The following is an 894,600-nucleotide window of genomic DNA, read 5'->3' on the forward strand; positions in this document are numbered from 1 at the left end:
TTTCTGATTTAACAAGCTAAATTTTTGCTCTCACTCTGAGGCTTCATGCAGCTCCACAGTTCACCACAATGATTTAGAAAGACTTTTCACAGCTTGACCAATTGCACAATCCCCATCAGTCCTTGATAGTCGCTATGCTAATGGTTGTTACTTACATTTTTAAATAAATATAGACTATTTTTGTGTGTAAATTGTATGGTTTACCAGAACAGCTTGTTTCTGGCAATAAAGTGCAGCTATAGCAGAGAATGTCTTGCTGTCTGTGTGTGCTGGTTGCTAATATTTTTTATTGCTTATGATGGTATAAAATGGTAATACCATGATACTTTGAAATACACCATGGCACTGAATGATTCATATACCATTTCACAGTACTCCAAGGTACTTCAAAGGTGCTTGTGCAAAAATCATAGTAATACCATAGCACTTCTTGGCACCTTCTTGTTAGTTAACCACAACCATTTTATGAATACTGTATGATTATTTGATCACAAAGCTACAAAGATAGTCATCAAATTCCAATCTCCTATGTGACAACTAAGTGGAGACAATAGTTTGAACAAAAGAGAAGCTCTAATCAAACTATCTGGTTTTAAAAGGCAAGCTGTCACTGCAGAGAGAGTATAAAATAGTTTATAATAATGCTTGTTTGCAAGCACAGCTCTTTTAAATATCCTTAGGGGGTAAAATACTGATTGTCTTAATAAAGAAAAATCTGGAAAAGCAGTTTATTATTGTAATTATATACCAATTTATGTCTAGAATTTGATTACTTTTTGTTCATGGTAACATATTACTTTAACTAACTTGTGTAATCAAGTCTTGATTTCTTGTTACTCATTCTAGCACCTTCAACTGTTCAAAAAGTGAGACTTCAGGGAATCAGTTAAACTGATACCCAGAAATGGTTCTATAAATGATGCCTGAGACACACTGGAGACCAAGGAGGTCTAATATACCTGGAGAGAGCTATCCGTTGGATCTCCTGTTAATCTCAATGGCACTTGTTTTATTGGTGCATAAAGTATATGTGTATTGCAATCTTTACTTCACTTCACTCTGTTCCAGAAACATTTCTTTTTTAGCTAATCACCTGAGGTGTAGGCTAAATGCCAAGTGACTGATCACACAGAGAAAACCTATTTCACGCTGACTCAAAAATTAGTCACTGGTGAAATATACAGGCTATAATAATATTATGATATTCTAATTATTATTTACAATTCATATGTTGCATATATAAATTATTATTGTACAGTATATAGTCAAAAAAATAAAAATAAATAGTGCTCCGTGGGCCTCCAAAAATTCGTCACCTTCAGAATTTTCAATGGGTTTTATTCTCAGGTATTTTTGATTTATGAGTACTTTTGAAGGTATGTGGTTAACATTACTTTAAGAGTGAACTTTCATGTTTTGTTATACAACATAAATAACACACCAACAAATGTGAATTTTGAACAGTTCTTTTTTTTATTTTTTATTTTTTTTATTTTTTTTACATTTAAAGGTATATATTGGTTTCAATACAAGTTAAGCTTAGTCAACAGCATTTGTGGCATAATTTATTTTGACTAATCCATCCTTTTCTTTAAACTTTAAATGCATACCTCGGGTCTTTAGAGACATGGGACCTCATTCCAACTTCCTGTACCACATCCATTTTTTATTTTTATAATGTTTTAAGTAACAAAAGTGTAAACGGTCATTAGAAACCTAAGGTATGTAAAAGTGTCAATTTTTTTCCCGCACCTCCATAAATTATATTTTTTATGACATATCTATTTAAATTTACTATCACAGGATATCTAGAGGGTGAGTAAATTAGAGAATTTACATTTTTAAGTAAGTCAAGCCAAAGACAATGTTACGGTTTATTTACATTTTGTATTGCACTTTCATTTCAAGACATGCCATTGTAACTTAAAAGAAATCTGACATAACATAAAAATAAACAATCTCATATTACACATTTTAAAAGGTGTCCTGTATTGGAGCTGTAACCACTGGGTTTTGGAGCAGGTGAGTCAAGTGCTCAAAGTTGATTTGCAGTACACAAACATCTGAAAAATTACTCATTGGTAATAACTAATGAGTCAATTATCACTGTCAGAACATGATGCTGTATTTTAGAAAGGAGCCCCTTTAATAGTACCTCCTAAAACATTCTCACAAAAGTGCTCAAATGCAAAATTCTAATAAATATTACCTTACAACTGCTTTTATTAAATACATTAACATAATGTGAAACCAAATTATTGACATAGCAGATCTTGTACACTGTGTAATATTGGGTATTAATTTAAGGTTTGTACTCCTAAGATCATCTAATATGATTCATGTTTTATAAAGAAACTATCTGTATTGGGGCCTGGGTAGCTCAGTGAGCTGACTACCACCCCTGGAGTCGCAAGTTCGAATCCAGGGTGTGCTGAGTGACTCCAGCCAGGTCTCCTAAGCAACCAGATTGGCCCGGTTGCTAGGGAGGGTATAGTCACATGGGGTAACCTCTTTGTGGTCGCGATTAACTGGTTCTCGCTCTCAATGGAGCGTGTGGAAAGTTGTGCGTGGATCGCGAAGAATATCATGAGCCTCCACATGCTGTGAGTCTCCACGGTGTCATACACAGCAAGCCACGTGATAAGATGCATGGATTGACTATCTCAGAAGCGGAGGCAACTGAGATTTGTCCTCTGCCACCTGGATTGAGGTGAGTAATTGCACCACCATGAGGACCTAGTAAGTAATTTTTTTCATCAGTCTATAAGATTTACTCTAGAATAGAGTAAATCTCTATTCTAGAGTACCACACTTAAGGCGGTTCTTAGGGGCCGGATCATACAGTATGCCGCATTCACCAAAAAATCCAAAGCACAAGAACTCGTGGAATTGGAAGGAAATATTAAAAGAGCCAAGGCAGAGCTGAAACACCGAATGTCATCTAATGGCCTCAGAGATGACCTGATTGAAATACAGATATAATACTATTTTGTCGCAGAAGGTGGAGTTTTGGCTATTCAGGGCAAGACAGTCATACTTTGAGTCAGGGGACAAAGCAGGGAAGCTTCTGGCTAGATATATAAAACAGAGAGTCTTTTTCTGCCATTCCCTCAGTGAAATCTGCTGGTGGTGATATATTTACCTCGGCCACATTAATAATGCTTTTAAAGAATTCTATCTTGATCTTTATAGTTCCACGTCATCGTCTGCTGAAGAAGATATTAGAAACTTTGTGGAACCATTAGAACTTCCTAAACTGTCGGCTGACCAAAAACATTCTGTTGATTCTGAGATAACCTTGGAGGAGCTTGGCGAGGTAATTAAGGCCTTGCCTACAGGCAAGGCTCCAGGGCCAGATGGCTTTGCCACTGAATTTTTTAGATCTTGTGCTACAGAACTGGCTCCACATTTGCTAGAAGTTTATATGAAATCATTAAAGAATGGAAAGCATCCGCCAACCATGACACAAGCCCGGATCAGTCTGATTCTTAAAAAGGACAAAGATCCAAGTGAATGTAAGAGTTACCATCCAATTTCCCTGATCCAGCTAGACGTTAAAATATTGTCAAAAATTTTGGCTAACCGATTGAGTAAAGTAATGACATCTCTTATACATATAGATCAGGTGGGGTTTATTTGGGGCCATAACTCTTCTGATAACATTAGGCATTTCATTAATGTCATGTGGGCAGTGGCAAACGATCAGACTCCGGTCGCTGCTATCTCGCTTGACACCACAAAAGCATTTGATATGGTAGAATGGGATTATCTTTTTAAGATTTTGGAAATGTACGGGTTCAGGAATACTTTTATTGGGTGGATTAAGTTACTTTATAGACACCCGGTAGCGGCGGTTCAAACGAATGGATTAATTTCAGATTATTTTACTCTGGATACAGAGGGCACACGGCTTGCCCTCTTACATTTACATTTACATTTATTCATTTGGCAGACGCTTTTATCCAAAGCGACTTACAAGAGAGGAAAACATAAGCGAATCATCTTAGGAGACAGTGGTATGAAAAGTGCTGTATTACAAAGTATCACTAGCATCATAATAGTTCAAAACAGAATAAAGTACAACAGAAATTTTATTTATTTATTTATTTTTTTAATGACTGGTTAAGTGCTCATGGAAAAGATGTGTTTTTAGTCGTTTTTTGAAGACAGAGAGTGAGTCAGCTTCACGGATGGAGTTGGGAAGGTCGTTCCACCAATGTGGTATGATGAAGCTGAAAGTCCGGGAAAGTGTTTTGGTGCCTCTTTGTGTTGGTACAACAAGGCGATGTTCCTTAGCCGACCGCAGACTTCTAGTGGGCGCATAGCTCTGCATAAATGAATTTTGGTATGCTGGAGCAGACCCAGTAACTGTTCTGTATGCCAGCATCAGAGCCTTGAATTTGATACATGCATCAACCGGTAGCCAGTGGAGAGAGACAAGGAGTGGTGTAACATGTGCTCTCTTTGGTTCATTAAAGACCAGACATGCTGCTGCATTCTGGATCATTTGGAGGGGTCTAGTTGCACATGCAGGGAGGCCTGCAATGAGAGCGTTACAGTAGTCCAGTCTAGTTATGACAAGTGACTGGACAAGCAGTTGTGTGGCATGTTCAGAGAGGAAGGGTCTTATCTTCCTGATATTGTAGAGTGTAAATCTACATGATCTTGCGGTCTTTGAGATGTGGTCTGTGAAATTTAGTCTGTTGTCGATGGTTACCCCTAGATTTCTGACCGATTTGGAAGGCGTTACTGTAGTTGCACCTAGCTGCGCGGTGATGTTGTGTTCAACATCAGGGTTGGCTGGAAAGACAAGGAGTTCAGTCTTGGCTGGGTTGAGTTGCAGGTGGTGCTCCTTCATCCAGGCCGAGATGTCTGCCAGGCAGGCAGAAATTCGAGCAGTCACTGTGGTGTCGTTGGGCTGGAAAGACAAGTAGAGTTGCGTGTCATCAGCGTAACAGTGGTAAGAGAAACCATGTACCTGAATGATGGGTCCCAGTGATGTTGTGTATATAGAGAAGAGAAGCGGCCCAAGCACTGATCCCTGAGGTACCCCAGTAAGTAGCTGATGTGGCTTGGATACCTCACCTCTCCAGGCTACCTTGAAGGACCTACCTGAGAGATAGGAATTAAACCAGTCAAGCACAGTTCCTGTGATGCCCAGCGAGGAGAGGGTAGAGAGTAAGATCTGATGGTTGACCGTGTCAAAGGCTGCAGAAAGGTCCAGCAGAATCAGGACTGATGATCTTGATTCAGCTTTCGCCCATCTCAGCGACTCGGTGACAGACAGCAGGGCAGTCTCGGTGGAGTGTCCACTTTTAAAGCCTGACTGATTGTCATCCAGCAGCTTGTTCTGTGAGAGATAGGCAGAGATTTGATTGAAAACTGCCCTTTCAAGTGTTTTTGCCATGAATGGGATGAGAGAGACTGGTCTGTAGTGTTCTATTTGTGTGGGATTAAGTGCGGGTTTCTTCAGCAGCGGGGTTACTCGAGCCTGCTTTAATGTAGTGGGAAAAGTGCCTGTAAGTAGAGATGTGTTAATTATGTGTGTAAGTGCAGGTAGGATGGATGGAGAAATGGCCTGGAGAAGGTGAGAAGGAATGGGGTCAAGGGAACAGGTGGTGGGGTGGTTGGAGAGGAGGAGTTTAGAGACCTCAGTGTCAGTCAGAGGAGAGAACATGGAGACAGAAGAGTTGCATACAGAAGACAGGTGTTTGACAAGGTGTGGTGCTGAGAATGTATTGCTGATGGCTGTAACCTTATTAGTAAAAAATGTGGCGAAGACATCTGCTGTCAGTGATGTGTCAGGCGGTTGAGGGGGAGGGCAGAGAAGTGTGTTGAATGTTCTAAACAAGCTGCGAGTGCCTGTGGTGCTGTTGATCTTGTTCTGGTAATAGGAGGTTTTTGCAGATTTAACATTATCTGAAAAAGTTGCAAGCAGGGACTGATATTTACCTAGATCTGCTGGATCTTTAGATTTCCGCCATCTCCTCTCAGCTGCCCTGAGGTCAGTCCAATGTTCACGAAGGACATCAGACAGCCAGGGGCTGGGTGGTGTAGCACGTGCTGGCCTAGAGGAGATAGGACAGATGTTGTCTAGACAGGTTGTTAAAGTAGAGCTTAGTGTGTCTGTGGCAGTGTTTACATTAAGCATGGTAAATACATTTTGTGTAGGAAGAGATGTAGAGACAGCAGTGGAAAGGCGAGTGGGTGAGAGGGAACGGAGGTTACGGCGAAAGGAAACCAATGGTGGAGTCTGTTTTAATGTAGATGGGAGTGTCATGTTGAATTGAACAAAGTAGTGATCAGAGACATGTAAAGGAGTAACAAGAATATTTGAGTTGGTACAGTTACGTGTAAAGATGAGGTCCAGCTGGTTGCCCGATCTGTGAGTTGCTGTGGTGTGTAGTTTTTCCAAGTCAAATGAGGCCAGGAGAGTATTCAATTCAGAGGCCTGGGGCTTGTCTTGGTGTATGTTGAAATCACCAAGAACCACAAGTGGCCTACCATCCTCCGGCAAGGAGGACAGCAGGACATCCAACTCCTCAAGAAAGTTTGTCAGCTGACCTGGAGGGCGATAGATGACAACAACATGTATTTTTGTGGGTTGCATTGTAGTAATAGCATGGAATTCAAAACTAGTATTGTTACATAGTGAAGAGTGTGTTGAAAAAGTCCAGTTGTTATGAATGAGCAAACCTGTTCCCCCGCCCCTACCGGTGTGTCGAGGGGTGTGAGAGAAGGAGAAGTTGTTGGAGAGAGCAGCAGGTGTTGCTGTATCCTCTGGACATATCCATGTTTCTGTCAGTGCCAGGATGCTGAGGGTGGACTGCGTGGCAAAGGCTAGAATGAAGTCAGCTTTGTTCACAGCTGACTGGCAGTTCCAAAGTCCCGCTGAGAAAGAGAACGGAGCAGGTGCTGAAGTGCAAAGTGGCTGTAGGTTGTGTGGGTTGCTTTTGGTCTTGCATCGATAATGTGTAAACGGTCTGTAACAGATAACAGGGATGTGCTTGAAGGCATATGTTATTCATGAAGTAGACATGTTAGTATATAGAAGGAAAATAATAAGAGATACAATAACAAGATACTTAAGTGCTATGGTGAGTGGCGCCTTGTCGGTGTCCTTGCTTGGTGGACTCACACAGGTAGACTCACTGGTCTTTACACAAGTAGGTCTGCACACGAGGAGGGCTTTACACGAGGGCTACCATTTCCGCTGCCGCTTCCGCGTCAGCATTCAAGTCAAATATATACGTGATGATAATGAGCCGTTCAATGAAAAAGGCAGGACACGCCTTAATGCTACTTAGCACAACAAAGCTAGTCACGTGGTCAACAGAAACTAAGGGTCGCGCGAGCTGACAAGTGCGACTTCCGTGCACCGCAAATAAATTATGCTGCACTTTAGCAATAAATAATACCCTAAAACAAGTGGAGCACTGTTTATAAACACTAAAAACCATGATAGTTTTACACACACACTGGCCAATCAATGCTAAATCTAGCAGTGAATAACCTGGGACAAGTCAAAAACAATATAGCACACACACACACACACACACACCAACCTTCGTATAAGCGACGCGAGTTCAAGACAGTAAACAAACAGCACAAGTCTAGCAATGAATACCACTCTTCAACAAAGTAAAACAATGAAATAAACACACTTGTTTACACGCAACTGCAGACTCCTGTAGATAGATTGCTTATCCTCTTTCCCCATTTTTGTTCTGTCTTGCCCTGGAACCATTAGCAGCTGTGATAAGAAAGGAGGATGATTTTCCAGGGGTGGTGGTGGGAGGTGTGGTGCATAAGCTTTTGCTTTATGCAGATGATAGTTTATTATTCGTCTCCGACCCTACTAGATCTATGCCTTGCCTCCACAGAATTATTAATACCTTTTCTAAATTCTCAGAATACAGGGTTAATTGATCTAAATCCAAAGCGTTGGCTCTGACAGCGTACTGCCCGGTAACGGCTTTTTAGCCAGGCGCCTTCCAGTGACCCAAACAGGGCATTAAGTATTTGGGTATTTTGTTCCCAGCAAATTTTTTTTTTGAGTTAATTTTGACCCTTTAATAAAAAGGTTTTCGAGCGATGTGGGCAGGTGGGCTTCATTACATTTATCTATGACACTGAAAGTTAATGTTATTAAAATGAACTGTATTCCAAAATTCAACTACCTGCTACAATCTCTCCCTATAGATGTCCCCCTCTCTTATTTCAAGCAATTTGATAGCATAGTGAAGTCCTTCATTTGGAATGGTAAACGTCCCAGATTACACTTCAGTAAGTTACATAGGCCGATTGACAAAGGTGGGCTAGGCCTACCCAAGATTTTGTTTTATTATTATACATTCAGTCTCAGACATTTGGCTAATTGGTTGCTTCCACCTGAGAGAGCCCCTTCCTGGTTTTGTATTGAACAGGAAGTTCTTGCCCCTGTCTCGCCTTTGCAAAGCCTTTCTATCAAACTAACCAGAGAAGTTAAGTTACACCCTGTTATCTCGCATTTGCATGCAGTGTGGATGAAAGTGTCCAGAATGTTTAATTCAGACATTTATTTAAATGTTGCTTCAAGCATATGGCTGAACCCAAAATTATGTATTGATAAGTCCCCTTTCTGCCGGACGGAGTGGATTGTGAGGGAGATTAATACGCTCGGTGACCTATATGAGAGTGGAGTATTGAGATCCTTTGAAAACATGGTTCAACATTTTGGGATTCCCAGGTCTCAATTCTTTAGATATTTACAACTGCGCCATCAGCTCTGTACTATTTTTGGGAGTAGCATACACCCCCCTAAAGAAGCAGACACTCTGGGAGTGGTGATTACTGCCTTTGGAAAAGGTCATGAGGCATCAGTGTATTACTCCCTGCTAATTCAGAGTCTGGGGGATGGGGCTTCAACTTCTTTCAAGAGATTATGGAAGATTTAATCTTGGTATTGGAGGAGGGAGTGTGGGCTAGGATTCTAAAAACTGTCAAGTCTACATCTAGAGATGCAAGGGTGTGCCTTATGCAATTTAAGATTTTACATAGATTCTATTGGACCCCCTCTAGATTGTATAGGCTTGGTCTTAAAGACACACCCACCTGCTGGTGATGCCAATCAGAAGATGGGGACACAACCCATGTTTTTTGGTGGTGTGTTAAGATCCAAGAATTTTGGTTGAGGGTTCAGAGATTTATATGTGACGTATTGGGCACTCAAATTTCATTTTGCCCCAGACTCTGTATTTTAGGCGATGGGGCGGTCATTAATATAGGGGATAAATACATAAGAAATTGGGTTCTAGCCAGTGTTATGATTGCCAGACAGATTATCCTTAGGGGATGGAGGTCGGCTGGAGCGCCCTCATTTCGGGAGTGGTGCATGGAGATGGGCAGTGTGGCAGCATTTGAAGAAATGTCAGATAGAAGGCTAGGAAACCTGGGGGTATTTAATAAGAAGCGGGGCAATTATTTGAACTTTTTGGAAGGCTCTTGGGGAGGGGCAGTGTAGAGGGATTTAAAGTTTTAAATTCGTGATTGTTATTTTAAAAATGTATGTGTATATATATATATATATATATATATATATATATATATATATATATATATATATATATATATATACAGTCATGGGAAAAAGAAAGTACACCCTCCTTGAATTCTACGGTTTTATGTATCAGGACATAATAAAAATCATCTGGTCCTTAGCAGGTCTTAAAATTAGGTATATACAACCTCAAATGAACAACAACACATGACATATTACACCGTGTCATGATTTATTTAACAAAAATAAAGCCAAAATGGAGAATTCATGTGTGAAAAACTAAGTACACACTTACTGCTTCCATAGGAATTAAGAGGCTAAGTAGTAGCCAGGTGCTGCTTATCAAATGCCTTTGATTAATTGATCATCAGCAAGTGTGACCACCTCTATAAAAGCTGAAGTTTTAGCAGTTTGCTGGTCTGGAGCATTCAGGTGTGTGTTAACACAATGCCAAGGAGGAAAGACATCAGCAATGATCTTAGAGAAGCAATTGTTGCTGCCCATCAATCTGGGAAGGGTTATAAGGCCATTTCCAAACTATTTAAAGTCCATCATTCTACAGTGAGAAAGATTATTCACAAGTGGAAAACATTCAAGACAGTTGCCAATCTTCCCAGGAGTGGACATCCCAGCAAATTCACCCCAAGATCAGACCGTGCAATGCTCAGAGAAACTGCAAAAAACCCAAGAGTTACATCTCAGACTCTACAGGCCTCAGTTACCATGTTAAATGTTAAAGTTCATGACAGTACAAAAAAAGAAAAAGAAAAAGACTGAACAAGTGTGGTTTGTTTGGAAGGGTTGCCAGGAGAAAGCCTCTTCTCTCTAAAAAGAACATGACAGCATGGCTTAGGTTTGCAAAGTTGCATCTGAACAAACCACAAGACTTCTTGAACAATGTCCTTTGGACAGACGAAACCACAGTGGAGATGTTTGGCCATAATGCACAGCGCCACGTTTGGCGAGAACCAAACACAGAATATCAGCACAAACACCTCATACCAACTGTCAAGCACTGTGATGGAGAGGTGATGATTTGGGCTTGTTTTGTAGCGACAGGACCTGGGCACTTTGCAGTCATTGAGTCGACCATGAACTCCTCTGTATACCAAAGTATTCTAGAGTCAAATGTGAGGCCATCTGTCCAGCAGCTAAAGCTTGGCCAAAATTGGGTCATGCAACAGGACAATGATCCCAAGCACACCAGCAAATCTACAACAGAATGGCTGAAAAAGAAAAGAATCAAGGTGCAAGGTTGCAATGGCCCAGTCAAAGTCAAGACCTCAACCTGACTGAAATGCTGTGGTGGGACCTTAAGAGAGCTGTGCATAAACAAATGCCCGCAAACCTCAATGAACTGAAGCAACGTTGTAAAGAAGAGTTGGCCAAAATTCCTCCACAATAATGTGAGAGACTGATAAAGTCATATAGAAAATGATTACTTGAAATTATTGCTGTTAAAGGTCATTCTACAAGCTATTGAATCATAAGGTGTACTTAGTTTTTAACACATGGCTTTTCCATTTTGGCTTTATTTTTGTTAAATAAATCATGACACGGTGTAATATGTCATGTGTTGTTGTTCATCTGAGGTTGTATTTACCTAATTTTAAGACCTGCTAAGGACCAGATGATTTTTATTATGTCCTGATACGTAAAACCATAGAATTCAAGGAGGGTGTACTTTCTTTTTCCCATGACTGTATGTATATATATATATATATATATATATATATATATATATATATATATATATATATATGAAAGCTCAAGGTTCGTGGGCAATGGAGGAGTCAGGAGACAGCGATACACCCCTGCCCAATCAGGCACGGTCTGTGGAGCATCAGGGATCCGGACCAGTGTCCCCATCTCCATCACCGGACAACCACACTGACTATGTCCAGCTTCCCCACAGCTCCAGCAGACCGGCCCAGGCCTTCCTTCCGCACTCATGGGGGCAGTCTCGCCAACCTGGGAGGGATAGCGGAGGGAGACAGGGGGAGTAGGAGGGACAGGCAAGGGGAGGGGTCCCCTGGAGTGGGTATAGGGTTTGGGTGGGGCTCCTCCCCACTTCCGGGATGCTGGAACTGGGCGGGACTGGGAGGGATGGGGTGGGTGGGAGTGGGAAGGAACATGTGACACAGGGGTTGGAGAGAGAACAGATAGAGAAGAGGGAAAAGAAAAAAACTGGATCGCTGCTTCCTGGAAACGCAGCCATGTAGTCCTCTGCCAGCTGGACGGCCTCCTCCAGCGACACTGGGCGGTGGTACTGGACCCACTCGGACATACCTTGCTGAAGCTGGGTGACGAACTGCTCCAGTACCACCAGGTCGACTACATCCATGACACCGTGGGTTCCCTCCGCCAGCAACCATTTCCAGCAGGCATCCCGGAGCTTCTGGGCAAAAGCAAATGGGCGGCTGTGCTTCCCAAAACTCAAAGACCGGAAGATCCGACAGCTTTGTTTGGGGCTACGACCAACCCGTTACTGGATGGCCTTCTTCAGATGTTGATAATTGAGGAGGCTGGTGGCGGGAAGTTGTTGTGCCGCCAGCTGCACCTCCCCGGAGAGTAAGGGCCATAGACGTGCCGCCCACTGGTTGTGAGGCCACTTCCAGACCTCCGCCGTCTTCTCAAAGAGGTCCAGGAAGGCCTCCGGGTTGTCATCCGGCCCCATCTTCATTAGGGCCATGGGTGGGGTGGGTTCCGGGGAGGTTGCAGTGCCAGCCCCCTCTCTGGCGATCAGGCCCGGAGCACCTGCTGGTCCTCTGCTTGTGCCTGGAGCAGGACTTGGAAACGCTGTTCCTGCTCCAGGTGTGCGTCCATGAGGTCTTAGTGTTGAGTCTGCTGGATGCTGGCGAGGGTTTTGAAGACTTCACCCAGCGGTGAGGACTCCATAATGGCGTACTCCTCCAAACCCGGGATTTCTGCACCATTGTGAAAGCTCTAGGTTCGTGGGCAATGGAGGAGTCAGGAGACGGTGAACAGTTCAGGTCAGTGTCGTTATTTTTTAGTCTTAATGACACAGCTTATAGCCAACTCAAAACAAAGGGAAAATTGGGTAGCCGCTTCTTGCTCATCCCTGGTGCTCTCTCCCTCCGCTCTGACACCCTGGCATGCCTTTTCAGGTCTCCCTTCACCATCACTATAATCAGAGATAGGTGTTAGAGTAATCATAACCCAGGTGACGATCCTTAGCGCTCTCCCTCTCCCACAGACCGACACATGACCACACCCCCCCCCATGCCACAATATATACAGTTGTGCTCAAAAGTTTGCATACCCTTGGAGAATTGGTAATATATGTACCATTTTTAAACATGAGTGAGCAGGCAAAACACATTTCTTTTATTATTATACTGTAGGTTATAACAGAATGGCACAATCATAAAACAAAACATGGCAACAAAGAAAAAAATGAAATGACCCCTGTTCAAAAGTCTTCATACCCTTTGTTCTTAATACTGTGTATTGCCCCCTTTAGCATCATTGACATCATGCAGTCTTTTGTAATAGTTGTCTATGAGGCCCCAAATTCTTGCAGGTGGTATTGCTGCCCATTCGTCTTGAAAAAATGCCTCCAGGTCATGTAAAGTCTTTGGTCGTCTTGCATGAACTGCATATTTGAGATCTCCCCAGGGTGGCTTGATGATATTAAGGTCAGGAGACTGTGATGGCCACTCCAGAACCTTCAACTTTTTCTGCTATAACCACTGGAGGGTCAACTTGGCCTTGTGCTTAAGGTCACTGTCATGCTGGAAAGTCCAAGAGCGTCCCATGTGCAGCTTTCGTGCAGAAGAATGCAAATTGTCTGCCAGTATTTTCTGATAACATGCTGCATTCATCTTGCCATCAATTTTCACAAGATTCCCCATGCCTTTAGAGCTCACACACCCACAAAACATCAGTGAGCCACCACCATGCTTCACAGTGGGGATGGTATTCTTTTCACTATAGGCCTTGTTGACCCCTCTCCAAACACAGCGCTTATGGTTGTGGCCATAAAGCTCTATTTTGGTCTCGTCACTCCAAATTACAGTGTACCAGAAGCTGTGAGGCTTTTTTGTGGCATTGGCACAGTAAAGGCTTCTTTCTGGCAACTCGACCATGCAGCCCATTTTTGTTCAAGTATCGTCGTATTGTGCTCCTTGAAACAACCACACCATCTTTTTCCAGAGCAGCCTGTATTTCTCCTGAGGTTACTTGTGGGTTTTTCTTTGTATCTCGAACAATTCTTCTGGCAGTTGTGGCTGAAATATTTCCTGGTCTACCTGACCTTGGCTTGGTATCAAGAGATCCATGAATTTTCCATTTCTTAATAAGAGATTGAACAGTACTGACCGGCATTTTCAAGGCTTTGGATATCTTTTTATATCCTTTTCCATCTTTATAAAGTTCCATTACCTTGTTATGCAGGTCTTTTGACAGTTCTTTTCTGCTCCCCATGGCTCAGTATCTAGCCTGCTCAGTGCATCCACGTGAGAGCTAACAAACTCATTGACTATTTATACACAGACACTAATTGCAATTTTAAAAGCCACTGGTGTGGGAAATTAAACTTTAATTGCCATTTAAAACTGTGTGTGTCACCTTGTGTGTCTGTAACAAGGCCAAACATTCAAGGGTATGTAAACTTTTGATCAGGGCCATTTGGGTTATTTCTGTTATCATTATGATTTAAAAAGGAGCCAAACAACTATGTGATGATAAATGGCTTCATATGATCACTATCCTTAAATAAAATACTTTTTGCATGATCAGTCATATTTTCAAAATCAATGTCAAAATTTCACATTTTCTGCCATGGTATGCAAACTTTTGAGCACAACAAAAGTTTATCACAATTCCAGTGGGTCAGAAGTTTACATACACTAAGTTAACTGTGCCTTTAAGCAGCTAGGAAAATTCCAGAAAATGATGTCAAGACTTTAGACAATTAGACAATTAGCTTCTGATAGGAGATGTACTGAATTGTAGGTGTACCTGTGGATGTATTTTAAGGCCTACATTCAAACTCAGTGCCTCTTTGCTTGACATCATGTGAAAATCAAAAGAAATCAGCCAAGACCTCAGAAAAAAATTGTGGACCTCCACAAGTCTGGTTCATCCTTGGGAGCAATTTCCAAACACCTTAAGGTACCATGTTCATCTGTACAAACAAAAGTACACATGTATAAACACCATGGGACCATGCAGCCATCATACAGATCAGGAAGGAGACGCATTCTGTCTCCTAGAGATGAACGTAGTTTGGTGCGAAAAGTGCAAATCAATCCCAGAACAACAGCAAATGACCTTCTGAAGATGCTGGAGGAAACAGGTCAACAAGTATCTATATCCACAGTATAACGAATCCTATATCGACATAACCTGAAAGGCTGTTCAGCAAGGAAGCCAGACTACAAAACCGCCATAAAAAAGCCAGACTACAGTTTGCAAGTGCACATGGGGACAAAGATCTTACTTTTTAGTAATATCCTCTGGTCTAATGAAACAAAAATCTAACTATTTGGCCATGATGACCATCGTTATGTTTGGAGGAAAAAGGGTGAGGCTTGCAAGCCGAAGAACACCATCCCAAATGTGAAGCATGGGGGTGGCAGCATCATGTTGTGGAGGTGCTTTGCTGCAGGAGGGACTGGTGCACTTCACAAAATAGATGGCATCATGAGGAAGGAAACTTATGTGGATATATTGAAGCAACATCTCAAGACATCAGCCAGGAAGTTAAAGCTCAATCGCAAATGGGTCTTCCAAATGAACAATGACCCCAAGCATACCTCCAAAGTTGTGGCAAAATGGCTTAAGGACAAAAAAGTCAAGGTCATTGGAGTGGCCATCACAAAGCCCTGACCTCAATCCAATAGAAAATTTGTGGGCAGAGCTGAAAAAGTGTGTGCGAGCAAGGAGGCCTACAAACCTGACTTAGTTACATCAGTTCTGTCTGGAGGAATGGGCCAAAATTCCAGCAACTTATTGTGAGAAGCTTGTAGAAGGCTACCCAAAACGTCTGACCCAAGTTAAACAAGTTAAAGGCAACACTACCAAATACTAACAAAGTGTATGTAAACTTCTTACCCACTGGGAATGTGATGAAAGAAATAAAAGCTGAAATAAATCATTATCTCTACTATTATTCTGACATTTCACATTCTTAAAATAAAGTAGTAATCCTAACTGACCTAAGACAGACAATGTTTTCTACGATTAAATGTCAGGACTTATGAAAAACTGAGTTTAAATGTATTTGGCTAAGGTGTATGTAAACTTCTGACTTCAACTGTATATATATATATATATATATATATATATATATATATATATATATATATATATATATATATATATTTAACTTATGCAATTAAACTTTGTGAAAATACTGCATGTCATTGCGCTTTTCACAACACATCGTTTCAAAGCAGCTTTACAGAAAATCATGCATTAAATGAAAATGAAAACTGTAATATCTATAAAGTCTTAGAGTTATCATTGTTTAGTTTGATTAAATATGACTGTAAATTGTGTATAAAAATAAATAATTAAATAATTAAATCATAATTGTATTTAGAACCCCAGTGAGCAAGCCGAAGGCGACTGTGGCAAGGAACACAAAACTCCATAAGATGTTGGTTAATGGAGAAAAATAACCTTGGGAGAAACCTGCGCACTCATCTGGCTAACCAGCATGAATATAATGCCAATATTAGTTATTTATTTGCAGTGCAGTTCATGGTTTAAAATTAGTAAACTAAGTGTTAAGGGCCAGTGTTTATACAAATATTTTGTATGAACTGTAAGATTAATGACTAATGTCTTTGAAGTTCAACCTGGATTAACTGCAGAAGTTTACATTGATTCATTGTCCTTTGTTAGTTGGCCGATGAAGGCTTTTGTTGGCAAATAATTGAAAGTGTATGTATTCCATTTTAAGAGTGTAGTCCATAATTAGACCAAGGTATTGCAGGCTGAGATCAATGAGGTGCATCGCAGTTAAATCAGCAGGTCATTTCGGTGAGGTCTATCCTAAGTCCAAGGGTCAGGCAGTGGCATATGAAGTATCCCATGTCTTAAGGTTGGAGCTGGCATCAGTTCATCCCCTGAAGTCCATCATAATAGCCTGAAGTGATGTCTGGCTGGCACTGGCTGTGTTTAGTCGTCATCACTCAGAGACACATAGCAGTGGAGTCCGACATCAAGCAGTAACGGAGGTTGATCTGGCTGACTCTGGTGACCTTGGGATATGAATCCCGAGGCTGAGACAGGAAAACAAATAGAATAATATTAGCGTAGATGCCATAACATTTTATGCAGATTTATGGAGCATGATAAATGTTTCTGGTTCCGGCAGACCTAACTAAAGTATTTAATTGTGAGTTAATGGATAAACAAGGTGTATGACTGGCTTTTGTCTTTGTCTAGACTTAAACTGAGTGAGTGTGTCTGCGCCCCGAACAGTGTTAGGGAGACTATTCCATAGTTTTGGAGCCAAATAGGAAAATGATCTACCTCCTTTTGTGGATTTTGATATTCTAGGAACTATTAACAGGCCAGAATTTTGTGATCGTAATGAATGTGATGAAATATAGCGTGGTAGAAGGTCACTTAAGTACTGCGGAGCTAGACCATTCAAAGCTTTGTACGTAGTTAACAAAATTTTAAAATGAATATGAAATTTAACAGGTAGCCAATGTAATGATGATAAAATGGGACTTATATAATCATATTTCTTGGATCTAGTCAGCACTCTATCTGCTGCATTTTGAACATATTTAAGTTTATTTATTGAACTTGCAGGACATCCTCCCAGTAATGCATTACAATAATCTAGTCTTGAGGTCATGAACGCATGAATTCGTTATTCGGCATCAGCAACAGAGAGCATGTGTCGTAACTTAGCAATATTTCTGAGGTGGAAGAATGCTGTTCTGCAAACATTGGAAGTTTGATTTTCAAAGGACAGATTGGTATCAAATATAACACAAATTTCTTCGCTGTAGAAGGCGATGTAACAGTACATCCATCGAGAGTCAAATAATATTTGAATGGCTTATTTATAGAGGTTTTTGGTCCAATAATTAGTACCTCTGTTTTGTCGGAATTGAGTAGAAGGAAATTTCTTTTATTTCATTGATACACTCTGCTAATTTGGAGAATTGTGAAATTTCATTGGGTTTTGAAGAAATATAAAGTTGGGTATTGTCGGCAAAACAGTGGAAACTTATTCCACGATTCCTGATAATATCTCCCAGGGGAAGCATATATAAGGAGAAAAGCAGAGACCCTAAAACTGATCCCTGTGGCACTCCATACTTAACTTTTGTTTGATTTGACAATTCCTTGTTTACACAGACAAAGTGGTAGTGGTCTGCTAAATAGGACCTAAACCATGCTAATGGAAGTCCACAAATGCCAACATAATTCTCAAGCCTATTCAAAAGAATGTTGTGATCTATGGCGTCGAAGGCGGCACTAAGATCTAAAAGCACTAGAAGAGAAATGCAGCCGCGATCAGATGATAAGAGAAAGTCATTTGTAACTCTGATAAGTGCAGTCTCTGTACTGTGATGGGGCCTAAATCCTGACTGAAATTGTTCATATATAGTATTTATCTGTAGAAATTAACATAGTTCAGAGGCCACTACCTTTTCTAATATTTTCAACATAAATGGGAGATTTGAAATCGGTCTATAATAAGCCAATTTTCCAGGAACAAGCTGTGGCTTCTTAATAAGAGGTTTGATAACTAGCATTTTAAAGTTTCTTGGGACATGTCCTAAGGATAGCAATAATATAAAGAAGAGGTTCAGAGATTACAGGGAATATCTCTTTTTTTTAGAGCTTATTTGATATTGGATCTAACATACATGTTGTGGCTTTTGATGTTTCGATACATTTCTGTTAGCTCTTCGTGACCTATAACAGTGAAGGATTGAAGTTGCTCGTGAGGAAAATTATGAGATACTGTTTTCTGTGGTACTGTGACAGACGGTATAATTCCACATTTATTTCTGATTATTTCAATTTTGTCAGTAAGATAAATTACTATTGTGCTGCGACGGAATATCTGGTTCAGTCGAGGCTTTATTCCTAACCAATTTAGCCACAGTACTGAATAAACACCTAGGACTGTTGTGTTTATTTTTCATGAGTTTGCTCAAATATGCTGACCTGGCAGCTTTTAGTGCCTGTCTGTACCTACAGACACTATCCTTCCAGACACCTCAAAATACCTCTAATTTTGTATTCTTCCACTTGCGCTCCAATTTCCAAGCTGCTCTCTTGAGAGCATGAGTGTGATCATTGTACCATGGTGCGGGGCTTTTTTCTTAAAAAAATTTAATCAAAGGGGGGTGACACTATCAAGAGTGCTTATATATTTTCTGTTATTACATCAAGTTCTTTTAGACTTTTTGGCTTACTGAGTATATAAAATAAATCTTGAAGATTATTAGTGAAGCTACCTTTAGTGGTCAAAAGAATAGTTCTACCTGAACGATAGTGTGGTGTAGATTGAATAACATTAGCTGATCGCAACATACAAGAGACGAGGTAATGATCTGAGAAGTCATCGGTCTGTGGCAGAATTTCTATAGTACCAATATCATCTCCATATGACAGAATTAAATTTAGCATATGATTATGGCGATGAGTTGGTCCTGTCACATTTTGTCTGATTCCAAGAGAGATTAGAATATCGATAGATGCTAATCTCAATGTGTCATTTTCATTATCTGTGTGAATGTTAAAGTCCCCAACAATTAAAGCTCTATCAACAGTAACTACTAGATCTGATAGAAAATTTTTAAATTGACCAAGGAAATCAGAATACTACCCGGGTGATCTATATACTGTAACAAGCACAAAAGATAGAGATTTTTTAATTGTTTAATTGTTGTTATTTATGTGACGTCTCAAGGCAGCTAGCAGATGTTCAGATTAGCCAAATTGTCTGCTTCCTGACCTGGGCCCCAGTTAGTCATATACTATAAATATTAAGACTATGAGCCAAATTATTAGAGAGGAGAGCAGCACCTTCCCTGGAGGGATGGAGTCCGTCTCTCTTTAGCAGGTCATGCAAACCCCAAAAACTCTTTGAATTGTCTATAAATCCTATTCTCCGGACACCACTCAGACATCCAGCCATTTAGTGACACTAATCTACTAGAAACCTTATTTTTATAGTCCCGTATTTATATAAAATGTTCTTTTTTTTTGCCTTTTACTGCTGTCTGTGGTACCTTTTTCTCGTGATATAATATTTTAAATGTATATTTCTTAGTATGAAAACAATTTCACATACTCATACTCATTATACACAGAAAAGCACATTATAGTACACAAATAAAAAAAAAACATTAATCATTACGTAGGTGGCAGTGAACAAGGAGAGAGATAAGTTAGTGAACCAAAATGAAATATTTAATGAAGATGATTATACAAATAGAAATGGCACAAGGCTTGATAAACAAATGAAATACTTAGCTTAGTGCTACAATGGACGAGACCAGACAATGAGTGAGGAATATATATGCACAGGCATGGGAATTAACAACACAAGGAAAAGCTGTGAACACTGATGGAAAACTAATGATGATGGTGCTTTCTGGGAATTGTAGTGTGGGGAACAACTACAACATGAAGGTCCATGAAAGGGTTAAAGTAAAAGTCAGTGAACATGAAGGAAAGGTCAGATGAAGACATGGGACAGAACCCCCCCCCCTTTAAAGGGTGACTTCTGGCACCCAATGATGGATGGAAAGGAGGGCAGGGCCAGGCAGACCAGGGAGGAGCCTGCGGATGATCAGGAGGCCAGGGAGGAGCCTCCAGGAATGGAGTGGGGTCTGGATGTTTGGGAGGCAGCTCCAGGCAGAGAGAGGGGTCCGGCGGTTTGGGAGGTGGCTCCAGGAGGGCAAATGGCGGAGGATCAGGACACCAGGATGGAACTGGCTGGGGGTCAGGGGGCATGGCCACAGGAGGAGGAGCTGGAGATGGAGTGTGAGGGGCCGCAGGAGGAGCAGGGATTTGAGTTCCAGGAGGAGGAATCGGAGGTGGAGCAGGCAGAACCGCTGGAGGATCAGGGATTTGAGATTCAGGAGGTTGAGCGGGCGGAGCCGCAGGAGGAGCAGATATTTGCGTTTTGGGAGGAGGAGCCAGAGGCAGAGCCACTGGAGGGGGAGCGGGTGGAGCCGCTGGAAAAGGAGTCAGAGAAGACTCAGACGGCGGTGACAGGGGAACGACCTCCTTGGTCATGAGCACAGGCAGTGACAGGGGAGTAGGAGCCCTTCTTCTCTTCCTCTTCCGGACAGCCGTGAGTAGCTGTGGGAGGCTCGGCAGGCGGAGCCGTGGGAGGCTTGGCAGGCAGAGCCATGGGAGATTGATGAAGGAAGGCAGAGCCATAGGAGGCTCTGTGAAGGAGATCTCCAGAACCACCTAGGCTGGGGAGAAAGTGGCCTCCACTCGGAGGGAGCTCGGAGACCACTGGAACCATAGTAGCTCCCCCCCGAAAATTCCTCTGGCTGGAGCTGGCGTGAAAGCTGGCTCTGGGACGGACGAGGCTTGCAACGCTGGCTCTGGGACGGATGAGGCAGGCGTGGGCATTGGCTCATTGACCATGGCAGGCTTGGAGGAAGGAGCCGTGGCAGGCTTGGAGGTAGAAGCCGTAGCAGGCTTGGAGGAAGGAGCCGTGGATGCCGGTATGCTACATGGTTTATAAGCTGTGATGGCAGGCTCGGAAGATGAATAGTGTGGGGCCACCGGAGCGGGAAGCGGAGGGGCCTTCATCGAGAGGTAATGGCTCGCCAGTGTTGCTGGCACATACTCCTGAAATTAGAGGTTCCCCATCTCTGGAAGAACTGTACTCTGGTGGTAGTTAAGTCCCATACCATAGATGGATTTGAGGTAGGTGTCAATTATTGCAGTTGTCACAGCGAAACTCTACTGAATATTGAAGAAGATGATTATACAAATAGAACTGGCACAAGGCTTGTTAAACAAATGAACTACTTAGCTTAGTGCTACAATGGAAACACAAGGGAATATATATACAGGCATGGGAATTAACAACACGAGGAACATGAAGGGGTTAAACTAAAAGTCAGTGAACATGAAGGAAAGATGAGATGAAGAGATGTGACAGTAGGCTATATATGGTAGCACTAGTTAATGTGTTAATGTGAACATTACTACAAATACATCCATATGTGTGTGTGTGTGTGTGTGTGTGTGTGTATGTGTATATATTACATTTAGGTTGCCTTTTTTCAGCTCTGGTTGTTGATTCATGTGACAAATAATAAAGACAGCTACAGGAACCATTATCTCTGAGGTTTTAATGTACATATTTACGTTAAACAAATGGTGCATGTTTTTGGCAATGGTCGGGTGAAACATATGGGCAGTCTCCTCAGGAGATTGGTACAACAGGCCACACGGCCAGAGTTCATCCATTCTCATCTCTCCATTTCACACAAGCCACAGCACCCAGCCGAACCCAATCAGTGTGTTCCTCCATCATACAGTACTACCTCCACCTCTCTGCTGTTTCTCAGCGCTCCATCACTACCATAAACATCATAGTTAACAAAATAATATCACCAGGGTAAAAATCACAGGTGTATTAACTCAAGCAAATATTTACACATTTACAATCCTATTTTTTAAATATTGAATTTTATTGAATTAGATAAGAAAATATCAAACAAAGTAGCACCTGCAAATAAATGAGGCTCAACCTAATCTTAGAACTGACTTCACTTTTTAGAGCCACTTTTGCAATGAATTTTAACCAACTGGTGCCAAAGTGATTTTTAGATATATGAAGTAAGTTCCCCTTAAGTTCACACAGGTGTCCTAACCACAAGTGTAGTTCATCACTATAACAATGGACATGTTCAACTAAAGTTTGGCAACCAGAAAGTGTCCAAATACTTTTTATCTTAATTTTGAGCATGTATCTATATATAGCTTCAAAGGTCTGCTTGTGCTGTCTGAAAAATGTCTTAAATGTCCAAATAATTTTTTATCTTACTGTAAACCACGATGTAAGGGGGTTTAGTGGAAAGGAGGAGGCGAGAACCGGCTTGACAACTTAAATAACAATTTATTAACCAAAAAACAACCAAAACACACAACTAAAAACACACAGTACAGCTGCCTGCAATTCTCTCTCTCTCGAACTGTCATCCACAGCCGCCTTTATCCCTCGCGCGCCCCATCAGGCTGATTGGGTACCGGGTGTGTCTCATTCCAGCCCGGCCCCGCCCTCCTCGGCTCTACACTCCTCCCGGCGTTGCCTCAGGCCGGGGAGCCCCCGGCATGACGTACATCCCCCCCACCCTTCCTCTCCGGGGGGGGGGGCGTGCCTTATGCCCCGACTGCCGGCGGGTCCTCCCCGCCTTCCTTGACCTGGGAGGAGACAGGAGGGGAAAAAACAACAACACAAAATGGCGAGGGAAAGGCCAACACGGAGCGACAGAGAGAGAGAGAGAGAGAGAGAGAAAAAGAAACTCACCGGTTCTCTGATGTGCCATCGCGTGGTCCTCGATCACTACTCCACCCTCTCAGGCGGACTGCAGCCGCTCCTCCCCGGGTGGACCGGAGTCAGACCTCCGACCCCCAGCGGACAGAACGCCCCTCCGCGTTCCCGGCGTCCTGTGGGGACTCTCCTCCGCCCCTGGCTGCGGCCCTACCACTCCAGGCGGTCGGGGAGTCGTTTCCCTCCTCCCCCCCGTGGACGGCGGTCTTCTCTCGACCCCTCCGCGTTCCCGGGGGACGGCAGGGCACTCCTCCGCCCCCGGCAGCGGCTCCCTCGCTCCAGGCGGTCGGGGAGTCCCGTCCCCACTCGCCTCGCGGACGGCAGCCGTTCCCCGCGTCCGGGTGGTCGGGCTACTCCGTCCCCCGTCAGACGGCAGCGGCGCTCCCCTGGGTGGACGGCAGTGTCGAGGACCCTGCGACGGGAATCCCTCCTCCTTCCCGGGTTTCGGCACCAGTGTAAGAGGGTTTAGTGGAAAGGAGGAGGCGAGAACCGGCTTGACAACTTAAATAACAATTTATTAACCAAAAAACACAACCAAAACACACAACTAAAAACACACAGTACAGCTGCCTGCAATTCTCTCTCTCTCGAACTGTCGTCCCCGGCCGCCTTTATCCCTCGAGCGCCCCATCAGGCTGATTGGGGACCGGGTGTGTCTAATTCCAGCCCGGCCCCGCCCTCCTCGGCTCTACACACGATTATGGGGTTTTCATGACCCTGAGATGAACATATTGATTTATATTCATTGAGTAAAAGCAATTGGGCTGATTCTCCTCTCCAACTTGTGTCCAAATTAATTTCAGAATTTTTAGCTGTGACAATCTAGCATGACCAAATCTAAATCACTGCAGCTATACAGGCAAAACAGGATCAAAATAACACAGCACTGCTATTTTCAAGGACTTTAAAATGGCAGATACAGAGATTTTCGGTCCATGAAGGAAGAACAAAGATTTTAATGTCAGAGTCTTTTTATTTCAGCAAGAATCATTCTTTCTTTTTAATCTTTGACTTAATTGATGCTTGTGCGTGGAGTGTCACAGTGTGACCTTTACAGATTACAGATCAGAGACAGGTTAAAATTTTGATCCTTCAGAGGATGGTTCTGCATGATTAAAAAGTGATGAAAAGGGAAAAGGGAAAGAAAGAAAATAAAAATGGTCAATCTTATCTTTGGTTATGGATCTGGATCTAGACATCTAATCCCCATGGGTTTATAAAGAATTAGATTTGTGACTTCCATAATCTCCTGTATAGTGACAGTGATTTCTCCATCTTCTAAATGTGCTGCAGTACAAATACTGTAATTCACTTCATACCCTGCAGTTAGGGAAAAACTTTAGCCTACTTAAATAGTGGGATAAATGAGGATCTCTTCACAATTGAAAATAAACTAAAGTTAGTTCAGAAGCAAAATTCAGAAGCAAGGAATAGTTCACCCAAAAATGACTTTCTGCAGTGGAATACAAAAGTAGTTATTGCTTTATTGAGAATGTAAACAGGGAAGTGTGGGTGTGGCTGGAGTTCAGGAAGGTGTGTGAACAGTGGACAGCACAATCCTCTGCTCCAGGGAAGAGAGCGTGAAGGAACAATAGTGTCCTTTGAAACAGCCATGACTCATGCTTGAAGGACTATCTTTCAGAAGAGAAAGTTCAAAGTCCCATTAGTAAAGGACACCTGACACAACGCACTGAATTCACCTTGCAAGGTAAATAGAAAATGATTACAGTCAGCTTAAATGATCATTAAACAAGGAAAAAATAAAATAACTGATGATCTGCATAATGTGTAACTACGCTTTGCCACTGGGCCTGCTTTTGTAAATATCTAGAGCAGTGCAGTCTAAATCTAAATGTGAATTAGTGTTTAAGTGTTTCTGCTTGTGTTGATACTTTCTGTTAGGATTAGATTATGATCATTTACAAAGATTAATAAATGCTGTAAAAGTATTGTTCAAAGTTAGTTCATGTTAACTTTTGCGTTAACTAATGATAACAAATACAACCTTACTGTACCAAAACATCAAAATGCCTGTAAGAACCACCACTTTCTTTGCTAATGTAAACATAACTGATGTGGGGTAAAAAGGTACACTTTAAAGCATACCTTAAAAAGTTCGCCTTTTATTGTGATTTTGTCTAAAGTGTTTTTTGTGTTACTTCTACCCTTTCATTTTAGTAACAACAAAGCTCACAGTCCTATAGAAAACACTTGCAAAAACAATAAATATAAAGCATTTACTTAAAAATACAGGTGATAGGTACCTTTTATGTATTTGTATGATTAATTTGAGCCCAGTGTGCTTTGGCTGCAAATCATTTTTAAAATCTATTTGAGACTAACTTATTCTGTCTTCCTCTTTCTCTCTGTCTTGTACCACTAAAATGTCAATTTATGTCATACTGATTCCCTGAATGGGAGTTAGCCATTTCTTTGTTTATTATTAGACATATTGCTTAACGTTTTTTCTATCTGCTGCCCTTTACTTCTAGGCTAACAGTGTTTTCTTCTCACCAATGCAGCTCAGAATGCAGCCTCTGAGCATGTGGCTTTTTATTTTGTCTTACTGAGCAGAATTTGAAATTAGCTGTAAATAAGGTCAGATCAACCATTGTGTCCTTGCTTACTGAACAATAGTATTGTGGTGCTATTCTATACTATGAATTTTCAGTAAACCCTCCAAACTGTGTCTGCAGCACATGCAAAACCCCCATATTCATGTAAAATTGCCACATTAATAGAGGCCACATCCAATTTACTGTGAACACACTGGTAAAAGGTAGAATAAATCCTCAGAAAAGAGTGCTGATTGGTGCTGGCTGCATTATGTCTGTAGTCTCTGCCATAAACTGTTGGTCCACTTCTATTTTTTTTTTTTTTTTTGGATGGATGGATGGATGGGAAAAAAATATTTTATTGAATAAAAGAATACAAACAGGGGAAAACAAACTCACAGGGGATAAAAATTGATAAAACTGAAAAGCAAAAAACAATAACAAACCCGTAAGGAACAATAAACTGAAGACAAGATTACAAACCGGACTGGGAGACAGAACAAACGAACACCAAATGAACAAAAAAATGATCTGACAAACACAAGAGGAAAAGGAGCACAATATATACAGGTAGGGCACATGAGGAACAGGTGAAGACAATTAACATAACAAGGACTAAATGAGTGAAAGTGATGAGGGTAATGAGGAGGCAGGGTCAGGGAAGTATGGCAGACAAACACATAGCCATGTGCTAACATACGAGACTAAAACACACATGAGTTCACATGGTGAATAAGGACCAAACACAGCCATGTGCACTCACAACACACAAGACTGAAAGAAGAGCGCATGGCAAGAGGACCAAACCCGAAGCCAGGGAGGGAGGGTGGGTGGGGGAAGCCAGGAGGATGGCTTAGTCAGGGGTGGGGTTGGGAGGCCGGGTATGTGGAAAGGACCAGGCCAAGGGGTAGATGACATACCAGGGGACCAGGGTGACAAAGAAGGCCAGGGTGGAACCGGAGGAAAACCCGGAAGCCTGAATGGGCTGGAGAAGAGCCTGGAGCCCAAGGCAAGGTCTGAGCAGCAGGGTTCAGTGCTGGACAGTCCTTGACCATTGGGCAGATGGGGTCATTGGTGGCTTCTGGGCAGAGGTCAGTGGTGGCACAGGACAGATCATACCAGGTCAGGACCCTGAAGGGCTGGACAGACTGGGCAAGGGCCCCAGAGGGCTGGACAGACCGTTTGTTGGCAGCCACAGGAAGTTCAATTGACTGGACATTGTCAACCACTGGACAGAGGTCTGATTGGATGTGAGAAGCTGCTGGACAGGGATCAGACTGGGCAGCAGCTGAAGCAGGCTTGGACCCCTCCTGTAACTCCTCATGGAACGCGGCAGAAGACCCTAATGTGGAGAGCCCTCTCCTCTTTCTCCATCTCCTGCTCTTGTGGGTAGAAAGATCAGCAGGCTCCTCCGCCTCCTGGTTGTCTGCAGTGGAACGAGCAAGCTGGTTTTTGGTGGCCGTAGGAGGCTGGGCAGACTGGATGGTGATAGCTGGTGAATGGAAAGGATCGATGGTCAAAAGGGACTGGACAGGCACGTCGACAGCCATGGGGAACTGGACAGACCCAGTGACTTCAGGGAACTGGACATGCTCGTCAACAGCCTCAGGGAACAGGACAGGCTTGATAATGGCCTCAGGGAACTTGACAGCCGCCATGGTCAGGAGCACTGGCAGTGACTGGGGAACAGCCTCCATGGCCGTGAGTGCTGGCAGCGACTAGGGAACAGCCTCCACGGCCGTGAGTGCTGGCAGCGACTGGGGATCGGGCACTTACTCGGCTTCCTTCTCCTCCGGAAGGTTGGAAACACTACAGTAGGAACGGTCACCACCTCCTAACGGTCGACTGTGGGAATGGCCACTGCCTCCAGGCAGTCAGCTGCGGCGTCCACTGCCGGTGAGGGAGTATCGTTGACCTTGGGCTGGGATGAAGGAAGGAAGTCTTCTGAGGCACAGGCTGAGATAAACTCCTCCCATTTCAAGGCCCTTCACCCATCTCTGGGACACAGGATCTGATGGGCTCACTCAGACCAGCCCTAAGCAATTGCATAAGGCTGGCCTGATTGTGCCCCAGACCAGAGGACAGCAGCAAAAACTCCAACGCATACCTCCTCACGACTTCTCCTCCTGCTGGAGTCTGAGGAGCTGGATTGGCTCTGCATTGTGTGGTAAGTGGTGAAAAAAAAGGAACTGATTCCTGCTGGTCGAATCGTTATGTCACGGAACGAGTCAGGAATGAGGAAAAGAATAAAGACTTTATTACTTTATTACATAAAAGACTTTATTATGTAAAAGAATACAAACAGGGGAAAACAAACTCTCACAGGGGAGACAATCAGATAAGCAAAAAACAATAACAAACTCTTGAAGAACAACAAACTGAAAGACAAGATTACAAACTGGACTGGGAGACAGCGCAAACAAACACCAACTTAACAACATTAGAAACAAAACAATTTGACAAACACAAGAGGAAAAGGAGCACAATATATACAGGTGGTGAACAGGTGAAGACAATTAACATAACAAGGACTAAAGAGTGAGAGTGATGAGGGTAACGAGGAGGTGGGGTCAGGGAAGCACATGGCAGACAAACACAAAGCCATGTGCTAACACACGAGACTAAAACAGACACAAGTGCACTTGGTTATGAAGGACCAAACACAGCCATGTGCACTCACACAATACACAAGACTGACAGAAGAGCGCATGGCAAGGAGACCAAACCTGAGGCCTTGCACTCACAAAAGACGAGACATGGAGCATGAGTGTGTGGATCTCGACCCAGAACAGAAACTGAACTATGCTGAGTCAGGATCCAGACACCACACTCCGAACATGAAAACACAAACAGAACATGAGTGTCAGGATCCTGTCACCACTAAAAACATGACTGACAGAGAGACAGGATCCTGACAATGGATGGATGGATGGATGGATGGATGATTAAAAAAGACAGAAAGAGTGATGGGTGGATGGACGGACGGACGGACGGACGGACGGACAGATAGATAGATAGATAGATAGATAGATAGAGTGGGATAGATGGATTACTGTTTGGCCAACTTTTTATACCACTAATGGGGCTTTTCCACTGCACGGTAAAGCTCAACTCGACTCGACTCGACTCTGCTCACTTTTTGGGGGTTTTCCATTGTGGATAGTACCTGGTACCTGATACTTTTTTTAGTACCACCTCTGTCGAGGTTTCCAGCGAGCCAAGCCGATACTAAATGTGATGTCAAAACCCTGCAGATCACTGATTGGTCAGAGAGAATCGTCACTACCAGCATCACTGGAATTGCGACACTTGACATCAACCCGCTAGTTTTAAAGTTAGCAACAGCGATAGCAGTATCATTTGTTCACGCGACTTTCGAATTGAAAAAGAAATGGCTGTGCGCAAAACCACGCCGTGGTCAATAAACGAGGTGCAGACATTCCTCTCGTTAGCGGCTACCACTGGACCTACCAACAGTGTAAGGAAACATTTTAAAAACTTAAAAGTGACTACAGAACCATCAAGGACCACAACAGCCGGAGTGGTTCAAACAGAAGAAAGTGGAAGTGGTTCGATCAAATGGACGCTATCTATGGCAATAGACCGGTGAGCAATGGGAAGGAGAGTGCCCTAGACTCTGCGTTGTTGGAGTCCACGATGGAGGATGGTACTTTTTGTTACGTTAACTCCATATTCTGCTTGAAAGCTTCACTTTATTTAGTTGACCAGCTACTGGAAAGCTTGCTTCTAAAACAACCAGGCAAAATCACCATGCAACAACTGCTTTATGCAGCACAATGTGCTAGTAACTAACAGCTAGCGGTCGTGTTATTGTTTATAGTCAGTAATGTTTGTGTCGCGTTTAAGATGGCGTCACAGCAGTAGAGGCGGCGCAACTATGAAGATCAGCCTATAATCCCACCCACGTTGAGGCGGCATTAAACTGCAGTGGAAGAGCAAGCTCAGAAAAGTAAAGCGAGCAGAGTTGAGTCGAGTCGAACCGTAATGTGCAGTGGAAAAGTGCCATAATACAGATTAGAGAGCACAATAAACTTTAATTGTCAACAGTATCACTTATCTACATTGCTGCACAAAAGAGATGCTTCACTGGGGAGTAATACTATTTTATTAAGGGATTTTGTATAAAACTAGAATAACCCCTCAAGGGTATGCCCTATAAAAGTATGCCCTACAAAGGTCTAAATACTTCAAAGGGGTTACTACATTATATTTCCCCTGTTAACTAGAACACAAAGAAATCAAATTATTAGTGATTGAATGGATGTCTGCTTTCAGCTGTTTTAGTCCACAAATGTGTCTCAGGTTTCCCAATGTTCATTATTCAGGCTTTACTTTGGTGATCTCATTTTAGTGTATGTACATTCAGAGAGATACATAATATCACAGTATTACAAAAAAAAAAAAAAAAAAGAAGAAAAAAAAAAGATTCATCTCAGCCTGATTGAGAAATCTTGTTTCCATAGCAACAAGGGGAGAATGATGGTTAGCCGGAGAGACCTAGGTAGGAAGTGGCACTTATTTGTAAAGAGAGGGGTGAAAGAGAGAAATAAATTCCATACTTTGTGTTTTGTGTACATAAGAGAAAGTCAAAGACATCTGAAGAATAAAGGGAGGGAGAGGCAAGTCAAAGGGGAGTGATGATCATTTGAGAGAATATATAATTTTGCTATACAGCCATTGATTTCATTACCATTGATAGCTATTGACCTTTACATTCATTCACATGTTTTCCTTCTATTTCATTCAGATGGATAAAGTGGCAACAACGCTTGTGGCTTAACCATCACTGCATCTCCTCATCACCAAATTCTCCTCCTTCCCTCAGTATTCAATCTCCTTCAGCCCTTCTCTCCAGCCCTCCACCACATCATACAAATAGTCTTTCCCCACAACATCCACCCACAAAACACAAACACAGCCACACACATTCCATCTTCATTTCTCTCCTTCAGTCTCTCTCTTACACACATACACGCCCTCCTGCCAGGGGATTTGAAGATATGACTGATGCTGGTTTATAATCAGATGAAAGAGGAGTATAATCCTGAAGCTCCCACCATCATTTGCTCACTGCTAGAATGGGGATGTTGAAGGAGAGGACAAGGGCCATGGGTGACGCGTGATGGAGTGATTGTGAAAAGAAAAGACTGCTTACTGATTTTCCCTTTTTAAGAAACTGGCACTGACGCTGCACTTTTTGTAGTCTGGGATGACCGTACAGACCATTAGAGAGATAGTGATCAGGTAGAGACGAGGAAGAGAAAACAGAGAAGACAAAGATCAAAGGGGATACTGAGCTGCATCTGTGACTGGGACATAAGGTAAGCATTTATTTTGCTTTTGACAACACTGTCTGGCACCATTTTTCCCAGTTGTGAATGCAGATGCACAGGGTGGAGATATCGCCTTGCCAGGTATTGTTTTGGATTTAATGGCAGAAAGAAAAATGTGTACAGGCCTTGAATGAATAATTATTGGGAGACAGTGCCTGGTCTATTTCATAAAGTAGTACATTCTTTTAATGGATGATATAAAACTTTAATTTAAGACAACTGTGTCTTGATGTCTATTAGAATTTACAGGGACACTGTGCATTTTATAGTGTTGTTTCTAATGTCTAATACAAGACATTGGACATTTTCTTCTCTGTTAGTAAGAGGTTTCATATTGATAAAACTGAAGCTAAATAAGGCACAGTGAAGAAAATCAGGTTATTAATTACATCCTCCCCTTTAGTCAGCCACAGTCTTTTTATGGTTGTTGGCTCTTCTTAATATCTATATTGTTATCTCCCAGAACAACAACACCACCATACAAATTGTAATGTATCCACAAAGGGACTGTAGTGTGAGAGAGATTTCACAGAGGAATCCAGACCCTTGTAGGTGGAAGCTGTTGCATATTCTATCTTTAATGCACAGAAATGGTTCCTATAATTCCCAGGCTAAAACACAATGGTTCAAAGAATGCTCTTACATTACACTAGACATTATACAAAAATAAAATTACTAGTCTGGTACCAAATGGAACTGTAAAAATAATGATTGGTTTCAAATCGTATTTGCCCTTCCCTGTGCTGGTGCTCACCTTCAACAGGTAGTTCTCCTCACATGTCAGACCACTCAAGCAAACAATGTTTTGATAATCACTGACTTTTGTAAGCTAGCCATAAGTTGACTTACAAAGAGCACCACAGAAATTTAACATTGAAAAAATGACACACTTTACGTTTAAATAAAATACAAATTCATCATTATATCCTGTTGTCCATTCTATGCATATTGACAGTTCAACAGTTCTGAAGACCTACATTATATTAGGGTTGCCACCTGTCCCTTAATTACAGGATCATCCCATATTTAAAGATGAAATGATGCATCCTGTATCAAATCAATTGGGGATTATTTAAGTTGGTCTGATGGCGTCACGGTGAAATCGTTCAAGACCGTTGCTTAAACTGTCAACAACTCTAGAGAGAGTGTCCTGTATTTTAGAACTTCAAAAGTGGAAACCCTACAATAGACCTTTTTCTGCTTATAATAGGTTAAAATGAACAAGTGTGCCTATTTTTTCCAAAAGCAAGTAGATGATTCCAAACATCTATCATAGTTAGCACAGTCTGATCCAGCCTTAATCTACTTCAAAGCTACAAATTAAAAAGCAACCTTGTCTAAATACTTCTGAAACAGAGCAGCAGGCTGAGTAAAGTGACAAAATCAATTCAGCCCATGTTTTATTTGTTGATAACATTCAAGGCCTTTTACATTAAAGACACTTTGTCTATCTTCACATTCAGCAGATATCCAATGGCGGAAACCAGGCACCCTGTGTCGGAACTGTTCCCACCTGGGGGCACAATCCCGTCAGAACCTGTTGTCACAGCTGAATGCATTCTCTCTCTCTCGAAGAGTTCAACAGAGTTCAAGGTCTTCCTCCATCCTGAAGAAGTACTAAAGAGCTCAACTGAAGCATCATGCTCAGCAGAAGACCTTAAAGATAGTAGCCAGACCGCTGCACAAGCCTGCAATACCATCTCTGACTATGTGACTGGCCAACAAGATACAAGTCGCCACTGTATATCTGAGACCCACGTGTGTGATGGAGGGAGTTCACAGCCAAGAGACATAACAAGCCATCAAAATAAACAGGCATGTAGAGCATCACTGACAGTGCAAAGAGAACATGTCTTATCCCCTCACAAGGACCTGAAAGAAAACAGGCTGTTATCAATACAGAGAAGCCACTCTGACAGCTTGCAGATTTTCAAAGAAGGTACTGCTCATCCTCTCTGCTGTGAAACTAGTGCATTGTTTTGCCAAGGAAAAGACCATGAAGCTTGTGCACAGTCATTCCCTTCTTTAGTATGTAAACAGGCCATGCCGCTTCAGCAAAGCAATACGGTTACCACGTCCGCCAGAGCAGGAAGTAGTGGATCAGGCAGCCCCACTCAGCCAGCAAAACAAGGCTACATTCAGATCTGCCCATCTTATCAGACACCAGTGCCCAATGAGGTCATTCCAGAGTCCACCTTCCCTAAATGTGAAGTGGCTTTTTGCTGTAACTCACATTTCCACCATGGGGCTGTAGAGGACACATTTGCTGCATACTGCCACCCCCAGCCCATTCCTGCCCCGGCTCAGCTGCTGCCACACTTAGTAGGGATGGAAGAGACCTACAGGGGCCAGGTGGTGGCAGGCAACTTGCTGACTCTCCCTCGGCTCATCTCCTCTATCAGTGAGACAGGACTGGATGCTAAGGGACTGCTCCGCTGTTGCAGTCTAGACTGTTCTTGGCCTGGTCCTTTGCATTCAACTGGGAATCAGATGGATGGAAAGACCACAAGGGAAGCAGGAACCATGACCTTACAAAGAGAACTGAAGGATATAGGGGTGCAAGTGGGTCAGAACTCTGAGGAACCTCCACAGCACATGTTCCCAGTGGTGTGCCTGGTTATGGAGAAGACAAATGTGAGTGCTAAAACGGTGTCAAAAAATCACAAGTCCCCAGTAAGGGAGGTAAAATGGGATGCAGAGGGCATGACTTGGGAGGTGTATGGAGCCTCGGTTGACCCTGAGGAACTTGGAATTGCAATTCAGCGACATCTGGAGTTGCAGATTAAAGAGACTATGGGAATAGCGGCAAAGCTCTCACGCCAGAACACAACAACATCTCAGCAGAGCTCAGGATCAAAGCATAGGAGAAAAAAGGGGTTATTGGAATTGCTTCGTCATCCAGGTTGCTGTTCTCGGACCACCAGTGCAGTAGACTAAAGGGCCTTCCCTACATGGCTGAGACCTCAAACAGCATTGATAATACACTTGGATGGAGCTTCAAAAGCCAAGTGAAGAACAGATTAATTCTGAACTTGGTCAAATTACAATAAAAAACAGTCTGGGTTTAGACAGGCAAGTAAAAAGGTCCTCCGTATTTGTCCTTGAATAACAGAACTGTGTAATAGGTATTTGGAACAATCATGTACCCATGTCTTCCTTTGATTTCTAAAACCTCACTTTATAGTTATAGTAGTTTGCTCAGTTAAGGGCTTTTGATAACATTGAATAATTAAGATGAGACTGTGGGTGATTTAATAACAGATAACTGCTATCCATGGAGTGTTTTTCATCACCCAACAATAATGATTCTGAAGTTCTTGTCTTACATCAATCTATGTGGGATTGTGTCTATTCAACCAAAACTTTTTATTTTTTATTTAATTTTCTGGAAGCACTGTGATAGATATTAGAGAATACATTAAAGCAATAGTTCACCCAAAAATGAAAAATCTCTCGTCATTTACTCACCCTCATGCTACCCCAGATGTGTATGACTTCCTTTCTTCTACTGAACACAAATGAAGATTTTTAGAAAAATATCTCAGCTCTGTAGGTCCATACAATACAATACAATTCTCACCCACACTTATCATATCGCTTCTGAAGATCATCACTGGAGTCATCTGGATTACTTTTATGGTTCCTTTATGTGCTTTTTGGACCGTCAAAGTTCTGGCCACCATTAACTTGCATTGTATGGACCTACAGAGCTGAGATATTCTTCTAAAAATCTAAAAGTTAGTCACACGTCTGGAATTGCATGAGGGTGAGTAAATGATGAAAGCATTTTCATTTTTGGTTGAACTATCCCTTTAACGGTGGCGCTACCTGCTGGTCAAAGCATTGCAGTAACAAAGAAGTTAATGGTATCATAATTTGTGTACATGACAATGTTTTTGAATGGTCATATCCAATTTACGATTAAATATTAGGATAGCAGATGCAGCAGAAGAGCTAATTATTTAAAAATAATGACAAACAATATGGAAATATGATATAAAATGTAATATTAAAAATATTAATTTTACATACAACTACTTTTACATTTAATGAAGAAATTAGCATTAGATTAACTACAGCACAACATAACAAGGATGTTGACATATTATTTTCAAGGTGATCGATTGTTTGCCATGCATTGTAAAATCCTTTTGCTTCTGGAAAATAACAAAGAGGTATTATAAAGTGTTCTGATTAACCAGTGTTAACTCTTGGTAGAACGCCGTATAAAATAATGTATATACATTATTTGTCAAAGAAAATTAATGTGCCACTAGCTGCCTTGTTTTTGTCTATGTAACAATAAAAGCAATATGCCATTTAAAAAGTGACACGAACACTCAGTATATGTAATCCCAAGCATATTAAATGTTTTTGTGACTAAATTATATATAATACCACTATGCATGCAAACTTACTACATATTGTTTTATATTAACTATAACTTGACTTTGCTTGTAGCTTGGGGTATTGTCTAATACTGCTACTTGAAGATTAAAATGTTTGTGTACAATCTTACATTTATAAAACAAGAATTACTGTCTCATCACTTATTCTAGTATGTTTGTGCTCTCCTCATGTTTATGAACATCAATACAGTTTTGGTCTGGTGCTGAACCAGATTTGTCATTAGTGTTATGGTATAAATGATATGATCACGTTATTTGGGCTATGTGTTTGTATTTTATTTTGGCATGTATTAGGCCAAATTAATATTAGATTAATGGGATCAATAGAAATACACTCATGCAGACATACAATGCATCCAGAAAGTATTCACAGTGCTTCACTCTTTCCACATTTTGTTATGTTACAGCCTTACTCCAAAATGGATTAAATCCATTATTTTCCTCAAAATTCTACAAACAATACCCCATAATGACAACGTGAAAATTTGTTTGAAATCTTTGCAGATTTAAAAAAAAAAAAAAAAAATCACATGTACATAAGTATTCACAGTCTTTGCTCAATACTTTGTTGAAGCACCTTTGGCACCAATTACAGCCTCAAGTCTTTTTGAGTATGATGCTACAAGCTTGGCACACCTATTTTTGAGCAGTTTCTCCCTTTCTTCTTTGCAGGACCTCTCAAGCTCCATCAGGTTGGATGGGGAGCGTCGGTGCACAGCCATTTTCAGATCTCTCCAGAGATGTTCAATCGGGTTCAAGTCTGGGCTCTGGCTGGGCCACTCAAGGACATTCACGGAGTTGTCCCGGAGCCACTCCTTTGTTATCTTGGCTGTGTGCTTAGGGTCGTTGTCCTGTTGGAAGATGAACCGTCGCCCCAGTCTGAGGTCCAGAGCGCTCTGGAGCAGGTTTTCATCAAGGATGTCTCTGTACATTGCTGCATTCATCTTTCCCTCGATCCTGACTAGTCTCCCAGTTCCTGCTGCTGAAAAACATCCCCACAGCATGATGCTGCCACCACCATGCTTCACTGTAGGGATGGTATTGGCCAGGTGATGATAGGTGCCTGGTTTCCTCCAGACATGACGCTTGCCATTCAGGCCATAGAGTTAAATCTTTGGTTAAATCTCTCATGGTCTGAGAGTCCTTCAGGTGCCTTTTGGCAAACTCCAGGCGGGCTGTCATGTGCCTTTTACTGAGGAGTGGCTTCCGTCTGGCCACTCTACCATACAGACCTGATTGGTGGAGTGCTGCAGAGATGGTTGTTCTTCTGGAAGGTTCTCCACTCTCCACAGAGAAATGCTGGAGCTCTGTCAGAGTGACCATCGGGTTCTTGGTCACCTCCCTGACTGAGGCCGTTCTCCCCCGATCGCTCAGTTTGGCCAGACGGCCAGCTCTAGGAAGAGTCCTGGTGGTTCCAAACTTCTTCCATTTACGGATGATGGAGGCCACTGTGCTCATTGGGACCTTCAATGCTGCAGAAATTTTTCCTTACCCTTCCCCAGATCTGTGCCTCGATACAATCCTGTCTCGGAGGTCTACAGACAATTCCTTGGACTTCATGGCTTGGTTTGTGCTCTGACATGCACTGTTAACTGTGGGACCTTATATAGACAGGTGTGTGCCTTTCCAAATCATGTTCAGTCAACTGAATTTACCACAGGTGGACTCCAATCAAGTTGTAGAAACATCTCAAGGATGATCAGTGGAAACAGGATGCACCTGAGCTCAATTTTGAGTGTCATGGCAAAGGCTGTGAATACTTATGTACATGTGATTTTTTTCGTTTTTTATTTTTAATAAATTTGCAAAGATTTCAAACAAACTTCTTTCATGTTGTCATTATGGGGTATTGTTTGTAGAATTTTGAGGAAAATAATGAATTTAGTCCATTTTGGAATAAGGCTGTAACATAACAAAATGTGGAAAAAGTGAAGCGTTGTGAATACTTTCCGGATGCACTGTAGTTTGCAAATAAATAAGTGTTACGTTTTCTAGGGAAGATGGAAAATGGATTTGACTCTAGCATATCAAAACTTAATAGGTTAATAAAATTAACAATTCATTAGCCTACCAGGTAAAACTGCTCAACTAAACACTTAATGGCATAGCTATATAACCATTAATGAGTGAACATTCAAATTATTGTCACAGTTCATAATATTGACAATATATTCATAATATATAATCCATAATCATTCTAAATGTCTAAATTATTAGACTGTCAATTTTAAGACCATAGCTACACAACATCAATCAAATCATATAATTGTGCGTTCAAATGCAAAAATGCACAAAAATTGTAGCTCCTCCAAACATTGCACATAGCCTTCTTTTCCGACAGGAGTCCAGACCTCATTACTATACCTACCATGCTTTTAATTCATCTCCAGCACTATGCGCATTGGTGCCTTACATAACGGATGCGTTTTATTTGATCTCACACATGATAGTGAGATATTGTGAGATATTCTGTGGATACGGGCATAAACGGAGGTAAGTACCCTTTATAAGGCTAAAGATAAAAAGGATTTAAATGACTTGACATGCATGACGGGTTGCAGCAGAGGTGTAGAATCTGAGCCCACTCACCCATTGTACAATAATAGCCTATTATAGACCGTCGCGACATTCCACTGAAACGCTTTGCATCAGTCGACGCGCGTTCGGTTATTGTCATATTTTTACACGGTGTCTATTTTGATACGGATATGGCAAATGTAAACGTGGTATATATAATTAGTCTAAAAGTATGTGTTCTAAAAAACAATATTAATTATTGATATCGTTACCATTTAAATGTGTGACCATGCAAACGATGTGTGCAAATAGCATTTTCTCATCGTAAATTGCAGGCTATTAATCGTCTTCTACATTACAATACTAGGATTATTAAAGGTTAGGGTAATCTTCTGACCTCTCAAGCAGGTAGCCTGTAGTGAATAGTAATTGTCTGTATTGACCTAGTTGGAGCAAAGCCAGTCAAATTTCTAAGCATTATTTAATGTTCCATAAAAACAGGCTAAAGAACGTATATGTGACATTTTTACCGCTTCATATACAAACAAAAGTTAATATCATGATTATAAGTTCAGTATTAAAAGTGACAGTTATAGGCTATTTATTAAAGCAATATTGCAGGTTCAATACAAGTTAAGCTCAATCGACAGCATTTGTGGCATAATGTTGATTACCACAAAAAACAATTTAGACTCGTCCCACCTTTTCTTAAAAAAAAAAATTAAAAAAAAGCAAAAATCGAGGTCACAGTGTGGCGCTTACAATGGAAGTGAATGGGGCCAATTTTTAGCGGGTTTGGAGGCAGAAATGCAGAGCTTATCATTTTACAAAACCACTTACATTAATTCGTCTGTTAAAACTTGTGTAGTATTTGAGCTGTAAAGTTCAAACAGATGTTTTTCGGTCGTTTTAAGATTTACACCATTACGTCATCATGGCAACGAAGTTGTAAAATTGGAAATAACTTTACACAGAAAAGTTTAATATGAACACACATTCTGTCTTGTGGCTTTACTTTTAAACGATGAGTATTTTAAATTTTTTACAGATTGGCCCCATTCACTTCCATTGTAAGTGTCTTACTGTAGCCTAACCCAGATTATTATTATTATTATTATTTTTAAGGAGGGATTTAAGGGAAGTCTAAATAAAATTTTGAGGTAATCAATGTTATGCCACAAATGCTGTCGATTTAGTTTCACTTGTATTGAACCCAGAATACTCCTTTAAAAAATGTGATATTTAACTGTTGAAAGATGTAATATTCCTTTAAAGAATTAGATTTTAACTGTTGAAATTCTCCATCATTGTGAATGCCTTCTGCATCTTTGATACAGAAGACATTCCCTATAATCACCAATCAGACTAAGTGAACCTAAACAGGTAAAAAAAATAGAGCCTTGCTAATTAGTTAGAAAATAGGATTGATAAACTGTAGCTTGCTTTATACAGCACCCAGAAGTATTTGGACTCTTAAAGGGATAGCTCACCCAAAAATGAAAACTCTGTAATTATTTATATAGTGGCTGTATTCCACTACAATTACAATTTAAATCATTGGTAATTAGAATACAGTTACATTCAAAAAGTATTTTGATTACTGAAGAGATTACTTTGCATTTTATTGTCATTTGTTTCATTAAATATTTAGTCTTTTCAGATGGAAAATATTTATACATATAAATGATGCGATCCAAAGTGCATTTGAACAGCGGTGAAACACTTTCTTATGATGTGTTACATTCATACGAGCAGACAGAGAAGTAAGTCTGAAGTAAGTTTGGAGCAGTAGAAATAGAAATAAACCTTGTGTAAATTGTCAGCTTTACGCTAAGCTAAAATGCTATTTCTAGCCATTTTACATGCACATGTTACCAGGGATCATATTTTATTTTTCAAGAAAATTCATGTTAGATCATAATTTCTTTTTTTTCTAGTAAGACCTTTGATATTAGGGCAAAAATCATATTCTTGATAATAATTTTTTTATTGTTTTCCTGTAAACAAGATTAATTTGATTTATGTTGTTTTAGAAACAACACTGCATAAGATATTTAGGTTTTTCAGAGAATGTATTTTTAACGTGTATTTTGTCTTGATTTTATAGTCAAAACAAGTGAAAAAAATCTACCAGTGCTGAAGAAGTAATCCAAAGTATTTAGAATACGTTACTGACCTTGAGTAATCTAACGAAATACCTTACAAATTACATTTTTGCATGTATTCTGTAATCTGTAGTGGAATACATTTAAAAAGTAACCCTCCCAACCCTGTATTGGGAGGGTTACTTTTTAAATGTATTCCACTGTGTGGAATATATATATATATAAAAGTTTGGAATAATGTTTGCTCTTATGGAAAGAAATTGGTACTTTTATTCACCAAAGTAGCATTCAGCTGATCACAAAATATAATCAGGACATTACTGATGTAAAAAAACAACACCATCACTATTTGAAAATTAATTTTTGATCAAATATAGACAGGCCCCATTTCCAGCCGCCATCACTCCAATACCTTGTCCTTGAGTAATCATGCTAAATTGCTAATTTGGTACTACAAAATCACTTACCATTATATCAAACACAGCTGAAAGCTACTTGGTTCGTTAAATGAAGCTTAACATTGTCTTTGTGTTTGTTTTTGAGTTGCCACAGTGTGCAATAGACTGGCATGTCTTAAGATAAATATTAGGTCAAAATGGCAACAAAAAAAAAAATAAAATAAAAAAAAAAATAAAAAAAATATAAAAGAAAGAAAGAAAGAAAGAAAGAAAGAAACAGCTTTCTCTAGAAACTCGTCAATCATTGTTTTGAAGAATGAAATTACCAAAAAACTGAAGATTTCATACAAAGGTGTACACAACAGTCTTCAAAGACAAAGGACAACTGACTCTAACAAGGACAGAAAGAGATGTGGAAGGCCAGATGCACAACTAAACAAGAGGATAAGAACATCAGAGTCTCTAGTTTGAGAAATAGACGCCTTACACGTCCTCAGCTGACAGCTTCATTGAATTCTACCCGCTCAACACCAGTTTCATGTACAACAGTAAAGAGAAGACTCAGGGGTGCAGGCCTTATGGGAAGAATTACAAAGAAAAAGCCACTTTTAAAACAGAAAAACATAAAGAAAAGTTTAGAGTGGGCAAAGAAACACAGACATTGGACAACAGATAATTGGAAAAGAGTGTTGTGGATCTTAAACCCATTTATCTTTTGTGGGTTCAACTATACTGTAAGGTGCGTGAGAAGTGCCTGATAAGACAGCCACATCTATGGCAAGTGCTACAGGAAGTGTGGGGTGAAATGTCACCTGAGTATCTGGACAAACTGACAGCTAGAATGCCAAGGATCTGCAAAGCTGTCATTGCTGCACATGGAGGATTTTTTGATGAGAACTCTTTGAAGTAGTTTAAGAAGTTCTGAAATTTTTTTTCAAATTGTAATAGTAATTTTTCACGTTATTAATGTCCTGACTATACATTGTGATCAGCTGAATGCCACTTTGGTGAATAAAAGTACCAATTTCTTTCCATAAGAGCAAAATCTGTACATTATCACAAACTTTTGGCTGCCAGTATATATATCTTCCACAATTAGGAATTAGCTTACTTAAAAACAACTGGTCCCAAGGACACTTTTGGTGGATGATTGAAGTCAGTTCCCCTCAAGTTCACACATGCATGTGCACTACAAGAGTAACCATAGATGTAGTTCATCACATTAACTATGGAAAGTCCCACTAATTTTGACAACCAAAAAGTATCCTACACTATTTGACAAAGGCTACTTAAATGTTTTGTTTTGTAATGCAGTGACATTCATACATTTTTACCTATGGCTTAAGTATCCAAATACTTGAAATAGAGGCTAATAGGTATAGAGAAGTTGAGTAAGATAAAAATGAAAAAAGGCATAAATGGAGAAGTTAAAAGCTGCAGTTTAATTAATGTTTTAAGAGCAAGTTAGTGAGACTATCTATCTATCTTTCTGTCTGCCTCTGTCCGATGTGTAGGCCTACCATTTGCCGATGCATTCTAAACTTCGAGACAGACCACTTCAGCGTTCTTTCACATAGTCTATTAGTTTTTCAACACCTATAACAGTACATTCACATGTGTTTAATGGACACTTTCCCGATGAGGGCTATGATGAACAAAATAATTTAGACTTAATATAAAGGACATCTGTGGGATAAAACACCATGCTTTTCATTCATTGTCAGGTTGTTCCAGAATGAACAGGTCTGTAGCCACCTGCTGGATTTTTCTCCTGCTTTCAGCATACCTGTGCGACCAGGTGATATCCAAAGGTGGCAGAGGAGGTGCCAGAGGGTCAGCGCGGGGCAGCGCCCGGGGTGGCCGGTCATCCCGCACCCGAGGCTCCCCTGCTGTACGGGTGGCAGCGGCGGCAGCGGCTGGTGCTGCAGTGGCGCTAGGAGCTGGAGGATGGTACGCATCAGCCCAGCGTCGACCGGACGACAGCTTAGAACATGGTGATGATTACTATAGCAACAGAACAGACTGGGAGCTTTACCTCGCCAGGACATCAAGCGCAACAGTGCACGATTCCATTACCATTACTAAACTTTGCGCTCTGCTCCTGCCAATAAACCTTATGATGTACTTTGCCCCTTGAGGCAGTTTAAGACTTGACACAGCTTAATAAGCTATTTAATGTATGTTACTGTGCAACAAGTTAGTCACACCAATGTTTAATAATGTGTACTTTGTTGCACAACAAAGAGGATAAAAAGATAAAAGAACGTTTCAAAATCACTGTATATTTAGTTAGCAAATAAGCATTTTAGTAATAAGAACTGAAAGGTTTGAGTGCATAGTTTGCTTCAAGTGGAGCATTAGTAACGATACAAATTTTCCTACTAAAATTATGCTGGCTACATCATGCACTGTATGGCAGAAATACTGTGTTAATGTTGTGCTGCTGTGGAGAAACACCACTGTCCTTGAGTGTCTGAGATTTAAATAATTATGAACCTTTTTATATGAACCTTTGCCTGTTTACCAATGTCTGTGCTCACATTTAACTGTAATAAGTTTGTGTAGATTGAAAAAGTATGCTGTGACACATTTAAAAAACTTTGAACTTTTTATCTGTAACTGTACTTCCGTTGCTGTGAGTGTAAAAAACGTCCATGTTTTTAAATTTGAATTTTTGTCATGCTTTGAAATATTTATCTATTTGAAGCATTTTGTATTTCTAGTAGACACTTTTGATAATCCACACAACAATGTTAATGCAGTATCTATTACAGGATTTAAAAAATATATATATATAAAATATATTTGCCAATCATTAGATATCCTATAAACAAAATATTATTTTAGAAATAAAACCAATTGTGTGCCAAATATTTCATTAAATGGATGCATTAGTCTGCAAAAGTATATTATCAGCTGACAGTAGGAAATCAAATAGTTAAAAGTACTGTAGTTTTGTGTTTCTATCTGCTTGTTTGGTTGTAATCCATGTTTTTTTTATATAAACATACACATACAAGACAACAATGCTTTTACAATGACACCAGGCTATATGAAACCGAATAATTTATTGTAGCTTCAATTTCAGTAAGGAAAAAATACAGTTTACCTTTTCTGATAACGGTACACAATAAAAACAAAGAAATGTACAAAATCTTTGGTGCACCCTCTTTTAATTAAAACAATAAAAGTAATACATGCGTTTTCTTTGTGCTCAGTGTCCAGCCTTGAAAATACATACAGTGTGGTCAACAGTCCAAACAGTTACAATGGCAAAAAACATCCATGTTTTATAAGTCTAGCATCACTTTTCCAAGTTCTCCTTTACGGAATGCTCTGATGAAATCATAGGCTGCCGCAGTGTAGTCTGGTACTTGGACAGTAATGTTACCTAAAGATTGAATGTGTTTAAATACATCAGAGGAGTTATGTTTCATGAACAAGTATATGCTTTAAATTAGGGAGTTACATAATGATAAAACATGCCATAATATGGCTTAAAATTAGAAGTTTTAAAAGTAAACTATCATCAGTGGAAACCATAGAGGTTGATTAATTGTGTGAATTCACTACAATTAACTTGAATGACTTGACTGAATTAACTCACCAATGCCAGTGATTGCTTTCACACGCTTGGTCTTGCCCAGCTTCATGGCTATACACTTCAGCACATGCTGAATATCATCACAAGGCTCTTCAAGATCATACTTCTCGACATAACTAAAGAGGCAATTGTCACAAGCATTAGTGATGATTTGCTGTTTAAGGGTGTGTTCACACTTGGCAGGTTTGGTTAGATTACAACGAACTCTGGTGTGATTGCTCTGTTAGTGCGGTTCATTTGAACAAGTGTGAACGCTACCATCCGAACCTTTGTGCGCATGAAACAAGCGGACCGAGACCCCCTGAATAGTGGGTCTTGGTCTGCTTCCAAACGAACTCTGGTGCGGTTCGACTGATATATGAACGCAGCATGGACCAAAGACATCTAAACGGACCAATAACAGGAAGTAATTTGCCTTTAATGCTGACCTTAAACATACCTGGTTCTTCTCATCATAGGAGCTATGTTGCCCATTACAGTTCGGTACAGGCATCAGAACCGCCGTCAGCCGTCCTTGCAGCATATCTTTGTTTGTGTGTGCAACTGAGGAATTCCCGGCGCTGTTTTGACTCCTTTACACATTTTATTAGCTCTTTGTTTGTTCTCAGCTGGTAAAAATACTACCATATATACATAAATCCAACGAGCGCATTTCGCCCAGCAGCCAGCATGGTTTTGGATGTTCGGCAAGTTCCGTCGCAAAATATACGTCATAAAATTTCTCCAATCAGGTTGTGACCTTATCCTTATGCCTTTTGTTTTGTATCTTTAGGTTCGGTGTTAAAAATGCCAGTGTGAACGCTAAGTGAACCAGGACTAAGTGTATCATTTTCATTTTTGGTCCAGACCAAGAGAACCGAACTACAAGCGTGAACACACCCTAAAAAGCCCACAAGTAATTATTGTTTACTGATTATAAAACAGTCATTTTTTAATATAAGAGTTGCAAATCTGTTGGAAAAGGACTCAAAATTCACAGAGAAGTATCACTGCTGTAAATACCTAAATCTTTCCAGTCTGTTCAGTGAAAACAGCAGATAATCTGCCATGATATCCTCACCAACTAAATGGTCCAGAATGGTACCTGTTTCAAAAGGAGACACCTTCATAATCTTACAATGACAATATGACAGCAATAAAGTTACTATACACTAAGAAATGCATTGTTTGTTCTGGAACTGTGTAGACTTACCACATAAAGCAAGTTTCATTCCTGTCTCTATGTTCTCTATTCTAGGTGGCAGAACTCCTGGGGTGTCCAGTAAATGAATTATGGGTCGCTCACAGACCTAGTACAGCACAGGTTTCATTTAATACTAGAGGAGCACACATCAATCCAATTGAACCCACTACTTAAATCATAATTAATACAGCAAACCTGAATTCTGGTCAAGACAGCTTTTGTAATTCCTGGTTCACCTCCAACTTTGGAAGCTTTGCCTGAAAGCAATACATATATCCAATGTTTGCAGTTTATTTGTTAGGATTCATTTATTTGATTTTTTAACAGCAAACTCACATGTATACTCCAAAAAAAAGACATTAAATAAATACCTTTTTTCAAAAACGTTCTTCTTACAGCATTAATCAGTGATGACTTCCCCACATTTGGCACTCCAATCACCATCAGGCAATAACTTCTGTCCTAAACACAGATGAAAAAGAAAGTCTTATAACTTTATAGAAAATGTAAGCTGCCAAATAAATACTTGTAATAACTTTCCAAACTCACCTCTTCTCTGTGAAAACGTGACCCTCTTTCTATCAACTCTGTCACGAGAGGAACAATCTGGAAAGATCACACAGAACAAGGGTTTGTTTAAAACTATAAAAAGTAAAATTATGCTTTTATTAGAAACATCTGATGTGATGTCTGTCACTGCTCACCTTTTTAACATTCTCATCTCTTTGTCTTAAACAGTCTGTTAACAAAACATTCTTCACACTTTCCCTCTCAAGTCGTTTTAGAATACTCTGGTGGAATAATAATAATAATAAAAAATAAAAAAAACAAACAAACAAAAAAACAGTCTGTTATAATCTGTTTGATTTGCGTATCATTTCAGTATTTTCAATAACAAAATTCATAAGATTATGAGACCTCTTTATTGGACGTGTCTGCCAGATCCATCTTGTTCAGAACAAGTAAATGTGGCCGGACATCAAGGCTCTCTTGAAATAAAGGATTTCTTCCAGAAAATGGTATGTTGGCCCATTAAAGAAGTTTTCAGAGAAAGAAGTGGGGTTCAACAATTCAAAAGGTACATTCTCTGCAATACAAAGGATATTCTTGCATCATGGATCTCAATAATGCAGTCAACCTTCCGTAAACTTGCTCTCATCTGCTTGAGTCCTAGAGAAAGTCACACTGGTGAGCATTTCTATGTAGGATAAGATGGAACAACATGACATATTCACAGAATATGTAAATATAAATTGTACTAAATATTGCTGAATAAATTCTGCAGCATCATGACATCATATATTAAAATATACTTCTTGCCCCCTGCCTCTTTGAACGGTAAGAAACATTAAAGTTCCCATACTACAGCCCTAAAAACTGTAAATCGATCTTGATTTACTAATTTTATCACGTGACACGCACCTTTAGCCATATGTCCGGGGAACCAATGTGCCACCTCTCGCTCACCAAAGTCAAACACTGTCCTAAACTTGGCAGCGCTGAGTAACGAATGATAAATCCGCATCGTAGCCGCTCGGAATGTTTTGGCTCTAGACTGTATTTGCAAGGTTAAGACCGTTGGTTGCCAAGAAAAATTCAAAATGTAAGATTGGAAACACTGTTGAACACATCACATTTCTACTGATGCCATTCTATTTCTTCTGCGACATCATTGTTGCAGAAGGAACGGTAAACATCGCTCCCTACTGGATTGGTAGAAGAATTACAGGACGCTCTAAAAAGCTAACAGGAAACTGCAGAGTCCTCACGCCGAGTTCACACGTCCTCTGTGAGCGAGGCGTTTTCGTTTCGGTGCCAATAGTCTCATTTGAGATGCCAAACGCCTCGCCTTGAAAGTAGACGAGAGCAGACTGGTGCAGTCAGGGGAGGAGTGAAATAAGTGCTGTCAAATCGGACAGTTCTCACTTCTCATACTGGATCAGCCGTCACGAGACCAGAATCACAAGAATCAGAATCAGCTTTATTGCCAAGTATGCTTACACATACAAGGAATTTGTCTTGGTGACAGGAGCTTCCAGTGCACAACAATACAAAACAGCAACAAGACATACATAATAATTAAAATGCAAATTTTTTTTTTTTTTTTTTTTTTTGGCCAAACAATTAATCAAAGGCAGATATGTTCATGTGCTTTGTTGTTAAAGTGGATCCAAATTAAATTCTGTTGCTTTTAAATTAAACTAAATTTGATGAGCAAGACACTCAATGTACCTGTTATTTAATTCCCCCTATAAGATGTGTTTTTACCTCCATTTTTAGTTTAATAATGTCACGTATTTGAGATATTTCAGAAATACGATACCAGTATCCCATTCAGAGTTCGCAGTCAGATTGTTGAGAAAATTCACATATTTATACACATACAAATCAGATATTAGAGATAAATATCAAACATTTTAGAAAAGCGAGGCGTGAGCGGCGCATTTTTGTTTCGGTGCCCATATTAACAGATGACACCGTTTACACTGCAAGCGTGAGTCGTGAGGTGACGCATCCCAGACTTTCTCTCGGAAGAGACGCGGCCAATGTGAACATCCAACGCAACCGCCCTGCTCACGGAGAATGTGTGAACCCGGCATCACTGCAGACTATAGTCCACTACGTAGTTGATATCCCTGATGTTCTGGATGTTTTTAATGTGCACGCGCACAGCTACATATTAGATTCTCTTTACAATATTATATTATCTAGTGTTGTCAATATGGCATAGCCTATTCACAATTTTGTTTGAAGGTTTATATTAGTGGCTAACTAAAATTTAGTAGTTTAACTACTGACGGTAGACATCTGTGTCTGTATAAGCTTTAATGTTTAAAATCAACCATATAACAAATGTTATTTTCCGTCTGGTAACTTCAATGTTTGGTGCTTATTTGAAATACTGGATACATGCATTGTTTTGTATTTTATCTTCACAAAACTGCTCTACTTGTGCCGTAATGTAATCGACCATTGCAGGACACATAAAGATAGGCAAACTGTTTTCTTATTATTATTCTTGTTGGCCCAAGTTATGCATTGTCCATCACATATTTTAGTATAATATGTCTTATACTCTGTCTCGTATATCACAGAGAGACAGAGAAATATATAGTATTTGATTCATACATTAATGATTATTACACACCGATGACTGATTATACACATCTATGAAACATCATCACTATTTATTTACACATAACGCCACATACTGTACACACTGAATAAAATGTTTGCATTAAAAAACATCCAGTATATCACGGCTCCAAACATTTTAAATCCATTAAAACATTAGTTTAATCCACTACATACTGTAATGGATGTCCGTGACGTGGTAGATGAAATCCATTACGTCATTGCGCTACAGTTTGCAGCGAGGACCTCTTGGGGAGTCTTGTCCCCTTATGAGCGTTGAGTGGTTTTTGCGCCTCTGATAAGATATATATTATGTTGAGCCTACTTGTTGTGTATAAATGTTGTGTTATAGCAAGTCTTGTAGTAAATGCAACTCTAGTTTAAAGGAATATACCGGGTTCAATACAAGTTAAGTTCAATCGACAGCTTTTTTGGCATAATTTTGATTACCACCAAAATTAATTTCAACTTGTCCCTCCTTTTCTTAAAAAAAAACAAAAAATCTTGGTTCCCTTTCATAGGAACTCAAGCTGCATAATCGCATTGGGACACGCCCTGAGTGTCACGTGGTCTGAAGCCCTTGTACAATCATGGCAATTTATTGGCTGGTGACGCTTAAGCGACGCCCTTAGGGAGCTATGTCACAGGCTCCATAAAAGCGCTAGCTTTGGCGCCATTGAGTTACCATGTGCGTCTTGAGACGTCAACATTAAAAAACGCTGTATGAGAGAATTCGTCATTGGAAGGTAAGGAACATATTGGCCCCTCTGTCCCTATTGTCTTTATCTGTGTCATTCTGTGAGAATACACATAAATAAGACAATGGAGGAGCGGCCTCGGACTTTCTCTCTCTCCCCTCCCAGTTCGAAGCAAACTGTGCATGGCGGAGGGGATCATGCATGGGCCGGTTAGCCTGGCCGCAGATCTAGGGGGCTGGAATAAGAGAATATTCTCCAATGGAGTGATGGCAAACCAACATGCATAGTGCTTTATTGGTGCCATTATTCTTTCGGGATTCTATCAGGAGATGCGAGGTATTTTAACTCGTTTCTTTTATCTTTCACCCGTTCGTGGACCACGCAGGCATTCTGGTGTGACAAAAGACGTGCACTGCTATCTCTGCTCGATTTTTTGGTGGCGGCATGGATGTCTCTCTTTTCAGTCAGCTGTTGAATCTACACACAGTGGTTTTGCTGTCCAACCAAGCACATCGTTTTAAGGAATGACTTTGAGCTAATATCGGCTCCGTTTGGAATTTCCCTCGTGTTTTCCCAACGCAGCTTGCACTGGTGAATGAGTTGGTCAAGGTGATGCTTTTGTTCGCGAGGATGTTTCACGCTATCCGGGTACTACACGTTGTTCCTCCATTATATGCTGTGATCTGTTTAGTGTCTAACCCGTTTTTCAGTACACCAATTTAGCATCAGTTTCCCCCGTAATTTACGCTGGCGAAAGAGCATTGAATATTTTCAGCATGTCCAAGGGTCTCGGGGCACGCGTAATATAATTCAATGTACGATGTCAATAGGTCTACACACGAGACTACGGGCTTGCTGCACAGGAAAAATGGCAGAGTAGTTTTTCCAGAGTTAATTTTTTTCCCCTCAAAAATAGTTGTTTTTGCTCTATTTTGAGTGTACAGAGTAAAATGTGTCAGTAGAGTGGGAGCGAAATTAAAGAGTAACTGTGACTCCTCCCCAAAATTATCCTCCCAAAGTTTAGTTTATCCGCCATTACTGTTCGTCACGGCCATCGCGATCGCTGCCGTTTGTGGGTTTAGAAGAGAAGGTGCGCTTCTACTGGATGTTAAAGTAAGTAAAGTTTCAAAGTCTTATTCATTTTCATAATATTCGCCTCTGTTTTGAGATCAGTTTGCCACGTTTTTTGAATATTATAGAGATAGCTTTCTCATGTTAACTTGATGCGAAGTTTAACGTGAACGTTAGTGCTCGACACAATGCTAGCTAATGAGGAAAAATCACTAATCACTTGTTAGATGCTGTGGTGCACCAAAACTTTACTAAAACCTACTTTAGCTAATTTAATGTTAGCTTCACTGTGGAGGCAAACACATAGCCTAACCTTAATTTAAGCTGGCCTCAAGAACTAAGTTAAGCAAAGTTATATTGAAAGCAAAAAGCTAACATATAGATTACATGAACATTAATTGACAACAGTGAAACTAGCTAGCTGCCTATCAAATGTTTGTCCACTAAACTATTGTGACCAGCGGCTCGAGTTGTGCACCACATGTACTTGACTCTGTAAAGAGTTAAGTTAACGTTAGCCTTAATTGGATTGCTGGAGGCAATTTTTATGTGGGTGAGCATTGAGCACCATGCCTTAACAGAACTATTAGACAGTTATTACAAATTAAAAACACATTAGTGAACAAAGATAATTCATGTTGTGTAGTGCACTAATGCCTGTTCGGTAACACTTTAGAATACTGTTCCGTCATTAATGAATAATGGGAAACACAGGAACAAATAACCCACTAGTAATGACTCAAGTATTACCAAATCCTTCAGAAGGAATTACTAATTATTTTGATCAGTATTCTAAAGTGAAAAGCATGATAACTCCCTAATATTGACTGAAGTCACTGTAAACTTTTGAGTCTTTTGTAAGGTTTTGGATAGTAATGACTCAAGTGTTACCCTACTACATCCTTCAGAAGGAACTACTTATTATTTGGATCAGTATTATAAAGTGAAAAGCATGATAACCCCCTAGTAATGACTGAAGTTTTTGAGATTTTAGTAAGATTTTGAATAGTAATTCTTTCAGATGGATTTGGTAATACTTGAGTCATTACTAGTGGGTTACCATTACCTTATATTATACATTATTCACATTAATTATGAACTTGTATACAGTAGTTCTTAGTAGTCCTCTGGGAGGTATGAAAAAATAGTTATTGAGTAGCTAATAGTGAACTACCTCATTCAACTGAACGCTATTTCTTACTAATTCGTTAATCAGAATTTCTTGTTAGTTAATAGTAGTTACTAGAATGTTAATAGTGCATTACTCATTTGTTCCTGTGTAGTTATTCATTAATGACCGAACAGTATTCTAAAGGGTTACCGAATGTTCTTTTTTTCATCTGATTGTGAGTGTTATTGCCTTTTGTTTAACTTTGTCTTTTTGGTTCCTTCAGGATGCAAACCAACAATGTTGTCAGAGTGAAGTTCAAAGATAGCAAGAAATATATTTTTTCTCCAACACCTTTTACATTTCAGATGTTTTTGGAATGTGGTGAGAAATAACAAACTTTAACATTGTTAAAATCTTTAATAATTTTCCCTCTGAAAAAATAGTTTTTAATAGTAATAAAATAAGTGTATGATTGTATCTTATGGGGTATAAAAATAACTGTTTGTGTTTTTTGGCATTGCTGTCCTTTGTCAATTTGCCAATGGTTTGTCTTCCTTCAGTTGCCAAGAAATTTGATCTTCCTACAATGGATGTTAAAGTCTTTGATGATTCGATGACAGAAGTTGATGAGGAAGCATTTGAATATCTGCTGACACGACCAGACCTTGGTGTCCTAGAAATTTTCATCCCAGGCACAGCAAGTTTTGATGGTAAGTTGTTTGACATGCTTATTAAGTTTTGTGTTTATTCTCAGCAATATTCACCAATTCACTGATTTGCACAGGCTAATATGTCTATTGGACTAATTCTTAATAGCTGTGTAGCATGCTATCAAAGTAGTATGAACAGATAATCAGACCATTGATATGGTTTATATTGAAGATTCTTTAAGCTCAAGCTCATTAGGAGATGCTGGGGGCACATCAGAGTCTGATGACACAGCAATGTTGATTAGAAGTCCTCCTGAAAAAAATAGAGCTGAGGAACGTCGTCTTGCCCAAGTAAGGATCACCAGTCTTGCCTCTGAATTACATCTATATAGAATTACTTAAATAGTAAAGATATTTGGAACTATATACACTTGTCAGTTGTTAATTTCTCATCTCTGCTCAATATTACATCATTTCCCTCTCCAGATGGTCGAAGATATCCTAAAGAGCAGCCCTGGAGGCGAGAAGGTCATAAATGAATACGCTCGCACTAAAAGTCTGTCAGATGGCAGAAGACGTGACATGGTGAAAATCTTGGTAGCACATTTGACAAATGAACATGGGTAGGTTGTTCATACAGTAATTTGTAAATTGATGTTTATGATGTTATGGGTTGTAATTGGTTTATGTTTTTGTGTGTAGAACAAGCCCTTCCCGACGTTTGAAGGAAGAATATGCGAAGGGAATCATCTCCCTATTCCCATACTTGGCTGACCCCAAGAGCAAACTTGGTTATGTAAGTAGCTTTTGCCTCTCAATCTTTTTGATTTACAGGAGGAGGATATACTCTGTATATTTCAGAGTAAAGATTATCTACATTATAATTGATACGGCATTTATTTCCTTAGTCATGTAATGTATAACAACTAGGTCTGTGTATTGTTCTGGTCATAGGAGCATTATTACAATGCAGAAGATGGAAGTGGATATTTGGCATGGAGAATTAAAACGCTGCAGAAAGAAGGATCAGAGGGACGGATGAAACGCCCACGGCAACCACAGACAAGTGCAATATTTGATGTTTAGTCAGTGCTTTTATTAGCTTGGCTGCAAGGCTTGAATAACTTTTTTTTTTTTTTCAAATGAACATACAACTTGATTATTTTACTCATCTTAACATTTGTGACTTGTCTTTGAAGTATTCTTTTGTTCCAAATTGGTCTGTCATTAAGTCATATTGTGAATGAGGTCAAGAGTTACATAGTATATAAGCGCTGTTCTTTTTAAATGCAAACATGCTTTGCATAATCATCAGCGTTGGGCAAATTTAAATGTCACTCTAGGATATATGCATGTTTTCCATGTTATTTCCTGTCATGTATCAAGTGTTGGTATGTTGTGCTTTGGAAAGAAAAGGGACTACAAATGTGGTTTTCATATTGTCTTAAACACTTTCAGGTGGGCCAACTGCTGACAGGGATCCCTACAAAGAAGACAGCTGGTTGAATGATGAACGTCAGTGTCAGGAAGCAACTGCCCTGATGAAGCATACAGGTGATGAGGCAGTGGTAAAGGAAAAGATGAGGTTAACACTGGCCTATCGCCAGAAGATGCTGCACGACCCTAAAGAGGCACCTGATATTCTATCCATTTTCCCGCGATTCATGGATATACCAGGCTTGGTATGTGAGACTTCAATTGTTTAAACAATCAAACAAATATGAAATCAAGTGCTATTGTTGTTCTGCAGTAACACAGACTCGTTAGGTAAACAAAGTGAGTTCCTACTGTGGTACCTACTTTAATTATCTTTGTTATTTTGTACAGATTGATCAAGATTTTGGACTTCTATTTGGTGATGCGACCTCTGCAAAGTTGTTGGAGAAGTGGTCTACCAACATAAAACCACAGGTTATTGCACAGAGCCGTGGCCTCACACAGACTAGTGAGCTCCAAGACCTCATCCAAAATGCTGAAGCCACTGAAGTTGAAGAAGGTAACTATTGTGCTATACCCTAAATTGTTTTAGAGGAAGTTATGCATTCATGAAAAGCATAGCTTTATTCAGATATATAGAGTTTCAATTTTGGTCACAACTTTACCCATTAGACATACATGATTCATATGCAAGTTATGCAACACAGACTTGCAATGGGTAAACTGTTAGAATGATAATTACCTGTTTCTCTAACATTTCTACCCTGATCTTTTCTCAAAGGCCTAGTACAGGAGTTGCAGATTTACAGTTTGAAATTGTTTTCATTTGGGACGCATGGTTGACATGTTGTAGATAAAGTTTAACTGTATGACCGCATTTCAGTATCTGTAGAGGTTTCACCTTAATTCATCCACACATCTGTTGTCATCAAGACTTGGCCATGAATGTGCTGTTAATACTGAATCTGTGTGCAGTATAAACTAAGGTACTGGAGTGGTTAATGTATTTATACCAGCACATCATCCAAGTTGAAGTTAAGTCAAGTTAAAATGAGTAGGAGGGTATGTTCAACCCCTTCTACCTAAAAACCAAACCTAAAAGCCTATTTTTTTTATTATTTTTTTGTTTATTTTGTTTTCCGTGTCTCCAGGTTGGGACAGCGATATGTCTTCCATTCTGATGCTGGTTCACCTTTTGCCACCCTCAAGTCAAGGCCGCAAAAGACCGGGAAAAATCTCAGCTAGACAAGCATGTGATTGTCTTGTGAAATTCATCAAGGTGAAGCTACTGATGAAGCTGATCAAATGACACTAGTTCATAATGTCGTGTTACTATGTGACCTTGAACATGCTTACTTCTCATACAGGTTCTTAAAAATCACCTGCCCTTTAAATTATTGTTCTTGTGCTATTCTTTTCTACTTAACACATACTTAGTAACAATCTGTTGGAAGTATGTAATAGAGAAACTTTGGTGGAAGACATCACTGTATCTTTATTCATGCTGTATATTGACTTTATCTGTTAAGTCACATTGGCACTAATGTGTATTCATTCTTTTACAGACCGGAACCAGTATCCAAGGGCACTTGGATAGCATTGGAGAGAGTCTCCAGCCATATCTACTTGTTGTTGGGCCGAAGAGAAGTAGGGTCCAGTCTTGTTTTATTGTAATTGACCAACATGCTCTACCCTGTAAGGCCTCTAATTCACTGGCCTGTGTTGATGAGCTTTTCAAAGCTCACTTTGTCTTTGGCACCTCATACTGTCAGGAATTGACCAATGTGTATAGCTTTCTGCAAACCACTGTCTATGACATAGATGTTGAAACCACCAAGGTGAATCCCAGAGTGGCTGAGTTGAGAGCTAGAATGCTCCAGTGAGCAGATGAATTGTTTCATTTGTAAAAGGGGGCATGCTAGTGCCAATGCCCTTATAAGGCACTTTAAGTTAGTTCATGGCCTTTGTCCAGGAAAAAGTCTGAAGTTAAAATGTGCTCAAAGAGGTTGTTCACATGTTTACCATAGTTTTTCTGGATTACGAAAGCATCTCAGCAAGTGTTGTGCAATTGACAGTTCACGCACCGATTATGGTGAAAGCTCATCCACCACCAACTCCATTTCATTAGGGGATGTAGGTGTTTTACCAAACCAAAATTCACCTTGTGAGTCTGTACTCTTAAAAACAAATATAGTAAACAGTTGTGCAACAGTGGTAGCTGAACTTAAAGTTGCTGGTGTCGCAGAGACAACTATTAACTATGTTGTTAGTGCTCTAGAAGAAGTGATTGGAGACATTCATAGTCAAACTCAAGAATCTGTGAAAAATCTTTAGAGGAGCCCATAAAGAGTGCTGTTGAGTCTCAAATTGATCAGTGTTTTGAAAAAATGCAAAATCCTTTTGTGGCATTAAACACTGAGAGCAAGAGAATGCAGTACTTTTCAGAGAAATGGGGAAAAAATATATCCTGTTGAATATGTTCTCGGAACAAGATTTGCTACACGGCGTAACAGAACAACTGGAACTTATGCCCAAACCATTGTTAAGGATAAATTTGTATATATACCAATTCTTGAGACATTACAGTCCATTTATAAGCACCCTAACATTAAAGATATGATGACGAGAGATTCACAACAAAGACCAAATTGTCTTTATGACATACACGATGGAGAATTCTTTAAGAATCATGCGCTCTTCTCAAAACAAAGACATGCAGTTCAGATCCAGCTTTTTTTTGATGAATTTGAATGCTCAAACCCCCTTGGATCAAAACGAGGAATACTTAAGTTAGGAGCTATCTATTTTACCCGTAGAAATATTTCCCCTAAATACAACTCGAGTTTACTAAATATCCATTTAGTTGCTTTATTTCATGCACAAGATATCAAAACTTATGGGTTTGATAAAATACTAGGGCCGCTTGTCCAGGATATCTCAACACTGGAAACCAATGGAATTCAGATTCCTTTATTTGATCATACAGTTTATGGAACCATTGTCCAAGTTACTGGTGACAACCTTGGTGTTCATTCTTTATTTGGTTTTGTGGAATCGTTTAGTGCTAGGTACTGTTGCCGCTTTTGCCTACTAGAGAAAGAAGACTTTCAGACAGAGTTCAGTGAAGATAGTCCAAAGATGTCAGTGCGAACTAAAGAACTTCATGCTGAACACTGTCAGAATATGCAGAGCAATCCCAGTCTACCTTATGTAATGGGAGTAAAAAAGTCTTGCCTTTTAAATTCTTTGCAATATTTCCACACCACTGCAAATTTTTTGGTTGATATCATGCATGATATATTAGAGGGGGTTGCACAATATGAGATGAAATTACTTATTCAGCACCTGATTGACAATTACACCACATCAGCAGAAGTACACAGACGAATTCAGAGTTTTAATTATGGCTTCATGGAACAAAACAACAAACCTCCTGGTGTAGCATTAAGAGAGGGTTCCAATGACCTGGGCATAAATGCCACTCAGAGCTGGTGTTTACTGCGTCATCTACCCATTATGTTTGGAGATCTTGTGCGTCCTAATGATCAGCACTGGTATTTGTTCATTTTATTGCTTCAAATAGTCAATATAGTGTTTTCTTCAGTTATATCCACTGGTATCACCATTTATTTGAAACACCTGATTGCAGAGCACCACAGTTTGTTTAAGCATTTGTTTCCTGATAAGAACTTGTTGCCAAAGCATCATTTTATGGTGCATTACCCCAGTTGTATGCAGAAAATTGGACCACTGCTACATTGTTGGTGCATGCGTTACGAAGCGAAGCATAACTTTTTAAAAAGCAGTTGAAAAGCTTTAAAAACATAACGAAAACATTAGCAAAGAAACACCAGTGCCAAATGGCTTACATTTGGCAAACATTTGATCCAAATGACATGAAATTAGGTCCTGGGAAAATGGCCCCCTTGAATGAAATGGAAGTTGGTGCTGAGATGGCTGAGAAACTTAATGTACCTATGTGGACTAAGGTCCTAAATGTGAAATGGGTCAAGCGCTGTGGAAATACTTATCGGTTAGGGTTAGCGGTTTGTGTTCAAGTTCAGAATGACATGCCTGTATTTCATGTAATCCAGAATATTGTTATCAAAGATGAGCAGGTCCTTTTGATAACAACTGCACTGAAAACGTATTGTTTAGCTGAACATATCCATGCTTACAAAGTTGCACATACCACAGAAGCACCTTCTGTTTTGGAGATTACGGATATTTTGCACCACAAGTTGTTTGACATTCTGATGTCTTATGGTTGTGATTCTGATTTGTATATTGTACCATATTGTTTCATGTAATTCTTCTTCGTCTTCTCCCTTACATTATCACTATCACAAATTTTTTTTTTTTTTTTTGTATTATTGTTTTCATTATTTATTTTTTTATGATCACAAGTGAATTAAGTGTAAGTGTAATATTGTTTAAACAGGTACTTGAAAAATAAAATTGTGAGACATGAGTATACAGTTTGTTGTTGATTTTATTTTCAGACTGAAAAGCAAGTTTTTCATTTATATTTTAGGGCTTTTTGAGGGTAAAACATGAATGTTGTAATTCAGAAGAATAACTCTGGATAGAGTTATTCTTTGTAGTTCACTCATAATTGATGATAAACAACTCTGGAGGGGAAGTAAATTGTGGCAGAGTAAATTTGAAGATCCTCTGAACAGAGTTAAAAAGTAGCAGAGTAAATTTCTTTTAGCTCTGAACTGAGTAAAATTGTACGAGAGTTGATTAAAAAAAACACTAAATAGAGTCAAATATCACAGGAAAGAGTCAAATATTATCACTAAATTGAGCATAATTAACTCTGGAAAAACAGCTCTATCAAAAGAGAAACTTTTACTCTTTTCAGAGAGGGACCAAATGTTATCTGGCATAGAGTAAAATTTTCTTCAATTTGAGTAAATTTTACTCTGACAAATTTACTGTGTGTTTAATGAGTCCCCATTCAGTGAATGAAATTGGACCGTATAAACGTATCCGTTTCTCTCCTGTTTTGCCCTTCGGTCAGTATCGGAATGTGTTTACTGTTGTATGCGCCTCAGTTGTCCGACAACCAGAATAGGGTTCAGTTTTCCACGCAGCTTGCAGGAGAACGAACATTTTTTTTTTAAAACGCTTCCCGAATTCAACCTCTTTCTTTTTCTCCAGTCTCCAGATATGCATAACAGAATTTGATGTTCATCAAACACAAGTGTATGCAAATCACAGTGAACATAAGCACCACACGTTGTCCCCCCATAAAGAATGCTGGGGCTGTTGTGGCGAGCCTTCTTGCTCTCAATTCCCCTCCATGTTTGCACATTCTTCCCTGTTCTATGGTAGGGAAGATGGTTTATCTGGTGTCCAACTGCTGTAAATACATTCAGAGTGACCATTTTTTATAATTGCCTGATCGAAATTAGCCTCTGTCTCCATGACCAAAGGGTTTGAGACATGCATAACAGAATTCGATGTTCATCAGGCACAAATGTACACAAAAACACACAGTGAACATAAGCACCACACGTTGTCCTCCCATAAAAGAATGCTGGGGCCGTTGTGGTGAACCAGTTTTCTCAAATAAACATTCCCCAATGTTCATACACTTTCCCCCATTCAAATACCAGGGAAAAGGTTTATTCTGTCAGCGCCCCTGCTGTAGATACATTTATCTACATTTATGCCTAAATACAATAAAGGCAAAAACATTATCAAATTCCCTTCAACCAGACACAGTATTGGAGGAGTGAAGGCTTCCCTCCGCTGTGCCGCTGGTTCGAGGGCAGTCACCAAAAGTAAGCCAAGAGCACCATCTAGTGGTTACAGGTAGCGCTGCAGGCAAGAGCCATGCATTAATCCCTCTGTCTGCCCATCTGTCGGCTTGGCAGCAGCAGTAGGGCAATTAGAACTTAGTACTTCAAACGATAAAGATACATGGTTATGTAATTCAATTCAGGTGGGCTCCACCAGTGTTCAATGGGGTTGTTCTGACAGACGTTTCTTTTCAGGAAGCCCCATTTTTGATTCGGGAAATTCACTCTTTCTTAGAAAAAGGGGCAATAGAAGAGAATCCCCCTTCTCAGAGAGAATGCGGTTTTTATAGCAGTTACTTTCTGGTCCTGAAAAAGACACCAGCTTGCGTCCCATTCTGGATTCTGAGACGTTTTAATTTCACTCTAATGAAATGTAAATTCAGATGCTGATGCAGAAACAAATAATGTCACAAGTGCAGCCAGGGAACTGGTTTGTGACAATAGATTTGAAGGACATTTATTTCCATATTCAGATTGCGCTGAAGCACAGGCGCTTCCTCAGATTCGCTTTCGGGGCAAGCGTATCAATTTTGCATCCTTCCATTCGACTTGCACTGGCACCACACACTTTCACAAAATGCGTGGATGCAGCTTTGACTCCCTTGAGGCTTCAAGGCATCCGTGTTTTGAATTATCTCCATGATTGGTTGGTTGCTGTTTGCCCACTCTGAGACTTTGGCTGCCCAACATCGAGATGTCATTCTCAGCCATTTGATCTAGGGCTGTGTGTAACCTAGACAAGTGTGTCCTGTTGCCAGAGCAACAGACTCTGTTTCTAGGGGTGGAGCTGGATTCGCGAGCCATGTAGGCGCATCTGTCATTTTGCCGGTGTCTAGCAATGTTTAAAGTGCGACGCATTCTCCCTGCGAGAACATTTCACAAGCTTTTGGGGCTCATGATCATGGCTTCTGCTGTCATTCCCCCGGGCATGTTGCATGCAAGACCTTTTCAGTGCTGAATGAACTCCACAAAAGGACTTCAACCACTGATGCATGCATTCTGTCTCTTCAAAGTGACGTGTGGGTGCTACTGAACTCTGTTACCATGGAAATGGACCCGCCTTTTGATGTTGGGGTTCCGTTGGGACAGTGTCGCTGCAAAGTTATAACGACAGACGCCTCCTCCGCGGGTTTGAATTTGGAGGCGGATCTCCTGTTCAGACAGGGTCCTCTGGAGAGTGGACATTACATCCTCAGATTATGGAACAAATCTGGAGAAGGAAGTGGACCTGTTTGCTACGAGCGAGACGTCACACTGTCCCCTCTGGTTTTCCCTCTCGCCCCCAGCACAGCTGGGCATCAATCAGTGTTGCCGACAATGCGTCTTTATGCATTCCCATCGATCAGTCTGCTATACGCAGTTCTGCAGTGAGTTCGGGAGGATCGGGTTCGGCTTCTGTTAGTGGCATTCACTTCCATTGTAAGTGCCTCACTGTAACCTCAATTTCTGCTTTTTTGTTATGAAAAAGAGGGACGAATGGAAATAATTTTTTTGTTGTAATCAACTTTATGCCACAAATGCTGTCTATCGACCTTAACTTATATTGAACCAGGAATATTCCTTTTATTTTTTTATTATGCTCACATACAAATATACAATTTGCAGAACACACACACACAAAAACATCTTTCGACGCCAAGGGGATTAAACACAGATGACAAAATGAGTGATAAAGGGACAAAAATAATAAGTGAAAAGATAGGGGGAGTAAATACTATTAACTGAAGAAAAATAAATCATTACAAGCCTACAGAGCCAAATGCATGGGGTCATGGGGTCATATAACATCGAAAGTTTATAGTTATATAAAGATGCCGAGATTCAAGCACACATTCCAATTTTATAAAAAATTAGAGGTGCAAAGAGTTTTTTTTTTCTCCCCTTTTTCTCCCCAATTTGGAATGCCCCAATTCCCAATGCGCTCTAGGTCCTTGTGGTGGCGTAGTGACTCGCCTCAATCCGGGTGGTGGAGGACGAATCTCAGTTGCCTCCGCGTCTGAGATGTCAATCAGTGCATTTTATCACGTGGCTTGTTGAGTCTTCACGCTATTCTGCGGCATCCACGCACAACTCACCACACACCCCCACCGAGAGGGAGAACCACATTATAGCGACCACAAGGAGGTTACCCCATATGACTCTATCCTCCCTAGCAACCGGGCCAATTTGGTTGCTTAGGAGACCTGGCTGGAGTCACTCAGCACACCCTGGATTTGAACTCACGACTCCAGGGGTGGTAGTCAGCGTCAATACTCGCTGAGCTACAAAGGCCCTCGGTGCAAAAAGTTTTACTGTAAATTCCAACATCTCTTCTGGAATATTCCTTTCAAACAGCCTTTGGCTAATGCTGCATTCCATTCAACACAGAAAGTCGGATTTTCCAACTTCCTACTGGGAAAAGTGCAATGGAATGCCACTTGAAGTCGTAATTCCAACTTGGAAAGTCGTGCGGAAATTTTAATTTCAGGTGCGGTGCGTGACGTCACACAATCATGTCGGCACCCAGGAAGATATACAAAATAAGTTCATTCACTTGTATTAAATAATATCGATAAATGAGTCAAAGTTCCTACATTACATGATATTAAAGCATATTTAACAAACGTTAGCAGAGTAGTAGGTGTTCAAAACATGGTAAATTATCCACCTTATTCCTGGGGGTCTTAATGGGGAAACGGGTGTGGGATGAACTTCTGCCGGAGGTCATTCTGTAGCATTAGCTTATGTAGACAGCGGTCAATTGGACCACGTTTTCAGCTGGTATTAGGATGTTATTCGGATGATCCGATGACAAGTGATCAGCACTATATACAAGTGTAAATGGTGTGCAAAACCTTTTGTGATCGAATCACAAAAAACAAATACGTAGGTAGTCAAAAACGCATTTGAAACACTGTAAATCATTCAGGATGCAGTGAAGCTCCACTCCTTATCTGTCAATCAACCTCTGCGCTAAATCAAGAGTTTAAATTGTTCATGACTCTGGTGACACATGGCTTTAAAAGGAAATCACTGTCTGATCGGAAAAATAGATTACATATACATGTACGAGATCTTTATTGATCTTCTTCAGTGTCTTCGTGTGCACTTACAGTAGATGAAATCTGAGCTGTACCTGGTGCACCATACATGGTTTATTAATTTATGATGTAGTTATGATATATGCCATCGTGAAACCCTACCCTCAAAAACCGATTACAAGTGCTCACAAGAGATGCATTTGTGCTACCAACAGCGATGGGTCTCGCCTGACAACATGTGATCGGATCACCCGAGATACATCTTAATACTGTGATGATGTGCATTAATTACAATACCTGTTGTTTTTCAAGAATCCAGTACATGGCACTGCGGTACAGCAAATGTTACAGATGGTTTGCGAAACAGATGAACAAGACCAACATGTGCGATCAGTCAATAAACAGAGACATGAATTATGAGAAGTATGAATGAATGATCAACACCCATTAATGAACGTACAATGCAACTACAACTGTGTTTACTTAGCGGAATTACCGCCCACATTTCGCGCGAACAATCAAGGGGTGTAGGAATAAGGTGGATACTCTCTTTTGATAATAGTACACCTGTAGCACAAATACTAGCGTTGCAGATTTTTTATGACTTGGGTTGCTAGGAGACATCTCTATAGGGAGCGTTGCAGTTTTGTTTCCTTAAAGGTCATCTTCCGAGCATCTGGCAATGGAATGCATATATGGTTTGAGATCGGAGATATCAAGTAGGAATCTCCCACATCCGACTTGAATGGAACGCAGCAGAAGAGCCAGGCGTCACCCAGCCCATCATAAACTCCACCCTGTATTTAAACGAGACAGGTGTGTGCACAGGTATGTGTTTGAGGCTGTCTAGTTAACTGAGGGCTCTCCTGCTGTTGGGAAAGAAACCAGAGTCGACAGAACTAGTTTACCAAATTGTCTTCAAAGGTAAACCGAAAATAAGGTGTTCACACCACTCAAAATGAAAGGAACTGAATTTCATCTTCCCCTGACCGAGTATGACTTCGAGCGGCACTTTGATGAGAGGGTTGCCATTGAATGGATGCAAGACAACTGGTAAGAAAAATTGTTGTTTGCTCTTTCACTTCAATACGTCATTTGGCGTTTCTTCAACTAAGGGGACTTTTAGTGGACTTTCAAAAGTAAACTCGATCTAGTTTATTTAATTGGTCTACTAACAGTGCTCATGGATAATTAAGTCGTTGTTTTTTTTAAACCCCTGAATGTCATGAAAATCCATTTCTTGTCTCATTTCATCTCAAGCATGATCTTTACTGACACCATTTGTCAACTTGGCTGGGTGGGGGGATTGCTTGGTGTAGAGGAAATGACTTGATTTGAATTCACAACTGTGTTTGGAGGTACACACAATCCAGTAACTAATTACATTTTTCTAATGCCACTTTGTCTTTTTATAGGAAAAAGTCATTTTTATTTGGTGGTGTGTATGTAGTGCTTGTGTTTGGGGGGCAGCACTTTATGAAGGAGAGACCAAGACTTAATCTACGGAGACTTTTGGTGCTGTGGTCTCTCAGTTTAGCCATCTTTAGGTGAGTAAAATCCCTTTAGCTTTCTTAGTGTATAGGGGAGATTTTTTTTTTCAGACATTGTAGTACATATAATACAATTATTATATTGTTAATAATAGATAATACATAACTTGGTAAATATATGCTTTTCTAGTTATTGATTTGCTCTCAAACTCGTCTTTTTTTTAAATGGCTGGAGACTGTAGGTCTTCATTTCAGTCACACTTTCTTGTAGTTTCACATTGAGTATTGCATTCCATGTCAACCAGTTTTTACTCTAGAAAAACAATATCTGTTGTTAATGTTAAAATGCTGTTTGAAACATGATCATTCACGAGAATGCATGCCAGTGACATGTTTGCAGAGGGAGTTGAATTTCCTTGTACAGCATATTTGAAACTATAGTCAGCTCTTTTTTATTTTATTTTTTATAAATCATCAGCCGCTATTGTTTTAGCTTGGGTTTTGTTTCACTTGGGGGAGGTGTCTTATCTCAAAGGACAGAAATGACATTAGCTGGCACTACAAAGTAACTGTCATTAATCGTCCTTCAATAAACATGGTTGCTGTCATAATGCTTGTGAAAAGAACAAAGAAATATTGTAATTGGAGGGTTGACCTCTGGTTACATGCTCTTTAGATCTCCCAGAGCAACTAGACCATGATCACTTAAGTTAGTGTTAGTATTGATGTTAGTTTAACAGAAATTGAGGCCAGGCCTGCTAGCTACCATCTCAGTGTTTCTGTATGACATACCCAAATCAAAACAAGCTCTCTCTTTCCAGAGTTCACTAGAGGGCTGATTTGTTTATCATGGATACCAGGATTTACTGACAGTCACGATGGATACAGTGGAGTTACTGTGATACGTTTGTGACAGGAGGATTGTAATTATGCATATTCATTCTTGTTTTCTTTCAGTATCGTTGGAGCTGTGAGAACCGGGTGCTACATGTTACACGTTCTCAGCACCAGTGGTTTTAAACAGTCTGTTTGCGATCAGAGCTTCTACAATGGACCAGTTAGCAAGTTCTGGGCTTGTGCCTTTGTGCTGAGCAAAGCCCCAGAGTTAGGTGAGCCCTGAATTGGAATGAGCTGTCTTGTTACTTATTCTTAAATTTAATAGTTCATCCAAAAAGGTGAAAATGTTTTCATCCTAACGTCATCCCAAACCTGTATGACTTCCTTTTTTACGTGGAACTCAAAAGACGATGTTTTAATGTATATCACAGCTGGTCTTTTCAATGCAATACAGCAGATAGCGACTCAAAGGTTAAAATAAGGACCCAAAAGTATCACATAAGAAGTCCATGCGGCTCATGCGTTATATCAAGAAAATCTTGACACTGCCCGAGTCCACTGCCTTTGTATTGAAAAAGACGCGCTATGATATTCATTAAAACATCTTTTTGTGCTTTTTCTGCATGATAAAGTCTTGCAGGTTTGGAACAACATAAGGACAAGTAAATAACAGCATTTTCCTTTTTTGGGTGAACTATTACTTTAATTGCATTTAATTTAGCAAACTTTAACACTTTTTGGTAACCCTTTACAATAAGGTTCCATTTGTTAACATGAACTAACAATGAACAATTATTTTGCAGCATTTATTAATCTTAATGTTAATTTCAACATACATTAACATTAGTTTATGCTCTATGAACAATTGTATTTTTATAATATAACACTTTAACAAAGATGAATAAATTCTGTAAACATATTCACTGATCAGCCACAACATTAAAACCACCTGCCTAATATTGTGTAGGTCCCCCTCGTGCCGCCAAAACAGTGCCAACCCACATCTCAGAATAGCATTCTGAGATTATATTCTGTTCACCACAATTGTACAGAGCAGTTATCTGGTTTACCGTAGACTTTGCCAGTTCGAGCCAGTCTGGCCATTCTCTGTTGACCTCTCTCATCAACTAGGCATTTCCGTCCACAGAACTGCTGCTCACTGGATGTTATTTGTTTTTGGCACCATTCGGAGTAAATTCTAAAGACTGATGTGCGTGAAAATCCCAGGAGATCAGCAGTTACAGAAATACTCAAACCAGCCCATCTGGCACCAACAATCATGCTACGGTCCAAATCACGGAGATCACATTTTTTCCCCATTCTGATGGTTGTGATATTAACTGAAGCTCATGACCCGTATCTGCATGATTTTATGCACTGCACTGCTACCACAAGATTGGCAGATTAGATAATCACATGGATGATTGTTGGTGCCAGATGGGCTGGTTTGAGTATTTCTGTAACTGCTGATCTCCTGGGATTTTCATGCACAACAGTCTCTAGAATTTACGTGGAATGGTGAGGGGGGAAAAAAAAAACAGTGAGGGGCAGTTCTGCGGATGGAAACGCCTTGTAGATGAGAGAGGTCAACAGAGAATGGCCAGACTGGTTTGAACTGACAAAGTCTACAGTAACTCAGATAACTGCTCTGTACAATTGTGGTGAGAAGAATAGCATCTCAGAATGTTATTCTAAGATGCAGGTTGGCGTGAGGGGGACCTACACAATATTAGGCAGGTGGTTTTAATGTTGTGGCTGTTTGGTGTATATTGTTCATTCATGATACCCAATGCATTAATGTTAACGAATGGAACCTTATTGTAACGTGTTACCACTTTATTTTTTGGTATTATTTTGTAATGTATACTAGAAAATGTCCCTCAACGCCATTCTTTGAATTGTAACAGTATTTTTACTCATCTCTTTACCTTGTCAGGGGACACCATATTCATTGTCCTGCGCAAACAGCGGCTAATCTTCCTGCACTGGTATCATCACATCACTGTGCTGGTGTACTCCTGGTATTCCTACAAAGACCAAGTCGCTGGTGGCGGCTGGTTCATGACCATGAATTACACTGTGCACGCACTCATGTACAGCTACTACGCTGCTCGAGCCGCAGGACTCCGTGTGCCGAAACCCTGTGCCATCATTATCACTTCCTCCCAGATAGCCCAGATGGCCATGGGGCTGGCAGTAAGTGCGCTGGTGTACCGGTGGATGCAGGATGGGGATTGCCCTTCTTATGTCGATAACATAGTGTGGGCTTCACTGATGTATCTTAGCTATCTGCTGCTCTTCTCTTCTTTCTTTTATCAGTCTTACGTGAAGGGTTCAAAGCCCACGGGCATCAAAACTGACTGAGATACAGACTGGAGGATTATAATATTATGTGTTATTTACCTTTGTCAGTGTTTTACATAATTGCTCTTAGAGTCTGGCTATATTATGGTGTTTCAGGACGTTTTTTAGTCTTCTTGTATTTGTTGAAATTGTCAAATGCAACCATTCATTTTGTGGTTCTGAAAAGGAAAATGATTTGACAAACTTTGGAGGGCTATTTTAATCCTTCACTCAGTCTAACAGGCCAAGATGTCTAATCTTCATAAGTCCATGTTTATTTACTCTTATAGCAGACTGATGACATACCCTGAACTCCTCTCAGATATATGGTGTATTTTGTAGTGTGCCAAGATCCCTGTAATGTTTGTTTGTCTGTGTACTTGTACACCTTTCATTGGGCCACACCACGTAGAACCAAAATCAAAGTCATCCATTCAGTAGATGTACTTCTGTTCATGCGGGGCATGTAGGTGTAGTGCTTGTGTTCTAAATGCGTTTCAACCTCATGATGTCGCAGAAACTTGAATTATCTGTGCTGACTGGTTGGACTTGTTCCTATAAATTGGTGGACAGTGTCTAAGCTGGAATTTTCTAGATGTTCCAGAATGATGACGCCCTTTTCCCCCCTCATTCTGTGCATACTTCTGTCACTGCAGCTTTAAGTTGCAGTAATTCCTGTTTGTGGTTTGATTGAATCTGGCTTTCACTTGCCCTGGAGTAACACATGGGCAGAGTTGGTATGAAATTGTTCCTATAGTTCTGAGATTTACTGGTTTTGCGACTACTGATATGGTGACATCAGAATTTATGCTTGACAGGGAAGTTATCCTTTAGCCATCCATATATTGTTGGTTGTTTCTTGGAGTCATTAGTAAAATGTACAGCTGTATCTATTTACCTTATCACATTTGGTTAAGGAGGTGTTTCGTTTTATTATTATTTTTTTTAACCAAAAATGTTAAGGTTTACTAGTTAAGATTCCCACTTAAATGGATATATTTCTAAATATTGTATTCTGTAATAGTAGACTGATTTATAAGAATGATCAGACAGTATCTGAAATGTTGCTGCTACAACTTCTCATCTCCCATGTCTGTAGAATCACCATTTATTTCAAGTCTGAGTTTTTGTCTGTTTTTGTTTCAAGGACATTTTGACCATTTAAAGATATTTTATGTCTCATTTAATATGGCAGCCATAGAACAATTTTTTTTTTTTTTTACATTGTGTTAGAAACAGCCAAATTGAATGTGTGCCACTAGTCTTCACCACCAACCTTGGACTTTATGGCTTCTATTTATCTTTTTAAAGGAGGCCAAATGTGTAAAATTTTATCTTTTCCTAGCTGATCCTGTGTGCAGGTTATTAGCTAATATAAAGGGCTGTGAAGTGTATCCCATGATTAATCATGATTTTATTTGTTTTATTTGTAATTTATTTATTATTGTAAAAATAAAGTTTTTTTTTTTTTCCCTATGTGGAGCAAGTTGTGTTGAACTTTTTATTGACAAAGTATCAGCTGAAGGGTGTGGTCACTAGGGAGTACTAGGGTGGTTCTAACTTCTAAAGTCATCTGATTGGCTTGCAATGAAACTAAAAAATTTTTTAAAAATCACTGTAAAAGGGGGACGTTTCCCTATTTTGTTTAAAATGTTTTACTTTTTTATTTGGATCTCACGCGTATACATGAAAATATACGGCAGCTTTGTAGCAAGTTGTGTTGAGCTTTTTATTGACTGAATTGAGCTGACACATTTTATACACCACACACTCCATTTGTGACCAACAGGAATCTATTTTCCAGCTCTGACAAGTGTAGATCGTGGTTGATGTAATTTATACTCTGGGTTGTTTGATGGGTTACAATTGGACATAGGAAAAGAAAACATATGGGCATGGGCTAAGATTTTAGTCAACAGTTTAATGATATTAAATTGTAGCCAGATCTTGGCTCACCTCTGTACCTCCAAGGGATTTTTGCCATTTTAATTCTGGGTGAGTCACTTCCCAGTTACAATATACCCGCTGTTGTTGGATATGGCTTTGGAAGGATATGGAGGAATTTCTTTATCACATCCTTTAGTCTCAGAGTTTTAGATATTTTAAAATGTATATGTGGCCTACACTGTTGGTGTGAATTCATTTAGTAAATCGCTTTGGATAAAAAGCTTTTGGATAAATTAATTCTTATACATGTACATTTAAGGAATAGGGTGATATTTTTTTGTATATGGGATCCTCATATTTTTGGGTCTTGGGCATTAAAAAGTTTGCAAACCTGTGATCTTGGTGACACTTTCAGAAGTGCCCCTGCTGCAACCTGGGGTTATGTGACTTATGTGGCCGTATCATCTGTGATACAGTGGAAGTAAATTCAGTAGCTGGTTCATTTCTGCTTGAAATTGAAACTTTTGTAGTAGTTCAGGTCTTTAGCCATGTCTCTACCACCACCCCAGTCCCCAGAAGTGAACCAACAAACATTCTGCTCTCTAAACAATGCTGAGGGCGGTGCTGTATGCAGTTCCATCCCCCATCATATTTACATGGACAGCAGTATTTATTCATAGCATTTCATGTGTTTGTGCTCATTCATCCTTAAGTTTACACTCTTTGTCAAATATGCCGATGAAATATGAGCCACTTACACAATTTCAGCCAATGAGGAGAGAGATACTTCAAACTAGGCTAAATATTCGCTACAGCTATTTTTTTTTAATTTATTTTTTTTATCAGAAGTAAACTTTAATTATGGAGAGACTCAACGGCCTCCTTTCATAGCTAAACAGAAGCATTCTTTAGCTATTTAGCTCCTCTTAGAGAGTAAAATGAGGAACTGAGCCATCAAATCATCTGCTATAATGTTGAATACCTACTTGCAATAGAATCTGCTACATGTACGGACATGCATCACCATATTTGTTTGAATGTGTGCTTTGTTCAATATTGAATATTCAGCTGAAGTCAGAAGTTTACATACACCTTAGCCACATACATTTAAACTCAGTTTTTTTCCACAATTCCGGACATTTAATTGTAGAAAACATTCCCTGTCTTAGGTCAGTTAGGATCACTACTTTATTTTAAGAATGTGAAATGTCAGAATAATAGTAGAGAGAATAATTTATTTCAGCTTTTATTTCTTTCATCACATTCTCAGTGGGTCAGAAGCTTAAATACAATTTGTTAGTATTTGATAGCATTGCCTTTAAATTGTTTAACTTGGGTCAAACTTTTTGGGTAGCCTTCCACAAGCTTCTCACAATAAGTTGCTGGAATTTTGGCCCATTCCTCTAGACAGAACTGGTGTAACTGAGTCAGGTTTGTAGGACTCCTTGCTCACACACGCTTTTTCAGTTCTGCCCACACATTTTCAATTGGACTGAGGTCAGGGCTTTGTGATGGCTACTCCAATACCTTGACTTTTTTGTCCTTAAGCAATTTTTCCACAACTTTGGAGGTGTGCTTGGGGTCATTGTCCATTTGGAAGACCCATTTGTGACCGAGCTTTAACTTCATGGCTGATGTCTTGAGATTTTGCTTATATATTTTCACATAATTTTCCTTCCTCATGATACCATCTATTTTGTGAAGTGCACCAGTCCTTCCTGCAGCAAAGCACCCCCACAACATGATGCTGCCAACCCCATGCTTGGGATGGTGTTCTTCAGCTTGCAAGCCTCACCCTTTTTCATCCAAACATAACGATGGTCATTATGGCCAAAAAGTTCAATTTTTGTTTCATTAGACCAGAGGAAATTTCTCCAATAAGTAAGATCTTTGTCCCCATGTGCACTTGCAAACTGTAGTCTGGCCTTTTTATGGCAGTTTTGGAGCATTGGCTTCTTCCTTGCTGAACAGCCTTTCAGGTTATGTTGATATAGGATTAGCTATACTGTGGATATAGATACTTGTCGACCTGTTTCCTCCACCATCTTCACAAGGTCATTTGCTGTTGTTCTGGGATTTATTTGCACTTTTTGCACCAAACTACGTTCATCTCTAGGAGACAGAATGCGTCTCCTTCCTGAGTGGTATGATGGCTGTGTGGTCCCATGGTGTTTATACTTGCGTACCAATGTTTGTACAGATGAATATGGTACCTTTAAGGTGTTTGGAAATTGCTCCCAAGGATGAACCAGACTTGTGGAGGTCCACAATATTTTTCTGAGGTCTTGGCTGATTTCTTTTGATTTTCCCATGATGTCAAGCAAAGAGGCACAGAGTTTGAAGGTAGGCCTTAAAATACATCCACAGGTACACCTCCAGTTCAGTACACCTCCTATCAGAAGCTAATTGTCTAAAGGCTTGACATAATTTTCAGGAATTTTCCAAGATGCTTAAAGGCACAGTTAACTTAGTGTATGTAAACTTCTGACCCACTGGAATTGTGATATAGTCAATTAAAAGTGAAACAATCTGTCTGTAAACAACAGTGTCATGCACAATGTAGATGTCCTAAACAACTTGCCAAAACTATAGTTTGCTAATATGAAATCTGTGTATTTGTTAAATGAGTTTTAATGACTTCAACCTAAGTGTATGTAAACTTTGACTCCAACTGTACAATTTAAACATTCATAGTATAGGGTTAAAAAGGATGTGAACCTCTGGGCTTCTGATTTCTAAAATAGTTAATTGCAGGCAGGTGTTCCAGTCAGTGTGCTGAGATTGTAGGTGTGGATTTTAGAGGTGTCCTGCTGTATAAAAACAGTACAGTCTGGGTACTGAAAGAGTCAGAACTTCTCTAGAGGACTGTGAATCATGCCCTGATCAAAACAAATGTCATAGGACCTTAGAAGAAGAATTGTAGATATACGTGAAGCTGGAAAAGGCTACAAAAAATGTCTTCAGACCAATCCACAGTACAGCAAAGTTAGGAGTGAGCATCCTGCATAGTTCATCCCAAGAGCACAATGTGTGATGCTGAAGGATGTGAAAAAGAACCCAAAGGTAACAACAAAAGTTCTGCATAAATATCTTGAACTTGCGAATGTCTCTGTTCATGTGTCAACTATAAAATCACTGAACAAGAATGGTGTTCATGGGAGGACACCACAGAGGAAACCACTGCTATCTAAACAAATTTTTTGTGCTGTCTCAAGTTTGCGAAAGACCAACTTGATGCTCCACAAAGCTTCTGGAACAATGTTCAGTGAACAGATTGACATTTTTTTTCTTTTTGGCAGAAACAAATAACACTATATTTGGAGCAAAAAGGCACCGCACATCAACACCAAAACCTTATCCCGACTGTGAAGCATAGTGGAGGAAGCATCATGGTTTGGGACTGCTTTGCTACATCAGGGCCTGGATATCGAGGTAGTGGTCCTAGTTGGGTGATTCAACAAGACAATGACCAAAAACACACAAGCAAATCAACAACAGAATGGCTAAAGAGGAATACAAATGTGTGTTTTGGAATGGCCAAGTCAGAGTCCAGACTTTAACTCAATTGAGATTGTTGTGGCATGACCTGAAGAGGGCTGATTATCAGCTACAGGAAACATCAGGAGGTTCTACCAGTTATTAAATACAAGGGTTCACATACTTTTTCCAGCATTGACTGTGAATAATTAAACGATATGTTCAATAAAAACATGAAAACGACAATTATTTGTCAATACTTTAAGCAGATTGTGTTTGTCTATTATTAGGACTTAGGTGAAGATCAGACCACATTTAATGAATAATTAATGCAGAAATGCAGGTAATTCCAAAGGATTTGCATACTTTTTCTTGCCACGGTACAGTATATATTTAAAAGTTCTGTTGCAATGTAATTGTACACAAAACAACTATATGAAAACTGTCAAATTTGCACGTTTATCTTAAATCAACGTAAGAGCTTGATGGGATTTAAAGTACAGCAGAATGTAGTATCAGCTAAGAGGGGTGTGTTTGATTAAGGGGGGTGGATGTAATGCTTTACTTTGTTAGAGATTTTCTGATAAAGGATGAAAACAATCTTCTAGATGAAATACAGACTTACCAAACAAGTACAAACAACTTTGTCTGGTTTTCATGGAAGTTTCACTGAAAAATAATTTGAAGTCACCTTTATCAAAATCTCTAAAGAACACTGACTTAACCTGTAAAATATACTGCCTAATTGCTGATTGCTAACCAGATGTTATAATTTACTTTAGCTTGTTTGAATAGATATGTTTATATTGATAGGGTATTTATCAATCCATTCAGCGTTTACTTGAGCTGGTCATCCACCCCATGTTTTATTGGTTTAAAAATTCCCTCTGTGACTGTTAGGTTCAGTTTACTTTAGTCTGGGTTAATTCACCAGCTCATCTGCATTGACAAGCTTGGTAGGCACCTTGACTATGAAATGACTGTGCTATCCCCCTCTGGATGCTCTGGAGTAGAGAGAGGGAGTGACAATACTTACACATGTAAACGGTCCTATTAATCATTCCACAGTTCGCTCTCCTTGTTATACTTTGCTTCCAACATGGTTAATGTTCCATTTGAAAAGTGTTCAGATGACACAAAGTAATATATTTCCATGGACCTTTGCTTAAACCCATGTTAAGCATGCTGCTAATATCTTTGTTAGTTAATATTTTCTTGAGTCCATAGTTTTATTGATTACAATGCTTGAATGGAGAGAAATTAGAGGAAAACACACTATTAGCATGCCAGTAAGTACAAAGTGTTTGATTAATATGCCAAAACAAGCCTTCTGCATTTACATACAACCTGTGTTAAAGTTTAGCCATTGAAAAATATGCACAAATTGATATTTCAGTCTCAAATTATTTTAAAAACAATAATCTGTGATTAACTATTACATGTTTAATACAAGTTAAGCTCAATCAACAGCATTTGTGGCATACTGCTGATTACTACAAAAAAATAATTTCCACTTGTCCATCATCTTTAAAAAAGCAAAAATTTAGCTTACAGTGATGCACTTACAATGGAAGTGAATGCGGCCAACTTTTGGAGGGTTTAAAGGCAGAAATGTGAAGCCTATAATTTTATAAAAGCACTTATGTATTATTTAAGCTGTAAAGTTGTTTAAATCATTGTTTTAATAGTCATTTTTGGGTTTTATGGTTTGTTGACATTGTCATCATGGCAATAAAGTTGTAAAATTGGCTTTAACTTTACACAGAAAAGGTTAGTAAGCGATTTTATCACACTAAAATCATGTTAGCACGCCTATTGTTTATGTCTTGTGGCTTTTTAAATATTGAGTATTTTAATGTTTACGGTTTGGCCCCATTCTCTTCCATTGTGCCTCACTGTAAGCTTGATTTATTTTTTAAAGAAAAGGGGGGATGAGTCAATTTATTTTTTGCTATAGTCAACACTATTCAACAAATGCTGTTGATTGAGCTTAACTTGTATTGAACCCGGAATATTACTTTAAGGTAGTATTTTTCAACAACCAAAAGAGAAGTTTCAGAACGGTCAGATTGAGAGTATTATAACTGCACAGCTGCAAACATCCATAATTCTTTTTCCTGGTGATAAAACACAGTGAACAATTCTTCCATTACTCAATAAACATCAGAGTAGAAATAATTCATTGATTACACAAAATCTTGTAAATATCTGCTATATGCAGAATACAGCAAACAATATCTGACTAATGTATAAAACCTTAAGATCTTATAAAAGTCACTGATGTCTTGCCTTTACTAAACCTTCACTTTTGTTTTTTTGTTGTTGCAGTTTTTGTAAACAATTTTAACATATAGCTTTTAATGTTAGTCCTCTTTAAAGAGGCAATATTTATATTAAGTAATGTGTAAATCTACAGATAAAAGCTGTAAATGAACACTGTATAGAGAATAATTATTCCCTCACCCTGGTCTTCAAAGAGTGCCTTGTATTTCATTCCTATTTTGTACATAATAAGCACTTCAATTGGAGGAGGTGGGAGGGTTAAAGGAGGGTCATGGGATAGGTACTAGAGGGCACAGGTATAAAAACACTGCAATAGGGGTCAGAAATCAAATCCCTAAGGAGTCTCAGACAAGAAAGACCTTCACTCTCAGCCTTGCGAATCCTGTAACCTCTGTCTCTGGGATTCAACATGTGGAAAGACAACAGTATTGGTAAGCAGAACACCGAATGGGGGTTTCACATTTAAGCTTTACACATTTAAAAGGAAATCCTTCATATAGGAAGAAAGTCTTTTATATCTTAAAAAGAAAATAATCTTGAAAAGATTGGTGCTGTTACTTTACTGTTTATTGAATTTCTGCTGCATACATTATTGTACAGAAATATCTGATCCATAAATGTTTGTATAAGTATTCTATGATGCATTGATGTTTTTAGGGTTTATATATTCTGTCTTTGCAGTTTAGTTTGAACTAATTGAAAAATGGTAGTCTTGACAAGTGATAACTCCATATTTGGCTTGACACTGATTTTGATTTTATTCTTTAGATGTATCTGCAAAGATATCTGGTAGTGGTGCTGTATCAAGGAGTGCAAGTCGCAGGAAAAGGACAAGTTTCTCAAAGGAACACGTAGAGCTCCTGCGTGCCACCTTTGAAACAGACCCTTACCCAGGAATCAGCCTCAGAGAGAGTCTCTCCCAAACTACAGGACTGCCCGAGTCTCGCATACAGGTGGGTGATGATGACCTATTATGGCATGTTATTGAAGTTGTGCACTCATACACTGCATGTACTAGCCATGTTGAAAAGACCAGCATATGTTTTGGATGCTGGTCCTCAGTGTGGGACATCTTAAATAGTTTCACCAGCAAGACTTTCTTGGAACCAGAACTAGCCTCACCAGAAAGTTCATGTTGGTCATCCAGCTTCACCAGCTTAATTTTGTTGGTGAACAGCAAGCATGGCAATGCTGGTCCACTTGCTAGACCAGCACCAAACCAGCAGTAACTAGCAAAAAACAGCCTGGACCACCATGGAAATTCATACTGCTGGTCTTTTCAGCAGGGAAATGAAGTAAATAATTCATTAGGAAAAAACCCTCTTTCTCTCGCTTTGTCTTTCTTAAGCATGTACAAAATCCCACATACACACAAAAGCAGGTCATGTGTTATGCTAATAAGGCCTTATGTAAAAATTGTGTGTTTGCTGTTGTTGATACCAGTTTCAATATCTCTTTTTATCACTTCAACACTGAGATGATGCAAGCGTCTCTCTGTGATTATCTTCTGTTTAGTTCAGAAGACTGTACGGCCTGTAAACAAATGACATACCAAGCATAGATAACCATTCTGACTATATTCCACAATAACGGATGCCATGTAACAATGATTAACCTGAAACATTTCATAGGGAAGCTTATCTTTGTGCACTGGATGGTTGGCTCTAATCTCTTAACTGTATTCTTACAAAGCTGACCCCACTTTGTCTTGATGTCTCTGCACACAATAGGTATGGTTCCAGAATAGGAGGGCTCGCACACTGAAATGCAAGGGTGGTAAGAAATCACTGTGGCAGTCCGATGCCGCTTTGCCAACATACAGTGCCAGGCAGAATTCACCGGTACAGCTACACACTACTGGCAGGGAGGGTAATGAGTCTGGTACGGTCAGTGTGCCCTCATGCACTCCACCACCTGCATACCCCAATCATATTAAAGAGGAGATGGAGAGGGATGGAATTTATGGGTGTGACACTCCATCTTCCATGTCAGTTGGCGATGACTCAGGCTATTGCACGCCTTCATATGGATATTATCAGGGCAGACCCATGAATACACATGGCAGTCCTTCTCTTCTAAGCCCAGAGCATCAGATACCCCCTAACTGGGCTGCAAGGAATGGCAGGAGGTCACCTATGAGCTCCATGTGGACGCCCCTTCATTTCGATGCCTATGGCTGCTATAAGACCTCCAGTCAGGGCTTTTACTACTCTCCATCTGAGAAACATCACATGTCCAACAGCCTCCAGCCACTGACCCCTGTTACCCCAGACTCGGGCTGCTGTGAGGGTGGTTTGGAGGGTACTCCCCCAGCCTCCAGCTCCTTTTGTTTGGAAAACCCAGAAACGCCAGGGATAGAAAGTCGAGAGGAAAGGGGCATTCACCATGGCCCTTTGCCTGAACTGCCAACCTTGTCACTGCAGGAGATCCTGGGAGAGTTGCAAGGAGACTGGTGGCAAGGAGAAGGACTAAACTGCCACTCATCTGAGGATAATCGTGTGTATTGTTGAGCTAAATTTGGCCGTGTACATTATATTTTAAACTATTTATTAAATGTATTTATTGACTTGCCTAAATAATGTATTGTTTGGCTTATCTTAAAATGAGATTTCAAATGTTTTCTGACTGATCAAAAGGGCTTCAAGTGGTTCAGTTTTTTTATTTTCAGTTTTGCTATTTATTCAATGGTGTATAAAAAAAATGAATCATGCAGCTTTGTGTATATTATTTACAAACATCTTTATTGACTTCATTTAATTGCTGCACTTGCATTTTAATAAATATGTTTTTCTCATTTTCTCTCATGTCAGATCTATACAATTGTTCTGCATACATTTATTCTATTTTTATTTTAATGAATAGATAACCTGAAATCCACAAAACCATCAAACAGCTTTCTGGCTTATTGCACAACACTGCATTTTTGTGACATGAATCAGAAAGTATGTTAAAGTTTGCCAAGAAGCAGCAAAAACAAACAAACAAACAAACAACAAAAAAAGAACACTTTTGTTACCATGTACAACTTTGCTACAAAACTTTTGCATAAAAAAAAATAAATATATTATTTCAAAAATTGTGTGCACAGACAGATTATCCGATCTCTAATCATAGTCACAACAGTCATTTATGTTTTTGTGCTCCTTCATCCTCAAATTTACTCTTGGTCAAAGATTTACCTTTTGCTAAATCTAAAAGTACGAACAACAGCAGCCCTTATAGTGGATGAACAAGGAACTTATTTTTGTATTATTTTTTTGTTTGAACTGTAAGATTGTACATAGAGTACATTATACAACGCTGGTTCGTTGGAAATGACAAAGCGATGATGTGTGATGAACCCAAGTGCAGTTTAATTTTCAAACGTGAAATCCAATAACATGAACAAATACAAAAACATGGAACTGACTATAACTTGACATGACATGAACCATCCAACAAAGTTACACTTACAATGTTACATTAACAATACCTGACAATGGCAAACATGAGGCTTAAATACATGGACAAGGGAGAAACATGACAATGATAAGCAATGACCAGACAGAACTGATAACAAGGTAACAAGACAATAAACCAATGAAAACAAGACACATGAACATGGAGGGAAACATGAAATCACATGACCAAGGAAACAGGAACAAACATGGCATGGAAACAGGAAATAACATGACATGAAACCACATGACCTAAACATGAACAAAAACACATCTAGACGTGACAATATCACAGTAAAAAAACAACATAACCTTAATCATGCCAAATCTCTGAGCATCTACCGACTGTACCAATTGTAGAACAGCTTGAATGCAAATTTTACATCAGAGCAGAGAAAAAAAAAAAAAAATATCATGCAAATATGGGCATGAGTCATCCAAAATGAGAATATGCTGGGGAAAATTATACTAAAGGAAATTCTTAGTGGAAAGTTGGATACATGGATTTTGTTGCAAATACATTTAAAAGTGCTGTTACCAGGCAATTGTATACAAAACAAAGCAAATTTATGAAAAGTAAATTTTTGAATCATTTTATCATAAATTGACAGAAAGACTTGATTTAATTTAAACAACAGCCATTAAATAGTCATTATCAGCTATGAAATTGGGTTTGTTTGATTAATGGGGGTGTAATGGGCCTGTCATTAATGAAAAATCTCAGGCTTTTTGTGGTCAAACTACTTTTCTGTTATGAAACAGAAAGTGTATTTGGGGCTTACAAAAAACAACACAAAAAAGTTTCTCAACTTTAATGTCATGATGACCTGGTTTTAGTTTTGAGGCAATACAACTTTGTTACATCACTGGCCAAAAACCTTTATTAAAATAGTCACTCTGACTGTCTTTCATAGAAAACAGTTAACAAAAAATCTTTATTTATACACTACTATTACTATGCATACAATGTTTAAATATTGTTTCATTTTTATGAATGTGACCATAATAATTTGTATGCCTCAAAGAAGAGTTTGTTTTTAAATACATGAATCAAATGTTACTCAGTATCACCAGAACAAAAAGAACAAAACACAAAAGATCAAATAGCTAATTATATTGCATGAATCATGTAAGTGGCTGTAAAAGAAAGTTACTAAGAATAGTGGTACATAATAAACTATAGGCCTATATTAATCTCTTGTCAAAACTGAGTTTTGGTGCAATCTACTTGCACCAGCTTCTTCTGCATTGTGAATCGTTTACTTTAATTTTCAGTTTTTGAGGATAAAGTATCTTTTGCTTACTTGTAGAAACTTTGATGTAGCAGGAGGGAGAAATAAGTTATTTGCAGTTATTTTTTTTAATTTTTTTTAATTTTGTGCATGCAGCGCTTTGATTAACCAACAGGGGCAATTTTATTTAAAGAAGGGTGGAACCATAACTAATGGGTTTTGACAATGTGGTATAAAGGTTTGCAAGATAAAAAAATAAAAAAATAAAAAATATTATGTTAATATACAAACTCTGGAATTATATATAACAACAGCAGCCACAGGGACCCACTAAAGGTATTAAAAGGGCATAAGGTTCATTCTGATATCTGTTACACAACTAGATTGTAGGAGTACAAGAGCAAAAGTTTTTGATATGCTTTTATGGTTCCCTGGTGGTAAGTGAAATATGTCTCCACACTCCATCTTGTACTGTATGCCTGCCAACAACATGTCTCTCCCCCATAGGTCTCTGGCTGTTCCCAAAACCTGAAAAATGTTCAGGCAGAAGGCATCAAGGCACAAATCTGAACACTATGTAGCCTATGCTTCGCCGCCTAATCCTGGTGTGCAGTTTGAAACAATAAAAATGACATCTGATGGTCATTTTGTGTTCTGGGGTTTCATTTTTATTTTATTTTTTTTAAATACTTTGTGTCACAATGCTGTTTCCTATAGCAGGATGTGTGATTTTGAGGATGACTGGCTTTGTCTGAACATTTTAATTCAAACAACATGCATTCAAAACAAACAACAAAGAGGGAGTGGTCCTTTTGGTTTTTCTCTTCCTCTTGGATGAGACTACAAGGGATGTGACTCATGCTGTTTCCAAGTACAAACTGTTATTTTAGGTAAGATCTGTGTGTTATCTGGAAAGAGATAAAGAGTTGTAATGTGAGTGAAGAGAGAGAGAGAGAGAGAGAGAGAGAGAGAGACAGAGAGAGAGAGAGAGAGAGAGAGAGAGAGATGTAGCTAACCATGAGACAAGATGTACATCCAAATGTATGCCGCAGCAGCTGGTGTTGCCCTCACTAACAAACAGAATTAGCCTGAACCTTCACATAATCAATTTAGATTTTGGATTGACATGTTATGAAAAAAAAAAATGTCTTGAATATTTACTGTTTACTTTCTTTTTTTATTTACCATTAAAGAACATTTATTTTGACATGAAAAAAAAAACGAAAAAAAAAATGTATAGATATATATCAATATATCCAATCAGTTCGTCATCTTTTCATCTTCATCTAGTGGCTTCAGTACCCACTAATTGTATATAATGATGAAATAACATGAACGCAGAACAGTTCTATTTTCAAGTGCACTTCCCAAAAGCAGATTTCATGTGTTGTGCAGTGAGTATTAATTTCTCGCATATGACGAATGCAGGGGAGAACCGGGTGTGTCTTTCTCACTAACACACAAATTTCTGCATTCATGTGTGTGTGGGTTGGGCGGTAGAGTGGAGTTTTCTCATACTAGCCTATAACTACCAGACGGAGGCATTGTGTGACATAAACAAAGAGGTGAGCATTTTTCAAGTTCCCATAGTATTATTACTCAATAATTTATATTTTCTTAACATGGAGCAAAACGTACTGTTGCCAGAATCGTCAAAGCAACGCCCTTGTTTGTGTTTTCTAATTTTTACATTTAAAATACATCAAAACAAACGCGAGTGTTCGAACGTCGCGTTCCTCACACGGAGATTCAACGCGCACTCCTCACTGCACGAAAATAACTCAAACAGCGGGTTTATGTTCAGCTAGTTCAGTGTAGAGTGGAGTATAAATATAAATGTAAATAAAAGGATTTGTTGTAGGTCTAAGAAGTTGAGAGTATGTTTAACCAAGTCGTAAAGCGATAGATAATTTGTTGGCTAGCTAGTTATATTGACGTATCTAGCTGCTAGCTTTGCTGTTGCATTTACCTCATAGAAATCATGTATCATATATTCTAATTCGCAGAGATTCACTGTATCGTCACTACACCTGTGGCTGTAGATTCATTGTTATTTTAGCAGCTGCTTTTAAGAATGCTAAGCACTAGCCACGAAGCTAACTAGTAAGAAGAAGAAGTGGGGTGAAAGAGAGAGAGAGCTCGTGAGCCATCTTGTCTGTTTGTGTAATCTCTGTTACACAGAATGAGCACTGACTACTTGCTGTAAACTCCCCAAGTTGCAGCTGCATGTGTGAATGGGTGAATTTTTGCACTTGTTTAACTGAACTGAAACATCCTCACTGGTTATTCAATGATCTGTTCGCAGATGATGCAGAATGGAAATAATTATGATTACATAACATTTTAACCCGATATGTTTAAACAGTTTAGCTGTGGTTTTTGTTTATGCAGATTTTGGAAAATTATGATACTTGAATGCTTCTATTATTGGCAGTTGATTGAGAAGTATTTTGCAACGAAACGCCAGTGCTTTTAGATGTTGATTTAATCAGATCAGCATTATTATTTTGTTTATTATTTAAAATGGAAAAAATATGACAAAGATCTCTCCAGGTGTTTTGTTTTTAGTTATGAGCTAAACCTTTTCTTTTCCCCCTAATGGCACAGAAGAAGATGCACTATTACAGATATGAAAATGCAGAAGTCAGCTGTTGCTACAAATACCTCATGTTCAGCTACAACATTATCTTTTGGGTAAGTTGAAGTTTTGCTCTTGGGTGTAAACGCATGCACAAATGCTCGAAAATGGGCCTCTTCTGTCAATCATGTTTAAATGAACACCCATCCAGTTTTGAAGTTAGATAACATCCTCTGGCCAACCATAGTCTTCCACCACTGTGTTCCACTGCTGTCTTTTTTATCATTTTTATTCAGATAACATCATCTGCAGGCCAGGCCTACATTATTCCACTGTTTCACACTCAAATATGACTCTGTTTTCATTACTGGGTGTTTCATAGTTGAACAGTGAGTTAACACCCACAGATAAACCTTTATCAAGACAAAAAGTCAGCCCGCTAATGATGTCAGGTTTCCGGATTTACGTCAAGTGGAAAAATGCCACTATTTGTGTAGTATGGCTTATATCGGCATAGCGTTGGGTTTTCTCAGTGGGGAAGCATGGGAGGAGTTTGAGGGTTCCGAGATAACTGCTCTTAACCCCTGTTTTCCTGTTTTCAATATTTTAACATGGTTTCAGGGAAATGGATGTTGCTATTGCTACATAGTCTGCAGTTCTAAATATTTCATGTCATGTTTTAGATATGAATTGTGTGGCTAACTGTTCCGTTTCTTGAATATGGCTTAAAGGTGCTGTGAGCAAATTCTTTTTTAATATCACACATAAATTGCCCCTGCTGAAATAGGTGTCCTGACAAATCACACTTGTCTCTGTGACAGCACTAGCCGTGCTCTCACTACACGACTGTTAGACTGCTTTAATCGATGTACTGATCACATTACACAATGTTTTTTGTCATCTGTTGCATCCCCGGCTAACAGCAAAAAATACAAAGTTCTCACAAAAATCAAGAGAGTGATCACGAGAATTCCCCAGAAATATATGTGGTCATGATCAAAATCATTCTTACCATAATGGTAAATTTGACATTATGACACATTACAGTATGATATGTTGTTGACCATTATTATTATTATTATAAACTTTCCTTAAGAAACTCAAGATCTTCCCAAAGCAATGTGACAAAGAAAATGCATAAGTTAAAATAATCCCCACAAAAATAAACACTTCTTGCAAAAATATCCTAAATTATGTAAACACTTCTTGCAGAAAATAAATATTAAATAAATGTAAACAATGCAAAAAAAAAAAAAAAGAAAAGAAAAAAAAGACTGAATTAATGAGGAGCACATCATTTGGCTTTCAAAATATTATTTTGCATGCTTCATTTGAGGAGGTAAAAAAATGTATTGTATTATGGTGATTTGCGGCATGCGACACAGTTTGCAGATTACATATTTCTGCTCTGTGTTGGCTTTTGTGAACCTACACCACTGATGTTGCACCTGTTTTAATAACAAGTGGATAACATAAGAAAGAACATCTGTGGAGATGTTTTTCCTGGGTAAAAAATTAATTTGCGTGAGTGATCCCGCTCTGCGCTTTCCTGTAAATATCGGGAAGCCTGCATGCACATGAAACTCAGAAACGTGTGTCAGATGGGAAGCATATTAAGTGCTTATGAAGTGCTGAACGTGAGATGAATGTAACTGAAAATGCTTGGGTGGCCACCGATTATTATTATTTTTTTTTATGCCATAAAAGCCTTGTCCATGTTTCTTAAATTCTCTCAGGTTGCTTCCCAGTCGGAAGGCTGCAGCCTCATTAGGCAGGATATCTCGGCTGCCACGTCATCAAGCACCGTCAAAGGCCGTCTCAATTGTGAGGACACTTGGAATGCTGCCTCGTTTCGCAGCCTTCATTTGCCATATTTTAGAGGATGCGTCGGATGTGTCCTTCATGGCATTCAATCACCCACAATCCTTTGCACATGTCCCAAATTATTTAAAGGGGTCATGAAATGCTCTTTTTTTTTTTTTTTTTTTTTTAAATATAAAATATATAGTTTTATTACCTTCCCTGAGGTCCACTGATAATGTTAGTAAAGTTTGTTTGCATTAAAACAGTCATTATTTAATAATATGTGATCCTTTTGCACCCTGTCTCTGGCCCTCTCTCTGAAACGCTCGGTTTTGGCATAAGTGCCTCCTTAAAACTTAACGTAAACGCCCACTGTTCTGCTTGGCTAACATCGTGCAGCTCCTTGAATAGAGACATTTTTGAAATTCAATAGGAAGAAACTGAATAAGCACCAAAACATAATAAAACTAAATGTCAGGTTTTACACATAATGCACATCCAACACATTGCATCTGAATATATTAAACTGTTCATCTCGAGCACAACAGTTAACCCTCACACCCTGTCTACACTATGTGAGAGTCGTGCAAAAGCAATAGAACCCATTATATCAATGATGCTGTCCACCATGGAAGCATCAGTTGCGTCGCATCGTGCCGACAGTAAACAGATGTCCCGTTTCATTTTGCGTTGCATGCGCTGGCTCTACTACTGCCAACAACACAAATAAATGGTTTAGAAAGTTTGTGTTGACTTGCCCAGTGTAGACAGCCTCAAGCCGTTGCATCGTGTCAACGGACATGCCAGGTGTAAACTGTGTGTCAGCACGTCAGTCATGATCACATATGAAATATTCATAAAGCTGTTTATTCAAGTTTTTTGCGATTGTGTCCAAGTGATTTTAACTGCACCCATCAATAACACTTCCTTTGCAAAGCTTGAATTGTACCAACAACTAAAAATTGTGCAGATTGGCTAAAGAAAGCATCCATGACCTGTCTGTGCTCAAAACAGTAGGGCAGCAGCTGAATGACAGAGAGCTTCTCCTCTTCAGAGTTGTAACTTGACACCGCATCTTTTAAAAGCAGCCTGAGAAATGTATCAAGTGGTCAAAGACGTCTGTCTGTTCATGTAGAAAAACATTTAAATCCAGACAGGCACATGAAGGTGTCCTTTGTAAGTCCACTTAGGATGAATCTCCCATGACAGGCCCAATCTCTCTCTTCTTCTCCTGTGTGACTGACTGAGAACTAGTGGGTGGGGCCGAGGGTGCAGTGATGGAAAAATAGGCGTTGCATATGCAGATGTATTTGGTTCTTGTGACGTCACAAGTTCCACAAATTCCAAACGAGCCGTTTTTGCAGCTTGGTTTAAATCTTTTTTCTATTAAGGAGGAAGTTTGAGTTCCGAAACTTACAGTATGTTTTTATAGTACAATGACCTCTTGTATGTCAAAAGATCAAGGAAAATTTGATTCCTCATGTCACGACCCCTTTAAAAAAAAAAAAAAGGGCAGAAAACGAGTCGCGTGACCGCAGAGGTGGAAACCTTTGACACAGCTTACTTTTTTTCTCTCTCCAAGTTTTTCTTCACATGTGCAGCAATGACAATATATAGAAAAATAAAAAATGCAAGTAGTTTAGACAAAACAATAAATTAGAAGATACAAAGCACAAAAAAAAAAAAAAAAAAAAGAAATATAATTAATAAAAGGGCAATTACATGAGTCTGTGGTTGTGTTTTTTCATATTTGAAAGGGTTTAAATATAAATTCATTTTTTGAGTGACTCTAGCTTTGTGACAAACATTATGCTAAAATAATTAAGGGATTAAGGATATATTTCTCGTTTTCTGAAGTATCTGGGTTTTCTAAACAAAGTAAAATATCACATGGTTCTAGGCGTATGGTTTGCCATGCACACTCACTAGACCGTCTCATTTTAGCACTGAATGCTGAGGAGGAGTCTAGCCTACAGCCTCCGAAGGACTGGTCTAGGAAGGACACAGCCTTACTAGGCTGCAGCCTTTCATTTGAGAAGGACCCTCAGTCTCACGTGAAGCCCTGCCCACAGATAGATAACCCCATGCTGCGCACATGAATAATTACATATTGTGATATACACGATATAGCAAAATCTCTATCGATTGACACTTTATATTGTTGCCACGATATATATAGTCATATCACCCAGCCCTACTGTGTACTAATTTTGTCTGAAAAACAAAAGAGAGGAAAAAGAAAATATGACAGAAATATTGATTGGGAAGATAAATAAAACGGCACAATGTCAGGTATAGTGCTCCGACCATTAATTTATTTGTTAAATTCTTTCTTAATTTTTTATAACAATAAAACACAATTATGTTCGAATTGAGGCTTTCCATACCTGTACAAAGATGCATGATAAGATGTGATTGGCTGGAGCAGTTCGTCATTGTTGCTGCATTGCTTACACTACAAGATTATGTGGAAATAATATCAAACATGCTTGAAAATATTATGGCGTCTGTGACAGCTCAAGACTGGCTCAGATCACATTGCTGAACTGCATCGCCAACCTTAGCGAACACCGATTTGGCTGCGATCTGGGGGTTTTGTCGCAGACCTCGAAAATCTGTCTATGACAGCAACATCTGATGAAAAATTGTTTAGTAAGGGCACGACTTTACTGGTAAAAAGAGTCAGGGTCATGCGCTTTTTTAGCCAATAAGAAATGCTTTTTGTCTGTTAATCATTTTTCACATTATTGTTTGATGATATATCTTTGGAGGAAAGTGTTTTGTCGAAAGGGCATGTGGTTGAAGGGATGGGCGTGGTCTAATTCACTGTCTGGTTGAAGTTATCAGAACGGCTGAAATCACTTCTAGCACCTTTACGAATTAATATCTCCAATATTTTTTGTTGATAAACTAAAAGCTTGTAATTATTTGTGTCTGTGTTATAAGTAGAATTGCTGTTGTCTAGTTGCTTGGTGTCCTAGACTGTAGTCACATCTTAGTACTATATAGTCATGTCCTGTTATAACCACACACTCAATAGTTAAAGGTCTTTGTGTCTAAACTTGAATATTCTGATTCAGCATAACATAACATGTCTCGTAAACCTTTTGTACACCTCAGCTTGCCGGAACAGCATTCATTGCAGTTGGCTTCTGGGCCTGGAGTGAAAAGGTGAGTAGAAATCTGTGAAAAGGCATTTACTAAAACACCAGGGACAGTGCATTTTACCTTGCAAATGTTCCTTTAATCATCTCTCAAGTCTACATTTTCTACTAAGTTGTTGTTAGTGGGCACTACCAACATATTTGGCGGCCTGTCTAAAAACCTAGTGAGTGTAAAGGTGTTTGAGTGGATTTGAAAACAACAACCATTGTAAATGGGTGCTACGAATTTTCCACAGGGTGTACTGTCAGATCTGACACAAGTAACACGTCTACATGGTTTTGACCCTGTTTGGGGCGTGCTTGTGGTGGGCACAGTCACATTTGTTTTGGGCTTCGCAGGGTGTGTTGGAGCCCTCAGGGAAAACATCTGCCTCCTTAAGTTTGTAAGTACCCATTATTTCATTGTGATACTGAGGGGCCATTATATTGTTCTCTTTTACACTAAGTTATATAACAAAATACCAGTATTCCACATTGTAGCAGCAAATGAAAGTGTATTCAGATTAGGTTGCTGAACAATGATAACATGCATTTTGTCCAAGTTTATGGAAATAGGTCCTTAGAACAAGAGTTCTAAGTTCCACATGAGGTAAAAAATCATTTGGACTTCATATAACAAAATATTTTAAGAGAGAGAGAGAAAAAAAGTAAGAGACAATATACAAGAAATATGAGTCTGTGAATATTTTGAGGATTTCATGATTCTGAAGTTTCACTAAAACATATCACACTCTGCATGTTAGGGTGAGAACAACATCAGCATTTATTACACCAAGTGGATATGGCATAGTCTGAACAACACATGACTGACTCGCCAAATGGTGGTCAGTGTTTTTAAAGATTTAATAAACCTATATCCAGGTATGGTATTCTAGAATGGAAATGAAAGGGAAAAGCTACAGTACATTACACAAATATGTATTCTCAGAACTTAAACAAATTTGTAGCAGATTTTTAATTACTATAATGTCACTTAAACAGACTCTGATCTAGGACAAGCTTCATACATTCAAGTCCCAGCCTTCTCCACAATGAAAAACAGATTGTAAAATGAGTCCCCAGATCTACTTAAAAATGAACAATTTGTTAACACCAGAAAATGCTGTTCTTTTATCTGCCTCTTTGCTTCATGACCTTGTCTTGCAGTTCTCTGGAGTCATTGGGTTTATCTTCTTCCTGGAGCTGACGGCTGCGGTGCTGGTATTTGTGTTCCAGGGGCAAGTTAGGGGATGGATCAATGATTTCTTCTTGGCCAATGTAAAGGCTTACAGGGAAGACATTGACCTACAGAACTTGATTGACTCCATTCAGAGACTAGTAAGTTAGAGAGAGTTTTTAAGCATATACTAGGGATGCACCGATATTAAAAAATTTGTCCGAACCCTATTTTTAACAAAACCCTATTAGCCGATACCGATTTTTGTTTTGTTTTTGCCACTTAACTTATTTTGTCACCAGATCACTGTTTTGCTCAGAAATTATGTTTTAAAAATTTACAGAGGTACAAAAGCTATAAATTGTTCTAAAAATAAAACATTTCCATTGAACATGGATTAGATCTGTTGAACATGTGACAGGACAACATTTTAAAGAGAGCCACAATAAAAGAGAAATAGAAGATAAAAAGATAAAAATATTGAAAAATAACTAAATATCAAAGCATAGTGACTATTTTGAAAAAATATTGTTTTGTACTTCAAAAATGTTTTGCACTTCTTTTTGCAGTTCAAAACAACAGAACACTCAATTTACATGTTTGTACTGTATATAATAGAACATCACAAATTCATATTATGCATATGTTGGACATAATGTGGTATCTATTTTGGTGTGGTATCTACTAGAGGGTGCCGCTTGCTTACACAATGCTGACTGAAGTGCTGACTGAATCTCTGACTGCAGTCTATTTTTAAGCTTTCAAGGTTTAGTAATTGCATCACATTATTTCTGTATTGTGCATTTGAATTCGAGTTTTTACAAAGTGTGATTTTCATGTAGGTGTTTTCATGCTTAAAAAGATTTGCCAGTGGTTTTAATTTGGTCGTTAATTGGCTGATAAATATCGGCGGCTGATACATCGGTGCATCCCTAGCCTATACAAATATCACTCAATCATTAAAATGTGTTATAGTTTATGCTCAGGCCACATGCCAACTACCACATGTATATATACAATTTTGACAAAATTCCTTTTTTCAGCAACCAAATTGACATTATTGTTTTCTTTTTTCTTTTTGAGTTAACCTCTGTTTACTGAGTTATTTGTTCCCCAGACACTGAGACCTAGAGCTTCTTAAGGAAAGGCTACATTTGTGCAGGGTTTGAATAACAAGTGCCTAACATAAGTGTTGTTTTGTTTGCAGAATCATTGCTGTGGAGCTAAAGACCCCAACGACTGGGATCTGAATGTGTATTTTAACTGCTCAATGAGTAATCCCAGCAGAGAGAAATGTGGAGTGCCTTTTTCCTGCTGCCTCGGTGACCCTGCTGTAGGTTCCCCTCTTTTCCACAAATTACTGTTATACAACTTACATTTTAATATTTGATAATATCCAAATTGTGTGAAATATTTCATGTGATTTAAATTTCATGTACATATGGCCTTTCTTCACAGGATACAGTGGTGAACACACAGTGTGGATATGATGTTAGATCATCTGGCAAATTGGTGAGTGCACATTGCACCGTTCTATTTACACTTTGGCAGACAGACATTATGTTCTTTGCCATTATTGACAAAAGTTATACTTCAGTACACTAACAGATGAAATGTGAAAAATGTGGAGTGAGTTCCTCCTTCAGAAAGTGGGGTAAATTAAAACATTTGTCAGTTTCCACATATTATTGGAAAGTTTGGAAAAAATGTTGCTGAAGTTGAAGCCACGTTTTCAAGTTCATGAGGGTCAGTCTCGCTAGTCTTCCAGCAGCAGTGAAAGTGGCAAAGTGACATTAATAATCATTGTGTTGTTCTGATGACAGCTACAATCTGTCAGTTTGGAAATTCATTTTCACGAATGGAGTATGTGTATAGTTATTGTTCTTCTACTTGCTATCATTTTCTTTTTGCACTATTGGCAGTAGGGCAATTACAATTTGGAGAACAGAGTATGCATGCTGAATAAACTTATTTATTATGTGACTTACTGCTGTGTAGTTCACTTCAGTACAATTGCTGTATTCATTGTATAAATACTCTATTTTACTCTTATTTAGTGCTTACTTCTTATTTAATGAATAAACAAACTGTTATTATTTTGGATTTACAGTCCCAGTGGAGCAGCACCATTTATGTCAAAGGATGCATCACAGCTTTAGAGGACTGGCTTCCACGGAATCTCTACATTGTGGCAGGAGTCTTCATAGTCATATCACTTCTACAGGTATTGGAAGTGCTTGGGCTGTAAAAAATATATTTTACCACTAGATGTCATCCTCAACACTCTTATTTCCAGCAACCACAATTCTCAAAATGGTAACACAAATAGAAAGATTGCAAATTCTATATTATGATATAATGATCAGAATTAATACTAAGTTGCAGGTCCTAGAAAGAAAACATTGAACGTCAACAAATGTCCTGATGACAGTACTCTAATGCATGCCTTGAGTTTGTTTTTAAAACTCTGGTTTTAAAATGAATCTGAAGCTAATGTTGTGTCTTGTCACTCTGCTATTAGATGGTGGGAATCTTCTTGGCAAGGACGTTGATTGGAGACATTGAAAAGGTCAAATTTAATTATTACTGAGCTCATCTATCTGTGGAAGCAACTAGAGAACAGTATACGGAAAAAGATGCAGACCTTCTATTATGAGTCTGCCTCCTTTTTCTTCTGCATCTACTTTGTGCTGGCCAAGCACATGTGTGGAGAAGGGGACTCCATTCACTGAACCACCTCTTTATCAATTTTTTAAGACCATTTATTAAATACTTAACTGCCTAGTTATTTTGGATACCATCACAGGTGTGCCTTCTCTCTTCACCAAGTGTTTCTTGGATAGTTTACCTCCAGTTTAGGATAGTTTACTCTTTAAAAAAAAAAAAAAAAAAAAAAAAATATATATATATATATATATATATATATATATATATATATATATATATATATATAATATATTTTTTATATATATAAAACACACACACACAGTTGAAGGTTACACTTAGGTTGAAGTCATTAAAACTCTTTTTTTTTTTTTTTTTTAACCACTCCACAGATTTAATATTAGCAAACCATAGTTTTGGCAAGTCGTTGAGGACATCTACTTTGTGCATGACACAAGTAATTTTTCCAACAATTGTTTACAGACAGATTGTTCACTTTTAATTGACTATATCACAATTCCAGTGGGTCAGAAGTTTACATACACTAACTGTGCCTTTAAGCAGCTTGGAAAATTCCAGAAAATGATGTCAAGCCTTTAGACAATTAGCCAATTAGCTTCTGATAAGAGGTGTACTGAATTGGAGGTGTAACTGTGGATGTATTTTAAGGCCTACCTTCAAACTCAGTGCCTCTTTGCTTGACATCATGGGAAAATCAAAAGAAATCAGCTAAGACCTCAGAAAAAACATTGTGGACCTCCACAAGTCTGGTTCATCCTTGGGAGCAATTTCCAAACTCCTGAAGGTACCACATTCATCTGTACAAACAATAGTACGCAAGTATAAATGCCATGGGACCACGCAGCCATCATACCACTCAGGAAGGAGATGCATTCTGTCTCCTTGAGATGAACGTAGTTTGGTGCGAAAAGTGCAAATCAATCCCAGAACAACAGCAAAGGACCTTGTGAAGATGCTGGAGGAAACGGGTAGACATGTATCTATATCCACAGTAAAATAAGTCCTATATCGACATAACCTGAAAGGCTGCTCAGCAAGGAAGAAGCCACTGCTCCAAAACTGCCATAAAAAAGCCAGACTACAGTTTGCATGTGCACATGGGGACAAAGATCTTACTTATTGGAGAAATGTCCTCTGGTCTAACGGAACTCAGTAGCTCCCCTGAATGTGAAGCATGCAAAAAGTAAGCCAGAGCCTTGGCTTAATGGTGCCACACAAGCTCTTAGACAGATCTGCAGGAGAGCTGAGCGCAAATGGAGGAAGTATAAGCTCCAAGTTTCTTATGATATTCTAAGGGATTCCTTGCGTAATTGTCAGAAGACTGTTAAAGAAATGAAGATGGTTGTTTTAAGATATTATTGAGAAAAACTGTCATAGACCATCAATTTTGTTATTAATCCTTCTAATGTGGTCTGCCCTGATGTATCGGCAGCTACATGTGAAAATTTTCTCAAATTTTTTTGTTACAAAGGTTGCTAATATTAGATCTCAAATTCTACCTGTTGCTTATGACCCATCTACCCCTTTTGTATGCCCTGCTATGTTTGGTCACTTTGAACCTGTCTCTTTTTCCAGTCTGGCAAAAACTGTAATCAGTTAAAGCTAACTGATTTTACGCATTACATTTTACCATCAAGATTGCTCAAACAGGTCTTTGATACAGTTGGGCCTGCTATTGTGTATTTAATCGATAGTTGCCTTGCAACAGGGTCTGTACCAGCCTTTCTTAAACATGCTGTAGTGCAGCCCCTTATTAAATACACAAATCTGTATCCTACAGTTTACTTTAATTATAGACCTGTTTCTAAATTGCCATTTCTCACAAAAATGTTGGAGAAAGTTGTTCTCCAATTCTATTTTGGAAGCATTTCAGTCTGGGTTCAGAGCACATCATAGCACAGAATCTGCAATTTTAAAGGTTCTTAATGATGTTTTGTTAACTGTAGACTTGGGTCAGTTTTTAACAAACATGGAATATCTTTTCATTGTTATGCAGATGTTATTCAAATTTATCTGCCAATGAAAAATAAATTCATTAGAACCTCTTTTAGCTCGCTTAAAGGATTTAAAGTCATGACTGTCTTTGAATTTATTTACACATAAATGATTGTAAAACAGAGATTGTTGTGTTTGGGGCCCCTGATGTTCTGATGATTTCAATCTAGGTCCTCTAGCTACATATTGTAAACCGATGGTGAAGAACTTAGGGGTACTTTTTGATAGTTCGCTTAAATCTGACAAACAAACTTTATTTGACAACAGAATTAATCTTTTTTTTTTTTTTTTTCCACTTAAGAACACTGCTAAGGTTAAGTCTTTTATTTTGTTTCATGATTTTGAGAAGGTGATGCATGCATTTGTTTTCACCATGCCTGGACTAACTCACTGTACGTTGGTGTTAGTTAGTCCTCCTTGTCACGACTGCAAATTGTCCAGAATGCTGCTGCTAGACTCTTGACTGGTACTTGCAAACGAGATCATATTACCGCAATATTGGCCTCTCTGCACTGGATGCCGGTCCGTTACAGGATAGATTTTAAGATTTTATTGTTTGTTTTTAAATCCTTAAATGGTCTTGCACCTTCTAATATTTCAGACCTTTTGCACTTGCACACGCCATCTAGATCCCTCAGGTCTTCAGATCAGAAAATCTTGACTGTTCCAAGGTCCAGACTTAAGCTGAGGGGTGACCACGCCTTTGCAGTGGTGGCCCTGAAGCTCTGGAATAGTTTGCTTCTGCACATTAGAACAGCTCCTACACTGGTATCTTTAAATCTCTGTTAAAAACCCATCTTTTCTCCTGGGCTTTAGCTAAACCATGATTGGAAATATGTTGGTACCCATGTGTATCATGTTGATTTTAGTAGTGTTTATATTTGTTGTTATGTACTTGCTTTAATAATGTACAGCACATTTGTTAACTACCTGTTGTTTTGAATTGTGCTTTATAAATAAGTTGCCTTGCATTTGCTGCAGGAGGGACTGGTGCACTTCACAAAATAGATGGCATCATGAGGAAGGAAAATTATGTGGATATATTGAAGCAACATCTCAAGACATCAGCCAAGAAGTTAAAGTTCGGTTGCAAATGGATCTTCCAAATGGACAGTGACCCCAGCATACCCCCAAAGTTGTGGTAAAATGGCTTAAGGACAACAGAGTCAAGGTACTGGAGTGGCCATCACAAAGCCCTGACCTCAATCTGATTGAAAATTTGTGGGCAGAACTGAAAAAGTGTGTGCGAGCAAGGAGGCCTACAAACCTGACTCGGTTACATCAGTTCTGTCTGGAGGAATGGGCCAAAATTCCAGCAACTTATTGTGAGAAGCTTGTGGAAAGCTACCCAAAACATTTGACCCAAGTTAAACAATTTAAAGGCAATGCTGCCAAACACTAATTAAGTGTATGTAAACTTCTGACCCACTGGGAATGTGATGAAAGAAATAAAAGCTGAAATAAATAATTCTCTCTATTATTATTCTGACATTTCATATTCTTAAAATAAAGCAGTGATCCTAACTGACCTAAGACAGGGAATTTTTTTCTATAATTAAATGTCAGGAATTTTGAAAAACTGAGTTTAAATGTATTTTGCTAAGGTGTATGTAAACTTCTGACTTCAACTGTATTTTATCTTTTTATTGGACCACCTCTGACCAAGCCGTTGTATATTTTGGGACCACTAATAACCAATCAAACTGGAAACATGATGGGATCTTACATAACAGACCATAACCTTTAATGTAACCTGAGATGTAATTATTATCATGACCAAAAGCGGCTTGGTCAACCAAACTTTAATTACTGAAACATTTGTATGATCCTCTTGCACACTTTCCAAAACATTGTGTCAAGGCTTTTCTGTTGATAACTGAATTATGAATTAGTACAAAAGCACAGTTTGTTCAAAGAAGGTGGGGTGACATACTTTAGGCTTCGAAGTAAGTTTCTACAGTAATTTTTCATCGGATAAAATAAGGCATGAATCATCTCCATTTATAGAAATTTGTCTAACTGTGGACAGATGAATATCTGTCTCTTCGAGATAACTTTGTAACTCCTTCCAGCTTTATACAAAGCAATAATTCTTGATCGTAGGTCTTCTGAAATCTCTTTTTTTTTTTTTTTTTTTTTTGGCGAGGTATGGTCCACATCAGCAGAAATGTTTGTGCTTTTTATAAGTCAAAGTAGCTCTAACCCACACCTCCAATCTCATTTCATTTATTGGATGCCAGGTTTGTCAACTCCTGACTGCAATTAGCTTTTGTTTAGCTTAGGGCAGTGGTTCCCAACCCTGTTGCTGGAGGCCCCCCAACACTACACATTTTGGATATCTCCCTAATCAGACACACCTGATTCAACTCATCAGCTCATTAGTGGAGACTCCAAGACCTTAATTGGGAGATATACAAAATGTGCAGTTTTGGGGGGCCTCCAGGAACAGATTTGGGAACCATTGGCCTATAGGGTTCACATACTTTTTTCAATCTACACTGTGAATGTTTGAATGATGTATTCAATATGTACAAGAACAAAACAATAATCTGTGTGTTATTAGTTAAAAAAGATAACTAATGTAGTCACCATATGTTGTTTTCTAGAGTACAGATGTCATTGCCTTGATATGCCAACTCTTACCTCATTGTTTCTACTTTTGCCTGGTGAAAATGCACAAATGCAGGTTGTGCCTTTTCTCTGGCATTTCAGATTTCAGAAATGTATATTGTTCTATGCATTACCTGAAATATTGTAACTATTAGATTATTGTTCTATTAGAATGCTAGTTCTTTTTATTATGAAATTGCCTCAAATCAATGAATGTCAATAATTCCATATCAGGTAATACTTTCTGTATCAAATTGTAAACCCAACTGCCATTAGAACAAATTCCTATTTACAACACATAACATAAAAGATGAAGTGTGTAATTTCTACGACACTAGTGTCGCCAAACTGATTTTTAAATTTTGCCCCAAACTCACACCATTGAGCCAATGTTGCTGTGTCGAGCTGGATGGGATGCTCAAACAAACAGGAAAGCTTTAATAATGACACGAATCCACAGTCTTAAACTTTTAGGTGAAATCAACCTACAATTGGCTTACCTATAACTGACACTGCATATTGTGCTGGGAAAAAAATGCAACATAAAAAATTTACATCAGATTTAACATAATCTTCACCCTTGGATTAGACAAAACACGATATGGATTCTGATAAAAATATGAAAGCCTGCCTGTGTTTACCTCTCCTCTCTATAGCCCAAAGACTCCTACTGTGCAGACTTCTGGCTTTCTTTTAACAGTTCTGTTGTTGTATACTTGTGTAATATGACCTCTAAAAGAAAATGATGAAAAAAAAAAAAGTTAATCTTCTCAATGCAGATTGCACTATTTTGTCAATATTTTTGGAGTGTCTGTGCACCTGTGTAGTGTTAAAGGAATATATTTCACCCTTCAAACCCAAATTACTTCATGTCTTCTGTTAAATACAAAAGATGTTTGGAAGAATGTTCAATCTTAGTCGCCATTCACCTGTCACATCTGGGTGAATAAATGATGACAGAATTTTCATTTTTGGGTGAACTATCCTTTTAAATCTTTATAGAGTATTTAATAAAACGCAGTACAGTTTCCCTTAATCTTGCTGCAAGAACCTCTTTATTCATGAAGGGACATTCTGTGTGTGTGTTGGAGATGTAATTTTTTGTTGAATGTGTTATATCTTTGTAAATATTATTTTAATTTTCATATTCAATAAAAAATAAGTTTGACCTTAGTTATCACCATCATTGATGTCTTTTAAAGGAAATATGCTGTTTTGTGAGGTCCATACCAGTTTTGTTTATATGTATTAATTAGTATGCTGCAAATTTTTGTGGTCAGACATTTGTTTTCAAATCAAGATTACACATAAAACACATATTAACATTTAAATATGCTTAGTTATGTAAAACTTGTTTCCAAACAACTTTTATGAATGCGACTGGTATGCAAACAATGTTATTTTGCATTAGAGATAGTCTATTGGGAGTCTATTTATTCACCATGTATTTTAGCAGAGATTAGACTGTTATGTCCATTTTGTTTTTGATACGTTGCAAATAATAATAAAAAATATACTGTTCCTCGTAATTTTGCACAGCACATTATACAGAGAAATTGGTGTTTTTTGCCTTCTGCTAGAAAAATGGACCATACATCTATGGTCTTTGAGGAAAATTAAATTATCATATTATATAAGCAATGTGATCATACAAAGCAATTCATAACAATGATCAAGTATCAGTTTGTGGGAGTTGGAGAAGTATGGGAGAATGAGTGGAGCAATTATAAGTCTGAATATCTTGGTAGGAACAACTCCCAAGGGCTCTATTAGAAAATTCCCTGTTGCATTAATCCTGGTTTGACTTTGGCAGGAGAGTAAAACAACCTGAACAATATAATATAAAAAATAGGCTTTTAAAATGTAACCTTTCCTGTGTTTATGATTTCTGAGCTCAACACTTGCAGAAAAGAAAGGGCCACTTTTTAAAGGCCATTGAATTGTAAAAATTGTAAAATTTTCCTTATCCACAACAACTACTGAAACATCTCTCATCATTTAATAGAGACATTTTTCCATTCTAAGTGACTTGCAGTTTACTAATTACAAGCACAGTTCCATCCATCCATCTTCTGTAGCCACTTGTCCTATGCTGGGTCAGGGGTAGTGCTGGAGCCTATCTTGGGCCAAAGGCAGGGAAACACACTGGACAGGTGGCCATCACAGGGCAACACACACAGACACATACACACTCACACTTATAGGCAATTAATGGTCTCCAAATAACCTCTTTTTGGACTGTGGGGGGAAACGGAGCACCCGGAGGAAACCCAGGAGAACATGCAAACTCCACACAGAAAGGCCCAGTTCAAATCAAATCAAATCACTTTATTGTCACACAGCCATATACACAAGTGCAATGGTGTGTGAAATTCTTGGGTGCAGTTCCGATCAACATAGCAGTCGTGACAGTGATGAGACATATACCAATTTACAATAACATCAAATTAACACAACGCTATTTAAACATCTGTCATACATAATTAAACTTGACTTAAAACATCAAATTAACACAACACAATTTAAACATCTGTTATACATAAGTACACAACTTAAAACATCAAATTAACACAACACAATTTAAACATCTGTTATACACAATTACACTCAACAATATACAATAATAACATACATTGCACAGTATACAATATGCTGTTTTTGTTTTTTTTGTTTTTTTTTGTTTTTTACTATATAGATACTATATAGATACACATTATTCAATAAAAATTAAAATATATATGAAAAAAAGTATATATATAGAATGTACAGTATTGTACTGTATTGACATTCAGGCTGTCGGTTGATAGTCAGTTGTTAAGAGAGACATAATATAATGACAGTAATATAATTTATGACAGTCCGGTGTGAAATAAAAGAGTAATAAAGTGCAGGGCTGATGTATTTTGATCGTGGGAGATCAAGAGTTCAGAAGTCTGATTGCTTGGGGGAAGAAGCTATCATGGAGTCGGCTGGTGCGGGTCCTGATGCTGCGATACCGCCTACCTGATGGTAGCAGTGAGAACAGCCCATGGCTCGGGTGGCTGGAGTCTCTGATGATCCTCCGAGCTTTTTTCACACACCGCCTTGTATATATTTCCTGGAGGGAGGGAAGCTCACCTCCGATGATGTGTTTGGCAGTTCGCACCACCCTTTGCAGTGCTTTGCGGTTGTGGGCAGTGCTATTGCCGTACCAGGCGGAGATACAGCCAGTCAGGATGCTCTCCACAGTGCAGGTGTAGAACCGTGTGAGGATGTGGCGGTTCATTCCAAACTTCCTCAGCCGTCTCAGGAAGAAAAGGCGCTGATGAGCCTTCTTCACAACGACTTCAGTGTGGACGGACCATGTGAGTTCCTCAGTGATGTGGACACCCAGGAACTTGAAGCTGCTGACTCTCTCCACTGGTGCTCCATTGATGGTGATTGGACTGTGTTCTCTGTCTTTTCTCCTGAAGTCCACCACAAGCTCCTTTGTCTTACTGACGTTGAGGGAGAGGTTGTGCTCCTGACACCAGTGTGTCAGAGTGTGCACCTCCTCTCTGTAGGCTGTTTCATCATTGTCAGTGATCAGACCTACCACCGTCGTGTCATCAGCAAACTTAATGATGGCATTGGAGTTATGTGTTGCCACACAGTCATGTGTGTACAGGGAATACAGTAGTGGGCTGAGAACACAGCCCTGCGGGGCTCCAGTGTTGAGGGTCAGTGATGAGGAGATGTTGCTGCCTATTCTAACCACCTGGCGTCTGCTTGATAGGAAGTCCAGGATCCAGCTGCACAGCGAGCTGTTTAAGCCCAGAGCCCGGAGTTTCTCATCTAGCTTGGAGGGCACTATGGTGTTGAATGCTGAGCTGTAGTCTACAAACAGCATTCTCACATAAGTGTTCTTTTTTTCCAGGTGGGAGAGAGCAGTGTGTATTGTAGATGCAATGGCATCATCAGTGGAGCGGTTGTTACGGTAAGCAAACTGCAGCGGGTCAAGATTGAGTGGTAATACAGAGCAGATGTAATCTCTGATTAGTCTCTCAAAACATTTGCTGATGATGGGGGTCAGAGCAACAGGACGCCAGTCATTTAAACAAGTTATTTTCGATTGTTTTGGAACAGGCACAATGGTGGATGTTTTAAAGCATGTGGGGACTACAGACAGAGAGAGGGAAAGGTTGAAAATGTCCGTAAAAACACCAGCCAGCTGGTTCGCGCACGCTCTGATGACGCGGCCCGGAATGCCGTCTGGACCCGCGGCTTTGCGGATATTCACCCGTCGGAAGGATCGGGTTACATCCGCTACAGAGACGGAGAGTGAACTGACCTCTGTAGCTTCGGCCGTGAGAGCTCTCTCCGCGAGGGCGGTGTTATTTCCCTCGAAACGAGCATAAAAAGTATTTAGCTCATCCGGTAGAGAGGCAGCGGTGTTCATGGCGGAGTTTTTATTCCCTTTAAAGTCCGTGATGATGTTAATTCCCTGCCACATGCTTCTAGAGTTGGTGGTGTTAAACTGTCCTTCAGTCTTACTCCTGTACTGGCGTTTTGCTGTTTTGATAGTTTTTCGGAGGGCATAACTGGCTTGTTTATGCTCCTCCGCGTTCCCGGAATTAAAAGCGGAGGTCCGCACATTAAGTGCTGCGCGAACATCGCTGTTGATCCACGGCTTCTGATTCGGATAGATTCGCACAGTTCTGGTCGGAATCACTTCCTCTACACACGTTCTGATGAAGCACATTACGCTATCAGCGTAAAGCTCGATGTCGTCATCAGAGGCGGACCGGAACATCTCCCAGTCCGTGCGATCAAAACAGTCTTGTAGCGTAGAGTCTGATTGGTCCGACCAGCACTGGATCGTTCTGAGGGTGGGTGCTTCCTGTTTCAGTTTCTGCCTGTAAGCGGGCAGAAGCAGAATGGAAGAGTGGTCCGATTTGCCAAATGGTGGGCGGGGGAGGGATTTGTAGCCATCCCGGAATGGAGAGTAGCAATGGTCCAAAACCCGGTCCCCTCGTGTGTTGAAACTAATGTGCTGGTGATATTTTGGTGCGACTGATTTTAAACTGGCTTTATTAAAGTCCCCGGTCACAATGAACGCGGCCTCAGGGTGCGCGGTTTCCTGCTCACTTATAATCCCATACAGTTCCTTGAGTGCCCGGTCTGTGTCGGCTTGTGGGGGGATGTACACAGCAGTGATAATGACCGCTGTGAATTCCCTCGGTAGCCAGAATGGTCGACACAGAAGCATAAGAAATTCCAGATCAGGAGAACAGAAAGACTTGATAGAATGTACGTTCCTCTGATCACACCAGGATTTGTTGATCATAAAACATACACCACCTCCTCTAGTTTTACCTGAGAGGTCTTTCGCTCTGTCCGCTCGGAGCATGGAGAACCCCGCGGGTTCAATGGCTGAGTCTGGAATCTCCGCAGACATCCAAGTTTCCGTAAGGCAGATAACGCAGCAGTCCCTCGTCTCTCGTTGGAAAGAGATCCGCGCTTTCAGCTCGCAGAGCTTGTTATCCAGAGACTGAACATTTGCCAGTAGAATAGTGGGTAGCGGGGGTGTCGATTTGCGCGGCGTCTTACTCTGATGAGAACGCCGGCTCTGTTTCCCCTTTTCCTCCTGCGTTTCCGCGGCCGTGCTGCCCAGACAAAGGGCTCCGCTTGCGTGTTTGTAAACAGCGGGTCGGCATTGAGGAATGTGAAGTCCGGTTTACGGTGTGAGATCGCTGAGCCAATGTCCAAAAGTGTTTGTCTGTCGTAGACAATAAGGCAGACAACATCCAAGACAAAAAACATAAGAATTGTAAACAAAACAAACAAACCATTGCTAAGTTGTGTCGGAGCTCGCAACGCAGCAGCCATACTCGGCGCCATCTTGAGTCCACATCCCATCTTGAGTCCACAATAGTGCTGGACCAGTTGAGCTGGGCCTTGGGACTTGAACCCAGGACCTTCTTGTGAGGTGACAGTGCTACCTACTGAGCCACCCTCACAAGCACAGTTATCCTGGAGAAATGCGGGTGTCTGGTTTAGTGGTGATAAAACAGGATTTTACTGTCACCCCATTAGATTGAACCCCTTTGATCACCAGTCCTGATAGCAAAGGCTCATTATGGCCTTCTCTGGCAGGGTAGATAGAGTAGAAACAGTGTGGGGTAATAGTGTAGGGTAATTAAAAAAGAGCATTGTCCCTCTGTAGGGTGATGTGCACATATTTTGTTGGGTCAAAATATCTGATTTTGTTCAGTGGATGAAACAGAAATGCTGTTTCCCTCATGGAAAAAGCCCTCAATTAACAAAGGAAAGACAGAGGAAGCAATGTTTTCCTGTTGTTGTTTAATCAGAACATCCCTAGTCATAGTGAGGTGCTTTGGATACATTGTCTTTGTTCCAGTGGTCACACTGATTGTTATTTACCAAACTATGTGCAACAACTGAACAATACTACAATTTGCAAATCCTTTTCTCAGGAACAGAAAATAATCATTTGCTTTCAGCTGGTGTTTATGTTTGCATTACATTAGTGTATTTTGACTTCCATGCACCAAAACAGAACATAATAACACTATCGCGTCCACAATAGTGGCTAGAACAGCACTACACCACTCATCTATGGAAACCACACATTATTATTTTCCTTTACATCAGAAAGGTTTATGTCCACTTTTTCATTTTCAAAAACAATAAAGCAAAGTAAATCCAATCTGGCCTCATGTTGAACTTGCAATAACTTACACAAGTTAACCAGATGGCAAAATCATAAGAAATCATACAAGTTGGCTCATACTAATAACGTACAACTTTAAATCCCCTGTTGAGAAAAATCAACCAACCAACAAACAATATTAACATTTGTGGTCATGCTCTAAAAAAGAGAAAAAGAAGTACCATTAAAGTAATCCATACAATTCACCATACACTATTCCAAGTTCTCTGAAGCCATACTATAGCTTTGAAATCTGGTGTATTCAAATCTGCCGCTCTTGTGATAAAAGCAATACTGTGATAATTCGGTTGCATACATCGAAAGCCCCGTACATTAGAGGAGAATAAATTTATCTCAGACATAACTGGTTCTCGTATGTAGGACCAACATGGTAAATTTTAATGTGCAAGATTTGAAAGCTATCATATGACTTCAGTGAGGAATTGAAACATAAGGCACTACTTGCATGGACTGCTTTTCTTCTATTTTACTGGTACTTTTTATTCTCATTCACTTATGGAAAAATAATAGCTAAATAATTTTTGTGTTCCGGACTAAAGAGAAACATACAGGCTTGGAAAGACATGAGGGAACTGTGTTACCAACAGGTTATTGACACACATCTGTAAGTTTTATTGCATAACTAAGTATTGAATGACTAACCAAACTTATTGACATTTCCTTTTTAAAATAAGTCTTGGATAGGATGCTACATTAAATTTGATGCCTGTATTGTATTGATTGGAAATTCTGTTTGTTGATTGGTTTGTCTCAGTGGGAATAAAGTCATAGCCTCGTAAGATTCATACTTATTTTTCTTATTTATTTATTTTTACGATTATTATGAGTTTGTCTTGAGACTACGTTGATAAATCAGAGGCAGGACATTAGAACAAGACGTCTTGTTTATTTTTCACTATGCTGTTTGAAATGCAGTGAGCCACAGTTGCCAACTTCCTCCTACATTAGCTGCCCTGCAGAGGTTAGCCTTTGAAGTTTTTAGTAGCATGTGAGAAGTTATGGGAAATTTCCTCCAAAGTCTTCCGAGGGACCAGTCCCTGTGCAGGCTTCCAGCAGCAGTTCTTTTCCTGTAGTTGTGTTGACTTCCTCCAATGAATTGACAGTTGTTAGCATTATGCAGTGTACTATCACACCTACACTCTTCTAACAACAATACAAGATTTCAAGGCTGTTGAACTCACAGAAAAATGACAGAAACTCACAGTGAAAAAAAGAAATAAATAAAACAAACCTGAGAATCATCCTCGTGCTAAAAGAAACAGTTCTAAAATTAGCATGCTATGTGTCAAATCTGTTTTACATATTCAAACCTGTCAGATCTGGCTTGGAATAGTGAGACCAACCCTGGTAGAAGCTCTACTGTGTCTGAAGATAAATCCGAGCTGCCTTCTATTTCTTCAGAGATTGTCACTGTATTCCTTCTGCATGCTAAAGCCGTTGTAATTTTCATATATGTAGACAGGTTCTCTACTGCATTTAAATTTTTTTTTTTTTTTTTTTTTTTTTTTTACCATATTGCAAAGGCGTGAAGTGGGAATGCTTGTTGACAGTTGTACAACGTCGCCTGCATTTGCATTTACCTAATGTCAGAGATATCACAGTTTGTGACTTCACTGACAGCTTTCCAGACATTGAAATCTGTATCCATGGTTACACAGGGTAAGCTGCAAGGATCTGAGACTTATAGAGATGGCAAAGCAAGCATGCAGTTATTGAAGGTTGTCTTAGTGCAGATTAAATGACAGTTTTTGACAAAGGAATCAATTTGACTCTTAATCCATTTTTTTTTATTTTATATATTTTGATGTTCTAACACATTTAGAGATTTGCGAGATGTTAAGATTGACCAAACTTTAATCCTACACATTCTGGCATGTGTTTGGGCATTTGGGCCTCTTTTCAGTGCTAACATTCTAAAGAATGGTAAAAATGAGCGCAATGTTTTAGATTCTGTGCCAAGCTAAAATTACCTTTAAATATTAAAAACGTATTGTGCTCCATAATTCGAGTCATCAGCTTATCCATTTTAAAACCATTCATAGAACTTCTGCTACGCCATACAAAAGATAAAGAATGGGTTTAATAACCAATCCTAAACTTCTGAGACCTGAGCGTGACTGCTGTGTACATTTTCCATTTCCCTTTTTGATTTGTAACTAGTTGCACCTAATAAACAAGCAAAAAAAAAAAAAAAAAAAAGGAAAAAGAAAAGTTTTTCATTTTTAAGAGCAAACAGTTTTTCTAAAAAGTGATGGCAACATATGTGGACAGCAGGCCTATGTTGTGAAATTTTAATACCAAGCTATAGAATGTCAGATTTATTTTTATTTTTGTTTATCAAATTGTTTATTATGTTTCCAGGAGTGTTGGTTATTCTCATGTTTTTTAGATGTTACAGACATTACATCAGAAATTAGCATTATTCATTCTGAGTCAAAGTAATGGCCAGCATCATCTAATCACTGCCAGCCATGTTAAAAGAGAATTATACATTATAAATTCTGAATCTATGTACTGATTACCATTGTCCCATGTCTGCCAAACATGTTGAGTGGTCCAAATCATCTGCTGCCTGAAACTGAACTTTTAGTTGGATTTTTGGAGTGAATGCACTTATCTGCATAAAGAGCTATAGGATGCTCCCTTGCTCCCTATTTAGTGAATGACTTAACCTCCAGTGTGCTGTCTGTCTGCACTGAACAGTTCTCAGAACAGCTCGAAATGCACCCTATTTTCATTATAACTCCATATAAAGCCTCTGAAAGCACATTTTTTCAGCTTTTGGATGAACCAATTGATTCTCAATGTGATAATGCACAGTAAATATAGGATTTCTATGGCAAAAATGCGCTAAAGTACACATTAGTGTACATTGTAGGGTTGCACGGTAGACCGGTGCTACCATAGTATCGTGATACTAAAGCTTCAAAATACAGGCGGTGCCCAGAGGTGGATAGAGTAGCCAAAAACTACTCATTAAGTACAATTACTTAAAATAATAATTACTCAAGTAGAAGTAAAAGTACTAACATAAATAATTACTTGAGTAAGAGTAAGAAAGTATCCAATTAACAGTGTAGTCAAGTAGTGAGTAACTCGTTACTTTCCCAAATTACATAATGGACATTAACTCCCCTATATTCCATTACATAATACACATTTAACATGTATTACAGAATTATTATTTTTATCATTATTATTATTATTAGTGGAAATTCTGTCATCATTCACCATCATGTTGTTCCAAACCTGTATGACTTTCTTTCTTCCATAAGTAGATATTAAACAGAATGTTTTCCTGAGTCACTATTTACTTTTAGTGAATGTGTTTTTTTTTCTCTCCATATTTTGAAAGTGAATGGTGACTGAGACTGTCAGTCCCTAACATTCTGTCTAACATCTTTTGTGTTCCACAGAATACAGAAGGTCACACAGGTTTGGAACAACATGAGGGTAGGGAAATTATGTCAGAATATTAAATTATGGCTGAGCTATTACTTTAAAGGGATAGTTCACCCAAAAATGATAATTCTTTCATCATTTACTCACCCTCATGCCATCCCAGATGTGTATGACTTCCTTTCTTCTGCAGAACACAAATTATGTATATAATTTATAGAATATTTCACCTCTGTAGGTCAGTACAATGCAAGTGAATGGGTGCCAAAATGTTGATGCACCAAAAAGCACATAAAGGCAGCATAAAAGTAATCCATAAGTCTCCAGTAGTTAAATCAATATCTTCAGAAGTGATATGATAGGTGTGGGTGAGAAACAGATTAATATTTGTCATTTTTTGCTAGACATTCTTCTCCCTGCCCAACAGGGGTCGATATGCAGAATGTGAATCACCAAAAACACAAGAAGAATGTGAAAGTGATCTGTTTCTCATCCACACCTATCAAATCGCTTCTGAAGATATTGATTGAACTACTGGAGTCTTATGGATTACTTTTATGCTGCCCTTATGTGCTTTTTGGAGCATCAACATTTTGGCACCCATTCACTTGCATTGTATGGACCTACAGAGCTGAGAAATTCTTCTAAAAATCTTAATTTGTATTCAGCAGATGAAAGAAAGTCATACACATCTGGCATGAGGGTGAGTAAATAATGAGACAATTTTCATTTTTGGGTGAACTATCCCTTTAAGCGCTCTTGTCAGATTTGGATGAATTTGTCAGTAAGAAGAGAGGTTTGGAAACCTTTCTAGTAATTATTATGGTGAAAACGTGAGCGTGAGCGGGCGAGAGAGAGACGCCAGTTTACTGCTTCCTTCACTCCTGCAATGTTTTATTTCATGCTGAATGTATTAAATTACTTTTTGACAAATCATTACTTGATTCAAATAACATAACATATAGAGAGGCAAAACATACAGATACATTTTATAATGTACTCTTTATTTATATTTATACAGAATTTTACCATTAAGATGAAGAATTCTTTATTTACTAAATAATAAATAGTTTTTGCCAGCCCCAGAGCTCCGACACTCGGTGTATATGTCAGCGTCCGAATTCATGACTCATTTCGTTAACTCAATGCTGAGATATACTGCACTCACTGCCATTCACTATATAGGAAATAGTGAATGAGTGAATGATTTCGGACACAGCCACTCTCATCGCCATGCGATCGCCTCGTGCCCGCGTGCTACGCGCCCCTCGCTGTGCACGCGCAGAAATGCTGTCTGTTCTCGCTACAGTTGTCAATCACGCGATCGGCAGAGCAAAAGACATTTACACTTAACTTGGATGTTTACATGGATTTATACAGTTATAGAGTTAAAAGAAGCTGCGATAGTTTCCAGTATCCCCGCGAGGGCGCGGGGTAAATGCGTAAAAACTGCTCAAGACATGCGGGACATGGGACAAATAGCTACACTGAGCTACCATATTTACAGAATCATCCTGAAAACGACCATCACCATGTCACAGAAAAGCCAGCATTATCATTAGAGCCACAACTTTCCTCAGTGTGCTGCCTTAAATTGGAGCTTCAGTTTTAATCTTGAAATATCTTGAAATAGTCTGGGTGTTAAATCAATGCATTGCATGACGAAACTATTCTTTTTTTACTGTGCAGAGTGAAGAAAGTGTTTCACTTTTTTTGAAGAGCTTGATGCTGCAGCAGTGATGGACTCCACTTGAGTGACAGTCTGTGACAATGCTTGCAGCTAAACTTCTGCTGTTGTAAAAGTCCCATTCAGTAATCTCTAAATAAATTACGCATTAATTAAAATTAAACCCAGTAATGTAAGGACAGGAACGCCACCCATTGTAACGAAGTACAAGTAATTTTTTTTCATTAGAAATTTACTTGAGTGAAAGTAAAAGTACCCACTTTTAAACCTACTCTAAAGGTACATTTTTTTCTCCAAAAGGTTACTCAAGTAAATGTAACGGAGTAAATGTAGCGCATTACTACCCACCTCTGGCGGTGCCACAGTATTTTTTAAACAGTAGTACCATCAGTACAGTAGTACTGTAAGTTATGTTGTATGTGCGGTAGTAAATATTATTTTCGCTAAAACCTTCATTTAAATCAGACCTATGTCTGCAATAACATTAAAAATATAGTCTTTTCGAGTGGCGTCCCCTTCACACAGTGCCCTTTAAGAGCACAAAAGGCTGTTTAAAATTTGCGCCTTACATGGTATTGTTTATTTTTCAATGAGTGTTCCCATGCTTCAAACACACACGTCTGAATCCCATAGTGTTAATTTGGTGGTCTTGTCTCCTAATAGATAATATGGATTTAAGTAAAACTTTGGAGAATGAGATGCTTTTTACACAACACAATTCAAGTAGCGAGATTTGGAATTATTTTGGATTTTGCCTGATGAGACCGGGAAAACCCATCTGTCGTGAATGTCTACAGAGATTTCAAGACAAATGGGGAAACACCAGCAACCTTATTAAACACCTTCAGACACATCCCACTGCCTCTGCAGAATACACATGGGTTAGTGCCACTTCATTTAACCGAAATGCTTTATCTTAACATTTACAGATTTACAGTTTCTCTGAAAAATTGAAGGTTACACTCGTTTAATTTTTTTTCCAGTTACAAATGCTTGGTGGTGGTAACTTCGCTAAATTTGCACTTATGATTAGATCACGTCCCTGAGCCGTGCGATCAAACCGGTTTGTGTGTAATCTGTATTCACATTGCTGTTTACCATGAGACCGGGGCTGAAATGGTTCTAATAATGAAACAGCTTCTCAAAACAGTCTTTTCAACATTACAATATTGTAACAGTTCGGGAAAGGAGGATGCGGGAACTGAATCCACATTCAACGAGACATTAATTAGAACACAGCATCAAACTGAAAACACAGCAACATAAAATGGGGCGGCATGCGTGTGTTGGCTCTTCCCTAATCTTCCTCCCTCTGATTAGGCAACTCAGCGCCGGGCGTGCATTCTCACGGCCCGGCCACGCCCTCCTCCTCGTCACAAATATCTTTATTTGTTATGTTACCAAAATTCAAATAATCACAGAAATAATGGAATAAAGTTTAAAGACGTTGCCGTTTGAACTGGCTGTTTTGATGCTGCAAAGATTTATTATTATTATTTTTTTTACATCAAACTAAGAAGGTATTGGGTAACAAGTTAGTCCATTTGAGCCTTCTCCCTGTTCATCCATCAGTTATTTTCACCGCTTCCGGAGCAACAAGTGGAATTTCTAAGAACCCCCTTTGCTATGACAAACTGCGTTAAGAACTAACACACTATCGTGTGGTATCGTGATACTTTAGCTGGTATAGTATCATAAGATATGATTATGGTACTGTATCGTGACAGCCCTAGTACATTGTGTTTAGCAGCATGTCTTTTCATGATAAATCGCTCAAAAATCAGATGAAATGAAATACTCGAAACTTTCAATGTAAAAACTTAATTAGGTTTCTTACCAGATGTAGTTTTGTTGGCGTTTCTCCCAAAGAAAAACTCTGCTGTGATCGGCACCATGTTCTTTGGTCACGTGTCGCAAGTTTAACCCTTTACAGCCCAGAGTCTTCTGTACTGAGATTAGTCGTTTTAAATTAATTTAAATTATGTGTTGCGTATAGCAAAATACAACGACCACGCATGTGTACGTGGAGTCACACAAGGCTAATTGTATTATGTGTCAAAAGGTTACGGTTGGCATTGTGTATCATATGTTTTGGGATTGTTCACATATATTTAATCTTTGGACTCAAGTTTGCAGTACTTTGAAAGAATTGACTGGAATTAATATTACTCCAGACCCTTGCTTGTGTCTATTGAATGATGACTCTTCCCTGAATCTGGGATCTAGGACAAAATAATTATTTTCTCTTGCTTCAATGCAGCAAAGAAGACATTATTCGAACTTTGGCTGGGGACTAAGGAAAATGCACTAAGACTTTAGTTAATGAATATGCAGTATGTAGATTTAGAATGGTCTACAGCCAGATTTAATAAAGCCAGTGCCAGAACAGTGCAGGCCTGGTTAGGGGTCTCAGATGCTATCCGTGACTACCTTACTGAACGAGAAGACATGATTTCTTAAATTGTAAAGGTTTCTTCACACTTACTCTCTATTATATAGGTAAATGCTACTGTATATGTGTTGATGAATACATATAGCATTTATAAGGTGTGCTGACAGTCTCAGTTTTTTTGTTCATTTGTTGTCTGTTGTGTCTTTTTTTATGAAATGTACATTTATTTTAAAGTGAGGGCATATTTATGTAGCTTTTTTTTTTTTTTTTTTTGCGCAAAGACGCATGGAATATATGAGTGGCCCTTAAAGCTACATGGACAGAAATATAGTTAATAATTATAGAAATAATTATAAGAAATAATAATGCATAGAAAGTAATTGTTAATTTCTCATTGTTAATGAATTAATGTTTTTCATGTATATATTTCCATAAAATACTTTAATACAATATTTTAAATAGTACTTCTTTAGGTTAGTGTGGAGACATTGTAATACAAATCTTTTGCTATCTTGGAGGCAAAAACTTCAATTTAAGCAGGAGTCACACACCAGCTTTCTCAAGTTATTCTACTCTCTTACCTTGTGGAAGGCAATGAGATCAGCAAGGGTGGCATGATGGTTTTGGTCCACACACAGAAAGCTGTAATAGTCCCCAGAGGCATCGATAAGAAATGCCTGAAACAACTGGCTGTGTGATCGGACAGTGTGTAACCCCATATCCTTTAGTTTACCCGCACAAAAAAAAAGCCCTCAGTAGCATTCATAAGTAGTCTCTCTGAGTCCTCTCGAGAGATGATGCCTTCAGGGTAAAATCATGGATAGACATATCAGTAAACAGTCAGTGGAGAACTACGCTTGAAGAGTTTCCATTTATAACACTAAAAAAAAAAAGAAAAAAAAAACAAACTCTACACTAATTCAAACTCACAAAAAAAACAAAAACAAAAAAAAAAAACAATTTACTTACCCTCATGTTGTTTCAAAACTATATGACTTGGCACACAAAAAGAGATGTTAGGCATAACATGTCACAATTTGCTTTCATAAAAAATGTTTTCCCATACAATGAAAGTGAATGGTGACTACGACTGTCATTCTGTGCAACATGTTCTTTTGTTTTCCACAGAAGAAAGTCATACAGGTTTTGAACAACATGAGGGTGAGTAAATAATGACAGAATTATCATTTTGGGTGAACTATCCCTTTAACTGAGTCATCTCAAAGAGTCTGCCCTGTTTATTGTCTTTTAAAGAATAGTTTTGTAGATATTTCAGCATTGCTTCTATTGTGATCTTGTTATCTCTGTGATAGAGACTACAGGTGCCAGGTAGAAAGTGGTATAGTATGTTTTTTTTTCCCCCCATGTATCTGTACTAGCAGTGTTAGTGTAAATCTACACCTTGGCTTGTGCATGTGTGTAAGGAAGGGTATGAACGAGTGTGTGTTGGTCCCGTTATCTAGATGCCTCTATTCAGAATCTAACAGTCCAATGTGATTCTCACGTTCCATTGGAATTTCAGACACTCACAAGCCTATTAATCTGCCCTCTTGTCATTTAACCAGGAGTCACATACTGTAACCCATTCTAACAGGACAAAGCTGCAGGACTCATGCCAGTAATTAGCCTAGTAAAGCCTTTGAATTATTGAGGACTCCCCTAAATTTCTCTCTCCTGTCTGTCCCTGTGTAAAAGTAGACACACACACCACTGCTCTCCTGTTTCTGGTTTCAAAAAAGGGACACACATTCCAAACTCCATTTCTTCTCTCCATGTGAATCTGTGTGACAGGGTGTACAAGAGGTTAACCTCCTAAGACCCGAGCATGACTGCTGTGTGCATTTTCCATTTCCCTTTTTGATTTTCTAGAGCAAATATTTTTCCTAAAAATGTATGTCCACATATGTGAACAGCTGGGCTAAGTTGTGAAATTTTAAATAATACCAAGCTATAGAAAGTCAGATTTTTCTCATCGAATTGTTGATTATGTTTCCAGGAGTGTTGGTTATTCATGTTTTTGAGACATTACAGACATTACATCTGATTTTCTGTAACATAAATAAATAATTCTAATTCAAAGTAATGGCCAGCATCATCCAATCACTGTCAACCATGTTAAAATAAAATGTAGCATTAAAAATTCTGAATCTATGTACTGATTACCATTGTCCTATTTCTGCCAAACATTTTGAGTTGTCCAAACATCATTTGCAGACTGAAACGGAACTTTTAGTCGGATTTTAGAAGTGAATGCACTTAGCTGCATTAAAAGCTAAAGAATGACCCCTTGCTTCCTATTTAGTGAATGACATAACCTCCAGTGTGCTGTCTGTCTGCACTTGTCTCAGAACAGTTCGAAATGCACCTTATTTTCATTCTAACTCCATATAAAGCCTCTGATTCTCAATGTGAAAATGTGAATATACAGTAGAAATGCATTTACTAATGTTAATGAATAGAACCATACAGTGATAAAAATTATATTCAAATGAAATGATCCATAGATGTGTTAATTTTGAAAGTTATAACTAACATGTTTTTTTTTTTTAAATCTTGAGGGAATAATGTCTCAATATCCATGTTTGTGTACATCATGTTTATCAGCGCACTGATGCGTTTGATATGCCTATTTTTTAAATAGGCATATCAAACGAAACTAGAGATGCTACTCTTTACATGCAAACAGGTTTCAATAAAAAAACTTAAAGGAGTGTCTTACCAGAGGAACTTATGTTGACTCTGCACCCATAGAACCGCTTGATGGAAATCAACATTATGTTGTCATGTCACATGACTCGGTGCGGCAGAAGTTTAACCCTTAAATGAGAGTCTAGAGTGTTGTGAACAGAATTTATTCAGTTTAATTACATTTAAATTATGCGTTGCATATAGCGGAGCCAAAATACTATGTCCATGCATGTGGACGTGGGTTCGCACGAGGTTAAAGCTTAAAAAAGTAGCCAAACAACTTAGCCAAACTGAATATGTGAGCTACTGTGAACGAACATTTCTAATAGTGCTCATTAACATACAGTGGAGATTTTAGCTGAAAAATGACTTCAATTTCGAGTCGTTTCTAACCAAAACCTATCATATGGGTTTGGAACACTTAGAATATGATGCACAAACCACATTGACTACATTTATGATACTTTGGGGTCCTTTTAAATCTTTAACATAAGGCACTACCCACTGCCATTGTGCTGAAAAGACAGGCTGTGATATTAATGCCATTTGCATAAGAAAGTCATATGGATTTAAAACAACATGAGGGTGAGTAAATTATTACATTAATTTATAGGTGAACTATTCCTTGACCGAGTTAAAAAGCTTGCTGGTTAAGCTAGTTAAGAAGCCATGTATGGGGACATCAGCAAACCATCATTCCATGCTGGAGGACAGCATCCAAAATACAACATAATTTGGTGACCAGCATTTTTTCCCCTTTTTAATAGGGTACTGAAAAGTAGTATAGTCAGTGTTCAAGGTCATGTACTGTTAGTTCTGTAAAGAATGGTTACCTATCCATTAGTGGTTGTGTTGCTGTTGTACTATGTCTGCAGCTTGGTCTGCACCAGTGAGTTCCATACTGCATGACACACTTACGATAAAATGTGGAACATGCAAACCATAGGCACTCTTCAAATTGATCTGAAAGATCCACATTCCCATAAAAACACCCACAGAAAACAAATGAAGATTCCTCTTCATTCACCTCTTTTATTGCCATATATACACTGGCAGCCAAAAGTTTTGAATAATGTACAGATTTTGCTGTTTCAGAAGGAAATTGGTACTTTAATTCACCAAAGTGGCATTTAACTGATCACAAAGTATAGTCAGGACATTACTGATGTAAAAAAACAGCACCATCACTATTTGAAAAAAGTCATTTTTGATCAAATCTAGACAGGCCCCATTTCCAGCAGCCATCACTCCAACACCTTATCCTTGAGTAATCATGCTAGATTGCTAATTTGGTACTAGAAAATCACTTACCATTATATCAAACACTGCTGAAAGCTATTTGGTTCGTTAAATGAAGCTTAACATTGTCTTTGTATTTGTTTTTGAGTTGCCACAGTATGCAATAGACTGGCATATTTAAAAAATTGCAAAAAGGAAACAGCTTTCTCTAGAAACTCATCAGTCAATCATTGTTTTGAAGAATGAAGGCTATAAAATGCTTGAAATTGCCAAAAAAAAAAAAAAAAAAAATTTTTTTTAAAAAAATAAAAAAAAATGAAGATTTCATAAAAGGTGTACACTACAGTCTTCAAAGACAAAGGACAACTGGCTCTAACAAGGACAGAAAGAGATGTGGAAGGCCAGATGTACAACTAAACAAGAGGATAAGTACATCAGAGTCTCTAGTTTGAGAAATAGACACCTCACATGTCCTCAGCTGACAGCTTCATTGAATTCTACCCACTCAACACCAGTTTCATGTGCAACAGTAAAGAGAAGACTCAGGAGTGCAGGCCTTATGGGAAGAATTGCAAAGAAAAAGCCACTTTTAAAACAGAAAAACAAAAAGAAAAGGTTAGAGTGGGCAAAGAAACACAGACATTGGACAACAGATAATTGGAAAAGAGTGTTATGGATCTTAACCCCATTAAGCTTTTGTGGTATCAGCTAGACTATAAGGTGCATGAGAAGTGCCCGACAAGACACATCTATGGCAAGTGCTACAGGAAGTGTTGGGTGAAATGTCACCTGAGTATCTGGACAAACTGACAGCGAGAATGCCAAGGATCTGCAAAGCTCTCATTGCTGCATGTGGAGGATTTTTTGATGAGAACTCTTTGAAGTAGTTTAAGAAGTTCTGAACATTTTTTATCAAATTGTAATGGTAATCTTTCACGTTATTAATGTCCTGACTATACATTGTGTTGGGCCTCATGTATTCAGATAGAAGGCAAAGGCAGGCCTAACAGTCATAAAAACATTCCTCAAGCCCCCTCCTTCTAAGTCGTAAATTTTACTAATAAAAATCGCGCCAAAATCAAACAAAGGGAGTCCAAAACAGACTACAGATCCATGAAGCCCTGCCCTCTAAAGGATCGAGCTCTCAACTCCTATTGGATGAGGCACACAACAGAACGTCCCTCAAACATGACATCATCAGGACTTCAAATAATTCTGAAATGCTTCCAAAGTTGCTTCCAGCGACTTTGTTCACCGAATACGGACGTAGCTTTTTGCTGCTCTCCGGTGCAACCTTGTGGCTTAAGGAAGTAATGTCCAACTTGAAACTGTAGCCATACAATCTCCATCTCGCTGGACGAGTTGAGATTACTCTGTGTTCAACCGAACACTCTAACGGATCCGAAGGAGACCGCCGAGCAATTCGCATCTTCATCCGTTGGCCTACAGAAGTGAAGAGATTAAAGATTTCTCTTGATCTTCAATCAAGTCGACATTTCTGAGTTCTCCGCCAGTCCGCCGAGAATCAACAGCCGTACCGCCCGCTGACGGCGCGAGGAAACGGCCCCCGTCATCACCCGAGCCTCAAGGAACCGGGTCAGAGTTAAAGGACGGAGGAAAACACATTCTACCTGTGTCCTCATGCGATTCAAGTAAGAGGTTTACGTCTGGGCAGAGATAGAATATTATAGTGTGTTATTCTTGTGTTTCAAGGTTTTTGCTTGTACAGTTTACGGACCGCCATGTCCGCTAATTATTAATACTCAGGGTATTAATTATCACGAATTTGTTTTGCTGTATTGTGGTCCAACCAAATTGGACTGTTGTGCATTTTCGCCATCGCGGGTGAGACAGCAACTGAGTTCATCCATTAAAGAGTCAAATAACGCGGGACTTTTACGAGCCCCGCTCGTAAAACCGCGTCTCTGAGTGATGAACACGGCTGCTTTATCTCCAGCTATCGCGAAATCAGCTTTCGGGCTGTCACTTAATCATCTCTCTCTCTCTCTCTCTCTCTCTCTCTCTCTCACTAACCACACTAACCACACTGACACACACACACACTGTCACACACACACCTTATGTGTTATAGGATTATTTTATTTCCATATCTAATCGTGTCACTGTTTAGTTTGTAGTTGTAAGTCGGAAGTTTATTGACTGCATTGTATTAATTATTAATTGATATTACTGCATAAATAAACTTTGTTTATATTACAAAGAGAAGTGTTTTGGTTTGTTTTGCATACGCCTGTGTCATGCTGACGGGATGTCAGTGCTCGGATTCAAACCTTCATTCATTGTTTTTTTTCCCGAAAATCGATATTCTTCGGATGTCGATTTTCCTAAGAAAACAATCTAATATTGAGACTGTTTTAATATTCGGTTATTAGTCCCTGATTCCAGGGTGGTGCCCCGTCAATGTTAATCCTTATTAATATTCTATTGATTTTTGATAATTGATAATTATCTTTGATTGAATTTGAATGATCAATAAGCTAGTGTTATTTTTAATGTTTCATCGATGTTAACAATTAACGATTATCTTTGATAAGTGTTGATTTTAAAGGATTAAAAAAGCTAACATTGATTCTCATCAATGTTCTATTGATTTTAATAATTAATAATTATCTTTGATAATTATTAATTATTGCTAATAACCAAACTTGCTCCTAAACGTAGCACACTACATTTACTGGAGTCCCATATGAGGTTTTAATGAGTTAGATCCAATTAATTAATTTAAATATTGATTAATAACTACAGAAATAATTATTAATTATCAGAAATAATTATTATTAATTATTATTAATAATTATTAATTATTTCTGATAGTAACACTGATCTAAACAACCAGTAAAGCCCTACAATTGTAATCAGCAGAATGCCACTTTGGTTAATAAAAGTACCAATTTCTTTACATAAGAGCAAATCTGTACATTATTCCAAGATTTTGGCAGCCAGTGTATATATATATGTGAGTGTGTGTGTGTGTGTATGTAGCAGTGTACCATGAGAAATGTCTTGATAAAATAATCAAAAGGCATTGCAGAGGTGAATTTTATGTGTGTGCATTTCATTCTATGAGCAAACAAATGCAAACAAACACTAAGGAGCTGAAATCAACTTAACCATCTTTATTCAACACTCCTTTTCCAAGTTTTACCATCCACCTAAAACAATAAAAATGTTGTGCAAGCATCGCATCAGGTTTTCTGGATGACTCTTCCCCTAGAAACAATTATTCAATATTTAAGTCTTCACTGTTCTCTGTCTTTTCTTAAACAATATAGTAAGTTTTTTGTTGTTTTTTGAACCAACAACAAGCCTTGTATAAATGTGTGTAGTTTGCTAACCACATAGCTATATCTAGAAAATAGAACAAAGAATGCCAAAGATAAGCAAAGCAGCCTATTTAAAATGTAAAATTTTCATATAAGTGGAGGCACATTACTGGGTCTCCACTCTCTGCTGTCACATCTCTAGCTCTCTCACCCAAATGAGGGAGCATTACCGCGGCATGTAACGTTTATGTCAGAGCTGACATTAACATCTCAGTTACTGTCGTAACCTCCATTCCCTGATGGAGGGAACGAGACGTTGTGTTGATGTAATGACATTAGGGGTCGCCCTTGGGAGCCCCAAACACGTCAGGTCTTTGAGAAAAGGCCAATGAGAATTGGCGAGTGGAATTTGCATGCGCTCCCCCGGACATATGGGTATAAAAGGAGCTGGCTCGCAACCACTCATTCAGGTTTTGTGCTGAGGAGCCGAGACAGGGTCCCGGCCATTTCAGCGGGTAGTACAGCATTGTGGCAAGGGGGACACAACGTCTCGTTCCCTCCATCAGGGAACGGAGGTTACGACAGTAACCGAGACGTTCCCCTTCTGTCACTCACTCGACATTGTGTCGATGTAGTGACACTAGGGGTCCCCATACGAAACGCCACAACTAGCTATACCGTGTTACGTGGACTGCCGGTGCAGGTGCAAGAAAGCTGCTGCGTGCGTAGTAGCAGGTGCACTGGTTTGCACGTAGCCTCCCCCAACGCCCCAAAAAATGTTGTATAGTTCCCCACATCCCTGAGGGGGGGGGAGAAACGTATTTAGATGGGAGCAGGCCGCGCCAGTTTCTCTCTCTGTTTTCTCTCCACAGAATATTCAGTTATTTGGCTGGGGCCATTTTAACACTCAATATATGCGCCAGGGAAGGTGTTCTTTTCCTATCCTATTCTTTCAAGGGGAAAAGACCCTGCGGAGACCACATCCTGCCCGGAGGGGAGGTAACATGTGGCAAGCACATCATGTGGCTCAGAGCCACACATGAAAGAGACGCGGTGGTAGGTCCTGCCTGAAAGGGGAGGAGCTCTACAAACACGGCAACCGGGACAGAGAGGGCTCTGTCGAAGGGAGACGCAGGTCTGCCGACAGGGAGAATTTTACTGCGGAAAATACATCACAGGGGGTTACCGGAGTAACCGGCACCTGTGGAGCACCTACCTCAGTAAGGGCATATTAGCACACGTACTGGTTCCGGCTGTGAATTCCTCCGCTGAATTCGTGAGCCACAGGGCTAGGGAGGAAGGACATCCAGGGTTCACGGGTTCGTGAACTCGCATGGGAAAAGAAGCGCACATCTTCACTTCTTTGCAGGGGAAAGGCGTTATACACAAGCGATACACCCGGCCAGCTGTCCGTATTCCCGAACTTACCTGTTCGTACCTGACAGAACACGGGACGAAACCGGCTCAACCCGGAGATTGTAAAATCTTGCAAAGGTATTGGGTGTCGCCCAGCCCGCTGCCCTGTAGATGTCTGCTAGAGAGGTGCCATGGCCAGTGCCCACGAGGATGCCAGACTCCTTGTGGAGTGTGCTCGTATTCCTGAAGGGGCGGGCACGGCCTGGGCCTGGTATGCCATAGAGATGGCATCCACAATCCAGTGGGCAAGCCTCTGTTTGGAGACAGCGTTCCCTTTCCGCTGTCCACCAAAGCAGACAAAGAGCTGCTCAGAGCGTCTAAAGCTCTGCATGCGATCCAAGTAGATGCGCAAAGTTCGCAACGGACACAGCAACGACAGGGCTGGGTCTGCCTCCTCCTGGGGCAGCGCTTGCAGGTTCACCGCCTGATCCCTGAAGGGGGTTGTGGGAACCTTGGGCACATAGCCTGGCCGGGGTCTCAGGATGATGTGAGAGTCACCCGGACCGAACTCCAGGCAGGTATCGCTGAAAGAGAACGCTTGCAGGTTCCCGACCCTCTTGATGGAGGTGAGCGCAATCAGGAGAGCCTCTTCAAGGAGAGGGCTTTCAACTCGACTGACTCTAGCGGCTCAAAAGGGGGCTCCGCGAAGGCCCAGGAGGACCATGGAGAGATCCCATGAGGGGAACAGGTGTGGACTAGGAGGATTCAGCCTCCGGGCACCTCTCAGGAACCTGATGATCAGGTCGTGCTTCCCTAAGGACTTACCATCCACTGTATTGTGGTGTGCCACTATGGCAGCCACATACACCTTCAAGATGGAGGGGGACAGCCGTTCCTCCAGCCTCTCCTGCAGGAAGGAAAGCACTGACCCGACTGTGCATCTCTGAGGGTCTTCAGCTCGGGAAGAACACCAATTCGCGAACCGACGCCACTTCAGGGTATAAAGCTGCCTCATGGAGGGAGCTCTGGCCTGAGTGATCGTGTCTACCACTGCTGGTGGTAGGCCACTTAGGTCTTCCGCGTCCCGTCCAAGGGCCAGACGTGGAGGTTCCAGAGGTCTGGGCGCGGATGCCAGATGGTGCCCCATCCGTGAGAAAGAAGGTCCTTCCTCAGGGGGATTCGCCAGGGAGGGGCTGTCGTGAGGAGCGTGAGGTCTGAGAACCAAGTCTGGGTGGGCCAATACGGGGCCACAAGGGTGACCTGCTCCTCGTCCTCCCTGGCCTTGCACAGGGTCTGTGCAAGTAGGCTCACTGAGGGGAACACATACTTGCACAGCCCCTGGGGCCAGCTGTGTGCCAGCGTGTCTGGGCTGAGGGGTGCCCCCTTCGGAGAATACCAGAGCGGGCAGTGGGAGGTTTCTCGGGAGGCAAATAGGTATATTTGTGCTTTGCCGAACTGACTCCAAATCAGCTGGACCACCTGGGGGTGGAGTCCCCACTCTCCCCTGAGCGTTACCTGCCACAACAGCACGTCTGCCGTGGTGTTGAGGTTGCCCGGGATGTGAGTGTCCCGCAGCGACCTCAGTCACCGCTGATTCCATAGGAGGAGACAGCGGGCAAGTTGCGACATGCGACATGAGCGTAAGCTGCCTTGGCAATTTATATATGCTACTGTCGCTGTGTTATCTGTCCGGACCAACACATGCTTGCCTTGGATCAATGGCAAAAGCCTCCTCAGGGCAAGCAATACTGCCAGCAACTCGAGGCAGTTAATGTGCCAACACAGTCGCGGTCCTGTACAGGAGTCAGCGGCTGCGTGCCCGTTGCACACGGTGCCCCAGCCTCGCTTGGAGGCATCTGTCGTAATGATGATGCACCTGGACACTTGTTGTAGGGGAACTCCTGCCCATAGAAATGCAAGGTCTGTCCAAGGGCTGAACAAGTGGTGGCAGATTGGCGTGATGGCCACGCGATGTGTGCTGCGGTGCCATGCCCATCTCGGGACACGAGTCTGAAACCAGTGCTAAAGCGGTCTCATATGCATCAACCCTAGTGGCGTGACCGGTGCCGAGGATGCCATATGCCCCAGGAGCCTCTGAAAGTGTTTCAATGGAACTGCTGTTCCCTGCTTGAACGACTTCAGGCAGTTCACACCGACCGCACACGCTCGCTCGTGAGGCGTAATATCATCGAGACTGAGTCTAACTCCATGCCGAGAAAAGAGATGCTCTGAACCGGGGAGAGCTTGTTCTTTTCCCAGTTGACCCGAAGCCCTAGCCGGCTGAGGTGCCTGAGCACGAGGTCCCTGTGTGCACACAGCAACTCTCGAGAGTGAGCTAGAATCAGCCAGTCGTCGAGTTAGTTGAGCTGCCTCTGCGACTTTCGTGAAGATGTGTGGGGACAGGGACAGGCCGAAGGGGAGGACCTTGTACTGATACGCCCGGCCGTCGAAAGCAAACCATAGGAAGGGTCTGAGTCAAGGCAGAACCGAGACGTGAAAGTATGCATCCTTCAGGTCTACCGCCACAAACCAATCTTGATGCTGGACACACGCCAAAATGTGCTTTGGCGTCAGCAACTTGAACGGGAGTCTGTGCAAGGCCCGGTTCAGAACTCGCAGGTCCAAGATTGGCCGCAACCCACCACCTTTCTTCGGTACGATGAAGTAAGGGCTGTAAAACCCTTTCTTCATCTCGGCTGGAGGGACAGGCTCTATCGCACACTTGCGCAGAAGGGTCGTGATCTCCGCACGCAAGGTGGCGGCATTCTCGCCCCTCACCGAACTGAATTGCGTAGCCGAGTCGGATGGTCTTGGCCAACCACCGCGACGGGTTGGAAAGCACTAGCCACGTGTCAAGCTCTGGGCGAGAGGCACTAAGGGAACGATCGCGTTTAACATACCTGTGGGTGGGGCCTCGCGGTGGGAGGGAGCAGGGGTCTTGTCACTATATGCCCTGTCCCCTCAATCTCTCACAAAGTTAACTGAATTAGCTACATCCCTCAATATACTGTGCGTTAACTAAATTAGGTAGCTTGCACACCTAGCTAGGTGGCAAATAGCTGGCAAGCAACTGAAACTAGCACTCTAAAAAACAGTACATACATAGGTAGCTAATATGTATAGCTAATACTCGCTAAATCTCTTTGGGTGAGGGGTGAAGATGAGTTTAGTTACAGATGCTGTGTTCCATTCAAATTGGATGTGGGATATTCCACTTGATATCTCCGATCTCAAACCATAAATGCATTCTTTTGCCAGATGCTCGGAAGATGACGTTTAAGGAAACAAAACTGCAAAGCTCCCGTTAGCTTAGCAGGTGTTTGAATGTCACTAGAGATGTCTCCTGGCAACACAATTCATAAACAATCTGAGACGCTAGCATTTGTGCTACAGGTGTACGATTATCGAAATAGAGTATCATTTACAATGTTTTGAATACCTCCTACTCTGCAAACGTTTGTTAAACAAGCTTTAATATCATGTAATGTAGGACTTTTGACAAATTGATCGATATTATTTAATAAAAGTGAATGTTTATCACTTATTTTGTACATCTTCCTGGGTGCCGATAAAATGCCGCACCTGCATCTCGGTGAAATCAGAGTTTAAAATTTACGCATGACTTTCCAAGTTGTAATTACGACTTCAAGTGGCAATCCATTGCACTTTTCCCAGTAGGAAGTTTTAAAATCTGACTTTCCGAGTTGAATGGAATGCAGCAAGAGGCAGATTGCTAACATTAGCTAGCTAGCTTTGCCAGCATCACTTACACTTAGCTTATTTTTCTTTATGCTTCCTTTCTAAGTGTTGATAAAAGTGTGATGTGGTCCCAGCCGTCTCGGTAAGCATTGCATTGCAGAATTTACATACTGCTGTGTCTTTTCTTTTGGAAACTTTTTTGCAGATGAACTCTTTGTGGTTTAGGTCAGTGTTTCCCCAACCTTTTTTCTGCCACGGCACACTTTTTACGATAAAAAAATAATGGCACACCACTATCCCACATAACCATTGTCTATAGTTTTCCTTTTCAAGAATTTGTCCATGTTTTCTGTCTGTCTTAGTAGCGTGAACTCATAAATGTTTGAAATTTGGCTATGCAAATAATGCAAGTAACATAGGTATGCTGTATAATGAAGTCACAGGTACCAAGAGTTCTAATTGGATCATGAAAAACCAACAAATTTGTGTCTTTTCTAATTTGTAGATTTGTTCTTACAAATTAATTCTTGCAACGGCACGGCAAATACATTTTTTATTTTTTATTTATTTATTTATTTACTGTATTTTCCGGAAATAAAGTCACACCTGACTATAAGTCGCACCGGGTCAAAATTGCGTTGTTGATAGAGAGAAAAAAAACACATAAGTTGCACTGACAGAGGTTGGATGCTGCAGACACTAGGACATGAGAGCAGCTGCCTGGCCTCCTTTCACCAGTTCAGATGTCAAACATGCTTCGTGAAGATTACAGTACCTCAGAATCTACACACTGTATCACGGTGTTTTTGGACTTGTTTAAAACAGGAGAATTTACTTTTAGTAATCGTATGTAACAGTTTCTCATATTATTTTTTGGTTCTGTAACTCTATGCTGTGTACAAATAAACAGCTTTTAGTCTTTGAGTAAAACAATACACCTGTTGTATTCTATTCATTCATTCAGTTCACTGACTGAATGTTTTTACTACAAGTGTGATGATGAAGCATCATTTTGTGGGCATGTGAGGAGTTGTGTTTGACAGCGGACTAGAGTTTGTTAGAACAATAATGTTATGATGGACAAAATATTTAAACTGGTTGCATAAAATACTTTGTAATGGAAAATATATTGAATTGGCAACTTTAAAACTCTTCTACCGGCTCTATATATGCCTTCACTAAAATACTGGAAAAAAAGGGATTTATTTATTTGGAGGAATTTGATAATTTTCCATGGCACACCTGACAATCTTTCACGGCACAATAGTGGGCACAGTGGTTGAGAAACACTGGTTTAGGTAGCCAAATTGTATTACAGAATATTTGTCTGACATCTCTTAGACAGCCACAGTTTCTTTCCCGTCTCCCGCATTCACTTTCTTGGAGTGCGTGTGAAGGGTGGTGGGGAGGGGTGACAGCCGTTAACAGTAACAAAAATTTCAAATTAGAAATGAGTCAAGTTATTGCTTGCATTTGAAGCAGGAAGTTTGACATCCAGTCACAGTAATGATGTTAACAAATAAATCAGACAATGCACAGGCAATTTAGTGATATCCCTGCAGTTGTAGTCTTGACTGGTCTTGAAATAAAATCCAGAGTCCTCTTTGTCTGAGACCGAGACAAGACTGAGTAAAAACGCAGTCGATTCTAAGACGAGACCGAGACCTTTAAAAAGTTGTCTTGAGACTACTTGTTAGTTTGTACAGTAACTAACTCTGTACATAATTTTAAGTTTTAAGATTTATCTGGTAGGTTGTAAGCTCTTGGTAAAGTAATGTGTAGTCGCATAATATGACGTTTACCTATACTGATCAAGGAAGCAACCTTTAAATTTGTAAACAATGTTTTATCTTGTTACAAGACAAACATAGGCCTACATCCTTTGCGGGTGGCATGGTGGTTCAGTGGGTAGCACTGTCGCCTCACAAAAAAAAAAAAAAAAAAAAAGGTCCACGTTTTGAGACCTGGCTCACACACGGCCTTTCTTTGTGAAGTTTGCATGTTCGTGTGGGTTTCCTCCAGGGTCTCCAGTTTCCCCCACAGTTCAAAAACATGCAGGTCAAGTGAATTTGAAACTCTAAATTGCCTGTAGGTGAGAGTGAGAATGTGTATGTTTTTGTGTGTTTGCCCTGTGATGGACTGGCCTCCTGTCCAGGGTGTTTCCCTGCCTTCACCCAAGACAGCTGGGATAGGCTCTAGCACTACCCGTGACCCTACATAGGACAAGCGGCTATAGAAGATGGATGGATGGATACATCTTTTGCCTCACATAAGTGTCAACTATAATAAATTATATTTCCATAGAAATACATAAATTATCATGGAATACAGTAGTATCTTTAAATATATTAATATTCAGGAAATGTATCTAAAATTAATCAGGGGCAATAAATACTGTAAATACAATATAAATAATATTATACAAAAACTGGAAGAATTGACAATCATATATTTCAGTATATTTTTTTTATGTGTTGAAATTTGGTAATGGCAAGGTGACTCACACAGGAAAGTTCACCGTTTGGAAGTTCACCAAAATTATTTTTGTGCTGAAGAGCCGCTAAGAAGTCAGTTTTTCAAATAATGTTCTGTCTTATAAATGTCAACATAATCGTATATGTCAGGGGCGCCTGCAGGATTTAATCTGAGGGTATGCACAGAAATCTGCCTAATAAATCTTATATCTGGGGGGTCCGGGGGCATGCTCCCCCAGGAGATTTTTTTTTTATGTGCAAAAAACAACACCAAAGCATTCAATTCTGGTGACTTTGAGATAAGCATTTGTTTTATTTTCTTGAGGATGAGTAGCATTCATGTAACTATTGGCTAAAGCATTTCTTCCAGTAACCATTCAGACAGACGCGTTTTCGCATTAAAAAAGCAAAGCGCACCACAACGAATAGAGCAGAACGCAGGTGTCTTGAGATGCGTTTTTATCAGTTGAAGTTCTTTTTAACTTGACACAGCATCTAAAAATGCAGCACTCCTGTGAGAGATGCTAAAAACACAGGTAAACGTGACGCAGTTTTCAAAAGACATCTTATCTAGCGAATGTTTTTATGGAAAACTATTGAAAAACAGCACGAGCAGATGCAAAAACACGTTTAGTTTGAACAGCCCCTTGTTCACATGACACAGCACTAGCTGAAGTTTCTCAAAGTTACCTCTCAAAAAGACAGACTTTTGTTTCAGTTTATTGTAGATAAATTTACACTGTATCCAGCACTGTTTATACTCTGTATTCGTAAATATCCAGAAACTGTTTTACTGTGTGAGAAACTTTTCCAAATGATTCAGTGAGAGAGCGGACCGAATGAAATGGAGTTAATTAACAGAGGTTTGGGAGGAGCATGTTAATTTTAATCTGACAAATCACAGCCCACGAGCAGGAGTATATAAGCCGCTGCTTACCTGCTTCCTGTGACAACTCTCCTGACATGAGAGTCTTTCCGGCATTCGGACCCGCCCATTTCCCATGAAGACCCAGGCAGACGGATCATCGGATGCAACTTCCCTGCAAAGCATTCAGCTCCACCAGAACAGCTCTTCCATCCAAACAGTCACGTTATTCAACAGAAGCTGCCACAGCAGCTCTTTGTTTTTTAGCAGTATTGACGGCTACCATGTTAAGTGTATATATTTATATATATATATTTTTTTTACCCTGTCTGTCTTTCTATGCTCCATTCGACGAAGCAGTTTATAGCGCGAAGTTGCTGCCGCAAACTGGCTGCTCCTGCACTGTAAAAATGTGAAACAGCTCTCTACGACTGCTCATATGTTCTCTTATCTAAACTTTCCATCCGGAAAGCAGTGCCAGCTGCCTCCATGAATGGGCCCCGTTCCGGCTTCATGTCATTAGAATTCAATTTTATTTGAAAGCGAAAGGAACAAAGATTAACTATTCAATCCAACCTCCATTTCAACCCCCAGCATTTTTAAACAGGTTCTGCCACACAGGTGATGCCTGTCAGCCTCATTACCTCGCCACAGCTTGTTTAGAGGGCGTGCTCTATTCAGTGATTGTTCCTCATCTTCTAACATGAATATCACGATTGTTTCTCCCTCCAAAGTGCCCTTCGGATTTATTTCATTCCGAACACAGGGGCATCATGCAACACAGAACTCCCTTCAATCGACCGATAATCTAATGACAAATTCTTTTCAAACCAACACAAACATTTAAACGCAAGCTCGCTGCCGAGTAGCACTCGCTCTGACCATTCCACAGCACACTGCAGTTATACACGGCCTCTGTCCGAACAGACATGAGCCGAATTCGGCTCCGCAAGAGGTGGATCATGCGCCGCGTTCCAACTCATTCATAATCATTCTGCAATGTGTCTCGCTTCCTCTCAGCATTATTGACATATATTGACGTATATTGTACAGCAGGGGGCAGTCATACTCCTAAGGAGCGAATGACCACAAGTGTATCCTTCAGTAATGATTGCAAGTCCATTTCTCCTGCATATCTGCATGCATTACAGAGCCAAAACTCTTATTTCTCAGATCATTTTATGCTGTTTTTTCACATTGTTTATTAAGATGTACTGTATTTCCCAACACATATCTCCTGCATTTCTGTATGCAGTGCAGAGCTGCAACTCAATGCATTCCTAGATAATTCACACCTATTGCTAGATAATTTCCTATGCAAGAAGTATATTGTACTACAGGTGACAATTATACTCCTAAAGAGTGAATGGCCTAAAGTGAATCCTTCAATGATGATTGCAAGTCCATGCATATCTGTATGCAGTACAGAGCCAAAGCTCTTATTTCTCAGATCATTTTATGCAATTTTTTCACATTGTTTATGAAGATGTACTGTATTCCCTAGCACATTTTTTCTAAAGTTTCACCAAATATGATTATTTTGTCTTTTCGATGCAGGCTCTCCCATTCGAATCACAGGGTGGGCTCTCCCATTCTAATGCAGTGTGAGATTTCATGTCATTCATTCAATTGGCTCTCCCGTCCGAAACTCAGTATGAGCTCTCCTGTTCGAGTGCAGTGGTGGTGCAGTAATCTTAAGAGCCTTTTAGCTTTTCCCGTTAACCGTGGCATTGGCATTTCCTTTGCTTATGGTCGAAATGAGCCCGACACACAATAAGGTGTGCCTAAATGTGATAAACTACATGTGCCCTATTTGATACTGCAGCCACAGTGCCCCACCAGATAATGTGCTGCAGTGCCCGCCCACGCCTGATACTGCCGCAGCATTGCCCGCATACTCTCAATTATGCCACAGCATCACCCCTTTCGCATTTTTATACTGCCGCAGCAGTGCCCTGCCATGACAAACGTAATAAAGTTGTATTCTTAACTAACCTTTCGCTTCCCTCAAAGCTGCATATATATGTAATTGACACATTTTCCATAACTAACCTTCTGCTTCCCTTACAGACGTATATAAAGGTACATATTCCTAACTAATATTTGCTCCCCCTACAGCTAAGTACAAACTAACCTTTGCTTCCCTTACAGGTGTTGATGATTCTAATGAAGTCTTTTGTGCCCTACTTAATACTGCAGCAACAGTGTCCCGCAATGACAAAAGTAATAAATTTGTATTCTTAACTAACCTTTTGCTTCCCTCAAAGCAGTATATGACCATAATTGACACGTTTTCCATAACTAAACTTTTGCTTCCCTTACAGACGTATATAAAGGTAATAAATGTACGTATTCCTAACTAACCATTTGCTTCCATTACAAGTGTTAATAAATCTAATGAAGTCTTTTGTGCCCTACTCGACACCACAGCAACAGTGCCCCACCCATACCAATTCTGTGTACACAGTTGTTAATATTTTCTCCAAAGGTGCTTTCAATGTCTAAGTTCCATACTTTCATACAAGTGCATCTACAGCAATGGAAACACAGCGGAGCTCCTTCACTATGCCCCCAAATACTCAATCCACTGCAGCAGCAGTGCTTTAAACTCCGCTCACGCAGAAGGCCCACTTTACTCTACTGCCGCAGCAGCTTTTTTACCATGCTTCCGCTGAAGCCTTTTTGTCTTCGCTTCTCAGCAGCTGCAGCTAGCATTACAGGAGATAGTGGTCACCACCTCCTCTTCTCAAAGCACCATATTTCCCTATCTATTTATAGTCTATTGAGTGAGGCTACCCCTGCAAACAAGCCCCGTTCCTCTTGTTCTCATTTTCCCCGTTCAATTGTTTGCTGGGCTTACCCATTCGAATGCCGTGAGCGCTCTCTCTCTATGGAGCAGTCTCCCGTTCGAATCGCAGTGTGAGCCCTCCCTTTCGAACAAAACGCGAGCCAACTAGTGCTCACTTTCCCTGTTCGACTGCTTGCTGGGCTTACCCGTTTGAATACCATGAACGCTCTCTCTCTATGGAGCAGTCTCCCTTTCGAATCGCAGTGTGAGCCCTCCCTTACGAACACAATGCGAGCCAACTAGTGCTCACTTTCCCTGTTCGACTGCTTGCTGGGCTTACCCGTTTGAATGCCGTGAGCGCTCTCTCTCTATGGAGCAGTCTCCCTTTCGAATCGCAGTGTGAGCCCTCTCTTTCGAACACAAAGTGAGCCAACTCTCATTCTCATTCTTCCCGTTTGACTGCTTGCTGGGCTTACCCGTTAGAATGCAGTGAGCGCTCTCTCTCTATAGAGCAGTCTCCCTTTCGGATTGCAGTGTGAGCCCTCCCTTTCGAACGTAGCACAAATCAACTCTCGTTATCATTTTCCCCATTCGATTGCTTGCTGGGCTTACCCGTTCGAATGCTGTGAGCCCTCTCTCTCTCTATGGAGCAGTCTCCCATTCGAATCGCAGTGTGAGCCCTCCCTTTCGAACGCAGCACGACCAACTAGTGCTCACTCTCCCTGTTCGACTGCTTGCTGGGCTTACCCGTTCGAATGTCGCGAGCGCTCTCTCTCTGTAGAGCAGTCTCCCATTCGAATCGCAGTGTGAGCCCTCCCTTTCGAACACAGTGCGAGCCAACTCTCATTCTCACCTTCCCCATTTGACTGCTTACTGGGCTTACCTGTTCAAATGCCGTGAGCTAAACCTCTCTCTCTTAGAACAGTCTCCCGTTTGAATCTCAGTGTGAGCCCTCCATTTTGAACGCAGCATGAGCCAACTCTCATTTTCACCCTCCCTGTTCGCATACCGTGAGCCCACCCATTTCAACGACGAGTGGTGGTCTCTTGTTCGAATCGCAGCTTGGCCTTCTCGACCAGCAATCGTACAAGAACGCACCTTCAAACAAATACTTAAAGCACTCCCTCTGTAAAAATGTTTTGGGGGAAAACAATTCAGAAGCATCTGCCAAGCCAATTTACCAAATAGAATTGTTGCTGGCTTGCTGTCCTAAATACTTCCTGCCATAGTTTTTGGGGGTAATCAGGACTCGAGTCGAGTCTTGAGCTCCGAGCCCTCCAGTATACAGACAGCAAGCCAAATATGTTTACTGCTTCAACACAAGATTACATTAACATACGAACTACTGAAATGGAGTAAATTAACAGAGGTTCAGGAGGAGCATGTTAATTTTAATTGAACAAATCACAGCCCACGAGCAGGAGTATATAAGCCGCTGCCTACCTGCTTCCTGTGACAACTCTCCTGACATCCCACCTCCACCCCATCTCCACCTATTCTCTAAATTCATTATCTAAATAAGTAAAGTCCGGGGGGGAGGGTATTCAGGACTCGAGTCGAGTCTCAAGCTCCGAGCCCTCCAGTATACAGACAGCAAGCCAAATACGTTTACTGCTTCAACACAAGATTACATTAACATACAAACTACTGAAATGGAGTAAATTAACAGAGGTTTGGGAGGAGCATGTTAATTTTAATCTGACTGTTGGGCCTCATGTATTCAGATAGAAGACAAAGGCAGGCCTAACACAGTCGTAAAACCTGACTGAGGCCCACACACAAAGTCATAAATCTTAATGATAAAACCGTGCCAAAATCAAACAAAGGGAGTCCAAAACAAACTACAAATCCCATGAAGCCTTGCTCACTAAAGGATCGAACTCTCAACTACTATTGGATGAGGCACACAACAGAATGCCCCTCTGAGATTCATCTGAGCATCGCTTCCAGCAACTTTGCTCGCCGTGTGCAGACGTAGCTCATCGCTGCTCTCAGGTGTAGCCTCGTGGTACAAGGAAGTAACATCCGACTTGAAACTGTGGTCATACAATCTCCATCTTGCTGGACGAGTTGAGATTACTCTGTTTTCTACCGAACACTCTAACGGATCCGAAGGAGACCGCTGAGCAATCCGCATCTTCATCCGTTTGCCTGCAGAAAAAGTTTTCTCTTCTCTCTTCAATCAAGTCGACATCGCTGATTTCTCCGCCAGCCCACCGAGAATCAGCAGCCGTTCCGGCCACCGACAGAGCGAGGAAACGGCCTCTCGTCATCACCTGAGCCTCGAGGAACCGAGTCGGAGTTAAACGATGGAAGAACACACATTCTACCTGCATCCTCATGCGATTCAAGTAAGAGGTTTATGTCTGGGCAGAGATAGAATATTATAGTGTGTTATTCTTGTGGATCAAGGTTATTGCTTGTACAGTTTACGGACTGCCGAGTCCACTCATTGCTGCTAATAATACTCAAGGTATTACTGTAATGTTCTGTTATCACGAATGAGATCTGCTGTGTTGTAGTCCAACCACATTGGACTGTTGTGTATTTCCACCATCACGGGTGAGACCGGCACACTGCGTTTATCCATTAAAGAACCAAAGAGTGCGGGATGGTTTACGAGCCGTTCACCGCGTCTCTGAGTGATAAACTAACAGCTGCTTTCTCTCCCACGATCGCGAAACCTGCATTGGTGCCGCCACTTTATTCTCTCTCTCTCTCTCTCGTACTAACCACACACACACACACACACACACACACACACACACACACACACACACACACACACACACGCGCGCGCGACCCCTCACAAACATTCTCGCACACACTTTTGGCTAGTAGATAAATTCGAGACATGCGGTAAACGGGCAGACGCCATTAACCGGCTTCTCTCCGCCCACATTCGCGGCCATATTCTCTCGCGTGACGTACTCTCCACGAGAGTCACGTCCGCCATTTTGTGCGCATCACTCCTTACACACACACACACCCTTTCACACTCACACACATACACCTACCTTCCTCCCATGTGTTATAGACATATTTTGGTTACCAAATCTAATCATGTCACTGTTTAGTTTGTAGATGTAAGTCGGAAGTTTATTGACTGCATTGTATTGATTATTAATTGATATTACTGCATAAATAAACTTTGTTATATTTCAAAGAGAAGTGTTTTGATTTGTTTTGCATACACCTGTGTCAAATGCTGGCAGGGGATGTCAGTGCTCGGATTCAAGCCTTCATTGTTTCCTTTTGAATGTCGATTTACTTAAGAGAACAGTCTAATATTGGGACTGTTATACTGTCTGGTTATTAGTCCCTGATTCCAGGGTGGTGCTCCGGTGATATTAATCCTTATTAATATTCTATTGATTTTGATAATTGATAGTAATCTTTGATGATTGTTGAATTTGAAGGATTAAAAGAACTAACATTGATTCAAACCAATGTTCCATTGATTTTAATAATTGATGATTATCTTTGATAATTATTAATTATTGCTAATAACCAAACCCGCTCCTGAACGTAGCGCACTACATTTACTGGTGCCCCGTATGAGGCTTTAATGAGTTAGATTGTATTATTTAATTTAAATATTAATTAATAACTAAAGAAATAATTATTAATTATTTCTGATAGTAACACTGATCTAAACAACCAGAAGAACCTACATGACAAATCACAGCCCACGAGCAGGAGTATATAAGCCGCTTTTCTAGTTCTTTTAAAGAGCCAACAGAAATACGGGACAAATTTCATGATTGATGAAATATTCTGAGAGTTCTTAGGTCAGTCAGAGCGCTCATGGTATGCACAGTGCGTACGGCCGTACAACTGCAAGCGCCCCTGATGTATGTTTACAGGATTGAAGATTGAAGAAAATATGGGCTCACTTATGTAATTCAGTCAGTCTGTCATTTTGTTCCAGCCATTACTGGTGGTCGAAGTCTTCCGTAAATATTAGTTCATACATAGAGTTAAGTCTCTACTAAGTTTAACAGTGCAACACACAAATGTTTAGTAATATTTAAGTTGTAAATTATAGCCCACATGTGCCAAAACAGGGCTAAGTTGTAACTTACAACTTAGTGGCTAGTGACCCTGGTTCCAGGAGTCAAAATGTAACTTTGTATTTGTTTAAAAACTATTAACATGGAATAAAATGGGCTTCAATCATGTCACCATTTCATGTTGTTTACCTTTGCATAACAGGCTGAAGATCAGAGAAAAGGTGAAGAGATTCAAATTTTGCAAATGCTAAGAAAAGAGATAAGGAATGAATGAAAGGAAGGATTTGACAGAAGAAAATGTAGATATAATGTTTTAACTGTAGAGAAGCACTCACATTGTTCCTCCCATTCTTTGTCACGTTGTTCGCTTTTTTCTGTTCCTGCTCAATGGACATATACAGCTCTCTTGCTCTTTGTTCCTCTGCACATGGTATCTCCTCTGTCTCTCCTCTTCCTCTTGTTTCTGAGCGAGAGTAACACAGAAAGAGAGAGAGAGAGAGAGAGAGAGAGAGAGAGAGAGAGCGAAAGAGCTGATAAACAACCACATGCATGCCTCAGTCCTTACCTAACCTCAGTATGTTCTAACTCTTGCAGCACTAATGAATTAGCACCAGTGGCTCATTAGTTGTGTTGATATGGAAATAATTTGGTTGAATAATTACTCCTTAAGGACACAAACATGTGGCAGCATGGTTGTTTGAAATACTTAAGCAGTGTAATTATTGGCATAGGTAATTACCAATGAGGTTTTATCTGAAAACAGACTAGACCACTACAGAATGCAGCTGTGGTCAAACAACATGAGCACAGTTGTAGTCATGACAGTTAAATGGATAGTTTACATAAAATGTTTAATGATGCCATCATTTACTCACTCTCATGTTGTTCCAAACCCAGATGACTTCCTCATGTTATTCCAAACCCAGGTGACCCAAGTAACATTCTGCATAACATCTCCTGTTGTGTTCCACAGAAGAAAGAAAGTCATATGGGGTTGGAACGACATCAGGGTGAGTAAATTATAAACTATCCCTTTAAGATTATTGTTGAACATTTACTTGGTTGCTACATATCAAAGCACTGACAATGGCTCATCTTGTAACTGTAGCAAACCTAGCCATTGGCAAAGGCTAGACCATGCTTGATCACATATGACAGAATTACTTTTTACTATTCACCATACCCAGGGCCTCTACATTCTTTTCTAGGATTTCCTGAATATTTTGAGATAAAACATTTCAAAGTTTAATGACTCAGCACTTTCCAGTAAGAAGGATGATCTGTGGGCTGTGATAAATTTGCTCTTTAATATTTGACAAGTTTCTTTTGAAGGTCTCATTACCAGGCCTCAAATCATCTCTGACCATCAAGGCCTCTTTTGGAATCTGCAGTGTGAATACTGAAAAATGGTCCCACCGCCACCCTTGAACACCCCAACTCCTCCCACGTTCTGCTGTTTTTCTGTATTTCTCTCTTTGAAAAGATAATACCACAAGTGCAGCTTCTGAATAACTAATTTTGCAGCATGGGAGGTACCGTTAGGATCTAAACCCCCCTTTAGATTAATTAACGTCTCTCCTTTCACTTTTGCATCCAAACAAATTCCCATTCTTACTAATTCGCCATATCGAATTACCATGAATCTAGATTTTACCCTGTGTTTCAAACCACAGCACGATTTCTACTTTTCACTTCATTGGAGGCCAAAAAAAGGTACCAGCTGTTTGTAATACACCTTCCAATTTCACTTAGCCTCAAACCGGGAAGCATATACAATAAACATAACAAACACAAGAACACACATACACTATTTTGGAGAACTAGGAACCCAAAGCCCTCTGCTCCACTCTTTGCTATTGAGGTAAAATATTGCCGTCCTGTTAGTTTCAGATTGAGTATTGATCGCCTGGTTGTTTTCCTCATTGTTCTCTGTCTTTCAAAGAGAGCTACAGAGAACAGAGGTACAGAGCGCCTTCAAATACAGAAGCCTTCCACACACTAACCTACATAATTTATGTTGGTGAAAAACAACATCCAGCAAATGGATGTTAGACCCTAAAGGTGGACATCAATGCAGGTCTCTCAAAAGCAATTGACCACTCTGATTGTTTTGTGACACACATTGCTAGGTTGGTCCCCTTTATTCTCTAGCAGATGGTTTGGATCCTTTTGAAACACTGGCAACAATTCTTGTCTTGCCAAAAATGACAAGATGCCAATTAGTGCATTTTCATTTTGCAGCTCTGTTAGAAGTTTGAGGGGTTTGTTGATCAGTCAGTTTCTCACGTATGCATTCCTCTTCCTGTTTGGCTGCCTTCCTGTCCTCAGCTTCTTCCTTCCACTTTCCTGTGACTAAGCGTGCTTTTTCCTTTTTGATGGCATCTCTGAAATTTTGCTTGATCTTTTTTTCTATTTACGCCTTAGAAAGACCCCCAAAAATAAGAAGGTGGAAAATATTTTCCAGAAACTGGGATTAAAAGTTCAATACCTGATTTAGCATTTTCTTGCCAGGAGTGTTCAAGTGTATTTGGAAGAGTGAAATGAAATTTCTGAATGAATAATATAAATCTTTAGCCTCCATGTGGCACCCCAAACCACAATGCTACATTTCCAAATCTCTACAGCAAGAGATAACACATTTTATGTCTTTTTTTTTTTTTTTTAATTAAATAATATTCTAATCGAGTCAAAAGATTTAGAAATCACCATTCAATTGCTGTACAGTTCACAATACTCACCACAGCTCTTGGGCTTCTAGGTGAGCCTGTCGCATGGCTCTATCCTCCATCAGCTCCTTGATAACACTGTGTAACAAATTTATTATTATTATTTTTTTGTTCCTGGATAGTAAGTGTTATTTCCTAATTGCTTATGCCTCAAAAGTATAGAAAATGGCTATTATTCCCACAAACTTTGCTTTTGTGGCCAGGACAGTGATATTTTGTGACAGAAGAGACACAAATTCACCCGTTTTCTCATTGAAAATAGGTACATTTCAAAATATCACTGTCCTGTTCACAAAAGCAAAGTTTGTGGGGAATAAACAGCCATTTTCTATACTTTTGAGGCATAAGCAATTAGGAATAACAATTACTACCCAGGAACATAAATTGTGTTACATAGTGTAATCAGCTCATACTGTCGGTCTCCAGGGGCCTCTTCCATCACCCAGACCCACACTTCACCATCAATGCCCTTCAGCCACTGTACATTCTTCCTGTTTTCTAGAGACAGTGATAAAGGCAGGGGTTTTTCTTGAAGATGTGAAAACCAGCCTACACATCTTCAACTGCAGTGTATTTCAACAGTAACTATCAAAGGAATTTAGACCATCTAAATGTTTTTTACACTGTATTTACATATTATGTAGTAAAAACACTCTCTTAGAACTTTATTAAGGACACTATGGTCATAATAAAGTGCCTGACATGATCTTCTGCTGTTGTAGCCCATCCACCTCAAGGTTCGATCTGTTGTGCATTCTGAGATACTATTCTGCTCACTACAATTGTACAGAGGGGTTATCTGATTTACCATAGCCTTTCTGTCAGCTCGAACCAGTCTGGCCTTTCTCCGTTGACCTCTCTCATCAAGAAGATGTTTCCGTCTATAGAACTGCAGCTCACTGGAAGTTTTTTGTTTTTGCACCATTCTGAGTAAACTCTAGAGACTGTTGTGCATGAAAATCCCAGGTGATCAGCAGTTACAGAATTACTCAAACCAGCCCGTCTGGCACCAACAATCATGCCAAGGTTGAAATCACTGAGATCACATTTTTTCTATTCTGATGGTTGATGTGAACATTAAGGGAAGCTCATGACCCGTATCTGCATGATTTTATGCATTGCACTGCTGCCACACGATTGGCTGATTAGATAACGATTGGCTGATTAGATAATCGCATGAATAAGTATGTGTACAGGTGTTCCTAATAAAGTACTCAGTGAGTGTATTATGAACACAACTCCCTTTAGCCATGACTATATCTAGGCTACAATTTAGCATAGCCTCTCATATCTTGTGCTTAAATAAAGCATACCAAGCATGTGTCTTATTATACAATACAACAGTTTGACCATTTATCTCTGAGAAAATAAGTACTAAAATACAACAAAAAATTTTTTTGTAGGCCTGGAAGGAAAAGTTGGTGTGCCAGACCCACCATCTTTCTCCTTGGTCAGGGGGCTCATTTCCCAGCCTCCCTCTTGGCGCTCACACTCTATCCAGCGTCACACCTGCTCTTGACGTATTTTGTAGAAGAGAATTTATTTCTGCTCCTCATTCAGTTCAGCCAAAAGCTCTGGATCTCCAAACATATCTTTTAAGATCTGCTGCATCATTCTGAACTGCCAGAATCTCCTCACCAGGAGCAGGCTGGTAGAACTGCCAGATATATTTGGAGAAGAATGGTTTGGGGTCAAGCAAGATGACCATGAGTTGACTAATATTTCAACATGCTTGAAATGAACAGCCAATAACATCTGGCACTTTCAAGCATGAGTTGTTCTTTAACAACTAGTTTATAATGAGTTCATGTTAACACTTTACAATAAGGTTCTATTTGTTAACAGTAGTAAATGCATTATGTATCATTAACTAACAATGGAAAGTGATTTATTTTTAAAAGCATTTATTAATCATGGTTTATGTTAATTTATAAATGTAATATTTTTCCTTGTAAGTTAATGTTAGTTCATAATGCATTAACTTTAAATATGTATCATTGTATGTTGAAATTAACCAAGATTAAACTATGCATTTTTATGATTATGCATAATTTTATTTGTGATTTTAGATTTGTATCTTTTATGTTCTTATTGTAAACTTGATTATGTATGTAGTGTCATTGAGAGTCTTGAAAGGTGCTTATAAATAAAATGTATTATTATTATTATTACAATAAGGTTCCATTTGTTAACATTAGTTAACAACATTAACATGAACTAACAATGAACAATACCTATTAAGAATTTATTCATCTTAGTTAATTTTCAAAATATACTAATACATTTTTTAAATATTTTTATTTATTTTAAAACGTTGTACTAGTTAACATTAGTTAAAACACTATGAACTAACATTAACAATGAACAATTTTATTTTTATTAACTAACATTAACAAAGTTTAATTATAATAATAAAAAAAATCTAAATCAAATCACTTTATTGTCACTCAACCATATACACAAGTGCAACAGTGGGTGAAAGTCTTGGGTGCAGTTCCGAGCAACATAGCAGTAATGACAGTGATGAGACATATACCAGTTTACAATAAACATCAGATTTACACAGTGCAATTTACATACCTAATATACACATAATTACACACAACACAATATACAAATAATAATATACAATGTACAGTATACAATACACAATATAGAATACACAGTATACAATAAAAATAGAATATATAAAATATACAGTATGTTGTATTGTGCTGTACTGACATTCAGGCTGTCGGTATAGTCAGTTGCCAGTGTGTTGTTAAGAGAGAATATAAATAATAAATGCTGTAACAAATATATTGTTAATTGTTTATTCATGATAACTAATGCATTTACTAATGTTAACAAAAGGAACATTATTGTTAAGTATTTCCAGTTATTCATTGTTAGTTTGTGTTAAGTAATGAAGGTTTACGAATGCAACCTTAATGTAAAGTGTTACTGAGTTGTAACACTTGTTCTTTACAAAGCTTTTACAATGCTTTTAACAAGTGTATAAAAAAATAAATTAAAAAAATAATAAAAAATAAAATAAAAAATAATCAATAAATAGCATTCTTTAGCACTGTGTTGTCTGTGTTCCTACAGTAAGTCATTCTTATTGTACATTATTAATCTTACTGACCTGCTCAGGCTGATTTAGGTTCCTCTGTGTCTTGCCAGAATGGAGGTTCTTGCTGTGCCATTGAAGAGTAGAACACAGCCAGGTGATTTCCAGTGAAGACAGTTGCCCAGTCTGTTCTATCATATCCATAGTTCCATTTATGATGTGACTGGACTCTGTTATAGTGTGTGCACTGAAGGTTGGAAGTGTCCAATAGATGAGTGGACACAGGCTCTTGTCAACTTATAATGCAACTGGATCTCTCGCCATCTCTTTCTTTTGCTCTCTCTGTCTCTCTCTCTCTCTCTCTCTCTCTCTCTCTGTCTCTCTCACACACACACACACACACACACAAAATTGTTTTTATATCATTATGGGGACCCTCCATAGACTTCCATGCATTTTATGGATTTTATACAGATCTAACGATAATTTCTATCCCCTAACCCTAAACCTAAACCTAACCCTCACAGAAACCTTTTTGCATTTTTAAATGTAAAAAAAAACAAAAACAAAAAAACATTGTTTAGTATGTTTACTTAGCCATTTCCCTCATGGAGACCACTGGCTGGGCCCCACAAGGTAGGTGATCTCAGGTTTTACACAATGTAGTATAAACATGCACACACACACACACACACAGGTGCTGGTAGATACTGGTAGTGTAATTAGAAACCTCTGTGTTACCCTATCTATGGTTCATCTGGGACCATTGCTCTATTCATAATGTCTGCCCTCTTGTGATACATTGATATTGCCTTTGTAAGAGAGTTTTTGAATTAAGCTACTTAAGCAAAATAAATGTTGGTGTTCTTTTCAATACTGAGATGATGTGCTTGCCCTGAAGAAATTATATTAGTTAATATCTGTATTTTGATCAATCCTTTCATTTTCTGTCTTGGTAAAATAATTTTGATCATTTCCCCCCTAAAACACAGATTGTGAGAAAACACAGCAAATCCCTGTGGCTGAACTTTTGTGTCAGTAAGTCTTGAAGTGACTCTGAGAGTGTGCTGGTGTACTCCATTTGAATAGTGTCTTAGTATTCAGTTTACACACCATCAAACATAATGTTCTCAGCTGGGCACCTCAAACAACCACAGGGTCTCTCTCTCTCTCTCTCTCTCTCTCTCTCTCTCTCTCTCTCTCTTATTCAGATAATAATATAAACATAATCTAATATTTATAAAAAAAACACCCTAACATAAAAATGTTTTTGAAAGATGTACTGTTGCAGAATACTGCAAACTATATTCTCCAAAGCATTGTGAAAGCTGATCATCACAGATGATCTATAATATGCCAATGTGAGTGTAATGTTTAATCCAACAAAACAAAAATGATAATAATGAATGACACTGACAGTATAAAAACAAGCACGGTTTAACTGATCATTAGTTAATACATTCAAACAGTCAGAAAGTTAGATAGTCGTGAAACTTTGATTCATATTTTCATACACAGTGACACCACTTGTTTATTTTTCATTTTCTGTTCTAATGCATGTTTTAAAAACTTAAAAACAATATAGATACTGTCTGGCAGGCAAGCTATAAAATTCTGACACACAATATAGTTTTTCTCTTCATTTTTCATAAAAAGTAAACTTATCTCCAAGCAAACTTAAGCCCTAGGCGTCAAGACAGATTGTTTTACCTCTTTGCTCAGCTGTAATGACACATGAGATATGAAATTGAGTGTGTGTGTGTGAGAAAGAGTAAGTGGGTTACACCATCTGTAGGCTTTATGTGTATGTGAGTGTGTGTGTGTGTGTGTGTGTATTACCAGATGAGAGTCTACCGATCAAGTGTTTCTTGACTTGAGGGCCATCAGCACCAGAAGTTCTCAATACAAAGAACTTCAAGTAAGACCCCTTGGTCTCAGGGATTTACATGCACTGAGCACTTTATTAGGAACACTATGGTCCTAATAAAGTGCCTGAAGTGGTCTTATGCTGTTGTAGCCCATCTGCCTCAAGGTTAGATGAGTTGTGCATTCTGAGATGCTATTCTGCTCAATTGTACAGATGGGTTATCTGAGTTAACGTAGCCTTTCTGTCAGCTCGAGTCTGGGCTGAGTTTCACAAAAAGCATCGTAAGCCTTGATTGTAGAAACCATTGGTGCCAACGGCCTCTATGATCAAAATAAGCTTACGATGCTTTTGGGAAACAGGGCTGGTCATTCTCCACTGACCTCTCTCATCAAACAAGCATTACCGTCCGCATAATTGCCGCTCACTGGATGTTGTTTTGTTTTTGGCAACATTGAGTAAACTAGAGACTGTTGTGCATGAAAATCCCAGGAGATCAGCAGTTATAGAAATACTCAAACCAGCCCGTCTGGCACCAACAATCACGCCACGGTCAAAATCACTGAGATCATTGATGTGAACATTAACATTAACCTCTGCCACATGATTGGCTAATTAGATAATCTCATGAATAAGTAGGTGTACAGGTGTTCCAAATAAAGTGCTTAGTGAGTGTATGTTTAAACCTTATTTTTCCTTCAGAGGTTTTTGAAACCTCACAGTATTAGCTTGTTTGATCTAATGGGTAAGAATATGCAATGGTTACTTTTTAAAATTTCTGTAGTAGGTGTGACCTAATGTAGTCAGGTTGATTCAGTGATATTAAATAATATTTTTGAACTGGATCAAACCAGTTAAAAGGATAGATCACCAAAAAATGAAAATTATGTCATTATTTACTCACCCTCATATTCATCCAAACTCGTGTGACATTCTTTAGTTAGTATATCACAAAAGGAGATGTTAGGCAGAATGTTAGTCTCAGTTTCCATGCGCTTAAATTACATCTTTATTCCATACAATAAAAGTGAATGGTGACATTCTGACTAATATCCCCTTTTATGTTTCACATAAGGTCATAAAAAATTGGAACAACACAAGAGTGAGTAAATAATGACAGAATTTTCATGTTTGTGTAAACTATTCCTTTAATTTAGATGTTATGAAGCACATTTTTAGGGTACTTAACAAAACATTTTTTAGTGTATGCAATATGTGTATGAGCAATTAGTAATTTAATATTCAATAAAATATGCTATTTTCCATAATTCCTCTTGGACCTTAACACTATTTTCTTTTAGGCTCTATTTTCTTTGTTCCTTCAAAGAATGCAGGTACTGCCCACACACTGCAGACATGTTTGGTATAACAGACAGGGGGCAGTGTTGAGCTAATGTTGAGCAAGCCATTAGAGATGAGTTGGTGTTTCAAAACAGCACTAATCAAGAACAAGGCTTCAGAGCCAAGGCTGTTACAGCCTGCTTGGCACTGCTCTTCCTGTCGGTCACAGTCAGCTGTCAGGCTTTCACTAATGGTGTCTGTCAGTCTCTTATTCACACTGGCTGTCTTGCTCATTTTGTTTCTCAGTCCCCAATGTCTCCAAGGCTCTATTATTTCTCCTCTATGTTGCTTTATTCCTCCCAGTGACTTGTCACCTCCTTACCTCCCAACCTCCACACTATAATACACCTCTATAATACACTGTCTTCCTTCCACATTTTCAATTTTTATTTCTTTCTAGTACTATGATGTATCTAACCAATGGAAATAAAATTCCTGATTTTTTATTTTATTTTTATTATTATTATTTTTGTATTAATTTTAATTATTATTATTATTTTATATATATATATATATATATATATATATATATATATATATATATATATATATATAAAGAACTGTTCAGTGGCTTTCCACAGCTGGAACATGGCTGCAGAATATATGCAGAAATCCATCTCAAATGTATTCAGTGGGGTTCAGGTCTGGGCTTAATTGTGCAGGTCAGTCAAGTTCTTTCACATCAGACTCAGTAAATAATTTCTTTATGGACCTCGCTTTGTGCACAAGGTCATTGTCATGCTGGAACCAAAAAGGGCCCTCCCCAAACTGCTGCCACAAAGTTGGAAAAACACAATTCCCTTGAATATTGTTTTATGTCGGCACATTAAGATTTGTCCTCACTGGAATAAAGGGGCCAAGCCAAATCAAAGTGTTTATCCTGCCTCAGACAGCCTCATAGACACAATTTCTAGCATGTTTACAGACCCATATGCACAGCCCACCTGCAATGTCCATGTTGTCTTGGGCTATGCACAGCAGCACATAAACTAACACAACAAAAAGAGCCTTCAACAGATAATGACTGCATCTGTTGCACACTGGGCAGAGAGATGAAGGCTGTGTGGACCAGAGACAACTAGAAGAGGGAATTAAAGGAGTGGATAAAATACCCAGTGAGAGAATGTTGTAGAAGACAGCAATCAATCTGACTGTTTGAGTCGCTGATAACTCTTTACTGGTCCAGATAGATTTGTCAGGGCTCTGACAGATGTCCCTGTTGTGTGATCTCTTTCTCTCATTTTCTCTCTCTCTTCTTTCTTGTTCTCCGGCATTATAGCTATATTATAGAAGCTTAAGTGGCTGTGTGGAGACATGCGGACTGACATTGCCTTTAGTGCACACACAGAGATGCACCATAAAATTTGATGCATTTGTGTGGCATATGCGTGTATATACAAACACACATTTCTGTGGTGTTCATAAATACAGCCTTAAACTCTCAAGACAAACAGCAAGGATGCCTGTAATTTGAGTCAAAGTAAATTACCCCACAAAAATACTTCCTCCTGCTGATAGTGTGGTGAAAAATTTAACCCACATTACTGGATGTTGTTTCTCTGCAATCATGACAATTTACGTTTTTGAATTGTGTGCACCAGAAAGTGTTTGTTTTGTCATATAAGTGCCTCTCTACACCTTGAAGATCAACTGACTATATAAGCTGCTTTGAAAAATTAGGTGGAATGTGCAGAGATAAAACATTTTCCACTGTTCAAGATTTGTGTGGGTGTTTACACACAGCATGCACACCTCTGATTGCAAGACTCAGCAAAGCTCAAAATGTACAGCAACAGTACAGCTTATTATAGAATTCATAAACTTAAGTAAGATAACACAATGGAGCCAGCAATAGTTCATTTTTTTATTAACATTAAGAGCAGATCGTATAGCATTAATGAATGTGCAGCTGCCTCTATCACATGCCATTGTATTGAAAAGACAGGTCTGCATGTTTATGAAAAAATATTCTTTTGTGTTCTGTATAAGAAAGAAATACGGGTTTGGAATGACATGAGGGTGAGTAAATTATGATAGAATTTTCATTTTTGAGTGAACTATTCCTTTAATGTTAATGATTCTGAGAAAGAATGGTAAAGGAAAACTGAACCTTGGAAAATGTTCATAGATGTGCGAAATCTGGACAGAAGATAGCGGAAGAAGATTAGGGCTTTTAAAACCTGTAGCATAAGATCTAAACTCACATTGTCTCTCCGACAACAGACAATTGCTTTCCTGTAACCCTTACATTCCCTCTTCGAAGGCAATGCAGTACACTCCAGAGATGTGACGTTTCTATAATGTTGCGACAGGACTTGTGTTCATTTAAAAAAATAAAAAAACTTTTTAAGTATCACCAGAGCTGCGCACTCTGCCCCCACCCCCAATGAAACCGAAGATGTGCCCCAGTTCTGCACATACAATGCTCTGGATGCCTTAATATCAGCTTCTAGAAACCTTGAGACAGCATGTAACAAGCAAAGCCTATTGTCTTCTCTCTTGTCATTTGGCTCAATTAACAAAATAGACACCAGGGAGAGGACAGAGTCTACAGTTCACTCTCTATTCTCTCTATTTCAAAAGCAGAAAGATGAACAACATTAATATATAATAGTGCTATTATTATGCATCTGGGGCACAGAGTTAGTGTGCTAAGAGCCACAAGCACACAAATAGTTATCACAGTTCCAGTATTCATGGGTATAATTAGTGTGTAGGATGCTGTGGTTGACAGCTCTTATCTTGACGATCAGTTGTCAGCTCACAAATGTCTGTCTCTCATTAAAGCTAGTGGCCGAAAATCTCTCTCTCAAGAGTTACTTATCCTGTATTTGAATTAAAGACCACTGCTCAAACATTCCATTTGTTCTCTGTTTCCATGTAGTTATGCAGTTCCAAATGATCATTGCTTGATACTTGTAGCTAAACTAAAATGCAAGTGGGTGGAGGGTTACATAGCAGCATATACAGTAATGCAGAAAATCTTTTATGATTGTGGCTCTCTCATTGTTGCCAGGGGAAAAGTAGAAGGTACATAAAACGATGTTCCAGATGTTATATATCACTTTAAATAATCACATTAGGATTTTGAGACTTTTCATGAGTGTATGAATGCCTCAGGTTATTAGCATAACCCTTCCATGCCATTGACCAAATAACTACCACAAACTAGCAAATTATTTTTTACTAGGGCTGTCGATTTAATGCGTTAATTTAGTGATAAATTATATAAAAAATTATGTGTAAAAAATGCAATTAATCATGCCCACTGACACGTACGTAAATTCCGTAATAAGAGTACACAGTTTCCTACCATATGATCAATTCAAGCTTGAAGTACACCTGTTTTTACAAACCACCTCAATAGGTGGCAGTGCGCCTCAACTAACCTCACAATCAGCACAGCCACAGAATGAGAACTGCTCACTGATAAAGCACAACAGAATACAGGAAACTTTTCAAAGTTTCCACTACTTTTAACTTGACAAAGCGCCCTAAACATTTGCCATTTATGACACTGAATACCAGTCAGATGCTCCTAACACGTCTGTCTGAGACATGTACATGTACATTGAGCGACAATTAAAAATGAAAAACTCAGTGCAAAACAGATTGCTGTCAGCTGTAGACTTGTTCAGTTAAATTAGAATAAAACAAACAATATATTAAGTTCTTAAGCCACTTTTTGTATTGTCTAATCAATGCTTTATTCATCTGCCACAATAATGCAATTTATTTCAAACTGAATTTAAATCCGTATTAAAATATTAAAATTATTATCCACTATTTATGAATATGAATTATCTTTATTTGGGGGCCTTTCACAGCAAATAAGGATGTATGCAATTACTTACTATTTATTGTGATTAATTTGATTAATTAATTGGCATGCCATGTGATTATTTTGATAATTTTGTTTTTAAACGATGACAGCCCTACTTTTTACAGTTCATATTTTTACAAAGTAGCTTTCTAAAAAAATAGAAAGCCAAAAGCCACAGTGGCAAGGAGGTATTTAATAGATAAGGAAGAAATATTCTTCTCGGGCTAAGACCAAAGATTGTGTCATCTGGAAGTTTGTTTGTCATTTACTGAATTTTAAGAGCATTGATTGACGATCCAAACTTAATTTATAAGTATTTATATTTACATATAAATAATTTGATATTTAATATAGGCTGGAAGAGAGATGCGATTGAGGATACATAAAAGATGTCTAACCAAGATTAAGAAGTGCCGTAAAAGTGTTGTTCATGTTAACTAATTAAGTGAACTAAAGCTAACATATACAACCTTGTAAAGTGTTTAAGTGTATATGTAATTGATTGATGCACTTTTGTAAATCCCAAGACTCAGTGTTTTGATGCAGTGGGTGAATAAGTAAGCAGCCAGGATAGATCCTTGGGGTGTTACTGACCACCGTTCCTGACACACATTCTTGGAACCGCATGAATGGCTGCCTGCCACTAAGGTCATCTATGATCCAGGAGACTTGTGAGGCATGCACTTGCATCAACCTGAGCTTACTCCCAAGTTGAAGAGGCGGAATGATATTAAAGAATGATGAAATTTCAAGAAACAGGATACTGACAGTGGCGTCAGCCTTTGCCAGGTGCAAGTAGGTCCTGTGAAGCATACAGATCAGGGTGTTCCTGACATCTATGCAAAGGCCCCAAAAAGTATTTGGACTAATAAACCACACTTGCAATGTAATGTTTAGCAAATATCTTTGCAATGTGAGTGCCATTTCATTACATAACAAAATATCAAACTAAGTGCCATCTACAAGCAAATGTGGCAAGACCTTTTCTCCAAAGTAATATCACTTTTCTGAAATGAATTATTTTTAACCAACTGGTGCCAATGCCATTTTTAGTGGATGTTTGAAGTCAGTTCCCCTAAGCTCACACAGGTGTCCTAGCAGAGTAACCACAGACGTAGATAATCACATGAATTTAGCTCATGTTTCACTAATGTTCGACATCCAGAAAGTCCCCAAAATTTTACAAAAGTATGTACTCTATATTATAATTTAAAAGCTAACAAGCTTTTTGTAAAATATATGGCTTGAAATGTGTTCTTGAATTACTTTTCGGCTCCACCTAGTTCAGTCCATTTATTAAAGTTCTAAGAGAATTTTCTTCACATGTCCCTACTCTGACAGGCAATTGACCATAATCCTAAGGGAGCTTCTTCACTATTAGACAGAATTTTTTTTAAGTGTGTCTAAAATTGACAGAACTGTGATCCTAAGTCTGACCTATCTAAAACCCAGAGAGGCACTCCTTCGTCCTTTTTAATAAGCTGTTATATAGCACTGATTCTTTTAGCAGAATAATGATTTAATATGATGCATTCCTTGCTCACTCTTTGACTGATGTGTACTGGAAGTGTTATCTTCTAAATGGGAGAAGCCAGCAGAGGGAATTGAGGACAGGTCTGCATGATTGCTGTTTTAATGGGGTCACCCTCAGGGCTTTTCAAATGCACTCACTGATCAACCTTATTCAGCCTGACTGCAACAGGCACCTTAATATTCAAATCATAATGGTGCTCATTTATACTGAATCTCATCGGCATGTACATTTTCACTTTGTCATTAATCAGTGTTCACAGCTACAATTATAATAAGCATAAACAGAGTGTAAACTCTATTCTAAGCCCACAAATACAAAAACTTAAAAAAGTAGCAAATTACTTCTCTTCACATTAGCTCTTGTATATTGGATATGATTTTATTTTGGATAATAATATATAAATGAAACAAGATATCACAGCAGCTGAATGATTATGCAATGCAGAAACATCAATTTTATTAAATCATGTAGGATTTATGGATGACTATTGAAATCCTACACAGGATTCATCATCTTTGTGAAAGAGGTATAATAGTTCTGGACAGAGACTGAACTAACTAATTCCAGTTCAGACATGGATATGTGTGGTCTTTGGACAAATGTGTTGCATTAGCTTTGTGATTCATGTTTCAGTATGTGAGACTGCATTAAAATAAATACCCATAATTGCTGCATATAATTTAATGATTAATTACAAATTTCACATTGCCTGTAAATAATAGATTTTGTGTATCCAAAACACTTTTTTTGTTGGTTTTTTTTTATTTTTAGAAAGGGCTTACTCTGGCTTTAGTAATCCTTGACCAAACTGGAATCCCTGGTAGCATGCTTCAAACAGCCATGTCCAACCCTCTGTAGCTTTATACCACCATCCAGAGTCTTGGATACAAAATCTTGAAATATTATGGCCTGAGGCTTAATGGATTGGCAGTAATTTATGTACAGCATTTTTCCATTTAAGCTCATAATAATAAAGTAATATTGTTTTTTACTAGTTCTAATTCTTTCCAGCAATTTTATCTCCATTTTCTTAATGCAAATATGGAAATCCTTTAATGCTGCTCTACGTTTTTTTGGGGGTTGAAATCCTTTATTGAGCGAGAACATGAAAAATATGTGTTCAAAACCCTGTCCTTGCTTTACCCCGAATCACTATGGTAAGCCTACAATAATGATTTATATTTTAAGCAGACAGGTCAGATTTGGCATGAAAAAGCAGGCTTATGTCATTCATCCTTGTTTGTTTATGTCATGTCCACAGGCACAGAAAAGAAGGGCTGGGCAATATGTCGCGTGTGTGTGATGGCTGGGGAAGCTACGGTAGGGGCGGAGCTAGGGGGTGGTCAGGGACCATTGGCCACCCCACATGCAAATGTTGTTTTGGTCATTTTTGTCCTGGGCACAATTTTTTGGTCTTTCTATACCATACTCATCTCAAGTTGTTTATAATACACATTTCTTAGCATAGTAATGTTCATACTGTATTAATTTGTTTAGCATGTAACCAATTCTCTTATAACTTTACTTCCAAAGAAATGATTAAAGGAGTATTACGGGTTCAATACAAGTTAAGCTCAATCGACAGCATTTGTAGCATAATATTGATGACCTCAAAAATTTATTTTGACCCGTCCCTCCTTAATAATAAAAATTTGGGTTACAGTGAGGCACTTACAATGGAAGTGAATGGGTGCCAATTTTTGAACGTTTAAATACACAGTTTCAAAAGTTTAGCCACAAGACATAAACAATATGCATGTTAACATGATTTTAATGTGATAAAATCAGTTACTGACCTTTTCTGTGTAAAGTTATAGCCAATTTTACAACTTCGTTGCCATGACAATGTGATGTCAACAAACCCTAAAATGTATGTAAAAATCACAATTTAAACAACTTTACAGCTCAAATAATACATGTGTTTTAACAGAATAATAAATGCAAGTGCTTTTATAAAATGTTAAGCTTCACATTTCTGTGTTTAAAGCCTCCAAATATTGGCCCCATTCACTTTCGTTGTAAGTGCCTCACTGTAAACTCGATTTTTGCTTTTTGTTTTTTTTTTTTGAAGGATGGATGAGTCGAAATAAATTGTGGTAATCAACATTATGCCACAAGTGCTCGACTGAGATTAACTTGCATTGAACCCTGGGATATTCCTTTAAGGAAAGTGAACTCATATCAGCCGTATCACGAGTTTCACCTCTTAAAATTAGGATATGTGTAGTACAATACAAACATTAATATGAAATGGATCAGAGCATGTGAGCGAAGCAGTGTGACACTCCGCTCAATGCGTGTGCGCTCCGCTCAGCCACTCACGGCCTAAGCGGATGCTCCGCTCAAGTACCGCTCAGGCTCACCAGTAAAAAAAAAAGCATTCGCTCAAATCCCGCTCTGACATTACATTTCTCTGTAGTATACTTGCGTAAAGTTAGTGTCTAGGAGTGGAAGGGGAAGAGAGGAGACGCAGGAGTAGAATCTTTATATCCTTTAATTATAAATGCTGGAATGGAACAAATGATAGAGCTAATTTCACAAAATAACAAAACAAGGAAACACTTTATCAATATAGCAATTCACTTCAATAACTCAATAATGCTTCAATAATGCAACGCAACGCTTCAATAACGCAACGCAATGCTTCAATAACGCAACGCAACGCAACGCTTCAATAATGCAACGCAACGCTTCAATAACTGACCAATGATGAACAAAACTAGAGGGTATATATACACAGTGAAACTAATGAGGGAATGGAAGGCAGGTGCGGATGATGATGAACAGATAGAAGTGATTAGGGCAGTGAACTATGGGAGATGTAGTCCGGTGGAAGACTTCAACATAAGAGTCCTTGAAGACATGAGGGAGACAGACTGTGACAACTTGGTTCCAAACAGGTACACAGGGGATTGCTACAGTGGCCCAATCAACTGCCCCTTTGCTCACATGGGCTGAGGTGCCCCTCTGGGTGAAATATAGACTATAGGGCAACATTTATTAAATTATCAAATGATTAGTAACGTAAACATCTGAATTTATGTGATTGTATTGTTGTGCTTTAGCATATAAAATCTCGCTGTTTATTTTGGACTGGTTTACAACTGCTGTTAGAAAATCGGGTCTACCAGACCTTCCTTATAATTTGTAATCAGTCAAATATTTTTCTGTTAGCACATATGCCATTAAACATCTTCAAATAATGCCTTAAAAAAAAAATCTAGTTCTAAATTACCTTTATTTACTTTAAACAAGTCATCAAACATGCCTCTACAAGTGATAAAATATATGTGTATTGGCACGGAAACTCGCATACACGCAAATTTGTGCTTTTCAGTTTAAACTGGACCTCAGTGACACAACCGACCAGAAAAGGTCCTTTATGGCAATAATGAACACATGGACTGATACCAGAAAAAATATTGTAGGTAAAAGTGAAATTCATAATTGTTTTTCAGTTGTCTACACGGAATGATTATACTGTAGATTTGATACATTAATAGGTTTCTGATTTAATGCTATCAGACTTTGGGTCTGTAAATTAAAATGAACAATTTCTCATCCTAATTTTGTGTTCAGTTTTAAAGGGTTTATTAAGTTATCCAGAAGACAGCAGTGAATGTTTTTCTCTTTTTCAATGTTGTTGCTTTATTAATATTCCCTACAATTTTATATGTAAGAATCATTCGCAATCTAAAGGACTGTGGTTATTTCTATAATAAATATTATATTAGTAGATAGCATGTGCCCCCTTTGTTTTTCCTTGATATTTTTAAAGCATTATAAATTGAATCTGGACTTTATATGCATCAAACGATCATGTCTTGTGCATTTGTACAGCAGGGTTTAACCATGGATTTAACAAATAAAACATATTTGTCCTGCATAAAGTGAGATTTTGTCCAATATATATATATTATATGAAATCATGTTTAATGATCCTAAAACAAATAAAAAATATTTAATTCACAAATTACACAGCCTTGTTTAAGATTTTCTTTCTAATGTACAATAATTTATAGCTTTTTTCCCTGCGCAAGAATGCAGCAAGCGATGTCTAAGATGTTATCTGCAAACACTAACCTAGAGTCGTTATTATTTTATTATTTATTATTTTTTCTTATTGTTAAGGTGTGGATTTGGCTTTGGGAAACTGACCAGCAGTTATGTGCCACTTTATCCCGAAGCAGAAATCGAAATCAACAGGCGGTCGATTAAGTGAGATAATTCCGCTATTAAATTTTCTATGGTAGAGCGGAAATCTTTACCAATCAAATGCTCAATTGTACAATGGAGGCATGAAAGAAGAATGCTCCGCCTGCAAATTAGGACACACTGATCTGCAAGATCATACATGTTTATTGGTTTTGATGCAGGGATTTTTTGTGTGTGTTCGCTGGGATTCAAGGAAAAATGCTTTGCCAATATACAGTATTATTAAGCTTACATATTCAATTGAGAGTGCTCAAACTTTCATAACCCTTCAGAAATGGGCCTGCATTATAGGCATCTGCACTAACATGATGGCAAAATAACAAGATACCTTACTTATCTATTAATTTATTATCGAATAGTAGTGTAGCCTACTAGCTCACCTTTTGCTGCACTACCATCGTGTAGCACATTCTCGTGCTCTCTGGCAATGTTACACGTACAATTCCAGAAGGAATATTTGCTAATTCTCACTGTCTCTCCACACTCCCTTTCGATTTCCTTGTTCTTAACTTTGATTTATACTTGCATTTATTTAGGTTATAAGGTTTGCAACTTCACTAAAACAATGTTAGAGCTCCATAACCTCAGGTCTATTGCTTATTTAGCAGATTCCCAAACCAGCATATCACGAAGTGCATTCTGGGTTGAGCGAGCGGCACTGAGCGGCCTCTCGCTCCACTCCGCTCACATGCTCTGAAATGGATAGAAAACTTTAAGAATAGTCATATTAAAATATGTAAATAAGAATATTGTTTATCTTGCTCAAAGCAAGTAGGCCTAATATCTTGGTTATAAATGTGTAGTTGAATAACATAATATCAAACTGGAAATAGCACATCATGATGACTCTGCAGGTGAATATCTCTGAGTGATCACAGGCAAAGTCAAACATGAGATTCATCTGCTCAGAAGAACAGTGCCGAAACACAACTGATGTAAAATGTTCCTCTACCAGTTTCTTGCAAATTTAGGTTTCAAACACAGATGTCAAAAGACAGCCCAAAGTTCTGTAGTGCAGCTTTAAACTTGTTTTACTGGAAAGCCATAGGATGGTCATAGGACTTCAGTGTCTGCTTGCTGACTTTGGACACTGATGACACTTTTTCAAGCTAACATATTTTTCATAAACAACCCTGTTTATTTAACCATTAATTCGTTTTTCCTGGCCTGTTAGTTCCTTGCTTCTGCCAGACACTATCCATAGGTATTTCTTCACCTCAAAGTCCAGATGACAAGATTGGTGAACAGTTATCTGCTACTTCCATACTGATACCTCTAGTCTGCTATCTTGTTTAAAAAGCTCTGCACTTCCTATAATCCTCTTAACAATATCCTTATCTCAGCATCTGTTACAATTTGGATGTAAATATATTTTAAGAATTTTAAGGAAAGTCAACTTATTGATTCCGAATTCACTGTGAGATCAGTTAGCTTCATAAGGTGCTTTTTGAGGTAATCAATGCACTTAGACTTTGTACAAGCTCACTCTGATTTCATGAACATGGCAGGCTGCCATTGGGTGGACTACTTTCTGGTCAGATGTCTGGTGTATAATTCAGCCAATAGCTAAAACAGTAAAAGAGAGAACAGGAATATTAATGTACATGGCTGGCCCTTTGAAGGCTGACTAACAGATGGTAGAACTGATTATTGGAAGATGGTAATGCAGGGGTATATTTATTATGACAGCTCTTTCTATGGCTTTCAAGAATTCTATTAGTGGTTGTCTTTATTTCTGTGAAGCAAATGATGAAATATTAAATTAAGTATGGAGGTACTCAGTGAGACTAACAGTTGTAGTTGTAACAAAGTCCTGATGCTCCCTGTGGACATCTGGTGGTGTTCGTTAATGTGTTAATTATGCATCAAATAATTTTAGCTTAAGCGTTAGTGTATACAATTATTTTATGCGGTTTATTGTTTTAATTACTTTGTAGTTACGCTATATTAGTTGGGGGGGGGGGGGGGTGTTGGTTTCTGCCTCTTGTCATCCCAAGGGAAACACCAAACATGACACAAGACCAACAGAACAAGCACAAACACAGAACAGAACAGACAGAAAACAGGGAAAGGAGGGCAGGGAACCAGGACGGAGCCGGCAGGACAGACCAGGAAGGAGCCAGTAGGGCAAACCAGGGCAGAGCTGGCAAGACAAACCATTGTGGAGCCGGCAGAACCAACCAGGGTGGAGCCGGCAGGACAGACCGGGTCGGAGCTGGCAGGACAGACCAGGGTGGAGCCGGTGGAACCAACCAAGGATGGGAGGGAGGGGGAAAACAAGACAGGGGATCCATACCAAGGCCAGAGTCAGGTGGCCAAGGTGGAAGTTCTAAGGCCTGGTCTGGACAAAGCACCCAGGGAAGATTCTTCAGGAGTGGGTCAGGGTCAGGTGGCAAAGGGAGAAGTCTCTGAAGAGGGTCTGAGTCCGGCGGCCAGGGATGAGGCCTTAACAGGGATGAGAGGACAGACACACTGAGCAGGGCAGGCAGGGTAATAACCGTTGGGAAGATTTCAGGAGCAGCCAAAGGGAACTGGACGGGCGTGTCAGCGACAGCGGGGAACAGAACAGACTCGTCGACAGCCTCAGGGAACTGGACAGGCTCGTCAACGGTCACAGGGGACTGGACAGGCTCGTTGATGTTCACAGGGCGAGCAGAATTGCCAATAACTCGAGGCAGCTGATGTGCCAATGCAGTCGCGGGCCCATCCAGAGGCCAGCAACAGTGCCCCAGCCCATTTTGGAGGCATCTGTCATGACCACGACGTGCCTGGAGACCAGTTCTAGAGGAACACCTGCTTGTAGATAGGAAAGGTCAGTCCAAGGGCTGAAAAGATGGTGACAGACCGACGTAATGGCCACGCGGTGTGTCCCGTAGCACCATGCCCACCTCGGGACTCGTGTCTGGAGCCAGTGCTGAAGCGGCCTCATATGCATCAACCCGAGCGGGGTGGCCACTGCCGAGGACGCCATATGCCCCAGGAGCCTCTGAAAAAGTTTCAGTGGAACCGCTGTTCCCTGTTTGAATGTGCCTGGCGAACTGAATCGCGTAGCTGAGTCGGACGGTCCGGATCAGCCACCGCGATGGATTGGAAAGTGCGAGCCACGCGTCCAAATTCTGCGTGAGGGGGACCAAGGGGACAACGTCGTTGGACGTACCGGCAGGTGGGGCCTCGTGGCAGGGCGGAGTGCGAGGTGACACAGCATGCCGAGTCTAGGGACATCGAAGCACTTACCTGGCTCCTTGTGGCCACCCCCGGAACAGCCTATGACAGGGGAGGAAGAGGCCTGTCCTTGTAACCTGTGGAGGCTGCCACATCGGGGCGGCTGTGTGCCACAGCTGGGCACTCAGGGGTGAAAAGGGCACCGCTGGAGCACCAATCCTGCAAGAAAAAGCCCATGGACGGTAGTCGTGGTGACGACCGCACGCACCGGGTATGTGACCCAGGGAGGAAGGAAGCCGCTCTTTTGCTGAACTGTTGGGTACCGCAGCCACTTGGACGTGTGGCGAAATCAAACAAAAAGGCAACAAAAGATTTTCCACCCTGCCCTCCACCATGGGGATGGAGTGGTCTTCCTACCAGCTCCACGTGAGTGGGTTCCCTCGTCCCTGGGTTGCCCGTCTCAGGGGTGCTTCGAGGACCTCCGTGGGTTCTTCGGCGCCGGCTGTGAGACGGGTGGCGTCGGCTTCCTGCGGTGGGCTCCACACCAGGGCCGGGCCGAAGGGGCGGGCTGTGGCGGAGCCGGTGCAGTCACCGCAGGGGGACGCCCTTGGCGACAAGCAGACGGGGTGCGGGATCTTGAGCCACGCCGGGGCAGGATGTGCCGGATTGCCTCCGTCTGCTGCTTCACCATCGAGAACTGCTGAGCAAAGTCCTCAATGGTGTCGCCGAATAGGCCCGCCTGGGAAATGGGGGCAGCAAGGAACCGTGTCTTGTCGGCCTCTCCCATCTCGACCAGGTTGAGCCAAAGGTGGCGCTCCATCGTCTGCCCAAGAGACCGCGCCATGACCTTCGTCGCCCGGAGGGTGAGGTCGGTCGCCAAGCGCAGTTCCTGCATCAAATCTGGGGTGGAACTACCCTCGTGCAGTTCTTTCAGCACCTTGGCTTGGTGGACCTGCAGGAGAGCCATGGCGTGCAGGGCAGAGGCGGCTTGTCCAGAAGCACTGTAGGCTTTAGCTGTCAGGGACGACGTGAGCCTACAGGGCTTGGACGGGAGCTTAGGGCGTCCAATCCAGGTGGCGGCGCTCTGCGTGCATAGGTGCACCGCGAGCGCCTTATCCACCGGAGGAATCGCCGTTTAGCCCTTGGCCGCCCCGCCATCGAGGGTAGTGAGAGCGGGGGAACTGCAGAGTCGGGGCCGGGCAGTGAAAGGTGCCTCCCACAACTTCGTCAGCTCCTCATGCACTTCCGGGAAGAATGGCACTGGAGCGGGGTGCGGCTGCTTTGAGCGGCGCTGCGAGCCCAGAAACCAATCATCAAGCCGCGAGGGTTCAGGGGAGAGCAGAGGGTTCCACTCTAACCCAATGCTCGCGGCCGCCCGGGAAAGCATGTCCGTCATTTCAGCATCGGCCTGTGACTGGCCGATCGTTCCATAAGGGGGAAGCCCAGCTGAGGCTTCTGCGTCCGACTGGAAAAGCCTGCTCTCCGATGCTGTGCTCGAGAGCTCATCATCTTCGCGAGCTCCGAACAAGAAGCCAGACTCGCCGTGAGACGAGCCGGCGAACTGATCCGGAAGCCCGATTGGGGCATTTTCTTATGAAAGCAAGCCGCGACCGCAACGTTGCCAGGGTCATGTTCTCGCAGTGAGAACATGAACCATTCACAAACGCTGCTTCCGTGTGGGTCGCACCCAGACACGAAAGACAGTGATCATGACCATCCGAAGTTGAGAGATAACGACCGCAACCTGAAATAACACACAATCGGAAAGGCATCTTTGAAAAGACGCGTCTTTAAAAAACTCTTTTAGAGGGGAAAAATGCTCTTTCAGAAAATATACTTTCTAGTTTTTCTGCTGAAGTGCCCAGGGGCGTTCTTTGCAGTGCACCAGTGCAGAGGAGGGAGAAGCCTCTGAAATGCGCCGTCAGATCCAGCAGAGGTGAATGAACAGTGATATTCAGCTCAATGAGCATGACCGTTCGGCTCCGAAGAGAAAATCTGAATGAGTGGTTGCATACCAGCTCCTTTTATACCCGTATGTCCGGGGAAGTGGCATGTAAATACCACTCGCCAATTTTCATTGGCCTTTTATCAAAGACCGAGGTGTCTCGGGCTCCCAAGAGTGACCCCTAGTGTCACTACATCGACACAACGTCGAGTGAGTGACAGATAGGGAACTGACTTTTATTTATGCTATTGTTGTTTTTGTTGACACTGTTGTGCCACATCCAGCTGACTGTACATTATCCCTTACATATTTTCACTTAATGTTTGTTGATTGTCACCATTATCAGTGTTTGAACATTGAGGTCCATGTGCTTCTATACAAATCTATTATATTTGCTGGGCAAGATTAACATTTCTTCAAAGACAAAGATTGCAGAGTTAATTTTATATTCACAGTCATATAAAACTATGCGTGTAAAAATGAAATGATGACAAATAATTGTTGCTTATTGATAATTTGTTGAGCAAGAAATCTTAGTTGTCCTGACAAGAATTTATTGGCTGAAATGAAACATATGACATGTAGTTAACAATCAAATTCAGATTGCTGGCTAAATAAATAAGTATCATTGGAGACAGTTATTGTGCATCATGTTGCCTTGACTTTTTTATCAGTCCTACTTTACAGTGTATGCTCTGTGTGGTATTCTTTCTTTCCACTGCTTCCCTTTTGCAGCTACTCTTTTCCGTACATTTTAGAATGGAGACAAGCACTTTTTCAAAGCTGACTCTTGTCATTATGTGCATTGACATCTTTACTGAGCTAAGATTTACCACAAAGAGTAACTGCTGTTCCTGCTTTATAAACAGAGACAAGAACTAGAGGGGTTGATGACATTTGGCAATACAATATTTACATCATTATGGGCATTTGTATGTTCACAGCTAAACAGAGAGAGATAACAGCAAGGGTATCAGCCCTGACAAGAGCCTCCCATGGTCACAGTGCCACAGATAGAGCAGGCAGATTCACACAGGCAGATACATCCCGAGGGTAATTGCAGTTTTCCGGTGACTAAACGGATCTTGACTACAATTACAATTTAAATTGCTAATGCTTCTCCAAGGCATATTTTTGAATTTGATGCAAAAAATGGAACCTCAATCATGGACTCCATAATGGGCTTGACATATGACTTTCTGGCTGAGAACCAAAGGCGTGTGTTGTAATTGTGGCCCAGGGTAAGAGAGCTTCATAGAACTACTGTAAGTGGTACAATTGTCAGGACAATGATGAAGGGAGAATTAATGCTAGAGTGAAAGGTAAAAAAAAAAATTAAAAAAAAAATGGATGGATGGATGGAACACAGTTCGGCATTTGTGCACAAAGCTCATCCAAACCTAGCTTTTTTTTCCTCTCTCTCAAACCACAGGGTTTAGGAATAAATATTACTATTAAATCTGGTATGATTTATAACTCCTGCAAAAAGTTTTATATTTTTGGTACTATTTAAAAATCTCAGGTATGTATTTGTGGAATTTTTGTTCCAGACAATCAGATTAAATCTAATTTTGTTTCAAATATTTGAAGGAGTATTTTGTACTCACCCTCATCTCCCGGAATCTACACCCCTGATTATATTATCTAATATTATATTCTGCTGAAGTCACAAAACTGGACACCAAATTTGTTGCTCAGGTTCCTTCAGTATACATTAACGCAAAATGTTTTAACACACTGTACACCCAATCTCAGTTTATTTTCTTTGTTAAATGTTAGAGAACTAACTGGTAATCCCCATCAACACATATTTAGGCCTCATTAACTAAACAATACAGAGGAAAGAGGATTTAATTCACATATACTGCAGAAATAACAAGACACATCCTTAATCCTGTGCTCACACATTTACAAATTGGACCTCACATAAGACATGCATGCACTCCTCTTCAAGGAGATGCAGTAGAAGAGCCTGTGGCTCATGTAAATGGTAAATAAATGCTTCATTTCACAAAGTTGAATCCCAGGCATCACTTACAGCGCTATGGCAGATTGCTGAACGCTGCACTTTGTTATGACTGTAATAACTGGTTAACATTTCTGCTTTGAAATTAACAGACTTAGATATTCGTGCCTGTGAGGACATCAGAATCAGCTGTGTGTTTGATTCTTTTTATAGGTTTACATAAATGGGTGCCTGTTTGTTTGGGCAGACCATGTCAGAATACTGAATGGACATTTTGTGGCTGTTGGGCAAAATTACTCATGTAATTAGCAGCTGTAACTGATGATGGGAAGAGAATTTGATTAGCCCGATCCTACCTACAGAATAAAATTAGTGCAGTTCATGGTGTTTGTCACCAGAGGCCACTGTTTCATTGTTTTGGCAGATGTGGTGAATACACACTAAGCTAAAGTTGACAGCTAATGCTAATTCTAATTCTATGATTTTCTTGACATGGCTAATACTTTGTTTTGAAAGTGATCTCTTTGTGTCATTTATGAAAAATCTAGCTTTTTAAATGCCCATACAACATTGATGCATATTACTGAGCTTACTGTATTGATAGGAGAGTGTGTTTCTATGTATGTTTTGTAACGAGTATACTGGGGTGTTTGGAAGAATTCCTCAACCTTTTTCTCTCTCACTAACACTTTCTTTTCACTCACTCAATTCTGGATTAAGTGGCAGTGGCAATGAATTTTCTGAGATGGCCCTTCGGGTGGAGTCCTTGTACATGACAGGGAAGGAGAGTTCTTTTAAATGGAGCTCCAACAGAGCACTACCATCTATTTTTCTCCCTACATGAAAACAAAACCATTAGTTAAACACAGAAAAGACTTGTGGGAACATCATAATTCTCAAAAAAGACCACTGAATTTTCTAACACAAGCAGTCATTTTTAAATCCGTTGATAGCAACATAAGAAATGCAATGATATAATACAAATTTCCAAGAAAAGTTTGGTAGTTGAGACAAAGATGTGTGCCAGGGGCGATTCTAGGATTTCAGTCTTAGGGGGGCTCAGCCCCAATGTCACTATAAAAATGTGCACATTTAATGTATTTCACTCTGTTTCATTGATGTTGTTTTGTATTTTAAACTGTGTTTACTACATTAAAGCTAGCCAGCTAATATTCATTCAGAATATTGCCATTTTCTATGATTAACATTTATGAAGTAAACCGTTTGAAGAATATAGACATACCACATATTTTTGTAACAATCTTATTATTGGCAACATGTTTCATTTGTCCTAATCATTTCTTTTTTGTTCTCTATTTATTAACCAAAATTATAGAACATGAGTCAATCATTTCGCAACTTTCGTAACCTCCGTTACCTGATGGAGGGAACAAGACATTGTATCGATGTATTGACACTAGGGGTCACTCTTGGGAGCCCCAAACACCTGTGCTTTTTTTAAAAAAGGCCAATGAGAATTGGCGAGTGGAATTTGCATGCCACTCCCCCGGACATAGGGGTATAAAAGGAGCTGGTATGCAACCACTCATTCAGGTTTTGTGCTGAGGAGCCGAGACCCGGTCCCGGCCATTTCAGCGGGTAGTTCAGCGTTGTGGCAAGAGGGACACAATGTCTCGTTCCCTCCATCAGGGAACGGAGGTTACGAAAGTAACCAGGATGTTCCCTATCTGTCACTCACTCGACGTTGTGTCGATGTAGTGACACTAGGGGTCCCTATAAAAAATGCCATAACTAGCTGAACTGTGTTGTGTGAACTGGCGGTGTGTGACGGGCAGACTGCTGTGTGCCTCGTAGCCAGCGCACCAAGCTGTCACGTAACCTCCCCCAACGCTCGAGCGTCAAACTGTCCATCAGGAACAAGTCGACTGCCCAACAATAGGGACAGGCTAGCCCAGCCGAGGCCTCTTTTCCCTCTCTTTTCTCCCCAAAAAGAGTGGAATTTGTTAACTGACTGGGAGCCATAAGTGTCTGCATCGAGAGGTGTCCCTCCCAAGGGGAAGACACAGCGGAGACCACACCCTGCCCAAAAGGGGGGGGGGATTGGGGTATTTTGAGTGGAATACGTCGCATGGTCTTACCGAGTCTTGTCAGAATAATGTCATGTGGAGAGGTCCCATGATAGGTCCTACCCAAAGAGGGTGGAGTTTCTACAAAGCATGGTGACCGGGGGCAGAGGGGCCTCTGCCCAAGGAAGACGCAGTTTGCCATCAGGGAAACAATTTTGCGGAGAATATCACATGGGGCTGCCATCGGGGAATCAGCACATGTGGAGCACCTACCTCAGTACAGGGGCTCATTAGCACATGTACTGGGCCGGTCAGCGAGTTTCTCCGCAAACTCAGCTGCCAGAGGGCTAAGGAGGAAAGTCATCCAGGGATCACAGTCTGTGAACACAACTGGGAGTCAAGAGCGCACATCTTCCCTCAAGGGAGGGGAAAGGCGCTATGTGTAAGTGGTTCACCTGGCCAGTTGTCCCGGAACTTACCTGCTTGTGCCTGTCAATACACGGGACGAGACCGGCTCAACCCAGAGATTGTAGAACCTCACAAAGGTGTTGGGTGTTGCCCAGCCAGCTGTTCTGCAGATGTCTGCCAAAGAGGCGCCACTGGCCAGGGCCCAGGATGTCGCCACACTCCTGGTGTAGTGGGCTCGTAACCCCACAGGGTGTGGCACGTCCTGAGCCTGATATGCCATTGTGATGGCGTCGATGACCCAGTGGGCGATCCTCTGTTTGGAGACAGCGCTTCCTTTCCGCTGTCCACCAAAGCAAACAAAGAGTTGCTCAGAGCTTCTAAGGCTCTGCGTGCGATCCAAATAGATGCGTAAAGCTCACACCAGACACAGCAACACCAAGGCTGGGTCTGCCTCCTCCTGGGGCAGCGCTTGCAGGTTCACCACCTGATCCCTAAAAGGAGTCGTGGGAACCTTGGGCACATAGCCCAGTCGGGGTCTTAGCCACTTAGGTCTTCCGTGTCCCGTCCAGGGGCCAGACGTGGAGATTCCAGAGGTCTGGTTGCGGGTGCCAGATGGTGCCCCGTCCCTGAGAAGAGGGTTGCCACAAGGAGCGTGAGATCCGACTGAATCGACTTCAAATCAGCTGGACCACCTGAGGGAGGAGTCTCCACTCTCCCCTGAGGGTAACCTGACATGACAGTGTGTCCGCTGCAGTGTTGTGGTCACCTGGGATGTGAGTGGCTCGTAGCGACTTGAGGCGCTGCTGACTCCAGAGGAGGAGATGGCGGGCGAGTTGTGACATGCTATGGGAGCGTAGACCACCTTGGCAGTTATTGTATGCTACCGATGCTGTGTTGTCCATCCGGACCAACACGTGCTTGCCCTGGATCAATGGCTGAAACCTCCGCAGGGCGAGCAGTACTGCCAACAACTCTAGGCAGTTGATGTGCCAACGCAGCCACGGGACAGTCCAGGAGCCGGCAGCTGTGTGCCCATTGCATACGGTGCCCCAGCCCATCTTGGAGGAATCTGTTGTAACCATGACACACCTGGAGATCTGCTCTAGGGGAACCCCTGCCTGTAGAAATGCAAGGTCGGTCCACGGGCTGAAGAGGCGGCAACAGATCGGCTTGAATGCCACGCAACTGTGGCGCCATGCCCATCTCGAGACTCGAGTCTGAAGCCAGTGCTGAAGCGGTCTCATATGCATCAACCCGAGCGGTGTGGCCACTGCTGAGGATGCCATATGTTGGAGGAACAGGCTCAGAAGGGTAGCGATCTCCGCACGCAAGGTAGCGGCATTCTTGCCCTTCACCGAGGTGAAGCGGACACCGCTGAACCTGGGCGGGCGCCTGGCGAACTGAATCACGTAGCCGAGTCGGACGGTCCAGGTCAGCCACTGCGATGGGTTGGAAAGCACGAGCCACACGTCCAAACTCCGGGCAAGGGGGACCAAGGGAATGATCACGTCGGACATACCGGTGGGTGGGAACTCGCGGTGGGGCGGAGCTTGAGGTACCACGTTGAGGGGATTCGAGCCCCGTGGCCGTGCTGAGTCCAGGGACATCGAAGCACTTACCTGGCTCCTGCCGCCCACCATAAGATTGGCCGAGGAGGGGGGAGGAGGAGTCTCATCCCTGTAGTCCACCGGACCCAATCCCGTGTGGGCGTGTTTGTGCCACAGCTGGGAGCACAGGGGCGGGGGGACTGCCGCTGGGGCGCCATACCTGCAAAGATGGGACGGTGGACGTTGGTCATGACAACGGCCGTGCACACCGAACATGTGACCCAGGGAACAAGAAAACCTCTCTTTTGTTGAATTTTTGGGTACCGCAGCCTCTCTCCCACGATCTTGTCAGCTCCTCACGCACTTCCGGGAAGAAAGGAATGGGGGTGGGGTGTGGCCGTGGGCAGCGGAGAGATATCGACCGCAACCAGGAATAACACACAGATGGAAAGTCATCTTTAAAAAGACATTCCGTGTGTGCCGCGGAAGAAAATATACTTTTTTTTTAGAATATACTCTTTTAGTTGTTTCTGCCGAAGTGCCCAGGGGCGTTCTCTGCAAACCACAGATGCAGAGGGGGAGAAGCCACTGAAATGTGCCGTAAAATCCAGCAGAGAGAGGTGAATGAACTTGTCGGATGAATTCAGCTCAATGAATAGAACCGCTCGGCTCCGAAGAGAAAATCTGAATGAGTGGTTGCATATCAGCTCCTTTTATACCCGTATGTCTGGGGGAGTGGCATGCAAATTCCACTCGCCAATTCTCATTGGCCTTTTTTCAAAAAAGCAGAGGTGTTTGGGGCTCCCAAGAGTGACCCCTAGTGTCACTACATTGACACAATGTCGAGTGCGTGACAGATAGGGAACAAACATTATAATTACTACAATAATTCACATTTATTTAAAGAAGGGAATTATCTCCATATGATGTTTCTCTGTCTGTCTGGGGTCACTGTCCTTTTCTGCATATCGCTGCCCCCTTCGGCATATCGCAGCAGTGTTTTGTGGCCCGTTCTGCATAACGTGGTGGCCAATTTCAGCTTATCGTGGCCCATTCGGACCCGCTTTGTGGCCGGCCCTTTGGGAAAAGTCCCGGTTCTCCCGATGGCCAGTCCGCCCCAGGACTTGAGTCTTTTGAATTCACTCACACAAAAGATTTGTTCAGATTCTTTCACTGATTCGTTCAGTGAAGATTTTTTAAATCACACATTAACCACTAAGTGGCAACAAATGAACATCTTTTATGTGTTTTCAATGGAGTCATTAAAACATTGATAAGAACCAAGAGCCGTTCAAGACCGAAACAAGTCTTATTATACTTTACTGAAATTTGCATGTTTACAAATCTAGTAAGAGAATTCAGCAATGTTTCAGCACCATAAGCATTACAACAAAGCATATCTGTCTATTTGGAGTGGTGGTGTAGTGGGCTAAAGCACAGAACTGGTAAGCAGAAGGTTGCTGCCATCACCAGGCTGTTCTGGGGGACTGTCCCTGTAATAAGTGCATAAGTTGCTTTGAACCATCTGCCCAATGCATAAATGTAAATTGTTAACTGTTATACATGACTATACAAAAAGAAAACAGTATTAGCCTACAAATAATTTTAAGATATTCAATTACTTCCTGAAATCATTGAAATGTCATTAATCACTTTTATTTGTAATTCATCCAGCCCATTTCTCTCCTAGTTAAACTAGATTACTGAACTAAATCAACAACATCCTCCACTCATTCAGTCGGTCAACAGATCCTGGTCCTCATTCGTTCATGAATGAGCTGGCTGATTCTTTCCGTTCAGACTCAAATGACCGACTGGTTCAGTGAAGGGTGTATTTGTGTAGTGGATCAGACCAATGATATGCTCCTTCACAGCCAGCACTCGAATGCTATTGGCTCATGCTATAATCAGTCTTTACAGTCATGAAAAGCCACCAAAGCAGTTACAGATTTAAAGCCAATCTAAATAAGGTCTAGCATCACCTATATTGTGTGTATCCCTTATTTGTTCATTTGGGTTATTGTGACTTTTTAAAAATTTGATAATGTACAATTTGTCGACAAACTGAAATGATTGGGTTTTGCCACAACACTGAACTTGGTCACTGTTCTCACAATCACATACAAATAAAATGTTAGTTGTAGTTTATATGTCAGTGGCGTGGGTTTTGGGCAGGACTACCTGTTTGTTCGACCAATGACAGACGGGGGAGTGTAAGGAAAACATTTTTGAAAACTATCATTATTTTTAAATTCCATTTGGGGATGCTAGTGCTGCTTACACACTTCACCTTTTAACTGCCTTTTTTAATGTCTGAGAGACCATGACATGTGGCAACTGAAATGGTCATTCAACCTTTGCACACAATTCTACAATAATATGAGAATAGTAATTTGAACACCAGGATGGCCTGAGGGCATTTGGCTCCAGTTCACTGTGTTTTCCCTACAACAGTAATTTTCCAGCTTTGCCAGAGCAATGGCTGAACATGTACTAAAGAAAGAAGCATGACTATATATATATAAAGGTATGTTTTACAGGCTCACAGAGTGTCACAGAGTTCAAGAATAATGAAACCAATGGCACTTATTTTTCATCATTCTCTCATGATATACAGTGACCCCAAAAACATATTTGGATATGTAGATCACATATAAAAATGTCTGAGTGTTATTGCATTAGATACAAAATATCAAAACAAGAGGCATCTGCAAGCTAATAACACTTTTCTCAGAACTAACTTTTCTCACATTTCGGAGCCATTTTTGCAATGACTTTTAACCAGCTGGTTCGAACAGGTGTTCTAGCGGAGTACCCAGAGGTACAGCTCATCAAATTAGTAATGGACATGTTCCACAAGTTTGACAACCAGAGAGTGTACAAAAATATATATATATATATATATATATATATATATATATATATATATATATATATACACTATATTGCCAAAAGTATTCGCTCATCTGCCTTTAGACGCATATGAACTTAAGTGATATAGTGTATACACACATATATATATATATATATATATATATATATATATATATATATATATATATATATAAAATTTGTTTTTTTACTTTAATTAAATGTCTCAATTCCCTCTATAAGTTATTTTTGTGAGGAACAAGTGTTGATTGTGTCTCCGTTGTAGATAAATGATAAGTTAGAGGGAGAATAGCATGAAGTCTGGATGTATCGTGGACATGAGCCAGATTAAAATTTGGTTAAACCCAACATAAGCGCCAGAATGCAACATGACAAAGCACATGCATACCCACTTGTAATTCCAGTTAAATTTTGGAGTTGTGGCCAGTTGTATTGTAAGAGACATTGTGACAAATAGCCTTTTTAAGTGACATATTATCTGTAACAAACACATGATTAATTTCTCTTTATAAAGAGATGTGTATTATAACTTGTGTTGGGTTTAAAATCTTTGTTCACTCCGAAGGATCTCTATTGCAGTCGAAATTTACAAGCTGATAATCACTAATTATTTTAATATAATAAGAGATTGTTGCAAGCAAGGTTGTTTTACTAATATTTCCCTATTAATATTATTATTGGCGATATTTTTCAATTATAGATTATTAGCCTATGTAAAATAAATGTGATCTTTCATTGTCATTGTAAATGTATCTTTTATAAGGTATTTGAAAATAATTATTTGTGCACCCTTGACAGCGGCCTCATTAAAGCAAAGAATAATCCTAGAATTGGTAAAGTAGATTTTGAAAGTCACCTTCTTAGAGTATATCTCTATCTTTCATATGAAGTAACAGAGGAAAATTCATCTTAATTATGTAGGATTAAATGTTTATGTTAACAGCACACACATGTCTGTGATTAAGAATCTCTGCTAGTTATCGACTGATTGCATATTTTGTGCTCTTCAACTTGCACAAGACACTTTTCTCATGCTTAGCTGGACCTATTGAAGAGAATAAAGGGGTAGAATCAGGGGCGGACTGGCCATCGGGAGAACTTGGACTTTTCCCGAAGGGCTGGCCACAAAACGGGGCAGAATGTGCCGTGATAAGCTGAAATGTGCCACCATGCAGAATGGGCCACAAAACGGTGCCGCGATATGCCGAAGGGGTCAGCGATATGCAGAAAAGGTCAGCGAATGTTTGATATGATACACTGTACAAATATTTAAGAGTATGCTATGAATAAGAATTTTTATTTATCTGTGCATTGATTTGAACTGTTACTATGCACTTTGTAACGTGTTGTAATTAAACAATCATAAAACCCATTATGTTTGCACATATACATTCTAAAGTTTCAAAGTCAGAGATGGATCTTTTAGATAAGTAACCTTTTTGAAAATGAACAAAATAAGATTTCTAGGTGCATTTCAAATAAATAACATCAGTAATACATTACAAGTATTTCGCTAATGTAGTACAAGGGTGAAATTTAGCTTACAAGCAAATGGAAATGCCATGTATCTGAAAAAAGGGAAAAACTGAGTGATGTATTGGAATTTTTAGCAGTTGTCAGTCATGGGGTTGTGAGGTCAATATATTCTGGATCATATTCATTTAGCATATACTCTTCTGTTATCTAGCAAATAATTAAATTAATATGGACATATAGCTAATCCTTAAATGGAGAAATACCATACATAGAGTGTGATAAGTGTGTTTAGTCTTTTTTTTAAAAGAACTGATGAGAAAATGAAATTACATGGCTGCACTTGTTATTCACAGATTTTTTTCACCTTGTGTTTATGAACTACATTTTGTCAATATATGACAAAATTACATAGCATGATGATGAGAAATGAATATAGCAGTAAGCAGTGATTAGTGGAATCCAGCCAAGCACCCTTAGTCTGCCGCTCTCTATCAGAATAATCACGTAATGTATGAGAGTCCTAAATGCAAGTCAATATGAAGAAAGCCAAATCCCAGGGAACCAGGGTTACAGTCGTAACCAGAACATTCCCTTTCAAGTTGGTCATGCATGGTTAGAAAATATAACAATGACACTAGCCATAATTGGTAGTGCAACACTGTAAAGAAATTCCCATCTACACTGCATTAGGGAAATGAATTCAGAATGGCCATAGACCAACAAAGTAAAGTAATGCTACTAGCCAACAGGGTAGTAGAACATTAAAACATTGCTCTTCACTCTGAGAATAATCAAGGAATGGCATGGATGTAAAGAACACAATGTTTCTGTAAACACTGAGAAATCAACTCTCCTTTGCAGCAAAGTTCTGGAAAGACAGAGACAAAACATTCAAGTTATAAAACTTGGCAACGGTGTTTAAGGGAAGCCCAGTCTGCAGCCAGGAAAATGTCCTACAAGGGCATACCCTTCGCCCAAGCCCAGCAGGAGGCTATGCTCCTTATAGAGTGGGCCTTAACACCCATGGGGCACTGCAAGTGAGCACAATAGAGTCGACAGCCCAGTGAGAAAGTCTTTGCTTGGAGACGGCCAAACCATTTGAATGGCCTCCAAAGCAGACACAGAGTTGATCCATCGTCCTGAATTGACTTACAAGGTCAGTGTACATTTGTAGCACCCTCACAGGGTAGAGCATGCGGAATCTCTGGTCCTTGTAAGGAATTTAGCTAAAAAAAAAGGTAATTAATATTTGATTTAGGGAATAATAATAGAATTAATGTTTATGTCTGATCAACCTACAACCAGCGATGAGTTGATGTGAACGTATTTATCAATTCTTAGTGATATTACTCACGTGGCCACCAAAATAATATCACAAATATAGCCCACGGCCACACCCCACCCCCGTTCCTTTCTTCCCGGAAGTGCGTGAAGAGCTGACAAGATCGTGGGAGGCACCTTTTACTGCCCGGTCCTGGTCTTTCAGCTCCCCCGCTCATGAGCACAACATCACAGGACGCTTCAATTTGAATACAGCAATGAGGCTTTATTACTGTTCTATTACATAAAAACTAATCTAACACACACAGACACACATCAAAACAAGTTAGTACACACAAAGTGATGAGCTTTAAAACAGAGGGAATAAATATATGAACATTCCTCAGGCCATGCATTGAGAACTACCAATTTGACACACATTAATTTGAAATAGGGTTACTCAAATTACAAAATAGTGCACCAGCTTTTAGCAAAAGATTGGAGGTATTTGTGTTACCTTGGATCATTGTTAAAGAAAGTTCATAGGGCGCGTCTGTACCCTGGAAGTCTGTTCGAAGACTGAGTCGATCTCGAGAAAAGTACATCGAAGATGGAGGGTGATGAAATGAGCCGGGTGGAGCCTCAGGTTGGGCAACTCCAGCAAAACCATCAGCATCAAAACCGTGTCCTCCCAAATTTCACACAACACTTGGTATAGCAAACGAATGGGAGGGAACACATACTTGCATTTTGCTGGCCATTTGTGAGCTAGACTGTCCAAGCCCAGTGGAGCCTGAGTCGACAGAGGCGACAGTGCATTGACTCAAGGCTCTCCCTGGCTTGAAGCTTGTCAAGCATCAGAGAATTGACTGAGTGTGTTCATCAGTCAGATGTGGCAACATGGTCACTGAGTTAAGTTTCATTCCCAAAAATAAAACTTGCCAACTTGGTACCAACACACTCTACACCCAACTGACTTTGAGACCCAAATGTTCAAAATACGGGGACCAGGCATCAGGAAATGTAAAACATGGATGCCGCTCAGCCTTAGTGGAGCAAACGCCGCATCAACACATTTCGTAAATGGGCAAGGAGCTAAGGACAAGCCGAAGTGCAGGGCCTTGAACTGGTATGCAGTTCCCTTGAATGCAAATCTCAAGAATGGCCTGTGACGAGGGGTTATTTGCACATGAAAGTATGCATCCCACACTGGAATTGTGTCTATCACGTCTTTGGCAAGGAGACTTGGCACCTCTGAGCCCAAGACCGGCTTGCTCCACACCGTCACAGTGGAGGACAGAATGTTCTTTTACTCTCTCAGGTCCTTTGTGGTGGAATGAGCTTCCAACCTCCATGCGATCTGTTGATACAATCTCAGCATTCAAGAAAGAGCTGAAAACACATCTCTTTCTTCTGAGCTAGCATCTTTACTACTCCAGCCACTGTAAGAACTTGGCAGTGCAATACTGAAGATATGTTTTACTTTTGTATGACAAATTGCTTGTTTTGCTCCTCATTTGTAAGTTGCTTTGGATAAAAGCCTCTGCTAAATGACTAAATGTAAATGTAATGTAATGTCTTTGAAGCGAGGTCGCCACCTTGCCAACTGAAGCACCAAGCCATGTTCAACCGTGAACAGTACCCAACTGGAGATGTCAGGAAGACCATGAGGTCAAAACGTTGCCCATCAATGGGAAGCAGTCGTGCAGTTTAACTGGGTTCACATGGGGAACTGAAAATTAGCAAATTTTTGTGCATATGCTACGTTATGACAAAACATTTGGCACGGAGCCAAAATCAGCACATATCCTGGCAATCGGCGGCAGGGAGAGTGAAGAAAACTCTTCAGGGACACGGAGGAGTGGTCTGGGGCCTTCTTTGGAGCCAGAGCGAATGGTTCTAGGAGCTCTCTTCCCTGCTGCCTGGTATTTGAACCATTAGGAATGCCTGCCTTGCTCAGAAGGAGGTTTTCATCCGCGACGAGGGTCGGAGAATACAATTGTACGCTTAGGCTATGGACGCTGAGGCCTAACTGTTGGCTCAGTCTCCATTTTCTTGGGAGCTGTAGTAGCGGGGGAACTGAGCTTTGCAGGGCGCTGCCCAGAGGAAGAGCGCGAGCAAGTCAGTTCACCACCTCGCTTCAGAAAGATGTGCTTGTATGCTTGCTTCTTAGCTGCATGGAACTGCTTCGTGAACGCACTTATGGCGTCACCGAAGAGGCCCTGCTGCAACACCGGGGGCATCGAGCAGCACTTTGTCCTTATTGCGTATCTCTGGCATATTGAACCAGAAATGATGCTCTACGGACACCAGGCTACCTATAGACCTGCCGATGGCTTGGGCAGGGATCTTAGTAGCCAGGAGAGCCAGATCAGCTTTTTGAATCAAGGATTAAAAGGTTCAAGGAGTGAAAACCAACACAGAATACGAACTAACAATGTTCCTTTCAATATTTCCAGAGTGAAAACTTTATTTTTAAATGCTGTTAACCAGTTATTAACCGGTTAATTTCATTCAGATTATTTTCTTCATGAAACCAAAGACATAGGCTATACAGTACATGCATGAGTAATCCAGATGCAAGGAAAAATATTGAGGTAAAAAGTACATTTCTCAATTGTTTCTCAGTCTTCACTGAATTATTGTTTGGTATAATGCAAATTTACATTACATTATACTCAATACAAATTTGATGCTGCCAGGTTATGACCAACAAATACCAACAAACACATTGGCTGTATGAGACTAGGCCTCAAGTAACTGAATTCAAAGGGAACCTACATTTAACATTAAAGTCTATGAAGTTGGATTAACGGTCGTATATTTTAATATCTAGATCCACGAACACTCAATAAAACTATTTCAATTTTTCAGAAAAAAAAAGGTTTTAGCTAAAATTACAAATACTGAGAAATATTCATGACAGAAATAATGGATCCTTGATCCCTGTTAAGAGAGGGATTTCATTTGAAATGTTAAGTCTCTGTCTCTAATGTAATTTTAAATGTTGCATATTTTACCGATTGCTAGGCAACTATGAATTGCAACCATCCCAAAATTACACATATGCAATTATCCATAGACCCTTCATGCATGTAAACTTTGAGTTCCCTATCTGTCACTCACTCGACGTTGTGTCGATGTAGTGACACTAGGGGTCACTCTTGGGAGCCCGAGACACCTCTGGTCTTTGATAAAAGGCCAATGAAAATTGGCGAGTGGTATTTATATCTGTTCACCTCCCAAAAATCCTCCCACTACCCGCTCTGGTACGCCCTCACCGAAGCTCCCCTCGGCATAGACGTGCTGGCACACAGCTGGCCCCCTGGCCTATGCAAATATACGTTTCCCCCAGTGAGCCTACTTGCACAGACCCTGTGCAAGGTCAGGGAGGACGAGGAGCAGGTTGTCCTGGTAGCACCCTACTGGCCCACCCAGACATGGTTCTCGGACCTCACGCTCCTCGCGACAGCCCCCCCGGCGAATTCCCCTGAGGAAGGACCAAGCAGAGGATCGCCCACTGGCTCATTGATGCCATAACTATGGCATATCATGCCCAGGACATGCTGCCCCCGGTAGGGCTACGAGCCCATTCTACCAGGGGTGTAGCAGCTTCCTGAGCCCTGGCCAGGGGTGCCTCTCTAAGAGACATTTGCAGAGCAGCAGGCTGGGCAACACCCAACACCTTTGCATGGTTCTACAACCTCCGGGTGGAACCGGTTTCATCCCAGGTAGTGGCACGCAATACAAGCGGATAAGCCCGGGATAGCCGGCTGGGTGTATCACTTGCACATAGCGCCTTCCACCTCCTTTTGAGCTGAAGACATGCGCCATTAATTCCCAGTAGTGTTCACAAGCCTTGTTCCCTGGTTGACTTCCTCCGAGCCCTGTGGCAGTCGAGTTTTCGGAGAGACTCGCTGCCGGCCCAGAACACGTGCTAACTAAGAGTCCTGTTCTGGGGTAGGTGCTCCGCATGTGGCGGTTCCCTGTAAGGCTAACCCCATGCGATATATATCTTCCGCTAATTCATTTCCCTGTTGGCAAACTGCGTCTTCCTTGGGCAGAGCCCCTCTGCCCCAGTCTCCATGTTTGAAGTAACTCCTCCCCTGTTGGGTAAGATCTACCTTGAAGACTCTCCACATGGTTGGAAAGACCATGTGATGTATTTTTCCACTTAAATATCCCCCCCTCTCTTTGGGCGAGGTGTGGTCTCCGCGGTGTCTTCCCCTTGGGAGGGACACCCCCCGACTAGACCTGGTGGTCCAGTCGGATAATCCCCCTTCTTTTTTACGGAGTGGAAAAAATAGAAGGGGAAAAGAGGCCACGACTGGGTTAAGCCTGTCTCTATCTCTTGGGTAGTCGACTTGTCCCCAAAGGGCCGTTCGACACTCATAACTATGTTGGGCGAGGTTACGTGTCGACCTGGTGTGCTGGCTATGAGGCACACAGTGGTCCGCCCACCACACACTGCCAGTTCACGTAACACAGTTCAGCCAATTGTTGCATTTTGTATAGAGACCTCTAGTGTCACTTCATCGACACAACGTCGAGTGAGTGACAGATAGGGAACGTCATGGTTACTTGTGTAACCTCCGTTCCCTGATGGAGGGAACGAGACGTTGTGTCCCTCCTGCCACAATGCTGAACTACCCGCTGAAATGGCCGGACCTTATATCGGCTCCTCAGCATAAAACCTGAATGAGTGGTTGCATACCAGCTCCTTTTATACCCGTATGTCCGGGGTAGAGGCATGCAAATACCACTCGCCAATTTTCATTGCCCTTTTATCAAAGACCAGAGGTGTTTCGGGCTCCCAAGAGTGACCCCTAGTGTCACTACATCGACACAATGTCTCGTTCCCTCCATCAGGGAACAGAGGTTACACAAGTAACCATGACGTTTTCACCTCAGGAATAAAAAGTGTTAGCTATTCAAATTGAGAAGAATAATAATAACAACAGGTCAGAGGAAAAGCAAAAGGAATCCAGCTTACGCAAGATAATGTATACATTTCTCAACTATAAGATCCTTGTCCATGTGGTTATTTCCACTTTTCCTGAAAAAGCACGTCACACCTTTTAAACTATTGCAACCTCTATAATGTTACAGCAGTTGTACATCACCACTCCAAGACTCCATGTTGAGAAAAATCCGTAAATGTGATTGAGACAAAAAACCCCATAATAAAAGGGTGGGACAGTGGTAGAAAGGATGTTTTTTTTTGTGAACAGAAGATGTCCTTGAGTCACATAAATGAATACATGTATGAATGCTTTCAGCAGAAAAGACCTACGCCTCAACTTGAGGTTTACAAATGTACTGTTTTTTTATTCAGTCCCTAGTGCACAATTAGATATGTAATGTATTAAATAATATATTGTTTGAGAGGTGTGTCTGTCAGAATATATGCATGCTAGAATACCTATTTGACTAATAGCTTTCACCGTGTTAGTTAGCTCACCTTAAGTAAATTCAAGCAATTTGTTTTAAGATTCATATGATGTTTGCCATGTTAGTTTGGGTTCATAAAATAAAGACTTTTAGAATATTAATACTGGCAATTAAACGTATTAAGTAGAAAATGAACTCTTTGTGTTGTTTAGACCTTTTAGTATTATGTTTTGTTTTATGTTAGGTTCAGTGTAAATATGTATTGAAAGCAAAACAATCCTGATATCCATTTGAGCTATGTGGAGGCCTTTGGCAGTGAAAGTAATCTTGTATTAAAAAGCATAAATCAAGAGTAGCTTCAGTTTAGACTAGTTGAGTTTGTCAAGCTTGCAATCAGCTGATGCTCAGCTGATCATGACATCTACTAAGACAATTCAAACACTTATCAGAGTGGTCCTATTTATGTCCTCCATTTATTTATTGTCTTAGTTGCCTTTCCATTGCATGTATGAAAGCTACACTTTACAACCTCCTCCATCCCTAGCTCCAAGTCTTGCATGGCAGCTTTGTCTTTAGTTTTCTCTACATCTGAGTTGTTCTGTGCTCTTAGACTACATTTGATTGCCAGTTTTGGAATTCCTATCTTCAATGTGTTGTTGCACTGTCAGAAATGTTAAAATTGTACAATGTTGTAATAATTCTGTTGGATCTATTCTGTCAACCCTGTTTTTTTTTATTTGCTACACTCCCTGCTCTGTCCATGCACGGCTGCATGGATGGTCAGGGAGTTTGTCCAGAATGGAACCATATCGCCAACACCAACAGATAACTTCAATTGTCGATAAGTGAATAAAATAATTTATTCAAGTATTCAAGTCAAGTATTCATTTGACGGAAGTGTTCTTGACTGAACATTGTTTATCCCAATATTTGATTCTAATATTTGACTGATATCAACTAACAAGTATACTCAATTTTATTATTTTGTTTACATTTAGTTTATAAGCATAGCCAACTAAAGTGATTCAAATTGTAGGTATGTTATAACACTTATTACCAAAAGCAAAATTTCACTCTGGCTGAAAGTTGAACTCTTTCTCTTTCTTAGTTCATGTTATGTTCAATTTAATCAGCCTTTTAAAAATCAGTCTTTCTATAACATGCTTGGGTTACAGAATATCTAAAGTCTCTTTGATCTTCATATTATCAGTGCATACAGTATGTGGATTCGTCATGGGGTCTGCACCCTCTCTTTGATGGTAAAAACTTTTTTTTAACAAGGTTCATTTAACAGTTTGTTTCATGTTTCAGGTGTTTCACCTTAGCCTGACTCTACCTGATGAAAGTGAGTGACTGATCTGGGCTTAGTTTTTCATTAGGATTTATCTTATACTGTACCTACTGAAAGAAGCTCATAGAAGATGAACCAAATGTAACTGGGAAAAAAAAAAGACATATGATTATCATAAGAATAAAGGATTAGGGAATTTAGAAATGTGGACATTTGTCCCAAGTCCAGAAGCAGGTAGGATGGCAAGTTTCAGTCGTTATTCATAAAAACATCTTCCCCTCCTCTCGCGCACAACATTTGTTTAAAAAACAGGCAAGAGCCAATGGAGATTGGTGCAATGTTTGGAATGGTACAATATTTGAATTGAACACAAGTGTGAATAAGATTTGTAAGCGATCAGTGAATAACAGCTGAAATTTTGGTCTCCTCCACATCCGTTTTGAAGCATGATGAGCCTGAGATCACTGAATGCTTTCATTGTATCACTATCTAATGAGCCTTCAGGTGTCTTTCCATGGACTTACACCACAACCCAGAGTATTGACTCACTCCATCAATAATTGCTGCGAACCTTTGGGATTAAAGTGCCCCAATGAAAAGAGAAGCCCGCATGGATCTAACCCCTCTTCATTTTAATCAGTCATTACCCAGCTAATGGTGCAGGGAATTGGAATTCAACATCAGCTCTCAGTCTATTATGTCCTTAACATTTCTGCTGTTTGGTGTACTATTCCCATCTTCCTTTAGAACAAATGAAAGGAAAACTTGAGTTGGTGAATCTTCTTTCCATTTGAAAAGGAACACACACACACACACACACACACACACACGTTGGTGCAGCTCTCCATAGAAATAATGATTTTTATACTGTATGAACTATAGAGTCTATCCCCTAACCCTACCCCTAAACCTAACCCTCACAAAAAACGTTCTGCATTTTTACATTTTCAAAAAAATATAGTTTAGTATGGTTATACTGGTTATACACTAGAAATGTCCTCATAAACCACATTTATAGCATAATACCCTTGTAATTACCAGTTTATAACCTAAAACAAATTCCTCGTAAACCACCCAAACACACACAAATGAAAACGATAAGCAAATAATAAGCCTGATCTCATGAAAATGACATGACTGGGGCAACATTTTCGCAAAATGATATTACGTGGCTCCGAACACGTCTTGTGGTATTTCTAAGGTGAAATGTTCACTGAGTAGCACTCAGGATGAGGTTTTTAATGTTTTTGCTTTATCGAGTAACACATTTTAAATCAACAAAATCTGCCTCCCTACCCTAAACCTTAAAACTAAACGTAACTGAAAGTGTCAATAAAAGCAAATGTTACATGAAAAATGCAATGGCTGAAGCAACCACACCATTTTGTGGTGCTTTTATTACTTTTTCGCCTCACTTGTTGACTCACTTGCCTTTCAGGACTTGTACCCCAGTACTTTACATCACAGGTGCATTGCTCTATCAGCTGATCTACTGTGCAGTTTTATCCCACTTCAACAAGCTATAAATGCTGTTGGTTGTGGAATACTATGCCATAATTTTATAATGCTGTCTTTATCACTTATACCATTGTGGCCAAATATATTGGCACCCATGAGCAAAGAAGGCTGTGAAAAATATGTCTTTATTGTTTATCCTTTTGATCTTTTATTAAAAATATTGACTAAAATCTATCATGTAATGGATATCAAACAATTGCAAACACAACACAAGTTTTATCAAAAAACAAATCTTTTTGTCAAATATATGTGTGACAATTATTGGCACCCTTTTATTCAATACTTTGTGCAACCTCCCTTTGCCAAGATAACAGCTCTTCTTCTAACAGAGTCTTCTTCTATAATGCCTAATGAGGTTAGAGAACACATGGCAAGGGATCTGAGACAATTTCTCCATACAGTATCTCTCCAGATCCTTCAAATTCCAAGGTCCATGCTGGTGGTCTCTCCTCTTCAGTTCACCCCACAGGTTTTCTATGGGGTTCAGGTCAGGGGACTGGGATGGCCATAGCAGACCCTTGATTATGTGGACAGTGAACCATTTTTTGTGTTTTAATGCGTGTTTTGGATCATTGTCCTGCTGGAAGATCCAACCAGGGCCCATTTTAAGCTTTCTGGCAGAGGCAAAGAAAAAAGATCCACCACCATAACCACGGGCATGGGGTACTTTTCCATATGGCTACCTCTCTGTGTGCGCCAAACCCATCTTAGCTATATTTTTGTTTCATCTGATCATAGAACCCGGACCCATTTGAAGTTCCAGTAGTGTCTGGCAAACTGAGTTTGAGTTTGTTGTTGGATGAGAGCAGAGGCTTTTTTTCTGGAAACCCTCCCAAACAACTTGTTGTGATGTAGGTGACATCTGATTGTAGTTTTGGAGACTTTCTGACTCCAAGACCCAACTAATTTCTGCAATTCTCCAGCTGTGAGCCTTTGAAAATTTTTGGCCACTTGAACCATCCTCCTCACCATGTGTGGAGACATAGACACACATCCTCTTCCAGGCCGATTCTTAACATCTCCAGTTGATTGGAACTTCTTAATTATTGCCCTAATGGTGGAAATGGCATTTTCTTTGATATTAACATTTTATTGATTCAAAAAACATGTCCCTCCTCCTGAACATCCCCCTCCCCCTACAAACATCCAGTGGTCCAACACAAAAAGAAAGTATACCCACATATAAATACAATTACAACCCCCCCAAAAACAAAAACAAAAAAACCAAACAAACAAACAAACAAGAAGAAACACTTAAGAATAGATACAAAAATAAAATCAAACATTTAAAACTACAAATCTCCCTCCACTGCCCCTCCACGAGAACCCTCCAAAAAGGCCCCATTTTCTATTAAACAAATCCATGCTACCTAGCCTTCTATACGATATGCCCTCAAATGCTGCCACCCTGCCCATCTCTGTGTGCCACTCTTGAAACGAGGGCACTCCAGCCGACTTCCATCCCCTAAGAATGATTTGTCTGCCAATCATATCACTGGCTAGGACCTAACTTTTTATGCATTTATCCCCTATATTAATGACCGCCCCATCGCCTAAAATACAGAGTCTGGGGAAAAATGAAATTTGAGTGCCCAGTACGTCACACATAAAACTCTGATCCCTCAACCAAAATTCTTGGATCTTAACACAACACAAAAAAACATGGGTTGTGTCCCCATCTTCTGATTGGCATTGCCAGCAGGTGGGCGTGTCTTTAAGACCAAGCCTATACAATCTAGAGGGGGTCCAATAGAATCGATGTAAAATCTTAAATTGCATAAGGTGCACCCTTGCATCTCTAGATGTAGACTTGACGTTTTTTAGAATCTTAGCCCACACTCCCTCCTCCAATACCAAGATTAAATCTTCCATAATCTCTTGAAAGAAGTTGAAGCCCCATCCCCCAGACTCTGAATTAGTAGGGAGTAATACACTGATGCCTCATGACCTTTTCCAAAGGCAGTAATCACCACTACCGGAGTGTCTGCTGCTTTAGGGGGGTGTATGCTACTCCCAAAAATAGTACAGAGCTGATGGTGCAGTTGTAAATATCTAAAGAATTGAGACCTGGGAATCCCAAAATGTTGAACCATATTTTCAAAGGATCTCAACACTCCACTCCACTGCATATAAGTCACAGAGCATATTAATCTCCCTCACAATCCACTCTGTCCAGCAGAAAGGGGACTTATTAATACATAACTTTGGGCTCAGCCATATGCTCGAAGCAACATTTAAATAAAGGTCTGAATTAAACATTCTGGACACTTTTGTCCATACCGCATGCAAATGCGAGATAATGAGGCGTAATTTAACTTCTCCTGTTAATTTGATAGAAAGGCTTTGCAATGGCAAGATAGGGGCAATAACTTCCTGTTCAATACAAAACCAGGGAGGGGCTCTCTCAGGTGGAAGCAACAAATGAGCCAAATGTCTGAGACCGAATGCATAATAATAAAGCAAAATCTTGGGTAGGCCTAGCCCACCTTTGTCAGTTGGCCTATGTAACTTACTGAAGTATAATCTGCGACGTTTACCATTCCGAATGAAGGACTTCGCTATGCTATCAAATTACTTGAAATAAGAGAGGGGGACATCTATAGCGAGAGATTGTAACAGGTAGCTGAATTTTGGAATACAATTCATTTTATTTAAATTAACCTGTAATGAAGCCCACCTGCCCACATCGCTCAAAAAACGTTTTATTAAAGGGTCAAAATTAACTCTAACTAAATCACACAAATTTGCTGGAAATAAAATACCCAAATACTTAATGCCCTGTTTGGGCCACTGGAAGTTGCCAGGCTGAAAAGCCATTACCGGGCAGTATGCTATCAGAGCCAAAGCTTCAGATTTAGACCAATTAACTCTGTATCCTGAGAACTTAGAAAAGGAATTAATAATTTTTTGGAGGCAAGGCATAGATCTAGTAGGGTCAGAGACGAATAATAAAATATCATCGCGTAAAGCAAAAGCTTATGCGCTACATCTCCTGCCATCACCCCTGGAAAATCATCCTCCTTTCTTATCATGGCTGCTAATGGTTCCAGGGCAAAACAGAACAATAATGGGGAAAGAGGGCAACCCTGCCGGGTGCCCCTATCCAGAGAAAAATTATCTGAAATTAATCCATTTGTTTGTACCGCAGCTACAGGGTGTCTATAAAGTAACTTAATCCATCCAATAAACATATTCCCGAACCCGTACATTCCCAAAATCTTAAAAAGATAATCCCATTCTACCATATCAAATGCCTTTTCGGTGTCAAGTGAGATGTCAGTGACCGGAGTCTGATCATTCGCCACTGACCACATGATATTGATGAAATGCCTAATGTTAACAGAAGAGCCACGGCCCTGAATAAACCCCACCTGATCTTAATATATATAAGAGATGTCATAACTTTACTTAACTGGTTAACCAAAATTTTTGACAATATTTTAACATCTAGCTGGATCAGAGAAATTGGACGTAACTCTTACACTCGCTTGGATCTTTGTCCTTTTTAAGAATCAGATTGATCTGGGCTTGTATCATGGTTGGTGGAAGCTTTCCATTCTTTAATGATTCCATATAAACTTCTAGCAAATGTGGAGCCAGTTCTATAGCATAAGATCTAAAAAATTCAGCGCAAAGCATTCTGGCCCCGGAGCCTTGCCTGTAGGCAAAGCCTTAATTACCTCACCAAGCTCCTCCAAGGTGATCTCAGAATCAAGAGATTTTTTTTGCTCAGCCGACAGTTTAGGAATTCTAATGGTTCCAAAAAGTTTCTAATATCCTCTTCAGTAGACGAAGATGTGGAACTATAAAGCTCAAGATAGAATTCTTTAAAAGCATTATTAATATCAGTGGCCAAGGTAAATATTTCACCACTAGTATATTTCACTGAGGGAATGGCAGAAAAAGACTCTCTCTGTTTTATATATCTAGCCAGAAGCTTCCCTGCTTTGTCCCCCGACTCAAAGTATGACTGTCTTGCCCTGAATAGCCAAAACACCACCTTCTGCGACAAAATAGTATTATATCTGTATTTCAGTCGGGTCAATTAAGGCCATTAGATGACATTCAGCGCTTCAGCTCTGCCTCGGCACTTTTAATATTCCCTTCCAATTCCACAAGTTCTTGTGCTTTTTATTTTTTTGGTGAAAGCGGCATACTGTATAGTCTAGCCCCTAAGAACAACCTTAAGTGCCTCTCAAGCCGTGCCCACAGAGGATACTGAGGACCAGTTGGTCTGCATATAGACATTGATTTCAGACTTTAGCATTTGTTGGAATTCAGGATTTTGCAAGAGGGATACATTAAAGTGACAACTATATGATTTCCTTTTCTTCATATGTGGCAACACCTCTAAACACACCAGGGCATGATCTGAAACTAAAATGCTTCTAATTGAGCAATCAATGACCCACGGGCGGGCCAGCGCATGTTAAGTACTAAACTATGCGATGTACACAACTGCTGTGTGTACGATTCAAGATACAATCACAACAGCAGGTACAATAAGTGTCTTTGCCAGACCACCAACATATAAACAATAACCAAATTGAGGCAACTCACCTATGAAGACTCATAGTAGTCCACTGATCCATAACATCCCGACAAAAACGTTCTTGTTACATTGGCAAAGGTCCAAATGATCCAATCAAGTAAAATATTTAGTCCAAAACACATTATTACATCCATAAATACCCACGGACTCTTGTTGCATCATTTCAAATTATCCAGTAGATGTGCCTAATCTTTCACGTATTCTCCATCATAACTTCAGTTCACATGTAAACATTTCTGATATCTTGGTATCAAAATGGCTGCTGCACTCTGACCTTTCGATTGACACCACATTTGACCCAATAGGAGCTTCCATGTCCTGTCCATAGCCTTCAATAGCTAATGAGAGTCTGCATCACAAGAAAGTGCCTGCCCCTTAACCTTGGTGTAAAGATTGAGCCAATTGCAACTGATTGTGTGGATGACTGGCACATCGTATAGCCAATGAAATTCTGAAAACAATGATATGCAGCTTTTGTAGGAAGTTTCAAAGCTACAACTAAGAAGTCCATGCGTAAAGCTGGATAACCATTGTCAAGTGTTTTGTGCGTCCGTGCACAAAAGGTGAAAAGTGTAGTTTTATGACTGTTGACGCTTCTGGAAGGTGAATTATGGCGAAACGGACAAGGAAAACAAACTATTCTCTCCAAGATGTGCTGGAAGAATGTACTTCTGGGGATGAAGTTTCAGAAGTAAACAGTGACGAATCATATACTGACTCCGAGGCAGATGCAATGTTTCTGGAGGTAGGAGACATTACTCTCGACAAGTATTTTATTATATTATATAACATATATTACTGTATATTCCGCATAAATAAGCTTTAGTTTGCAAAACACTAAAAAAACACATTTTGTAGATTACCTTTTGTCGTGTGTTTCCCCAGTGAGTCTGTTGAACTGTTTGCGGGAGGTGTTTGTATTTGTTTGTGCGTGTGTGAAGTTTTATTATTATATTGTTTGTTTCAGATTAATATAGCTCTATTGGCATGGTATAATGATTTTTTACACTGCCAAGGCATACAGTATTTACAGTAAATATACATACATGCATATATATTTACACACATGAAAAGAAAAACTATATATATAAATTTAATATAAGAAAATAAGTTGTGTTTGTGTGTGTGTGTGTGTGTGTGTGTGTGTGTCTTGAGGTGTTACTGCTGACCTGTGGGGGAGGTATGTGTGACTCTTTGTTTCATTGTGTGAACTGCTGAGATGTGAGGTGCAGATCAGCCCTGGGCATTGAAGGACATCCCAGTTCCACCAGCGGTAAAGGAGTATAACCAGTATGTACTATATATTCAACCATGTTTTATGCTCTTTGAAATGTAATAATATATGTGGTTGATATATTTATGTTTTGGTATATTTTTCTCAATGTTGTTTTCTTTCTGTCCATCCAGGTGCATGGGTGGAGTGGACCATTCTGACGCCCTGATAGGGTACTATAAAGTCATCCACAAGACCAGAAGTGGTACAAGACGTTCTTTTATCATTTCATGGACATGGCAATTGTGAACGCCTTCCTCCTCCACAAAGACATTGCAAAAGGTAAAGGAGAGGTACCTATGCACAAGAAGGCATTCAGAGAGACCTGCTGAGGAGCTGGCAGAGTTGGGGTCTCACTCCACAGCCAGACCCGTATCTCCTGCTCAACGCAGAGCACATCACAGGTCAGTGCATATCAGTGGACTCAGCACCGCTGGTCGACTGAAGTGCAGGCAGTGCCATGCAAAGACACCCAGTGAAGTGCTCCTTCTGTGATGTGCCTTTGTGCTTTGTCCCCAAACGTGACTGCTACAATGACTGGCATGTTGCCAAAAACCTATAAAAGATATAATTGTATGTAAATATGTTGTGTAAAAAAGTATGTAAATAGTTTGGTGTGTATTTCTTATATAAACTGCTTTTCCACCAAAGCACTTGTTTTGACTCTTTTATATGCACAAAGTTTAGTTTCAAGAAGGGAACAAAGCACTCTAATGTGTTTATGCTTCAGTTACTCTGTATCAGCAATACTAATAGTGGATCTGGATATGGGATATGATAGTTCTAAGTGTCACCTTTCATTAGAACCCAAAATTATGACTGTACGTTAAAGCGTTCCAAAGTAGTAGCCTTTTTATCCTAGGTATGTGGCCATGGTTACCAAGGGTCCTTTGGAGTATCCAAAAGGCACTTTTGGAAAACGCTTGGACATACCCTTAGAAAAACATGTGTAAAATATTCATTTTCTGTAGTATTGTTATAAAATTTGAACTTGGACTAGGTAAGGCTTCATGCTGTGGTCCCATTGTGTTATCCAGCTAATAGCTCCCAGTTATAGTCATCTGCAGGCATCTGTATGCAAAAAAAAAAAAAAAAAAACTTCTATTTATTTCTTGTTGAAATAGTTTCAGTAGTTTCAGTTCAAACCTCTATTACTTAAAACCAGTAGCACTTACAGTGATTCTGACTGCTGGGGACAAAACTTCAGAGTGTCACCTTTAGGGTGACCATACGGCCTCTTTTTCCCGGACATTAAAAAAGCGTCCGGCCGGGATTTCTAAATTTGTGAAAATGTCCGGGATTCGGCTTTAGTTGCATTATGATGTGCATCTGGTCTAATACTTCATTGTGTGTGCACTCATATTTGCATTGCTTTAACCCCTCTTTGTAAGTACCACCTTCTCGCACACCAATTGGTCGATTATAAGAAGTTTGCAGCAACTATTGGCCAAATTCCTGCCTGTCAATCTCTCTGTGAACGCACGAAGCGCTGTTGTGTTCGACATCAAACAGTTGCTTGACAATAGCAGCAAATGACAGCTGAGTGGAAACAATGCCTTAACGAAAATGCAAATTTACAGAAGATTTGCAAAAAAAATTCCCATGTTTTCGTCCAGGTCAAGATCCATGGGAAGCAGAATGTATGACATGTAAAGCTGGCACTTATGTGTCAGTTGCTAATAAAGGTGCAAGTGATTTAGAAGCACACATTAGCTCTGCGAAGCATAAAGGGTCAGCAAAAGGTGAAAGTTCAACAGGTAAATTAATGGTGACTACTTTTTGCGACCAGGTAAAATTGTTATCACATTGCTTAATTTTCCATGGCCATTCAAAATAATAGTAATAGTAAATGAAGGTACACTCATGGCATCAAATATTTTATTTTAGTACATGGACATTCAAAAGAATGTTGGAAATTTGTATTTATTTTTATATATTTATGTTATGCTAATAGAGTGTATTTTTCACTGTATTAAAGTTTGCATTCATAGTAACACTGTTTTGGACCCTATTATTCCAACCAAAATAAGATTTTGTCCCTGAATTTCAGCTAAAACAATAATGACTCTTCCCAATTTATCTTAACTCTGTTTGAGACATTTGAATTGTAGATGTTTCTTATCAGTGTAATGACTCCCCTGCTCTTACTTGAGCCGGCACTATAAAAAAAAATGCCCACCCCATATCTTTCCAAATTTTTCAGCTTCCTGCGGAGAAAGGTTTTATTGAAGAAAACCTATATCGTATTTCTTACGCTTAAGAAGAGAAATAACCTTCCTTCTTTATATGGGGTGCCCCAACCCATTCACATTCCATATGGAGAGAGACAATCCATTCATATTAACATTTGACATTTTGAAATAAAAGAAAAAAATAGATCATGTGTCAAAGACAAGATTATAAAGACCACATTCCAACATTAGTGCAACAATCAAACCCCGAACATCCCCTAGAACAAAAAATAAAAAATAAAAAATAAAACAGAAAATAGAAAAACGTGAGCATTAACCCATCACACGACAGTGCGCGTCCATCCCTTAAAAACTCAAACAGTCCATGCACGCCTATGAGAGCCTCCACGACAACCTTGCCGTCGGATTGCTCAAGTCCGATGTTTCTATACACATTTTGTGAGACAGAATTATACAGTACAGCAAAAGATCTATAAAACAAACTCCAGCCAATAGGCAGAATACAAATGTCAAACGAATATTCAGTGTGCCGGTCCCCTCAGCTGCAACATGAGTACAAGCAAATTACTTACTTACTCCAATGACTTTGCAAGAAATAATCCACAAAATAAACTCCAGCATATAGGCGGCACCAGCACAAAAAAAACTTGCAGGTTCCTCAAACTGTCAAGTGGAAGTTCAGTGAGCCGGTCCACTCGGCTGCAACATGAGTGCAAGCAAATTACTTACTCCAATGACTTTGCCAGAAATACTCCACAAAATAAACTCCAGCCGATAGGAGGAATAAGCACAAAGAGCGTGTAGATTCATCCACAAAACCGTCCTGAAGATGTGTTGCTCTACAAAATAAACTCCAGCCGCTAGGCGGAACCAGCACAAAAAGAACACGCAGAATCTTCAAACAGTCAAGCGAATGTTCAGTGAGCCGGTCCATTCGGCTGTAGTGTGAGTACCACAAGATGACTTACTCACTCCATTGACTTTATGAAGGACATTGCTTGTTGTGGGCATGTGAATGTTTTACGGCCATCCTTAGCATCTATTCTCACAATACACAATACAGGAGCACAATACTTGTTGACCCCTCTCCAAACATAGCGCTTATGGTTGTGACCATAAAGCTCTTTTTTGGTCTCGTCACTCCAAATTACAGAGTGCCAGAAGCTGTGAGGCATGTCAAGGTGTTGTCGGGCATATTGTAACCGGGCTGTTTTGTGGCATTGGCTTCTTTTTGGCAACTTGACCATGCAGCCCATTTTTGTTCAAGTATCGTCGTATTGTGCTCCTTGAAACAACCACACCATCTTTTTCCAGAGCAGCCTGTATTTCTCCAGAGGTTACCTGTGGGTTTATCTTTGTATACCGAACAATTCTTCTGGCAGTTGTGGCTGAAATATTTCTTGGTCTACCTGACCTTGGCTTGGTATCAAGAGATCCCCGAATTTTCCACTTCTGAATAAGTGATTGAACAGTACTGACTGGCATTTTCAAGGCTTTGGATATATTTTTATATCCTTTTGCATCTTTATAAAGTCCCATTACCTCCCTACACAGGTCTTTTGACAGTTCTTTTCTGCTCCCCATGGCTCAGTATCTAGCCTGCTCAGTGCATCCACGTGAGAGCTAACAAACTCACTGACTATTTATACACAGACACTAATTGCAATTTAAAAAGCCACAGGTGTCTGAAATTAACCTTTAATTGCCATTTAAACCTGTGTGTGTCACCTTGTGTGTCTGTAACAAGGCCAAACATTCAAGGGTATGTAAACTTTTGATCAGGGCCATTTGGGTGATTTCTGTTACCATTATGATTTAAAAAGGAGCCAAACAACTATGTGATAATAAATGGCTTCATATGATCACTATCCTTAAATAAAAGACAGTTTTTTTGCATGATCAGTCATATTTTCAAAATCAATGCCAAAATTTCACAATTTCTGCCAGGGTATGCAAACTTTTGAGCACAACTGATATATATATATATATATATATATATATATATATATATATATATATATATATATATATATATGTGTATATATATATATATATATATATATATATATATATATATATATATATATATATATATATATATATATAGGGATGTGCCCGAAGCCGAATACCTTATTCAGAAAGGCACAAATAATGACTTCAAAATGAATAACAAAATAATAGAAATTAAAACATAGAAAAAAATATTTGTTTGACTGATTATCCAAGAAGCACAAGGATAAAGCAACATTTTAAATAAACATATCCAAAATTACAACTAATTTATGAATCTGTGCTGCCAATATTTCTAAAATGTAAACCTTATGAATGAAAATGCACGGTGTGATTTCAGATCAGATTGGCACGGTCTCGACTCCGTTTGCGGTCTTCATTAATTGTACGCGTCTGGAGCTTATCAGGTGTATCATTAAGATATGACATCATATACACGTTCCACTTCTTGAAATGAATATGTAAATGTATCACACAATTTACACGTAATGATTACCATGTAGCCAGTTAAACTCCTGACCTGAAGAGATGATTTCACGTCGGAGCTCATCTATCCATCTTTTAAAGTGAACCACATTTATATCCACATCAGTGAAGGTAATTTTTTGGTTAAGACTTTATTCTGAAAAAATTTAAAATGCTCCATAAAGGTTTAAATGCTACATAGAGTATTCATCTATTCAGAATATATCTGCTCATGTTTTCCTGCTTTTTTCTTCTTCTTTAAGCTGTGCTAAATTTGAGAATGTTAAGTATTCTTGATCTCTGGAAAGGCACTATATAAATGTAACATTATAATATTATTATTATTATTATTATTGTTATTATTTAACTAAATAATGGTGTCCTATCGTAAAAATTCCTGATAGACTTACAGGACTTTCACCTGTTTGTTGGCTATATGAATTTATTTGAATTGCTTTTAATGTTTGAATTTGTATTTTATATTCACTGCAAAATGTGTGCTTGATATTTCACATTTTGCCTGACACCTTCTGCCTCCAGAGTAATATTGTACATTATCTGTTGTAATACTGTTTCAGCAGATATTAATATCAGAAATACCAGGAGAAACCACAGTTAACATATTCCACAGTTAATGTAGCCTACAAATTCAGCTTCATCTGGTAAGTAAAAAATTATAAAATAATAATTTAACTAAACAATATTTGTAGCCTACAATAATAATAATAATAATAATAATAATAATAATTATTATTAGTATTATAATTATTTTTATTATTAGGCTGTTATTATGAAAAGGCATTTACAAGGCATGTTTATAAATGTAAGATTAACATTTAAATATGGGCGTTTCATTTAGTTTTGACACATTTCCGGTTTAAGCCCCACCCACACCCAGTTCTATCCAAATACAGAGACAGATACAGATAATTTTGTCTTACGAACAGATACAGATACAGATAATGGCTTCACTGCACACCCCTAATATATATATATACAGTGTATATACACTACCGGTCAAACGTTTTGAAACACGACTGAAATGTTTCTCATGACCTTAAAAATCTTTTGATCTGAAGGCGTATTCTTAAATGTTTGAAATTAGTTTTGTAGACCAAAATATAATTGTGCCACCATATTAATTTATTTCATTATAAAACTAAAATTTTATAAAAAAAATAAAAATAAAAATAAACATTTTAAAAATTGATGACATGGACTTGGAAGAAAAGCAGCCAATAAGTGTCCAACATAGATGGGAACTCCTTCAATACTGTTTAAAAAGCATCCCAGGGTGATACCTCAAGAAGTTGGTTGAGAGAATGTCAAGAGTACATGTCTGTAAATTCTAGGCAAAGGGTGACTACTTTGAAGATGCTAAAATATAACACAGTTTTGATATATGTGGGATTTTGTTTAGTCACAACACAATTCCTATTGTTCCATTTATGTTATTCCATAGTTTTGATGACTTTAATATTATTCTAAAATGTGAAAAAAAAAAAAAGAAAAAAAAAAAAATTATAATAAAAAATAAGTGTTTCAAAACTTTTGACCGGTAGTGTATGTATATATATATATATATATATATATATATATATATATATATATATATAAACATGAGAAGCACAAAACCATGAAACGTGGTCTGACCAACTTTACAAATAAGGACAAGACCTGACAAAGAATTAATGAAACACAAAACACACATGAACAAAAAACCCATCAAACAACCTTAAACTTAAACATAATTAAACTGAATCAAGATAGAACAGATGAAAAACTGAGGTAAAAACATCAGTATTTAACAAAAATTTCCGTTAAAAAAATAAGCCCTAAATGTTACACATGCGGGGCACTCTTGAACTTTGCTACAGTGAAACTGATGTACCAATGTTTCATATGAAAGGGGACATTTTAGAAGAGTGTGTTTGATTAGTGTCTCAGTTTGCTTGGCAATAAAGCAGCAGTTGCAGTACAATGTGGAAAAAACCCCAGGGATACAGTGTTTTATCACACTACACCGCTACTCATTGGAAAAAGTATGTTGTAACTGGAAAAGCTACGCTGTTTTGAAAACAGCTTAGCTACTGGCTTGCTATGAGAAATGTAGTTAAGTTACTAACGTCTCTGCTTTTACAGTAGTAAGTTTCTCCCCAGCACTGACTGAGATGTATGCACATACAGTAAGTACTGTAGATGTTTGAGTGTGAATAGTCAACAGTAAGTGTGGTCTGTGATGGTCTTTGATAGACTGTAGTTCTGGTTTATATAGGAGCTTCTGGTGCAACTAGCTGTTTATAGAGAAACTGGCTGACAGGTGAATTGATAGACACTAACATTCATCTGCATTAAGGGCACTTATTAAAAGGTAGCGATTTGTCTTCTCTTTTAGCTCGGGGCAGAAAGGGAAGAAAAATGTACTTTGGAAAAGAATTGATTTCGTTGAATAAATGGAGCTAATGTGCTGTAATATTTATCTCCTCTTGATTGACGAGCCAGTTGGTAGTGGTGCGTAAACTTAATTGAATGCTACCCCACACCTTTGCTCACTTGTTTTTCTCTCCTCTTGACTTTCCCAAACCCTCTTTATCTTCACAACACTGAGTCTCTCTCTTCCTCTCTGTCTGTAGATGAGAGATGATGGTCCTTACACTGGGGCAGTATTACTTTCACTGGCATTATGTTGAGCTGATGTGTTCTACCACTTGCATGAAAAGTGTCTGTAATGAACTAATCTGCCAAAATTTAATCGGATCACTCTCTCTCTGGTTTACACTGTGTATTGAGCCTCTCAATTTCATGCAGTATTGAACAATTGCGGTCCATTTGAATTCATTTCTATTCAAATCAGGCTGCCTTCATTGTGTTTCATGATCAACAGCTTTTCTGATGTCTTGAGTATGCAACATATTACAGAAAGAAGAGAGTTGTATACTACACTGAATATTAAGGCTCTACAGAACATGGGTCAAACTTAATATCCTATATGCCACAGTTATCCAAACCTTTTTTATGACTAAGGCTTAAAGGAATAGTTCACACAAAAATGATAATTCTCTCTTATAATTTACTCACCTTTATTCTGTCTCAAACTCATATTACTTTCTTTCTTCTGAGGAACACAAACAAAGTTAATTTGATGTAGATATCAGGGCCCGTATTCACAAAGATTTTTATCTTACCACTTGGAGTTCTCCAAGGAGTTCCTATCTAGGAGGTTTCGCTTAAAACTTATTCACAAAACTGCTAAGAGCAAGTTTTAGTAAGGAAATCTTAGATAAGAGTAAGGGGGAGTTGACCTCGTTGCTATGGATGACATCACGTTTTATTAGCGTGCTCTTTTAAATCGCCCTCAGTGATTGGTAGACAGGGAACCACTTTTTGTCAGGTAAGACAGACAACTATATATATATATATATACACATACTGTACATACAGTATTTAGATAGACAGATAGATGGATAGATAGATAGATATTTTTTTTCAGTTGATGAACATTTCTTCATCCTGTGTTGATGTAATGAAATGAGCGAGCATCAAAACACCGGGTAGCACCACGATTGCTGTGATTGCCCCCTTTTTTCTCTGCAGTGAGCACTCATCCACAGGAAAAAATATGCTATGAATTGTCAGAGAAGTCATATAGTTTGATAGATGATTCTGGTGACGGATGACAGAAATTTCCAATTCATCCACGCTACACAGTTTTATTTTGATGTGGCCAGGGAGCGCAAAGTTTTTAAAACCTTTATCTCCAGTGTAATTTAGTTGTTTCAGTTTTTTGGGAGAGGTAACTGCATCTCTAACGAAGTTTACAATAATAAAAACACCCTCGTGATTCAGGCAATACCTTTTTTGAAGGTCGATGTCAACATAATAATATTTATAATATTGTAATATTTTTTTTCTCCCCAATTTGGAATGCCCAATTCCCAATGCGCTCTAAGTCCTCGTGGTGGTGTTGTGACCACAGAGGACCTCAATTTAACATCTCATCTGAAGGATGGTGCCGTTTTACAGTATATGGTCCCCATCACTATACTGGGGCATTAGGACCCACAAAGACCACAGGGTGAGCATCCCTTTCTGGCCTCCCTAATACCTCTTCCAACAGCAACCTTAGTTCCCTATCTGTCACTCACTCGACGTTGTGTCGATGTAGTGACAATAGGGGTCACTCTTGGGAGCCCTAAACACCTCTGATCTCTGAAAAAAGGCCAATGGGAATTGGCGAGTGGAATTTGCATGCCACTCCCCCGGACATACGGGTATAAAAGGAGTTGGTATGCAACCACTCATTCAGATTTTCTCTTTGGAGCCGAGCGGTTCTATTCATTGAAGCTGAATTCATCCGTGAGTTCATTCACCTCATCTGCTGGATTTTATGGCGCATTTCAGCAGCTTCTCCCCCTCTGCACCCTTGGAGTGCAGAGAACGCCCCTGGGCGCTTCAGCAGAATAACAAAAAGAGTATATTCTAAAAAGAGTATATTTTCATTCTAAAAGAGCGGCACACACGGAACGTCTTTTTAAAGATGCCTTTCCGTTTGTGTGTTATTCCTGGTTGCGGTCGTTATCTCTATGCTTCTGACGGCCACGATCGCTGTCTTACGTGTCTGGGTGCTGCCCACGCGGAGACATCGTTCGTGGATGGGTCTTGTCCTCATTGCGAGAACATGACCATGGCAACGTTCGTAAGAAAGCAAGCCACCCCAGCGGCTCCCCGCCTTGGTCCTTCTACCTATGGGTATGAAGCCGTGCCGGTTAGCACTGGAGGTGATTTGGGGAACTCAATGAGAGCACCTCCACTGGGTAAACCCCCACAGACCTCCAATTCCCCAGCACGCTCGCTTGCCCCAGACGGGCTCTCAGATGAGACCGCTGGCTCATCTCATGGCGAGTTCGACCTCTTATTCGGAGCCCGGGAAGACGATGAGCTATCGAGCGCAGCATCGGAGAGTGGGCTCGTCCACCCTGATGCGGACACCTCGGCTGGGCTCCCACCTTCGGGTGTGGTCGCCCAGTCTCAGGCCGACACGGAGATGACGGACATGCTTTTCCGGGCAGCTGCGAGCGTCGGGCTAGAGTGGAACCCTCCACTCTCCCCTGAACCCTCGCGGCTCAATGATTGGTTCCTCACGGCCGCGCTGCGCCCCGGTCCCTTTCTTCCCGGGAGTGCATGAGGAGCTGACAAGATCGTGGGGGACACCTTTTACTGCCCGATCCCAATCTTTCAGCTCCCCCGCTCTCACTACCCTCGATGGTGGGGCGGCCAAGGGGTATTTGGTGATCCCCAGGTGGATAAGGCTCTCGCGGTGCACTTGTGCTCGCAGTCCAGGGCCTGTAGGTTTACATCATCCCTGACGGCTAAAGCCTACGGTGCCGCTGGACAAGCCGCCTCTGCCCTGCATGCCATGGCTCTCCTGCAAGTTTACCAAGCCAAGTGCTAAAAGAGCTGCATGAGGGTAGTTCTGACCCGGGATTGATGCAGGAACTGCGCTCGGCGACCGACCTCGCTCTCCGGGCGACGAAGGTCATGGCGCGGTCTCTCGGGCAGGCGATGTCCACCCTGGTGGTCCAGGTGCACCACCTTTGGCTCAACCTGGTCGAGATGAGAGATGCCGACAAGGCACGGTTCCTTGACGCCCCCATCTCCCAGGTTGGCCTATTCGGCGACACCGTCGAGGACTTTGCCCAGCAGTTATCGGCGGTGAAACAGCAGACAGAGGCCATTCAACACATCCTGCCCCGGCGTGGCTCAAGACCCCGCACCTCATCTGCTCATCACCAAGGGCGACCTCCTGCCCACCCATCTGCTCCTGGGTTTTACAGCCCTTACTTCATCGTACCAAAGAAAGGCGGTGGGTTGCGGCCAATCTTGGACCTGCGAGTTCTGAACCGGGCCTTGCACAGACTCCCGTTAAAATGCATTTTAGCAAGAGTCTGACATCAAGATTGGTTAGTGGCGGTAGACCTGAAGGACGCGTACTTCCACGTCTCGGTTTTACCTTGACACAGACCCTTCCTGCGGTTTGCTTTCATGGGCCGGGCATACCAGCACAAGGTCCTCCCCTTTGGCCTGTCCTTGTCCCCTCGTGTCTTCACAAAGGTCGCAGAGGCAGCCCTTGCCCCGCTAAGGGAAGTGGGCATCCGCATTCTCAACTACCTTGATGACTGGCTGATCCTAGCTCACTCTCGAGAGTTACTGTGCACACACAGGGACCTGGTGCTCAGGCACATAAGCCGTCTAGGGCTTTGGGTCAACTGGGAAAAAAGCAAGCCATACCCAGTTCAGAGCATCTCTTTTCTCGGCTTGAAATTCGATGACGGCACGCCTCACGAAACGAGCAAGCACAGTCGGTGCTGAACTGTCTGAAGGCATTCAGACAGAAGACAGTGGTTCCACTGAAACTTTTTTAGAGGCTCCTGGGGCATATGGCATCCTTTGTGGTTGTCACACTCCTCAGGTCGATGCAGATGAGACCACTTCAGCACTGGCTTCAGACTCAAGTCCCGAGATGGGCATGGCACCGCGGGACACATCGCGTGGTCATCACGCCGATCTGTCACTGCCTCTTCAGCACTTGGAACGACCTAACATTTCTACGGGCAGGGGTTCCCCTAGAGCAGGTCTCCATGCGTGTCGTGGTTATGACAGATGCCTCCAGGACAGGCCGGCTCCTAGACTATCCCGCGGCTGCGTTGGCACATCAACTGCCTTGAGTTGTTGGCAGTACTGCTCACCCTGCGGAGGTTCTGGCCGTTGATCCAGGGCAAGCATGGTAGCGTACATCAACCATCAAGGCGGTCTATGCTCCCGTTGCATATAACAACTCGCCCGCCGTCTCCTCCTCTGGAGTTAGCGGCGCCTCAAGTCACTACAAGCCACTCACATCCCGGGCAACCTCAACACCGCAGCGGATGCGCTGTCACGACAGGTTACACTCAGGGGAGAGTGGAGACTCCACCCCCAGGTGGTCCAGCTGATTTGGAGTCGATTCAGTCGAGCACAGGTAGACCTGTTTGCTTCCCGGGAATCCTCCCACTGTCTACTTTGGTACGCCCTGACCGAGGCACCCCTCGGTATAGACATGCTGGCACACAGCTGGCCCCCTGGACTACGCAAACAAAATTTCCCCCAGTGACTGTGCAAGGTCAGGGAGGACGAGGAGCAGGTCATCCTAGTAGCACCCTACTGGCCCACCCAGACATGGTTCTCGGACCTCACGCTCCTCGCGACAGCCCCCCCTGGCGAATTCCCCTGAGGAAGGACCTTCTTTCTCAGGGACAGGGCACCATCTGGCACCCGCGACCAGACCTCTGGAATCTCCATGTCTGGCCCTTGGATGGGACATGGAAGACCTAAGTGGCCTACCACCCGTGGTGGTAGACATGATCACTCAGGCTAGGGCTCCCTCTAAGAGGCGCCTATATGCTTTGAAGTGGCATCTGTTCGCTAAGTGTTGTCCTTCTCGACGCGAAGACCCCCAGAGATTGGTACTTTCCTTCCTGCAGGAGAGGCTGGAGGGGCAGCTGTCCCCCTCCACCTTGAAGGTGTATGTAGCCGCTATAGCGGCACACCACGACACAGTGGACGGTAAGTCCTTAAGGAAGCACGACCTGATCATCTAGTTCCTGAGAGGCGCTAGGAGGTTGAATCCCTCCAGACCGCATCTCATCCCCTCATGGGACCTCTCTGTAGTCCTTCGGGGTCTGCGGGGAGCCCCCTTCGAGCCCCTGGAGTCAGCTGAGCTTAAGGCACTCTCTTTGAAGACTGCACTCCTGACTGCGCTCACTTCCATCAAGAGGGTAGGGGACCTGCAGGCGTTCTCTGTCAGCGAAATGTGCCTGGAGTTCGGTCTGGGCTACTCTCATGTGATCCTGAGACCCCGACCGGGCTATGTGCCCAAGGTTCCCATGACCCTGTTTAGGGATCAGGTGGTGAACCTGCAAGCACTGCCCCAGGAGGAGGCAGACCCAGTTTTGGCATTGCTGTGTCCGGTGCGTGCTGTACGCATCTATTTGGATCGCACGCAGGGCTTTAGAAGCTCCGAGCAGCTCTTTGTTTGCTCTGGTGGACAGCGGAAAGGAAGTGCTGAGGATCGCCCACTGGGTCATTGACGCCATCGTGATGGCATATCATGGTCAGGATGTGCCGCCCTCCCGTGGCGCTACGAGCCCACTCAACTAGGAGTGTAGCGGCCTCCTGGGCCATGACCAGTGGCACCTCTTTGGCAGACATCTGCAGAGCAGTAAGCTGGGTGACACCCAACACCTTTGCGAGGTTCTATAATCTCTGGGTTGAGACGGTTTCGTCCTGTGTGTTGTCAGGTCTGAACAGGTAAGTTCTGGGAGAGCTGGCTGGGTGTACCACTTGCATATAGCACCTTTCCCCTCCCATGAGGTGAAGACGTGTGCCTTTGACTCCCATTCGTGTTCACAATTTGTGATCCCTGGATGATTTTCCTCCTTAGCCCTGTGGCAGACAAGTTTGCGGAGAAACTCGCTGCTGGCCCAGTACATGTGCTAAGCCCAGTACTGGGGTATGTGCTCCACATGCGCTGGTTCCCTATAGGTGACCCCATGTGATATATCTTCCGCTAAATCGTTTCCCTGTCAGTAAACTGGATCTTCCTTGGGCAGAGGCTCCTCTGCCCCAGTCACCATGCTTGTAGAAACACCTCCCCCCTCGGGTAGGACCTACCAGGCGACTTCTCCACATGACATACATCCGACACTTGGGAGTGACACCTCTCTGACGCAGACATTTATGGCCCCCAGTCAGTTAACAAATTCCACTCTTTTTGGGGAGAAAAAAGAGGAAAAGAGGCAACGGCTGGGCTAGCCTGTCCCTGTTTGTTGGGCAGTCGACTTGTTCCCGAAGGACCGTTCGACACTCATAAGAGCGTTGGGGGAGGTTGTGTGACAGCCTGGTGCGCTGGCTACGAAGCACACAGAGGTCTGCCCGTCTCGCACCACTAGTCCACGTAACACAGTTCAGTAGTCGTGGTGTTTTGTATAGGGACCCATAGTGTCACTACATCGACACAACGTCGAGTGAGTGACAGATAGGGAATGTCCTGGTTACTTTCGTAACCTCCGTTCCCTGATGGAGGGAACGAGATGTTGTGTCCCTCTTGCCACAATGCTGAACTACCTGCTGAAATGGCCGGGACCTTGTCTCGGCTCCTCAGCACAAAACCTGAATGAGTGGTTGCATACCAGCTCCTTTTATACCCGTATGTCCGGGGGAGTGGCATGCATATTCCACTCGCCAATTCCCATTGGCCTTTTCTCAAAGATCAGAGGTGTTTAGGGCTCCCAAGAGTGACCCCTAGTGTCACTACATCGACACAACATCTCACTCCCTCCATCAGGGAATGGAAGTTACGATAGTAACCAGGACGTTTTCCCCAGGAGGTTTCCCATCCAGGTACTGACCAGGCTCAACCCTGCTAAGCTTTAGTGGGCAAACAGTCTTGAGCTAAAGGGTGAAATGGATGCTTAGGAGGACTTTTAAGCTGTCGTGGGTTGAGGAGCTACTGTATGTAGATGAAAATTTGACGAGTCCTAAAATTAGGAGTGACACGCCCCTAATTTTTAAGAGTTGCTCCTAAATTTCCACTTTAGGAGCTACTTTTAGCCTTAAGATTTTTGGTGAATACGGGCTCAGATGTTTTTGTCTGTACAATGCAAGTCAATGGGGTCCAACCCTTTCAAGCTCCAAAAAGGACATAAAGACAGCATAAAGGTAATCCATGCAACTTTCACTTTTTGCCTAGCATCTCCTGAGAATGAGTAAATGATGATAGAAATTTCATTTTTGCGTGAACTATTTTAAGTACCTTCTTGGGTACGCATACCCCTGGTTGGGAATAACTATTATATGGGAAACACAACAGGATCACCCTGTTCACCCTGATATGACTCTGTGACTCTTTGTCATATATAATGTTGCCCTTAAAGTCTTTCTTTGTCATCATTATGTTGGCACTGGTGACATTCATGATTTCTGGCTCTGTGTTTATATCTTCAAAGCTAATATAAGAATTGTTTAACATGTAAAAAATGTGTTGATCCTTCTTTTTGTCATTTCAAACGATTTCCAATTATTTTGGCTCTCCAACAGCCTGGAGATAAAATGGATGCCACGTTGTGCTTATCAAACAGGACATCTTTATTTACCTTGTTTCTGTGTGGAAACATATGCACCTCTTGGAGAGTCGGTTGTTATGTGAACATTAGCAGAGGACAGCAGCAGGGTGTCCGAGTTATACCTCCCTCCCCACTTTCATAATTAGAGGCAGAAAATGAGACAGTGGGGGAGCTGGAAGGGCAGGGACCACCTACTTGTCATCGCAGGCCCAGTGGCTCAGCCATATCACATAAAAGTTCGGTTTAAGAGAACTTATAATTAGTCAGCCCTGGAACCGTGGAGGAAGATCACAAATGGTGGTAGCAGTTCTGTGTAACAAAAGTATGTGGTGTTGCATGGTAATGAGTATTGAATTACCAAGTGCAGAAACACAAACCAAAACAAGCCAACCAGACATTTAAACCGTGGAACAAACAGTTCATTAAAGACCAGTGATGCTACATAGTTAATACCTGGATTATAGAAACGTAATGAAAAATATCAACCATTGCTCTTTAAAGATAACTACACACATACAATTTAAGTATTAAAGGGAAACATTCGACCTCCTGTTACTGATTGTCCTGCGTGATCAGTCAGTAAATGGATATACAAATACTTACACTTCACAGTATAAAATTGTGTATATTCCACTCTATTCCACTACTGTAATGAAATCCATGTGTAGCTGTGTAAGTTGTAAGGCTATACTCTATAACCTTTGAATATGTACAGTGGGGTTCAACAGTGATTTTCCATTTTTCCATTTTTTTCCATTACAAATGATGTTAGCAGCATAACAATTTGAGTGAAAAGTTTAATTTGAAAATTAACATGGTTTTGAGAATTTTTTAGTATTTTGTTTTTCCACTTTTTGTTTTAAAGAGATTGTTCACCAAAAATTAAAATGCTCTCATAATTTACTCACCCTCCTGCCATCCCAGATATGACTTTCTTTCTTCTGCTAAACACAAAAGAAGATTTTTAGAAGAATATTTCAGTTCTGTAGGTCCATACAATGCAAGTGAATGGTGGTCAGACCTTTTGAAGCTCCAAAAATCACATAAAGGCGACATAAAAGTAATCCATAAGACTCTAGTGGTTAAATCTGTCTTCAGAAGCAACATAGATTCAGATTCAGAAGATAATTTTATTTTTTGGGTAAACTATCATATTTAATAACAGCATGCACTTGATCTGTCATGGATTACAAATTTGTGCAAAACCTGATGATACATGTTATCCAGCATGATTTGAGAATGTTCCAAAGAATATCTTGTGGGGTTTAATAGAAGTAAGGAAATTTGGCTTTTTGTACAAAGGTGTTAACATAGCCAGTGAGACAAATATGCTTATTAGTGACATAAAAATAGGGCAGAATCTTGTCTATCAGAATCTATGCCATATTGATTCTCAAAATCCTACAACTTTCTGTTTATTTTTAGGTTTAAATTTGATTTTGAATCCTGGATTTTCAATGTTGAGTTTTGAACCACTGTACTGTTTTTGAATAGTGATACTGACACTGAATACTGTGCATGATGCAAATATCTCTCAGTAAGCCTTCTCTCAGGTTTAGGTATAAATAATGCATTCAGTGGCTACAAGAGGCTGAATAACTACTCTAGTTGTGACATAAATTAGAAGAGAACATGTTTCACAATTCAGCAAGTCAGAGCCAGTCCATCATTTTAAGTAAATTTCACATGCAGCCGCTCCACTACACTTGGCACTTCTCAAATGGCACTTTGTTTGAGATTACTCTAAATTATGGTAAATTAACCTTTGATCAGTGTATTTTGTTTTGTAATTGCATTCCAGGAAGGACTTGTTTTAATCAGCAGTATGAGAAATTAATAAATCTTGAATATAAAAGGCAAAAACTGGAATGAGCCTTTGCCTAAAAGCTTTGATGTTGCCTCCTCTTTGTCTCGATAAGCTCAGTCTATTCCTTTCAGTCAATGTGCATTATGTGTCTCTTTGCTGTTTTCCGATGACTGATTCAGTGATTCAGGAGAGGGAGAATGGGAAAGGCACTTAGGGGTTTAGATGAGATTTACTGTCAGGACATCGGTCAATCGAAGGCTCCACTCTGATGTGAGAGTAAGAATGGCCTTCCTCTGAGCAGTTTTAAGCAAGAGATGCAATGAAAAGTTTTATAGAGCATCAAAGTGACTGTGACATATTCAAACATACACTTACAGGTTTGTTGTTGGTGTTCACACTGCTTTGATATAAAAACAAAATAAAATAAATAGCTTGTTAATGAGAGAACTAATAAGGGAATTTGATACTTTTAGTGTGTGCCTGTCTTCTTGATCATCAAAAGTGATGCAGGCCTGTGTTAAGTGTAAGAGGGTCTGGCCATTCTTGATTGACAGAATATCTTGCCACATCTGTCAATGGTGTGTAAATTGGTGAAAGCAAACAAAAATATTTCTTACCAGCCATTAAAACTATATTTTGCATGATTTTAATTTTAATGTAATTTTAATTAAAACATTTTGCTTGACAATGGAGTTACAGTATTTACCTTTTTTTTTTTTTTTTTTTTGCATATTACTGACAAAGAGTGTAGGTCATTGTGTCACTCAGAGCATCATATATGAGATGAGCTAGTCGCCGTCTCTATGAGAAACTGTAACTTTTCAAAAAACATTATTTTGGTGGCTTAATATGAGGAATATTCAATATGTGTGCCACATGGAGTTCTGAATAATAATAAATAAAACTTCATGCATCCTAGAAATTTCCAATTGTGATTAATAGTGGTAAACATTGTTAGAAGATGTGTGGGTCGCGACAAATGATTTTTTCTTTCTGTTTGTTTGTCTTTGATTTTAATTGCTCATATGAGTGAGGTTTTAACTATTATTCTTAGAATTTCATTTAAATCGTGTAAATGTTGCAGTTCCTAATAAAGTTCCAGAACGATGTGCTAACTGCAGTATATGTATTTGATGCTTGGTGAGTGTTAATTTCTTACAGGTTCTTATAGATTTATAATCCATTTTGAGCAAACATATTCTTTGGATTTATTAAAGAGGTGTCGAAACTGCTTATTAGAATTATTTCTATAGCTTTTGTTAAATGTCTTAGATTTTATTAACTTTCAAAATTGTCATCATATTAAGTATAACAGAAACTCTTACAGAGTGCTCAGACATTCACTCAGAAGAGATTAATTCTTTATCTTGTCTGAATACAACTTTAAGGGAGTTTGATGAACATGTCTGGTTTTTATAGCCCTCAAGGTTCAATTCATGAATCCTTTAATTTCCTCAAGGTGAGATGTTACCCACAGGATGTGGATCTCATGGTCGAAAATGGTACAGCCAAATGATGTAGAGAGACAAAGACTCTTACAGGTGTGAATCAAGAAGTGTCATTCTGTGATGATAATGAAAAACTTTAGTTCATACTACATTCTCATAGTTCAGTGTGTTCTCTAAAACATCAAGGCAAATCCATGTCCTTCTTTTTTTTCTCTCTTTCTCAAATAGCTAGTGTAGTTGTTTAAACTCAAAACCATTCCACTCAACATTTTACTGTGGCTTTGAACTGAGTTCTGTTTCCTCTGGCAACAATGAGGCAACATGACTGGATGTTGCAGCAATGGCTGGAATGGAGATATTTTCAAGTGTGCTTATCTCATCTATTTCAAATCCATTTTAGAACTGATGAAAAAGTCACAGAAAACAGACTCTTAGAGACCTCTGGAGATAATTTTAGCTTACCTTTATGTTAAATGAAAAGAGAAAAAATACCTGGTTCCCTATCTGTCACTCACTCAACATCGTGTCGATGTAGTGACACTAGGGGTCACTCTTGGGAGCCCGAGACACCTCTGGTCTTTGATAAAAGGCCAATGAAAATTACCCCCGGACATACGGGTATAAAAGGAGCTGGTATGCAATCACTCATTCAGATTTTCTCTTTGGAGCCGAATGGTCATGCTCATTGAGCTGAATTTCAATTGTTCATTCACCTCTGCTGGATCTGAAGGCGCATTTCAGCGGCTTCTCCCTCCTCTGCACTGGTGCACTGCAGAGAACGCCCCTGGGCGCTTCGGCAGAAAAAGAGTATATTTTCTGAAAGAGTTTAATTCTCTAAAAGAGTATATTTCTCTAAAAGAGCGGCACACACGGAACGTCTTTTTAAAGATGCGTCTTTTTAAAGATGCCTTTCCGATTGTGTGTTATTCCTGGTTGCGGTCGTTATCTCTGGCTATCGCTGTCTTTCGTGTCTGGGCGCGACCCACACGGAGGCAACATTCGTGGATGGTTCATGTTCTCACTGCGAGAACATGACCATAGCAACGTTGCGGTCGCGGCTTGCTTTCATAAGAAAGCAAGCCACCCCAGCGGCTCCCCGCCTCGGCCCTTCTAGATACGGGTATGAGACCAGCGCGGCTAGCACTGGGGGCGATTTGGGGACCCCAATGGGATCATCTCTGCCGGGTATCCCCCCGCGGACCTCCCATTCCCCAGCACGCTCGTCTGCCCCGGTCGGGCTTCTGGATGAGTCCGCCGGCTCGTCTCACGGCGAGTCTGGCATCTTGTTCGGAGCCCGCGAAGATGATGAGCTCTCGAGCGCAGCATCGGAGAGTGGGCTTGTCCAGTCAGAAAAAGAAGCCTCAGCTGGGCTCCCTCCCTTGGGGACAATTGCCCAGTCACAGGCTGATGCAGAAATGACGGACATGCTTTCCTGGGCGGCCACGAGCGTCGGGCTAGAGTGGAACCCTCCGCTCTCCCCTGAACCCTCGCGGCTCGATGATTGGTTCCTGGGCTCACGGCGCCGCTCAAAGCAGCCATGCCCCACTCCAGTGCCTTTCTTCCCGGAAGTGCACGAGGAGCTGACAAAATCTTGGTGGGCACCTTTTATTGCCTGGTCCCAATTCCTCAGTTCCCCCGCCCTCACTACCCTCGATGGTGGGGTGGCCAGTGGCTATACGGCGATTCCCCCAGTGGATAAGGTGCTCGCGGTGCACCTATGCCTGCAGAGCGCCGCCACCTGGCGCGGACGCCCAAAGCTCCCGTCCAAGCCCTGTAGGCTAAAGCCTACAGCGCTGCTGGACAAGCCGACTCTGCCCTGAACGTCATGGCTCTCCTGCAGGTCCACCAAGCCAAGGTGCTGAAAGAACTGCACAAGGGTAGTTCCTCCCCAGATCTGAAGTAGGAACAGCGCTTGGCGACCAACCTCGCTCTCCGAGCGACGAAGGTCATGACGTGGTCTCTCGGGCGGACGATGTCCACATTAGTGGTCCAGGAGCGCCACCTTTGGCTCAACCTGGTCGAGATGGGTGAGGCCAACAAGACACGGTTCCTTGCTGCCCCCATTTCCCAGGCTGGCCTATTCGGCGACACCGTCGAGGACTTTGCCCAGCAGTTCTCGGCGGTGAAGCAGCAGACGGAGGCTATCCGGCATATCCTGCCCTGGCGAGGCTCAAGATCCCGCACCCCGTCTGCTCGTCACCAAGGGCATCCCCCTGCGGTGACAGCACCGGCTACGCCGCGGCCCGTCCCTTCGGCCCGGCCCCGGCGTGGAGCCCACCGCAGGAAGCAGACGCCACCCGTCTCACAGTCAGACGCTAAGAACCCACGGAGGTCATCAAAGCGCCCCTGAGACGGGCGACTCAGGGTTGAAGAAACCCACTCACCTGGAGCTGGTAAGAAGACCACTCCATCCTCCCTCAGGGGAGAGTGGAGACTCCACCTTCAGGTGGTCCAGCTGATTTGGAGTCGATTCAGACAGGCATGGGTGGACCTGTGCCGAGTGTTTGTGCTATCTGTGGGTGTGTGCACGCAAACTGTGGGTGTGTTGTATGTTAATGAAGTGGCACAAAATGCAATTAGCAATTTTTCTGAGAAATAGGTCATTGCGCTAAGATGCTTGAGAATCACGTCTAATCTCACCACAAAGTCTAAACTCAGTTCCTGAATTTGCAGTTTGGGGATTCCACCAGCAGATGATATCAAAAAGTATTCGATCACTTTTAATACTAGCCATGATTTGTGTGTCAGTAAATCAATATGATTAATAATAACAATAATAATAATGTGGAGGAGGAGGACTTGCATAGTCATGGCCCGGCCCCGAATCGGGCTAATCAGCCGAGGAGAGTGATTAAAGCTGTTGGCTGCAGCAGTTCGAGAGCGAGAGAGAGCCACATGCAGCTGCCATGTGTGTTTATGTTTGTGTCTTTTTAAGTTTTCATTAAACATTATTTTTGATGGTTCATCCGGTTCCCGCCTCCTTGCCCATTTGAACCCTGTTACTTTGGTCCCAAAACCTGGGATGGAGGAGGGATGCGCTGTCGTGGAGTCCTCGCCACTGCCGACCGCCCCAAGGAGCAGCTGCAGGACTGCTTTTATCCCTCTCCTCGGCTGATTAGCCCGATTGGTGGCCGGGCATGCGTAGTCATGGCCCGGCCCCGCCCTCCTCTTCATCACAAATAATAATAATAATAATAATAATAATACAAATATTTTGTATTTTTATGCTTATAGCGCTTTTCCAAAGTTCAAGGATGCTGTACAAAAATTAAACCTAAAACATAGAAACATATAACAAATAAACTGTAACTACAGTTTGTACAGGCTTTTATTGTACCTTCAAAGTGTTGTGAGATTTGAAGGTGCCTAAATGTTCTCTCATATCTTTCAGCTTCAGAGAAAATGTATTTTCTTCTCTTTGTTGAGACATAGTTGAAAGCACAATTTCTGGGAATTCTGTTGCTCCCTTATCTCTGTATCGTAGGTATCACCAGCACTTTTTTTTTTTTTTGGTCTCTGATATGTGAAAAAAAAAAAGTTTCCAAACTATGATAAGAGCTTGTTTCTCACAGAACAGGTGACACCAGTTGAGCCGTTGTTTGATGAGGCTGAGCTAATGGAATCCTATGATTTATAATAAGACAAATTACTTTGCCTCTCACTGACTTATCTCTGCTAATAATAGATAGGCCAATATTAGCTTTAGTTTTAATGTTCTCGTTCCACTGGAGTTGCTCCCCATTAATTAACAACCACTTTGGATGGATATAGTATGTGTGCTATGCTGTGAGTCCACAAAATGAGTTTTTGAGTGTTGCAAACAAGAGTTTGTTGTGGGTGGACGATTTTTGAAAGAGCAGTTTTCACTTGTACTGATTTGCCAGGCCTCAGTAAACAAGTGGCATAGGTTTGGTTTGAACATCAGCTTATATTATTTAGAGTGTATTTTTTTTTTTTTCATTACATTGATTTTGAGATCATATCATGCTTCTCAGTTACTGTTTAAAAACTGTGGGACAAATTCACTAAACAGTTTTGCCACTTTTGCATGTGGTATTGCAAAAACCTGCGTTATATTCATTAACCATCTGCAGTCCATTTTATCTAGGTGCTATCTGCACTCGTATAGCTCTGCACCATGTGTATTTGTGTATTTACATTAAGTTTTTCTCATTCTTCTCAATATATATTAGGCTTATAATATATATTGGGCTTGCAATATGGCAACAGAGTAATTCATGAAATAACTGGGCAAATATCCAGATGTGTGGTGCAGTCGTGTGTACTTTCGTCCTTTTAAAGAGTCGATTCAAGTGCCTGGATCGCAGTTGTGGAGTGCAGTCAGATGAGGAATTGTGGTGTGCAAATTACATTCAACACTATTTTTTTGGCCATGTTTGGGGTGTTACCTAATTTGCATAAACCCATTTGTGAATTGCATTGCTAAACAACACAGTGTGTGCAAGTAAAAAATGCTATCAGCGGGTGTAAATTCTTGCGAGCTTCGACATGACTTATGTCATGGCCATTTTGGCCTTCACATGACAAGCATTACAGGCAGAGTCACAGAATTGCGAATTACTAGTTTGCCAGGCAAGAAACAGGAGGTATGCACAGTAAACATTAAAACATGTATTTGAAGAAGAGAAAAATGTCCTGGCAATTGCTTTGATGCATTAATTACAAAAAGTAATAAGAGATCTTGTTTACATTAGGGCCTTTGGATGTTCTTGGTGAATTTATTTAAGTTCAGACTGCGGTCTGAATTTGGTGAATTTAATTTTGTTTTAGAGACTGCGTTCTCTAAACAGTAAGGTACATTTTTATGAAAAAGAAATGATGAGAAATGGAATCAAGCTGAAATTGTTTAAAGTCAGGTGCAATTCTGACGATGACGCTTTACTCCATAGACTTCAGAGTATTCTGCAATGCTGACAGGAGTCATGTGGAATTCCCTTTTGTAAATTGCCCCCTGAATCTGATTTACCACCTTTATTGCTCCTAACCTTGGTCTTCTAAATAAAAAGTCTATGTATAATGTGTGTCTAAAATATAGTGATCACCCAATATGATTTTTTAAAAGGAAAATATCTAGAGTATATACAGTATATGATATCACACATAGTAAATGACATGTACATAAAATTGTTAAAAACATATATTTGTGTTTTAGATAGTGTAGATGGAAGCCTCTCCTGGTTTCTGTTTAGTCATCCCAGATACATGAAGAAATTGTTAAAACATAAAAGGAAGAAGGAAATAACAAGTGCACAAATTAATTCAGTCACCACAGACGGTGTGTGCGCATTAGCAATCGCGTTTTCTCATAAAAAGACCTAATACAATTCTAATAATAGCTAATAATAATTATAAAAATGTTTTAAACAATGTGGCATTGCTATGCAGTCCGATTAAACCCTCAAGACTTTTTCTGAAAACTAAAGGAAATATTTTGGAGTTTCTATGACCCCGTTTCCACCTGGTCTTAAGATGCATTTCGGGTGATCAGATCACAGGTGGTCAGCCCTAAATACAGGTCTAAACGGGATCTAAAACGTTTTGTGATTGGATCACAGAAAACACATACGAATGTGGTCAAAAACGCATGTGGCCATATCGCATTTGAGGTGTAATCCGTCCTGTATGCGTTATGGCAGTAGTGAAGTACCATCCCTCGTCTGTCAATCAACCGCTGCGCTAAAACAAGAGTTTAAACTTTGCAGGTTACAAGCGGCTTTAAAAGGAAATAATCGTCTGTTCAGAAAATTAAAAAAAATCAGATACATACACAATCACGAGAGCTCCACGGATCTTCTTCAGTGTGTCTGATATCAACACAGAACACTTGAAGCTCTTTAATACTGGCAATCCACTAAAATAATGGATAATTTTGCTTGTTTGTGCTTTGATTAAATTTCAACCGTATCTGGGAGAAACTTTGTTGTGCTTTAATATCATGCAGACTGACATAGTGATTGATATATGCTGTCAAGAAACAGAGACCTTCCCCTCCAAATCTGAACACAAGTGGTCACAGGAGACGCATTTAAAAGACTAGGTGTAAACATCCATGTGTCTCACCTGACCACATGTGATTGGATCACCCGAAACACATCTGAATACCAGGTGGAAGTGGGGCCTGTTTGTAGCTGAATTGACCATGCCCATTAATGCAGTCAAATGTGCAGGTAACATTTCATATCAGGTGTCTTTAACCATGTATAGATCAAAACACATACAATACAATGTACTTATTGTGTTCTGTTGTTGTACTAGATGCTGTTCTGCAAAATTCTCACAAGATTCACATTTGCAGCTACTTAGGTTGAGGTATGGGTAGGTTTAGAGTTAAGGTTAGGGTTTGGGGTATGGATTGGGGTAGAGTTTGGATTAGGATTTGGGGTTAAGTTTAACAGTGTAACTATAGATGTACTTAAATGAAGGTACTTTAAATGTACTGTACAATGCAACAACACATATGTACATAATAAGTATATTGTATGAAATGCTTAAATACATAGTAGTGAAAGACACCTAATATAAGGTGGGTCCAATGTGCAATTAGTAAATCTAGAGTGCTGTATTTATAACACGCTCAGTGCATGTTGGTGCATGCACACTGAACTCGACCACGGTTCTAAACTTTAAGCACGAGAAGGAATTTTTGTGTTTTTAAGCACAGAACAGCTTTTAAATCATGAGCCTCATGTTTGCTCAGAGTATGTGTAATACACAACAGAGAAAAGATCTGCCCACATACATTAAGCGCAGCGAGCAGCATATAGCAGGATATTTATTAATAAAATCGCAGCTCTTGCACTTTATAAATCTTTGAAAGATATTCAGTCTCCATATTTGTTCAAAGTTCACAGTTCAGAGTTAAAGGAAACTGCTAAGGAGACAAAGGGAGATTAAAAGTGCAAGCATTTAACATCATGAGCTTGTGTGCGTCTCTTGAACCGGCAGTACAGTTTATGTCCAGTCTTTTATTGCTGCAACACCATGGCATGTAACATCAAAACAAACTGTGATTGTTCATTTACATGCCTCAGACAGCAACTTTACATGCAAATGAGTGATTCTTTTGTCACGGCATGCTAATCTTTCAGCCAAATGACAAAGTTTGTTGGCCTATGCAGATAATTAAAAAAAAATGATATATTGGCTGCGATATATTGGTCAACAACTAATAAAATACATGACTGCTTGATAGTCATTGGGTTTGTAGCTAGATTAGAAAGGATGTACAATGTGGGTCATATGGCAGCAGCTTACCATCTCAGTTCAAACAGGTAAGATAACTTGACTATAATCAGATCGCCTGCTCACCAGTGTATGAAACGTCCTGGTTACTTGCGTAACCTCCGTTCCCTGATGGAGGGAATGAGACGTTGTGTCGATGTAGTGACACTAGGGGTCACTCTTGGGAGCCCGAGACACCTCTGGTCTTTGATAAAAGGCCAATGAAAATTGGCGAGTGGTATTTGTATGCCACTCCCCCCGACATACGGGTATAAAAGGAGCTGGTATTCAACCACTCATTCAGGTTTTATGCTGAGGAGCCGAGACAAGGTCCGGCCATTTCAGCGGGTAGTTCAGCGTTGTGGCAGGAGGGACACAACATCTCGTTCCCTCCATCAGGGAATGGAGGTTACGCAAGAAAACAGGACGTTCCCTATCTGTCACTCACTCGATGTTGTGTCGATGTAGTGACACTAGGGGTCCCTATACGAAACGCCACAACTGGCTGAACTGTGTTACGTGAACTGGCGGTGTGTGACGGGTAGACCACTGTGTGCCTCGTAGCCAGCACACCAGGTCGACACGTAACCTCCCCCAACATATTTATGAGTGTCGAACGGTCCTTTGGGGACAAGTCGACTACCCAAGAGATAGAGACAGGCTAACCTAGTCGTGGCCTCTTTTCCCCTTCTTTTTTTCCACTCCCTAAAAAAGAAGGGGGATTATCCGACTGGGCCGCCAGGTCTAGTCGGGGGTATCCCTCCCAAGGGGAGGACACCACGGACACCACACCTCGCCCAAAGAGAGGGGGGGACATTTAAGTGGGCAAATATGTCACATGGTCTTGACGAGCATGTGGAGAGTCTTCAAGGTAGAGCCTACCCAACGGGGGAGGAGTTACTACAAACATGGAGACTAGGGCAGAGGGGCTCTGCCCAAGGAAGATGCAGTTTGCCAACAGGGAAACGAATTAGAGGAAGATATACATCGCATGGTGTTTGCCTTACAGGGAACCGCCACATGCAGAGCACCTACCCCAGAACAGGGCTCTTAGTTAGCATGTGTACTGCAAGTCTCTCTGAAAACTCGACTGCCACAGGGCTCGGAGGAAGTCAACCAGGGAAAAGAGTTTGTGAACACTACTGGGAATTAATGGCGCACGTCTTCAGCTCAAAAGAGGTGGAAGGCGCTATGTGCAAGCGATACACCCGGCCGGCTATCCCGGGCTTATCCGCTTTTATTGCGTGCCACTACCTGGGACGAAACCGGTTCCACCCGGAGGTTGTAGAACCTTGCAAAGGTGTTGAGTGTTGCCCAGCCTGCTGCTCTGCAAATATCTGTTAGAGAGACACCTCTGGCCAGGGCCCAGGAGGCCGCTACACCCCTGGTAGAATGGGCTCGTAGCCCTACCGGGGGTAGCATGTCCTGGGCGTGATATGCCATAGCTATGGCGTCAATGAGCCAGTGGGCGATCCTCTGCTTGGAGACAGTGCTTCCTTTCCGCTGTGCACCAAAGCAGACAAAGAGCAGCTCAGAGATTCTAAAGCTCTGTGTGCGATCCAAATAGATGCGTAAAGCGCGCACCGGACACAGCAACGATAGGGCTGGGTCTGACTCCTCCTGAGGCAGCGCTCGCAGGCTCACCACCTGATCCATAAAAGGGGTCGTGGGAACCTTGGGCACATAGCCCGGTCGGGATCTCAGGATCACATGAGAGTAGCCCGGACCGAACTCCAGGCACGTTTCGCTGACAGAGTACGCTTGTAGGTCTCCTACCCTCTTGATGGAAGTGAGCGCAGTCAGTAGGGCAGTCTTCAAGGAGAGTGCCTTAAGCTCAGCTGACTGCAAAGGCTCAAAGGGGGCTCTCTGTAGACCCTGAAGAACTACAGAGAGGTCCCATGAGGGAACGAGGTGCGGTCTGGAGGGATTCAGCCTCCTGGCACCTCTCAGGAACCTGATGATCAGGTTGCGCTTCCCTAAGGACTTACCGTCGACTGTGTTGTGGTGTGCTGCTACGGCAATGTACACCTTCAAGGTAAAAAGGGGACAGCCTCCCTTCCAACCTCTCCTGCAGGAAGGAAAGCACTGATCCGACTGCACATCTCTGGGGGTCTTCCCGTCGGGAAGAACATTACTTAGCAAACAGACGCCACTTAAAGGCATACAGGCGCCTCATAGAGGGGGCCCTAGCCTGAGTGATTGTGTCTACCACCGTGGGTGGTAGACCGATTAGGTCTTCCGCGTCCCGTCCAGGGGCCAGACATGGAGATTCCAGAGGTCTGGTCATGGGTGCCAGATGGTGCCCCGTCCCTGAGAAAGAAGATCCTTCCTCAGGGGAACTCGTGGGGGGGGGGGGGAACTGTCACGAGGAGCGTGAGGTCCGAGAACCACATCTGGGTGGGCCAGTAGGGTGCTACCAGGATGACCTGCTCTTCGTCCTCCCTGACCTTGCACAGGGTCTATGCAAGTAGGCTCACTGGGGGAAACGCATATTTGCGCAGGCCAGGAGCGGGCAGTGGGAGGACTCTTGGGAGGCAAACAGGTGCACCTGTGCCTGTCTGAATCGACTCCAAATCAGCTGGACCACCTGAGGGTGGAGTCTCCACTCTCCCCTGAGGGTAACCTGCTGTGACAGCGTGTCTGCTATAGTGTTGAGGTTGCCCGGGATGTGACTGGCTCACAGCAACTTGAAGTGCTGCTTACTCCAGAGGAGGAGACGGTGGGCGAGTTGTGACATACAACAAGAGCGCAGACTGCCTTGGCAGTTGACATATGCTACCATTGCAGTGTTGTCTGTCCGAACTAACACATGCTTGCCCTGGATCAACGGCCGAAACCTCCGCAGGGTAAGCAGAATTGCCAACAACTCGAGGCAGTTGATGTGCCAATGCAGTCGCGGGCCCGTCCACAGGCCGGCGGCTGCGTGCCCGTTGCAAACAGCACCCGAGCCCATTTTGGAGGCGTCTGACGTGACCACGATGCACCTGGAGACCAGTTCTAGGGGAACACATGCCCATAGAAATGAGAGGTCGGTCCAAGGGCTGAAAAGACAGTGACAGACCGGTGTGATGACCACGCAATGTGTCCCATGTCGCCATGCCCATCTCAGGACTCGAGTCTGAAGCCAGTGCTGAAGCGGTCACATATGCATCAACCCGAGTGGGGTGGCTGCCGCTGAGGATGCAATATGCCCCAGGAGCCTCTGAAAAAGTTTCAGTGGAACCGCTGTTTTCTGTTTGAATGCCTTCAAACAGGCCAGCACCGACTGGGCATGCTCGTTCGTGAGGCACTCTGTCAAAGAGACTGAGTCCAAATCCAAACCGAGGAAAGAGATGCTCTGAACCGGGAGGAGCTTCCTCTTTTCCCAGTTAACCCGAAGCCCTAGTCTGCTGAAGTGTGAGATCATCAAGTCGCTGTGTGCACACAACATGTCCCAAGAGTAAGCTAGGATTAGCCAGTCATCGAGATAGTTAAGAATGCGAATGCCCACTTCCATTAACGGGGCAAGGGCTGCCTCTGCGACCTTCATGAAGATGCGAGGAGACAGGGACAGGCCGAAAGGGAGGACCTTGTACTGATACGCCTGACCCTCGAATGCAAACCGCAGGAAGGGTCTGTGTCGAGGAAGGATCGAGACGTGCACGTCCTTCAGGTCTACCGCCGCGAAGCAATCTCGATGCCGGATGCTCGCCAAAATGCGTTTTTGCATCAGCATCTTGAACGGGAGTCTGTGTAAGGCCCAGTTCAGTACTCGCAGGTCCAAGATTGGCCGAAACCCACCGCCTTTTTTTCGGTACAATAAAGTAGGGGCTGTAAAACCCCTTCTTCATCTCGGCCGGAGGGACAGGTTCTATCGCGCACTTCCGTAGGAGGGTAGCAATCTCAGCACGCAAGGTAGCAGCGTTTTCGTCCTTCACCAAGGTGAAGTGGATACTTCTGAACATGGGCGGGCGCCTAGCGAACTGAATCGTGTAGCCGAGTCGGACTGTCCGGATCAGCCATTGCGATGGATTGGAAAGCGCAAGCCACGCATCCAAGTTCCACGCAAGAGGGACCAAGGGGGACCAAGGGGCAACGTCATCGGACATACCGGCAGGTGGGGCCTCGCGGCGGGGCGGAGCTCGAGGTGCCACACCATGTCGTGGCCGTACTGAGTCTAGGGACATCGAAGCACTTACCTGTCTCCTTGTGACCACCCCCGGAACAGCCTGGGACGGGGGAGGAAGAGGCCTGTCCTCATAACCCGTGGAGACTGCCACATCAGGGGTGGCTGTGTGCCACAATCCTGCAAGGAAAAACACATGGACGGTAGTTGTGATCACAACCGTGCACACTGGGTACGTGACCCAGGGAAGAAGGAAACCACTCTTTTGCTGAAATGTTGGGTACCACAGCCACTTGGGCATGTGGCGAAATCAAACAACAAGGCAACAAAAGATTCTCCACCCGGCCCTCCACCGGGGGATGGAGTGGTCTTCTTACCAGCTCCAGGTGAGTGGGTTTCTTCGTACCTGTGTCGCCCGTCTCAGGGGCGCTTTGATGACCTTCATGGGTTCTTAGCGGCCGACTGTGAGACGGGTGGTGTCTGCTTCCTGTGGTGGGCTCCACGCCGGGGCCGGGCCGAAGGGGGGATTCAAGGGGGATGCCCTTGGCGATGAGCAGACGGGGTGCGGGATCTTGAGCCGCGCCGGGGCAGGATATGCCGGATAGCCTCCGTCTGCTGCTTCACTGCCGAGAACTGCTGGGCAAAGTCCTCGACGGTGTTGCCGAATAGGCCAGCCTGGGAAAGGGGGCAGCAAGGAACTGTGTCTTGTTGGCCTCACCCATCTTGACCAGGTTGAGCCGAAGGTGGCACTCCTGGATCACTAATGTGGACATCGTCCACCCGAGAGACCTCGCCGTGACCTTCGTCGCTCGGAGAGCGGGGTCGATCGCCGAGCGCAGTTCCTGCATGAAATCTAGGGCGGAACTACCCTCATGCAGTTCTTTGAACGCCTTGGCTTGGTGGACCTGCAGGAGAGCCATGGTGTGCAGGGCAGAGGTGGCTTGTCCAGCAGTGCTGTAGGCTTTAGCGGTCAGGGTCGACGTGAACCTACAGGGCTTGGACGGGAGCTTAGGGCATCCACGCCAGGTGGCGGTGCTCTGCGGGCATAGGTGCACCGCGAGCTCCTTATCCACCGGGGGAATCACCGTATAGCCCCTGGCCGCCCCGCCATCGAGGGTAGTGAGGGTGGGGGAACTGAGGAATCGGGGCCGGGCAGTAAAAGGTGCCCCCCACGATTTCGTCAGCTCCTCGTGCACTTCCGGGAAGAAAGGCACTGTAACGGGGCGTGGCTGCTTTGAGCGGCGCCGCAAGCCCAGGAACCAATCATCGAGCCACGAGGGTTCAGGGGAGAGTGGAGAGTTCCAGTCTAACCCAACGCTCACGGCCGCCCGGGAAAGCATGTCTGTCATTTCTGCATCAGCCTGTGACTGGGCAATTGTCCCCGAGGGGGGGAGCCCAGCTGAGGCTTCTACGTCCGACTGGACAAGCCTGCTCTCCGATGCTGCGATTGAGAGCTCATCATCTTTGCACACTCCGAATAAGAGGCCAGACTCGCCGTGAGACGAGCCGGCGGACTCATCCGGAAGCCCGACTGGGGCAGACGAGAGTGCTGGGGAATGGGAGGTCCACGGGGGGATACCCGGCGGAGGCGATCCTATTGGGGTCCCCAAATCGCCCCCAGTGCTAGCCGCGCTGGCCTCAAACCCGTAGCTAGAAGGACCGAGGTGGGGAGCCGCTGGGGTCATGCCCAGATACTAAAGACAGCGATTATGACCATCCGAAGTTGAGAGATAACGACCGCAACCAGGGATAACACACAATCGGAAAGGCATCTTTAAAAAGATGCGTCTTTAAAAAGACATTCCATGTGTGCTGCTCTTTTAGAGAAATATACTCTTTTAGAGAAATAAACTCTTTCAGAAAATATACTCTCTTTTTTCTGCCGAAGTGCCCAGGCCGTTCTCTGCAGTGCACCAGTGCAGAGGAGGGAGAAGCCGCTGAAATGAGCCGTCAGATCCAGCAGAGGTGAATGAACAGTAGAAATTCAGCTCAATGAGCATGACCGTTCGGCTCCGAAGAGAAAATCTGAATGAGTAGTTGCATACCAGCTCCTTTTATACCCGTATGTCCGGGGGAGTGGCATGCAAATACCACTCGCCAATTTTCATTGGCCTTTTTATCAAAGACCAGAGGTGTTTCGGGCTCCCAAGAGTGACCCCTAGTGTCACTACATCGACACAACATTGAGTGAGTGACAGATAGGGAACTACTTGCCTAGAATGCCTAAAATTGAGATCCAAGATCATTCAGATTAAGATTCTTGTTTTAATGATTTAAAAACACATCTTGTCTCATCTTTTTGAAGACTGATTTGTCTTGGAACTTTTAATGTTTGTGCAGATGTTACTATAATTCTGGAATTTGTTTTGTTCAGATTCTCATGTTAAATACCAGTTCCAATCAATAACTCAGACACACTGAACATGGTTTTGTTTTTTCTATATGAAAAGACATACTAAAAGGTTGAGTATTGTTGTAAAATCTGATTCCAAAAGCCTAAGTTTTTCATTTATTAGATTTTTTGGTACCTAAGCAGTCTATGGCTACTTGGTATTTATTTATTTATTTATTTTACATAAAATAGTGTGTTTCTTATATATTCCTTGTTATTACTGCTTCAAGGCAGACCTTATGAAGAAGAAATAATTGAAGCATGAAATTAGCTCATGCCATCTATAAGAAAAAATCAATATAGACTACAAAAATTAAACTTGAGGATTAGTCTGGGTTGGCTGAACAAGTGCAAGAAGCAAAATACCCAGATTCCGTTAAGAACAATTTAAAGAACCATTTCTTGAGGAGTTAGAGATTGCACGCTTGCTTTCTTATCTCCTGAGTCAAGCCAGTTGTTCGTTCACAGAAAGCAGGGGAAATTGTGACGCTAAGAGTATCTAATTTTGCAATGTTAACTCTTGCAAAGTTTACTAAAATCTGTAAAATTCACCTAGTCTCATCACAATCAATAACATTATGAATTAACATAACAATCAAATATCTTAAAATACGTATATATATCAATTAACGTCATACAAAGTCCAATAAACATAAAACAAGCTAAATCAATATTTGGTGTGACCACCTTTGCCTTCAAAACAGCACCAATTCTCCTAGGTACACCTGGTCCTGGATACAATTTTTCTTGGTTGTTGGCAGATAGGATGTTCCAAGCTTCTTGGAGAAGTTGCAAAGTTCTTCTATCTATTTCGGCTGTCTCAATTGCTTCTGTATCTTCTTGTAATCCCAGACTGACTCATTATTCAATGGGGACCATGCCATCTTTTGCAAAGCTCCCTGTTCTTCTATTCTATTCTATTCTATTTGCAAAAGAAATGTTTGGGAGTCTAAAATGTATATTTCCTATTGACACACTAAAGCTGTAAATATAAATAACCATCTTAAGACAAATGTTTTTGTGAAGCATTTTATGTGCCTAAGACTTTTGCACAGTACTGTATATATATATATATATATATATATGTATATATTCTGTCTCTTCTGCGCTAACTTCTATACTAGATATTCTGAGAACTTGGCAGTACGATACTGCAGATATTGTTGACTTTTGTATGACAAATTGCTTGCTATGTTCCTCATTTGTAATTCGCTTTAGATAAAAGCATCTGCTAAATTACTAAATGTTAATGTAAATCATTATAACATGTTGCATTATAATTTTCATTGTGGGGATATGTTTTATATTTTATATTTTTCCTCTAACAACACTTTACTACATTACTACAGTCTGGGTTATAAAATTAAAATAAAATATTATAAATACAGAAAATATTATAAATACAGCAACTACTCCAATTATGCTGATTATTGCTTATGTGAGTCGTTGTTGTAACTGTAACTGTGTCTTTGATACTGTCCTTGATTTTAAAACTTATTGGTTGATTATTAAGCACATATATTTGTATATTCATCTTCATATAAGACTGAAATGAGGATGCAGTGAATGTGTGGTAAGGGTTTAAAGGTGTTAACACATTCATAAAAATCAATTGATTAATTAAGCAGTCAGAACAAATTAAGAGAGCTTTGGGATGTACTGTATGTGAAAAAGCATTTATTATATAAATCTGTCAATGTATGGTGTTAGCAAATTGGCAAAGTTACCAATAGCGCTCTGCAACATTGCATGTATGACTCAGCCAGAAATAGTATATTGCAATTACTTCTCATTGATTTTGTACTTAATTTATATTCAAATGACTTAAGAGAGTTCTATAATTGCTTCCCCTCAAATGTTTTGATCAATTTTAATTTTGCACTTCTCAGATGTATATTGAAAAATAAGCAAAGCAAGTCAAGAGCATTTGCCACTTCTGGCAGCTAACAAAGTCCTTCTTAAGAAACTGTAAAATAATGTACACAGATACATTTTTTACTCACTAAGCAAAACTTTACAGTGCTCCCATTTCGATCAATGTCAAGCCTCATCCTACAGCTAAAGAATCTAATAACTTTACTTTAATAACTTAGAGACTAAAACATGTAAGATTTTGGTTTCTGAGTAACAAAACATTGATTTTCTGAAAGCAGCTCTATTTAACAAGGTCAGTATGGAGATCCTACTTAAACCATTGAAAAATTAATCAGGGTGATTAATCATGATGTAAATTGTAATGCATAAAAAGTACTCAATATTTAATTTGAGTCTCTCAGACTAAAATTAAATTAAAGTATCTACTTCATCTTATCTGATTTGTTGTTCTTAAAGGAATAGCTCACCCCAAATGGAAAATTCTGTCATTATTTACTCATCTTAATGTTTGAAACATGTATTACTTTCTTTCTGTTGTGGAACACCAAATGATCTTGCGGCACAATGATTGATCTTTACAACAGGAATACTGATCTTAATCAAAATATGCTGGAAAAATATATCCTAGGCATATATGTATGTGGTACTTGACCTGAAAAGTTTGAGGGCTCCTTGTTTCCATTCAGGGCAGATAAAAGCTAGCAAACTGCAGCTATTTTGGTGAAGAGTTTGTGTCAGGAATTGTGGCAGGAATAAAAGCTTAAAGCCCATTCAGTGAGAATGAATCCAATCTCAGACCCCGAGAGTGTCCATATCTCTATAACTCAGTCTACGTCTCTGTCACATGCTCTCTTGCCTCTCTCTCTCACTCTCACACACTGTCCTGTCTGTCTGTATTTCTAAGTAGCTCAAAGGGAGTATGCTGAAGTGTGTGCTGCCATATCTTTCCCCTATCATTCAGCCCTAAGCTATAGACTATTTTATCTGAAAGATAATCTTCTTTAACTGAAGATGCAAGCCCTCAATGGGCAGATGCAATATTACAATGAGTTGGTTCGACTGTACAATAATACAGACTTTCAAAGATAAATTTTACAATATTTGTAAAAATTTATATTTTTTACATATTATTCATTGAAGGTGAACTATGTAATATCTGTAACACTAATTGCAATCTAGACTGGACAAAACACCATTGGCTCCTCCAATAGAATAGTTGACACCACAATAATAGACCAGAGTGGAAAAAACGTATTCAAATGTGTTGGTCTTGGGCTGTACAGAAAACACAGACAAAATTAGTTTTAGAATTTCTTTGTAATCAGAACTTCTGTTCGTCCAAAGGTAATAATCACAGATCATTTCACAGATATTATACAATTCTGCTAATGGATATCATGCTACTAAGTGCCTCAATAATGATTTCTGTTTATATTTCAAAGATGTAATAACACTAACCTTGAAAACTTTGTCAAATCCAGTTATTATTTCTACCTCAAATATGCTCCTTGTATCAGCCTGGTACTTTGTAAACTTGACTCCATTTCCATGCGGACGGTGCAACCCTGTGATTCCCAAAGGTCGTGTGCCATGCCATCCCATGGTCGTGCTGTCTGAAGCTTTGACTAGACTTTGGAAAAAAATAGTAACACATGATTAATGTGTTTCCATTTGTGTGTGTGCATGAAAATATAGTAGAGGAAAGGAATACAGGTAACAGTCAAAATGCTAAAGATGTCTTTGTTATTTATAAAGGTAGATCTCCAGATGTTGCAAGGGAGGAATAGATAAGACTAGATGAGGATAAGGAATAGATAATTATTCTACTTTGCTGAGAGCATTATTTGTTTTTTCCTTTTGAGAGTATGAATGTAGTGGCAATTAGACATTGGTTGGTTTATATATTGGTAGGTTACACTACACGACTTTTAAAATCTGAACAAATTTTAAAACGCTAAGCATCACACACTTACCGACAAACCATCCCGAATGTATAAAAAAAACTCCCAAATAGTGTATATGAAATTCAAACACATTCCAACCAGAATACCAAAGCATAGCCGTTACAACCTTAACAACACAATTAAGCTACGAAATGATAAAGTTTCCAAAAACCATACATTACCCCCCCCCCCCCCCTTTTTTTTTTTTCTTTTTCCTTTTTCAGCCAAAAAGACAAACACGCACTGAAAAAAATTAATAAAATATGCTGCCCTTGCATATCAAGAAGCCAAACAATGTATGTCGTTGTGCTACGATTGAAGTTGTGTTTGGGACATGTCCCCCTCAATGTCTATGGTGGTTACGGCCCTGCTGAAATCTTGAAATAGCCTGCAGTGGTCTCATCAGCACCATTAAACTTCAAAAAGGCATCAATTCTTAGGTGCAATTTCTCCATTAGTTTGCAAGAGCATCAAGTGAGCACGTAAAAAACTCCATAGATAAGTCCTGGCATTAAACATCTTAAAATTTGAATTTTTCACCACTTTGTTGTTGTTATGATTGCAGATTCAGATTGCGTGCTTGTTCAGAACGTGCTAATGGGTGTGGCATCACGTAGCTCCTCTGAATAGGATTGCACACATTTTCTGTCAATCAATATTTTGGCTGTTTGATTGAATAATTGTGTGTGGAGTCATTTCCTTTATTTTAGTTGCATGATCAATGGAATTTATTGATTTTATTATTTTTAAAACCTGCCCAAATCAGCCCAGATTTTATCAACCCGCCAAAGCACATTTTCCCCTGATCTATTCATCGCTCAATCAGGCAACACTGCATGGAAACACATGCCCTCCTGTATTTGGAGACACCTGACCGATATAAACCAACGTAGATATGGGAACGGCTGCTGTTGTAGCTGCTCCTTTGTGTTCCGTGTCGTGAAAGAAGATATGGCCAGCATTGCCTCTAGAGATGGCAATGTGAGTTGAGGTGAGTGAGTGTCATTAAAAGTTAAACTCCACTTGAGTGCTTGTTGGCTATCTCTCTTTCTTGAACTTCGTGGCCCGTGAGTCGATTTCCACTTGCTGCTCACCGTATAACTTTAGATTTATGCCGTGGAGCATCATACACTATGACATTTCCTATGTAGTCGTGGATTGTCAGCTCATATATATCAAAAAATGTTTGATATCCTCAGACTAGATGGAATCATAGTTGGAGGGTACAAAATCGGAGTCGGTAACAATCATATAACATAATTTTGTCAACTCTGACTGGAGCAGACAATTATGAACTTGCACTGACTAACAAGGACTCAGCCCAACTGAAAATCTGGCCTAAAATCTATGTTAAAGTCATGTAGTGTAATCCAGCTTTTAGTCTTGGTTGATTTCAATAAGGACCTTTTAAGAAATAACTGTAAATTGCAATAGAACCAGCATTGCTTAACAGATGTCAACCCCCATGTAAATGTTGGTACTAACTTGATTTTAGGTTTTGAGGTTGGGTTTTGTAAGAATAATGTGTATGATGGCAAATTTTAATTGTTTGTGAGACATTTTTGAGTGTGAGAGTAGTGTAATATTAGTATGGCTGTATATATTTGTGTAGGGCCTTGGCCCACTCAAAATGGCAGCTGAGACTGCATGCTCCTTTGTTCTATGATCAAAGGGGAGACACTGAACTCAGTTTCCCAGGATCCTTCACAATTTCACAATTGGATGGTAGTCCCGCCCATGGACCCAGTCTCAAACGCCATTGGTCGAAAGTGGCCTACGACTGATGATGTCATCTTGTCAATAAAACCAGCAGACAGATGTAGTTCACTCTCTCTGTGCTAAGCTCCGGCTGGCTGTTAAGGGACATCTGTATCGTGCACATACTGAAGGAGTTTTCCCTTCTTTTTGGACTAAGAACAAAGAGACCACATTTTTCCTAACCTCACCATTTGGCCATGGTAAAGATTAAATTAGCTTTGTTCAAGTCTTCTAGTATACTTATAATAATCGGTTCAGTTTCACTGCAAGACAACAGTGAATTTATTTTGAAAAACGGAAAGGCAACCAGCTTCCCTTCTCCCTCTTTTTCTGTCAATGTTGACTACCTCCTGCATTCTTCTCCACCGCTGGATCCGAGGAATAAAGCAGAGATGCATCTTTTCACTGACGAGTGTAAGACAAGGGACCATCCAGACCGTTTCTCCTGACCGCTCAACGCCACAGGAATTCTAACGGACAACCCTACTGAAATCACACAGGATTTCCCAAGTAAGACTTGATATCTGGGAAGATTTAGTTTAGAAACTGTGATTTTCTTGCGCAACTAAATCTTATGTTTAATTCTAAATGCTGATATTTTGAGTATATTTTGTATGTTGAACTCTGCTTGCTGTTTGCTGTTTTGAGTTGGGTGAAGTTTGTTTTGTTGAGTGATCTGAACTAGTAATTCAGTCCCGCTGTTACGAGCAGTTACCCTCAATTAGATTGCATGCACCTTTTTGCTCTCTCCCTCTCTCTCTCCCTCTCCCTCATTCTCTCTCTCTCTCACTGATATTCACTGAGTGAGCGGCACCGCGGTTTATGTCCGACTCAGGCTAGTGTACCAAATTCTCCCGCCTGTTTCGTCAGTTCCTTTGTGTGTCCGCTCATTTCCATCCTCACGTAGTATCAACTCCACTGCTCTGGAACTGATCCAGACATCTTTCCTTTTCCCCTTTCCTTCCACCCTCAAATGACCTAGTCCTCCGTTTTGGACCTAGTCCTCCGTTTTGGACCTAGTCCTCCATGTTGGACCTAATTCTCCATGTTGGACCTAATCCTCCATGTTGGATCTAGTCCTCCATTTTGGATCTAGTCCTCCATTTTGGATCTAGTCATCCATTTTGGTTCCTTTGTTACCGCATCTAGACACCATAGATATTGAGGGGGACATGTCCCACCCACACTCTAGCATATAGCTCCAATATTAGTTTAGGATTTCCTTGTTATGTTTTGGTTATATTCAGATAGTATTGGCTGTGTTTATTACTGCTTGATTATAATACATCTTGTTATATTATAATAATGTTTGAATATTGTGTTGAAGCCAGCCTCTGCCACATCACGAACTCCCATGTTACCTCAGCATACTGTTATTTTATTGGTGTTAGAAACTAACTGTAATTAGATTACTATTAGATTTGTATGGCAATAATTTAACTAGTTCCTCCCCTTTTGATGATTTTGATTAATAATTAAAATACTCAACCTTCAGGGTAGATTTTTTTATGAGACTCCAGTAATAATTTTCTCTTGTCAAAGAGTGGTGCCCCGAGGATAGAATTTAATGATTTAAATTCTATTATTTAATTTAAATATTAATTAATAATGAATAAATATTAATTATTAATGATTTCTGATAGTAAAACTGATCTAAACAACCAGTAGCACCTACATAATAACTGGTGCCCCGTGTGAGGTGTGATAATTGTTGGCTTCCTCCAATATTCTTGCAAATAACTCCTAAATATTTTAGAGAAGCCAAAGGTTTCCCCTCTTGACTTCCTTTTCCTCAGGAAGTTCAAACTGCTAAGGCATAAGGCCAGTTGTGGTTGTGAATTATTGCAAGTGTTGTGTTAGTGGTTGCTAGTTTGGTACTAATTCATTACTGAGCTCCCGAAGTTTGCAGACGACACCACTGTCATCAGCCTCATCCAAGATGACGATGAGTCTGCATACAGAAGAGAGGTTGAACAGCTGACTGTCTGGTGCAGTCAAAACAACCTTGAGCTGAACACACTCAAAATGGTGGAGATGATTGTGGACTACCCCAACACTGACCCCCCTCACCATTCTAAACAGCACTGTGGCAGCAGTGGAGTCATTCAGGTTCCTGGGCACTACCATCTCACAGGACCTGAAGTGGGAGACACACATTGACTCCACTGTGAAAAAGGCCCAGCAGAGGTTGTACTTCCTTCGCCAGCTGAGGAAGTTCAACCTGCCACGGGCACGACAGTTCTACTCAGCAGTCATTGAGTCTGTCCTCTGCACTTCAATAACTGTCTGGTTTGGTTCAGCTACAAAATCAGACATCAGAAGACTACAAAGGAGAGTTCGGACTGCTGAGAGGATTATTAGTTGCCCCCTGCCCCCCCTTCAAGAACTATACACTTCCAGAGTGAGGAAAAAGGCTGGAAAAATCACTCTGGACCCCACTCACCCTGCCCATTACCTTTTTGAACTGTTGCCTTCTGGCCGACACTTCAGAGCTCTGAGCACCAGAACCATCAGGCACAGGAACAGATTTTTCCCTCAGGCTATCCATCTCATGAACAGTTAAAACTGCCCCATTGAGCAATAACTATGTGCAATACAAAGTTTAGTCTTTTTTATATTTATCCAACACATCCAACCTCTTCTGCCATTTCATTCCTCTGGAAAAAAAAACAAAAAACAAAACATTTGCACTGTACATAACAGATTTGTATTTGCACTGTACATAACAGATAACAGATTTGTATTAGATTGCACTACGTATGTGTATGTGTGTATGTATGTATGTATGTATGTGTGTGTGTGTGTGTGTGTGTGTGTGTGTGTGTGTATGTACGTATGTGTATAATTATTTTTATTTTTTATTATTATCTATGTCTTGCTGCTGTTTTTGTATTGTTTTCTGATTACTTCTTCTATTTGTTTGTGCATGAGAGATTCAGTCGCTAGATACTAACAAAGTAGTCTGACGTACTGATATTCATACTGTGATTGTTAACACCTAATTAGCAGCTCAAGGAACAGTTAACAATACAAAGCAGTTGCTCATGAGTGACAGGTAAGTGGTCCCCCCTGTGCATTCTTTTCTTGGGATAATGACTGGTGCGTCAGTGTTTCCCACAGAGCAACGGGTGTCGTCAGTTGCCACCCTCAAAACTCAGCTAAAGTTTCAGAATTGTTAACTCGTAAAGAGTTCCTATAGGGGTCCACTGGACATCACCCTCTCATCTGTCTAACCAGGGAGATATGAGTTGCCAGTCCCCATCAGCGTCCGGAGCTGAAGCTCCCAGTTCAGGTGAGGAAACCTCACTGTCCAACTGGGTCGCTGACCTCCTCCTTGTCTCTAGAGAAGAAAGGGAGGCGCTTAACAGATACAAACAATCTCAGTGTAATGCTGAAATGGCTGCCGTGGTGGATAATGCACACAATCCTCAAGGGAAAGTAACCACTATCCAGGAAGTAGTTGGTAGGCTGTTTCTACTCTACCACCACAAGGCCCAGTTGCAGATAGCAATACTCAAGGATGAAAATGCCTCAAACCTAGAGTAAGCAGTGAAGCGACAGCCCCAAAGCGCTTGCCAATCACCCACAGGGGGGTTGGAGAAACCAAGGGAATGACCACAAAGGTCCCTCCCAGGGTCAGAAAAAACCCCAAGAACAGAATCCCTTTCCAAAAAAAAAAGGAATGTCGATTTGAGAAAAACCCCAGACATTGGAATGGAAACAAAGGGAATCGTTCGGAGCCTCCCGGAAAGAGTGATCTGAAGCTGGAGCTCAGCCTCATCCAGAAATGCCTAGCAGATGTGACAAAGCACATCGATGCTTCTTGCCGTCCCCCCAAAGGGCCAGATGATGGCCACAAGGGACCCGATGGTGACAATCTGTCAGCATGACTAGGCCATACACTTCCCCCCTCAACCGCCAGAGTCTACTTTGTAGGCTGGGGAAGAACACAGGGGAGACCCAAACGCTTCCAGTAGCAGTCATGCCCAATACCCATGCTCCGCTCCTTCAATTCTTGGGAGACCTTGTCCACAAGGGTAATGCCAGACGCATATACACCTCAGTGTTGGTAGGGGGTTTATAGACATCCATGCATTACTGGACACTGGGTCTGAAATCAACCTTATGTGCAAGGAGACTTTCACAGAAGTCGCCAAGAAGTCGCTTGATAAACCACTGCAGACAGAGCCCTGTGATGTGAGCCTTGTCAGCTACACACAAAACAGGGCTCCCATCACAAAACGCACTTGGCTTAATATCACCTTCCAGGACATGACCCTCAACCATCCCCTCTACATCTGTGCTTTCGACACAGAACAACTTCTTATCGGCCAGGACCTGCTGGACAGATTGGCCCCGCTGATCAACTGCCTTTGCGGGCACATGTGGGCCCAGGTCGCAACCCCGAATCCAGTCCGTCTAGCCCACAGCCGTCACGTTTCAGATGACCGAATCACTTATATCCAAGAGTCAGGAGAGCCCACTTGTGACACTGTTCTTGAGTCAGCACATTGTCATCACCCAGACACCCAGACTAATCTTGGCTCTGAGCCTCTTGAGTCATCTGTGACTCCAATGACACCGCAGCTTAGCGGACCCATGAGCATCCACGAATCATTCCTTTGCTCACTACAAAACTCAAACCCAGCTTAGCCCCGCATAGCTAGAGGCATGCATGCTAACAGTATCTTGGTACCTGATGTGCTTGTCGCACTCTGGTTTGAAAAGTCCGCCGTTAGTCAAGCTTTGTATGACAAGCTATGTCAGAACAGCTCGCGGATATCCTTGTGAGGTTAGGTGCTCTGCTGGACACTGTCAACCAGGTCCTATGGCCTCAGGCAAGCATTGAAATCCATCCTGTGGGAATTGATCCAGAACACATGTTGTCTGATCAGACCATCCCTCAGGCGTGACAGGCAGCGAGCGAGTTTGACCTGACTATCCCAGCTAGAACTGCAGGTGCCCCTGTCCGCCTCATGATCCTCAAGGGACTAAATGACAGGCATTCTTCCAACCCTTGCCATACTTCTGGGAACTCAGCCTGACCATCTGTGGCACACCTCTGCTTGAGCTCAACAACCGCTCAGCTTACTTGCTTGTCCAGAACCTAACGAACATACCAATTGTTGTGACGGCACTTCGACCATTAGGGCTGCTGATCGACAGCTCGTTTTATGACTTCAAGCTGACAGTGCCGTAATTGGAGAGCCACCTCCATCCTTGACGAGGGGGGAGAACCTTGAACCCCTCCTTCTCACCTTCCCGACCAAAATGATCACTGTTACTTGTCATGAGGCGCTACACAATGAAGCAATCTGCAGTGCTGCCTTGGGCACGGAAACAGACATGGTTGTGTACGCCCTTGCTGCTCATTCTGGCAACATGATTTCAACTGGAGACAAAGCCGGTTCCCCACCAGAGGAACCTTATCTGGGATTCGAGGATGAAATAGTACAACAACTCACTAAGGCAGACGTCTTAACGACAGAAGGTCAAAGACAAGAACTGTGGAAGTTGTTTCACGACTTCCAACAGATCTTCTCAAGGGATTCCAATGACTGTAGAATCACCAAACTCCATACAGTTCGTATCCCCACTGACCCAAATGCACCACCCACATTTGTACGCCAGTACAGAATTCCTTTAGCTGCCTACGAGTTAATCCAAGGAATACACATCATTCGGGAGTGTAACTCCACATACAACTCACCATTATGGCCGGTGTTGAAGCCAAATGTTAAGTGGCGCTTGATGATTGACTATCGACAAATGAACAAACAGGTCCCTCTTTCATGATGGCCCATGATGCAGCTGGATCAGGAGCTTGCGAAGTGAAAAGAGCCTGTTTCTTTTCGACCGTTGCTGTGTCCATTGGGTTTTGGACAATGAAAGTCGACCCAGTGGATCAGTACAAGCTGGCTTTCTCTTTTGGCAATCGACAGTTCACATGGAACTGATGGCCATTCGGATATTCAAACTCAGCCGAGTTTAATATTTCTTACACAATGCCATGAGTGATGTTGTTGCCCGCTGCAACCTGATCTATGTGGATGACATCCTCATGCAAATTCAGACATTTGAAGCACACCTGACCGAAATACGATACATGCTCAGCCAGCTTTCCAGCGCAGAAGCCAAGCTGGCCCTCACCAAGGGACAGTGGTGCTGCACTAAGGTTGAGTATGTGGTCTTATTGGTGGGTGCCAATGGCATTGAACCCCAAGCAGGGAGAGTTCAAGCAATCCAAAACATCAAAGCCCCAACCGACGTGTCGGGACTCAGGAGCTTCTTGGGCATCTGCAACTACTCCAGACAGTTCATCGAGGATTATACGGAGATAGCCAGGCCCCTTACCGTGCTCCTCCGGAAAGGTCTTTGAATGGGGAGACCCTCAAGAGCAGGCTTTCAGAGGACTGAAAGCAAAACTCTGTTCAGCCTCTTGCCTTGCCTACCCAGACAAGGATAAGGAGTTTCCCACTGCCTCAGCGCTGCCCTGGCACAGAGGCATGACAAAGAGAACCGAGTCTTTGCCTACACAAATCGACCTCTGAGCAGTGTAGAGCTGAAGTTCTCTGACTGTGAGAGAGCCCTCCTAGCCACAGTCTGGGCTGTGGAACACTTCCGCAGCTACATCGGGGGTCAGAAATTAATCATTGAAACGTGCCACCAGCCTGTCTCTTTCCTCAATATCCAGCGGCTAAGAGAAGGACGAGTGTCCAACAGTCGTATCGCGTTGTTGATAATGGCGCTGCAAGGCTACATTATAGAATTCAGGTACGCTCAGAACCACAAGATGGCTTTGGGTCAGGGCCTGGCTGAGTGCCAACATTGTGACTGTGAAGGACAGACAGGTTCCACGCCCCTCCTCATTACCACTCCGTCTCTCCCCTCCAATCATCATTACTATGATGAAACTGTCTGTCAAGACCTTCCGAATGTTTATGTGGATGGCTGCTCTTTTCACCATGAGAGCCAGACCCGAGCTGGAGTGGGCATAGTCTGGGTCAATTATGTCGTTGATGCGCCAGACAGTTACCAACTTGGTGCAAAGACTAGCCAGTACACGGAGACTAGCCAGTCCTTCCCGGCCACTGAATCGAGCTCCACTGCAGGTCAAGAGAATCACGTTTCTGTGGTCCAATCTGCAGATGGACTGGATCGGACCAGTACCCAAATTGGCTCGAGGTAACAAGTACCTCCTCACTGTCACCTGTGCTTTCACAAAGTGGGTGGAGTGTTTACCAGCACCCAATGACACGGCTGAAACCACAGCCCTCATGCTGATGAACCATGTGTTCAGCCATTGGGGGCTACCTCTCTCAATCGACTCGGACAGAGGCACTCATTTCACGGTGGCTGTGATTAAACAACGTGGGAAATGTTGGGTGTGGAAGCCAAATTCCACATTGCATACCACCCCCAGTCATCACCCTTTGAAATGATGACAGGGAGAGAAATTACTCTCCCACTGCATCTGCTGTACCATCCGGAAGTCGTCAGTGTTGTAACCACATATACTGCACATCAGTATGTGACCGAGGACAAAAGATAGGAAAACGTCTGACCGTGAATATAAAGTAGGTGATAAAGTCCTCTACTTCAAGTTTGCTAAACCAGTAGGAATCTCCAAAAAATTCCTACCAAACTGGTCAGGCCTCTTTGAGATCATAGGGAAGCTCTCCCTGGTAGCTTACCGAATCTGGATCTCAAAGCCAAACCAAACACCAACATACAAATGGGTCCATTCAAATCAGAACAAACCCTTTCAACAGTCTCCACTCCAAAGGGGGGTGGACCCACAACAATAGTGTCCCCTGTAGTTAGGTGTAGCATGCTTTACTCACAACATTAGCATGCACTAACACTTAAGACTACTCCCGCAAACACAAGGTAAAGAAACTCCTGTTACAACAAGAACAATTACAGGGTCTGGGTAAAACCCTGCAGTGTACCATACTCACTGTAAACATGCATTCTGCAATTCTGAATAACACTTTGCATGCTCTAAATGCCTTGTTGTGAGATCAGACATAACATATGTGCGAATGATTAGAGATCTAATGCATGACCTTGTGAGGGAAATTAGCACTTCAGTTAACAGCCTGAGTGGTGAAAAGATCCCATCCTACCTAGTTCCCCTAAACATGGTTGAACAAATCCTTAGATCTGCCACTACCACCATTGTGCAAACTTCTCAGATACATCTGTCATACAGCCTTGGCAGTGCAATCCACATCCATGTAAATCCTTAGAACCTAGAGATAGGATTTATCCTTAACTTACCCATTATAGAGAGACAGAACATATACAGACTAAAATCCATATTGAACATTGGGTTTTGGAGGAATGGTATACATGTACATATCAAAACACCACCTGTGCGGTCTGAGGGCTGACACCTCAGAGCAAAAATGGCAGGCTAGTATGTCTGTTAAAGATGAAGGAACAAAATCTAGGGTAGAAAGAGCTGGTAGTCGATGGCTTGTCAGTACCCCTGCCACCGAGATCCTAATGTCATACGACCGTCATGACACAAACACTAAATTAACAATCCCAAACCAAACGGTGTTCATGAATGTCCCACAAGGGGCCACTGTACATATAGCCGACATTGTCCTCCACCATCTCAGTCCAGAGAGACACGACACAGAGATTGAGATGATGGATGCACTCAAATTGGCCCATTCAAAATGGCAGCTGAGACCGCATGCTTCTTTGTTCCATGATCAAAGGGCTGGTGTACCAAATTCTCCTGCCTGTTTCGACAGTTTCTTTGTGTGTCCGCTCATTTCCACCCTCACGTGGTATCAACTCCACTGCTCTGGAACTGATCCAGTCATCTTTCCTTTTCCCCTTTCCTTCCACCCTCAAATGACCTAATCCTCCATTTTGGATCTAGTCCTCCATTTTGGATCTAGTCATCCATTTTGGTTCCTTTGTTACCGCGTCTAGACACACACACACACACACACACACACACACACACACACACACACACACACACACACACACACATCCACACTCTAGCATATAGCTCCACTATTAGTTTAGGATTTCCTTGTAATGTTTTGGTTATATTCAGATAGTATTGGCTGTGTTCATTACTACTTGATTATAATACATCTTGTTATATTATAATAAGAAGTACTCCTGGTTGTTTTGTTTGAATATTGTGTTGAAGCCAGCCTCTGCCACGTCAAGAACTCCCTTGTTACCTCAACGTACTGTTATTTTATTGGTGTTAGAAACTAACTGTAATTAGATTACTATTAGATTTGTATGGCAATAATTTAACTAGTTCCTCCCCTTTTGATGATTTTGATTAATAATTAAAATACTCAACCTTCAGGGTAGATTTTTTTATGAGACTCGATCAGTAACTTGCTATCATTTTCTGTTGTCAAAGAGTGGTGCCTGAGGATAGAATTTAATGAGTTAAATTCTATTATTGAATTTCAATATTAATTAATAATTAATAAATATTCATTATTAATTATTTCTGATAGTAAAACTGATCTAAACAACCAGTAGCACCTACATTTGTATTCAGTTCTACTAAACTACTGTACACACTGCATATTTAGTAAGACTAAACTACCATTTGCACAAACTTTAACACACGTGCAAGATTTCAATGTTAGACTCCCATCTTATCTTTATTTTATTTCTCTCTTTCTTCACTGTCTTTACTAAAATATTATACAAGGCCCTGCCACAATACTATTATTTCAGTAATTAGATTGAGAAAGGCACTCAAAATAGGATATACGTAGGTGTATACAGGCTTGGGGAGTAATGAAATACATGTTACGGGTATACGTATTTAAAATACAAAATATAAGTAACTGTATTCCACTACAGTTACAATTTAAATCATTGGTATTTAGAATACAGTTACATTCAAAAAGTACTTTCATTACTGAAGAGATTACTTTGCATTTAATATTTAGTCCTTTCAGATGGAAAAATGTATACATATTGTAACGTAAGGAAGGAAGTCATGAGAGCTGGATCTAGGTGCAGCGAAACAGTATTTAATAAAATAAACAAAGTCTAGATTAACAGGGTAAACTCAGGAACAAAAGAAACAACCACAATGGGGAAAAACACAGAAACGAGCAAAACATCTATGAAGGGAACTGGTCAATAAACAGGAGGTCAAAACACATAACAACTGACAAGGGCTGAACAAAAATCAGGGCATTATATACACAAAGACTAATAAGTTAATGAAACACAGGTGATGACAATCAAGGACAGCTGGCAGCGATGAGGGCAGGGAATTATGGGAAGTGTAGTCCGGGAGGAACAGATAACAGGGGAGAAACACAAGGCAAACAACAGTGAATCATGACACATATAAATGATGCGATCCAAAATGCATTTGAACAGCAGTGAAACACTTTCTTATGATGTGTTACATTCATACGAGCAGACAGAGAAGTTTGAAGTTAGTTTGGAGCAGAAGAAATAGAAATAAAACTTGTTTAAATTGTCAGTTTTACGCTAAGCTAAAATACTATTTCTAGTAATTTTACATGCACGTTACCAGGCACGATCATATTTTTTTATCAAGAAAATTCACGTTGGATCATAATTTCTTTTGTTCTAGTAAGACCTTTGATATTAGGGCAAAAATCTTATTCTTGATAATAATTTTTGTATTGTTTTCCTGTAAAAATATCTAAAAATCTTTAAAACAAGATCAATTTGATTTATCTTGTTTTAGAAACAACACTGCATAAGATATTTAGGTTTTTCAGAGAATGTGTTTTTAACATGTGTATTTTGTCATACTGTACTGGCAGAGTTTTTATAGTCAAAACAAGTGAAAACATCTACCAGTGCTGAAGAAGTAATCCAAAGTATTTAGAATACGTTACTGACCTTGAGTAATCTAACGGAATACATTACAAATATCATTTTACAGCATGTATTCTGTAATCTGTAGTGGAATACATTTCAAAAGTAACCCTCCCAACCTGGGAGTGTAATAGGAGTGCTTGTCTTTTAAAAAGGGACAGAGGTGTAAAATCTTATTGTATATTATTTAGCTGACCTTTCCACTGTTTAAATTCCTCTTCAAGTCATAATAAATGAACTCATAGTTTCCAAGATCTATTGTGTCTTGGGTCTCAGCAGATCCTGACCTCTTCCATTCAATCTCCTTAGCCTTACTACTTATGCATTTAAAGGGCACAGGCCCATTGTGTAAGGGGGTGCTTCATTAAAACTGAGGTGTGAATTCACAGAATTTCAGCGAAAAACAAGTCTTATTCACTAACTACCAGCAATCCAGTTTAAGTGGGATGAGTGTTATAACTGACCTAATATCCGGGCACACATTGATTCAGTTGCCTGGATCGCAGTGTATGCAAAATTGCGGTAATTTGCTGCATCATCTTTAACCTAGTGTTCAGAACCAGCCTGCAAGATGGGGAATTGCACCATGCAAATTGCATTTAGCATACCAAACTACAAATTATCTGCATAATTCCTTTAGTGAATTGAGTGCTTAAATAACATAGACAGCATGTGCAAATAAATGACACTGTCAGCAGACACAATTAATTCTGAGAGAGTTCCCTCATGAGCCTCTCAGTATAAAATGACAATATGATTTCTTAGGTTCAGAATGTGCAATAAATGTGAGAAAGCTCTTCTGCAAGAGGCATGGGCAGCCATCTGAGAGGGAGGAATGAGGAAAAATGAAGACAATTCATATGTGACTTTACAGCGGTTATGAAAATCCACTGGAAAAGTAGAATTTATTCAGTTGGTTCCCATGTGTTTCCTATCAACACCCCCTGTTTTTGGATTCACATAATGCTTAATACTTTATGCAAAGTTTTATCCATTGACATTTGTGCATCAAGATCAAATGAACATTTCTTTCATTATGATAAAAGCCCACAAAGTATGCTCTCCATACATCATTATTCTGTTTATATTCGTTATGCAAATACCTGCGCATCAAATTTGACAAAAATAGTGCTCCTTCATGGTACTAATCTTTAACTGTGTGTTGTGAACAATGTCGACTTGAGAATGAGTTATCAGCTCTGCTAAATTTTGTTGAGGTGGTTTAATGCTCTTATGGATTAATGCTCTTATGCATGTAATTTAATTCAAAAGAAAAACATAATCCTGTGGTTTATTTTTCATTCCATTCCATTAGTTTTTGTAAACTTTTAATGTACTTTACCAAAGATTACCCCAGTAAAAGCTATTGAATAGTGCATTTCTATTGCTAAGCACAGTGCAACACCCTTTCTACTAGTGCAACATGTCGCCTATAAGCTTACATGCAGGTAGTGATCCAGCATCATGCTGCAGTCCTATCAAGGTGGAAATGGCATGCAAATGGGGTCCTCCCATGGCTATAGTCTCATTAATCTAAAGCAAGTTACAATGCCTGGGGACCAATGACTGAGCCATACGGCCATTTTATCAGTGTCTAGGCATTTAAATACTGCAACATTCATAAAGCTCCTGACAGCCCGGCTTGTTTAAAGAAAGAAATAAAATCTCTATATTGATTGCACTCCTCTCACGAGTAGCTTATTCTCGAAAATACATGATTGAATAAATAATGGGAAAGAGAATGTGGGGAGCGTGTGATACAGTGGGTTAAGATAACAGTGAAGGGCCCTACGTGGGGCTCATCTATACACTTTAAATTCAGGATTGTGATAATAGATAAGGAGTTTAACCCATTTATCACATCAGTATAAACAAATTGTGGAACAAATATCAATACAAATGTGATACAAATAAAGTGATTAACAGCATCCCTAAATAAATAAATGCAAATATTTTATAGTGTGAGTGTGGAAAGATTGAACTGGACACTGGCTCATAATTCACAGAACTCAGCTGGGCATTGATCAATTTACATCTGTCTGTGGGGTTTAGATCAGCAAGATGCCCAGAATGGAAAAAAAAAAAAAAAAAGTATGATTTGTTTTATTAGAACAGTACACAGAACACATGTATCATTTACTAATTTCATCAGACTTTTGTTTACAGGTGTCTAATGAATAACACAGAAAAAACAGGCCATGACAATTGTATCTATAGTCACATGGAAAACATAATGGAACTAATGGGAACTTCAAGCTTGTAGACTATTATATATTTTTTTGCCGAAAACAACTACTTGTATATCTGGATTATGCTTCAAGAATAAAATATTAAAAAGTTAACAAAATGCAAAATATTTTTTTTTTTCTCTGCAATTATGTTACTATGCTTGCACCCACATATTTATTGGACTTCTGCATTTACTAAATCCATGTACTGTAGCTAATTACTGACTTAACGAGACTCAAGCATTGTAAAATTTAGCATCCTCATTAACAATTTTTCCTCAGGACAGGACATTTTTCAGCTCATCAGTCTCTTATCATGGTGATAATGTGAATATTGTGAATGTATTATAGTAATATTGTACATACAAAATTACCTCTTAATGGAGTGTCTCTTACGAGCAGACAGAGAAGTACGTTTGAAGTAAGTTTGGAGCAGAAGAAATAGAAATGTCAGCTTTACGCTAAGCTAAAATGCTATTTCTAGTCATTTTACATGCACATGTTACCAGGCACGATCATATTTTTTTATCAAGAAAATTCTCTGTGTACTCTGTACTTATCACATGTTAAAACTGTTTGATTATGTGGGTTTTACAATGAGTGACCACTGATGGATCTAAAAGGAACACATTTCTCCCCGTAGAGAACTATTGATTTATTTTCTAACTTCTCTGTGCTTCAATATTGATTCAGTGGCTTAGCTTGAGGGCATTTCAATAGCATTTTATTGCACCACCTTTGTCAAAAGGGTGTTTTATTTAGACAGAATTTCATACAGTGTCATCAAATGCCACTTGGAAACTTCACTGGCCCTCAAAATGTACCTCAGAGATAAAACTTTGGAAAGATTTGGTTTCTTTCTAAAACAAAAACTAGATTAAATTGGGTGTCAGGACTAATCTCTATTGCCTTTTTATCATGAGAATTAAAAATTTGATTAAGAAAATTACACTTCATAACATTTTATTGATATAAATGCTAATTTATGCTTGTTGACTTACTCTAGACAGAGGACTTTTAAAGCGTTAAATCAAGTAGAAATTAATGATTAATTGAAGTAACAATTGCAGGTTTTAATACAGATTTCTGCTCCACTGTCTTTCTGCATCTCTCTCTTGCCATCTCTCTCTCTCTCTCTCTCTCGCTCTCTCTCTCTTCCCATCTCTCTCTCTCTCTCGCTCTCTCTCTCTCTCTCTCTCATTTACCCTAAGAACTTGACTGCATAACAAAAAGAGATTTATGGCAAGCCTCACCAGCACCTCAAGCTTCACTGCCTTGTCCACCTGTCCAGTCCGTCTGCCGAGAAAATACTCCTAAGAAAACATTTAATACCGAACTGCATACAAATAGTGAAAAAAAAAAAAAAAAAAAAAATGGAAAATAACATATTTAGCATACATTTCCGAAACGTCAATAATGGTTACAGTAACAGTCATTTGTTCTCATACTCACTGATACTCTGTCACTCAAGCATGAGATGATTAGACTTTAAAGTTAGAATGCGATTTGGCTTAAATCTAAATTTAAACTGGAATTCAAATGCTAATCTAAGTGATGCCATTTTTTTTACAGGGCTGTCATGAAAGTCTGTGGCAGTCTGTCCTTCTATAGTAGCCTTAGTGTGGATATGGTTGTGTACGTGTATACATTATACATTTTATTTTTTCAAAATTGATGTTCTACATTTTGACCTAATCAACCGCTAATGGGTTGATAGATAGGTCTCTTTACTTATAAATTGCATTAAATCTTGACTCCATATTATGATATTGCAGTGCTGCTTAGGAGGGTGAGTGCTGCACACTTTATAATTTTATGAACTGCCTCGTAAAGGCAAGAGATCTGATTTTATGAAAAATGAAACTGTTTGATGAAAATGGTATTGAAGGGGCAGCTCAGCTCAACTATGTAATTTATTGTGGTTGTATTTTAGGGCATGGCTAAAATTTAAGCATATGACAATTGAATTAAGGGTGCAACTGAAGCCTACCAAGAGGACATTTTATTGCTCAGAGGATGCTTTTTCATCACTCAGAAGACATAATGGAATTTTAGTTTGCTTTCATTGGTATATCGACACAATTGTCGATAAATTAATGTTGATAGCATAGCTCAGATAATTACATCTTTGAATTTGATGAGAAATATTGTATTAATATTTATAGGTTTATATTAAAGTCTCTGATGTTTGATTGCAGACTTTGGTGTCTGGACAAGTCTGAGAACATTTTGAGACATTCTTAAGATTTGGAAAAATAAACAAATATGAAAAGTAGGAGACTTAAACAAATGTTCCTGTTTGTTCTCGATTTTGTCTAATTGCTGTCTAGGAGAAACAACTGAGATATACTCTTAAATTTGTTCTTTGGATACTTTTTCAGAGGATAAGTGATGACTAAGAACACAGACTGACTGATTGAAAGCTAGTATGTGACTGACTGATTGATTTCCACAACATGAAAACAATGATTGTGCATTCACAATAGTTTCACAATAGACATTTGGAGAGAATGAAGGGAGAAGGAACAGAAATGCCATACTGACCCATTTTCCTGTTGTTGTTGTTGTTTGTTGTTGTTGTTGTTAGTCAATTCCAAAAAGGACTGACCCATGTTCTGACAGAGTCTTTTTGGGCTACGGCCACAGAGTGACAAGGAAATGATGGGCATCGAGAAAGATTTGTATTTGCTCTTATTCTCAGTTCCATAGAGGCAGAAAAAATGCTATCGGTACATTGGAGTTGAAGGAATAGCTAGACAAAGATTTAACCAATTACATGACATGTGGCACTGTGGCTTTGTCACCTAGTGTCAATCATGACATTGGTTACGAAAGTACAGTTGGCTTTTTGACTGGCTTAAAAAGCAAATCAAACAAACAGAAAGACCTTTCAAACAGATGCGTGAAAAGAATGCTGACTAAATCTAAAAGCAAAGACTGATATTGCACTGTACAATAATTGAAATTCCTCATCAAATAAATAAGTAAATAAATAAACAAAGGAGTAAACTGACAGATAGTCTATTACATATTTAATTTATATATAATATACATATATATATATATATATATATATATATATATATATATATATATATATATATATATATATATAAACTATAGTTCATATATTTGGGCATATACAATAAAAAATACATTATAGTGAAAAATGATAAATGTGTTTTACATATATTGTAATATAAGTGGATGCTGTAATATCAGATTTATGTATGAGTTAAACCTAAAAACTACATTTACTGGAACTGACTGGACTAAAAAAAAAAAAAAAAAAAATTGAACCTGAGATGGCACTCTGCCTCCTCAATTTAAAAGTACCCCACAAGCCACTGCATTCTTGTCAGGGGAATTTTTGTTTCAAAACAATTTGTAGTTCTTACCTTCTAGAAAGCCTGGTTCAGATGCCAATTTTGATGCCAGTACCACGCCGTGCTGGCAAATGAAATATTCTTTTGAAACCCAGTTGTAACCACTACACAGTGTGGTGTATTCAGAATAATAATATAGGTATCTAAATTAATTCAGATGGGCACAGTGATATATACACCACACTACCTTCTAGGTTCAAAGGAGGATTTTAGACAGCAAACCACACATGTTTGAGATAGAAAAGTGTAACTTTGTATTACGATTTTTTTTTCAAGTATCTGCAGAATGGAAAGATACAAAACATATAATCAGGCCTGTATATGGAAAAGAAAAAACAAAACAACCCCACCAAAAGAGATATTTTTCTAGAAAAAAAGGAAAAATGTCTCAGTCCTTTACATTCCAGTGAGGGAAAATGACTGTACTACCCAGGTCGTTTTAAATCTTGTGATCACTGAAATGATTCAAAGTGTTCTGAGTGTTTGAATCTCTTGGATCTCTTATCTGCTCTCAAAGCACTCCTTGTAATCTGGATGAAAAGCTCCACTCCACTAGGTGGTGTATTGTGATGTCACATGAATCTTGCTGGCTTGCCTTATCCAGAATCAACGTTCATCCAATAGAATCACACACAAAAAAATAAAATAAAAAAATGCTTAAATGCAGAGTACTCATTATCACTCAATACACTCAATTATCAGTTTAGATTAAATATAACAAATATGGGGTTTCAGATCTGTTCCGATTAGTATTTGTGGCTGCTCATTCAACTCTCCATCAAAATGTAGGAGCTAACACACATTTAACAACTCAAAATAGGGGCCTGGGTAGCTCAGCGAGTAAAGACGCTGACTACCACTCCTGGAGTCGCAAGTTCAAATCCAGGGTGTGCCGAGTGATTCCAGCCAGGTCTAGATTGGCCCGGTTGTTAGGGAGGGTATAGTCACATGGGGTAACCTCCTCGTGGTCGCTATAATGTGGTTCTCGCTCTCAGTGGGGTGCATGGATGCCGTGGAGAATAGCGTGAAGCCTCCACACACGCTATGTCTCTGCGGTAATGCGCTCAACAAGCCATGTGATAAAATGCTCAGATTGACAGTCTCTGAGATTTGTCCTCCACCACCTGGATTGAGGCAAGTCACTATGCCACCATGAGGACTTAGAGTGCATTGGGAATTGGGCATTCCATAAAGGGGAGAAAAAAATTATAAAATAAACAAAACTACTCAAAATATATCTCATCTTCAAAATATAACTACATACACATTGCCTATATATGATTTAAACAGTCATTGCAGTGCTTAAATGACCATCAATGCATTTTATGAACAGATTATATCTTTTCCTATTACAATTAATAATGCTTTGTTGTAATGATCAACACAGTATCAACTGACCATGTCTCTTTTGCATGTTAATTAGCAGAAAACTCTATCACTTCAATGTTGATTTTAACTTAACTCTTGATTGTTTTTTTGTAACAAAATTACTCTTATATCTGTCTTACAGTGTACATAGTTCAATAGTTTTTACATCAATCCATATTTATATATCTTATTTTTAGTAACAAATCATTAATTAGGCATACAACATGCTTTAATGATGAACTCAGCAGGAAACAAACTCAGCGGAGTTGTCTGAACAAAATAACCAAAGAAATGGTTTATTTTCTCACAACTCTTCTGACCATAAACACTCTTTTAACACTTTTCAGTTACTGTACACTTAAATGGTTTCACTTTGAGTCAATTACCAATTTTGGTAAGTCCAAAGGCAATATCAATTGGAAGGCTTGGTTGTCTGCTGAACATGAATTGGTATGGCGAAAACTCTGTGGTATAATTTTTAGTACAGTTATAGATGTGCACTAAGGGTTGGACGATTTCTCTCCATTTGACCTTGTGCTCCCCAGAGAGTGTTCCAAGCATTTCCAAGAGAGTCCTGTTAAACCTCTCCACAATATTGCTCCATGGATGTTAAGCAAGTGACAGAGATCTTTTATGACAGAGGACTCAAAGTCACAGCCCTGATCACTGTGAAGTCTTTCAGGGAAACCATAAGGCACAAAGTAGTTGTTCCATAGGGCTTTGGAAACAATTTTTGCCTTGTGGTCAACAGTGGGGACAGCGACAGCATATTTAGCGAAGTGATCGGTAATTACAAGTATGTTCTTGATTCCCTTTTCATCTGGCTCTAAAGACAGGTAATCATACAGACTTACTCAAGTGGACAGCTTGTCTTTATGTTACAAGGGGGAAACTCTTTTCAGCTCAGGTTTTGCATCTTATACACCTTTCACACTTTCTATACAAGACAAGGACAAACTGATCTGCAATCCTCAACATTAACTGGACTTCTCTGTCCTCATGTGGTCTGGCTCTATACGAGAGACACTTTTGTGACTTGACAGTGTCAATTACTCTGCTGATGACAGGATCATTTTGTTGTTCATGAGTCCAATCCTTCTGGGACATATGTGGAAGTGCGCTAGAACCAGGAAATGGGACGGAATCATGAAAATCAGGTGGTATGGCTCCTTCACTCATTGTGAAAATTCAACAGTGATAGGTTCACTGTGATCCATCTATACTGTCTGGACTGTCATTCATCTGATGTCTCAGACATACAGCCTTTACAGCTTCCTTAGGAACACAGGCTCAGATACATCCCTCATAAAACGAGCAATAAACTGTTGGACTCGATTTTCCTCATTCTTGGAACTATGATCTTGCTGATCTGGGGCATGTGGCCATCTGGATAGGCCATCAGCATCTTGATTCATTTTACCAGCTCTCTATTGCATGTTGAAATCAAAACTTGAGAGAGCGGCTAGCCACCAGTGTCCTGCTGCATCAAGCTTAGCTGAGATCAGAACATATGTTTATGGATTATTGTCAGTCATGACAACAAATTTGGCACTATAAAGAAATTCAAAGAACTTATCTGTCACTGCCCAATTCAGAGCAAGAAATTCGAGCTTGTGGACAGGATAGCACTTTTCACAGTTGGACAGCCCATGACTTGTGTTAGCAATGACACAAAGTTGACCATCCTGCTCTTGATATATAATGCAGCACCAAGTCCATGTAAACTGGCATCATTATGTAATATACAGGGCTGCTTTGGGTTTGCAAACCCTAAAACAGGTGCGGTTGTCAGCTTTTCTATTAAGGTTTTGAAAGCATTTTCACATTCAGTGGTCCACTTCTCTTTAAAAGGCTGCTTCCAGTCAACCGAGGGATGTGAAGATTTTTTTAAACTGGTTGCCCTTTTGGGTGGAAGGAAGCTGGCAGTGAGACTGTTGAGAGGTTTTGCAATTTTTGAGTAATCTTTCACAAACCTTCTGTAGTATCATGTATATCTTAAAAATGTTTTTTGGTCTGGGCCAGGAGGTAAGTATCTTTTCAGGGTCAGTTTTGACTCCTTTTTTCCTGACACAACATGCCATAGGTACTTGACAGAAGTTTGAAAAAAATTACATTTTTCTGGTGACAGTTTAAGTCCGAACTCCTTGAGTCTGTTAAGCATACATATGAGACTGTCCTCATGTTCTTCAAGGGTACTGGAGAACACAATATGGTCGTTGAGGAATACTAAGACTTCTTTCAAATTCATACCACCAACACACTTCTCCATTACATGTTGAAATGTGTTAGGCGCATTTGTGACCCCTTGTGGCATACGATTGAACTCTCAAAATCCCATGGGGGTCATGAAGGAAGTCTTGTGTTTGTTCTCCTCCTCAACCTCGACTTGATAATAACTGGACTTTAGATCCATTACTGAAAAACACTTGGACCTGTTCAAGGATGCAAATGTTTCCTCAATGTTCAGTAGGGCATAATCGTCTTTAATAGTCTGGCTGTTTAATATCCTGTAATCAACGCATAATCTTATAGCACCACTCTTCTTTTTCACTACCAAAATGGATGAAGCAAAAGGGCTCTCAGACTCATGGATTATGTTGGCATCAAGCAGCTTTTTGAGATGGACTCTTACTGCTTTGTAGTCTGATGGATGTATGGGTCTCATCCTCTGTTTAAATGGAGTAGGATCAGAAAGACGTATGCAGTGTTTTACTTCAGTGGTGTGGCCATAGTCAAGATCACCAACAGCAAAGACATCAGGAATTGAGTTTAACGTCTCTGTTATCCTCTTTCTCCATTCTCCTGATAATGGGGAGTCACCAAAGTCAAAAGTAATGGGACTTTTGGTGAACTCACTGCATTGCACTGCACAAATGCTGGAAAATCCTGACTGGAAGTGGATGGAAGCATAGAGAGAGAGATAAGGGAACTGAAAGCTCAGCGATGTTTTTCCTAGCTGGAATTGTAATGTCATGATTAGTGCAATTCTTCACAAGGATGGGTACTTTAAAGGAGGTTTCAGCTGGGCTGGTCAAGAGATAACTACAAAAGAGCAACCCACCAGGTAAGTTTGAGTGATCTGGGGGCTTAATGAGGAGGGGTACTCCAGAAAGTGAGGGAATGTTTCTGGCGAAGCCATTTAACACCATCTTCTGGCCAGCAGGAACAGTATGGCCAGTTTTACCCTGGAGCATCACATTTGCAACTCTCCCATTTCTCAACTCTATTTTGTGTCTGCTACTCAACTTTTTTACAAGTGCTGCATACACATGACTCTCTGGATTTACCATTAGGACCACTGACACAAGTTATGTAGAGAACACCTAAGGTGTTGGTACCAATCAAGGCAGGAACTTCACTGTTGGTTTTACAGCCTGGAACAACTAAAGCTAACATGTGGATCTCTGCAGTTCTTCCAGCAATTTCCTCTGGGAACTTGATATTGAGTTTGAGATAGCCCAGGTAAGGTACCGCTTGACCTCCAGCACCTTCAATTTCAAGTATATCATTAAGGGGTAATATTGGCTGTGACTGCATGTGAGTACTATAGAAGGACTCAGACACAGTAGTCACCTGAGAACTGGAATCAAGGAGACAATTACAGAAGGAACTTCTGAAAAGGACTGGATCTGTGTATGAGTTTCACATTTGGCTTTGCAGGGTTTCAGGTTTAAATTGGGACTGGAATCAGTCTCTCGAGCCTCAATATGTCAATGTTTTGTCAATGTTTAGATGACCTTAAAGCTTATATATAAATGGACTAAAAGCACTGAAACTTTAATTTCTAATTTGTTATATTTAAAGGTAGTGCAAAATGCAAATTCAGTCATTATTTTACTCATCCTTGTGTTGTTCTAAAGTTTAATTATTCCAGAAGCTTCAGGTGCTGCCAGTTTATACAATTTAATGTACACTGTACTGCTGCTTGCATGAACTGCTGCTACAGAGTGTAGCTGTCCAGTGATGACATTGATAAATTATCAAAATTTAGGACTAGTTTAATTACACTGTACATACTGTGAATTCAAGTATATACAGCGCTTTAGTATATTAACCTGATCAATGCCCATTACAATGTTAACACGGTTCTAGCATACTCAGTGATACATCACTGACCTTCAACACATTTCCTCTCTTTAGCTAGATCTGGTAAGACTGCTTTTAAAGAGCCACAGACAATCAGAATAATGCTGACATCAACTCCAAACTGTCAAAAAAGCTTTTTAGTAAGGCATAGACCTGCGTTGCTATAGTAACCTGTGTGGTCTTCATTTGGAAGACCCGTGCTGGAAAAATACTAGGCATAACTCCGTCCCTGCTGAAAAAGCAAACAAACAAACAAACAAACAAACAAACAGATAAAACCAGCCTAAGCTGGTAAGCTGGTCGACCAGATTTCTGGAGCCAGGCTTTTGCACATTTTTTAGCTGGTCGTGCTGGGAAAGCAGCATGACCAGCATGAGTTGAATTTGAAATACACTTTGTTGATGCATGTAGCATAATAATGCAGGTATTAAGTTAAAATTAAGTAATAGTTTGTTTGTTATTAAATTAAGGATCCTAACGAAAATTAACCATGGTTTTATTATAGGTATATTGCAGTAGCCATGACTGAAGCAACCATGACTGCTGTAACCATGATTTTATTGGTAGAAACCATGGTTTTAATTATATTAACCATGGTTTCACTACAGTAAAACTTGTAGTATCCACATAGTTTCCATGGTTTTACTATAGTAATATTGTAGTTACCATGATTGTATGAACCATGGTTAATTTTGTGGCTACTGTGGTTTTACTAAAAATACCATGGTGAAACTATGGTTACTGTAATGAAACTGTGTTGATCTTTCATAAAGGCAAACATGTTGAAGTGTGTGTTACCAAATTTAGTATTCTTACTCTGGATTTGGCAGTAGTACTTTTTTTTTTCTGAACATAGCTAGTACTGAACCATAACAAAACCGTGAACCTAAAACTGTGATATAATCTGATTGTGAGAAATTTGAACTGCTACACCCCTAGTTCACATAAACAGCACAATTAAACTCTGCTCTGTAGTCCACATTTTTTTTTAAATAATGCTGAAACTGAATTCAAAATTGACTCTATGGTTAATAATTTATTTATGTATTTTTTATACATGATCAGTGTTGTTTTTAATGTTTGATTCTCTTCCTAAAAATTTTTTGTGAAAGTTTTTCACTCCTGTGTCATTCAAACAGACGCATTGCTTTTCTGACACAATAGGCATAATGCACATTTCCCGCTCTGTCACTTTCCCCAGAATTTCTGGAATACTTTCAATGTGTTTTTCAGATTTGCATTAATTTAGTGACAGTTTTCTCAGGGATTTGAAAATCCAGAAAAAAAATAAAAAGAAATGAAAAATGTGAAGCAGTGGGTAAAATCATATCACAAAAGGCTATTACAGAGGGAGAAGGGCTATGACAGTTAGAATGTGTGAATTTTGATTACATTGTTGACTGAGGAACAGCACAGTGAATTCTCTATGGAGTGTTGTGTAGGGTCTGTAAAAATGAATTGGATACTTGCAGCAGTGATGATTTACAAGTATTTCTGTAAAAAGATGAATGTATTTTTTTATTGTTAAAATTGCTTTTTTTTTTTTTTTTTTTTTTTATAAAGTTTTTGTTTGATTGCCACTCAACTGTTGCAAAGGCATACTGAGCCAGACAAATGTTTGCATGCATAAATATTTACATTAATGAATTGTGAAAATTCATGGATTCTAATTTGTAATTTTGGATTTACATAATATTTAATTAGTATTTGGTGAAATATATAATGATTTAGTATACTTGTAGTATTTGTTAATATTTTTTGATGACAAAATACTTTATTTCTGAGCTGCTATGTCTACACTCTCAAAAGAGCTCAAAAAAGCTTTCACATTTTTTTAGTTCTCAGATTTCAACAAACAGTAACACTTAGGAACATGTACATTCACTGAACACTTTATTAGGAACACCTGTACATCTAATTATTCATGTGATAATCTCATCAGCCAATCATGTGGCAGCAGTGCAATACATAAAATCATGCAAATACAGGCCAGGAGCTTCAGTTAATGTTCACATCAACCATCAGAATGGGTAGAAAATGTGATCACTGTGATTTTGACCGTGGCATGATTGTTGGTGCCAGACGGGCTGATTTGAGTATTTCTGTAACTGCTGATTTCCTGGTATTTTCACGCACAACAGTCTCTAGAGTTTACTGATTAAAAAAAAAAAAAAAAACAAAAAAACATCCAGTGAGTGGTAGTTCTGTGGACAGAAATGGCTTGTTGATGAGAGAGGCAAACAGAGAATGGCCAGACTGGTTCGAGCTGACAGAAAGGCTACAGTAACTCAGATAACCACTCTGTACAATTGTAGTAAGCAAAATAGCATCTCAGAATGCACAACATGTTGAACCTTGAGGTGGATGGGCTACAACAGCAGAAAACCACGTCGGGCACTTTATTAGAACCATAGTGTTCCTATAGAGGTCGGTGAGTGTATATTGTATACAATCCCACTTAACTTTGTATTGTGGCCTAGAAAAAGCATGTGATTAAGACCTTGTGAGAGGAGAACCCCCCCCCCCTCAAAAAAAAAAACAATAGTCATTAGATTTTCACATTTACAGTATTTCAAGAAATGAGCAGATTGACCTACAGATTTCAACCAATATGATATACACTGCCTGGCCAAAAAAAAGTTGCATACTCTAATATTTCGTTGGACCGCCTTTAGCTATGCTTATGGCGCACATTCGTCATGGCATTGTTTTGACAATCTTATGCAACATCACAACGTATATTTCCATCCAAGGTTGCATTAATTTTTGGCCGAGATATTGTATTAATGATGGGAGAGTCGAACCACTCTGTAAAGTCTTCTCCAGCACATCCCAAAGACTTTCAATGGGGTAAAGGTCAGGACTCTGTGGTGGCCAATTCATGTGTGAAAATGATTCCTCATGCTCCCTGAACCACTCTTTCACAATTTGAGCCCGATGAATCTTGGCATTGTTGTCCTGGAATACGCCTGTGCTCGTACTTTCACTATTAAACATAGTTATGAGTTCTACTGTTGATTTTTTATGATGTGACTTCACCAAGAATTTTAGTCTCATCAAGCATCTCCGTTCACGATCATTCAAGATTTTTTTCTGACCACATTTCTTTCCAGGTTTTAATAATGTGTTGGACAGTTCTTAATCCAATTCCAGTGAGTTCAGCAATCTCCTTAGTTGTTTTCTTTTCTTGATGCAGGCCAATAATTTGACCCTTCTGAAACACAGTAACATCTTTTCCACGACCATGGGATACGTTTTCTGACATGGTTGTTTAAGAAATGAGAAGCTACACACTGCATCAGTTAGGGTTAAAATAATTGTTGCCAGCTGAAACATATTAATCACTGCAATAATGATCCAATCATAGGCTCTTAAGTATCTGCTTATTTAAATCCAAACGGCAACTTTTTTTTTTTTGGCCTGGCAGTGTAGTTAACAGTGCTGGAAAGAGACAGCACTAATTTCAAGCATCCAAGAAATGCAGTCCTTGTGTGGACCTCTAAACAGCCATTTATTTTCCTCTGTAAGTTCCACTTTTGCACAATGTTGGCTTAATTCACATGGTTGCCAATGGAAAACAACTATGGTTAGCTGACTAGAGACTAGGTACAGCATTACCCACAGATGTCCCCACACCTATGTGGTGACCTGGGTTCAGATCAGAGCCCATGGTCTGTCACACCTCATTATGTCAACAACATACCACTCCATATGGTTTAACAGTGTTTCTCTGTATATCTCATCCTTCAGCTCCAACACAAACAGAGGAGAGGGCAAAAAACAGTAAGGGGGTCTTGGTCCACTATGAGGGACTGAACACAGGGACATTCCAGTAAAGGACATCTAAAAAGATTGAATTGAAAACGTTTTTTGCAAGGTGCATGCATTTGTAAATTATCATATTTACAAATGCACAGATTTTCCCTCTATTTCTGGATTTATTTTCAAAGTTTTGAGGGTACATGTTTTCAATATTTAGGGTTGCTCGGAAGTTAAGCATGACTATGACTATTGCTCTTACTTATGGTTGGGATTTGTTTTCTTAGAGATGGCCAGGCAGTGTAGTTAACAGTACTGAAATTAGACTGCACTAATTTCAAACATCCAGGCAATACTGTTTTTCTCGAGTCTGTAGCACTTGAATGATACCTCAAATTGTGAGGCTTTTTGAGGGGAGGTCTGCTATTACTTTTCCAAGTGACTTACAGGGTCCCAGTCCATGCATCGGGATCAGAATATCATAAAGACTTGAGATGGGCTCTTTTGACATGGCCACTAAGCAGCCACCTAGCAACCACTGACACCTAGCAATCTTCTGGCAAACTCTCAAAATACCTTAGCATCATGACAAGTTTTGCATGGGTCAGCACCACTCACAAATGTAAAAATATAGTTTATTATGCTATTTGAACAACCACAGGAATGGAATACTTGACTAGTTATTTCTTATGACTTTCAAAAAATGGTCTTCATGTAAGAATTACATCACCCACACAGTTACTGAAGTCACTACTCAAAACAATCCCTTCTAAATGTGTTCTTATTTTGATAGTAACTGACTCAACTCTCTTTGAAAGCTTCCAGAAATTACATAGGGTCCCTAAAGCAACAAGATAAAAAAAAAAAAAAAAAAACTGCTGTGCCTGAGGCAGCTAAGGTGCTGTTTAAGACTGGGGAAATAGGTGGTTCTGGCATTCTTCCACTTTAACATAAACTCTGCAGTGGTATGCTTTGGTGAAAGCATGCCTGGACTTTAGTATGTCGACTATGCTTAATCTTAAAATATGGAAATCTTAGAACCCCCTTAGATTGTGACTACTTCAGGAAGCCTAATAATATGTGAATGCTGGCCTTCATGATTTCTCCCTCTCTGTTTCCCTGTGGTGAGGAGGATCTCAGCTCAAGCCTCTCCTATGTTTCAGCTGTACTTATCAATATTGATGTAATTTAGCTGCAGTGTATAAATAATATCACACACATGTGTTCATTTCAGTAGGTGTTGCTCCTGTCATAATCTACAGATCTAGAGTGAATGCCAACCCTTTATATATGTAAGACAGATCAGGGGCAATCATAAAACACTACATTTCTTCTATCACAAACAAGCTATGACAATTATTCAGGATGCTCAATAGAGGTCTCTCTCTGCCTGAGAAAACGTCATGGTTACTGGTGTAACCTCCGTTCCCTGAGGGAGGGAACGAGACGTTGGTGTCAATGTAGTGAAACTAGGGGTCACTCTTGGGAGCCCGAGGCACCTCTGGTCTTTGATAAAAGGCCAATGAAAATTGGCGAGTGGTATTTGCATGCCACTCCCATGGGCATACAGGTATAAAAGGAGCTGGTATGCAACCACTCTTTCAGGTTTTACGCTGAGTAGCCGATATAAGGTCCGGCTATTTCAGCGGGTAGTTCAGCGTTGTGGCAGGAGGGACCAACATCTCGTTCCCTCCATCAGGGAACGGAGGTTACACCAGTAACCATGACGTTCCCTATCTGTCACTCACTCGACGTCGGTGTCGATGTAGTACACTAGGGGTCCATATACAAAACGCCACAAGGCTGAACTGTGTTATGTGAACTGGCGGTGTGTGGTGGGCAGACTTGCTGTGTGCCTCATAGCCAGCACACCAGGTTGACATGTAACCTCCCCCGACACAGTTATGAGTGTCGAACAGCCCTTTTTGGGGACAAGTCGACTACCCAAAGATAGAGACAGGCTTAACCCAGTCGTGGCCTCTTTTCCCCTTCTCTTTTTCCACTCCCTAAAAAAGAAGGGGGATTATCTGACTGGGCTGCCAGGTCTAGTCGGGAGGTGTCCCTCCCAAGGGGAAGACACCGTGGAGACCACACCTCGCCCAAAGAGAGGGGTGGGGGGGATATTTAAGTGGAAAAATACGTCACATGATCTTTCCAACCATGTGGAGAGTCTTCAAGGTAGATCCTGCCCAATGGGGGAGGAGTTGCTACAAACATGGAGACTGGGGCAGAGGGGCTCTGCCCAAGCAAGACGCAGTTTGCCAGCAGGGAAACGAACTAGCGGAGGATATAGATCGCATGGGGTTTAGACTTACAGGGAACCACCACATGCGGAGCACCTACCCCAGAACAGGGCTCTTAGTTAGCACGTGTACTGGGCCAGCAGTGAGTCTCTCCGAAAACTCAACTGCCACAGGGCTCGGAGGAAGTCAACCAAGGAACAAATTTTGTGAACACTACTGGGAATTAATGGCACACATCTTCAGCTCAAAAGGAGGTGGAAGGCGCTATGTGCAAGCGATACACCCAGCCGGCTATCCCGGGTTTATCCGCTTGTATTGCTTGCCACTACCTGGGACGAAACCAGTTCCACCCGGAGGTTGTAGAACCTTGCAAAGGTGTTGGGTGTTGCCCAGCCCGCTGCTCTGCAAATGTCTGTTAGAGAGACACCTCTGGCCAGGTCCCAAGAAGCCACTACACCACGGGTAGAATGGGCTTGTAGCCCTACTGGGGGCGGCATGTTTTGGGCAAGATATGCCATAGTTATGGTGTCAATGAGCCAGTGGGCGATCCTCTGCTTGGAGACAGCGCTTCCTTTCCGCTGTGCACCAAAGCAGACAAAGAGCTGCTCAGAGATTCTAAAGCTCTGCGTGCAATCCAAATAGATGCGTAAAGTGCGCACCGGACACAGCGACGACAGGGCTGGGTCTGCCTCTTCCTGGGGCAGCGCTTGCAGGTTCACCACCTAGTCCCTAAAGGGGTGGTGGGAACCTTGGGCACATAGCCCGGTCAGGGTCTCAGGATCACGTGAGTGTAACCTGGACCAAACTCCAGGCACATTTCGCTGACAGAGAACGCTTGCAGGTCACCTACCCTCTTGATGGAAGTGAGCGCAGTCAGGAGGGCAGTCTTCAAGGAGAGTGCCTTAAGCTTGGCTGACTGCAAAGGCTCAAAGAGGACTCTCTGTAGACCCTGAAGAACTACAGAGGTCCGATGAGGGAACGAGGCGCGGCCTGGAGGGATTCAGCCTCCTGGCACCTCTTAGGAACCTGATGATCAGGTCGTGCTTCCCTAAGGACTTACCGTTGACTGCGTCGTGGTGTGCTGCTATGGCAGCAACGTACACCTTCAAGGTGGAAGGGGACAGCCTCCCTTCCAACTTCTCTTGCAGGAAGGAAAGCACTGATCCGACTGCGCAACTCTGGGGGTCTTCTCGACGGGAAGAACACCACTTAGCGAACAGACGCCACTTAAAAAGGCATACAGGCGCCTCGTAGAGGGAGCCCTAGCCTGAGTGATCGTGTCTACCATCACAGGTGGGAGACAGCTTAGGTCTTCCATGTCCCATCCAGGGGCCAGAGATACCAGAGGTCTGGGCACGGGTGCCAGATGGTGCCCCTTCCCTGAGAAAGAAGGTCCTTCATCAGGGGAATTTGCCAGGGGGGAGCTGTTGTGAGGAGCGTGAGATCCGAGCACCATGGCTGGGTGGGCCAGTAGGGTGCTACCAGGACGACCTGCTCCTCATCCTCCCTGACCTTGCACAGGGTCTGTGCAAGCAGACTCAATGGGGGAACGCATATTTGCGAATGCCACGGGGCCAGCTGTGTGCCAGCACGTCTATGCTGAGGGGGGCCTTGGTCAGGGCGTACCAGAGCGGGCAGTGGGGAGGATTCTTGGGAGGGGAACAGGTGCACCTGTGCCAGTCAAATCGACTCCAAACCAGCTGGACCACCTGAAGGTGGAGTCTCCACTCTCCCCTGAGGGTAACCTGTTGTGACAGCTGCATCCACTGTAGTGTTGAGGTTGCCTGAGATGTGAGTGGCTTGCAGCAACTTTGAAGTGCTGCTGACTCCATAGGAGGAGACTGCGGGCGAGTTGTGACATACAACGAGAGCACAAACCACCTTAGCAGTTGACATATGCTACCGTTGTCGTGTTGTCTGTCTGAACTAACACATGCTTACCCTGGATCAACGGCCGAAACCTCCGCAGGGCGAGCAGAATTGCTAACAACTCGAGGCAGTTGATGTGCCAATGCAGTCGCGGACCTGTCCAGAGGCCGGCGGCTGCGTGCCCATTGCAAACAGTGCCCCAGTCCGTTTTGTAGGCATCTGTCATGACCACAACGCACCTGGGGACCAGTTCTAGAGGAACACCTGCCCGTAGGAACGAGAGGACGGTCAAGGGCTGAAAAGACAGTGACAGACCAACGAAATGGCCAAGCGGTGTGTCCCATGGCGCCATGCCAGTCTCGGGACTCGAGTCTGGAGCCAGTGCTGAAGCGGCCTCATATGCATCAACCCGAGCGGGGTGGCCACCGCCGAGGATGCCATATGCCCCAGGAGCCTCTGAAAAACTTTCAGTGGAACCGCTGTTCCCTGTTTGAATGCCTTCAAACAGGCAAGCACCGACTGGGCACGCTCATTCATAAGACGCGCCGTCAAGGAGACCGAGTCCAACTCCAAACCGAGAAAAGAGATGCTCTGAACCGGGAGGAGCTTCCTCTTTTCCCTGTTTACCTGAAGCCCTAGTCAGCTGAGGTGTGAGAGCACCAGGTCCCTGTGTATGCACAACACGTCTCGAGAGCGAGCTAGGATTAGCCAGTCGTCGAGATAGTTGAGAACGCGAATGCCCACCTCCCTTAACGGGGCAAGGGCAGCCTCTGCGACCTTCGTAAAGACGTGAGGGGACAGGGTCAGGCCGAAAGGGAGGACTTTGTACTGATACGCCTGACCCTCGAACGCGAACCATAGGAAGGGTCTGTGTCGAGGAAGGATCGAGGCGTGGAAGTACGCATCCTTCAGGTCTATCGCCGCGAACCAATCTTGATGCCGGACGCTCGCCAAAATGCATTTTTGCGTCAGCATCTTGAACGGGAGTCTGTATAAAGCCTAGTTCAGAACTCACAGGTCCAAGATTGGCCTCAACCCACCGCCTTTTTCAGTACAATGAAGTAGGGGCTGAAAAACCCCTTCTTCATCTCGGCTGGAGGGACAGGTTCTATCATGCCCTTCCGTAGGAGGGTAGCAATCTCCGCGCAAGGTAGCAGCTTTTTTGTCTTTCACCAAGGTGAAGTGGACACCGCTGAACCTGGGCGGATGCCTGGCAAAGTGAATCGCGCAGCCGAGTCGGACGGTCCGGACCAGCCCTCGTGACGGATTGGAAAGCGCAAGCCATGCGTCCAAGTTCCGCGCAAGGGGGACCAAAGGGACAACGTCATCGGACGTACCGGCAGGTGGGGCCTCGCGGCGGGGCGGAGCTCGAGGTGTCACACCACGTCATGGCCGTGCTGAGTCTAAGGACATCGAAGCACTTACCTGGCTCCTTGTGACCACCCCTGGAACAGCCTGGGACGGGGAGGAAGAGGCCTGTCCTCATGACCCGTGGAGACTGTCACATCGGGGGCGGATTTGTGCCACAGCTGGGCGCTCAGGGGCGGGAGACCGCCGCTGGACCGCAAAACCTGCCAAATAGAGTGGTGGACGGTGGTCGTGATGACGGCCGTACACACCGGATACGTGACCCAGGGAACAAGGAAACTGCTCTTGCTGAGCTCTTGAGTACTGCAGCCACTTGGGCATGTAGCGCAATTAAATGCAAAAGGTAACAAAAAGACGGAGATCTGCTTACCAGCTCCAGAGCAGCGGGTTTTGTTGTCCCTGGGTCGCCCGTCTCAAGGGCGCTTTGAAGCCTTTCACGGGTTCTGGGCGGCCACGAGATGGGTGGCGTCTGCTTCCTGTGGTGGGCTCCACGCTGGTGCCGGGCCGAAGGGGCGGGCTGCGGTGGAGCCGGTGCAGTCACCGCAGGGGGACGCCCTTGGTGATGAGTAGACAGGGTGCGGGATCTTGAGCCACGCCGGGGCAGGATATGCCGGCTAGCATCCATCTACTGCTCTACCATCGAAAACTGCTGGGCAAAGTCCTCGACGGTGTCGCCGAATAGGCCCGCCTGGGAAATGGGGACAGCAAGGAATCATATCTTGTCGGCCTCACCCATCTCGACCAGGTTGAGCCAAAGGTGGCGCACCTGGACCACTAGTGTGGCCATCGTCCGCCCGAGAGAACGCACCGTGACCTCCGTCACTCGGAGAGCGAGGTCGGTCGCTGAGCGCAGTTCCTGCATCAATCCCGGGGTGGAACTACCCTCGTGCAGTTCCTTTAGCGCCTTGGCGGACTTGCAGGAGAGCCATGGCGTGCAGAGCGGAGGCGGCTTGTCCAGCGGCACCGTAGGCCTTGGCTGTCAGAGACGACATAAACCTACAGGCCTTGGATGGGAGCTTTGGGCACCTGCGCCAGGTGGCGGCGCTCTGCGGGCATAGGTGCACCGCGAGTGCCTTTATCCACCGGGGGATTGCCGAATAGCCCTTTACCACCATCGAGGGTAGTGAGGGCGGGGAAGCTGAAAAGATCGGGACCGGGCAGTAAAAAGTGCCTCCCGCGACCTTGTCAGCTCTTCATGCACTTCCGGGAAGAAAGGAACGGGGGCGGGGCATGGCTTTTAGCGGCACCGCGAGCCCAGGAACCAATCACCAAGCCACGAGGGTTCAGGGAACAGCAGTGAAATCCACTCTAACCGACGCTCGCGGCTGCCCGGGAAAGCATGTCATCATCTCCGCATCAGCCTGTGTCTGGGCAATCGACCCCGAAGGGAGGAGCCCAGCTGAGGCTTCCGACTGGATGAGCCCGCTCTCCGATGCTGCGCTCAAGAGCTCATCACTTTCACGGGCTCCGAATAAGAGGTTGAACTCGCCATGAGACGAGCCGGCGGACTCACCCAGAAGCCCGATCGGGGTAGACGAGCATGCTGGGGAATGGGAGGTCCGCAGGGGGATACCCGGTGGAGGCAGTCCCATTGGGGTCCCCAAATCGCCCCCAGTACTAGCCGCGCTGGCCTCATACCCGTGGGTAAAAGGACCGAGGTGAGAGCCTCTGGGGTGGCTCGCTTTCTTACGAAGGCGAGCCGTGACCGCAATGTTGCCATGGACATATTCTCGCAATGTGAACATGACCATCCACGAATGCTGTCTCTGCGTGAGCAGTGCCCAGACACTAAAGACAGTGATCATGACCGTTAGAAGGTGAGAGATAACGAGCACAACCAGGAAGAACACACAATCAGAAAAGCATCTTTAAAAAGATGCGTCTTTAAAAAGACGTTCTGTGTGTGCGCTCTTTTAGAGAAATATATACTCTTTTAGAGGGGAAAAATGCTCTTTCAGAAATTATACTCTCTAGTTTTTCTGCCGAAGTGCCCAGGGGCATTCTCTGCAGTGCACTAGTGCAGAGGGGGGAGAAGCCGCTGAAATGCGCCGTCAGATCCAGCAGAGGTGAATGAACAGTAGTATTCAGCTCAATGAGCTTGACCGTTCGGCTCTGAAGAGAAAATCTGAATGAGTGGTTGCATACCAGCTCCTTTTATACCCGTATGCCCGGGGGAGTGGCATGTAAATACCACTCGCCAATTTTCATTGGCCTTTTATCAAAGACCAGAGGTGTCTCTGGCTCCCAAGAGTGACCCCTAGTGTCACTACATCCATACCAACGTCGAGTGAGTGACAGATAGGGAAAGAAGAGTTATCTTGCCACTTTGTGAAATAAATAATAAAAAAATAATAATGATTTTGAGACATTTAATTGATTTTTGGATGTCTAGTATTTTTGTTGTGCTGTCTTAAGTTATGACATCTTTAAATTTACATTTCTATCTATTGTATCTTGTAGGGAAATTTTGGTAGTACAGATGTACATGGCATGGATTAAAGAGCCTGTGAGGAAATTGTATAATGGAATTAACCATGTTCGACCATTATAAGAAGGATAAATGACAAATGATCAGATTAGGAATCTGAGTAAAATTCTCCACCATTAAAAATGTAATACAACAGGCTTATTGTATCTGCTCACAATTTATATGTAAGGAATTAGCTTAATAAGGGAACTTTGATTAATTCACTTATTGAAAGAATGAAGGTGTAAATCGACCATGCTGAGTTGATATGACACATCTGTTAACTCTTTAGTCATACTATTCTCATGGCTTAAAAATCAAGTGACGAGATTATTTGTCAAAATATACCACAAATCAAATTGTCTTTGAATACAAACAAGACTTTATTTCTAATCTAAAATGAACAAACTAACTAACATACATAGACAAACATGAAACAGATTGGTGAATGGAAATTATCTTCAACAGAGAACATTGAACTCTATAGACCATACCATGGACCATCAGCACTTAATATAGTATGCTGTGATTTGAGATCGAGCTTACTCAAATTAAAATTAAAGAGAAAGAGACACCAGTACTTTCAGTGAAAGTTGGAGATTGGCTGGGTCAGTAGAAAGTTCTGGTTGTTTTCAGTCGATGTTTTGGACCTCTGTTAAGATCATGGATGTCAGCTAGTTCTTTGTCTGTTGTGTTGATGGATGGGTGATGGAATGACCAGGTGGGGCTTTGAAGTGAGGCCATCCTCAAGGAAGACTCGCGTCTCCCGTCACGTGTGTGAGTCGTAGAGCAGAGAGGGAGAAGTGCTTCCTCGGAACTTTGTGTTCCAAGCTTTCCTGGTCTCTACATTGTGTGAAACCTGCCAGTGAAGGGCTAAGAGCCAAGAGGGCAGAGGCGGAAGAGACAAAGAAGAGCAGAAGAGAGCTGAAGAAGAGAGAGTGTTCGTTCTAAGTGGGTAGGCTTTGTACTGTTGAGGTTGGCCGCACCCCAAAGGTGTATTGAGCCAATCAGAATTGTCTTTTCAGATACCATGTGATCATCTCCCTGTCCCTCCTTCTAAAGATGATTAATGAGTCTTTGTCTGTGAAGATTCCCATTTCCCGCTAAAAATAGGGCAATGTTTAATCATGACCTTTTATATCTTGGATACACCTGAATATATAAAAAATGAATTAACATAAACATTCCTGAAATGCTGAAAGAATCTCAATGATAATAAACATTATGTGCTTTATCATGAATGGTATACATGAATAAGACAAAATTAAAGATTATAATCATCAATTTGTCAGTTATAAGTGATTATAAATCACTATACATATTTTAAAGGTTACATCAGGCTACAATTATTTGTGTAAGATAAAATTTTACTATTAAAAATAGACTGTGCATTGTGCAGTGTAGAAAAATAAAATTAAGTCTTCTGATAGTCTGATAGCTCATAATACATGTATGCATTGTTAAAACCCAAGAAAAGTTAGTTTGCGAATGTGTCAAAGTTCCTGGATTAAGATGAGATGTCCTGCTAAAAAGAGTTCAAAGGGATCCTTCCAAAGACAGTAAGACAGTTTTCAAGCTCTCTTGTCTTGTACAGGATTTTAGCATGTGACACAGGATATGTCTCATGGTGGTCATTCAGTATATAATTTTAAAAGTGTTACTGAATGAATAAAACAAAGGAGCTTCATTTGGATTTCTGGCATGGGGGTTTCTTCAGAAGTGTAGTCTTTAAGTCATGTGATGACCATTAAGTGTGGGGGTATTTCTGATTTACCACACGTACGAGGAGAGATCTCGGTGCATCCACAGAACTCTCTTTGTTCTTGAGACTGTTGACACTCAGCAGAGCAGCTTTTAATGGACTCTTTTCAGGCCTCTGGCTCATTTGTTTGGCATTAGCAGAGCCTTTAATTTATGATGTTCAGGAATACGGTGTTGATCTGGATTCAAGTAAATTTGCATAGCAACTGTTCGTTCTTCTGACCGTAATATACTACAATCTCTAGGTTGTAGGTTAAAAGGTAACATGAAAAACAGATGCTAAACATAAAATATTTTTCTGTGCAGTCAAAAGCAATTGTAACACCATACGTATGAATTAAATATTGAATTAATTGTAAATTATTTCAATAAAATAAATTGAAAGACTGCATCTTTAAAAGTAGTAAAATTATTTAATTGAAATATCTGTTTGAAGACTGATATACATATTTGATAAAAAAAAAAAAAACAAAGAAAGAAAAGAAAAAAAGAAAAATTGACCCATTTCAAATAATTATAATTTAGTTTTAGCTTACTGGTTAAATCTTTGCTAAACATGCATAGCTGGCAACTTAAAGGTGCACTCAGTAATTTTATCCTCATTAAAAAAGTTTAACTCCTAAAGACATGAATTGTAATTTTGCAATATATGTAGGAAATCATGACCACTCACGTTAAAATTAAGACTCGAGTCATATCAGTAGCCCTATAAAAGCTGTTTTATTCTACATGGAGAGGGTCCGCACATGGGGGCTGCCATGTTAGAATCACATGACCAGCCAAATACTACTTGCTTCTTAGTAGCCATCATGTTATTTGACACTTTTATGCATTGATTAAAGTAATCATGGCTGACTGTGTGTTATGGATCCACCTGACCTTCCCACCACAAACACTCTACCTTCCTGCTCTGTGTCAATCAGCTCCTCTATATAAAACCCCACTCTCCCTTCATTCTTCATCTGGTATCAATGCAGTATACAGACTCACTTACCTTCTACTTACCTGACTCTTCAGAACGCCATTCCAGTGTACTTCCTCGTCGATTCCTCTCCAGTGCTACTCCAAAGTTTACTCCAAGTCTCCTCTCCAGCGTCTCCTTCCCTTAGTGTGTTTCTCCATCCCAAGTAATACTTCAACCTGCAAATTCAATAACCATCATCAAGTAACTGTTGTTTGTTCCTGAAACGATCTGCTCATTCATCACTCACCTGATAATTCCTGTCAGTGTTTGTGTTTGCTCCAATAAATACCTGCCTTTGGGTTCACCACCATCTTCAAGTCTGGGTTACTGTAACACTGTGAATACTAAATTTCTACAATGGCATCTGAAACGGAAAACTTGATTTTATATGATGCTGCATGCAAGCCGCTAGGTGTCAGTGTAAGTCCAAGATGACACAAAGACAAAAGTTACTGAGCACACCTTTAAAGAATTAGTACCCTATACAACTGAAAGCTGTTCAGTAATATTAACAAGTATTAAATCAATGATATTATCATTTTGAGGTGTGCTCTTATTTGTGATTCAGTGGGTTAATATTATTGTTTCAAGTGTTACAATTGCCTGAATGTAATAAAGGCAATTGTGATTCTCTGAATTCATGTAGGCCTACTAAATTAAACATTATCATAGTCTTTTTCAATGTTAATATATTAATGGTACTATTACTTTATACATATTTCCTATAGCAAAACATTTCAGGTCTATTTCTTGTAGACTGTAAGTTCTGAATGGTGTGACCAGACTTTTTTGACTGGGGTGGCCCATGTGGGGCACAGACTCATTCAAGGGTGGCATGAAGCATAACTCAACATCCCTGATATTATTATTAATAATAATAATGTACATTTTCAGAATTTGTAAATAGTCAAATGTTACTTACCTTAATAATTGATAAACTGTTATTAAATGTTAATACTGCAAAACACTGTAGACTCCAAATAACATTTATTTTTTACATTTAGTATTTTTCAGTATATATTGTATGTATGTAGTGTCTCTTTAAACTGCATATATGTTATGGACACTGTTAATATGAACATGGTAGTTTCTTTGCAATTTTGTGAAGTTTTGAAGTTGAAGAGATGATGCTACTGTGGCATGACATACTACAATAATCAAGTAGGCTATTGTTTTATTTTGAGACAATAAAGAAGAAAGATATTGAAGATATTTCTTAATCTTATTATAGGCCTACACATAAAGAATGTGCATGGATTTCAGTTTTGTGTAGGCTACTCAATTTAGCCATATATTTGGACTGCCATAGGTAATTTGATTATTTAATTAAACTGTGCTTTAAAAACAAATGAATTTGATATTACATTTTTTAAATCTTTTCTTAAGAGACACTATGAAATAAGACTGAATGCACTGCATTGCATTATAAAAATATATATATATATATATATATATAGACTATATCAAGACTCAACTTTCTGCTAATTAAAAAACTGATAGGTGTATTAATTTAATTGTAACTCTGACAAATGATTATGGTAAAGAACCCTGTAGAGCCGAGGAGGGCGGGGCCGGGCTGGAATGAGACACACCCGGTCCCCAATCAGCCTAATGGGGCACGCGAGGGATAAAGGCGGCCGGGGACAACAGTTCGAGAGAGAGAGAATTGCAGGCAGCTGTACTGTGTGTTTTTGGTTGTGTGTTTTGTTTAAATTGTTTATTAAATTATTATTTAAGTTGTCAAGCTGGTTCTCGCCTCCTCCTTTCCACTAAACTCCCTTACAAACCTGCAAAAGTTTTACAAGGTTCTTGGTAATGTGGCATTGTATCTTTTAAAGATTTTTAAAAACATTGTTTGAGGCAGATGGTTTTAAGTAAACTAGATATCCCCACATGTTTAAAAAAAAATACTTATGATGCACACATTGATGTTATACACACCCCAAAACATAACGTGGGAAAGTAGTCAGACATTTTATATCTGAATGAATGAATGGTTCTTGGCCAGAATAAAATGGTGAAATATGCAGAAGTTTACAGCATTACAGTTTTGGTCTAGTTGGGATAGAAGAGAGTACTGGCTTCTTTATTTCAAGCACTAGTGACGGGACACGTTGAGGTGCATTCCCACAGGTTTCTTGCAGTGCAGTATTACATTTCCGAGTTGAAGGCAGGAGGACATGAAATGTGGACGGGAGCAGGCCTTCAGAAATATCCTGAAAAATCAGATATGGATATCTTTTTTATTTTATTAATTAGTGAATGCAAGAAGAAAACAATATATATATATATATATATATATATATATATATAGTTTTACAAGGTAAAATAAATGTGCACACAGCACGTGTATCAAATTAATATTTAGAGCAGGCAGTTAGTCAACCGGGCTTTAGAATAATGGCAGAGCAAAAGCGTGGGCTCACTGTGTCATCAAAAGAAATGTAACTCGGACAAGAAAATGGTCAATTTAGTGTAAAGAAACCATCCTCAGGCAAGTCAGATGGGCATTATGTCACTTGTCTTTTGATAATTGCAATAACAGAAAAATAAAATGTTTTTACATGTGTCCACTTGTTGTCTATTTGTATGGCTTTCCCCAGAGTCCACTCAAATAACTTATAATTTCCTGACAATGCTTTCCGCTCCGATTTAAACCAACGAGGTGTAGCAGCCCTGTTGAATAAAACAAATTTGCTCTCTTTCACTGATGTTTGTGATTGTCTTCCTTTTATTCCTTTCACATATTTTGACTCCACAACACACCATAAGAGCTAAAACAAGCAAACAAAACTATATGGGAATTTGCAGTGGAAAATTGATTTAAACAAACCAATAAGACAATACAATTGGCTATTTTACAATAAAATCACACATTTAACCCAGCATCTAAGCATAAACAACATAAAACTGACCATTAACCAAAGAAACTGACATGAAGACAAAGATATACAAAATATAAACACATCAAATAAACATTACTGACCTTGTGCCCTTATCATGGGCAAATTTCCACTTTAAAACTCCTTTAACTACACTGTGGCTCATTAACTGCTATGTATGGATCATGGGTCAGGGCCACCCCATGCCCCCCATCTGGGCACGCCCCTGAGGAAAATGTAATTTTTTTTTTTTTTTTACAATTGACATGTTTTAATGTTACAAATACCAGGTCTGGTGATGAACAGTCTGTGAAAATCAATACCAAAGACATTTCTGATAGATAGAACTCTTGTGTTGCCAGTACAAATACAACCAATTCTCATTGAAACACAAAACACACATACAGTTCCACACCACCAACACTGTCTCTGTGCAATCTGCCAAAGGCAACCCAGAGGATTTATAGGTAATGACTAGGTTGTGGTGGGTGGGTCTTACTTGTTCTGCCACTATGGTGACAACTCACATCACACAGTATGAGAAGGAAAGGTTGTAGTGTGCTCCATGGGAAATGGGGTGAGGAGGATGTTTTTAAATAAATGAAATCTCTCAGGACATAAAGGTCTGTTCATTTCAGCTACCATATGAAACGATGACAGAAGTGAATGTTCACTATTTCATTACACAATTTATGCACAAATGTATGTAAGATACATCGTCTAGATGCGCTGGGATGCATCATCAGTGATGTGACCTGGGGTCCTTGGGTGTTTCGGGTCTTTCAACATCAGACATCCTCTCCTAGGCACCCCAGCCAGGGTTGATCAGGCCCCAACCTGCGTCCCAGCATCAACCGCCCACGGATCAGCTCTATTGATCCAAAGCCACCTGGTGGCTTTCTCTGCAGCTTTGCTCACGGATTTAATGCCTAATCTCTTTGCTGTCCCAGTGATGCCCAACAAGTTCAGGACTTTGCAGAGTGAGCATCCAGCAAAGCCCCTACAGCCCACCTCAATGGGCTCACAGTGTGTCTTCCAGTCACTGTCCCGGAACTTCTACACCAGTTCCTGGTACTTTGTGCCAGTGTTGTAGTACTCGAGATTGGTCTTGGTCTCGAGACCGGTCTCAAGACCATTTTCTGAAGGTCTCGGTCTCAGACAAAGAGGACTCTGGATTTTATTTCAAGACCAGTCAAGACCACAACTGCGAAGATATCACTAAATTGCCTGTGCATTGTCTGATTTATTTGTTAACATCATTACTGTGATTGGATGTAAAACTTCCTGCTTCAAATGCAAGCAATAACTTGACTCTGACATTTTTGTTACTGTTAACAGCTGTCACCCCTCCCTGCCCCCTTCACACACACTCCAAGAAAGTGAATGCGGGAGACAGGAGAAGAAACGTCCTGGTTACTTTTGTAACCTCAGTTCCCTGATGGAGGGAACGAGACGTTGTGTCGATGTAGTGACACTAAAGGTCAGTCTTGGGGACCCCAAACACCTCTGCTTTTTTGAAAAAAGGGCGAGTGGAATTTGCATGCCACTCCCCCAGACATACAGGTATAAAAGGAGCTGGTATGCAACCACTCATTCAGGTTTTGTGCTGAGGAGCCGAGACCAGGTCCTGGCCATTTCAGCAGGTAGTTCAGCGTTGTGGCAAGAGAGACACAATGTCTCATTCCCTCCATCAGGGAACAGAGGTTACGAAAGTAACCAGGACATTCCCTATCTGTCACTCACTCAACGTTGTATCGATGTAGTCACACTAGGGTCCCTATACAAAATGCCACAACTATCTGAACTGTGTTACATGAACTGGCGGTGTGTGACGGGCAGACCGCTGTGTGCCTCGTAGCCAGCACACCAGGCTGTCATGTAAGCTCCCCCAATGCTCTTATGAATGTCAAAAAGTCCATCAGGAACAAGTCAACTGCCCGACTATAGGGACAGGCTAGCCCAGCCGAGTCCACTTTCCCTCTCTTTTCTCCCCAAAAATAGTGGAATTTGTTAACTGACTGGGAGCCATAAGTGTCTGCGTCGGGGAGTGTCCCTCCCAAGGGGAAGACACCGCGGAGACCACACCCCGCCCAAAAAGGGCGGGGGGGGGGGGTATTTTAAGTGGAATACGTCACATGGTCTTACCGAGTCTTGTCAGAAGTATGTCATGTGGAGAGGTCCCATGGTAGGTCCTACCTGAAGGGGGAGGATTTTCTACAGAGCATGGCGACCAGGGGCAGAGGGGCCTCTGCCCAAGGAAGATGCAGTTTGCTGACAGGGAAACAATTTTGCGGAAGACATCACATGGGGTTGCCTTCGGGGAACCAGCACATGTGGAGCACCTACCTCAGTACAGGGGCTCATTAGTGCATGTACTGGGCCGGTTTTCTCCGCAAACTCAACTGCCAGAGGGCTAAGGAGGAAAGTCATCCAGGGATCACAGTCTGTGACATGGGACTGGGAGTCAAGAGCGCATGTCTTCACCTCAAGGGAGGGGAAAGATGCTATGCGCAAGTGGTACACCCAGCCAGTTTCCCGGAACTTACCTGCTCGTGCCTGCCAATACATGGGACGACACCGGCTCAACCCGGAGATTGTAGAACCTCGCAAAGGTGTTGGGTGTTGCCCAGCCTGCTGCTCTGCAGATGTCTGCCAAAGAGGCACCACTGGCCAGGGCCCAGGAGGCCACCACACTCCTGGTAGAGTGGGCTCGTAACCCAGCAGGGGGTGGCACGTCCTGAGCCTGATATGCCATCGCTATGGCGTCAATGACCCAGTGGGCAATCCTCTGTTTGGAGACAGCGCTTCCTTTCCGCTGTCCACCAAAGCAGACAAAGAGCTGCTCGGAGCTTCTAAGGCTCTGCGTGCGATCCAAATAGATGCGTAAAGCTTGCATCGGACACAGCAACGCCAAGGCTGGGTCTGCCTCCTCCTGGGGCAGTGCTTGCAGGTTCACCACCTGATCACTAAAAGGAGTCGTGGGAACCTTGAGCACATAGCCCAGTCGGGGTCTCAGGATCACGTGAGAGTAACCCGGACCGAATTCCAGGCACGATTCACTGACAGAGAACACCTGCAGTTCCCCTACCCTTTTGATGGAAGTGAGCGCAGTCAGGAGGGCAGTCTTCAAAGAGAGTGCCTTAAGCTCTGCTGAGTCCAAAGGCTCAAAGGGAGCTCCCTGTAGACCCCAAAGGAATGCAGAGAAGTCCAACGAGGGGAAAAGGCATGGTCTGGAGGGCTTCAACCTCCTGGCGCCTCTCAGGAACCTGATGATCAAGTCGTGCTTCCCCAAGTACTTACCATCTACTGCATCGTGATGAGCCGAAATAATGGCTACATACACCTTCAGGGTGGAGGGGGACAGCCGCCCCTCCAGCCTCTCATGCAGGAAGAAAAGCACTGATCTGACTGCGCATCTCTGGGGGTCTTCGTGTCGGGAAGAACACCACTTAGCGAACAGATGCCACTTCAAGGCATACAGGCGCCTCGTAGAGGGAGCCCTGGCCTAAGTGACCGTGTCTACCACCGCGGGCTGGTAGGCCAATTAGGTCTTCCATGTCCCGTCCAGGGGCCAGACGTGGAGATTCCAGAGGTCTGGTTGTGGGTGCCAGATGGTGCCCTGTCCCTGAGAAAGAAGGTCCTTCCTCAGGGGAATTCACCGGGGGGCTGTCGCGAGGAGCGTGAGATCTGAGAACCACATCTGGGTGGGCCAGTAGGGTGCTACTAGGATGATCTGCTCCTCGTCCTCCCTGACCTTGCACAGGGTCTGTGCAAGTAGGCTCACTGGGGGAAATGCGTATTTGCATAGTCCAGGGGGCCAGCTGTGTGCCAGCACATCTATACCGAGGGGTGCCTCGGTCAGGGTGTCCCAAATGGGCAGTGGGAGGATTCCCGGGAAGCAAACAGGTCTACTTGTACTCGACCGAATCGACTCCAAATCAGCTGGACCACCTGAGGGTGAAGACTCCAATCTCCCCTGAGGGTAACCTGATGTGACAGCATGTCTGCTGCGGTGTTGAGGTCACCTGGGATGTGAGTGGCTTGTAGCGACTTGAGGCGCTGCTGACTCCAGAGGAGGAGACAGCGGGCGAGTTGTGACATGCAATGGGAGCATAGACTGCCTTGACGTATGATGTCTGCTACCATCGCTATGTTGTCTGTCCGGACCAACACATGCTTGCCCTGGATCAATGGCCGAAACCTCCGCAGGGTGAGCAGTACTGCCAACAACTCTAGGCAGTTGATGTGCCAACGCAGCTGCGGGCCAGTCCAGGAGCCGGCGGCTGTGTGCCCATTGCAAAAGTCGGAAAAGTCATCAACGGTGTCGCTGCATAGGCCAACCTGGGAGATGGGGGCATCAAGGAACCGTGCCTTGTCAACCTCTTGCATCACAACCAAGTTGAGCCAAAGGTGGTGCTCCTGGACCATCAGGGTGGACAATGCCTGCCCGAGAGACCGTGCCGTGACCTTTGTCACCGAGAGAGCGAGGTCGGTCGCCGAGCGCAGTTCCTGCATCAATCCCGGGTCAGAACTACCCTCGTTCAGTTCTTTTAGTGCCTTGGCTTGGTGTATGAGTGGTGGTGGCATAGTGGACTAAAGCACTGAACAGGTACGCAGAAGGTTGTTGGTTCAATCCCCACAGCCACCACCATTGTGTCCTTGAGCAAGGCACTTAACTCCAGGTTGTTCCAGGGGGATTGTCCCTGTAATAAGGGCACTGTAAGTCCCTTTGGATAAAAGCATCTGCCAAATGCATAAATGTAAATGTGTACTTGCAGGAGACCCATGGCATGCATGGCAGAGGCGGCTTGTCCAGCGGCACCGTAGGCCTTAGCCGTCAGGGATGACATAAACCTACAGGCCCTGGATGGGTGCTTCGGGTGCCAGCACCAGGTGACGGCACTCTGTGGACACAAGTGCACCGCTAGCACCTTATCCACCTGAGGGAATCACCGAATACCCCCTGGCCGCTCCACCATCAAGGGTAGCGAGAGCGGGGGAGCTGAAAGACCGGGACCGGGCTGTAAAAGGTGCCTCCCATGATCTTGTCAGCTCCTCATGCACTTCCAGGAAGAAAGGAACGGGGGCCCAGGAACCAATTGTGTAGCCGCGAGGGTTCAGGGGAGAGTGGAGGGTTCCACACTAGAAAGCATGTCCATCATTTCCGCCTGGGACTGGGCGACCATTCCTGAAGGAGGAAGCCCAGTCAAAGGCTCTGCGTCCGACTGGACAAGACTGCTCTCCGATGCTGTGCTCGATAACTTGTCTTCTTCCCGGGCTCCGAACAAGAGGTCGAACTCGCCCTGAGATCTCGTCCGAGCACCCGACCGGGCAAGCGAGCGTGCTGGGGAATGGGAGGTCCGTGGGGGGATACCCGGCGGAGGTGGTCCCTTTGAGGTCCCCAAATCGCCCCCAGTGCTAACCGGCATGGCCTCATACCCGTAGGTAGAAGGACCGAGGCAGGGAGCCGCTGGGGTGGCTTGCTTTCTAACGAATGCAAGTCGCGACCGCAACGTTACCATGGTCATGTTCTCGCAATGAGGACAAGACCCATCCACATATGATGTCTCCGCATGGGCAGCACCCAGACACGTAAGACAGCGATCGTGGCCGTCAGAAGCGGAGAGATAACGACCGCAACCAGGAATAACACACAAACAGAAAGGCATCTTTAAAAAGACGTTCCGAGTGTGCTGCTATTTTAGAAAGAAAATATACTCTTTTAGAATATACTCTTTTAGTTGTTCTGCCGAAGCACCCAGGGGCGTTCTCTGCACTCCACGGGTGCAGAGGGGGAGAAGCCGCTGAAATGCACCGTAGAATCCAGCAGATGAGGTGAATGAACTTCGCGGATGAATTCAGCTTCAATGAATAGAACCGCTCGGCTCTGAATAGAAAATCTGAATGAGTGGTTGCATACCAGCTCCTTTTATACCCGTATGTCCGGGGGAGTGGCATGCAAATTCCACTCGCCAATTCTCATTGGCCTTTTTTCAAAAAAGCAGAGGTGTTTGGGGCTCCCAAGAGTGACCCCTAGTGTCACTACATCGAAACAACTTCAAGTGAGTGACAGATAGGGAACTGTTGCTGTCTGAGAGATGTCAGCCAAATCTTCTGTAATACAATTTGGCTACCTAAACCAGTGTTTCCCAACCACTGTGCCCACTAGTGTGCCGTGAAAGATTGTCAGGTGTGCCATGGAAAATTATCAAATTCCTTCAAATAAATAAATACCGTTTTTTATATACCATGCGACTTATAGTCAGGTGCAACTTTTTTTCCGGAAAATACAGTAAATAACAAAATAAATAAAAAAGAAAAAAATTATTTGCTGTGCCGTTGCAAGAATTAATTTGCAAGAACAAATCTACAAATTGGAAAAGACACAAATTTGTTGGGTTTTTATTATCCAATTTGCACTTTTGGCATCTGTGACTTCATTATACTGTGTACCTATGTTAATTGCGCTTTTTGCATAGCTGAATTTCAAACATTATGAGTTCACGCTGCTAAGACATACAGAAAACATGGTCAAGTTCTTGAAAAGGAAAACTATCGATGATGGTTATGTGGGATAGTGGTGTGCCATGGGATTTTTTAATCGTAAAAAGTGTGCCATAGCAGAAACATTTTTGGGAAACACCGACCTAAACCACAAAAAGTTCATCTGCAAAAAAGCATCTAAAAGAAAACACACAGCATTATGTAAATTCTGCAATGCAATGCTTACCGAGATGGCTGGGACCACGTCAAACTTTTATCAACAATTAGAAAGGAAGCATAAAGAAAGATAAGCTAAGTGTAAGTGATGCTAGCAAAGCTAGCTAGCTAGCGTTAGCAATCTGCCTCTTGTGGCATTCCATTCAACTCAGAAAGTCAGATTTTCTAACTTCCTACTGGGAAAAGTGCAATGGAATGCCACTTGAAGTCGTAATTACAACTTGGAAAGTCGTGCGGAAATTTTAAAATAAGATTTCGCCGAGATGCAATTGCGTGACGTCACACAATCTTGTCAGCACCCAGAAAGATGTATAAAATAAGTAATAAACATTCACTTTTATTAAATAATATCGATAAATTAGTAAAAGTTCCTACATTACATGATATTAAAGCTTGTTTAACAAATGTTAGCAGAGTAGCAGGTATTCAAAACATGGTAAATGATACTGTCTTTTGATAATCGTACACCTGTAGCACAAATGCTAGCGTTTCAGATTGTTTATGAATTGTGTTGCTAGGAGACATCTCTGGTGACAGTCAAACACCTGCTAAGCTAGCGGGAGTGTTGCAGTTTTGTTTCCTTAAATGTAATCTTCCAAGTATCTGGCAATGGAATGCATTTATGGTTTGAGATTGGAGATATCAAGTAGAATATCCCACATCTGATTTGAATGGAACGCAGCATCTGTAACTAAACTCATCTTCACTCCTCACCCAAAGAGATTTAGCGAGTATTAGCTATACATATTAGCTACCAATGTATGTACTGTTTTTTAGAGTGCTAGTTTCAGTTGCTTGCCAGCTAATTTGCCACCTAGCTAGGTGCGCAAGCTACCTAATTTAGTTAACATTTATTGAGGGATGTAGCTAATTCAGTTAACTTTGTGAGAGATTGAGGGGACAGGGCATGTAGTGACAAATTGTTGTTCGTTTTTGCTTGTGATAAACAATGCTTTGCTTATGTTTGGCATTCTTTGTTCTATTTTCTAGATTTAGCTATGTGGTTAGCAAATTGCACACATTCATACAAGGCTTGTTGGTTCAAAAACAACAAAAAACTTACTATATTGTTTGAGAAAAGACAGAGAAAAGTGAAGACTTAAGTGTTGAATAATTGCTTGATATACAGTATTCTGTACTTAATGATGGTTTCTATGGGAAGAGTCATCCAGAAAACATGATGCGATGCTTGAACAAAATTTGTTATTGTTTTAGGTGGATGGTAAAACTTGGAAAAGGAGTGCTGAATAAAGATGGTTAAGTTGATTTCAGCTCCTTATTGTTTGTTTTTATTAGTTTGCTCATAGAAAACAAAGGAAAATGTACACACATACTATTCACCTCTTTATCAAGACATTTCTCATGGTACACTGATACACACACACACACACACACACACACACACACACACATATGGCAATAAAAGAGGTGAATTGTTTTCTGTGGGTGTTTTTATGGGAATGTCGATTTTTCAGATCAATTTGAGGAGTGCCTATGATTTGCATGTTCCACATTTTATCGTAAGTGTGTCATGCAGTGTGGGACTCGCACTGGTCTGATCTTGGTCTTGACTCGGTCTCGCCCTGCCTTGGTCTTGGTCTCGACTTGGTCTCAACCCATCAAAGTCTTGATCTTGTCTTGGTCTTCATACACTCTGGTCTTGGTCTTCACTTGGTCTCAGTTTAGATAGTCTTGACTACAACACTGCTTTGCGTGTTTCCACTCATTTGCTTCTTCAATGTGCTCATCCTAGGGCACTGTGAGTTCCAGCATGTTCAGTTGTTTTGTGGCCTCAGAGGTGATGATTATGTCTGGCCAGAGTGATGTTGTTGTGATGTGCGGAGGGAACTTCTATTGTTTGCCCAGGTCGACATTCAGCAGTCAGTCAAAGGCCGTGTAGAGGAGGCCCAACCTTGTTTTTAATCGTGGACGGGGTTTCTCGCCAGCTTTCACAAAGTGGATGTACTTTTTGGGGGCATGGTGGTGCTTGCTGGTGCTAATGGCAGAGGCTATGCTCTCGGCAACTACCTTGAGCATCTGGTCATGGCACCAACGATACTTGCCTTCCCCCAGGGCTTTTGGGCAGCTGCTGAAGAGATGTTCCAATGATCCTCTCCCTGAGCACAGAGGATAGGAGGGTGTCTCACTCTTGCCCCAGATGTTAAGGTTTGCCGGGCTTGGCAGTGTGTCATACACAGCTTGGACAAGAAACCTGACATGATAAAAGTCTGCCTGCATGATGGTCGACCAGGTAACCCTGTGCTGTGGTATGCCCTCCCACCTCGTCCATGCACCCTGCTGCTTGAGACCCACCATTCTACTAACTCATTCCGCCTCCACACCTGCTCAAATTTCCTGCTGGATTAAATTATGTCTGCCTTTGCCCTGAACCTTGCCAACCTGGGCCATTGGGAAATATCCCAAGCCTGCTCTGCCGGTTGCCACGTTGCCCACCAGTGCCTTTTGCCTTAGTTGAGACACTGCTACTAACACTGCATTCTCCATTTTCTTCCTGTTCTCACTTCAATACTGGCTGCTGACTATGAACAATTTTGTTTTTTCAAGTTTTTTTCAAAAGTTAATGTACATTTTAAAGAGAAGTGTCAGTGAAGAGCAGGAAATATTAGACATGCAATGAGTAAAGTAAAATCAATGTAAATATCTTTTTTTATTATTACTATGCATCATTTCCAATCAAGCTGTAATTTTGTCAAATAATACAAAAAGTGTAAAAACGTATATATATATATATATATATATATATATATATATATATATATATATATATATATATATATATATTTAAAACTGATTTATTAAAGGAATAGTTCACCCAAAAAATGTAAATCATTTACTCACCCTCATGCCATTCCATGACTTTCTTTCTTTTGCTGAACACAAACAAAGGATTTTTAGAAGAATTTCTTAGCTCTGTAGGTCAATAGAAGGGGTACCAATACATTAAAGCACCAAAATCACATAAAGGCAGCATAAAAGTATTTCATAAGATTTCAGTGGTTAAATCCATGTCTTCTGAATGTAGGGCTTTACTGGTTGTTTAGATCAGTGTTACTATCAGAAATAATTAATAATTATTTATTTAGTTATTAATTCATATTTAAATTAATTAATTTAATCTAACTCATTAAAACCTCATATGGGGCTCCAGTAAATGTAGTGTGCTATGTTTAGGAGCAAGTTTGGTTATTAGCAATAATTAATCATTATCAAAGATAATGATTAATTATTAAAATCAATAGAACATTGATGAGAATCATTGTTAGCTTTTTTAATCCTTTAAATCAACAATTATCAAAGATAATCGTTAATTGTTAACGTCGATGAAACATTAATTAAAATTAACACTAGCTTATTGATTATTCAAATTCAACAATCATCAAAGATAATTATCAATTATTAAAAATCAATAGAATATTAATAAGGATTAACATTGACGGGGCACCACCCTGGAATCAGGGACTAATAACCAGATAGTAAAACAGTCTCAATATTAGATTGTTTTCTTAGGAAAATCGACATCAGAAGAATATCGATTTTCGGGAAAAAAACAATGAATGAAGGTTTGAATCCGAGCACTGACATCCCGTCAGCATGACACAGGCGTATGCAAAACAAACCAAAACACTTCTCTTTGTAATATAAACAAAGTTTATTTATGCAGTAATATCAATTAATTATTAATACAATGCAGTCAATAAACTTACAACTACAAACTAAACAGTGATATGATTAGATATGGAAACTAAAATAATCCTATAACACATAAGGTGTGTGTGTGACAGTGTGTGTGTAAGGAGGGATGCGCACAAAATGGCGGACGTGACTCTCGTGGAGAGTATGTCACGCTAGACTTCCGGCCAGGGAATATGACCGTGAATGGGGCGGAGAGAAACCAGTCAATGGCGTCTACCAGTTACCGCGTGTATCCAATTGTACGATAGCTTAGGGACAAAGCTGGGCTTTAGCATTAAGCTATCTAGGAGCCAAAAATGTGTGCCAGAATGTTTGTGAGGGGTTGCGTGCATGTGTGTGTGTGTGGTTAGTACGAGAGAGAGAGAAGGGATGGCCCTAAAGCCGATTTTGCGATCGTGGGAGAGAAAGTAGCTGTTTGTTCAACGCTCAGAGACGCGGTGGACGGCTCGTAAACAGTCCCGTGTTCTTTGACTCTTTAATGGATGAACTCAGTTTACCTGTCTCACCCTCGATGGAGAAATTGCACAACAGTCCAATTTGGTTGGACCACAATACAGCAAAACAAATTCGTGATAATTATTAGTATTAATAGTATTAATAATGAGCGGACATGGCGGTCCATAAACTGTACAAGCAAAAACCTTGAAACACAAGAATAACACACTATAATATTCTATCTCTGCCCAGACGTAAACCTCTTACTTGAATCGCATGAGTTCACAGGTAAAACGTGTTTTCCTCCGTCCTTTATCTCTGACCCGGTTCCTTGAGGCTCGGGTGATGACGGGAGGCTGTTTCCTCGCTCTGTTGACGGGCGGTACGGCTGTTGATTCTCAGCGGGCTGGCGGAGAACTCAGAAATGTCGACTTGATTGAAGATGGAAGAGAAATCTTTAATCTTTTCACTTCTGTAGGCAAACGGATGAAGATGCAGATCGCTCGTCGGTCTCCTTTGGATCCGTTAAAGTGTTTGCTTGAACACAGAGTAATCTCAACTTGTCCAGCGAGATGGAGATTGTATGGCCACAGTTTCAAGTCGGACGTTACTTGTGCCACGAGGTTGCACCTGAGAGCAGCGATGAGCTGCGTCTATACCCAGTGAACAAAGTTGCTGGAAGCAAATCCCGGAAACATTTCAGAGGTATTTCATCTCCTGATGATGTCATGTTTGAGGGACGTTCTTTTGTGTGCCTCATCCAATAGGAGTTGAGAGTTCGATCCTTTAGTGAGCAAGGCTTCATGGGATTTGTAGTCTGTTTTGGACTCCCTTTGTTTGATTTTGGCGCGATTTTTATCAGTATAATTTACAACTTGGAATGTGGGGGCTTGAGTTAGGTTTTTACGACTGTGTTAGGCCTGCCTTTGTCTTCTATCTGAATACATGAGGCCCAATATGAAGAAATATGATAGGTGTGGGTGAGAAACAGATCAATATTTAAAGGAATATTTTACAAAATGAAAATTTTCTCATTATTCACTTACCCTGATGCCATCCCAGATGTGTATGACTGTGGTTCTTCAGCAGAACACAAATGAAGATTTTTAGAAGAAGATAGAGCTCTGTTTATTCCTTATAATGGAAGTACACAGGTGCTAGCACTTTAACGGTCCAAAAGTCACATTTAATGACTCCAGTCGATCAATGAATGTCTTCTGAAGAGGAACTGGCAGGTTTATGTAAGAAACAAGTTGATAATTGAAACGTATTTAACTTTAAATCGTCACTTTCATCCAGGGCTCTGATGCTGTTTGAAATGGCTGAACACTCGCGCGACGTGCATTCTTCTGTTGTAAATAAGCGCTGCTTCCGAATTCTCACATGAACTTGTCGACATGCTTACGTCACGCTTCGCATCAGCTGCTGGCAGGAAGCACTTTTTAAAAGTTAATAACTTAATATTAATAAAAAGTTAATATTTTAATTATCGATTTATTTTTTACACATATGTATCGTTTTGCTTCAGAAGACATTCATTGGTCGACTGGAGTTGTGTGGATTACTTTTTTGCTGCCTAAATGTGATTTTTGGACCATCAAAGTGTTGGCACCCATGTACTTCAATTATAAGGACCTGACAGAGTTCTGTCTTCTTCTAAAAATCTTCATTTGTGTTCTGTTGAAGAAAGACAGTCATGCTGCATTTATGTCCTTTTTAAAACTTCAAAATGTCACTTGCATTGTGAGGACCTACAGAGCTGAGATATTCTTCTAAAAATCTTCGTTTGTGTTCAGCAGAAGAAAGTCATACACATCTGGAATGGCATGAAGGTGAGTCAGTGATTAATGTTTTTGTGAACTATCCCTTTAAGAATGCATAATGCCTTAGCAAAAACAATAAAAATAATAATAAATAAATAAATAATAATAATAATCTGCCAGTTTATTCAAAAAATGATTACAATGTAATTTCCACCACAGAATGCTTTTAAACATAATACTTAATTTGAGTAGTGTACACTGTAGTGGAAATGTTCATGACTTTTAGAAAAAGTGACACAAATGACAGAATTATTCTGTGACACATGTATGTCCACTGTTGGACATTAATAATAGACAAATTAAATAAACTTGCCAGAGTGTGAAATACTCATCTAGCACCTGTAGCATATAATTGAAAAAGTCTGCAGCATATTAAAAATTCCAGCATTCTCTGGTGTCATATAAATATTCCAGTCACTGAAGTGCAGCACCAGTTTGTTTTCAGTGATATTGTACCTTCACCACCAAGCTCCAGTGCTCATATTTTGACCACACTGTGAAAATAATCACCACAATAATGGTTCAGAGACGGTTAGAAAATTACCATAATTTGTCAGTATCAACAGTTGTAATCGATCTGAAAGCTGAAAGGGAGTCACACATGATGAGACTAGCTTATATGTTTTAAATCCTCTATTGTACAGATGAGTTATTAATTTTCTCCATATCCCACTGTCCCACAAATAATGAACTTTTGAGTCTTTAGAGTCTACAAATGCTTTTGATATTGAACTCTCTCTATTACAATAAACAAGATTCAAGTAGCACTGTCCATGTTCCTGAACTCATTTTAACGCAATGGAAGAAATAAGAAGCTGATGTTGTACTACATTACATGATGTTGTCCTCTTCAACGTTGTACTTTTAGCTAAGACATCCCTTTTGCCTGGGTTATACCTTCCTTTTCTGGTGATTTCAACAATAGTATATTTCACATCTTATCTTTCATATTTATCCCTTTCATACTGTCAAACATCTGGATCAAGTCTCAGGCACATAATAAACAACCTTCCCCAAGCACAAGCCATGATAAACAATGAAGAATAAATCATTACCATGATTCTGATTCCATACAATTAAACAACGTTTGCCTCATTATTTTGTGCTAAACAAGCAGACAGCAATGTAAGGCTGAGTTAGGCATCTGTACAAAGATAAACAATCACCTTTTTAATTGTCAAATTATTCATTCTAAATGTTCTTGATCAGCAGGTAATGAGACCTGGTGTTTGAATATTTGAATACAGCACATAACTTTTGAATGATAATAGTTCAACAGAATAGATCATCATAAAACATGCAATACTAACTGTAGGTATGCTCTACAAATAAACCTAATAAACCTAACCATAAGTTTGTAATAATAATAATAATAATAATAATAATAATAAAACTTGGGCTTCCACAACAAGAACATTCTTCTGGATTTACAAGTACGCCTGTCACACCATTCTTGTGCTCAGCCCCCCCCCCCCCCCCATTTTGTTTGTATGTCGTGCTTTGATAGAGCAGCATACTGCTGTTATGTTTGTGTTATGTTCTTTTTCATACGATTCCTTCATAGTTATATTTTCTTCTGTTTGTTTATGATTAAAAGTTCTGCGTTTGGATCCTCACTCTCTCACCTCTTCCCTACACAGCCCAGATAAGGACAGCATCTCACCCTAAAAAGCCATTACATATAAGCTTGGTGGAAGGAAGCAACCATTTTGCCAATATGTCGTGAAATGAAGTACAATTTGTTGTCATCTGGAGTTGGGAATTCACCAAAGTCATGCATCGGAGCTTCTAGGAACGAGAGAGATTATGTGGTTTGAGTGTGGCATGTGGAAATGTTGGACATCTCAGACCATTGCTGTCATCTATTTCTGACTGCATTTTTGTTGTTGCCTTGTTTGTGGATATAAGCAACAACTGTGTTTATCTATGCCCTGTTATTGCTTATTTTTTGTGCTTAAAATCAGTAAACAAACCTGTAAAAATAAAAAGAACAAGAAAATGTGGGAATGGTAATGTGGGATCCAAACACTGGCCATGTGTTTAGGGTGATCCCTAAACAAGCAAGTAGTGCCTCCAAAAGGTGAGAACATGGTAGGTTTCAGTCAATCAACAGTCAATCATTATATGCATTGATTGAATCAATAAGCATTGATTGTTATATATAAGCACTGTAAAAAAACAAAAAAACACACACAATCAACAAGACAGCTTACATTCTGTAGCCAATTTTGATAAGATAAACCTCCTTATCTGCTTAAATGGGTCTGATGCAAGAGATTTGTATGACTTTTTCAACTGGGCTCCACCCAATTGAACTGATTCATTTATAAAAATTAGGCTGGGAGGAGCCTGCACCAGAGAGTACCCTTGTTGAATTATGGTGTAGTAGAGGGAGAGCACTGGTCCAAAGGATATGAGGTAAAGTTCAGCTTTCTTTTCATTGCAATTAACTCTTGCTTTTTATTCAAATTTAGTGGAGTAGAACCTTTGTGATAGTCTTTATTTAGCAGAGATCTGTTGACAGCAGAGCTGCATAAGTGTGTTAAAGGAATATTCCGGGTTCAATACAAATTAAGCTCAATCAACAGCATTTGTGGTATAATACTGATTACCACAAACATTAATTTTATCTTGTCCCTCCTTTGCTTTGGACTACATCTATGATAGTTTTAAGGTGCTTTTTGATCTTTTTGGAGCTTGTCAGTGTTAAATCTTTTGTTGCGTTGGACAATGGCACCCCAACCTAAATGCAGGTTACAGGTACTGCAATACTTTGGAAACATATATATATATATACATCTCTGATACTTAAGGCCCTATTTTAAGATTACTAAGCGCAGCGCTATGATATACGTCATGCATGTAAATTAAAAAAAAAAAAAAACAGCTACAACAGTGATTGTCATAGACAATCTGATGTTCCACTATATATTCAGGGTTTGGACATTAACTTTATTGCCACCTGTTAATGGAATCTCCAAACTGCAAATGCAGGTACTGATTTTAGACTTTGTGCTGACAATAGAGGTGCCTCTGAAATGTCTTGGCGCAATGACCTATTTCTCAGGAAAATAGCAAATTGTGCATTGCGCTACACCATTTACATACAATACATCCAAAGATTGCACGCATACACAGATAGCGGAAACACTCCCACCCACGCCCACTTGCGCTTAGCCAAAAATTTCTTAATCATCAAAGTCTTCCTTCATTGTGAGTAAATATATTCTTTCTGTGGTTTCTGAATGTAGGCTAGTAACACAATGTGGCATGGGCGGGGGGGGGGGGCATGGTCATGTGTCGGTCTGCAGGAGAGAGAAAGCGGTAAGGCTTGTCACCTGGCCCGCAATTATCTCTAACACCTGTCTCTCATTATAGTGATGGCGGAGGGAGACCTAAAGAACACGCCAGAGCATCAGAGAGAGGAGAGAGTGGCTAGAAAGCACGACACCCCCAAACCAGAGAGAGAGAGTGTGTGCATACATCAAAAGACCATTGTCTTGCTATATTTAGTTATTTCTGAGTTATTGACGGTTACCATCGATTGTGTTAAAAAAAGGCCAAAATGAAAGGACTGACCTTGAACCTGCTTCGTTGTCTCCTGACTCCTCCATTGCCCACAAACCAAGATCCTTCCACACACAAGTTCCCTATCTGTCACTCACTCAACATTGTGTCTATGTAGTGACACTAGGGGTCGAACTTGGGAGCCTCTGATATTTGAGAAAAGGCCAATGAGAATTGGCGAGTGGAATTTGCATGCCACTCCCCTGGACATACAGGTATAAAAGGAGATGGCTTGCAACCAGATTTGTTCTTCGGAGCCGAGCAGTGTAGAGAAATCCACAAGTGTTCCATTCACCTCTGAAAGTGAAAGTGTAAAAATGGCTGTTGGATATACGGCGCATTACAGCGGGTTCTCCCTTTCTCACACAGATAAGTGCAGAGAACACCCCTGGGTGCTTCAGCAGCCACACTTGAGAGAAATAAAAGAGTATATTTTCTCTAAAAAAGTAAGCACTGACGGAGAGCGTCTTTTTAAAGATGGCTTTCTGTCTACGTGCAGTTCCTGCTTGCGGTCGGTGTCTTTCATCCTCTGACGGCCACAATCGCTGTCTCAAGTGTATCGGCCATAGTTACGTTGAGACCGCATTCGTGGGTGGCTCATGTTCTCACTGCGAGAATGTGACCATGGCAACATTGTGATCGCGGCTTTCTTTCTTTCATAGAGAGAAAGCCACTCCAGTTGCTCCCCGTCCTGGTCCTTCTGCTTACACGCACAAGCCCGTGGCAGTTAGCACTGGGGATGCTCCCATTCCCCAGCACGCTCGTTTCCACCAGTTGAGTTCATGGATGAGTCAGACGGCTCGCCTTAGAGTGGGCTTAATGTCTCATTCGGGGCTCATGATGAGGATGAGGTATCTACAGGTTCTACAGACCCTACTCCATTGTACCGAAGAAAGGCGGTGGGTTGCGGCCAATCTTAGACCTGCGAGCTTTGAAACGGGACCTGCACAAGCTTCCTTTCTAAATGCTGATGCAGAAGCACATTCTGTTATGCATCCGGCATCAAGATTGGTTCACGGCAGTAGACCTGAAGGACATGTACTTTCATGTCTTGATTCTGCCTCGGGAGTCAGGCATACCAGTACAAGGTCCTCCCCTTCGGTCTATCCCTGTCACCTCATGTCGTTTCGAAAGTCACAGAGGTAGCCCTTGCCCCGCTAAGGGAAGTGGGCGTCCGCATCCTCAATTATCTTGATGATTGGCTGATTCTAGCTTACTCTCGAGATTTATGGTGAGCTCACAGGGATCTGGTGCTCAGACACCTCAGCTGTTTGGGGCTTCGGGTAAACTGGGAAAAGAGCAAGCTCACCCGGTGCAGAGCATCTCTTTTCCCGGGATGGAGTTGGACTCAGTCACTATGACAGCGTGCATCACGAGCGAGCGCACTCAGTTGGTGCTGAGTTGCCTGAAGTCATTCAGGGGAAGAACAGCGGTCCCACTGAAACAATTTCAGAGGCTCCTGGGGCACATGACATCCTAAGCGGTGGTTACACTGCTCGGGTTGATGCATATGAGACCGTTTCAGCACTGGCTTCAGATTCGAGCCCCGAGATGGGCATGGCACAGCGTGTGCATCGCGTGGCTATCATGGCGATCTGTCACCACACGTTCAGCCCTTGGATGGACCTTGCACTTCTACAGGCAGGGGTTCCCCTAGAACAAGCGTCCAGGTGTGTTGTTGTCACAACAGACACATCCAAGTTGGGCTGGGGCGCTGTTTGCAATGGGCACGCAGCTTCGGGCTCCTGAACAGGACCTCGACTGCGTTGGCATATCAATTGCCTTGAGTTGCTGGCAGTATTGCTGGCTCTGCGGAGGTTTCGGCCGTTGATCCAGGACAAGCACGTGTTAGTCCGGATGGACAACAGGGCGACGGTAGCATATACAAATCGCCATGGCGGTTTATGCTCACATCGCATGTCGCAACTCGCCCGCCATCTCCTCCTTGGGAGTCAGCAGCGACTGAAGTCATTGCGGGCCACTTATATCCAAGGCGAACCCAATCGCGTAACGGACATGCTGTCATGACAGGTGATGCTCAGAGGAGAGTGGAGACCACCCCAGGTGGTTCAGCTGATTTGGAGTCGATTTGTGAAGCGCAGGTAGACCTGTTTGCTTCCAGGAATCCTCACACTGCCCGCTATGGTACTCCCTGGCCGAGACTCTGCTCGGCACGGACGCGTTGGCACACAGCTGGCCCTGGGGCCTGTGCAAATATGCATTTCCCCCACTGAACCTGCTTGCACAGACTCTGTGCAAAGTCAGGGAGGACGAAGAACAAGTCGTGTTGGTGGCACCGTACTGACCCACCCAGATTTGGTTCTCGGAACTCATGCTCCTCGCGACAGCCCCTCCCTGGCAAATTTCCCTGAGGAAGGACCTCCTTTCTAAATGGGCTACCACCAGCAGTGGTAGACACTATCACTCAGGCCAGAGCTTCCTTGATGAGGCAGCTGTATGCTTTGAAGTGGCGTCTGTTCGTGAATTGGTGTTCTCTCTGAGGTGAAGACCCACAGAGGTGCGCAGTCAGGTCGGTGCTTTCCTTCCTGCAGGAGAGGTTGGAGGGGCGGCTGTCCCCCTCCACCTTGAAAGGTGGTATGAACAGGTATGTAGATGGTAAGTCCTTGGGGAAGCACAACTTGGTCATCAGGTTCCTTAGAGGTGCCAGGAGGTTGACTCCTCCTAGGCCATGCCTTATGCCCTCATGGGACCTCTCTTTTGTCTTGCTGGGCCTACAGAGAGCCCTGTTTGAGCCCCTGGAGTCAGTCGAGCTAGAGGCCATCTCATTGAAGTCGGCCTCTTGACTACACTCGGTTCCATCAAGAGGGTTGGGGAACTGCAGGCATTCTCTGTTAGCGATACATGCCTAGAGTTCGGTCTGGCATACTCTCACGTGATCCTGAGACCCCGGCCGGGCTATGTACCCAAAGTTCCCACTACCCCTTTTAAGGATCAAGTGGTGAACTTGTGTAAGGCTGGCACCAGAATGTCTACAACCAAAAGGCACCATTTCTGGTAAAAGACAAAGAACTCTGCGAGAATCAATGTCATAGAACTCTCTCACAAAAGCTGAAATCTACACCTGAATATCACCACGTGTGATAAAGTGCAAATCGCCTTTTGCTGAAATCTACACCTGAATATCACCACAGTGTGATAAATTGCAAATTACCTTGCTGCCCCCCCTTCTCTCTCCCCCTTCTCCCCTTCAACAGCTCTGGACCAACACAAAGACATAAGCTTTATATGCAAAAAATATAACAAATACCATGAAAACAAAGAATGCAACTGTGTGTGTTTGATATCATTTAAGAGGTCTTTGTGCGACTGGTATAGTGGTCTCTTTCCCATGTTGATAAAACTAATGGTAACAAAGTTATAAGGTCTTTGCCAAATACTGCATAATTCTGGAGGTGACTCCCCCTCCTTGACCTACAATTGAAATTGTCTCCTGTATGTTAACAAGGTTAAACCCCAGGAAGTCAAGAACCCATTCACCCCCAAATCCTCATTGTTCAAAGGATAATACCATTTGGTACACAATGTTTATTCTGTCTGGATATTTAAGGAAAGTTGGCATGAAGCTCTGGGAATCTGTATGCAGATCTCCCATGCTGTACCGCTGCATGTAGTTTTGTCAGGTATGTTTCTTTGACTTGTCTTTTATTTTTAGTAATGCTTGTTTAATCTGATCATGTGAAATTGGCTTTGATTTGAATTTCTGCAACAATGTTTTATATCCTACCTGACAAATAAATTGTTATTATTTGATTTATTCTGAATTCCTCTGAAATCATTACTGGAGCTTTAATATAGGAGGAAGCCATTTAAAGACTCTCAGTTTGAATTTAAACCACTCAGGACAACCAGGTAGGACAACCACCTAGGACAACCAGGTAGGATTTGAATTTCAATAGACCAGGGTAGACCATACTGGAGCTTTAATATAAGATAAACCACTCAGGACAACCGGGTAGGAGAAAGCCATTTAAAGACTCGGTCACTGCTCACCGCCCGTCTTAGCAAGTTGTATGTACGTGACTAAGCGGCAATATCGTCTGGTTATGAGAAAAGCCAAACCAGACGATATTAGTTAACCCTACAACCGCTGACTAAGAACAGAACTGGCTATCCATTTTCAGGAGGTTTACATAATTTAATAACGGCCGGCGTAAGTCTCCAAAGATCAAAAGGACAATGAATAGAAGAGGATTTAGAGTAATCAATAACCTAAAAATGTTAAATTAAAAGAATGATCAGAAATTAATTAGAGCTTAAATATAAATTAGAGGTCAACTTAAAATTGGAGTCAGATTAATATAAAATTGGAGTCAGATAAAATGAATAACGGAATTAAATGTGTGAATTAACAATAATTGATTTACTTCAGCGCTCAGAAAAGACAGAACAACGCAGAGACCTTCAAGGGCAATTTATTGAAGTTCCGCTCCGGAATGGATAGAAAATTATCCATATATCCTCTTTTTTACACTTGCAAGTGCTGCCCCGGGAAGAGGCAGACCCAGCCTTGTCGTTGTTGTGTCCAGTACGCACCTTGCATATTTACTTTGTAAGTAAAATGGTTAGCAGGTACGAACAGGTAAGTATGCGGACAACTGGCTGGGTGTACCACTTGCACACAGCGCCTTTCCCCTCCCTGAGGGGATAACGTATGCTTTTTTGTCCACGTGAGTTCCCGGGAACGGTGATCCCTGGATGTCTTTCTTCCCCCAGCACCCTGTGGCAGGTGAATTCGGCAGAGGAATTCGATGCCAGGCCCAATACTCATGAAGTATGCCCTGTCAGGTCAGCCTTTGTACTTGGGATAGGTGCTCCATATGTGGTGGTTCCCTGTCGGTAATCCCATATGAGGTATTTTCCACGGTACGGTTTCCCTGATGGTAAACCCGTGTCTTCCCTTGGGCAGAGTTCTGCTCTGCCACCAGTCACTGCATTGTAGAGCTCCTCCCTTCCAGGTAGGACCTACCTCAGGAACTCCATTCCCTATGTGGTACTTCCCGATTGGTAAGTCCATGTGATGTATTCTCCACATGTTAACCTCCCCTTTGGACAGGATGTGGTCTCCGTGGTGTCTTTTCTCAGTGGGGGAAAAGAACACCTTCCCTGGCACGAATGAATCTTGGTCCCAGCTAAGTGAATTATTTTTATTTTTTTTAAAGAGAGATAAGGTCAAAACAGCTGGTACGGCCTATTCCCATTGTAAGTACGTCTTTTTCCCCTCCCTTGGGTATGAGGGACTATGCGACTTTTGTGGGGCATTGGGAAGGTTACGATGGGGCCATGTGAACTTGTTATTAGGCACGCGACAGCCTGCCTGCACCTGCACTGCCGATCCACGTAACACAGTTCAGCTGGTTGTGCTGTTTTGTTTAGGGTCCCCTAGTGTCACTACATCGACACAACGTCGAGTGAGTGACAGACAGGGAATGTCTTGGTTACTGTTGTAACCTCCGTACCCTGATGGAGGGAATGAGACGTTGTGTCCCTCCTGCCACAACACTGAACTACCAGATGAAATGGCCGGGACAAACCTGAATGAGTGGTTGCAAGTCGTCTCCTTTTATACCCGTATGTCCGGGGTAGTGGCATGCAAATTCCACTCGCCAATTCTCACTGGCCTTTTCTCAAATATCAGATGTGTTTGGGGCTCCCAAGTTCGACCCCTAGTGTCACTACATTGACACAATGTCTCGTTCCCTCCATCAGGGAATGGAGGTTACAGCAGTAACCAAGACGTTTCTGTGGTTTGATGTGGGAGGCAGCTCTAATCTGCTTTAGTTCTGTTTGCTGCCTCAAATTTGCCATTGTCAAGATAATCAGAATGCAGGGCCTGATCTACGGGGGTGCTGAGGTGGGCTTTGCTCCCCCCAAATTATCTCTATGCCCTCCCAAGTGCGAGTGAAGCAAACGGTCAAATTTTATCATGGTAACCCTAACCCTATCATAGTGTGCTTGAGTGGATGATATGCAACGACATATCCACTCAACTACCTGCCCCTCAATTGTATGTCATTTCCCCCCTAAAGTACCTGTCAGAATGTGTCTTCAATCAACATTTGAGGGTATGAGACATTGTGTCGTGGGATAGTAATTTTTGTGTATATACTGTACATTTTTGTGCCTCTGTGTAGCATTAAAATGTGTATAGACGTCTGTGTATCATGGTGCCAATGGCAAAATAAAAAAAAAAAATTGTAAATACATTAAAGGTGCTGAAAGGGATAACCATTTTGCAAACTTCTGCTATACTTAGCCACAGAATTAGACCAAAATACAGAATTTATACCCTCTCCAAAATTCTTCCCTGTCAGCAAACCCAATGTCTCATGTTGCATTCTAAGCACACTCAGAAATGCAACTTACATGCAAAAACAAGTGCCATGGGGGATCTTTCTCCAATAGGGCAGAAAAAAAAAAAATCCACTAAAGTTGTCTTTCTGATGAACTGTCTATTAACACATGCAAAGAAACCCATGCACACACAAACTCGGACACAATTAATGAAAATTGTACACCAATTATTCTGCTTTAGTGGATTTATGACTATTGAACCATAATCATATTTAATATGGCAGTGTAACAGGGGTTAAAATGGACAAGGAGGAGGCAGGAACTGGACGAAGCATCAAAGTAATATTTTAATGAAAACTTAAACAGCACAAACACACACACACACACACACACACACACACACACACACACGGCAGCTGCGTGTGGCTCTCTCTCTCACAAACTACCGCATCCGGCTCGGCCTTATCCCTCTCCTCGGCTGATTAGCCTGATTGGGGGCCGGCCGTGCGCACTCATGGCACAGCCCCACCCTCCTCCTCGTCACAGGCAGTTTATGAACAAGAGGCTCATTTGCATCACAGACACTGATGTTATTCATTTATGAGAATGCAAACTTGATTTACTGTATGCCTTTGGACCACCCACGGGCACTGAGGCATCAGACTGGCAATGGAAGTGAAAGAAGAAGAGTTGTGAACTGATTGAAGAATGGTTGTGCTTTAGTTGAACTACATGTTAATTCTGAAATTTGTAAATGGATTTCTCCATGCACTTAATGAATTAAAGTATACACTACCAGAAACACACATGCTCATTTATTCTTCACTATTACAATTTGACACATTTTAGTGGTTAGTAGTAAATGAGTTATATGAGTTATAGTGAAGTCATAAAAATAAAAAAAAACAGTGGCTCCCACTTGACATTGTTCCTCCCCACAGAGAACTCGGTACGCTGTGACCAGTCCCGCCTGTGGTAGTGCGCCTTGGTGTCCCTGCTGTCCCAAAGGCAAAGATAGCAGGGAAACTAAAACCGCCTTGGAGACCCATCAGGAATGCCATCATTCTGAAGTGTCCTATGACCTCCCAGCCGTACTCATCATACTTCAAGGTGTCCAGCAAGGTCTTGATGCTGTTGTAATCCTCTTTGAGGTGCACCGAGTGAGCCAGGGGAAGAGACGGGTACTTGTTACCATTATGGACCAGCACGGCTTTGAATATTACTTTAGTATAAATACATGTTAATTTGGATTCATATGTTGTTTTTTTTCTGACTTTATGTGAACAAAAAGACAAATTCGCCCGTTTTCTCATTGGAAATAGGTACATTTCAAAATATCACTGTCCTGGCCACAAAAGCAAAGTTTGTGGGGAATAATAGCCATTTTCTATACTTTTGAGGCATAGGCAATTAGGAAATAACACTTACTACCCAGAAAAAAAAATAATAAAAAAAATAATTGCTACACAGTGTTATGGATGGGATCCAAGAAGGTGTGTGTCCTGACCATGGTGCTAGTCCCACACAGAGGTCAGTATCCAGCAGATGTAGATGAGAACCTATTGACAGTGTATTCATTATATGGCATTATTTGGTTATTAGGTTGAAGAGTATGATGATCACACACTGTGTCTGAGAGAGCTGCAGAGGATATAGAGGCTGCATTCATCATAGAAGACTTGTAAATGTGAAGACACAAGTGATTGCCTCCTTCACTGCTGTATCTGTAAAAAAAAAAAAAAAAAAGCAGTAATGCATCAGTAAATGCACAAACATTACAGCTCAGTCCTGTTGTTATTGTCTTATTTTGCTAAATAATTTTTTATATTTTACAATATAATATTCCGTATGCATATGCATTTATCTTTGTTGAATTGCAATTAGAAGATATTTGAATGTCTGTTTGATTTTGAGTTTTTAGAGACTCAGCAAAAGCTGACCTACTTTGATTTTGTTTAGTTTATCTGAAATAACAATGCATTAATAATGTGCAAGTTCAGAGGATTGCAGTTTGGTGCCTTCACTGATTCATCCATTTAGTCTGTTAGAAAAAAAGAGCATGTTGTAGGTCAAGCTACTAATTCATAAAAAATAATAATAATAATAAAAAAGAGTCTAAAACCAGTGTGACATCATGATGACCTCAACTTTGCTATGCAGTAACAAGTTAATATTTTCGTCTTGAGGCAAAATTATATCAGATCTTGCAAAACTTAAAATGTTTCAATGTTTCAATTACAGACACTGCCAGGGTAATTTATGCATTTGGCTGTGATGAACAACAGTAGTATTACACACTACTGCATGCACAAAAGCCATATCAATCTTAATTTTTTCCAATAATATTGTCAATATGTAGTGATAAACATAGTTAAGAGAGAGTAGAACCCTTATTTATCATGGTTACCACTCTGATGAGAAAAAGGACACAAACCAGGAGCCATAAGGCCAGTCCATTATTAATTTAATTGAGGACTCACAATGAAGACATTTCATGCATGCTCAATGAATTGTGCCTAAATCCTTTTTTTTTTTATATTGTACCAAATGATTTGTCTGCAGTAATAATTAGATTACATATACATTAATAATTACAGTAATTAACTAATGAAGCTACTCTAGACATAGCATTTACTTATTTGAAGGGAAGTTTGCTTAATATTATCATTCTGTGGGTTATTGCCACTAGTCATGCTTTAAGTTGATGGATATTGGCTACGTTTTAACATGTTGACAATCTTTGCAGTTTATTAAGCAGCAGACAGTCAGAACAATTAATATAGGGTTATTCAAAGTCAGTCTTGGTTTATACTGCATGTTAGGAAGAAATAAAATAGGCCAACAGTGTCTCATGGAACCATGGCACAGAACATATAACTGGGCTTGGTTGCAAGAAACCCCTTAAAGGAATGTTCTGGGTTCAGTAAAGTTAAGCTCAACCGAAACCATTTGTGGCATAATGTTGATTACCACAAAAATTAATTTCGACTTGTTCCTCCTTTTCTTAAAAAAAAAAAAAAAAAGCAAAAATCAAGGTTTCAGTGAGGCACTTACAGTGTAAGTGAATGGGGCCAATTTTTAACATTAAAATACTCACTTTTTCAAAGGTATAACCACAAAACTTTATGGATATGTGTGTAAATATCATTTCAGTGTACAACTTACAAACATTTTCTGTGTAAAGTTATAGCCACTTTTACAACTTCGTTACTATGATGATGTAATGTCAACAAACCCCAAAACCCTAAAACACTACAGCTCAAATAATACACAAGTTAAAACAGAAGAATTAATGCAAGTGCTTTTATAAAATTATAAGCTTCACATTTTTGTGTTTAAACCCTCCAAAAATTAGCTACGTTCACTTTAATCATCCCCATTCACTTCCATTGTAAGTGCCTCATTGTAACTTCGATTTTTGCTTTTTTAAATTTTTTTTTAAAGAAAAGGAGGAACAAGACGAAATTAATTTTTGTGGTTATCAACAATATGCCACAAATGCTGTCAGTTTAGCTTAACTTGTATTGAACCCGGAACATTCCTTTAAGTTAACAAAACCCTTAGTTATAATTGTAAGTTTATTGTGACTAAGGGTTTCTTACTGGCAGTTGGCCTTTAAAGTAACTTTACAGTAACCCACCCCTAATTAACATGCAAACAAGCCTCATATTGATAAATAATAGCTGATAACTCAGGTAACTAGGAAACTATATGTTCATAGCAGTTATCAATTGTGCTAAACTAACCAAGCTACAGATCCTTGATTTCTTTTGCAACTGACTTCAAACACTCAACAAGTAATAACTTCTAACAACCAACAAGCCGAAATGCAAAATTATTCTTGAGAATTAGATTCCCCCCCCCCCCCCCCCCCCCCAAAAAAAAACTTTGCTGGAGCTAAACATGTCTTCTTTTTATTTGTGTAAATGCTGAATTTTGAACTCCCAGTGAGAGCAGTTTGGATCAAAAACAAACTGCTGCAGTTTTGTGTCTTCACAGTGGGACACTATAAATATTTGAAAGTCATTATGTGTATGTGTGTGTTTTCAGTACTGTTAAAGTGCTAAATGTTATCAACACCTTGGAGTTGGAGCTCATTTATAAACATATTACATTTTGCAATGTACAATATCTCCTAGTTTATTTACAATAATATAAACATCTTTTTAAACTGATGTTTTCTAATTCTGTAAAACACCATACAGCATTAATAACAGCAAGCTTACAACACGTTGCTTTATTTTGTTGCTTTATGACTTTACGACTGTTGCTTTGTCACTGGAAACTGCTGCCAGTTTAAAAATGCAACCTCGCTGGAGGTCGCCAAATTGGTTGCTAGTGTTTAGGAATATGCAAAACGTCATGGTTACTTGTGTAACCTCCGTTCCCTGATGGAGGGAACGAGATGTTGTGTCGATATAGTGACACTAGGGGTCACTCTTGGGAGCCCGAGACACCTCTGGTCTTTGATAAAAGGCCAATGAAAATTGGTGAGTGGTATTTGCATGCCACTCCCCCGGACATACGGGTATAAAAGGAGCTGGTATGCAACCACTCATTCAGGTTTTATGCTGAGGAGCCGATATAAGGTCCGGCCATTTCAGCGGGTAATTCAGCATTGTGGCAGGAGGGACACAACACCTCGTTCCCTCCATCAGGGAACGGAGGTTACACAAGTAACCATGATGTTGCCTATCTATCACCCACCCGACATTGTGTCGATGTAGTGACACTAGGGGTCCCTATACGAAACGCCACAACTGGCTGAACTGTATTATGTGAACTGGCAGTGAGTGGTGGGCAGACTACTGTGTGCCTCATAGCCAGCACACCAGGTCAACACATAACCTCCCCCAACATAGTTATGAGTGTCGAATGGCCCTTTGGGGACAAGTCGACTACCCCAAAGATAGAGACAGGCTGACCCAGTCGTGGCCTCTTTTCCCCTTCTCTTTTTCCACTCCGTAAAAAAGAAGGGGGATTATCCGACTGGGCTGCCAGATCTAGTTGGGTGGGTGTCCCTCCCAAGGGGAAGACACCGCGGAGACCACACCTCGCCCAAAGAGAGGGGGGGATATTTAAGAGGAAGAATATGTTACATGGTCTTTCCAACCATGTGGAGAGTCTTCAAGGTAGATCCTACCCAACGGGGGAGGAGTTACTACAAACATGGAGAGTGGGGCAGAGAGGTTCTGCCCAAGGAAGACGCAGTTTGCCAACAGGGAAACGAATTAGTGGAAGATATATATCGCATGGGGTTAGCCTTACAGGGAACCGCCACATGCGGAGCACCTACCCCAGAACAGGACTCTTAGTTAGCACATGTACTGGGCTGGCAGCGAGTCTCTCCGAAAACTCGACTGCCACAGGGCTCAGAGGAAGTCAACCAGGGAACATAGTTTGTGAACACTACCGGGAATTAATGGCGCACGTCTTCAGCTCAAAAGGAGGTGGACGGCACTATGTGCAAGCAATACACCTGGCCGGCTATCCCGGGCTTATCCGCTTGTATTGCGTGCCACTACCTGGGACGAAACCAGTTCCACCCGGAGGTTGTAGAACCTTGCAAAGGTGTTGGGTGTTGCCCAGCCTGCTGCTCTGCAAATATCTGTTAGAGAGGCACCCCTGGCCAGGGCCCAGGAGGCCGCTACACCCCTGATAGAATGGGCTCGTAGCCTTACCGGGGGCGGCATGTCCTGGGCGAGATATGCCATAGCTATGGCGTCAATGAGCCAGTGGGCGATCCTCTGCTTGGAGACAGCACTTCCTTTCCTCTGTACACCAAAGCAGACAAAGAGCTGCTCAGAGATTCTAAAGCTCATCATTATCCAAATAGATGCGTAAAGCGTGCACCGGACACAGCAACGATAGGGCTGGGTCTGCCTCCTCCTGGGGCAGCGCTCGCAGATTCACCACCTGGTCCCTAAAAGGGGTCGTGGGAACCTTGGGCACATAGCCCGGTCGGGGTCTCAGGATCACATGAGAGTAGCCCGGACCGAACTCCAGGCACATTTCGCTGACAGAGGACGATTGCAGGTCTCCTACCCTCTTGATGGAAGTGAGTGCAGTCAGGAGGGCAGTCTTCAAGGAGAGTGCCTTAAGCTCAGCTGACTGCAAAGGCTCAAAGGGGGCTCTCTGTAGACCCTGAAGAACTACAGAGAGGTCCCATGAGGGAACGAGGTGTGGTCTGAAGGGATTCAGCCTCCTGGCACCTCTAAGGAACCTGATGATCAGGTCGTGCTTCCCTAAGGACTTACCGTCGACTGCATTGTGGTGAGCTGCTATGGCGGCAACGTACACCTTCAAGGTGGAAGGGGACAGCCACCCTTCCAACCTCTCCTGCAGGAAGGAAAGCACTGATCCGACTGCACATCTCTGGGGGTCTTCCCGTCGGGAAGAACACCACTTAGCGAACAGATGCCACTTAAAGGCATACAGGCACCTCGTAGAGGGGGCCCTAGCCTGAGTGATCGTGTCTACCACCGTGGGTGGTAGACCACTTAGGTCTTCCGCATCCCATCCAGGGGCCAGACATGGAGATTCCAGAGGTCTGGTCACGGGTGCCAGATGGTGCCCCTTCCTTCCTCAGGGGAATTCACCAGGGGGGGCTGTCGCGAGGAGCGTGAGGTCCGAGAACCACATCTGGGTGGGCCAGTAGGGTGCTACCAGGACGACCTGCTCCTCATCCTCCCTGACCTTGCACAGGGTCTGTGCAAGTAGGCTCACTGGGGGAAACGCATATTTGCGCATGCCAGGGGGCCAGCTGTGTGCCAGCGTGTTTATGCCAAGGGGGGCCTTGGTCTGGGTGTACCAAAGCAGGCAGTGGGAGGATTCTTGGGATGCGAACAGGTGCACCTGTGCCTGTCTGAATCAGCTCCAAATCAGCTGGATCACCTGTGGGTGGAGACCTTACTCTCCCCAGAGGGTAACCTGTCGTGACAGCGCGTCCACTGTAGTGTTGAGGTTGCCCGGGATGTGAGTGGCCTGCAGCGAGTTGAAGTGCTGCTGACTCCAGAGGAGGAGATGGCGGGCTAGTTGCGACATACAACGAGAGCGCAGACTGCCTTGGTGGTTGACATATGCTACCATTGCCGTGTTGTCTGTCCGAACTAACATGTGCTTGCCCTGGATTAATGGCCGAAACCTCCGCAGGGCGAGCAGAATTGCCAATAACTCGAGGCAGTTGATGTGCCAATGCAGTCACGGGCTCGTCCACCAGCCAGCAGCTGCGTGCCTGTTGCAGTCAGCACCCCAGCCCATTTTGGATGTGTCTGTCGTGACCACGACACACCTGTAGACCAGTTCTAGGGGAACACCTGCCCGTAGAAACGAGCGGTCGGTCCAAGGGCTGAAAAGACAGTGACAGACCGGCGTGGTGACCACGCGATGTGTCCCGCGGCGCCATGCCCATCTCTGGACTCGAGTCTGAAGCCAGTGCTGAAGCGGTCTCATATGCATCAACCCGAGCGGGGTGGCCACCGCTGAGGATGCCATATGCCACAGGAGCCTCTGAAAGTTTCAGTGGAACCGCTGTTTTCTGTTTGAACGCCTTCAAATAGGCCAACACTGACTGGACACGCTCGTTCGTGAGGCGCGCTAAGAGACAGAGTCCAACTCCAAACCAAGAAAAGAGATGCTCTGAACCGGGAAGAGCTTGCTCTTTTCCCAGATGACCCGAAGCCCTAGTCGACTGAGGTGTGAGAGCACCAAGTCCATGTGTGTGCACAACATGACCCGAGAGTGAGCTAAGATTAGCCAGTCGTCGAGACAGTTGAGAATACGAATGTCCACCTCCCTTAATGGGGCAAGGTCTGCCTCTGCAACCTTTGTGAAGACGCGAGGAGATAAGGACAGGCCGAAAGGGAGGACCTTGTACTGATACGCCTGACCCTCGAATGCAAACCTCAGAAAGGGTCTGTGTCGAGAAAGGATCGAGACGTGGGAGTACGCGTCCTTCAGGTCTACCGCTGCGAACCAATCTTGTTGCCGGACACTCGCCAGAATGCATTTTTGCATCAGCATCTTGAACAAGAGTCTGTGTAAAGCCCGGTTCAGTACTCGACGGTCCAAGATTGGCCGCAACCCACCGCCTTTTTTTGGTACGATGAAGTAGGGGCTGAAAAACCCCTTCTTCATCTCGGCCGGAGGGACAGGTTCTATCGCGCCCTTCCGTAGGAGGGTAGTGATCTCCGCGCGCAAGGTAGCAGCGTTTTCGTCTTTCACCAAGGTGAAGTGGATACCACTGAACCTGTGCGGATGCCTGGCGAACTGAATCGCGTAGCCGAGTTGGACGGTCCGGACCAGCCATCGCGACGGATTGGAAAGCGCAAGAAACGCGTCCAAGTTCCGCGCAAGGGGGACCAATGGGACAACTTCGTCAGACGTACCGGCAGGTGGGGCCTCGCGGCAGGGCAGAGCTCGAGGTGCCACACCATGTTGTGGCTGTGCTGAGTCTAGGGACATCGAAGCACTTATCTGGCTTCTTGTGACCACCCCGGAACAGCCTGGGATGGGGGAGGAAGAGGCCTGTCCTTGTGACCCGTGGAGACTGTCACATCGGGGGCGGATTTGTGCCACAGCTGGGCGCTCAGGGACGGAAGACCGTTGCTGGAGCGCAAAACCTACCAAATAGAGTGGTGAACGGTGGTCGAGATGATGGCCGTGCACATCGGATACGTGACCCAGGGGACAAGGAAACCGCCCTTGCTTAACTCTTGGGTACTGCAGCCACTTGGGCATGCAGCGCAATCAAATGCAAAAGGTAACAAAAAGATTCTCCTCCCGGCCTTCAACCGGGGGATGGAGAGGTCTGCTTACCAGTTCCAGAGCAGTGGGTTTCGTCATCCCTGGGTCTCCCATCTCAAGGGCGCTTTGAAGCCTTTCACGGGTTCTTGACGGCCGCGAGACTGGTGGCGTCTGCTTCCTGCCGTGGGCTCCACGCCGGGGCTGGGCCGAAGGGGCGTGCTGCGGCGGAGCTGGTGCAGTCACCGCAGGGGGACGCCCTTGGCAATGAGCAGACGGGGTACGGGATCTTGAGCTGCACCGGGGCAGGATATACCGGATAGCCTCTGTCTACTGCTCCACCGTCGAGAACTGCTGGGCAAAGTCCTTTACAGTGTTGCCGAATAGGCCAGCCTGGGAGATGGGGGCAGCAAGGAACCATGTCCTGTCGGCCTCACCCATCTCGACCAGGTTGAGCCAAAGGTGGCGCTCCTGGACCACTAATGTGGACATCATCCGCCCGAGAGACCGCGCCATGAGCGCCGTCGCTTGGAGAGTGAGGTCGGTCGCCGAGCGCAGTTCCTGCATCAATCCCGGGGCGGAACTACCCTCGTGCAGTTTCTTTAGCGCCTTTGCAGACTTGCAGGAGAGCCATGGCGTGCAGGGAAGAGGCGGCTTGTCCAGCGGCACCGTAGGCCTTGGCCGTCAGAGATGACGTAAACCTACAGGCCTTGGACGGGGGCTTCGGGCACCCTCGCCAGATGGCGGCTCTCTGCGGGCATAGGTGCAGCACCGGGGGATTGCCGAATAGCCCTTGGCTGCCCCACCATCGAGGGTAGTGAGGGCAGGGAAGCTGAAAAGATCGGGACCAGGCAGTAAAAAAGTGCCTCCCATGACCTTGTCAGCTCTTCATGCTGGGGGTGGGGCATGGCTTTGAGCGGCGCCCGAGTCCAGGAACCAATCATCGAGGCGTGAGGGTTCAGGGAAGAGTGAAGGGTTCCATTCTAGCTGACGCTCGCGGCTGCCCGGGAAAGCATGTCATCATCTCCGCATCAGCCTGTGACTGGGCAATCGTCCCCAAAGGGCGGCTGAGGCTTCTGCATCCGAGTGGACGAGCCCGCTCTCCGATGCTGCGCTCAAGAGCTCATCACTTTTGCGGGTTCCAAATAAGAGGTCAAACTCGACATGAGAGGAGCCGGCGGACTCATCCGGAAGGCCGATCGGTGTAGACGTGCGTGTTGGGGAATGGGAGGTCCGTGGGGGGATACCCGGCGGAGGCGGTCCCATTGGGGTTCCCAAATTGCCCCCAGTGCTAGCCGCGCTGGCCTCATACCCGTGGGTAAATGGACCGAGGCGGGGAGCCTCTGGGGTGGCTTGCATTCTTATGAAGGCGAGCCGCGACCGCATCGTTGCCATGGACATGTCCTTGCAATGAGTACATGACCATCCACGAACGCTGTCTCCGCGTGAGCAGTGCCCAGACACGAAAGACAGTGATCGTCACCGTCAGATGGCGAGAGATAACGAGCGCAACCAGGAATAACACACAATCAGAAAGGCATCTTTAAAAAAACGTATCTTTAAGAAGACGTTCCGTGTGTGCCACTCTTTTAGAGAAATATACTCTTTTAGAGAAATATACTCTTTTATTTCTGCCGAAGCGCCCAGGGGCATTCTCTGCAGTGCACCAGTGCAGAGGAGGGAGAAGCCGCTGAAATGTGCCGTCAGATCCAGCAGAGGTGAATGAACAGTTGTGGGAATTCAGCTCAATGAGCATGACTGTTCGGCTCCGAAGAGAAAATCTGAATGAGTGGTTGCATACCAGGTCCTTTTATACCCGTATGTCCAGGGGAGTGGCATGCAAATACCACTCACCAATTTCCATTGGCCTTCTATCAAAGACCAGAGATGTCTCGGGCTCCCAAGAGTGACCCCTAGTGTCACTACATCGACACAACATCGAGTGAGTGACAGATAGGGAACTACCAATTTTCATAATCCACCCAGAATGACGTGTTTCAATGTAACCAGAGCACTTAAAGTGCAAGGGTGATCCTTTAGGCACATATAAATAATTTTGCAAAATATAAGTAACGTGATTCTATGAGACAGGTTGGTAAGAATAGACATATCTATTTCACTGCATCCATCTAGTTCACTGTATCAGTCTAGTTCATGGCATCAATCAGTTTGTTGAACCATTTTTCTACTGCAAGTATTTATTAAAACAATGCCAAAAATGATTATCTATCATGATTTAGACTGTATAGCTAAAGTAAACAAAGAAAATTATTGAATTATTTGCTTAATCATTAATAAGGCTCTTTAATCTTTTCTTATAACATAACCTAACAGCTACCATACAATACTGCCATACAGTACATCCAGTTTAAACACTTTTATTAATCTATCCTTTACTGTGTTCATTAATTTTCATATGAATAGTTGTTTTTTTTTTTTCTTTGTTTTTGTTGATATTCAGATGGTAAACTTGCTCCAATTTCTATAATTAATTATAATTAATTCAACAATCCTCTTGGATCATTGTCATTCTTCTGGGGTGAAAATTCTTGGCTGGGGACCCGAGGTAAAGATGGAGAGGCTCATCTCTGTCACATACACCTAAAGTGATGTTTGACCAAAATACACATCAGAAAGAGTACATTTTAGGAATACAAATCCACCTGGAGTGAGCCTGTGTTCCCACAACTCTGGTAAGTCAGAGGAGACTTACTGACATCTGGAGAATGTAAGAGTTGGGAGGGTGAAGTGACAATTGTTTAGAGACAAGCCTCCAATATGAACATCAAATCACACCTCTCCTGTGAACACAAATGGACAAAAACTAACATTTCATACATTTTACAGTGAAAAAACTGCATTATCTTAATGCACGGGTCAAATGTATGCTGTTGACTATATTTAAACAGATGTATATTATATTTAGGTTTGAGCATTCTTTTTTTTGTTTTAATTAAATTATTTTATTGCCAGTAGGGACAGTAAACACCATGTTCTCTGTGTTTGACACTTAATTATTATTAAATATTGACCTTTTTAATATTACTTTAGAGTCTATAAGTTCTTATGAGTAGTTAGTTACTCATTCCTACAACCAAATACATAATTTTCTTTCACTGTGGGAAGTGCATTCTGCTATTAACCAGCAGGGGGCGAGTGAAGAGTTTTTTGCAATTCTATCTCACTCGCTCTACCTTTTTTCTCTCTGGGTTGACCTCATGCATAATATGCTGAGATAGCTGGATAGAGGGTTGTTTGGGGTTTTGGATTGAGAGAGAGAGAGAGAGAGAGAGAGAGAGAGAGAGAGAGAGAGAGAAGAGATAGCTAGCTACGTTGTAAGGGGTGGTTGGTATCAGTGGAGGTAATGTGCTGTAATTTCTGATTCACAGCCAGGTAACATGTTAAGGGGATGGAGGAGAGAGAGAGATATAATCAAAAAGAATAGCCACAAATAGAAACAGGTATACATGAAGAAAACAAAAAAGAACTACAAAGACTAAAAAACTTTAAGTACAGGGGCAGGGCCAGAAGGGTGGCATGGGGTGGCAGCTACCACCCTAAAACTGAGACTGCCACCCCAACTCGGACCCTGCTCATGTCCTGGAGATGGTGTGCAAAGGCTTAAAGGAATAGTTCACAAAAAATTTAAATTTGCTGATAATTTACTCACCCTCAGGCCATCCAAGATGTGTCTTCATCAAAACAGAATTTAAGATTTTTAGGATTTCATTTCAGGCCTCCTCCTTTAAACAATGCATGTACAAAATAATTCACACGACTCCAGTCGACTAATAAAGTTCTTCTGAACCCAAACGATTGATTCTTTTTAGAAACAAAACAATACTTATATACTTTCCTGCCTCCTCCTCCACGTGGCGACCTTACCAATGAGCTTACGTCATCCCTCTCATAACCGCACGTCACAGAGGTGTACAGAAGCGAACATTTGTAGTTAAAAAGTATATAAGTATTGTTTTGTTTCTAAAAATAATCAATTGTTTCAGTTCAGAAGAACTTTATTCGTCGACTGGAGTCGTGTGGATTATTTTGATGCACCATAAATATACATTCACTTGCATTTTCTAAAGTTTGAGGCCTGAAATGAAATCCTAAAAATCTTAAATTCTGTTTTGATGAAGAAAGAAACTCAGATACATCTTGGATGGCCTGAGGGTGAGTAAATTATCAGCAAATTTTCATTTTTGGGTGAATTATTCCTTTAACCCATCTGTGTCGCGCATGGTCCATAACAACATTCCGCCCGTGTCTGGCAGGACATAGCGTTCCGTCTCAGTAGACAAACTGCCACCCCGGTCAGACGGAATCCTCCACAAGACAACACCGAAGGATTGCAAGCATGATAACACACACAAATATAAATAAAATACAAATGTTCGAGCTGATTCAAATCTACTGAGGACTGTCTTTCAGATGCTTAAAATAGCATGTCTTGTCAGCTTTTGCATGTTTCCCTAAATTAATCTGTAATTTAAGGCATGCTGTCCTGAATGTGGAAAAAAAGGGCAATGTCTATACAAAATATATTACATAGAACAGCAACTTGTTTTATCATGCCTGAAAGTCATTTCAGAAATGGTAACTGCATGTGCAAATGAATACCACTGTAAAGCAGGTATTAATCCACTGTCACTGTGACAACAGAGACTTTGAGAATGGAGAATTGTAATATTTGTGTCTGTAGATTACCTCTACATTTTTAATTAAATAATATGAAGTTTTGGATACACAGTTTAATAATAATTTAATCCTTTAAAAAAGCACTCATTCTAGCATTATTCACACTGAAGATTCATCTTTATTGTGAAAAAACATAATAATAAATGAATTAAATGAAAAACAAACTATTTTATTTGAGGGGGCAATAATGCAATTTCTCACAAGAATGAACAGAAATTTAATTTCTCAATTTTGAAATTGCATATTAAAGTACATGTCAAAGGGCTGTTATACAGAACTGTGAAATTTTACTTGCACTTTGTGTTTTTTGCACAGTTTCAGAGTGTGCATACTGTCAAGGCAGGTCTTGCAAAGATGTCCCTTCAGTGTATTGTCTTCAGTAATTGTTTCATCAAGTTGTCACAAATGCTGTACCTTACAGTCTGTAATAAGTCAGCATGACAGCATAAAGTGCCATAAATTGTAATTACTGTGCAAAAATATATTTCCAACATACTTAAGCACCAGTGTCCAAATATGGTCCAGCTCAAATGAAACATTTTCCCTACATCATTTCAATTTAAAATGAACATATTCAGCTGTAACAGATAAAGAACAGTTTATTTGCTGCTTCCTGGATATGAATGAGTCTGCTATTTTATAGATCAGTTAGTAATGTGGCTTCATCTTTTTTGCATATGTAAAGTTTTAAACACTTAATAATGGATTTTTTAAAGTTCTTTTTTTGCGTGACAAAGGGATAGTTCACCCAAAAATGAAAATGCTCTCATCATTTACTCATCCTCATGCCATCACAGGTGTGCATGACTTTCTTTCTTCATCAGAACACATTTGAAGAAAAATAGAAAAATATCTTAGCTCAGTAGGTCCTCAAAATGCAAATGGATGGTGATAAGACCTTTGAAGGTCCAAAACGAACAGACAGTCAGCATAAACGTCATCCATATGACTCCACTGGTTTAGTAATGTCTTCTAAAGCAAAACAATCTCTTTTGCTATGAAAAAAGATCATATTTAAGTACTTTTAACTATAAATCATTACTTCCGGTCAGCAGCCGAATGCACATTCATGAGAGGGCGGAGTTGACGTATTCAAGTTGGCATGTTATGGATGCAATCTCACATTTTTCTCTGTTGAGACATCAAGTATAAGTACACAAATGCCTCATTGTGAGTAAACAAACAGATACAGATACAGGTCTAAACCAAAACCAACAGAGCATCTGTACAGCATTCCTCCTACTCAGTTGTACACAGCGCTGCTCTTCCGGGTGTGCCACACATGCGTCTGTTCTCGTGTGAACATGCCAACGTGATTACGTCACATGCACGTACTGCTGCTGACCGGAAGCGATGATTTATAGTTAAAAAGTACTTAATTATTTATCTTTTTGCAGCAAAAGTAATCGTTTCACTTTAGAAGACATTAATTTAACCAATGGAGTCATATGGATGATGTTTATGCTGACTGTCTGTTCTTTTTGGAGCTTCAAAGGTTGGATCACCATCCACTTGCATTTTAAGGACCTACTGAGCTAAGATATTTTTCTATTTTTCTTCAAATATGTTTTGATGAAGAAAGTCAGTCATAAACACCTGGGATGGCATAAGGGTGAGTAAATGATGAGAACATTTTCCTTTTTGGGTGAACTAACTCTTTAACTAACACTTACACAATTTGATAATCAATAATAATAATAATAATAAAAAAAATGACCTCCAGAGAGAAAATGCCAACTAATTGTTTTAACATGGCATTTTCCATGGTAAAAGTTGAATGATAATGAAAAGATAATTGATTTGAAATGAGAAAAGATATGGAGATTGATGCAGAAATCGGTCACATAAAATGAGTTGAGGTGAATGTAAGACTCTGAATCAACTTTGCAAAGTTTACTGTTTTGAACAGTAAACAGTTTTAAGGTTTTGAACTCAATTAAATGAAATTCAAGTGTTCAAGTAAGGACGAAAATATAAAGGACACCCCAACCACTTTTATTTTAATACATGCAGTGCATAGATACACCATGACTAACCCAAACCTTTTGAATCATTAATATAGTATTATAATCCACCTTTAAGATCCAAATCTATCCAGATTTCCCAGATCTCCATTTTCAGTATCATGTCACTTCTGATGCATCACAGCATCATTTCACATGATGGTGGTGGTGTTTTATAATATAGCTTTACAGACATGCTGTCCACGTAGCTATTCACTGATGGGGGCATTGCCTCTGCCATGGAAAGGTCTTATAAGATCATGCGAGACTCTTATCTGTCTACCCTTATAGCCCCTTTTTGCCACAGACTAACCTTTTCTTTGCTTCCTTAACAGGAGATGTTTTGTTTTATCTTGGCCTTGGGTTGGCAGGGTGGACACAGATTCTCTGGTGATAGATAAATTCAAGATGCATTGAAGACAAAGAAGGATATAAAACAGAGCCACATCTGGCACTCTTAAAAAATGTTTAAAGAGAAACAGCACATTAAAACAAAAATACAGAAATTCAGAAAGAAGCATGAACAGACACTCAACAGCATATAATGCAGCTATTTAGACTGATCTATAAACTTAGCAGACCATTTATTTGTTTTAAGTTGTTACACCAGGATTTAGGCTGAAATAAGCAGGCTTGTCACTTATAATGCCTTTTACTCCATGTAAATCATTCAGGGCATGTGACTTTTGAATACAATTGTGACATTTATCAAATACTGTTACCAAACCCAATAACTGTCCGTCTTCATGGCTTAACTCTGCAAAACAATACCATCAACATGCACAATTGTGTGAATTGTGGGTCAGAAAAAAAAAAAAAAAAAAGAAAAAAAAAAAGAAACAAAGAAACAGCTTCACCAACGATTCATTATTAATTTTTCTTTCTAACCACATTTGGTAGAAAAATCACAGAAATAGTATGTCCCAATACAAAAGGTAGCATACAGACTCATTGTGACCACTGCTATCACCCGCCTTTTCCTTCTTCATAAAGCAGCAGTTCATTCCATTAGAAAAAAACAAAAAACACAGAAGCTCCTCATGTTGGTTTTGCCTACCCACTCTTATCCTGTGCAGGAATCATCTCTCTCCATTCAGAGAGGCGATGCCACATTTGTGCATCTCAGGTGGTGTGCAGTACAATGTGCTCTGTTCACTTAGGTTATCTTTGCTTTTATCTGAACCAAAATTAATTGAGGAGGAGTGAGCACACTGAGGCACAGAAAACAATGCAGATTGCTCCACAAACTGACAGACACACCAATTTCTTCCAATCAATGACTTGGAGGCAGTGCTTAACTATCAGTTACCTCATGACTGTACATGATTATCATTTAGATGTTTTGTCTGATTGTAATCCATGTTCCGTTTGCACTGTTCTCAAGGCAGATGAAGCCATATTCCTTGGCAGGGCAGAGGACAGTGACTGGGTGGGTGATAGTAAACTTAGATGCTGCAGGTGCAAAACACAAGATTGTGTGTTGGACAAGCTCAGCTTGGATGGAAATATGGAGTGGAACAAGTGAAAAAAACAATTCCTTTTTTATATATATTTTTAACCACCAAGCATTTAGTCTTTTTAAGATGGGGAGGAGCTCATACATTTAAAAAAGTTTCTCATTCCCATATTCCACTTTTTTACTTGGTCACCAATTTGACTTCATATATTTATATCCATTTATATATATTTATGTAAATTTTATACAATTAAAAACACCATGGAGATGACAGACTATTTGGTTTCTTTTTCTAAGTAGAAGTTTCTCCTTAAATAAATGCATATAAATAAATTATCTTTTCACATGTTTGAGAATGTCACCCTCCCATACTTCTACTCACAGCAAGTCCTCAAAAATTGCATGGTTCAGTAGTATCCCAGGTTGGCAGAGCACTCTGAAGTCTGATGTTTGTGGTTAGTCTGGTTGACCCATCTCAAACCCTCTCATTGGCCAGTCTTTGTGGCATATTTGTATGTGTCTCTTGGGCTCACTAATTGAGTCTCTGTGGGGCCAAAAGAGGCCACTAACCCTTGCTCACCCCCATTTGCTAAAAGGATGCACACAGTCTCTTTGGCCCCCTGAGGAATGGAGCCACCGATGTCCTCTTGTTTCCTCTGGGCATGTGCTAGGGCTCTGAGCTGTTGAACCTTGTCTAGTAAAGAGGCCACTTCTGCTCGTCTACCAGACACTCGATTTGACACTGTTGCGTTAGACTGTTGAATGACAGCAGAACCATCCACTGTGCTTTCCAGGGAAGCTGAACTGTGGCTGCTTCCATTAGTAGAGGCTGTTTGCATACAGGAGACCTCGTCCTGGTAGGAGTGGACAGAGGGGATGATGGGGATAGAGCAGGGTCGGTAGGGAGCAGGAGAACATTGGCTAGGGGGGCCTGACCTGAGGCTCCTAGCAGACCTGCAGTCTAACTGACCGCTACATGATTTAGAGGATTGTGAAGCTTGCATATTGTAAAAGGAGTCCTGATGTAGGTCATTAACTGGGCCCAAGATGTTCCTGCAAAAAAAGAGAAAAAGGGTGAAAAACAGAATGAAATATAGAAAGAACAAGTAAAAGAAGGAAAGTGAGAGAAAAAGAGAAAGAGGGTGTCAATATATGTTAATATTAGTCAGCATAAAATCTAAATTGACCCCTTTTATTTTCTTAATGCACGTTACTGGTCTTATTGTGAAAAAGTCATCCATGCATGTTTTTCTTTGTTTGTTTATATATATACACACACACACACACACACACACACACACACACACACACACACACACACACACACAAGCGGCCAAAAGTTTGGAATAATGTACAGATTTAGCTATTTCGGAAGGAAATTGGTACTTTAATTCACCAAAGTGGCATTCAGCTGATCACAAAGTATAGTCAGGACATTACCGATGTAAAAAACAGCACCATCACTATTTGAAAAAAGTCATTTTTGACCAAATCTAGACAGGCCCCATTTCCAACAGCCATCACTCCAACACCTTGTCCTTGAGTAATCATGCTAAATTGCTAATTTGGCACTAGAAAATCACATGCCATTATATCAAACACAGTTGAAAGCTATTTGGTTCATTAAATGAAGCTTAACATTGTCTTTGTATTTGTATTTGTTTTTGAGTTGCCACAATATGCAATAGACTGGCATGTCTTAAGATCAATATTAGGTCAAAAATGGCAAAAAGAAACAGCTTTCTCTAGAAACTCATCAGTCAATCATTGTTGCTTGAAATTACCAAAAAAAAAAAAACTGAAGATTTCATATAAAGGTGTACACTACAGTCTTCAAAGACAAAGGACAACTGGCTCTAACAAGGACAGAAAGAGATGTGGAAGACCCAGATACAACTAGAGACTCTAGTTTGAGAAATAGATGCCTCCATGTCCTCAGCTGACAGCTTCATTGAACTCTACCTGCTCAACACCAGTTTCATGTACAACAGTAAAGAGAAGACCCAGGGGTGCAGGCCTTATGGGAAGAATTGCAAAGAAAAAGCCACTTTTGAAAAAAAAAAAAAAAAAAAAAAAAAGGTTAGAGTGGGCAAAGAAACACAGACATTGGACAACAGATAATTGGAAAAGAGTGTTATGGATCTTAACCCCATTGAGTTTTGTGGGATCAGCTAGACTGTAATGTGTGTGAGAAGTGCCCGACAACACTATGCCACATCTATGGCAAGTGCTACAGGAAGCATGGGGTGAAATGTCACCTGAGTATCTGGACAAACTGACAGCTAGAATGCCAAGGATCTGCAAAGCTGTCATTGCTGCACGTGGAGGATTTTTTGATGAGAACTCTTTGAAGTAGTTTAAGAAGTTCTGAACATTTCTTTCAAGTTGTAATAGTAATTTTTCACATTATTAATGTCCTGACTATACATTGTGATCAGTTGAATGCCACTTTGGTGAATAAAAGTACCAATTCCTTTCCACAAGAGCAAAATCTGTACATTATTCCAAACGTTTGGCCGCCAGTGTGTGTGTGTGTGTGTATATATGTATATATATATATATACACACACACACTACCATTCAAAAGTTTGGGGTCACTTGCCTGAAATGTTTCTCATGATCTTAAAAATCTTTTGATCTGAAGGAGTATGCTTAAATGTTTTAAATTAGTTTTATAGACAAAAATATAATTGTGCCAACATATTAATTTATTTCATTATAAAACTAAAATGTAATAAAAAAAAAAAAATGTTTTTGAAATGGATGTCTTGGACCAAATAATTAAGAAAAGCAGCCAATAAGTGCCCAACATAGATGGGAACACCTTCAATACTGTTTAAAATCATCCCAGGGTGATACCTCAAGAAATTGGTTGAGAAAATGCCAAGAGTACATTTCTGCAAAATCTAGGCAAAGTGTGGCCACTTTGAAGATGCTAAAATATAACATAGTTTTGATTTATTTTTAGTCAACATAATTCCCATATTTCCATTTAGATTATTCCACAGTTGTGATGACTTTACTATTTTTCTAAAATGTGAAAAAAATAAAGAACGAGTAAGTGACCCTAAACTTTTGAGCGGGAGCGTATATATATACAGGTGCATCTCAATAAATTAGAATGTCGTGGAAAAGTTCATTTATTTCAGTAATTCAACTCAAATTGTGAAACTCGTGTATTAAATAAATTCAATGCACACAGACTGAAGTATTTTAAGTCTTTGGTTCTTTTAATTGTGATGATTTTGGCTCACATTTAACAAAAACCCACCAATTCACTATCTCAACAAATTAGAATACATCATAAGACCAATAAAAAAAACATTTTTAGTGAATTGTTGGCCTTCTGGAAAGTATGTTCATTTACTGTATATGTACTCAATACTTGGTAGGGGCTCCTTTTGCTTTAATTACTGCCTCAATTCGGCGTGGCATGGAGGTGATCAGTTTGTGGCACTGCTGAGGTGGTATGGAAGCCCAGGTTTCTTTGACAGTGGCCTTCAGCTCATCTGCATTTTTTGGTCTCTTGTTTCTCATTTTCCTCTTGACAATACCCCATAGATTCTCTATGGGGTTCAGGTCTGGTGAGTTTGCTGGCCAGTCAAGCACACCAACACCATGGTCATTTAACCAACTTTTGGTGCTTTTGGCAGTGTGGGCAGGTGCCAAATCCTGCTGGAAAATGAAATCAGCATCTTTAAAAAGCTGGTCAGCAGAAGGAAGCATGAAGTGCTCCAAAATGTCTTGGTAAACGGGTGCAGTGACTTCGGTTTTCAAAAAACACAATGGACCAACACCAGCAGATGACATTGCACCCCAAATCATCACAGACTGTGGAAACTTAACACTGGACTTCAAGCAACTTGGGCTATGAGCTTCTCCACCCTTCCTCCAGACTCCAGGACCTTGGTTTCTAAATGAAATACAAAACTTGCTCTCATCTGAAAAGAGGACTTTGGACCACTGGGCAACAGTCCAGTTCTTCTTCTCCTTAGCCCAGGTAAGACACCTCTGACGTTGTCTGTGGTTTAGGAGTGGCTTAACAAGAGGAATATGACAACTGTAGCCAAATTCCTTGACACGTCTGTGTGTGGTGGCTCTTGATGCCTTGACCCCAGCCTCAGTCCATTCCTTGTGAAGTTCACCCAAATTCTTGAACTGATTTTGCTTGACAATCCTCATAAGGTTCTCTCGGTTGGTTGTGCATCTTTTTCTTCCACACTTTTTCCTTCCACTCAACTTTCTGTTAACATGCTTGGATACAGCACTCTGTGAACAGCCAGCTTCTTTGGCAATGAATGTTTGTGGCTTACCCTCCTTGTTAAGGGTGTCAATGATTGTCTTCTGGACAACTGTCAGATCAGCAGTCTTCCCCATGATTGTGTAGCCTAGTGAACCAAACTGAGAGACCATTTTGAAGGCTCAGGAAACCTTTGCAGGTGTTTTGAGTTGATTAGCTGATTGGCATGTCACCATATTCTAATTTGTTGAGATAGTGAATTGGTGGGTTTTTGTTAAATGTGAGCCAAAATCATCACAATTAAAAGAACCAAAGACTTAAACTACTTCAGTCTGTGTGCATTGAATTTATTTAATACACGAGTTTCACAATTTGAGTTGAATTACTGAAATAAATGAACTTTTCCATGACATTCTAATTTACTGAGATGCACCTGTATATATATATATATATATATATATATATATATATATATATATATATATATATTCTTGTAATCTTTAAAGGGATAGTTTACCCAAAAATGAAAATTCTCTCATCATTTACTCACCCTCATGGCATCCCAGATGTGTATGATTTTCCTTCTTCTGCTGAACACAAATGAAGATATTTAGAAGAATATTTCAGCTCTGTTGTTCCTTTCAGTGCAAGTGAATGTAGGCCAGAAATGTGAAGGTCCAAAAAGCACACAAAAGCAGCATAAAAGTAATACATAAGACTCCAGTGGTTAAATCCATATCTTCAAAAGCGATGTACTGTGTCACATCTGAAAGTCACATGTGGCTCCTGTTTAGTTTCACTTTCACATCTGAAAGTGAAAGTAAATGTGGAGATTTATATTAAAAAAGGACTTAAATCTTGATATGTTTCTCACCCAAATGTAACCACTGGAGCAGGGGTCGGCAACCTATGGCACACGTGCCAGAATTGGCATGCCAGCAACGGTGAGAGAGGAGTAGACTATTTTATTTAACATCTACATTTTATTAACATCTACATCTTGATGTAATCCTCATGATCACGCAGCGTGTTTTCATGAGCTGAATGGGAGGCTAAACAAAAAGTTGTGATGAGACTGCAGTATACCCAACAGACTCGTGCAGCGCGTGTGAGCCATTCGTGCATCATGAGCTGGCAGCGCTTCACTTTCAGTTAATCGCGTGAGAAAATGCGCCCGCTTTGCTCCGGTCAGGCTACGTGGATGACAATCTACATGCCGTGTTTCATTTGTTTCTTTTTGCTTTCAGAACAACACATGATGTAATAAGGAAAAAAACACTATTAATAAGATTTCGCATACAGGTACATGCTCCTTAAACAAAGGTCACACTCAAAACTACATTAAACCATTAAAAGAGAAAACATAAACCCACATCGTGGGCTTAAAACATCTTGAGTCTATTCAAAATATAAATTAAACCTGGAAATAAAGTTTTAGGATTTTGCAGGTGCGATTCACCGAAAAAGGCTAAATAGTTGATCGGCTGGTGATGCGCGAATGGCTTGCATGCTCAGTGCGAGTCTCGTCACACTTTAATAGTGTTTAGTTTATCATGAAGGATTACATCAAGATGTAGATTGGAATGCAGGTCAGGTGTGAAAAACGTCATATAAATAAAATAGACTGCTCCTCTATCGCTGTTGCTTGCGTCCTAGTGATTACCCCTCTGTGTGATTTTGAAAAATGTATGACAAATAATCAAATTTGTGACTAACTGTGTTAACTCATTTTGTACAAATGGACAGGTTTTCTTTCATTAAAGCACTTTCACAAGATGCTCTGTGTAAATTCACATGCAAGATTTTTCACATGCAGGTTTTCAACAAATTTTTCACTCAAACTGTTATGCTAATAACATAATTTGTAATGAAAAATAAATGATTAAAATAGAAAAATACTAAATAGAAACATTTTCATAAGTGGACTCAAACTTTGGAAAATGTTGGCACAGCCGTTGACCAGGAAAATAAAAAATGGCACTCCATATCAAAAAGGTTTCCGACCCCTGCACTGGAGCCTTATGAATTACTTTTATGCTGCTTTTATCTGCTTTTTGGACCTTTGGATTTTTGGCCACCATTTCCTTGCAATGTAAGGTCCAACAGAGCTAAGATGTTCTTCTAAAAATCTTTATGTTCTTCAGAAGAATGAAAGTCATACACATCTGGGATGGCATTAAGGTGTGTAAATGATGGGTGAACTATCCCTTTAATCAAAATGACTTGTTCTTCTGCTGACATGACTGACTCTTCTATGATGACATATATTAGACTGTTCAGCAGCTAAGCTAATAGTAAAAAGTTTTCAGTAACCCTGCCCCTTCAACAGCCTGTCATGTACACAAACCTGTCTTCGAAGCAGCAAGCACAGAAATAATGACGAGGTGTATTTTCAGCGGTTTACCTCCCAAAACCCTGTTTCATTCCACAAACTACTTTGTTTATGAGCCTGCTAGCTTGAATTTTTACATTTCAAGGAAGGAGGAATAACTGCAAATTTGTGGTTGTGTACGAGGCATTTCATGCCTAAATGTTTCCAAAGGTGATCACGGATGCGGAGAAAGTGGCTGGAGTTTCTTCATATTTTTAAAACACTTTTCTGAGGTATCTTGAGATGTACAGCACAAGTAAGTGTTCTTTATTCTTTATATTTAATGTATTGAAGAGTCCCCCAGCCACTGGGGGTTGCGTTAGGAAGGGCATCCGGCGTAAAACCTGTGTGGATCACGGATGGTCCACTGTGGCAACCCCTAACGAGAGCAGCCAAAAGAAGAAGATATTTAGTGTATTGTGGTTCAAATGTTCATATTATGATCTTTTATTAGCTTGTTTCACATTCATCTGCATTGGACTTGCACAACGTCTCCAGCCTTGTCGTAAGTAAAGATCGCAATATGCTGTTTGCATTAGTGGGCTCGTTATTTAGTAACGTGGTCAGTTAGATCATCATTTGGTTCTCAAGTCAGTGAAAAAGCGGGCCGATATTAAGATCAGTTCTCAGTTTCCCCAGTAACCAGCTCTGGCATAAGCAGCAGGGTGGAAAGGGGAATGTATGTGTGTGGCTTTGCCAGACTGTGATGTAAACTAAAGCCTATTGGTTATTTAAAAAAAATAAGATGAGATGAGCTCATAAGATGAGCTGTTCAACATGTCCCGCCCCCACTTCCTGTTTCACTGCGCTCGTTGAGGTACTTCACTGCGACTTTAACATGAATATGACTGGCCATTTTACATCTGGCCATAATATGTCTAAAATGCAACTTGATATTAACATCTCGTAATATAACTTTTGAATTTAAGCAATATAACTAGAGCTGTCAGAATTAATGTGTTAATGCATACGATTAATTTGAAAAGTTTAACACGTTAATTTTGCTTAAATCGTGATTAACACACTTTAATGATGCATAAACCATCATAAACACTTGTTGGTAACCTTTATAATGTGTCTGCCTGGAGTCATTACACTGACGCACACTTCACAACACACATACATACATACACACACACACACACACACACACACACACACACACACACACACACACACACACACACACACACACACACACACACACACACACACACCATAAAATTATGGAGAAAGGACCTCATAATGCTATTTGATGTACAAAACAAGCCCAGAAGTGAAATCAAGTATTTTTCAGCCTAAATAATGCACATTTGAATTACAACAGAAGCATGTCAAGTCTACCGGCAGATTAATATTTTGGAGGATGAGAGTTTAAGAGATTTAATGCCCATTGCAATGAAAATGCAACCTATGGGGAGACTAGTTCTTTTAATTACTCAAACTACCACTTAGACTTTGGGAAACATTTAATGATACTTGAATTAGTGCTATTTCAGTGCATTTCTATCTTTAGACTGTTGAAGACTTTGTTAATAAAGTACAATGTTGTTACATATTGTTTTGTTTTCTTTACTAAGATGGAAATAAATGCATTTTGACTTTCAAAATCTGCAATTCATCACAATTAACAAAAAAAAATTATGCGATTATTTGCAATTACAAATTTAAATCGACTGACAGCACTAAATATAACAATTGCAATCGTGCTGCTGTACATGTACAGTCTTTTTAAATGGCAAGTCTACTAAGTATGGCCAGAATGAAACAATTACAACACATTTCTCAGATTATTAGCAATTAACTTGTTTGTCTGGAACCAAGACAGATTCTAGGACTCATAATCATTTTGTTCAGCTGGGTTTTAGATGGTTTCCTGATTCAGAATTTGCTTCCCCCCGTGGCAGTCATTCTTAAGTGAATCTATTGACAATTTGCATGCAAAATACTTTTAAAAGCGATGAAAGCAGAAGTTCCATCCAACCAGATCTTTGGTAAAGTAATCTCTCAATTTAGGAGAAATCGGTATTGTTTCCCTGACTCATTATCTTTGTGTAATAATTCATAATCCCTGACAAAGAATGGCTTTTCTCACAGCAACAGTATTTAACCAAGCACTGCTATTTCTGATAATGACCGAGGCAGAGTTAAGCCTCGATCAAGGGGAGCGATATTGTCTGATTCCATTTTCTATACAAAAGATATGACAAAAATCCAGAGCATTTCAGCAGGCCACGGATCATCCATTCTGCAGAGTATACACTGTGACTGAAATGTCAAGACATAAAAGCAACAGTTAAGGATGCATGGATTTAGCTTCACATCATCTAAAGCTTTACTGAACTTCATTGATGAAGGACATTTGCTTCAATTTAAATAGTTAAAAAGCATGCTGTAATGTCTTCTCATAAGCTGAGTGATTACAACATTGGAATCCAAGTGGTGACTCAAAACAGTACCCAATTTTTTAATGCTACAAAAGTAACAAAAATATTACCATAAAATACATTTTTTACCATAAACTGCATGGGCCCAACAATAAAACTGACAATTCTGTAAATGCATAAACAACAGCAGAAGTGTGTTGGGCTACTGTGTTTAATTGAAAACATGGCTTTTGATATCAAAAACAAAAGATATGGAAGCGTTTTCTCCTTCCTTTTAAAAGTTGATAAGCCAAACCAAATTGGTAGCCAAACTATGCATGATTATGTGTTTTTTTTTAGGTAATAATATTTGTATTATTTGCATTTAACATTGTTTTTCCCTGTTGTCCACAACCCAATCAGAATTGACCTGTGACACAACCCACCAGTTGAGAAACACTGGTTTATGAGGTAACATCTGAAGGATGTTTCTGTAATGCTGTTGTTCTCATTATGTAACAATTTCATATACCTCCAAATTATTTGGCTGAAAGGAAAACAGCTAGAAGGGCATCAGGGTTGTGGAATATTTTTTAAGGGCTTGTTTAGAGAGCTTCTTTATAATGAACAGCCCGGACTCTTTTATACCCTCTTACTAAGAAAACTTAATGAGCAAAAACTTGCTGGAAGAGAGGAAGAGAGCTGATGAGGTCAGGGTTTAGAAAATGACTTTGTCAAGGTAACTGGTAACTGTGAAAGTAGCCTTGTGTCAATAAGCAGGAGGGAGGGAGGCAGCAATCAAAGAAGTATTTTTTGGTTCAATTGCTTGGTCCGAACCTGTTTTTGATTCCATTCCTCTCTCCCTGCCTCTGTATCACTGTATTATATGGGAACTAAACCAGTTTCCCTGTGTGAAGTATTTGTTCCTTTGGATTTACCACAAAAACTTTACATGCACAGAACAGCACTTGCATTTGTGTGCTACCGATGTATTGATAGAGATGCAAAGAATGCAAGCTGCTCTCAAAAGTAAAATTATTTGGAGACAGGCAGTTACATGTATGAGAAATGCTTTATGCTATAACAATTTCGACAAAGATGCAAAGATGCAAATTATATGCCAACGTCATTAATAGTGGTTCACTTCCTCAAGTTACACCAAACTGCTTCCATAATAATTGCAAACCGTACCCCAGAACACCTTTACAAGTGAACATGAGGTGTAGTCCACAGGTGCACACTTGAGTTTGGAAAAGGGGGGGCCTGTGTATCTCAGCGAGCTATGATGCTGACTACCACCCCTGGAGTCACGAGTTTGAATCCAGGGCATGCTGAGTGACTCCAGCCAGGCCTCCTAAGCAATCAAATTGTCCCAGTTGCTAGGGAGGGTAGAGTCACATGGGTTACCCTCCTCGTGGTCACGATATAGTGATTCTCGCTCTCGATGGGGCACGTGGTAAGTTGTGCATGGAGATTGCGGGGAATAGTGCTGAGTCTTCGCGGTAACGCGCCCAACAAGCCACGTGATAAAATGCTCGGGCTAACTGTCTCAGAAGCGGAGGCAACTGAGATTTGTCCTCCATCACCCGGATTGAGGTGAGCAACTGTGCCACCACGAGGACCTAGTGAGCACTGGGAATTGCAAATGCCAACTTGGGGAGAAAAGGGGATAAAAAAAGAGTTTGAAAAACCGAACGCAAATGAACCGAACTCTGTCAATTTGACTCAGGTCTGCACCAAATGCTCAAGTGTGGAAGTGCTCTAAAAGTCCTCCAAAATGTGTTGAACATAACAGTTTGACTTCAAGATACACCATTATGAACAAGCAATTATAATTTATGCCTACATACTACTTAAACTCAGAGGAGTCTGACAGGTACCTTTATCTAAAAATATGTGAACAATAACACAGTGCCAAATCTGTTCCCTGCGTGAGCCATTTTAGTGAGAAAACAGTAAGCTTTCTGGGATGAAAGGAATGAGACGACCAAGATTTTTTTTTTTTTTCTGCTATCATATGCAAAACAGTTCTATCTCTGTTTCTCTCCCTCCCTATCTTTTTTTCTGTCACTCCTCTCCTGTCTTGCTCCCACTCTCTCCTTCTCATTATCCCACTCCTCCCTTATCCCAGCCTGTCTCTATGGTAACCAACCTCTCTGGCAGAGGAATATTCTTATGCAGGCTGAAAGGCTGGAAATAGGTCAGTACTGAGATCCTGTTGGGCTCTAGTAGTGTTTTTAAGGCAAGGTGGGGTCTTTCTGCACTACAAAGCCTTCCTGTATAGCAAACGAGCATTAACTAGGCCAAGAAAAGCCTGCAATCCATGTGGGTTGATGATTTGCCCCATTCTGGAGAACTCATAGAGGACTGCCCATTCCATTGATATATCACTTGCTGTTTAATTGGCTATGACAGTGTGGTTTTTATTAGCTGTGCAGCTCCTGGAGAAGACAGCGCTCCCCAGTGCCCTCCTGTCTCAGTGAGTCATGCCTGCATGCAGAACTTCAATAACAGAGCTCAGACTAGCCCGCTTGTTGCTCCCAGAGTCAACACAGAGACAAAGGCATACACACACACACTCCACATAAAACTAGGGAGCAATTATAAAACAGGCTTTATGACACGAACACAAAGCCATTAAAGATACATTCTGGGTAACTCTATTTTACCACAGATTACAGATAATCAAAGCAACACTTGTTGCTATTTTCCTCATAAACTGCACTGCATCTAAAGAGGAAAAAATACAAACAAATAAATATTTATATATTCAAGCTGGAGAGAATGGTGCTTTGTGAAATTTTCTTTGACTTGAAAACAAAGCCAAGACACAGACAAAGAGAGAGATTGAAAGACAGATAAAAAAAATGAAAGTAAGAGGAAGAACATTCTCTGCTTTGGGGGTTGTGTGGCAGAAGCTGTTGTTTAAAGACTACAGATTGGCCCATAAATCAGAGGATAGAAGCAACTGAAAGAGGGGTTCTGATTGAGGCTGACAGTAGCTTTGTTCCAAAACCTAGTGAGCTGACTTGCTGCCAACTGCCTAGTGTACATAGGCAGCTGCCTTCTAACCATCCTAACTATCATGGAACCTCATAAGTGGCCTAGTTGGAATGTACTACATAGGCTGCAACTCCACATGACACACAAATAGTGCTCTGCATGGGACACTGGACTCACAATTGATTTCAAGAGTTCGACATGTTGACACATTAAAATATATTATTTATAATATAAAATGCATTCCTAATTACATTGAACTATTGTTATAGATACCTTCCAATATTTAACAAAGGTTTATTTATAATCTACATAATACATTTCTCTCGTCTCATCCGCCATGTTTTAATATGTATAAACTACTTACAGATATTAAAACATGTATCAAACATATTAAAGATTAATATGATTAATATGTAAAATTAAACAACATGACAAAACTGTCCTGAAAACATGAGATAAGATATAATGAATATAGTGAAGTATTAGCTACTTTTTAGAAGTTACACTGTTTTGAATTCCTGCAGTATGTGTTGAATACTGCAGTATGTGTAGTGCATTTTTAAGGAAATGGCATATTCAAAATGCAGGTTACACATTCTAGCACGTAACTTAGTGTAAGTTTACCTGTTCATTCGCTTCATTGTCTGTGCAGATCTAGGTTGTAATATTAGGTTTGTAGATATAGTGATTAATCTCACGTGTATAGGATAATTAAATGAGGTAGTTAACCAAACAGCATCCCAAGTGTTCAGCTCTTGCAGCTCATGCAGCTCACGCAGCTCGGGGTGGGGTATTCCCAACATACTGTGACTGGATAATTTGAATAAATTCTTTCCAGATTTTTCTTTCTTTCTATAAATAAATCAAAAGTGTTTTGTTAATATCTTGCAGTCTTATTTTTTCTCATCATATTTTCATCAACATTAATTAAAACATTTGCTGATCATCATTATGCATCTTTTTCATCTTGTCTTAATTATCATTGACAAATTAAAAAAAAAAAACTTTTATTTTTAAATGAGATTAACACTGCAGCATTGGCATCGGGAATGCAAATATGGTGCCTTTTAATGCTGCCTCCATAAGTTTTGGAACAGAGCATCATCTACCAGAACTCAAATGGACACTATTCTTCTTTGAAAAATAGCTCTCTGCATGTCATTTTCATTGCATTCCCTACACTCAGAGAATCAGTGACTATAGTTGAATCCATTAGAGCAAAACTACAGTATGCACAGGCATTACATAATTAGCATTTAGCTCATTAAGCCTGCAGCAAAAGTAATGTTTTAATCTAACCTTCTCACTGACTCCCTCTCTGAGCTGTCTACTTCCTGCAAGTGCTGGTAGGCGGGACCAGAATCTCGTGATCCTCCAATGGCATTGAGACGTCCTCTGGTTATGGGTGGAGTTTTGCGGGAGGCAGACCGAAGAGCAGGACGACAACTTTGATCTGGACTGTGAGAGAGAGAACTGCTCCTGAAAAAAAATAATTAAAATAAAAATAATAATAAAAAAAAAATAAAAAGAGAAAAATAAAAAAATAAATAAATAAAAGTATTGTGCTTGCTATTATTTAGGGCTTCAGACTGTAGTGTTTTATTTAAGAAAAAGGTATGAGAGCTGTGCTATATTGTAAATATTGTAACAACTTAAACGCATTGTTAGAAACGACATACAGCAGAGTAACCGTAAACCCTTTAGCTGAGACTATTTACAATATAGCATGGCCTTGTGTGCCTCATTGCTTTTATAAAATGGTTACTACATACAAAACATTAAGGATATACATTTTCGGTAAAACATTTTCGGTTTATTTTACAAAGCAAATTCATTAAGTGCTATAATTTTGCCAAAAGATATCATCCCTGACATAATAGAATGTTGCTAAGCAATCGACATACAAAACATTTATGGGTGGGTTAATAGTAATTTTGCAATGGCTTCAAGAGTGGCTTCTCAGGCTCATTATTTCTGCTGGGGCACAAACAATCACTTAACCCAACATGGCATAATGCCACGCACAAACATCCCTAATAATTTCATCTCAGCACATAACACCACTAAAATGTGCACATCCATGACAGAAAGTTCAAGTGACCATGAAGGCAAACCAGATATAGGCAAATCAAAGACTGTGCATATTATCTCACTAACTCACACAAACAGCATTACAAAATGAAAGACTCAATATCTGCAGTTATTGTAATCTGATACAAACCAATGCATCAACAACACCTCAAAGCAATGGCATACACTTCCGAAGACATGTCAGCTTGACATACATATGATCAAAGCTTCTGATTGGCTAAGGGGCAAAGGCAAATGTGCCCCTCAGGCTATCATTGAGTGCTTGTTGCACATGCGCATTATGTTCTCCAGATCTCCCTTGATTAACACTGAGGACGACGGGCTAGCCCCATGCATAGCAAATGAGAAAGATTAAATGGCTTTAATGCAACATACCTTAATAATTATAGAATTTCTCAAAATAATATCTACTGTTGTCTTGTATAATGGACATAAAAAATACCTATATAATACCTTTGTCACTTTACAATACTTTTAGTCTAGAGATAACAATCTAACCTTATTATGAAAATGTAAAACAAATATTGATCTTTTAAAGACTGTTCTATTGATGACTGTTTGTGAGGAAATATCTTCAATATGAATAGAATCAGAATCAGCTTTATTGCCAAGTTTGCTTACACATACAAGGAATTTGTCTTGGTGACAGGAGCTTCCAGTGTACAACAATACAAAAACAATACAAAAACAGCAGCAAGACATAGATAATAATAAAATATAAAAAATAAAAACTATTTATACACATACGTACAGACACACACATACATACATACCCACATACACATGGGTAGTGCAAATATACACATGGGTAGTGCACATGCACATGGGTAGCACACATGAATCTCAATACTATTTCTCTGTTTTTTTTTGTTTGTTTTTTTTTTTTTGCATTTTCATGGCATAAAATATTTTACAATCTCATGTTCTCTCTCTCTCTCTCTGTCTCCATCTGGTGTACTGAATGTTTTACAAAGGATATGTGCCCATAAAGCTTGCTGAGAATGAACAACACCCAGGAATACAGGCCTTGGTCTAAACATTTGTAGTCTATCAAATAATACAATTTACTAGATATCACTGATTCTTGAGATAAGGGACAAAACATATCTTACATATAAAAGTAATCTTTATTTTAAAAATCAAGAAATTCATAACAATAAAAATACTGGAAAAGTTAAATCTTAAGGAAATGTGTATACTCAGGGCATTTTTTACTTATATTTTAAAATAATTTCATTAGAATTTTTTAAAATGCATGCTCTATACTTGGAAGCACATGTAACTTAACCTGTCCTCAGCAAGAGATCACAATGTTAAACTGCTAAACAAAGTGTTTAAAAATGCAACAAATTCATAAATATAAATATCAAATGAAAGGTAGGGATCTGTAAGATATCAAACAATACATTAAGAAAACTTAAATGATATTTTCCATAAAAATCTGCCTATCAAAGTTGTGTCCTCACTTTGCATCAAGTCAGATTTTTAAAAAAATCCTGAATAAATCAGAAAATGTCCTGGCCAGCTTTAACTCTGAGTACCCCTTTCCCACTTCCTGCTCATGGTGGATGCAACAGAAAAACACGGGGTCTGGTACGTTTGATATTTTTCATATTTTAAACAAACAATGTATAAGTCTCTACGGTCACAGCTTCAACTTGTCAACTCCGTCATTCTCATTATTATAATTTCTGTTAAAATTGTGGGATCAATTTTGGCATTTTAGTTTAGTTTATAGAGGCATCTTCAACTGAGGGGGAAAAAAATGGCTTCAGTGTACAACACATTGTTAAGATGGAAAAATATTACATTTTGTCAACAAGAATTTTTAGAATAGTATGAAAACAGAAAAAAAACAGAAAATATTGAATGTATTTTATCACTTAACTCCTTTACTGAACAATATTATTAGATAATTAAAGACTTTACACTTGTTGGATGTATTGTTGGATGTATCAAATTAAAATAGCATGCTTTTTGGTGTATCTGATGGGGTTGACACAAATGACAGTAAGATGCAAGTTATGAAGTGAATAAATGTCAATTTTCAGAAAAAAAAAAAAAAAGCATTTTTTATAAAAACCTGTTCCCCTACATCGTTCATTAGCTGAGACCTTTGTCTACAAATACATCCATTTCAAATGAATTTAGTATTAAAAAATAAAAACTCAGATTTTAACATGTTTTGTCCCTTATCTCAAGAATTAGTGATATATTTCCTCTATCATCAAAAAATGGAGCACATTGCCGATGAGTCACCTTGTTCCCAATTAGATATTTATGTGATACCGCTAGGCAAACTACAGGGAGATGCTGTATATGCATTTGCACTGAATGGGGCCACATTAACATAGAGATTAATTGACCTATCAGACTGCTGGCAGTACAGAGCACATTTTTGCCTATTTGGTAAAAATAGCCTAAAGAGGAATTTGGCTCAATATTAGATGAGTCTCCAACAAAGCGATAATTCACTGCATATTTAAAATCCTTCCTTATGCTGAGACAAGTGCAATCAGTTAGATTGTGATGATCTTTTGAACACATGAGCAATAGAGGGAGGGCAGAGGCTGTTTGCAAACAAATTATAGAAGAAAAAAAATAGATTGCATGAGTGTACTGAGCCACAAACAAAAACAGAGTGATTTTGTGCTTAACGTTTAGATAGAAGAAAGTATGATGATTAAACAAGGCTGAAAGGATTTGTGTCTGGGCCATCAAAAACACCCAACCCCTTGCCAAAGCCCAATGATATGCACAAGCTTACTCACTCTCTCCCTCTTCAGGTTTTCCTGAGGTTCCCTGTCTGCCACTCACTCAACGCTGTGTTGATGTAGTGACACTAAGGGTTCACTACTGAGAGCCCCAATCACATTTGCTTTATTCAGAAAAGGCCAATGAAAATTGCTGAGTGGAATTTGCATGCCACTCTCCGCCCCGGACATATGGGTATAAAAGGAGATGGCGTGCACCACTCATTCAGACTTGTTCTTTGGAGCCGAGCGCATGTGTGTGTGTGTGTGTGTGTGTGTGTGTGTGTGTGTGTTCGTCCCGTCACCTTATTCCTTGCTGCTGGAATTTATGGCACATATCAGTGGTCGCCCTCACACGGTCGAGTGCTGTGCTTCCCCTGGGTGCTTTGGCGGCTGAGTCCACAGGTGTTAAGATAGTATATTCCAAAAGAGTATATTTTCTCTAAAAGAGCTTGCACAAATGATTGATGTCTTTTTAAAGATGTCCTTTCACCTTTGTGCTACTGGGTGCGACCATTATCTCTCCCCACCAGACAGCCATGAGATCTGTCTCGAGTGCCTGGGTTGCCAGCACACCGAGGCAGCTTTTGTGGAGGGGTCAGGTTCTCACTGCGAGAACATACCCATGAGAACGTTGCGGTCATGGCTCTCTTCCTTCTTTGTGAAGCAGAGAGCCACCACGGCTGCTTCCCGACCCGGACCGTCCTGCGTTGAAACTCAGGCGGCTGCGTCGGCGAGCGCCGCGGGCGATCTGGATGTGGATATGGGAGCGTTTCCGCCGGCTAAATCCCCGTGGACCTCCCAGCCCCCAGCACGCTCGTTCTGCCCAGTAGAGTTCATGAGCGAGGTAGGCGGTCCGCCTCAGGGTGGATTTAATATCTCATTCGGGGCTCACGACAAGGATGAGTTATCGGTTGCAGGATCGGAGGGTGGGCTTCTGCTTTCAGAAGTGGACGAATCTTCTGAGCTCCCGCTCTCGGGTGGTAGAGCTCAGGATGAGGCGGACACTGAGTTGGCAGCCGTGCTTGCCTGGGCGGCTGTGAACATTAGGCTGGAGTGGAACCCTCCGCCCTGCCCTAAGCATTTGTGGCTAGATGATTGGATTTTGGGCTCGGAGCGTGACTCACGGCCACGCCCCGCCCCAGAGCCCTTCTTCCCGGAAGTGCACGAGGAGCTCGTGAAGTCGTGGAAGGCATCTTTCTCTGCCTGTACATGCTTCGCTGGCTCATCCACCCTAACTACCCTCGATGGTGGAGTGGCTAAATGATATGTCAAATTTCTCCAGGTAGATCACGCCGTTGCGGTGTATTTATGTCTGCAGGGTGCAGCCACCTGGAGGAACCGACCAAGGCTCCCTTCCAAGGTGTGTAAGTTTTCTTCGTCACTTGTGGCGAAGGCTTACAACGCTGTGGGTCAGGCCGCTTCCACCCTGCATGCCATGGCCATCCTGCAGGTCCACCTGGCCAAGGCGCTCGCTCAAAGATCTACACGAGGGTAGGACCGACCCAGGGCTTATGCTGGAATTGCGTACCGTGACCGACTTCGCTCTACGGGTGACGAAAGTCATGGTGCCCGCCCCTGGGCCAGACGATGTCCACCTTGGTGGTCCAAGAGCGGCACCTGTGGCTCAACCTTGCAGAGATGTGTGATGTCGAGAAAGTCCTCTTTCTCGATGCGCCCATCTCCCAAGGGGGGCTCTTTGGTGACACTGTCGAGGATTTCGCCCATCAGTTTTCGACGGTGAAGAAGCAGACGGAGGCCATCAAACACATCCTGCCACGGCGCAGTCTGTACGACATCAGGATTGGTTCGTGGCCATCGACCTGAAGGACGCGTACTTTCACGTTTCGCTCCTTCCTCAACACAGACCCTTTCTTCAGTTTGCCTTTGAGCATACCAGTACAAGGTCCTCCCTTTCAGTCTGTCCCTGTCTCCTCGGGTCTGAGACCAAAGTCGCAGAGGCTGCCCTGGCCCCTCTGAGGGAGAAGAACATTCGTATTCTCAATTATCTCCACGACTGGCTGATCCTAGCTCACTCGCGAGATCTATTGTGTGCGCACAGGGACCTTGTGCCTTGGCACCTCGACCGACTGGGGCTTAAGGTCAACTGGGAAAAGAGCAAGCTCTCCCCGGCATAGAGCATCTCTTTTCACGGTATGGAGTTGGACTCGGTCACCCTGATGGCACGCCTTATGAACGGGCGTGCACATTCGGTGCTGGCCTGCCTGAAAACCTTCATGCAGAAGGTAGCGGTTCTGGTGAAACAAACAGACTCGAGTCCCGAGGTGGGCATGGCGCCAAGGCACCCAGCGCGTGACTATCACGCCTCGGTGCCATCAAACTTTCAGTCCTTGGTCAGACCTGGCATTTCTATGGGCAGGGGTTCCCTTAGAGCAGATCTCGAGGCACGTCGTGGTCACAACAGATGCCTCGAATTGGGGCTGGGGCACTGTGTGCAATGGGCAGGCAATAGCACATCAACTGCCTAGAGTTGCTGGCAGAATTGCTGGCCCTGCGGAGGCTTTGGCCATTGATTCAGGGCAAGCATGTGTTGATCTGGATGGACAACACAGCGACTGTGGCGTACATAAACTGCCAGGGCGGGGTACACTCACATCGCAACTCGCCCACCGCCTCCTCCTTTGGAGTCAGCAGACGTTGAAGTCTCTGCGAGCCACTCACCTCCAGGGCGTCCTCAACCGGACGTGCTCTCACGGCAGGTAACGCTCCGTGCAGAGTGGAGACTCCACCCCCGTGTAGTCCAGCTGATTTGGGAGAGATTCGGAGAGGTGCAGGTGGACCTGTTCGCCTACCGAGAGTCCTCTCACTGCCCCCTTTGGTATTCCCTGTCCGAGGCTCCCCTTGGCATGGATACTTTGGCACACAGCTGGCCTCGGTGGCTGCACAAGTATGCGTTTCCCCCAGTGAGCCTCATTGCACAGATGTTGTGCAAAGTCAGGGAGGATGGGCAACAAGTCCTGATGGTTGCACCATACTGGCCCAACCGGACTTGGTTTTCAGACCTGATGCTCCTGGCAGTAGCCCCTCCCTGGCGCATTCCCCTGAGGCAGGACCTTCTCACTCAGGGGCAGGGCACACTCCGGCACCTGCGGCCAGACCTCTGGAATCTCCACGTCTGGCTCCTGGATGGGACGCGAAGGACCTAGCAGGCCTTCTGCCAGCGGTGGTAGACACGATCACTCAGGTCAGAGCCCCATCCATGAGGCGGCTGTATGCTCTGAAGTGGCGTCACTTCGTGAATTGGTGTTCTTCCCACGGGGAAGATCCTCGGAGATGCGCAGTCGGGTCTGTGTTGTCCTTTCTACAAGAGGGACTGGAGATATGGCTGTCTCCCTCTACCCTGAAGATGTACGTGGCTGCTATTGCAGTATATCACAATACACTGGATGGGAGACCCTCTCAACAGCACGACCTGATCACCAGGTTCCTCAAAGGCACGAGGAGATTGAATCCCCCTAGACCGTGCCTGATTCCCTCTTGGGATCTCTCTGTGGTCCTACCTGCCTTACAGAGAGCCCCCTTTGTGCCCCTGGAGCAGGCTGAGCTCAGGACTTTGTCCCTGAAGACAGCCCTCCTGGTGGCGCTCACTTCTATCAAGAGGGTGGGGGACCTGCAGGCACTCTCTGTCACCAGCGAATGCCTGGAGTTTTGGGCCAGCACACTCTCACGTGATCTTGAGACCCCGGCCCGGTTATGTGCCCAAAGTTCCCACCACTCCCTTCCGGGATCAGGTGGTGAACCTGCAAGTGCTCCCTTCAGAGGAGGAAGACCCAGCCTTGTCATTGCTGTGTCCAGTTCGCACCCTGTGCATCTATCTGGACTGCAAGAAGAGCTTTAGACGCTCTGAGAAGCTCTTTGTCTGCTTTGGAGGGCAGCAGAAGGGGAAAGCTGTCTCCAAACAGAGGATGTCCCATTGGATTGTGGATGTGGATTGTGGTTGGGTACTTCCCTCTCCTGGAGAGGGAAGAGCACTTCCCCAGCACTATTCTAGCAGGTGCTCAGCGGGAAATTACTTAAAACAAAAATCAGGAAAGGCAACTGCCTGTAGCTTCCTCGGGTAATTGCCTCCTCCCACCCTTATTGGGACCCGGGAGACGCCTTACATAACTCGCTGGAAGGTCACGACGTGGTTCAGCCTGCCCATGATCAAATCGAAAATTAAAATTTTTTTAACTTTAAATCGTTACTTCCGGCCAGTGCTGGAATGCTGTTTGAAATGACTTACTCTCACATGACGTTCGTTCCTTTGTTGTAATCAAAGCGTGTGCTTCTGACTTCTCGCATGAATGTGCCATCACGCTTACATCATGCGACTGCCAGCAGGAAGCATTTTTAAAAGTTAATAAAGTTTTAATTATCGATTTATTTGTTACAGACACCTATTGATTTGCTTCAGAAGACATTAATTGATCGACTGGAGTAGTGTGGATTACTTTTAAACTGCCTAAACATGCCTTTTGAACCGTCAAACAGCTGGTACCCATTTACTTGCATATGAACATACAGAGCTGAAATGTGGTTATAAAACTCTTCACTTTGGTTCTGCTGAAGAAGGAAAGACACACATCTGGGATGGCTTAAAGGTGAGTCAATCATGAGAGAATTTTCGGGTGAACTATTCCTTTAATGTATTTATTACCTATTATAATTATTATACATTTATACTATTCAGTAAATGTACAATAATCAGTGGGTGCACAGGAATGAATGTCATTAAATTTTTTATCTTCAATGCTTTTAGACAGATTTCTAAGAGGCATGAGGTCCTCATGGTGCATCATTACAATAATGATTGTAAATATTGCTTGTTATTCCGTTAAATCAACCATGAAAAATGATTACATATATGTAAGGTCCATTTAGTGTTTTACAATGAAATTGAGAATTGCTTAGATGTGATTCCAACATTCTGTAATCTCTCCTCTGTTGTGGATGTGAACTTGAATATAAATTATTCTTACAAGTAAAATGATCATACCTGGGATGTTTGCCCTGTGGATGAGAAGAGGCAGCAGTGTTCTGAGTGAAACTGGACTCTCGGACAGTGCCTCCATATGGTGGGGAGGACTTTGTGGGTTTATAATACTGTGAACACAACAAACACACAAAACAATTGAGACAGATGTTAAACATTGCATGAGCAATCTTCTGTGGGCAATGTTATTAGCTGTCACCCCAGTAAGCAATATCAAACAAGTAAGAGTACTATTGTAATAAATATCCACAAGACTCTGATGCTGCCATAGCTGCAGGTAATCATAGCCACCTACATTTCCAGTAAATGCTTTTAAAAAAGCAGGTCACCGAGCAACCTACAGACTGGCAGCCTGTTTGAAGTGCTACAAACACAAGCAACATAGTGATACAAAAAGTGAAGCATATCAGTGCTTTTACTAAATGTCAGCTCTCTTGGAATGCCTCTTGTACAATTAGATTAGAGAACAGTAACTAATTGTTTCTTAAGTAATAATTTAATGCATCCAGTTTGCCAAAAGAGCTCATCCAGGATTCTGCTCTACTTCTTCCCCTGACTTTTGGCCTTGACAAAGAGCCTGTGGCTGAGTTCCACTGATGTTCAGATAATCCAACAGGCCTCTTTGGAACCTGCAGACAAATCCAATTTAAATTTCACACCTTGAAAGTCTTCCTCATAAAAGCCCATTTCTGCTTCAGGCAGAATGCAGTGAATGATCTAAATGTCAGAGAGATACTCAATCTCCTCCATTATCCCACCTTCACTCCACAGTGTCAAGTGGAACAGAAAAGAGAGGAGTTTACAGGAGGAGAACTGATGGCTGATGGGAGATCAGAGAAGGGCACTAGCGTCACTCTAATTGGGTAATATAGCACTTTCGGGCTATTTAAATCCAATGTCCCAACAGCTTCTTCTATGGAACTTGTTTGAGAGAACTTGTGCAGTGCAAAAAGGTTGTATTTATGTAGCCTAAGAGACCATATTTTTGTACTTGTCCTTTTTTCCTCATGGTTGCTAAAAAACAAAACAAAACATTAAAACATGTGAAAGGATATACAGCATAGTGTATGCAAAGGTTCCCTGAAACAGATTTCATTCATGACAAATCCCTTTTCATGTTTTAATCACATATTTTATTTATTTTTTTCTGTTTGGCAAATTATGACTGGGTGCAACTTTAAATTATGCACTGAATGCACCATAACATCCCAGCCCACAGGACTTTTTTCATATGTGATATGGCAGTAGGTTGGAGGAAGAGTCATGTGCTTATGAAATATTGACAGTACCACCACAAAGAAATGACATATACAATAAGCTTGACATTTTTTTTCAAACCTCGGTTGAAAATAACATGAAGATACATATGTGAAATACAACCCACTCACAACACCAGTGGCAAAACTACCATTTTGTATCTAACATGGTCAAAGTCAGAAAGATTTCACATGTTTGGCCATGCTGATCATAATGGCAGTTAATGTGCTATTAAAAATATCAGGTTAGTGGGAAGGAGAGATGGAACCAGAGAGTGATTAGAAATCAAACTGCTGGAGGAAGTGGTGGTAAGACATTATGACTAATAACAGATTTATCTAAATTCAGAAAGCATCCCAAATAATCAGAAAAGAAAACATCATGATACATGACTCACTGGACTTGTTTGCAAAAATTTTCATATTTTGTCTTTGTAATGTATGATTCATAAAATGAACAACTTGTTTTTACCCAGGTTAGAATATTTAGAAACCCAAACCCATTCTGGCATTAGAATTTAGCCTACAAAACGTCTTAAAAAAGCATTTCTTAGAACAGGTTTAAAAAGATAGCAGTCTGACTGATTCAAATCGAGAAATGGTAATTTCTGAATTTAAGGTCAACACTTTCTTCTGTAAAATGTGTCACACAGGTAACTGGCAACAGAAATGGATGGAATTACTAAAGCAGTCAATTTATTTTTCCTTAGAGATGCACTATGACCACACTCAAAAAAGCCTTAGGGCTATCAAAAATATTTTGAAAGAACATCTTTATCTCTGAAGATGCATTTTCTTTTTCAAAGCACAGCCACCTACATTTCCAGCAAATGCTTTTAAACAAGCAGGTCTCAATACGTGACTAAAGCTATTGTATTAATCAGGCAAAATGTGCTAGTCCTTAGTGAAATAAAGTCTTAAAAAGTACATGCATTCTGTTCATTTTACTTTATGTAAATGTTTTTTTGGATTCAGCATGCATATACATAGTAAACAGGCAAATATCAAATAAAATAAGGTTTGAGAAAAAGACTATAGATTTGTTAATAAAAAACAAATAAAATTCACTGAAATTCTTATTTTTAAAATCAGATTCACACTTTTGCCAGTACTGAGCAAGTAATAAGCCAGATCTATTTTTTTAATTATATTATTTTATAAAACATATTGATGTTTTTGTGTTAGTGTCTAGGAGTGGAAGATGAGACGCAGGAGTGGAATCTTTAAATCCTTTAACTATAATCGTTGGAGTAGAACAAACGCTGGAGTGGAAACAAACTATTAAACGTAACACTTCAGGGACTAAACAAAACTAGAGGCTATTTATACACAGAAAACACATTGAGGGAATGGAAGGCAGGTGAGGATGAAGATGAACAGATGGAAGTGATTAGGGCAGTGAATTCTGGGAAATGTAGTGCAGGAGAAAACTTCAAAATAAGAGTCCTTGTAGAACATGATGGAGACAGACTGTGACACTGACACGTCTACAGTATGTACACGTGTGCAAACACAGGCTTTTGATGGACCTGCTTTGAACATTGGTTGCATAAGGCTTAATACATGCAGTCTTGGATACTAGTTTCTCAGAAGGACTGTTAGACTGCAAAGAGGGGGATGTTAGTGTAATGGATATTTTAATTTAACTGCAAGATAGTGCTGGGCTTCTAATATGCCAGACCACCACCTAGACTCAGAGATTTATGATTTGCATGATGTGTCCCAAGGTAGATGGCAATTTTTTTAAATGCCAGTAAGGAGTTTCTGGGCTAAATGTATTTTAGTTGACATAAAATAGGGTTCGGGAGAGTTTGAATTGTAATTCCTTGCTGACCCTCAGATATACAGTAGCTGCATATCAGTGGTTTTGAATTGAATTTCTTACACATAGAAATAAATACCTTTGGGATATATGCAGGGGTAATGCAAGAGAGAAATAATTCACATTTACATGTACATGGCACGGACAAGACTAAAATATTGTCCTATATAAGACAAGCTGTTTATTACTTGCGTGTTGTTACAAGTCTGTTTATAGGCCGTGTGCTGAACCTTAAGTAAATATTGCTCGGGAATAAATGAGTTGCATTCAGTATATATAGGGAATCTTGATAGGGACCCCCAAAGGTTAGGACTGACTTTAAAATGTGATGGAATAATATCTCAGATCAATAACCTTATAGATGACAAGAGCTCACAGATCTCACAGCGGAGTCTCTATATAGTTTTCCATCTAAGAAAAATTTTTTTTAAATAATGTGTTTACCTTAAAAATAAAAAAAAAAAAAATATATATATATATATATATATATATATATATATATATATATATATATATATATATATATATGTACAGTATATGTCCTCTTAATACAGCTTAACACAATGTATTCCCACAATGTTAAATCTGATACATTACCTGCATCACTGAAGGAAGTCAGCAAAAATGAGCATCAAGAAAAGGTGTCAAATTAAATCACCCACTATAAGGTTTTACTTAGTAAAGGACAAAGGAAGTCCGAGAGGAAACTATTATTATGTCTCATTGAAGTTAGAAAAGATTTCATAGATATTGATATAAGGGGTAATCTATATTCATTGTACACTGTAATTCTTATTATTTGAAAAGAAACAAGTTGGAAAAACATGTTTGTTTCATATGCTTGACACTCCTTGTCACTGGACTTTTTTGTATTGCATTGGCTGGCATTTACATGTCTACTGACAGTGTGTGATTGCTGTAGCAATTAAGCATCTCACTGTGTTTGAGTGACATTCAAATTGCCATCGTGTTTGCCATGCAAATAGCCTGTATCGGCTTATCTGTGATGGATCTGCCGGCCAGAGTGTTCAAGAATGTGATGAATATTAACAAAATTTTGCAATGGGATGCAGGGAATGTAATACATTATATGCAATGTCGAGGAAACTGGACTGGCTCACAGGCTCTGAGCTGAGAATGATCCAGTAATCACAAACCCTCAATGATGGATTAGCATGATTTTATTATCAGTGTGGCTGTCCTCAGAGAGTTACACATCCTAAACAGCTTTGACAAAGACACTGCTGAAGTGAGCTGAGAGCTGTAAAGTGTCAGCTGCTCTTGGTCCTGATCACTGATGAGCAGAGAAAGAGATTTGTCACAGAGGTGCTTACTTTCTGTAGCTGCATGGCCTTGCTGTAGCCTGAGGCTGGGTTTGGGGGCCAGGCTGGAAGAGTTGAGGTTGTAGTTTTTCTGGCTGCGGCTCTCTTTCAAGTGGGCCTGGAGCTTTTCTCTCCGCCTCCTGTAGGGGGCAACATAATGTGATTAGAATATGAAAAGGCTGCTTAAACCGCTTAAAACGGTGTTTTAAAGATATTTATTTACATAAACAGGCACAAGCTGATTTTTACGTGCAGAGGCAATTTTTTTTTTCTTCATGTTTAAATTTAAAAAAATAAATAAAAATAAAACAGTATTAGCTTCATTTCTGAATCAATTTTCCAAAATAAGATGTCCAAAATTGTCACCAAAGAACAATTTTGTCCCCAAATTATGGCTGAGTACATCCATAACCTGTAAAAACATGTTCTGACTGTCAAGACAGCCCATAGTTATTTTACTGGGTAATAAAATAATTACTAGTGCACTTAAATGCCACTACATCATTGTTTGATATCCCTACTGTCAGGTAGCTCACACATTGTATCATGTGTTTAATTAAAATAGCTGGGCCATTCTGCCTCAGCCACTCTAACAGATACGCTTGACCCAACTCAAGGGTGTAATGTGGCTATATTGTCAATAGCCAGACAGGTCAGACTGGAACTTTGCTGGATCTGATCCATGCTGATATTACTGCTCACTTCGTATTGCAATCAAACACACCCAACTTTCAGAGCATCAAATGGACACAGGTGGCATGAATCAGACTACGTGTTTTTTTACAAACACATACAGTGGGGTTCAGAAGTCTGAGTGCACATTAAAAATCTTTCAAAATCTAAGTTTAACCTAGAAATGAAAGGAATGTTTTTTTATTTTAAAAAAAAAAAGAAAAAAAAGAGAGAAACTTTACAATGTAAAATGATTTTTTTTTTTTTTTTTTTTTTTTGGACACTAATCAAATAATATATTTTATATGTTAACGGTCAGATTTTCTTGCTTCCATTGAAGCACACAAGATGCTCGATAGAACATTCTCAAATCATGCTGGGATAACACGGATCATCAGGTTTTGCACAAACGTTTGCCATGCCAGTCCATGCTGACATTAAAGGGATGGTTCACACCAAAATAAAAGTTCTCTCATCATGTACACACCCTCATGCTATCCCAGATGTGTATGACTTTCTTTCTTCTGCTAAACACAAACAAAGATTTTTAGAATAATACTGCAGCTCTGTAGGTCCATACAATGCAAGTTAATGGTGTCCAGAACTTTAAAATGTCCAAAAAGCAACATTAAATATTGATACATTTCTCACCCACACATATCATACTGCTTCTGATGACATGGAGTCGTATGGATAACTTTTATGCTGTCTTTATATACTTTTTAGACCTTCAAAGTTCTGGCCACCATTTACTTGCATTGTAAGGATCTACAGAGCTGAAATATTCTTCTAAAAATCTTTGTTTGTGTTCAGCAGGAGAAAGAAAGCCATACACATCTGGGATGGCATGAGGGTGAGTATATGATGAGAGAATTTTCATTTTGAGTGAACTATCCCTTTAAGGCGAAATGGGGGACATTCCAAATACAAAGAATTTCATGTTCATTTTTCAGTTGTACTTCTCACTCAAATTGTAATGCTGATAATATAGTTTGTAATGTCAAATTTGAAAAATGTACAATAGGAGCATTTTCACGAGTGGATGCAGACTTTTGAACCTTACTTTATTTATTTATTTATTTTTCCCCAAATGCAGTTTTAATGTACACTGAAAAAAGTGACAATGGGCAGATAACTGGATGCTCCATAAAGTTGAAATTCCCCCGACTCTTGTGCCAAATGATTGTGAATATAAGTGTCTCAATTAAATACTTAGAAACAAGTCAGCCAAAAAGTGTTTTAATTCATTCCTCCTGGAAAGGTGGCAAGTAGAGCTTTTGTAAGCCAGTAAGGTAAAGCTTTAGAATACTGTTTCATACTTAATAGGTAACTATGCAGGAATTGATGCAGGACAAATGAGTAGTACTACATTAACACTTCAGTCACTACTATTAACTAATATAGAAACACAATTAACTAATCAGTAAGTAATACTGATCTGATGACTGTGGTATTTCAGTGTTAGCTAATCAATATTTATTTATTTATTTATTTTTGCCTCATTGAGAACTATTAACTAACTATGGGTAAATTAAAAGAACTACCAGTTGATTACTCATCACAACATTAACTCCTCAAAATCCAGTGTCTAAAATGTGAACAATTATATGACAACTTTTATTGTCAGCATGAAATTGCATCATCAGAGATGCATATGCATCATGTGCTCTTTAACCGGAAATCAGTTACGAACTTAACACCACTCTAACTCAACCAGTCTCCAGTGCCTGGTACAGTATCATGACTAGTTGGCTTACCTTAAATAAAGGGATGTTGTACTGTATGTGTCCAACAAGAATACGTTTTGAAAATGTGTGAATGTTTATGTAATTGCTTTGTATGTACATTATGTATCTGTTTACATTAATTGTTTAGTTTTATTTATTTATCAAGCACAATTTAACACAACAACAGTCATCCAATGTGCTGTACAAAGATGAAAAAGCAATTAGTAAAACAAATATACAAATATAAAATTTAAAATACACATACAACCTGCCTCATCTCTCATGATTAAAAATCCAGAGATAACAAATGTGTTTTTAACCAAGTTTTAAAAACAGATAAATTTGGAGCTGCTCTAACATGCAGGGGTAAACTGTTCTAAAGCTTAGGTGCAACTACCATAAAGGCATGGTCACCCATATGCTTTAATCTCGACCTTGGAACAGTTGTAGCTGATCAGAGGACCTAAGAGGCCTAGTGGATGTGTGTCGTTTTTAAGGTACGGCAGTGCTAACCCATTTAAGGATTGAAAAGCAAACATTAAAAGCTTAAACTCTATTCTAAAACGCACTGGCAACCAATCGAGTGAAGATAAAATAGGGGTAATGTGCTCCCGCTTATGTGTACCTGTCAACAGCCTAGAAGCCGTGTTTTAGACCACCTGTAAATGAGACAATGCTGTCTGGCTAACTCCTATATATAATGAATTACAATAGTCAAGCCGTGATAAGATACAAGCATGAATAACTTTCTCAAGGTCCTTTAAAGATAGAAAAGGATTAACTTTGTCCAGGAGTCTTAAATGCAAAAAGCTGGATTTGACAACTGCATTTATTTGCTTATCGAATTAAAAATCTTTGTCAAATAATACACACAGGTTCTTCACAACCGCTTTACTATAAGGAGCCAGGGCGCAAAGGTTAAAATTAAATGAAGCGAGATTATTAGTTGGCTCGAATGTAATGATCTCAGTCTTATTTTCATTGAGCTTTAAAAAATGTAAAGACATCCAGCTTTTTATGTCATTTAGACAAGCTAAAAGAGGAGTTATCCTCTTATTGTTCTGTTGCAGTGGCAGATAGATTTGTGTGTCATCTGCATAACAATGAAAAGAAACACCATGTTTCTTAAAAATAGATCCTATGGGGAGCATTTACAGGGAAAACAAAAGCGGAGCAAGAATGGACCCTTGAGGGACCCCACAGGTAAGAGGAGCTGAGGTTGATGAAAATTCACCAAGATTAACTGCAAAGCTTCTATGTGACAAATAAAACTTAAACCACTGAAGAGCCACTCCTTGAATTCCAACACAGTGCTCAAGACGGGAAACCAAGATACCGTGATCTACAGTATCGAAGGCTGCATGAAGATCTAACAATTCAAGGATTGCAGAGACCCCAGAATCAACAGTTAATAAAATATAATTAAAAACTTTTAATAGTGCTGATTCTGTGCTGTGTTGAGCTCTAAAACTAGATTGGAATATAATTCAGATACTGCATTTTTCTCCAAAAAAGTCTGTAATTGGATGAAAACAACTTTCTCCAAAACTTTTGAAAGAAAAGGCAATTTAGAAATCAGCATATAATTCGACAGAACTGTGGGATCCAAATTTGTTTTTTTGATAAGAGGCTGCACTATAGCATGTTTAAGATAAGTGCACAGAACCTGTGACTAGTCAGCTACTAATTATAGCGAGAACACTCGGACCAATGATATTAAAAACCTGTTTAAAAACACGAGTAGGAAGAATATTTTGGAAACAAGCTGTAGGATTCAAATGCTTAACGATCTCTGCCAGGGTTCTGATAGAAATAGGCTCAAACTGATTAAAGACAGCAGAGCATGTAGATGGGACTGAAGGATCAAGAGCAGTAAGTTGAATAGATGATCTATTAGCAGCAATCTTCTCAGTAAAATATTTAAGAAAGTTTTCACAAGCTGATAGGTATACATCAAGACAGCCAGAAGCAGGAGGATTGATAACAGAATTTAATGTACTAAATAAAACCCTAGGTCTGTGACAGTTTTTTTCAATAATATCAGAAAAATATTTGTTCTTTGCTCTTTTGACCATTTTCTGATATTTTGACAAAGAATCCCTCAAAATGTCACAAGAGACCTGAAGCTTGTCCTTCTTCCATTTGCACTCTGCTCTCCAACAAACCTGTCGAAGGGCATGAGTGGCATCATTTAACCATGGTTCTGATTTAAGTTTAGCACGCTTGACCTTCAATGGAGCAACAGAGTCTAGAATACTAGTACACGTAGAGTTAAAGTAAGTAGTTCCTCAGCACTCAAGTTAGGAGGTGGGCTTTCAAGACTAAGAAAATGAGAGACGTTATTATAAGCAATACAAAAATAATTAGTAGCTGCAGGATTCACCATACGAAAGCAGCAGGTAGAAACACATGGTTTAACAGACTGACAAGGGAGGGAAACCCCAAATGTAACAGACTTGTGATCAGAAAAACCTGTCTCACAAATTTCAATGTCACACACAGGAAAACCAAGATCCAATGTGTGTCCATGCTCACGTTTCGGACCTGTCACAGACTGAACAAGATTAAAAGAACCAATAAGATTTAAAAATTCTTTAGCCAAGGAATTAGAAGGACAACAAATGTGTATATTAAAATCACCAAGAATTAAAAGTCTGTCATACTTAGGCATAATTCCCCCTAAAAATTAGGTAAACTCTTGAATAAAATCCTTATTAAATTTGGGTGGTCGATAAACCACCACACACAGCACAGGATTTACCTGATCAATTTGAATTAACTGTAATTTAAAGCTGAAATAAACATCAGCGGTTAGACTCCGGCAATCAAAACTTAAACTAACGCAAGTCCTCCACTACGGCCCATAGTGTGAGGAGTGCTAAAAAAGTACAATCCGGTGGTACAAGTTCAGAGAAAGGACTTAAGTCTCCAACACTGAACCAAGTCTCAGTCACAAATAAAAAATCCAAACCTCGTGAAGTGAAGAAATCATTCAATATGAATGTCTTATTTACTAACGATCTTTAATTAACCAGAGCCATCTTGATCAAGATCGAATCACAAACCGACTGTGATGCACAACACAGCAGACGTAGGTTCTGTGAATCCACTCCACCTATGCGGAGATGAGGCAAATAGAATTGAGTGAGGTTAGACACGAACTCCAATAGGACAGGCCAAATCCTCCGGTGCAGTGGCTCCAGACAGCGGCATGAAATGTAGCGATCCTGATCCAGCTCATATCAGCGGACAAAAAGGTAAGGGTGAGACACAGCAAGGGATGCCAGGTATGACTTCCATCTAGTGGATACACCTCCTCGCTTTCCACGTCTTCGGCATTGTTTCCTCCCAGGAAGAATGCACGATAGCCAGCGCAGGCTTATCGGTATAGAAGACAAAAACGGAGGAAGACAAGTACTTGGTTCACTCAGGTCCTGCTTGATAATTTCTTCAACAGAATTATTAAAAAGTACTTGATGATCATAAACCAGGAGAGTTGAGGCATTTTGGATAATCAGAGATAAAAAAAAAATTATAACAAACACCCAGGTAAGTTGCAGATGGCTAGCCAAACACACCGGGCCATCTTTTTTGAATATCATACAGTAATTATACATAATATATACATTAATAAAATGTAGAACCAAATACTTGAGTATTCACTATTAACTGGCTAGTACGACCTCAGTTAATATTTATAGTTTATATTGTGTTTTAACTTTATAATACTGTTCAAGATAACCAGTAACTCATAAGGAAGGACACAATAAGATCTCATTCATTAGTAATGCAATATCATGATTTTCACTTTAGAATATTATTCCAAATCATTTGTAATTCCTTCATATGGATGTGGTAACACTTGACTCATTACTAAGGGTTAACCAAGATTTTCACTTTTCTATTCTAAGTCATTATTGAGAAAAGCTCATTATGTACTATGTAACATGCACAAGTTATTTATTAATGATTACAAAGGATACCCCAAATAATAGTTAATAGTTCACAGTGAGGCAAATAAAATTCAGTAAATATTGATTAGCTAACAGTGAACTACCACAGTCATCAGATCGCTATAACTTACTGATTAGTTAATTGTGTTTCTATATTAGTTAATAGTAGTGACTGTAACTGAAAGTGTTAATGTAGTACTACTCATTTGTCCTGCATTAATTCCTGCATAGTTACTATTAAGTATGAAACAGTATTCTAAAGCGTTACTGAAAAGAATTATGTCCCCTCCTCCAGTCATTGTGTTTTTGGGTTTCCATAGCAGTAGCTCTTTCCTCTAGCTTTATATAGTATGCCCCTTTTTTCAGATGATATGCCCAGGGGAAAAGCTCATGCTTTGAGGTCCACTTACTTGTTCCGACAGTAGAGAGCCATACAGAGGGTGCCTAGAAAGCTGATCCCCATGGCAATACATGTGATAGACATCACTTGTCTTGTGTGCACCTCCTTGCTCTCTGTTGGGATGAAAAAACAAAAAACAAAGTATGGATGGAAAAAAAAGTAAAAGACATGAGCAAATATTCTCTGTTATAAAAAAGCATGATCATAGCACATATTTAAAAATGTCTACAGAGGAACATTGGCAATGAATGCAGTGTACAGATAAATATTTGCTATTGAAACAGAGGAAACTAAGAATAAGAGAATAAAACATGGCTCGTTGCTCAAGTGCATGCTTAATTTTCCAAAATGCTAGTTTGCAATGTGAAACAATTACTGTGTAACTGCCAGGAAACACTGTTATCTCAACAACACAGTTGGAAATCAAGTCATGAAAGTGTTTCGCTGAAAAAAGTAAAGTAATAGATGCTTTTCTTGGCGATGGATAGCACAGGACAATTGATAAGCCTAAATGGACACTATTAAGAGTGAAATATAGCAGCTGTCAATTCTCACATGAAGGAGTAAATCACGCCTCCCTTCACAACTTTTAATAGGCAATCAATCAGATTATACTTAGACTTTACAAGAGGGTGCCACAAACTTCACATCGGAACGGGGATAATGAATGCGTGGCCTACATGATTTGAGTGTGACAAGAAATAAAAACCAACACACTAGCTTCACAAGGTCAGATTTAAAGGAATATTAACAACCTCCTACTTCAGAATAACATGGCAAAGTCATCATGGCCACCCAAAGCAATATAGATCCAACAGATTATCCATAGATTCAAATAGGACCACTAACTCACATAAATGATCAATGAATGAGAGTGCAAAACCTTGTGAAACTAATCACACGTCATCCGATTTTCTCTCTTGATTTCAATACTTATTCTTCATCATGCTTTTTATGTTTTACAAATTGACTTATTATCCAATTACATATGTGCCATTATATGTCCACCCTCACCATAATTAAGTGACTGAAAACCCTTAGACACAGAAAAAGAGAGAGAGAGGTGGGATGTATTAACTCATCCACTCTTTACATTCTGAGCCCAACACATTACCTCATTCTCTTTCAGGTATCATTTCACATATAATTTCTCTTCCAGGTATCATTTCTCAAAGAGGAGAGAGTGATGGGGAGGTTATAACAGATGGGTTATGTTAATTTCTCTGTTCTTTCATTCTGAGCCTGCTATTATTCCCCGAACTTTCAAAGATATAATCAATCCTCTCAAAATATCCGTCTCTCTGAGTCTGACATGCCAAAATGTATTTCCTCATAAAAGTGAATATTTTACTTTGTACAGTATAGATGGTGCACAGAACACACTAACAAATAATGGTTGCTTGGGCAACTGTTGTCCTTTGTTTGTGCCTGACAAGGATAATATGTTTAGAACACATTTTACATTGATTGCATTGTATGTTAGGCATGAGCGGAGTCTGAAATATCGATACTTTACATTTACATCCGATACTGGTGTTGTTGTTTTTTTTTGTACATGTTTTTAAATGAAAATGAATGCCTTTTATAAGCTTTGAGGTCGAAAAAGTGAACTGTGTCTCCGTCGTTTAGTAAAAAATTCCCACTATGGGATTGTGTCCAAGTATTGAATTTGGTCACGTCAGTGGTACTCTTGTAAAGGCTTCGGCAATACCTTAAAATATTTGTAAACATTTGTATGTCTCTAAAGTCGTACAAATATTAAATGATTAATACATTACATTTCAGAATATATTTAAATGCACATGAGTGTAGATATATTGTCACTATTGCCACTTAAAACACAGCTGGATTATTTGATGCTGTATTTGGATATCTATGCAATTCCATCACTTAGTTGTGAAAAGGGAATCGTTTTTCACATTCTTTAAATATGCAATTGTGGTAAATACGATCAATAAACTTAAGTCTCTAATTATGATAATTGCACCAATAATTTGGGAGCAACAGGTAATTTATCTCAATCATATGGTAACCAGTGCAGGACTATGTCAAATCCCTCTGTGAATAATCGTTAACTTTCCTCCCTTTGATTCAGGCAGCCACAGATGGAAAATGCAACTACAAGACTCCTACTAATGACATCCACTGCACTGCATGCTGATTAATATTTTAGCCTTCTTGGACTCAGATGAGCTCAGCACATCACTTGAGGTTAGACATATTTTCTGTTTCAGAATTCAAACAGCTGTGATAACATTTGAGGAAAATTAATTAAATTTTACAGCTGTGAGAGCAATACAAGAAACTTGTGAGAACATGTGAGAACAAGTGGCATTATACAAATAAATTAAGCTGCTCTATTATTCATTTATTATATATTATTACTATATATATTATGACAAAAGGTCTGTAGGTGTGATAAATGAGATAAAAAAAAATGAGGGGCAGCTTTGACTTTTGAAGGGTTCATGACATAAAGAATAAAATATTCCTTGATATTTTGACATATAAGATGTCAGTGTGCTATAAAAACATACTGTAATTTCAGAACTTCCTCCTCACTGCAAAAAGAGCATTTGTTTAAACAAGCTGCTAAAAAGACTCGTTCTCAACTTCCTCCACATTGTGATGTCACACTGTGGTATACATTTGCATCTGACTGCCTCCATGACAATACATGAATGCCTACTTTACCTTATCACTTTTGTAGCCCACCCAGTAGCAGTCAGCAGTGAGCTGGCAAGTAGAGAGAGCAGGTCAGTCAAGAGCAGAGAGCCAATCATAACAGTGGGCATTTACTCTCAAGTCTTAAAGAAGAAGCAGCACCAAAGCTGAGCGTTTTTGACAGAGGGTCAATATAAAAGTGGAAAATTATCTTGTTTTACAAATATCTGACTGTTGTTTGTGCAAAAAAACGTTACTAATTTTATGCTAAACTAATAATAGTGAAACTCAAGGAACATAATAAAATAATAAAAAAGGCATGTCATGATCCCTTAAAATTTCTTGTTGGGCACAAATCCATATTATTCTAGGACCTGTCACAAATGTCACACTAGATTTTTGGAAATTAATTTTCCTAATTTTGTAACTACAAAGACATACAGTGGTGTGAAAAAGTGTTTGCCCCTTCCTGATTTCTTATTTTTTTGCATGTTTGTCGCACTTAAATGTTTCAGATCATCAAACAAGTTTAAAATTAGTCAAAGATAACACAAGTAAACACAAAATGCAGTTTTTAAATGAAGGTTGTTATTATTAAGGGAAAACAAAATCCAAACCTACATGGCCCTGTATGAAAAAGTGATTGCTCCCTAAACCTAATAACTGGTTGGGCCACCCTTAGCAGCAACAACTGCAATCAAGCGTTAGCGATAACTTGCAATGAGTCTTTTACAGCGCTGTGGAGGAATTTTGGCCCATTCATCTTTGCAGAATTGTTGTAATTCAGCCACATTGGAGGGTTTTCGAGCATAAACTGCCTTTTTAAGGTCATGCCACAGCATCTCAATAGGATTCAGGTCAGGACTTTGACTAGGCCACTCCAAAGTCTTCATTTTGTTTTTCTTCAGCCATTCAGAGGTGGACTTGCTGGTGTGTTTTGGATCATTGTCCTGCTGCAGAACCCAAGTTCACTTCAGCTTGAGGTCACGAACAGATGGCCGGACATTCTCCTTCAGGATTTTTTGGTAGACAGCAGAATTCATGGTACCATTTATCACAGCAAGTCTTCCAGGTCCTGAAGCAGCAAAAAAGCCCCTGACCATCACACTACCACCACCATATTTTACTGTTGGTATGATGTTCTTTTTCTGAAATGCGGTGTTACTTTTACGCCAAATGTAATGGGACACACACCTTCCAAAAAGTTCAACTTTTGTCTCGTCAGTCCACAGAGTATTTTCCCAAAAGTCTTGGGGATCATCAAGATGTTTTCTGGCAAAAATGAGACGAGCCTTAATGTTCTTTTTGCTCAGCAGTGGTTTTCGTCTTGGAACTCTGCCATGCAGGCCATTTTTGCCCAGTCTCTTTCTTATGGTGGAGTCATGAACACTGACCTTAACTGAGGCAAGTGAGGCCTGCAGTTCTTTGGATGTTGTTGTGGGGTCTTTTGTGACCTCTTGGATGAGTCGTCGCTGCGCTCTTGGGGTAATTTTGGTCGGCCGGCCACTCCTGGGAAGGTTCACCACTGTTCCATGTTTTCGCCATTTGTGGATAATAGCTCTCACTGTGGTTCTCTGGAGTCCCAAAGCTTTAGAAATGGCTTTATAACCTTTTCCAGACTGATAGATCTCAATTACTTTCTTTCTCATTTGTTCCTGAATTTCTTTGGATCTCGGCAGGATGTCTAGCTTTTGAAGATCTTTTGGTCTACTTCACTTTGTCAGGCAGGTCCTATTTAAGTGATTTCTTGATTGAGAACAGGTGTGGCAGTAATCAGGCCTGGGTGTGGCTAGAGAAATTGAACTCAGGTGTGATAAACCACAGTTAAGTTATGTTTTAACAGGTGGGGCAAACACTTTTTCACACAGGGCCATGTAGGTTTGGATTTTGTTTTCCCTTAATAATAACAACCTTCATTTAAAACTGCATTTTGTGTTTACTTGTGTTATCTTTGACTAATATTTAAACTTGTTTGATGATCTGAAACATTTAAGTGTGAAAAACATGCAAAAAAATAAGAAATCAGGAAGGAGCAAACACTTTTTCACACCACTGTACATACTGTAGCTATCTTTTCTTAACCACTGAATGGGTTACCTATAAAAAAATTTAAAAAAAGACCAAGAATTCACCTAAAAAAATTGCCCGCCTATAGATCATACATCATACAATTGTACCAAAATGTGTGTGTGTGAGACAAAAAAATATCACATGTCACTGCTATACATTGTGGTTATTCATGAACTAATAAGTTCTGACTTTAGCAATCATTTTACTTTAGAAAGGTAAAATATCTACTAGAAATATAATTTAGTTTTTTTTTTATTTTTTATCATTACCTTATCCTTATTTAAATTTTTCAAAATTTTAAAAGAATACTTTCATTTGTTTCTTCTCCTATTTCTCTCATCCTCACATCCCCACTCTGTATGTGGTCTTCAAAGGCCTGCAGGAATATCTGTACCCTCTTTAATTGATGTAGTCCAATCTGCCTTTGCTGCTCAGAGGAAATGACACTTACTTCACAGGTATTATTCTGAGCTTTGAGTGTGCACATGGCAGCTATAAAAACAATTGCATACAAAACAAATGCAAAAGTGAAAGCTTAAACAAGCTTTCAAGCTGAGTCCCACAGCTGTGTGAGATAAAACAAGCTCTGAACATGTCTCAGCATTCACAATATTCTTCTTTTTCTAAAGGCAGGTAGAAAAACGTAATCCCTGTCTGCTTATGCACACTGATGGCTACGAAAATATGCTAGGGGGTCCATGGAAAAATTTTAAATTTAAAAGATTTATTTAAAAAAATATTGAAAATATTTAATTAGTTAAATATAAGTTTAACATTTAAAACACATGTCTTTACCTTGTCAATGACATGACTGTTGTTTATAATAATGCATATGTATGGATTGGTGATTCAAACAATGTAAATAGCCATGAGCCATGAGCGATAATCACTTTCGACTGGAATTCACCCAGTATTATGTGCATCTTATGTATGTTTTTTTACAAAAACTGGGTTCTCTTCTGGCATTGAACCATATAGTATGTATTTATATGAATCTATGGATTTGAGACCATAGTTAGAAATAGGCCATATAAAGCTGGTCTGGGGTCTTCTATCCATCATTTTCTCCTCTCAAAGAGCTCTGATTGTGGTCAAGGTAACTGAACCTCCTCCCTGGAGCCAGATCACTCTTCCTTGGTGGGGGCCAAACCAGAGAACCCCTATTATTTTCAAAGTACTTCTCCCTCAAAATGTACCAGCCAGATTCCTATCTCTGATGTAAAAGCTATCAAGTTCTACTATTGTCTTTAACCATGGATTAGAAAAAAAAATTATATCACTATATTCTTAAAAACAATGGTCTATAACAATATATATCACGATACACACATTTAATATAATGTAACAATTGAGTAGTGAAAGTTTACATTTTTCATGAATTTAAATGATATAATACCTGAAGTGCTGGGTTCAGGCCATAAGACAGTAAGATCTTAGGCTCTATTTTAGGACCGTTACGTCTTAAGCACAGTGCTATGCAATATGTCTTATGTGCAAAGTCAGTGGGCAAGGCCAATGAGGTTTGGTATTTTTGTGCAAGCATGTGTTAAGTCTAGGCTTAAGTGGGTTGGCGAAATGAAGACAGCCTATTCATAAGACGCTGGTAGTGAGTGTAAATGGGATGTATGCATAGGCATTGATTTATGTTATTGCAGCTGGTTGCCCTAAACAACTGAGAAGATCCAGGATCAGATACCTACTGACTAGTAAAGATAATACTGTACTTAATGTGGCAAAGTTTAAAGTTTTTATGACTGGTAACAGGAGGATTCAGATTGAAATAAAAAGATTACTTATATAAGATTAGTTTAAAATGAAGATTAAAAGCTCCCTGCAACTGCTGATTTCAGCAAACTTAAAGAAAGGAGAAAGTAAAGATGCAATAAATTATCAACAGCAACCGATCAAACACAAAGTATAGGCATATATTACTTTGACTATGAAGAAAAAAACTTTTGGCTGTACCGCTGAAATCAGAAACATATTAACTCTGTTAATTTCAGATAGACTGTACATCTAGGTTTACAACTATGTGACATGCTCTTTTTACTCCTGGAAAAGATGGTGCTCATTGGGATTAATTGGATGTAGGTTCTGTTAGTATGTGTATTTAATCATATGGCTCTACTGACACACAACATCATGACTAGTATTAACTATAATTGTCATTGACATACTTTTCAACTGTTATTCCAGAGACATGCACTTTAATAGCACCTGCAGGTGGAATCCCAAAATTGCAAATGCAAGGATTGAGTTTAGACTTTGCACTGAGGGTAGATGTGGTTCTTAGATGTCTAAAGCACAATTACTTATTTATCACAAAAATAGCAATTTAGACTTTGGCCACTTCATTTACATGGACCTGCCATATATTATTACAAATACACCCACTGTTTGAGTACATACGCCCACATATACAACAAACACTGCCACCAAAACCCAGTTGCACTTAGATTTAGCACTCTAATGAAAACTGGATAAGATGTAGCACAGCCATAGCGCATAGCGTGTGCACCTCACACAAGTATGAAAAAAGAGCCCCTTGTGTTAAACCAGCTTGTTAAGCTCAGCGAAACTTCTTGTGGATTTTGCTGCTTTTACCAGTTCAGTCATTAACTTAAATCAGTTACTAAGACCAACTTGTCTACAAGAGTGCTGACGGAGGTAAGTGTATCAATCTTGGAGAGTTTGATTGGACAAAGAGAAAAATCAGGAACCTTCTGGAGAGGCGTGCTGCAGGCCTCCACAATGGAAATTGGAAATCAACATGAAAAAAAAAAAAATCCATCTGGCTGTTAACCATACTTGCCAATCGATCAACAGCCCTAGGAATCTTCCAAGCTCTATAATCAAAATACTGATAGACGCTTGTCTCTCCAAGGCACAAGATGTCACATTAAAGTCAAATGAGGTGCTCTTTGCATGATGATGTGCTTAACAAAAAAAACAAACAAAAAAAAAAAAAAATCACAAACATATAAAGGATGACTAAACAAGTTATGACTAAACTAAAAATTTAAATTCTGTTGTCATTTACTCACCCTCATATCTTTCCAAACCCATATGACTTTATACATCCCATGGATCACATGAAGAGAGTGGAATATGCCCTGCTTTTTTTTTCTCCAAAGTGAATGGGACTGAGGCTCTCAGTCCTTAACATTGTGCCTAACATCTCTTTTTGTATTCCACAGAAGAAAGTCAGGTGAAAGTCAGGTTTGGAAAAATATAAATTTTTCTGAGGGGAACTATCCCAAGACTTTTGGGTTTATGTTCTAACCTGCTGCGACCGTAAAATCGACAGAACATTTTGCAGATTGATCTTATTGTGAATTCGGAAACAGTAGGTTAACTTTTCTTCAGCTAAACTTGGTCTGTGGTTACCGAAATTTTGAGAAGTGCCCCCAGTGGCCGAAGTGGGAAGTGTTAAGGTGAAATGCCCACAGAGGTGCGGCAAAAAAATATTGTAAAGCGAGTTGTTTTTAGCTGTAAAGGATGAAATACAGTGAAGAGGAATGCATATTATTGACTTTACCCCCAAACCCCAAACCTAACTGTCAGTGGAGAATTTTTTTTTACATATATATATTACAGGGAAAATGAAACCTCTGAATCACGGTCATCAGTCATTATGCAAACTTCCAAGTTTCAACATGGGATATGAACCCAGGTCTCCCACGCTGCTGATGCAAGTGCTTCCAGTCACGTCACAGGAGAAGGTAAAAAAATTTAAACTGATTAAAAAATGTCCGATGGGAGATGGTGCTTGCCAGGAACTCAGCCTGATGGGGCTGATGCCAGGGTACTGGAACATTCAGAAGCAACATGGCGACTTTCCATGTGATCATGTTGCATGGGTTGGAAGGGTTACTTTTAAAATGTATTCCACTACAGATTACAGAATACATGCTGTAAAATGTAATTTGTAATGCATTTGGTTAGATTATGCAAGGTCAGTAACATAATCTAAATATTTTGGATTACTTCTTCACTGGCAGATTTTTTCATTGTTTTGACTAAAAATTCTGCCAGTACAGTAAGACAAATTTACATGTTAAAAATACATTCTCTGAAAAAATCCTAAACATCTTATGCAGTGTTGCTTCTAAAACAAGATAAAGCAAATTGATCTTTTTTTAAGGATCTTTAGATATTTTTACAGAAAAACAATAAACAAAATTCTGATCAAGAAAAAGATTTTTGCCCTAATATCAAAGGTTTTAATAGAGAGAGAGAAGGAGAAAAAAAGATCTAAAATGGATTTTCTTGACAAAAATTATGACCGTGCCTGGTAACAGGTGCATGTAAAATAACTAGAAATAGCATTTTAGCCTAGCATAAAGCTAAACGTTCACATGGCAATTTACAAATAATTATACATGTCAAAAAAGTGTTTAACCGCTGTTCAAACGCTCTTTGGATCACATCATATATATGGGTTAATGTTTTCCAGCTGAATAGACTAAATATTAAATGGAACAAATGACAATAAAATGCAAAGTAATCTCTTCAGTAATCTTTTTTGAATGTAAGTGTATTCTGATTACCAACTATTTAAAATGTAACTGTAGTGAAATACAGTTACTAATTTAAAAAAGTAAAATACTTTTGTATTTTAAATACGTAATCCCGTTACATGTATTCTGTTTCTCCTCAACCCTGCATTTCATGGAGTGCTGTGTAGCCCTGCCCATTGAAAAATCTCATTGATTCAAAATCACACCACATAAGTGTACACTAAACATCAAATACCATCTGATAAGCTGTGATTGTGTCACATCATGCAGCAGTTTCATATTAAGTGTGAGCAGACAGACTGCTTGTCACAGGAAACTTGTTGCATCGTGCCTGGTTGGGATATGGTGTAATAAAGAATCTGAAACAATTTATTTAGATTGTGTGTACATCTTTGTTTAGATGTACATCTGCTATTTCTGTATTTTTTTTTAAACACTAAAATATGTATACATGCATGATCTCATAATTAATCTAGAGAACTTCTAGCTTACATATTTCTGATCAAACGCACAGTTTATTAGACACATATGTGTTATTTGCAGAGACACTGAGATGGTTATCTCTAAACTGTGCCAGCAATATGAATTCACCCTCACTGTCTCCTGCCAATGTCCTCTCAACATTCCATTGCCGTTTCTAAGGAGACCAAACAGCATAAGGATTCTGCAGTGCAATGCAGTAAAGTTATTGGAGGAGAGGGAAGAGTAGTTTGAGATTAAAGGAAAAGCAGTAGGAGGCACTGTGCTGACACCTCAGCTTTACAATTAAGATTTGCTCTCCATTAATAACACTGACCACACACTGTGTACAGGGTGCACATGCTGGTTATTTGATAATTCACATCAAAATAATTTTCTTTAATGACCCTGCAGCAATGTCAGAAATTAATATTTTTATTAATGGACAATATAATAGGTGGGCAACTGATTTTCAGGGGTAATGTTTACTATTTTTTCTATCATGTAACACACAGCATGTCATCCATTCAAGTCAAATACTTCAACTAAATCAATTAATTTAAAAGGTCACTATGGGGTATAAACCCATAACTAGATAAGCCTAGACTATAATACTGTGAACTATATCAAAAGTTAGATAACAAATATAAAAAGAACTGGGGAATGCACTACAAGGGCATTTCTTTGTCCCCACATTTTAAATACCTGAAGCATTTTAGTCACTTTTGGTGGCATTCTTACCATAAACCCTTCATTTCTGACCCTGCCCTGCAGCACATGCATTGCCAGATGTAAGTGAACTCCTGTCTATGCTGTTAAACTCTGGTAAATGTAGCATTACTTGTTCATATGGATTCTACTTCAGTCTAATCTGAATGAAGCAGCTTTATCACTCGAATATTAAATCTATACAAATATGAGCTCATTCAAGACTCTGGGGTTTATACATGGAAGCTATTTGTTGTAAGAAGTCAAGAAGAGAAAACAGCATTTTAGCCCACATACAATGCACAGTCAAAAGAGATTACAGAATGTTCACTTTTAAACACATACAATCAAACAAGAGGCATGGCTGCACAAAGCAGATACACAGCCGACTCGGCTCACATTCACTCTATAAGCATGATTCATCACTTTGCCAATAAGAAAAATCTTTCTTTTTCTTACCCATGAACTCAATGCCCAAGTGATCCACTGCTCCAGTGAAGATAGGCGAGGGCAGCATTGAAGGAGGAGTGGAGGGAAGGAAATGGAGAGAGAGAGAGAGAGAGAGAGAGAGAGAGAGAGAGTGTAATAAACACTCATGGTTTGCATTCTTTTCTCAAAGCAAATACATTTATAGTTACCATTTACATAGGAGCCCTGCACTAGGTCTAATGTGTGGTTAGAAAACCCATGCTTGGCTTCATTATGTGAAGCAGCTAGTGCTGTCAGTCGATTAAATCTCTTAAACTGTCATCCTCCACAATATTTATCAGCTGGCAGACTGTGGCTATCCACTTTGCTACAGTACTTTGCTAATCATGAAGCCGCCTTCATGATTTGCAACAGGCATCAACGCCATTGTCTAGCACAGCTTTAAACTCCACATGAAAAGCGCTGCAGAAGTCTTGTTCTGCTTTCAGCATGGGCACTGCCCACATAATGATACTTCATACGAATTGGCTTTTTAGTGATAGTTAAGACTTGAAGTGCTTCTGTAGTAATTAAATTGCACCCTACAGAGGTTGCAAAGTACTTGATTTATGTCCCATCTGGGTTTGTTTTGTACAACAAAAAGCATTAAGAAGTCCTTTCCCCATTCCTCAAGTATTTATATGGAATTACAGTGTGTGTTTGTGGCGTGTGTGTCAGTGTAATAATGTCCCCGGACACACCACAAAGATTCCGCCCTACTCCAACCAGTGTTTAGAACTCACACGTGTCAGGGTTCTGTGAATGGAAGAGATGAGAGAGTAAGGATCCAAATGCAGAACTTTAATTATAAACAAAAGAAGGGGATACAACGATGAAGGAATAATACAAAGAAGGTAACAAAACTCTACAGTGGTATGCTGTCAAATAATGCACTACATATATACAAGAACCGACACAGGAACAAAGAACAACAGGGTACATATACACATGGGCTAACAAGACAACAAAGAACACCTGGGATACAATTAGGGCAAAGGACAGGAAGACAGATATAACAGAGGAAGATACAAAACTTCAAACTAAGAGTCTCTTCAAAACAAGAGTCCTTGGGGAAAACGAACCGAAATGAGACAGAGACCCCCCCCCCCCCAAAAGGCCAACTCCTGAAGCCCCCCAAAAAAGAAAAATGACAATCGTTCAGGGCTCAGAAGTAAAGGAAATGGCTCAGTGGGTGGAGCCACAGGAGGCGAAGGCTCAGGAGGCTCAGGAGACAGAGGCTCAGGGAATGGAGTCACAGGGGGCAGAGCCGCATTGTTGTCAGGAAGAGAAGCGTGTGGAGCCGCAGGTGGAGGAGCGGGCAGGAGCAGGCAGAGCTGCAAGAGGAGGAGTGCGCAGAGCCACAGAAGGAGGAGCGGGCAGAGCTGCAGGAGGAGGAGTGTGCTGAGCCGCAGGGGGAGGTGCGGGTGGAGCTGCAGGAAACTCTGGAGGAGGAGCAGGAAGCAGAAGGGCCTACGTGGAGGGAAACACCGGAGCTAGGAACAGAGGGGCCTCGTCAAGGGGTCTCCGGAACTACTGGAGTAGAGAGCAGAGGGGCCTCCATCAAGGGGGTCTCTGGGATCACCAGAGTAGAGAGCAGAGGGGCCTCCGTTGAGGGGGACTCCGGGACCACCGAAGCTGAGAGCAGAAGGTCAGCCCTTATGATTTCAGTGATAAAATCCTGAAGAGACTGACGATTACAGTCCAAAGGAAACAGCTTCCTCACAGGGCCATTAAGTCCCATCCAAAACATGGTCCCGAGGGATCTCTCATGCCAGTGCAGTTGAACGGCCAGTTTCTAAAAAATGGAGCAGTACAGATCCATAATGTAGGTCGGTTCTTCTGTCAGGGTTTTGTGAAGGGAAGAGACAAGAGTGTAAAAAGACAAGGAACACCTGGGATACAATTAGAGCAATGGACAGGAAGATAGACATAACAAAGGAAGGTACAAAACTTCACACTAAGAGTCTCTTCAAAACCTCAAAATAAAAGTCCTTTGGGGAAAACATAAGAATGATGTGACAACACGGAACTGAATAAAATGTCAAAATCTAATGTTAAATTGGCCAATGCATTAATCGTGTTAAAGAAAAATTAATGTGTTAAACATTTTCAATTAATCGCATGCGTTAACATGTTAATTTTGAATAGGAGAAACAAAATAGTTGAAATGTAGAGTGAGTCTTTCCTTTTCATACAGCTACTACAGATTGCGGATAGAGAGATGTCACAGGTCTGCATTCGCAAATTCATGACATGCATGAAGCAAACCTTTGTTACACATCAGGATGTAGACATTAGCGGTTTTAACCACCACGCAAACCCCCGCCCCGGTAGGAAAGCTCCGCAAAAAAATGCTTGAGGGGTGACATGATATTCTGAGTACATGCGCAAATACGCTGTTGTTAGCGCTCTTAGAGTGGTTCACGTTAGAAGCCACCGGGGTCGGGACAGGTGAGATTTTTAAGTAGGGTTCAGGTTTGTAATTTATGAAAAACAAAATAAAATAATAAATAAATATATATATATATATAGGCCATCCAAACTTGTTTCGCGCACGTGCTCTCACTCACAGATATGCGCGAACGGGTGAGTTAGGGGCCATTCACACCGAACGTGTTTTTGCCTGCGTCTGCTCTGTTTTTCCATTGCTTTCCTGTGTAAACACGCTGGATGAACGTCCATACATGCTGCACCGCGTCTCGCTATTTCTTCAGTGTCTCACGGAGGACTGGCACATTTTTAGGCACTGTGTCAAGTTAATATGAGCTTCAGGTTTCAAAAATGCATGCTGAGACACCTGCGTTCTGTTTCATTCGTTGCACTGTGTCTAGATTGTTTTTTTTTTGTTTGTTTTTTTAGCGCAGGTGTCACAAAGATTTAATGTTCCAAACAAGTTCAGGTTGCAAAGAGGGGACTGTTACAATGTTTAACATTATTCCAGATATTCTTTGCAACAAGCAAAGTTTCAGCACTTGATAAACGGCAATGTTTTTTCCCTTCTGCTCTAGTGTGCTGAGGGGCTGCCGTGCCTTGTATGTTTATTGTTACAATACGAACGTTGCCTACGATGCTTACATAAAATACAGCCTCAGCATCAGAATATAAACTCCAGGTGAAAGTAAAGTAAATGAGACAGGAATATATTACTACTGTATACAACAAATCCTCAAAGTAATAATAATACTGTATCATATTATAATGACAATCTGGACAACAATAAATAATTGTTGGGTTATAATATTAATAAATAACAACTGAATTCCAATATGTTACTGGGTGTAGTAGGTTTTGCACACACACACACACATAAAAATTAAAAATTAAAATAAATATTTTGTAAAAATATATGTAGGTAAATATTATTATTATTTTTTTTTATCAATGTGTAGGGCTTTACTGGTTGTTTAGATCAGTGTTACTATCAGAAATAATTAATAATTATTTCTTTAGTTATTAATTAATATTTAAATTAATTAATTGAATCTAACTCATTAAAACCTAATATGGGGCTCCAGTAAATGTAGTGCGCTACGTTTAGGAGCGGGTTTGGTTATTAGCAATAATTAATAATTATCAAAGACAATTATTAATTATTAAAATCAATAGAACATTGATGAGAATCAATGTTAGCTTTTCCTAATCCTTTAAATCGACAATTATCAAAGATAATCGTTAATTGTTAACATCGATGAAACATTAATTAAAATTAACACTAGCTTATTGATCATTCAAATTCAACAATCAAAGATAATTATCAATAGATAATAATAAAAATCAATAGAATATTAATAAGAATTAACATTGACGGGGCACCACCCTGGAACCAGGGACTAATATCCAGATAGTATAACAGTCTCAATATTAGATTGTTTTCTTAGGAAAATCGACATCCGAAGAATATCGATTTTCGGGGAAAAAAACAATGAATGAAGATTTGAATCCGAGCACTGACATCCCTTCAGCATTACACAGGTGTATGCAAAACAAACCAAAACACTTCTCTTTGTAATATAACAAAGTTTATTTATGCAGTAATATCAATTAATAATTAATACAATGCAGTCAATAAACTATGATTAGATATGGAATTCAAAATAATCCTATAACACATGAGGGTGTGTGTGTGTGTGTGTGTGTGTGAGAGAGAGAGCAAGTGTGTGTGTGTGTGTGTGTGTGTAAGGAGGGACACGCACAAAATGGCGGACGTGATTCTCGTGGAGAGTATGTCACGTGAAACTTCCGGCCAGAGAATATGGCCACGAATGTGGGCGGAGAGAAACCAGTCAATGGCGTCTACCAGTTACCGCGTGTATCCGCTTGTACGATAGCTTAGGGACAAAGCTGAGCTTTATCACGAAGCTATCTACTAGCCAAAAATGTGTCCGAGAATGTTTGTGAGGGATCGCGTGCGCATGTGTGTGGTTAGTACGAGAGAGAGAGAGAATAAAGTGATGGCCCCAAAGCCAGATTCGCAATCATGGGAGAGGAAGCAGCTGTTAGTTTATCACTCAGAGACGTGGTGGACTGTAAACCGTCCCAGTCTTTGATTCTTTAATGGATAAATTCAGTTTGCCGGTCTCACCGATTGATGGCGGAAATGCACAACAGTCCAATGTGGTTGGACCACAATACAGCAAATAAAATTTGTGATAATTAATACCCTGAGTATTAATAATGAGCGGACATGGCGGTCCGTAAACTGTACAAGCAATAACCTTGGTACACAAGAATAACACACTATAATATTCTATCTCTGCCCAGACGTAAACCTCTTACTTGAATCGCATGAGGATGCAGAATGTGTGTTCATCCGTCCTTTAACTCAGACTCGGTTCCTCGAGGCTTGGGTGATGACGGGAGGCCATTTCCTCATTCTGTCGGCGGGCGGTACGGCTGCTGATTCTCGGCGGGCTGGCGGAGAAAACAGCAACGTTGACTTGATTGAAGAGGGAAGAGAACTCTTTTCTCTTCACTTCTGCAGGCAAACGGATGAAAATGCGGATTGCTCGGCGGTCTCCTTCGGTGGAACACAGAGTAATCTCAACTCGTCCAGCGTATGGCCACACGGCGAGCAAAGTTGCTGGAAGCAAATCCCAGAAGCATTTCAGGGATTTGTAGTCTGTTTTGGACTCCCTTTGTTTGATTTTGTTGCAATTTCTATCAGTATAATTTATGACCTGGTATGTGGGGGCCTGAGTTAGGTTTTACGACTGTGTTAGGCCTGCCTTTGTCTTCTATCTGAATACATGAGACCCAACAACTGTATTGTGGAAAAACTGGAAAACATGCATTAATTAAAAGATTTTTATTTCATTAAACATTTTGAATGTACTTGGCTACAATGGTTGATAGGATGAATTTAAAATTATGATTTAAAATAAATTCTATTTAATTTATTAAGCAAACATTTTCGAGATTGGTCGGATGCTTGGGGCCTCAGAAATCGTAAACCCGCCCCTGGATGTAAACCAGCAGTTACACTAACACTGCAATTCCAGGGCCTGATTTACAGAGTATTTAGACATAGTTGATGTACAGGGTATAGCCCAGTCTATTTGACCAGTTAATTCCCATTACTTTTTCATGACTTTTCTAGTCGTTTGTAAGTACACGATAACGATTATTGAAAATCATTTTGTAATTGACAAAAAAAAAACAAAAAAAAAAAACACAGCTATCTGATAACATGTAGAACATATGCATAACTAGAAAAAATATTCACTATAGAAATTTTCAATGGGTTTTCCACGGCCTTTTAAGATTATATTAATTTCCATGTCTTTTTCAGGGCTGGAAATCACAATTCTAAAAATTTCTGATATTTCCTGGTTTTCCCTGCCCTAGACAGTTGTGATAAGATCATTTATTTCATGATTTTATTGCCCCTGCCCTATGCTAAGAGATTTCAAATATTCTAATGTCTCCTGTAAATCAGGTCCGTGGAATATACATTTTCCTGAGAATTCCCAAGAGCTGAAAAAATGGAGGTTGTGCTCCTTAAGGTATGCTCTGTCACAGATTTAGGAGTGCATGGCATTTGATTTATTTTTGCTTCTCTTTAATGCAGTGGAGTAAACAGGATGAACTCTAAGGTAAAAGATTGTTTCTCTTGAGGATCTGTGAATGTGTTGACAGCAGTAGGATAAGAACCATGCTCTTACACAAAGACAAATATAGATACCATTTCAGCTTTCCTAGGTCAGGCTCAAAAATTTTATTTCATTTTTTATTTATGAGACCTTCTCTACTCCTTGGCATGCAATCAAATTGGGGTATTTTGACTATATGAGAGTTTGTAAAAGGCCATAGCAATTGCTCTGAGATGTTGCTCCGAGTGTGAAGTTTCAAAGCCTACCACCTAAAACATAATTCAGATGTCACAGTCTGACAGGAAAATTATGGCATAGTTAAATGTGGAAGAACTTGAATTGACCTGCTTCAGTGACATCACTTTTACCCACAGCCGCTTTATTCGTGACGATCTGCAGGAGAAAACAATGGCGGTGAATGGAAAAACGATATCAAGAAAAACCTCAAAAAATGCTTTTGATCCATGCCAAGTCCCAGGAAAGGTGTATTCAGGTCTGAGGTCTGCACAAATATCGCTAAATTTGACTTTCGCAGACATTGAAATATATTTTATTCACAACTCATCTCCGTACGGCGGCGAGTCTGATGTGTGACCGTCGATTGCATGCCTACCGTAACATCACCATGAACATCTCTCATTCAGAAGTTACACATGTCTTTGTGTTGTTTTCTGCTCTGATTTGGTCTAAATATTACAAAACGTATGAGATGATCCCTTCTGTATGAATGTAAGAGCTGCTTTTAACTCATGAAAAATACACAGCAACCAAGGCATATTATTGTATTAGAATAATAATTTTACATTGTAGTCTGGTAACTTTATGATCTTATGATGTGTTGTTTACTGACTTCAGTTGTGCTCAAAAGTTTGCATACCTTGGCAGAAATTGTGAAAATTTGGCACTGATTTTGAAAATATGACTGATCATGCAAAAAAACTGTCTTTTATTTAAGGATAGTGATCATATGAAGCCATTTATTATCACATAGTTGTTTGGCTCCTTTTTAAATCATAATGATAACAGAAATCACCCAAATGGCCCTGATCAAAAGTTTACATACCCTTGAATGTTTGGCCTTGTTACAGACACACAAGGTGACACACACAGGTTTAAATGGCAATTAAAGGTTAATTTCCCACACTTGTGGCTTTTTAAATTGCAATTAGTGTCTGTGTATAAATAGTCAATGAGTTTGTTAGCTCTCACATGGATGCACTGAGCAGGCTAGATACTGAGCCATGGGGAGCAGAAAAGAACTGTCAAAAGACCTGCGTAACAAGGTAATGGAACTTTATAAAGGTGGAAAAGGATATAAAAAGATATCTAAAGCCTTGAAAAAATCCAAAGCCAGTCAGTACTGTTCAATCACTTATTAAGAAGTGAAAAATTCAGGGATCTCTTGATACCAAGCAAGGTCAGGTAGACCAAGAAAGATTTCAGCCACAACTGCCAGAAGAATTGTTCGGGATACAAATAATAACCCACAGGTAACCTCAGGAGAAATACAGGCTGCTCTGGAAAAAGACAGTGTGGTTGTATCAAGGAGCACAATACGACGATACTTGAACAAAAATTAGCTGCATGGTTGAGTTGCCAGAAAGAAGCCAATGCCACAAAAAAGCCCAGTTACAATATGCCCGACAACACCTTGACACGCCTCACAGCTTCTGGTACACTGTCATCTGGAGTGACGAGACCAAAATAGAGTTTTATGGTCACAACCATAAGCGCTATGTTTGGAGAGGGGTCAACAAGGCCTATAGTGAAAAGAATACCATCCCCACTGTGAAGCATGGTGGTGGCTCACTGATGTTTTTGGGGTGTGTGAGCTCTAAAGGCATGGGTAATCTTGTGAAAATTCATGGCAAGATGAATGCAGCATGTTATCAGAAAATACTGGCAGACAATTTGCGTTCTTCTGCACGAAAGCTGTGCATGGGACGCTCTTAGACTTTCCAGCACGACAATGACCCTAAGCACAAGGCCAAGTTGACCCTCCAGTGGTTACAGCAGAAAAGGTGAAGGTTCTGGAGTGGCCATCACAGTCTCCTGACCTTAATATCATCGAGCCACTCTGGGGATATCTCAAACGTGCGGTTCATGCAAGACGACCAAAGACTTTGTATGACCTGGAGGCATTTTGCCAAGACGAATGGGCAGCTATACCACCTGCAAGAATTTGGGGCCTCATAGACAACTATTACAAAAGACTGCACGCTGTCATTGATGCTAAAGGGGGCAATACACAGTATTAAGAACTAAGGGTATGCAGACTTTTGAACAGGGGTCATTTCATTTTTCTTTGTTGCCATGATTTGTTTTATGATTGTGCCATTCTGTTATAACCTACAGTCGAATATGAATCCCATAAGAAATAAACGAAATGTGATTTGTCTGCTCACTCGTGTTTTCTTTAAAAATGGTACATATATTTCCAATTCTCCAAGGGTATGCAAACTTTTGAGCACAACTGTATACTATATATTCACATTATTGCATTTTTTTATTCATTACAACATATTACAATTATCAAAAACCTTGATGCAGTCTGGGTTTTATGAATAGCATCGTCCTATGTGCATTTCCAGATTAACTGTATCCGAATCAATGATGCTATAACTCGTGTACAGGTAACTGACATGTCTAAATACTTGAGCAAAGACTGTGCTCTCTCCCTTCATCGCTACTTTACTTGGCGAAATCAAAAGATAAAACTTTATTGAAAGAAAAATTACATTTTGGCTTAGGCAATTAAACAGCAGTTTCACCTTTTCAAGAATAATAAATTCTTGAAAAGAAACAAACTTCTTTCACATTGTCATTATGGGGTATTGTTTGTAGAATTTTGAGGAAAATAATGAATTTAATCCATTTTGCTGTAACATAACAAAATGTGGATAAAGTGAAGCGCTGTGAATACTTTCCGGATGCACTGTACATTGTGAGTGTACCTTTCTAAAAACATGCATAACTTAAATTGGTAACCTTGAGAGTCTTAGTTTGGGAATGCTAACAAACTTATTGAATTCCCTCTAGAATATCTTTAAAAACTGTCAGTACCCACACCGAATACATAAACATAACATGTAGGTGTGCAACTCTCTACAACATTGTGAATGATCCATGGTGAGATGCTCTCTCATCCGTAACAAATGTAGTGCTTTATTAGATCATTGGTTGTGTGCCAAGAAGTACGATCTATCAGGAAAAAGTTAGAAAGCAATGTGGCTATTGAGCATAAAGGTGACTGTGCTTTGATGTCATAGTGTGAGGAAGGACAGACTGTGAGGCAGGTGCAGACTGTGGGGTTTCAAGCCTATTTACTTCCCCTATTCACAAACACACACATAAGGAGCACAAAAAAGTCCTTCTCAAGTTGCTTGTTAAAAGCTATGAGCCTTTAGGGACATTTTCTCCTTCTAAAACCTTCCTCATAAACAACCAAGGACTCTAACACCCTAACTGTTCCTTCTGTTACTGGATATTCAGAATAAAATTACTGGAGTAAACGTACAGAATCAGGTTTTTATCGTAAATGGCTCATATATTATACTGTAGCTGATTTTGTGCAGCACTCAGATCTCACATGAGATCAGTTCTGTCTCTGAGACAGGAAGATGGACAAGGATACTGACGCTTCTCTTGTCGTCCTTGAGAAAAACACTCACATTAAATAGCTTTAATCACAGGTGCACAGGGGATGTGCCTCAAATTGTACTTATTGTCCCCTGAAGGCGATCTGTGATGATGGCTAGTGTTGAAATTGAGACAAAACATTAATCTATTAAATGAGACTATCTCGGGTATTTATCTGTCTTATCATGGAGAGGTTTACACAGTCTTTCTGGAACTTTGCAGTAACTCTTATTTGTCAATATCAGGAGAAGTGGGGTGATTTCTTCTAAATGTATACCCTATAGCCTTGTAATGCTATTGTTGATGCATTATACAGTACATTCTGGGGCTACGTGCAATGCAACAAGAATAGAGATTAATACTTCAGACTAATGATATGTCTAGCTCTGGATGGACAATTAATATGTAAAAAATAAATAAAAACAATTCTAAAAACATTTTGTTTGACAGGCAAGTTTGCGACCTAGTCATCAATTCAGTATAAAATCAATCTTCACAGGCATTCACCACAAGGTAGAAGCAATCAGAAATAAATAAGCCATGAGAGGCTATGCGTTACATGAGCATGTTTTAATTAGGTGTAGGTGTGCACTCTTTGGATCACTCTATGGATAATTTACACTTTTTTGGGAATAAAAGATTAACCGGATACTTACCTTAATCGGTGATGTGAATGAAAATATGGTCAACTTTAAGACATGGACAGATGAGCTCCACTATGAAATCATCACTTCAGGTCAGGAATTCAATATTGCACTCAGGTTGGTTTATGAATACATGGGAATCCTTACTTGTGAATCATGTGAAACATTAACATAGACATTTCAAAAAGTAAAAAAAATTTATATGATATAGTATCTGAGTTAATGTTACTCTTGACAAGCCCATATTTCTGAGACACGTACATAAAACTGAGACTGCAAATGGAGTCGAGTCCGCGGCCATCCGATTTGAAATCACGTGCACATTTTCATTCATAAGGTTAACACTTTAGTGATACTGGCTTCAGTTCACAGACATAAATTCATAAGTTCAGAATATCGTTGAAAATTTTGCTTCTTGGATAACCAGTCTAACGAATATTTTTTTTTTCTTCCATTATTCGGATGAATTCGCTGTTTGTTTTGAAGTCACTATTTGTGCCTTTCCGAATAAGGTATTTGGCTTCGGGCACATCACTATTGTCTTTGAAATGCATAATTTTATGAAAGCTCATACTTGTGCCTTCATGTACAAGGAACCATGATGGTGGTCTGAGAAGTTAAGCTTTGTTTGTTACACATATTTCTGATTGATAAGCCATTTCATTATAGCCAGTTCTATAGTTGCCATAGAACACTTTTTATTTTATTTTTTTGCCATAAACATCCTAAATCCGAAGACACGAACAACTCTTCAGTTGTCATCTCATATTTACAGTAAATACAAAAGCTTGTGAATGCACCATTCATTAGCCTGCAGGTAATTTATTTATTTATTTATTTATTTATTTTTTACAGTTGCCAAGCAATGAAGCAACTTGGTACTTTAAAATGAAATATGTGCAGTCACAGATGTGTGCTTATCAGTATTTTAGAATCACTCAACCAATCAAAATTTAGAGTTGGCACTATTCATTTTATAATTAGTATTTTATAACAACTGCATAGTTTCACAGTTCCAGTACCAAAATCTAGTCCTCCAATTCCAGATGGAGAGAACATGACATACAATATTTAAGTTTGCAAGAGCTGATAAGGGCCCAGGGGTTTGCTTAAAGGTTCACAAGATGCCAATCACAAGATGATTTTGCTTTATATCCAGGAGGACATCTTTAAAAACTTTAGCTTTGTAATGGAGAAGTAGACATCTATTCAAACCAGTCCTGGAGTTGGGGGTTGGGGCAGGGACTTGCCACTATCCTCCTCCTCACCATTCTCCTTCAATGATCTTGGACCACAGATAGACATGCCCTTGACTATGTCCTTCTAACCACCCCCCAGTCACACACACACACACATACACACATATTCACTGTGTCTAAATCACCTAATATAGGGAGGCATTTTTTTCCCCCTTTCATTTTTCTTTTCTTTTGTCAGTAGAAAGACACATCTACACTAACAACTCCCTGTCAGGAATAAAATGAATTTCCTTGTTGCCTGTGGATTAAATTTTGGATTAAATTAAAGTTTGTATGCTGCTACTTTTATTTCTTAATAGAGCAACTCAAATATGACTATGAATAAATTATTTGCATATATTCTTTGGTCTCCAACAGTGTCTCATTGTACTGATCCCCTTTTTAAAAAAAAGGTTCTTCAATCATCCTTTAGGCAGCACATTAGGTTCAGCAAAGAAGCCTTTTCGTATCAATATACTGTATTATTATATATATATGTGTATATATAGTTGAGTTAGCAATTTGGTTCTTTTAAGATTAAAAATGTCTTGATAAAATGAATAGTTCACCCAAAAATGAAAAAGCTGTCACCCTCATATTGTTTAAAATTAATTTCTCTATAATGCAATAACAATAGGTTTTGGTCAGAACTACATTTTCTCTTAAAAATGTCTAATATTACAGGTTGTTTCGCAACAAAACCTTAAAAAAGACTTAGAATATGATGCACAAATCACATGAACTTCTTTTATAATAATTTTGAATCCTTTGTTAATCTTTAAAGTGAGGCACTATCCACTGCCAATGTATTAAGAAGATGGCCCAAGATATTAAATTCAAAAAGTACAGAAAATTCACACACATCCATGTCCAAAACTAAAAGGATGCAGAATCCAAAAAACAACAATCCAAAATAGATTAAAGGAAACACACACCTGCATACCTCCCATGAACAGTATTTCAGTATAAGTAGTGATGTTTCGAGCATACCTCTCTTCCTCAGACTTATTAAATAGTATCTTAAATAGTATAGATCACATGATCAAACTACACCAATATAAAATGTGCTGTACAAATATACCATCAATAAAAACATAAAATGTTGCACATAAATATATACAGGTATATCAACTCTACCAAATCATACAAATATCATATAAATGGCGTGTGACACATCTTTCACAACGATGGTATTCATTAAACATCTTCTTTTGTGTTTTGCATAAGAAAGTCATACAGGTTTGTAACTACATGAGGGTGAGTAAATTATGACAGAATTTTCATTTCTCCCTATTTCTTTAATGAACCAGTAAATAGATGGTTGTCTGAAGAATTAGAGAATAAAAGGTTCTTTGTAAATTGGTCATCCTATGGCATCAAGCTTCAAAATCTTTTTTTTTTTTTTTTTTGGTTCTAATTGGAGTATTTATTTTTAAGAGTAAATTGCTCTGCCCATTCTAGGACATGAGTGGCCACATTTCATTAAGTGGTTACCTGAAAATTTAAAAAAGAGAAAATCTACAGTAATATATCACAGAAAAAAAAGAATAACTCCAGATACAGACTGTACCTGTGTTGGCTGATGTTGCTTTTATTATCTTCAGCGTCACCTGGTCAGCACAAATGCCTGCTAGCTCATTAAAAGTTTCTGCGTGTGTGCTCAAAAAAGGCATTAGTGTAACGTGCTGGGCACAAGGTAAATATTGGCCATGCATGGTCTGAGTATATCAAACAACCCTCTCACCTTGCAGGGGTCACTCTAGATAGAAAGAATCGCATCTTTCAGTCTGAGATAACATGTCCATCGTTGCTAATAACACATTCTTGAACAGATATCATCTCAAAATCTAGTGAGCTGCCTTCTACTGCATACATAGTCAGCTACCTCCTTAGGCAGCATACTAACTGATATAGAGCCTCATAAGTGACTGATTTGGAATACTTATTTTATATTAAACAAATTATAAGTATTATTATCAACATTTCTCTCACTTCGTCTCCATTTTGAATGGATTTTTTCCAACAGAGACGCTGTGAATAGAAAGACAACATATTTTTCTCCAATCTTTTCTAAAACTGTCTGTCAAATGAAGAGAGGAAACTTTAGAAGTGTTGACTAAGGGGTGTTGTGAGACATCTGTTAATGAATTGCACTGACAAGGTACTGTATACACACACTCTCTCTGGGTCTTACACATTTACAAAAAACCACACACTGTTAGTGTAAAAAGTTTTTGCAAAGAATTCTTGAAAAGAATTTGCAAAGAACAGAGAAACTAGAAGATAGGATGGGAAAAAAGTAAAATACAAAGTAAGAATGCAGAAAGGGGTGGAGGAGAGAGAATTTCACTGTGTTTCCTCTATAGATAGCGAGTTATTTTGGATATGTTCTATTTTTCTTGGCTGTCGTTCCCTGGTGATGTGTTGTAGAATGAAAGGTTTCATCAGCCAGATGGCAGCAAACTCCCTATGCTCCAACTAAAGACAACCAGTGAAAACAGCTAACCTGTTTTTTTTTTGTGCATGTGTGTGTGTGTGTGTGTGTGTGACAACAGCAATTGTTATTGCTTAGGTCACATTTTTATGCTTTCAAAAACTGAATTTGAAATGAATTTTTCTTGTGGATTTTCTTTAGAGATGAAAGAGGCAAAACACATTAGAATGTTTAAAAAATATGTGTTTAAAATTCTATAATATGTGTGGATGGAAGAATAGGTACTGTATGAATTCATTGATTATGGTAAATTATTAATCACTCATCATAAAGACGTGATGGTATGATTTGTGTTTTCTTCTGTGTTAGTTTATTTGCAGATGTACATTTTACCTTTAGGCACAAATCAAGGTAGCTATGTCTCCTGTACAGTCCCTTATGCTATTATTCACGGAGTCAAGATACTGAATATGTGAGTTTTAGGCAGCTTAGGCAGCTATCTGTCTGGGTTAACACCCAGTGCACCACAAGTCATAAATTATAGGTCCAAATCTATAACAGAAGATACATAATAACTGTATGCATACTAATGGAGAGATGCCCCCATTTCTTGAACATTAAGTTGGATTTACAAAGGGGTTGTGGCAGAAAGTAATCTTATCTTTGAGCAATATAACTCAATGAGGCTTACTGAGGTCCCACTGAGTGACTATTCACAGTTTGTTCAATGTTAATGCTTTATCCCAATGACAAAATAAAACAGAAACCCTGCATTTCAGTATGTCGACATTATATGCAGAATATAAGATCACTCTGACTTTATTGAAGTGTCAGGACAACAAAGGGTGAGTGAAGAAATGGGTTAGAAATAGATCAAGAGATATTATTCTAGAGCAGGTGTCAGTAACCTATGGCACACGTGCCAGCATTGGCACACAGAGGGGTGCTCACTGGCACGTCAGCAACGGCGAGAGAGAAGTAGACTCTTTTATTCATATGAAATTCTGCACCTGCATTCCAGTCTACATCTTGATGTAATCCTTCCTCATGATCACGCAGCATGTTTTCATGAGCTGAATGGGAAGCTAAACAAAAAGTAAAAATGTGACGAGACTGCAGTATACCCAACAGACTCGTGCAGCATGTGCAAGCCATTCACGCATCACGAGCCGGCAGCGCTTCACTTTCGGTTAATCGAGCGAGTAAACGCACCCGCTTTGCTTCGGTCAGGCTGCACGGATGACAGCCTACATCCTGTGTTTCATTTCTTTCTTTCTGCTTTCAAGACAACACGTCATGCAATAAGGAAAACACCACTATTAATCCTTGAGATTTCACATAGAGGTACAATGTCCTTAAACGATAGTCACTCTCAAAATTACATTAAACGATTAAAAGAGAAAACATATGAATCCAGTCAGGTTTCCTAAGCAACCAGTTGGCCTGGTTGCTAGGGTGGGTAGAGTCACGTTGTGTTAACCTCCTCGTGGTCACCATAATGTGGTTCTCGCTCTCGGTGGGGCGCGTGGTGAGTTGTGCGTGGATGCCGCAGAGAATAGTGTGAAGCCTCCACATGCGCTAGGTCTCCGCGGTAACGTGCTTAATAAGCCACATGATAAGATGTGCGGATTGACGGTTTCAGATGCGGAGGCAACAAAGGGGTTGTGGCAGAAAGTAATCTTATCTTTGAGCAATATAACTCAATGAGGCTTACTGAGGTCCCACTGAGTGACTATTCACAGTTTGTTCAATGTTAATGCTTTATCCCAATGACAAAATAAAACAGAAACCCTGCATTTCAGTATGTCGACATTATATGCAGAATATAAGATCACTCTGACTTTATTGAAGTGTCAGGACAACAAAGGGTGAGTGAAGAAATGGGTTAGAAATAGATCAAGAGATATTATTCTAGAGCAGGTGTCAGTAACCTATGGCACACGTGCCAGCATTGGCACACAGAGGGGTGCTCACTGGCACGTCAGCAACGGCGAGAGAGAAGTAGACTCTTTTATTCATATGAAATTCTGCACCTGCATTCCAGTCTACATCTTGATGTAATCCTTCCTCATGATCACGCAGCATGTTTTCATGAGCTGAATGGGAAGCTAAACAAAAAGTAAAAATGTGACGAGACTGCAGTATACCCAACAGACTCGTGCAGCATGTGCAAGCCATTCACGCATCACGAGCCGGCAGCGCTTCACTTTCGGTTAATCGAGCGAGTAAACGCACCCGCTTTGCTTCGGTCAGGCTGCACGGATGACAGCCTACATCCTGTGTTTCATTTCTTTCTTTCTGCTTTCAAGACAACACGTCATGCAATAAGGAAAACACCACTATTAATCCTTGAGATTTCACATAGAGGTACAATGTCCTTAAACGATAGTCACTCTCAAAATTACATTAAACGATTAAAAGAGAAAACATATGAATCCAGTCAGGTTTCCTAAGCAACCAGTTGGCCTGGTTGCTAGGGTGGGTAGAGTCACGTTGTGTTAACCTCCTCGTGGTCACCATAATGTGGTTCTCGCTCTCGGTGGGGCGCGTGGTGAGTTGTGCGTGGATGCCGCAGAGAATAGTGTGAAGCCTCCACATGCGCTAGGTCTCCGCGGTAACGTGCTTAATAAGCCACATGATAAGATGTGCGGATTGACGGTTTCAGATGCGGAGGCAACTGAGATTCCTCCTCTGCCACCCGGATTGAGGCGAATCACTACACCACCACGAGGACTTAGAGCGCACTGGGAACTGAGCATTCCAAATTGGGGAGGAAAGGGGAGAAAATCAAATAAAAAAAAATTAAAAAAACATAAACCCACATCGTGGTGTTCAATAATCTGAGTCTGTTCAAAATATAAATTAAACCTGGAAATAAAGTTTTAAGATTTTGCAGGTGTGATTCACCGAAAAGGGCTAAATAGTTGATCGGCTGGTGATGCACAAATGGCTTGCATGCTCAGTGTGAGTCTCGTCACACTTTAATAGTGTTTAGTCTCCCATTCAGCTGATGAAAACACACTCCGTGATCATGAGAAAGGATTACATCAAGATGTAGATTGGAATGCGAAAAACTTCATATAAATAAAATAGCCTGCTTCTCTCTCGCTGTTGCTTGTGTACTAGTAATTGCCCCTCTGTGTGATTTTGAAAAATGTTTGACATAATAAGAAATATTTAAGATTCCACACAACTTCGTGTTAAGTAATCAAATAAGCAAATTTTGACATTAACGGTGTTAACTCATTTTGTGCAAAGGACGTCAGGGTTTCTTTCATTAAAGCATTTTCACAAGATGCTCTGTGAAAATTCACATGCAAGATTTTTCACATGCGGTTTTTGCACAAAATTTTCACTCAAACTGTTATGCTGATAATATCATTTGTAATGAAAAATAAACGATTTAAATAGAAAAATGCAAAATAGAAACATTTTACTCTTGTCAAAAAGGTTGCCGACCCCTGGTCTAGAGAGAGAAACTTTACAAAAAAAGTAAATACATTTCTGCACCCCTGATCCCAAGAGAAGGATGTAAATGAACCAACAAGAGACCATAATCTCTCTACCCATACCAGCCCTAGGCTACAAACGACCAGCTGAACCCCATTTACATACGCCAACAACATCAGAATCAATGCTTGGATGAGTTTTGGATGCATGTGTGTGTGAGAGAGAGATCTTTCACATGTGAGTGGGTGGTTTTGAGATTGCCATAGCAATAGAATCGGTTTAGATTCACTATCTCAAGAAGGGAACAGCCCTGAACAGTCTCAGAGTGATTCAGTTATTTATCCCTGCATATTAAATGTTAATTTTTTTTTTTTTATAATTTTTATTTATTTATCACACATATATATATTATACATTTTGCACATATACAGTGAAATTCTTCTTTTTTTTCACATGCAGGGTCAGCCATGATACAGCACCCCTGGAGCAGAGAGGGTCAAGGGCCTTGCTCAAGGGCCCAACAGTGGGATCTTGGCAGTGCTGGGGCTTGAACCCCTGACCTTCTGACCAGTAACCCAGAGCCTTAACCACTGAGCTACCACTGCCCCTGTTTGTGCATATCCCAGCCAACCTGGGGTCAGAGCGCAGGGTCAGCCATGATACAGCGCCCCTGGAGCAGACAGGGTCAAGGGCCTTGCTCAAGGGCCCAACAGTGGCATCATGGCAGTGCCACTGTTGCTCAAGGGCCCAACATTGGCATCGTGGCAGTGTTGGGGCTTGAACCCCTGACCATCTTGTCAGTAACCCAGAACCAGTAACCAAGAGCCTTAACCGCCAAGCCACCACTGCCGATGTTCCTCACATCCAAACAATAATTAGTTGTAGATTTGGAGATACAATAAGAGCAGACAGGAAACAATGCATATATTAACATGAGAAGAAAATGTTATGAACTAAGTGATCATTTCTCAGTAAAAAATAATATTATACATTAAACAATGGAATTCTGCTATTACCAAACATCCAGCTTACTACTGCTAAATTTACACTAAGGATAAATGTGAACGGAATTGCAACAAGTCTCTATAGGTGTCTAAACCTGATTACTAATTTAACCCTAACCCCATTCTAACCCTACCATAACCCTAACCCTATTTTTTAACAGCTACTGGTACAGAGTCATTATTACTATATTATATGCCTAAAGGAGTAGTCCTCAAATTACCTTGAGCTTTAAGAGAGATACAGGATTACTCTGTCCATATGAAGCCACAAATGTTACAGATTACATGACAAATCTGGGGTTTCCCATGATGCTGTTTGCTGAACAACAAGCCAAGAAATTAAGAAAATCAATATGCTATGAAGACATTAAACTTGCTCTTCTCTCTCACATACTATAACGCAAAGACAAGCACACACACGGATCACCACCTGGTCTTTATCTGATCAATCCACCCTACCCTCTCCTTCCCTGCACAGTGGTGTATTAATGGAAAACATGATTGATATCTTCAAGGTGGTCTGCAGACTCCAGAAGTCCAGCTGGGCTCCCACCACAAAATATATAATTTTATGAGATTTGTCATTTTGGGGACGATCATAAACTATTATCACTGTCTCAAAAAAATAATATGTACAAAGTCACATATTTTCAACATTCTGTTTAACCATACCGATTCTGATGTAAATCTAATATCTAATAAATAATATATATTAATATTTAATATGTACTTTTGCTCATAATATTGTATCTCTTCTGCTTATACCTTAAAAAATAAAAAAATAAAAATAAAAAGCAGGTACTGCTGCACTGTAGGCCTTTCCAGCACACCATGCATGTCTATGCCTCAGATAAATACAGTATCGAGATCCTAAAATTATACATTACCAGTCAAAATGTTTGACACATATGGACTAAATTTGAACTAAATGTATTGTTCTTAAAACCTTTTGATATAAAGGCTTGTGCTTAAATTCTTGAAATTGCTTTTATTGTCAAATACAAATTGGACAAACTTTTTCTTTTCTTTTCTTTCTTTTCTTTTCTCTTTATTTATTTTATTTAATTTTTAATGGAAACTTTGCAAAACTTGAAGAAGCTAGTTTTTTCCCACTAAATAATTTCCATACTTCTATTTGCATTATTTAAAAGTTTTTATGACTTTACTAATAATCAGAAATTGTGAAAATATAGTTATAATGAAGAATGAGTAGATTTGTCCAGTCTTTTGTCTGTCATAGTGTAGATCTGAACCGCTGAGCATAAGCTGTACCTATGGCAACAGTACCGATTAAGTCTACTTAATACTGCCTCATCTAGTCTCTTTTATTGTATTATTTAACATCTTTGTAGGAAATTTGGTCCCATGTATGAGGCTTCTAGGACAGGTCAGAAAATCAGCTCTCATCACAAAAAAAAAAAAAAAAAAAAAAAAAAAAAAAAAAAAACATGGCCTCTCTCCATTCTCTGATTTAGTTATTTTCATTTGCCCTTATCTCTAATACACACAGTAATAAGAAGTGCAAAAATATCAGAAACATTCATGCTAACCTGGCTGAGTGGTCACAGCTGGACAGCGAGAGTGTTTTGCTTTCCCACTTTACAAATCGGAGATTACACTAAGCACCAGATAGACCACAGACAACGTTCACACATATCCCACCTGCTTCCACTGAGAATGCCACCACATCAGACCATGTGGCTTTAAAAGATAGAGAGAGAGGGAGAGAGAGAGCTATATGAGTGTGTGCCAAAAAATGGAGGTTTAAATCTGACAAAAAAGGGTTTCACACCACATGCAATCAAATTCACTTGAAATATTTTTTACCATAAAGATTATTGCATGCTGCATTACTGGTCAACTTCTGTGTCTAATTCCAAATTAATGCACTGAAGTAAAAAGCACCTGCAGCCCGAATTAAATTTTGAAGACTGTCTATATGATGATCTATAAACTGTATGGACAGTAGTTTCTATTAACTTTGAAGTTATAGACCTAATAATCACTATAACAGTGGCCAAGCCTGTTCTCTCTGTCTCATTTTTAAGGATACTGTAGACTAGAAGTTCACTAAAAAGATAAGCATTTTAACATGTACTCTAGCAATAGCCATCTTCCAGTCAACAGGGTGTGTTAATTCAAACAGCAGATATTTTTCCTGTCTCTTTTTTCACTTGTTTGCAGACAAAAGCATGCATGCACACATACAGCAATAGTTGTGGGTGACTCATCAGTTCACAGCCTAAGGCTAAAATCTGTCTCAAGGACCTTTCTCAACCATTTCAGACAGTTTCATGACATACCAGTAGATGACACAGACATAAAAAAAGCAATATCTAAATTGAACAGCTGAATGGCACGAGCATTGAAAGGCCACAGGTTCTCTACAGTCATACACTGTATAATGACAGTCATTTAGAAGAGAACAAGTGCAAAATGGTCTTGTCTCGCTGTAGCTCATAGGTCATATTCTACCAGATCTATACATGCATAAGTGAAAATGGTTTGTGGCTCGTGAACTTTAAATAGGATCATATGAACCCGTGGAGCTTTTGCACTGTACTAGTCTTGCACTGGACTCTGGACTCATACCCACATCATATAAATGTTTATTGCCTGATTTTGCACTCAAGAACCATATACTGTGCCAATCACTGCCTTATTTCCCCTATACTCCTCTGGAAACTGCTAAAGGGACACTTACACCAGGCACATTTCATACAAAATACTGTATTGTATCTGTATGTTACATATACTTTGCGTATTGAAAAGCATTCTGCATTCTGACACTCCAACAGAACTGTTCAAGTACTAGTGCATCTTACTTATTACTGTGTAATATGTGCAGTGTTTTATCATGTGTGTATATACTGTATATTGCACATAATATTTATCTTGTGTATTATGTGCATACTAAACATAGTTTATGTATTTTGTTCTGTACTTATCTTGCATATTGTCTTAGAATGTCACTACATAACTGCAATGTTGGTGGACCACACAGCCAAGATTTTGTCTCACTGTTACACTTGTGTATACACTGTCAGAAAAATATTTGCAAAAATGGAATCATTAGGCCTAAAACAGCTTATCACTAGGGCAGTACCCACAAAGGTACACCCACCATTCCTTCCTTACACATTAAGGTACTAATATATACCCTCTAGGGAGGGATAAAAAACACAAGCTACTAATATGTACCCTTTCAGGAGAGATAAGGCCGCACACTCTTAGGACCAAATGTCACTGGGGGGACTTTTTGCCTGCACTACTGAAATGTCACTCTCATGCCATATATTCAACTTATCACTCATTGGCTTTTGCATGTAATGTGACCGATTGCGTAAATCCAATGCTTGGATGTATTTTGACAGAGAGGGATATTCTCAGCGATTAAAATCTTCCTCACATGGTGCTATCATATGGTTTCAGAAGACTTTAAATGCAGCATTAGTCTTTTGGTAAGTTTTTGTGGCTTTACTTTTATCTGCTTTTTATGTCTTTTATATTGTTTGTTGGTTATATTATTATTATATTAGTGGTTAGGTTTAAGGATGAGGTAAGGTTAAGGGATCTAAAATATTAATATGGTTGAATAATGCAACTAAACTTATATTAAACATATGCAATAAATCCAAAGATTGCCAAGTCTGCGACGGAATCATCTGGACTGAGGTGAGAACGGCATTACAATGACATTTGGTGATGAAGGCAAAAAATTGCTACGGTGACATTTTGGTCATGAGACTGTGCTGGATCATGTGCGATACATTCCTATTGACATATAAAAGATACAATGAGTGTACCTTTGAGAGTATTGCCCCAGCAACAAGTTGTTGTACCCCTAACAATAACATTTTTGCAAAAAATTTTCCAGCCTGGTCTCATGATATTTACGTGAGCATTGCAACGTTTTTGCAAAATTGAAATTACGTGCTTCTTAACACATTTGGCTGAATTTTTCAAGTGAAATGTCCAGCAGGGGGCACCAAAACCAAGCGAAATTAGGTTGCAATCAGGTTTTTAAGGTGAATATTATATGGAGGTTTTAATAAAACATACCTCCCAAACCTAAAACTTTACCCTAAACTTAACCAATGGTGTCCGAAAAGAGAAATGAGACTTTAACAAAACAGACATCCTTACCCTTAACCAACACCTAACCTTAACCAATAGTGTTTTAAAATGCAGAAGTGAAATGAAATGCACATTTTCTGAAGCAACCACATCAATTTGTGTTGCTTTTATGTCTCTGTCGTGTCACATGTCAGCTTGAGTTCATGTCTGGTTTTGAACCATGGTCCTCTGTGTCCAATGTCCAATGCTCTATGAGGTACTCTACTGTGCAAGCTTATCATATTGGAATAAGTGCATATATGTAGGTGGGTCTGTAATACAAGCATTAAAATGTATATTTTTTCAAAAGATGTGTTACAGTAAAAGTCTCAATATCGTAACATAGCAGGGTCTGAGTAATAGAGAGAAAAATAAGTGTTTATACAGTCATAATCAGCCACTGAAGTCATGATTTAAGTGAAATTGACATCACGGCTTAACAACTCTATAAAACACACAGTTGTTGTAGCGCCTCTAGTGTTCATTTCACCTGGAAACTGCAGGGAATTGTACCTGAAGACACGTATAACAAGTTTAGCAAAAATATACACTGGCGGCCAAAAGTTTGGAATAATGTACAGATTTTGCTGTTTTGGAAGGAAATTGGTACTTTGATTCACCAAAGTGGCATTCAACTGATCTTTGAAGCTTAACACTGTCTTTGTGTTTGTTTTTGAGTTGCCACAGTATGCAATAGACTAGCATGTCTTAAGGTCAATATTAGGTCAAAAATGGCAAAAAAGAAACAGCTTTCTCTAGAAACTCATCAGTCAGTCATTGTTTTGAAGAATGAAGGCTATACAATGCTTGAAATTGCCAAAAGACTGAAGATTTCATACAAAGGTGTACACTACAGTCCTCAAAGAAAAAGGACAACTGGCTTTAACAAGGACAGAAAGAGATGTGGAAGGCCAGATGTACAACTAAACAAGAGGATAAGTACATCAGAGACTCTAGTTTGAGAAATAGACGCCTTACACGTCCTCAGCTGACAGCTTCATTGAATTCTACCCGCTCAACACCAGTTTCATGTACAACAGTAAAGAGAAGACTCAGGGGTGCAGGCCTTATGGGAAGAATTGCAAAGAAAAAGCCACTTTTGAAACAGAAAAAATAAAGAAAAGGTTAGAGTGGGCAAAGAAAAACAGACATTGGACAACAGAAAACTGGAAAAGAGTGTTATGGATCTTAACCCCATTGAGCTTTTGTGGGATCAGCTAGACTGTAAGGTGCGTGAGAGGTGCCCGACAAGACAGCCACATCTATGGCTAGTGCTACAGGAAGTGTGGGGTGAAATGTCACCTGAGTATCTGGACAAACTGACAGCTAGAATGCCAAGCTGTAATTGCTGCATGTGAAGGATTTTTTGATGAGAACTCTTTGAAGTAGTTTAAGAAGTTCTGAAATTTGTTTTCAAATTGTAATAGTAATTTTTCACGTTATTAATGTCCTGACTATACACTGTGATCAGTTGAATGCCACTTTGGTGAATAAAAATACCAATTTCTTTCCATATGAACAAAATCTGTACATTATTCCAAACTTTTAGCTGCCAGTGTATATAGCGTCAAGATTTGAGACCAGGTTGTTTTTTTCCAGTGGTGTATGGTGTAGTGTCAATAATGTGATTTGACTGGGAAAGAAAAAGGCCAGTTTGCTTGATTTCTTTTCATATCAAATCAATTCAAATAGTTTTATATCCACTACCTTATACACACGTGTATGTATACTATGTATATTACACGTATATACACTGGCCAAAAAAAAAAAAAAAAGTTGCATACTCTAATATTTAGCTGGACCGCCTTTAGCTTTGATTACTGAATGCATTCATCATGGCATTGTTTCGACAACCTTATGCAACATCACAACATTTATTTCCGTCCAAAGTTGCATTAATTTTTGGACGAGATCTTGTATTGATGACGAAACAGTCGAACCGCTCCATAAAGTCTTCTCCATTACATCCCAAAAACTTTCAATGGGGTTTAGGTCAGGATTCTGTGATAACCAATTCATGTGTGAAAATGATTCCTCATGCTCCCTGAACCACTCTTTCGCAATTTGAGCCCTATGAATCTTGGCATTGTTGCCCTGGAATATGCCCATGCTGTTAGGGAAGAAAAAAACACATTAATGGGATAACCTGGTCATTCAGTACATACAGGTTTTCAACAGTCTCAGCCTGCAGGGTAGGGGTATGCAGTGAAGCCATTTTCTGTAATTGTATCTGTATCTGTACATATGACAAAATTATGTGTATCTGTCTCTGTATTCGGAAAGAATGGGTGTGGGTGTGGCTTAAACCAGAAGTGGGTCAAAACTAAATGAAACACCAATTTTTAAGAGTTACTCTTACATTTATAGTTTCTATAAAAAAAATAAATAAAAAAAAATCCTTGTATATGCCTTTTAATAATAATAGCCTAATAATAATAATAATAATAATAATAATAATAATAATTATTATTATTATTATTAATATATATATATATATATATATATATATATATATATATATATATATATATATATATTATTATTATTATTATTATTATTTTTTCTTACCTACATTAACTGTGGAATATGTTGTGATTTCTCCTCGTATTTCTGATAATAATATCTGCATGAAACAGAATTTTCCTTTGTCTGTGCATGTATAACAACATTATTCTGGAGGCAGAAGGTGTCAAGCAAAATGTGAAATGTCAAGCACATGTTTTACAGTGAATAATAAATACAATTTCAAACATTAAAATACATTAAAATAAAATCAGGAATCTATCAGGAATTTGTATGATTGGACACAATTTTTTAGTTTAATAATAATATTATTAATAATAATAATAATAATAATAATAATAATAATAATAATAATAATGTTACATTTATATAATGCCTTACCAGATTTCAAGAACACTTTTCAAATTTAGCACAGTTTAAAGAAGAAGAAGAAAAAAGGCGGAGATTCAGTTTCATCATTTTACATAATGAGGAATAATCCTAATAGATAAATACTCTATGGAGCATTTAAACCTTTACGGAGCATTTTAACTTTTTTCGGAATAAAATCTTAACCAAAAGAATATCTTAATCGCTGATGTGGATATAAATGTGGTCAACTTTAAGAGACGGATAGACGAGCTCTGACGTTAAATCATTTCAGGTCAGGAATTTAACAATGCGCTCAGGTTTAGGCTATAGATAAATATGTGGGAATCATTACGTGTGAATCCTGTGATACATTATCATAGCCATTTCAAGAAGTGGAACGTGTATATGCTGTATCATAATTAATGTTACACTTGACAAGCTCAAGACGTCCAAAATTAACAGAGACTGCAAAAGCAGTCGAGACCACGCCCATCTGATCTGAAATCACACTCTGTGCATTTTCATTCATAAAGTTTACACTTTAGAAATATTGGCAGGACTGATTCATACATTTGTTGTGATTTTGGATATGTTTATTTAAAATGTCACTTTATCCTTGTGCTTTTTGTATAATCAGTTATACAAATATTTGTTATATTATTCGGATGAATCCGTTATTTGTTTTTATAAGTCATTATTCGTGCCTTTCCGAATAAGGTATTCGGCTTCGGGCCATCCGTACTCCAGAGGCTTGTAAAGTGGGCAGGTGGGTGCATGATGGGTGTATCGCTTCATGCACTTCCCTTCTTACCCTGACGTGCCTATCGCTTTGGAATAGGGAAAATCTGGACTCATCAGACCACATGACCTTTTTCTATTGCTCCACAGTCCAATCTTTATGCTCCCTACCAAATAGTTTTTTTTCCGATTAGCCTCACTAACAAGTGGCTTTCTTGTGGTCACACAGCTGTTTAGTCCCAATCCTGTAAGTACTCGTCGCATTGTGCATGTGGAAATGCTCTTGCTTTCACTATTAAACATAGCCGTGAGTTCTACTGATGTTTTATTTATGGTGTGATTTCACCAAGCATTTTAGCAATCTCTGATCACAATCATTCAAGATTTTTTTTCCGATCACATTTCTTCCGTGAAGCTGATGGTTCACCACTATCCTTCCAGGTTTTATAATGCGTTGGACAATTCTTAACCCAATTCCAGTGATTTCAGCAATCTCTGTAGTTCTTTTCTTTGCTTGATGGAGGCCCATAATTTGCCTCTTCTGAAACACGGTAACATCTTTTCCACGACCATGGGATATGTCTTCAGACATGGTTGTTTTAGAAATGAGAAGCTACACATTGCATCAGTTGGGGTTAAAATAATTGTTGCCAGCTGAAACATATTAACCACTGCAATAATGATCCAATCATAGGCTCTTAAGTATCTGCTAATTTAAATCCAAACGGCAACTTATTTTTTGGCCAGGCAGTGTATTTTTAAACATTGTACACACATGTATGGTCTACTCTATATACAATGCCATTAAGAGGGTATTTAGTTCTACACCATGATACCCTTTAAAGTACTGACCATAAGTTTGCCCTCTGAAAACCTATAGCTATATTGAACAAAGGCTATCTATGTTAGTTGTACTCCAGTGTGAGCAAACATCATTAGGAGCAAGTATGGTTTGCTCACACTCAATATAATCATTGCATGTCTATGAAAGAAGTGTTTCAGTGAGGGTATCAGATGCATTTTAGCATCTTGCAATGTGATAAAATGTGTCATTAAGATATCCATTTTCACCACTTCACAACCATTAGAGCCATACAAGCATCATCAGCTGAACCGCTGCCAGGACCTACAGTATATTCTTATTTTATGTTCAGTAGTACCATCAGTAAAAAAGAGACAGTTGCCATTACAGCTGCCATTACAAGAGATGGCAGAACTTGTCCAGTTCCCTATCTGTCATTCACTCGACGTTGTGTCGATTTATTGACACTAGTGGTCGCCCTTGGGAGCCCCAAACACCTCTGATCTTTGAGAAAAGGCCAATGGGAATTGGCGAGTGGAATTTGCATGCCACTCCCCCGGACATACGGGTATAAAAGGAGCTGGCTTGCAACCACTCATTCAGATTTTCTCTTCGGAGCCGAGCGGTTGTGTTCAGCGAGCTGAATTATTCTGCTGATCCATCTGCAGAATAATTACACCTCTATTATCCAGTGAAGCTGTTGGATTTACGGCGCATTACAGTGGTTTCTCCCCCTCTTGCACCGGTATTGTGCAGAGAACGCCCCTGGGTGCTTCAGCAGCTAAAAGAGTATATTCTTTTCTCACAAAGAGTATAATTTCCTACTAAAAGAGTGGCACTTACGAAGAGTCTTTTTCAAGATGCCTTTTCATTTGTGTATTATTCCTGGTTGCGGTCGCTATCTCTCAGATTCTGATGGCCATGATCGCTGTCTCACGTGTTTGGGTGCTTCCCACGTTGAGACATCTTTCGTGGATGGTTTGTGTCCTCACTGCGAGAACACGACCATGGTAACGTTGCAGTCATAGCTTTCTTTCGTCAGAGGGAAAGCCACCCCAGCGGCTCCCTGCCTCGGTCCTTCTACCTACGGGTATGAGGCAGAGACGGTTAGCACTGGGGGCGATTTGCGGACCTCAATGAGAGCTTCTCTGCCAGGAACCTCCACGGACCTCCCATTCCCCAGCACGCTCGTGTGCCCCGGTCGAGTTCTGGGATGAGACCGTGGGCTCGTCTCAGGGCGGGTTCGTGATCTCATTCAGAGCTCGCGAAGAGGATGAGTTGTCGATAGCAGCATCGGAGAGCGGGCTCGTCCAGTCCGACGTGGAGGACTCGGCTGGGCTCCCACCCACGGGTCGCAGGCTGATGTGGAGCTGGCGGCCATGCTCTCACTACCCTCAATAGTGGGGTGGCCAGGGGATACTCGGCGATTCCCCAGGTGGATCAGGCGGTTGCGGTGCACTTGTGCCCACAGAGCGCCGCCACCTGGCGGAGCCACACGAGGATCCTGTCCAGGGCCTGTAGGTTTACGTCATCAGTGGTGGCTAAGGCCTACGGTGCTGCCGGACAGGCCGCCTCCACCCTGCATGCCATGGCTCTCCTGCAAGTGCACCAAGCCAAGGCGACACCATAGAGGATTTCACCCAGCAATTCTCGGTGGTCAAAAAGCAGACGGAGGCCATACAACACATCCTGCCCTGGCGTGACTCAAGGTCCCGCACCCCATCTGCTCGTCACCAAGGGTGTCCCCCTGTGGCAGCAACACCAGCTCCACCACAGACCGCCCCAGTAGGACGGCCCTGGCCTAGAGCCACCCGCAGAAAGCAGACGCCACCCATCTCATGGCCGGCCGCCAAGAACCCAAGGAAGGCTTCAAAGCACCCCTGAGATGGGTGACCCAGGGAGCCAGGAACCCGCTGCGCAGGAGCTGGTAAGCAGACCACTCCATCCCCCAGTGGAGGGCCGGGTGGTAAATCCTTATTTACCTTTTCTGTTGATTTCGCGTACCCACATTTTCAACAAAAGAGCGGTTTCCTCACTTCCTGGGTCACACATTCAGTGTCCATGGCCGTCATTATCATGAACGCCGGGCATCTTTCATTTTTGGCAGGTACGACGCTGCGGAGGTGGGCCCTCCACCCCCGCACGCCCCGCTGTGGCACAATCACGCCCATGTCAGGATGGTCACGACAGCACATCCTTGGACTGTCCCGTGACTGCGTTGGCACATCAACTGCCTCGAGTTGCTGGCAGTATTGCTTGCCCTGTGGAGGCTTCGGCTTTTGATCCAGGGCAAGCATGTGTTGGTCTGGGCGGACAACACGGCAACGGTAGCATAAATCAACCACCAAGGTGGCGTGCGCTCTCATCAAATGTCGCAACTCGCCTGCTGTCTCCTCCTCTGGAGTCAGCAGCGGCTCAAGTTGTTGCGGGCATCTCACATCCCGGGCAACCGGACGCGCTGTTGCGGCAGGTCATGCTCAGAGGAGAGTGGAGACTCCACCCCCATGTGGTCCAACTGATTTGGAGTCGACTCGGTCAAGCGTAGGTAGACCTGTTCGCATCCCGGGAATCCTCCCACTGCCTGCTCTGGTATTCTCTGACCGAGGCTCCCCTCAGCATAGATGCGCTGGCACACAGCTGGTCCCTGTGGCTGCGAAAGTATGCGTTCCCCCAAGTAAGCCTACTTGCACAGACGTTGTGCAAGGTCAGGAAGGACAAGGAGCAGGTCGTCCTAGTAGCACCCTACTGGCCCACCCAGGCTTGGTTCTCGGACCTCACGCTCCTCACGACAGCCCCTCCCTGGCGAATTCCCCTGAGGAAGGACCTTCTTTCTCTGGGACGGGGCACCATCTGGCACCCACGACCAGACCTATGGAACCTCCATGTCTGGCCCTTGGACGGGACGCGGAAGACCTAAGTTGCCTACCACCTGCAGTGGTAGACACGATCACTCAGGCCAGGGCTCCCTCTATGAGACGCCTGTATACCTTGAAGTGGCGTCTGTTCGCTAAGTGGTGTTCTTCCCGACGCGAAGTCCCCCAGAGATGCACAGTCAGATTGGTGCTTTTCTTCCTGCAGGAGAGGCTGGAGGGGCAGCTGTCCCCCTCCACCTTAAAGGTGTATGTAGCTGCTATATCGGCACATAACGATGCAGTAGATGGTAAGTATTTGGGGAAGCACGACTTGATCATCAGGTTCCTGAGAGGTGCTAGGAGGTTGAATCCCCCAGATCACATCTCATCCCCTCGTGGGACCTCTCTGTGGTCCTTCGGGGCCTACGGTGAGCTCCATTCGAGCCCCAAGATGCAGTTGAGCTAAAGGCATTCTCTTTGAAGATTGCCCTCCTGACTGTGCTCACTTCCATCAAGAGAGTAGGGGACCTGCAGGCGTTCTCTGTCAGTGAAATGTGCCTGGAGTTTGGTCTGGGCTACTCTCACGTGATCCTGAGACCCTGACCGGGCTATGTGCCCAAGGTTCCCATGACCCCGTTTAGGGATCAGGTGGTGAACCAGCAAGTGCTACCCCAGGAGGGGGCAGACCCAGCCTTGGCGTTGCTGTGTCTGGTGCATGGTTTACGCATCTATTTGGATCGCACACAGAGCCTTAGAAGCTCCGAGCAGCTCATTGTCTGCTTTGGCGGACAGCAGAAAGGGAGCGCTGTCTCCAAACAGAGGATCGCCCACTGGGTCATTGATGCCATGGCTATGGCTTATCACGCCCAGGACATGCCGCCCCCCTTGGGGCTACGAGCACACTCTACTAGGAGTGTGGCGGCCTCCTGGGCCCTGACCAATGGCGCCTCTTTAGCAGACATCTGCAGAGCAGCGGGCTGGGCAACACCCAACACCTTTGCAAGGTTTTACAATCTCCAGGTTGAGCCGGTCTCATCCCGTGTGTTGTCAGGTACGAGCAGGTAAGTTCTGGGACAGCTGGCCGGGTGTACCGCTTGTGCATAGCGCCTTTCCCCTCCCTGAGGTGAAGACATGCGCTTTGACTCCCAGTCGTGTTCACAAGGTTGTGGACCGTGGATGAACTTCCTCCTTAGCCCTGTGGCAGGCGGGTTTTTGGAGAAACTTGCTGCCGGCCCAGTACGTGTGCTAACTAGGCCCTATGCTGGGGTAGGAGCACCACATATGCTGGTTGCCCGTAGGTAACCCCGTGTGATGTATCTTCCGCAAAATGGTTTCCTGTTGGTAAACCGCGTCTTCCTTGGGCAGAGGTCTCTCTGCCCCTGGTCACCATGTTTGTAGAGCTCCTCCCCCCTCGGGTTGGACCTACCACGGGACTTCTCCACATGAGATACTTCTGACAAAACTCGGTAAAACCATGTGACATATTTCCACTCAAATACACCCCCTCCAGGCGGAGTGTGGTCTCCGCGGTGTCCTCCCCTTTGGAGGGACACCCCCTGACACGGACCACTATATGGCCCCCAGCTGAACTATTTCGTACTTTTTGGGGAGAAAAAAGGAGAAGAGGCCACGGCTGGGTCAGCCGGTCCCTATTTTTGGGCAGTCGACCCATCTCCGAGGTGCAGGGGACTGTGTGACGCCTGTAAGAGCATTTGGGGAGGTTACGTGATGGCCGGGTGTGCTGGCCCATCTCGCACCGCCAGTCCACGTAACACTGTTCAGTTAGTCGTGCCGTTTTGTATAGGGACCCCTAGTGTCACTACATCGACACAACATCGAGTGAGTGACAGATAGGGAACGTCCCGGTTACTTTAGTAACCTCTGTTCCTTGATGGAGGGAATGAGATGTTGTGTCCCTCCTGCCACAGCACTGAACTACCCGCTGAAATGGCCAGGACCTTGTCTCGGCTCCTCAGCACAAAACCTGAATGAGTGGTTGCAAGCCAGCTCCTTTTATACCCGTATGTCCGGGGGAGTGGCATGCAAATTCCACTTGCCATTTCCCATTGGCCTTTTCTCAAAGATCAGAGGTGTTTGGGGCTCCCAAGGGCAACCCCTAGTGTCACTACATCGACACAACGTCTCGTTCCCTCCATCAGGGAACGGAGGTTATGAAAGTAACCAGAATGTTTTCCGAAGTGCAAATTATCACTCTTTTCTGTTAGTCGATGAATACGCCAAGACAGATGCTGGACAAACCAAGCAGGATAGAACCAATTACTGTTCTTTTACTCCCTTTGCTATTCATCTTACATAAGATTTACAAAATTCTTCTTATGAACTGCCAGACAAACTGTACCTGTCAGCACTAACTCAGCTCCCCATGGTTTTCCATTATAAGGATGATGTTGTGTTTCTCCCAGGGAATTGTGGATAATAAGTGCTCATGGTTTGCGAATAAAGGTGAGGAGAGTGCAGACAGTAGGATGCCTATGAGGCTGATTGACAGACTAAGGGACACTGGGGAGATTGAAAGGCTTATAAAGAATTATTAAAGGAGTGCCTCATAATGTTTAGACGCTAAGGAAGCCAGATGACTGAGAGCACCCAGCACTGTGAAATGAGAAGAGGAATTTTGCTATTGAAGAAGGCTGATTCAGGTTAAGACAGATATGTGTGTGAATCTAGAGAAAAAAAAAATATTGCTCTGAGGTTCCTCTTTTATAGCTCATATCATGAGACTTAGGAATAGTTCACCCAAAAATGGAAATTCTGTCATCATTTACTGTACTCATCCTCATGTTGCTGCAAATCTGTATGACTTTCTTTCTTCCGTGGAACACAAAAGGAGCTAGTTGGCAGATTGTTAGAGACTGACAACCTCTGCCACTATTCACTTTTATTGGATTGAAGAAAAAACGCAATGAAAGTGCATAGTGACAGAGACTATTCAGCCAAACATCTCCTTTTGTTTTCCATGGAAGAAAGAAAGTCAAACAGGTATGAAACAACATGAGGGTGAGAAAATTATGACATACATTTCATATTTGGGTGACCTATTCCTTTAATTGAGTTCTCAGTGATGTATCATCTTTGTCTCAGTTGTTTCTCCTAAAATCACTTAAGATAAATTTAAATAAACACAAATATAGTTATACAATTAATGTGTATAGCACAGATCCATTGGTGTTGAATTAATTTAATGAGAAACATTTCATATTGAAATCTCTGACTTTTAATTGCAAACTTCTCTCAATTCTGAGCACAGTTTGAGACATTGATGATATCCTGTCTCAAATTCTAGATTACATGTGAGGTAATAATAATAATTAATAGGGTCTTTTTCTCAGAAGTAAAATATGAGAAGTAAAAGACATAAGCAAATGTCTTAATTTGCTCTTCATTTAATCTTATTGGAGTATAGGAGAAGAAATTAAAATTGTCTTTCCTATGGGAATCTGTGAACAGATGAGATGAAATGAGAGTGTTAGTTACAAAATGAACTTGAAAGTTTCAAACTTTCTGGCATAGCGAGTGGGTGACATTTCCTCGTAATGGCATGGAAATTATATCGGCTTGATTTACATAATCTGTTGCAAAGAGGATCATGTATGAACATGATCCCACTATCTTTGATAACCAATCATTCTTGTGACTTGCCCTTTAAATGGAAAGTTACAAAAGGTCAATAACATTGTCATCTAGACAGAGAAGCCGAAATGATGAGAAGAAGATCTTGTAGCCCAAATCATTCAAATGTGAAGTGCCCAAAGGCTGTGAGAGCCCACTCTAATCAGCAAGTCTGACAATTACTTACCCCTCTCACCTGCTGCCTCTAGTAAAACCATCATCACAAAGAGACTGCTAATAAGCACTGATTCACTTTTGAGTAAACAGATATTCCGATCAGCAGGGAATTTTGGTGACTGGAATGAGGGAACTGCTCTTGTGAAGCTATGGAAATCAGGAGGTAGCTCTCAAAGTAACAATAACAAACAGATAACTCCACAAATAAACAGCAGGTCCCCACGGAGACACGCGCAATTGAGAGCTAATAGGTTGCTGTCAATCAAACAGAATAGAAATGTAAGGAGCACAAAGTGGCGGTGTGTATTAAACCCTGAGTGCATAAATCATGTTGTACATGATTGCTGCAAATCAAATGCATTGAGCACTCCTGACATTTGCCTGAATTGATTAAAGATTGATGCTAAATTGAGCTATCATATGAAAATATGTTTGTTTAAAGGAAAATTATGACTGTTTTCAGGCAGGCAGCTAATAGAAACTCTATACACAGGGCTGGAAATTAGTTTTGCAATACACATTTTATTTTCAGTCATGGTATGTAAAAGAGAAAAATAGCCCTCAATATTTACGTAATCCTACCTACATGACAGGTTGCCAAGGAGACAGCAGTGTAAGAGAACATGGTGACAATATGCACTACAAATCTGCCTATAATTCGCACATTCTTCATTATGAGGCAGGCTGACAAGAGCTATATGTCACTGTAAATGACCCATCCAACAGCATTACCTCAGACTTGAATAAATATTTTACAAGTGTGTACAAGCAGAATTGCACAGGGCCTTAGCAGATGAATTGCAGCAATCAGTATATATTTCCCTTTGCGCTTGTGTTACTCTTTTTCACGGTGTAAGGTAAATTGGCTCTAGTGAGTACAATCTATTAAGTCTGTTATCCCGACAATGCTGCATGTGCCTCTTTGCCCAGTTTGTATGATTATCAAAAGCAAAATCTGATCAAATCACACACCACAAATCCCGAAAACACATCATACAGTATAACAGATGAACAATGCCATAAAGCAACCTAGTCTCATAAAATGAACATCTCTATAACTAAAAATGTCTCTATAACTAAACCTATAACTGACTTTTACGTACAGCATTCCACATTTATTCACAGTTTCCTGGTTGAATGAACATTAGAGGCTCTACAACAACTGTGTGTTTTATTCACTTTCAAACAAATCACGACTACAACAGCTGATTATGACTTTATAAACACTTATTTTTTTGCTCTATTACTCACACACTGCTATGTTATGATATCGAAACACTTTTACTATAATGCATTATTTTAAAAAACAATACATTTTAAACAGGGGTGTAAAGTAAAATAATACTTAAGTATTATTTTTGGGGATTTGTACTTTATTCGAGTGCCATTTAAACTGAATACTTGTACTTTTACTCAATTACATTTCCAAAGAACAAATAGTAATTTTTACTCCATACAATTTTATTTAAACTTAAAAGTACTCACTAAATACAGATCATTTTCTTTCATCTTACTGGACTGAAGCTGCCTTTTCACTGCATCCAACAAACGACATATGACAGACCAGAGGTCAGTCATTTCAAATGCAGTGTCGCACGGTGGCTGAGTGGAGTTCCGACCATCTGCAGAGGCAGGATTTTGGATCAGATTTTAGCTTTGGATAAGCTGAAATATTTGTGCGACTAGAATGTATGTGACCGCCCGACTGAATCTGATGTATTCATTCAAAACTATGAGCACGAAGTGAGAAACACTGATGGTTTTTGTCCTAAACTTTGTTCTAAACACCTTTTTTAATCTTTCTCTATGTCTCAAGGGGCTTGGTGCTCTGACATCACAATTTGTGAGTGCCTTCTCTCATGTAATGAACACTGTGTGACTGTGGCAATGTTTTTGCAAAATAAAATTATGTGGTTCGTTACACGTCTCAGGGCAGTTCCGAAGGGAAATTAACAGAAGAGGTTTTAAGGTAAATGTTCTATCGAGATTTAAATCAACAAAACCTACCTCTCTACCCTAAACCTTAAACCTAACCGAAAGTGTCATAAAAAGTAATAATAATAAAACAAATAAAATAAATGATGTGAAAAACACAATTTCTGAAGCAACTACGTCATTTTTTTTGGTGTTTTATGACACTTCCGGTTTACATGTCAACTCACATGCTCTTCAGGACTCGTACTCCAGTCCTTTGTATTGCATATGCAACACTCTATCAGATGATCTACCATGCAATTTGAACAAACTCAAACAAGCTTGTAAATGTAGTTGGTTATGCACTGCAAATGTTAAAATGAGATATGCGCTATAGTAAAAGTGTTTATATGTCATAAGAAAGCATTGTGTGATGAACAGAGCGAAAAAGTAAGTGTTTATGAACTGATAGTCTTCTGTTTTCCTTGGGATTTGAGTGAAAGGTGATAAAAGTCACTGTTGTTTTAGCGCCTCTAGTGTTCATTCCACCAGGAAATTGCCATGTTACGTACAACAGGCCACATAAAAATCATTTTGCAAATTTTATTTTAAAATGATTCTTTGACCTGGTTGCAAATGTCACTGGGGGAGAAATATGACAGTCGTCAGAGTGAATAAAAAGGCAACTTAACAAACCAATACAATTTAACAACATCCTCTCTCACACAGTCTCCTCTCTTGATTTCATTCTAGCAAGGAAAAAAAGTTACTTTTAAATTTGTTAATACTTAAGCACAATTTATTGTGAATACTTTTTTAATTTCACTCAAGTATGTTTTTTGCTAGATAATTGGACTTTTAATTGAGTAAAATTTCACTCAGTATCCAAACTTTCACTTAAGTATAATTTCTGAGTACTTTTTACACCCCTGATTTTAAAGCTTGTATTACAGAATCACCCACGTTTACACACTTATTGCAACATGGTTGCTTCTGCAGTAGCTCACCTGATAGAGTGATGGACTTTGGACTTGGAAGTTCATGGCTTGAGCCCAGCCAAGCATACAAGCTCACACGTGAGACGAGAGTGTCATAGAAGCAACACACGATGACATGGTTGCTTCAAAAAATTTGCTTTTCATTTCACATTTTGTTTTTGGACACTATCGGTTAGGTTTAGGCATTGGTTAAGGGTAAGAATGTCTGTTTTGTTTACCTCTGACTTGGATTTAAAACAATGTTGGTTAGGTTAAGTTTAAAGTTTTAGGATAGGGAGGTACACTTAACCTCATGGTTACTGGTGTAACCTCCGTTCCCTGATGGAGGGAACGAGATGTTGGTGTCGATGTAGTGACACTAGGAGTCACCCTTGGGAGCCCGAGACACCTCTGGTCTTTGATAAAAGGCCAATGAAAATTGGTGAGTGGTATTTGCATGCCACTCCCCCGAACATACGGGTATAAAAGGAGCTGGTATGCAACCACTCATTCAGGTTTTACGCTGAGGAGCCGATATAAGGTCCGGCCATTTCAGCGGGTAGTTCAGCATTGTGGCAGGAGGGACCAACATCTTGTTCCCTCCATCAGGGAATGGAGGTTACACCAGTAACCATGACGTTCCCTATCTGTCACTCACTCAACGTTGGTGTCGATGTAGTGACACTAGGGGTACCTATACAAAACGCCACAAGGCTGAACTGTGTTACGTGAACTGGCGGTGTGTGGTGGGCAGACTTGCTGTGTGCCTCATAGCCAGCACACCAGGTCGACACGTAACCTCCCCCAACACAGTTATGAGTGTCGAACGGCCCTTTTTGGGGACAAGTCGACTACCCAGAGATAGAGACAGGCTTAACCCAGTCGTGGCCTCTTTCCCCTTCTCTTTTTCCACTCCCTAAAAAAGAAGGGGGATTATCCGACTGGGCCGCCAGGTCTAGTCGGGGGGTGTCCCTCCCAAAGGGAGGACACCGCGGAGACCACATCTCGCCCCAAGAGAGGGGGGGATATTTAAGTGGAAGAATACATCATATGGTCTTTCCAACCATGTGGAGAGCCTTCAAGGTAGATCCTGCCCAATGGGGGAGGAGTTACTACAACATGGAGACTGGGGCAGAGGGGCTCTGCCCAAGGAAGACGCAGTTTGCCAGCAGGGAAATGAATTAGCAGAAGATATAGATCGCATGGGGTTAGCCTTACAGGGAACCGCCACATGCGGAGCACCTACCCCAGAACCGGGCTCTTAGTTAGCGCGTGTACCAGGCCGGCAGCAAGTCTCTCCGAAAACTCGACTGCCACAGGGCTCGGAGGAAGTCAACCAGGGAACAAATTTTGTGAACACTACTGGGAATTAACAGCGCACGTCTTCAGCTCAAAAGGAGGTGGAAGGCGCTATGTGCAAGCGATACACCCGGCCGGCTATCCTGGGCTTATCTGCTTGTGTTGCGTGCCACTACCTGGGACGAAACCGGTTCCACCCAGAGGTTGTAGAACCTTGCAAAGGTGTTGGGTGTTGCCCAGCCCGCTGCTCTGCAAATGTCTGTTAGAGAGGCACCTCTGGCCAGGGCCCAAGAAACCGCTACACCACGGGTAGAATGGGCTCGTAGCCCTACCGGGGGAAGCATGTTTTGGGCGAGATATGCCATAGTTATGGCGTCAATGAGCCAGTGGGCGATCCTCTGCTTGGAGACAGTGCTTCCTTTCCGCTGTGCACCAAAGCAGACAAAGAGCTGCTCAGAGACTCTAAAGCTCTGTGTGCGATCCAAATAGATGCGTAAAGCGCGCACCGGACACAGCAACGATAGGGCTGGGTCTGACTCCTCCTGAGGCAGCGCTTGCAGGTTCACCACCTGGTCCCTAAAAGGAGTGGTGGGAACCTTGGGCACATAGCCTGGTCAATGCACGTTTCGCTGACAGAGAACGCTTGCAGGTCACCTACCCTCTTGATGGAAGTGAGCGCAGTCCGGAGGGCAGTCTTCAAGGAGAGTGCCTTAAGCTCAGCTGACTGCAAAGCTCAAAGGGGGCTCTCTGTAGACCCTGAAAAACTACAGAGGTGCGATGTGGGAACGAAGCGCGGCCTGGAGGGATTCAGCCTCCTAGCGCCTCTTAGGAACCTGATGATCATATCATGCTTCCCTAAGGACTTACCATCGACTGCGTCATGGTGTGCTGCTATGGCAGCAACATACACCTTCAAGGTGGAGGGGGACAGCCTCCCTTCCAACCTCTCTTGCAGGAAGGAAAGCACTGAACTGACTGCGCATCTCTGGGGGTCTTCCCGACGGGAAGAACACCACTTAGCGAACAGATGCCACTTAAAGGCATACAGGTGCCTCGTAGAGGCAGCCCTAGCCTGAGTGAACGTGTCTACCATCGCAGGTGGGAGACAGCTTAGGTCTTCCACGTCCCGTCCAGGGGGCAGACATGGAGATTCCAGAGGTCTGGGTGCGGGTGCCGGATGGTGCCCCGTCCCTGAGAAAGAAGGTCCTTCCTCAGGGGAATTTGCCCGGTGGGAGCTGTCGCGAGGAGCGTGAGGTCCGAGCACCACGTCTGGGCGGGCCAGTAGGGTGCTTACCAGGACGACCTTCTCCTCATCCTCCCTGACCTTGCACAGGGTCTGTGCAAGCAGGCTCACTAGGGGAAAACGCATATTTGCGAATGCCAGGGGACCAGCTGTGTGCCAGCGCGTCTATGCCGAGGAAGGCCTCGGTCAGGGCGTACCAGAGCGGGCAGTGGGGAGGGTTCTTGGGAGGCGAACAGGTGCACCTGTGCCTGTCGAATCGACTCCAAATCAGCTGGACCACCTGAAGCTGGAGTCTCCACTCTCGTTCGTAAGGTGTGCCGTCAAGGAGACTGAGTCCAACTCCAAACCGAGAAAAGAGATGCTCTGAACCGGGAGGAGCTTGCTCTTTTCCCAGTTGACCCGAAGCCCTAGTCGGCTGAGGTGTGAGAGCACCAGGTCCCTGTGTGCGCATAACACGTCTCGAGAGTGAGCTAAGATTAGCCAGTCGTTGAGATAGTTGAGAATGCGAATGCCCACCTCCCTTAACAGGACAGCCTCTGCGATCTTCGTAAAGATGCGAGGAGACAGGGACAGGCCAAAAGGGAGGACTTTGTACTGATACGCCTGACCCTCGATCGCGAACCGCAGGAAGGGTCTGTGTCGAAGAAGGATCGAGACGTGAAAGTACGCATCCTTCGGGTCTACCGCCGCGAACCAATCTTGATGCCGGACGCTCGCTAGAATGCGTCTTTGCGACCCCGAAGGGAGGAGCCTAGCTGAGGCTTCCGACTGGACGAGCCCGCTCTCCGATGCTGCGCTCGAGAGCTCATCACTTTCGCGGGCTCCGAATAAGAGGTCGAACTCGCCGTGAGACGAGCCGGCGGATTCACCCGGAAGCCCGATCGGGGCAGACGAGCGTGCTGGGGAATGGGAGGTCCGCGGGGGGATACCCGGCGGAGACGGTCCCATTGGGGTCCCCAAATCGCCCCCAGTACTAGCCGCACTGTCCTCAAACCCGTGGGTAAAAGGATAGAGGCGGGAGCCTCTGGGGTGGCTCGCTTTCTTACGAAGGCGAGCCGCGACCGCAACGTTGCCATGGACATATTCTCGCAATGAGAACATGACCATCCACGAACGCTGTCTCCGCGTGAGCAGTGCCCAGACACGAAAGACAGTGATCGTGACCGTTAGAAGGCGAGAGATAATGAGCACAACCAGGAATAACACACAATCGGAAAAGCATCTTTAAAAAGACGCGTCTTTAAAAAGACGTTCCGTGTGTGCGCTCTTTTAGAGAAATATATACTCTTTTAGAGGGGAAAAATGCTCTTTCAGAAAATATACTCTCTAGTTTTTCTGCCGAAGTGCCCAGGGGCATTCTCTGCAGTGCACCAGTGCAGAGGAGGGAGAAGCCGCTGAAATGCGCCGTCAGATCCAGCAGAGGTGAATGAACAGTAGTATTCAGCTCAGTGAGCATGACCGTTCGGCTCCGAAGAGAAAATCTGAATGAGTGGCTACATACCAGCTGCTTTTATACCCGTATGTTCGGGGGAGTGGCATGCAAATACCACTCGCCAATTTTCATTGGCATTTTATCAAAGACCAGAGGTGTCTCGGGCTCCCAAGAGTGACCCCTAGTGTCACTACATCGACACCAACGTCGAGTGAGTGACAGATAGGGAACTACCTACATCTATTATTCACCTTAAAAGCCTCTTCTGACTATGACACCATTTCACTCACTTTTGCCACCCTTCACTGGACATTTCACTGGGAAACTACAGTGAAACGTGTAATAAGGTATGCAATGTCGTTTAGCAAAAACATTGCCATGGTCACGTAATGAATTTTACGTGATGAAAAAAAATTGCAACCAGTGGACACTTTGTTATCTTATAAGGCCACGTGAGCTGAGGAGCCATCAGATTCAACACATTGAAAAATAAAAATGGTGGAAACCTGTGACCTAAGTGGATCTTTTCAAGTGTAAGTATTATACACTGGTGGCCAAAAGTTTGGAATTGGAACACGGCCGTGAGTCATGCCCAGGCAAGCACGGCTGCCATCTCAGCATCCACCTCATCCTGTGCTCTACCACCCATGGGCGGGAGCTCAGAAGATTTGTCCGCATCCGACAGCAGAAGCCCACCCTCCGATGCCGCGACCGAAGCTCATCCTCGTCACGAGCGACACATTAAACCCGCTCTGAGGCAGACTGCTTGCATCGCTTGACAGCTCGTCCGGACAGAATGAGTGTGCTGGGGGATGGGAGGTCCGCGGGGGCTGAGCCGGTGGAAACGCTCCCATGTCCACATCCAGATTTCCCGCGGTGCTTGCCGACCTGACCGGCTGAGCGTCAGCCCAGAACGGACCAGGTTGGGGAGCAGCCACGGTGGCTCCTTGCTTCATGGAAGTGAGCCGTGACCGCAACGTTCTCAGGGCCATGTTCTCACAATGAGAACATAACCCTTCCACGAAAGCCGCCTCGGCGTGCTGGTGCCCCAGACACTCGAGGCAGATTTCATGGGTATCCGGAGGGGAGAGATAAAGGCCACATCCAGTAGTGCAAATGCGGAAGGACATCTTTAAAAAGACGTCAAGCGTTTGCGCGAGCTCTTTTAGAAGGAAATATATTCTTTTTAATATACACTTTTAGCATCTGCAGACTCAGGCTGCCGAAGCGCCCAGGGGAAACACAGCACTCAACTGTGTGAGGGTGACCGCTGATATGCGCCTTAAGAATCCAGCAGCGTAGCAAAGGGTGAGAGGACGAAAACACATGCATTTGGCTCCAAAGAAAAAATCTGAATGAGTGATGCATGCCATCTCCTTTTATACCCGTATGTCCGGGGCAGAGAGTGGCATGCAAATTCCACTCACCAGTTTTCATTGGCCTTTTCTATTTTAAACAAAGGTGATTGGGGCTCTCAAGTTCGAACCCCTTGTGTCACTACATCGACACAACGTCGAGTGAGTGACAGACAGGGAAAAAGTGTTATGGATCTTAACCCCATTGAGCTTTTGTGGGATCAGCTAGACTGTTAGGTGTGTGAGAAGTGCCCGACAAGATAGCCACATCTATGGCAAGTGCTACAGGAAGCGTGGGGTGAAATGTCACCTGAGTATCTGTACAAACTGACAGCTAGAATGCCAAGGATCTGCAAAGCTGTCAGTGCTGCTCGTGGAGAATTTTTTGATGAGAACTCTTTGAAGTAGTTTAAGAAGTTCTTAATTTTCTTCTAATAATCACATTATTAATGTCCTGACTATACATTGTGATCAGTTGAATGCCACTATGGCAAATAAAAGTACCAATTTCTTTCCATAAGAGCAAAATCTGTACATTATTCCAAACTTTTGGCCGCCAGTGTAGGTACCAAGAAAGTGGATCCGCGTTGTTAAATTGTACTTGTTATACCACACCCAACAGTAAATTGTTGTCACGGTTGTCATTGGCACGTCATAAGTCAAAGAACATATGGGTCAGAGGACAATGCCAACATGGCAGATGTAATATTTCTCTGAATGTATTTATACTACACACCAGCACACTAAAGAGCATACTTCATCAACTTTCAATATGTTTTCAAGTGAATTCAGTATATACCTAAAGTAATGGAATTCGGATGCAGCACTCTAAGACTTTTTGTTACAATAAGTAAAATAAATGGGAAGACAGAGGTGAATCTTCATGCCACAAATGAAGTAAATGCACCTGACTTTTTATTAACTTTTTGTAACCCTCAGCATGTCTAAATAAAGTTGTCCAAAGTGCAAAAGTCTTGAAGGCAAGATAATGTGAAAGTTGTTTTCTTTTCTAAGCCACAGCAGTGGCATATATCTACACAGCTCTGAGCTAATACACAACATTTAATTTAATGTTAACTTTAACAACCATAGCTTGTTACTTACAAATGCATCTCTATCAGTGGGCTTCATTTATGCCCTTACCAGAATATGATCCGCTATTTTAATTTGTGGTATAATTGCACATACAGATATAAAGCTCGAAAATGGTGAAAAGATGAAAAACAGAATGTTGCTGTGTCTCATGTGCTAGTTCTTTATTAATGTTTTTTGTTTTTTTCTCTCTTTAAAAACACAATGGCAACCAATGGCTCTGGGAGCACACCCACATAAAGAAAAATCTCCCTGATGTTTTGAGAGAAAATCCCAGTTCCCTTTGCCCACTCCTATGTTGGTCTCGTCCTTCCATCAAAAGATCGAGGATCAAGAATGTCAGCGATAGGTATCTCAGTTTTGTTTAAACGATGGCAAGATTTATGTGTTCCAGAAAAGAGATTTTGATCTACCAGAGTCAAGCAATAGAACACAATGAAAAAATCATCTGCAGAGAGGTCACAGATAATCAGAGATTCCAGGGTTTCTTTCAAATAGGAAATCTGGTCCTGTCTTCAATCAGCTGAACAAACCTAATTTGAAGCTTTTATAATTCAGGCTTGGAGTGCAGCTGGTGTGTTTTGTGTGTGTGTGTGTGTGTGTGTGTGTGTGTGTGTGTGTTTTTTTTTTTTTTTTTTTGCTTTTCAAATGATAGAATCTGCCAGCTTGATCTTGGTGAAATTCAACTGATTGTATCAATTCAACATATACTTCTTGACCTTGGGTCAGGTGCTTTTTTGATGAATATGTATGACACTGGGAGACATAACAGGGTGATTGGTAGAGGATGAAATAATGCAGATGCATGAAGAGTGTATCTAACTTCAAATTATCATACCCCAATATATTTCCTAGCTCTACACGTGTACAGGCCAAGGGGTCAGAGTTTGGCTATGGTCCAGTTAGCTTTTGCTGCAACATTATGGGGCAAATTCACTAAACAGTTACACCACTTTTGTCTTATTCACTAACCACCCGCAATCTAGTTTAACCAGGTGCAATCAGCACTGAAATTGCGCTGCATCTATAGTTTAGAGCTTTCCGCACAAACACGCCTTCTTTCTATGTAAATTAGGCTCATTGTTTATTGCGCTTCATTCACAAAAATTGCCTGGCACAATTTAGATCATACTATTACCGTGATGTCTGTGTACATTTTCAACCGATCATATCAGCAGTAATTAATCAAATAATGATCAGATAATGGAGAAGAGTGTTATAACCTGGCATATATCCAGAGCTCAGTGTAGACAAGCGCTTTTTTGGCATGTTTATAAGATGATTCAGGTGTCTGGAACACAGTAATGCTGTACAGTCCCAGAAGGGTGTGTCAAATAACAGTGGTCTGCGGCATCCTCCACTATATAGTGCTCAGAATCGGCACGCAAGATCAGAATTACAGGTGCAAAATTGCATTCAGCAGGATTTTGTGGAAGCATTTGCACAGTTGCCTGATCTGTATAATTCCTTTAGTGAATTGGCCACAAAACAAGCGCAGGCAGTGTGTGCAAAATAAGTGGCACTTTTACCAGGCACAATTAATTCTTGGTAAATTCCCCCATTAGTGTGCAACAAGCATATTTCTCCATTGACGACCATTCAAATGTACCTGAATTGTATGATGTATAATTAAATAAAGAATTATACACTTTATTTCATGTTCCTGCTGAGCAACTGCCATTGAGATCAATGGGAATGCTAACAGATAACTTACTTCAGATATTATAGTCCCCTGAATATTCAGTTCCATCAGGATTTCTCGCTAGTATTATCTGTCGTTTAAAAAAAAAAAGAAATCATAATTATGTGAAGTATGTAATTTCACATATGTAAGGTTTTCTGCATTTCATATCTTTTACTGTGCAAATAAGGCAAAATGTATATAGAAAATTGTGTGTTTGTGTGAGAGAAATATAAACAGAGATAGTTGGAGGAACAGAAACACAGAGAGAAAGGAAAAGAGGTAGATAGATGTGTGATGAAAGCCATGTCCATCTAACTCAAGGACTCAGCGACCCTGGGTGTCTCTCTCTTCTGTGACTGTTGCTTTTAAGAGTGGTGTCACAGCAGAGACTTTGGCTCTGTGTGCCTGTCCTGTCAGTGAACTCATTACTGGCATCTGAAGCTATAAACACTGTAAGTCTGTCTGCTTTTGTTTCTGAAAAGCAAGAGAAACATCTGAGCAGGAGGGAGGCCTGTGAGATTACAGGAAATGATGGGGTGGAGATTTAAGTGGTGGAAACCATTTTTTAAACCCCCACAAACAGTAAGTCATTCTACCGTATGTGAATTGTATGTAGAGGGTCGCATGTATTAAATGATGTGTCATGTCTGGTTGCCAAACATAAAATATTTGCAGCGCTTTTATTCCAAAATAACCATTTGTCATGGCGCTAAATTCTCCTTCAACAGAGCTATTATTATCTGGATTGAGTGGTAAACTCATTATTCACAATTTGCAGTTGTGACACATCTGAAATTGGTTACTCTGCTGTGCTTAATTTTATTTTTCTTATGCCCAATAGGTGGCTCCTTGTCTCTGTGCCAAAAGAGATAAGAAGTGGCTAAGACTTAACAGACTGGTAATGCAAATCTGTGCCAAATTCCAACAGGGTGCCATTCAGAAGATTACAGTGCTGTTCATTAACCTTCAAGTGAAATCAGAGCAAAATGTTTATAAGGACACCACACACTAATGTATTATACCACACTATGCACACTATGAAAAGTGTGAAAGTGTGTTTATGTAGATTGTATAGTAATTTACTAATATTTTTGCAAATTAAAATATAATACGTATAGCTGCCAATCAAATTAATTACATTACATTTATATATCTAAGTAATAATCTGATATTATGGCTGAGAAATCCTCCAAATTAAGATAATTCAAGCACATATTTGTGGCACAGGAGTATAATATTGACGTAAAAATTTTGCACAGATCATTAGATAACCCATACGGAGCACAATGTGCACATAGCATCTTGCTATCTGGCTACAAACACGTTAGCTTTCCTGGATCAGATGACGTCATGGAACACTAAACCATTGATTGCTTTGTCATATCAACTCAAATTTTTACTCATTTACGGGTGACATGATTGGGAACAAAACAAAATCAGTTTTTCGGTGCCACCTTATTTACACCTTGAGGTATATGATGTCAAATCAGAAAAATAAGAAAAAAGTTTGGCTCAAGTTTTTATTTTTATTTTTTAATTTTCAGCAGTTTCTTAGGCTGAGAGTCTCAGAATTTATCATAATCTATATCATTAAACAACTTGAAAAGTTTTCTTTAAAATTATATATATATATATATATATATATATATATATATATATATATATATATATTGTTTTTTTTTTTATTTATTTTTTTTTAGTTATAAGCCTTTAATTTCGGGTATGCCACTGAAACCTTTAAATCTTTAAAAACACCTTCAGAGTTTAAAGGGTTAAAAGTAGCACCTTATGTTTTGTTTCATTCCGTTGTGCCCCATCAGCTGTTGTTGAGCATGTCCTGTGTATGATATTAGATGCAGAAGAATTGTAGCAATATGACTTGAATCTAGAAAAACCCAACCTTTTAATCCTGGAATTCCTCAACGTCAAAAATTAAAGGACTAGGCACCAATAAGCCTAGTGGAGGCCTGCCTTTGGACAATAAAATGGTCAAAGAAACTGAAACGGCATGATTTTAAGCAAAAAAGGTCATTGGTCAGAGAGGCCCCTCAGCATGACCTTCTGAACTTCCACACAGAGTTAAAACAAGCTTCCCTTGTGAGATCCTCCTGAATTACAATGAACAAATCATGCCAATTCCATGACTCTTTATTCTGGACGATAATTAGTCATGAGATCTTCCTGAGATCCTCATTATTCTGCAAACAGCAGCTAAAAAGGAAACCATGAACGTTATACTTCGCTGAGTTAACTCTCTAAAATGTACAGAATGCATTTAAACCTACAATGTACACAATACCTAGCCTTGCTAGATAATTCTGAAAATGAATCTATGACCTGTGATCACTGTTATAACTGACAAATTAATGATTAGAGCCTGATGTACCTTTTAAAATATGTGTAGTGATTTGTAATCACTTCTAACAAACAAATCAATAGGTATAATCATTAATCTTCTATTATGAGATACTTGTAGTATCTCATTCAAGGTTTAACCTGATAATATACCCTGACAGTCAGGTTTCTCATAATGTGTAATGTTTTATCCATGTTGTAAAACCAATGAATTAACCAGTATGATTTGTAATAAGGGATTTTCATGTTTTGTTAGTTACACGTGTAATATTCATGAAAGCATGTCACATTTAGTATGTAAATGCGTGCTTGTTTACGTAGAGAATGTTGATGACAACGGATGTCATGTCTCTTGCACTGTTTTCAAGATATCAAAGTTCATGAGTAAACATGCACTATTTTTGAGCGGGAGTTGAAAGGATCCTTCACACAAAGGATTGTAAATCAACTTTGAAAAGGACAGACCAGTCGACCATGTGACTCTGAAAAGTCACTTCTGATTGGCTCAGTACACCTTTGGAGTGTGGCCAATTTCAGTTCAAAAGTTTCCTACCGAGGTACAATGCCCTCTTCTCCTCTTCTTCTCTCTTAGAACTGCCTCTTGCAATGCTCTCTTGGAACCATCGTTTGGTCTCCTCTCTTCGGCTCTCTTGATCTTCCAGATCCTCCGTGCCATGTAGAGTCCAAGGAAAACTCGGGACTCGTCCCGAGGAAGCCTCTCACTCTCTGGTCTACGGTTCACACACCCAACGGGAGTCATGAGTCCTCCTTGCAGAAGGCCTCACTTCAAAACCCACCAGCATCATCCATCCAGACAATAACTATCCGCGATCATAACAGAGTCCAATACATAGACGGAACGAACTTTCAACAAAGAGCCAAAGAACCAAGCAACACAAGAAACGCAACGCAAGGAAACGCAACGACATGCAAGTACATCTCCAGACTTTTGCTTAAAGTGCTGGTGTATTAGTTAAATACTTTGGGTAATCTGATTGCAAATCGATTTAGACTCAAAGAAGGATAAATGGTTCTTAAGGCATTGTCAACAGACTCCATAAAGTTCATTTTCTCTGTATTGATCATTTACTTCACATTCTGTTACTACTCACCAACCTGTTTCATGTTGTATGTGTTAGATTAGTTGTATGTTTAGAATAGCAATAAAGTTTGTCTGTATTCAAAGATAATTTGACTGTGGTATATTTTGATAAATAATATTATCCCTGTTTTTAAAAGATTTCGCTTCAAAGCTATACCTAAATATTTGTAATATTATTTTCAATAAGCCATGAGAATAATATTACTCCAATAAGTGAATTAATCATAATTCCCTTATTAAAGCTAATTCCTTACAATAAAAATTGTGAGCGGATACAATGAGATGTTGTATTACAATTTTAATTGTGGAGAATTATATTCAGACAAATAATCTAGTTATTTGTAATTTATCTAATTTATAATGGTTGTCGAACATGACTAATTCCATTATAAATTACCTTACATAATAATGTAGAATAAGGACAGTTTAATTTAATTCCTAGCTCACACATACTGTTTCCCTACATATAATGGTGGGGGTACGCGGGCACTTTAACCCATCCCGTGTACATTTAAACTACCAAATTTCCTACACCTGTTTGAACGGCTCCTTACTCATTCTATGCTGCCTGCTCTTGATTGGTTGCCTGTAGCAGCTGGGACTGAGCTGACTGCTGAAAACATACTTTGATTTTTTTAAAATTTTTTTTTAATTAATTGTACAAAATAAACCTGTTAAATTGGCAGTACTAATAATATGAAATAAAATTTGGGAAAGATGAATCTAGTATAGATCTGTTTGTTATGAGAATGAGAAGGTCAACAAACAAAGCCTCTCATAATCATATACCATTTGTGACTTATCATGTGGTCTTACTTACTGCACACAACATGCTATCACAACCTGTGAACAAACAACAACAACGTGAATGTATGCATGCAACCACACACACCAAGTCAATGCCTGGTTAAAGAAAATGACATACATCATACATCATTGGTTAAAGAGTGTCGATATGCAGCCATTAGCTGAGTGGGTGGGAAAAAATAGAAATCTGTTCCTGTCAGGAAAATCTGAAAATGTTATGACACTTTGGTAATGACAAGGTTTCTATGACAACAGTGTCTGTAAGACAGAAAAATGCAAAGCCTTGTTTTTATTGGCAAATGACTGCATAAATGCATTATGGACCACTATGATTAAGCATTTATTTGTGATAGAGACTCAAAGTAATATAGCCATGCCTATCTATACACATCAGTGGCCCTGTAGACTCATTTCAAAACAATTTCAAAATTGTTGTACAAGACATTTACATGCGGTATTTCTTTTGAATCCAAAGATTTGGACATGCAAGTTTAGAAAAAGAATGTGTCTGTGTGTATCAAATTCACGGATTGACACTCACTTGGGTCAGACAGAATGGAGTCAGTCTTGGGCAGGAACTGGTCACAGCGAATACCCTGGAAGCCCTCTTTACACCTGATTTGAAAAAAAAAGAAAAAGAAAGATGCTTTTATTCGAAGCAACGTACAGTATATAGATGGGCTATGCAACATATTTTCTTTTCAAACTAATACCTAATACTAACGAACCCAATTTTGCCAATAGCAATACCTCTAATAAATGCCAATTTTTATTTATTTATTTATTTATTTATTTCTGTGAATAAAATGGGTAATCATTGCCATTTCACATTATTCACATTATTCACTTATCATTTTAAAAAAAGTTTAATAGGACTAAAATGCAAATGATCAGACTTTCATTTTTGTTTATTAACAGCAATTACAGGACATAATCAATATAATCATAATCAAATAAACTTATAATAAATGTTACACAAAACCCATAATGATAAATTTCACATTTAGCTTCATTATTTATTGTAAAAATAACTCCAGATGATGTTTCTCTGTCTCTGTCATTATCTGGTAAGTGAGCATTATTAAAGAGGGCTGTCTGCGACTGCTTGTGTCTTTCAGTATCTCTGTGTGCGTTATGATGGAAGTGGAAGGAATGTAGTTCCTATCCTTAACAAATATTTGCTAACACAATTCATTTTTTTTTTACCTTTGCTGCTTATGCTACACACTAATTTTCATGTTAAATAAAAAATAATATCACTAGTTAAAAAAAAACAAACAAAAAAAAAAAAACAGATAAAGCATAAGTATCAGAAGTATTGAAAGATAATTACACTCATCCCTAGTAAATGTTCCAGCTGACAATTTTTGGTTCAGAACGTTTTGGGAACATTAGTTTATGGTTATAAAAATAAACCTAAAAAGAACATTCCTAGAATGTTAGTAATTGGTTAAAAAAAAAAAAAAAAAATAAATCTTCTACCTGAGGATATGGGCACAGTGGTGATGGCTTTCTCAAAACAGCAAACAACAGCCTAAATAAGCCAGCACCAGATGCCAGCAGTATTGTCTTTGCATCTCATAGTAATGAATCTACAAAATGTGGATAAGCCAATCAAAGTGCAAAATGTTAAAGGACTTTGTTGTAATCAGATGGGAAATCCAAACTTGCCATATCATGCATCTGTTGCAGATGGCAGTAGACTGATTTTGAATACATTGGCACAGTATGTTTGTTGATTTTCTGCCTCAGCACTGGCCTGACTGTTTGAATAAGACCTCTCAGTCTTCACTAAATATGGAAATGAAATGCTTGTCTTTTTACATATGAAACATGTCCCTCTCAGCCCAGCTCTTTGCTCTCTCACTCTGTAACTGCCCATGCCTTTCTGCCTGTCTCACTCTTTCCCTCTCTCTCTCCATCCTGTCATCGCTTTATCCTCACTTCCCTCTAACTTCTTGACTTTCCAAAGACACTGGAAGCTAATACCGCTTTCAGCTGGTTGAGTCAGGAGAGCAATGTGACAAAGAGAAATGTCCCTGACTCTAAATGGCAGAGTACAAACAGAGCATATGCATATGCCATGCACATGAGCCTCAACAGATAATACTCTGTTGGATGTACCGACCATTTTATCCCTTTTACAGAGGCTAAGTACTGCACATTCCTTTTATGGATTGATCTCATCAGAAAAAAATAATACCCATTCTTAAGAACAACTCAGTACTGTTTCTATTTTAAATAGTATATTCCATGCATGAATAAAAATTAATTTGTCTGGCTTGGCAGCTTTCCCTGAATTATTAATAGTGACCATTTGATATTTCACTACATTTCACCAGCCTGGAGCTAGTGAAGTCAATTAAATGTTTTTTTTTTATTTTTTATTTTTTATTATTTTTTATTATTATTATTATTATTATTATTATTTTGCTTTTATAAAAGATTCAGAATCTATACATATGAAACATTATTACAAATAATATGTTGCTTTGTTCATGGAACAGTTTTTCCTTCTGGGTCAGAAGAAAGAATTTGTGGTGGAGCCTGGTACAGGTACAAATCATGTTTTTCACGGTGGAACATCTCAGAACAGAGAAAACTGATGAAACCGCATAATTTTGAATAAATTTGAATAATTTTAGACATTTCCCTTTCCAAGTCAAAAACCAAAAACCTAAGATTATGGTTCTAATGTTGGGCCTCATTCATGAAACAGGAGAAGTATGAATTCCGGTTTAAATTGTTCATAAAACCATTCTTATGTAAATTGTTGCATGTGACAATTTACGCAATAATTATTTCACAAACAGTTTACACATAAATATGCTCAGCTCGTGTTTTGTAAATGATGCCCATTGCTTATATAAATGTCAACACAAAGTATTGTTAGCACACTTGTTCAATCTTTAAATCTGATGTTAACAATTATAATCTCTCACTCTTTATTAATAGGAGACATGAATAGCATACTCAAACTAATTAAATGTACTGTGTCATATGTGTGGCTGTAAAAATGTAAAGACTATACACTAACTGCACACAAAGAGCTAGAGTACTGTTGGTCTGTAATCAAATGAGCGCCACAAATGGGCGACTGTGTGCTTTACACAGTACATAGGTCATGCATTAAAAAAAGTCTTATGACTGACTATGCTATGTTTGAGCAGTACAGCTTTTTATATCTAATGTACTTGTATCTTCTCTTTTCCCCATGGGGTCTTGTCATGTTACAGTATCCCCTGTGTAGAATCGTGCATTTCTCCTGCATAGTATATGCCTATCCACAATATTTTCAGCGAGTCCACTGTATTTCGCTAGGTGGGCAGAGTTTCCAGTTGGCTAGTGGAAGTGCGGTTGGTTGGCGTTTAGTGTGTAGCCGATCACTGCTGACTGCGGTTAGATTCTTGCTTTTTAAATGTTGTAAGATTTTTTTTATTTTTTATTTCTCGGACAATGAGTGCTTTTAATGGCTGTCCCAAAACGTTTTGGCTAAAACGTCAGTGTTATGATCAGAAACCAATCGCAAAATCACAGTGCTCCTGTCCTAGATGCTTTGCCTTCCATCAGCTGCCTTCATAAGAATTGGCTTTGGAACATCTGTTTAGAAAAGCCATGGAATAATTTGTTTGTGTGCTCTTTGACTGAAAAGAAGTCAAAAGTGGAGAAGTTCATTTGAAAGTTTTAGAGTATGTTCATTTCTATCCATCGCTGGCCTTTGCAAATGCTTCACATGTTTGAAGTGACATTATTACTCAGTATAAAAATGAATGGTGTTATTCCTGAACTCTGAGTAGTGACAATGTTTTCAACTGTGTAATGCTGTGATGCTCAATGTATGAATTATACACTGGAAGACCATAATTATTTATGTGACATGTACAGTAATTGTTTGAAATTTCAAATTAATTGCAATATGATTTCCATCTGCCCTGCAATTTTCCTTCCTGAAATCCACAATCCACTTTCTTTTGAGAGTCTTTGCAGTATTTCTATGTCTTTCCTTAACGGGAAAAAGGTGATTTGTAAAATAACGTGGACATTAATTTGGTATCAGTTAAATTTATTTGTATAGTGCTATTCATAATACTATTTTAAAGTTGCTTTGCAGAGAACACTGAACTTATTTGTACAATGTTTATAATGTATGTCCAAATAAATGTATTTATTTGTATTGCATGTGGGTTGTTTTGTATGGAACAGTTCACTGTGTGGCCACTAATGCATCATAATTTCTTACACAAGAACAATAAATTCAATCTATCAACGGGATAAATCATTCTGTCGACACTAAAACATTTCATTTAGGTTTAGGCTAGCATTATGATACTGAGCCTATGTAAATGAATGATTATAAAGCTAGATTGAGCCTACAACGCAGTCATCTCCCAAAAAACTATTGTATTTTATCCAAACAATAACAGCAGCATAACTGTTTCAGCCCTGCAAAACATGAGCATCCTGTTGTCTGGACCTCTCCTGTCTCTGCAGATAGAACAAACTCTTCAGGTTCTGACTAGACTCAATATCTGCTTTAAAATAAACTATATTATCTACAGTTCTCAAAACATGTCCAAATTTACAGCTGTGAAAGCAATGATAGGTTTTGGAGCATTTCAGGTTAGCCTACTCATACCTTTGATATACAAAGACTTAAAAAAGTAACTAAAATGGTTTTATGTGATATTTGGCCATCATCCTTCCACCCATTATCAATAACAGATGGGTGGGAAAGAACAATATCACCTCGCTGTAATTCTGTTTTCATTTGTTCTCAAGTTTCTTTAATTTTTAATGCTGAGTTAGTACATAACATAATAGTACGTTTTCATGTAACCAGAAGTTCTGCTCACATCGCCAGCAAATTGCATGGGACGCTTGTAGGAATATTGTGGATACATAATATATACACTATGATTTATGTGTCTTTCTGTCTCTTACCAAAACCCTTTCCCCCAACCCTTTAATTTTCCTTGGAAAATATTTATTATTCTTTGGGATCTGCAAATGGAAATGTTAATATTTCTCAAGGACCCAGAATGTACAGTGCTGAGTGTTGCCCGGCTTTTAATTAGCACCACAGTCATTAATTAGCAGGAACAAATGCGGGAGGGGGTGCTGGAAGGAAGTGTAGATCATTCTAACTCAGAAGAGGCAGCTTTACAGGCACAGATAAATATAAATTCCAAGCCTCCAGCTGTCAGTTTCTTACAGAATGTGAGAAGAACATGCTCATTAAGCTATGCACCGTTAATGATCAGAATGAAGCATGTTCACCACAACTAAAAAAACATGTGAACCCATTTATGAAGTTCAGAATGTCACATAAAACGTAACAGGAAAACATAACAGACATCCGTATAGAAACAACATGTTTAAATACCAATGAAAGTAACCTTATCATGAGAAGTTTATCATCAGTTTCTCATGAGAAGCTTTCACTTAAATGAATGAGCTCTGGATTATAATATGATGTTGCTCAGGCACATTTTGGATTCATTTTGGAATTCATCTATGTTATTCCTAATAAAGGCAAATCATAACCCCACTCAACATGGCCAGCAGTTCTTTTTGAACGTTTTAAGTTATTTGGTGAAAAAAAAAAAAAAAGACAATATGGACAGTTTCTATGAGCAACAGGACACATCCAAATGAAAAATTAATAAATACATAAAATATATATATATATATATATATATATATATATATATATATATATATATATATATATATATAATTTATATATTTTATAAAAATTTGGTACATGCCAAATAGGTACAGCTTTAAAAATTACCTTTTTATATATATTATCTTTTAGGAATGTCAATCGATTAACATTTTTAAACTAACTAATAACATGATGTGCCAATTAATTAATTGAATCGCAATTAATTACAATTTAGAATACATTAGACCATATTCATATATTGTGGCAGCAGACAAGCATTAAGACAATAAAAAAGGTGGCTTAAACGTCAAAATACTGTTTGTTTTCATATCATTGATGATATACCCTATTATTGGCCTTATATTGTCTGCACTATTTTATATTGTATGCGGTAGACAGACACTTTTGGAGCACCTCCATTTGGTTGTGTGGTTGCATCTCACTAGTTTTTAGATTCTCTAGTCATAAGTGCTGTGTTTTTAGGATGCTGTGTCAAGTTAAATGTAGTTTAAAAAAAAAAAAAAAGGGCACTGCATTCTGTTGTGGTCAAGAGTGCGTATTCTGTGGAAGGCTGTGCTGTCTGTTGCTCTGGTTGGTTTGATGAGGTGTGTTGCTTGTACAGCTGGAGTGCTGACTGTCCCCTACTGCCACAGATTTGCAAAAACATCAAGGTAGTACAAAAAGTGTGAATTGTTTACAAGATCCTTTATACAGAATTTACGTACAGGTCGGTTAATTTGTCTGAATTTTTCATACAATTAATCACACTAGATTAACTTGTTAAATCAACAGCCCTACTTTTAATTGAGGGATTTAATTGAACAGAACTTTTTTTTTTTTTTTTTTTTTTTTGGAGAGGGTGAATACAAAGGATAAAGAAAGGACACTTAATGAAATGAGACAGAAAGTGAGACAATATTAGTTAAAAATACTGTATGTAGTGGCTCATGTCCAAAAGTTTTAAAAGCGCTGGGAGGGCATTGATTCACATTGAAGATCTGACATTTGGAGAAAGCCAATTTCCTGCCCTCAAACAAAAGAGAAATTATGGATTTCATCCTGCAACCTTTGACCATTTTGTCCATGATCATACCTGTGGCCACATAGTCTTTCAGCATGCACACAGAAAGAGGCAGAACGAATCGATTTTGAGAGGTGTGAAAAGGTACTCAAAGGTTTAATAGAATCAAGCCATTCCCCGGACCCCAAAATTTCACTCAAGCATAAAGAAAAAGAAATGTTGCAGCAATTTGTTCTTTTCAAACTATCATTAGCACATATCCACATTGTATCATTCGATGAACTTGGCCATACACAACTAAAGTATCCATTATTATTGGTACTGAGGTAAGCATTCACCTTCTGAGATTTGCTGAACTGGATGAGGAGATCTGTGAGAGGGCACAGGTACTCTGAAGTGCTCTCAGAGAGCCATTTACTCTGTAGCTTAGCACCCCTGGTCAAGTTGGCAGTATGTTGGGAAATGCAAACAAGAGCACTTAAGAGAGTGACTATAAGAAGAGCTCAGGCTTCTTTGTCATTCACTGTGTTTACATGGACACCAGAAAGTGGCTTATTGAGAGAAAGTGAGTTATTGCAAGAAAGCAGCATTCCCATTAGCATGCACTGTATAAGCAATGTTCCCTATCTGTCACTCACTCAACATTGTGTCGATGTAGTGACACTAGGGGTCACTCTTGGGAGCCCCAAACACCTCTGCTTTTAAAAAAAAGACCAATGAGAATTGGCGAGTGGAATTTGCATGCCACTCCCCCGGACATACGAGTATAAAAGGAGCTGGTATGCAATTCAGATTTTCTCTTCGGAGCTGAGCGGTTCTATTCATTGAAGCTGAATTAATCCGTGAAGTTCATTCACCTCATCTGCTGGATTCTACGGCGCATTTCAGTGGCTTCTCCCCCTCTGCACCCGTGGAGTGCAGAGAACACCCCTGGGCGCTTCGGCAGAAACAACTAAAAGAGTATATCCTAAAAAAAAAAAAAAAAAAAAAAAAAAAAAAGAGTATATTTTCTTTCTAAAAGAGCGGCACACACAGAACGTCTTTTTAAAGATGCCTTTCCTTCTGTGTGTTATTCCTGGTTGCGGTCGATATCTCTCCGCTTCTGACAGCCACGATCGCTGTCTTTCGTGTCTGTGTGCTTCCCATATGGAGACATCATTCGTGGATGGGTCTTGCCCTCACTGCGAGAACATGACCATGGCAACGTTGCGGTCACGGCTTGCATTCGTAAGAAAGCAAGCCACCCCAGCAGCTCCTGCCTCGGTCCTTCTACTTACGGGTATGAGGCCGTGCCGGTTAGCACTGGGGGCGATTTGGGGACCTCAATGGAACCTCTTCCGCCGGGTATCCCCCCACGGACCTCCCATTCCCCAGCACGCTCGCTTGCTCCGGTCGGGAGCTCGGATGAGATCCCCAGCTCGTCTCAGGGTGAGTTCGACATCTCGTTCGGAGCCCGGGAAGAAGACGAGTTATCGAGCACATCATCGGAGAGCGGGCTCATCCAGTCGGATGCAGAGGCTTCGACTGGGCTTCCTCTTTCAGGAGTGGTCACCCAGTCCCAGGCTGCCGCGGAAATGACAGACATGCTTTCCCGGGTGGCCGTGAGCATCAGGCTAGAGTGGAACCATGCCCTGCCTCTGTTCCTTTCTTCCCGGAAGTGCATGAGGAGCTGACAAGATCGTGGGAGGCACTTTTTACTGCCCGGTCACAGTCTTTCAGCTCCCCTGCTCTCGCTACCCTCGATGGCGGAGTGGCCAGGGGGTATTCGGTGATCCCCCAGGTGGATAAGGCGCTTGCAGTGCACCTGTGTCCGCAGAGCGCCGCCAAATGGCATGGGCGCCCAAAAATCTCATCCAGGGCCTGTAGGTTTACGTCGTCCCTGATGGCTAAAGCCTACAGTGCCGCTGGACAAGCTGCCTCCACCCTGCATGCAATGGCTCTCCTTCAAGTACACCAAGCCAAGGCGCTAAAAGAACTGCACGAGGGTAGTTCTGACCCGGGATTGATGCAGGAACTGCGCTTGGTGACCGACCTTGCTCTCTGGGCGACGAAGGTCACAGCGCTGTCTCTCGGGCAGGTGATGTCCACCCTGATGGTCCAGGAGTGCCACCTTTGGCTCAACTTGGTTGAGATGCGTGAGGCTGACAAGGCATGGTTCTTTGATGCCCCCATCTCCCAGATTGGCCTATTTGGCGACACCGTCGAGGACTTTGCCCAGCAGTTCTCGGCGATGAAGCAGCAGACGGAGGCCATACAGCACATCCTGCCCCGGCGTGGCTCAAGACCCCGCACCCCGTCTGCTCATCACCAAGGGCGTCCTCCTGCAATTACAACACCGGCTCCGCCGCAGCCCGCCCCCGTGGCCCGGCCCTGGCATGGAGCCCAGTGCAGGAAGCATATGCCACACGTCTCACGGCCGGCTGAACCTGAGGAAGGCTTCGAAGTGCCCCTGAGATGGGTGACCCAGGGGCAAGGAGACCCGCTTCTCCGGAGCTGGTGTGTAGACCACTCCATCCCCCGGAGGAGGGCTGGGAGGAGAATCTTTTGTTTCGTTTTCATTTAATTTCGCCGCATGTCCAAGAGGTTGCGGTACCCAAAAATGAAACAAAAGAGCGGTTTTCTTGTTTCCTGGGTCACATGTTCGGTGTGCACGTCTGTCGTCAGTACCACCATCCACCGTCCCATCTTTGCAGGTATGGCACCCCAGCGGCAGTCCCCCCGCCCCTGTGCGCCCAGCTGTGGCACAAACACGCCCACACGGGATTGGGTCCAGTGGACTACGGGGACGAGACTCCTCCTCCCCCCTCCTTGGCCAATCTTATGGTGGGCGGCAGGAGCCAGGTAAGTGCTTCGATGTCCCTGGACTCAGCACGGCCACAGGGCTCGAATCCCCTCGACGTGGCACCTCGAGCTCTGCCCCGCCGTGAGGCTCCACCCGCCGGTATGTCCAACGTGATCATTCCCTTAGTCCCCCTCACCCGGAGTTTGGACGCATGGCTCGCACTTTCCAACCTGTTGCGGTGGCTGACCCATACCATCCGACTTGACTACGTGATCCAGTTCACCAGGCACCCGCGCAGGTTCAGCGGCAACCGCTTCACCTCGGTGAAGGGTAAGAATGCCGCTACCTTGCGTGCAGAGATCGCTACACTTCTGCGCAAGGGCACGATAGAGCCTGTCCCTCCAGCCAAAATGAAGAAAGGGTTCTAAAGCCCTTACTTCATCGTACCGAAGAGAGGCGGTGGGTTACGACCAATCCTGGACCTGCGAGTACTGAACTGGGCTTTGCACAGACTCCCGTTTAAGATGCTGAAGCAAAAACGCATTCTAGCAAGCGTCCGGCATCAAGATTGGTTCGCAGCGGTAGACCTGAAGGACGTGTACACGTCTCGGTCTTACCTCAACACAGACCCTTCCTGCGGTTTGCCTTTGAAGGCCAGGCATACCAGTACAAGGTCCTCCCCTTCGGCCTCTCCCTGTCCCCTCACATTTTCACGAAGGTTGCAGAGGCTGCCCTTGCCCCGCTAAGGGAAGTGGGTGTCTGCATCCTCAACTATCTTGATGACTGGCTAATCCTAGCTCACTCTCGAGAGTTGCTGTGCGCACACAGGGACCTCGTGCTCCGGCACCTCAGCCGACTGGGGCTTCGGGTCAACTGGGAAAAGAGCAAGCTCTCCCCGGTTCAGAGCATGTCTTTTCTCGGTCTGGAGTTGGACTCAGTCTCGATGACAGCACGCCTCACGAACGAGCGTGCACAGTCAGTGCTGAACTGTCTGAAGGCGTTTAGATGGAGAGCAGCGGTTCCACTGAATTTTTTACAGTGGCTCCTGGGGCATATGGCATTCTCAGCGGCGGCCACACCACTCGGTTGATGCATATGAGACTGCTTTAGCACTGGCTTCAGACTCGAGTCCCGAGATGGGCATGGCGTCACGGGACACATCGCGTGGCCATCATGCCGATCTGTCGCCACCTCTTCAGCCCTTGGACCGACCTTGCATTTCTACGGGCAGGGGTTCCCCTAGAGCAGGTCTCCAGGCACGTCGTGGTTACGACGGACGCTTCCAAGATGGGCTGAGGCACCATATGCAACGGGCACACAGCCGCCGGCTCTTGGACTGGCCCGCAATTACTTTGGCACATCAACTGCCTCGAGTTGTTGGCAGTACTGCTCGCCCTGCGGAGGCTCCAGCCATTGATCCAGGGCAAGCATGTGTTGGTCCGGATGGACAACACGGCGATGGTAGCGTACATCAACCACCAAGGTGGCCTACGCTCCCATTGCATGTAACAACTCGCCCGCCGTCTCCTCCTCTGGAGTCAGCAGTGCCTCAAGTCGCTGCAAGCCACTCACATCCGGGGCGACTTCAACACCACAGCAGACGTGCTGTCATGACAGGTTACACTTAGGGGAGTGAGGAGACTCCACCCCCAGGTGGTCCAGCTGATTTGGAGTTGATTCGGTCAAGTGCAGGTAGACCTGTTTGCTTCCCAGGAATCCTCCCACTGCCTGCTATGGTACGCCCTGACCGAGGCACCCCTCGGTATAGACGCAAATATGCGTTTCCCCAGTGAGCCTACTTACACAGACCCTGTGCAAGGTCAGGGAGGATGAGGAGCAGGTCGTCCTAGTAGCACCCTACTGGCCCACCCAGAAGTGGTTCTCAGACCTCACGCTCCTCGTGACAGCCCCCCCCCCCGGCAAATTCCCCTGAGGAAGGACCTTCTTTCTCAGGGACGGGGCACCATCTTGCACCCACGACCAGACCTCTGGAATCTCCATGTCTGGCCCTTGGACAGGACGCGGAAGACCTAAGTGGCCTACACGGTCACGCAGGCTAAGGCTCCCTCTACGAGGTGTCTGTATGCCTTGAAGTGGCATATGTTTGCTAATTGGTGTCCTTCCCGACAAAAAGACCCCAAGAGATGCGCAGTCAGATCGATGCATTCCTTCTTGCAGGAGAGGCTGGAGGGGCGGCTGTCCCCCTCCACCTTGAAGGTGTATGTAGCCGCTATTTCGGCACATCATGATGCAGTAGATGGTCATGAAGTATTTGGGGAAGCATGACTTGATCATCAGGTTCCTGAGAGGCACTAGGTGGTTGAATCCCACCAGACCGCACCTCATCCCCTCATGGGACCTCTCGGTGGTCCTTCGGGGTCTACAGGGAGCTCCCTTCAAGCCCCTGGAGTCAGTTGAACTAAAGGCACTCTCTTTGAAGACTGCCCTCCTGACTGCGCTTACTTCCATCAAGAGGGTAGGGGGCCTGCAGGCATTCTCTGTCAGCAAAACATGCCTGGATTTCGGTCCGGGCTACTCTCACGTGATCCTGAGACCCCGACCGTGCTATGTGCCCAAGGTTCCCATGACCCAATTTAGTGATCAGGTGGTGAAGCTGCAAGTGCTGCCCCAGGAGGAGGCAGACCCAGCCTTGGCATTGCTGTGTCCGGTGCGTGCTTTACGCATCTATTTGGATTGCATGCAGAGCTTTAGAAGCTCCGAGCAGTTCTTTGTCTGCTTTGGTGGTCAGCGGAAAGGGAGCACTGTCTCCAAGCAGAGGATCACCCACTGGGTCATTGATGCCATCATGATGGCATATCAGGCTCAGGACGTGCCGCCCCCCGTGGGGCTATGAGCCCACTCTACTAGGAGTGTGGCGGCCTCCTGGGCCCTGACCAGTGGTGCCTCTTTAACGACATCTGCAGAGCAGCGTGCTGGGCAACACCCAACACCTTTGCGAGGTTCTACAAACTCCGGGTTGAGCCGGTCTCGTCCCCTGTATTTTCAGGTACAGGCAGGTATGTTCCGGGACAGCTGGCCAGATGTACCGCTTGCGCATAGTGCCTTTCCCCTCCCCTGAGGTGAAGACGTGTGCTTTGACTCCCAGTCATGTTCACAAAGTTGTGATCCCTGGATGACTTTCCTCCTTAGCCCTGTGGCAGACGAGTGTGTGGAGAAACTCGCTGCCGGCCCAGTACATGTGCTAACTAAGCCCTGTACTGGGGTAGGTGCTCCACATGCACTGGTTCCCCATAGGTGACCCCATGTGATATATCTTTTGCTAAATCGTTTCCCTGTAGGTAAACTGCGTCTTCCTTGGGCAGAGGTTCCTCTGCCCCCGGTCATCATGTTTGTAGAGCTCCTCCCCCATTGGGTAGGACCTACCATGGGACTTCTCCACATGACATACTTCCAACAAGTCTCGGTAAGTCCATGTGATGTATTTCCTCTCAAATTGTCCCTCTTGCCACAACACTGAACTACCCGCTGAAATGGCCGGGACCTTGTCTCGGCTCCTCAGCACAAAACCTGAATGAGTGTTTGCGAGCCAGCTCCTTTTATACCCGTATGTCCAGCGGATTGACATGCAAATTCCACTCGCCAATTCCCATTGGCCTTTTTTCAAAATCAGAGGTGTTTGGGGCTCCCAAGGGCGACCCCTAGTGTCACTACATTGACACAACGTCTTGTTCCCTCCATCAGGGAACGGAGGTTACGAAAGTAACCAGGACGTTTTCTATGTGGTCAAGCAGGGCACCGAGCCGTGGGCTGTCAAGCGTCAAGCATTAAAAGAGAGGTCACTGGGGAGGGACCACCAGTGACCGCAGAAGATCTTGTGTCCCAATCTTCTTTAAGTGCATTCAGAGTTGAGACATCTGTAATCGAGAGCCCACCAAAAAGCACATGCAAAAGAGCACATGAATGAAGAGAAACGGGTTGCACAATTGATTGGCAGCCATTGCATGGTAACTTCAAGCTCAAATGCTCTTAGACAGTGGGGATCAGGTCAGCATTGTTTGAAGAATGTGGCTGAAACAAAACTTACCAAGTTTCCAAGAGTTGAAATTCAACCATTGGAATCCTTACTTGCAAATGGCCAGCTTAATATCATTGCCGCAAATGGGACAGTTATACCCTTTGATGGATGGGTTGAAATGCTATTAGAAATATCAAGTAGCAAACATGGAAGAATCGCCATCCAGGTACCTCTATTGGTGAGTCAAAAGTGCATGGACTGTCCCCTGCTGGGTTTCAATGTGACTGAGGAGATCATAAGAAGAGAATTGTGACTTTACAAATAACATCAGCTTAATTGATCTTCTTTCTGAGGCCTTGAAGTTGCAGAGGAACTCAGCTGAAACCTTGGTGTCCGCTGTGAATTCAAACTACCTCTTAGATTGTAATGCAGGCTGTCAAGTAAAGCCTGGAAAGGTAGGAGTCACCATCCACTGTGGTCAAGTCCTAGAGGTAAGATTTCGAGTAAAAGGATGATATGATGATGGAACTATGATGTTCGAACCAGCTCCAGAAAGTTGCATCCCAGAAGGTTTGGAGTTATTTCCTGCTGTTGTGAATGTGCCTCCTGGTGCCTCAAAGACAGTGAAAATTCCCTTTCAGAATTCCACAATTCACAGCATTTACTTACCTCAGAGACTGGTGTTGGGTAACATCGAACCAATCAGACAAACAAGACCAGTGTACATGCCATCTTGTAATCAGGATTCAGATAAGCAGGTCAGCAGTGCACTTTTGTGTTCATACCAGCTCACAGCAGATGATGATGATCGTAAAGTAGAAACCCATCTTGAGAGTTAGGCTGGAGATAAATGGCACCCACCTGTCGATCTGAGACACCTCAATAAACATGAGCAGGAAGTTGTGAGAAAAATGTTGTTTGAGGAGTCGGATGTGTTTGCTCGAGATGAGGGCGAAATTGGATGTATACCTGGTTTACAGTTAAAAATAAGTCTATCAGATAACACACCAGTTCAGAAGTGTTATAATGCCATTCCAAAACCCCTTTATAAGTAAGTCAAAGACCTTTTAGACAGGGGTTGGATCAAGAAGTCGTCATCTTCATACTCATCACCAGTGGTATGCTTACAGAAGAAAGACAACAGTTTGTGCTTGTGTGTTGATTTTCGAGACCTTAACTGCAAGACTATTCCTGATTGACATCCTCTACCCAGAATTCAAGATCTTCTGGATAGCCTGGGTGGAAATTCCTGGATTTCCATTTTAGATCAAGGCAGTGCTTACCACCAGAGATTTGTGAGTGAGGAATCTAGACAGGTTACTGCATTCAGCACTCCATGGGGGTTATACGAATGGGTGCGTATTCCTTTCGTGTTAACAAATGCCCCAGCTGCATTCCAGAGATGCATGGAACGAGTGCTGGAGAGTATTAGAGATGAGTGCTGTGCTCCATATTTGGACGATGTATTATGCTACTCCAAGACCTTTAGCGACCATGATGAACATCTCAGAAAAGTGTTCCATCAAAAGAGAGAACATGGAATCAAGCTCCGTCCAAAGAAATTCAAGTTTTTTTAAAAGACAAGTACAATACATTGGCCGTTTGGTGTCAGGAGAAGGAATTCGAATTGACCCAGCAGACTTGGAAGCTGTCAGGGCCCTGAAGAACAAGAAACCTCGCACAGTTGTAGAAGTGCGAACACTGCTTGGATTCTTTAGTTATTACAGGTCCTTTATCCAAGACTTTTCTAGACTGGCAAAGCCTCTCTTTGAGCTACTCCAAAGTCCATCTGAACCAAGTGAAGGTATACAAAAATCCCTGGTTCACAATAGGTGAGGTAGAGCAAGGAAACATGAAATGGGGCAGCTTCACTCCAGAACCCCAATTGTCTGGACTGCAGCACATCAGAGTGTAGTCTCCAAATTTGTGGACATGTTGACCAGCCCACCGATTCTAGCCTACCCAGATTTTGACCTGCCATTTGTATTGTACACTGATGCTTCAAATAATGGTCTGGGAGCAGTTCTTTACCAGCAGCAGGGCAATAAACTCTGTGTCATTGGCTATGGGTCCCGCACTTTAACTCCAGCAGAAAATAATTTCCATCTACATTCCGGTAGACTGGAATTCTTGGCACTCAAATGGGCCATTTGTGATAAATTTAGAGACTATCTCTACTATGCTCCAAAATTCACAGTTTATACAGATAACAACCCGCTGACCTATGTCCTCAGCACTGTAAGGTTGAATGCTGTGGGGCAGTGCTGGGTGAGTGAGTTAGCTGACTTTCACTTTCACATAATATACAGACCTGGAAAAACCCAATGCTGATGCAGATACACTGTCAAGGTACCCCCTGAAACTACAAGAGTCCATGGGAGAGCACAAAGAGACATTATCAGCAGAAACTGTCTGCCATTTGGCAGGGTAGTAAAGTGGTGTCGGACAGTGATGTACCTTGGGTACTGGCATTACAGCTCAGTACTCCAAGTGAAGAAGTCACCTCAATAGCAAGTTGTGTTTCCACCATCACACCTGAAAACATCAAAGCTGCTCAGCAAGATGATTCAGCAATAAGTGAAGTGAACAAGTTGAAAGAACAAGGCTGGACACCAAATGAGATATAGAAAAGTAACTTAAAAAGAGAAACAAGGAGACTTATTTTCGAATGGACTAAACTGGAGTTGGAGGATGGGATTTTGTACAGAAAAACAGGACAGAACAAACAGTTAGTTCTCCCCCAGAAGTTCAAAGTGATGGTACTTAAGAGGTTGCACAATGACATGGGGTATGTGGGAGTAGAGAAGATGCTTCATCTTGCTCGTGAACGCTTCTGTTGGCCCTCAATGAAGAAAGAGATTGAGGAGTATGTAACAACAAAGTGTGCCTGCATTAAACAAAAGCATCCACATATCCAACAATGAGCACCTATGGCTTCGATCACATCCAGTGCTCTATTTGAGCTTGTTAGTGTCAACTATCTACACCTTGAGCCAAGTAAGGGTGTTTACGAATACATCCTCATTCTGGTAGACCATTTTACCCATTTTGCAGAGGTATATCCACAAAGAATAAGTCCGGTAAGACAGCAGCAGAAAAGATCTGTCAAGAGGTCATTCCTCAATTTGGTTATCCTGAAAAACTCCACCACGACCAAGGTCAAAAGTTTGAGAACAACTTGTTTCAGAGACTACAAGAGCTCTCAGGAATAGCTCACTCCAGGACCACTCCCTATCAGCCCCAGTGCAACCCTGTTGAGAGGCTAAATCGGACAATTCTTCAGATGCTTAGAACCCTGGAGGAGGAGAATAAAAGTGAATGGAAAGACTACTTACCTCATATTGTGCATGCCTACAATTGCACAAGGCATGAATCCAAAGGTTACTCTCCGTTTTTCCTCTTGTATGGCAGATCACCTTGATTGCCTGTGGACTTGTTGTTCAACCTGAAAAACATGACAGAGAATACAAATCATCAATCTTTTGCACAAAAATGGGAAAACAGAATGAGACAAGCTTACCAGATTGCGACAGTAAACAGCCAAAGATCTTCAGCTAAGGGTAAGAAATACTATGACAGATCAGTGAGAGGTGCCATACTTCAACCAGGTGACAGAGTTTTGGTCAGAAACCTTTCAGAAAGAGGTGGCCCAGGAAAACTATTTGCATACTGGGAGAAGGATGTACATCGTGTCGTGGAACGCATCGGGGATGGTCCAGTGTATAATGTACAACCTGAGAATGGTAGCAAGACTTTGCGTGTGCTTCATAGTAACCTCCTGTTTGCTGTCAATGACTTACCTTTGTAAGGTCCAAATCCTGAAATGGAACAGAAAAAGAGTGTCAGACATAAGAGACAATCAACAAGACCGCCAGAGAATAAGTCACAGTCAGATACCTCAGATGAGGAGGAACATACTTACTGGTATAACCTGCGCAAGAACATCCCCTGTTACAAATTTGTGACATTTCAACAAAATAAAAGTGAACATGTACCTCAGACAACACAAAAGACCTCTAGCCTTTGTCCAACGGCCGCTGAATTCTATCCTGCTGAACAAAGTGATCCCAGGGAGAACCTGGATGAAGAATTGAATCAGGAGCATCTGAACACTCAAAGATCCATTCCACACTCAAGGTTTGAGTCTTCAGACAAAGATAATGAAAGAGTTGAGAATGTGGAAAGGGACAAACCAGAACAAGAGCCACGAGACGTGAGTGAAAGAGAAGTAGTCAGAAATGCAGAAAATTAAGTTGGCAGTGAAACCGAGTTGATGAGGGAAGGAAATGTAAGAAGAACTCAGAGAGTGGCAAGACCAAGGGAAGTCTTCATATACGATGCTCTGGGTAGGCCATCATATAGACCGTGGAGAGCAGAAGCAAAGGCACTGTGGTCTACACAGCAGTACATCCCACAAGTTAATGCTCCTTACTATCATTCCATAGCCAATCATCCTTGCTGTTATTGTTACCATTAAACAAATTGGAGTAACAATAGTATAGTGAAAAGATAACAGATGCCAGGAATCATCTAAAATAAAGTAGGGGAGAGTGTAATAGGTTGGAAATTATATCCGAAGACGAATAAAGTTCAGTTGTTTTATTAAAACATTCATGATGTATTATGAGAGATATGGGTTGAATTAAGAGGTTTGAGTTGAAATTATTTTTGCCTCCTGAAGAGAGCGCTTAGCACTGGAGTATAAGAGGTGCTGCATGATCTGGCCAGATTCAATTAAACGCTGCCAGAGCTTGCACCCACTTATCCTCTCATGGTATTTCTTTCTTGTTCTACAGTTCATTATCCAACTTTAAATTATCCACTCATGCCACCCTGGTCTGGGGTGGGTAACGTGTAGGTTTCCTTAAATTTCTATCGCAACCTGCAGCGGAATTGCACTGCAATAGTTGGGTTTCCCTTTTATGTAAAACTCCAGGATTCCCCCAGTGTACGAGTGTATATACGCGAACATGAGGGACAGTCGTTATTTTACATCGGGTGTATAAATGGTAGTTTATAGTGTGTGCTTTTCCCACTGTACTCCCAGAAATGTTGAATTCTTTCCACTGTGTTGACTTGTTGTTGGGCTCCATCCTATAACATTTGTTATCCGGTCTGTTCATGCACATGCGCACTCTTCAAATACCTGCTGCTTAAATGTTTATATGACCATATAATCCACATTCTCTGGGCAAACCCTGGGTGTGTTAAACTGCTTTCTCTTAATCCTTTAAATGGTGTAAAAAAAATCGGCATTCTCATTTACATGACATTTCAGAAAGCCGCTTTCTGTAAAAACCTTGGAATAAACTATTTTCTTAAGAGCATTTAAACGTGGTCACTGGCTTCTCTCTGTGTGGATGATTTAGATGAGAGGGAACTAAATAGGTCAGTTTTTTCATTACCAAATTCATCAAAAACACCTTCTGTCTAGACAGAGTTATAACAATTACTTTAAAGTATTCACAATTACACATTTTGCACAATGATCAAGACATTTGAAGCTTACATTTATACAGATATGGTAGAGCAGGAATGCAAGGATATGCATATAAATATCCTCTTTCCCTTTATACAAAGTTCAAGTTTGGTGAATTCTGAGTCTGACCTGCAAATTGATAGAGTGATAACAGTGGATTGACTAATAGAGAATCTAAGTGTCACAGATTGATCTCTTGGCAGAATAGTACAAAGAAATGCACTACAGAGCCGCATGGCTTGTGGTGTTGCGGAAAACTCCTTGAGGAAATAGCCATCTGTCTGCTTTCTTCCAATCTGTTCTGCAAATCTCTTTATGTTAAATTTAATAGCACACATTTCCTGTTGCAACTCTGCAAAAGAACATTTATCTATGCATCTGTCTATTTCATACCTAAGTGTGTGCTATCAGATTATTATTATTATAATATCCCCTGACATACCTGGCAATAATTTGCATTTATTAAGTAAAGTTCTTATTTTAATGCAATATTTCCTCTTCAATGTCAGTGTCAAATCATTCTCTGCAATATTCAGCCTTTTTCTTTTGACCACGTTAGTTTAGCAATAATGTTGTTTCTGAGCTGATTGAATAGCACTTATTATCACTGTCAAGAGAGGGTCTGATTTCACCTTGCTGTCTTTGACATTTGGAAATAACTTAGTTGCACACCCTGGAATATGTACTGCCTTCCGATGATGAAAGTTAGAGGATAATATTAAGAAAAGTAAAGTCATTCTGACATATCAAAAATTTATCTGGAATTGTTTATTCTTACCATGGTCTAAAATGTTCAATCTTGACATCATGACAACCTCTTTGACCACATATCAATGTGCATAAACTGTCATTGATAAGGACAAACTGGCTTAATATAATCTTTGAGCAAACCCACGCTATGCTAGTCTTTGATGTATTATTTACATGCTCCTTTGCTCGTGATCTGAACTTAATTGGATCAGAGGAAAAAGCCATAACATGAAAACACCATCTATTGGTCTTTGGGAATAGCAAGGAATGCTGTCTTGCCTCAACTTTATTGTGCTGAGTGTAATTTTGTATACATGAATGCATGTAGACTGTGAGACCTCTTACTCCTCTCTTTGCTGGCTGACCTCCCATTCTGCCCTTTCAAATCAGACTGAATATCTTAAATAATTTATACTCTGGTGTTAGCAAACCTGAAAATAAAAGATAGCTCAACTTGCATCATGCTGCTGTGTTCACCTTCGTCTGACCCTCCTCTTTTTGAAACTTGAGAGGAGATGGATGGAACACTAATTCACTCTTTGCTTCCTGAAGGAGGGTAAGAGCCTCTTCTACCAGCTTGACTCCAGCTGTTTGCACACTTGTGTTTATGTTGCCATCAACTTCAAGCCTGTGACAGGTGTTCTTTTAACTTTTAACATGCAATTTCATCAGTTGCCAACAGATGTGACAAGGGGCGAATAAAATGAGATGACTATTGCACAACATAAATCAAAGATGAACCAGTGGAATCCAACTGAGCTGAAAACACTCATCTAGCCTTTTTAGCAGCTTTACTCAAATCTACCCAGCTGCAGCAATGTACAATTTATTATAGCATAAACACAAATAGCTAAACAATTTGTGACACATTTCCTATTACTCTGACAGACATACTGTGTGGAGGAGACCAGCTCAAAAGTTATTTTCTAACATGCAACTGGTTTGTACCGCATTTAACCATACCATGCCATATAATACTTTGTCAGTACAGTTGTGAGAATGAGCAACATGATCACACTGGAAGTCTGAATGTTGCTTCGGAATTTTCCAGTACCCTGACATTGGTCCCATTATGGCAAGTTACTGACAAGCGACATATCCCTTCAGACATTTATGGTTCAAAAGTTGTTACCTTCTCCTGTGGTGCATTGCGTGGGAGACCCAGGTTCTCATCCCTTGTTGAAACAAGCAAGTAATCATGTTCGCATAATCAATGACAAGCACGATTCGGAAGTTCCATTTTCCCTCTAAGATTACATTTTTATTCCACTGACGGTTAGGTTTAGGGTCTGGGTTGGGCCCTTACATATTAAAAACTCTTCCCGCTACAGACACTGGGGGCATACTTAGAATTTCGGTAAGCTCATTCCAGGTTTAACTCATGAAAAGTCAACCTACTGTTTCCGAATTCACTGTGAGATCAGTCTGGCTAGAAAGAGAGACTATTTCATTTAATAAATTGATCAGCCTGAGTTTATCTTCCACATGTTTTCACTGAAGTATTCACTTATGGTATATGTGGAGTTTTAGAAAAAATGTCACATATGGTTAACATCACATGGGAAATCGACATGTTGCAACCGAATGTTCCTGCCAACAGAATTTCAGTAATCAGATTTCAATTGCAAAACATTTTGCCAAATTCCCAGTGAGATCAGTCTGATATTGCGTACAAAGTGTACATGATCTATTTGAGAGCTGTTGAAAACAGTTTCCAATAATACAGACACAGAGCTTGCCATCTCCTTTTTATATGAGCTCTGAACACATGCGAGGGCTCAGACTGCAGCAAGTGTGATGCGACTGTTGATATTCCCCTCAAAATGAAACGCCAATGAGAGCTTGTTATGCAAAGCATTACATTTCCCTGCTTATCACCCACCCTTCTCTAGAGCATTCAGATACCTTTATAAGCAGACTTCTTATCTCCCCATTTTAGTATTGCCATCCACTGATATTGTTTATCGGATTTAAGTTTAAGTAGTGCTTTGCAAAATCCCACTCCCATCACACATTTTGTCAAGTGGAGGTTATCAGTCTGGTTTTTGTTGACTCTAATCTCCAGTGATGCTCAAGGAACTAATGAAAGTAATCTTAGTTTGGAGTGTTGACCCAAGAGTAACCTTTACCCGTTTGATGGATTTAATTGGATTACATTTTGACTCAATCTGTCAATTCATAAGAAACAATGAGATCCACTTGTTAGATGAGTTTTATCAAATTATCCTAAAACATGCCTTAAAGATCACAGCACAGACCAAAATCAGTTAGCAAGCTATATTTATACAAGTAAAACTATTGTGCACATCATGAAGTCACTGAGTGATCACTGGATAAGTGTGAGACCTCCTCCTAGCCTCAGATGGCACACCTGCTTTTTCAGTCTGAAAAGCTTTAATCTGATTGGCTGACTCAACTTCAAAGCATTTTTGATCATAGGTATATTGGATTTTTGATCAGTCTGCCTGGAAAGTGTGTGTTTCTTGGCATATACTGTATAAGCTACAGCCTGGACCAGACATTTTTGCTGTTAGGTTAAAGGTCTGTAAACATAAGTTTACGTGAGACCAGATGCTTCAAGACCGACTCTTCTGGAGCACAACATGATCATGATCACTAGAATGGGTAATCACCTGCTTTAGGCTTACAACCCCCAAACACGCATTCACAGAGATCACCGTTTAAAAAACAACAACATCACAGTAATTCTATGCGAGTATGAATATATAAATAATATGTAAGTATAAATGTATTCTTTATAGTAAAAAATAAATAAATACTAATTGATTTACCATGCTCAGCATACTTTTAAATGTTGTGTGCAAATTATATGGTAATATACATTGGAGTTACAACATTTCCTCTCCTTTAACTTCTTTTCATTGAACTGTTATTATACATGCACACACAAATGCTGAACGAGAATAATTATGACTCAGTGTCTCATGTCAATAGCTGTTAAATGAAGCCTCAGCACATTCAGTCCAGCAGTGGGGGGAAATGAGTTTAAAATTACTTGTATGTAACTGAAAAGCTACATTGACAGGAACTATCAAAACCACAGGCCCTTGGACAGATGCCTGAATTAAAAATAAAAATAAAAAAAATCACTGGGGGAGAAAAAGGTTTAAAGAGTCTCATTCTTGGCTCCCAATTTCATTCTAGAAAGAGTGAGGAAGTTCATTAAGATGACAGGGCAAAGAGGAGAAGAGGAGTAAAAAATCAGAACATCAGAAGAAGACAATTACACAGCTGCTCTAGCCTGCCTCAGGACTGGCTCTGTGGTTTAATATTAATTACACACACTCAAACAGACATGTACATAGTACGCTCACACACTTCCAAACATCTAAGGCACCCTGCTAAAATAAGAACTGCAAATTCATCATCTTCAGAGTTTTAAACGAGAACAGCAAGAATGCGTGTTCTGGGACAAAGAGAGGAAAGCAGCCTGTTATGCGGGTTTTGTTTCTCAAAAATATCATACACACCTTGAGGGCACTTGTAAGAGGTATCAAGATACTTATCAAAACTATCAAGGCCATTCATCCTTGTGTTAAATTTAAAAACATTCTTTGCAAAGATATTTGTAGGATAAATGTCTATTTTCGTTTTAAGCAAATCAAAGTGTGACCTGTTCACTAAAGTAAACTGTAAGGGCAGATTGCTGTGAATTGTTATGGAAAGCTTTGCTTCATAATCCTTGGCATGAACACAGAAAATATTTGCAACCTCGCCAAATTCAATAAAGTCCAACTCAACAACATCAAGTTGTTTATTGTTACAACATGGTTACCTGCTTAAATCACAACAAGCATGCTTCTGATTTTGGGGTCCTGTGAGTTCCAAGGTTATTATAATTTGCATTTTCTTTTTGAAATACTATTTTCAAATTTACTTCACATATTTTGTTCAGCAATGGTTTTGATAGCTACAATTTAGTTAAAATGTTTTGGACATATATATATATATATATATATATATATATATATATATATATATATATATATATATATATGGTGCCAGAAACAAAAAAAACATCCAGAGAGCAGCAGTTCTCGGACAGAAATGCCTTGTTGATTAGGGAGGTATGTAATAGTATTTATATATACAGTGTAAATATACTGTATATTTTAGTTTCAATTTTAGTGACAATAGTTAAGGAATAAGTTGGGGACCAACAGAACATTCCCAGAGTTCAGATTTACATCTAAAGTATGCAAGACCTTCTAGGAAAGAGGCCATTTGTGTTGTTTCACATAAAATCAAAATAGCAGAAAACAATATATCAACTCAATCTGTCACTTGTATGTTATGCACACTGATAAAGACAAAGGTTTAAGGTGACTCTAATGTTTCATTTACACAGAAAGTGACATCAGAACTTTTAAATACCCAAATGCTAGCAGAAACTTGGACTAAACTAGCCTGTACAGTCATAGTAAACAGTATCTGGTCTAAAATGAACTAAATAATTGCACAAACGTTAGATGAAAATGTTATATTTATAACAGAATGAAGAGTGCTCTGCCATTTCCTACCAGCCATTGCTATTTTATTTGTGTCCATCTTTGTTATAAATGTAAGTATCCTTACTAGCATCAATCATGTAGCAATAATACTTTTTCATGTAATTTGCTTTAAATATTTTATGTCAGTCTACAAAAAATGTTCTTAAATCATCTTAGTTTTCATCTCACAGTAGTTTATAATAATGGTGAGTTCATGTAAACCCATCAACTATGGGGGTGCAGTAAACCAACATCACAGATAAAGGAGGATTGATAAAGAAATACGTGTGTGTGCGGGGGGGAGTGCATGTTAGGCAAAGGGAGAGAAGGCGGGGGATAAAATGCCTCAGTTCCCTGCATATTGCCTGGGTACTCGGTTGGCGGGTGCCAAGTGAGCCCAGGCTCCATCTGGCCATGTTAGTACAGGGCTCTGAGGGGAGAACTCCACTGATGAGTCCCTGTTCACTCCAACACTGACAGATGCCTATGGCTTACAGAGAAGACAGAGACGGATAGAGAGAGAGAGAGAGAGAGAGAGAGAGAGAGAGAGAGAGAGAGAGAGAGAGAAGATGAAGAAAAGAGTGTATTTCTCATTACCTAACTACTGCCAGGAACTTACACAATATCCCACGTGCCAGCTTGTGTATTGATGGGATGAAGATGTTGGCCTGTCTAAAAGTGAAAAAAAGAAAAAAAGAAGAAGCTTGGCCTAAAAGAGTCTCTTGGTGATGGGAAAATGCCTAGCTTTTAAACCTGATGGTGTATAATGGCATTCACCATTACAGGCATCTAACACAAATGCCCTTCTGAAACATAAAGTACATCTGACCATATGCACTCACACACACCCACTCACTCACACCGAAGCCCTGATTCAGCAGCATGGCAGCTGCCACATGTATCAGGAGAGTGCATTTTCTACAACCACGTTTAGGTGACATCATGAACAAACACGAGGATGTCATAGGCCCCTCTGTGTGTTGATCTCCTGGCAGAATACTCTCACCCTCTCCTGTGTCCTGACAACAATAAATTATCTATTAATCTTGAGGGACAGTACTTTTAAAAGTAACCTCTTAATAATATTTTGTTGTGTGCTCATAATGAAAACTGATTATGTCACTCTTCTAATCACTTGAAAAGAGTGATCTGATTACGTTACGTTACGCACGTTAAGTGCTTATAGGAAGCCTGATTGTTTATGTTATGATCTTTACCATCTCATTTTTTTTTTCAGTGTCAGGAATATTCATAGTCACACAGTAAAGGCCCCTTCACATGACTCGCTTCATTGTCCCCAGATGCACTGAACGGCATGTGTCATGAACTCAGGTTCTCAGCAGTCACACCAGCATCCAAACATGGCCACCCCGGACTCAAATTCCCATGCACCACCTCGATCCCAATCACCTGAGTTCTGATCAGCCTCACCTGCACATCATCACCACAGCTATCACTGCACCCTTTATAAGAGACTCTGTCACATTCAGTCATTGCGAAGTATATGCTCATTTCCCTTGTGTTTGACGTTACCAAGCATTCTATATTCTGCCTGATTCTCTGATATTATCCTTTGCCTGTTTATTGACTACAAGATTGTCTCAAGCCTGTTTACCTGTGTTCGTTGATCGCCTGACCTTCTGCCTGTACTCTCTATTGGATTTTGCCTGACGTCTGAATTGTATTGTTGCCTAATCTTCATTAAAACTGCACTACTGCACTTGCATCCTACTCTCCTGGTGATATTTTGTGACAGAATACTTTGCCGATTCTCATGGATGCAGCAGGCAACATGGAGTGGGAACAAGCTTTCACTCATCATGGACAGATAATGAAACAACAACAACAATACCTCACTGATCTCAATGCCAAGGTTGATCTCATCACACAAGCTATCTCTACATTACCTCTTCCCACACGGACCATCGCTATTAACCCACTGATGCTCATGCCCAACAAATTCTCAGGTGACGTTTCTCAGTGCAGAGGCTTTTTACTACAATGCTCCTTGTATTTCTCCAGTCAAGGAGGAATGTCTGAGCCTAACTAGATTGCATGTTTTATGAATCTACTTACTGGAAAAGCCTTATTGTGGGCATCTGCCATATGGGAAAAAGGAGTAGAATCTGTTTCCTCGTATCAGCACTTCACTGAACTATTTAAACGTGCGTTTGATCATTCACTTGATGGCAGAGAAATGGGAGAGAAACTCTTAGACCTCACTCAAGGTAATCGCAGTGTGTCTGATTATGTCTGGGAGTTCAGAACAATCGCCGCTGGAAGTGGTTTTAATGACACTGCGCTTAAGTCCATATTTCGTCAAGGTTTAAACCCAGAGATCTTAACCAAGCTGGCATGTAGAGATGAACCCATGGAACCCATGCAAATCAGACATGCAAGACTAAATGAAGCAGAAAGAGAAAGAAGACGCAGGGAACATTGTTGTTTTTACTTCGGTAAACCAGATCATCTCATTGATAAGTGTGCTTTTCGCGCTTCCTCTGGCAAAACCATGGACAGCATTCCCGATGCCCGCTTAAAGCCGGTGAGTCTTTTTCACATTACTGTCGACAGAATTTTTATGTTACCTGTGACTCTGCGATACTCCGAAGGGTATTCTGTGTTAACAGTGATGATCGACTCAGGAGCTGCAGACAACTTCATCGATCATGAGACTGTTCAGAAATTAAACTTATCTACGGAACCATTGTTACAACCCAGAAGTATTCAGGCCATTGATGGAGGACCTATTGGAGATGGCATCATAACTTTTCGCATTAAGCCCCTCATGTTTCAGGTCAGCGCTCTTCATTACGAACACATCTACTTATTAGTTACCACCTCTCTGAACCATCCTGTTATTCTGGGTTATCCTTGGTTGGAACTACATAATCTGCAGCTCTCCTGGTCAGATTGACAAATCACCCATTGGTCCTCATATTGTCATGTCCATTGCCTTCAACTACCCAAGTTCACTATTGGAACCACAACCATAGAAATTCCAGAGCCTCACACCATGTTTCAAATCCCCGCCGAATGTCAAGATCTGGTTGAAGTTTCAAGACTAAGGCCTCGGGTCTACCTCTGCATCGTTCCTATGACTGTGCCATAGAACTTCTTCCTGGAATGACTCCCCCTTGTGGTCAAGTTTGCCCTCTTGCAGTGTCTGAACAGAGAGCTATGGAAGAATATATATGAGAAGCCCTCCAACAGGGATATATTCGGCCATCCACATCTCCTGTTTCCGCTGGCTTCTTTTTTGTGGAGAAGAAGGGAGGGGGACTCAGACCATGTATCGACTACAGGGGGCTCAACCAATGCACAGTGAAATACCGCTATCCCCTGCCCCAGTACCTTCCGCATTAGAGGAATTGCATTCTGCCCAGTGGTTCACCCAGCTAGATCTCCGCAGTGCTTATAACCTGGTCCACATTCGACAAGGTGAAGAGTGGAAGACCGCTTTTAGCACCACCTCAGGTCACTATGAGTACTGCGTGATGCCCTATGGAATCACTAATGCCCCCTCTGTCTTCCAGTGTCTCATCAATGATGTACTAAGGGACATGCTGGGAAAATTTGTAATAGCCTACATCAATGACATTTTGATATATTCACCATCCCTTGAGTCTCATGTTCACCATGTCCACCAAATCCTTCAATGCCTCTTAAAGCACTAACTCTACATTGAAGGAGATAAATGTGAATTCCACAAACAAACTGTGTCCTTCTTGGGCTATGTCATTAGTCCCAATGGGATCTCCATGGATCCATTCAAGATCACGGCAGTAACCAAATGGCCTACTCCTCAAACAGTCAAAGGCCTCCAAAGATTCCTAGGCTTTGCTAAAATTTATCGACACTCCATTCGTGATTTTAGCTCTATCGTCAATCCCCTCACGTCTCTACTTCAAGGGAAATCTAAGCACCTAACTTGCAACCCTGCTGCTGATCAAGCTTTGAGCCTACTAAAAGCTGCATCCACCACCGCACCCATCCTCAAGCATCCTGACCCATCTAAACCCTTCATTGTAGAAGTTGATGCTTCTGAAACTGGAGTAGGTGCTGTGCTTTCTCAGCGATTCGGAGACAAACCCAAACTTCACCCAGTTGCTTTCTTCTCCAGGAAACTATCTTCAGCAGAACGGAACTATGACATAGGTAATCGAGAACTACTAGCTGTGAGACTAGCTCTAGAGGAGTGATGACATTGGCAAGAAGGAGCAGAGCATCCTTTCACTGTGTACACTGACCACAAGAACCTTGAATACCTTCGAACTAACAAGCATATGAACACACGCCAAGCTAGATAGTCTCTTTTCTTTGCACGGTTCCAGTTTACACTGTCCTAGTGCCCAGGTTCCAAGAATGGTAAGGCCAACGCCTTGTCTCGCATGCATGCCTCTGAACCCCAAGCCACATGTGAGGAATTTATCTTACCTCCTTCAATTGTAGTGGGCACCATCGATTGGGAATAGGATCAAGAAATATCCAGAGTACCCCATAATCAGATACCTACCTCATGTCCATCCAATAAGTCCTTTGTTCCACCCCAACTGAGGGTCAAGGTCATCACTTGGGCACATACCTCCATTGCCACTGGCCACCCAGGAGTGCAGTTAACTTACCATCTACTGCGAGGAAAGTATTGGTGGCCCAATATGGTAGCTGACATCCTTCGAGTGGTTTCTTCCTGCTCCACTTGTGCCCAAACCAAAGTGCCCAGAATCCTGCCTGTAGGTAAACGCCTACCATTGCCTGCACCTCAACATCCATGTGTTCCGCTACTTCAGAATACCTGAAGACATAGTCAGTGATTGAGGTCCACAGTCTTATGTCTGGATATCATCCTCAAGCTAATGGCCAGGTAGAACGTCTCAACCAACAGATTGGACAATTTCTCTGTTCCTTTTGTTCCACGAGTCCAGGAGATTGGGCAAAGTTCTTACCATTGACGGAGTATGCCCAAAATTCCCTTCGCCACTCAGCCACACAATTCACCCCTCTCCAATGCATCCTAGGATACCAACCACCCCTTCTGCCCTGGAACGATGACCCATCCGACTCTCTTGCAGTGGATAATTGGTTCTAACGCAGCGAACAAGTATGGGAGACCACACATCAATGCCTAGAACAAGTCACCCAAGCAAATAAATCTTTTACTGACCAGCACCGTAGCCAAACCCCCCAGTATCAGCCAGGAGACCGAGTGTATTTGGCCACCCGTGACCTCTGACAACCCCATGCCTGCAAGAAGCTCTGTCCCAGATACATCGGTCCATATAAAATCCTGAAGTAAATCAACGAAGTAACCTACAGACTCAACTTACCTCGACCTAGGAGAAACAGTGCTCCTGGAATGAGCCCTTTGGGGGGGGGGGCTCTGTCATGAACTCAGATTCCCAGCAGTCACAGCAGCATCCAAACATGGCCACCCCGGACTCAAATTCCCATGCACCACCTCGATCCCAATCACCTGAGTTCTGATCAGGTGACTGTACTTGCATCCTACTCTCCTGGTGATATTTCCTGACACCATGGAGCAAAGCTTCAGCTATTACTCCCTGCGCCACTTTGCTTGCAGGTCAAGCATTGTGATGCAGAACTTAAAGTTCAAACCATTTTAACTTTGCCTCATTTGCTGCTGACTATGTATGCCACAGTGTGAGTTTTTGACAGTTTGATTACCATCTGAAAAAAGTGGCTAACTGGTTTTAGGATTATTTGCAATTGTTATTATGCAACAGATCTGATGCAAAAAAAAAGTCATATCATATATCAAAGTGTTAGTGGATGCGTTCTTAGGGATATATAGATGCTAAGTGCAGCTCTACAATAGGAAAACTGATAAATACATAACAAATAAAATGGGAGGTATATACTAAGAGACGCTCCAATATAGGTTACAACACAGTCTATGCACATCCCAGGTGCAGAATGATGTGCTTCAGTGTAACCAGAGTGCTTGGAGTTGCTTCAAAAGTGCATAACTGTATGATTACTGTGGGTGCACAAGATGTAGTTCACGGCAACCAACAGTTTGTTTCTTCTGCAACAGTTTATTAAAGTCATCTGTCAGACACTCCACTACAAAGAATCGGCTCCATAAATACACTCTCCACAACATCTTACAATTAAACCTGTGGACTAGCATAATAACGGGAACATTGCTTACTGCAGGTGATTTAAAGTCTGATAATTTATAAAATTGAAATTAATTGTTGAATGCAGTAAATGTGTAAACAAGCAATACTATGAACAATAAGGATCTTATCAAAGTTTCCTATGCTGTTAGTAACTACACGCAAATGCACTGTGCAATGTAAGCATGCTTAAAAATGCATGCTTACACCGCTCATGCATGCTTACACCTCTCAGTTCATCCCTTTAAAAGCACAGACAAAAATATTAAACTCACTAGTTTGTTGTTGGATGACTAGTGGAACATCCTGTCCCATTTGTAGGATGTGTACCTTAAGACTTCTGTCTGCATGTTTTACATCTGTCGTCTTTGGGAACCCTTAGTCATTCAAATGCTCCCAAGAAGCTGATTTAAGTCGCATTTTTGGTGGATAGGAGTCTGGTAAATCGAATTCCTATGTTATATTTTGGGGTCTGTGTGAAGCCTAAGTTTCATGTGAATTGAAAGTTAATGTTCAGTTAGCAAAACCTGGCCAAGCACCAAGCAAACACCATCCGTAACCATAGTAACAGCTGCACTAACCACCCAACCACAAGCACAAGAGATTTTCACATTTAGGCTAACAAAATGCACTTTTTATTTGGTTTTCCTCAGTTCTTAAATTGATTTAAATTCACCAAGTACATCCTTAAACAGTAAAGGTTCGTAATCCAAGTTGTACAATTCTTTTTTTTTTTTTTTTTTTTTTGGTTATGTATCAAAGCAATCTTCAGGACTTTTTTCTGTTTTAAGCTCAAATACATGTTTTCTCCATTTACTGTGTACTCCTCTTGCTTTCTTGCTATGTAACAACCTTAAAGAAAAAAAAGCACCATTCTCTGACAGTAAATCCTTGCACCATTCTGCAAGGCCTTTCATGTGGAGGTCAAATCGTCCCATGGCATTTGTCTTGGAAAGTGCTTTGAAGCAATGATACGCAAGTCACATTAAAGTTCAGAACATTGCACAAATCACTGTGTTGAAGACAGGACCCCAATGGGATGCATCCAACTGTGTGGGGGTTGCTGTTTTGAATAGCTGGTGGCTTCATTCAAAATCTGCTCTGGTTCTCAAGTGGGTGGTCTTCTGTTTATAATGTACTCTGTTTGAGCATGCAGTAATCTTCCATTCTGCTGATTCCATGCTCATTATCACAGCTCTAAAACAGCCGGTGAACATCTGGTACTTGTAATGCAATCAAATACATACTGCCCCACACTTATATAAACCACAGCTCGTGCGCTGACATCTGGGAAGAGAACATGCACAATGGCTGATGAAAACAAGAGTTGCCTATGATTTTTTCCCTTATCTTTAATTTAACACTACTTAAGTACAGTGAGGACCATACTACAGTACACACTATCTACACACAAAGCAGCACATGAGATGCTATTTATTAACATATTGTATGTACTCTATAGTGCACATGTGTGGATAAGGAAGTTAACTGAAAGCAGTTCTGATAACTGGGACATGGAGTCTCTCAATGGAGCTCTGAGCACCCAGTCTGTTTACCTGCTCTGGATTTGGTATGATAAAAATAAAAAAACAGAGGGCATGTCATGAGGCGGAGAGAGGGGATTCTCTTTGTGTGTTCTAGCAGTCGCAAGTCTCTGTCCTTGCTCTGCAGCGGCCGCAGCAGTGTAGCAGATCTAGTCCGCCAAGACCAATATAGTATTATCAATATGTCATACCCACATTATTATGCTAAATCTTTCCAAGAGCTGTCATGACTGAACTACAGATAAAGTCGCATCGATTCATACATTAATGAAAGTTTTTCACCAAGAGACCACCACAAACAGCTGGAGCTTAAACACAGCTACTGGAACAACTGTTAGAAAAAAAGAAAATCATATCTTCATAGATCAAAGCCATTTGTGCATCATATATTGGTTGCCTCTAGTGATATAGGGAAATGTAACCCTTCACTAGTGCTTTTATTGTAACATGAGTGTAGTTGATTGTTTGATTACATTTGTAAAACCAGCGATCACTACAAATTCTCTAGTTATGTTTGTTTATTAGAAATCCTGACATGTTTGTTGGAAATGCTGTGTGTACTCTTTTAAAGCCTCTCTTAGATAAAGCATATACACAATATTTATACATTGCGCTCCAGGATGCCTACCATAGACTCTTTGTAAGAGTTTTCATGAAAGAGCCTTTGGCCACTTTTATTTACTGACATAATGGGCAAGAGCAGCACCATGTATTTGCAGGTGCTCCAGACCAATAATCCTGGACATAAAGGTTTATAAAATACAGATGCCAGTCAAGAAATAGACTGAAAAGTACATAAAATGAAGAAGTGCTTTTTTTTCCCCTTTACTTTTCTCCTGTTTTATTAGCCATCGGTTTCTTCCAGTTCAATTTCAAGGTGCTGTACTTGTTTATAGGTTCATATCTACAGACTTTTAAAAGCATTTGCAAATGTATTGCAGGTAATTTACACTGCATGTCTAGGACTTATTGCCAATAAATGTATTCCTTTTCAGTGGCCCAGGAATTATTACAGTAGTAAAGGTTATTTGGGAGAAGTGCCAGAAGGTAAAATTAGACCAGTTTTAAAATGGCTGTTTAAAATACTACGGCTGCCCAGTGCCACGGAAATAATTGAGCCTTATTCATGAAACATGTACAGAAAGAATTTATTTGTAAATCATACATAACACCATTCTTAGGTAAATAGTCCTATTAAATTAAATTAATGTCAAGTTACAAATTTCATTAATCTAGAGAAGGCTTGGATCTAAATCACATGCAATAGCAAGAAAAAATATCACTTGTGTTTATTTAGAGTCCCACAGACACCATATACCATCCCCTACTTTAGGGTATGGTGTCTGGTGCCTGTGGGACTCCAAATAAACACAATAAACACTGCAGTGATATTTTTTCTTGCTATTGCATGTGTATGCTTAGTGTAGGTCTAGCATTCTTAGAAAATTATTCTTCTCTAGATGAGAAGAATAATTTTAGTTAGCCCTAAACCTAGCCCTAACTTTCCCTTACAAAAATCACCATGATTTTACTACAGTAACAACAGTATCAACATAATATAATTTTGTAGTAAAATCATAGTCACCGCAAATTAAACAAGTTTACTATATTAACACCATATTACTGTAGTAACCCCATGGGTAATTTTACCCAGATCAAACCTTCTCTCAACTCCCAGACCTTTACCATGACCTACATATGAATTTTATTTATTTTTAAAAGTAGTATTAAATAAAAATATTAAGAGTGGAGACAAAAACAGGATGGGGAAAAGTGGAACAAAAAGGGGAATCAAACCCAGGTTGTCCACATGGAAAAAACACATCCACATTGTCTTAACACACTACACCATTACAGCAACACTTGAGGGAGGAGTTTGTCTTTAATTTCTACCTTGTCACTCCTTTTATATATATTTCATGACTCTTTTTCACTGAAATCTCCAGCAATAGCCAGGATATGGTCCATATGTTACTGTATAGTGGACTTTGTATTAATATATACCCAGAGAGTGCTGAACATGCATTGATTTACATCAGAATAAAAATACATCCTTGTCTAACAGAAGCTTCAGAAACTACACTGAGAACTTTAAGAGGCAGAGGGCAAAAATGAATGCTGAACCTTGAAACAAATAAACAAGGTTGAAAGAAAAGGAACCACATTTTATGGTAATGTGGCTGTTTAGTCAAAAACATCTTCTTTAAAAATAGACTAGGAGAGGAGACTGAGCAAATAAAAGACTGCTGACATATGTTTATTCTCCCTGACAGATTCTAAGACGAAACTGCCCATGGAAAGAATCCGCCCTGTCAATTCTACACATAAAGAAAGTACAATCCTTCTGTTGTGTTCTTACATCTGACATTCCTTTCTTCCAAGTCTGCTTGAAAAAATGTCCTTTATACTTATCTGCTGAGGTTCATTTGCTCATAGTTCAGCTAGGGTATCTCCTTGGCCTTCTTTTTTTCCCCTGAGGAGATTGTTCTTCACCAGTTCTTTAAAACAACCTTCTGCCTAATCAGAATCAGAATCAGAATCAGCTTTATTGCCAAGTATGCTCACACATACAAGGAATTTGTCTTGGTGACAGGAGTTTCCAGTGTACAACAATACAAAAACAATACAAAAATAGCAGCAAGACATAGATAATAATAAAAAATAAAAAATTGTTATACACATACGTACATACACACAGAGACACACACATACATACATACACACATACATATACATAGTGCAATCTAATACAAATCTGTTATCTGTTATGTACAGTGCAAATACAAATTTGTTATGTACAGTGCAAATGTTTTTTTTTTTTTTTTTTCTTCTTCAGAGGAATGAAGTGGCAGAAGAGGTTGGATGTGTTGGATAAATATAAAAAAAGACTAAACTGTGTATTGCACATAGTTATTGCTCAATGGGGCAGTTTAACTGTTCATGAGATGGATAGCCTGAGGGAAAAAAACTGTTCCTGTGCCTGATGGTTCTGGTGCTCAGAGCTCTGAAGCGTCGGCCAGAAGGCAACAGTTCAGTGGGGTGTTCCTCCTAAAGTCCACAATCATCTCCACTGTTTTGAGCGCGTTCAGCCCAAGGTTGTTTTGACTGCACCAGACAGCCAGCTGTTCAACCTCCCTTCTGTATGCAGACTCATCGTCATCTAGGATGAGGCCGATGACAGTGGTGTCATCTGCAAACTTCAGGAGCTTGACAGAGGGGTCCTTGGCGATGCAGTCATTGGTGTAGAGGGAGAAGAATAGTGGAGAGAGCACACATCCTTGGGGGGCACCAGTGCTGATTGTACAGGTGCTGGAAGTGAGTTTCCCCTGTCTCACAAGCTGCTGCCTGTCCGTCAGAAAGCTGGTAATCCACTGACAGATAGACATGGGGACAGAGAGTTGGTGTAATTTATTCTGGAGTATAGCTGGGATGATGGTGTTGAAAGCCGAACTGAAGTCCACAAAAAGGATCCTTGCATATGTCCCTGGCCTGCCAAATGTTGCAGGATATGATGCAATCCCATTTTGACTGCATCATCCACAGACCTGTTTGCTCGATAAGCAAATTGAAGGGGATCTAGAAAGGGTCCAGTGATGTTCTTCAGGTGGGCCAACACCAGTCTCTCAAATGATTTCATGACCACAGACGTCAGGGCGACAGGTCTGTAGTCATTAATCATGTGATTTTTGGTTTCTTTGGGACAGGAATAATGACTGAGCATTTGAAGCAGCATGGGACTTCACACTGCTCCAGTGATCTATTGAAGATCTGTGTGAAGATGGGGGCCAGCTGGTTAGCACAGGATCGAAGACACGCTGGTGAGACGCCATCTGGGCCTGAAGCTTTCCTCGTCTTTTGTTTCCGAAAGACGCGGCTCACATCATCTTCACAGATCTTAAGTGCAGGTTGAGTAGCAGGAGGGGGGAGGAGGGGGGTTGCAGGAGGTGTTGGTGTTTGTGTGAAGTGAAGGTCAGAGTGGGTGTGGGGTGTGAGATTGGGCCTTTCACATCTGCAGTAGAACACATTCAGGTCATTAGCCAGTTGTTGGTCCACCACAGGGTTGGGGGCAGGAGTCCTGTAATTTGTGAGTTGTTTCATGCCACTCCACACTGATGCAGGGTCGTTAGCTGAAAACTTGTTTTTCAGCTTATCAGAGTATCTTCTTTTAGCCACTCTGATTTCCTTGTTCAGTGTGTTCCTGGCCTGATTGTACAAGACTTTATCCTTACCCTTGTAAGCATCCTCTTTGGCCTGACGAAGCTGCCTGAGCTCTGCTGTAAACCACGGTTTGTCGTTGTTGAACTTTAAATAAGTCCTAGTAGGAATAAACATATCTTCACAGAAACTGATATATGATGTAACAGTATCTGTGAGCTCGTCCAGGTCTGTGGCTGCAGCCTCAAAAACACTCCAATCCGTGCAACTGAAGCAGGCTCATAGTTCCCGCTCTGCTTCATTGGTCCATCTCCTTACAGTCCTTACTACTGGCTTGGTTTTAATTTTTGCTTGTAGGTTGGAAGAAGATGAACCAGACATTGATCAGAGAGTCCCAAAGCTAGTCTAGGGACAGAGCAATATGCATCCTTTATTGTTGTGTAGCAATGATCCAGTATGTTCTTGTCTCTGGTGGGGCATGTAATGTGCTGTTTGTATTTGGGCAGTTCACGTGTGAGATTTGCTTTGTTAAAATCCCCAAGAATAATAAAACTGGGTCCAGGTATTGTTGTTCTGTGTCTGTGATTTGATCAGTCAGCTGTTGCAGCGCGGCATTCAAACACGCGTTTGGTGCGATATACACACTCACCAGAATAAACAAGGAAAACTCCCGCGGTGAGTAGAAAGGCTTACAGTTAATAAAGAGCACTTCCAAATTAGGACAGCACATCCTCTTTGACGTTGTTACATCTGTACACCAACTTTCATTGATGTAAAAGCATGTTCCACCACCTCTCGTTTTCCCCGTTAACTCCGCGATGCGATCCACTCTGAACAGCTGAAAGCCCTGCAGATGTAATGTGCTGTCTGGAATGGCTTCACTCAGGCAGGTTTCTGTGACGCACAAGGCAGCAGAGGTTGAAAAGTCCTTGTTTGTGGGGGTGAGGAGATGTAGTTCATCCGTTTCGTTAGAAAGAGAGTGGAGATTCGCAAGATGAATGCTCGGCAGCATTGTTCGAAAGCCCCATTGATGGAGTTTGACCAGCGCACCGGCTCGTCTTCCTCGCCTGCGTCTCCTGAACAACAAAGCCGCACCTCCAACTAAAATGTCTAGCAAAATATCTGAATATTAAAAAACTGGGAAAAGACTGTCTGGTATAAGCTGTCGAATGTTCAGCAGTTCATCTCTGGTAAAACTGACTGGAAAAAGATTACTAAACACAGGACAAACAAACAAAAACAACAAAACAATAGGAGCGCTCCACACCGAGGCGGCCATCCGGGGCGCCATCATGATGTATATTCAATGATCCAGCATGACCTTAGACAGGTTTAATTAAACAATTAATGGCCTGATTCCTTTCATTGGAGGTACAGAAGGAGTCTTTTCCCTGGAAGAAGCTCTGTAGAACTGTTTCCCCAAAGCATCTGTCCAACAGACAGTGACTAACACAACACCTATAAATGTCCATTATAAGCACAGCACTGTGGGCTCAGTATTGATGGGTGGTTGAACTAATGCATCTGCCCATTTTCTGCTGCCAATAATGGTGATTGCTGACTTAAAAGCACTATTTATTGGTATCCCTGTCAAATTGTTTTTCAAACTGAGGTGTAAAACTTTAACATAAAATACAATACAATGAAAGTGTAACCGTAGGTTCAAACGCTAGAGTAAAAGTTTTGACTAATGATATTGGCATAGCAAGCTGGCACTCTGTTTAATATTTAATGTGCATGTTTGTGTGTGTTTGTGTATCTGTCTGTTTGTCTGCAGTGTGCTGTGAATCTCAGACTGCCCATTTTGCAGCTGAAGTAGCAGAAAGAGATACGGTTTTCTCTAAGCAGCTCAGAGTCCTATTACTGCCCCATCGCCGGAATTTAGACCTTTTCAAATGTAATGGATGACTGGAGGCTTTGGACCCACATCCCTTTGCCACCAACACATTCTGAAAGGCCATAAAATCCTTACTGAATGTCAGGCCAAATATTTTGAGGCATAGTCTCAAGGATGTGAGACCCTCCAAGTGTTTTATAGTCTTCAGAAATCCAAAGATAATGGCAAAAATATGGAACATTCTAGTACATATCTGTGGATAATCAGACATTTATATCATTTTGGTCTGTAATCGAAGCTAAATTAAACCAGAATTCTCACCTTTTTTTTTTGCACACAAAACTTGCCGCCGCAATACAAGAGTGTTATGGGTGGTTGCCAGGGCATTGATAAGATGTTGTTAAGGTGTTCCTGGTGGTTGCTAGGCCATTGCTATGTTGTTGCTAGGGTGTTCTGGGTGGTTGCTTAGTCAAAAGAGCCCACTCCCAAGTCTCGATATTATCCTTGTCATGACTTGGGTCTTGTAATCTCTATGGGATTACTCTCCTCTTTTATCATCCACCAGGCAAAAATCATACATATGATTGCTTAAAAAAAAGTAATAGAACCTCTTCTCAACAATAGATATTGTCTTTCAATCAATTTCACTCTCATAAGCAGCAGACTTCAGAAGTAAACATAATCAATTCTTCTTGCACGGCTTTATTAGTGTGATGTACTCTATGGCAGCCTTTACAGGCCACTGGACTGACTACAGCTCTGCTTTTTTATGCTCCTGCCACTTGGTTACCAAGGAAACAACCTCTATACCATATGGTTGGTTTCCTATCGACAAATCCGCCTCAAATATAATGTGTCCACCATCTTGTTACTTTCCCCCTTTATCCGAAAAGCTACTACACTGTTAATGATGTCAGTGGTCACATAACTCAGAGGCCACAGATCACTACACATCCTATAATGTGCTTATTAGCTTCTGCTAGTATGTCACATCAGCATGTCTCTAGCTGTAATTGAGGATAATTTCCTTATTATATGCCTTAAATAGAATACATTCGACACACGTACAGATATCTATATCTTGACTAAAGAACATGCGTTTTTTAGTCTATGAAGTTAAAGCAGTTATGCTCAATTAGCCAGTGATTTAAAATAAGAGTCTAATGAAAAACAACAGGGTACAACTTAACTGTCAATATATTAACCCTTTAAGGCGGTCGCACACCAGACAAGAAGTGCCACGCAACGTTGCAGCTAGGACATGGCACATGTATCAAACACAGGGCACGTCGATGCGATTCAGGTTACAGATAGTACACACAAAAGTTACCAAGATTTTTCCCTTCTTCAACAATAAACAAAACTAGAGTAAATAATATATGTCCATTGATAATGATTTGGGTCGAATTGAATGGAAAAAATGCGAGTTGCGCTCCGTGGCTTTGGTGTGCATAAATTCATAGGAAACAATTGTTTCGAATTTTAGAACGCGTCATGTCATCTGCCAGATGCATCCAATGTGCAACCCCATTTTTTGTAATTTTTCTTCACTTTCTCGCTATTTTGAAAAGAATACAAACAAACAACACACAAGTCACATGTCATTTATGACATTTGATGTTCTGTTTTAAAAATACGTGTAGCAAAAAAAATGCAGCCTGATCTCATGAGAATGAAATGACTGTAGCAACATTTTTGCCAAATGAAATTACAAGGTTCATCACATTTAATGCGATTTAAATGTTCTCAAGTAAAGATATGTTTCCCGTACAACTACGTAACTCAGTGCTTAACCATAGTATGATCCTTGGAGTAATTAACTAGCTAGTGAAACGTAGTAGCTATGTCACACATCCATTGTTCGAACCATGTTGGTTCAACAATATAGAGCTGCCGTTAATAACATTATGCAGGGGTGGAGTAATAACTTCTGTGAATATTAAATCCTAATAGCTTATTTACACATACTCCAGAAAGCTGTTTAATGCGCGAAAGCTGCTGAAGACATCAACACTGCGTGCACTATGGAAATGAGACAAATGATAAATTTGCTGCAATAGTGGGGTTTCCTTTTACATCAGACTTCACAGTTCCCCGATGCACTTGAGCACATGCACACTCTTCAAAAACATATAAGAACTTTACCCTTAAAGGGCTGTTTTTGTGTCAATGTGATGTTTCAGAATGCCGCTTTCTGTAAAACCCCAGAATAAGCAGTTTTCTTAAGTGCATATAAACATGGTCAGTGTATTGATGGAATGAAAGATATATTTGAAAAAAAATATGTAGAAGCCTAAAGATGTAAGAAGCATACTAACAAGGAACTATACTTCTAATGACAGGTAGTATGGTAACTGTAGTATGGTTTCAGGAAACACCAAATTGTTGAACTATGTTGGTAACCATGGAACTTGCGACCATAGTTGTCTAACAATTCTTTTGGGAAACGCACCCCAGGTGATTTTTTTAAGATCAATACTCTATCGAGTTTAAATGGACAAAACCTACCTCCCTAACCTAAACCTAAACAATAGTGTCAAAAAAGCACGTGAGATACTAAAGCATTTATTAAATATATATATATATTATTTTTTTTATTATTATTATTTTTTTTTTAAATAAACAAAACAGCTGTCCCTACCCAGGGCTGGCCCAGGCTCTGTTGGCGCCCTATGCGAGATTTCAGATTGGCACCCCCAAAATGTGGAGATGTATCGTAATTACACCCTGGATTCGAATTTGCGACTCCAGGGGTGGCAGTCAGCGTCAAGCTTAGAATTCTTAGAATGCTGAATAATGAATGGGAACTGACATCCATGTTATTTTGTGCCACAGGTTCCGAGAAATATTTGCTTTGCAGCTTTAGAACACTGTACATATACAGGCGCATAGCATTAGTATCTATTTACATACAAATAGGAAGTGCAGGGATCTTCTCTGCTTATCTGTATTTGATGTAAAAGAGAACAGGGAAGCATGCTGTTCAGTAGACAGCTCATTCATGTGAGATGATGTTGGTAGAGAATCTCATGCTTGTGTTTTCTTCATCTCAGAGCAGGAAAGCACAAAAAAGCCTTGGTGCATTATCCTTTATACAAACTCTATCTAGATAGTTGCGAGTGTATAGAATGGTCTATTGCTTGGTTCACCTTGGCTAGAGGGTAAACAAACAAAAAAGGCTTCGGAAACGGAGGATGACAGGAAACTGTATCCATTTACAGGTTAAAGCCCCTCAACAGAATTATAATTTGTAGTTACACTTTGTTGCCATGGCAACACCCATGTAAATGTATAATAATCAGTCAAAGCAAGTATTATAGAGGATAGTTGTGAGTCCCCTGAGAGTAGACCTGCAGCCCTCCTGCTGATTGGTAGAGACAAGGGAAACATAGCAAGCTCTCTGGTCAAGCAAGCAGTTGAACATTGCGATTGAAATACTCCCGTGGCTACGACCTCTCTGGCCGTGGGATGGGTTTTATTTATATTCGTCTTTAGGGGTTTAGCATTTGGAGGATTTGTGATAGTGTGCAGAGAGGCAGCATTGTTGCAGTGGGGGCTGTTAATTACTAGGATTAATTGGTGTTTTGATTTACGTGTAAATAGTGGAAGCTGTCAGTACTTGACACCAAGGGAGAGATGGCATGAAAGTGGATTAGTGTTGTAGGAGCACGCAGGCTATCATTAAGCTTGAGAACTCTAATATAATGTAATGAGAAGGAGCTTATCCAGGCTAATGTTCAGGCTAAAATATTAGTTACTCTGTAGCATGCTAAAATCATTATCCACATTGCTGTTGCCATAGTTACAAGAAGACACGTAACTGTTGCTGTTATCAATGCAAGGTGTTGTAGAGAATACAATATGTTGTGTGTTACATATCAAGTGATCTTCCCAAGAAAAAAAAAAGAAAAAACATCAGAAACAAATTTATCTCATTTTGTTGAATAAAGGCTATTTATACATGGGCAGTGCCACTCATTCATGTAATGGCACCAGTATCTTTAAGATCCTTTTCATAAACATTGCTCAAAGACAGGCAGTTAAACTACAGTATAATGATCAAAGGCCAAGTGATAAAACATTCCTGTCCAGTCACTTTAACTATGCCATCAGCTGACTCAAACAGTCTTTTTGTTTTATTATTTACCTCCCAGGAAAGTTTTTTTTTTTTTTTCAGTTATTGATTTTATGAGCTCAAATTTGCCTTAAATTTAAGGACAGTTGAGAGAGACAGAAATGTGGAGGGAGAGAGAGGGGTTATGGGATCGGGTGGTGCATACCTGTCAGCACAGCAGCTCTTATGTTAAGCAATCATGTGCATCACTCAGCCAGGTTTCTGTGAAGCACAAGGCAGCAGAGGTTGAAAAGTCCTTGTTTGTGGGGATGAGGAGATGTAGTTCATTCGTTTCGTTAGAAAGAGAGTGGAGATTCGCAAGATGAATGCTCGGCAGCGTTGTTCAAAAGCCCCATCGATGGAGTTTGACACCCCCCCCCCCCCCGCCCCGGCACCTTCGTGTACTGCTTTGAGAGACTGTTATGTTGCATAAACAGAAAGAACATCTGCCTTTCACTGCCCTGTTAGCACTAGCTAAGAACAGCAGAACAAAGGGATTGTGCTGAGAAGGGAAGTAGGTCTGGAGACAATGAAGTGTAATGAAGGGCAAAATTGTATGATGACGCAATTCTTGCAGTTTTATCCCAAATAAAAAAGACTTCAATTCAACCATGAACAATTTTTTTTTTCTTTTTCTCAAACAGATTCACTTAAGTGATTTCATAATGAAATTAGACATTTAGCATTTTCCAAAATTTGACATGCTCAGTACAGGATTATGTCATAAGTGCAGCAAGATACATACAAAGCAACCTACTTTGTGCCTGAGAGGCTGATCAGACTAACAGGCTAAATAAGGCAAGGGTTAGGTTTATGGTTTGGGCCATATTATCCAGACTGGCACAAATCAGGGCACCTTTCTGCAATGGGCACTTTATACCTGGACTGAGCTCACAGCAAACTATATTTTATGAGGAGAAGAAAGTGTTTTAGAATTTTTTTTTTTTTTTTTTTTTTTGAACAGTACAATCGATAGGATTTGCCAGTAGACAGTAACATTTTAGCTTGCTTTTCCAAGACTGTGTTTCACGGATATAATAGCTGTGGTAAAAATATATTCACTAAACAAATAATACTGACTAATTAAAACTAAAGGATATCAGAAAAAAGAAAAAGGAGAGCAGCAGTGGGTGTCATTTTGTTGAAGAACACATGAATATTTAAACAGGACCACCAACTTTGCTGAGACTGGCCTTAATATATTTATTAGATTAGCTTAAACAGTGGCATTAACAACAACATTCTCATACTAATTCACATGCGTGTGTTTTTCTGTCTCTTTCTCTTGGAATTCATTACCACAATGCTTACCAGCAGCTCAAATTCACCATTCAACCTACACAAATAGACCCACAAAAAAACTATTTAAGCTATAGACCATAACAGAAAAAGGATTGAATCACCATGATGGAGCCCATTGATACTGAAAAGCTTTGTCGAATGTAGCAAAGAATGGGTCTGCCATATTATATTATTATATAACAGTGGCCCCCAAAAGTATTTGGACATTTGCATTACATTAAAAAATATAAAGACAAGCAGCATTTATTTAAAATATACAGTACAGTTCAAAAGTTTTAGTCACTTGTGAAAAATGTTGCATATTGAGGATGTCTTCAAAAATAATGACATAAATAGTTTTCATTTATCACTTAAAGTCATACAAAGTCCAGTAAACATAAAAAGCTAAATCAATATTCAGTGTGACCACCTTTACCTTTAAAACAGCACCAACTGACTTTTGCACAGTACTGTATTTACCACAAACCCAATTTTAAAGCCAAACATTTCACGAAAAGAACTTAGGCACTGTTAGATTTCAAGTTATAAAACAAAAGATATATTGTTAAAAAATATTATTCAGACAAAAAGTATTTGGACAATTTCTGGTTGCCAAATGTTAGTGGTATATACATATTATACATCATGATGGTGCTGCGGATGGCCGCCTCGGTGTGGAGCGCTTCTATTGTTTTGTTATTTTTTTTGTTTGTCCTGTGTTTAGTAATCTTTTTTCAGTCAGTTTTACCAGAGACAAAGTGCTGAACATTCGACAGCATACACCAGTCAATATTTTCCCGGATTTTGAATATTCGGACGTTTTGTTTGACATTCTAGTCGGAGGCGCAGCTGTGTTGTTTAAACGCACTATGAGACGCAGGCGATGGAGACGAGCAGGTGCGCTGGTCAGGCTCCGGCGGCGCGGCTTTCGAACAACACTGACGAGCATTCATCTAGCAAATCTCCGCTCTCTCCCTAACAAAACAGACGCACTACATCTCCTCACCCGCACAAACAAGGACTTTTCAAACTCTGCTGCCTTGTGCTTCACAGAAACCTGGCTGAGTGAATCCATTCCAGACAGCGCGTTATATCGGCCAGGCTTTCAGCTGTTCAGAGCGGATCGCATCGCGAAGTTAACGGGGAAAACGAGAGGTGGTGGAACATGCTTTTACATCAATGAAAGTTGGTGTACAGATGTAACAACGTTAAAGAGCATGTGCTGTCCTAATTTGGAAGCGCTCTTTATTAACTGTAAGCCTTTTTACTCGCCGCGGGAATTTTCCTCGTTTATTCTGGTGAGTATGTATATCACACCAAATGCGTGTTTGAATGCTGCGCTGCAACAGCTGGCTGATCAAATCACAGACATGGAACAACAATACCCGGACTCAGTTATTATTATTCTTGGGGATTTTAACAAAGCAAACCTCACACGTGAACTGCCCAAATACAAACAGCACATCACATGCCCAACCAGAGACAGAAATATATTGGATCACTGCTACTCAACAATAAAGGATGCATACCGCTCTGTTCCTAGAGCAGATTTGGGACTATCTGATCACTGTCTGGTTCATCTTCTTCCAACCTACAGACAGAAATTAAAATCTGCTAAACCTGTATTAAGGACTGTAAAGAGATGGACCAACGAAGCAGAGCTAAAACTACAAGCCTGCTTTGACTGCACTGATTGAAGTGTTTATGAGGCTGCAGACACCAATCTGGATGAGCTCACAGATACTGTTACATCATATATCAGTTTTTGTGAGGATATGTGCATTCCTACTAGGACTTATTTAACATTTAACAATGACAAGCCATGGTTTACAGCGGAACTCAGGCAGCTTCGTCAGGCCAAAGAGGATGCTTACAAAGTTGGGGATAAAGTATTGTACAATCAGGCCAGGAACACACTGAATAAGGGAATCAGAGTGGCTAAAAAAAAGATACTCTGAGAAGCTGAAAAACAAGTTTTCAGCTAACGACCCTGCATCAGTGTGGAGTGGCATGAAACAACTTACAAATTACAGGATTCCTGCCCCCAAACCTGTGGTGGACCAACAACTGGCTGATGACCTGAATGTGTTCTACTGCAGATATGAAAGGCCCAATCTCACACCCCACACCCACTCTGACCTTCACTTCACACAAACACCAACACCTCCTGCAACCCCCCTCCTCCCCCCTCCTGCTACTCAACCTGCACTTAAGATCTGTGAAGATGATGTGAGCCGCGTCTTTCGGAAAAAAAGGATAAGGAAAGCACAGGGCCAAGATGGCGTTTCACCTGCATGTCTTAGATCCTGTGCTAACCAGCTGGCCCCCATCTTCACACAGATCTTCAATAGATCACTGGAGCAGTGTGAAGTCCCATGCTCCTTCAAACGTTCCACTATTATCCCCATCCCAAAGAAACCAAAAATCACAGGACTAAATGACTACAGACCTGTCGCCCTGACGTCTGTGGTCATGAAATCATTTGAGAGACTGGTGTTGGCCCACCTGAAGAACATCACTGGACCCTTTCTAGATCCCCTTCAATTTGCTTATCGAGCAAACAGGTCTGTGGATGATGCAGTCAACATGGGATTGCATCATATCCTGCAGCAGCTTGTGAGACAGGGGAAACTCACTTCCAGTACCTGTACAATCAGCATTGGTGCCCCCCAGGGATGTGTGCTCTCCCCACTACTCTTCTCCCTCTACACCAATGACTGCATCACCAAGGACCCCTCTGTCAAGCTCCTGAAGTTTGCAGATGACACCACTGTCATCGGCCTCATCCGAGATAACGATGAGTCTGCATACAGAAGGGAGGTTGAACAGCTGGCTGTCTGGTGCAGTCAAAACAACCTTGGGCTGAGCACACTCAAAACGGTGGAGATGATTGTGGACTTTAGGAAGAACACCCCAACACTGACCCCTCTCACCATTCTAAACAGCACTGTGGCAGCAGTGAAGTTATTCAGGTTTCTGGGCACTACCATCTCGCAGGACCTGAAGTGGGAGACACACATTGACTCCACTGTGAAAAAGGCCCAGCAGAGGTTGTACTTCCTTCGCCAGTTGAGGAAATTCAACCTGCCACAGGAGCTGCTGATACAGTTCTACTCAGCAGTCATTGAGTCTGTCCTCTGCACTTCAATAACTGTCTGGTTTGTTTCAGCTACGAAATCAGATATCAGAAGACTACAAAGGACAGTTCGGACTGCTGAGAGGATTATTGGTTGCCCCCTGCCCCCCTTCAAGAACTATACACTTCCAGAGTGAGGAAAAAGGCTGGAAAAATCACTCTGGACCCCACTCACCCTGCCCACTACCTTTTTGAACTGTTGCCTTCTGGCCAACGCTTCAGAGCACTGAGCACCAGAACCGTCAGGCACAGGAACAGTTTTTTCCCTCAGGCTATCCATCTCATGAACAGTTAAATTGCCCCATTGAGCAATAACTATGTGCAATACACAGTTTAGACTTTCTTATATTTATCCAACACATCCAACCTCCTCTGCCATTTCATTCCTCTGAAAAAAAACAAAAAAACATTTGCACTGTACATAACAGATTTGTATTTACACTGTACATAACAGATTGTATTAGATTTGCACTACCCATGTGTATGTGTGTATGTATGTATATGTGTCTGTACGTATGTGTATAATTATTTTTTTATTTTTTATTATTATCTATGTCTTGCTGCTGTTTTTGTATTGTTTTTGTATGGTTGTACACTGGAAGCTCCTGTCACCAAGACAAATTCCTTGTATGTGTAAGCATATTTGGCAATAAAGCTCATTCTGATTCTGATTCTGATTAATTTGCACTGTAAAAAAAAAAAAAAATAAATAAAAAAGGTTCATCAAGAATGGCCCTTCCAAAGGCAATGACCAATGTAAAGACAGTGCACATTGTTACACACAAACACAAAACACCATCAGTGTAACACATGTGACACTAAAATAATGTATCAAACATTAACTAAACTACATAAACATAACATACACTCTTAGAAAAAAAGGTTCTTTGGGGTTCTGTATAGATGCCAAAAAGTTTCTATTTACAAGGATTTACAGAAAAAAAGAACCCTTTTTAAGACAATTGCTTAATGTACACTATCGGTCAAAACTTTTGAAACACTTGACTGAAATGTTTCTCATGATCTTTACAATCTTTTGATCTGAAGGCGTATGCTTAAATGTTTGAAATGAGTTTTGTAGACAAAAATATAATTGTGCCACCATATTAATTTATTTCATTATAAAACTAAAATGTAATAAAAAATAAACAAAAACATTTTTGAAATTGATGACTTAGACCAAATAATAAAGAAAAGCAGCCAATAATTGCCCAACATAGATGGGAATGATACCTCAAGAAGCTGGTTGAGAAAATGTCAAGAGCACATGTCTGCAAATTCTAGGCAAAGGGTGACTACTTTGAAGATGCTAAAATATAACACAATTTTGGATTTCGTTTAGTCACAACATAATTCCCATAGTTCCATTTATGTTATTCCATAGTTTTGATGATTTTACTATTATACTACTTTTTTTGGACTCAAGATGGCGCCGAGTATGGCTGCTGCGTTGCGAGCTCCGACACAACATAGCAATGGTTTGTTTGTTTTGTTTACAATTCTTATGTTTTTTGTCTTGGATGTTGTCTGCCTTATTGTCTACGACAGACAAACACTTTTGGACATTGGCTCAGCGATCTCACACCGTAAACCGGACTTCACATTCCTCAATGCCGACCCGCTGTTTACAAACACGCAAGCGGAGCCCTTTGTCTGGGCAGCACGGCCGCGGAAACGCAGGAGGAAAAGGGGAAACAGAGCCGGCGTTCTCATCAGAGTAAGACGCCGCGCAAATCGACCCCCGCTACCCACTATTCTACTGGCAAATGTTCAGTCTCTGGATAACAAGCTCTGCGAGCTGAAAGCGCGGATCTCTTTCCAACGAGAGACGAGGGACTGCTGCGTTATCTGCCTTACGGAAACTTGGATGTCTGCGGAGATTCCAGACTCAGCCATTGAACCCGCGGGGTTCTCCATGCTCCGAGCGGACAGAGCGAAAGACCTCTCAGGTAAAACTAGAGGAGGTGGTGTATGTTTTATGATCAACAAATCCTGGTGTGATCAGAGGAACGTACATTCCATCAAGTCTTTCTGTTCTCCTGATCTGGAATTTCTTATGCTTCTGTGTCGACCATTCTGGCTACCGAGGGAATTCACAGCGGTCATTATCACTGCTGTGTACATTCCCCCACAAGCCGACACAGACCGGGCACTCAAGGAACTGTATGGGAGTATAAGTGAGCAGGAAACCGCGCACCCTGAGGCCGCGTTCATTGTGACCGGGGACTTTAATAAAGCCAGTTTAAAATCAGTCGCACCAAAATATCACCAGCACATTAGTTTCAACACACGAGGGGACCGGGTTTTGGACCATTGCTACTCTCCGTTCCGGGATGGCTACAAATCCCTCCCCCGCCCACCATTTGGCAAATCGGACCACTCTTCCATTCTGCTTCTGCCCGCTTACAGGCAGAAACTGAAACAGGAAGCACCCACCCTCAGAACGATCCAGTGCTGGTCGGACCAATCAGACTCTACGCTACAAGACTGTTTTGATCGCACGGACTGGGAGATGTTCCGGTCCACCTCTGATGACGACATCGAGCTTTACGCTGATAGCGTAATGTGTTTCATCAGAACGTGTGTAGAGGACGTGATTCCGACCAGAACTGTGCGAATCTATCCGAATCAGAAGCCGTGGATCAACAGCGATGTTCGCGCGGCACTTAATGTGCGGACCTCCGGTTTTAATTCCGGGAACGCGGAGGAGCATAAACAAGCCAGTTATGCCCTCCGAAAAACTATCAAAACAGCAAAACGCCAGTACAGGAGTAAGATTGAAGGACAGTTTAACACCACCAACTCTAGAAGCATGTGGCAGGGAATTAACATCATCACAGACTTTAAAGGGAATAAAAACTCCGCCATGAACACCGCTGCCTCTCTACCGAATGAGCTAAATACTTTTTATGCTCGTTTCGAGGGAAATAACACCGCCCTCGCGGAGAGAGCTCTCACGGCCGAAGCTACAGAGGTTAGTTCACTCTCCGTCTCTGTAGCGGATGTAACCCGATCCTTCCGACGGGTGAATATCCGCAAAGCCGCGGGTCCAGACGGCATTCCGGGCCGCGTCATCAGAGCGTGCGCGAACCAGCTGGCTGGTGTTTTTACGGACATTTTCAACCTTTCCCTCTCTTTGTCTGTAGTCCCCACATGCTTTAAAACATCCACCATTGTGCCTGTTCCAAAACAATCGAAAATAACTTGTTTAAATGACTGGCGTCCTGTTGCTCTGACCCCCATCATCAGCAAATGTTTTGAGAGACTAATCAGAGATTACATCTGCTCTGTATTACCACTCAATCTTGACCCGCTGCAGTTTGCTTACCGCAACAACCGCTCCACTGATGATGCCATTGCATCTACAATACACACTGCTCTCTCCCACCTGGAAAAAAAGAACACTTATGTGAGAATGCTGTTTGTAGACTACAGCTCAGCATTCAACACCATAGTGCCCTCCAAACTAGATGAGAAACTCCGGGCTCTGGGCTTAAACAGCTCACTGTGCAGCTGGATCCTGGACTTCCTGTCAAGCAGACGCCAGGTGGTTAGAATAGGCAGCAACATCTCCTCATCACTGACCCTCAACACTGGAGCCCCACAGGGCTGTGTTCTCAGCCCACTACTGTATTCCCTGTACACACATGACTGTGTGGCAACACATAACTCCAATGCCATCATTAAGTTTGCTGATGACACGACGGTGGTAGGTCTGATCACTGACAATGATGAAACAGCCTACAGAGAGGAGGTGCACACTCTGACACACTGGTGTCAGGAGCACAACCTCTCCCTCAACGTCAGTAAGACAAAGGAGCTTGTGGTGGACTTCAGGAGAAAAGACAGAGAACACAGTCCAATCACCATCAATGGAGCACCAGTGGAGAGAGTCAGCAGCTTCAAGTTCCTGGGTGTCCACATCACTGAGGAACTCACATGGTCCGTCCACACTGAAGTCGTTGTGAAGAAGGCTCATCAGCGCCTTTTCTTCCTGAGACGGCTGAGGAAGTTTGGAATGAACCGCCACATCCTCACACGGTTCTACACCTGCACTGTGGAGAGCATCCTGACTGGCTGTATCTCCGCCTGGTACGGCAATAGCACTGCCCACAACCGCAAAGCACTGCAAAGGGTGGTGCGAACTGCCAAACACATCATCGGAGGTGAGCTTCCCTCCCTCCAGGAAATATATACAAGGCGGTGTGTGAAAAAAGCTCGGAGGATCATCAGAGACTCCAGCCACCCGAGCCATGGGCTGTTCTCACTGCTACCATCAGGTAGGCGGTATCGCAGCATCAGGACCCGCACCAGCCGACTCCATGATAGCTTCTTCCCCCAAGCAATCAGACTTCTGAACTCTTGATCTCCCACGATCAAAATACATCAGCCCTGCACTTTATTACTCTTTTATCTCACACCGGACTGTCATAAATTATATTACTGTCATTATATTATGTCTCTCTTAACAACTGACTATCAACCGACAGCCTGAATGTCAATACAGTACAATACTGTACATTCTATATATATACTTTTTTCATATATATTTTAATTTTTATTGAATAATGTGTATCTATATAGTATCTATATAGTAAAAAACAAAAAAAAAACAAAAACAGCATATTGTATACTGTACAGTGTATGTTATTATTTGTATATTGTTGAGTGTAATTGTGTATAACAGATGTTTAAATTGTGTTGTGTTAATTTGATGTTTTAAGTTGTGTAATTATGTATAACAGATGTTTAAATTGTGTTGTGTTAATTTGATGTTTTAAGTTGAGTGTAATTATGTATAACAGATGTTTAAATTGTGTTGTGTTAATTTGATGTTTTAAGTCGAGTTTAATTATGTATAACAGATGTTTAAATTGTGTTGTGTTAATTTGATGTTTTAAGTTGTGTAATTATGTATAACAGATGTTTAAATTGTGTTGTGTTAATTTGATGTTTTAAGTTGAGTGTAATTATGTATAACAGATGTTTAAATTGTGTTGTGTTAATTTGATGTTTTAAGTCGAGTTTAATTATGTATAACAGATGTTTAAATTGTGTTGTGTTAATTTGATGTTATTGTAAATTGGTATATGTCTCATCACTGTCACGACTGCTATGTTGATCGGAACTGCACCCAAGAATTTCACACACCATTGCACTTGTGTATATGGCTGTGTGACAATAAAGTGATTTGATTTGATTTGATTTGATATTATTCTAAAATGTGAAAAAAAAAGAAAGAAAGAAAAAAATAAATGTGTATGCATAATGTAGTGCATTGACGCATAATAAAACTAAGAGAAATTGCAGAATGACTTAAATAAAGAATCTACACTGGCATTCCTCTGAGCTATAAAGAAATTCGGACTGGTGCCAGCAAGAGCTTGTCTCATCTGGCAAATCTGAACTGCAGGGGAAGCACATGAAACTCCTCATTCATTGATGTTAATCAAATAAACCCTCAACTCATCACATGACCGATAAGTTGAGGGACTGTTCTATGACCACCATGGAAACCTCCATTGTTCTTCAATATAACCAACTCTCTACATTTAAAATGATTATAATAATCATGAGGCATGTTTCCGGCTCACCAGCTCACATGAAGCTTAATTCTTGAACATTTAGCATGGACTTTGGACTTGCTTATTTTATTACTATCAAAATACACAGCCATGTGTAGGATTATACTTAACAAATGCATCCTATACAGTTGAGAACCCCGACAATTAGGTCTCTCATAACGTGTAATGTATTATTCATGTTTTTAAACTAACAAAATATTAGGAAGTTTTATCATGCATTATAACTGAATTATAACTGTAATTTAATAAGAAAGTACAAGTGTTTAGTACGTAATTTATTGTCTTTAAAATTCCAGAGTGATGGTGTGAAGTACATTTGTGTTATTTGCAGTTATAGTTCTCTTATGGAATTCATGATTAAAATGTTCACTTATTGAGCAGGAAACTCACAAACTTTAGAACAACAGGTCGTAAATTAATTGTCTTGAAGGGAGGACAGAAATGGTCATGTGACCTAGCAAAAGACACTTTTGATTGGCTCAAGACACCTTTGGGGTGCGGACAACCTCAACTCAACAAAACCTCCTCGCCTAGGACGAACGCTCTCTGTTCTTCATTTTTCTTCTTACACACGTGAAGGGGAGTCCCGAGTCTCCCTTGTGGGAGCCCTCGCTTTCGGAGCTTGGCCTGGTCATTCCATCACCAATCCATCTACACAACAGACAAAGACTTTCTACGGACACAGCCAAGGAACCAATGCAACGCAACGCAACTTACGCAAGTACAAACCTCCAAATTTATTTATAAAACTCCAGCTGAAAGTGTTGGTGTTTTATAAATAATTTCGTACCCAACTGCAAATCGAGGCATACAAAATTAAGTAATTATGGTTCTCAAGGCATGGTCTGTAGCAGGGGGCAGACTGGCCATAGGGAGAACCGGGACTTTTTTCAGGACCAAGTGGCTGAAACCCCATAAGCTAACCAGTATGCAAATTCCCTACATATAATTGGTGATGAATGCTGGCAGTTGTAATATACCCTGTCACAAAGTCGCTAATTCCTAACATAAATTACATGATTGAAAGTTTTGCTGTCCTTTCTGCATATCGCTGCCCCCTTCCGCATATCATGGCGCCGTTTTGTGGCGCATTCTGCATAACGCGGCGGCCCATGCGGCTCCATTTCACGGCTGGCCCACCGGGTTCTCCCAATGGCCAGTCCACCACTGGTCTATTCTATAGTCTTTTCTTGACTCACAATTCATCAAAAGAAGCAAAACATTTTGTTTGTCATAAACAGCAAACAACTTAGCACTGTTTTTCCCCTCCTATCTTACGTGCAACTCGCGCGAGTGATCAAAATATGCGAGAATGCTATTTCACGGTCATGGAAAGTCGGTTGAGCTAAAAGCTTAAGGGTGACGTTACCCTGGTAAGTAAGATAAATAAATTAGTTTGTTGATTAATTTTATGTTTTTTTTTATTTTTTTTTATTTTTTTATTTTGACCTAACTCCTTGTCATTTATGACTTACACGTTTATTTCAGCAAGCACAAAGAATAAATGTCGACAAAACTGTTTCATTCAGGCCTGCTGTGATATTCTCCACCAGGAGGTTAGTAATTTCTTGAATCACTAAAATCTCTGTGTGGATTGATTAGTAATCCTGATACCAGGTTAAATTTTCTTTGCATCTAGAAAACATGGGACAAACGAAACAAGTTTCCAGGAGCACATCAAACCATTTAATTAAGCCTGCACTGATATAAAGAGATAAATCAATCTCTATTCAAGAGTGTGAATATGTCAAATATCCAAAGTCAAAGAGAGGAAGTGATGGAAATGTTTCAATATCTAAACTAGTATTTGGTGTTTGTAATTTTATTGTCATGTAGCCTTAAAAAAATATGATAATTCTGTATTTTTTTATTGAAGTTGCCATATTAACAATTACAATGGGTTTTAGAAAAGATCTTCACCTAACTCAGAGCACTTCTGAAGTTCTGACCATCAACATCATTAGAGCCATGACAAGTGAAAGTCAAAGAGGACATTTGATTTCAAAACAATGACATAAACAATGTCATAAAAGGTACATATTTTTCTACTATTTCTCATTATTTTGCATTGCATCAAGGTTTACATGACATGAAATAATGGTTAATTTCTGTTTGCAGTGGCTCTGGAGTGCAGCATTACTAGTTTAGCCATCTTCAAACTGATAAAACACAACACTCCTATTCATGTAAGTTTTAAGTTGTAATTTAGAGACACACCATTTTCTTTGTTTTAATTACTCTGCATACTGACAGCAGGTCTATTGAATGTTAAAAAACATCCATCCTCAACCTAATCTTTAATATAATGTCAAGACCCCTCAGTTTAGAGAGTGCAGAGAGTCAGCATCAAACCGATGTCATAGAGATGGCTGAAGTGAAGTTCCCTATCTGTTCACTCACTCGACGTTGTGTCGATGTAGTGACACTAGGGGTCACTCTTGGGAGCCCGAAACACCTCTGGTCTTTGATAAAAGGTCAATGAAAATTGGCGAGTGGTATTTGCATACCACTCCCCTGGACATACGGGTATAAAAGGAGCTGGTATGCAACCACTTATTCAGATTTTCTCTTCGGAGCTAAACGGTCGATGCTCACTGAACTGAATTCCCACGGCTGTTCATTCACCTCTGCTGGATCTGACGGCGCATTTCAGCGGCTTCTTCCCCCTCTGCACTGGTGCACTGCAGAGAACGCCCCTGGGCCCTTCGGCAGAAATAAAAGAGTATATTCTAAAAAAGAGTATATTTCTCTAAAAGATCGGCACACACGGAATGTCTTTTTAAAGACGTGTCTTTTTAAAGATACCTTTCTGTTTGTGTGTTATTCCTGGTTGTGGTCGTTATCTCTCACCTTCTGACAGTCACGATCGCTGTCTTTCATGTCACGGAGACAGCGTTCGTGGATGGGTCATGTACTCATTGCGAGAACATGTCCATGGCAATGATGCAGTCGTTCCGGTTCATAGCATCTCTTTTATCGGCTTGGAGTTCGCCTCACGAATGAGCGTGCACAGTCGGTGCTGACCTGTTTGAAGGCGTTCAGACAGAAGACAGCAGTTCCACTGAAACTGTTTCAGAGGCTCCTGGGGCATATGGCATCCTCAGCGGTGGCCACTCCGCTCGGTTTGATGCATATGAGACCGCTTCAGCAATGGCTCCAGACTTGAGTCCCGAGATAGGCATGGCACTGCGGGACACATCACGTGGCCATCATGCCAGTCTTTCACCACCTCTTCAGCCCTTGGACCGACCTCACATTTCTACAGGCAGGCATTCCCCTAGAGCAGGTCTCCAGGCGTGTCGTGGTTATGACAGATGCCTCCAAAATGGGCTGGGGCACTGTATGCAATGGGCACGCAGCTGCTGGCTCCTGGACGGGCCCGTGGCTACTTTGGCACATCAACTGCCTTGAGTTGCTGGCAATTCTGCTCGCCCTGCGGAGGTTTCGGTCGTTGATCCAGGGCAAGCATGTGTTAGTTCAGACAGACAACACGGCAACGGTAGCATATATCAACCGTCAAGGTGGTCTACGCTCCCGTTGTGTGTCACAACTCATCGACCGTCTCCTCCTCTGGAGTCAGCAGCACCTCAAGTCGCTGTGAGGCACTCACATCCCGGGCGACCTCAACACTGCAGCGGATGCACTGTCATGGCAGGTTACCCTCAGGGGAGAGTGGAGACTCCACCCTCAGGTGGTCCAGCTGATTTGGTGTCAATTCAGGCAGGCACAGGTAGACCTGTTCGCTTCCCAAGAATCCTCCCACTGCTCACTCTGGTACGCCCTGACCGAGGCACCTCTCGGTATAGACACGCTGGCACACAGCTGGTCCCCTGGACTTCACAAATATGCGTTTCCCCCAGTGGGTCTGTGCAAGGTCAGGGAGGACGAGGAGCAGGTCGTCCTGATAGCACCCTACTGGCCCACCCAGACATGGTTCTCGGACCTCATGCTCCTCACGACAGACCCCCCCCCCCCCCCCCGGCGAATTCCTCTGAGGAAGGACCTTCTTTCTCAGGGACGGGGCACCATCTGGCACCCGTGACCAGACCTCTGGAATCTCTATGTTTGGCCCCTGGACGGGACGTGGAAGACTTAAGCGGCCTACCACCCGTGGTGATAGACATTATCACTCAGGCTAGGGCCCCCTCTACGAGGCGCCTGTATGCCTTGAAGTGGCGTCTGTTCACTAAGTGGTGTTCTTCCTGACGCAAAGACCCCCAGAGATGTGCAGTCGGATCAGTGCTTTCCTTGCTGCAGGAGAGGTTGGAAGGGCAGCTGTCCCCCTCCACCTTGAAGGTGTATGTAGCCGCTATAGTGGCACACCACGACACAGTGGACGGTAAGTCCTTAGCGAAGCACAACCTGATCATCAGGATCCTGAGAGGCGCCAGGAGGTTGAATCCCTTCAGACCGTGCCTCTTTCCCTCATGGGACCTCTCTGTTGTTCTTCAGGGTCTACGGAGAGCCCCCTTTGAGCCCTGCAGTCAGCTGAGTTTAAGGCACTCTCTTTGAAGACTGCCCTCCTGACTGCGTTCACTTCCATCAAGAGGGTAGGAGACCTGCAAGCGTTCTCTGTCAGCGAAACATGCCTGGGGTTCAGTCCGGGCTACTCTCACATGATCCTGAGACCCCGACTGGGCTATGTGCCCAAGGTTCCCACGACCCCTTTTAGGGACCAGGTGGTGAACCTGCAAGCGTTGCCCCAGGAGGAGGCAGACCCAGCCCTGATGTTGCTGTGTCCGGTGCACGCTTTACGCATCGATTTGGATCACACGCCGTGCTTTAGAGTCTCTGAGCAGCTCTTTGTCTGCTTTGGTGGACAGTGGAAAGGAAGCGCTGTCTCCAAGCAGAGGATCGCCCACTGGCTCATTGACGCCATAACAATGGGATATCATGCCCAGGACGTGCCGCCCCCGGGAGGGCTATGAGCCCATTCTACCAGGAGTGTAGTGGCCTCCTGGGCCCTGACCAGTGGCGCCTCTCTAACAGACATTTGCAGAGCAGTGGGCTGGGCAACACCCAACACCTTTGCGAGGTTCTACAATCTCCGGGTGGAACCGGTTTCGTCCCGTGTAGTGGCAGGCACAAGCAGGTAAGTCCGGGACAGCTGGCCGGGTGTATCACTTGCGCATAGCGCCTTTCACCTCCCCTGAGCTGAAGACATGTGCTGTTGACTCCCAATAGTGTTCACAAACTGTGTTCCCTGGATGATTTCCTCCGAGCCCTGTGGCAGACGAGTTCATGGAGAAACTCGCTGCTGGCTCAGTACATGTGCTAACTAAGCCCTGTACTGGGGTAGGTGCTCCACGTATGTTGGTTCCCCATAGGTGACCCCATGTGATGTATATCTTCCGCTAATTCATTTCCCTGTTGGTAAACTACGTCTTCCTTGGGCAGAAGCTCCTCTGCCCCAGTCATCATGCTTGTAGAAACTCCTCCCCCGTAGGGTAGGACCTACCATGGGACTTCTCCACATGACATAATTCCGACAAAGCTCGGCAAGACCATGTGACGTATTTCCATTCAAAATCCACCCCCCCCCCTTCTCCCTCCACCCGACGTAGACCTGGTGGCCCCAGTCGGTTAATTCCTTTTTTTGGGGGGAGAGGGAAAAAAAGAGGATAAGAGGCCATGACTGGGCTAGCCTGTCTCTATCTTTTGGGCAGTTGACTTGTCCCCGAAGGGCCGTTCAACACTCATAACAGCATTGGGGGAGGTTACGTGTCGGCCTGGTGCGCTGGCTACAATGCACACAGTGGTCTGCCCGTCACACACTGCCAGTTCACGTAACACAGTTCAGCCAGCTGTGGCGTTTCATATAGGGACCCCTAGTGTCACTACATGGACACAACTTTGAGTGAGTGACAGATAGGTAATGTCCTGGTTACTTGCGTAACCTCCGTTCCCTGATGGAGGGAACGAGATTTTGTGTCCCTCCTGCCACAACGCTGAACTACTCGCTGAAATGGCCGGGACCTTGTCTCGGCTCCTCAGCACAAAACCTGAATGAGTGGTTGCAAACCAGCTCCTTTTATATCCATATGTCCGGGGAGTGGTATGCAAATACCACTCACCAGTTTTCATTGGCCTTATAGTGTCACTACATCAACGCAGCGTCTCGTTCCCTCCATCAGGGAATGGAGGTTACGCAAGTAACCAGGATGTTTTGTTTAATTTGTTGTCTCCAAAAGACCTTACTTAGATTGTCAGACCAGTGGCAACAAATTGATTCTGTATCTGCCCCAGTGCTAAAATTGTTTAACAGCTTTTCATAGGTCATTTGTTTTTATTTATTTGTACTTATTTTTTTTATTTTTTTTTACTTGTTTATTAATCTTACTTACGGTTATAATGTTAACTTATAGTTAATGTTAAATGATTTAATGTTTTTTTTATTTTTATATATATATAAATAATATTACTACTAATTAACTTTTAGCTTATTATTAAAATGCAGTGGATAAATGCTGTCAGTTCTCATAACTACTGAATTATGAAATGTGTTAATTATTGATTGTGTTGTTATAAATACAAACTATTAAAAATGTTTTACTTAATCATACTTAAATGTCTTTTATATGGTTATTTAACTTTCTTAGTGATATAATACATGAACTATTCAATTTGCATATCCATTAAATGTTCTTCTGGTTATAAAACAAAAAATACTTTTAAAAACTAAACAAAAACTAAATGTTATGGTTTTGCATTTTGGGAATCCCTATAAGGTTCTATATAGAAACTTTCCACCTGGCTAAAGAACCCTTTAGGAACATGTTAAGAAAATTTTAGGGGTTCCAAATATGAAGCGAGCGATAAATATAATGAAACGCCTTGTTTTTTACCAGTATTTTAACGTTAGTTAACCGTAACGGTACACGATTACATGTATTGTCTTGTTCAATCTATTATAACGTTTTACTGTATATGTTAAGGTGACTACCAGTTAAACAAAAAGTTTTTTTACTGTAGGATTTTTACACTTTGTTTTTTTTTTTTTTTACACTGACATTTTTTACGGTGATACACCTATGGTTGCTCTGCCTGTGTGAACTTGAGGTGAACTAACATTATACTCCTACTGAAAATCACCTTGAAACCAGTCGGTTATAAGTAATTACAAAAATAAGTGAAATCAGTTCTGAAAAAAGGTCTAGCATCAGTTGTTAACAGATGCAACTTTAATTTGATAATATTTATATGATGCAATGGTATTTACAAATTTTTTAGAGACCAATTATTTTTGGGGCCACTCTATATAGTAAATGTTATTAATTCTCATCATAAAGCAATATGTTCTGCAATTTCAAAAGAATGGCAATAAAAACAGTCTGTGCAGGTCTTGGCCAGGCTGAGAGCTGCTGACAACGACCAGCATTCTACTAGATTAATTTCCTTTTCCTGACGCTACTTCATCTCAAGATTTTAACTTCCAACAAACACCATCTCCAACAATGATAAAGTGGCAGGAGAGCTAAGAGAATCTTTGTGTTGGCTATAGCCCAAAAGAGAAGTAAGATATATCCTTAAAATCTGATACAGGGGAAGAGGCTCATATCAAGAAAACAATGTGATGCCCTGGCGTCAGCATATTTATCTGTGATTGGGTGAAGGGTAGAAGGGTGTGTGAGAGGGAGGAGGAAACAATACTGGGAATCTCAGGTTTATATCCTTAAGATCTTGAGATTGATGTTAATGGCTGCGAGTGGTGCAACTTTATAGCAGGCTGCACCAAGCAAACAACCCAGGGAGAAATAGGGGATAAAACTTTAGACATACAACAGAGAATTTATATTTCCATCTTGGAATGCCAGTAAAGGAGATGTGCCCATAAGGCAGAGTCACATCAGTGTCATATGTAGATTATCATAGGCCTTTGACAGACTTAATTTATTCTCTACCACCTCAACTCTTTATTCCTTCCTTTCTCTGTTTTGTCTGCATATAACCTCAGAGTATACTTCTGCCCTTGAAAGCAAATGAGCTGATATCTGTATCAGTGCTTTATTAGTGCTGTATTAGAGGTAAGGGGGACATTTTTTGCAGATATTTTGCATAAATACATAAATCTGCAACCAAACATCAACTGAATTTTATATATTCTCCTATGTGCAAGTTGTTATGTTGCTTGGTAACTGTAAAACGCCTACAGTTACAGCAGGCTAATGAGCTATATTACTTTGCTAAATAATTATGTGTTGCGATCATATTAATACATTTAATTATCTATGTAAAATTGGTGTGCTTGTTCATATTAGTGGTTTAAAAAAACAATATGCTACTCAAGACTGTATGTTGCAGTTATTTAACCATGGCTTTTGGTTCACTGGCCTATAACTGAAGGCCCATTTACAGTACACATAATGGATTTCTTCTTTGCTGCATGACTGTTTACAGATATGATTTCATGTCTTAAGGTGTTCTTTATACAGCCGAGTTAAGGCTGCTCTGTGCCTGCTCAAAATTCTAAGTAAAGACACAATGCTGCATAAAAGCCAGACTAAATTATGCCTGGTCCAACTCACCTCTACCCCTAGTATCAAAGGAAGTTCTGATGTTGCTTTTGTTCATCAGATCAGCCTTAATCTTTTTTGTTGTCATGATAAAGCCTATACTGTACTTCATAATTTTGTTTCATATTTAAATGTATAATTTAATATTTTCATTCACTTCATATTTCGATAATCATAATTTCATATTTGAAACATTAATCTCTCAAGATTATTTAAGCAATTGTAATTGCTGTGTAATGCATTTATGTCACCTCTGGGGGCATTAAACAGTCTGTGCAAATTCACCTAAATGCCACTTCAGATGCAGCTTCTGTGCCACCTTTGCAGTGTAAAGATGGTTTAGGTTGGCCATTCAACACATTCCCCCAAAATTGCAGAGAATGTTATTGTCCATGGTGGTCACTATTCATCAAATTAGAAACATAGCAGTGATGAAAGCAAGACGAGGAGATTATTAACCCTAAAAATGTGAATGCAGACAGGCCATAGTGAACATCACATGGTCTTTTGTTTGATAATTGATTTGCTAATCTTTAGTGATGACTCTGACAAGCCCAGAGTAGAAAAGTCAGCTCTATTTTCCTGAGAGAGATTGAGCTTATCCAGAGGTCAGTGCAATGTCAAGGTCAATGGTGACTTAATTTAAAAGGCTGAACGGCAGGAAACTCCAAACACACCAACACAGAAAAAACAACTGACAACATTGTGGGTAATAAAACATGAAAACTTGAACTGGCAAACTTGAAGCATACATGCAGTAGATTGAGGTAATTTGTTTTCTATTTCATTGTGTTTTTGTGTCGTTGAAGTGATCTTTTATTTTGCTTTGCAGAGGAAACAAATCATCAACATCTTGCATGCCTTTCATCTGAGACTCAAGAATCCATTGTTGTCTCAGAAGAAGTCCCCACTGACAGAGCTGCTTAAAGTCCACTTGATAAAGTCCTTAGATCGATAGTATAATAGCTCCAGAAAGCAGAACATAAAATATTTATTTTCTCTCCCTGGCAAGGCCATAGTTGTTTGGCATTTGACTGAAAAACCCAAAAAGTTTGTGACAGTGAAGCTTTGTTTTCTTTGTCTAAGGTTTTAATTGTAATGACAGGTAGAATGGTTTTCAAGTTTTTAAGGGAATTTCAAAGGACCGGTATGTAAAATGGATGTACTCAGCTACAGCCCAAAGGAAAGGCTTCCAAAGACCTATCAATACCTCAGAGACTACAAAAGTCCTGTTTTGTGATGTAATTAGATTAATAGATTAAGATATCAAAACCAAGGGGTAAAGACCCACTTAGCCTCTGATGGTAGATGTAGTAACTGCACCATCTGGTTCCAAAAACATCTTTCTCCAATAACGACCAGTCAAAAGTACCCAACCTGGTCTCTTCAAATTACTTTACCTACATTTTTGAAAAAATAGTTTTACTTGGATCATTGTATGCATCATGTCACTTTCCTGGTGAAATGGAAACAAGAGGCATTATACAAATTATGACTTTTATTCCTTTCACACAAAACGGAAGATTAGCAGTTAATTAAAACGTACAGTTCGTCCTGTTCCTCACAATGTAATCTAATGACATGAAAGCACTTTAACTATAGCACATGACTTGTAAGGTGATAAATGTTAACATTTGCCTAACATTACCAACTACATTTACAAGCTCGTTCGCAAGATAAAGTTGCACGGTAGCTCAACTGATAGATCATTGCACTTGCGATACAAAGGACTGAGGTACAAGTCCAGCAGAGTGTGCAAATTGACGTGGGCCAAAAGTATCAGAGAAGCACCACAACAAGATGTAGTTGCTACAGCAATTGCCTTTTTCATGTCATATTTGCTTTTTATGACACTATCGGTTAGGTTTTGGTTTAAGGTTTAAGGTAGGGAGGTACGTTTTGTTGATTTAAAACTCCACGAAGCATTAAACTTAAAAAAAGTTGGGAGAACTCCCTTTTAGCATCACACATAGCCCTTTTTCACCAACATGATTCTGGGGTGGGTTCCTGGGCCAGGGTTCCCAAAAGCTTGCTGGTCGCTACACAGGAACCGATTACGTTAGGGATGGAGGGTGTGATTATGTTTTTGTCACCAGGTAGTTTCCAATCAACAACAGCTACCGTCTGCAGCAAGGAGTACTTTTTCACTCTATAACAACAATAAAACCCAACAAAAATGTCAGACATCAAAAGCATTGAGGAAACAAGCGCTTTACTTGCGATATGGTCTTCTACGGAGATCCGAGATAAACTAGAGCAGTGCTTCCCAACATTTTTTGCCATAAGTACTGCTACAGCATTATCCATAAAGCTCAAGTACCCCCTCATTAACACAAAGCCAAAGATGTGTACCAAAGGCTAAATATCATTTAGCGTTATCCTTAAAGGGGTCATGACATAAAAAATCTAATTTTCCTTGATCTTTTGACATATAAGAGGTCATTACTATAAAAACATACTGTAAGTTTCAGAACTTGAAACATTCCCCTTATGAAAAAAAAAGAGCATTTGTTGAAACCAAGCTGCTAAAACAACTTGTTCTCTACTTTCTCCACATTGTGATGATACACTGTGGTAGACATTTGCATCTGACTGCCTCCACAAAACATATCAAAGCCTATTTTACCTTATAACTTGCTTAGCCCACCCAGTAGCGGGATGGCAAGTAGATAGTGCAGGTCAGTCAAGAGCAAAGAGCCAATTATAACAGTGGGCGTTTACTGTCAAGTCTTAAAGGAGAAGCTGCACCAAAACCGAGCATTTCTGACAGAGGGTCAGAATGAGGGTGAAAAATGATTATGTTTTACAAATATATCTATTTTTTTGTACAAAATTCCTTACTAAAATTATAAGTAAACCTCAAGGAACATATTAAAATTATACAATAGGCATGTCATGACCCCTTTAATATTGTAATATCCCTGATGTACAAAATACAAAAAGAGGAAGTTACCGGTTATAATGTTTATTCACCAACATCAACAAAAAACACAAAAACAGATCATATAAGCTGTGAAACTTGCAATTAGGACAGACTAAAGCCATCTTTACACTGCAAAAGTGGCACAGAAGCTGCATCTGAAATTGCATTTAGGTATTTATACAGACTACTTAAAGCTGCTCAGAGCCGGTATAAATGCATTTACACAGCAATTACAATTGCATAAATAATGTTATGAGATTATTGTTTTAAATATACAAATATTAATATAGAAATAGGAATCTAATACAAATATAAAGTTGTACTTTTAAATATGAAACTAAATTATGAAATATATGCTCTATCATGACAACAAAAAAGTTTAAGTGTACTCTGATGCTGCATTCACACCAGAGGCAATTTCTCAGGGCCAGCTAAGCCTTCTCTGCTGGCGTAACATGCCTAATAAATAAATATTTTTTCATCCTTTCATTCTCATTGACTTTTTTGCATATGTATTTTCAATCGCTTTCCACTCCTAAATAATCTACAAAAAAAAAAAAAAAAAAAATGTATTCAATCAGAATTTATTCCTCGATGCTTACAAGCAAAGTGTGACAACTGTTTCACAAATCGCATACCCAAAGCCATGCTCCTTAGCCGAAGCAGCGCGTGAGACTGAGCTCCACCCCATCAGGCCTTCAGAATTTCCACAGAATCCCTCAACAGTGCAAATGAATGGGCATCTAAAGTCAGATTGTCAGATTCATCAGCCAATCAGGTTGATTTATTTGTTCTTGTGAGTGTTGTCTTTAGGATATGTCCCAGTCCAGGCCTTCTAGCTGGCCTTGAGTGATGCAATCATGCTCTAAGTGATGTACGTAATTTGAAAGCGAAGAGCACATCTAGCTGACGAGTCGGTCGGTCACTGCTGTTATTGCCATTGAGAAAGAGATCCTTATGGATTTAAAAACCTGAGATGTTCCGCATGATCGTGCGATTGATTAATTAAACAGGAAAGGAGGACTGATTTTCACTTCAAGCAAATTGGTAAGTGCTTTTTGCATTGTTATAGCAACATCAGGAATTTTCTAAGTGTAAATTAGGCTGCTTGAGCATTCAGTGTCGGATAAAGTTTTGAAAAGTAACCGTGTACCCTGATGAAATAAAATGTATTGCAAGAAAAATTTAAATCGCAAATATTATTAGAGAGCTTTTTCTTGGTATTAGACCTCCTTAGTTCTGGCTTTCGTGTGTGGATGTGTTTTTAAAATGTCATTTGATATTATTAGTTGATTGCAACATAATGTATGATAGGCATACAATATTCATTGTGAAACTGTGTTTTCTTAATGGCATGAATTTGTGCCGGTTTGTGCCATTAAAAGAAACACTGTAACTATTTCCCTTCCTTACATATAGAAAGAAACTTTTCAGGAGCAGTGACGTCACTTTCCACCTCATGTGGTGCAAATCGCTCCAAACCAGTGCCATTCGTTTGTGCTCGATTTGTGCCGTTAAAAGAAACACTGTACCTATTTCCCTTCCTTAGATATAGCAAGAAACGTTTCGGGAACAGTGACGTCAGTCCAAATCGCTCCAAACCGGTGTCATTCGTTTGTGTTCAATTTTTGCCGTTAAAAGAAACATCAGTTTCCGTTACTGCAATATTGTGACTGGATTTTTGGGGAAAGTCAGCGTGATTTTCATAAGCTATAACAGCAAATGTGTTACTGCTTTCACAGCCTTGCTGACCTAAGACTTGCTGAGCCACAAGCCATCACCAACCACCTCCATAAAACTTCCCACAGCACAATAATGCAGTGCAGCTAAGAACTGCACTGCTGGACATAAGGCATAGTTTCTTCTTGTGGCCCTCTGAAGGTGTGGTTTCACAACCTGCAGCAATTCAAGGATCTTGGTCCTTGAAATCCAGAATTTTCTTATGATGTCGTCATCAGATAGAGATTCAAAGTGGGGAGAAATTTGTCCTTATGTAGGCATTTATATACACTACCTGATATCTGCGTCACCTTCTGTGCACAAGCTGTAGGATTCTTTGTTAAGCCGCCATTGTTGAGCATTTGATACACACATAGATAGTGTATTTATTAGGAGTCATTAATACACCTACTACTGATGCACCTGAGGAATGGATAGAAACACCTTGGTGGCTAATAATCTAAATTAACTAGCTAAATGTGAGTGTTTCAACAAAGATTTGTGACAGTAATAGGGCACATCTTAATTTGATTATCAAATTATTGTATTCATCTGTTAATGGGTTTTTGGTTTTAAAATAGGCTGCTTTCATGCTGTGGCTTGGGAAAAATGAGAAGTTAGGCCTCTCTTTACAATTGTCTGAGGATTTAAATAAAGGATGGGTTTTGTGTCATGTTTGTCTTATATTATCATGGCTATTATCTTGTGTATTGAGAAAATCTGTACATAGCCTGCTTTAGTTACTTGACTGTTGTAGTGTTCGTTATTTACAGCAGCGTCACAGGGAAATAACGTTGCTGTGGAGCTGTTTACTGACCGAACCGCTTGTATACTGTAGTAAAGAGTATGCCACTTACAAAGTGCATATAAACGTAAATGTCTATTTCGTGTCTTAAGCAGCAGTCTCACAATAAACGGCTTTCTGTCCATGTAAATGAGCTGTTATAAACTGATATCCATTCGATCTCTGCAGAAGTTATTACTCCACCCCCTGGGTAACGTCATTAACAACAGCTCTACATTGTTGAACCAATGTGGTTCGAACGATGGATGTGTGACATAGTTACTAGGGTTTCAGGAAACAGTTGTGATGCATCATACTATGGTGGTTAAGCAGTGAGATACGTCATTGTATGGGAAACACACCACTGATAGGGAATCACTGAACTACAGAGTATACACCGAGAAATGGCAAGAAATTATGCACGTCAGCTTCAATCGGACGACTGACCAGATCATAAACAAACGTGATCATGGTCCAGCAAAAACTAGAGTGAACATCAGCAGGGCATTTGATTCCTGGAGGGACCTTTGTTCGGTTTTGGGGATCAAAACCAACCCTAAATTGGCGTTCTTCTTATTGGACAGGTAAGCTTATATAACTGCAAAGCATCTGAAATATAGTGCCATAAGGATTGGTCTGTGTAATTTTAGCTAACCTGATCTTGCCTGCACAGTAACTGTCATAAACAATGTTAATCTGTAATTATTCAGCAAGGTAAACTACAATGACACATGAAATGAATGCTAGACAGTGTTCAAGATAATGCAAAAAAGACCCATTCATTAGTGTAAAATAACTTATGTTATACATAAAATATATACAATCTATTATTATAAACAATAGCGCATCGATATATCAAAATGACAGTTGTGATGGAATCACATCAATACTGAATTGTGTCAACATATTTATAATGTACAGTCTATTTTATAAACAGCTATTGTCATCATCCACCAAATTTAGCTAACCGCTGTTGATAAAGCTGGCTAGCTTGCTAACGCCGACATAGGCTATCATATAAATGGAGTCAATGTATCATGCAAAGAAAATCGATTACTTCAAACTACAGTCTCGCATAGTCAGACCTATATCCACACTTTGTTTTAGCCCTGTTCCAGCACTATAAAGTCAAATATAATATACAGTCTCAAAGTTTGTAGTAAAACAATCATAACTGTGTAATTTTAATTATGATACCTCATCTGTCAGCATTATGCCAGTGAATCATGTTGTCTCTTTGTACGTTACGTCATTGTTTTGGCCGATGCTCGCATCCCTATGGAGTGTGTGCATGAGCGCAAGCACGAGCAACAGGTAGCTGGCTGCAGTTCACTTAATGGCCACAGATGTCATTAATAACAAGGGTTCCTGAATCTTACAAACTGCACCTAGAAAGTCAGTCTCGCTTGAGATAAACACCGGAATGCCGGTGCTGATCTCACTAATTAATTATATTTTCCAAATTTGTTAGCTTTCCTAACACTCTCCTCATCTTATTTTGCGCATTGTTTTGTTCAGTAAGGGGATTACTCACTTAGGAAGATCACTGCTATACCTGTTATGTAAACCGGTGGGATTCATGTGTTTAAGGCGTAAACATAATTTTATATGCAGTGGCAAAAATCCAAATATAACCATCTCCTACACCAGTTTTAATAACAATTACACTGTTACAGTTTATAGTACTTAGTAATATAAGCCACTTTAAAAAGTTTATACATAATAATGTGATAATGTTACCTGCCATCTTGGGCAGGTAACATCATCTCTGGCAATCTTGTTGAGCAATGTAATAACATTGGATAGCATTCCTCTGTATGTTTATATATATATATATATATATATATATATATATATATATATATATATATATATATATATATATATATATATAGGAGTTAAAGCTGTAGGCTACACAAACACTGTGATGCGCCATGTTTGTTTATGTTTGAGGTAGTCATGTAAAACTACCATGTGAACCAGCTGAGCACAAGCTCGGCTTCAGGACCATCGCCAGTTTGGTGGAAAAGGGCTACCAGAGGACATTTCACTCTGGAACTGCTGCGATATGTGTAAGGAACCATGAATATCATATTGCAAAAATGTTGCCACAGTAATTTTCAAGAGATAAGGCTGAAAGTAGCCGTGTGTTCTAAAAAAAATATCTTTTTTGCAAGCATCACATTTTTACCAATTATTTTATAGTGGATGTGTTACCTGTGCTCAATTTTTATTTTGGATGGCTATTAAAAGCGTGAAATAAACGTATATTTGCCCCTGTCAGCTGCTTTTGATGTCACTGTTCTGAAAACACACACCAAAGTCAGCACACTGTTGCTTCCAAATCAATCAGACAAATGATGAGCAAGTAGCTCGAAACGTCAAGTTTTTGTTTTCGGTGAGCTTATTTAACTGATTTGGGAGCAACAATGTGCCGACTTTGGTGTGTGTGTGTGTGTTTAAAGATGCATTGTCTTGTCATGCACCTGCATCAAAACAGCAGTATAGACCTCTTTGGTCAAAACAGGATGAATTCCTCTCTCAGATGGATGCAATTCCAGCAATACCACTAGTCAACAACAGGAGGAGGTGTTGAGAAGCAGGTGAAAAAGAACAGAGCAGTACAAAAAAAAAAGAAAAAAAAAAAAGAAAAGGGGGACAAAGAAGAAACATGGAATAAATGAACAAATGTTGTCACAACTGAAGTCAAGGAGGTACTTGTGAATACAGAAGAGGTCTGATTAGGAGAGAGAAGACAAAGCTGGTTTGAGGATGGTCTAGAAAAATGTGCTTCCTTGGAATCGTTTCTGTTTGCCTCAATGAGGGGGAACAACAACGAAGAAGCAGTTGTGAAAGAGAAGAGGGAGTGTAACTGTAGATAAAGCGTTTCATGAAAGGTGGGGTGGGGGTGGGGATTAAATGGATATTAAATTAGCCTTGCATATCGATCGCATGGCTACAGCTGAAATGGCTATGCTGCATATAAGAGGGATTCAATTATAGTCACATAATCACCTCTAATTCCCTCTACACTCTAGGTAAGACAGACAAAGCAACAACCAGCATTTCCTCCACTCCTCTCTTCCTCTTTTTCATTTTCCGCCTAAGAATGTCTTGAAGAATTTCTTTTTTAATAAAGTGTTTTTCTATTCCCAAAAAGAATTAAATAAATAAACATGTCTAGATGCTCCGGAATAAATTCTACACGGTATTCTACAATGACCTGGATGACTGAGAGTCTTAATAGACACTTACAGCATAACCTCTCTTCATTTGATCGCAGCACCACTTTTGCATGTGGTATTTCAGCACACAAACCTGCATCTTATTCACTAATCACCAGCAATCCAGTTTAACTAGGTGGCCCTGGTATTGTCCTGCATTGTCATTCAAATACAATTATGGCTTAGTTTTTATAAATATAAATTAGACTTATTATAGATCCACGCTATTTGCCTGTCTGCGTTAATGGAATTTTGTTTAAATGAGATGTGTACATTTTCTCTTAATTTTCTCTTAATCATTGCCTCTTTAGTTGATCAAATCATCATCAAATGATAGAAAAGTGTGTTATAGCCTATTATAAATCTAGACATTTCGGCATTTTAAAGAGTTGATTCAGGTGACTGGATTGTATTGGTGCAGCAATGCTGTATGGTATTTAAATGTGCTCATCATGGTAGTCTGCTGTATCCTCCTCATAGGGCTGGTCGATATGGCTTCGAAAAATATATTTTAAAATTTTTCAGCCAATTGACAATATTCAGTATACAGTATATATTGATTATTATGTATTTGCTCTGAAATGGCTTGAAAGTGGTTTGTTTTTGCTTTCAGAGGAACCATCATTTCAACTTCAACCACTGAATGAGTAGATTCAAAATGTTTAATGCATAAAAGTAAAAAATAATGAAGGCATATTTTCCATATTTTTAACTAAATGAACACAAGGAAGAATGATATGTAAATACAGTATATACAGTATATATATATATATATATATATATATATATATATATATATATATATATATATATATATATATATACATATATATGTGTGTGTGTGTGTTTGGGAATATGCCTTGGTGGACTTGTTTTAGTCTTTACAACATCTGTGCTACATCTATGCATATCACCTCAACAGGCTGACATTTCAATAAAATGAAAAGCTCAGCTAAGATTACATAACTGAGGAAGGAATAGGCTGATTGTCACCTGCAGACTGTCTGCAGGTACAATGCTAGAGATAAAAAAAAGACAGAGAGAGAGAGAGGTATGATAAGAAAGAGAAGTTTGTCTAAATTTGTATTAGGTATGTCATGTATGGCTTTGAAGTTACTCCCTGTTGCCTTGACCTTAATCTTTCTTTGGTCAAGTGAAATATCATATAAATGGGCAACAGTTGCCAAATCTTTGTCATTGATTATTCACTTTGGTGGTTTGATATTGAATCTGAGGAGCAGAAACATGGGGTGCGTCTCAATCTGCTTTTTAGTTCAGTAGGCACTGATCAGGGAGTCAGACATTTCTAGGGCTGTCTTAGTCCCAAAATCGTTCCAGTGCACTGAAATGTACATTCCCTACAAATTCCCACAATGCACCATAAAAATGTGTCTAAAAGCTCAAGCTGGTAATCGCATCACTGGTAATTGAGTCATAAGTGTTCCAATGTTCAGTGGATGAACACCCTTGCCAGTGCCCGAATTTGTGTTCACAATGTAGTGATTCACAACATAGGGAACTAGGGAGCTGATTGAGATGCACCCATGATTTCAATGATCAAAAATGCAAAGGGAGATGGCAGAAGAGATGATGTCAACCTGATAGCACACATCATTTAAGACAACCATTCAGAATGTGCCCATAGACAGTCACAGAACCACAGATCAAAGCTAGAGACTTAAGAAAGATAAAACTCTGAGTATATTTGGCTTCTCTATAAAATAAAATAAAAGAAAATAAAATAAAATAAAAAAAAAATATCAAGCAATCTTTCTGAATGCCCTTTCCCATTTCCCCTTATAATTTATTCATTAGCCACATTTCTTTAAGCAGCAAACCCTTACCAGTCGATCAGTGGCTTATTTACTGAGACAGGGGACTCTTGGGGCCACAGTTTTATTTAGGACATTGTAAGTCAAAATTAACTAGGCTCTAAAATGAAACCAATAACCTAATGGATCAGGGATAAAGTAATTTGGTAGTCAGTGAGCACATGGAAGAAACGAGCTAGAGGTGAGAAGATAGCATTGGACAAACATTGGTTTGTTTGTCATGAGCAAATAAAATCAAACATATTTTGTCTCCTTTTTTCTCTTTGGGTCTAATGCTTTGATTTTACACGCTTCCCCTGCTTTTTTACAAGCAAGGTTTGTGATATCCAGTTCATGTTTTCACACCTTCACTCTCCATTTCCCCCCCACATTACTTGTCTTTTCTTTGAGTTGAATTGCAGGGTTCGTTTATGGCCACATAATCACTTTCAATTCCTAAGGCTTGATGCGTCCTCCAGTAGAGAGTGAAAAAAGTCTAAATACTCTCTAACCTTGACTTTCTCTCTCTATCTTTCAGGCTTTCAGGATACACATGCTCAAATGCACATACTCATGCACAAATACATATACAGTTAAACAACACAAGTCTTACTTAATGAATGTGTTAATTATATTTCTATATTTGACGCTGCACAACCTTGTTAACTACAAGTTAATTCTATAAATGAAGCCCTCTCTTTAGAAATGGAAGCATAAGTGGTAGTTCTCTCAGGGAGACTCGCGCGGTACACGTCATTGTTTCATTCATAATTTCCTTTAACCAATTACTGTTCACCTCTTGCTTTAAAGGTCTGCCAGCAGCCAACCACTCTGCTGCCTTCAGGTACCAATTCTTTCTACAACTTACTATGTCCGACGTTGAGTCAGCTTCGCTCCCTGCTTAGTCACAGCTAAATTTTAACGAGGCTTCTCTGTCAACCCCGATCTCTCCAGGCCACAGGTGAACCAGCACACATAACATCTTGGGAAGCCCGCCTTCCCTCCCCGACGATGTTGCCGCTCCATCTCAACATTCTGCCCTGCATCAAACCTACAGGGCATAAACAATCAGCAAATCCAGATCTTCATCCAGATCTCAGTCACGTAGGAGACCTCCCTCAGTCAAGCCACCACATCTACCGCAACCAGAATGCATGACTCGGTGCTGGAAGGCGCACACTCCTCGCCAAGTCTGTCAAAATCATCGCATCAAGGCAGCATCTGATCCCCATCAGAAATACGCTAAGTTCTCTATCATATTCATCAATTTGCATTTAGAGGATGGTTTAAGGGTGTTAGGCTTTCTGCTGCCAATGTTGTCTGTTCATTATAACCCTCATCTGCATCAGTATCAAATTCAAGAGGCAATATCGCATTTCAATAAAGCATTCAGCTCTTATAGTTCATGGTAGGCGATCATGCGTTTCACAGTGTGACGATTGCACCATGGCGGGTAACTGAGTTAAGGTTCACAATGCATGATTCATTCACCGTGTTGCATGCCTGAGTGTACCCCTATCAGGGAATCAGTATCTATTATTCATCATGTCGTGATGCACAAGTACATATCTTACGGGATATTATTACTCCATTTAGTTAAGATGATGCATTGTTTTGTTGGTCGCTCCTATCGCATATAAATCACAAAGTAATTCTTACTTCATACATCTACTTCGGCATTCTCCAAATAAGGAAGCACCACTTGTTGTTGTGCGCTTCTGACACCTAGCAGTAGGCTCCGCTCATTACATTTCCTTTTTTCAACATCTCATTTCATTACCAGCGCAATGCATTTTGCTGCCTTTTATGATCAAGTCAAACAGGGGTGTGATTCCTATTCCACAGTTATGTTTGTTTTATTACTCATTCAGGCATCATTACAGTGCAGAAATTTGTATTATATGGCTCTCCGTAAACCATTTATTCTCTTATCACTGTTCGGAACATATTTCAATCAATGGGGACTTTCTAAGCATTGGGGCTTTATCAATGTTCCAAATTTCAAAGCTCATTACAAGCATTTATGTTAGCATGATTGCTATCTACATTACATTTTTATTTTAAGTATCAATGCATTTCAGCCTTTTCTCCATTCACTTTTAATGTGCTTGAGGTTGGGGCAGTTACATTTAGTAGCAGGTAAGTAAGGTTTTGTTTACTCATTGGATAAACCTGTGCCGGATTAATTTTTTCACAGTGTTTGAAATTTTAAAAGCTCATTATTTCAATTCCGCAACAGTTAATTTTCCGTATCTGCTGGTAAGACATAAGCTTCCTCATAATGCTTTCTATGTTATTTCTACAACTATGATTGCCAAAATGCATTATTTTTTAAAGTTACAATGCATTTTGCTCTCCGCTCCTTTCACTGTAAATATATATGCATTAAGGGCAGCTTACATCTTGCAGCAGGTAAGTAAGGTTTGTTCACTCTTGATAAAAACGTGCCAGATTAGCGTTTCTTGCAAAGCAGATACCGAATATTCAGTCGACTGAAGCTTTACATGTCACGGACCATGCGTCGTGTTGCTGGTTTTACGAGCTTTATCAGGAGCTTTGACTTCAAACATCACATCTTTTGCTCCACATACTTTAACCCCATCCAAGGCTGGACATGGCTCCCTCCTCACCAAAGCAAACATCAAGACACTTCCAAAATGTATACCCACTCACCCCGCTGACTGGCCCATTCATGTGGCAAATGTATTCATTGTCCAGCTCACAACTGAGTGTAGAAGTAGTCCCCACATTTAATTCTCTGTTGGCAGGCTTATCTGGATCCTTCCTATATTTTAAGCTCCCATCCCAACACACCCGCTCCAACTCTCTGCTCCTCTATTCCTGTGCCACTCACAGCTCCACTCTGGATGTTTAAACCCTTTTGCCCCTGCTAGATTATGCTAAAGATTTGATAAGGCATGGTATTGCCCCCTCTACGATCAAAGCATATGATTCCGCTTGATTTAAATTTTCTTCATTTTTGCAACTCTCACAAGACCCCTTTTTTCCCAGTGTTAGTGTCAAGTGTCTGTGCTTTCATTGCTTTTTGTTTTAACATCTGGTTATTGAAACCTTCATCCATTAATAAAGTGGTGGTGGGCTTTCAGTTTCATGCTAGATGTCATTCACCCAAATTCCCTAGTCTTTTCTCCTTTTCATCCATCTGGCTAAATCTAACTGGTATCAGAAAAATCTCCCCTACCATTCCTGATAAACGGATTCCTATCACTTTAGACATTCTACACCTCCTTATTCCACTCTCAGAGCAGGTTGTTTTTCTAAATTCGATGACATTCTTTAGAAGCAGTTTTTCTTATGGCATTTTACGGCTTTTTGAGGTGTGGGGAATTCACGTCATATTCTCTAGTTTTCTTGGCTCTCAACATTTATCTTTTTCTGATATTTCATTTTCTCCATAAAATGATGTTTTTATTTCTTAAACATTCTAAAATAGATAGATTAGATCATGTCGCACCATTGCGATATCTAAAATTCCCAATAATTCCTTTGCCCACACACCTCGATGATAAGTTATGTTAAGTCACAGCCTCACGCTTCAGCTGCCTCCCCCTTATTTATTAATTCTTAGGGGGACCCCATGACTCACCACTGGTTTGCATCTCATCTTTCTGACACGCTTATATGTTGTGGTCTCTCCCCTCGATCATATTCCAGCCATGCCTTCAGGATAGGAGCCACTACAGCAGCTGCTTCACAAGGACTTCCTGAGTCTTCCATTAAGATGCTGGGATGATGGTCTTCTTCATTTTACAAGACATACATACATCCCAACCTGCATTCAATCAACCAAGCTCAGCTGATATTAAGCAACACATCAAAGGTACAGTTTTTACAACTCTGGTGGTGGTAGAATCACACACACACACGCGCACACACACACACAAAAACTATGCACTCCCTTCCTCATACTCCTCCAAGCATTGTTATCCTTTTCAAGTGTATTGCACAAACAACGCTCCCCTCCCTCATACTTCCCCAAGCATCGGTATCCTTGTCAAGGGTATTGCACAACAATGCTCCCTGTCCCCTAAATATGTTACAAGCTTTGGTTATTTTTAAGAATATTGCATGACCAAACACCATTCAGGGCTCAAAAGCATCGCAAGCATTGGTTACTCTTTTCAAGGGTATTGAACAATCAAATGCTCACCCAACTCAGGGCTTAAATACAGCATTGGTTACTCTTTTCAAGGGTATTACACAACCAGTTACCCCTCCTTTTCATGTGACATAAACATTGGTTACTCTTTTCAAGGGTATTGCACAACCAAATGTTCACCCAATTCAAGGCTCATATATATCATAAGCATTGGTTAATCTTGTCAAGGGTATTGCACAACCAAATGCTCACCCAAGTCAGGGCTCTAATGCATCAAACATCACACACACACACAGCATGGTATGGCATTTAATATATATATATATATATATATATATATATATATATACACACACTATATTGCCAAAAGTATTCGCTCATTTGCCTTTAGACGCATATGAACTTAAGTGACATCCCATTCTTAATCCATAGGGTTTAATATGACGTCGGCCCACCCTTTGCAGCTATAACAGCTTCAACTCTTCTGGGAAGGCTTTCCACAAGGTTTAGGAGTGTGTTTATGGGAATTTTTGACCATTCTTCCAGAAGCGCATTTGTGAGGTCAGACACTGATGTTGGACGAGAAGGCCTGGCTCACAGTCTTTGCTCTAATTCATCCCAAAGGTGCTCTATCGGGTTGATGTCAGGACTCTGTGCAGGCCAGTCAAGTTCTTCCACACCAGACTCGCTCATCCATGTCTTTATGGACCTTGCTTTGTGCACTGGTGCGCAGTCATGTTGGAACTGGAAGGGGCCATCTCCAAACTGTTCCCACAAAGTTGGGAGCATGGAATTGTCCAAAATCTCTTGGTATGCTGATGCATTCAGAGTTCCTTTCACTGAAACTAAGGGGCCAAGCCCAGCTCCTGAAAAACAACCCCACACCATAATCCCCCCTCCACCAAACTTCACAGTTGGCACAATGCAGTCAGACAAGTACCGTTCTCCTGGCAACCCCCAAACCCAGACTCATCCATCAGATTGCCAGATGGAGAAGCATGATTCGTCACTCCAGAGAACGCGTCTCCACTGCTCTAGAGTCCAGTGGCGGCGTGCTTTACACCACTGCATCCGACACTTTGCATTGCACTTGGTGATGTATGGCTTGGATGCAGCTGCTCGGCCATGGAAACCCATTCCATGAAGCTCTCAACGCACTGTTCTTGAGCTAATCTGAAGGCCACATGAACTTTGGAGGTCTGTAGCGATTGACTCTGCAGAAAGTTGGTGACCTCTGCGGACTATGTGCCTCAGCATCCGCTGACCCCGCTCTGTCATTTTACGTGGCCTACCACTTCGTGGCTGAGTTGCTACATTCCCAATCGCTTCCACTTTGTTATAATACCACTGACAGTTGACTGTGGAATATTTAGTAGCGAGGAAATTTCACGACTGGACTTGTTGCACAGGTGGCATCCTATCACAGTACCACGCTGGAATTCACTGAGCTCCTGAGAGCGGCCCATTCTTTCACAAATGTTTGCAGAAGCAGTCTGCATGCCTAGGTGCTTCATTTTATACACCTGTGGCCATGGAAGTGATTGGAACACCTGAATTCAATTATTTGGATGGGTGAGCGAATACCTTTGGCAATATAGTGTATATATGTATACAGTGCATCCAGAAAGTATTCACAGCGCTTCACTTTTTCCACATTTTGTTATGTTACAGCCTTATTCCAAAATGGATTAAATTCATTATTTTCCTCAAAATTCTACAAACAATACCCCATAATGACAACATGAAAGAAGTTTGTTTGAAATCTTTGCAAATTTATTAAAAGTAAAAAACGAAAAAAATCACATGTACATAAGTATTCACAGCCTTTGCCATGACACTCAAAACTGAGCTCAGGTGCATCCTGTTTCCACTGATCATCCTTGAGATGTTTCTACAACTTGATTGGAGTCCACCTGTTATAAATTCAGTTGATTGGACATGATTTGGAAAGGCACACACCTGTCTGTATAAGGTCCCACAGTTAACAGTGCATGTCAGAGCACAAACAAAGCCATGAAGTCCAAGGAATTGTCTGTAGACCTCCGAGACAGGATTGTATCGAGGCACAGATCTGGGGAAGGGTACGGAAAAATTTCAGCAGCATTGAAGGTCCCAATGGGCACAGTGGCCTCCATCATCCATAAATGGATGAAGTTTGGAACCACCAGGACTCTTCCTAGAGCTGGCCGCCTGGCCAAACTGAGCGATCGGGGGAGAAGGGCCTTTGTCAGGGAGGTGACCAAGAACCCGATGGTCACTCTTATAGAACTCCAGCACTTCTCTGTGGAGAGAGGAGAACCTTCCAGAAGAACAACCATCTCTGCAGCACTCCACCAATCAGGCCTGTATGGTAGAGTGGCCAGACGGAAGCCACTCCTCAGTAAAAGGCACATGACAGCCCGCCTGGAGGACTCTCAGACCATGAGAAACAAAATTCTCTGGTCTGATGAAACAAAGATTGAACTCTTTGGCCTGAATGGCAAGCGTCATGTCTGGAGGAAACCAGGCACCGCTCATCACCTGGCCAATACCATCCCTACAGTGAAGCATGGTGGTGGCAGCATCATGCTGTGGGGATGTTTTTCAGCGGTAGGAACTGGGAGACCAGTCAGGATCGAGGGAAAGATGAATGCAGCAATGTACAGAGACATCCTTGATGAAAACCTGCTCCAGAGCACACTGGACCTCAGACTGGGGCGAAGGTTCATCTTCCAACAGGACAACGACCCTAAGCACACAGCAAAGATAACAAAGGAGTGGCTACGGGACAACTCTGTGAATGTCCATGAGTGGCCCAGCCAGAGCCCAGACTTGAACCCGATTGAACATCTCTGGAGAGATCTGAAAATGGCTGTGCACCGACGCTCCCCATCCAACCTGATGGAGCTTGAGAGGTCCTGCAAAGAAGAATGGGAGTAAATGCCCAAAAATAGGTGTGCTAAGCTTGTAGCATCATACTCAAAAAGACTTGAGGCTGTAATTGGTGCCAAAGGTGCTTCAACAAAGCATTGAGCAAAGGCTGTGAATACTTATGTACATGTGATTTTTTTAGTTTTTTATTTTTAACAAATTTGCAAAGATTTCAAACAAACTTCTTTCACGTTGTCATTATGGGGTATTGTTTGTAGAATTTTTAGGAAAATAATGAATTTAATCCATTTTGGAATAAGGCTGTAACATAACAAAATGTGGAAAAAGTGAAGCGCTGTGAATACTTTCCGGATGCACAGTATATGTATGTGTTTCCAATTGTTCCGTTATCTTTTACAGATTGTTTCCTGCCAGCATGAAGACCCGGTTGGTATTCCTTATTTTTCTCTCTTTTGGGTGTCCTAGTATTAAAAGTTATTTTTGGGGTAGGCTCCTTACCCCTACCGTCTTCCCCAGCAGGATTTGACAGTTCACAAAAATTTTCACCGGACCGTCAAACGGAGACTTATGCCAAAAGACTTTATTATTTTATTGTTCATTAATAAATTGTCATTCCCTTTATGCTATGCTGTTCAGAGTCTTTCTGATAGAAATGGAAGCGTAAGCGGTAGTTCTGTCAGGGAGACTCACGCAGTACACGTCATCGTGTCATTCATAATTTCCTTTAAACAATTACGGTTCACCTCTCGCTTTAAAGGTCTGCCAGTAGCCAACCACTCTGCTGCCTTCAGGTGCCAATGTGGCAACCGCCTCCTCCCCACCACCAGCAAGTCTTCACCGGACCATCAGATGGAGGCTTACGCCAAAAGACTTTACTTTATTATTTTATTGTTCATCAAGAAATTGTCATTCCCTTTATGCTATGCTGTTTTTCTGATAGAAATTCACTGCATTCTAAACTGTATTTTATATTACTATTTATAATGTTTAAACCACAAGGGCATTACTTACAGAGTTCTAAAAAAAGGTCCCATCTGTCTCATTACTGGGCCTGTGATGTCCACTAAAGTTTAATTTAAAAAATAAAAGAAGAAATTATTTCTTCTTATACTCTATGGTCTTATTGGTACCAAAGCTATGACAGCAGTTGTCAGGCAACTGACTGGAGCTATTATACCTTCAACAGTGGTTTAGAGGGTCTCAGACTTCAAGTACTTTACTCAGAACATCTGGTTCAAAAGAAGTTAGTGGTAGAATACTCCTTGAAACAGAACACTTCTGAGTAGTACACTCAAGGCTAGTGGGCTATAGAACATGATGACGCTATAAACAACTGGCATACTTATTTACATCCATGAGCTCAGGAAGTGAAAAAAATAACAACAAAACCTTAGAGGCCTGAATCAAAGAGTCTGTAACTGCCTCTGTCCTGTTTCTGCTTTCTCTGCTAGAACTGGAGACATAAAAAAAAGTTTGATTCGCTCAAAGCCAAAATTAGGCTGATGATAATGTGGTTGGATTGGTACAATGCCATTTGCCACTTCAGAGCTTTATGAATTAATATAGTTATCCATTTGAGCAGTTCCATTACAGTTAGGGTTTGGAAAAGGAAAACAAGTTGTCTGTAACAGACAGGAAACAGCAGAGTTAATCGGAGGAGAAAAGAGAGTGACCATAAAATATCAAAGCCAGGGCTGAAACCTGTGATCACAGACAGACACAGCACATTTCCAGTTTCAGTTGCAGATAAAATAAGAATCTGGCAAAACTGCATCAAAGCAATCAAAAGGAGCACATCTTTTAGACAGAACAGGGAAACAATGACTTGCTGATGTGTCAGATTTAAACCTTGATTGTAACTAGCTCCACATATTGTTGCCATGACAGTAAATTAGTCAGCAAGAAGTTATTTCCAGCATAGTCCCAGGATATCAGAGTTCTGCAATAATTTAATCTTATGGGTGGGTTTTCCTGATGATTGTCTTGTAAAACATTTAGTTGTACAGGAATACTTAAAACATTTACCAAAAGTCATACAGTATGTTCATTGTTTCATTTCGTAATACATCATGTTTATTCATTTTGATATGACCAGAATATCACAATAAATCACAAGCACATGTTGTTCAACATGCTTGCTGTACAGACATTGCCACTGAACACATTTGAAATAAATTTGCTTTAGATAAAAAAAAAAATTCCTGAATCCATAAAAAAAAAAAAAAAATCAGTGGATGTGCCTAATAAAGCTGGTAGACAAATCATTGCCGCCCCCCCCCCCACACACACACTCAGATTTTTAGGGAGGGAGCATTGACGGGTCACACCAGTCTCCAGATCCAGCCTGTGCGTGCCTGGGAGGTGAAACAGGGTGAAAGAGAGGAGAAAGGGAAGTGGGTGGGGGGGGGCAGTAATAACAAAAGGGAGATAGAAAGCAGAGAGAGGAGAGAGAGATAGGCTTGCCGGCCCCGGACACGCCGTTGACTGGCCCTCAGCTCGCTGTTGTGCTTATGTCTGTGACTCCAGGTGATGGTACTGGACCCCTCAGCCGTCCCTTCTTGTTTGCCGGTTGATGCAGTGCTCCAGCTCCACCGGATGGAGCACTCCCTCGCGTTGCGATCCTCAGTCAGTGGTGAGGACTCCTTGATGGCACGTCCTTCCTCCTTCCTGGGTTTCGGGACCAGTGTAACACTTAAGAAGGTAAGGTGAGGAGGATTCTGGGACTGGCTTGACAAACACATAGACATTTAATGACACTTTTCAGTGTATAAAGAAACAAAAACACACACTGCTTTTCAGTCAGCTGCGTCAAATCATAAAGACAGTCAGACACGCAGACAAGCTTTGTACATCTCTCACCCGTCTGCCACTGTCTCTTCTCTTTAAATACTCCGGCCTCCCCTCGGCTGCACCCTGCTCTCTACAAAGCTCAACTTCGCCCTGCTCTCTACAAAGCTCAATGCTGTTTTCTGGCTGGGGCTAATATTGCTGCTACTGCACTGCTGTGAAACCATTTCTACAGATCTGTCTTCTTCATTACATTAATTCCAAACAGAATAATCTAGTGACACATAGGATAAGGCTCCCATAAGTCCCAAGAAAATATGACACAAACAATGGTGCATAAATTGGTATATAATTACATAGTGCTGCATGTACAATAATTAAATATCCTGAGAGGCGTTGAGCAAATTACATGAAACAACAAATTTTTTTTTAGAAGCCTGTGGTATAGTAATTATGCCTGCAGACATCTGTTGTGAAATGGCTTTTTATATTAAGCTATAAAGAATGTTATCAACCTCATGTATGTGACAATAAATACAGATACAGCATGGCGCAATGCCGGGTTCAAGAGGCCCATATGCAACAGACAGGAGGAGAGAGACTGAGAGAATAAGGGATGTCTCTATATGTGTATAATCCCAAACTCTGTAGTCACTGGTGTTTATAGGCACATGACTTAAGGGAAAGTATTATGTAATGTCCCTCAAAGACATTCAATCTAAACAGATTTATTATGCACATTCGGCCAAATCACTTCACATCACACTGCATTGATCTGCCCCTTTAACATCACCTTAAGCTGTACACTAATAGGGTGTAATTAAGTTACTTTGTCACCACAGTAAAACCTTCAGTCTCAGTTCCCCTTCTGTCACTCACTCGACGTTGTGTCGATGTAGTGACACTAGGGGTCGATCTTGAGAGCCCGAGACACCTTCAGATCTTTGAGAAAAGGCCAATGAGAATTGGCGAGTAGAATTTGCATGCCACTCCCCCCCACATACGGGTATAAAAGGGAGGATGGAATGCGGATTCATTCAGATTTTTTCTCCGGAGCCGAGCGGTTGTATTTCAGCGAGCTGAATACTACTACTGATCCATTCACCTCTTCAGAAGCATGTGTTGTTGGATATACAGCGCATTCCAGCGGCTTCTCTCCACTCTGCACTCCACTGCAGACTACGCCCCTGGGTGCTTCGACAACGCTTTAAAAGAGTTTATTTCCTCCAAAGAGTATATTTCCTCTATTAGAGCAGGCACAGTGACATTGAACGTCTTTTAAAGATGCGTCTTTTTAAAGATGCCCTTCCGTCTCTGTGCAGTTCCTGGATGCGGTCGTTACCTCTCCGCCTCTGACGGTCACGATCACTGCCTCACGTGCCTGGGCCAAAATCATGTTGAGGAAGCGTTCGTGGATGGTTCATGTTCTCATTGCGAGAACATGACCATGGCGATGTTGCAGTTGTGGCTTTCCTTCTTTCGAGGAGGCAGATCCAGCCTTATCGTTGCTGTGTCCGGTGCATGCTTTGTGCATCTAATTGGATCGCACGCAGAGCTTTAGACGCTCTGAGCTGCTTCGGCGAACAGCGGAAAGGGAACACTGTCTCCAAACAGAGGCTTGCCCACTGGATCGTGGATGCCATCGCTTTGGCCTACCAGACCCAGTCCGTGCCCGCCCCCTTGTGGGTTCGAGCACACTCCACAAGGAGTGTGGAATCCTTGTGGGCACTGGCCAATGGCACCTCTCTAGCAGACATATGTAGAGCAGCGGGCTGGGCAACACCCAATACCTTCGCGAGATTTTACAATCTCCGGGTTGAGCCAGTTTCGTCCCATGTTCTTTCAGGTATGAACAGGTAAGTTTCGTTACACAGGGCAGCTGGCCGGTTGTACCGCTTGTGTATAGTGCCTTTCCCCTTCACGAGGTGAAGCCGTGCGCTCTTCTCTCCCATGCGTGTTCATGACCTGTGAACCCTGGATGTACATCCTCCTAACCCTTTGGCTCACTAATGAATTTGTAATCGGACCCAGTACGTGTGCTAATGTGCCCTGTACTGGGGAAAGTGCTCCACAGGTCTCGGTTACCCCGGTAACCTCCTGTGATATATCTTCCGCGGTATGGTCTCCCTTTTTCGGTAGACCCTCGTCTCCTTTTGCAGAGCCCTCTCTGCCCCGGTCGCTGCATTTGTAGAGCTCCTCCCCTATGAAGGGCAGGACCTACCTCCGCACATCTTCCATGTGCAGCCTTAGGCCCACATGACGTATTCACCACTTTTTTACCATCCGCTTCAGGGCAGGGTGTGGCCTCCGCGGGGTCTTTTCCCCCTGAAAGAATAGGAACAGAAAAGAATGCATTCCCTGGCGCATTTTATGAGCATTTAAATCAAAAAATCTAATTTACTGTATAGAGAAAAACTTAGAGAGAAAAGGCCGCGGCTGGCACGGCCTGCTCCCATACTAGATCCTTATCCTTCCCCCGCTCTGGGTTGTTGGGAATTACATGACGTTTTAGGGCATCTGGGGAGGCTACGTGCAGTCTGAGTGCATCTGTTCCTTCGCTCTCAGTAGCTTGCCTACACCTGCATCAGCAGTTCACTTAACACAGTTCAGCCATTGTGGCATTTCGTATAGGGACCCCTAGTGTCACTACATTGACACAACGTCGAGTGAGTGACAGAAGGGGAATGTCTCGGTTACTGTCGTAACCTCCGTTCCCTGATGGAGGGAACGAGAAGTTGTGTCCCTCTTGCCACAAGCTGAACTACACCACTGTAATGGCCGAGACCTTGTCTCAGCTCCTCAGTGCAAAAACCTGAATGAATCTGCATTCCAGCCTCCCTTTTATACCCGTATTTCGGGGGGAGTGGCATGCAAATTCTACTCGTCAATTCTCATTGGCCTTTTCTCAAAAATCTGAAGGTGTCTCGGGCTCTCAAGATCGACCCCTAATGTCACTACATCGACACAACGTCTCGTTCCCTCCATCAGGGAATGAAGGTTACGATAGTAACCGAGACGTTTTCCAGTATCTCCAGTGCTATTACCTAATGATTACCTAATGGACAAAAATGAACCCCTCTTGACTTCTTTTTACAGCTTTCTAAGTGCAGTTTTAGACCAATGACGTACTCTGGAAATCTTTAAAACATAAAAAATGGTCTTATGGGTGCACTTCATTATATTTGTTCTACAAGCACGTTGGCTGTGAAATGTGTACATTATGTCCATGATTTAGGTTGCTTGTTTTTATCAGTATTGCCAGTGTTACTTTATTATACATAGTGATAATCACATGAACACCCAATTATGTAGTAGACCTCACACAAGTGAAAATGAAATGGTACTAATATGCTAAAGGAGACTACAAATTGATAAGAAAATAAAGTGCTTAGGATGGAAAGATGCAAGTGGTTGAGTTGGATGTCGCTATGGCAGATTATGTCTGTTATCTTATGGAAATATAAACTGCTTTTCTCTGTAAACTAATAAGGTGAAGACCTAATATTTAATTAAAGAAATAACTCAGACTATTTGTTAAACTTTTGATACACAAGTTATGCAATCTAAAAAAACCTAAAGCCAAGGTCTCTAGGAAGAAGTTTGGATAGCGATATTTACGTAATGCTTGATCAAGTGATGAGCTCGGTGAGTGCGTTTAAGTGGAAAAGGAGCTGGATTCCATTTCAACAGCCTGTTAAAAGCACTGAGGAATGCTGATCTCCTGGAGCACATAGAGTGTTCTTGCAATCTGAAACTTGCAGATGAAGCCCTGATGTCAGCCCAGAAGTTCCTTTAAAATCTGGAACACGCAGCTGAGTGAAAACTTGAAGATAAGGTTCACTTGTGAGAGCTTAAACTTTTTGCAGGTGTTTTTGTTATTGTCTCCTTCCTCTCTGGACCAGAGACCCAGAAATTTGGATAGTCTGTTAGTGTCTCTCTGGTAGGGAGACATAGAACTTTGTGTGCCATATTCTGTTAGTGTCTAGAGACTCAGAAACTGTAGTGTTACTGGTATTGCCTCCAAGAGCGGAGACCTAGAACAGGGTGTGTACATTGGAAGGGTACTTTTGTCCCTTTCTGATGGTGAGGATATTGCATTTTGGTGCCTTTCTGTTCAGAGTTTTGATTGGCTGTTGAAATTAGAGGTAATACACACAGTTTGACCCACCCTTCCTTCTCAGTGTGTAACTCATTTTCATATTCTAATGGTCACAGTTAGAACATTGTGTTTTACCTATGCATTGTTCAATTTCCAAACCATTTCCAAAATGTTCTTGGCAATATACTGAATGAACAGAGTTCAAATATGATAAGAAACAGTTAGAGCTATTAGCCATACATTCATTTATATGTTAGTAGGTCGACTTATGTGAATTAATTGTGCTAACCAAACAATTACAATTAACATAAACCATTTTGTGAATGAACAACAGTGGATGTTTTGCAGTTGGTGTCCATTTTAAGGATTTCAATCATATGTGTGGATAAATTTGTCTTTCTTTGTGGCCTCTCTGCTTCAGCCACTGGTGCCACATAAGCAGATATTTAACATGCTGCATGTGGATGTCCTAAGGTTTTTTTATGGCCAACTTAGCTTAAACCTTAGGATGGGAGTCAAGGACCCTGTTTCCACCTGGTATTAAGATGCATTTCAGGTGATCCGATCACATGTGGTCACAGTGCTAAACGGGGTCTAAAACTTTTTGTGATCGGACATACAACCAAATACAAATGTGGTCAAAAACACGTGACCACATTGCATTTGATGTGTAAACACTATCCATCCTGTATGAGTCTGGAACAGCAGTAAAGTCGCTAATGCTTATGGGTCATTGACAAATAAGCTTGTCTGAGGAGTTAAAAATAAGACATCTTTATTAAAAAATATAGTTTAAATCAAGTTTTAAATTAAGTCCAGTCTGGTCTTTTACATTTTTGAAAAAACCTTTACAGCATTTTCTACAAACAAAATAATAATAATAAAAAAATAAATAAATAAATAAAAATGACATGTGGTCTAACCATAGAGTAAAAGGTAATGTAATACTTTCCTTGCACCTTGAAAACATGAGAGGATAAACAACTTAATCATATCTTTTTTAAGTTTTGAAATAAATTTTCCTAGGTATATATATATATATATATATATATATATATATATATATATATATATATATATACACACACACTACTGGTCAAAAGTTTTGAAACACTTATTCTTTGTTATAATTTTTTTTTTTTCACATTTAATATAATAATAAAGTCATCAAAACTATGGAATAACATAAATGGAACTTTGGGAATTATGTTGTGACTAAACAAAATCCAAAATAAATCAAAACTGTGTTATATTTTAGCATCTTCAAAGTAGTCACCCTTTGCCTAGAATTTGCAGACATGTACTCTTGACATTTTCTCAACCAACTTCTTGAGGTATCACCCTGGGATGATTTTTAAACAGTATTGAATGAGTTCCCATCTACGTTAGGCACTTATTGGCTGCTTTTCTTTATTATTTGGTCCAAGTCATCAATTTCAAAAAAAAAAAAAAAAAGTTGTTTTATTTAATTTTAGTTTTATAATGAAATAAATGAATATGGTGGCACAATTATATTTTTGTCTACAAAACTAATTTCAAACATTTAAGCATAGGCCTTCAGATCAAAAGATTTTTAAGTTCATGAGAAACATTTCAGTCAAGTGTTTCAAAACTTTTGACTGGTAGTATATATATATATGATGAATTGTTTTAGTAAACAATATCACTACATTTTCTCAGGGTTACACCACATGACCAGAACAAAATGTGCCTTTTCATAAAAATAAAAAAAATAGTTATTTTAAAAACTTTACTCTGGCTTGATGGTCTCAATGTGTCCACTCTGTTTTATGGTTTTATGGTCAACATAAACAACAAATATATGTTGGTTACATCACATGACTTTGATTTTGTGGACAAAAGCGTTTTTAAAAATGAGTCATATTTTAAAACAACTGTTTCACTGCTTATTTATTTTTTTTATTTTTATTTTTTTAAAGAAATAACAATAAAAGATTATTCTGCAGTAGTCATGCTAACATTTATTATTTCAAGAATTTCAGCTTTTAATTAGCCTTTTTTCTGTTTCTGACACATCACATGACATATTTTCTTTAAGCCCCAGAAAAAAATATAAATATGACTTCGAAATAAAAAATTGAAAATATGCTCAAGAGGTGTATTCAAGTAAATGTTTAGTGTGCATTGCATTTTTTTGTATTTTTGGTTTAATAGATCTTGAAAAAATGAGCGTCAGGTCATTGACCCTTAAACAAGGCCATAATATACACTTGTTCCCTATCTGTCACTCACTCGACGTTGTGTCAATGTAGTGACACTAGGGGTCACTGTTGGGAGCCCCAAACACCTTTGCACCAATGGGAATTGGCGAGTTGAATTTGCATGCCACTCCCTCGGACATACGGGTATAAAAGGAGCTGGTATGCAACCACTCATTCAGAGTTTTCTCTTCGGAGACGAGCGATTCTATTCATTGAGCTGAATTCATCCGCCGAGTTCATTCACCTCATCTGCTGGATTTTACGGTGCATTTCAGCGGCTTCTCCCCCTCTGCACCCATGGAGTGCAGAGATCGCCCCTGGGCGCTTCGGCAGAACATTAAAGAGTATATTCTAAAAAAAGAGTATATTTTCATATTCTAAAAGAGCGGCGCACACGGAACGTCTTTTTAAAGATGTCTTTCTGTTTGTGTGTTGTTCCTGGTTGCGGTCATTATCTCTCTGCTTCTGACGGCCATGATCTCTGTCTTACGTGTCTGGGCACTGCCTACGCAGAGACTTCGTTTGTGGATGGGTTTTGTCCTCATTGCGAGAACATGACAATGGCAACGCTGCGGTCACGGCTTGCCTTTGTAAGAAAGCAAGCCACCCCAGCGGCTCCCCGCCTTGGTCCTTCTACCTACAGGTATGAGGCCACGTTGTTTAGCACTGGGGGCGATCTGGGGACTCCAATGGGACCACCTCTGCCGGGTAACCCCCAAAGGACCTCCCATTCTTCAGCATGCTCTCTTGCTCTGGTCGTGCTCTCGGATGAGACCGCCGGCTCGTCTCAGGCCGAGTTCGACCTCTTATTCGGGCCCCGGGAAGACAATGAGTTATCGAGTACAGCATTGGAGAGCAGGCTCGTCTACTCTGACGTGGAGGCTTCGGCTGGGCTTGGTCGCCCAGTCTCAGGCTGATGCGGAGATGACGGACATGCTTTCCCGGGCAGCCATGAGTGTTGGGCTAGACTGGAACCCTCCACTCTCCCCTGAACCCTCGTGGCTCGATGATTGGTTCCTGGGCCCAGAGCGCCACTCATGGCCGTGCCCCGCCCCAGTTCCTTTCTTCCCGGAAGTGCATGAGGAGCTGACAAGATTGTGGGGGGCACCTTTTACTACCCGGTCCCGATCTTTCAGCTCCCCCACTCTGACTACCCTCGATAGTGGGGCGGACAAGGGGTATTCGGTGATTCCTAGGTGGATAAGGCGCTCACGGTGCACTTGTGCCCGCAGAGCGCCACTACCTGGCGTGGGCACCCGAAGCTCCCATTCAGGGCCTGTAGGTTTACGTCGTCTCTGACGGCTAAGGTCTATGGTGCCGCTGGACAAGCCACCTCCGCCCTGCACACCATGGCGCTCCTTCAGGTACACCAAGCCATGGTGCTAAAAGAGCTGCACGAGGGTATTTCTGACCTGGGATTGATGCAGGAACTGCGCTTGGAGACCGACCTCACTCTTCGGGCAACAAAGGTCATGCCGCGGTCTCTCAGGCAGGCGATGTCCACCTTAGTGGTCCAGGAACGCCACCTTTGGCTCAACCTGATCGACATGAGAGAGGCTGACAAGGCACGGTTCCTTGACGCCCCATCTCCCAGGTTGGCCTGTTTGGCGACACCGTCGAGGACCTTGCCCAGCCATTCTTGGTGGTGAAGCAGCAGATGGAGGCCATTCAACACATCCTGCCCCAGCACGGCTCAAGACCCCACACCCCATCTGCTCATTGCCAAGGGCGTCCTCCTGCAGCAACAGCACTGGCTCCGCTGCAGCCCGCCCCCTTGGCCCGGCCCCGGCATGGAGCCCACCACAGGAAGCAGACGCAACCTATCTCACGGCCGGCCGCCAAGAACCCTAGGAAGGCTTCGAAGTGCCCCTGAGATGGGCGACACAGGGATGAGGAGACCCACTGCTACAGAGCTGGTAAACAGGCCACTCCATCCCCCGGTGGAGGGCTGGGAGGATAATCTTTTGTTTCATCTTTCGCCGAAGATGAAATGCCCAAGAGGCTGCGGTACCCAAAACTTCAACAAAAGAGTGGTTTCTTTGTTCTCTGGGTCACATGTCAGGTGCGGACCCCCCGCCCCTGCACATCCAGCTGTGGCACAAATTCCATGCCCACACCGGGTTGGTTCCGATGGAATGTGGGACGATGTTCCTCCTCCCCCCTCCTCGACCAATCTTATGGTGGGCGTCAGGAGCCAGGTAAGTGCTTCGATGTCTCTGGACTCAGCATGGCCACGGGGTTCGAGCCCCCTCTACGTGGCACCTCAGGCTCTGCCCCGCCGCGAGGCCCCACCCGCCGGTATGTCCGACGTGATTATCCACTTGGTCCCCCTCGCCCGGAGTTTGGAAGCGTGGCTCGCGCTTTCCAACCCGTTTTGATGGCTGACCCGGACCGTCCGACTCGGCTACACAATTCAGTTCGCCAGGTGCCCACCCAGGTTCAGCGGCGTCCGCTTCACCTTGGTGAAGGGCGAGAACGCCACTACCTTGCGTGCGGAGATCGCTACCCTTCTACGGAAGGGTGTGATAGAGCCTGTCCCTCCGGCCGAGATGAAGAAGGGGTTTTACAGCCCCTACTTTATCGTACCGAAGAAAGGCGGTGGGTTGCGGCCAATCTTGGACCTGTGAGTACTGAACCTGGCCTTGCAGACTCCCGTTCAAGATGCTGACGCAAAAATGCATTTTAGCGAGCATCCAGCATCAAGATTGGTTTGCGGCGGTAGACCTGAAGGACGTGTACTTCCATATCTCGGTCTTACCTCGACACAGACCCTTCCTGCGGTTTGCTTTCAAGGGCCGGGCGTACCAGTACAAGGTCCTCCCCTTCGGCCTGTCCTTGTCCCCTCGCGTCTTCACGAAGGTCACAGAGGCAGCCCTTGCCCTGCTAAGAGAAAAAAAGAGGAAAAGAGGCCACGGATGGGCTAGCCTGTCCCCATTTTTTGGGCAGTCGACTTGTTCCCGAAGGACCGTTCGACGCTCATAACGGTGTTGGGGGAGGTTACGTGACGGCCTGCTGCGCTGGTTACGAGGCACACAGCAGACTGACCATCTCACACTGCCAGTCCACGTAACACAGCTAGTTGTGGCATTTTGTATAGGGACACCTAGTGTCACTACATCGACACAATGTCGAATGAGTGACAGATAGGGAACATCCTGGTTACGTTCGGAATGTCCTGGTTACGTTCGTAACCTCCGTTCCCTGATGGAGGGAATAAGTCTCGTTCCCTCCATCAGGGAACGGAGGTTACGAAAGTAACCAGGATGTTACCCTCTGTTATTGTATTTTATGATTAATTTTGTGAATAAAATCCATGTTATGATCATGAAAGAAACAGACACACACGCATTTGTTTCTACTTCAATAACCGAACTATAAGGGAATTTTGGGCTGTTTATATGAAGGATGCTTAAACAGTTGTTCTTAAAAAAGTTGTTCTACACACAAAAGTGTTTTATTGACAATTGTTTGAATTAAAAACATGTTCATGTTTTAACTGTACATTTGTCATAGCAATATCTTACCTTCTGTTCTCTTCTTTTTAAAGAGAGATAAAAAGATTTCCTTTGACTGTTCTCTTTGCCATTTCTGCAAGTCCACGAAACTTTTGAAAACTTGAATTACCTTCAGTGGCGTAAGTTTCTTGTGAACACTGAGAAGGACAGGTCAACACATCGCTAAACTCCGACATACCTCTCTGTCTGTGTTTTCAGGTGGATAGAGAGCTCTATTATTCCATTTTACTGATGTATTTTTAATGGTATAAACCGATACTGTTGTGACTTGTGGCACATTTAAGATATTATTCTCTTTTTAGAGGAGAGTGGGTGAAAGCAAAATGGCAGTGGTGTAATTAGACACATTTGAATTCCTCACAGCAAAAGGAACACACATTTCTGCAATTTCATGTGTTGTTCTCATGGTGCCTTTCTCTGGTTTGTGTTATTTCTAGAGCTCACCTACTTCAGAGTGGCTGCAGCCTTATGAACCTTGTGAACAACCTAGGGAATGCACAGAGCAAAACAAAAACAGAAAAAGTGATGATCGTACAGTCAGGCTGGCTGAAGAGGCTACCTTATTTAATTGTCTTCAGGGTCACACTGTAGACAGTTGTAACAAGTTAGAAAATCTATTGCGATGGGCCCTGTGCATGTCATGAGAAAATAAAAGAAATGACTGATGCAGAAACCAGTCCGATGAAATGAGCCATATTTCAGTGTGAGTAGAGAAACTGTGTTTTTGTTTTTTAGCAGTGTCTGAAGGCTATTTTACCATCTCTGTGGTGTCTTCAAATCTCTGTTGATTTTTTTAATTCTATTATGTCAGTCTGCTTGGCCTGCAGGTTTGTGGAAACATAACTTGGCCTTCCATTGGAACAGGTGCAAGGTCACTTGTTTAAACTGCTATTGTTTTTTTTTTTTTGTTTTGTTTTTTTTACTTTTCAAAAAGATCTTCGAAACTGAGGCACATGTTTATCCTTCAGTGTTACTAGTCAAAATAATATAGTTTATTCCCAGAGAGGTCCCATAATTGTTATTTTGTTTCTTTAGAAATTGTTTGAAACAAAAATAATGTGTGTTGTTTGTGTGACCTCGAAAAGCATAGAAAAAAATTGGACCGTGAGATCTGTTCAAACATATGACAATAAATAGCAACACATTCTATAAAGCAAAGGCTGAGTTGTGATTTACATACAAGTATTTTTGTGTGTAAAGATGTATGTAAAGACTTACACAGTGCCCATTACCAGCCACAATACACAAAGTTTCCAGTGACAAGCAATTTGTCTGTCCACACTGAACATGAAACTGATGCCCAACATGACACAAAAACAGCCAAACGAAACATGTTTAAACATATTTAAAACAACTGTTATATGGAGCAGATAAATATAGAATAACTATAAATATAGACTAGTTAATTATTAGTCAAGCAGAGTATTTGAGTATTATATTGAAATGCTATATATAGTATAGTATATAATAGTATAGTATAGTATAGTATAGTGTGTGCTAGTGTCCAGCTTTAAAACTATAAAGGCAATCTAAGTCACCTTGGTCTGGATTATTTTACTTTGTCATTAGCTAATAAGATAAATGTATTTTTATGTGATTTGTTTACAGTCTTTTCATTGTCATAGCAACAGGTCAGTTGGATTTTAAAAGAAATAGCTTTAAATCATTGAGCATTACAGAAAACCGTGAGTTTGATGAATACACTTGGTGTTGTTACGAACAGAGCAGTTCTGTGAATCAGGCTCAAAAATACGGTTGATGTGCTGTCATGTTCATGAATAGAGTTGTGGTGTGGTTCAGTGATGGATGCCATGGCTAACGGCGTGACATGCTTGCCGTTACTCACAAGCAATGAATTCCTGTGTTTGAGTTGATACAGAAAAGATCCTGGACTACATCAAAAGCTCTTCAGTGTGAAATAAGGCAGATGCCTCTCTAAAACAAAGTGAAAAAGAATGACTCAATTGCACCCATGCCTCTATTTAAAATCTTCCATACTGGCTTGAGCCAGCTCCAATTTAGCTGCTGTTTGATCGTGGCTCTGATTGCGTTTGAGTTGAATTAGGTTTCGCACACAAACACTTTCAATTCCAATTTTCTGAGAAGCAAAAAGTGATTTCAATATAGAGCCAGCAGTAATGCAACCATATCACATATAGGAGGACTATACAGGACTATTGTGTTATACTCTCACTGATTTCAGCTTTGCCAGGTTAGCATGTTGGAAATATATGCAATTGCCATCAGATATTAAAGGGATAGTCCACCCAAAAATTCTCTCATCATTTACTCACCCTCATGCCAACCCAGATTTATATGACTTTCTTTCTTTTGCAGAACACAAAAAGAGATTTTTTGAAGAATATCTCAGCTCTTTAGGTCCTTTCAATGCAAGTGAATGGTGGCCAGAACTTTGAAGCTAAAAAATGCACATAAAGGCAGCATAAAACTGAGCCATATGACTGCAGTGGTTAAATATTCAGTATGTCTTTAGAAGTGATATGATAGGTGTGGTTGAGAAACAGATCAATATATAAGTCCTTTTTACTATAAATCTCCACTTTTCAAGGCTGAATACCAAGTGGAGATGTATAGTAAGACATTGTTTTAAAATTGATCTGCTTCTCATTCAAAGCGATTGCATCCATTCAGAAGACATACAGTACATTAAACCACTGGGGTCGTATGGATTACATTTATGCTGCCTTTATGTGCTTTTTGGAGCTTCAAATGTCTGGCTACCATTCACTTGCATTGAAAGGACCTACAGAGTTGAAATATTCTTCTAAAAATCTTTGAGTTTTGTAGAAGAAAGAAAGTCATACACATCTGAGATAGCATGAGGGTGAGCAGAGGCGCAAAAACCATATAGGCAAGGTATGTAATGCATAGAGATGCCATGTAAAGGGGGGCACCGGCGGCTCACTAAAGGGATACAATCAGCCTCCTTGACCCCTCCAACATCAAACCCCATCACCCCCCCCCCACCCCCCTCCCGACAAATGCACGAGGTGCAAAATTTTGTTTTGCATACCCGCTCGGAAATGGGTAGATGCGCCCCTGAGGGTGAGTAAATGATCTGCTAAGATAGTGCCGCAGATGGCCGGCTCAATGTGGATCTCTCCAGTTCTTTTGCTGTTTTTGTTTGTATGTCCTGTGTTTAGTAATTTATTTCCGATCAGTTTTACCAAAGACAAGCTGCTGAATATTCGGCAGCACACGCCAGACAATCTTTTACCGTTTTTTGATTATTCTGATGTTCTTTTGGACATTTTAGTCAGAGGAGCTGCAGTGCTGTAAAAGCGCACTACAAGACACCAGCATGGGAAGCGAGCCAGCACATTGGTCAAGCTCTGACTGTGCGGCTTTCGAACCGTGCTGTCAAGCATCCATCTAGCAAATCTCCGCTCTCTTTCTAAAAAAAACGGACAAATTACTTCTCCTCACCTGCAAAAATAAGGACTTTGCTAATTCTGCTGCATTGTGCTTCACATAAACCTGGCTGAGTGAAACCATTCCAGACAGTGCATTACATCTACTGGGCTTCCAGCTGTTCAGAGCGGATCGTACCGCAGAGTTAACGGGGAAAACGAGAGGCGGTGGAATGTGTTTTTACGTCAATGAATGTGTACAGATGTAAAAAAGCTGAAAAAGATGTCCTGTCTGTAAGCCTTTCTACTTGCCATGGGAGTTTTGCTCGTGTATTCTTGTGAGTGTCTATATTCCTCCACACGCATGCGTGAACGCATCGCTGCAACAGCTGGTTGATCACATCACAGACACAGAGCAATAACACTCGAACTCACTTATTATTATTCTTGGAGATTTTAACAAGGCAAATCTCACACGTGAACTGCCCAAATACAGACAGCACATTACATGCCCCACCAGAGACAGAAATACACTGCATCATTGCTACACAACAATAAAAGATGCATATCGCTCTGGCCCATGTGCAGCTTTAGGACTCTCTGATCACTGTCTGGTTCATCTTCTTCCGACCTACAGGCAGAAACTAAAATCAGCTAAACTTGTAGTAAAGACTGTAAAAAGATGGACCAATGAATCAGAGCTGGAGCTACAAGCCTGCTTTGACTGCACTGATTGGAGTGTTTTTGAAGCTGCAGCCACCGACCTGAATGAGCTCACAGATACTGTGACATCATATATCAGATTCTGTGAGGACATGTGCATTCCTACTAGGACTTATTTAACATACAACAACGACAAACCATGGTTTACAGCCAAACTTAGGCACCTTTGTCAGGCCAAAGAGGATGCTTACAGAAGTGGGGATTAAATATTGTACAATCAGGCCAAATACAGACTGACAAAGGACATTAGAGTGGATAAAATAAGCTAATCTGAAAATGTAAAAAACAACAAAAAAAAAAGGTTTTCAGCTAACGACCCTGCATCAGTGTGGAGAAGCCTAAAAGACTTTACCAACTACAAGACACCATCCCCCAACACAGCAGGGAATCAACAACTGGCTAACAACCTGAATGTGTTTTACTGTAGATTTGAAAAGCCCAGTCAAGCAAACCACACCCACTCTGACCTTCACAGCACACACATATTTACACCTCCTGCCACCACCCTCCTCTCCTCTCCTGCTACTCAACACGCACTTAAGATCTGTGAAGAGGATGTGTGCTGGGTCTCCTGGAAACAGAAGACAAGAAAAGCACATGGCCCAGATGGTGTTTCACCCACTTGTCTAAAATCCTGTGCTGACCAGCTAGCCCCCATCTTCACACAGATCTTCAACAGATCACTGGAGCAGTGTGAAATTCCCTGATTCTTCAAATGCACCACAATCATCCCTGTCCCAAAGAAACCCAGGAACAAATGACTTAATGACTACAGACCTGTTGCTCTGACATCTGTGGTCATGAAGTCATTTGTGTCATTTCAGTGACACCTGAAGGACATCCCTGGACCCTTTCTGGGTCCCCTTCAATTTGCTTACAGAGCAAACAGATCTGTGTATGATGCAGTCAATATGCGACTGCATTACATACTTCAACATCTAGACAAACCAGGGACTTTTGTAAGAATACTATTTGATGACTTCAGTTCGGCTTTTAACACCATCAGCCCCGCTCTCCTATGGACTAAATTAACCCAGCTCTCTGTTCCGACTCTGTCTGTCAGTGGATCACCAGCTTTCTGACAGACAGGCAGCAGCTAGTGAGAATGGGGAAATTCACTTCCAGCACATGTAAAAACAGCACTGGTGCCCCCATGTGCAGTATTCAATCCATCCATTCCTACTTATATCAATATTTCATTTATATTCTTTAACATATTCTACCTCATCTCAATACATTACATCAGCAGCACATAACTGTATATCTGTATATATATATATATATATATATATATATATATATATATATATATATATATATATTCTAACAAAATTATTGTAAACAAACTGGCATTTAAAGGGATAAAATCCTGAAAATGAATGAATATTTGGTAGCTCTGATCAGGACTGATGTTGTTGCTAATCATTTACATACCCCAGACTGTGATATTCCAACACAAAAACAAAAAAAGAATTTCCCCTTAGCATTTTGTATATGGAAAATAATTCATTTTTTGTGTTTTTTGTTTTTTTCTCATAAAAAAAAAAAAAAAAAAAAAAAACAGTGGCATTATGTTAACAAACTGACATTTAAAAGGTTAAAATCATGAACATTAATTAATATTTGGTTATGATCAGGACTGATGTTGGTTTAAAAAATGAACTCACTAAAAGTGGAAAATAATCTTAATATATAATATTTTTATGGCAATTTTTTGACACGGACATTTCTGTCCTCTAAGGACCTCTGAGTAACTTTTTTTTTATTGACGCACAAGGGTTAAATATCCAAAATAAACTTGTGTTAAATCATATTAACTCATCGGGCTTTTATACAAAGTGACGCAACTTTTATTTATTACATTTATCAATGGGACGCGGCACTACAGTCACTACAAAATCATACAATGTTATTAAAACTAATATATAATAGACCAACTCCCAGTCAGCATATGGCCAAGTGATGTGGCTTGCGATCTCTCATGCCTTTAGTGGCAACACCTCGCAATAACACCATGATGTGCCAAGCAGCAAGATTCTAATACATATGGCATGCATAGTTCACAGTTAGTGGTGGTTTGGGACATTATTTAATGAAAACTGAGACAAATTTGCAGAGCAATCCCAACTCTAACTCTAGCTGAAGGCAGTAGGCTACAGAAGACGGGGCGGGTTCACCAATCAAATAAAAGTGGCGTTTCAGTGCCACTCACATGTGCGTATCAAATATTCAAGCCGTAAATTAATTTTATTAAACAATGAAAGAAAATGGAAATTGAGCCTTTTCCCACAATCTCTTTATTCCTTTTTAAATAGAAAATGAAATAGTCAACAGAAAATGAGCTTGTGTCTGCTTATTCTATTCATAAGTGTTAAAACCAATAAAGAAGAAACCGCATTTTTCATTTTTCATTTTTCATTTTTGGGTTTAAAAAGTAAAAAAGAATGGACACAAAAGTACATGGACCATACCGTGGCTATTTTTCCAATTTCCTATTTTTAACTTGAGCATTAAATCGAAATTATGAAAAACGTCCTGGTTACTTTCATAACCTCCTTTCCCTGATGGAGGGAACGAGAGGTTGTGTCGATGTAGTGACACTAGGGGTCACCCTTGGGAGCCCCAAACACCTCTGATCTTTGAGAAAAGGCCAATTGGAATTGGTGAGTGGAATTTGCATGCCACATATAAAAGGAGCTGGCTCGCAACCACTCATTCAGGTTTTGTGCTGAGGAGCCTAGACAGGGTCCCGGCCATTTCAGCGGATAGTTCAGAGTTGTGGCAGGAGGGACACAACATCTTGTTCCCTCCATCAGGGAACGGAGGTTACGAAAGTAACTAGGAGGTTCCTTATCTGTCACTCACTTGACGTTGTGTCGATGTAGTGACACTAGGGGTCCCTATATGAAATGCCACAACTAGCTGAACTGTGTTACGTGGACTGGTGGTGCGAGATGGGCAAACCATTGCGTGTCTTGTAGCCATCACACCTGGCCGTCACTTAACCTCCCCCAATGCTCCTATGAGTGTCGTATGGTCTCCCGCACCTCAGGGATAAGTCGACTGCCCAAAATGGGGACAGGCCGCCCCAGCCGTGGCCTCTTCTCTTCTTTTTTTCTCCCCAAAAAAGAATGGAAATCGTTCAGCTGGGGGCCATAAGTGTCCGCGTCAGGGGGGTGTCCATTCCCAAGGGGAAGACACCGCGGAGACCACATAGTGCCCGAAGGGGAGGCAATTGTGTGGAAATATGTCACATGGTCTTACCGAGTCTTGTTGGCAGCGTTGCATGTGGAGAAGTCCCCATGGTAGGTCCTACCCAGAGGGGACGGAACTCTACAAACATGGTGACTGGTGGCAGAGGGGAAACTCTGCCCAAGGAAGACGAGGGTTTACCAACAGGGAAACCGTCATGCTGAAGATACATCACACAGGGTTACAAACAGACAACCAGGACACGTGGAGCACCTACCCCAGTACAGGGCCTAATAGCACACGTACTGGGCTGGCATCAAGTTTCTCCGCGAACTCACCTGCCACAGGGCTAAGGAGGAAGGTCATCCAGGGTCCAAGACCTCGTGAACACGGCTGGGGGGTAACAAGTGCACGTCTCTCCCTCCAGGAGGGGAAAAGCGCTATACGCAAGCAGTACACCCGGCACGGGATGAACCGGCTCAACCCGGAGATTGAGGAACCTCGCGAAGGTATTGGGTGTTGCCCAGCCTGCTGCTCTACCGATGTCTGCTAAAGAGGGGGGACAGCCACCCCACCAGCCTCTCCTGCAGGAAGGAAAGCACCAACCCAGCTGCGCATCTCTGGGGGTCTTCGAGTCGGGAAGAACACCACTTAGCAAACAGATGCCACTGCAAGGCATACAGGTGCCTCGTAGAGGGAGCCCTAGCCTGAGTGATCGTGTCTACTACCGCGGGTGGTAGACCACTTAGGTCTTCCGCATCTCGTCCAAGGGCCAGACATGAACATTCCAGAGGTCTGGTCATAGGTGCCAGATGGTGCCAGTTTGAGTGGGTCAGTAGGGTGCCACTAGGATGACCTGCCCCTCATCGTCCCTGACCTCGCACAGGGTCTTTTTTTTTTTTTTTTTTAAAGTGCAAGTAGGCTCACTGGGGGGAACGCATACTAGCGCGGCCCCCAGGGCCAGCTGTGTGCCAGAGTATCTGTGCCGAGGGAAGCCTCAGTTAGGGTGTACCAGAGCAGGCAGTGGGAGGATTCCCGGGAAGCGAACAGGCTTACCTGCGCTTGACCGAATCGACTCCAAAATTAGCTGGACCACCTGGGGGTGGAGTCTCCACTCTCCCCTGAGCGTGACCTGTCACGACAGTGTGTCTGCCGCGCTGTCGAGGTCGCGCAGGATGTGAGTGGCTCGCAACGACTTGAGTCGCTGCTGACTCCAGAGGAGGAGGTGGCGGGTGAGTTGCGACATGCGATGCGAGCGCAAGCCGCCTTGGCGGCCACTGTATGGTACCATCGCCGTGTTGTCCGTCCAGACCAACACATGGTTGCCCTGGATCAACGGCCGAAGCCTCCACTGGGCAAGCAACATTGCAAGCAACTCGAGGCAGTTGACATGCCAACGCAGTCGCGGCCCTGTCCCGGAGCCCGCGGCTGCGTGCCTGTTGCACAAGGCTCCCCAGCCACGCTCGGAGGCGTCTGTCGTAACCACGACATGCCTGGGGTACTTGCACTAAGGGGACTCCTGCCCACAGGAATGCAAGGCCCGTCCAAGGGCTGAACAGGTAGCGGCAGATCGGCTTGATGACCATGCGATGTGTGCCGCAGCGCCATGCCCACCTCGTGACTTGAGTCTGACGCCAGTGCTGTAGCGGTCTCATATGCATTGACCCGAGTGGCATGACCACCGTCGAGGTCGCTATATGCTCCAGGAACCTCTGAAAATGCTTCAGTGGGGCTGCCGTGCTCTGCCTGAACAACTTCAGGCAGTTCAGCACTGACTGCGTGTGCTCGCTCGTGAGGTGCGCCATCATAGAGACTGAGTCTAACTCCAACCTGAGAAAAGAGATGCTCTGTACTGGGGAGAGCTGCTCTTTCCTCAGTTTACCCGAAGCCCCATGGCCGGCATGACCTTCGGCGCCCGGAGGCAAGATCAGTCACCGTGCGCAGCTCCTGCATCAATCCTGGGTCAGAACTATCCTCGTGCAGTTCTCTTAGCACCTTGGCTTGGTGCACCTGAAGGAGAGCCATGGCGTGCAGGGTGGAGGTGGCCTGTCCAGCGGCACCGTAGGCCTTAGTCACCAGAGACGACGTAAATCTACAGGCGCTGGACAGGAGTCTTGGGCGGTTCTGCCAGGTGGTGGCGTTTTGTGAAAGGTGCCCTCCACGGCCTCGTGAGCTCCTCATGCACCTCCGGGAAGAAAGGGACCGGGGCCCAGTAATCAATCGTCAAGCCACGATGGTTCAGGGGGGAGTGGAGGGATGCCAGCTCCACGTCGGCCTGCGACTGGGCGAACGCACCAGAAAGTGGGAGCCCAGTCGAGTCCTCAGCGTCTGACTGGAACAGCCTGCTCTCCGATGCTGCAATTGAGAGCTCATCCACTTCACGAGCGCCGAATGAGATCGCGAACTCACCCTGAGAAGAGCCGGCGGTCTCATCCCAGAACTCGACTGGCGAAAATGAGCGTACTGGGGAATGGGAGGTCCGTGGGAAGTTACCCGATGGAACGGCTCCCATTGGGGTCCCCAAATCACCCCCAGTGCTAACCGATGCAGCCGCAAACCCATAGGTAGAAGGACCGAGGTGGGGAGCCACTGGGGTGGCTTTCCCTCTAACGAAGGAAAGCCGTGACCTCAACTGCCATAGTCATGTTCTCTCAGTGAGAACATGACCCGTCCACGAACGCTGTCTCCGCGTGGGCAGCACCCAAGCACATAAGACAGCGATCATGGCCATCGGAAGCGGAGAGGTAACGACCTCAACCAGGAAATGAACACAGACGGAAAGGCATCTTTAAAAAGATGATCTCTGTCAGTGCCACTCTTTTAGTAGGGAAAATATACTATTGCAGAATATTTACTCTTTTAGACTGTCGAAGCACCCAGGGGCATTCTCTGCACTCTACCGGTGCACGGGGGGGAGAAGCCGCTATAATGTGCCATAAATCCAACAGAGGTGAATGGAACAGCAGAGGATTCAGCTTGCTGAACACAACCGCTCGGCTGATCTGAATGAGTGGTTGCGAGCCAGCTCCTTTTATACCCGTATGTCCGGGGGAGTGGCATGCAAATTCCACTCGCCAATTCCCACTGGCTTTTTCTCAAAGATCAGAGGTGTTTGGGGCTCCCAAGGGCGACCCCTAGTGTCATTACATCGACACAACGTTGAGTGTTTGACAGATACAGATAGGGAACAAGTCATTATTTGTTTTTTAATATTGGTTTTGTAAACAAATAATGAAATAGTCTTTTTTTATTTTTTTATTCCTAAATTAATATGAAATGAATGAATGATACACGGATTCTGTCTGTACACTTGTACTCAACAAGCTTAATAATAGGCTCTGAGTAAAACAAGCAAATAAACTTGTATCTCTGATACAAGGCAAATGCAGATGTCTCGGCAACAGCTCACTAAATCGCTAAGAGATGTTGATATGACGAGAAAGGTTATTGAGGGGGGAGGCAAACACCTGCATGGGGAATTTTCAAAATGTATAAATTGTAAACATTTGAAGGTTGACAAGTTGAGGCAATACTAAAGCAAAATATATAGTATAAACACAGCATACTTAAAAATGAGTTGTGAAACTTGAAATGTCTCCAGGCTATTAAGAACAGCCATTGTTTGCAGAGAAAACAAAGTAAAAAAATAAACTATAGTTTTTTTTTTTTCTTTTTGTTTTTTTTTTTTCAGAATGCTGAGAGCTGAAAAGCTTTCACGTAAAGGAGTAAAAAGAAAGGCAGAATAACAAGTCAAATGTAAAATGTACACAAAAAATTTTGATGTTGGAGATGTGTTTCAGTGGTGTTGTAATGCTCCCACTGGGGCACCTGTTTAAGTTTTACTTAAGTTTTGTCCAATTACTTGTGGCCAGGGGCAGTTCTGGGGACAGCTGATATTCAGGGCTTAGCCCAGACCACTGTGAATACATATGGGGCCATCCTTTGATGAAATATATGAATATAATACACTTTATGACAGTAAATCTTTAACTATTGCTGGAACAAAAACTAAAAGGTTTCACAAACTTTTGCCTCAGTTAAGCACAAAGATCAGAAATTTGCATGCTTTTATCACTGTTACCTACTTTAAAATGTGATTTAAAAGAACACTATTTTTGTCCCGTTTGGCTTTCTGTAGTTCAACGCACATTTTAAAACATTAGGGGCTTTCCTGAAAACATTTGGGGCTGAAGCCACAGTAGCCCACCCCTAGTGCAGCTCATGCTTGCAGGTTTTCAAATATGATGATTTTATATGATTTCTATAATATATTATATAATATATTCTATAATAACTCATTCAAATACCCAGATTTGACATACAAACCGGATTCAGAACAATTGTGTGAATTTACTAATAACAATAATAATAAAAAAAGAATAATAATAAAAACAGATAAATAAATAATTAAATAAAAAAAAACATTATTTACATGTTTAATCATCGCACCACAGACTAATACTGAATTTTCAGTTTTTCCTCAATGACAGCAGCCATGGCGCTTAACACGAATCAGATTAATACTTAATTTAATTTGCACATGCATGCAAATGACTTTCAGGTTTGATAAATCATTTTGCGATGGTATTCAATGCATTTGCATTAACATAGTTCTTTATTTTACACTTTCATTGAGGCATGCCCCAAATTACATATTCATTACATATGTTCAGAAAAAATTCAAAAACCGACAAGAATCGCTATATTGTATGCATCTGAAAGATGCAATTCTTAGTAGTCTACATTAGCGATTCATTTAGAAAATGTTATGCTATCAATTTTGCACAGTTTTACATGCTAAACTTTTTGTAAATCAAGGCCTCAGTGAATACTGTTTGCTTCCTACACACACATTCTGAAGGGTACTGAAAGTGTACTTATTTGGCCTGCTCTTTGCAGCAAGAAAAAGGAACTACACTGTACAATTTGAATTGCACTAGTTGCAGGTATGTTAATTAGAATTTCCCTGCTATTTATCAAGCAAAGCAAGCTAAAACAATTGCACAGTTATCTTGTAAAACCATATTAATTAGACATAGCAATGGAGTCAACACAAATCAATTGAAACTTCAAGAGGTAAGGAAATTGCATTCTGACTGAACTCAAGCCTTGGGCGAGAGTGGGGCTAGATCAACTGACTGATCCTAATCATGACTTAATCATGGAGAATTATTCACTAAAATGGGCTTTGGAGAAAGAGCTGGTCACAATCAAAGCATCACGCCACAGTTCTTTGTGTCTCTCAGTTAAAGAGTTCAGTCAATACACTATTTGTATGTCATACAGCTGATGCTTTACACACACATACTAACACATTAAATTATTAAAGTGATTGATACAATTGAGCTAAGCCATCACTTTTTAATCTAGATAACTAAGAGATGTGGAGTCCATGAACTCCTCAAATTTGAGCCACATGCAATTTTGCATGCTATTATGTCATTGGGATGCAGTGTACAGTATGTGTGACAGAGGCCTTAGGGCATGCTTGGATTACTAGTATGCTTGTGAAATGAGTTGTTACGTTGGAAGTCAAAGTGTTCAAAGGCTGAGCACATAATGCTTTTCTCTTAATCTCTCTCCTTTTCTTCATTTCTGCTGTCATTTACTTTTGGATACACACACACATAAACAACAACAACTGTTTAATACCTTGACATAAAGTAGATTCCACTTCACATGAGACCAACGAAACTAAGATTTATTATGATAAGTTTTCGCTGTTAGCTGGCTATCCTTAAGGAAAATGTAGACCTCGAGAAGAAGGCTCTATAGCACAAGGCCATGCTCTTGCTGTTTGCATTGTTCCACTTGATTCTTTATCAGCACTAGATGCAATAGAGTGTGTGAAGGCAACGGATATACCTAAGCACACATCAACACGCTTCAACACAAAGAAAACAGAAAGACTTGATTGACTGACTGTTGGCGAAGCCAATGTATCTGCAGCAGAGAAAATGAAAAGAAAAGGATTGAAAAAGAATTTAATTTACGCTCCCACACATAAATCCTTATGCATTTCCTGTTGATATGGAAAAGTAATAATTTTTTGTTCTGTTTGGGGTTGAGCAAGGCTTCAGTATGACAGGCGACAAATGTTTGGAATGAGTTATAAACAGAATTTACATTCTAATTCAAGTGTGTGTGCATCCAGCCTTCTCTACGAGTGATTGAAATTACAAGTGCTTTCAATTTCCAATAATTCTATCCTAGTTAAGAAGATACTCCTCTGTCAGAGCTAAAAATAAGCACTCTAAAATAAGAAATGATCCTTTCCTATTCAGACAACCTCTTTTCTCATCACCCTCATTCCTTTCTCCCTTTGTTCCTTCACCTATCCATGCAAAACATGTCTTATTCACTATTTCGGACGCATTTCCAACCCTCCCGTCTCTCATCCTTTTCTTCTCCAGATCATTTGCATATGCTCATGTCTTCACCAGAGATCTCCAAATGTCTTTTCAATTTTTCCTTGATGTACGTTCTGTTCCAAAGATGAAGGTTGTTCCAAAAGGTAATTTGAGGCAAATTAATTATGCAGCCACATAAGATAGCTTTTTTGGCCAAATACTAAGGCAACATTGCATATATACTTAATGGAGAAGGCAAGCCCAGAATGTATTGCACCAATGAAATTGAGGACAAAGTGGGAGAATTTTTGTTTCAGTATATACTTACAGTATATTTATGTAATGCTGGTGTCTAGGAGTGGAAGAGGAAGAGAGGAGATGCATGAGTAGAATTTTTAAATCCTTTAATTATAAACGCTGGAGTGGAACAAACGATGGAGTGGAACAAACGCTAGCGCTAACATCACAAAATAGCAAACCAAGGAAACACTTCAATAACTCAACGTAACACTTCAAGGACTGACAAATGATGAAGAAAACTAGAGGATATTTATACACAAAAAAAACTAACGAGGGAATGGAAGGCAGGTGGGGATGATGATGAACAGATGGATGTGATTAGGGCAGTGAACTATGGGTGATGTATTCCAGTGGAAAACTTCAAAATAAGAGTCTTTGAAGAAAATGAGGGAGACAAACTGTGACATTACCCCCTCCTTTAAAGGACAACTCCTGGTGCCCAACGATGGATGGATAGGAGGGTAGGATGATGCAGAAGATGAAGGATCCAAGGAGGATGATCAGGAGGCCTAGGGGGCGGCTTCAGGGTTGGGAATGGATCCGGAGGCCTGGGGGGCGGCTTCAGGGCTGGGAATGGATCCGGGGGTCAGAAGGCGGAACCGCTGGAGGAGGAGACTCTGGGGATGCAGGCGGAGCTGTGGAAGATGTGGAAAAGTCTGAGGGCGGAGCCGAGGAAGGGTGTGAGGGCGGAGCCATGGAAGAGTCTGAAGGCAGACCCGAGGAAGGGTCTGAGGGCGGAGCCGAGGAAGGCCGAGCTGTGGAAGAGTCTAGGGGCAGAGCCGTGGAAGACTCTGGGGGCGGAGCCGTGGAAGGCAGAGCCAGGAAAGGCTCGAGGGGCGGAGACATGGAAGGCGGAGCCGTGGGAGGCTCAAGGGATAGAGCCATGGAATGCAGAGTTATGAGAGGATCGAGGGAAGAGTCCGTGGAAGGCTTGGGGCTGAGAGCCATGGAAACATGGACGGTTGAGGCCACAGGCACTGGCTCTGGGACGGTCGAGGCCACAGGCACTGGCTCTGGGACGGTCGAGGCCACAGGCACTGGCTCTGGGACGGTCGAGGCCACAGGCACTGGCTCTGGGACGGTCGAGGCCACAGGCACTGGCTCTGGGACGGTCGAGGCCACAGGCACTGGCTCTGGGACGGTCGAGGCCACAGGCACTGGCTCTAGCTCATTAACCGTGGCAGGCATGGGCACTGGCTCGTTAACCGTGGCAGGCATGGTCACTGGCTCGTTAACCGTGGCAGGCATGGTCACTGGCTCGTTAACCGTGGCAGGCATGGGCACAGGTTATGGCCCGGGGTTCCCACCATAATTCACAGCATATGGGGGAAATGCAACTTCCGTGGTCGCTACCACTGACTGCATCAGGGAATTGACCACCGGATCCTAGAGAAGATGAGCCACCCCCAAAAAAATTATTTAGGGGAATTGTATGGAGAGGAGTTACCTTGGAGATAGGGCTTGTGGAAGGCACGGAGACAGGGGCTGTGGAAGAAGTCATTTTCTGTATTAAATGTGATGAAAGTGAAGGGAAATGGATATTCAGGGTGGCTAGGATGTAATTTGCCAAGGGAAGATCTTCCGCCTCCGGAAGTGCTGTGGGTCTGTGGAAGTTTAATCCCATTCCACAAATGGGCTTGAGGTATATATCCAGTATTGATGTCGAAGCAGCGAGGAGAAGGAACTTGGTAGTGTATTCCAAGAGGGGAAGATCCTGTCTGAACAGCTCCAAGAATAACTCTGTTGGCTCCATGCTTAGTGATGTGCTCATCGAGGTGAGGCTTTTTTGGAGAGGAGGATTAGTGGGATTGCTGGAGTAGAGGAAGACGTTTGGAAGAGCAGGTAAGTATATCTGTATTCTTTGTTGGTCAGTCCTTCTGTAAAGTTGGTGTCTAGGAGTGGAAGAGGAAGAGAGGAGACGCAGGAGTAGAATCTTTAAATCCTTTAATCAAAAACGCTGGAGTGGAACAAACGATGGAGTGGAACAAACGCTAGCGCTAACATCACAAAATAGCAAACCAAGGAAACACTTCAATAACTCAACGCAACACTTCAAGGACTGACAAATGATGAAGAAAACTAGAGGGTATTTATCCAGAAAAAACTAATGAGGGAATGGAAGGCAGGTGGGGATGACGATGAACAGATGGAAGTGATTAGGGCAGTGAACTCTGGGTGATGTAGTCCAGTGGAAAACTTCAAAATAAGAGTACTTGAAGACAATGAAGGAGACAGACTGTGACAATTTATATATTACTGAGAAGTTGTTGTGCACTTTATTTCTGCTGCATCTTCCTTTGTGGCCTTCACCAAGTCTCAAATGTACCCTTTTCCATAGAAATAGGTTTGTGTACACAGCACAAAGACCCCGCTAATTGATAAAGAAACTCAATTTCATACTGTTGGTTTATTGATTTTCATTGATTTAATAGATAATTTGTTGTAGTTCTAGATCCACATTAGGAGAACACTGTTTGGCCACATATGCCAAACATCTTGCTTCTGTTCTAGTGATGGAAAATAGCACTGCCATAAAACTGTGCAAGAGACTAATTCATATTTATTTCAGCTTTCTTTCCAATTTCCAGCAGAAATCTCCAAGACAAATTTTCTCTTTTCCTCTCTATCCCTCTAATCTGACCTGCCAGAGCATCATATTGCATCTCAGGATAGCTTCTCATGGATGAGGTGTTCTGAAATAGAATGAAAGGAACCCCCTTCAATGCACACAGTTGTACGTTGGCACATATCACATCTTCACTATCTTATTCCATAACATGGCTGGATGAACATCACATGGAAACCCACTGTTGTGCTCCGTTCAGCATGGAAAGGTCATGTTGGGTCTGATAAGAGGAGGGCTCTTCTCTGCCTCAGCTTTTGGCACAGCAAACTTGGCTGATTCACAGTGGCAGGAACTTCAAAGGCAATATGTGTATCAAAGAGTGTAGAATATTTAGTGAAAGGAAGGAAAATCAGGCAAAGCATTGCAAAACATCTGCTGAGGTAACAGAACTATGAAGTTGACTTAACCCTCCTTTATAAATGGGCAGTTCAATGGCTAACTGCAATACACCTATAACTCTCAAGGCAGCAGTAGTTGTTGTAGTATTAGCAAAACAGAAGCCAGAGGGAAAGGTATAATATTTATAATGGTTGTAACAGAGGCATGCAAAGCAACTAGAATCTGTCCTTTGGGTCACTGTGCCTCAAGCACAGACTAACAGGATCCCCACTGCTTCCTAACAGTAAAACCAAAAACCATTATAGTTCAGTGCTTAGCGTTTTCATATATTAGATGGAGTGGTCCCGTCTGGCAAAATGGGCTACTTATTGGTGAACTGGACCAAGGGTTCAGACTAGAGAAAAGTCTTCTGTAATGTCTGTGGAGCGCCAGCTCTCACCATTCCGTATCAATGAATTACAAATTAGAAGAGAGAGAAACACAGAAATGGCTTTCATTTCTATGAATTTTCCTTTCATTGATTCCAGTCATTCTGTGGCAGGCATTTTGTTTCACAGTATCATGCACATACTCCATAATAGATACATCTCTCTCTCTCTCTCTCTCTCTCTCTCTCTCTCTCTCTCTCTCTCTCTCTCTCTCTCTGTGCACATGTGCGGGTGTTTGTCGTGTGAGCGGAGTGAGTGGTGTGGTGAGTGTGTGGTCTTTTGTGCTCACTGTGGCTTTAAAAGATTTTTTTTTCTCCTTTTTTTGTGTTTTTTTGTTGTTGGGTTAGTTTTATTTTGTTGTGAAATTTGCAGAGAAGTCTATTTATTAACTGAGCATCTAAACCAGTCTTCGTACTGGGAAGCATGGCGACTCAGAGAGCTAAGGTTCTAGATTCACTCACGCGGCACCACGGAGTGAAGGTGGTGGCTGCGAGGAGTGTGGAGGAGTGTAGTGTTGCGGTTGGTGATGTTGTGGGTCATGAGTGTGTGTTAGCGGCGTCCAGAATGAATAACATTCATTAACGTTGTGCTGTTCCTGAGTACAGTAGAGAAAGCGAATGAAGTGGTTGGAAAGGGAATAAACATACGTGGTTTATTTACCCAAGTACTACCTCTTTCTACCCCCGCTAAAAAAGTTACCATTTCAAATGCTCCCCCTTTCATTAAAGATGAGATGTTGACTAAAGAATTGTCACGCTTTGGCAAACTGATTGCTCCCATGAAAAAGATCACTATAGGGAGTAAATCGGAGTTGGTGAAACATGTTGTGTCGTTCAGGCAATTCACGTATATGATATTGAATGGAAACAGAACTGATCTTGACTTAAATCTTAAGTTCAAAGTGGATGATTTTGATTACACAGTTTTTGTTACTACAGACACAATGAAGTGTTTTGGTTGTGGAAAGTCTGGTCATTTGATACGCAAGTGCCCGGAAAACATCGCACATCTCAGTGAGCAGAATGATGATGTTAAAGATAACACTGCGCAAAATGAAGACGGAGAAGTCGCCAGCACTTCTAATGCGCTGAGTTCTAGTGCTCAAAAAAAAAAAAAAATGTTGTTTCTGATCTGACTAGACAAAGTGTCAAAAGTGATGAAATAAATGCCAAAAAATCTGAAATGATAACCTGTGAGATTGATGAAAGCAACAACACTGATTGTGGAGAGGCTCTGGTTAACACACAAACAAGTTTGATTCAGCTTTCTGATACTGAGTCAAACGTGGAGTGTGTAATTAAAAATGATATCATGTTAATGGACATGGATCAGGTTGTTTTTAAAACACCTCTAAAGAGGAAAAAAGTAACAAGAGCATGGTTTTGAAACAGACCAGAAAACATCAGCAAGAGAGTAAGGTGGACAATGAAAGCAGTGAGAGCGAATGCTCTGATTCCAATGTCTCAGTTTGCTCTCAATCCAGTTGGTCATGTCTTGACTATGGAGTGTAAGAGATAAGAAAGTTCTTGAAAGTGACCAAAAACATGAAAGGAGTGCAAATTGTTGAATATTTTCCAGATCTCAGAAGACTTCTGCAGAATATTAAGTGTTCAATGGGTGAAGGAAGATTTACAGATAAAGAAGTATATCGTTTAAAGAAAATCATTACAAAAATCCAACTCCAATTGAGTAATGATGATGAAATGGTTTAGTTTGTATGCCCTTATTGGTTGTTTTGCCCTATGTAGTCTGGTTTCCTTTTCATTTTCAATGATGAACGACATTCATTTGCATCTTTAAATGTGAATGGGGCTAGAGACTGCAGAAAGAGAGCACAGATACATGAAGTAATAAAACAGAATAAAATAGATGTCCTGTTTTTACAGGAGACACATATCAAATGAGCTATGTGATGTATGGAGAAAGTTTTATTCTAATGTTAAACAATATACATGGACACACGCTCGTGACAATTTGTTGTCAATGGCATGATTAGATAGATTTTATGTTTTCAAACATCATCTTAGTTTCTTCATAAATGGCTCAATAGTTCCAGTAGGTTTCTCTGACCATAGTTTGGTTGTGTGTAAAATGATTGTAAGTTCTGTTAAGTTAGATAGTCCGTATTGGCATTTCAATGTGACATTGCTGTCAGATTTACAGTTTAAAGATGTTTTTAAGTTTTATTGGAAGTCTTTTAGAGAACAAAAAGATCAATTTTCTTCTTTACAAGAATGGTGGGACATTGGGAAAGTAAATATTAGGCAATTATGTCAACAATATACTCTAAATGCCACAAAAAATTTAACTCAGTCTATAAAAAATTTAGAAAATGAAATTTTAGAAATTCAAGTTTTAATTCAAGAAACAGGAAATCAAGACCATTTAGATTCTATTTTTATGAAAAGATCAGCCTTGTCTGATTTATATAAAAGAAAGGCACAAGGGGCATTGGTCAGATCACGTTTCCAGAATGTGGAGTAGATGGATGTTCCATCAAAGTTTTTTTCGGATTAGAAAAAAAGAATGGTCAAAGACGGTATATACAGAATTTACGTTCTGAAACTGGGGTTCTCTTATCAGACCCAGTCGAACTGAGAAAAAGAGCAGTAACATTCTATAAAAATCTTTATAGTTGTGATCATAGGACAGATAAAGATGTTAATCACATCTTCTTTGAAGATCTGCCAAAGATTTCTGAAAGTGCCAATGCAAAACTTAGTAATTACTTTAAAAGGACTGTATGAAGCCCTCCAGAGTATGCAGAATGGGAAAGTTCCAGGGATAGATGGAATTCCCTTTGAATTCTATAAAGCATACTGGGCCATCATAGGAGAGAACTTGCATACAGTTCTTAGTGACAGTTTAGTTCATGGTTTTTTACCACTGAGTAGTCGGAGAGTAGTTCTTACTCTCCTCCCAAAGAAAGGAGATTTAAGCGATATTAAAAACTGGAGACCAGTGTCATTACTGTGCTCTGACTATAAAATTCTGTCCAAAGTATTGACGATTAGATTAGGGGAAGTTTTAGAGGACATAATTAATCTTGATCAATCCTGCTGTGTGCCTGGTCGATCTATATTTGATAAAAAAAAAAAGAAAATATTCGAGATTTGATTGATTTTTCAAAGATTTTTTGTGTAAATTTTGGCTTGATTTCCATTGACCAAGAGAAGGCATTTGACCGTGTAGCATGATTATTTATGGAAGACTCTAGATGCCTTTGGTTTTAATTCAGTTTTTTAAAGGCTATATTAAACTATTATATAATGATATTGAGAGTATGTTTAAAATTAATGGTGGCTTGTGTGCTCCTTTTAATGTTCAGCGTGGTGTAAGGCAAGGTTGTTCATTATCAGGCATGCTTTACACCTTGGCAATAGAACCACTTTTGCACAGATTAAGAAGGGTTGTAAAAGGCCTATCCTTGATGAACTGTGAAATGACTTGTGTTTTATCAGCTTATGCTGATGACATTATTGTTATTGTTAAAGAGCAAAATTATGTGAACATTTTAATGAAAAATGTTGAAGATTTTGAGATGATATCAGCTGCAAAGGTTAATTGGGTAAAAAGTGAAGCTGTTTTGTTGGGAGATTGGCAAACTGTGACCACCAAACTCCCAAATGGTCTGATGTGGAAAAAAGATGGTTTAAAGTATTTGGGAGTTTATTTGGTAGATGAGTCTTTTCAATTAAAAAATTGGGAAGAGATGGCTGAGAAATTAAAGGGCCATTTGGATAAATGGAAGTGGATCAAGCAAATATTGTCTTATAGAGGTCGAACCCTTATTATTAATAACCTTGTTGCTTCATCTCTTTGGCATCGGCTGACTTGTGTTGACCCGCCACCACTTTTTCTTGCTAAGATCCAATCAATGTTGATAGACTTTTACTGGGATAAAATGCACTGGGTGGTCCATAACATCTTGTACTTACCAAAAGAAGAAGATGGACAAGGACTTGCGCATTTGCAAAGATGGACGGCGACCTTTCGTGTACAGTTTACACAATGTTTCCTGACAAGGCCCAGAGTCTGTAAGTTAGAGACCAGTGGCAAGTGCTATTTTAAAAACCGTTGCAGGTCTAAGTCTGGACAAATCCTTATTTTTATTGGATCCAAAAACTTTAAATGTGGCGAATTTTCCAGTTTTTTATCGGAACATTTTTAAATTAAATTAAATTAAATTATGGAGTCTTTTTAAACTCCAAAGGAGACGACTCTTCTGGAAGAGCCTTTGGTTTATGGTGCAAGACTGGACATAACAAGTGCAACGTTTTCATTGACTGAAGCCTTTATAAATGCTAATGTGGTAACTCTTCGTCAACTTATATGTTTGGCAGGACCAGATCTTATTGAGGTGGATGCGGTGGCAATGCAATTGGGGGTTAGATCCACTCGTATGATTGAAAAATTACTACAAAAGATACAGACTCTTCTTACAGTAGAAGGGACCGATTTACTCAGGAAATATTGTGATGGAGAAATTACTCCCAATGATAAAGATCTTTTTCCCAAGTTGTTGATTTCACCTAATTTAGAGGAGCATGGTGGAATTTTTCTGGAATCAGAAAAATTAATGGACATGAACTTTGAAGAAGTGAATGGCAAAAATATGTATAAGTCATGTGTTAAATGTATTAATAAAAAAGCACTAAATGGAAGAATAGATACACTCTGGCGAACTGTTTTAGATTTGGATGAAGTTGTTAGTTGCCAAATTGGAGAATGTTTTACAAGCCACCATTAACTAAAAAAATTTGAGATTTGCAGTGGAGAATTTTACATTGTATTATTGCTGTAAATGCCTTTATATCTGTGATGAATCCTGATGTCAGCCAAGAATGTCCCTTTTGCTCTCAAAGGTTTTCATGTTTTTATGCATTGTTATAGACTTAAACCTTTATTTGAGGTTTTACAGAACTTGTTTAAATCCTTTGATGATGAATTTTCAATGCAAACTTTCATTTTTGGTGTTAAATATACAAGGAGACGACAGAGAGAGTCTCAGCTGTTAAATTTTATTTTGGGTAAAAGTAAATTGGTAATATACATGAGTAGGAAAGATAAAATTCAGTATTTTAATTTATTTTAAGTCAGTATTTTAATCTTGTGTCCATTTTTTGTGCCATGGTAAATTCAAGATTGTTGATTGATTTTAGTTTTTATAAAGCTACTTCATGTATTGCAATGTTTGAGGATGTTTGGTGCTATGGAGAGGTTTTGTGCTCTGTTGTAGACAACGAACTTCATTTTACTAAATGTATGTATTTTTTTTTATTTATTTTTTTATTTAATTAGGTGTTTATGTTTTTTTGTATATAAGTGGAAATAAATTGTAATAAATGTGTTTTAAAAATCAATCTCTCTCTCTCTCTCTCTCTCTCTCTCTCTCTCTCTCGCTCTCTCTCTGCTTATTAATAAGACAATATTTGTCTGCATATTTCAGCATTGTGTGCATTCATAATCCATCCCAAGACAAAACCCATCACAAATAATTTGTATATTTGTATCATAGCTTCAGGCTATGGCTGTAACCACAAAATTCACATCCAATTTAAAACCTCGAACACCACAGCCTTTTGACATTAATCTCATGGTCTTGCTTCCTCCCAATAGTCCACTCAGACCATAAACCCTCAGCATTGTATATGTGGCTGCTCATCAGTGGTACTGGCAGAGGACTTTCTTGAGGTTCAGCTCTTGTTTTGACCCCACGTGGTGGCAAACTAGGATTGGTGTAGTACCGTTGTGTTAGTGGAGGCTTACCATCTCAGTGCTAACAAGAGCCAAGCTTTTACACGCAAACCAGCACTGGAGCAGAAATTCAATGCCGACCTCCTGGATAGGATAAGTAACAGTGACTTAGTTAGGCTTTGAGTCACAAGGCAGTGTTGGGCTGGCTGAGTCACAGATTTTCTTTCATTTCTGTACAACTCCTATTGTTCTCTTATTAACATTCCATTTATTTGAATTATTTTTGTCCTGTCAGCTCTATTAACCCTAAACCTAACCCTATTAAAAAGACCATTTATTGAAACTAAGCAGCTTTTTTCATACTTCATACTGTCATACTTGTTTTATACTTCCACAATTTTTTGACAGATGAAAAAAAAAAAAGAAAAAAATGACCACCAATGTCACCAATGCCAATTTTGTGTTCAGAAACTTGGCCCGCCAATACGGAGGAAGTGGTTTAGATAATATTATTTCTAACACTAGGGAAACAAATGATAAATGTGGTTAAGGCTGTCAAAAATTTTGCTGTTTCTGGTTGTGTGCAGAACCTGTCGCTCGATCCTAAAAATGGAAAAGAGTGGATATTACATTTTTAGGCCGTAATATTTGTTTTAGGGCTGTTTAATTCTAAGGGTCAAAAAGAGGATGGAAAATTGTCATTCAAAAATAAAGTAAATTCTGAATGTTTTTGTCAAGAAAATAAAAAAAAAGCTAAGCCTTGATATTAACCATTTAAAAATGACCAATTTAAATTTGTAATGTTCAAATTAATGTAATTTTTATGATGTGTAATGAGTTTGTCATGTTTTTATGTAATTTTACATTTACATTATACTGTATGTCCAATCTAAGAGGTGCATCCAACTCCTTTTCAATCATAGTGACTGCAGTGAAATGCAGTCTAAAAATACAGTGTTGGTTGGGGTTATTCCTCTATGTGGCCCTGTGGGTAAGTAGTTATATATTCTGCTATATATCTTAGTTTGCACACTATGATTTGTTTGCATGCGGTATTAGTGTCCAACAATGCAAAATATGGAAAACATGTCAATCTATTGAGAGAGGGACTGATTTCTTGCATCCCAGATATGCTATAAATATGTTTACTCATTGCTTACGAGTACCCAGGTCTACTATAATCAACCCAAAGAGAAAGCTATGTTAACTTCACAGTCTTTCTCAGTGCCAAAAACAATTATGAACTAGGTCTGTACTTATCTTTGGGCTTTCAAACAAGAGTTACTCTGACAAGCTTGGCTGACGACATGCAACATTACAGGGGTTCCAAGCTTTGACATAAAGACATCTATGATCAATGAAAAATATACAATTGATCAAATAATTCAATATTGCTATATTTTAAAGTGTATTTAACAGTTTTTCTTTCTTTTTTCTCTTTTTTTTTTTTTTTTTTTTGGCTTACAGAGTTTATACTGTGAATTATAACATCTCCACACTTGTTTTCTCTGAATCTGAGCATAGTTGAGCCAAACCCATCTGTAACGAGGTTTTTAGTTTAAGAGACCAAACTAAATTTTGACAAAATGTATAACTGCATTTACCCTTTGCACAGCAGTATACATCCCACATATCTGGGCAGGTTGTCTTTTAATGTCTCAGACAGTTGAGTGATAGCATAGGCAAGAAAGCTTCTCAGGATTTCCGAGAGTTAGTAGAATGAGAAGAGAATGAATCATAAAGATACTATTTCCCCAGGAGGTGAAACGAAAACAATAGAAACACTTCAACAGTAGATAGAGTGGCATTCTGCTGTTGTTGCGAGGGACTCTAGGAAGAGCAAAGTGGATGATGTAATTTACAAGTGAAACAAAATCCGTAAAAAATATATCATGGTGAAATTGGATTGATTCTTCCTTTTGTTTACAAAAACTTTTCCTTACACCAGATTATTATTATTATTATTATTATTATTATTATTATTATTATTATCAATAATTGATAAGCATGTCCTCTAATAAACTAGAACAGGGGTGTCAAACTCAGTTCCTGGAGGGCCGCAGCCCTGCAGAGTTTAGTTCCAGCCCTGTTCCAAAATGCCTCCTTGTAATCTTCAAGCACTCCTGAAGACCTTGATTAGCTGCTTCAGGTGTGTTTAATTAGGGTTGGAGCTAAACTCTGCTGGACTTTGGCCCTCCAGGAACCGAGTTTGACACCCCTGCACTTGAGCATCTGGACTGGACCTGAGTTGGTTTGATGTCAGAATTTGTTTTATTTGGTTGGTGTAAAAGCGGTTTTCCAAACTCTGCTTGACAAAATCGTCTGGGGTTCGTGAACTCTGGTACGGTTTGCAATTAGAATAAGGCAGTTGGTTCTTACCCGTCCTAAATAAACCATTACTTGCTGACACATAAGTTGCATCTTTGCATGCTCCTGGTCGTACATATTATATTATAATGCATTACTCATAGCTGCTTGTTTTTGAATAAATTGCATTCTTCGCATTTCTTGCAAGATATTCCCGGCAGACAAACTTAAGTGCTGTTCTGTGCATGAAAATTTTTGGTAGAAACTCCAAAGGTAAAAACACTTCAATAACACAGTGATACTGGAGTCCTTAGTCCTTATCTAGCTAGTACTCTTGGTGGTACAGTACTCATATTCATGATGCAAACACCCCGTGATTTGGACCCAGAAAGAACAATGTGAACAGAGAATTTAAAGGAATAGTTCATCCAAAAATGAAAATTTGCTGATAATTTACTCACTCTCAGACTATCCAAGATGTATCCGAGTTTCTTTCTTCATCAAAACAGAATTTAAGATTTTTAGGATTTAATTTCAGGCCTCCTCCTTTAAACAATGCAGGTGAATGTACTCCATTTTTTGACGGTCCAAAATGCATATTTAGGGTGCATCAAAATAATCCACACGTCTCCAGTCAACAAATAAAGTTCTTCTGAACCCAAACGACTGATAATTTTTAGAAACAAAACAATACTTTTTTACTTTTTAACTACAAATGTTCGTTTCCGTACATCTCTGTGATGCGCGGTCATGAGAGGGATGATGTAAGCTCGTTGGTAAGGTCACGCATCATGTGGAGGAGGAGGCAGGTCATTGTTTACAAGAGAGGAGCGCTGTACAAAGGTTTAATTGTCTTTGCTGTAGATTTTTATTTGTATAAGTGTATTGTTCAAAATGGTCATTTGGTGTGTGTATCCTGGATGATTCAACCTTCAGAAACCCCAAAGAAAATGCACGCTGGGAAAAATATTAACTTTTCATCAATTGCCTATACATGATCATGAGCGAGTGAAGCTCTGGCTTATCGCGCTGAACCTGGATATCAGTACACCCCTACATTCTCTCAAATACTGGAAGGTGTGCAGTGAACATTTTACCCCTGAGGATTCAGACCATCGAAAGAAACAAAGGGTCGATATCTGAATCCATAGGCTGTGCCCGTGCTGTTTTTCCAGCGAACTCAGGTATGTGTGAAAACTTTGTCATTGTCACGCCTCCCTCGGCTCTGCAACTCCCGCAGCGCTCTGCTCCTCATCACCCTATTTCTAATTCACTGCACCTGCACTCAATTCACTCGCTCATCACTGCCTGTATAAATACGTTTGTGAAGCTTCTCTTTTGTGTGATATCACATGTACCATTGATCTCACTGTGTAAACACTGTAAATCCTGTGAATCTCAGTAAACGCTCTCACACTTGGTTTCACTAACTACAACTTGTGTGGCTTGAATTCCTGACAGTCATATAGCCTATATATTTCTGCTAAAGAAAAAGCACAAGTAGATAACGCAATGGCATTGCACCGAAATAAAGGATGGTTATTTACTGCAGAAATGTTTTTTTTTTTATTATTATTTGGAAATTATTTTTTATTTGATTTTATATTGTTTTGAAATTGTTTTGGACTGTTTTGGTTTGTGAATGGCGCTTGGTCTGTGGTCTGTGCAAGTTTCTCTTGTAAACAATGATGCGCTTCCTGCTTCCTCCTCCACGTGACGTGTGACCTTACCAACAAGCTTACGTCATCCCTCTCATGAGCGCGAATCACAGAGATGTACGGAAGCGAACATTTGTAGTTAAAAAGTATATTAGTATTGTTTTGTTTCTAAAAATAATCAATAAAAAAAAAATGGAGTACATTCACTTGCATTGGTTAAAGGAGGAGGCCTGAAATGAAATCCTAAAAATCTTAAATTCTGTTTTGATGAAGAAAGAAACTCGGATACATCTTGGATGGCCTGAGGGTGAGTAAATTATAAGCAAATTTTCATATTTGGGTGAACTATTCCTTTAACTATCTAGTCATGGCTGTTTCCCAAAACCGTAATAACGCTATGTCGCACATCCATCGTTCGAACCACATTGGTTCAACAATATAGAGCTGTTGGTAATGACATTAAGCAGGGGGTGGAGTAATTAACTTCTGAAAATATTAATTTATAAAAGCTTATTTACCCGTACACCAGATAGCCATTTAACACCAGAAAGCCATTTAATGCGAGAAAGCTGCTGAACTGTGTAGATACAAATGCTGCAATAGATGGGGTTCCTCTCTACAAAAGACTTTGGGGTTCCCCGACGCACTTGAGCACACACGCACATGACGCACTCTTCAAAAAGATATAAACCCGACTTAAATGTTAACATAAACACATAGATGCCGTTTGCTCTGACAGAAACCGTGTGTGATAGAGCGGTTTCTCTTAACAGCCTTTAATCTCTTAAACAGCTGCATTTGCATTTACGTGACGTTTCAGATCACCGCTTTCTGCAAAACCCATTATAAGCTGTTTTCATAAATGAATGTAAACGTGGTCAAAGTGTTGACAGAATGGAAGATATATATGGTATAAAAGATAAAGAAGCCTCAGCGAAGACAAATCTTGTCCACACAGCAAACTAACAAGGAACTATGCTTCTAACCACAGCTACAACGATACAACTTTGCAATGCGGTTTACAGATGTTCGTTGGAACTATGGTTTCAGAAAACATCAAATCATTGAACTATATTACCAACGATGGAACTTGTGACCATAGTTGCCTAATGATGCTTCTGGGAAGCACACCCCTGATATGTTAAGTACCTATAGTGCCTCGTAGTGATCAGCATCTACCGGTAGTCATCTTGTCCCTATTTTCACACAGTTGTTATTCTCTCTCTTCATCTGTATGCTAAACTCTGGCTAACCCTAATCACTTCTGTTTTTAGTGAGTTTTAATTAATAAATATATTATTTTTAATGTTTTAACAGGTGCATTAAAGACTCACACATGGTTGGAAAACACCATCTTTGAAAGGTACTCAGTTTGTTTTCTAAAACATGGACAACCTTCCAATATCAGTCAGTACGTTTACATGCACAAGTTAAATTTCTAAAACAATAACTCTTCTTTTTAAGATGACATGTAAATGCTTTAGTCTGACTGAAATCATACAGTTACAGAGTTTTACAAAGTTGGACTACAAGACCTAGATATTAGCATTAAAGCTCGGTTTCATCCAGCAATGTATACATGTCAATCGGACCACAATTGCCCTCGGCGTTATGTGCATACATGCTCCAAAAAACAGGTAATGCACAACGTGTATTTAATATTTACTAAACTGATGTCCTTCCTGAAAATTTCCGATTACGCACTGTGCCATGTATACTTGTGCCCTGTTCATGAAACCCGCTGTATTTCGATTATAACTGTGCATGTAAAAAGTACTGACTGAGTTTTACATCTTACACAAAGGTCAACTTACAGTGATAGCACTTCAGCAAATTAGTGAGTGCAAACAAGCTTAATGAAAAGGTATTAGTTGTACAGTTCAAGCACAATGTTTTGAACTGTTGAATGAGAACCAGTAAATCTAAAATGAAATATATAACATGTCAGTGTAGTATGCATAATAGGTTACAAAAAGTTGATTATTGTTGCAACATTGCATAAAATAAATAAATAAATAATTGAGTGAATGAATAAATAAATCATTGTCAGCCTGTGAAAAAAAATAAAAAAATAAAGCAGTGAGTGCAAACTGAGGGAGCTTCTTTAAAAAATCTAAGTATTAATTGGAACATTGATGAGATCTCATTTGAAACTCTGGAGGAGACATGTGTAAGATTACTGAGGTATTTTTATCAGGAGAAACAGCTAAGAAGCAGAAAACCTAAGCAAATGTTACAAAAGCTCTCAAATAATCTTGTTGTATAGGAAGAAAACAATTGAGCTGTTTTTTGTTTTTTTCCCCTGTGGGTCTAGAGGCTCAGGGCATACCAAATGCTGCACTAAACATCAACAAAGTCCATACTGCATGTCAAAATGACGGACAGTTTTTGGAATTAGCCATCAATGTTTCAAAAAATCTGTAAATGACAGAGAATTTTCAGTTATTGTAACCCCTGCCCATGGCACATTTCAGTGTTCACACATCACTTCTTGTATCAAATGTGTCAAGGCTATATGCTCAGTTCTGTGTAACCACAACATTATTCTTGTATTTGAACTCCTATATGTAATGGCAACAAAGGGATGGCATGGGATACAACATGCAGTATATGCTCAGCTTCATGAAAATGATTAGAAAGGAATACCTCCATTTGTAAGGTTCCATTTGTTAACATTAGTTAACAACATTAGCTAACATGAACTAACAATGAGCAATACTTTTATAGCATTCATTAATCTTTGTTATACCACGGGTCTGTTGAATGCTTGATTCTGATTGGTTGACGGACGTTCTAAGGTGTGCAATTGTTTTTCAAGTAAACGCATGGCTATGAAGTAGTTCCAGGTCTTGACCACAGAACTGTTCCATATCACTTCGCCAATTTATTTCAGTTATTTCAAAGAGCACTACAGGCTACCACAACAAAATGACCAATTAAAACAAAGACATTGGTTAAGTACATCAGATAAGAATGACAAACAATGTCTATAATATCCTAAATATATTTCAATTTCGATTGAAAAGCGTCCTTGGACTCCCTATCTCTCTCTCTCTCTCTCTCTCTCTCTCTCTTTCACTCTCGTCTCACCCACCCACTCACCCACACACACACACACACCATACATGCTACCACAGCAAAATAACCATATAAACTAAGACACTGGTTAAAGTAAATCGGTTAAGAACCTCAAACAATGTCTAGAATATCCTACATTTATTTAAATTTTGGTTGAAAAGTCTTTCCCTCGTCTCCCACGTACTTACACATGATCACACACATATGCACACGCATGTACACACACACACACACACACACACACATACACACACATTGAGACTTGTGTTGCGACCAACAAATATAGCCGCATCCCCCGCGACTTGATCAATACAACAGTTTCTTTTATTCAAAATAACTTTTAATATGTGAAGCTTTTTATGTTTCAATGTATTTCATCCTAATCAGCCACACATAGCTATAATGGAATGCACAGTGCTACCCCTCCCCCTCGCTTTCACTCGCACACACACACACAAACACACACACACACACACACACACTACCTTGTTACTCCAATGCCGAAAAGCAGCGTATCCTCCGTTGCTAGTTCTAAAGTGAAATTTTTGAACTAGCAACGAAGGCTAGAGCTGTATCAAAGCTAGATACACTTGATCAATACAGCAGTTTCTATATTATCTGAAATATCTGTGGGAAACACTCTCGCACTCCCCCTCCCCCTCCCCCTCTCACACACACACACACACACACTCACACACACGTGGACACACATACATTAAATGCATTACTATTTTCAACCATTGTCTGAACAAAGGACATTTTATAGAATAGCACATAACCTTCCTTCAGACCCCTCCTCACTCATGTTATAAATCAGGAAATCATAATATGACATGGCCATCTCCACCATCTGCAAGAGACTCTCCCAAGAAACTCTCAGGATTGCAATGGAAAACATAGAATCCTAGACTAAGGCTTCTTGGACCAGTTTGCTACCCTTAGAAAATGGACTAATAAGGGAGCACGAGATATTTACTGTGGAAGTATGACTGTCACATGCTAAGAAACTCTGTACAAGACAAGAGAGAGCTTGAAGGGGCCTAGGTAGCTCAGCAAGTATAGACCCTGACTACCACACCTGGAGTCGCAAGTTCGAATCCAGGGCGTGCTGAGTGACTCCAGTCAGGCTTCCTAAGCAACCAGTTGGCCCAGTTGCTAGGGTGGGTAGACTCACATTTGGTTAACCTCCTCATGGTCGCTATAATGTGATTCTCGCTCTCGGTGGGGCACGTGGTGAGTTGTGCATGGATGCCACGGAGAATAGCGTGGGCCTCCACACACACTACGTCTCCATGGTGACGCGCTCAACAAGCCACGTGATAAGATGTGCGGATTGATGGTCTCAGAAGCAGAGGCAACTGAGATTTGTCCTCCGCCACCCGGATTGAGGTGAGTCACTACGCCACCATGAGGATTTAGAGCGCATTGGGAATTGGGCATTCCAAATTGGGGAGAAAAAAAAGAGAGCTTGAAAACTGTCTTTGGAAGCATCCCCCTGGAAACTCTCTTTAGCTGGACCAAAACTAGTGTTTTTCTATCATCTCCAAAGGCATAAAACTAACTTTTCTTGGGTTTTTACAATACATATACAGGCATTATGAACTACAACGCTATCAAAAGACTCCATTGTATCATCATTCTACACTGCACAACGCACAGTCTATTTATGATATTAAAAATGTATTTTACACAAATGATTATAGCCTGATGTAACCTTTAAAATATGTGTAGTGACTTGTAACCACTTTTATAACTTAGAAATAGGTGACTATGAATTTTAATCTTGCATTATCCGTGTTGAAATAGTTAGTTAACTATTTTTCATATCATTTGTTTTATTTAAGATATAAAAGTCAGGATAAAATATGTTCACTTTTGCAAATCGAGGAATACTAAATGAAGTATCAATGGCATGGTCTATAGACTCCATAAATTCAATTTTCTCTGTTACAGATAATTTCCATTCACCTTCTGTTACAGTTCACTCTCCAACCTTGTTTTATGTTCGTCTATGTGTGTTAGTTAGTTTGATGTTGTAGATTAGAAATAAAGACTTGTTTGTGTTCAAAAAGGGTTTGACTGTGGTATATTTTGATAAAAAATGTAATCAATTAATTCTTAAAGGCCTACGCTCCATGCTCGAACAATATTTCAACATATGTGTGATATTATTTTCAATGGTTATGAAAATAGTATTAGTCTAAAGTGTTAACAAATGTGTTATATCAACTCAGCGTGGTCAAGTGATCAGACGTACACCTTAATTCCTTTCAATATTCCCCAAATTAATCATAATTCCGTTCTTGAGCTAAAATTCCTCACATATAAATTGTGAGCAGATAAACAAGCCTGTTGTATTACATATTTAATGATGGAAAATTTTTATTCAGATTTCAAATCTGATCATTTGTAATTTATCCGTCATATAATGGTGGTCGAACACTGCCAATATACCTAAACTAATTTACATATAAAATCCTACATATTATTGGTGGATAAATGCGGGCATGTTTAAATCTGGACATTACATTTAGTGTTCCATTATACTATTCTTACATATTATTGGCGATGAATGCTGGCAGTTGTAAATATACCCTGCCACAAAGTCACTAATTTCCTACACTCCCATCTGTAGAGATTCCATTTATTTCTTGAGTGAACAGCAATCCCACCCTTTCCCCCTAGCGCAGACACAGGAAGTGCTGTCATACCTGCAGTGTTTGTGTGGGCCGCTCAGGGTCTCGATGACAAAGCACTCCCCTTCATTCAGGCAGTAGGCCAGGTCTTTCTCCTGACATGGCTTGAAATGCTCAGATTTCAAAGGTGGTAGAGTTGGCAATGCTGAAGGACAAAAAAGGGAAAAGAGAAGTCAGCCAGATGAATAGAAAGGTTTGGTGAATAACGCAGAAAGCAGAATTTTTTTTTTTTTTTACTAAATGGCATAATAGAGGACAATGGCACATATTTGTTGCAATCGTTTTAAATAAATATCAAACAAAAATTTGTATATACATTTATGTTATCAAACACTTTCTTACTAAAGCCATAATACAATTTAAATGAATTAGATCAAGTTTGAATGTAAATGTTTACTGGAAGTTTTCAAATATCATAGCGCATATTTCTTTTGAAAATAAATAAATAAATAAAGCTTAAACCAGCCTAAGCTGTCTTAGCTAGATCCCCAGACTGGCCAGGCTGATCTCAACGTTGTGTCGATGTAGTGACACTAGGGGTCACCCTTGGGAGCCTGAAACACATCTGGTCTTTGATAAAAGGCCAATGAAAATTGGCGAGTGGTATTTGCATACCACTCCCCCGGACATACGGGTATAAAAATAGCTGGTGTGCAACCACTCATTCAGATTTTCTCTTCGGAGCCAAACGGTCGATGCTCACTGAGCTGAATTCCCACGGCTGTTCATTCACCTCTGCTGGATCTGACGGTGCATTTCAGCGGCTTCTCCCCCCTCTGCACTGGTACACTGCAGAGAACGCCCCTTGGTGGTTCGGCAGAAATAAAAGAGTATATTTCTCTAAAAGAGTATATATCTCTAAAAGAGCGGCACACACGGAACGTCTTTTTAAAGACGCGTCTTTTGAAAGATGCCTTTCCGTTTGTGTGTTATTTCTGGTTGCGGTCGTTATCTCTCACCTTCTGATGGCCGCGATCACTGTCTTTCGTGTCTTGGCGCTGCCCACATGGAGACAGCATTCGTGGATGGGTCATGTACTCATTGCGAGAACATGTCCACAGCAACGATGCGGTCGCGGCTTGCCTTCGTAAGAAAGCAAGCCATCCCAGAGGCTCCCCGCCTCGGTCCTTCTACCCACGGGTATGAGGCCAGCGCGGCTAGCACTGGGGGCAATTTGGGGACCCCGATGGGACCACCTCCGCCGGGTATCCCCCCACGGACCTCCCATTCCCCAGCACGCTCGTCTGGGCTTCCGGATGAGTCCACCGGCTCGTCTCATGGCGAGTTCGACCTCTTATTCGGAGCCCGTGAAGGTGATGAGCTCTTGAGCGCAGCATCGGAGAGCGGGCTCATCCATTCAGACGCGCAAGCCTCAGCTGGGCCCCTCCCTTCGGGTGCGGTCGCCCAGTCACAGGCTGACGTGGAGATGACGGACATGCTTTCTTGGACAGCCATGAACGTCAGGCTAGAGTGGAAGCCTCTGCTCTCCCCTGAACCCATGCGGCTTGATGATTGGTTCCTGGGCTCGTGGCTCACAGCCATGCCCCGCCCCAGTTCCTTTCTTCCCGGAAGTGCACGAGGAGCTGACAAGGTCGTGGGAGGCACCTTTTACTGCCCGGTCCCGATCTTTCAGCTCCCCCGTCCTCACTACCTACGATGGTGGGGCGGCCAAGGGCTATTCGGCAATCCCCCCAGTGGATAAGGCGCTTGCGGAGCACCTAGGCCCGCTGAGCGCTGCCACCTGGGGCGGGCACCCAAAGCTCCCGTCCAAGGCCTGTAGGTTTACGTTGTCCCTGACGGCCAAAGCCTACGGTGCCACAGAACAAGCCGCCTCCACCCTGCACACCATGGCTCTCCTGCAAGTCCACCAAGCCAAGGCGCTAAAGGAAATGCACAAGGGTAGTTCCATCCCGGGATTGATGCAGGAGCTTTGGCTCAACCTGGTCGAGATGGGAGAGGCCGACAAGGCACGGTTCCTTGCTGCCCCCACTTCCAAGGTTGGCCTGTTCTGTGACAATGTCGAGGACTTTGCCCAGCAGTTCTCAGTGGTGAAGCAGCAGATGGAGGCTATCTGGCACATCCTGCCCCGGCGCAGCTCAAGATCCTGCACCCCATCTGCTCGTCGCCAAGGGGGTCCCCCTGCGGTGACTGCACTGGCTCCACCGCAGCCCGCCCCTGCGGCCCGGCCCCGACGTGGATCCCACCGCAGGAAGCAGATGATACCCGTCTCACGTTCAGCCACCAAGAACCCGTGAAAGGCTTCGAAGTGCCCCTGAGACGGGCAACCCAGGGACGATGAAACCCGCTGCTCTGGAGCTGGTAAGCAGACAACTCCATCCCCCGGTGGAGGGCCAGGAGGAGAATCTTTTGTTACCTTTGCATTTAATTGCGTCGCATGCCCAAGTGGCTGCGGTACCCAAGAGTTCAGCAAGAGCGATTTCCTTGTTCCCTGGGTCACATACCCGGTGTGCACGGCCGTCATCACGACCACCATCCACCATTCCATTTTTGCAGGTTCGGTGCTCCAGCGGTGGTCTCCCCGCCCCTGCGCACCCAGCTATGGCACAAATCTGCCCCCGATGTGACAGTCTCCACGGGTCACGAGGACAGGCCTCTTCCTCCCCCGTCCAAGGCTTTTCCAGGGGTGGTCACAAGGAGCCAGAAAAGTTCTTTGATGTCCCTGAACTCAGCACGGCCATGACATGGCGTGGCACCTCAGGCACCATCAGTACAGCCGATGAGATTGTCCCCTTGGTCCCCCTCGCCCGGAGCTTGGATGTTTGGCTTGCGCTTTCCAATCCAGACCGTCCGACTCGGCTACGTGATTCAATTCGCCAAGCGTCCACCCAGGTTCAGCGGCGTCCACTTCACCTCGGTGAAGGGCGAAAATGCCGCTACCTTGCGTTCGGATATCATTACCCTCCTACGGAATGATGCGATAGAGCCTGTCCCTCCGGCCAAGATGAAGAGGGGGTTTCACAGCCCCTACTTCATTGTACCGAAGAAAGGCGGTGGGTTGCGGCCAATCTTGGACCGGTGAGTACTGAACCGGGCTTTACACAGACTCCCATTCAAGATGCTGACGCAAAAGCGCATTTTAGCAAGTGTCCAGCGTCAAGATTGGTTCGCGGCGGTAGACCTGAAGGACGCGTACTTCCACGTCTCGATTCTACCTCGACACAGACCCTTCCTGCGGTTTACATTTGAGGGTCGGGCGTATCAGTACAAGGTCCTCCCTTTCGGCCTGTCCTTGTCCCCTCGCGTCACTGTCATGGCAGGTTACCCTCAGGAGAGAGTGGAGACTCCACCCTCAGGTGGTCCAGCTGATTTGGAGTCGGTTCGGGCAGGCACAGGTAGACCTGCTTGCCTCCTAAGAATCCTCCCACTGCCCACTCTGGTACACCCTGACAGAGGCACCTCTCGGTATAGCTGGCCCCTTGGACTTCGCAAATATGCATTTCCCCAATGAGCCTACTTGCACAGACCCTGTGCAAGGTTCAGGGAGGACGAGGAGCAGGTCATCCTGGTAGCACCTTACTGGCCCACCCAGACATGGTTCTTGGACCTCACGCTCCTCATGACAGCCCCCCCCCGCCCCCAGTGAATTCCCCTGAGTAAGGACCTTCTTTCTCAGGGACGGGGCACCATCTGGCACCTGCGACCAGACCTCTGGAATCTCCATGTCTGGCCTCTGGACGGGACGTGGAAGACTTAAGTGGCCTACCACCCGCGGTGGTAGACACGATCACTCAGGCTAGGGCTCCCTCTATGAGGTGCCTGTATGCCTTTAAGTGGTGTCTGTTCGCTAAGTGGCATTCTTCCCGACGCGAAGACCCCCAGAGATGCGCAGTCAGACTCCTTCCTGCAGGAGAGGTTGGAAGGGCGGCTGTCCCCCTCCACCTTGAAGGTGTATGTAGCCACTATAGTAGCACACCACGACACAGTGGACGGTAAGTCCTTAGGGAAGCACAACCTGATCATCAGGTTCCTGAGAGGCGCCAGGAGGTTGAATCCCTTCAGACCGTGCCTCGTTCCCTCATGGGACCTCTCTGTAGTTCTTCAGGGTCTACGGAGAGCCCCCTTTGAGCCCTTGCAGTCAGCTGAGCTTAAGGCTCTCTCTTTGAAGACTGCCCTCCTAACTGCGCTCACTTCCATCAAGAGGGTAGGAGACCTGCAAGTGTTCTCTGTCAGCGAAACATGCCTGGAGTTCGGTCCGGGCTACTCTCATGTGATCCTGAGACCCCGACCGGGCTATGTGCCCAAGGTTCCCACGACCCCTTTTAGGGACCAGGTGGTGAACCTGCAAGCGCTGACCCAGGAGGAGGCAGACCCAGCCCTGATGTTGCTGTGTCCGGTGCGCACTTTACGCATCTATTTGGATCACACGCAGAGCTTTAGAGTCTCTGAGCAGCTCTTTGTCTGCTTTGGTGGACAGCGGAAAGGAAGCACTGTCTCCAAGCAGAGGATCGCCCACTGGCTCATTGACGCCATAACAATGGCATATCACACCCAGGACGTGCTGCCCCCAGCAAGGCTACGAGCCCATTCTACCAGGGGTGTAGCGGCCTCCTGGTTCTTGACCAGTGGCCCCTTTCTAACAGACATTTGCAGAGCAGCGGGCTGGGCAACACCCAACACCTTTGCAAGGTTTTACAATCTCTGGGTGGAACCGGTTTCATCCTGTGTAGTGGCACGCACAAGCAGGTAAGTCCGGGACAGCTGGCTGGGTGTATCACTTGTGCATAGCGCCTTTCACCTCCCCTGAGCTGAAGACGTACATGGTTGTCTCCTAGTAGTGCTCACAAACTGTGTTCCCTGGGTGATTTCCTCAGAGCCCTGTGGCAGACGAGTTCGTGGAGAAACTCGCTGCCGGCTCAGTACATGTGCTAACTAAGCCCTGTACTGGGGTAGGTGCTCTGCATGTGGTGGTTCCCCATAGGTAACCCCATGTGACGTATATCTTCCGCTAATTTGTTTCCCTGTTGGTAAACTGCGTCTTCCTTGGGCAGAGGAACTGCCCCAGTCAGTTCTGCCCAAGGAAATGGGTGACTGCCCCAGTCACCATGTATGTAGAAAATCCTCCTCTGTAGGGTAGGACCTACCATGGGACTTCTCCATATGACATACTTCCGACAAAGTTCAGCAAGACCATGTGACATATTTCCACTCAAAATACCTCCCCACTTTCTGGGTGGGGTGTGGTCTCCACGGTGTCTTCCCCTTGGGAGGGACACCCCCCCGACGTAGACCTGGTGGCCCCAGTCGGTTAATTCCTTTTTTTGGGGGGTGGGGGGGAGTATAAGAGGCCACGACTGGGCTAGCCTGTCTCTATCTGTTGGGCAGTTGACTTGTCCCCGAAGGGCCGTTCGACACTCATAACAGCGTTGGGGGAGGTTATGTGTCGGCCTGGTGCGCTGGTACAGTGGTCTGCCCATTACACACACCCCGTTTAACATAACACAGTTCAGCCAGTTGCGGCATTTCGTATAGGGACCCCTAGTGTCACTACATCGACACAACATCGAGTGAGTGACAGATAGGGAACGTCCTGGTTACTTGTGTAACCTCCGTTCCCTGATGGAGGGAACGAGACGTTGTGTCCCTCCTGCCACAATGCTGAACTACCCGCTGAAATAGCCGGGACCTTGTCTCAGCTCCTCAGCACAAAACCTGAATGAGTGGTTGCATACGAGCTCCTTTTATACCCGTATGTCTGGGGGAGTGGTATGCAAATACCACTCGCCAATTTTCATTGGCCTTTTATCAAAGACCAGAGGTGTTTCGGGCTCCCAAGAGTGACCCCTAGTGTCACTATATTCACACAACGTCTCGTTCCCTCCATCAGGGAACGGAGGTTACGCAAGTAACCAGGACGTTTTTTGGGCACTTTTCAGGCTGGGAGAACACTTAAACACTTTTTTTTTCACATTTAAAAATAAGCTTTTTAAAATTGCATTTCATCTGGAAAGAGTGGCACCAATACATATATCAATGGCGGTACAATTCTTTTGCAGTAGATATACATTAAATTCTTCATTGTGAGTAAAAAAAAAAAAAAAAAAAAAAAAAAAAGAAGATAACTAGAATACCTACATCTTGTATCTGTTTGAAGCAAGTACAGAATTATGTTTTCTATTCAATACAATTTTAATTTCATAATATAGACTTCCATTGAAAAGGTCCCCACACATATTTAGGGGACAGAATATCATAGAGACTTGAGGATTGTCTCTTTTGACTTTTTGCAACCATTAAGTAATTGCCTAGAAACCACCTAGCAACACCCTAGCAATGCCCTAGTAATCACCCAAAACACCCTGACATAAATATAAACAAAAATCATGAAAATGTACAGTAATTTATTTTTTTAAATTATTGATTCATTCATTGTTTTCAATGTTTTTAACTATGAAATGAGCTAAAAATGACTCAACATAACAGGATAATCCAGCTAAGACCAACAAACCATCTTAGGCTGGTATAGGAAATTTGTTTTTGTTTTTATCTTCTTCTAGCAGGGATTCTACCATCTTCTATTTGATTACACAATTTTATGAAGCACTGAGAAGTACATGGGGATCACAATGCTTTTTAGAATTATTTCATCACCATATTAAAATCAATACCTTTCAACATTTTCCTTTCCACTTCACTAACCATCTGAGACATCTCCTCAGATGGCCACCAAAAAACAAAAAAAACAATAAACACTTTGAAGCAACATCAAAGAGCACTGGATAACCACCAAGCAATCCAAGACACCTCATCCATACCTCTCTGGGATGAGCAACCAAATGTTTCCTCATTACTCTGTCCTGTACAGCTTGTTATAACTGACAGATAGGGGGCTGTTGTACAGTGTGCATGAAGCTTATACTACAGTATAAGCATGGTATTTGGTTTGCTCCTTATCAATTATAGAAGGATGATAGATGAGACAATGAAATCACTCTCTCTGGTTTCAGTGGATTAATACAGGAGGCAGTATACTACAGTATTTGGCAGAAAGACTTCTGTGATTAATAGTGTTGAGTTCACTTTGGTGGAGGCTTGCTTAAGCCAGTAAAATGTAACTGTGCTCTTGTTCTTGTTCTTGTCTTCACAATGTTTGCAAACTCACCTGCTGAATACAGTACATGTGAACAGAGCTATTAATCTGACCAGAGAGACATTGATTGATGTTAGAATTTTGAACAGAACAAACATAAAGCCCAGCACCAAGCACAGGGCCCAGATGGCATTTCACCTGCATGTCTTAGATCCCATGCTAACCAGCTGGCCCCCATCTTCACACAGATCTTCAATAGATCACTGGAGCAGTGTGAAGGCTGCTTCAAACATTCCACTATCATCCCCATCCCAAAGAAACCAAAAATCACAGGACTTAATGACTACAGACCTGTCACCCTGACGTCTGTGGTCATGAAATCATTTGAGAGACTGGTGTTGGCCCACCTGAAGAACATCACTGGACCCTTTCTAGATCCCCTTCAATTTGCTTATCGAGCAAACAGGTCTGTGGATGATGCAGTCAACATGGGATTGCATCATATCCTGCAACATCTGGACAGACCAGGGACATATGCAAGGATCCTTTTTGTGGACTCCAGTTCGGTTTTCAACAAAATCATCCCAGCTATTCTCCAGAATAAATTACACCAACTCTCTGTTCCCATGTCTATCTGTCAGTGGATTACCAGCTTTCTGACGGACAGGCAGCAGCTTGTGAGACAGGGAAACTCACTTCCAGCACCTGTACAATCAGCACTGGTGCCCCCCAGGGATGTGTGCTCTCCCCACTACTCTTCTCCCTCTTCACCAATGACTGCATCACCAAGGACCCCTCTGTCAAGCTCCTGAAGTTTGCAGATGACCCCACTGTCATCAGCCTCATCCGAGATGATGATAAGTCTGCATACAGATGGGAGGTTAAACAGCTGGCTGTCTGATGCAGTCAAAACAACCTTGAGCTGAACACGCTCAAAACGGTGGAGATGATTGCGAACTTTGGAAGGAACACCCCAACACTGACCCCCCTCACCATTCTAAACAACACTGTGGCAGCAGTGGAGTCATTCAGGTTCCTGGGCACTACCATCTCACAGGACCTGAAGTGGGAGACCCACATTGACTCCATTGTGAAAAAGGCCCAGCAGAGGTTGTACTTCCTTCGCCAGCTGAGGAAATTCAACCTCCCACAGGCGCTGCTGATACAGTTCTACTCAGCAGTCGTTGAGTCTGTCCTCTGCACTTCAATAACTGTCTGGTTTGGTTCAGCTACGAAATCAGATATCAGAAGACTACAAAGGACAGTTCGGACTGCTGAGAGGATTATTAGTTGCCCCCTGCCCCCTCTTCAAGAACTATACACTTCCAGAGTGAGGAAAAAGGCTGGAAAAAAAGCACTCTGGACCCCACTCACCCTGCCCACTACCTTTTTGAACTGTTGCCTTCTGGCCGATGCTTCAGAGCTCTGAGCACCAGAACCGTCAGGCACTGGAACAGTGTTTTCCCTCAGGCTATCCATCTCATGAACAGTTAAATTGCCCCATTGAGCAATAACTATGTGCAATACACAGTTTAGTCTTTCTAATATTTATCCAACACATCCAACCTCTTCTGCCATTTCATTCCTCTGAAAAAAAAAAAAAAAAAAAAAAAAAATATGCACTGTACATAACAGATTTGTATTTACACTGTACATAACAGATTGTATTAGATTTGCACCACCCATGTGTATGTGTTTATGTATGTATGTGTGTGTGTCTGTATGTATGTGTATAATTATTTTTTATTTTTTATTATTATCTATGTCTTGCTGCTGTTTTTGTATTATTTTTGTATGGTTGTACACTGGAAGCTCCTGTCACCAAGACAAATTCCTTGTGTGTAAGCATACTTGGCAATAAAGCTTATTCTGATTCTGATAAAGAACCTCCACATGGTTACCATGGACACAAACCATAAAGTGAGAGAAAGAAGACATGGTTAGGTGGAAGAATGTCACCTGATACAGAATGATGAACAAACATGTGATATGTCTAATTATTACACTAAATAATTTTCTATCTGGAACATTGCAAAACTTTTTGTTTAAATACTCTTGAACTTGGAGAGGCTATTAATTATGAGGTAATAAGCTAAAATATATGCTGGAATTCAAACGGGATTGCAACATTGAAGATGCTTCTTTAATTTATCATTAATTTGCCTAACTAATGTAAGACTTTGAGTTCATTGCATTCAAAGACAAGTTTGTCTCAAATGGTTTGAATGGTATTCTTTCATAATATCAGTAGGATAATCATTGTATAAAAAATAAATTACAGTTGTGTTAGTCAATTAGCAAACCACTGTATCAGAAAATTTCCAGTGTTATATTAAAATTGATTAATGCAGCGTTTGCTACATTTGCATGATTCTTTTGCAGTGACTAATAACATTGTCCACAGTGAAACTAATTTCAGATGTGGGTGATATCATATTTGCTCTCATTAATTTTACAATATCCACCAAGCCTTCTGGTGCTAATTTGGCATGTGTTCAGGCAACCAGGTGACAGTACGCCTCCAATGAGGATAGTAGGACCTTCATAAATAAAACTGTTTTTAATTTAAAAAAGTCATTTTCTAATAACCACGTTTGGGTTCATGGCCGGCCCTTTTGACAGATCACTGTCTAAATCATTGTAAAGCGATTGTGCTTTCTGTTTAAAAAAGGCTTGTGCAGTGAACAAGATCTTCATTAGTCATCCCTCAGTACACTGATGACATTGATAACAGCTTAGTAGCCATTCAGCTTTATTACTGAGCTCTTGGTATTCACAGAGTCTGGTTTCTTATAGGCTGTCAGTTTACTCTGTCAGGGTTGAGATAGGGCCAACTGTCTTCAGAGATTGGAGATCTGCTCAGACCCTGACACCCTCTCTATCTTAGTTTGTTTCTGTTGGCTGAGGCAGGTGTGGGGTGTTAAGGGATGGGATTCCCCAGGGCCAAGCACTGATGCCGTCTCTCAGATGTGACATTCCCCCAGAGTGCCTGGCGGCCTGACATACAGTGAAGGTCACAGAGAATCGATTAGCTCACAAACAGCAATACAGAGAGAGCTCAAAGGTGATAGAGAGAAGATAGGAAAAAGCTCTCAGAGTTAGCTGTTGATTTACGATGGTTTGAAAATTGCTTATTACAGAAAGTTTGTACATTTCATGAGGCATGATTAAATGCAATAATATTTGTATTGCATTTTTCTTTTTCTTTTAATTTATTGTGCTAAATTACCATGTTAAATTGACAGCCCTCATATTCTATAAAAGGATCGAGCATCCAGCATCAATACATTGTACTAAATTATCATGTTAACTTGACAGCCCTACTGATTAAAAAAGGATGTAACATCAATGAGTCTGTTACACAGTCCAATACTTTGTAAAGCTAAGCCAATGGATTTCCCCGTTCTGTCAACAAATACATCAAAAGCTTGTGACATTAGAGAAATATGTCAACAAAATAGCTGCTTATCTTTGAATACTCATATCTGGCGAAATGTCATATATCTGATGGAGCTACAGCAATCCAGTAGTGGAATTCATTGAAATGGATCTTCTAAAAAAAAAGATCACAGTTTACAACAAAGGCTTCAATAATTTGGTTGATCAGAAATGTGATGCAGTGAATAAGTCCAGTGGCCTTTCCCTCATCACAAAGCACTTGTTGTTCAGTAAACATGTCATAAATTTCTGACAATTTCAAAGCATTCCAAGTGATTTTATTTTTTTCTGTCTCCCTTGCTCTCTCAACTTTCTCTCTCCCTCCATTTCTCATCTGAATGAAGAGGTCAATGGCAATTTCCTATCACAGAAAGAAGGCCACATTTTATGCTGTAATTGTGCATTGCTTGTGGTACTATACTGTTGGCTGACAGGCTCTGGGATTTTTTCTCCTCTGGACAGTTCAGTAGTTCACAAGTTAATGTAATCCTGCAGTAAGGATAGCATAAACATATGTAGCTTGCTGTCCCTAGTGGAGGGCTCAAGGCTCGAGACTTGACCTGAGCTCAAATGCCCCCCGGACTGGATTAGTATTGATGAAATAGATAGGAGGAGATGGGGAGGTTGTGGGATGCCAGAAACTCTCAATGCTACGTAGAGGTAAGCAGCTGTTTATATATTCTTACTCTAACTGTGTGATTGGTCGGATTAAATGAACTTGCTTCTGCCAAACTTTGTTAATAATTCACCCTTTATTTACAATGGCCCCAAGTCCCCTTGAAGCACAATGGTTTAGTCTACAGCCCACACCACATGCAGCCCAGACCACTACCAGAAGGAAAAACCCAGGGAATAAGTGACAGGAATGATGGATGTGACTAGAGGAAGATGAATTCAGTAGAAAACAATACAGATAGCAATGGAAACTGGGAACACGATTCCTCATAGGAAACAAAAATCATCTTGATTTGATGAAATATCTGCAATGCAACTACTATTTCTCCTAGACAGCTTAAATTGATGAAATGGAGACTCCTTCTTTTCAGATATTGATCCAGTAAAAAAATTAAAATAAAAAATTACCTCAGTAATCTAGCATGTGTCTCATCTAGAATTTCATGAGAAATCTCAACAGTGTCCCAATCTGTCCTCAGATTTGCCAAGATACCACATCTGCAATCAAAATTCAGAGATCTTAAAATGAAATCAAATATTTCTCAACAAATATTTCTCAAATCAAATGATCTGCATAAATTGTATATTTTGTTTTATTGTGTCTATTTTCTCCAGAGGAATTTTTGGAGGAACATTGAGACAATATTGATAAATAAGGTCTCCAAAAGTTCTCCTGTACTTGTTAAGAGAAACCTTTGAGAAATAAAATGTTCAACCCACACAAGAAACAGGTATGCACTGCCATCTAAAACAATTCTCTCACTGCTGACAGAGATAACTGCATGTTCTGCCTTATCCTGTACATGCATGATAGCCACACCTAAAAGCCTGATATATACAATAGTACATAGTATGGTGCTAGACTGATGATACCCCTAACTCTAAGCTATACAATAAAGATAACAAATCTCTTCTCACCCACTCCTCACCCTTCTTATGCAATGTCATTTTTCGGCACAATAAAATCTGTTAAGCACCCAGCATCCTACCAGACATAAAGCCTGACCAAAGCCAGCATGGTAAATATGTATCTCTGTGTGTCTGTGTATGCGTGTGTAGGCCTGTGGTGAAGCACACTTCTCCCTTCTTTATTTTCCGATCAATGGCAGTCATGCAGTGGAGTAAAGGTGATCGATGGATGGCATGCAGGCAAAGCTGATACACAAAAAAGGTACAGAGCTTTGTATACAGAGCACAGTTAACTAACAAAGAGAGAGAGAGAGAGAGAGAGAGAGAGAGAGAGAGATGTTGTGCCAAAGTATACAGAGCCAAGCTCAAAGAAAAAAATAAATTGGTAATTTAAAAGATGGTGAACAAAATGAATGAAATGTTGATTAAAAAATATACTCATATTTCATAAACAAAACTAAAAATGTAGTTCAAAGTAAATAGAAATTTACTATTTTATTGAATATATTTAGTATTGAATGTAATATCAGTAGATTTATAATCAACATTTCTCCCACTTTGCTCACATCTAGGATTTAATTTAATTTTAATTTTAATTTTAATTTTTAATTTTATTTTAGGGCAATGCATCCATTCCAGAAAGGTGCCCTGCTTTGTGCTTGGCAGGCTAAAAATTAGCTTAGCAACATGCTAACATCAAACATTATTGGAATCAATTGTGAGTCTAATCTCCTGTTAGCGCTACTTGTATAGTGCACAGAGCTGCTACCTTCATAGAGCATTCCAAATTAGTCACTTATAAGGTTCTCTATTATGATGTTTCCCTGAGAAGGCAACTGTGTATGTAGGCAGTAGAAACTGAGACAGTTAGTTAGACCCAGAGTGTGTGTATACACTCTCTGGGTATATTAGAGTGGCTAAAAGAAGCTACTCTGAGAAGCTGAAAAACTAATTTTCATTTATTGACCCTGCATCAGTGTGGAGAGTCCTGAAAGACATTACTAACTACAAGACACCATCCCCCAACACTGTGGGGAATCAACAACTGGCTGATGACCTGAATATGTTTTACTGTAGATTTGAAAAGCACAGTCTCACACTCCACACCCGCTCTGACCTTCACTTCACATAAACACCAACACCTCCTGCAACCACCCTCATCCCCCCTCCTGCTACTCAACCTGCACTTAAGATCTGTGAAGAGGATGTGTGCCGAGTCTTCCGGAAACAAAAGACAATGAAAGGGCCCAGCTGGTGTTTCACCCACTTGTTTAAAAGCCTGTGCCAACCAGCTGGCCCCCATCTTCACACAGATCTTCAACACTTCACTGGAGCACTGTGAAGTTCCTAGCTGCTTCAAATGCTTTACCATCATTCCTGCCCCAAAGAAACCCAAGATAAAAGGACTTAATGACTACAGACCTATCGCTCTGACATCTGTGGTTATGAAGTCATTTGAAAGACTAGTGTTGGCCCACCTGAAGGACATCACTGGATCCTTTCTGGATCCCCTTCTATTTGCTTTTCGAGCAAACATTTCTGTGGATGGTGCAGTCAACATGGGACTGCATCATATCCTTCAACATCTGGACAGACCAGGGACATATGCAAGGATCCTTTTTGTGGACTTCATTTCGGCTTTCAACACCATCATCCCAGCTATTCTCCGGACTAAATTAACCCAACTCTCTGTTTCCACCTCTACCTGTCAGTGGATCACTAGCTTTCTGACAGACAGGCAGCAGCTAGTGAGAATGGGGAAATTTACTTACAGCACCTATACAATCAGCACTGGTGCCCTCCAGGGATGTGTACTCTCCTCACTACTCTTCTCCTGTACACAAATGACTGCACTGCCAAGGACCCCTCTGTCATGCTCCTGAAGTTTTCAGATGACACTACTACTAGCACTGTGGCAGCAGTGGAGTCATTCAGGTTCCTGGGCTCTACCATCTCACAGGACCTGAAGTGGGAGAGCCACATTGACACCACTGTAAAAAGGCCCTGCAGAGGTTGTACTTCCTTCACCAGTTGAGGAAGTTCAACCTGACATAGGCGCTGCTAATCCAGTACTACTCAGAAGCCATTGAGTCTGTTTTCTGCACTTCAATAACTGTCTGGACATCAGAAGACTACAAAGAACCTTTCAGACTGCTGAGCGGATTATTTGTTGCCCCCTGCCCTCCCTTCAAGAACTGTACACTTTCAGAGTGAGGAAAAGGGCTGGAAAAATCACTTTGGACCCCACTCACCCAGCCCAATTTTTGAACTGTTGCCTTCTGGCCGGTGCTACAGAGCACTGAGCACCAGAACCATCAGCCACAAGAACAGTTTTTTTTTTCCCTCAGCTATCCATCTCATGAACAGTTAAAACTGCCCCATTGAGCAATAATTATGTGCAATACACAGCTTAGTCTATTTATATTTATCTAACATATCCTACCTCTTCTGCCATTATATTCCCTTGCATCTGTATATTACAGATTTGTATTTGTACATACCTGTATGTATATATATATATATATATATATATATATATATATATATATATATATATATATATATATTGTATTTCTATATATACTTATATTTTCTATTTTTTATTCTATTTTTTATTATCTCTGTCTTGTTGTATTGTTTGTGCACTGGATGCTTCTGTCACCAAGACAAATTCCTTGTATGTGTAAGCATGCTTGGCAATAATGCTCATTCTGATTCTATACAATTATGTTATAATATCACTCAGTACCTAGAAATGGCATCTATCTCCTGCTCACACACACTCTCTCACTCACAATGGCTGCTGTGAGACGGGTGTGTTCTGTGCACTGCTGCATTGCAGATGTTAAGAACAGCAGTGGACAACTCTGCAGAGAAGACAGAAAGGACTTCTACACGCACTGATTAAACTGACTTACAAGGACACGCGGGCCGCCTGAAGAGTGAAAATAGAGATCTCTTACATATAACATAGAGAAGCTTGTTACTTTGGCTGACATGTCAATAGTTTCAGCCATCAGCTCTGCGTGGGCAGACAGGCTTATGTGTCCAGCTGCTACAGGACAAGAAAATTGATCTCTCAGTGCGTTATAAAAACACCCTTCTTTTCATTGTGCATCTCAAATGCAAGCTCTCTTTCTCACACACACACACACTCTTTAGAACTCAGATGTGTGAGCTGGCATTTGTCCAGTCTAAACATAACACTCTCTTAATACATTCTATCCTCTTTCTCTCTCTCTCTGTCCATTCATCCATCCATGCCATAGTCTCTTGGCCTTGGTCCAATTCTAACAGTGTGTTCTGCCTTGATTAGCATTTGTGGTAAATATCCACAGCTTTATTCACAGCTATGGTCCCACAGCTAAAGAGCATTGGCCTTTTTAACAAGCACACATGCCAGCTAGTTTATATAGCATCTATAGGTGCCAGGATGAAAAGATATTAAGACCCCAACCTTTTCTCTGTTCCCCCCTCTCTCTGTCCTACTTCCTGTGTTTCTGTCTATTTAATCAGCTGGCTTTGTTACACCTGGCTTGAAAAAAAAAAAAAGGTATACACTAGGGGTTGCAGACTGATCTCTTGGCAACATAATAGCAAATTCGGCAACAGCAGGTCAAAAGTTTTGCTGCTGAAATCTGAATCATTTCCCCTCAGCAACTGAAGCTAGAAGTGTTATTGAATGTGTAGGCATGCGTGTAAGTCCTAGTTTCCAAGTGAAATGTCCACAGAGTGGCATCAAATGCGAGTTGTACTTTTTAGTTGTAAATAATTTAATAGTCACCAAGAATGCTTATTTTATTAACTCTACCCCAAACCTCATACCAAAACCTAACCATCAGTTGAGTCAAAATTTAATTTTTGAATGAAATGCAATGTCTGAATAATTGTTTATGTATCATTGTAACCAACCTCCTCATTGTTTATGTAAATGCGATTATGTCCTGATTTCCATGGAACAGAACCCGTGTCTAAGAGGTTGTAGCGCTATATGGAAAGGTGACCACATTTGAAGTGATGCAGAAATGTCTGATGGTGCATGGCACTTGCCATTATTTCGATAGAATGGGGTAAATTTTAGGGTACATGAACTTTCAGAAGCAACAAGTTGTATTTCCCGCATGATCATGTTGGAAGTTGCACCGACTAGTCGATTCGTTTTGACACCTGTCGCTGGTTCTGTGTTGACTAGTTATGGATCCATGACTTAAGTTGTTCTATATTTCATGTATTTGTTCTATACATGGTAACAACAGGATGAAAATGATATGTGCCATTAGTTTTATATAATGGCTTGTAACAGCCAAATCTATCTGCAACAACACGAAAGTGAAAAAAGTGTGCATTCACAAAGCATATTATAAGAGCGAATCATGCAGCGGACATCAGAAATGGTACTTAAAGTGAGTGGGACATGACAGATTTTTGTACCATTTATGACAATAACGTTAATGGCAGCATGAATCTGGCAATGGAGATCTGCACAACGTTGCATGCTAAATGAACAGACTGAAAGTTGTTATTCACTCTCAAATCAAAACAAATAATTAATCAATTCCTCTATGCAGATCCTAAATAAAATATGGTGACATGTCAATAACAGCAAACCTGTGTCACAAGATGCACAAGAATGTTTGATGTTATTGACATGCTGCCATATTTGATTTTGGATCTGTGTACATAAGTTGATCAATGACTTGATTTGAGAACAACTTTAATTTCTTTCTGTTCATCATACAAAGTGATTGTATGCCTTCAGAAGACTTGCAATAATACACAAGTTGCATGAACTACTTATGACACTTTTGAGTGTTTTTTTTTTTAAGCTTTTAAGTAAGTTTCTATCAACTGCTATTGTATGTATATCAGCAATCGAACATATTGCTATTGAAAAAGAAAATCATGGGTTTGGAACAACAAAGGCGAAAAATGTGGACAGAATTTTAATTTTTGAAGTAACAACACTGCACTGGACATGCCAAAAGAGCTCTGATGCAGCAGGGGGTATGTTGAGTCATTTGCATATAGTAAACATTGATCTGCCGACTTGTCAACTATTTTTCTTGATGACTAGTTGACTAGTAAATATAGTTAGCTGTGCAAACCCTAGTATACACATTGGGTTTGCTCTATTTGCTGGGCTGACAAAACAATCCTGGACATAACAATTGTTTTAAAATCCAGGGAAACCCTGGCAGCTGGTATTGCAGGAGCAGGGCAGAATTTGGTCCTCAGGCCCTGTGACCTTATTTTAACCTACACCACATAGTTATTTTCCTCCCTGTCAGAGAACCACATCACCTTTCATTTCAAGAGTGATGTGAGTGGTGCTTGTGACTAATGCTGCAACTGTTTGTTGTGATAGATAGTTGTGAGTGAAGAGAAAAAATCTAAACTGTACCCTCCTAACAGAAAATCCCATCTCTGGGGTATGTTGTGTGCTTTCTAAATTTCATACAGTGTTCTCTATGCACACAGAGACAGGTGGCATTGAAAGTGACACGTTTTTGTGTTGGAAACGGGAAGCTTATAAAGGGGAAACATGCACTGCCAATTAAACTACAGAGTGTTGGATAAAGTGCATTTTGAGAACAATTAAATATGCTCTATTATCCAATAATGGAAATTTCAATTGTGGGTGATTCCTAACAGTGAATAAAGAGAAAACACTAAAATAGCCATGTGTATGTCAGGTGTGGTTTTACCCTCAATGAGATCATTTCCATTTATCACAGTCATTAAAATGTTGCATGTTAATTTGTTTGTGCCCCCTGGACAGCATTATGCCGAGGCCATTTTTAATACCTGTTGCAAATTAAAATTAGCATCACCTTCAGTACTGATGTTAAAGTCATTACTTTTCAAAAAATTATTGTTGCTTAACATACAGCATGATTCACTAACCACTTTTCTAACACAACTAACTGTGACACACACTATTTTTCAGTCATAGGTTTCAATGTATTTATTTATTTTTGGAGGGGACATACTACTTGTGTTGGGACTGTCAAATGATTATAGCCTTTCAATTTATATTAACAGCAAGCTTTAGGGTATACTGCATTTATTATGTGTTAATATTATTATTATTATTATTGTGACGTTTGGTTGTTTATGTTTGCATGTAGATGAGTGAAGTAGAAAGTGTGTTTTACCATAGCTAGAACATGTCAGTACTGGATTAATTGTCAGTACTGCTAATTGCATTGACTTTGATATTTGTAATGTGAGCATGTTGTTATACAGTATACTGAGTCTTTGTTAAAATAGAAAGCAGATGTCTATCCTGTAATATTCAGTCCAATGTCTATTTAGATTATGTGATACAATGCAGATGTGGTTATTAAATGTATATATATATATTAATTAATTTCAGAATCCTTGGACATGCAATTGGATTAACCTTTGAGTAATCATTGAAGTGCAATATCACCTGTATGACATCTTTATGAGTTGTCTAACTGGAACCCTGTAGCGGTCAATGCTAAACTATAAAACCAATCATTCCGACTCTATGTTCTGATGGGACGAGTTGAGTTTGAAGCCATTATAAAATGACTGTAAACCCACACTTGTGACCACACATTCTATATTAACACTTGACTCCCTTCCATACATTGAGGAGGGCACATCCCCCCACTGACCACTAATTTTTCTGATAAAATCATCCCAAACTGAGTCAGTGCACAAGACACACACTAAGATGCTGTTTTAGGATCAATATCTCAGTGTTTTTCCTCTTTTTTATTTTTAATTTATTTTTTTACACAGAATAGATTGATCCATTGTGTCTGTATCCTCTCTCTGGAGCTGTGTTCCTCTACAGCCAATATGACACACCACAACACTCTTTTATCAGTAAGAGTTTAATGCTAAACTATAAAACCAATCGTTCCGACTCTATGTTCTGATGGGACGAGTCGAGTTTGAAGCCATTATATAATGACCGTAAACCCACACTTGTGACCACACATTCTATATTAACACTTCACTCCCTTCCAAACATTGAGAAGGGCACATCCCCCCATTGACCACAAATTTTTCTGATAAAATCATCCCAAACTGGGTCAGTGCACAAGACACACACTAAGATGCTGTTTTAGGATCAATATCTCAGTGTTTTACCTCTTTTTTATTTTTTATTTATTTTTTTACACAGGATAGATTGATCCATTGTGTCTGTATCCTCTCTCTGGAGCTGTGTTCCTCTACAGCCAATATGACACACCATAACACACTTTTATAAGTCTTAATGACATTTGAGTGTCAGTACCTGAGCGAATGCAGAAATCTGGGCAATGATCTGCTAAAAATCCACTTATGTTGCGCCTGGAATATGGCTATGGAATGATGGCATGTGTGAATAGCACATCAATCAATCAATCTATCTATCTATCTATCTATCTATCTATCTATCTATCACACATTTTTCATCCATCCATAGCTCTCTATCTCTCTCCTCATAGCACAGAGCATATCATGACAATTTCTAGGTAGGGAGAAATGCTGTAGCATGTCATCATTCATTATAAACAAAAACCTTAAGGAATCTTCCTCACCTTCCCAAAAGCATCATCAAGCATGACAGAGTATTCTCTGTATCTCAGCACATGTCCTTCTAGAGGCTAAATAGTTTCTTTTTAACAGCTCTGTGGGCTGACTATACTGTCTACTCTGTATTCTACTGGAAAACTGTATAAATGTAAAGAATATGCTGTATGAGTGCATATAGAGTTCTTCCACTCCATGCATGGGAGGAAGGACTGCTGTGAATGTGTCCAACTGTGCATCACGTTAACAATACAAACATGCTTCGCCTGCCACACAGCTGACATGTGAAATGTATGTTTACATCAACCAGAGGCATATGATGAAATCATCCTAACAAATTTGAGTGAAATCTGAGTTACATTTCATCACCCCCACATTCCACTCTGAAATCCCTATCGGTGTGCTGGCTGTCTTCACATGTGTGCACTAGCGTGGATTTCTTAATTAAGCTCAAGAGGAGGCTACTACTTTTGGGACAAGTACAGCTCTTTACTTTTTGCTAATACCTTACTCTCTATGCATGTGTTAATAGGACGAGTTCAAGACGGTGAAAAAGTAAAAATAAATGTGTTTCCATCCACACTCTGTTTCATTTTTGTTGCAAACAGGTTCTGTGAGCACAAGGAGTGCTGTTCTTTTAGACTGTAATGTGGGACAAGCATTCTGGGGCTCTTTTGATTAAGAATGGGAAGTGGCACAAGGAAAGGTGCTTGCTGTGTTGTAAGTACAGACAGTGTGCTGGATAATGATTTGTGGTTGCAAACACAAGGACTGGGCAAAAAAACCTCAGTAAATGTGCTGCTGAAAGAAAATTATATTTCCCAATGTGTATACACCTCTCCAATAACAGTTCAGTTACACCCAGACAGTGTCAGTATGTGTGGATGTTTGCATATTTGAGGGAAACTAGAGTCCACTGAAGTGCATTCTGGGATGTGATCTCAGAGGAGCAGGAGAGAGAGAAGCTGATGAGCTGAAAGGATTCTGTTTTCTCAGAAAAGCAGCAATCCAATAACAGACCTGCAGAATATGGTCTCAACTCTGCATGTCATGGAATTGGAAATTATTTATCCAAAAACAAATGTTTTGTTCTCTCATTTAATTCCCTTGATTTGAATGTAGTATGCATATATGGCTTTCTGTTCCAGAGAAATATGGATTCACTTGAACTACAAAATCAAACCGAGTGCAAAGATATGAGGTTGATGGGTACAGATTAATAAATAAAAAAATTAATCAAACATTTCAAACATTTAGAAGGTGGTTATGTAAAAATATGTATGGGAAGCAATGTGAGTCAGATCTACAGTCAGGTCATGGTTAACTTGCAATACATCAAGAAGCGCTTGAAAATATAACACACACACACACACACACACACACACACACACACACAAAAACAAAAAAACCTGTAACAATAAATAGAATTTTAAGATATAGAGGAAAGGGTAGGTGGGGGTGGTACGGTCCTGGTCCTACAGGGGTGCTTGAGGGTGCTAACCCTCAAACAAAACTTAGAGCACCCTCAATTGCAGACCAGGGCAAACTACTGCCTGCAGGTGGATTTATCATGAACGTTTTTTATTAGATCTTTCATTTATCTGGCTTTTGGACCTATCACGCATCCACAAGCTTTTAATATGCTCAGGGTTGCCAGATAATATATGCAATACCCCTTGCCAAATTGGAAATATTTAGCCTTATGTCATACTTTATTTATGCAATCTGGCAACCATACGTGCGAGTGCACGCGCTTTCTCTCTGCAAAAAACAAACAAACAACAACTTAGCGCTCAATAGTGCACAGAGGGGACACGCGAGTAAAACCAAGTGAGAGAGGAATATATTTATTCTTTGTGTTATTTGTAAAATGGTGAAGTCCCTCACACCTGTATATGAATGTTACTATGACTAGATGAGGTGGCCCTGGCCTGTAGTATGGTACCTAGCATCCATTGCGATAACCCTATTTTGTCAGACAAGCCCCTTTCAGAGGCCAGACATGCAGTCTCCACAGAGACCCCGAGCTTGCTACAGCAAATCCGTCCTCAAAGGAATTTGGAGTTGGAGCTTCCAACAGCTATACCACCTCCATTGTAGCCATTTTGGTGCAATTAGTATCATTGTTTCCTTGTATTCCCGTTTCTTGCACAATATATTATGTATCAAGTGAATGGGGGGAAACACACATGTTTCGCTGGCCATCAAAGGCATGCAAGCCTAGTGGAGCTTGTGTCATAAAGTACCAGAAGATGACAATGCATGGTCTACAGGGAGGCAAACAGGTCAACCTTGGCTTCCTTGAATATCTCCAAAATCCTTTGAACAGATTGAGGGTGTAGTCCACATTCCCACACCCTGATTTGAGAGTAAATTTGCTCCGCTATTCAGGTGGCCCGGGGAGGTGCATCGCATGTATCGATAGGAGACATGACTCACTCCTAAGGAGAATTCGGCTCGTCAGGTTCAGCATTGTGCGTGACCGTACTCCTCCTTGGCGATTTATATACACCACAATGACAGTGCTGCTCAAACGAATCAAAATTAGTCCCCGACCGATATATCGGTCGGTCGATATTAGCGATATATCGAAAACTTTTTTCAGAACATATCATGCAGAAAACAATGCTTTAGAATTGGTGTCATTACGTACATCACTGTTTACAGAGCTGACTCTGAACTGACGGTGGCTCTGCAGACAAGGCGGAGTTCTCTTCTCAGTAAGCTGCTAACTAGTTTGTGAAATACATACTGGAAGGTTATTAAACAATGACCCCAGCATTTTCCCTTTTCAATATAACTAATATAATGTTAACCCTGTCCCTGACAACCATGTCACTCATGTCTGTTTGCTGTTAGCCAGCTATAGTTTGTCAGTGCAGTCAGTAATGTAGCAGATTGAAAGGTAAACATCAGAGCATGTTTCTGCAGCTCAGTAGACAACAGTGCGGTGGTGGTTTGTGTCTGTTGAATGTTGATTTCATGCTACGTTGTAACCTAGTTGGTGAGATGCAATGCTGGTTCATCTTTTACTCTCCATATAGCTAACTAGCTAAACACGTAGCTACTTTCATTGCTTGTCAGCTAAGTGGAAGCTAATGTGTAAACATGTATTCACCACACTGTTTTGTTCAGGATTCACAGTTTGGTACCCCCTTCAACTGAACAATTCCAGTCACTGCATTTATAAAATATAATATTTAAAAGTCTGGTTTTCCACCGTTGAAATTTTCCCCTGAACTTGTATAGCAGAATATGGTGTAACACCACTGCCGCGTTTATCTCTTGACTCAGCAGGTGTAAATGCTTCTTGTTTTACAACCTGCCAATAATTGACTGGCAGTATTAAAATAGTAAGCATTTGACTAAACAGTACTGATGTTTATTTAGCTATTTATTTTATTTGAATTTATTCTTTATTTTAATGGTCAGCAACTGACTGATACTAAACATACTGTACTGATGTTTATTTTAGCTATTTATTTTATTTGAATTTATTCTTTATTTTAATGGTCAGCAACTGACTGATACTAAACATACTGTACTGATGTTTATTTAACTACTTATTTTATTTGAAATTATTCTTTATTTTAATGGTCAGCAACTGACTGATACTGAACATACAGTACTGATGTTTTTTAAACTATTTATTTTATTTGAATTTATTCTTTATTTTCTCAGTGTTCATTTCTAATGTCAAATATTCTTTGATAAAAATATTTGTTTAAGAAAGCAGCCTTCTGAGTACCTTTGCATAGTCATATCGGTGCAAAATCGTTTTTCATTCCTAGGTCAAAAATTAACTATATCGGCCACCATATCAGTAATCTGTGAATTTCCCCCCTTTAAAATCGGTATCGGTCTTAAAAATCCCATATCGGACGGGCTCTAATCAAAATGTGAGACCCTTGCACCTCTGATCTAAAGGCTTTCAGAGCCTAGAAAAGCAGTTACAGGCAATGCATGAGCCACACAGTTTGCGCATCTGAATTTTTGTCATTAAAATTTTCTTCAAACTACTTCTGACAATCGGTGTTAAGTGGTAATTATTACCCTACATCATTCATTTATCTTAATAAGCTGTGTACCAGGGTGAGATTAGTTGACAAATTATGTCATACACATTAAACAAGAGCCAAACGCCTAAAGCAGCTGCCAAAACTCCTCATCCACTAAACCTGAAAAGCCATTTACAACTTCAAACAATCCCTGAGCTGCTTAATTTTTGATAATGCTAAGATAAAATATTTTTTTACTCAATTAGATTTTCTTTCTACTCTCATTTCTGCACAATAGATCTAGTAGAGGCTGACATCTCGCTTGCTTTCTAAGTTTCTCCCTCATGAGGACAAATTCTTGCATTAGGGAAACAGAATCTTCAGCCGACTCTTCATTAAACAGAATTATGAATCTATTAGGAAATGTGATAAAATAAAAAAAAAAAAAAAAACCTTAATAAAGACAGAAGATCTTGTGAAGTACTACTAATACCTAGCAGATTTTAATGGCATATAATGAATTATACCTATCCTTCTCAACAGCATCTGAAGCATACATCTAAAAAGAGTTTTAAAAGCAGTAAAAAGAGTGTTTGCATCTGTTTGCTTTATTTTCACTATATACTATACTAATCATGGCAAGGGCGCCTCTCTGTCAATGCGTCACTCTGCAAAAGACAGCAGTCACCCAAAAAAGAAAGGCGCACAGGATGCTGAGACCTGAAACAGGACATGGCTGGTGGGGAATTATGAACGACAGCTGTGTACCATCACGTCCTGCCAACATTCCTTCAAACAGATGCTCAGTGAGACTGAAGTTCTTCAGGAAACAGCCCATTCTTTCTGTTATGTTTTTGCTTTATTTCATGTGATTCAGAGGTGGATTTGACAAGGTCTCCCATCACTAAGTAATCATCTTGACTTGTCTCCCTTAAGGGTCTAGCGTACTAACTTTTCCAAAGCACCTTTTGAGTACCAGAATCTCATAAACACCAAGATTCACTGTAAAATTGCCACACCAGTCTTTCTTTGTCCAGTCTCATTCTTTACCAGTCAACCTTTAATACAGTGGGACTTACTGTGCATCAACATGATCACATAGGAAGTTGGCACGTTGCTACCAAATGTTCCAATAGCCTGACATCTGCCTCATTCAGTCGAGTTACTGACAAGTGGCAACTCCCATCAACATTTGCATCAGTTCAAGTTTGTTTACCTTCACCTATGGTGTTTCTCACAGCACATTGCTTCAGCAGCATGGGAGACCCGTATTCTCATCCCGCGTTGAAACCAGGAAGTAATTATGTTCTCATAATTGGGGTGTAATTGGTGTCATTACGTTATTTACAGCTCAAAACAACTTGCTTTACAACTCGATTTTGGCACTCCTCTATTAGCATTTCAACCAGAAACTGGAGCTCACTTTTTATTAGTTTTTTTACTTTGTGCCGCGTTGCCTCATGGGGGCCACATGACAAGCTAAATACTTAGCATATGCTCAACATATTTATTCAATGGCATTAGTAACTGAAAAATATTGCTTTTGTTCATGCATGTCGCTAGGTGTCAGTAAGTTCAAGACAACTGCCATATCAGTCAGCACAAACCTAAAAAATTAATTACTCTATAGGCACTTTTATGAGAGAAGTGAGTAATTTGTGCACCTCTAGCCAAATTAAATAAAAAAAATAAAAAAAATAGTTTTTCAAACTGGTCTTACGAACATTACTCCCATCTTCCATTGTTCTCCAAACAGATAGTCCCGTCCAAACTCACGTCATTGGTTGAGAAAAACAGAAAAGTGTTTGCACTTTTTGAAGGAATCAACCTATGAATGGCTTACTTATAGTTGTCTTTGCATATTACGGCTGTATTTTAACAATGAAAAAAATTGCACATATCTCTTAAATTTGTGAATCTCTCTCTGTATTTTCTGTGTCTTTCTTTCCCTATCTCTCTCATTACCCTTTTCCCCTCCATTCTGTGGGAGTGATGATGGGGAGGTTGCGTCAGCTCTTCTTTGCTGTTTTTCTTTATCGTGGTACTGGGCTCATTTAAGTGCAGAAGATACAGAGAGTTGTATTTCTAAAGCAAGCTCATTGGGAATTTTTGTGTGCCTGCCTGTCTTTGTACCAGCTGGTGGTTCAGGGCTCAGAGAACAAAACAGGGCTAAAGAAAGAGAAGCTGCGTTTAGAATCATAACGAGCAGTCAATAACCATTAGAATCTGATAACAGTCCTCATGTCCTCTGTGACAGATGTCTTTTTCGAATAGAGAGCCATAGGGAAACACGACAGGAGCATAGACTGCTGCAACAAAAATTGCGGGTCAGAGGAGAACAGGTACAAATGGTATTTTGTATGACTTGGCTGACTACAGGTCAACAAAAAAAAAAAAAAAAAAAAAAAAAGATTTAAAATATACTTTGACAAAAAGTTGTAGTAAATCTTAAGTAAATACATATCTGCAGAACATAATTTCATGGGGATTTCCAAGGGCTTTGTCATTGGTTTTGGGGAAGAAATGATTGCAGTTAAAGTTAATGGGGCAGCTGGTAGGGGTAAGGATGATAGAAAGGAGCCAGCACTGAATGAAGCATTGCAAATATCCAACTGCCTTAATCAAAATAGTGGGTAAAAAAACAACTCACGATGCAATATGTAAAGTATGACACTCTTAGTCTTAATATCACTTTCACTACTAGACATCATCTTCATTCATTAAAATTAATGTGTCATGAAACCCTCCACCCCACAGAGGTCCGTTCTCACCACTATTTCGACAAAAATAAGTGTAACGGTGGCCAGCCGATAGATAGCTGTGCAATATGTATAAACTGTAGCCTTTAGCCTCCTTGTTAGCACACCCGCCTCCCATGCCAGAGACGGTTCGAGTCCCGTATGGAGCGGGTAGAACAGGAGCATTACAACTGTGCCATGACCCGGATAGGAGTGAGGTTTAGGGGGGTGAGTGTAACAGGAGCCAGCTGATAGATAGCTGTACAATGTGTATAAACATTATTCTCCTGACTTCAAGAGGTGCACTAGCAACTGATGCTAGAGGCTGTAGCCTTTAGCCTCCTTGTTAGCGCACCTGCCTCCCATGCCAGAGATGCCAGTTTGAGTCCCGTATGGTGCAGGTAGAACAGGAGCATCACAATGGTGCCGTGACCCGGAGAGGAGTGAGGTTTAGCAGGGTGAGTATAATGGTGGCCAGCCGATAGATAGCTGTGCAATGTGTATAAACCTCACTCTCCTGACCTCAAGAGGTGCACTAGCGACTGATGCTAGAGGCTGTAGCCTTTAGCCTCCTTGTTAGCGCACCTGCCTCCCATGCCGGTGATGCAGGTTTGAGTCCCGTACGGAGCGGATAGAACAGGAGCATGACAGTGGTGCCGTGACCCGGATGGGAGTGAGGTTTGGGGGGGTGAGTGTAACGGGAGCCAGCTGATAGATAGCTGTGCAATTATTAGCGCACCCGCCTCCCATGCTGGAGACGCCAGTTCGAGTCCCGTATGGAGCGGGTAGAACAGGAGTGTCACATAAGCAAACTATCACTGCCTCTAACATAGTATTCTTAACCAATGGAAAATATGTCATTTAAGTGCTAAACCTGATATGTACTCTGCTTGGGCAAGCTGATGTTTTTCGTGAGGCAGTGAACACTATATTGTCATGCGCGTTGAGTTACTGTACACTTCTGCGGTTTATTAGCCTTTTCGGGATTCTTTGATTTTTAAATGGTTTCAAATTGAACTTGTCGAAATGTTGTAAGTAAGAATGCACATTGGAGCAAAAGGGAAGAAAAAAAACACTGGCTCACCATTTATCATGTGCTGAACCTTCACTGGTTGGAAAACATTCTGGAATCATGTGTAACAGTCACATGAAGTCCTCTTTGCAACCTGAACTTCTTCAGATCATTAAATCTTTGAGACACAAAAAAATAAGCTAAACACAGCACAATGGATGAAACAGAACGCAGGTGCTTTGAGATGCTTTTATAAAAATGTTAGTACATTTTAACTTGACACAGTGTCTAAAAAATGCAGCGGTCCTACGCGAGACGCTGAAAAAAAATAGATGTGCCACAGCTGTCAAAGATGTCTGTACAGCATGTGTTTACAAAGAAAAATAATTGAAAAAGGTGCAGACGCACACAAAAACACATGTGAACAGCCCTTGATTCGCTCTATGCTTGAAAAACTGACTCAAACCCAGCCCGAAACCTGACAGTTTGTCAGGTCGTGTCGGGCTCTGGTTGGGTTGCAGACCTCTATTACACCCTGTAGAATATAATGATTTTGGTATTCGAATAGAGGCATGTTGAACGGTTAACTGATTGTCGACTGTCCAAGCACATACTTTTTAACACTGTAAATGTTTCCTTAATTAGCATAATAGTTCACTCAATTAACACATGGAAAAAGAAAGAACAAAATGATGCAAGTAGCTTACGCAATGAAGTACACATGAATGGAGACAGAGTGAAACAGGATGGCAGAATAATGAGAGGGACAGAGAGAGAGAAAGAGACTGTAATTATACATATAATAACTTATGTTTTAAAACATTAAACTGCAAACACAAACCAGAGCCAGGAGAAAAAGAGGAAGTATAATGAGAGGTACTTTTAAAAAAAACACCCAGACATGCCTCAAAGGTGCACACAGCATACCCTTTAAATACCCTAGGGACTTAAGTTATTTATTTTCACAGTATTCCTATAATCTAATCTCTCTATGACCAAAGCCTGAGAAAAATTACCTCTAAATAATTCCAGTGGTATACTGCAGAAAGGTTAATGAAGCAATTAAAAGTCTCTTTGGAGAATTAAGAGGAAAGAGAAATCAAGAGTGATCAAACAGAAGTCAGCAGACTCCATTTCCTGTTGCCATATCAGGCCACAGGTACACACTTTTTACAACTGTGTAGGGATATGGAATGTTTGCTGTATGGTGAGTTCTGTGAGATCTGAGAAACTTCTCATATATAAATGTAGGTTTCACTCATATGTTTTCATTCAGTATTATAGTTACTATGTAAAAACAATGTAATAATATGGTAATACAATTTTTATGAAAATGTAATTTTACATATGAACCGCAACTTGAACTGTTCCATAGTAATGGTGCTGAATATGCTTCATGTTTCAAGCTATAAATGGGGAGAAATTAACTTCTTTAAAATCTTCTTTGCCTAAAAATTAGGAAGAAAAGTTTGGAGGTGATGTTTGGGAAACTACAGAGTTACATTTTCTCAGTTCTTAATAAGACCCAGTAGAGAATTGCAATCAATAAAGTATCATTGTGAGGGAAAATTAATTTAAAAAACAAGAATAATTGCATACTTCTTTTTAATTTTATGTTGTCTCATTCATTATACTACTTTGAAATGTATAATTTTATTATGGAACTCTATGTTTACTTGTGCTGTGAGTATAATTTACATGAGTCAGAGCAAAGTTAATAATAAATAAATAATTGACATTTTAAACATCATATGTACCAAATGTGGTAGTTGTATGTATATTATTTCTTTCTTTTTACGCAGCTCTGACGCAGACATCAACTTTCAGAGGGGCGCAGTGAATTTAAATGGCTCTAGTCATGCAAATGTTTGCACCACTCATGTAAATATGCTCCCATAAAATAATCACTGTAATGTTTTTTTTTTTTTTTTTGTATGCTCAAAGACAAACACATATGCATAAAGGTTTGACATATTTGAAGGCTGCAACAGTCGGTGACACCACACTGAGTGTTATAATTAATTCACCATGTGGGCAGCCAGGTCTCCATCCTCAGAGGAAGGAGATAGAGAACATCCTAAAGTATCATACCTATATACACACACATACACACACATACAACAAGCAGTGTTAATAACTACAAAGTTGTTGAACTGAATTTTAAAAATAACAGAAGGAAGGGAGATTAATCCCTTTGAATGGTCTGATGCATGCTGACTGATACGGTATTTGTGCAATGTGAGTGCATGCTATTTGTAGAGATGAGAGCTGAAAAAGCATGCTAATACATACACACAAACACAGATACCAACATCATCTCTCTGTCACATTTCCTGTAGGGCAGGCACACATATACACCTAAGCAACACATTGTGCAAAACAAGTCCCATTATATCTTGCATCGAGCAGATCTGATTTCTCCCCCTCCTCTCTCTCTCCCCACATTGTGTGACTTTGTACTTTAATTGGATTTACTTGTGGCCTTTTAATTATGAACAGCAAGTCTTAACTATTGTATCTGTGAGCAGTAAATAAGATAGTACTGTTGAGGAACACAGATGTACTGTAATAAAGCGTAGAATGGACTCTTGTGACAAATTGCGTTATGTGAGTTGAGTCAACAATATCTTTTTTATATATATTTCTGTCTGAAAGCACATCCCAAAGCCAACAGTAAATAACAAACCTTAATTAGACTTAACCTTACTTAAACGTACATTTAAACGTACAGTATAGAAATTCAAATAATGTAGAATGATTACATGTGATCTGTCAGTCAAATGGCAAAAATCTAAATGCATTACATTATTTTGTTAAACGTGCAGCATTTCTGCACTACTACAATAATAAAAAATAAAAAATAAATAAAAAAAATGGAAATACAAAAATAAGGATTTTCCCGAACATTCTCTCCATCTTCTTCATCTATCCCCAAACTCACAGCATTAGTTGAGCCAATGTTACTGACTGATCAGGAGGCTCAAACAAACAGCACAACAAACAAACAGAGCAATGTACTGCTTACAGCATTACTGAGCCCCAGTGTTTACACTTGGGAAAAACAACTTTATGTACAAATGCCTTATTGATAGTTTTGTCTGCATAATAAATTAACAATTCACCCCAAAATTATGTCTTTCATCATTTTTTTTTTTTTTTTTTTTTTCATACATCGATCACAAACTATTTTATTTTAATGGAGAAATTATGTGAATAAATCCATAAAATAAATGTCAATGGGGTCCAAACTTTCAAGCTCCAAAAAGGACATAAAGGCAACATAAAGGTAGTCAGTATGACTCCAGTGGTTTAATCCAAATCTTTTGAAGCAATACATTTGGTTTTTGGTGAGAAACAGACCAAAATGTAACTCTTTTTTCACTATAAATCTTGACATTGCAGTCTCCTAGGCGCGATCATGATTTGAAGCTTGGTTATACTTCCTTGTGCTTGATGCATGCACAGTGTGTATAGTGCTCTGCGCATGCATCAAGTGACCCCATTGACTTGCATTGAAGGGATATATTCACACCATATCTCCTTCAAAATATCTTCGTCTGTGCTCCGTGGAAGAAAGAAAGTCATATGAGTTTGAGACAGCATAAGGGTATGCACGCTCACACACACACACCCACACACACGCAACCCCCCCCCCCCCCCCCACCCCACACACACACACACACACACACACACACACACACACACACACATTGGTGCGGCTATCCTTATGAGGACTCTCCATAGACATAATGATTTTTATAGTGTACGAACTATAGATTCTATCCCCTAATACTACCCCTAAACCTAACCCTCGCAAAAAACGTTCTGCATTTTTACATTTTCAAAAAAAACATTGTTTAGTATGTTTTTTAAGCGATTTGAATTATGGGGACACTAGAAATGTCCTCATAAACCTCATTTATAGCATAATACCGTTGTAATTGTTTGTAACCTAACAGAAAGTCCTCGTAAACCACCCAAACCTGCCCACACCCACACCCACACACACACACACACACACACACACACACACACACACTTAAACTCAGATCTTTGACTTTTCAAACAGGTGCTCTGACATTCTTTAAAAAGGGTGACTTGATTGACCTTCTAAACAACCTTTACACACAACAAAACAAAATCCCATGCAAATATGGGCATTTATCCATATGGTTTTATGAAATTATTTCTTCATTACCATGCTGTGGTGCGATTTGTCAAGTACAGACCAAATACAGCATGCGACAGACTACTTAGATCCTCATAACACTACAACAAATGTACAGGTATCATACAACAAGTCTTGTCAAATATGTTTTTCCACAAAACTGCCTCTGTCCTTTTTAATTCTTTGCATTTCATAATATTTGAACTATCACTATGTTAAGAAATTTTGAGAAATTAAAAAAAAAGGGGGGGTAGTGGGTGGATCTATGCCCTCTGCAGACTTAACATAACCAGCCCAACATAACAACAGCGGCATTGGCATTAGTTTTGGCAGGGTTATATTTTTCTCTGACCAATGCCATGTAGGGGACTGTTTGGGAAAATTATATGAATAAGAGAACCACTATCACTACTCTAAATATTATCGCATTTTTGTCTATGGACAGAGAGCAAAAGAGTCATGGGCGCAACCTTGAAAACAGCTCACTCCCACCACTGTTGTCTTTAAGCACTCACTCTCTGTCCTCCCTTTACCTCACACTACCTCATCTGACTCCCTTATGACACATTCTTTTTTCAGTATGAAGAATGAAATGCACAGATGTCACACACTCACATCTATAACGGGACCACTGATTTTTCTCACATCATCTCTGCAATCACTAATTAATCCTTCAGCCTTGCCAGTCATTCCCTTTCTCTCTCTCTAGGTTCCCCAACAAGAGTGAAGGAGAGCTTGATACCAGGGATGACAGATTGAGGAGACCGATGAAAGGGAGGGGGAATCTGAGCAGCTGAGCAGTAGAGGGAGATCGGAGTTGATTGAGCTGGCCTGAAGGTTTTGAAAGGGCTTTTAGGCTGGTTTCACACTTGGTTTAATGCTTGGCCCAAACCAGAGTTTGATTCCACCACCCTTTCCCTGCAGGTCTCTTTTCACGTTGCATTATTTTGGTTCTGAACTGTGGTATGCTTGAGTTATTGTGAATACCACTGAGTACTGGTGGCAGCTGTTTACCACTGTAACTACGTAACAACTCAGGATGTGAGGGAGCCTGTTTTAATGTGTTATTAGAGTATTTGTCCATTTGGATTTGACATCAAATGTATACATGCAAAGAACAGCACTTTCATCTGTCTGCCGATTTCCACGGATTAATGGCAAGAGATCTGAAGAGTACAAGCTGGTTTCTGAAGGCAATGTATTCGGAAACAAGCAGCAACAAGAAATGAATCATATTATAATAATTACAAATGGGGGCATGCAAATATGCAAATGATACATAATCAATTGCGAGTTAGGACTGATTGCTTAAACTAATTGTGAAATGTACCAGAGTTCACATGTACCATTTTTAGAAAACTTAAGCGTGGTTTGCTGCTACACAACCAGTTTGAAAAACCACTTTCACATTAAACCAAACTCTGACATCAAACAGATATGGGTTGGCACCAAAGGTCTAGTGTAAATGCCTTCTATAAAACTGGTTGGCAGTTATTACTGACATTTTCTTGTGGCAACCTGTAATACGCACATTGTATAGTGCTGTAATCTTTGTCACCCTCCCTGCTCATGTTAATATCTGCACACACACACACACACACACACACACACACACACACACCTGAAATGATCCCTCCCTTTCTGTTTATTCCACTGGAGAAAATCAATAGCTATACTATTAACTAGGAGCCTTAGGGTTGAAAATCTGCTGTGCTTATGTGGATCTGACAGTAGCAGATTTGCCTTGATTCAATTTGCCAATCCCTCCTGTGCAGCCTGCGGAACAGAGAGGCTCATCTCTCACAGGAAGCATTCGTCCATAACCAATACTTAGAGTAAGAATGGAAAACATGCACCTAGCGTTCAAAGCCATTCACATGTCTGTCCAATATCAAGTCTGAAAACAGGTTTAGAGAGCCGTTTTAAGCCCTTTAAAGAGAGGAAGAGAGTGTGTGAAAACATTGTAGAGGGAAGGTCAAGAACCTGGTTTATCCTTGGACATATTCATTCTCCAGTCTGCTCAGGGTTAGATTTACAGTAGATGAATAATGAATATATTCATTCAGTCAAAGGTTTGGACACATCTACTCAATCTTTATTATCACTATTTTTATTTGATCTTTTTCAAATTTTAGAATAATAGTGATCAAATCTAAGAAATAACACAAATGTAAGTATAGAAATGATGTAGTAAAAAAAAAAAAAAAAAAAAAAAAAAAAAAAACTTTAAATATTGAAAATCTAAATTATTTAATATTTCAAAATTGCCACCCTTTGCTTAGATTATAGCTCTGCACACTTATGGAAGTCTGTCAGCCAACTTCATGAGGTTATTGAAATAATATTGGAGTTCCCATGTACACTGGGCACTTGTTGGCTGCTTTGCCTTTACAATCTGCTCCAAATTTGTTTTTAATTAAAATGTTAGTTTTGTTAAAAAATTCTTACATTGGCACAATTTATATCTGTTTACAAATCTAACTCAAAGCATTTAAGAAAAAGTGTTTAAGATATCTTAAGATAATGAGCATAACATAAATTTAGTCAAGTACGTCCAAACTTTTAAATGTTAGTGCGTATGGGATATAGGCCATGTAAACAGTGGCTAGCCTAATATAATAAACCATCTGCTTAATAGCTCTAGATAAGAGTGGGATTAATATCTGAGCCTGAACTCTTCCATTAGTCAATTTAAGTGACTGTGCATCCAGACTGACCTGCCTCACTGAGGTTGGAACACATTTTATAATTATGCAAGCTATATTCTTTCAAATTAAACAGTTAGGCAGGAGAACCTGGAGAGATCTGATGACACCGTGTAACAATTATTATTATTTATTTATTTATTTATTTATTTTTTATTTTTTTTCTGGGTAGTGTTATTTCCTAATTGCTTATGCCTCAAAAGTATAGAAAATGGCTATTATTCCCCACAAACTTTGCTTTTGTGACCAGGACAGTGATGTTTTGAAATTGACCTATTTTCCAGAACATTTCAGATAGATTTAGTGCTGAGAAATCTTGGAGTAACTTCTAGAACTTTCCAGTAATATAAATAGTAGTATAAATACAGTTTAGTTCCAGCTGCCTAAGTGGATACATATCTGCAGTTTTCTGAGATGGCATCAAGAGGCTACAAGCATCCGGCAGACGCATTTTGCTATGTCTGCGGCCAATTTATCAAGATATGAGCATTAAGACACCTGCATTCTGTTTCATTTGTTGCATTGTGTCTAGATTGTTTTTTAGTGCAGGTGTCACAAATATTTAACGTTCTGAACAAGTTCAGGTTGCAAAGAGGTGACTGTTACAATGTTTGACATTATTCCAGATTGTTCTGCAACAAGCAAACTTTCAGTGCTTGATAAACAGTAATGTTTTTTCCCTTGTGCTCTAGTGTGCTGAGGGGCTGCCGTGCCTTGTATGATTATTGTTACAGTTACGAATGTTGCCTACAATGCTTACATAAAATACACCCTCAACGTCAGAATATAAGTTCCAGGTGAAAGTAAATTAAATAAGACAGGAATATATTACTATTGTATACAACAAATTCTCAAAGTAATAATAATACTGTATCATATTATAATGACAAACTGGACAACAATAAATAATTGTTGGGTTATAATATTAATAAATAACAACTGAATTCCAATATGTTACTGGGTGAAGTAGTAAGTTTTGTAAAAATATATGTAGGTAAATATTGCTTTTTCATCACTGTATTGTGGAAAAACTGGAAAACATGCATTAATTATCTTTAACTAGATTTTCATTTCATTAAACATTTTGAATGTGCTTGGCAGTTTTGGGCAAGCTACTCACAAAATGTAGCAAGCTAAGCTACAAACTACTCAACAGAATAAATTGTTAAGCTAAGCTAAAAGCTACACTTCAGAGAAAATAGCAAGTTACACTACAATCTACATGCTAAAAGTAGCTTTCTACATTTAAGCTACTTCATATTTTTTTCAACCGCAGATGCACAGAGCATACCATCATAGACAAAGCACCTAAAGGATGTATTCACATGATGTTTATCAAAGCCATGGTACAGTATATTACAGTTTAGTGCAATACAGTATACAATTAGTATACAGTATGGTGCAATACGTACCGGTATGTGCACGTAAAAAAAACAAAAAACAAACAAACAAACAAACAAACAAACATGTAAATTCATATTTAGACATGCTACTTATACAAACCCAAGGTTTCAACATTTTAAGTCATTATTTTTACATTTTATTTTTAAGATTTATACTACTACCTCTACAAACCGTACCCATTTAAACAATTTTATTGGCACATTCCTGTATAAAAACTCTGCGCACATACAGTATACTATTCATCTATATATGCATCTATACAATACAGAAATACAGCAGCTAGACACAGAATTACAGGATATATCATCAGAGGCCAAATTTCTTGTGTGTGTGTGTGTGTGTGTGTGTGTGTGTGTGTGTGTGTGAGAGAGAGCACATCTGTGCAATAACAATGTGATTTCTGATGGTATCAGATGGCAATACCATGGTACTTTGATATATAATTACCATATTTATGCACCATTCTGTATTTGCATAGTGCTTCAAAGTACTGCAAAGAATACCATGTTACTACCATGATAAAATGATATATGATTACCATATTAATATACTATTGTATTTACATTGTGTTTAAGGTAATAAAAAAACAAAAATACCATGGTACTTTGCTTTATGATTACCATATTCATATAGCCTACCACTGTATTAATATTGTATACAGGGTATGGGTACATGTCCAAAAAACATGGTAATATCATGGTACTTTTTTATGTGTTTTTGTGTAGACTAATACATATTTTGATATTCTTTTGGTTGGAAAATGTATTTACCTGCAGAAGTCGTTTATAAGCTGCAAACATGTTGAACTTTATAAAGACCTTCTTCATCACTGGCAAACGATAGGACGCATTTGCAGGTTTTGTTTCCATTGATTGCAGATCCACTGCAACCAGCGTTATCTTTATTTTCCGTGTTATAAAATACTCTGTGAGCTTATTGGCAATCGAGAGCGCACACACATGATTCAGCAGCGTGCGCGCGAGCTTTCTGGGTCATTCAGATTGAATCGCGAACCGATTCAGACTGCTTTCCTATCATGTGTGACCAATCATTTTAAAGAACCAACTCAGATGAGTGATTCATTTGTGATCGGACATCTTTAGTTTTGATTAAAAACTGGCGATAGTAAACACCGGGTACAAGGCATGATGTAGCGATGTAGCTTTTCTCAATGCTACACTGCTACCTAGTCAAAAATATAGCTTTGCTACTGAAAAGCTACTTGATTTAAAAACTAGCGAAGCTACCACCTTGCTATTCAGAAATGTAGTTAAGCTAATAGCTTTACTATTTTTTAACCAAATTCTAAATGGGGGGCCCCGGGTTGGTCGATTGCTTGGGGCCTCAGAAATCAAAAACCCACCCCTGGGCACATGTACATACAAATCAAAACATCAATTAAACATTTTCTCACATCATGGGTGGTCTACCAATTTATCTGTTGCACATTTGAAAATAACATCTCACAAGCAAGAAGTGTGCATGTGTGATTGTGTGGCAGAAAGGGAAAGCATCTTCATGGAGATTGACAGCATAATTTTGCATCTGATCATATGCTATAATTAACAACCATAATGACTGTACAACAACACACCTCCCATGAAAACCATACTCCTGCTAAACAAATTCAAAATTGAAAAACTACAAAATACTGGCTGATGTTTCAGTGGGAGGAGGGAAAAGCAATCTAATATGTTTAAGCTCTTGGGTGAAAGTCCTCGGAACAGACTGTAAAGTCTAATGACTAATGACATTAGTCATTTTAAATAAACTGTTAATGAAGCAAAACTTGTCATAGTGTAATGATTATTTTGGCCAAAGAGTAAGAGACAATTTATTTACAATCAAATCAGCCAGCATTAGTTGTTCTGGAAGTTTTCTTCTTCTTCATTCTCCTCTTCATCTCTCACAAACCAGTGTGATCTCATTAGTTTTCGTTTATATTAATTAATAAAGTGTTGATTCTTGCACACATCAATTTGTTTATTTTTCTTTCTTTCTTTTAGGTAGACACCATTTGCAAAATTGATGTGTTTTATTTCAATTTAATACATGTTGAGCTTTGCAGAAATCTAAATGCATCCGTTACTTATGAATGCCTACAAAAACAAAATAGATCACGCTGCAAACACGACACACATACACTGCCTAATGATCTCTTATCATAGAAACCCAGAAACAAGACCATGGTGAGTATTTGGGAATCGATACTGAGAAAATATTTGCATTGTGGTTTTATTTACCTCTTTTCAGACTTATGAGGGGAGTAGAGTAATTCATGGCAGGCAAATATTTCTTATGATGTCTTCATGCATGCTAATAAATGTTAACATAGACAATATTTGTTGAGCTATTACATGACAAAAGGATTACATACATAAACGTGACATTCAGCATCACACTAAATTTAAGCAAAACTCCTCACAGAAGTGCAAAATATTGTACATTATTTAAAGACCCCATAAAATAGAAAAAAAAAAAAAAAAAAAAATAAAATTTAGTCAATGCTTTTTAACTGTAAAACACAAAGGTGCCAAAATTAACTCTTTCTCTTCATGGAAAATAGGCCAAAATTGATGGCTCATGCTGCACTAAACAGATTTCTGTCCATTCAAATGCTCTCTTCATTAAAATAAATAAATAAATAAATAAATAAATAAATCTGTTACATTTACTTTAAAATACCGGCAGCTGTGGTTGCCAGATATTTACATTAAAAAATACTGTTTCCATGTTTCAGGATTTAGGGGATTCAATTTTGATACCTGTATATTTTATGTTTCACTACCATTTATATTATTAAATTATATAAACTTGATATACTAACCTTTTTGAACTATAAAAGTCTGCTTTTCACTTTAAAATGTATTGTTAATCGCTGTACAACAAAAGGCCACATGATGACTTAAACTTTATAAAGAGTGGCCCATCCAGGAGCAAACACAAAACATTATCAGTGTAATACATGTGACACTTTAATAATGCAATTAACATTTACTACATAAAATATAACACAGAACACCCCAATGTACATAACTCATTTTAAAAATAAGAAGAAACATAACTATTCCCAATAAATGTGATGAAATGTGATGTGTCACACAGGGACTTCAGGGAACAATACTCCTGATTATTGTTTTGCACAGTAATTTTGAAAGTAGTATTATTGTAAAAGGTACATGTATTGTCTTGTTAAATATATTATCATTGTTTACTGTATGTGTTAACCTGTTAACCAATTATTTATTTATTTATTTTTAATGTAGCATTTTTTACATTCTTTTACTGTTAAAATTAAGGACATTTTTTACCGTTTAGAATGAGAATGTATAGAGCTATTTTTTTTTTTTTAATGGAGCATGATAGATCTAAAGTATTTTTGATGAAAGAAACAACAGCTTGAACTGGTTCACATCATATCAACAGGGTAGGAAAATTAGGTTAAGAAGGATTAACAAACCGCAAAAAGTGAACTGACCAAATTAGGAAGTGATAAAAGGCCTGCAGATGGAAGGTGAAAATAGGAGAGGGGAGAGCAGATGGTTACTGGCATAATCACAGTGTGATCTAAAAGAGTGAAACACGCACATCCACCAGGGCAAAACCACTGAATAGATCTACCTTCAGATACATACAAAGCCAGTGCTAGCAGGGGAGTCCCTGTTGCCATATAAACAGACCATTTTCAGAAACAGGATGTATAGAACACAGTAGCTCACCTTGAGATGAATTTCAGAGCAAACAAAAGTTACAGTTTTGTTCAGTGTTGTAGTCGAGACCAGCTCATCAGAATCCGAGTCAACACCGAGACCAGAGAGGGCCGAGTCTGAGTCAAGACCGATACCAGAAGAGGCTCAGTCTGAGACAAGAGTCATATTGACCTAATGCAATCTCAATAAATGTGTTAAATGTACAGTGTAAACAATTAAATGGACTCAGCTCATCATATATCAGATATACCTCTTATATTATATGTTTATGCTTATGTTGGTTTAAACAATCTTACCAGTCATGAATAAAAATGAAATAAATGCCACATCCTAAGTTAAGTGAACACAATTTTAATACAATTATGACATGTCAGTGTTAACAGTCTGTCAGTAAAAAAAAAACTTAAATTCAAAGTGAAAAGTTCCTTTGGTTTAGCATGGCAATATAAACTACCAGCTTCTGTGTTCTATTATAGAAAGGTTCGAGTCCGTGACAAAATCAAGACCATAAAAAATGGTTTGGAGACCAAGTCCAAGACCAAGTCTTGATATCGATTACTACAACACTGGTATTGATTATTAATATGATTGGGAAATAAGCAAAAAGAGCTGTTTGAAGGATAATTTGAATAAATAATGATTAAGTCAATAAACTACGAGAGAGTGTGTTTTATAGTGATTTACTACGGGTAAGAGGTGTTCTTAGAAAAAAAAACAACTCTTCTGCAAAGTAATACACTGTAGTTTATTAGTCTTTACAGATTGTTTACAGCAGTTATGGAATACAGAAACTTAGCACATTAATATAGCTTACAGGCATTTTAAAATGCCTTTAAACACAGCTCATCCAATCAGAAATCAGAGTCTGAACTATACCATTTTATAAAACTTCACCTTGTGATTAATCAACTAAATGAATGATTAATGTGAGTGTCAGAGTTGTATCAAAGTCGTGTTTGTTCAGACAGGATGAATCATAGCATCTCCACCTCTCTCCCACATACACTCTCACGCACAAATCCACATATGGCATTAACAGCAGTTGTTCAGTGTGTTGAAGCTTGTTTTTCCATAGGAACTATATATAGATCTGAGTCGTTGCAAACTGGATTTCCTATGTAGGCTTGCAAATGTTGGAGTTCTTTTGATTTGTCAAATTCTTAATTAATCTCAATGTCACACACAACATTGGACTGTAACGCATATATAATAATTAATAAAAATAATAATGAAGGAAAATTAGGGAGAGGTACATAAACATGAATAAAGTTACGACTATCAGAACTGCAAACTTCATTAAACAACATCATCAACTTTGATGATACAAAAAAATAAAATAAAATATATATATATATATATATATATATTTTGCATTTAGCATCTAATGTGTTAGTGTCCATAATGCATCTGGTGAGTCAGAGCTATTGTACACTGCAATATAGCAGATTTTTAGGATGTTTTGTAAAATTAATTTAGTCTAATTGCATTAATAGCACAGAGGTCAATCTCAAGAACACGTCACAGGTTTCCCTTAATGAATATGTTATCTGGGGCATGCCTCCATGCAAATACAAAAATACAAGGAGATGTTAAAGCAAATAGATTAAATTCCACACACAAAGTGCTTTATCAACCCTGAAAGTCATTTCAGAATAACTGATAACTGCTTGTGAAAATTAATACCAATGAAAAGCAGGCATTAATCTGATTCACGTGATGCAGTGAGCAACATGGCTAACATTACCACATGCAAAAGTTTCCTTTAAATATATGGCTCTGCCCAACCTATTTACATGCTATTTACAAGGCTATTTGTGCAATTATTCTTAGTAAATCACCCACAACATTCTCACACACCGGACATGCATTTTGTTAGATTGCAAATATGTACCCTTTACAGCAGGGGTCTTCAACCATTTTCAGGCCAAGGACCCCTTGGTGGGTAAAGAGATGTACCCGGGACCCCTGTTGCAGATTTTATGGTACAAAATTTAGTATTGCATTTTATGCCTTTGAAAATGTGTATAGTAAGCTACCATATTATTGTATGAACATAATTTATGATCTTTACATTGCAAAGCCATTAAAATAATCAATAAATGATGTACAGCAAGGGGTCCGACATGAAGTGACATTTTTAATTTCCCTGGTTAATCACTGAGCCACTGTGCCATAATTGCCACAAATAATTTTATTTTAACCCATTTTGCATCATTCCCTCACTGTCCCACAACTCATTTTACTCACCATACACACGCATGCTATGACTACATCTTTATGACAAACCACCAAAAGATTATAAAATATATGTGATTTAACTGACATGAATACTAAGTGCAGTGGCGATTTTAGGGGGTGGCCTGTGGTGGCCTGGGCCACCCATGAAATCTCATTGGCCACCCCGTGGCCACCCCAGAATTGATTGGTAGTTCATCATGTTCATCAACACAAGAACGAAGAACCAATAGAAACACCTGTCAATCAAACATGACATCTCAGGTCATTTGTTGATTTAGAGCCACACTGACCCAGGGTCAGTTTTATATTTCTGACCATTATAGTAGTGGTGGGACTGAAGCTGTGTGAGCTGATCTTTGATCAGTGGGGGGAGGGGCAGGCCGCAGGTGGCCAGACAGGTGCCGCAGGTCGCGGGCAGCAGGCGCCAGGTCTGGAGTATAATGGTCAGTCAGAAGCACGAAGCTGACACGAGCTAGCGTCTACCTCCAACTTCCAATGAGTTCATGACGTCGATTTGTGGTCAAAAAGAAAGCTGTTATTTGAGAGGTATGTTCATCTAATCTAACCTTTAATTTATCCTGAATTTCCATGTGAATGTGAAAACATTTTTTCATTGTTACAGTAGCTAGGTTAAAGAGTAAGCTAGACCCTACACCACATTCAGCATGTTATCTTTATATTGACATGAAATATGAAATGCCATGTTTTCTGATTTAATGACGGAGGTGTGTAAAGCGTTTTACAGATGTATATGTTCAATAGCTAAAGTTATATATATGGCTAACCTGTGTGTGAAATGGAAGGGTTTGTGCTGTGACTGTACTTTAAATCTTTACATGAGTTATTTATGAGCTCTTTATGTGTATTATTGGTCAGTCAGACCAATAAAATCTTCAAAGTTTTTATACCTTATTTGACATTTTAAATATGCAGAGGCAGGGCAAATTGCACTTAAATGCCGCAAATGATTTGACTAACTATTTTATTTGGTAATATTCAAAGTAATTGAAGCTATCAGAACATGTGGAAAATAAACCTGAGTAGACACTGTAAATAGAGTTTTGTTTTTTACTGTATTCAGAGCTCAATCTGCAATTTTGGGGTTTCCAGACAGACACCTATAAGCCCTCGTAGCCAATTTCACACACTGATTTGTACCCAGTTTAACAATATTTCTGCTGGACAGTGCAGTTATAGCTAATAAATGAATGAATAATTTATTGAATGATTGATTGAATTGTGCCTCAATCAGTTATCACCTGTACTTGTATCTTTTTATGATTATACACTATACCTGATGTTATACGCAGATTAATTCTCTACAATGAGAATAGCTCTTAAAAATGTGTAACTGACTTTTCCTAAACAATTACTGATTTAAAAATGGATGTTATGTTAAAATAACCAGAGATTCCCAGAAACTGTAATAGGTTGAAATAGAACAGGAATAGAAAACTGTCAAATGTCAAAACAACAGTCTGATATTGAATACAAACAATTCAGTGAATGCTAACATGAGTTTAAGAATTCATTTATTCTACATGTGTAGATGTTGAAGCAAAGCAATGCGATATTTACAAATTTTGATCATGTGCCATTCATAAAGGTTCTCCCGGTATCGCCACCCCACACTAGGTCTGTGCCCCATCTTGGCCACCCCAGTAAAAATGTCCTGGATACGCCACTGACTAATTGTAGTACTTGTGTAGTTAATAATGAGTCAGTAATGTCATGACATAATGCTGCATTAACAAATCATGAGTTCATGATAAGTATATGAGTAGTTAATAATGATGTGCCCCTTCAAGTAGTCATGACATGATGCTGCATTAACCAGTCATATGTTCATTATAAGTATATGAGTAGTTAATATTTAGTTAATAATGATGTGCCCCTCTAAGTAAAGTCATGACATTATGTTACATTAACAAATCATTTAATACACATGCATTAAGAAAGTGTTAAAAAACTATTAAAAACGGTTTAAAAATACAAAATTCAAAGGGGGGAAAACACCTTTAATGTGACAAAACAATACTGAAAGACAAGAGTTCATCTTTCATCAAGATGTGTTTTGAAGTTAAACTTTTTGTCATATCTTTCCAAACATGTATTCATAATTTCTTGCTTCTGTGGAACATAAAAGGAGAAATTTACTGAAGAATGTACTTGTCATTGTTTCCATGCAAGAATGGGGCCAGGAAGTGATGCAGTTAGACTCCAGATGTTTTTGGTGGAACTTTAATGATGAATGAATGACAGACACCAGGAACTGAGATCTGTTCGTTTATATTTCCCAGGAACAATTCTGTGAAGACATATTTAAGGCATTTTCGATGAATGACCCTATGTGCATCAGCCATGCTTTTCTATGATAAATAAAATAAAAATAAATTATACAGACAGAATATAGGTTAAAGAAAATTAAATATGCCTATACATATTTTCCCATCTCAAAAAAATAAATAAAATAAAAGTAGAATTTTCTTTTAAATCACCAATTTCTTATTAGTAAATTATAATGTTATATTAAACATAAAAAGGGCTAAATTAAATATTGTGTGTAAACTACTTCAAATCTCTTTTTAAAGAAATATGAAATGCAAGTAAACTATATTGAATTAAATCTAATATTGTGTGTAAACTACTTTAAATCAAATCTCTTTTTAAAGAAATATGAAATGCAAGTAAACTATATTGAATTAAATCTAATTTTAAACATATACAAACTCAAAGGAAACCTGAAACTTAGCTGTAAAGACATACAAGACACTTTTAGATGATTTATATTGTTTGATTCGTCTCTCCTCATCTCACTGGATGTCAATGCTAATAGGCTAATGTTAGTACGTAAAACGTTCAAATAACAAAATACATTTAAACATTTCACATATCATGATATGTGTGTCACTTTAGCCATTAATTCAGTCTAACAAAACAACCAATATTTTCATATTAAAAATGCCAGTATTACAGTATTATTTCGGTCAACGTATACTGATTTTGACAAAAGAAAAGTCGGTCTACTCTTTCCGATTTCACTGTGAGATCAGGCTGAACACCAGAGAGCGCCGCTTATAAGTGCCCCGCCAGAAACAAACTCTCCAAATACTGTAGTTCCAGGCAGAAAGTTAGCTAACTGCACTCGCTTTAGATGAAGTTCAACAAATTATGTGTTGATTTACATTCATAAATGTCCACATCATCATCATCAACAACAACAACATCATCATTTTAATTTTTTATGAAACTTACCAAGTAATCATTAAAAATAATGACACATAATAAAAACCAAATATTGATCCAGTAAAAAGGGCACTCTTTCCTATATGGTCTGGATGATGAGTGAACTAATTATTGGCAATGTTTTTCTATGTTTGATAAGGAAGGTCTATGTAAATAATTTATCAATAAAATTATAATTCTGTGTCATCTTATGATGTTTGTGGCGAAACTGCAGAAAGCAAAAGTTAGTAAATTTATGAAATATTAAATAATGCATGTTTAGCCTAATTCAAGGTTGAAATACTGCATATTCTTTCTGATAAAGCCTGTTTGATTTAACATGTAATGTAACAAACATTTGATGTAACACTTTGGGAGTTTACTATCAAATGTTAAGTAATGCATTTACTATCAAACATGTAGTAACATGTAATTAAGGTGGACGTTATTCATGCATGAATCCATATGACTCCAGTCTTAGTTAAAGATAGCTCTTCATTAATTCTTGATTAGTCCATGCCTTAACTTATCATTAATTCACGCTGAAGTAAGTATTAATTCAGGTATTAATTCATGATTTTTCATGTACCCTTATTGTAAAGTGTTACCAAAAAAAAGTAACTAATAATACAAGAAACTGTAGGCTGTCAGCTGCTCAACCGCACAGCGTGACCAACGCAAAGCAGACGCGTTTACTCACGCACTGCATGTGTGTCGTGCTTTGAGTGGCTCGTGATGAGCAGTGGTCACGTGAATGGTTTGTCTGCGCTGCATGCTTCTGTTGACTAGTGCAGTTACGTAACATTTTAATAATGTTTAGCGTTCCAATCAGTTTATAATTAAATACAACAGGATGCTCGAATATGAGTAAGAATTATTGAAAGAGGAACATTTGGCATGTCGATGGATTAAAATACATAGTACTCTCTCTCACTATCGCTGGCGTGTGAGTGAGTGATTCCTATGAGTGCCAATGGTGGATCAAACAATAATTTGCGGACCCCCTGTGGTATCATCACAGACCCCCTGGGGGTCGAGGACTCCCTGTTGAAGTCCAGTGCTTTACAGTATTTGGGATCTTAGTAAATGCAGGGCCTAATTATAGCTCTTTCCACCTCTTCCAGTAAACATCTGACACAAAACTTTCCATTCTAACAATATTTTAACTTAACTCTCCAGATTCAAACATCCAGTTATCTTTTCATGTAAAGTAGCCTACAGCACATAGATTTGCGTTCTAACAGGAGCAATTTAAAATGGTTGAATCTGTCTGCGCTTGCTTTCATTGATACTGATGCAAGGGGTCTGGGTAGTTATGCATCTTTATTACTTACAAAAAGGCAACAAATCCCCCAACAAATGTTCAATTTGGGAAATGCCACACACTTTAGATGGTACCCAGGGACTTTCCTGCAGACTAAGCTCTCAAACGCCTCTCTAACTCAGCAGGAGTTTTTCCTAACAATATGGCTGCTTATAACACAGTCTGTCTCAATAGGATTTAAACAATTGTTGTTGAGTTTTACAGCTCAGCTCAAAACAATCTAACTGTACCAATATATGATGTCAGCAGTACTTACACAAAGTCTTTTATCGTTGTTTCATAAGCAACAACTGAGCAAAGGTTTCAGGCTGCGAAAGCAGCAGAAGTCCAGTCATCATAAGAAAGACTATTACACTTGATGACATCACACCTTAATAAAGGAAAAGATGTCAGGTTTGAGACGAGTGCTGCTATAGCTCCTGTCTTCTGTGGAAAGCTTTGACCCATTTTCTTTAAATGTTTTCTCTCCACCTTGTCAGAACTGTCTTCTGGCACCTCTGAAGTAATATCAAAATACTCTACCTTAAAATACTTTTACAACATGTTATTCAACAGCTAGTTCGTTCCTCTAATCTGGTTGGACACGTGGTGCTCCAAGAATGCTAATATTTAGTATAAAAGTACTGGGATGCTATACTTGCCAGTGTTTGCGGTCGTTCTTGACAGGCTGTCAGTCTGTGTGTTGCTCTGCGAAAAGCAACAGTTATTTTTTATTTGGCCTCATTTGGAGCTATTTTCTTTAGCTGAGTAAAAACAGACAAAACTAAGTGGCCATATTGTGTCTAAAATGTAATTGACTTCTTTTTTTATAAAACCTTGGTATGTATAAGTGTGGCATATGAATGGATCACAGCTGTGCTAATATTCATACAACAGCACTCTTGCTTTTGTGATACTGCTTAAACATAACCCGAAGAACAGAAACAAAATATTGTTTATCTTGCCTTGTGTATCACACGTCACATTAGATACTAGCTTATTTAAACAATCTGACAAAGCCAGTGGTACAGTGTGTGCATACAAAAATGCTCTCAATTTGGCATATCTTCTGCAAGTGCACAGCTCTTAAGATGTATCTAAATAGATCTTGTGTATGCATTATAGATGGGCCGTGTCGTAAGACTTTAAGTTTAGAGCAATGTGATGTGGAATCAAAATGGCTGAGCTTTCCTTGAGAAATAGGCAGCAGTCATGAGGTCATGCATTATTGAGAAGCCATTGCCAAAGATTTGAGGGGGGCTGAAAGCTGGGATTCTCAAATGGCAACGTTCAAAAACACTCGTCAATCTTTTTAAAAAAAAATGTTTTTTTTTTTTTTTTTAAATCTCATATATTCAGCTCACTTCCTGAATGTAACTGCTGTTTACTATCATGTACTCTGCTGGGTCTGAGCGAACAGCCAAGGTACCCTAAGTAATTAAGTTATCTGCATACTAAAGCGGTTATATATGACTCATTCAATCATATACATGAAAGATTGGAGAAACGAGGATATAGCAGTTATATTCAAACAAACCAAATCAGAAATACTACCTGATTCTCCACAAGATATATGCCTGATCACAGGCTTTGTTGCTCCTTTATATTACTCATATGTATGGATCTAATCCTGTCTCATTTTGTCAGTTACCTGATAGGAGTTAATGTGCCTGGACTAAGAGTTATCATGTCCAATTTCATGTTAGACATTGAAGAAAATAGGATGGTAAACTATAGGGACTCTGTAAACAGAGAAAGCAGCTACCATCTAAAACCAACCTCTCCTTTTTCTTTCATGTTCATTTCAATGACTGCATTACATAACAATCACGATCAAATTGTGCAGTAGCTTAACAGATAGAGCGTTATATCTGCGACACAACGGACTGAGGTACGAGTCCTGGCGAGCATGCGGGTCGACACGTGTCATAGAAGGACCACACAAAGACATGGTTGCTTTAGCAATTGCGTTTCTCATCTCACATTTCCTTTTATGACATTATCAGTTAGGTTTAGGTTTAAGGTTTAGGGTAGGCAGTAAGGATTTGTTGATTTAAAACTCGATAGACCATAACCTTCAAAAACTCATTCGTTTGGGAGAACATTTAACTCCCTTTTAGCACTACACAGTGGATATTTCACCTTGGAACTGCGATGACACGTGTAATGAACCACGTAGTATCATTTTGCAAGAATTTGCCACAGTCAAGTAATTTCCATGACACCAGGCTTGTAATTTCAGCGCCACTAGTGACACAAACAGGAATTGCAAAAACAATGTTTTCAAACTGGTTTCTCAAACACTCCCCCCATCTGTCATTGGTTGAAAAAGCAGATAATCTCACTCTATTGGTTGAGCCTATTCTGCTATGTCTGGCCGGTCAGCACCACAGTGTTTTTGTACATTTTTCAGGGGAATCAACATATGAATGGGTTTCTTATAGATGTGCCTGCATATTAAGAAGGGATAGGAGAAAAAAATTATTATAACATAAATAAAAAAAACAATGACTTAATTCACCTTTAAATCAAATGTATGGCAGCATCCCTTCAGATTACACACATGGCCCACTCACACACGGACACACACACAGACCTTTAACACTTGTTCAGTACATTCCCACTGAGATCTTTAATGCATCACCTGACAGCTTCTCACTGCCCTGTGTTATAATCAGCAAAGAACCCCGCTCTATTACCGTTAGCTGATAGGCAGTCCAGGTAATTGGCTGAAAAAGAACCCATTCTGGCCTGCTGAAAAGAGAGAGAGTGAGTGAGAGAGGGCTGAAAATGGCTTAAGTGTGGCAGTTTTTCCAGAACAAAGCCATGCTGAGTGGCTCATTAAGTGCAAAGTCTGGCCTCTTCTGTGGGCCCCTTTAGATCTGTGTAGGAGAAGTGGGACAGGGGTTGGCAAATATTACAGCACCACAAGGACAATATGAAAGCTTTCCTCAATGGCTGAGTGTCATCTAAGGACTTGAGCACAGAATGTGGATCAATGCACTGTAGGGCAGAGGCCTGGCATTTAGACTCCTTCTATCCAGCAGTATTGTGTTAGTGAGTGGCATTTTTTCAAGAGCACGCGTATACCCTTTCATGTGCTATTACAGACGCACTCACGTAAAGATCAATAAAAGGGAGGGGGATTGTTTACCTGAAATCAGACTTCTCCAAGATGCTTTACAAAACATTCTTTCTTAATTCTACCAGAGTCATTTTGGTGTCCCCTTCATGTCATTGTGCACTTTTCTGTGATCTTCTTTTGAGTAATGAGAGTCAAAGCTTACTGGGTTTTTGTTTACGGCTTGTTTTCTATGCATTGAGTCTGTGGGATTATTTTAAGAAGCCCCTTTCCACAAATCCTCATGCTAAGCATCATCTAACAAATGCTTGAATTTAAATTCTTCATCCCGCTGTGAAGTCACTACAGCAGCTGTAGTTTAAGCCTCTAAACATGACTGTCAGCACTGTATCTGAAGAAGTCACAGAGGTACAAGCAAAATTAAACCCCTGACACTCAACGGCGTAAATACAATCAAAAGAAAGAGTCCGAGGTGCAGTTTGAGGCCAGATTAATGAAAAATCTATAGGGATATAGTGATATGTTGGGTCACTATATATGCTGCACAACTTGATGCGAACCAGAGTCGAACTCATGTGCCTGTATGAGAGCCACAGCTCAATGTTTTGGATAATATGTGCTAACCAACAGGCGGCATCTCTCGTTTTGTTAAAATGGCTTTGCAGGTAGGTATACCAGATATGTACTGTTCAATCTGACTCACTTATCACTATAGATTGAAAGAGCACAATTACGTACTGAGTGCCAGACTGTTAAAAGGGTTTAATGAACACCCAGCTTCATTTGATGATCATCACATTAACTTCTTTCTTCAGTAAAAAGACTTGATTTACACTCATTGACTAATTATTTTGTGTCAACGCTTAAACACTCTCTAAATTCTAGCTTTTCAGTCTTAGCTTGCATACAGCCGATCTAATTTGGATGCTGTCACTTAGAGAAAACGTTAATTACATGCTCTATTTCCATCATCAAGGCCTCTATCTTTATCAACAAAATATTATATATTTATATATATATATATATATATATATATATATATATATATATATATATATATATATATATATATATATATATATCATGCCTTTAGGGTGGGAACAGGAGGGGGGCCTAATTCCCTAATTTGGGATATAAGGGTTGTAACTGTCAGAGTAGCTGCATCAAAAGCCACTTTTCTGTTTCTCCTTTATTTTCTCATGACTATTTTATTACATAACAAAAAGAGAATAAAAGCAGGGGTGTGGTGCTGAAAAGCAGTCAAACAACAGTCGGCCTCATTAGAAGAGACAATATAACTTAATTAAACATCATCCAATGTGGCAAAATATTTCTAGCTGCATATTTAATGTCTAAAGTCTTTTTGGATCTTTGTCACAACATACTTCTTGAATACCTGGAGAAATACAGATCCATATAGATTTTTTGTATTGTTGAATTGTTGAGGACAAAAAAGCAAGTAGCCTGAAGGAGCATAGCAAGACAAGATAAGGTTGACGGGGGGGATGACTGATCATCAAACTGAGTCATCGGTCGGCATCAATTCTCTCGCAGCAAATGCATGTCTTTGGCCAGTTTCTATGCCTCTAGCAACACCAAACAGAATTGCAAAAATAACGATCATATAGTCCCACCCTAAACTCACACTTTTGGTTGAGCCAATATTGCTATGTCAATCTGTTCTGGATGCTCAAACAAACAAAGCAATTATTTAATAGCACTCCAGAGCAACAGTATTTAAATTTTTTCAGGGAATCAGTCCATGAATGGCTTACTTATAGTGATAGGAGAAAGTATTTTAACATCAAAAATGTACATACTTCACCTTTAAATGCTTATATGATATACTGTATAACCAGGAGTTAAATTGAAATTTTGGAGGTAGGGGAACCCTAAAATCGGTGCTGCTCTAGACTATGGTGCCGCTCTCGAATATGACATGACTACCAGAAGTATAATGCCTAATGCAATGAACTTCAAAGTGTTTCAAATGTTGTTGTTTTTGTTTTGTTTTTTTGTTTTTTTGTTTTTTTTTAGCAAATACAGTACATGCACTGCATAGAGATGGAATGTATGAAACTGATCAAACAAAAACTGGACCAGAGCATACTAGAAATGGAATGGATTTGCAAACAAGCTGTCATTTAGTTTTGAATCGATTGTGCCAAAATGCATTTCTGGAATGTTCTGGTCCAATTTATCCCCTGTATATAACATCTGCCTTATGTATACAGAAATTTAAGATGCTTGTAAAGCTACAGAAAAAAAAGAAATGTCACCCTTATTTGCTTTTTACTCTGGCCTTCCAGTTGCTGACACCATGAACTGCACAGCTGTCACTGAATAGTTTATACAGTTGCTTATGTACTGAATCAGGGGTAGCATATTTTTTATTGATATTGCAATACCACAGGAAATAATCACTGTAAATTTAGACTGCTGCTCAGGTATTTTTAGCCATGTTATAAGAAGCTGTCAGAACATCAGGAAGCAAGAACCCAACTGTGAAATATACAAAATCACCAAGTTCTCACTAATGCGCATTTAGATATGGACACTGAATAGTGTAAACATGGCACTGTGGCTGCCTAGCTATCATAGCCTAAAGGGAAAGCGTGAGCTCTTTATAACACCTGCAGAGAATCAGACATCCCAACATGCACAGCTTATCAGTTTCAATGACAGCCGATTCTCTGACAAACAAATGTGTCAAACAAATCCGTCCAATAAGTACACCAACTCAGATGAAACAGATTGAGCGAAACAATATGGAGACACGGTTCACCAGTTAGATGGCTTTTATGGCTGAGAAAAATCAACGCAGTTTAATCAGTTCAAATATCCAGAGTGTGTTTGTCATTATAACAGTACTGTCACATGGCATTGTGGCAGAAGCTAGTGTAATATTTGCAGGGTTGGGAAGGTTACATTTAAAAAGTATTCCGCTACAGATTACAGAATACATGCTGTAAAATGTAATTTGTAACGTATTCCATTAGATTATTCAAGGTCAGCAATGTAATCTAAATACTTTGGATTACTTCTTCAGTACTGGCAAATTTTTCACTTGTTTTGACTATAAACAAGTAAATAAAGTAAGAAAATTCACTTAAATTTATCTTGCTTTAAGGATTTTTTAAAAATATTTTTACAAAAAAACATTATTTAAATTCTCATTAAGAATAAGATTTTTGCAGTACATCTTTGCTCTAATATCAAAGGTCTTACTAGAGAAACATGCATTTTCGTCATAGATATATTGGTTGTAGCTTTCTATATGATGTTAAAGGCTACATTGGTAGCATTTCTTGTAAAAAAATACCCTAAACTTATAAAAAACATTGACAAGGTGTGTAATCATGTATTTATTGGATTTATGTTTCATTTGTCAAAGCATTTCTAACTGTTTTCTTGTTAAGCTGTAGAAACGTGATGTAACTCCTCTATTATGCTGCCAAGGGAAAATTCCTCAATGATGTCATATCCACCTTTTCACTCACAACAGTATGAAATTGTATGAATGTAACACATCTTAAGAAAGTGTTTCACTGCTGTTCGAAAGCTGCTCAGATTGCATCTTTTATATGGATAAATGTTTTCCATCTGAATAGTCTAAACATTAAATGAAACAAATGACAATAAAATGCAAAGTAATCTCTTCAGTAATCGAAATACTTTTTGAATGTAACTGTATTCTGATTACCAATGATTTAAACTGTAACTGTAGTGGAATACAGTTACTAATATTTTGTATTTTAAATACGTAATCCCGTTACATGTATTCCATTACTCCCCAACCCTGTAATCAGTGAACCAATCCTGAAGAAATAACTAGGTCTCATTCACACAGCCAATCAGGTGAGAAGCTATGGAATCTACTCTTCCATTTTGATTGAATTGCCGTTGTGTTTTCTGTCTTGCTGTTGTGTTTTCATCCAACATGCTGTTGTGTTTATGAGGAAAAAAAATTTATGTTACAAACTGGTAATTATAAGGGTATTATGCTATAAATGTATGTATAAAATTCAAATCGCTTAAAAAAAAACATACTAAACGATGCTTTTTTGAAAATTAAAAAATGCTGAAAGTTTTTTGTGAGGGTTAGGTTTAGGGGTAGGTTTGGGGTTAGGGGATAGAATCAATAGCTCGTACAGTTTAAAAATCATTATGTCTATTGTGTGTGTGTGTGTGTGTGTGTGTGTGTGTAGGCAGGTTTAAGTGGTTTACGAGGACTTATTTTTAGGTTACAAACTGGTAATTACAAGGGTATTATGCTATAAATGTGGTTTATGAGGACATTTCTAGTGTCCCTATAATTCAAATCGCTTAAAAAACATACTAAACAATGTTTGATTGAAAATGTAAAAAATTAGAAAGTTTTTTGTGAGGGTTAGGTTTAGGGTTTGGGAATAGAATCTATAGTTCGTACAGTATAAAAGTCATTATGTCTGTGGAGATTCCTCATAATGATAGCTGCACCAACATGTGTGTGTGTGTGTGTGTGTGTTTGTGTGTGTGTGTGGTGATGTTGGATGGAAGAATGGATGTTGGATGCAGTTCAGGGTAGGATAAAGTTCATCTAAAAGAAAGCATGTAATACCCAAAAGAGTTTGTGCGTGTACATGAGCATGTGCGTGTATGTGTGTGCATGTGTGGGTGTGTTAGTGCGCATGTGTGGGTGTATGTACATGTGCACAGGTCCGAGGCCTTTATGTTTGCAAGCACACAAGCACATATGTGAACATGAACATGATGAACATGCTCCTGAACACTCAAAGCACACTAGTGTGAAAAATAGTACAGCATGTTTTCATATTTTATTTAATATTGCCAAAATTATCCACAAATAATGATTTTTCACTCAAGGTGGTGCATAAGCTCAGGTCAATGAAGCCTATGATCAATAAGTTCTAAAAGAAATACAAAACCTGTGCTAATTCAAAGAAAACAAGTTGAATAAAAGATCTAATACAATATTTGGTGATAATATAGCATAACAAGAGATTTATAAGCAATTTTTAATAGGCCGGACATTTTTGACTGGGAACACCAAATTAGGTAAAAAATTTCAAACCAGTACAAGGGTTAAATGAAAGGGTCACTAGGCATGGCAAAGGCCAAAGAACCCATAATTAGCACCATCTGCTTGCTTTGAAGACTGTCAATAAAAATTATAATATTCATGAGATCTATATGCATGAGGAATCTTTTGCAGTAACAACACCCATATTCTGCTTAGTTAGCATGACCTGCTCCAACATGGCAGTCATTGAAATTACTTCTGCAGAGCAAACTAATAAAAAAACAAAAAAACATTGCTTGCATGTAGAGGGTGGTCATGGGATTATGGAGCAGATCCAAAGCAAAGCCAACAAAATAAGCCTGTGACATCCTGTCTACCTTTTGGTCATGGGATAAAAGTCATCCTATTATCAATTCCTGTTCATGTGAATAAAAGTCAACAAACGAACAGTATTTCCAAAGCAAATACTTTAGCCATAGAATATTATATTGTCTTGTGGTTTGTTTTGAGCAGAAATGTAATGTTTTATTGATGCACCTTGTATTTTAAATGTATGTGTAGTTAATAACAGTTAATGAAATGTTTAGCCTACGGTTCAGTGTACCACTGCGACAAATACTGAATCTAGAAAAACACTTATGTCATAATTTCCTCGCATGTAACTAAACACCACGTCACCAACAGCTGTTAAGACATGAGCTACCAGTAAATAATATATCATTAATAAATACCACATATTAAATAATAATTAAAGCAAAAAATAAAATTCTGTCAGAATTTTGGAACATGTTGCTCCAAACCCGAACGGACTTTCTTTCTTCTGTGGAACACAAAAGGAGATGTTAGGCAGAATATTAGGCCACATCCACACTAATCTGTTTTAATTTGAAAACTTGCTATGTTTATGCCTCTCATCCAAGCTGGAACACCATTTTCCTCCACCAAAAAACAGAGAATTTCAAAAAGGCGCTCTATAACCGCAAAATATTTTGGAGGCTGTAACTTCCTAACATTCGGCTTAACATATTCTTTTGTGTTTCACAGAAGACAAAAAGTAATACAGATTATGAGTGTGTATACCAGGATGGGCAAGGAGTCAACGTAAAGTTGAATGATATAAATGAACTTAAAACCAACATAAACAATCATGCAATGCGGCCACATGCATCTCTCTCTCTCTCGAACCGGCACCTCCGGCCGTCCCTTATCTCGCTCTCCCACTGATCAGCTGATTCAGCGCCGGCCTTGCTCCATCACGGCCCGGCCACGCCCTCCTCCTTGTCACACTCCTCCCCCGCCCGATTCAGGCCAGGGTGCCACCGGTCTGACTAACTCCCTTCCGGCTGTTCTGTCAGCCGGTGGCTCACCCCGCCTCCTATGAACCTGTGGGGAGAGACGAGGAGAGGCGTGGGCAGAGGGAAAGGCTGAGCAGAGACACACAGAGAGAGAGAGAGAGGAGATAGAGAGAAGAACTTGCTCGTCGGCCCGGACGCGCTATCGCCTGGCCCTCAACCGCTCCTCTGCCCTCTGGCAGACGCCAGCTCGTGCCTCCCCCGGCAGATGGCAGCGAGTCCTCCGGCCCCAGGCTGATGGAACCGCTCATCCCTTCTCGGCAGACGGCCGTGGTTCCTCTGGCTCTCGCCGGCCAGCAGCGACCCCTCCGTCCCATGGCAGACGGCCGCGGCTGCTCCCCTGACTCTGCGACAGCACATCCCTCCTCCCTCCCGGGTTTCAGCACCACTGTACCAGTATAAGGACGGGCAAGGAGGATGTGGGAACCGGCTGAAAAATCATGGTAAAGTTTAATGATATAAATTAATTTAAAACCAACATAAACAAACATGCAATGCGGCCGCCTGCGTCTCTCTCTCTCTCTCTCTCGAACCAGCGCCTCCGGCTGCCACTTATCTTGCTCTTATCTGATCAGCTGATTCAGCGTCAGCCGTGCTCCATCACGGCCCGGCCACGCCCTCCTCCTCGTCACAGTGTGTAAATAAACACAGAATTTCAGTTTTGGGTGAACTATCCCTTTAAGACAAAGACAAACTTAACCAGTTATAACAAACACAGATCTCCTTTACAAGATCGGCAAATCAGCTTTTATACTTGTTTTTCTGCCATACAAGAACATTAATTTTCCAAAATTGTGCAAATACATACTGTAGGTTTAAAGCATTCCACAACATAGACCTGAATTATCTGTTTGCTTGTTAGAAAAACTGCACACCTCCTTAAAATAACCATAGCCCAATTTTTTTTTGTTCAGCCATGTCTTCTTGTACTTTTGGGCCATGGGGATCTAACAAGCACAGATTCTGTCCAACAACACAATCTCAGTAAACATAGAACCGTTAGGAGGCAAAAGGGCAGCCAACATTCACTTTTAGTCTATGTGACTGACTAGGACGTCTACTCTGTCAGGTAGTTCATAATGACAGCTTTCAAAAGTACTCAAACAAAATAAACACATACACACTCAGCCCATGACTCCAGCAATATATAGAAAGGCTGTTCTGACAGGAAGTGACAGAGAACGAGAGGAAAATAGTGGGGAAGGGGGACGATGCATATGCTCTAAAAAACGTGTGTATATAAAGGTACATTCCTTTCTATACCTACAATTCTTTTTTTAGGTCATGTTTGAAGCTGTAAATACAGCATACCTGCATGCTGTTCACTCTGCAGGATGAAAACAGGAAACAGTGATGATCATAAGCAGTGATGAACTGAAAGAATACAGTGGAAAGACTATATTGTTTTGCATCTGTCATTTTTTGGCAGTGCCATTCTGGGCAACGATTTAATGCTGACTAAATGGCTGAGAGCTTTTTGTTGTAAAACCTGTTTCCAGTGCTTCCAGTGCTTTAACATTTATGTGCTGCTCTTTGAACCTAGAAATTCTGGAAATGTCATGTTGAAAAGCAAATCTCACTCTTAAAAATGCAAGAGTGTTGAATCAAATCAAAGAAAAATACCAAGAATGCAGTCTATTTCAGTGTCAAAAGTCTATTGTTGCTAATATATATATATATATATATATATATATATATATATATATATATATATATATCACAGATAGGATATGAACAATCAGAATTTTTAAATAATAATCTGAATATAATCTGAGCTGTTTGTCACCAGGCCTACATCGTTCTGTTATTTTATGTATACTTTCTTTGTTTCATAAAGAAAGAAAGAAAGAAAGAAAGAAAGAATGAAAGAAGAAAGAAAATAAAACATTTTAACTATTTTTATATACTTATAGAACATTAAAAAATTGAATAAACACAAAAGTGATAGTGCTTGCAGGAGCATTGTTAATATATAACATCTTTGTTTACATAAGTCCAGCACAGTGAGTGCACCTGACACCACAAAAGGCAGAGGAATAGAAACTGTGCACATTAGTTCTTCCATGTTCTGTCACCGTGGCAAATTTTTATGTCTTAAAGTGAACAAGATTTGAGACTTCCTTGCCCCCCCTAAAAATACCTCCACACTCTGGGAACCACTGCCCTACTGTATAAAAAGATGCAAAAAAATTTTAGTGTTATTATTATGGGTCCATAAATTTTAGTCTGTCCAAGCAGACAACTGACAAATCACAATCAAAATGTCTTCGTTTGGAAAGTGAAAACGAGTGTAAACAGTTACAAGAGAGTGGATCAAAGAGGAAATCAAATCTTTAAAGTTGCCCTCAAAGTTACTTTGCACAAGGAATGTGCTTGTCAGCTTGAGATGTGTGAGTCACTCAGACTACTCACTTTACTATGGACTGTGGATGAAAAGCCCATCAGTTGCAAGTGAGAGTGCAGTGGTTGGATATCAGCATGGGATATGTGCTAAATGTGATGACTATGGTGCTGAAGCAGATGGGGTAAATGGTCAGTTTGAATGAGCTTCAGGGGAGAGACGCATGTCAGAGCCTGTCACAGCAATGTAAGGAACATTTGATAAGTCACAAAGTATGTGTGTTCATGTGAGCGCATATGTGTGTGTGTGTGTGTCTTTCCCACCTTCACAGAGACAGCAAAATGAGCATGACCATGCTCTGACTGCCTGATTGCACCATGAAGCCAGCGTGTCAATCACTTCTGAAGCTTTCCAGGTCTTTGTGATAGAATCCTCACAGTACAACAATATGAGTTAAATTATTTGCAAGCCCTACTTTTGAAACCGTGACTGTTAACTTGTCGGTCAAATTTCAAATTTAGCTTTTGCCTTTGGCTCAGACTTTCTTCATTCTACATAAATTAAATTTCTAGTGCAAATACTCAATCATCAGTTAACTATGCCCAACAGGGTGTTATGCCTCATAAAATACACTTTCATCACAAAATAATAAAATACACTTTCTCTTAAACATCTACATATAGTTGAACCTAAAATCGTATAACAAAACACTTCTTGATACTACCTTTGAAAGACATTAGAACTTCCTTTTAAACACTGCAATGGTTCTGCCTGACACAGCCTCTTTCGTAGCTACATAAACATGTTCACATTTCCTAGCTGTGAAATGTCCTTATGGACTCATTCAACCCTATTGCATTACTTTGCACCTCTGACTCCTGTGAGTTGCTGGCTACTGATGTGATAGAGGGTTTCCTCGGTGATGGTGGCATCAGTGCTAATGAGTTACAGCAACTGAGCACTGGATTACAAGATCCAGTGCTCTGCTCCGCCAACTCATCAAAGATACAGATAGGGCATGGTAAATCACTGAAGGGTAAAATCATTCCTTAATATTATATTTAATGTCTTATGTTTGTCTGACTAAATGTATCTCTCTTCTCTCTTGCGAAGATGAATTTGTCAGATGAGTATGTTATATTAACATATTAGTTCAAGTTAGAACAGAAGAATCTTGATATACACTACAAAGGTTCGGACGCACTTGACATAATTTATGTTTCTTGTGATCTTAAGAACCTTTTGATAAAAAATATAATGCTTAAATACTTGAAATTAGTTTTATGGACAAATGTTTACATATAAATGTATTTATTTATTTCTGTATTTATTTATTTACTTTTGATGGATGGAAAGTTACCATTGTCATGTAATGGATGAGTTGGACCAAGATAGTGATGGAAAAGCAGCCAACAAATGCCCAGCATACATGGAAACTCTTTCCATAATGAGTCTGTTTTTTTGTCCAAAACAGTTCCCCGTATCCGGTGAACCCCGGACGCCTCTTTAATTCTTAAGCACTCTTCGGTGATGAACTCGACGGAGAAGTAATGGCACCAGGCCCAGTACTCGTGGTATGCCCCTTTTCAGGTGAGCCCATGTGCTCAGGCTCAATGCTTCATACTAGTGTCACTACATCAACACAACATCGAGTGAGTGACGGACAGGGAACGTCTTGGTTACTGATGTAACCTCTGTTCCCTGATGGAGGGAATGAGATGTTGTGTCGAGATGTTGTGTCCCTCCTGCTCATTCAGCACTGAACCGGCCGCTGACATGGCCAGGACTCTCTATCGGCTCCTCAGCATAAATCTGAATGAGTGGTGCACGGCATCTCCTTTTATACCCGCATGTCTGGGGCGGAGAGTGGCATGCAAATTCCACTCGCCAATTCTCATTGGCCTTTTCTATTTTAAGCAAAGGTGACTGGCTCTCCCAAGATCGAACCCCTAGTGTCACTACATCGACACAACGTCTCGTTCCCTCTGTCAGGGAACAGAGGTTACATCAGTAACCAATACGTTTTAACTTGTAAACTTTTTTTTAATTTTTTTTAATTTTTTTATTTTATAATGTGGATTATGTTCCTACCATTCTAAATTGTGGAACATAATGAACGAGTAGGTGGCACAAACATTTGTGCACGATAATGTACATTTCATCATAAGTATATTTTTTTTTCTTGAAATAATCATAAACTGTACTCATGTACCACCATGCTCCTCCTGATGCATATTGTAGAGTGTACACTTCTGTGCAGTGTTTATGCAGTCGTTTATGTGTTGCAAAGACATGGATAGTGTGAGAAAGAATTCCATCGTATCAGTTACACATGGTGAATAAAATAACCAAACTGTTGCCAGAGCTGAGATTGCTGATCTGTTGAAAAAATTAACAGTATGACTTCAGAGAAAATGAAAAATCACAATCTATAAATCACTCATTATGATGACAATAAGCACTGCAGGTGCAATGTATCAAACTGAATACTGGGGGAAGTGAAAGGAGCAAATAAAAAGTGGAAATACACAAATACATAAACTCATACAGTACACATTCTAGCACTTTAAAAGGATAAATCACTTAATGACTGTTTCAAAGAACTGTTTGACAGGAAGCTGTTCAAATTGATGGTGCTCAAATGAATGTTTGAGAGTCGCTATTAGTAAAAGTGTTATCTTCAGTTTACAAATTAATGATGCTTAAATCTTGGTATAGAGTTCAGAGTGATGTGCTCACCAATAACAGCATTAATCCACAGGCCAAGGAACAAATCAGTGTCAAGCAGCCCAAAACAAATAATAATGAGAGATTTCATGTGATTTTATGAGGGTTGTTCTGAATGCACTTATGCCCCATGTAATATCCTTGCATTACACAAGAGGAATGGAGAGAAAATTCAGAAAGCGGAGCGGTGAAAGTGATGAAAGGCAGCGTATAAGGTGAAATAAATAGAAACTTGTCTGCCAGGCTGGATTGGTCATTCTTTAATGAGTTAATTTACAGATCATAATTCATCAAAAGCTATGCCGTAAACAAGCACTTTGAAATCTTGAAACAAGAGGTCTCCTCATCTGTATCATTTATCTCTCAACTGGGGGATGGGAGGTGTACAAGGAACTCAGATCTAGTTAGTGTTTTACTATTCATTATGTATGCATTCAAGCACCCATGTAACACATATCCTATCTGTGATAACTTAAATGCAAAAAATCATAGCTGTAATTAGATAGGCAGCTCTTGCCTCATTAAATATACAAACTTAAACCCAGATATACAGTAGTGCCAACTTTATTAAAAATCTATGCAAACACATAATGTGCACTGACACGTTATGATTTTGGCTCAGTTTGTATTTGTGTTAGCTTTTACACACACACACACACACACAGAGAGAGAGAGAGAGAGAGAGAGAGAGAGAGAGAGAGAGAGAGAGAGAGAGAGAGAGAGAGAGAGAGAGAGAGAAGATTTACTGAGACAATTACTGGTTAATATGTCATGGGAACCATTCAGCTATATATTTTGCTACATGTCTACCTATGTGTCACTCTGTACATTGTGGTTGCTGTCTGATATTGTTAAGAGATGCCCACAAGTTCAACATTCACACTAAAGTGAACTTTAACTGCTATGCCAGTGCCATGTCTACAAGTGTAATACTACTAGACTACCACAAGAGGCCACAATCACAGGTTAATGGAGCACTCTACATATACTGTACAGTACGCTCATCATCATCAGCATCTGCTTCAACAGATCAATTCAAATATGTATTTCCTTGCAATATTTATTTGGTTCTTGAGAGCATTTCTGAGCGGTCATTGTTTTCTCCCTAGTTTTGACCTCTAGTTTGAACGCTGTTCACTGGATCTTGCCTCTGTGCACTGCAAATTAGAAATATGAAATTTAACACCTAAAGAGTTAAACTCAACACTTTCCAGTGTTTATAAGGAAACCACCAGAACAGCGTTAAATTAATACTTTCTAAAATGTTAACTTTTTGAACACTGCAACAGTGTTAAATGACAAACTCCTATGAGTGTAAAATTTTAACACCAGTGTGGAGTATAAGGACACTGAATTGGAGTTGAGCTTCTAATTTAACACCGAACCAGAGTTAAAGTAACACTGAATAGTTTGAATAGTAGTTTGTGCTCAATTTTAAATGTAAAATTTACACTCAAATAGTGTTGATTATACATTATAGTATGGTAGGTATTCCATATATTAGTTTAAATTTGCTCTCCACACCCATCCCCAATCCACAAACCACTCCATAATACAAAAACTGAAAGGAAAAAACACATTTATTGTTTCTTCTACATGCTGTAAAATGTTTACAGGGCACTCAAAACTGAATATGACTGCATGAGGTAACAAGTAACTGACTCATCCAAAGCAAATGTCAGGTACAAAATAGAAAAATTTCAGAGGGCTTATAGTATTGCAATGGAAAACGCAGAATTGAAAATTTGAGCTCTTGTTTTTCAACATAAAAAGCATGAAAGTGCTTTACAGATGTAGTCTCCATTTGTGAAACAAAGTTAATCTTGTTTCTCAGTAAACAGGTAAACAATCTTACCAAACACTGGCATCTCATCAACAAAACCAGTGCCAACAATGAAATTCAACAGTGCCTTGTCCATCACAACATAAAAACTGCTGATTATCTGCTTGCTGGTCCCTGAAGAAGGTATGGCTGCTGATGACCCTCATGATTCTCAAAGTGTTCCTCTAGACTCACATTATTATTTTATATAATTTTTAACTCAGTGTTATTTTTCATATTCAAAAAGTATTGTAATCACCCTGTGAAAAACAAAACTTCTTACTTTTTAAGTAGTAATGTGAGCATGATTCAACTCACTATACAATAAATGTAAATTTGGTCAATAACATTGTACCTGGACACTCATCCAAGGATTCAGCAATGTATTGGTTTCTGACAAACTTCAGCAAACGTTTAAGCACTCGTAAGAGAAGTCACCGCTTGTCTGAAGATTTTTTCGTTATTAGAAAGTCGGCCACTTTTTAAGCAGTTTTGCAGCTGTTTCTGGTGCAAAAAGGAGGCTTTTTGCCTCTTGAGTATCTGTAAATTCAGAAAAATAATAATAATAAAAAAAAAAATACATTTTACTGTAATTCACCATTAAGTGGATTCAAATTACAAACATTGCCATGAATATCTGGTCAATTATTTAATGAATGCTTATATCATTTACTCACCCTCATGCCATCCCAGATGTGTATGAATTTCTTTCTTCGACAGAACACAAACATTTTTAGAAGAATATTTCAACTCTGTAGGTCCATAAAATGCAAGTGAATGGTGACCAAAACTTGCACATAAAGGCAGAATAAAATTAATCCATACTACTCCAGTGGTTAAAGTCATATCTTCAGAAGCGACATGATAGGTGTGGGTAAGAAACAGATCAATATTAAAGTATTTTTTACTGTAAGAGTAATGTTTTTGCATAAGAGGAATGTTATTGAATATTTTTTCCTAATAAAAATTCCCCCAAATTATGCAAAAGCACATTTATTCCAAACTAATTGTTGTAGTGTAACCAACAGGAGACCACTGATGTGTGAACTGAATTTGATGGTACTGCACTGTATAAGAGTAAATTTATTGAATATTTTTCCCAATACAAATTCCCCAAAATTATGCAAAAGCACATTTTTCCAAACTAAGTGTTGTAGTATAACCAACAGAAGATTGTATAAGAGTGAAGTTACTGAATATTTTTTTCCCAATAAAAAAATCCCCCAAATTATGCAAAAACAAATTTTTCCAAACTAAGTGCTGTAGTATAACCAACAGGAGACCACTGATGTGTGAACTGAATTTGATGGTACTAAGAGTAAATTATTTTTTTTTTCTAATAAAAATTCCACAAAATTATTCAAAAGCACATTTTTCCAAACTAAGTGTTGTTGTATAACCAACAGGAGACCACTGATGTGTGAAGTGATTTTTGTGACACTATACTGCATAAGAGTAAAGTTATTAAATATATTTTTTCCCAATACAAATTCCCAAAACTTATGCAAAAACACATTTATTCCAAACTAATTGTTGTAGTATAACCAACAGGAGACTGCTGATGTGTGAACTGAATCTGATGGTACTACACTGTATAAGAGTAAATGTATTGATTTTTTTTTTTTTTTTTCCTAATAAAAATTTCCCAAAATTATGCAAAAGCACATTTTTCCAAACTAAGTGTTGTTGTATAACCAACAGGAGACCACTGATGTGTGAAGTGATTTTGGTGACACTACACTGCATAAGAGTAAAGTTATTGAATATTTTTCCCAATACAAATTCCCCAAGATTATGCAAAAGCAAATTTTTCCAAACTAAGTGTTGTAGTATAACCAACAGGAGACCACTGATATGTGAAGTTAATTTGATGGTACTACACTGTATAAGAGTAAAGTTATTGAATATTTTTCCAAATCAAAATTATGCAAAAGCCTTTTTTCCTAACTAAATGTTGTAGTATAACCAACAGGAGACCACTGATGTGTGAAGTTATTGAATATTTTTGTAGTATCGCTTTTCTGTGTTGCACTTTATAGACTGTCCCTGCGCACTTGTCACACAGCCGGCTGCACGTAGAGACCAATGTTATTGGTCCAGCTTGGAGGATGGCCTTTTTGATGAAAATTATACTCTTAAAGATTTTCCCGTCAAAAAACAGTAAAGAACTGGCAGCAGGGTTGCCAGCATGTTACTGTAAAATTAATGGTGTCTTACTGTTGCTGAAATTAACAGCTAGATACTGTTTTTACAGCTTCAGAATACAACTGTAATTTAGCAGCATATAGCTGTCGAATTACATACTATCTACTGTTGTTGAAATTAACAGCTATGTTCCCAGCATGCACTGTGGCATGAAGAAATTACATCGATTTTTTACTATTTACTGGTTTATTGTGACATTGTTGTTGTTGTAGTCTAAGTTACTTGGATTTTAATGTTCAGCTCTTATGTAAAAGTATGTTTGTTAATTGTCACCACTGTTGCGTTTTGTATGCTGAGAGTTGATACAGTATCTGTGTGTCTTGACAACAACTCGATTTATGCTGTAACTTCATCAAACTCAAGTTATGCTGTAAATTCATTAAAAACATCAAACACTCAATTTACTGATATCATTTTGCTGAAATAACCTTTATTGTTTTTGCTTTTATGTTTTTATGTGTAATGCATCACTATTGCCACATATAGTGCCATTTGTAAGGTAGGATCAGACAGTCAGTCTGACCTTAGGTTTTGTCTTCCAATTAGAACAGTGCAACAACTTGTCTTTTACTTAAACGTAAATTGACTGGCTGGAAGAACATAATATAATAATAAAGAAGGTCCAAGGTGCCAGCTCAAGAGATCACTAATCACCATAATGGTGATTTCAAACAAAACACAACTATTGATAACAAAACAACAACACTAATTAAACTAAGACTTCTATTAAGTCTGAATAAATATAAAACCTTTGTATGTGTTTTTTTTTTTTTTTTTTTTTTTTTTTTTTTTTTTACAATTTTTGTAGCTCCAATGCATTTGCCAAAGCATACATACTTATTCAAGCACAAAGGCTTATGGGTATTTCACCATTATAATGCACAATGCAGTGCTATACTGTTATTTTACAGTGTACAGATTTTTATTTTATTTTTTCATCAAAGTACACTGTTCAATCCTGACAAAATTGTACATTTAATATGTACATTGCTTCTAAGGTTGATTTTTTTATTTGACTTCTCATTAGACAGACAAGTGAAGGCTGATGTGAGATGATAAAGAACAGAGGTGCTGGTCAGTAACATCATGAACACTAACCATGTGCCACAAACTAAAACAAACATTTTTTTTGGTGTGTATAATTACTTTTATAAATTAAAATATACATTTAAAAATGTCACTATAACTTTCACCAAGATGATATCATGATTTTAAATGTTCATTTTCCCCTAATGCCTTGCACAGAACAGCTATTTACCGTAAAACTAGTCACTTCATAGTGAGCCTGCTCTTGATCTCCCAGAATGCAACATTTTTAACAGCAAACTACTGTATTTAAGAATCACTGCAGATTGCTGTAGGAATTTGGCCATAAATTTACAGCAATTTTTTATAGTGTAGGTTGCAGCTTGTTGTCTACCTTACTATGGTTGGAAAGAGGCGTCGCTTGTGTTTTAACAACATTTCGCTTATGAGTTATTGTTTTGGGAAGTTCAAATCTGTGAATATATTTCCAACTTTACCGAACTCACCATAAAAAACTACCTAATGAGAAAAATGGCAAAATAATATACCAACAGACGTTAAAGATCTCTTTAATACACACTATTTTATGACAAAAAGGAATGGTCAAGGACATCTTCAGATAGTTCAGGCCTTCTAGGTAGCCAAGGACAATTTCTACGAATAATCCGTTTAAATGTAAATGTGTTGCCGTATCTGAAATAATTAAACTAACATGCAGAAAATAACACATTTCGATATAAAATGCTTAAGAAATGCAAACTTTTAAGTCGCTCTACTCACCAATTGCTGCTCTCTGCGAAGCGAGGGAAAATGGTGTCTGGAAAGTTCCTCAGTCAGCATCACTGCCCAAATGCCCGTATGTTGAAAATAACACTGGCAGGTGTTATATATGTGTAACTCTGTGATTTTATATTCACAATACCAGCTTCTAACACCGAATAATTTTAATCTCACAAAATCTAACCCTAGAATCTCAACATTTTACTCTGAAATGCCTTAACACTGGAATTTTAACACTGGTGAAATTGCTGTGTGTGCTGACTTGGACTTGTTTGCCGTGTTAGAACATTGTCTGTTTTTTTATTTTATTTTTTATTTAGCTTTTTGTGTCTCGGTTTGGATTTGTAAAACTGGAACCCTTTAAATAAACTGCACATTTATACTAAACCCGACTTATTGCTTTAAAGCCGAAATTGTTACCCTCTTCCTATTCTCCTTTCTCCCTTTCTTTCTTTCAAAATATATGGGAAGATATTGCATGTTTAGAATGCAAATATACAAACCACATAAACATCCCTATGAAAATATATTGAGGACCTTCTTATTGATGGAATGAGAGTGGCAATGGTAAAGGTGGGAGTACAGAAATAATACGCAGAAGTAAGAGATGTGGAAGACAGAGAAAGTGAAAAATAAAGAAAGAGGAAAAAGTGGGTGTCAGATTTTCTTCTGAACAAGTGAAGATTAATTCTACCATGAGATACAGTGAGAATGGTAGTTGAAACGATTCAATCTATTTTGACTTGAAGACAGTTGCTACAAAGAGTCAGGCAGAATAGCTATGTGGAAGAACAAATAATGAAGGAGGCAGCCCTGTAAGCCCTCTCTCAGGTCCACTAATACAATCTCAAGTCCTCAAGCCCCCTGGCCTGCAGGTTTCCTGGGCTCCAGAGGCACTTGATGGCTTCTACCCATAACCTGCCACTTGTCTTATTTGGGATTTTTATTCCTCTTTACTATCATCTATTTTCATATTGCCTCCACAAAGTCCCGTATTTCACTTTAATAGCTTTTCAAAAATATGATTTGTCTCTTTCATCTTATGATTATTTTCTGCAATTCTTTTGTACATCTGCATCATATCATCTCCTCAAACTGCTCACACGTTCTGGCTTAATGAGATTTGGTTATTTTTCTCTCTGTAATTTTTTCTACAAATCTTTCTTTCTTGTTCTAAATAATCTTCCTGCTCCTCTGTTAAATATTCATGAGTATTAGTGTGTGGTCGCCTGGAAACAGACTCTCATTAATGTGTCAAGCGCATGCTAATGAGCTAGCTTAGCAGGACTACAGGGCCGAAGGGCAGAGGAGACAGAGAATATATCACGTTTCATGCGCCTGGTCTGTTCAAACCCAAGCGCGAACTGTGCACTGCAGCAGGAAATGATTTTTTTTTTCTTTTTTTTTTTTTTTAAAGTCTTCACTTAGGTGGAATTAAAAAAATAAAAAAAAATAATAAAAAAAAATCTTCTGTAATTCCATCATTTGGTTATAATTTGAGGTAGTAGTAGTAACTTCAAGCAGAACCATTTTTCTTATAGTTGTGTCACTAAAATCGGTGGGGAAATTTTGCGGCGTTTTGTGAAGAGAGTTATAGACAGTTTCAGGATATAACTGCAGTTCATCTCCAAATGCCTCCCTGTAGTCTTAAAGGTGCACTCAGTCATTTTTGTTTATGGTGTGCTGGCTGATATGGCAGTGTTTTTGGAATTGCCATGTTTAATGTATTCTGTGAGTGAAAGTGTCCAAAAACAGGGTGGTTACCAAGATAAAATGCATGTAATCAACATTATGCCACAAATGCTGTTGACTGAGCTTAACTTTTATTGAACCCGGAATATTCCTTTAAAGGTGCACTCAGGATTTTTTTTATTATAAAGTTATTTATAAATATTACTGCTAAACATATTATTATATTAAAAATAGGTTTAAAATCATGTACATTCAAATGAGATCAAGATTCAAGTCAAATCAATAGCCTAATAAAAGTTATTTATTCTTTTCTTTAAAAAAAGCAAAAATCTGAATAGGGCCAATCTGTAAATGTTAAAATACTCACTGTTTCAAAAGTATAGCCACAAGATGTAAACATTATGTGTGTTAACATGATTTTAGTGTGATAAAATCACTTACTAACCTTTCCTGTGTAAAGTTATATTTAATTTTACAACTTTGTTGCCATGACACTGTAAACCCCAAATCCCTAAAACGACCATAAAAATGTAAACAGTTTTACAGCTCAAATAATACACAAGTTTTAACAGAATAATTAATGTAAGTGCTATTGTAAAACTATAAGCTTTGCATTTCTTCCTTTAAACCCTCCAAATACTGCCCTCATTCACTTTTATTGTAAGTCCCTCACTGTAAGCTTGAGTTTCACTTTTTTTTTTTTTTTTTTTAAGAAAAGGAGGGACGAGTCGAAGTAATTTTTGTGGTAATCAATATTAGGCCACAAATGCTGTTGATTGAGCATAACTTGTATTGAACCCCAAATATTTCTTTAATATAATGAAAACAAAGACAAAAGACACTCTTGGTGATAATGAAAATTCAGCTTGCTGTGGTAAAGATCCATGATTTATTCCAGGGGATTTCAAACTTTTTGATATCAAAGACCCCCAAATATGATGATTCTCTTGCGAGGGACCCATTCCTAAAATATAAAGGCAGCTATATATTTTCATGTATGAAGGCAGATTCATGTCCTTGTTACGTCTCCCTTTAGATGTCTAGGGGTATTGGGAGCATGTAACATATAAGTAATAAGGTTAACTAAACTAAGACAATTAAATAAAAAGAAAACATGTTCAGTTACCGATAACTTGTGTGACGGAATGAATCAGGCAGAGACAGTCTGGAGTTGGACTCAGTCTTGATGACAGAGCGCCTCACGAACGAGCATGCACAGTCGGTGCTGAACTGTCGAAGGTGTTCAGGCAGAGAACAGCGGTTCCACTGAAACTTTTTCAGAGGCTCCTGGGGCATATGGCATCCTCAGCGGCGGCCACACCGCTCGGGTTGATGCATATGAGACCGCTTCAGATGGGCATAGTGCCACGGGACACATCACGTGGCCATCACGCCGATCTGTCGCCGCCTCTTCAGCCTGTGGACCGACCTTGCATTTCTACGGCCAGGGGTTCCCCTAGTGCAGGTCTCCAGGCTTGTCGTGGTTAAAACAGATGCCTCCAAGATGGGCTGGGGTGCTGTATGCAATGGGCACACAGCCGCCGGCTCCTGGACTGGCCCGTAGCTACGTTGGCACATCAACTGCCTAGAGTTGTTCGCAGTACTGCTTGCCCTGTGGAGGTTTCGGCCGTTGATCCAGGGCAAGCACGTGTTGGACATCACAGCATCGGTAGCGGATATCAATCGCCAAGGCAGCCTACGCTCCCATTGCATGTCACAATTCGCCCGCTGTCTCCTCCTCTGGAGTCAGCAGTGCCTCAAGTCGCTATGAGCCACTCACATCCCGGGCGACCTCAACACCGCAGCAGACGTGCTGTCACATCAGGTTACCCTCAGGGGAGAGTGAAGACTCCACCCTCAGGTGGTCCATCTGATTTGGAGTCAATTCGGTCGAGCACAGGTAGACCTGTTTGCTTCCCGGGAATCCTCCCATTGCCCGCTCTGGTACGCCCTGACCAAGGCACCCCTCGGTATAGATGCGCTGGCACACAGCTGGCCCCCTGGACTACGCAAATATGCACTTCCCCCAGTGAGCCTACTTGCACAGGCCCTGTGCAAGGTCAGGGAGGATGAGGAGCAGGTCATCCTAGTAGCACCCTACTGGCCCACCCAGACGTGGTTCTCAGATCTCACGCTCCTTGCGACAGCCCCCCCCCAGCGAATTCCCCTGAGGAAGGACCTTCTTTCACAGGGATGGTGCACCATCTGGCACCCGTGACCAGACCTCTGGAATCTCCACATCTGGCCCCTGGACGGGACATGGAAGACCTAAGTGGCCTACCACCCGCAGTGGTAGACACGATCACTCAGGCTAGGGCTCCCTCTATGAGGTGCCTGTATGCCTTGAAGTGGCGTCTGTTCGGTAAGTGGTGTTCTTCCCGACACAAAGACCACCAGAGATGCACAGTCGGATCAGTGATTTCCTTCCTGCAGGAGAGGCTGGAGGGGCGGCTGTCCCCCTCCACCTTGAAGGTGTATGTAGCCACTATTTCAGCACATCACGATGCAGTAGATGGTAAGTATTTGGGGAAGCACGACTTGATCATCAGGTTCCTGAGAGGTGCTAGGAGGTTGAATCCTTCTAGACCGCGCCTCGTCCCCCCGTGGGACCTCTCTGTAGTCCTTCAGGGTCTACGGGGAGCTCCCTTTGAGCCCTTGGATTCAGCTGAGCTTAAGGCACTCTCTTTGAAGACTGCCCTCCTGACTGCGTTCACTTCCATCAAGAGGGTAGGGGACCTGCAGGCGTTCTCTGTCAGTGAATCGAGCCTGGAGTTAGGTCCACGTTATTCTCACGTGATCCTGAGACCCCGACCGGGCTATGTGGCCAAGGTTCCCACGACCCCTTTTAGGGATCAGGTGGTGAACCTGCAAGCGCTGCCCCAGGAGGAGGCAGACCCAGCCTTGGCGTTGCTGTGTCCAGTGCGAGCTTTACGCATCTGATTGGATTGCACGCAGAGCTTTAGAAGCTCCGAGCAGCTCTTTGTTTGCTTTGGTGGACAGCGGAAAGGAAGCGCCGTCTCCAAACAGAGGATCGCCCACTGGGTCATTGACACCATCACGATGGCATATCAGGCTCAGGACGTGCCACCCCCTGCAGGGTTACGAGCCCACTCTACCAGGAGTGTGGCGGCCTCCTGGGCCCTGGCCACCTTTGCGAGGTTCTACAATCTCCGGGTTGAGCCGGTCTCGTCCCGAGTAGTGGCAGGCATGAGCAGGTATGTTCCGGCACAACTGGCCGGGTGTACGGCTTGCGCATAGTGCCTTTCCTCTCCCTTGAGGGGAAGACGTGCACTCTTGACTCCCAGTAGTGTTCACAGACTGTGATCCCTGGATGACTTTCCTCCTTAGCCCTGTGGCAGTTGAGTTTGCGGAGAAACTCGCTGCCGGCTCAGTAAGTGCGCTAATGAGGCCCTGTACTGAGGTAGGTGCTCTGCATGCGATGGTTCCTCGAAGGAAACCCCATGTGATATTTTCTGCAAAATAATTTCCCTGTTGGTAAACTGCATCTTCCTTGGGCAGGGGCCCCTCTGCCCCCGGTCGCCATGCTTTGTAGAAACTCCTCCCCCTTTGGGTAGGACCTACCATGGGACCTCTCCACATGACATACTTCCGACAAGACTCGGTAAGACCATGTGACATATTCCACTAAAAATACCCCCCCTCTTCTTTTTGGGTGGGGTGTGGTCTCCGCGATGTCTTCCCCTTGGGAGGGACACCCCCCGACACAGACACTTATGGCTCCCAGTCAGTTAATAAATTCCACTCTTTTTGGGAGAAAAGAGAGGGAAAAGAGACCTCGGCTGGGCTAGCCTGTCCCTATAGTTGGGCAGTCAACTTGTTCCTGAAGGATCGTTCGACGCTCATAAGAGCGTTGGGGAGGTTACGTGACAGCCTGGTGCGCTGGCTACGAGGCACACAGCAGTCTGCCCGTCACACACCACCAGTTCATGCAACACAGTTCAGCAGTTGTGGCGTTTTGTATAGGGACCCCTAGTGTCACTACATGGACACAACGTCGAGTGAGTGACAGATAGGGAACGTCCTGGTTACTTTCGTAATCTCCATTCCCTGATGGAGGGAACGAGACGTTGTGTCCCTCTTTCCACAATGCTGAACTACCCGCTGAAATGGCCGGGACCTGGTCTCGGCTCCTCAGCACAAAACTTGACTTAGTGGTTGCATACCAGCTCCTTTTATACCCGTATGTCCAGGGGAGTGGCATGCAAATTCCACTCGCCAATTCTCATTGGCCTTTTTTCAATAAAGCAGAGGTGTTTGGGGCTCCCAAGAGTGACCCCTAGTGTCACTACATCGACACAATGTCTCGTTCCCTCCATCAGGGAACAGAGCTTACAAAAGTAACCAGGACGTTAACTAATGATTTTTGATGTGATGAATAACCAATCACAAAACCTAAGAATCATAACAGTAAAGAATAAATAAAAAGAGGAAAGTAAACACAAGCGAAATATGCCACAGAATGTAACACCCACACCCTTAAAAACAAACATCTATACATAATATAGTGTTTGACAAAAGAACCAAATTATTGACAAAATAAATAACTCACCTCATCAAACCTGGGACAAAGCATCTGCAACTATATAATACGCCGCAGAACGTAACAGTCCTTATACAGTATTTGTGTGTGAGAAAAATACCAAGTGTGATATTTTAAAGACAAATATTACAAATACCTGTACTTGGCTTTTATACTGTCATTGTACTAAAGTCAAAATAAATAATTAAAATATTATTTGGATAATATGTATTTTGTTTAAAGTTGACAGTGTGTCTTTTAAGAGTAATGTTACATGTATAAGCCTATACCACAGGTCTATACCACATGGCTTGTTTATGTTAGCGTTCTACATATGTTTGCGACAAAACAGCTCACAATGTTGACGGCAACATCAATGTTCTTAAATATGATTATCAGGCTGTTATTGGCTATGAATAAACATAGGGGTTTACATTAATGAGTTATCAGCTTGTTAACCTTCACCGATCTCATTTAGATTTCTGGACTGGGTGTGCATGGCTCACTAATCCAGCATTGTTTTGGATTAATGAGGGGGTGACTGGTAATTCCCAAATGTAAACTAAGAGCAGGCTTCAAATTAATCATGCAATCCAGGAATTTGAAAACTCGCTGGTGATGAGAGAGAAAAAAAATGGTGATTTTAAATTTCATAAGTATGTGACATCTGCAGTTGAGGTAGTCTTTACTGCACATTAGAAACATATCCATCTTTGAAGAATGCAGTAAGAAAGGCCTGGCTTGGAAACACTTGAGTGGTCAGAATCTCCACCACACAGTTCATTTCCATCTTTATCTCCTTCATTTCATCACACTCTCCTTTGCCCCCTCTTTGCCACACTCTCTCTCTCGCTAGTCTCTCAATCTCACCCTGGTAAAAAGGGGCAAAGTTGCCATTTAAGACCAAATAGAGTCCATCAATATGTTGTCACAGAGGGGAGAGCCTTTGTGATAAGCCATTAGGTTGGGTTTCTACACCATTTCAGTCCATACTATCAGCTGTACCCCCTCTCTGGTGGTTTTCAAAGAGCAGCGTAGCACCTACAGCTCGATCACAGAGGTAGAGTATATCTCTGTCTTTCTTCAGTCACATTATTACACTGTTAATTTCAGTGTTGAGAATGCTACTTTGAAACCGTAGCTTCCCAAGCTTCTAGCTTCTCATAATTTAAAGAAGTTTGAAGAAGTTTTGGCTAACTCACTGGCTTACTAACTTGCTGTTTTTTTATTTTTTATATATATATATATATATATATATATATATATATATATATATATATATATATATATATATATATATATTGATTTTCTGTAAAGCTGCTTTGGAACAATATGTATTGTAAACAGCGACATACAAATAAACTGAATTTCATTACAGTCAACCTATCCTTTTGAGTAATTAGCTACACTAGAAGCTACTGAACTTATCCCAGTGGTGATTTCTCAGGGCCAGCAAAGCCTTCTCTGCTGGCCTAACATGCCAAATAAATAAATATTTTTCATCCTTTCAATCTCAATCACCTTTTTGCCTATGTATTTTAATCGCTTTCCACTCTTAATTAATCTACAAACAAATAGAGAAAAACGAAAAGTTTATCCAGTCAGAATTTATTCCTTGATGCTTACAAGCAAAGTGTGACAGCTGTTTCACAAATCGCATGCCCAAAGCTGAGCTCGTTAGCCAAAGCAGTGCGTGAGTTTGAGCTCCACCCCCTCAGGTCTTCAGAATTTCCACAGAATCCCTCAACAGTGCAAATGAATGAGCAGCTAAAGTCAGATTGTCAGATTCATCAGCCAATCAGATTGATTTATTTGTTCTAGGTGGGTGTGATCTTTAGGATATGTCCAAGTCGAGACCTTCTAGCAGGCCTTGAGTGATGCAGTCACACTTTAATGATGTATGTAATTCAAGAGCGAAAAGCGTAAGATCAAGCTGTCTGACGAGTCGGCTGTCATCACTGCTGGGATTGCCGTTGAGAAAGAAATCCTTATGGATTTAAAAACACGAGATGTTCTGCATGACCGTGTGAATGCTTAATTTATTAAACAGGAAAGAGGGCTGATTTTCAATTCAAGTAAATTGGTAAGTGCTTTTTGCATTGTTATAGCAACAGGAGTTTTCTAAGTGTAAATAAGGCTGCTTGAGAATTCAGTGTTGGATCAAGTTTTAAAAAGTAGTGCTGCATTCCATTCAACTCAGAAAGTAGGATTTTACAACTTCCTACAAGGAAAAGTGCAAAGGAATGCATCTTTAAGTCAGAATTACAACTTGTAGGCTCGTGCAGAATTTCTCCACTCCAATTTCGCCGAGATGCAGGGGCATGATGTCACACAAACATGTCGACACTCAGGGCATACAAAGTAAGTGATAAACATTCACTTTATTAAATAATATCGATAATTGAGTTTGTTTCCACATTACATGATATTAAAGCTTGTTTAATAAACACCTGCAGAAACAGGTGTATAAAACATGGTAAATTATAATCTCTTTTGATAATCGCACACCTGAAGCACAAATGCTAGTGCATTGTTTATCAGTTGGGTTGCTAGGAGACATCTCTAATGAGAGTCAAACCCCTGCTAAGCTAACGGGAGCGTTGCAGTTCCGAATATCAGACAATGGAATGCATTTATGGTCGGAGATATCAAGTAGGAATATCCCACATACAACTTGAATGGAACGCAGCATAACCGTGTACCCTGACGAAATGAAATTTATTGCAAGCAAACATTTAAATCGCAAATATTATTAGATAGATTTTTCCAGGTATTATAGACCTCCTTGGTAGATTCATATGAAAAATTATGATTTTTGAATGTCTGTTCGGGAGATGTTCATTTCACAAAACAGTCATGCTGCAGTTAAAATTAGGCTTGCTTGAGCATTAAGTGTCATTTCAAGTTCTGGCTTTCATGTGTGGACGTGTTTTTAAAATGTTGATTGGTATTACTAGTTAGCTGCGACATAATGTATGATGCCCAAAGGCATAGGGTGTCTTATTCATTGTGAAACTGTGTTTTCTTAATGGCATGGTGGGCGGGGTGGACCACCGGCTGACAGAATGGCCAGAAGGGCATCTCCCCTCCAGAGATGGGGAGGGGGGGGGGGGGGACCATATGGCGAAGATAGCGTGAGACCGTATGGCGAAGATAGTGTTACACGACCAGGGTTGGTGCCCAATGCAGGCTGCGTACTCTGCGTTTGGGGAGCGGTGGTACTGCTGTACAGAACTAATGATCTAAATTATTTCGGCACTGAAAACTGTAACTACACTGAACTAAGAAATAAAAGCTATGACATAGCGAAAGTAGGCATTAATAAAGCATGATCTTGTTTTGGTTTATATATCAGCATTATATATAATGTCCCTGTGTGGGACATTGTTCTCGTTTTCACCGTAATAGAAAGTGATCTGTTTCTCATCCACACCTATCACATCACTTCTGAAGATATTGATTTAACCACTGGAGTCTTATAGATTTCTTTTATGCTGACTTGTGTGATTTTTTTTAGCTTTAAAATGTTGGCATCCATTCACTTACATTGTATGGACCAAAAGAGCTGAGAAATGCTTCTAAAAATCTTCAGTTGAGTTCAGCAGATGAAAGAAAGTCATACACAACTGGCATGAGGGTAAGTAAATAATGAGAGAATTTTCATTTTTGGGTCAACTATTCCTTTTTGGGCTCTTGTCAGATCTGGATGAATTTGTCAATAAGAAGAGATGTTTGGAAACCTTTCTAGTAATTTGGTGTGTCACATTCTGCTCTGCATATCACCCCCTGCTGGGCAGGGAGAAGAATGTCTAGCAAAAAATGACAAATATTGATCTGTTTCTCACCCACTTCTGAAGATATGGATTTAACTACTGGAGACTTATGGACTACTTTTATGATTCCTTATGTGCTTTTTGGAGCATCGACAATTTGGTACCCATTCACTTGCATCGTATTGACCTACAGAGATAAAATATTCTTCTAAAAATCATAATTTGTGTTCTGCAGAAGAAAGGAAGTCATACACATCTGGGATGGCATGAGGGTGAGTAAATGATGAAAGAATGTTAATTTTTGGGTGAACTACCCCTTTAAATTGATAGCTCAGCCATAATTTAATATTCTGTCATCATTTCCCTACCCTCATGTGTTTCAAATCTGTGTGACCGTCTGTATTCTGTGGAACACAAAAGATGTTAGACAGAATGTTAGGGACTGACAGTCTCGGTCACCATTCACTTTCAAAATACGGAGAGAAAAAAAAAAACATAGGCTAACATTCTGTCTAAAATCTCATTATTGTGTTGCATGGAAGAAAGAAAGCCATATCGATTTAGAACAACATGATGATGAATGATGACAGAATTTCCACTAATAATAATAATATTTCTGTAATACATGTTAAATGTGTATTATGTAATGGAATATATGGGAGTTAACATCCATTATGTCATTTGTGAAAGTAACAAGTTACTCACTATTTGAGTACTCTTTTAATCGGATTCTTTATTACTCTTACTCAAGTCATTATTTACGTTAGTACTTTTACTTAAAGTAACTGTACTTTTACTTGAGTACAGTTTTTGGCTACTCTACCCACCTCTGGTTATTTCTAAAAACAAAGACTTTGTTTATCTCATTTGAAAGAGGTGACAAGGTGAGCCAATTTGAGTTTTGCAAGCAGAAAGGTCAGCCCAATACATCAGGGTGATGTCTGAAAATCGAGGTTTAGAAATATCAGACTCATCTCTCAAATGTTAAACATGGCAGTCTGCTGCTGTAAAACAAGGCTGCTATTGCACCAGTGGTATCAGTAGTACAGGCTCAATGTATTAGTCAGCCAAAGACAAAATGCATTAGTGATCACAGCACCAAGAAAAATATCCGAGCCATGTGCTACTCTGTAAACATCATGCATAATACTCTCATGAAAGATCTGCATGGTATAATATTATTTTTAAACATTAAGGGAAATGGCAACATTTTCACAGTGTCATATACCAATTCACATTTAGTACATTGTGTCTGAAAATAAGCCTGAGAACATGTATTATATTATTTGTATATGTAGTCTTAAAGTTTGAATGAAATAAATACAGATTGGTAATGACTTCAGCAGGACATAAAGAACTGTAAATAAAGAAAATTTTACTTAACTCAATCATTCAATGGATATGTTACCATTCAAGCTGCGAAATTAATATATGCAAAAACAAAACATAATATGGCGAAAACAATGTGCGACTAAAGCTGCGTTTCCATCCCATGTGTTCAAAAGAACAAAATCGTCACTTCTGGAGGAATTGTTGCCACTGTGACTCTTTTATTAATAAAAAACTGCTGGTTTAGAGAACGCAGACAAAACACTCGAGAAGAACTTGTCTTATGTCTGGGAGCGACAACACGTCAAACAGTTCTGGGAGCACTATGTGTGTGTGTTCCTCCTTCCTTATGTCTTTCGTGTGCAGATCTATAATATAGTTTTCAAAAGTGTGTATAAACCTGGTCTTCGGCACAGTTCAAGTTTGTATTCAGCTTATTCGCTCTGCAAACTGTTTGCAGGCTTTGGATTTTCAGGACACCGTTATTTTAGGATGACCAGAGCAATATTTCAGATGCAATGATTGATCCTCTGGTTAGTCCAGTTATGAATGAATTAATCAGTCACATTAATTTTTTGATGTGCCTCTTGTATTCCTAATAAATTCAATAGGAGTTTTTGTGGTAAATGTATTTCCACCATAGTTTATGCGCATTCTTATAGCATAAAAAATAAAAAAAAATAAAAAGCAAATTGTTTAGATTTATTCATATCTTGGTGTTTCCATCCAGCAGTGCGATATCCCAATATGCACATAAAAATACGTGGATGGAAACCCAGATAATTATTTTACAGTTTGACACTAATCTCTTGAATTTCTTATTTTTTTTTTTTTTTACATGAAACTCACATTGGAAGCTGCTAAATTGTTATTTGTGATACAAAAATGCCTTCAGCATGAATAATAAAACCTAACAGGTGATTTACTCAGAAAAATAAAAACAGATTTGCAGCTGATGACATTGGAGAGCCTAGCAATATTGATTTTCTGAGGTCAATTTACTATTTTTTTCTTTTCTCATTTGCAACTGACATCAGATCAGAGACCAATCAGAATTACAACAAATGCAAAAGCTGAACTACATGTACACTATAGACCCCTAAATTCAAGAAGGCAAATATTAAAGAGATAGTTCATCCCAAAATGTTAATTCTGTCATAATTTATTCACCCTCATGTCATTTCAAAGCTGTATGACTTTATTCCATAGGACACAAGAGTAGAAATTTTGAAGAATGTAATATATATTTATATATACTGTATATATAGAGAGTCAGGACCTCAGTTTAACATCTCAACCGAAAGACCGTGCCTTTTTACAGTATCTCTGTCACTATACTGGGGCTTTAGAAACCACACAGACTGCAGGGTAAGCACCCGCTTCTGGCCTCACTAACACTGCCTTGCAACCATCATTTTCCCCAGGAGGTCTCAAATCCAAGTACAAGCCAGTCTTATCCCTGCTTAGCTTTAGTGGTTAACCAAGCAAGATCTACAGGTTGATATGCAGCTGCTGGTTGAGTGCCAATTTTGAGCCAAACACCAATCGCCCAACATCAGTGTCTGACCTCACTGATGCTCTTGTGTCTGAATGGGAGCAAATCCCAGTAGCCATAATCCAACATGTAGTGGAAAGCCTTCTCGAAAGAGTGGAAGCAGTTAGGGAGGATCAACTCCTAATTAATTCCTATGGTTTTGAAATTAAATGCCCAAAAATAACATATGGGTGAAGTGTTCAGGTGTACACATACTTTTGTCCTTATAGTGTCTATGAACCGCACATCTTACACACATTTCCTGAACACATTTCGAATGGATAACCTCATGGGAGTTTGTGGTATCATGTGATGGCAAGGATTCAAGATATACTTCTGTGACGAGGAGGAGAGTGTGGCCGGTCCGTGAGGCTGCACAGCCGGTGCTGAATCAGCTGATCAGCGGGAGAGCGAGATAAAGGGTAGCCGGAGATGCCAGTTCGAGAGAGAGTAACAGTATAAGGACAGGCAAGGAGGAGGCGGGAACCGGCTGAACAGTCAACATAAAGGTTTAATGATATAAATGAACTTAAAATAACATAAAACATAAACAAACAGACACACATGCAGTGCGTGCGTCTTTTTCTCTCGAACTGGCGTCTCCATCTCCCCTTTATCTCGCTCTCCCACTGATTAGCTGATTCAGCGCCGGCCGTGCAGCCTCAAGGCCCGGCCACGCCCTCCTCCTCATCACAACTTCAAAGTGTCAGTCACATAAAGGCACATTCCCTGTCCATCCAGCAATGAGGAACTGGAAGTTATTGAGCTGTGTTCTGCTTCCAGACTTTCCAATGGCACCATGCTGGGCAGCTATCCAGGAACTGATCAATGACTAAGTATTGCCAGCCCGCTAGCTGCAGGAAAACACAAACTAATTGAGGACTTGGAGGGAAGCCAGGCAAAGAAATTTGCACAGTGATGAGATATCCTCTGCCATAATTCATAAAGTGCTATTGGCGTGGGGGGAAGAGAGATTGACTGGTTTTCAATTGTAAACACGGATGTATCGCAGTTTGATGTGGCTGCATGATTTGGAGATATTTCTCACCCATTTGCTTTTTTAGTCATTAATCAGCACAAATGTTCTGCTGATGGCCTCCCCATTATGTGCAATTTAATATTGTCATTTCTCTCTATTTCAATAGTAAATGCTATTCAAAGAGAGAAAGAGAGACAGAGATGAAGAATTCACTCATAATCTCCACTCTGCAAAATAAACAGTTCAAAATATAAACAGACGGTATTGCTGATGACAACAACAGGCAGATATATTTTCTTCCACAATATAGGGACAGGATGTCCTGGCACATGGGAGACTCACAACACCTCTGTCCATTCACTCAGATTTGAATTACAAGCACACCAGAAAAATCTGTTGGGATGGCAACAGGAAAAAATATTAACTAAAAGCATCAAATCCAAAAAACCTTGAGGGAAAACCTCAGAGTTTATAAAGAAGAGAAGATGGTTAGATAGAGACAGAGAGTGGAGGAGAGAGAAAGAGAGACAGAGAGAGACACAAGGAAATAAAGGATTGAAGACAGAGATAGCTGGGTGAATGGGAGAGAGAAGGAGATAGTGAGGGGAAAAAATAGTGATAGAGACATAGAGAGAGATAAGCAGCAGAGCGAGAGAGATAAGAAAAAAGGGAGGAGCAGGTTGATGTGATTTTCTCCACTGAACTGTGTTCTGTTTTTCATTCTCACTAATGTAATTGACCATAAATCATTAATATTATTGCAGTGCCATAGCCAGGAGCCACACATCCTTGAGAGTGTGAAGTTCTCCTGATCACTAGGTGATAGGCACACCTATTTTATTCTCGTTCTCTCTCGCACACACACACTCACACACATCTTAAAGACTGTCCTCAGGCTGTTCTACCATACTGAGAAAAAGGAACATTAACTTATCTAATTTAGCAGCCATGCCTATTATTCAGATAATCAAGGCCATTTCATTTTTCAATGAAAAGACAACAATAATTAGAGGTGAAATTACTAAACACTTGTGCCTCTTTTTCATTTAGTTTTTCAACACAAAAACCTGCATCATATTCACAAACTACCCACAATCCAATTTAACTAGCAGCTAAACACACTAATATAGTTTTGGCTGTACTTTTAAATAAGTGTCCTTTAAAGTTAGTCAGTATTTCATCATGACATTTTAATTAATTTGAGCAAGTTTTACTTTGACTAAAATGGCATGTAATTTTAGTCAATAAAAATGTAGACAAATATTTAAAGGTGCACTCAGTATTTTTTTCTTCATTTAAAAGTTTTACTTTTAAATCAATTAATTGTATTTTTTAAACATATATATCAAATCAAAAGCACTCACAATAGATGAAGACTCCAGTCACATTGTAACTCGCTGTTTTATTCTACATGAAGAGGTTATCCTCATGGGGGTTGCCATGTTAGAATCACATGACCAGCCAAATACTGCCCTGTTATTTATTACTTTCACTTATGGATTTGAATCACGACCGACTGTAAATAGCAAATTTCTACAATAGTGTCGATAACAGAAAACTATTGTGTTTGAATGATGCTGCATCCACACCCCTAGGTGACAGTGTAAGTCCATGATGGCATATTCAAAAAAATTACACATGTACCCTTCATAATGTCCAGTCTAACAAAAAAAGTGTCATACTGTAACAATCAAAACCTAAACATAAAATAATATATATATATTATTATTATTATTATTTTTTTTTTTTCAAACAAAAATGTATTAATTTAAACATGCATCTACTTACATAAGACCTTGTGAAAAACTGAAAAAAGTTCATGCGAAAAAAGTGTATCATATGTATAGTGAAGTTTTTGGGTTTAGGATTTTGAGCCGTTTTGGCAATGATTTATTCACAACATAAGCATTCTAACTAGCACATATATTAGTTTAAGTTCACCTGTGTGTTCTCTTCATTGTCTGTGCAGATGCTAGTTATAATATTACTAGTGCTGTCAGTCGATTAAATTTTTTTATCGCGAATAATCACACAATTTTTCTTAGTTAATCGCGATTAATCACAGATTTTGAAGTGCTGAAATTTGACTTTAAATATACATCTTTTCCTGACAAAATGCATTTATATTTTATTTATTTTTTAATGATAGAAAACAAAACAATATGCAACAATATCATTCTTTATTAACATTTTCCTAACAATTTTTCCACAGTATAAAGCTAGAAAGGCACTAAAATAGCACAGATTCAAGTAACATTAAATGTTTCCCAAAGTCTAAGTGGGAGTTTGACTAATTGAAAGAACTAGTCCCCACATAGGTGGCATATTTACTGCAATCGGTATTAAATTTCTTAAAATCTCATGCTACACAATATTAAAGAGCCAGCAGACTGTGGCTATTTGCTTTGTTGCAGCAATCGTGAAGTCTCATTCATGATTTGCATCAGGGCGTCAGCGCCAGCGTCAAGTGGCACTTTGAACACCACATGAAAAACACTTGCAGACAAAAACGTCTCATTCTGCCTTTTGGTGATATTTGGCGACGTGGCAAGACTTTGCATGTATCTGTGGTAATTAAAATATGACTTACTTAGGCTGAAAAATACTTAATTTCTGTAACAAGTTCCATCTAGGTTTGTTTTGTACAACAAACAGCGCTAAGAGCTCCACTGAATCACTGCTGTGTGTGTTTGTGGAGTGTGCGTCAGTGTAATGACTCCAGGCGGACACACCACAAAGGTTCCGCCCTTCCAACCAGTGCTGGTTTATGCTGTATAAATGGTAAAAAAGTTAAATGTGTTTAAGAAAAATTAACACATTACATTTTTTTATGAATTGCATGCGTTAACCTGTTAATTTTGACAGCTATCTATGTTGTAGATATAGCTGCTTAATCTCATACATAACCTATATAGGATGCTTTTGAGTAAGGTGATTAACCCGCTAATAAATAGAGGCTTTAGTTTACCAGTATTAGCTCTTTCTGCTCACGCAGATATAGCGGGAAAATCCCCAAAATACTATGACTAGATCCTTTGAATCAACAATATTCAACAAGATTTCTCTTTTTCTAAAAACATTGTTATTGTGTGTGTTAGCTAAAGAGTGTTGCACTGAAAAGCCCTTTAAGTTTGTTTATTAAAGCTGCACCTTGAGTTGAAGAATCCAGTTTCCTGTGTCCTCCTTTCCCTCCCTACGTCAAGTCTTTACACTGGTGCCGAAACCCTGGAGAATTGGAGGAATTACGGCGTCATGGAGTCCTTGCAGTTGGCGGAAGTTCTCAAGTCCTTCGCTATTCTGCATCACACCCACCATCAGGCCCTGCTTGAGCTCCACCAGGACCAAGATCGCCACTTCCATGAGGTGCTCAGAGCTCAAGCAGAGGACTGGAATGCGATCCGGAGCCTACTAAGCCAGGAGAGAGCCCCCGGCCGTGACGCCGGACACTGGATCCCTATCCAGTTGATGAAGTTGGAGGGGGCGGCCGACCATTTGCTTTCACTCAACGGCTCCGGGACGCCTGCTGGAAGTGGCTGCTGGTGGAGGACCACGACGCAGAGGGAGTTATCGACCAGGTGGTGCTGAAGCAGCTGATCCGTCGGCTACCGAAAGGAACGGTGGAGTGGGTCCAGTGCCACTGCCCGGCATCACTGGAGGACCATCTGTCGGCGTACCAGAGGGCGGAAGAGCCCTCCCACTCTCTCTCCCCTCCCCCTGTGTTTTCCTCGTTCTCTCCCCCACCTCCCCCACTCTGCTCTCTCACAACAGCCCATCCCAGTACCTCGGAGGCGTGGAATCCCACCGCCGAAGCCGGTTCCCCATTTGCGGGGGTTTGTTTCCCCCCCCAGGGACTTCATTGCAGGTGGATGTATCCACCGACACAGGTGTGGGCGTAACGCCTGGGCTAGCCTGATGGAGTTGCGGGAATCCGGGACACTTCTGGTATCAGTGCCCCGTGATGGAGCTGGGAACTGTAGTCCGGATCCCCGACACTCCACGGGCTGCCCCTGATCGAGACGGAGCATACAGAATACTGGTAAGTGTCAAGGGGAGTACACATCAAGCCTTGGTGGATACGGTCTGTAACCAGACCATCCACCAATGTTTGGTTCAACACAAGGCTTTGGGCACAAACAAAAGGGTGAGGGTGAAGTGTGTGCATGGGGATATTCACAACTACCCTGTAGTGACACTCGTTATTAAATTTCGGGGAAAAAAAACATAGAGTGGAGGCGGCAGTTAGTTCCCGCCTCACCCATCAACTAATTCTGGGAACTAATTGGCCAGAGTTTAAAAATGTATTAAAGGGAATATGTGTGGATGGGTCTTGCAAGAAAGCTGCTAGATGTGAAATTGTGAGATGCTTTGGCAGGGGAGGTGGATTCGGGGTTGTCTTCATTAGCTCTACGTCAGGATGACGTGAGGGAGGGGGAGGCTTCGGCCTCCCTCCCCGCCATTAGGGGGTTTCCTGAAAGTGATTTCCCTCTAGAGCAGTCGAGAGACGAAACACTTTGGCATGCCCTTGACCAAGTGAAAGTTATTGATGGACAGCGACTCCAACCAAACATCGCACTTTCATATCCCTATTTTGCTATAATAAAAGAGCGGTTGTATTGAGTGACGCAGGACACTCAAACGAAAGAGGATACAACCCAGCTGTTAATACCGCAGAGCTGGCAGGAAATGTTATTCCAGACGGCTCATTATAATCCGCTGGTGGGTCACTTAGGGTAGAGGAAAACACTGAACAGACTAATGGCCCATTTTTATTGGCCGGGCATTCGCGGGGATGTTCGCAGGTGGTGTGCCACTTTGAACACCACATGAAAAACACCTGCAGACAAAAACATCTCATTCTGCCTTTTAGTGATAGTTAAGACTTGGCGTGTTTCTGTGGTAATAAAAATGTGACTTACTTAGGCTGAAAAATACTTACTTTCTGTAACAAGTCCCATCTAGGTTTGTTTTGTACAACAAACAGCTCATTATAATCTGATGGCGGATTACTTGGGGCAGAGGAAAACACCGAACCGACTAATGGCCCGTTTTTATTGGCCGGGCATTGTAGGGGATGTTTGCAGGTGGTGTGTGGCATGCCGAGAATGTCAGCTGGTGAATCCGCCGGCTACACCAAGAGCGCTGTTGTGCCCCCTTCCACTAAACAAGGTCCCCTTCGAAAGAATTGGCATAGACCTGGCCATTAGAGCGATCAGCACGCGGACATCGCTTTGTCCTAGTTTTGGTGGACTATGCAACACGATATCCGGAAGCAGTGCCTCTGCGCAACATCTCAGCACGTAGTGTTGTGGACGCATTCTTCAAAATCATCTCCCGAGTGGGGATTCCGAAAGAAATCCTCACTGATCAAGGCACTAAATTTATGTCACGGACACTCCGCAAACTCTACGAATTATTGGGTATTAAATGTGGTTACCATATGCAAACAGATTGGTTGGTGGAGTGATTTAATAAAACCCTGAAAAATATGATTTGTAAGTTCGTACACAAGGATGCTAAAAATTGGGATAAATGGCTCAAACCCCTGTTGTCTGCAGTGCGAAAGGTCCCGCAAGCCTCCACAGGGATTTCCCCCATTCGAGCTGCTGTATGGGCGGAGCCCGCACGGCGTGCTCGACGTCATACGAGAAACTTGGGAGGAGGGAACTTCAAACAGTAAAAGCGAAATTCAGTACGTTCTTGATCTTAGAGCAAATCTCCACACCCTGGGAAAACTAACACAGGAGAATTTGCTCCAAGCTCAGGAACGTTCCCTCCCTATGTCAAGTCTTTACAGGCGTGTTTGCAGCGTTACCTTATTTGCATCATTTTTTTAGTGAATCAGGTGCTAAAACAATGCAGATGCAATTATATAATGCTACCAGTGAGCGCAAGTCATTCTTAGAAAATTCCCCCCTCATCCCATAGTATAGATCCAGTGAGGCTGCTTTCTTATCTTCTGTTTTTCTCTCTTCATCTCTCCAAAGAGCCGCTTCAACATAGCTTGGCGTGATTTCAGGGCAGTTTTCATAACAACATTTGATAAAGGGAACATGAAAACCAAATCTTTAGCAGGACCCCTGGGTTGCGGTTCCATGCAGAGTATGATGTCTTGGTGTGTGGCGAATTGGATACACTCTAACGCACATTTACAACTAATGAGACTTACTTAAAAGCTTGAAGCAGGTAAAAATGCCCCAATTGGCTCTGTGTAACTGATGTGAAATATAAGGATTGGTAATCGTCTGTTAAAAACAAATCCAGCTGGGATGATTTACTATAAGAAATTGTGTTTGCCCAGATGCATCAGTAGATTAGCGAGTTATTGCAGGGTCGAATGGTCATTGTTATACTGACTCTGACATCAGAACTATCCTCCACTATGTTTAATATGATTCATTTTATTTTTATCTTTTATTTTTTATTACTTCTATGTTCATTGGGGACCATATTATATTATATTATATTATATTATATTATACTATTTACATTGTTTTATTTTTTTATTTATTTTTTTATATTGTTTTTTCACCTTCTGAGAGCCATTCATTTTGTCCCCAAACTAGCTATGTGTACACATTCACAGCAAAATTAATTGTGTCCTGTTTTATCCATAACACCACTATACAATTCAACTGTAAGGTAACCATTTGCAGACAGAGCCATTGCTCTGGAACACAGATCTAATAATGTGTAAAATCTCAGAGATGTCATGTGTTGACTTCATGCAGCAAGAGAGAAAGAGAGAGCACTGTACTTCTCCTTTCATTATATATAGCACTGAAACAACATCCTTTCTCTATAAATCCAGGAATCTCACAGAAGCAGAGCAACATGAAAAGCACTCATCCAGATCAATATAAAGGTTCACAGAAGAAACACTGAGCCACTACTGCACACATATACTTGAAAACACACCTCCTTTATAAACCCCTCAAACATACACATACATCAAGGTTAGGGCCTATGTTCTCCCAGAGTTTATCCACCATAACTGTCCCCTCTCTCCTGCCACACACTCATATGCCATCCTTGTGTGAAGGTTCACATTTTCATTGTACATTCCTCTGCACATCCTCCTTTCCACTCCTGAGATACTGCTAAACCAACAAGAGTAATTGCTCTTTCCATTCGCTGCTGTGTAAAAAGCATATAGTAGGTATAGAGTGAACGTGTGTGTTTGTGTGTATGTAGATCTTCACACTCTGTGCCTCTGGACATAAATGTCATAAAGGGAGATAGCATAACACAGGGAGGTCTAAAATACCTGGAGAGAGCTATCTGTTAGCATGCACATGCAATACAATAGCAGCTGCTCAGCTGGTGCATGTCAGACCCGATGTACATGACCTGTAATAGTGAAGTGTCGTTTGTGAACAAATCAGTCTTTTTGATTAAATCTTTTAAGTTAACAAATCATTCTCGTTCACCTCCATACACTGACTCATATTTCTCATTCACAGATGTCTCTACCTTTCAAAGCCAATGAACTCTACTGCTTTTCATGCCTGTAAAGACTGATTACATCGTAAGCCAATAGCAGTAAAAGTGCAGACTGTGAGGCAGCATATCATTGGTTTCACCTGCTGAACGAATATGCCTCTTCACTAAACAAATCAATTTGGCCGTTTGAGTCTGAATGAGATGAGGCATCTTGTTCATGAACAAACTATTTCATGAACAAAATTAATGAATCAGTCATCTTGTTCTTGAGCGAACTGAATGTACTGGTAAATTATTTTGCGATCGAAATAAATGAATCAGTCATCTCATTCTTGAACAAACTGAATGTACTAGTAAACTATTTAACAAATGAAATGAACGAATCAGTCATCTCATTCTTGAACAAACTGAATGCACTGTTAAACTATTTCGCAAATGAAATGAATGAATCAGTCATCTCATTCTTGAACAAACTTAATGTACTGGTAAACTAATTCACAAATTAAATTAATGAATCAGTCATCTCGTTCTTGAACGAACTGAATGTACTGGTAAACAATTTTGCGAACGAAATTAATGACTCAGTCATCTCGTTCTTGAACAAACTGAACGAACTGGTTAACTATTTCACAAACGAAATAAATGAATCAGTCATCTTGTTCTTGAACAAACTGAATGCACTGGTAAACTATTTCGCAAACGAAATTAATGAATCAGTCATCTCATTCTTGAACAAACTGAATGTACTGTTAAACTATTTCACGAACAAAATTAATTAATCAGTCATCTCTTTCTTGAACAGTCTTAATGTACCGGTAAACTATTTCGCAAATGAAATGAATCAATCAGTCATCTCATTCTTGAACAAACTGAATGTACTGGTAAACTATTTCACAAATTAAATTAATGAATCAGTCATCTCGTTCTTGAACGAACTGAATGTACTGGTAAACAATTTTGCGAACGAAATTAATGACTCAGTCATCTCGTTCTTGAACAAACTGAACGAACTGGTTAACTATTTCACAAACGAAATAAATGAATCAGTCATCTTGTTCTTGAACAAACTGAATGCACTGGTAAACTATTTCGCAAACGAAATTAATGAATCAGTCATCTCATTCTTGAACAAACTGAATGTACTGTTAAACTATTTCACGAACAAAATTAATTAATCAGTCATCTCTTTCTTGAACAATCTTAATGTACCGGTAAACTATTTCGCAAATGAAATGAATCAATCAGTCATCTCGTTCTTGAATGAACTGAATGTACTGGTAAACAATTTTGCAAATGAAATGAATGACTCAGTCATCTCGTTCTTGAACTAATTTAATGTACTGGTAAACTATTTTGCGAATTGAATGAATCAGTCATCTCGTTCTTGAACAAACTGAACATACTGGTAAACTATATTACAAACTAAATAAATGAATCAGTCATCTTGTTCTTGAACTAATTTAATGTACTGGTAAACTATTTTGTGAATTGAATGAATCAGTCATCTCGTTCTTGAACAAACTGAACATACTGGTAAACTATATTACAAACTAAATAAATGAATCAGTCATCTTGTTCTTGAACAAACTGAATGTACTGATAAACTATTTCGCGAACAAAATGAATTAATCAGTCATCTCTTTTTTGAACAAACGTAAATGTACCGGTAAACTATTTAGCGAATGAAATGAATCAATCAGTCATCTCATTCTTGAATAAACTGAATGTACTGGTAAACTATTTCACAAATAAAATGAATGAATCAGTCATCTCATTCTTGAACGAACTTAATGTACTGGTAAACTATTTTTTGAACAAAATTAATGAATCCGTCATCACGTTCTTGAACGAACTGAACGTACTAGTAAACAATTTTGCGAACGAAATGAATGAAGCAGTCATCTTGTTCTTGAACAAATTGAATGTACTGGTAAACTATTTCGCGAACAAAATGAATGAATCAGTCATTCTGTTCTTGAACGGACTGAATGTACTGGTAAACTTGTTTTCGACAAAATGAATGACTCGGTCAACTCGTTCTTGAATGAGGATATACTGAACAACTGAACAAGAGGAGGCATGTCATTCATTCAGTTCTGCATGTAAGTCAATTGTGTTCAACAAGTAGAGAAAGGGTTGAAATGAACTAAAACAAGTTTGTAGGTATGCACAAAACATAATCCCTAATTTATGAATGTGTAAAAATGACTAAAGGGAATACAGTTAAAAGGACATGAATTAAAAATGGAAATGTTGCACTTTGGTGTACAGTGAAATATATTTAGGATTTTCTTGACCTTTTTCTATGTCTTTGTAAAAGTTGAAAAAGTTCCCAAAAGAACCCAAAATCATCATTAGCAACTATGGTTGCAAGTTCCATCGTTACCAACATAGTTCAATGATTTGGTGTTTCCCGAAACCGTAGTTCCAATGAACATCACAAACAGCATTGCAAAGTTGTGTGGTTAGAACTACAGCTCTTTACACATGGTTAGAAGCATAGTTCCTTGTTAGTTTGCTGTGTGGACATCATTTCACTTTGCTGAGGCTTCTATATCTTTATTCCATATATATCTTTAATTCTGTCAACACTTTAACCACGTTTACATGGATTTAAGAAAACGGCTTATTTAATGGGGTTTTTCAGTAAAGCACTGTTCTGAAACGTAACGTAAACAAAAATGCAGCTGTTTAAGGGATTAAAAGCTGTTAAGAGAAAGCCCTTTATCACACATGGTTTCTGTCAGAAAACACAGCTTTTATGTGTTTATGTTAGTGCATAAGTGGCATTTATTTGTTTTTAAAGAGTGCGCATGTGCTCAAATGCGTCGGGCAACCCCGAAGTTTGATGTAGAGGAACCCATCTATTGCAGCGTATGTATCTACACAGTGCATGCAGCTTTCCTGTCTTCAGCAGCTTTCTCACTTTAAACCGATTTCTGGTGTACGCAAAGTTATTACTCCACCTTGTGTAATGTCAATAACAACAACTCTATGTTGCTGAACCAAAGTGGTTGTCAAACAATGGATGTGCGACATAGTTACTACAGTTTGGGGAAACAGTCATGACTAGCTAGTTAATTTCTCCAACAATGCATCGTACTATGGTGGTTCAGCAGTGAGGTACGTCGTTGTAGGGGAAATGCACTCAGTTCCGGAGTCAGGTTCTTTTTTTTTTTTTTTGAGCCAATCAACTGAGCCATAAATTACTAAATATGACTTAATACTTTGCAGCCACAGGAAATGACATCCTGACAATGCTAAGTGTACACAGTCCCAAACTTCACTAGCTGTGACCCTGAACTGTGACATCAAAAGCAGCAGACAGGGAAAAAAGATAAGTCTATTTCATGCTTTTAAGAACCTACTGTATAATGCTAGAGCTAATTTTGAATGACTGTCAATCAAGAAAGATGCTGTTTGCCCTTGCAAACTCCAAACCATGACTACCCTTGTGTCACAAAATAAAAAGTATGGCTGTCAATAGGGCTGAGAAACAAAATTATTATGTTTCACTTAAAAATGACCAATATTCAAATTATATGTTAATTTTAAAGACATTATTTCAGTTAGGGGAATACAAGACATCGGTGATCACCAGATTTATAAATCAACGTTGTCTCCTACGTCCACAAGAGGATGCAACAAAAAAATATAACAGAGTGACTATTTTTACACAACACAGCTATTTGCAATTAAATAGTCTGGTTGAAACACAGTAATAGAAAACAAACTGCACCCTCTTTTGTTGTTGCAGTTGTGTGGGGTGTAAAGACAGTGTGGATGTGCTTTTATTGTGCGGACGACCCTAGTTCAAATCCGCATTTTGTCCCACTTCTTCCCATCCTGTTTCCTGTCTCCACTCTTAATATTTCCTTTAGTACTGCTTATAATGAAACATACAAATGAATATAAAGGTTGATTTACTTTCAACGATTTGGTCATGGTGAAGGTCGAGTTGAGAGAAAAGTTTGATCATGGAGGGGCCATGGTAAAATTAACCATGGTTTTACTGTAGTAATAATGTGGTAACCATGTTTTGTTTTGTTTTTTTCGTTTGTGAAATAGTTTACCAGTACATTCAGATTGTTCAAGAATGAGATGACTGATTCGTTTATTTAGTTTGCAAAATAGTTTGCCAGTACATTCAGTTGGTTCAAGAATGAGATGACTGATTCATTCATTTTGTTCGAGAAATAGTTTACCAGTACATTCAGGTCATTCAAGAACAAGATGACTGATTCACTCGTTTTTAGCTATGGTTTTACTACAGTAATATGGTGTTATTATTATTATTATTCTTATTTTTTTTTTTTTTTTTTTGTGGTTATAATTTTACCACAAAATATTATGGTGAGACTGTGGTAACTGTAGTAAAACCATGGTTATTTTTTTAAAGGGAATATTAGGGTTGGGTTTAGGGGTAGGTGTGGGGCATATGTGAAATTCAATAACATCCGCTGCAGTGATGCCATTTTACTGTATGTTAGTATTTAATTAATTGTGCAAATAGTATCTGCCATTATTTGCACCAGGGTGTAAATAGCATCTAACAATATCTGCACTTAGTGCAAAGAAGATGCTTTTTGTTGCTATTTTCACTTAGTGTAAATAGCTTTTTGCACTTATTGCAAATAGCCTCTGCCTAAATATAAACCAAACAGCACCGTGTGGTATTGTTTATTGCAAAGAACATGCCTGGCTGTTAACACAAGTGCATTCCATTTTAAACTAAACTATATACAAGATTAAGCCAGTTCCTTTTCTCAAATCTTAAGTACAAATTAAAAGAAGAAAATAAACACTTTGATAGACAGTTCTAGGTTAACTGTAACTGTACCGCAGCACCACAGTGTTATTAATTAATTACTCTTGTATGTATGGTAGTGATATTCCCAGACAGTAGTGGTATTAAGCAAACTAGAACAAGAATGGAACATTATGCGGGATGTTGAGACGCACTTTGCGAAATTGAACTTCTTTCCTGACACAGCGTTTTAAAACGCATTACTTATGCTCTCGCCCCTGCTGCCCCCCTTCTGCGCATGCCACTCCTACAGAGACCTCATCTCATAATGCTTCCATTTTACCACATTTCTCAAAAATGTATGAAATTCAGCAAGACATGGCATATGACAGCATCTCTCTTTCTCGATTCCACTTGCTCTTTCAATTTTTCCATTTCAGTTGCTTTATTGCCATGAAAAACAATTTGTTATAGTCAAAGCAGTTTGCTGGTTAGCCACAGATAGCATTTATAGAATGTTTAAAAGTATTATTTTAAAGAATAAAATAAAATTATATATAAAACTTTACCACTATCAGCACCAATCAGAATTGCAAAAGTAATGATTATTCTCAAAGTGGTTCCCGTTCTCAGGTTTGACTTTTTGAATCTTGTGAATTGAACCTCTATTTGCAATGCAATTTGCTACAGCGCTTTCATGTATGCAAAGTTAGGTCAGATTTCACCATAGGGATAAAAAGTTATAGCTCTTCAAAGTGAAGAATAATAAGGTCACAGGAAAAGCAATAGGAATTCAGCAGAGGTGGGTAGTAACATGCTACATTTACTCTGTTACATTTAATTGAGTAACATAAAAAAAAAAAAAACTTTTAGAGTAGGTTTAAAAGTGGGTACTTTTTACTCTCACGCAAGTAAATTTCTAAAGAAATGTTTGTACTTTTACTTCGTTACAATGGGCGGCGTTCCTGTCGTTACATGAGTTAATTAATGTGTAACTTATTGAGAGATTACTGAATGGGACTTTTACAACAGCGGAAGTTCACACAGCTGCACGCTGACACAGACTGTCACTCAAGCGGAGTCCATCACTGCTGCAGCATCAAGCTCTTCAAACTAAGTAAAACACTTTGTTCACTCTGCACAGTAAAAAAAGTATAGATTCATCATGCAATGCCTTCATTTAACACCAGGACAAGCAGATATTTCAAGATTCAAATTGCAGCTCCAACTTAAGGCAGCACGTTGAGGTAAGTTTGGCTCTAATGATAACGCTTGCTTTTCTGTGACATGGTGATGGTCATTCCCTATCTGTCATTCACTTGACATTGTGTCGATATAGTGACACTAGGGGTCACTCTTGGGAGCCCCAAACACCTCTGATCTTTGAGAAAAGGCCAATGGGAATTGGCGAGTGGAATTTGCATGCCACTCCCCCAGACATACGGGTATAAAAGGAGCTGGCTTGCAACCACTCATTCAGATTTTCTCTTCGGAGCCGAGCGGTTGTATTTCAGCGAGCTGAATTCCTCCGCCGATCCATTCACCTCTACAAAAGCTGTTGGATTTACGGTGCATTACAGCGGCTTCTCCCCCTCTTGCACCGTTGGTGTGCAGAGAATGCCCCTGGGTGCTTCAGCAGACTAAAAGAGTATATTCTTCCTCTGAAATAGTATATTTTCCTTCTAAAAGAGTGGCACTCATGGAGAGCGTCTTTTTGAAGATGTCTTTCCGTTTGTGTATAATTCCTGGTCATTACCTCTCCGCTTCCGATGGCCACGATCGCTGCCTCACGTGCTTGGGCACTGCACACGCGGAGGCGGCGTTCATGGACGGGTCATGTTCTCACTGCGAGAACATGACCATGGCAATGTTGCGGTCGCGGCTTTCCTTCCTTAGAGGGAAATCCACCCCAGTGGCTCCCCGCCATGGTCCTTCTGCCTACGGGTTTGAGGCCGAGTCGGTTAGCTCTGGGAGCGATTTGGGGATTACAATGGGAGCTGCTCTGATGGGTAACCCCCCACGGACCTCCCATTTCCCAGCACACTCATTTGTCCCAGTCGAGTTCTGCGATGGGATTGCCGGCTCGTCTCAGGACAAGATCGCGATCTCATTCGGGGCTCGCAAAGCTGATGAGCTCTCGATTGCAGCATCAGAGATCGGGGCTTCCACCTCGCAGGCCGATGCGGAGATGATGGTTATACTTGCCCGGGTGGCTGTGAACGTCAGGCTGGAGTGGACCCCTCTGCCCTGCCCTGAACCCTCGCGGCTTGATGATTGGTTCCCGGGCACAGAGTGCCGCTCACAGCCACGGACCCTTTCTTCCCGGAGGTGCATGAGGAGCTCACGAATTCGTGGCAGGCACCTTTTACTGCCTGGACCCGATCGCTCAGCTCCTCTGCTCTCACTACCATCGACGGTGGGGCTGCCAGGGTGTACTCAGTGTAGAGATTAAAGATTTCTCTTCCATATTCAATCAAGTCAACATTTCTGATTTCTCCGCCAGCCCACCGAGAATCAGCAGCCATGCCCACCGACAGAGTGAGGAAACGGCCTCCCATCATCACCCGAGCCTCGAGGAATCGAGTCTGAGTTAAAGGACGGATGAACACACATTCAGCATCCTCATGCGATTCAAGTAAGAGGTTTACATCTGGGCAGAGATAGAATATTATAGTGTGTTATTCTTGTGTTTCAAGGTTTTTGTTTGTACAGTTTACGGACCGCCATGTCCGCTCATTATTAATACTCAGGGTATTAATTACAGTGCATCTGGAAAGTATTCACAGCGCTTCACTTTTTCCACATTTTGTTATGTTACAGCCTTATTCCAAAATGGACTAAATTCATTATTTTCCTCAAAATTCTACAAACAATACCCCATAATGACAATGTGAAAGAAGTTTGTTTGAAATCTTTGCAAATTTATTACAAATAAAAAATGAAAAAAATCACATGTACATAAGTATTCACAGCCTTTGCCATGACACTCAAAATTGAGCTCAGGTGCATCCTGTTTCCACTGATCATCCTTGAGATGTTTCTACAACTTGATTGGAGTCCACCTGTGGTAAATTCAGTTGATTGGACATGATTTGGAAAGGCACACAACTGTCTATATAAGGTCCCACAGTTAACAGTGCATGTCAGAGCACAAACCAAGCCATGAAGTCCAAGGAATTGTCTCTAGACCTCCGAGACAGGATTGTACCGAGGCACAGATCTGGGGAAGAGTACAGAAAAATTTCTGCAGCATTGAAGGTCCCAATGAGCACAGTGGCCTCCATCATCCGTAAATGGAAGAAGTTTGGAACCACCAGGACTCTTCCTAGAGCTGGCCGCCCGGCCAAACTGAGAGATCGGGGGAGAAGGGCCTTAGTCAGGGAGGTGACCAAGAACCTGATGATCACTCTGACAGAGCTCCAGCATTTCTCTGTGGAGAGAGGAGAACCTTCCAGAAGAACAACCATCTCTGCAGCACTCCAACAATCAGGCCTGTATGGTAGAGTGGCCAGACGGAAGCCACTCCTCAGTAAAAGGCACATGATAGCCTGCCTGGAATTTGCCAAAAAGGCACCTGAAGGACTCTCAGACCATGAGAAACAAAGATTGAACTCTTTGGCCTGAATGGCAAGCGTCATGCCTGGAGGAAACCAGGCACCGCTCATCACCTGGCCAATACCATCCCTACAGTGAAGCATGGTGGTGGCAGCATCATGCTGTGGGGATGTTTTTCAGCAGCAGGAACTGGGAGACTAGTCAGGATCGAGGAAAAGATGAATGCAGCAATGTACAGAGACATCCTTGATGAAAAAATACTCCAGAACGCTCTGGACCTCAGACTGGGGTGAAGGTTCATCTTCCAACAGGATAATGACCCTAAGCACACAGCCAAGATAACAAAGGAGTGGCTATGGGACAACTCTGTGAATGTCCTTGAGTGGCCCAGCCAGAGCCCAGACTTGAACCCGACTGAACATCTCTGGAGATATCTGAAAATGGCTGTGCACCGACGCTCCCCATCCAACCTGATGGAGCTTGAGAGGTCCTGCGAAGAAGATGGGAGAAACTGCCCAAAAATAGGTGTGCCAAGCTTGTAGCATCATACTCAAAAAGACTTGAGGCTGTAATTGGTGCCAAAGGTGCTTCAACAAAGTACTGAGCAAAGGCTGTGAATACTTATGTACATGTGATTTTTTTCATTAAATTTGCAAAGAGTTCAAACAAACTTCTTTCAAGTTGCCATTATGGGGTATTGTTTGTAGAATTTTGAGGAAAATAATGAATTTAATCCATTTTGGAATAAGGCTGTAATATAACAAAATGTGGAAAAAGTGAAGCGCTGTGAATACTTTCTGGATGCACTGTATCACGAATTTGATTTGCTGTTTTGTGGTCCAACCACAGTGGGCTGTTGTGCATTTCCTCCATCGCGGGTGAGACCGGCAAATTGAGTTTATCCATTAAAGAATCAGAGAACGCGGGACTGTTTACGAGCCGTCCACCGCGCCTCTGAGTGATAAAGTAACAGCTGCTTTCTCTCCCACGATCGCGAAATCAGCTTTGGGGCCGTCACTTAATTGTCTCTCTCTCTCTCGTACTAACCACACACACACACATACACGCGACTCCTCACAAACATTCTGGCACACATTTTTGGCTCATAGATAGCATCGTGCTAAAGCTCAGCTTTGTCCCTAAGCTATCGTATAAGCAGATACACACGGTAACTGGTAGAAGCCATTGACTGGTTTCTCTCCGCTCACATTCCCTGGCCAGAAGTCTCGCATAACATACTCTCCACGAGAGTCACGTCCGCCATTTTGTGCGCGTCCCTCCTTACACACACACACACCCGCTCTCTCACACACACACACCCTCATGTGTTGTAGGATTATTTTGATTTCCATATCTAATCATATCACTGTTTAGTTTGTAGTTGTAAGTCGGAAGTTTATTGACTGCATTGTATTAATTATTAATTGATATTACTGCATAAATAAACTTTGTTATATTACAAAGAGAAGTGTTTTGGTTTGTATTGCATACACCTGTGTCATGCTGATGGGATGTCAGTGCTCGGATTCAAGCCTTCATTCATTGTTTTTTTCCCGAAAATCGATATCGATTTTCCTAAGAAAACAATCTAATATTGAGAATGTAATACTATCTGGTTATTTGTCCCTGATTCCAAGGTGGTGCCCCGTCAATGTTAATCCTTATTAATATTCTATTGATTTTTGATAATTGATAATTATCTTTGATGATTGTTGAATTTGAATGATCAATAAGCTAGTGTTAATTTTAATTAATGTTTCATCAATGTTAACAATTAACGATTATCTTTGATAATTGTTGATTGAAAGGATTAGAAAAAGCTAACATTGATTCTCATCAATGTTCTATTGATTTTAATAATTAATAATTGCTTTTATAATTATTAATTATTGCTAATAACCAAACCCGCTCCTAAACGTAGCGCACTACATTTATTGGAGCCCCATATGAGGTTTTAATGAGTTAGATTCAATTAATTAATTTAATTATTAATTAATAACTAAAGAAATAATTATTAATTATTTCTGATTGTAACACTGATCTAAACAACCAGTAAAGCCCTACATAATATTTGGTGCCCCGTGTGAGGCTTTAGTGAGTTAGATTCAATTAATTAATTTAATTATTAATTAATAACTGAAGAAATAATTATTCATTATTGACTTGTAGTATACTAGTTCATATGCTGGGATTCCATTCAAAATGTTTAGCATTTTTTAAACGCATTTCTAAAAAATCTACTTAAAAAATATTAATTGTTGCACGTTTCCATCCACTATGTAATACGCATTATCATGAGGGAGCCGCCTCATCATGATGGAGCAGCTGAATGACCTCTCTCTGCTTTGGGGACAGTTTTATTTGCAAGATTGGAGCAAGTATCTCATTTTATTAAATGCATCCAAGAGTCACCGCAGAATAAGTGTAATAGCTGATATAATGTGGGCTAAAATAGCTGCGATGCCCACACACCACCAGTCTCCGCATACCTTGGAGTGCCCGCTCTCAAAACTGTTCTGGCAGATTGTGAGGACCCACTTTATCGACAAGCTGTGGGTTAAACACTTCCGAATGACAAGCGCTATGTTCAAAGAATAGTGTGCCAAGGTCGGACCTTTCGGTGGGCTAGTCACATCAAACTATCGCACACTCATAACACATGCACAATGGTCAAAGCATGTCATCGTTTTGCGAATAAACCGTTTCCATCATCTTAATGCACATTTTAACTAATGCAAAACTCTACAAAATCCAACTTCTCCTAGCGCATTAAATTTTAAGCGAATTTTGAAAGTTTATTTGCATATCAAGCGTTTCCAATCAGGATTCCTTATGTGCAATTTCAAAATGTTCATAAAAATTGTTGGATGGAAACCCACCTAGTGATGGCTTCAAGTTATATATACAGGTGCATCTCAATAAATTAGAATGTCGTGGAAAAGTTCATTTATTTCAGTAATTCAACTCTAATTGTGAAACTCGTGTATTAAATAAATTCAATGCACACAGACTGAAGTAGTTTAAGTCTTTGCTTCTTTTAATTGTGATGATTTTGGCTCACATTTAACAAAAACCCACCAATTCACTATCTCAAAAAATTAGAATATGGTGACATACCAATCAGCTAATCAACTCAAAACACCTGCTAAGGTTTCCTGAGCCTTCAAAATGGTCTCTCAGTTTGGTTCACTAGGCTGCACAATCATGGGGAAGACTGCTGATCTGACAGTTGTCCAGAAGACAATCATTGACACCCTTCACAAGGAGGGTAAGCCACAAACATTCATTGCCAAAGAAGCTGGCTGTTCACAGAGTGCTGTATCCAAGCATGTAAACAGAAAGTTGAGTGGAAGAAAAAGATGCACAACCAACCGAGAGAACCGCAGCCTTATGAGGATTGTCAAGCAAAATCGATTCAAGAATTTGGGTGAACTTCACAAGGAATGGACTGAGGCTGGGGTCAAGGCATCAACCACACACAGACATGTCAAGGAATTTGGCTACAGTTGTCATATTCCTCTTGTTAAGCCACTCCTGAACCACAGACAACATCAGAGGCGTCTTACCTGGGCTAAGGAGAAGAAAAACTGGACTGTTGCCCAGTGGTCCAAAGTCCTCTTTTCAGATGAGAGCAAGTTTTGTATTTCATTTGGAAACCAAGGTCCTAGAGTCTGGAGGAAGGGTGGAAAAGCTCATAGCCCAAGTTGCTTGAAGTCCAGTGTTAAGTTTCCACAGTCTGTGATGATTTGAGGTGCAATGTCATCTGCTGGTGTTGGTCCATTGTGTTTTTTGAAAACCAAAGTCACTGCACCAATTTACCAAGAAATTTTGGAGCACTTCATGCTTCCTTCTGCTGACCAGCTTTTTAAAGATGCTGATTTCATTTTCCAGCAGGATTTGGCACCTGCCCACACTGCCAAAAGCATCAAAAGTTGGTTAAATGACCATGGTGTTGGTGTGCTTGACTGGCCGGCAAACTCACCAGACCTGAACCCCATAGAGAATCTATGGGGTATTGTCAAGAGGAAAATGAGAAACAAGAGACCAAAAAATGCAGATGAGCTGAAGGCCACTGTCAAAGAAACCTGGGCTTCCATACCACCTCAGCAGTGCCACAAACTGATCACCTCCATGCCATGCCGAATTGAGGCAGTAATTAAAGCAAAAGGAGCCCCTACCAAGTATTGGGTACATATACAGTAAATGAACATACTTTCCAGAAGGCCAATTCACTAAAAATGTTTTTTTGTTATTAGTCTTATGATGTATTCTAATTTTTTGAGATAGTGAATTGGTGGGTTTTTGTTAAATGTGAGCAAAATCATCACAATTAAAAGAACCAAAGACTTAAACTACTTCAGTCTGTGTGCACTGAATTTATTTAATACACGAGTTTCACAATTAGAGTTGAATTACTGAAATAAATGAACTTTTACACGACATTCTAATTTATTGAGATGCACCTGTACATGGACTACAACAATTTTGATTTCATAGGGTTTTGTGTGAACAAAACCTAGTGAAAGGCAGTTATGCAGGATGGGCAGGCTATTTTGTGTCTCTACTCACCAACTCAACCCCCATTTCTCCTCATACTACTGCCTATAGTCAACACCTGTCTTCTTACAGCTGTGTCCTTCCTGACTCCATGACCCCTCTTCTCGTCCCAGATTGCCTCACGTCCCTCAGGTGTCATCCAGTCCAATATCTCATCAGGCGGTAACAAAACCTCTGTGGAATGAAAGTGTCATCTCTCAGCTCGACCTCCTCTGACTTGCACTCGTAGCTACCCTGACACAATTGTCTCTGCAGCAGACGTTGGGACAAGGGCTTCACCAGGGAACCAGCAAGTTCAAAATCATAAATGTGTTGCCCTGTTTTATTCAACAATACCAGGGGATTTTGATCTGAAACAGTGGTTCTCAGCTGGTTTTGCATCAGGAGTTTTATTAAGTGGCGAAAATTGTTTCATACGGAAGTAAACAAATATATCCTTGAAATGAAAATTTGAAAATAATTCATATTACTATAGCATTAACTAAGAATAAATAATAATATATTATTAAATATAATACAAATTAATTATTCATATTAATTTTAGCAGCCAATAATTAAGCACACAAAACACATTGTGGCACAAACCATGTTATACCCATTTCAAGTGAACCAATATTTACCTTGCATAGTTTTGTTCATGGATTTTGAGGATGAATGTATGTCGCACAACATGTTCATGTTGGCATCTGCCTAATTTGGCTAGCTTTTACCAAGCAAATGATACATTTGTGCCAAAATACCGTAGAGTTTGATTGGATGCACAACCTTTGACATCATCAGCAAAAGATATGGGAAGAGGTTTCTCCTCTCTTTTAAATGTTTAAAATTGTCTTTTAAACAATATGATATGGTTAGCTGCATTTTATCATTTAGCATTATTTATTTTTTTCCCTGCTGTCTGCAACCCTATCAGCACTGACCTTCAACCCATTGTTGGATGGAGGCCTACTAATTGAGAACCACTAGACCATCTAGAATTAAAATTACTATGGGGGTATTTAGAGGTAGCAATTCTGTCATACTTTTCCTATTGTGTTGTCCTGAAAGTCTGTCTTAATAATGGAGTCATTGTGTCCTTTGCACACAACCACCCAGCTGAACTCCTACCATGTCCCCTCTGTCATTAATTCTTGTAATCTGCTCACCTTTACTGTTCTCAAATTTCCTGTAAGACTTGACCTCTTTTCCATCTCCCTCAGAGAGCAGACACTGGCATTTACCAGCTCCCAGCTTTTATGCTTGATAAACACCAACAAGAAATGAGATAAAGAAAGAGAGAGAGAGAGAGAGAGAGAGAGAGAGAGAATTGATTTTTTTTTAACTTTATTTCCTAAATCAACCAGATAAAAATATTCAGCAGCATTCAAAAATGTTATTCCAAAATAGGTGTGAATATTACAATTCCATAAAATATTGTGCAAATAGCCTCTATATAGCACCACTGATCTACAAAAATCTCAAGATTGTCCATTGCTTTAAAAAATATATAATCGACCAAAACTCTAGCTTTGACCAGATTATGAAATGAAATAACTTTCTGTCCTGCCCTACTTCCAATTTTATTCTTTCTACTAATAAATACTGCCAGCTTAGCTACACCCACAGTGCAATTTAAAAGTTGACTCTTCCTTCTAATGGAAATGGTATACTGTAGCTTGGTCCAAACATTAACTCTTAAAAAGAAAAACTCCCCCCTAAATTAGAAAATAAAATCTTAAAAATTCTAATGAACTCTAAAAGCCTTCTACAGATACATTGCATAAAACAGTGAAAGACTGTCTCTCTCTTTTCAAAAAAGGACACAAATTATGCACATTATGGTTAATAACGGAAACAAAAGCATTAACAGCAACTGCACCACGTAAAATTGTCCACTGAATATCACCTGCTCTAAGTCAGTGGTGGCTTGTATAAAACTCCATGTTGGATTACATAAATTCTTCCATTCAAATTTTTTTTTTTTGTTCAGCACCTTTACTGAACATTTATATATTTGTTTCTATTTTACCTTTTGTAAAGGTAAATCCTCTAACCCTTTAAAATTCAGCAAAGACCCAGCGAGTCTTGGAAATCAGTGATAGATACATACCAAAACAAACCCACATAATCTCAAAATAAATCATGCATCACAGACTCTTACTTAAATAGGCATGGGCACACATTCAACATGGCCTTAACATTGTTTATCAGTAAAACAGATTAGGATATATGCAAGTTTTAAATACTCAAGACATGTTTTCCACATATTACTGTATATCACATTAAAATTGGTTTATGCACCATTATATAAATAAATACATATTAGAGGTCGACCAGTATTGGATTTTGCTGATACGATAATGTGTTGAAAGAAAAAATAATTTCTATATTAAATGTTCTTAGTCTTTCCTTCCTGTGATGGGGAGGGACAGACAGAAGCTACAAGAGTCCAAATTTAATGAAATTCCAGATGCAGTGCAACCAAAATACCACAATAACCAGAAAAAAAAATAAAAAAAAGATTTGATTCATAGAGCGGAACTTTTAACTGAAATACACCGGGGACTCTTATTTTGAAAAGTATGTGCTTCACTGCTTCCAGCTGCTCATTCAAACAGATAAGGGGAACAAAATGTACACTCCTACAATAATATACAACATATAATAAGTAATATTATATATATATATATATATATATAAACAAAAAAAAAAAAAAAAAACATTAATATTAAAAGTAAACATAGTCATATATCATCAACACTATATCGTCATCATCAACAGTTGATCTTTAGTGATAGTTTGTCATAAATTTCCAATATGGCCTAATGACTGCGAACTGCTCTGCAACAGCTGGAAAAACTCACAAGCCCCCGCGTGTTTGGAGAAAATACAGTGCCACGTTTTCACTCTGAGGGATGCAGCGTATGCATTTATTTAATTAAATCGTATTCTTTTGAAGTTTGATAATCACATTAGGTCATATCACGATCCCTGTCTTTCCGCCCCCAAATTTTAGACATCTTTAAATAAAAATTAATACTTTTGTTATATCATTTAACATATGTAAGACTTTTTATGATCTTACATTTTGGAAAACTGAATTTAAGACATTTTAAGACTTTAAGGGGAACCATTTCCCATTTCCATGGGAACTGTCCTGGTTACTTTCGTAACCTCCATTCCCTGATGGACGGAACGAGACGTTGTGTTGATGTAGTGACACTAGGGGTCGCCCTTGGGAGCCCCAAACACCTCTGATCTTTGAGAAAAGGCCAATGGGAATTGGCAAGTGGATTTTGCATGCCACTCCCCCGGACATACGGGTATAAAAGGAGCTGGCTTGCAACCACTCACGTGGCCGTCACGTAACCTCCCCAACGCTCCTACAAGCGCTGAATGGTCCCCTGCAACTCGGGGACAAGTCAACTGCCCAAAAAAATGGGGACAGGCTAACCCAGCCGTGGCCTCTTCTCCTCTTTTTTCTCCCCAAAAAAGAGTGGAAATCGTTTACCGACTGAGGGCCATTAGTGTCCACTAGTTGGGGGGGTCACTCCCAAGGGGAAGATACCGCCAAGACCACACCCTGCCCGGTGGTGTTTGAGTGGAAATACGTCACATGGTCTTACCGAGTTTTGTCGGAAGTATGTCATGTGGAGAAGTCCCGTGGTAGGTCCTACCCAAGGGGGGAGGAGCTCTACAGACATGGTGACCAGGGGCAGAGGAACCTCTGCCCAAAGAAGACGCAGTTTACCAACAGGGAAACCATTTTGCAAAAGATACATCACCCGGGGTTACCTATGGGGAACCAGTGCATGTGGAGCACCTACAACAGTACAGAGCCTAGTTAGCACACGTACTGGGCCAGCAGCGAGTTTCTCTGCAAACCCGCCTGCCACAGGGTTAAGGAGGAAGGTCATCCAGGGTCCACAACTTTGTGAACACGACTGGGGGTCAAAGCGCACGTCTTCACCTCAGGGAGGGGAAAGGTGCTATGCGCAAGCGGTACACCCGGCCAGCTGTCCCGGAACTTACCTGCTCGTACCTGACAACACACGGGACAAGACCGGCTCAACCCGGAGATTGTGAAACCTCGCAAAGGTGTTGGGTGTTTCAAAGCCCACTGCTCTGCAGATGTCTGCTAAAGAGGTGCCATTGGTAGGGCCCAGGAGGCACACTCCTAGTAGAGTGGGCTCGTAGCCCCAAGGGGGTTGGCATGTCCTGGGTATGATATGCCGTCACGATGGCGTTAATGACCCAGTGGGTGATCCTCTGTTCGGAGACAGTGCTCCCTTTCCGCTGTCTGCCAAAGCAGACAAAGAGCTGCTCGGAGCTTTTAAAGCTCTGCGTGTGATCCAAATAGATGTGTAAAGCATGCATCGGACACAGCAACGCCAAGGCTGTTCTGCCTTCTCCTGGGGCAGCACTTGCAGGTTCACCACCTGATCCCTAAACAGGGTTGTGGGAACCTTGGGCACATAGCCTGGTTGGGGTCTCAGGATCATGTGAGAGTAGCCTGGACCGAACTCTAGGCACGTTTTGCTGATAAAGAACATCTGCAGGTCCCCTACCCTCTTGATGGAAGTGAGTGCAGTCAGGAGGGCAGTCTTCAAAGAGAGTGCTTTTAGCTCAACTGACTCCAAGGGCTCGAATGAAGCTCCCCGTAGGCCCTGAAGGACCACAGAGAGGGATTCAACCTCCTAGCACCTCTCAGGAACCTGATAATCAAGTCGTACTTCCCCAAATACTTACCGTCTACTGCATCGTGATGTGACGATATAGCAGCTACATACACCTTCAAGGTGGAGGGGGGTAGCGTGTCTGGGTACCTTGCATGTGGAGATCGCTACCCTCCTACGGAAGGGCGCGATAGAACCTGTCCCTCTGGCCGAGATGAAGAAGGGGTTTTACAGCCCCTACTTCATCGTACCGAAAAAAGGTGGTGGGTTGCGGCCAATCTTGGACCTATGAGTACTGAACCGGGCCTTACACAGACTCCCATTCAAGATGCTGACGCAAAAACGCATTCTGGCAAGTGTCCGGCATCAAGATTGGTTCGCGGCGGTAGACCTGAAGGACGCGAACTTCCACATCTCGATCCTTCCTCAACACAGACCCTTCCTGCGGTTTGCATTTGAGGGTCAGGCGTATCAGTACAAAGTCCTCCCTTTCGGCCTGTCCCTGTCTCCTCGTGTCTTCACGAAGGTCGCAGAGGCTGCCCTTGCCCTGTTAAGGGAGGTGGGCATTCACATTCTCAACTATCTCGATGACTGGCTAATCCTAGCTCACTCTCGGAACATGTTATGCGCACACAGGGACTTGGTGCTCTCACACCTCAGCTGACTAGGGCTTCGGGTCAACTGGGAAAAGAGCAAGCTCCTCCCGGTTCAGAGCATCTCTTTTCTTGGTTTGAAGCTGGACTCAGTCTCTTTGACAGCGCGCCTTAAGAACGAGCGTGCCCAGTCAGTGCTGGCCTGTTTGAAGGCGTTCAAACAGAAAACAGCGGTTCCACTGAAACTTTTTCAGAGGCTCCTGGGGCATATGGCATCCTCAGCGGTAGCCACCCCGCTCAGGTTGATGCATATGAGAACGCTTCAGCACTGGCTTCAGACTCGAGTCCCGAGATGGGCATGACACCACGGGACACATCGCATAGTCATCACACCGGTCTGTCACCGTCTTTTCAGCCCTTGGACCAACCTCTTGTTTCTACGGGCAGGTGTTCCCCTAGAACTGGTCTCCATGCGTGTCATGGTCATGACGGACGCCTCCAAAACGGGCTGGGGCGCTGTTTGCAATGGGCATGCAGCCGCCAGCCTGTGGACAGGCCCGCGACTGCATTGGCACATCAACTGCCTCGAGTTGTTGACAATTCTGCTTGCCCTGCGGAGGTTTCGGCCGTTGATCCAGGGCAAGCACATGTTAGTTTGGACAGAAAACACAGCAACGGTAGCATATGTCAACCACCAAGGCAGTCTGCACTCTCTTGTTGTATGTCACAACTCGCACGCCGTCTCCTCTTCTGGAGTAAGCAGCACTTCAAGTCGCTGTAAGCCACTCAAATCCCGGGCAACCTCAACACTACAGCGGATGAGTTGTCACGGCAGGTTACCCTCAGGGGAGAGTGGAGACTCCACCCTCAGGTGGTCCAGCTGATTTGGAGTCGATTCGGATGGGCACAGGTGGATCTGTTCAACTCCCAAGAATCCTCCCACTGCCTGCTCTGGTATGCCCTGTCTGAGGCCCCCCTCAACATAGACACGCTGGCACACAGCTGGCCCCCTGGCCTGCGCAAATATGCATTTCCCCCAGTGAGCCTACTTGCACAGACCCTGTGCAAGGTCAGGGAGGACGAGGAGCAGATCATCCTGGTAGCACCCTACTGGCCCACCCAGACATGGTTCTCTGACCTCACGCTCCTTGTGACAGCCCCCCCTGGCAAATTCCCCTGAGGAAGGACCTTCTTTCTCAGGGACGGAGCACCATCTGGCACCCGCGACTAGACCTCTGGAATCTCCATGTCTAGCCCCTGGACGGGATGTGGAACCTGCGGTGGTAGACACGATCACTCAGGCTAGGGCCCCCTCTATGAGCACCTGTATGCCTTTAAGTAGTGTCTATTCACTAAATGGTGTTCTTCCCGACAGGAAGACCCCCAGAGATGTGCAGTCGGATCAGTGCTTTCCTTCCTGCAGGAGAGGTTGGAAGGGAGGCTGTCCCCTTCCACCTTGAAGGTGTACGTTGCCGCCATAGCAGCACACCACGACGCAGTCGACGGTAAGTCCTTAGGGAAGCACGACCTGATCATCAGGTTCCTAAGAGGCACCAGGAGGCTGAATCCCTCCAGACCGTGCCTCATTCCCTTGTGGGACCTCTCTGTGGTTTTTCAGGGTCTACAGAGAGCCCCCTTTGAGCCTTTGCAGTCAGCCGAGCTTAAGGCACTCTTCTTGAAGACTGCCCTCCTGACTGCGCTCACTTCTATCAAGACGGTAGGTGACCTGCAAGAGTTCTCTGTCAGCGAAATGTGCCTGGAGTTTGGTCTGGGCTACTCTCACGTGATCCTGAGACCCTGACTGGGCTATGTGCCCAAGGTTCCCATGACCCCTTTTAGGGACCAGGTGGTGAACCTGCAAGCATTGCCCCAGGAGGAGGCAGATCCAGCCTTGTCGTTGCTGTGTCCGGTGTGCGCTTTACGCATCTATTTGGATCGCACGAAGAGCTTTAGGATCTCTGAGCAGCTCTTTGTCTGCTTTGGTGCACAGCAGAAAGGAAGCACTGTCTCCAAGCAGAGGATCGCCCACTGGCTCATTGATGCCATAACTATGGCATATTACGCCCAGGACATGCCGCCCCAGGTAGGACTATGAGCCCATTCTACCAGGGGTGTAGCGGCCTTCTGGGACCTGGCCTCTCTAACAGACATTTGCAGAGCAGGAGGCTGGGCAACACCTTTGCAAGGTTCTACAACCTCCGGGTGGAACTGGTTTCATCCCAGGTAGTGGCACACAATACAAGCGGATAAGCCCGGGATAGCCGGCCGGGTGTATCGCTTGCATGTAGCGCCTTCCACCTCCTCTTGAGCTGAAGACGTGTGCCATTAATTCCCAGTAGTGTTCACAAACTTTGTTCCCTGGTTGACTTCCTCCGAGCCCTGTGGCAGTCGAGTTTTCGGAGAAGCTCGCTGCTGGCCCAGTACACATGCTAACTAAGAGTCCTGTTCTGGGGTAGGTGCTCCGCATGTGGCGGTTCCCTGTAAGGCTAACCCCATGCGATATATATCTTCTGCTACTTCGTTTCCCTGTTGGCAAACTGCGTCTTCCTTGGGCAGACCCCCTCTGCCCCAGTCTCCATGTTTGTTGTAACTCCTCCCCAGTTAGGTAGGATCTACCTTGAAGACTCTCCACATGGTCGGAAAGACCATGTGACGTATTCTTCCACTTAAATACCCCCCCCCCTTTGGAAGAGGTGTGGTCTCCGCGGTGTCTTCCCCTTGGGAGGGACACCCCCCAACTAGACCTGGTGGCCCAGTCGGATAATCCCCCTTCTTTTTTAGGGAGTGGAAAAAGAGAAGGGGAAAAGAGGCCACGACTGTGTTAGCCTGTCTCTTTTTTTGGATAGTCGACTTGTCCCCAAAGGGCTGTTCGACACTCATAACTACGTTGGGGAGGTTACTTGTTGACCTGGTGTACTGGCTATGAGGCACTAAGTGGTCTGCCCACCACACACCGCCAGTTCACGTAACACAGTTCAGCCAATGGTGGCGTTTCGTACAGGGACCCCTAGTGTCACTACATCGACACAACGTCGAGTGAGTGACAGATAGGGAACGTCATGGTTACTTGTGTAACCTTCATTCCCTGATGGAGGGAACAAGACGTTGTGTCCCTCCTGCCACAACGCTGAACTACCCGCTGAAATGGCTGGACCTTGTCTTGGCTCCTCAGCATAAAACCTGAATGAGTGGTTGCATACCAGCTCCTTTTATACCCTTATGTCCAGGGGAGTGGCATGCAAATACCACTCGCCAATTTTCATTGGCCTTTTATCAAAGACCAGTGGTGTCTCGGGCTCCCAAGAGTGACCCCTAGTGTCACTACATCGACACAACGTCTCGTTCCCTCCATCAGGGAACGGAGGTTACACAAGTAACCATGACGTTTTCTGTTTAGGTCTATTCTAATATTTTGAAAACAACTTCTAATATATTGTATTTAATACTTGTATCCAGTTATTTAATGTCAAAAGTTTTATAGTGTATATTTGTTGCTGATTTGGCTCTATATTGCTTGTCATGGTTTGCAGTGAGATTTCTGTTCACAATTTAGGAATTGTATGGCTATTTGAGACAGACCCCTGGGGTGTCAGAGATAATTATGCAAATGAGAAATCCAAGGAACTGGGGGAATCAAGTAAGCGAGCGAATAAGTGAATGAGCTAGTAAACAACTGAATAGTAAAAGATAAAAAGAAAGTGAGATGTGGACAGGTGTTAGTCTCATGTTCTAAATTCTCCTCAGATCTACAGTGGAAAACTCAGGTAGATGGATGTGATGAGAACCATTACCTGCACTATTAATGGGGCATGAGATGTGCCCATGTCTTTGTTTTCTTTGTATGAAGATATTACTGTTGCCAAACACATCTCATCTGTAACGCATGGAAAAGCCTGTCAGTCTCCGCTGGTGTTTATGAACCTCTAAAGCTTTCACAGACTCCATTTCAACTTATGAGCAGCATCAGAACTCTGAGATTAATGATAGGATAAATTTGCTGGAGCAAAGCCATCATCACATACAGAACAAAAAAGCCGGCAAAAAATATGCTTGCAGGCAATGTTGTGTTTTATCAGCTTGTGCAGGCTGTTGGGGAAAAGCACTAGTTATTGCTAAGCCGAGGCCTATGGATGTGTGTATTTGCATGCGTGTAGTGCATATTTTCTCATTGCTGTCTGGGTAGCATTTCATGTGTCTACGTTCCACAAACCTGCAGTAAACAGGCAGTTACTTTTAGGGATGGGTCAGAATGATTAACTAGTCATCCAACAACCAACTAGTAAATTAGTGAGGTCAACTACAGTAATTTATTCTTATTTTTGTCTTATTATTAAGCAGTGGCACTTTCCTTAACATTCTAATAGTGTGCTGTTCTTAAGCTAGCCTTTTGCATGGTGAAATCTTCTTGGAGATGTTGCATCCTGAAATGTATCCTCTTTAAAGCATCACCTCTACAGTTTCAGACCGGACCAGATCTCTACATCTCTATACACGTCTTTGGCTGTTGCGTCAAGACTTGTGCTGTTTTTGAGTGTATCAAACCATGAACGTTGATTTTTAAAAAATGTATATATATATATATTTTTTTTTTTTTTTTTTAAGACAGCTTGTCAAGTTTAAAATAGCTGATCTTTTAAAAATGTCTTAATGGGTTAGTTCCCCCAAAAATGACATCCCAGATGTGTATGACTTTCTTCTGCTGAACACAAACAAAGATTTTTAGAAGAATATTTCAGCTCTGTAGGTACATACAATGCAAGTGAATGGTGACCAGAACTCCAAAAGCTCCAAAAAGGAAATAAAGCATAAACATAATCCATCAGACTCCAGTGATTTAATCAATGTCTTCTGAAGCGATCCAGTTATTTTGGGTGAGAACGGACCAAAATATAATTCCTTTTTCATAGTACATCTTGACAGCAGTGTCCTTGGCAATCAGGAATTCAAGCTCATTCACACTTCCTATAGCACCATCAAGTGCTCTGCACATGCGGCAAGCACTAGAAATTGTAATCGAGCTTTAAATCATGATCGTGCATAGAGACTGCAATGACTAGATATAAAACTAAAAAGGAGTTACATTTTGGTCTGTTCTCAACCAAAACAAACTGAATCATTTTAAAAGACAGTGATTAAACCACTGGAGTCTTATGGATTACTTTTATGCTGACTTTATCTCCTTTTGGAGATTTTGGAGTTCTGGTCACCATTCACTTGCATTGTATGGACCTACAGAGCTGAGGTTTTCTTCTAAAAATATTTGTTTGTGTTTAGCAGAAGAAAGAACGTCATTCACATCTGGGATGGCATGAGTGTGAGTAAATGATGAGATCATTTTAATTTTTGGGCGAACAATCCCTTTAATGATGAGATCATTTTAATTTTTGGGCGAACAATCCCTTTAAGACTCTTGCATTCTGTTCGTGCCTATTCATCTGCTCATCCATCCATACATCCATCTACCCATCTATGCATCCATTCTCCTTATTACGGGAACACCTCTCAATATTTTTTCCATTCATCATTCATATTCTTTTCTCTGACTCTTTCATCCACTTAACTTATGATTGTGTGTGTAAGACAGAGAGGGTTAGTTACAGCAGTTATCGGGACAGGTGTGAGGGATAAAAGAGCACTCTCAGCTCCATCCCTGAGACTATTCTAATTTTAGCTCACACTGCAATGCAGGTGACGCACCGTTTAACTACCATGCTGAAGTGCACACACACAAATGACAGCTCTCTGCTTAACACAGAAACAAGATAAATAGTTTTTAGGGATGGACCGATTCCATGTTTCACTGAAAGAGTATCAGTCAAGTTCAGAGCTTCTGCTACTTTAACTGACTTTGAGTTATTCTGTATATATTTTCTCTTTTTGACATCTATCATAGGTGGAGTTTGGAGGGTGCTAATTTAATGAATTAAACAAATAAAATTCATGATTTGTACAATTATTGTTGTGGGTAGAGTTGTTTAATTATGACTAAACTAATATTTGATTAGTGTCATAAAAAAAAAAATTAATAAAATAAATTTTTTCGCTTTTGCACTGACAGCTCAGTCTCGTGGCACCACAGTTCTTGCTTACACTTCCTGCGTCTTCACAATGCATTAGAGCTGCCTTAAACTTTCCCATTGTTTTGACAATCAATGCACAAACGTTGTTTCTGTCAGCTGTGCCACAACAAACTTTTAGGTGTGATACATTGTTTCCTGTGACTGTAAAGCCCTGCAAGTAAATTTTTATGCCGACTCTGTGCATTCAATACTCTGTAAATGCACCTTTTTGTGATATTTGCCATTTCTGTGACCCCTGTCACTTCTTTTCTCTTGTTACTTAAATTACATATTTGATTTTATTCTGATCAAAATTACTGTGCCACCTTTTATTTTGTTGACATGCATGTGTATGCTGAGCAAGCAAACAGCAGTTGAGGGGACACAGCAGAGGCAGAGACAAGCGATCAGATTGCATGCACTCGTCTGTCCTCAGTCCTTTACTCAATCTAAAGTAGTATTGGGCCTGTGAATTGTTTTTCTCAGTTGAAACATCCAAACAAACCAGTTCACTAATATTAATCAAACATCCAAGTGCAACTTGTGAGAGAGGACATTCTAGACACAGCACAGTAGAAGTTCTACTCATGCGAGAATATTGAATTTATGCTCAATATTCAAATAATACAATGAATTTGTCATAGACTAAAATATAGTATTGTACTGCTGCCAGTGTGCCAGTGTTTATGCAACAACTGTTGTACAGTATGTATGATGCATGACTTTTGCTGACATTCATCCTTTTCATGCTGACATTTCAAGGAAAGCACGAAAATACTTTTCCTCGCATTTTAGCGAGTAAAAGCATATGAGTTCAATTTTGGACCACTAATAGTCTCTAATAGTTTACGTGTGTCTTTGTGTTCTCAAACTCTCCATGCACCAACACAAATCACATGAAAAGATTCAAAATTGACAGTGCCCACATCCACATGTTTTTGTTGACAGTGTTGCTTAACAAGGCCTCTGTTGCATGTCGAACCATCATATGAATCATTGTATTCTCATCGCTCTGGCAGAACTAAAAACTGGAGACGGCAGCACAGTACCCATAAGAGGAGCAAAAATAATGTAATAAGCTGAAGTTCATTTTCCCTGTGTTATCTCATACTGTTTTTTATTAGAAATTGCTATTACTGGATCTTAAAAATAATAGGCAGTCCTTTTGATTACAGTGACAGAACATGTACAGTTTTTATGGTCATAAAGAGATTTGATTTTTGCCCTTTTCTTTATATATTCATGACCGTTCTCTGAGTTCCATTAGGAATTAATTATTTATTCTTGTGAGGCTGCAAGTTAAATTTGGCCCAATTATCTGATTTTCTTATTTGAAAACCCCTCTGGTTCAAAGGACACTGCACAAATTACTTCAAACAATCACCTTTTTTCTTTATTATTTACAAAAAAACTTTTATTATTATTATTATTATTATTTTTCTCTCTTTCTGAGAGGTGAGGTGAAGCATTCATTCTCCATCAGTGATGTCTAAGGAAGATGAGATGTCCCATCTACTCCCTTTGGAGGATCACATTGCAGGCAGAGGCAGAAGACTGATGCAGAATTCCACATTCCCTGCTAGCAGGGCTACTTTCCAGCCCTGTTTTTCTTAAGTCGCTGTGTTATTTTGGCACTTGGGAGGAGGACAACTCTCACTGACCCATGTCTATACAGTTACTGATGCTATAAATGCTATACCAAAATCTAAATACTGAATAAATACAAACTCATATTCTAGGGGACGACAAGGGTAGGTGTAAATGGAGAGATAAATAAGAACAGAAGCTTAAAAAAAGAAGGGAAAAAAAAGACAGTTAATCTGTTTAAAAATTTAAGGAATCATATGCACATCACTAATATGATGGCTGCCTTCAAAAAGTAGGAATCTTAACCACTTTGCATGTGAGATGTTACTATACTAACTAATCCCCCAGTGTGAGTTATTCAATGCAGACAGTATTTTTTTTAAATGTCACCTTACACTTCACAGTGCACATAATGAAGTAATTTTATATAATGCCATTTTAAGATGTGTATAATGATTGATTGTGATAGATAAAATGTGAAGAGGTTAATTATTCTACCTCCAAAGATAACTAGTTTTGACCAAATATTAGTTCAGCATCACATGAGAAAGCAACCCAATAAATCCTAGATGGCAGAGAAGTCGAGAAAAATTTTGATTAAATAAACATGTTTATCCAATACTGAAAAGTATAAATAAAAACTTGATTCTTTTACTAAATACTTGAGTGTGCTATATTTTTTTTACAATATGCTTATTAGAGTACTATACTGCCTTCACATGCTGTCAGAATTATCTACTTCCTACTTCTGAAGTCATAATTATGAGTGTGTCACTCAGTGTGTTATCAGTGAAAAAGGAAACATGGAAGATGGCAGGTTTATTCTTGCACATTTCTTAAGGAGCTCTTATTTTGAAACCGTACTATATGTTAGTCAGCTTGCTGAAGATAATGGAATTTTGGTCTAATACCTGCTATTTTCTCTGTGGAAAAAATTTACAATATGCATCAAATGGTTACTGCTATATGCAAATGTTTATAGCCAACACACCAAGTGAGAGAAAAAACACAATGACAAACAGGAAGAAGGTGTACTATATATGAAGGAACAGGTCAGTTTACGGTCAATAAAAATATTAAAGCACTTTGTTGAAACGTAATCCTGCCTTTGTGATTCAAAGTAAACAGACATCATCGGCCCCCTTAACACAGAGAGAAGGAGTTGGAGAGACAGGGAAATGAGTGACTCGATTCAAAGCAAGGACAGTGCTCTTCAAATGACCAGAACCTAGAAGTCACCATGACAAGGATCCTCAATATTTTGAATTATAAATGCTTGCCACTTCATATTACTCATCCACTGGTCTTAGTAACTACAGGGAGTCACACTGAATCATGCTGTGAAGAGAGAGGGGATAAATAGAATTTGTTGAATTTGTTTATTGTGTAGGCAGATGGCACTCTAATGCATGGATGGACCTATAGTCCTGGAGTTGTGAATCTTGAGCCTGGTGGTTTGTTTTACCAGTAGACCTGTGCACTAGAATTCAGCTTTCATTTAGCTCCAGTTCTGTATTCATCTGCAGCATAGCAGATGGAAAAATGCAAACCAAACATACAATTAGCTTAGCATACGAGCAGTGGAAGGATTGCAGTGAGTGCGTCAGAGTCATTGAATAACAGAGTGAGAGTAGTGGTGACATGTTTGAGTGTTTAGTCTGTAGACAGCTGTGGAGCAGAGGAGGTTCTCACTGGAGCTCTCATAGTGGTGCAAGAGATGCCATTTTGGCCCCTCTTCTAGATTCAATTAGTCTCTGCAAACTACTCTGAACAGAAAGTAATGGACCTTAGTCAGGATAGATGTCATATTTAATTTGACGCAAATGAAAATTAGGCTGTGTGGGATAGAAGTATAGTCCATTTAATGGGTTGTACTTTCTTAACGTCTTAGGACACATCTATCCCTGCTGACCATGTTAGATCAGCATGAATTTCCTTGTTGGTTGTAGCAAGAGTGCTCTGTCCCTTTAAGAGCACATGTTAACAACACCTGATGAGAGAATCAGTGGAGGCAAGATGACTAAACTAGTAGTGTATTAGAAAGTTTTTTAAGTGAGAGCAAGATGTTTCATGGGAAGAAGGAAAAGGGATCATGTTTTCTGTGGCCTACCTGGACTAAAAATGGATTACTCCCCTAAAAGTATTATTTGTTTGCTGACTGGTTTGCGAAGGACAGAAGTATCCCCAAAGCTTAACTTCCCTAAACCTGATGGTAAAACTACTTTGCAAGAACCCATTTACATCCACTCACAACACACTCCCTAAAGCTGAACTTCCCTAAACCTGATGGTAAAACTACTTTGCTAGAACCCACTTACATCCACTCACAACACACTCCCTATTTACCAATTTACCAAAACATACAAACTAAGTTTTTTCTTTGATTAGCTTTCTTCATCTCAGCTGTTTGTGCCAAGTATATTGAAATTGAAATGGGTATTTAAGCTTTGCCTGTTTCATTTCCTTGTCCTTTCTGAGAGAAAGAGGTGTTGAGAAAACTGCCTGCGATTCTATGTAGTGCTTCTTTTGTTGTCTTTTACATCATCTTTTGTTTTTTGCTGTAGTGGTTGACCTGCTTCATGGTTAAAATTTAAGTGACAGGACGCTTTATGCTATCTGTCTGGCGCCCAAACTAAATGTCTAAATGCTCGTCGCCGCTACATGGTCATGTCTGATTTGGGGCTGGTAGACCATCATAGACTGGCTGTTTACGAACAGAAGATAAGCTGGTGAAGCTGGTAGATCAGCATGGTCTTTTTGATGAAGCTGATTGGCAAAGGAAGTCTTGATGGTTAAGCTAGTTAAAAAGCCTGGTGTGTGTTGGGGGCACAAGCACACCAGAATTCAGTAGGTAAAAAGTTATGCTGCTGAAATCTATTGTTAGTAATTTGGTAGACTCTCATTCAAAACCCAACATATGATGGTAACTTTGTAAATTATAATTTCAAAGGATGAGCTTACACAAGTAAAGCACAATTTTCTTCTGAAGAAAAAAAAAAGATTGAGGATTGATGAATTTGTTTTATTCATATAAACTTTAATATTACACTACAATATTTATTAAACAACAGTAATGATACAATAACACTATCATATTTAATTGACGCAATATTTATTAACATAAATGACAGGTATTCTAAATATTATACTGCATAAATGCAATGAAATCTATGAAATCTCATTGATACTGTTTTCCAGTCTTGCTCACTAGGGTGTGCTTCAGCACCCTCTGCATCCCCCTTCCCATGCCTTTGATTGCAAGGAAAATATAACAAAGTATTCCTGTAATGGTACTCTTCTAACCATGCACAAGAAGCCCATAATTCAGTACTAATATACAATAATTAAATACAGGGAAGACCATGAGCCAGTGTTTTCTTTTATATTATTTTTAATATTATGCATAATATTTTATACTATACCTGTTATTCTTAATGTATATTATTCCACATTTATTTATATTTCTAAAAGTGTATTTATATCACTATACCTTGTGTTTTATTATCCATGCATTATTCCAGGCATTATAAAAAGAGAAGTTGGGTTCGGGAGTTCCTTTGGAATATACTCCTAGCAAAATACAGGGGTGAAATTGTTTTTCGTTTCATTCATTACGGTCTCAGTGTGAATTGACTTTTCGTCGGAAGTTCATCTCACAAATTTGGTACAGATTTGGTGTTAGGCTTTAAGTTCCATGCTTTTTGAATCAATCTTAATGTTCCTTTTCCTCTTGCAATGTCAAAGAGAACTCTTTTTTTTTTTTTTTTCTTGTTGTGGACATAGTCAGTGATCACAAAAACAAACCTTTTCACATTTTGACATTACACAACCAGTAATTATGAATCACAAATCATACTGCCTTTGCTCATTTTTAAAATTCAACAGAATATTTTTGTCATACACAGTTGGTTTTCATAGAAACATGCATGTTTTATTAAAGCACAGGATCACACAATCACTATGTTTCACCTTGAGCAAAATAGTCTTATTGCTCCCATCATTAGTGCCCTAAAATAAAAGGTGGAAGCTTCAAGGCACATGTTACATAAGGACAAGGATGAAGACTAATCAGCTTCTGTTATGGATGTCATTATAGCAATGCATTCTGTGATGACTCACTTTCTATCTGGCAGCTGTTGAGAATGTCTGGGCATGACATGGGTCAAATGATGTGATGCTTCTTATGAGGGATGATGGGATTAGCAAAACAGAATCTAAAATTGAAAGTCACTGGTTCTCAGAAAAAGGCCACTGAGATGATGTTTGCACTGCATAGTAAGAAGATTAGTGAGTGACATTATTTGTATATTGTGGCAAAACAGTCGTAGTTGAAATGGCAGGGGATTACTTACAGAGTGATTCTTCGGTTGGGGTTTTTCAAACAAACACATGCAAATATGAGAGATGCAATTACTTTTTCTCTGTCTTGCCCACTCTGCACACAGGTGTTTTTTTTATTTTATTTTTTAATCCCCTTTTCTCCCAATTTGGAATGCCCAATTCCCACTACTCAGTAGGTCCTCGTGGTGGCGCGGTTTCTCGCCTCAATCCGGGTGGCGGAGGACAAGTCTCAGTTGCCTCCGCTTCTGAGACCTTCAATCCACACATCTTATCACGTGGCACCACAGAGACTCGCAGCACGTGGAGGCTCATGATACTCTCCGCGATCCATGCACAACTTACCACACACCCCATTGAGGGCGAGAACCACTAATCACGACCACGAGGAGGTTACCCCATGTGACTCTACCCTCCCTAGCAACCGGGCCAATTTGGTTGCTTAAGAGACCTGGCTGGAGTCAGCACGCCTTGGATTCGAACTTGTGACTCCATGGGTGGTAGTCAGTGTCAATACTCGCTGAGCTACCCAGGCCCCTACTGCACACAATTTTAACAATGGTCAAGCACCCTACAAGCTGGGAGAGACCAAAACACTATTTTGATCCCCCTCCACGTCGTTCTGCCTTGCCATGTTTGTGTTTTTCCTTTCCCTTTGGGAGATGGACTTTATGGGAGCAAATATATTTTAAAGACTTAATTTTCAGGGAGGGCCTTTTATAAAACACAATACAATATGGCATTGTATTTATACATTCACCAACTTTGAGTGAGTTGACCCACAAACTCTACAGACAAAAACAGCATAGCTGGTCACCAATATGGGATTCTGGTTTTCTAACAGAGAGTAGGGTTGCAAAATTCCGGGAATTTTCAAAGGTGTAAATTTTCCATGGTAATTATTGGGAATATATGGGAATAAACTGGAAATTTGCAAAATTGCAAGTTAGCCTATGGCAGGGAACTTAAATGTAGTTGAAAAAAAAAAACAAAAAAAAAAACCAAACATCTTGCAGCATAATCTTGGTTAAAACGACCAGATTTAATGCAAATTTAGTTGAATTTCTACCCTGCGTATTCCTCAATCACATGCACACAGCAAACTACTTACTGCAGCCCACTTACTACAGCAGGACTATTGAAGCCACACTACTGCATTTGAGCCCAAGGACTACATCCAGTCAAGTAAGTTTTGATGATATTACTAGGGTAAATATATTTGATCTATGGTTTTAAAGTTTAACTAGCAAATACTAAATCAAAATGTGTTTATATAGTAGCTAGCTAGCCAGTAAATCAGATATGCTAAATGTAAGCTGCTAACACCATTTCATTGACAATTTAAGAGGCTAGCTATCATGGTGCTAGCTAGTTCAACTGTGATGCTGTTTCATGTGCTAGCCAGTTTTGTTATCATACAAGAATGCAGGTTATAGTTTGATTTAGTATGCTGATTGAGAAGTGTTCATCTATTCATCTAGCCTATTTCTATTAATTTGTCCAGCATCAATTGTAAAATATTTTTACCATTCCAGAATATTCCAGTTGTTTAAAAATTACTTTTAGTGTAGGTTTAAAAGTGGGTACTTTTTAATCTCAAGTAAATTTCTAATTATTTTTTTTTATTTTTTTTACTTTTACTTCATTACAGTGAGTGGTGTTCCTGTCGTTACATTACTGGGTTTAATTTTAGTTGATGTGTAATTTGAGAGATTATTGATTGGGACTTTTACGACAGTGGAAGTTCACACAGCTGCACGAGCTGTGACAGACTGACACTCAAACAGAGTCTATCAATGCTGCAGCATCAAGCTCTTAAAACAAAGTGAAACACATTCTTTGCTCCGCAAAGTGAAAAAATAATAGTTTCGTCATGCAATACCTTCATTTAACACCAAGACGAGCGGATATTTCAAGATTAAAATCTCAGCTTCAATTATGGCAGCACGTCAAGGTAAGTAGTGGCAATAATGCAAACGCAGGCTTTTCTGTGAAATATGATGGTAATTTTCAGATTGATTCGGTACCTGGGCTTTTATGACATCAGTTTTTAAGTGTACATTTTTAAATCAGTGCAGCAATATATCAGTGCCCTTTGTCCTGCATGTCATGAGCAGTATTTACTTATTTACCCCACGCCCTTGCACTGGCAACCATCGCAGCTACTTCGGGCTGATTAATTGTATAAATCCATGTAAACATCCAAGTTAAGTGTAAATGACTTTTGCTCTGCCGTTCGCATGAATGACAACTGGAGCTTGAACAGACAGCATTTCTGTGCGTGCACAGCGAGGGGCGCGCGAGAGATGTGCGGGCGCGAGGCGATCCTATGGCGAATAATATATATGTTAATATAAAGTGTAAACACATTTTATCTAATGTACATTATTGTATTCATTTGTTATACTTTAGTATCTTTACACTCAAATACAAACTGGGTAGCGTTTCTGGGCACACAGCGCCCTCATCCGACCTAATTATCATAACCTACATGTTATAACAGAATATTTAAATCATCCACAGAATTACAATTTCCACTGTGTGCAGTCTCCTGAGTTAAAATAATATCACCTCAGTGAATTATTTAGTAAATAAAGAATTCTTCAGCTTAATGGCAAAATTTGGTATAAATATAGAGAGCACATTTTAAAATGTGTCTGTTTTGCCTCTCTATATGTTGTTATTTTAATCAAGTATTGATTTGTCAAAAAGTAATTTAATACATTCAGCATGAAATAAAACATTGCAGGAGTGAAGGAAGCAGTAAACTTCCAGCTCGTACATCTTCCCCGTGGTAGATTATGTGCAATTAACTGCTGTCGAGTGTACATCAAATGTACACTTGAAATTAGAGTGCATTGTGGGTAAGAATGGGTGAACACAAGTAGGGAACGAGTGTCTCACTCAGAATTCAGACACTCCTACAAAATAGCGTACACCCGAAATAGTGCATTATATAGTGGATAGGGGGCAGCTTCAGACACAGAGAGTGTTCTCTGACCGGGGTTGGTACCCTACGCATTCTGCCTACTCTGTGTTTAGAGAGCGGCGGTATTGCTGTACAGAAATAATGATCTAAATTATTTCGACACTGAAAACTGTAACTACACTGAAATAAGAATCCATGCAGGACTTTAAAAGCTATGAAATAGCATATGTAGGCATTAATAAAACATGATCTTGCTTTGATTTATATTTCAGCATTATATATAATGTCCCTGTGGGACATTTTCAAGTTTTCACCATAATAATTACTAGAAATGTTTCCAAACCTTTTTTCTTATTGACAAATTCATCCAGATCTGACAAGAGCCCTTAAAGGGGTAGTTCACCCAAAAATGAAAATTCTCTCATCATTTACTCACCCTCATCCCAGATGTGTATGACTTTCTTTCATCTGCTGAACACAAATGAAGCATTTTCATCCATAAAATGCAAGTGAATGGGTGCCAACATTTTAAAGCTAAAAAAAAAAGCATAAAAGTAATCCATAAGACTCTAGTGGTTAAATCAATATCTTCAGAATCGATGTGATAGGTGTGGATGAGAAACAGATCATTTTCACATTCTTCTTCTTGTGTTTTTGGTGATTCACAAGAATGTCTAGCAAAAAATGACAAATATTGATCTGTTTCTCACCCACACCTATCATATCACTTCTGAAGATATGAATTTAACTACTGGAGTCTTATGGGTTATTTTATGCTGCCTTTATGTGCTTTTTGGAGCATCAAACTTTTGGCACCCATTCACTTGCAATGTACAGCATTCTACAGAGCTAAAATATTCTTCAAAAAACCTTAATTTCTGTTCTGCAGAAGAAAGGAAGTCATACATATCTGGGATGGCATGAGGGTGAGTAAATGATGAGAGAATTTTCATTTTGGGTGAACTATCCCATTTAAGTTATAGCTACTCCTCCATAATTTAATATTCTGATTTAATATGATGATTTAAAATCAAAACTGTTTTTAAAAAGATTCCAGAAAAGTCCCGTCTCTCGTCAGTTGTACAAACAGATTGCCTTGCCCCAGACACGCACCACACTGTATGTTGAGCCAGTGTTAATGTGTTGGGCTGGAAAGACCTCAAAGAGCCACAGTGTTACACTTTCAGGTGAAATCAACCTACAAATGAATTACTTATACAGTAGTTGACTCAGCATATTAAGATGGGATATGAGGAAGAATTTTACGATTTTTTAGAAAATGACAGACATTTAACCAGCAAGAAAAACTGGTCGATCAGCTTTTCTATGAATGTTTTGCTAGACTAGCATCAAACCAGCATAAAACATCCTGGACCAGCATTGGAATTCATGCTGGTCTAAGCTGGTTCTTTTCAGCAGGGAAGCCTGTGTACACTGCACACCATATTGAGAAGTTATGTTTGAACTCTACCAAGGCCAATATTCTCTAGTCTTCATACTAAGAGAGACAGCAAGGACCTCAGAGGGCTCTAAACGCAGCTTGAGTCCCTCCCTCAACGGCTGGTTGCTGGTATGCACTGTATGGCTGGGTGAGGAAAGGGGAGACCAGACCACCCCACAGGTGCTTCCCTCCTGCCCTCTAGCCAGCTGGGGCTCCAGGGAAAGGCATTGCCAGAGACAGGAAGGCTTTCATATGCAAATGAGGTGCAGCAGGAGACCTTTCTGTCTCCTTACACACATTTTTCCTTTCATTTTTTCCCCCATTTTCTTTCTCCCTTATTACACTACAAAGTACTCAGAGAGCACAGCTCATAAAGTCCCACGCAGGCAGCCACATGGGGTGCAAAAATTTACCGCATTACAGGAAAGCGCACAACAGTGTCACCATTCTGAATTCATTTGCTTCCTATTATTTGGTGAATCACATAAGTTTTAAATGTCTTTTATCTCACGCTTGTTCCAGCATGACTGTGTCATCCTGTGAGTTACTTCTGAGCTGTTTAATGTCGCATCTCTAAGCAAAGTATGTGAACGGTGTGAAGTGGAAGCAGAGCGAGGATCGGAGATGCATGATTTTTGCAAGAAGCGATCCAAGACAGAGCTGATACCACTCCACCATGACCATAATAAGTAAACGGGATAATGTTAGTGTTTAAAAAAAAGCATGACACTTTTCATCCAATATTGTTTCTTTATTTAATATACTATATGCCCTGACTGTGGAAAGAAAAATAAATAAATAAAAGGAACTTTACAATGGGTGACTGGTAAGTAAATTTAGCCTTGGAGTCAGCATGGAGCAGACTTTCTCTCACCTGTGAGAGTAAAACCCGTAGTGGAGCTGGAGCGGAGTGATTACAGTATGCTTTTATTGGGGAGTGCAAATTGCTATCATTCCAATACACTCACATACTCTATTTCTTAGCATCAAAGTAGCAGATATCTAACCTTTAACACAAAAATAGGTTGTATTCAACTATGTCTCTGAATCATAACTGTTCCTTTGTGAGTTTTACAGCAATAACAAGCAGATGAACCTTGAGGGATCAGCGATTCTATAAATTGCACGCATATTTCACTCAGTCTTATTACTTTCTCTCCTATTCCTTGATCACATACATGCTTGCAAACACACACGTAAGTGCAAATACACACCTGTGTGGCAGCCTCCAACATGACCATAAAAGGCAACAACTTCCAACACCCAAAATACACAGGCAGGGATACAAACTATCCCACTCATCAGCATGCCATCACAGCACTCTTGAGGGAACACGCTATTCTCAGAGCAATATTCTCTCTTTGCTGAGATGTCGAAACAGCTCTGCCACATTCAATCAGAGCTCTGATATAAGATGGAAAAGACACAGCTGTCAGTTTTTGTGCAGAGCTTAATGCATTTAGTGATGATCTATCGATTGTTGAATTTACACTTAGAGACCAACTTGTTTAAAGCAAATAATGTTTGTTTTTTTGTTTTGTTTTTCACTAAATATGGGTTAAAGCTGCATAGAACAGCATCTCATGCTCTGAAATGTATCATAGCAACAAGTTTGGCAGGAACATATTATAATTTGAATGTCCCAGCAGGTCAAAGTCACAAAACATGGTCACAAAACATGCCTACATGTCACTGCCTACTAACACCATTGCTGTTTTGCATTTTGCTGTTTTTGGAATGTTTTGGATTCAGTTTAGCAATCTTCTAAGTATTTGGTGTGTGTGTGTGTGTGTGTGTATATATATATATATATATATATATATGGTGAAATGCAATTATTTCCCTCTACCCTCAAGGCTGTTTGATGCCCCTTTGGCATTTACTTATTATTGAGCCTCATTTAGTGGGTGTATAAAAAAGGCATCACCAGGTCAGCTAGGTGGTGCGTCACTTGTTCAGCTGATCACTGTTTCCGGGATTCTGCTGCTCTGCGTCAGAGGTATGTGTTTGTTCTGCGTTTTTGTACTCTTGCTTATTATCGCTTGTATACCGTTATTTGTAAAAATTTCCAGGAAAGCTGGCGTCTGCTTGGGTGTGCTCACCGTGCCACATAGTGCGGCTGATTGTCGTTCATTGGAGTCAGATCGTTCCGCACTAAAAAACTAATTGCATATACCATGCTGTGTGTCGTTTGGTGACTGCTGCTCTGCTGCCTGGTAGGTGTATTTTCTGTTTATCATTAAGGGCGTGTTCAGTATGTTGCGCAGGTTTTAAGGTGCATGATCTGTGTATTAAATTCTCGTCTAGTGAACTTTGAAGTATCGGCTGCTGGATAGATAGTATGGTCTCTGCATGTTGGTATGTAAAACCCACTCATGTCTCTACAGCCACCTTTAAAGGTATGTGTATTCGTTTTTAACTTTTCTTTGCATTTTAGGTGAATAAATCATCCCATTAGCGCATCTCTTCCTGCTCTGTCGCTGCATGGCTTGAAGCTGCTGTTTTGTTTCTGTTCTGGTGTTGTGGTCGCTTAAATATTTTTGTATCCTTTTGCTGGCTTTCGAGCTTAATTGTTTGTGTTTCCATTTATTTTGTTTGCTATTGTTGCTGCTGATATCATTTTGTTTTATTTAGTTTGCTTGAGTGTTTAGGTGCTTTGCCTGCTATATTTTATTTGTTTTCTCCTTCAAGCCTGGGGGGTGGGGTCGGAGGGCTACTACTTGCACTCGGATAGACTGAGTTTCTGGTATCCCAGTGGATTAAACTCATTGCTGTGGTGCCACTAACTATTGGAGTTTGATATCCTCAGGTTTGAGTGTTTTTTTTTATATTCTAATTAGATTTTTCTGTAACAGGTGGCCGATTTATAAGACCCTGAGTTTATTTTCTAATTTGATTTCTCTTCTGTGATCATTGGTTTTCTTGAATTTGGTTTTGGTTTGAAATGTAATTCATTTGTTTTTTTATTTTTATTTTTTTTATTGATTTGTTCTTTGCTTTTCTAGGAGCTGGGGGCCCAGATTGGGCAGGCTAGTTATCCCCATGTGGTGGTGTTTCTCCTTTCACTGAGTGCTGTGTGCAGATCTTTGCAGTGAATCTCACAGGAGTGTGATTTGGTGCATGTGTGGGTATTTATTATTGCGGGCATTATTAAAGCCCTGTATCTGTGTGTGTATATATATTAGAGCTGTCAAAATTAACACGTTAACGCATGCAATTAATTTTTTAATTTTTCTTAATCGCAAATAACGTATTTACTGTTAAAAAGCATAAACCAGCAAAAACACTGGTGGAACAAGGGTGGAACCTTTGCGATGTGTCTACCTGGAGTCATTACACTGATGGACACACTACAACACACATACAACAGTGATGGGAAAGGACCTGTTAAAACAAGTCCAGATCAGACATGTGACAGAAAGCAAGTACCTTGCAAACTCTGTAAGGTGCAATTTAATTACCACAGAAACAAGTTTTAACTATCACGAAAACACAGAATGAGACGTTGTATAGCCACAGTATCTTGGGTGATTAATATTGTGGAGGATGAGAGTTTAGGAGATTTACTGCCCATTGCAATGAATATGTAACCTATGGGGGGAATAGTTATTTCAATTAGTCAAGCTCCCACTAAGACTTTGGGAAATGTTTAATGTTACTTGAATTGGTGCTATTTTAGTGCATTTTTATCTTTCAGTGAGCTGTAGGAATATTCCAGGATAATTAAACTTAGAGAGTGTCAGAGGAATTCTCTGAGATTAACAATTCCAGATTTAGCCTCCTAACTTGCTGGAAAGCCTTCAAGAAAGTCAAAGCATGTGTACTTATTATTTTTTATTATTGTAACAGTGGTGAAATTTGCAACTTTGAAAGCCCAGCGTAGAAACTTCTACCCTTTTCTAAAAATTCATCTCCAAACAAAATCTACAAACACAATGGTTTTTATAGCCAGTGCCTTCCTAAAAACATGTTTACAGAGGTGGGGGGGAAATACATTTCAATGCTTAGGTCTCCGATTGTTAAGGGGAAACTGCCATTTTCTTGCTGTATTGGTATGAAACAGCTCATACTGTGTGATGCGGGTGAAGTTGGTTTAATTTGCAAAGAAGCACTTCCTCTGTTTAAGCCACTGAGGTATTGCCATTCAATAAAACTCAAATGTACCCATGGCAGAAAGAGAAGTAAAAGACTAAATTCATCACAATTTAATTTTCATTACAGTGCTGATTTGTTTATATCCACCTGCTCTACGCAATCATCCCTCACGTCATAAAGCCCTCACTGATACTCCACCTGCACCCAGGTTTGGGGAGTAATGGAATACATGTAACGGAATTACATATTTAAAATACAAAATATAAGTAACTTTATTCCACTAGTTACAATTTAAATCATTGGTAATTAGAATACAGTTACATTCAAAAACGATTTTGATTACTGAAGAGATTACTTTGCATTTTATTGTCATTTGTTTCATTTAATATTTAGTTCTTTCAGATGGAATACATTTATACATATAAATGATGTGATCCAAAGTGCATTTGAACAGCGGTGAAACACTTTCTTATGATGTGTTACATTCATATGAGCAGACAGAGAAGTAAGTTTGGAGCAGAAGAAATAGAAATAAACCTTGTGTAAATTGTCAGCTTTACGCTAAGCTAAAATGCTATTTCTAGCCATTTTACGTGCGCGCTACCAGGCACGATCATATTTTATCAAGAAAATTCACATTGGATCATAATTTCTTTTTTTCTAGTAAGACCTTTGATATTAGGGCAAAAATCATATTCTTGATAATTTTTGTATTGTTTTCCTGTAAAAATATCTAAAAATCCTTAAAATTATCAATTTAATTCATCTTATTTTAGAAACAACACTGCATAAGATATTTAGGTTTTTCAGAGAATGTATTTTTAACGTGTATTTTGTCTTGCAGAGTTTTTATAGTTAAAACAAGTGAAAAAATTCTACCAGTGCTGAAGAAGTAATCCAAAGTATTTAGAATACGTTACTGACCTTGAGTAATCTAACGGAATACTTTACAAATTACATTTTACAGCATGTATTCTGTAATCTGTAGTGGAATACATTTTAAAAGTAACCCTCCCAACCCTGCCTGTGTAAAAAAGAGGATATGGATAATTTTCTGTCCGTTCCGGAGTGGAACTTCAATAAATTGCCCTTGAAGGTCTCTGCGTTGTTCTGTCTTTTCTGAGCACTGAAGTAAATCAATTATTGTTAATTCACACATTTAATTCCGTTATTCATTTTATCTGACTCCAATTTTATATTAATCTGACTCCAATTTTAAGTTGACCTCTAATTTATATTTAAGCTCTAATTAATTTCTGATCATTCTTTTAATTTAACATTTTTAGGTTATTGATTACTCTAAATCCTCTTCTATTCATTGTCCTTTTGATCTTTGGAGACTTACGCCGGCCGTTATTAAATTACGTAAACCTCCCGAAAATGGATAGCCAGTTCCGTTCTTAGTCAGCGGTTGTAGGGTTAACTAATATCGTCTGGTTTGGCTTTTCTCATAACCAGACGATATTGCCGCTTAGTCACGTACATACAACTTGCTAAGACGGGCGGTGAGCAGTGACAGAGTCTTTAAATGGCTTTCTCCTAACCGGTTGTCCTGAGTGGTTTCTCCTATATTAAAGCTCCAGTATGGTCTACCCTGGTCTATTGAAATTCAAATCCTACCCGGCTGTCCTAGGTGGTTGTCCTACCTGGTTGTCCTAGGTGGTTGTCCTACCTGGTTGTCCTGAGTGGTTTAAATTCAAACTGAGAGTCTTTAAATGGTTTCCTCCTATATTAAAGCTCCAGTAATGATTTCAGAGGAATTCAGAATAAATCAAATAATAACAATTTATTTGTCAGGTAGGATATAAAACATTGTTGCAGAAATTCAAATCAAAGCCAATTTCACATGATCAGAATAAACAAGCATTACTAAAAATAAAAGACAAGTCAAAGAAACATACCTGACAAAACTACATGCAGCGGTACAGCATGGGGGATCTACATACAGATTCCCAGAGCTTCATGCCAACTTTCCTTAAATATCTAGACAGAATAAACATTGTGTACCAAATGGTATTATCCTTTGAACAATGAGGATTTGGGGGTGAATGGGTTCTTGACTTCCTGGGGTTTAACCTTGTTAACATACAGGAGATAATTTCAACTGCAGGTCAAGGAGGGGGAGCCACCTCCAGAATTATGCAGTATTTGGCAAAGACCTTATAACTTTGTTACCATTAGTTTTATCAACATGGGAAAGAGACCACTATACCAGTCACACAGAGACCTCTTAAATGATATCAAACACATACAGTTGCATTCTTTGTTTTCATGGTATTTGTTATATTTTTACATATAAATCTTGTGTCTTTTGTGTTGGTCCAGAGCTGATGAAGGTGAGAAGGGGGCGATAGAAGGGGGGGCAGCGAGGTGATTTGCAATTTATCACACTGTGGTGATATTCAGGTGTAGATTTCAGCTTTTGTGAGAGAGTTCTATGACGTTGATTCTCGCAGAGTTCTTTGACTTTTACCGGAAATGGCGCCTTTTGGTTGTAGACATTCTGGTGCCAGCCTTACACCTGCACCCCACACCAGTGTCTGCTAATGAATGAACATGATCTTACTGCACAAAAAAAGAGTCGCAAATATAAGTTACACTAGCATGAAAGAGAGAGAGAGCAGCCAGGGACACTGATTTCATCAGTGATAATGTTACAAAGCCAACCAACAATCTAACAACAGCACATAATGTAACTACAATCCACCAGTAACTGCAAAGTCATCATGAAAACACTCACCATTCACTACATGAATGATTTAATAAATCTTGATGCAACTTGCTGTGTAACAAATAATTTTCCTGAAAACACAGCCTAGATCACAGCTGTAATTATTGACATAAAATGATTTGCTCAGAACAATGCATTTGATTGTGATTCAATACCTCAACTGATTATAAAGTTCACTGGAGGGTTAACTGCTGATTGTGTTTAGGGTAATAAGAGGTTGTGCCAGGTGCGGAAATTAAAAGCTTAAAGAGTGCATTACCGTGGGAAGGGCCTATGGGCACTCAGAAGTTAAGAGGCATCTCTGTCATGAGCCTTAAAGGAATAATTAATCCAAAAATGAAAATTATGTCATAATTTACTCACCCTCATGTCATTAAAAACTGTATGACTTTCTTATGCACAAAAGGATAAAATACTATTCAAATATTATTAAGATATTATTACAATGGCAGCTCATCGTAACTCTCTTAAAAAGCTTAAAAAAGGAACCAAAAGTGTCATAACAGTAGTCTATGTGGATTAAACATCTTGAGTCTTCTGAAGGCATATAATAAGTTATTCGGATGAATAAGTTATTTTACAGTGAAAATCGTGTTCATTAGTGCAGAAAAGCTCTTTTAGTTACGTGTGTTCACTTGAGAACTTGAATATGCAAGCCACTGTAAATAAGCTCCTTTCATACCTCACTAATTGTGCCACCCAATCTATGCTGGTTTGTTGATTTTTACACTGAAGAAAGGAGGATTTGGCAACCCAGTAAACCCAACTGTAATCCATAGAAATGGTGTGGTATAACTCCACATTACCCATATTACAGTAGTTGACTGTGGAGTTAGGATCTGGCAACCTTGTTACAAGGAATTGCTCCAGTTTGTCAGTGAGCTGGCTACTTACAGTTGAGGAGGTCATAACTGCAGGGTAGAGAAAGCATTCCCACCCATTTTTCGCAGGCTTCAAGGTTCAGCCAGCTCCTTCATGCAGGCAACCCACCTGCAAACCACTTTCACGCTCTGAAACCAGTGAGCCAGTCGAAAATGGGTTCTGTCATGACTGGCAATGGGGCGAATGGGAGGGTGGCAGTGTGGCACTAAGCTCCAACAGACCAGAAAACCACAACAGCTCAGAGACGTTTAGAAACGCTGCATTCAACCATAGAAGGAATCATAGAGGCATGCACATATCTGGACTCTATATACTCACTCCATGGCTTCCTTTAGGAAATTGACATTTCCTTCCCCTAGCCTGCAGGCTGATGTTGCTCATGGTATTGAGGAATAAACAACTTTTATAGCCCTTCAAGCTGCTTAATTCTCTGATATCAGTAACCTCTGATACGGGAGTGGGTGGATGGCCTTCATGACAGAACGTAATCAATAGGACGACAGGATTTTTCTCTCATCTGACACTCATATCCACTCTTCCCCTACCCTCTAAAAGAAGACTTCTATACAATTCTTGTTTGGCAAGTGGAGGTGAGTTTTCTGGAATGACTATGTAAACTGGCATACTACTGTGTTGTATACCTTCTCTCCATCTTTCCTCCCCCCAACAATCTGAAAGGTTACAGTCAAATGGGTGGGGGTCTTGAAAGCATGTCAATTTACAGTATCTTGCCAACACAGGCTTTTCTTTGCAAACGAGGAGAAGAGGAGAGAGTGGGAAGAGAAAATCCTCTATTTATACTACCATCATAGCACTCAGTCAATCTACTGTGGCGGTTCACCGGCAGTGCTCTCTTTCACTCTATTTCTAAAATTATTGTGTTTTAACACACCCAAAGCTAATCCCCCCCACCCCCCCATGCCCGCAAACAGTGAACATTCAGTGTAACAAGTTTGCAAGTGGGTTCCAGTCACGATGTGGTGCCTCATCAAACACCTCTTTCATCACATCTTATTTTACACTCTCGCTCTCCTTCAACAGATAACTTCATGCATAGACTCTCATCAGCACCAGTCAGTCACTGCACAAACTGCCTCCTTACCCTCCTTTTCACCTCTTACCCTAACATGGCAATCACCCTATACCATGACAAGTTAAGCTCTGATATCCCTGAGCAGCCATTTAGCCCTGCCACCAAGGAGAAAGATTACACTAGCCGCAGTTTCACATTAATAAGGCAGACAGAATGAGGAGTTTTGACCTAGTTGTGGATTAGAGCCTTTGTAATACACTTTCATCAAAGCACCTTTAAAACCTCTGCCCAACCCCTGCCCATGGTGATTACATCATCACACATACACCGGTTCCGCAGCATGAAAGGTGACCCCGTTGATCAGTTCACACTTAAAGACATTCTCATTTTCTCTGTCTTCATTCCAAGAGTCTGTATTTGTTTGTAACCCTGCATTAATTTCACCAATAGTCTACTGTGTGCTGATCTTAACATACTAAAGTTTGTCTGGTTAAATTGTTTTTATTCATTATATCTTTTCATATATATATATTTTTTTACATTATTACAACATCAATTGCTTTTTTTCTTGAAAAAATAAAATAAAAATAAAAATAGCTAAACTCAAGCATAGGGTTTTCAACCTCCCTCAGGTCAAGGACCCTTTGGTGGATATAGAGAGATGGAGCAGGGAACTCTGTTACAAAATTCTTGTCTTGCATTTTAAGATAACATACATAATCTTGTAGCATATGAATGCATTTACATATTGTTATGATGCTTACATTGCATATCCATGTACATAATCATAAATGATTTACATTAATGAATTATTTACTTGCATTTTACGTTTTAAATTTTACTAAATACATTTTGGGAGGCAACTTCTTAAAGTTGCACTCAGTAATGTTTTCCTCATTAAAAAAAGTTTAACTTCGAAAGACATGAATTGTAATTTTGCAATATATGTAGGAAATCATGACCATTAACATTCAAATGAAGATTCCAGTCATATCAGTAACCTTTATTCTACATGGAGAGGGTCCGCACATGGGGGCTGCCATGTGAGAATCACATGACCAGACAAATACTACTTGCTTAATCTCAGTAACCGTCCTGTTATTTGATGCTTTCACTCATTGATTAAAGTAACCATGGCTGACTGTGAATACTAAATTTCTATAATGAATCCGAAACGGAAAACTTGAATTAAAAGGAATAGTTCACCCAAAAATTTTAATTCTCTCATTATGTACTTACCCTGATGCAATCCCAGATGTTTATGACTTCCTTTCTTCAGCAGAAAATATTTGATGAAAAATAGAAAAATATCACAGCTCTGTAGATCCATACAATGCAAGTGAATGGGTGTCAACATTCTGAGTGTCCAAAAATCAGATAAAGTTAGGGTAATTAAATAATGAGATAATTTTCATTTTGGGAGGAACTGTTCTTTTAAATGATGCTGCATTCAAGCCACTAGGTGTCAGTGTAAGTCCAAGATGACACAAAGACAAAAAGTTAATGAGTGCACCTTTAACTTTAGCATGGGTTGAAGATAACTTATTTAAAAAATTAAAAAAAATATTGTATTTTTGTTTATGTGAAGTACTCCACAAACAGAAGGGGAGGAGGACACAGGGAAGCAGGTTTTTCCAGACTCAGGTAAGGCTTTTAATCGGCATTTTCAATGTTTTACAGCTTCACAAACTCAACAGTCTCAGAGGCACATAGGCACTCAAACTCATTAGCTTCACGAACGTAAACACATTAGCTTCACAAACATAAACACATCAGCTTCCACAAGTACTGTAGGCTACCTCATGCCAGACTCTCCCTGCCTCTCTGCTGGTGGCGTGGCCGTTTATACGCCGCTCTCCCCATGCTCACTGGAATTAGAGACCAGTGTTAGACATAATCTAGCTCAGGTGTAAGCCACAGTTTAATATTTTTATTTCTTCACAAAATTATTTTGAGATCAAACAATAATTAGCAGACTCCCCCCCCCATTAAAAGACGTTGTGTCAAGTTACAACTCTGAAAAGGAGAACTCTGTTTTATTCAGTTGCTCTGCCTCTTGCTGTTTTGAGCAAAATGTGTCCTGGACGCATTCTTGCACCCATCTGCATTATTTTTAATTGTTGGTGTATGTAAACATGCACTACATGTACGTCTTTAGCCATTTTAATGCGTTTCCAGCAATGTGCATGTATTTTTCACCATGGTTTGGACTATGTATGTGCATTTTTTTCCAGCTCATATCAGTGTGGATTGCTTGTGAAACATTGCTTGTGTCTTAATACGATTGAAGCTTTGCAGAGGAACTGCTATTGAAGAATGGGGCAATTAAAAACACTACTGGACCCAATCGCAAAACCGTAAGTAAACTGTTTAATTCGTGAATATTTCAAATGTCATAACTTTTTGACAGTTTATGGTGCTGCTGTACTTTAGTGAACTGTTAAAATACAGCCATGTGTTGGGTGTGCGTTATGTGTAAACCTTGAAATTGAGTTTTTTTCTTCAAATTGAGTTTCAAATATGGCTGTATTCGAGGGGCTGCATGATGTTAGCCAATCATAACAGTGGGTGTTTATGGTGAAGTCCAAAGAAGGCGCTTAGGCTAAAACCGAGCGTTTCAGACAGTGGGCCAGAGACAGGGTGGAAAATGCTAATCTATTATTAAATTATGACTGTTTTGGCACAAAAACTTTAACATTATCAGTGGACCTCAGGGAAGATAATACAATTATTAAAAAAAAAAAAAAAAAGTGTATGTCATGACCCCTTTAAAAACGACAAGTCGGTACGTTAGTCGGCTCCAGTCTGCAGATTTTGGGCCTGTCAGATTTTACAGAAAATTGCATAGTATATTATGGCAACAGACACTTATTTCTTACCTTAAGACAATGATTCTATCTAGTCAGAGGATATGGAACTTCTTTTAGAGCTGACTATCCACAACTACAGAGGAAATCTAGTAGTGTATGATGCTCCATGCATCAAATCTGAAGTCATATGGTGAGTAGCCAATGGAGATTGAGTGCGCTGAGCTACGAAGCTCAAGAGATGAAGATTTAAACAATCACTCAAAGTGGAGCTTAACTTTTGACGCCACTCACCTCCAACTTGCGTTGCCGTCTGTAGAGGGCATACTGGCCTCGTCTTCCCACCCAGAACAGCACTTAAATGCATTTGTCCTGTTTCTTTCTTGACATAGAACACAGAGAAGCAGCAGCAACAACAATGGGAGCATTTGTGTTCTGATCGACTTGACAGTCAGGTAGTGTGTGATCCTCAGTCGTTTGGTGTGTTTTTTTTTTTTGTTTTTTTTTTCTGTAGTCATTAACATAGTCAGTAAGTGCATGGTACCCAGTATTTTTAGAATCTGTTCAGATTTTTAAAGTTATATACTGTAATCCAGCCTTTACCTGTAGATTAATTATCAGTGTCATGCTGAATATACCACATTCTACTCAACTCAAACTCCTGAGGTTCTTCTTGACTTTGTATCATTCTGTTCTTTGTAAGGAGTCCCTTCTATGTAGGAACAGTGGTACTGAACCTGGGAGACCTCATGAGAGTAGACAACCCAAAGCATGCTTTATAGTACATCAAACAATCAAGCAACCCAGCATGTGATTTGTGTCTTGAATTACAACATATAGGAATATATCCTCGAATGTAACACTCTCTGGTGTGTAGAAAGTATATTTTGAGATAGTTGTACCCAAAGTCTTTGTTTTACAAAAACGGGTGGAAAAAAGTCACATCATTTCATTAGTTTGAACATCTGGTTCAAACTATGCCACATACATAACCACTTATCATATAAATCCACACACTTTTCATTTCAGAGTGGCTGAATGTAGATGAAGACAAGTTCACATGTGAGGAAAAGTAAATGCAGAGCAGACAATAATTCTAAAGCCTAGGCAAATTTTCTGCTCCCTCTCTCTGCTTCTGACACTCAAGTCAGAGAGAGAGAGAGAGAGAGAGAGAGAGAGAGAGAGAGAGAGAGAGAGAGAGAGAGAGAGAGAGAGAGAGATCTGGAGAAAGAATAAGAGATTAAAGTAACATCTTTTGAATAGCAGCTTTTGCTATACTTTTGTGTGTGTGTAGCTAGAAAATTGCATCAGAATTGACACTGTTACAAAACTTTTACACAAGCTACCCTTGTGTATGTGACATTACTAATCTGCAGTAATTCCTATGAAATCCGTGGAATATAACCCCAAAAACTCTGCCACTGTAGTTTGCTGCCACAGAGATAGAGGAGACAACTCCACTTTATCTCAGAGGAGAAAATGGACACCAACTTTAGACTTACTGCAAAGAACACGTTAAACCATCAGTTTCTGCTTTAACATTACTTTACAGATGCAACAGAAAATTGGATAAGATATAGAAGATATATGATGGTGATATATACCAATCAGCCACAACATTAAAACCACCTGCCTAATATTGTGTAGGTCCCCCTCGTGCCGCCAAAACAGCGCCAACCCGCATCTCAGAATAGCATTCAGAGATGCTATTCTTCTCACCACAAGTGTACAGAGTGGTTATCTGAGTTACTGTAGACTTTGTCAGTTCGAACCAGTCTGGCCATTCTCTGTTCTCATCAACAAGGTATTTCTGTCCACAGAACTGCCACTCACTGGATGTTTTTTGTTTTTGGCACCATTCTGAGAAAATTCTAGAGACTGTTGTGTGTGAAAATCCCAGGAGATCAGCAGTTATAGAAATACTTAAACCAGCCCATCTGGCACCAACAATCATGCATGCGATTATCTAGTCAGCCAATCGTGTGGCAGCAGTGCAGTGCATACAATCATGCAGATACGGGTCATGAGCTTCAGTTAATGTTCACATCAACCATCAGAATGGGGAAAAAATCTAATCTCATTTATTTGGACCGTGGCAGGATATTTGGTGCCAGATGGCTGGTTTGAGTATTTCTGTAACTGCTGATTTCCTGGGATTTTCACGCACAACAGTTTCTAGAATTTACTCAGAATGGTGCCAAAAACAAAAAACATCCAGTGAGCGGCAGTTTTGTGGATGAAAATTCCTAGTTGATGAGAGAAGTCAACAGAGAATGGCCAGACTGGTTCGAACTGACAAAGTCTACGGTAACTCAGATAACCAATCTGTACAATTGTGGTGAGAAGAATATCATCTCAGAATGCTATTCTAAAATGTGGGTTTGTGCTGTTTTAACGACACAAAGGGGACTTACACAATATTAGGCAGGTGGTTTTAATGTTGTGGCTGATCGGTATATCAATATAATTTCCCATTGGGTTTTTGGATGCTTTCAGAACGAAGCTGATTAATGTACAGAATTAAGAATCTGCAGCAGTCATGTTGACTTGATAATAACTATGTGTTTTCAATGGACACTGACAGAAAATTCAAGGATGGCTTAAAGATTCTCCCTTTCAAAAGCAAAACAGAGGTAAAATAATTAAAACAATATTTGTTTTTGAAGCAGCTCTCTGCTGTCTTACTCCCCACTACTAGTAAAATTATGAGAAACTGAAGCTCATTAAGGTTAGATCACAACACAAGTATAACATAGTATCATTAGTAACAGAGGGTAAATGTGTTGTTTATCATTATCCTTTCCTGTGTCTTTGGAATAACACTGCCTGGACACTTTTTGACATATATGACACATAAAAATGATACTTTGGAAATCACAAATTAATTATCTAGAATGTTAGGCGATATAGAGGAGAATAGGGACCTCATGTATAAAGACTTGCATAGGTTTTACACTGTAATGTGGCGTACGACTAAATTGGGAAAAGTACGTAAGTTTTAACTATACATTACCTCATCTATATATGATATGCGTATTGCCATCCAGACACTTGACACTACTGCGTTTAATGGAAAAGAGAAACCAGGGAAACAGAATATAATACCGACTGAAGCCTACAGTCAGGGTTGGGAAGGTTACTTTTGAAATGTATTCCACTACAGATTATAGAATACATGCTGTAAAATGTAATTTGTAAAGTATTCCATTAGATTACTCAAGGTCAGTAACATATTCTAAATACTTTGGATTACTTTTTCAGTAGTGGTAGATTTTTCACTTGTTTTGACTTTAAAAACTCTGCCAGTGCGGTAAGACAAAATGTTATTTTGACAAAATGTTTTAATGTTAAAAATACATTCTCTGAAAAACCTAAATATCTTATGCAGTGTTGTTTCTAAAACAAGTTAAATAAAATTGATTTGTTTTAAGGATTTTTAGATATTTTTATAGGAAAACAATACAAAAATTATTATTAAGAATACAATTTTTGCCCTAATATCAAAGGTCTTACTAGAAAAATAAATTACGATCCAACGTGAATTTTCTTGATAAGAAAATATGATTGTGCCTGGTAACGTGCATGTAAAATGGCTAGAAATAGCATTTTAGCTTAGCGTAAAGCTGACAATTTACACAAGGTTTATTTATATTTCTCGTGCTCCAAACTTACTTCAGACTTACTCCTCTGTCTGCTGTATGAATGTAACACATCATAAGAAAGTGTTTCACCGCTGTTCAAATGCACTTTGGATCACATCATTTATATGTATACATTTTTCCATATGAAAGGACAAAATATTAAATGAAACAAATGACAATAAAATGCAAAGTAATCTCTTCAGTAATCAAAATGTTTTTTGAATGTAACTGTATTCTAAATACCAATGATTTAATTGTAACTCTAGTGGAATGCAGTTACTTATATTTTTGTAATCAGGTTACATGTTTTTTGTTACTCCCCCACCCTGCCTACAGTACATTTTGCATGTGAACAGACGCTGCTGCTAAAAACTTGTTTGAGTATAAAAATATCTAAACATCCTTTAAACAAGATCAATTTACCTGAGAAACATAATTGTATATTAAGACTTATTAATAGAGAATATATCTTATTGTATCTAGAATATATCTTATATTATTTGAATGTCTTATTCTCACACCATTTTAAATATTTTTTTCAGTGTATTAAGCATAAACCTAACCTAAATTATGCTCATAAGCCAGTCATCATCATGGGCCAAAAAATCAGTGTGGTCCCAAAACACATGCTCCCTCCTGATCCATCCTTGCACTAAGTCTTCTAGAAGAACTTATGCTGCCATTGTCATTCAGAGCTGCATTCATCTGCATTTATTCATAACAACTCATTTATTTGTGTACACGTTGATTTCGCGGGCATATGTATAATGCATGTATCAATTATTCATGTTCAGTTTAACTACAAAAGTGCACACAACTGGCAAGTTATAACTGAGCTTCATTAGATTTCCACAATACGTCTTTATACAGAGGATGGCACATCTACTATAATGACAGACGTGGAAGATAACTCGTTCTTAGTTGCACTCTTTTGCCAGTGGCGTCGCTAACTGACCAAACTAAGCAAAACAGTATGCAAGGGGTAGAGCTTGCGTGGCAGTGTACGCATTTTCACGTCACAGTATTTTCAATTTTCTTTTGCATACACAACATTTATATATGATGCCCCAAGGCTGGACGGGGGAAACGTGTGTCACATCACATCATCATCACAACCACCAAAGCAAAATCTATGCCTCTCTTTAAATCACCTCTCTTAAACTGCTTTAAACAGACAATTAAAGTTTTTTCAGCATAATTTAAAAAGTAAATCAATTATGAAACACAAAATGATTCATTAGATAACAGAAATGAAAAAAAGTAACATAAAAATTATCAAAATATAATTTGTACATTTAAAACACATGACAACCTGTCCCAAGAAAAATGTGACAGCATGCTCCAACTGACTTTCATGAAAAATACTTTTGTCCTGAAAACACATTTAAATATTTCTGCCATCATAATGTAGTTGACAATTGCCTTAAGGTATGCCAGTGTGGTTTGATTATGATTGCTTGTTTACCCAAGAGCTATAACAAAAATATGATAGTGAACATTTACTTTGGAGAGTAGAATTCACAAAAAATATTCTCATTTAAGAGGGTTTTGAACTATGTGTTTAAAACCAACATAAAAAAAAAAAAAAAAAAAAAAAAAAACATTGCTAGAGAAAATACAAATTTGCGTAAATGAAATGTTGTCTTAAAACCTTATTGCTAGTGATATATAGCCTTTGTGACAACTAGCCCCAGTTTCCCCTATGTACAGTATAGTAAACATTTAGAACAGACATGTAAATGATGTATAAGATACATGAAGCACTATGCAAGGAATAATGTACAGTCAGTATATCATTATCACAAAATAAATTCCAACAGAGTGATCACAATCCCAACATGAAGGATCCCAGCACATACAATATCCTGCTTATTACAGGACTATTTACCAAATAAATAAATAAATGGACAAATAAATATCAAAATATTGATCTAAGTTCAAATTATGAGAGACAAAAGAGACCACAGATTTATACAAAAGACGTGAAACAAGCACATCTATGTAGGATATTGATTGCCTGGGACTATGGTCAATTATACAGCTTACTATCATCAGAATTATGTATTCTAGAGAGCCATGACATGTATGCATTTTCAAATATAACTCATATTGACTTTTACAGCTAGCACAACCTAAATATACAGTAGATGAAGTCTCTGTTACACTTTGGCCAAACTGTCAGTTACTTTAGAGAAAATGAGCACAAACATGACACCAAGACTGAATAATGAAGGACAATGAAAATGACAGGTACAAATTCACTCTTTATCTCCCTCCCCCTGTCTCTCTGCAGAGCTGCCATATAGCAGAGCCTCAGGCCAAAGTTAGTGGAGAGATACAGGGCAAAGAGGACCAAGCTGTCAGGGCCGAGCAGACAGGAGACAGTGTTTGCAAATAAACAGACAGAGCAGTAGTTGAGCCATTGTATTTGGGAGGCACGTGTGTGTGAAATTTGAATTTGAAATGCTTTCTCCATGCCACCCAAAATAGACTCTATTAAAACTGCCCTCAGTCACACTATCCGCAGCAACAACATTTCCAGTATTTTCATGCAATAGCACTGAAATCAGAAGGACCTCTGCTGCCATTTTGGCTTTGTTCACACTGCACATACCAGTAAATAGGATTTGTTTTTCATATTCAAACATTAGGACTGACAGTTTGCAAGTGATGAATTTTGATCTGTTTGTTTACACAATGTAGTAAATTTTTCAAACAGTGTAGACAATGACAGAGTTGCTGTCATTGTGGACAAACAGAAAACTTAAAATTGTGTCTCTGCTTATGTATCTTGACATCTCTATGCGTCACTTAGTGTATCAGAAAACATAAGCATCAAAGGCATTACTGTATTCACATTCACATACTTATGCATATATTAATTTGTTCATTTACCATTCATTAAATAGAAAACCCCACATTTGAGCATATATGAGGAAATACGCTTTGTGCATGACGTTACTGTCACGGCACAACCTGATTGACAAAAAGATTACATGAACTCTGAACTGACCGTTCAGGCTCTAAAGCATTTCTAAAAATCTCATTTGAATCGGTTTTCAAATTGCAAACGGATGTGGTTTTGATCAGGTTTGGACTGGATTTTATGTGTTTTTTGCTGTTTATACTACAAACAACTAAATTAATTTGAGCCTGATGCACCAAAAAATCTGAAAGCATGCCAACATCTTTTATGTTTTGCAATATCAAACACAAAAAGTACAGAAAGGGTAAAGCAAAGACTCAACATTTCAGCATATAACTTTGTGTTGACAGAAAATACTGTGCTTTCTAAGCCTTCAAACAAGTTATTGTGAAACCACATTTCCCACAAACCACCTAAAGCAACTAATCTCAAAGCAAAAACTATATCTCCAACAACAGCTCTGTGCTCAGTTTGCACACAAGGCCAAAAACAAAGTCAAAACTTTTGTCTAAAGAAATAAACACTTGAATAGGTGGCACTGTGCTTTAACATTTTTACAGCAAATGGGAATCAGGGAGACTTACCTGCATTTATGAAGAGCAGCAGTGGTCCAGTGAACAGGCCAGCATGGGGGAAAAAAAGAGAAATTGAAGAACTTAATTAGAAACAAAGACCTTATAGTGTGACAGTGGTTACAGTCTTTAATAAGGAACCAACTGGTCAGCTATATATGCCTTTGTGCTCTATACATGTACTGATTAAATTGTTCTGGATTTTTGGGTCATGTGGATCCTATTAGAAAATATGTATTCTCTTTAAAGAACACATGGGGCTGAACTATAAAGCTGTGAATCACAGATATTGATTTTAATTAATGTTAATAATAATCAAAGTTTAAGCTCATCTAAAGACCAAATTTGGCATCAAACCCAACATTTATATGTTAAATTAACGTATCTGTTGAAGCGACTGAGCTCTCCCCACATTTACAGACCCTAACAAACACAAACGCACAAATCAAGTGTTTACCGTGCCTGAACCACTAAGTAAGCAAAGTCAAACTAAAATGTCAAACTAGTGCCAAATGGTAAATTAACATTAGACTTCAAATGGACATTTAAAAAAAAAATCCCTATTTGGAGCACAGGTAAACACTACATACTGTAATAGAAACGCTGCAGGTTTTTCAAGCTATAGGACCCAAAGATATGTATATATATATATATATATATATATATATTCTATAGATCCAAAGGCACCATGGAACCAAGCTCTTATTGAAGAATTTGAAAAGACAATAAAAGGCAAGAAGTGTGTTCTCAAACATGGACACAGAGGCAGGACAGAGGTGTTTGTGATTCTCTGAGGAGAGTCAGAGAGGAGATGAGATTACACATGATGAAGTGCAAGAGATATGGGTCAGAGGAGAGCAAGCAAAAGAGAGGGGGTGTGAAAAAGAGAGGGAGATACAAACAGATATGGAAAGAGTGCTAGCAAGAGAGACAAAAAAAAAAAGATTTAACCCTCTATGGCATGGTGTTGCCTTCAGGCAACAAACTACGTTTTTGGACTTCACACCGCCCCTTTAATTTTTTTCTTTTTTTTTTTTTTTATAAAAAGAAAATATATAATATCACCTGACATGTCTGTGTTAAATGAAATGAGGGGCTGAAGTGGGTCTGGCCTTTTGTCTGGGGGTGGAGCAGTCCTTTCAGGAGGAAAAGCTGCATGGGACACAGTGCCACCAATTGGTAATATAAATATCACTTTTTAACATGTTTAAATTGAAATAACTTTATATAAAAAATATATATATATGCATGTGCATGAGTATGTAAAGAAGTATGTTTGATTGTTTAAAGATTTATTTTGTTTTTATTTATATACTAAAACTGTGTTTTTTGGTTTGTTGCCTCAGGGCAACATTCTGCAGTTAGTCCACTTTTATTCTATGCGGGCAATATCATGCTAAAATATGTAGGTGTGCTCGGATGCATAATTAGGACCATATCACCTGGCTGCTCTACTGAAGAGATTGTGAAGGCACTGGCATGAGAAAGAAGGAACATATGAAGCTGTATACCATCAAGTCAAACATCGCTGAAGGCCTATGCAACACACGCACACACAGTCATTTGGATGTTGGTTTATATGTTTATATGAAATGTGAGAAACATTTATACATGAGGTGTTAGTTGTAATTAGTAGAAGTTTGTTTATTTGATTGTTTGATGTTTGTGATTGGTTGGAACCATTTGTGGTTGATGTTTGTCAAAATAAAAGTTTTTCTAATGCATATATTGCTTGTTTTCCTTATTCCACTTATCATATGTACTATAGAAAACCTTGGTGATGGTGGGGGGGTGGGGGGGGGGTGGATGGACACATTTTATGATGGATATATTATCAGGGTCCCCCAAGCTCCCAAAAAATGGGGTTACATATTTTTCCCCCCCCGAAATAAAATTCATGCCATAGAGGGCTTAAAAAAAAAAATGAAAAAACAGAAAGATAGACATGAATAGCGAGAAATGGTTACACCCAGTAGACTAATAGTTTAAAGAGAATGGAAATGATCCAATTTTCTTATTTCCTGAAAATTATAATCAGATTTGTCTTTTTGGAGTGATGCAACACACTCTAAACAAGTCCAAACAATCATATCTTGACAACAGCGTTGCAGGAGTCAATATATTGGCTATGATAAGAAATAAGCAATGTGTATTTAAGAAATTTCAGGAATATCAATCAACCCAACATAACAACATTGGTTTAACCAATGGCATGAGATGGGGGCAGGACTATCTGTTTGGCTGACTGAAAGACTGAAAATAATCCATCCATCTATCCATTTTCTATAGCCTTCTAAAACCATGTAGGGTCGTGGGTAGTGCTGGAGCCTATTCCAGCTGTCTTGGACCAAAGGATGTTTAAACAGTTATTTTTGCAGTTCTGTTTGGTGACGCCCTTCTGCTTTAATTTATGAGAAATGGTTTGCGATCCAGATGAAACCAAATGGGGGGTCAAGGTACTGACCCCAGTCCGCTAATTGCAGGGGCTTCTGCCAATCAGTTGCTTCCATGAACGGAATGAACGTGCATGCGGTAAGTGGTAATCTACCAAGACTACTGGGTAAACAACGTCAAAGTCAAGTTTTTTGTCATTTTTACAGACTGAAGAGCAAAGAACAAAACAAAATAAGGTTCCTTCAGGAAAAGTGCAGAAGTGCCTCTTAAACTAAACTAAACTAACTATATAAATAAATTTAAATAAAATGACCCAGCAATTAACAACAAATAAGGTAACTACATTGCTGCCACAAAAGGAAGATGTTCTATATCTTGTTTTCAATGTTTTTAATTATATAACAATTAAAATATAGGCCTATTTAATTTTACTATAGCGCTAAATGTACTATACATTTTACAGATTTCATATGACACAGAAACAATGTGGCAACATTAAATAGAAAAAACAATTCATAGTTAAATAAATAAAACATACTAAATTGAACAAATTGATTTATACTATATACACCTAATAAAACACTTGTATAGTAACAAGAGTTGAAAACAGTGATAAACTGCTGGAATTACCTAAATATTTTGCTTCAATAAAGAAGGTGCAGTGATTTCTACTCTGGGCTCATGTAAGTCGGTGAATAATTTGTTTGTATTGGTTCATTTACATGCACCGTTTAAACAAACTGATTAAATTAAATTAACTGGACTTCCCAAAGCTACATATAAGTGGATTGGTGAATCATTTGTTTTTACCAGTTCACTTATATGAACTGTTTGAACGAATCGGATCAGTTAAATGTTTTGGATCTCTCTCTCTCTCTCTCTCTCTTTCGAGAGAGAGAGAGAGAGAGAGTGAGAGGGAGGTTTGGGGACTGCTTGATCACTGTCACGGCTAGTTTGGCTGCTGTGTGCGCAGTACAATGTGACAAAGAAGCACTGCTGTGTTTTGTCATGTTACATCATTACTCGTTGTAGCTTGTTACTGGCTGAGCTATTCTGTTGTGAAAACAGTTGAAAAATGTTCACACTACTGTATAAGGTAAGTAGATTAGTTGCTACAATTACATCCTTGAACACTGCCGCCCTAGGCGACTGCCTATATTGCCAATGCCAAGGTCTGCCACTGCATTTGAATAAAATGGAAAAACTATTAATGAAAGATTAGACTCACTCATTTGTAGATTAGTGACCTGAAAAACTGTACATTATGTGGCATGTGATCTGTCTGTTCACTGCCTCATTAGGCTCAGGATTTTGTTTGTAGTGCTAAGAGAGATATAGTGTACTTCTGTAAAGCTAACTTTAAATATATATATGTATATATATATATATATATATATATATATATATATATATATATATATATATATATATATGAGTGAACTGAAGAGCTACATGATGCACAAATCACACAAATTGTTCAGCCTGGTTATGTAGTCGAGACTGGAGGGCACACAGGCAGCAAATGAACATCTGTCTCATTAGTGTGGCACAAGAATCTAATTTCAGTCCACATATAGAGGGAGATGAACCATTTCACTTCATGAGTCTAATACAGTAGCTGCTACAGCTAAATATTCTATATTTTCACCATATATCGCCTCCTTTATTCCTTCTCTCTTACCCTCCATGTGCGAACTTGCCACTGGCAGTTAGAGGGTTTAACCCCGTTAGTGTGTTGAATGCTAATTAAGGAGTTAATCCCAGTGAAGCTAAAAACACACATCCATTCAACAGCAGGAGATGGAGTGAGTTTGGGGGAAAGGGGGTTGCCATGTAGGGGGTGTAAGGATTCCATGATGAACTGATGCTTGGAGCACTCATCTACTCGCTCTGATGACTTTTTAATCTGTTTCTAATCACTGTGACATAAATGTGACAGCACAAGAGATCGGCAGGGGAAGGGCATGGGATCAGAGAGAGAGAGAGAGGGAGATAAATCTGATAACTGTATCGTCTGTAGCAGTAATGTTTTAATGATGATTAAGGCATAGCTTGTTTTGGTTCGCTTTGAGAGTTACACCCCACAACCCACAAGTTCCTGGAGCAGATGATGCAATCATGTGAAACTACCTACAGGGATGATGAGGAGGAAAAGTGAAAGAGAAATGAGGAGCGAGCAGGCCCTCGTGAATGGAAAATTAATATGAATTCTGTTTAGACAACAATTTAAGGATCAATTTAGAGGAATAACAAAGAGTGCAATGTTCATGTAGCAACCAAAGAGTCTAAAATACCTGGCTTGCTGGAAGATCCAGCTTAAGCTGGTATCTGTGTTTTGAATTTGGTATCTGATTTTTAAATACTCTAAAAGCTGGTCATTATCTTGTCCAAGCTGATCCTTAGCTGGTTAAAGCTGGTAGACCAGCCACCATGTTCCAGAAACCAGCATGACCACCTAAAGCTGGTATGACCTGCTGGTAGTGGGTTTGTTGCTGTTCCAAGATCGCCAATAGCGAAATTTTCTGAAATGTAGGACGGCAGGGGAAAGGTAATTTATATTCATAAGGAAAGTGATACCTGACTGGACGATTCAGTAACGTTCATCAGGAAAGTGATAACTATAAATAAATTATAACTCAACCCTAAACCTAACCCTAAGCAATTAGGTAGAGCTTTCTTCATAAATATGATTGAGTCTTTTCCTCTCATCCTATGTTTCAGAAATTTGCGTCCTGTCAACACTGAATGGCTGATGGAGTTACTGTCCTACAAGTGCATGAACTGTGACTCCATGTCTATATAGGAAAAAAAATAAAAATAATCCATTTCACATTTTTAAGGAATCTTTAAGAAATATTTAAGCGCAGGGGCCTGGGTAGCTCAGTGGTAAAAGATGCTGGCTACCTGGAGATTGCTAGTTCAAATCCCAGGGTGTGCTGAGTGACTCCAGCCAGGTCTCCTAAGCAACCAAATTGGCCCGGTTGCTGGGGAGGGTAGAGTCACATGGGGTAACCTCCTCGTGGTCGCTATAATGTGGTTCGTTCTCGGTGGAGTGCATGGTGAGTTGAGCGTGGATGCTGCGGTGGATGGCGTGAAGCCTCCACACGTGCTATGTCTCCGTGGCAACGCTCTCAACAAGCCATGTGATCAGATGCGTGGGTTGACGATCTCAGATGCAGAGGCAGCTGGGATTCGTCCTCTGCCACCTGGATTGAGGCGAATCACTATGCGACTACAAGGACTTAAAAGCGCATTGGGAATTGGGCATTCCAAATTGGGTTAAAAAGGGGAAAAACCCCCCTCCCCCCCAAAAAAAAACAAACAATTGAAGCAAAGAAAAAAAATAAATCTGTCATTGGTAAAACATATAATATAATGAAAAGATTATTTGATCAGAATACATGTCTTTAACATAATTGTATTACATGTGTCTCTGAAATACTCTTATATTTCTTAGTAACTACCGTGCAACTGGCATTTAAGACATATCAGACAAGTCATCCGAGTAATGCGAGTCATCTTTTCTACTTCTCGGATCACTGTGCGGACTCTACAAGTAAGCTAATAACATAATTTCAACTCATATCAATGTTTTATGTCTATTTATTTATTTATTTGGTAAGTAGTCTTGTAATAAGCTGGATAATGAGGAGTCAGAAATTATCACAAAATAAACAACAACAGAAGTCTGATGCAAAACGAAGGTGGAATTCAGTTATTCAGCCATTTCTTCTCATATAACATTTACAACACAAATTCATATTTGCGTTGTTTTTTGGTTAGCAGCTGTGTAATACGCAGGATTATGTACAGTCAGCCGGTTGTTATTGCAAAATAAACAGGGTGATCAGGACAAGACGCAAAGCAGACTGTACAATATGCCTTACTTAAAAGGCCATCATTGGATAATTTTGCTGGACCATGCTTACTAGCCATACCTTGACCCCTTAGTAGCAATATGCAGTTTATTTTCCTACCCAAATTTAAACTCTCAGACAGTTTCAGAGACTATACACAAGAACCCCCTCAGCACAGCTCAGTTCTGCTAATCTATCTACTAGTCACTATCAAATACAAGCTAAATATCACTGTATAACTGTATTAGCAAACTGAAGATGTTCCAAGCTCCTGGGCAGCTCAAGATGTGTCAACAACAGCTGTGTAGCTATCACTCACTCACTCACTCTTAAGGGGTTCCATATCTTTCTCTTTTCCCACAGGAGCAAATAGAGCACAGGCAGGTCAGTCGCCTTTGATGTGAGGCACAAGCCAGGGCTACAACCATGGCAGATACTTGGAATGATAGTGTCAAACCACCAATAAAAATCCATGCCCGCAATTGGCAGTTAATTGAGTTAAACATGGCCATGTAGAGACCCAGATTGCAAGCCAATGTGGCTGCTGATTGAACTCCAATTTCCAGCTCTTACTCAGGGGAAAGAATAACTTAAAAAGTTAAATGAGCCTAGCCAAATTTCATGACTGAAATATGAGTGACATACCTTCTGTTAAGAGAGGCATAGCTAGTCACCAGCATGTGTTGTATTTTGCATGATAGTGCCAAGCACAGGACAATAGTGTGCTGGTGTCCCCAGCAGACTTCTTAAAGGTGTTGTAGGAGATAATAATTTTTTCTTTCTTTCTTTCATTCTTTCTTTCTTTTTTTTTTTTTTTTTTTTTTTTTTTTTTTGAATACAATGCATAAAATGTCCCTACTACCTGACATAAATCACTGAAAAAGGTGTCCTGAGGAATCACACCAGTGACAGTCCTTGGCTCTAGCAAAAAGAGCAAAATAGAGTCAGTGGGCTGGCCCACATTTCTGTAGCTGATCAGAAATTTTATCTGCATGAGTCATTGCACAATCATTGCACATTCCAATTTTCTGACATGTTTGACATTTGGACAGCAGGGTTAAATAGAGTGGGTGTGTCTTCAAAGTCATCAAAATGGCTGAAATTGCTTATAGCACCTTGTAGCACCCAGCTTAAACAGCCAAGTCAACCAACTTCACTATCAAGTTTTGTTGGTGGACAGCAAGTGTGTACTTGTCCACCAGCCACACCAGCACCTAACCAGCAGAAACAAGCCTGACCTATCATGGAAATTATTGCTGGTCAAAGCAGTTTTTTTTTTTTTTTTTTTTTTTTAAGTTTTTTAGCAGGGTTAAAAACAGAAATAGCTTGTTAAAACTGTCAGATTACAAATATTACATTTGACAACGATTTACAATAAAGTGTAATTGCAGTTGGAAAACATTCCTGAGGGCACAGAGATTTGGTAATCTGTGGAAGAGTTTTGTTTCTAGGTCTATGCCTGGGCTCTGCATCTAGAGAGTTAGAGGGTGAGTGTATCTGATTTGTAAACAAGATCAGAAGGGTGGTAGCAGCCTGTAAGGGATTCTCTCTGGATCCTGCGGTAATTAGAAAAGGAGTTTGTTTGAGAATTAGTAGCACTCATGGGGGAACGAACAACCTCCAGTGGTAAACAAACCACAAAACCAGTGCACTAAAATTGAGCTGGAAATACAAAGCACGAACTCTCGCAAACACTAAAATACAGTGTGTGTGTGTGTGTGTGTGTGTGTGTGTGTGTGTGTGTGTGTGTGTGTGTGTGTTGTTTCTCGCACAATGCTACCTTATGATATCTAAACATTTTACTATAGTGCATGATTTGTAAGGCAATATGTTTTAACCTTTGCATTACATAACCCACTACATTTACAAGCTTGTTCAAGTGCAATCAAATTCTACAATAGCTCAACTGATAGAGCGCAGTAGTCAACTGATAGAGCGCTGCACTTACAATGCAAAGAACGGGGGTACGAGTCCAGAAGAGCACGCAAGGTGACCTATGAGCCGAAAGTGTCATAAAAGCACCACATAATGACGTGGTTGCTTCAGATATTGGATTTTTCATCTCGCATATGCTTTTACTGACACTATTTAACTCGCTTTTATCGCCAATCAGTGGACATTTCACTTCCAAACTGCCTTGATATGTGCAAGGAGCCACATCGTATTATTTTGCAAAAATGTGTCCACAGTCACGTAATTTCCATGACATCATGCTCTCTATAACATACGTAATTAAAACATGAAATGGGTAATTTATCACCCAATTAACACAAAGCGGATTGGTGTGTCTTCAATGATCTAAATCTATTCTGATGTACTATAAATACTAAAAGTAACACAGTGAAAATACAACTTTTTATTTGTATTTGAAAATACAACTTTTGAATTGAATCCTTTTTGCAAAGTCTGGTGCAATAAAATTTATACACATATTTTTCAATAGTATGATTATTTGTAGTTCTTTCTCTTAAAAAGTATGAAACCACTTATCATGGTGCAGTGGTTCTATGATTTTTTATTTTATAATATTTTATTTTTTTTACACCATTGGAGCACATTTTCATAATCTTGACTGGGACCCGACAAACCCACGGGCAAAGATGCTATAAAATATATATATATATATATATGTTTTGACATTAACCAGCCTGGAAATTTGTGCTGGTCTAAGCTTGTCTTTTGCAGCAGGGATAGGCCTACCCTTTAATAGTTAAAGGACAGAGACACATTTCAGAACTGATAATTTGATTTAATGGGTAGAATGAAACAAGGCTGAGTGTAGTATTGACAGTGGCGCCACTACCAGCCTAAACACACCCATACAGAGCCTGTTCCTTTACCCTCCCTCCCAACAAGCTCATCTCTCTCTTATTGTGAATTTGTAAGCATGTACATTTCTATTTTTCTAGATTTGGTCATTGTTTCCCTTGATCTCGCATGCTCTCTCTCTCTTTCCTAGTCTGGTTGTCAGGTGGGTCTTGGACTCCTGGGGCTCCCATTCAGTCAGAGGAAAGAACAGCAAGAAAATACTTTGATCAGACATCAGAGAAACAGACAAGCCAGAGACAGAGTGCATATACACACACACACACACACACAGACACACACACACACGGACACGGACACGGACACGGACACATGCAAAATTGCATTACTCCTACGACCTGTACACCAATGAATAGACAAATATGAAGTCTGGAGACAATGATTTTTGTATTTTTTTATTTTTATTTTTTTTTAGCTCCAGCACAGAAGGCCACTTATTGATAAGCAGCTTAACATTTAAGTTAATTAGGTGTCATCCAAACTGGCCTTAGAGTATTTACCAGCTCTAGTAACCAGACTAAAGGCAGTTCTTGTTCTAACAGGCATTTTTGAAGGCTAGCCACATGACTTCTGCTGTAGATGTTGCTTTGGTTTAACAAAGCACATAATGCATTTGGGTACAACGTCTCAACAGATGGAGAAAATTAAAAAATAAACAAGTGGCAAATATCAGGGTCCAAGTTAGGGCATTTAAAGGCATACAAATAATAATGAAATTGAAAAATTAACAACTGGTTAACAATAGTACTGTTGTACTGTGTGTCATGATAACGGACTGGTATTGTCACAGAATGTGATGTTTTGGAGATTAATGCAGGAATTGTATTTTTTTTGGTTGCCATGATGTAACTATTATCAGAATGAAAGTCTGGTCATTATGTTGTGTTACATGAAACTTGGATGTGGGATATTTCTATTTGATATCTTTGATGTTTGATCATAAAGGCATTTCATTACATAATGGTCATATTATATAATATAGCCCCAAGTGGCAATCATCGGGAGCTAAGCACACATGGATCTTATTCACAATAGTGCCATTTTGGGTTTTTGACGGGATGAAAATGAGAGTGTGAGGGACAAACTAGCATTTTCTCCAATTTTGGATCATTTTGTGGACAAAATATTGAAAAAAAAAACAAAAAAAACAAAAAAAAAAAATATATATATATATATATATATATATATATATATATATATATATATATATATATATATATATATATATATATTATTTTTTATTTTATTTTATTTTATTTTTTTAAATAAATCAGTAGTCAACAAACTCCACAAAGCACATGTTGTGAATATTAGATGCGATCTAAGACCTGTATAGGCCCTAAGAAATCTAATTATTTTCACTATATGCACTTTTATGTTTAGATTTTATATACAATGATATATATATAGTAGCCCAATAAAAGGCATTATTTTCCTTCATATGTTTTTACTGAAACATTTTTTGCCATTGAACAAGGTTCACGAATTTCTAGAATCCAGTAGAACATTGCATAAAGCTAAAATATTACCGTGGGACCCAGTAAGGCAGTATTGTCATCATACAAAGTAATAAACACTCACCTCTTTACAGCACAATAAAATAAATTGCATAAAATAAACATTAGTTATCTATCAAAACACTCAATACTATTAAATTTAAATAATTCACCTGATATTATTAAATTACTTTTATGTTTAAAGCATTCATTTTAATTTAATAGTATACATTATTAATTAGAATAAATCTATCAGCCTTTTCAGTTTTCAATTTTATCTATAACCAGAGGTTGCGGGTCCATGAGATATCTGCTTCTGTGGGAGTGCAGATGTCACCCAGATAGCATCTCAGAGATGTCTGTTTTAGGTATTTTCATCTGGAAAGTTTCAAAATCTAATTAACACATGCTAAACATCTTAAAAATATCAGATTACAAACATTCTAAATCATAAACTTCTCAAAGATATCTGCTTATTGTCTTATTGACATCCAAGACACATTTATTGACATACGTCTTATAAACGTATTGCAGATAAGCAAACAACCTAAAACATATATCTTCCAGATGTAAGCACACACATCAAATAGATGTCTGGGTGATATACGTGTGCTATCAGGGCAGCTTCTCCTATCTTCACCATGGGTGATGGTAAAGCGGCACAAACAGCGGGATTATTATTTTAAAAAGATCTATCCATGGTTCCTGCGAATCCTTAAAAAGTCTTAAAAACTCTTAAATATCTTAAATGGACTCAAGATGGTGACGAGTATGGCTGCTGCGTTGCGATTCTTATGTTTTTTTGTCTTGGATGTTGTCTGCCTTATTGTCTACGACAGACAAACACTTTTGGACATTGGTTCTGCAATTACACACCGTAAACCGGACTTCAAATTCCTCAATGCCAACCCACTGTTTACAAACACACCAGCGAAGCCCTTTGTCTGGGCAGCCCGGCCGTGGAAACGCAAAAGGAAAAGGGTAAACAGAGCTGGCGTTCTCATCAGAGTAAGATGTTGCGCAAATCGACCCCCGCTACCCAGTATTCTACTGGCAAATGTTCAGTCACTGGACAACAAGCTCTGCGAGCTGAGAGCGCAGATCTCTTTCCAACGAGACGAGGGACTGCTGCATTGTCTGCCTTACGGAAACTTGGATGTCTGCGGAGATTCCAGATTGAACCTGCGGGGTTCTCCGTGCACCGAGCGGACAGAGCGAAAGACCTTTCAGGTAAAAGCAGAGGTGGTGGTGTATGTTTTATGATCAACAATTCCTGGTGTGATCAGAGGAACGTACATTCTATCAAGTCTTTCTGCTCTCCTGATCTGGAATTTCTCATGCTTCTGTGTCGACCATTCTGGCTACCGAGGGAATTCACAGCGGTCATTATCACTGCTGTGTACATCCAAGCCAGTTATGCCCTCCGAAAAACAGAACAGCAAAACATCAGTACAGGAACAAGATTGAAGGACAGTTTAACACCACCAACTCTAGAAGCAGGTGGCAGGGAATTAACATCATCACAGACTTTAAAGGGAATAAAAACTCCGCCATGAACACTGCTGCCTCTCTCCCGGATGAGCTAAATACTTTTTATGCTCGTTTCGAGGGACATAACACCGCCCACACTTATGTGAGAATGTTGTTTGTAGACTACAGCTCAGCATTCAACACCATAGTGCCCTCCAAGCTTGATGAGAAACTCCGGGCTCTTGGCTTAAACAGCTCACTGCGCAGCTGGATCCTGGACTTCCTGTCAAGCAGATGCCAGGTGGTTAGAATGGGCAGCAACATCTCCTCATCCCTGACCCTCAACATTGGAGCCCCGCAGGGCTGTGTTCTCAGCCCACTCCTGTATTCCCTGTACGCACATGACTGTGTGGCAACACACAGCTCCAATGCCATCATTAAGTTTGCTGATGACACGACGGTGGTAGGTCTGATCACTGACAATGATGAAACATTGCCTACAGAGAGGAGGTGCACACTCTGACACACTGGTGTCAGCAGCACAACCTCTCCCTCAATGTCAGTAAGACAAAGGAGCTTGTGGTGGACTTCAGGAGAAGAGAAAGAGAACACAGCCCCATCACCATCAATGGAGCACCAGTGGAGAGAGTCAGTAGCTTCAAGTTCCTGGGTGTCCACATCACTGAGGAACTCACATGGTCGGTCCACACTGAGGCCATTGTGAAGAAGGCTCATCAGCGCCTCTTCTAACTGAGACGGCTGAGGAAGTTTGGAATGAACAACCACATCCTCACACGGTTCTACACCAGCACTGTAGAGAGCATCCTGACTGGCTGCATCTCTGCCTGGTACGGCAATAGCACCGCCCACAACCGCAAAGCCCTGCAAAGGGTGGTGCAAACTGCCAGACACATCATCGGAGGTGAGCTTCCCTCCCTCCAGGACATATATACCAGGCGGTGTGTGAAAAAAGCTCGGCGCTCATCAGAGACTCCAGCCACCCGAGCCATGGGCTGTTCTCACTGCTACCATCAGGCAGGCAGTATCGCAGCATCAGGACCCGCACCAGCCGACTACATGACAGCTTCTTCCCCCAAGCAATCAGACTTTTGAACTCTTGATCTCTCACAATCAAAATACATCAGCACTGCACTTTATTACTCTTATTACTCTTATATCTCACACCAGACTGTCATAAATTATATTCTCTCTTAACAACACACTGGCAACTTACTATCAACCGACAGCCTGAATGTCAATACAGTACAATACAACCTACTGTATATTTTATATATACTATTTTTATTGTATAATGTGTATTCTATATTGTGTGTATTGCATACTGTACATTGTATGTTATTATTTGTATATTGTGTTATGTGTAATTATGTGTATATTAGATTTTAAATTGTGTTGTGTAAATCTGATGTTTATTGTAGATTGGAATATGTCTCACCACTGTCATGACTACTATGTTGCTCGGAACTGCACCCAAGAATTTCACACACTATTGCACTTGTGTATATGGTTGTGTGACAATAAAAGTGATTTGATTTTGATTTGATTTTGAAATGATACAACGTGCTTGGAGAAAATACAACAGTGCCACATTTTCACTCTGAAGGACGCAGCGCATGCATTTGTTTAATTAAATTGTATTTTCTCCAAGCACGCAGGGGCTTGTGAGTGTTTCCAGCTGTTGCAGAGCAGTTCGCAATCATTAGGCTATTTTGGAAATTTATGACAAGCGATCACTAATGATCAACTGTTGATGATGGTGATATAGTTTTGATGAAATATAACAGTTTACTTTTAACTGTTTATATTGTAATATGCTGTAGATCATTGTAGGAGTGCACATTGTATTTTCCTTATCTGTCTGAATGAGCAGATGGAAGCAGTGAAGCGTAAGTTTCAAAATAAGAGCAGAAGGAAGGAAAGATGAAGAACATTTAATATATCAGAATCAGAATCAGAATGAACTTTATTGCCATATATGCTTCTAATTTTAAAAACTATTTGCAGATTAGTTGCTTTTCTTTCAACACATTATCGTATCAGCAAAATCCAATATTTGGCGACTATGTATTTATTTATAGAATGGTGCATAAACCAATTATTTGTTCAGGTTTTGAAAAAGGTCTTAAAAAGTCTTAAATTTGATTTTAAAATCTCTGCAGCAACCCTGCTATCAAGCATCTCGTATGCGCTGGTCCATCTGTTTACTCTGCTAGTAAAGGTATCACCTGCTTGAAATTTGTCTGATGAGACATCAGGTGTGTACACTCATGCCGACAAGCGAGAGATCAGCAATAAACAACAGCCAATGTAATAGAGAGCGCAAGAGGAGTGAAAGAAAAAACAAAAAATAATTAGAAAATAAAAACCATCACCCACATCTCTCGAACCGCTGTCTCATTATTTTTTTTCAGCTGTTTTTCCCTGTTGTGCAAATTAGTGCAATTACGGGCACGAGCTCATCTTTCATGATGTTTGTTGACATATTACGAAAAAACCCTCCTGTTACTATGCCTATGTGTGTGAGCTTGTGAATGAATTTCGGGATGGTAGTTTCATTTGGAGCCGAATGGCATGTGGTTGATACACACAGTATACAATCGCAATATTACCATATTAAAATGTATTCGTATGTAGGTTCGTGGAGTGAACTCAGCAGCATAAAGTGCATATTATATTTTCTGGCATCTTGTTAACCAACATTGCTGGATAGAGCTGATTTACAGGCTTTTTACCAATGTGTCAATTCACAGACTATTAATATTACCAAGGCTTATTTTTTCAGGGCATTTTATAGTAAATAAAACATGCTGTATTTTCTTTTTTTTTTTTTTTTTTCACCAGTGCGGGAACGCGCACACCATAAAAACTCTGAATAAAATTACTGACATGACAAAGAATTAAAATTACTGAAGCTCCGGTAATTATTAAATTCCCCCACATCCACATATAAAACTGTCCAAATAGGGTTTAAATCTATCCCTCAGCCTTTAATTTCATTTCCAAAAAAACAAAAACAAAAAACAAAAAAAAACACAAGATGATCTAAAGCTTATGCTTACTACCTTTCACGCTTTTATCCAAAGCAACTGACAAGAACAACAGAAGCTATTCTTCCAAAGGAGAAATTAAGAAGAAAAAGCTGTTAATTTAATAATTTATATATCTGATTTAAAGGACTGGCTGAATGGCAAAATATAACTGTTAGTATTCTTTTAAGACATGTCTTGTCATGTGGCTCCCTCTGGTGGACAAAAAGTACAATAGCCTATTTATGTTCAGCATCAATTACAGTTGTAAAAAAATAGGTATTTCTTTTAGCTCTGTCAAATTGATGAAATTTTGAATGCTAGCTCAGAATGTTCTTTTGTGCATCTATACTACATTTTTTTAAGTTTGAAAAGTGTGCTTTTAAGACACATGCCAATTAGTTATTATGGGCCACAGCCCAAAACGTATTTGATTATATCTTCAGAACAATTTGACATATCAAAAATTATTTTGATAACTTTTTGTCTGGAGGGTCTGTGCCACAAACTATTCTGTGTTTCCCCCGGTCTTCAAGAGGCTCTTATTTTGAAATTAGCTTATTCACTACATTTCCCAAATTGCACCGTTATCATTCTCACCTGTCTTCCCTCATTTGTCTTCAGCTGTTTTGTGTTAACCATCATTTGTAACTTTTTTTATTTAGACCCATCATGTTCGGCTATTAGTTGTCTAGTCTCGTCGATAGTAGCATTGAAGCTAAGTAGTCCCTATGTTCTTCAAGCCTTGTGTTATTTGTATATTTATCTTCATTAAATACTGCATTTGGGTTCACTAACTTCTATCTTTGCTGACAGTCTGTAGATGTATACCAAGTTTTGTGTGAATCAGACAAATGGCCTAGTTAGAAAAAGTAGGTTTTTCCCAAAAATATACATGATAAAAAAAGTTCTTGCGGGAATGGTGGATTCAGTGAAGCTACACATTTTTATTGTAGTCTATACCCTTCTGGAGTTATTAGTGGCCGATTGCCACAAAATTTGATATTCGGCTTTGAGATGCTTATGTATAGTAATTTCCATAACCCAAAAGTTATAAGGTGCTGAAATTTTATTGGCCGTTGGTGGCCATTTTTGTTTTGTCGAATCTAATTTTTTTTTTTTTTTTTTTTTTTAAGAATATGTGAGCATTTGAACCAAAGAAGATGTATATTTAATTTGAACTTTGTTGCTCAAATGGCTGCGAAGTTATGACAGTTTTATAATTGAAGCGCCCTCTAGGGGTGGAATTGTACGAAACTATGCGGACATTTTCTAAACGTGCTGTTGGCTATGTATACCGGGTTTGGTTATGTTTGGAGTTTGCATTGTGTAGATATCGATCAATTACTCACATTATCACAATCAATCACATTAAATCGAAGGAACGTTATCGTTAATATCTTCGGAAAAATGTTCCATATCAAAATTATTTTGATAATTTTTTTGTCAGGGGGGTCTGTAGATGATGTATACCAAATTGTGTGCCGAATGGACTAACGGTCTAGGAGGAGTTTGAAAAAGTAGGTTTTTCAAAAAATTCAAAATGCCGTAAAAAATTATAGACGGAAATAAAATATTTAAGGATTCAGAGGGAATTTTTTTTTTTTTATTCTAGCCCTTACAGTTCAGGAGTTATGACCCAAAATGCGTTTGCCTTTTGTTATAGCGCCGCCGATCGGGGTAAGAACAAGTGTATATCTAACTTGTTTGAGTACTACCATTCCCCAGAGTTTCATGTCTCTAAGCCTTACAGTTTGGTCTGCACAATCAGTTTTAGGGGAGAATAATAATAATAAAATTCCTTACTGCAAAACAGAAGAATTAAAGTAGACCAGACAAACCAGACTCTCTGATATTTCTCCCTCCCTCCTTCATCCTTCAGATCTGCTAATTTTTTAAAGCAGACTCACATTTTAGTTTGATTAAAGCAGGATGTCCACCACCATCCTAAACCCTCTGTCTGCTAATCTTCATTAAATTCACAAACCCCAAGAACTGAAGCAACAGAACTGAAGCCAAACCTCCCTGTTTCTCAATATTAAAATATTTAAACCACAAGAAAAAGAGAAAAGTACAGAAAAAAAAAAAAAAAAAAACATTTCCTGTGAATTAAAAGCATTCTTATATATGACAAAACAAACCATTTTATTTAAACAGCATATTTACCTGAAGATAAGGTTATATATAAGTGGAAATGCTCTAATGATGCAATAAAGGCAAATCCATTGGCAATCAACACAGAAGTTTTGCATATGTGTAATTCATCTGCTCTACCCAACAAAGCCAAAAGGTAGTAACTATGATGAAAAATGGCTTTAAAGTTTTTTTGAAAGTCTAGCCAATTTTTTATAAAATTATTATAAAATAGTCTCATTCTGTTTTCTCTGAATCTGAGCCTTGTTGAGCCAAACCCATCCATTATAGACAGATCATAGTCTAAGACAATATTTGCAATATTGAGGGCAGTGCAGTTAGCCTGGCATGTAGCATGCAACTTGGAATATTTGAATGCAAGGTTTCCCTGCAGTGTTTTCCTTTTGGTGTCCAAGACAAAATTGTAAAATTTGAATTACTGAAAAACAAATGAGCATTGGAAGTGTTCTTCAAAGTGAAACTAGGCTTCATGTTTATGCATGTATATGCTTAGGTAAAGCAATTAAATTTTGTTCATTCGATAACACATACCAGTTTATTTCTTAAGTAATTAACTGGAGATATATTAACCTGAAGATAAAGTAATATGAACATTGAAATGTTTATATATATATATATATATATATATATATATATATATATATATATATATATATAAAATGCTAGAAGGACAAGTCCATCAGGAATCAGCTGAGAAGCTTTGTCTAATTTGAATTTATCTGCAGGTATACGCACGCTTGGACATATTTTAAGGGTTTATCTTTCTGGCATGTAGCGTATGTGCATGCATACATGTCTGTGCATAATTTATAATTTATGTGAGAGAGAACAAGAGAGAGGGAAAGAGAGAGAGAGAGAGAGAGAGAGAGAGAGTCTGTATGTGTGTGCTTATAAACATGCATGTCACACCAGCATGTTCACCATTTCCTATTATGCTCTCTTGGCAGAGCTGTGCATATATAAAGTCTTCTCAGCATGTAAGAAAAAAAGCTTGCAGGATGGCTCATGACTCACGCTCATCTACTTACAGTAAGACAGCCCCTCCAACCCACCAAGGCACAATCCAAGTGATTTACAACCTGGACACCCTGATATGCCTCACACCACTCTGAGCATAGAACATGTCGAGCAGGGGCAGCAAGATGGCACCCGGCCTCTTTTAAAACATGACATATCACCCAAAGTCCTTTTTTAAACCTGACACTCCTATGGTCAGCGATACAATAAATCTAATGACACTGCTTTAAAAAGGAAGAGGACACATGATAGAGAACAGCACCCACTAAAAACAGAGAGCACCATCTGCTTCCTGTAGTTTTGGACTGTTTGAGAAGATTTGTGTGAGAAAGAAGGGAGACAGAGCAAGCTGTTTGGAGAGGAAGGTGACAGAACAAACTCAAGAATGGTTTGGGCTTAGTTGAGGGTTTGAGTAGGTTGACTCACTGCAGGACTCTGGGCTGACATGTTAAATTGTTGTCTTTAACAAGTTTCGTTTACTGTTTCTCAAGGAGGCAATCGTGCAAGGCTTCTGTAATATCAACAGGATGTTGAAGAGCTTGATGGAGCATCAAGTAAAATGAATCACACATGAATGGGAGTGAACAGGTGTTAAGAAATAGTTCACAGAAAAATGGCAATTATGTCATTATTTATTCACCCTTATGTTGTTCTAAATCTGAATGCTGTTTGTTTTTGTTTTTTGTGGAACACAAAAAGGGAATTTTGAAGAATCGTCACACTGCTCTTTTCCATACAACCACAGTTCATAGTGAGCGTGTCTGTCAATCTCCAGAGCTGAAAAAAAAAGTTGTCAGTATTACACATGTTGTAATACTTATACTGTAAATATTATTTAAATATGTTTTATTTGGTCTTCTGAAGATATACTTTATGATAGCATTGTGTGAGGAACAGACCAACATTATTATTATTATTTATTTATTTGTTTTTTGTGTTTTGTGTTGTATGGAAAAGAAATTCTCCTTTAAAAAGGGTGGTGCCCCGTCAATATTAATCCTTATTAATATTCTTTTGATTTTGGATCATTGATAATTATCTGTGATGATTGTTGAATTTGAATGATCAATAAGCTAGTGTTCATTTAAATTAATGTTTCATCAATGTTAATGATTAGTGATTATCTTTGATAATTGTAGGATTAAAAAAGCTAACATTAATTCAAATCAATGTTCTATTGATTTTAATAATTGATAATTATCTTTGATAATGATTAATTATTGCTAATATCCAAACCCGCTCCTAAACGTAGCACACTACATTTACTGGAGCCCCATATGAGGTTTTAATGAGTTAGATTTAATTAATTAATTTAAATATTAATTAATATCTGAAGAAATAATTATTAATTATTTGTGATAGTAACACTGATCTAAACAACCAGTAAAGCCTTACATATATATATATATATATATATATATATATATATATATATATATATATATTACTGAAAAGGCAATGATATGTTGGAAGCATCCCACATAGTGGAGCTAGGCTTCATGTTTGTGCAAGTAAATGCTTAGTTTCAGCAATTTCCTTTTTACCTCATATTCAAAATTCAAAGATTTTTCAGCAGAAGCAAAGCAGTAATCCAACAATGTAGTCATTTTAATGCAAACGTGGTCTCTAAATAGCAAATGGAAATGCACTCATCAGCAAGCTTTCTCCCCAACCTTCGAGAAAGACTATTTTTGACTTCAGTACGTACAGAATTACCATTTGAATAGAGGAGCAACTGTATAAGATACTGTTTGAACAAGCTGATGTCCATGTTTAACCAGCATACAGTCAGGAAAATTTCTTTATTTATCAAGTTCCTCAAGCATAGAAAGCTGAAAATGTTCTTATCTCTTTGACAGACACAATAATGGAGCTGGGATTTATTGGAGTTGGCAAGCACAGTGTCTGCACAAGAGCGGCGCTGTCTCTTTCCCTTTTTTGTTCATTTTTCTTTAAATTCACCTTCTGTGGGCTATTTCATTTGCAGTATCATACTGTCTTTGAAGTTAAAATCAAGGACTTCTACTTCATCAGTGCCTGAGCTGGCTGAATTGATTTCATCTTGATGAAAGATTGTTGTTTTTAAATGTCTTTCTATGTATGTGTGTGTCAGTGTGTGTCTGTGAGCACATTTATCCTTTTGTTTATTCATGTGCGTCATTGTGGATGTTTAATCTGAAAAGCTGTGCATGTTCTCTCATGGCTGAAGAATATTTCAGTGTCCTTCAAAAGAGATAACCAATTGACCATTTCCCTCTAGTACCTCATTTACCATCCATATTGCTGAGGATGATGTCACTAACTCTTGTAATCAATTAATCATGAGTGAGTGCAGGTCTTCAGGAGATTACTGAAAGTCACCACTTAATTAAGGTAAATGCCTTTTCATTCTTTTATATATATATATATATATATATATATATATATATATATATATATATATATATATATATATATAAAACTCTGCTCAGTTTGTTACAATCCCTACTGTATTCCCAGTGGAGGCTGCAATGGATTTGCCCATGTGAGTACTTGTTTTCAAACTAATGACTTTAATTACCTAAAGATGAAACAGCTCATGTTGATGAAGATACATTTCCAACACTAAATGCCACTCTTCAGGCCTCTCAAAATTCTTTGTGGTTTTAGAACCAAAATCCAAAAAACAGCCAAAGAAGACTCATTTAACCCTTAAATACATCGGAATTTCACCAAACACAACCGACACATACAGGTAAATCTATCTCAAATGGATGTACAAAATGCCCAGATAGTGTAAAATGTTAAAAATATTTTCAAGACAATTAGAAAATAATATAATTTTGTTAATATTTTTTATATTAAAGGCTACGTCCACATTAATCCAGATACATTTGAAAACGGCGTTTTCATTTTCATAATGCTCTCTGTCCACACTGCCATTTTCAAACATTTTCCAAAAGTTGCTCGTCCACACTAAAACTTATGAAAATGCTTAAATCCCCTCACTGCGCATGCGAAAAATCAGTGTTCCATGTACAGGCTGAAACGCAATTGTCCTTTCATCACCGGACAGCAATTCCAAGTAAAGTTTGTGTTGCCTATGAAGGAATGCATTGTGAAGGTTGTACAAAGTAACATTTATCTTTAAGAATACAAAGAGATAATGCAACAAATCAGGACAAATCTAGAACAGGATTCATTACTTTCACAATGACATTTCATAAAACACAACTGGCTGTCAAACACCTATTGAGCTACACATAACACATAAGATACACAAAGCTACACATAAGTATTTTTACCCTAATGACAATAGTCATATCATACTGTTCATGTGTTGTACCTGCTATAGTTTACTTCCACCTTGTTTCTTCATTAAATAACAATGCCAAATGTAAAAATCAAGTCAATCACTGAAAAAACTGTTATGTTTACATGCGTATAGGATACTGATAATTCACCATTTTTGCACAGAAAATCAATATGATATAGTATTTATTTGTATGAATACAGTATACATTTCTCTTGTAATAATCAAAGAAATAGATATCCCGTGATAGTAAACTTATATAGATATGAAATAAATCAAAAAATAAAATTTATGGAAGCAAAAAAAAAAAAAACACTATTACATATCTAGGGTCTCTAATGACCCTTAGTATACACTTTTGGTACTTAAGCCATTATAAAACAAAACAAAATTAGGAATGAGGAAAATTAGGAACATTGTTAATGTTAGTTAATAAAAAAAAACAATTGTTCATTGTTAGTTCATGGTGCATTAACTTCTGTTTACAAATACAAATGATGATTTTAAAACTGTATTAGTATATGTTGAAATTAACATTAACATAGATTAATAAATGCTTAATAAGTATTGTTCATTGTTAGTTAATGTTAACTAATGTTGTTAACAAATGGAACCTTATTTTAAAGTGTTACCAATGTCAGAGGCCGAGTTCGGAGTGGCATACTACCATGCTACTATTTCTGCTATAGACATACATGTAAATGGCTGAAGTAGTAATAGAATGGGTAGTATGTCATTCTGAACTCAGCCAGAAGCTTTGTGTTGAGGGATACTCTAATCTTTTGCCAGGCATGTTTCCAGGAGAAGGAGCAGAGAGATTAGTTCTGACTGCAGTGTCAAGAGTGGAGAACATTTCCATCCCCCAAATACCAGTGTAATCTGCTAATGGGCATTCATCTACATTGCCAGTGGACACCAACCATAAATACACATGGATCCCAATTATGAAATTTAGGGAGAAGCAAGAAATTCAACATAAAAAATAACCAATCAAAACATAGAGGCAACTATAAATTCACTATGGTCACAATGGTCTTTTTGCATCTCGAGACCGCTGCATTCTTTTCCATAAATTAAAGCCCCATCACATGACATCATGACCTTTGATGATATCAACATCGTCACCCTATTGGCCTGACAGAGTGATCCTTTGCATTCAGAAGAAGTGGAATATAATGAGTCACATGGACTTCTATAGCGTTCAAATTTGGGAACAATTATTCCCATGGTTCCTGTCTCAGTATCTTTGCCGTCCAATCACCGATTTTATTTCTGAAAACTGCCAGATACTCATGACAATATAAGCTAAAAGCACATATGATTGGTTAAGGGGTTACTGGGCGTGAATAATAAATGTATTGTCATCAGCGTCATCCTACATTTGCCTGAGCAGAGCCAGTAGTGATGGGCATTCCGGCTCTTTTCTCGTTCGGCTCAGCTCACCAATAAGAGCTGGCTCTTTTGGCTCCCAAACGGCTCTTTAAAAAAAAATTTTTTTGTATTTTTTCAAGTCAAATAGTTTGCGATTGTTTGACTATGATTGGTGTTAAAACAATTCTAATTAAATTATTAAATGAAATCATACTCTACCTTAACCACAATGTATTTAAAAATGCATTGGTTTGCATTTGCATTTAAAGTATAACTTTGTAATGTATATAAAGAAAGTGCATATAAATCTAACCATTCAAAACTAATACAATCTGAACAGCATAATACAATATTGCACCATATCAAAGAAAAATAAATAACAATTTGCAAAACTGCAGCATCCCACAAACTGAAATAAATGTAAAAAAAAAAGGATGCTATTACACATGTGCATTTAAAGTATAACTTTTTTAATGTATATAAACAAAGTGCATATAAATGTAACAATTCAAAACGAATACAATCTGAACAACATAAATTGTCTCCGCTCTCCCTCACGCATCATTTGGTTCATTGGTTGACACTGCATGTCTGATTGACAGAGACAACAGGTGAGGCTGTTAGTCTGAGCAGACAGTCAGAACGAATGTGCGCTTGAGCATTTAGGCCTATATTATTTTATTTCTTTTTTCATTCTTTGAATTTGTTAATTCTATTCATTTAAATCTTTTGATTATTCATATCTTAATTTTTTAAAAATATTTTTATAAATAGATTCGGCTCTTCTGATATGCGAGCCGGCTCCCAACGTTCACCTACAAGAGCCGGCTCTTAGAGCCAACTTGTTCGCGAACGACCCATCACTAGGAGCCAGAGCGTATACGCCGGGAGATTACCTCCAGTGCTGTACTTACTGCTTCAAATTGAAAACTGAAGTGCTCTTTCGAGGTAAGACAAGTTATTTAACATGTGTTGTCATTATCGTCTGTTGAAAGTCAAAACGTTTTAGTTACAAAGCATTTATTTGTGGAGTAATGCTAGTTATTTCTGGAAAAAAATTACATGACCGTCGGCGTTCATCGGACAGGCAGCTAGCCTCTATTTTTAAGCAAATTTCTGTGAAACTTGCTAAATACACATAGCTAGCAATATTATGTACATTTTTAGCTAAATATCAATAACTTTTTTGGCCAATTTTTTCGCTTGTGGAAGATAGTCAAACATTTTTAGTTATGAAGCATTTATTTGCGCTAGTTTTTTTTCTGGAAAAAAATTTGACCGTCATCGGTGAGCCTCTTCTTTTTATATAAACGTTGTTTTTTTTTTGGCAGTTTCTGTGAAACTTTCTAAATAAACATTAACTAGCAATACTATGTACATTTTTAACTAAATATCAAGAACTTTTTTTGCCAATTTTGTCACTTGTGAAAATTCCGCCTGTAGTAATGTGAGGCAGAGAACAGACGCTGTTCAGACCTGCCTGGAAACTGGCCTGCTAGTTAGATAAGTTATCTAGCTTGTTGATTTTCCCATGTAATAATAATAAAAAATAAAAAAATGGTAGATATCTTTCTATAATTTGGCAGATAGCCTTACCCATCCATCACACAGACATGATTTTAAATTGTGTGTTGCTTCCTGTTCACAAGGAAAGTTTGAGAGGACTGTCTGCAGTTGGACATTCTGGTTAATCTGCAAGCCTTTGGTGACTATTCAGTGTATGGATATGTGAAGAACACACTGCTGGCTACCAATTGTTGTAATCTGTTGTAGAGATGGATAGAGACTATGGCTCCCTGCTTTTGAGGTCATGAGCACACAGGAGGAAGATCTGCTGGACCAGGAACTACTGCAGGAAGACCCGGACCATGAGGAGATGGAGGATGAGATAGAACCTGATCCCCAGCCAAGACCATCAACTGGGTATGTACTGTTTGTTTCTATTTCTCATATGACTGATACTCACAGTAACACTAACACTGTTACTTTTATTATTTTGGGTATGGTTAGCCATTCTCGCACAGGTCCCAAGTCAGCTAGAAAGCGTAAACGCTTCCCTGACTCCGTTTCTTATCCCTCGTACTCTGACATCAATTCACAGGCACCAAAACCTCTCCCATTTAAACCTAGCCATCCATTCGGTATTGACTTCGGAAACGTGCGTCAGGCTGTATGGTCAACCTCCAATATGATGTTGTGAGAAATTGACTTTTTCATGCTGTTTTTTAACTCAGGCTGTAGTTGCTGAGATATGCAGCTTTACAAACCGTCAGGGGTGGGAGCTCATCCAAAACTGTCCATCATATTCCAGCTACCAAGGAGCTTGGATGGAGATGACCCCTGATGAATTTTACAAATTGCTTGGGTTGCTCATTTACATGGGGTTTTCAATTCTCCCTGATTCCCATCATCATTGGGGAACCAAGTCACTACAGGGCTCGTGGACGAGGGGATTTATGTCACGTGACTGCTACAAGGCTCTTTTAGCAGCTCTACATGTTGTAGTCCCTACCACAGAGGATAATCAGGATCACCTTAGGAAGTTGTGTTATCTTATGGACCACCTCAAACAAAAATGCCAGCAGCTCTTTCAGTCTAACCAAAATCTCGCAATAGATGAACGTATGGTCAAGTCTAAAGCTCGGTCAGGATTTAACAATACATGAAGAGCAAGCCTACTCGGTGGAGTTTTAAATTATGGGTAATTGCAAAATCAGACTCGGGGTATACTCTCGACTTTAATGTTTACACAGGTAGTCATGTTGGGCGTGTCACTGACTTGGCCACCAAAGTAGTTGAATCGTTACTGCAGCCATTCAAAGACCAGGGCAATGTTTGGTTTGACAACTTTTACACATCCCCAGCTCTTATAGTTAAGTTGTAAGAAATGGGAACTTATACCTGTGGGACATGCAGGGTGAATCGTAAACTGTTTCCTGCAGAATTTAAAGACATCAAAAGATGGGAATGCAAGACAGCTCATGGGGATATGAGGTGGTGTAGGATTGAAGGGAATATAATTGTAATTCAGTGGAAGGACACACATGCAGTTACATGCCTCTCCAATTTCCACAATACGAATGGCTCAACCGAAATTACTAGGTTTGTAAAAAATGATGGCGACTGGACAAAAGAAGTAGCCCTCCAGCCCACTGTCTTCAGCGATTATAACAAAAACATGGGCGGTGTTGATAGGTAAGACCAAATTATAAAATCTTACGACGTCCCACAAAAAACTCAGAAGCGGTGGAAGACTCTTTTTTTTTTTTTTTCACTTCATAGACATTGCCATCATCAATAGTTTCATATTGTTTAAGGAATGGCAACACATTCATGCAGCACCAGGGCATGAGCATAGACCGGTGAACTTAACCCAGATAGATTTCAGAGAAAACCTGGCACGTCAGCTGGGAGGTATCGATATTCACGCAAGTTTCCCTTTGCATATACTAAAGCCTGTAGTCCCTCCTTCATCATCACTAAACACAGCCCATGTCCCTAAATTTGAAGAGTCCTCTAAGAGATGTTGGCTATGCTATCGGAAAAGTAGGACTGAAAATAAAACTAAAGTAGCTTGTTGTGCACTGGAATGTAATGGCAAAAGACTTTGCTTGGTTTGCGATAGGAACTGTTTTCAGTCTTGGCACTTAGCTGAGTGTGACCTGTTTCTCGAAGAGGCCTAGGTTGGGCTGTGTTTACTGGTGTTGTTGTCCTCCACCTCACCTCTTTTCTCCCTCTCTTCTCTCCACAGGTATTGCAGTTGTTGAGTATTTATGAATTTATATATATTCTGTTCCTGCACTCTTTATTAAAAATGTATTTACTGTAGATAGTTCGAAAGTTTGATTTTGTATGTTTTGCTGTGTAATTCATGTGAAATTCTAATGTTCAAATTAAATAAATTGTGTGTTTTATTGAACACATACAATGTATACTTCAGTGTTTGTGTCCTTCAATTTCAGATGCAATCTCAATTTATTATTACAGGTGCTCAAAAGGAGTATTTGAGGAGTGGTCATGTGAAATGTATCTTAACATTCTAAATGTCTGTTTTATTCAATTTTCCCACTAATCACTTGAATGGTCATAACTTCTAAACAATAGATTATATTTCTAATCTGTCTGCTATTCTACATTGCCCACAAAATTATGTATATTTCAAACCCTCTAAGTTTCCCTCTAGCTTGTAATTAAAATGGTTGAAAATGCAGTTGTATGATGAAGTATGGTGGCCGGAGAAGATTTTTGTAAAAAATTGCTGTGTGAAATCTTATTGATAAAGGATGATTAGCCTTAAATAAATCATACATTATTTATATCATTTGAAAGCCCTAGTTCTTCTCTTCAATATGGTATATACAGTTCAGGTGTGTGTTGTTATATGAATATGAATGTAATATGAATATGGATATGAATATCATATTCTGGCACAGAATGGAATTTTTGGAATTTTGGGCTCAGGGTTGAAGTGAGTCCTTATGTACTGATATCCGATTGGATTCAGTCAACTGGACTGTATTAAATTATCATTTTGTTACACAAAAGAACGAGAGTCCTACAGGTTTGGATTGACATGAGGGTTAGTAAATTATGACTGAATTTTCATTTTTGGGTGAACTATTCATTTTAGACGGACTAGCCAAAATCATTCAGGTATTAGACAGACTAGTCAGTTTTGAAAATAAGTACTGTAGTCTTGCACATCCCTAGCACTGGGATTTATTGCCATTTACTATACAACTGTGGATCAAGAAATTATGTTATGCATCAGCAATTGCACTGGAGAGGTAGTGATGCAAGACAAAGACATTGTTCCAGAGTAAACAAGCATCAATATACTGTATATTTATGTAGCACAAGGGTAAGGGACAGCAATACTAGTTCAAGGACAAAATGAGTTTTAAAGTGTAGCCAATTACACCACTTTAGGACTTTCACCCAGGGAATTAAACCTTACTTAAAACCATACCCTTAGTAAGGACACAGGTTCATTAAACCCAGGAAGGGGAAGACCGTGCTTTGCCCAAAACCACAAGTTTTATTTTCGGTTAAAGAAATGTAAACTGGAGTCACGTCGCATAAAAATGTACCTTTTACATACCACAAACAGACTCAATATTTTATTAGTTTAAAAACAGCTAAAAGAGGGCTTGGGCTGACCTCCAGGGAAGCAAACCTCACCTGGATGGGCCAAACACACCAGTTACCACACACACACATACTCTCTTGCGCACACTACACAAATCAGCAAACTAGTATAACAGTGATAAATTATCACCTTTGTAGTGAAACAAAGGGGCCACGATATCCAGATGTCAGCTTCTCTGGGGCAGGCCATGGCACTTCGGGGCCAGCAGAGGATAACAAAAATACAAAGAAACAGATAAAAACAAGGGCAAGAAAGAAAGAAAACATCATGGTTACTGGTGTAACCTCCGTTCCCTGATGGAGGGAACGAGACGTTGGTGTCGATGTAGTGACACTAGGGGTCACTCTTGGGAGCCCGAGACACCTCTGGTCTTTGATAAAAGGCCAATGAAAATTGGCGAGTGGTATTTGCATGCCACTCCCCTGAACATACGGGTATAAAAGGAGCTGGTATGCAACCACTCATTCAGGTTTTACGCTGAGGAGCCGATATAAGGTCCGGCCATTTCAGCGGGTAGTTCAGCGTTGTGGCAGGAGGGACCAACGTCTCGTTCCCTCCATCAGGGAACGGAGGTTACACCAGTAACCATGACGTTCACTATCTGTCACTCACTCGACGTTGGTGTCGATGTAGTGAAACTAGGGGTCCCTATACAAAACTCCACAAGGCTGAACTGTGTTACGTGAACTGGCGGTGTGTGGTGGGCAGACTTGCTGTGTGCCTCATAGCCAGCACACCAGGTCGACACGTAACCTCCCCCAACACAGTTATGAGTGTCGAACGGCCCTTTTTGGGGACAAGTCGACTACCCAGAGATAGAGACAGGCTTAACCCAGTCGTGGCCTCTTCCCCTTCTCTTTTCCCACTCCCTAAAAAAGAAGGGGGATTATCTGACTGGGCCGCCAGGTCTAGTCAGGGGGTGTCCCTCCCAAGGGGAGGACACCGCGGAGACCACACCTTGCCCCAAGAGAAGGGGGATATTTAAGTGGAAGAATACATCACATGGTCTTTCCAACCATGTGGAGAGCCTTCAAGGTAGATCCTGCCCAATGGGGGAGGAGTTACTACAACATGGAGACTGAGGCAGAGGGGCTCTGCCCAAGGAAGACGCAGTTTGCCAGTAGGGAAACGAACTAGCGGAAGATATAGATCACATGGGGTTAGCCTTACAGGGAACCGCCACATGCGGAGCACCTACCCCAGAACCGGGCTCTTAGTTAGCGCGTGTACTGGCCCGGCAGCGAGTCTCTCCGAAAACTCGACTGCCACAGGGCTCGGAGGAAGTCAACCAGGGAACAACTTTTGTGAACACTACTAGGAATTAACAGCACACGTCTTCAGCTCAAAAGGAGGTGGAAGGCGCTATGTGCAAGCGATACACCTGGCCGGCTATCCAGGGCTTATCCGCTTGTGTTACATGCCACTACCTGGGACGAAACCGGTTCCACCCGGAGGTTGTAGAACCTTGCAAAGGTGTTGGGTGTTGCCCAGCCCGCTGCTCTGCAAATGTCTGTTAGAGAGGCACCTCTGGCCAGGGCCCAAGAAGCCGCTACACCACGGGTAGAATGGGCTCGTAGCCCTACCGGGGGCGGCATGTTTTGGGCGAGATATGCCATAGTTATGGCGTCAATGAGCCAGTGGGTGATCCTCTGCTTGGAGACAGCGCTTCCTTTCCGCTGTGCACCAAAGCAGACAAAGAGCTGCTCAGAGACTCTAAAGCTCTGTGTGCGATCCAAATAGATGTGTAAAGCGTGCACCGGACACAGCAACGACAGGGCTGGGTCTGCCTCCTCCTGGGGCAGCGCTTGCAGGTTCACCACCTGGTCCCTAAAAGGAGTGGTGGGAACCTTGGGCACATAGCCCGGTCGGGGTCTCAGGATCACGTGAGAATAGCCCGGACCGAACTCCAGGCATGTTTTGCTGACAGAGAACGCTTGCATGTCACCTACCCTCTTGATGGAAGTGAGCGCAGTCAGGAGGGCAGTCTTCAAGGAGAGTGCCTTAAGCTCGGCTGACTGCAAAGCTCAAAGGAGGCTCTCTGTAGACCCTGAAAAACTACAGAGGTCCAATGAGGAACGAGGTGCGGCCTGGAGGGATTCAGCCTCCTGGCGCCTCTTAGGAACCTGATGATCATATCATGCTTCCCTAAGGACTTACTGTCGACTGCGTTGTGGTGTGCTGCTATGGCAGCAATGTACACCTTCAAGGTGGAAGGGGACAGCCTCCCTTCCAACCTCTCTTGCAGGAAGGAAAGCACTGATCTGACTGCGCATCTCTGGGGGTCTTCCCGACAGGAAGAACACCACTTAGCGAACAGACGCCACTTAAAAGGCATACAGGCGCCTCATAGAGAGAGCCCTAGCCTGAGTGAACGTGTCTACCATCGCAGGTGGGAGACAGCTTAGGTCTTCCACATCCCTTCCAGGGGCCAGACATGGAGATTCCAGAGGTCTGGGCGCGGGTGCCGGATGGTGCCCTTCCCTGAGAAAGAAGGTCCTACCTCAGGGGAATTTGCCCGGGGGGAGCTGTCGCGAGGAGCGTGAGGTCTGAGCACCATGTCTGGGTGGGCCAGTAGGGTGCTTACCAGGACGACCTTCTCCTCGCCCTCCCTAACCTTGCACAGGTTCTGTGCAAGCAGGCTCACTGGGGGAAAACACACATTTGCGAATGCCAGGGGACCAGCTGTGTGCCAGCGCGTCTATGCCGAGGAAGGCCTCGGTCAGGGCGTACCAGAGCGGGCAGTGGGGAGGATTCTTGGGAGGCAAACAGGTGCACCTGTGCCTGTCGAATCGACTCCAAATCAGCTGGACCACCTGAAGGTGGAGTCTCCACTCTCCCTTGAGGGTAACCTGTTGTGACGACACGTCCGCTGAAGTGTTGAGGTTGCCCGGGATGTGAGTGGCTTGCAGCGACTTGAGGTGCTGCTGACTCCGTTGGAGGAGACGGTGGGTGGGTTGTGACATACAGCGGGAGCGCAGACCGCCTTGGCAGTTGACATATGCTACCGCTGCCATGCTGTCTGTCCGAACTAGCACGTGCTTGCCCTAGATCAATGGCCGGAACCTCCGCAGGGCGAGCAGAATTGCCAGTAACTTGAGGCAGTTGATGTGCCAACGCAGCCGTGGACCCGTCCAGAGGCCGGCGGCTGCGTGCCTGTTACCAACAGTGCCCCAGCCCATTTTGGAGGCATCTGTCGTGACCACGATGTGCCTGGAGACCAGTTCTAGGGGAACACCTGATCGTAGAAATGAGAGGTCGGTCCAAGGGCTGAAAAGACGGTGACAGACCGACGTAATGGCCAGTGTGTCCCGTGGTGCCATGCCCGTCTTCGGACTCGAGTCTGGAGCCAGTGCTGAAGCGGCCTCATATGCATCAACCCGAGCGGGGTGGCCAGCGCCGAGGATGCCATATTCCCCAGAAGCAGTTTCAGTGGAACCGCCATTTTCTGTTTGAACACCTTCAAACAGGCCAGCACCGACTGGGCGCGCTCGTTCATAAGGTGCACCGTCAAGGAGACTGAGTCCAACTCCAAACCGAGAAAAGAGATGCTCTGAACCGGGAGGAGCTTGCTCTTTTCCCAGATGACCAGAAGCCCTAGTCGGCTGAGGTGTGAAAGCATAACATGTCTCAAGAGTGAGCTAAGATTAGCCAGTCGTCGAGATAGTTGAGAAAGCGAATGCCCACCTCCCTTAACGGGGCAAGGGCAGCCTCTGCGATCTTCATAAAGACACGAGGAGACAGGGACAGGCCGAAAGGGAGGACTTGTTCTGATACGCCTGACCCTCGAACGCGAACCGCAGGAAGAGTCTGTGTCGAGAAAGGATCGAGACGTGAAAGGACGCATCCTTCGGGTCTACTGCCGCGAACCAATCTTAATGCCGGACGCTCGCTAGGATGCGTCTTTGCATCAGCATCTTGAACGGGAGTCTGTGTAAAGCCCGGTTCAGTACTCGCAGGTCCAAGATTGGCCGTAACCCACCACCTTTTTTCGGTACAATGAAGTAGGGGCTGTAAAACCCTTTCTTCATCTCGGCTGGAGGGACAGGTTCTATCGCGTCCTTCCATAGGAGGGTAGCGATCTCCACGCAAGGTAGCAGCATTTTCGTCTTTCACCAAGGTGAAGTGGACACCGCTGAACCCGGGCGTATGCCCGGTGAAGTGAATCGCGCAGCCGAGTCGGACAGTCTGGACCAGCCCTCGTGACGGACTGGAAGGCGCAAGCCATGCGTCCAAGTTCCGCGCAAGGGGGACCAAAGGGACAACGTCATCGGATGTACCGGCAAGTGGGGCCTCGCGGCGGGGCGGAGCTCGAGGTACCAAACCACGTCATGGCCGTGCTGAGTCCGAGGACATCGAATCACTTACCTGGCTCCTTGTGACCACCCCCGGAACAGCCTGGGACGGGGGAGGAAGAGGCCTGTCCTCATGACCCGTGGAGACTGTCACATCGGGGGTGGATTTGTGCCACAGCTGGGTGCTCAGGGCGGGAGACCGCCGCTGGAGCGCCAACCTGCCAAATGGAGTGGTGGACGGTGGTCGTGATGCCAGCCGTTCACACCGGATACGTGACCCAGGGAACAAGGAAACCACTCTTGCTGAGCTCTTGAGTACTGCAGCCACTTGGGCATGCAGCGCAATTAAATGCAAAAGGTAACAAAAAGATGAAGATCTGCTTACTAGCTCCAGAGCAGCGCGTTTCGTTGTCCCTGGGTCGCCCGTCTCAAGGGCGCTTTGAAGCCTTTCACGGGTTCTGGGCGGCCGCGAGACGGGTAGCATCTGCTTCCTGCAGTGGGCTCCACGCCGGGGCCAGGCCAAAAGAGCCGGTGCAGTCACCGCAGGGGGACGCCCTTGGCGATGAGTAGATGGGGTGCGGGATCTTGAGCCGCACTGGGGCAGGATATGCCGGCTAGCATCCATCTACTGCTCTACCATTGAGAACTGCTGGGCAAAGTCCTCGACGGTGTCGCCGAATAGGCCCACCTGGGAAATGGGGGTAGCAAGGAATCGTGTCTTGTCGGCCTCACCCATCTCAACCAGGTTGAGCCAAAGGTGGCGCTCCTGGACCACTAGTGTGGCCATCGTCCGCCCGAGAGACCGCGCCGTGACCTCCGTCGCTCGGTGAGGTCGGTCGCCGAGCGCAGTTCCTGCATCAATTCCGGGGCGGAACTACCCTCGTGCAATTCCTTTAGCGCCTTGGCGGACTTGCAGGAGAGCCATGGCGTGCAGGGTGGAGGCGGCTTGTCCAGCGGCACCATAGGCCTTGGCCGTCAGAGACGACGTAAACCTACAGGCCTTGGACGGGGGCTTTGGGCACCCGCGCCAGGTGGCGGCGCTCTGCGGGCATAGGTGCACTGCGAGCGCCTTTATCCACTGGGGGATTGCTGAATAACCCTTGGCCGCCCCACCATCGAGGGTAGTGAGAGCGGGGAAGCTGAAAAGATCGGGACCGGGCAGTAAAAAGTGCCTCCCGCAACCTTGTCAGCTCTTCATGCACTTCCGGGAAGAAAGGAACGGGGCGGGGCGTGGCTTTGAATGGTGCCGCGAGCCCAGGAACCAATCACCGAGCCGCGAGGGTTCAGGGAAGAGCGGTGAAATCCACTCTAACCGATGCTTGCGGCTGCCCGGGAAAGCATGTCATCATCTCCGCGTCAGCCTGTGACTGGGCAATCAACCCCGAAGGGAGGAGCCCAGCTGAGGCTTCCGACTGGACGAGCCTGCTCTCCGATGCTGTGCTCGAGAGCTCATCACTTTCGCAAGCTCCGAATAAGAGGTCGAACTCGCCGTGAGACGAGCAGGCGGACTCACCCGGAAGCCCGATCGGGGCAGACGAGCGTGCTGGGGAATGGGAGGTCCGCGGGGGGATACCCGGTGGAGGCGGTCCCATGGGGGTCCCCAAATCGCCCCCAGTGCTAGCCGCGCTGGCCTCAAACCCGTGGGTAAAAGGAACGAGGCCGGAGCCTCTGGGGTGGCTCGCTTTCTTACGAAGGCGAGCCGCAACCGCAACGTTGCCATGGACATATTCTCGCAATGAGAACATGACCATCCATGAACGCTGTCTCCGCGTGAGTAGTGCCCAGACACGAAAGACAGCGATCATGACCTTTAGAAGGCGAGAGATAACGAGCACAACCAGGAATAACACACAATCGGAAAAGCTTCTTTAAAAAGACGCATCTTTAAAAAGACGTTCCATGTGTGCGCTCTTTTAGAGAAATATATACTCTTTTAGAGGGGAAAAAGGCTCTTTCAGAAAATATACTCTCTAGTTTTTCTGCCGAAGCGCCCAGGGGCATTCTCTGCAGTGCATCAGTGCAGAGGAGGGAGAAGCCGCTGAAATGCGCCGTCAGATCCACCAGAGGTGAATGAACAGTTGGATTCAGCTCAGTGAGCATGACTGTTCGGCTCCGAAGAGAAAATCTGAATGAGTGGTTGCATACCAGCTCCTTTTATACCCGTATGTTCGCGGGAGTGGCATGCAAATACCACTCGCCAATTTTCATTGGCCTTTTATCAAAGACCAGAGGTGTCTCGGGCTCCCAAGAGTGACCCCTAGTGTCACTACATCGACACCAACGTCGAGTGAGTGACAGATAGGGAACAGTTCAACCAAAATAAAGCACGAAACGTTAAAACAAATAAAACAAAATCAACATGCAACAAAACAGCAGCGCAGCCAGAGACCCCGTCCACCTGCTTGCACCACACACAAGCGGTTTGATACTGGACAAGCAGGCAAACACGCACCACAAATCTATGCTTACACAGTGCTTGAGACCATACACGCAAATAAACTAGGCACCATCAAACTGACACGCAACACCAGCTTTCTTCAAAGTTCAAAAGACGAAAGATTCAGGCTGCAAACACCAAGTGTGAACACACTTGGTTGAGGGGGATGAATGTGTGTGTTCACAACAATGTGGAGTCGTCTACATTTACAATGTCTAAATACTTCTTTTTTCAAAAGGAACAAAACATCCAATGTGCTCTATCAGCACTGACTATCAGCTGGGCCACAAATATTCAGTTTCATACTGTTCCAACACTAGTGATAAGCCACTGATGAAATCAAGCCTTCACCCTTTTAAAGGAAATGATGGTGTGTCCCTGCTGCCCAAAGCCGATTTGGATTTTACAATGCAGGCAAATCAATGACAAAAAAGCACACACAAAAACCTCTTAAACTTGTAATAGTGGCTTGTTATACTTTTTAATGAGCTATTGACAGAGCTTGAAAACTAGCAGAATTGGCGATCATCCAAATGGGCTTATCAGTGAAGGAACACACAATTCGGGCTTTTGAATTCAGTTAAAAACGCTTAATCAAACAAGTTTTTTTCTTTACCTTTTGCTTTGCTTTCTACCACGAAAACTGTGACTGTGACGTCAAACACCCACTAATGTAGATGTTGAAAATAAAAAAAAAATAAAAAAAATTGCACAGCCATTTTTCTCCTTTTCTATGAGGACGTTTTTCATCATACACTCCCTCTTTCATTCCAGCTTTTCATTACTCCTGCATTCTCTCATAAGAGTGGCCTCATTGCAGCAGCATAGTAGAAGAGCACAATGGCAGGTTTTTACTGAGTCAGCTAAATATGTGTTTGTGTGTGTGAAGATGGGCAGGCCCAGTCAAGACACAATGACTCACTATAGATGAGTTAATCAATCGCAAACGCCAGCACAGCACAGAGTGAGATTTAATCTGGAACATGTCAAATGGGGTGTCAGGCAGACCAGGTAGACTTGTCAAAGCCACATCTGAGCAATCTCGTTTCTGAACAACAAGTGACAAACACTGAGGTTAGTGAGGAAATGAATAAGGAATTCTACATCCATCTCAATTCTCAGCATCCCTACACTTCACCATAGGAAGCTCAAAGCAGGACCCTGGATGACCAGTAAAAAGCAGCGTTACAGGGTGCTTCCTAGATGGTTTGTTACTGCTAGTCTACATTAGCGCCAAATGACTCGTGAAGAAGTGGTCTTTTAGACATTAATAATGAGGCCATCTCTAGACAAACAAGATACTCTGTTGCTACATGGGGCAAAAGCTTGAAAAGCTAAACCCATATGCTAAATGAACCGACAAGGAATGTATTACAAGAAAATCAAGGCAGTGTAAGTCCAAGATTCAAAGAGAGGGATAAATCTTTGAAACATTTGTTTTTTATTTTATTTTTTTATGTTTATTTATTTATTTTTTGCGCTTTGCTCTGTCTTCTAATGTCTTTGAGCACATAAAGAATGATTATAGCGGGTCTGTGGTAGTGAGGATTAAAAAAAAATAAAATAATGCAAAGCCTCACGCACATGGCCCACATCTGCTAGTGCTTATATAAAAAGAAATCTGTAAAATGGCTCAGATTGAACGGAGCATCCAATCATTGCAGGGTTACAAAAGGCCTCCAAGATACAACCATCAAAGCTTACTTAAAAGAGATTCCATGCAGTGTCTATTACTGGGAATTCTACCATTCAATAAGTGCAAATATTTCTTGGAAGACACCTGCACCTAAGGACAGACAGATAATAAGATATATCTTAAGAAATCTTGTTGGTTGAAGCTGATAGATGTGGAATGGCTCATTCAAGGTTACAAAGTAGTAATGCAAACCAAGAATCAACGGGGATCACCATATCACCACAAAAAAAAAAAAAAAAAAAAAAAAAAATTGTTATAGAATAATTTTAAGAAGTAAAAGGAGTCAGCAGGTTGATGGGAATGGATATACTGTATATCTGTAGCTGTTTTCTAGCAGTAATTATATATGTACTGTATGTAAAAATGCTCTAAAATGCATCCAGATAAAGGTAATCTCAAATGATCAGGTGCTGGGCTATAATTATAATAAGAATAATTGTTGTAGCAATAAAAAGTAGTATAATTAGTATTAGTAAAGAACAATGTTTAACCCCTAACCTAAACCTAACCAAAAAGTCTAACCCCTTAAGCAAGCTGTAAAGTTAACCATAAAAAAATCACTCGTGTACCATGGAGAAATATAAACATTGATGTTTAAACATACGTTCTTCCTAAACCAAAACCCAAACCTAAACCTAACCATAAAGTCTAACCCCTTACCCAAACCATTATATTAATGGTTTATTCTAGGTACACGTGGCATATCCAGGCCACCATTTAGAAGATGACTGTCTAGCTCCGAGCCTCTGGACTTACATCCTTTCTGAACAATTCATCTTCACATCACTTGCCATGATGGTACACCACACCCCAATTGTTTTACATTCCATATTTTTATTTGCATTAAAATCAGCCTCTCTCCAAGACATACTACAGTACCACCAATACCACTATGTCTGACTTCTATTCCCACCACCACATGCACTGTATAAAGCTACATAAAGATAGACGGATTCTACAGTCACAAACAACGGAAATCAACATTGTGTAATTGAGTAACAGCCTGGTCCAAGCAGGGCAACAGTGACATCATCCACAGTGTTAAATACTGAGCTCACTGCAATAAGTGCCATAATTTCAGCTGAGAAGGCATCTGTTCACTGGCACCACTTTGAATGGCACGGTAGACTGCCTGTGTACTCTTGTGCATGTGCATGCTTGTGGATGGATGTGTTTGTGTTCACGTGTGTTTGTTTTGCTGGTAAGGCTTGATCTGTGTCATTCACAGCCAGGGTTGGGAGGGTTACTTTTGAAATGTATTCCACTACAGATTACAGAATACATGCTGTAAAATGTCATTTGTAACGTATTTTGTTAGATTACTCAAGGTCAGTAACGTATTCTAAATACTTTGGATTGCTTCTTCAGCAATGGTGGATTTTTTTCACTTGTTTTGACAATAAAAACTCTGCCAGTACATTAAGACAAAATACACGTTAAAAATACATTCTCTGAAAAACCTAAATATCTTATGCAGTGTTGTTTCTAAAACAATATGAATCAAACTGATCTTGTTTTAAGGATTTTTAGATATTTGTACAGGAAAACAATAAAAAAATTATTATCAAGAATACGATTTTTGCCCTAATATCAAAGGTCTTACTAGAAAAAAGAAATTATGATCCTACGTGACTTTTCTTGATAAAAAAATATGATCATGCCTGGTAACATGTGCATGTAAAATGGCTAGAAATAGCATTTTAGCTTAGCGTAAAGCTGACAATTTACACAAGGTTTATTTCTATTTCTTCTGCTCCAGACTTACTTCAGACTTACTCCTCTGTCTGCTTGTATGAATATAACACATCATAAGAAAGTGTTTCACCGCTGCTCAAATGCACTTTGGATCGCATCATTTATATGTATAAATGTTTTCCATCTGAAAGGACTAATTATAAAAATGAAACGAATGACAATAAAATGCAAAGTAATCTCTTCAGTAATCAAAATACTTTTTTGAATGTACCTGTATTCTAATTACCAATGATTTAAATTGAAACTGTAGTGGAATACAGTTACTTATATTTTGTATTTTAAATACGTATTCCCGTTACATGTATTCCATTACTCCCCAACCTTGTTCACAGCTAAGATCCTCCATATATGCAAAGGAAAGAGAAAGACTTATAAGACTATTAAAGTTGCTACTAAAGTGATTTCATCCATTTCTACTCTCCTAAACCCCACCATCCAATGACACGTCTACGCACACAATATTAGCACTCCCAAATATGCAACATTATACATAGGCAGAGAGCGTTTCTTACTGGCTAAAAAAGTGTAGTCTCTTTTTCGCTCTTTACAAAGCAATGGACTGTAACAGACACAACTGTGATTTCTCAAGACACTTTACAGTACTTCTGTGATACCTGTAATGTAGGGATGTTTTATGTATCTTATTAAGAAAAAAAAAAGGTTTACAGAAATTTACACAACTTTTAACTATAAAGTTAATGGGTCATGAGTGTCTTGACCAATGACACCCTTGATATATCTATCTCATTAGTATAGCCTGCAATTCAAACAAGATTCGGGGCAGACTCAGGTCAACGCCATCTCAATTACAAAATACCCAGTCGCTAGGTAGCACATCGTGATACCAGAAGCTAATGCACACATTGTTGTAGTTGCTATGGAGACAAGGCACTGGAGTGTCAGAAGTCAAGAGTGAGTTGCCTAGATAAAGTCACCCTTCTTGAGTTTGAACCTCTAGCTGCATTTCAGCATCTACTGTACCTACACATCAACCACTTCCGTGTAACATTCCTTATGTGTGAACCTATGACAAATATGCATGATTGCTTTTGGCTTAAAAATATGCCAGAATACAGTAATGAAACTGTTGAAACACGTTTTTTTTTTCCCCCTGCATTTCTGTTAATAAAAGTTCAACATTGTATTGCAAAACATTTCATTTTCCAGGGATTATTTATGAGCAAGCCAGAGAATCATTAGAAATTACTCCTAATAACTGCCATTGAAATAATTAGCAGTTTAGTAGGAAATGAATGGCTATGTATCATTATTTACTGACAGTGACAGAGGTTCCTCTATGCAGCAGAGCTGCAAAAATGTGGTCAGCATTGAGGGCACCAATCTACAGCACAGACTATAATCTGTGATGCAATACAGAGCAAATCTGTGCTGTGTTAACTGAAAAGGATGTGAAGAAAGATTTTGAATCATTACATTAAGATTGATCCTTTCTGCCATACATTAATGCATGCTCACAAATATTTACACATATAATGTCCCCCAATTTGGACACTTAAATCACACTTGAAAACAAATAATGTTTGAGGTTTTCTCAGAATAATTTCACATTTCTGAGCAATTTCTTTCCCCAATTACATTTAATCAACTGGTTTCAAAGTAACTTTTGATGGATGCATTCCGTCAAGTCAGTTCTGGTCACACAGGTGTCCTAGAAGAGTAACCACAGGTGTAGTTCATCACAATAACTGTGGACATATACCAATAATGTTTGACTAACAGAAAATGTTCAAATAATCTTTGTTGTAATTTTGAACAAAATATCTACTGTTTTATAAATTGAAACTTAAACTTAATTTTGTGAACTGCTTCTTTGCCAATTGGTTTAATATTGTGTTATATATTACAAAAACTTTTAGCGCGTTTACATGCACGTTCTTACACCGATAATGCTTAATAAACCGACAATGCGTGTGGTTATGTAAACGCAATAAACGGCATTCCTTTATTGGTGTAAGGTCATAAACGGCATAAGAATAAACCAGTCAACACAGGTAGATTTTTGCCCATTATGCCGATTTCGCGTGGCATGTAAACACCTTTATCGGTGTTCTCACCGGCGTATACAATGTGCGCATGTGTTGAGCACATGTTTCTTCACGGTTTGACATCAAAAGCTGAGAATAACGCGATTATTTCAACTCTCATGTAATCATGGTTTTCTTTGCCAGAATTTTTAAATAAGCAGATTTTTTGGGAGTAATTAGCATACTGGTGTGCATGTAAACATGCTAATTGAGACATTTTAAGTTTGGTTTAAAGTGTAGGTGATGATCTCCCAGCATATTTGTATCGAGAAGTAAGAATCAAATTTTTCACACTGAATGCATACCAGACATTACAAAGTATATCTCTTTCTTTTACTGTGTGAAAAAAAAGAAGAGAAATCAATAATTTCCAAACTCAAATATTTAAACAGTGCAAAGACATGTCAAAGTCGAACAGACTTCTATAAGATGCACAAAAGAAATACACAAAAGATCAAAAGCATCCAAAGCCCATGAACTTCAGAGGGTTTTCTGTGTTTTTTTAGGAAGTTTGTGAAGGAAGTAGACATTTTTTAGTAGCCAATAGGCTTTAGTTAAGGCACAGCCATGAAGCATGATGTACTGCTTGCTAGTCAGTTGCAGTTGGTATTAGTGGGAGAGACATTCTCGTTCTAGAGAGCATTTGATTGGACAAAAATATGTGAAGCTTAAGATGAGTCTGTAACACTTTTCAAATTGTTTGCATTCATTAACATTAGTTAACTACAATAGTTAACATGAAATAACAATGAACAAGACTTCCCTATCTGCAACTCACTTGACGTTGTGTCGATGTAGTGACACTAGGGGTCACTCTTGGGAGCCCAAAACACCTCTGCTTTTTTGAAAAAAGGCCAATGAGAATTGGCGAGTTTTATACCCGTATGTCCGGGGTAGTGGCATGCAAATTCCACTCGCCAATTCTCATTGGCTTTTTTTCAAAAAAGCAGAGGTGTTTGGGGCTCCCAAGAGTGACCCCTAGTGTCACTACATCGACACAACATCTCATTCCCTCCATCAGAGAACGGAGGTTACGAAAGTAACCAGGACGTTTTTCAGCGCTTACTAATCTTGGTTAATGCTCATTTCAAAGTATGCAAATATATATATTTTTATTAAATGCTGTACATGTAAACATTAGTTAATGCATTATGAACTAACATGAACTAACAATGAACAATTGTATTTTATTTTTCATTGATATATAGAACAACTGCTCAAACGGTACTGTCCCTTTAAGAATACCGGCAGTTCAGCAGGTGTCTGCATCTCAGAAGTGTTTATTGAGTCACACCACTTTTTATTAGAATGAATTAAACTTTTTTTTTAATTTTTTATTTTTTTTACAGTCAACTTCTGACTGTGAAGAACTAAAAGGGTATTAAAAGAGACATTATCAATGACAAATGGATTGCATGGACCTTTGGACACACATTATATACATTACTCTCAACACACAGTGAAAAGATCTCAGTGCTTAACTTTGAGTCAAAGACCAATCTTGAGATTTTAAGAATCAATATCTAGATTTGTTTTCAGCTTTATTGGAAACTATATACTGTATTGTTAACCAGCCCTAATCAGTATAATTTTCATTTTATTTTAAGTCATACATTTTATTTTATAGGTTCAATGAAGTGCAATCCAATTATTCTTGCGTCAGCCTAAAATCTGTTTACGTTCCCCCTGGGGTACACTTACCCCTGGTTGGGAATCACTGTACTAGCATATAGATGGCCTCATAGATAATATACATGGACTAAAAGCCACTAAACTCTTAATTTTGATTTCATGGGACCTTTTAAGTTGCTGTATTTATTCATAATACCTGTACAAAGATATTAACTTGAGTAAAACATATCTTAATTACATCTAGATCATATGCCTACATTTGCCTGGTCATCAGACATTTGTGTGATCCAGGACACCTCAGTTTTTTCTAGAAGAACTGTACAGCTCATGATGCCTTCTGTCAGATATAGCACTACAGCCTCAAGAAGAAGAAAAAATAAATCACCAAGACATAGATCTTCAACTTAAAAATTTAGAAAATCAGTGGTTTCCTTAAATCTGATTAAATTACTAGCCTGTGGCATGCTGTATAAATGCAGTATATAAGAGAAAACCATGATTAAAGCTACTAGGTCAGTGCCACAGGAAATAGCTCTGCTGGAATGAACTGCCAAATTGGAGTTTTGTCCTCTAAGGAAAACACTGAGAAAGGAATTTCCTGGAATGTGCGTTCAGACTACGCATAACCTACTCACTATTTCAGTATTCTGCTCCACTGAGAAAATGCTGTTTGCTGAGGATATAAGGCTCTCAAAGAAAATCTAATGTAAAACTACTTCATTGCAACAGACAAAAAAAGGAAGATATATAGAGAGAGGGATAATAAACACATCTCTGCTAACTGATGTGTACTCTGGAAATGAAGTAGCTTTGTCCAGCTTGGTGGAAAACCTGATAATTCTATTCACTGAGAGGGATTATACTGTAATAGAAACCAGTACTGACTGCTGTAGTGTGTCTGTGAGCTTGGTAGTTGTGACAACAATGTTACCTTTATTCCATTTTGATGGCTGCTTCGACAAAATGAAACATCTCTCCACAACAGTGCACAACAGAGTTGAGTAGTAGTGGTGATTTCTTTAAGAGTACATATGAAACACGGCTTACTCTAAAATTACATAAGAAATGTGGAAAAGACAAGTTTAATATATGTACAAATAATCTATATAAATGACACATTACTTTTTGTGCATTTCAGTATTTTAGCGAATTAAAAGTGTAAAATATCACACTGTTCATTCAAGTAGCACAATCTGCTTTTTGCTATATAAATGTGTCCAAAAGTCAGTGGACGCATGGCCCATAGAGTGCTGTTGAAGCCATTCCTCAATGGGAGTCTGTGGCAGGTACTTTTAATCAATTAGATTTGAGGGGCGGAAAGATGTTCATTGGTGAAGAGGCTCTATACAAGTCATTATGGGTCCCGCCCAGATGCTGTGCTTCTCTGGGAGCCATGGAAGCTTCTTGAGTGCTATTTACATTGAACAGAGCATCTGATTGCCTGCTGGACATTGGGCATTTTATCAATGTATTTCTATCCTGCCTGGAAGCTCCACTTCTCAATGATGATTAGTCAAGCTTTCAAATTGGTGGAACTTCACATCAAACGGACAGTAATGGAAATTATGATGTATACAGTATATGATTGACAGAGTATGAAATACAGAAGTGCCGCTGTCGAGTGCAGAGTGTTAAGCAGCTCTGAGATACAGGCTCAGTATTTACAATATGATTTAACATTTAACTTAGCTTTCATAATCAGATATTTTCCCTATTGGCACTTTTAATTGTTGCAAAAACTGTTTTGGGCTAACTTAATTCTTGTTCATTCTAAATACTTTTTGGAATTGCACAATGTTAAGCTGCTGGGTATTGATGCAACAAAACCCAATGGTGTCAGCATTGTGATAAATCAACCGATTTGTTACAGGTGTGTTTGCTAACTGGGATTTTCACCTGGCTGTAATGCAATCCTCTTTCTTGTACTAAGGAACACTAATATTGCATTTCAGTGAGACTTTTAGCATCTATAATAGCTTTTAAAATGGACAGTGTTTTGAGAATGAAGTTTATATTGTAAGAGTACCCTGAACTGACTGCACTGGATCAACATCAAGCTTAAGATGATTAAGCCTCATAAAATGTAAAAAATAAATAAATTAATAAAAGGAAAAAAGGCAAACATCAAATTTAAATTGATACAGTGAAACAGCAGCCTAAGGGCAAAACTTGAATTAATACCACTTCACTTAATTTCACTCCATACAAAGAGTACAACATGTTATTATTATTTATAATTCAATTCAAATGCTAATCACCTAACACGATGATTCTAAATGCTTCTCAATCCACTGATCTTTCTTAAGGGTTAAATATGCACAAAAAAATAAAATAAAAAATAAAATAATGCTGATAAAACAAAATAAAACAAAAAGCATTCAAAACTCTTGTGTCCTTTATCCAAAACTCTCCCTAACATTTCAGCCCCTCTCACTGTCCCTACAAAGAAACAATATGTCTAAAAGATACAAAATTCGCAACCTCTTGTAAATGGTCTCTCCATTCTTGATAAACGCTTTAATAACAATTTCATAAGAAACTCCAATAATTTGACTCCTACCCTTCATGTAAAACAAAATGGTGTAAACCTCACTCCTTATCATGTAAAAATCTAAACATTACCATATAAATATGTTATTTCTAACAAAGTAAGAGTTAATTTACAAAATTACTCATTGATATTATCCAGTAAATGCAACCATCAGTAGACATATCCATACCATATGTGATAAGTGTACTTTTTGAAACACATAATTTGAAGACAGAATATTTTTTTATGCCCCTACTCAGTTTTGGAATGATTTCAATATGGACATGACTAAAAAAAATGTAACAAAACCATAAAACCATGTGACATTTTACTCTGTTTAGAAAACCCATACACTTCAGAGAACAAGAAATATGTCCTTAATATGTTAATTATTTTAGCAAATAGCAAACACTTATTTATATTCTACAGTATATACAAAAAAAAAAAAAAAAAAAAAAAAAACATTCTGCAACACTGATCTCAAAGTTTATACTGATACCCTTTCAAGTTTGAGAATAAAGAACCCTAGTCTTGTAAAATCTGTAAAATATTTGAAGCTTTTCAAATTTATGTAAATGCCCTATATTTAATTATTTTATTTTTTATGTTCTTTAATTATTTTTGTATAATTTCTAATATTTTGTACTTTCTAATATATTGTACAAACAAAATTGTTTGTCTTTGTTTTGTCTATATATTGTTATTGATGCAAATGCAAATAAAAGTTATATATATATATATATATATATCACACACACACACACACACACACACACACTCTCTATCAGTCAAAAGTTTTGAAACACTTATTCTTTATTATAATTTTATTAAAAAAAAAAAAATTTTTACATTTTAGAATAATAGTAAAGTCATTAAAACTATGGAATAACATAAATGAAACTATGGGAATTATGTTGTGACTAAACAAAATCAAAAATAAATCAAAACTGTGTTATATTTTAGCATCTTCAAAGTAGTCACCCTTTGCCTAGAATTTGCAGAAAAGTACTCTTGACATTTTCTCAACCAACTTATTGATGTATCACGCTGGGATGCTTTTTAAACAGTATTGAAGGAGTTCCCATCTATGTGGGGCACTTATTGGCTGCTTGTCTTTATTATTTGGTCCAAGTCATCAATTAAAAAAATAAAAAATAAAAAAAATAAAAATAATTACATTTTAGTTTTATAATGAAATAAATTAATATGGTGGCACAATTATATTTTTGTCTACAAAACTAATTTCAAACATTTAAGAATACGCCTTCAGATCAAAAGATTTATAAGATCATGAGAAACATTTCAGTCAAGTGTTTCAAAACATTTGACCGGTAGAGTGTATATATAAGACCTCAAGCAGTTCCAAAGCTATAGTCTCCTTTCACGATAAGCATTTGAGATGCAATTAAAATTGAAGCGGAGAGGAGGATTCCAGAGGCAGTATGGAGGCAGGAGCCTAAATTCTTTGCTGCGTAATTACACAAGGTTGAGTCAGGAGAGGCAAAGCTTCAGAGAGTCAGGGACAGGTGCGGAGAGAACCAGCATGTCATGCTGACAGTAATTGCTCCTCTGAAGGGGAAGGAACAAAGAAGAACATGTGTAACCATGAGAGGAAAACGAGCAGTCCAAATGTAGAAATTGATGGATAAGGTTTAGTCTTAGAACATATAGAGCTGTTCAGATCATAGTCCAAAAACCCAGAAGACAATTAGCATTTTCGAGCCATAGATTCCCTCAGGATTTACCTTTGGGTTTTTTTTTTTTTGTTTGTTTGTTTTTTGTTTTTTTTAAAAACACAGCAGCTTCAAAATTTATGTTTGAGGACTATATGCAATTTATGCTGTTGAACAAAATGTCTAAGTATCTTCAAGTAATGTTTGCCATAGGCCTTATTTTACTCATAAATTGAAAAACCCTATTATGAAAACCCATTGGAAATTCCTGACCGAACCCATAGCAAATTAGCCTTCCTGGTTTGACATCATGGATGAACAGATCTATAAGGATTTGGGTTTAGAACCAGACTGACTCAGCTTGTAGTCACAGTTCACCCACAAATTCTGTCATGATTTGGTTTATATTTCAAACTTCTATGAATTTCTTTCTTCAGCTGAAACACAAAATGAGATGTAAGGCAGAATGTTAGGGTCTGACAGTCCCAGTCAACATTCTTTTTGCATCATACAATGAAAATGAATAATAATTGAGGCTGTCATTCTGAAAAACATCCCCATTTGTGTTCTATGGAAGAAAGAAAGTAATACAGGTTTGGAGCAACACGAGGGTAAATAAATAATGACAGTATTTTTATTTTGGGGTGGAATATCCCTTTAAGTGGGTTTAGTGGCGTTAGTGTATTGTGTGGGATGCGTCTTAGCAGGTGATGGTAGGATCTCATACAAAAAGTTCTTTATCAGACACTAAAAAAGCATTATACCTGTCGGTTTCTTTTACGGGGATGCAAGCAAGTGTGAGCTTAGCACTGTGTGGGTGTGTTTCATTGCATGGGACAGGATGAGATATACACACTAGAGATAATGTGTATGTATGTGTGTGTGTGTGTGTATGCTTGGATCTTATCCACCATTCAATAGTTTCTGTAGCAGCTCTTTGTAAAAAAAACGTGATGCAATGAGAGATGCAGATTAGAATGGCGTAGCTGTACTCATACAGTGAGCCAAAATGCACAGCACGCAGAGAGCTTTCCTAATCTCATATAAATGACATATGCACTGATTTTACGGTAAGCCACAGGAGCCACAAACTCTCTCTGTGAGTTTTATAAAGACAACAGAATGTGATGGAAATAAGTTTGGTGGCCCTTTACTGAGTTATGGGAAAATTACATGGAGGATAGATTTGCCTACGTAAAGCCGCCTTTACACCTGCAAAGAAAAATGCATCTTAAGCAGAATATACGTATAACAAGAAAAGGAGTCTTTGCACTGACTTTTTGATGAATGTATTTGCACTGGAATTATCGCAGTAAATAATGTACCACATGCTTGAAAGCTGAATGCTGATTCTCTTGCACAGACAGGAGACAACCAGATGCACGCAGATTAACAATAGCAAAGTCAGTTGTCTCTCTCTTTTTATTTATTTTTATTATTTTTTTTAATGATTTAAAAAAATTTAAATGACAGAAATCCAGACAGATTTCTACAAAGCATAAAAAACTATAGAATAAGGGAAACCGATAGAAAAGGGATAAAAAGCTATTGAAATAATATAATATAATATAATATAATATAATATAGTATAATATACAGAATAATACTTGTAATATTATTTACAAGTATAGTAGGGCTTTGAGATTATGTCTTCATGAAATGCTATTTTATATTTAATACATTTTAATACTCCTTTTAAATACCAAACATGTATTTTCATATTTTGCACACGCACACACACACACACACACACACACACACACACACACACACACACACACACACACACAATGCCTTAAGTGGTTTATACTTTTTATTTTTGTATTTTTTTTTTATTGATTCATTTTACAGATGCTTTTATTCAAAGCAACTTGGCCTCATTCAAGCAAATTAAGGAATACTACAACATAAGCATTTTACCCTAAGGAGACAGTTAAACCAAAAGTGCTGTAATGGTGAGTAGGTGTGTTCATACTTATGAGTCTAGTGCTCCCAGAACAGTTTGGAAGATAATTCCATCATTGAGGTGCAGTGAAAATGAAAGTTCAGGAAAATGATTTTGTGCCTCTTTGCGTTGGTACCACAAGGCACCATTCAGTCACTGAAAACAGACTTTTGGAGGGAATGTAGATTTGCAGAAGTGAGTGGAGGTATAGTAGCAGGGTGCACATCCAGTGACTGTTCTGTATGCAAGCATTAGTACCTTAAACTTTGAACTAACTTTGAACTAATAATGCTTAATGTGACACTGTCAGATATAAATAAAATCTCTGTCATCTTTTGCCGTTGCTACAGTATGTAGATCACCTGGGCCATTATCTGGTTTCCTTGGTGAATCAGATCTAGTAGTTAATGTAGATAAAGCTTTAATTGTTGGTGACTTCAACATTCACATAGAAAATGAAAATGACACATTGGGATTAGCATTTATCGATATTCTTAACTCTCTTGGAGTCAGACAAAATGTGACAGGACCAACTCATCACCATAATCATACGCTAGATTTAATTCTGTCATATGGAGTTGATGTTGATAATATATAGAAATTCTACCGCAGAGCGATGACATCTCAGATCATTACCTCGTATCTTGTTTGCTGCGATCAGCTAATGTGAATTTTAATCTACACCACACTATCGTTCAGGTAGAACTATTCTTTTGACCACTAAAGATAGCTTCACTAGTAATCTTCCAGAATTGTCTCACATAGTCAGTAAGCCAAAAAGTCTAGAAGAACTTGATGTAATAACAGAAAACATAAATACAGTCTTCTCTAGCACTCTTGATAGTGTCGCCCCCCTTTGATTAAAAAAGAAAGAAAGAAAAAAGCCCCACACCATGGTTCAATGATCACACAAGAATACAAAATTAGAGGTATTTCACGGTGCATGGAAGGATAGTGTCTGTAGCTACAGTCAGGCACTAAAAGCTGCCAGGTCAGCATATTTTAGCAAACTCACAGAAAATAATCACAACAATCCTTGGTGTTTATTCAGTACTGTGGCTAAATTGGTTAGGAATGAAGCATCGAATGAACCAAATATTCCATTGCAGCACAATAGCATTGACTTCATGAATTTCTTTACTGATAAAATTGAAATAATCAGAAATAAAATTGGAACTATGCAATCACCTCAGAAAACAGTGTCTCATAATTTCCCTCAAGAGCAACTTCAATCCTTTGCTGTCATAGTTCATGAAGAGCTAACAAAACTTATCAAAAAATCAAAAGCCACAACATGTATGTTAGATCCAATACCAACTAATTTCTTTAAATAGGTATTCCCTGTAATCCCAGAACCTCTTCTTAATATTATTAACTCCTCGCTACAACATAGGAATATGATCATATTAGCCCAATTTTATCATCGTTACATTAGCTGCCTGTTAAATTTCATATTAATTTAAAAATTCTGTTAACTACATACAAAGCTTTGAATGGTCTAGCTCCACAGTACGTAAGTGACATTCTGACATGCTTTATTCCATCACGTTCATTACAATCACAAAATTCTGGCTTGTTAATAATTCCAAGAATATCAAAATCCAAAAAAAGTAAAAAAAAATCCTTTTCATATTTGGCTCCTAAACTATGGAATAGTCTCCCTAACACTGTTCAGAATTTGATTGTGGAACAGCACAGCAACCATTAATTAAGCAGATACAAAAATCACTAGAAATACAGAATGATTTGTAGAGGTGGGGATTCAAACCCCATGATCTTCTAAACTAAAAGCCATTGCTTTAACACACAGAACCACTCAGTTAACACAACTGTTAAATGGCAAAGTGACTTCCTTAGGCTAAAGTCAGCACACAAGTGTAGGTTATCTTTTGAACTATAGATGGCGCTGTCTCCAAACTTCTCAGTTATCCTCAGGACATGATGTCGATGATGCAATTTTCGTAAAGATTTATCAGATTTATCACTATCACTAGCTGATTAGCATGCTAAGCTAATGTTGTCTACAGATAGCATTGTGATCAAATAGCTTTACAAATGCATTGGCTAGCATACTAACTGATTAGCATGCTAAGCTAATGCTGCCCTACAGATAGCATTGTGATCAAATAGCCTTATAAAACAGAAAACCTAACAGTTAGCATGCTTAAAGATTAGCATACTAAGCTATCATAGCATGTAACATGATAACTAGGGCTGCCCCCTAATAGTCAACCAAACGTTAGTCGATGAGAAGAGTCTTGGTCGACCAAGCTGACTAGTTGGTTGGTCGCAGAAAAAAAAAATTTAGACAAACACCGGTATTACCGCTGGTTGGACACTAGGTGGTACGATGGCATAATTTTCGTTAAGCAGGGTTAGGGTTAAGCCTACACAATAAAGCAAAACACATTGATTTCAAACTTTGAACTTTATTTTTTATTTATTTTAACTAAAAATTCAAATGAAGCTGGAAACAAATTAAGTGCAATTAAAATGTGTGTTGTTCAACAGTTGTGTAACGTCTGTGTAAGATCAGTGATGGCTAATTACACTTTGTTTAAAAAAAACCCTTTTAGCCTTTTGACATTTGCATATAAATTACTGACCTGGCCTCCGCGTTTACATTTATATGGGTGCTAAATTGCAGATGGTCTTTATCACTATCAAAAGGATGCTAAAACAGGTCGCCTCTGGAGTGTCTCCATCAAGCTTCAAACACATTCCACAGAAAGGGGGGGTGACCCCCGTGCCAGGCACCAGAGCAGTTGTCTGTCTCCAGTAATTCCAATACACGTCACACACACACCTAAAGACATTTTCTTTATTTAGGCCATAGTAAGCAGTTATAAATGTATCTGCTATATGCATGTGTTGTATGTATATTCCCCTATTATATTAACTTAGTTAAAACCCTTTACTTGTATTAGTTAGACGTTAAATGCCTATATTCAAGTGTATGAGTGTATCTCTGCTTTAATATCGTCTGGAGGTTACCTTCTTGGTATCAAAATGATCTTCTCTTTATTTCTCACACAATAATGTACACCATGTGATCGTGAAATGCATTGAACAATTCTTACTATGTTTTGAATTAAAAGCTGCACTAGCGGTCCAGATCAGCAATAAAATGCGAATGGGCCATAAACGGAGACAAAAGATGTCTCTCCCGCTCAAAATGCATGCCTCTGATTGGCCACTCCACCCACAAAATGGGTGCGGCAATGAACTATTAAAACTCCAGAACGCAGACTAATCATCGCTCAAAAACTCTTCTTCTTGAGACCAACACACTCCAAAACTCTCCTCTTGAGTTTAACCTTCTGGCAGTGTTTACCTTCAAGTAACTTTGTGGATTTGCTGTGGACTTCTTCAACTCACTCCTAAAGAAATCGTCGAGAACCTCGTCTACCGCATCAAGACTCTTATTCAGCCACAAACCAATGCAAGTAACCATTTACAACTGATTAGATGCGCGTTTAAGTTTGAACCCCTTTTAAGGTGAATTGTGCCTCTGATGATTCTCATTTAGGTTGTGGTTAATTGATGTGAAATACTGCCTTCTTTGCTCTCTCTCTCTTTCCTTTCCTTACTTTCCTTCATTCTATATATGTATGTTTTGCTTAGTTTGTTTGTATGTTAGTTATAGTTTCATTTATTAAATCCCTTATATTCACAATTGATTGTCTCTGTGTTCCGCTCACAATTCAAAGTCACTGAATGTTGCTCCTTGCTACATGCTAAACTACTGCTAGCACTGTATAAGTAGGAAGGCTATTGTTCCTTGGCCAGGAAAGTAATCTTCCTAGAATTGATAAATAATTATATTGTCTGCTCAGTGGACGGACAGATCAAATAATTGTAATATTGATTCTGCTACAGTTAATTCTAAGATCTAATCTAAATATTTATTATTAATTATAACCAGTTATAATTAATTATAAATAATTCCCTTTTTAAGCTAATTTGCTACAGTTGTGAAGGGCAACATCTCTCTGGCAAAGAACCTACTTCATCCGTGCATTCTCTACCAGTTTGGTATTTTGTTGTCTGGGAAAATTCATCATGTGTGTGAATAAATTTGTTCTGTTCCCTCCTTCATGATATATACTCTGTGTGTATGTGTGTATATATATATATATATATATATATATATATATATATATATATATATATATATATATATATCGCAATATCCAATTACATCGGCAACACCCGGGCTGAGGGATCGGTGAATATTCTTGATTTAGTGATTTTGTATTGAAAATTAAATTAATTTATTTAAAAAAATTTAAAACTTAAATATACATTTCTAAATTCAAATTGCACTCCAAACGAAATGAAAAAAACAATTAAAATAATGAAGTGGTCGAAAAAAATTATATATATATATATATATATATATATATATATATATATATATATATATATATATATAAAAGTAGCCTTCCATTTACCATCAGGCAAGTATCCGTCTAAACATGCAGGCGGAAAATTACTTACTACAAATTAAGACATAAAAGCAATTATAAATGTAAAAATAATAATTATAATGATGATAATAATCACTAAAATATAATCATGGTTCGAGGTGAACGTATTTTTGTATTATTTTATGATTTAATCACAGATGTATAGGCTGCAGAGTTGTGGTCACAATAAACTGCTCTGTGGAAATAAAGCGAACTGAAAGCACCTACTGAGCTGAGATGTCTGAGGTCATTTGCAGCACTCATAGATGATGCTGTTCTTGCAAAAAAAAATTTAATACAAAAAATTTATAAATAAAAACAAAATCAGAAGATAGAAACAAAGAAAGAGTGAGAACCTTTTACATGTGTGTGTTCCACGAGACTGCACGCCTCCATACAAACAGCGTGTCATTCATGCACATAGACGGCTTTTCTGTCATCTGTTCTTAATAATATAACAAAGTGTGTTTCTTCAAACACGTGTCTATGTGTCTATGGGCAAATTATTTGTAATATTAATTTGATAATAATAATAGCCTAATAATAATTATTATAATAATAATGTTATACATAAATGGGAAAACGAGACAAATATCATTTTGACATTGTCAAAGGCATCAGCTACTGGCAATCACTCTGACCATCGTCGATCCCTGAGATCATCGTCTGTCGGCACAACCCTAATGTGCATTTCTCTCTGTAAATTAACAAAATATTCAGACAGTCTCCTTGCTGATTTTTCCGACACATTCAGAATCATTATCGCTTTTGCGCTGCGGCTCGCTTCGTGCATGCGCTTGTAAAATTTATAGTTTAAAGGCTCATTATTACGGTTAAGTATTTCTCTGTAATGTAGAACAGTGTTAGCAATGTTACTTATAACATTCTTTCTCAGCCCTGGAACTCAAGCCATTTTCTGATGCCCCCAATATATATACATTTAAGTAATTAAATTAATATCATAAACATGCAACAACTAGTCTACTAATGGCTTAAACTAATGCCTACTAGTACTAGACTAGGAAAATATTTGATCGGGGGCAGCCCAAATGATAACCATGCTAAACAGACCATGTTCTTTTGAACTACAGGTGATGCTGTCTCCAAATTTCTCAATCCTTTCAAAAGATATCACTCCCTTATATATCAGAAGAACAACACTAAGACAAAGAAGAACAAAAAGTATACCTGCAAACAGAAATTATGTATGATAAGTCCAGCAACTATTCAGTAAACAAATACAAAGACCTCCAATACATTTTTACATCACCTCTAACACTGATCCAAGTGGAACTCAAACCCAGGACACTTGAAACTACAAACCAGTGATATAACACACTAAGCCACTCAGTTGGCATACTCATTAAATGGCAAAGAGTCTACCTGAGGTTAGAGTCAGCACACAAGTGTTGGTTATCTTTTTAACTATAGGTGGCACTGTCTCGAAACTGCATAAGTATCATCAGGACATGTCGATGATTCATACCAATTTCCTTTTAAATCTGGCAATGTATTTAAAAGATATATACATTTTTATAAAATTAAATATGGTGGAAAGACAATATAGCTGATATGGGGAAAATTGGTTCAACAATTACAGGCAAAAATAGCTATTTTTGACCCATAGGTGGCGCTGTTCCAAAATTCTGCATTTGCCCTCAGATCATGGCATTGATGAAGCATACCAAGTTTCGTTTTGGTAGGACAAAGTGTTCCCAAGACACAGTCTCAAATCAATTTTCATGGCCACCTCGTTAACTCTGATTTTGCAAAACTTTTCAACAAAGTGCTGCTCAGTCTGGAGATTATTTTGAGAGCTTGCTTGGCAGAATGGGGTAATGTTTAAAGGAAAAGTAGTGGAAAAAATTATGAATTACATATTCTAAGATGGTGGCCACTGTAATGGGCAGAGTTTTAATGTAAGGGATCAATTTGATTCATCAAGAGGAGAGTAATCAGACAAAAAAAAATTCATTGTGTCTCAAGGCCAAATGGTTCAAAAGATACACACAAAAGAATAGAGATTTTTTTTTACATGGTGGTGGTGCTACAGAGTATGTCCTAGAGACCCAAATTTGGTATGAGGGCTATTCATGACCACCCCTATCAGCGTGCCAAATTTCATAATTTTCCTATGTACGGTTCTATGAGCTGCCATAGATTCCCATCGGAGAGGAATAATAATAATAATAAACACAGATGCAAGCAGCAATTATGGGGCCAAGCACCAGAATGGCAACCACTGCACAACCCAAAGATCTCACAGAGAAAGTGTAGATAAAATTTCATCCAGACAGATTTGAACCCACAACTTCCTATTCCACAGTTAAGTGTGCTGTCCACTGAGCAACAACTTTGTCATGATCATCTTTATATTCATGTAACTTTTCAACAAAGATGCAAATCAACATTTGATTGGGAAAAGCCAAGCCTCCATTCAGTAAGCATAATACAAAAATCTCCAGAACTACACACATATATAATGCATGACTTGTTGAGGTGGTTATCCAACCAAGAACCTTTTATTTTACATTTCATGGCACTTACCACTGCTCCACTCAGCTGTAAGCCACCAAAAGGAACATACTATGGTAAGAAGTTTGTTTACAGCGAAGCACAAAAGTCACCATGATCAACTTTGTATTGTTGTAACTTTTCAACAGAGATCAAATTCAGAATTTGATTGTGGAAAAGCCCAGCCTCTATTCAGTAAGCACATTACAAAAATCAACAAACAACAAAACTTCTTATAGAACAACTTGTAGAGGTGGGAATTCGAACCAACAATCCTTGAAACAATAAACAAGTGCTTTAACACACTGAGCTACTCAGTTGCCATATCTGCTGTGTGGCAAAGTGACTTCCTGAGGTTAGAGTCAGCAAACAAGTGTAGGTTATCTTTTGACCTATAAGTGGCACTATCTCTAAACTGCATATGTACCATCAGGACATGATGGTGATGATGCATACCAATTTTCTTTGAAATCTGACAATGTATTTAAAAGATACATAACTTCTTAATAAATGTCAATATGGTAGAGAGGCAGTATGGCCAATAAGGCATGACTAAATACATCCACAGACACCAACCTCATGACTTTAGGACATACAGTTAAAAAGTTACGGGCAAAAATAAATAAATAAAAAAATCCATAGGTGGCACTATCGCGAAACTCTGCAGGTGCCCTCAGACCAAGGTCCTCATGAAGCATACCAACTTTGTTTCGATAGGACAAAGTTTTGCAGAGATACAGCCTCAAATCCGTTTTCACAGCCACCTCATTAAATATGTATTTGCATAATTTTTCAACAAAGTCAAAAATAAAAATTCTGAATAATTCATTCTGTGCGGCTCAGTCTGGAGAATTATTTGAGCCATTGTTTAGGAAAATTTGACAAAGTTTGAAGGAGCAGAAGAAGTGAAAAAAATATATGAATTACATAATGGGACATAGTTGGACACTATAATGGACAGAGTTTTAAGGGGTCTGTTGGAATCATAAAGATGAGAATAATCAGACAAAAAAAGAATTGTGTCTCTAGGACAAATGGTTCAAAAGATACACACAATAGAAAAGTGAATTTTTGACATGGTGACAGTCAAATTTAATCATTTTCCTATGTACAGTTCTATGGGCTGCCATATACTCCCATTGGGGAGGAATAATAATGATAATAATAATGAAAACAATAGATGCCACAGTATCTTTGGTGCTTGGCCCCTAATAATAAAAAAATATAGAGCTGCAAGTAGCAATTACAGGGCCATGCACCAGCATGGCAACCACTGCACAACCCAAAGAGCATATACAGAACAAGCAAACACAACAGGTCACTCCAGGATGGATTCAAACCTAGGACTTTCCAGTCCACAGGTCAGAAAACAAACTACTGGAACAATCCACTTCACCATAGAGGAACAGATTTGGCAGTCACCAAAGGGCCATACCAAGCTTAGAGCAACACAGCCAAGCATAGGAATCATCATAACTTCATTTTCATGTAACTTTTCAACAAAGATAAAATTCTAAATTTGCTTCGAAAAGCACCAACATGGAAACCACTGCACAACCCAAAGAGCAAACACACAACATTCCAAGTTACTTCAGGATGGTTTTGTACCTATGGCTTTCTATTCCACAAGTCAATGCTCTATCCACTGCACCACAACAGTAACTGAAAGGGACATATCAAGTGGAGAATGAATCACTGCCAAGCACAACAGTCAACATGATCCACTTTTTATTCATATAATTTTCAGAGATAAAAATCTGAATTTGATTGTAGAAAACACTAGCAACCCAGTAGGCACAATACAAAATCACCAGCACTACAGAAATGTCTACTGCATGACTTGCAGAGACAGGTATCAAAACTGCAACTTTTGGAACAACTGTCAAGTGTTTGACTGAGCCACTTGGCTGCCATCACTCAACAATAGTAAAGAGTCATCCAGAGTTTAGAGTCAGCAAACAAGTGTAGGTTGTCTTTTGAACAACAGGCGGTGCGGTCTCCAAACTGCTCAGTTATCTTCAGGACATAATGTCAATGATGCATGCCAAATTTCGTTTAAATCTGGCAATGCTTTTAAAAGATATGTCACTTTTTTAATAAAATTCACTTTGGCTGAGGGACAGTATGGTTGATATGAGAAAATTTCCAATTTCCAAAAAATCCATACGAACCACAGAATCCATAGACACCAACCTCATGATTTTAGGACACACGGTTAAAAGTAATGGGCAAAAATAGCCCCATAGGTGGCGCTGTCTCCAAGCTTTGCATGTACCCTCAGGTCATGGTCCTGATGAAGCATACCAAGTTTAATTTTGATACGACAAACTTGAGATATAGCCTTACATTGATTTTTACTTCGACCTCGTTAACTTTGTTAACGTAACTTTTCAACTGAGGTGAAAATCAAAATTCCGTATTATTCAGTCTATTTGGCTTGGTCTGCAGATTATTTTGAGCCATTGTTCAGGCAAATCAGATGGAATTTCAAGGAAGAGTAGTGTGAAAAAATGATAAATGACAGAATTCAAGATGGCGGCCACTGTAGTTGGCAGAGTTTTAATGTATGGGGTTCAGTGGAATTGCATTTCTAGGACAAATGGTTCACAAGATATGCACTAAAGAAAAGTGAATTTTTGACATGGTGGTGGTGCTATAGAGTATGTCCTAGAGAATTTGGTTTGGGGGCTATTTATGTCCACCTCTATCAGTATGCCAATTCATCATTTTCCTATATATGGTTCATAGGGTTGCCTTTGACTCCCAGCCAGAATTATAATAATAATAATACTAACAGATACAATAGATGCCATAGCTTGGCCCCTATTATCAAGCAGCTCCACAAAATAATTATACAGTAAATGCAAGTAGTTCATTAGAGGCATGAATACTGTGATATTAAAGGGTTAGTTAACAAATGAAAATTCTCTCATAATTTACTCACCCTCATGCCATCCCAGATGTGTATGACTTCCTTTCTTCTGCAGAAGACAAAGATTTTTAGAAGAATATCTCAGCTCTGTAGGTCCATACAATGCAAGTGAATGGTGATCAGGCCTTTGAAGCTATAAAAAGTAGATAAAGTCAGCATAAACATAGTCCATTAGACACCAGTTGTTTAATCAATGTCTTGTGAAGCAATCCAGTTGGTTTTGGGTGAGAACAGGCCAAAATATAACTAATTTTTCACTGCAGATCTTGAGAGCAGTGTTCATAGCGATCATGATTTTAAACTCGATAACACTTCCTATAGTGCCACCTAGTGCTCTGCATATGTGTCAAGCACTAGGTATTGTAAATGATCTTGAAATCATAAGATTTCATGAGAGGCTGCAATGGCAAGATGCACAGTGAAAAATAAGTTATATTTTGGTCTGTTCTCAACCAAAACCAAATGAATCACTTTGGAAGACATGGATTAAACCACTGGAGTCTTATGGATTATTTTTATGATGACTTTATCTCCTTTTTGGAGCTTCAAAGGCCTGATCACCACTCACTTGGATTGTATGGACCTACAGAGCTGAGATATTTTTCTAAAAATCTTAATTTGTGTTCAGCAAAAGAAAGTCCTACACATCAGGGATGGCATGAGGGTGAGTAAATAAAGAGAGGATTTTCATTTTTGGGTGAACTATCCCTTTAAGCATGACAAAATATCCACACTTGAAAATGAAAGTTCATCAAGGCAATAGAAATATAGATTAAAGATGTTATCAGGTGATCTGACAAACCTGACCTTTAGCCCTTGCAGTGTAGGTAATGAGAACTTATGCTGCTTGCAGGAAAAGCAAGATAAGCTTTGGAGGGGAAAAGCAGGAATGTTATAATGAGTGAAATATGATGTGCTCTGGTGCCAGTAGCTCTGCGTGAGACCGAGAACAGGTGAATGATGGAAAGATGAGGAGGAGCCATGTGACTGCTGAGGGGCAGAACATCACATTAGGCAGAGATGGGAACTCTTCTAAAAGACCTGCTGGAAAAATCTGAAACTAATCACAAATATCATTGACACCACACACATAGGCCAGCTCCAAACATCTCCCCACAAAAACATTAACAGAGCAGAGTTACCACTACCTGCCATGCATTATGCAAACATGGGAAAACAAAGGTTCTCTTTGACCTCTCTCTCTCTCCTTATAATATGTCAAGCATCAGGGATATAAAAATTCTTCAGATAGTTGACAGCATCACTATTAAAAAGAGTGTCTTTCAGTTACTGCAGGGTTCCCACACCTCTCAACCAATGCATTTCTGTGACATTTTCAAATTGTAAGTGATTAATGGATACAGATTTCTTTCCCTTTTTTTCATATATCAAGATACCACTCAAAAAGTACAACTTCTAGTCTATGAAATATTTTAAAGCTGAGCATAACTAGAAAAATTAGATTCACCAAAACAATTTGCATTATTTTTTCCAGGCCTGGATATCTACATTTTTAAATTCCCTAATACTTCCATAATTTCAGTGATTGTGGAAAGCCTTAAATTAGGGGAAAATGTTAAAAATGTTCACATTTCCAACATTTGAATGGGTGTTTTGAAAAGCCAGGAAGCCGTTGGCACAAACAGTTCAATGATTTCAGATTATGTGCATGTGTTTGTACACACAGCTGTGTGCTCTGAGGGCTCAGTGTGTATATTCAGCAAACACAGGGAAACAAAAGAGCTTATTTCCCCCCTCTACATCGACAACGAAGCCTCTTAGCACAAACAGCAGATCCCAGGCTCACCCGTCAAGAACGAAGTAACAGCAAACACTTATAGCAGCCCACTCCTCACTGAAGGACAGGTCTTACACATGCTGATCAATATGTCAGTGCTGGCCTGTTAAACCACTAAGGTTTGGCTTTCCTTGTCTGTCCATGCTCTGTTTAATATTGACCTTCCAAACTCTGGTCAATGGTCTGACGATCTGGCTGTGTTCACTGCTGTCTTTCAATTACACATCTGTGCAAATGCATGCACACATGCACACTTATCAGTCTAAATGGGGACGTACATACATATACTTCTATTGTTATATAAAACAAATTATAATGACTATAGACTGACTCTAACACAAATGAAGCCCTAAAAGTATTTAAAATAATAATAATAATAATAATAATAATAATAATAATAATAAAACATAATTTGCTTCATTTATAAATTGTTCCCAAATGTCTCCAAAGAGATATTTTTTTTTTTGCAGATCTATCTCACTTTTGGGGATAATTTTGTCCCCAGACTGTACTGTATGTACACACATACTGTAGGCTGGCTTAGCACAGGAGTTCTCAGCCTAAAATATTAACTCTCAGCCATACTGAACAATCTTGTGTTGAAGCAGTAAACATATTTGGCTTGCTGTCCGTATACTGGAGGGCTCGGAGCTTGAGACTTGACTCTAGTCCTGATTACCCCCCCGGACTTTACTTATTTAGATAATGAATCTAGAAAATATGTGGAGATGGGGTGGAGGTGGGATGTCAGGAGAGTTGTCACAGGAAGCAGGTAAGCAGCAGCTTATATACTCCTGCTCGTGGGCTGCGATTTGTCAGATTAAAATGAACATGCTCCTCCCGAACCTCTATTAATTAACTCCATTTTAACACCAAGCTGCTGGTTTCCACTTCCATGTTCTGTGTAAGCGTTTTTGCCATAAGATGAATGTTTAAGATCCATTAAATAGAGTCAGATTAACTTACATCCCTTTGAAGTAAACGCAAATGTTAAAATAATCATGATGCCATTAAACACAAGTGTGCCTTGTTCAGGCAGACAGATCCCCTAAAATCACAGCTTTTCCTGGCAGTGAGAGGGTTAAACAATAGTATCATTACTTATTCCCTGACACCCCAAGAAGTACTAAAGATCTTAACTCTAGCAATACATCAGAAAAGATGCTGAAGGTTAGATTGCTCTTTTGTGATACTTGCTTTGAACATTTAGGTCAAAGTTATGCTTATAATGTTAAAGAGAATGTTTACTCAGTTCTGGTGTCTCTAATCTTTAAGTAATCTAAGTGTGTAACTTTTTCTGTGTTAAGATACTTACTGTCATCTCTGCATATTAAGCTGGAATAGGAGAAAGTAAGGCATTTTTAGGTTAATTTTGTAAACACTGTGCCTATATGGCGCTATAAAATTCCTCTGTTTTGAGAGACCTGTCCATACCAACACAATAACACTGACTCAACCAATGGTGTGAGCGGGGGTGGGACTATCTATTTGCTTGATCAATAGTAGACGGGGGTGGGTTATTCAGAATGCTGTTTGAAAATAATCGTTTATTTTTGCATTTGTGTTCGGTGGTGCTAGTGACACAGAAATGTAATACTTCAGCTTAAGTAACCATTCAGTGTTGTTTTTTTTAAAATGCATATTGTAGATTTGTTATGTTCTTGCCCACCTATGTTACCTGCTGCAGAGACAAGGGCACAAGGAAAGAGGAAACCTACAGTACTCTGGATGAAACTTGGTAACTACATGCACTGGCATATATGTTCTGGAATTATTCCGATAGCTTTATTAAGAGTTCAAGTTTAGTTACTCTAATTGAATCTTCATGGAAAATAAAGCACAGATAAAAGGTAATGAGAATATAGGAGAGACTGGGGCTAGTTGTCACACAGGGAGGCTAATGTTATGAGTAAAATGTCCAATTACACAAATGTGTTTTTTGTATGTTGGTTTCAAACACCTAGTTCAAAACCCTCTTAAACTTGAATAATTGTTTTGAATTCTATCATCTTAACTAAAATTCCAATACAATCAAAACATTTTCTATGGTTTGGTAAACAAGTGAACACAATTAAACCAAGCACACTGGTATACTGTACATTCAGAAAAGTGTCAACTATAATCAGGGTTGGGAGGGTTACTTTTAAAATGTAATCAGTGACATAATTCAGTTACCTTGATAAGAAAGTAATGCAATCAGATTACTTTTTGATTACCTCAAGGTCGCATTTGTGAATAAAGTCAAGAGAAAAGCAATATGTTCTCGATGACTTTTAATCATACCTTCTGAATGCAAACAAACTGTGAGCTAATATTATTATTAATTATATATATATATATAATTAAAAACAGGAAAAACAGGGACAGTGCCTCCTTAATAGGAAAACAGATTATGTTCAAATTTTTGACCAAATCAGGTGAATCCTCTGTTACAGAAAATAGTTTATTTTCTCATCAAGCAAATACAGTTAGAACAGATGCACTGAATTATGCCTTGGTTAACATTAAACAATCTGACAGGATATACCTCAGATTCAAAAACACTACAAAGCTGAATTCTGCCATGTATTGCAGTTAGCATGTAGACAAATTGGCACTGACCATTCATTAACTTCTGACTGCTATAGGTAGATCACATGCTATCTTCATCGTCATCATTATTATTATTGCTTCCAGTGCCTGTCATCTTGTTTTAAAGAACAGATCAAAAATATATTTAAACCTTTTTAGTGTCTTGATTTACTTATTCCTACTTTCTATGAGTTTTAAAATGTTACATTTGCCAGTACTTCTCCCTCACCTATACTTTTGAACTAAATAAGTATATAAGTATCAAAATCGGATAAATTATCTATTGCACTTTTCTCCTAATGACATTTTTAATTAATTTGTATTCATGTGTACAATCTGGATTTTTTTTAACAAAGAAATGCTGTCCCAGTTGCTGTTGTCATTACAACATGAAAGCATTTCAGAGAACAATTTTAGAGTTTCAACTGAAGTTAAGATGAAAATGAGAAGTCACACTAAAGTTTCAACAGTAGGCGTCCTGTGTACTGGCCGTTCACTGGGAGGAGTGAACATTTCTCTGTTTCTAATCCTGCTCCCACGAAAACTATAGACAGGTGGTCGGACAGTGAAATTAGTGAACACATATGACTAATTTTAGCTATCTTAGCTAATGTGATTTTCTTGTGGATCTTACCTTTAAATGCTTCTTTAAATTATGTCAAGCCCTTGGAAAATCACTGCATCTTCACAGCTGGAAGGTAAATTGCACTGAACTGTAATGTTGTTTCCCTTTTCTCCATTGAAGAGACAAGAATGTAGGAATTTCCACAAAAATTATAATAGTCTTCCAGTGACCATTGCAATGAAATAGCACTTTTAATGGTTTGACCACATTTGCCTGGAGAGCGCAGTGTTGATGCGAGACAGGTGTTATTTACACTTGCGACAGCAAGTAGCACCAGAGAGCTCTCTATCATGAGAGAGAACCAGAAGAAATCTCCAGCATGCATCTGATCATATCTGTATTCTGTACTAAAGCAAGCAGCGGTCTTTATCATTTTATGTCAGGAGGATCTTTTGTTTCTTTTTTTATATATTGAAAATTTTAATCCTGCTAGTAATCCCATATTACCTGTATTTGTTTTTATAAATGTCAAGTCAGGGAAAGTTGTCACATGTCACAATTAAATATAATATTTGTTGGCCAAAACAATGGTTTAATATTTTTGTTACCTTCTACATTTTTACCATTTCATGTTCAATTGTTGTACTGTTTCTGAAACCCCTATTATAGTCTTTTTAAATGACAAGTTTCATCTCTTTCACTCAATCTCTGCAAGAGTATGACAGCCAACAAGTAACAGCAGAATCCTTATTTATCTTGTCTGTGTCAGCGAAATATCCTCTGTAAGCACTAAATCCCTCTCGCTGTCACTCTTACCTTGGACAAGCAGTCCCTCTCCTCCAGTCACTCCCTCAGGAATATTCATGAGTGTGTGAGAGTCTACCTGAATGCCAAAACCTCCAGCATTAGCTATTGTTCTCAGAGCAAAACACTTCCACAGGGAGGTAAAAGAACGCTGAAGACAAGCTACAGAGGCCCCCCAAGAAGTATTTGGATATTTAAGCCACACTTGAAAATCTCACAACAAAACATCAAACCAAGTGGAATCTGCAAACAAATAAAAGACAAAGTCAGTTTCCTTCACAGGTGTACTAGCAGAGTAACCACAAGTGTAGTTCATCACATTAACTATGGGAATGTTCCACTAACATTTACTTACCAAATGTTTCCCTCCAAAGTCTCTCTCTCTGTGTGCAATCTTTCTTTAAAGCTAATTTAACTTGGTTTGACATTTTGTTTAGTGCATCTAATAGAATGGCATTCATACATTTTAAGTGCAGCTCAAGCATCCAAACACTTTTTTGGAGCCACTGTACATTTTAAACTCATTAGTGACATGTGTAGCGGAGTGGGATGGGTAGGAGGATAGGGCAGTCGCACCAGCAGAGGGGGGAGAATGCTGCTGATGCTAATATGTTAGGGAAAACCAATAGATAATCTGACTACACCACCCTGTAATTAACAGGGAAATACTAACCCAATCACAAATAGAAAAGGAGCACCCAGGTTCGTTGTTTCAAAACAAAGGGCAAGAGACATGAATACCAGAGTACAAAAATATGTTATTTATTTCAACATTAGAGTCAGATGGGCACTGCATGCTCATTCCGTCATTTAAATGTGTATTAAAAGTAGGAGCACCGTGAATCAGCTGCATGGTTTGTAATAGGCTTCACACAGACCCATAAAACAGCATATACACTTGCTGACCACAAAAGGCTGAGGCTTACCAGGAGCAGGTAGGCTAGCCGAGCGCAGCGATCCCCCGATAGAAAAGACACTTCACCCACAAGTGTACACTCTCACTCACACAAGCACACAGGTGAATCAGTTGTGAATACACAGCACTCTGCATGTGACAGGGACACTACCACAATTTAGTGGGGAATGGCTAGCCCCCTACACTGGGCCCTCAGTTCCTGAGAACGAGAAAATAAACAAAAATCATAAAACATGAAAAACACACACCTCAAAAAAGGTTTTAACACAAAACAAAATGTTAGCTCATGCCAAATCACCATGCTAAGATCAACTTCACAAACAATAACAAAATAAAATGGTTTCAATCGGAACAAAATAACACTATTTCCAAACTCTAATGATAATCTCGCTGGCTCAGGATATACACATACAGAGATAATGATCACACCTCTCTCTGTAAGTACCAAAACAGCGCTTCCAGAGCCAGAGACAGTTGTAAATGTAAATACCAAAATGTAAAACAAAATAAAACAAAACAGTAAAACAAAACAGCAGCATTGGAGTTCAGCCCTGCAGATTATTTCATCTATAAAAGAACAAGCAATTACAAAAAGCTAAAAACATTAAACCCACACGGGTGTGAATCAACATCGTATTTAAGGAGTTCACATACCAAAAGTGTTGGAGCTACAGCCATAATTACGACCGCAAATACACAGGCGGTATACAGTATGGAACAGGCTGACTGGAGGAAGGAAGCAGTCGGCCAGCGAAGCTCGATACGAGCCTTGCACAAATGCTATCACATACAAAAGGAACTAACATTAGTACAGGGTACCAGAGCCAAGCGGTTAGCCTAACATCTAACATAAAACAACAAATAACAACAACACATACCTTTGGAGCGGAAGCGTCAAATACCGGAAAGGGGGAGGTCATTAGACCATGATGCACATCTAGGCGGCACGTAGCCGCCCTAATATACTCCACGAACGCACACTGATAGGCTATATAAACCCACCTAATACTGTGGGGCATCATACAATAAAGCAGACAGATGCGCTGTTCTTATACACACTGCATAATGCAAGTCACATTAAAGTTAATATATTATGCATAAAAGGGAAAGTCACAATTATACACAATTATACACAAATGACAAAACTAGGGGAAATACTAAAAGACTCTGTAGTCTGTCTCACTACACATGCATGATAGCATTGTCATTTATGTGAAAAAGTATGCCTATTGCAAATCTAATATTATTTAGGTAACACTTTAAAATAAGGTCCCATTCATTAACATAAGTTAATGCATTAGGTATCACGAACTAACAATGAACAATATATTTTTACAGCATTTCTTAATCTTTGTTAATGTTAGTTAATAAAAATACAATTGTTCATTGCTAGGTCATGTTTGTTCATAGTGCATTGACTAATGTTAACATATACAACTTTTGATTTAAATAATTTACTGATATATGTTGAAATTAACATTAACCAATATTAATAAATGCTTTAAGAATACTGATCATTGTTAGGTCATGTTAACTATAACTAATGTTAACAAATGGAACCTTATCGTAAAATGTTACTAATTTTTATCCTTGAACATTTTTCAGTAAAAGTCCTCATAAACATCTCTTAGTGGGCTGAGAATAATCACCATCATCTAAAAAATTATAATCATATACAAAATACAGTGCATTCAGAAAGTATTCAGACCCTTTCCTTTTTTCACATTTTGTTATGTTGCAGCCTAATGCTGAAATGCTTTAAATATTTTTTTTTCACATCAATATACACTCCATACCACATAATGACAAAGCAAAAACCAGATTTTTGATCACTTTGAAAATATATTAAAATTAAAAACTTTAAAGATCACATTGACATAAGTATTTAGACCCTTTGGTATGACACTTGAAATTTAGCTCAGGTGCATCCCATTTCTCTGGATCATCTTTGAGATGTTTCTACACTTTGACTGGAGTCCACCTGTGGCAAATTCAATTGATTGGACATGATTTGGAAAGGTACACACCTGTCTATATAAGGTCTCACAGCTGAAAATGCATATCAGAGCAAAAACCAAGCCATGAGGTCAAAGGAACTGCCTGCAGAGCTCAGAGACAAGATTGTGTCAAGGCACAGATCTGGGGAAGGCTACAAATACATTTCAGCTGCAGTGAAGGTTCCCAAGAGCACAGTGGCCTCCATAATTCTTAAATGGAAGAAGTTTGGAACAACCAGGACTCTTCCTAGAGCTGGCCGCCTGGTCAAACTGAGCAATCGGGGAGAAGGGTTTTGGTAAGACAGGTGACCAAGAACCTGATGGTCACTCTGGTTGAGCTCCAGAGATCATGTGTGGGAGATGGGAGAAACTTGCAGAAGGACAACATCACTGCAACACTCCACCGATCTGGGCTTTATGGCAGAGTTGCCAGACAGAAGCCTCTTCTCTGTGTAAGACATAAAAAAGCACCTAAAGTACTCTCAGACTGTGAGAAACAAGATTCTCTGGTCTGATGAAACGAAGATTGAACTGTTTGGCCTCAATTCCAAGCATCATGTCTGGAGGAAACCAGGCACCACTCATCACCTGTGCAGTACCATCCCAATAGTGAAGCATGGTGGTGGTAGCATTATGCTGTGGGGGTGTTTTTCAGCAGCAGAGACTGGGGGACTGGTCAGGGTTGAAGGAAAACTGAATGCAGCAAAATGCAGAGATATCCTTAATGAAAACCTGGTCCAGAGTGCTCAGGACCTCAGACTGGACCAAAGCTTCACCGTCCAACAGGACAATGACCCTAAGTACACAGCCAAGACAATGCAAGGGTAGTTAGGGACAACTATGTGAATGTCCTTGAGTGGCCCATCCAGAGCCCGGAATTGAACCCAATCGAACATCTCTGGAGAGACCTAAAAATGCCTGTACAGCAATGGTCCCCATCTAACCTGACAGAGCTTGAGAGGATCTGCAGAGAAGAATGGCAGAAAATCCCCAAATCTAGGTGTGCAAAGCTTGTCGCATTATACCCAAAAAGACTTGAGGCTGTAATCGCTGCCAAAGGTGCTTCAACTAAGTACTGAGTTAAGGGTCTGAATACTTATGTCAATGTGAAATTCCAGTTTTTTCTTTTTAATAAATTTGCAAAGTTACCAAAAATCTGGTTTTTGCTTTGTCATTATGGGGTATGGAGTGTAGATTGATGTGAAAAAATAATAATAATATTTGAAGCATTTTAGCATAAGGTTGCAACATAACAAAATGTGAAAAAAATGAAGGGGTCTGAATACTTTCTGAATGCACTGTACTTTACCTCCTGCCTCTCTGTGCTCATCATAGTTCCAAACGTAAAATATTGCATTGATGAAAGTCGATATCTCCGGGCTCTCGTGCTCTTTTTCTCTCAACCTCTTTCCATCTCATTAAGTGGTATAAAAGCTTAACCAGCGATAGTGGTACAGACTTGCAGATCTCAGGGGATGAGAGTGTGGGGGGATGAGTCTCTTCTTTTTGGTACAGTATGAACAGTCATCAAAGTTTATGGGAGAGAAGTAGCAGCATCAGAGAATACAGGGAACAGAAGTTCATGATATACTAAACTATGCTGGATCATCACCTTGAACTTGAAATATGATGAATATGTTACTTTGAAGTTAGTAACAATCTATGAGAAAACAAACACCACAATTTATTCTATACCACTGTCATTTAACAGTGTAATGAACATTATTTCAATAGCATTAATTAACTGGTTATTTGTCTTGAGGCATTTTTTTTAATTATTATTTAGTACACATTAATATTAAATAATATATTATTAAAGGTGAACTGTGTAATTTTTTTGTGGAGTTCTATGCTCGCAGATTCTGTCTGGGCCTATAGTCATAACACAGTTTTGACAAAATGCGTTGTGCATTTTTATGGCAGTATACACTCACTGGATACTTTATTAGGAACACATTGGTCTTAATAAAGTGTCCGACATGGTCTTCTGCTATTGTAACACATCCACCTCATGTTTCGATGTGTTGTGCATTCTGAGATGCTATTCTGCTCACTACAATTGTACAGAGTGGTTATCTGAGTTACTGTAGCCTTTCTGTCAGCTCGAACCAGTCTGGCCATTCTCCATTGAACTTTCTCATCAACAGGGCGTTTCCATCCACAGAACTGCTGCTCACTGGATTTTGTTTTTGTTTTTTTGTTTTTTGTCACCATTCTGAGTAAACTCTAGAGACTGTTGTGTGTGAAAATCCCAGGAGATCAGCAGTTACAGAAATACTCAAACCAGCCTGTCTGGCACCAACAATCATGCCACAGTACAAATCACTGAGATACATTTTTTTCCCAATTCTGTTGGTTGATGTGAATATTAACTGAAGCTCCTGACCCGTACCTGCGTGATTTTATGCACTGCACTGCTGTCACATGATTGGTTGATTAGATAATCACATGAATATGTAGGTGTACAGGTGTTCCTAATAAAGAGCTCAGTGTGTAAGTAAGATATTCATACTGAGACTTCAATTAAGAGTGTAAACATTGGGGATCTCTGGCACTTTCCAAACATTATTTGGTTGTTCAAGTCATTTGACATGTCGACTTGTGGCTTAACCAATGGCATGAGATTGGGGGCGGGGACTACCTGTGATAAGCTGCTTAGTGGGGAGTTGATTGTTTCATGGCAGATGGGGGTTTCTTCAAAAAGATTATTCAAAATATTTAATAGCTGAAGGTTTTTTAAGGAGCTAAATAGATGAGTTGGAACCTGTCAAATGAAGTGATGAGGTGTTGTTGAGTCAGCTAACAGAGTGAAGTCTTGCAGGTTCATGACAGGTGTTGCATGATATGATCTCAGAGCTGTCATTAGAAATGAGCACACTGTCATGGGTTGAAATGATGGCATTTATTAACTAGATCTTGCACAGACTGAAATAACGTACCAGTTATTATATATAATAAATTATTGTTGAAATATAATTGGACAAAAGACTTCTACACAGAAAATACAGAATAATTAATGACCTTACTTAACATTATTGAACATGTTACATATAGTAAATCAGAGTAAGAGAAATTGAATTATTTATTTGTTGAATAAATGAAAGCACTTTGAGATGTTTAATTTGTTGCTGTATTACCCATGCTGTCAAAGGAAATAATATGCTAAGTAAATACAGTCTCCAGACATCTGAGACCAATTTTAACTTTGACTAAAATCTTGTTTCCCAAACCAACCATCTTACACACAGCTGATTCCATTCACTATGCTGAAATCTGCTTCTTTGTATTCTGTGTATTTGACAACATTAAGATCCTATCTGACAGTGGCTCCCATTAGAATGCTCCATTATTCAATACCTGAAGCAAACATTTCACTCTGTAAAGCCAAACAAACTCAGGATTATCTAAATCATATCTGAATGTAAACATGCAGAGCATTGACAAATATCCACCAGATGGAAACTGCCATAATTCACATTTTCGGCATTAAAATAACTATTAAATCTCAAAGAATTAGGGCCAAGGGTTGGAGGGAATAAATGTCATCCATGTGAACACTACAAAAGACCAAAGAAGCCTCAGCCTTTATAGACTACTGTAACAATAAATGAAAAGCTGAGGTTTATTGTTTCTTACAAGGTCTACAATATTGAAATAGCCTTCTTCTCATCAGAAATTAGAAAAATAAAAAAGAGGGAGAATGTTGTGTGGAGAGGGAAAGGAAGAGGGGAACACAGAGATTAAAGATGAGAAATGGGAGTGAAATAAAAAAATAAAAAAATATAGCTGCAAGCAGCAATGACGGGCCCAAGCACTATGACGCCATCGCCATCTGGTGGCTCTAGGAAAACAAAGCATGGTGGACGCATGCATTTGAGAGGGTAAATATAAGAGGACTATTTCAAAGTCACACAAAGTGTCACACTTCCTGTTGTCAGTTGGTGGTGCTATGACCGAGACCCACAATAGCCACATCAATGCGATTAGCCGACATGACCAAACATACTGCTCAAGTTTGATCTAAATATGTCAATGCACACAGAAGATATGAGACACATCCAATTTTCCTTTTTTTGCCATAATTTTATTGCCTCGACATGGCTACACTATTCAAGACATCAAAAATCTGTTCGCAATTTACATCTACAATGTCTTGTCATCATGTTGACCAAATTTGGTGAGAATTGCATGATTTCTCTAGGAGGAGTATTTAAAAGTTCAGAGCCTGTGATTGTCAAAAAATCCACATTAAATCCAAAATGGCCAACTTCCTGTTGGCCGCAGCTAATGACTGTAACATGGAAAGTTGCCCAGCTTGATAAGACCTATATATGTATCGAGTTTGGTGACTGTAGGTCAAACTGACCCCATCACTTTAGTCAAAAGGGGGCACTACCGAGCCCCCACTCCACGCACATGTCTTAGCATTTGCTGTCGCCTAATGACCAACAACTCTGATGAGTATGCCGAATTTCATGAAATTTTAAGCATTTTAAGAGCCTCAAAACACTCAAATATACAAATAAAAGAATAATAAAGTGTGATGCATTGCCATGGCAACACTATTTAAGATATCAAGAATCCTTTCACAAAATTACATCAGCAATGTCTTGACATTATTCTGACCAAGTTTGACACGATTCAGATAAATATAAGTGGTGGTGCTAAGACCGTGACCCACAATAGCCACATCCATGTGATCAGTCCCCATGAACAAACAGACAGAACAAATATGATTTAAATCACACAATGCATGCAGAAAATATGGGACACTTCTTGTCTCCCACTTTTTCCATTAGTTTATTGCCTCGCCATGGCAACACCGCTCGATATACCAAAAATCTGTTTGCAATTTAGCATCTTCAATGTTTTGGAATAAAGTTGCCTAAATTTGGTGATAGTCACATGAATCCCCTAGGAGGAGTATTCAAAAGTTCAGGGCCTGCAATTTTCAAAAAATGCACATTCAATCCAAAATGTCTGACAACCTGTTGAGCGGAGCTAATGACTGTAATTTCGAAAGTTGCCCGGCTTGATGAGAGCAATATATGTAGCAAGTAGGGTGACCATAGAAGAAACTTACCCCACCACTTTTTTCAAAAGGTGGCGCTACAGAGCTCCCTCTAGCCACGCCCATATGTTAACTTTTTCCCATGCCTAATGGCCGACAACTCTGATGTGTGTGCAAAATATCCAGAAAATTCAAGCATGCCAAGTACCTCAAAAACATGTGAATATACATAAAAAGGAATAATGGCATTCAATGCGTTGCCATGGCAACACTATTTAAGATGTCAAGAATCCCTTGACATTATTCTAAAAAAATGGAAGCAATGCAGGGATAAGAGGGATATTTCAAAGTCTGTTAAAAGTGCCATACTTCCTTTCGCCAGTTGGTGGAGCTAAAACTGTGACCCACAATATTCACATCAATGTGATCAGCCCTCAAGGCCAAACATACAGCTAAATTTTTTATGAAAATCACACGATGCACTCAGACGATATCAGACACTACGGTTTCCAATTTTTTGATGTTACTTTATTTCTTCGCCATGGCAACACCATTTGATATATCAAAAATCTTTTCACAATTTAGTATTGTCAGTGTCCAATGCCCACATTTGGTACCTGTATCATGAATCCCCTAGGAGGAGTATTTCAAATTCCAGAGCATGCATTTTTCAAACAATCCAAAATGGCTAACTTCCTGTTGGCTCTTATGACTGAGATCTATATGTGTACAAAGTTTGGTGATGGTGGCTCAAAAGGGATGTGCTACAGAGCACCCTGAAACATGCCCATCTTTTAGGTGGTGTTAAAGAGCCCCCCCCTCCCCCCACCGCAACTTTGCCCAGCCCTAAGGGCCAACAACTCTGGTGTGTGTGCAAACTTTCAAGAGTTTTCATGCATATTAAGTACCCCCAAAGTACCGAAAACCTTGAAAATAATAATAATAATAATAGTAATAATATTAATAAATATTGCTGCAAGCAGAGATGACGGGCCAATGCTCCATGGGTCCATTTCCACCTGGTGGCATTTTTGAAAACAATGTAAGGTGGACACATGCATTTGGCATTTGACATTATTCTAAACAATTTTGAAGCAATTTGGGTAAATACAAGAGGACTATTTTAAAGTCTGTTGTAAGAGCCACACTTCCAGCTGCCAGGTGGTGGCACTATGACAGTGGTGCTTTGTTTTATATCAAAAACTTAATCAATGTTCACATACTTGGTGTCAAATTAAAGCTTAAAAACTCAACTTTTATCTTCTGCAGTCTAGGTTTTCTTTTGTTTATTAAAGACGCTGCATTTAGATCCTCCATTCTCTCCTGACTTGTTACAGCCACGTATGTCAAAAATACTCCCGCAAGAGCGAGGCGGCCACAGTTGTAGCAGGCAGGTGACGCAGTTGCTTTTTCCGAGTTGTGCGAATTGCAAGCACGATGGGAAATGACTTGCTGATGACACAGCTTAATGCTCATTGGCTTAAACAACCGTGATGTTTTGTTCTCTTTTAAAATGTTTGATTTTTTATCTCTAATATCATGTTCCCCCTCTGTCACTCACTCGACGTTGTGTCGATGAATTGACATTAGGGGTCGCTCCTGGGAGCCCCAGACATCTTTGATCTTTGAGAAAAGGCCAATTAGAATTGACGAGTGGAATTTGCACGCCACTCCCCCGGACATACAGGTATAAAAGGAGCTGGAATGCAACCACTTATTCAGATTTCTTCTTCGGAGCCGAGTGGTTGTGTTCATTCAAGCTGAACTACTACTGGTCCATTCATCTCTCTTGCTCTCACGAGCTGTTGGTCTTAAGGTGCATTACAGTGGTTCTCCCCCTCTTGCACCAGCGTTGTGCAGAGTACATCCCTGGGCGCTTCAACAGAGAGAAAAAAAGAGAGAATATTTTCTCTCTAAAAGAGAATATTTCCAACTATAAGAGTGGCACTCACGAAAGCATCTTTTTCAAGATGACTATTCGTTTGTGTATCCTTTCTGGTTGCGGTCGCTATCTCTCTGCTTCTGATGGCCACGGTCACTGTATCTCGTATTTGGGTGCTTTCCACACAGAGACATTGTTCGTGGATGGTTCATGTCCTCATTGCGAGAACATGACCATGGCTACGTTGCGGTCACAGCTTTCTTTCGTCAGAAAACTGGGGGCGATTTGGGGACTTCATTGGGAGCTTCACCGCCGGGTAACCCCCCACAGACCTCCCATTCCCCTCCACACTCATATGCCCCGGCCGGTTTCTGGGATGAGACCACGGGCCCGTCTCAGGAACTCGTCATAACTCGCAAAGAGGATGAGATATCCATTGCAGCATTGGAGAGCGGGCTCGCCATGTCTGACGTGGAAGACTCGGCTGGACTCCCACCCTTGGGTACGGTGGTCCAGTTGCAGGCGGACGTGGAGCTGGCGGCCATGCTTGCCTGGGAAGCCGCGAGTGTCGGGCTGTAGTGGAACCCTCCGCTCCCCCGAACCCTCGTGGCTCGACGATTGGTTCCTTGCACCAGAGCACCGCTCACAGCCACGCTCCACCCCCGTTCCTTTCTTCCCAGAAGTGCATGAGGAGCTTACGTGGTTGTGGAAGGCACCTTTTACTGCATGCACCTGATTGGCGAACTCCTCCGCTCTCACTACCCTCGAAGGTGGGGTGGCGAGTGGATACTCGGTGATTCCTCGGATGGATCAGGCAGTCGCGGTGCACTTGTGTCCGCAGAGTGCCGCCACCTGGCGGTGTCGTCCGAGGCTCCCGTCCAGGGCCTGTAGGCTCACGTCATCACTGATGGCTAAAGCCTACGGTGCTGCTGGACGTGCCACCTCTGCCCTGCATGACATGGCTCTCCTGCAGGTGCACCAAGCCAAGGCACTTAAAGAACTGCACAAGGGTAGTTCTGACCCAGGATTAATGCAGGAGCTGCGCTCGGCACCTTTGGCTCAACCTGGTTGAGTCGAGAGAGGCTGACAAGGTTCGATTCCTTGACGCCCCCATCTCCCAGGCTGGCCTATTCGTTGATGCTGTCAGAGACTGCCCGGCAGTTTTCGACGGTATGGAAGCAGACGGAGACCATACAACATATCCTGCCCTGGCGCGGCTCGAGGCCCCGCACCCAGTCTGCTTGTCGCCAAGGGCATTCCCCTGCGGAGGTAACACTGGCTCCATCGCAGCCGGCCCCGGCGTGGAGCCGCCCGCAGGGTTGCTGTCAGTATTGCTCGCCCTGCGGTTGCTGGCAGTATTGCTCGCCCTACGGAGGCTTTTGCCGTTGATTCGGGGCAAGCACATGTTGGTCCAGATGGACAACACGGTGACGGTTGCGTACATCAACCGCCAAGGCGGTCTACGCTCTCGTCGAATGTCGAAACTCGCCCACCGTCTCCTCCTCTGGAGTCAGCAGCGGCTCAAGTCGCTGCGAGCCACTCATATCCCGGGCAACCTCAACAGCACAGCGGACGCACTGTCGCAGCAGGTCACGCTCAGGGGAGAGTGGAGACTCCACCCAGCTGATCTGGAGTCAATTCGGTCAAGCGCAGTTGGACCTGTTCGCTTCCCGGGAATCCTCCCACTGCCCGCTCTGGTATTTTCTGACCAAGGCTCCCCTCGGCACAGACTCATTGGCACACAGATGGCCCCTGGGGCTGCGCAAGTATGCGTTACCCCCAGTGAGCCTGGGTCAGGGAGGACGAGGAGCAGGTCATCCTAGTGGCATCTTATTGGCCCACCCGGACTTGGTTCTCAGACCTCACGCTCCTCGTGACAGCCCCCCCCCATCGAATTCCATCTGGCACCCGCGACCAGACCTGGAATCTCCATGTCTGGCCCTTGAACGGGACGTGCAAGATTTAAGTGGCCTACCACCGGCAGTGGTAGACACGATCACTCAGGCCAGGGCTCCCTTGATGAGGCACCTGTTTGACCTGAAGTGGCGTCTGTTCGCTAAGTGGTGTTCTTCCCAACGCTAAGACCCCCAGAGATGCGCAGTCGGATCAGTGCTTTCCTTTCTGCAGGAGAGGCTGGAGGGGCAGCTGTCCCCCTCCACCTTGAAGGTGTATGTAGCCGCTATATCGGCACATCATGATGCAGTTGACGGTAAGAATTTGGGGAAGCACGACTTGATCGTCAGGTTCCTGAGAGGCGCGAGGAGGTTAAACTCCCCCAGACCGTGCCTCGTTCCCTCATGGGACCACTCCGTGGTCCTTCGGGGGCTATGGGGAGTTCCATTTGAGCCCCTAGAGTCATTACAGTTAAAGGCGCTCTCTTTGAAGACTGCCCTCCTGACGGCGCTCAGCTCCATCAAGAGGGTAGGGGAACTGCAGGCATTCTCTGTCAGCGAACTCTGCCTGGATTTCAGCCCGGGTGACTCTCACATGATCCTGAGACCCCGACCGGGCTATGTGCCCAAGGTTCCCATGACCCCGTTCAGGGATCAGGTGGTGAAACTGCAAGCACTGCCCCAGGAGGAGGCAGATCCAGCCTTGGCGTTGCTGTGTCCGGTGCGTGCTTTGCGCATCTACTTGGATCGCACGCAGAGCTTTAGAAGCTCCGAGCAGCTCTTTGTCTGCTTTGGGGACAGCGGAAAGGAAGCGCTGTCTCCAAGCAGAGGATCACCCACATTGACACCATCGCTATGGCATATCATGCCCAGGATGTGCCCCCCCCCCCCAGGGGTGTAGCGGCCTCCTGGGCTCTGACCAATGGTGCCTCTCTAGCAGACATTTGTAGGGAAGCGGGCTGGGCAACACCTAACACCTTTGCAAGGTTCTACAACCTCCGGGTTGAGCCAGTTTCATCCAGTGTGTTGTCAGGTTCAAACAGGTAAGTCTCGTGACAGCTGGCCGGGTGTACTGCTTGCACATAGCACCTTTCCCCTCCCTTGAGGCAAAGACGTGCGCTCTTTCTCCCAGTTGCATTCACAAAAGTGTGTCCCCTGGATGTCCTTCCTCCTTAGCCCTGTGGCTGCTGAGTTTTCGGAGAAACTCGCTGCCGGCCCAGTACGTGTGCTAATTAGGCCCTGTACTGGGGTAGGTGCTCCACATGCACTGGTTACCCCATTGGTAACCCCATGTGATGTATTTTCCGCAAAGTGGTTTCCCCATTGGTAAACTGCATCTTCCCTGGGCAGACGCCCCTCTGCCCCGGGTCACCGTGCCTTTAGAAACTCCTCCCCCCTCAGATAGGACCTACCACGGGACCCTTCCACATGACGTGCTTCCGACTAGACTCGGTAAGACCATGTGACATATTTCCACTTGAAAGCCCCCCCTCTCTGTGTGGGGTGTGGTCTCTGTGGTGTCCTCCTCTTTGCAGGGACACCCCACAACATGGACCTTATATTGACCCCAGCTGAATGATTTCATTCCTTTTGGGGAGAAAAAAAAAAGTGAAAAGGCCGCGTCTGGGCAGGCCGGTCCTAATTTTTTTGTGCAGTCGACTTGTTCCTGAGGTGCAGGGGACCGTTTGACGCCCACAATAGCGTTGGAAGAGGTTACGTGATGGCCGGATGTGCTGGCTGCGAGGCACAAAGAGGTCTGCCTGTCTCACCCCACTAGTCCACATAACACAGTTCAGTAGTCGTGGAGTTTTGTATAGGGACCCCTAGTGTCACTTCATCGACACAACGTCGAGTGAGTGACAGAAGGGGAACGTCTTGGTTACTGTCGTAACTTTGTGTCCCTCCTGCCACAACACCGAACTACCCACTGAATGGGCCGGGACCTTGTCTCGACTCCTCAGTGCAAAACCTGAATGAGTGGTTGCATTCCAGCTCCTTTTATACCCGTATATCCGGGGGAGTGGCATGCAAATTCCACTCGCCAATTCTCATTGGCCTTTTCTCAAAGTTCAGAGATGTCTGGGGCTCCCAGGAGCGACCCCTAGTGTCACTTCATCGACAAAACATCTCGTTCCCTCCATCAGGGAACGGAGGTTATGACAGTAACCGACGTTTTTATGTGTATAAATTATATGTGAATATTCCCAACATTCTGACAGTGCAATCTCTGTATGGGATATGTGATTGGTATCATACTTTTTAAATATCTAAAATACGTGTCTTTATTAAACTAAATAATTATGGAAAGACACATCTAATGGGGGGAATTAAATAAAAGGTACATTGAGTGTTTTGTTCATCATATTTATTTTCATTTAAAAGCAACAAAATTTAAATTGCATCCACTTAATTAACAATAAAGCACTTGAACGTGAATCATGCAATATCTGCCTTTGATCTTGTAGTGGCTGATCCGCTATGAAAAGTGAGAACTGTCCGACTTGACAGCTCCTATTTACTCCCCCCCAGACTGCATCATCCTGTTCTCATCTACTTTCAAGGAGAGGTGTTTGGCATCTCAAACAAGCCTAACATGAGGGTCCTCTGATGAAAATGGACTCAACCATTTTATCCAAAACATCGAAATAGGGGAAAAAACCCTGACTGATCCTCTATTTTTGTTATCATGTAATCAAAAATGTCTAATTTCAATAAAATATTGATACTTATTCATTTTCATGCTATCAAAATCAATCGCTGTTTCCGAAATCGTTCACTCATTCACTGTGTCCTATATAGTGAATGGGAGTGAGTGCACTATATCTCAGCAGTGAGTGAACGAAATGAGTGAGTGAATTCAGATGCTCACGTATACACCAAGCATCGGAGCTCTGGGACTGTCGCAGAAACAATGTCACATATGAACTTTTAAAATTATTGAGCCCAGTTGCATAAAGCACCTTAAGTGTAATTTTCCCTAAAGAACGCCCTAAAGTTTCCCTTAAAATGAAAGGAGTTGCAGAAAATAACCATTAAGTGTTATTTAAGGGGTTTATAAGTAAAACGTCATTATCCCTTTCAGTTTCCCTTAAGTATTTATTTTTTTTATTTAAGAACAAGTGCCATTTTTCCAAGTAAACCTTAAGATTGGGAAGTTAAAGGGTTTCAAAAAACAAGATGGCTTAGTTTATATAACCAATTGAAGAGTACAGCAGGTCAAGGCGGTTTTATTTTACGGTATAAAAACTATTGCAGGAGTACATATTTGACCATCACAAAATATGAGAAATCACCAACAAGCTAGAGGGCGATCTAATAGGAACACACACACAGAAATGTGCCTAGTATTTTCTGCTCTCTGCATCTTTATAAATGGTATAAATGAATGCATTAAAATCATGACGCAAGTTCATTTGCGATATATCGCAAATACTGTATGTATATAGATTATATATCTTACAGTCTTATTGACCACCACTAATATTCTTAATTTAGGATGGCAATCAGTTCTCTGCACAGTTAAACAAGCATCTTAACATCTTGAACCACCATCCACCCCTTACCTGACACAGTCATTAAAATGAAAAGGTGTCTTTCTCAAGAGGGCTCTTACCGGCTGTAAAAGCAGAATCCTTCATTAATTGGAAATACAAAATGCAAATGCATTTTTTTTTTTACTTACACAGGAAAGATTTGAACTAAAAAAAATGTTTGAATCTATTAATTTCCAGGACTGTACATCATACAAATGGAAATCTGCCCGTGTTTCCTCCAGAAATTAGTTAAAAAAAAAATTAATTAAAAAAAATCACAAATGCCTGAAAATTGCTGAGAAAAGGAACAGTTGTCACGTGACAATGTTCCCCTCGTGCATTTATTCGCCGCTTCAGAAGAAGTTGGATAATAATTTACATATTAATAATGATAGTGAGAACTTCATGGTTACTGGTGTAACCTCCGTTCCCTGATGGAGGGAACGAGACGTTGGTGTCGATGTAGGGTCACTAAGGGTCACTCTTGGGAGCCCGAGAGACCTCTGGTCTTTGATAAAAGGCCAATGAAAATTGGCAAGTGGTATTTGCATGCCACTCCCCCGGACATACGGGTATAAAAGGAGCTGGTATGCAACCACTCATTCAGGTTTTACGTTGAGGAGCCAATATAAGGTCCGGCCATTTCAGCGGGTAGTTCAGCGTTGTGACAGGTGGGACCAATGTCTCGTTCCCTCCATCAGGGAATGGAGATTACACCAGTAACCATGACATTCCCTATCTGTCACTCACTCGACGTTGGTGTCGATGTAGTGACACTATATGAAACGCCACAAGGCTGAACTGTGTTACGTGAACTGGTGGTGTGTGGTGGGCAGACTTGCTGTGTGCCTCATAGCCAGCACACCAGGTCAACACATAACCTCCCCCAACACAGTTATGAGTGTCGAACGGCCCTTTTTGGGTACAAGTAGACTACCCAAAGATAGAGACAGGCTTAACCCAGTCATGGCCTCTTTTCCCCTTCTCTTTTTCCACTCCCTAAAAAAGAAGGGGGATTATCCGACTGGGCCGCCAGGTCTAGTCGGGAGGTGTCTCTCCCAAGGGGAAGACACCGCGGAGACCACACCTTGCCCAAAGAGAGGGGGGGATATTTAAGTGAAAAAATACGTCATATGGTCTTTCCAACCATGTGGAGAGCCTTCAAGGTAGATCCTGCCCAATGATGGAAGAGTTACTACAAACATAGAGACTGGGGCAGAGGGGCTCTGCCCAAGGAAGATGCAGTTTGCCAGCAGGAAAATGAACTAGCGGAAGATATAGATCGCATGGGGTTAGCCTTACAGGGAACCACCACATGCGGAGCACCTACCCCAGAACAGGGCTCTTAGCGCGTGTACTGGGCCGGCAGCGAGTCTCTCCGAAAACTCGACTGCCAAAGGGCTCGGAGGAAGTCAACCAGGGAACAAAGTTTGTGAACACTAGTGGGAATTAATGGCGCACGTCTTCAGCTCCAAGGGAGGTGGAAGGCGCTATGTGCAAGCGATACACCTGGCCAGCTATCCCGGGCTTATCCGCTTGTGTTGCGTGCCACTACCTGGGACGAAACTGGTTCCACCCGGAGGTTGTAGAACCTTGCACAGATGTTGGGTGTTGCCCAGCCCGCTGCTCTGCAAATGTCTGTTAGAGAGGCACCCTTGGCCAGGGCCCAGGGAGCCGTTACACCCCTGGTAGAATGGGCTGGTAGCCCTACCGGGGGCGGCATGTCCTAGGCGACATATGCCATAGATATGGCGTCAATGAGCCAGTGGGCGATCCTCTGCTTGGAGACAGTGCTTCCTTTCCGCTGTGCACCAAAGCAGACAAAGAGCTGCTCAGAGATTCTAAAGCTCTGTGTGCGATCCAAATAGATGCGTAAAGCGCGCACCGGACACAGCGAGGACAGGGCTGGGTCTGCCTCCTCCTGGGGCAGCGCTTGCAGGTTCACCGCCTGGTCCCTAAAGAGGTGGTGGGAACCTTGGGCACATAGCCTGGTCAGGGTCTCAGGATCACGTGAGAGTAACCTGGACCGGACTCCAGGCACGTTTCGCTGACAGAGAACGCTAGCAGGTCACCTACCCTCTTGATGGAAGTGAGCGCAGTCAGGAGGGCTAGTCTTCAAGGAGAGTGCCTTAAGTTCGGTTGACTGCAAAGGCTCAAAGGGGCTCTCTGTAGACCCTGAAGAACTATAGAGGTCCAATGAGGGAACGAGGCGTGGTCTGGAGGGATTCAGCCTCCTGGCGCCTCTTAGGAACCTGATGATCAGGTCGTGCTTCCCTAAGGACTTACCATCGACTGCGTCGTGGTGTGCTGCTATGGCAGCAACGTACACCTTCAAGGTGGAAGGAGACAGCCTCCCTTCCAACCTCTCTTGCAGGAAGGAAAGCACTGATCCAACTGCGAATCTCTGGGGGTCTTCCCAATGGGAAGAACACCACTTAGCGAACAGACGCCACTTAAAGGCATACAGGTGCCTCGTAGAGGGGGCCCTAGCCTGAGTGATTGTGTCTACCACCGCAGGTGGGAGACAGCTTAGGTCTTCCGCGTCCCATCCAGGGGCCAGACATGGAGATTCCAGAGGTCTGGGCATGGGTGCCAGATGGTGCCCCTTCCCTGAGAAAGACGGTCCTTCCTCAGGGGAATTCGCCAGGGGGGAGCTGTCGCGAGGAGCATGAGGTCTGAGCATCATGTCTGGGTGGGCCAGTAGGGTACTACCAGGACAACCTGCTCCTCATCCTCCCTGACCTTGCACAGGGTCTGTGCAAGCAGGCTCACTGTGGGAAATGCATAATTGCGCATGCCAGGGGGCCAGCTGTGTGCCAGCACGTCTATGCTGTGGGGGCCTCGGTCAGGGCTTACCAGAGTGGGCAGTGGGGAGGATTCTTGGGAGGTGAACAGGTGCACCTGTGCCTGTTGAATGGACTCCAAATCAGCTGGGCCACCTGAAGGTGGAGTCTCCACTCTCCCCTGAGGGTAACCTGTTGTGACAGCGCGTCCGCTGTAGTGTTGAGGTTGCCCGGGATGTGAGTGGCTTGCAGCGACTTGAAGTGCTGCTGACTCCAGAGGAGGAGACGGCGGGCGAGTTGTGACATACAACGAGAGCGCAAACCACCTTGGCAGTTGACATATGCTACCATTGTCATGTTGTCTGTCTGAACTAACATGTGCTTGCCCTGGATCAATGGCCGAAACCTCCGCAGGGCGAGCAGAATTGCCAAAAACTCGAGGCAGTTGATGTGCCAATGCAGTCGCTGACCTGTCCAGAGACCCATTGCAAACAGCACCCCAGCCCGTTTTGGAGGCGTCTGTCGTGACCACGACGTGCCTGGGGACCAGTTCTAGAGGAACACCTGCCCGTAGGAACGAGAGGTCGGTCCAAGGGCTGAAAAGACGGTGACAGACTGACGCAATGGCCACACGTTGTGTCCCGTGGCACCATGGCCATCTTGGGACTCGAGTCTGGAGTGGCCTCATATGCATCAACCCAAGCGGGGTGGCCACCGCCGAGAATGCCATATGCCCCAGGAGCCTCTGAAAAAGTTTCAGTGGAACCGCTGTTCCCTGTTTGAATGCCTTCAAACAGGCCAGCACCGACTGGGCGCGCTTGTTCGTAAGGCGCGCCGTCAAGGAGACTGAGTCCAACTCCAAACCGAGAAAAGAGATGCTCTGAACCGAGGGGAGCTTGCTCTTTTCCCAGTTGACCTGAAGCCCTAGTCGGCTGAGGTGTGAGAGCACCAGGTCCCTGTGTGCGCACAACACGTCTAGAGAGTGAGCAAGAATTAGCCAGTCATCGAGATAGTTGAGAACGCGAATGCCCACATCCCTTAACGGGGCAAGGGCAGCCTCTGCGACCTTCGTAAAGACGCGAGGAGACAGGGGCAGGCCGAAAGGGAGGACTTTGTACTGATACGCCTGACCCTCGAACGCGAACCGCAGGAAGGGTCTGTGTCAAGGAAGAATCGAGGCGTGGATGTACGCAACCTTCATGTCTACCACCGCGAACCAATCTTGATGCCGGACGCTCGCCACGCATGCGTTTTTGCGTCAGCATCTTGAACGGGAGTCTGTAAAGCCTAGTTCAGAACTCACAGGTCCAAGATTGGCCTCAACCCACTGCCTTTTTTCGGTACGATGAAGTAGGGGCTGAAAAACCCCTTCTTCATCTCGGCTGGAGGGACAGGTTCTATCGCACCCTTCCGTAGGAGGGTAGTGATCTCTGCGCAGGGTAGCAGCGTTTTAGTCTTTCACCGAGGTGAAGTGGACACCGCTGAACCTGGGCGGATGCCCGGTGAAGTGAATCGCGCAGCCGAGTCGGACAGCCCGGACCAGCCCTCGCGACAGATTGGAAAGCGCAAGCCATGCATCCAAGTTCCGCGCAAGGGGGACCAAAGGGACAACGTCATCGGACGTACCGGCAGGTGGGGCCTCGCGGCGGGGCAGAGCTCGAGGTGCCACACCATGTCGTGGCCGTGCTGAGTCTAAGGACTCAGAAACACCTACCTGGCTCCTTGTGACCACCCCCGGAACAGCCTGGGACGGGGGAGGAAGAGGCCTGTCCTCATGACCTGTGGAGACTGTCACATTGGGGGCAGATTTGTGCCACAGCTGGGCGCTCAGGGGCAGGAGACCGCTGCTGGAGCGCCAAACCTGCCAAATAGAGTGGTGGACGGTGGTCGTGATGATGGCCGTACACACCGGATACATGACCCAGGGAACAAGGAAACCGCTCTTGCTGAGCTCTTGAGTACTGCAGCCACTTGGGCATGCAGCGCAATTAAATGCAAGAAGGTAACAAAAAGATGGAGATCTGCTTACCAGCTCCAGAGCAGCGGGTTTCGTTGTCCCTGGGTCGCCCGTCTCAAGGGCGCTTTGAAGCCTTTCACAGGTTCTGGGCGGCCGTGAGACAGGTGGCGTCTTCTTCCTGCGGTGGGCTCCACGCCGGGCCGAAGGGGCAGGCTGTGGCGGAGCCGGTGCAGTCACCACAGGGGGATGCCCTTGGCGATGAGTAGATGGGGTGCGGGATCTTGAGCCGTGCCGGGGCAGGATATGCCGGCTAGCATCTTGATGCTCGATTTCCTGAAGGTGAGCTTAAAGACTGGCCTGCTTTTAACTTAGAAACACTGGATTCAACACTCAATTTTGATCATGGTACAGATAATGTAACCAGACTGACAGAGAAGATCCAAGCTATTCTAAAACAAATGGACGAGACTTCCACAGAGTGTATCTGTCAACAGTACAAGGATTTCAAGTTCACTATTAAAGAAAAAACGAAAGATGGGAGCACTGCTGACATTTGCTGAGATGGTAACCTGGACACTAAAAAGTGAGGAGTTCACTGAGCTTGGACAGCTGATTGACATTTGTGGAACATTCCAAGTGTCTAGTGCAGACTGTGAACACGGTTTCAGTCTGATGAATCGTATCAAGACAAAATCACGGAACCTTCTTGAGACCACCCACTTGAATCAGCTAATGAGGATCCAGTCTACACAAGCAGAGGGCCCTATAAATCTGGACAAGGTCTACAAACACTGGAAAGGGGACAAGGACAGACGGGAGAAGTTTTAAGGTAGGCTACAATACTAAATATATATATTTAGTATTAATGTGTTTGACTTGGACAATATTGTTACTGTTTACTGTAATAATAATTGTAATAATTAATTAAGCATATCATTATAATGTATAAAGTCATTATTAATTAGTTGACTGAAGCTTTACATTTTGTTTAAAGGTTAGGTTACTATTTTGGTGTATGTGTACAGACTAGCAGAAATAAGCAGAAGCAGGGAAGTGTATATACCTAAAAAAGGTCATTAATCACTGAAGTGAAACAGACAAAAAAGATTGAAGATACTTTTATTTGTATAGTGCCTAGCAAAACTTAATTATTACTTTAATAATGTGTGGTGTATGTGGTGTTTTTACTATTGTGGTGCATCTGTGTTTTTAGATGCTGCTCTGAGAGGCCGTCCACAGACCTGCAGGACCAGTCAAGGGACTGATGGAGGGCTAGCAGCACCATGATGTCAGTATATATATATATATATATATATATATATATTCTATGATGGGCCTCGTGCTCAGATAGGAGACAAAGGCAGGCCTACACACAGTCATAAAGCCTGACTGAGGCCTGTAGGAACCCTCAAAGCAAAATCAAACAAAGGGAGTCCAAACAGATTGCAGATCCCATCAAGCCTTGCTCACTTTACACCTAGGTGTGAAATTCTGAAGGATCGAACTCTCAACTCCTATTGGATGAAACACATGACAGAACACATCCCTCAACCATGATGTCATTGAGAGTATAAAACCCTGGAGATTCCTCCTAAGCCTTGCTTCCAGCGACAGTATTCGCCACGTCTATTTGCAGCCCTGCTGCTCCCAGGTGTAGCCTCACTGCCCAAGGAAGTAAGGTCCATACCTGAACTTTGGCCATACAATCTCCATCTTGTTGGACGAGCCGAGATTCTCCGTGTTCCACTGAGCATGCTAACAGATCTGAAGGAGACTGCTGAGCAATCCGTGTCTCACCCTTTTGCCTGCAGAAATGAAGAAAGAAGATTACTCTTCCTTCTTCAACCGAGTCAACTTCTCTGATTTGTCCACCAACCCGCCGAGAACAGAGCGAGAAAACGGCCTCCCGTCATCACCTGAGCTTCGAGGAACCGAGTCAGAGTCAAACGACGGATGAACACACATTCTATCCGTGTCCTCATGCGACACAAGTAAGAGGTTTACATCTGGGCAGAGATAGATTATTATATTGTGTTATTCTTGTGTATCAAGGTTATTGCTTATACAATTTATGGACCGCTGAGTCCACTCATTGCTGCTAATAATACTCAAGGTATTACTATAACTTTCTGTTACCACAAATGAGATTTGCTGTGTTGTCGTCCAACCACGTTGGGCTGTTTGTGCATTTCCGCCATCGCGGGTGAGACCGGCACACTGAGTTTATCCATTAAAGAACCAACGACTGCGGCAGAAGGATTATGAACCGTTCACAGTGTCTCTGAGTGATAAAATTAACAGTTGACATCTCTCTCATGATTGCTAAACCGGCTTCAGTGCCATCACCCTGTTCTCTCTCTCTCTTACTAAATACACACACACACGACCCCTCATAAACATACCCGCACACACATTTGGCAAACAGATAACTTGCCGATATAGCCCAGCTTTGTTTCCAAGTTATCGTACCAGTGGAGACACGTGTTAAATGGGCAGACGCCATTTACCAGTTTCTCCGCCCACATTCGCAGCCACATTCTCTGGCCAGAAACCTCACGTGACACACTCTCCACGAGAGCCATGCCCGCCGTTTTGTGCACTCCTACTCTCCTTACACACACACACACACACACACACACACACACACACACACATACACCCATTCACACACACACACACACACACACACACCTCTACCCTCCTGTCATGTATTGTAGGCTTATCTGTTACTGTATCTAATCTGTTACATGTTACTGTTTAGTTTGTAGTTGGAAGTAGGAAGTTTATCGACTGTATTGTATTGATTATTAATTGATATTACTGCATCAGTAAACTTTGTTATACTTCAAAGAGAAGTGTTTTGGTATTGTTCTGCATGCACCTGAGCCAAGGGCTGGCAGGGGATGTCAGTGGTTGGATTCAAGCCTTCATTGTTCCCTTTTTGAATGTCGATGTTCTCCGAACATCGACTTTCCTAAGAGAACAATCCTATATTGAGACATAATTGATAATTATCTTTGATGATTGTTGATTTGAAGGATTAATAAGCTAATGTTGATTCTAATCAATGTTCTATTGATTTTAAAAATTAATAATTTAATAATCATCTTTGTATCTTTAACCCTCTTCATCATTAATAATAAACCCCCTCTGGCGCCATATATATATATATATATATATATATATATATATATATATATATATATATATATATATATATATATATATATATAATATGCATATGGGTTTAATAAAATCGCTGTTTAAAAATATTGTACTTTCATACTATTATTAGATGCTGTACTTGTTGTAAAACAGTTAACAGAAGGGAGAAAGTCATTCAAAACTATGTTAGTTTATGGTAACATGCCCTTTTTATGTAGACTACTGGTGCGGTCACAGAAGGCATTTCTGTGCAAGTTGCTCACAGTTTTGAAGTTTGCGCTCAGAGAAATGTTTATATGCTCAGTGCTGTAACAAATTAGAGGGAACATTGTTTGTGACTGCAACCCACAATCCTTAGATATCGGCCAGAACAAGTTGAAAAACTGGCCAACAAAGCTGCAGAATTGAAACAATGGAGATTAGACGGACCATCAAAAAGAGGTTTGCAGCAACTGGTGGAATGACAGGTGGTGAGTCACACAGATTATGAAGGAATTTGAAGCTCTTTGAGTGTGCAAACCTGTTGTATTCTAGATTGTTTTCGAATAATTGAGAGACGTGAACAAACGAAAAATGTGGAAGATGCAGAGTGTAGTGCTTATTCTGATGACAACATGCTGCAACAATTAATAGGAACCCACAGAAGCAAATTGGCAGCCTGCACACGTAAAATGAATGAAAGTAAAGAGCTGCAACAAAAAAAGAGAAGTAGAGAAGAAATAAAAGTGTGCCTAAATGCATTTAATGTGATCACAAGGGATTTTAAGTGTGCACATGAATCAGTTCAAAGACTGTTATTATCAGATGAAAAAGATCAAGATCATATAGAATAGTCTGAGCCGAGGTGGATTAATTTTCAAGAATTTCTACAAAAATAGAAATCTGTCTTAAAGATGAAGGTCAAGATCAGATGGCTGCTCGTGAGGAGAATCTACAAGAATGCATACAACCTGAAGACAGTGTATCATTAGTAACAAAACAAAAGAAAAAATCTACCGGGGGATCAGTGAGTACGACAAGGTTTTCTGTTGTAGCTACAGCCTCTTCTGCTAGGATGAAAGCTGAGGCAAGAAAGGCTGCTTTAATGTCTCGAGCCTCTGTACTTGCAAAAAAAAAAAAAAAAAAAAAAAAAAAAAACATGCACTAGAAAAGGAAGAAGAAAAGCTTAAAGCCAAATCGCAGGTGGAAGAAGTAAGAATAAAAACAATGAAGGAAAATCTAGAAGTAGAAGCCAATATTGCAGCTTCGATGGCTGAAACTGAAGTGTTTAAAACTTATGACGCTCCCACACCACGTAAATCAGAAGCATTATGCGATGATATTGCAGCATATCTTGAGCGAGCAGAGAATCAACATGAACCTGCTAATATTGAAGAAGAACTATCTCCAATCAGGTTTGCACCCTACAGCAGGCAGTGCTGCAACGTCAGAGATCACAGCGAATAACAGCCAAACTAGTTCAAGCAGCAGTATCAGAAAGGTCTACAGAGTCCACAGAATCATTAAGCTTCATAGACCATACTGTTCTTGTAAATATAATGAAGCAACAAAAGGATCTAACTGAAATGCTTCTTAAACAGCAAACTCTGACATTACTATATTTGATGGAGAACCTCTTGATTATCTTTCTTTCATGAAAGATTTTGAGTATGCTATTGAGCAAAAAACACAAAGCAATCAAGAAAGATTGTATTATTTGGAGCAGTATACACGCGGGCATCCTAGAGACTTGGTACACAGCTGTTTGCACAAGCAAGATGATAAAAGTTATGCTGAAGCCAAGAAACTTTTGAAAGTAATTTTTGGTGATGAAATTAGTCACAAATGCACACTTGGACAAGGCACTCAAATGGACAGACATCAAGTCTGAAGATTATAGTGCGTTGCACAGATACGCTTTGTACCTCAGGGGACATTATAACGTAATGCTAGAATTGGATTATTGCATGAATTAGACAATGCTGCAAATCTCAAAGTGATTCTTTCGAAACTACCTTACAAACTAAAAGAAAAATGGAAGTCAACAGCAAAAGTCATCTATGAGAAATCCGGTAAGAGAGCAAGGTTTAATGTTCTTGTAACTTTCTTGGAGAAGCAAGTCAAGTAAGGCACAGATCCATTGTTTGGAAACATTCAGGATACCATATCAAGAAAGCCTAATATGAATTTGAAAGCATATGCGAGTCTGAAAGCCAGAGGTTGTAGTTTTGCAAGAACTACAAGACCAGTAAATGCATATAACCCTCCAGTTATAAATGATAACTAAAGGGTGGTGGTACTAGCAGGTTCAGTATGTCTGTATTGTATGGGAACCCATAAAATCCTTAACTGTCAACTGCTTCAAATTCAACAACATGAGAACAAAGTGGAATTCCTGAAAAAACAAGGAATTTGCTTTGGATGTCTTTCAAAATGAAACATAAGCAAGAATTGTAGAAACAGAATGATATGCGATATCTGTCAACACAGACATCCCACCCTTCTACATATGCCCACAGGTCATAATAGGCAACCAGCAGATGAAATCAAGTCTGTGCAAAATACCCAGGAAGAAAATGCAGTAAGCAGTGCCCTAGTTTTTTTAGAACCTGGTGAGAATAACGGGGCCAGACAAGACTGAAAATTGCAATTGTTCCAGTGCAGGTAAAAACAGAAAAAGGAAACAAAATTCTAACAATTCTGCCTTTATTGACCCAGGCAGTTTGGCTACCTTTTGTACTGAGAATTTAATGAAAAAACTGAATGCAAGAGGGAGGAAAACTCAAATTCTGTTCAAGACAATGGCTCTAGAAAAACCAAATGCAATTTATGAACTCACGTTAGAGTTAGAAGTTGGAGATATAGAGGGCATTACCTTTCTCACGTTACCCAAAGTTTACACTCATAGCACTATGCCTGTCTCAAAAGAAAATTTGCTATCCCCTGTGGATCTTAGAAATTGGCCGTACTTAAAAGATGTAAAAAATTAAGGAGACTGATGCTGAAGATGAGCTTCTCACTGGGATGAATACACTGAAAGCGATCAAACCATGGCAGATCCTCAACAGTCAAGGTAACGGACCGTATGCAGTGCATACACTCTTGGGATGGATAGTCAATGGTCCACTGTCATCTAAGGAGGAGAAGGTTAGTGTGAATAGAATATATGTTGAGAATATAAAAGAGTTACTGGTACAACAGTACAATCAAGACTTTCCTGAGACACATTACAATGAGCAGATGGAAATGTCACAAGATGACAAAAAATTCATGGAAATAGTCTCAAGCCAAATAACTCTAAGTGAAGGGCATTACCACTTACCACTTCCTTTTCTATACAATAATGTAAAAATATCAAATAACAAAGAAGTAGCACTTCAACGAGCATTTGGTCTCTTAAAAAATCCAAAAGAATGCTAATTACTATCAAGAATACAGGAATTCTAGTTTATCACAAGTGTAAGCTACCATGTGTGTGGTATTCGACTGTACATCCTTTTCAAAACACATCCCTCAATAAAGAACTGCTACAAGGACCTGACTTAACAAATAAACTAATAGGAGTATTGTTAAGATTTTGTCAAGGAAATATTGCCCTTACAGCAGAAATTCAAGCCATGTTTCATCAAGTTAGTGTGCACCCAGAACACACTGACTTCCTAAGAATTTAGAATGAAAGTGCATCTATTTGATGCCATTTCCTCACTCAGCTGTGCAAATTTTGCATTACAAAAAACTGTTCAAGACAATCAAGATGATTATGATGCAGAGAAAATTGCTACAATTAGGCACAGTTTCTATGTAGATGATTGTTTAAAGTCAGTGGCGACAATAAACAAGGCAAAGAAACTGAGCAAGCAACTCACCGAAATGTGTGCGAAAGGAGGATTTTTGACCAAATGGGTGAGCAACAGCAAGGCAGTTCTTGAATGTATTGCACAAGAAGACCGAGGATAACTGGTTAAAAATTTGAATCTGAACAAAGAAGACCAACAATTGAAAGAGCACTCAGCATACAGTGGAACATAGATAAGGACACATTTTGTTTCAATGTAGTAATTAAAAATAAACCGCATACCAGAAGAGGAATACTTTCAGTTCTGTGTTCAGTGTATGATCCACTTGGAATACTTGCCCCATTTGTGTTACAGGGTAAACAAATCCTACAACTGCTCTGCAAATCAACCTGTGGATGGGATCAATCTCTTCAAGATTCCATACTTCACCCATTGCAAAATTGGCTTTCAGGTTTGGAGCAACTTTTCGCCTTGCAAATCAACCGATGTATGAAACCAAATTTTAGCCAGTCCAATCTGCTAAACTACATCACTTCTGTGATGCGAGTGAGTCAGGATATGGTACAGTAAGTTACCTAATATACATCAATGACAAAAACGAAAGACACATTAGCTTTGTCACGGGAAAGGCTAGAGTAACTCAAACCAATAACCATTCCGAGATTGGAATTACAGGCAGCTACATTAGCATCACATATGGACAGAATGCTGAAAAGAGAGTTGCAGATGCAATTGGAAAAATCAGTATTTTGGACGGATGTCAATCAGTACTGCAATATATCAAAAATGACCACACAAGGTTCCGTACCTATGTAGCAAATCTAGAAGCTACAGAGAAAGCGGTAATCTATGTATTTGTTTTATTAGTTTTGAATCAATGGTCTGACTGTATTATGTTTTAAATCAAAATAAAACTGAAACAAAAGGATGAAGAGCAAGTTGTGACTGCAACCCACAAACCTTAGATATCAGCCGGAGTTTTCACGCATGTTAAGTACCCCAAAAGTACCGAAAACCTTGAAAAGAAGAATCTTTAGAAGAACAATAGGGTCTCTGCACTTTCAGTGCTTGGGCCCTAATAATAATAATAATAATAATAATAATAATAAAAAGAATAATCCTTAGAAGAACAATAGGGTCTCCACACTTTCAGTGCTTGGGCCCTAATAATAATCCTTAGAAGAACAATAGGGCCTCCGCACTTTCAGTGCTTGGGCCCTAATAATAATAATCCTTACAAGAACAATAGGGTCTCCATACTTTCAGTGCTTGGGCCCTAATCAAGCTCCTTTAAGCACAATCACACTCATTAACACTGAAAGACCCAGCAACCAGCACATTTTCCAATTCCTAACTTGGGAAATGCCACCATATATTGAGATCTGACAGTTTAGGTACTGCTGACATTTTAAAGGCTCTTCAAAAGGTCAAAGTGATGCTTGAAAGGTACAAGTAAAATAAATAGTAGGCAGGGTGTAAGGTCAGTGGGGTCAAGGTAGGCAGACACAAAAAGTCTAAAACCACAGCATGCTGCACAACACAACAAACACTTCAGCACACCATTCATGTCTTTAGGGTATGTACTGTAGGTGCACTGGCTTTGAAGACATTATTTGAGTAAGTCTCCACAATTTAGGTGTAGGTTTACATGGTATAGTTGTAATCATCTATAGCAGGGGTCAGCAACCCATTGGTACGTGAAGGGACGATCATTGGCACACAATAAGAGCAAAATAAATTGATATTAAATGCATTTATTTTATCTAGATTTTTATTTTTATTTATTTATTTATTTTTTTTTTTTTTTATGAGATTCCTAGCATTTGCATGTCAAACTGTATCTCTTGCAGTAATGCTTCCTCACTGTCACACAGCATATCTCATTAAGTTATGAGCTGTATGGAAGCCAAATGCTCAAACTGAACAGCACGACAAGGATAAACTATATAAACCACACAGCACAGATAAAATCACTCGATCAGCCACAGTTCACACAGAACACATTCCTGTATCCATCTTCACTATTTTCCATTGTTGGTCTGTGCAGGGCCGTAACCACGATAAACATCCACCTTTTTAATAAACTTTATTTTTTTAATAAAGTCATACTCTATATTAAATGTGTTTTGATGTCATAAGATAGAATTGTGTGAGGAACAGGGCGAAAAGTGTTTATATGTGATCATGTTCCATTTTACTCGTAATTTGTGTGAAAGTGAATGAAAGTCCTTGCTTTAGCTCATTCACTAGGAATCCACCACGATACGTGCATTGAACAACATAAAAAAATTGACTCTCAGTCACTGCCCTCTTAAACAGAATGGTTGGCAACTGATCAAGCACACCTGCAGTTAGTGCTCTATGCCGTGGATGTATTTAATCACATTAGATGGAAAATAAACATAACCCTGCACAGCCCATAATATGTAGGTCACTAAGAGGTCTGTGTGTGGTAAATGTGGGCTGAGCATCCATCTCTAATTGGATTGGAGGCTTCAGGTTAAACCACTGGCACTGTAAAGCTCAAGGTAAATGACTCCCATAATCTCCCGCTGTGAACAACCTCCATATCAGTCAGTCGCTGACTTGAACCAGTCTATAAATGACAGCATTACAGATATTGTTACTCCTTGAGCTCCTGGCATGCAATTAGCATTTATTAGACTGTTGGCCTGATCACGACCTACAGCTCACATAATCTGTCACATCTGTGTGGTTCACACATTCAAAACAACTTATGTCATGGAATGGGTTCCCATAAAGGTATAAACATATTTCTAAAGAAACTTGCCTGTCACAAGATCTACCTACACTCTCCAATAAAGCATTTACAATAATACACAAACATACACGAACACATGCTCATGTCTCCTCATTTTTTTGCACCGCACCTTAAAGCTGATGGCAGGCCGTTTCAAGGGCATTATCAGATGCAGTGAATGGACTATAATGCGCATCAGGCTGATCTGCAGGAGACAAGTCATTTATCTGAGTGACAGGTACAAGCTTCCCTTCCAAACCAATCAGCACTTGTATATGAAGTCCATGTTTCAATATAACACAAAACCCCCAGGATGCACTTAAGACTACTCCATTAATAACCAGAAACATTTTCCACAATCACAAAACTTCTGTAAAATAAGATCATTTTATATATTTATTTATTTATTTCAAATGAGGCACAGGGAACATCACTGTTAACACTTTTCTTGAGGAAGTGAGGTGGCAAAGATTATATATGAAAATTAAAAATGGTTTTAAGAGAGATTAAAAAAAAAAGTAGAGACATAGGGCCAATACATATCTATCAAAATACTGAGGTTAAAACCAGACAGTACTGTAGAGTGTTTAAAACTGTTTCCAGAACTGTTGCCATCCACAATGTGGCAAAGAAGATGTGGTCATCCCACTGTTAATCCTCACTAACTTCACTATCAATTAAAAAAACACAGATGGAACACCCCTGCAGTGTCCCTGTTAGAAGCTTAATATTTATTTGAGTTTAGCTTGGCAGACAGTCTATTACTGGTGCGAGTGACTGTTGTCAAGGCAATGGATTTGGGGGCGAGCCAGACACCCAACCAGGGAGCCATCTTAAACTGAATAGCTGTGAATAAAGCATACCTTTCAAAGTACTGGCTATAAAAATTACATTTAGTAATTTTTAGCTGAGGCTGAAGCAGGATTAGTGGACAGAATGAATCTGCCATTGAGTGTATGAGTGGCACTTACCTTGTAACTTTCCTCCCGAGCGGTCTACATTAATAAACTGGCCGAAAAAAAGCCATAGACAAAACCTTTGAACAGGGACAAGGAAATAGAGCACTAAATGTCTGAGAAATTACTTTAAACCTATAAGGGTAAGATTTTTATTTTGTCTCTAGAATTAAATTCATGGAAAGGGGCTTATGGATTGTCAGGCTCACTCCTCCAATCCACTTACATGTTAAAGACATTCACATTTGGCTCTTACATCTGGAACAGCAGCTCTAGTGGATAGGTTATGGGGATGGGTCACTATGGTCGACTTGTTGTCCAATTTTTGATGTGTTCATTGGTGTAGCTTTAATTAACTTGCTGTGCTTTAGCTGTTATTTGTACTGTACATTACTATACTGTACTGTACAAGTGGCATATTTAAATTCATCCAATTCAACCACCACAAGTGTTGAGTTTTTAAGATGTCAAGTTAAAAATAGTTCAGCTTTTGAAAAGCATTTTGAGACCCCTGCATTCTGATCAATTCCATTGTGTTCCATGTAAACGCCATCTAAGAAACATTTATGATTGCGATAAGGTGAACCCAAAACCAACATTATTATGCAGGGCTTCCTTAAGACTAATAAGTCGACTAGTCATTCAGCCAACTGACCAACTAGTTTTTTTTTTATTTATTATTATTTTTTTTTTTATGTGGTTTTGTATATCCCTGGCAGGTTCCACTAATGATAGTAGACACTGATGCAAAAGTGAGCACTAACATGATGAAAACACTCTAGACAGGTCAGTGGTACAGATTTACAGAGAGAGAGAGAGCTATGCTGCTGTGGGAGTATCCTGCTGTGGTCACAGGTTTTGACAGATCCATACATCCATCTTCTGTTTGGACTTTACTCGAGTGCCAGGGTAAGCTCATTAACCGTGTTTCCACTATTGGGCCAAAGAGGGCATGCTAGTGCCTGCCAGGGCCAGTTGCGTTCCCAATGTCACTTCAGGGGCTTCATCATGCCTCCTCTGGGCTTTTTCGGGGCCTTGGGACCCTTGGGCCAAAGAATGCCAACCAGGGATTGAGGCGGGTTCAATGTCAAAGGTGGAGTTTCACTGAACTTGTCAGGATATGTATTCAGCGCACAACGGTATAGTTTCGGGAAAAATCTTATTTAAAAAAATGCAGTCACAGTACAAATCCTTTAAAATGCACAATGGACAAAGCAGTGCCCAAAGAAATTACTTTCTATGGTTGGGTGAACTTTTATAGATGATGTGGTGGGAAATCGTCCTGCTGTTAGTTTGAGAGACCCTCAGGACATCATGGCAGTGATAGTCGGTGAGTTGTTATCGCTATTTTATTTTGCTAACTAGCTAATGTTTACATTCGATATAAACTCGATATTATAGATAACTAGATAACATGATACCTCCGCTTGAGCTTCCCTTTTGATTGTGAAATGGGCGAGGTGTGTGACGCTGGCACCAGGGCGGCGTATTAAGGGCGGGTTTTAGGGCAACGCTGCGGGGCTATTGGCCCGATGGTGGTAATGCAGATCAACTTTGGTCTTGCGGCTCGAGGTCCAAGGCTATTGGCCCCGGCTGGCCAGTTGATAGCCCTGGCTCGCACTGGCCCGTTAGTGGAAAATATTGAATGTTCCCTGCTGAAAAGACCAGCATTGGGTGCTTATTGGGGGGAATATTGCTACAGAAAATAATTTCATGCTAATTACTCCATTTAGTTATTTCTACAAGCAAACCATCTACTGGAGAAAAAAAAAAAATGGCTTAGAGCTATAATTTGCATAAGGATTTTTTGATGTGTTGGTTGTATGAAGAAAGACTGACTATACCTGGGTGATGAAATAAGTATTTAAGACGTTTGTTGCATGGAGACATAAAAAGAAAGATAACTTCTTAATTCTACTTGCAAAAATTCCCTAAAGCCAAGCTGATTTGAGCATTTTCGCATAACATGTTTGAAGTCCAAGTAAACCCTGACAGTACATACAGGTGTGTGTGTGTGTGCAACAAATACCAAAAATGCACATCAACAAAAAAATTAGTTTAGCAACCCCTGCTGATATAAACTTTATATATATATATACAGTATATATAGGGTTGGGAGGGTTTCTTTTGAAATGTATTCCACTACAGATTACAGAATACATGCTGTAAAATTTAATTTGTAACGTATACCATTAGATTACTCAAGGTCAGTAACGTATTCTAAATACTTTGGATTACTTCATCAGCACTGGTAGATTTCACTTGTTTTGACTATAAAAAGACAAAATACACATGTTAAAAAAACATTCTCTGAAAAACCTAAATATCTTATGCAGTGTTTTTTATAAAACAAGATGAATCAAATTGATCTTGTTTTAAGGATTTTTAGATATTTTTACAGGAAAACAATACAAAATGTTTTATCAAGAATACGATTTTTGCCCTAATATCAAAGGATTAAAAAAAAAAAAATTATGATTCAACGTGGATTTTCTTGATAAAAAAAATATGCATGTAAAATGGCTAGAAATAGCATTTTAGCTTAGCGTAAAGCTGACAATTTACACAAGGTTGATTTCTATTTCTTCTGCTCCAAACTTACTTCAAACTTACTTCTTTGTCTGCTCGTATGAATGTAACACATCATAAGAAAATGTTTCACCGCAGTTCAAATGCACTTTGGATTGCATCATTTATATGTATAAATGTTTTCCATCTGAAAGGACTAAATATTAAATGAAACAAATGTCAATAAAATGCAAAGTAATCTCTTCAGTAATCAAAATACTTTTTGAATGTAACTGTATTCTAATTACCAATGATTTAAATTGTAACTGTAGTGGAATACTGTTACTTATATTTTGTATTTTAAATACGTAATCTCGTTACATGTATTTCATTACTCCCCAAACCTGTGCATATATCATGTAATACTGTATATATCATGTCATGTATACTGGCGACCAAAAGTTTGGAATAATGTATAAATTTTGCTCTTATGGAAAGAAATTTGTACTTTTATCCACCAAAGTGGCATTCAACTGATTACAATGTATAGTCAGGACATTAATAATGTGAAAAAATACTATTACTATTTGAAAAAAAAAATTCAGAACTTCTTAAACTACTTCAAAGAGTTCTCATAAAAAATCCTCCATGTACAGCAATAACAGCTTTGCAGATCCTTGGCATTCTAGCTGTCAATTTGTCCAGATACTCAGGTGACATTTCACTCCACGCTTCCTGTAGCACTTGCCATAGATGTGTTTGTCTTGTCAGGCACTTCTCACGCATATTACAGTCTAGCTGATCCCACAAAACTCAATGGGGTTAAGATCCATAACACTCTTTTCCAATTATCTGTTGTCCAATGTCTGTGTTAATTTGCCCCCTCTAACTTTTTCTTTTTTTCTGTATCAAAAGTGGCTTTTTCTTTGCAATTCTTCCCATAAGGCCTGCCCCCTTGAGTCTTCTCTTTACTGCTGTACATGAAACTGGTGTTGAGCGGGTAGAATTCAATGAAGCTGTCAGCTGAGGACATGTGAGGCATCTATTTCTCAAACTAGAGACTCTGATATACTATCCTCTTGTTTAGTTGTACATCTGGGTCTTCCACATCTCTTTCTGTCCTTGTTAGAGCCAGTTGTCCTTTGTCTTTGAAGACTGTAGTGTATACCTTTGTAAGAAGTTTTTTGGCAATTTCAAGCATTGTATAACCTTCATTCCTCAAAACAATGATTGACTGACGAGTTTCTAGAGAAAGCTGTTTCTTTTTTGCCATTTTTGACATAATATTGATCTTAAGACATGCCAGTCTATTGCATACTATGGCAACTCAAAAACAAACACAAATACAATGTTAAGCTTCATTTAACGAACCAAACAGCTTTCAACTGTGTTTGATATAATGACAAGTGATTATCTAGTACCAAATTAGCAATCTAGCATGATTACTCAAGGATAAGGTGTTGGAGTGATGTCTGCTGGAAATGGGGCCTGTCTAGATTTGATCAAAAATTACTTTTTTCAAATAGTGATGGTGCTGTTTTTTACATCAGTAATGTCCTGACTATACTTTGTGATTAAGTTGAATGCCACTTTGGTGAATTAAAGTACCAATTTCCTTCTGAAAAACAGCAAAATCTGTACATTATTCCAAACTTTTGGCTGCCTCAAACCATCAAATGATGACAAAATACATTATTTATAAAGTACACTATATAATGGTGATTACCCAAATGGGGGTTGATGGGGGGAGTCCACTTTGTCTGTTTTCCTTGTCAATACAGCCATTTTTGCTGTCTCATCCAAATCAGTACATCTCCACTATTGCTTGTGTTACTGAATATCTGAGATAATACATAAATAATACACAATAAAAAGCTTCAAATGTTGTACTCCAAAATGGAATACTGTTTCCTTCCACTACAAAAGCATAAAGTTGTGCCTTGTGTCTTAAGCTAATGTTCAAGGGTCCCCACTCTCCTCTAAGAAGGATGTTTCCCCCAGAAAACATTACCTTTCAGAGTAGAAGAAAGCTTGACCATAATAAAAATGTATTTTCAGTAATAGTTTCTGTGATGTTTTTGCAAAGACACCATATACAGGCTTTATGCCTAAAATAGTTTAAATAGTCAATTTATTTAATAGGCTGTGCCTTCAGGACATACACTGCACACAGACCTGCAAAGGAGCCACTATAACTGATACGTCCTTACTTTCAACCATGCCACCTACTCAGGTGATTCTCTCTCTCTCTGCTGAAAAGACCAGCATTGCTGGTCACCAGCTTATGTTTTGGGCACTGGTAACCCAGCAAGGGATGCTGGTGTGCTGACCCCACCAGGCTTTTAAACTAGCTTAACCAGTTTCATAAGAAAGACCATGCTGGTCAACCAGCTTCACCAGCTAGGTTTTGTTGGTAAAAAAAAACAAAAAAAAACCATGGCTATGGTGGTCCACTAGGTAGACCAGCACCAAACCAGCACTAACCAGAATAAACCAGCCTAGACCAGCATGGGAATTGCATGCTGGTTAAGCTGGTCTTTGTAGCTCAGAGAGAGAGAGAGAATATCCAAAAGTCAACAGCTGAGGAGTCACATTTATATACACAGAAATTTTTTTAGCATGAATTATATCCTATTCCTACTAAAAAGAACAATTCAGACCAGCATGAATCTCGATGATGGTCAAATCAAGCAAAAATTAGCCGGTGAAGCTGGTTAAGTAGGGTAGTCTTTCTGGTCATGTTGGTTAATCAAATAAATCTTCAACCAAATCTTTGGATGACTGCAAAAACACTTCAAAATTCACATACCGCACATCAATACACTTTGAACCTGATAAACTCAGTATTAGAATCACTGCCAGACATATACTGTATGCCATCATCATCTCATTACTAGCTTTGTGTTGGCTTATTTCAGCTGTGCAAACACTTTAACTGAATGAATTCCAAGTTTGTAATAATCTTAATGCAAAACTGCAAAGAGGCTTTGATAGTTAAAGGGATAGTTCACCCAAAAATGAAAATTCACAAGGTTCCAAATACAGTATGAATGACTTTTTTTCTTCCGAATAAAAGGTCAATGACAGCCTCGGTCACCTTTAACTTTTATTGTACGGAAAAAGATGCAATGAAAATAAACAACATGATCACACAAGTCAGAATTTGGCATGTTGTTTCCAAGAGTTCTAGTACCCTAGGATCGGCCACATAATACCGACTCATTGACAAGCGGCATCTCCTATCAGAAATTTTTGCATCGGATCCAGTGTATTTACCTTCCCTTGTGACGCGACTGGAAGAGCGTTGCATCAACAGTGTGGGAGACCCGTGTTTGGATCCCGCACAGAAACCAGGAAGTAATAGCATTTGCATAATCAGTGATTCAGAGGTTGTATTTTCCCCTCTAACATTACATTATTACACCACTGATGGTTAGGTCTGGAGTTTGGGGTTTGGGTTGGGGGGTACAGTTTATAAAACATGCATTCCTCTTCACTGTATAACAGCCTGTACAGCTGGAACATCTCTCTCCACAACTCACTTTTGGTGCCCATCCATGGACATTACACCCAGAAAATGGAGCTTACACATGCCCATATGTCCAACAGCATGTTCTGCTTTGGCCACTGGGGGCAGTGTTTCAGACTTCAGTAGGCACGGACCGATTGTAGCTAAACAAATTCAACCTACTGTTTCTGATTGCAATGTGAGATCAGTCTGAAGTGAATGGTGACTGGAGCTGTAATTCCGCTAAGACACAGAGAATCATATAGGTTTGGAACAAGATGAGGGTATGTACCTGATGACTGAATTTTTGGGGTGAACTATCGCTTTAATGGAGAAAAAAAAAAGTAGAGATGATCATTCCAGCATACTGCCACTGCTAGTCTTGGAAATGGTACACAGAAAGTGTCTTTATGCAATGCTGCCCTGGGGACTACACTGAGATTGAGTGAGTGAGAGCGTGTGTGTGTGAGAGAGAGAGAGTGAGAGCAGATACACATGTGACAGGTCTCTCTTCCTCACTGACACTGCCATAGAAGGCATGGTGGCCCATACTAAAGCACACTCTATGGTATCTGAATTGTCATTGGAGACTGCCTGTCAAGGTGAATCCAGAATTTTCTTGAACACAAGGGATTTATATGACAAGGGGCTGTGACTCAGAGACTTTAAAAATCACCCAGTGAAAACGTATAAAAAAATTAATCTCACAAAGGCTTGCTACAACTCATATCAGATGGGTTTCGAAGACATTTACTCAATCTGCCAGAATCCTGTAAGAACAGGATCTACTGCTGATAAGGGAAAACACTAAGCTTGGCCAGTTATTTGTGGGATTTGGTTTGTCTGTTGCTATGAGCATGTGAATGAAAAACAGTGTTCTTAAAGTTATCCACTGCAGACATCTAAAGGGACTTTTGCAGGGAGCTGGAGGGATCTGATACAGTATCAGGAACTTGTAAATGGTGAAAAGTTTTGTTGTCTTTGTTTTGTCATGTACTATAAAATTAAAGAGTATAGAGAAAAAAAAATAGATCAATAAATAGCTGATTTATTTTCATATTCTCAATAACACTATGTTGACTGTGAAAACAGGGCCATTACAGCAGGAAATCTGTGAATTGGATTAAGGCAGACATGTTCTCTAGTTTGTTTTTAAACATGCTGTAATTACATAATTATGTTTCAACAAAGTTTTGTTGTCTTTGTTTTGTCATGTACTATAAAATTAAAGAGTATAGAGAAAAAAAAATAGATCAATAAATAGCTGATTTATTTTCATATTCTCAATAACACTATGTTGACTGTGAAAACAGGGCCATTACAGCAGGAAATCTGTGAATTGGATTAAGGCAGACATGTTCTCTAGTTTGTTTTTAAACATGCTGTAATTACATAATTATGTTTCAACATGATAACACACCACTAAACACAGCATCTGTTAGAAAATTCAAATATGTTCTCTAAATTTCCATCCAGTCTTTCAGAAATTGGTGTAATAAATATAAATAAACTATGAACTAACATGAACAAATAAGGAACAATTGTCTTTTTATTAACTAGCATTAACAAAGATTAATAAATGCTTAAAAAAAAACATATTGTTCTTTGTTAGTTAATGATACCTAATGCATTAACTAACATTAACAAATGGAACCTTATTGTAAAGTGTTACAGAGACATTTAGAAACCAAACACTCAAACAAGTCTGTTGAGTTCAAAAATTGTTTCCGGTAACATTCATGAATTACCATGAATAAATTAAAAAATATAGTAGTACATTTTGTTTTGACTTTAAGGACATTTTGTTTATTTTTGCACAACAGCCAATTTTGATTCTGTGTTGGGCCACCACTTGATGTTCAAAATAAAATCTGGGTTCTAAAGGAAAAAACAGTTTTAAATCGCAAATAAATAAATAAAATAAAAATAAATAAATAAAATAAAGATTGTTAGCATCATTAGTATCACATTATCCTTCTTGTTTTGTTTTTTGTTTTTTTTGTCTTTTTTTTTTTACATTCTGTTATCCAAAATTAGTTTAATATCCCTTCTGGGACACAAGTTTGTTAATTTATTTTTTCCAGTTTCTCCAGTTTTTCCATTAACCATGTTACTGAAATGATGGTAGCTGGATACAACATTTACAAAGTGAAGTCCAAATTCCCAAGCTCACCCCATATGTTTTATGTATTTCCTGTCCGACAAGGGACCATTAGCAGTTCACCTACACTATTAATGGTTGATTATGCAACCTTCTTTTTCTTTGATTGAGAATGTGAATTAGTAGTCACTCCAATGTTCTGGCTGTAATTTCTGTAATTACTGACACATGACCATTAAAAGCCCATCTGCACCAAGGTTTCCTATGGCTGTAATGTTCCACAAATTACTCCTAATAGTGATCAACACCCTCACATTTCACCTCTGCCACTCATGTCTTCCAGAGTGCTGTATATTCATCTCCTAGATTGCCTGGCCATTTGAGGGAGAGACTCGCCAGGATGGATTCAAATTGTGTGTGCGTGTGTGTGTGTGTGTGTGTGTGAAAAATTGTGTCTTAACCAAACACATCCATTGGTGATATGATCATTTACAACAGTTAGTTATGGTCCTCTATTCTGATTGGACAAGTGACATTCCAAGAGTGCTGATATTTAGTATAACAGCACTGAGATGCTTAATTTTGTGTGTCTGTGTTTGTGGCAGTCCAGACAGACTGTGGTTGATTCTGCTTTGGCTTTGTTTGGAAATATATTCATTAACAAATAAAAAATAGACAAAATAACTGGCCATTTTGTGTCTAAAACATACATTACTCGATATTAACTTCTTGTGTATAAAACTGTTGTAGACAAGCAATGTCACAAGACCAAGAGTGATGTTGTACTTAATGTCAGCATAGATGTGATTTAGCCGTAGGCACACATCACTTCAAAAAGCAAAAAAATAAATAAAAAAGTACTTCTGCATTTACAGCACAAAACTAGGCAATTTGCTCTTTGAGGTGTTGTTTTAAAACACCATAGTCCAGAGTGCAAAATTAGGTAGTGTTAAAGCATTTTATTTTATTTTTAATCAATGTTTAATGAGTCTTAAAAGTTTACTGCTTTTAATTATTTTACACTGATGATTAAAATAATGTTTCATCAACAAACATGAAATGCTCAAACTTGTTAAAAAAATTGAATGTGGATTAATAAGTAAAGGCAAGAGAATTAAATTAGTGTGTCTGCTGCTTCCCAGAATGAAGCTGATTTGAATTGCAGAGTAAGTTATCACCCAATCAAACCACTCAGCGTTGTTGGTGAAACTCATCAGCCACTCAGAGTGACTCATGTTCACCCGGATTGTAGTGGATTCTGATGCCCCTAAAAGTGTTTCATTACTTCAATAGTAAATTCACCTGTGTGCTTGTCACCTTAAGGTATGCACACAAAAGCATAATTCTAACAAAGCTGTTAGAAGTGGATATCTGGGTATTGATTGGTTTCTGCTTACCATGCTCACGCATCTTGATCTTTTTACATGTCTCATAACACTAAAATTCATAACTTTCATTATAATTATATTAACTACTGTATTTTACTGTGATTAAGTAAAACAACACACTTAAACACGGACCTTTCAGACTTTTAAAAAAATCATATAGGAGATGAGAAGAGGCATAACGATAACAACCCATAAGAAAAAATTCACAAAATGAGATCTCTTTAAAATCTCAGTTGTTTCTCCTAGATTAAATAGAGACTTTTGCTTTAAGTCTTTTTAAAAGTATTTTGCTTCTAATTTTTTTTTTTCATGAGAAAAGACCCTATTAATATCCAATGTGTTTCCACTAGATTTTCAGAAGAGATCTTAACAATGTCTCATAGTGTGCACAGATTTGCCAAGTTACCAAAGTCTGCAATAAAAAGTCAGAGATCTAAAAATGAAGTCAAACATTTGTCATCAATTTGAGCTATGCAATCCACATACATTTACATTTATTCCTTTAGCAGATGCTTTTATCCAAAGCAACTTACAAAATGAGGAAGGACACAACATAAGCAAGTCATCTTAAGGACAGTAGCACGAAAAGTGCAGCATTACAAAGTTTCAACTGCGTCATAAATGTACCATCCAAGACAGAGATTAGAGTGCAACAAGATTTATTTTCTTTCTTTTCTTTTTTTTTTCTTCATTTTTACCTTTTATTTATTCTTATGATATTTCAACAATTGGCTCGTTTTTGTCTATTTTCATTTCTCCTCAAATTTATTTTACATCTGAGACAAAACATCTGAAACAAAGTTGATAGTTAAAATGAACATAACTGAGAAGTCTATTTAGAGGCTTCTGAGCTATGAATGAGCTACATCTGAGAAATACAATGTTCTCTGGGAAATCATTAACCATTAATTACGCATCGCTCACTCTGTTAAACCTAGAATACACTTGTTCAGAACTACCACAATGTTAAATTCTCGTGGTGATACTTCAGTTTTTCTGCTTTGTTTAAGCAATGTGCTCAATTGTGAGACACATAAATGGAAGGCAATTGAAATGTAAATTGTAAACTAGGGCACAATTCTGCTGCTTAGAACATAAAAGAAAAGAAAAACCCAGACAGCAATTCTTGAAAACAAGGGCTTTCAGAGGCAACATATAGCATCTTGGGTATTTATCTCTATAAAGAAGGTAGCTACATAATGCCAAATTTTCAGTAATTGCATTACAGAGTCCAAGACAAACCGAAGTTGGCAACACCACTGAGACAAGCTGGGAGAGATTGCTTTTGGAGCAGCTCGCTAATCTATTTCTCGGCCTTTGGGCCCTACCTCGAGGACTGTTGGAAGAGATAAGGATGTAGACACCAGCACTCTACTGATTTACAGGCAGCCAGTAGATGAGTCCCTGCGGTAACATCTGGACTGGGGTCACCAGTGATAAACTCTGTAAAATTACGACATCGTGAGGACAATATATTTCTTATGAACAGAGGGCTTTTCAGAGTTGAGTTTGGGACACCACGCCAGACAAAACAAAATATAAAGTCCCTTTTTTTTTTTTTTTTTTTTTTTTTTAAGAAAGTCAACATTTTAGAATGGAGAAATCCAAAAATGAAATGGAAGCACAGTTGTTTAGTATGCTATTCTGAATGATTTTGACTTGAGTCATTTCCAATGGGAATCTCATGTTGTTGCCTATTTTTTCACACCTTATTAAACAGCATGTTATGTTTACCAAGAAGGTATACTTTCTGTTGATTTCTTCTGTAAAATAGCGAAGAAAGGCACATTAAAAAAAATAAAAAAATAAAATAAAAAAAATAAAAAAAAACATATAATAATGCTTTTTACTATCAAATTTTCAGCCTGACATCCAAGTTCACTCCAGCCAGCTCCGATATAATTCTCAGCCAGTCGCAGCTCATTGGTTTATCATGGCCGATGGCCTGCTCTCATTGGTGGTAGTGACCTTGTGTAAAACATAGTGAAGCTACATAGCAGGTGTACATTATTTACAACACACAACATCAGCAAACATTGAAAGAGTAATGGTCTGTCTCATGAAGACAAGTGTGGCTCTGTTTCACCCCAACAAGGGTGAACACACCAGCATTTATCCAGCATAAAAATGGCCTTTCAGCCAGACGTGCGAAGAGTGTCCGTCACCTCAAGTCAGAAGCAATAAGCGGCATTCAATAAAACATTAGCACAGACCCGCTAAACTGCTCCCCACTGAGATATTTTCTCCCGCTGTTTGTCCTGAGGTCTAATTTCTTCAAACTGTCCTAATCCAAAAGGAATGAATGTCTGCTTGCGGGTACTCCAGCATTGATTACAATTTTTCTAATTTCCTCTCTAGAGAAGTTTGTTTATGAGGAACGACATATCGTCAGTGTAGAAATGAAAGCAATTCACTTTAAATCAATCTACAGTGGCTCAGCTACACCCAGATTTCAACACACAGTAATTTGTTTCATGTCAGTTGAGCAATCTGAATGCAAAAAAAAAAAAAAAAGGAGAAAACGAAAGGCTCAATACATCCTCCCAATGTGAGCTAACACCACAATTCCTGTGAGGAGATTTTTAACCAAGACATTTGTGTTAACTGAAAAAAGGATTCAGGCTCTGTCTTGTATTTTGTGGAACATTGATGGTAAACTCAAACTTTCAATTCCAGAACATATTTGAGTGTGTGTTTAGAAAATCAATTCTTTTTCTTTTGAAAATTTGATGGGAATGCAGCATGTGGTGTCAAAGGGCTCTTCAGAGTTTTGTTAAAATGAAACCAAAGGTCAGACCTTGAATAATGATGTGCGCTGAAAATATATTTCTTGCATTGTGGTCAGATGGGGGGGGTGTGTGTGTGCGTATACTCACTATTGGGGGGTGGGTATGTGCGTATACTCGCTATTGGGATTTTAAATGTATCCATGGTGTAGTAATACTTTGACCAGGGGTTGTCAGTCTTAAGCACAGAAGTGGCACTGACATACATGACACCCCTGCAGACCCTATGCAAAGCCCCTCACACCATTATGAACATATTATATTATAGTTTAATTTGCCTATCTACTATGATGTTTCTCTACCCTACTGTGCTTACACAGACTTTTTAATGCTGCAAAAAAGTAGGCATAAATGTATAGGATAAACAATGAATATTAAGAACAATTAATAATGGCACTTCATGTCAAAAAGGTTGCCTATGCCTTCGATAAATGCTCCATTCATAAGACTCACCTTTTATTCTTATATTCACTCTCTTATATTCTTAGACCTTTCAAATCTACAACTCAACTTTAAATTACACATGTCCTGCCATTTCTTTAGTAGTGGCATTCATTTCTCAGCCTCAGAGTTTTCTAGATAGGATCTAGCCAACACGAGCAGACCATGATAGACAATAAAGGTACATCATGTATTTTTAAGTCTAGCACTACCTTCTCTTTAGGTGTGTGAGAGTGAGAAATAACAAAACATGCTTTCATTTGGTCTGATTAATCAACTCTGAAAATAGCGAAACTCTGTTACAGCTGTGGGTTCCCAGCCGTTACCATAGACACCATCTTTAAGAAGAAGGACAGAGGCGTCTTTGTCTCTAGAATCACCGTAATGACCACATATATTCATAGTTGAAGAAAGCCATGGCAGAGATTCAGAGTGTGGCTTTCAGAGACAAGATGTCGTTACACGGATAAGCTTGTGCCTCTCTTCACCACCCACCTGCATGGCTAAATCCAAGCCCTGCACTCCAGAACCTCGCTACTCACTTACACATGGCAACATGTCTGAAAGAAAATAGCATTTACTATATATCCCACACATATGTGGCCCCAAAAAGTATTTGGACACTTCAGTCACAATTAAAAATGTCTGAATATCACTGTCTTGGCTAGAAAATATCAAACCAAATGGCATCTGCAGACTAATGATGCTAGGCTTTTTCTCAAACTTATTTTGATTTCCATAGGCATTTTTTTTTATTATTTATTTATTTTTTATTACTTTTAACCAGCTCTTGTCAAAGTCATTTTGTGGATGTATGAAGCTACAGTGGATGAATGAAGTCAGTTTACCTCAAGTTCACACATGTGTAGTTCATCACATTAATTATGGGCATGCTCCACTAAGATTGACAACCAGAAACTGTCCATATCTATTGTGTAATACCTTGAAACCTCACAAACTTTTCTATTATTTTTTTTTTCTTTTTGTGAAATACTTTGCTCAAAAAGTGTGCATTTCCTAAAAATATACCTGATTTGATACTTTGCAATAAAATTATATTCATCAATTTTTATGTGTGGCTTAGATCTACAAATACTTTTTGTGGCCACTTCAGTTTTCCTACACCATTTTGGCTTTAAAACTATTCCCTAAATGAGCAATGTCAATTGAAAAATAAAGGCTTTCTTTGTGATGGTCCAGAAAACCAGAGGTATTTGTTTTCCCCAATCCTTTACAGAGACATCTCATCTTTGCTTTTATCCTTCCATCTTTCCATTAGTGAAAAGCAGCAGGAAATGGCTAGTGGGTATAACACAAAGGTCAACTTGCTGATCTCGTCTTGACTGATGGCTCAGTGTCCGGCTGCCATTCTCCTTGGCTCACACTGGCGGGTAGTGTTTTGTGCGTGGTGTACGTGAACCATGCAGACAAGCAGGAGATCGATGTATAAACATGTTATTGATTTCATCTCTAATGGAGGCTCATCTGTTCTGGCCACTACTGTGGTGGGGAGGTGAGCTTTGTCCTCTCTCTTTGACAAGAAATTGTATATAATCACCATATCTCTTGAAAACAGGGCACCCTTCAGTAGGTACGGTATGACTCACAACAATCAGCCCTTGTACCCTTACTTTTACAATATATTTTTCTCACTTGGTTTTCTTTTATCTAAGTTTTCTTCTACCCTTTTTGCAATTGCCAAACCCCTCTTTGATCCTTTCTACCAAGTCTTTCTTTGTAGGCTAATGTTAGGGCCGGGCACCAATCCGCTTGGTGTCTCTCAAGACCCACAGGTGCATGAAATGTTGGGTCTCAAACAAGATGGTGCCCCCTACCTCTCTGTCAAAGCCAGAAGGGTGTTGCTAGGAAAACAGGTGTGGTAACAACAGCTGTTCTAAAAAATCAAGTAGGGAATTCTACATTCAGCTCTGGATACAACAAACAAAGAAACCAATATATGTTTTATAATGAAATGGTTTGTATACTCTCAGACCTGTTATTGATTCTCAGACATGAGCCCTAAGGATGCCTGAACAACTAGTCGACTAATTGGCCTTAAGGAAGCCCTGTATATTTAGGCTGTTTTTGGGTTCACCTGTCCCTGATCAGGTACATTTCTTAGGGGGCGTTCACATAAGATGTGTTCTTACATTTAAAAATGCTAGACAGATCTCAAAGGAATGGAAAAGAACACAGGTGTTTCATAACACATTTGAATGTTTTTTAACTTGACACAGCATCTGAAAAACTCAACGCTCATGTGAGAGATGTTGCAACATTACAGGATTTTAACAGTTGAAGATGTCCATCTAACATACATATATACATATATACATACATATATATATATATATATATATATATATATATATATATATATATATATATATATATATATATATATATATTATTGTTATTATGATTAAAAAACAGGATATGTCCAGCTTGAATGGACCCAAAGTCATCCATATAAATGTGTAAATATCTTGTGAAACTATCTCCCTGTCTTCTGCAATCCAGGAAGTGCTACATCAGTGATTGATAGATTGTCTTGTTAGTATTAGTTAGGTTATGAGGCTTATGATAGACTGATGAGCTTTGCTTACCTTGATATTGCCTTAAGTATGTAGTGTCATGAACAAACACCCAGGACCTCACAGACATACTGTACATCAACCAATAAATAAAAAAATAAATTGGTGTGTACTTGAGTTAAAGTGAAAAGAGAAATCATTTAGCTAAAAGACACAACATTTATGTCACTGAACAGACCTACACCTCCTCCAGAATCCTGCTTAATTTTCCATACTACTCTAAACTGGAGTGCAGCCAATAATCTCCTGACTGTTCCATGCTCCTGACCCACCAACCATCTGCTCTTCTCTACAGCAGAATACCTTGAGGATGCTGGAAATTGGATTATAATTGAGTGTCAACCATGTAAAGGAAATTATGAGTAATTATTTGGACGTTGAGGTGCAATAGTGCTTTCTGAAGTTTGGAGTCCAGTGGCTAAGACCCTTATTAGCCGCATGGATTAATACTTGAATAACCACATGAAATACTGTATATTTATGTGGAATTATTCTCTTCTCTTTTTTACATACTATATGTATGTATGTATGTGTATATATATATATATATACATACATGTGTGTGTGTGTGTGTGTGTGTGTGTATGTGTACATATATACATATACAGGTATGTGTGTACAGGGCCGCCGATAAGCTGGGGCAACTGAACCTTTTGTCCCGGGCTTGAGGAGGGCCCGGACTGGAGGGGGGTCCACAGAAAAGCTATTCCATATTGTACAGCATATCTAAACACATTCAGCGGGAGGATACTCGGATATAAGGAGACAGCGCGCAACCATGAATGCCGTCCAGGTAGTGCACGTTGATGGGATAACTGGGCCCACTGAAAGCATTTTGTATATATATTTAGTTTAAGAGGAAGAAATGCATTATGATGTATTGTTCCAAGAATTTTGTACATTTAATGGCCAGGGCACACGTTATATGACTATTTTCTACACAGCTCTCTTTACTTTACTTCCTCTGTCTGTTCCTTGCAACAGGGTCATGCATTATTGAATCTGTACATACTGGAGATACCTAAACAAGTCCAAATGACTTAATATTTACAGTACATGAATAAGAAAAGTGTTCATAAGCATGCAGACCCCTAAGGAAAATGATAATCATAAATTATTTAAGAAAAATATGAAAATAAAGGGAATAAGCACTGAATGGCATAATGCCTAAAATGATAAAGTCAGACTGTCAAAGATTGAAAGGAAAAGTTTGGTGATTTGCTGCATGCTTGACTGATACAAGATTTACCCATAATCATGCATCTGTGTATATGCAATCACTTACTCAAGCAAACAACTCACTATAGTAAAAACAGTTCCTTATCATAAAACATATAAAAACATTAGAAAAGGACTTTCTGGAGTAAGTTTCTAAGAGACAGTGACAAACAGACACATAATCAAAACCCCTATGTGTATGTGTACTGTATAGTATTCATAAAGAAACATGATTTTGCTTGACAGAAAATTAATTACACTCAGCTGAAGGACACACTCCAGCTAAAAAGACACACTAAAGTCAAAGCTTGCATATGTGCTAAACTAACTGAATTATAATGAGGTAAAGATAAAAAGGCTGTTCTCTCTGGCACATACTTCATGCACTATGAATACTTTTAAACAGGATGTTTATGCTTCTTATACACACACACACACACACACACACACACACACACACACACACACACACACACACACACACACAAATATCAGTGCATGCACAAACTTTTGTAAGGGAAAATTAATTAATAGTCCCACCCTGTCACTGAGTCTAATCTGACGGACCCTTGCTGCACACAGACAACACACACCCACACACCCACACACTGTTAAAATTATTATGTGTGTTTAATTTAAAACTGAAGTGTATATTTTTTTATTTGTTAAAATACTTTCTTCTATCCCAGCAAATATGCAGAGACAAATAAATAAGCCAGAAACAATTCAACATTGGCTGAACAATGCTGAGTTCATGACGGGACTATCTGTTTGGTCGACCATTGGATGATGGGGGACTATTTAACAGTATATGGTATATGGCAGTATACTTATGCCATATATCATGTAAATTTCCTTTACATGGTATATGTCAGAAGTAGTATGAGTTGTATGTTTTTTTTTGTTTTTTTTTTTGCAGAACTCAGCCGATGTTCACAATTCCGTTTAGTGATGCTTGTGCTGCAGAAATTACACACTTCACTTTTACCTTTGGTTTAGACATACACAGAGAGATTAATTGAGGGACTAAATGAGGAGGGGAGATGGAGAGAGAATGTGTTTTTGTGTACGTCCGTGCTGTTTTTTAAAATTGTTTTCTTATGTTAACACATGCCATGTGAATTTAACACCGTGTTAAGAACTTCAACTGAACTTTAACTGTTAAAATTGTGGCTCGAGACACCTCTGTTCTGCTCTATTCATTTTTTTAGAGCAGGAACAAGTTCGGTGTGAACAGCCCCTTAGACTTCTAATTACTAGTATGGATCAAAACTTAAAACCGTTTGCTTATTAGTGCATGTCTCAGTTTAGCTTTACACTATTTACACTTTTTTTTCATTCATCTCTCATTAAATATATATACTGTATATATACATATAGTAAACAGTATACATAAAAACACATTCACAAATATATACTGTAAATATATAACTGTGACAGGTTTCTTGCTACTTTGTAAAGGAGGTAGCGGGAGCCGGGTACACAATCCATGTTAGATTTTTAATGCACATACTTTTTAGTCTAATACATTCTGTTTGCTTTTCAGAAACACACACACAAGCTGCGTGCATCTCTCTCTCTCTGCTCCGGCGGTTTGGATTGCCCTTTTATTCCCCCTCCAGCTCTCACTGCAACACAAAACAGTTGTTAGAGGTGATTTCCAACAGGTGTCAATCCTTACCGTTCTTCCTCTTCCGGCCTCGATCTCCACAGATGTCGATCAACCATGCCCACATCACCACAATAACCAAATACTACACCAAGGCCAGTGCGTCTTTCTGTCTCCCACTTCTGCAGTGACTATGTTAAAGGCTCTGTGTCCCTTCAAGCATTGCCTGAAAGCAGCTTAACATGCTCACTCCTAGCTTAGTTGTGCATTAATGCATGAAACAGCAGGTCATTCAGTATATATATATATATATATATATATATATATATATATATATATATATATATATATATATATATATATTTATAAAAAGTAGATAGGAAATTGTCGCTTATGCATGCATGCGTGCTTGTATGTGCCAGATATCGACCAGATATTCTGTATAAACAGTAACGCATTATATGTTTGTATTCCATTCAGGTAAATGGAAGGTTTCCTCAGCGTCCTCTTGGCAAAGTGCTTTTCTTGCCTTTTCTCTTCAGCATACTCACATTGCCACTTAAACAAGGCTGTGAATTGCTCTCCCTTTAAGAGTAAATAAACAGGTAGGCATTCAAAAACTCCCTGGTTTGTCATTATGTCTATATAGACAGACCAAGGTATATAGAGTGGAGGAACATGAAAGCACACCATGTTCACATCCCTAATGAGTTTATAAAATGAATCACGTACAGCTCTTCCCCTCTAATGGAGCTTATAGTCTCTGGCTGATGATTTGCGGATAGGATTTCCTGCCACAGACTTCAACATATCATACAAGCGCTCTGGATATATCAGTGTGCGTAGAGTGGGTACAGGAGGCAGAGAATTCCAAAAGTGCCTGATTCAAAGATAGCAAAGTCATGAAGCCAGAGATCCAAGTGGCATTCCACTGTACTTGTTTTTGACTTTTTTGAATGCTTATGTGGCACAACAGGAGAGGGTCTTTCCCGTCACAAAAGATGAACAGTTAAAATCCACAAAATACCAGACTTCTATTGGGTGAGTTGGGAGGATGGATGAAGCAATCAGGGGTAACCTTCCATTGGCCCTTACAGTGGTTCCCATGGCAATGAGGAACCTGTGGGTAGCAGACAAATATGGCAAAAAAAAAAAAAAAAACTCGTCTCATGTTGTTTAAAGCCTGTGAGGCTTTGGACGAAGCATATGGTTTCTGGGCAGACATTGGAGCCTTGGTATCATGAGCACTTTGAATTCCACAGATAACTGTGATTAAAAAAAATTAGAAAAGAATAAAATAGAAATACTAGGGGAGCTGCATGTGTTTCTGTACCAGAGGGAGTATTCACTCACATACACACCTCCCTGGCATTTACTTTCCAAAGCCCTGGCTGGCTTGACAGTATTCCAGCTGTGAATAATGTCTTCAGGAGCAGAGAGCATTAATCAAATGCACACAAACACATCCAAAAAGTACTGTACACATGTAAACATACTAGCACACAATTTTTGTGAGTTTGCGGAATAACATTTCATAGATTTCATTTCATGAGCATAAAATATCCTTTTAAAAAGCATAAATAGGATGGGGAAAAAAATAATAAATACATAAATGGGTTTAACTTTGAAGTCTACACTAAAGACTGAAGAGTACAACACGCAGCAGCAAAGATGACTTTTATTAAGCTGATTGCTAATTAGCAGTTCTGTCTCTTTAAGAGTTCTGACTATCAGTACTTTGATATGTGAATTTTTAAAGCCTTCATATTCATGACTAAGAAAATAGAAATGGATTGAGAAGGAACAACTGTAATTCCATACATGCACTGTGAATGCAAACAGACACACACTTGGTGCCACAGGGTTTAACAGCTCATAATATTAGACTCTAGAGTGAGGATTTGGTGGGCTGCCATACAACAGAGATGTGAACATGCTCCACAGGCAAATGAAAACACACGTGTGCTGTTTGTAAGGTACTTAAAGCCCTTATATGATGTTTAACATCCACTGTCTAATTAGATTAATGTGAGATCAGCTCCACTCTAAGGCCACGTCCACCACACTTATGAGTTTTTATTTGAAAACGCATATTTTTCTTTACGTTTTGGCCTTCTGCTCATATGTCCATGGCTTTTTTGACAGTGAATATGGAGCTTTCTGAAAATGTTCTCCCAAGTGGATAAATCTGAAAATGCTGTCTTATTGTTGTAGTAAAATTTAAGATACCTGAAAATGATGATGTATTTGTTGTCATGTGACGCAGTCATGTGATCCATTCAACCTAAAACTATCAAGATGGTGGCCCATGTTGCAGTGGTGTTGTTGTGGCTGCTAATCACCTTGGTACCGCTGTTAAAGATAAATGTTGCTTTGTACAACCTTCGCATTGCATTTCTTCAAAGGTGACGGAACACGAGGACAACTGCGTTTCAGAACTTCCATGGAACTGTGAAATTTTGTATGCGCAGTAAGGGGATTTAAGCATTTTCATATGTTTCAGTGCAGTTGAGCAACATTTTGAAAATGCATGAAACGGAAGTGTGGCCATTGAGTGTTTCGAAAAAGAAAATGCCATTTTCAAATGTATCCAGATTAATGTGGACGTAGCCTAAGCGTCCTGAAATAACTTGAGGAAGAAATCAGGAACCAGCAGTGAGGATATTTAATTTGCATCAAATGCCTTAAAAACTGAAAACTTTTTTTTCATATGGGTTCTCTTTACATGTAAATGATATTGCTGCATCACTGCATTGCATCCTCTTAAAAACAAACAAAAAAAAAAACTCTCTGATCTTACATGGATTGTTTTCATAATGTATTCCATGTTGCTGATTTTTTTTGTCTTTGTATTTTATCTTTCATGAGTTCTCTTATATCTCTAATATAATATAAAGTGTATTCAGGCATCTTTGCCTTTACTTTTTTTATGTTTTTTTTTTGTTTGTTTTTTTGTTTTTTTTGTTTTGTTTTTTGTAATAAACAACTTTCCAGATCTTAAGTATTTTATATGTCAAATATTAAATATTAATACTATTGATGTGACTTACAGTGCACACTGTATATTATGTATTTTTATCAAAGTGGCTCTGTATACCAAAACCATGGTAATGTTGTTTGCAATTCATGTTTTATTGTGTGGATTAAATAGACTCTTGGAGCATTTAGATATCATCACATTTATTTAGTAACAGGCAGGCTTTTGAGCAAATGTATTGTGTCTTCTCTGGTGTGCAAAGGCCTTAAGAGTAAACATGTACTGTGGCCAGAATCTGAGTACACATACACCCCTCAGTGTTGCTACAGTTATGCCCGCTTCATACCACATGCACAAGCAGAGCATAAAGGGCGTTCAAATGCAATAACTAGAGGTCTGCTACAGGACCCTCATCCGACAGGACCCAACAAACTGTCGGGTTTCAGGATGGGTTCAGGTCAGTATTTAGTATTTAGTTTCAGGTAAGTATGCTTTGAGTATAACTTAAAGTATAACTTTAATAAAACTGTACTTAAAAACTGAAACTTTACTTCACTGTTATGAATGTTGCATACAATGCTTAAACAAAATAAAGCATTTTGCAACAAATTTACATGCTTGGAGAATAAATTATAAAGATATTGAGCGATTTCAGGTTTGGGCTTAAAATTTGATGGTACTGATTGGGTCGGGTCACATGGTCTCGAGTATGAGCCAGTTTCAGGCTTCTACTTAAAGCACTGACAGCGATGAGAGCTGCCGATTTTCAGCAACATGAGTGACAGTGACCATTGGAGACAGGATGTGGGCGTCTCAAAGTTGACCTTTGTGTAAATAAGGTGCGGCATAATGCCGGTTTCACATATCCTCCGTGAGCAGAGCACATTTTCGTTTCGGCGCCCATATTAACAGATTACACGCTTCACATTGCAAGCGTGAGTCGTAAGGTGAAGCGTCCCAGAAGCGTCCCAGACGAGGCAGTGAGCGGATAGTTTTGGCGCCAAGCCTATTTTTGCAGCGTGGCTCAGGCTGAACTCAGCAGCTCTGAGTGCAGTAGAAAACTAAAATAATCAGGAGATTTTAGGGTAAAACATTGTAATAATGGTCCATCATTAATAGGTAATTATGCAGGAATTAATGCAGGACAAATGAGTAGTACTACATTAACACTTTAGTTACTACTATTAACTAATATGGAAACATGACTAACCAATCAGTAAGTAATAGTGAACTGATGACTGAGGTAGTTTACTGTTAGGTAATCAATAATTACTGAATTTGATCTGCCTCATTGAGAACTACTAACTAACTATGGCTAATTTAAAATAACTATTAATTAATTACTAATCAAAACGTTAACATGTCTAAAATGTGAATGATTATGTTTTTATTGTGAACAAGATCATGCATGGGTTCTTTGTGGGAATTAATTGATGAATGTACAGGTCACTAAATCAAGGCTACAGTGTCTGGTAGAGTATCATAGTCAAGGATGTAACCACATATTCAGGATTGATGGGGACCAAATTTAATAATGTAATAATTAACCCAAAAAACCCATATCAGTAGACCAATATTATGAATATTGGGGGGGGGGGGGGTTGGAGACATGTCCCTCTCAATGTCTATGGTGGTTACGGCCATGATCATAGTCAGCTTACTTTACAGAAATATAAGGATATATGTGCCCAACATGTGTATTCCTTGGGATATCTCTTCTGTTCATTAAAAAATTATGAACTTCTGCATGTTTGATATTGCTGAAGTTCTTTTTAAAATAATTTTGGTAACCCATAAGTAATGATTCAAGTGTTACCACATAAGTATGACGGAATTACTAATGATTTGGCCAGTATTTTAAAGTGAGGGTCATGGTAAAGAATTATTAATTAAGGAGATCTTACTGTTTCCTTCCTTGGGAGTTAAAGGTTATCTGGACCATTATTCTAAAGTGAAAAAAACATTATAAACCATTAATAGTAACTGAGGTGGTACTAGTCATTTAGTAATGAATACTCAAGTGTTTGTTCCTACATTTTATTCATTTAATCAAACTGATAGTTAACAAACATTCACAGACATTTTTGGAATTGAATTATGAATCATTGAAATAACTGAACATAATTGCATAGGCTACATCTTTACATTATCCTTTATCAGGATAATGCTTTTAATTGCTGGTGCTCACGGTTACTACATGTTTTAACATAAAGTAAAATAATAAAATTATGTGTCTAAAGACAAGTGTTTTGATCTCCACAAGACTTCAACAGAAAATGGAGAGAAAACTGGCATGCAGCATGAAGCCGATTCCACATGTGTACTTCCGCCCTAGACAGCCCACTCTGTAAATAAGTACAGTTTTTATAAAATTAATTTGACATGTTTTCTCCTTTGCCTATGTTCGGTATGAACAGAATGTATGTTAAAGTTTACCACGTGCAGGCGGATCAACGGAAGGGCGGAGCAAATTTTTCATTGGATCCATTAAGTTACTCAGAAAAAAATAAATGCACTTCACATAAAATTAAACACTTCTTGTAAGATTACCCTACAGAATCTATGAATAAAAAAATTCATTTAAAAAATGTTTTGTTAAAAAAGAAAATGTTGTGTTTATTCAAATGTGTATTCATTAATTAATAATGCATTACCATGACCCTCACTTTAAAATAATTAGTAATTCCTTCATGTTTATGTGGTAACACTTGACTCATTACTTATGGGTTACCAAAATTATTTTAAAAAGACCTCCATCAATATCAAACCTGCCGAAGTTAATAATTTGTAATGAACAGAAGAGGTATCCCAAGGAATACACAGGTTGTGCACATACATCTGTAAGCTGACTATGATACTCTACCAGACACTGTAACCTTGATTTAGAGAGCTGTTATGTTCATAAATTAATTCCAGAAAAGAACACACGAGGCACGTGTTTCTCTTTAGACACCTTAATGTTTTGATTAGTAATTAATTAGTAGTTATTTTAAATTAGCCATAGTTAGTTAATAGTTCTCAATGAGACAGATCAAATTCAGTAATTATTGATTACCTAACAGTGAACTACCTCAGTCATCAGTTCGCTATTACTTACTGATTGGTTAATCATGCTCCCATATTAGTTAATAGTAGTAACTAAAGTGTTAATGTAGTACTACTCATTTGTCCTGTATTAATTCCTACATAATTCCCTGTTAATGACGGACCATTATTATAAAGTGTTACCGATTTTAGAAGAGACGCAAAAACAAATAAACAATATTTAAACTGAACCAACTATACACTACAATTTATAGGTCTGCATCTTGACCAACCTTTTTGCAAATTTCAGTCTTTCCCCATTCAAGTAGATAGGAGCCATACTTTTATGTTGCTTGTTTACAAAGAAAATAGCTGCCCACCCTGCCAGACAGCGTTCCAAAGATGACCGCTGAGTGGACTGGCTTGCCTTGAAAGGGACATTTTTTTTCTCCCCTTTTCTCCCCAATTTGGAATGCCCAATTCCCAATGCGCTCTAAATCCTTGTGGTGGCGTAGTGACTCACCTCAAACCGGGTGGTGGAGGACTAATCTCATTTGCCTCCATGTCTGAGACCGTCAATACGTGCATCTTATCACATGGCTTGTTGAGCACATTACCGCAGAGACATAGCACATGTGGAGGCTTCACACTATTCCCCGCGGCATCCACAAACAACTCACCACGCGCCTCACCGAGAGTGAGAACCACATTATAGCGACCACGAGGAGATTACCCTATGTGACTCTACCCTCCCTAGCAACCGGGCCAATTTGGTTGCTTAGGAGACCTGGCTGGAGTCACTCAGCACACCCTGGATTCAAACTTGCAACTCCAGGGGTGGTTGTCAGCGTCTTTACTCGCTGAGCTACCCAGGCTCCCTGAAAGGGACTTTTATATATTAAGCAATCATGACCAAGTACGCTGATAAACAGTTGCCATTGCCGTAGAAACCTAGAAAAGAAATGCGGCCAATGTGAAAGCCCAGACGCAACACGTTGCTCAAGCCTTGCTCACGCACCCATTCACGGAGTATGTGTGAATCCGGCATAACATCTTATTATTACCAGCAATATATCTAATTTGTAACGATATACATACAGCGACCTAGCAACCTAAAATCTTTGGCAGTTTCAATAGTAGCATAAGCAGTGCATATTTGTTTTGACATCTATATTAACAGGTTACAGCATTTACTCCTACATAAGCAGTTAAAATCTTTGTGATATAGACTTTATTGAGCATTATAAAAGAAGGGGCAAACTACTTACCCATTGTTTTTTTTTAAAAAAAGTACATCTCTGGGCTTGATGTAGTTCCACACGCAGTGAGAGACATGTGAACGTACCAAAGCTAACACTTGTGTACCTGCACATAGTCAGACATGACATAATATGCATTATTTTGACCTCATATTAATAGAAAATAATGGGAAAACGTATTTTTCTTTAAAAGAAATTAAATAAAATGTCACACCACATGACTATTTATGTGAACTGCAAAAAATTGATTACAATGGTGAAACATTTAAAAATGGCATCTAAAAATAGACACTTTCCCTTATGCATTCAAATAAATTTTAAGCTAAAAAAATTAATTTTATTAACTACTCACCTGGATAACTGCACTGATACATCTTTACCTGCACACTGGTATTAAAACACCATTAGGACACCTACGCACTACAAAAAGCTTCAATGGAGCGTTTGATGGAATCAAAGATTGGTTTTGAGGGTGTTGAAAGAATTTCCAGAATTTTCTGGATTTTCGAAAACCGGACCCACCTCTGTGAAATTCTGAATTACAGAGCATAGCTTAAAAAATAAAATAAAAATAATTAAAAAAAATAATAATAAATAAATTAAAAAAAATTCCTCTACATCCTTGCAACACACCATTCCAATTGAAATGAAAATGGTTTCACAGCGTTCCCTGAAAGTAGCATAAATTGTAGTGTGACCTTATTGCATCTGAACCACAACCAATACTGCATATCTGCATTAATGCATATATATTTGCATATCTCCTTCCCTAGACTGACTTTGCATGATTCACATGTCTCTGTTCTATTAACCTTGTCTGCACTAGAGCCTGTAAACTTACATAAATGCACATTCGCTCACAGCAACACCTGTCTAGCTGCTCTAAATCCTGCCCTCGTCCATGATCCTGTGCATGTGTTTCATTCTTTATTTACAGCGCTGCCTTCATTTGCCAGCCAGTGCCAGCATCATTTATTACCACTCACCCTGTCAATCAAATCACAGCCCTCCGTTCCCTCACCCAGCGACAGACTCTCAAAGTCTGCAGTGCTGAATGTTTAGCATACCAATCAGCAGCTCTACTCAAAACAAAAAAGCAAGGTACAGATCAAGTGAGGGACGCAAGAAAGGATTGGGAGATGGTGTGAACGAGGAAACAAGGAAATTATAGATGACAGCGAGACAGAGAGAGAGAGAGAAGAATGAAAAGGAGGTATAAAGAAAGGAAAAGATAAGAAAGATAGATCAAGATGCACAGATATAGTAGAGGGGTCAAGAAAAGAGGATAAAGCATGAAGAAACCTGTTTAGATATGCAGTTTAGAAAAGGATTAAAGGAACAGTTCTCCACAAAATGTAAACACTGTCATCATTTACTCACCTATCTATGTCATTCCAAATCTCTCTGACTTTCTTCCATGTGAACACAAAAGGAGACATTTTGGAGAATGTATTAGTCTTTCCCATGCAATTGCAATAAATGGTGACTGTATTTTTCAGGCTTAAAAAAGGACGCATATGCAGCATAAAAATATCATAAAAGTGGTCCTTACAATTTGTGCAATATATTCCAAGTCTTTTGAATCCATACAATAGCTTTGATTGAGACATAGACTGAAATTTAAGCCACTGTTCACTGGAAATCTGTACATCAGGCTTGCATTCATTATAAGAGAAACAGCGATGTCCAATTTGTGAACAAATAGGTCTTTTCAGACAGATCTTTTTTGGATTGATCTGGTTTGTTTACAAATAGGACTGATCTGGTTCTCAAGTTTAACTTACTGACTTGATCTGATCACAACTCAGTTCTTGAATAAACAGCTCACTGGAGGTAAAGATTATTAGTGAATTAAAAAAAAAATTGTGATTGTGATTAAATTGTGCTCTGTTTCTAACCCAAAGCTATCACATGACTCTAGTAATTTGGGCTACCTTTATGGTGCTTTTTTTTTTTTTTTTTAAGCTTGAAAGCTTTAGTCTCAATTCATTATAATTGCATAGAAAGATTAATGGCATTTCTACTTACTCTAAAATTTCTCCTTTTGCGTTTCAAAGAAGAAAGAAAGCTATAAAGGTTTGGAAGTCGCACTATTCACTTAGCAGAAAAAAAAAAAAAAAAAAAAAACAGAGCATTTGTCTACAAAATCTCATGCAAGATAAAAAAGTATAGCAGAGGTACTGACTTGAGCACGACCAGACAAAATCAATGCCACACAACTTAAGTCTCACTTGCTAAAGTGAGACAGTTATTTTCACACACGGTTCAGAAAGGACACAATGTTTGATTCTTCAGCTGTCAGTGAAAGAGAAATCAGCTTAAGGAACACCAGGAGGTTTTTCATAAGAAACCTGATTTAAAACAGACGTTAAATTAGGCAAACACAGAGATATATGCCTTGTGCTATGATTAGGTATGTGTGTGTTTGGGCAAAATAACATATTTTGGATAGAAAGATGAAGTCTTCATTGTGCCTCTTAGATGTGATGTGGTTTAGCTGGAGCTGCTAGCTCTAATTACCACCTCTGTTAGTTTAATTAAAATGGTCAGAATTTATTTATTTATTTATTGTCCCTAGATGACAATATAACTGCTTACTGATGTACAGACAGTCATATTTATATTTTAATCATTCAGCCAGACTCTCATATAGTCAGGATAGAGACTCACAATTCACAAAGCAGGAATTTGCACTAAACCCACTTGCCTTTTTAATTAATTTGATTCACAGTTTATTGTTTTCCTTTTTATTTGTTTTCCTACAGTATATATATATATATATACACACACACACACACACACACACACACACACACACACACTACCGGTCAAAAGTTTTGAAACACTTGACCGAAATGTTTCTCATGATCTTAAAAATCTTTTGATCTGAAGGCGTATGCTTAAATGTTTGAAATTAGTTTTGTAGACAAAAATATAATTGTGCCACCATATTCATTTATTTCATTATAAATCTTAAATGTAATTAAATTTTAGATTTTAGAAAAAAGATTTTTTTTTTTTTTTTTAAATTGATGACTTGGACCAAATAATAAAGAAAAGCAGCCAATAAGTGCCCAGAAAATAGATGGGAACTCCTTCAATACTGTTTAAAAAGCATCCCAGGGTGATACCTCAAGAAGTTGGTTGAGAAAATGTCAAGAGTACATGTCTGCAAATTCTAGGCAAAGGGTGGCCACTTTGAAGATGCTAAAATATAACACAGTTTTGATTTATTTGGGATTTTGTTTAGTCACAACATAATTCCCATAGTTCCATTTATGTTATTCCATTGTTTTAATGACTTTACTATTATTCTAAAATGTGAAAAATTATAATAAAGAATGAGTAAGTGTTTCAAAACTTTTGACCGGTAGTGTATATATACACACACACACACACAGTGTATATTTAAGGGTGTTGACCATGTTTAGTAAAGCACATATTTTTAGGGGTGCTGAGATGAAAGACTGGGATGCTGAAGCCCCCTAAATAGGTTCTAGAATCATCTATGTTTTGCAGCATTTATATTTGTGGCCAGTTCCCTTAGAAGTTGAATACTTTTTCTAGGTTCCTGCAGTAGACAAGAACAGGTAGTTCAGGCTCACACATCATTAATTAAGAGCAGTAGCTGCAGGCCATTCATCCCAGCGGAGAAGAGGGAGGACTGGACCATAGCCATCTGCAGAACAGGAGATTACACTGACAGCTGAGAGATGAGTGCTCACAGAACGCAATGCAGGCACATTAACACATATCATACGCATGAGTGCTCACATAGCAGAACACAAATAAGCATGTTAAGTACATTTGCACATGTGAAATGAGATTAAATGTCAATGTACATGATAAGAAGTTACAATGGGAAAGAAATAAGTTGATATGAATGTGTATAACTCACTGCTACACATTCTCAGTGTATGCAAGCATGATTAGGAGTATGCGAGCGGAGTGGAGCGACAGCAATTTGAGCGACCCCTTCCCACTCAAAGCATTCTGTCATCACTCACCTGGGCACAAGATGTATTAAATTAAATCATGTTCAAGCAATTTCCATACAGATGCAATGGTGATGCATTAATATGATGACATGAGTCTTTGAAAATTTGAATAGACTACTCATCAGAAAAAGGAGAGTGTATTACCTACCTTAGGTTTTTTTTTTTTTTTTTCATATGTGATTAAGTAGTTTTTCTTGACATATGTCTTTTTAAATTTTACAACAAATCTTTGGTTGCATTTGTATTTGTATTTGTATTTTTTTTTTAAATTTTATTACATATTTTATTTTTACATATTTTCTTACATTTGTATTTTTTATTGTGTCTTTCTGATAATATTTTTCATTTTTCATCCTGACTGCTAATAGTCTATCCACACTGTTAAATGCATGGTGAATCTTTGCTGACATGCAATTGCATTTTGGGCCATTTACAGTACATGTGTGATATGCTTTTGATGGAGTGGTCTCTTGAAGTGAGAGAGAGAACACGATGCTCCAACTTTAAATAAAAAAAACTCCATGTTAAAAAACACACAACTCTGCTTCCGCACTCAGGAATTAATGTATGAATGAATGAGCAAGAATTCAAAGTTGAAAGAATGTATTTGTATAAAGCTGAATCTTCTTGGGTCTTTGTGAACTGTTAAAATAAACTGTAAACTGTAAAATAATCAAACATAAGTGAAACAGATAGGTATTGATGGTGAGGCTGACCATCCCTAACCCTTACCCTAACCCAGCTGCTGCCTATGGTTAAAGATTCTGATCAGCAGGAAAGGACTGAAAACCAAAAGCCATTATTTTCTCTTCATTTAATCACTTATTTGTGCATTAGCAAGGCATTAACCATAGAAAGTGATCTCGGCAGAATTAGACTTGCCGTAAAAAAAAAAAAAAAAACACACACAGCGTGTTTAAAACAGCTTTTTCTCTCTATAGGCGTTAGTACATCAGCATTAACTGCTTAAACATTGTGCTTTAGAGACCAGAGTCTGTCCAAATGGCCACTCTTTTTCTCAGCTTCTGGAATGAGGAAACAAATGGGCCATGCGTAAGAGGCGTCTGCCGAGAGATCATTATTAAATTATTGAATCATTCAAGGGTATTTAAAGTTTCATGGCCACCCATTAGCATCTTCGAAAAGAGAAGATAAAGCCTACCATCACACTCACACAAACACGCATTAGATTTAGCAGGGGAGTGAAAAGTTTAGGCCACATGTAGACAACACTTTGCCTGACCTACATTGAAACAGTAAAGCACGACACACCAAGCAAGGAACGCCCTGCAAGGAACTACATGGGCCGACCCAGGATCCCAGGGGAATAAAGACAGACTATATACAATGGTACAACACATAATATGACTGACTGTGCCAAATACTGTGCTCCAGATTGAAAAGAGACACAGGATACCCTGCACAGCACAATCTCTGAGATGAGTGAGTTATTGTTGAACAGCAGAAAATAATAATAATTCAACAACAACAAAAAAAAATAAATACAAAAAAAGCAAAAAGAAGCTAAATTAAATATAAGAACTCAATTATATTCATGATCTCAGGCATTTTAATTTAAGAGGGATTTGAGACTGCAGGTGGCCCAGTGGACCCAAGTTATAGATAAGTTTAAAGATAAGATTTTAACAATGGTGGTGAAGTATGACTGGATAATAAGCAGGGGATTTTGTTGGGGAAGCTTCTTTGAAACTGTAGCTTCCCACGTTAAAAGCTACTCATAGTTTAAAGCAGGTATACTAGAATAAAACTACCCATTTAAAAAAATTAGCTACAATAGAAGTTACTAAGAAAAAGTAGCTAACTACACTGAAGTTATTTAAGGAAACAGTATCTTGCAGAGAAACAAATAAGATGACAGCATAATATATATATATATATATATATATATATATATATATATATATATATATATAGGGTTGGGAGGGTTACTTTTGAAATTTGTTCCACTACAGATTACATGCTGTAAAATGCAATTTGTAATGTATTCCGTTAGATTACTCAAGGTCAGTAACGTATTCTAAATACTTTGGATTACTTCTTCAGCACTGGTAGATTTTTTCACTTGTTTTGACTAAAAACTCTGCCAGTACAGTAAGACAAAATACACATGTTAAAAATACATTCTCCGAAAAACCTAAATATCTTATGCAGTGTGGTTTCTAAAACAAGATCAATCTAATTGTGTAAGGATTAGGTAGGCTGAGTGGGATCCATTTGCGGATATTTATTAGAGGGGTTGCTCAAACAATTCAAACAGTATTCTTTAAATGTAGTCAGGTCACAGGCTTGGATCAAAACACAGATAAATCGGTCCTCAGGCAACAAATCAGGCAATACTTCGCAAGGTGATACTGTGGGCATATGGCTTATATACATGGAGAATGTCCAAACAGGAACTGATGTGGCAGGAACAGGAAGTGACAAGAGTTCAATATTTAGGTGAGGGCTCCCTCTGGTGGATGGGAGCCTGTTCAGACGTTACAAATTGATCTTGTTTTAAGGATTTTTAGATATTTTTACAGGAAAACAATACAAAAATTATTATCAAGAATACGATTTGCCCCCTAATATCAAAGGACTTACTAGAAAAAATTAATTATGATCCAACATGAAATTTCTTGATAAAAAAATATGATCGTGCATGTAAAATGGCTAGAAATAGCATTTTTGCTTAGCGTAAAATGGACAGTTTACACAAGGTTTATTTCTATTTCTTCTGCTCCAAACTTACTTCAAACTTACTTCTCTGTCTGCTGTATGAATATAACACATCATAAGAAAGTGTTTCACCGCTGCTCAAAGGCTCTTTGGATCGCATCATTTATATGTATAAATGTTTTCCATCTGAAAGGACTAAATATTAAATGAAACAAATGACAATAAAATGCAAAGTAATCTCTTCAGTAATCAAAATACTTTTTGAATGTAACTGTATTGTAATTACCGATGATTACAAATTTTAACTGTAGTGGAAAACAGTTACTTATATTTTGTATTTTAAATACATAATCTTATTACATGTATTCCATTACTCCACACACCAGTATATATATATATATATATATATATATATATATATATATATATATATATATATATATATATATATATATATTATATATATAGATAGATAGATAGATAGATAGATAGATATAGATATACATGTCACGTTTAAATGTGTTTTTGTTCATGTTTTGTGTTCATCTTTTATTTTGAAAATTTAGTTCCTTGTTCCTGTTTCCTCTTTCTGGTCATGTGACCTTGTCATGTGATATCCTGTTTCCCTCATGTTTATGTGTCTTGTTCTTATTGGTTTATTGTCTTGTTAACTCATTATCAGTCTTGTTGTGTCATTGATTCATGTTTTAGTAATCTTGTAAACTTGTTATTAGTTTAGTCTCTGCATTGGTTGTCTATGTCATGTGGTTACCCATGTCCATGTATTTAAGCCCTCATGTTTGCCATTGTCTTTTATTGAGTATTTTTTGTGTAATGTTCCATAGACCTTGTTCTATGCCATGTTATTTTCCCCTGTTCTCTTTCATGGTCTAGTCTCTTGTTTTATTCTTGCCTTTGTTTTGATTCACTTTGGATTTGTAAATAAACTGCACTTGGGTTCTCACATCATCATCCTCGTCCATCCCTGTCTTCAGCCTGTCCTGCCTGCTCTGTAACGTTACTATATATATATATATATATATAACACCCTAAAATATATAACTGAGTCAAAAACAAGTAGCATTTAACAAAATATTTTGATAGAAAAAAGACAATCTGCTGCACAGGGAGTTAAATGAATCAGTTCATTGTAACGAACTCAACAAAATGAATGTTCCAAACTAACCAATTGACTCAAATAAATCTAAATTCCCAGAGTACAGTACATATGCAGGAAAGGGCAGTTTGAGAGAGTGTTTAATTATTTTATCAGTTCACTCGGCTGTAAAGATGTGTGCTGAATATTATATTAAAACCAGCGTAGTATGGCGTTTCACGCAACACCACTATTCGTTGAAAAAGTTGCTTGTTACTGGAAAGGCTACACTGTTACAGCTGGGTTACTGTAATGCTAATCAAAATTAAGTTTAGTTAGTTACTCCCCAACACCTGTAAAGCCAAGCACACACAACACAACTTGTAGTCACCACTCTGCACACACTTAATGACTCACACGACTGGGCGTATCAACTACATGACCATTCCTCCCTGACTGAAGCTCTTTTTACATCGGGTTATAAGATACATTTTCGGTGATTACAAGTAGATCTGGTCTTCTCTTTTGATCTTTTGTGTTCAGATTTCGGGGGTAGAGTCTCTGATTTCACAACGGCATAAATCTATTATTACATCAGTGTATTTCTGCAATGATAATAAAGTGCAAAAAGTAAAAAATATATATATATATATATATATAATAATTAACCAGCATACCATTTATCTTAATTATACTACAATTTAATATGAGCACAAACATGACGTTTAGAGTAGAATTCTGAGTTATTTAAGTGGAATATCTGTAATAACTGTCAGATATTTGTGCTTTTTACCTGTGTCACTGCATGTTGATATCGGGCATACTGAAGAAGATCTTTTAAGTTCTTCTTTATTGCACTGATTTGCACAGAACTGAAAACAAAAAAACAGCTGAAAATAATGATGAGACAGCAGGTAGGGAGACGTTGGCATTGTCTTTATTTTTTTATTATTATTGTTATTTTTGTTTCCTGCTTCTCAATGCATTGTGATGCAATGCAGTGCTTGCTTTCTCTTTGGTTTTCATTGACTGTTGCTCATTGTCGGCCTCTCGCTCATAGGGACAGTGTGCACACCTGGCGACTCGTCGGCCAGATCCCAAGCAGGTTTGAAATCCGTCATAGAGGCTGCGACTTGCCTGGGCTTTTTGCAGACGTGCCCACAGTAGAAGACCATTGGTCATGGGATATGAGACTTATTGTCGGAGTCTAGTCGCCGATTTAAAACATCAAAGACGTTTATGTCTGTGAGAAGTTCTCCTAGTCTCTACACAAGAGCTGAGCTAAACTCTCACTGTGCACTTTTAGGCCATGTGGTTTCTCCTCAGTGGGCTGTGCTGTGTTCCAGCCTCTTTCTGTCACTCTTGGTTTCCATTTCTTTCTTTTTCTTCTCTCTCCCTCACTTTCTATTCCTTCAGTTCCCGCCATCCTCCCTCCAGCTCTAACTAATGTGCTGTATAAGACCCTCTACCCAACATGCTTTTAACTCAGCAGAGGAGACACTTCTCAGGACTCCAAGTAATGGGCCATTACGCCAGCCTTCTGTGTGGTGTGGGAGACCCCCTCCTCCTTTCAGCCACTGTTCCAAATGCCCTGCTGTGGCTCAAGTCATATCTGTCTGTTTCCTGGAAGAACTATGGAGTGTGTCTGTCATGTCCACTTGCACATTAGCCTCAGTCATAGGCATGTCATACTCAAGCTGAAATCTCCCATACAGGGTTTGCACAAAGCGGATTTTGTATGTGCTATCAGATTACACAGATTTTCATAGACCTTTCCTTTAAGAGGTGCAATGTACAGTATAAGCCTATAAAAACATTTACAACTTTTGAAAGCGCATTCATTTTACATTTTCATTGTCTCATTTAAACAGGTCATGTCACGGAGAATCAAATTGTCCTTGTTATTTGAAGTTCATTGTACTATGAAAACCTACAGCAACTTTCAGAACTCAAATCTTCCACCCCAGCAAATAAAAAGACCATTTATAGAAACTAAGCTGACAGAATGGCTTGTTTTGTATTTCCACAACTTTCTGACAGATTAACACGTGTAAACACTGCCCACATTGACATGTCAACATTACATATTTGGTTTTTGGAAACTTGGTCTGTCCAGTGATGACGAGGTAACAGGCAAGTGAGGAAGAAGTATAGATAAAAAGAAGAACTAATTACAAGAGCTGTTGTAGCCATTTTATGAAACTATAAATTATGGTATTTGTGTTAAAATATCTAGAGGTAATGTTTTTTATTTTTTATTATTATTATTTTTTTACATTTCAATTATTATTATTATGTTTATATATATATAATATATATATATATATATATATATATATATATATATATATATATATATATATATATATATATACAGTGGTGCGAAAAAGTGTTTGCCCCCTTCCTGATTTCTTATTTTTTTGCATGTTTGTCACACTTAAATGTTTCAGATCATCAAACAAGTTTAAATATTAGTCAAAGATAACACAAGTAAACACAAAATGCAGTTTTTAAAATAAGGTTGTTATTATTAAGGGAAAACAAAATCCAAACCTACATGGCCCTGTGTGAAAAAGTGATTGCCCCCTAAACCTAAAAACTGGTTGGTCCACCCTTAGCAGCAACAACTGCAATCAAGCGTTTGCAATAACTTGCAATGAGTCTTTTACAGCGCTGTGGAGGAATTTTGGCCCATTCATCTTTGCAGAATTGTTGTAATTCAGCCACATTGGAGGGTTTTCGAGCATGAACTGCCTTTTTAAGGTCATGCCACAGCATCTCAATAGGATTCAGGTCAGGACTTTGACTAGGCCACTCCAAAGTCTTCATTTTGTTTTTCTTCAGCCATTCAGAGGTGGACTTGCTGGTGTGTTTTGGATCATTGTCCTGCTGCAGAACCCAAGTTCGCTTCAGCTTGAGGTCACGAACAGATGGCCGGACATTCTCCTTCAGGATTTTTTGGTAGACAGCAGAATTCATGGTTCCATTTATCACAGCAAGTCTTCCAGGTCCTGAAGCAGCAAAACAGCCCCAGACCATCACACTACCACCACCATATTTTACTGTTGGTATGATGTTCTTTTTCTGAAATGCAGTGTTACTTTTACGCCAGATGTAATGGGACACACACCTTCCAAAAAGTTCAACTTTTGTCTCGTCAGTCCACAGAGTATTTTCCCAAAAGTCTTGGGGATCATCAAGATGTTTTCTGACAAAAATGAGACGAGCCTTAATATTCTTTTTGCTCAGCAGTGGTTTTCATCTTGGAACTCTGCCTTGCAGGCCATTTTTGCCCGGTCTCTTTCTTATGGTGGAGTCATGAACACTGACCTTAACTGAGGCAAGTGAGGCCTGCAGTTCTTTGGATGTTGTTGTGGGGTCTTTTGTGACCTCTTGGATGTGTCGTCGCTGCGCTCTTGGGGTAATTTTGGTCGGCCAGCCACTCCTGGGGAGGTTCACTACTGTTCCATGTTTTCGCCATTTGTGGATAATGGCTCTCACTGTGGTTCTCTGGAGTCCCAAAGCTTTAGAAATGGCTTTATAACCTTTTCCAGACTGATAGATCTCAATTAATTTCTTTCTCATTTGTTCCTGAATTTCTTTGGATCTCGGCATGATGTCTAGCTTTTGAAGATCTTTCAGTCTACTTCAGTTTGTCAGGCAGGTCCTATTTAAGTGATTTCTTGATTGAGAACAGGTGTGGCAGTAATCAGGCCTGGGTGTGGCTAGAGAAATTGAACTCAGGTGTGATAAACCACAGTTAAGTTATGTTTTAACAGGTGGGGCAAACACTTTTTCACATAGGGCCATGTAGGTTTGGATTTTGTTTTCCCTTAATAATAACAACCTTCATTTAAAAACTGCATTTTGTGTTTACTTGTGTTATCTTTGACTAATATTTAAACTTGTTTGATGATCTGAAACATTTAAGTGTGACAAACATGAAAAAAATAAGAAATCAGGAAGGGGGCAAACACTTTTTCACACCACTGTATATATATATATATATATATATATATATATATATATATATATATATATATATATATATATGTGTGTGTGTGTGTGTTCTTAATTCATTTGTATCTGTAATCTTGCAAATGTTGTTGCAGACTGTGATATTTACGTCATGGCAAAAGGGGCCTGCAAGTTGACTTCAGGTCAGTAAATGTTTAGATTTGGGGAGGTTGTTGTATACAATTGTTTGACTAGTTTTTCATTTTAATTACTTTTTAATTTCCTATGAAGTGTAATTTTAATTTGGAAAAATAAAATTGTTTACATTTTTCCCATTTCATTAAATATTTTAAGTTTTAAAGCAAAATCGACAACTGGAAGTGAACTGCATGTGAAAATGATCACCAATCCCTCAATCCATGACCTAACCACATACTAGAGTAAAATGAGGGAAAGTCTGTCAAACTTTGTGCTGTTCCTGGCTGTGTGAAGGATATCCCACTGCATATCCTTCTGAACAGTCCAAACATTAGAAAAAAGATTATTAAAAATACCTGCCTGCCACGGCCACCGAGCCAACGCCCATGCCTGCCACGGCCACTGAGCTTGAAGCCTTGTCCGTCCCAGAGCCAGCGATGCCAGCCTCATCCGTCCCAGAGCCAGTGTTACCAGCCTCATCCATCCCGGAGTCAGTGTACACAGCCGCCCGGAAGCAGAGGAGAAGAAGGGCTTCTGCTATCAAGTCTCTACCCAGGTTCACGACCACGGAGGTCGTTCCCCAGTCTCTGCCCATGTTCACGACCACGGAGGTCATTCCAGAGTCTCTGCCTGTGTTCACGACCATGGAGGTCGTTCCCGAGTCTCTGCCCGTGTTCACGACCACAGAGGTCGTTCCCGAGTCTCTGCCCATGCTCACGACCATGGAGGTTGGTTCCCAGTCATCCAGATCTCTTAGCCTCGAACCTTCCATGGCTTCGCCTCTTGAGCCTCCCACGGCTCTGCCTTCCACGGCTTCGCCCCTCGAGCCTCCCACAGCTCCGCCTTACACGGCTTCGCCTCTCGAGCCTCCCACAGCTCCGCCTTCCACAGTTTCACCCCTCGAGCCTCCCACAGCTCTGCCTTCCATGGCTTCACCGCTCGAGCCTCCCAGGCCATCCGCCTGATCTGCTCTGGTCTCCTTGGTCTCCTGGCCATCTGCCTGATCTGCTCTGGTCTCCTGGGTCTCCTGGCTGTCCGCCTGATTTGCTCTGGTCTCCTTGGTCTCCTGACCATCCGCCTATTCTGCTCTGGTCTCCTGGCCTGGCCGTCCTCCTGATCTGCTCTGGCCTCTTTGGTCTCCAGCTCCATCTTTGCCCTGCCTCCCTCATCAGCCTTCCTTGGGCATCAGGAGCCGCCCATTAGAGGGGGGGGGGGTGGAGTTCTGTCATGATTCACTGTTGTTTTGCCTTGTGTTTAGCCTCTGACTTCTGTTTTCCCCAGACTACATTTCCCATAATTCACTTCCCTCATCACTGCCAGCTGTCCCCAATTATTCTCACCTGTTTTCCATTACCTTGTGTATCCTTGTGTATATAATGCCCTGATGTTTGCTCAGTCTTTGTCAGTTGTTGTGTGTTTTTCTCCAGTTCATGTTTCGGTTGCTATCTTATTTGTAACGTTTGTTTTGTTCCCCAGTTCCTAGTCTTGCCCTGTTCCAGTGTTTACCCTGTTTTTGGTATTTGATTTCTTTGTTATTAAAGTTGCTGCATCTAGATCCCGCTCTCGTGACTTCCCTCAATCGTGACACATGGGCTATCTTGTGGCTGCTGTCCAGAAAATTGTGTTTGCTTCACTTTGTATGAAGTTAATTTATAAATAAAAATTTACTCATGGCATAAGTTTTGAAAAAAAAAATAAATATAAATACTCACTATACAAAACTTTTCACAAACTGCCATCCACTATATATATATATATATATATATATATATATATATATATATATATATATATATATATATATACACACACACAGACACACATCTATCGATCTATCTATCTATCTATCTATCTATCTATCTATCTATATATATATGTGTGTGTGTGTGTGTGTGTGTGTGTGTGTGTGTGTGTGTGTGTGTGAAGAGACAGAGATAGATAGATAAAGAGAGAGTTTAGTTTGCATCACATCCCCTCCCACTCCACACCCTTTTCTTGACCAGAACTGAAATATTCCAGGCCTATTTGTCCCCAATAGTACTGTTGCAAGGTCTTCTTTTTATTCTTAATCAATATGGCTGCAGCTATTTTTCAATCAGTGCAGCCCAAGGAGAAAAAAAAAAATCGTGTGACGGGGAAAATTAAACAATAATTGGCTTTTACAGCACAGTTTTTAATCATACCATAATTATACAGACCTAAAAGCACACACAAATGTGTTTAGAGTTGCACAAGCCTTTGCATATATACACCAATCAGCCACAACATTAAAACCACCTGCCTAATATTGTGGTCCCCCTCGTGCTGCCAAAACAGCACCAACCCGCATCACAGGAAAGCTTCTTCACACCACAATTGTACAGAGCAGTTATCTGAGTTACCGTAGACTTTGTCAGTTCAAACCAGTCTGGCCATTCACTGTTGACCTCTCACATCAACAAGGCATTTCCATCCTTAGAACTGCCCCTCACTGGATGTTTTTTTTTGTTGTTTTTTTTGTTTTTTTTGCACCATTCTGAGTAAATTCTAGAGACTGTTGCTATTCTGAGATACGGGTTGGCACTGTTTTGGCGACACGAGGGGGACCTACACAATATTAGGCAGGTGGTTTTAATGTTGTGGCTGATCGGTGTATATTTGCACAGCATACTGTATATTGTACAGTATATATGTATGCATACATGCACAGCATGCACACACCCAATAGGATAGTACAGACAGTAGAAAGATTTGAGCTAGCTTGAGTCTCATTCAGGATACTTCTATCCACAAATATGGAATGTGACATAAAGCAAAAGTTAATCCTGACATCAAATTACAAAAATGCTAACTCCAAATTTATTTTTGTTAGAAAATAAAATATGTTCTCTAGAGAGGAACTTCTTTAGAATTCGCTGGACTGGGGTCCCCTACTTCACACTATATAGGCTATAAATATCATAATTTTCGAAGGACTAATGTAAAGAAAATCTAAAGAAAGGTGTAATCCGATCAGGTCTTTATTACTTTTAATGTGTGTGTGTGTGTGTGTGTGTGTGTGTGTGTGTGTGTGTGAGCATGATTCAGCACCAGAGGGTGTGGACAGCTCCACAGTTTTCTTTCAGCACCACAGAAAAAGACAGCTCACCAGTTGAGTTCTGTTTTCAGCACTGGAGGATTATGACAGCTCCAAGCACCCCTGCTGTTTCAACACCACAGCCTGTAGACGGTTCCTGCCATTTTGAGCTGTAACAGCATAGGGCAGCTCCTAGCAAATGTCTGCCGAAATGTATTAGAATGTTCCCCAAGGAGTCTGGAGAATCTCAGTTTAACCCAAATAGGCTTCCTCGCAGCTTTAAAAAGCACATTTGAAAGAAGTTGATCACTATTTGCTAAACTTCTAAATCCACTGTTTCAGAGTGATAGATTTGCTTTGAAGTGGTTCTTGTCAGATCAGTCTGGTGAGGGGTGCTCTTCAAATGGATGGAATACCACAGAGGCAGAGGGGAATTAGAGACAAGGCCAAACTGTTACCCAATAGCATAATGCAGTTCTGGAGCCAGAGATTAGCATACAGAGCAAACAGATAAGAGATTGCTCTCAGCAGTTGGGGAAAGCATGTCTCTCTGAGGCCTGTGGAAGAACAGAGAGACATGGCAAATTTACAAACAGCAGTCATTACTCTTAGAATTTTAGTTTATGTGGAGAAAACAGGATGAAGAGTGTGTGTTTGCAACAGAGAAAGAGAGGTATGTGTGTGTGGCAGGGCGGAGAGCGGGGCTGGGTCATGATTCCACACACCCGGCCCATAATAAGGCTGATTAAGCCCGAGAGGGATAAGGCTGACCGGAGACCGACCACCTGGAGCAGTCAGGGCCGCTGTCAGGGGCGGAGGAGTCCCATGCCAGCCACCGAAAACGTGGCGGGGCGTTCTGTCCACCAGGGGCCGGAGGACTGCCGGAGGACTACCCAGGGAGGCATGGCTGCCATCCACCAGAGGGTGAAGGAGTGGCCGAGGACCAGGCTACGGCGTATCGGAGAACCGGTGAGTAAATACATTTTTTTTTTCTGTCTCTCTCCTCTCTCTCTCCCGCTGCTGCTCTGTGTTGGCCTTTCCCTCTCTTTTTAAATATTATTTTTATTATATTTTAAGTTAGTATCATCACCGTTACGGTGTAAGTACCGTGTTTTTTTTGTTATTGTTGTTTTCCCTCCCCCATCCCCTCCCAGATCCAGGAAGGCGAGGATGACCTGCCGGCAGACAGGGCCAGAAGGGCACACCCACCAGGAAAAAAAGGGGGGGGTGTACGTCATGCTCCCTGGCCTGAAAGAACGAGGGAGGAATGTGGCAGGGCGGAGGGCGGGGCCGGGTCGTGATTCCGCACACCCGGCCCCTAATAAGGCTGATTAAGCCCGAGAGGGATAAGGCCAACCGGAGATGGCAATGTGACAGAGAGAGAGTTACGGACAGCTGTCCGACACCTGTGTGTGTGTTTGTCTTTTTGGTTAAGTTTCTCATTAAATTATCATTTATATTGTCAAGCTGGTTCTCGCCTCCTCCTTTCCATCGAATGTGTTATAGTGTGTATGCAAGAGAAGAGAAGAAAAGAGAAGAGAAGACATCAAGAAACAAAACGAGACGAGAATAGAACAGATGAAAAGAGACATGAATCAAGTACAGCTAAAAAAAGAAGAAGAGAAGAGAAGAGAAGAGAAGAGAAGAGAAGAGAAGAGAAGAGAAGAGAAGAGACATTAATCAAGTACAGCTATAAATGCAGAAAAGAGACGATACCAGACGAGGCGAGAAGAAATGAGAAGAGGCAAGAAGAAGCAAGGCGAGTAAGGAGTAAGGATGGAAGAGGGATGGAAGACCTTGAGGAAAAGCAGCAGAAATATAAGGGGTGTTTTAGTAGAGATGTGAAGCTGTCTAATCCATAACTGCAACACTTGCTTCTATTACATTCTTGGCACTTCAAAGCAACAGAAGGCCTCTATCTGTGTCATCTGACCTCCTGCTACCTTATCTTTCTCCATTTCTCTCTCTTTCCAAAACCTCCAAGAACATCTATAAATGCTAAGCTCTCCCACACCTCCATTTGAAATACCCTCCCTCCTTCCCAGACTGTTATCAGCAGGCCTCTCTAGACCGGAACAGAGCCCAATCCCCCTTCCCCTCCCCCTCACTATTCCTGTTCAGCTCAATCTGTCATTTTCAATCCATTGCTCAATCTCTCAATACCTCCCAGTGTGCGCTCTCTCTATGGTTCTCATGCATTCCAAATGTCCTCTCCTGCCTCCCAAAGCCCCACACCAATTGCAGGAGACAAAGAGAGAGTCTCCTGTGTCATGCTTAAAGGCAGAGTTGGTAAAATCAAATAAGCCAATCATGTTATTTTTTTTTTCTCTCTTCAGGTGAGCTGGTTGAAGACTAGTCTCACATTATGCAAACCAACACCACTCATGCATTCTTCATGTGCTTGTCAGAAGATCCTACTTCCCAGTTTCAAAGTCATAATTCTGAGCGTGTCACATTCAAGTGCTTTGTGTTCGAGAATGGAAATGATTGTTGACAATAAAGCATTTTTTGTCCAACACATGCTCTTTTCTCAAAGTAAACGATGTATAATTTTAATCAAACAGTTACACATAAATGTACATAACCAAAACTGCATCAGCTAACAAAATAGCTGTATTTTAAATAATTACCTACCAATCATTACTGAAACTTTCCTGTTCTCCACCATTGGAAGGTTATGACCATCCCAACTCTATAACTCAGGTATCAAAATTATTATAAATTCTCAGGCTTAAATACGCTTTTGAGGGGGTATTCATGTGTTTCCAACTCGCATTTATGATAATTCTGATATGATGTGAAGGCAGCATTAGACCATGATAAATTTAAGCAAGAAGATGTGGCCTGTACAAGAATATGGACTTTATAAAACAGTTCATAAAACAATATTATGGGTGATAGAATTGTCGCACAACACATTAATCAAGGACAGCTATAAACGACCATGAAGATTTCACTCTATGTATGTCATTACTTTTTTTTTTTCAAATAGGGTCAAATTGCTCATGTTCCATATTGCTCTGCCTACATGCTCTACAGACAGAAAAAAAAAAAAAAAACATTATCAACTAGAATAAAAGCAGGATTAGTAATCTCTACTCTTGACAACTGCCAAATCATTCTCTCTTTGAACACAGCTTTTGAAAGCATGACTCATCCAGGTAGACAATGAAGATGGTGTGTGGTGCAAATAGACATTAATTGCAATACTTTCCCCAACGAGAGCAGTCTAGCATGGACAATGCAATTTTATACTGACCTTCCTTTGACTACACATTCACAGCATATGATGTTCACTTTTGGAGAGAGGTCCATTTTCCCTACTCTGACATCTCATTTACGCAGAACAAAGACTGTGTAGAATAAAACAAACTAGGCTAAAAGTTGGTTTGTAGGCCAAAACTTTGTCCAATCAGTACTGTAAACATTTCCATAATATAAAGAGAAGATCCTGCATCTGTGTAAGTTAGTCTACTTCTCAAATGCTTCATAACTTTCATTTTGGCACTATGGCCATCGAATAATTATTCAAACAAATTTTAATCATAAAAAAGAGAACAATATAAAGTAAAAGGAGAGTCTAAACTGAAATCAAAATAGGATGAATGGGGGGAAAAGTAAAAAAACAAAACAAGCTCCATCTAAGTGATGAGAGCTCTTGTTTTTAATGACTGACTGTTCTCATGCTGATCACTTGAGTTTTTTCAACATTCATAAACGTACCCATAAACCTCACACGTACCTCACACTCTTCACTTCACTTTTATGAAATTCTCATCACCATTTATTCTCTTTCTCTCACACTCACTTGCTCGCATCCAAGTTCCAGAACATTTCAGCATAATTCAGTCAATTCAGCATTCAGACACTTCCCCCATTTTCCACTCTTTAAGTAGTCCTGCCCCAAACTCATGCCATTGGTTTAGCCAATGTTGTTAGGTCCGGTAAAGTCAGGCCACTCAAACAGATTGCAATTCTGCACATAAATTACACATTTCAACCTAAGATAATGCAAAATAAATCAAATATGGTGACTACGTCAGTAACATAAAACCTATGAGCATCAACTGACTCACTTTCGAAATTTGAAGCACTGCCCCCCCGTGGCCAAAGCTGGAAGTGTTGTTGAAAGTATGTGCATTTGTACGCTCCAATTCCCTATCTGTCACTCACTCGACATTGTGTCGATGTAGTGACACCAGGGGTCACTCTTGGGAGCCCCAAACACCTCTGATTTTGAAAAAAGGCCAATGGGAATTGGCGAGTGGAATTTGCATGCCACTCCCCCGGACATACGGGTATAAAAGGAGCTGGCTCGCAACCACTCATTCAGATTTTCTCTTCGGAGCCGAGCGGTTGTGTTCAGTGAGCTGAATTACTCTGCCGAACAATTCACCTCGAAAAAGCTGTTGGATTTACGACACATTACAGCGGCTTCTCCCCCTCTTGCACTGGTGAAGTGCAGAGAATGCCTCCGGGCGCTTCAGCAGCTAAAAGAGTATATTCTTCCAGAGTGGCATTAACGGAGAGCGTCTTTTTAAAGATGCCTCTCCGTTTGTGTGTATTTCCTGGTTGCAGTCGTTACCTCTCCACTTCCAATGGCCACGATCGCGGTCTTACATGCTTGGGCGTTGCCCATGGGGTGACAGCGTTCATGGACGGGTCATGTTCTCACTGCGAGAGAGTGACCATGGCAACGTCGCAGTCGTGGTTTTTCCTTCATTAGAGGGAAAGACCACCCCAGTGGCTCCCCGCCTTGGTCCTTCTACCTACTGGTTTGAGGCTGCGTCAGTTAGCACTGGGCCGATTTGGGGACCCAAATGGGAGCCACTCTGCCGGGTAACTCCCCATGGATCTCCCATTCCCCAGTACACCCGTTTTCCCCGCTGGGATGAGACCGCCGGCTCATCTCAGGGCAAGTTCGCAATCTCGTTTCGACACTCGTGAAGTGGATGAGCTCTCGATTGCAGCATCGGAGAGCAGGATGTCCAGTCTGACACTGAGGACTCGACTGGGCACCCACCTTCGGGTGTGGTCGCCCAGTCGCAGCCTGACACGCAGCTGGCAGCCATGCTTGCACGGGCGGCTGCGTGTGTCGGGCTGGAGTGGAACCCTTCACCCCCCCCGAACCCTCGCAGCCTGACGATTGGTTCCTGGGCCCGGAGCGCCGCTCACGGCCGCGCCCCACCCCGGTCCCTTTCTTCCCGGAGTTGCATGAGGAGCCCACAAGGTCGTGGCAGGCACCTTTCACTGCCAGTCTCTGAGCTCCTCCACTCTCACTACCCTCGAAGGTGGGGCTTCCAGGGGGTACTCGGCGATTCCACAGGTGGATAAGGTGGTTGCAGTGCACCTGTGCCTACAAAACGCCACCACCTGGCAGGGCTGCCTGAGATCCCCATCCAGCGCCTGTAGGGTTACGTCGTCTCTGGCAACTAAGGCCTGCAGTGCCGCTGGACAGGCCGCCTCCACCCTGCATGCCATGGCTCTCCCTGCAAGTGCACCAAGCCAAGGCACTAAGAGAACTCCACGAGGGTAGTTCTGACCTGGGATTGATGCAGAAACTGTGCTCGGCGGGCGACCGACCTTGCTCTCCGGGCGACGAAGGTCATGGCGCGGACTCTCGGGCAGGCGATGTCCACCCTGGTGGTCCAGGAGAGCCACCTACGGCTCAACTTGGTCGAGATATGGGAAGCTGACAAGGTACGGTTCCTTGATGCCCCCGTCTCCCAGGTCAGCCTGTTCGGTGACACCATCGAGTACTTCGCCCAGCAGTTCTCGGCGGTGAAACAGCAGACGAAGGCTATTCAGCATATCCTGCAATGGCGCGGTTCAAGACCTCGCACCTCGTCTGCTCGTCGCCAAGGGCGTCCTCCTGCCACAACAATACCGGCTCCAACGCAGCCCGCCCCCATGGCCTGGCCCCGGCGTGGAGCCACCCGCAGGAAGCAGACGCCACCCGTCTCATGGCCGGCCACCTAGAACCCGAGGAAAGCATCGAAGCGTCCCTGAGATGGGCGACTCAGGCACGTGGAGACCTGCTGCAGGCCTAGTGATGGTGAGCAGACCACTCCATCCCCCGGTGGAGGGCCGGGAGGAGAATCCTTTGCCTTTTCATTGAAAGGAGCGGTTTCCTCATTCCTTGGGTCACATATCCAGTGCTCACGGCCGTCATTATCACGACAACTAGCCACCGTTCCTTTATGGCAGGTATGGCACTCCATGGGCGGCCCCCCCCGCCCCTGCGTGCCCAGCTGTGGCACAAACACGCCCACATCAGGTTGGTTCCGACAGACTTTGGGGATGATATTCCTCCGCCCCCTCCCTGGCCAATCCTATGGTGGGTATCAGGAGCCAGGTAAGTGCTTCGATGTCCCTGGACTCAGCACAGCCACAGGGCTCGAGCCCTCTCGATGTGGCGCCTCAGGCTCCGCCCCACCGCGATGCCCCACCCGCTGGTACATCCGATGAGATTGTCCCCTTGGTCCCCCTCGCCTGGAGCTTGGACGCGTGGCTTGCACTTCGCAACCCATCGCGATGGCTGACCCGGACCGTCCGACTCGGCTACGTGATTCAGTTCGCCAGGTGCCCGCCCAGGTTCAGCGGCGTCCGCTTCACCTCGGTGAATGGCGAGAATGCGCTACCCAGCCACAATACTGAACTACCCGCTGAAATGGCCGGGACCTTGTCTCGGCTCCTCAGCACAAAACCTGAATGAGTGGTTGCAAGCCAGCTCCTTTTATCAAAATCAGAGGTGTTTGGGGCTCCCAACACTGACCCCTAGTGTCACTACATCGACACAACGTCTCATTCCGTCCGTCAGGGAACGGAGGTAACGAAAGTAACCAGGATGTTTTTGGGTGAAATGTCCACAGATTGGCGCCAAAAGAGAGTTGTATTTGTAGTTGTATCTTATGTAATACAGTAAAAAGACATGCATGTTTTATTAACCCTACACCCTTACCCAAACTCTAAAACTCGGAACCTAAATGTCAAAAATGTATTTTAGAGATAAAATTGCAACCTCCGAGTTGTGCTTATTATTGACTAAGTGAACATGATTACTTCCTTGTTTCATTTGGAGCAGAAAGGTGTCGGGGTCGGTGCCAGGGTACCGGAAAATTCCGTAGCAACATGTAGATTTCCCATGTAATAATGTTGTCATTAAATCAACCAAGTTTGATGTTAATGACATGGTCAGTAAGGCCTTCCTTAAATTAATACTTTATTGACTTACAATGTTAGATCACACTAATATTTAAATGATAAAATTGTACTTTTATTAACAATGCTGTTAAAAGAAAAATTGAGTGATATCCATCTGCTTGAAGCTGTATTAAAGGGTGCCCCTGACCTCTTACAGCTATTTGAAACAATGGATCATGATGGAAACTGATGGACATTGATCATTTAGGTGGGTACTTCTGGAAATTGAGGTTGGATTATAAGGCTATAAAAGTAAGAAGATCTGGAAAACTACCAGGCATAATTTTGAGTCTGGAGGAAATTTGCACAATATGAAATTGAATTCTACGGATATGACTATTTGATTATAATGATGGCCGTCACATATTCCACTTTCACTTTGATCAAGGCATGTTTTTGAGGAGCCATTTTCTACAGTCTAATCAAGGCTGAGTTGCATGCTTCTTTTCAACAAAGTGTACCAAAAAATTGCATGGAGAATAAAATAAATAAATCAATGAATACCACAGTAGCAGCTTAAGAGAAAACATCACAGCACAGAGGTGCTACACCCCACCTTTAAGCTGTCATGAGTGATTAAAGGATAGCTGAAGAGATATGAACACAAACAAACCTGGGAGGTATGGGAAGTAAACTAAGCATCAGTCTAATGAGAGAGAGAGAGAGAGAGAGAGAGAGAGAGAGAGAGAGAGAGAGAGAGAGAATGAGAGAATATGACCAATAATTAGAGGTGAGCAGAAGCAAAAAGCAAAAGAGGACACAAGGAGAACAATCTGGATGCTTAAGAGAGTCTAATTAAAAATCTCAATTGATGTGGTTTGTATCTTTTTCTGTCATGTTGACCTGGCAGAATATTGCAGGGAGCTTTGAGCACAGATCAATTCCTGTGTCACCTTCTAGTTCTGCTACAACTCAGCAAGAGCTCTGCCACAAATAGTTAACTTCACACGCAAACATACACACACGCACACACAAACTAGCCACTTATTAGAAGTCATCAACACTTTCAGAACAGTTATAACAAATTTCAGCTTTAAAATGTTCTTCTAATGGCATTAATTGTAGGCACAGTTAAAATGTCTCTTGTGTTTCTGTGCTGCCACATACTGTATACCATCAATATATAAACTCCTGATGGGAAAGTCACCTGAAGGGGTCAAACCAGATGAAAAAGCTATACTGCAGTTCTCAAGATAAGAGCTCATTAAAACATCATGTCACATGTTACCATTAGCACTGGTGTTCTTTTTTTGTCACAGGACTACAAGTGTGGGCACTAATATGCTTGATTTCGAGCGAAAAAAAAAATTGGGATTCATTGCTTACCAATTATAAATTCTCATTGCAGCAAAAGTGGTGTTTTTACTTTTTTAGCATGGGAGTAGTTGGCATTGGACCTGTATGTGATCTTTCATACATTCAAAATCTGAGTATAGGCCAAATAAATATCTAACACATAAATAAATAAATGGTTTTCATTAATTTTACAATAAATCACTGGTTCTCAACTGGTGGACCATGATCTAAAAATGGGCTGCAGATCTGTTCCTATAGGCTTGCGGACATCAGAGTAAAAAACAATGCTAAATGAAATTAATAAAAAAAGCAAGTAACCATATATTTGTGCACAGTTAGAGCAGAAAAACAAACAGGATTATCAAGATTGTTGAACCTCGGATTGAGGAGAAACAATGAGGATTCCGTCCCGATCATGGAACAGTGGATCAGCTCTTTACCTTAGTACAGGTCCTAGAAGGGGCATGGGAGTTTGCCTATCCATTATACATGTTTTTTGGACTTGGAGAAGGCATACGACCGTGTCCCCCAGGGTGTCCTGTGGGGGACACTGCAGGAGTATGGGGTACCGGGGTCGCAAGTGCATGCCATTCGGTCCCTGTATAACCATTGCGAGAGCTGTGTTTGCATTTTTGGCATTAAGTCAAGCATGTTCCCACTGGGCATTGGACTCCAACAGGGCTGTCCCTTGTCACCGATCCTGTTCATGATATTCATGGACAGGATTTCAAGGCACTGCCGAGGTGTGGAGAATGTCCAGTTTGGGGGTCTCACGATTGCATCCCTGCTATTTGCAGATGATGTGGTCCTGATGGCATCATCACGCTGTGACCTCCAGTGAGCACTGGGGTGGTTTGCAGTCGAGTGTGAAGCAGTTGGGATGAGAGTCAGCACCTCCAAAACTCAGGCCATGGTTCTCTGCTGGAAAAGGGTGGATTGACTTCTTCAGCTAGGGGATGAGCAGCTGCCCCAAGTGGAGGAGTTCAAGTATCTCGGGGTCTTGTTCACGAGTGAGGGAAAATTGGAGCATGAGATCGACAGGCGGATCTGTGCAGCGGTGGCAGTAATCCAGTCACTGTAACGGACTATGGTGGTGAAAAAGGAGCTGAGCCTTAAGGCAAAGCTCTCAATTTACCAGGTGATCTATTTTCCAACCTTCACCTATGGTTAAAGGCAGTGTGTCCAATCAAACTCTATTTCATTAAGCCACAAATTCATCTGTCACTTGACAGAACTAGCTAAATTAAGCAAATGTCATCATGGGACTGGTTGGAGATATTCCTTCATCCTCGAAAACCATAAAAAAACTACAGTATGCAAGGTAAAAAATATTTAAAAAAAAAAAAATGACCCAGACTACATTAAATACATGTTCACTTGCAACAAGAAGAAACATGGTTTGTGCCACAACAAATCTGATTTGTGCTGTCAATTATTGGCTGCCAAAAGCATGAAACCATAAAAATTCTACATTTAGAAACAAAACACAAACTATAAACACAATAAGTTAGTAAAAACTAAAAAGTTATCCTTTTCAGCCAATGTCAGGTTAATAAGTTTGCATTTTCTTGGGGTTGGGCATAGTAACAGTAATTAATTACAATGTTTTTTTTTTTTTTTTTTTTACATTTTTGTTCACTTTTATTCGATACACAATTCTAAAATGCTGGGTTGTAGTGTTAGGTCGCCACTAAAATTTGGGTCCTAAAGCAAACACAATGAGAACCACTTTACTAAATAATGTACAATAAAGCTGCATTTATTTTATGGCAGATATGTGAGGTAGAATAGCCCCTGGAAATGCAATGCTTAATTTACAGATTTTTGGTATCGGTCGGAAATGTTTCACGCTTGTTCCCACACTGCATGGCAGCCACCCACTTCTCTCTCTCTCTTTCTCTCTCTCTCTCTCTCTCTCTCTCTCTCTCTCTCTCTCTCTCTCTCTCTCTCTCTCTCTCTCCCCACTGCCTATCATTGGCACAACCCTCTTGTCTCACCTCTAGCACTTATTACTGACTGACATATGGATCCCATGGTTACTGCATGTACGGTATTACACAGCCAAAATGATTAGTTGCCATGCTGAGCAGACACCTCTGATTGGTTGCAGTGAAAAATATGTAGCCAGCACATTGGCTGAAAGTGCTGCAAGAGGGTTGTGAGTGCTAACTGGTTACTGCAGATTTGTTGTACTCTGTGACTGGTTGGAGGTGTGCTATGCAGTAAGCTGCTGTTGTACAGTGGATGATATGAATACTTTGATAGGTGTCAGATCATCAGACCTCAGTTTCTTTCCCCTGGCTGTCAGAGAGACATATACAAAGAGTGAAAAACAGAGAGAGAAAGAGAGAGAGGTGGAAGAAAGTGGATTCCTGGAATGATGTGGTGCATCATTGATGAATCTAATGGGGAGGGGCACTGTCAAACACTCTCACATGCACAAACACACACATGCATGCACACACAGATACCAAAGGACTAGCACACTTTGTGGTAACAAACATACAGCAATTAAAGTACACTTGCAGAAGGACACACACACACATACACACACACACACACACACACACACACAAATTAAATGTTCTTCAAATAAACAGACACACACCAGGACATAACTAAAGATAAAACAGTCTACTTCTGCCTCTGAAACCCTGGCCTTGCAGATATTATTATAAATTTACTGTGTCCTATTTTGCCCACAGAAAGAGTAGTCACAATGTCTGAGAAAGAGAGTTTACTTTTAAAGCTTCCATTGTCTCCTAGTTCTAAGTTGAATGTGAAAGTGCAAAACAATTTAGAGCAAAGTCTGAGAAACCAAACCAAACAAACAAATAAATAAATAAAAAAATCAAACCAAAAAACAAACAAACACACAAACAAAAACATTCAAATAAAAATAAAAAAATCTTCAAAGGATAGTTCACCCAAAAGGTTTGATCTTTTTTTTTAATTTTATTTTATTTATTTATTTTTATTTTTTTGGCTTTAGTATTTAGTCAATTGAAAGCCAGATAAAAGGTAAAATGTATTACTGTCAGCACATGCAATAATTACAGCATGAAGTGCTAGATAGTAGTAATACAAATCACACAACCTCTGCCTGACAGCATGTAAGTTTAATAACTACCTATGGAACAGATAGATGTATGAAAATTACTAGTGTTGATAAGTAAATCTCTATGAGGTCAAATGTGGGTTGGATGGATTGCTGAGGATGGGAAACACATGACAGTGGGGAAAAGGCAGCATACAGAAATGCAAATTAAATTTTTTGCAGTTTATTCAAACTGTCAATGAGTTACAAGATGTCTGTTCTCCACTGACTAAGGAATAAATCAATTATCCATTATCTGCACTACAGTGGGGACTTGATCGCTGTTTAAGTAATTGTCATTTACACAATACATTCATTCTTTTATTAGTGATATTGGTAATAAAGCATCTGACAGGAACAGATAATGTAAATGTAAATGCAATTGCAATGCTTAGTTTAGTTGCATGAAATATAAATATACCACACTTATAAGTGGGACACACATATTTATTCACTGTGTAGACTTGATGATTAGTCCCCAGGACCAGTGAACAAACATTTAGCATTATGTGGAGATAAGCCTTACAATGCATTATGTTTCCAATCAGTGTAGCTCTTGAAGATTATGTACAAACAAAAGAGGATCAGTATGCTAAAGTGAGTGTAAGCTTATGCACAGCACTCCCACCTGCACACCTGACCAGTACAAACTTAATACACTGACATGAGAGGGTTTTATGCCCCATGAATCTCCACATTTAGGCATAGGCCCTTTCCCCTCGGCTCCCTGCTGTGAATGCTGGAAGATTTGTGTACTGTGGTTTCCAGCAGAAAGTGGGACAGGAAGTGATGAATATTAGCAAAACAGCACAGAGCCTCAAATTGATCAAAACCCTGCAGTGCCCATGAGCATGCACAAATACACTCCACATATACTGTATAGTCGGGTTCCAAAGTCACCTGCTGTGAAGAGTCCACTTGAAAAGTTTGCATTTTTCTAATTCAATAAAAACAGTATTTGTATTTGGTATGTCCACATTTTGCTTTAATGACAGCATGCACTTGAGCTGGCATGGACTCCACACATTTGTGCGAAAACTGGGAATCCATGTTATCCCAGCATGATTTGAGAATGTTCCAAAGAGCACCTTGGGTGCTTGCAACCATATCTGATATTTTGTAAAAAGGAGTTGGTCAATGTCACAAATTTGCTATTTGATCAGTAACCTAAATAGTGCTGAATCTTAAATAGCTCTTCATTTTTTCTTTTCAAAATCTCCAGGTTTAAATTAGTTCTTGAATACCAGAATTTAAATGTTGAACCCAACTGTACGCACACAGCTCAAACCGCTTTTCACACATAGGCTACGTACACATTAATCCAGATACATTTGAAAACGACATTTTCATTTTTGAAACGCTCTACGTCCACACTGCCGTTTTCAAGTGTTTTCCAAAAATTGCTCTTCCACACTAAAACGCATGAAAACTCTTAAATCCCCTTACTGTGCATGCAAAAAAATTGCCATTCCATGTACGGTCTGAAAAGCAACTGTCCTCGTGTTCCATTACCGGACAGCAAGCCGAGTAAACTTCCCATTGTCTTTGAATGTAGCATGACAGTGTCACATGAAAACAAATATGTCATCGTCTCAGATATCTTCGTTTTCCCTGCCCACATTACAATGTGAAGACAGCAGTGTCAAAATGTAGAAAAAAGATGTGTTTTCAAACAAAAATGTATTAGTATGGAAGTGGCTGTAGAATCACAGCATAGCATAGAATACTAAACATATTTACAAAAATGAAAAACTATCAAAACACAACAATTATACTAATAATATATATATATATATATATATATATATATATATATATATATATATATATATATATATATATATATATATTTTAAGTGTATAACCCACATATTCAAAATCATTAAATGTCTCAGTGGACATTGTTACACATTACTGGACAGTGCACTTGCAATTATCTACAGAAACAAAGGCACACAACTCCACAAAGTCAAAATACAAACACTGTGGGCACCCAAAAGGGCAGCCAAACCAGAAGTGAATAATCACAGACATTTAGATAAATTATACAAAAAAGAGAATATGATAAAATACTGTGTAATTGAATTCAGAAGCAAGAACTGATTCAGCTAAGAGCGAAAGAAAGAGAAAGATAGTGAGCTTCATTATCTTCATGGATACACACTGACCCGATATAGAGGTCATCTAGCAAGTACTAAAACTCTATGGACTCAAAAATGGCAAACCATCATGCAAATGAGATCTTGCCTTAATGCCAATGATTTCTGTTCAACAACGCAGCTCAAAGATGCTGCGTCACTAGACCTGGATTGAATAGGCTATCTGTTCATGAAAAGTTATCTTCCCTTCTACAGGCTAAATCCCTTTCTTGCTAGAACACTTCACAGATGAAGTTAATCAAATCACAATATAAAATGCACCCTGGCTTCCAATATACTGTGACCAGAGACTATTTAGCCCAATACAGTCCACTGGTACTAAATGAATAGGAGGAACTGGAATGACCAATATATAATAAAAGATGTATAAAAGGAAGTCCAGCCTTACAGGCAAAAGAGCCAATCACCCTTTAGATACAGGCATCACCTGTCAGTCACCTTGACAATGTGCATGCGCATTAGCTGAACCAGCCTAAAGTTTTTTTTTTTTTTTTTTTTTACCATTATCTGAGCTAAAGAAGCACAATTTATGAATGAATGAATGAATTAATGCGTTTTATGGATGAGCTTTATTGCCAAATATGCTTACACACACAAGGAATTTGTCATGGTGATAGAAGCTTTCAGTGCTAATACACATAGTGACATAAAAATAAAAAATAAAAATAAGATATAACAGATGAAAAAAAGAGAAATATACAATAGAGCAATAATGTTGTTCGAATATTTTATATACAGATATACAGTTATGTGCAGAAGAGGTAGGATATGTTAAAAAAATATAAATTAAATATGGATATAAGTAGGAACGGATGGATTGAATATTGCACATGTTGTATTGATAAAAGGAAAGTATTTGGGGCAGTTTTAACTGTTCATGAGGTGGATAGCCTGAGGGGAAAAAACTGTTCCTGTGCCTAGCTGTTCTGGTGCTCAGCGCTCTGTAGCACCAGCCAGAGGGCATCAGTTCAAAAAGGAAGTGTGCTAGGTGAATGGGGTCAAGAGTGATATTTATGAAACCATTGTTGTCGGATTATACTGCTGATTTTAAATACTGTATGTTCTTTGATCGTAATCTTGACCAACCATTTTGGAGATTTCGGTCTTTCTCCATTCAAGTAGATAGGAGCTGCACTTTTATTCCACTTGTTTACATAGAAAATATTGGGAGAGTTCCAAAGATGGCAGATGAGTGAAATGACTTGCCTTGAAAGGGACTTTGACTGTAACTTTGCATTATGATTTGGCACTAATGAGCTAAACCCCAAATGTCATTTATATTTAACGACACCCCTGATTCACACACTGCATGCAACATCGTTATGATTCATCAGTTGTTGTGTTCTTGAAATCATTGTGCACAAAGCTCAAATCTCACAGCAGAAAATGTCACAAAATGTCATGAAATCACATGATTTTATTCCTTGTTTTTACACTCAGTGTATAGGGACTAAGCTGATCTGAGATTATTAGATGCCCTATTTATGCCCTCTTGGCATAGTACAAGATAGACCCTCCATACTGGGCTGATTAAACTACAGATAGGGAGGGAAAGAAGAAAGACAACAAGATAAAGGAGAAGAGAGCAAGGAAAGGATGCCTGGCACTTGGCCAGCCATGATGGTACCTTTCTGTGGGGAACTCCATGGTAACAGAGAGAGAAAACAGGCACTAAGCCTCTTAGCTGAGATTTACATGATGCTCTGCATGGCCCTGTGCACATATGCCCGACATCCCACTACCCTGACGCGCTCCACTGAGGAAGATAAGGCAAGAATTAGATAACAATGATACCTATGATAAGTATAGAACAGGAATAAGAGATATCAGTTGCAGGGGCTTTAGCTAAGAGGCTAATCATGCCAAAGTACATACAGAACAATGTACCCAAGTGTGGTGATGTGGCCGTGGCCGAGCAATGTCTGTGGAGAGCAAGGCCGGGAAAGGGAGAATGGTAAGGATTGACACCTGTGGGAAATTATCTCTAACAGCTGTTCTGTGTTACAGTGAGAGCTGGAGGGGGATAAAAGGGCAGTCCAGAATGCCGGAGGAGAGAGAGAGAGAGAGAGAGAGAGACGCACGCAGCAGAATCATGTGTGTGTGTTGCTGAAGAGCAAACAGTGTGTATTAGACTGAAAAGTGTGTGCAATAAAAACCTTACATGGATTGTTTACCCGGCTCCCTCTTCCTCCTTCACAAAGTAGCAAGAGATCTGTCACACCAAGCATTGCTCTGTTTGAAAAGACAGGACTTCAGACTGGCAGCATGTGCAAATCCATTTCTATAACATTTGATAAATCAGATTTTAGGCACCAGTCACTGCAATTATAATGAAAAAACTTTGTTCTCAAGAGAGTAGTGATAACAGGTATTGTAATTTGTTTAAAGTGTAACAGAGACAGACAGACAGACAGACTCTGTTACTGCCATCATGTGTGTTGTACACCCATTTCTAGAAAGAGATGTGACTGACATTTTACTTGCATGCTATACATCTTCTAATAACCCTCAGCTCCTGCCCCTTGACCTCTCCCCAGGCACTCATAATAGAACAGGGCAGAGCGGGGTCAAAGGCGAGGTGATGGAAACCTTTTTATTGACAGCATGCAAAGAAGAGATAGTGAGTCACAGTGGAACCGAGGCAACCATTATTTTTCATTGACAAATCTCAGTTTTATAGTAAAGGCTAGTCTGCTTGTGATTGTTTGCATGTCCCATTTGTGCATTTGGCAGATGCATTTATCCAAAGCAACTTACAGAACATTCAAGGTATGCATTTTTTTCACTATGCATGTTCCGTAATGATCAAACCCATGAGTTTAGCAATTTTTTTAATGTGCTATGTGCTCTGTTAATAATATGGCAGGCAATAAAAACACAGCAGGCACAAAAAATTGCCCCAGGATGCAGCATTTTCCTGGTAAAAAAAAATAAAGGGGGCAACAAATAAACTGTGAGACAACTGTGAGAATACAAAGACAGAGCACCTAATTTATGCAAGTTTAAATGATTGCGAGAAATCATGTTTTGGGGTTGCATGAAACCTGAAAATCATAAGCCGAACATGTAGGAGTTTCTTCTGATTTTCACGATTCTCTGACTCTGCTGGGAGGATTACACAGTTCTCTTTCATCCGTTGTCGCTTTCTCTCATGTGTAGTCAAGCACCACTTGTACATGGCAATGATTAACAATTATGAACATTAGAGAGTTGCATAAGTTGTACGGTGGCCCCCAAAATCTAGGCTATTTGGACAATTGAGACACACTTATAAATGTCTGAATACCATTGCATTAGATAACAAAATATTAAACCAAGTGGTATTTGCAGACAAATGATACTAGACTTTTTCTCAAAACTAATTAAACTTTTCTATTACTTGTAACCAACTGGTCCCAAAGTCATTTTTAATGGATGTATGAAGTCAGTTCCCTCAAATGCCCTAACAGAATAACCACAGGTGTAGTTCATCACATTAACAGTGGACATGTCCCACTAACCTTTGACAACCAGAATATAATTTTAAACCCAACCAACTTGTTTTTCTTGAAAAGTTTTTCTTGTGCAATCATTCTTTAAAATAATTGCCATGCCACTTGGTCTGATATTTTGCAATCTAAAGTAGTTCATAAATTTTTAAGTGTATCTTAAGTGTCCAAATATTTTTTGTCCACTGTACATTTGTACTTAATTTACTGAATCATACAACTTGCACTCAAATACAAACTCACAACTGCTATTCCAATTATTAATGGTTTTGATTGTTTATTTTCCCCAGAGCCTGTCAGCTGATGGCTGACTAATCCATGCTAATGTGCTTCCATGCCTGACAGCATGGGATGATACAGCCCTCTGGAGGATTTCAAATATGTGTGTGCATGTATACATGTTATATACATATCTGTTCTGTTAGACTACATAATAGATGTGTCCAGCCCTAATGGAGAGATGATGTTCAGTGTCATACAAAGTGTCAAACAAATTTCACTGCTCTTTTCACAACAGGCTGACCCAGCCAAGGAACCCTTCCTCATGACAGGCAAACTAGAGAAGAAGGAGAAGGTTGGTGATAAATTCAAATGCAGTAGTTGGGAATATTGTGTATAGGAAGTAATAATAACTGAACAGAAATTGTCCCTATATGTTCTTCTGATACTTTATCTATACACACCATTAGAAATATTCTGCAAACCTTGTTCATACTTTATAATGATCTTTTCTGGCTGTTGAACAGATTATACAGTATATATACACACACACACACACACACACACACACACACACACATGTTGGTGCAGCTATCCTTATGAGGACTCTCCATAGACATAATGATTTTTATACTGTACGAACTATAGATTCTATCCCATAACCCTAACCCTACCCCTAAACCTAACCCTCACAAAAAACTTTCTGCATTTTTACATTTTCAAAAAAACACAGTTTAGTATGTTTAAGTGATTTGAATTACGGGGACACTAGAAATGTCCTCATAAACCACATTTATAGCAAAATACCCTTGTAATTACCAGTTTCTAACCTAAAAAAAATGTCCTCATAAACCACCAAAACCCTCTCTCTCTCACACACACACACACACACACACACACACACACACACACACAGATGCGGATGGAATACAACTCATTTAAGAGTATTTTAGCCTGTGGAAGTGTGATCTTCTTGTGGATGTGCAAAATCCATCAGTTGCTCCTAGGTGTGTGTGTGTGTGTGTGGGTTGGTGTACATTTGTGGTATGTGTGTGCATGTACATGCCTAAGTGTAAATTCATGGATTTGTTCTTGATCCATTTTGTTTTAAAAAGACATTCCGTGTGTGCCGCTCTTTTAAAGAAATATACTCTTATTTCTGCCGAAGCGCCCAGGGGCATTCTCTGCAGTGCACCAGTGCAGAGGAGGGAGAAGCCGCTGAAACGCCGTCAGATCCAGCAGAGGTGAATGAACAGTCGTGGGAATTCAGCTCAGTGAGCATGACCGTTCGGCTCCGAAGAGAAAATCTGATTGAGTGGTTGCATACCAGCTCCTTTTATACCCGTATGTCCGGGGGAGTGGCATGCAAATACCACTCACCAATTTTCATTGGCCTTTTATCAAAGACCAGAGGTGTCTCGGGCTCCCAAGAGTGACCCCTAGTGTCACTACATCGACACAACGTTGAGTGAGTGACAGATAGGGAACCTAAATATTGTCAGCTAAAAGTGTTGTTTCTAAAACAAGATTAATCCAATTGATCTTGTTTTAAGGCTTTTTAGATATTTTTACAGGAAAACAATACAAAAATTATTATCAAGAATATGATTTTTGCCCTAATATTAAAAAAAAAAAAAAAACTAGAAAAAAAGAAATTATGATCTAACGTGAATTTTCTTGATAAAAAAATACGATTGTGCCTGGTAACATGTGCATGTAAAATGGCTAGAAATAGCATTTTAGTTTAGCATAAAGCTGACAATTTACACAAGGTTTATTTCTATTTCTTCTACTCCAAACTTACTTCAAACTTCTCTGTCTGCTTGTATGAATGTAACACATCATAAAAAAGTGTTTCACCGCTGTTCAAATGCACTTTGGATCACATCATTTATATGTATAAATGTTTTCCATCTGAAAGGACTAAATATGCCCCATATGCCCCTGGAGCCTCTGAAAGAGTTTCAGTGGAACCGCTGTTTTCTGTTTGAACGCCTTCAAACAGGCCAGCACTGACTGTGCGCGCTCGTTCGTGAGGCGCCCTGTCAAAGAGACTGAGTCAAACTCCAAACCGAGAAAAGAGATGCTCTGAACCGGGAGGAGCTTGCTTTTTTCCCAGTTGACCCGAAGCCCTAATTGGCTGAGGTGCGAAAGCACCAAGTCCCTGTGTGCACACAACATGTCCCGAGAGTGAGCTAGGATTAGCCAATCGTCGAGATAGTTAAGAATGCGAATGCCCACTTCCCTTAACTGGGCAAGGGCTGCCTCTGCGACCTTCGTGAAGACACGAGGGGACAAGGACAGGCCGAAAGGGAGGACCTTGTACTGATACGCCTGACCCTCGAATGCAAACCGCAGGAAGGGTCTGTGTCAAGGTAGAATCGAGACGTGAAAGTACGCATCCTTCAGGTCTACCGCCGCAAACCTTGAATCTTGATCTTGTTGCCGGATGCTCGCCAGAATGCGTTTTTACGTCGGCATCTTGAACGGGAGTCTGTGTAAATCCCAGTTCAGTACTTGCAGGTCCAAGATTGGCCGCAACCCACCGCCTTTTTTCGTTACGATGAAGTAGGTGCTGTAAAACCCCTTCTTCATCTCGGCCGGAGGGACAGGTTCTATCGCACCCTTCTGTAGGAGGGTGGCGATCTCCGCACGCAAGGTAGCAGCATTTTCGTCCTTCACCAAGGTGAAGTGGATACCGCTGAACCTGGGCGGACACCTGGCGAACTGAATCACGTAGCCGAGTCGGACAGTCCGGATGAGCCATCGCGACGGATTGGAAAGTGCAAGCCACACATCCAAGCTATGATTCAGTAAAAGGGACAATCTTATCGGACGTACCGGCGGGTGGGGCCTCGCGGCGGGGCGGAGCTCGAGGTGCCACACCATGTCGTGGCCGTGCTGAGTTCAGGGACATCGAAGTATTTACCTGGCTCCTTGTGACCACCCCTGGACAGCCTGGGACGGGGGAGGAAGAGGCCTGTCCTCGTGACCCATGGAAACTGTCACATCGGGGGTGGATTTGTGCCACAGCTGGGCGCTCAGGGGCGGGAAGACCACCACTGGAGCGCCAAACATGCCAATCAGAGTGGTGGACGGTGGTCGTGATGACGGCCATGCACACCGGATATGTGACCCAGGGAACAAGGAAACCGCTCTTACTGAACTCTTGGGTACTGCAGCCATTTGGGCATGCAGCGCAATTAAATGCAAAGGTAACAAAAGATTCTCCTCCCGGCCCTCGACCGGGGGATGGAGTGGTCTGCTTACCAGCTCCAGAGCAGCGGGTTTCGTCGTCCCTGGGTCACCCGTCTCAGGGGCGCTTTGAAGCCTTTCACGGGTTCTTGGTGGCTGTGAGACGGGTGGCGTCTGCTTCCTGCGGTGGGCTCCACGCCGGGGCCGGTCCTAAGGGGCGGGCTGCGGTGGAGCCAGTGCAGTCACCGCAGGGGGACACCCTTGGCGACGAGCAGACAAGGTGTGGGATCTTGAGCCGTGCCGGGGCAGAATATGCCGGATAGCCTCCGTCTGCTGCTTCACTATCGAGAACTGCTGGGCAAAGTCCTCGGCGGTGTCGCCAAATAGGCCAGCCTGGGAGATGGGGGCAGCAAGGAACCGTGTCTTGTCGGCCTCACCCATCTCGACCAGGTTGAGCCAAAGGTGGCGCTCCTGGACCACTAATGTGGACATCGTCCGCCCGAGAGACCGCGCCGTGACCTTCGCCGCTCGGAGAGCGAGGTCGGTCGCCGACGCAGTTCCTGCATCAATCCCGGGACGGAACTACCCTAGTACAGTTCCTTTAGCGCCTTGGCGGACTTGTAGGAAAGCCATGGCGTGCAGGGTGGAGGCGACTTGTCCAGCGGCACCGTAGGCCCTGGCCGTCATAGACGACGTAAACCTACAGGCCTTGGATGGGAGCTTTGGGCACCCACGCCAGGTGGCGGCGCTCTGCGGGCATAGATGCATCGCGAGCGCCTTTATCCACCGGGGGGATTGCCGAATAGCCCTTGGCCGCCCCACCACTGAGGGTAGTGAGGGCGGGGAAGCTGAAAGATCAGGATTGGGCAGTAAAAAGTGCCTCCCACGACCTTGTCAGCTCTTCATGCACTTCCGGGAATAAAGGAACGGGGGCAGGGCGTGGCTTTGAGCGGCGCCGCGAGCCCAGGAACCAATCATCGAGCCGCGAGAGTTCAGGGGAGAGCGGAGGGTTCCACTCTAGCCCGATGCTCGTGGCTGCCTTGGAAAGCATGTCATCATCTCCGCGTCAGCCTGTGACCGGGCGACCGCACCTGAAGGGAGGAGCCCAGCTGAGCCCGCACTCCGATGCTGCTCTCGAGAGCTCATCACTTTCGCGGGCTCCAAATAAGAGGTTGAACTCGCCGTGAGACGAGCCGGCGGACTCATCCAGAAGCCCGATCAGGGCAGACGAGCATGCTGGGGAATGGGAGGTCCGCGGGCGGACACCCGGCGGAAGCGGTCCCATTGGGGTCCCCAAATCACCCCCAGTGCTAGCCGCGCTGGCCTCATACCTGTGGGTAGAAGGACCGAGGCGGGGAGCCTCTGGGTTGGCTTGCTTTCTTACGAAGGTAAGCCGCGATCGCATCGTTGCCATGGACATGATCTCGCAATGACTACATGACCCATCCACGAACACTCTCTCCAAGTGAGCAGTGCCGAGACAAGAAAGAGAGTGATCGTGACCATCAGGAGGTGAGAGATAATGAGCGCAACCAGGAATAACACACAAAGGAAAGGCATCTTTAAAAAGACGCGTCTTTAAAAAGACGTTCCGTGTGTGCCGCTCTTTTAGAGAAATATACTCTTTTAGAGAAATATACTCTTATTTCTGCCGAAGCGCCCAGGGGCATTCTCTGCAATGTACCAGTGCAGAGGAGGGAGAAGCCGCTGAAACGCCGTCAGATCCAGCAGAGGTGAATGAACAGTCGTGAGAATTCAGCTCAGTGAGCATGACCGTTCGGCTCCGAAGAGAAAATCTGAATGAGTGGTTGCATACCAGCTCCTTTTATACCCGTATGTCCGGGGGAGTGGCATGCAAATACCACTTGCCAATTTTCATTGCCTTTTATCAAAGACCAGCGGTGTCTCGGGCTTCCAGGAGTGACCCCTAGTGTCACTACATCGACACAACGTCGAGTGAGTGACAGATAGGGAATCTAAATATCTTATGCAGTGTTGTTTCTAAAACAAGATTAATCAAATTGATCTTGTTTTAAGGTTTTTTAGATATTTTTACAGGAAAACAATAAAAAAATTATCATCAAGAATATAATTTTTGCCCTAATATTTAAAAAACTAGAAAAAAAGAAATTATGATCCAACGTGAATTTTCTTGATAAAAAAATATGATTGTGACTGGTAACATGTGCATGTAAAATGGCTAGAAATAGCATTTTAGCTTAGCATAAAGCTGACAATTTACACAAGGTTTATTTCTATTTCTTCTACTCCAAACTTACTTCAAACTTCTCTGTAAGAATGTAACACATCATAAAAAAGTGTTTCACCGCTGTTCAAATGCACTTTGGATCACATTATTTATATGTATAAATGTTTTCCATCTGAAAGGACTAAATATTAAATGAAACAAATGACAATATAACGCAAAGTAATCTGTTCAATAATCTAAATACTTTTTGAATGTAACTGTATTCTAAATACCAATGATTTAAATTGTAACTGTAGTGGAATACAGTTACTTATATTTTTAAATACGTATTCCAGTTACATGTATTTCGTTAATCCCCAAACCTGAACAAGTACTAAGGTGTCCAAGTTTAGTTTTAAGAGTATGTAGTAGAAAAGGGGGAAATGGCAAGTGGAGGATCCATATGAAGCAGCTTTCCTGGGCTCATTTCAATTACCATGGACATACTAGTTAATGAACATAGTAGTGTCTTATATGTACTGCGGGTATTACAAAGGCTAGAGAACTGGTAATTCCTTTGTAATGTACCATGGTACACTTTATTTTACAGTCCTATTTCCATGGAATTACTATGGATGTAGTAGTGAATGTACCTAGTAGGTAATGGATAAGTTATACAGTACTTGGGTGGGTGGGTGGAAGAATACCACGACAAAGTGAACGAAGATACTTTTTGAGTACTTATTGGTAAGTACCATTGCAGTTCAAGGGATTTTGATGACATATCTAATGTGTGTGTTGACAGTTCTCATTTTGAACATGAGCAGTAGCTATCAGTCTCATATTTGCACTTGACTTTACCAGTTGTCATGCGAAGAAGGCCTTGCTTAAAATGACTAATTACTAACCCTATGAAGTACTGTATACCGGTAGTTACTGCTGTGTTTCCTATTAGGTTCATGATACCATCCAATTTCCAAAGCATGTACCATGAGGTCTTGTACTTACTAATATCTATCATTTTTAAAGTATTGGTAAGTATTGCAGTGTTTCACATTAGTTAAAATGTATGTAAGTGTCTATTACAAACATTAAGTGTCTATTACACTAAGTGCCTGTTATTACCCCACACTTGTCTGTAAGTGATACATATTTACCATGTGTGTAGCATTGAGACGTACTGTAAAGTTTCATATTAGTTACCATGTACGGTAGGTATATTTTAGATAAGTACTTATTGTTACGCCTCATTTGTCTGTAGGTACAGCATATTTACCATGTATAGTATGTACCACTGGTAAGTATAAGAATGTTTCGTATTAGTTACCATGTACGTATACCATAAGTAAGTGCCTGTTATTACCCCACACCTGTCTGGAGGTACAACATATTTAACATATATATGTACCAGGAAAGTACATTGACTTATTGACTTATGTTCTTCTTGTATTATAAATAGTAGTATCTATTCTGCTGCTCTAAAATGTAATTCCCTATGATATGAACACTTTAAAATTATATGTATACTACACTGCCATAAGATGTGCTATTCTTTTGTAAAAAATAATTTAATCAGACCAAAATTTTATGAAATATATATACAATCAAGATTGATTTTGCCATGCATATTTAAAAGGCTCCAGTGAATGCAGCATCTCATATGTGTCATTTATCTTGTTTGAAGAGAGAGCTGCGCACACAGACACACATGCGCACACACAGGGATCTCAGCACTACAGGTACTCAAAACACTTATCAACTCATCTCATGAACTTAATGCTCCCATTTAGTGTGGTTTTCATGAGATTGAGCTTTACACTCTACACACACAAACAAACACAAATACAGTAGCCGATCTGCATGCTCACTGTCTGTATAGCTAAGAGAGACTAATGCATTCATTAATCCTTTAAGTATTTGTTTACTGCACACAAACACGCACACACACACACACACACACACACACACACACACACACACACACACAGTCATCTATATAGAGACTATTATAAAGCATTTACAAAGAAATTTTTTTTATATATATATCTATCCTACCACTCCACATTGCCATCTGCCACTCAAAGAGACAACCTATGATAAACAGATACTGTCCTGCACACACACTTCACAAACAATACTCACACTTACATACACAGATACGCCTCCAAACTAACTATATTTAGATTTATTAGCTTAAAGCACGGTGATTTTTGTTTCTGTTATTTTTATTTATTTATCTACTACTTTAGTGATTATGTAATAAAGTAAAATGTAAGGCTGATATGGTTTTATGCAAATCCACTGTGGTTTTAGCCCCATGCATATTTATAATGTCTCCTCTGCTTCAGCTAATCACAGGCTTGGATAAAGGTCAGGGGGAGGGGTCAAAGAATAGCTGTTGTTTCAGGTGGCTGACCAAAACAAATCCGGATATATACACACACACAGCCAAAGTGGTAAAAGGTGGGTGGTCCAGCCGCTGGCTAAAATATATAGATTACACAACAGGTAGCGCTAGACTATTCTGTGGAAACCCTGCAGAAAATGCCTTCAGAGAAGTTTAGAGAAACCGGCACACATTTGATTCTGTCAGCATTAAGGCTGGAGCCTGCTTATTCCCCATTTCCTGCTCTGTCTTGGTATCGCATTTCAGACCATTACCGGCAAAGGCTGGCCATGTGAGAGATCTGTCGTCCTCTACCACAATCCATCACTCCATGGCCCCCGGTCTTACACTCCATCACAAGGAAAACAAACACACACACACATACAAAGGCAAACTGTGCTAACTGCAGAAGCAAGGCCAGCCAAGAGGAGGCCAGAATAGCTGACACACACAAACTACTTTCTACACCTGCTTAAAGCTGTCTATCCATAACTGTCTAGTATGCTCTGAAAGACAGGTTCATCTCTTTGACTGAGGGCATCATTGAGTTGTACAGTGACTATGTAACAGTCAGTGTCGCCAGAGCAGGGACACATTCGACCGTGTTACCTGAGTACATCAGTGCAGAAGGATTAACATCCATCAAGGCCCAGGCTCAGCCGCACACGGCACCCCACAGTCCGTTTACTGACTTTATGATGTACAGATGTACACACAAAACTGGAAAGCAACTTTCTGGTAAGTCCTAATCTGACTGCTTGGTTCTACACAACTTCTGAGAGTAAAGACAAATAGGTTTATTAAGTATGCCTGGAAAAAAGTAATGTTTAGATACAATGAGTACTTTTGATGTAGTACTAATCATATGATTTGCCAAAGCTTGCCAGGTAAGTGACATAAAAATGTTGAAAGATATTTTGAATTTTGTTTGCCACTTAATGTAGTAGCAAGTAAAATGTATATCCATGACCAAAACTATATATATTCTACTAATTAAGACCTGTCAGGGAAAACTTTGAACTTTAAAATATTTATACACTGAAAAAAAAAAAAAAAAGATCCAATTTTGAAGTGTCACTACAAACAACATTAAAGCAAACCCCTGGACAAAGGCTGTCATGTTTGATGTAGTGGAAGTACTAAGATATAAGGTATTCTTATCATATAATGCTGTGTGAGCACAGTACGGTGCAACTAAATTTCCTGCTGAGATCAAGGTACATAGTATGTGGTGGATGCATCATGCACACCAAGTGCAATATGGACTCTGAAGAGGAAGTGCATTGATGCATTTAAATGCACTACACACACTGTGTCACAAGCACACACACACATTTTTATATCATGGTGGGGACTTTCCATCGACTTAAATTGTTTTTAGACTGAGCTAATTATATTTTTTCTTCACTAACCACAACCCTACTCCAAAACTTATCCATTATAGAAACCTTGTATTAAAACAATATTTAGTATTTAATATTTAAGTTGTTTCCTCATGTTTCCTCATGTTTCCTCATGGGCTGATCCCCAAAACATGATTTCAGGATTTACAATCACTGAGGGACATTTGCCCCCCCCCCCCCCCCCCACATACATACACACACACACACACACACACACACACACACGTGACTCCTGTCATTGGGGACCAATAGCTGCCAGTGGCACACTTCATACAGGGTCATACATCACTCTCTCACTAACGCCCAAAATAATTCCATTCAGCCATCTGAGCACTGCACCTTCATCTGAGTGCCTGCCTCTCCTTAAAGGTTAATAATTGTTTTGAACAGGATGCCTGGGGTCTTAGAGCACTAATGAGTGTGAGAAGGTTTCATGCATCTCAGAGAAGTTACTACAAGTTATACAAGAGAAAGGCAGAAAATCATAAATCAGTCCTTGTGACAGTGTAGAGATGAAGACAGACTCCTTCCTCAGTAGTTTTACATCATTATCAAGTGAAGTACCAAGTAACAAGCAAGGACAGATTATGGACCAGGCTAATGGGGCCAGTGCCCTGGGGTATCTGACTACTAGCACAACAGTACCTTTGATATTGTAACTACTACATTCTTGCAGCGATGTATTGTTGTCAATTTTCCAATGTATTACACATATGAAATGTTTATTGCAACTTGATCTCTTGTATTTCTTCCTTTCTATCTTAAATTTGCAACATTATCTCTAATTTATTAATTCGTCATGATATAATTTCTTGTAATTTGGACATTTCGGCAAGTGGGGACCTCAAATGAGGCTGGTGCTCAGGGGACTCGCAGAACCACAATTCTCGCTTGATACAAAGAAACTACTTTCTTTACTAATAACTACTTTTATGTGCCACTGACACACAATGAGAGGTCTAAGCACAGTGGCAGCCATACTAAAAGTGACCTGAAGCTCAGACGAGATTTTGCGATGCAAAAGAGAAAGTAGTGCTGTATTTTAAAGTGCAGTCTGAAATTGTGAGATAATAATCACTGATTTAGGCGCAGACATAAATACATAAAATACATAAAAGTTTGAGACAAGTTTGTGCAGGATGGTATGATCCTGTTAGTCTGGTAACTGAATGTAGAAAAGCATTGGGGATTTAAAGATTAAGAAATTAGTCATACAATTTTTGACATAAAAGATATGTAGTGAAAGTAAGGGGGAAAAAAGAATAAAGATAGCAAGTTTACCTCCAAACATATTTCAAAATCTGGTCCTTTTCTTAATGTGAGCAGTGCAGTCAGACAGCATCCATCTACAGCAGAGCAGATGCTGGTCTTCGTCAGACTCCTGCATATTGATTTGTGCCATAAGAGCTCACTCCGCAGCTTGCCGGAATTTGTCTCCATAAATAAAAGATTATGTCTCTAATCTGTACTAACTCTCTCTTCATATCTCTCTCTCTCTCTCTCTCTCTCTCTCTCTCTCTCTCTCTCTCTCTCCCTCTCTCTTTATCAGTGAAATGTCCCTGGCCTCCTCACTGTCACTGAGATAGATACCAGACACAGAAATGTTCCTTTTCCAAAAGGGCCACCATTTTTTTTATTTTATATTGTGTATTCATCCAGTGTATACAGTACTGATCAAACTGCCAAAGGTGTAGTGAACAGCTTTCCTGTGGAGAATGAGAGAATAAAGTTCTGTTCCAAAACCTAGAGAGTTTCCTCCGAAGGTGACTGTGGCATGGGGGGCGTGGTCATGTGTTGGTTTGCGGGTCACACTCTCTCCCCCACTGATGCTCTAGCGTGCCTTATCAAGTCTCCCTCCACCATCACTATAATGAGAGACAGGTGTTGACCATGACCACGCCCCCAATGCCACATAGGCATTTTAAGGCATCACATGCGTGCTCCCAACGTGAAGGCTGTTCCAAAAATGTAGGTGTCTTAATTATGCTGCTGCACAAGATATCTTGTTTTGGCCTAATTATAAGGTAGCATCATGTGTATCCTTCCTCGGGTAGGTGATCCCATAATGCACTGGCAGATGCCATTTGCACCCTGGTGAAAATAAAGGAAGATGTTACTTACACCCCAGTGTAAACAGTGGCAAATATTATTTTCACCCCAATAATGAATTGACAGGTCTCCAAGCATCAATAGGTGCCTTTTTATTCTGTTATTAATGTGCTATTCACTGCCTTGCTGAGGCAACCCATTGTTTAAAAGCATCCTTTTTGGTAAAAGAACATGAGACTTTATTTGTATGTAGGGTTAATCTCATCTATGAAACTACTGACAAAAACATTACCGTAACAACAAAATTGACCCTTTTTCACTTTTTTAAAGAATATAAATGTTTCTTATTGAATATTCTGTTTCACTCAGAAATACACTGCATTACAAAAGTGAAATAGGTTGCGAATGTGAATTTATGTTGATTTTAAACTACAGTACTACTTAAGTACAGTTTTCTACTATAGAAATCAATGTCAGCTAAAGACAGCTTCAATGCCATTAAGAACGTCTCGCTTACTGTCGTAACCTTTGTTCCCTGATGGAGGGAACGAGATGCTGTGTCGATGTAGTGACACTAGGGGTCGCCCTTGGGAGCCCCAAACACCTCTGATCTTTGAGAAAAGGCCAATGGGAATTGACGAGTGGAATTTGCATGCCACTCCCCCGGACATACGGGAATAAAAGGAGCTGGCTTGCAACCACTCATTCAGGTTTTGTGCTGAGGAGCCGAGACAAGGTCCCAGACATTTCAGCGGGTAGTACAGTGGTGTGGCAGGAGGTACACAACATCTCATTCCCTCCATCAGGGAATGGAGGTTACGACAGTAACCGAGACATTCCCCTTCTGTCACTCACTCAATGTTGTGTCGATGTAGTGACACTAGGGGCCCCTATACAAAATGCCACGACTAACTGAACTGTATTATGTGGACTGGCCCAAAATTAGGGACTGGCTGACCCTGCCGCGGCCTCTTCTCTTTTTTCTCCCCAAAAGGAACAAAATCGTTCAGCTGGGGGCCATATAGGGTCCGTTCGTCAGGGGGTGTCCCTCCCAAGGGGAGGACACCGCAGAGACCACACCCCGCCGGGGGGGGGGGGGGGGCATTTGAGTGGAAATACGTCACATGGATTTACCGAGTCTTGTAGGAAGCATCTCATGTGGAGAAGTCCCATGGTAGGTCCTACCCGAGGGGGGAGGAGTTCTACAAGCACGGTGACATGGAAGACGCAGTTTACCAACAGGGAAACTTTTGTGGAAGATACATCACACGGGGTTACATATGGGCAACCAGCGCATGTGGAGCACCTACCCCAGTACAGGGCCTAGTTAGCACACATACTGGGCCAGCAGCGAGTTTCTCCATAAACTCGCCTGCCACAGGGCTAAGGAGGAAGGACATCAAGGGTCCACGACTTCGTGAACACGACTGGGGGTAAAAAGCGCACGTCTTCACCTCAGGGGAGGGGAAAGGTGCTATGCGCAAGTGGAAGCGGTACACCAGGCCAGCTGTCCCGGAACTTACCTGTTCGTACCTGACAACACACGGGATGAGACCGGCTCAACCCAGAGATTATAGAATCTTGCAAAGGTGTTGGGTGTTGCCCAGCCCACTGCTCTGCAGATATCTGCTAAAGAGGCGCCATTGGTCAGAGCCCAGGAGGCCGCCACACTCCTAGTAGAGTGGGCTCGTAGCCCCTGGGGGGGGCGGCACGTCCTGGGAGTGATATGCAATAGCGATGGTGTCAATGACCCAGTGGGCGATCCTCTGTTTGGAGACAGTGCTCCCTTCCCGCTGTCCACCAAAGCAGACAAAGAGCTGCTCGGAGCTCCTATAGCTCTGCGTGCGATCCAAATAGATGCACAAAGCAACCGGACACAGCAACACCAAGGCTGGGTCTGCCTCCTCCTGGGGCAGCGCTTGCAGGTTCACCACCTGATCCCTAAACGGGGTCGTGGGAACCTTGGGCACATAGCCCGGTCGGGGTCTCAGGATCACATGAGAGTAACCCAGACCATAATCCAGGCATGTTTTTCTGACAGAGAACGCCTGCAGGTCCCCTACCCTCTTGATGGAAGTGAGCGCAGTTAGGAGGACAGTCTTCAAAGAGAGTGTCTTTAGCTCCACTGACTCCAGGGGCTCAAATGGAGCTTCCCATAGGCCCCGAAGGACCACAGAGAGGTCCCACGAGGGGATGAGATGCGATCTGGGGGGTTTAACCTCCTAGCACCTCTCAGGAACCTGACGATCAAGTCGTGCTTCCCTAAATACTTATCGTCTACTGCATCATGATGTGCCGATATAGTGGCTACATACACCTTCAAGGTGGAGGGGGACAGCCGCCCCCCGAGGATGCCATATGCCCCAGAAGCCTCTCAAATAATTTCAGTGGGACCGACGTTTTCTGCCTGAACGCTGATAGTTCAGCACCGACTGCGCCCGCTCGCTCGTGAGGCGCGCCATCATTGAGACTGAATCTAACTCCATGCCGAGAAAAGAGATGCTTTGAACCGGGGAGAGCTTGCTCTTTTCCCAGTTGACCCGAAGCCCCAACCAGCTGAGGTGCCTGAGCACCAGGTCCCTGTGTGCACACAACAAGTCCCGCGAGAGGTGATGTCCACCCTGGTGGTCCAGGAGCGCCACCTTTGGCTCAACCTGGTCGAGTCAAGGGATGCTGACAAGGTACGATTCCTTGACGGTGTTTTCGACGGTGAGGAAGCAGACGGAGGCTCGGTGCCAAGGGCGTCCCCTTGCGGTGACAACACCAGCTCCGCCACAGCTCGCCCCAGCAGGCTGGCCCTGGCATGGAGCCGCCCACAGGAAGCAGACGCAGTGGTTTAGGAGCAAACAGTTCTGCTTCTCCGAGCACTCAATTTAAATCATACCTGACATATTTTAAATGATGTACATTAAATCATATATCATGTATATTAGATCACAGTACCACAGCAGTCATTTATGATCTTTCTCTCTCTCTCTGTTCTAACTCCTGTGTACAGTATGTGAGGAGCCGTGAGGCAGAAGATCAGTGGGATTCCATCAGTAATGTTTGACAGGTGACTGAAATCGGAGAGCTAAAGCACAAGGACTGATGTGGTCACCCCTCTGCATGCCATCCACATGAGCATTTGACCCCAATTCCACCATTTATTAACCTCAGTAAGACATCAAAGTGTGTGTGTGTGTGTGTGATCCCTCTTTAATCTGCCATCTGAGCTAAGTGTGTGTATGCCTGGATGCTGTCATGGTGTGTGATGCCATGTACTGAGGTGCAATGTCCCTGTGACATATCGGCCTTGATAATCATGAGAGGATAAGGAGAATGAAAAAGAGAGAGACTTACATGGAGAGCACATGGGGCACATTAGCCACCAACCAGCATTTAGGAGGAGAGATAGAAAGTGAAAAAGAAGGTGAGCAAAAGAGAGTGCTCTACGCAGTCTAGAGTAAATGAGTTGAGGCATAAGGGATCATGTCATGACTGTAGGCTCGTTCCCTCAGGACAATGAGGAAGACTTCCCCTACTTTGGTATAAATACCGTTCTGAAAAAACAGCATTGCTGGTCACCAGCTTATGTTGTGTTTTTGGTGCTGGTCTCCCAGCGTGGGACGCTTGTGTGCTGGTGTCTCCACCAGGCTTTTACACTAGCTTAACCAGCTTCATCATTTAGCAGAATATCCAGAGGAGAACTGGCTCCCCCAGCTAAGTCTGGTTTATCCCAAGGTTTTTTTTTTTTCTTCTCTCCACTAAAATCTTATGACATTTTTGTTCCTTGCCACATTCGCATTTGACATGCTCACTGGGGGCTTAAAGACAAAAATAATTAGGCATGATTTTCAATTAAGTTTTTCAAGAAGCTGTTCACTATTGACTTTAAGACATTTAATATTTTACAGACATTAAAGCATGATTATCTCTATAGCTGCTTTGAAACGATGAGTATTGTAAAAAGCGCTATACAAATAAAAATGACTTGAATTGAAATAGAAGTGTCAAGAAAACATAGCCTAGCCAATTTCATGGCCCTATACCAGGCTCAGAAATTAACCAGGGCTTGGGACTCAGAGCAACTGAAAGGGAAAAAAAACAAAACACACACACACACACACACACACACACACACACACACACACACACACACACACACAGAAATTCAAAATATGGTGGCAATAAACGCCCCTGTGATTCCTTTTTATTTATTTCGAGAACTTTAAATTATTAATTAGTAATATAGGCATATGATGTGAGACAAAAAATAAAAATAAAAATGTCCAGTGAAAATCAATTCCAGAGGGCAAATATTGTTTGCATATATGTTCCTGGTCCTGCTCTGAACCCTTGTCTCTGGCATGGGAGGCGGGCACGCTAACGAGGAGGCTAAAGGCTACAGCCTTTAGCATTGGTCGATAGTGCGCCTCTTGAGGCCAGGGGAGTGATGTTTACACACTGCACGGCTACCTACCAGCTGGCTACCATTACACTCACCCCTCTAAACCTCACTACCATCTGGGTCATGGCACCACTGTTGCCGGTCCTGCTCAACCCACTCCGAGTGGGATTCGAATTGCCGTCTCCAGCATGGGAGGCGAGCGCACTAATGAGGCTAAAGGCTACAGCCTTTAACACTGCATATACAAACTTCTGTCAATATTGATGATGTTAGACAGAACGTTAGCCTCAGTCACCATTAACTTTCATTAAAACATTCAGTATGACCATACAATAAAAGTGAATAGTGACTGAATCAAATGTAATAACCTCAACCTAATTTCTCTAATTTGTGTTTCATGGAACAAAGTCAGTCATACTGGTGTGTAACAAGAGTGTGGAGTAAATGTTTACAGAATGTTAATTTTTAGGTGAAATATCCCTATAATAAAACAAGTTAAATTTATTACACGGTGCTGTACTACTATACAACCAGCTCAGGGATGAAATTGAATTATGAAGCTGTCACTAATATAAAACACAAAGAACTAGCAAGGGTTCTAGGTAAAAAGGGCTCAATGGCCCCTATAACCAAGCTCAGGAACAGAGAAAGTGCTGTGCATGAGCAATCAGACCTATCACATTAAAACTGATCCCAGTCAAATTGTTGAATGGGAGAGGTCTCGTAAACAATCACACGTGAATCAATATCTCATAACAAACTCTGGGAGTGTGATGCACTCTTTTATCCCTTAGGTTGTATTGCAAGGAGACAATGCAAATCAGCCACAAACAAACACACACAGCAAACAACTGAAATGAATATGCAGAGGAGTTTGTCCATGTGCCACTGCAGAAAAGCCTTGCAAATCAGCTTCATAACAAGTTCTTGTAATTCCAAAAGATATTTAATCCATTCATCCTTTCATTAATATGTGTAGAAATTAAGGTTAGACCAATGTATGCCAAAATAGCAGTGAATTTCCATGCCTTTTCCAGTTGCTTGTGATTAGGCCTTCTGGATAAAGATTTTTAAAAATCATTTTATAGATAATTTACTCACAAAGAGCTATTTCTAGTTGAAGAAAGTTTTGGAGTAGAGCATAACTATTAAAAAAAAAAAAAAAAAAAAAAAAAAAAGGAAAGAAACCCATAACACTTTACAATAAGGTTGTTTTTGGTAACATTAAGTATATTAGCTAACATAAACTAACAACAAACAAAGCTTTTACAGCACTTATTAATCTTGGTTAATATTAAATCAGTGAATTTGAATGTATTCTTTGTGTGGTTCTAGCATCAACATATCCTAATACGTTTTCAAAAAAAAATCTGTATCCATTACCACATAGTTCACCCAAAAATGAACATTCTCTCATCATTTACTCACCCTCATGCCATCCCAGATGGTGTATGACTTTTTTCTTCTGCTGAAAACAGATTTTTAGAAGAATACAGTGCATCCTGAAAGTATTCACAGCGCTTCACTTTTTCCACATTTTGTTATGTTACAGCCTTATTCCAAAATGGATTAAATTCATTATTTTCCTCACAATTCTACAAACAATACCCCATAAATGACAACATGAAAGAAGTTTGTTTGAAATCTTTGCAAATTTATTAAAGATAAAAACCGAAAAAAAAAAACAAACAAAAAAACAAAAAAAAAAACCACATGTACATAAGTATTCACAGCCTTTGCTCAATACTTTGCTGAAGCACCTTTGGCACCAATTACAGCCTCAAGTCTTTTTGAGTATGATGCTACAAGCTTGGCACACCTATTTTTGGGCAGTTTCTCCCATTCTTCTTTGCAGGACCTCTCAAGCTCCATCAGGTTGGATGGGGAGCGTCAGTGCACAGCCATTTTCAGATCTCTCCAGAGATGTTCAATCGGGTTCAAGTCTGGGCTCTGGCTGGGCCACTCAAGGACATTCACAGAGTTGTCCCGGAGCCACTCCTTTGTTATCTTGGCTGTGTGCTTAGGGTCGTTGTCCTGTTGGAAGATGAACCTTCGCCCCAGTCTGAGGTCCAGAGCGATCTGGAGCAGGTTTTCATCAAGGATGTCTCTGTACATTGCTGCATTCATCTTTCCCTCGACCCTGACTAGTCTCCCAGTTCCTGCCGCTGAAAAACATCCCCACAGCATGATGCTGCCACCACCATGCTTCACTGTAGGTATGGTATTGGCCAGGTGATGAGCAGTGCCTGGTTTCCTCCAGACATGACGCTTGCCATTCAGGTCAAATAGTTCAATCTTTGTTTCTCATGGTCTGAGAGTCCTTCAGGTGCCTTTTGGCAAACTCCAGGAGGGCTGTCATGTGCCTTTTACTGAGGAGTGGCTTCCGTCTGGCCACTCTACCATACAGGCCTTACTGGTGGAGTGCTGCAGAGATGGTTGTTCTTCTGGAAGGTTCTCCTCTCTCCACAGAGAAATGCTGGAGCTCTGTCAGAGTGACCATCGGGTTCTTGGTAACCTCCCTGACCAAGGCCCTTCTCCCCCGATCGCTCAGTTTGGCCAGGCGGCCAGCTTTAGGAAGGGTCCTAGTGGTTCCAAACTTCTTCCATTTACGGATGATGGAGGCCACTGTGCTCATTGGGACCTTCAATGCTGCAGAAATGTTTCTGTACCCTTCCCCAGATCTGTGCCTCAATACAATCTTGTCTCGGAGGTCTACAGACAATTCCTTGGACTTCATGGCTTGGTTTGTGCTCTGACATGCACTGTTAACTGTGGGACCTTATATAGACAGGTGTGTGCCTTTCCAAATCATGTCCAATCAACTGAATTTATCACAGGTGGACTCCAATCAAGTTGTAGAAACATCTCAAGGATGATCAGTGGAAACAGGATGCACCTGAGCTCAATTTTGAGTGTCATGGCAAAGGCTGTGAATACTTATGTACATGTAATGTTTTTCGTTTTTTATTTTTAATAAATTTGCAAAGACTTCAAACAAACTTCTTTGACGTTGTCATTATGGGGTATTGTTTGTAGAATTTTGAGGAAAATAATGAATTTAATCCATTATGGAATAAGGCTGTAACATAACAAAATGTGGAAAAAGTGAAGTGCTGTGAATATTTTCCGGATGCACTGAATGTCCATTAAAACTGGTTCATACAATGCAAGTTAATGGTAAACAAAATTTTGCAGCTCAAAAAGTGCACAAAGGCAGCATAAAAGTAATCCATTCGATTTAAGCGTTTAATCCATAGCTTCTGAACCGATATGATAGGTGTGGGTGAAAAACAGATCAATATTTAAGCCCTTTTCTACTAAAAATGACCACTTTTACTTTCACATTCTTCTTTTGTTTTTGGCGATAAACATTCTTCGTGCATATCGCCACCTACTAGGCAGGGAGGATAATTTATATTAAAAAAAGGCTTAAATATTGATCACCCACTCCTGTCATACTACTTCAGAAGATATGGATTTGACCACTGGAATCTTATGGATTACTTTTATGCTGCATTCATGTGATTTTTGGAGCTTCAAAGTTCTGGCCACCATTCACTTGCATTGTATGAACCTACAGGGCTGAGATATACTTCTAAAAAATCTTTTGTGTTCAGCAGAAGAAAGAAAGTCACACATCTGTGGTGGCATGAGGGAGAGTAAAGGATGAGAGAATTTAAATTTTTGGGTGAACTGTCCCTTTAATGCATTATGAACTAACATGAACAAACAAGGAACAATTGCATTTTCATATATTAATAATAATTAATTAATATAAAATAATTGTTAGTTCACAATACTTAATGCATTTACTAATGTTAACAAATAGAAACCTATTGTAAAGTGTTACCAAAAAAAAAAATAAATAAATAAATAAATAAATAAAAAAGATTTTTGAGGTCTGTGATAATTTATTAATTATTTGCCTGAAATGTCTGAAATCAAACAATTAAAATTACCTGATATATCCAGGTTTTCCATGTCCCTGTAGTATAAACTGATATTAATTCTATAATTTCTAATGTATTACTATTCTAACAACACTATTATTATTAAAGTAGTTTTTGTTAGCTCCAGACTGAGTGTCTCTGAAATACTTTCCTAATGAACACTGTGTCTTTACAGCTTGGTTGTGGCGAGATCTTACACCATTTTAAAAAGTGTATGATGGAAAATTCAATAGCCTTTAAGCTGCAACAATAATATAAGGATTCACAGAAGTGTTATGTTTCTTATACTGGCCTGTATTTTTTGGCAGAGGGAAAACATTGCCCCTGAGCTCTGATTGGCTGAGCTCCAACAGAATGGTTTGTTAAAGGTTATGGTACTTATTTTTCATTCTGCTCAGCTCTATTTTGAAGTCACAATATGGTATTATGCTGTAAAACCCAAACACCATCAAGTAACCAAGGCAACCACCAAAACAACTTGATATTTGTTTGTCCACAGATGTTAAAGGGCTTAAAGAAAGCCTGCAAAACCACAGGTTTTAGGGTGAGACTAAAGAGAGGAAATGAGGCGAGCGTGAGAGGCAAAAAAGAAATAGATAAAGCCTAGGAGAGCAAAGCTAATTAATACAAAAAGATAAAATGTTCAGACTGCCTGCAGAGAAACTTAATTTAATTGTGCCAAATGCACAAGATGAGTATTTCAAAATGACCAAGATTATGAGTACAGTTGTAATGGGATCCATGTGCAAAAAAATAAAATAATAATAATAAAAAAAATTTTTTTTAAATTATTGGCATCAGTCTGTTTCAGGAAGCATCATTAAGACATAATGTAGTTAATTAAGAGCTGGGTGAATTCAATCTCATTAACAAGTACCTCTGCCTTATTAAAATCAAAGATCCATTTCCAAACCATGCTTATAATGATTCTCTATATGACTGATCTGTACGCACAATCCCTGTGACAGAAACTAAACCTGTGGTAATGAAGACAAAGCATCCTCCTCTAACATTTGCCTCCAGCATAGCTGATGAACAGCTTATTGTTTTCTTATAAACACCCCATGCATCTTTTATCCCCAACAATTTAAGCCCTGCTTCCATGAGGCATATCTGTTACCCCCAGAAATGAAAAGGTTTCATTTATCAAAATTGCTTCGGAAAAAAAGAGAGTACTAATCGGCCCACAGTTCATGAATACTGCACTCCATGGTGCGGAACTAAATGGAAAATGCAGAAATGATTTGCATTTGAACCCAAGTTCAATACTTCACAAATATCCTGGCGGGCCTTCAGAAGTTTATAATCATGACTGTTATTTTCTAAAAGCCATCCCTTCATGCAAAAAAAAATCAGCTGTCAAAATTTTTTTTTTAAAGCTAAGTCATCCCTGTGAAAAGGCAAATAATTTTAATATGAAGTGGTGAAATGGTTGATCATGGCCTTCATTTCCATAGCATTCAGCACACTGAGAATAAAAATCATTGGCAAAAATTAGAGTACTTGCATTGTGATCAGGATTAAATGGACTAAAAAAATAAGATGACTGCATGGCACTTTAAACACACAGTTGTTTAGTTTTATTGTTAGCAGCCGGTTGCAATAAAGAAAACCAGTAGTAACAATGGCTTTACAATTATAATTAAAGGATTTCTTAACCTAAGGGGTTTCTTGCAAATGGGCCCTGAGCCTTGCTGCGAAGGCATGATTTTACTAAGTTTAATCATCTAGAAAAAGGATGTCACAATCTGTCTCCCTCATGTCCTTCAAAGACTCTTATTTTGAAGTTTTCCCCTGGACTACATCTCCCATAGTTCACTTCCCTCATCACTTCCATCTGCTCCTCATCATCCTCACCTGTATTCCATTCCCTCAATTAGTTCCTTGTGTATAAATACCCTCTAGTTTTGTTCATCCATTGTCAGTCCTTGAAGTGTTTTGGTTTGTTATTTGGTGATGGTTGGCCTTATTGTTTGTTCCACTCCAGTGTCTATAATTAAAAGAAAGTATCTACTCCTGCGTCTCCTCTCCAAGAACCCAACGTTACAAAGGATCAATGGTTCAGGGTTAATATGGGAAAGATATGGTGATAATATTCTTTCCTTGAATGCTCCAGTGTGGATGGGGAAACCAGGGGTTGTAAGGTTTTGACTAGGAGATGTAATGTACTGTATACCCCCCTATTTAGATTCCAGTTCTGGCATCTTCTACACTCATGCTGAGTCCAGTCTCCACAGTCTGCATGCTTTCATCTCCCTCCTCTTCACCTCTATTTATAAAACCCTGCACATTTTTCCATTTTCCTGATTATTTTTCAGCATACCCTTGTCAATAATTCACATGCTCTTCAACATATTGAACATGTTTCCCTTTCTAAGCATTAATATTTAAGGCTTCATCCCTCCTTTAGGACATCTTATAAGGATAAATCAAAGTGACATTAATTTTTTTTTAGAGATGGTCTCAGTGAAATTAAGCTCTAATGGTGCTGGAAGGGAGGACTTTTATAGCTTTCTATTAAAAGAGGAGTGCGACAGATGAGACAAAGTACTCTTTTTCGAACATGTGAATTCTGAAGGATTATAGGTCAATTAGTGCTGGCAATGATTTATTGTCAGAATAATAAAATGATACAACACTCTTATTTGTAGATTTATTGCATTAGCTGGACAGTTTAGCAAATGTTCAATGCAATGTGGTAGATGACATGAACTAATCTATGCAATCAGCCTGACATTACAAAACAAAGGAAGAATCAATGGACATTAAATGGCAGTCAGCTGGAACCAAGAATCATGTCAGCCAGATTCAACCAAATTTGTTTTTACTTGATGCTACACATTGAGATATGGCTTTGATACACTCAGTTTAGAGCAAGGTGCCTGCACACATCTAAAATTCATGTTTAACTTGTTTAAATGAGTGTGTTTGCACGCACAATCTTTCACTGATTATGTTTAATAACTCAATATGTTAGATCATGTTAACTCAAAACTTTTAAATTTTTCAGACAACTGTTATAAAAGGTACCACAAAACCCAATCAGCACATAAAATGTGGCATATTAGCCGATTTTGCTTTGCATGTAAACACCTATACCAGCATTCTGGTGGCACATGCAATGTGATATGGTTACATTTACTTATCTTTAAGAGAAACTACCTAGTAGAGAAAAACCCTACTATTTCAAGATGTCTGTAAACATATTTGTCTTGTGTTGTCAGGTTTTTATAATAAGCTATTTACGTATATATATATATATATATATATATATATATATATATATATATATATATATATATAAACAGCTTATTATAAAAACCTAATGTAGCTATCAGCACTTGTGAGCTGATGATGGCACCAGTAGTGCACTATTTTGGTTGTCGCCCATTTTGTAGTAGTGTCCGAATTTGTTCCCTATATCTTGTTCCCAGGGGCGCAACTACACATTTCTGAATGGGTATGCAAAACTAAATTTTGTGCCCCATATATCTGTAAAGCAAGGGAAGGGAGTGTCATCCATTATAATCGTTGAGCGAGGGGTGGGGTGTGCAAGGGGAGGGGAGTGTCATCTATTGTAATTGTTGAATGGGAGGTGGGTTGCGTGAGGGGAGGGAGTGTCATCCATTATAATCGTTGAGCGGGGGTGTCGAGGAGGCCGATTGCACCACCTTTAGTGAGCCGCTTGCCACCTTTACATCATGCCCCTATGCATTGCATACCTTGCATATATGGTTTTTGCGCTTCTGCTTGTACCCTACATTTGTTCACTCATTCTTACCCACAATGCATCCGGATTTCGAGTGTGCAACCGATATAGGCTGTGTCTCGTTTCGAAGGCTGCATCCTCCGGAGGTCACATTTGTCAACCGCATACGTCATCAAGGCTGTCTCATTTCAGAAAAGTGAGTAGGACACTCCGAATGCGACCTTCTTTCACAGGAATTCGGAGGATGTAAGTGGTGTATCCTTCATTGGCACTCACAACCCACAATTCTTTGCTTCAACAGAAACGAACATCATTTGTCTAAATAAAATGATGCCAATTTGCTTGAAATATGATGTTCAAATGCAGGTAATGCTAATTCCCAAGTTGAAGTACCTCAGTAGAGGTATGTAGATAATTATAATAGCCAATGTACAATTATAGCAATATATGATTAAAATATAGTATTATAGACTAAAAGTACACATGTAAAATCTATTTTCTTTTCTCTATACCTCATAATAACTCTCCTAAATTTTACCTCATACATTCCCTTCTAAAGGGACTTTGTTCCCTTGTCACTCACAGCGCTTGTGCTTGTTAAAGAGTGGCATGCTGTCATAGCAACCATGTTATATTCTGTTTCCGTTTGTCCTTAATTTCATTCCTGCAATGTTTTATTTCACGCTGGCTGTAGTGTTTCACTTTTAAACATATCAATACTTAATTAAAAATAACATAATAAAATATAGCGAACCAAAATTATACAGATACATTTTTATTCTGACATTAAAATGCAAAGTGATTTCTTTCTTCACTAATTCACTGAGGTGATACTATTGTTAACTTAGAAGACTGCACAGTGGAAATTATTCAAATATTCAGTTATCACCTTGGTATTCATCTAATTTAAATGGATGTTGTTATTTATAACTTTAGTACTGTATTACAGTCGCATGAGGGTGCACATTTCATCTCAGCTCTTAGAAATGCTGCGGTGTTTGGATGGGAGTGTCAAGATGGTAAAAAATAAAACAATTATATATGTGTGTGTGTGTGGGCGGGTTTGTGTGGTTTACGAGGAAAGGGTATTATGCTATAATTGTGGTTTATGAGGACATTTCTAGTGTCCCTATAATTCAAATCGATTAAAAAAACATACTAAACTATGTTTTTTGAAAATGTAAAAATGCAGAAAGTTTTTTGTGAGGGTTAGGTTTAGGGGTAGTGTTAGGGTTAAGGGATAGAATCTATAGTTCATAGTATAAAAATCATTATGTCTATGGAGAGTCCTCATAAGGATAGCCGCACCAACATGTGTGTGTGTGTGTGTGTGTGTGTGTGTGTGTGTGTGTTTATTGTTTTTATTCTTGTTGGTAGTTTTTTGTATTAATATTTTCAAAATATATATTAATAGGTTAAACATGACAAACAGAATGAAGGTTTATTGTATATACCATTTTATAAGAATACAAATTATTATAGGCTAATTGTTGTTATTATGATTATTATTATCACTATTATTATTATTATTATTATTATTACCCTACATGTAAAATAAAAGTTCATATGCGATGAAGTTTTTCTGTGTCATCTCCAGTGCTCTCTCCGACGCTCCATGTATACGTCAGCATCTGAATTCACTCACTCATTTCATTTACTCCTTGCCTGATATAGGGCACTTACAGACATCCACTAGGCTTATATAGGAAATAGTGAATGAGTGAATGAGTGAACAAGTGAGTGATTTCGGACATAGCCCTTCATCCTCAACCAACTAATCAAAAAAGTCCACAAGGCAACAGAATTGCAGGCCACTCAATTCAGCACAGCCAATCTTGGCCAAGTATTATTCCAGGAAAACAAAATTGTGTTTTACCTGGTTTCTAGCTCTAAGCTGAAACCCTCCTAGAGCAGCAATGAGTTTTAAGATGAGCCACAGCTGTGAGCTCTCAGATGCATTTGGGTCACAAATGGCTCAAATGGCTTTTTTTTTTTTTTGTTTTTTTTTTTAATATTGATAAAGGCAGGCAATTGTTGCTGGGGGATATAAAGGATTAAGCTATCCTCTGTCAGACAATTGTGATGGTAATGAATTATAACCACAGTATATGATAAGGACTTGTTCATTAAAGACTTATGACATCTCATGAATTCCACAGTTTATTTTTTGTATTACTGTGAGTGGAGCGGGGTCCAGTGGTGTAGTTGTGATATTTAACATAGGGACCTACTAACAGTTAATAGGACAGCTTCTCTCTGTAGAAAGTTGACCCACGTGAAACACAGGTGGAGTGTGTCCATCTTCAAAGCCACACAGGTGCATTAGGGGAGGTTGCAACTGTGCATGTCTATTTGGCACTTTATTTTCTTAGCCAAACTGTATGATCCAGATGCGTTGTTAAACTAGAGATGAACCGTGGAGCAAATGCTTACCGAACCATGGTTGGCGAACCATACGGTTCTTTTTTTATCGAGAACGGTTACACCCCTAATTTATATACAGTACATATGTAAAATGTGTAAGATTAGTTGTAATTATAGTCCCACATAAACTTACAAAATGTATATCAGGGTAAGTTTCATGCTGGAATGGTGTACAGTACACTACTAAGAACCATGGTATGGTAACTTGATGTTAAATATGTATTTAAATTAATAGGTGTCATTAATGTTCCTTTTATTAGGCTACTATGAAAATTGTTAATACTTTATTATTACTCTAACTAATAAACTAATTCATAACACGCAATAAACTGTTGAGCATTGTAGCTAATATGAGTGCAGTAATATTCACGTGAACACATAATCTTATATTAACATATATAGCCTACATAAGAATGAATAGTTATTTGTTTTAACTGTGTACTATAATATGATTTTCTGTTTATAGTGAAATTGTTTTCCTATTTAGAAATATTAATTGAAATGATTTGATGTCATAAGAAAAAGGCACCACCGACAGCAGTAAAAGGCAAAAAAAAAAAAAAAAAAAAGAACATCAAAACTAGCAGGGGTGTAATAACATGCAGTCACAAAGATTAATTGCATAAGTTAAATTTAAATGTATATACGTACATACTGTATATTTACATTTAGCAGGGAAATAAATTTACAGTGCAAATTATGGTTACTCCATGGATGTTTGTGCATCAGAAATGTTAGAAATGTCCTGCCCCTACTGAAACAGAAAATATTATTGGTTAGCAAATAACCAATCACGTCGGAAATTAATGTTATGATTGGTGGATCAGCTTAGTCAGACTGTTTGTCTTGCCAGTGCCATCAGTTGCACTCCCACCTCCCGCAGCTAAGAGCGTTTTCAGAGAGAATCTCTGTAAACATAAATAATAATAATAATAATAATAAATAAATAAATAAAATATATATATATATACATGTGTATGTGTGTATGTGTGTGTGTGTGTGTGTGTGTGTGTGTGTGTGTGTGTGTGTGTGTGTGTGTATGTATATGCAGTTTACATACACTTAAGTTGAAGTCATTAAAACAAATTTTTTAACCACTCCACAGATTTCATATTTCATTTCACTTTTAATTGACTATATCACAATTCCAGTGGGTCAGAAGTTTGCATACACTAAGTTAACTGTGCCTTTAAGCAGCTTGGAAAATTCCAGAAAATTATATCATGTAAACAATTAGCCAGGTAGCTTTTGTTAGGCTAATTGGCTAATTTGAGTCAATTGGAGGTGTACCTCTGGATGTATTTTAAGGCCTACCTTCAAACTCAGTGCCTCTTTGCTTGACATCATGGGAAAATCAAAATAAATCAGCCAAGACCTCAGAAAAAAAAATGATGGACCTCCACAAGTCTGGTTCATCCTTGGGAGCCATTTCCAAACGCATGAAGGTACCACGTTCAGCTATACAAACTGTTGCAACAGGGAATGGTGCACTTTACAAAATAGATGGCATCATGACGAAGGAAAATGATGTGGATACACTGAGGCAACATCTTAAGACATCAGTCTGGAAGTTAAAGCTCGGACTTCCAAATGGACAATGACCCCAAGCATACCTCCAATGTTGTGGCAAAATGGCTTAAGGGCAACAAAGTCAAGGTATTGGAGTGGCCATCACAAAGCCCTGACCTCAATCTGATATAAAATTTCTGGGCTGAACTGAAAAAGTGTGTGTGAGCAAGGAGGACTACAAATCTGACTCAGTTGCACCAGTTCTGTCTGGAGGAATGGGCCAAAATTCCAACAACTTATTGTGAGAAGCTTGTGGAAGGCTACCCAAAACGTTTGAATATGTATATACAGGTGCATCTCAATAAATTAGAATGTCGTGGAAAAGTTCATTTATTTCAGTAATTCAACTCAAATTGTGAAACTCGTGTATTAAATAAATTCAGTGCACACAGACTGAAGTAGTTTAAGTCTTTGGTTCTTTTAATTGTGATGATTTTGGCTCACATTTAACAAAAACCCACCAATTCACTATCTCAAAAAATTAGAATACATCATAAGGCCAATAAAAAAAACATTTTTAGTGAATTGTTGGCCTTCTGGAAAGTATGTTCATTTACTGTATATGTACTCAATACTTGGTAGGGGCTCCTTTTGCTTTAATTACTGCCTCAATTCGGCGTGGCATGGAGGTGATCAGTTTGTGGCACTGCTGAGGTGGTATGGAAGCCCAGGTTTCTTTGACAGTGGCCTTCAGCTCATCTGCATGCTTTGGTCTCTTGTTTCTCATTTTCCTCTTGACAATACCCCATAGATTCTCTATGGGGTTCAGGTCTGGTGAGTTTGCTGGCCAGTCAAGCACACCAACAGCATGGTAATTTAACCAACTTTTGGTGCTTTTGGCAGTGTGGGCAGGTGCCAAATCCTGCTGGAAAAGAAATCAGCATCTTTAAAAAGCTGGTCAGCAGAAGGAAGCATGAAGTGCTCCAAAATTTCTTGGTAAATGGGTGCAGTGACTTTGGTTTTCAAAAAACACAATGGACCAACACCAGCAGATGACATTGCACCCCAAATCATCACAGACTGTGGAAACTTAACACTGGACTTCAAGCAACTTGGGCTATGAGCTTCTCCACCCTTCCTCCAGACTCTAGGACCTTGGTTTCCAAATGAAATACAAAACTTGCTCTCATCTGAAAAGAGGACTTTGGAACACTGGGCAACAGTCCAGTTCTTCTTCTCCTTAGCCCAGGTAAGACGCCTCTGACGTTGTCTGTGGTTCAGGAGTGGCTTAACAAGAGGAATACGACAACTGTAGCCAAATTCCTTGACATGTCTGTGTGTGGTGGCTCTTGATGCCTTGACCCCAGCATTCCTTGTGAAGTTCACCCAAATTCTTGAATCGATTTGGCTTGACAATCATAAGGCTGCGGTTCTCTTGGTTGGTTGTGCATCTTTTTCTTCCACACTTTTTCCTTCCACTCAACTTTCTGTTAACATGCTTGGTTACAGCACTCTGTGAACAGCCAGCTTCTTTGGCAATGAATGTTTGTGGCTTACCCTCCTTGTGAAGGGTGTCAATGATTGTCTTCTGGACAACTGTCAGATCAGCAGTCTTCCCCATGATTGTGTAGCCTAGTGAACCAAACTGAGAGACCATTTTGAAGGCTCAGGAAACCTTTGCAGGTGTTTTGAGTTGATTAACTGATTGGCATGTCACCATATTCTAATTTTTTGAGATAGTGAATTGGTGGGTTTTTGTTAAATGTGAGCCAAAATCATCACAATTAAAAGAACCAAAGACTTAAACTACTTCAGTCTGTGTGCATTGAATTTATTTAATGCACTAGTTTCACAATTTGAGTTGAATTACTGAAATAAATGAACTTTTCCACGACATTCTAATTTATTGAGATGCACCTGTATGTATGTATGCAACTTTAATAACTATTTACACGTTACAAGCTTTAAATAAAAGATGACTACATTGTCAAAAGACTGAATATTACCGTCCCCCTTCGTTCTTCTTTTTTCATATACAAAATATTAAGGTTAATTTATGCATATGTATAAATTACATAAATTGGGGGGGGGGGGGTAAAATATTAAACAAAATAAAAACTATATGACATTGTACAGTCTAAATATTCAAAATATGCATTTTAAACATTAAAAATCACTCTTAATATCTACAAAAACATCTTGAACATCTTAACTTCTTTATGGCTATATCAATTATTATTATGATTGTTTTTGTTATTATTATTATTATTTGATAAATATAATACATAGCAGACTTCTTTCGAAAGCAAAGCAAGTTTTCTTTGGATTATAGTGGCAACAATAGCATTTTCCCTGAATAGAGGTAAATTAATCTGGATTAAGCAAGGAGAGTAAATCAATTTCATAGAGTGGTGAGGCATGGCAACCTCTTACTGCCCGTCCCGACACTGTCATTCAACATATCCGGCTGAATTCAAATTATATTAGGACATTCACAGCACTATAAACATTAGGTCTTATACAAAAGGTCGCTCTTATCATATGACATCTATTCAGACCGCCAAACAAACTGGGCGTTAAAGCGCACAGCCTGCCCACAAGATGCACATGAATGCGATCATTAATTATAAACGCATCTGTGTCGGGTCTTTTTTATAAAATACAAATATCAGTTCGTGTTATAGCCACTATATTACCACAGCAGAATCAAATTTCGGCACCACGCCTTAGTGTCGCATAAGTGGGCTGTTTACACCGAACGCGTTTTTGCGTCCGTGCGCAATGTTTTTCAATTGTATTTCTATGTAAACATGCCCAAGACGGAGGTCTTTTACCGTTAAGCCACGTCTCGCACAGGGGCGTCACGTTTTTTTAGACGCCGTGTCAAGTCAAAAGATCTTCAACTGTTAGAATGCGTCACGAGACACCTGCGCTCATGGCTCTGCGTCTATCTTCTTCTTTTTTTTTTTTTTTTTTTTTAGCGCAAGGCTGCGCTCGATGTAAACGCCCGATCGCGCGCACCTGCTCACTGTATTAGGTGCATGATGACGCATTAATCAATTTCTGCGCGCATAGACAATTCCAATGTCATTGACAGTTCATAGAATGATGCAAGCATATATGAAGCAGTTTTCCCATTTTTAGAAGCTAGTTCTCAAAAGAACAGCAAAAGTGCTGTTTAATATTCGTGCTATCTCTTGTAATTCAGCAAGCCAATGCGTAAAATAAACAGTCATTATAATTCTGATGGGAAGAAGTGTTTTAGTTTAACATGACCAGTTCTTAAACCCGACGCAATAACAAGGACACAATCATCACCCTCAAACTTCTTCAGAAAGGACAGTCTGAAAGTTGTCTGTAAATGACGGTAAAAGAGGACAAATTGCGTATGTGACGTAGGGCTCCGTCAGACACGGTCGCCCATCTCTTCCAATAATCCAAAAACGAGGAGAGAATCAGCTAATGCGGAGCTAAGGATAACATTTTCTCTCAGTGATATTCACTAACTGACATCATGATATATAAGCTGTTTGATGTGCCGCAGTCATTGAAAATATTAATAGATAAACAAGAAACATTTGCTAATCCCTGCGAAAATCTCATTATATATATATATATATATATATATATATATATATATATATATATATTATATATATAAGGTGTGCATAAACCAACTTTATCGCGCTAATGACACGTTATGAAATGTGTTTATTCCAAGCAGACATTTGGGAACAGTGCGCACCCTGGTATATTTTTCTACAGTAGACTGCATACAATCATAAATAAATAAATAAATAAAAAATAATAATAATAATAATAATAAAAACAGTCAGAATGATTTTGAATGTAATGAGATCACTATATGTACTTCATCTAACTCTTTTCGGTTTCTCCGTTGCATATTTGGAAACACAGGGAGTGGTCGGAGTCTCTGCTTGTCATTAGTGTATCTGCCGCTCCTTGGCGACATTATAGACGGGACTGCGCGCAGCCGCGAGTCCTTCATGCTTTGCATTTAGGACGTTATCTTGGTGCTTTCACATGCAAAGCCAGCTATGAATTATAGGTACTACTGCCTTAATATAAGACTTCATATGTAACATGATGTAACTAATCAGCATTAATAACTTTTATTAATACCGTAGATAACGATAAACCCATTTTGAGGTGCACTCACAAAAGGCGAAAAAGCTTTGTTTAAAGACATAAAAGTGCAACCCAGTAATTGCAATTCCAATGCATGATTCCCTTATGCATCCAAGTATAAACAGAGTCTTCCATTTCAGTAAAAAAAAAAAAAAAAAAAGTGTTAGAATGACTTCACTCTGTTATTAACATAATATTCATATGTTAATAAAACCAAGTAAAAGTGAAATCTGTAAAGACATCCTAGTTATCCACATTGCCAACTGTCCCCGCCAGAAGTTGAATTGAACAGCTGTTGCCAAAAGCAAAACAAGCGAGAACCAATGAGAAAGTATCAAACTCACGTGTCTTTCGGTTGACATGGGTTCGTCCAGGCGTGGTCACGTGCCTCTCAGTGGATGACTGCTCTCTGGTCCACATTTGGGTGGAGTCGTTTAGAACGGTGGGGTTGGAGGGAGAGGGGCTCGAGGTGGATGTTTGGACAGTAGACGTGGTGGTGGAGGCCACGGTGGTTGTAAAGGTGGGATTGCGTGTGACAAAGCGTGTAGGGCTCTTCTGTGTCACCTGGCTGCCTGATGCCCCGCCACCTCTAGCGGGTATGTTTGGGGGGCTTCCTGTTCGAGTTCTGCCCCGCAACACTGTGGTGACAGTGGGGCTGACTGAGCTGACCCCTCCAATGGTAGTGGTGGTGGTAGTGGTGTCAGATCCCTTAGGAAAAGTGCTAGGCTTGGACAGAAAGATGGGGTCCTGGCCAATTCCCTTGGCATCCACCAAGTCTGTAGGCACGTAGTCTCTCACCGAACCCACTACAATCCATTTGAGCAGCATCAGACTGAGCCCCAGGCCTATGAAGCCGATGAAAAGTGGAACCACGCAGAGCCAGGTCTGCTGGCGAGGCCATAGGGCGCAGGTCCCACACCTTAATGCCCCACCACGCACAGGGGCCTGGTCTTGTTCACGTCCACCAGAGCCACCCCGTCCCTCTGGCTCCTCCAGCACCATAGCCCCCGAGTTGTTCACAGAGCTGTCACTCATCTTCCCTGTGGCACACTAAGGGTTAACCCCAAGGCTGGGCACTCGGCAGACATAGGCAGCACAAGGCAAAATGCCAGCCAGGAATGGCAGACATTAAAAAAATGAAATCAAAATCCAAGCAAGAAGACAGAAATAGTTAAAACTCAGCAAGGCAGACGTTCCCTAAATCACATCCACACACCACCACAAACTAACTCACACACTCACAATCAGACATTCGAATACACCCAATAGAATTCCGGAGGTAGAAAACTCAATATCCCGCAAGGGCCAGTCTTTTAGTCCAGTTCCAGTCTCGTCGACAAATACGTCCAGATGAATTCCAGCTCGCAGCTAGACAAAGGTAAAAATGCTAAAATGATCAATAAAGGTGCTGAGCAAAAGAGGAAGAAGGGAAGGGAGGTGTGAAATCATCTGCATGTTGACTCCGAAAAGCAGCCGATGCAGCAGCACTCTCTCTGGTCAGATTATCAAATCCCTCTTTTGCAGATGACACCACCATTAGAGTTATTCTCCAATCTCATAGCTCCTTTAATTGTGATTAGTTATTCGTTTGAACGTGGAGTTTTGTAAAAGTTATCCCATTCAGCACTGGCTCATACTGTCCACTCTGTCTCTATCTTTGTAATTGCTTCTTCAAGATCTCGATCAAACTCACGCTTTTGTATTGGTTCGCTGAGTCAGCTTTACATATACCACAAAGCTGGTCCCTTCACAGAAGATCACTCGCCTTTAAAAGTGATGCATTATGTCCCCTTCCTCGACAGAAGATTCTGCAGATTTATAGCATCTTTAGGGGAGCAGGGACCCAAAAGACAATAAGACAGACCCAGCCGAGGAAGCAGAGGCAGGTCTCAGAGTTCCCAGGAAACACAGGATCAAGCAAGAGATGGAGGATGGTAATGTTGTCAAATCCGTTTGCGGTGTAAATCCGTTCTCGTGGCTGAATGGCATCTGATCAGCAACCTGCCGCCGTACAGCGAGGCATTAATAACGTGTGGAGCAGCGAGTGTGCACTCAGCCTCTATCTACATTCCACCACTGAGAGAGCACAAGAGAGAATGAAGGAAAGAGAGAGAGGGTGAGGTGCAGAGGGATGGAGAGAGGAAGGGAGGAGGGAGGGAGGGAGGAGTAAGCTCGTCGAAGACAGACAGAAAGAGAAAAAGAGGAGGGTAGAAAAATTACAGCATGCAGTTCTTCCATGAGACAACAGTCATCCATTCCTCATTATGGTTTTGTTTGTCTGTTGTTTGTTTTGTCTGTATGTTGCTCTCTCCTAGGGCTGCCATTTTCAAAAGTGTCCGGACTAGCGTGTGTTCCCGTACTTATCTCCAATGGGGTTTTGCCACGGCTCCAGCATTCTTGTACCTATGACACTGCAGCCAGAAACACACACACACACACACACACACACACACACACACAAACACACATACACAGGGACAGCCTTATACTCTTCCCTACTGCTGATGCCAGGAAAGACGAGAGAGAGAGAGAGAGAGAGAGAGGCACTGCACCTGCTCTCTTCACAAGAACATTCCCCACCCCTTTAGAGAGAGAAAGAGAGAGAGAGAGAGAGAGATCATCCGTCAGGCATAAAAGAGGGAGGGGAGAAATAAGAAGAGATAAGTATAAGATTTGAAGGCATTCACATCATGATAGAAAAAGGGAGAATCAAAGGGCAAGAAAGTGAGAAAGAGAAGGTATGAGAGAGAAATGAAGAGATCCATGTCAGGGCTCTGCGGTATTAACACAAAAAAGAGATTTCTGTCTGCTGTAAACAAAGTAAGTTTAAGCATCTCTCTTTCAGGACTGTTAATAGCGTGACCAGCCACTCCTCACACCGCGAGAAGAGGAAAAGCAAGAAGGGGGAGGAAACCTGGGCTGAATTAATGGATTGCAAGGATGCAGTAAGGGGTGGCATTTTTTAAATAGATAGTGTTCATATTTCATTTACCAGTATTTAGGTAATATTCAAGGGAATTAATAATCCATTAACACTAAACAGAGATCCTTGGTTATTTCTTCCTGGTTCGAACCGAAGTTAAAGTATATCAGTATATTGACCTGTTTCATGTGACGTCATAATTTTATTATAACATAATCAAGTCGGATACAATTAAACTGGAAATGCACATAGGACGATGTTATTCATAACACCCAGTATGTCATAATTGTAACACACTGTAATAAATAAAAAAGCACTGTAATGTGAATATATAGTATATATTTAATGTGTATATACTAATGTGTAGAGCCGAGGAGGGCGGGGCCGGGCTGAAATGACGCACGCCCGGTCCCCAATCAGCCTGATGGGGCGCGTGAGGGACAAAGGCGGCCGGGGACGACAGTTCGAGAGAGAGAGAATTACAGGCAGCTGTACTGTGTGCTTATGGTTGTGTGTTTTTGGTTAAGTTGTTTATTAAAATATTATTTAAGTTGTCAAGCCGGTTCTCACCTCCTCCTTTCCACTGAACCCCCTTACATAATGTTAGTCAATAAACGATACATCATAAGATCATGAAGCACAGACTTTATTCACACTACCAGACAACAAAGTAAACATTGTCATATTCAATAATATGCCTCAGTTGCTTTTTGTGTATTCTTCATTAGTTAAAAGCAGCTCTTACATTCATACAGACTAGAGGTCTGCAAACCAACCCAGGCCCGACGGGTTTCCAAGAGGGGACTGTTGCATTGTTTCATATTATTCCAGATTGTTCTACACCAAGCAAAGTTTCAGCGCATAAACGGTAAGTCAATGCTTTTTTCCCCGTTCTGCTCTAGTGTACTGAGAGGCTGCCATGCCTTGTTAAAACTGTATGTTTACTGTTTTAATACTGTTATAAATATTGCCTATATGCTTACATAAAATATAGCCTATTGCAACAGTACTTGCTAGGAGAAGAAATTATAAAGATAGTGAGCAATTTTGGGTCGGGTTCGGGCTTATAATCTGACGGTATCGTTTGGGCCAGGTAGGGTCTCTGGTACGGTTTCATTTTAAGGCCAGGGCAGACCTCTAATACAGATGTGATCATCACAGAGGTTTTGTAATATTTTGACCAAATCAGAGCAGAAAACAACACAAATATTTGTAACTTCTGAATTATGTTCACGGTGATGTATCGATAGGTATGTGTTTAACTGCGGGTCACACATCAGACTCGCTGGCATACGGAGATGAATTGTGGATAAAATATATTTAAATGTCCGCAAAAGTAAAATTTTGCAATAATTGTGCTAACTTCAGACCTGTATGCACCTTTCCTGGGACTTGGCATGGATCAAAAGCATTTTTTGAGGTTTTTCTTGATGTCGTTTTTATGGCGGCTGAGGGAAAAAAGTGACGTCACTAAAACAGGTCAATACTATAAGTGATATCACACAGGCAAGATACTTAATGATCTCGTTAACACATTTTGCTCCCCTTCTCAGTGGAATTAAATAACTGTTGAAATGAGAAACATTGGAGTATTGCTTCAGGTTGCCTGCACACTGCCAATGGTCAGGCAGGCAGAACATCACCCTTTATACACCTTTTTTTTTTTTTTACTATATGTATAAATGTTAGTTACAGTCCTCTAATCTGATTGGGCAAGCAGCATGCTTGCATTTAGTATTCATGTAATATACTAAATTATACATTTTAATTGTATTATTCTTAGCCTGCTGTCAACCCGGTGTATAAAGGGCGATAGTCTTCTGCCTGCCTGACCATCCACCTTTTCAGCACTGGCAGTGTGCAGCCAGCCAGTGTTTCTTGTTTAAACAATTATTTAATTCCACTGAAAAATGCATAAATTATGTTTATTGGATCATTCAGTATCTAGAAAGGAATTGTTTCAGCACAGGGGAAGTGGATTTAGCATTTTGTATTGCAAGCTAACAAGAGCCAATCAGCACAAGTGATAAGAGACAAGCACTGATGGTTTAAAAAACAGAAAAGAGCTCAAGATAATCCTACAAATTTATTGCAAGTCAAAATGTACAAGTTAAACTACACAGCGTACACTGTAAAAACAAAATATGCTTCATAAATCAAATTGTGTACTCAAGGAACTTAAATATTTAAGTCACTGTTCACTCTCAAATCATATCATTGATTAACTCCTGTAAAATGAGCACAAATCAGATATGCCTAATATACTGATATATTATGTCAGTAATATCAAACCTCATTGGTTCTTGCCAATTTGATATGTGGTCTGTTTACAGGAGTTGATCAATGATTTGATTAGAGAGTGAAAAACCTTTGGCCTGTTTATCATATAAAGTGATTATATATCTTCAGAAGTCTTGGTATATGATGAACAAAGTCACATGGACTACTTTTATGACACTTTAGGGTGCTTTTTTAAGCTAAAGTGAGAGACTATCAACTGCTATTGTATTGAAATCAGTGATCATTCTTTAAAATATCTCATGTCCTGCAGAAGAAAGAAGGTCATATGGGTCTGGAAAGACATGAGTAAATGGTGATAAAAATGTTATTTTTCTGGGTGAACTATTCCTTAAAGCCTTGAGCTTTGTGCATTTCTGACCTTTTTGAAAGGGCGCCTAGGGGTTCTTCAGAGGATTTAGCCAGTGTGGCAATATGAGGAACCCCAAAGGGGTTTTTATAGTGTATTTGCACACCAATTAAATAAAACCTAATACGGTTCAGTGACATATGATAACTCTTTTTTGTGATCCAGCTGTATGATACACTGAGATTGAATTTAATTAATTGGTTTGTGTACTGTATTTATCATGAGATTTTTTATTTTGTTCATTGCATTGTGTCAGTTGAACAATTCATTTTGCAATATCTATATTTAAATGACCTAAAGGAAACTTGAGATTAACTTTTAAGACCACTGGTGAAAAAAAAGTTTTTTATTTTTTCCACTACCCTGAATCCATTATTATGTCTCTACTTCAGTGAGATCAGTATCTGCAGTGCATGCACCAGTTACTCGAGCTCCAGGTAAAGCATAGCATGACAGCACTGGTGCTTAGATAATGACAGCCTGGCCAAGCCTCTGGATCTCTGTGGCAAAGCACGACTTTCACAACCTCCAGAAAAATGAGGAAACCTCACTACTGTCTGTTTTCTTGCCCTCATGAACCTTTTTTTATTTATGGACACTTTTCCACCCCACTGCACACTGCATCCCTGCACTGACCTCTCCGGTGTCCACAGGTCCGTATGACTTTACAAACCCTGCAAAAAAAAAAAAAAAAAAAAAAACTGTGATGGATGTGGAATTCTCTGCTTCTAAACAATCATTTCCAAAAATCAGTCTTTAGGGGAATCTGCAAAGAATGAATTGCACTTATTGACAGTGCTGTATATTTAAATACAGTTTATAAAACCACACACAAAAGTGGTGCAAGTCTTCACCCCTGATTTTCCATAAAGTATTCATTACGAACACCAATGACCTAACTGACTTATTAATGTTATACATTCATGCTCCATCATACTGTGTTCCCTTAGGATTATCCTGTTAAAGGCTTCACTCCTGCTCAGCAAAGTCACTTTGTTTGGTAGTCCATGCTTGACTGGTGAGAGAATGTTTTATCATCAGGCATGTATCTTAGCTTATGCTGCTCATAAATGACTGAGAAAGCTGTATGGGTTACTTTCTACCTGTCTGACTTAGGACGCATCAACCTGCCAGTTCGAATCAACTCAGTGATTTACTACCTCTGCCGAGGGCCGCATTTATCTCAACGCATATGGGTACGTGCACTCTCACACACACTTCATCCTTTCATTGACCCCCATTTCTGTTCTTTCTTGTTCTAAACCCCAAAGTTGTATGCCCACACATTACTGTTCCTGAGGTTGGAGGAGGATAAAGCACTTTGTCTGTCAGGCACTGTCTTAAGAAAATGCATAGAAACACAAAAACACATATGCGTGGCAACCAGGTGGAAAGTACCAGAATCAAGAGCATTATAAGAAGGTTCACAGTCAGACAGACAACTCAGGCAACCCTCAAGAGAGCAAAGGTCAGTTCAAGCTATTTGTCAAAATCACTTCTCTACTTTGAATTTTAAATACACATCTGAGGGCTGAATGGTTCTGAGCATGGTGAGGAACATTTCCAGTAGCATTCTACTTGAGCAAGTCTCGGCAAGGTACAATTACAAACCACTCTCAGCCCAGATTTCTTGGCAATGTTAGCTAACCCTGCTCAACCGTGCTGGTGAAATGGTTTTAGTTTGTGGTGACTTACGATTGTTAATTTGCCAATGCCAAGGTAACTCAGCTGTTTCTAGGTAGATGGCCAACTGACATATTTGTTATGTACATTCTAATCCTGATTTTGCAGTACCACAATGGAAAAACACGGAATAACATGGTTTTGCAACGAGAACCGTTTAGCTCAATGATGGAAAACTAGAGCGTTTCTCTTCATCCAAGCTGATGAAGAAATTTGCCGACAACTTGAAGGAACAGTACGCTTTTCCGTTACTCACGATAAAATCTCCTGCCTCCTTCGGGAACGCACAGACCTCTTTTTAGCGATATATGCATAACTGTGCTTTTCAGATAGCATTTCCTCCTTCAGATGCTAGTGACAGCATTTTGTTCTCTGTAGTTCATCAGTCTTATTTGAAGTCGTCGCATTCGCTGTCATTGAGTCTCGAGCAACTGCATAAATGTAAAGATTTGCCAAAATCTTCTCTGCATATTAGGATGGGATAAAATTAAGTATTTAAACACCGAAAAGTTAAGAACTTCAGCTTTAAATAATTCTCGAGAAACAAGACATGTTGTCCCTAACATGTAGAAGATTCAGCTGTTTAATTCAAGAAGGGCCTAGCTCCATTGTCAGACTTAGCTCCCCAGCTGAAATCAAAATAAAATTTCCCATCATATTTGGTATTTTTTACAGCTGGAGGGGTAATACATATTTAAAAAAGTATGGCATTAATATCATGGCCTTACTTTGAGAAAAAAAAAGTTACATGGGCCTTATTGAATTCATCTGTGTGGCATAGAGCATTCCAAATCAGTCACTCATAAAGTTATATGATGGTTAGGATGCTGTCCTAGAAGGCAGAAGGCAGCTTACTTATTACTCAATTTTGAGTGTCATGGCAAAGGCTGTGAATACTTATGTACATGTGATTTATTTTCGTTTTTTATTTTTAATAAATTTGCAAAGATTTCAAACAAACTTCTTTCACGTTGTCATTATGGGGTATTGTTTGTAGAATTGAGGAAAATAATGAATTTAATCCATTTTGGAATAAGGCTGTAACATAACAAAATGTGGAAAAAGTGAAGCGCTGTGAATACTTTCCGGATGCACTGTGTGTATATATATATATATATATATATATATATATATATATATATATATATATATTATTATTTTTTTTTTTTTTTTTTTATTTTTTTTAACAAAGCAAATACTGAACCGTACCAAAACCGTGACCCTTAAACCATGAGCAATTTGAACCGTTACACCCCTACCGTTCACAGAGTTTCGTTTTATATGGTTTACTTTAATCGTTTTCTAGCATGAGTTCTATGACACCAGCTTATTCCATATATTAACCCAAATGCCTTGCCAATGATAATTAATAGTAGAAATAATTAAATTGTGTATGTATTAATATTTCAGTTTAATATTTAAGAGAGGAGAGATACCCAGAGGAACGATGCTGAGCCATATGAAGAACAAGCTGTCTGTCACATTGTTAAACCAATAAGGTCAGAGTAAACTGGTCAAGGAAAACCTAATTTGATTGGTTATTAGAAGCAGGTAGACCTGCCTTCCCCCTCACACTTGCAAAACTCTTTTCAGTGAGAAATTCATTCTTTGCAAAAGTGTGAGTGTAACAAAGGGAAGACGGCGCAGTGTATATCGGATTATTTCAGGAAAATATTTATGCCACAAAAACAAATCTTTTACACATTTGCAGTAGTTTATTTTACACATACAGACTGATTCTACGTGGTCAATCCATTTAGCTGTTCATGACACCCTTTCTTTGCTTGCATATCACTGATTGCAGGTTTGCAATGTTTTTGGCCATGTTTAGGTGCAAAAAAAGTGCTATAAGTGTATGTGTGGAAAAAAGGAAGTCAGAAGAATACAGACCACATTTACTTTGTGTTAATACACAATTTCAGATTCACAACACATGAATTACACTTATGCAAACCATTAAAGTATTGCTAATATTTTTTCTTATGCTTGCACCTTGATTTACACCTTTACAAAATATTCTGTGCACATGCAATTTATTTTTATGCTTGCAATTTGATTTACGCTTTCACAAATGTTACTCTATGCATGTACATTTTTCTATCATACTTGTAACTTCATTTACGCTTTTACAAGTCATACTCTGCGCATGCAAATCATTTAGGCACAATTTTACCTTCATACTATACACGTAATGCTGCTGTTGATGCAGAATTGATCAATATTGTGCTGCACCCTGATGCCTGGACTTAAAGCTCATAACACATCATCTCTTCAGAGGTAGAAAGCATACAGTATAAGCAGATATCACTGGCCCATATATGCATGGGCCAACAGAACTCATTGGTGACATCCATAGATTGTGGGCAAAGCAGAGATTATTAGACACACAGCTGTCCAGATGAGTGAGGGTGTGTGTTATGGTGGAGGTGATTAGGCCAGGAATGAATGTGAAGGGGTCACAGATGGAATATCACAAAGTGAAGATTAAGAATTAGAGCAAGTCGACACAGCTTTAAAAAGGTCATCCATCCATTGCGCTGACATTTTCTGCTACAGAATGACAAAACATTACAAAGGTAGAAGATACAGAGACAGGGGCCGGTCAGGGAAATTAATAAATATGATTTGTGCTTTTGTACAAACAATGAAATTAAAACAGGTTAAGGGTAGAAGGTTAACACATTGCTATGATTGATTCATGCATACAGGCTGAATGAAACCAGTCGGCAACTCATGCAACATTTTAATGGGATTGACAACAGTTTGACATCCTTTTTTCAAATGTTGACCAATCCACATACGCCATACGCACTCCCAAACCAAGTCCATATAAGGACATTGAGCAAAACCTTCTTCTCTCTCAACTCTGTGGTCTTATTCACATTCAATGAGCATGCACTTTCCATTTACTGTAATGTGCTGTATAACTTTACATGACAATGGCTACATTCTATGGCTACGACAATGGCTATGAAAGAACAACCTAAGTCAATCCCATATTCCAACACTTTTAACCATAGTGACACTGACTAAAGTGTCACTATGTCAAAGATGGTGACGTCCATAACACTGGCATGTCTTAACACAATTGACACCATGCTATTAAATAAATGAGTCCAATTGAGGCAAGAGCTCATCCATCAGATCATAATTAACCGACAGTGGATTTGAATGCTTTTTAACCGAGTGCAGAGCACAGCATTTGTGTTGTGAGCAGCTCAGGAAGACAATGGCTGGATCTTTGTATAACATGCAGCTCATATCTCCGTCTCTGTCAGTTAACGAAACCCCTCATGGTTAACCAGAGACACGCACATGTACAGTGCAGTGTGGCTTTCACATTATATGATGTGACTGACAAGTAGTTTTCCAGTACAGTTCCATTCATACAGCACGGGTTTGCTGAAAATGCAGTTGTGAGTTGTGAAAATTTTCGGGTGTCAGTTCGGTTATATAATACGGTTGTCACTGTCATAAATAACTGAACAGAGTGTGAACGTAACTGTATTAAGCACTCAAATACAAGACTTACAACCGTATTCCGATGCTGTGTGAACATGGCCAACATATTACATACAGTACATGTGGTTTCAGTTGGTTCTAAATGCTATTTTAAATTTAGAATAATTTTAAGTGCAAACTTATTGAAGAATCGTGATGTTTGTCTGAAAATGTTCACACTCAGTTTTAACACACAGATAAATTATATATATATATATATATTTTTTTAATTAGACCCACTGTTCTTTGTGGACAAGAATAGCATTCATGTTCACACAAATAGACAAAGAGGCACTCCTCTTCATTTAGACAGAAATGACAGAAATCAACAGGCTGAGCAAATCCTTTTCATCAGTTTTCAAAACAGATCCTAGCTCAGTAGCCCAGAAGGGTCAATGCCCTGATAACTGTAGAACTTATATAGGGACCAGGGTGAATGAATGATGGCATGTAAAAGAGACCATTGTTGGTATCAGAAGGTATTTGTTGCTCCATTGCCATTAACTGACATTGCTGAAGTAATGACTGAAATGATAAAGAAAAATTAATAGGAATTCCAATTCTCAATGTAAAACTACAATATACTGGTGAACAGAGACTTCAAACAGCCATTTTCCCATGGCTCCAGAGTTGGTACAAACTTGATGCAGAACTGAGTGCCAATGAGTAAAGATGGCAGATTTTAAATCACAAACCTCTGGGGGATCCTGCGCCAGCAAAGCAACTGCCATTGTGATGAACTTGAATGCTAAAGTTTTAAAGACCTCCTTGGTTCTATCCTTCAAATTTACAATAAAGGCAGGTAGTTGTAAATAAAAGGAGCCTTGGTATCTGTTGTCCAGCCAACATTTTGAAGGTCTAGGTATTTGCAACTGTGGTGTTGTTGTTTTATTTGTCTCATAATCAAGGGCGACCTTGGTGAAAGTTTTCAGATGTGTGGGAAAAGTATGCTGCTGTTACAATCTGTCTCCCTCATGTTCTTCAAGGACTCTTATTTTGAAGTTTTCCTCCAGACTACATCTCCCATGTTTCACTGCCCTCATCACTTCCATCTGTTCTTCATCATCCGCACATTCCATTCCCTCATTTAGCTCCTTGTGTTTAAATATCCTCTAGTTTTGTTCATTCGTCAGTCCTTGAAGTGTTACATTGTGTTGTTAGTTTGAGACGTATAGCTTTATAGTTTGTTCCACTCCAGCGTTTATTATTAAAAGATTTAAAGTATCTACTCCTGCATCTCTTCCACTCCAAGAATCCAGCATTACAGCCGCATTGTAGCGACAGTGCAAATTTCAGCTACAGTGTTGAGCCTTATGCACAAAATCATAATACTGAAACTTATATCATTACATTATTCACTTATTTTGGTTTTCATATATTGTGCTAATGTAAGCCATTGATAATTACCCAACAAACAAAGTCAGTTTACTCAGCCAACTAAACTCAGTATTCATTACTCCCAATTTTGATTTATGTTTTTCTTCCTTTCCTATCTACAATTGCCATTAATCTGAATTAAACTCTTTATCTTCTTGGCTTATCTTGTTAGCCTGTATTATTTTGTTAGCTTGCAACTCAGAAACTGCCATGAGCTGTAACTTTGCTTTTATCTTATATTAGATATACTTTAACCATTATGATTTTTAAGGGGCTTTACAAGAGTGTATGTGTCCAGGCTGGTTTTGGATTGACCAAAACAGTACATGCATGACTAACAATGGTTAGATTCGTTCACACTAAGGCCTCCAAAATTTCAATCCTCAAGGACATGCTGTCCAAAGCACCAGGCTTCACATGATCACAGAGAAGTTTGCTCAGTGTTTTTACAGTCCCCTACTGAGACTGACAACACTGTCAGCATAAGCACTTTTATACAGAGGTGTATAGTAACAAAGTACAAATATTTTGTTACTGTACTTAAGTACAGTTTTTTAATATATGTATTTTACTTGAGTATAAATATTTCTTTGGACTTTCACTTCACTACATTTTGAAGAGAAAATGTATACTTTTACTCCAATAAATTTCTCCAGACCCTTTCATTACTTTTGCGACTGAACACCGCAAAAAAATAACAGCTGTACATGGAAAGATGCATACAGATCGGTGATAGTGATGTGTGATTCGTTGAAAGAATCATTTGAGTCAAATCTTTTAAATTTGATTCCTTTGAACTAAACAAAAAGATTCAAAAAAGCGGTCTGATTAATTCGTTTTGCAAATCACTAATCTGAATCAAAATCACAAGCAAAGCACGCGCCAGATTACGTGTTCCGTTGTCTGTCTCTGCTGGGGAAGACAAGAAACTGCTCATGTGAGTACTTTTTTTTTTTTTTTTGACTAATTAATTTGGTAAGTTTAGGCTTAAACATTATGAAAGCTGTTAAATAATGAAGTTATGTGCGATCAGTCTCCCGCCTTTCCATGAGACCTGTTCATATAAAAGTCAATCACGTGTTTACATTTTACATTTAAACAAGGTATGATGTGCATGAATAATTACCAGCGCTCATGAAAATGTCCAACAATATTTATTTTTATATTTTATGAAGATGCGAATGGCCTTTGCCTAAGCAAAACTAGTTTTCTGGTGGTTGCTAAAGTGTTATATTTGCTTTGTAGCACATTTCTGCTACAGTATGTGGTAACTAGGGTTTTCTGGATGGTTGTTAGGGCATGCTATGCAGTTGTCAAGGTGATCTCTGCTGTGTGTTTTGGCACATTGCTACAGTATGTGGTTGCCAGGTTGTTACTATGCTGTTGCTAAGTTGTTTTCTGTGTTTTTTGCACATTGCTCTGCAGTTGACAGGGTGTTCTAGATGGTTGTCAGGTCGTTGCTATACTGTTGTTAAGTTGTTTTAACTGTAGTTCAGCACATTGCTATGCAGTTGCCAGGGTGTTCTGGGTGGTTGCTTATTGGCCCAAATGAAAAGAGCCCACCCCCACAACTCTCTGTTCTGGTCACTAATATGACTCAACTCCCTCCTTCAAAGTTCCAATTTTTATGGACTGTGGTGTTCATTTACACTCATCCCATAAATATGATAGTTCTGATGTGACTTAAATGCGCCATTAAAGGGACAGTTCATTTAAAAATGAAAATTCTCTCATAATTTTATCACCCTTGTTCGATCCAAGATGTGTATGACTTTCATTTTTATTATTCTTTTCGTGCAGATCACAAACAAAAAAAGATTTTCAGAAGAATATCTCTGTTGTGTAGGTCAATTCAATGTAAATGAATTGTGGCCAGACCTTTGAAGCTCCAAAAAGCACATAAATGCAGCATAAGTGTAATCCATAAAACTCCAGTTGTATCACCAATGACTTCTGAATAGATCCAATTGGTTTTGGGTGAGAATTGACCAAAATATAACTCCTTTTTCAACTATAAATCTTGAAATTAGCAGTCCCCTTGGCGATCAGGATTTCAAGCTCGATTACACTTCCTATAGCACCATCTAGGGCTCTGCGCATGCATCAAGCACTAGAAAGTGAAATCAAGCTTGAAATCATGATTGTGCCTAAATATTGCAATGGCAAGGTATACATTGAAAATGAGTTACAATTTGGTTTGTTCTCACACAAAACCAACTGAATCACTTCAGAGGACATGGATTTAGCCACTGTAGTAGTATGGATAACTTTATGCCCCCTTAAAATGCTTTATGTAGGTTGAAATGTCTGGCCACTCTTCACTTGCATTGAATTGACCTATAGAGTTGAAAATTGTTGTATGTGTTCTGCAGATGAAAGAAAGTCATTCACATCTGGGATGGCATGAGGGTGAGTAAATGATGAGCACCACCAATCAAATAAGTTGCCACAGGTTTAATGATTTGTTCCGTAATTTATGCAATTTACTTGTACTTTTGATAGTTAAGTAAATTTAATATCAGTTACTTTAATACTTTTACATAAGTCGTTTTCTCATGAGCTACTTTAACTTTTACTTGAGTCAGTTTCCATGAGGGTATCTTTACTTATACTCAAGTATGACAAATGGATACTTTATACAACACTGCTTTTATACTAGCATATTACCACACACTGAATGTTCAGTAATGCGAGTAAATTGAAAGCAAGATGTAATATTGGTAACACTAGTTATGTACAAGGGCTTATCCCTTGCACAATTTTTTTTTTTTTTTTTTTTTTTTTTTTTTTGAGTGTTTGATTTGATTGGTGTTGAAAAAAACATTTTGTTTCTTAATATTAATGCTCATAAAATGATTTGATATGCTGTAAAGTGTACTAAAATATATTTTTGTATACTAAAATACAAAACTATGTACTCATTTATTTATTTATTTAGATGAATTTACTATACTTTGCACTATGGGGTACTTACAAATTTCTGAAAAGATTGGGAGAGAAAATATTCTGAGATTCTACTTTGACTTGTGCAATGCAGGAAAAGCAACATTCAAGCATTGTATTCATCTATCTGGATACGAATATACAGCAGTCCAATTTAACTGAGGATTATTTCAGGCTAGTGCTTTTGGCGCACACCCAGGTTTGGTTGACATCAGAGTTTGGTTTGTTTTGTTGGTGTAGCTCACCTGAGTACAGTTTGTGTGAGCTCTGGTATAGTTTGCAGTTGATATGAACACAATCTGTCCTAACTTGCAGATGTGAACCGATAACACTTTACAATAATGTAACATACGTTAACATTAGTTAATGCATTAGTAATCATGAACTAACAATGAACAATATACTGTATATTTTTACTGAATTTATTAATCTTTGTTATTGTTAGTTAATAAAAATGCAATTGTTCATTGTTAGTTCATGTTAGGTCATAGTGCATTAACTTTCACTTTTGATTTAAAATAAATAAATAAATAAATTACTATATGTTGAAATAAACATTAACCAAGCTTAATAAATGCTGTAAAAGTATTGTTCATTGTTAGTTTATGTTAACAAATTGAACCTTACTGTAAAGTGTTACCAGTGAACCGATATTAATGACACATTATCTTTCAATGGCCCCCAGTCACACTTACATTTTTTACTATTTTTTTTTTATTTATATTATTATTATTATTATTATTATTATTATTATTATTATTATTTATTGTTTAATTTGACTATCTGGAAAAATTGGGTGGTTATTTGTGGCACATAATACTTAATATTTGACAGCTTCTACTCAAATACTTAGCTTTATTTAAAAAAAAAAAAAACAAACAAAAAAACATCCTTACATATTTGCCTTTTTCCCAGAGCAAGAGTCGAAATGCCTTCATTAGGATTACTGCAATAATAACCTTATTACCATAATAACTTATTTAAATGACACATTTGAGATAAACATATTTAAAACATTCATGAATACAAAAATAGCCATGACCATGGAATAACTAATCCTATTCTGATTCAGTCCATTTTTCACTGCTTGTTTTACTGTAGCTGAATAATTAAACTCATTATAGAACCCCGATTTACAGCACAGACACTACACACGATTAAAGCCTATTCCCTAATGAAGACTGTTGGCTTGTCCTCACAGTATAAGTTATTTCAGGTTTGACTATGCATTTACAATTTCCACAAAACAATTTCTTCTATAAAGGTCTCTAAAGTGGCACATAGTGGCAACCTCAGTAAATGATGTCAAGCACTTCTATGCTTTAATCTTTTATTCTCCTCTAGGCATTTGCTGAAAAAAGAAAAGAGAGATAGCAAAAGTTCAATTTTCAACTTCCCAAAAAAAAAAAAAAAAAAAAAAAAGAATTTGAAACATGAAACTTCCAAATCTTGGATTTTTCCTGTGCCTCAGTCTCCTTCCTTTCTTCTTTTCATCCACATATCTGTCCATCTCTCTGTCTGTTTTCAGTTGTGGATTTTAAGCATTCTCTTGTGAGCATGGTGAATAAAAGGCCACAGATGTGAATGATGTGTTTCCCATATAAAGAGGGTAAATGGAAGGAATTCCAGAATGTCTCAAGGTTGGCAAGGTATAAATCAGCTTCATTTAAATTTAGAGTGTACTTCCAATGGTCTATTTGTGTCAACAATAGAGACTGAAAAAAGGCAAGAAAGTCACTATGTGAACCCCAGTGGCGATTTCTCAGGGCCAGCAAAGCCTTCTCTGCTGGCCTAACATGCCAAATAAATAAACATTTTTCACCCTTTCATTCTCAATCTTTTTGCTTATGTATTTTTAATCGCTTTCCACTCTTAATTAATCTACAAACAAATAGAGAAATATTAAAAATGTATCCAGTCAGAATGTATTGCTTGATGCTTACAAGCAAAGTGTGACAACTGTTTCACAAATCACATGCCCAAAGCAGCGCGTGAGTTTGAGCTCCACCCCGTCAGGCCTTCAGAAGTTCTACAGAATCCCTCAACAGTGCAAATGAATGGGCAACTAAAGTCAGATTGTCAGATTCATCAGCAATTGATTCAATCAGATTGATTTATTTGTTCTTGGTGGGTGTGATCTTTAGGATATGTCCCGGTCGAGACCTTCTAGCTGGCCTTGAGTGACGCAGTCACGCTTTAAGTGATGCACGTAATTCAAGAGCGAAAAGCGTAAAATCAAGCTGTCTGACGAGTCGACTGTCATCACTGCTGGTATTGCCGTTGAGAAAGAGATCCTTATGGATTTAAAAACATGAGATGTTCTGCATGACTGTGTGATTGCTTAATTTATTAAACAGAAAATTCACTTCAAGCAAATTGGTAAGTGCTTTTTGCATTGTTATAGCAACATCAGGAGTTTTCTAAGTGTAAATTAGGCTGCTTAAGAATTCAGTGTCGGATCAAGTTTTGAAAAGAAGTGCTGCATTCTATTCAACTCGGAAAGTCTTGATATTAAAGCTTGTTTAACAAACGCCTGCATAAACAGGTGTATAAAACATGGTAAATTCAGGTGTATAAAACATGGTAAATTATAAACTCTTTTGATAATCGTACACCTGAAGCACAAATGCTAGCGCTGCAGCATTGTTTATCAGTTGGATTGCTAGGAAACATCTCTAATAAGAGTCAAACCCCTGCTAAGCTAACAGGAGCGTTGCAGTTTTGTTTCCTTAAACGTCATCTTCCGAATATCGGGGAATGGAATGCATTTATGGTCAGAGATATCAAGTAGGAATATCCCACATCCAACTTGAATGGAACGGAGCATTACCGTGTACCCTGACGAAATGAAATTTATTGCAAGCAACATTTAAATCGCAAATATTATTAGATAGATTTTCCCAGGTATTATAGACCTCCTTGGTAGATTCATATGAAAAATTAAGATTTTTGATTGTCTGTTCAGGAGACAAAACAGTCATGCTGCAGTTAAAATTAGGCTTGCTTGAGCATTAAGTGTCATTCTGGCTTTCGTGCTTGGACGTGTTTTTAAAATGTAAATTGGTATTACTAGTTAGATGCCCAAAAGCATATGGTGTCTTATTCATTGTGAAACTATGTTTTCTTAATGCATGAATCACACTGAAGGCCTAGACTTTAAATGCATGGCCCGCCACTGGTGAACCTCAATATGAATAAGTATTCTTCCGAGGTCAGGTCAGGATAATGGCAAGACAGTAAAATGATTAAAGCCAATGTATGTGATTTGGTGGGAGTTGGGGTGGTGGAAATATATGGAAAATGAAAAGGGGATGGATGGATGGATGGATGGGATGGTGGTTGGGTGGATGGATGGATGGGATGGACACTGCTTTTATTTTCCATCATATTAACAGTTTGTAAGGCACTTCACAACAGGAGGGGAAGGAGGACACAGGGAACTGAGTTTTCCACTCACAGGTAAGTCTTTAATTTTAATAACTCAAAAAATGGCTTTACAGCTTAACACTTGTCACAGCACTTTTCAGTCTGTAAGTCTGGAACTCTCTCCCTTTCTTGCCACTGGCATGGCCCCTTATATACCGCTCTCCCCAAGCTCACTGCAATTAGAAACAGGTGTTAATCATAATCTGGTTCAGGTGTATGCATGCACCCTTACTGCTTTCTCTCTCTCTAGACTGACGCTCGACCACACCCCCGCTGCCACACAGTTATTTTTTGTTTGTTCAATGGATTGTTTTAGAAAGGGAAGAGAATAGGCTTTGAGCATATTTGATGCCGAGCAAAAGTTCATCTCCCTCTGTGAAGCTGTTCAAATATGAATGAGCTTTTAAATATTTCTATTTCGCCTGTCCAAATTTGGACTTTTGGCATCAAATATTATTCCATTCTCTTCATCTCTTGCATGCACTCACTCACTGGCTCATTTAGTCAGTCACTCACTCTTCAATCACTCTCTCTCACTCACTTTCTCATTCTTTCCATTTTTGGTCTTTGATGCACACAGTGACACCTACACTGCTGAAAAATAATAATGAGAAACTCCCACATCTCCTGACTATTACTGTCGCTTGCTAAGGAACATGCTCAGGCTTCAAGGCAGTGTCACCTTAGACCTGCTCATAAGCAAGATCTGCACACGAACCCACACACAGTCAATGTCTAAGAGTGCAAACATTCTAGCACAAATGCACAATATCCAGGAAGGATCACAAATATTTTGGATATAAAGCAGGTAAAAAAAGTAACCATTTCCGGCTTATGCATGCATGTTGTATGAAATCTCTCACACACATACTGTCTTCAGTTTGGGCAACACTATGTAACATTTGGTATATAATTTAATTACAAGTGTTACATTACTATAGGACTGTCTGACAAGCTCAGTGTAGTTTCTGTTTTTCACAGTCAAGAGCTTAAAAGCATTTTAGCCATGGTCACATGCCTATGGCTATATAAATGACTCAACAAGGTCATGTAAGACTGGCTCTGACTGAACAAGAAATAATTTCCAACAAAGTTTATATACAGTAAGTGTATTGTCTGCTTTCAGAAGCTTTTCATTTTAAGCAAAATACGGTACACAAATTGCAGGGTGAATAACTCTGAGCAATCTGGCATTAAATGTCTTGCTGTAAGATACAATGGTCTCTATGGTGATAGAGTAGAGCTGTGATTTCAGCAGCTCTTCAGTTCCAGGTTGAACCCCATTTGGGATTGAACTTGCAACCTTTACATCAGCAGATCATATTCTCAAACATTAGGCAACAGACACCGTTTATAGGAACAGTTACCCAAAAGTAAAAATGATGTCATCATTTATTCACCCTCATGTCGTTCCAAAACTGTATAACTTTCTTCCATAGAACTGGAAAGGAGATATTTTGCAGAGTGTCCTGGCTGCTACTTTCGATACATTGACAGCAGACTGTAACAATAGGCAGTCGAGTTCCAAAAAAGGACACTATTCCAAGTTATATTGGAATATTCCACTGTAGCTCACAAATAATACCTGTGGTTGTGTATATTCAAACTTGGTGCTTCAAGACACATTGCACCAGGTTTGACCTCAATGACATCAAAAGGCAACAGTAATAGCATGTCTTCTAACCGACTGCGATATGCCAAGCTGGAACATGTGCAAGCCCAAATGAGAGCTACAGTGTACGAATGTTTATTAGCAATTATGGTGTAATTTCCAGCAATTTCATATTGCTTCAAAAGACTGGGAATATAGTGCATGAGTCATTTGGACTACTCTTATGGTTCTTTTTTTGTCCTTTTTGGTCTCTGTCTTCTTGGAAAAGAGTGGCTTGTATGTCCTGCATTATTTTGGCATCCATGAAAGAAAGTTAGACAGGTTTAGAAAAACATTTTGGAACAACAGAATTTTCATTTTTGTATGAACTATTCCTTAACTATTTACTTTTGCATCCAGAGTAGGTGAGGAAAAACAACTATAATTTAGATGTAGAAAATGGAAGTAGTGACGTGTGATAATGACAGCTGATCCAAAACTGTCACATCTGTCTAATTTTGGATGCTTGAGAGATGGTTCAGAATCACTGTAGACTCATCTGATCTCACTGGGATTCTTTGGGTATTTGACTTAACAGCAGTTGTTCATCTACTATTGATTTGCAGACACAAGACATGGTTTGCATCTGAATCTTGCAATGGAGCTGTGAGTGAGAGAGTGCTTCTCTTCTGATCCAAACTAGCACTGCTCCTCAGGGAGTAAACATTTCTCTTTTGACTGTTCCAACAGTCTGTCTCTGTCTGTCTCTTCTTGTGTGTATGTGTGTGTCTACATGTCCCCTATTCAAACATTGCTTCTGACTTGGGGAGCTGGAATTGAACCCTAATCTCCCCTGATGATGCTATAGCACTTTAAATTATTTATAGCAAAACTCCCCACACTAAACTGTCATTTGCCATTTTCTATGTCCAGCTACTAGAGGATAAAGACATCAGAGGGATAGTCCATGCATTAGAGCTGACTGTCTTCCAACTAAAGAGAAATAACCATCCTAATCAGAAAGATAAAGGGGAAATGCTGATATCCCACAACTTAAGTACCTTAAAGAATTTTTGGACAGTATTGAATAAGACACAAAATGAATGCCATTAAAACTTCTGCATGAAATAACAAATAATTGTGCAAATGTCTTCATGCAAATATAAAAAGAGTCAGAGTATGGCCACAGGGAATTTTTAAAAAATATTTTTATTAGGTTAAACAGTGACTGTTTAGTAAGACTTAAGAAAAAGTTAATGACATCATGTTAAAACATGTTTTCTTTAGGCATATCTATTTTTTCTTCTGGAATGATGTTCACAACACTCTCACTTTCTTGCTATCTCTTATACTAATTAGATATGCTACACATAAGCACACACACTCCCTCTTTCTTGCTGATTGTAAGCTCTTTCAGCCTAGACATGCTCAAACAGGTCAATGTGTTATTGGTATTGATGGGTGGCAGTTGTGTGCTGGATATGCAGCTCTGATGCCAGTTATCTGAGATAGCAGTCAACCTAGTATCAGCCTAAAATGGAACGCCTCGGAACGCCTCTGTTCTCTGACCGTCTGATGCATAGTGCACACAAAACAGGAAAACACTTGCTCGATAGAGCAAGTTCTAATCGGAGTTTATCCAGTTGGACGTGGAAGCCTCAGCTGGGCTCAGTCGCCCAGTCACAGGCTGACGTGGAGATGACGACATGCTTTCCCGGGCAGCTGCGAGCGTCGGGCTAGAGTGGAACCCTCCGCTCTTCCCTGAACCCTCGTGGCTCGATGATTGGTTCCTGGGCTCGCGGCGCCGCTCACGCCCTCACGGAGGTTATCCGGCACATCCTGCCCCGGCGCGGCTCAAGATCCCGCACCCCGTCTGCTCATCGCCAAGGGAGTCCCCCTGCGGTGACTGCACCATCTGCCTCTGCGGCCCGGCCCCGGCGTGGAGCCCACCGCAGGAAGCAGACGCCACCTGTCTCGCGGCCGCCAAGAGCCCGCGAAAGGCTTCGAAGTGCCCCTCAGACGGGCGACCCAGGGACGACGAAACCCGCTGCTCTGGAGCTGGTAAGCAGACCACTCCATCCCCCGGTGGAGGGCCGGGAGGAGAATCTTTTGTTACATTTGCATTTAATTGCGCTGCATGCCCAAGTGGCTGCAGTACACAAGAGTTCAGCAAGAGTGGTTTCCTTGTTCCCTGGGTAAAATACCCGGTGTGCACAGCCGTCATCACGACCACCGTCCACCACTCCATTTTGGCAGTTTTGGTGCTCCAGCGGCGGTCTCCCCGCCCCTGAGCACCCAGCTGTGGCACAAATCCACCCCCAATGTGACAGTCTCCACGTGTCATGAGGACAGGCCTCTTCCTCCCCCATCCCAGGCTGTTCCGGGGGTGGTCACAAGGAGCCAGGTAAGTACTTCGATGTCCCTGAACTCAGCATGGCCACAACATGGTGTGGCACCTCAGGCTCCGCCCCGCCGCGAGGCCCCACCCGCCGGTACGTCTGACGAGATTGTCCCTCCAGCCGAGATGAAGAAGGGGTTTTACAGCCCCTACTTCGTTGTACCGAAAAAAGGAGGTGGGTTGCGGCCAATCTTGGACCTGTGAGTACTGAACCAGGCTTTACACAGACTCCCGTTCAAGATACTGACGCAAAGACGCACTCTAGCGAGCGTCCGGCATCAAGATTGGCTCGCGGCGGTAGACCTGAAGGACGCGTACTTCCACGTCTCGATTCTACCTTGACACAGACCCTTCCTGTGGTTTGCATTCGAGGGTCGGGCATATCAGTACAAGGTCCTGCCTTTCAGTCTGTCCTTGTACCCTCGCGTCTTCACGAAGGTCGCAGAGGCAGCCCTTGCCCCGCTAAGGGAAGTGGGCATTCGCATCCTCAACTATCTCGATGATTGGCTAATCCTAGCTCACTCTCGGGAGGTGTTGTGTGCACACAGGGACCTGGTGCTCTCGCACCTCAGCCGACTAGGGCTTTGGGTCAACTGGGAAAAGAGCAAGCTCCTCCCAGTTCAGTGCATCTCTTTTCTCAGTTTGGAGTTGGACTCAGTCTCGTTGATGGCACACCTCACGAACGAGCGCGCACAGTCGGTGCTGACCTGTTTGAAGGTGTACAAACAGAAAACAGCGGTTCCACTGAAACTCTTTCAGAGGCTCCTGGGGCATATGGCATCCTCAGCGGTGGTCACTCCATTCGGGTTGATGCATATGAGACCGCTTCAGCACTGGCTTCAGACTCGAGTCCCAAGATGGGCATGGCGCTGCAGGACGCATCGCGTGACCATCACGCCGATCTGTCATCGCCTCTTCAGCCCTTGGACCGATCTCACGTTTCTACAGGCAGGCGTTCCCCTAGAGCAGGTCTCCAGGTGCATCGTGGTTACGACAGACACCTCCAAAACGGGCTGGGGCGCTGTTTGCAATGGGCACGCAGCCGCCAGTTTATGGACGGGTCCGTGGCTGCATTGGCACATCAACTGCCTCGAGTTGCTGGCAATTCTGCTCACCCTGTGGAGGTTCCGGCCGTTGATCCAGGGCAAGCAAGTGTTAGTTCGGACAGACAACATGGCAACCATCAAGGCGGTCTGCACTCCCGTTGTATGTCACAACTCGCCCGCCGTCTCCTCCTCTGGAGTCAGCAGCACCTCAAGTCGCTACGAGCCACTCACATCCTGGGCAACCTCAACACTGCAGCGGACGCGCTGTCATGGCAGGTTACCCTCAGGGGAGAGTGGAGACTCCACCCTCAGGTGGTCCAGCTGATCTGGAGTCGATTCAGACAGGCACAGGTAGACCTGTTCGCCTTCCAAGAATCCTCCCACTGCCCACTCTGGTATGCCCTGACCGAGGCACCTCTCGGTATAGACACGCTGGCACACAGCTGGCCCCCTGGACTTCACAAATATGTGTTTCCCCCAATGAGCCTACCTGCACAGAGCAAGGTCAGGGAGGACGAGGAGCAGGTCATCCTGGTAGCACCCCACTGGCCCACCCAGACGTGGTTCTCTGACCTCATGCTCCTCGCGACAGCCCCCCTGGCAAATTCCCCTGAGGAAGGACCTTCTTTCTCAGGGATGGGGCACCATCTGGCACCCGCGACCAGACCTCTGGAATCTCCATGTCTGGCCCCTGGACGGGACACAGAAGACCTAAGTGGTCTACCACCCGCGGTGGTAAACACGATCACTCAGGCTAGGGTCCCCTCTACGAGGCACCTGTATGCCTTTAAGTGGTGTCTAAGTGGTGTTCTTCCCGACGGGAAGACCCCCAGAGACGTGCAGTTGGAATGGTGCTTTCCTTCCTGCAGGAGAGTTTGGAAGGGTGGCTGTCCCCTTCCACCTTGAAGGTGTATGTAGCTGTTATAGCGGCACACCACGACACAGTGGACGGTAAGTCTTTAGGGAAGCACGACCTGATCATCAGGTTCCTGAGAGGCGCCAGGAGGCTGAATCCCTCCAGACCACGCCTCGTTCCCTCATGGGACCTCTCTGTAGTTCTTCAGGGTCTACAGAGAGCCCCCTTTGAGCCACGTCTGAAGACGTGCACCGTTAACTCCCAGTAGTGTTCACAAACTGTGTTCCCTGGTTGATTTCCTCTGAGCCCTGTGGCAGTCGAGTTTTTGGAGAGACTCGCTGCCGGCCCAGTACACGTGCTAACTAAGCCCTCTACTGGGGTAGGTGCTCCGCATGTGGTGGTTCCCCGTAGTTAACCCCATGCGACGTATATCTTCCACTAATTCGTTTCCCTGTTGGCAAACTGTGTCTTCCTTGGGTAGAGGCCCCTCTGCCCCAGTCTCCATGCTTGTAGTAACTCCTCCCCCGTAGGGTAGGACCTACCATGGGACTTCTCCACATGGCATACTTCCGACATAGCTCGGCAAAACCGTGTGACATATTTCCACTTAAATACCCCCCCTCTCTCTGGGTGAGGTGTGGTCTCCATGTTGTCCTCCCCTTGGGAGGGACACTCCCCCAACTAGACCTGGTCGGCCCAGTTGGATAATCCCCCTTTTTTTTGGGGAGTGGGAAAAAAAAGGGGATAAGAGGCCACGACTGGGCTAGCCCGTCTCTATCTTTTGGGTAGTCGACTTGTCCCAAAGGGCCGTTCGACACTCATAACAGTGTTGGGGGAGGTTACGTGTCGGCCTGGTGTGCTGGCTACGAGGCACACAGTGGTCTGCCCGTCACACACCGCCAGTTCACGTAACACAGTTCAGCCAGTTGCGCCGTTTTGTATAGGGACCCCTAGTGTCACTACATAGACACAACGTCGAGTAAGTGACAGATAGGGAACGACCTGGCTACTTGCGTAACCTCCGTTCCCTGATGGAGGGAACGAGACGCTGTGTCCCTCCTGCCACAATGCTGAACTACCTGCTGAAATGGCCGGGACCTTGTCTCGGCTCCTCAGCATAAAACCTGAATGAGTGGTTGCATACCAGCTCCTTTTATACCCGCATGTCCGGGGGAGCGGTATGCACTACCACTCGCCAATTTTCATTGGCCTTTTATCAAAGACTAGAGGTGTCTCGGGCTCCCAAGAGTGACCCCTAGTGTCACTACATCGACACAACATCTCATTCCTTCCATCAGGGAACAGAGGTTACGCAAGTAACCAGGGCGTTTTTTCTTTCTAACGTGTCATGTAAACACTTTAGTTGCCTGGAATAGTATCAGTCCATTTTTTGCAAAGTTGGACTAACAGTCCTAGATCCTAGATCCAGCATGAACTGTATACATGTTAATCAAACCAAAATTGGCCTCAGTAGTGTTGTCAAAATACCAAAATTTCAGTAGTCAGTACCGATATCAGTGAAATTGTATTGTTCTTGATACCAATTTCAATACCACATCATAAATGTGCTAATATGGCAATGTGCTATTGAACACACCTATTTATAGCCTATAGCCTATTTAAAGCTAAATTTTAATGTAAATAATAATATAAAAGATATACATGTTTCCTTCAAGTGTTTCTCAATAAAGTATGCATTGCTTAAAAGCTTTTAAGTAGGCTATACTGAAATCTGTTTTAATTTTTTTCAAATCCCTTTTTCTTTTTGTTTCTTTTTTCTTAAGATTCCATGTTTCAAAGTTTAATTAAATTTCATCATCAAAATTATGTCTAATCAAATTACTTCTTAAAACGTAAAAAAAAAAAAAGAAATATGTATGTCAGATGGTATCGGTTTTTGGTATCGGAGCATTATACCGAGTACAAGTACATGCGTGATATCAGACCCAATTCCGATTCCAGTATCGGTATCGGGACATCTCTATTATAAATCTTTTCTTATGCATTAAGGCCTTTATATTGAATTTATTTGCAATTTACCAGGTCCATTTCTCCTTGTACGATATTCATTCTAACTGGAAGGAAACTGCCAGCAAATTGCAAGACAAAAAATACAAATATTGGTGCCAAGTCATTTATTAAAACAATCAATTCTAAAATCACAATTTAGGATAAGTAAAATTGAAGAAAAGGAGAGAAAAGTTCAATTATGCATTCTTAAAGTAATTAGAAAAAATGAAAGTTTCAAACCATCTTAATATTTTAAGCTTTTGAATTGATATTTTCTGAAAACTGAACTGTAAATCTGAGTGCTTTCGAGGATTAAATAATTGCTGGATTTACCCAAAGTTTGCAAGGTTAGTGTTATCAAATCTTGAAATACTGCAGACCTTGTGTAGGGTTTTGTTTGAAGTACTTATTAGCAAGTTAACCATTTCCACAAGAAAAATGGTGTATTCTGTTTTGTTTTCTGAGTTATATCTGTGAAACTGTGGCTATTTATTACTTTTTGATGGGCAGAAATTCTAATTGCATAGATTACACACGTTCTGCTATTATTTCAGTGTTTTTTGTGTGACCGTTTGCTGCTGCACCATTCTTTACATTCATGTTTACTTAAACAGTCAATTACTTTGGTGCAATCTATTCAGATAAACCCACCTCAAAAAATAAAACACATAAAAACTAAATAAAACATGATTAACTGCTTTACATGTCAGTCAGATGGTCTTCTCTAATCTTATTGGGTAGTTCTTTGCCAGAATAAGCTGCGATGCAGACCGGACCTTATGCTGTTGTTAATGGTCTGGCTATGTGAGACAACGGTCAGCTCAGCTAAAATCTACATACTATATTACCATGGGTTAAGCATGAAGCTTTAAGCTAGAATCTGCATTCCAAGACCAATTTCCTTCCCAAAAATCTCAATCTTTATGACAAAACCTGCGAAACCTATTTGAAAAAAAAAAAAAAAAACAGCTTTAAAAGACTATTTGTGCCAAAACCTTTCAAAGACTCACCTTTAGCACTTCCACACAAGGGAGCCTTCAGTGTCCTTTCCTTTTACTCTGCCTCTCTCTCTCTTAGAAGACATTTACAGGGCCAGTCACCCTCCGTCCCTTATCGAGGGAGTGAGAATAGCACTTCTATGATGATAAAACTGCACTCCCTCTCTTCTCTACATTTCTTTAATATCTTTATCCCTCCTTCATCAGAAATATCACATGGTTCTCCACAGTGCATTCTTCATGAACCCCACCTCTTCTTTAACATGATTTATACATTATTTTGTTTACCTGTGATTTTTAAAGCTGGCCCCATGTGGCAAGAGTAACACATGGCAGAAGAGAGTTCTACTTCAGTGACCATTACTACAGGCAGCCACCACTGAAGAGAAGAGAAACAAGGGTGATGCAGGTGAGTGACTCTGTCAACCTCCATCTCACTTATTAAAGAGGATGGAACTATTCCCTATAGTCAGCAAACGTTCCTCAGCATATGCTGTACACTGGATGTCCTGCTCAGGCATAAGGAATCTACCCAGACTCCACCACACTGACTTATGTGATGTTGATGTTTTAGTTAGTAGATTTGTGTCTGAAAATGTCTTGTTGATAGAGGATGATTTCTGATTGGCACTTGGTCAATCAGTCAGTAGTGCCTCGTCACCACCTCTTGTCAACCTGGAGGACCTGAGGGATTCCTTTCATGTGTACCATGGGGCTCCACCTCAACCTGGACCAAACCCTCTGACTTGGTATTCCAGGACTGCCAAGAAACCACACCTATTTCAGTTATAGTCATATCCCCGGATCCCCCCCCCCCTTTTTCAAAAGACAACATACTGTTACTGTACAGTACTTTTTTTAAGTTTTTATTTTTTTAAAACCTTGAACTCTTCCTAGACCAAACTTAGCACAGTCCTTCAGACTGTCTGTCTGTCTATCTATCTACCTTTCTGTCTGTCTATAAGGCCTGTAAAACCTTACACCCAGGGGCGTGTCCAGATTGGGGGCATGGGCTGGCCCTGGGCCTCCCTAGAATTTGATTGGCTACCCTAGGTGCAACCCCAAATTCTAAACTGTGATTGCACTCTAGTGCAAATAGTGGCAGATACTCTTACATCCCTGTTTAAATACTAACATACAGTATAGTGTCATCATTACAGCATTAGAGTCTTACAGACACCCTACACCAATCCCTACCCCACACCCTACCTTACATAAATTAACCATGGTTCAACTACAGTAACCATAGTATCACCATTTAATTTTTCTAGTAAAATTATAGTAACCACAAAATTAAACATGGTTACTATTAACTACCAATAACAACATGTTACTGTAACACCATGGTTAGTATATTAAAAAAAATATACAGTTTCCATCAAAACACATGGTTACTTCAATATTATTACAGTAAATCCAAGGTTAAGTTTATCCAGATCAAATTCTTCTCTCATCTCCCTGATCTTCACTGTGACCAAATCACTATGAGGAATCTCTTTTATTTATTACTATAAGCAGTATTATAGGAAATATTATGAGTAGAGACATGGGAAAAAGTATGTCAAGGGGTGGGATTCAAACCCAGATCTCCAGTGTGACAACACATACACATACTGTCATTACACCCAGAGATACTACAGCTGCACATGGGGGTGCAGTTCATCGTAAAATCTTGTGTTTCCACCAGACTTTTGGAGTGCAAGTAGTTAGTTATCCAATCTCTTAATCTACTAAATGTCTAACTTGTTAACCAGTTTAATGTCTCTGCCCCATCATGAAAAATATGCCCGCCTTCATTTGATCAGCAGTTGACCCCAAATAAATCTGTCGTGGCTGTCTTGAGTTTGGTCTGAGCAGTGGTGGGCGGATATAGTGTAAATAGCCTCTGCCAACAAGATGGACTATTTGCACTTAATGCCAATTATTATTATTTTTTTTCATGCATTCATTAATTAATCAAATAAAAAAAAGATAGCCACATCTCAGATATTTTCTGACCACCCACTCCCACATTTGAAATCAGAAATGTAATTCTGCAGGAATGCACCTCTATGTGTCCCATCCCGTGCTGTAAACTTCTGCATATTTCACCATCTTATTCTGGCCAAGAACCGTACATTCATACAGATATGAAATGTCTGACTACTTTCCCATATTTTGGGGTGTGTATAACATTGATGTGTGCATCGTAAGTATTTTTTTAAACATGCGGGATGTCTCATTTACTTATCTGTCTCAAACAAAGTTTTTAAAAATCTTTAAAAGATACGATGCTGCATTGCCACAAGCCTTGTAAACTTTTGCAGGTTCTTTATCATAATGATGTGTTGGAGTTACAATTAAATTAACACACCTATCAGTTTTTTTTTTTTTTTTTTTTTTTAATTTGCAGAAAGTCTTCATATAGCCTGTTTTTATTTCCTTTCATAATGTAATGCATTCAGTCTTTTTCATAGTATGTCTTTTAAGAAAAGGTAAAAATAAGGAAAAAATTGGAGATCAGGAAAACAGTTATAACATCAAATTAATTAAGTTGTTTTAAAGCACTGTTTAATTAATCGAATTGCATTTGGCAGTCCCAGTAAATGGCTAAATTGAGTAGCCTACACAAAACTAAAATCCATGCACATTCTTTATGTGTAGGCCTATGATAAGACTAAGAAATATTGTCAATATCTTTTTTATTGCCTCAAAATAAAACAATAGCCTACTTGATATTATTTTGTCATGCCATGGAAGCGTCATCTCTCCAACTCCAAAACTCCACAAAATTGCACAGAACTACCGTGTTCATATTAGCAGTGTCCATAACATTTATGTCATTTCAAGAGACACTACATACAAAAAATTATACTGAATAAATACAAAATGTAAAAAAGAGTCTTCTGTGTTTTGCAGTATTAACATTTAATAACAGTTAATCAATTATTTATGTAAGTACCATTTGACTATTAAAAAAAATCAGAAAATGTACAAATCTTCTTATTTTTATTATTAATATCAGGGATGTTGAGTTATGCTTCATGCCACCCTTGAATGAGTCTGTGCCTCACATTGGGCCACCCCAGTCAAAACAGTCTGGACACACCACTGCTTATACCTAAATATAGCCTGTAAACTCTCAATCTATTGAAACTATTTTAAAGGCAAGGCTTTGTCAAGCTAACTTCAAAGTTTGTCTCGACAAACTTTACTTTTAAAGTTTAAAATAAAATTAATAAAAAAATTAAAAGGGGCCATTCAGACTGAACACAACAGCCGCGTTTCCACTATCGGGCCAAATCAATGTGTGCTTGCAGATGTCAGGGACAGTTGCGTTCCCACTGTCACTTTCGTGGCTATATCGTGCCTCATCGGGGCTTCCCCTGGGATTACATCGATTACCCTTGGGCCAAAGAAGGCCAACTGGGGATTGAGGCTGGGTCAATGTCAAAGGCGAAATACTCATTCCTCAGTTTTTCATATCTAGCTTCCAGCTTACCTCCACAGATCAACGGAGACTGGAGAATTGTCAGTACTGGTTAGAAGATGAAATCAGTGCTCTTCTGAAAATTGGGGCTGATGAAAATGTGCAACGTCAGATCAACGGAGTCTTCTGAAGGAAGACGTAATTAAGTATATTGTCACCAAACTTGCCAAGTTGGCATAGGCTCAGGAAAAATTAAAATAAATTGCAGGCACAGTACAAACCCGTGTTCATTTCGAGGGCTAGCTAGTCTCCAGAGTCTGATACCTCAACTTGAGTTTCCCTCTTGCTTGTGAAATGGGTGGGCTATGTGACATTAACATCTGAGCGGCGTATTAAGGGTGGGTTTTAGGGTAACGTTGCAGTGCTTTTGGCCCAATGGTGGGAATGCAGATTGATTTTGGTCTTGCAGGTCGAGGTCCGAGGCTATTGGCCCCAGCTGACCAGTTGATGGCCCTGACTTGCACTGGCCCAATAGTGGAAAAGCAGCTATTCTTGCACTAAAAAAAGCTAAAAGTACTGCAATGAATAGAACTGAACATGTTTTTTTAAAGTTGCCATTTCTTTTAACCTGACATGGCATCTAAAAACTGAGGCACTCCTGCGCAAGATGCTTAAAAAATAGCAGGACACATAGCAGGACACAGCAGCACAAAAAATCTAAGATGTCCACCTCACACCTCGTGTGAATGAACTGATACCTCACCTACTGTGTCTGCTTCGCTACGCAACAAGCAAAAAATTATGTAATTTTTATTTATTTTTATTTATTTTTTTGTGAGTATATACTGAAGAATTAAATGAAAAATGAAAATGTTTGTACTAAATGGGAGGAGTTTTTTTTATTTTTTTATTTATAGAGTTTCTTCTAAAGAGCTTTTCCCCTCTGTCATGATGTCATGCTCTGACTGTTGGACTCTAATGAGAACAGAAGAGCGTTTGTATTACAATCTGTCCAGTATGAAAATCATGTGCAAATCAAAGACAGAAGGCAGACGGATGGAATGTATTCTTCAGGAATAATGAGCACAGGGGATGCCCCAATTTCCCAGTGTCAGCATTTCCACACCCTAAAACTAGAAATGAGAGCTGGGAGAAGACATTGGGAGTCTCCCTGAGATCATTCGGTTGAATGCCTGACTCAAAACATATTTCTTTTTTTTTTTTTATTTTTTTTTTTTTTTTAACAATTGGTTACATATTTTTTCTGAATACTAAGTACCCTTTCTGCAAACACATCACACAGTTGTCTTTTGCATATGCAGTTTGACACATCAGTTAATTTCTCTCCCAAAAACCACAAGCACATTCTACCATTACAGAGAAAAGATTCTCACCCAGCAAACATAGTTTGTCATTCATAAAATAATAACCTTAAAGTCATTGATCACTGGTGGTCGTTGAATGTATTTTGAATCAAAGCATTGACAAGATGATCTACAGTTCAGTCCACAGACACTGATGTTGTGTTGATAGTATGAAGACTTTTGAAAATGTATACAAGGCATTTAGAAAAAGCATGTAACTAATTGTAAAAAAAATAAAATAATAATAATAATATTTTTATAGATGTAATTACAATTGGAATTTTGGTTTAGCCCATTTTCAGGGACAGTGAAGAAGAGCTGTGTGTTTGAGTACTTCCGGTTCATTTATTCTGTTTGTTTTTTGTTACAACACTCATTTATTTTAAATTGCGACAGTATATAGCATGTAACAATTATTAAAGGCAATAAAGAGCCTGAATTGTCAAGCCTGATGTACCAGACTACTCTGGAAGCTGCTTTGAACTAAAGATACTATCTTTAAATTTGCTTGTACAGTAACTGTACTCTGACACAGACACAGACACAGATGGATCTTTTAACCCAATAGCGGGAGCTTTATTGAAGATGGTAAAACACACGTGAATTAACAGCAGATGGATGATTAGATGACTTAGCTTGTGGTGACTGAGTTCATGTTTATAGGACAACTGCAGACAGAGCGCCACTCAGTAGAGCAGTAGGAAAAAGAAGTGCACTTGAGGAGATCGGGGAGAAGGTATCGAGGATTCGGACGAAGATCAATGTGAGTACATCCACAAATTGATAGCAGGTAAGTCCAAGTGTTCCTTGTTGTGACTAGACCACGACTCAATGGCAGGGGTGAGAATTTATGGAGTGAATTGTGATTGGGTGTGTGATTGAGACCAGGTGTGTGTGATTAATAGTCAGGGGATAGAGAACAAAGAGTGGAATGAGAGGGGTACAGATGTGACACTGGCTCTGGTATCTCTTTTCTTTAAGCATAAGAAAACCAAGACTATGGGCTCACTGTTAACCTCCAGTGGGTGAGAGCAACATCCAGTCTCTAACACCCCTCCTTACTCACTCACGAGCACACAAACAAACTCTTTTCTAAAACCAAGTGAGCTGCCTACACATGCAGTTGCTCTTTAAGGAAGCATACAAACACTCAAGTGACCAACCTCGGAAGTGACCGATTCGAAACGCTCTAGGCAGCAACTCCATGTTCCACACAAATAGCGGCTCTACTCGTAATGGATTGCAATAGAGCACAACCGTACCCATCCACTTTTTTAGCCATCTTGGTTCCGGAAGTATTTTTCCCATTATTATTTTTTTCCATAGGGATTTCACAAAGTACTTCATAAAAGAAGTCAAAGCCATGAACCAAACCAACCAGCTCCAAGGTAAATCACAACATTACAAACTTTGATTTGAAGAAAAAAGTATTTAAAAATCTGACAAAAAGATAAAGGCACAAAACTGTGTACTTAGTGTTTTTAATGGCCAGGTTTCACAAGTGGTGAGCCGAAAAGCATCGCTGTTTCCACCGGTTATGACCATGACCATGACTCAAATCTGTCTCCTGTGACAACTTGTGTTCGGATTTCGAGGGGAGGGTCTCTGATTTCATGACGACATACATCAATCACTATGTCAATGTGCCACTGCATGATGATAAACCAAAAAAACTAAAACAAAAATCATAAAAGACATAGAAAGCGCAAATAAAGAGCAAATAAAACCGGTGTGATGTTTCTCCCAGATGCAGTTGAAATTTGATCTACTGTACGCAACATTTTGAGCAAAATTCTCTGTTGTTTTAGTGGAGTGCTGAGATTCAGATGTGTGTGCTTTTAACCTGTGTCTCTGTATGTTGATATTTGACACACTGAAGAAGATCTGTGATGTTCCACAGGTTGTATTCACTTTTTAAAATTTACAGGACGGTTATTTCTTAAAGTTGTAAAGTTATTGTTAAAAATCAATTCCACTATGGAAAAAAATAAAGGGATTTTTACTTCCAGAACAAGACTGTTGTGCTCAATAGAGTTTGATATTTGCATATCGCAAAATTGACACCACAATACTCTAACAAGCCTAAAAATACATAGCACACACAAATAAATGCTATTTTGTGTGAATACAACATGTTTGCTATTTTTAGGATATTTTTCCACTGAGCTCATTGCAATGCATTTGGGATTGCCTTCTGCACTAAGAAATGACGCTGCCTTAGAATTTGGCCAAAAGATGTATCTAAAAAGGCAGCATAATTAAGTTGCATACCTATTGGAACAGTCCGATGCACACCTATGATGCCCTAAAATGTTGCCTCTGTAGGCAGCTCACAAGGTGAAACAGAGCAAACAGAGCAACACATGCACATACACATTCAATGGCATTCTAGTTAGAAGTCTTAGTTAGGGTGGAAAAAACATTCGAGCACACACCCACACACAACAGTCTGCACACACACACACACACAGGCACATGCTCGCACACACATGAACAGAGAGAGGAGCGGGAGGAGAGAGATGTTCAAGCAGATCGATTTGGTGAGGCAGAGCAGAGATTCGCAGAGCCATGCAACTGCTTCCTCATAGATCACAGACACTCTCTCTGTCACCCTGATCACACATTTAGACAGATTCACATTTCCAGCAGTCATCGCCTTTGATGGATTAATGTGTTAAAATTAGATCTGTTATATCTGAGATACTTTTAGTAAAAATCAGACAGAAATGCAATAAGATGCACAAAAAAAGAAAAACCCTCTGCTGCTACAACAAAAAAAAAAAACAACAACAAAAAAAAACATGATGTGTATGCTACAACTATACAGCAATAGGCCATCTTCCCAAACAAACAGAGAGTTGTTAGAATGTCAGCCTTGCTGATCTCAGGTTCCGCCTGTTTCAAAGCAGATGTGATAAGGGTAGTCGGTGTGAGGCCGATTATTCCGCTGGGCTGAAGAAACAGCAGCTCTGGTACTTCCTCTCATTTTGTTTACCTCTAAACTGCCCTGTTTGCTCCGGTGCTTTGAATAAAGATATGGAAATGTCATCTTAACAACTATGGCACACAAAATGATTTATCTGCTCAAAATGCAGATAAATATTTGCAAATATACCAGAGGAATTGAGAAGTGAATGCCATTACTATGTTTGCAATTGATATTGATATTCCTCAAACAATCTGGTTAGGCTTTCTCTCTCTCTCTCTCTCTCTAAACTTCAGCCCTTCAGCCTAAAATGTTTACTGTACAGATGTCATTCAGTCTTTGTTTTGTAGATAATTTTAGCCTTAAGGCTAATTTAGACATATTGTGCGTTAAGGCTTTTTTTTTAATTTCGCCTAAAAAATATGACAATATGCATGTGTTTGTTTGTTTGTTTGTGGTGTTAAGGTGTTCATTTTTGTTCATATTTCTCCTGTTCGTGCATGTCCCTGAAATTATTGACCTCAGTGATATAGGAGAACTTGGCTCGAAGTGCATTAATAATTGGTTAAAACTAATGGTGGGTGCGTTTTAACAAAACGATCACACAGGAAGTCGCCATGTTGCTTCTGAATGTTCCAGTACCCTGGCATCAGCCCCATCATGTAGAGTTACTGAAAAAAAATCTCCCATCAGACATTTTTACATCGGTTCATGTGTGTTTACATTCTCATTGCGTGAGCAGCGTAGGAGACCCTTGTTTGCGTCCCGCATTGAAACCAGGAAGTAATCACGTTTGCACAATGAGTGACAACATTTCACCTGAAAAACTGAGTTCACATGTACCCTTACGTTCAAAAGCACTTCTCACTCCAGGAACTGGGAGAACTGCTTCAATATTCAGTAAGCAAAGGCCTAGTTTAGCTCAAGAAAAGTCAACCTACTGTTTCAGAATACACTGTGGGCCTCAGTGCTAAGAACACAGAGAATGGACTTGCATTCTTATGAAGACCAGTCTTGCCAAGCTACCTTGGAAGAACTAACTCGAAAGGACAGGATTATGTAAACACATTTATTGCAAGTTTTAAGATGTTCTGCAATCTATCTGTTGCACAATTGCTCATCGTAGCACATTTGTAGCCAGTGAGAGAACTACTAGCATTATCATCACACCAGTGGGGTTTTACAGGTCTAGTGACACGTTGAAAGAATGAAGTCTGTTAACACTCATTTCCTCCATGTTTTTATTATTTTATTAAAATGATGCCCAAAAAAACAACTAATTTTGACTCTCACAAGCTGTCAGACTTTCGCAGTCTTACAGCGGGAAACTCTTAAGGGAAAACACAATGGTAAATGTCCTTCGTCCGCAACCGTACACTGTAAAAAATAAAAAGTTGAGTAAACTTACAAAAGTAAGGCAACCAGCTGCAAACCATTTTTGAGTTTACTCAACATTAGGCAAATATTTTTACCAACTTAACAATTCAAGTTGGATTGTAAGTTCCATGAACTTAATACAATAAGTTCAGCAAACTCAAAAATATTAATGATTATTAAGTTTAATAAACTTGCATTTTTAAGTATAGCTGATCATATTTTTCAATATTCTTGAAAATTATGTAAAAATATTATTTTTAAGCAGCTCTATATTTCAACATAAGATCATGTATCAGCCCCACCAAGAGACCAAATAGTTGGTCTAACTTAAAAGGTGGTGTAGATTACAAGTACTTCAAACTTTTAGAAGTTAAGTCAACTCCATAAATAAAGATTTTTCAGCAAAACATAATCAAAAACACAAAGTGCTAAAACACCTATTAATTAAAAACAGATTATTTACAAATTATTTACATGTCCTCATAAATCGGCACACTTTGACCAAACACACTTAAATAAATTCAAGCACAGGGGATTGTGGGTAGTGTCTTCAGCCACAATGCTTCTCCAGTGGGCATGCTTAGTAGCAGACGCAACAATGTTAAGTTCATAGTGCTTAGCCTTACAAGGTTCCCACAGATTGACCCATGAATTTTCAAGACCTTTCCATGACTTTAACAAATGGATAACATCCTTAAAGGTATGAGTCGAAATCAAAGATTTAAATTCCCATATATTTCCTGATTTTCCGTGGTAGAGCCTGTCCTTATAGACTTACAACAGTAAAATGTAGACTTCCATTTCACAGTGATCAAACTGAGCATGCTCAAAAGCCTGAATGTTCTACCTTCACTACCAAACTTGATATTGTATGTGCTCACAATTTAAAAGTGTAAGCTGCTCTGAATTAAATGGCATAAAAGTTGACTTGATTGATTTGAGTAAACTCACTTTTTCGACAATAGATAGTTCAATCAACTTTTGACAAAAATGAAGTTGGTTTTTTTACAGTGTAGTCCAACTATGAATTCTGGGACTCCAAATGGGTTCTTGCCTACAAGTCACCATACAATGCATCCTCTATTTTCAGCCTGATCAAGAACACATCCGGATAATTTTATGCATTCTCGGTACTTGCATTCTTGAGTATTGGAAATTAACTCCAGCAGAGGATTATGATGTTGAACGAGTCCACGAGAACACAAGAACACATAAGAATGCACATGGAGAAACACCCTGTGAGTTTTTTTTTTTATGTTATGTTCATTATTTCATTATTTAAATGCATTAAAACTTTTATATATATACTTATAGTATAATCTATTATTTTTATGTACTGCAAACTCTGGTAATTCCTTCAACAAATGGAAATCTAGTTTATTAAATTTTAGTACTTTGAAAAACAGATCTTTAGTCACACAATATGTTTAACTGTGGTGGGCTGTATGACTGTGATTAGCAATGTTCCACAAAAGTGGCTGTGACAGGTTCATGTTTTCAGGGCAATGGAGGAGTCAGGAGTCAGCGAACGGTCAATGTGAGTATTTGTATTACTCCGTCAGCGTCACACACAACTTAAACAAAAAGGGCTCTTAATGGCCAAACACACATAAACAAGTCTTTGAGGCTTCACACAATAATGTGGTGGACACATGCAGCCAACTCTCCCTGTGGTCTCTCTCCACCTCTCTGATGTGCTGGTCTGCCTTTTCAGGTCTCCCTGTGCCATCACTATAACAAGAGACAGGTGTTAGAGATAATTACAACCCAGGTGACGAGCCTCACCACTCTCCCTCTCCCATAGACAGATACACGACCACGCCCTCATCCCCACAGAGGCATAATATTTACAAAACATTTTCCACGGAATTTTATGTAAAATGACAGACAGAGTTCTTTGTGTATGAAGACACGTTCTTGTGTCTCAGCTCTCTACTAACTCTCTATGTACAGTATATTGAGTAGAATACCTCTCTACCTCTCGAATATGATAGCTTTGTTCCAAAACCTAGTGAACTGCCTTGCTGCCTGCATATACAGCTGCAATCAAAGGCAACATCCTAACCATCATGGAACTTCATAAGTGACTGAAAAACTACATACAGTAGGCAGCAACCCTGTAACACAAAAATAGCACTTCACATGGGAGACTCGTCTTACAATTGATTTCAAGAGTTACATTAGCATGTTGCTAAGCTAACAACATGATTATTTAAAAAGCATAAAAATACATAGCACACACAAATATAGGGTAAAATAAAACATTTTTAAATCACACATAACTATATTTATATCAATACTTTTCAGTATGTTTACATTTCTCTTGCCTTCTTTTACATTTATCTTCACCATCTTTTATTTATCTTTGTATTTATTTCCCAAAGAGTTCATCATTATGCTTTCTGGGATTACTTTTTCCATGAAGGGTACATTCATTTGACTAAAACTGGGTATCTTAGAAGGCAGCATAATTAAGATGACAACCTTTTAGTACAGCCTTCGTGTCAAAAGCTAGTCTATGATGCCTTAACATGCTGCCTCCGACAGTCCACTAGGTTTGGAATGGACCAGATGTCACCTGAATGGCCAGTCAACCAATAACAGGCTACAAATCACAGTCAAAGGGGAGGCAAACAACATCAGTTCTTGTGCTTATTAATGCATGTTTGTATTTTTCACATTTTCTCTCTTTCAAAGGGGTGAAATACTAAAAACTCTGCCTCTTGTCATAGCTATTAAACAGCTGGACAATCCTCCTTTGTTAATGTCAACCCTTAAAAGTGACACATTTATTGCACTGTGTGGATTAGTGTTTCATAAAAAGAGACACACTGCCACATACATGTACAGATGAGGCAGATAAAAGTGTCCACGCACATAACTGTCCCCACACACACACCAATATATCCTTAAATAGATTGGAAAAAAAATAAATAAAAAATCACTCAGCCAGAAGCAATGTCTTTGAAGAAATTGTGAATTATGAGGCATGAGGAGCATTTGAGCCCTGTCAAAACAAGCATGGCCTTTACAGTGAAATGCTGACTTAGACTGGCCAGTACAGTAAGGGTAGTTAGGACTGGCAATCACCTTCAGTACCTCTGGGGACAAGGGCTTTGAACAGGCTTTCCACCCTGTCATAGCTTTCCCCATAGTAAACTAATAGGGACATCTGAGGGGTTAAACTCCCTTTGCAGGCTGTAAAGTGCCCACCACCACCAAATGTAACAACAAACCCTCCAGAACTGAAGATTCACATGGATATGGATGGATATGGGACAGCCACTCCATTAATATCAGTTTTGTGAGTGAGAACACAGCCCTGCTAAATACTATTTCAGCAAAGCAGGAGGGTTTTGTTGGCAGACATTTAATGGAGGTTTGGCAGGTTCAAGAATTTGGAGTAAGGATTTATTTCCACCTCCACGTCTATGGTGATTCAGAATGATCAAATTCATTATCCTGACTATAATGCATATTGTTGCCATTATCAAAGTAGAGTATGCCGGGTGAAATGCATTCCTGAGTAACAAAGGTAATAGAAAACAGAGAGATTATTTAGGCAACTCAGTAAAGCCAGAGAACTTCAAATGAGCAAAGATGTTTTAAATGTGTACCTTATATGCTTTTAGTGGTTCTCAACTGGTTTTGCTTCAAGTGGTGACCCAACAGTACCAAAATTGTTTATCATGTAGGGCTGTCCGATTTATCGAATATTCATGATATAATCACAATGATTTTGCTGGCAATATAAAATTTATATATTGTAAATATCATCATGATTTTAAAGTGCTTTTATTTGGCTGGAGCTTGTCATTAGACTAATTTTGCAGTCCTTCAGGGCAGCACAAATAATCAAGATAACAAACATTGTGATACGCTCTTATGTGATTATTGAGGAAGATTGTAAACTGTCAAATAAAGACTGCACTTTGTTTTCAGCCAAAATAAATATTCCAGGTGAAGTAAATATGACAGAAATATGATATAAAACAAATCTAATCCTCAGAATACAAGTATGTGTTATAATAGTTAAATAACAGTTATTGTTATATTATAATAATAAACCTGACAGGGTTCCACAATAATAATTACACTCACCGGCCACTTTATTAGGTACACCTGAACATCTAGTTATTCATTCAATCATCTAATCAGCCAATCGTGTGGTACCAGTGTCATGTATAAAATCAGGCGGATATGGGTCAGGAGCTTCAGTTAATGTTCACATCAACCATCAGAATGGGGAAAAATTTTGATCTCAGTGATTTAGATTGTGGCATGATTGTTGGTGCCAGACAGGCTGGTTTAACTGCTGATGTCCTGGGATTTGTACGTATTGATATTTTATTTTTGTAGCCATATCTCCCAGCCCTTTTGTCATGCAAAAAAATGTCCTTAAAATTAAACACTGTAATTTAATAGCATAAACCAATAAATTAATAATCTGACTAAATAGCAAAATTGATACTTTTAGTTTTTGCATGTCTCTTGAATTTTAATGGTTTCATGCTCTCAGCAGCAAAGCACATTGTAGTTGCATGTAAAGATCATGTCTATCCTGCAAGTGAACCTGTATTTAATGTATTTATTTTATCTTGCATAGGTTTGTCCATTTATTTTGCAATTCACAATTATATGGTTAGTTATAGTTTATAATTTGTTTTAGAATTGTTTCTCAATGCTGTCTGTGACACTATCTGAACAAACCAGGTAACGACCCACACATTGAGAACCAATGAATCAAGCTATTACCTCTAGCTACATATTTTATTTATTCTTGGGATTGGTATGCTTTCACTGAAGACAAAATGGAAGGGATTTCTTTTTAAACAACCATAATGAAGTTAGCTTATAACCTTACCATTGCAACTGTTGGTTAACTGAGGAAAGAAAGATAGCATAAGTATCTAAAGAACCCTCACATGCTATACCTGTTCTAACAGTCTATTTCTAATGCAGGTGTCAGCAGCCATAGGCGCTCACAGGGCTGCCAGGGAGCCAAGACAAGTAAAGCTTAGAAATGGAGCAGAGAGGTCCACTGTGCGTGTGTGTGTGTGTGTGTGTGTGTGTGTGTGTGTGTGTGTGTGTGTGTGTGTGTGTGTGTGTGTGTGTGTGTGTGTGTGTGTGTGTGTGTGTGTGTGGCATATTTTGATTTCCTAAGAAAATTTCCATTTCAAACGGATGCCCCAAGGGATGAAGACAACCTGCAGCAAACACACATACTTGGAATTTCAATTCACGCCACTGCTATATCACCTTGTAGCTCTAGACTGGTTGCCCAGTGAAGCTAAGCAGGGTTGAGCCTGGCTGGTACCAGGATGGGAGATCTTCTGTGGAAAACTAAGGTTGCTGTAGGAAGAGGTGTTAGTGAGGCCAGCAGGGGGTGCTCACCCTGCAGTCTGTATGGGACCTAATGCTCCAGTTTAGTGATGGGGACACTATACTGTAAAAAGGCACAGTCATTTGGATGAGACATTAAACTGAGGTCCAGACTTCTTGGGGTCATTAAAAAAAAATAAAAAAAAAAAGAGTAAAGAGTGTCCTTGCCAAAATCCACCATTGGCCTTTATCAATCATGGCCTCCTAATAATTCCCATCCATAATTTGGCTCTATCACTCTACTCTCTATTCTTCATCAATAGCTGGTGTTTGGTGAGCGTACTGGTGTACTTTGGCTGCCGTTGCATCATCCAGGTGGATGCTGCACACTCACTGGTGGAGGTTGAGGAGAGTCTCCTGTTTTCTATTAGGGGCGTAACGGGTCTCAGTAAAAAAACTAACCGTACAGTTTGCCACCCACGGTTTGGTAAGCATTGGCACCGCAGTTCACCTCAAGTTTAATGACGCATCTGGAGCACAAGGTTTGGTGAAGGAAACAGAGCATCAAATATACAGGCACAGTTACAGCCTCCGCTAATGCACCTGTATGGCTCTGTAGATAAACAAGCTCTGCCTGTGTTTCATGTGGGTCAACTTGATGACATCACAGTTCTGCACATGTTGTGTGTAGTTGAAAATGGCAAGTGGAGAAAACGATTCACTGAGAGAGAAGCCCCATGCGTTTCAATTACAACAGCGATGGTCAAAAAACGTTTACATCACTCGACGCAAATGCCGCATACTGGTAATTTATGTAAAAAATGCGAGTGAGGGTTTAAAATGCGCACGTGAGTTCTTCCTGTTTCCTTGCGTGGCAGTAATCTATAGAGAATGCGAGCGTCAATAATGCCCTTTGATTAATGGCATTAAAATGCCGATATAGTAAAAGATCGATTTATCATTTATTGATTTATCATTTACCCTGATATCACCCGGAGAAAGAAAGAGCCGCAGGTGAACCGAAACTGCACACTCTCCCTTCTGTTTTTAAGTAGGCACTCAGTGCTAATTCAGACAGACATGAAACAATAACTAAAGTGCTGTTCATTGCCATATGTGGGATTTCCACGTATGATTAAAATACCCAAGCCACATTATCACAACATCCCTTCTTGTATCCATTTTAATAGCAAGGTTATTCCTTTTATAGTTATAATATTTGTCAATATTTGATTCTGAATGTTGAACATACTGTATGTTAAGTTTAAAATACACTTTATGTTGATGCATGTAACATTAAAGTCCAGGTATTAATTTTAAATGTTGAGTCAGTAATTAGAGAAAGGTTTTTTTTAGTTATGGACCCTGATGAAAATTAACCATGGTTTTACTATACTAATATTATAGTAACCATGAACCAGAAGTAACTATCTGAGGAGAAATCATGTATTTGATACAATTAACCATGGTTTAACAGTAATACTGCAGTTTTCATATAGTACTAATTTTACTATATATTGTAACCATGACAGTAACCATCTTGATTTTGTGGTTACTATGGTTTTACTACAAATACCATGATTAAACTATGGTAACTGATGTAAAACCATGATTTTTATTAAGGGCAAACCTATTGAAGTGCTTACCAAATACAGTATTCTTTGGATTTTGAAGTAATATTTTTTTTTCTGAACATAGCAAATACTGAACTGTACCAAAACCATGACCCTAAAACCGTGATAAATTTCTTATGAACCGTGAGAAATTTGAACCGTTACACCCCTATTTTCTGTGTAAAGCGATTTGAGTGTAGTGTCAGAAAAGTACTATATAAGAGTAAAATGTATTAAAAATTCATTCAATAGGAGCCACAGCAGAGTAACATGCACAAATTTTGCTCCACTAGTGGTCATTAAATTAAATTACAATAGGAGAGGAAAGAAAAAGGATATATTTTACATTTGCTAAAAAAATCCCTTACTCTCAAACAGTACCAAAAGTACAGAATAATGGTTAATACGGGGTAATGCACATTACGTAATCAGATGACTTTTCTCAAGTAACATGTTAAAGGTGCGCAAGCATTGTAGAAGTTGTTGTAGCATGTGTGAGCGTGATGGGTATTGTAGATTTAGGCTAAGCCCACTCTAATATGTTTCCATTTGAAAACATACTGATTGTCCCACATTAAAGCTTCTCATCCACAGTATAAGATAACAGTATTTTTCTTCACCGAAAACAATGAGTTTTGAAAACACTCTATAGTGTTTAACTGAGAAAACGATGCCATTCTATCAAAAACAGATTAAGTTAGACATGCCCTTAAGCTGCGGTCACACTAGGCTTTGAGCATGCAAAATAATTTTGGACATCGCAATGGACAGGATAACAAATCATATTGTATTCAAAATGTTAATATCTACTCACTTGCCTGCAACAATAAAAATTTGCAGCTTTGAAATATATTTTCTTTGTATTGAGCCATTGTATTGTGTGACGTTTCAATATTCTTTTGGTCACACATCTTCTTGTCATAAGAATTTGCATGTAAGAGTTCACCAAACTTGAACCTTGGTATGCAACAGAATATAACATTTCCTTGCTTACTGTATGTTTCCGTTCTCCCTTGTTCGGATGTGAATTAAAGGTGCCCTCAGTCATTTTTTTCCTCATTAAAAAGTTTAACTCTTAAAGACATGAATTGTAATTTTGCAATATATGTAGGAAATCATAACCACTCACATTAAAATGAAGATTCCAGTCATATCAGTTACCTTATAAAAGCTGTTTTATTCTACGTGGAGAGGGTCCGCACATGGGGGCTGCCATAGAATCACATGACCAGCCGAATACTACTTGCTTAATCTCACTAACCGTCCTGTTATTTGACACTTTCACTCACTTACTAAAGTAATCATGGCTGACTTTGAATACTACATTTCTACAATGGCATCTGAAACTGAAAACTATTGATTTTAAATTATGCTGCATAAACACCGCTAGGTGTCAGTGTAAGTCCAAGATGACACAAAGACAAAAGTAACTGGGTGCACCTTAAATGGAAGTGTGTGTGATCTTAATTTTGGGGGCCATTTTGACTAAGGGTACGTTTACACGAGAACGATGTACTAAAAACGGAAACATTTCACGTGAGTTTTTGAAAAGTTTCACGTACAGATGACAACATTGTCAAAACGATCCCCATTCACACGGATCCGCGAAAATGACTAAAAACGCTGTATTATGCATGCCAGGCCAGTAGTTGGCAATGTCACTTTGTAAAGAAACACTACGCGCCTGCGCACATAAGCATTCTTCCACAGAGCGGTGAATACAAACAATGAAGATGGCGAAAGCATCAAGCAATTTTGTCTGGACGGACGATGAGGTTGCTTTATTACTACAATTACTTTGCTGGAGAAGCGTCAATAAACTCAAAATCTTGAGCAGCACAAACACAGTCCTGTAGTCCGCCATTGTAGTTTTGAATGTCTCGTATGCATGCCTATAGACTGAACTCTCAAGATTATTCAATAAACTCTGCTCATTTTTACCATCACTTCATCTCCTGCCTTCTTCTGTATTCCCCTGCTGACTCTTGGGCTGGTAGGAGAGTAAGTTAACATAACAAGCTGTTGATGTTGACTGGTTTTTGATATCAGACAGAACTCTGATATATGGATATCTTCTGACGGAGAGAGAGGTCTTGTGTACACTGGATCTAACATGCATTTTCACTGCCTCATGTTTCATATTCTAAGCATATCATTGAATACTGTACATGGCATCACATCTCTGTCTATAGGCTATATACATAAGCGGTGGGTAAATGAATTGCAGGGTAAAGGTACATAAAATAAAATTAGGTAACTAAATAAATAACATTTAAAATACAAATACATTTTTCCACATCTGAATCCATACATTAATTTTAAGATTTTCAAATTGCAGGTTTTGCCTACTGTACAATGTTCACACTCCATATAAAACACTCCAAATGAATAAATTGTTGTTTATTGTTATTTGCACAGACACCAGTATTCATACTGATAATTACACATCTCAAATTGATCCCTATCAATCCATCATTCTTTATATAACACGTAATATGCATACGTATGACGTCATAGTTTTCACAAATTCACGTTTTTGTATGTTTACGGCATAATTTTCAAAAACTTGCACTTTGAAACCCATTTTCAAAAGTTTGCATTTTCAGGCCCCAAAACGCTGTTGTCGTGTAAACGAACAGCAAAAATGCATAAAAAGTTTTCCATTTTTTAGTTGAAAACATTGTTGTGTAAACGGCCCCTAAATGTGTTCTTGTGCAATGAATAGAACAGAATGCAGGTGTCTCGAAGAAAGCAAGATCTTGCCAACTATAAATGGTATCTAAATTGGGCTACAATCCTGTCGAGATGCTGAAAAAACAGCAGTGCATGCCACAATGGTCAAAGAACCAAAAACACACTGCAGTATACCCAACAGACTCATGCAGCGCGTGCAAGCCTTTCGCGCCTCACGAGCCGGCAGAGGTTAATCACGCGGGTAAACACGCCCGCTTTGCTTCGGTCAGACTGCGTGGATAACAGCCTACATTCCCTGTTTCATTTGTTTCTTATTGCTTTCAGAACAACACATGATGTAATAAGGAAAACACCACTATTAATCCTTGAGATTTCCAACCCAGCATACAGGTACACACCCTCCACAAACCATGGTCACACTCAGAATTACATTAAACAATAAAAGAGAAAACATAAACCCACACCGTGGAGTTAAAAAATCTGAGTCTATTCAAAATCTAAATTAAACCTGGAAATAAAGGTTTTTGCAGGTGCAATTCACCGAAAAGGGCTAAATAGTTTATCGGCTTGTGATGAACGAATGGCTTGCACATGCAGCATGAGTCTCGTCACACTTTAATAGTGTTAAGCCTCCCATTCAGCTGATGAAACATGCTGCGTGATCATGAGGAAGGATTACATCAAGATGTAGAATGGAATGCAGGTGCGAAAACTCAATATAAATTAAATAGCTTGCTCCTCTATCGCTGTTGCTTACATGCTATGATTACCCCTTTGTTCATAATATAAGAAATATTTAAGATTCCACACAATTTTGTGATCAGTAATCAAATAAGAAAATGTGTGACATTAACTCACTTTCAAAAGATGCTTTGTGAAAATTCACATGCAGGATCATGATTATATCATAATCATCGGGTTTTGCACAAATTTTCACTTAAACTGTTATGCTGATAATATCATTTGAAATGAAAAATAAATGATTAAATTAGAAAAAAGCAAAATAGAAACATTTTCACAAGTTGGGGGGGCACAGCCATTGACCAGGAAAATAAAAAAATGGCACTCCATGTCAAAAAGGTTGCCAACCCCTGCCTTAGAGAGTGTGCTTCATGCTTATAAGTGATGTACAGATCAGTGCAAGGTTTTTTTTTTTTTTATTTTTGCTTATTATTTTAAGTTGAAAAATTAACAGATTTTGGTAGTTGCCTAGCTGCGGATTTGCTCTGTCCTGGAGCTTGCAAGTGCAGCTGCCATAAACTTTGCCATTGTCTTGACAAGATGTGCATGTTTTTTTTTTTTTTTTTTTTTTTTTTTTTAGTGGTTGTGCACAAGAATTAAAGGAAAAGCTATTTAGAACATTTTTGTCAAAGAGAGAGAGAATTTAAGAGAAAGATCATTATATAATGCAGTTCCATTTTTGCCAGTCTTGTTAAATTCACATGATAAAGCTTCATTATACCATTGTTTTACTCTAATTTGACTGGCTTTTCACATTTCACTTCATTGGAGTCTAATGAATAGATTCCGCTACAACTTGTTTCTCATTAAAACAGAGATGTGAGCAACATTTTTACTAAAGATTTAAAAGACTGCTTTATTTATGTATTCTTACTATTTTATTTATGTATTTTTTTATTTTATTTATTTTTTTGCCTTTTTATTTCAGAGGAATTTAGAGTGTACTAAGGACAGTATGGATGAGAAACAACATGATAACACAGGAAGTTGACATAATGCTACAGAATGTTCTGGTACCCTGATATTGACCCCAGTCTTTCGAGTTAGTGACAAGTGCTATCTCACATCAGACATTTTTGCACCAGGAAGTAATCGTGTTTACATAATCAATGATGAGCATGATTAGGAGGTTGAATTTTCCTTCTAAGATTGCATTTTTATTCCATTGATGGTTAGGTTTAGGGTTGGGATTTGGGTTAGGGTGTATGGTTAATAAAATATGCATTTCTCATCACTGTACTACAACACTGACAACTAAAAACTTTATTATGGCACCACTGTGTGAACATTCAACAACACTTCCAGCTTGAGCCACTGGGGGCAGTGGTTCAAATTTTGGAAAGCACAAACCGATTTCAGCTAAAATAAGTAAGATCAGTCTGTGTGAGAGAGGGAGTGGAATCAGCACATGACCCAGGACAGACTGGAACTTGGGTTCCTATGAGCCAACAGCTCTCTTGCAATATGTAACTGAGCATGCATATAGCCCAATATTCCACAGCTCTGACAAGACTGGCTTTATTATTACATGGCATTCTATAAGATATCATTCTGTTGTTAACCACACAAAATCAATTTGTCTCTAAAATGGGACAACCATTTGTTATTGATTGCTGAAAACTTGCTTTATTTAAAAAAAAATCCGATTTATAATACAAATTGAATAATCTATGCACATAATGCTATAAATGATTTTCAGTTCCAGGATATTTAACTGAGTGCAGTTATAAACAACTCTGAAAAAATAGTGATAAATGTTGGATCCTTGTGAGTAATCTTGTTCTGTATCTCCTGAGCTCTGTTATGGCCTAAACTGTGACGTGATTAAGACAAAGGAGGAGACAGACCAGACACCAGGATATTGAATTACTTGCTCAGATCAAATGAGACTGGACAGAAATCTGATGCACTACTTAAGAACATAACATGCCTTTTGCCCTTAAACAGAAGTAGGTTGTAAAGGACACGTAAATTGATTTCAATGGATTTTCATGTCTAAAATTGCAGTAAGCCATTTTGGATTGCTTCTAAAATGTGATATAAAATTTCTTTTTTTAAAAAAAGCACAGGGCTCAGTCACACGTCCTGTGATGAACGATCATGAAGAGTTATAATATGAACCTGATGTTGATTCTAAAATATAGTGTTGGTGATGTCTATGTGTATCCTTCTATTTGTTGTGTATAACTGTGTGTTTGTGAGGCACACTGACCCTCCTCCGAGAGGTCTGCAGGGTCTTAAAATTAAACCCTGCCCGGCCCGAACAATACCGTCAGATTTCAAGCCCGAACATGAAATCTCTTACGATCTCATTTCTTCTAGCAAGTACTGTTGCAATAGGCTATATTTTATGCAAGCATATAGGCAACATTCGTAACAGTACTGAAACAGTAAACATCCATAGTTTTAACAAGGCACAGCAGCCCCTTAGTACACCAGTGCAGAAGGGGAAAAAGCATTGACTTACCATTTATGCACTGAAACATCGCTTAGTGCAGAACAATCTGGAATAAAATTAAACAATGCAACAGTCCCCTCTTGGTGCAGAACAATCTGGAATAATATGAAACACAGCAACAGTCCCCTCTTGGTGCAGAACAATCTGGAATAAAATGAAACAATGCAACAGTCCCCTCTTGGTGCAGAACAATCTGGAATAAAATGAAACAATGCAACAGTCCCCTCCATGCAGCCTGAACGTGTTCAGAACATTGAATCTTTGTGACAACTGTACTAAAAACAATCTAGGCGCAGATTGCAGGTGTCTCAACATGTGTTTTTGAAAATATGAAGTTATTTTTAACTTGACATGGTGTTTAAAACGTGCCGGTACTGCGCAAGATGCTGAAGAAAAACCGAGATCAAATGTCATCTCAAAGACATTTGTCCAGCATGTGTTTACATAGGAAAACAATGGGAAAACAGCAAAAACACGTTCGGTGTGAACGGCCCTTAACTTATCCGTTTGTGCATGTCTGTGAGTGAGAGCGCATGCGCGAAACAAGTTAAGGTAAGCCTGTTTATTTTTTCACTCATTACAAACCTGAACCCAAAGTCCTACTTGAAAAACTGTCCCGAACCCGGCCCAAAACCCATCGGGTTCTCGGGTCCCGTCGGGCCCGGGTCGAGTTGTCTACTCCTAAAACACTTCAAGGATCTCCATGGACAAGCAAGCTTGTTTATAGCTCTTTGAAGTTGAAGAGGAAATAATTACTGTATACACACACACACCTTACAGACAGTGTATATAAATATGTAGAGAAAAGCAGCAATAACATAAGACAACAAAAAGGAAACAAAAGTTTAGAGAAGCATGTAAAAAGATGTACAGTATGCTCTGTTCAAAAACAGAGTAAGCTACCTGCAGAGGTAGCATTTGAAGGCATCTAGACACACTCCTGACGCAAAGGCAGTTTCTGAAGTGGAATATCTAAGATATACTGTATAAGGTATACATAAGACACTTTCTTTAAACCAAATTCTAAGGCAGCATCTCATGTATCCTTCACAAAGAAGGCAATCCCTGAAAGTCAGCAGAGGAGATTAGATACATGTAGATTATAAATAAACGTATTTCATTCAGTACTGAAAAGTATCAATACAAATTGTTTGGTTTATTAAAACAGCATTATTTTAGCACATTTGTGTGCACTATGCATTTTTTTTTTTTTTTTTTTTTTTAGAAAATTGCACTTTTAATTTACCAACATGCTAATGTCAATCTCTATAATACTATAAATCAAAATTCAAGTTTCCCATTCAGAGCTTTTTGTTTCAAACACGTTGCAGCCTATTGTCACAGTCTGTCTCCCACATTTTCTTCAAGGACTCTTATTTTGAAGTTTTCCCCTGCACTCCTAGACACCCAACCTTACACTTATGTAGTGCTTTTGCAAATCTGTCACAAAGTATGAAGTTGCTCTATATATTAAAGGAATATTCCAGGTTCAATACAAGTTAAGCTCAGTCAAAAGCATTTGTGGCATAATGTTGATTACCACAAAAACAAAAAAACAAAAAAACAAATAATAATAATACATAATAAATATATATATATATATATATATATATATATATATATATATATATATATATATATATATAAAATTTAGACTTGTCCTTTTTCTTAATTTTTTTTTTTTACCATGATATTCTTATACAATGGAAGTGAACGGAGCCAATTTTTGGAGGGTTTATAAGGCCAAAATGTGAAGTTTTTAAATGTATAAAATTTTTACAAATGATTGTTAAAACTTGCGTATTAATTGAGCTGTAAATTTGTTTAAATTGTCATTTTTACAAAAGTTTTAGTTTATGCCGTTATGTCGTCATGGCAATCAAGTTGAAAAATCGGATATAACTTTATACTGAAAAGGTTAGTAAAGGATTTTATCACACCAAAATCTTGTTAACATGCATATTGTTTGCATATTGTGGATATACTTTTGAAAGTGAGTATTTTAAAGTTTATGGACTGGCCTCTATGTAATTGCCTCACTGTAACCCAGATTTTTTAAGGTGTCAACATCATGACAAAAATGCTGTCGATTGATCATAACTTGAATTGAACTCTGAGTATTCTGTATGTTGTAAAAATAATAATATAAAGCTCAACCAGCCCATGATAGATTGCTGTTCTTTACTGGTCTCCTTGCCTGGCCAAGTTGATCTATATGGTCTCCAAACCTGGTTTAGCTGAAACATGCCCAAAACCACTCTAAAACCAAACAACAGACCAGCCTGACCAGGCTGGGAGACCAGCTAAGACCCACTAACTGGTTTAAGCTGTACACCTCACAACCCCCTCACATTGTTTTGGAACTGAGCTGTAGTCTCTGCCTTCTGTCACAATCAATCACAGACAGACACACAGTGATCTGCACAAACTTCTGCATTCACACCCAAGTAAGGAATATTCCAGAACATGCAGAGCACATGCATACATGACAGTGGTTCATAACTCATCCTGTCTGAGGCTTAGAATGCCCCTGTGTACCCATACTGCCTCCCTGCAGAGTGCTGAGGAGAACACACTTTACACCCCCTTTGTTCTGACAGTATATATATTAATGACTACTCACTAATACCAGCACCAGGTGATTCACTGATAGCTCTATATGGTTAAGATCAAAAGGTCTTACACCAGAGAAAATGCATGCTTAAATAAGGCACTGTGCACTAATGCAGAGCTGTTATGTTCTACAGCCTGCCATATCATGCTGTGTTTGATGCAATGGTTAAGTATAATTTTCATTCTCCAGGAAAAAGCCCATTAGGAGACATGTTTATTTGAATGCAGATGATCCTTTTCATGAGTAGGGTATAAATTCCTCTGCAGTGCCCCCTGGAGTGAGTTATTTTTGCACGTGACACTGGAGCTTAAAGCTAGGGTGTGCAATCTTTCCCAAAAATGTTTTTGTTATACTGGTTGAAAGTCTCTTCACATCCTGATAGCAATCAATAATTTAAGTGGTCTAAATGTTAAAAAAAATATATATATATATATATATTTCTGTGGAAGGGACACAACTAAAAAATGATCGACCAATCATTGCATTCGGTCCGAATGTAATGATAGGATGTCCTTCCTGTCTGTCAGTCTATATTTGCATACCGCTGTGCAACTTGTTCAGGCAGACAATCACACGTCATCAACGCGGGTTCCTTGACGCTGTGTAGAGCGAACACGAGAATGGAAGGCGAACTGCAGCTACCTTATGTTCCTCCTGAACCACCAGTAAAAGGAAACAAGAAACGAAAGACCATGTTAGAAACTTCTACAATGAAAAAGAGACACCTCTGAAGCAAGGGCAGGCTCTATGCTTTCAAAGCTAGCTTGCTAACTGCTAGCCTCTCTGGATTACACAACCTAGCTTTAACTTCAGCGAACACAAGTAACTATATCAGGAAGAACACAAAGTCGACAATTTTCTGCAACAGGCCAGGGGATTCTGAACAAAAAACACACAATGTACAGCTAGATGTTAGAAAAGTGATCATTGTACAGTATATCCAAAAGATTTATTCATGAGTAGCTATCATTAACTAACACTTACCTAACAGGTTCTGGATAATACAATGCATTTAAAAAATTAGCTCTTTGTGAGCAGGCAAGTGTCAAGGGACCACACTAATTTAATTTATATAGGGATCTATGATTTCTGCAATGTGGAATACACAGACGGAATCACAGAATTAGGGCTGCACAATAAATCGAAATAAAATTGCGAAATTGCGATACAATTGATCATGCAATTATTAAATTGCAAAGAGCTGCAATTTCATTAAATAAAATAAATAGTCCACTCACTTCAAAGTTTATTTGTTCTGCTCTGTCCAGTCTATATTAAGTTAGAGCATTATTAAAGTGTTTTCAGGGCGGTTCTGCGCTCCACATTTGTTTACCTTACGAGAGAACGTGTCAACCTTATTAAACTCCCAGCTGCAACAAGTGAAAGCGGAACTAATATTACCAACATCCAACAAAATGAAAAGGAAGGAATGTACATATAATAAATCTATATAAAATATTTAGATAATGCATTGTTAAAATAAATATAATAAAATAATGAATAAAAATAATTAAATGAAATGGTGACAAACTAACAACAACTTTCACTTTAAGTTTAGTTACACCAATGGGTTATCAGTTCAACTTCAGTTTGACATTAAGCCTCGTTCTTTAGGACTATCTTATATACAGCAGAGAATAGTTTGTATAAGCCTACTTGTTTTTAAGGCCTGGAGTAAAGAGTAAAATTGAATATTTTGTGTTTATTTAGTTATTCAACCAACCAACAGTATTTCTGACGCAAAAACTAGGCAACATCTATGGTATTACCAACAGGGAAATTGAGCAGAAAGCTTACATAAACAGTTTGACAGAGCTGCTGATAAAAAGTTAAATAATCAGCATCGTACGATTAGATGAAAGAAAATTGGAGATCGGTATCGGACTTTAAAATCCTAATTGAAGCTAATATTCATGTTGACTGGGTTTCAAAAACTAATGATGATGATTAGTAGGCTGAGATCCTATCACAAAATGGACAAAAACAGGTACACTGTGGGTGGGTATAATTTGAATATAAAGAAGACAATGTTTTTCTTTGTTTCACTGTTTATATACTATTTATTTGCTTGTGGGTGAATTGCAAAAAAGGTCTCAGTTTGGTTCCTTTTAAGAGGACTCAAGTGTGAAAACCCCAGTAGCCTTTTGGCAGTTAAACGTGAAAAAAAAAAAAAAAGATTAATTTTTCAAAATAATCGCAATATGACTTTTTGTCCAAATCGTGCAGCCCTTCACAGAATCCTGTCATAAAAACGAAAATATCTATAAAATGCAAAAAATCATGGAATTTTACATATTTGGGATCAAATTAATGTATGAATGCACAATTAATCTAATTAAAATTGTGATATGTCCTAGTGTGATTATTAAACAACAAAAGGTTGTGATTTAATTATATAATTTAATTAAACGTCATTAAAGTCCCAGTGAAGTCCTTGATATGTGCAGTTCAATTTGGTGTATTGACATATTTCCTACTGAAAAAAGGAAGTGGGGGCAGGACACATCAAACAGCTCATTCCATTTTTTTTAAATAGCTTATAGGCTTTAGTTTACAGCCACACACATACACAATACCCCTTTCCACCAAGCTGCTCATGCCAGAGCCACTTACCAGGGAAACTTGAGAAGCCATCTCAATACAAGCTAGCTTTTATTATCACATAGTTGTTTGGCTCCTTTTTAAATCATAATGATTACAGAAATCACCCAAATGGCCCTGATCAAAAGTTTACATACCCTTGAATGTTTGGCCTTGTTACAGACACACAAGGTGACACAAACAGGTTTAAATGGCAATTAAAGGTTAATTTCCCACACCTGTGGCTTTTAAAATTGCAATTAGTGTCTGTGTATAAATAGTAACAAAGTAATGGAACTTTATAAAGATGGAAAAGGATGTAAAAAGATATCCAAAGCCTTGAAAATGCCAGTCAGTACTGTTCAATCACTTATTAAGAAGTGGAAAATTTGGTTATCTCTTGATACCAATCCAAGGTCAGGTAGACCAAGAAAGATTTCAGCCACAACTGCCAGAAGAATTGTTCGGGATTCAAAGAAAAATCCACAGGTAACCTCAGGAGAAATACAGGCTGCTCTGGAAAAAGACGGTGTGGTTGCTTCAAGAAGCACAATACGACGATACTTGAACAAAAATGAGCTGCATGGTCGAGATGCCAGAAAGAAGCCTTTACTGCGGCAATGCCACAAAAAAGCCCGGTTACAATATGCCCGACAACACGTTTCACAGCTTCTGGCACACTGTAATTTGGAGTGACGAGACCAAAATAGAGCTTTATGGTCACAGCCATAAGCACTATGTTTGGAGAGGGGTCAACAAGGCCTATAGTGAAAAGAATACCATCCCCACTGTGAAGCATGGTGGTGGTTCACTGATGTTTTGGGGGGGTGTGAGCTCTAAAGGCACGGGGAATCTTGTGAAAATTGATGGCAAGATGAATGCAGCATGTTATCAGAAAATACTGGCAGACAATTTGCATTCTTCTGCACGAAAGCTGTGCATGGGACGCTCTTGGACTTTCCAGCACGACAATGACCCTAAGCACAAGGCCAAGTTGACCCTCCAGTGGTTACAGCAGAAAAAGGTGAAGGTTCTGGAGTGGCCATCACAGTCTCCTAACCTTAATATCATCGAGCCACTCTGGGGAGATCTCAAACGTGCGGTTCATGCAAGACAACCAAAGACTTTGCATGAGCTGGAGGCATTTTGCCAAGATGAATGGGCAGCTATACCACCTGCAAGAATTTGGGGCCTAATAGACAACTATTACAAAAGACTGCACACTGTCATTGATGCTAAAGGGGGCGATACACAGTATTAAGAACTAAGGGTATGCAGACTTTTGAACAGGGGTCATTTCATTTTTTTCTTTGTTGCCATGTTTTGTTTTATGATTTGCCATTCTGTTATAACCTACAGTTGACAATGAATCCCATAAGAAATTTTTGCTTGCTCACTCATGTTTTCTTTAAAAATGGTACATATATTACCAATTCTCCAAGGGTATGCAAATTTTTGAGCACAACTGTATATATATATATATATATATATATATATATATATATATATATATATATATATATATATATATATATATATATAATACAGTACTGTGCAAAAGTCTTAGGCACTAAGATGTTTCACTTATATATCTTCAGCTTAAGTGTGTCAATAGGAAATATAAATCTTAGACTCCCTTAGACTATTTTTGCATATAGAATAAAATAGAATAGAATAGAAGAACAGGGAGCCCTGCAAGAGATGGCATGGCCCCCACAGAGCCCCCCACTGAAGGCAACGGTGGTCACACCAAATATTGATTTAGCTTTTTTTATGTTTACTGGACTTTTTATGATGTTAATTAATAAATGTTTTTATTAATTAATTTTTTAGCGCAAGAATGCTTTAGGAATGGCTCCTTAGAATGATTAACTGATTGAACATGGCTTGTGGTCGAAGGTATAGCCTAGTAGAAACATTGCATCTATTGTAAATGCACTGTTTACATTAAATGTATGTTGTATAAAGCATTTGTTATGCTTTCCTGGACATTTAACATTCTTGGTGGTAATCTACAGACTGCCCTTAGAAGAAAAAAGAAAAAAGACAGATTCTGACTTGTATCACACAAGTGTTTGAGCCATTGTACATGGTGACTATGGAATAATGATCTTTGTCCCCTTTCACCAATATATTTCCTGAGTCTTGCTAGGGTGTACTGACTTGACTTACCAATCAAAATCAACACTGATAAAATAGTGTTTAAAATAAAGCTTTGAAATCTGCTTCAAATACTTAGCAGTGTCAGCTAAATCCAATAGGTTGTAACATCTTTACGCCTGATCACATTGCAATATTCATCATCTTGTGCTCATGACAACAAAAAACAATATTGAAAGAGCAAGTGAGGCCATAGCTGATCTGACAAAACACCAAAGAGATGCTTAACATGTTCTTTATGCTGTT

At 40.2% G+C, this 894,600-nt stretch overlaps 9 protein-coding genes across 13 annotated transcripts; 6 read left to right on the forward strand and 3 right to left on the reverse strand.

Moving 5' to 3' along the window:
• The first annotated feature begins 24,679 nt into the window (after positions 1 to 24,679).
• Positions 24,680 to 35,486, forward strand: si:dkey-191g9.7 (uncharacterized). Of its 2 annotated transcripts, none has more exons than XM_051648951.1 (3): positions 24,680 to 24,780; positions 30,396 to 30,969; positions 32,445 to 35,486. In XM_051648951.1, exon 3 carries the CDS (start codon positions 32,455 to 32,457, stop codon positions 33,916 to 33,918), a length of 1,464 nt encoding a protein of 487 aa, XP_051504911.1. In that variant the 5' UTR covers positions 24,680 to 24,780; positions 30,396 to 30,969; positions 32,445 to 32,454; the 3' UTR covers positions 33,919 to 35,486. The 2 variants fall into 2 exon arrangements, with proteins under 2 accessions (XP_051504911.1, XP_051504912.1); XM_051648952.1 differs by having other exon boundaries at positions 32,448 to 35,486.
• Positions 35,487 to 42,145: 6,659 nt separating this feature from the next.
• Positions 42,146 to 42,547, forward strand: sprn (shadow of prion protein). The gene has a single exon (XM_051647409.1). It carries the CDS (start codon positions 42,146 to 42,148, stop codon positions 42,545 to 42,547), a length of 402 nt encoding a protein of 133 aa, XP_051503369.1.
• mtg1 (mitochondrial ribosome-associated GTPase 1) lies at positions 42,548 to 46,883 on the reverse strand. Of its 2 annotated transcripts, XM_051648684.1 has the most exons (11): positions 46,620 to 46,883; positions 46,300 to 46,367; positions 46,116 to 46,217; positions 45,902 to 45,988; positions 45,747 to 45,803; positions 45,569 to 45,659; positions 45,393 to 45,454; positions 45,207 to 45,303; positions 45,017 to 45,098; positions 44,018 to 44,130; positions 42,549 to 43,801 (listed from the first exon to the last, which is right to left on the reverse strand). In XM_051648684.1, exons 1-11 carry the CDS (start codon positions 46,720 to 46,722, stop codon positions 43,701 to 43,703), a joined length of 963 nt encoding a protein of 320 aa, XP_051504644.1. In that variant the 5' UTR covers positions 46,723 to 46,883; the 3' UTR covers positions 42,549 to 43,700. The 2 variants fall into 2 exon arrangements, with proteins under 2 accessions (XP_051504645.1, XP_051504644.1); XM_051648685.1 differs by lacking the exon at positions 46,300 to 46,367 and having other exon boundaries at positions 42,548 to 43,801; positions 46,116 to 46,284; positions 46,620 to 46,867.
• A 4,915-nt stretch (positions 46,884 to 51,798) lies between these two features.
• On the forward strand, positions 51,799 to 56,765 carry LOC127411714 (uncharacterized). The gene is made up of 7 exons (XM_051647410.1): positions 51,799 to 51,922; positions 52,095 to 52,213; positions 52,349 to 52,485; positions 52,565 to 52,658; positions 53,690 to 53,858; positions 54,451 to 54,578; positions 54,865 to 56,765. Exons 1-7 carry the CDS (start codon positions 51,799 to 51,801, stop codon positions 55,180 to 55,182), a joined length of 1,089 nt encoding a protein of 362 aa, XP_051503370.1. The 3' UTR covers positions 55,183 to 56,765.
• Positions 56,766 to 62,969: 6,204 nt separating this feature from the next.
• elovl6l (ELOVL family member 6, elongation of long chain fatty acids like) lies at positions 62,970 to 68,263 on the forward strand. The gene is made up of 4 exons (XM_051648293.1): positions 62,970 to 63,182; positions 63,545 to 63,676; positions 64,577 to 64,728; positions 66,393 to 68,263. Exons 1-4 carry the CDS (start codon positions 63,088 to 63,090, stop codon positions 66,818 to 66,820), a joined length of 807 nt encoding a protein of 268 aa, XP_051504253.1. The 5' UTR covers positions 62,970 to 63,087; the 3' UTR covers positions 66,821 to 68,263.
• Positions 68,264 to 75,207: 6,944 nt separating this feature from the next.
• mxtx1 (mix-type homeobox gene 1) lies at positions 75,208 to 77,245 on the forward strand (the record flags this gene model as incomplete). Its single annotated transcript, XM_051648452.1, has 2 exons — positions 75,208 to 75,399; positions 76,177 to 77,245. Coding segments are annotated over 2 exons (972 nt in total), but the record flags the coding sequence as incomplete, so codon positions are not given.
• A 3,274-nt stretch (positions 77,246 to 80,519) lies between these two features.
• Positions 80,520 to 96,279, forward strand: tspan14 (tetraspanin 14). 3 transcript variants are annotated; one of them, XM_051648624.1, is made up of 10 exons: positions 80,520 to 80,680; positions 81,723 to 81,809; positions 86,617 to 86,667; positions 86,897 to 87,043; positions 87,807 to 87,977; positions 89,024 to 89,149; positions 89,275 to 89,328; positions 89,927 to 90,040; positions 90,338 to 90,385; positions 93,478 to 96,279. In XM_051648624.1, exons 2-10 carry the CDS (start codon positions 81,729 to 81,731, stop codon positions 93,502 to 93,504), a joined length of 819 nt encoding a protein of 272 aa, XP_051504584.1. In that variant the 5' UTR covers positions 80,520 to 80,680; positions 81,723 to 81,728; the 3' UTR covers positions 93,505 to 96,279. The 3 variants fall into 3 exon arrangements, with proteins under 3 accessions (XP_051504584.1, XP_051504585.1, XP_051504583.1); XM_051648625.1 differs by having other exon boundaries at positions 80,545 to 80,680; positions 81,726 to 81,809; XM_051648623.1 differs by lacking the exon at positions 80,520 to 80,680 and having other exon boundaries at positions 81,714 to 81,809.
• Positions 96,280 to 131,870: 35,591 nt separating this feature from the next.
• On the reverse strand, positions 131,871 to 136,042 carry sh2d4ba (SH2 domain containing 4Ba). Its single transcript, XM_051647411.1, is given in 7 exon segments — positions 131,871 to 131,905; positions 132,038 to 132,070; positions 132,073 to 132,145; positions 133,945 to 134,111; positions 134,409 to 134,504; positions 134,831 to 134,926; positions 135,865 to 136,042. Coding segments are annotated over 7 exon segments (678 nt in total).
• A 159,546-nt stretch (positions 136,043 to 295,588) lies between these two features.
• On the reverse strand, positions 295,589 to 839,724 carry LOC127412351 (pro-neuregulin-3, membrane-bound isoform). The gene is given in 10 exon segments (XM_051648631.1): positions 295,589 to 298,126; positions 310,353 to 310,532; positions 318,897 to 319,003; positions 323,306 to 323,323; positions 323,325 to 323,433; positions 330,056 to 330,158; positions 340,926 to 340,952; positions 390,423 to 390,496; positions 513,229 to 513,358; positions 838,042 to 839,724. Coding segments are annotated over 10 exon segments (2,007 nt in total). The 5' UTR covers positions 838,733 to 839,724; the 3' UTR covers positions 295,589 to 297,558.
• Positions 839,725 to 894,600: the final 54,876 nt, after the last annotated feature.

This window comes from Myxocyprinus asiaticus, chromosome 21, assembly GCF_019703515.2.
Source record: "Myxocyprinus asiaticus isolate MX2 ecotype Aquarium Trade chromosome 21, UBuf_Myxa_2, whole genome shotgun sequence".
Classification (NCBI taxonomy): Eukaryota; Metazoa; Chordata; class Actinopteri; order Cypriniformes; family Catostomidae; genus Myxocyprinus; species Myxocyprinus asiaticus.

Excerpts from the sequence above, each read along its gene's own strand:
- mtg1 (XM_051648684.1), bottom strand. The coding sequence starts at position 46,722 with ATGCGGATTTATCATTCGTTACTCAGCGCTGCCAAGTTTAGGACAGTG. Across the intron at positions 45,989-46,115 it reads CAGACACGTCCAATAAAGAG|AGTATTCTAAAACGACTTGA; the intron begins GTCTCATAATCT and ends TTATTCCACCAG. Across the intron at positions 43,802-44,017 it reads GAAAGCAATCACTGGCATTG|GTAACATTACTGTCCAAGTA; the intron begins GTGAGTTAATTC and ends TTCAATCTTTAG.
- si:dkey-191g9.7 (XM_051648951.1), top strand. The coding sequence starts at position 32,455 with ATGGCGGAAACCAGGCACCCTGTGTCGGAACTGTTCCCACCTGGGGGC.
- elovl6l (XM_051648293.1), top strand. The coding sequence starts at position 63,088 with ATGAAAGGAACTGAATTTCATCTTCCCCTGACCGAGTATGACTTCGAG. Across the intron at positions 63,677-64,576 it reads CTCAGTTTAGCCATCTTTAG|TATCGTTGGAGCTGTGAGAA; the intron begins GTGAGTAAAATC and ends GTTTTCTTTCAG. Across the intron at positions 64,729-66,392 it reads GAGCAAAGCCCCAGAGTTAG|GGGACACCATATTCATTGTC; the intron begins GTGAGCCCTGAA and ends TTACCTTGTCAG.
- tspan14 (XM_051648623.1), top strand. The coding sequence starts at position 81,714 with ATGGCACAGAAGAAGATGCACTATTACAGATATGAAAATGCAGAAGTC. Across the intron at positions 87,978-89,023 it reads TTGACTCCATTCAGAGACTA|AATCATTGCTGTGGAGCTAA; the intron begins GTAAGTTAGAGA and ends TTTTGTTTGCAG. Across the intron at positions 89,150-89,274 it reads GCTGCCTCGGTGACCCTGCT|GATACAGTGGTGAACACACA; the intron begins GTAGGTTCCCCT and ends CTTTCTTCACAG.
- sprn (XM_051647409.1), top strand. The coding sequence starts at position 42,146 with ATGAACAGGTCTGTAGCCACCTGCTGGATTTTTCTCCTGCTTTCAGCA.
- LOC127411714 (XM_051647410.1), top strand. The coding sequence starts at position 51,799 with ATGGATGTTAAAGTCTTTGATGATTCGATGACAGAAGTTGATGAGGAA. Across the intron at positions 52,214-52,348 it reads AGGAACGTCGTCTTGCCCAA|ATGGTCGAAGATATCCTAAA; the intron begins GTAAGGATCACC and ends TTCCCTCTCCAG. Across the intron at positions 52,659-53,689 it reads CCAAGAGCAAACTTGGTTAT|ATTGATCAAGATTTTGGACT; the intron begins GTAAGTAGCTTT and ends TATTTTGTACAG.